This window comes from Canis aureus, chromosome 9 (assembly GCF_053574225.1).
Source record: "Canis aureus isolate CA01 chromosome 9, VMU_Caureus_v.1.0, whole genome shotgun sequence".
NCBI lineage: Eukaryota > Metazoa > Chordata > Mammalia > Carnivora > Canidae > Canis > Canis aureus.
In genome coordinates this window covers 3,893,912-4,960,646 of record NC_135619.1, presented here as the reverse complement: position 1 = coordinate 4,960,646, position 1,066,735 = coordinate 3,893,912, and the positions used below count along the sequence as shown (strand labels likewise).

Below are 1,066,735 nucleotides of genomic sequence, written 5' to 3'. Positions count from 1 at the left end.
TCGCCAAGGACCACGCACCCTCGGTTCCACCTCCAGCTGATGTCCAGGATGGGCAGGTCCACGGACACAGAAAGTGGACAAGAGGTGCCAGGCAGTGGGCAGAGTGGGAAGGGGGGGAAGGGGCTGTTGCTGTTGGGGACGTGGGTCTTTTGGGAAGATTGAGAATGTCCTAGAACGGGTTGTGGCAATGCACACACGACTCTGATTATACAGAATGCCTCCGGATTGCATGTGTACATGGGATTGTGTGGTTCGCTCGTGACATTTCAGTGATGCTATTTCTCAGAATAAGACACAGAGCCAGGTGCTGTTGAGGTAGGAGCTGGAGAGAGAGCAAGTGGCACCACCTGGACGCCAACACCTGGGTGCCAACAACCACCTGTTATATAGCAGCCATCGAAGCCTTAGGGGCTTGGGGTTACGGACCAGAAGCCAGGACACCGGCCACCGGGGTCATGTCTGTGGCAGATTCCAGGTGCTTCTTTTTTTTCTGATGGGTCCACGGTTGTCCTTTCCCTGTGATCAGATGACCTCAGGGGTCCAGAGATCTGGGGGTGTGCTAGGGCTTCAGCTAACAAGAGGGAGCACACGGTGTCATCACGAACACTCAGTGACAGGCCCCCAAGGACTGCCTGAGGCCCAAAGGACAACACCAAAAGGAAGAATTTTTAAAGGGAGTGTTTTAGAAGGACTCACGATGCAGGCGGTGAAAAGCTCTATTCATCCTCTTAGGAATGGGGTCTTGCGTCTCTTGTTTGTCCTCTCTGTAGAGCAAGGTACTTATCTAATAAATACAGAAGCTTGAATATTCGTGGTTCCAAAGGTGAAGAGCAGCCATGTTTTATTCCTCAATAAACAACAATTTCCTAGTCACAGCACCTCGGCCCGCTTTGTCCTTCTGGGGCTCCACAGGCTCTTGTCCCTCGTACTAAATCCTTCCTGTTTGATTTCTCTGTTTTAAAGATTTATTTATTCATGAGAGACAGAGGCAGAGACACAGGCAGAGGGAGAAGCAGGCTCCTCACAGGGAACCCGATGCGGGACTGGATCCCAGGACCCTGGGCTCACAACCTGAGCCGGAGGCAGCTCACATCTGAGCCACCCAGATGCCCCTTCTGTTTGATTTCTAATTGGGTTGATCTTCCCATGTGTATCATGACTAGGAACAGCTTTTCCTCTTTGGTGATTCTATCCAAAGTGTACAGACACGTCTTGGCACCAAGTCACACGGCACAAAAATACTCAGAGCAAAACGTAGCCGTCCCTTCAACTCCCCATAAATCCCAAATATCATTTATTCATCAAAACCCCCATCTGTGTATCAACACCTGTGTGCAACATACCTTCTCATCAGAAAACCAGAATACCAGGCAAAACTAATACATTGCTTAGTGAAGTTTAAGGTGAACATCCTTGTAACTCTCACCATTATCAAGAAAGAGAAGTCAGGTCAAGGTTCTCACAGAAACAGAGCCCGTCATGTGTACATGTGTGTGAGGACAGATTCGTCTTAGAGTCAACTCACGTGACTGGAGGCTCAGTTAAGTCCAAAGTCTGTAGACTGGAGACCAAGGGGGTGGTTACAGTTCACGTCCAAGAGCTGTCTGCCAGTGGAATCCTTGCTCGGGGAGGTCACACTGCTCTATGGGGCCTTCAACAGACTGCATGGACCCCCCACACACTGCAGGGGGCGATCTGCTTTACTCAACGTCCCGCCAGTTTCCACGTGAATTCCAGCCGAAGAACACCCCAACAACACCCAGAGCAACATGCGGCCAGACCCCGGCGCCATGGCTCAGGGCTCGCTGACACCTATGGCGAACCATAGCAGCCCCCAGAAACCTCTCCCGCTCCAGCCCGTCACAGCCTGCCCCTGCCCCCACACCCACTCCCCCGGTGTCTCTGGCTTTGTCGCATGTGCTTCCCTAGACACCCGGTCACTCTTGCCCACTTAACAGAAACGGTAATGCCTTTCACATGAGAACATGCCCCACATCCCTCAGCAGCAGGGAAATTCAGAGCCACAGTGAGACCCCACCTCATTCCTACAATGGCTACAACCCACAAGACAGGAAACCACAAATGTTGGAGAGGATGTGGAGAAAGGGGAACCCTCCTGCACTGGGGGTGGGAATGTGAGCTGGTGCAGCCACTCTGGAAAACTGTGTGGAGGTTCCTCAAAGAGTGAAAAATAGACCTGCCCTACGACCCAGCAATTGCACTGCTGGGGATTTACCCCAAAGATAGAGATGCAATGAAACGCCGGGACACCTGCACCCCGATGTTTCTAGCAGCAATGTCCACAATAGCCACACTGTGGAAGGAGCCTTGTGGAAGGAGCACTGTGTCTGTCCATCGACAGTTGAATGGATACGATGTGGTCTATATATACAGTGGAATATTAGCCATCAGAAAGGATGAAGTTTGGAATGATGTGGGTGAAACAAGAGGGCGATGTCAGAGAAAGATGATTACATGATTTCACTCATGTGGAATTTAAGAAAACAGGAACCAAGGGGCAGGGAGGGGGAAGTAAGATGAAATCAGGGAGGGAGGCAAACCATAAGAGACGCTGAACTCTAGGAAACACTGGGGGTCGCCGGAGGGGCTGGGTTGGGGCCAGGTCACAGATGGCAGGCACTGAGGAGGGCACGTGTGGGTTGAGCATGGGGGGGTTAACCGCTAATGAATCCCCGAGCTCTACCTCTGAGGGTCACAGTGCCCTCTGATCGAGCTTGGTGCTCAAGGCCTGCATCATTAATTCGAGGGATTGCCAACGGGGGGAACTCTCCCCTGGTCACCGGGGAAGGCTTCGGTCAACCCCTGCCCCCTCCCTAGGCCCCTCCAGTTCTGTTCCACGTGTGAGTGCAGACCTTCCAGCCTCCTTGAGCTGCCATGTGGGCTCTTCAGGGCCTGGCCCATTACCCCCTGCTGCTTGGGCCACCTTGAGACGACCGACCGACCGGTGGCCCTGCGTGTGGCCCCTTCCTCGTGGCTGTTCTCACCACCTGCAGCCCCCTCATCAAGGGTGGCCTGCAGCCTTACCCCCCCCCCACCCCCCAAGCTAACAGGGCTGCTCAGGTGCTGGTGAAGACCTGGGATCCCTGGGCGCATGACATGGGCTGCGGTGTCACTGAGAGGCCTCCAGCTCAGGCAGATCTGGATTTTTTCAGAAAGGCTGCCAGGAACCCGCCCCCTGCCCTGGAGGGAGGTGCCCTCTCCCCGGGAGGGCGGGAAGAACACCTGGCGAGGCCCCTCTGATCTGTTGAGGAGGAGCCTCCGGGCCCTTCAGGGGCCCTGTGCGCGGATGCGGGGCCAGGCCCACCCTGTCGCTCTCGTGGGCCTGCTCCCTCGGCTCTCGCCTGCTCCTTCCCCTTCAAGCCCCGGCTCGCACACGCCCACCTCCAGGGCGCCGTCCACCGGCTAGAGCCCCGGAGCAGCCCGCGCCTACTGCCGCCCCCGCGCCAGTCACCGAGGCTGAAAACAGGCGGGTGGCCCAGGGCCCCCCAGGTCTGACTTCCCCTGCACACCCTGGGGACCCTGTGCTGCCTCCACACCGTTGGACCAGGTGCCCCTTCAACTGGGGGTAACCTGGCCCCCACCAGGAGCAGCTGCCTGGAGCGGGGCCTCAATGGGATTTCTGCCCCCTGGTCCCGAGGTGGTGCGGTGGGCGACCTCCCCGCCTGTGTGCACTTCCCTAACGGTTTACCTTCTCACGGCCTGAGGCTCCCCTACCAGGGCCTGCCGGCCTGGTTCCTGCACTGGGCCAGAAACCACCTTTAGGAGCTGGGACAGGGAGGGGCAAGGGGAGGGGGCGTGGGGCCTGCCGGAGACCCTGTCTCCCTGCGTGTGTGGCCGTCCAGACACGGCCTCTGCCTACCCCCCAGATGGCTGCTGGGCCGGTGAGTGGGGCCTGGGGGGCGTCTCTGCTGCCCCCAATGTCCCCCCCACCTATCCTTCCTCCTCAGGCCTCTGCTCTCTGCTTGCTGCCCCCCAGGCCTGTCCCTGGTCCCCCAGCAGGAACCTGCTCATAGCTGCGGCAAAGTGGACTGAGGCCACGTGAAGGCGTCACGGGCTGGACATCGTTGGGCCAGTTTGAGACTTTTCCCTTGATGGGCAGGACTTCACACGCAGCTGTCGCTGGTCGGCCCTGGGGCTGCAGGAGCAAGCCCCGGGTGGGACCCAGTGTCAGCCTGGCTGGCCCAGCCGCAGCCTCAGGGGGCAACCTGCCAAGGGGAGGGGACGCACACTGGGGAGGGGACACCGAGGCCTCCGTCACACATGACAGCCTCTGTCCTATCACTCCTAGACACGCGCGCACACACACTCAGCACTGGACTCCCGACCCCTTGCTCAGGTCTGCGGAGACGTGGGGCTGGTTCAGCCAAGTCTGACCCCCTCTCACCCCCCCACCCCCACCCCCATCTGCCAGGTCGGCCCCATGGTGTTGCCATGACCGGTGCTTGCCGTGACCAGCCGCCTCAGGCAACCTCGCCCAGGGCAGAGCCTCATGGGCCAGCTTAGCAACCCTGGCATCTCTGTCAGGTCACAGGTCACGTGAGAGGTCGTGTGCAGCAGGAAAAACAGCCTTGGATTTAGGGTAGGTCAGCCCTGAATTCAAACCCCACTTTGGCCTCTAAGGGGCATGTGCCCTTGGGTGAGTCACCCCCTGTGATGTGCTGAACGCGTCCCCCAAGGTCCCTCAGATGAAGCCCTGATCCCTAGCATTTCAGAATGTGATGGCACATGGAGACGGGCATTAAAGAGGGGGTTAGGGTGACCCGAGGGCAGACCGGTGGGCTCTGCTCTAGTGGGCCGGGCATCTGGGTAGGCGGAGACTTGGGGTGCTCGGGCAGAGGAGCAAGGCCATGGGAGGCAGCCCCACAGGCTGGGTGGGAGGAGAGCGACCCTGCAGACATCCAGCCTCCAGAATGTGCGGAAACCAACGTTCTCTTTAAGTGCGGGGCTGTGGTGGGTCCTCGCCCGCTCCAAGCCGCCGTGCCTTCCTTGCCCACTAAAGGAAATGATGCAGCGGACCCGCTAACAGGTCGCAGCCCTGGCAGCTGCTGGCTGAATAAGCTGCTTGATGCCCAGGGGTTTACTTCAGGGCATGCAGCGTGGTGCTTCGCCTTCACATCGAGGCTCCATTTGAACCCTGTTCTGTTCTCTCCGCTTCCCTAGAGCAGTGCTGACCTGTAACAGGCACTCAACAAACACGTATTTTAAGTCAACGCAGAGGACGCAGTCATGAATAGTCTGGAGGATGGAGCCGAAGTATCGAGAGACAACTGCAGTTCGATGTCTCTTGTGAGGGGATGAGCCCAGGGGCTGTGGGAAAGTGTGCAAGCACTACCTGGCCAGCCGAGGAAGTCAGAGATGAACTTTGAAGGACAAATAGGAGTTTGACCAAACAGTGGCTACAGGGAATGGTATTCCCGGGATAAGTAGTGGAAGCATAGATGTGTGGGATCCTGAGGTGGTTGTGTGTGTGTGTGGGGGGGTGTTAGGATCATGAGGTGGTGCAGGGGGTGTGGGATCCTGAGGCGGGAGGTTGGGATCCTGAGGTGGTGGTGGGGTGGGATCATGAGGTGGGGGTGCTGTGGGAGCCGCAAATGGTGGGGAGGCTGCCAACAGCCGGCCGAGGTGCAGACTGGACAGGCCGCACCGGCGCCAACTGTGCAAGGACAGGCCTCGGGTGCGCAGGGAGGGTGGCCTCGGACCCCACCTGGGAGGGAGCTGGGCAGGAAAGGGAGTGAAAGATGCCATTTTTACGAGGGCGTTTATTAGGTTCTCCCCCAGCCCACCCTGGGGCGTGCCCGCCGGGCTTAGGGCTCCAAGCCCGTTCCCCGCAGGCTGAAGCTGGGCTTGCCCAGGAGACTCCGGGCTGGCTGTGCTCGGCCCTGCCGGTGCTTGCGATGCTCGGGACCTGCGGGGCCAGGCCGCCCGGCTCAGGGTGGGGGCTTGTGTCCCGCACACACCGCAGAGCTGCTCCCGAGGCCCCGGGGGTGTGCACCCCCCCCGCCCCCCCCCTCCATCCCGCGGGCCCGCGCAGCTGAGCCGGCAGAGGCTGCTCGGGAGGAGGTCCTGGGGGCCCCGGGGGGGAGGGCCGTCGGGCGGCGGCTGGCGGGGCGGTCCCGGCTCTCTCCGAGCCTCAGTTTCCCTCTCCGCCTGGCGAGGCACGGGGCCGTGGGTCACAGGAAGTTGGGCTCGCGCACCACGAGGCACGGCGGCCCCCCCGCGGCCCCGCCGCCGTCCAGGGGCCGGTACACGAAGTGGAAGTCGCGCTTGGGCTCGCTGCGCAGCAGGTAGCCCTTGATGCGGTGCGGCAGCGCCTCGTCCGCCAGCAGGAAGCAGCGGCCGTCCACGAGCACGAAGAGCCGGTGGTCCTGGGGCCGCGGCACCTCGAACTTCTCGGCGCACTGCGCGCACAGCGCCTCGGCCGGCGTGTCTGCCCGCGACGCCAGCGTCCGCGCCTGCCGCTCGGGCTCCAGGTACGACACGCAGATGAAGTCCTGGGGGCAGGGGCCGGGCGGCCGCGGGGTCAGCCGCCGTCCCCCGGGCCCCGCCCCGCCCCGCCCCGCCCCGCCCTAGGGCGCCTGCGCCTCGGGAGGGCCTGGGCCTCGGGGGCGAGCGCGCGCCCCCTGGTGGCCGCCGCGGCCCCGCCCCGCCCCGCCCCGCCCCGCCCCGCCCGCTCCCCCCGCTCTCCCCGGGCCCCGCCCCGCCCCGCCCCGCCCGAGGCTGCCGCAAACACCGTGGAGCGCGCAGGCCCCGGCCCAGCAGCCCGCGGTGCGGGAGGGGCGGCCCCGGTTCAGCCTCAGCCAGCAGGGGCGGGGGGCGCCTGGCGACAGCTGGGGGGCTCCGGGGAGGGTGTCTCAAGGAAAGGGTGGTGGGTGTGCGACGGGGGGGCCGGGCCTACGGGGCCGGGCCTGGGAACCGTGTCTCCACCTTCCTCCTCCAGCCCCGGGGGCAGGACCCTCGAGTCCCCGCCTGGCTCTGAACCCGCCGGCACGCCGTGACCTCGACCTCTCTGCGCCTCCACTAACCCCTGTCCCGACACCTGGGCTGCGAGGGTCGGCCTCCGCCGCCAGCACCCCGAGGGCAGGTGGGAAGCTGGGTGCGCAGCGCAGGGTGCCTTCTTGTGGAGGGGCAGCCGCAGCACAGCTCTCACGGCGGGGACCACGACGCTGCGGCTGGCCCGACCACCACCGAGGGCTGATTACAGTTGTGCCTGCAGTGCTGAGTGGGGGGAGCAGAGGGCACTGCTGGCCCCAGGCCCAGGGCGGGTGCTGAGGGGTCCCTGGCCCCCACCCAGGCCCGTCATAAGCTGACCCTCCCCAGTGAGAGGCACTGTTGTCTGCTGGGCTGAACCCGGGACCTGCCATAGAGAAGCAAGGGGCCCCCCCAGGGTCAGGCCTGGATCGAGGTCCCCCCAGCCAGAGTTGGTGCAGAGCCCTGCCAGGAGGGAGAGGAGAGGAGAGGAGAGGTCGTGTGCTGCAGCCCCTCCTACAACCCGGTCCAGCGACCTCGGGAAGCCAAGTGCCCACATCTCATCCCAACTTCCAGCTCAGCGGCCCCACTTGTTCCCTGAACTGGCCCCAGGGAGTATCCACACCGTGGAAACGGGCAGAAGCTCAAATCACAGCTGCTTTTTTTTTCTCCCCAGAGAGTGAGTTACTAAACAGGATGAAGACCCCATGGACCAGGATGGGGGCAACACCATCCTAGGAGCCTAGAGCACGTCCTGGAGGGCAGAGCTCGTCTGGTCCCCAGTCCACCTCTGCTGATGGCAAAACTGAGTCCAGGCAGGGGCCGCTCAGAGTGATGCAACAAGGCTCGCTTGGATGGGGGTCCAGACCAGGCCTTCTGCCCTCACACGTGAGTTCCGCCCATTACCCAGGGACCCTCCTGACAGCCAGGGCAGGTTCCGGTCCAGGGGGCTCCAGGTGCCAAGTTCTGGACTGCCGCCTGCCTCTATCCTGCACACACCCCAGTCCCTCTCTGTCCTGCGCCCTGGGCTTGGGGCCCCTGAGATGTGTGAGCCATGCCCTCCTCCCAGGGCCACAGCTTCCTACTGGGACAGTCACACCAGGTGTGATTATGTGCTATAACGGGGGCAGCAGCAAGAGGCACAGAGGGCGGCATCTAACCTGTGCTGTAGAGTGGGGACGGGCAAAGAGCTGGTTTCTACAAGGCTTCTCAGAGGAGGGTCTGTCAGAGAAACTGAGGCTGGGCAGTGGCAAACCTGTGGATCAGCGCCCGGCTCCCCAGGCGGGATGGCAGGCCCGGGTCCACACCTCTGGGCACGGGACACATCGTACAGTGGGCGCTATGCACTGGGGTAAGCCCCGCCCCCATCCCGTCCCTGCCACACTGCTCCCTGAAGACATGGGGCCAGTGTCAGGCGACTAATACGGCTCACTTCACTAAGCTGGAGGGTCATGGGCTGGTGTGTGGGTCCCTGCCCCCCTGCATCCTCTGCTGGAGGCTCATGGGTGGTGTGTGGGTCCCTGCCCCCCCCAACCCCTTGTGTCCCCATGTCCCATGCTGGAGGGTCACAGGCTGGTGTGTGGGTCGCTGCCCCTGCCCCCTGCGTCCCTACGTCCCCATCACCTGCACCGAGGAGCGGGAGGCCCGGGCCTTGTTGAGCGTGCGCCGGCGCTCCCAGCGGTGAATGGAGTCTTGCACCTCCACGCTCAGCTGCCGGGTCACTGTGATCTTGTCATAGTTCTTGATGTGCTCTAGGGCCCCGTAGGTGGTGGTCAGGTAGTAGGACCCTGTGGAGAAGAGGGTGTACGAGCTGAGGGGAGACCTCCAGCTGCTCCAGGCACCCCCCCCCCCACCGCTGCCTGGGGCACCTCGGTGTCACCTGGTCACCTGTGGAGCTACAGCCCCTGCATGGCACCCCTACCAACTCACCAGCTTCCTCAAGTCCCGCCCCTGGAGCTGTCAGGCCCTGCTTGGCTCAAAAGACTGTCTTTGGCTCCCCCTTCAGGATGGAATTTATTTTTCAAGTAAGTTTTATTTTTTTTCAATTTTCAAAAAAAAAAATTTAAAAGATTTTATTTATTTGAGCGAGTGAGCAAGAGAGAATAAACGGTGGGGGTGGGGGCAGAAGCAGAGGGAGAAGCAGGCTCCCTGGTGCCCCCTCAAGTGAGTTTTTATTTTTCAAATAGGCTTTGGAATCTTTTAAAATTTAAAGGACACACGAAAAAGTGACCATTGTGGATGTCTGTAGGGTGGGGACAGGGGTGGCTGGGAGACTTCTCACTACATGGTGATACATGTATGTGCGTGTGCACGTGTGTGTAGACAGACACACACACGTCTCCTAGTCTAAATAAATAATTTTCAAAAGACATATTAAAGTTTTAGTTATAGTTATACTTTTACACACAGTGTTTAAAGATTTAAGGGAAGTAAAAAATTCAAATTCTTCATTTCCCCATTCCTTTTACTTCTTACATCTGTTACATTCACATCTAAGGTAGTTTAAGCTTTGAGAGACTTCGGATTTCTGCAAAATTTACAGGAAGTTTTCAGATGAAAGATAGTAATTTGCACAGATGCTTCCAAGTTCACTGTTTTTAGGTTGCTAGGGGTTTGGGCTAAGATGTTAGCAGAGTGGGGCGCCTGGGGGGCTCAGGCAGTGAAGCATCTGCCTTCAGGTCGGTCATGACCTCAGGGTCCTGGGATGGAGCCCCATAGCAGGCTCCCTGCTCCCTCTCTTTCTCTCTCTCTCTCTCAAATAAATAAAATCTTTAAAAAAAGATGTTGGCAAAGCACTGACCCCATGGAGCCCTGTCATTCTGGAGAGATGGAGGGTGGCTTGGTCAAGGTTGTGCAGCCCCTTCCCAGGCCTCCTCCCAGGCCCTTTAGGGACCAGGAAAAGGATTTCTCTCCTGATGCTTCTTTTTTTTTTTTAAGATTTTATTTATTTACTCACTTCTTATTTATTGGGGGTAGAGAGGGAGGGGGACAAGCAGACTCTGCGTTGAGTGCAGGGCTCAGTGAGGAGCTTGATCACAGGACCCTGAGACCCATGACCTGAGTGGAAATTGCGTCAGAGGCTATATAACCCGCTGAGCCACCCAGGTGCCCTGGTGACAAAGATCTCTGAGGTGAGGCCGATTCTCCTCCTCGTGACCCACCCAAATCCCATCTTCTCTTTTTATTTTTTCTGAGTAACAGAACTCTCCTTTCAGGGGGAAGGAATAATGAACTAACGATGCTCACTTCCCACGCAGCTGGGAGTTGAGGGCAGGAAACCCCATCTGGCTGAGATGTAAGAGGTGGCGGGAGGACCTTTTGACTTTCAGCGGGAAGCCTTTTGACTGGGCTGACATAGGCCTGGTGTTTTTGCCTGTGCTCCTCCGTCCTGCCTGGGACACACAGGGAGCCTAGCTGCCTACTGACGGGAGGGGACAGGCTTGAGGACAAAGGCTCCTGTCCCACAGCACAGAGGGCTGGCCTTGACGTCCTGATGGCAGGGCCAGGAAGGGCCATTATCAGCAATTGCTTATCCAAGGACTTCTTGATTGCTGCGCCTCCGTTGTGAGTTAGCTACAGCCCCAGGCATCCCCATTACGCTGGAGAAGGCTCCCCGACATTGCACCCCACATAGCTGGGGAGGGTGTGACTAAGGTCAGGGCAAATTGGAGGGGGAGCTGCTGCCTCTCACCAGAGAAGAGGCCCCACCAAGCTACACCTGTGTCTTCCTTTTGGGGAAGGCCGAGAGCCAGCTGTGCCAGGCGCCCTGCCCCAGGGCCGCCAGCTTTGGCTGTCCTGCAAGTCCCTCTGCTCCCGCCCGCTGGCTGTTCCCCGTGCCCACCCCCCCACCCCCCCCACCCCCGCCCCACCGGGCCCTGCCTTCCGTGTTTCTGGCTGCGGACAGAGCCGCGGAGTGCAGCACGGTGACTCGGCATGTCCAGTATCAGAGGCAGAGAGCACAGGCTAGGTCTGGGTCGTGTAGCAGCAGCCCTTTCATCTCGGCGGGGGGGGGGGGGGGGTGACTGTCCTCTCTGTGCCTGTTTCCTCCTTCACTTTTCCCAGGATGTGGTGGTAAGTAAATGAGATGAATGCCTGCAAGTGCAGGGCTTCAAAACGTGTGGGCTATGTGGGGTGAGGTGACCCAAGCCCGGGGGGCTTCTCACCCTCCTGGGGCGATGCCATGCGGCGCCCTCCAGGACAACTCGGGGGCAGGTGACCCCTCGTACCCTGAGTTTGGGAGCCGGCTGCTCCCTTTGGGGAAGCGTGTTGTCCTCTGAAGGAGAGGACTCCCTACTCCCGTGAAGATACTTGCACAGAGTGGCCAGCTGTCAGCCAGGGTGCAGAGGGGACGTGCACAAGGACGTCCAGGAGGGCGCTTCTGGGAGAGGTTTGGATCTTGAGCAACTGCCTGGGTCTCCATTTGCCCTTCCTTGCTCAGAGTGGTGAGAGCTGCAGAGACAGACTAGGGGGCCCGGGTTCCCTCTGCCCAGTGCTCAGGCCCTCTCTGCTTTTTGTAGGAGTCCCTGACCTCTCACGCCTCATAAGCCTCCTGCAAGGAAAGCAGGACTGAGGGGTATCTGGGGGTTCCATCGGCTAGGCGTCTCCTTCAGCTCAGGTCACTATCCCCGAGTCCTGCATCTGCTTCTCCCTCCCTGTGCTGCTCCCCCTGCTTGTGTACTCTCTCTCTCTCTCTCTCTCTAATAAATAAGTAAATTGACAGACTTAAAAAAAGAAAGCAGGACCCACTCACTGGTCTCTGACCTGTTTAGCACCTCTCAGAACCAGCTGACAGAGCACAAGGGTCTCAGAGGGCACAAAGCCAAACTCGCAGGCTGTTGGTCGCATGCACAATGCTGGAGCGCCCCGTCGGGTTGGAAACCCCAGATATAGCCCAGCGCACGTACCTTCCTAAGCCAGGGGAGTCAAGTGACTTGTCCAGGGCCCGCACAATCGGAAGCAGGTCCAGGACAGAAATCCAGTCTGAAAACCACTCTTTTCATTAGACCTGCATTAATTCCCCTCTCTCAGTGGAGCAACGCCAGTTTCTAGGAGGGAGGGTTCCCTGAGGGTCTGCCCCTGCCCCAGGTGTGTCCGTGCTCCCAAGAGTACCAAGGCCAGGGCTCTGCCCTCCCCTTCCCCCCAGGCAGGCTCTTCTTTCTACCTGACACTACGGGGCGTTGGGGGTGGAGCGCCGTGCAAGCCAGCAGCCATGTAGGACAGGAGGCAAAGCTGGGGACGCTGCTGAGATGTAGCTCATCTCTCTGCCCCCAGAGCCTTCTAGATAGATGGAAGGCTGCTGGCTGTCAGTCAGACCTGGACCTGCGTAAGCCCGTACCCAAGACAGATAGCGAGCCCCAAGTCATCTCAGGAAGGAAGGCCAACAGCAGCATGGCTTGGGTGCTGACTTCCCACTTGGGCTCTCAGAGCAGGAACAGAGAGAGGTGTGGGGAGGCCTTTTGGTTTGTGTAACACATCACCAAGTTTGTCCTGTGGCCCTCAGAGCTGCCAGGGGCCGGGTCTGTCACCGCAGGGTCAGGGTCTCAAGGGCGGGGAGGGAGGGGCCATGTGCAGGCCTTGCAAGTACCGCCCCGCCCTCAGCTTCATTCCCAGCACTCGCCTCTCACAATCCCCAGGAACCTTTCCATGTGGGGCTTGAAAGGGGGTGGCTGCAGGGTGTTCGAGCAGCCTTGGGTCAGAACCCTGAGCCCTGCATATTCACTCGTATGTGGCCGGTGTCAGAAACGCTCCACAAGCCCAGCAGAGCCCAGTGTCCCTGCCTGGAGGACCCGGGCTTTTCCCCCCAAACCCTGTAGAGGCTTTAGGAACAGGAGGAAGACCTAGGGGGCCATGGCAGGACTGGGGTGGGGCAGCGCAAGCCCACAGGAGAGGGGGGTTGGGTCAAGGATGTCCCTGCGCCTGGCCTGCAGCCCCACTTGGCCACAAGGATGCAGGGTGAGGATGCAGAGGGAGTCATGGTGGCCAGGGCATAGCTGCCCACCACGGGAGGGCCGGCCAGCGCCCAGACCATGGCAGAGCTGCCCGATCCTGCTCCACCTTGCACAAGGCTTTGTGGACACTGTCTCGAGCACTGTCTATGACACCCTGCGCGGTTGGGGCCAGTCCTGAACAGGCTCTGTAAGTGATTTCTTCCCTGGGAGCTCAGCAGCAGTGCCCACTGGAAAACATGAAAATCCGAAAAAAAGTAGAGAAGGCACTCTGCTCTGTGCTCGGCCCTCCACGATCGTCTGAGCAATGCCCTGCCCTGCTGCGCTATCCCACTAGCCTACTTCATTTCTTCTCAACATCCACGGGATGTGATCAGATGTGAGATTTTTTTCATCTGTCAGACCTTAAATAAATTAAGCAAATAAGCATCCTCTCTCTCCCAACTGGAATAAAATTTTACAGGAAAGGGGACCTGTTGTCACCTGGCTCAGTCAATATCTGTTGAATGAATGAGTATAAGGCCTTTCCCCAGGTGACTACTGAGTCTAAATACTTGTTTTATTGTTTTATAAGACTTTTTTTTACATATTGAGGCTACTAACTCTTGGTATGCTAATTTGAGAACACTTTACTCTGGTGTATCTTATTCTATTATGGTGATTTTTGACATGTGAAAGTTTTGCCCTCAGAGGTCACATGTATGGTAGCCAGGGGACAACAGCTAATATTCCTGCTGAGAGCTCTGGGTGGGCTGCTATACTACTCAGGGGCTAGCCCTAGGAAATGGGATATTCAGGATTGGGGTAGGAAGCCAGTTCTGCCACAGTAACCTAACCCTCCTTGCCTCCCCTTCCTTGCTAACTTTTCCCTTAGATTGTGGGAGACACATAGTGTTGTTGGGAGGCCCCGGCCCACCCCTCAGCCTCACGGTGCTTCCGCGTGCATTCTCAGGGCTGGACAAATCAAGGAGGCAGGCCCATTGAGGCCTGAGGTAGAGGCCTGCAAGTGTGGGGCTCAGAACAAAGCAATCATTCATTCTCACGGGACTATCAGCCTCGCCTGCCTTGCCCTGCACTGTAGCCCATGTGCCTGGGACTCGTGGGTGGAGACATGAATGGGTGGGTGGACATAGGGTAGGTGGCTGTGTGTGCAGATGGATGGATAGATGGATGGATGGATGGACAGACAGACGGGTGGGTGGAGAGATGGACGGATGGATGATGGATGGATGGGCAGACAGATGGAGGGATGGACAGATGGGTGGATGCACCAGGCAGTGGACAATCACTGCTGGAGGAAGCCCGGCTTCCACTGAATTCTTACAGTCCCTGGAAGACAAGTTGTCCCAACTGCAGAAAACGTTTAACTAGTGACGGAAATAGTCTCAGGGTTGGGAGCCCTAGCGAAGCATCTTCGTGACAGCAAACTTCAGGGCTCTGCATGCTCCCCTGAGTTTTCAAGATCTCACGGAACCGGCCTGTCACACTGTTGCCCCAGAGACTGATGTGTCCCCCTTGCAAACAGATGCAAGGAAGACCAGCTGATCTCAGGAACCGCAGGGCCCTGGGAGTCGCACCCCAGCCTCTGGGGCTGATGGCTGCGAGGAGCCTGCGGGGCACGCCCAGACAGCGGGGCGGGCTGTCCCTCAGGGAGTCTGGGTGGATGAGTGGCCCCAGCCAAGTGGGTGGGGGAAGTGGTGGAGAAAGACGAAAGGGGAAGGGAAACCAAGCGTGGGGCAGAACAGACCACACCTCTCCCATCACCCCCCTGGGGTGCGGGGCTCCCTGCCCACAGGACCCTGCCAGGCTGGGTGAGCAGGGGCCAACTGGTCCCAGGGCTGCCCCCATCTAAGAACTAACTATATATTCCCACTCAGGTTCCCTCTCACGCATCCGTCCATTGCTTCAGCCTTATCTTCTGTGCTACCAGCAACCGTAGTTCCCTCTGTGGAGAAAGCCTTTCCCCCTCCTTCAGCTGTCTGGCTTCTGTCCAACCCTCAGTGCTCAGCTCAGCTATCACCTCCTCCTGGAAGCTCTCCCTGACTGCACAGCCTGGGCAATGTGCTCCCATACACGCGGCTGTGTTTGTCAAGCAGTGGTGACCAGGTGTGTTTGTTCACCGGCTCCCGTCGGCCCACAAGCTCCCCTAGGACGGGCCTCTGGGGGGCCTTGTGTCCTGTCTCCAGGGTCCTGGGTGTCTGGCACCCAGGAAGGTGTATGGGGCTGTACAGGGCAACCTGGGGGCCTAGACGTGGGCCTGGCGTGCAGACTCACCCTCCCCCAGCTGTAGGGCGGGGTCCATGAGCTCCATCATGTACTCCACGTTGAGGAGCATCTCCGCGAGGTTGCTGCGGGCCAGCACGTACATAAGCACTGGCAGGAAGTCGTCTGCCCCATAGGGCTTCCCTGCGGGGACAAGGGCAGAGGCAGTGAGTGCAAGCTTCTTGAGAGCTGTGCCCGGGCCCTGCAGCATGGGGCACGGTGACCCCTGCACAAGGACCCCCTGAGCAGGATGGGGGTGACCTGGGGTCAGCCTTCTCAGGGCAGCTGCAGACATCCCCCAGGTCTGAAGTGGAAGAAGGAACCACGAGAGGCACCGTCCACTGCAGAGGGCATGACCCACCTGCCCTCTCCCCAGCTCTTTCCCCCTCAACATACCTTTGCTGCTGGTCTCTTTTATTTTTAGGGATTTTATTTTTAAGTCATCTCTACACCCCACATGGAGCTTGAACTCACACCCTGGGATGGAGAATCACATGCTTTGCTGACTAAGCTGTCGGGTGCCCAGGTCCCTCCTTGCTGCTTATTTGACAGCCAAGTTCATGGAGCCACCTGGAAGCAGCTGTGTGTCTTTCGTTTTTTAACTGCACTTTTATTTTTTATTAATTTTATTTATTTGTTCATGAGAGACACGGAGGGAGAGGCAGGCTCCCAGCGGGGCCAGATGTGGAACTTGATCCCAGGACCCTGGGGTCACGCCCTGAGCCGCAGGCCCATGCCCATCCCCTGAGCCCCCTGTGGCGGCTGGCAGCTCTCTCTAACAGTGACATGTCCTGAGAAGTTTCTCCATCCCTTTCTACCTCAGGCCTCCCCGTCCACCTGCAGCATAGATAGCCTTAACTCTCCCTCTCAGTGCTCCCTGGCGGGAGAGCCCTGAATTCTAGCCTCACTCTATGGGCTCAGCAGGGGGGCCCTCCTGAGGGGTTCTTTACAAATAGCTCTGAAAGGAATAACCCATTGCCTCTGCTCTGTGGGAGATGCTCCCAGGCTCAGAGCACCTGGGGAAGACATGGGGTGAACAGCAGGCCCGAGACTCTGGGGAGTCTCTCCCAGCACGGGTCCCGCTGGCTCTATGGACGGATGGTTTGGCATCATCAAATCAGTCTCCCTGCAGAAGGAAGAAGTCCTCCAAGGACGGGATGCCCTGCAGTCCCCCAGGGGACACCTGCATGCCCGAGACTCTGGGGAGCAGGACAGTCGGCTGAGCAGCTAGCTGTGCACGGGGTGGTGGTGGGGAAGGTCCTGTGGGGTCCCCAGCCCATCTTCTCACTTCCTCCTACCTAAGGGGGTTCAGGGCTCAGACAAAGCTCCCCAGACTCCGCTGGAGGTAACAGAAGGAATAGCGCAGAAGGATCCATGACTGCTGCCCCTTGTGTCTTGGGGGAGATGAATAATGGGTCCAAATACATGCCGAGCAATTACAGCTTTTTCAGGTTTGTACTTGACACATTTTTACAAAGGACTTAGGTGAGCCTCAGGAAGCGCGTAATAAAACAGTAAAATCTGAATAAAAACGTAAGATGTGATGTGATTTTTGTGGATTCTGGTGGGGACCAGAAAGATATGAGTGAAGGAAACAGTGGGAAAGAGAGATGATCACAAAGTTATAAGAAGGCCCCTATGCAGCCGGAAAAATAAAACAGATAAGGCAGGACCCGAATGATGGCTCCCTCAGGAGGGAGCGTTTGACTTTGAGTCTCCTGGTGGCCAAAGTGAAGAGGAAAACGGTCATTAACTTCTCATTGTCCATAAGAAGAAAACACCAGTTTCTCAGAGGCACCAAGTCGTTTGTTCAAGGCTTAGGGGCTGACACCAACATTAACCACGTGGCTTCACTTCCTACGTGAGGCATACAATCGACAAGTTCCTTCGCACACATGGGGGCAAAGTTCACTTAGTGATTTTCACTTCCTTGCCTCAGGACACAGATCAGGGTGAGTGTCTCCAGGGGGGAGACAGGGAGGCGAATTTCATAGGTCATCATGCATGTTCCCCTGCAGTCCTTGTAACAACGACGAGAAATTGGCCCCTTCAGGGGAAAGAGCCCTGAGGGGGAGGAAGGGATGAGAGAGGCACAGAAGCCCACCAGGCTGGGCTGCGTCCTAACTTCTGCAGAACCTGGGCTGCAGATCCCAGTAAGTGGTCAGCATGGCTCGGCCACGGCCCACCTGGTCATTCACTCGCCCACCCCTCCACCCACCCATCCCTCTATCCATCCATCCATCCGTCCATCCATTCATCCTTCCATCCATCCATCCCTCCATCCACCCATCCATCCCTCCATCCCTCCATCCACCCTTCCATCCCTCCATCCACCCTTCCATCCCTCCATCCACCTGTCTACCCATCCCTCTATCCACCCATCCGTCCACCCATCCCTCCCTCTGTCCACCCATCCACCCGTCCACCCATCCGTCCACCCATCCATCCACCCATCCAAACCCTCTTATTAACCACTCTGTTCCTTGAGTGTTACCCACCCAGGTAGTAAGATCTGATTTTCTGGGTTCCGGTGGGGACCAGAAGGAGGCCAGTGAAGGAAACAGTGGGAAGGAGGTTTTGAAAGGGGTGGGAGAGCTCGGTATTGATCAGCAGCCCCTCCGGAGGTGTTCTGCCCCCTTGCCCAGCCTGGCCAGGCCGGGGCCCTCGGGGGCCCTGGGCCCCACCCTGAGGGCACAACCGAGCAGCACATCCATGCCTCCCCAACCCGGCCAGGCCCGTACTGGCTCCTGCATCTGCACGGCCCACCCCGTTCAGCGCTGGCGCCGCTCCAATAATGTCCACCCGGGGTTGGGGGGGGTGCCCTCTTGCCCACAATTCCTCCTAGCTCGGTTTTGCAGGGAACAGTGTGCCCAGTGGCCTGCTTCCTGGCCAGCGCTCAGCCCCTACATCTGCAAATGGGGGCCAGCGAACACCAACCCTCATGGCCTCTTGGGGTTTTCAAGACAACAAGATGAGAAAATACAAGAGTTCAGGACTTGCAAAAACTGCTACGGAAACATAAGCTATGACTAACGTCTCTGTTCTGTTTTCTCAAGTTGCCTCAGTTTTCCTGCCTGTGAGATACGCAGGTTGCAGGAGCCGGTAACGCACAGCACCAGGAAGCAGGTTGGACCCAGAGAGCCAGCCTCCGCATACTTCGTGCCCGCTGTGTGACCTCGGACTTGTCGCTTCACCTCTCTGAGCCTATATTTCTGGTCATGCATGATGCGACACTGGTCACAGGACATGCTATGGGATTTTGGTGAGAACCCTACACACAGATTTACGCAGGCTGCCCCCCATGATCCCATGGAAAATGCCTGCTCAGAAACCTCCATTCCTCCCATTCCCACTCTGCGTTCTGAGGCTCTCTGGTTATTTGTTTCGGGTCCCGGTCCCCTCCCTGCACAAGACGAGTTTGTTTTGGAGAGAGCAAGCTTTCCCCTGAACCATTATTAAACCTGAGCCACGACTACAGGGTTCCCAGGGCAGGGGGGTAGAGGGGGTTGTGCTGCAAGATGTTTCTCATGTGGACCATTTAGTTATGAGAATCCTGGCGCCCAGGAAAGTCCTGTGCCTCTGTGCTATGAGCCAGGAACTGAGGTGACACATCCTGTGCCTGCGGGAACCTCGATCTCACGCTGGCCCGGAGCTCATGATGGTCCCTGGGCCCCTTGGATCACCAATCTGTCCCTGGTATTCTGTTCATGATTCACCAAGGAACACAATGGGACAAAGGCTGACGTGCTGTTGGGCAGTGTCTCTCTGCCAGGGTGACGCTGCCCTTCAGGGGTCATCTGGAGTCGCTTTTCGCTTGCCATACTACAGCCCATGAGGTGCAACTGGCACCAAGGCCAGGGCTGCTGCTGAGGGTCCCACAATGCCAGGACAGCCTCTCATCGTACCAGTTTCTGCAGCCCCCATGTCTGCAGTTCTAAGCACAAGAAGCCCGGCTTGAGGGGACAGCAACTTTCAGCAAGAAGGATGGTCTGGCCCCGGTTCTGGTTGGGGCTCGGAGGCCCCTGGACTGTGGCCCTGAGCCCTGTGGGGAAGCAAAGTTATTGCTTGCTCTTCCCCTTGTGTACTTCCTGGGAGCCACGGCCAACGCTCAGGATGGGCTCTGGGGCCCCTCTCCTTGGGTTGCACCTCGGACCACCCATGAGCACCCCTTCCTTGCGTCCCCAGGTCACAGCGTGGGGCATAGCAAAGCTGAGCAGGACACCAAGCTCCCAGCCAGGTTCCCAGCCCCAGGCGACCCCTACACAGACCCCATGAGTCCCCCTGCACCAGCCCCCAGCCCAGTGTTTCAGCATTTCCTGGACACCAGCCCTTGCTGGGGACCTTCCCATTTCTGTCAAGGAGCCCCCTGCTCCCGGCCTGGGAGGATCCCCTTCCCCTCGGGCCCTCGGCTGCCTGTGGCCAGAGCCCCAGTGAATCCTCCTCTGGCTGCTTCCTGCACTCACTCACCCTTTGCTTTTTCCAGCCCTGCTCCCCCAAGCCTGCCCTCCCAGCAGGATCTCTGTCCTTGGACCCACCGTCCCCTGACTTGTCCCCTGAGCCTATGGTCACTTTTCTTCTCAAGAACCATCAGGGTCCCTACAGCTGGGAGAATCAAGTGCAGACCTGTTGGCCTGAGTTCAAGGCCTTCCATGTCAGGCCCATAAACATGTGTCCAACACGATGGACTCGACTGCCTTCCGGCCACGCTGTCCAGCTGATGGACTGAGCACGGGTCACCTGCATCCCAGCCCCAGGCTCCTACCACAGTCACCCAGCTGGTGCGCTTCTCCTCACACACCGCAGGCCTGAGCCTTCCTTCTGCGTCCCACCTGGCATCCCACCTGGCATCCCACCTGGCACCAGTGCTCGTGGGGTGCTCTCCATTCATTAATTCCTCAGGCAGCTCTGTGAGGCAGGTTAGACTCCCCTCACGAGACGAGGAGCGGGTAGCCCTTTGGCTCAGGTCACATGGCTACGATGTGGTTGGCCACGAATGGGGTCGAACCGTTCCTTACCTGCAATCCCCTGCCCCTGCTGCTTCAACATTCCTCTCCCCAGTCCCACCTCCTTTTTTTTTTAATAAAATAATTTTTTATTGGTGTTCAATTTACCAACATACAGAATAACACCCAGTGCTCATCCCGTCAAGTGCCCCCCTCAGTGCCCGTCACCCACTCACCCCCACCCCCCACCCTCCTCCCCTTCCATCATCCCTAGTTCGTTTCCCAGAGTCAGGAGTCTTTATGTTCTGTCTCCCTTTCTGATATTTCCCACACATTTCTTCCAGTCCCACCTCCTTAAGGAAGCCCTCTGGGCTGTCCAGCTCCTGGTGCTTACTCTACACTCTACTTGCCAACTTCTGCTCAGGATGACACTCAGCCTTTGTCACCTTCCCACATACATTGGTCGGTGCTGAATCGCAAGCCATCCCTGGCACCCCAAGGGTACTTTCATTCCTTGTGCCTGCTCACCCAGTTCCCTCTGCACATCTCCACCACCACCCCTCTGCTTTCCCTTACCTGCTCCAGCTTCCAGACACCGGGACTATCGCAGAGCCGGCCTTTCCCTTGGGCTGTGAGCTGACAGGTGAGCTAGGCCAAGCCTCTTAGCCTCTCCGAGCCTCTCTAGGCCCCAGCACAGGGCCTGGGGCGTCACACGCAGACCGTGGGCTAAACGGAGCCACACACTGTCCCCACTGGCTCCCATGCTGTCCCGTCAAGGCTGGGGCCGCGGTCAAGGAGATTAGGATCCGCTGCGGGTCTTAAGACAGCAGTGTGCTGGGAATGCCCAACAATTGGCTCTCCCGAAAAGAACACAAGCCCTGATTTGCAGGTTGGCCCATGTCTGTGTGTCAGTGTTTCCACGGGGGCTCATGTCAAGCTCCCATGTGAACACAGGGCAAAGAGGAGCAGCATGATTGGTCCTCCTGACTCAGCACACCAGTGGCCCCGGAACCACCAAAGCCCAGCTCGCTGCAAGCAAACCAAGGTCCAGAGAAGTTCACTCAAAGCCCCGCAGCTCGAGGCACAGCAGTGGAGCTGTGATGGGCACCCAGGCTCCTGTCCCTGATGAGGTGGGAGATGCCCGCATAGGCGCTCTGACCCAAGAGGTGGGGGCAAACAGAAGCTTCAAGCATTACTTGGGGGCACTGGGTCCTCCCTGACATGGCAGGGGGAGCTGCACTGCGTCCTCCCCAACACGGCAGGGGGAGCTGGGGCGGCATTCTCCCTCCCAGGGCCCGGGAGCCACGGCAGGAGCTGAGCCTTGTGTGCGGCGTGTTGGGGATGCTGCGGACGGTCCAGGAAGGCCCTCCTGGCTCAGGACATGGCTTGTGGGCAGTGGGGACCGCGGCCGCCAGGCTGTAGGGGAAAGCCCCCTGGATCCTGAGCATCCTGGCTTCCTGTTGGCCTAAGTCCCGTCTGTTTTCCACCTGGAGGTCAGGGGTCTGGGGCAAACTCACTCCCAAGAGCTGGTGCCCCATGCCTGTTTCACCAGCCAGCAGGTCTGGGAGGAGAGTTCTGGTAAAAGGGGCTGAGCCTGTTCACTGGGGTCACGCTGCAGCAAGGAGCCAGCACTAGGAAGCTCCCTACTCTTCCAGCTCCGTGGCCTGGGGCCATGCGCTCCCAGCCCCAGTGTGCTTGCCTGAAAACTGGGAAGAGTGGTGAGCCTGCCTCAGGCGGTCACTGTGGGGTGCAGTGGGCATCGCCAGCGGCTGGCTGAAACATTAGGCTTTGTCATTAGGAAGAGGGGAGCTGGCCAAGGTTCCTATAAAGGGCGAGGTGGTAATTGTTCCCTGAGGCCCAAGTACTCTGCTGGGGGGTTGCCGTGAAAGCAGATGCCTCCAAGAGTGGGTAGGACTGTTCCCATGGGTTTATTTACAAACTCAAGTTGGAGGCCAGAGCTGACCCCAGGCCTTCGTCTGCAGACCCCAATCCAGGTGAAGGCTCTAGCTGTAACCGCCCCTCCCAATCCATTCACGGGGTTCTTGCTGAATGCAGCGGCTGATGCAACAGTCCTGGGGCAGACAAGGCTCCCGACCTGACAGGCTTTGGCTCTTGCCCTCCACCATGCTGCCCACCAAAAGCCACTCCCTTTCTCCAGGAAGTGTGACTCGAGGACCCACCTCTGCCAGCCGGGCGGATGCCCTGATGATGGGTTTCCCCCACCCTGTCTCTGTGGAGTGGAAACACAGATGCTTTCCACTGACCCAGGGACGCCTCCCCGGCCTCCTAACGCAGACAGCAAGCTCCCAAGGCCTCCCAGCCCTTCACCCCGTCGGCCTCAGCCAGTCTGCTGGCGGGTTTGGGCACCTGAGGACACGGTTCGTCCTTCTGCCTCCTGATTTATTACCCGCCTCTCCTCCCTGGAATGAAAGCTTGGTGAGGGCAGAGGCCCATTGGGGGCACCGTTCGTGGGCGGTGCTGGCCTAGTGCCCGGGACACAGTCTGTGTTCAATAAATGTATCTGCCAAGGGAATGCGTGCATGTGGTTTGCCACACAGCATGACCGTCCCTTGTCTCCTGCTCCGTTTCCCGCTTGAATTTGTGACCCTCATAAGAAAGGACGGGGTTTTCCTGGTAACAGGCATGTCATCAAGAGAGGTCAGTGGGGACTGTTGAACGGACGCATTTGATAAAAGCACAGGCCAGCAGGAAGTAGGGAGTGTCTGAGGGGGGTTTTCAACGTCATTTTCTAGTGGATGCCTCTGACGGCGGGGGCGGGGGTGGCCCGGTGGCCTGGCTTCCCCGCTGCCCCCCATGGCACCCCCCCTCCGCCATGCCCCAGGCGCCCCGAGAGCGCTCTGCAGCGGCTGTGAAAGCCCGGGGTCAGAGCCGGAGTCGGGGCAGCAGCAGGGCAGCAGCAGGGACGGTGGGCGGCTGGAGGCCTCCTGGCTTGAGGTGAGCAGCCAGCGCTCCGCCCACGGGCCCCCTCACCACCCTGCGGGCTTCTCTGCAGATGCTGCCTGCACGTCACTTCTGCTTTGAGCAACACCCATCCCTGTAATCACTCCGGCACAGCAGGTTCCTCTTTGGGGAGCCCAGCCCACCAGCCGGCACAGCCACACGGCTGCGGGTTCGGAGCCTGCAGCCCAGAGTCCAGCCCGGCTGGAGGAGGGCGAGGCCGCCTGTGACTCAGGCCTGCCTTCCCTGAGGTGGCCTCTGCCCCCGGACACCCCAGGGAGGCCGTGGATCAGCACGGGGCCCCAGATTCCAGTCCCAGCTCTAAGCACTTGCTGGCTCGGGTGTGACCCTGACGTGGCCGCCCCGGCTCACAGTGCCCCAGCATGCTCAACTATAAAATGGGGGCAACAGTAGCGCCCCCAGGGAGGCGTGGGGAGGGTTCAGTGACTGGACAGAAAGAGATGAACATGGAGTCTGCTGGGCTCTCACATGTGAGTGACATCAGACATGCTGTGACACAGCCCAGGATGGCCGTGTGGCTCCTCCTGCTCAGAGCACACCATCCCAGGGGGCCTGAACCCCCTCCTGGTGGGGGGTTTGGAAGCAAGGATATCAGGGCGCCTGGGGGGCTCTGTCAGTTAAACGTCTGACTCTTGCTGTTGGCTCTGGTCATGGTCTCAAGGTTGTGAGATCCAGCCTCATGTTGGGCTCCATGCTCAGCAGGGAGTCTGCTTGGGATTCCCTCCCCCTCTGTCTGTCCCCCCCACCTGTGCGTGCTCTCTCTCTCAAATAAATAAATAAATCTAAAAAAAAAAAATCAAGGTTATGTTTTGCTTCCAGCCTGACCCTTACGTTCTCTCTGTCTGTGTCTCCCTCTCTCTGCCCAGGAGAGTTCATGAAACCTCCCTCCACCTAGATCCCTGGATGACCACATGGAGCACAGCCGACGCCCAGCCTTGCCCTCCTCCATTCACCTGGGCTAGAGTGAGAAATCAGCTCTCTCTGGATGACACTGCAGGGTTTACCTGTCAGACCAGCAAGCCTTTTTCCTCAACTAATTGTCGACTTACCTACCCATCTATGGCTCTTCTAAAAAGGCCAGAAACAAACCCACCAAAACACTAATTGCCTTTTTCAACAATAAACATTATTGACTTCCAGTTATCCCAAGGTGGCTCAGCGGTTGAGCATCTGTCTTCGGCTCAGGGTGTGATCCTGGAGTCCCGGGATCGAGCCCCATATGGAGCTCCCTGCATGGAGCCTCCTTCTCCCTTTGCCTGTGTCTCTGACTCTCTCTGTCTCTCATGAATAAATAAATAAAATCTTTAAAAAATAAACCACACACAATACTGACTTCTGTCATCAGAAATCAGATATTTTTTTTAACAGAGATTAAAAAAAAAAACCAACAGGCTGACTTTCCTGTCAGTTCTCATGCCCTGGTCCCTGTCTCAGGCTCCTCAGGCTCTGGCTTCCACCCTCAGGCCCCACCTGCAGCAGCTGCAGACTCCCCACTGGCTCTGTGCTGGCTGCCAGGAGACAATGGTGAGGGCTCCCCAAGGGGCTCCAGGGCCTCCTGTCTGATCGCTGTCTGTGGGGCCTCTGGGCCCTCACTGCTCCCTCCCATTGCCTGCTCTGTATTGAAAGAAGGTTCTTGAGAAAGGACCTCGTGTGTACAGGTACCACACTTGTCCTTCCTTCCTCCTGCAGTGTAGGGCGGGGCCTGGCCTTGCCTCTGTTTGTCCCCCACAGCAGGGCCAGCCCAGAAGGTCTGTTCTTAGACTTGGGGAAGGTGAAAGTAACTGGCTTGTGAAAGCGACAGGAGAAACAGTTCTAGAAGTTCTCGCTGCCCTCACTAGGCCTCGGGAAGCCCATGGGCAACCCACGACGGCGGCCACTTGTGGGACGGGGGGCCATGCTTACCAAAAGCCATCGGCCTCGGCAAACCCCCGCTCTGCCCAACCCGGCCCTAGCCTTGCTGCTGTTGGGGGGGCAGCACTCGAGCGCCCTGAGGTCTGTCTTGGGCTGGCTGCTGGGCACGGTTGTAAACGCACAGGCTTTGCAGTAAGATTCTGGCTCCGAATCCTGGCCCTTCTGTATCCTGGGCACAAGGAGCAACCACCCCTCTCGGAAGGATGGTCCAGCCAGTTGACTTGGGCCCGCGCCTTGTGCTGAGGCATCTTCTTATGGCCCTTGCAGGCTTGGCCAGCAGCCAGGCCTTGGGGACCCTGCAGGCTACTTCTGTGGCATCATGTGGTGCCTGGAGGCACACAGGTCACAGGGCTCCTGAGGGTGGGGCTGCAGTGCAAAGGGAGGCCCGCCGGCTGTTTTGGGGGGTGGTCAGTGCTGCGGCAGGCAGGGCCCTCCCTGGGTGGCTGGCAGCTCTGGGCTTCCATGCAGGGTGGCTGGTCCGCAGACCACATTCTGCGCAGCAAGTTTCGGGAAGCCTCTGGCCAAAGGGAGGGGTGAGTGGAATGCCTGGGGTACAGGGCCTGGTCCTGAGATCCCCCAGACCGAAGCCAGAGGGAGTTGGACAGTCAGTCGGGATGGAGCTGAAAACTCATAACCTCAATCTAATCACCAGGAAACATCTGACAAACACAAAATGAGGAACTTTCAATAGAAAGAACCAAAGGTGGGGGGTGGGGTGGGAAATCTGTATTCCTACAAGACCTCAGTGTCCCCAGCTAAAGGACACCCCACAGCTAGTGGCCACACCTGCCCCTCACCTGTTTCCCCAACGGGAGGAGGAAAGGCCGGGAAGGGCCTGGTGCACTTCAGCGATCCCCAGGTACACGGTGCCTCTGGTAAATTGTCGCATGGACGTGAATTTACAGAGCCGATGACGTCACCATGGGCATGAGAGAGAATAGCTCGACTCTGAGAACAGCATTTAGGGGTAAAGGGCCTAGACATAGGCCACTCATGCTCAGACGGCCCAGGAAAGACATCATGTGTGCACCAAAGAGTGTGTCGGTGATAAAGCCAATGAAATAAGGTACTGACAACCCACAGAGGGCAGGTGACGTCCCCATTCTAAGGTGGTGTTTCCATTCCTAATGTCTGTGAAGTTGAAGTCATTTACAAATGGAAGGTTTATTTTTATTTTTAAAAATATTTTATTTATTTAGGGGATCCCTGGGTGGCTCAGCGGTTTGGCACCTGCCCAGGGCGCGATCCTGGAGTCCCAGGATTGAGTCCCGCTTCGGGCTCCTGGCATGGAGCCTGCTTCTCCCTCTGCCTGTGTCTCTGCCTCTCTCTCTCTCTATGTCTATCATGAATAAATACATAAATAAATAAATAATCTTAAAAAATAAAAGATTTTATTTATTTATTTATTCGTGAGAGACACACAGAGAGAGGCAGAGGCATTGGCAGAGGGAGAAGCAGGCTCCATGCAGGGAGCCTGATGTGGGACTCGATCCCAGGACCCTGGGGTCACGACCTGAGCTGAAGGCAGACGCTCACCTGCTGAGCCACCCAGGTGCCCTGGAAGGTTTAAAAGCTAAAATATTTATGGGGCACCCGGGAGGCTCAGTTGGTTGAGCATCCGACTCTTGGTTCTGGCTCAGGCTGTGATTTTGGGGTTGTGAGATCGAGCCCTGAGCTGGGTGTGGAGCCTGTTTTAGATTCTCTCTCTTTCCCTGTCTTGGCTCTTCCCCCACCCCTTTCTATTAATTAATTATCAATCAATTAAAAGCTAGAATATCGAGCAGCAGAACTGGTCATTTCAAATAAGATCCCACGTGGAACTCCACGAGGAGGATGGGGACGAGCCGGGCTGTGGCCCCACCGGCACCATGCCCCTTGGGCGGCCTCGGGGTACCTCCGGGGACCCGGCATGGAAGCTGCTGAGTGGCGGCAAGGCAGCCCTTCCTGCACCTCACACGTGTCGGACACACACGTACTCTTGGCTGCACCTGATGCCCTACGCGGTCTGGATCCCGATGCGCTCGCAGGCCCACGTTGGAAGCGAGAGGACCAGATTTGGGAGGTGAGACCCCTCAGGGCCCAGGCCAGGCGCATGTCTGCCTCCAGCCTGAGCCGTCCCGCGTCCTGCACGGCAGCCCGACCACCCGCACCCTACACTTCTGCGGAGGACCCGTGAGTCACGACAGTGGCGCGCACCTCCGAAGCTCAGGTTCCCACGGCCCACAGCCCTGCTCCCCTTGGCGGGAGCCTCTGACCCCCAGAAGAAGGAGCGGAGGCTGGGCAGGAAGGGGGGTGGCTTGGAAGCGCTGGGGTCCTTCGCCATGGGAGGGGAACACGCATTCGCTCCGGCGGGGGGCGTGGTGGGGGGCCCTTGCACCGAGCCCTGGCCTGGCCCGAATGCCTGGCCGTTTCCTTGCCCGTGGCCGCTGCTGCGTGTGAACCAGCAGAGTCCTGCCGTCCTCCGTGAGGCCCTGGGCCTCTGCTGCCCCGTGAGCCTCGGTCCCTTCCTGGGCTTTGTGTGGGCTCATCCGCTCCCTCAAGACCAGCCACTCCCTCCCCGCTCCCTGCTCTCCCGGAGGTGGAGGTTTCCAGTAAGTCAGCTCCCGTCCCAAGCATCCTGGCAGCTGAAGCCACCTCTCAGACATGATGTTTAAAAGCACCGTGGGGGCGCCCGGGGGGCTCAGTGGGTTAACCGTCCGCCTCGTGGGTCCGGCTCCGGGCATGGCCTCAGGGTGCGGCCGAGCCCGCGTGGGCTCCACACTCAGTGCAGAGTCACCCTGATGGCTGTCTCCCCGTCCCCGCCCCTGCCGGACTCACAGGCATGCACTTTCTCTCAAGGAGATAAATAAATCTTAAAAAAAAAAAAAAATGTAACTGCAGGAAGCCCAAGGCTTCCTGAGCCAACTAGGGCTCACCGAGAATGCCCTCTTCAGGCCCCAAACCATGTCTCTGATAATGTCTCAGGGCCCACAGAGCCCTTTGACCTGATTTTACCCCAAGACTTGGCACTGCCTAAGAGGAAAAGATTCTCCGAATTGGAGGTTCTGATAGGGACGGTGACTGTGCTGATTAAGCACCAGCCTCTGGGCTAGATGCAGATTTGCAGACTGCATCCACTGTCACCGCAGCCCCGTGAGGGGTATGGCTGTGCCTGCTTACCCCAGGGGGAAACTGAGGCTCCAAGCACCTCAGAACCCGGAATACAGTCAGGCTGGGAAGGAGGCCTGCACCTGTCTCTTCCACGTCCCTCTGAGGTCCCAGGCCAGCCTGTCCATTCTCCCTGGGAGGCTCTGTGTCCACTCTGGGGCCATCCAGCTGCACTGCCGCTCCCTCTCTGCACCCTGCAGATGCCCCCGGCCCCCTCTTCCGTTCTGTCCATCTGGGCTGCCTTGCTCTGAGGACTTCCAAGAGGTCCTGGCCAGCCCTTTGCCACCTGCCACAATGGGGTCTCAGCCCTGAGCGTCACGCTGCTGTGGTGAGACGTGCCACCTCTGGGACTGGGCATGCTGGCCTTCTACAGGCTGCTTGAGCCCCTCCTCTTACCGCCCTGGGGACTTTTAGGGGAAAATCTACACATTGAAACACCTTGGTTGCTAGTTCACAAGCTTCACTGCCCCACTGCCCTCTGGGGTCCCACGTGCATAAGACGGCGGGTCCACGGCCTGACGCCCACCCCATGACACCAGGACGTGCACCTCACTGTCTGATCCACGTCAGGCTATGCAGCAGCTGGAAGTTCTGAGCGCAGCACCTGATTTCAGGGAACAATGTGCATCCTCGGACCGCAGTTGGACCCAGGTTAGTTTACCTCAGATGAGTGACTCCAACCTCGGACAGGGCTGGGACCTGGCTGTGTGGGCGCTCTCCTGGGCGAGGGGACCCTGCACCACCCTTGCTGGCCCACGGCCAGATGGAGAGAGCCCTGTCCTAAGACAGCAGCCATGGCTGGAGCCTGTGGCATCCTGGGCACCAAGGTTGACATTTTACATACATCCCTTCTGATATTCACAAGTGACTGAGCACGGCTTCTCATGACACTCCCCAGTGTCCCCTGTGTGACATGTCTTCCTTCGTGTGGAAAGGACATGTCAAGGGGTTAAGCAGATCATTCAGGGTCACACAGAGTAAGCGACAGAGCAAGAATTTAAATCCAGGTCTGTGTGGTGACAGAGGTTGCCATCCTTCTCCTTGTGACCAGGTAAACTCACGCAGGTTGCTCACTAAACAAGGGCATCCAGCCGCCAGGGTGATCATGGGTCAGAACCTCTGATCCTCTGCTCACTAAGGGGTAACCATGGTGCAGCCTGTTCTTGCCTGTCTAGAGGGATGCCCTGGTTAAACCGGTACGACACAGCCCCCGTGACTTTGCTCCCTCCATCTGGGCCCACACGACGTCTGCAGCTCCTCCCACCAAGGCCCTTGGCTCTGCGCTGCCCCATGAGCCAGCATGTCAGTGCCAAGGTCGGGGTGGCATCATGCCTGTCATGCCCCGGGCCTGAGACCCCTGCCAGGCCTTGCTCCCAGGTGACCCAACTGCAGCCACGGTCCAGCCCAGGCCCACCTGCCACAGAGACAGAAATGTGCGGCCCAGGAGCCCACATTCCTGGCCGGTCAACTGCCCAGCAACTGCCCCACATCTGAGCGAGGCCATCCCTGGCCAGCCAGCCTCCAGACCTGCACCCCGGGCCGACGACCCATGTGCCTACCCCAACCGGCTGTTGCCAAGCCTACACGTGACAGATGTACGCAGCTGTCATGTGCTGCATGGTGTCCCCCCCGGAATTCACAAGTCCTAACCCTCAGTTTCTGGGAATGTGAATGACATCAGCTTGGATGAGGTCACAGTGAAGGAGGGATGACCCCTAATGTCCTCATAAAACGCGGAAGTTTGGACACGGGTGTGTGTGCGCAGGGAGAACGGCGGCCAGCCGAGGAGCTACCAGAAGCTGGGAGACGCCTGGAATGCATCCCTGCCCCAAGTTCCAGGGGGAGTGTGACACCGCAACTCCTTGGCCTCAGACTTCCAGCCTCCAGACTGTGAGACGAGCAACGCGCACGTGCCGGGCGCCCGGCAAGGGGCTCTTGGTTGCGGCCCCAGGACACCCACAGAGCATCTTGTCCTCATCAGATCAGCACACGTGTGCGGTACATGGGGCCTCCCTGCCTCCTGCAGCGCGGCGGCCAATTGCCACCCTCCTGACCCCCAGGTAGCCCTCGCCGGTGCGCAGGACTCCCACCCCAACAGGCCCTGGACACCCAAGGGCTTCCCTGTGCACTCCCGAAGCCCTGTAGTGTGTGAGGGTCACCGCAGCTCCCCAGCTGCTGCCTACCTGGGTTGCCGAGGGCCATGGAGTCATAGATGAGCTTACAGGTCTTGAGCAGGATGGCGATCTTCTTCTCGGGCGAGTAGGCCTTGTGCATGCTGGTGAACTTCTGCAGGATCTTCTCCATGACGGGCGCCTCAGGCACGCTGGTGGTCACGCCCAGGTCCGTGGTGGTGGTGGCCAGGACCACCAGCTGGTTCTCCTTGAGCTGCTGCAGCGAGCCGTCCTTGCTGTGGATCTCCCGCAGGCATGCGTTGATGGCCTCCTTCAGGGGCTTCAGCACACACTTATACAAGGCCGACTCCACGATGGCCTCTGTGGGGCAAGAGGGGAGCGTGAAGGACCCCGCAGCCGGGACGCCGCCCCAGGCTTCCGTGCCCTACAGGGCGTGCCACCCCACCGCCCGAGGCCACGCTGCACACCCAGCGTGGTGTGCCCAGCACCTGTGGCAGGGAGGTACTGCCGCACAAAGCACACGGCACAGACATGGCTCACGAGCCTTCGGGGCCCGGCACTTGGTATCCCAATGCTTCACAGGGCCTGGTGCGGCTTTCCAGGACCCCCATGTTGTGCACAGCAGAAGCCAGAGTCTGCCCGCAGCTTGTCAGCCCCCACCCCAGAAGCTGTGTTCACTTATCACTGGCCTGCTCCCTGCATTCATGCTGCTCCAGCCACCCTGGCCTCTGCTGCCTGGCCACGCCTGCTCCTGCCTCAGGGCCTTTGCATCTGCTATTCCCTTAGCCCGAGGAAGCCACTGCACAACTACAGACATGACTTTTTCCTTCACTATTCAAATGTCATCTTTTCTGAGAGGCATCCTGATCCACGAGTGGAATGCGACTGACTTGGCTTTGATCTCACAGCAACCGTGCCACATACACGCCCCGGATGCCCGTGTACAGACAGACCGACTATGGCTCTGATGGTGGGGTCACAGGTAGAGGGGCTGAGCCAGGGTCTGCACCCACCTACTGACGCACGGTGATCCTCGGGGCCTAGGCGGACAGCACGGAAAGTCCTGGGAAGCCTCTGTGGCTCCGCCCCCTCCCCCGGGGGGCTGGGTCTCCCCTCTGTGCGGGCCTGGGGCCGGCCTTGCCACTGCCCCAAGTCCTTATCCTCCCCGTGTGCGTCTCCAGCCTCAACAGCAGGGCACAAGCGGCTGCCTCAAGCCCTGAGCCTGCTCCTGCCCATCCATCCAGGCCGGCGTCCTGACCCTGCTGCCCTAGGAGCCTCTGCGGCCAGAGCTGTGGTGACCCCTGGCAGGGCCCTGTGTTCGCCGTCCCTGAGCCTCTGGCTCTGCTGTGACCTTGGCTGAGTCCTCATGCACAGGGCAAGGGGGCTTCTGGGTGCCGGTGCCTCCCAGACCCACAGGCCAGGCCGGGCCTGGCCCTCAGCGGCCACACATGTTAGTCCTTCCTCTGCCTCTCACTGCTCCTTGCATGCGGGTCCCTAATGAAACCACAGCACCCTGGGCAGGTGGGGATGGGGGTGGGGGCCCACAGCCTCGCTCGGCTCGCATCCTTCTACCATCTAAGTGGTACCAGGGCAGGACTTGGAGAAAGAGGCCGGACCACAGAGGGAGTGGCTCCCGGCAAGGCTGAGTGCCCAGAAGGATGCCCCGCTCCTGCCCCCACCCAGTGCACCCAGGACTGACCTAGCTCCTCTTCAGGGTGTAGCGCGGGGTCCACCAGGGCCTTGAGCTCGGTGCTCTGCAGCAGGTAGCTCTTGAGTTGTGTCATCATGGTGCGGATCTCCTGCAGCATCTCCGTGCTGGAGGTCTGGCGTGCCATCATCTCCAGGCTGTACACCTTGTAGTCCTGCACCAGGTTGCCGAAGTAGGAGGCCTTGTCCTGCGCCAGCTCCACCACCTTCTTGTACAGCTTACGGTCATTGGACAGGAACGCGTGGAACACGTTGGTGAAGCTGACGAAGCTCAGGCGGTGCCGTGCCTTGCCCAGGATCACGGAGGGCTTCTTCTTGCCAGCACCGCCCAGGTGCTCGGGCTCCTCCTCCGTGCTGCTGGTGGAGTAGGAATCCTGGTCCGCGGCCAAGGCCGACGCTCCCAGGCTGTCGGACAGGGAGGCCAGGGAGCCCTTGAACTCTGCAGAGCTCTGGGGCCGGCTGCCGGCCTGGGCCTGTGGGCTCTGAGTCCTGGCACAGGACGCAGGGCCACGGCCTTCCCCGGGCGCACCCGGTGTGGGTTTCTGGGGGGCCTCGTCCTTCATGGAGGAGGACTCGGTGCTCTCCACAGGACCGGGAAGGCCCGAGGCCAGCTGCCGGGAGATCCGTTTCCTCCTGGGGGGCGGGACTGGGGGCTGCCGGACCTTCCTCGGTGGCTCTGGCACACTCCCCGGGTCACCAGCTCGGGCCACCACTTCCTGACCTTGCTCCGATGTCCCCGGGGGAGGTGGGCTGAGCACGGGCGCCCTGGGAAGCCCCGGCTGCTCCCCCACGGCAGGCAGCGTCCTGTCCACCCTCCCAGCAGCCTGGTCCTCCAGGGAGACCTTCTCAGAGATGCGGCGTCTGGGCGGTGCAGCCGGGAGGTTCTTCACGGGGATAAGAGGGGCAGGGGGCTGCGGCAAGGGGCCGGGGGCCGGTCCAGGCTTCATCTCTTCCTCCCTGAGGGGGCCCAGGCCTGTCGGGGGCCGTGAGAGCCTCTCGCAGGCTGCCATGGGTGCTTGGCTTGGAAGGTCTGGGGGGCCTGGGGCATGGGGGGCAAGGTGGGGGGCAGATGCCGGGGGTGTGGGAGGAAGGGCCTCTGGAGGCGGGGGAGCAGCTGCTGGGGAGGAACTGGGCAAAGGACAAGCGGGAACCAGAGCTGGGGGTGGAGGGGGCCGCTGGGGGCCGCTGGGCTGCAGAGGGGGTGCTGGGGGAGGGGGCGCCGGGGGAGGGGGTGCCGGGCGGCGCGGGGCCCACCTAGAGGTGGGTGAGGTAGCGCAGGAGGCGGGGGGCAGCGGGCGTGTGGGGCAGCTTCCGGGGCTCGGCGGGGCGACAGGCAGGGCACCGCCGCCACCACAGTCCTCGATGAAGATGGGATTCACAAACCACAGGCGGTCGTTTCCTACGGACAGCTCGATTTCACACGAGCAGTTCCCGGGCCGGGCGGTGGGCCTGAGGCCGCAGGCCGGGGGTGCTCTGGGTGCCGGGTCCCTCGGGGGCTCCGCGGAGCTCCCACTGCCTCGCCGGGGGTTCAGCGATGAGTCCCAGAAGCCTGTAGAGACAGGGAGAAGCTGCTCAGTGTGGAGGCCAGGCCCCTGCCTGTGGGTGGCATCCGTGGCGGGAGGGGGCAGGGCTGCTGGGCGCAGGCTTCACCCTGGGGCTCTTTCCTTCTTGGGCGGTTTAAACCTCGCCCGCCACTTCCTGCCTCTAGAGGGGAAGCCCCGTAGGATCCTCCCGGGCGCTGGGGGTGGGGCCCCGTTGGGGCGGTGGGGGGCAGGGCTGCCCTCCAGCTCCCAGCTCCGCCCCTGGGCTGGAGAGCCACCGTGGGGCACCTGTGGCTCAGGGTGCAGAGGGCAAGGGGTTCGGCTGCTGCCGGCTGGATGCCCCTGGCAGGTGCCTTGACCTTTTTAGGCCTCTGTCCAGTCATCTCAGGAATGGGGTTCCCCTGGAAGGTGCTTGGGGCCTGCCCTGGCCACCAGAGCAGTTGTGTGCAGGGAGAATGAGGTGTGCAGCGGCCGTGAGCACACAGGGAACACTGGTCCTGCTGCAGAACCTCCATGTTAACAGAGAAGGCTCCACCTTCTGTGTGTCTGTGTGTGTCTGTGTGTCCGTGTGGCTAAGGGCGCTGGGTCCACAGCAGTGGCCCTGCCCTGCTGGGTCTCCCGTCCTGCCTAACTCACAGACACCTGGGGCTGTGGCCGCCGACCAGGCCTGACCCCATCCAGATGAGGCTGGTCAGCACCAGGCTGGCCCGGGATACCCCAGTGGGAAGGGCCCAGGTGGCTCAGGGGTTCCTGGCCTCTGGGTACTGAGCCCCGTGGAGAATAGCTCAGGATCCTCCAAAAAGGGTACAAAGTGTTGGGCACAACTTCAGACACTGCACAGGCCACATGAGGCTCATGAGCACCTCCTCCCTCCCAGGGAGCAGCTGAGACTCCAGCCTGTTCAGCCTGTCAACCTTACAGACCCTGATAGTGCAGGGTCCTCGTGGGTGGTGGGGCCCCCATCACAGGCCCCAATAGTGCAGGGTCTCTATGGGCTGAGGGCCATCCCCCCCATCCAGAGCTCCATGCTTCTGCTGGAAGTATCCACAAGGACCGACATAGGAGCCTCCATGTGGTGGGTCCAGCTCTGTGGGCCACTTGGCTGACCCGAGTCAGGTTATCGCCTCCTGACCGCAGGCCTTCAGTGTCAGTCCCCATGATGTCCCCATAAGACATGGAGATAGAAACCCAGGTAGATGAAACAAGGTGCCAAGGTCACAGGTGGGTGGCGTGGAAGAACCAGGATTTGAACTGGGTCAGGCTTGTTGTAATGCCCGTTGCTCAGCCTCTGGGGTTAGTGTCTTCCTCCCCCAGGAACTTGCAACACTTCCCATCGGAGTTACCGTCCAGGGTCAGAGGGACAGCGTGCTGTGTGCCCCACAGCGGGGATGTGGTAAGAGTACCGTGGGCTCTAGACAATGACAGAAGGGGAACCTCAGCCCTGTGTGCCTGCCCTGAGATGGGGTGCCCCGGGGATGGGGGCTGCTGCCCCTCACTAGCCAGGGTGTGGGGGTGCTACCCAAGGTCAGAGGACCACGGTGCTGCTGGGACATGGACCCAGAGTGTGCGTGAACCTCACCAGGAGGGAGCATGGGCCCAGCTCCCCTCAGCCCTGCCCTGGGCAGAGGTGCTGTGTGGGGTGGCCGGGGTCGTGGCCGCGGTCTCCACGGTAGCAGGGACGAGAGCAGGGATGACAGCCATTCACGGCCACACTCTCCCAGGTGGTTGCACCAGGCATGTAGCCATCTGGCCTCGAGGGTCTGTGTCTGAAGCACCAGCCCTGTCCACGTGGGACCAGCTGTGTCCTGGGACGTGCTCCCAGCAAGGAGGGCCAGTCCGACTCCATGTGGAGCTGGCCAGAGCCCCGCGTGTGAGCTGAGCCCCCTGAGGCTCACCCCTAAGTCCTAGGACCGTCCTGTGGGCCAAGATAGAAGCCACGAGGCAGATGATGGACAGCCTTGCCCACCGACGCCTGCACATCCTCACTGCTCACCGAGACGGTGACCATGGCTACCCTCCTCCTTCTCTTCCCTGGGACACAAGGCTGGGCACTTTGGCAGGCCCCTGCTGCCAACACCTGTGGAATCTGCCCCGACGTCCCGCCCAGCCTCACCCCCTCACTCCTTCCTGAGCACTCAGGGGTCTGTCCCACTTACAGGCTTGGCCAGTCCTGGGTCCTGTGCTGGGACTCCTCTGACCCTCCCTACATGGCTCATTCTTGCTTTCGTGACTTCAGTCAAATGTCACCTGTTGGGTGGAGACTTCTGGCACATTTGGACCTCACATATGCTTCCCTGGTCCCCCGGCGCTGCTGTGCACCCCGACCCGAGTGACCAGCACAGGGACAGGACAGCCTAGATCCTGTCCAGTTGTCTCCACCCCCTCCATACTGTGAGCCTCCCTAGGGTGGCAACAACGCTCCATCCCTGGGGATCTGCAGCACCCAAGGTACCCTTGGCTCAGCCCCGCGGCTTGCACGTGTGCAGTGGCTTCCCCAGAGTGATAGGCAGGGCTCCCAGGCATGGAGCGCAGGCAATGTTCCCTTATGATGGTAACTCGGGGATGACCCAAGCCAAGGGAGGAGAGGAAAAGAGGAGGAGGGCACAGAGGAGGCCGAGGAGTGCCAGCCAGCCTCAGTAGAGCGGGTCCATCTTGCAGAATAAAAGAACCCACCTTCCAGGGCTCGCCTGTGGGTCCTGGTAGGACCAGCACGGACCTGGGGCTTCAAGCAAGAGGCCTGCAGCCCAGGTGGCTCGGAACTGCTCCAGGCCCTGACACAGGCCTGGGCTTATGCTCTGGCATAAGTTTTCTGCTTGGGCAGCTTCAATGCTGAGGCCACTGCAGGTATGTGGGGGCAGGCATGGGGTTGGGGATCAAGGAGCTGCATCCCAGGACCTGGGGGCTGTGGGGAGCCATAGGGGCAGAGGAGGCCTTTGTGCAAAAATATAAGAGAAGCAGGTGACTTTCTCTGTAGGATGCCAAGGCTGGAGTGCGGGGGGGGAGCGGAACAGCCACCCAACGCTACAGTTGGCAGAGCTGGGGTGCCCTCGGCTCAGTGGCCAGACATCCCCAGGCACCCGTGTCCCCATGCCTCTGGGCCGCACCTGGACCGAGGTGGACATCCCCAGGCACCTGTGTCCTCACACCTCTGGGCTGTCGCTGTCCCAGACTGAGGTGGACATTCTGCAGGCCCTGCAGCATCCTGTCACTCGGCCGGGGATGCCTCCTGCCAGGCATCTGCTCCCACAAGAGGGAGCAACATCATTCACAAGCAACATCATTCCTGCCTGGGCCAGGCCAACACCAGGCCAAAGGCTCCAAAGGCAAAGGCTTCATGCCTAGGGAGCCCGGGGGAGTGGCGGGACAGACAGGAGATGAGTAATGTAGCAAGATGTTCCGGCTGCCACGGAAACAGCTTGAAAGTCCAGTGAGTTCAGTGAGTAAGTATTTTCATGGTATGAAAGGCTGTTGGATACTAAGCTGTCATTCACACTGGGGCTGCTGATGGAGTTTTTCTCATTGTGAAATGTAAAGGAAAAAGCAAATTATATGCCAACTTGCAAGAGCTGTAGAGCATGTGCTTTCTCCAGACACATTTTAAACATACTAAGCACATAAAGAAATATGCCCCAAACATGTGTGAGACCCTCTACACCTCTAACTGTTACCTCCTATTGCTTTCTCCACATTCCTCTTGCACTTGGAATCGAATGCATGTGGTTTAATCCTGGATTTCTTGCTGTATTAGTTTTTGGGTCCCAAGATGCTACTTCTTTGGTATCCTTGGCCTTTCCACGGCCCATCCTGGACCTTCTGAGGTCAGCTCATGAGCAATGAGCAACCCCTCCAAGTTATCTATCACATGCTGCTGACCCTGCAAATAAATATCTCTGTTTCAGCAACATCATTCCTGCCTGAGCACTGGGGCTTTGCAGTGACTCGGACATTTATCACATTCTGCTTATTTTGTAAAAAGTGAGAATTCCAGAAAAGTTGAACTGCAGACACTTCAGATAGGAACTCAGAGCTTCACGATGTATCCAAGGGCAAGGTCAGTGGGTGGAGTGGGGCTGGCATGGGCCCCATGGTAGGAGGCGGTGGGTGCAGGGACCAGCAGTTCTCAGCAAGGCTGCAAAGCCTGGCTGACCTTTTGCTGTGTTTCTTGGAGAGTCCCCAGTGTCCTTTCACCAAGTCCCCCTCATCTACCCCAGTGTGAGTGGGTTTCAGCTCCTCGTCAGGAGAATGCCTGTCTAGACAGCTGGAGATGCTCAGGGCACAATGCCTAGTGTGTCTGGGGTCCTTGACACAATTCCTTCATCCTGCGTGTTTCATATGATTGCTGTGGGTGAAGTACAGTCCAGGACACCTGCCTGGTGTGTGATTTTTTTTTTTCCTTTTTGTGAAGCAAGTGCTGACTCAAGCTCCGATTGCTGAGGCATTCTCAACCTTCAAAATCTTGAATAAACGTGTTGCTGGTCACAAGGCCAGCTCGCCAGCCAGGCCGCCATCCTCCACTAAGGCTCCTCTGCTTTTACAGGTCTTGGTCGATTCAGCTAACGGACTATTTGGGCCACTTGTTTGTTTGTTCGTTTTTCCCTCTTCCAGCCCATTCAGTTCCCCTCTCGTGTTTTCAATTCACCACTTAAGAGTGAGCCTGTGAAACCCTTGGTCCCTGCCATCAGTCAGCGCAACTAAAGCAGAACCCCCCGTCCCAGTGACAAGGGAGCAGAGAGGCAAGCTGACACCCACGAATCCCAGCCCCACTCTGCAACCCCAGGTGGGATGTGGGTGATATTCCCCAGGCACCCCTGGCTGCCCCAAAACAGGGGATGGGAGAAACAAACGGTTAACTCGACAGAGCTTGCAGCCCTGCAGAAAGGAGCCTCCATCGGTTGACCAGTGTCTTTGTGATGGACAAGGAACGAGCATTCTTATCAACAGTCGAACTTCCAGAGCCCCACACACATGATTTCCTGGAGCCCTAACAGTCCCTCCCTTCCATGAACCATGTGGGAAACAGGCAGAAGGGAAAGTAAGCGAAACTGAGTTTCTTTGTGATCTGCCGCACACTGGCAAGGACCTGATATGGGCAGAGTGTGACATGGGAAGCTCCTGACTGTCTCAACATGATGCCGTCCTAGAAGGAAAAGCAATGGCTGCTTGACAAGGGCCAGGCCTCCATGACCCTGAGACTCTTCTTTCACTTAGGAACATCCTTGGTGGTGCCTCCCTTGGTCCTGAGCTCCCCCAGCTCCCGGGTGTACAGTCACACCCCTCACAGACCTTTCTGCCCATGGGTCCTGTCCCCAGGCTTCAGAAAACAAGCCTGTTGCACTAAAGACCTTCCAAGAATTCCTTCTTGGCTGTGGGCTCAGGCCTCAGCAGCACTCCAATGCTACACGTGTGCTTCCTCCCCCATGACCTCACCAGAGGACTCCAGGCAGGCTGTGTCTTCTCCAGGTCGGGTAAGCAACGGACCATTATATTTTCAGTCTCCTGACGGCTGTTGCAAACACAGGGCATCTTGCAGACGTCACAAGAGCCATGAGGGCTGGTCCCACCACGGCGCTGGGACTTGCTAGGCTGAGATCAGCACAGCAGACGACCCCAACCACACAGCAGGGCCGTGGACTGATGCCCACAGACCTCTCCTGCTAGAAGTGAATCCCCCCACCCCTGGACCCAGCCCATGCGTCTCACTTTCCCTGCTGACTTGGCCTCACATTTGCCCCTGACCATGGCAAAACAGGCAAGAAGGTCACAGAGTGTAGCCGAGGGGTCCAGGCATCAGAAAGCCCCAAGTGCATGTCCTAGCTCCATCCTTCCCTGCCTGGCCCACCTGGGACACACTCCTTAGCCTTGCTCAGGCTGGATTTTGTACCTTTAACGTGGGGACACGGGGATCACACGAGACAATGCGAAGCAGGTACGAAGCCCTGGGAGTCCTCAGGGCCACGTGAGACCTCAGAGGACAAGTCCCTCGGGTTGTGCAAGTTACAAGGCTGTCACCCATCCCTCATCTGTTTGCCATCATGTTCATGCTGCTCTTTCTTCTGACGAGGCTGGCACAGGCACCAGGGCAGGGGTGGTGCGGACAGCAGATGGAGGTCCGGGCGTGTGGCTCAGCCCTTCCCAGGCCACGTCCTGGCGGTAGGTCAGCCTGCATTCTGACCGGCCTCGGCTGCCCCAGGCCCCACAGGGCTGTGTCAGACCCTCTGGGTACCTGTCACTTAGAGAGCTGAGAGATTCTTCAGGGCTCCCGGGGCTCGGAAGCCTGGGGAGGGAGAGGACCCCAGTGCTGGCGGCCAGCAGCCCTGAAGCCCCACGTCCTCCAGCCCTGCCGCCTCTCCTGAGTCTTGGAGGGGACTTACCCAGGCCCAGGTTGGAGATGGTCTCGAGGTCTGTGAAGCTGCTGGCTTCAAGGATGGCCTGGGGCAGCCTCAGCGTGAAGGGCAGCAAATCTCTGTGGAAATAGGAAAGGCCAGAGGTCAGCAGCGGAGGGCACCCTGTGTCCATGTCTGGCCCCACAGCCCACGGAGGAGGACCCCAGCCCTGATGGCTGCCACCGTCTCCAAGCAGCCCAGAAACGTCCCTGGGGCCCAGGCAGCAAGCAGTCCCATCTAGCCCTGTGCCAGCCCTGAGGGGCCCGGAGAAGTGGGCACCTGTTCCAGGGGGTGGGGGCATCACTGCCTCTCTCTGGTCGACGGGCCTGTGGGCAGCTTCCTGTGCCACCCGGATATAGCCATCCCCTTCCTGTGGCTAACGGGATGGCGACACGGGCAGGGACATAGCCAGACATCCCGGTGTAGGCTTTGGTCAGCCCCGCCAGGCAGGTCAGGCCTGACCCAGATGGCGCCCTCAGTGCTCATCCATGCCTGTGTTCCTCAGTTTACCTGGGAGGTGTCTGGCCTGCCAGCCGGGTTCCCGATGGCTCCTCGGCCACCCTGTATGTTGCATGGTCACTCGGTTCATTGGACGGCCCATCCATCCAGCCTGAGACCGCTGCCCCCGGGCCCTCCTGGCCTGGCCCCTGCCCTGCGTCTCCCGCCAGCTCCTCACTTCTGTCCCCGCAGGCCTTCTGGCGCCTCCTTGAGCCACACACTCATTTCCCGAGTGCATGTGCCCTGCTCATTCCCGCCTCTGAGCTCTTTGTGGACGGAAGGGCCTCCATCCACTCTGGCTGCATCTCCATCCCAGAGGCTGCGCCAGGGACCTCCTCCACCCCCATGGCCTGGGGATGGTGAGCATCTCCTGGCTCTGCTCCCTGACACCTTCATCCAGGGGCCGCTGCTTCTTATCCGAAGAAAAGTCGCCACAGGAGGACCGTTTGCTGAACAACTATTATGTGCCAGGTACTGGGGCTGGGTGTCTGCAGGCTTTATGGCTATGATATTATCACTACTTTTTAAAAAGATTTATTTATTTGTTTAGAGACAGGAAGTGGGAGTGGGCGGAGGGCAGGGGGAGAGGGAGGAGCAGATTCCCCACAGAGCGGGGGCTCCGACACAGGCTCAATTCCAGGACTCTGACACCATGACCTGAGCCGAAGGCAAGAGTCGGGACACTCAACCGCCTGAGCTACCCCGGCACCCCGATATTATTACAATTTTTGTGATGATGGTCACAACCCAACAGGCAGGCACTAATATCTTTGTATGACTTAATTCTGGATCAGAATCCCATGGGGGAGCAGCTAAAGATGCAGATCCCCAGAATATGCATGAGGGTTCCCAGAGTTGGTCCGGGGGCTGGGCCAGGAATCCATATTTTTAACCAGCTCTCAGGGAGATCCTGATGGACAGCCTGGAGTGGGAGCCACAGCCCCCTAAGCAGGGCTCACAAGAAAAATAAAAATCAAGCATCTCTGCAGGTGTGTGCATGTGTATAGGAGAACATATATATTTTTTCCTTTCATAATAGACTATTAAGTCCATTGAAAAGCACTCACAAAAATAGAAATCTGAAAAATGGAATAATGCCCTAATAATGCTCCAATAATGTTCCAATTCTACACCCGCCTCCCCCAGCGAGTCAGCTCAAGCACCCCAGGGTGGGACATGCTCCCTCCCTAAGAGGCCTCAGTTTCCAGCCAGTGTTCTTGTAACTTTCTTTCCCTGAGCATGAGGGACGGCCCAAGAGAGTGTGTCTGGCACCATGATGCAGGGTGCACACTCACACTCTCACAACCATACAATTGATGGCAAGACTTGAGCAAAACGAGACTTATTCCAAGTTACACAAGACCCCTGCTGATATTTACCAGTGTGGTTTAATTTTTTATCTGAAAGGAAGGCAGTCATGATACCCTAGACCCATGTCATAACCCCTCCAGGGTGTTTTCCAACACTGGCCACCAACTCCCCAACTGTCCACACACCAACAGGGGTCTCACCAGTTACTTCAGTTCTGCACTCACACCCCGCAGGCTAGGACTCCATCCCACTGTCGGATGCCGGATGCAAGTCCCAGGCCACCTGGACAGCCCCTACAAACCTGCCAGAGCTTGGCAGTCCCCACAGCCTCCTCCCCAGGTTTAGTGTGAAGGATACAAGTTAGGAACAGCCCGAAGAGGCACATGGGGCAGGTCTAGGGGAAGTGCACCCATGGACCCGCAGGCCTCCTGGCACTTCGACGTGTGTTCACCATGGTGACGGTAGTGGGTGAGGCTGAATGTTCCAGCCTCTAAACGACTGGTCTGTTGGGACCAGTCCATCCTGAGGCCACCGAGGGGCATTGCCTGTGTCAGCTCTTGGCACTAAACAAAACATACCCTATCACTCAGGAAATCCCAAGGGCTGTAGGGGCCTCACATCAGGAACGGGGGTGAAGAACAAACCCAACATTCTGGTGTTGGATGGCACAGCCTCCCAAGGGGATGCTGCCCCCATGGGCAAACCCAGTGCACCATCCCATCACCTGTCTCCCCACGTGGGCTCAGCAAGCCTGCCCAGATGCTGAGCACACCCACCTCACAGGGCAAGGGCCCAGGGCCTGGGTGGGCTGAGGGTTTGTCCTCATGGCTGCTGGTGCTCAGGAAAGGGGCCCGGCACCTGCCTGACTCCTCTGTTCCCCACCCCTCAACAACTGATTGTTCAGGCCTCGCTGTGATGAGGCCGGCTGCTGTGGCCTCGGGCTGGTCTCCCCTTGCTGTGAGCCCACCACCTGCTGCAGCTGTGTGGCTCCGCTGGACTGCATGCTGACAGGGAGCAGCTGTGTGGCTCCCGGCAGCCAAGGAAGGATGTCCCCATGGCTCCTGGGCACCGCATATGAGGCATCCCTTCTCATCTCCACCCCGGTGTCTGCTTCTCCCAGGGCAGCAGTTTGCGGAACCTCCCACCACCAGGTTTCTGCCTGTGGTGTTTGCTCTGCCTAGAATTCTCCTCCTGCCCTTTGTAGCCTGGTCTCCAGTGTTCCCTCTCCTATGAGAATGCCCGGATCCTCCCACCAGTAACCCCCAGAGGCTTGTCCTGGCTGCTGGAGCCTCATGCCTGCCCCATGGCCCCCCTACGGAGAGCCACAAATGCCTCTGCCCCCTAGGGAGGGGTGGGCTTGGGGGTGCAAAGGCCCAGCAACCTTGGCTTTAAGGTGGGTGACCCCAAGGTCACTCCTGTGTTCCTGAAAGCTCCCAGGGATCCTGCTAAGGCTGGGATGGCATCTGCATCTGCGATCAATGGCATTCCTGCCAGGCTCTTTCTCTGCTCCCCTTCCCTGCCCCTGCTCTCTCCTTGGGGGCAAGTCCCCTTAACTCCTGCCTCTGGGAGTGCCGGGCTCAGCTCTGATGGAGCCCACCCACCCAGAGCTGGGAGCCCGTCTGGGGGGTGGACCCCAGGATCCATAGTCTTCACCAGCTCCCTGGGCAACTGGGGGTCCAGCTGGGTGTGGGAAGCCTCTGCAGTCCTCACCCCAGGCCACCGTTCTGCCTGGAGCATTGGAGTGAGCGTGCTGAAGCAGAGCCCTGCCTTCTCACACCAGGGTGGGGATGGGGGTCCTGGGGAGGCCTGGGGGCAGTGGAATGGGGAGGCCTGGGGGGGGCGTGGAGGCCTGGGGGGACCTGGGGGTGGGGTGGATGGGAGGCCTGGGAGGCCTGGGGGGATGGGAAGGCCTAGGGGGGGCCGTGGGAAGCCTGGGGGGATGGTGGGCCTGGTGGGAGGATGGGGGGCCTGGGGGCGGGAGGGGGGGACCGCATGCTTCCAAAGGAGCCCCCTGGCGCTGCATCGCTCCACCCTGGCTACCTCCTTGGATGAGGTAAGCAGAGCCAGGGGAGGTGGAGTGGCAGCTGGATAATGGCCTCCGGCTCCCAGGGATCTCCCCCCACAGCCCACCCCTTACAGGGGGCCTTGGCGCTGACACGGTCTGCTGACCTGACGCTGGGCCCTGTGATCGCCCATCGCTTCCCAGAGCCGTGGAGGGTGGGTAAACAGTCACCCGCTTTGCTGCCACATAGAGAAGCAGCAGCCGAGTCGGGAAGGTGGGAGATGACGGCGTGAGCTTGGGGACCAGGCCCTGGAGCGCCCTGCAGAAACGGGCGCAGACACCCCCGGGCGCACAGCCAGCGCGCTGCGTCCCCCCCTTCTCCGCGGCCGCGACCAGCACCGTCATTCCCCTTCTCACAGAGGTGCTCGTGGAGCCTCAGAGAGATAGGAAAGCGGCCAGGATCTGGGCGCTGCGGCCCTTCTCCCGCGGAGCGTGGGGTCTCCCCAGGCGGCCCCCCTCTGGAGACGACAGCTTCGCGGGGCAGGGAGGGCCTGGGGCCTCGGCGCTGTGCCGCGCAGGTCGCCTGAGCGGCGCGGGCGGTACCTGGCAGGGCGGCTGCACAAAGGGCGCGGGCCTGGGGCTTCCACCTACTTCGACTGTCCACCTGCCATTACCCCGCTGTGACTGAGCCACCTCCTCCTCCTCGTCTCCACTGCCTCACCTGCGCAACGGGAATGTCTCTCGGGAGCTGGGGGCAGTTTACAAGGGAACAGGGCGCCTGAGAGCCCTTGGCAGGCGCCGCGGTCACCGCGTCACCTGTGCTGCCCGTCGGGGCCCAGCAGGGGCTGGCCAGGTTGGGGGCTGCTCCGCGTTTTGTTTTCTTTCTTTCTTTCTTTCTTTCTTTCTTTCTTTCTTTCTTTCTTTCTTTCTTTCTTTCTTTCTGTCTTTCTTTCCTTTCCTTTCTTTCCTTTCTTTCTTTCTTTCTTTCCTGAGGTCTTTTATTTTCTTTACAGTTATCACGCCAGGAATTCATAGGGAATGGGTTCCAGCAGTTCAGGCTCCTTTCCATTGGTTCTCACAAAGTGTGCTTCTCTGGGTGGGGCAGGCAGGTGCTTCAGTTGGACCCAAGTACCTTTCTCTTTGGCTTCCTTCTTTTTTTGATCATTTTCCTTCACACGCTTCAGGAAGCTATCTCGGCTCTTTGAGTGTTTAATATGCTCAATGTGGACATTAATCTCTTGGCAGGAATCTTGCCCTTAACTTGTTTGTTTACAACAATGCCAACAGCATGCTGAGTAACACTGTAGACTCTTCCAGTTTTGCCATGGTAACATTCGTGGGGCATTCCTTTTTGAACAGTGCCCATTCCCTTGATGTCCACGATATCACCTTTCTTATAGATTCGCATGTATGTGGCCAAAGGAACAACTCCATGTTTTCTAAAAGGCCTAGAGAACATATAGCGGGTACCTCTCCTCTTTCCCTTTGTGTTGGTCATTTTGACGAATTACTGGAAGATGGTGGTTCTGGCCGAAAGGCCAGGCGCGGTTTTCACTGGAGGCAGCAAAGATGGGTCATGGGCCCGACCCCCAGGCCACCCTGGCCTGCCCTTGTCAAGCTCCTGCAGCTGGTGTCACTACGGTCCAGAGGTATCTGTACATCCCCATGGATCTAAAACCAGTTCAGGCTCTGAGGGCGGTGGCCAGTCCCTACCCTACCTGGCAGCCACTGATCATCTTCATCATCTCAGGCTCTGTGTCACTGTGGGGCATCAGCCTTTCCTGCCATCCCCACAGGGAGTGTCCTCTGTGATCCCTGGGACAGGGCAGGTCAGGCCCACAAGGGACTCCCGGTGTCCTGGAGCTGTAGCGCAGGAAGCAGGGGTGGGGGCAGTGGACCGGGGGCAGGAGGTGACGAGGGAGGGGTCCTGACAAGCCAGACCAACACAGCAGCACAGCCAACACCACCCTCAAGGTCACCAGGGCCAAGCCAGGGGCTGTCCCCTCTCTGTGTGGGCTCCAGGCTGGACCTTCCCCTCTGGGGGCCTCCCCAGGGCCCTCGCCCCACCCAGGGTACATGAGTGTTGACCGCATGCAGGTGCCCCTCGGTGGGGCAGTTCTACTCACCTACTGACACAGTAGAATGCAATCAGTCTGAAGATGTCCTCAAACACAAGAACAGAGCCTTCCAGGTACAGTACTGAGGAGAGAGACAAAGGCCTTGGATGAGCATCCCTGTCAGGCAGGACGAGGCTCTCTGAGGGTGGGGGCCGCGCCTGCCCACGGGGGCCTGGCCCCACGGCAGTGCCCAGCACCTGCCGAGGCCTTCAGGGGAACTGAGCTACTCTGCTGTCAATCCGTGGGGACTGCAGGGGTTATTACGGCAGCTGGTGTTATCTCTAATGTACAGTCAGCATCTGAGGCAAAATGACATGGGAGACTCTGGGCTGTAGATGCCGAATCAGACATTTAATTGACCAGGGTTATCCCAGCATGACAGGGAGCTGAGGCAAGCTGCCCAGATCTGTCTCAGCCTTAGGGAGGCGGGACCAGGGCCACGGGCCCTTCACCCAAGAACCTGGGGCCTATGAGAACCTTGCTTGGTATGGCACACAGGCAACCCAAGACTGAGGGTGACCCAGTGTTGTCCAGTGCTGATGACAAAGAGGTACCAAAGCATTTGCCCAAGACCTTGTCCCATGGTGGATGGGCCCCCTGGGAGGTGCAAGGTTGCAGGGTTGTGCCTTCAGTTAAGTGGGAGGGCTGACCAAAGGGGAACACAGCACCGTCCCTCATCCTGCTTCGGACCCTCCAGGCACGGCGCCCAGAGAAGCTAAGTGCTTTGGCCGAGGCCCACTGCCCGTGGTGGCTGCCGTCCACCCTCTCAACTCCTGGCTTCCATCCCAGGCTGTGTCTGCCCCAGGGGGTGCTCTGTCGGCTTCAAGCCACCACAGGGAGCTTCCTCAAGTGTCAGAAGCACCAGGACACCAAGTGGCTGTACTCGAGTCCAGCTTCCTAAGGTTGTCCTTGTGTCCAAGTGGTGGTGGGGGGTAGGGTTGGGCTCCTAGGCCTGGCTCCCGCCGTGGGCTCAGCCCCTCCACCTGCAAGAGGAAGGAGCCGTTCTGGGCCCAAGCCCGCATGCATGGTGTTGGGCGGGGGGGCAGCAGGCGGTCCTGCCCTCCAAGCCCAGGACAGTACCCGGCAGCAGCGGGATGGCCACACGCGGACCACCGTGCTTTGTTCCAACGGCTCTACTTTTACATTCGCCTTCCTTCAACATCCTGGATGCTGTTCCCAATGGCTAACGTGACTTTTTAACAGAAGTTTACATTCATCATTGGTTTATGGCGAAGAGATAACGGTTCCCCATTAGGATAGCTATAAATGCTTCAAACGGGAGTTTAAAGAAAAATACTGCGTTGGTTCCAGGCCCAGCAGCCCTTGGGAAAATCAGAGACGTCAGGGCCAGGGAACGGAGCCGGGGGTGGCCACAGCGCCACCTGCTGCTGGCAGTGGGGGCAGCACTGACTGTCCTCAGAGGTCAGACCAGAGGAGGGTGCCAGGGCCCCAACGACCTCCCTTAACCTCAGGACAAGATCAAGCTTGCAAATCCCTCAAGGGGGGATCGTAGTGATGCAGGCATTCCCAGCCTGGCACCCTGGGAGGGGGGTGGCTCCACAGTGGCTCTGCCTTCCCACGGGCACATGGGCCACATGTCTTTTGCAGAACACACATGAAACCTTTAAGATGGGATGCCCGGGTGGCTCAGGGTGTGATCCTGGGTCCCAGGATCAAGTTCCCCATCAGGGTCCCTGCAGGGAGCCTGCTTCCCCCTCAGCCTGTGTCTCTGCCTCCCTCTGGGTCTCTCAGGTATAATTTTTTTTTTTTTTTTTTTAAAGAAGCAACCTTTAGGACGGAGTCAGCCAGTCCCTCCTCTGTGCCCTCAGGCACCAGGGCCCAGCACGGGTCCAGGCATAGTGGCCCAGACACCCTTTTACTGTTAAAATCGTCAATCTGTAAAAGCTCTTGTTGGTTTGTAATCTGACCTGTTCTGCCGCAGCCCTGGGACCCTGCCACATCCCTCCATCTGACACATCCACGGATGGCATCTGCTCACGGCACGGACGCAGCTCGGGAGCCCGCGCATGCCAGGCCCAGGGCGTGGCCCAATCCTCAGTCTCCCCAGGACCCAGCACAGTAGGGCGCACGACTTGGGAGATCAATAAATGTTTATGAAATACCATCTGGGAGGGAGAGCCCAGGGGGCCGAGGCCTGGGGGCACGTGGCGGGGACCTTAGGCCTCCTGCTGCACGGATCCCCCGCCCTGCCCTGCGGGAGCCTGAAGGGAAGCCTCCCAGACAGCGTCCACGTCCTAGAGCACGGCTCACGCGCGTCAGGCAAGCGAGACCAGCCCGTGCCCCACGAGCAGTGGCCGGGCTTCGCTCCCAGGACTGCCCCAAGTCTGTGCCGTGCCCGCCCGCTGGCCTGGGCGGGGGCCCGATGCCTGAATGTGAACATGCATCCGTCATCCTGTCGCTTACCCTAAACGTGCCTCAGTTTCCTCAGCTCAAATCAGGGATAATAAAGCATCCACCTGTTACGGTCGAATCGCGTCCCCTGTACATATATGATGAAGCCCTAAGTCCCGGTATGCGCAGATGTGACCTTCTTGGAAACAGGGTCTCTGCGGAGGCCATCGAGTTAACGCGCGGACTGATTGGGGTGAAGCCAGAACCGCAGGGGTGGTGTCCTTATAACAACACGTAAGGACGCGGGCCACAGGCACACGGAGGATTCGGCGGCACAGCTGAGGAAGGGACGGTGCCAGGTCCGTCCGGGTGGAACGCCAGCCAGGGCGTTTGCTCCTGGCTCTTTCCTCGTGGGCAAGGATCCAACTTTGCCCTTCACTGCCCTCAGGATTCAGCCCCAGAGCCTTCTGGAGTGTTCCGACCTCCCCCAGGGGAAAGCCACACACAACAGGTGCTCTGCAAACACTTGTCTTCCCAGCGAGGGGCTAACCCTGTGACCTGGAGCTGGGAGGCTGTGGCCCACGGGCCGCCATGCATGGTGGCCCGCCCTGTACCCTGCCCTGTGCCGGGCACACCTGACAACTCCAAAAGGGGCGGTGGGGCTGGCCAGGCCCTCAGGCGCCCGCACCAAGGGTGGACCAAATTCACAGAGGCAAGGGTGGGTCAGTGGCGGCTCAGCGCGGGGCGGGCAGGGGGCAGGGACGTGACATCAGTGGTGTGGCTTTCTGCTTCTTTACTGTGTTAAACTATAAAAACTCACAATTTAGCTATTTAAGCATCGTGAGGGTACAATTCAGTTGCACTGAGTACATTTACCTTGTATAGCACGAGGCCTCTTGTTCCAAGTGATGAAGCGTTCTTGAACTTATAGCAGTGAGGTGAGTGCCACACCAGCATGAACGTGCCAAAAGCCACTGCGTGGAGCACACTCAGTGGCTGAACTGGACGATATTGGATATATAAGTACCTCTCTAAATAAAGCCACTATTTTCTTTAAGATTTTTTATTTATTCATGAGAATAAGAGAGGGGCAGACACAGGCAGAGGGAGAAGCAGGCTCTATGCAGGGAGCCTGATGTGGGACTCAATCCCGGACTCCAAGATCACTCCCTGAGTCAAAGGCAGATGCTCAACCTCTGAGCCCCCAGGCATCCCAATAAAGCCATTATTTTAACAAAAAGAAACCCATACACAAAGATTGGACTGAATTTCACTTATGTTTTCTGGGATTTTTATGACACGCATGTATGACTTCAGTAAGCAGAGAAACTGTGAAGTGTCTACATTTTTCTCTATTCTTCCAAAATTCTCTGTGAATTGGGGGGCATCTGGGTGGCTCAGGTCATGATCCCGGGGTCCTAGGGTCCTTGGCAGGGAGCCTGCGTCTCCCTCCCCTCTGCCTCCCCCTCCATCTGCTTGTGTGATCTCTCTCTCTCTCTCCCTCTCTCAAATAAACAAGTAAAATCTTAAAAAAAAAAGAAAATACAGGGCAGCCCCAGTGGCCCAGTGGTTTACTGCCACCTTCAGCCCAGGTCATGATCCTGGAGACCTGGGATCGAGTCCCATGTCAGGCTCCCTGCATGGAGCCTGCTTCTCCCTCTGCCTGTCTGCCTCTCTCTCTCTCTCTCTCTGTGTGTGTGTCTCATGAATAAATAAATAAAATCTTTAAAAAAAAAAAAAAAAGAAAATACAATTCTCTGTAAGCTCTTCTCCAAAGCAGACTGGTTTCCAGTGTCCTCTCAGCGGATGGTGCATCCGTGGTACTCGCAGCCCTCTGGGCACAGCCAACAAGGCAGGTGTCCCCACTGCTGGAGTGCCCCCGTGCCCCTACCCCACGGGCGTCAGAAGCAGCCCCAGGGGGACCTGGCAAGCCTCTGGCCTCCACAGCAGTGGAAGCCAGGAGCCCAGCCGGAGTGGGGCCGGCCTCCGTGCACGGTCCCCGGGGTCCCTAGGGCACACTCCAGGCCCCGACTGAGGCAGTTCTCCAGTGAAGGGGAAGCGGGGAAGGCGTCCAGGCAGTCACACTGGCACATCCAGAAGCGACAACCAATGACAGAGGCCACGCTCCGTGTCTGCTTACAGAAGGAAACCCGTTATCTACGAGTTGTCACCAGGGCTGCGAGGGGACAGGACAGAGGTGCCAGGCCCTTGCTCACGGCTTCTGGCGTTTACAACTTCCACGTTGCAGTGAGACAGTCATGGAGACCAGAAAACAGGAGTGGATTGGTTTTTACAAGGGATTCCGTCCATTTGAGATTGCCTTTTTCCACCTAGTGTCCCTTCCTCCGGGGGCCTCAAGTTGCTAAGTGGGTCCACAGCTGCTCCCTTTCACCACTGAGGACCATGTTTTAGGCCCGGAGGACCAGTTTGCTTTGCTGTTCACCCACGAAAAGGCATCAGGGCAGTTTCCAGTTTTCATTTTTTAAAAAATATTTTTTTATTTGAGAAACAGAAAGGGAGAGGGAGAGAGGGGGCACGAGCGGAGGGGGGCAGGGGTGGAGGGAGAGGGAGAGGCAGACCCCCTGCTGAGCAGGGACCTGCCCCACCCCTGATATGGGCTCCACCCCAGGACCCGGGGATCACGTCCACAGCCGAAGGTAGAGGCATCACCACTGAGCCTCCCGGGAGCCCCCCGCCCCCGTTTTTAGTCAGGATGCATAGGGGATGCTGTAGACCTCTGTGACGAACGAGTCTACACAGGCGTGCACCCTCCTTTCTCTTGGGCTCTGCAACACCACGGTTGCTGGGACTGCGGCACGTCCCTCACCAGGTTTTGGAGGTGGCGCCAAACTGTTTCCCTGAGTGTTTGAACCACTTCACAATCCCACCGGCACCCACCAGCAGTGCCGGACCCACCCGATTTTTCCCCATGCTGGTTGGTTTGGTGTTTTCACTTTTTTATTTTAGCAGTTCCAAGGGGTGTAGAATGAGACCTTACCACCATTTCAATTTGAGTTTCAAAAACACATGAAACACCCTTACGTGTGATTACTTGCTGGCCTGTATACCCTTTGGTGAAATGTCTATTCATGTGTTTTGCCCATTTTCTAATTTGACAGGGGTTTTTGTTTGTTTGTTTGTTTTCTTTTTTAAAGGTGGAGGGTTTGTTTTTAACTGCCTTCTTTTTTTTTTAAAGATTTATTTATTTATTTATTTATTTATTTATTTATTTATTTAGAGTGAAAGAGAGGCAGAGACACAGGCAGAGGGAGAAGCAGGCTCCATGCAGGAAGCCCAACGTGGGACTGGATCCTGGGTCTCCAGGATCACACCCCAGGCTGCAGGCGGCACTAAACCACTGTGCCACCAGGGCTGCCCTTAACTGACTTCTTTTTTTTTTTTCCTTAACTGCCTTCTTAAGAGGTCGTCACAGAAGTGGCCGTCCTCCAGGGTCGTGGTGACACTGCTGAGCCAACCTTCCCTGAAACCTATCACCTGGAAAGGGTGAGAAGGCCGATCCTAATGGATTCTCATCCTGTTTCCTAAAAGGCACAAAAGATTGCCCAATGGGGTCCCTGACAGGGGAGGCCAGAGGTGCTGAACCTGGAATCTGGAGCCACTGTGCCAAGAGTCTGGGGAGCAGCGGGCAGTCAGCTGCAGGCCTAGCAGGTGCAGCCGGGCCCCTTCCCCTCTGGCTGCCCTGGGAACCCCCAGCTGGCCATTTGTGGCTGAGGTGGGAAGAGGACTTTCTTCTGTCCAAAGGCTCAATTTTCTGCAATGAAAATTATTTCCCCTATTCCCGGGAGGTGAAAGCGGGGGAACCAGCAACTTCTCTGGAGTCCAGGGGACCCTGTGCTTCTAGGCCCAGCACTGGCCTCCACCTGCTTCAATACGATGCTGCAGGACAGCTGCCTCTCCAGTGAAAGGGGCCCCTGGAGCCGCTGGTTCCAGCAGAGGCAAGGCTCCTGATGAGAGAGCAGACCGTCCTGCGCCGGGCGGCAGAGCTGTGCCCACTGGGCAGCTGCTGGCCACCCCTACAAGGACTGGCACTCACAGAGGGGCGGGCTCTCGTCCTGCCGTACACAAAGCCCAAGCATGGACAGAGTGGCCAGGTGTGGGCAGCCAGCTCCCCTGGCCACATGCCCTAGTCCTGAAGCCTCACCCTTGGACACCTGCTTCCTCCAACTGCCAAGTGAGGACAAGAGCACCCCCGGCTCCTCAGGCACAGGTTCAAGTGGTACCGCCCAGGGGCAGCCCCTGCAGCACAGATGACTGAAGCCTGAAGGTCTGCGGGTAGGTGGACCTGGGGGAGGACGGCCACTTGAGGACATGCTGCAGACAGACCCCTTCTCTCTCCCTGCCTGGCAGTGATGTCCAGGGTAAACACCTCGGCCTCTGCTCGCTGGCTGGCCTGAGCCCCTTCCCTGCCTCCTTGCCAGCCCACCCGAGCGCCCTCTGTGAAGCCCCCACCCCGGCCCTGAGGCTCCTCCGTGTCCTCTCTTAGCTGCACCCCCACCTCTTCCACCAATCCCAGGCCCGGGGAGGGGGTGGCACGAGCTACAGGGAGGCTGAAAGGGAGAGAAGCAGGGATGACCTGCTGGCCACGATCAGAGGTCCAAGCAGGGGACTGCTCCTGATGCTTGGCTATAGCACTTCTTGGGCCACAGAGAAGTGCTCCCTCTTCTCCCTGGCTGCAGCCCTGCAAACCACATGGCTTGATGAGCAGAACACCAGCTGGATTTCAACCCCCATTCAGGTCACCAATGAAGCACTTCTGGGCAGTGCACAAGCTGTCCAACTGTCCACGGCAGCGCGGGTTATGAGCCATGGCCACCTTCGTGGGCTGCAGTTGGCAGGAACAGCCCCGAGTTCCAGAGGAGGACCCATCAAGAAACAGCTTGGCTCAGAAAACAACCTGGCTTTGGCTTCAGGACCTTACCCTGGAGTGTGCAAAATTTCATCTCAGGTCTAGAGGAAAGGTGACTCTTGCTCACGGAAGCAGGGAGGCCCAGAGAGGTTCAGTGGCTCGCCAAGGTCACAGAGCTAGGAAGTGCTACCAGGACTGACCCCGCGGAGCACGCTTTCACGGAGCGCAGCTGGTTCCAGGCCTCGCCGCCCAGGAGAAACACGAGGCAAACTACGTTTGCAGTTTTAAGGTTTCCCACAGTCACATTAGGAGTGGTAAACAGAACCAGGCCAAATTGATCCTGATAAAATATCCTATTCAATCCAAATAGCCAAAATATGATCAGTCCGACAAACCATAACAAGTCACTATTTTACCTGTTTTTTCATACTAAATATTCAAAATCCCGTGTGGATGTTAACTGATAGCTGTCTCCAGTCCAACTCGCCTCATCTCCGAGTCCTGCCCGCTGCCCCATGGGCAGCAGAGCCCAGAGCAGTGTTGTCACCCAGGGGCTGGTCTGCGTGGTCGCGTGCTGGGGGCACCCTGACAGCTAGTGGGGGAGGCCCCGGCAGGCTGCGGACCCCCACGCCACACGGCAAACTCACATCAAGTGGGCCGCATGTCAGAGACCCTGTGGCAGGAGGAGAGGCAGCATGTGCTCCCGGGGCTGATGGGGGGCCCAGGGGTGCCGTGGTGCCCAGCATGCCCCTCGCTGGACACCACAGCTCGGGCTAGAGCTGAATGGATGTTGGAGGGCCCCCCAGGATGGCGGGTCCTGGGATCTTCCTGCCCCTGTCCCTCAGCAGCACCACGAGCCGAGCCCCGGGGTCAAGAACTGGGGACGTGTCCCTGGCTTCCAGAGGTCACACCTGCTGGTAAACACCAGGCCCAAGCCTCAGGATGCAGCCCTCTCCTCTGCTGCCCCTGCTGGAAGCATCCAGGGCAGACTCAGCCCTTGGGAGGGACTACAGCTCTGGGGAGCAAATTCAGGGCGGGGATAAGGAACCGGGTGGCTGTGGGGCAAACGGCACTCCTAGATCAGCCCATCAGTGGGCAAGGGGTGCTCTGACCTGTTCTCTAGCTCCTCCCTGGGTCTGAATGTGGCAGCGGAAGAAAGGTGTGTTACATATAGACCTCTGCATCCCTTGTCCCCCCCCCCCCGCCCCCACAGGGCCGGGAGCCCTCCTGAATCACCATGAATGCCTTTGGGCGGGAAAAGGGACACACTCCTACTGTACAGAGAAAGCGCCTCTGCTGACATGGGGAAGGTCCCACAACCGCCCAGGGGTCAAGGTGCCAAACTCTCACGCAGTTCCTCTAGTCTGACACCTGATTCAACCAGGTGGCACTTCTACCAGTTAGAACAGAGATGGAAATGGATGTCTGGACCCCAAAGGATGTGACCACCCCAGAGGCACCCCAGAGGTGCTGAGGTGAGACTCAGCACCTCACCTCTGCCTGGGGCTCTGCCCTGCCCCCTGAGCCCTGGACCCAAGGCTTGGTTCAATTTTCATTCAGCACATATTTGCTGAGCACCTACTTGGTGCCAGGCCCTGCTCCGAGCACCAGGGAGATGGCGGCTCCCCGTGTTCCTTGCTGTCGCCCCGCCAACCACTCTCTCCCCGGACCTAGGGTGACGCTGCCACAGGTCCCCAACCCCTGAAGCCCACTGGTTCCCTTCTCCTCCTTCAGCCGTGCTGCAGATCTGTGCTGTCAGTTCTCCTCCTACATGTCCCTGGGGTGTGTCTCCTCCTCCCATACCTGCTGTAGGAGCCGGATGCATGTGCACCGTGCTGTCGCTGGGCCACTGCCAAGTCCCCTCTGGTCTTCACTCTGAGGGGTCTCCCCTGCACTCCAGCCTCCACACTGCCCCCCTGCAGTGACGGCCATCTGTCTGTCAATCCGTCCATCTAAAGATTCTACTTTTAAGTACTCTCTACACCCAACATGGGGCTCGAATCCATCACCGCAAGATCAAGAGTTGTGTGCTCCACCTCCTGAGACAGCCACGTGCCCCAAGGGGCTTCTGTTTAAAAGGGACATGAGATCACGTGGAGGAAGAGGCACATGGAGAGCATTCTTGGGTGGGCTGGCACATGGCGAGTCCCTAATAACTGGGTGCTCAAGACCATATAAAATGTCCTGGGTAGGGCCTAGTTACTGGGGAACTGGGTCTCACTGGGGGCTGCTCAGAGCAGTCCTGGACTGGGAACAATGACTACACTAAAGAATATTCCAGCAGGGGAAGTTCTGTTGGGCCAAGTTCCTTAGAAGTTTCCACTGTGAAAACCGAGACCAAGACAAACAATAAGCACCACAAAACATATGTGATCGCAGCAAGACTGCTGATAAAGTAGGGCAAGCTGTTGAATGATTCTCGACAGATAAAGAGAGACGGACACAAAGAGCCATGGCGGACACCAGTCCATTTGTACCGAACTTTCCAAAAGGTCCCACCCCTGGTTTCTTCCTTAAATAGTTCGGGCAGAAAGAAGAAGTTGGTGGGACAGGCATAATAACGTGGCTTCCCAAAGGCCAGCCCGGCTGCCTAGACACGGAGCAGCACTTATCTGCCTCAGCCACGGTGAGGCCCAGGTGCTCAGGGTGTCTGGGGTCAGGAAGACAAACAGTAGCACCTCCTCTCTGTGTGTGGCTTTGCCCTCCCAAGGCATTTTGTGCATCTATCTCTTGCCATGCAAGGTGAGGGGGCCCAGAGACACTGAGTGACTTGCTTAAGGTCACACAGCAGGTTACTGAGGGAGCCAGATTAGAATCTGGTTCCCTGACACCCGCCCATGACTTTGCACAAGCTCACACCGGCCCTAATGCTGTCCCTTTTCCTAGAGGTGAGGCCGCCTGGGAACCTCCAGAGCAAAGCAAATCTGGGGGGTGCTTCAGAGGTGTTCAGAGGGGACAATTGGCTTTCTCTTCCAGGAGAAAACCCTGAAGCTTGTAAGAACATTTCCTGGTGAGTCCTAAACGTGGGGTAAACCTCCAAAGCAAGCCGAACCTCCACACAGAGCCACCAGGAGAGCAGGAAGGGCTTGTAAAAGTACTTTGCTTTGTTTCTTCCACTCTTGCCCTAACTTACTCAGCTTCCCCAATGACCCTCATTTTAAGAGCAGAATCTGGTCTTATCATGCCCCTCAGTAGGTGCCAGCTCCATGTATATATGGATGGATGGATGGATGGATGGATAGGTGAGTGGATGGGTGGGTGGAGGGAGGGATGGATGAAGGGATAGATGGAGGGAGGGATGGATGGATGGAGGGATGGATGGGTGAGTGGATGGGTGGGTGGAGGGAGGGATGGATGGAGGGATAGATGAATGGAGGGATGGATGGATGGGTGGAGGGATGGATGAAGGGATGGAGGGGTGGATGGAGGGGTGGATGAATGGAGGGATGGGATGGAAGAGTGGGTGGGTGGGTGGACGGGTGGGCAGAGAGTCACTCTTGCTTTCCTGCCCGGTGTTCAGTATGTTCACATGTATTTTCTTGTCTGTTCCTCATCTTAATTTCCTTTAGAAGCCTAATTCACTCCATTTGTGGTTAAAGTGAGGCCCAGGAGTCAAACATCTTTAGTTCACAGAGCTGGTTAGGTGGCAGAAGTGAATGCAAACCCAGATATTCTCACCCTCAGACCCAGGCCAACAGGAAAGGCGGGCAGGTGGGCAGGTGGGCAGGGGGAGGGCTATTAACTTCTTGTGGACATGTCCTGTGCATGGTTCCAGTTCACCATCACTGCGAGTCCATTTCACAGTTGAGAGAACCAAGGCTTAGTGAGGCTGGGTATTGAGCAGCATTGAAAAGACCTCACAGCTGATGGAAGCAAAGGGGTGGGACTTGAGTCTGGGTCCACTGGGTTCCAAAGTCTACCCCCTTGGCCCTTTGGGACCAAGCCATCTGTCTGCTCAAGTATGAGGTGTTACAAAGTAGCGATGAATGGCCAGGTGTTTGCTGAACACTTGTTTCAGCCCTGCCCTGTGCCAGGCTATGGGGACCACAGATCCCGTATCACACAAGCTCTACCCTGGAAGCTTCCAGTCAGCAGGTGGGAAAGGAGATAGGAAAACACGGAACAGACAATGATCAGGCAAGGGCACACAGGGAAACTTCACTGTCCACCCAAGTAGAGGCCCAGTGAGTAGTGGGACGGGGGAGGATGTTGACGGGCAGGTGGGCGCCCCCTCCTCTGCTATTTCAGGACAAACTAACTCAGTCCTTCCTGGCCAATGCCTGACATTCCACCACTGTCGCGTCCGTCCTCGCACTTTTACTCCTACTAAGAACTGAGATGCACATGTAAAGTAGTGCTACGATGGCGTTAGTGTTTCACCTGTTAGTAGAAATCTCTTTACCGGCTAGAGAACTTCCAGACAGCAAGTTTTCATGGAAGGTGGCGGGGGAGGCAGAAACAGCTAGAACGTAAGGTAGATGCCCCGGATGCAAATGTCGAGTGAAGCTAATCCACACCCACTGCTCTGGAGTGACAGAAAGCCCAGGAAGCGCTGGGGCCTGGACCCTGACCCCTGACACTTCTGAAGTCACTCCTAAAAGATGGGTGGCTGCAAAGAGGCCCCTGGTTCTCTGAAACACTTGAGTTGCCTGGCTTCCCTTAGACGTACTTTCGGAAGCTGTAAAAGCCCTGCAGGTGGTGGTCACTGTACACACAGAGGCCACTCGCTCGGGCCTGATGCTGGCGTGATGCCCTCACCCCTACACACCCATTTCCTTCATCTTCCCCTTCTCCTGCCTCCAACACCCTGTGTTTTAAATCTTTCCCCCATCTCTGTCAACACTTCTCCCCTAGTCCCACTTCCCCTGTGTGCTCCTGTGTCCCCTTCCCACAGGCAGGCCCGCCCTGTGTGCTCCTGTGTGCCGGAGAGGCAGCACAGTACCTCCACCTCCTCAGGAAAAGGAGTCCCCCTCTTTCCCTTTCCTTGGCCTCGCTGGCCTGTCCCAGGTCGCCGCATTATCAAGGCCCTGACCTCGGGCAGGTGTCTCAAGGCCTCCGTCCTCCTGGCAGGCTGGATAGCCGCATCCCTCACCCACCAGCGCGGTCCCTTCAGAAGCACCAGTGTTGTCAGGGCACTTCCTGCTCCAGGTCTGTTCGTCCTTCCCCAGGGCAACAGCCACTACTGATAAGAAGAATGAATCAGCTTCTTAGCAGAGTTCTCTGGGAGCGAGGGGTTGCAGAAAACAATGGTTCTGACTTGTGAGTTGATGTCACTCAATCCCTGTAGCAAATTATAACTGTCGGTCTTTACCCAGTGCTTTTTCTATCTGGACGCAGTGATGGCTCTGCCCCAGAAATACCCCCTTCTGTCAGCAGGCAACACTACGACTCCCACTCTGATAGCGGCTCCCACCTGGCTTCTCCCCAACAACCCTGAGCAGTCCTCCTCCAGCAGCCGGGCGCCCTCCGGTCAAGCCTATTCTGACAGCGGCCCCCTGGACGTAGCGTTGGACCCCATGGGCTAAAGCCTCGGTTCCCCAGGTCGCCCCCACCCCACCCTTTAGATGCCATCTGCATGTCCAGGTGGTCCCCGAGGCTGGTGACCCAGTGGGGATGGAGGCGGGCTGCTCCCAGAACGCTTCTTGGGCTCTGTTAACTTGCTGGAGCGGCTCGCAGAGTAAGAGGCAAACATCTTACATAGAAGGTCACCAATTTCATAGAAAATGATAGAAGTCGGGGACAGCCAGATGGAAGAGGCGCACAGCACAAGGTACGGGGAGAGGCAGGGAGGGGAGAGCCTGCCCACCCTGTTTGCGTACCTCACTCTCCCTCAAACTCCACGTGCTTACCAACCCAAGAGCTCTCTGAACCCTGTCCTTTGGGTCTTTATGGAGGCATCACCAGTGGGTATGATTGATTAAATCTTCATGGTGACTGATTCACCCTCCAGCCCCCCTCCCCACCACCCCTCGGCCTCACGTGGTTGGTTCCCCTGGCAACCAGCCCCCCCCCCCAAGTCCTGTATAAACTCTGGTGTGGTTGAAAGGGGCTCATTGTGAGTATCAGGACATCCCATGAGTTTGGGGAGCTCTGTGCCTGGAACTGGGATGGAGACCAAACGTGTATTTCTTACTAGAAATCATGATTAACACAGTTACGATGCTGTTGAGTGCTTTCCATGCACAGGCCACACTGTCCCCTGCCCTGCACATATTCACTCCTCAATCCTCCAGCAATTGTGCAACAGCTGTTCCCATTTTGCACACAAAGAAACCGAAGCACAGAGAAGTTCAGTAGCTTGTGTGACGTACAAAGTGATGGACACAGAAGAGCGCTGTAGGACAACCCGCCTTCCGAAGCACATGCTCTCAGGACAGGTTTGCTGTGACCAGCACAGAAGGCTCACCACAACCCAGTACTGTCTCCCTGGTATGACAGCAACAGTTCGCTTTGCCCATCCCAACCTTGACAATAATAACAACCGTTCCTCACCTTTTTGTGGACTTAACACACTGTGGTCCAAAGACAGGTTAAGTCTCATTCTAGTCAGTTGGTGAGCAGGTCATACCCAAGAGTAGCACTGCAAATGTCCCGTGTGGCCCTCAGAAGCAACCTGGATGACTGCAACCTGCTCCTATATACAGACATGTACTGCCCAGGTCAACTCATCTTTCCTCTTTGGTGTCAAAGTTCCCCCAGTCCAGTGGCAATGACCCTCTGCGCCAACCAGACTCACCGTGCTGACCCATGAGGTGGGGCTCTGTTTCTTAATCACAAGTGGATCTATCAGCTTCCACTACGGGGCCTAAAACCACAGACCTCAGAGTGGGAGATCTGCTTGGGCAAGAAGAAACCCTAACCGAGCTCAACAGGCCAGCCTCTAGAAAGCCAGGGGGTTGGCCCAGGTGGTCGGGGACAGGCAGGAAGTGGGGTGGAGCTGCCCCTGAAATGTGCCAGAAGGTCACTCTCTGTGGGGGCCAGGCCATATCATTCACCACTGTCTGATGGCTCCTTTTCCTTTTCCTTTTCCCTTTCCTTTCCTTCTTTCCTTTCCTCCTTTCCTTTCCTTTCCTTTCCTTTCCTTTCCTTTCCTTTCCTTTCCTTTCCTTTCCTTTCCTTTCCTTTCCTTTCCTTTCCTTTCCTTTCCTTTCCTTCTTTCCTCCCTTTTCCTTTCCCTTTCCCTTTTCTTTCTCTCTCTCTCTCTTTCTTTGGCAGCCAGCAGAAAAAAAAACGCCATCACATACATGTGTCAGCGTCACCACCTTCAAAAGGTGCAAATGAGTGAAACAGTAGCCAGAGTTCCCAGGTGTCTAACTGGCACCATAAAGGCACCCAGTGTCTCTTCTGCTGGTTCTCTGCACCCCCTGCCACACACATCTGGCCTCTGAGGGTCCCTGGGAAGCTACATGGCAACCAGACACTGCAAAGCCTTCTTTGCACTCCCGGCAGCAAGGGGAGGATGTGGCAGGTGGTCATGCTCGTTCAGAGTGGTGGCTGCCCCTCCATGCAGTTCCCATGCTCAACAGAGGGCAGGCTTGCAGTTCAGGGCTGTCTGTCCTCATGGCATGACCAGTCTGAGCTATCGGTTCCGTGCTTTGCAAAGAAACCCTTAACGAGGAACCAGAGGGCAACCCAAGCACACAGAAACACAGATGTGGCTGACGTGAGCCTTTCTCACTCGAAGCAAATGGAGCCAGGCCACAGATGGGGCTGACCACCCGGGTTCAGGGGATCCCCTCATCTCCCTCCTTTGTCTGAGCATGTGGGGAATCCCATCAAAAGGCCACAGTTCCAGGTCTGGGCCTTCCCCTTGCCCACTTCCTTGCAAGCTGACCCCTGCTGCAGCCACCACAGCCACAGGGGGCCTCAGAAGATCGGTGGTTCCTTCCTCCCTTCAGGGACTGCAAGGAGGGCATCTATGTCAGATGGGATTTACCCAGAGCCTGGAACCCTCTGGGTAGGCCCATTTCACTCTTCTGTTTGGCTTATTCTTGCAGGAGGATTAATAATAATAATAATAATTATTATTATTATATTATTATTATTATAAACGTGATTATAACCCTCTCTTGTGTTCCAGGTACTGCCCTAAATACTTTAGGCCCATGAGAGACACCATGATCCTCCCCACCGTAGAGGCCTGGAGAGGCTAAGCGAGGCCTAGAGAGGTCACACAGGTAGTAGAAGGCAGAGCAAGATTCAGACACAGGTGGTTTGACCTCCATAGCCTGTGTTCAACCACCACGTCAAGGAGGCAGGTACAGAATGAGGAAGAGTGAGCAAAAAGATCAGAGCAGCAAATCGACATGGCAAAGAAACACCTTAGCTGGTACTTTCTTGGTGTTCTAGGTTCAGGGGTCTGAGGTCTGGGGAGCAGTGGAGTAATATAAAGAAAGAGCAAAGTAAAAAACATGCAAACTTATAAGTGACATCTCTGTAGTCACAGCCAATGGGACAGGAATCATGACTGGAAGAGTTACAGCAGGCGAAGAATTTTGGTTTGAGTTTTCATGGTCTTCTCAGCAAGCTGAGCACTGCATGTTTAAAAGTTTAAAAGTGGGGGATCCCTGGGTGGCGCAGCGGTTTAGCGCCTGCCTTTGGCCCGGGGCGCGATCCTGGAGACCCGGGATCGAATCCCACGTCGGGCTCCCGGTGCATGGAGCCTGCTTCTCCCTCTGTCTATGTCTCCGCCTCTCTCTCTCTCTCTCTGTGTGACTATCATAAATAAATAAAAAACAAAAAAACTTAAAAAAAAAAAGTTTAAAAGTGGAAAATGAGATTTGACCATGTGGTCCTGGGAGGTAGACATGAACCGGAGGAAGCGAGCTACCTCCATTCCCGAGTGTCCTGGTCTGTCACTTGGGCTCCTGATTGGAAATGAGACACGGCAACCAAACACAATATCCTGGCTTCAGGGATCCCTGGGCGGCGCAGTGGTTTAGTGCCTGCCCTTGGCCCAGGGTGCGATCCTGGAGACCCGGGATCGAATCTCACGTCGGGCTCCCGGTGCATGGAGCCTGCTTCTCCCTCTGCCTATGTCTCTGCCTCTCTGTGTGTGTGTGTGTGACTATCACAAATAAATAAAAAAAAAAAAAAAATATCCTGGTTTCACTGGGTAGGAGTTGTGCATGCTTTCTGACCAATCCCAAAAGGCCAGGGGGTGTAACTGGGTTGGAAAGACGTAGAAGTGATTACCCTGACATCTAAGATGGGGAAGTGGGAAAAAAGCATGGGGGCAAAAGAAGAAAGCAGATCTTGTAGACATCCTCCCTGTCCAGCCTGGTTCCGGTTTCTTCCAAGAAGCCTCCCATATCAGCCTGCCCTTGAACAAAGCTCTCTCTTTGCACTTCTAGAGCACCTGTTGATATGCAATGTGCTCAGCACGTCACCACCGCTCACCTTTAGCTATTTGCCTGAAGCTGGTGTTGAAATTTTTTTTGTATGTGAAGAAATTATTTTTTAAAAATTTTTATTTATTTATGATAGTCACAGAGAGAGGCAGAGACATAGGCAGAGGGAGAAGCAGGCTCCACGCACCAGGAGCCCGACGTGGGATTCGATCCCGGGTCCCCAGGATCGTGCCCTGGGCTAAAGGCAGGCGCTAAACCACTGCGCCACCCAGGGATCCCTGGTGTTGAAATTTAAGAGCACAGTTGGCCCTCGGGTTTCTGAATGGACTGTAGGTAGCTAGGCCCTGGGCAGGCAGACCTGTGAATCCGGCTGATGGCCAACCATGCACCTGGTAAGCATGCCTGAGAAAGCGTCCAGGTTCTTGGAGAGCAGGAGGCGCCCTACAGAATCCCCCCTGCAGTCATTGGAGGGCGCTGTCTATTGGTTTCGGAAACCTATAACCCTCCTCCTTCGTTGAGATCCCTACATGCTCTTCCCCGCTGGACGCTGCAGGACAGAGGTTGATGGCGTTTGCCATCTAACCCCACACACGCTTCCCCTCTGGCCTCCCAGTGGGTCACCAGCATCCGAGTCCTCCGCTTCTGCCCGCGCACACGCCTGGACTACATTTCCCAGTCTCCCCTGCAGCTGGGCGTGGCCACACGACAGGGCTCGAGCCAATGGCATGCAAGCACGGGCGACACGCTCACTTCCGGGCAGGCCGCGGTGAGACCCGCCCTCAGACTTCCGGCCTGCCGTCGGCCGGCCTCCCCTCGGAAGCGGGCGTCGCCTGCTCGCCGCTGGGCGCCTGCGCCGGCCGGGCCGGGGGGCTCCGTGCTGCCGAGGGCCGAGGGCCGAGGGCCGAGGGGCCCGCACAGGAGCGGGGCGCGAGCCTCCTCTGGGCTTGAGCCCTGGCACTCTCGCTGCTGTGGCCGCCGGCTCGTGGTCCCGCTCCAGCTCGCACCGCGACTGCTCATTGTCCGCCCCCCCCCCGGGAGGTGAGCTCAGGGCGCGGGGCGGGGCCGCGGGCGGGGGCGGGGCGGGCCGCGTCCGGCAGCTCCTGAGGGCGGGGAGGGCGGGGAGGGCGGCGGCGGGCGGTGAGCGAGCTGAGCGCGCGGCGCCGCGGGGCCCTGACGGCAGGGAAGCCAAGCCCCCGTCCCCCGTTTGTGCCGCAGGGACCCTCCACTCGGGGCTCTGATGCCCACTGCTCGCCCACGGGACCAGCCCGAGCCCTCTCCGTCTCCCTCTCCTGACGCCCCCCGTGGTCCTGCCCGCCGGTCGGCGTGGCCCGGGTCCCTCCCACCTCCACCGTGACCCGTGACCCCTGGCCCCTGACCCGTGACCCCTGCCCGGCTCCACGGGCAGCCTCGGGCCGGGGCTGCCTCCTCTGTGCGTCCTCCCGGCGTCGGGCACAGGTGCTTCCTAGAAACAGCTGCTCCAAGATACTTAATAAATGTCTCTAAAGCATCTATGACATTATATCGTGTTCTATAAATACATAATGTTTATGAAATGCTGAATACGTGTTTTGTTGTCTTCTTTAACTCTTTTCGCTCCATTCTTTTTAAAGATTTTATCTATTTATTCATGAGAGACACAGCGAGAGGCAGAGACACGGGCCGAGGGGGAAGCTCCCTGTGGGGAGCCCCATGTGGGACCTGATCCCGGGACTCCAGGATCGCGCCCTGGGCTGAAGGCGGCGCTCAACCGCTGAGCCACCCGGGCGACCCCGCTCTACTTCTAACTAAGGATAAAAAGCTTCCCACAACCCCATGGGTTTATCAGAGGGCCTAAGCTGATGCCTGGATTGATCTGTAGGTTCTCCTAACTTCTAGGCTTCTTGGATCTTAACACCTTAATACCCGTAAGGGGCCTGGACCCTTTCATTGTGCGTCGGTACAAATCTGCCCTTGACCGGAGGCCTCACAACATTTTCCCACCAGTGCCCAGGCCTGCTCCTGGCAGCTCTGTGCACACCCAGGGTTTCTGTCTTCCAAGGCGCTTGCCCGTTTGACCTTTGCAAAGGCCCCGTGACTCAGGCAGGACAGTGATAGTCACTATGTGCACGTAACCCACAAGAAAAGAGGCTCAGGGAAGGTGACCAACTTGTGCTTGCGTGTGTGCTGGGCTGTCTCTAGGACCAAGGACCCAGACAATTCCTCTCGTTCTCCCCCCTTCCTCCAGCCTGAGCTAACAAAAAGACACCTCACAGAGACCAACAGGAAGCCAGGCCAACACGCCAGGACATGGCAGGTGATGGAAGCTCGCACCGACTTGACTGGTAAACTGAGTTTACAACAGACCTGGCCAGATAACTTCAGGGGACTGAACATTTGTCCCTCTTCTAATTTTAAACCCCTCTGGCCTGATGGGAGTGTCTGTGGTTACAGGGTGTAGCAGCTGCTGCTGCTGCTACTGTGTGGTCAGGGCCACCACAGGAAGACAGGTACTTACTTGATTTTTCTTCTTTAACCGTGTATTCGAGCACTTTGGACGAGCTCTCATTCGGGGAAGGGAAGTGGACACAGAGCACCAGATGCTTCAAGCTGCTATCCTGACAGACCAGGAATGTCTGCAACGGAAGAAGGGCGGGGGAGCTCCATGAACCAAAGATTTGGGTGGAGGTTAGAAAGACAGCAGTGGGTTGGAAGTCATCCAGAACGTTCCAGAAACAAGGAGGCAGGGTGGGGAACGGCATTCTGCCTAAGAGTCCTGTGTCACCTGGCCCATGTCCCCCCTGGCTCCTGAGTCCCAGTTTCTCATCTGGCTACAGAGGGGTCCACCTAAATCAATGCTTCCCAAAGAATTCTGTGTTGCAGACACAGAGTTTGGAGGGAGTGTTTAAAACGCGGGTTCCTGGGCCCCACCCCTGGGATGCTGGGTGGGTTGGTGGGGCCCCAGGATCAGGGGATTCTGATACGGGCGGTGGTCCTGCCTCTGCTCTTAGAAAAGCTCTAAGGCACAGGGAGTCATATTGATTTTCCACTTGCACCCCAGCACGTATGCTTACCTCCACCCTCGTCCCAACCTGGGATCTAAGCCTCTCCCACTCAGGCCCCTAGTGCCTGGCCAGAGCTTGGAAAACCGGGACTCTGCCCAAACTTCTGAGGTGAGGCTGGGGAGCCACTAGGGGAGCCCCACTGATGTGGCCCGGGCATGAGAGGCTCTGGAGAAGCACCGCGGTGGCCCTTGCTTCCCCGCCCCCCCCCCCCATAGCACACTGCCCTCCCAGTGATGCTTCCTGTTCTCTGCCATTGTTCCTGAGGACTGTTATTATCACGTGGCTACATTATTAGAGTTGTTAATACAACATAATAACATTATTGCCTCCCTTGTCTGCCTCCTGCCTTAACCCTGGGTGATGATAGATCCCGTGATCTCACGTAGTTCTTTTATTAAAGCTATGGGGGGATATTATTATCCCCATTTTATATGTAGAGAGAGGCAGTAACACCCAAGGTCACTAGGCTAGTTAGTAAGTGCTGGAGCTGGGATTTGAGCTCAGGCCCTGTGACCCGGATCCGGGCCCTCCATCACCCCCAGACCCCCGGTGCTCTGCTCAGCCCTGAAAGACCACATCTCCTTGGAGCGCAGTGACATCTTGAGCCCATTGGTCACTGAGCTGTGGTTGAAAGTTTACAGCCCCCCCCCTCCTGGAGCAGGGCAGGGTGGAGAGGGTGTGAGAACCTAGAGCAGATAGGAGGACGAGGGAGCACGGGGCAAAGGGGAGGGGTAGGTTTCTGGGGGTGGAAATGCAGGTGCGATGCTGCCTACAGATACATCCCCACCTGGAAGGTGGCCCTCCCTAGGGGACCCGACAGGAGGCCAGCTCACCTCTAGAAGCCTCCTTGGCCCCTGCCCACAGAGAGGATGCCTGAGGCCTCGGCCCAGCTGGCCCTACCCCAAGTTGTGGCCATCACTGAACTGACACGTTCACCCAAACCCGGTCTGACCCCAGGAACATGCTGTCCTCCAAAGGAAAAGAGGTCACCTGGCCTCTTCCTCAGAGGTACAAGGTCAGGCTGCCTGCTGCCCACCAGGCCGCTGGGAACCAGCAGCGTGTGAGGCCAGGAGAGGGCGCATCTGGGCATGGGGGGGGGGGGTGAGTGCGGTGTCATGAAAAGATGTGGTCTTTGTCCCTGGTTCCTGGCACAGAGCTTCAGAAATCCTTAGAATTTCCTGAGCGATAAGTGTTTTTTATTATTTATAATGAGTTGCTTTAGACCATACCTGGGTTCACACTGCTATGACTCATGGGGGGCCTGCTATGACTCATGGGGGGTGGCCACAGCAAAGGGGGGACCGGGAACACACAAGAGGGTTGGACTGCCAGCTCCACCTCGGCCTTGGGGCCGGGAGAGCCATGCATGTGGGATGCCACCATGTAGGTCTGCTACGTCAGGAGGGGGCCTCAGTGGAAGCTGGGGCTCAGTGTGCTTGGAGATGCCTGGGTGGTGAGCCCCTGGAGGTGCCTGCACTCCGCAGTGCAGGACGTGGGGGCCTGCTCCCCTCGCCACCGGACCCACCTCATCCCCCCTATTTGTCAGCTCTGTGGCTCGGTCCTTCAGAATAATGGGGTCGGGAGATCTGCGGTCCCACGTGGAACTCTGGGAGCAGGGCCTGGGGGAGGCCTGAACGGGAGCCAGTGGCGTCCCAGGAAGGCCAACAGAGCAGACCCAGACCCCTGATCCTGAGCCAGGATGGGCGCTGAGGCCAGTGCTCCAAACTGCAACCAAAATTGGGCGGTTTCTGCCTTTGTAGGGAAAGCACCCCCTTTACACGTTGTGGTGCATGTGGGGGGCCACGTGCCCGGGCGGGTCCCAGTGCAGAGGTCCTCAAGTGGCCCAGAGCTGCCTTTCTCCATTCTCTGGTGTCAGGAATGGCACAGTTTTCAAACTACAGGTCATGACCCATGAATGCGAATGCCTCCGACTAGGTTTATTCTTTCAGACTAAAATGTAAGAGAACAGAAGAGAAGAAGGATGCCTGCGGGACGGACGGACTCTGTCAGAGAGGAAAGGAGAGGGAGACAGAGACCTACGAAGGGCCTGGGCCCCAGTCTAATGAGTAAGTGTCTTCTTTCTTACTCCACTGGCGGGGCCTCCTCCCTCCACCGTCGGAGCCGCACTGCTCTCCCCGACGGGCAGCGATGAGCACTCACTGGCCCGGGCAGGGTCTCCTGGACGCCGTCCTGCAAACTGATGGGCCCTCTCACAGCCCCACGCGCTGATTTCTGGGTTTCCTCACTCTGCTGACATGTCGGCCCTCGCGTGCCACTGAGAGAAAGGAGAGGAGGCGGGAGCCTGCGGGCAGGGCCCTCTCCAGCTGGCAGGACCTGTGGCCTGTCACAACCTGTATTTCTCTCGGGCTCCCAGAGGGCCCTGGGCAGCCAGCTGGGAGCTCCTCGGCCCTGGGTCACTGTGGGGCCTCCCTGAGCCTTCTGCTCTCATTTGTCACCAGACCACCCAGCAGACACAAGAAAGGAAGTAATTGCAACACCACACAGGAAGCCCCCAGTGGGATAATCAGGTCCAAACAGATGCCCCCTCAAGAATCATTCTCCGTGTGCCCCCCACCCCCACAGCCGGGCTGTCTGTCAGTCACCGGGTCTCAGGTTCCACGGGGAACTGGGGGTCAGTGTGCCACATGCATGGGGTTACCGGGGATCTCCTGGGCAGTGGTTCAACGATGGGAGGAGCTGGGACAGAACAGTGCCTCACACCTGTGCTCTCTGTGGCCTCCCGCCCTCCCACCACCTCCCTCCTCACTCTCCATCCTTGACAGGTGAAGACGTGGGGCATGGGGAAGCTAGATCACCCAGGGCCGTGCACATGGGACACGGGCCCGGGTGCCACTGCGAGCAACTCGCTCCTGTACCGCTGTCATGTCTGTGTCATCTACTCACTGGGGGGCAGGGGTGTACACGGGGGGAGGGAAGCCCACCAGGCAGGGTGCTGACAGGTGCCTGGCCCCGCCTAACCCCTGTCCTGTGGCCACAGAGCCACCCGGAGCACTTCCTTGTGCTATGGCTAAGGCCTGGGACTCTTACCTGCAAAGCAAGATAAGGCACTGGGGGGATGAGGGGGTGCAGTGAGGGGAGGCTGCGTGCTAGTGGGGGCAGGTGGAAGCTGGAGGAGACCCCTGATCCCACCTGCCCACGTAGTGGGGGGAAGGGGGTGCTGACCCCCAACGGTCTGCCCGGCCACAGTCCTATGGAACAAGTGGGTCAGTTCTGTGTTCCCCTGGGGGAGGGTTAGCTGCCCAGCCGGTCACACAGTCACATTTGGGAAACATCTGCCCTCAGCACCCCAGACGCGGTGTCACTGTGCAGCAAAGAGGACTAATGCAGTGACCCGCGGGCCTCCTCGTTGTGGCGAATCACCTCTGCTTCACTTGACAGTCCAGCCCGAGTCCAGCCAGAACAAGACCACCTGTATGACCTGCCGGTGAGACCCTCACCCCCCCACCCATGTGACCTGCCCGTGAGCCCCTCGCTCCCCGTGTGACCTGCCTGTGAGCCCCTCGCCCCCTGTGTGACCTGCCCATGGGCCCCTTGCCCCCACTCCCAGGGGCCACAGCTCATCACCTAAGGAGAGGTGGGGCCTGATGGGGGTGGCAGGGGCTGCAGGGGAGCTTGGCTCCTACACCCTTGGGGGATTCCGTGTACCAGTTCCTCGAGCCACCTTGACTTCTCTTTCTCCCTTGTGCAGCTGTAGCTTTTGGGAGCTGCAGTGGGAGCCAAATCCCAGCTCCGCTACACGCCAGCCGTGGATCATGGACAAGCAGCCTTTCGTTCTCCAAGTCTCAGTTTCCTCGTGTGAGCATGAGTGTGATAATATCCACCTCCCAGAGCTGCCTGTGAGAACTGCTGACTGTGTACGGAAAGCACCTGATGCCAAGTGTGCCTTGAATAACAAACACTGATAATCTTCATTGTTCCAGTAGACTGCTACCATCTACTGAGCACAAAGCCACAGGCTAACATGTTTATAGGCGTTATCTCATTTGCTAGATAATTATTAGTGAGGTGATTATTATGTATCTTTCCCCCAAGTCAGAGATGGGAAAGAGGGACTCACAGGCCGTTCCGCTAGGTGCTAGATTAAAAATGGCCACAAATCCTTTGCAGCACCTCTCATCCAACTTCCCCAGCCCTGGATGGGGTGGCCTTCAGTCTTGTTTCCACCAAAAGAAAGTGACAGACATAGCCCTGTGGGGTTGCAAGCCTAGGCTTTGAGGCGGGTCAGCTCCCCTGAGTGCTCCAGGCCAGTTTTGGGACCATGGGTGTCACGTGAGGCCACCAGAGTGAGTCTGCTGGGGTCACGTGGCACAGCCCCAAGGGCAGGCAGCCCCGCAAGCTGCCAGTGGACTGTGGCTGTGCAGCTGACCCCAGTGAGACCAGCAGTGGAACTGCTCAGCAGAACTCAGCCCCAGCTGCTAACCCACGGAATCGCAAGCACATCCAATGGTGACCATCTGAAGCCACTGAATTTTGAAGTGATTTGTTATGCACAGTAGCTGATGATACAGCCATCAGGATGGACGTGGGCCTGATCCTTTGGGGAACCCCCTCCTTCTATGAGGTGCTGAGTAGGGATCCCCAGAGCTCAGGGGCGGGGACTTGGAAGGCTGGCGATGCACCCAGTGTCCCACTCTCCAGCCAGAGGAACCAAGACCCAGAGATGAAAGACCTCCCAGGTCACATCAATTGTGAGCTGCAGAGCCAGGACAAGAACGTAAGGCCGTGACCTTCAGGTCAGGGTTATGAGCGCCACCATACACGGCTTCCAACCCACCCGGCCCGTCGAGCGCCACCCAAGCGTGTGTCTGCCAGGCGTCAGGCAAGAGGATGTAGGTACCTTACAGCAGCCACCTCCCGGAGACTTAAAGGGTTTTACCCAATGTACAGATAAGAAAAGCAGGGGGAGAGGGAGAGGGGAACATTCTGAGTGGTGGGCCTTGGGGCCCCTCCTCAGACAACTTCAGCCCAAGTCTCTGGAGCCGGACACTCTGAGTTCAGGCCTCAGCTTGGCGACGCTGAGCTGTGCGGTCACCCTGGGGCTGCTTCTTCCTCTGGGAAAGGGGATCCTTGTAGCTCCTGCCACAGACGGTCGCTGTCAGTCAGCTCCCCAAGGACTAGTCTTTTTCATTTCTTGCCAACTGACCCCAGTTCTAGTCTGGGTGCTGATGTATCAGCCTCAGGAGGATTTCATCAAAGCCAATCAGGCTGTTCTCCTTCTTGCCATTCACCCCCTTTCCCAGCCTCCCTTGCAGCTAGGGGTGACCAAAAAGGATCTGAAAAAATAGCTGTTCCCTGATGAAAAGACTGAACCTAGGAGAAGAAAGCCTTTTGCCTGTGACCTCCTGCCTTTGAATGGGCAAGATGGCTGGAACTGCAGCTGCCGTTTTGTCACCACAAAGTGACAAATCAGGAGGACAGAAAGCCAACACTTTGAAGATGGAGGACAGAACAGTGAAAAGACCCTGGGTTCCACAGACATCACTCAGCTGCGAACCTAACCCTGGGCCCCACCGTCCAGATTTCTCATTAGGGGAGCAAAAGGAGCTCTCTGGCTGAAGCTGCCATAGGCTAGGTTTGCTGTGGCTTAACGCCGAAAGGATTCCCAGCTGACCCAGGACCTCAAAGGATTATTAAAAGAACCGCACAGGTGCCTTGAGTAGAATGCCTGCTACATAGTAAGCCCTTGGGACATGGGGTCTCCCTTCCCCAGGGCCCCTCTACCTGCCTTGAGTCCTGAGGACAGAAGCCCCCACCACGGGGTTCACGGATGGCTCCCTGAGTCGGGGGAGTGTGACGACACACCAGGCACCCGCGTCAGCAGCTCCAGACTCCAGGCCTCAGCCAGAGGGAAGGGAGAGGCCCGAGGTGGGCAGTGAGGGAACGTGAGGTGACAGGCAGCCCCCGGGGGCCTTTCTGGTACCCGCCTGTGGCCCGGCCAGGCTGACAGTGAGCAGAAGAGCCCACAGCCATGCCCCCTGTGCCACCCTCCCTCCACCACAGCTCCTAAGTGTTCCCCGGTGAACCAGGCCATCGACATGCCTCGCCATGCCCCAGGGCCCTCACTCAGCCTCCCTCCTCCGTGGGACCAGCACCGCCTGGCGCCCTGGGGAGCCGACCCCTGAGTCAGCCCGCTGCTATTCCCCCTTCCCCCCACCCCCGCCCCGTGCGCCTCCCCAGTAGCCTGCTTCAGGAACTCCCAGAAAGCAGAAGAATGCCTGCCCCACTGGACAAACCAACCGGAGATGCCCACTCTGGGGGGTCCAGGTTTCCTTGGAGCTAGGATTGTCCTGCCTGCGCCCCCCACAACGACCGTGGGGTGGAGGTCAGAGCGCTGGGTGGCACAGCAGGACACGCGGCGTCCCTCCTGGTTCCCACCCTGACTCACTGTGTCCTTGGCAGGTCACTTCCCCTCTCTGAGCTGGCTTTTCCAGTCTAGTGAGGGCGGCGGGGGGCAGGGTCCCAGGACTCCTTTTTTCTAGAAGATTCTCTCCCAGATCAGTGCCCCAGGGTCTTTCCCAGCCCCCGAGAGGCTGGCATTGAGTTTCCCGGGGAAATGCGTGCAGTCCCCGAGGCTGGAGCAGCCGGCTGTAGGAGCCTCGCCCTGTCTACCTCTGGCTGTGGTCGAGGGTGGTGGTGGGGGAGACCAACTGAGTCCCACAACAGTTGGGCCGGAATATGCTTAGGGAGAGAGTTATGCAGCCTCTGCATGCCCCTCCTCCTCTCCAAGTAAATATATAGAAACCCAGAGCTCAGCGCACGAGAAATGATTTTACTTTTACTACCCATTTTTGGGTGGGATGATCTAGAGCTGTCTGCTTTTCTATTTTGGTTATGTTAGGACTATTTTCCAGCTCCTCGAGGAGGGAAACTTTCCAATCATGCCCATCGGAGCTGGAACAGAAGTGGCTGCTGCTTCTCAGAAGCCACAAGCTCAGAGGCTGCCATGCTGCTGGAGGCAGGGGTCTGGCGGCCCTGTGGAGAGCCCCCTCTGGACCCGTGTGGCCCACCTTTCCCATGACTGTAGCATGGCACAGGGTGAAGTGTCGCCACCACCAAGGGAGTCTTTAAAACATGCCACTGCTGCCTATGCCTTCTCCAAGCCAAAAAAACCCACAAATAGCATTTCTGGGAATGAGGCCGAGACATGGTATGTACATATTTTTTCAAGCCTTTGAAGACAGTCAGTTGGTGAGTTCAAGTCACACTCTAGTGTTTAGCAGCCGTTCCACGTGGGGCAGGCTCCTTACCATCGTAGCTGAGTTTCCTCGCCGATAAAATAGGAAGCCGGACCCCTGTTCTGCAGGGCTATTGGCAAGATGAGAGATGGTGCCCAATGCAGTGGACCAGGGAGCTGTAGGCTGCGCCCTCCTCCCTGACCCCAGTCCTTGAAGGGGCAAGAGAGGGGCTGCGCTGATGCTTTTGCCCAACTCATCTCAAACGGGATTGGCATTCCCTGGGCTCACACCTGGGGAAAGTGTCTGGAACCACTTACCCAGTGGGTCTGTATCACCACACAGGCTACCCCAGCTCCTGAGCTAGCCCCTGCTACAAAAAGGGATCTTACAGGAGACTTCTTCCATTCTCAGCTATCTTTTGTCCTCCACGCTGTGGCTTTACAGCAGTGATGAACACATTTGACACCATTTCTCTTGCTTTCTCATGTTATTCTCTAATAAGAGGAACCAGGGCCCCTTGGAGAAATGGCTGACCCAGGACCAGGGCCAGAAACAAGACAATCCTGGAGCATGCAGTGTCAGTAAGTAAGGAAGCGCTCCAAAAACCACACTCACACCCATGCAACGATGGGCAGGTGTCAGAGGGTCCCAAGGAGCACCCGATGGCCAAAGCTGGAACAACGTGAGTAACCCGATAATTAAGGTACTGCTGGATCACAACCCAAAGCAGAAAAGCAGTATCCATGCGGCCCTACCCTGCTGCTACAAGTAAAGAGTGGCACGAATAAATAAATGGACAGACAAATCTCTTGTGCAGAAGAACTCCAAATAATGGACGCAGATCATCGAGGATGCTCCACTCCCTGAGGGTGGGCTGTGCCGTATAAGATGGGGGCACAGGGGGAACCTGGCAGGCAGGGGGTCGGCCAGGGGCCCCAAGTCAACATGAGCGTGGAGCAGTAAGTCACACAGGTAGTCGGCACCTCTGATGCCAGGTGATGAGCACAGCACTTTACTGCTGGGGTCTTCCTCCCCCAAACTGCGAACTCTGGTCTAACCATCAATAAATCCCACTGAAGGACCCCTCCCCCCGACAAAAGTACCTCACAATACCTCTATTCCTCCAAACCGTCAAGGCCATCGAAACACAAAACAAGTCTGAGAAACTGTCACAGTCAGGAGGGGCCCGAGGGGCCGCGATGACGACATGCAAGATGTGCCCTGCATGAGAGGCAGCCACAGGGAGAGGCCATGAGGGAGGAGCTACGGGTTCTCCTTGACACAGGTGCGTCACCGTGGCCTCAGTGACTGTGACAAACGTATCCTACCAGCGTGAGGTGCCCGCAGCCAGAATCAGGTGAGGGGTGTCTGGGAACTCCCTCAATTATCTTTGCAACTTTGCTGTAAATCTAACGTTTCTACAGTCAAACTTTAAAAACAAAAACAAAACAAAACCCCACCGTTTCGGTGCGGAATGAATAAAGGTGGCTGTTTGACTGCCTTGCTTCTGGACACACAAAGATCAAACGTGGGCCAGTATGTTCCCAAACCTTATCAGAGAAGCAGGCTGCAGGGAGGGAGGTGGGATGGGGTTGGTCACAGAGATACTAGGGGGACAAAGGAGCTGGACGCCTGGTCCCCTGACCATTTGCCTCCCCATCCGGCGGGGCGGGGGCTGTCCAGGCCAAGGGCGTCCAAGGTGAAGGCCTCGCAGCTCTTCCAGCCCGGGGGCCGCCGCAGCGTGTGCAACTTGAGAAGCGAGACCAGCAGGGCACTGGCTGAGCTTCAGGCCGCTGGCTGTGCGGGACGAGGCTGCCGGCTAAGGGCCCCCCCAGGGGCACAGCCTGCGGGCACTGCTCTCGCTGGCAAGGGAGTGAGCCTCTCTGTACCTCTGCGTCCTCGGCCGTCTGTGAGGACCCGAGCAACACCCACCACCTGACAGAAATCGCTGCGGGTGGAGAAGACCACAAGTACAGCTCTGGGGGGACGCTGGCCAACTGTTCTCAGCAGAGCGGGCACGGAAGGCTCTGTTTCTGCCTGAAAACAGGCGTGAGGAGTCGGGGTGAGGGCAGAGGGCAGGGAAGGCCACACAGGGTTCGTCTGCCGTGGTGCTGGGTCCCCTGCTCCTAAGGGTGGCCCGGCCCCTCAGAGCCGCAGAGCTGCTCTCGCTCCCAGAACACAGGTGTCACTTTAAGGAAGCTTCCTATTGGCCACGCTCAGCTCCCAGGTGGTGGGGACCCGCTTCCTGTGCTCCCCAGAAGCAGCCCTATGCTCCCTGCCACCCTTCATTTGTTCTAAGGGGCCATCGGAGCCAGGCCCGCTGCATCCCCGCGCCTGTGACGTCCCTGACCTGCTGGGTCCCTGACCTGCCGCGTCCCCAGACCTGCTGTGTCCCCAGACCCTCCACATCCTCAGACCCGTTGCATCCCCAGACACACACATGCAGTGGCTCTGCCCTCCAGCAACTCCAGTATCCCCGTCACGCTGCCTTCCAGCCCCATGTGCCCAGCCCAGCTCGGCCCACCTCTGGGGCTTGGCCCGCCCCCATCCACCCCCCAATAGATCCTCTCAGCTCCCTCATCCCAGTCCTGCCCCCACCCCTGCCCCAAGCTACAGGACCCAGCTCATCATCTGCCTCCTCCAGGAAGTCTGCCCACATCACCCCAGAACTCGGCATCTCTCGGGCCAGAGTCAGATCTTCTCACACTCAGGGTAGAGACAAGGGATGACAACGAGAGTCCTCACAATCCACAGCCTTGAACCGTCTTTCTAGCCTTGGGGGTGGGATGGCCTGGAGATGCATGCTCCTCGCTGGCTCCCAGAGCACCCGGCTCCACTCGCACCTGGGGCAGCCTGCATGGTCACAAGCGTTTACTAGCTGCCTCCACTCCCTGTCTTACTTCCCCTGCCAGCTTCCTGGGCTCACCTCCCAAATAAACCACGTGAACTCAAATCCTCATCTGGGGTCCGCTTTGAGGGCACACCTCCTGGCCTCAGCCTCATTACCTGTGAGCTGGGGGCAAGAGGGCCGTCAGCCTCAGGATTCTCACAAGGACTCGGGGGGTGACCCCAGGCATCACCCGGCATTCTCACAGAGAGGCACAGTTTAGGGGGGGCTTACATTCAACTCTCTGAAGAGGGCAGAGCGGTTGAGGACTTAGCCGGCCCAGCCTGCCCTGGAGATGCACTTGCCTCCCCCGAGAGGCCCACCCACATTCACGCCCATGTCCAGGCCACACCCTCCAGGTGGCCAGGAAAGGCCCAGAGAATGGCCACCCTCGCATCACAAGCTTGCACGCGGGTCTGTTTCTGAGCTGTACCCCCGACGTGCGGGGAAGCAGATGCCCTGAGAACCTGGCAGGGAGGTGGGTGGCACGCTGGTGCTGCAAGCCTGGATCACCTGCCAGGACACCCGCTGGCCTGATGGCCTGAGTCCCGATTTTATTTTCCACATGTTTCATCATCTGCTCTGAAGCCCTGTCCACTCAAAACAGAAGAGCTTTTCGGGGGTGGGGCGGGGGACGAAACAACAGACCTTATTTCCTTGAGGACTGTGGCCAGCTGGCCTCCCCTGAAGCCCCCTCCCTGCTTATCCCTGCAGAGGGACCCACAGACTGGGGGGTGGCCCCTGGCACCCTATGCACAGGAGATCCCCCCCTTGGGTCTTGGCCCGGCCTCTGTGGTCCGCACGCCCTGTGGTGGGGCCCCCGTGGGACAGCGAGGCCAGAACTCTGCTGGAGGTGATTCGCAGGTTCTGCAGCACGTGATCAGCACGTGATGGATTTTATCCTGTCCAAGGTCAGCGAAGCCCCTGGCCAGCTGAGCCCCATGTGTTTGGGAGCCTGGACTGTTCCCCAGCACAGTGCACACAGCCTGACACGCTGTACAGCAGGGGCCCTGGCAGAGGGCAGACAGGTAGGACCTGGGTGCTCGAACAGGTATGACCCAGCGCAGCAGCAGTGGGTGGCCTGGGCTCTAAATCCAACCCGGGCACCTGCTCACTGAGTCACCTGGGGGCAGCCACTCGACCTCTCTGTGCCTCAGTTATATCTTCTGTACGCTGGGCCTGGTTGGAAGGCCCACCTCGGCGGGTGCTGGGGGCAGTGGTGCCAACCCCTGCGCGAGCCCTCGGGGAGAGCCCGCCATGGGCCTGGGGACACGGCTGCCGCCAGCCTGGCATTCAGCAGGTCGGGCCTGGGGACATGCTGTGCATCTGACCTGGCTCCTGTGGCAGGCGGTGTGGCCGGGGGTAGGGTGGGGGGTGGGGAGATGGACACTTGCTGCTTCAACGGGCGCCAGGCTCATGTTGGGGTGGCAGATGTTCCTGAAAGCAGAGGTGCTGCGTGCACAGCACTGAGACAGCCTGAACGCTGGGCTCCAACACGGCTCATTCTCTGTGATGTGAAGTTCACCTCAACGCAAAACCAAACCAGAAAAAGGCTTCTGGGAAGTAGGTTAGGTGGCAAACACTCTGAGAAGACTCTTTTGTCCAGCTTGATTTTTTTTTTTTACAGTCACTATATATGTTTATCGCTTTTATAATTAGACCAATTAAACATTTTTAAAAAAGGAAGTGGCATGTAAGAGAAGATGTGCAGGGTGGGGTGGGGGTGGGTGGCATCTGATGCGCTCTGACTCACATTTCACTATCTACCTACCCTTCTTCCCCCGTACTGCTCAGACAGCCTGGACCAAACCACTTTCCTTAACAGCCCCATTTCAAAGTGAGAAAAGTGAGCCTCAGAAACTCTAAAACCCCTTGGCTCAATGCAAGAGCCCCTTGTTCTCATATGTCAAATGGAAGGGTGTCAAATAATTTCTCAGGCCCCTCTGGCTCTGATGCCCTCTGCTCCCTGACGCCTGGCTGACGTCTCCAAGTGTCAATCCTGCCTCTCAGGTGCCCCAGTGCCCAGACTGGCCACGCCGGCTGCGCGGTCCGCTGTTCTCTCCAGAGCAGGAACCAGACATCTCACCTGTCTCTCACTCCCGAGTTCTGGAAAATACACCCCAGTCAAAAAGCTGACAAACCCAAGAAAGGAAAGCCAATGGGCACTGGTGGGGTGGAAGCCTGGCAGCCCCTTGCAGCTGTGCCTGCCCTATATCGGCTATGAAATAAAAAGACCCCAACTCACCCCAGCTGCCTCTTGCTGCAGGATCCTGGCTGCCTCCATCCGGCCCAGACCCAGTTGCAGCCACACCGGGCATGTTTTGATGAGCTTCTCCAGGACACTAATACCTCGCAGGGGAAGGCAGTTCTTCGGGCTGACTGGCAGACAAGGCCCCATGACATCCTCCTCCTCCTCTTCCTCTCCCTCTTCTTTGCCAACACCTGGAACAGGACTGACAACAAAATCAAATGATCAGCCTGTCCTGCAGGCAGCCTGACTGCCGTGCACATGCAGCGGAGAGTCAATTCAACCGTGTTTGTTCATTTAGCATCTGTGAAGCCAGAGGCCCTCTGGAATTAAAACATATGCAACCATAGGGTGCTTATGATGGAATGGGTTGGATACACACAGAAACAACCAGCTGAGGCACAGGCTGAAATAAAACATAATAAGGATTGTTAAGATAATAAGAATTAACCAGAAGTGGTCAATTCTACCCCAAGGTGTCTTCAGGGAAACACAGGGGGCATTTGGGCAGAGCTCTGGGGAGGAATTTTTAAAAAACTTTTAAATTGAAGTGCAATTTACAGTGAGATGTACGAGCTGTTAGTACACACATCTAGACGGACTCTTAGATATGTCTATACCCGCATAACTGCCAACCAGGTGGACATGTGCTGTCCAAGGATGTAGCCACTAGCCATGCGGCACCAGAAGGCTTCCTGAGAATCTTTAAACCTCCCACCTGGTGGGGGGTCTCTCCCAGGAGCAGCCTGGATTCTTGGGGCAGCTGGGAGTGACAGCTCCCATTTCCTCTCTGCCCAACCAGGTTCAGCCCTCGGTGAGTCCTTTCTCATCTGTGCAACGGCCAGGGGGTGGCCTGGAAGATCCCTCCGTTCACTGGGTAGCCCTAGGCACAGCCTGGGTCCTGGGGACAAAGGTCCTCATTTTCTCCTTAGGATTAAGGCCATGATCAAACAGACCAACAGGCTCTTGGGGGAAGGTGGGGGTCTGTCTCTTATTCACTCACAATATGAACATTTCCTGCAGATATTGTTCTAGGAACAGGCTTAGAGCAGAGAACAAGAGTAAGAACCAAACTGAACCAAACCAAGACAACAAACCTCATCTCTAGGAGAGGGGTCAGATAACAGACGGAACGAGTGAACTAGAGCAGGTTGGGTCGTGCTGAGCCGTAGCAAGGATGCAGCCATCTGGGAAAGAGCAGAGGACTTTGAACTACCCCACCTGGGGCAACCTCGAGGAAGCCTGGGGGCTGGCAGGTGTTGGGGATGGGGCTGGGGCTGAGGGTGGGGGTGGGGGTGGGGGCGAGGGGAGGCTGGAAGGGGCAGGGTGGGGATCCCTCTAGGGATTCTGGAGCCCCTGACAGCGTCGATCCTAAATCCATGTATGAAGAGCTTCCCTGGGCTTCCAGGGAGGGACCGGACCACAAGAACACGCAAGCTTCCTCAGCAGGAAATGGGCCCACCAAGACCTTGTGGGGCCTGGGTGGCTCCTGAGCCACGGAAAGTCTGCAAAGATCCACAGATATGAAGCTGCTCCCTGCCCCCAGCTCCCTGGAAGTCCCCCCTGCATCCTGGGGACAGGACAACCAAGGAGAAACCCTGTCCAGGCTCTGGTGTCACGTGGACTGTACCACCTCCCTTGGGATCACGTCCCCTCCTGCTCTAAAACTTTCCATGTCTCCCACTGCCTAAAGTATCCCATCTGGTCTCCTAAGATGGAAAAACATTCACTTTCTGAGCCCTCCCCCCACATCGTAAGCTCCCCGACAAGAGGCTGCCCTCCACCACCTCAGTAGAACCTGCACGTGCCCACCTGGCACTCCGGCCAGCGGCCCTGTCCACCTCTGATACCTTCAGGTTCCCTGTTCCCTCCTCCTGACATTTTGTCCAATGGGCAGGCACACGTTTAGTGGATTGGACCAAGAAAGCAAGTACCATAAAAGGAAAGATGGATGATTTAAACTAATTAAATCTGTACCCATCAAAACTCCTCATGAAGAAAAGGAACACTCGAACCAGACTGGGAGAAAATACATGCGAAGCGTACATCTAACGAAGAACAAATAAGTTCATGTTTAAAAATGGGCAAAAGGTTTGAGAACACCTCCACGAAGACGTATCAGTGACCAGTAAGCAGGTGAACGACATCATTAGTCACTAGGGACATGCAAATTAAAACCACAATGAGATACCTCGATGCAAACTCCAGAATGGCTGAAATTAAAAAAGACTGACAAAATCACGTGTTGGTAAAGGATGGGCAGTAAGTAGAACTGGCGCATTACCAGAGAGAATGTAAACTGGCACGACCACTTGGGGAAAGGGGCATTTTTTAGGAATGTAAGCATACACCTGCCGTAGGCCCAGCCAATCCTGCTCCTGGGAACCTACCCTAGAGAAATGAGGGTGTATGTCCACGCAAAGACCTGTGTGTGAATATTCCAGCAGCTTTACTCATCACAGCCTGAACCTGGCCCAGGAGTCCATTGGGGAGAATGGACCACAGACAGCGGTGCGTCCCCAGTAGAAGAGGAAGCGCGGATCCGCACAACTGTATGGGTGGACCTCAGAAGCCAAGTGAAAGCAGCCAGGTGCACGGAAATACATACTGTGTGAGTCCATGCGGGTGATGCTCAAGTGGTACCGTGAGACGTGTGAGTGTACATTTTATCGCATGTAAATTTACACCGAAACCATAAAAAGAATAGTAAGTAAATACCGAACTGTTTTAACTGTTTAAATAAATACTAGACATAGTCAATGATATCTATAATAAAATAGTCGTGGGTGCCCAGTCTTTGAAATGCATTCAAAAAGAAAAATGGGGGGATCCCTGGGTGGCTCAGCGGTTGGGCGCCTGCCTTCAGCCCAGGGCATGATTCTGGAGTCCCAGGATCGAGTCCCATGTCGGGCTCCCTGCGTGGAGCCTGCTTCTCCCTCTGCCTGTGTCTCTGCCTCTCTGTCTCTCTCTCTGTGTCTCTCATGAATAAATAAATAAAATCTTTAAAGAAAAAAATAAAAAAATAAAAAAGAAAGATGGGGACGCCTGGGTGGCTCCATGGTTGAGTGTCTGCCTTTGGCTCAGGGCTTGATCCCAGGGTCCGGGGATCGAGTCCTACATTGGGGTCCCTGCATGGAGCCTGCTTTTCCCTCTGCCTGTGTCTCTGCCTCTCTCTGTGTCTCTCAGGAAAAAATAGATAAAATCTTAAAAAAAAAAAAGAAAAGAAAAGAAGGATGGATTCACAGAAAGATAGAGGGGCAGGTAGATATGTAATATATTGAATATGCAAAAGCATTCAGGGTAAGTAGTGGGTAGGTGGGTGTTCACTGCAAAATTCTTTCAATCTTCTGCATGGTTAAAATCTTTTACAGGAAGTCACCCCCATCCCTCAAGACCTGTTCAGAAGCCCGGAGTCTGAGCCCAGACCATGTGATCTCTGGCCACTTACGGTACTTCTCTGGGCTTCAGTTTAAGCGTCTGTAAAAGGGTAATAAGAACCCTCACCTGATAGGGTTGTTATAAAATTCAGCGAGACAGAGGAGGGTTGAGTGCTCGGCATAGCTCCACACGTGTTAACTCTTGTTTTTCTATCCTTCCAATCCTCCTGTTGGGATTCCTCTCACCACAACTCCTCCACTTTGTAGTGCTGATTTTGGGACTTAGCACATTAGACTAGGGTGACCAGGCAGGCGTCTGTATGTTGCACTTGGATTATGGCCGAGTCAGCCCCTGGCCCCAGAGGTAACCTGCAAGCTCACATGCCATGTGGGTCCGGCGACAGTTCCTGGCAGTTAGAGCTGACATGTCCAGGCAGGCCAGTCATGGCAGCCCCGGGACAAAGTCGGACACAGTGTCGGTTCTGGGCACTTGTACCTCTGCTTGAGCTCTGTCACCAGCCTGGGCACTTTGCAGGTGGGCGCCCAGGGAGCTCACGTGACCCAGGGCCTGGAGTTGGCAAGGATTCAGGGGTCAGAGGGGCTGGCCCCGCCGCCCTTCTTGGGCCCGGTCAGAGCAGGTGTGCTCCTCCATCACCTTGTTCCTTCAGGGTCTAGTGCTCTTGTGACTCGGAGCAAGGCTCAAAGCTCGCCCAGCCTCAGCTGCTCCTTGTCTGACTGGTACCTGCTGGCAGAGCAGCTGACCTGGGCACTCATGCCCTCCCCGTCGGCGGCCAAACTCCAGCTGAAGGCCCTGCAAGGGCAGCCACAGGAGCCGGGGTAACAAACAGCACGGTCGGCGAAAAGCAGTGCGCTTCGGAGGCTTTAGAGCAGCTCTAGGGGACAGAGGGGCTGTTCACGAGCTCCAACCAGGCTGGCTGGCCCTGGACCCCGGGCTGCCCGCCCAGAGGCAGAGCGGTCACACTCGGGAGACCCTCACCCCGCGCTGCAGGGACCTGCCCAGAGGCAGCGGCCAGGGTTTCTGGAGTACTTTCTCACCAGCCCCCCGGAGAACAGGTGAATTGGCACATCCAACAGCCCTGGCCTGGCCTGGGTCCCCGTCACAGGGGCCAGGAGGAGAGCTCTGGTCTGGGCGGAGAGGCTGGCCAAGGGCGTGTGGGATCAGCGAGCTGCGTGACCGCTCAGGTGGAGGGCCTGGCTTGACGCTGCCCGTTTTGGAAGGCGTGAAGACGTTTCCCAGGCCATGAGGGCCCCAGCCCCAGGGAGGCAGCTTGGCGATGCCTCAGCGTGAGCCTCCCTGAAGGGGACTCAGCCAGGGCTCGAGTGGACTGTGGGATGGAAGGACAGGACCGGCAAAGGGCATCTCAGTCCCACCCATGATCCCAACCCCAAGCAGCGTCAAGACCAAGGGGGGTCCATCAAGATGGAGACGCCCTCGCCGGCTCTCAGGTCTGCAGGGGCCAGGTGTGGCTTCAGTGGAAGACATCACGGGATAGTGCAGTCACTGTGTCCAAGGTGCGTGGGCACACAGGTGACACGGGCTGGGTGGGAGGGGGCCCTGGTAAAGCCCGTCAGGGCAGCAGCCTGCCCATGTGATGCCCAGGGCACAGCTCTGTGGGGGTCTGTCCATGCATGCCCTTCACTTAGTTGACCTTACCTCTACCTGCCCAGGTGGCACTGTGTCCCCCAAAATGCTTTGTCCAAATTCTAACCCCTGGTACCTAAAAATGTGACTTTATTTGATGGAAGGATGAGTTCGCCCCAGCATGTCGGATGGGCCCTAAAACCAGTGAAGGTGTCCTCACAAGCAGAGGGAATGTCGTGGAGAGGTGCTAGAGGGGTCGCGTGACGGCAGGGGAAGACACTGGGTGAGGACGCCCCAGCCCGGGAGCGTCGGGGCTCATGCCCCCGCTTGCCAGGAGCGACAAGAGAGGGAGCGGACAAGTCTCAGAGCCTGCAGGTGGACCAGCTCTGCCGACCCCTTGATGCTGGACCTCTGGCCTCTAGGATGGTGAGACAATACACTTCTGCTGTTTTAAGCTGTGACGTTTTAGAAAACTGCCCCAGTCCTGAGAAATTAACCCCAGTCACCCAACCACCCCAGGCAGAGATGAGGACAGTGAGGCACAGCCCCAAGGACGGCCCCACGCAGGGTCACACAGCCAGCAAGAGGCTGAGCTGGGATTCGAACCCCAACCCCAGGTAATGTGGCTTCAGACCATGACCGTCGGCTAGCTCTTGAAGAAATTTTAGAATTTCCCTGTGTACTTAACACCTTGTAGCACATAGCAAAGAAAGTGTGTGATGATGTCTGCTGTACCCTTCGGAGTATGAACAAACATACACACACATCCAAATACACAGAGAGATAACCTCCAGAAGGCATGTAAGGAATTGTTAGAGACAGTCCTCTGCATCATGCGGGGAGTTTGTTTCCATTTTTCACACTAACTGAGCCATACTTACATGATTAAAATCCATCTTAAACAAATGTGTGACAATAACCCTGCGTGTCACACAGATGAATGCAGACAGCCGGAGAGCTATTGGCTTTGGGGTCTCCCAAGCCTGGCTCAGATCCCGGTTGTGCCACCCACTCGGTGGTGGGGCTGGGATGCCCTACCTAGCCAACCACTGTGACCTCCAGTGTCTTCTTCTGGAAAGTCAGGAGTAAGTATTAGCAGCTCATGGGAGGATCCCTCTGGGGAGCAAGGGTGAGGTGGGCAGACAGGTGGTATGAAGAGGGCTCCCTGCATGACGATTATGATGGGGTCCTTATGAGTCAACCTCTCAAGGGGCCCCTAGGGGGCTCAGGAGTTGAGCGTTTGCCTTCAGCTCAGGGCATGAACTTGGGGTTCTGGGATCGAGTCCTGCACTGGGCTCCCTGCATGGAGCCTGCTTCTCCCTCCGCCTGGGTCTCTGCCTCTCTCTGTGTCTCTCATTAATAAGCAAATAAAATCTTAAAAACAAAACAAAACAAAACATGACCTCTCAAAGCCGTAGCTGAATTGTGGGGTGAATTCCAGGACCCAGCCTCAATTTCTGAAGTCTGAAGCTCCTTTCCTCCCTTTCTTTTTCTTTTTCTTTTTTTTTTTAAAGATTTATTTATTTATGATAGACATAGAGAGAGAGAGAGAGGCAGAGAAACAGGAGCGGGAGAAGCAGGCTCCATGCCGGGAGCCCAACGTGGGACTCAATCCCGGGACTCCAGGATCGCGCCCTGGGCCAAAGGCAGGCGCCAAACCGCTGGGCCACCCAGGGATCCCCCTTTCCTCCCTTTCAAGCTGGTACCTGTCTCTGCAGCTGGGACAGGATTGTCCAGAGGTCATGGAGGGCAGGTGCCCTGCCTGGGACTCTGGTGGGCTTGAGTGCCAGCTGCACCTCACACCCCAGGGTGAGACAAGACGGCCGCTCCTTGCTGCCCCCAACACCCCATCTTTTTCTTTGTCCTCTGTGCCGACTGTCCCTCGGGGAAATGAATCCTGCACAGACGGGAAGGGACCAGAAACCCAAGGGCAGGTGTGTGGGAGGAGGTGAGATGTTGCAGGAAGGAACATCAACCTCGCACTGGTGCCCCCTCTGCAGACTCACGGTTAGAGGGTCAGTGGCCACTCACATGCCCCCCACAGCATAGGCAACCGGACTCCTGCAGTGTCTGTCCCACCCCCTGCCATTGCCTGGCCAAGGGACCAAGAGCAGGCACTGGACCCCTGCGGGCCTTGGTTTCCTTCTCTGTGCCTCGGAGCTGGTGACACCTGCTGTGTGCAAGTGTGCGGCACCTGGCTGCGTGGTGACACTTCAAATGGGTTTTTGTTCTAGTTGCGGTAACCAGTATGCAGTCATGCCCTGCTTGTCTCTGGGACACCTGTTGCTACAGCAGCAAGGTGCAAGATGGCCTGAGATAGGTAGGAATCCATGGCTCAGCCTCCTGAAAGCTGCCAGAGCACTAAGAGGGTGAAGGGAGGCAGGAAGGCAGATGGGGCCCTGCTCTGAAAGTGACTGGCAAAAGCCCAGAGAGTTGGGGATGCCATGGCCTAGGCCCGGCAACCCCCCAGGAGGCACACGGGGACAATGAGGACAGTGTGCTGTGGCGTCTGCAACGACCAGAGGACGGGACCGACCCACATCATCCATAAGAGAACGGGTCCAGAGGTTGTGAGTCCATTCCCCCGCAACTGTCATGCAGCTGCTAAATGGCAGGAACCAGGGCTACGGGGTTAAATTAGAATCCTGTCTGTTCCCTGATTTGGGGCCCTGTGCTGAGGTTAGGTAAGACAACATCTTCGTGTTTGTGAAACACCCACTAAAATACAGGGGGTTCAAGAGTCACAGTGTCTGCAGCCTGATCTCAGAAGGTTTGGGGGAAGCAATGAGCGGGAACAAGCAGATGTGACAAAAGGTCAAGAACTGGTGGCTCTGGGTGAGGAGTGCACATAGAGGAATGTGCTGCACTGACCCCGCAACGTTTCTGGGGGTCTGAAATCACATTAAAAGAAGAGGCTTTAAAATCCTACAAACCCGATGTTGAGTAAAGTAAGCACATTACAGAAGGAACAGAAGGACTCGGATGTAAGAACAGATGTGACAGTGACGTGTGCGGTCGCTGGATGCACACACGCCAACCTCAGAAGGCGGTCACCACCCAAGGGAGGGAAGACAACGGGACCAGGGAGGGCTGTGGAGGGGCTCAGCCCTCTGTAGTACGCGGAGATTTGTTCCAGGAGGTCTGAAGCAACATGGGGAAATGACAGGATCTGACCCAGCTCAATTATGGGGACTCAGGGCATTGTTATGTCCCCAGGTTCCCACGTGTCCAAAACACACACAGCACGCCGACGCCCCTTCCCCCAGGATGCCAGCACCTGTCCCGAGCCGAAGCCACGCGGGCTGCAAGGTCTCCAGGCCCCGAGCCTGGTCCTTCTGCCAGAGCCTCGAATACGGGAAACTCCAGTCGTGTGCACGTGCGTGCATGTGCGTGTGTGTGCTAAAGTCAGCTCTGGAAGCTGAGGGCGGGGCTGAGGCAATGCGGAGACACCCCGCCCCTGAGCACCAGGTCACCCAGGTCAGGCCCAGGGGTGTTCCGGGACAGTGAGGCAGACCTGAGGTGATGACGAGTGATCACCCCGCAGGCCCTGTGAGCTCCCGAGCCACTGCCCTCTGCCTCGACCGGTCCCTAACACGGAGCTCCCTCTGTCACGTCCCACTAGATGGGTACCATGGGTGTGAAGCTGCCTCCTGGCAGGGCCATCGGGACCTCACCGGACAAGCCACGCAGGGAAGCAGTTCTCAATCTCTACAGAGATGAGACGTGCTCCCCTGAAGTCTCGTCTCCTGTTGCTCCCCACCCTGTGCCGGGCCTTGGGGACCTGTCACCTGCCCCCATGGAAACCCTCAGCCACAGGGACAAGGCTGCCCACGGCCCCCCCAGGCCTCCCACACTGGGGTAAAGCCCCACTCCAGCACGAGGCCACTCCAGAACTTGGATCAGCTGTGCTCCTTGGCGGGCACTGAGCTGTGCGTTTCACGCACACAGTCTCCGTGTGTTGCATACGGAGCAATCTGGTTTTTTTTAACAACATCTTAACGTATACAATTCAACGGTTTTTGGAATGATCATCAGTACAATTTTAGGACATTTTCATCACCCCAAAGGAATGCTGTACCCATGACGCAGTCATTATTTCCTCCCAATACCCCGGCCGCTGGCAGCCACTAGTCTACTTACCATCTTTAGAGATTTGCCTTCCGGATAATCCTATCTGGTTCACACACAGTGTTGTTGTAGTTCCAGGCACACAAGAGAGCGGTTCTACACCCCTGCCTACCACTCAGTGCTCATCGAGATAAGCACACTCCCAGTCCCTGTCACCTGTCTCACCCATTGGCCAACCAGCTCCCCACTGCTGATCTTCTGTGTCTTCTCTACAGTTAAGTCTGTTTCCCCATTTGTCTTCAGTTTTAAGGTTTTTTCCCACTTGGGATAGTGTTTAGCATCCAACCATTTTACTACAGCTCACAGGGTATATATGCACTTCACTTCTTTTTTCTTGGCACGTAACATTCCACTGCATGAACACACCACATTGTACTTATCCACCAGTCGACGGACATTTGGGTTGCTTCCAGTTTGGGGCCATCATGAGTAATGCTGCTAATTCTCACGTGCAAGTTTCTGTCTGGACATTGTTTTCAATCCTCTTGTATGTCTAGGAAAGACATTGCCAGGACAAAGGGCCACTCTACATGCAGCATCTTGAACAGCCAGGCTGTTTTTCCAAACGGCTACACTAGTTCACATTCCCAGCGGCAGCCTGGGAGGGTCCCCATTTCCCCACATGCTCATCAACACTTGTCATTGCCCGTCTTTATTTTATAGCCGCCCTAATGGGTATGCAGTGGTATCTCAGTGTGCTTTGCATTTGCATTCCTTGCTGTATAATTATGTTGAGCATCCTTTTTAGTTACTGACTATATATATGTATACATATATATATATATTCTCCAGAAAAATGTCTTCAGATCCTTTGCCTGTTTCAGAAATAGGCTGTCTTTTTATTATTGAGCTATAAGTTCTTTATATATGCTCGATACAACTCCCTTATAAGATGTCTGCAAATGTTTTCTTCCATTCTGTGACCGTCTTTCCTTTTGGCGAAAAGCTAAAGGTGTCCTTTGGAACATGAAAGTTTTTAAATTTTGGCGAAGTCCAATTTATCTGTGTTTTCTTTTGTTACTTATACTTTTGGTTTTGTATCTAAGAAACCCATGACCTAATGCAAGACCATGAGTTTGTCTTCTAAGAGTTTTATAGTTTCACCTCTTATACTCAGGTCTTTGTCCCATTTTGAATTAATTTTTGTCTCTGGAGTGAGGGTAGAGGCCTAACCTCCTTTCTTCAGATTTGGATATCCTGTTGTCCCAGCACCATTTGCCAAAAGATTATTCTTTCCCCATTGAACTTTCAACAAATCAATGACTGTAAATTACAGAGAGGTTTTGAGCCCCCTCATCGCACTGTTTTTATCCTTCTCAGCATTCGGAGTCTCCTCTGTCTTTGTATTTTTGAAATGTGGCGTCCTAAACAGGGAAGTGATTCCCCAGGTGTGCCCTGAGCAGCAAAGAAAGAAGCATCACCACCGTTTCCCTCAATATAGACATTCTACTCTATTTTTTTAAAAGATTTATTTTTATTTATTTATTTATTTATGAGAGACATAGGGAGAGAGAGAGGCAGAGACGCAGGCAGAGGGAGAAGCAGGCTCCATGCAGGGAGCCTGATGTGGGACTCGATCCCGGGACTCCAGGATTGCGCCCTGAGCCAAAGGCAGGCGGGAAACCGCTGCGCCACCCAGGGATCCCCGACATTCTACTGTATTAACATGACTGGAGATGGTACCAGCTTTTCTCCAGCGACATATGCAGCCATCTGGGGAAATGGTGGGAACTTTTGTGTGTGTGTTGTGAGGTTGGGATCACATTGTGGAAATGAAGGGAGGGAACTAGTTTATGAGATGAGCAGCGACATGACAAATGCTGTGTTCATCAGGTATGATCCAAAGGAAGCGGCACTGAGCTCACACTCAAGGGACCTCATTCTCGTTCTGTTGTTCACTATGTGATCTTGGGTCACTCACTTCCCTTTTTTAGGCTCAGCAGCCGCTTCAGGCAAATGAGAAGGATGAACAAGGTCTGGGATGGCAACGCGGGTTGGATGTCCACACGACCCCAGTCGATTGGCAACAACTGCCTAGACTGCTGGGCTGAAGGCTCAGCAGAGAAAGAATGCTGGGACCCACTGTGATGTCTGCCACGGACTCTACTGGAGACAGGCAGCAGCTGGGCTGTGTGGTTACTGACATGGATCAGACCCGGGACCAAAGCTCCTTCCAGCACTATGAATCCCACGGTTGGACGCAGCTGACTCTTGGCTAGGTGCCATTTGAAGGCTTCTGCTCCTGCCGGGCTGGCTCTGCCCCAGTAGACAGCCTGAGAGAAAGCAGGTGGCCGGCCTGGCTTCTCTGTGGCTTTCTTTCTGCCAGATGCCTTTCCCTCCACGTGTGGAAGTTGAGCCACAGCTGCTGCCGGATTTCCACCTCTGGCACAGCCTTGGGTGCACACGGGACAGAAACACAGCTCCAGGCCGGCCACGGCCACCCCGTGGGGGTGGAGGAGAAGTAGCCAGTTTCAGAATCGTGATGTCTCACACACGTAACGTGCAAACACACGGCAGTGCCACTAGCCCGGTTTCACAAGCTAAATAACTACATGAGGCTCTTGCGTGTTCCCGCTGCCGCCTGGGGCCCCAAGGACAGTGTTTGGAAAACTGTGTCGTGAGAAAGTTCCCGGGTTTCTGTCTACCGGGATACCCAAAGGCCTTCCAGGGTGAGGGGGGCATGGAGCGCAGCTTCAGAGCTGGGTCCTGGGGGTCGGAGCTCTGCGGGCCCCTGCCCACAGCCTCTCAGAGGGGAAGTCAGCCTGAGCAGGTCTTCCGGACCCCGGAAGTGCTGAGAACGGGTCAGGCTGTCTGAGTTCGCACGTCACAGCCCACATCAAGGGGTCTAGCAGGTCAAAGGCCTTCGAACTTTCCACACCTGTGTGTATTGGAGACCTCTGTCGCCTGGGGTGCATCAGGCCCCAGCAGCTCCCAGCCCTGCCTTCTGGGCTGACCCCTCGGGCTTCCACCTGCTCGGACTAGATGCTACTGGGCCCTGGACAAGCCGTGGGGGCACCCGGCCCAGCGCTGCAGCCCCTGGGGGCGGCTCCCCTTGTACCAGGCCTGCCCCTAGACCCTGTTTCTCAGAAGCTCTGCCTGCTGGCTCACAGTCACCCGGCATCCGGGCTCTTGAGGGCCCTGGACACCCACAGCCTCCTGGGCACTGGGGCCAAGACCGTCCAGCCTCCTTCTGTAACTTGCTCTGGCTCACGGGTCCAGCCCCTGTCCCCATGCCAGCCGGCCCACTGAATGCAGCCAAACCTGACTCAGCCTGCTGGCCTTGTGGACTGCCTCCCCCACGCCAGCCCTGGGCTAGGACTGTTCACTCCCATCAGGACGCAGCCCGTAGGTGATAACACCAATTCTTTCACAGCGCTGTGTACAGTTAGGTTTTGCATGATGACAAGGGCTATGTTGACAAGTGGTTAAGCCTAGGCTCAGGGAACCAGACAGCCTGGATTCGAGTTCCAGCTTGGAGACCTTGACAAGTGACTAAGGCTCTCTCTGCCTCAATTTTCCTACATTTAAGATGGGAAATATAAGCATTATTACCTTGTGAGATTGCCATAAAGAATTCAGGATGGTACCGAGCGTGCGGCAAACGTTCAATGATGTTATTAGCATCCCTTCATTTATCCAATGAGTATTTACTGAGCATCTGCCACAGACCAGACACAATTCCAGCCTTACCATAATAACAATCACAAGAATAATCACACATAGTGAAAGAGCAGCTGATACTTCCCTCCCTTCCCGCCCCCTGCCCCTTCTTAGAAACGTCACTGAACATGGAGATGGCTGCTGGAGAAGATAGGATTTGGGGGACAAAGTTCCTGCCTGGAACTGAAGCTGGAGGCAGTGGGGACACAGAACCCAGGTCCCCAAGGGCTGTGGGCAGGCCCGTGTGCATCTGTGACATGTATGCTGAGATGGGCTGAGGCCACTCTTTGTAAAGACACGTGGGGGAGATCCAGTGGTGCCCTGGGTGGAGGCTGGGAGGCTGCGGTGGGGGGTGATCACTGCACACCTTGTGTACCTTTTCAAACCGAACCATGTGATAATATCACCTATTCAAAAAATAATTTAAATATTTTGTAACTTTGAAAACAGGAAAAGTTCTCATTAAGGGTATTTTAGATGTTGAGCTGAGTTGGGTTCTGCACAAGCAGAGCTAGGGACCTGCTTCCTTGTTTTGGCTAAGATGGTGCATTGTAGGCCCTTTCCCTTCTAGAGCTCAGAGATATTTTAAAAGTACAATAAGGGCACCTGGGTGGCTCAGGCTGTTAAGTGTCTGCTTTTAGCTCAGGTCGTGATCCCGGGGTCCTGGAATGGAGCCCGCAGAGCAGCAGGCTTCCTGCTCCCTCTCTCCCTTTCTCTCCCTCTCTCTCAAATAAATAATACATTTTTAAAAGTCTTTTTAAAAAAAGTCATGAAGAAGCTCCATGGACAAAGATGTTTACTACATTGTGACATACAGACGTGGAATCAAATGGTGAACAACACTGCCCGCAGCTACCCGGCTCCCCGCCCACCCACCCCCACCCCGCGTTCCAGCATTGGTCGCATCTGCTGTGTGCCCATGCTCAGCACAGAATAGGTGCTAGATGAAATTTTCTTTTTTCACATCAGCACTTCCTTAGTAAATCCTCACAAAGCTGTATTAGCAAGGATGGCGGCACGGCACCACGTTCTCTCAGAACGCCACCAACAGGACTGAGGAGTTGATGCAGACGGACATCTGTCTACAAAGATAGAGCTGCATGTGTGCAAAACGACACACAGACAAGATGCTCCCTGGTCCAGTGTGGCATTGTCTGCAATGGGGAAAAGACTGAAAACAAGCTAAATGCCCATGATGAAGGGGCAAGGGAAGGAGATGGACACGAGGCAATGGTTAAAAAAAGAATGAAGATGCCCTCTATATCCTGATCTGGAAAGGTCTCCAGGACGTGTGGTCGAACGACAAAAGCAAATTACAGCATAGTATGTATACTGTGTTCCTTGGTTGGAGAAAAAAAAAAAAAGATTATTTGTATTTGAATAAAGAAACTCTGGAAGAAGATATGAGGAACTAATAACTAGTTGGGCAAGGATGGGCATGGGCACATATGGAACAAAAGTGGGAAGGATTTTTCACCATAACTCTTTTCAAAAAAATTTATATATACATATTTTTTAAAAGATTTTATTTATTTATTCATGAGAGAGACACACACAGAGGCAGAGACACAGGCAGAGGGAGAAGCAGGCTCCATGCAGGGAGCCCGATGTGGGACTCGATCCCAGGACTCCAGGATCACACCCTGGGTCGAAAGCAGGCGCTAAACTGCTGGGCCACCCAGGGTCCTCTCAAAAATATATATTTTGAATCCTGTGAATATACTACGTACTCACATGTGAACTAATAATGTTCCTGGACATTTCTGTCCACCAGGCATTGCTCTAGGTTAGCTAGAGTTAACCTTTAAAATAACCTCATAAGATAACTCTGATTATCATTCCCACTTTACAGAGGAGGAAACTGAGACCGAGAAGTCAAGCAATGCACTAAGGCCATGGAATTAGTAAGCAGCCGAGCTGGGACTTGAACCCTGGTGGTCTCCGAGTCTACGGTCCACGTTCTTGACCCACCCTGCCAAATCCCTCCAGATTCCTGCTTATGGTATAAGATGAAACAGTGAACATTATAAATATACAAGATGAGAAGTGAGGGAAGGACAGATCCTGTCCATGGGGCATCTAGGTATGAATTCTACACAGACTGATCAAAACAATCACTGCAATTCCAGATGGACTCCCAAAGGTGTTCTGTGAGAAGCGATGCAGAGAGGCCGAGGGCCAAGGGTCCCCCCAACACACCTGAAGAACGGGGTAGCATTTTGTTTGCCGGGTACCAAGGCTTATTCTAGAACTACAGTTACTGAGAAGGTGCAGTCTCGGTGCAGGACGAACGTGTAGGTCAGCAGACCACAATAGTCCAAAAACACACAGACACGTGGCACAGTCCCGATTCCTCCACAGCCACAGTAGGGCACTGAGGAAAGGGCCATCTCTGCAACAAAACGTGCTGAGACAATGGGGTATCCATGTGGGCAGAAAAGAAACTCGATTCTTGTTCACCACACACAAAAATCAGCTCCAGGGAGACTCTGTCCTGACCTAAATGTGGAAAGCAAAACAAAAAGCTCCCAGAAGAAAACAGTATCTTCACAAGCTGATGAATAGACGTGTAAAGCAGCACACACATGCCAACCTTAAATAAATTGATACTTGTGACCGCATTAAAATGGAGACTTTGCGGTTCATCCGGACACCACTCAGAGTAAAGTCATGCCCTCAGGGCGAGAAGGCCCTAGTTCACCCCAGAACCTGCGAGAGGCCGCTGCCTGGGCTAACACAGGGCTCGTGCATGTCAGTAAGGACAAGACAAGGCAGACAGAGGCAAATGGGAAAAGGAGCCAGACGCCGGAATTCACACGGAGGGTGACCCGGAGTCCGAAATGCAGGCCCCCAGAGCCCACAAGGGGCTGCAGGGGGGAGGCTGCTTTACCAGGCCACGGGGGGATGTGGAGAGCCAGGCCCTTCCTGCTCCTTGCAGCACAAGCATCGACTGCTCCCGCCGTGGTGGTTGATCCTGGGATTAAGTGACTTCTTTCTCCTGCTTTACCCTTTGCCCTACACTTTTATGGAAGGCAGAAAACAGTTAGCGAGGACCTCAGGGGAATAATAAAAACGGAGGCGTGGATGCCTGTGAGCAAGCCCTCCTGGAGGCCACCGTGAGTGGCCACTGACCCTCTAACTGTGAGTCTGCAGAGGGGGCACCAGTGTGACGCTCATCCGCATCGCCCTGTCACAGACACTACGGCACACAAGCAGGAACGTGGCTGGGTCGCTGCGGCCCCTGCCTGGCCATCCCTCAGCCACCAGGTACGAGCCAAAGGGCAGGGCCTCTGCCCTGGGGATGGACCCAACTCAGCCCCACCCTCACCCGAGGCTCTCCCACCTTCTCATCTGGAAAGAACGGGAACTACCATCCTCATACCCACAGGGCCGACTCGCCAGGCAGGCCAGACAGACACACTTAGCACAAAACAGGTCCAAAGGGACCAACCCAATCCCAAAAATTATCTCTCAGCCAGTCGAGTTTTCCCAGCTTACAGGGAAAACAATGCTGCCCCAAAGGATGGTGGGCGATGATGGAATGTTCTCTGTCTGCCCTATGCAGTGCACTCGCCATTTGCTGCCGGTGGCTCCAGGCATTTGAATTACGGCTGGTGCGACTGTTTCTGAATTTTATTTATTTATTTATTTATTTATTTATTTATTTATTTATTTATTTATTTATTTTTTAAAGATTAATTTGGAGAGAGAGAAAGTGCCAGGGGGAGGGGCAGAGAGAGAGAGAGAGAGTCAAGAAGACTCCATGCTGAGCATGGAGCCCCATGCAGGGCTTGATCCCACAACACTGAGGTCATGACCTGAGCTGAAACCAAGAGTCGAGCACTTAAGGCACGAGCCACCCAGGTGCCCCTGTTACTTCATTTTAATTAATGTAACTTGTAAAGCAGCTACATGGTGGCCAAGGCCCTGGACACCACAGGTCTACAGCTTTACACCATTGTGTGTGAATTCGAGCACTATGTGGGGGATTTGTTTTTCCTCAGAAAGAGGAGAGAAAGAAGATGAAAAGGAAATTATATGCATGTTCAGCGTCACTGTCATTTGTCGTTACTGTGTTGGGAAAGCTCTTGGAGGGCAAAACTGTGCTCCAGATCACAGGTGGCAGCACTGAGGGCCCCTTCCCAGGAGGCTGCCCTGGGTCCGGATGTGCTCATGGATCCCAGCCCACCCCTTCCTCGGCTTCCGCGAAGCCCCTGTGGTCCCTGCTCACCTTGCTGATGCCTGGTCCTTCCCAGGGTGGCCCTGGGAAGAGCTCGCTGGGTCCTGGGAGGAAGCGTCCCTTGCTCTTGGCAGCTCCTTACCTCCGGGAGCGCCAGCCTCGTGACCCCAGCCTCTGACCCTGCTTCCCACTTGCTCACTGAGTCTCCATCATCTGGGGAAGAAGGGAGGGCACGGTGCTCCCTTCCCCACCTGCCCCGAGGCTGGGGAGGGAGAGGCAGTGGGGCAGGGCGGGAGGAGCCCAGCCCTGGGGGTCATGAGGCCCCTGGCAGACAGACGGGGCCCTCTGTGCCCTTGGGCCCCTGAGGGCCTCTGCTGGGAGTGCTCTATCCTCGCCCTGAGCCTCCGACCCAATCTCACATGGAACCTGGCTTCTCACCACCTGGAAGATGCAAGTGAGGGGAACACTGACCCCACGGCGCATAGTGGGGACAAGACGGACTCGACTTGGCATGGAGCTCAACGAGGGCTCCTCAGGGGTATGGGAAGTGGGAGCCAGGGCCTGTTCCACCCTGTGCCATAGGCTTGCTGTGTGTCCTTGGACAGGTCTCCCTCCTTCTCTGGGCCTCGTTCTCCGACCCAACGATGTTGGAGGGTGGCTGCAAGGTGAAACATGGCCATAGTATGGGGTGTGCTCTGACAAGGCAAACCCCGTTTCTAAGCTGCAGGGGGGCGGGCACAGCCGGGCCCAGGGCTCGGGGCCAAATGCTGCGCTGACTACCGTGGCCACCTCCCCTTGGGCTCTGCCGGGGGCCGTGTGGGGCCGTGCCCCGAGCACCTTGCAGGAAATGATCGCCGCATCCCGTTCCTCCCACCCCTGGTGACACTGAGTCACGCGGCAACCCACCCAACAGTTGTGACCACATTTCCTCTCCTGGGGGATCAGCAGTCACGTGGACGCTGCAGCCCAGCCCGCCGGTACTTCTGGGCAGCCACCAGCTCCCAACTGGTACCCCCTCCCCCAAGGAACAAAAGGGATGTCCCAGTCACTGCGGGAAATCCCACCCTTAGGGCTGCGTCTCCTGTGGGTCCGCGTCCCCCGCTGCCCACTGGTCCCTGTCACACCCGCGGTGCGCACTGTGCCCGACCTGATGTGGACAAGGTCCCCAGTGCCGAGTGGTCAAGACCCGGAGCTGCAGGAAGCCATGGAGGCTGGCTCCTTCCCTTCGGGGCCGTCGGGGGCACCGTGGCGGGCAGAGCGAAGCCCCAAGACACGACAGGCACACGGCAGCCCAGCCTGGCTAAGCTATGTCCCTGCAACCCCAGGCCTGGGTTACGGGGCGGGCCCTGCTAGCGGGTGACAAGGCACAGATGGGTTGTCCACCTGGCCCACTCCACTGGGCCAAACCGCGGGGTAGGGGGTGTGGGAGGCGAGGGGGTCTAGAAGGCTGGGGGGGGCAGCGTTCCCTCAAGGATCCAGGCCCAGCAGGCTCTAGGTCCTTGGGATGCAGGGACCGGGGCTCGGGGCTGAGGGCTCAGACAAAGCTGGACCCAGGTGCTGGCTCTTCTGCCGAGAGCTCAGATTCAGTCACTTGCTGGGCCTGCGTTTCCTTATCTGTGAGCTGTGAACTGGGCATTGTGACCCCAGCCCCCTGGGATTGGGACAATTAACTCAAAAAAGCTCTGAGTGAAGGGCCTGATGTAGAGCCTGCGGGTGTAAGCGCCGTGATTACTACTTATACCGCGACCACCAAGGAGCCTTGCTTCTCACTTGCCTTGATTACCATGCTGCTCCCCACAAAGATTCTCCTTTAAAATGATTCACCTATTGATTTTATAGAGAGCGTGCAAGACAGCGAGTGGGAGGGTGGGTGTGCATGCACACACGTGAGGGGCAGAAGCCGATGGAGAGAGGACCTCAAGTGGACTCAGTGCCCAGCGTGGATCCTGACCCGGGTCTGTCTCACGACCCTAAGATCGCAGCCTGAGCGGAAACCCAGAGTCAACGCTCAACAGACGGAGCCACCAGGCACCCCTGCACAGACTCTTCTCCTCGAATCACAGAACATGAAATAGCACGGACCCCTCCCCTTTGTGGAGACTGCCCCAGGCCTGAATGTCACCAGAGGGGGGAGGGCCATGGCCTGGAGCCAGAGGGACAGTGCATGTCCCAGGGCCTTGAGTGCCACGAAGACAGAGCACGCGTGGAATAGCACTTCTTGGTCAGAGGCATGAAGTGCAAGCGGCAGAAGCACGGACAGTGCAGGGGGGCCAACACGTCTACATGACGCACCTACAGCCGAGTCTCATTTCTGTGGTTGTCACGCTCTGTGAAGTCACCGTGAACACAGGCTGAGCCAAGGCTGAACCGCGACGTGCAGGGGAAGCATGGGGCTCAGGTTCCCGGGAGCCGCTGCTCACACATTCTCGGCAGCTCGTCAGTCCATAACCCTCTTCAGGTGCATTTCTCTTTTTTTTTTTTTTTTTTTTAAGATTTTTATTTACTTATTCATGAGAGACAGAGAGAGAGAGAGAGAGAAAGGCAGAGGCACAGAGCAGAGAGAGAAGCAGGCTCCATGCAGGGAACCCGATGTGGGAGAGAAGCAGGCTCCATGCAGGGAGCCCGACGTGGGACTCAATCCCAGGACTCCAGGATCACACCCTGGGCCGAAGGCAGGTGTTAAACCGCTGAGCCACCCAGGGATCCCCTGCATTTCTCTTAATACATGTTCCTGATGCACGAATTCTGAGCTCACGGCCCGGCCCGTGTGGCACATGTAGCTGGCCCGAAGGAGCTTCCCAAATGCTCGTGCTTCCTTGCAAGGCCTTCGCCGCAGTGTTCTTGCCTTTGGGGGCTCAAGAAAGCACGAGGGCTTGGTGGCTGGGGACATTTTAAACAGTGAAATCACCAAGGCCACGCACTGCAAAACACGTGGCACCCACCAGGCCACGATGAGTCCCCTGTGTGAAGGGCAAGAACTGAGACCAGGAGGCAGGGCCTGGCATCCACTGGCCTCGGGGTGCAGGTGTGCGTCGCAGGGCCCCCCGCTTTTCACCGCCGCGCACATGGCTGTGAGCCCCCCCACCCCGGGTGCTCCGACCTGGGCCTCCGGATCACTGCACTAGTAGGACTATGTGCAGATGGGGACTCACTGGGTGAGGAGATGGCTGCCAACGTGTGGCGGGCACCGAGCACAGCCCTCCAGTGCACCTCGGGAGCCACCGCAGCACCTGCCCCTGGGGAGCCCAAACCAGAACCAGCACACCTCCAGAGGGATGGCTGTGGCTGCGGGGCTGCCCCTCTGCCAGCTCTTGTCAGAGGAGGGGTGCATTTGGGAGGCAAAGGGGAGGATGATGTTCGTGGCAACTACAGGGGAGCCTCTGAAGCCCCAAACCCAGAGGTGCCCCAAAGGCCACTCACTGGGCCTCCCCACAGGTCACCTTCGTGTGTGTGTGTGTGTGTGTGTGTGTGTGTGTGTTTTAAGAGAGAAGAGGGAGGAGGGGCAAGGGCAGAGGGAGGATTTTTTTTCTCTATGGAAATTCTAACCTGTTAAGGGTCACACTGAGTCCCCCAAGAAGACATGGTGAAGCCCTAACTTCAGCACCTCAGAATGCAATGTTATTTGGAAAGGGGGCTGTTGTGGATGTGATGAATTGAGATGAGGTCATTCTGGAGCAGGATGGGCCTGAATCTAGTGTGACCGGCCTCCTCAAGAGAACAGACAGACGCACACACGTGGGGTAGACGGCCGTGACACCAGGAGGCCAAGGTGGGGGCACAGATATAGGCTGGGAACCCAGCAGACGGCCCAGGCCCCAGAAGCTGGGGAGAGCAAGGAGGAGTCCACCCCATCTCCGAGGGCATGCAGCCCCGGGATACCTCCCTGTCCCACTCCTGGCCTCCGGAACCGGAACCTGACACAATACACTTCTCTTGCTTTAAACCCTGGAGTCTGCGCTACTGTGTTGCAGCAGTGCCAGGAGACAAGGCACCGCGGTCTTTACAAGGCAACAGACCCGTCTCCATGTGCACGGCCTTCAGGCTGCAGCCCACAGGCCCCGACGCACGGCCCGTCCTGTCTGCCCTCGGAGCTCACAACCGAGAGCGTCCATGGACAGAGAGGACACTGTGACAGGTGCAGGGAGCGTGACTTTGAGGCTGCTGACAGGCCTTCTGCTGCCCGGGGCCCTGCTAGCCATGTGGTCCCTCTGTGTGCATCAGAACGAGGTGCCCTTCCTCCCCATGAATGCAGGTGACCCCCGGCCCCCACCTCCACCGCTTGACGTCACGCATAGCTTGGCAGGAGAATGAAGTTTCAGCCCCCACTGGCTTCGATCTTAGCAGGTGCCTCTGTGCCGTGAGCAGCCTGCACAGCTGTGTGCAAGTTGTGCACGGAGCTGGAGAGCCGAGAAGGCTTTTTTGCAGGAGGAGGTGGGGCACGTGTGCTTAGTCTCTGAGGCAGGAAAGAGCTCACATTTTCCAGAGGCTGGAGGAGACACGGCCAGTGAAGACAACACACCCTGCCCCCATCTCCAAGGCCTCGTGAATAGGAATGGCCTGTGCACTTCATGGAGTCTTGGAAAGCGCTGTGAGACGCGGGGTCAGTCACTTCCCCTCTCTGTGCCATACTGAGCTCTGACCTCTGATGATGCTCACGCCAGGGATGCAGGCTGCTGTGGGCTGTTTCAAACCCCTTCCAGGGACACTTGCTCAGCCTGTCAAGGCAGCCCACCCCACTCAATCCCAGGCCACGCACAAGGGCCTCCCAGATGCAGCCCCGAGGGCCTCCTCATGCCCAGGAGGCAAGCTGGGGCCATGCAGGGCAGGTCAGAGCAGGCACTTCCCGACCCCAAATACACCTGTGCTGTGTCCTCGAGAGAGGAAGTCAGGCCCAGCCGTTTGAGGACGAACCTCTCCCAAGGCCAAGTACACAGGTAAGGAGATCACTGAAGACCCCCAGCAGCCAGGGTTCAGCACAAGCGCAGCCTGGCACCCGGCCTGTGCCCAGCAAGGAAGCAGAGAATGGGGTGCCGGGTGGCCCAGACGGTTCTGCATCTGACTCGTGATCTCAGCTCAAGTCATGAGGTCAGGGTCCTGGGACCGTGCCTGTGTCAGGCTCCCTTCTCAGCAGGGCATCTGCTTGTCTCCCTCCCCCTTTGCCCCTCCCCCTGCTAGCTTGCTCTCTCTCTCTCTCTCTCTAAAGTGAATAAATACATCTTAAAAAAAAAGAGGCAGTGAATTAATGAATGGATGGACAGACGGATGGATGGACCATGGCAGCCAGCAAGGACATGGACACTGCTCAGACTGGGCCTGGCCTTTCTGGAGCTTGGGCAACAGGAGGCCACGAGGAGATGCAGAGGTGCAGCACAGGAAGGGCTCGCCTATGGGCATTCTCTGTCCACAGCAGAGATGGGGAGACGGATGCTAAAAGAAGAGACGTGGCTGCTCAGTGATCCTTAGTCCCGTCAAGGCCCAGAACTGGGAGGCAGAACTCAAACCAGAATAACAAGTCTGCAGCTTCTGGAGAAATCTAAAACTCACAAGCACCCAAGGTGGAGAAAGCGTGTGCAGTCTAATCTTTGAAATAAGAGCCTTGGTCGACACAAAACAGCCTTTTCTCTTTCCTCCCCTTCCTCCTTCCATTGCCCCTTGGGGGTGAAGACTTGCAGGCAGCCCTACAAGCAACTTTGTCATTGTTGACATAATCTGGTGCCATGTGACAAGACAGAAAATGTCTTACATCAGTTAGGATCAAGTTTGTCTGTGTCAGAAAACCTAAAATAACAGTGATTTGAGTAAGATTGATGTGTATTCTTCTATCGTATAAAAGTCCAAGTAGCCCAGGGGTGGGATGATGCTCCAACACGTGTAGGATGCTTATAATAGTGCTGCTCCACCCGGCAGCGCCTCCAAATTCACCTCGGACTCCAAGATGGCAGCTTCAACTCCAACCATCACGTCTGTGTTCCAGCCAACAGGAAAGAGGAAAGGAGAGAAAGGTATTCCCCTTCTCTTAAGGACACCTCCAAGCCAACGGCACTCCCCTTATATGTCACCATCCTGGACTGAATCACACGGCCACACTTAGCTTCAAGGAAACTGGGAAGCACTCAGTAAACATCTTCACCCCATTAAAATTCAGGGGTCGATCAACAGGCTCTGCTCTATCCTTGAATTCAAATACTCCCAGATGGTGATACGTCTTAAGGAAACGGTCCTCAAACCCTACACACTCCTAAGTTTACAGGAGCCGCATTGAAAACGGAGGGGGGGGGGTGCGGATTTTGGGATTACAAAGAGATCGACACATGTTCACCCCAACCACAAAAATGATCATAATTTGACGAAGACCAAGTGTCATCAAAGATGAGAGGTGGGTAACATATGCCCCCAGCACAGCCTCACACAGCGGACAGAGGACGGGATCAACATGCCCACACAGACCGAACACAGTGGCCGGGTAGACACGCACTCAGACCAGGGGTGGCCCCAAAGACGTGAATGGTTTGATGCCGTGAATGTTGTCACCATCTTTGCGTGTCCCTGTGTGCCCTTCAGGCATGCGGTGCACTCTGGAGGGGAATCAACAGCACACGGATGCACATGCAGGCCCACACGCCCTCACACACAGGGAACAGCAACCATGTGATCTCAGCCTAGAGACCCAGGAACCAACATCTTCCTGTGTGACAGGGACAACACCCCTGCCAGCAGCGATCCTCCTCGCTCTGTGCTGCAGAGAAGGGCGTTCTGGACGGGACAGGTGTAGTGACTTGCCGTGGCTGGCCCGCGCTAAGTGGGGACAGACCTGTGGTCTCTGCCACGGAATTAACTCCAAATTCCCCAACCTGTGGCTGAGGCCCACCCACTTCCGGGATTCAGCACATGGACTGTTGCTCTATACACTGGCCCTTCCCACCTCCTGCCCTGTGCTTCCCATCTACCCAGGACGCCCTCAGCTGCATTTGCCTGATTTCGGCTGTTAGAACCTCATTCTTCAAGACGCATCCAGGTGCCACCTCTGCTAGTTCCTGCCCGCTCAGCACAGGCAGGGGTAGTAGGACATGGGCAGGATCTTACATTGTGCCCTGTCCTTTCACTATGTGCATATTTCTCTTACTTTCTCTAATAGAGAAACTGGAAACTTCTCAATGTTTAATAAATGTTCAGTAAATGGATGGATGGATGAATGGATGGACTGGTGGCTGGATGGGAGGATGGAGGATGGATGGATGATGCATGCGTGCATGCATGCATGGATGCAGGGATGGACTGGTATCTGGATGGGAGGATGGATGGTGGATGAGCATAAGGATGAGAGGATAGAGAGAGGATGGATGGATAGACAGACTGGAGTCTGGATAGGAGGATAGATGGATGGATGGATAGATGGGTGAGGATGGATAAAGAACTTATTAGTAGAGAAAAGAATCTCTGAATATATTTTAGATGGATGCTGTGTTGAAAATGTCAAGAACAGAAAGCAGCGAGCATAATAAATGCCATCATCAGGTGCCATCTGTAGGAAGCTGAGTCCTTGCTTTGAATTGCAACATCCCTAGAGAAATTTCCAGTATGTGTCTGTGACAGTGATTGGGATTAAAGGAGCTGGAGACAAGGAGGCCAGGGAGAAGGGTCCCTGGTGAATTCCATCATGACAGCTTGCTCCTTAGCCAGAGATCATGAGATTGTGAACGTCCGACACAGAGTCCTTCACTCCTCTGGTCCCGGATGCCGGGGGGGGGGGGGGGGGGAGGGGGGGATGTGCACTTAGAGGGAACAGTTTAGCTCTGGAACGGCCTGTGCAGAAGAAGGCCCATGTGCACTGCGTGGTCCCTCCTTCTCCTGGGCTGCCCCTACAACCCCCGTCCTCTATCCACCTTCAGAAAGCAGGCTTTTTCATCAGGCCTATTTTCACCTACCGAATGTCAGCCACAGAGTTGGGCCGGTGTGGACAGCTGACATCCCATCTCTTACCTTGGGGGGAATGGGTTCTTGGCTTCGACAGAGGTCTCAGTGTCAGTGATGAAGGGGGGGGCCCCCTCGTGGGGGGGCAGTGTGCCCTAGGATGGGCTCCTCTGGGGCAGCCTGTCACTGATGGGCTCCAAGGTCCCCGCCCCGGCGGCCCTCCTGAACCTTTCTGGGGGCACTGTGTGTCCGCCCAGTGCCAGGACGGAGGGGGCGGGGCCGGGCCGGGGCCATCAGACCACAGGATGTGGCCTGAGCGTGCACCGTGGTGCACACGGCAGCAACGGGCCTTGACCACAACCGCTTGCTGGGCCGTTTCTTCTAAAAGGGAACTGACACTTCATGGCGGCTGGCTCGTTCTTTCCGACAAGTACGGCCTGGGCAGAAGCACTCCCAGGAGTTATAGGCAGACGCGGGCAGGGGCTCCATGGGTCACCAGAGCTACTCCTGGACCACTGGGTCAGCCTTGGGCAGCAGGGGGGCTGGCAGGAGGGAGAGCCACAGTGGTGGCCATGACGGTGCCTTCCAGACTCCTCTATGGGAGACAGGGGCTGACAGCTGCCCAGTTAGGGACTTCGTAGGCCCCCCGCCCCATGGACACCTAGGGACAAGGAGGGCTCCCCTGCACCCACCCATCGCTGTTTTGTCCTCCCAGGCCATGCTGACAGGAGGAAAGGGCCTGGGCTCACCATATAACCCTGGGGGGGGGGGCACCCTGTGTCATCCATGGCCTGCATGGGGATAGGCTGGCTACCTCAGGGCAGCACCGGGCCTGTGCGGGAGCCCCCTGTCTCAGGCCTCATGCCTCCCACCAGGAGCTCCGGAACACATGGCTCTGCGACTCCCCAGCGACTCCCCGGCTCCCACACACCATGGCCTGAGCAGTGTCCCCTTGCAACTACGGTCGCATTCAGTGGCGCCACAGCAACGTGGCCTTCCTGGCCCACCGTCCGGGCAGCAAGCTCTACCCGGGTGCTCGGGGCCGGCCCCACAGCAGCCTTCTAAAACCAATGCACTTCTTTCAAAAATAAACCCAGAGCAGTGAAAAAGCATTTCCTTCCAGGCACCAGGTCAGGGTGATGACCGGAAGCCGTCCCTCGGGATCCCTGGCTCTTACGCAAGCGTTCGCATATGGTCCAGACTGTTCCATAGGCTGTCAGGAGGAAGACGGGCGAGGTGATCCGCAGCTGGCACGCAGTCCCCTGGGCGCCAGCATCACTCCGCAAACCGGCTTCTGCTGCCTCTTGGCCCAGGATTCAGGGGGTCACCGAATGTCAGACCAGGCGGGGGCCCGGGCTCATTTCTCAGATGGGAGACTGAGGCCCAGATACCATCAGAGACTTGCCTCCTACAGACACTCCCGCATCCCCATGTGACGGGAGCCTTCACATCCGCCAGCCCCACCGACGCCCCAGCCTGGGAGCCTGCAAGCCCCTCCCGGTCAGCCAAGGAAGGCACAGGTAGGTCCCCGGTGATCACCAGGGGCGCTGGAGCGGCCGGGGCAGCATTTTATTCACATTATTTTGCCAAGAAGACATGGAGAACTAGCGACCACCACAATTCACCCAGTCACTCCATGGAAGAAAGGAGGCCTCACGTAGCAAAAACACAGGGACCGACCCCAACCTCAGAACAAAAGGCAGCTCTGCCCGGGAAGGGATGGTTCCACGACTCTGGCTGACGTACACTGAGCGCCACCACCAGAATCACCACACTATCTTCCTCATTTCTCAGTGGACCACACACCTGCCCTTGGGGCCCAGCCTGGGCTCCCCCAGAACCTGCACACTCAGCTACCCCCATTCTTTGCTGGGGCCATGGAGCCTCTCGTATCGCGGCTCCAGGGCTGGCCTCCCCCTCCCCTGGTCTCCTCCCAGAGAAGCGAGTAAATGCAACTGAGGACAGTAAAATGAAGGGATTGGGGGCGACACAGGGACCCTACCCTCCTGCTCCAGGCTGGGGGAGGGTATGGTGGCCCCGGGAGGTCACCACCTGCTGCACAAGGGGAGTTGGGCTCCTGACCCCCATCCACCACCACCACCACCCCAACCCCGTCCTGGGCCCCACCCTGAGGCCTGGGGTGTCCTACAAATAGTTCCAGCAGTTCAGGTGCTTTAAGACGCAAAAGAGAAGGCTGCGAGGCAAGCTTTAGAATCCCGTTTAGGAAATCGTTGTCCTCCAGCATTTATTGAGTGCCAGCTGTGTGCAGGGCAGAAAGACGTGCAGGTGAAAGATCTGATCCCTTTCATTTGAAAGTTTAGAGTGTAAACAGGAAGACGTGATATCAAAGGGGTTTTAGTGTCTTGCTACGTAGATAAGTGGTTCATGCAAAAAGCTTTTTGAGTATCCACAGAGGAGAAAGGTCCAAGAGCTGTGTGGACGGAAGGCTTCATGGAGGAGGTGGCAGCCTCCCAGCTGGAAGGACCTCTGTGGGCAGAGGCGGGAGGCTACGGCAGCTGTACATGCCAGGGAGGGCAGAGAAAGTAAAGCTGTGCACCAGCTTCGTGCAGGACTGGAAAGGGTTACAGAGGACAGGGGGTCCCTGAGGGCCTTTCCAGGAGCACATCGTGGCACCTAAGGTGATTAGGGGCCCTAGGGGGTCACGCTGTCCTTTCCACCCAGCCTGTGGGACCTCGGCGGGGGCTGGACGGCTGTCTTCTGTCTCCAGGAGCAGGAGCCATCACCAGAAAGGCTCATCTGAGCAGGGGGCGTGAGGGGTGGTGGCAGGATGGTGTCAGGGCGCCCGAGGGCTCAGGGGGGTAAGCATCCGGCTCTTGGTCTCCACTCAGGTCACAATCTCCTGGTTGTGATCAAGCCCCACGTTGGGCTCTGTGCTCAGCAGAGTCAGCCTCAGACTCTCTGTCCCTCCCCTTCCCTGCCCTCATGTGCACGCTTGCACGCGCTCTCTCTCTCTTAAATAAATAAATAAATATCTTAAAAAAGCAGAAGAATAAATAAGAGTCATTAAGATCCCAGTTCTCATCTTTAGCTTCTGAAAACATGTGTTTTGGACACCCGTGGGGTGGGATAAATGGCAGGTCCAGGGTGACAGTCATTACATGGCCAGAAGCTCTAAGCTGTGGCCGCCAGAGTAGCGCTCACGGTCCCCAAGCCAACTTGCCAAGAACAAGTGGACGCCGGGCACTCAGTCCCTTCTGGGGGCAGACAGCTAGGGGTGCACAGGAAGCCCGAGACTTTCCTGAGTCACCCGCCCCTGGTGGGGGCTCTTTCTGGGGACACAGGCTCTTCAAAACCCTACAGCAACCCGGACGCTGAGGATGGGCTTCCTTCCCACATAGGCTGTTTCCCTCAGCACGTCCAGCCAAGACTCACCTCCCCTGCTCTGATGACCCAAGGGCAGACTCTCCCTGCCGAAACCCCACTCTACGCTTCCCCATCCCCGGGCTTCGCTCAGAAGCTTCTCCCCTCCAGTCCTGTCCTCACTCCTCAATGCTGCTGCCTACACAGCTCTGCTCATTCATCCCTGCCTGGGTGGCACTGGGGTGACCTCTACTGAAGGGACCGATGGCCTCTGTGATGGGATAGAGAGGACGGAGCTGGTGGCTGCCTGTCCACACCCCACCCCCGCTCCGACCCCTGGCTGCGAGGCACCCCTGGGGCCCCCTTCACAGAGCATACCTATCCTGGGTTCCTTTCTGTCTTTTATTTTTTGATCTCCTGGATTAAAATGCAGGTGTCTTTATAGGATTTGAAGCTTTTAATACTTTCAACCTCAGTAAAGATCCCCACACAGGGGCCCAGACCTAGGATAGGTCCTTGCAAGTGGTAGGGGAGATGAGGGGGAGGGCCCTGGGGACAAATGTGCTGAGACTCCCCCATCCCAAGCAGACCCTGGGCCAACCCCCTCCTCCCCAACGCGCTTCCCAGGTGGTGTGTGGCCTGGAAGTACAGGCCCTAGCTGCTCAGGTAACCCTTCACAGCCCATGGGCCAGAGCCTCTTTTAGGGCCTGGAAGGGGCTGGGTCTCCCAGCTGAGCACCCACCAGGACCACCTGGGAGCCTGAGCCCCTGAAAGCCAGGAAGGCCAGGTCCACAGACAGAGCTGGAGCTGGGACTTGGGACCTGGGACCCTGAATTCATCCCAGGTCTGGGTGGGCCCCAGCCCAGAAGAGCTCCCAGTCATAGCTCCTGTAGTGCTTGGGGGACCCATCTCAAGGGGTTCAGCAGGACCCCTGCACCATGTCAGCCTCTCCCAAACCCTGGGGATTGGCCCAGGCAGCTCCTTGCAGGCCCAGGGCCCAGGAGACCCGATTTCTGAGCCCAGTCCCGCCTCCGGCTCCTAAGACCTTGGCTAAGTCACTTCCTCTTTCTGGGTTGCCTTTCCCTCACTGAATTAGATCCAAGAGTGAAATCCTTTTTCAAATAAAATCTCAAGCAGACTCTCAATTGATCAGACATATAAAGGTAGGAGCTCTGCGTGTCCACGTCCTCAGTGACCCCTGCACAGCTTGGCCGCTGGCCTCTTGGCAGGTCACAGAGTCACCAGGCTCATCCTCAATACCCCGTCCTCTCCTACCTCACCTCCAAGTCACCAGCCCAGCACCCTAGCCCGCAGCCCTCCCTCCTGCCTCCCCAAAAGCCTCTTTCCCTGCAGATTTCCCTGTCCCAGCTTCTGTTCCCCCAACAGTCTATGTGCACCATGGCCCAGTGCCAATGAGACCACCTCTCTGTGCAAACCCTATCAGTGGCACCCAGCACTCTCCAAAGCCGTTACCCGACGAGACCACCTTCTGTCCTTATCTCCCACACTCTCTACTCCAGGGCCCCTGGCCTCCAGGCTCCTGACATGCCAGCAGCATCCTCCAGGGACTTGTCTTGCTCTCCCACTTCCTTCAGGCCTCTCCCAAACACCACCTCCCTGGACAGCCTGTCCACTTTTTCTTTCTCTCTAGCTGACACTCTCAACAAGAAGTAGATGGAGCTTGCTTTTGCCAAATCCTCCCACTCCTCTTCCAGCGGGCTGACACCCACCTGACACTATCCTAGCTCCCACGGGGTGAGGGAGACAGGCATGCTCACTGGCTGTCCGAACATCATCTCCTGGCTGCGAGGAGGGGGTTTTGGGGAGCCAAGTGGAAAGAAGAGTCCTCCTGAGGGTCAGCAGGGCCTGGGGGTGGCCTGGGGGTTGGAGTTGTAGATGATCACCCCTCATCATCATCTTTGGGCTGCAACACAGGTGGAGGTGCAGCCCAGGAACAGGTGATGCATGGGAGTGCACCCGAGAACTGCCTTATAGTGCCTGAAGGTCGAGAAGGACTGGGTCTCCTGCAGCAGAAGCTAGGGGAGGGCAGGGGGCAGTTCACATTCAGGAATTCCTTAGGTGTGCACCCGTCAAAGAGCTGCCACAGGAACAAGCTCTGGGTCCCTGGAGGTATGCAAGTACCTTCCAGGAATGTTCTCAAAGGGATCCCCGCCTGTACCAGGCCCAAGGTTTGGTGAGGTACTCTTTAGGAACCCTCCCACACAAAAGGTCCTCTTAAATAAAGTGATGTTTTTAGCAACAAGCCAATATTCAATGTGCCAGGACTGTTCTGAGCAGGCCTGGACTGGTGTGTTAACCCTTAACTGCCTGTAGGCAGCTGCTTAAATATCAATTCATCCAAACCTCATAACAATCCGATGAAGTGAGTGTTACTGTGACCTCCCAGTTTACACATGAGGCAAAGGCCAGGTCTCCCGTCCAAGGTTAAATAGATGGTAAACAGAGATAACTACTGTTATCAACGATAAGTATTAAGAGTTTATGGGTGAATGTGCAAAGCTTTTTTTTTTTTAAAGATTTGTTTATTTTTAGAGAGAGAGAGTAAGGGAATGTATGAGCAGGGGGAGGAGCATCTCCCTTTCCCAGGGGGTGGAAAGAATCTCAAGCAGACTCCCTGCTCAGCAGGGAGCCCCACCCCTGGCTGACCCAGGGCTGGATCCTGGGACCCTGAGATCATGACCTGAACCCAAATCAAGAATCAGATGCTCTGCTGATTGAGCCACCCAGGGGCCCCGTTGTGCAAAACTCCTTATGCATCATCTCATTTAACCCTCAAAACAACTGTGTGAGGGCAGATGTAAGTAAACTGAGGCACAGAGAGGTTAAGGAACTGACCCAGTAGGGAACAAAGACAAAAGGAAATGGGGAAGGTGATGTCATTCTGGTGTCATTCCTAAGGTGGAGGGGCGCAGAGAGGTCAGGACCCTGGCCCCCCCACCCTCTCCTTTCTCCCTGGGAAACTCCTCCCTGCTCCACCTTGAAATACTGGGTGTGGTAGAAACCAGCGGAAGGGGCCCCTTCCCCTACATAATGTCCAATTCTTCCCACCGGATGACGTTTGTCTTTGCAGCGGTCACTTCCAAGGGAAAGCATCCAGGCAGAATTTCCCAGGAGGGGCCTCGATGGGAGGAGGGGGGCATTCAGGGGGGCATTCAGATGCAGAAGGGTTAAGGGCCCCTCGGACCCATCCTCCCACCGGGGTGGGAACCGGTCACCCCCTCCCGTCGCGCAGCGCAGATCTGCCCATTCCCCTTGTTTTAGGAGAGGAGAGCTCGGCCGGGGCGGGGAGGGGCCGGCTAGGCCGGGCGGCGGCGGGAGGAGGCCCCCGGGGTTTTTAAACTTTTTAAACCAGAAAGCCGGGGACGGCAGCCGGGCGGGGGGCGGGGGGGCGCCCCTAGGCCTTGGCACCCAGAAGGGCTCTCCGAGGCTTTCCCGAGAGTCCGCCTGCAGAACGGGGGCGGCCGGCACCTGGGGAAGCTCTCCCGGCGCGGGGCGGGGGGCGCGGGGCGGGGGGCGGGGCGCGGGGGGCGGCTTCTGCGGCTCGGGGCGGGGGCCGGGGCCGGGGCCGGGGTCGGGGCGCCCTCCCAGCCGCCCCCGTGCGCGAGCCGGGCCGTCCAGGCTTCCCCGCCGGCCACGCGTCCGGGTCCCGCCGCCGCCCGGGTCCCGCCCCGACGCCGCCCCCCGCCCCCCGCCCCCCGCCCCGGGCCGCGGGCAGACGGGCGCTCCCCGGACTTACCCCGCGGGGCCCCCGCGCGCGGCCGCCCCGGCCCGTCGGATCATGCCGCCGGCTCCGGCCGCTGCTCGGGGGCTCGGGCCTCTGCTGGGGGGCTCGGGCCGCTGCTCCGGGGCTCGGGCCGCTGCTCGGGGGCTCGGGCGGCTGCTCCGGGGGGCTCGGGCCGCTGCTCCGGGGCTCGCACCGCTGCTCGGGGGCTCGGGCCGCTGCTGGGGGGCTCCGGCCGCTGCTCCGGGGGCTCGGGCGGCTGCTGGGGGGCTCGGGCCGCTGCTCGGGGGCTCGCGCCGCTGCTCGGGGGCTCGGGCCGCTGCTCGGGGGCTCGGGCCGCTGCTCCGGGGCTCGCACCGCTGCTCGGGGGCTCGGGCCGCTGCTGGGGGGCTCCGGCCGCTGCTCGGGGGCTCGGGCCGCTGCTCCGGGGCTCGCACCGCTGCTCGGGGGCTCGGGCCGCTGCTGGGGGGCTCCGGCCGCTGCTCCGGGGGCTCGGGCGGCTGCTGGGGGGCTCGGGCCGCTGCTCGGGGGCTCGGGCGGCTGCTCCGGGGGGCTCCGGCCGCTGCTCCGGGGCTCGCACCGCTGCTCGGGGGCTCGGGCGGCTGCTCCGGGGGCTCGGGCGGCTGCTGGGGGGCTCCGGCCGCTGCTCCGGGGCTCAGGCGGCGGGCGGCGCGGGCCGCCGTGTCCCGGGCGCCCGCATGGCCCCGCCGGGCCCTCGCAAGGGCCGCCCCGCCGCCGAGTGGGAGCCGCCGCCGCGCCCCGGGCCTCGCTCGCTTCCACTTCCTGTATCGGGGCGAGCGGGGCTTTCAGGAAGAGGCTGGCCTTGGTGGTCAAGGGCTGTCTGCGGACGCGGCGGCCGAGCCCCAGCCCAGCCCGAGCCGGGCACACGGAAGCCCGCCAGCCTGCAGGCGGGGCGGGGGGGGGGGCGCCGGAGGCTCCCGCAGCCAGGTGCCCAGAGGGAAACTCAGGGAAAGTCTCCCACCCTCCTAGGGGGAAGAGCCCGAGGGCGGGAAGGCGCCGAGGGCTGCACCCACTGGCGGGTGGGGAAGCGAGAGCCACGAGCCTCAGCCTCGCCTCCTGCCTCAAGGAGCCCAGCACTCAGCCAGGGGCAGCCCCAGACCAGAGGCAGGCGGCCGCCTCCACATCCCTGACAGGTGGCCTTGCATGCCTCCGCTAACAAGGAACTCACTACTTTACAAGGTAGTCCGAGGGAGGCGTGCAATGCACCCAGGTGGGGTCAGGGCCAGGGAGCCCTCGAGATCATGCAAATACAGCAGCCAGGCCACTCCTGTGGGACCAGGAGGCCTGTCTTCTAAGTGCCTGGCCCTCAAAATGCCTCCTGAGCCTGCTGCCCTCACAGCCTTTCACAGCGACTGGACAGGACCAGTCTCCATCTCCACAGGTCCCCCCAAGTATCACACCGGGCTCTTCAGCCCTGGCATGCCGACATTTGGGGCCAGGTAACTGCTGTGGGGGCTGCCCCAGTCCCATGGGGGGTCTGGCAGCACCCTGACCTCCTCACACCAGATACCTGGAGCATCCCCACCCAAAGTGTCTCCAGCCTCTGCCCCGTGTCCCCCCCAAGACCCACTGGCCTGAGGCCTTCGTTTCACAGAGGAGAAAACGGAACCATAAAGGAGTTAAGGAGCCTCGCCCGAGGCCACACACGGGCTGAGCACAGACAGAACCAGGGCCGAGTCCACGCATCCAGACCCTGCCCTCCATGCCTCGGCCCTGCTCCCCACACGCCTGCCTTGGCCCAGTCCACCTGGTGGAGGTGAGAGAGGAGAGGATCCCTGTGCATCAAGGCAGCACAGCCTGGAGGAGGGACTAGAAGACCGTGCAGCCGCTTCAGGAGACCACCTGGCCACTCCTCAGAAGGTGAAGCATGGAGTTAGTGCGTGACACAGTAGGCCCCCTCTCAGGGATGCACTGCCTGGAAACACACACACATGTTCACACATGCTCATGCCTGAGTGTCCGTAGCAGTACTGCTTACGTTGATGAAAAGGTGGGAACAGTCCCAGTGTCCACCAGCCCATGAGCGGATCAACACAACACGGGCACTCCGTGCAACAGTAGGTGACTGGGCCTTGAACAGGAATGTGGCGCTGACACAGGCTTCAGCCTGGAGGCACCTGGCAAAGACACTCCAAGGAAGAAGCAGGAGGACTGAGTAAGGAAAGGGTTAATGAAGGTGGAGGCGGGGAGAGAGGGAAGCCCCAGACCCCCTGAGGACCCTGCCCACAGGACCCCAACTGGGGGCAAGTGCTGAGGCGGGCAAAACCAAGAAAACCGCAGACAAGAGAGCAAAGTGGACCGCCTGGCCCTGGGTGTCGGGGAGCATATCTCGGGGGCCGCTACACTGTAGTCACAAAGCGACGAGACCGCAGAGGAGTGAGCCAGCAAGGGTGTTATCAGCAGTCCTCGCTCAACCCGACGTGGCGCAGGCGTCTCAGGGCCACAGGCCTCCTGGTCAGCTCGCAGTGGGAGGTGGCCAGCAAACCCCCTCACCCCCACCCCACCTGGGCAATCCCCGGGGACCCCCCTCCCTCTAGAGAGCTCTCTCCTCTCCTTTTGGCTCTCACCCTCGCCTAATAAACTTTCACTTCATTTCATTCTTTTGTGTCCACGAGATTCACTCTTAGGCGCTGGGACATGAGAAGAGCCCTGCGACCCTTCAGGGGGCCGCCTCCTGTCAGATTCCACTCGCACAGAGTGTCCAGGACAGGCAAATCCGCGGAGACAGAATGTCAACCGGTGGTTGCTAGAGGCTGGGGGCGGGGCACAGGGAACGAGCGCGCTAGTGGCTACAGGGGATTTTTAGGGGAGAGGGGGCAGTGAAGAAAATGCCCTGACCTAGACTGTGGTGATGGTTGCACAACCCTGTGGTCACACTAACCCAGTGATTTGTACACTTGAAATGGGTTAGTTGTACGGTCCATGACGTCCATCTCAGTTAAGCTGTTTTTCTTTTTTAAACATACGGCCTCCAGGAGGCTATGCTGACCGCTCGGGCCACGTCTCTGCGGCCTCCAACCAGGTCTCTATGGCCCAGTCGTGAGAGCCTCTCCTCCGGAGGCTGACTGCCTCCTCCATGGAGGACACTCTCCCGCGTCTCCCTGGACAGGAACTGTAGCCCCCATTTGAAGACCTGAGCTTTGGGGACGGACTTGTGTTCCAGTCCCGCCCCAGGGCCCCTGGCTGGGAAGGCCCAGGCAAGCCACTCTCAAGTGCCTCACCGCACGGTCCTTAGGAGCCATGGAGTGACGCTGTAGACATGCATGGCCCAGGGGCCACTACTCCTGGCCTTTTGCTGCTGCTCCAACAAGCCACGGGCTACTCACCGGCCTCCCTGCACCAGGGGACAGGCCAATCCAGCTGTCCCACCTGCAGCAGCTTTTCAGGGGCAGGCGATGCCAGCCTGACCTACGAGTCACCCCCTCTTCCATGCCTCCCCCCACCCCCCAGTGAAGGCTTCCGTCAGCTTCCCAGGCCTCTGCTGAGGCAGGACAAGCCCCTCAAAGCCTGGGTTCCATGTGCACAGCCCCAAGGTCCTCACCCCCGCAAGGCCTGCCGCTCCCCCGCTCTGTGAAGACAATTCCTCAGGAAGACACCAGATGGACTCCCACTCTGCTTCCGCGCTGCTCGCCGATGGAAAAGGAAGTGGCCAAGATACCAGAAACCCGAGCAGCTTCTACCGGTCCAAACCTGGCCTGGGCCAAGTTTGCCCCCTGGGTCCTTCCTGGGCCCCCTTTGACCCATCTGGTCCTCACACATCCCTCCTCTGTCCCAGGACACACATCTCAGGAGTCGTGCTGCTGTGGAGCTTGCAGGCACCTTCCCCAGAGCCGTGCCCATGTCCGCACATGTCCATAGCACCCCGGGCCCGATCTCCCTCCAGGGGGCTACTCCTCCCAGTGGCTCCAGGAGAGGCTGACAACTTTCTGTCCTAGTTGCGAGGGAACACGTGCTCTAGTCTGGCCTAGCCCAGCCCTCTGTTCGCCGGGCACAGTGAGTAGTTGTGGACAAACTCACGACCCAAGTTGGGCCAGTAAGATCCTGCCCTGGGGGATCCCTGGGTGGCTCAGCGGTTTAGTGCCTGCCTTTGGCCCAGGGCGCGATCCTGGAGACCCGGGATCGAGTCCCATGTCGGGCTCTGGGTGCATGGAGCCTGCTTCTCCCTCTGCCTGTGTCTCTGCCTCTCTCTCTCTCTCTCTCTCTCTGTGAGTGTGTGTCTCATGAATAAATAAATAAAATCTTAAAAAAAAAAAATATCCTGCCCTGGGACTTGTCGTTGGCACCGCAGGGCAAGCCAGCCGCCCCTCCCCTCCCGGGCTGGCTGAGCTAGGACAGTGGAAGCTGAGGGTAGTGCACTTGCCATCGGGGCCACCGTGTGGCAAAGTGGTTCCCAGGAAGGAGCCAGGGTGGAGACCATGGCTGCCCTAGCAACACCCTTCGAGGTCAAGATTCCAACATGCTAACGCCGCTGCTCCGTTCAACATCCCCATTGCAAGAACGAATACGGTCCCTTTTATCTTCCTTTCCTTTTTGAAAATTCCCAAACCCAGTTGGAGCTCCTGCTGGGCCTGGGGGACGTCCAGTCATGGCAGCAGAACCATAGGAATGACACACAAACCCCCGAATGTAAGAGGCTGGTTTGCTTGTGTGTGGGGGTGGGGGTGGGGGGAGCTCTCATGTGCACCTGCTCCAGCCCCCTCCCCCTCCAGGTGAGGGAAAACAGACTGGGTCCCAAGGAACACTGTGGGAATTTTCAGGGGATGGTCACCCTCAGGAGGTCGCCTTCGAGCCTTGCTGGAGTTTCCGGGGACTCATAGGAAAGAAAAAAGTCTCACAGTGGAGTCTTGCCTTTTAAAATGTCCCCAAACCTTGCTTCTGAGTTGGATAAGACACTTCGAGGAAACAGTGTGTTGTTGCCACAGAAATCCTCCTTCTACCTAGAAGGGTCAATGAGAGCAGGCTGCCAGGGTTCAAATCCCAGCGCTGTCACTTAGTGGCTGTGTGACCTCAGGCAAGCTGCTCAGCCTCCCTGTGCCTCTTTCAGCATCCTCACCTGTGACACGGGTGCACTAGCGCCTACCTCCTAGGGCTGCCGTGAGTGTCGCCTGAGCTTCCACAGGTCAGGGGCTGCGAACAGGGCCTGCGGATAGTACATGCTCAGTGCACGTTAGCTATACTGTATGTACAATGATGACGGCCTTTACTGTGCCAGTCGGATCTCGCCAGAAACAAATGGGGTATCTGATCCGGATAATTTGAGGAGGTTTATGTAAATTTGTAGGTGAGGAGGTCCCAGGGAGGATGCCATCAGCCTCAGACCCGGTAACTTCCTGAGCCTGAAGGGGTGGTCAGCAGACCCAGAAGTAAGACGTCCTGTCCTGTAGAAAGCCCGCAGGGGGTAGGAGCAGGGACCTCACAGACAGATGCTGCCCGCTGGCCTCAGGAGGGCCCTGGGAAAGCAAACACACTGACTCTTCTCTGTCCCTCCACCTCCTGTGACAGGTGCAGGGCGGGGGCTCCAGAGAGGCCTTGGGGGCCCATTGGGCAGGCCCTGTGGGTGCAGCGTCCCTGAGGATCAGCCCTGGAGCATGAGGATGTGCTGGGGATGGGGCAGGACTACGAGGGCACAGCTGGGCACCCCGACTGAGTGCTCCGAGTCCTACTCCATCTCCGGCTGGGAACACGGGCAAACCAGCCAAGGCCCCAGACGTGTGTGTGAAGCTGTTTTGGGTTCTCCACACCAGCCTTCTGCCAGCTGAAGACCCTGCGGTGTCCCGGTCGGTGTCCTGCGGGACAGGAGATTCACCGGGCAAGCCTGCCTCGACTCCAGCCCGCTAAAGTGGTGACATATGATGAAATGGTGGCTGTTTGGGATAGCTTGTACAAAAACAGATACAAAAAGCAGCTCTTTCTGTGGCTTTTTCTGCCATCTGACCCCAATAAGCCTCCTCACCTCATTCCCTGCTACTTTGGGGAAATCCTTTATTTTTTATTTTTATAAGGATTTTATTTATTCATGAGAGACACACACACACACACAGAGGCAGAGACACAGAGAGAGGGAGAAGCAGGCTCCATGCAGAGAGCCCAATGTGGGACTCGATCCCGGGACCCTAGGATCACACCTGAGCCCAAGGCAGATGCTCCACCGCAGAGCCCCCTGGGTGTCCCCCCAGAAGGCTTTTAAAGCAGCCCTCAGCGTGGAGTATTGAGACAGCTTCTAGCCTGGTGTCCCCCACCCACCCACCCGCTCCCATTCATCCTGGAGGCAGAGAGGAGAGGCTGCTAAGGCCTCCCTCAGGGACCCCGTTTCCCACCCAGACAACCGGCTGTATTTGTTCATCTGACTCAGGATCTGCCCCAAAGCCGGTCTGCCCCCAGCTGAATGCCCTCTTCACCTGCACGTGTTACGGACTCCACACACTAGAATGTTCTCATGCTTCGATTATCCTTAGTATGAGGATAGACTCCTTGGGAGCCAGGAGTACACCTTCTTTAAAATTTTTTTCTACACTCCACCCTACCGATATCTGGTGGAGGACCCTGAAAGCATTAAGTGCTTAAGAAGCCCGAATTGGGGCAGCCCAGGTGACTCAGTGGTTTAGTGCCGCCTTCAGCCCAGGGCATGATCCTGGAGACCTGGGATCAAGTCCTCCGTCAGGCTCCCTGCAGGAGCCTGCTTCTCCCTCTGCCTGTGTCTCTGCCTCTCTCTCCTCTCTGTGTTTCTCATGAATAAATAAATCAAATCTTAAAAAAAAAAGCCCAAATTGACTGAATAAAAATGATTTGTTACCAAGGAGAAAGGCTCCTCTGTTTCTGAGTTCTGTGCTATTGTGAGGATTAGCTATCCCTGCTTCGTGCTGTCAGAAGGTGAGCTAAAACCAGGGCCAGAATGCCCTTGATTCATGCAGTCTACACAGCTACGACACCAGTGAGGTCCCAGGAGGGTGTGGACGTCCTACACTTGAGGACTTTTCACTCTGGTAGGACGAGGCAAGCCATAGATAGAAAATTCTGAATCTAGGTGGACCCAGTACAAGGAAGTGGGTTGTCTCGTATGCCTGGAAGTGTAGATATAAGGGCGTGTACCAGGTATCTTGCTGCATAGCGAATGACCCCCAGGTATAGCAGCTTAAAACAACACACATTTATTATGTCACAGATAATGTGAGGGTTGGGTGTCCTGGCACGATTTTGATGGTTGGTCCTGCTTCTGGATCTCACAAGGCTGCACCCAAGCTATTGGCCTGGGCTGGGGTCTCATCCGAAGGCTCGACTAGGGGAGGCTCTGCTTCCAAACTAAGATGGCTTGGTGGGGTTCAGCTCCTCAAGGGGCCTCAGTTTCTTGCAGGCTGCTGGCTGGAAGCCCTCCTCTGTGCCCTACGCCACTGAACATGCTCTTCACCTCATCAAAGTGTGAGGCCGAGAAGACAATAGAGTGAATATGTGGGCAAGATGGAAACACCGCTGTCTTATAACTTAACCATGGAAGTGGCATCCCGTCATTTTGGACCCATTATGTTAGAAAGAAACTCTACATTTGAGGGGAGGGGACTCCATGGAGGTGTGAAGAGCAGAGGCAGAGGTTGTCAGGGCCATTTTAGAAGCGATGTAGTACGTGCAGTTCTGTGTGCCAAATGGTCAGAGACTCAGTGCTTCCGTCATTAGTCAACTTTGGTCCCATTCTCTGCTTTGACCTCCTTGGCACTGACTTCATCCTTATACTGGCTCTCCTGTGGCTACAAGGCAGCTTTCAATGGCCTTCGGGTTCAGGCCCCCAGATTCATCCTACAGAGAAGGGGAGAAGCCTCTCTCCTAGCCTAGGACAGAAGCCCACGTGGTGTGATTGGCCATCTGAGGCCAGTCATAGAGAACGTCATGCCCTCATGGGCTTAACCGGGGTCCATACTCGGTCCTGGGCCAAGTGGAGGTGACTTCCCTCACACCATGGTGGGAAGGGGCTGAAACCTGATTAAAATTGAGGAGGAAAGGAGAGAATGGATGTGGGGTAGACAGCCAACAGTGTCCACAACATCTGTACAGAAATGACCAGAAAGACAAGGCGTACATGAGGAAATATTTGGGGTTGCTTGCTCTATTCATGATTCTGAAGGCAGTGGATGTTTCATGGATATTTACAGACATAAAAAACATCAAATCATACACTTTAAATGTGCACGATGATTGTAGTCCGCTTTACTTCGAAAAAGCTGCTTTGAAAAGCATGTCATACCTTTAGTCATCATGTTGTGAAGAGCACAAAAAAATTAAGCAACAGTCCTTCCAGTTTCCAGAAACTACTATCTGATTCTGCAGAGGAGCTCTTTGCGTCGGCGATAAACGAGCAAATTTCCCACTTAGGTCTTCATTGTGTTGTTCTGCTTGTACCCACTGCTGTCAACAAAAACGCAGAAGTTTACTGCATTCATTGGTGGCAACTGGAGATTGGTTAGAGACGCCAGAGTTTGGCAGAGATGAGTGAGGATGTTCTGTGAGCATTGACAGACTATGGAATCCACAGTTGAGCATCATACCTTTTATCACATGAGCAAACAAGGCCATGAATCGTGTCACTCAACTTACTCCTATGACATGGTCCCTAAATTCTGCAGCAGGGGGTCGTGATCAGATGTCGTTCTTGGCTCCATCCCCCTGGGTGATGACCAGGAGGCCTCGGGGAGGAGGTGGCCCCACTGGGCCTGCAAAGACTCGGCCCCTCACATGGCTGCGGAGATGGGAAGGGCAGCTGGCCCTGGAGAGACTCCTTGGCCTTGTGACCATGTCTGCCTTGACAGCACCGGGCCGGCGGGATCGGAGAGCCTTTGACCCAGCAACGTCAGGGAAATGGATCCACGTTTTTGACCAGAGGCCAGAGGACGGCCAGTCACTGCTTGTCAGAGCTAAGCTGACTCATCTACCAGAGGTTGGCGAGGGTCTGGGGCCACCCTGGGTGTCGCGGGGGAGGGAGCCCTGACTGCTGCCCCTCCCCGTGCACTGGTGCTGTGGCAGGAGACCCCTCACTGCGTCCGCTCACGCGCATGTACCCAGACCAGGGAATCAGGTCACTTGGATAAATAGGCGAAACCCATGTTCAGGCTTTACTACCCATCCATTGATGCCTAAGAAATTACCCCAGATTTAACAGCTTTAAACACAAGAAGTGCTTGCTTGCTTTCTTCTTCCTTCCTTCCTTCCTTCCTTTCTTCTTTCTTTCTTTCTTTCCTCTTTCTTTCTTTCTTTCTTTCTTTCTTTCTTTCTTTCTTTCTTTCTTTCTTTCTTTCTTTCTTCTCTCTCTCTCTCTCTCTCTTTTAATAATCTCACAGTTTCCGTGGCTCAGGAACTCTGGAGCAGTTTACCTGGTTGGGTCTGAGTCGGATCTCTCATGAAGTTACAGTCAAGATGAATGTAGGCAGCCGTGTTGTGCCGTGAGGCTACATGCTACAGAAGACAGGGCAAAACCAGAGGCAGCTGGGTCACCGCCACCGCAGCAGCGTGGACTAAGTGCCTTTGTCTTCTGTGTGACAGAGAGTAAGATCCTATCCTGTTTAAGCCACCGTTCTTGGGCCTTCTCTTGGAGTTGGACCCCAACAGGCAGACGTAAGGGGAGGGGAGTGTGTGGGCAGAGGCCTGGGGAGACGCTGGTTGGCTCTGGAGGATGACGGAGGGAAGACCAGCTGCAGCCCAGCAAAGTTGAGTGTCCGTCTTCGAGGGCTGCCGCCTTGCCAATAGCACTGACCCTCCTCGTATATTGTCTGTGTTGGCGACAAGGGCTGAACCTTTGCTCGTTTTGCAGTGTGGTCGCCCGAAGACACTACGTTCCTTCCCCTTCAGGGCGAGGCTGTGATTTGTTTCTGTCTCACTTCTCCCTTTGGGGGCTCCTCACTTCCTGTGAACACTGAGTGTGGTGTCCCAGGCCTCCTTCCTGCGTGAAGACCCTGGGGCGGGGGGACTCCTTTAAGACCCCGGGGTAGCAGTGGGAGGGTCAGCCACAGGGACCCTTGTGTGAGCAGGCGCCGGTATTCCTGGGTCCTCCGGGCCTGGCTCCTGCCGCCACAGCAGGTGGATGCTGCACCGGGCGGCCTGGCAGGGGTCTTGGGGCAGGGGGTCAGACAACGATGACGCTCCAGCTACCACGGACCCTGCAGTGTCATCGGGTTGGCTCACTCACCTCCCTGGGTCTAGGACCAGACTCTTACCCCTGGGCCCCACTTCCTCTTCTGCAAGGTGGCTGGAGGCCAACCCATGTCACTCCACTGGTGTACTTGACATGGAACGTGCCCAATGAATCTGTTTAGTAGGCTTGTGTTGAATCCGGTTTCCCTCCATTGCTGTATTTTTAAAAATGTTTTCCTTAAAAAAAAAAAAAAGAAAAAAAGTTTTCCTTTATTGGTTTTATATAAAAGCAGAACAGATACCCTGCTCCGGGCTGTGCAGGGCCTTCCACCTTGTGCCCTGCACACAACAGGGGTGCCGAGAGGCAGGTGCATCTGGGAAGTCTGGGTTCCATCCGACCGCCAGTAATGAAAGCCGCCTGAGATGGATGGTCCTCCCTCCAAGGACCCAGAGGGAAGAGCAGCATCTATGCGCCTAGGTGCTCTTGCCGCAGATGTGGGCCCTGCAGGCCATGGCCTCACGGAGCTCTCGGCTCAGGGCAGGGAAGGTACGTGACATGTGAGGCCCGCTGCAAAATGACATGTGATCCCTTTGCTCAAAGAGTCCTGCAGGTTTCAAGGCGGCAGCAGCAGAACAGGACGCTCAAGGCATGACCTCCATGGCTGCACAGTGACCCGGAGTGACAGGGTTGCACTTTGCCACAGCCCACTGGGTTTACCAGGGCTTTCAGTGCCACCCGGAGGGTCCCGGCCCCCCAGCTGCCCCAGCCCTACAGTGGCCTCAGAGGCTCCAGTACCTCCTGGCTCCCTGGCCCAATGGCCAGGTCAGCAGCCTTGCAGGAGGCGGTGTGGGGCCTGCACCTGCCAGCAGCATCTCTCCAGGCCTGGCTGGGCTGCCTGCCCTTGGACTCTCGCTGGCCGGCCCGGCTGGCCCTGACCACTGAGCACATGCTTCTCCTCCCAGAGGCCCCCAGGGTGGAGTATGGCAAGCTTTAAAGACAAAATTACTCATGACATTTGCTAAGGAACAAGGTAGACGTTATTCAAGGAGGGTCATAGCCAATCCCGTGGGTGCTTATATTCTTCATCACCATGGAAGGGGGAGATTGAGTGCGACAACCACTGCAGCAGGGAAACAGGCAGGTGGAAACGTCAGGGGGATGGGGGATTCCAACTAAACTGACCTATCGGGGTTCTTGCTGGAGGCAGGTAGGGGTGTCAGCGTCACCCAGGGTCAGGGGTCCAAGGAGCCCGATCACAAGTGGAGGGTGACGTGTGGGGGTGTGGGACGCTGCTGTCTGATGTAGCTGGTTCCTCCTACAATAGGACAAGGTAGAGGTCCCCATGGAGGCCCAAAGGCCGGGGCCTCGTGGAGAAGAGGATTCAGAGGAGCCTGACCAGGGCTTGGCCAGAGAGAGGCTGTCCCCAAAGTCCTCAGCCCTCTTTGTACCCAAGAGCATTCCCCTGGGGTGCTTTCCCTCCTGGGCAGGGATCCCCAAGAAAGCAGCTGGAGTCCCTCCCCGCCCCAGGGCCAAGACTCCAGAGGAGCCCGTCATCTCCCTGACTGTGGGAGAAACCTCATCCCTGCCTCAATTCTCCTTGTCCTAACTGGACTCTGCCACTCTTCAGCACTCTCGAGCCTGCATTTCACCTTCACAGGTCAAGCGTGGGGGCACCTGGGTGGCTCAGTGGTTGAGCTTCTCCCTTCGGCTCAGGGTGTATGGCGTCCTGGGATCGAGTCCCACATCGGGCTCCCTGCAGGGAGCCTCCTTCTCCCTCTGGCTGTGTCTCTGCCAGGTCAAGCGTGTGTCCTAGAGAACGAGCTATGGGGAAGGACTCCAGATGCAGGTCCCCAGGACAGCGAGATGTCTGTTCCACCCGTACCACCAGCTGCCTTCCTGGCAGTCACTGGACATGGGCCTGGACCCACTGCGTCACCCGGGGGCTCAGCAGCCCCATGTGATGTGCAGGGGGAGGAGGGGGTGGGTCTCCGGGAGGCCGATGTGGGACTCCACACCTGCTCCTCCCCTGGGCTTCCCGTCTTCCCCTCCCGATGTCTCCTTTCTCTTGCCCATGGGCTCCGGGGCCTGGGGGTTAGGTCACCCAGCGAGCCCCAGCACCTGCACATAGCCCCGCCCCCAGTCAGCATTAGTCACTTCTTTCCTGGGTTTCCGATGCCCTTTGCCCCAGGCCCCGTCCCAGCACCCTTCCATCTGCAGGGAAAGCAAAGCAGCCTCTGTTCTGATTGGCAGCCTGGTGGCTCCACATAGCATGACCCCATGACTCCTGTGACCCCCAGGGCCCTGGCAGACCCAGGCTTTGCTCGAGTTTCCTACAGCTGCTGGAGCAACAACTGCAAGGTCCGTGGCCCCGAGCACCCCGGGCGTGTCAGCCAGCAGTCCTGGCGGTTGGGAAGCCAAACTGGGTCTCTACGGGCGATAACCAAGGCGCCAGCTGCCCAGTTCCTTCTGGAGGCCCCAGGGACACTGTGTCATCTCTCTTCCAGCTTCAGGAGGCTGCTGGAATTCCCTGGCTCATGGCCCCACGTCCCTCTGACCTCTGTTCTGTCATCATATCCCTGCTCCCCTTGGACTCCCCTGCCTCCCTCTGATGAGGACCCTGTGGCTGCATCAGTCACCTGTGCAATCCCGGAGGGCTTTGAGGCCCAGGGCCCTTCACTTGATCCTGTCGGCAATGTCCACTGTGCCACACAAGGTGCCACACGCACGGGTTCCGGGCACTAGGACATGGACGTCTTTGGGGGCCCTGTGAGTTTTCCAGCTTGAGTTATTTGGGGATATTTGAGCATCTCCAATTCCTATTTTTCCCTTGTTCACCATCTCTTTTTAAATCAGAACTACTGGGCGTGACTTAACGTGACTCTTGTCTTGTACATAAGTGTATGTCACCACCACCCCCGGCTCCCCTGGTCGCCTGAGCCCCAGCATGAATTATGTCTTCCCTGCTGCCCAGTATGATTGGGTGCCCTTCTCTGGGCTCCTGCCTACTGAGCTCCCTCCCTCCTGGAACCTGGGGGCTCCTTGGAGCAGCTGGAGGTGGGCTCTGCATCTCTGCAACCAGCAGTTGGCTTGATGCTTGGCACAGGGCAGGCCTTCAACATGCATCTGATGAGTAAACCAACGAGTGACAAAATGTGCCCTCAGCTTTAAGGGCTCCTCTGGGAGATGAAGTTTAGACAGCCCCGACTTGGTGCCCTTCTATGGTTGGTGGGGGCCGTGGGTGAATGCGTATCAAATGGAGACTATTTTAGAAAACTGCATAGTTGCCAAATAATAACAAAGCAGTCTCACCAATAAAAGATGATGAAAAAAACAAAAAAACAAAAACAAAAACAAACAAAGGCAGGTGGTTCCTTTTGGCCTGGAGGTCTAGGGAGGCCTTGGAGGCAGAGGTGGAGGTTCCTGGCTGCTGCAGGACCCCCTGGGAGCAGAGGAAACAGCCTGAGGACAGGCAGACAGAGAGGTGATGATGGTGGGGGACTGAAGCGGCCCTTTAGGGCAACTGGGAGTCACTAACTGTTTGCCAGCAGGAGATGGGCAGATCTGAATTCTTGCTGGCGAAGGTCCCCTGGCTGCTGAGTCGGGGAGGGGGAGTGGAGACCCAAGGGTGGCTGTTGGCTGGGGCCAGGCCCCCGCAAGGGTTTTTAAATTGTGATCCACAGTGCGTGGATATTTTATAGTCAATAGAAAAATGTAATGAAAAAGCAGATTAAGACATAAAATCATCCATCATATTGCTATAAGTATAAAATACTTATATTCTGCTCCTGCGCTCACCCTGTTGCAGGTCGGTGACCGTCTGGGAGCCTGCACAGGTGCCCCCGTCGTATGCTGAGGGGGACTGCTGTGTATCCTCACTTCTCCCAGGAGCCCAGCAGCACTGGCATCACCTGGGAACTTGCTGGAAATGCATCTTTGGCCCCATCCCATGCCTGCTGAGCCAGAATCTGCTTTTTAACCAGATGTGCAGGTGACTCATGGGCACGTGGGAGTGCCCCGAGGGAGCCGGGTCTCAGGACACTTACTAAACGGAGGAATTAAGCAGGACCTCTCCTCCTCATCTCAATTTTTCATTAACACAGGAGCTGCTGGCCCAACTTATTCCAGGTGAGCAGGACCAGCTACATAATTTGCAGGGCCTTGTGCAAGAAATGAGAATATGGAGCTCCTTTTTCAAAAAGCTATTAAGGAATCCAAAATGGTGACCGCAGAGCCTGGGGCCCTCCTGAGTGTGAGGCCCTTTGTGACTGTGTGGGGTCCCCTGACCATCGAGGGGCCCTGCTGACCAGGTAGGAAATGCTTGGGCCATTCTGGACACTTGGGCCATTCTGCTTGGGCCATTCTGGACACAACAAGATCAGTCACAAAATTTTGCTTTGTTTTATCCATTACCCATCATTATCATGAAAAAGCTCCATCCTTCATCCTTTCTGAAGTTTGTTTTTTCTCCATATGCCAACAGAAATGGTCTTAAGTGGTTGTTATTCCAATGTAAAGAGTCCTTCCCCAAAATACAAGTGTGTGTGTGTGTGTGTGTGTGTGTGTGTGTGTGTGTCTGCTAGACCATGAATGGAAGCTCTATATAGGGAACGACAGCTTGTGCCCAGGTATTTTATTGACGGTGTACAGATTCTGATATATTGCATCACAATACTGACTGCTAGATTTCTTATAAAGATTTAGTTCATATTGACTCTAGATTTTTCTTCACAATAAAAATGAACTCATGCCAGGGTTTAGTAACCATGAATATCAACTCATTCAAATTTAATGACAGTTTTATTAAACTAAGAGCGTCATATCACAGAGCATTCACAGTGCGGGAGGTCACAGTTATTGAAAAAATAAATAGAGATAAATATATTTATTATTTACAACTTTCAGCTCATCGCTCCTGCTTTGCCTGTTGGAATGAACAAGGACGCAGCATTTGGCTCCACATGCCAGAAACGTCTCAGGGTGGGGTGGGGTGGGGGACTCCAGGGACTCTAAAAGCCCCGGAAGTCCTTGGTTTTGGTCGTTTTCAAGGGGGTGCTTCCTGGACGTGAGAGTCCGATTCTATCTGCTGTTTGGGAGGTCGTGGCCGGACCCCAGGAATACCCTGCGGCCCTGCGGGACCTCTGCCCAGTCGGCCCCCCGGCATCCGGGATGTTCCCGGCCTCGCCTCGCTGGGCCCTTCTCTTGGCCGCTCCTCCCTCTGCCCACAGGCCTGGTCCCACCTGGCCGGCAGCCCTTTCCTCTCTGGCCATCAGGCTCTTTTTGTGTTCACCCAGCAAGTACTCCAGGCGGGCAGCAGCGGACCAGGGGGCACCTTGCTCGGAACCAGCAGAAGCTCCCAAGAAGCTGCTGGCAGAGGCTCAGCCTCAGCTCGTCCTGCTGGGTACCCCCCATATCTTTGCTCCAAGCACGTGGAAGAAGCCCTGGGACGTGTTTAACAGCTCAGAAGGGGCCTCTGGGGGTGACAGGGATGCCCCCAGGGCCAGGAAAAAACCCCACTAGAACATTTGAGTTGGAAAAGCAGAGCTGCCTGGCTGACGGTGCAGCAAGGGAAGGCCTTGCTCCTGCTCCTAAGGAAGACTGTCCGTGTGGATCGCTAGGAATTCCCATCCTGGGAACTCTGGAGTGGGAGCAGGGAGGGCCCTTGCCCGGGACGTTCCCTCTGTGCACAAAGCTGACTGCGCAGCCAGAGACCTCAGACTGCCCTTACTGTCTCTTGACAGCTTACAAAGCTTGTTTTCCAGGGGTGTGGTAGGGAGGGCTCGTACCTTCTCCAGGATGAAGGGTTTTGTTGGCCTTGACCATGGAAAAGTCCCAACCAACATGTTACATAAAAAGCAACTGTTTAAATTCTGGCAACAGTGGGAGCAGGTGCGGGTCATGCCCACGTCTGTTATCAGGCCTTTAACCAAGGAGCAACCGATCCCAGCCCCACAAATCTAATGGCGGAGAAGCTCCACACCCAGGGGCAGACTCTCACGGAGGCACGGGGGTATTTTCAGCTCTTGGAGCTGCCCCCCATCGCCCCTGGGTCTGTGTCAGGGTATTCAGACCACAGACATTTCCACAGACTGGAAGGGACGTTGTCCTCGGCTCTGTTGCGGAGCCTGTGTGGGACACCTGACCCTGACCCTGGACACGGATACCTGCACGAGGTGAGGGGAGACCCTGGGAACGAGAAGATAAAAGGTGACCCAAAGCAGGGCCACCAGCCCCTGGCCGCATGTGGGGGTTCCACAGAGACAGAGGGAATTTGTCATTCAAACACAAGAATTGTTTAAAAAAGCTTTAACACCAGCCAGCTGGCTGGCTCCCTGGCGGTCATGGCCCAAGCAGCTCCACCCACGGGGCAGGACGGGAGGAAAGGTCCCATCCTCCCCGTTTTCTGTGGACACCTGTTTCTTGGCAGCTAGGCGGTATTGGGACAGGCTGGGGTCTCCTCCCCCCCGCCCGTCGCCATCAGGCACCCCAGTCAGGCATCCCTGGTCAGAAGCAAGTGCAGCCACACCCACGCCCCTGGTCTGTGCCCCCAGGGAACGTCTCCTACAGCAGGACGAGGGGACCCTGCACCAGCCCCCTCACTGACTCCTGGTTCAGCTGCTCTCTGCGTTGGAGGGGTGGATTCCCCGCAGGCCCTCCAGCCCCACTCCTTGCAAGACCCATGCCGGGGGCAGCTGTGTGGCGCGCAGGAGCCCCTCTCTGGGCGCTGACCCACCAAGGCCAGCCACAGGGCCCAGGAGCACATGTCCACAGTTGCTGGGGGTCCAGACACTCCGAATCCACATGGGGAGAGTGGGGTCGGGGGGGCAGCCCTTCGGGGGTGTGCTGGGGGAGCTGATGGACTTCCTGCCACCTGAGAACTGCCCACAGAGCATTTTCAGAAATTTCTGGAAGTTTCTAGGGGCACAACCCTGTCAGGTGCCCTGGACTCATGTGCTGCTGACCCAAGCGGAGAGGGACACACAGAAGTCGTGCTCAGGGGCCTTAGACCCGGGAGTGTTTAATCACGACAATATCCTGACGATTCTCACCCTGACAGGCAAGTTCCCGCACTGTTCGAGAGCCTGTCACGGATGCAGCACAGCCGTCTGTCCAGCCAGAGGGGAGGAGGGGGTGTGGGGTGGGATGGAAGGGATCCCGGGCTCCGTGCCCGCTCAGGGTTGGGGCCTCAGCCCGTATGAACCCCACGGCTGCTGAGCAGCAGCAGCCCAAGCCGCGGGGGCCCCCGTGTCCCTCCTGCCACCCGCAGGGGGCTGTCCCCAAGCACAGGCAGTGCCCCTCCGGCCTGAACACCACTGGGGAAGGAGGGGAGCTTGGGCGCAGCATCTGCGGCGGGTGCTAGGGTCCCCTACCTTCCCAGGGGGGCACAGAGCAGACCCACTCCTTGTCCGCCCCAAGGAGAGAGAGAAGTACCCGGAGGGTGCAAGGGCGTAGTGAGGGGCTGCCCTCACCTCCAAGACCATGGTTCGGGGCGGACCTGGCATCCCGAGGGCATCCCGGGGGCCGTGCTCCTGAGTGGGGTCCAGCTGCAGCTCATCAAAAGGCAAGAGCAGCAGCCTCTCCTTGGGGACCCAGGCTCCTGGGCAGCCCGGAGGCCCCCGGGTGGGGATCTGCAGGACCGCCCCAGGTGCCCGCTGCACCAGGGAGGGCTATGCCCTATGGCCTCTTTGGGTCTGTAACAGCAGTGGAGGGACAGTGGCAGCGAGACCCGGGCGGAACATCGATGAGCTGGGAGTTGCGCACCAGGGGGATGCGCGGACATTGGCAGGATCGGTCCCCTGCCCTGCCCACCATGCCCTGGCCATCTGTTCTTCCCCTCATCGACCCAGAACCTGCCTCCAGGGCCATGTTTCCAGACACCACGCACCTAATGGCCCAGTCTGTGCCCGAGCTGCTGAGGGCGACTCCAACCTAGGGACGGACAGGAAGCACCTGCTCCCGACTCTGTAGACACTGTTGATCATGCAGCTCTTCGTGTTTCTTTCTTGCTCCCAATTGCAAGAGCTAGACTTACTTATGTTTTTTTATTGCCTATTTTTGAAGCAGAGTGATTGCCCCATGTTAATCAGCCTTGGGAATAAAATAAAGGGAGTAATTCTATGTAGTGATAAAACCATTATTTTAAAATGAAGGTCTAATTAATCAAGCAATTCTTGCAACTTGTGATGGAAAAATGTTTAGTTTAAAAAGAGGATCATCCACCTACAGCGTTTATGGAGTTTCCTGGATACAATGAATACATAGACCCTTTAAGGAAGTCGCATTGGCACATCACAGTCAAAAGAGAAGCAGCCAGCAGGAGAGCTCCGTGGACTAGAAACGCGACTTTGTAGCCTCAAACTGCAGGTGCAGGACGCTGTGTCACCTCGGACAGACTCTCCCGAGGAAGAGCCAGGATTCGGTGTTCTCTAAAAGCTCTGCAAGGACTCAGAGAAGTGAACCCCGCCCGGCAAGGATGACGTCAGGGGACCACACGGCCCATGCTCAGAGGACAAAAACATCTTTTGGTCTTTACCAGGAAAACCCCAGGGGCGCTGGGGAGGGACAGCCATTAGGACACACACCAGGGCACGAGGGGTCAGGTAAGATCTACCACAGTTTTGACCTGAACCATGAGAACCACCCACGGGGCAGAGCTCTGTCCCCGCCCGCCCCCCCACCGAGGACAGCCCAGCCCTGGGTGACCGGGAGGGGGACGGCTGGCGGCTTGGCTTTTGTGCCGCACCTCACGGACAATTAACCCGGGGTCACCTCCTCTTAGTCAAGACTGTGCTTTCTGTTAAACAGGGAGGATCACCCCTCCTCACACCACAGGGCCATTCTGAGAATTGAGGAGGAGCAGACACAGCTTGGAACCCCGGTGGGCCTGGGAGACCAGGCCGAGGCCCGGGCTCTGATGTCCCCGTGTGTCCACTCTGCACTGACGGCCCCACTGGTGGCCTGGCCTCCCGCTCACCTCACTGATTTCTCAGGAACATCACCTCTGCCTCCACCTGGGGGACCACTGAGCTTGGTCCAGATAGAGAAACAAGAGGGGCCTCCGTGTGGTGGAGCCACTAACACTGACGTGGATCCCGAGCGGAAGCCTGGTGACCAGGCCGCCTGCCTCGGATGCGATCACTTCCTCCTTCTGAATTCAGGAGGCCCTCGGCAAGCGCAGCCTGCATCCCACCTCGGGTCACGACCTTTGTTTCAGGAAGGAAAAAGCGATTGCATTCCTGCTCCTCACACACCATTCATGACCAGCCAATCGGCCAACGCTCTCTTCCCTCACGCTACCTGGGGCTTCTCCCGTACATTCTTCTGTGCAAAATATCCCAGTTATTAAAAGTGCATCAAATCCAATAGACTTTTGCAATAGAAATATTTAAAAAATTAAAAAACCCCACCTCTATATAAAACTAATTGTGCTTCCTTTTTTAGAAACCACGGATGGTTTGTGTTCATAAATCTTTTTAATATTGATTTGAGAGCTACGAAGCAGGTGAAAAATTGTTGGATATTTTTCTCTCTCTTTTTTGATTCTGCCTCCCATGCTGGGCTCTTCACACGGAGCCAACTCTAAGGCTCGAGAAGTTTAGCTCTAAAAGTGCCAAGTTCCAGTTCTCAGACCCGCCTCCAGGTAACAGAGAGCAGCTGTTTGCCTTTCAGGAAACATCTCCTCTCATCGTCCACCACGACCCTGTGGCCTGCAGTCAGTCCGGCAGGCCACAACACTGCTGGGTACTGGGACAACTGGGCCTCACAACAGCGGTTTAGAGAGGACAGCGTTTAATAGAGGAAAGACAGGCCCCACAGGACACTGCACCGCCTCCCAGGGAAGGGCTGGGACGGCTGTCACCTGCCACCCCCACTGTGTCCCTGAATCAGCATCCAGGGAGAGTTGCGCACCCTCTCCTGGATCCCAAACCAGGAGCTCAGCGTCAGAGCAACGCGACGATACACGTGGGATTTTGTGTCCAAGAGGGCTCTCCTTCGGTGCCCAGCGTAGCCTTTCCATTTGGGATGATTCTTTTTCAAGTATGATGATCTCCAGGACATCTTATTTTTAACATTTCACTGTTCGTTCTCTGAACGCATTGATAAAAGTGGTGAGAAAGCTCTCTCTTTCCTGCTGAGACGCTATTTGCATTTTAGTTTCTCCAGAGAAAGGGGTGGAGTGTTGTGCCCTTGGGCCCTCTCGCCTGCAGGTTGAGGCCCAGCGCTGCCTGCCGAGGTCAGAGGCAGGAGGGTCCACGAAGGACACGCGGTCTAAGGGACCCGTACCCGCCAGCCTGGGGGCGACGCTGCGGAACCACATTCCCACTTTGCACCTGCCCCGGGACCTCACAAGCTCCGATGGCCACCCGGTGACAGGAAGTCCTCACTGACGTGTCACGAGGGGCCTCCCCGGGCCGCCAGCTCAGGGACCTGCCAGGATGCTCAGACGGCAGCCCCGGAACTTGCTTGTGTGGGGAGGGCAGGGCTCCGAGGACACGGAGGAGGAGGAGGAGGACGACGAGGACGAGGAGGGGGAGGAGGCCCCGGCTCGCGCCCAGTCGGCGACCACCATGGCTCTTCCGTCCGCGCGTGAAGAGCGGCCGGGACCACGGAGGCAGGGGACACTCACGCTGGGGCGGGTGGAAGGGAGGTCAGCGGGGCCCAGGGCAGCTCAGGGCGGCTCGGCTCTAGTCGTCCTCTCGGCACATGGGCAAGTTGACGAAGGTGAAGACGTTAAACTCGATCATGATGGAGAAGCAGAGGAAGACGGCGTACAGGGCCAGCACACACATGCCCAGCTTCCGGTCGAGCCTCCACTTGTTCACGTGGATGCCGAGGACCTGCGGGGACAGAGCACGGGGCGTGGCCTCGGGGCGCGGGGACGCAGGAACGCGGAGGCTCTCCCGGGTGGGGTGGTGCTTGCCGCGGCGGTGAGCCTGCTCCCTGGGACCCTTCGGGCTTCCACGCCTGCTGATGGCAGGTGAGCCCTGGCCCCAGGACACATGGCTGCTGCCCCCATGGGAGCACTTCTGGCGCCCCAGTCCTCGAGGCCAGGACTTCCTCTCGCGACAACAGGAACCTGCCCCAGCCCTCCCCCGGCTGCAGAGCCTGGTGTCCTCCAACCTCTCAGGCAAAACTCCCACGGTATTCTCTGGCTCACAGCCCGGCACACTTCAGCTTGGACCTCCTCCTCCTCCTCCTTCTTCTTTTATTTTTTATTTATGAGACACAGGCAGAGGGAGAAGCAGGCTCCCTGGGGGAGCCTGATGGGGGACTCGATTCTGGGACCCCAGGGTCACATCCTGAGCCGAAGGCAGGCGCTCGACCGCTGAGCCCCCAGGCATCCCTGGACCCCCTTCTTCTGTGTGTGTGTGTGTAGACGGGCTTGGAGCACACCCTCACTCTACATTCCTTCTAGACTCTCCTGTACTTCATGCCTGCCTTTCTCACCCCCGGATGGAGACTTCCTGGGGTTGGACCACCAGGAAGCACCACCGGTTCTGTGCAGACAGTGGTTCTGAGCTCCAATCACAGCACTGCCATTTCCTGCCCTGTGATCCTGGGCAAGCTACTGCCCCCCCGAGTCTTGATCTCCTGTGCACAATGGGAATGGCCTCACCGGGGCCATAAGGGTTGCAGGAAACACGCAGAGGCCCCGGGCGTGTGGAGTAGGGCAGCCTAAGGATCCAGCTCTGCGGTGCTGGCCTGGCTTGAGGCCTGCCAGTCAGGGGAGGAATCTCTCCCCTACCCAGAGCTGGTGAGGGGAGGCAGACGGGGCAGCGGGGACACAGGCACGTAGTCCAGTTGCTCCGGTGGGTTTTTAGCCACTCAGGGAACAATGGACGGGTCGGTGCCGACACTCTTGGCACGAATTGTGTCTGGAGGGATCCGAGAACTTGTGTTTCTCTGTTTTAACCCTCGTTGCTGCGGTGTGTGTGTGTGTGTGTGTGTGTGAGAGAGAGAGAGAGAGAGAGAGAGAGAGGCCCTGCAAGTGACTATATGGGATCAGAAGAAAAGATTCCAATTCTGGAACCATCAAGACTCACAGTGAGGGCGACAGAGCCCAGCAGCAACACCACCGAGTAGACCAGGCCCCGGCTGTTGATCTTTACCTGGAGAGATAAACACAGGAGCTCTGAATCTCTGTGCTGCTTGGGGTGGGGGTGGGGGCAATGCAGGGGTGAGGGTGGGAGAGGGGATGCAGGAGGTGGGGGTGGGGAGATGCAGGGCCTAGGGATGGGGAGAGGATCCATGGGAGGGGGTCGGGGCATTGCAGGGGAGGGGGCAGTGTTCTCAGAGCCTAGTGCCCCCAGTGTGGCCCTTCCAGGCCTGGAAAGCACGGGTGGGTGCTCCCCTGGGTGGGGGGCTGGGCAGAGCAGGGAGGTCAGTCCTGACCCTGCAGTGAGCAAAGAGGATGAGAAAGACGCATGCCTGTGGGCTGAGGTGCGGGGACTGCACACAGGGGCTCCCCCTGCAGGCGCCCCAGACTGTTCCAAGGCCTTCGTGGGAGGCAGAAGCCAGGGAGCTGGGGAGCTGGGGACCATGTGTCCCCCTGGAGCTCACTGCTGGCACAGGCCCAGCAGCCAAACCCACAGAGCGCATGTCTGGCATGCATGTGGCTCAGGAGGCTTGAGGAACTCACCGTGGACCCATAGTTAATGACCATGGTCTGCAGGCCCCATGGTATGCCGAGTCCCACCAGGATGTCGAACACGTTGCTTCCTATGGTGTTGGACACTGCCATGTCACCAAGGCCTAGGGCAGACAGTTGACAAATGTCAATCACCAGACTAGGTTTCAGAGACCCTACTAGTGTCCCACTGGCGCTGCTCTCCACAGAGGACTTCCTTCTTCATGTACCCCATACTTCAGAAACCTCTCATGAAGTCTCAGGGCCTCCCAGAGGCTCAGTCATGACCTTTAAGATTTTTTTTTTTAAGATTTTACTGGATGGAAAGAGACAGCAAGAGAAAGAAGGAGAGTATGAATGGTGGGGAGGGGTGGAGGGAGAGGGAGAGACAGACACCCTGCTGAGCAGGGAGCCCCATATGGGGCTCGATCCCAGGACCCAGGATCATGATGTGAGCAGGTGCTTCACCCACAGACCCCCCAGTGCCCTAACCCTCAAGATTCCTATGTTGGAGCCCTGACCCCCAATAGCTCAGAGTGTGGCATTGTTTGGTACTAATGTCTTTACAGGGAAAATCAGGTTAGAATGAGTCATTAGGGTCAACCCTAACCCAGGATGACTGGCGTTCTTACAAGGGGGACACATGGACAAAGCCCCAAGGGAACAAGAAGATGGCCACTGGCAAGCTAAGGAGACAGGCCTGGAGAAGACTCTCCCCACAGGCCTCAGGAGGAGCCAACTCGGCCAACACTTCGCCTTGGGCTTCCAGCTTCCCTGCCCATGAGACGGCCCGGGCCCATAGGTTCCGCGTCCCAGAGCATGGTGGCCCTGGAGACGGACACAGGCCCTCACTTTTCCTCCTGCCGGGTCTGGGGCTGATGTTCTGCGAGGACCCACTGGGTGCTTCCCGGTTACCCCGGAGGAGGGGCGTTGTCCTCGTGCAGCACACGATGGATCCGAGGCATGGGACAAGCCCAAGGTCACGCAGTGGCTGAGCGGCCCTGGCTTCCTGCCTGACTGGCCAGGATAAGGGCAGCCATGCCACTGAAGTACTTGACACCTCGAGGGGCGTTACAAAGTCAGACAATAAATATTCACAAAGACGACTCATGCTGGCGGACCTGTGCTCCTGCCTGGCCCCTTGGCTGTCCTGTGACACGCTGTCAGCACCTGGCGCTCACAAACCTGTGTGGGATGAGTGTGTGTGCAACACAAACGTCTGCAGCCATGGGGTACTCTGGTCCCTGAGGTGCTTGCAGCCACCAGGCTGGACGCTGACTCCCTGGCCTGCTGGGGTCCGCTGGGTCAGCCCCTCCTGCTGCCCCGTGGCTGTTGCCTGCCTGCGGGCCTCCCCCACGGCCTCAGGTTCCTCCTTCCTGAGTGACCTGCGACTCTGGCTGCTTGCTGCTGTTGGGGTGCTCACTCTGAGGGGCCGGGCTCTCCGTGTCGGGGCCGCTGGGCCGTCACAGGGATGTGGGCCGCCTCTGGGGAGGATGCAGTGCTCGCGTGGTGAGTCAGGACATACACCTACACCCGAAGCTCACAGGAGACATGAGGGTTCCTGGGTTTGGCGGACGCACCACCCCCCCTGCCGCCACCCACTCTCCGCACAGGGCACCGCTTCTCAAACTTCAGGAGCATAGGACTCCCTTGGGGTCCTGGCTAAATGCAGACTCCGACTGAGCAGGTTTGGGCAGGGGTTCTGTCCTCTTGGCCACGAGGGAACTGTTCCGGCCTTGATCATGTGTGTGTGGGTCCAGCCGGGGACATCACGGTCACTTCCCTGATGGTTGCCCCGTGTCTCGCCCTTCACTTTCCCCAGGAGTCGCTCTGACAGGACGTCCCCCTCAGAACCCCATGTAGCCCTGTGTCAGATGGAGCCCCTTCTTGATCTCACCCCCCGCCAGACCCCCAGCCTGCTGGTATCGTCCCCTCAGCCCCGACCCTGTGGACTCCGGGCTCGGCTGTTTCAAACGCACATTCTCCCGCTCCCTTGGACTTCCCCGGACCTACCCAGCAGCCCTAGGTTGCTCTCCTGCATGTCTCATTGAAGCTGGCACGACTGAATCCCCGTGGCCAAGGTCACGCCACCGCACATTGGCCAGGCCCTTGGTGCCCAGCTGCTTTCCCAGTCCCCGCTGAGCAAGCTCCTCCCCACAGCTTGTGCTACCTGGCACCTGTGCGCGGGACCCTACTCACAAATAGGGTCTCTGCAGATGCAGTCCAGTGAACACGGGGTCACATGGAGTTAGGGTGGGCCCTAGCGCAGCAGCCAGTGTCCTTGCAGAGGGAAGAACACCCCGTGTGGACAGAGGCAGACACGACCGTGATGCAGACCCAGAGCACACCCCTGCCTACAGCCTCTGGATGGAGCATGGCCCGGTCGCCACCTCGAGTTTGGACTTGTCTCCAGAACCCTGCGACGACCAGCTCTTGTCCTAAACCACCCAGTCATGGTAGTTCTGTTACGACGGCCCCGGGAGACGGATACACTCACCTTAGAGGTCAGTCGATTAAACCCTGTTCCCCTCCCTGCCCCTACTCCCTGCAAGCTTCCAGCCTAGGCCAACCACATGCCTACATGTCTCTCCCCTCGTGCCTTCTCGGGACCAGCTGTCGCCCCGCCCCTTCCAAATCAACCCTTTCTCCAAACTTGGAGGAATAAAATGTCATTCCTCGCTTTCCAGAGCCAACTTTCCCTTGGGCAGTTCTTTCCTCTCCCACCTTCCTTGAGCGTCATTCTATGATGGGACCGCAGCCCCCACCCCCATACTTTTGTGTATTCATCTGCGGAGGTCTACACGGGGTTACCTCACCAGCAGAAATACCACAGTAAGTGAAGGACAGCCCTTGATGGTCTTTGGTTCTGCCATTGAAGAGCACATGGGTTCTCCTGACCTTGCTTAGCCCGTGTCATGGAGTGAGCCCAAAACAAAACCCATAACCAAACAACCAAACAACCAACCAACCAAGCCACCAAACCCATTTACATGTTCTAGAACTTTAGGAAAACAGTTGGGAGGACAAGATACCCTTCCCTTTTTGCCCTCCTGGGTGCTGAACATGCCTCATTACCACTGTATTTGTTGTAAGAGGTCGCGGCTCAGCTTTGTTCAATGTCACACTGGTGATTTCAGAATAAGTTCATTTGATCCGAGCCTGCGTGAGCCCAGACTGAGGGCTTCCAGAGTCTGCAGGTGTTCATCTTGGTAGAGCCCTCTCCACGGTGGAATTTGACCCTGATGCTCTCCCGTCATTGGTGAGCTCACAGCTACTGGTCAGGAGAGCCACAAACTATGGGCTGGGCAGGGGCCGAGGGGCCCGCATGGTGAGGCTCATGGCTGGAGGGGCCAAGATGCCGTTCTTACCTTGTCTCGCCACGATTAAGCTGGCCATGCAGTCCGGGACGCTCGTGCCTGCTGCCAGGAACGTAATGCCCATGATGACATCGGGGATTCCCAGTGTGTACCCAATGATAGTCACCTGCCGAAGAGTTAGGAGGGACATGAGCTTGCGGAGAAACACCTAGGACCCCTGTGTACTCCGAGTGTTTCTAACTTGAACGTGGTGTTGCTGTTTAGTAACAATTAGAAAGTGACATAAACTGAAAACAAGACCGACAGACGACCACTGTCACCACTTTTCGTTGGCCAAGGGTTCTCAAACTTGTGCACGTGGAGAATCCTCTGGTGGCCTGGTGACAGTGTGGGCTGTGGGCCCCAGTCCCTCCCACCAGGTTCTGATTCAGGACAGCTGTGGTGATGCCCCAGAGTTTATGCTCCTATCCTGTCACCAGGTGGCTGGGACTGTCCGTCAACGGGTCTGGGAAACCACACTTGAAAACTATCACTTTAGGGTGTAGCCTTGGCCATTTTTTGGTGTGTTAGAAGAAAACAGAACCAGATTATACTAGCAACATATATTTTGCAGCTATGTGTTTCATACAACGACATACCGTGGATACCTGTCCACCTATGTCGTCATCTATGACACTACTTTAAATGGATGCACACCTTTCACTGAGTGGTAGAGTCTAGGCCAATCCCTCACCACTGGACACTGAGGAGATCTCTCTGTGCTCTTATGACCTCACTGCATGGGCAGTATTTCCCGAGCACTGACTGTATACCAAGGGTTCTACAGGTGAGCCGCACATGCAACCTCAGGTGCTCTATTATCACCACCCACCGGTGAGGGGGCACTGCAGTTACACTCATTTTACACCCAGGGAAACTGAGGCTCAGAGAGCTTAAGCAACTCTGCCTGTGAGCATGAAGCTGGTGAGCAGATGATCGGAGATTGTGGGCCAGGTCTTTCTGACTCTAAAGGTCATGCTCCTACCTCAACCTCATGTAGCTCTTTGGGTTCTTATATCTTACAGCTTCCTTAGGATGAGCTCTGAGAAACAGAACGGCCGGATGGAAGGATTTAAGGATACTGATGACAGTCATACCCTCTGCTGATAAACGCCCAACACTTGAGACATAGCTGGGCCCTGGGTAGCAGCCAGATGGAAAGCCCTAGAAGCATGTGGTTAACTCTATTCAAAATACTCATTAGTGGGATGCCTGGGTGGCTGCGTGGTTGAGCATCTGCCTTTGGCTCAGGGCGTGACCCCGGAGTCGTGGGATCCAGTCCCGCATTGGGCTCCCTATGGGGAGCCTGCTTCTCTCTCTGCTGTGTCTCTGCTGCTCTCCATGTCTCTCATGGATAAATAAATAAAAATTAAAAAAAAATACTCACTAGCTCTGGCTTGCCTCCTCGTCTATACAATGGGAACAGTGGCACCTCTTAGGGTTGTTCACATTTTTACTGAAAGCTCCAATCCCAGCGAATGGTCGTGTGATTTAGAACAAGCTGGTTTGCTTCTGTAAGCCTCAGTTTCCTCATATGTGAAATGGGTTTGTTAATAAAGACTAAATGAGAAAATGTGAGGGGACAGTGCCTGACGTATGCGAGACGTTAGCAGATGCAGGCCTTCCTTCTCTTGGGGCCCTGGTCTTACGATCCATGGGGGCAGAAAGTGTGGGGGTGTTCAGATTCACAGAGCTCAGGGAGGCCCCGGTGGAGCATGCTCTGAGCAGAGTTCGGCCTGGCCCATAGCCGGAGCCTGTGGACAGAAACACTCCCGGTCCCAGGGCCCCCTGGCAGGCAGTGCTCAGTGCAGCGGCTGCAGGTGCCAGGTGCACACAGGCCCGCCATAGTCTCTGCAAGAAGCGACCCTGGTGGGGGCAGCACAGGCATGGGAGGGGACACGAACCACTGAGCCCTCAACGTTCAGATCGCCCAGGCCCTGAACGACATCTCCACAAGCACAACTGAGCTGTGGCCGCCATGCTTCCAGTGGGGGATGCCGCATGTCCTGGGTTGTTTTGGCATTATTGGGGTTGCTGCCATTTTCCTCCTAAGTCACCGAACTACAAGGCTAAGAAGCTGGAGGATGGAAGAATCAAAGGAAGGTCTTGCATGTGTGCACGCGTGTGTATGCGCATATGTGTGTGCATGTATGTGTGTGCATGTGTGCATTATGTTATGCCTGCATATGTGCATGTGTATTCATATGTGTGTATGTGTGTGTGTGCACGTGTATGCGTTTGTGCATGTGGGTACATGTGTATGTGTGCATATGCGTGCACGTGTATGTGTGCATGTGTATGCATGTGTGTGTATATGCGTGTGTGTATGCATGTGTTTGCATGCATGTGCGTGTGACTATGTGCCCCCCCAGGGTGCTTTGGACTTGGGAGGCTGCCCGAGTGTTGCACCGCCTGGTCTCCAGCTCTGGGCCCCGTAAGTCCAGCTGATACTTAGGCCTCAGAGAGGGAGGCAGAGCCCAGCCCCGGGCTGACTGTGCACCTTCTGGAGGCCACGGCTCCCCTCTGGTCTTCAGTTTTCCCAGTGGTGCAAAGGTGCTAGATAGAACGCCGTTGTCAAAGGTTCCTCTCTCTTCACCCTGACATACAAGGATCGTTTTCCCTGGAACCTGAGGGGGGAGAGCCATAAAAGCTGGCAGGAGAAACAGGAGGGACCTCGCTGCCCCCCCTTGGCAGCCCCCGTCGGGGCATGAGGGAGTGAGCGCAGCGCCCTCTGGCCAGCACATCTTGCTTCGGTAGAAGGGACAGCTGCCACGGGGTGCTGCTGTCTGGACCAACTTCTCCTGTGAGGCTCGTTCTGTTCCCCTAACACTGAGGCGGGTGAGGTTCGAAGTCCAGGAAGGGTGCCCCAGCAGAGTGGTCCCTGGGCCCCGCTGTGCTGTGCCATGACTGCTCTGGGGAGCACAGCCAGAGTGGCGGGGCTGCGGGTGTTCACCATGAAGTGGATGTCCTAATATTGTTGTTTTCCGTAATCAGAGAAGAAGTCTCACCACTTCATTAATTTGATCTTCCCTAATCCTCATCCCTCCTCAAACGTCATGAAATAATACTTTTTCCCCCCTTGCAGTGTTTTGGGGAATGCACTTTTTCATTTTATTGAATTCAATTTGCCAACATAGAGTATAACACCCAGCACTCATCTTATGTGGGAAAGCACTTTAGTAAGAGAAATCACTGGATCGTTTTATCACATATAGAGACAGGCTGGGGTTAACATTACTCAGAAAAATGTGAATTTATAAGAATGATTCACATAAGGCATTGTTTCCATGATCCTTGATTGTCCTCCTTTTCTTGGGGGTTTGGATAGTAGCTATTTTCACCTCCTCCTGCATCCTGATGCTCACGCACATACACCCCCAGGCATCTAGGAGGATTTTAACCCTGATCTGAACAAAGCATGGAAGTAGCACTGGCTACATGTCACAGGGGAAATAGTTGTTCTCTCCAGTTAGGGGGCTGTCCTCGTGCTGCCAGCCCAGACCACGGTGCCTGGACAGAGACTTCCGTCCTCCCATTGACCTTCTGAGATGGGGTGATCATCCCCCTTTCGTGGGGAGGTGGTGACATGGCTCATGGAAGCTGCCAAGGTCTCAGACTGTAAGTGGGAGATCTAGGCTCCAAGTGCATCCCCACATGACCCCACATCACTCTCTCCCACCAAACTGCTCCCCTGGGGCTAAGGGACAGGTGGGCCCATGCTTCTCACACGAAGACTCACTGCCCGCTGCAGCTGGCACCAGGTGTCAGGAGGACTGAGACGTCCACTCGCTCACAATGAAGCTGGAGGCTGCTGACGGGCAAGCCTTATGACAGAAGCACAGGTGCCTGTCACGGTTTCTCCCCGTCCCTGGGCGCCCCACGTGGGAGGGCGAGGGAGGGGCCCACAGGGTGGGACATGGAGTGAGGCCTCGGGGTCCTGCTTGGCACCTCTCCAGCCAGCTCAGGCTCTGTACGGGGGCTGTCACACGTGGCCAGAGGAGCTTCCACAGAGCCAAGCCAGTGCCTCTCCATCTGTAAAACTTTGGTCCAAATGGTGTCTGAAAACTCCAGTAAGAAACTGAAGGGCAGTTCAGGAGAGTGGTTGAGATCATGGACTCAGGAGCCCAGCTCTAGAACCTACTGATTATGTAACTAATGGTATAATAGCTGATGACTGTGCAATTGGGCCAATTGCTCAATCTGAATGGATGCCTCAGTTTGAGGAATCTGTAGAATGGGTGTTATGAGGGCTAGAAGACTTTACTGGCAGGGGTTACATGAGGGCTGCCTGTGTTCCTCTCCCATTGACTCCAGTCTCCCCCTGCATTCCCCAAGGACCCTGGAAAGGAAGGGGAATGAGCGACTAGCCCCGCAGAGACCTTCACAAAGCATCCCCATCACCCTGCCATGGTCCTCTTCCCATCACACCTGAGCTGCATGTCTCAGAACCTCGTCTCCTGCCCCACTCTTGCCCGGAAGGCAAGTGCCATGCTGTGTCTACCCGCATATCCCCTGTGCCTACACAGCCCCACACACCTCTGCTGAAACCCCTTTCCCTGAGAAATAAGCCAACATCTGTGAAGGTAGGCGACTTGCTACAGGTGGCACAGCAGTGTCTGAGGTCGCTCTTGAATCCAGCTCTCCCACCTCCAGCGCGTGCTGGGTGGGGGCTGGCTGCACAGACCGCCCTGCTTCCACCACTCACCAGCCACACCATTAGGTAGGAGAAGACAGCGATCCACAGTGTGGCCGTGATGAACGTGACCATGAAGTACTTCTCCCAGCGGGGCTTGCTGCAGTTGGGGATGGTGATGCACAGGAGGAAGATGAGTGGCCAGGTGAACACCCACTTGGCTTTGTCCCCTCTTGCCTCTGCAGTGGGATGGGGTGGAGCCCGAGGGGAAGGAGAGAAACACATACTGGGTTATACACTGGCCAGTCTACCTGTTCATTTTTTCAAGCCAAACAAGACAATGCTACTAATGTGGCTCTGAGCACTTGAACTTGGAATCACACACCTCCATAATGTCACCCTGGAAATGATTTAAACAAGACAATCCAGGGTCTGCTGACTGAATAACTTTAATCAGTCCAGATCCTTCATTTGTCAGAATAAGGAAAGCAACACCCAGAGCAGGAATGGATTTGCCCAGGAGAGCTGGGGTGAGGATGTGAAACATGGGTGGGCTCTGTAATCAGACAGACCTGGGTTGGTGTTCAAATGATCTTGAGCAATCCCATCAACTCCACTTCCTCCTCTGACAGTAACTGTTGTCTAACAGCAATGCCATAATCACTGTATGGAATATTTGCTGTGCGAGCAGGCACAGTGCTATAAGCACTTTGCATTTTAGTGATTTCTTCATCTGTTAAACACAAACATTTTCTCTCTCTTGGTTGTTGCAAGAATGACAGGATACATGTACATAAAAAGCTCGGCACACACTGCAGCACATAGTTGGTACTCTGGAAATCTCAGCTCTTTTGTTCCCAGGTCATATACTCAGCTTGTTGCAGATATAAGACTAAAATGCAGGTGTCCCTGGCTGGCAGGTGTTACCTCACTGGCCCCTACCAACAGAATCCACAAATAAATTAACCAAGGAAAAGTGGCTTCACTAAGCCACCGAGTGCAAGTGTAGTGTCCTTAACTAGCCACTGAGTACAGTGTATACACTCAGACTCAAAATTAGCTTTTGACATGTCAATCAAGTAGTGGAAGACAGACTTCTGAGGATTCTCTCCTCCACAAAAGCAATGAGAACACTGGCAAAAAATGGTCAGAATCAGCCTTTTTCAGAACTCTGGAAATTAACCAAAGGTGTGTAGTAAAACTGGCTGAGTTTACTTAAGAATATTGGCTTGAGGGCAGCCTGGGTGGCTCTGCAGTTTAGCGCCACCTTCAGCCCCGGGTATGATCCTGGAGTCCCAGGATCAAGTCCCACATCGGGCTCCCTGCATGGAGCCTGCTTCTACTTCTGCCTATGTCTCTGCCTCTCTCTCTCTCTCTCTCTCATTCTCTCTCTCTCTCTCTCTGTGTCTCTCATGAATAAATAAATTCTTAAAAAAAACTTTAAAAATATTGGCTTGATCTCAGTGAGAAGAGTGAGCTTTGTGGAGTTTTAACTTGCTCTATTTCCTATTCCTTTAGACCAGCTCTGGAGTAGCCTTGAAAACCAACATCCTGGTGTCCATCGGGGGCAGGACTGGAGCTCCTTCCAAGTCCATTCTCAGAGATTTCCTGGACGAGTCCACTTTCAAGGCTGTCTTTATTTTTCACAAATCAGAGCTCAACCAGTGTAAATAGCCTTTTCCTTAGGGGCATTTGTTGAAAACAATCAGAGGCAACTGTTGAGCATCACACTGTCCAAGGTGGTGGATAACAGTTGAGACAAACAATAAACTGACCAGTTTAAAAGGAAAAATTGGGGAAATGGGTTATTTATAGAGGGTTTTGAGAAGCTCTCACATATTTGGGAATCTAAAAGACCATAAGTATGCATAGGGCTGTGCCCACCGATATTTGCATGCTCAGTAAAGATTTGAGAATGCCCTAAGCTTTCATCTCTGCCTAATGTTGGGGGACTGAACACCCAAATAAAGACTAAAGTACATTTGTAAACTGTCTGCCTCAGTGTTAAAGACATGCCCCCAAACACATGCAGAACTTACTGGCAAAAACTGGAAAACTTAATTTGATCCAGGCATCTAAGGAAATCTCTGTGCAATTATTAGATGGCCTTAAAAGAACCTAGCAAATATTTCAGCAGCCACACACAATGAAGATACAGGTTTTACAGAATCATCTGAGAAAACTCACTAAACAAAAACAATAAATAGCAGCAAGAAGCAACCCTGGGAAGGGACAAAGACTTGATTTCTAGCATTGTCAGATTATTTTAAATGCCCAGTTTCCAATAATAAATTATAAGACACACAAAGAAACAAAGTATGGCCCATACAGAGGGGAAAAAAAATCAGTCTATAGAAACTATCTCTGAGGAATTCCAAACATTGGACTTACTAGATGTAAAAACAACTTTATTTTTTATTATTCTTTTAGAGTTTGTTTGTTTGTTTATTCATTTTAATAATCTCTACACCCAACATGGGGCTCAAATTCATAATCTTGAGATCAAGAGTAGCATGCTCTTCTGACTGAGCCAGCCAGAGGCCTCTGGACAAAGACTTTAAATCAGCTGTTTTACAATATTCACAAAGGAGTTTTCAAAATGTCTAAAAAATTAAAGAGAAGTAAGAGGATGGTTTCTCATCAGGGAGTATCAATAAAAAAGTAAAAACCATTAAAAAAGAACCAAGAGAAATTCTGGAGTTGAAAAGTAAAATATCTAAAATGAGAAATTCACTCTTGAGGCTCAAAAGCAGATTTGAGCAGGAAGAAGAAATCAATGACCTTGAAGAGAGGCCAGCTGAGATGATCTCATCTCAGAAGCAGAAAGAAAAAGGGGAAAAAGGCAGGAAGAGTATTTCGTAGAACTCATATTCAAAAAGTTCCCAAACCTGATGAAAAACATTAACATATACATTCAAGAAGGATACATATTCTTCTCAAGTTCACATAAAGCATTCTTCCCGACAAACAACATAGTAGGTCATAAAACAAGCATCGATACATTTAGAAGGATTTTTTAAAAAGATTTTATTTATTTATTCATGAGAGACACACAGAGAGAGGCAGAGACATAGAGAGAGGGAGATACAGGCTCCATGTAGGGAGCCTGACATGGGACTCGATCCTGAGACTCCAAGATCTTGCTTTGGGCTGAAAGCAGGCATTAAACCACTGAGCCACTCAGGGACCCCCCATTTAGAAGGATTTAAATCATGTGAAGCATGTCCTACAACCACTCTGCAACAGAAAGAATTTGCAACTTAGTAACAGAAGGAAAACTGGAAGTTCACAAATATGTGGAAATTAAACAACATGCTCCTAAATAGCCAACAGGGCAAAAAAGAAATCATTAGTGAAATTAGAAAATCCTTTGAAATGAATGAAAATGAAAATACAACATATCAAAACTTATGGGATACAGGAAAAACACTAAACAGTGCTTAGAAATTTATAGCTATAAATGACCATATTAAAAAAAGAGGAAAGATCTTAAATCAATGACCTAACCTTCCTCCTTAAGAAACAAACAAAAAGAGCAAGTTGAGCCTAAAGAAAGCAGAAGAAAGAAATAACCAAGATTAAAGTGGAATAAAATAGAAAATTTTTAAAAAAGAGAATCAATGAAACTAAAAGTTGGTTCTTTAGAAAGATCAATGGGGTGTCTGGGTGGCTCAGCCAGTTAAGAGTCTGCCTTTGGGGCAGCCCGGGTGGCTCAGCGGTTTAGCGCCTCCTTCAGCCCAGGGCGTGATCCTGGAGACCTGGGATCGAGTCCCACGTCAGGCTCCCTGCGTGGAGCATGCTTCTCCCTCTGCCTGTGTCTCTGTCTCTCTCTTCTCTCTGTTTCTCATGACTAAATAAATAAAATCTTTAAAAAATATATTAAAAAAAAAAAAAAGAGTCTGCCTTTGGTTCAGGTCGTTATCCCAGGGTCCTGGGATGGAGCCCTGTGGTCGGGTTCCTGCTCTGTGGGCAGTCTGTTTCTCCTTCTCTCTCTGCCCCTGCCCTTCTGCTCATTCTCTTTCTCTCTCAATAAATAAAATCTTAAAAAAAAAAATCAGGGAGGAGCAAGATGGCGGAAGAGCAGGGTCTCCAAATCACCTGTCTCCACCAAATTACCTAGAAAACCTTCCAATCATCCTGAAAATCTATGAATTCGGCCTGAGAATTAAAGAGAGAACACCTGGAATGCTACAGTGAGAAGAGTTCGCGCTTCTATCAAGGTAGGAAGACGGGGAAAAAATAAAGAAACAAAAGGCCTCCAAGGGGGAGGGGCCCGCGAGGAGCCGGGCTGAGGCCGGGGCGAGTGTCCCCAGGACAGGAGAGCCCAGTCCCGGAGGAGCAGGAGCTGCACCGACCTTCCCGGGGGAAAGGGGCTCGCGGGGAGGTGGAGCAGGACCCAGGAGGGCGGGGATGCCCTCGGGCTCCCGGGGACACTAACAGACACCTGCGCCCCGGGAGATGCGCCGAGCTCCCTAAAGGCTGCAGCGCGCACGGCGGGACCCGGCGTGACCCGGAGCAGCTCGGGGGGCTCGGGCGGCGGCTCCGCGGAGGGGGCTGCGCGGCCCCGGGAGCAGCTCGGAGGGGCTCGGGCGGCGGCTCCGCGGAGGGGGCTGCGCGGCCCCGGGAGCAGCTCGGAGGGGCTCGGGCAGAGGAAGAGGCTCCGTGCGGAGGGGGCTGCGCGGTTCCAGGAGGGGCTCGGGCGGCGGCTCCGCGGAGGGGGTTGCGCGGCCCGGGAGCGCGAATCCACCAGCGCAGGCTCCGGAGCACAGGGCGCCGGGACACAGCCCAGGATCCCGCCTCCCCCGGGACAGGCAGAGGCCGGGAGGGCCCAGGACAGCAAGGACGCTCCTGCCCCAGCTGAGCAGATCAGCGGCCCCGCCCCGGAGCCTCCAGGCCCTGCAGACGGAGTTCCTGCCGGAGCTGAATCCAGGTGTCCAGAGCTGCCCCGCCACTGGGGCTGTTCCTCCTGCGGCCTCACGGGGTAAACAACCCCCACCGAGCCCTGCACCAGGCAGGGGGCACAACAGCTCCCCCAAGTGCTAACACCTGAAAATCAGCACAACAGGCCCCTCCCCCAGAAGACCAGCTAGACGGACAACTTCCAGGAGAAGCCAAGGGACTTAAAGTACACAGAATCAGAAGATACTCCCCCGTAGTTCTTTTTTTTGTTTTGTTTTGTTTTGTTTTGCTTTTTGATTTGTTTCCTTCCCCCACCCCCTTTTTTCTCCTTTCTTTTTCTTTCTCTTTTTCTTCTTTTTTTTTCTTCCCTTTTTTTTTCTCTTTCTCTTTTCTTTCCTTCTTTCTCTCCTCTCTTTTTCTCTTTTTCCCAATACAACTTGCTTTTGGCCACTCTGCACTGAGCAAAATGACTAGAAGGAAAACCTCACCTCAAAAGAAAGAATCAGAAACAGTCCTCTCTCCCACAGAGTTACAAAATCTGGATTACAATTCAATGTCAGAAAGCCAATTCAGAAGCACTACTATACAGCTACTGGTGGCTCTAGAAAAAAGCATAAAGGACTCAAGAGACTTCATGACTGCAGAATTTAGAGCTAATCAGGCAGAAATTAAAAATCAATTGAATGAGATGCAATCCAAACTAGAAGTCCTAACGACGAGGGTTAACGAGGTGGAAGAACGAGTGAGTGACATAGAAGACAAGTTGATAGCAAAGAGGGAAACTGAGGAAAAAAGAGACAAACAATTAAAAGACCATGAGGATAGATTAAGGGAAATAAACGACAGCCTGAGAAAGAAAAACCTACGTTTAATTGGGGTTCCCGAGGGCGCCGAAAGGGACAGAGGGCCAGAATATGTATTTGAACAAATTCTAGCTGAAAACTTTCCTAACCTGGGAAGGGAAACAGGCATTCAGATCCAGGAAATAGAGAGATCCCCCCCTAAAATCAATAAAAACCGTTCAACACCTCGACATTTAATAGTGAAGCTTGCAAATTCCAAACATAAAGAGAAGATCCTTAAAGCAGCAAGAGACAAGAAATCCCTGACTTTTATGGGGAGGAGTATTAGGGTAACAGCAGACCTCTCCACAGAGACCTGGCAGGCCAGAAAGGGCTGGCAGGATATATTCAGGGTCCTAAATGAAAAGAACATGCAACCAAGAATACTTTATCCAGCAAGGCTCTCATTCAAAATGGAAGGAGAGATAAAGAGCTTCCAAGACAGGCAGCAACTAAAAGAATATGTGACCTCCAAACCAGCTCTGCAAGAAATTTTAAGGGGGACTCTTAAAATTCCCCTTTAAGAAGAAGTTCAGTGGAACAGTCCACAAAAACAAGGACTGAATAGATATCATGATGACACTAAACTCATATCTCTCTCTTTTTTTTTTTTTTTTTAAACTCATATCTCTCAATAGTAACTCTGAACGTGAACGGGCTTAATGACCCCATCAAAAGGCGCAGGGTTTCAGACTGGATAAAAAAGCAGGACCCATCTATTTGCTGTCTACAAGAGACTCATTTTAGACAGAAGGACACCTACAGCCTGAAAATAAAAGGTTGGAGAACCATTTACCATTCGAATGGTCCTCAAAAGAAAGCAGGGGTAGCCATCCTTATATCAGATAAACTAAAATTTACCCCAAAGACTGTAGTGAGAGATGAAGAGGGACACTATATCATACTTAAAGGATCTATTCAACAAGAGGACTTAACAATCCTCAATATATATGCCCCGAATGTGGGAGCTGCCAAATACATCAATCAATTATTAACCAAAGTGAAGAAATACTTAGATAATAATACACTTATACTTGGTGACTTCAATCTAGCTCTTTCTATACTCGATAGGTCTTCTAAGCACAACATCTCCAAAGAAACGAGAGCTTTAAATGATACACTGGACCAGATGGATTTCACAGATATCTACAGAACTTTACATCCAAACTCAACTGAATACACATTCTTCTCAAGCGCACATGGAACCTTCTCCAGAATAGACCACATATTGGGTCACAAATCGGGTCTGAACCTATACCAAAAGATTGGGATTGTCCCCTGCATATTCTCAGACCATAATGCCTTGAAATTAGAACTAAATCACAACAAGAAGTTTGGAAGGACCTCAAACACATGGAGGTTAAGGACCATCCTGCTAAAAGATAAAAGGGTCAACCAGGAAATTAAGGAAGAATTAAAAAGATTCATGGAAACTAATGAGAATGAAGATACAACCGTTCAAAATCTTTGGGATGCAGCAAAAGCAGTCCTAAGGGGGAAATACATCGCAATACAAGCATCCATTCAAAAACTGGAAAGAACTCAAATACAAAAGCTAACCTTACACATAAAGGAGCTAGAGAAAAAACAGCAAATAGATCCTACACCCAAGAGAAGAAGGGAGTTAATAAAGATTCGAGCAGAACTCAACGAAATCGAGACCAGAAGAACTGTGGAACAGATCAACAGAACCAGGAGTTGGTTCTTTGAAAGAATTAATAAGATAGATAAACCATTAGCCAGCCTTATTAAAAAGAAGAGAGAGAAGACTCAAATTAATAAAATCATGAATGAGAAAGGAGAGATCACTACCAACACCAAGGAAATACAAACGATTTTAAAAACATATTATGAACAGCTATACGCCAATAAATTAGGCAATCTAGAAGAAATGGACGCATTCCTGGAAAGCCACAAACTACCAAAACTGGAACAGGAAGAAATAGAAAACCTGAACAGGCCAATAACCAGGGAGGAAATTGAAGCAGTCATCAAAAACCTCCCAAGACACAAGAGTCCAGGGCCAGATGGCTTCCCAGGGGAATTCTATCAAACGTTTAAAGAAGAAACCATACCTATTCTCCTAAAGCTGTTTGGAAAGATAGAAAGAGATGGAGTACTTCCAAATTCGTTCTATGAAGCCAGCATCACCTTAATTCCAAAACCAGACAAAGACCCCACCAAAAAGGAGAATTACAGACCAATATCCCTGATGAACATGGATGCAAAAATTCTCAACAAGATACTGGCCAATAGGATCCAACAGTACATTAAAAAAATTATTCACCATGACCAAGTAGGATTTATCCCTGGGACACAAGGCTTGTTCAACACCCGTAAAACAATCAATGTGATTCATCATATCAGCAAGAGAAAAACCAAGAACCATATGATCCTCTCATTGGATGCAGAGAAAGCATTTGACAAAATACAGCATCCATTCCTGATCAAAACTCTTCAGAGTGTAGGGATAGAGGGAACATTCCTCGACATCTTAAAAGCCATCTATGAAAAGCCCACAGCAAATATCATTCTCAATGGGGAAGCACTGGGAGCCTTTCCCCTAAGATCAGGAACAAGACAGGGATGTCCACTCTCACCACTGCTGTTCAACATAGTACTGGAAGTCCTAGCCTCAGCAATCAGACAACAAAAAGACATTAAAGGCATTCAAATTGGCAAAGAAGAAGTCAAACTCTCCCTCTTCGCCGATGACATGATACTCTACATAGAAAACCCAAAAGTCTCCACCCCAAGATTGCTAGAACTCATACAGCAATTCGGTAGCATGGCAGGATACAAAATCAATGCCCAGAAGTCAGTGGCATTTCTATACACTAACAATGAGACTGAAGAAAGAGAAATTAAGGAGTCAATCCCATTTACAATTGCACCCAAGAGCATAAGATACCTAGGAAGAAACCTAACCAAAGATGTAAAGGATCTATACCCTCAAAACTATAGAACACTTCTGAAAGAAATTGAGGAAGACACAAAGAGATGGAAAAATATTCCATGCTCATGGATTGGCAGAATTAATATCGTGAAAATGTCAATGTTACCCAGGGCAATATACACGTTTAATGCAATCCCTATCAAAATACCATGGACTTTCTTCAGAGAGTTAGAACAAATTATTTTAAGATTTGTGTGGAATCAGAAAAGACCCCGAATAGCCAGGGGAATTTTAAAAAAGAAAACCATATCTGGGGGCATCACAATGCCAGATTTCAGGTTGTACTACAAAGCTGTGGTCATCAAGACAGTGTGGTACTGGCACAAAAACAGACACATAGATCAATGGAACAGAACAGAGAACCCAGAAGTGGACCCTGAACTTTATGGTCAACTAATATTCGATAAAGGAGGAAAGACTATCCATTGGAAGAAAGACAGTCTCTTCAATAAATGGTGCTGGGAAAATTGGACATCCACATGCAGAAGAATGAAACTAGACCACTCTCTTTCACCATACACAAAGATAAACTCAAAATGGATGAAAGATCTAAATGTGAGACAAGATTCCATCAAAATCCTAGAGAAGAACACAGGCAACACCCTTTTTGAACTCGGCCATAGTAACTTCTTGCAAGATACATCCACGAAGGCAAAAGAAACAAAAGCAAAAATGAACTATTGGGACTTCATCAAGATAAGAAGCTTTTGCACAGCAAAGGATACAGTCAACAAAACTCAAAGACAACCTACAGAATGGGAGAAGATATTTGCCAATGACGTATCAGATAAAGGGCTAGTTTCCAAGATCTATAAAGAACTTATTAAACTCAACACCAAAGAAACAAACAATCCAATCATGAAATGGGCAAAAGACATGAACAGAAATCTCACAGAGGAAGACACAGACATGGCCAACATGCACATGAGAAAATGCTCTGCATCACTTGCCATCAGGGAAATACAAATCAAAACCACAATGAGATACCACCTCACACCAGTGAGAATGGGGCAAATTAACAAGGCAGGAAACCACAAATGCTGGAGAGGATGCGGAGAAAAGGGAACCCTCATACACTGTTGATGGGAATGTGAACTGGTGCAGCCACTCTGGAAAACTGTGTGGAGGTTCCTCAAAGAGTTAAAAATATACCTGCCCTAGACCCAGCAATTGCACTGTTGGGGATTTACCCCAAAGATACAAATGCAATGAAACGCTGGGACACCTGCACCCCGATGTTTATAGCAGCAATGGCCACGATAGCCAAACTGTGGAAGGAGCCTCGGTGTCCAACAAAAGATGAATGGATAAAGAAGATGTGGTTTATGTATACAATGGAATATTACTCAGCTATTAGAAATGACAAATACCCACCATTTGCTTCAACGTGGATGGAACTGGAGGGTATTATGCTGAGTGAAGTAAGTCAATCGGAGAAGGACAGTGTATGTTCTCATTCATTTGGGGAATATAAATAATAGTGAAAGGGAATATAAGGGAAGGGGGAAGAAATGTGTGGGAAATATCAGAAAGGGAGACAGAACGTAAAGACTGCTAACTCTGGGAAATGAACTAGGGGTGGTAGAAGGGGAGGGGGGCGGGGGGTGGGAGTGAATGGGTGACAGGCACTGGGGGTTATTCTGTATGTTAGTAAATTGAACACCAATAAAAAAAAATTAAAAAAAATCAATGAAATCGACAAACTGTTAGCTAAACTGACTGTGAAAAAAAAGAGAGAAGACTCAAATTACTATAATCAGGAATGAAAGAGGGTGATGGTGATGTTCTTCACAGAAATGAGGTATTAAAGGAATATTATGAACAACAGTGTGCCAAAACAACAACAACAACAACAAGAACAACAACAAAACTGAGGTGAAACAGACAAAATCCTACAAAGATAGAAACACCAAAGCTGGCCAAAGAAGAAGCTGTCCAGGAAGTCCAAGAAGATTTATTACCAGAGCTTGACATAATAAACAAGCAAACAGAATCAGGCCAGGACCAGATGGCTTCATTGTAACTCCTACCAGATGTTAAAAAAAAAAATTATCCTGAATCCTTCAAAACTCTTCCAAAAGGTAGAAGAGAAAGGAATAGTTCCCAGTTCACTCCATGAAGCCAGTAGTACCCTGGTAGCAAAGCCAGATATCAAGAGAAAAGAAACACAGAACAACATTCCTTATGAATATAGATGCAAAAATCTTTAACAAAATTCTGGGACACTGAATCCAGCAAACATAAAAAGGATGACCGAGTGGGATTTATTCCAGGAATGTAGGCTTGGTTCAAATATGAAATTCAATCAATCCAGCATACAACATGTCAATAGAATAAAGGAAAAAAAAAAACAAAACCCTGCAGAATCATGTTCACTGAGGGAGGGGAAAAAAAAGTAAGCATTTGACAAAATTCAACACTTTTTCAGGATAAAACATTTAGCAAACTAGGAAGAGAAGAGAATTTCCTCATCCTGATAAAAGGCATGTACAAAAACACCACAGCTAACATCATAGTTAACATTGGAAGACCGAAAGCTTTCAACCTAATGAGGATGTGTGCTCTGATCATTTCTACCCTGCACTGCTGGTGTTAGCCAGGAATACCAGGCAAGAAAAAGAAGTCATTCAGCTTAGAAAGAGAAAGTAAAACTCGCCTTACTTGTACATGGCATGATCTTGGAGGTTCACACACATACACAAAACTGTTACAGTAAATAATTTAGCAAAGTTGCAAGATATAAGACTAATATACAACATAAGGTTGCATTTCTACATGCTAACAATGAACAATCCAAAAATGAAATTGAGAAAACCAGTTCCATTTACAATAGCAGCCAAAAAAAAAAAAAATTAGGAATAAATGTAACAAAAGAAGTACAAGATTTATATGCTGAAAACTACCAAACAGCATTGAAGTTAATTTAGAAAGCCTTAAATAAATGGAAAGATACTCTGCATGTGGATCAGAAGATTTAATATTTAAAATGGAAATGCTCCCCCCAAACTGATTTATAGATTCAAAGCAATCTCTGTTAAATCCTAGCTGACCTTTTTATAGAAATTGGCAAGCTGTTTCCAATACTCATATGGACCCAGAATAGCCAAACCAATCTTAGAAGAAGAACAAAGTTGGAGGACTTACATGCCCTCACTTGAAAATTTACTACAAAGCTACAAGCAATCAAGAGTGTGTTACTACTGGCCTAAGGGTTTATAAATCAATAGAACAGAATTTTGAGTCCAGAAATAAACTGATCAATTTAAGGTGAATTGATATTTGAAAAAAGTGTCAAGACTATCCAATGGGGAAAGAACAGTCTTTTTATTTTTTTAAATTTTATTTATTTATTAATGAGAGACACACAGAGACAGAGGCAGAGACACAGGCAGAGGGAGAAGCAGACTCCATGCTGGGAGCCCGATGCAGGACTCTATCCCAGGCCTCCAGGATCACACCCTGGGCCAAAGGCAGGCGCTCAACCGCTGAGCCACCCAGGCGTCCCAAGAACAGTCTTTTTAAACAAATGGTGCTGGGACAACTGTCCACATGCAAAAGGATGAATTAGGCCCCTCCCTCATATCACACACAAAAACTAACTCAAAAAGGACTGAAGATCTAAATATGAGGTGAAACTATAAAACATTTAGTGGAAACAAGACGTAACTCTTCATGACACCGGATCAGGCAATGGTTTCTTAAAAGACAACAAAAACACAAACAAACAAACAAACAAACAAAATGGATACACTGAATTTTACCAAAATTTACAACTTTTGAGCTTCAAAGGACACTCTCAAGGAAGTGAAAGACAATCCACACAATAGAAGAAGGTATTTGGAAATCACATAAAGGTCTAGTTTGCAGAATATATAAAGAACTTATCACTTGATAATAAAAAGTAAAATCCCCATCTGAAAAACAGGCATAGGATTTGAATAAACAGTTCACCAAAGAAAGTACAAAAGTAGCCAATAAGTATGTGAGAAGAAGCTCAATGTCTTTAGTCATTAGGAAATGGCAAATAATACTACTTTGTACCTACAAGTACGACTATACCAAAAAAGGCAGATAATAATATGGGCAAAGATGTGGGAAAGTGCGGCCCCTCATACACTGCTGGTGAGAATGCAGAATGGTGCACACAGCCTCTTGGGAAATAGCTGGGCAGTTCCGCACTCTGCCCACAGAAAAACCTGATGCAAATGCTGATAGCAGCAATACTTACAACAGCCAGAAAGTAGGAACAATCCAAATGTCCATCAAGTAGCAAATGAACAAAATGCAGCACATAAACACAATGGAATGTTGTTTATCCATAAAAAGGAATGATGTACTGACTCATGTTACAATATGGATGAACCCAGAAACCTGCAAAATGAACGAGGCCAGACACCAAAGGCCACATTTATGATTCCCTGTGTATGAAATGTCTAGAAGAGGTGAATCCAACAGAGGCAGAGAGATTAATGGTTGTGGGGAGGGGAGGATGGGAGTGATTGTTTATGGGTGTGGGGTTCTGGGGGCTGAGAAATGAAAATTTTCTGGAACTGGGGCACCTGGGTGGCACGGTTAGTTAAGTGTCTGACTCTTGATTTCAGCTCAGGTCGTGATCTCAGGGTTATGAGAGGGAGGCCCACATCGGGCTCCATGCTCAGCACAGAGTCGGCTCGGGATTCTCTCTCCCCCACCCCTCCAGCTCACGTGCATTTGTGCAAACTCTCCAAAAATAAATACATCTTTAAAAAATAAAACTTTCCGGAACTATATAGTGGTAATGGTTGAACAACCTTGTGAATACACTAAAAACCACCGTGTGCTTCATAAGGGTGAATTCCATGATATATGAATTATAGTTCAATAGAAAAAGAAACCGCAAAGTAGCCTGGCAGTAGCTGTTTTAGCTCTGTACTTCTATGCTTGAATCTTCCTACACCATTAAAACCATATTTACTAAAAAGCAAAAACAACAAAAAACCCCAGCCTGCTTACGATAATAAACCCACAGAATATGGTCGGCTCAACATCAGCAAATCCATTCGTGGATTCATCCCAGAGACGTCATCAGGAAAACATCTGTCTTCCCAGATCTTTTTCTACATATATTGTTCTGTGCCTGAAATCCTTGCACAAGGGGCAGAACAATTTCCTGCCTGATTGGTTTGTCCCAGATTCCGGGCTTTTCCCTTGTCGGCCCAGACCCCAACCCATCAGGGCTGCCACGCCTCCCCAGAGTTGACTAAAGCTCCATATACATGGGAAGAATTTGCTATGGGGAATCATGACCCTGAACAGTTACATGCCTAGGGGCATGTCTGGAGACACACAAACGCCACCACGGAAAGATCATTTTCTTATTTTCACATCACAAAATTGCATTGTTTTTGCCTGTTTTCACACCTGGTTAGGACATCTACCCAACGGGGCCCTGCCTAGCTGGCTGGCCTCTCGGCCTGCCAGTGTTTTCCATGAAACAACACTCCATCAGACCTGTCACACTGCTGTGTCCTTCAACTGCTGGATGCGATCCATGAACGGATTGGGAGTACAATTCAGTGGATGGTGATTAGTATTTTCTTTAAAAGAGGTAAATATTAGCATTTTGGTGAATAGTAAGAGTTAAATACTATCCTGAGACGTCTATTTCCCCTTTATAGATATCAGTAAAATACTTCTTGCTGTGGATCATGGTCAAAATGTGGAAAACCAGGGTGCCTGGGTGGGTCAGGGATTGAGTGTTTGCCTTTGGCTCAGGGCGCGATCCTGGAGTCCTGGGATCAAGTCTCACATAGGGCTCTCCACAGGGAGCCTGCTTCTCTCTGCTTGTGTCTCTGCCTCTCTCTCTCTCTGTGTGTGTCTCTCTCATGAATAAATGAATAAAAACTTTTTTTAAATGTGGAAAGCACACAGTGCTCATCTTATGCTCCAGCCTCCCCCTCCCAACTCCCCTACTCGGCTGCAGCCTCCCCATTGTTCTGACTCCTCTGGGAATCTTCTCGTCATTAACTCCATCCATGGTAATCTCTTTCTTCTGAAACTGCTTCGAATTTTAAGAGTATTTATGAACTACTGGAACGATCCAAGCTGACTGATGGCCTCTCTGCCTGAATCCCCCCAACCCACACTTTCCTGGGACGGGGTGAACTCCTCCCAGGATGGGGTACAGACACAGCTGGTAAGCACGGGTGCCTTTTGCACTGGTCTGAGGCACACTCAGCAGGAGGGGACACGAGGTCCTATTCGCTAATGGCCTGCCCTGTGTGACTCAGCATATCACTTACTGTCTGGCTCCCTGATGGCTGTGTATGCTGAAGTGATGAAAGGCCAGGGACAAGACAAGTAGCACTCAGGGCTCTGGCCTCTGACATGGGTTCCAATCCCGCTGGTAACTCAGCAGCCACGGGTCATAGGGCAAGCAGACCCCAAACCTCTTTCCCTCACCTGAGATCGGGAGTGATAATAGCAAATTGGTGGTGTGGGACCAAGCCAGTGTTTGCCAGTGCAGCCCACTGCCGCCACAGGGCTGTTAGGAGTGAGCCAGTCGCAGACAACGTAGGGAGCTATTGGAGCACGGCTCTTGATGCCGGGTAGGGTCACACCATCACTGGGACGAGGTGTGAAGCCAGAGTGCAAGCTGCTCACAGGCAGGGACTGGCTGGATCCTTATAGGCTGGTGCTGTTGGCAGAGCCCCCACACGTGTGACATGAACGGGAGGCCAAGGACCACCCAGGACATAGGGGTGACAACAGGAAAGGACCCTCAGAAACAAAAACGGATCTAAAAAAAAAAAATCTCACACAGCAGATGTGAGAATTGCCATTGGAAAGCCTATTCCTGGGAGGGGACTGTTCTGTATCTTGCCAATGAAATGAGAAATTTCCTGGACTTCTCCGAGAGAACAGAGCACATCACGAGGATGTGTTACCTGAGCAGAAATCGAGAATCCAGTCACCCCTGGCCAGAGAAAGGAGGTGAAGATGTCTTGGAGTCACCAGCCCTCCTGCCTGTGACTGGCCCAGGGGTGGTTCCAGGCAGACCAGATTCGCACAGTCTATTTCCCAGGACGCTGGGCTGGGGACCAAGGACAGCTTGCATGGCTGACTGGTAGAGGAGGGGCTTTCCATCCTGCCATCCTAGCCAGAAGCATCTCATTTTTTTTTTAAATTGTATTGATTTGAGATCGAGCACAAGCAGCAGGGAAGGGCAGAGGGAGAGGGAATAGACCCCTCCGCCAAGCGGGGGGCCCCTGACACAGGACTCCATCCCAGGACCCAGGGATCATGACCTGAGATGAAGGCAGTCCGTCAACCAACTGAGCCCCCCAGGCGCTTCGAGCTCCTAGTTTTAATTCTGTGCTCACCACACAACATCCTGCCCCTGACAAGCCCACCAGGCTGGGCCACAGACCTCCCATGTGTAAAGTGTGAGGGTGAGACTACATCATCTGTTCTCACGTCTTGCTGCGCACCCACCTCCCTGGATGAGGGGACTGTTACCATCCAGATTCCTGAGCCCTGCCAAGGTTCTGAAGGCTCGGTTTTGATGCCTCTCCCCCCCTCCCCCCACTCCGGTCCTGAGGCTGTGCCTGAAAAATGTTATCCTCCCAAACATGTAGTGAGTTTAAAATGGAACTAGCACTGGTTTTGATCGGGCTGTGGTAAGACACACAGACAAACACGATTGTCATGGAAAAACTTCTTTCGGTCTCAGATCCCTAGCAACAGGAGGCAAGGTGTGGCCTGCTGAGGCATTGGGGGGTGGGGGTGGCGGGCAAGAGCCATTGGTGTGATTCCCATGGGAGGAGACAAGGCCCAGTTGGAAGGCTTCCGGGTTTTTGAATACTTTCAGCAGGCTCTGGGGTGGAGAGGCCACCTCTAGTTATCTGGTACTTGACCCAGGGTGATGGGGGCAGAGGAAACCACCTCCTGGACTGGGAGAAGCAGACAGAGGAGGTGGGTGGAAAGTATGGCGATCGGACTGGTTGACTGAGCTCCTGGAGGAGTGAGTAGTTTGAGATCTCTGAACGCTTCGGGGTCGTCCCGGACACGCGCTGCTTTTGTCAGCATCCGGTCCTTTCCTGGTGACAGCAAGCAAATGTGCCTTCGGGGAGCCCACCCTCATTCCACATGGGCCTGTGCGCTTTGCAGGGCTGACTTCATGTCCTAGCTCTACGGGCAGGCACGCGATGCAAGCTTGGTTCATCACGTGTCCCATAAATACCTGTGAGAATTCTCCGGGCTTGGCACCAGGACAGGCACCGGGAGCCTCCACGGGACGAGACAACTACCCTTGCCGCTGAGGAGTTTACGCAGGTGTGGGGTTGGGTGCATGACGAGAGTCAACTCTGGGGATTTTGCTGGGAATTACGGCCTCTAAGACCCCTCGTCCCTTTCTTACTAGAGGAACCCTATTTTGCTTACAACGTTTTCCAGCCAAAAATCCTAATTCCTAGGCTTCCTTGCAGGCAGGGGTGGTTACCACTCTAACAGATGTAAGTGCAAGTCTACACGTGGGCTTTCCAGGAAGGGGAATACTTTCCTGGTAAGAGACAAGACTCAGGGGTGCCTTGGGGATGGCTCAGTTGGTTAAGTGGCTGTCTTTGGTTCAGATCGTGATGCTTGGGTCCCAGGATCAGACCTCACATCGGGCTTCCCTGCTCACTGAGGAGCTGCTTCTCCCTCTTCCCCTCACCCTCCACTCATGCTCCCTCTCTTGCTCTCAAACTCTTAAGAGACAAACTTTGGTGACATGTGTCTCCTGCCCTTTGTCCTCCCTTTTCTTTGTTCCTGGCTGGGACATGGGTACACTGGAGCTGTAGGACCAACTGGCCACCCTGAAGACAAGTGCCACCCACTGAGGACAGAAATGGACACTGATGATATAACAGAGCTGCAAGACTCCCTAATTTTGGGACTCCTTGTTAGGTGACAAAAATTCCTTGAGGCAAAGGTTCTATCACTCAAACTCCCTGTTACTTGCAGCTGTTACTTGCAGCTGAATGCAACCCTCAGAGGCATGTGCACACTGAACAACCCAGTGGGACGAGCTGCCCAAGGACAACGCCAACCCAGGGAAAGCAGAGCTGAGACATGGACAGTGTCCTGTAACCTCTGAGCCAACATTGCCAGAAGGCAGATTCTCCCAGTGAACTTGCCACTATGGCCTTTTTGGCTTAAATCAGCCCAAAATGGGTTCCTCTGAAATTAAAAGAGTCCAGACTGGGGTGCCTGGGTGGCTCAGTCAGTTGGGTGTCCAACTCTCGATTTCAGCTCAGGCCATGATCTTGGGGTTATGGGATTGACCTCCACATCAGGCTCTGCGCTGGGCATGGAGCCTGCTTAAGATCCCCTCTTCTTCTCCCTATGCCCCTTCCCCCACTGTGTGTGTGCACCCCCTTTTAAAAAAAAGTCTGGACTCATTCATGGGTAAAACAATTTTGGGAGGGCATAGCTACAGATGTCTATACCTAGGGACATCTCCCCCCTCCCAACCACCAGGAGCCCCTGCTGGCACCCACTGCCTTTCCTTCCAGCTCAGAGGAGATGCTCCTCACAGAGGCCCACTGATGTGCAAACACAAGCAAGAGAAAGAAGGGCTGTAGTTGTTTGTGTCACTAAGCTGTGAGGTTTTCCTTTTGAAGTAGAAAATTACAATATAATCACATGAAAAAAATCTTTAAAACGAACTGTAACAGAACAGATGGCTAATTGTGCTGGAGACAAAAATTAAGATCGGATGCAGTTGTTGATAAAAAACAAATTTCAGGTTAATTTGGACAGTCACCTAGACACTCGGCTAAGGGAATGGTTAACTTGTGGCACGTGGGGCTGTGTCACTGCACAATCCAGATATTCATAGACCCCATGGCATCTGCACAATCTAGGGATTATAGCTCTAGACCAGTGGTCCTCAAACGTGAGTGTAAACCTGGATTGCCTGGAGAGCCTGTTAGATCCCTCCCTAGAGCTAATGGTTTGGCAGGTCTGGAATGGGGTCACACGTTGGGCAACACCACTTCTGATGGACTCTGTATTTAAAGGAATGGAGATAAAATTAACATAAAGTCCCATTTAAATACACAATCAGTGGGTTTTCACATATTACAAAGCTGTGTAGCCAGTCACCACCACATAATTCCACACGGTGTTCATCACCTCCTAAAGAAAACCTGTACCCACTACAGTCCTCCGCTCTACCAGCTGAGCTATCGAAGGGACAAACCTGTACCCACTAGAAACTATGCCCCATTCCCTTCCTCTCTCAAGCTCTGGCAACCACTAACCTGTCTCTAGAAGATCCACCTATCTCGGACATTCTAAGTGGAACCATAGTCGGCAGCCTCCCATATGGGTCTTGCACTTACATGTGTCTTCAAAGTTCATCCACGTTGCTGCACACAGCAGTCCTTCATTCCTCGGTGTGGATGAGTAACCTTGCATTGTATGGATACACTGGTCTGCCCATCCCGTTCATCCCCTGATGGGATGTTTGGATTTTTTCTACTTCTTGGCAACCATGGTTGATGCTATGAATGTTCATGTGCAAGTTTTTGTGTAGACATATGCTCTCATTTCTCCTGGGCACAGAGCGAGGGTGGGATTGCTACATTATATGGTAACTCCATGCTTAACTCTGAGGAACTGGAAGACCGTTTCCCAAAAGGCGTATCATGTTACATTTCCAACAGCAGTGTTTGAGGGTCCCAATATGTCAAAATCCTTGCCAACACTGGGCTGTCTCTTTTGAATCTACTCATTCTCCTGAAGTGGTATCTCATTGCAGTTTTGATCTGCATTTCCCTGATGACCAATAATGTTAAGCACCTGCTCATGGACTATTTGTATATTTTCTTTGGAGAACCATTGATTCAAATCATCTACCGATTTTTAAAATTAGGTTGTCTTTTCAGTGTTGAGTTCTACGAGTTCTGTGTGTAATCAGGATACTAGACCCTTATCAGAAATATGATTTACAAATGTTTTATTCCACTCTATCAGCTGTCCTCTCACATTCCATTTTAAATTTTGATGAAGTGCAATTTAAGCTTTCCTTCGGCCACTGATGATTTTGTTATATTTAAGAATCCATGGTCAAATCCAAAGTCATGAATACAGACACTTGTTTTCCTCTAAGAGTTTCATATTTTTAGCTATTACACTGAGGTCTCTGTTTCATATTGAATTCACTTTTGTGTATGGTGTGAGTTTAGGATCCAACTTTTTTTTTTTTAATGTGGCAATCATAATCATTGGGGGACTATTCTTTCCCCACCAAATGGTCTTGGCACTCTTGCCAAAAATTACTTTACCTTAAATGCACAGGTGTGTTTCAAGACTCTCAATTCCATCCCATTGATCCACACTTCTGTTCTTAATCCAGAACCAATCTTTATTACCACATCAAAATCAGGATGAGTCCATCTTTGTTCTTTCTCAAGATTGCTTTGGCTATTGGGGGTTTTCCCCATTCCCATATGAATTTTAGGATTAGCCCAACAATCTCTTGCGAAAAAAAAAAAAAAGCTAGCAGTGATTTTGATTGCTCAGAATATGAAGATCAATTTGGGTACTTGTATCATTTAAAAGATTTTCAAGTCTTCCCATCCATAAACATGGGATGTCTTTCCATTTAGATCTTTATTATCTTTCAACAGTATTTTGTAGTTTTCAGTGTGCATGTCTTGTATCACCTTTGTTAAGTCATTCGTAAGTATTTTGTTCTGTTTGATGCTATAATAAATTGTTTTAATTTCATTTTCAGATTAATTACTAATGTACAGAAATACAACTTAAATTCGTACACTCTTGTATCCTGCAAGTTTAGTCTTACAGTCTTTTGTGGATTCCTTAGGATTTTCTAGATGCAAGATCATGTTATCTATGAATAGTTTTATATTTCCTTTCCAATCTGGATGCTTTTTATTCCTTTTATTTTTTTTCTTGCCTATTTGCCCTGGCTAGAGCCTCTGGCACAATGTTGACCAGAAGTAGTGGGACCAGTATCTTTTTCTTGTTCCTGGTCTGGAGGGAAAAGCTTTCAGTCTCTTACCATGAAGTATGATGTTTGCTGTAGATGCCCTTTATCAGATTAAGGAAGTTTGCTTCTATTCCCAAGTTTGTTGTAGGGGGGTTTTCATCAAGAAACATTGTTGGATTTTGTCAGGTGCTTTTTCTCTATTGAGATGATCATGTGGTTTCATTAGCAATGGGGTGTATTGTTCTTTGCATGTTGAACCAACCCTGCATTCCTGGAATAGGTTTCATTTGGTTAACTCCATTTCATAAAGAGAAAAACACGATTCATGGTTAATGAACTGTGCCAAATCCCACAGAAAATTAGACGTAGAGCCACAAACAGACCTTGCTTTGCTAGTCAGCGGCCTCCAGGCTGGCCTTTGGGGGGAGGCAGGGGAATGCCTATGAGGTAGAGCGCTGTCAGGGCCAGATTGATGATTACCCAACGCTTGTGTCATGCTTCACATCTTGGGAGTGGTTTTCACAAAAGCTCTGTACCTCATGTCAACTTTTAGGGGACATTTCCCCTATTTCATAGGTAAGTAAACCGAGGTTTGGTGAAATTCAGGGACTTAAATATCTCAGAAATTGAAAGGTAGTGCCAGGACCTGAATGCAGGTCTCCAAAGTTTAAAAATCCTGAGTCCTTTGTGCTGTATTGCTTGCCTGCCCTCTGAGTCCCATGATTTTAAGGCCCATGGAAGTCCTTTTGCTATCTACCAGCTGGCAGAGGCGACAACGGTCCAACTAGAGCCTCATACTATTAGTTCATGGCTGTGAGCTAAACAGAAAAATCCTCTTGAGAAAGGAAACCATTAAAGTGTTCTTATTCTATGGGGCAAATGAACTTTGGAATAATGTTTAGTTCTCAATACATTTTTGTTTTATCCTTAAATGTAGACTTGCCATTAAATGGATCGCCTTCCAAGTGGCCAGAAGCTCCATGGTTAACTGACATATGCTACCTGTATGGACTTGGGAAAGTATAGAAACTTTCTGTCTCTGTGTTCTCATCTGTAAAATGGGAGAACTATGACTCCTGCCTCACAGTGCTACTAGAACACTGCAAATGAGCCCACACATGTGCTATGTTTAGAGTAACACTTGGTGCAGAGTGAACACTCAATTCTAGCTATTGTTGATGTTAACGACCACATTAACTCCACTTAACAGGCACTATTATCAAGCACTTGGTTGGGTGGTTTTACAAAGAACAGTCTCAGGTCAGGAAGGTAGGAACCGGCAGACCCAGAAGTCCGATACCAAAGCCTTTTAATGATCCCATCCTGAATTCTGGAGGGTGGGTTTTGATCCTGAGGGCACCAGAAGGGTGAGCAGAGGCCCCACAGGAAGCAGAGGAGGCCAGGACATGCTGAGCTGCCAGGCTGAGGCTTGGGAGGGAGGATAAGAACGGAAAGGAGGATGAAAAAGTAAACACCAGGCTTCAGCAAAGTCAGGGGCAGGCCCTGCTGGAGGTTGACATGAGGAAGGCAGGGCTGGGTGTGAGGACTCAAGGTCTGGGAGATGTTGCTGGCCATCCAGAGTAGAGGCCTGCAGGCCTTCTGGGGTCTGTAGGTCTGCAGGCCTTCTCCAAGGGGGAGCCCTTGGCCTGGTCTCCCCCATGCACTAGAACAGTCAGGGAACATTATTTGGCCCCTGGGACCTTGGTCACGCTTCCCCACAGCAGAGGCTGTCATCACAGGGAAGAGGACACAGATCTAACCCACAGACCAAGACCTACCAGGCAATACCGAAGGGGGCTGAGCTCCCAGGGTTGGGGCCCCACCTCAACCCTGTAGACGTGCCCATGGCCCCCACAGACTCTGTCTGATATACATGGGTCCCAGAGCTGGGAGGTCATCTGGGGTTGGTGCATCAATGCCTTCATTCTGAATACCCCCAAGTTACAGCTAGCTCTGGACCCCAGGTCAGGGATCTCAAGGCTTCAGCATAAAGGGCAGTTCTGTCTGCGGTCTCTGCTGTGTGGCAGTGGGTATTCCTCCCTGAGCCTTCACGTCCTCCTCTGTGAGGTGGTGGGTAACCGTCCCTCCTCACCCACCTCAAGGAACTGAGGGGAGACCACAGTACAGCAGAAAGTACTGAGCTCACTGCCCAGCCTCTGAGGGTCTTGTCTGAATTTGGAGGCCCTGGGGAGCACAAAATGAGAGACTGCAAATCCCCGGAACACCCAGAAAGTCAAGAAGGCCCACCGGCCCCCAGCCTGCCGGCATCCCCTCTGGCATCCCCTCTGGCCTCACACATTCCACACAGGTGGGGTTGCTGGGTTCCCAGTGCTTAAACACCACACAGTCTCAGCATGGGGCCTCTTCCCTCCCTTTCCTTCCTGTTGCCCCCTGTGTCCTAGAGCCAACGTGCCAGCCGAGCAGAGGGCTCTTCCGGCCCAAATCAACCATGGTGCCAAAGAAGAGCACGTTGGAGTTGGGAGACCTGGGGGCCAGCCCCAGCCATGGCACCTACTCACCTGTGTGCAGCCTCCTAAGGCTCAGTTTGCCCCTCTGAGAAGGGGCAACAGCATTACCAACCACTCAGTAGGGCTGCTGGGCAGGACCCCAAGTTCCCAGTATAAGGTGCTGGGCACAGTGCCAGGGCCGGGGCAAGTCCTGATGAGGCCGGATGCTGGGGCTCCGTCTCTCCTCCATCTCCCTGAGGCAGTGCCACGCAGGTCCCTTAGCAGGTCCAGGGTGGATCGTTAGTAAAGAGGATTTCTCCCTGCTGAGCTATGGCTCCCGTGGAAGGGGATGTGCTGAGCTGGCCCTCAGTTCCCAGTCCACCCTCGGTCAGGCATCTGCAGAGGCATCTCCCAGACTCCCTTGGAGTTCCAGCTCCAGGTCTGCACTCAAAAGAACTTCTCAATTTTGAGAAGAACTGAGGTGGGCTGGAATGCCTGTCTACTGATCTGGATGCATTCCTGTCAAGCAGGGCCCTGGGGACCCTGGGATTTGCTGTAGGCTGTCTACGCCCAGGCGCTGGCAAGTGGGCGTCAGAGACCGTCTGGAGGCCCAGTCACCATCCCAGTGCCTAGTCTGTGTCGCTGCGGCAGCAGCCTCCTGGATCCTGGCTCACAGCTCTGACAGGGAGACCCTGACCTCAACAGTTCTGTGGCCTCCTGGCTCCCACTGCCCTGATCCTGGTGTGACAGCAGAGCAAGCAGGTCAGGGGGTAGGCTCTGCAGTCACCGCCAGTGCCCAGACTAGTGTCCTTCCCGTGATCACATCAGACACTTACACCTCTGCGTTAATTTTGTTTTTCCTGCGCCAGCAATGGGCTACCCATACCATCTCCTGATGATGCACAGGCGGTGGTCAGGGATCCTACCAGAGATGCAGGTGTGCAGGTGCTCAGGCCCTCGTCTCCCAGAGCCACCCTCTTAGGGGCCACCAAAGCCATGTTGGCTGGCACCACGGGCTGACCGGGGGTGGACTCCCAGCCTCTGGGCCAACAGCATTCTCTCTTTCTCCAGAGACTCTAGAATTCAGGTGCCGCACCAGTGAGCTACATGAGGGAGGCCGGAATAGTCACGGCCAGCGTGGGGTCCATGCAAGGACACGGCCTGCTGTGTGGACTGAATCTGTGAAAGCCAGTGTGACCGGCATACGTGGAAAACCAAGACAAGGATCATCAAGGGGCACCCACGAGGCCCCAAGGCCCGCCCCGATGACTCCAGCTGTTTCTGTGCTCTTGGGATCTGCAACACATCCCTATAGCCTCAGTTTTAAATAAGGTCCCCCTTTCAGTTCAGGGGAACTTCTGTGGGCTTCGTGCTGCTGGCACGTGAGGAGCCTTACCCCCCTCCCACTCCCCCTGCACTTTGCTGGCTTGGCTGCAGGGACACCATGGAGCAGCGTCCAGGGCAGGTGGCTTGGCCTTTCTGCCCCTTGGGGGAAGCCTGGGCCCCTCTCTGGGACTCGGTTTCCCACGTTACAGAAGGAGGCAGCAGGTCTTAAATTCCTACCATCCCTTCCCATAATTTGTCACTAACCACAGAGACCTGGAGGGAAATTGCTTCCATTTAGATTAAAAAAAAAAAAAATTGAGCTTCTATCTTCACTATTCTCTATTATGTTCTTGTAAACCAACCACAGCCAGGAAGTGAAAATAATACAAATGTGTCGCAACAGTGGGTAAATGTGGCATGTCCACACAAGGGATTACCCAGCCATATAAAGAATGAAGTGTTGACAGGCCACCACATGGCTAAACCTTGACACCACACTGAGTAAGAACAGCCAGTCACAGAAGGCCACATGGGATGTGATCCCATTCTTATGAAACATCCAGAATGGATAAATCTGAAGAGACAGGGTAGTGGTTGCCAGGAGATGGGGGTAGGGAGGAAGGATGGGCATAAATTGCTAACGGGGAAGGTTTTTTTTTATTTTTGGAGGCGGTTGGTAAAGATATTCTAAGATTGATTGCGGTGACGGCTGCACAGCTTTGTGAATATACTAAACCCGGCAGCTATATACTTTACAGGTACGAATATTCCAGAAAGTGAATTCCATATCAAAGCTGTTACAGGGGATGCAGGGCACACTTAGCATGAGGAGGCCTGGGCAATGCAGAGAATTGCTGAATCCCTATGTGGGGCGCCTGAAACTCCTGGAATACCACATGTTAATAATACTGGAATTAAAATGAAAAAAAAATAAATAAAGCCATTACATTAAAAAAAATAAATCACACACAAACCACTCCACCTGCACGTGTTCTGACTGGGCTGTGCAGTGACTCCCATGCTCCACAGTGAAGACCAGGACACTCCTGGGAAGTCCTGACTGGCATCTGAGCCTGTTTCCTGCACCCAGGCCTATGAGTCCCCGGGGCCCTGGCACCTGGCATCTCCACCGCTGCCACAGATGCTCCGAGGGGCTCGGGGGCAAGAATGTGCCCACGGGTTTCTAGAGCTCCATTTCTGCAGCACCACCCCTCGCCCCTGCACAGGGTTTTAAAAAGGCTCTTCTGAGAGCCGAGCCACATAGATGTGGGAAGATGGGGTGGGGTAGGGAGAGCAAGGCCTCAGAGCATCCCCGGGTCTCCAGACTGCCTGTGCCGAGCTTTATTAGAATAGAGGAAGAGAAGGTCCAGCTGCGCCACCCAAGGCCCACTGGGAGCACATCAGACCCCAAAGGCCCAGACTTCACTAGTCTGCTCACCGCGTACAGTGTCTGCCATCCCCTGGGTGGACCACAGTGCTGGGCCCACGCACGTCTGGGGCCAGTGTGCACACCCTGGCTCTGCCCCTTCCCCCTGCAGGACCTCTCTGTGCCTCGGTGTCTTCACAGACGAAACGGGAGAACACCCACCTCCCAGGGCTGTCATGTAGACTCAACAAGGCGCTCCATGTAAGCCCCCTCCTGGCCCACAGCAAGTGCTTGGTCAGGGTTACCTCCTGTTACTGTCCAAACACTTCCAGGGGTCTGGACTCAGGAAAAACGAACGTTCACCCCAGTCTGTCCCCTGATGGGAGCTGCACTGCTTTGTAGATCCCAATACAGAAACACCTGGGGCCACCTGCCCCCGGAGGACAGCCTGGGGCTCCCCAGGAGATCAGCCTGCGATGGTGCTCACAGCTCAGGGGGCATGGGATGGGCCCACTTCCTCCACCTGTCAGCAGTGCTATAAAGGAAGGTGACGCATCCTGTGGTTGGCTGCGTGGCTTCCCCAGCCCACCTGCAAGCTCTCAAAGGACAGGGACTGTGGCTGAGGTGTTCCCGCCTGTGTCCCTGAAGCCCACCATGGTCTCATACCCACATATTTCCTGAAAAGAACCATCCTGTCTGCAAAGTGCCCAGAGCTGGGTCCATGGCACACAGCAGGTTCTCCCTGCCCTCAGGGCGACCACCACTCCAGGCCTCCGGGGACCTGGCACCTGTGACCCTTCTAGAACATAGCCTGATGTCCACACAAGGAGAGACATGAGAAGCCGGATGTAGCAGAAAACCACGTGATTAAAGTAGTCCAAATTAACATTTCCTGCCCACCCACCACCCAGTCGGTGCCCAGAGACTGCGACTAAAGATCTCACTTACTGCCTACAACAGCCCCGGGACATGGGCTTCGTGGCTCCCATCATGTGGATGAAGAGCAGAGGTTTAGGGAGAATTCGCGTCCCCGGGGCCACCTGCTGCTTACAGGCAGACCCCCAACCTAAACCCAGGACTTTCAGACTCCAGGCCTGCCTCCCAGGCTGCCTGCCTCCCCCAGGTCACAGATCTGCACCCAGACCCACCCGCCCCCAGTCAGTCCCCCCACCGCGGCTGGTTCCAGGTCCACCGGGGGATGGCTCCCTCCCTCCACCCATCTCCACCCCTACTACCAGTACCTTAGCCCGGGACTCCTCCCTGGGCCTAGCTTGGGACCCCTGCCCCCCATGTGCCCAGGGGCCACCCGCCAGCCCCAGATCACTGTGATGCCAGCACCAGAGAGGAACCAGAAGGACCAGGTAAGCACGAGTAGGCCGTCCAGGGCTTGGAGCCAGAGCTGCGCACTCTGTCACGGGCACTGCGTCCCCTGTCTATGTTCCCGTACAGCTCTGCCCACACCATCCACACTGCCAGGGCCACCGTCCACACTGTGGCCACTGTCCACACTGCCAGGGCAGCAACCCCATGGTGTCCCATGCATGGCTGGGTCCTCCAAGGAGGCCAGGACAGGGAAGGGGGAAGGACTGAGCTGTGGCAATACATGGACAGAGCCATAGGAACACCTAGGGGGACAGAGCTTTACCGAGGCACGCAGGAAACCCGGCCTCTTCCCAAGGCCACGAGGAGGCAGCCCTGGACAGCAACTCCCAGCACTTGGCACTGCTCTGAGCTGAGCCCTGAGGAACGTTCTGGAGGACCGCCCCCAGGCCTGCAGGGAGCAACACCCCATCCAACCATAGCCACCTCTCCCAGGAGGCCAGGTCCCAGGAACAAGGATGAGGGAGGCAGGGCAAGCCCTGGGGTCCACCACCCCCATGCTGCCAAACTCAAGGTTCCCAGGACACAGAAGGCTGTGTGGTCCTCACCCGCGGCTGTGTGTGCAGCAGGGGCCAGCAGGACAGGACCCCCACCCCACCGGGTTTGCTGTAGGGCCCCAGATGGCGATCAATGCTGGGCTGGAGGGCTCCTGTGAAGTGGCTGGTGAAGGGCAGGGCCATGGCCTCATAGGGTCCCATGTCCGCAAAATGGGGACTCTGCCAACCGCTGCCCCGGGGACTGGAGGGGACAGCTCATGGCATGGCCGCTCATCCCCGGAAAGCCTGGGGGGGGGCGGCCCGGCTGCCTGTCTCTCCACACCCTGCCCCCGAGGAACTGAAGCTTCTGGGTGCCCGCAGCCCCACGCCCCTGTCGCCCTGTGTGGACGTGGGAGGGGAAGCGAGCCAGTGTGTGATGACGCATGGCTGTGTGGAGGCACCTGGGGTTCCAGTTCTGGACCCGGGTCTGGACTCTCAAGAACGCAGAGGGAAAAGCACTAGGTAGGCCCCATCCTGGCTCCTTGGACACGCTCCCCCCCGGACGTTGCTGCACCGACACCTTCCCTCCCTGCATATCCGAATCAGACCTGACCCAGACTCCCAGAGTCTGGAAGACCCTCTCCTCTCGTGGCCCAGACCCTGCCCCTGGGGCCACGCCCCCGCCTGCATGCCCTGGACCCTGCAGCCCACACAGAGCTACTTGAGCCAGTCTTCCAGCAGCCAGGCTGTTGGGTTGGTGGGGACTCGTAGACACAGCTCTCCTCAGTCTTCTGGTCACAGAGGGGACCCGGGGGCCGGAGGGGAGCTGAATCCCAGGGCTGGGCCCCTGTGACCCCGGGGGGGAGGGAATTTCAGTTCAAAAGGAGGCTGGGGTGGGAGGTACTCACTGGGGGCACTGCGCCAGCCCTGGCCCAGTTCCCAGGAATTGTCCAGAGAAGGTCTGGAAATGTCGATGCCCGCACCCTGCGTCCACCCTCACACTGCGCCCCGTGCCGGTCCTCCCCTGCGTACCCCCACCACCCCCACCATCCCGCGCCAGCCCTCGAAATGTCGTGTCCTACAACCAGACCCTGCGTTCCCGGAAGAGCCAGGGAGCTGGGTCCTGGAGACCCTCATCTGGGACCCCTAGGCTACCCTGTGATCCCAGGAAGCCTGGCAGCAGAGACCCCGGCTGGGGCAGCCCCGCCGGGTACCCGGGGCAGGAGTCCCTGTACCCTGGGCCCAAGGGTCAGAGAGGCCCCTCTTCCGCAGAGCCGTCTCTTACGTGAGGAGCCTGATGTTGAACAGAGAAGTCTTTCCAGAAAAACATCAAGGCTTGGACTTGAACATCCGAAATTTTTGCTGCCCTCTGGGTGGCAGGACACCAAAGGCAGAAACCCCGGCAGAAACCGGGTCTTCATCCCCCACCAAGGACTCAAAGTGCCTCCTGGAAAGTGGGCTAAAGAGGGAGGTACAGCAGGTGTGCTTGGGTTCCTGTAGCGGGAACTCACTGGACAGATGCCTGCTAACCACCTACCATGTGGCAGGCAGGAGCACAGTGGACGAAGATCTCTGTCTTGGTGGAGGGGGTATTTTGGTTGAGGGAGGCACACGAGAGAAAATTAAAAAGATATATATATATACATAATACTTCAAACAGGGTAGTCAGGAAAGGCCACACTGAGAAGGTGACATTCAAGCAGAGATCTGCAGAAGGTGAAGGAGTGAGCCCTAAGGACCACTGGGAACAGCAGTTGGGCAGTTGGCAAGTGCAAAGGTCCTGAGGCAAGGCATACCGGGTGTGTTCTAAGAGGGACGGTGAGGAGGGAAAGGGAAGAGCAGAAGCTGAGGTCACCAAGGCGCCAGCAGTCGGAGGGCACTGGGCTTCAGAGGGCACGCTCCAGTGAGATGCAGAAAGCTGACGGTTACGGGGAGAAGACATCAAACTACGGGTGATGTGTGGCCTTAGAACAGCCTGTCGGCCAACATCAGGGTGCTGGGTCCTCAGGAGTGCGGGGCCTCCCTGAGTCTCCAGCTGGCCCACTGTCTGGCTCCCTGACACCCTGACGGCCGTGCAAGCCCACAGTTCAGCACTTACCACCTATTTGTCCACCGGCTGCAAAGAATGCCAGCGACCCAATGACCACCCTTGCCCTGCCGTCCCAGATCTGCGTCCTAAAGACCTGTTCCCCCTCCCAGAACTCACCGGGCACAGAGAAGGGGGACAGGAAGGCAACCTCGACCGGCTCTGGCTCCGGGGGTGGTGGCAGTGGCGGGGGCTGTTGCTCCTGCTCCCGCGGAGGGTCTTCAGGGTTTTCCACAGGGACGTTTCCGTTCTCAATGTTGTCGTGTCTCCCATTTTGAAGCGGCTTGCTGCTCACACCATTTGCCGAGTTGATCAGCCTCTGCCGCTGTATGGACAGAAGGCAAGTCAGACGCTGGAACAGGGGACAAAGTGTCGTGCGGAGGAATGCAGCCCTTAGGACTTCTAGAAGCCTCCCTGGCAATCAGCCCACCCAAGGAACAGCCCAAGAACCTCACCATCCCTCTAAGTTTGCTTGTTTGCAGGGGGACTGATGCTGGGGAGCCTCTGGGGTGGGTCAGAGGCCCAGGCCCCCCTTCTGGGGCTGACCAGGCCATACAGCCTACGACCCCGGGTGACAGAGGTCACTCTGACCCCTTTGGTGGACATTTACAAGCTGCCTGAACGTAGTCACGGGAAAGGTCCTGAACACTTTTTTAGATATTTAATTTTTTAAACAGGCTATTGTGCAAAAAAGGACACTTAGAAGAAGCATCAGTTCAGTGATGTTCCACAGCCATGGCCCCTCGGGAGGCCCCCCTAATGCCCCTCCCAGGTTCACCCGCCCCTTCTCCCCTAGGTGATCCAGGTGACCACCACTCTGACATTCATAAACATTCCGTTAGCTGCTCCTGAACCTGAACTGCACATAAACGAATGCAAACAAAGTGTATTATTGTGCCTGTGGGCCCTCCCTCTCCAGGTCCGTGGGTCCGTACGTGGTGCTGCACCACCTGGTCACGGCCACTCTTCGCGGCGGTAGCACGTCCCTTGTATGAATGACCCACACGCACTGCCAAGCTGCTCTCCTCCGGTTGCTATGACGAGTGTGGCGATGAACACTGGCGCCCGGGTCTTTTTCTGGACAAACACGCCCATGGGTCTTGGGTATTTAGGAGGGAAGTTTCTGGGTCACAGAGAAGGTGCATGCGAGCCACTTCCTACTGGCATCAGAGGCGGATCCGGATCAGAAGCTCGATGGGCTCTCGTCCCTGCGGACACGTGGCTGGGGTGGTCCTCCCACCTGAATCGTCCTGCTGACCACCCTGTGTGTGCATCTCCCTCTGACATGGGCAGCATGGCCTCTGCCGTCTCAGGAATGGCTGTGCCCCGAACCCTCCTGTCCTCTTCCCCATCCCACCCTGAAGCAAAACCAACCAGGCCACTTCCTTCCCATGCACATGGAAGCCGACTTTCCTCGCCAGATCTGTGGGCTCCTACTCTCCAGGGCCAGGCAGAGGCCACGCGACAGGAAACCGGCAGGCTTCCCCTTTCCTTATGTGTGCGCAGCTCCCCTTCCCAGCTCTGACTGCGGACACCTGTAGGTCTGCCTGCATGTGGCCTTGGGGGTGATGGCTGTCCCACGTGCCCGCCTGGCTCCTCACCGGGGGACCAAGTGTGCGTGAAGGTATCCCCCACGCCTGCCCACGCAGGACTGGAAATCAAATCAATCATGATTAAAATGGATATATCTTCTTTCTCTTAAAAAGAAAAAAAAGAACTGACCATTTAACTGCCTTGGTGCTGGTGTCAGGCAGGGGCTCCTACATCATGAGGTCCCGGATGTGCTGAAAATCTAAACATTCTTTTCCTACAAGCATGGCCCCCACACTTAACCCACCAAAAAAGGCAAGGAGTCTATGCCTGAGATTCAAACTCGGATGTGGAGGCACAGTATTTTGCGAACTGAATGCAAACCCAAGGATTACGAAAGGACAGGTCACCCCTGCAGTCAAGCAGGAAGATCTAGCTATGTGAGGACAGACCTTAAGGAGGGAGGCATGACTTGATGGCAACACGAATGACAGCCACGGGAAGAGGTTGTGATTCTGGCTTAATAGGAATCAACTGAGAATTGTACCTGGGAAACCATCCACAGCTACCTGGGGTTCTATTAAAAGGGCACAGATTATAACACAAAGGAGGTATGGTTCATACGCTGAGCAAGACAAACTGGAAGACGGTGAGTACTGGAACCCTGGTTACATCAGGGAGGGTGAGAGGTTCTATGCAGGTTTAGGTTCAAGGAGAAAGATTGGCCGGGGGTGGGGGGAGGGGGGTTGGCGGCTGCCACCTGCCGCTCAGAGGATCGCCACTTGGATGAGGCCACTCAAAGTGATGCAAGCAGGGGCTGGCTGTCACAGAGGGCACAGAAATACAGAAAGAAGGGGGCGGCCTCGGCGAGCCCTAACAATGAGCCTGATCCCACTGCTGTAGTCAGACTCAGGTTGGGTGGGAATCCCTGTCCTGCCGTCTGGGAGCCATGTGACTTTGGGCAGATCCCTGTGCGTCTATGACACACTGGGCTTCACAAGGTCATCAGGGAGCTCCCACTATGTGACAGGCAGGACACCCCACTCCTGCCTACACTCAGCAGCCGGGCTGACCAGCTCAACAACCGGGTCAGGTGTGAGACTGGGGATGAGGGGCTGATACCCTGTGCCCTGCGGCAGCTCGCCCTGTGTCCTCGCCGCGGGTGAGGGCAGTGGGCACAGCCCTACAGCAGAGGGACGCCTCCCTCCTCACACCCCCTGTAAGCCCCTCACAGCTGCCACATCCTCTCTGATGAACAAATGACAGCAGCCGTCCCTCGAGTGCGAGCCCACTGTGGCTTTGGAAATATCTCCAACATTCAGGGGTTGAAGTGACTGAATGTTTTAACGAGACTCAGGGTCTTAAGAAACAACTGTGAAACTGGGCATTTGGGGGTTTTGTTTTATTTATCCCCCCACACACACCTCGCATTCCCTGATGAACTTGCCCCAGACACTGCCAGCCCACAGGCATGCACCTTGGGGGTTTTGTGTCCCTCAAGGTTTCAGTGCTGTGAGCATCCTGCCCAACACCAACACCCTCAAATGTCCAAAATACAGGCCTTTTAGGGCCTGCATCATCTTTTCCATATACATCTGATGTGCTAATGACTGATGATTAGTCATCAAAGTTTCGAGCTCTCTGCAAACGACCTGGGTGTGAGGATGAGGACTTCAGACCCCTGGGTGCACACAGGTGCCAAAGATGGGAGAGAAGTTGGTAAAAGCCCTTAGAGCTCTGCCTACACTGTCTGCACGTTAAGTGACATTAAAACTTATTTTTTTTCCAAGTGAGAAAGAAGGGCACAGATGTCAAGCAGAATGTGAGGGCACAGAGCAAAAAGGAATCCCCACATGTTCATGGTTTTCTTCTAGAATTGTTCTATCCATAGGAAATAGATGTGTGCTCATTTTTTGTTCTAAATAACACTTTATTATTCTGTAAAGATTTTATTTGAGAGAGAAAGAGGGCGCCCGTGCCCACGTGTGAATGTGCAAGAAGGGGAGCAACAGAGGGAGGCAGAAGCAGGCTTCCCCCTGAGCAGGGAGCCCAACACAGGGCTTGATCCCAGGACCCCGGGGTCATGACCTAAGCCCAAGGCAGACGCTCAACCTGCTAAGCGCCCCAGGCGCCCCCTAAACAACACCTTTAGGAAATAATCCGTATTTCCAAGTGGCCTTTCTCCAACTAGCTCTCTTTTAGCTCCCAAGGGAACGCCAGGTGGCCCATCGGGGGCAGGACTGGATTGAGGCCTGCCCCATAACGCACCTGCAGATAGGACCACTTTTGCCCGCAGTGATGCTGGGCCTTCTTCCTTGAACAGCTGTGGCAAGAAAGGTCAGCCTGGCCCAGGACACCGTGGTGGCAGCACCGGGGAGTGTCCTACAAGCCCCACCACATGTGCAAGGCTACTGGCTCTCCACGCCCTTTGCACACACTCACCTCGTTAATGATGATCCTGCTGGCCATCCGCAGTCGGGTCCTGGGACCAAACTTATTGGTGATCATCACGCGTAAGCCTGCCTCCGGGAAGCTGAACTTGGGAGGGCTGGAGCTCATGACCTCGTCCACCATCACCACTGGGTTCTTGCTGTACTGCGGCTCCTCCTTCACTGTATCGAACACAAGGCCACGGTTAGTGCGGCCATCCCTCCTGGACAACACCCCAGCACTGGGCCAACGCACCTCCCCGCATACCGCAGGCCTCCTCGGCTGGGGTCTGGGCAGCTGCTAGGGAGCCCAAATCAGTCCCAGCAGACCCCTACTGATGCTGGGGTGAGAGCCGAGGCCCAGGGTCCCGGGCTGGGACCACCCACCAGCACACACTCTGCATGTAGCCCTCCAGTGGGCGGGTGCCCCTCTTGCTGAGCCCATCCTGACTCAGCTCCTCGTCCTCACCTCCCAGGAAAGCCTGGCTAAAATTCACATAGGGCCCCTGCCGCCTCCCTGCCCATGGCTGTGAGGGGCCCCTTCTTTCCGTCTGCTGGCGGAGGCTCAGCAAGGGCCCTCAGGGATGGAAAACGCTAGAAAGCACCAGCCGGCGCTGGCTCCCAACTTCCCAGAAGGCCATCCGCTCTGTTTGAACTGCCATCTCCACCCGGCAGGGGAGGATGCGTCAGCCCTCCCTGAGGTGGCAGTGAGGGCAGACCTGCGGCTCACAGGCCCTGGACAAGACCAGGGACCCCAGAGGATAGCCTGCTTGCTGACGGCGTGCAGCCAGCTGCTGGCCGAATCTGGCATCTCCGGTAAGACACACACCCTAGGCAGGGAGGCTGCTCTCTCCGGCCCTTCACTTTCCTCTCACAAGGCTGAGGAGTCAATGTCTCCAGATCTCAGTCCCCTTCACAGCCTTCACAGACTCGCTCAGGGCCAGCATCCAGGGGCATCTACGTCAGGAGCCCCAGGGGGCAGTGAGGGAAACCACTGCGGAGCACAGCCCACCGAGGCAGGTGGAGCCTTCCTGTCCAGGGGCCGTCACAGCAGACAGTCCCGCCCCCAACCCCTTCACATGGGTCCTGGTCAGGGGTCTTCCCGGGCAGGAGTGGTCAAGAGCAAACCCTTACACGAGTTAACGGCACCCACATGAACAAACGCACACCAGAAACCACACCCTCACCAGACAGGCAGCAAGGCTCAGCAGACAGGAGGTGTGGGGTTAGAGAAGCCGGGAGGACTTGCAGGTGCAGGTGTCAGAGGCAGACGCCCACCGCCCCGAGAAGATGTGGCGTGGAGGTCCTGGGTTGGCTTTGTGATGCAGGTGTTACCGCTCCAAGGAAAGCAGATTACTTACAATTTAGAAGAGAAGAGTTAAGGAGACAAAGGCCAACAGAGGTTTGCCAGAGGGGATTAGCTTGCGGTGGACGCTGAGGGCCAGGGCCACCTTCTCGGGGTGGCCAAGGTGCCGGGGGTTATTGGAAGAAGGAGTTAGTAGACGGGCTCCTGCCACAGGGGCTCCAACACTCAGGGCCCCGGCCTTGGGGACGGCCCCTCTCCTGGCCAGTTTCCACAGGACCCCTGGGCCCCCCTCGCCACTGCGGGCCAGAACCCCTTCCTCCCGGGTGCCTCTGTCTCCAAGGGGGGTGGACAGCAGAGACCCAGCTGCAGGCTCCAGGCTCCATCCAGGCCACAGGGCCAGCCCCGACACGGGGGCCCGGGGGGAACATGGGAAGCCTGGGGGCCCTGGTCGCTGAAGCAAAAGCCTCGATAACTGCTGCCCGGGGGCCTCTCGTCCTGGTGCTGTCACCATGTGGCAGCATAAAGTGCCTCGGCCAAGCCATGGGCGGCTGCCCAGAGAGAAACCCCCTTTGGACTGTTTCTCTGGCGCTTCACTCAGCCCCAGCCCCGGGGGGGCCGCCTCCTTCCTCCCGGCTCCAAGCCTAAGATGTGCCCAGGCTGGGGAAGCCTGGCCGTGTGCTACAGCGGCCCTGGCTGTCGGACCATGTGCAGGCCACCTGACAATGATGCTGGATTCCCAGCAGCTGTGGGAGCCCCAGAGGAGGGGGTGCCTTCTTCTGTCCCACAGACCTTCCCTTGGTGCATCAGCTCCTCTGCTGTCTCGAGCAGAATTGAGGCATGATGCGAAAAATGTGTAAGGTTTTAGAAAAACCCAAACATCTAAATGAAGGACAAAGCTTCGGGATGTTATTTCCCTCCCCTCTTCTAAAAAAAAAAAAAAAAAAAAAAAAAAAAGAGGAGAGAAAACTGGCCCGAGATTTTGGTAAAAAGGACCACATGACCTTTGAAGAGCACAGAGGTGCAAGAGGGCATTTTACAGAGTGGTCATCATGCGGCCAAGAACCTGTGACGGGGTCAGGGTATTTAGATTTGATACGGGAAACATCCCAAAGGCAGTAACAGGAAAGCCAGAGCTGTGTGGGGTCCATGGGCCTGTGACAGTCCAGGGCTGCAAACTTGGGCTCCCTGGGTGGGGGCAGGCGGGGCCCACTGCAGGCTGAGTACGGGGAGGGGAGCTCTGGGCCACAAGGATTCACAAGGAGCCCACTGGAAAGGGCAAACTGCTGAGCCCCCCCTTGTCCATCCCTGCAGGGCTCCTGCCTAAGTCTCCCTGGGGGACAGCACCCCACAATGACATACCCTGGGGCCTCCTACCTCTCCCCTGCAGGCCTACACTGTGATCCCCCTGCCTTGGCTGGCGACGGGCCAGGACTCAAGGCTGCACTGGTGAGAAGGGGCTTCCCCCGCGGCCACACAGGCGGGGATCTCTCTCGGGGCACCTGAGGAACTGGGGTTTTCCTGCCGGCTGAATGACCCCCACCTGGACCTTCTCCAGGAAGGCCCCTGGGCTCGGGAGCACCAGTCTCCACCTACAAGCCCAGCAGGAATTGGCCTCTGTCCTGAGAAACCATGTGTGGGGACCTCAGCCCCGTATCTGTGGAGCCATTGTGCAGACCAGCAGCCCCTAGGCCCCTCCCCTGGGCCGCTGTCCTGGATGCAGCCCGGGCTCTCCGGGCCTCCCTTCTCTGAGCATCCGCACGGGCCCCTGGCAGCCGGGCCGCAACAGGTCAGCACCGCATGCCAAGGGTTTCCTCCTCCTCCTCCCTACGGGGGAATACTTCCTCCCTCTAGCACCTGCCACAGATTCCTCCCTCAGGGGTTCCTGAGATTGGACAGAACAAAGTTGCCTGACGTCCTGGGGAAGGAGCCCCAGCCTCCATCACTGTAGGGGGAAGACTAGCGAGGGGCCGGGAGGGTGGACTTGGCTCCCGCGTGTCCCAGACACAGGCAAAGGGGCCTGTCAGACACAATGAAGGAGTCAAAGTCGCCTTGGGAGAGACGCGGCTCGCCCAGGACCCTTGGGTGGCATGGCCCCAGTCACACTGGTGAAGCCAGCCTCATCCTTTTTCCCATGGCCGTCATTATAGGAAACTCTTCAAGCCGTGACATTCACTGGGACCTGGCGGGAAGCACAGGAAGGCCCTTGTCCTGCTGGTGGCTGCCCCACAGGGGGAACCACTTAGTAAACCGAAGACTGGGGCATGGTTTCTAAAGCAGCAGCCGGCCAGCTCAAGGAGGCTGTGGGGGACATGGCAGGAGGCCCAGAGCCTCAGGAAGGGGCCAAAGGGATGTCGCAGACACGAGGTTCCTGAGCAGGGCCCTCTGGGGCTGGGCCCGCCTGCTCAGCCCTGTGGCCGCCCTCCCAGACCTTGCTGCCCCTCCGGCTGATGGGCCAGGGGTCTTCCTGAGAATGGGGGCCTCCACCAGGATGGGACTGGCGCATGAGACGTCACAGGGAGGCCTGCTCCCTCTCTGCCTCCCCAGTCCTCCAAGCCTCCTGCCCCCTGCCAGGTACATGGGTCAGAGAGCTCAGAGAGCTCATTCACTGCATTTCAGGAAAGCCCATGGGCCGGGGGCCTCCCTCTGGATGCTGGGGCAAGTCCCTGGGCAACACTGTTGGCCCTCCTCGTCCTTGTCCCTCCTACGCAAATGCAAATCTGAGCCTCCTCTCGTATAGGGCCCAGGGATGGCAGGTGAGAGTGAGGACGTGGGATGCTGTGGGCCCTCCTGTCTGCTCAGCCTTACCTGGCCCCAGCAATGGCACGGAGGGGTCATCAGAGCTACTATCACAGTAATCATTACCATCCTCCAGCTCACTGTTGACCGTGTTGCCGTTTGCAACAGTCTTTTGTTTGATGGTGAAAAAGGCCTGCATCTTCACGTTGTACCTGGAAGTCAAGGCAGGGGGTCAGCGTGGCGGGAGACAGCCGGCGGGTCAAGTGGGGCTGCCCCCCCCGGAGCACACGGTCAGAGGCCCCAGGGTGGTCCGTGGCAGCAGGTGTAGGGGAGAGCTCTTAGCTGAGCTGCCGGCTCCAACAGGACCCCAGGAAGAGGTGGGGTCCCAAGCCCTGCGCCCTGAGTTGTTCATGGCTTCCCTGGGGCAGAAGGATCCTCTGGTCTAGGAGCCTGACTGGTGCCTCCTTACCCGTGTCCCAAGCCTGCCCTAATACAAGTTCAGGCCAGTGGCAAGGACAGGCTCAGGGAGGCATCACAGGCTGCTCCCTTCCCTCCAGCAGGAAGGGAGTTCTTGCTCTGAGGGCTGCCCAGGTGGGCCAGGCAAGCACTGCTCTGCTCGCAGCCAGGTGCTTGCCCCGACAGGCGCTCAGGGAGCGAGGGGTCCTGTGAGGACAAGCTCCTGCACTGGGACAGCCGGTCACTCATTTGCACATGACACTGTACATGTCGGACGTTGATGCGGGGATTCAGAGTCTCCTACAACACAATCTCTCCTAAAACTCGGGGTTGTTTTTAATTCTTGCTGGCGGTGTGAACAGGATGGCAAAACCTGAAGAGGACCAGCTCATGGGAGTCCCCTCTCCCTCAGGTTTTAAACGTGGAAACACTTTTTTGGTATAAAATTTACTATTTTAGCTGCTTTCCATTCTCAAGGGAGTAATTCCTGGCAGTGACTGCAGGCACAGAGTGCTGGGGGCCATCGGGTGAGGACTTCCAGAAGCAGTTCAGCGACCCAAGAAGCTCTGTGCCCGGAGGTTGACTAAGCCATAGTCCGCCCTCCCCACGCCCTGGCTCATCTCTGTCTCTGTGGACCTCCTGGGTCCCTTGCCCACGTGGAATCATAAAAGCTTTGTTCTTTGGTGTCTGACTCCCTTCGCTCAGTGTGTTTTCGAGGTCCGTCCATGTTGCAGCAAGGGACAGAATCCCTTTCTCTTTTTATGGCTGAATAATATTTCTCAGTGTGGCCCCGGCAGCCTCCGAGGAGCTGCGAGGGTGCAGCATCCCCGACCCAGGCCTTCACCGTCGTTCCACCAGGTGGAGCACCCCAGAGGTATGCGTGGTGGCAGCCCCAGCCGGTGACACTGTATGGAAGCTTGGAGCAGACGCAAGGCAGCCTGGCTCTTTGAGAAGAGCAGTATCACCTTATCAGAGGATGTATGGCGACAGTGACACGGAGCGGTCACCTGGGGTGGGGAGGCACGGCCCGGACCACAGAAGGACAGATGCCATGCTTGTTCCCGGTCTTGGAGCAGCTGCATCCTGCAGCCTCCGGCCCTGATGCCCCCAGCCCAGGTGGGGACGGCACCCCCTTGCAGTGTGGGAAGGCCCTGGAGGGAGCCCCCCAGGGCTGGGGCACCAATGGAGGCTGGAGAGGAAGTGGAACAAGGTGGCAGTGTGCCCAGTGGGAGGTGAGAAGAGATACTCACTTCATGATCAGAATGTAAAACACGTATAAGACGATGAGCACCAGTCCTTCCCACCTCGGAGAGAAAGGAGATGGTAGTTAGGGTGTAGGTGCGGCCCCAGGGTGATGGGGGGTAGGGGCAAGGTGGAGCGACACAGGAGATCCTGCTTCCCTCCCCACCCAAGACCCGGGCATGCGGGGGTCCCCCAGCCTGAGGCCATCCTGCCATCTGAAGCCCTCGTGGGGACAGAGAGGGCTGGGGGGGGGGGGTTCCTCTCAGCTCCAGGACGTCTGCAGGGCTCAGGCAGCATCCCCCAGCTACCTAGACGACAGAGGGACCGGGCCACCTCGTCCCAGGACCTGCAGAGGGGAGGGGCCTGTAGTCATGCAGCTTGATCCTAAGAGACCCTCTGGCCAGGGACTGGAAAGGCTGTGGGGACAGGTGGGATGGGCCCTGAGCTGCCTAGAGAGCAGCCTCCGGGCCGGGCCTCCCTGGAATGCACCTCACTGTGCCCCACCCACGGGGGTCTGGGAGCACATGCTCCATGTGTTTGGTGCTCTGACAAACATGGACCTGAGGCCCACTATGTGCTGGGTCTCAGGACCTCCCTCTGTGCTGACGACCTTGCTGCCGCCACCCCCAACTCCATCGGAGAGAAGGAGCCCTCCCCCTGGGTGGTGCGCAGCTGCCTGGCCCACGTGGAGGGTCAGGGGCCAGGCAGGGGCCCACAGCACCTGGGCTGCTCAAGGCCTCGGCGAGGCCTCCTCAGCATGTTCCCAGGAACAGACGCCTATGGGATGCTGGCCCCGAGTCCCTGTCACGAGGGGAACATTTCTGTGGCTGATGGATGGTCCATCCACACCCTAGATGGCACCTGCACCAATCTCTCCTTTAACATGTCTGTGCTATGCATCTGAGTGAAGGAATCACTTCCCACCTCAATGTCATGAAGGGCAGTCCCTACATTTCATTCTGCTTAACTTTGCTATGGGACACTGAGATCTTTAGTGCTTTTTTAAAGAAAATATTTCATTGATTTGAGAGAGCGAGCATGAGAGTGGAGCAGATGGAGAGGGGCATGCAGAGTCCCCGCTGAGCAGGGAGCCTGACCTGGGGCTCAACCCCAGGACCCCAGGATCAGGACTTGAGCTGAAGGCAGATGCTCCACTGACTGAGGCCACAGGCATCTACAGTGAGATCTTTGATTCATCTGAAATCCCTTCTGGTATACAGTGTGAGGAAGGGATCAGACACTAATCTGGTCTGTAGAGGTCCCTAGGGACCCCTGTCTGAGACCCTCTCCCAAACTCACTGCCTGGCATGACACCGGTCACATCCCCCGGTCAAGAAATGGGCCCATGGTTGGGTTCTCAGTCCCATGGTGCACTCTGGCCTCTATCTAACCCGATGGAAAATGTACTGTTTTCATTATCTTAGCTTCACAATACGTTTTGTTGTTTAGAGAGCAGGAGCACTGAGGAAACCATCTGTGTCACTCAGAAACAATAAAGGCATGACTGCTTAGAATGATGCCTCTGTACGCTCACGCGTTCGTAAGCTCACGTTTGTAAAAAATGATCTCAAAAAAGACTAAATACCACCCAGTGAGGAAGGACAGGAACTGAAAAGGAACAAAAAACAAATGTGTGAGACTTACCACACAATTTCTTCATCGTATATGAACTGGAAAGAAAAAGGAACAAAGGGTGGGGGACCGATTGAACCCAAGAGAAACACACAGACCCTTGAAGCCCCCAGAGCTCACACTCCCTGCCCTGCGGTTTCCACACAAGGCCAGGCTCCTCTGTCCAGGTCCGGGTTCCTTGGCTGCAGGTGCTACAGCCGTGGCTCCAGCTCCGTGCGCGCCTCCCAAGGACCCAGCCCTCACTGTGGCCCGTGTAGTGTGTGGGGCCAGCCGGGCAGGGCTCCCCCGCCGTGAGTCAGGGAACAGACTTGCTGAAATCAACACTCTCAGCAACTGAAAAGCTGCCCATCTGCCTGTGTCCCTACGCACCTGCCTACCTACCCACCTGTGGTCCCTGTGCATAAGGGAGGGAGAAGAATGATAAAATAGAAGGTAACCCCTTAGGAGATTCTCAAGGGCAAAGGACCCACTTGCAGCATCTGAAGGGAGGCCAGGGCTGATGTGGGGACACCAGGGTTTCTGCAGGGGGCCCCAACTTGGTCCCACAACCACACCTCACATCCCTGGCACAGATGCCATCCTCAACTGATACCCCTGTGGACCCAGGGGGGAATCCTGGGGCCACCCAAGCCAGGCCCTGTGCATGCGGAAAGATGGAAGGGCTGTATCTCCCCACTATGCTGGAGACTAAGGGGCCCTGCTGTGCCTGTCTGCTGGCCACCACAGTGAGCAGCGCACAGGAGCTGCTGCGGGGGGCCATCCTGGCCAGGCACGGCTGTGAGGCTCCCCAGACTCCAGGCTCTGAGGAAGGTGCCCACAATAGAGCGGCACCTAGTGCCTGCCCCCCATCCCCGGCCCCAGGGAACTTGAGGACATCTACAGGGGATATTTTAGTTTTTATGACCCAGTGGAGGGCTGCCAGCATTGAGAGGCAGCCAAGGCCAGGCACTGACCACCTGGGCACGTGAGCTCCTTGTATCAGGAGAGTTTGTCCACACTGGACACACGTCTTATTTAAATGTCTTGTTAAACATTCAGGCAAGTGGGGCAGGGAGGGGAGGGAAGGCCTGGGCCCAGAACTTAACCCCATTTTATAAATCAAAGTACTTTTATGTGGTTTTAGTACATATTTAATTTCCTGGAGAGGCGGCTCTCATGGGAATCGAAGGACAACTGTACGTGGCTCTGCCTGGGATTTTATCCGGAGGGTTTCCTAACTCTGGAAAATCACGTCATCAACGTCGGCCCCATTCATGGGGCCCAAGGTGCCCGCAGCATCTGGCCTCAGTGTGTGTGAGTGGTTTTAGGGCTCAGAGATCTTCTATACAGGGGGCAACACATGACACCAGCAGGTGTTGTAGCATCTTTGTGCAAAACGCTTACATGCTGAAAGGTGTGTCCTCTTACATAAATTATCTTGGTCTTTGGTAGTTTGGGCACCATGTTGATTTTTTAATTTTGGAAACTGTACAGGTAACTTATCTCATATGTAACTTTCATTTTTGGGGTTGAGGTAGGCCGGGGCCCCAGTGGTCTCCCATAGTCCCGGTCTGACATCATGCCACTGCCCCCAGACCTAGGGACTGGCTCCTAACACACAGAAGATGGCAAAAGTGATGGGTCATCGCCTCTGAGATGAGGTCACAGACTACAGACTGTGGCTTCCATGCTGGTACCTCCTTACCCTCGCTCTCACGGAAGCCGGTTGGTGTGGTGTGTGCGGCATGGCTGGGCAGCCAGCCAGGAAGGGTCAGAGGCCCATCGGCAGCCACACGAGGGACCCCAAAAGGGGCTCCTCACCCAAGGGGGCCTAGGAGCCCGGCCAACGTGCATGAGAGACCCTGAAGCAGAGGCCCAAGTAAGCCACCCCCAAGGTTCTGATCCGCAAACAAGAGTGACAAAGGCTCGCTATTCTAAGCCGCTGGGGGATACTTGTTATACAGCAATAGATGGGATACAAGGGATGGGACTGTCCTATATGGCTGGCTCTAGGTCTTGCCAGTCTGAGAACGGGCCCTCTGGAGCACATCCCAGAAATCTGGGCACACCTTGTGTACCTGCCCGGTGAGGCCTTCCTCATGCCACCTCTTGGACCGAATGCCCCCCAGGGATGGCACGGCGCTCAGCTCAGCAGTAGCCTGGTCAGGTGCTTCCATGTCATGGCCATGAGGTCACCCTGGCCCTGGGGGGATGGGGATAAGTCCCCTCACCTCCCCCACTAACAGACCCAGCCCTTCTGACTCTCACCCTGTCCCCCGGCTGCCCACTTGGACACCATGTCAGCTTCTCTTTCCTGCTCTGCACTTGGCTGTAAATCCAGAAACTGTGATCCTCGGGAAAAGGGCTTTAAGTGAAACCCTGAGGGTGCCCGACAAGCAAAGTACTTGCACATGACCGTGTGGACCACATGACACATGCTTTGCCTTCTCCATTTGCGGGGGTCCCTGGATTTGCTCCATAACTGGGGTGTTAGCACAAGGAGACGCAGTGGTGAGGGGACTGGTCAATGTGACTGCATGGTACAGTCAGCACACCCCGTGGTCGGGGTGCTGTGGGTTCTCTGGTCACAGTGCTGGGGATGGCGATGGGTGGGGGTCTGTGCCCACACCCAGGTCGGGGGGTAACTCACAGCAATGAGCACGATGACAGAGAGAGTGTAGTACACGGAGTCCCGGCACACGGCCCACCATGTCAGACGGACCACCTGCCGAATGAAGGGCTGTCAGCTGCTGCTGGCTGGGGACACAGAGGTGCCGGTATGGGGTGGCCTTCTCACTGCCCCCGGCCCCTACGGGAGCAGGGACGTGTCCATGGAGCTCCTCCTAACTGCACCAGGAACAAACCCCCCGGGGCTGCTCAAGGCCACCCTGTGATTTTCGCTGTATTTGGGGAAGCAGGGACATCTGCAGGTGACACAGAGCTGCCCCTGCTCCTCCGTGGTCACAGCATCTCACGTCTCTAGCAGAACCCAGGGTCAAGGCCATAGGCACCTGCTTCCCCCTCTGATGCGGGAACCTTCTGGTGGCAGGCAAGCGGCCCACCTCTACCCCCCTTGGCCATGTAGGGGCTGCCCATATGCCTGACTTCTCAGGGATGGAGACTAATGCCCCCGTGGCCCTGAGGACCTGGAAGATGCTGGGGTGTCAGCCACAGGCAGCTCCATGCTCCTTGCTAAGCAGATCAAATGCAGGCCTCACACGTGTCCAGGATCTAGCTCGGGGTCAGGGTTCAAGGAGGTACCTCCCCACTACCTACTACTGCTGAGCAGAAGCCCACCCTCAGACAGAGAGCAGACACCAGCCCTGCCCTCGGACCCCCGACGCTGGACACAGGAGCAGCCCCAGACGCTCGTAGCCACGTGGACCCAGGCTCACAGACGGAGCCTCGGTCAGTTAGGGGTGCAGGTAAGGGAGGCCCACGGTCCCCCCACTGCTGACCCCCACATCCCCCCATGAGGGGAGGAAAGCCACTGACCTGCCCCGCGAATAATCCACACACGCCGATTATACACAGGATGTTGAACACAGCAGAGCCCACAATGGTCCCGACGCCGACGTCTCCATGGGTGATGAACACACCTGCAACAGGAAAGGCAGGAATCGTCCTGTGCCTGCTCTGCCTCAGACCTGGGCTGCTGTGAGGCCTACATTTCCATGCTGCGGGGACCAGCTGCTCCACGCCTCCCGTTTCCTAACGCTTCATTGAGTGGTGCTCCCCCTGCCATGAAACTCGCCCTCATCAACGACATAATCCAGGGTTTCGGCACAGCCACAGCTTTGTGTGTGGTCGCCGCAATCCCACTTGAGAACGTTTTTATCACTTATCACCGTGTGCCACCCGCTCTTGGGTGCATCACATGCGGCAGGAAACCATGGATTCACTTTCTGTCCCCAGCCCTCCCTTTACCTGTGAGAACGTGGGGACTGACCCATGCCCTTGTGGTCGGGGTGGCAAACCTGGGCTCTCCCTGGACCTCTGCGGCCCCAGCCGGTGGGATTTCTTACCAATAACAGAGGCGAAGAGCTCGGGTGTCGAACTTCCTGCAGCCATGAAGGTGGCTCCGGCCACATCTTCACTCAGATGGAGTCTCTGGAACAGAAGGGACCTCAGGCACTCAGGCTGTGATGGGGGGACACCCGGTAGCCAGTGTCCCCTCCCTGTGCCAAGCACAGGCCTCTGGCCACTCCATGGGCCGCTCAGCCCGAGTCCCCTGTCCGCCTCCCCCACCCCAGTCCCCTCTGCTCAGCCTCCATGCCCCTGAGGTCACCTTTCTAGGAGGGGAGCCAGCTGTTCCCCCTGGGACAAGTGTGAAAGCTTGGCTCTCAGTGACCCCAACACAAGTCTGAGGACCATCCTATTGCCTCCCCATGGGATGATGTGTACACGGCTGGTCCTTTTCACCCTGGACAGTCGGCCTCGGAGTCTGGTCCGCAGCAGTGCTGGGTGGGGGCCGCCACCACTGTCCACGTGGACCGTGGGTGCCATGTACACTCCCACACAAACGGGCAGCAGGACGTCCCCCCACACAGGGTGGCTCTTGTGTTCTGGAAGGCCTTGTGCATGGAGGCCTGAGGGCTGGAGGCTCACGGAGACAAGGACCCAGATGCCCAGTCCCTGGGCATGAGGCAGCATGAGGGATGCTCGGCAAGGCCATGCTCTGGCCGCAGAGGCCTGTTCTTGCATCAGGAATGTAGCGCTGGGGGCCTTGGATGCTGAAGGAACCACGGACATTCTGGGTCTCCCCGAGTGGCAGCCTGCACATGCCCACCCCGTGAAACGCAAAGGCCTCCGGACAGGGCTCGGCCTCCCTGGGCCTCAGGCAGCCCGGGGTGAGCACAGCCTCCCTGCTGATTCTGCTTTGAGGGGTCCATCCAAGGGGTTGGAGCTCCAGGCTTCTGTCAAGCACTGACCCCCACCTCACCTTACAGGAGATGCCGCACCATCGAAGCATCTGCATCACCTTCCAGCAGAACACATCCAGCTGTGTCCTGTCCTGCCCTTGCCGGGGCCATTCCTTCCTCCTGGAATGCCCTTCCTTTCCCTCCTTGTGTGGAGAAATCCTTTCCACTTCAGAAGTTTGGACCGAATACCACCTTCTCCATGAAGCCCTCCCAGGCTTCTCCCCAGCAGACATTCTGTCCCTCTTCTTGGCCCTTCAGTCCTTTAATGGCTTTTATGGATTCCCTCATACTGGATTTGCCCTTAGTGCTACAGGACCATCCCCCTCGCCCACCTCTGTGTCCTCACGGACACAGGTGACCTATAGGGCACATTCACTGGGGGTTGTCCTGTGCCACTGGTCACCCATCTTCCACAGGCCTGAGTCACCCCCAGAAAGGCAGGATGCCCAACCCCTTGGCTGCGGTCCCCCTAGGTTCTCATGTCAGCGCATGACCCCAGGGCACGACCCCTAAGGTCCAGCTGACTGTGATTTTCCCGGGGGCCGCCTCTGCTCACCCTCAGAATGCTGCTCCAGGGCACTGAGGGGGCGCCTCCTGCCCCAACATCCCAGGCCATTTCCTGATCCTCTCCTCACGCTCCTTCTCTGGCTTAACATGTTCCCTGACCCACAGCCTGGTCAGGGTGGGGGGGGTGGACGGGTGAGCAAGGGGCAGCCGGGGGAGGCCTCCGCACACCCTCCGTGTCATGTACTTGCTCTTCAGAAGCCCAGGTCAGAAAGTCCCGGTTCTGGGCTCAGCAGCAGGGAAGCACCTGTCCTCAGAAGCTGCTGCAGGTGTCACTGCAACACGGCCTGGGGCAGCATGGAGACGTCACAGGGACAGAGCTGGGGGGTGGTTTCCAGGCTTCCCTGCGGTCTCGCCGCCCGGCCTGGCACCACCGTGCCCTTGTCCTGATCGCCTGATCGCCCTGGCGCCCGCCCTGCCCAGCCTGCTCTGCGTACCTCACAGATCTTCTCTAGAGACGGCACAAAAAAGTCATCGCACACTATGGCCAAGGCGTAGAACATGTACAGAGCCTGCAGAGGAAACGGGGAAGATTGTGAGCAAAGGCACCTGCTGCTAGGCGGCCGTCATGCCCCACACCTGGGGCCTCATGGGCAGAGACACGCTGAGGAAGGTTCTAGCGCCACAGAGACATGCTCCCTCAGCGCCCTTACTAGCAGATGGAGAAACTGAGTCCCAGGGAGGGGACAGGACATGCCGGCAGCACAGGGGGAAGAGAACTCAGGCCGCAGGGTCTCGGGTTCCTTCCTTGCATCTCTAAGCAGCAGCGGTCTTCCGGCCCCAGAGCTCTCCAGGGGCAACGGTGGCCCTCAGGGCCGAGGGGAGCACGTGGAATCAGCACCACAGGCCTGAAGTAACGAGCCCGACCTTACCCCCTCACCTTCACTGGGGGCGCGTGTCCTTCCTACCGACGGCCACCCTGCCTGGAGCCAATGGCCGCTAGGAGGGCCCACAGGTCCCAGGCTGCCACCATGTTGGCAGAGGTCAGGGTATAGCGGCCGCCCTCGCGGGGGCTCCGGAAACAAACCCAGACTCCAGTGTGACTCGGGGATTTGTTTGCCACAGGACTTGGGATACGTTACGCATCCAGGTCTCAGGCTCTTCATCTGCTTGGTGACCCAGTAAGAGCAGATTGCTAGTTTTCAAACGGTTTTACAGACAGACCCCATTGTGTCCTGTGCATCCAACATGGCTTCCCTGAGCTCATCTGACGGGCCAGGAGCCATCCTAGGCATCATGGATACATGGCTACCTTGCCAGGAAATGCCTCTGCCTCCCGTAACTGACCTTAGTGGGACAAATAGGCAAAAATAAAGTATAACTGTTGGGAAAAGGCAAGTGCAAAGGTCCTGAGGTAGGCATATGCTTGATGTACGTGAGAAGAACATGGTTGACAAGGCAGGTTGGAGCAGAGTGGGATGGAAGTGGAAAACAGAGGAGGTGAGCTTGCAGGGACCAGGCCCCGTGGACAGGAGGTGAGGAACTTTGTGCTAAACGCCAAGGGAAGCATTCCTATCTTTAAAGACAAGGTGACATGGACACTGTTCACAAGAATGGGCAAGGCTGGGCTGCTTCAGGAAAAACAACTGTGAGGTGGTGGGAAGGGCACATGAATTAGTGGTGACCACATCACCTGGGAGCTGCACCAGCTGTGGCCACGGCCTCTGAGGCAGTGGGGGGCACTGCAGTCCCCGCGGGCCCTGGGTCCAACTCGCTGTCTTGGGGGCGGGACCAACACCAGGGATCACGGGCCAAGGAGACAGCACAGGAGACAGAGCCCGCGATGGGCATCTCAAGGATGCAGACTTGGTTTCTCACCCAGAAACGCCCCCGATGCCATCTCCCAGGTGAAGGGACATCTGCGAGGCCGCGGCTCCCTGATACCCCGGACACACCTCAGAAAACGGGCCAGGATGGCCCCGCGCTCAGAGCCGGACAGCTCCATGAGCCTCCCAGGGCTGCACATAGGAACCTGCTGCCAGGCCCAGGCCTTGGCTTGCTCTTAAAGAACAGGGTCAGGGGTGCTCAAGGTGTGACCCTGGGGTCCTAAGATCGAGTCCCACATCGGGGTCCCTGCAGGGAGCCTGCTTCTCCCTCTACCTGTGTCTCTGCCTCTCTCTGTGTGTCTCTCATGGATAAAAAAAATTTAAAAAAAGGGGGAAGGGTCAGTAAAGCTGTTCTGAATGATCGGAAAGTACATATTTCAGTGTCGACCAGTCGGTCACACAGGCCCTGTTGCGAGGGCTCTGCTGCTGGACGAGGGATTGTAGCGCGTGGCTGAGTGCCAATAAGACTTTACTTATAAGCCTGGGAGGTGGGCTAGTTGGGCCCCTGTGGCCATAGGTCGGCTACAGTCCCTGCACAACTCCCGAGGGACTCTCAGGTTCCGGACATGAGGTCTCATCTTAGTGACGCCACAACTCTGAAGTGGGAGCAGCAGAAGGGGGGGTCCCAACCCGCCACACCCATGGCCTCTTACTGAAAGAGGAGTGCAAGGGAAAGCCAGCAATGCCAGGAAGACCAGCCCCTCCGCTGGGATGCAGGGGCCTGTCACCCGGGGTTGGCCCCCCATCTTCACTTCGTCAGTGGTTTATCATGTTTGTGGCAGCCTCACTCATTGCTCATCCTCAGGAGGCCACCACCTCTGCCACGGGCCCAGCTTTGGCTTTCTGATTCTCTCTTGCGGAGACTAACCCCAGCAGGGCTCTCGAGGGGCCGGAGGGGCCAGGCGGTTGGAGACCCTGATTAGAGGGCGATTCACTGTGTCCCCAGTAGACAAGCAAATCGTGAGCACTTTCGCCTCTGCACACGACACCACAGGGCTGGCGAAAGTCTTCCGCCCAGGGACAGATGGGACATGGTATTGGGTTTGTGGATCACATGACCCGTGTTACGCCTACTCTGATGGAAGCATGATGACGCAGAGACGCTGGGAATGGCTGCGTTCCCATAAAGCTTGATTGGTAAAGACCAGGCAGTGGCTTCAGGCTCAGTTTGCTGGCGAGGACTTCTACCCGTAATTCAGGTCTGGACCTGCGACTCCTTTTTGAATCGTTATCTGGACCCCACTTCCACCATCAAGGCTCACCCAGGGACACGGGGAAGCCCAAGAAGCAGCGCACCACGGTTAAGGTAGAGGCATGTAATGGTGCTGAGACGTGGCAGTGGCGGCATCATGGGAATCACGACAGTGAGCGTGCACAGAGCCCTTCTCTCGGGCTGTGCAACACCTGGTGTGCTTTGTTCATGCTCTCGCGTGTTCACACTCGGGGAAGATGCCGTCTGCTTCACAAAAGCAGAAAATGAGGCACAAGGAGATCTGAGATCTTGTCTCGGCTCTGGGGTGATTAGCCATGCAACACTGAGCACGTCCTCCAACACCTAGGATTCTGTTTTTTTGGGGGCCTTTTTGTGGTTAAAATGGGCCCTGTACTGGCCCTCCTAGGTCCTCCCCTACAAAGATGGCACAGCTTTGTCACGCTGCGGCCCCCGCCGGCAGCTTGGGGTCACCCCACCCACCAGGCCCACTTACACCGAGGATATGCAGCAGGACAGCTCCATGCTGTCGCTCCTTGTTGGAGAACAGGTCCGTGGGGAACTCATGAATCGCTGGAAGACAAGAAGACACGGCAAGGTGTCAGTGGTCAGCAGGCCTCCTGCGGGCCTTGCATGCAGCGTGACAGTTCCCCATGGGACCAGGGAGCCTGCCGGCTGTGGGCAACCCTGGCAGGGGGCTGGCCAGCTGCAGTGCCTTTGTGCTCAGCTCACCTGCACTCTTCAGAAAACGCTGCCGAACGCTGGATTAGCCACCGACATCCTCAGAAACTAGGATGGCCCAGTTTCATGCGTCCCTTGCAGTGTTTTTTAAGCACGAAACACTTCCTACCCATTAGGACAGCAGTGACAGATGCTCACCAGCGTTACCAGCAAGGACACGGACAAGTGGGAGCCCTCCTCCCTGGCTGGGTACCCCCCCACCCCAGGGGACACAGTCCGGCAGTTCCCCAAAAGGTTAAACATGCGGTCACTAACATGACACAGAGATCCCAAGAGAAACGAGAACACGACCACTCAGACCTCGCATGTGAGAATGTTCATAGCGGGACGACACACAGAGGCTGAACATAGAAACAACCCACACACCTAAAGCTAGTGAATGGATCAGTAAAACATGGTCTTTCCATACACAGGAACGTTTGGCAATAAAAAGCAAGCAAAGCACTGACATGTGCTATGGCGTGGACCAACCCTGAAAACACGGCGCTGGGAGGACCAGTTCCGCAGGGCTGCACATTGTAAGGCCCCATTAATATAAAAGTCCCTAACGGGCGAATCACACAAGACAGAGGCAGGCAAGCGGCTGCCCAGGGCTGGAGGCCTGGTGGCCCGGAGGCCTGGGGGTGATGTGGGAGGGCGCAGCACGGTTTCTTTGGGGGTAAATAAAATGGCTCTACAACCGTGGTGATGTCTGCACAGGGTGGACATGCTGTAGGCCATCAGCTAGGTATCCTTTTTTTTTTTTTTAAGATGTATTCATTTATTTATGATAGACATAGAAAGAGAGAGAGAGGCAGAGACACAGGCAGAGGGAGAAGCAGGCTCCATGCCGGGAGCCCAACGTGGGACTCGATCCCAGGACCCCAGGATCGTGCCCTGGGCCAAAGGCAGGCGCTAAACCGCTGAGCCACCCAGGGATCCCATCAGCTGGGTATCTTAAACTGCACAGGTAAACCGTGCAGTTCGTTGACCGTGCAGACCGTGCACAGTCTGCGAGTCACAGCTCAAAAAAGAGGCTACTGGGAAAAGAAAGTAGAGAGAAGTTTAGAGAGGCCAAGGAGAGAAGTCAGGGGATGCTCCTCATGGTCTCGGAGGACACTGATAGCATTCCCACACGGGTCCCAAGTGGCTTCCCCCACCACGGTGCCGTGGGGAAATGCCGTCCCTCCCACGGGCTGAGGCTGGGAGCTCGCTGTGGTCCCGGCCAGGTTCAGATCCTGCCTCGGATGTCTGCAGGGACAGCCCTTGAGCCCTTGGTCGCACCTCTGGTAAAGCAGGGAAGCTCCTTCTAACAATACGTTCTACACACATGGGGCCCACGGGAATGTCAGAGGTGCCCCTCAGGATCCTGGCACAGGGCTGCCTTGCTGCATCCAGGCCAGAGCCCAGAAGCGTCCTCTCCCACGGGGGTCCTGTCTGAGCCTGGCCCACCCCCCAGCGGTGCAAGGCCCCCGGCCCCTCCTCCCCACCTCCCCCACGGTAGATCTGTCCCTCCACATGGGGAAGCCAAGACCCCAGGGAGGTCCAGCGACACGGGGCTGGGGATGGCAGTGCAGGCACGAGGAGGAGACTGCTGTGGTTATCAGCTATGTACCCCCACATCCCCCTACCACGGGCCACGATTGCCGCGGCTGAGGCTCTGGGAGTCCTGCAGCGGGACCCTCAGCTGAGGCACAGCAGCGGAGGGAACGAGGGCTGAGAGCAGCGGTCCCTGTGCCCTTGGCCCCTGGCCCTCACACCCCATCAGATTCAGGTATGCGTCTACCACACACTGCCATCTGGGGTCACCGAGTCACCGTGCCACAACCCCCACTGCAGTGGGCCCCTCTTCTTGTCATGGGCTCTCATCATCCTGGGTGGTGGGCAGCCCGTGATCCAAGAACTTGCTGCTTCAGGGAATCAGATATCCAGCCTTCGGGGCACTGCCTTGACCCTCCCAAGGGATCTGAGCAACTAATGTGCCTCTTGGGGCTCAGAAGGGTCTCAGGTGACGAAGGAGTAACTCCTCCGCCCTACTGCCCCATCCAAGGGGACCGATGGCCAGTGGGTGAGCAGCTGGTGAATATCATGTGTGCAGGTCCTGGGCTGGACACTCCCGCAGCCCCACATCTTCCCCAGCAGGGCTGGAAGCTTCCAGAAGGCGGGGATGCCCCTTGTCCTGAATCCCCTTCTCTGCACCTGAGCCAGGCCTGGCACAAAGCGGGTTCCCAGAACACTTTAGCAGTTGACTGAATCAAAAGATGGTAAGTACTGATACAAATGCCCACCCACATCTTCCCGTCCCATCGGAATGCTCTCAGTCCCCTCATACCCACTTAAACCCCGAAGGATGCCAGCTTCGTGCCACGTGCTCCGTAAAGCTGCACAGAACTTTCACGACAAAAATCCCTTCTCTGTAAATGCAATTTGGCCTTAGGCTCTGAAAGTCTTGGTTTCTCTCTTCTGTGAAAATCTTTTCTCAGAGTCTCCCACAAGACATGGAAAACACCGGCTCCCCGGACACCCAGAAAATGGTCCCACTCTAAAACCTGCAGCCTTTAATGAAATACAGATTCTTTCACTCATTTTTCCCCTCATAATCAAAATTCTTGAACAGAACTGCTGCTGTCATGTCAAGGGGGAGGTCTGCTTCCCCAGCCTGTCAGCTCGGGGATGGTTATCAGAGGAAGGGGCTTGGCATTCCTGTGGCCGGGAGCATCTCTTTCCAGGAGAAACGTCATGGCCTGGGCTGTGTCAGCGCGGATCAGTAGACGTTTCTGCTGTGAAAATTCGAGACAGTTCCTGATTCTCTGAGTTAATGTGCTGAGAGCTGCTGATTTATTCAATCCCAGGAATTCTTCAAAAACTAGAATAAAGCAATGTGTCTTTCTGCTGCGCGGACGCCGTGTCTGGGCTCCAGCAGGGGACACACGGGTTACAAGTGGCTGTGTCCATGGTAGGAACAGGGCCTGGCTTGCTCCGCCGCCCACATGCAAGCTGGCCGGTGGCTGAGGGAAGGCCGTGCCGTCCCTGCCAGAACTGTGGTGTGCAGACACAATGACCAGCAGAGCCTCCAGCCACTCGTGATACACAGCTGTCCGGACCCTCCAGGTCCTCTGGACATGTTCTGACCCCATGATAAAGGCCCCACAGCCGTCAGTGTCCCTCCCTGGTCCCAGCTGATGCTTGGAGGGGAGAGTGACCGGTGTGGGGGTCCCAGCCATATGAGCCAGGACTCCTGGGGGGACCCCGAGTTCCTTACCTGGGGTTGGGGGCTGCATCTAGCACGGAGGGAAATCTCAAGTGAAGTGGGAGGGGACACCTGAATTGCAGTCCTGATGCAGCTACCCATACTTGTGGGGCCCTGACTGAGTCTGTCCTTCCCTGTTCTTGGGGATCACCCAGGACACACGTGGTGGGAGAACCTGCATGAGGCTGCAAGCAGGTGGACGGTCAGCCTGCCCTCCCCGGTCACAACTGGTGGCTGGGACCAGTCTGCTCCCCGGTTTAGGACTCATATCTTCCAGAAATAGGCCTCTGGGGTGCAGATGGGCCATGGAGCCTGCGAGGCAGGAACTCTGTCTATCCCAGCTCTGTCTCCAGCAGCCGCTGGGGTCACGGGCTCTGGAAGTGGACAGCAGGTCTCAGGAAGGGTTTCTGCCCTTCAGTTATTGCTTGTTCGGCCTCAGCAAGTAGCTGACTATTCAGGGCCACTCCCTCACTGCGCAGTGGGGGTCTCACCACCGCACCTGCCCACCAGGCTGCCGGGAGGGTCACACCATGAGCAGCTCCACCCAGTAGGCACCTGTCACCCATGGCGGGTAACTTACAGGCTCTGCCCTGACCCAAGTCTGTCTCCATGGTTCCACAGGATGAGGCCCGGGTTTGTGAAAAAGCAAGAGGAAAGACCGAACCAGCTGAGTGGGGAAGAGCAGGGGATCAGGGCCCCCACACCAGGATCAGGGTGCCGGTGCTGCTGAATCCCACTTCCTGAGAAAACCCTCCTCCTGGACTTGCTGGGATCAGCAACCCCACCCCAGTCATGTTCAAGCACAGGATGCTTGCATACCTGTGGGGGGTGGGGGGGTGGGCACCGAGCAGCCCCACCTGCTCAAATCTCCACCAGGGAGCAGGAGGGAATCAAGAGGGCAGGCACACATGGCTTTGGAGGTGATGCCTAAGCCTTTAAGCTACAGGAATCTGGCAGGGGTGGGTGTGGGGAAAGGGAAGCGATGTGTGTGCAGGTAGAGCCCTGCTCTGGAAACCAGGGATGATGCCAGCACCCTGACTCTGGGTGGTGGGAGCGGGGGCCCGAGGAACAGGCAGGAAGGGGAAGCTGCCAAAAACCCAGCAGCTTCTGCCCACCACCCTGTTAGGATTATCTCCTTTGGACTCTGGTGCCCAGAACTGGCTTCTCCATTACCTTTGGTTCTGGACACCCTTATGCCTCAGGTGTTGGCATCTGTTCCCCACACCCCCGCCCACCCCCATGGTGTACAAGGCCGGTAGGAGCTGGGGGAGGGTGTCCTTTCCCACTAAGTGCCTTTCTGAACATCAGGGGGAAACTGTAAGGCCCCTGGGGACAAAGATGTGTGTGACCCCCCTCGCCACCACCAGCTACCCAGCTAACCCTATAAACGAGGCCCCCCAGGCATATCTGCCCTTCTTTGTTGATGAATGTACCTGGATGATGCCATTATATTTCAGAAACCCCGGGCTAGAGTATTCCCTCCCAAGGCTCTGTACTTTTGCCAACACTGCTGCTTGTTTTCAGAATGTATTAATTTGTTCAGCAAGTACGTGCTCATTGGTGTGGGACCTTCTGGGAAAGGGCAGATGGGATCCCGATGCACCTGTGGGCCCGGCTGCTCCTCATCCTGGAGGGTGACTTGACTTTCAGAGAGGGCCAGAGATATCCAGAAAGAGGCAGGTGGTCGAGACGGCCCATCCCCTGATCCTGAGTGCGTACAGGTCAACAAAGCCCTTGAGCATCACCATGCGCCAGGCAAGCGCATGTACTGAGCCTTGCAAGTGTACCCATAAAGGGGCAGGGGCAGGGGTAAACAAACGACTGGGAGACAGTGGGCAGCTTGCAGGGATGGTGGGAAGTGAGCCAAGCCTGGCGGGTTACTGACGGGCGGTGGGCGGGGAGCACAGGCAGCAAGTCCATGGAGAGCTGGGCACCGACGTCGAGTTCCCAAGGCTGCGTTACAAGCCTTCCAAGGCCCTCCCATCTGCCACACCAGTCCTGAGAAGGCATATCTTCATTTTCTTGATGAGAAAGTGGGGGATCTGAGAAGCTAGATTTCCCGTCAGTCACACAACCAGGGTTTGGCCCAGGTGAGGAGAGGAAGGCCAGGCAGGACCCTAGTCCACACCAGGCTCATCACCAGAGCATTCTACCTGCGACAGGTGCACAAGGGGACTGAGATGTCCTTCACCCACGGACAGGCTCTAAGGGCCAGGCAAGGAGTCATGCTCTTAAAAAGAAGCCTGCACACGGCATGCTGCAGGCCAGCCCTGGTAGTGCATGACCTGCCCCTGCAGAGGTCTTGTCTGTCACTCCATGGGTCCAGGGAAGTGGACCCACTTGACCTATTTCGATCTACTTGAAACCTTTTGTACAACCGATCACTATTTATGGACGTATGAACATATGAATGAATGAATGAATGATCTATGCACCCACTGGCCCATGTTGCACACAGAATTCACTCTGGGGCATGCACTCCATGGGTCTTGAGCTCTACCACCACACCCTGAGGGGCAGACTTCCATCAGCCCAAATTCCCTTGCGTTGACTTTCTGTCGTTGACACACACCCCACCCCCCCCCGCCATAGCCCTGCTCCTGGCAACCGCTGGGGTGTTTCCCTCCCTACAGATAGCCTTTCTCAGAATGTCGCCTCAGTGGGGTCATACAGCGCGCAGCCCTCCCTCCTGGTTCCTCTAACCCCGTGGTCTGGCTTCTTTCACTTGACAAAATGCACCAGGATCCACCCACACTGGAGGATGGTCCCACCTCCACTCAATGTTTCTGCTTATTAGCTCCTTTGACTCCCCCACCTCCTCACTTGCCCAGCGTCCTCTAGAGGACCCCGCTCCATGGTGCCCCAAATACTGTGTTTCTTGGAGCTCTTCCTTGAGCCCTCTTCTCTCCCCATGTACACACCTTCCCCAGGTGATCATGGCTCTGACTTCCTCATCCCTGCAGGCTTCTCCCAGATGCCAATCCCAGGCCTCAAGACCTGACACGCCCAGCTACCAACTGAACATCACACCTTAAGCATCACCATCCTATAAGTACCTTACACCTGTCCCTGGTGAGCAACTCACCATCCATGTTGATCTACATGAAAGAAATCCTGGTGCTGGTCCATCCTCCTTCCATGCTCTGTAACAGGTGGACAGGGCCAACTAACAACCAGCTTCCAATTCAACCTCCTTCCATGAGCCTTCCCATCGGGGACACTACATACAGTGCATGAGGCTGTGCACTGCACAGGCACCAGCCCTATTCCCTGTTTTGTGTAGTCTGGATGACCTTGAAGCTAGGGTTCTGAATGACGGGGGGACTCTGCCAACCTAAGGGATTGGGAGGGAAGAAAAGAGGCAGAGAGGTTTGCCTCTGCCAGCCCAGGTTACAAAGATGGAAGTGCCGAGAGGCTTCCTGGCAACAGCCACCACTCCCTTAATCCCCCACAAATCATCTTTGAATTCGATCATCCTATTTCCAGCTCCAGTTCCTTTAGTCCTTCTTGTAATTTTGTAAACACATAGTTCCCTGAATCAAATTCCTTTCTGTTTAAAACATGGAGAATGGCTTCTGTTTCCCATGCTGAATGCTGATACCTCCACCCCCTTTTAGCCAATGCTCCACAGCATCCTGGTAATTTCACTTCCTACACGGCTAGAGTCCACCCCCCCACCATCTCCACCAGCCTCCTCGTGTCTTCTCTTGATCTGCCCCTTTCTGGGTTCCACACGCAGCCAGTCCAGCTCCTCCACATGCGTGGATGGCCTGAAACCCTTCGATGGTTCCCACTTGCTCTTAGGATCAATGCTCAAACCCACATAGTGTGGCCCTGACAATCTCTCATCAGCTCCTGCCACCTGCCCTCCCACGCTGGCTCTGCTCTGGACAAGCTTGTGAGCTGCTGGGTTCCGGAACAACGGGGGTGTTCAGGAACCATCCAGGGAGTGAATGAGTATTTGGTCATCAACCGTCCTTCTGACACGAACTCAAGAGTTGCTAGAATGAGCTCTGCCCAAAAGATGTCCAAGAGATGGGCTGGCCAGCCCTGCTTTCTCAGCTCTGAGCTTCCAAAGCACTGCTTGGATGCTGAGCCATGACCTTTCCCATAAGGAAAGTGTTTGACAGAGATGTGCCTCCATTAGATGCTGATCTTTCTTCAACCTTTCAATTAGTCGATTCTCTTTAGGGAATATAAACTGCGAAGTGAATTTTTCAAAACAGAAAAAAATTGCCTCAAAACACGCCATTCTCTCTCTGCTTTTAACCTTGGTTAAAAATAGCCCCATGTTCTAAGCCCTGACGTTTATTCTGAAACTATGTAAGCTAGACTGTAAGGCTGAGAAGTAATTTAAATAGCTTCAAACTTCCATCATTTCAACTTCTGTGTTTTAGAAACCACCAAGTGCCAGAAACCAAAAGCAAAAAAATCGTGATTTTCCCTCAATTTTCTGGTTTAAAATAACTTTACTAAGAATTTTATACCTTTCATGGGCAATAGTTGAAATGTCTAGGTTTTATACCATCACTCTCATGTCTCAAACAGAAGCAAAAATAATTAAATCATTGGCCTAAACAACATGAAAAGGAGTTTAAAATCCTATCTTCCCCCACTCCCCAGCATATTCCAAAAGAAATTATGCACCAGGAAAAATAAAATATGATCAGAAGATCTAGCTGCAGGATTACTCTCTCCAGGAGCAACCACCATGGAATTTTAGGGCTGGAAGAGGCTCTAGATGCTACCTGGCCCAGTTGTCTTTTACCTGGGACAGGGCATGGGATTATCAAAATCACAGGGGCAAAATCTAAGCCAACCAATCAATCTAAGCTGCCATTCATACCTCCTTCCCTGGCCTGATGCTAAACATCCTTGTCCTGTCCACCAGAGCCACATCACTCCCCATTTTAAAGGGGAGAAAAGGTAAAGTCCAGAGAGATCAAGTGTTTTACTCAGCGTCACAGTTACTTAGCAACAGAATTAAGAGCCCAAATATACAAATGAACAATGGCCATACCATACAGGACAACAGAACCCTGATCCATGTGTCTCCATTAAGCCAATCCAAGAAGCCCAACCACGACCGGTCCAGAGGGTCATGGCTTGGTCAGCGAGGGCCAGCTTCCCTACTGCTTGTCCCCACTTTCAACTCCAGGCCAGCCAGAGAAAGCTAAATATGTTCCCTATAATGGGTTAAATAAAACTCATGTCTACCAGGAAGCTTATTTAGAAGTTAGATAAATGGGTAAAGAAGATGTGACACACACACACACACACACACACACTGCAATATTACTCAGCTGTCAAAAAGAACAAAATCTTGCCACTTGCAATGATGTGGGATGGAACTAGAGGATATTATGCTCAGCAAAATAAGTCAGTCAGAGAAAGACCAATACCATATGATTTCACTCATATGTGGAATTTAAGAAACAAAATGGGATCATGGGAGAAGGGAAAGAAAAATAAAATAAGGGGATCCCTGGGTGGCGCAGCGGTTTAGCGCCTGCCTTTGGCCCAGGGTGCGATCCTGGATACCCGGGATCGAATCCCACGTCGGGCTCCCGGTGCATGGAGCCTGCTTCTCCCTCTGCCTGTGTCTCTGCCTCTCTCTCTCTCTCTGTGTGACTATCAAAAATAAATTAAAAAAAAAAAGAAAAAAAAATTTTAAATAAGACAAAATCAGAGAGGGAGACAAACCATAAGAGACACTAACTCTAGGAAACACTGAGGGTTTCTGAAAGGAAGGAGGTGGGTGATGGGGTAACCAGGGGATGGACGTTAAGGAGAGCAAATGATGTGATGAGACCTCCGTATTGTATGCAACTGCTGAATCACTGAGTTCTACCTCTGAAACTAACGATACACTCTATGTTACTTAAATTGATTTTAAATTAGAAAAAAAGAAAATATAAATTAGGTATATTACCCTACTAGGGATGCCACAACAAAACACCATAGATGAGAAATTTGTTTTCTCATAGTTCTGGAGGCTTGGTGTCCAAGATCAAATTGCCCACAGGGTTGGTTTGTGGTCAGGCCCCTCTTCCCAGCTTGGAGACCATTGTCTTCTCGCTGTATCCTCATTTGGCCTCCTTTGTGTATGTGCAGACTGTGAGCTCTGGCATTATTCCCACTTCTAAGGGTCCACCTTATCACCTCATTTAAGCTTAACTACCTACTAAGGTGCTGTCTCCAAATATTGTCATATTGGGTTAGGGCTTCAACATATGGACTGGAGGGTGGCATGTGGCACGGCGAGGGGGGCGGAGGCATAATCTTGTCTATAGGGTCTTTGTGGATGAAATTATTTAAATTAACATGAGATCAGGATTAGGAAGGCCCCCCAGCTCATAGACTGATGTCCTTAAAACATGTCCTCATGGCCAGGACACACAGAGACACAACAAAGGTTTGTGATGATGACCTCAGAGACCACAGTGATGTGCCTACGAGCCAAGGGAATGGCAGGATTGCTGGCAGCCACCAGATGCCAGGGGAATGAACAGATTCTTCCCAGAGCCTCCAGGGGGAACCAGCCCTGCCGATACCTTGATCTCAGACTTCCAGCCTCCAGAATCAGAAGAAAGAAATTTGTCGTTTTAAGTCACCCAGCTTGTGGTCATTCATTACAACAGCCCCAGGACACAAATATACACCCCAAACTGATGGTCTAACATGTCCTGCTTCTAGACGGCCCACCCCAGCCATCTCCCACCAGGCGTACCCAAGCTTCCGGTTCTCACGCTAAAGCTTCTCTGCTCCCCTACCAGCCTTTGCATCTCTACCAAAGACAAGCAATGGTCCGGACTCCCCCGTTGTGGGAAACTGAGCCAGCATTGGGGATGTGTTCTCCCGTGGGCGGCCTTAGTTCATTACCACAATTCCAACAGCCACTGGCCGTGTCTACGTGTATTTCTCCCACACCAGGTTGCATGGTCTTGTAGTGCCGGGGGACAATTTGTCCATTCCTGTCCTGACCCACCCTCTATCAGACCACGTCCAGCTACAAGACCGGACAGAGAATGGCTACCAAATACCTCCGGTGAATCCGTAACTAAGGTCCTCATACATGGTATGACAATAACCTCTGAGCTGCTCACCATTGGGAACCACAGAAATGATGAATTTACCAAAAGGACAGTGATTATTAAGGTAAATGATTTCTGTTTGGGAACACGGATATAACTTTATATTAGCATGGTAAGCTGTTTTTCTTTCTAAGATTTTATTTATTCATGAGAGACACACAGAGAGGGGCAGAGACACAGGCAGAGGGAGAAGCAGGTTCCCTGCAGGGAGCCTGATGTGGGATTCGATCCCAGGACCCCGGGGTCACAACCTGAGCCGAAGGCAGACACTCAACCCCTGAGCTGCCCAGGTGTCCCAGAGCAGTAAGTTTTACATATAAACCATAAATAGTAAAGACATATAAAGGACCTACTGTATACTAGGCACTCTAAATACTTTACATAGAGTATTCATTCCACTTAACCCTTACAATGAGCCTGTGAAATATTATCATTAGTCTCATTTTACAGATGGGCAAACTAGGGCACAGAAAGGTTAAGGAAGTTGCCCAAGGACTCACAGCAAGCATCAGAGCCAAGACTGATGCCTTGGTAATTCAACTCTAAGTAGCATTTGACTGTGTTTCAAGAGCCAGAAAATGTTTCTTCCCTTTGACACAACTCAGCATTCAGTTTGTGTTCTGTGTGTCTTTCAAAACATAAGGGGAAACAGTAGAAGCAAAGATGTCCGTTAACTCAAATGGTAAAAACACTGCAAGTCACCCATCATCCAGGAAAAGGGAGACAGCTTTGTGGTTGGGACACATTCCTCCAGTCTTCGGGAAATGTTCACTGGCACCTGCGGTGTCCCAGCACTATTCTGTATCCTGGGAATAAATACATCCATGAATGAGGCAGGTAAAGCCCCTGCCCTTGCAGCACATCTTAGATCAAGCGTCATTAAAAAAAAAAAAAAGACATTGGATGTGGAAATAAATCTAAGCATTAATGAAAACAACACAAAATCCTGTGGTTTTTTTGCAGCTTATTTGTTTGAACAAATAAGCGAATCAACAGAACTGTGGAAAGAAAGAACCCCAAGACTAATCCAGGGATGGAAGCAGGTGGAAGAATCCTAAACAGCCTCTTCTTGCACAGCTGCCTCCCCAGCCGACCTCATCCTAATTATGCAAAGACTTTATTTCCAAACAGGGTCATATTCAGAGATAGAAGGGATTAGGACCTCAACCTGTCTTCCAGGGGGACACAATTCGACCCAAAATAACGCTCATATTTTTTACTGGATTAGCTCCTGATCCACTGAACATGGGCACAGAAAATAGCTCCCCATGAGGCTAGCTCTTAAGAAAACCCAGCAACAGGGCAGCCCGGGTGGCTCAGTGGTTTAGCACCACCTTTGGCCTAGGACATTATCCTGGAGACCTGAGATTGAGTCCTACATTGGGCAATGGAACCTGCATGGAGCCTGTTTGTCCATCTGCCTGTGTCTCTACCTCTCTGTCTCTCTTTTTCTCATGGATAAATAAATAAATAAAATCTTAAAAAAAAAAAAGAAAGAAAGAAAGAAAGAAAAAGAAAACCCAGCAACAGCCGTGATGAAGTCTTTTATATGCTCTGGTTCTCCCATGACGATGCAGCTTTGCATCTGCCGTCCAGAACGATCCGCAGGGCCCCAGTTTGGGGGATGAATTTCATGGCCACTCTGCACATGAGGAGGGCAGTGACCTCAAGTAAGAACCGCTAACACTTAGCCAAGAGACTGTGAGCTGGTCTGTGCTGACACGCCAGGAGAGTCTTCCATCATCCCCAACACGGACAGTCGGTGTGGCCTTGTCCTTGTCAGTCTCACATTCAATGAGGTGAGTGGACACCTCCTAGGGGAGGCAGATGCTGGAGCACCTCCTGCCGGGGACACTCTGATCTAGGCGAAGAGGGATGACTTGCCAAGAGCGAGTGGTCCCGGGTCCTCACTAACCATGGTGGACCCGGAGGGAGGCTGGAATGCCCCCCACCCCAATTACCTCTACCTGGTCCTGAGCTGACCCCATGCACAAAACGGTTCGTCCCATGTGGCCACGTGTCTAGGCTATAGTAGCCAGTCATTTAATCAGACACAAATCCAGGTGTTGCCACGGTCACATTCTCACCATCTACTTTTGACTGACTTTAAGTAAAGGAGATTTACCTTGAGAACATGGTGGGCCTCACCTAATCCACTGAAGGCCTTTAGAGAGAACTGCTGCCTCAAGACCAAAGCATTGGCACTGGCCTTGAGTTTCCAGCCTGCGTGTCCATCACAGATTTCCGATTGACCAGTCCCTGTCATCACATAATTCTGTGACCAACATCCCTTCACAGGTGTCTGTGTGTACATGTGCCTCTTATTGGTCCTTTTTCTCTGGAGAATTCTGACTGACAGACTAGACCTTGTCCAATTAGGTTCGGGGAGCAGAGAAGGAGCCATCCCTGTGCCCTACATGAGGCAGAAGTGAGTGCCGGGTGATGAGACAGGCACACAGAACCCACAAGGGACCTGCCAGCTATTCTCACCAGGTGAGACCCCACGGCTGTAGGTCCAGGTCACCCCCTTGGTACCCTCAGGTCCCACCCTGTCTCCCGACCCCACCCCCTGTGATTCCTCATTGGGCCATCTTTCTCCTTGGCACAATCCTGTCTCTCTCCCAAGTGGCCTCAAGGCAGGAAGTGTCAGGCCAGGATTCAGCACATGGGCTGAGTTCTCAGTCCCATCTTGGAAGAGGCACAGTGAGACCCTCCCAGAAAGAACAGAATGGCATTTTCTCTCTCAAGGTCGCTTGTACACTGAAGGCAGTTCTTCAATGAGCACTGGCTGAGCAACTATGTGGTCTTTGTAAATGTTTACGCTTCTTTTTTCCTTTTTAATTCAGATTAGTTAACATATAGTGTAGTATTGGTTCCAGAAGTAGGCTTTGGTGATTCATCACTTACATACAACACCCAGTGCTCATCCCATCATGTGCCCTCCTTTACGCCTGTCACCCAGTGATCCCACCCCTCACCCACCTCCCTCCATCAACTCTCAGGGTACTCTCTGTAGTTAGGAGTCTCTTAATGACTTGCCTCCCTCTGTTTTTGTCTTATTTTATTTCTCATTCCCTTCCCCCACGTTCATCTGTTTTCTTTATTAAATCCCACCTATGAGTGAGACCATATGGTATTGGTCTTTCTCGGACTAATTTATTTCACTGAGCATAATACACGCTAGTTCCATCCATGTCACTGCAAATGGCAAGATTTTCATTCTTTTTGATGGCTGAGTAATACTCTAGTGTGTATATACTGTATCTTCTTTTTCCATTCATCAATCAATGGACATCATGGCTCCTTCCACAGTTTGGCTATTTTGGACATGGCTGCTGTGAACACTGGGGTGCAGGTGCCCCTTCAGATCACTATTTTGTATCCTTTGGATAAATATCCTCCCCAGGAGGGTTCCAAGCACTGCCGTCTCCGCAGAGGGGTGTACTGCAGCAAGTGGCCAGGGAATCTGTCCCGATGCCAGATGAACATCACTTTCAAGGGTGAGTGTGGTCAGTGCCCTCCCATGTGCTCTTCAGGGGTAGGTCATCGTACGAGAGGAAGGACAAACAGCCCATCAAGGGCCCGTGAGTGACAACATCCTGGCACACAGTGAATTCTACACGAGCAGAGAATGTTCTCTGACACACTGGTGCTTTCATTGTCTTCTGGAGTAGATACCCAGGAGTGGAATTACTGGATCATACAGTAGTAACTCTGTTTTGAATTTTTTGGGGGGGACCTCCACTCTATCTTCCACGGTGGCTGCGCCAGTTTGCATTCCCACCAATGGTGCATGGGCTCCCTTTTTGTCCATGTCCTCGCCAACACTTGTTTCTGCTGTTTTGATTGTTATCATTCTGACAGGTGCGAGGGGATATCTCAGTGTGTGTTTGATGTGCATTTCCCTGAGGATGAGTGATGCTGAGCATATTTTTGTGTGTCTGTCGGCCATCTGAGTGCCTTCAGGAAAATGTCTCTAAATTAAGCTTGCTGCTTCCTGTTTTTAATTGGATTATTTGGGATTTTTTGTGTTGAATGATATAAGTTCTTGACATATTGTGGATATTAAGCCCTTATTAGATCATTTGCAAGTATCCTTTCCCATTCAGTAGGTCGTGTTTTCATTTTATCGGTGGTTTCCCTCACTGTGCAAAAGCTTCTTATTTTGATACAGTTCTGACAATTTAGTTTTTCTTTTGTTTCTCTTGCCTCAGAGGACAGATCTATGAAAATGTCAGCAGCCACCATTTTTAATGGATTTTGTTCTGTAGGTTAGTGTTTCTCAACCTGGACACTACTGATGTTTGGGGCTATATGATTCTTTGTCCGGGGGATGTATTGCGCATTGTAGGCTATTCAGCATCCCTGGTTTCTACCCATTAGACACCAGTACCACCATCTGCCCCCAGTTTTGCCAACTGTGTCTCTAGAGGTCACCCAGGTGGGGTGCGTGGGGAGACACAGTCACCCCCCTGTTGATAATCACTTCCCCAGATGACTCTCATACTTTCTGCAGTAAAAACAAAACAAAACAAAACAAAACAAAAAGAACATGTTTCTATATTTGACTGACCCCCTTGTAAATGCTAGAAAAAGGAGTCACTAGGAAATGATCATGTACATGGTTGTCACCACGTCAAATTGCTTAAAAGTGTGTAAATGCTTCTTCTCAGTCTGTTCTGTTCCTGTCACAGGTGGGTAATAGAAGTTCCCAGACCACGTTCCAGAAGGCATTAGGCTAAGTGAAAACAGTCAAACAGAGAAAGACAAATACTATATGATTTTACTTATATGTGGAATCTAAAAACCAAACAAATGAATAAACAAACAAAAAGATAAATACTGAGAAGTGACGGTTGCCAGAGGAGAGGGGAGGAAGGGGATGGGTGAGGGGATTGGGAGATGCCGGGCTCCGGGGTCCCGGTAGGGGGATGAGGAAGCCACGGAGATGACAGGCACAGTGTAGGGAATGCGGCGGGAGGTGCCAACAGCACTGCCCGGGGGGCCGATGGCAGCTGTACCTGCGGGGGGTGCAGAGTCGTGGGATCACTAAATTATGCCCTTGAAAGTAACAGCACGGGCAGCCCTGGTGGCACAGCAGTTTAGCGCCGCCTGCAGCCTGGGGTGTGATCCTGGAGCCCCGGGATCGAGCCCCACATCGGGCTTCCTGCATGGAGCCTGCTTCTCCCTCTGCCTGTGTCTCTGCCTCTCTCTTCGCTCTCTCTGAATGAATGAATAAATAAATCTTTTAAAAAATTTTTAAAAAAAGAAAGAAAGTAACAGCACTGCGTGTCGACTCTACTCACCTCAGATGAAGCCATAGCTGCTGTTAACCACTGACCACCCAAGCCTGCTTCTCTCTGCCTCTGTGTCAGTAAGACCTGCCCACCCCCTGCCTCTCACACATGGTGTGTCTACACCAGCCCACGTGCTGCCCACGCACCATCCTCCCCGTGCACAATATTCTCCACCCAACTTGAGTAAACAAGAACCTGCCAGAAAATTCCTATTCTCACCCCTTTCCGCTCGCCCCACCCTCTCCTTATGGTCCCATTAAGTCCCAAATCCACATTTTTTAGCGGTGGCACATCTCCCGTCTCTTTCCACCCACAGACGGTAGGAATGGACTTCCCTGCTCCTCTGGCCACAGTTGAGGACCTTCATTCCACCAGCAGCAGCTCTCCTACGTGCAGGCCACCAGCAGGTCTTGCCCTGGAGCAGAAACTGCCCCAGCCCAGATTTTGGCTCACGCTCCTTTCAACCAGCACGGAACAGATATACCAGGAGGTCTGTGCCCTGCGCTGCGAGGGAGCAAGGGTAAGGCAGGCAGGGCCTGCGGTCTACTACAGAGGGGGTGGCCGGGAGCCCATGGGGCCCTAACAAGGCAAATGTCACCGGGACAAGTGTACATGGAGCTTCAGTGGGACATGGAAGAAAAAACAATTAACTCCAACTCAGAGAAGGTGACCCACGGAAGGGCAGGAGACGGGAGAGCTGAGCTCTGGAGGATTTCCGGGGCATCCCAGGAAAGCGGGGAGAGAATTTCTGGGCAGAGGAATGAACTGGGTGCTGAGGCAGGAAGGGGGCAGGGGCCCAGGAGCTGGGAATTCTGTGCCATCAGGACCCAAGGCCTCTGGGAGGAAGAGGACCTGACAATGGGAAGAGATCCTGGAACATGGGGTTGAACCAGATCATAGGACCTCGAGTGCCTGGATGGGAACCTAACTGTCTCAATGATACCAGGGAGCACTAGAAGATTTCTGAGCTCAGGAGTGACAAGGGGTATTTTAAGCTGAAAACTGGCAGACTGATTTCTGTAAAGGGCCACATAGTAAGTATTTTAGGCTTTGCGGGCCATATGGTCTGTGTCGCAACTACTCAATCTGCTGCTATGGAGCAGCAGCAACTGTATATGATACATAAACAAATGAGCATGGCTGTGTTCCAATAAAACTTTATTTATGGTTCACTGAAATTTGAGTATCACGTAATTTTCATATACTACAAACTATTGTTATTTCTCTTTTTTTCCTGAACCCTTAAAAAAGTAGAAACCATTTTAAGCCTGTGGGCTACCTACAAACAGGCAATGAGCTGGACTTGGCCCGGAGCTGTGGTTTGCTGATGCCTGTTTTAGAAACATCATTTGGGGGATAGGGAGAGATAGAGACCTCAACAGAAACTACAAGGGTAACCGGGGGATGGTGAGAAAGGGACAACCAGACAACCACGCAGGGTGGAGGGTGAAGAGAGGCCAAAGGGACATACCTATGGTGTTCAGCTAGAGGGATGAGAGGCATAGTGATGCCATCAAGCTCGATGGACGATAACATGGGGGTGGCATGGGTCAGAAAGGCTGACCCAAAAGGACAGAAGTGCCTGACCCAAATGTGGATCAGCGTGTCTCAGATATACACCCCAGTTTTACCACACTCAGCTACTCAGAGCACTGCAGCAGTGGACCGAGTTGACCTCTGTTGTTTGCCTGCCCAGCATCCTGTAACCCTGGTTCTCCCTGGGGGACTGTTCCTTCCCTTGTTCTTGTCCCCAAGATTTGAGTGGGGCTGACTCTCACCACTGCTGTTCACCACAGTACTGGAAGTCCCAGCCTCAGGAATCAGACAACAGAAAGAAATAAAAGGCATCCAAATCGGCAAAGAAGTCAAACTCTCCCTCTTTGCAGAAGATGTGATACTTTATGTGGAAAACTCAAAGGACTCCACTCCAAGATTGCTAGAATTCATATGGGAATTCAGCAACGAGTCAGGATATAAAGTCACTGTACAGAAATCAGTGGCATTTCTCTACCTGACAATGAGACAAATAAGGAGTCAATCCCATTTACAACTGCACCCAAAAGCATGAGATACCTAGGAATAAACCTAACCAAAGAGGTAAAGGATCTATACCCTAAAAACTACAGAACATATATGAAAAAAATTGAGGAAAACACAAAGAGTTGGAAAAACATTCCCTGCTCATGGATTGGAAGAACAAATACTGTGAAAATGTCTCTGCTACCTAGGGCAATCTATACATTCAAAGCAATCCTTATCAAAATACCATTGACATTTTTCACAGAGCCGGAACAAATTATCCTAAGATTTGAATGGAACCAGAAGAGACCCCAAATAGCCAGAGGAATGTTGAAAAAGAAATCCGAAGCTGGGGGCATCATAATGCCAGATTTCAGGTTGTACTACAAAGCTGTGGTCATCAAGACAGTGTGGTCCTGGCACAAAAACAGACACATAGATCAATGGAACAGAATAGAGAACCCAGAAGTGGACCCTCAACTCTATGGTCAACTCATCTTCAACAAAGCAGGAAAGAATATCCACTGGGAAAAGGACAATAAATGGTGCTGGGAAAATTGGACAGCCACATGCAGAACAATGAAATTGGACCATTCTCTTACACCATACACAAAGATACACTCAAAATGGATGAAATAACTAACGTGAGGCAAGAATCCATCAAAATCCTAGAGGAGAACACAGGCAACACCCTTTTTGAACTCGGCCACAGTAACTTCTTGCAAGATACATCCATGAAGGCAAAAAAAAAAAAAAAAACAAAAGCAAAAATGAACTATTGGGACTTCATCCAGATAAGAAGCTTTTGCACAGCAAAGGATACAGTCAACAAAGCTAAAAGACAACCTACAGAATGAGAGAAGATATTTGCAAACGGCATATCAGATTAAGGGCTAGTATCTATAAAGAACTATAAAGAACTTATTAAGATCTATAAAGAACTTATTAAACTCCACACCCAAAAAACAAATAATCCAGTCATGAAATGGGCAGAAGACATGAACAGAAATCTCACAGAGAAGACATAGACATGGCCAACAAGCACATGAGAAAATGCTCTGCATCACTGGCCATCAGGGAAATACAAATCAAAACCACAGTGAGATACCACAAATGGTGAAAATTAACAAGACAGGAAACAACAAATGCTGGAGAGGATGTGGAGAAAGGGGAACCCTCCTGCACTGTTGGTGGGAATGTGATCTGGTGCAGCCACTCTAGGAAACTGTGTGGAGGTTCCTCAAAGAGTTAAAAATAGAGCTACCCTACGACCCAGCAATTGCACTGCTGGGGATTTACCCCGAAGGTAGAGATGCAGTGAAATGGCAGGACACCTGCACCCCGATGTTTCTAGCAGCAATGTCCACAACAGCCAAACTGTGGAAGGAGCCTCGGTGTCCATCGACAGATGAATGGATAAAGAAAATGTGGTTTATGTATACAATGGGATATTCCTCAGCCATTAGAAATGACAAATACCCACCATTTGCTTCAATGTGGATAGAACTGGAGGGTATTATGCTGAGTGAAGTAAGTCAATCAGAGAAGGACAATTATTATATGGTTTCACTCATACGGGGAGTATAAGAAATAGTACAGAGAATCATAGGGGAATGGAGGGAAAGATGAAGGGGAGTCATCAAGGAGGGAGATAAACCATGAGATTCTAAGCTCTAGGAAACACACTGAGGGTTGCTGGAGGGGAGGGGGTGGGGGGATGGGGTAAGTGTGTGATGGGATGAGCACCGGGTGTTACATGCAACTAATAAATTACTGAACACTACATCTCAAACTAATGATTACTATATGCTGGCTAATTAAATTTAAATAAAAAAAAAAGATTTAAGGGGGGCTTCTGCCCCAGGGCCACAGGATTGGTTCAGTAGATAAGTGAATGGTCCCACAAGAGTCAATTTCAGGAATTTGGGAAAAGAAAAGGTTTTCTATTTAAGCCTGGTAAAATGGTAAAAATGCAGGCCAGGACTTCTCAGGGCCTCTGTGTGAGGAGACCTGCTATAAAGAAAGCCACTATGGAAGGAATCAATTCTGTTGCCTCTTGCTGAGCCCTAGATCCAGCCATGCCTAAAGCTAGCCCAGACTTTCCAGTTCAGGAGCCAATCACGCTAGTGCAGGCTGGGTTTGGCTCACTTGTAACCGAAGTCCTAAAACATGGAGCTCCTGTTAGAAAGAGACTGCAGAGGACAGAGGCCCTGATCTTGGAATCACATGAGATAAAGTGCTGGACAGGACTGACAAATGACCTCATCCAAAGCATTTGCCTCTGTCATCTTTACCTCTAGACAGTGCCTTGTATGCACAGTAGGTGCTCGAGAGTTGCTAGTGTAAGAATGAAGCAGGTAGTGCAGGATTTCTCTTCCTTCTCCACCAGCCAAGAGTTCAGAGAACCCATGACCTTCAGGGACATGGTCTTGCCTCATACAAACAATGCAGACAGGTCACCTCTGGGAGAGAAGAGGCTCAAGGGGTACCAGCTCTGAATGCATGCTGGGTAAGAGCCTAAATGAAAGGAGGAATCACCTGGCCTCAGGAAGGGGGCGGGCCTCCAGCTGGAGGGAAATGCTGACTCTGAGTAGCAGCTCACCAGGCAAGCAGGGCACATGGGTAGTGGAGTCTGGTGAAGCCTGACTCCAAGGCTAGACGTGGGGACGTGGGCAGACCTCCGGGGATGTCAGGCCTGTGCCCCTACAGAGGCTCTAGAATGTTCAACTCAGCTGTGACTGTCCACAAAACATGTGTGTGCAGAAGCTGATAAAGAGGGGACTGCATGGTGGAAGGCAGAGTCTACGTCGAGTCCCGGCCCAGATGCTTATGGAATTGGAATGCCTGACCCTTGGCAAGGCAGTTCCGCCCTCTGAGACTCGATTCTCCCATCTGTAAATAAGGGAGCTGGACCAGAGAAGAGGGTCTTCAGCAGGGGGAAAACTCGGAGGAGCTCATCCAAGGGTGTTTAACCCACGAGTGAGCACAGAATGGAAGAGCCTCCCATGTGCACCGGCACTGGCCATGCATGGATGCTCGCTGTTGGAGGCCTTAGGTTTTCTAAAGTGAATTACTAAAACCACCATCACTTTGGGCCATTCTGTTTTCTTAGCATGCAATCCCCCATGTATTGATGACACGCAGCCTCCGTGTCCACCCAGAGGTGCACGGCAAGGTAGGTCCTCACTGCTTTTAAGTTCTTGCTCTACCTCCTACTGGTGGCGTGGCCTTGACAAACAAGGATCTCGGCCATCCTGGGTCTCGGTTTCCTGTCTGTAGAACAGGCATCACAGTAGCCCCTACCTGTTAGACTCGGGTGGAGGACGGAGTGACACGATGTACATGAGGTGTGGATGAGGCCCAACGGACAGCGAGGGCTTGGTACACAGTCGCCGTTCTGTGCCATCGGTAATACCAAAGCAGGGACACTCCCTTGTGGGCATCCATGGAACTTTCTCTAAAAAAAAAAACTGCCCTTATAAAATGGACCTTGCTGTCACAAGTCAGGAAAGGGGTCCCCTTTGGGGGGCGGAGGGCAGGATGACTGGCAAGGGACCAGGAGGTAAGAATTGTGTCTTGATCGAGGCTGCTGGTGACGTGTTCAGTTTGTGAAGATTTACAAAGTTCACCTTCCTGGATGTATGTCACCCTTCAATAAAAACTCCTAAAGCCCAGGCACTCTCAAACAAAAAAAGATGAATGTCCATGGCAGCCAAGTGCTCCCTGTTATAGTATTTCATGCATTTGCATTTCCCATCCCTTGCTCCCTTCCATCCTTCACTACCGCACCGCATTTGCCTCACAGCGTGGTCTGCTCTGCAGAGACCAGGACAGAGAGCAGCAGCCACAGCCCTGGCCCCAACCCCAGCCACCACCCCCCGCCCCCAGCCCTATCCCTTCACATCCCACATCCAGCATCGCCCCCTCCAAGGGCTGCTGATGTCAGCTTGCTGGACCTCTCCGCATCTGAGTGACCTGGGGCAGTGGAACCACTGAGGTAGCTGGAGCCCTGGGACCGGACCTCCACACAGCATGGAGCTCTTTCCCGCCAGCTGTCCTGCCCAGCCCCACCTGTGTCTGCAGTAACCCCAGCCAAAGCCCCTCCACACCCCCCTCTACCCCAGGCCTCAGCCAGATGGTCCTAGAGCCACTGCCTTTACCTGCAGCCTCCCGTCTCTCAGGAAACACAGCCCCTGTGTGTGTAGTCCTGACAGCAGTGACCTGTGATTCACAGACCCGGGAACTCGAGCCCCCTTTTCACCCTGAGGAAAAGCCATGCAGACATCTGCATGAACTAAATTTTCCTGTGGGGTAGCTCCCTGTTGGGAGAAGAGGCATAGCTTAACTTGGTCCAGGACAAGGGAAGAGTAAAACACATCGTGGTTAAACCAGCACAGAGGCACCCAGGGGGCTCAGGGATCGGGCGTCTGCCTTCGGCTCAGGCTATGACCCCAGGGTCCTAGGATCGAGTCCCCTATCAGGCTCCCCGCAGGGAGCCTGCTTCTCCTTCTGCCTGTGTTTCTGCCTCTCTCTATGTTGTCTCTCGTGAATAAATAAATAAAATCTTTAAAAAAACAAAACTCAAGCAGAGAAATAAAGGAACCACCTTTCTTAGTCGTGATCTTACTTAGCTTCCAACTACCAGCTGACAGGGAGGGCCCATTGTCCGCATGTGGTAGATGAGAAGACCAGGGCCAGAACGGCTCAGGGACCTGCCTGAAGCCACCCAGCCAGGCAGCAGGGGACCCGGAGTTGCTCCCGAGCAGAGTGGGCCTGGCTCCAAGGTCTGGGGTTTTTCCACCTGGGCTTCTGTCTGACAGCCACCATAAAAGGGCTGGCCACGTGGAAGGCTTCCCAAAGTAACACAAGGTCACTCCCTTGCGGAGATCACAGTCCTGGACTCCGCACACCTACACCCGGTTCCCCACACACAGGCACCTGCTGTTCTGGGCTCCTCACGTAGATCATGGAGCAAGCTCCCCGCTTAAACAAACCAACCTAGAAGCCCATGGAACCACCACACACAGTAACAGGCTTGAATTCTGGGTCGGTTCAGTCACCCCCACCCATGCCCTCTTCTCCTTCTATCCTGACTCATCCCCCCAATGGATGCGGAATGAGCTCTTGCAACAAGTGCATGGAAAGCACAGGAGCACCCATGAGCTCCTGCAACAAGTGCACAGAAAGCACAGGAGTACTCGAGACAATTCTGCACTTGGGTTCATGTGAAACCCTCCCAGCTGACTCCACACTGGGAATGAGCCTGCGCCTGACACACTATGTGCGTCCCCGTGCAGGACCTGTACCTGACCCCTGAGACCTGCTGCCACCGCTGCAGGTGGCCCCTCATGCAAGACCCCCCCGGGGCACGAGCTGAGGACCTCTTGGCTTATCGCCTTGTAAACGGTCTGCCTCCGTCTGCCGTGCACACAGCCCCTGAGCCCTGCCCCCAAGTGCTGTCCTTTCTCTGGACAGGACCCGCCCTCCAGCACAGGGCTAACTGAGATATCTCAGGTCTGCCCACCTGGACACATACCACTCCCGAGGACACGGCACACACTTCTGCAACAGCTGATCTCAGGGCACAGAGGCCTTGTTCACTTGCCCACAGTCACACAGCAAGTGACAAAGTAGTGGTTTGCACGCAAACGGCTCACCGCTACACTATACTCCTCTCTGCACCAGACACACAGCACAGACAGTAGACAAAAGGAGCCTTTTGTTTACATCTGTTCAAGTTCACACAGCCTGCTCCTTCCTAATAGTCATTGAACTGAGGCTCTAGCCAACGTAGATCAAAGTGTATTCAAACATCTTTTTTTAAAAAATGCCATTATTGGGACGACTGGGTGGTTCAGTGGTTGAGCATCTACCTTTGGCTCAGGCTGTGACCCCAGGGTCCTAGGATCGAGTTCTGCATCAAGCTCCCTGCAGGGAGCCTGCTTTTCCCTCTGCCTGTGTCTCTGCCTCTCTCTCTGTGTCTCTCATGAATAAATAAATAAAATCTTTTTAAAAAAATGCCATTATTTCCCAGAGAAAAAGAGCTATCAGTCAACTCCACACTAGTATAAATTAGCCCCATCAGCTTTACCTCTTAATACTGAGGACCAGCAGCCCTGAAGGAATGAGTACTTTGGCTGAAAGGAAAGCTAGGTGCGTAATGTAGGAACAGAGCATATGTGGACGGTCTGGGGGTGCAGCGCCCAAGTGGAAATTTTTAGCAGAGTCTGCAGAGAAGAGCATTAGAAGAACATTGAAAAAAAAAAAAAGGAATAAACAAGAGAAGGTGGCTGCTTCGAAACTTGGTTACAGGCTGGCCCTAACTGCATCCAGAACATTTGGGGCAATTCCCCTTGAGTCAGAAGGTCCCATTTCCAGAACCTCAAATCCTACCTAGCCAGCACTCTTTGAGCTTTCTTTTCTTTTCTTTCTTTTCTTTTTTTTCCCTTTCTTTTTCTTTCATTCATTCATTTTTTTTTTTAGATTTATTTGTTCATGAGAGACACAAAGAGAGCTTCAGAAACAAACATGTCTTCCTGACCTTCCTTCACCTTTCATTGGGCCGTGGAGGCCACCTGTTGATGGTGGTAAAGCAAGAGGGAGCCTGAGTCCCTGGGTCACTACCACTCGGGAAGTTTCCCTGCTAAACATGCACACTGGTTTGTTGTGGGAAGAAGAGTGGACTTGTACTGGGTGAAGCTACTGAGATTTTCTCTGTTACCTTTGTGATCATTTCTCAATGAACCTCCAAAAGGATCCCATTTTCTGATTTTTCAAGCACCGCCTACACTGTCTGGTTGGGGGCATGGTCTGCCATCTGTGGACCCTGCAAAGAGACGTGAAGGACTGGGGACACTCTGTGTGGTTGTCACCAGGGAGACACCCCCAAATGAGGAGAAAGTTCAGGCTGTGGCTATAAAACTCAGTATATTCCAGGACCATTGTAATTAGGAAGCGAGGGCCCACCCTAAATCATGATTACACCGAGCACTCAATAATTCTGCCTGCCTCGTGGAGGTATTTTTAGAAGCCACGGTAACCAATTTTATGTCTCGTGTTTGACATATGGTTTACTTATCCCAGTGCACATTAATCTCCTTCAACTTTGCCCTTGTCCCTTGAAACAAGGGTATAAGTTGATGAATGTTATCTGAGGACCACAATCAGCCAACTATAAAGTGTGTACATGTTATGGGACCATATAGCCCATCACAAGGAAATCAGACAATGAGCCTAGGTGAATTTGAATATATTTGTCCATACTTCCCTCCTTTATAGGCATTGCTGTTGAGAAGAAAACACAATGTTTTGTTACTAGCATGCATATGTGGCCTTTGTGTGGTCCACACCTCAGGAAAAGACTGGAGTATTTTGAGGGGTGGCTGCATGAGTGGATCATTCTGCTTGGCCAGGGCTGAGAGGCCTCCCGAGCCACCTGCCTGGCTGATCAGATGCAAATCCTGGGCTACTGCAGAATTAGCAGCAACCCAGGAAGGGCACAGAGAGGTTAGGTACGTTGCCCAAGGTCATACTGTAAGGGGGGCATTTGGGATGTGAAGCCAGGCAGTCTGGATGTTGAACATGATCTCCACTGCCTCTCTATGCAGGGGGATAATCTTCCAAAGGACTTTGCCCTCTGCAAACCCTGACACACAGAGGGCTCATCTGCTGGGTCCCTCCATCTTTTGCACACATGTCCACTCTGTCCACTATTGCACTGTACTGTAGTGGTTTCTCTGTGTCCACATTCAGACCCTATTAGCCCATAGGTTAAGGTGCTCCTTCCTCAAGACACTGTGCTTCCGTGTACTGGAATGCTGTCATAATAAAGAGACAACCTGCACAGCTATAAACAGTGACCTATTACCACACCTTGGGCACCAACTCTGTGAAGACACTGTGCGCTCTTCCATTTGGTGTAGCAACCTCCCAGCACAGCACCAGGCACCCAATCAGGTCAAATAGATTTTTGTTGACTTAATTTGCAAGGGTTGTTGGCTAAGCCAACTCTGAGAGGCAGGTAATTTCTGATTCTTCCTTATGAGGCCAAGGATTGAGGCCACAGAGTTCCCTTTTCATTGTTTCCCCCTACACTGCCAGCGGAGAAACAAGGACTGCTAGTCACTGGGTGCCTTGGAGGAGTTCCCCTCTCTCTATGAAAGGGAACTACTTTTGAAGCAGTCATTTCCATGTAAGGCTTTCCTTCCCATTTCTGTTTCACTTCCCAAGTGGAGACTGGCCAAAGTACCAAGGAGATTTGAGATCCGTTGCCTTCTTTAATAACTCTTCAAACTCTTATGTCAGGTATCAAGAGTACTGACAAAAGAAAAGATATTTGCAAAGTATGCATCTCCTGCTAAACACCAAAGCCCCGAGAAATAAATGGGAAAAGACAGACACCAGGGATCCTAGGTTCTCAGGCTGCCTTTAGGCCTGTCAGAGGCAACACACTGACTTAGCTTCATATCATCACAAGTTATCATGACAGCGGATTACGTGCTCAGTTATATACTGGTCACTCCTCGCCCAGGTAGGGAGAGGGATGGGATACCCCTAATGAACCAGGATTCAAAGCCCAGAGTAGAAGAACTGCAGTCCCGCATGACCCAGAGGAGGTGACGATGGCCAGAGCCTCCTTGTCAAGCTCAGTGCAATCGTCCCTCCTGATTTGCCTGCCCTGTGGTGCTAGATGCCTAGGGTGTGCTTCCCCCAACCATGAGCCAACATCTTCAGGTTTTTCCAGTCCATCAACGTATCATAATTATAGATCATTCACAGAACACCAGTTTCCAAATACTAGCACTTTATTTAAAATTGCAACTTGGGCAGCCCCAGTGGCGCAGAGGTCTAGCGCCGCCTACAGCCCAGGGTGTGATCCTGGAGACCCGGGATCGAGTCCCACGTCAGGCTCCCTGCATGGAGCCTGCTTCTCTCTCTGCCTGTGTCTCTGCCTCTCTCTCTCTCTCTCTCTCTCTCTCTCTGAATAAATAAACCTTTAAAAAAAATTGCAACTTGCCCATCTTCCACTGCTCCCCCACCCCCACCCTCCAAAGCTCAGACAAAGCAAGTTCTTCTCTACAAAGCTTTCTGTAGGCTACATCTCTTCTCTAACTACCTTTGCAGTTCACAAATTTTACTGTAATTGTCTTAATTAACCAATGTGATAAAAACTCTCACTGGGAGAATATGCTGGAGGGTACCAGAGGAGGAAATGATTAACTCTCATCACATTGCAAAGCCCCAGTAGCCAGCTGAGTTCCAGCCCAATAGCTGGGATAGGAAAGGGAAAGGGAAAGGGGGACAGAAGGAAGTAACTGAAGATGCTTCCAGATTTCACAGCCGCTCCCAGAAGGCAATAAAATGGTTTCAGTGGGAATACAGGGTAACATATAAAAGATTACGCCACAAAATAAATATTGGTTTCCTTCTTAGGTAATACCTTGCATGTACAAATAACAGTGACATCAAGTTATTTTCCATCCAAATTTTGTGAAAATCCAAGGGCCTTCTCCTAATTTGAGATGTAGGTGTTTTACCCTTTCTTGGAGAAAAGAAACATCTGCCCCAGAAGCTGCTGCTAATCTAAACTGTGTGTATTCATCATGCCAAATGCAAAATCTTAACCCCTATGTAGCAGGTGTCAAAATTAAGGTGAGCCTCAGCTGCATGAGCAGGTTTATGGCAATCTGGATCCCACAGAGGGACATTCTTAACTTGGTGCGCATGAAATCAACAGCACGCTGTTTTCTGAGAACCAGAGTCTAGGTAACTCTGTATCCTACTGAAAATGCATTTTAAGATCAATTAAGGTCTGAATAATTCAGCAGGGCTCTCTCCAGGTATTTTGCGAGAGTGTGAGCATTTAAATGTCATCTAACAAGGCTGAACAAGATTAGGTTGTTAAGGTTATTAATTAAGGTCCTAAATCTTGCTGGAATCCCCCTGAAGTAGGCCACTTGATGATCCTCAAACACCGCACAGGTGCTGAGTCGTGTTGTCAGATTCACATGGACACAGCCCTGACTGAGAGGACCTTGACCACCGGAAAGAGGCACCCTACGGAGGTAGGGTGGTGGGGAAGGAGGCAAGTATCCCTTATGAGGCTCCTCCACCTAAGGCAGCCCCCTCTCCATGGTGATTCTGGGCACTGTGTGTGACCCAGGGCGCTACTTCCTCCTCCCATTTTGGCTCATGTTGGGAGGGGTATGTATGAACGCACAGACAGATGATGTGAGGGGAACTATTCTAGCAGCCTGGGCTGGTTGGCAGTCCTGAGAAGCCAGGGGCTGAGGCTAACCAGCTTTTTTCTGAGGACTGAAGAGCTTCAGGAAGGAGGAGGAGGGGTGTGTAAAATTGGGCCCTGGAGGCCAGCTCCCTTTGCCTTCTTTCCCCTGCCTCCTACCCAGCCTGGACAGCCTTATCAGCTCTTCCTCCAAAACACCCAGAGCCCACTCCTGCGATGCTCTGTGTGATGCTGCTGCCATCCTCACCCCTTCTTTGCCCTGCTGAGGCTGCGCCAGACCATCTTTCAGAGACTCTCAGTGGTCCCTACTGCCCAGGGATGAGGCCATCCTCAGTGCGCACCAAACTGCCCATCTGCTGTCACATGGTTGCCAACTGCCAATTTACCAACCACAATGGCCCATCTGTAGGTTTTGACTTAAGCAAACACACTCCAGGGACATAACACACACACACAAAACCATACACACAAAAACACAAACAAAAAACACCACATTGGGTGTGTGTGGAACCAAAATGGCCCATCCTTCTCAGGGTCTAGCCCCCCGAGCCAGGGCCTGGGACAGAGGAGGCACAAATGCAGCCCCTTGTTCAGGGTTTGGTCCTGTGGGCCCCTATTTGGATTGTAAAACTTGTTCTCAAAAAGGACCATCTGAGTCAGGGGTCAGGCTTGGTTCCTGTTGACCTGAGTCAAGTTTTTTGATTTAGGACCACTTTGAGGTCAAATCCAACCTATTCTATGGATCCTAAATATATCACTTGTTTCTATTTTTAGGATGACGAAAAGGATATATAGGTAGGAAAAGCCCCCCCACCAACTTGGCTCTTATTTATTTCTATTAAGCTCCAGCTTGCCACATTGGATAATTACAAACAGAACTTCCAGAAACATCCTTCATTCCTTCCAGAACTTGGCTCTGGACAACAATTTGAACCTTGTCAGCCATTCTCCTCAGGAGGATGCCACCCGCCCAACCCTGACTCTAGCCTGATCATGCCCTATGCACAATTTCTGGCCATTTGGATCTCTCCTCTGCCCTTCTGCTCATCCACCCCTCCCTGAACACTAAGCCTGCAGACAGAGCACCCCCTTCCTCCATCAGGTGGGTGCAACTATTCTCATGCAAAAAGCTCTTTCCTCCTTCTAGAGCAGGGGGAAGGAGCACTGCGCTGAGTTGAGGAAGTGGTACTGGGCTCATCTCAGACTCCTTTCTAAGCCAAAGACAGACACCCAAATAGCTCCAGACTGTGATCACTCAGTCACAGATGGCCGCTCCACATGGTGACTCAGGGACTCATCCCAATGCCGCCCAGCCAGGAGAACCAGGCAGGAGCAGAAGGAGCTGGGCACACAGGGAGGCTAGTTTTCCATGGGATTCTGAGAAAAGATACCACTGCATTTGAACTGCAAATTTGGGATTATCCACTGTGATATATTTCACACCATCCTCCAGCCTCAGAGCAACCGCTGGTATGAAACACCAGCAGAAAAAGGGCAGTAGCACATCCCTGTCCCCATGACACTTCTACATATGAGACTCTGTACGCAATCAAAACTTGGAGATCATTAAGAACATTTATGGATTCTACCTCCAGTTTCTTACCAGATGAAGAGAAAACGCTATTGGTGTCTAGACCTCCAGAGGTTCATCCTTGTCAGAATGTGGGGGCAGCACAGTATTGGCACTTTGAATGTGCCCTATAAGCCCATTCTTACAGCATGTCCCCAAGTTTTATCACCACACTGGTAGCAAGAGGGTATGTGTGTGGGAGGAGGTGCCACAAGCAGAGGGAGGTGAGGACAGATTCAAGAAGCCATTCAAATGCCCTAGGACATCAGTCAGTATGGCATCGTGACTCAACAGATCGCTGTCCCACAAAGGAAGAAATCTGACTACCAAAAAGACACAAAATGACAGATGAGGTAATAAAATATTGGAATGCAAAAGCATGCTTGCTGTGTATAAAACCACCCCATCACAGACAAAGAGCCACAGAGGCCTCAGAAGGAAGCACAGCAAGGAAACTGAGGGCCAGCTTCAAATACAACCCAGGGCTGCTGAATGATGCAGAAAGTCACGTGTCTCATATGGTTCCCATTATTTTGTGTGCTAATTGCTGCTCTCTAGTCTGGTTAGGAGAACAGGTTCCCACATTGTTCACTCTGTATCCTTCTGTACCATGGCCCCCAGAGAAGGCAAGGAGTGCCTGAGGCTCCCCCAACCTCATCTGTCCTACTTCCCTCCGCAATGAGAAAGAAGCATCACTCAACAGCAAATGGACAGCAGGGGAGGTGGGAGTGTGATGGATTCAGATGAAAATATACCACGTGTCTCTTAAATAAGTCACAGGGATGAAATGTCTGGCATAAGGAATAAAGTCAAAGATATCGTAATAACTGTGTGGTGACAGATGGCGACTATACTTATGGAGGTGAGGATACTGTAATGTATATAACTGTTGAATCACAACGTGGTACACCTGACAGTGATGTTCCGGGCCAACTATACTTCAATTAAAATTTTTTTAAATGTTTAAAACTTAAACACACCTCGGTCTAAATACTGACAAATGACAAGCCAGATTACACAGATGTGGTTGACCTTACCCTGTGATGCAAGCAACCCACAACAAACTAAGCTGGGATGAAGCCAAACCAATAGTGATTTACTTATAGATGAAAAGAATTGCAACAATTAAAAAGTGTGACCATCTCAAGACGGTGAACAGAAAGTAAACTCGTAAGACACACTTCCTTTAAGTCAAAGAAATTCCAGCTCTCTAAGCATATACACATCTGTAGGAACTGGGCTCTCTTGATCATTGCTGAGTAGAATCCAAACTTCTTACAAAATCTTGTAGGGCCCTCCGACTCTAGAACCCCACAAATTTTAGTTTACAAATACAGTCTTTTAATAGAAATCCTTAACAGCGAGCTCAAGTGGTCAGCAACCTTTTGTAATTTCTGTACCTGCAAGTTTTGGGAGGAGCTGTAGATATACCATTGCCTACAAGAACTAGACAGGATTCTTTTTTTTAAATCCTGGCCTTTCAAGAGGGCCCCTGACTCTTCCACTCAAGTGGCAGATCCTGCTCTGAGAACTGCTGATCTAGAGACCTTTTGCATCACTGAATTGTCATGGGCAGCAGGGCTTGGCTTCCACTCATGCAAATGGAATGCAGCCATGATTAATCCTTCATCCAAGACACCAGAGCCCCCTGCCTAGCAAAAACAGCTGGCTGTAAAAGTCGGGCAAAAATGATGGCTCCCATTTTCTTACCACTTCTAAAGAGAACAGGACACTGGGGCACCTGGGTGGCTCAGTCAGTGAAGCATCTGACTCTTGATTTTGGCTCAGTTCATGATCTCAGGGTTGTGAAATCGAGACCTGCATCAGGCATGACATATGAGGTCTGCTTGAGATTCTCTCTCCCTGTCTCCCTCTGCCCCTCCCACCCTGCTCACAGTCTCTCACTCTCTCTATAAACAAAACAATCAATAAAAATAGAACAGGATAACAATCTATATGTCTATGTGGGGTCAATTTCATAACTACCATCCTGCCTCATCCATCCTGAAGGCCACTCAGACCCTTCCCCATTTACCTGCATCCCTCTTCATTCCTGCTGTCTGGCTTTTGAGTGGGAAGGTGACTACAAGTTCATGTCCCACGGCATCTCTAAACCAGCACCTTACTTTCTTAGGTGTGGGAGAGGAGTCAGGAAGCCCTGAAGCAAAAGGACCTGGACTGATAGAGTAGGATTTCCTTTCTTTCCCACTCTACCCATCATTTAAAATAGAACACAATTCACAGAGACCATGTAAGTGGCATTGTTGTTATTCTGCATGATGTGTGTATTGAGTAGCTACTTATGGCTTAGAGGAGTTTTAAAAGTTATAGGAAGACAATCTGAATTCCCGCTGAAATAACATCACCTGCTTCCAGTCTCCTTTATGACGGTTTTGAACAAAATCTATATTATGGCAAAAACAGTGATATTACAATGGTAGTAATTTTTCATCTGGATGGCCATTTTTAATTGCTGGCATAAGTCTGCATTTCTACATTTAAAAATCATTTCAGGGGTGCCTGCGTGGCTCAGTGTTTGAGCGTCTGCCTTTGGCTCAGGTCATGATCCCGGAGTCCTGGGATTGAGTCCCACATCGGCCCCCCGCATGGAGCCTGCTTCTCTGTCCGCCTGTGCCTTGGCCCCTCTTTCCATGTCTCTCATGAATAAATAAATAAAATCTTTAAAAAAAATAAAAATTATTGCAAATGGATTCTCCCAAACCGAGAAATAAACATCTAGAAATGACAAACATCAAAACATGAGGATGATGAGAGAAAATTAGAGATTACAGCATTATTCTCTTAAGAGCCTGTCTTGAATGGAACTGGAAGCAATGACCATTCCCACTGGTGCCTGACCCAACTTCTACTGCAGACAGCGGGCATCCATAGGAGCGGGGGACAGGTGTCCACGGAGCAGACGGGAGGTGTGGACATCCACGGGGAGCAGGGGGTGCACTCTCCCCATACCCTCAGAGCTGCAGGAGATGTCTGAACCTCCAAGCATCACCTGTTCCTTCGAAATCTCCAACAGAGGAACTGCTTGCTGACAGTGTGGATTCCATGGCTGATGGAAAAGGAAAATCGATCCTCACTGATTGTTTCTCCCTCTTCTTCTTGGACCCCAACTCAGAGCTCTGCAAGTCCATCGCTGAGGCATCTGGGTGCCCACCTGCTGTTTCAAGGTGCCATTTGGTGGGTGGTCCTCAAAGCAAACCTCAACTAGCCAGTAGGGCACACAAAGCAACTACTGAACACCGAGTATCTCACTTCGGAGCATTCGTTGGAAACCAGGCCACTTCCCCCGACGACCCAAAGAGGAAAGCTGCTGCCATGATACACAAACCAAGGTGCTGTTTATGAGGAAGGAAAGCGGCCCAGGATACAAATGTAACTGGAAGCCCGGAAGGGAAGCAGCAGGCAGAGGGAACATCAGGGTGAAATCCAGCAAGACTGACAAAATCCGGAGACCCGGAAGAAAAGGAAAACCACCTTTTGCTAACGTCTCTACTTCCAGTCCTAAAACTACAAGATGACCACCCAATGGATATTCCAGATCAGGATGTGCTCATTTTCTATATGCTAATCCCTCCATCCAGAAATCCTGCCTCACCTCTAGGAAATTCCAGTTTCTGATGATGTTGGGGGTGGGAGGGGGGTCAATAAGACTGAAGGGCTCTGGGGAGGAGGAAAGAGCTGCTTGAGAGCTGGGGTTAGGGGAAAGCTGCTCTCACGTGAGGTCTCTCACACAGTTGCAGGCCGATGCTGGCTGAAGCTGCCATCCTCTGAAGGCTCAGCCGGGCTGGATGCCCACTCACATACATGGCCAGCAGGTGACACGGGCCGTTTGCTGGGAGCATGGGGGTGTGAAGTGGAACACTCGAGGTCACTTGGGTTCCTCAGAACGTGGCAGGTGGGTCCCAAACCAGAGAGCCCCAGGAGATGCCAACGAGAGCTGCAGGGCCTAGCTGCCCTGCTCTGTTCTCAAAAGTCCAGAACGTCTCTCCTGCCACATTCTGCTGGTCAAGAAAGTCACCAAGCTCAGCCCAGATTTAGGAGCAGAGGACTTGATTGGTCGCATGGCAGAGGAGCACACAGGCCAGGAGACACCATTCTCCTGATGGCCACAGCAATCAACCACACTTACCAAGCAGCACATACCATTCCCGACACTTGGGAGGGTTCAGATGACTGTCTACACAGCACTTGCTCCCAGGAACACTGTGGTGAGGCGTCCCCAGCCAGACTGGGGAAACCAGCATTACAGATGGGAATGATCTCCATCAAGACCTTGGCTCATGATCACAGCGTACAAGAAGGGCTGGGCTGGGATGTAAGCAAAACCAGAAGATCAAACTGAGTGAAAGACTCAGCATTTTTTTTTTTTTTTTTTTTTAGTGAAACTAAAAGTGAGGATGGCAAGGGTTTCTTCCAAATCCCCCCATTCCCACTCACTTCCCACCCCACTCTCACGTGGGCAGACACACCTAGCTGTCCTGCAAAGGCTGTGTCTCTCTGTCCCAGAGCAGGGGAGTTGCTGAAGTAACGATCCAGCCCAGGATCCCTCCTCCCCAACTCCCCTGCATGGTGAGCAGCCCTGGCTGGTGGAAGTGACACGTGCCCTCCCAGGCCAAGCATCAGGCATGTCTATGACACCCTTTTCTTTCCCCTTCCGCTGGGCGAACGTGCAAGACCCTGAGTGAGACAGAGCCACAGAGGAAAGGAGTCTGGGTCTCTGAGCGACCACACAGAGGATGTGCCACAAGCCAGCACATTAGTGAGAAGTGAGCCTTTGTCATGCTAAGAAGCTGAGCTCAGAGTGTCTGCTACACTAGCTGGTGTCCTACCTAATACAACACATCCTCCCCCCCACCCCCACCCCCCCACACACACACTCGCACAGCCAACTTGAGGTTCCTGGAAGAGGAACTGCAGGTCTCTCTGCAGACCCGGTGCCCAAAACACTTTGGCAACAAGGTGCGGGCAGGCCCATCTGGTAAATGAGCATGATGACACACGTGGGTACAGAGATCCAGGGAGGCTCCTGGGGCTCACAGAGGAGCCCCCAGACCTATCCAGGGCAGGGGACAGAAGACAGCCACGGAGGACATTTCATTATGTTTGTCACTCTTCTTACGTCCAACTTATGGTAGTGAAGAGATAAAGGTTCTGAAAACATTTCTAGAAAATAGACTGTCAGATATGAAGCGGGAAAATTAACAGGAAGAAGACCCACATTTTAACCAGGGGAGTGGTTCACATTAAGGCAAAAAGTGTGAAGAGTGTTTAAAAATAATACCCTCCAAAGATTCAGGTGCAATGAAACGCTGGGACACCTGCACCCGATGTTTCTAGCAGCAATGGCCACAATAGCCAAACTGTGGAAGGAGCCTCGGTGTCCATCGAAAGATGAATGGATAAAGAAGATGTGGTTTATGTATACAATGGAATATTCCTCAGCCATTAGAAACGACAAATACCCACCATTTGCTTCAATGTGGATGGAACTGGAGGGTATTATGCTGAGTGAAGTAAGTCAGTCGGAGAAGGACAAACATTATATGGTCTCATTCATTTGGGGAATATAAACAATAGTGAGAGGGAATATAAGGGAAGGGAGAAGAAATGTGTGGGAAATATCAGAAAGGGAGACAGAACATAAAGACTCCTAACTCTGGGAAACAAACTAGGGGTGGTGGAAGGGGAGGAGGGCGGGGGGTGGGGGTGACTGGGTGACGGTCACTGAGGGGGGCACTTGACGGGATGAGCACTGGGTGTTATTCTGTATGTTGGTAAGTTGAACACCAATAAAAAATAAATTTATTAAAAAAAATAATAAAATAAAATAAAAATACCCTCAACGTAAGGAGGGCTGACAAGCTGATGATTCCAAGCGGGAGGCCAGGAATCAGGCTCTGTTTGACTGCACCATGTCCTCTCCTCTCCAGGAGGGGGCAAAGTGGTGCGGGCACACATCAGCAGGGCCAAGGGACATGCGCTCCCTTTGCAGGGTCGGGGAGCCCCCCCCCCCATCCCCCCCCCCCCCCGCACTGCCAATCAAGGCCTGGAGACCAGTGGGGACCTGGAGACCAGTGGGGACAGCAGCGGAGACACCTGGCTGGGGAGACGCGGGCCCCAGGGTGGCACAGGTGACATGAGACTGCAAAGGAGACAGGAGGGAATCAAACACCAAAATACCCCTGCAGAGGGACCAGCTGGCCATGGACCAGCAGAGCTCAAGAGGGTGTAAAAGAAACCCCACAGACAAGTCGCAGAGGGTGCTTAGGACTGCACGATGGCGGGGAAGCAGGAGCCCCAGGGTGAGGGGAGGAGCAAGCAGCAAGGTGTGCTAATGAGTAGGGCGCCCCGGGACATGAAGGCTTGTGGGAGGTCAGTAGCCGAGGGGCTGGGCTAAGTCTTCACCCCTTCTGCCCTTCTGCAGGCCAAGCTCCAGGTCCTCCCAGGCCCCACTTTGTGGGGATAGGAGTGGGGGAAGGCTGAGCAGAGGGCGAGGGCCAGGGGTCCCCTGGGGCGCTGAGTTTCCAGTGGCTGAGCCCTGGCCCAAGCTGTGTAGACTCCCAGCTGGCGAGGCAGGGCTGGGATCTCCCTTCGAGTAAGTGCAACACTCTGGGACCCAGACCTGGTTCAGGTCCCAGCTAAGCCCCTTACCTGGTGAAATGTCAAAGCACCTCCATGTGCCCATAAAATGGGGGTCCCAGTACCCACTGCATGCCTGTTGGACATTTAGAGAACGCAGGGGACACGTTCAACCATGAAGAGTGCCCAAGGAAGGTTTTCCTCCAGGAGCAGGGTGGAGAGGAAGGCTGGATGTTTCTTAACTTTTACTCTGGGAAACGTCACGCAAACATAGGAATGGGGATAACGGCACAGGAGTGCTCATGTAGCCAGCATCCGCCTCAGCAGCCACTGGCTCCTCCTCAGGGCCCTGGGGTCCCACCTCCTACCCCCGCCAGCCCACCGCCTCCCCATCTCCCCAGCCAGTTTACTGTGAAGAAGCTCCCAGTTGGCATGGGATTTCTACCTTAAATGCTCTAGTGTGCAGAGCTAAGTTGCCTTTTCAAAGCAAACTCAATACAAAATCTGGATAGAGTCTTCCGGCGCCCAGAGACACCGCCCACTCACATGGAGGCTGACCAGGGGCAGGCAGGGAGGTCTCCTGGGCCCCAGTTTGGGTCTGAAGCACATTGGCAGCCTTGACATCCCGCAAGGTGAACAATGAGAGCTCTGGAAGCATCACTTGGAATTGGTCCCTGCCCTCCCACGAGCAGACAGAAGAGGACACCTCTGGTGTACCCTCTTCCTCGGCAGTGGGAAGGGATGGGAGGCAGCACACCCCTGCCTACAATTGTCCGAGGGAGAGGTAACCTGGACCGCCAGCCAAAGCCCACCCTAAGGACAGGTGTACCCTATCCATGCCAGTTGGCCTCCTCCCAATGCAAAGAAAGTTGGCCATCAGAAGCTTCGAAGAACCCAAGAGGACAGAGCTGGGTACTCTGCCTGGGTGCTGGCAGCTGCAGGACCACAGGCCACACTAGTGAGTCCAGGGGAAGCCCATCTCTTATGACGGGGACATCTCTAGACCTAAGTGTCACACACACAAGTCCTCCTGAGCTCTCTGACAGCTTCATCAGGCAACCAAGAGGACAATGGTGCAGGATGACGGGCTGAGTGTGCCACCCTCAGGGGTGGGCAATAAAGGGGTGCACTGTCCACACGGTCGACCAATATGGCAGCTCCTCCCAAAGTTAACCATGTGCTTCCCACCTGACCCAGGAATTCCACATCTGGGCGGACACCCAAGGAAACAGAGAGTGCCCATGTCCACCGTGTCCAAGGCTGCAGGGTTCCCAGGAGCTGAGAGGTGGAAGCCCCCCCCTAGGGATCCACCTACGAACGAAGGGGAGAACCCAACATGGCACACACTAGAGGCAGGTCATTCAGCTTGGAGAAGGGATGACATACTGACACCCAAGGCGAACCTTGGGGCACCACACTGACATCAGCACATCTGAAAGACACAGATACTTTCATTCCACTTCCACGAGGTACCCTAGAGAGCCAAATTCAGAGAGACAGGAAGCAGAACGGCGGTGGCTGGGGGCTGAGGTCAGGGGCTGGGGTCAGGGGGCTGGGGAGTGAGTAGTTTCCGTCTGAGATGCCAGTTCTGGGATGGACAGTGGTGCTGGTGAATTTCTCAACCACCAAACTGTATGCTTAAAAATGGTCCAAGTGGCGAGTGTTATCTTAGATATATTCCCCAACACAAGGACTAGACGGGGGCTCAAGGCTGTCTCACTGGCTGGCAGCCCAGGCCAGGGACTGGCAAAGCATTCGCATCTGAATCCTAGTTCTGCTCATGTAACCTGTGTATGATAAACCCCGGCCCCCCTGATCCCAGCACCCTCACCCCAGCCCCCTCACCCCAGCGCCCTGACCCTGGCCCCCTGACTCCAGCCCCCTGACCTCGGACCCCCGACCACAGCGCCCTGACCCCAGCTGCCTGACCCTGGCACCCTGACCCCAGCTCCCTCACCCCAGACCCCTGACCACGCTGCCCCAACCCCAGCTCCCTCACCCTGGCGCCCTGACCCTGGTCCCCCGACCCTGGCTCCCTGACCTCAGCCTCCTGACCGTGGTGTCCTGACCCCGGCTCCTTCACCCTGACTCCCTCACCCCAGCGCCCTGATCCTGGCCCCCCGACCCCGGCCCCCCAACCCCAGCACCCCGACCCCGGCCCCATGACCCTGGCCCCGAGCCACCACCATTCCGCTCCCTGTCTCTCTGAATTTAGGAAAGTGTCAAACAAACCCCTTAGTACAATGGGCCACGTTGGGGCCCATTGGGGGCATCCTTCTGGACTTTTGTTGATTTAACTCTCTTTCTTGAGGCAGGGTGACAGGGGGAATGAGGCTGGCTTGCAGTAATATGAATTCTGGTTAGCAGCAGGTATCCTGTGTCATTTGAGGGCTTTGTGCTAAATGCTTCCTTGCCCCCCAAGCAAGTAGACGCTGGGGGCATGGCCTTTCTTGCTTGTGGTTCACCCCATGTGCCCTGCTGGGTTTAGGCACTCAGGGAATTGCATAGGGCAGACACATTAAGGGTTTTACGCCCATTCAGTTAAGCTGCACAGTGAGTTGAGGCCAGGCCTGTCCCCTCCCAACACCAGTTCCTGCTGTTTCCACAACTAGTCTATGCACAGCATCCCCTAGGTGGCCACCCTGCCTCCCGAAACATGCCTTCCACTGGGCTGGAAACACCTACGGAGGGGAAAGTGGGAACTAGTTTGAGAAACACACCTACTCTCAAGCTTCTGAGAAGTTAGTCTGAAATTTCTCCTTCTGAAGGATCCCATAGGTCTGTTAAATGCCAGGGCCCCCAAATCTGTGCAGGGCCCAGCACCCTCGGCACATGAGTGGCTGCCCTGAAGCCATGGGGGGATGGGATCTGAGCACCCAGAGCCCACACTCCTGGAAACTCCACCTCCACAACTGATCACCTGTCCTACAGCAGAGGCGGATGCCCAGCCCCCTCCCATCTCCCGTACATCGAGTTCAAGGAGATCACAGAGGGCTGGGCAGAGGACACAAGGGATGGGCAGGCACCGCCCTTGAGACCCCCCAGCTTGGCCTCATCAGGAGACAGACCCACACCCAGAGCATGTGGTGTCCGCTCACCTGGAACCTGCGACCAGGGCCCATGTCTGCACTGAGGAGCCTTGGGAGCCGACCATCCTTAGGGGCCTGGACGGACATCTAAATGGGGCTGCGTGACTGACCACGTCCCTCCTGTTGGGCTCGGCGCCCTAGTCTGGGGACAGGAACAATTTGGGTATGAGACACAGCACCTGGGAGCTGGAAGGGTCCTGGCTGAGAGGCTAGGAGCTGAGGCACAGTCATCACCAGGCAGGAGCAGTCAAGGAGTAACCTGAGCAGAGCAGCGGCGCCTGTACTTATTAAGCACTTACAGTTTGTCAGGCACTGCTCACAACATCTGGGTGCTTAGGAGCTGTGCCAGCTATGCTGTCCCGCGGGTGGGGGTCGGAGCTCAGATGGGCTAAGTCATGAAATCACACAGCTGTCGCCAGCAAGAGCTGGAATTCGGCTGCCATCAGCGAGCCCCACCACCGGCGATCTCTCAGAGTTCCTGTGACATGGCTCAGGTGGAGCTGGGCTCAGGCATCATGCAGGGGCTGGGGGACGCAGCCGTGCCGAGCAGATGCCTGATGTCCTGTTGCTGTTGCATCCTGCTGATGGGACGCTCGGTAACCAAGCCCACGAACGGCTCATGAGCCCAGGGGGAGGAACAGACACCTGCCACCCCGGCCAGCCGGCAGGTTCACGTCTACTGCCGTCCACACATGCTGACAATGTTTTTAAAAATCAGAATCGAGCTGAAAACGGCCTCCTCCATTAAATTTCCCTGAAAAAAATAATGAGGTCACACGATCATGCTGTAGTGTACAAGCCTCCCTTCGGTCTTGAGAAATGCAGCCCTGAAATACGGAGCGAATTGCGATCGCAGAAGAGATGCTAAAACCTCTGCCCGAAGAATTTCCAGCATTACTTTCCCCCAAAGGCTCTTCCGAGGAACCGCAGGGCGTAGTCATGCTCATTCGGGGGGCAGAAAAAACCACCCCCTGGGCGAGCCTGACAGAAATGCTCACCATGCCCAAGCGGCTCCGCGTTCCGGGTTCCCACCTCGCTGGAGTCCAGCCCCAGTCACAAGTGCTTGGTTCCCGAGCGTGCTCACACCTCACAGCCGCTCGGCCTGCTGTCCTGCTGTCCTGCTGTCCTGCTGTCCGCAGTTGGTGCAGGGGCGGCTCCACTGGGGCCCAGATGCAGCGGGTGCGGGTGCGGGTGCGAGCACCCGGAGCCTGGGGTCACAGGTCATCCGGGTGGGCCTCCTCCTCGCACTCCCCTTACGGTGCCAGGTAGGGGAATGGGAGCGCTTCCCACGGCCCATGTGGCAGGTGCCCTGGGGGTGCTCAGGGGAGGCAGGGGAAGGGAGACCAGGCGGAAACGCAAGAGCACGGTCACAGTCATGACCCCTGCGGCCGGTGGCAGCGATGTCAGCAGAGTGGTCACCAGAGGGGAGAAGGCAGGGCCCGCTGCCTGGAGCGCCGCCGGGCAGTGCTGCCGAGGAGGGGTGACCCGGCGGTGCCCAAAGGCTGTGCAGGTGGGTGGGTGTCTGCAGGAGGAGGGCACTCTGGGAAGGCCCAGCGCTCGCAGTCTCCCACACCCCCACCTCTGGGCCACATGCCGGCCCCTGGGCAGCTGCCCCTTCCCTAACCAGGTCCCACTTCCCTTCGTGCCTACCCCCACCCCCATGGATGCAAGAGGTGAACAGGAGAGGGGCACAAAGTCACAAAATGAGGCCAGCAAGCGGGATGGGGGTTGGGGGACAGGGTGTGTCATCCGTCCAGCGTCCAGGTGAGGTCTGTCCCTGCCACGAGGCCCCGCAGGGTCTTTACAGGCGAGAGCAACAGGACCTACCTGCTGGGGTTAGGACGTGGGAGGGAGGGAGGGAGAAGAGGCGACCGCAGCGGAGGGGGGCCACGGTGGGGAGGGCCCGGGTCTGCTCAGAGTGTGTCACAAAACCAGGCTGAGCGACCTCAACCCCTGGCCTCTCAGTGCCACTGAGTGACTTTCTGAGGGAACCCCGGGCTCCTCCCCCATCCTCCCTGCCCCCCCCCCCCCCCAGGAGGCTCGGTGCCTGGAAGAAACGCACTTCCCAAGTCTGCCACTAGAGAGCAGAGCGCCCAAGGCAGGGCCCTCGCAGTCACAGCCAGGAGAACCTCCCCCGGGGGGCCCTTGCAGGGCACAGGGTTCTCTAAGAACCATTCTAGAACTGACTTTGCAGGACTTATTCCTTTGTTTCCCTGTAGGGTGTAGGGTCGGTGCCCAAGCTCCTGAGGAGGGAGCCTGACCTGCGTCCCATACCTATGACAACAACAGAGGCAAGTTATGCTAAGTTATGCTCTGCTTCCCTTCCCTCTGCTCCCTCCCACTACCTCAAAGGTGGTTTGGGGGATGAAAGGGTAACTGAGATAGTGACCCTAGGAGAGCCTCGCCCGGCACCTCGATGGTGGTAACAGATGGTTCAGAGGACTCCATGTGCCTAAGTTGGAGCTAGCAGCTTGTACAGTGCTGGCTGGCAGGCTGCAGAGCCAGAAGATGGTCTTCTTTATGTACATTATCCATCCATCCCTCCATCCATCCATCCCTTTGTCCATCCATCCGTCCATTCATCTTTCCATCCATCCATCTATCCATCCATCCATCTATCCACCCATCCATCCATCCATCTATCCAGCCAGCCAGCCAGCCATCCACCCGTCTATCCATCCATCTATCCATCCATCCATCCATCCATCCATCCATCCACCCACCTATCCATCTATCCAGCCAGCCAGCCAGCCATCCACCCGTCTATCCATACATCTATCCATCCATCCATCCATCCGTCCATCCATCCACCTATCCATCTATCCAGCCAGCCAGCCAGCCAGCCATCTACCTGTCTATCCATCCATCTACCCATCCATCCATCCACCCATCTATCCATCTACCCACCCATCCATCCACCTATCCATCTATCCATCCATCCATCTATCCATCCGTCCATCCACCCACATGTCCATCCATCCCTGCCTCCCTCCATTTCTCCATCCATCCGTCCATCTGTCCATCCACCCATCCATCCGTCCTTCTATCCTTCCATCCATCCATCCATCCATCCACCTCCCTCTCTCTCTGTCTATAGCAAGCCAGAGTATTTAAACCACTGTGCCAGAAGCATTGAAAAATCTAAATATCCCCTTTAAAAGTTATCATTTCCAGTTACAGAAAAATGTGTTCACTGTAAAAATTTTTCAAACCATCAAGTCACCATAAAGAAGAAAATGAAACCGCTGGCCATCCTTCAACCCAGAGCTTGCCACTCAACTTTTGGCCGACCTCCTCACATACCATTATAGAGTATTTACACAACCCCAAGGTAAAATCATGCATGGCAGTTTGGGTAATCTAACTCCTGTCTCCTTTCCTGAACACAACCTAGAGCAACTCCTAAGATAGCTTGGTCTACTGAGACGCTTACCTATTTAATAGGTTGATGGGCAGACTTTATACACCAGCCCCCCACACCCCCGGGCCTCTACCCGGGACTAGGCACTGGAAGAGGCCTGAAAGGGGCATAGTCCTCAGGCCTCTCCTCGAGGGGCTTACAAATGCTGAAGATGCACATTCAATCCCATTTATGTTCAGGAAGCATTCAGTGGGTGCTTCCTGCGTGCCAGGCCTGGGGACCCAGCAGGAAGGCAGCATGAGACCCTCAAGGGCTCATGTGTACACACAAAGCAGCCAGGGTAATCACAGCAGACCTGGCTGTGAAGGGTGATAGGATGGGGTGCAACTGGAGAGAGGGCAACTCGAGTCCACAAAGTCTGAGAAGACTTCTTGGAGGTGACATTTAAGCCAGGCCCTAAATAGAGTCTGAGGGTCCTGCCATACCCAGACCCAGGAGGCGTGTGAGACAACAGTGAGTGTGAAGGCCCTGAAGCAGGAAGGGGTTTTGAGCACTCAAAATCGGTGGAGATTTTTACTAGGGAGCTGATCGATACACTTCAAATAATAGACCAGATGGTAGGTCTAAAGTGATGCAAGAAGACCAAAAAAATTTTTTTCTTAAGAACTTATGTGCATTTTCAAATAACCTGTCCTGGGTTTCGTATGGATTCCTGAGAGGTGGTGAACGATACAGTAGGTGGCTGCCTGACACAGGGGCTATTGGCCTCAGAATCAGTTGGGGACATTTAAAAATCTGGGTGCCTGGGCCACACCCCAAATGAGTACATTATAATATTGGGGGAAGTCACCTGGGCATTCTTTTTTTAGTTTATGTTTTTAAAAGCTCCCAAGGTAGAGCACCTGAGTGGCTCAGTGGGTTAAGCATCTGCCTTTGGCTCAGGTCACGATGCTGGGTCCTGGGATGGAGCCCTGTGTTGGGCTCCCGGGTCAGTGAAGGGTCTGCTTCTCCCTCCCCTCCCTATTCATCCTCTCTGTTACTATCTCAGTCTCTCTCCCTAATAAATAAATAAAACCTTTTAAAAATAAAATAAAAGCTCCCCAGATGATTCTAATATGCAGGCCTGGCTGAGGGTCACTAGCCTAAAAGGGTAAAAACAAAGCAAAATTACATCACAAAATAATCCAAGAACTTAAGTGCACTGGATGAGCCAACTGAAAATTCTTCATGTGCCCATCAAAGCATGTTCTGGGGCTCAGTGGGCGTCTCTGCCATCTTCCTTGTGAGGCCACCCACTCCTGGCTTCATCCATCACAGCGCTGTTGTTTTTGTTTTAAAGATTTTATCTATTTGTTCAAGAGACACAGAGAGAGGCAGAGAGACACAGGCAGAGGGAGAAGCAGGTTCCCTGAGGGAGCCTGATGCCAGACTTGATCCCAGGACCCCAGGATCACAACCTGAACTGAAGGCAGATGCCGGACCCCTGAGTCCCCCAGGTAGTGCTGCTGGTTTTGATAGAACTCTCACAACAGGCCCCAGAGAAAGAAACAGCCCCATTCTCCACAAAAGACACGACGCTCAGCAGAGCCACCTCTCTCGCATCCCAGTGCCCAGCTCACCAGAGGCAGCACCCGGAGCCCCTGATGCCCCCAGAAATTCCTCTGTCCTGCCCATCAGGCCTCCACACCCAGCCTGGCCTGCAGGCCACTTTCCAGGTGCTGCGCGACCCTGGGCAGAAGCCATAAGCTCCTTTTGGGACCCATGTGCACCACAGCAACCCACACTTCTAGAAAAGCAGCATCTCCTGCTCTGACTAGTCCAGAGAAGCACCACTGGTGGCAGGTGGGAGCCAAAAACAAAACTGCAGATACTGGAATTGGGGTGCGGGCAGCGTCTGCCCAGACCCTTCAATGTCACTTCGCCAAGGACACCTGTCCTGCCCTGGCCCCTCAGAGGACTGAGGCCTTTATGGCAGCATGAGGCTTGGGGAAGCAGGGGGATGGGGTACAGAAAGCAGCCTTCTTGGGCCAATTTCTGCCTGGGGCCTGGAGATGTGACCAATGCTGGTCCCTGTCCTCCGTCCCTGGCCAAGGCCCAGAACTGAGGAAGGATAAGTAGGCACAGTTGGCCACTTCCCAGGAAAATGCCTGGCCCCTGGAGCTGAAAATTCCCCTCCCAGACCTGTGGTGAATGAGGACAGAGGGCAGCGGTGGGAGGTACGGTGCTCCTTCCTCGGACCCTGGAACCCACTCTGAGCTCCATCACTGCCAACGTGTTCCGCCTTCAGCTGCAGAGGCCCCACCTTCTTGTGTCCCCTGCCTTCGGGGTCTGTGAGCCCCCATCATGGGCCAGGGACAATCTCTGGCACACGGGGTAAGGTTCGTGGCCTCCAGCATTTGCTGGCAGGACCAAGGGGGAGCCCGACCCCAGTAGCCACGGAACCCAGCTTCAGGGGGATCTTCAGGGAATACACAGGTGGGCAAAGGTAGGGTGGGAAGGAGGCCACCATATGGTGTGTGTGGGGGTGAGTGGAGAGCTGAGGGGCCAGAGCACGTGCGGGCCGGGCAAGTGACATTCAGCTGCTGGCATGGGCAAAGTGCTCCTGGAACGGGAAGGTCAGTGTGGTTGGCACAGAGCATGTGTGGGGGAGGTGGTGGGAAGTGGGGAACATGGGCTTCCAGCCTGACCGCTGGTTGGGGGGGGGATGAAACCATCCATCACTGAGCAGCACCAAGATGGCCCATGTGGCATGCTAGCCAGCCCTGTCCTCCCTCTGCGGTTCTCTGCCACCAGCCAAGGGCTGACAGGCATGGATGGGAAGAGGTGGGGAGACGTGAGGTGTTCCCAGCCTGACCCAGGCTCAGGCCAGATGCCCCTCCTCGAGGATTCCAGCAGCCCCCCAGACCCCCTGTGCCCTGGCCGCTCTGGGGCCTCCCCTCTGCCTTCAGGCTCTGAGCAGAGCCTCCCAGAACAGCACTCACATCCCTCTTTGGAGCTCTCTCGCCCACGTGAGCAACCTGGGCCCTGTGGACTGTGAAGGCCGAGAAAATTAAGGCCATTCCACCTCAAGTTTAGCATTAGCACAAGTACAGCCATCTTAGGCCCCTGTGAATAAGAGCTGAACTTTATAGGAAAAACTGCTGCAGAATGTCCTCGGCAGGGAATCCCATATCAGATCTTAATAAACTCCCCCACCCTTGCCCCCATATTGGGAAAAAAAAAATTCCTCCACCCCTTCTGAAAATCCCCTAGACAGCCCATAAAAAACCCAGCTGTAACCCACTTCGGGGTCCAAGCCCCTGCTCCGCTGTGTGGAGTATATTTGGACCCAAGCTCGAGCTTGTAAATAAACCCTCATGTGCTTGCATCGGTGTCAGCTCCCTGGTGGTTTCTCAGATTCGCAATCTTGAGCACAACATGGACACCCCAAGAGGCCGGGCTGGCAGCCCCCCTGTACAGACCCTGAACCGGGGGCCTGCCCAACAGCAGTTCTCAGACTCAACATCCACGGTTTCCCTTCTGCACTCATGAAACCAGAGAACATTCCAGTCCCTTAAACACCACAGTAGCCACGGGACCAGGCGTCGTCCCTCCAAGAGGCCACTCCACTTCGCTTTCAGTAAAGACCTGACTTCACTGCCATCATCACTGCAACTTGCTAAAATTAAAAACTTCCACCCAAAACACAGCAGAAAGGGTGAAAATGGGATACAGTCCATATCTGACAAAAGGACTTGCCCAGATACAAATCAGGAAAAGAAACTAACAGAAAACCAGACAAAGACGCCTCACTTGGCAGAGCAGTGAACAACTCTGAGGTCAGCTCAGGTCCCGCTCAGGGCCGGCCGTCTTTGGGGGCCCGGAGGGACCTCAGGAGGTGAGGATGCGAAGGAACAAGGACCCCCCGCTGCTCCCGGAGGCCACGCGGCTGGACTGGCAACCACCGGCTGAACGATGCTGGGGGCGTGGTGGGCACAGCGTCCTACCCCGCTGCAGGCACCAAGGTGAAGGCCTGGGTCCCCCAAGGCGGCACTCAGACTCTCTGCAGCACCGTCCAGTTGGCTCCACACCCCCTAAGTGCCCGCAGACCGGGAACGGACGACCAGCCAGTCCTGTATCTACTGGTCCACGGAATGTGACAGAGCAAAGGGAAAAAATCAACGCCCCACAACAACGTGGAAGAGTCTCATATAACAGGGACAGGGCATCGGGGCAGGGAGTGCCAGGGATGGGGACGGGGAAGGGGTGGGGGGATGGGGGGACAGGGATGAAGAGAGGGGTGACAGGGACGGGGGATGGGGCAGTGGGAGGGTGGGGACAGGGACAGGGGCCGGCGGGGTGGGGGGATGCCGGGGACAGGGAGGGGGCATGGTGGTGGTGGTGGTGACAGGGGTGGGGGACTGGGTGGCAGGGTGGCAGGGGGGAATGGGGGGAGGGGGGATGGGGACGGGGGGGCGGGCCCAGGGCCATGCCGGGGGAGGGGTGGGGGGCTAGAGGGACACCAGGCGGCAGGTCCACCCAACCCTTGAGGTGGATCCCCCTAGCCGGCCTGCAGCAGGTCACACTGGAACCTCCTCCCTCGGCGTCCTACTTGTAGGACCCCCCCTGCCTGGAGCTGGACACCCGGGGTTGACCGCACATGCCCTCCCTCTGCCCTTCCCGGGCAAACCGGCTGCGGCGGCACCTGCTGCCTGTCGCCCAACGGCCCGCCCTGCCGCCCCGCCCACGTCTCCGGGAGGCCGCGGAGCAGGGTCCGCCCGGGGGTCCGGGGGTCCGGGGGTCCGCGGGTCCGCCCGGGGCAGGCCTCCCGCCGCAGCCGCCCCGTGCTCCGAGCGGTGGGGCTGCGCCCACGAGCCCACGGCGGAGCTCAGCCGGCAGCAGCGCGGGGGTGCGGCCTCCCCCTCCAACTGGGTCCCCCGGGCGCCGACCCAGCACCCACCCGGCCAGGAGCGCGCCCCCGGGCCGGCCGGGGAGGGGGCTCTGGCCGCTCAGGACACGCCCCGCAGCCCCGCAGCCCCGCTGCCCCGCAGCCCCGCGCGGCCCCATGCGGATGCGGATGCGGATGCGGATGCGGATGCGCGCGGCAGACTCAGCCGGGGGTTCCTGCGCGGCCGCGCAGAGGCGGGGGAGGCCCCGGGGCTGGGGGAGTCCCGGGGCGGGTGGGAGCGGCCGGCGGTCGCGGCTTCGCCACCCCGGACCCCAGGTCCCAGCCCGAGGACCTGCCGCCAGCGAGCTGTCGAGCTGTCGCCTGCGGCAGAAGTCCCGGCCCGGCCATCCCGTTCTGCACAAGAGAAAACCCGAGCCTGCGCTCGAGCCGGCTCCGGGCCGACCCAGGCTCCGTGTCCTCTGGGCCCCTGCGGGCGGGCACTACCGAGCTCCAGGCTGCACAGGAGGGTAACTGCGGAGGGCCCGAGGGAGGGCGCGAACCTACCTGACCACGCAGCTTGCAGAGGGCAGGATCTGAGCCCCCGCCGCCCCGCAGAGCCCATTGTCTCCCGCAGGGCTCCAAACAGCAGCTGGAACCACTGCCCTTAAACATCCCCTCTGGGCAGCCCGGGTGGCTCAGCGGGGGGCTCAGCGGGTTAGCGCCGCCTGCAGCCCAGGGCGCGATCCTGGACACCCCGGATCGAGTCCCACGTCGGGCTCCCTGCATGGAGCCTGCTTCTCTGCCTCCCTCTCTCTCTCTCTGTCTCTCATTAATAAATTTTAAAAAAAATCCCCTCTGACCTTCTTACTTGGCCTCATGCCAAGTAAACAATAGTAAGTACATTATAAGGACACAAACCGTCTCACTCTCTTCAAATAACGTGAAACACAGAACAGAAAGTTCACCGTTCTAAAGCACACAATTCGGGGGCACCTGGGGACTCTGTGGTGGAGTGTCTGCCTTGGGCTTTGGGTCCTGGGGTCGAGTCCCCATCAGGTCCCCACAGGGAGCCTGCTTCTCCCTCTGCCTGTGTTCCTGCCTCTCTGTGTGTCTCACGAATAAACAAAACTTTAAAAATAAAAAAATAATAAAAATAAAGCATACGATTTGCTGGCACTTAGCACATTCACAAGGTTGTCAGCCACCCCTACCCATCTAGTTGCAAAAACAGTTTCCTCATTCCCAAATAAAACTCCTCACCTACCTATTCACCAGCTACTCCTCACAACCTCCGACAACCACCAGCTGACAGTGTCTAGAGGTCTACGGGTTGCCCATCAGGGACAACTCCACATGACGGAGTCCTACCCTACGGGGCCTCTCTCACTTGGCACCACATTTTCCAGTCTTCTCCGTGGGACAGCATCTCCTCTGTGCCTCCTTACGGCCGAGGAACGCTTTGCTGTGTGGACAAACCACTGTTTCTTCATCCGTTCATCAGCCTGTGAGCATTTCCACCTCTGGCTTTGACAGAGAAAATACATCCTGGGAACATCCTCATACAGGTCTCTGAGCCTTTGTTTTCGATGCCATTGGGCAGGTACTGGGTGACACGGTAATTCGAAGTTTACCTTATTCAGAATCCCCCAAGTTGTTTTCCATAGCAGCTGCCTCCTTTGGGATTCCCACTGGCAGTGGATGGGGGTTTCAATTTTGCCACATCTTCAATACTTAAAAAAAAATGGGGATCCCTGGGTGGCGCAGCGGTTTGGCGCCTGCCTTTGGCCCAGGGCGCGATTCTGGAGACCCGGGATCGAATCCCACATCGGGCTCCCGGTGCATGGAGCCTGCTTCTCCCTCTGCCTGTGTCTCTGCCCCTCTCTCTCTCTCTCTCTGTGACTATCATAAATACATAAAAAAAAAAAAAGAAGAAGAAGAAGAAGAAAAAAAATGCCAGCCACCCGCGGGGATTCAAAGTAGCATCACCCAAACCCTCTCTTGATCAAACATGAATGTACCTTACTCTAGTGCTCAGCACACTGATGGCAGGATGGAGGCTGGAGTACATTTCATCCTATCAAATCCAGTTCCCAGAACAGGCTTTGGTAAAATGTAACTATTTGAGGAGAACATCATCATTGGTTTAATTTCCCTCATTACCGTGCCTTATTCTCAGAAGGTCTAGGGTAGGGTCTGGGGGATTGTAACCTCATTTCTAATCAGATCTGGGTTGTTAGGACTCTACGGGCTGACCGGCAACAACAACAACAACAACAACAACAAAAATGTACTCTATAATCTGCTGACATTTTGTTACCCACAGGACTCAAAAAATACATGTGCATTTCAAAATTTAATAAAACCAAAAGACAGGAGCAAATGTTTAAAGAGAATTAAAGATCTATTAACAAAAATAGGGCAAGCCAGCAAATTGCGAAACACTGCATCCAATGTTTAAAGGTCCCCTAACTCTGGTTTATAGGATGTTGGCATGTCCTATTTTTTAAGGCTCTATATATTGAGAGCACAAATTTAAAATTCTGACTCAACTCCCAGATGCTGAGCATAATGAGAAAACATGGCCAGAGCTGGCAATGGAGAGAGTCAAGGAAGAAACGGCAGGACTGGGGGACTGTTGCAGGAGACATCTGTCACCGGAATGCCTGAGCTCTCTGCAAACTGGGAACAAGGGACTTGGCATGAACCTTGAGAGAAGCCCTGGGCATGGGAGGCCCACCTGCACAAAACCACCTCTGTCTACGGAGATTAGCTTGTGATATCACGCTGCTGTCCAAGAAACCTGTGACAGACTCAGGCCCTTCAAAATGGTCGTGGGTTTGATCCTGGATGGTTACTCACTGCCTGAGGAGCCTCCAAGCCTCCGTCGTCTCTGTTCCACAGGAACCACACACCACCTGCCCCCCTGGAAGAGAATGGCGTGTGGCGCTCCTCCCCTAGGAGGGACTCAGCTGACACCAGCACTCCTTCTGGCCTTCTGGGTGTTAAGCCCTGAGCTCACCGTGGCACAGTGGCCCTCCCTGGGTCAGGAAAGGTGGGGTCAAAGTCAAACACGGTCAAAGACCCTTCTGACTGTCCCTGCAACCACTCCTCCCTCTCCAGGACCCGCACCCAGGAAAGAACAGAAGCAATGAACTTTCTGGTCTTCTCTCTGCCTTTTGGCTGGGGCCTCTTTTTCCCAGGTCTGGTTTGAACGAAGAATAAAAACAGATCATTTCCCAGGTGCAATAGTAGCAGTGATGTCATTTTAAAAAATCTTTCAGAGATGTGTGCTGAATTATTTATGAACGATATCTCACATGATGTAAGGAATTTGCTTCAAAATAATCCTATAGGAAGAGGTGAGGGTAGCCCAGGTAACTCAGCAGTTTAGTGCTGCCTTCAGCCCAGGGAGTGATCCTGGAGACCGGGGATCGAGTCCAATGTCAGGCTCCCTGCATGGAGCCTGCTTCTCCCTCTGCCTGTGTCTCTGCCTCTCTCCCTCTGTGTCTCTCATGAATAAATAAATAAAATCTTAAAAAAAGGGATCCCTGGGTGGCGCAGCGGTTTGGCGCCTGCCTTTGGCCTAGGGCGCGATTCTGGAGACCCGGGATCGAATCCCACATCGGGCTCCCGGTGCATGGAGCCTGCTTCTCCCTCTGCCTGTGTCTCTGCCTCTCTCTCTGTGTGTGTGTGACTGTCATAAATAAATAAAAATTAAAAAAAAATTAAAAAAAAATCTTAAAAAAAAAAAAAAAGGAAGAGGTGAAAGGTAGGGGTACTGATAAAACCTCCTGGACTGGCCATGAATCTGAGTGATGGGATACATTAGGGGTTATACTATTATCTCTATATTTTTGAAATTTTCCATGATGAAATTTTTTTTAAAGATTTTATTTTTTTTTTGAGAGAGGGCATGAGCAGGGGGAGGAACAAACAGAGGGTAAAAGCAGGCTCCCCGCTGAGCAGGGAGCCCAATGCGGGGCTTGATACCAGCACCCGAGATCATGACTTGAATTGAAGGCAGACACTTAGCCAACTGAGCCACCCAGACACTCCCATAAGGAAATATTTTTTACAAATAAGAAAATGCTAAATAAACATGGTTAAACAGGTACAAACATAGTGCTAAGTGAAGGGTGTTCTTTCCAGAGTTCCCTGTCCCCATCCTAAAAGTCCACTGGGTATGGAGACAGATCTTCCCCCTCCTTGTTCTTAGTGGTGAATTTTTCGGATATACAAAAGGACGAGAGAAAGAATAACTATCACAGAGCCTCCGAACACCTGCACTCAGGGTATTTGATAAGTGACTGCAGAGGGTACCTGAGGGGCGAATGTGGCAAGGCAGGCCTGCAGCCCCCACAGCGGGGGCACTGACCCCTAGATGGAAGCCAGAGATCCCCCGGGTACCCCCTCTACTCACTCTAGCACGCTATGGAACCAGGCAAGGCATGTCTCCCAAAGCTTCTGTTCCCTGTCAAGTGTCTATTGTTCTTATAAATGATCCCATGATCCCCTCTCTTCACTAGGGCTTGGCAAATGTGATGTGCGGGGCAACGTTTCAGCATGTCTCTGAAATCTGGAGATATCTAAATCAATATCATTCCCACTCTACAGATGAGAAATGCAAGTTCAGAAAGGCCTAGAGCCTGAGGAAGGTCCAAGGGAGTGGGCCAGATCCTCAGACGCTGGAAGCCTGGGTGCACTTTGCTGCAAAACAGGGACTCCAAGACTCCTGCTTATATGACACTGTCACATCCCAGCTCAGCAACGGGGAGTCTCAGGGCCAGGTGTGCAAGCACAGGCAGTCCAGTCCTAAAGCAGCTCCGCCCATCAGCCGCCCCTCTCTCGGAAGCCCCAGGGGCCCCATGCCCTCCTCGCTCTCGTGTCAGCCTCAGGCTGTGGGTCACAGACACCTGCAAGCAGTCGGCTGCTCAAGGTCAGAGCCAGGCAGGTCACGGGCCCCCTGAACACTGCTATTTTCATTTATTTGGCCGTGAGAAGTGGGGTCTGTCTAGTGAGCTGTGCACACTCGGAGACAGTCACAGGGGCTCACGGGAAACCATCACCCTTCTCCCTGTGATGACCCTCTCTCCCATACTGACTTGTGCCAGCCTAATTACTGCCCCTAATTCATGTCAAGATACTGCTCAGAACCTGGAGAGCCTGCCCTGGCTGCCACAGCCTCAAACTTTTATTTTACTATGATGTATTTATACAAACACACCATGGCCTGTGTTTTCCTCCGTGTCATCCTTACACCCTGGATCCTCAGATTCTGCAACAGCACTGCCTGTTCCGGATCCACACAGCCACAGTCTGCAACAGTCTAAGGATATAGCCATGACCCCTGAAACGTACACTTCATAAGACACGGCCTGAGTTCAGAGTGTGTGTGTGCAAATCCACTGAAACAGAGATACGGAAGAGACCCTGCATGTCTGAAAATGTCTTTATTCTGCCTTCAAAATTGATTAGGAGCTCCGTAGGATAGAGATTTCCAGGCCAGATTAACTCTCTTTCAGGATTTCCAAGGCATTCCTCTGCAGCCTTCTAGCAGCCAGTGCTGCTGGCAACAAGTCTGAAGCTGCTCTGGTCTCGGTCCTTTGTATGTGATCTCTTTCTTCTTCATTAGGAAACTTTTAGACATTTTTCTAAACACCAGGGACAAGTTCACAATGATAAGCCTTAGTGAGGCCCTTTTCATCCATTTTGAAGACCTAAATATACTTTTCATTTGGAAATTCAGTTCCAAGAAGCTCTTGAAGTAATTTTTTAATGATTTCAGCCTCCTTCTTGTCCCATCTTTCTAGAATATTATTCTGATGTTTAACATTCTGATCTTTTTTTTTTTTTAACATTCTGATCTTATTCTCTAGTTTTATTACTTTTTTTTTTTTTTGGTTTATAATAAAATCATGTTTTATCCTAGAAGTATTTCTAGGCAAAGAAATGGAATCCACAGAGGTGAAGAGACTTTCCCAAAGTCACACAGCTAATATGTGGCAGATTCAGGCATCTTCTGTCTTAAATTTCTCTTTGCTCTGTATCTGGGAGACTTTCTCAATTTTCTCTTTTAACCATGTTTTGAGTTCTTCACCTCACCTGCACGTGAATCTATGGGTTCTCTTTTGTAAGCTTTTTAATATTAACTTACTTTGAGGCTTTTCAAAGCTAAAGAGAAGCTAAAAGAAAGCAATGATGGAACAATCCCCAAAAGAGATCCCATGTTAGGCCACAAAACAAGTTGCAATAAACTTAAGGAGATTTAAATGTGTTAAGCATCTTTTCTGACCACAACGGTATGAAACTAGAAATCAATTACAAGCAAAAAACTGGGAAAAGCACAAACATGTGGAGGCTAAACAACATGCTACTGAGAAATCAATGAGGCATCAAAAAAACTCCAGAAGGACATTGAAAAACAGCTGGAAACAAATAAAAATGGAAACAATAGCTCAAAATCTTTGGGATGCAGCAAAAGCAGTTCCAAGAGGGAAGTTTATAGCAATGCTGGCCTACCTCTAGAAACAAGAAAAATCTCAAACCCACAGTCTAAATGTACACCTAAAGGAACAAGCAAAAAAAAAAAAAAAAAAGTCCAGTCATAGAAGGAAAAAAAATAGAAAATATTTGAGTAGAAATAAAATACACTAAAAATACAATAGAGAAGTTAAATGAAAATAAGAATTGGTTCTCTAAAAAGACAAATATTAATGAACTTTTAGCCAGACTCATTAACAAAAAAGGTCTCAAAATGAGAAATGAAAGAGATGTAACAATCAACACCACAGAACTATGAAGGATTACAAGAGACTACCACGAAAAACTTATATGCCAACAAAGTGAACAAGCTAAAAGAAACAGGTAAATTTCTAGAAGCATACAATCTTCTAAGACTAAATCAGGAAAAAATAGAAACTCTGAACAGACCGATTACTAGTAATTAAGTGAAATTGGTAATGGGAAAAACTCCCAGGAAACAGATGTGCAGGAACACATGGATTCACGGCTTAATTTTACCAAATGTTTAATACCTATCCTTGCCAAACTATTAATACAAGAAAAAGGAAAACTTCCAAAGTCATCCTATGAGGCCAGCATTATCCCAATAGCAAAACCAGACAAAGACACTACAAAAACAAAAACAGTACAGACCAATATCTCCGATGAACACAGTTACAAAAATCCTCAACAAAATTTTGGCCAATCATTTTCAATGATCCTTTTAACACATTAAAAGGATCTTTTACCACAATCAAGTATGATTTATTCCAGGGATGCATAATATCCACAAATTAATGTGATATACCACATTAACAAAATGGAGAACAAAAATTATATGATTCATCTCAATTGATACAGAAAGGGCACTTGACAAAATTTAACATCCATTCATGATAAAAACTAAATATGGGTTTAGAGGGAACATACTTCAACATAAGAGAGGGCTATATACGACATAAGAGAGGCTATATACGACAAACCCACAGCTAACATCATACTCATTGTTAAACTAAAAGCTTTCCTCTAAGATTGGGAACAAGACAATAATGTCCACTTCTTGCCACTTTTATTCCACATAGTACTGGAAATCCCAGCCACAGCAATCACACAGGAAAGAAAAGACATCTAAACTGGTAAGGAAAAAGTAAACCTGTCACCGTTTGCAGATGACATGATATTATATATAGAAAACTCTAAGGACCCCACCAAAAAACTATTAGAGTATATTAATCCAGTAAAGTTGCAAGATATATAATATACAGAAAAGTATTGTATTTTAGAATGTTAATAAGAAAAAATTTAAAAATCCCATCAAGAATAGAAAGAATAAAATACCTAATAATAAAATCCAATGAAGGACTCAATTAAACTATGACACTGATGAAGAAAACCTGAAGACTATATAAATAAATGAAAAGATATGCCGTGCTCACAGACTGGAAGAATATTGTCAAAATGTCTATACTCCTCAAAGCAATCCAAATATTCGATGCAATTCCTTTTAAAATCACAATAGCATTTTTCACAGAAATAGAACAATTTTAAAATTTGTATAGAACCACAAAAGACCCCGAATAGCTGAAGCAATCTTAAGAAGAACAAAGCTACAGGTATCACAATCCAAGATTTCAAGCAACACTACAAAGCTATAGTAATCAAAACAATATGGGATAGCACAAAAATAGATACAGAGATCAACAGAACAGAATAAATAGCCCAGAAATAAATCCACACACACATAAGGTCAATTAATCTATGGCAAAGGAGGCAAGGACATGCAATGGGGAAAAGACCATCCCTTCAATAAATGATGTTGGGAAAACTGGACAGCAATACACTAAAGAATGAAACTGGGTCACTTTCCTACACCTTACAAAAATATGAACTCAGAATCAATTCAATACTTAGATGTAAGATCTGAAACTATAAAACTCCTAGAAGCAAATATAGGTAGTAATCTCTTAGACATAAACCTTAGCAACTTTTTTTCTGGATCTGTCTCCTCACACAAGGGAGACAAAAGCAAAAACAAACTACTGAGAAACAACATCAAACTAAAATGCTTTTGCACAGTGAAAGAACCAATCAATGAAATGTAAAGGCAACCTACCAAATGGGAGACGATATTTGCAAATAATGTAACTGATAAAGGGCTAATAGCCCTTTATATAAAGAACTCATACAACTCAACACCAAATAACCCCAAATATTTCAATGAAAAAAAAGAGGCAGAAAATCTGAATAGACATTTTTCCAAAGGAGATTCATGGATGGCTAACAGATACATGGAAAGATGCTCAACATCACTCATCATAAGGAAATGCAAATCAAAACAACAATGAGATACTACCTCACACCAGTCAGGATGGTTAACTAATACCAAAAAGATAAGAAATAATAAGCATGAGCAAGGGGGTAGAGAAAAAAGAATGTTCGTGCACTGTTGGTGGGAATGTAAGTTGCTGCAGCCACTATGGAGGTTCCTTAAAAAATTAAAAATAGAAATACCATATGATTTAGTAATTTTAATGTTGAGTATTTCCTCAAAAAACATACAAAATACTAATTTGGAAAGAAAAATGCACCCCTATGTTTACTGCAGCATTATTCACAATAGCCAAGATAGGAAAGCAACCTAAGAACCCGCCAAAAGATGAATGGATAAAGAAGATGTGGTACATACAGACAGTGGAATATTACTCAGCCACAAACAATGAAATCTTGCCATTCAGGACAAATGGACATAGAGGGTAAATGCTAAACAAAATACGTCAGAGAAAGACTTATATGGTTTCACCTCTATGTGGAATCTCAAAAACAAATGAACAAAACAACCAATAGAAACAGTCTCATAAATTCAAAGAACATGCGGTTGCAGGGTGTGTGTGGGTGAGTGGTGGTACAGGGAGAATGAATAAAACAGGTGACAGAGGTTAAAAGGTACACACTTCCAGTTATAAAATAAATAAGTCACGGGGATGTAAAGGGAATATAGCCCATAATCATGTAACAGCCTTGTGAGGTGACAGATGGTAACTCCACTTCCCATGGTGAACACTGAGCCATGTACAGAATTATGGAACCACTACGCTGTCCACCTGAAACTAATAACCCTGTGTGCCAGCTATACCTCAATAACACATACAATGAATGTCCATGTTCCCTTTACACCTATTGACCGATTCATATTTGCCATGTTCACTTTCTCCATACTACACATTTGTTTTGCTAAACCATTTACAAGTAAATTACAGATGCCCTAAAATTCTGCCCTAAATGCTCCAGTACCTTTTTCCTTAGAACAAAAATATTCTCCTCCATTCCATGGGGTCTTACCAAGAGTGATTTCAGCCCCTCCCTGACCAAAGAGATATTTGACAACATCTGGAGACATTCCTGAGGCATGTCTCAAGACAAGACGTAGGGTGTGCTGCCAGCATCCAGTGGGTAGAGACCGGGGATGCTGCTAAACACCTACAACAGCTCAGCCTCCACCGGAAATAATTATCTATCTAAAACCTCAACCACACCGAAGTTGAGAGACCCTGCTCCTATACCCACAACACCATTATGACTCTTAAGGAATTTGATCTTTTGATAGAACATTGTCTCACATAGGGCTCATACTCGGATTTCCAAAGCTGTCCCCAAAATGTGTTCTGCAAATATATTTTTTCCCAGTCCTGGACCCGACCATTGCATTTAGTGGTCGCATCCCCTTTGCTCCGAGGGGGAGGACCAACGTTTTCCTTTTCCTCCTTCACCTCTTTGAAGTCTCCCATTGGTTTCTCATATACTAACTCCACAAAGAGATCTGTTGGTTTCCTTGTGTTTATGCTGACACTCAACACCTTGCTAAGAATACTACATGGATAATGTGAGGTCTACATTTATCCCAGGAACATGCACTGGCTCCCTCCTTACAGGGTCAGTTGCCTCCAAATTGCTTTTCTTCTGTTCAGTTTGCAAAGTCAAGGCTCCCCCAAGAGGTGGGTGATTCTCAGCTGCCTGGGCTCACAACCCTCTGGAGGTCACGGTCTTTATTTTTTGGGGTGATTTTTAAACATTCAAGTATAATTAACACACAATGCTGTATTAGTGTCAGGTGTTATGACTCAACAATTCTTTATTTTTCTCAGTGCTCATCAAGGTAAGAGTGCTCTTAATCCTCTTTATCTCCCCATCCCCCCACCTGTCTCCCCTCTGGCAGCCACCACTTTGCTCTCTGTATTCCAGAGCCTGTTTTTTTTTTTTTTTTGGCTTTTTTGTTTGTTCATTTGTTATGTTTCTTAAATTCCACATATGAGTGAAATCATATGGTATCTGTCTTTCTTTGACTCACTTGTTTCACTTAGCATCATACCCTCGAGCCCAATCCATGTTGCTGCACATGGCAAGATTTCATTCTTCTTTATGGCTGCTCTGAGTAATATTCCATTGTATATACACACCTTCCTTATCCACTCATCTATCAGCGGACACTCAGGTTGCTTCCATATCTTAGCTATTGTAAATGATGCTGCGGTAAACACAAACAGGGAATACATCTTTTCAAGCTCATGTTTTCGTTTTCTTTGGGACCACACCAAAGTGAAAATCTTTTGCACAGCAAAGGAATCCATCAACAAAACAAAAAGGCAACCTACCAACTGGAGAAGATATTTGCAAATGATACATCTGGTAAGGGTATTTTGGTAATATCCAAAATACATAGACAACTTACACAACCCAAGAGCAAAATAAATAAATAATTCCATTAAAAAAATAGGCAAAGGACCTGAATAGACATGTTCCAAAGCAGGCATCCAGATGGCCGACAGACACATGAAAAGGTGCTCTACATCGCGCATCATTAGGGAATTGCAAATTAAAATCACAATGAGATATCACCCCACACCTTTCAGAGTGGCTAAAATAAAAAACACAAGAAATAACAAGTGCTGGCAAAAATGTGGAAAAAAACAGAGGTCAGGGTCCTTAGAAGCTTCCTCTCGGACTGATCTGAATCCCCAAGGGGATCTGAATCAGAAGGGGAGGCCAGCTGTGGGTCTCCATCCAGCATACAAACCTCCTCCTAATCCCTCTCCTCCAAGGACACAGTGTCATGCTTTCAAAGAAGTAAACAGTGATTTTCTGCCACAGGATAGGGTAGTCTGGCTGTTCTAAATCCGGGAGAGGGGTGGAGAGGATACTGCACTGCTTCCCCGACCTCCTCTAGACCCTCCTGTATTCGGTGGCACATCCCACCAAGACAACTTACTTCCTGTTCACATGTCTGTTTTCCAGCTTCCAAGACACTCCATTTCTCTTTCTTGTCTCTCTGAATTTTAGCTTTTAAAAAACCCTTCTGGGTGAGCTCATAACAGGAAGGAGCCAAGATGGTGTGCATTTTCAACCCACCACCCTTAATGGTGGGTCTGCACCCTTTAATATCGAAGCAACAGATAAAGTCCCAAAACCACCGACCACAGGAAATTCAAAGGAACCTCTCCCCAGACATCTCCAAAGACCCAGGCAAATAACCATCCAGAACTCCAAAGAAAGGCAGGTGGACTGTCAGCTGTCCTGTCCATGTCACACACAAGCATCAGCCAACCTGCCGAGGAAAAAGGTCACATGATGTCTCCAGGAAGATCATGTTGACAATTCCCTCCTCCTCGTGGCTCAGACTTTGTCAAGTTTGCGGTTAACTTGTTGGGAATGAGTTGACTGCCACCTGTTTCTGTGTATTGGTGGTTTTCATCGCCCTGTGGGATGTTGGCAGGTTTCCTATCTCACTTCGGAATCGGATTCTAGCATCCTTTCACTAATAAGGTGTGTCTCCTGGATCTTTCCCGGGGTGAGCCTGACCATGCTGCCAGTTCCCTCATTAATGAGTTCAGTAAGTCTCTGACACATGCTCGCAGTCTATTTGCATGAGAATTAGGTGTTTAACTTTTTTCAAAAATATACCAACAGTTCCCCAAGGGCTTCTGTTTCTCTCAAATGCTCCATCTCTACCCTGCAACCCATAGGCAGCACTCGCCAGCCCTTCTCCACTTTCCCTGCGCTGTGATATCACCTCTTCTGTTTTCTCATCCCCCAAAGCGCCCCAACCCTCAAGGCCTGCCCTCAAGGCAGCCGGTGACTCCAGGCTTGGTATTACAAACACCAAGGAAATGGAAAATGGAAAATGAGCATAGCAGGAAATGGAAATGGAGCATAGCATCGTGGTGCCACTCTGAGCCCTCGAACATTCCCTGCAGGGTAGGTTCTGATCAAGGCACAGGGCAAACTTGACCTTGCTCTGCCTTCATCTTCTAGCATGTTGGGAGGAGTCTGTGAGTTAACACAACATCCGTTAGAGCAGCGCCCGGAGCCCGGCAAGCACTCAGTAGCCCCTGGATGGGAAAATCCCCCCCTCTCGAGCCACCAACAGCACGGAGCACAGTCACCTGGTTGTACTCTTGCTTCATCATGATCAGGGTCGGAGGACAGACATCCCAGCCTCCATCTGAGCAAGGCCTGGGTGTCTGGGTGTGCCTTGTCCTTCTTTTGGCCGCATCAGAAGGCACTGAGGGGACACACAGAGACTGCTCCCACAATTTTGGGATGGCACCCTGTACATCTAGCTGCTGTCTTGCTCCACTCCTGGTAATGTGTCACACCTCAAAGCCAAATGGAAAGTGCATTCTTCAACCACAGCTAGGCAAGAGGTTTTTGCAGAGTGGCCGAGAAAACCCTGAACCCAGCACAAGATGGTCTGGGTCTAGTCCCAGGGTGGTGCTCACCAGCTGTGCAACCCTGGGCAAGTGACTCAGGCTCTCTGAGCCTTGGGTTGAAAAAGAAGGGGAATTAATCACCCCTTTCCTACCTGCTGCAGGGTTGTTCTAAAACCCTAAAAAGATGATGCTTCTGCAAGCTCACAGGAAAGTATAAAGTGAGATTTATTATCACTACAAGCTCATAATCCTGCCAACAAGAGCAGTTATACCCGTTATTAAAAACTGTAAAAAAAAAAAAAAACAACAACACAACAGCTAAACATATTTAGACAGATACTAAGAAATAAAAGGAATATAAATAGCAACTTTGACTTTGGGGAGATTCACCCTGGACTCACCCCCTATTACCTACACTCAAGTCTTAAATCAGACCAGTTTTTTGTGTTTTTTGTTTTTTTTTTAGAGAGAGTAGGGGGCAGGGAGGAGGGGCAGGAGGAGAAAGAACTTGAAGCAGACTCCACGCCCAACACAGGGCCAACGTGGGGCCAGGCCAACGTGGGGCCAACGTGGGGCTTGATCTCCCAACCCTGAGATCATGACCAGCTCTGAAACCGAGTCAAGTGCTTACCTGACTGAGCCACACGGGGCACCCCTGAAATCAGACAAGTTTAAAAGAAAACAGTGCACAACAGTGCATCCCACGTGCATAAGGCAAGTGCCAGGCAGGAACAAAGGGCTCCACAGGGCATGTATGTGGGCTGCCTGCCCCACAGGGGAGGAGGTGGGAAACAGCTACAGCCAACATACGTTTAACAAGCACGTGCCCCGTAACGTTCGAGGTGCTGCTGGATACACTCAAGCAGGAACCGTGACTATCTTGGTCTCCAATTTGTCATTCGGGGGTTGGAGGGGCAGATGGAGTGGCTCTGAGCTCTGGGCGATCAGGGACAAGAGATCTGAGGAGGCAGGAGCTGTACGAAGACCAGGGGAAAGTGTACCCGGGGAGGGAACAGCAAGTGCACACGGGGACCTTCCCAGCTTCTGCAATTCCAGCCTCCATGACGGGGAGGCCTCTGGAAGCCAGGAGTCCGCTATATTTCCCTGGGCTGTGAGCTCCAGGGTTACCTCCTCATGCCCCCCGCCATTGTCCCCCAAGCTCCTCGCTAAGCCCTGCAGGTGTCCTGTATATACACCTGTTTCCTGCCATATGTTTATGGATAAGTGTTTGTGCTTTCCCTGCCTCTCCCCCCTTCCTCCCAGAGGGCAGTGATTCCCACTCTTTACTTTGTGAGTCTGCCCTGCCTGTCCCCCTCATCCTCCCCACTGCTCTCGGGCCCCAGGGGCCTCTCAGAGAGCTGTGCCCGGAGGCAGCAGCGGGGGCACCTAAGGATGTACCCTCCGACAGCCACAGATCTAGTCTATTCTGTGGAAGTGCGGGGCCACCACCTGCCAACCACCAACCATTGGCCAGTGCTGGGCGGGGAGCCAAGGAGCTCACAACGTGTCCAGAAAGGCAGCTTTATAGTAACACACAGGTGACCCGTTAATAATTATGTCATGAACACAGTAGTGAAAAACCAGAGTAACTCACTCTGCCCAAGGGCATCAGGAGAGATGCAGGGAAGTGCTGTTTAAGTTGGATGTGGATGGATGGGTCAGGGGCAGCTCAGAGTCTGCCTTGGGACTCAGGTCGTATGTAATCCTGGGGTCCTGGGATCGAGTCCCGCATCAGGCTCCCTGCTCAGTGAGGCATCTGCGTCTCCCTCTCCCCCTGCCTCGCCCCCTGCCCCATCTTCTCTTGATCTCAATCTCTCTTCTCCCTGTCTTGCTCGCAAATAAATAAATAAAATCTTTAAAAAAAATAATAAATTGGATGTTGAAGAACGAGGTCAGAGCCAGCTGACAGGATGCTGGGAAGGACGCTGTGTTGGGGAGGAGAAAGCAGGGACACAGGAGTGACACCATCAGGGTTCAGGGGGCATCCTCCCATGCAGGTGAAGCCAGGAAACCCGGGCAGCAGGGGCCGGATGGCCAGGGCCTCCACATGCCAGGCTGAGAAGTCTTTTCCTTGACTGGCCATGAGGATTTCTGGAAACTTCAATCAAAGAAGGGGCGTGGACAATGGGCACTCTCAGAAGAGTGGTCACGGACTCGGGGATGCCGGGCCAGAGGGCAATGCGGCCTGCCATCTGTGCCATCGACACGGGTGGAATCGTCACGTGCCCCACGCGCTGAGGCCCCAGGCAAACAGCAGCCACAGGCCAGGAGCCGGCGGCCCAGTGACTGGGGCACGCAGGGTGGCAGCACGCAGGCCCAGATGCGCAGCCAGCCCCAGGATCTGATGCACGGCCAGCGGTAAGCTCCATCAGCCCACCTGCGCTCAGCCCCGCGCCGGCCCTGTCCTCTGTCCTCAGGGCCGTAACCGTCACCTGGGAGATTCGGACAGGGATGGGCTCATCCTCCAGGCCAGAGGGGCTGCGCCATCTGACTTCACGCTCCCACATGCCTGCAGCACCCGCCCAGGGGGCCAATGGCAAGTGACTAACACGACGAAAGTTTCCCCTTCCAAATGTTTCCTTCGCTCCTCCTCTTTGTTATTGGTTCTTAAAAACCAGTCCCCTCCAAGTATCATTAACTTGGCCAAGAGAAATTCAGTGAGGCCGGCAGCCCCTTCCTGTGAGCTCCTTGCAGAGAAAGGAGCCCCTGGACCGGCATCTGGTATACAGTAGGTATCCAGTGGTTGCTGACTATCAGTGGTGTCATGGATTCAGCTTAGAGCTGCTGCCTCTCTCTGCACACTGATTCCACACAAGGTTTTGTGCAGAACATGTCGACCCCAGAGCAGAGGCCGGTACAGCATGGGGCTCACCCCTGGGGCAGCCGCCACAATGGTAGCAAACAGCATCCTTATTTTGAAGGTGAAACTGCCATCGACCTGGAAGCTAGAAGCCATCTCTACCAGGAGCCACCCAAGCCACTACCTGTGTAGTGGCTGCATGCACATATCAGCTCACTGACCAGATCCTGTTTCAGGGGAGTCAATTCCACCTGCTGGGGCTCCTGAGGTCAGACTCCAGGGCCACCCGAATCAGGCTGGTGTTGGATGGGGAAGTGGAGGCCCCGAGGCTTCCAGTTCAGCCCAGCCAGGCAAGGACAGGAAAGTGCCAGGCCTTGCACCCAAATCGCAGTCAGGGAAGCACACCTGCTCTAACTGCCCCACGCTTCAGGCCATTACCAGCATTCATTACTTCAACAAATGCTTCCCGAGCACCTATGAGCCTGCAATTACACACAGTTCTCCTCCTGGCCTCAGAATAAGATACTTCCCAAAGGCTTAGTCTTTGCCTGCTCCACAACCCTCCCCACCTCCCAGCCCCCATTTCTCCAGGTCTATCTCCAACCAAACCACCAGCTGGGCACCTGTTCCTACTTGGACACCACATGTCAATACTGAGCTAAGCCCACCCCCACTACAGACACCCCTGACTCAAGTGTCATTCTGAGTCCCCGCCCACCCCCCCAATAATTATCACCCTGATTCATTTTTCCCACTGAATACCACACCGCCTATGGTTTTTCTCCCTCTGCACTCTAGACCATAGCATCACAAGGGCGAGGGCTCTGAGCTCATCGCTGTCCCCAGTACCTGGCAAAGACCAAACTTGTTGAGAGAACACATCCAAGTTCCCCTTGCCTCTGAAAGGTCTTGCCCTTCATTCTTTTCTTTTTGATTCAGCCTCCATTTGCTTTATTTTTACAAAGTGACCTAACAACCAGAAATTCACGCAGCTCAGATTCTCAAGGTTTTACAAAAATTAAGCTGTGCCCTCTCCTTCTACTTTCTCAAGTCCCCTCCCGCCCCACACCTGCTCCTCTACCCCTGACATTTTCCAAGGAGAATGTCAGAAGCCAAACATTGCGTTGGGTGGGTTGGTGGTTTTTTTTTGTTTTTTTTTGTTTTAATATTTTTAAGATAGCACAGGGAGCATTTTTGCAGTTTCAAATGCTATCTTCAGCAAAAAATGTTCTATTACATAATCAGTCAACATCCCCAAGATGAGAAAGTGTGTGGGGAAGGATGCCAAATGTAGAAAAACCTGGGCCACTCAGCAGCCACAGGCAGATTTTGGCCATGAACTTGTGGCTGTTTCCATCTCGACGCCTCCTACCTGAAAGCTGAGGCCAGCGCTTGCCTGCTTGCCTGAAGCATGGCAACACCATGTCTTTTTAGAAGATTAAAATGTTCCCTTTCACTTCAAATGTGTACTTAAAAAGGCCCGACTGCTTTATTCTAATTACGTTCACACACAGAATGGCCTATCATCTGACATGCAAGAGAACACTGCGCAGCCACGTCAGGCGCTGGTGATCTTTGTACCACAGAAATGAAGAGGGTCCGCGTTGATCCGGGAGCAGGGCAGGTTGGAGGGAGGGACAGCGGATCCCGGGGCCAAGCTTACCACTCCACTCATTAGATGGTCACCATGGCAAACGACATGAACTGGATGGATGGGCAGTGTGCTGGGATAACACATACAAGGATGGGCAGCCTCCAAAGGTCACAAATCTAGTGGAGATGATGGACGGTCCGGAAAGTGAGCACTCACCTTTTCCACGAGCCACCTTCTCACCCATCCAGCGGGGCATCGGTTTATCCGTGAACTGAGACAGGGATAATTATTTTCTCCCTCACAGGGTATTGGCAAGGATAAAATAGAATAAATGTACTGGAGTCCTGGTTTAGGGGTAGGGGGTCCTCAAGAAGTTATTACAAAGTAGATGCCTTGGAAAAAATAAACTCTTATTCTCATCAGCTCAACTATGATCAGGAAAAGGAGCTATGTACAGACTCTTTGAGGGGGGGCCTCAGACACTAGACTGGACTTGGCACCCCAACACTGAGTACACCCCCACACCGGGGTCCAGCCCTTATGGGTTCTCACCCTGAGCCAACCCCCCACCACCCAGCAGCCGTGCCGAATCTCAGTATCTGGACAGGCCTTTCCATAATCTGTTTAAGTACATGATACACATTTGTTGTACAGGCACAAAATCTCCAGACAGGTAAGGAACAAATATCAGTTATTTACTTCACAGAAAAGTTGCAAACCTTGAAATGAGAAAGAATGGTTGTTTGTTAAGATTTATTTACTTGAGACAGAAAGCACATGTGCACATGAGTCGGGGGGAGGGCCAGACAGAGAGAGAGAGGGAAAGAATCTCAAGCAGACACCCCACAGAGCCCAGAGCTGCCGTGGGGCTGGATCTCATACCCTGAGACCATGACCTGAGTCAAAATCAAGAATCGATTGCCTAACCAACTGAGCCACTCAGGCACCTTGAGATGGTTCTTGAACAATAGTCTTACTTTGACAAGTTTAATGCTAAGGATATAAAACATTCATAGCACCAATTAGTCACCTTGTAATAGAATTTTCTAATTAACAGTGGGTCACCAAAGTTTGTTTAAAAACAAAGAATTTTATATCCTACAGATGGCAAACTGGCATCTTGTGGAAAGCAGCTTAATAGATCAAAGTCTTAAAAATGTGTGTAGTCTGCCCAAGTAATTGTGTTTTCAGGAAAGTATCTTAAGGAACAATTGTAAATATTTTTTAAATCATTTTCACAGAAGACATTTATCTCCACATTTTATTTACGACAGCAACTGTTAGAAACCACCTAAAATCTAACGACTTAAGTCAATAGTTTACTTGATGCTGTAGCTACTTTTCAGGATATAATGCAATTATACAAAGCAACCTTTGGCAGAAAAACAGACAGAGATCAACTGAATAGAACAGAGATCCCAGAAATAAACCCACACATATGGCCAATTAATTTATGACAAAGGAGCCAGTGGGGAAAGGACATTCTCTTCAATGGTGTCGGGAAAATTCAGTGAATGGTGTCGGGAAAACTGGACGGCCTCACATGCAAAAGAATGACGCTAGACCACTATCTCATATCATGAACAAGAAATTAATTCAAGATAAAAGATCTGAATTTAAGGGGCTCTTGGGTGGCTCAGTCGGTTAAGTATCATCTTTCGGCTCAGGTCATGATCCCAAGGGTCCTGGGATGGAATCTCCAGTTCAGCTCCCAGGGAGCTCGGCAGGGAGTCTGCTCGGCAGGGAGTCAGCTTCTCCCTCTGCCCCTCCCCCTTCTTGTGTTCTCTCTCTCTCAAATAAATAAATAAAATCTTAAAAGAAAAAAGACCTAATTTAAGACTCGAAACTATGAAACTCCTACAAGAAAACAGGTGGTAAGCTCCTTGGCATTGGTCTTGGGGATGAATTTTTGAATCTGACACCAAAAGCAAAGGCAGCAAAAGCCAAAATAAGTGGGACAATATCAAACTAAAAAGCTTTTACACAGCAAAGGGAACCATCAACAAAATGAAAGGGCAGCCTAGCAAATAGGAGAAAGTGTCTGCAAATCATATATCTGATTAGGGGTTAATATCCAAAATATATAAGATAATTCACATAACTCAGTAGCAAAAAAAAATCTGATTAAAAAATGGGCAAGGACCATTCACAAAGATAAACTCAAAATGGATGAAAGATCTAAATGTGAGTCAAGATTCCATCAAAATCCTAGAGGAGAACACAGGCAACACCCTTTCTGAACTTGGCCACAGTAACTTCTTGCAAGATACAAACTATTGGGACTTCATCAAGATAAGAAGCTTTTGCACAGCAAAGGAAACAGTCAACAAAACTCAAAGACAACCTACAGAATGGGAGAAGATATTTGCAAATGACATATCAGATAAAGGGCTAGTTTCCAAGATCTATAAAGAACTTATTCAACTCAACAGCAAAGAAACAAACAATCCAATCATGAAATGGGAAAAAGACATGAACAGAAATCTCACAGAGGAAGACACAGACATGGCCAACACGCACATGAGAAAATGCTCTGCATCTCTTGCCATCAGGGAAACACAAATCAAAACCACAATGAGATCCCACCTCACACCAGTGAGAATGGGGAACATTAACAAGGCAGGAAACCACAAATGTTGGAGAGGATGCGGAGAAAAGGGAACCCTCTTACACTGTTGGTGGGAATGTGATCTGGTGCAGCCACTCTGGAAAACTGTGTGGAGGTTCCTCAAAGAGTTAAAAATAGACCTGCCCTACGACCCAGCAATTGCACTGTTGGGGATTTACCCCAAAGATACAGATGCAGTGAAACGTGGGGAGACCTGCACCCCGAAGTTTATAGCAGCAATGGCCACAATAGCCAAACTGTGGAAGGTGCCTCGGTGTCCATCGAAAGATGAATGGATCAAGAAGATGTGGTTTATGTATACAATGGAATATTCCTCAGCCATTAGAAATGACAAATACCCACCATTTGCTTCAATGTGGATGGAACTGGAGGGTATTATGCTGAGTGAAATAAGTTACTCGGAGAAGGACAAACATTATATGTTCTCATTCATTTGGTGAATATAAAAAATAGTGAAAGGCAATAAAGGGGAAAGGAGAAAAAAATGATTGGGAAATATCAGAAAGGGAGACAGAACATGAGAAACTCCTAACTCTGGGAAACGAACAAGGGGTGGTGGAAGGGGAGGTGGGCGGGGCGTGGGGGTGACTGGGTGATGGGCACTGAGGGAGGCACTTGATGGGATGAGCACCGGGTGTTATTCTCTATGTTGGCAAATTGAACACCAATAAAAAATAAATTTATAAAATAAAAAAAAATGGGCAAGGACCTGAATAGACAATTCTCCGAAGAAGACAACAGATGTCCAACAGACACATGAAAAGATGCTCCACATCACTCATCATCAGGGAAATGCAAATCAAAACCACACTGCGATACCACCTCCCATCCATGAGAATGGCTAGTAGACAAGAAATAAGTGCTGGCAAAGATGCAGAGGAGAGAGAACTCTGGGGCACTGTAAAGTGGTGCAACCATTCTAGATAACAGTGTAGAGGTTCTTAAATAAAAAATAACTACCATATACTCCAGCAATTTCACTTCTGGGTATTTATGTAGAGAATGTAAAAACACAAAGTGCATTGTTTTTGAAGATTATTTATTTATTCAAGAGAGACAGAGAGAAGGAGAGAGAAAACGAGCAGGGGGCAGGGCAGAGGGAGAGGGAGAAGCAGATGCCCAGCTGAGCAGGGAGCCCAGGGTGGGGCTCGATCCCAGGACTCTGAAATCATGACCTGAACCGAAGGCAGACCTCAGTCGGGTGCCCCAAAAACATGAATGTTACATGACACAGCACCCCATTCTCACAGCAGCATTGTTTACAATAGCCATGACATGGAAACCACCAGTCTTGATCAATGGATGAATGGATAGGAAAATGCAGTATAACAGATACAATGGAGTATTACTCAGCCATAAGGAAGAATGAAACCTTGCCATTTGTGACAACCCAGATGGACCTTTAGGTCATTATGCCAAGTGAAATAAATCAAATAGAGAAAGATAAATACCTCATAGTCTAATTTACATGTGGAATTTTAAAAACAAGGTCACAGATACAAAGAACAGACTGGTGGTGGCTGCCAGAGGCAGGGGATGAGGGATGAGGGAAACAGGTGAATATGGTCAAAATTTTTTTTTAATTTTAATATTCTTTTAAAACACAAGTCAAAGTTTATTCACAAATTAAATGCTAAGTGGAAAAAAAACAAGTTATAAAACTTCAATCAGCTGTCTAAAAAAACCCTCATGTATAATAAAATTACAGGAGATATGCCAAAATTTTAGGAAGAATCAGTTATGCTTACATGGCTTTCCCTCTTACTTTTATTTTTTTTTTAAACTTTTTTTTTTTAATTTTTATTTTTTATTTATGATAGTCGCACAGAGAGAGAGAGAGAAGCAGATAGGCAGAGGGAGAAGCAGGCTCCATGCACCGGGAGCCTGACGTGGGATTCGATCCCGGGTCTCCAGGATTGCGCCCTGGGCCAAAGGCAGGCGCCAAACCGCTGCGCCACCCAGGGATCCCCTCCCTCTTACTTTTAAAATACATATGAACCGTCTTATCAAAGTGTTATTTCCTAAAATGCACTCCGCAGACTAGTCATGGGTCGACCAGTTCATAGTTATACCAATGGGTCAGGCAGGGCGCGGTGCTTATAGAAATGGTGTGGTCAACAGCACAGAGTTCCTGCCTCAGAATTTCTCTACCATTTGAAGGTGGGCTGTGCTTCTCCCAAGGACAAAAGGCACACGTTTCCTGGGGCACCTCAGTGGCACAGTTGGTAAAGCGTCCAACTTTTGGTTCCAGCTCCAGTCATGATCTCGGGGTCTTGACATCAAGCTTCGTGCAGGCTCTGAGCTCAGCAAGGAATCTGCTAAAGATTCTCTCCACCCCTCCCGCCTCTCCCCACTCTAAAATAAATACATCTTTTTTAAAAACCCAGTAAGATACACATTTCTCTGCATAGGGAGGTCTCTTAGATGCCTGAAATACACAGTATTCTGAATCATTTCCTAAATGAAATTTATTATTTTTTAATTTTATTTATTTATCCATAAGAGAAAGAGAGAGAGAGGCAGAGACACAGGCAGAGGAAGAAGCAGGCTCCCTGCAGGGGGCCCAATGTGGGACTTGATCCCAGGACCCTGGGATCACGCCCTGAGCCAGAGGTAAACGCTTAACCACTGAGCCACCTGGGCGTGCCTCCTAAGTGAAATGTAATCATGCTGACCAATTTCCGGCTTTACACCAGGATTTTCGATTCCTTCTTACAACCAACTTTTCTATGTGGATCTTTACTGAGCTTAGAAGAACTGCTCCTTGGAGATCCCAGTCCAGGGAGACAATCGGGTGGGAGACGATCTTATCCTCCCAAGTTGGGCTGTAACATTTGGTTCAGCTGTGTCGATGAGATGACCCCAAGTCTCAAACACAGAAAGGTACTAACAATCTGGAAGGGAGAATGTCGTTATCCGATGGATACTCACCAAAGCGAGAAATAAGAGGGGGTAAAACCCAAAAGAAGCAATGTCACTGGGCCCAACATGTAGAGATTCCCCCTAGAGTCAGCGTCCACACTGGTTGCAGGCAGCCGCAGATGGCCTGGGGAAGGTCCATTCGGCACCAAGAGTGCTTTCTCTGCACTACTGAGTGTCCAGTCCTCAAGAACAAGTAGCTCCAACACATGTGAGTGACCAGCTCACCTGGGTCATCAGGGAGGCAATGGACATGAGGGGAGAGGAGTCCAATCCCAGAGAGAACTGAAACATGTCCTGCTGCAGAGTCTGGACATCACCCCATATTCATGGGACCACCAAGGCCTCGTCGAGAGGGGGATGCAGCCCGTGCCATGACAGTCTCCTGGGCACGCCCTACATGCCCAGCACTGTGCCCCGTGATGTGCGTTCTGTTCGTTCGATTCTATTAGTTTCTATAATCCTCACGACCCAGCATTGCCATCTCCACATCTCCGTTGGAGGAATGAAGACACACAGAGGTCAAACAGCTCCGCCAACGTCACATGGCTAGTAAGCAATGGTCTGGAGTACACGTCCGGCTGTTCTGGCTTCAGGGCCTGTGTTGTGACCATAAAACTTCACTACCTTGTGATGCTCTACGGAGCCTGTTAGGGGCACAGAGGCTGGCTCAGCCTGATGCTGAAAAGGGCAGGCAGGGGAGGGACCCACTGAGGCCCTCCGAGCCCTGTGCTTCCATCTGCACTCCCTGCAGGGGACGCAGGTAGACAGTGTGGGGCAGCCGTCCTGTCTCCCACCTGTGAGTGTACCCATGACTCCAGTCAGGGACGGGAGAGCTGGGGCACTGACACGAACCCCAAGTACAAAGCCTTCCTGCAAGCCACACTCAGAACATTGCCCTTGGCAATGGCATGCGTGGCCAGGGTCACTCCCCACCTCTCCGGGAGGCCTCCGCTGGAGAATGGAAGCAGGTCCTCAAGGCATGGGCGTGGGGCTGGAGCCTGGCCAGATGCCCCTGAACCTGAGGCAGGCAGTGCTCCGGGGCCCAGCAAACCTGAATTTCCCCCCCTGCTCGGCCCCGCACCCCTTCCCGGCCTGGGCCTGGCTCCAGGGTGTTTTATACGGCAGAGCGATTCCCTCGGGAACTGGAGGTCAGATTTCCCGGTGTGGAGCCCGCAGTCCAAGGCCCAGGACCCGGGACTGGCAGCCAACAAGCCGTCCAATCTCCGCAGCCTCAGCTCCCACCTGAGCCACGTGAGGATCCCCAGCGGGCTGCTGTCAACTGCCCAACCAAGTGCCCACACACGCCTCCATGGCGCAGAAGGACCAGGTCCCATCTGCCTGCCCCCCCCACACCCATGACTCCCTCCCCTATTGCCCACGACGGAGCCCCAGCCATGCCGACCACCTCCATGCTGCTCTGCAGACCCTGCACGCCCCACTGCAGCCCACGTGCTGGCTGCCCCCTCAGGGTCTGCAAGCCTGTTCCTCACCTCCTCCTCACAGATGCTCACATACCATGTTCTCAGGGAGGCCACGACTCACCAGTCTGTAGGATGTTCCAGCTGCCCATCCCCAACACCATTTGAGGGGGGTGTCCCCTTACTGTGCTCTCCCCCCACCAATTGCCGCTACTGCCTCCCACGGCCCTGCTACTCCAAGTGTGGCCTGGCGACCCGAAGCCGTGGCAGCCCCAGGGAGCTTGTGAGAAATGCAGAACCCCAGGCCCCACCGCAGCCCCGCTAAATCAGGACATGCATTTCCATAAGGCGCCCCAGGGGACGTGTGTGCACACCAAGTGTGAGACATTCTATCCCAGCTTTGCTTTGTAGGCTTCGCTTCTTTCTTATGCCTGTTGCTCCCCGCCAGGGTGTGGGCCAGGGCAGGCACGTGGCCGTCGGGACCCCAAACTGCAAAGGCAGCTGCCTCACTGCAGATGTGCTAAGAGATGACGGATAAATGAATAATCTGAAGGTGGCAAAGGTCGGGATAATGCAGAATGTGATCCCTGGCGGGTCCGCCAGGGGCAGCGGACTCGCTAAGGTGTGAGACCTGGCCTTGCATCCCCGACAGCCAGATCCCTAGAACCAAGCCCGCTGGCAGGCACATGCAAAACAAGCAGGTGATTTAGCTTGTTTTCTCATAACCAGTGACTGGGCAATGCCCACGCTATGCCATCGCATCAGAGTGAGCTCCCTCCCGGGCCAGTTGTCCTGTGGGAGACGCAGGCAGGACAGGTGGAATTGGGGCTATGTCCTGCTATAGGGTTGCGGTGCCCTCAGAAACCCAGTGCTCAAGACCCCTCTCCCCTCTGTGCTGGGCCAGGCCCTTCATCTTGAGGTTCTCAAGGCTTATTTTTAGGGAACCCAATGGTGACAATTTCCTTTCTGACAACACAGCCCAAGGAGTGTGCAGGAGGGCTCCCGGAGAACCCCTGATAAGGGCAGGAACCTCATTTGGGAGGGTGCTCCGGACACGGAGTCTGCACAGGAAAGACCCCGGCCATGGCAAGCAAGAGGGAGACACAGGCAGAGCAAACGGGAACCGGCGCTCAACCTCACACAGGAGTGAAACAGAAATAAAAACTCCATGGAGAGACCAGGACTCTCTGTAGACTGGCAACCGCGGTCTGATGACATGGAGGCATGTTCCACTTTGGCTTGTGGGGCAGAGGTTGTGGGCTGGCGTGGAGCTCCACGGGGTCCACGTAGCATCATTTACCAAGATCACACATCCACGTACCCTCCGGCCCAGGGGCTCCACCCAGCAGATGCTCATCACAACATTGCTTCCTCCTTCTGCTTCAACAACCTGCGTGGGGGACATGTTGTGGGGAGCCAATCACACAGGTCACCACCCATCATACAACAGAATGTCATAGGAAGAAAGGCTGATTTCCTGATGACCGGGGTTGGCCTGCCAGCAAGGATGTGCACAGACCAGCGTATCTCCTCCACCTCTCGCCGTGCGAGAGCTGAGGAGCTGACTCAGTCCCAGGTTCTGGGATATACACGGCGAGGCCTGGGAATGGGGTCCCTTTTGGGGAGAGATTTGGGTCACCTCGGGATGGAGCTGAGAGGGAGAATTTTTATTATATCCTCTTTTGTCCTCTTTGAATTTGAATCATATATTATTTACTCAAAGACCAAGTTTTTAAAAATTCCCTCTGCTAAACTGAAGTCACTCTCCCAAGTTGTCTCAAAAGCACCAGCAGGAAATCCTAATAAGAATTTTGAGGATTCTGATTTGGAATTTCCCAAGCTCTGCAACATCACAGTCTCAACCAACAGGACCACCATGGACTAAACGTTCAGCCCCCGCGCCCAGCACATTGTGCTGGGGGGTGGAAATATTACCCCCCAATGCGATGTTATCAGCAGGTAGGACCTCCTGAAGATTAGGTCACGAGGGGGGAGCCTGCACAAGGGAGACCCTCACCCCTACAGAAGGGTCTCCAGGGGATCCCTGGGTGGCTCAGCGGTTTGGCACCTGCCTTTGGCCCAGGGTGTGATCCTGGAGTCCCGGGATCAAGTCCCACGTCGGGCTCCCAGCATGGAGCCTGCTTCTCCCTCCTCCTGTGTCTCTCTCTCTCTCTGCCTCTCTCTCTCTCTCTCTGTGTCTATCATAAAAATAAATAGATAAATAAATCTTTAAAAAAAAAATAAAAGAAAGGTCTCCAGAACACTGTCTCGTCCTCTTTCTGCCATGTGAGGACACAATGAAAGGTCCTCAGTCTTCCCAGGAGACGACCTCCACCAGAACCCAACTGCGCTGGCCCCTGGTCCTGGACTTCCAGCCTCTGCAGCTCTGAGAAACGAATTTCCCAGTCTATGGTCTGGTTTCAGCAGAGCGTGAAGAGACTACAGTAGGACTGACTTTCACAGACAGCCGATGGCGTCCCTAAGGGTAGACCTCACTGTTGTCTAACAGGCAGCCTCCAGTCCAGCAGGGACCTTGGTCTGACCACCATGTAAGTCCCCTTGCAAGTCCAACACACTCTCGCTGTGCTGGAATGCACCTCAGACCCCAGCTACACCTCTTCCTCGGCAGACAGAGAAAGGAGGCCCAGGAAATGAATGAGTCTTAGGGCAGCTCCCCGGCTTCCCAACTATGTCACATCCTGGCTTCGTCTCATCAGCAAAATGAAGCTACCGCACATCTGACACCATTTCTGAAATCAGGATGTGTGCAAGTCACAATGGAAAGTCCTAGAAGGGGAGGGCCCTCCATCTGGGTCCAAATTCACCCCCCCTAGCCCTGTAAGGTCCTGCTCACTGCACCTCCGCCCCCACCACTGGACTCCAAACTTGGCAAACTCAGCTGTGTTGCTGTAACCACACTCTTCCCTGCCCTGGGCCTTGAAACCTGCCACCCCTCTTCCTCTATCACTCTCAAAGAGGGTAACTCCTACTTGTCTAGTGTGTCTCGAGCTAAATATCTCCTCTTTGGGGTATAGCTTATCTATACCCTAAATATCTCCTCTTATTAGGTCGAACATCCATTCAGGCTCAGATTGCCTCCTGCACTTGTTCACAGCTCATCTCACTCTTGGCTCAGGGTTCAAGGTCCCTCCTCCCTCTAGAGCCTCCACTTCCATACGGGGTCAGGGCTATTACCCACAGCCACCTGCAACACAGCTGACCAAACAGCAGGGGCTCCCCTGAGTTGCCTTCCCCACTTCTCTCACCCCTGCCCTTCTTACCCCAACCTCCAACTAAATGCAAGCCTGGAACTTTCCAGGAGGAGAAGGAGCATCCAGCAAGAACTCCAAAGGACTCCTGTCTTGCTCATACCCATGGGGGCAGAAGAAAGCTGAGACATGTTTCTTTTTCCCCCACTTAACATGAGCAACTAACATTTACTGAATCCCAACAGCAACCCTCTGAGACAGGTCCTGTTACCCCATTTCATGGACAGGGCAACAGAACAGTTAAAACAACAACAACAACAACAAACCCATAGTGCATACGTGTTGGAGACCGGATTCCAGAGCCCAGCTGGCAGCTCTAACCACTTGCAGGACACCTGCAATACGTCCTGAGCTTTCCATGGGTGGCACGAGGGGTATGTGGGCATGTGTCACTGCAGCTAAGTCCTGGGGGAGGTCAGCTGCTGGAACCCGAGTTCCTACCAGAGGGGCCCTAAGGGAACAGGGTCATTGGCAAAGTTCCCAAACCCTTCAGCTGCCTGTTTCCCATGGACACCAGGGGCTCTGCTAATCTGCATAATGAGTCGGGCCCTCTGGTAATTTAGTGACCCTGTAACTGGTGCACTGGGTGTTGGAAGTGGATGTTCACCGATAATCTCCATGGCCTTTGGGATGAGTGGAAAAGTTAAAGAGATCCTGGAGGTCATCCCCAGTGACCAGGGAGAGAAGCCAGTATCCTGTGTCCCTAGGGATGCTGCCCAGGCCTCATCATCCCTGGATGGTCTCACGTTGGCTCCTGGCCTGGGTGGACGGTGGCCGTCTGGCCCTGACTACCGGGTAACTGAATGCTGACTGTTCCGTGTTACCTATTCTCCCTTGAGCCAACCCTTCCTGCAAGTTGTGCTCAGAACACCCAAAAAGAGGCCCAGGACTTCATTCTGCTTTCTGAAGGTGAGACATGGGGCAGAACGGTATGCGCCACTTGCTGTCCTTATAACCTGGTTGTATGAGGCTCTCGGCAGAGCTCAGGAGTGCTCCCATCCGCCTCCTTGAGCTCCCGCAACCAGCTGAGCTGCAGGTGATGGAACGGGTGGGATCCACGCACCAGCCACTACTCCCTGTCGTCTTCCAGACGCACAGACTTCAACGGGGTCCAGCGCCTCCGGGAGCTGGCAGCCAACTTCATACATGCATCACCCCGAGAGGCACCTTCCCTCCATGATGGGCCCTAAATGATCCTGTCTGCTCAGACATCTGCTCAGCTGCATGGTCATTAACACAAGGGAACCACTCTGCGGGAAGCTCCCTACTGGACCACCTCCACATTCAACAAAAGCTTGTATTTTAAGTGCCCTGCAGCCACATGAGGGATCCTGGCAGGGAGGGAAACACCCCGCGTCCTGTGTCCATGTGAGTATCCTGGCCATAATGCCCACTAGAGTTTCTCAAAATATCTCCAGTGGGGAAAACAAGGCAAATGGTACAAGGAATCTGTCTGCACTGTTTCTTATACCCGCTCGGGGCTCAACTCTGTCACTTTTATTATTTAGGGCATTGAGAACTGGCAAGCAGGAGAGTCACAGCAGTCACTCCATCAGCCTTCATACTCGGCACTGGGGATATCCTTCCTCTTTACCTCTGATTTTGTAATGGTTCATTTTATGAGCCTTCCAGGGCCTGCAGCACAACTTGCTGCCCCCTCTGAGGGCTGGGAACTCCAGTCAGAAGCCACAGTGAATGGTCTAACTCTGTGCAGAGTTTGGGCTCCTTCCTGAGCCTAGGCTGTGACTTCTGACATTCTCAGTAATCGCCACCCTACATTCACAGGGCCTGGCTTCACACTTCGGTGGCCCCGGATTCCAAACTACCAGGAGGAGGCCTTCGAATGCCAGGCTTCTGAAGGATTCTCCTCACATGGAGCAGATGAGGCCCAGACAAAATACACGGGCATGCTGAGCCCGCTTTCAAGCTCCCTGTATGAAACTTTGCCTGAGCATCAATCTTGGAGAAAACGTGAACCCAGAAAACTAAGTGATGGACCACAGAAAACTAGTGCCTGAACAGTCTCCAGTTCTCTTGTGTCCTGTGCTGGGCCCCTGAGCCTGGGAATCAGGAAAGCACCTACTAATGCTGTGACCCAGGCTGGGGGTCAGAGAGCCGGCAAGGGTGGGGGGAGGGGGCCAAGCAGAGTTAATAAAGTTTTATTGCAACACAGCTACACACCATCCTTGGCAATTCCCCCTAGAAAGGCGGAGCTGAGCAGCTGCCACAGACACTGTGACAGCAAATCCAAAAATATTTATAGTCTGGCCCCTTTACAGTAACAGTCTGCTGCCCCTGACTCAGAGCAAGAACCGTCCTAAAAATGCTATCCTATTAGAGCTCTGAAGTGCCGAGGACCTTGCCAGCCACTGTGTGCACCTTGGCTCATCTGATCCACACGGTGAGCCTGCAAAGCTAGGAGGATCTGCACGTCCTAAGTAAGGAAACAGCGGTTCAAAGGAGGTTAAACCCTGCCCAAAAACAGCTGCTGAGGTGCCTTCCTGACTCCATTTGGTGCCCCATGCTAGGTCACAAAAAAAGCTCTAACACCCACAACTCCTTTAAGCTTAATGAGAGTAACTCTTCTCCTGTCAGGTATCAGGAACCAGGGTGATGCCCTAAAAGGTCAACACTGGCAGCATTTTCTTTAAAAGTACTTTCTGTACACCTAAACATCAATTAACATTGGATGTCAACTCTATTTCAACTAAACAAACAAAAAGAGAATGAGTGTAATGAAAGAAAAGCTACGTGCAAGAACCAAATGCTGTTTTCACTAGAAAACCATGTTACTTTCGGAGAAAATTAGGTTGGATGAAATCTATTTCCTCCTCTTTATAATAATTTTCACAGTTGTGATACTTTTAATAGGTTAGTCTAGTTCTTTGCATCCTGTCTGGTATATATAGTCTACATCACAAAATAAAATTTGTCTTGTGTTATCAATTTCTTAGAAAAAAAAAACAACAAAAAACAAAGACAAAAATGTTTTTATGACCCAACAATTTCCAAGAAAGGCTGGAGATCAGAGTGAAAGGCTGGAAGCCAAGTAACAGGATGCAGAAGTAACAGTGAAGACCAAATAGATCATGTCTTTCTTTATAAAAACAAAAAAACAAAAACAAATGCTAAGGGAATCCAAGATATGTGAGTATAAAACACTTTTAAATTTCCTGGCAGCCAAAGCAATAAAGGAAACAAGGTAAGCAATGAGGATCTCATTACCCAGTGAGACAAATCACCCTTCTTGGCTGCTAGTTTACCTTGAAGCTTTGGTGTCCCAAGTCTGCCTTCTGCCATCAGTGAGGTCTCATGCCACAGTGATACACTGAGACCCGGTGCCTGTGTCTCCTCAGAAGACCTGAGGCATTGCAGCACAAGAGAGGCAGAAGGAGCCTGTGTGGGACACCGAATGGACCACAGTTCCCGTCCCCATGCTGGCTCCCAAGGAGGAAGAAATTGGGAGATTGATATTGGAACCTACTGAGGAGCCTGTACATTTTTTAGGAAGCATAGAGCCCACTGTAAAGCATTCTCATCTTTTATCAAATTTTTAGAAGGTTAAACACAAAGTGATGATCAGCCACATAAATGGGCCACACCGGCAGTCGGGGATTGCACAGGAAGCACATTGGTGGGACCCTGACTCTTGAACTCACTCTTATTCTAACACCACCCCCGACTCCAGTCCCAAACCACAGCCCCCACTCCCAGAGTCTCCCTGTGGAATCTTCCAGAGCCTGGGAGGCCACATCCCCACCCAACTCAGCTTAATAGTTTCGTTTTGTTTTGTTTTTTTTTTAAGATTTTATTTATTTATTCCTGAGAGACACAGAGAGAGGCAGAGACAGAGGCAGAGGGAGAAGAAGGCTCCCTACAGGGAGCCCGATTAGGGACTTGATCCCAGGACCTCGGGGTCATGTCCTGAGCCAAAGGCAGATGCTCAACCGCTGAGCCACCCAGGGGCCCCTACCTCAGTAGTTTTTAATAGTGGCCGCACATTCGAATCCCTGGGGGAGCCTTAAAAAACCACTGCAGGCTAGGTCCATACCCAGAGATTCGGACTTCAGCTGTCTGGGGTCTGGCCTCAGCGTCAGCTCTTTAAATCTCCCCAGGTGACTGTAAGGAGCAACTAAAGCTGAAAACCACAGCCCTAGCTCAACGCCACTTTACGATGTCACACTCATTTTCCTCTTTCCCCAGTGGAATAACCTCTGCATGCAGCCATTACCACAATATGAGCAAGAGTGCAAGAGCTTAAACATAAAACCCTTTTAATTTTTCTAAGTAGATGGTTACAACGATGATCCCCCGTGACCTCAGATTTCAGCCCAATGTGTGATATCCGAGACGGATGTCCACCCTTGCCCTCAGATCTCACTCTCCCATAAGGAGTGTTTACTGAGCACCTCCTGTCTGCAGGGACAGAGGACACGGGGCCCCGTGTGTTCCTCACAACCATCCAGAGAGGCAGGGAGGACCTGCCAACCGTTTCATAGACAGAAAAAGAGAAGCTCCAAAAACAGTGTAAGGTTTGAGAACAACAGGCCTTCATACTCCTGCGTGACTTTCTATCCCGTTTGCTCTAAAATCTCAAGTAGGAACAGAAGGCAGAAAGCTTCGATTTCTCTAAAAGAAATCGTTAGCGAGCACCCTCTGCTCCAGCCACAATAGCCTTGCTGCCCAGGAAACAGCCTCTGTACGCCCTTTGCACTTCCTGTTCCCTTGGCCAGAAGCACAGCTCCTAGTACTTGGTCTCCTCTGGCAGAGGGCCCCATGGGCTGTCCCCTCACCACACGAAGGATTCGCCTTCAAGAGGCCTTCCCTGGGGTCTTAGGTCCTCAAACCCATCCTGGTCACGACCTACTTATCCTAATTTCTTTTTTCCTCGTGATATTTGTCACCTCGCATTATACATCTACTTACTCACAAATTTATTTTCTGCCCTCTGCAAGAGAGCAAACTCCATGAGGGCAGGGACTTCCCTGTTCACTGCTCTATACCCAGCACCCTGCATAGCAGGTGCTTGGTGCCAACCGCTGCAATGGCCCTGGCTGTGAATCAAATCCTGCTCCTAGGGCTTTTCTTCTGGTAATGCACTGCTCACCAAGACTACTCCCCTTGGGGTCATCAGCACCATTCTATGGATGGGGAAACCGAGGCACCGAGCATTAATGAGTAACTTGCCTAAGGTCACTGCCAGGGAGCTGCAGAGCCGGGTTTCACACCCAGGCAGTCCAGCTTCTGGAATCTGCACTCTTCACTTTGCTGAATGGAGGATTCATGAGCCAACGAGGGGAGCAGGGCACTTATTGGCTTGCCCTGGGGCACCGTGCACCCTGATGAGACCCCGTCCCCCAGCACTCTTTCTGCATATCGAAACTTCACCTACTGTCTGCACAACGTTGGGGCAGCAGCAAGATACGAAGACATCTCAAAGCCAGGAGAGAACCTCAAGTGCACCCAACGCCTGGCCTGTCCCACTAGATACCTCACTGTGACGCTCTGGAAACAGACTGCAGGGGGTCCTGGGCAAGCCGGCCAGAGGGCACATACCATGTCAGCCCAGTTTTCTTGCCTGGCAAGAGCCCACTCCTGCCCCGCCCTCACTCACCTTCAGGCAGCTGCCACCTCCCCGCAACCACCATCTAGGCTCTGAAACTGGGCCGTCTCTCCACGGCCCTCCTCTCCTCATAAGGGCACTCAAAACAGCATTAATCATCCCCCAGAACCAGTCCCCTCCTCTGCCCTGAGGCTGCATCATCTCCCCAAAGCATGGACCTCACCGGATTGGTCCTTGTCCCACTACCTTATAAGAAGCCCCAGCCTCCTAGCTGTCCTCTGACCGGAGACGATCTCTCTTCCCCCAGCACCCCCTCCAGTTAAACTGCTCCTCAGCAAACCACACTATTCTTCTGCTGACCCCATATCATCAGCCTTCATGTTGGTCATGGTGCCGTCGCTAACAACCCCCAGGATCCCAGCAGCATACAACACGCACATTGTTCTTACTCGAATTGCGTATTAGTGGCAGGGGGTTGGCTTCTCGTGTGTTCATATTCTAGAATCCAAGCAGAAGGATGAGTCCCATCCAGGACACTCCATCCTCATGGGAAAGAGGGGGTAAAGAACAAGAGGTAGAAGAAACACACACGGCTTTAACACTTCCACTCAGACATGGTCTAAGCCACGTGTGCTCACATGTCTGTGGCGAAATCAGGTCACACGTCCACATCTGAGGTCAATGGACTGAACACCCCAGAATGCAAGGCACATCCCCACCAATTCAGGAAGGCTGAGCGGCAGATAAGTGCAGACACACAAGCTGTTACAGAAAGCCCTACCTCGAACCCTGCGTCCATCCCTATGGTCCCTCCATCCATGGGGTCAAAGGCTGCCAATGCTCTCAGGGCCAGTTCCTCCTTGAAGACCCACAAGGAAACACCTGTCGCTTCTCTGATCTCAAGCCGCTAAACATGTGTAAAGGTGAGCACCCCTCAAGCCCCAGAGAACACTTCCACTATTGGCAGTTCACAGTGGACCTTCCCTGTTGGATAAAAACTTAGGATCCTGGGAAGTAGCATCAGCCTTCGGACCCAGGCTGTTCTGCACTGAGTACGTATTTAAGCAGTGAACTCCATCACTGAATGGGTTTATGGAGAGCTAGGTTCACATTTGGCTTCAGAGGTTTTATGATTTTTTTTCGGTTTTGTGTTGTTTTTGTTTTTTCTCCTTGGCAGAAAAAGAGTTCCTTTCCTCATGACAACCTGCTGATATTTGGATTCATGTTTCCTCCTCCCTCCTGCACTGTATTAGGGTGAGCTCTGTTTTATTTGTCTACACTTGCCAAAGTGATTCCCACATCAGAGGTTCTTGAGTCTCTTGGATAAATGAACAAATGGGTCAATACAGGAGTGAGCAGAGAGCCCAGCAGACCCCCAGCCCAGAGCCAAGGAATGTAGGAGTGGAGAAGCCCAATCAGTGTGAGAGGCCAAGAGGGAGCTGGGGGGGGGGGGGGGGGGGAGACATCTGGCCTCAAGGATTAGCTCAACTCAAAGGACAATCACTTGAAATGGAGTGACAAGGAATTTCTGGTAAGTCTATGAACTGCTTTTTATCTTGTCTGCCAACTATCACCAGAAAAACACGGCCGGATACTCCAAATTAAGACACAGGATTGCATCCAAAGGTACTGCTCCTAGACAGTTCTAGACCAGAAAGAGAGGTGAGTGAACAGCTGAGCCTCCACAAACCCTCTCAGGCAAACCCCAGCATCCTACATTCCTGGAAACCAGAGCCAGCCCCAAAAGAGAGCAGCCCCAAAGATCGAACCTGGAATAAAAAATGGACTTGTGGCTTGTGTTCCCACACCCGTAATATGTTTAAAAAATAATAATGTAAATGTCTTTAAGTCTTTCCTCCGCATTACTGCATATCAGACCAAAGTAAGACTGGCAGACCCTGGAAATTACAGAGGGACAGCAGGCCACTGAACAGGAGTAGCTCCTGAGGTCACGTAACTCAGAGACAAATCACAGTCTCAGGGAGGGGCAGCGTTCAGCAGCCTGGGCCGTCCGGCTAATCACACCAAGGCCATCTTTCCATCTCCAAGCAACAAGGAGAATTGATGGTGATCTTCCTGGATGAGGAGTATCTGAGTGTGATGCTCTGGTGCCCTTTGTAAACAAAACCTTAACACCAGACGTGCCCCACCCAATGTGCATTTAGCTCTGCATTCCGTGGCCAGGCCAAGCGCACACTGGAGCACACCCAGCAGCATCGTGGGTGACTTCATGCAAGTGTGGGTGACTGGATTTGCTCCTTGTGAATGGGACCTTCTCTGGCCTGCCCAGCAGAGGTAGACGACAGACACGGGTCAATGTCTGGGAGCCTCAGGCCGAGAAGCTGCTAACCCCAAGATCACCCCTTGCTCCTAGGCACACCATTCTCACCACCCTGTGCCCTGCAGACCCGTGGCAGGAACTCCAGGGCAGGAGCCTGAGCGGCTCAGGGTGGAGACCAGGCATGGGTACATTTATTTTTTAAGCTCCTTAGGTAGATCTAAAGCACAGCCAGGATTGAACATCCTGCTACAGACCTGAGAGTTCCACTTAAACTGTAAAACATACAAGGTTTGGGGGACTGGGCTGAACCATTAGGCACTTCTCCATCCACACCCACCCAACCCAGATATTTGGAAAATGCTAGGTTTAAAGACTGTAAAGCTCAGACACTTGCACACCCACATTCACAGCAAAATTATTGACCATAGTTAAAAGGTGGAACAGGGACACCTGGGGGGCCCAGTAGTGGAGCATCTGCCTTCGGCTCAGGGCGTGATCCTGGAGCCCCAGGATCAAGTCCCACATGGGCCTCCCCTCCAGGAGCCTGCTTCTCCCTCTGCCTGTGTCTCTGCCTCTCTCTCTGTGAGTCTCATGAATAAATAAATAAAATCTTAAAAAAAAAGAAAAGGTGGAAACAATCAAGCGTCCACCGATGAGATGAATGGATAAACAAAATAGGTCACACACGTCAAATGAAATATTTGTCTTAAAGAGAAATTCTGGAGCATGCTACAATAGAGGTGAACCCTCGGGACGTCACGCTATGGGAAATAAGCCAGTCATGACGGAACAGATGCCACCTGATTGCGTTTACAACACGGCACTCAGGGCAGTCAAATCAGAGTCAGAGCGTAGAGCGGAGGGGTACAGAGGAAACAAGGAGTCATTGTTTAACAGGTACAGAGTTTCAGTCAGGGAAGACAAAGTTCTAGAGATGGATGGTGATGATGGCTGCATGACATCGCACTTAGCAACACCACCTACTGGGTCTGTTAACTTTTTAAATGCTTAAGGTCGTAGATTTTATGTTCTGTGCATTTTACCACAATGGAACGAATGCTCGCAGGAGCAAAGGCTTCTCTGCCAAGGAGCATTTCAGGACCTTGAACGTGCAAGGGCAGCCCAGTCTGTGCTCCCCAGAGGCACCCCTTGCGGTCTCCCCCAGACCCATCTCATCACGGAAGCCTTCTTGAGCAGACGATGGCAAGGGGGCAGGCCTCCTGGCGACTGGGGCCCCTGGAAGCAGCTTGGGTACCGCAGGATCAAGCTCTGAGAGCGCGCGCTCTGCATCACCAACCCTGGGCTGCGCAGCACTCCCAGCACCTAGCAAAGCAGCCCACAGGCCCGTGGCCTCTTATTTCCGCCAAGACTCCTGCCAGGGAAGGGCCTGGATGCCCATTGTGCTGACGGGGAAAGTGGAGGCTCAGAGAGGCCAGAAACCTGCCCGAGGCCACATGGCTCCCCATCAGGGCTGGGACCCACAGCCGGGTGGGGCCCTCTCCACATTCTCACTGCCCAAAGTGGGGCTTCCAGGGAAGCAGGGAAGCAGCACTGGTAACCCCAGAGCCCAGCCCGCCTGACAGACCTCCGCCTGCACCCGCAGGCTAGTGAGACCCCAAGGTGATCATGGGCGCTCAAGGAGGCAGGAGCTGGAGCTCAGGACACGCTGGCTCCCCCTCGGGCCCCTTCTGAAGGGATAGTGCAATTCTGAGCATCCACTGAGAGCCTGGGGGTGGGGAGCTGTAGAATCCGCAGCCACACCCCCCAGGACACGTGGGCTGCACACCCCTGCCCCCTCTCCTTCCTTTCTGCTAATGCATTCGGGTCACCCAAAGCCCACAAGCCACAGCCACACCACACGACAGCAGGATTTTTGCCAAGTCAGGAAAAACGAGCTTGGTTTAAATGATTTCAAAGCAATTCCTGTGAGGGCCTGGCTTCCCTGCAGCCCACAGCAGAGTCACCCAGAAATGAGAGGGAAGAGACGTGAGAACCAGTGCCGGTCCCCTCACCACCAGCATGGGGTCTCTCCCTCTCCAGCCTGCTGCCTCAAATCCAAATACCCCAGGGCATGGGATTTCCCCCCACTTTCCTGAGGAGGTTGGCAAGAGAGCCAAGATTTCCTTTAAGAGGCACCAAGGGGAGGCGAGCGCCCCCCATCAACCCCCATCTGCAGATACCTGGGGGGCAAGTAGGGGAGGGGCAGGCCATCCCCAGCCCTTCCTGCAGCCCTCCTTGGCGCAGGCTCAGCTACTTGGCCAGAGCCACTTAGCCCCCCTCATCTTGTCTGTAAGTCATTTCCATCTACTCCATGAATCGCCTTTATCAACACTCCCACAGGTGCAAGTGGCCTCTGGGACACTTGCACCTGTTTTGGGTACGGGATTTCTCCAAGCTGCAGACCAACCCTCAGTGCAGGGACTGCCCCTGGCTCTGTCTGCCCTGCCGGCCCACAGGCCCCAGCACTGCAGCCACACTCTCAGGGGCCTCCACCAGGAGGCTCCCTCAGCACCCGGAGCACAGCACAGGCCTGTCAGTGGTCGGGGGGGTTCTCTTGCAGGTCCAGCGCTCAGCAGCCCCCTTCCCGTACATCAGACGGTGGAAAGAGACAGGAAAGGGAACCAGGATAAGGCAATGAGTGGAGCCTGTTTCCCCAAGAGAAAGGACCTCACAGCCTCACTTTCATATGTATGAACCATGTTCTAGGTCTTATAAACTCTTCCCTTGGGTTTTGTGTCGATGCCAGTGTGTTGCGTGTGGTAACAGCCCCTGCAAAGTCCTATTGGGATGCAGCCACGCTGATACAAAAAGTGTAATAAACTGGGTGTTCCAACACTCAGCATTTGGGACAACGTGCAGGAGTATGAGGAGAGCAGTGACCCATGCCGCCCTTAGCCCTGCTCCTGGAAGGCATTAGCCACACCCAGGCATCCTTTAGCATCCTGCCCAGTGGGTACGCGGAGCCCTTGCATGTGGGTGAAAAAGGTAAGCTCTTACCAGGGACGTAAGAGTGATCTTTCCCCACTCCTAAAACCCTATGTGAGCCAGAGGGGGTCCAGGCCCCAAAGTGGTGCAGCCCAGGCTTGGCATGATGCAGCTGGCAGGGCCTGCCACGTCCCCGAGGCCCCAAACCTAAGGCCCACAGAGAATGCCACCCCCATCCCTGATCCGGCCCAGCTCCCTCCTCCCACCTTGTTCCTACAATCACCACATCCACCGCCAGGAATGTCGCACACTCCCATCTGTCCAGCAAATACCCACTTGCGTCAGAGTGCGGCTCCAATGCTTCATGCGATCTTCCAGCCACTCTGGGCATCATGGGCGGTCATTCCAGGTCACCCGGGCCAATTATGAGTCTACCCTTCTCCTTGTGACCTGAGAGTTCGCTGAGGACAGCAGCTCTCTCTGCAGTCCCAACACCCAACCACTGCCCACATGCGATGTCCCAGGAGGCTCAGGTGTGTATTTAGGGATAATGAGAACCAGGCCAGAAACCATCGCTGTGCTGGACAAGTGATCCCAGAGAGGCGTCTACATCTAAGAAGGAAGGGCACACTGCCTGTGCCGCCGTCCTGGACAATGGTGGGACCAGGGAGCATCCATCTGCACCCGAGAGCAGAGCTAACTCCCACCTTGCAGCTTGCGAATCCAGGCGCACTGAGATCGGGAGACCCTGCCTCCCAATCTATCCCTCGACTCCACCCTGGGACTATAACTTTTGCCTACATCTTGCCTACACACTGGAGCAACACTTCCAGTTATCTTCTCGGTCTGTGCTTTTTTTTGTTGTTCAGGGTCCCCAGAAGCTTACCGAGCATAATGCTAAGAACTTTTTCACATAGCTCAGTTGAAGCGAACTTGCCGTATTGCCAGCAGGGTCATCTTCCTAAATCACAGAGCTGCTCAGAAACAGTGGCCCCCCCCCCTTTGCTTACAGGATTATAAAGGCCCTCGGGTACGTAAGGCTCTTGGTCCAACACACGCTCCCAGCAGGACGGCTCACCAACCACACCTGCCCCTGTGCCTTGTGCCCCACACTTACCAGGCACCTCCTCTCCCACAGCCAAGGGACCCTCCGCTTTCCTTCCCCAAAGAGCACAGGTTCTGGGGCCGGGCTGCCAAGTCCAAGTCCCCACCACTCACATTTTTTGCAAAACGGGTATCGCAGCAATGACGGGAATTGCACCTACCCTCCTGGCAGGGGTGCAGACAACGCTGGGAACGTGTGATCCATGTGTCAGCTCCATGGTTCTCCTTCAAAGGCCAACGTACCCACCTTCTGTGACCCCTTTGACGTGGGGCTTCCTGATCCAGATGCTCCGACTGACCGTCCCCCCACTGTCCTCAACACTGGGATTGGAGCACTCTCGCCCTCGTATGGCGGCTTAGCTTTGCAGATTTAGATCCTCGAAACTAGAAATGCAAGCTCCCTGGAGGCAGGGTCCACACCTAGGTGGTTTTAATTTCCCCACGGGCCTAGCAGTCAGACTTGCTCAGTCAGCACTCACTCCGCAAGCAGAGCTTAGAGCACAGGATGGTTTCCTGCACGAGCACCGAGCCACTGCCCTCAGGAGGCCTACTTAATTTTGCACACACGTGATTATTTTAACACGGCTTAGGTAAGGGTGCAGGTGGCGTGAGATCAGCTCAGCGGAAAGGCTTGTCCTTCAAGCTGGCGTGTACAATTGGACCACGTGAGACCACTTACAGCATGAAATGGGAAAAAGCAATGAGAGCATCCCATGAGCTGGTATGTGGGGGATGATCAAAATGATCTCCCATCTACCTGTGCAAGCCAGACCCTACCCAACAGGCCCGCTGCCTCACCGGAGACAAACACCACGCTTTCAACAAACCCTGGTTGTGATTTTATGGTTTCCTGAAAAGCCCTGCATGACTGATTTTCTGCATTCCACAAGGAAGGGCTATTCTTCAAAGGGCCAAGCATCCACCACCGTTGTGCGAACAGTGGTAATAGTACTCGCACAGCACTTTGCCCCTAATCCTCACAAGCTTGTAGGATAAAGAGCATCACCCTTCTGCCCATCTCACAAGCAGGACACGCAGGCTCCCACAGCAAAGTGGCTTACGTGAAACCTCACAGGTTGCATCGGAGCCAGACCACAGACTGTTCTCCAAATTCCTCGTTGGGCACATCCCGCATCACCAACAGGAGGGACTACATTTAGAACTCACTCCGGGAGAGTCACTGCAGCCTGCATGGGTTGGGCAGCCTCTTGGCATCAGCCACGCAAAAGTCAACAGCTTCCGGCCCTCAGAGAATTAACAACAAGCAAACCTAAGCCCAGATGTTCATTTTTAAGTTGAAATAAAGCAAGTGCTATGTTTATAAAATTCACCCTCAATCCTTCATCAGAGGTTAGCTCTAAAAATTTATCCTGTACAGCTATAGCTCAATGCAAGTTATGTCTCAGAAATAATTTCAGCAGCAAAAATCCATATAGCACTTGCTCTGCACCAGGCACTCCAGTGAGCAGTTTACACTGATTAACACCATGTTTAATGGTATTGGGTGGCCTCCTGCACATGCACGCATACACACACACACACGCCCACACACCCACCGCACACTGTTTTAGAGCTTGGGCTACATCAGTGAACAAAACAAAGCCTGTGGCTTCCCCGAGGTTAGAACGCAAGGGCAAAGTAACTAGTTCAAGGTCACCAAACTAGGAAAGACAAATACAGGCCTGGAAAATGGGTAGTTTGGCTCCAGAGTCCACATTCTTACCCCTTAATCCCTCCTAGCTACCTGTCCTGATCTGTCCCCGGGCCTCAGGCTGGAAGGGACAGCCAAGGAGACAGCAACCACTTTTGTGGGGCACAGCTTCCTGACAGGTAGACTGAGGGGGTCTGTCCAGGCCGACATTATTTGCTGCAGGCTCGATTGATGCCGACTCCAGCCTCAGCCCGAGAGCCAGGGATGCAGGGACAGAATCCTGCCCTCTAGGAGCTCACAGGCCACTGGGGAAAGACTAGCAACTATCTCCATTAGCAAGAATCTCCGCCATCTGTCTTGAGCTGTCATGGAGCCCAGCACAGACATGAACTGAGGTACTGTCCTACCTGCAGCTCAACAGGGCCACTGTGAACCGGTTTGCCAAGCTCTCCCCGCCCCACCAGCCCCCGTGCATTTCCCAGCCCCCCTCCTTCTGTTTAAAAAAAAAAAGTAATCTGATTCAGCCCTAGCTGAGCACCAACTCCTGCTAAATCCCCAAAGCCTCATTACTTATTGTTCTGCGTGGTAATCTTAGGAGGTGTTCTCTCTATCCCCTCGGATAGCCAGGGAGCAGCGGTTGCTAGCAAGCATAGCTCCAGGTACAGATGCAATGCTGTGATCGCCCAGGCAGCATTTTCATACACACTGTGCCTCCTGCTTGGAACATCCTGCTGCTGCCATCCTTATCCTTTGAGGTTGGGGTCAGAGGTCATCTCCAGGGAGGGCGCCCTTCCCTCCCAGGGAACAGCCACGGGTGGCTCTGTGTGATGTGTGCCCCCTAACCCAACTCCCTCTGCTGCTGCACACTCCCTGACAACAGGCCCCTGGGTCCCTCCCAGCCTCAGAGCCCCGCAGGGTACAGAGCGTGTAGACACTCAGAATGCACGCTGCATCTGATTCCTCCCTCAGGTGATTACAGAAAGACCCAGGGCTGGAGCCCCGTGCCGCCACTGCCACCGTGCTGAATTAGTAAAGGGTGCTGCAGGCCCAGAAATGGAGTGGCTGTGCTGTCCTGTCCAGGTGGGGACATCTGTGGGGCAGAGGGCATTCTCACTTCTCAGTCACATGATGACTTCTGTTCCTTTCCCGAGGGGGCGTCCACTGTCCTCTCAGGAGAAACTTTTGAAAATTGTCCTAGCACATTCTCTTCTTTTTTAGTAAAATGCTATGTGCAATGTCCTCTTCAATAATGGGCAATGTTTAATTAAAAAAAAAATTTTTTTAAACCTTTTCTGTTGAGTTGAAGGACTATCTCTCTCCTACCCAAGGCAACACATGGCAATGCTTAATGATTTCCATTTTTAACTCGGGGAGGAACGTTTCTCAGAGTTCAAGAGGAAGCCGAGTGGGTGCTGTCTGGATTGCTGGAGGGCCGCATGGCGTCAAGAGCAGAGAATCTGGAAGTCAGGGGGTAGCAGATGGCCCAGTAGGGAGGAGAGAGTGCTAGCAGATGGCCCCAATAGTTTGGATAAAGGGAAAAAAAAACTTTTAATAGCCAAAGAAAACCTGAGGAAGAAGAATAAAGCAGAAGGCATCATGCTTCCTGATTTCAGGCTAAACTATAAAGTGACAGTCACCAAAACAGTATGGTACTGCACAGAAACAAATTGACCCTTGGAACAGAATTAAGCACTCAGAAGTAAACTGCATATATACAGTCAGCTAGTCATTGCCAAAGGAGCCAAGAATAGTTGGTGAGGAAGAGAGTGTCTTCAATAAAAAGAGCACTTTAGTAAGTGCTGCAGTAATTGGATATTCACAGGTAAACAGATAAAACCGGACCCGGATCTTACACCACTCACAAAAATCAACTCAAAATGGATTAAAAACTTAAAAGATAAGACCTGAAACCATGAGAAATTCCCAGAAGAAAACACAGAAGGAAAGCTCCTAGACATGGGTCTTGGCAACAATTTTTTTGGATAGAATATCTAAACCACACAAGCAGCAAAAGCAAACATAAACAAGAGACCACATCAAACTCAACAGCTTCCACACAGCCAAAGAAACCATCAACAAAGTGAAAAGACAACTCTAGGATGGAGAAAAAAAAATTGCAAACTATAGAGCTGATAAGGGGTTAATATTCAAAGTACATAAAGAACTCGGGACAACTCAACAGCAAAAATTAATCCAATTAAAAAAAATGGTGAAGGACCTGAATAGGCATTTCTGCAAAGAAGATAAACAGAAGGCCAACAAGTCCATGACCAGATACTCAACATCACAGTCTCAGGGGAATGCAAATTAAAACCACAGTGAGATACCACCTCACACCTGTCAGAATGGCTCATATCCTGAAGACAAGAGGTAACAAGTATCTGCGAGGATGTGGAGAAAGGGGGCCTGTGCTCTGTCGGTGGGAATGTACACTGGTGTGGCCACTATGGAGGATCCTCAAAAAATTAAAAATAGAGCCACCATACAATCTGGCTGCCGACTTCTGGGAATGTATCCAAAGGAAATGAAAACACTGACTCAAAGAGATATCTGCACCCCCATGTTCATAGCAGTGCTACTCACAAGAGCCTAGACATGGAAACAACCCAAGTGTCCATCCATGGCTGGATGGATAAAGTTGTGTAGACAGGTACACAAGGGGTATATAAACCAGAATGCCATTCAGCCACAAAAAAAAGGAGGGAATCCTACTGTGGGACAATGTGGCTGGACCTTGCAGGCATTGTACTAAATAAGTCAAACAGTCGAATACTGTATGACCTCACTTACATGTGCAGGAGGACACAACCCAACTCACAGAAAAAGTGGTCAGTGACACCTGCCCCAAGAAGCCAGCTGGCTCTCTCTCTGCCCCATCCCTGCTCCCAGGCTGGAATGCCTGCCCTGCTCCCCTCAGGAGCCTTTGGGAGGTGATGTGGGTTAGGTCAGGTCACGAGGGCAGGGCTCGGGTCCCACAGAGTCAGAGCCTTGTAGGAAGGGACCCCGGAGAGCTGGCTCTCACTCACTCTCCCTCCCGGCCACGTTGAGGAGGCAGCAAAATGAGGGCAGTCCGCAAGCCAGTGAGGGATCCCGTCAGAATCTGGCCAGGCGGGCACCCCAACCTTAACAAAGGCAGACACGCAGCCCATGGGCATTGCAAAAGTCATGTGAAAAGCAGAAAACCAAACATGACAATCCAATCCCACCAATACCGATGGGGTAGGGGGAAGGGGGACAATGCTCCCTTCTATTTCTTTGAATATGGGCACAGGATGTTGGGAGCCCAAATGAAGACATGTGGCATCGTGGAGGAAGGACCACTGGTTTGGCCTCCAATGTGGGGGGAAAGGCAGCACGAGAAGGGGCGAGGCAGACCCACCTCAGCTTGACAGCCAACCTGTAAAGTAGCACTTCATTGTCAAGAGGAAAAAAAAAAAAAAAAACCCAACAGTTTTTTGATTCAGAGGCACATTCTGCAAGGTAGGCCATCTTCCAACATCCCAAATCCTCAAAATACTAAACAAAACAAAACGTGTTTCCGGAAAAGAAAAAAACACCCTAATGTTTGGCAAGATGCTTACTTCTTAACCCGTCCTCCTAAAATGCAAGTAGCAAAGAGTTTTCCAGTATGTATGACTCACATTGTATCACGTCTGGGGCAAACAGATAAGAAAAAAGTTAATGAAAACAGAAGCTCCCGTCTGAGCATGTGTGTAAGTGCTTCATGGGTATTAACTCATTTATTTCTAACAGCCATCAAAGGTGGATGCAAGCATCACCCCCTTCACTCTCCCAGAAGGAGAACCTGAAGCATACACGACGCTCACCTTTCATACCCTTGTTGGGAGGCAGATCACAGTCTGCACAATGACACACAGTCATGCCTGCAAAGACCTACAACAAGAGAACGGTGATGGCGTGACAGGAAGGCTCCTGTAGGCAGGAGGGTCAGGGGAGGCCCGTGGGAAGGGTCCGTGACAAGCCCATGTTGGAAGATGGTGGAAGCAGCATGGTCCCCCCAGATGCTCCATGCGTCCGCCGCGGCACCTGCTGGCCACCAGCTCTGACCTCCCACACCAGCTATTTATGGTCCTCAAAGCCCCCGGGGCTTTCTCAGTGGCAGAAGCCCAGCTCCTCCCTCACCTGTCTTCCCACATTCCAGGTGTCCGCCGCTACTGACATGCGGAAATGCTTTGGTTCCTCAAAGTCCACATCTCCCCCAAACCCCTGTGTTGAAGTCCCATGCTGCTGGGGCAGTGGGACCAGGAGGCACAGCCTTCAGGAGGGAATTAGTTTTGGTGGTGCATGAAGGTGGGGTCCCCGTGATTGGATTCGCGCCCTTGTAACAAGGGGAAGGGAGACGAGAGCTCCAATTCTCTCTCTGCCTGTGAGCATGCGGGGAGGCTGTCATCGAAGCCGTTCCATCTTTGGGATCATGTTAGGGCAGACAAACCCCCAAAGACTCAAAGTTATGGCCTCTCGTCCTTATTTCATGCATTTCACTTGGAGGGACCCACTTCTCTTTCATAGCGCTTGCTCTTCACAAACCATGAAATAAAGATCCAAGTCCTAGAGGCACAGATCTCGGGGGGAAGATAAATTAATGACTGCCCCAAGGCCTCAGAGGTCAAAAATGAAGGTTTTTTTGTTGTTGTTGTTGTTGTTTTTTGTTTTGGTTCTCGAGAAAATCTCTATGTTACACCAAGTCTTCACCTTCATTCACCATTCAAGTACTTACTGAAAAGTACCAGGCAGGGTCCAAGCCTAGGGCTCAGCAGCCCGTGGTACACACATGCATTGCCCCAGGACCTCATTAGGACCCAAATTCTGACCCAGAAGGCCTGGGGTGTGCCCAACACTGTGCATTCCCAACAAGCTGCCTGGTGATGCCAACCACACTGGACAGCACAACTCTAGCCCAGGGAGCATCAACCCCAGCTTCATCTTGGACTCATCTGGGAGCTCTTAAAAAGTGTGGATTCGGGGTGCCTGGGGGCTCAGCGGTGGAGCATCTGCCTCCAGCCCAGGGTGTGATCCCAGGGTCCTGGGATCAAGTCCCTAGTCTGGCTCCCTGCTCAGCAGGGCATCTGTTGCTCCCTCTCCCCCTGCCCCTCTCCGCTTGTGTTCTCTCATGCTCTCTAGTGAAAAATCTTTTTAAAAAAAAAAAAAAAAAAAAAAAAAGCACAGCCCAGTGTTCACTCTTGCTAAAGATACTGCCAATGTCCCTCCATCTCCGGCTCTGAAAGGGGGACCTAGGTCAGGCCTTCCTGCCAAACAGGACTGACCACTCCACAGTTAGTAGGATAATTTTTGGTAAGACAGTACACTGAAGATGCATGGACCACACGGGGGCACACGAGACTCAACAAGACCCTATGACACTGTAGCCAGACTACACGTGATGGAAGTTGTAGGAAGAGGGCATAGCCTGCCCAAGAGGAGGGCACCAGCAAGCCAGAAACCAAGGAGGTGCTACCCCAGTTCTTTACCCAGAGCAACAAAGCATCCCCAGCTCCCGAGGATGGTGCTGCTCCTAGTGTCTCAGGTCCTTGGAAGACACAGGCCCCAACATTAGCCTCTGGCCTTATACGTGTTGGCCCGTGAGTCCAGCCCATGCCTCCCCCTTTTGTGATGAAGAGAGCTATCAGAGGGAGATCAATGATGGGGTGGGCACCACCACCTACAGGTCACCAGGGATCCCTCAGGAATGAATGGTCCAAGTTCAGAAGGAATCCCAGAGCTTCCTATGCAAGCCTGTACTCACCTACCCACCATGTCCCACTTGGCCTTCTCAGAAGGGCATCCTGAGGGAAGGGGGGTGATGGTTTAGTAGACAGGCTTTGAGGGAGAGCCCTTTGAAGGTCATGGCTTTGAGGCGGAGCCCGTTGAGGGTCATGGTGTAGTAGACAGGCTTTGAGATAAGGTCCAGAGCTTCTCATCCTTGACCCTGTGCCCGTAGAACCAACCAAACATCTTAATCACACGGGCCGAGGTCCCCATTCCAGCTTCACCATGCACCGAATTAGGACTTTGAGCAACTCCTGCCTTTCCCTAGGTCTCCTGACCTGGAGGATGCAGATAAGACCTGCCTATGAAAGCAGGTGAAGAATGCCATCGAACCTGAGTTTCCATTCCCGTGTACACACGGCCCACACAGGCTCTTACCGGATTCCCCCAACCACCACCCCAGAACAGGGAGTCCTATACTGTCCATTTCACAGGTTAGAAAGCAGACGCAAAGAGAGGATGTGACTTGCCCAGAACCTTGGTGGAAGAGCCTAGTGGTGCCCATCTACAGTAAGACCTCAAAGTTCTCAATGGGCATTTGAATGCTTCCTCCCACTGGATCCTTCCCACAAAGACCCCCTGGTGTTGAAGCCACAGCTCAAGCCCAGGACTTCCCTGAGGCCTGGGCAGCTTCCATTTGCCTCATCGCTTGCTGGCACACTTCCGAGAACCTTCTTCACCCATTTTGGCAGAACCTGCCTACGGCAGGATAGGTAAGAGGTCATCTCTGGGTCCCTACAGCCCCTGACCCCCTAAAGAATCCTGAAGGGGAACATCAAGACTGCCCCCTGGAGCAAGCAGAATCCATCCCCGGCTCTGGCACCGTATACCCTGGGAACTCCCATTGCAGACAAAGGACCCCAGTGCTGCAGAGCAGCCTGGCATGTTGTGACCCCAGTGGGTGGGTCATCCCGAAGTGCCATCTACCAGAGCAGCTGGTCTGGCTGCCCCTAGCATACCATCAGATGGATACCATGAGCAAAAGGGAAAGCAGGCAAAGACACCCAGGCAAGCAACATCAAGACAGCCGGGGGAACACTGAGGCTTTAGGAGCACCGTGAGAACAACAAAAAAAGAAATTTTAAAACTCTCCAATGTGACCTTTTCCATTGCAGAGTAAAGAAAGTGCCTGAGTTGCTTAGCAGCACTACTGATGAATGTCTTTACGTTACCTTCCGTGCCTTACAGCCACCCTTCCCCACTTCATCAAACCACCTTCCTCAGCTCCTACCAGAATGTTCACATAGGTACCACCTCCAGGCCACATGCCTTGAGGCAAAGGGGAGATCGATCTCTTACCAGGGTCTGTGCAGTTCTTAGCTGTCTGAGTCCCATTCACTGGTGCCATCAGCTTTCTATTTTTCCATGTGTCTGGAAGAGCATGTTTGCTGACGGACGCTGCTTTATGTCCTGTATTGGAACATAAGTCACAAACACCATCAGGTCAGGCTGGTGCCTACGTTCATTGCGTTCTCCCAATGACCTTACGTGTCTGTATCTGGCAACACCAGCAACAGCCCTGTTGGACTATTTAGAGCCACCTGTAGGGAGTGATACAATGACTAGAGGCACAATAACACCTGCTTAACACACAGTAATCTGTTTCCTAGATCTGCTCCATTGTTTCTAGTCCCAGATGCATCAGCCTGTGATCTGACCTTGGCTGACAGGGCTCTGCCCCTTACAGGTGCAAAGAGTGTTTAGACAGGTAACCGTGAAGTTCTTGTCCAGTAAACACGTGCTCGGGTGTTCCTGCCCCCAGGGGAGCTACAAATGGCTATTAGGTCAGCAGAAAGATGCAGAAGGTCAATGGGGCCTGGTCCAGAGCCTCCGTGACTACGCACAGAAATCACCTGGGGACTTTGCCAAAATGCAGATTCTGTTTCGGTAGGTCTGGGCTGGGCCTCATGAGTCTGTACTACCAGGCTCCCAGGTGATGCTAATTCTGCTAGTCCAAGGGCTGCAGGGCAACAAGGGAGATCAGTGGTGTGGAGGCTCATGACCAAACACAGTTATACTCCTAAAGGTAATTCCAGATGGAGCAAATACAAAGGATTCTCACTTTAAGACCTTCAAAGTATCCGTCTACCTCTGCTGGGTAATAATGCCTCTTCTATAATGCTGACACCTAAGGGTCTCTAAGCATTTTGTTATTTCTGGTATGTAACTGAGGGGAAAAAAAATACACTGACTTGCCCAATTGCAAAGCACTGGGTTGAGATGTCCAAATAACCTTTCTGGGTTTCTATTGCAAAGTGCAATTCTTTTTTTTTTTTTTTTTTTTTTACCTTATAGCCTCAAATCACAAGTTGGGGTTTTGAAAAGCAGTTTCCTGAGTTTCATCAAGTTCCACCTGATTTTTACCTATTGCTGTAAACCTCTCTAGATTGTCTCTAACTGTTCAGAAAGGCATCCCCTGCTTTTTCTCCATGTCCAGGTTGCTAAACCATTGCATTTTTCATTAAAAAAAAAAAAAAAAGAAGTAAAAGGTCCCCATCCAAGTAAAAATGAGAGTGTTAACCAAGTGAACGTCTTCTGAAGATCCCACATGGGCTCACATCCCCCACTTCACCCCCAAACAGATTTTCCCCCTAAGTTTCTCTCTCTGTCCACCTCGACCGTGCACACCCTAGGTGGCTCCCAACCCCAGGGCGCTGGGTGAAGGGTGCGAACTGCGGCTCCAGACACCCGAGTTCTGCCGCGCGGGGACTGGGACGGGTTACGCGCTCCTGAAACAAGGCCGCGACCTCCGGGGGCCGCTGCGATGCCTTCAGGGTTTGGGGCGGATGCCAGGACACCCAGGGCGCTGCTCCGGCAGGGGCGAGGGGAGGGCTGCGCCTGGGTTCCCAGCCTCGGCGTCTGGGTTTTCGAGACACGAAACGCGGAGCACCGGCGTCTCGGCTCCGCAGAACTGGACAGCGGCCCGGGGAGGGGGGGTGCGCCCGGCCGCCAGAACTCGCGCCCCCGCGCCCCTGCGCCCCCGCGCCCCCTGGGGACGCCTCTGGCACCGAGGGCCCGGCCTCCCGGCTCTCCAGCAGCCGAGCCCCAGGGGCCGCGCGAAGCTCCGGGCAGCCGGCGCCACGGCGCCCAGCTCGCTACCGGCCCTCCCGGGCGCGCTCTGCCGCGGGTGGGGGGGGGGGGGCGGGACTGGATGAACCCCGGGGCCAGGCCGCCGGGACGGGGGACCTCTCGGAGCTGCGCGGCCGCTTCCCAGCCCGAGCCCCTCGACTCCCGGGGCGGCCCGCGGCGGCACCTACCCAAGCTGCCAAGGACGCCGGTCGCGCAGCACACCAGGGCCAGCACCGCGCACACGAAGCCAACTTGCTGCGGCAGCATCTCTCGCCTCCTGCGAACTTTGCGCGGGGCCATCCTGGAGCGCCCGGGGCCGTGCCTGGGAGAGGACGCGGAGCTGCGGCGGCCGGGTGCTCCCCGGGGCGGCGCGGCGCCGGGCTGGAGCGGGCGGCGCGGAGCTCAGAGGCGAGGGGCTCCCGGCCCGAGCTGCATGGCCCGCGGGCAGGGGCGGCGGCGAGGCCGGGCGGGGGGGGGGGGGGCGCGCGGCGCGGCGGGAGCTCAGGGTCCCGCGCGCGGCGTGCACGATCCGCGCACCATGGCTCCGGGGCGGGGAGGCGACGCCGGCACCGTGGCGCGGGCGGCCCCGGCTCGTAGGGTGGCGCGGCCCCGGCGCCCGGCGCTACCTGCTACCTGCGGGCTCGGCGTCGGCGCGCCCGGGGACGCCCGCGGGGAGCCCTCAGAGCGCCCCCAGGCCCCGCGCCGCCGCGCCCGCCCGCGGCATCCCCCCTCCAAGTTCGGCGGCGGCCGCCAACCGGCAACGCTCCCGCTTCCCCGCGCGCCGGGACGGGGCAGGCTGCCCCACGGGCCCGCGACCCTCGCGATGGGCGGGCGGGCGGCCTCGACGTCAGCCCTCCCGGGGCCGAGCTCTCCGCGGGAACTTTCTCTCGCGCTGCCGGCGCCTGCGTCTGCGAGGCCGTGGCGCCGCCCGCCCGCAGCCCTCGCCTCGCCTCGCCTCGCCTCGCCTCCCCCCCTCGGCACGTGTGCGCCTCCCCGGGGCGCTCTCCCCGCGCTCCTCCCCCCGCGAGGCTCAGCTGCTGACCCACACCACCCCTCCCACGGGAGGCCGGAGCAGCCCTGCCCACCCTCCGAGGCCGCTGCGGAGGCGCGCAGGTTCTGGCCACGAAGGGGCTCTGGGGACAAGCTCGGGCCGCGCGGCCGCCCCCGCCCCCGCCCCCGCCCCCGCCCCCCAGCCGGGGCAGCAGAGCGCCACACGGCGAATTGCTGGGGCAGAGCTAACGGCAGGCTCCACGCCCGGCCCGCGGGGACGCTCCTGCAGGGCCCTGGGGCGGGCGGGGAGCCGCGGGGGCGCCACGCGACCTGCAGAAGGCTCCAGACCCGGCAGCGGGAGGAACCGAGTTCCGAGGCCCCAAGCGGAGCCTTTGATGTTCGGCAGCCTTACCGCTCCGCAGGGCTCCCTGGTCGGTTTGGTTTTGTTTGTCCTCCTTGTCTCCGAGCGGCTCTCTGGCGTAAACCGCCTTGGGCAGGGGGCAGGGGGCAGGAGGGAGCCACTCTGAGGAGCAGCAGCTGGAGCGGGATCTCGGTGCACGCAGGGGCCGGGGCGGGGGCGCCGGGGAAGGGCCTCAGCCCACAGGGCGGCCTGGCAACTGCACCCTCCCTGGCCAGTTCAGCATGCCCCGAGTTAGGGCCTGCTAGGGGTTAAGTCCACTTAAAATCCTTTTTGGAAGGAGGCCAGATCTGTTTAATTAAATAAATACACACCCACCGTGTGCAGGGACCTGTGCCAAGTGCCAGCCAGAGAACAAAACAAAACAACTAAAAAAAAAAAAAAAAATATGTAAGATTTAGTCCCTGCTTTCAAGGAACCCTAAATCAAAGGGGAACCAGACCCTCAGCTAATCCTCTATTTAATAGGTCCTTCTACAAGTCACTTATGCAGGACTTGCATGATTCCCTCACTACTCAAAATGCTGTCCACACGAGCATGAGCATGAGCATGAACACTGCCTGGGAACTTGCAAGAAATGCAGGCTGTACGAAGGCTCCAGCCCAGACCTACTGAGTCAGACTGTGCATTGTTTTAACGAGACCTGGAGATGTGTGTGCACATCCAAGTGTAAGAAGCCTAGCCCTTTGGAGCCTGGCCCAGTGCCTCTAGCTGGTCGCCATGTGCATGGTTCCTCTTGGTCTAAGCAAGGATAATTGTGTTTGTCTTAGTCTGGCATCGTAGCACAAGTAAGAGGTACCTAGAGGGCCAAGGGAGGGAGGAGGTTCACTAATTATTTTTCAGCAGCCCCGTTTCAGTGCCCACAAAGATAACTGAAGGCATGAACACAAGACTAATTGCAGTGGAACCCCTAGAGGAAAGGAATGGAAAAGACCAGTGTCGGTCTCCTATAGAACCACGCAGGGCTGTGTTTTGCCTATAGAGATCCTTAACTACCATTAAGGCTTGACCGTAACCCAGCATCCGGGCCAGTGACCAAAAAAAAAAAAGGCACTTTTTCATACTATTGCAGCATTTTCTCCTCGTTGAACTAGGCTGTACAAGGATGCATTTATCAATAACAAATAGAAAACCATAGAACGTGTTAAATATATCATTTGAAAAGCTAGCCAGAGGCCCTTGGCATCAAACTGAAGCCAAAGGAAAAAGTTCAAGTGTGAAGAAGCTGTCGTACTGTCCATCAGGCCGCCTCAGGGTCACATCGGTTAAAACAACTCCAATAAACAAAATGGCATCTGCTTACTAGGATATGGTGTTTTCTTAAAACTTCTGTCCGTGGTACTCACTTAGGCTGTTTAAAACAAATTTTTGAATCCAAAACAGGCCAAAGAGTCCTCTGGTGTCTGCCTTTAAACATTTGTCTAGCTCTTTCATAGAACATTTGTTTTCTTTGACATCTTTCACCTGCCTTCAGTTAATAGTTAGAACCCTTGGAATAATTTCACAGGCACAAATGGATTCCTCCTATTTGACAATTCATAAAGCAGTTCACTTGGATTGTACTTTTTTGCTTCATTTAAATAGTACCCATTACCAAATAGCCTCCGCTCCAGCTCTAATGACTCACCCCTGTGGAAGAGAAAATAGGATTTCATGTACCTTTCAGATTCAAAGCATTCAGGAGCATTTTCTAAAACAGCAAGGCCATGGGGATGAACGGAATACGCATTTCTGGCTTTATCTTAGGCCCCGGGTCTGGCTTCAATGCCACTGGACTGACTCGGAGTATCCTCTCTGTGACAGTGCTTTTCTTCTGATGTGACGTCGTTGATTGGAGACCAGCCACAAAGCCAAGTGGTTTGGGCCATTTTGACAGGAAGGCTCAGTCTGTAGGGATAGATACAATATTTTTTGCTTCAAAATTCTTTCCTGTGATGTGAAGAAGCTCACACTTAATTCTTCTTACTTGTTTTTTTCAAGCTTACTAGAATGACCTTCTCTATAAATTCTAATTCCTCTTGCTCTGCCTTTCAGGTGATGGGAGGCCGCAGTCAGCACCAGCTAGGGCAGTGGTTCTCAACTCTGGATGTGCCTGAGAATCTCCTGGAAGGAATATTAAGACTCCCATTGCTGAGCCCCACCCCAGGGCGTCAGGTTCAGTAAGTGTGAGGCGGTGGGTGCACCATGATCTATATTTCTAATCAGTTCCCACGTGGCACTCAGGCTGCTGGTCCAAGGTCCCCACTTTGAGGACCACTGCGCTAGCTTAGGACATGGTGACTATGACAAACAACAGAAGTTTGCTTCAGGGTGGCAAAATATGCAACCCTAAATAATATGCCACTTTGGATTATTTTGAGTTGAAGGCAAGATACGTGAGAAGATACGTGCTTTTCCCTATTTAAGGAAAAGCAAGACATAAATTTGTAAAGGTGCTCCCACCCCCCAAGCCCCCCACCCCCACCACCAGGGAAAACAGAAGCTAATCATGGATGACAACTCTAGATCCTTATCAGCTCAGAGACTGTGCCAGAGGGACCTAGCTAACAAATGGTGCTAAAACTAGGCCTTATCTTACCATTACTAGTCCCCTATATATTTGCCTTCCCACAATTTGCCACCCCTAGAAGCTCAGAGTCATTTTTTCCTTTGTCTTACCACTTGGCTAAAAAACATATTGGTCTTTGATTCAGATGCTATAGAAGCCCAAGTAATAATCACCCCTTTGAGTGACTCATTACCGAGTACTCTTGCATGTGCACATGATACGCACGTGTTAATAATCTTCTGTTTGTCTTTCTCTTGTTAATCTGTCTTTCGCGTTCTAATTTTTAGGCCTCCAGCCAATGAACCTAGAATGGGTGAAGGGAAAACAGTGTTTCTTCCCCAGGCTGTGTATCCAGAGAGAGGTACGCATCTGAGGGGCAGTTCCTTGGGTACCTGGGAGTGTGGCTGCTGGCAAGGCCAGAGGGAGACCTCCGGAGGACCCTGCATGGGCCAGGACATCGCCGGCCCGGAAGGGACCTGCTCACCACCACCCAGCACTCACTGGCCAAAGCCAGGGCCAGGGTCCCACCCCACCCCCCTGAGGTCCTGTTGTGCCCTGTTTCCCCACTGGCTGAGACCTGAACTCTGTCATAGGCAGGCAGCGGCCCCAGGGACAAGCACAGCGGGAACGTCATGTCCCTCTCCCCCTGCTGCATGGGACCTCTCCTGCCCGTCCTCCCCGCTCCCTGGGCTGCACATCCCCACCACACGGTCTGTGATATGAGCGAGTGTCCGTCTCCTGCTGGCGAACGAGTGCCTCAAGGACTTGCTGTCTTATCCGCAGCCCTGAACACAGTGCCCAGCACTCTGGGTGCTTAATACATACTTAGGGAATGAGAAAATAGCCACATTTTCAGCTGTAATGTGAAGAAGATAAAGAATAGTTGCCCCCGTTGGGACCTGCTCTCTTGAGCTCTTCTGTGCACCCTAAGTTTCCACTCATCCGCACTGTCAAGGCGACCTGAGGCCATATCTCAGGAGACATTGGCATGCTTGAGCGCGTCTTCCTAGAAGTAGTCCATCTGTAGCTTTCTGGACGCTGCGTGCTTCTGGGTTTTCTCATCCTTCTGCAGCCAGCTCTTCCCTCAGCCCCCTGGGCTCCAGTCCTGGGCTCATCCTCTCACTCTTTGCTCTCCTCCCCTGGGGAGCTCATGGGTTCTCTGGATGGCATTGCCTGCCCTCTGCGGCCGACTCAGAAGCCCAGGGCCTTCTGAGGAATTTGAGCCTGTGTGTTCAGGGAATCGCCCTAATTGAGAATCTGGGCCTCATCCTGGTCCTCCCACTTCTTCCGCTCTTGCTCCCATCAGTTACCACCAGGACCTCAGATGGGTCCATATCTGCCCTTACCATTGACACCATGGGCTCCACCCCTGCAGTGGCCTTCTTAACCAGCATCTTGAAGACCAGCCTGTCCGTCACATTCCTGTCTCCACTTGGCAGCTGGAATAATCTTACCAAAAAAGAAAAATCCGATTATGTCCTGTTCTTCCATGAAACCCTCAGAGACTCCCTATTGCTCTCAGTGGAGACTTCCAGCTCTTGAGCCTGACCCAGGATCCTGCGCTACGCAGGGCTTTCCAAGTTGGCTGCACATTCACCTGGGAGCTTTTCAGCCTCTGGGAGGTAGGCACTGGATGCCGATATTTTATCCAAGCTGCAGCCAGGGTGGTGAACCCTGCTCCAGACACTCACGGGCCCTCGAACCCCATCCTTTGTCATTCCTTCCTCTCACTACTGGCTCCAGCCGTTCAGAATCCCTTTCTTGTTCTTCAGAGGTGACCCTTGTCCCATCTTTCTGGAACATGCCTTCATACCCCCAAAACCCCCTTCACCTCCTTCACCTGGCACTATGGGCTGAGTGTTTGTGTTCCCCGCCAAAATGTGCAGGTCGGACTCTGTTGCCCCCTGTGACGGCATCTGGAGGCGGGGCCTTTGAGAGGTGATCTGGTGGTGGGTGGAGCCTTATTAGTAGGCTCGTGCCCTTCTGCCAGGGGCTCAGAGGCCTCTGCCCCCGTGTGCCACATGGGGTCACAATGGAGGATGGCTGTCCATGAACCAGGAAGCGGGCCTCACCAGACGCAAGACCTGCCAGCACCCGGATCTCAGACACTGCAGCCTCCAGACCTATGAGAAATAGATGTCCGTTATTGATAAGCTGCTTGGCCTATGGTATTGTAAGGGCCGCCCAAACTGAGACGCCCGGCCACTTCTTTCACTTCCAATCCTGAGGAAGCTGTCATGACCTCTGAGAAGCCTTACAGGGCCACAGAGTTCTGAGCTTTTATGGTGCTTTGTACTTCTACTGAAGATTTCATCCGGCTGTAGTATGATTACCCATTTGCTTGTGTAGAGTTTCCACCAGACTCTGAGCCCCGTGGCAACAAGAACCACATCTACCACGCTCACTACCAGGATTTAGTAGGTGCTCAATAAATCCTTGAGGAAGGAAGGGAAAGCACACCCAGCCCACACTCAGCATGTGTGGCTGGGTCTGTCACAGTGCTCACACTGGCATCTGTCCTACGCGGTGCTTTCACCCTCATTGCCTCTTTTGATCCCCATCCTGAGGAACAGGCGCAGCCAGAATTAGCATCCCTGTTGGATAAGTTTCCTTGCACTGAAGCGGCCTGCTCAAGCTGGAGCAAGGAGTTAGGGGTGTGACTGGGATCTGACCTGCCCGTGAGCCATGCTCTTCACCCACTACACCATGCCACAGCCCCTCGTCCCAACACGCATGCTAACTAGCTAGTCAGATAAGCCAGGTCTAAGTGGAGACAGAAGGCTAGGTGTCCTGGCACTGTATACGGCCAGGGTCACGGTGGGCACTGCCAGCCCAGGCTGATTAGAGGAGCAGAGACACCTAACAAGGCTAGACCCGGGGCTTCCTGAAATCAAGCTATGTAGCTGCTACATGCTTTGCAAGCCTGCTGCTCCGATTGCTTGGATTTGAATATGAAAACAACCAGTTTCCTTGTTCACTGTTAAGAGAACATTTACTGAGCACCTAACCGTACACTGCAAGCCTACAAAGAATACGTCAGAGTGCAGAGTAAGCTACTACGTCAAGGAAATCCAGCACCAGGGTGACCTACAGAACAAGCAGTTTCTCATGTACAGGAGTCCCCACAGACCAGCCCAGGTTTGTAAGGTGGCTCTACATTCATCACCACGCGAGGACCCAAGCTCTTGCCATCTTGTGGCTCTGCCGTCCCCTGGGGCAGTAGCATCAGCTGTATGGTTGAACCTGGTTCACCACCGCACCTGGTCACAGCCAACGGGACGGAGGGAGAAGGCCCAGGATCGTAGGCCCCAGGCCATCTCCCTTCTCATATTCTGCTGGTGACAGTTTAGTCACATGACCACACCTAACCGAGGAAGGCTAGAAAATGCTTAGCTGGGCAGCATGTGCCCGGGACAATTCTGTGACTGTGAGAGCAGAGGAGGGGGTTTCAGTGGACAGCTATGGGCCCCCACCACCGATGGGGAATGGGGACTCAAGGAGAATAAGGAGTTTGTCCAAGGTGCCCCAGGTCCAAGCCTCCTCCCCAAGGCACCGATGACTGAGTGCCCTCTACTCATGGCCCCTCTGGTCACTCAGCTCCTGGCAGTCGGAGACAGAGACTTTAGGAAGGGCTATTTGGCAAGGGACATGGCTCATAAGGTGCCTCTGGTGTAGACCCTTGCTAATTTTCTGCTGTTGGACTGGCTTCTCCATGCTCAGTGTGAACCATGATGTTGCACAAAAGACAGATTTTCCTTTACAATCCGCGTCCTGCACAGCCAAAGGCGAGAGCAGTGTGGGTTTTTGTTTTCCTGAGAATGTGCCCTATTTTCACATATATTCATTTCTCTCTAATGGCTTGGGCCTCAGAAGCCCCAGCCTCTCTGTATCTCTGGGAGGGCCTGAATTCCCCAGGAAGAAATGACGGTTGTGCCAGAAGTAAAACGACAAGCAATGGGAGAGAAGGACAGACAGCGTGTCAGAGAGTCTCGTCAAAGGGAGTGTGGATCTGCCACAAGGGGAGTCACTAAAGGCTTCCCTGATTGCTGGTGCAGGTGCGTCTCCCATCCAGGTGCGTCTCAGCAAGTCGCCCTCCACCCTAAGCCAATTCCGCAGGGCAAGCATCCTTCTAGCCTCTGCTTTGGGGTTTTAATGAGGGAAAGCCTCACTTTGCCCACTCTGGAGGCTCCTGCACAAACATTTCCGCTAATTCCCACTCAAGGGAGAGGCAGGGCCGGAAAGATTGGAGAAGACCAAGATCTAGGGACCACAGTGGTGTGCCTGGCGAATCTGAGGAGCTCCCTGGGGCGTCTGCACGGTCCACAAAGCACAAGGAGTGAGCCCAGGCAGCCAGCCAGGGCAGCTGTCTGTAAGGAACTTGCCAGATAGCAGGGCCAGCACTTGCTGGGCATGCAAGCTCTCGTCCCCAGCCAGAGAACTGGATGTCCTTTGGTTTGGTCACCCGGATAGCATCAGAAACTCAGAGTCAAGCAACTGAATAGTCACAACTAGGTTCGATCCCGCAGAAAAACACCTACGACTTCATCAAATTCCCAGCCTAGCCCAGTGCCCTGCTGGAGTAACTCCACTGCCCCATGTCACCCTGGCTTAGCATTCCTAAAATTTATTTTTCACTCCAATGATGTCCAATTGGATGTAGGGGCAGGCAGCTCTTCTCCATGGGCTTGGCCAGGAGTCGCGGTCCCTTCCGTCTCGTGACTGTGGCGTCTTCAGCATGTGGCTCCCAGAGGTGACCAGTGGGTCGGCACTGAGACAGCGGGGGGAGGGGGAGGGAGACATGGAGAAGCCCAAATACGGGGTTTTAATGAGTCAGACCTAGTTTTCATAGGGGGCCACTCCAACCCCCCACCATGTCCTGTGGCTTAGAATTCAGCCCCACGGCCACGGCGGTGAGGGAAGCTGGACAGGAGGCCCAGCTGTGTGCCCAGGGAGAAGGGGCAGGGGTGTGGTAAATAGTGTAGGCCATGCACGGGCAGATGTCCTGGCAGGGCCTCGACAAGCGCAATCACGACGACATTTCCTAGTCACTTACCTTGGGTCGGTGCCACGCAGTGGTCAAAGAGCCTTCCGTCTACTGACTCATTTCATCCTGCCAACAACTCTTGGACGTAGCTGCCTTTATGCTTTTTAGTTTTCAGGCGAAGGAGCCTGAGGGTTCTGAGTGGTTAAGTAACTTGCCAGAAGGCACACAGCTACCAAGTGACAGGGGTGGGATGCAGAGCCAGGCGTTCTGGGTCCTGCCTCAAGAACAGGCCTTCCTATCTGAGCCTCCCTTTTACACAGGGGGAAACTGAGACCCAGACGGACAAAGAGAGATGGAGGCTCAGGGTTTCGGGTGCCGTGCTCACTCTCCCGCATGCATAAGCCATCGGTAAACACTTGTTAAACGAATGGATTGCTGGTTCTCCTTCCATACGTGGCTCAACGTGTTTTTATAATATCAAGCAGGGTTTTCACATGAGATACCAACTTTCACAGGGGCCACCACTTTTGCTTTGAGGCAGAACGCTGAATAGACGGCCAGGGCGACAGACTTAGCGATTTGAAAATACGCACACTGCAAGTCTTTGGGGGAATTAAAAAACAAAACAACAAAAAACTCCCAGAGGAGATTTACCACCGCATTGCATAATAAAGTGCCCCCCAAAGTAATACTAATACTTTAATGGCTGTTATGCAATGTGGATGGGTCTGTATGACTCAGCGTTTTAAATTAATTTAAAGGATTTCCAATGAATGTTGTTAGCTAGCTCTGGGGCCTCTCCTTTCTCTCTCTCCCCATTTTTCGCTGGGTTCTGAAAGCAAAGTCTCTAGCAAATTCTCACCTGCAGGGTGGAGATATTTCCGGTAGGGACGTGCAGATACCTCAGAAAATATCCAAGAAAAAGAAAGAAAAGAGCTTTTGTGACCAACACACAGTCTTGCTCTCCCCTCCGACAGCTGCTGAAACCAGCCTCCACCGGGTCATGCGTGTGAGCGGTCATGAGGCCCTTGGAGCCCAGAGAACACTAATCCCTCAGGCTGCTGGTAAATAATAATGTATAAACTTATGATTAGGATCCTGTTACGAAGGCCAGTGATCAAAAGACAGCAGCGGGCCAGAATGGTGAACTTTAGAACTCAGCTTGTGAATAAGCTCTTCACGGTCTTCCCTCTGCGGATCCCCACCTCACGCCTCTGGGTCTTGGTTCCAGCAGAACCTTCCTTCGGTCGCCTCAGGAATGCCCGCTGCCTGGGGACACGGCCCTGTGTGCAGACTGTGCTCTGTAACGGGGAGGTGGTGTCCTGCCGCCAGTTCTCAGCTTCCCGGCATCACTCTCGGGTTTGCCCAGAAAGAGTCCAAGGTAAAGGCCCTGGGGTCTCTGAGGAAGTGAGAGAAAGTGTCTGGCCTTCGGAGACACGTACTTTCAGGACATTTGGGCCCTCGAGCAACAATTTCATAAAGGGAGCTCCGGTGACCTGTAAAGATGGAGCCTTTCTGAGGCACCAATAATTCTCTCCTTGCCGTAAACATTAATACTCAGCGGCCAGGCTGCACACATAGGAGCCAGGCGATGGGTTTCAGGAGCACCCCAGGAACCAGGGGGGAAGTTAGGGATGCCGGCGCCTGCACAGGGTGGAGGTCTGCTTATCTTTCCCCTGTCCTTGTCTTCTGCCCACTTCTCTGTCATTTCTGTTTCCTGCTCCCAGTAAGACACCAAGTCCCACCTGGTGTGTTCCACATCCAAGCGCCTACACAGTCGGGCCTTCCTTCCACCAAGAGTCTAAATGCAGGGGGTCACCATCTTTGGGGTACAGAAACCTCCAGAAATTGGCTGAATGCGGTAGACTCTACCCACCTCCCCCCACTGGGCCCCTGGAAGGTGTACAAACACACGTGGCAATTTGAACACAAATTCTGGAGGACTGGGACCCTCCCCCAAACTTTTCTTCTAAGGACTCTCTAGAGCCCCCATCCTACTCCCAAGACCTTACCAGGACTGTTTGTATTTTAGAAATAAACTGAGGGATCCCTGGGAGGCTCAGGGGTTGAGTGTCTGCCTTCGGCTCAGGTTGTGACCCTGTGGTCCCAGGATCAAATCCCACATCGGGCTCCCTGTGAGGAGCTTGCTTCTCCCTCTGCCTATGTCTCTGCCTCTCTCTCTGTGTCTCTCATGAATAAATAAATAGAATCTTTTCAACTTAAAGACCAAACAGCTGTAGATGCTCAGAGAAGGGAAGATTAGTTTCTCCTGGCCTCTCCAAGGAGAGAAAGAGAATTCTCATGCTCATGCTGAAAAGATGGAGATGCTCTATGTTTAAATAAATTCCAAAAATTCCTTATGCTGAAATCTCCGTTTGGGATCTACAAGGTGCATTAAAGGCTCTGAGAAGATCTGCAGCGATGGAGCATCCTTCACTTTGCCAGATCCAACATTTCCCCAACTTCCTTGTCCCTGGAACACGTTTTGCTCCGAAGACCACTCATGTTCCTGTAGAACTGAGGTTTTGAGGAATACATGTAGCCTGATCCCTGCATCTTACGGATGGGGAGATGGAGGTGCAGCGTGAGTCTGTGGTGCAGCCAGACACTGGGGTCCTGGCTTGTGGCCATCTCCATGTGGCAAGCTGCCATAAGTAAAGAGGACCTCCCTCAGGACAGAAAGCACCGGGCAATTCCCCGCAGGAGCGCAGACAGCTATGTCCAAGCCCCCAAGGGGGCAGGGGCAGGGTTTGCAGAGACAGGCAATGTCAGGGCCCCCAGTTTACAGCCCAGAGCCCTGATGCATGTGTAGATTTTCTCTACGGTCCTATTCCAAGGGCCTGGACTGCCCATGACAGGGCCCCAGGCAGGACCAGCTCATCACAGTCTGCACACTGGGGCCTGCAGGCCGAGCCTGACTCTCGGGGACACACTTGCAGGTTCTGTGACCCTACAGATTCATCAGGGGGACCTGATGGGCCATCTCGAGGGGTACAGGCCATGGGCAAACCCCACCTGCAGAGTATGCCTTGGTCACAAGAGAACAGCCAGGGATCCAATGGGCCAGTGGAGCTGCTCCAGGCCTGGGATGCAGGCAGAAGGGCAGAAACTACTCTGGCTGCACTAGGAACCAGCCTCCCTCTCTGTTTGCTTGTTTAAAAAACACAAATGATGGCCCGTACCCCCCGCCGGCTCCAAAGCCTGCTTGGCAGCTAAATGGGGGGTCCCCTCCTGTAACTTCCCCATGTCTCGACCCTCAAGGACAGCAGCCTGAATCCATAGGGCCCCCCAGATGTGCTGGCTGAGCCTCTCCTCATCATCCCAAGGCCAGGAGCGTCCTCTGCTTCATTGCTGGAGACACAGCAGCCATGTGGTCATTCACCAGAAGTCGGAAGATGCTAAGCATTGCTACAAAGTTGAAAGGGTCTGAGGTTTTTCTATTAAAAAAGAAACAACAAACCAATAATCCTCCTTGTCATGCTTATGACTCTGTGGAAAATATGTGCATTATTATGTGTGGGCAGAGCCTGGAAGTAAAAATAGTTCCTTTGATAAAAAGAAAATTATCAGTGGCTTCCCTGGGGTCCTAGGCGGCTGGTGGGACAGCAGGCTGTGTCCTATTACCTTGAGTAGAGACAAGGCCCCCGAGGGAGCTACCCAGGCAGGGACCCTGCCCTCCCAGGCCCCAATGGCACCTGTCAGTGCTGACCCTCTGGGCTGGCAGGAGGAACTGGTGCCTTCCCTGGAGGCAGAGGAGGGGTATGGCTTTGGGCTGCCTCGGGAAACCCCCCCCCCCAGCCCCAAAGTCAGGAGGGGGCGATTCTCAAAACTAGAGACTCAGAGACTGTCACCAGCACCTGTGGTCCAGGTCCCATATCAGGCCACTCTGGACAATCACTGTGGCCCTGGCACACATCCCTGGAGAAATGGGGGCTCCCTTGCCAGGCTACTGCACCCCGCACACTGGCCTCTCTACTCCTGCCTACCAGCTGTTCCCCTGCCCGCACCCTACGTATGCCCCATTTACCTCCGTGCTGACCCCTCCCACCTATTATTTTTATGACTCTGAACCAGAGGAGGAGCACTTGTGACAAGGCAGTGATTCAATGAGCAGGGTTCAGGGTCTGCAGGCCCAGGCCCAGCCTCACACAGGGCTCACAGTTTGGATGGTGCTGAAAGCATCGCTTCATCTGTCTGTGCCTCAGTTCCTGGCTGTGAACAATGGGGTTGGTCTTGCCTTAAAGCTCCGTCGCTGTCCACTGAGCTCTGAGCATCTCGTAGGAGCCTCTGTCTCCAGAGGGCGAGCTCTGGACACTACTACCTGCACTGGGGATGCAGCCCGGGGGCGCTCCACCGAGCCCCCAACCCTGCTGTCCTCCCCCCGCCCCACTCAGCCCCCAGCACAGGGCTGGGGCCCCCACTGCTGTCCTGCAGGCTCACTGGAGGGTCTGGCTCCCCATCTGCTGCCTGGACTCAGGCCTCTGGCTCTGTCCACACCTAGCTTCTCCCTCACGCCCTCCACCTGGCTCTGCCCCTCTGGCTGGTTCTTGCCTGGGCGTGAGCCTGCCCCGGACTCCCCCAAATGGGGACTTGCTGAGTTTCGAACGTGAGACATGGTCATGCAGATGGAAGCACCAACCTCCATTGCTCCTGGAACACAGAAGAGGCTCACGGGGCCACTTTCCTCCCACTTTATCTTCTTATCTCCTGGATCTCCTGGCTTCTGGAGCCCACGAGAGACCCACGCTCACGCCATTCCCTTTGTAGTGCAGGATCTAGCGCTGGTTCTGCTGGAATGGCAACCAAACTTGGTCTTCCGTGCTGTTTTGGATCACCCAGCAGTGACCTCCCAGGGCGCCGGGCCCAAATGTGGAAAAGCAAGGGTAGGTTTGAGGGGCAGAGCACCAGGGAGGACCCCCGTGCCCCCACGGCGTGCGTGCGGGGGAGCGCCTGCAGGTCCTAGACACGCCGTCATTCTGACCGTGGCTCAGTTGCACGGCGCATGGCCATGAGAAAGTCACTTCCCTCCTGCAGGCCTCGGGTCCCTCCCCGCCAAGTGACAGAGCTGTCCCTGCAGCTCCTCGTGGCTTCCTGGGATGGCTGTCTAACCTTATCCTTGATGGCGGGCCTGCTGGCTCTGACTCCAAACCCCTAAATTGGGAAATGTTCAACCGTGGATTGTTTACATTGTGTATTCAGAGTATGAAGTGGCGTTTGCAAAGGGTTGCCATGGAAACGGTGAAGCGAGAAGGCAGCTAACTATGAAGAGAAATAATCCAATATTAACACGCACAAGGTACGCTCTCGGGCTCCTGTAAATTAAATATCATGTTCCTGGGCAGGCAGCCGCTGTCCATGTGCCCAGCCTTTGTCTTAGAAATCGTGAGAAACCACCTCCTGGGTCTAGTGTGTTCAAGAAACCGTAGCAAACTCTGAGGCTCCCTGATTTGGGGCCAGGATCCCTTCCAGCTCCAAGAGCTGGTGCCTCTAGGCCAGTGGCTCTCAAACCTCGTTGCCCAGGGACCCGCTTGGATAAAAGATCCTGTGGTCCCCTTGCCGCACAGCCTGTCCTAATTTCCAAGGGAAGGAATCGTGTGCTAACCTGCTATAGCGCGGTCCAAGCAAATCGGAGGGAAACACGGGTCCGCGGACACACCCACCCTCGAGACGGAACACGGATGATTCGCAAAGGAATGATAGTACCTGAAGTGTTAGCCCCTCATTATTGGAAAACTAGAGACGCCTCACATGGGTGACACAGACGGGCACTGCCACACGCGGCGGGGTTAAGCACACGGCCTGCCCCCAACTCCATGGACACTGGCGACACCTGAGACACGGCCAGCAGGGCAGCGCCGCCGGGCCCGGAGCAGGCATCCCTCCCCAGGCTCACAGGACTCCCAGCCTTCTCTGTTGCCAAGAGCTGGGCGGCTGCCAGACCCCCTGGTAGAACATGAGTTAGAGTCCTCAGCCGGGGCTAGGACAGCTCATTTCACCTTATAAACACTGAAGATTAGGAAACTTCTGGACTCTTTTATCAGGTAACCTTGATCTGCGACACGGAAAGGCTTTGCCTGGGAAAGGGTTGGTGTGTTTGTCTCGGGAGGGTCCGTCCCCGAGGTCCTCTCTTGACGGCAGGTCACTGGGACTCACGAGCTGGCGAAGCCAGGCCGGCGTGTCTGCAGCTCCACGGCTCCGTCTCCCGCCACCGCCCCCGCCCACTTGGCATGGCACTGTGCTGGAGGTCTTCAGTCCCCCACCCGCGCCGTGGGCCAGCTGCAGCACCGTAGCCTGGAGACTTGGGAAAAAATAACTTCCTGGGCCACAGCTCTGGAAATTCCAATTTATGAGGTCAGGGATAAAGCTCAGAGATCGACGTTTTCAAAAATGCCCCCAGAGGGTGTGACAAGCGGCCAGACATGGGAGCCCTGGGCTCTGTCCTGGCAGGGGCCTGGGCCTGGTTGGAAAAGCCTCAGCACCTCAGTTTCTCCATCTGTACACTGAGGATGGAAAGGACGGGAGAGCTGGGAGGTCTGGCTCCTGGAGGTCCCACAGGCTCCCCAGGAAGCCATGTGGCTGCTGGGGACACACGGGGCTTCTTGCAGCCAGGCTGCGGCAGGTACCACCCAGCCCACCATAGCTCCCCGGGCACTCAGGCGGGATGCTCGGCCTGCAGAGTTACTGCAGAGCTGGCCTAGGCCTCTGGCCTTCTGCTCCTGCAAAGCCACTTCTACAACCTTGGGCACAGATCCTTTGTGGTTTGACTGGGACAGTTGTCTTGCAGACCTTGAACTTCTCTTCCTGTGTGGCCTCCGACCCTTGTCAAGGGTCAACCTGTTATCACTGTGTCCACCCACCCTCTTGGAGAATTCAATGGCAGAGGCTACTGTGCCATGCCTGCCACCTGATCAGAGTCACCCCAAAGGCGAGGGTTAGGGGTGAGGGCTCTTTCTTCTACGGGGGTGCCTCTGCTTCTTGCCCAGTTTGTCTGGACTTCCAAGCTCGGCATAAGATGACCACATAAGGGCCTCGCCGGTGTAATACCACCTGCTCCTGGGGCCTGAATGTAAGCCTGGGTTAGGTCACCGGTCTTGGTAAACCCAGAGCTCCAGTAGGGGCTGTCAGCGGGAGACCTGTTTGGCACCAAGTAGCATTTGCCTACATCACGTCTTTGTTTGAGCTGCTCTAACACAAACACCATACACTGGGGCACCTAGCAGGCTTAGTCGGGAGAGCCTGGGATTCTTGATCTCGGGGTTGAGAATTTGAGCCCCGTGTTGGGTGTGGAGATTGCTAAATAAATAAATAAATAAATAATTACCATGCGCTGAGTGGCTTCTGAACAAGAGAAGTTTATTTCTCCTATTTGGAGGCTGGGAAATGCAAGATCAAGGTGCCGGCAGACTTGGCATCTGCTGAGACACATCTAATTGTTGTGTCTTCGCTCTGTGGAAGGGACAAGGGAGCTCTCTGAGATCCCATTCCTGAAGCCTCCTCCCTTATAACCAAATCACCCCCAATATCCTGACATCAGGGATTAGGTTTCAACATACGAATTTGCAGGTATCGGAGGCACAAAAATCCAGTCTTTTGAACTTAAACAAATGCCATCTACTCATTCTATCCTAGGTCTTGACTGGCTCTGCAGAGCTAGAGGCTAGAAAGACACAGCTTCCACCCTCGGGATGTTGAGAGCCTCAGAAGGAAAACAAGGTAGAAACAATAACCAAAGAAAACGAATCAGAGCCTGGGCCAGGTCCTCAACACCCCAGGAATGGTGCTAAGGGGCGATCATGCTTCCAGCCCCACCAGGCACTGGGGCTTCCAGGCAGTTATTGCAGCAAGATGTGGGCACAGACTAAAGCACAAGCCCAAGGGTCAGAGTCAGATGTGGGACCCAGGACAATTAAGAACAAGAAGCGTGACCCACCCAGGGGGACACTAAAGCGGGGGAGATGCTGGGGACCCCACGTGAGAGCCAGCACTGGGCCCCTACTGATGGTGCTGTGTGAGTGGACAAGACAGCTGCTCTGCGGGGCCAGAGAAGCCTCCGAGCTACACTGGCCTGAATGCAGAACAAACAGCCGGGTTACCAGATAACATACAGAACACCCTGTTACATTTGGATTTCAGATAAACAAGAATTTTTTTAGTGTAAATATATTTCATGCAATATTTGATAGTATTTGTTGATTCTCTGAAATTCAACGGAGCATTCTAGATTTTAATTTGTTAAATCTGGCAAACCCTAAGACAAAGATGTATTTCTCCCTCCTGTTGTCTTGGGGCCTGTCTGGGGGGTGGGGTTGGGGCAGCCCTGTGCCACAAAGACATCAGAACCCGGGTTTGTATTCCTGCCTCGCCACTCTTCAGGTGTGGTTCCAAGCAACATGACCTGTTAGAAATCACTCCTTAGAAATATGGTTCTTGGGTGTCCCCAGGGTCAGATGACAACACAGTCAAAACCTCTGGGGCAGGGGGGCCCGGGGGGCGCAGGGGCTGTAAGGGCAGTGGGGGCGGTGGGGGCGGTGGGGCTAGGGAGCGGGAGGCTTCTTCTGACAGAAGGTGGAGGAGCCCTGTGCCTTCCATCATCTAAAGAGGGGCCTGGAGGGAGATCGCCAGGAAGAAGACAGCATTTTCATGTGACCCGGAGCCCATTTCATGTGACCTGGAGCCCAGCACCATGTGGGGTCCACCACCTGTCCCCTCAGGGTGCCAGCAGTTCTGGGGGAAGCCAGAGCAGTGGGACCTCCGCAAGCAGGTGAGACCGGGGGGCTGCTGGGAAGCTGAAGCTCCTCTGGCACCTGGGCTTCCTGATGAAGATTCTGCAGCCGGCTCATGCTCAGGAACACCCCTTCCCACGGCAGCCCCCCCCAGGAACACCCCCTCCCCACGGCAGCCCCCCTTGGTTCCAACAGACCCCAAGGTATCTGTTCAAGCTCCCAGCAGAGGTGGGGGTGGAGGGGCCCAGCGGCCTGCGTTTCAAGGCGCGTCTGTGTCAAAGTGGCTGCGAATACTGCTGTGGTGCAGAACTGAGCCATTGTAAGCGGATAAAGGCAGGGCTGACCTCCGTGGGCCTATTATCTGGGCGCCCATAGCTGCCCGGGAAGAGCAGGCTTGCTGACCGTCAGGACTCACTTGACCAAAAGCAAAGGGGCGTGGGGGTGGTGAGCCCAGCTCTCTGCTGATCACCTCACTTTGCTGATTGTATAACGGGGCGGGGGGTGCGGGGCTCGAGAAAGTTCCATCAGCTGGCATCGTATGTCTGTGGCAGAGCAGGAACCAGTAGGGCTTCTGTTCTTCCCCTGCCTCTTGAAAATCATGCCAACAAAGGGAGAAAAAAAGCAGTTACTCATTCTATATTTTACTGTCTCTGTTCCACTGGATTCTCAATTTTCCCTATTTCCAGCATCCATTAGTATTATCTGGGGTCCAGAGAGTGGATGATGATTTTTTTTTTTTTTTAGAAACCAAGACATTTGTAATGTTTTGTTAGATTGGTTTCTCCCATTCAGAAGGATAAAGATATATGGGGACTTGATACGTGTTCAGGAGCGTTAGGATCAAAGCTGTCACTTTTCATAAGTCAAGCAGGTCATTTTTGTAGTTTACTGGCTTGCTCATAATCGGATCCTAGGATTCAAACCCAGGCGTCTTGTCTTCTTTCCATTACAACATAAATGCTTTTGTTCCTTTATTCATTTATTCAGTGAATATCGATTGGCCACCACTTTGTCCTGGCAAGTGAGCCAGGTGAGCAAAGCCCCTGCTCCAGGGGAAGACTTGAGCTTTGCCATACAGGTAGGTGTACCTCCTCACATGCCCTGCCCGCTGCTGCGCACCTAAACAGTGGTGAATAAATATTTAATAAGTGAATGAATAAATGCCCCAACGGTGGCCTTGATCCATGACTCTTACTTGCTTCCCCCAGGCCACACCGAGAAGGTGTTCCAGCTAACAACACCCCCGGACGCCAGCGTGGTCACTTGTGCATGGGTACATTAGCTCCATTCCAGGGAGCAATTTGTAACATTCCTCGTGAAGCATGAACTTGGAATGATTTCTAAATGGCAGGTGCGCAAATTATTTCTCCGAGGAGAAGACAATTTCATCTTCCAACTTCTCATCATGCAAATCTTACAACCACAGTTGGTAATAAATGGAAATTGAGAAATGAGATCCAAAATTCACATTTAACTGTTTGGAAGAACAGGTTCAGTTGGGAAAAAAAAAACAAAAAACAAAAAAAGGCTGAACAGGATGGGAGGCTGGTGAGGGCAAGGTCTGTGTCTGCACCATAGCTGAAGCTGATACTGAGGTTGATGTCAGAGCAGAGAAGGCAAGGGAACTGTGTTCTAGAGGGAAAAAAAAAGTTGTTTTTAAATTTTAACGTGAAAGTTGAGTCTTCAAGGTCTGGGGACCCATCGTCATTTGTCTGTGTTCAGTCTGCTGTGCCTTCGGACCCAGATTCAGCTGTCTCAGCAGGGCATGTAGAACCCCTCACGACCCAGTGCCACCCATCTTGCCAATCTCACCAGGCACTGAGCTCACTCCGTCAGCTCGGCTCTGTCCCCCCTCCACCCACCTCTAGGCCCTTGTTTTCCAAAACATTCCAATTTCTGCTCTGTGCTCAAGCTGTTTCCCCTTCCTGGAAAAACCCCTACTTCATCCTTCAAGATCTAAGTCCAATGTGACCCCTGTGGCCAAGACTTCCCTTGGACCAGACGTGACTAAGCCTTCCTTCATATTCTCATGGCCCTCGGCCCCAACCTCGCATGCATCTTCTGGCCACTTAATGGTCCATCTCTTCTAGATTTTGAGTTCCTTGAGTCTTAATTACCTTCAGGTGATCCACTGTGTACCCAAAACTCTGTCTGACATCCCTGCATATTAAAGCAAGAGGATATAAATACCAGTTAAATGTGAGGCTTAGGTTGGGGGAATGGTTAGCTGGGTAGAAAAGACTGGACATGGCCTTCGATTATTAAGGCAGGATTAGGAAACAGCCTTTCTGGAGTCTCTTATAGACATTCATTAATTTGAGACTACGTGACTGATTGGTGGCAGAAGTACACCAAAAGCAAAGTGGTAGTGAGGATGGGCCATTAAGGAAATACCAACTCTGGAAGAAACAAACCTTGCAGAGAAAGGCCAGGGTCCCTCTCTCCTACTTTTGGGTGCAGTCCCCATGGCAGCGGCGTCCTCCCATGGCCACCACCTTGCCAGGCGGCTTCTGCTTCAAGACCACAGTTGTTAACTGGGCTCCAGGAATCCTATTCTCGCCCCTCATCCCTTCAGGCCCTGGGATGGTGATGGCTTCCAGCTGTTGAGTGCCCTGGGGGACCTCAGCTTCCCCTGTGAATGCTCTCTATGACTAGGTCCCTTGGCTTCAAAACTTGAGTTGAAAACCTCGCCTGATACCCACCGTATAGCTCCAAGACCTTAGCTTCTCCAGAATTCTGCTTACGAACACGCTGGGTGTGTCATACCCGGGGCTGCCACACGGTAACCCACAGGGCATAGCTTTTGTAAATAAGGTTTTATCAGAACCCTTTTTAATTTCTTGGAATACCACTTGTTTAAGTGAAGTTTTGCTGGGATACAGCCATGCCCATCCGTGTGCAAACTGTCCATTGCTATGTGCACACCACCTCCTTGGCAGCACCGGGTAGTTGTGACAGAGTGGCCTGCATAGCCTGGAACACGTACACTGGGCCCTTTACACAAAACGCTTGCCCGTCCCCTCGCTTTGCTCTAAAGGTATATTCGTGAGCCATTAGTTTACGTCCATCTGCAACATGTTTTTAGAAAGTTCTACTTTTTTTTTTTTTTTTTTTTAGAGAGAGAGAGCGTGAGTGTGTGGTGCATGCAGAGGGAGGAAGGGGCAGAGAAAGAGGGAGAAAGAGAATTTTAAGCAGGCTCCATGCACAGTGCAGAACCAGAGGCAGGGCCTCACACGGGGCTGTATCTCACGACCCTGGGATCACGACCTGAGCCGAAGTCAACAGTTGGACACTTAACTGACCAAGCCACCCGGGCACCCCTGGAGACATCTAAGGCCTGGTTCTCTCTTGGGGCCTAACAAACATAAAAACACCAGTGTGAGCCTTCCTATCCTTTTCAGGGGGCTTCACGGGACAAAGTCTGAATTCCAGGGGACAGCTTTCTTGCCTCACTCACCAAACTGATTTTCGATCCTGCCACGTGCCATGGTGGCTCCTTTGAGCCAACACGCTGTTGGTTATTTCAAGCACCATTGACGTGTTAGCAGTGTCTCTGGAGAGGGGATCGAAACGCTAAGTACATATGCTGATTTCAAACACATCAGAATTTCAGAAATAAGACGCATGTTAAAGACAAGGCACAGCCTGAACTGAGGGCCGACAGGGTTGGGGCAGAAGGGAAGGTGGGGGTAGCAGCCACCGTGCTCCTGGACAAGCCAGCGGCAGCCAGGACGCCAGGGCCTCCAGGCTTTGGGGGTCAGGCCACGGCATTTGACTGTTGTCTTGAAGACAATAAGAGGCTCTGGGGTGACTGTGTGAGGTGGCCCGTGACATGGTCAGATTTGGCTTTTCAAGGGGCCACTGGGTGGCCCAGGTGGAGAGGGGCAGATTTCAGGGAGGAAAATCAGACAAAAGAGGCTGGGATGGACCGAAGCCTGCCAGTGGGACTGATCCCAGGTGGGGAACTCGGGAGGAATTTCCAAAATGAGGTGAGCGGGGTTGCTGATGGGCTCAGAGGCCCGGGGCAAAGGGAGCAGCATAGGGATGAGCCCCAGGCTCCTGACTTGGGCATCTGGAAGAACCGATAGCACGCTCTGGCCGAGGAGCTCAAGGAACCTTCAGTTCCTGGACACCGGAGCCCAGACTCGGTTCCTGTCCCTCAAACAGGTTCCACTATGACCCAGAGATATGCCTTGTCTTGATTTTATGAATTTCATAAAGGAATCCACAGTGTGGACCTTGTGGGGAAGGGGGCGGGCACAGGAGGCGGGACCAGAGCTGCCCAGGGAGAGAAGGCAGGCTGGCCTCCGGGATGGAGGGGGGTTGGCAGAAGCGAGGACCTCGCTCTCCTCCGAAGGCTACAGAATGATCACCCTGAATCTTCCCAGGGCCGCTGTGTCCCTGCTGCTCCTGCCCTCACGGGGTCCACGGACAGGGTGCCAGGGAAGGGCAATGAGGACTCCAGTGATGGCCAGAGGCCTTGGATGAATGCTCCTCCCACTCCTGCTCAAAGCCCCAGAGCAGGAATCTCTTGGTTGCTGGGGACGAATGCCCTGGAACCTTCCAGAGCCAGGCACAGGGCCCTTTGTTTCCTCTGCCCATAGAAAAGAAGAGCAGTTTGACAGGAGTAGGCGTCTGCTGGACGGGGTGGGGGCAGCTTTGTTTTGTTCTCACCTTTCTGGCCTTAGGAATCACAGCACAGCAGGCAGTCGTGGCTCCAATGCGGCTTGGATGGCAAGTGAGTTTTCATTCATGGCTGGGGGGTGGGGGGAGCAGACGTTCAACAGGTGCTGTAGGTGCTTGAAGTGTCGAGGCAAAGACCGCCTCCCTGTTCCCCGGGCCTCTGGGACCCTACCTTCAGTGAGCAGGGTCAGATGCCACAGGAGAGCAGAACTACAGGAGGTCAAAGACCGGCTCATGCTGAGGGAGAGACCCTTGGGTACCCTGCCTTCAAGAGAGGTGCAAATCAGTGGGTGGAGGGCATATCGTGAGGACCCAAGGGGCCGTCAGGGCCATGCTCCTGAAAAGGGCCTGGGCTGGAGCCTCGTTTGAAGTTGATGCCAAAGAAAGCTGGGGCACCCCGGGGGCTCGGTGGTTGAGCATCTACCTTCAGCTCATGCCTTTGGCTCAGGGCGTTACTCCAGGGTCCTGGGATCGAGTCCCACACCAGGACTTCTCCCCCTGCTCTCCCTTTGGCTGCGTCTCTGCCTCTCTCTCTGGGTCTCTCAGGAATAAATAAAATCTTTAAAAGAAAGAAAGCCATCGTACATGGCCACCCCCATCCCCCTGGTCTCTCTAAGACCACTTCCTGCACTGAGAGTGGCACTTCCCACTTGTATAGATTTTCAAAATAGGATTCCAAGTTTCACACTCGTTCTCTCACGTGGAGGAAGCAGGTGAAGGCTGGAATCACCGTGCCTACTTCCTCAGCTGAGAACCCCATGACCGCCCCCCTGACACACACACATACCTTGCTGAAGTCCCATGATTAGTGAGGGATGGAAGGGTTTCCGGTCCAGGATGGGGGTTATTATCTCCATGGTGAGATGACACAACGTGATCTAATCCAGCTGTCTATAGTCAGGTCTTGAAATGGGTCCTCCCGAAACAATCAAGCTTTTCATTGCATCACAAGGGACCTCAGAGGAAAGAGAGGCACTCCCGGGTGGGGGTCACCTGCCTGATGGCGTCTGCCATGAAAGGCTGTTGGCTCGGGTGTACGTCGGTTCCAACCCCACAGGGACATGCATTAAATTGCATGGGCAAATGTTTTAACTCAACCAAGATGTATTTTTTTTCATCATGATGATGTGAAAGATGATAATTACCCCTCCCCAAAGTTGAGACAGTTATTCTGGAATATTTTATTAGTCCTAATAACCAAATGCTATCAAAAACTCATTTAAACTCACCCAATTAATTAGGTCTCCAATTATAAGGATAAGAAGAGGAAGTTGCAAGATTTTCTGAATGCTACTTAATAAGGCTTTTAGTTTGAAGAGTGTTGTGCCATTTTGTACTAACACCACAAAAACCTGCCTTGGAGGAGATTAAAGAAGGGATTCTTCAAAGGAGATAATTTCTGTTGAAGTGCATAGTAAGCTCTTTATGCTCAGAGGGCTGAGAACACTGCACTCACTCTACTTGAAACGTTTCAAAAGAAAGATGTGGTTTGAAGGCAGAGAAAGAGGATGAGAAAAAGAAGAAGACAGGGAGAGGGACTAGAATTAAGAGAGGAAGAAGTAAGACAGAAATGTCCTAAATTATAAAAATAAGTTAGAGAAGAGCTTGCACCGGCCCCATTGGGATGGGGGGAGGTGTTCCAGTGAGAAGACAGAGCCCTGGGTGTCAAGAGACCCCAATTCCGGTCGCAGCTCTCGGGCTTCGCTGCTCACCCTTGGCTCTGGGCTCCACTCTAGAACCCTGCTGGTATTCAATCCCAGGAGCTCTCCACCCCCAAAGCCCCCTTTGCTAAAACACTGGGTTTTTGCGGCCACTCTGAGCATGTCGGTGCCTTGGGTGTGTATGCAGTGTCTGTCTCAGTCTAGTTCACTCCTGGTTTCCTCATCTGGTTCCCAAATAACCCAAGGAAACAGGTGGCATGGGAATTACAGACCCACTTTACAGACAAGGGGCCTCAAGTTCATAGGGCTTAAGTGCCTCATGCCTCATCCAATACCCGGGTAATTAGAGTCCAGAAGCAGGTCTCCCCGAGGCCCTTCTGCCGGGACTTGGGCTCTGCAGTCAGTCCAAGCCCAGGAAGCAGATGGTGTGCTGCAGTGCGTTCAGATCCCCGCTTTTCTAACTCAGTGGGGTTGTGTGGTTGGTGAGATGCACCTTGTGGGTGGGGGCGGGAGATCAAGGGCTTTTCAAGGTTTTGGATCAGGGAAGCATCACAGTGAGTCTGGCCGGGGTCATAGCAGGAGTGCGGGATGTTTGTGAGCCACTTTGGGCCAGCATGGCAACTTAGGATGTGTGTTTCTCCAAACAGCCAGGGAGGGAAGACTTGCTGGGGTTGCTCCGAGTCCTTTCCTCATGGTTGCCGTCTGAGCTTGCTTGGAGGCCACAACAAAGTACTGCAAACCGGGTGCCTTAAAACAACAAAAATGTCTTCTTTCCCTTGTGGTTTTGGAGGCCCAAGTCCAAGATCTAAGTGGTGGCAGGGCCATGCGCCATCTGAAGGGTCTAGGAAGGAAACCTGTCTTGCCTTCTCTTAGCTTCCAAATAGTTGCAGACAATCCTTGGCCTTCCTTGGCTTGCCCTATGCTGCCCCCATCTCTGCTTCTGCCATCACATGTTTTTCTGTCTCTGTCTCTGTCTCTGTATCCAAACAATCTCTTCTTCACAAAGATGCCAGTCTTTGGATGATGGCCCACCACCTGTTGGTGTGGGCTCTGCCGTCTGCAAAGGCCTTCTTTACAAATAAGGTCTCACCCACAAGTCCTGTGGGTTTGGGCCTCAACCTACCATTTCGGGGAACACAATGTAACCCCTAACAGGTGGCTACCCCCTAACCCACCACTTCTGAGTTGCATAAATAATTATCAGGAGGGCTACCCACAGTGGACATATTTCAAGTGCTTTGGCTTTGAACAAAAAATAACCTTAAGCAGGGAAAAATTTTAAAAAGGCTTGGATCAGGAAATACAAGATTTTTCTGCACTTGCACAAGAAGAGAATTTCAATATCCTCTGGTCACATTTTTTCCAGTACCACATTACTTAAAGAAAAGTGAAATCCTTCCACTGGAGACCCTCCAGGTGCAACAATATGCTTTAAGTTAAATGGAATTTAGGAGGCTCCCTGAATAAAGTGTTAATAGAGTTTGTGGGACTGCTGTCACTCCACACTTCAGATGCTCATTATATGTAGCTATGAAAGAAAGCAGTTTGGGTCTTAATTCACACTTGCTGGAAAGACATGGCTTTATTAACTTCTGTTCCATGAAATGAAGTCCATTTCTGCCGGAACTTTTAAAAACATGGTACCTTCTTTACAGATGATGCGGATCACTGGCAAATAAATAAAGCAATGTAAAAATTATAGAAAATCTGTCTATTCTAGTTTAGGCACATATTAATTTCTTGTGCCATTAGAGAAACAGTTTTACCATTTGCCAGTCTGAAAGGAGATGTATGGTCCTATATTCACCTGTGTTATCTCTTTCTGCCTTCATCCTCTCCTCTGATTCTTTCTATTTTTTCCCTTCTTGAGGAAAAAAAAATATCGCAGTAAATGGACAATACCCATTCTCCCCACTCTGTTTTGGGCTTTGAAAGAATAACCTCATTTCCTGGTCCTCTGACTGCCCCCCCCCCATACCCCTCCAGAAAACTTCATCATTTCTGTCGCTGCAAAGCAAAAACTTTCCTTAATCAACACAGAGGATGGGAGCATCTGGGTGGCTCAGTAGTTTTAGTGTTTGATTCAGCTCAGGCCATTATCTCAGGGTCCTGAGATTGAGTCCTGCATCGGACTCCCTGCTCAACTCAGAATCTGCTTCTCCCTCTTCCTCTGCCCCTCCCCCCTCCCTGCTTGTATACTCTTATTCTCTCTCTCTCTCTCTCCTAAATAAGTAAAATCTTCTTCTTCTTTTTTTTTTAAATAAGTAAAATCTTAAAAAATAAAAGAAACACACAGGATGGAAAGAGAGCTGTCCAACCCTGGTCAACAGTGGGTCATGTGAAAGAAGCACAGTCCTGCTACTTCCTTCCAGTCAACCTGAAGTACCTAAGTCCCAATTCTAAAACTTGAAGAAACGCAATTTGATATAAACTCCACTTTTTGATCTCCTTCTAAAATCATGCCTTCCTCCTTGTGTCAGACATTTGCAGGTGTCTCCTCAGGGTCCCCATTCTCCACCCCTCTTCCCTGCAGCTTCCAATCTCTGTCCAGGGACCCTGGTGAGTCAGGACAATCCTATCCCAAATGACTTTGGCTCCAAGAATGAACCATGAAAGGGAGCCAGTTAATGCTTGCTGTGCCTCTGGCCATAGAGATTGGTTCAGGCATGGACATGGTCTACGGCCTATGGTCCAGGCTGGTCCAACCAGAGTGGATCTCAAGACTTACACTGAAAATGCAAAGACAGACCTATCCACCTTTGGACAGGAGTGAGGAAGGTTTTGACTCTGGGAGCTGCTGGCAGCACCTTGTGTCCACAAGTGGTGCTACTTTTGGATGAAGTCACACCTGTGGGTGGTAGAGTAGAAAGATGGTCCTTAGGCTGAATAAAGCCTCATGCAAAACTCATCCTTCTTTTGTACCATTTAGTTACACAGCCCTATAAACTCCCTTTATTATTTAAGCCTCTTGAGATGTATTTTATATTACTTACAAGTGAAAGAAGCTTCCCCCCCTCCATTATTTCTCTGACAGCTTTCTCCATACACACCAACAGTCTTCTGATAATATGTTTGAAGTATAATGAGTCTGAGGTGCTTATGGAATATTCCGGTGGCAGTAACCAGCACAGGGCTGTCCGATAGAACTTTCTGCGCTGATGGCAATGTTCTATAGGTACGCCGTCCAACAGAGTAGCCACACACAACGATCAAGCCCTTAAAATCTGGCTTCTGTGAATGAAGAATCAAATATTAAATTTGATTTCAGGGGATCCCTGGGTGGCGCAGTGGTTTGGCACCTGCCTTTGGCCCAGGGAGCGATCCTGGAGACCCGGGATCGAATCCCATGTCGGGCTCCCAGTGCATGGAGCCTGCTTCTCCCTCTGCCTATGTCTCTGCCCCGCCCCCCCCCCCCCGTGTGACTATCATAAATAAATAAAAATTTAAAAAAATACATTTGATTTCATTTTAATATTTTGAATTTAAATAACCACATGTGGCTAGTGGTGACTCTAGTGAACGCTACAGATCAAGAAAGAATTTGAAAACATGAAGTTCAGACATGTGTTGGGCAAAGACAAAAATTTGGGAGTCTCAAAATTTCTCAGAATGTGTAGAAAGAGAAGAGGGAGGGACAGCACTTGGGGGATATGAATAATGTTCAAGTGTAAGTGGAAGGAAGGAATCAGCAAAGGATACTGAGAATGTAGAGATGCGAATTAGGAAGCAAAGCATAAGATGGAGGGTCTTAAAAGCTAAGAGAGGTATCCTCCAAGAAAGAAGTGGTCACTAACAGGGCCACATGCAGCAGGGGATACAATCCATTGGTCTTTGGAAGCTCATCGGTGGTCATTGGAAGAGTAGTGCATGATGGGAAGGGAAGCCAGATGGTTTGAGACATCTGAACCGAGATACCTTCAGTTGTGGTCATTAATGATCGTAAAGAAGAAGTCAGACCATGGAGCGTCGGGGAGGCTTCAGCCAAGTAGGAAGGAGATTTATACTTCTCTGGGTCTTTACCTTGTTCACTTTGATTTGTTTCTAGTGGACACAGTGACATTTGGCCCCAACTGACCCGTTAGAAGTTTTGTCACATTAAATATGGCTCCAAAAAAACTTGATGGTATCCTCCATGCTTGTACCTGTGATTCTGTTTTCCATATTGTCAGCTTAGGCTATCCAGCAACTCATTCCAAATCACCATTTTCTCTTTTCTACCTCTGATATATATTTATTTGGGGCTTCTATTTTTAGCCTGTCAGAAGGAAAAAAAAAAGTAATGGGAATTCATAGGATTTATGGCACAAATTACTTCTTGGGCTGCCTCTGACCTCCATCAAGGCTTCTGACAGTGGCATTGTATTTCTTATTTATTAGATTTTTAAGTGCTCTGTTAGGTAGTTTACAAGCTTTCCTTAATGTCTCTGCAACCCAAGTGCACAACAGCCACTGAAAGTTGATCACAGGTCAGATCTGGCTCATCTTTGAATTTAAATCACACGTATCTTTCTTCAGCTTTGTGCAGGTTTCCAACAGAGATTGTTGTGAGCCTCACATAAAAACCAAGGATAATAACTTCAAAGTTATTTATAACATACACACGGAGTACTGTTTATCCTCAATACTAATGGTCAAAGTGAAAGCCAAACAAATCTAAATACTTTCTGCAAAAACATTGCACTTCCCACAACCAGTTGGAGGACTTGTAGTTCGCTCCCTAACTGTTAAGTTATAATGAACTTTTTGAAAGAATTCTCCTTCTAATGAACTCATTTGTCAAGCTCTTGCTGGCCAGCATTTCATCAGAACACAGGAACAAACAAATCATGGAATGGCCAAGACCATTCTCTGCCACTCCTCGGGGCCTAGGAGACCCTTTAGAGTTGTGGTTTTGGTCTACATGTGTCCTGCATCCCACACTGCCTCTCCCACCCTGAGCTAGAGCTGAGGCTGGGTCTTTTCAGGCTCTTGTCCTTAGCAAATGGCTTTTCCTGCTTCAAATGCCTGCCCCTACCTATCCATCAGCAAACTCCTACTGATCTTTGAAGACCCATTAGTTGTTATCAAGCCTGGGGGCTCTCTCGGTGTCCCAAGCAGAAGTAGCTATTTCTTCCTCTTGGCTCTCACTCCAATTTATAGCTTGAGTGCCTTGCCTTTTGTTTATTTATGGGTCTTTGTCCCCTGCTAGATCTTCCCTTGGTAGGGATCCTGTCTTATTCCTCTACCCTCAAAGCCTAGCACAGGGCTTGCTACATAATGAATATTCCCCAACTATGGCTGGATGGAGAGTGAGTGATGAATGAATGAACAAATGATGACTATGGAATCCAAAACCAGTCAGGTCTGCAAGATCAAATGCAAAGCAGACATTTTGAAGCAAATACATATGAAATGTGGAATAAGACAATCTCTGAACAAAGAATAAACACTGGAAAGAGTCTGGGAGATCCAGAGTTGGCCCTGGCACTAATACCCTGTGTGACTTCGGGTGAAACACTTCCATTTCCATGTCCCCTGTGAAAGACAGGGCTCGACCATTTGATCACGAATATCCCTTCTAGCTCTAACTTTCTCAATCCCAAATCATAGGATGGAATCTCTGGGAACCAAGTTATGCTGCAGGTGACTTGCTGTATGACAGGTGTCAACAAGTATGAGATCCAGAGAAGGAAGAGGCTCTTTTCATGGGTTTGATTCCAGTTTCTTTGAAACATTAAGACACAGATTCTATCTACTTCTCTGTAAGCAGTTCATTGTCCCACTAGCGCTCCTCTCCTCTACTCAGCCTAGTACTGGTATAGAAGAGGTTCCATATACTGATTGATTGATTAATTGATTGATCTAAATATTCTACGTTGGCTCCCTCCACTTACTGATTCATTCATTCCCCCATTCGTTCATCCACTCACTTATTTATTTATTCACCACCCACCCATCCATCCAACTATTTATCCATCCATCTTCGTATCCATCCAATAAATACCTGTTGCATACCCCTATGTGCCCAACACTATGCCAAGCACCAAGGTAGTGACAGCCACCATTTGATGTCACCTGTTCATCCTGGGGAAAAATAAGTGAGCCATGTCCACTGAGAACCTCTCCTCAAATAGCTCATTGTCAGGCCACCTCCACTATGTGGGAAACGGGCAAAAATACCACAGGTCCCCATCGCCCCCACAGAAGTAGTATATGAGGATGATTAGCCTGAACTATGGGAACACTGGAACTCTGAGCACTTGCTCTAAAAGCAGGCACAAGCAAGGCCATCATCCCCCAGAAGTTACAGAAACTTGGATGTCCACTTAACATATGAACAAGCTGGCTAGCAGAAATCAGAAAATGGAATGGGCGGCCAGAGAGGTAAGGAGTTCTCTGGCACTGGAAGCGATTGTATGAGGGCTGGAGAATCATCATTTGCTTCGAATGTCACAAAGGGAATTCGGGCACGGAAAAAAGGGGTCAGACAAGGTGACCTTCAAAGCTCCTTCTCACCTTGAACTTTAGAATTCTAGGAGCAATATTGTTTGTGCCCACCTCCATGCCAGGGCAGCCCACTTAGCAGTTGGCATCCTCCCATCTGCCAAAACCTCTGAATTCCACAAGAGCTAAGACGGCAGAGAATACAGTAGCCTCCCCACCAGAGCAGTTGGTCTGCAGCCACAAAAGAAGCTTGATAGCAGGAATCCTTAGAGATATAAAATTCTTAACCAGTAAAACAGAAAAACGAGTTGGATTTCAACCTCACCTCTTAAGACTGACTCTGTACTTGAATTACAGAGTCAGGCAGAAATTCTCCAGTGGGCTTGGGTCACCGAGAACTAGGGCACATCCCTAACCTGTATTTCTGAAGCGTGGAGCTTGGAGCCTGTTGGGTTTGCTAACAACCACACCTGTCATCTGTAAGGTCCCTGATGAGGTAAACACCTTCTTGGAGCATGAACCCAAGCATTCCTTTTTTTTTTTTTTTTTTCACTTAAAAAAAATTAAAGCAGTTAATAGGACAAAGAATTCTGAGGCCCCAACCCTCCTCCCCACAAGGAATCTCATTTAACCCCTGCAAATGCAGGAGACAAATGCCAGAGAAGTGACCTTGATCAACAGCTGGTGCTAAGGTTTAAATAAGTTTCTCTGGTTCTTTTTTTTTTTTTTTTTTTTTTTTTTTCTGCTTTCACCAGTATCGAAGTTCTAGGTGCATCTGTGTCTTCATTTCATTTCTCAGTGGGAGGAGCAGATGAATGTGGCTGTCTGGAGAGTGGGGCTTATTGGAGAAATAAATCTCCCTGGCTAAATATGAACTACGCAGAGGAACAAAGGAACTGCTTTTTAATGACCGAGGTGTAAATGAAACCCAGCAGCCTAAGGCAGAACCCCAATTAAGAAGAGATGGGAAATTAGCATCCAAGAGGCCACTTAGGGTTACATAAATATTTCCTGAGCACCAGCAAGGTACCAGGAATAGTTTTGGTTGCTGGGGTTTTAAAGGTAAGTAAGACACTCTCTCTGCCCTCTGGGGTTGGATGATGTGGGATGCAGGCGGGATCACCAGGCGGGGTCACAGGGGGAAGAGGACAGGACAGGGTGAGATAGGCTGTCATCGTGGTACGACCCCGTGCAGTGGAAATATATCTCACCCAGAGGGAATCAGGGAAGGCTTCCGTAAGAGGTACTGTTTGACCTTGTCTTTAAAAATGTGTAGGAGTTTGCAAGGGGGCAAAAGAGGGTGAGTTCATCAAGGTGGAAGGAAGGGCGTGTGCAGGTAGAGGCACTGAGAGGTCACAGGACTCGCGATGTGGGTATGACAGGTGTCGGTAAGTATCAGACCCAGAGAAAGAGGAGACTGTTTTATGGGTTTGGGTCCAGCTTGTTTCAGACATTTAGACACAGACTGTATCTACTTCCCTGTAAGCAGTTCACGCTCCCACTAGCGCTCCTCTCCTCTACCCCGCACAGTACTGGTATAGAAGAGCTTCCATCTATACTGATGGATTGATTGATTGATTGATTGATTGATCTAAATGTTCCTAAGCTGGCTCCCTCCACTTGCCGAGTCATTTTTTCCTTCCTTCATTCACCCACTTACCTATTTATTTATTCACCCACTCACCCATCTGTCCATCTACCCTTGAATCCGTCCAATAAATATTTATTGCATATTCACAGTTCCAGTGAGTCTAGCTGTGGAGACTGAGGCTACACAGGGAGGCCAGAGCCCAGTCGTGAAGACCACTGGTGCCATAAGGACATCTCAGCCTCATTCTGTATGCCGGGGCTTCCCAGTTCTAAGGGACAGAGAATCACCCAGGGAACTCAGAATATAGATTTGAGGGCCACGGTGGCAAAAATCATGATTTTTCTGGGTCCAAGGTGGCCTGGGGACCTGCATTTCTATGACCACTGATGCAGGTAGTCCACATGGGTGAGGAGCATGTCAGTGAAAGCTGAGGGGCTGCCGAGTGGAGGGAGTGCCTGTGGGGGCAGAGGCATGACTCCCCTTGGTGGTGCTCAGCTGGGGGCCTATGGAAGGTGCCCTGGAGGAGGAGGGAGTGGAGACCCAATTGTCACAGAGGCTCAGGAGACAGTGTGGGTGCTGGGGTGTTGCCCACCACCTCTGGCCCGGTGCCTGGGAGGCCTCTCTGGGGAACTTTCCATGTCACCTGGAGCCAGGAGACCAGGAAGGGTAAGCTGGGAGGGGGAGGAGTCAGGGCAGAACCTGTCTGCTCAGTGGCAGCGCCTGGGGATGGTGGCTGTCCCGGGGGAGCCAGGCCTCACTTACGTGCTGTGCTAATTGAGCCTGAGGCCTCAAGCCTGGGGAGGCACTGGCACCCCGCTCGGAGCAAAGCTGGAGCACAAACAAGTGGCGGGGGCAGCGATGGGCCTGCCTGGGGGGCCAGCACTTCACAAGGCCTCTGCCCGGTGACAGCCAGTAACAACACGGTCCTGCCTGCCACAGCCGGGGCCTCACACCTGGCCAGCTGCCTGGCCCTCAGCCGCACCCTCTCTCTCCGGCTCCCTGCACCAGGCAGTGGGGCGAAAGGTGACCAGAGGCCTTGGCGGTGACCAGCCCTGTCATCAACAGTAATGAGCAGTGGGCAGTGCAGGCCCAGGGCCTTGCGGGGCTGGAGGCAGGAAAGAGTATAGAAGCAAAGAGGTTCCTTTCCTCCTGGTCCTGCACCTGACCCTGGGTTGCGTGGACTCAGCCACCCCAGGCTGCCAAGGGCACCTGAAACCCCAAGGGTGCCTCGGTGGCTCTGCTGCTTACACGTCTGACTCTTGATTTTGGCTCAGGTCATGACCTCGAGTCCGGGATGGAGCCGCATGGGGCTCTCTGCTAAACGGGGAGTCTGCTCCTCCCTCTCCCTCTGCCCCTCCTGGCCCTCCTCCTGCTTTCTTGCTCACTCCCTTCTCAAATCCTTAAAAAGAAATGCAAAGCCCCCAAGCCTGCCACTGTTGACTAGCTGGGCTGAAGTGGGCACCCACGGGCATCTTGAAGCAGAACTTCTCAGTCCCTGTGTAATAGCCCCCATTGAAAAATATTTAGCACTCTGGGACCCCTGGGTGGCTCAGTTGTTGAGCATCTGCCTTCGGCTCAGGGCATGATCCTGGGGTCCTGGGATCAAGTCCCACATCGGGCTCCCTGTGAGGAGCCTGCTTCTCTCTCTGCCTGTGTCTCTGCCTCTCTCTGTGTCTCTCATGAATAAATAAATAAAATCTTTTAAAAATATAAATAAATAAATAAATAATACAAATATTTAGTGTTCCCTTTAAAATCTTTTTTTTTAAGATTTTATTTATTTATTTATTTATTTATTTATTTATTTATTTATGAGAGATACACAGAGAGAGAGGCAGAGACAGGCAGAGGGAGAAGCAGGCTGTCTGCAGGGGGCCCGATGTGGGCTCGATCCTGGGACTCTGGGATCACGCCCTGAGCCGAAGGCAGACGCTCAACCACTGAGTCATCTAGGCGCCCCTCCCTTTAAAATCTTTAAATGAATCTCAGAGATAAGATAGCCACTACACTCATAATTCCCAGAAAATACATACATAATGTCCTGTCTACGATAGACGACGGAAGAGCAGTAAAGGAGGGTAAGATATTTCACAGCCGTACTTGGAGCCATAAGGAGGTAGACACGTGCATCTCTAAAGAGCACGAGGCCATGGCTATGCATATGCAAAACCTGGCCGAGGACACCCCGTGGGCGACTCAAGCACCTCGAAGGAACGCAGTTGCCTTAGAGATGCGTCGGCTAAATGCGTGCTGTACAAGACGTGAGTTTTCTGAAGTGGAGAATAATTTATGATGAACCTCTGGACGAAAGAAGGCTCGGCCCTCACTCGCCCTGCCTGGCAACGCCTTCCCGTAAAAAGCGCGAATTTCAGTTCTGCAGAAAGCAGTACCTCGTGTTTACGTGTGCGAGAGACTTGAGCGCGAGGCCGCACGGCCCCGGACGGCTGTTCGCCGACATGAAGGCACAGAGGAAATGGGAGAGTCACAAGCCACAGAGGACACTTGTGGAGTGGGAGCGTCCCGCGGGCAGCAGGACTCCCCCTGGCTCCTGCCTTCTAGAAGCACCAGAGTCCCCTGACTATTGCGACAACCCAGAGGGCACCGCACGGGCGTCCAAAATGCCCCCAGGGGTGGTGCCGTCTGTCCAGGCCCAGTGCTGTGGAGCCGGCAAAGCACTTTCTGGTACCTTAAGGGACGCGTGCCTCCCTGCTGAAGGCAGAGCCAAGCGGAGCACGGGCCCACGAGCTCACGAGCTCACGGAGGGAACCTGGCGCCCCCACCCCCGTCGGTGGGGAGTTAGCAAGACGGAGGGGACCCAGAATCTCTGCATCTTGGGATTGGATGAGGTTGTGGGCTGACCTGTGTCCAGCGCCTGACTTCCAGAACTCAGAAAGTGTGGCCGTGTTTGGAGAGAGGGTCTTCAGAGCAGGAATCAGGTTAAAGTGAGATCATTAGGGTAGGCCCTAGTCTAATGTGACTGGAGTCATTCAGGCATTAGAAGAGGAGATTAGGACGCAGGCACAGGGGAGGACCACGCGAAGACACAGTTGCACAGGCCATCGACAAGCCCAGGAGAGGGGCCCCAGAAGAAACCAGCCCCGCCAACCCCCCGATCCCAGGTTTCTGGTCTCCAGGACCTTGACACATTGCGTCTCGATTACGTAGCCCCTCCGTCTGTGGTTCTTTGTTATGGCACTGCCGGCAGTGCCCTGGATGGGCTCTTGCGGACCGTCTAGCTAGCCTCCCCGCCCCCGTGTAACTACCTCGGGCTGGACAGGGGTCCACCTCCCGTGGGCTGTCCTCCGCACACCAACCGCAGGAAAGGGCAGATGCTGCGTCTCCCTCCCTCAGCCCGAGGAGGCCATTCACACCCTGCCAGGGAGACTCAGAAAGAACCTCCCCCAGCAGGTCAAGAGGGAAACATGTACAACCTCTAATTGTAGCTCAAATGTTAGGGAGAAGTGTGTCGTCTGGATGAGACCAGATCAGGCCAATTAATTACCCAAATTACATTAATTACCCAAATCTCTGTTTTGAGGCTCCATCTGCCCGGCTGAAGGGAAGCTTAGTCATTGCCTGGAGTCCTCAGGATCACCAGGTGTGCTGACTCATGTCTGGAAGCTGGAGTTTCTGTCCTCATGTCTTGTTTGTCTTGAGGGTGGGGCAGAAAACCAGGTGCCCCGTGCCGGGCAGGCTCCCCAGACATGACCCACTCCCACCCCTGGCAGCCCATTCCTCACCGCATATGGCTCTGGCCGAAGCCCTGGGATTCCATCATGCTAGGATAACTCGGAATTGCCTTTCTAAGTAAAAATGCCTCCTGTTTTATGCCTAGGCAAGGGAGGCCTGCAGTGAAGTGAGCTGAGCCCCAATGTTCCAGCGCTTTCCATCCCCACAGACACTTCCTCCCAAAGTTCACTGTGTTTCAGAAGATGGCCTCCATCAGGCTCCTTGACCAGCTGCCTCACCGACCCTCCCCTCCAAGCCTGTCACCTCGGTGCCAAGGCCATGGGCAAGTTCAGGGTTCTTGCTTCCCTCAGTTGGTTTGGGAGGAGAAGAGAGTTCTCCTAGGACAGGGAGTCTCCCCTAAATGTGGCCTCAGAGAAGGGACACCCTGGCATATCTCATGCTTGCCTGGGCCTAAACCTCATAGGATTCAGAGTGCTCATATCCCTTTGTCCCCAAGGCCACCTCAACTTGCTGTGTAAGCTCGGGCGATGCCTAGCAGACTGGAGCACGGGCTCTGCACGGCACTGTCCCAGCAGCAGCCAGGCCCTCGGTCCCCTGGTGCTCCCGCTATTTGACCTCCTAGTCCTGCCAGACACTCACCCCTGGGCTGCCCAGTCACCACCCTCTGCTGGTCTTCCTCCCACCCCACCAGCCACTCAGCCTCCCAACCACTTGTTCATTTCTCAACACCCTCTAAATGACAGGGGGCTCCAGGACCCCTTCTCTTTGTCCACACTCACTTCTTGGCTTTAAACACCATGGCTTTGAATACCATGATGAGTCTAGATTTATGTTTATAAAAAAACCAGACCTCTCTTGTGAACTCTGGACCTGATCACGCCATGGCTCACAGCACACAGCCAGGGGGCCTCTCAGCCTCAACATGTCTGCCTTGCCCTTTCGATCTTCCATCCCACAAATCAACTGTCCTCACCACCTTGTCTCACCTCAGTACAGGTAGGCTCCACCCACCTAGATCCTTGGAGTCACCCTCAATATGTGGCAGTGGGCAAGGTGCTTACCCTTCCTGTGACTCAGTTTTTTATTTGTAAGATGAGGATGATCGTTTTTAACTCATAGGATTTTTGTGAGGATTAAAGGAGTTAATATTTGCAACAGGCTTAGACCTGGGTCTGCAGCAAGGTAAGTGCTGGAAGTATCAGCATGGAGATCAATCTTGGGGTCTTCATTCTTTCCCATCTCATGTCCAGTATGTCAGCAGCTCCCATTTGTTGCACCCACAAAATAGCATCTGATTGCATCTCACCACCCCCACTGCTACCATCCTTGTCCAAACCGGTGATTTTCAGTAAATGTATAGCTATGCAACCATCACCATGATTTTATTTTAGGACATTTCTGTCATGTCTTTTCTGGACATTTCATAGAAAGGGAATAATACAATATGTCTTCATGTCTGGTTTTCTTTCCCTTTGCCAGGGCTCTGTCCCCATTACTAACTATGGCCATGCATGCAGTAGGTGCATAATGAATATTTGCTGGAGGGAAGAATGTTTCTGAGGTTCTTCCATGTCCTGGCAGGTGTCAGTTTGTTCCTTTTTACTGCTGAATGGTATCTTGCCATATGGATTTTGCTTGATGTTTACAATAGCCTTCACTCAGATCTCCCTGTTTCCCCCTATTCCGTCATCCCCTCTCTCACAAGCACAGAAGTCAGACGAATCCCTCTAAAGTAAAGGTCAGTCCATGCCACTTATTGAAAACCTCCATGGCTCCCATCTCAGGGTAAAAAGCCAAAGTCTCTACAGAGGTGGCTTAGTCTGTTCAGCTGCCCTAACAAATACCATAGAAGGAGGCTCAAAGAACAGACGTTTATTTTTCACAGTTCCAGAAGCTGGACATCTGAGATCAGGTTCTGATGAGAACCTTCTTGGCTTGCAGATGACTATCTTCTTGCTGTGTGCTCACCCGTGTGATCCGCACCCCCCCACCCCCGCCCCGCCGCTCTTCTTATAAGGCCACCAGTCTCATCAAATTTGGTGTATGACCTCAGGCCAACTGAGGTCTTTTACTTTTACTCCCTAAAGGCCTCATTTCCACATATACTTCTGCTGAGAATTCAACATAGGAATTTGGTGGAGACACAATTTGGTCCACAGCAAGAGATCTACAAAGCCCTGCCCGATCTGGCCTCACACTTGGCACCCGCCCACCTCAGGGCCTTTGTCCTTGTTGTCCCCTCTGCCCAGACTATCCTTCATGCAGACATCCCCGTGATTCCCTCCTCACTGCCTTTCAGTCACTTAGCTTCCCTGAGACCCATGTGTTCATGCTACCTGGCATTGTGAGCCCTTCAGCACTGCCCCTCACTCCACTCTCACTCCCTCTCTCCTCCTTCCAGGCTCAATTTTCTCCATCTGACAAATTGTTGGGTTTACTTACTTATTGTTCATTTTTCTTAGAAGGTGAACTTTATGAAGGCAGGGATTTTGTGGCTTTACCAGGGCTCTGTCCCCAATTCTCACTTCTCTAGTGCATACAGTAGATGCCAAACAAGTACATGTAGGAGGGAAGAATGAGCTGAGCTCCTCTGAACTCTAGGCCCTGCCCAGCCACAGTGTCCTGGAGATGGATCTGAGAATTACAGGCAGCCGCATTGCCCAGAAACAAGACCCAATTCTGCTTATGCAGTAAGCCAGTGTGAGTTTGCTCTCTTGAGAAAACAGGGTAGCTCCCTGGCCTCACAATCCAGTTGGGAAGACAGGCCCATTGCAAGGTGCCACCCCACATATGTTCCTCCACCCCACTAACATTCCCCAAGTATTGCCTGTGTGCCACATGTACAAAGATGTCAAGATCTAGTCCCTGCCCTCCTAGCTGGGGAGACGGGCCCACTCCAAGGCAGCTAACACACCAGTAAAGATGATGCAGAGAGTGAGTGGGATCTGCTTCATGGCATACCAACTGGGTCCTAGAGGATGGTTACCATGATTAACAGGCAGAGTAGAGGGGAGGCCATGTTATGGAGAGGAACCTCACCATACTGGGGAGGAGGAGGCCATTTGGGGGTGAGTGAGAACACATACAGGCTGAGTGGTTTCCAAACTGCTCTGCGAGTTTCCTTATGGCTTCTTGAGAGATTGTCAGGAAAGACGGAGGACAAGTGGGACTCTGAGCTCCCCATATCTCTCTGAACCTGTTTCACACAGGGGACCTTTTCACAAGATTTCCTTTTAACAAAGAATTTGAAAACTAGTGCCATACAGGTCTGTCCAATAGAACGTTCTGCAGCTAGGAAAATGTTCTATATCTGAGCTGTAACCACAATGCATTTGAACTGTGGCTGGGGCAACTGAGCAACGAAATTTTTCATTCTATTTAATCTTATTTAATTCAAGTTGAAATTGAAATAGCCACCCGTGGCTAGGGGCTGCCATACTGAACAATGCCGCAAGGAGACCAGGAGCCAATGGAAACGTTCAAGTTGGACAACATGACCACAACTATGCCTTAGAAGCCACAGAGCCCCATAAAGGCCTTAAGAAGTAGATAAATGTATTCCCATTTTGTTGATGAGGAAATCAAGTCTCAGAGAAGTAAACTGACTTAAGGTTTCAGAGCTAATAAGTAGCCGAGGTGGGAATCCAAGAAGTCCTTCTAGCACCAAACCTGGGAGCCAGCGAAAGACGCTGATGCCCATGGGGCATATCCGTGTGATTTATGTAAATTCTATCATTGATAATTATGATTGTCCTGATATCACTTGCCAAGTGAAGTATCAGTGGGCCCTATGTACCTCAAATTCTGCTTCAGGGATAATGAGCCACTATGATAGTACATGAAAATTTTCTAGTAGTAGAATTTTTCTTATCAGGAAATTTCCTACTAAAATGTCTTCCTAAGTCCATACAATTGCTTTTTTTAAATCATCTATTGTGGGGTCTTGATTAGACGCTAAAATTCCTATGCATGTACTTAGCTTTCACCAGTAATAAAAGTCCAAGGCAAATACTGAGCTGGACTACAGCAATAACCCCTCTTGATAGCACTCATACTAAAGCATGTCATCTACCAACATTACCACAAACAATGAGGAAAGTTCTCTGCCCTCACATGGGGCTCTTAAAGATAATTTCCTAATGGATATTTTCTTTTTTCCCTGGCATTTAAAATAATAAGTGGGGAAATGCCTTCACACTCATCCCTGAGAGACCAAGCTCTTGTTGTTCCTTTCTTGACTGCTTTCATTTGTCCAGCTGACTCAGCAAGGGCTGACTTGGGAAGGGAAATGAAAGTTGCTCAGGGGAAAGCAACGTGTTCTCCACTGATCTTCACAGAATCAGCATTTGTGTAATAGTCAGGACCCGGGGTTATGCCACAGTAACAAACAACCCCTAAATCAGTGACCTAAGATAACAATGGCTATTTTTCTCTCGTGTTGCACATCTATCTAGGGTCAGCTGGAGACTCTGCTTAACATGTTAGACACCCTGACTGACAGAGCAGATTCCTTCTCAAACACCCTCAGGAGCCCCCAAAGGGTTCTCACTGTGACTTAAATGCTCTGGCCTGGAAGTGAGCTGCTTCACTTATACTTGCCACCTACTGCCATTGCTGATCACATGGCTCCATCCAACCACTTCGGGGTCAGAAGGTGCAATCCTGGTGGAAATACCTAGCATTTGCCCCAGTGACCACCCCAGTAGAGACCTACAGCTATGTGTTGCACCCGCTTTTCTTATTTTGGAAATCCACCCTCCTCATGATTGCCAGGAACAGAAAGTCGATTAAGATGCAATGAATCATCTGAAAATATTAACTGAATGACTCCCTCCTACCAATGTTTTTTAAATCACAAGCTTCTTTTCAGTGTAGATCCCCGTGAGGGAGCTGCTGAGGAGCAGTGGTTCACCAAACTTCAGAGAAGTGAAATGCCTGCTCGAACTCAGAGCTGAAAGGGGCCACCCTGTCATCTCAGGGATGAGGAAATCAGGCCCCACAAAGGAGTTTTCCTGCAGTTGCCTGGGCAGGGGTAGGACTAGAACCCAGCTCTCCTGGCTCATAGAACTGGAAAAAAAATTTTTCCCAATGGCTTATCAACGGCTATTTCTGCACAGACTCTAATCTGAAAGGAGTGGAGAGAAGACAAAGGCTAAAAAGTAGGGGGCTCCTACCCTGGGATCCTGTTCCCTTTCTTTAGCACACCCTGGACAGATATTCCCTTCCTGAGGTCCCTTGACCAAAGCCTTTCCTCTCCCCTAAACCAACATCGCTGGCATGTCCCATGGCAGTTTCATTTCATGTCATAAACCAATGACCCAGAAGCTTCTTCTAGCTTCCTGTGACCTTCTGAGAAAGCTGGAGTTGTGTATGTAGGAGAGAGGAAGATTCAGAGAGAAACAGGCAGCAAAGGTGAACAGGGTGAGTGTGGCCTACAAAGAGCACGTAATGTGGGCCCTCCATCTGCCACCCCAAGATTGTATGCTTTGAGGCCTACCATCAAGAATCTTCTGGTTTATTTTTCCTTGTCCAGGAGCTCTCTCCTTCTCTACTAGAAGGCACATTCCATGAGGAGGCCGACTTTGTCTGCAGTTTTGCCTAGCACCCAGCTATGTCCCAAGCACTGGGAGACACATTGCAATGTTTTCACAAGTTCAGTGTTTGTTGAATGGATTTGAGGAGGCATTTAAAGGTTCTAAAGGCAGAGGTGATGGGATCATGTTTGTCTTTCAGAAAGATCAAAAGAAAGACACGTACCAGTGACATTTGAGCTAGTTTCCAAGATGGTGAGGGAGGAGCTGGAGGATAAGGCATGAGGAGCGCATTCCAAGGTAGGAGAAGGACGGTGTGATGACGAGAATGAGGAAGGTGGAGTTAAAATACATTTGTTCTCTCCTCACTCACTCACTCTGCCCACACTCTTCCCTTTAGTGGCAGTGAGAGTGGGGAATGGCACAAACCAGAGAACTCAGTAACACTGCCATCCCAAAGCCCTGTTGTCCCTGTTATGGCACCTTCCTCCTCTTGATCCAAAGACCCTTGGTCCCATTCTCCTGCCCTCTGAGCAGACACACTGCACCCCATCATTCCTGAGGAGGATGAGCCAAAAGCAGAAAATAGACCAGGCTACCAAGAACGGGAGGCTGACAGGGCAGCTTGTCAGGGAGCTTTTGAACCCAAGATCAGAATCCAAGCTGCCTAGAAAAAATGTGGTACTAGAGGCCCAAGCTAGACTCCACCAGGCTGAGGATATCTGTCCTGCACCCCGGCCTGTGACTCAAGCATGCTCCTCCACTGATTCACTCACTCATTCATTCCTGGCCACTCTCTTGAGCTTGTTAATCCCACTGGTCCTCAGGAACACTTGTTTTAGGGGACCAGTCTGGGACACAAGCATTCGTTCTTCTTACTCACAGATTTTCTTGGTCAAAGAGAATACTCTCCAGGCACTGTTTTACAGCGACTGAAGGGGGACACGTCACAGTTTACCAGGATTACCAGCGCGACAGCCACATGAAGCTCGCTGGGAGCCCCAGCAACTTGCCAGATCCCTGGGGAAGCCCAAGCACACAGCCACTCTGGGCTCGGGAAGGAGATAAATATTTAGCATCAGGAGGGACGTGTTGCAACCTTTGCAAAGACTTTAGAACACCTGCAATTAAGCCCAACCCCTTAATTAGTCTGTGTAAAGGCGTCTTGGCTTTTCATTCCCCAAATCTGAGGCAAATTGACCTTACTTGGGAGACCTGGAGGGAGAAGGGCTTTCAAGGTGAGGGTCTCTTAGATAGGAGGCAGTAGAGGGGGACATCCAGGCTTGAATAACATATCAAAAACAACAATCTTGGGCCGGTCTGGTGGCTCAGCAGTCTGGCGCCACCTGCAGCCTGGGGAGTAATCCTGGAGACCCTGGATCAAGTCCCACATCGGGTTTCCCACATGGAGCCTGCTTCTCCTTCTGCCTGTGTCTCTGCCTCTGTGTGTGTGTGTGTGTCTCGTGAATAAATAAATAAAATCTTAAAAAAAAAACACACACACACACACAATCTAGTTATTTAAGGCTAAGGGGCAGGGGGAGTCCTACAGAATCGGCAATGACTCCCATTAACACCAAGAGAGTTCATCATGATTGACAGCTCCAATAAGCAGCCAGGGAATCACAAGTGACCGACTAGATAGGCTCTTTGAAACATTGCCTTAAACTGCCCTGGAGAACGTCCTTTCGTCTCCACCAGTGAAAGATGCGTGTTCAGATAGTGTCACCTGTGCTAAACGCCCGCCCCTCCGTCCAGGTGTGTATACAAGTGCATCTGCTGATGGGGGCTGAGGTGAGGCTGAGAACATAACACACGTGTCCAGAGGCCAGCCTCCGGATCTCACCCTCCAGCAGGTCACACGGGCAGTTAGGCCAAATGCCTGAAGTGAGGTCACTTGTAGAATCTCCTGCGTCCGGTGGTTCTGCTTCGCTTGGTTCCACAGCCTGAAGTCAGCTGTGGCAAGCTGTCCTGTGTGACCACAACATGCGCCTGAGGACCAAGGGCTACCTTGCTGTCTGCCCCGTCGCAGCCAGGCCTCAATGGAGCCGCTTCTATATTCCCTTCTACCCCTCCTCACTTCGTCCCCTACCTCCCAGCCTCTGGTGTCCCCTGCACCTTGCAGCCCATGCCGCTGAAAGGACCACAGTGGCTGATGACCACCCCCAGCAGATGGTGCCTCCATCTCTGCACCTCTCACCAGTGGATCTCCTCTAGACCCTCTTCCCTCAGCTTCTCAGGTGGGACCCTCACCATTTATGACAGAACCTCTGAAGCTCCACCTAAATGGTCTCTCTGGTCTTCAAGTCATCTCCCCACTGTTACCAGAGTGACTTGTCCAAAATGTAAATCAAATTACACCCCATCCTGCCCTACGTCTCTGTGGCATCTTGCTTCCCTGGGATATAGATACTCCCTTATAGGACCTGGGAAGTTTCCAGATTCCACCTCCCAGGTACCCTGCATTCCACCCACATGCAGTAACCGGTGGGTGAACAACTCTGTGGAGCTGGCTTAGACTTCCATGCCTTTGCACATTCTGTGCCCTTGGCCCAACAGGGCCCAAGCTCCTTCAAGCTTCCTTCCTCAGTGAATCCTCTGACTTTGGTGCCTAGAAGGGAAGCCTGAGACAGTTTCTTGTACAAGTGATTGACAGGATAGGGGAGGGGCTAGACTGAGCAAGAATGTGGACTTAGCTGGCAGCTGCTCCAGTCTGAGAGTATGCAAAGCGGTGGATCACGCCGGCACCCTGGAGCCTGCTGCGTGCACAGACTTGAGGCAAAAACAGCAGCTCTTTGTGGCTCTGTCAGCCACTGGCCGCAATCTGCAGGGCTGGGGGTGGCGGTAATCTGGCTGAGGCAGCTTCCTGGCAGAAGGCTATTCTCCAGAGAAGGGGGCAGCTGGGAGGGGTTGGCAGCCGCCACTTGTGGCAGCTCAGAGATGCTCGCACTGACCTGTAAAGGGTGCTGGAGAGACTCCACCAGCATCCACCATGCTGCTGGCTGGCAAACTTCAGTGGTTCAAAATTTCTCTGCAAGGCTACTTGGCATTCAGGCTGTTTGCTGAGCCCCAGCCCCAGAGATTCCAATTCAGGAGCCGGGGGGGTTGGGCTGTCAATTTGCATTCCCCACAGGTTCCTAGGTAATGCTGCAGTAGACCCACCTTTTTTTTTTAAATAAATTTATTTTTGGGGGATCCCTGGGTGGCTCAGCGGTTCGGCGCCTGCCTTTGGCCCAGGGCGCGATCCTGGAGTCCCGGATCGAGTCCCGCATCGGGGTCCCGGCATGGAGCCTGCTTCTCCCTCTGCCTGTGTCTCTGCCTCTCTCTCTGTGTGTCTATCATAAATAAATAAATCTTAAAATAAATAAATAAATAAATAAATAAATAAATAAATAAATTTATTTTTTATTAGTGTTCAATTTGCCAACATATAGAACAACACCCAGTGCTCATCTCATCAAGTGCCTCCCTCAGTGCCCGTCACCCAGTCACTCCCATCTCCTGCCCTCCTCCCCTTCCACCACCGCTAGTTCATTTCCCAGAGTTAGGAGTTTCTCAAGTTCTGTCTCCCTCCCTGATATTTCCCACTCATTTTTTCTCTTTTCCTCATTATTCCCTTTCACTATTTTTTATATTCCCCAAATGAATGAGATCATATAATGTTTGTCCTTCTCCGATTGACTTACTTCACTCAACATAATACCCTCCAGTTCCATCCACGTCGAAGCAAACGGTGGGTATTTGTCATTTCTAATGGCTGAGGAATATTCCATTGTATACATAGACCACATCTTTTTTATCCATTCATCTTTCAATGGACACTGAGGCTCCTTCCACAGTTTGGCTATTGTGGACATTGCTGCTAGAAACATCGGGGTGCAGGTGTCCTGCCATTTCACTGCATCTGTATCTTTGGGGTAAATCCCCAGCAGTGCAATTGCTGTAGACCCACCTTTTGAGAGTCCAGACACTGCACCTTCTCTACCCAGCTCCCCATCACCAGGTTGAAACACCTTGTCCTCTGTCAGTTCACCAAAGGCCTACTAGGTTGCACCATGTAACCCCGCCCATGACATGTGGTGGTTGCTAGTAACGGTCTACCTCCCTTCCTAGCAGAGAACCATTAAAAAGCCAGTGTCGAGATCCCATTCATCTCTGTGTCTACACAGCTCGGTGCCCAGTACATTGTAGGTCTCAAGAAGTCCATCTCGAATAAATAAATGAATGCCTGCAGCAATGATGCAAATCTATCTTCTACTGCCCCAGGGGTCGGGACCAGGAGAAACTGCTGTTTTAATGCTGCCTTGGTCCGAGAATTGAAGGAAGGAAGCTCTGATCATTTTGAGAAAAACCATGTCAATGAGTCTTCTCACTGTGCAGAGGTGAAGTCAAGGTGGAGAGAGAGAATGAGAGGCTGAGTTGTGCTATGTAATCACGTTGGAGCTGGTCTTCTCTGCAGAGAAGCACCTGTGGGAAAGATCAGGATGTTGATTGAGAAGAGGGAAGGACATTGGCAGTCTGGACCCTGAGAGAGCAGAGAGCAGAGGACCGTGGTTAGGGACTCCTGATGGGGCAAGAGAGATGACCCTCGGCACAGGTCACTCATTGATCCACACCAAGCAGCAGGAGGTGGGGGGCCAAGGAGAGACAATGGGCTTGTGGGCTGGGGTCCTGAGATCTACTCTTGGATATCAGGCTGCTCTCTTTCCTATAATATAATTTCTTAAGTGTTTCAGAGAAAAAGAAGAGTAGGAGACAGTCTAGTTTTTATGGGACTTTGGAGAAGCATGCAGGGTGAGCAAAGAGGAGCAGCCTGGATAGGCCAAGAATGAGATGGTGGTGAGAAATGCCCCAAGGGGTGGAGCAGCTGGCTGGGGGGAGTAGTCAAGCACCCCTGCTGGCCCAGGGAGTGGGGAGAAGGAGGAGCTTCCCAGGACATGAGACTTTTGGTGTTAGCACTGGGAAAGTTCCAGACAAACAAGGATGAATTGGGTGCCCTCCCATATGTAGGGCATACTAGGAATCTAAGATATTTGGAAAACTCTTATCATGGCTAATGATTTTATATGAGCCTTCATCAGGGACTGAGTGGACCAAGCAGGGCACCAGGAATCATGAGACCTGTGTTCTAGTCCCAGCTCTTCCACCAACCAGCTGTGTGACCATGAACAAGTGAATTGCCCTCTCAAGGCTCCATTTTCTTCCCTGGTAAAAATGAAGGTTTGAAATAGGCCCCTAAGGCAGTTTGGTGAGGCTTATAGACACCTTGTAAGAATAATGTTTGAAGTGTATAAAATAAAATAAAATTTACAAGAGAAACCAATTATGTTGTCATAAACTTATCAGCATATTGAAAAAACAATTTTGTTATGTGGTCATGTATGTCCCCCTTAACAGCTGCAGTAAAGAAGGAGTCCCAGCAGTGGGTATAATAACTGTACTTTCAAAGTAGTTATGAGCATAAATAGTATTTCAGGATATCTGTGACAACCTTAATTTCATGTGAAAATATTTGTGATTTTTATCAGTGACAACACAGGTGCTGCTAATGCACATGTGGTTTATTGTGCACTTTTGTGATGTAGGAAGGAAATGCCACATTCCAGTTAAAAGTTAGTAAAAATAAAAAGGCAATTTTCCCCTTTCTATTTCCTCCTGATCTCATCCACAAACCTTATTACGGGCTGAGTTGTGTCCCCCCAAATTTGTATATTTGAGTCCTAAACCCTGGTACCTCAGAATGTGATTGCATTTGGAGGAAGGGTCTTTAAAGAGGACATTGAGATGAGGTCATTGGGGTGGGCCCTAATCCAACATGCTGGTGTCCTTATGAGAAGAGATTAGGACACAGAGACACACAGAGGGAAGACCACGTGAAGACACAGGGAGAAGGCGGCCACCTGCAAGCCAAGGAGAGAGGTCTCAGAGGAAATCAATCCTGCTGACACCTTGTACTTGCATTTCTGGCCTCCAGGACTGAGAGAAAATAGATGTCTGTTGTCTGAGCTCCTCCCTCTGCCATACTTTGCTATGGCGGCCCCAGCTGACTAATACCAGCCTCCAGGTCATAGACCCCAAGTCAATGCCCATGCTCATGAAGCCCTTCTATGCCGTAAGACCAGGACTCAGAGGATCCAGAATCTTTGGGCCACTGAGAAGAAGCCAGGACAAGAGGACTCAAGTGCTTCAAGCCCTCTTCACTGACTGGTTGCATCTCACCAGGGCAGCCCCTGTGTTCCCCATGGTGTGTCAGCACTTCAACCCATGAGGCTTTAGGATCCCGAGGCACAGTGGATGGTTCCCTGAAAGACAAGAACGAGGTTGGAGGGCTGACTCCTCTCAGGTCCTGGTGGAAAGCTGAGGCTAATGTCCCAGCGCCAGAGGCCCCCGCCCTGAGAGCACCTCGGCCCTGCCAGGGCACATTTGTGAGGGAGCAGGGGCAGCTGCTGAGGACAGTCTGGACTTCCTGGAGTTCTGGAGGAGGCACAGGGAGGTGGAGGAAAAGCAGGAGGAAGGTGGCAGATGGAGGACAGACAAGGATACAGAGAAGCCAGGTGTTGAGATGGAAAGGAAGAAGTTAAGGGGAAGAAGGAAGGAGAGGCAGAGAGTATGAGATGAGATCAGGAGAAGGAAGATGGAGAGAAGGGAGAAAGAGGGAGAAGAAAGAAAGACTGTGGGCGGACAAGGCTCTCTGAGGCCCCCGGACACCCCCGGGCCTCTTCAGGGACTGCCGGTGACCCAGAAACATGAGAAGCAGGACAAGAGCACAGAGAAGGACCCTGTCATGTCTCACCAAACACATGATTCCTAGCGACTGAGCCCCAGCTCACACGCCAGCTGTTGTTCCAGCAATCCGTGAGTGGACAACAGGCCTTCTCCTGCACAGCCCCAACTCCTGACTGTGGGGAGGCAGCACAAGGACTGGCTGCCTCTCAGCCTCATCTCATCTGTCTCTGGCGGGCTGCCTCCATTCGGGCAGGGAGGCTGCCTGACTCCATGGTTGGCCAGCAGCTCCTCCTCCCCAGAGCTCTGGCCCTCTGCCGTCTCATGGAAAATCATTGATAGGGTTTATTTTCTTGATGCTGGTTTGTTTTTCAGTCCTGTCGGCCCTGATATGCTTAATACTTCCCTGGAGAGAAGTGCGAAGCCATTGCAATCTCTGAGGTAAATACCTAATTAGGATGCTTCTGAACAGAGTATTATTTACTTGGGAGAATGTATCTTGGGTCAGTGTGCAATTAGGGAGGTTATTTTTTCAAGAGAGGGTGGCGGTTCCGGCAGGCCCTATACTTAAACATGTCATGAGGTTCTGCTTAAAGCATCTCGGGTACCTGGAAGGTGCCCATCATTTATTTTTGAGAAATTTACCTATTGCAACATTCATGCAGCTGAGCCACTGGAGTGAGGAGAGCTAAATTGTGATTCTAACTCTGGTTGAGGTCATCTGGGTAACCACCCAACTAAACCAGTAGCAATTAATGATTTAGAGCCAAATAGGCCCATTGATTCAACCAAGAATCTAGTCTAGATCAGGCATGTTGCTCAGTATCTTAATTTAGGAGTTCCTATCACTCAATATGTATTTGACTTTATTTTTTTTTTAAAGATTTATTTATTTATTTATGATAGACATAGAGAGAAAGAGAGGCAGAGATACAGGAGGAGGGAGAAGCAGGCTCCATGCCGGGAGTCCGACGCAGGACTCAATCCCGGGACTCCAGGATCACGCCCCGGGCCAAAGGCAGGCGCTGAACCGCTGAGCCACCCAGGGATCCCTGAATTTGACTTTCAATAGGAAATTACAAAGCATGACAAAGGCAAAAGTAAATTGAAGAAACAAAGCGATCATTAGAAACAGACTCAGATATGACACCCATGTTGGATATCAGGCAGAGAATAAAAATTAATATGATTGATATGTTGGGGACTCTAGTGGAAAGGGTAGACAACATATAGGAACATACAGATAATGTGAGCAGAGAGATGGAAACTCTAAAAAAAAGAATAAAAAGGAAAGGCTGGAAACCAGAAACACTACAAAAGCCTTTGATGAGCTTATTAGAAAACTAACCATCGCCAAGGATTGAATCAGTGATCTACCTATGGAGGTAGGTCAATGGAGATATCCCAGCTGGAATGCACAAAGACAAAAGCACAACAAAAACAGAACCAAACATCTAATCACTGTTGAATCACATGAAAAGGCATAGCATATGCATAACTGGAATAGCAGAGGACAAGAAAGAGCAAATGGAGAAGGAGCGTTTGAAGTATTAATGGGCAAAATTTTCCAAAGCACAGATCAAGGAAGCCCAGAGAACACCATGCAGAATAAATACCAAAACAAACAAAATAACCAAATAACCTCACACCTGGACTCATCACATTCAGACTACAGAAAACTCAAGTAGAAGAAAAATATTGAAAGAAGCCAGAGGAGGGAACATACTTCACCTGTAGAAGAACAAAGATAAGAGCTATCACAGAATTCTCAACAATAAGGAATGCAAGCAAGAAGAGGATGTAGGGAAATATTTAAAATGTTAAGAGAAAAAACTCATCAGTCCAGAATTCTACATCTTCAAAGGTGAAAAAGACAAAGTTTTTCCTCAAACAAATAAAAATGGAGGGAATTCATCACCAGCAGACTTGTCCTGAAAAAACTTATTAAACTCAACAGCAAAGAAACAAAGAATTCAATCATGAAATGGGCAGAAGACATGAACAGACATTTCTCTAAAGAAGACATAAACATGGCCCACAAGCACATGAGAAAATGCTCCACATCACATGCCATCAGGGAAATACAAATCAAAACCACAATGAGATACCACCTCACCCCAGTGAGAATGGTGAAAATTAACAAGACAGGAAACAACAAATGTTGGAGAAGGGGAACCCTATTGCCCTGTTGGTGGGAATATGAACTGGTAGAACCACTCTGGAAAACTGTGTGGAGGGTCCTCAAAGAGTTAAAAATAGAGCTACCCTATGACCTAGCAATTGCACTACTGGGGATTTACCCCAAAGATACAGATGCAGTGAAATGGCAGGACACCTGCACCCCAATGTTCATAGCAGCAATGTCCACAATAGCCAAACTGTCAGTGTCCATTGACAGATGAATGGATAAGAAGATGTGGTCTATACATACAAAGATAATTCTGTTTAAAGCAACAACAGTAACAGTGTAGTGCATGATTACAGCAGATGGGTAAGTGCAATGAATGACAATGAAGTTACAAAGGATGGAAGGGAAGGTTAGTGGGAATAGTACCAGCACCACATATGAAGTGGTACAGTATTATTTGAAAGTAGACTTACATTTTAAAAATGTATTTTGTAACCTCTAGGGTAACCATTAAAACAAATTAAAAGTTATAACTGACATGCTAAGAGCAGACTATAAAAAAAAAAACTCAATTAGGAGCATCTGGGTGGCTCAGCCAGTTAAGCATCTGCCTTCAGCTCAGGTCATGATCCTGGGGTCCTGGGATCGAGCCCCATGTCAGGCTTCCTGCTCAGAGGGGAGACTGCTTTTGCCTGTCCCTCTGCCCCTCCCCCCTGCTCATGCTCTCTCTCTCACTGTCTCTCTCTCTGTCAGATAAGTAAATTTCTTTTTAAAATGCTCAATTTTAAATTGGTCAATTGCTTTAATTTTAAAATGCTCAATTAAAGCAAGAGGAGAGAGACTTCCAGTTTCTGGCCTGGCCTGTAGGATGTGTGGACATCACCACTCTATCCTAACAAGTAAAAGGCTAAGCAAAATGATAAATCAACTCTCCTTAAGATCTGTAAGAGAAGTGAAGTCATAGAGCAAACCACTGGCCCCAAAATTGGACAGATCAACAAATAAATAAATACAGAGAACCAGAACTTATCAAAATAGAAAGCCACAAGCAGCAATTTGGGAGGGAGCCAATGCTGAGGTGGGAAAATCTGGAGTGTAATTAACTAGAGGTTCCGTGCAGACAAGTCTGAGAGCTCAAAACTCCAGGGCCACCCAGTCACAGGCAAGCCCTTATGCTTTTGTGTAGCTCCAGCCTTCCATGTGGGAGAAAGGAAATACTTAATTCCAGCTCCCTCTCACCACCTTGTCCCACTTAAGGAGGAGGAAAAAAAACCCTGAGAATCATGTGTGAAGTTCACAATTCAGAGGTATGGATTTGCTAAGACTGAAACCTAACCCTAGGACATACACGCACACCTCATTACCACATTACCCACAGCCTATTTAACACCAGTTCCTTTTATCCTACATATCATGTCCGGCTATCAAGAAAAATTATGAGACATGCCAAAAGGCAAAAAAACAAGGGTTTTAAGAGAGCAAGAAAGCATTAAAACCAGATTCAGATATGGCAAGGATATGGGAATTATCAGAGCAGGAATATAAAATATCTATTGTTAATATGCTAAGGCTCCAGTGGAGAAAGTAGATAGCACGCAAGCCCTGATGGGCTACGTAAGCATAGAGAAGGGAATTCTTAGAACCAAAAAGAAGTGCTAGAGATCAAGAACACTTTAAGAGAAACAAAGGATGCTCTGGATGGTGCATTAGTGGCCTAGACATGGCTAAGCTTGCAGATAATATACAAAACTCCCAAACTGAAAAGCAAACAGAACAAATACCAAAGAAACAGAACAGAAGACCATGGGACAGTTACAAAAAGTGTAACATACATGTGATGGGAAGACCAAAAAGAGAAGAAAGGAATAGAAGAAATATTTGAAACAATAATGACTGAAAATTTCCCTAAATTAATTAAAAATTCCCCCCAAACACACAAAACCACAGCCCAGAGAGCACTCAGCAGAATAAACATCCAAAAACTACACCTAGGCAAATCATTGTCAAACTACAGAAAATAAAAGCAAAACTCCTGAAAGTAATTGGAGGGAAAAGAAGCACCTTACCTACAGAAGAAAAAAGATAAGAGTTACATCTGGCTTTCTCCTCAGAAACCATGCAAGTAAGAAGAGAGTGGAGTGAAATATTTAGTATTAAGAGAAAAAACCACCAACCTAGAATTCTGTACTCTGAAGAATTATCCTCCAAAAGTAAAGGAGAAATAAAGACTTTTTTTTTTTTAAGATTTTATTTATTTACTCATGAGAGACACACAAAGAGAGAGAGAGAGAGGCAAAGACACAGGCAGAGGGAGAAGCAGGCTCCCTGCAGGGAGCCTGATAAGTGGGACTGGATCTCAGGACTCTGGGATCACGCCCTGAGCCAAAGTCAGGCACTCAACCCCTGAGCCACCCAGGTGCCCCAAAATAAAGACTTTCTCAGATAAATAAAAATTGAGGGAATTTGTTGCCAGTAGACTTACCTTTTGTAAGAAATGTTAAAAGAAGTTCTTCAGGGCAGCCCCGGTGGCTCAGCGGTTTAGCACCACCTTCTCCCCGGGGTGTGATCCTGGAGACCTGGGATCGAGTCCCACATCGGGCTCCCTGCATGGAGCCTGCTTCTCCCTCTGCCTGTGTCTCTGCCTCTCTCTCTCTCTCTCTCTCTCTCTCTCTGTGTCTCTCATGAATAAATAAAATAAAATCTTTAAAAAAAAAAAGTTCTTCAGAGAGAAGGAAAATGATATAGGTCAGAAATTCAGATCTGCCTAAAGAAAGGAAGACCATTGCAGAAGAAATAATTAAAGGTAAAATAAAATCTTGAATTTTTCGTATTCATAATTGATCTAAAGATAATAGCTTGTTCAAAATATTATTAGCAATTGCTACTATAAAGCCAAAATGTATTCATACGTGTGTGTGTGTGTATATATATATATATATATATATATATATATACTTATGCAGGCTTATGTAGAAGTGAAATAAATGACAGCAATGATACAAAAGACAAGAGGGAGAAATGAGGATTATTTTTTTATTATATGTATTTGCCTCCCTGTGAAGCAGTACAGTGCTATTGGAATGAGAGGTTGGATTAAAACAACTCTATCTGTGATCCCTTTGAACGTATTTGGAATATGGATATTGTTCAATTTCAGAAAAGTCGAGCCAGTAAATGGCAAATTAATGGGGTTTTCTTGCTTAGTTTATTTAGCTTTGGTTGATCTATTTTGGTTTGTCTTCTTAAATGCATTTTAAGAATTTTTGTTTTATATCTGCTTCAGGAGCCTCCTGCTATAACTAGTGTATGGTGGAAAGAATCACAGAAAGATGTGGAGACTAAGGGAACAGAGAGATTAGTTGTAAATGGTATAGGGCAACCCAATAAAAAAAGGGAGAAAAGTACAAATGATATGGTTAGAAGGTAGAGGAAACATAATCATAGGAAATGCTCAATTAAGACCACAAATGGCAGAAAAAGAATGGAAGACAAAATATGAACAAAGAACAAGGACAACAAACAGAAAATAGTAACAACCATGGTAGATATTAACACAACTATATCTGCAATTCCTTTGAATGTCAATAGTCTAAATACTTCAATTAAAAGACAGATTATCAGAGTGGATCAAAAAGCAAAACATAAGTAGAATTGTCTACAAGAAACTCATGTTATTTTTTTAAAATATTTTATGTATTTATTCATGAGAGACACAAAGAGAGAGGCAGAGATACAAGCAGAGGGAGAAGCAGGCTCCCTCCGGGGAGCCCAATGTGAGACTTGATCCCAGGACCCCAGGGATCATGACCTGAGCCAAAGGCAGACGCTCAACCACTGAGCCACCCAGGCATCCCAGGAAACTCACTTTAAATATAAAGACACATATATATTAAAAGTCAACAGATGGAGAAAGATATACATTGCTAATTTTTAATCAAAAGAAAGCAGGAATGGCTGTGTTAATTTCAGACAGAGACAACTTCAGAGCAAGGAAGGTTATCAGGGATAAAGAGGGGTATTATGTAATAACGAAGGAGTCAATTCTAGAAAAAGACATTTTGATCCTTAATGTGTATGTGTGGAATAATAGGGTACCAAAATACATAGGACAAAAACTGATAGAACTGCAAAGAAAAAATCAATGAATCCACTCTCTTAGTTGGAGACTTCAGTACTGCTCTGCCAAAAATGGACAGATTCAGCAGGCAGAAAATCAGTAAGGACATCACTGAACTCAACACCATCAATCAATAGGATATAATGGACACCTACAGGCTACTTCACCACTAACAGCAGAATACACATAGAACATTGATCAAGGTAGACCACATTCTGGGCCTTAAAACACACAATAACAAATTTAAAAAAATACAGAGCATACAATGTCTATTCTCAGACCTCAGTAGAATTAAGCTAATTTGAATTAATTTTTGTTATCAGAAATTAATAACAGAAAGATAACTGGAGAATCCCAAAATATTTAGAAACTAAACAACATGCTTCTAGATAACACATGGGTCAAAGAAAAAAATCTGAAGGAGAAATTTTAAAATATTTTGAATTGAATATTTGTACTGCATAAAATGGAAATAATTTATCAAATTTGTAATCTTTGAGGGAAGATTTGGCTTTGGCTTTGAGAGAAATTTATAGCATTGAATGAATATATTAGAAAAAGAAGAAAGATCTAAAATCAATTAGCTGAGCTCCTACCTTAGGAAACTAGGAAGAAGAAAGCAAATTAAAACCAAAGTAAGCAGAAGAAAAGAAATAATATTAGAGCAGAAATCAATGAAATTGAAAATAGGAAATCAGTAGAGAAAAGTCCATGAAATCAAAAGCTGATTCTTTGAAAAGATTAATAAAATCAATAAGGTCTATCCCGGTTAATTAAGAAATAGAGAGAACACAGATTACTAATATCAGAAATGAAAGGACATCACTGTGCATCTCATGGGCATTAAAATGATAATAAATAAATACTAAAAAAAATCAACTCTATGCCCACAACTTTGATAACTCAAGTGAAATAGACCAATTCCTTGGAAGACACAATCTGCTAAAACTCACACAAGAAGAAATAGACAATCTAAATAGGCCTCTATCAACAAAATCAAATCAATAATTAATAACCTTGAACATCAAAAAGCACCAGGCCCAGGTGTGTTCACTGGTGAATTCTATCAAATATTTAAGGAAGAAATGATGCCAATTCTCTACAGTCTCTTCCAGGAGACAGAAGAAGAGGAAATACTTGCCAATTCATGGGGCCATCATTACCCCAAATCAGACAAAGACATTACAATAAAACTATAGGTCAATCCCTGTCAACAACATATTTGTTAGAATATCATACAGAGAAGTTTCACTGCCTTAAAAGTCCTCTGTGCTTTTCTTATTCACTTCCCCTGTCCTCCACCCACAACCACTGATCTTATTACTGTCTCCATAATTTTGCCTTTTCCAGAATGTCATGTAGTTGGAGTCAGACAGTACATAGGTAGCCTCTTCAGACTGGTTTTGTTCACTTAGTCGTATATATTTGAGTTTCCTCCATGTGCTTTCATGGCTTGATAGTTCATTTCTTTTTAGTGACAAAAATATTCTGTTGTCTGGATGTACCACTGTTTATTTATTTGTTCACCTGCTGGAGGACATCTTGGTCACTTCCAAGTTTTGGCAATTATGAATAAAGCTTCTGTAAACATCTGTATGCAGGTTTTTGTGTGGACACAATTTTTCAACTTGGGTAAATACCAAGGAGCATAGTGCTGGCTTGTAAGATAAGAATATGTCTACTTTTATAAGAAACTGCCACCTTGTCCTTCAAAGTGGCTGTATCATTTTGCATTCCCACCAGCTATAGATGAGAGTCTCTGTTGCTCCATGTCCTCACCAGCATTGGGTATTGTCAGTGCTCAGATTTTGGCTCCATTGTCATTTTTATTTGCATTTCCCTGATGACCTGTGATGTGGAGCATCTTTTTATGTGCTTATTTGCCATCTGTATGTCTTCTTTGGTGAGGTTGTCTGTTAAGATCTTTGGCCCATTTCATTGTAACAAATGTAATACTCTGATGAGAATGTTGATAACAAGGAGACTATGAATGAGTGGGAACAGGAGGTTGAAATCTCTGTACTTTCAGTTCAATTTTGCTATGAACCTAAAACTGCTCTTAGAAAATAAACCTATTGGGACACCTGGGTGGCTCAGTGGTTGAGCATCTGCCTTTGGCTCAGGTCATAATCCTGGGGTCATGGGATCAAGTCCGGCATCAGGCTCCTGACAGGGAGCCTGCTTCTCCCTCTGCCTATGTCTCTGCCTCTCTCTCTGTGTCTCTCATGAATAAATAAATATAATCTTTATTTAAAAAAGAAAAGAAACCTACTATTTTTTAAAAAGAGAAGGCAATTGTTTAATGGGTACAGAATTTCTATTTGTAAAGATGAGTGATGGTGAAGGTTGCACAACAGAGTGAGTATACTTAGTACCACTGGACTGTACATTTAGAAGTGGTTAAAAAGGGAAATTTGATGTGTATATTTTACTACAATTTTAAAAAGCCTAGAGAAGGCAGAACAGATGGAAATAAAGAAATAATGAAGGAATGCAATCAATAGAAGACTATTAAAAACATGGTAGGTATTAATGCAACTATACCAATATTTACTTTAAATGTGCCACCACGTCAACAGGCTAAAGAAAAAAAGCACATGATAGATCATATCAATTAATGCAAAAAAAGCATTTGACAAAATTTAATATGTATTCATGACAATGATTCTCAATAAACTAGGAACTTAAAGGAAATTTCTCAATTTTATAAAGAATATCTATAAAGCCCTATAGCTAACATCAAAACTAATAGTGAGAGACTGGATCCTTTCCCTCTAAAATCAGAAACAAGGCAAAGAGCAGCCTCTCACCACTCCTATTCACCATCATACACGAAGTCTCAGCTAGTGCCATCACAAGAAAAATAAACACAAGCTATACAGGTTGGAAAGGAAAAAATAAACTGGCTTTATCTATACATAACATACTGTCTATATGGAAAACCCCTAAGAATCTATATGAAAATATTCCTGGAACTCATATGTGAATGTTGTTATGTCATAGGATATACAAATGTCAATTGATTTCCTATATACCAAATGAACAATTGGAATTAAAAAAAAATCCTAGATGCAATAGCACCCCAAATAGGAAATACTTAAGTTAAACCCAACAAATACATACAGAATTTGTATGTGAGAAACTACAAGACATTGATGAAAGAAATCAAGGATTCAAATAAACAAAGACATAGTCCATGTTTTAGAAGAAAACGTAAGGAAACCTACATGAATTTAGGTTTGGTGATGAGTTTTTAGATACAAAAAAGCATGATCCACAAAAGAAAAAATTGATAAGTTGATGTCAAGGATGAAATGACAAATCCTCAAAAATATGTTCATAATCTGAATCTCTGGAACCTGTGAATGTTGCTTTATTTGGAAAGTAGGTCTCTCTAGAATATTAAGGATCTTGAATTGAGATCATTTCGGGTTACACAGACGAACCTTAAATCCAATGACAAGTGTCCCTGTAAGAACTCACGGGGTAGATTTGACAAACAGAAGAGAAGGTGGCAACGTGACTACGGAGGCAGTGACTGGAGCCATGTGGCCGCAGTCCAAGGGCATTCTATAGGATATGATGGAGACAGCACTTGACCTCCGTGGACTTCTCCCTCAAACCCATACCACCAATCCAGTCACAGGAAGAGCCTCAGGCAAATCCCAGCCAAGGGATATTCTACAAAATCCTGACCTGTATTCCCCAAAACTGTCATGATCGTCCACAATAATGTAAGTCCGAGAAACTGTCACAGCCAAGAGGAGCCTCAGGAGACATGATGACTGAATGTAATGTGGTAACCTGCATGGGATCTGGGAACAGAAAAGAAACATTAGGTAAAAACAAAATTAAGGAAGTCTGAATAAAGTATGGGACTTCCATTAACAAAATGTATCCAATATTAGTTCATTAATTGTGACAAATGTGCCTTACTAGCATAAGATATTAATAATGGATATATTATATAGGGACTCTGCCATCTTTACAACATTTCTGTAATTCCATATCTATTCTAAAACATAAAATTTATTTTAAAAGTAAAACAATGTTAATAAGTCCCATTGTTTGCGATCTACTAAAAAATAATAAGAAAAAAAAAAACACTCCCAGAAACGTAAATGTCCAAGCACATACACTTCCCAAGAATACCTTATATGGATCAAACATAGACAGGGCCAAAGGGAAGAGCGTGGGTTACTCACTCTGGGGAGCCGCTGGGCTGCACCCTGGAGAGTCGCTGAGCACAGGTGGGTGGGAATGGCGAGCCATGAAACAGGGGACAAGTCTGTTCCACTGAAAACCTTTAACACAAGGCAGCTTTTGTTTGGGGAGAGCTTCCCTGGAGGTCGAGGGTTGGAAATGGCCTTGCCACAGGACTTCTTGTCGGGGTGAAAGCAGTGGGACGCAGGCCTCGGGCTCCCTTCCAGAGACAGGGTTGATGCTGCCTCAACGACCTGAGCTCAGGCAATGGGTTCAACCTCCTGCATCTCGGTTTCCTTATCTGTAGAAAGGGAAGATGGACATGATTACACAGCTAGCTTCCAAGGCTCACATGAGGCCTATGGGAGGTCGACATGCGAAGGGAGCTTGTACTTTAAGTGGTCAGTAGTGTCATTTTAAGTGCTTTTCTGTATCTGATCTACTTCTCAGGCCAGATCTGTTGTTGCTTCCTGCAGGAACGGGAACAACTTTGGTGCAGGGAAGCTGCCCTCCCAGGGGCAGCCTGCAGGCCCTCACCGTCCTCCCACCCCCCAGCCTGTTCCAGCCACCTTGATGGCATGGGGAGGGGGTCTGACTCACGACTGTGGGCCAGGAGCAGGACCTGTCTCTCAGTAATGTGACCCAGAGACCAGGAAACCAGGTGGGTCAGTGAGAGTGGGCTGGATTAACCCTATCTCCAGGGCTCAGGCCTGAGTCAGCTGATATCTGGGGAAGCCAGACATCACCCCAGAGTAGAATTTAGGGGAGCACAGGAGCAGTATGGGGTCTGGCTTGTGGGGGCTCAGGGAGGACAGAGGGGAGAGGCAGAAAAAGATGGGGACTGTTCCCATGAGGTCCCACTGCACTTCCCCAACATCGATTCCATCAGATTCCCTGGCCCCTTTCAGTAAAAACCCTTTACACCTGAGTTGTTTTTTTTCCCCTAAAAGATTTTATTTATTTATTTAACAGAGAGAGAGACAGACAGACAGACAGAGAGCACAAGCAGGGGGAACAGCAGGGGGGAGAGAGAAGCAGGCTCCCCCCTGAGCAGGGAGCCCCATGTGGGACTTGATCCCAAGACCCCGGGATCATGACCTGAGCTGAAGGCAGATGCTTCACCAACTGACCCCCCAGGCGCCCCTGCTCTGCCTTCAAATCCTCCAGGAGCTTCTTCTCCCCTGGCCATACCCAGTATCACCTGTATGCCACCATGAGAAAACAGAACCACAGGGACAGGTAACTTGCCATGAGTGGAACAGCTTGTAAGTGAAGACACTGGATTTGAACCCAGTTTTGACTCTGAGGCTCTGTTTCATTCACATACTTCCTCCCACTGCCCATAAGCATCCCTCCACCTGCTGGGAACGCTGGCCCCAGTTTCCCCTGTCCCTGTGGCCGTCTTGGGAAGGTCGGACAGCCCTCCCTGCACAGACAGCAGACTCTGGGAGATTTGGCCTGGCTGCCAGGCTCCCTGCAAAAGTCAGATGTGTGGCCCCAGCCCCGAAAATTTTGCTGATAATGCCGAAAGTGTTTGCCCTACTCCTTTCCTGGAAACTGCGAGAACAGACTGCTCCAAGGAGACCTTGAAAGCTGCTGTGGATGACTCACTTCATCCTCCTTTCAGAGAAGGTCTATCCTGAGGATTGGTAATCCTCTCGCTACCCAAGTAAGACATGGGTTGGTTGGGTTGTTTGTTTGTTTGTTTTTCTGGAGTGTTTCCTGCCCCTGCCTCCACTCCAGCAAGGGACTGGATATTTGCTGCTCGGCAGTATAGTAAGTGACCTAGATCTTTGATATGCACCGGGTGGCCAGCTGATGGGCAGCCTGTCCTGAAAGCCTGCTGGAAATGCAGCATCCTGGGCCCCAGCCCAGCTGTACTGAATCAGGATGTGCATCTTAACAGGCCACGATTCCCAGATAACTCCTATGTCTTCCCCTAGAGGCCTCGATAAATGTCTAGTAGGCACCTATAGTGTGATATATCCTAACTGTAATACATACCTCAGGGGACTCCGTAAGAATTCAATGAATTGACACATAGGACACGGCTTGACATGTAATAAATGCTGTGTGTTTGAGTATAATCATCATTATTAGTGTAACTATGTGCTAGACCTCAAGTCAAGCCCTAGGGGGCCCAAAAATTAATAGATGAACAAAAGCCCTGCCTCACAGAGCTCTCGGGCTGCTGGGAGATGTACATATAAACAAATAACTCTGATTGACTATAGCCTGGGCTCCAATGGCTGCACACCAAGCTCTGGGGCCTGAGTCCATATAGTATATTATTTGAGCATAAAGCAGTTTTTGAACTACCACGGCCGTTACATTGCCATGACTGAGCTCAGAGGGGCAAAGCCCAAGGTCACACAGGGACATGAATCCAAATATTTTCTTTAGGAAAAAAAAATTTTTTTTAAATTTATTTATTTTAGACACACACACACACACAGAGAGACAGAGAGAGAGAGAAAGCGAGTGTGAGCAGGGGCAGAGGCAGGAGGAGAAAGAGAATCTCAAGCAGACTGTGCTGCATGTGGAGCCTGACCTGAGGCTCTATCCCACAACCCTGGGATCACGACCTGAACCAACATCAAAAATCAGCCACCTAATTGACTGAGACACCCAAGCACCCCTCGAATCCAAATCTTTTCATTCCAAATCCAGTGTTCTTTCCTGTACCCAACCTGGCCTCTGTGAGAGAGAGGAGGTTCTGGGTGCCAGCAGGTCTTGGAAGATTCAGGGTCTAGGGAAAGCTACAACCAGTCTCCTAGGTCATGTTGGCCTGGCTCCTCACTTTGTCTTTGTCATTGGAGAAGGACAGTGATCAGGCTTGGAATTGAGATCACTTCTTCTCAAATGTTACAGACAAGTGGAAATGAAGCCCAGGCAATCACTGGGGGCACGAGAGCACCCTACTGGGTTCAGGGGCTCTAAGATAAGTCAGCAACCTACACGCTAGCCCTCTAACGTTCACTTGTTAAAAAGTGGGTGTTAGGACACCTGGGTGGCTCAGCAGTTGAGCATCTGCCTTCGGCTCAGGGCGTGATCCCAGGATCCTGGGATCGAGTCCCACATCGGGACCCCTGCAGGAGCCTGCTTCTCCCTCTGCTTGTGTCTCTGTCTCTGTCTCTCTCTCTCTCTCTATGTGTGTGTGTGTATGTGTGTGTGTCTCATGAATAAATAAATAAAATCTTTTAAAAATAAAATGAAATAAAATAAATAAAATAAAATAAAATAAAATAAAATAAAATAAAATAAAATAACTGGTCTCCGGCTCCTTCTGGAAGCTCAGCTGGGGGAACTGTGTCCACTGGTCACTGTTTCCCATCAGCAGCTCAGGATCAATACATGGAGTCTTTGAAGCAGACTCCCCCAGGGGTGGTGACTACAGCGGTTCTCAGAGTGTATGCCTTGGGCCAGAGTGTGGATGCTGCTGTGCCCTCACCTAGGAAATTGTTAGAAATGAAAATCCTCCAACCTGCCCAAAAGCTATGAGGCAGAAATTGGGGAAGGGGGGCAGCTTTAGGTGTTTTAGCAAGTCCTCCAATGGTTCTGAGCTTGAGAACCACAGACAGTGCTGTCCAAAGACACTTGCCCTAGTGGAAATGTGCCTCTGCTCCGTCCCATATGGAAGCCACTGGCCGCCTGCGGGCACTGGGCACGGGATACATGACTCGGGCAGGGGGACCTGGATTTTGAGTTTTGTTTACTTTTCATCCATTTAAATAGCCACACAGACGACTGGCTGCCCCCACGGACAGTGCGGGTCCCAAGGACACTCTGCCCACCCCCAGTGCGCACGTTGGAAATGGTTACGGGCCTCCCAAGCCAGATGGAAGCTGGGTTGTCTGAGACGTACAAAGAAAGAAGAGGTCAGGAAAGGGATGCTTCGGGGCCGGCCCAAGGAGAAGCCAGAGCCTACTGAAGCACGGCTGAGATGGCACAGGAGTCAACATTCCCTACAGGCCCTGGTCCACTTGTCCACGGAGGTGGCACAGGCGGGCCTTGGCCACAACCCCTGGGAGAGGTACTGGAATGGACACATGGGAACAAACAGGGCAGTGGTGGGTGGCGCTTGGGGGGGCTTGTTGACTCATAAGCTGATGATTAACATGGTAGAAAAAGAAGGGAAGTCGGCACACAAAAAAAATGGGTGTGAATCAAAGCAGGACAGACTCTGGTCCGGGTGGCTGAGCCAAATCCTGCTGATGGAAACGGCAGCCTCCATCCTGCAGGAGAAGCATGGGGCGGTGAGAGGGTCCCGGTATCCCAGCTCCTGTTCCGAGGACTACTATGTGGCCTTGATCCCACTGCCTTCCATCTGTGCAATAGAAGGTGTGGACTAGTTGGACCACAGAGCCTCAGGAGCCATGACAGCCTTCAGGAAGACACAACTTCACGTTCTGGGTGGTTTCAACCAGTCTTCACCTGGTGGCCAGAGGAGGATGGGAAGTCTCTGGAGGATCCTTCCAGGTTGTAGACCATTCAGGGTGACCTCGCTGCTAGCACTCAGCAGGGTCTGCTGAGAAATGCCAGGGGAGTAAGGCAGGACCCAGGATTCCAGTCCTAACTTGGCAGGGTCAGGTGAGGCAAGCCATGGCCTTCCTTGGGCCACCTCTTCCCATCCTCCTTCCTGCCAGCCCAGGGCTGAAACTCCACTGGTCCAGTCAGTCCTAGAGCTCCACCCCTGTTACTGATCTGCCTATACCTGAGCCCAGGACTCGATCCTGGCCTGTGAGTCACCGAGGTGTTGCTGAGGAAGGTTTTCCTCCCCCATACACAGTCCCACAGGAGAGAGAGCCAGCTTCCACGGGGACCGTATGGAACCCAGACTTGCTGTGGCCACTGTGTGACTATAGCAGCAGTGAGAAGAAGCACAGGGAAGCAGGGAGCTGGCGTCAGGGAGCCCCTGAATCAAGCAGCCCCCAGTGAGAGCAGGACTTGTCAAGGAGATAATGAACCTCTTACTGTGGAAGTCATGTCTGGCCCAGTACTTTCTTTGTTGCAGTCAAATCCAGTCTAAATTACACATTTCGTTTCCCCATTTGTCAAAGATAATACCTTTATCTTTGTTAAAGATAATACCACCAGGTTCTTGAGAGGATAAAATGAGATGAAAGACAAACGTCCAAAACATCCAGGAGCACCTGCGCACTTCCGTGGCCTGGAAGTTGACAGCTCTAAGGGAGTGTGGAGGGAAGGGGAACATTGTCGGTCCCACCGTAACCCACTAATGAATGATCTAACACCCAAGGAGTTTTCTATGGGAGGGCGGGGGCAAGGAGCCCCCACAATTGTGTGGACTTTCCTTAATGCTTGATTTGTTTACTTATATCTAAACAGAATGCAGAAAATCAATTTTTCTCAATTATAAATATGGTGAATTAAATGCCCTTAAATAATTTAAAATGCAATTACAGACAGTACATCTGAATCTTCTGGATGCTTCGAATCCCTCAAATAGCAGACAAAACATTTAGAAGCACAATGTTTGTATGACTTACTGTGATACTCAACACTCATTCTCAATCAGACAAGCCATGGCCTTCACTCATTGTTTGACACTTGATATATCACCTTGCCAAGATTATTGCTGCATTTATTTATTCCTTATTGCATTTTTATATCATCCTAGGGTTACAGTAATATTTTTCCCTTCCAGGGGATTTATTCGTCTTACCAAAGACTTGCCAAAAAAAAAAAAAAAAAAGAGGACACTTTCTCAGGCAAGCTGAGGACACAGAACTGGGCTATTGGCTCATTGATTCTTGGCCAGGACACGGGCCTGCCTGCACAATTTAAAGTGATTCAACATGAGTCCCAGGCTTCCAGGTTGGGTCTTTTTTTATAAATTTTTTTTTTTACTTGTGATAACTTGGGAATTTTAAGTATATGTCTTTTTACTGTGTTTTTTTTTTTTTTTAAGTTTTCAAATTTGGAGTCTTCTCTGAGACGATGTAATGAGAAAAATGCTTCACCTGAGAGATAGTCTCCCCCAAACCCATCACTGTCATCTGACCATGAGAAGAACATCTGACAAATCTAAACGTGGGGATGTTCCACAAAATACCTGACAGCACTTCTCAAGTCTGTCAGTTTCTGCGAAAGAGGGAAAGACGGAGAAAGTGTCACAGACCAGGGGAGGCCAAGGAGATATGACGTCTGCGTGGAACATGGTCACCAGGACAGTTCAGAACAGGAAAAGGACGTTAGTAAAAAACTGATAAAATCTGAATAAAGTTTGGTGTCTACGTACTGGTAATAGACCCATGTTCTGATCTATGGTAAGGGAGCAGGTAGTGTTTGGCATAAAGTTGCAGTCGTACAAGATGACTAAGTTCTGGAGATCGTGCCTATAACTAACAATATGGATTATGCTCTTCAAAATGTGTTAAGAGGGTAGATCTCACATTAAATGTTTTTACCAAAAACAAACAAACAAACAACAAAAAAGGAGGGATATGAAGATGCTTTGGGAGGTGCTAGATATGTCCATTACCTTGATTGTAGTATTGGTTTCACAACCTTTTGCATATTTCTAAATGCATCAAGTTGTACACATGAAATACGCTCAGTTCTTTGTGTATCAGTTATACCTTCATTAAAGCTTTAAAGAAAAAGAAGTCAAGATTAGAAGAAAATGGATAAAGAAGTTTCTGTGACTAGTTGAATCTCAGAGCCTCAGTATCTGACAGATTATCTTTATGACCTTTCTCAAAATCTAAAATCATTCCAAATGAGTTTATTTTTAAAAATAGTGCCTTAGCCAGGGCTCCCCCCAGGCGCAGACTCAGAGACAAGGATATGAGTGGAAGTCACTTTCGCGGGGGGGGGGGGGGGGGGGGCTGTGATTCTAGGGATCGCCTGGCAGGACGTGGGGACGTGAGACTGGGAAGAGAATGATCCAAAGGGGCAGTGTTGGCAAGTGGATTTCTGCCATGGGCCAACCAGGACAGTTGTGCCCAGAAATCTGGGAGATGATATAGATCAAATCTCAGAGCTACTCCAAGTGGAAAGCCAGGGAGCTAGAATATCTACCCAACGTTCCCTTCAGATATTAGGTGAGGGCTGCCCTGGAGCTGGGCGCCTCCCGGCTGCCCCAAGTGGGCCAGGCAGGCTCTGGCAGCCACAGGTTCGCAGGCAAAGAGCTGCAGGCCTTTGGGGTCAGACCGATGAGGGGGGAAGTGTCCCCCCGGGGGAGACAGACCGGACACAGATGGTACCTGCCACAGTTGGCTTCTCTCCCAGAACCAATTCTCCCTTTCAATGTCTCTGGGCTGAGACATCTAAACCCATCACCCTATTAGGATATGCCAATCTGGTGCAACAATATTATTTGTGATTTCGGCAGTCATCTTTATTCAAATTAATGTAAGGCCATCTAAAACTTTCATCTCCTGCTTGATGAGGGATTGGATGAGCAGAGTGAGCTCCTCTCCTGAGAACATCTGATGAATTGTCCCTGGGCAATGTCCTGTCGAACTCTTTCTCTCCCTGCTTCTTGCACACACCCGCCTGGGCCCTTCCACCTGGGTTTGCTGTGACCATGGCGCACATCGGCCCTTCCTGCACTCGCTACTAGGTCTGTTTGTTCTGAGATGTTGTGGTCTACTCGCAGTTCCTGGTCTTTGCTCTTCCCTGGTATGACCCGATCTGTCAAACATGAACCAGGAAAACAGAGGTCCTTTCAATAGTTCACATTGAGGGAGTCTATCAGAGGGGTTGTTGATGTAGCTGAGAAGCCAAAGGAGGAAGCATGGCTGGCCCCATTGGGGACAAAAAAGGAGAAAGTGCTACTGGAGACAGAGGACTCGAGGCCCCAGAAGAAGCTGGCACAGTGTGTCTGGCAGCTGTAGCTACGGAGAGGATGCAGGGGGGCATGCAGCCAGGGACAGACACTGCGGGACACGAAGCAGAGGAAGAGGTCCCCTGGCTCTGCTCCTCTTCCCCTCGCCCCTCTTCCAATGACCAGGCCCTGCCAGAGCCCACAAATGCAGCCTGTGAGCAGCGGTCCTCGCATCATGCAGAACAGAGAAGGGTTGGGGTGAGTGTGAGGCTCCATGCAGGTCACAGTCATTATAACCAGCCGCCCACCCTACAGAGTTCGTATGCATTAACCCTCCCTCATGTTCTAGCAGAAAAAGTAACTGCATCCTGCTAGTCATCCTCCTCAAACCGTTCAACTACCCTTTTGTTGGTTAGACGGATTTTTCTCATTTGCATATCATTATGAATTCCCAGGCTTTCATGAATGCTCCAATTAATTGCCTTATTAAATGGTCAAATTGTCACCCTGTCCATGTGAGCACTTCGAGGATGCCCTTGGCATCCTTGAAAGCATTCTTCCTTTCCGGCAACAAGATGATCTGAAACTTTCCATCCTGATTTCCCCACCTGCACCCACCCCATCTCCAGCATGGAATCAACTACCTTCCAAGCAGTCCTGACTCCGTGAGCAAAGAACAAGCATTAAAGATCAGAATCTGGCTACAGGGGTTGACCCTTGATCGTGACAAACCCGGGAACATTTCTTTCTGAGATGATGCATTTATCTCAATAGTTTCAGTTCAACATCCATCTTGCGGAAAAGCAGCATACAGTTTTGCATGACTGAGGCGTTCACGTAGGCAGCCGGACCAAAACGCCTCGAGGAAGAGTCAGAGGAGCCTTGGCTTCAGAAAGGACTCAAGCACAAGCCATGCCTCTGACACATCACAACCCAAAGACATGCTTGCTGTGTGCCAGGTACTGTTTTAAGCTTTCCATTTGCAGACTGTCATTCAGTTGTCCCAACCCTGGGCCAGTAGAATCATTGTTCCCCTTTTACAGATAAGAAAACAGACTGGGAGATGGTTAAGTACCCATGGTTCTGCCAGATGGAACCCACAGAGCCATGCTCTTTGCCTCTGCTCTGCACTGCCAGGCTGGTCCCTGGACAAACCTCTTGGGCTCCCACAGCCTGGTCTCTGCACCTGCTGCCTGCTGGTCCTCCCCGGCTTGGGGTACTTCTTGACCTTCAAATTCCAATTGGAGCACTCTTCCTGTGTGTCCTTGCTCCTGGTACCCCTCAACCCCCTTAGAGTCGCACGTATGTGTGTGTGTGTGTGTGTGTGTGTGTGTCCTCACACCGTGAGCCCCTCCAGGGTAGGTTCTGCATTTCACCTGTGCCTGGCATGTAGCAGCTACTCAAGTCATAGCTGATGAGGGAAGAAAGAGGGAACCCGGGATGTCCCGTAGCTCAAGGCAGCGCTTCCAACACCTGGACAAGCTGAGGGGTCACCCCCAAACTCCCTTTCTATTAGGTGGGGCTTCTCCCCCCTCACCCCACACCTTGAATCTGCACCAGGATGCTCCTCCTAAGACACGTGGATCTTTATCTGCTGCGGAAACCAGCCTAATTTGCTCGTGTCATCGAGGCTTCAGGTAATGATCTGAGAGATGGATGAGGAGAAGCTGGAACGAGGTCAGGACTGGGGGCTTCCAGGCTGTTTTCAGGGGTCTGAGGGCTTGTGAGAAATCTCCACAAGCCTAGTGCCCTTGCCAGCTGGCACTGGATCGCTCCCCGGCCTCCATCGCATGTGCACACACACTCACACACACACGCAGCCTTGGTAACCAATGGTTACTAAAGAACCTCAGATGCAGACACATTCCCCACAAACAGAAATCCTCTAGGATACACCTGGCACAAGCCAATTGCTTCCGAATCCCTCATGTGCAGGGCTGTGGAGCTATGTGGGCCGTGGGCCACCATCCTCGGGATTCCTCGCGCATCAACCTTGTGGGCACTGGGCAGGCCAGGTCACAGTGGCCCAGCCTGCCTCGGTGAGGGCCCAGTAAGCATCTGCCAAGCGGCTGGCATTCAAGTCCTTGAAGCCGGTCTGTCCCTGAAATAGGTTAAAACCCACTCCGCGGCCTCTGTTACCTGCTTACTCCCTTGGCTTGGCCACAGTGCCTATATACGCCAAGAAAAATCCCGGGAGAAATGATTAGTGTTGGCATAGCAACAATATGCTAACAGCTCCTTCCCTCAAGCAGGCCAGCAGGACTCTCCCGCGTGGGCCCGTGGCCGGTTCCGGCGTGCGGCAAAATCCATTGAAACTGCATTCCTCTGCAGGCCCGCCGTGCCTCGGACCCTCCTGCTCCACTCCTGCTCCACCCCCGGGTTAACCCATGTTAACAAGGTGTAGGTGCTTCTGAACGCTTCCCTGTTGGACCAGAACATGCACTGAATCTGGGTCCGTGAACTGGTCTTGATGTCAGGACACTGAGGAAAAAAGAGATCGTTGTCTTTCCCATCTTCTTTGTCCTTCACCCCAGAACTTCCCTGCACCTCCAACTAACCAACGGAGGAGGGAGGGCTGCCAGAAGCACGGAGAGGGGGACAGTTCCTGTGTTTGGGGCTGCAAGTCCTAGGGGAGGCGAGTCCAACAGAATTCAACCGGAGAGAAGATTGGCAACGGCGTCCAGGCGGGGTGGGCTCAAGGCTGCTCCATTTTGTACTCAAGGACAGAATCAAGAACTCGGGTTCTTTCCAGAATCTCTGTTCATCCATCCCGAGCCCTGAACTCCTTCCAAGTCTGCGCCCCTGTGGTCATGGCTACTAACGCTTAGCAAAGGCGGAGACAAATAAATACAGCGAGACAGACAGACACAGAGGGAGACAGAGAATGGATCTGGCTTCTCATCCCTCCACAAACGGTGGAACAGTTTCCCAGAGACCTTCAGCAAATCACTTCTTGTGTCTCATTGGCAGAATCAGGTCATGTCCAGTTCAGCCCCAGTAAGTAGCAGAGTAAATAGAATTAATCCCAAATGCCTCAGGATCACCCTGAGAGCTGAAGTTAATTTTTCAGACTGAAGTTCTACTCTGCTGTGGTGGAAGGAGCGGAATGGACAGTGGGGAGGCCAGCATGACGTCCGCCGTCAAACAGTGGTAAGTATGACCAGGATGTGTGCACCATCATGGTGCCACCAGTGTGTCCCCTTCACGGTCCTCAAGCTTGGCCTTGTTCACAATCTACCTGGAAACCAGAAGATGGGGTCCGGTAACCCTCCTTTCACCAGAGAGCAAGTACGTTCTCCCTCTCTAATCCTCACTTGTGGCCTGTGACTCAGCAAGGAGCTGGGCTCTGCTCATGGTCAGCAGGAGCTGCTTCCTGAAGTCTGGGCAGATGGTGGACAGGGAGGCTCCCACAAGGGCAGAGCAGAGGCCATTTCTTCCCTTGGGTTCCCTTTATCTTCAACCGTTTTATCCGTGAGGTACCTGCATGGAAGGAGTGTGATATGTCACCAATAAAGCAACACCCACAAGCCACCCTTCATACAAGAACCGGGGTGATCAGAGGAGCAGTGGTGGCCCCTGCCCTAGTTCCACTGTTTCACTTGAGCCTTGGAGCAACGTAGGGAAGCAGGTGGAGAAAACTGTATTATCCCCATATAATCAGGGATGAGGCTCAGGAGCTTGAGTGATTTGCTTAAGCCTTGGTGGACCTCAGATCTCACGAGGACTTGTCTCCAAAATACAAAATAACTCTTAAAACGCAAGGGGAAGAAGAACCACAACCAAGTTTCAAAAATGACCAAGAACCTGAGTGGACACCTCGCCAAAGAGGCCAATGAGAATGGTGGATAAGTGCATGAGAAGGTGGTTCAGCCTCATTGGCCATGAGGAAAATGCAAATCAAAACCACAAACTCGACGTGCACCCCCTAGGATGGCTACAGCGAAAGAGACAGCCAGTACCCAGTGCTAGCAAGAGTGCAGTGCAACTAGGATGCTTCTGGGGTGACACAAAGATGGTTTAACAGTTTCTTATAATGTCAGGCACATATTTTCCAGAGGACCCAGCAATCTTGCTCTTGGATACTTATATCCGAGAAGTGAAAACGTGCACAGAGACGCAAATATCTGTGAAAGCCCCAGACCAGAAACACCCAGATGGCCCTGGAGGGGTGAAGGATCATCGATGCTATGGAACACTACTCAGCCACGAAAAACGACTGAGCTGTTGGTGGTGACAACTTGGATGAACCTAGAGAACATTGTGCTGAGTGAGGGAAGCCAGGCCCCAGGAGTCACGGATGGCACAGTTTCAGGCACCCGAGGTCCTCAAACAGGCCAACCCACAGTGCAGGGCAAACTGGTCAGTGGCTGCCAGGGCTTGTGGGTGGAGGAGAGGGGGGTCTTCTGGGGTCCCAGGATTACGGTGGTCATCGGAGAAATGCATACGTATGTTAACATGCAGAGCACTGTGCCCTGAAAGGAAAAGGAGTCGAATTTTACTGTATGATCGTTTTTTAGATAAAACTTCTTTAAAAATCAGTGGCTTGTAGACCAGTCCAGCTCCTCGCCCATGGCTGTCTCTACGACCGCGCACAGCCTGGATCAGCTCAGGGCTTTGCTTGCCAGGCAGCGCCCAGGCCCATGCTCAAAGCCTCGTCCTTGGTGGAAAATTCTATTAAACTTCGGTCTCCGTTTTTCCAGCTCGAGGAAGCAGGGTGCTGGAAAGAGAAGGTGCAGAGGAGCTGCGGGCACCAACAGCAAGCTGCAGCTGGTCATCCGAGGGGAGGCGGAAAACAACAGAATGCAGACCGACATGTTCAGGCAGGTTCACACCCCGGGCTGTGTGGGTCAAGGGCTCATGGCCCCCAGACACACAGCCGCATGTCAGTCCTGGCTGACCTTGAGGAGCAGGAATCCCAAAAAAGGCCGATTTGGGCTCTCCCTGTGCAGCAGCAGAAAGGAGTGAGTAGGGTTGGTACCCAGTGGGTGTGCTACTCACGGGCAACAGTACCCATTTCAACAAGGTTGAACACATGGTGACTCAGCCTTTAGTTGGGACAAGAATTTGGACCCTAAATTTGGACAGTCCCTACTCCCGTCAACGGCTAGCACCCGCCCCCCCAACACGGCCTTGCTGCTGTCTCTAACTGCCACCACCAGTGACCAGCACCCCCGACATTTACTGAGCACCTACTGTGTTCCAGAGACTTTAAGAACTTTCTATTTTTTAAAAGATGTTATTTTTTTATTCATGAGAGACACAGAGAGAGGCAGAGACAGAGGCAGAGGGAGAAGCAGGCTCCGTGCAGGGAGCCAGATGCTGGGCTTGATCCCGGGAACCCAGGATCACACCCTGAGCCGAAGGCTGACACTTGACCACTGAGCCCCCCGGGGACCCCTCTTAAGAACTATAAATGGACTATTGACTGTAATCCTCACAACAGCCCCAGGAGGAGGAACGATAATAAGCCCAACTTTACAGATAAGGAGGCTGCAGCAGGGAGGACAGGTGGCCTCCTGGACAGCACACAGCCAGCAAGGGGCAGAGCCAAGACCCTGGAGCCCCGCGGCCTGGGAGGGAAAGGGGCAGCAGAAAGAGAGCTCGAAGACCACTGACTCCGGAGCTGTAACAGGAGAGGACTAGGGGAGGCCCATCAGGAATCCAGCTCCTCCCCAGGACCCCACTGGGCAGGACCTGGCGCTCAGGGCGGCCGCTGCCTGGTCTGTGGCACTTGGGCCCAGCCCGGGGGGAGGTCTCCGAAGGAAGAAGATGCAGCGGGGTGTCGACCCCGTGGGCACTACACACACCCAGTGACTCGGGTGGAGCCCGGAGATCTCGGGGACGCCACGCCAGCTCACACCCTGTGCTCCAAAGGTCCGGCAGGCCGCTCCAAGGTTGGGCTCGCCCCGAATAGCACCCGGGCCTCCCAGGTGTGACCTGAGTCCCGCCAAGGCCGTCGCCACCGCCTCAGTATTACTAGGCCCGTGGCCACTCAGAATGACTTTTGTTGTTTTGATCTTTTTTTTTTAAGCAGGAAATCAGATGTCAGCCAATTGTAGGGAAGGACTTGCGCCGAGGAAAAGGAGAATAAGCAACATTCCCAGACAAGTGGGATGGACGGGCCAAGTCGGAGATGGCTTCCTTCCTCTTCTGTGTGAAACGCCAGACACGGGCTTCCCCAGGTTTGTGGCTGGGGCCTAGGGAGACGCCTCTGCCCCTGCGCCCTGTCCCTCTTCCTCTCGGGCCGGCTAACGACTCTGGGCCTTACTTGCTGCCAAGACACCTGAGGCACCTGCGGGTGAGGCATCAGGTGAGCCGCAAGCGGGGCCGCCCAGAGGCCTCGGCCCTCCTTTCCGCCGGGAGATCCTTGGGCCTGGGAGGTCCCCTCGCTGCAGATGCCCTGAGACAGCGGACGAGGTATGGTGGCCCACGGAGCTGCCCTGAGCCTCTGCCCACGGGAAAATGCTTTGTTGTGCCCAAGATCGCGAATCCGAGAAACCCCCGAGGAGCCGACACCGATGCAAACTCCCGAGGGTTGATTTACAAGCTGGAGCTTGGGTCCAAGTGCACCCGACACAGCGGAGCAGGGACTTGGACCCCGAGACTAAGAAGCGTAGCAGCTTTATAGGGGCCAGTGGCCCATGGGATACGCAGAAAGGTGCACAGTCCTGTCGGTCCACACGCAGGTGGCCGATTGAATCACACCTTACCCTAAAGTATCCATTTGAACTGGCCGGTCACTCTGGTCGATTTCCAATGAGGGTGTGACCAGCTTCTTGACTAGGGTGGGGCAGCGCCCTAAGCAATAAGCAGGTCATGCGGGGGTCATAGGGGAGGTGGCGGGTGCAACACAAAATGGAGTTAGTCCTGCTCTGCTTGTCCAGGGGTGGGGGATTTTTGTCAAATTTCCTGGGTCCCACAGCTTCTGAGCTTGACGTCTTCCCCCGGGGGAGGCTCTCCAACCCGGGGACCAAGGCGGAGGGTGGGATGGTCCCACCACACCTCCCTGCAGAGGCATCTCTGGGTTCCTGGTCGGTTCATGTCAGCTCTGGTCCCGTTCAGTCTGTGACCCACCCGCAACCCAACAAAGCAGAGGCCACCACCTACCCTCCCTTCTTCCTCGGAAACAAACACGTGGAGCCCATTAAGTATCCAAATGTCACCAGCTTTAAAGGCATCGGCTTGTGTGGGAGATGCTCTATGTGTCCCTTCCTCCTTTGCTCTACCTGGAGTCCTGCTGTGATGGCTGGAGCTACAGCAATCACGTTGCCTCTATAAAGTGAAATGGAGGGTAGTGGAGAGGACAGCAGAAGGAGCCTGGATTTCGGAAGAGTTTGTGAAACGACCACACCATCCCTACATTACCCACCCTCAGACTCTAGGTCAGAAAAAGGCAGTCCTCCATCTATGTGTAGGCCAGTACTATGGCAGATCTCCGTCATTAGCAGCCAGAAGGAATGTTCTTGTTTAGAGACAGGATCTCTGCCTCCAATTAGAGACGAGACAGACCCCTTGAGGTTAAAGAAATTTTAACAAGGAGCCCAAGGAGCAAAAGGCAACCCTCAGCAACTACTCAGGTCGCTCCCCACATCAGTACTTGGTCCTTGGTCCCTGTCCTGTGGACTCACTCCCCTGGCAGGTGGGAGTCCAAGCAGGTGCAGGAAACCATCCCAGACCTCGTAGATGGAGAGACAAGGACGTAGGTGATGGTCCAAAGTGGACTCTCTAGAACTCTGCTCCCTGAGACCGGTTCTAGAAGACCATAATCACGCCCCACCACGATGCTCTTTACATGTGATTGCTGTTGGTTGTTAGTGAGTTTTAGCTATAAGCTAAAGACAGCCTAGGAACTCAGACAATATTCACACTGGTTGTGTTGCGAAAATGAGCGTTTAAGTTCCAAACAACTCACTTGCCTTTAAAACCCTGCTGACCTAAACTGGCGAAGGTCTGTGATGTCACGTGTTTCTCTCCAGCAGCTGCATGTGCTAATGTACATTTAACAACATCAACAACTTTTAAGGGAATGATGTTCATACACAGCTAGTCCCCTTCGGAGGTGGCCAAAATGCAAATTTTTATAAATTAATGGTTTGATGAAATTAGGACCAACACCAGAATATTTTACCATTTTTTCATTGTTCTGTGCACTCACCTCAGTGTGCATGGCCAAGATCCATGTAAAATCAGTTTTTTCATAAGTTGATACAGAAAGTGTGGCTCTAAGCTTTTCTACTTTTTTAATAGTCCTTTGCATTTGCAAATCTACCATTTCCAAAGTGCTTTTGGATCCAGTGGGTCATCTAGACTCACGGCGATCTGTTGTAAGGACAGTATTGTTTTTCCCATATTACAGGCAGAGCAGATTACTTCAAAAGAATGAGCTGAACATGAAATGATTTGCCCAGCATGGCTGGTTAGTATGCGCTCCACATGTAGCTGGAGGCACCTCTGCTGCTCTTTATATCCCGCACAAAAAGCTGCAGGGTTGGAGGTGTGCTGTGGATGCCTTCCAGCGCTTGGGCTATAAACTAACATTTTAAAGGCAAAAGAGTAAAGTGATCCTGGAGACAATAGCTCTCCTGCTTCAGTTTACCGCAGGATCACCTGAGGGAATTGTAGGAAATCTGTGCAGGGTCGAGGAATGTGCATGTTAAATTGTTCTAGAATATTTGCTACTCAAAATGTGATCCTGAGTCCAGCAACAGCAGCCTCACCCAGGAGCTTGTTAGCAATGCAAATTCTCAAGTCGCATCCCAGTCCTCCGGTATAAAAATCTGCATTTGAACAAGTTCCCCAAGTGATTTCTGTGCACATTAAAGTTTTAAGAGGCTCCCCACTCCCCCACCCCCCCACCCCCCCCCCCCCACTGTTTCAGATGCAGATCTTCTAGATCTCACTTTCCCTGTGTCCCGGGACAGGAGGAAATGCTTTAATCTTTTGGTTAATTTACTCAATTCCCTGAAAACTAGAATAGCTGACCAGTTGACTGTGTGACCACGGCCAGCAGACTGGGAACTCTCTCTGAAGGACAAGCCTATGTGGAAGTCCTGGCAAGCACTGTCTTTCATCTGCTCTGCAACACTGCGTATGGTGAGATGCATTACTGGCGTTTCGTTGGTAGGAAAGCCGGATTTCAGAGACTAGCGTGACTGATCCAACAGCACACCGTAAGGGGCGGAATCAGATTCAAACCCAGGGATCCCTGGATGGCGCAGCGGTTTAGTGCCTGCCTTTGGCCCAGGGCGCGATCCTGGAGACCCGGGATCGAGTCCCACGTCAGGCTCCCGGTGCATGGAGCCTGCTTCTCCCTCTGCCTATGTCTCTGCCCCTCTCTCTCTCTCTCTCTGTGTGACTATCATAAATAAAAATTAAAAAAAAAAAAGTCTCCAAACCCAGCACACTCTGACCCTCTGTGGTAGGGCCCTTCTGCTACCCCTGTTTCAGTTACTCTGCAACAAGGGGTTCCAAGTCTGGCCCCCAGACCTGCAGCAGCCACATCACCCGGACACTTATTAGAGATGCAAGTTCTGGGGCCCTACCCAGAAGGGGTAGGTAGACTGAACGACTCAGAATGTTTGAAAATGGAGCCCAGCTAGCCATGGCTTCTGCCTCCCAGGTGATTCTAATGCATGTGCACGAGCTTGAGAACCTCTGTGCTACGGATCCAAGCCTGGCAGATGCAGGGGAGGAGGAGATGGGGCCACCAGGTCTGACTAGAAGCCCACGGCACTCAAAACCATTCCAAGCTTCCGTGGTAGCTGAGATTTCCTCCCTTCACATAATGCTGCAGGACCTTGATGCTCAAAGGGCAGGGACTATAGCAGCAGCCCCAGCCCTTGGGAGCTTGGTAGACCTGCAGGATTCAAGGCCATCCATCAGCACCTACTACTGCAGCACCTGCGTCCTGAGGAGGTTCAGGTGTATGTTAGAGCCTGAGAAGCACCGTAGAACGAGCACTAGATTGAGAGGCTCCATCCCTGAGTATAAATTCCAACTTCACCACTTTCTTGGATCTCCCAGCCTGCTCACTTCCTAACTCAACCGGTAAAACCTTGAGGTCCCTCAAGGTCTTGAGGGAACCTCCAGGTCCCTCCGGAGAGCTGACACAGTTGAATCTCAGCCAGCCTCTAACTTGTGGTGGGACCCTGCCCTTCAGCCTGAGAGATGTCCTGGGGTGTGACATCATCCTGGGGGTTTCCTGTGAGTGGACAAAGCCCAGAAAAAGCACAGAAAGATCACAGAAAGATCACGTGGCTAGAAACAGAGACCTCCCGGGTGGGGCAAGGAGGAGTGGCTAGAGTCTGAGAAAACCCATCAAAGGGCCAGGGGCACAAAGGAGGAAGTCAGTGGCTTAGATTAAGTCTGCACACACCAGGCTAGTGCACCATGCTGAGCAGCTTCCATGATGCTGAGTCCTTTCCCAAAACTGGTTTGGGTTCTGCCTCAGTTTCCCACTTGGCCTTCCAGCCCCGCCCTGCCTGAACCCCTTCCATAAGCTGATGACCAGTCTGCTCCCCACCCCACCATGGCCATCCACCGCTGCTCCCAGCTTCCTTCTCTTCCCAATGTTCACTAGATCCATGTGCCTTAAGCCAAGACCATCCAAAGTACAAGGAGATCTCACAGTAATAAGAAGCCTAGAGAGGGAGCTGGCGGTTAACCTGGCAGACAGGGAAAAGCTGACAGATTTCAGAAATAGCTGAGAAAAACCTCCCAAAGCAGGTGTCACAGAGAAGAGAATGGAACCAGAGAAGTTCAGTACTGGGGGTAAAACCACCCGTACTTTGGGGGAAACCTAATCTGCCCGTGTCTAGGACTTCCAAAGCAACAGCATACTTTTTGGTGACAGCCACTTGATATCCAGGAAGCCTCAGGTTGTATTCCAGTAGGCTTTGTTAAGCCCTTTATTTTCAACATCAAACTGTGTTCTGCCAAGAAGAGATTACCCGGACATCAGGTTAAAGCCTGTAAAAGTCCAGAAGAATTCTAATGTGGCCCAACCCATGTGGGACCCACTGGCACCCACCCTGGCACTTCTCCCTGGGTTCTCCTGGATCTGGTTCCTTTCCGAATCCAGGTGTATTTGTTGGCTCAGGCTGCCATCGTGCCAGATTCCACAGACTGACTTAAATAGCAGACATTCATTTTCTCATAGTTCTGGAGACAGAAAGTGCAAAACCAAGATACTGGCAGGATTGGTTTCTGGTGAGGTCTTGCTTCCCATCAGCCATCCTCTTCCTGTATCTTTATGTGGTCTTTCCTGTGTATGTACACCGAGAGTGAAAGAGCAAGCTCTGGTGTCTCTTCCTCTTTTTTTTTTTTTTTTAATTTTTTATTCATTTATGATAGTCACAGAGAGAGAGCGAGAGAGAGAGGCAGAGAGAGAAGCAGGCTCCATGCACCGGGAGCCTGATGTGGGATTCGATCCCAGATCTCCAGGATCGCGCCCTGGGCCAAAGGCAGGCGCCAAACCGCTGCGCCACCCAGGGATCCCTGTCTCTTCCTCTTGTAAGGACACCAGTCCTACTGAATTAGGGCCCATCTGTGTCACCTTCTTTTGCCTTAATTTCCTCCATATAGGCCCTCTCACCAAATACAATCACACTGGAAGTTAGGGCTTCATCATACAGATCTGAGGAAGGCAGACACTGTTCAGTCCATAACACTAGGGTTGAGAAGCTAGGCTCCAATCAGCCCACAAAATGCAGCAAGTGGGGCCCAGCTGGTACTGGTGGGTTGGCCCCTAAAAGCTGCAGCTTCAAATAGTACAGATGAGTGTCCTCACTTCTGGACCTCAGTTTCCTCCTTTGTAAGAAATGAAGTGGGACAAAGCCCTGTTGTATACTAGGACCCCTAGATATTGATCCTGGCTTGGCCACAGTCCTGCTGTCTTTGAATAAGCATGGCTTTCCTATGACCCATTTTTTCCATGTGTAAGAAGAGGTGTCAACTCACAAACAAACAAAAATCCCAACAACTCAATTTTAAAATGGGCAAAGAACTTGAATACATATTTCTCCAAAGAAGATATACAGATGGCCAGTAAGTAGCGAAAAGATGCTCAGTATCACCAATCATTAGGGAAAGGTGAATTGAAACCATACTGAGAGACCACATCATGCCCATTAGGATGGCTACCATCAAAAGAATAGAGGGGCACCTGGGTGGCTTAGTCGGTTGAACGTCCAACTCTTGGTTTCAACTCAAGCCATGATTTTGGAATCCTGGGATCGAGCCCCATGTAGGGTTCTGTGTTCAGCATGGAATCTGCTTGAGAGTCTCCTTCTCCCTCTGCCCCTCCCACTTGTGCTGTGTCTCTCTTTCAAATCTTAAAAAAAAAAAAAAAAAAAGTGTTGGCAAGGATGTGGAAAAGTTGGAGCCCTTGTGTACTGTTGGTGGGAATGTAAAATGGCACAGCCAGTGTAAAAAACAGCATGGTGACCCTTCCAAAAACCTAAATATAGAGTTACCATGTGAATCCAGCAATTCCACTTCTGGGTATCTACCCCAAAGAAGTGAAAGCAGACTCAGATATTTGTACCCAAACATGGGTAGCAGCATTTGCAAAAAAGTGGAAACAACCCAAATATTCATTGATAGATGGATAAATAGAACATGGTATATAGATAATGGAATATTATACAGCTGTAAGATGGAAGAAAATCTTGTCACACGATACCACATGGATGACACTTGAGGACATGATGCTAAGCAAAACAAGCCAGTCACAAAAGAATAAATACCATAGGATTCTACTTCTGTGCGGTCACTAGAGTGGTCAAACTCCCAGAGACAGAATGGTGGTTGCCAGGGGCTGGGAGGGGGGGTGGAAAGGGGACTTAGTGTTTAATGGGGACAGAGTTCCAGTTTGGGAAAGTTCTGGAGATGGCAGATAAAGAGGGGTCATTGGTCTAATGGGTCATGCAGCTGAGCCACCAAGACACCCCAATCTTCAGCCTCTTTCCAGCCTGTGCTTCCCATACCTGAAAGGGAAACAAACACTTGTTGAGAATCTGTGGGTTTAACCAGGCTTTAGTCTTTCCTGGGGGGAGGGGATGGGGGAGTGGAAGCCCCTGGAGAAATTTGCACTTTCAGGGAGTTTAGGCCAAGTATTTTGTTTCTGTTTTTGTTTTTTGTTTGTTTGTTTGTTTTTGTTTTTGTTTTTTAGGCCAAGTATTTTGTGATGCCTGTAAGGATAAAATTCTTTAAAAATCAGGATTCTTGTACCTTTGGGTGAGTCCTGCTTATCGTATTTCTGAGCTGGGTGAGGCTGCTGGTGGATAGATTCAGGAAAACCCAAATTGGAGCCCATCTGTTCCATATTTGAAGCAAAATCATGGGAAGTAGTCAGGCTGAAAATTGGTTTGGGGTTTTGGCGGTTGTCTTAAAAAAAGAAAAAAAAAAAATCCTTCAGCTGCCATGCGGATGAGTATAGTATCTTAAAACACACTGCCCTATGAAAACACACCAAATGGTCTTTGGGCATTCTAATTTGAGATGTCTGCCCTTCAAATGTGATGAGTCATTGTCAGCTTAAATGCCAGATTCTTGATTCAGGATATCTTTAAAGGACCAGAGGGGTTTGCAGCGATCCAAAGGAACGGTTTCAAACCCGGGTGCCAACCTCTACTGCCACTGCTTCCGTGGAAATCACTGCCGGGTTCCTCTGGAATGGGGTGGGCATGGCATCCCCAGGTTTCAGGCCCAGGCACCGCCCCACTGCCTCCCTGTCTCCCTCAAATCCCAGGGCTAGGGCTAGGCTGATCTCCAAAAGCCCGTGTGCACCCCAAGGGTGACGATACAGTATCTTGTTCACCACAGCATCCCCAGCTTGGGAGCAAACAGAAGTTCAGCAAATATCTACCGAGTTTAATTGAATGTCCTGTGGATGATAGAGGATGGAGCATACGGGTCAAAATGTTAATTCCAAATAAACCAATTTAAACACCACTCTTTGTCTTCCTAGCTAAGTAAACAAAGAAGAAGCGCTCAAACTTTATTCCTTGCACTAATTAATACCTGAATTTTAAACCCTAAAATCACCATATTATTTTTGACTTACCATTATTAACCCTGAAAAACAAAGGCGATTATAATGAGTTGTTGGTGCTTAACTTTCTCCGTTTGAGTTTCCCCCTTTAGCTAATTGCCTCTTTCTAATAAACGACAAATTCAGAGCTAGAGATCTCTATGCAGCCCAGACACACCTGCCAACCCCACGTGAGGCCAGGTGTGGGTTCACCCACTGGCCTACTTCATCCGTAAACATTGGATCCCAAGGTCCAGCTCTAGGTATGTTTCTGACTAAGCTCCTTTGTTAATCAACTTGGGTAAAATCCTTGCATTTTCTATTATACCTCGCACTTTTCAAAGCCTTTTGATAAGCGTCTATACCACTTTGTTCTCACAATCACCTGGGGAAAGCAAAAGCAACCCCATTTTGCAGAGAAGACTGAGGCATGGAGAGATCATGTGATCTGCTCACTTGCATTAAGAGCACGGTTTGGGGATCCCTGGGTGGCGCAGGGGTTTGGCTCCTGCCTTTGGCCCAGGGCGCGATCCTGGAGACCCGGGATCGAATCCCATGCCGGGCTCCTGGTGCATGGAGCCTGCTTCTCCCTCTGCCTATGTCTCTGCCTCTCTCTCTCTCTGTGTGTGTGACTATCATAAAAAAAAAAAAAAAAAAAAAAGAGCACGGTTTGTAGGGCACCTGGGGGGCTCAGTGGATGGAGCATCTGCCTTCGGCTCTGATCATGATCCCAGTTGGGATCAAATCCCCCATCGCGTTCCCTGCTCAGTGGGACATCTGTTTCTCCCTGCCCCTCCCCCAACTCTCTCTCTCTCTCTCTCTCTCTCTCTCTCTCTCACACACACACACACAAAAATAAAATTTTAAAAAAGCTTTAAGAGCATGGTTTGGATCTGAATTCCTTCCCTACTTCTCTGACTTAATCATTTCTGATTTTAATGCACATTTATAAGCTTAAAACTTAGGAGTGCCCTGCTGGTTTTTTAAATAATATGCTCACCATGACTTGGGCACACTGTAGTCAGTGCAGACACTCAGGATGCCCACCAGCTGCAATCACTTTCTCTTGTAGGACAAGAGCCTTCTTCTGAGTTAGCAAAGCTTCTTAGACTCCATGCTGCCCTCCTCTTTGGTTGCTGAGCCCAGAATCCATTTCAGGAATATGGTCTGAATTAACAGGAAGAGGAACCCAGGACACACCAAAGAGCTGGATCTCAGGAGTCACAGGGAGCCATGGGTGGTACTGGGTCTAAAGCCGCCCAGGGTCTGCAGCAGCCGAAGTCTGTACACCTTCACCCCGTCTAGAACTTTCCTATTAACAAGACTAAGCTCTCAGGGAGACAGCTCAGGGTATTTCTGTCTTGCCTTCATTGCCTGCTGCTCAGGGGGTGTGGAGCTAATGAAGTCAGCATAGTAAATGAAATTCCCATAGAATCAAAATGTGCCCTTGAAAAGCCTGGAAGCCTCCCAGAGAGAGCGGCTGCCATGGATGGGGCTGTGTGCATCCATCCAAGACATGTTACATGCAGAACGTATAGGGTACAATCCTTGCTGAGCTGAGCTATTTTCTCTGGCCCTGCCCTTTAAGCCCTCCCAGTAGAGGTTATCTTCCTCTTGTCCCTGGATGGACACTTGATGCAGTCCCTTGATTTTTTTAAAATTAAGATAAAATTCACATTAACATCAAATTAATAACCATTGGCAGTGAACAATTCGATAGCATCGAGTATATTCACACAATTGTGCAAACCAGCCCCTCTATCTAGTTCCAGGACATTTTGAGCACCCTGAAAGGAAACCCCCTACCCACCAGCACTCACTCCTTGCTCACCAACTCACCTCCTCCTCTGGCAACCACTAGTCCCCTCTCTGTCTCTATGATTTACTGATTCTGAGTATTTCATTTAAATGGAATATTACAAAAACGTGACCTTCTTGTCTGACTTCTTTCCTTAGGATAAATATTGTTGAGTTCATTCTTTTTATCAGCAACCCCCCCCCCCCCATTTTTTCCCCTTTCTTTGGTTTCAAAAAGTCCTACAGCAGTTTTCTTTGCAAACATGGTCCTCAGTTCAGAAAGTCAACTCTCAGAGCCAGTCAACAATTAGGTCTTCCTAAGGTAAGATTCTGGGCCACCTCTGGCCTTGTACCTCCTGCCCCATTGCCACCACCTCCCCGTGCGGGAGGCAGGCTGTAGTTCTCTCTCCTTCCCTCCTCCTCCCCAGTCTGTGAACTCTAGCTCCAGCTTTCTAGCCCCTGTGGGTTGCAGAGTGTGGAGGGAAAGCCCAGAAAGAGGTAGGGGAGCAGAAGATTAGCTACTTGACTGGCGCTACAGGAAAACAGCCTCAAGAGCTCTGAGTGTGGGCAGTCCAGGTGGCTCAGCAGTCTAGCGCCACCTTGGGTCCAGGGTGTGATCCCAAAGACCTGGGATCGAGTCCCACGTCAGGCTCCCAGCGTGGAGCCTGCTTCTCCCTCTGCCTGTGTCTCTGCCTCTCTCTCTCTGTGTCTCTATGAATAAATAAATAAAATCTTAAAAAAAAAAAAAGAGCTCTGAGTGTGATTCCATCGTAGGCTTTTCTTGAACGGAGCTGTCTCTGGGCCCTTCGGAAGCACCTGCCGCGGCTCTGCCATTGCAAACACCTTGGTGTGGGCAACACATTCTGTGCTTTTCGTGGTGTCCCATGGCCTTTTCAAACAGCCCTCTGAGCAACATTGAAAACTCTCAGATTGGTCTCTCCCAGGGGGTTGGGGGCTACTAAAAATAATTGCATAGAAATATTTAGCTATTGATCTACAAGTAGGTCTGATTACATTTGTGAACCTATAGAACTGTAAACTAGTCCTACTCAAAATCATACTTAAAATTCTCAGGGCTCCTGTGGGGGCACAGTTGGTTGAATGTCCGACTCTTGGTTTCAGCCCATGTGGAGACCTTAGGGTGGTGAGATCACCCCCTCGCCAGGCTCTGGGCTGGGCATGGAGCTTCCTTGAGATTCTCTCTCGAGCTCTCCCTCTGCTCCTCCCCACCTCCACTCACATTCTCTTTAAAAAAAAAAAATCTCAAAATAAAAACATATCTGTATCTGCATATGTCTGAGCAAAAATTTTAAAGTATCTAAACTAATGTGAACATTTAAAAAACTTATTAGAATGATTACTGTGGGTACACAGTGAAGTGCTTGAATCCATTTTGTAGCTATATCTAATAGCATATCACAAATATTCTTCTGAAGAACATGCTTTGTTTTTTTTCAGTTTGGGCTCATTATTTTTAGATTTTCATAGCATAGACTGAAATTGTCTTCAAAGTTGCATTTACACATTAATAAATTTGAAACTCTTGATACCTCCAAAAGAACCCTCAATAGACCATGATATTTTTAATCAAGAAAATATTCTTTGCAGGTGCTGAGATACCCGTAAGCTCAAAGGAAATTCTGGCTAAATGAAAGATGGCCTCATTTCTTTTCTCTTTTTTTAAAGGTTTCATTTATTTGTTTGAGAGAGAGAAAGTGGGGGTGGTGGGGGTGCAGAGGGAGAGAGAAACTAACCAGACTCCATGCTGAGTGTGGAGCCCAGCATGGGGCTCAATCTCAGGACCCAGAGACCATGACCTGAGCTGAAACCAAGAGTCAGAGGCTCAACCCACTGAGCCCCCGAGGTGCCCCAAGGAGAGTCCCATTTCTAACATATTTCATATCATAATTTGATGTGTGATATTTCAGCCCAAATATTTTCCCAGGCGCTGTCTCTTTGCCTCCTTTCAGATTACTCTTCTTTGGTGAATACAGACACAAGATTTTTAAAAAAGCATCAGAGAAGAGATCTCTGTTTAAGACTTTTTTTTGTATATATATTTTTTATTGGAGTTCTATTTGCCAACATATAGCATAACACCCAGTGCTCGTCCTGCCAAGTGCCCCCCTCAGTGCCCGTCACCCATTCACCCCCACCCCCCGCCCTCCTCCCCTTCCACCACCCCTAGTTCGTTTCCCAGAGTTAGGAGTCTCTCATGTTCTGTCTCCCTTTCTGATATTTCCCACTCATTTTCTCTCCTTTCCCCTTTATTCCCTTTCACTATTATTTATATTCCCCAAATGAATGAGACCATATAATGTTTGTCCTTCTCTGAATGACTTACTTCACTCAGCATAATACCCTCCAGTTCCATCCACGTTGAAGCAAATGGTGGGTATATGTCGTTTCTAATGGCTGAGGAATATTCCATTGTATACATAAACCACATCTTCTTTATCCATTCATGTCTCGATGGACACCGAGGCTCCTTCCACAGTTTGGCTATTGTGGACATTGCTGCTAGAAACATCGGGGTGCAGGTGTCCCGGCGTTTCATTGCATCTGTATCTTTGGGGTAAATCCCCAGCAGTGCAATTGCTGGGGCGTAGGGCAGGTCTATTTTTAACTCTTTGAGGAACCTCCACACAGTTTTCCAGAGTGGCTGCAGCAGTTCACATTCCCACCAACAGTGCAAGAGGGTTCCCCTTTCTCCGCATCCTCTCCAACATTTGTGGTTTCCTGCCTTGTTAATTTCCCCCATTCTCACTGGTGTGAGGTGGTATCTCATTGTGGTTTTGATTTGTATTTCCCTGATGGCAAGTGATGCGGAGCATTTTCTCATGTGCTTGTTGGCCATGTCTACGTCTTCCTCTGTGAGATTTCTCTTCATGTCTTTTGCCCATTTCATGAATGAATTGTTTGTTTCTTTGCTGCTGAGTTTACGAAGTTCTTTATAGATCTTGGTTTACGATTCTTTTGAATGTTTCCCCGGACTTAGGTCACAGGCCTTTCCTGTTCCATCCTAGCATATAGAATAGTAATGTATAGAGTTAAAAAGAGAAGCTTCATCTGCAATGTCTGGCCTTGAGCTGAGCACAGGTGCAGGATGTGCCATGGGTGCGCTCATCCTTGACTTTTCCCAGTTCCTCCTTTCCTTTTTCAGGGGCAAGTTTCCATGCCTTCCCATGTGCAAGCTTTGTTTTCAGTCATTCCAATTTTCAAAAAGGTTCTAAAAGCTGAAATTCATGTTAGCATATTACTCATTGAGTATTTTGATTAATATTTCCAGCTGATTTTTGGCAAGGATTCAGAGGACTCCCTTAAAAAGGGGAAAACAAACAAACAAAAATACTTGGTAGCTTTGGAAGACTCCAGCGGACATACAAAGTAGTCCTGCAAAAGCTCAAGCATTTTCATGTCTGATAAATGACTCACAGCGAAGAAAGCAAGCATGGGCTACTATGCTGAGGTACTTTTTAACACCATATCAGCCTTATCACAGTTCCTCTCAGTTTGCATGCCAATATTTGTGATTTTTGTTGGTCACAGCTCCTATGTCAGCTGGTACAATATCACAGCTGGTCTGAATGAATTAGAAGGTCTATGTGCATCACAACCAATTCTAAGGTCACTGCTATTTCAAAGTCTAGTAAAAATATCATTTTGATCGTGAAGCTGTGTTTTGTCAAAATACCTATTCCTACTGAGACCACAAAAGCCATTTCATTTTCAGTGCCAGATATTTTAACTAAATTTACAGTAGTGTCTACACTAATTTGGATATTTTACTTTTGGCAGGATTCTATGAATTGGTTGAAAAAAAATCAAATCTCCATCAGATCCACTTAAAATGTCAGATGACACTGATACCAAACCAGCATTGTTTCACTGTTTGCAAAGTTGTTCCTATGCGAGCGGAGCCCACACGTTAACCGTTACTACTTCTCTTTGCCCATGTACAAGAACACCTAGAATCAAACACGAACAAAATTAATTTTTTATTGTGGTAAAATATCATGACAAAAAAGGACCATTTTGATCCTTTTTCAGGGTATAGTTCAGTGGCATTAAGTACTTTCCCAGAACTTTGTCATCATCTCAAACTGGTTCCCATCTCTCTCTCTCCAACATCTGGTAACCATGCCTCTACTTTCATTCTCCATGAGTTGAACTGTTTAGACACTGCATGAAAATACAATCACACAATATCTGCCTGTGTCAGGCTAATTTCCCATAGCGTGAGACCAGCAAGCTTCAGCCCTGTGTAGACCTGTGTTACGGGTCTTGTGGAGAACGCTGCCATGAACACGGAGGTCCAGACATCTGTTCAAATCTCTGATTTCAGTTAGTTGGGGTTGATACCCAGAAGTGGAATTGCTGGATCATAGGGGAATTCTATGTTGGACTTTTTTGAGGAATTGCCATACCATTTTCCATAAAGGCTGATGATTTTACATGCGCATCAACGATGCACAAAGGCTCCAGTATCTCCACAGCCTCGCCAACACTTGTTATTTTCTGGGGGGCTTGTTGTTGTTATGTAGGCTTCATGTCCAGCACGGAGCCTGATGTGGGACTTGAGCTCACAACCCTGAGATCAACAACTGAGCTGAAACCAAGGGTTAGACGCTTAACCAGCTGAGCCACCCAGGTGCCCTATTTTCTGATTTTCAGCAATAGCCATCCTAATGAGTAGGAAGCAGTAGCTCATTGTGGCTTTGACCTGCATTTCTCTAGTGAGCAGTGACATTAAGCATCTCTTCATGTACCTCTTGGCCTTTTGTATATCTTCTTTACCCCCCAAAATGAGCAAGATTAATTTTAAAGGACGATCACTCGATACGAACAAACAGCTGTGGTCCACAGAGTGGTATGTAAATGCATTTTTCTCTAGCTGCGGATGGTAAGCCGTCCTCTTTGGGCATCATCCCTTAAAAAAAAAAAAAATCACTACCTTTTGCAGTGAACGTTGACGCTTCTTCCGCATGCAGATTTGTGCCTTCTGGTTTTCATGTGGGTGGTGACCGCAGCCCCAGGGGTGTCTTGGTAAACAGCACGTTGCACTCAGTGTATGTTCATCATCTACGGTCTTGAGAAACAGAAATGTGGTACTTCGGTTTTCATTAAATATGCATGCAAATTTTTGAGCTCATTATGGCTGGATGGATGTATTGGAAAAACAGAAATATTACCAAACAGTACAGTGAATAAATAGAGTCACACCATGTAAGTGACGACCACTGTAGCAAAAGACTCACTTCTCTCTCTATGCTCCAGGGTCGGGCTGCTCAGCTTCTCCTTCCTGCAGATATTTTCCGACACCAAATCTACACCTACCATCCCTAATCTGCTATCTCCCATATTCCCAGCTGACACCACCGGTCGGCAGCCTGCTGGCTTCCAGCACTTGGCAGGCCGCACAGGCCTCGATACAGCCCATTGGCACCACTGGCCGGCACACTGAATGGCCACCAGATCCGCAGCCCCAAATCCTTTCCCTACCACCGGACAAGCCTGGCAGCATCGGCTTTCCCTTGTCACTCATGTCCTAGCCGGCTTGGTCTCTTTGCCAGGGCCCTGCAAACAGTCCTTGAAAGAAAGCTGTGGGTTATGCGGTGCAACTGAAAAAGAGAGATGTCACTAGGAAACTTTTGGGCCGCAGCACAGGTGTCACTTGTTACCAGGTGAGACAGATTCAGGTGGAAGCTGGAAGAGCCAAGGGGACGTCTACGAAACTCACACAGCCTGTTTGAGTGGAACTATCCATATAATATATTTTGCTTAAAAATGACACGCTGAGGGGCACCCAGGGGACTCTGCCGGCGAAGCATCTACCATGGGCTTAGGTCGAGACCCTGGGGTCCTGGGATCGAGCCCCACGTCAGGCTCCCTGCTCAGCTGGGAGCCTGCTTCTCCCTCTCCCTTGGCTCCTCTCCACCCATCCACCCCCACTTGTCCCCTCTGTCTCTAACTCTCAAATGAATGAATCAAATTGTCAAAAAAATTTTTTAAATGACTTGCTGAACAGGATGAGACTCCAAGACAACAGTTCCAACAGTGGAACTGTCCCCAGCAAAGGAGGACAGGTAGTGGCTAATCAGCAGCTCCACAAGTGGTCCCTGGGAACCCCACACACCCTGCTCTGACAGGCCATGGGCCCCACGTGGCAGCCACCCATCTGTGCTTCATTGGCCTCTGCTTCCCTACACAGTAAGGGGCTTAGACCCCTGCCCAGCCCCTCTCACAGGCCACGTGGACCCTCGAAGTCAACCGCTCAGGCCCATCTTTCTGCTAGTGCTGGCTCCCTGCCCATGACCGGCTGGCACAGCCTCTGGCCTACACCACCTCCTAGATCCAAGGCTGCCTCCCCATGGGTGGTTCCAAGAGCAGACCCTGACAGAAGCCTTCTAGGAAAGTAGGTTATTTGGGGCGTTTCCCACAGACATGGGGCCTGTGAGGCAGGGGGGAGAGGAGAGAGAAGTCAAGGACGGAGTCACTAGTGATACAGTTACCACAGGCAATGGAACCCCAGTCTTTCTGGGAAGACCTGGGACGTGGAGTCACCCCACCGACGGCTGGGAAAGCAGAGCATTTACCTGCTGGGTGCCTTCATCCTGGCGAGGGCTGCTTCTGGGAGCATTAGGTCCCCAGCACTTCTGGCTCTCACCTTGTGCACAGGCTAAGCGCACGCCCCTGCCAGACCCAAGCGCCCAGAGGCCCCCCGGGGCTGTGCAGAGACACGGATGGAGGGGCTACGGGAGGGCGCAGGCCGCATCTCCCACGGCACCCACCCCAGCTGAGGAATACCTTTGTCTCAGTTCAGACTCTCAAGGGAGAGCAACTGATTGGCTGCCAGCTGCCAGCGGGCTGCTTGCCTTGGGTCAGGTGGTGCCCCCCCCCCCCGCCCCCACAGAAGGTGCTCAGAGCCTGGGGAAGCATCCGCACCTGCACCTGCTCCGACAGCAGAGGCCTGGTTGGGTCGTTATTATAGACACGGGCCCAAGGTGGGGAATGCCCTGCATGCACAACCACCTCCTGCTGAGAGTCCCTCACACTCGTGCTTACGGATGAGGGTACAGCCCATCTCTTGCACCCGTGCCTCTCCCCTGGGTCAGGAGCCTCCCAGGCCAGGCCCACCCAGTCTACAAAGCACCTTCCCCATATCACAGTTGTGCTCACCGGCGCCATGTCCTCTTCTTTCTCGGCTGAATCAACATGCTCAGTTCCTTCAGCTCTTCTTTGTATCAGGCTTGTATTTTCCTTTGGTCAGAAGGACCAGCAGTCCAAAAAAGCGGATGTGAGTGAGGAAGGCCGAGGTGGGAGCTCGAGGCCCCGTGCTGTGACTTGGGCCATGAGCTGGAGGGGAACCGCGGGCAGGAGGCCTCGGCCAGAGCCAGTGGGTTCCCGGTGGCTCAGAGGCCGGGCGGTGCTGCGCTCGCTGCGCCCCGAAGAGCTGCGGGGCGGAGAAGTGAGGAACCCACGCTCGGCCACCCGCGCCCGGCCAGCTGCCCAGGAAACTGAGGGAAAGCGCTGCCCTGGTGGCTGGGGGACAGACCACTGCTGGCAGGAACCCAGGAAGGCAAAGGCTCCGGGTCTGGGAGAAGAGCACCGGCCTGACACGGGCCCACGACGAGGTCACTTCTCCCAACAGGAGGCTCTTCATCAGAGAGGACGTTGTCACCAGGGACACTGACTAATCCGGACCAATCATGAAGTAGGGGAAACGAATGAAAGCCAGACCAAGAGGAGCACAAACAGCAGCCGTGGCTGATAACCGTCTCCAACCTGACTCCTATCTCTGGGTTCAGCAGACCCAATGGACCCCGGCCTGTCCCAGAATGGAGTCCAGCTGACAGCTCCGTGCCCCGCAGAGGCTTCCAGCACCCATCCCTGAGCAGTGTCCGGCACCTTCCGAGCTGGCATGCCCTGTGTTCGAGGTTACCAGCTCCACTCGCTTCCCAGGACTGCCCCGAGATCCAGACGTCAGCAGAGTCGCACTCCCTCCAACGGCTCTAAAGACACTTGGTGTCCTCGGTGGCCGCTGGCAGGTGCTCCTGGCCCAAGCTCTGCCTCCGCTTCCGCACAGTCTTCTCCTCCGGGTGTCTGCACCGCCTCTCCTGTCTCATGAGGACACTTTGCCATCAGACTTAGACATCACTCGGTTAGTCCGGGGTGATGTCATCTCGAGACCCGTCACTACCTCCACAAAGACTTTGTTCCCAAGTAAGTCCGTGTTCACAGGCTCCCAGGGTTTGTATAGGGATGTGTCCTTCTGGAGGCCACCATTCAACCCATGACACCAACTAGTTTAGAAATCCTGGAAATTGGGGCAACTGGGTGGCTCTGTGGTTCAGCATCTGCCTTTGGCTCAGGACATGATCCTGGGGTCCTGGGTTCAAGTCCCACATTGGGTTTCCTGCTGGGAGCCTGCTTCTCCCTCTGCCTGTGTCTCTGCCTCTCTCTCTGTGTCTCTCATGAATAAATAAATAAATAAATTCTTAAAACAAATGGCATCTGCAATGACCTGATTTCCAAATAAGTCAGGTTTTGAGGTGCTAGAGGTGAGGACTTTCCTAACTTTCGAGGAGGCAGGGATGCGGACGCCTACCAAGGGCCTGGAATGTGGGGCCGGCACCAACAGGGAACGGCACACATGCGACCACGGGATCCTGTCTGCAGTTGGCATGACCCCGCTCTCCCTCTCACCCTGGTGTCGGCTGCTGTGCCCAACACTGGAGTTTGCGGACTGCTGAGCTTTCCGTGCCTAACTCGGTGAAACTCGGCCACTAAAACCTCAGTATAAATCCTCAGGTGCAGTCGCTGGACTGTGTTCCCTGGGATGCACCCCGTACCCCACACTTGCACCTGCACCTGGATTCTTTATTAGCACCCCCATGACCCCCCTGCCCTCTCGTGCTCTGGTGGTCTATCACGTTCCCCTTGGTGCCATGGTTCTTTCTGGGGATCAGAGGGCCTCCCTGGCACCCATGACTTACTTCTTCCCCAGCCTAACCATCCTGGCAGGACAGCCAGCCCCTACCTCCTCCTCGTCCATTCAACCAACCAGATGGGACCACGAACATCTCTCGATGCATTTGATTTTATTATTTAAAAAAAAAAGTTTTTAAAAAAGATTTTATTTATTTGAGAGAGAGAGCATGTGCGGGGGGTGGGGCAGAGGGAGAAGCAGACACCCCACTGAGCAGGGAGCCCGACACGGGGCTCAACCCCTGGACCCCAGAGTCATGACCTGATCCAAAGGCAGACGGCTCCCTGCCTGAGCCCCCCAGATACCCCGAGGTTTGCATTTGAGATCACACTTCAGTGGATCCAGACACACAAGCATCCACCCATTTGTCCCCCCTACTCTTCAGCCTCAGGAGGTATAGCCAAGCTTTAGGTAACACCTGCCTCAGTTTCCCCCTTCTGACAGAGCCCGAGTTGCTAAGTCTAAGAACATTTTCTGTGTTTGCTTGTGGCGCCCGGCTTGAGTGTTGTCCATAGCAGGGTGCAGGATGGGACTGAGGGACACTTTGGGAACAAGAAGCTGCCAGGACCATGTGTGGCTGGGAGGAGCAGCTGCTAAAGACAGTGTATCCAGGACATGTCAGGGGTAAGACAGAAAGTGATCCAGGGCAAGCCAGGGTCAAGGCCAGGAAGGCCGTGCCAGGAACAGAGGCCAAGAGGCTAGGCATTCAGGGCCCAAACCAGAGGGCCCTAGCCAGGAGGACCAAGGGTGGGGTAGTGGGGGTGCTGTGGCTGGAAGGGCACAGGCCAAGGCGACACATGGCCTGCAGCCCCAAGCCCCCCTTAGCCCCTACAGCCGCGCAGGCCCTGCTAATCCGGTGTCAAAACATCCGCTTAAGAGACCAAGGGACAAACACAAGCTGAAAATCCCGGTGCCCACGGCTCTGATGCAGCCTCTGCTCAGCAAGCGATGAACCAACGGGCAGAAGCAGGAATGACAGATGTGACGTGTTTGGGCTGCAGGAGTTTGGCACCAGCCCTGAGAGCACAGGGACACCAGTCAGGGCCTCTCTTGGCTCCCGCCAGGCCTAGCCTTGCTCGCCTGGGAACTGTCGGCAGAATAGGCAGGGCCCAAGGGAGTGGGCTTCACTTTGGATGCCCGGTGTGGGGCCTGATGACGGGCAGCCCCCAGCCCCCTGTTGGCCCATCCTGGGCCTTTGCCCAGTGCAGGTACCCCGGGGGTGGCTCCCTGCATTTCCTGAGTGGCTATCAAGGAGCACCCCAGCACCCCAGGAAGCACCCCAGCACCCTAGCACACCCAGGGAGCACCATGGGGCATCAGCTGAGCACACCGGAGAGACCGAGGGGCATCAGCTGAGCACACCCAGGGAGCACCGTGGAGCATCACCCCAGTACACCCAGGGAGACTGAGGAGTGTCACCCCTGCACACCCAGGGAGACTGAGGGGCATCACCACAGCATACCCAGGAAGCGGGTACGAGCCAGAGGCAAGGACAGGGGGACGGGTCAGAGGTAGGGAAGGCACAAGGGACAAAGCTCACCGGCCCGGATGGAGCCAGGACCACCGCACATACCGGGTGAACGTCGGATGAATGCACGCATGCGTGCCTAATGTTCGCCAGGAGTCCTTCAGGTACTGGGAACACACTGGGGACACAGCCTTGGAGCCACACGGCCAGGACCCTCCCTGACTGCGTCCTGCTGCACAAGGGCTTGCAGGGGATGAGAGCTGACACAGGAGCCCCTGGGGCCACAGGCAGAGGGGGACGTGCTCTGACTTCCACCACCTACTGGGGGCGGCTGTCATGAATAAACAGCAGCTGCCAACCTGGATGCCACTGGGAGCTATGGGAGAACCGGAGCCCCAAGCACCTGTGGAGAGGAAGATGCAGGACCTCAGTGATGAGGGTGTTCTGAGGGAAGCAGACCAGGCCACCGGAAGGGTTAGCACCCAGCACCTCCAGACCAGGCAGCAGCCTTCACCCTCCCTGCCCTGTGCGAAGCTCCAGGTCAGTCATTCCCTCTAAGATTCCACCCCGTGTCTGGCGGGGATGGCCCTGCCCTGGGGGTGGCTCAGATAGCACAGGACAGACAGCTCTGTGCCCTGCTTCTGACTGCATGTTGCCCTTTACTGACAGTTAGTGACCTGTGTCCCTCTCCAAATATACATCAAAGTCCTCACCTCTAGCACCTCAAAACCTGACTTATTTGGAAATCAGGTCATTGCAGATGCCATTTGTTTTAAGAATTTATTTATTTATTTATTCATGAGAGACACAGAGAGAGAGGCAGAGACACAGGCAGAGGGAGAAGCAGGCTCCCAGCAGGAAACCCAATGTGGTTCTTGAACCCAGGACCCCAGGATCATGTCCTGAGCCAAAGGCAGATGCTGAACCACAGAGCCACCCAGTTGCCCCAATTTCCAGGATTTCTAAACTAGTTGGTGTCATGGGTTGAATGGTGGCCTCCAGAAGGACACATCCCTATACAAACCCTGGGAGCCTGTGAACACGGACTTACTTGGGAACAAAGTCTTTGTGGAGGTAGTGACGGGTCTCGAGATGACATCACCCCGGACTAACCGAGTGATGTCTAAGTCTGATGGCAAAGTGTCCTCATGAGACAGGAGAGGCGGTGCAGACACCCGGAGGAGAAGACTGTGCGGAAGCGGAGGCAGAGCTTGGGCCAGGAGCACCTGCCAGCGGCCACCGAGGACACCAAGTGTCTTTAGAGCCGTTGGAGGGAGTGCGACTCTGCTGACGTCTGGATCTCGGGGCAGTCCTGGGAAGCGAGTGGAGCTGGTAACCTCGAACACAGGGCATGCCAGCTCGGAAGGTGCCGGACACTGCTCAGGGATGGGTGCTGGAAGCCTCTGCGGGGCACGGAGCTGTCAGCTGGACTCCATTCTGGGACAGGCCGGGGTCCATTGGGTCTGCTGAACCCAGAGATAGGAGTCAGGTTGGAGACGGTTATCAGCCACGGCTGCTGTTTGTGCTCCTCTTGGTCTGGCTTTCATTCGTTTCCCCTACTTCATGATTGGTCCGGATTAGTCAGTGTCCCTGGTGACAACGTCCTCTCTGATGAAGAGCCTCCTGTTGGGAGAAGTGACCTCGTCGTGGGCCTGTGTCTGGCCGTCTGCGACGCCCGCCCTTGCCCACAATCGCGTCCTTGTGTGAATACTGCTGAATTGTGTCACCTGCTAGTTCTGAGTGTAGATGTGGAGCATTTTGCTGGCAGGTGATGGCAGAAGCTGTTGGCACCCCTCTCCGTGTCCCATGGCCCCGCCGTTCAGGGGCGCAACCACTCCACCCGCAGGACCCTGTGACATCCTGCTCAGGACCCCGGGGTCACGCCCTGAGGGCAGACACCAAGCCCTGAGCCCCAGGCGTCCGTCCCACGTCCTTCTTCTCTCCCCTCACTGCTCTCCTGCCTTCCTGCTGCCGCTGCCGCACAGCCTCAGCCTGTTGGGGTCAGGGGGTCAGGTGTGCCGGCGTCCTCTGCTGTCGCCTGGGTGTTTCAAGGCAGGGCGGCCTGCAGTGGGCAAGTAGAGAGGGAGGGGGACGCCGGTGTCACTTGGGGGGCGGGGTCAGCAGAGCCTGAGCAGCCCTGAGCCAGACCTCTCCCGGGAGCAGGGGAAGTGGGCGGAGGGCAAGGCAGGCCTTCGGGTGCCACACTCCAGCTGCCGTCTCCTCGCTTCCCCGGCCTCCCTGACTGTCCTCTGCCCGCTCTGCCCGCTCTGCCCTGTTCCACTGGACATGGACGCCGCTCCTGGCTCCTGGCCCCGGGGCATGCTGATGGGGCTCCGCTGCTCAACAGCAACAGAGGACATTGCCAACCGCAGACACACTGGGTGCTGGAGCTCCTCTCGACAGGACCGCATGGCCAGCGTAGGTGGCAGCGGGGTGCCCTTCTGATGGGAGAATGTGGGAGGCCTGTGATTCCAACCCCCTGCAGCCTGAGCTGCCCCGGATTCTGGGAGCAGCGTCCAGCAACCCCCGGGAGACCTGCCAGGGAGTAATGAAGACCGTGGCCTGGGCTAACCAGGGTTGGAAACTCCACTTGCATATTTACCAGCTCAAGTGGACATTCGTCGTCACCCTTGGCCTCTAGAATCCAAACCCCCTTATCTTACGGTGAATCCTCCACCTGGCAAGGTGGAAAACTCTCCACTGTCCTCCTGTAGAAGTGGGAAACACCGGATACTCCCAGTCCCCACCCTCCTGGCTGCTGAGGCGCAGGTACGTGGCCCCCACAGTGTCCATCATCGAAAACCTGGTGCCGGGACACCTGGTGGCTCCGCAGTGGAGCATCTGCCTTCGGCTCAGGTCATGACCTGAGGGGCCCGGGATTGAGTCCTGCATCCGGGTCCTGGCGAGGAGCCTGCTTCTCCCTCTGCCTGTGTCCCTGCCTCTCTCTCTGTGTCTCTCATGAATAAATAAGATCTTTAAAAAAAAAAAAAGAAAGAGAAAAAGAAAAAAGAAAACCCGGTGCCCTCTGCTTTCCTGGCTCAGCACTCACTGACGGTGGCTGAGTCTAGCCTCCAGCAGGACTCAGAGCATCTCTCACAGCCACAGAGTCTCAACACCAGGTTCCCTGGCCTTCCCAATGACATTTTCCTCCTAGATTTATTGAGATATTCCTTTTCCAGCTTCACAGAGATGACATCATGTAAGTTACGGGGTGCAACGTGGTGACTTGCCACTCACCACACCTATATATGGGGACACGTGCGCCACAGGATACTCATGAAGACATCAGTCCGCTGATGTAGGAACGATGGTGTGGTGAAGACACCAGGCCAAGCGGTCCACATGACATGGGTAACTGTAGTCTGTGTGCGGTACGTAGACACCCAGAAGTTACTCATCTGCCAACTCAAAAGTTTGTACCGCTGACCAACCTCCGCCCATTCCCCCAACCCCGGGTTAACCACCATTCTCTGCTCCTGTGTGTTTGATGTTCTGAGATCCCACGTATAGATGAGAGTGTGAAATACTGGTCTCTCTCTGACTTATTTCACTCAGCATACCGCTTTGAAGCTCTAACCACGTTGTCACAAGTGGCATGACTTCCTCTTTCTGTCTGTATAATATGCCGTCTGTGTGTGCACGTCACGCATCCCACATCTTCATCCAGCCATCTGTTAATGGACACCTGGGTTGTTCCTCGTCCAGGCTCCTATGACTGATGCTGCCCTGAGCCCGGGGTGCTGTTATCTCTTTTGATAATTCCGTCTTCTTCAGATACACACTGAGAACTGGCATTGTTGGAGCATACGGTAGTCTTACTTTAATTTTTTAGTGACCTCTACTTTGTGTTGTGGCTGCGCCAATTTCCATTCCCCCCAGCGGTGCACCGGGGTCCCTTTGTCTCCACATCCTCACCAACACTCGTTCTTTGTCTTTATGACACTAGCCATGCTGACAGGGGTGAGGTGATAGCGTGCGGTGGTTTTGATTTGCATTTCCCCCATGATGAGTGATGTGGGACACAGTCTCATGCACCTCTTGGCGGCTGGTATTGGGGTCTGTTTTATAGGCAGGGATATTCGCCCTTTTTAAGTGTGTAGTATAAAATCTGGCGAAATTATACAGTCAAATGACAATTCATTCCCACGATCAAGATCTGAAACTTTTCCTTCATACCAAAAAGATCCCATGTGTTCCTCGGGGTCAGGCCCTCCCCTGCCTGAACACCCTGGTGCTGATTTCCATCTCAGTGGTTTGGCCTTTTCTAGAATGCCACGTAAATGGAATCATGCCATGTGCTGCCTTGTGAGTCTGGTTTCTTATACTCAGCGTAACGCTTTCGAGCGTCATCACCATCGCTGCATTACATGCAGTCTGTTCCTTTTTATTACTGAGTCAAAGGCTACTTATTGAACACATCAGAATTTAATTCACCAAAAAAAAAAAAAAAAAGAATTTAATTCACCAGTTGATAGACATTTGGGTTGTTTTCTGTTTGAGGTGATTAGCCAGCTCCCTTGGCATTTCCACCAACCGCCAGCCGCGTAGGAGGGGGGTTCCACATCTTTATCAGCATTTGATATTGTCAGGTTTCTAAAAGATGAGCCATTTTCAGAGGTGTGTGGCAATAGCTCATGGTTTTGACCTCCATTTGCCTAATTAGAAATGCTGATAAGCATACTTTTGTGTATTTATTTACCACTTGTCCACCTTGGTTGGTGAAATGTTGTTCAACACTTCTGTCAATTTATTTATTAGGTTCTTACTGAGCTTTCAGAAGTCTTTATACGTCCTGGTTACCAGTCCTTCATCAGGTTTGCCCTTTGCAGATCTTTTCTCCCAGTCTGTTGTGTGTCTTTTTATTTTCATAAATGTCTTTCAAAGACCAAAAGTTTTTAATTTTGATGCTCATTTTATAGTTTTTTTTCCTTTTATGATTCATGGGTTTTATGGCTGACCCAAAGTATCAGATGTTCTGTTTAATTCTAGAAGTCTTATAAGTATAGCATTGACATTTAGGTCTACAACCTATCTCAAATTAATTTTTGTATACAGTCTGATTGAGGGGTTTTGGATTTGGGGTTTTTTTGTTTAGTTTGGTTTGGTTCTTTGTTTTCTCATGTCGATATCCAACAGTGCCTTTGTTGACAAGACTATCCTTCCTCCATTGAATTGCTCAACACCCATGTAAAAAAATCCATTTCTATATAGGTCGGCATCTGCATTCTGTTTTCTGTTCCTTGTTCAGTGTGCTTATCCTTTCGCCAATACCATACTGTATTGATTGCTATGGCTACAAGGTAAATCTTGAAATTTGATAGTAGAAGTCCTACAATATTGTCCTTTATCAAAGTCGTTTCTGGCTAATTGAGACCCTTTGCTTTTCTATGTAAATGTTAAAATCAGCCCTTCAGTTCCTCCAAAGAAACCTTCTGGGATTTTGGTTAGCATTGCATTGAATCTGGAGATCAATGTAGGGAGAATTGGCATCTTGACCATATTGCATCTTTTGATCCATGAACACAGTACATTTCATTTATTGAAATCCTTTTTGATTTTTCTCATCAATATTTTATAGTTTTTAGCTCACACATCTTGCACATTATTTATCCCAAAGGATTTCATGTTTTTGGTGCCACTGTGAATGGTACTTTGATAAAAGTCTCCCGTTTCCATTTGCATATTGCCAGCATGTAAAGATATAATTAAATAAATGAAATAATTTTAGTACATAGATCTTGTATCCTCCATTCTTGCTAAAGTCACTTGTTGGATAATAGCTATCTTTATAACTTCTTTGAACTTCTCTGTGTAGATAATACCATTGTCTACAGTTTTATTTCTTCATCATCATTATGCCTTTTATTGCTTTTTTCTGGCCTTATTGCACTGATTAGGATATTGAGAAGGAGTGAGGAGAGCAGACATCCTTGCCTTTACCCCAGTCTTTGGGGGAAGAGCGTGGAGTGTTTCGCCATTAAATACGATGGTTGCTGTAGGGTTTTGTAGCTGCTGCTTTACATGATGAGGAAGTTCTCACTTATACCTAGTTCACTGAGTGTCTCTTTATCATGAATAGATGTTCAATGACCTTTTAATACATTTCTGCCTAACTCAACTAGAGCTGATTTCTGTTGCAAATAGGTGCCCTGACTGATATATGATGTGGCAACACAGGGCAAGTTCCTTAACACCCCCTGAGCCAGGGTCTAAAGAAAAGCCTGGTGATGAAAACCTGAGTCTTTTTAATCCTCTCACCTTAAGAGAACAACCACAGTAAACTCCAAGGCCATCCACTGTGCTATAGATGAACCTTGAGTTTAATTTATTATTTTTCCCCCCGCCGGGATCCCTGGGTGGCGCAGCGGTTTGGCGCCTGCCTTTGGCCCAGGGCGCGATCCTGGAGACCCAGGATCGAATCCCACGTCGGGCTCCTGGTGCATGGAGCCTGCTTCTCCCTCTGCCTGTGTCTCTGCCTCTCTCTCTCACTGTGTGCCTATCATAAATAAATAATAAAAAAAAAAAAATATTTTTCCCCCCGCCTTATCCTCAGTAACCTTACCCATTATATGTAATTACGCAAATTATATATATTTATTGTAAAGACCTGAAGCATTCATTAGAGTTGAGAGAAGAGAGTAAAAGTCCACCTAGACGTCACTGTCCCGCGATCACCACCATCAACAGTTTGATGATTCCCCTTCAAGCCACTCCTTATGTGAGCTCACTCATACATACATAATTTCCCACAAGTGAACATCCAGAACACACACACTATCTCATCATGGGCATGCCACCGCCTCCCCGCACCCCTCACATCAGAACCACCCCCTATGTCTCTCACGGGTCATGGGATTGACTGGGCCCAGCCGGATGGTTCTCACACAGGGTCTCTCTCCTGCACTTGCAGCCACATGCTGGCAGGAGGCATGGTCATCGGAGTGCTTGCCCAGGCTGGAAGTCCTGCCTGTGTCTCTGTCATGGCCAGCAGTTGATGAGCTATCAGCTAGGAGCTTAGCTGGGGCTGTGGGTTGGAGCACCTTGGGCTGCTCACCGCAAGACACCCAGGTTTGGAGAAGGAGAGTCGAAGCGTAGGAGTTCTGAAACACCCAGGTGAGTCTCTCAGGCCTCTTAGGCCTGAGATTGAGAAGTCCCAGAAGCCACTCTGCCGTGTTGTGTTGGTCAAGCGAGTCAGTAAGGCAAGGCTGGATTCGGAGTGTGGGGAAATCAGCACAGAACTCATGGCCGTCTTTAACTTACCACAATTATTACACAATAAATACATGCTGAGAACCTACTTCACTCCAGGTGCTATCGTGAGTGCTATTGTGAGGGATACAGAGGTGACGAGATGAAGTTCCTGCTCTTCCAGAAATTTCTTTATAGCATGGGGAGAGAGACCATAAACAAGGGGGCATATAAACATCAACAAAAGTGTTTCAATTCATTAAATCAATAAATCAGATGCTATCGCTCCTTCTCTGAAGTTCTGAGAGCTTTACCTGTACTTTGCTTGTGGCTTTGTTGCCTCTGTGCCTTCCCCATTGGGTGTTGCCCTTCCAGGCATATCACAAGGGGCAGATCATCCCCATCTCCGCCACCTCCAAGGACTGCGTGGGGGGCAACATTTAGCAGGCACCAGATGGCCCAGTGATTAAGAACATGAGGGTTTTGAAGCCATGATGTGGGTTCAAATCCCTGTTCTGCCAATGTGCTTACCGTGTGACCTTGGTGGATAACTTAATTTCTCTGTTTCTCACTTTTCCCACAACCTATAAACTGAGGAATTGGGGCCAGTAATAAAACCTACTTCCTAGGGTTGCAGTGAGAACTAACATTTGTGAGCCACTTGTAACAGTGCATGGCACACAGTAGGTGCCTTATCCATATTTGTTGAATGAATGGACAGCCCATCAAGCCCGTGACAGAGTCAGCCCTTCTGCGGCAGATGGTCCAGCCACCCACTGACCCCCAGGCCAGTCTACAGCGGTGTGTGCAGGAGCCACACCGAAGTGAGTCCACAGAGCCCGGTCCTCAGGTCGGTCTTTACAGTGGTAATGAGCAGGCCTGTCCCACACATCATTTCAGGAAAACTAAAACAGACCTTCCTTGTAGGGGCTGTGGCAATGCCAGCTCACTCATGAGCACAGCCCCAGCCAGGCAGACAGGACCCAGGGTTGCAGGAGCGGACCTTGTACATGATTAGGGCTCACAGCATGGGCCTCCTCGTCCCACAGAGCATCCCCGTGCACTGTCAGAACCCAATCCCTGCGCTGGGCAGCTGGGGACCTGCTGGCCTGCAGAGCAGGTGCTTTGTGCCAGTGACAGGCTGTGGGCTCAGAGCCTGGCCACTCCATGGTTAAGCCAAGTGGCTTACCTCGTGTGCCCTCCGGTCCCAGGGAAGTAGGCTAAGGCCAGCCTGGCAAGATTATTCGCAGGGAATTAGAGCAGGAGGGAGCGGGCTTAGGGCAGCCTTCCAAAGAGTGGAGGCTCATATGTAACCACCATCTGCAAAGGGCGGGGGCCACCTTCAGGAGGGCGAGTCAGGAAGGCACCCTTGCAACCGTGGGGGGCGTCCCTGCCCACCTCCTCCTCCTGCAGGCCTGCTCACCAGCACCTGCAGTTCTGTAGAGGACAGGCAAGTCCTTGCTGGGAATGAGACCCATGTGCTCCCGGGCCTGTCGCTCAGTGTGCAGCCTGGGCAACCCACCTTCTCTTTCTGGGTCTCCTTTTCCTCACCTGTAAGAAGAGAGTGCTGGGCTGGAGGCCCTGTCATCCCCACCTACCTGTCCTTCTTGAGATGCCACCACTCCAACGAATGGGGGGACCTGGAGGAGCAGAGACCCACCTGGGATTTCTCCTGGATTGGAAGGCAAGAGCCTGGACAGAGATAGAATTGTCTCCTCTGGGATAACAATTAGATTTCGTTGTGGAAGGAAGGAAACAGTCGGTGTGGATGACATACAGGACTGTCCCAGGGCAACAGCTTCCTTCCAGGGACGTGGAACCGATATAACTAAACTGACTTCTAAGGGTAAATCATATAATCCCCATAAAATGGATAAAATCAGAATTATTCGGATGCTTTAAGTAACATGAATGGTACGTGTTTATTGAACATTTCTCCACCAGACATCAGTCTTCATGCTTTGCAAACATAACTTCAGGTAGTCCTCACCATAATGTAAAGCAGATAATATGGGAAGCCTCAATTTACAGATGGAGAAACTGAGAGGCAGAAATGCCCAAAGCTGACCTTAGAGTCTGGCTTCGGAGGCCACGGGCTGACATGTCCCAGGTCTGCCTCAGAGCACCCACAATGGCTCTTAGGCCTGAGTGAGCCCTGGCCACAGCCTCAGTGAGGTGGGGACTGTTTCCCTGGAGCCTGCCTCGGTTCCCCCTCTGGAGGTGAGACCCCTCCTCACCACGCAGGGCAGGAAGTCTGAGCTTTGGATCCCTTAGCTTGTCCAGCTGGAAACCCTCAGTCCCCAGTGCCCAGGACACAGTGCTCCCCCCAGCCCGGCAGGGTCAAGCTGTGGGTTACCCTGCCCTGGCGCGCCATGTTGCATGCAGGCCCGATCTGACCCCAGGACCCCAACTCCACCTCCAGCAGCACAGCTCGAGATCCAGTAACTCGGTGGCCACTGGCTACAGGGTGATGGCATGAGCAAAGTGACCCTAAGTCCTGCACAGTGGCAGGGCCTGGAGGCCTGGGCAAGAGATGACGCTGGCGCACCCCTCAGGCTGGGTCTGCTACGTAAAACTGACGTCAAGCAGCTCACAGCCTCTGTGTGATCTCCAGGACGAGCAGGGCTGAGAGGCCCCTGGGTTCTCACTCACACTTGGGGCCGCCAGACACACACAGTCCGGGACTGACACGTGCTGCTGTTCTCCATCGACTCGCAGGCTCACAGCACCACCTAGAAGGGGGCACGGGTGCTGCTCGTGGGCAAACCGTTTAGGACTCATCTGGATCTCAAAGGTGTTAAAATGTGGAAACACATGCTGCTGAGAATGGAGAACATGAGGGGATCCCCAGTTTTTAGCTCAAGGCTTCATGACCTGGTGGACATAATGCATTGGAGGTCACATGGACAGTGAAGACAGGAGACTCCGGGGACCTGTGCTGAGGACAAGCCCCGTGCTGCTCCCACAGACCTGCCTCCCTGCAGTGTGTAAGGAGAGGACTGGGGGGTGGAGGGCGCCCTGCAGACAGAGCCCCCCTGAGGTCAGTGGCTGTTTCCCGTGCAGCAGATGCCGACTTTGCTGGGGATCCTATCACTGCAGTGACTCCAGGAGACAGATGGGAGGTTGGTGTCTGCACAGCAGGCGTGGCAAGGAAGGGATGCTGGAAGGGCACGGATGGGAGGCAAGAACAGCCCCAGCAAAGGAAGAGGAGGAGGGCAGAGGCCCCCCAACTCCTAACTTTCCAACTCACGCTGAGTGGTCTCTGCCCGAGCCCCATGAATGATAGAGGAAGCTGCCTCTGAGGAGGACCTTCAATGACGCTGGAAACCAGTGCATTTGGAAAATCATGAAGCACTGTACAGATTTGTTTCCCAGTATTACAAGTCAAAACATACCACCCCAGCTGCTGTGGGGCTGTCCCAGTGCATGACCCTGTGCAAAGGAATCCCCCAAACCAACTGCAGGGTCATTTACATAATCTCTTGCACATCCGGCTGCTCAATCAGAAGAGCAAGACTCGGGGATCCCTGGGTGGCTCAGCGGTTTAGCGCCTGCCTTTGGCCCAGGGCGCGATCCTGGAGTCCCGGGATTGAGTCCCACGTCAGGCTCCCTGCATGGAGCCTGCTTCTCCCTCCTCCTGTGTCTCTGCCTCTCTCTCTCTCTATGTCCATCATAAATAATAAATAAATAAATATTAAAAAAAAAGTAGAGCAAGACTCTTGATCTGAAAAGTTCAAGATCCCATTTTGGGTATAGAGAATTCTTAAAAAGTTTCAAAAAATTAAATCTTTAGGGGTGCCCTGGGGGGCTCTGTTGGTTGAGCGTCTGCCTTGGGCTCAGGTTATGACGCCGGGGTCCTGGGATCGAGCCCCACGTTGGGCTCTGTGCTCCGCGGGGACCCTGTTCTCCCTCTCCCTTTCCTTGTTGCTCTGCCTGCTTCTGCTCTCTCTCTCTATCAAATAAATGAGCAAAATCTTAAAAAAAAAAAAAAATCAGATCTTCAATCTCTTGAAAAATTCCAAAAGGGGATTCAGTGCCTCTCTTGTTTGTCCTGTATGATGCAAGCTGTGTCTGTCATTCTTTTCCTTTCTCTTTCCATGAACTCCCAGAACTTTAAAGAGAAAAAGGAGAAGAAGGCCCACCCAGCTGGGCAGCTCTTTCCTTTGCCTCAATCTCTCCCATCTCAGGATCTGTCCTTTTTCTCTCACATGCAATCTCTGCCCTTGCAAATGACTCAATTGATGTTTTCTTTGCCCCTAAAAACTCTGCAGTTGTATCCCTCATCATATCTGGCACAGAGCTGCCAGTCCCAGAAGCTGCCCCCAGAGCCAAGCATCCCTTCTTGTAGGGCAGTGGGGAGCATGTGGACACTTTCTGTTTCTGGCATATCAATAATCACCAATGATCTCTTGACAGCTGTTGGACTTGTGATTGTCAAAGATAATGGAAAGTCTAAGTTCTGGTGGCTTAGGTGTGATTATACACACACAAACGTACCACAGGATTCCTCCCTGAATTTTCCCTCTCACAAAAAAAGGAGTTGCCTTGTATCCCGGTCCTTACAAAACGTAGCATGTGATGGGGTCACGTATACTTGCTGCTGTTGTTCTGGACGCTAAGACACTGTTCTGAGGAGATACATCAGCTTGAAGAAACAGTCAGTGGATGGTAATTTGGGATGTGCATGAAGATCACCTGACAGAAACAGACAAACAAAAAGGAGCCAAAGACGTTTAACACAGATTGAACAGATGTCAGATATAGTCTTTAAGGGGAAGGTCCTACAATCGTCTGAGATGTTGTTTAAAAACAAAAACATGGGACACCTTGGGGCTCAGGGGTTGAGCATCTGCTTTGCTCAGATCGATCAATTTGATTCTGGGGTCCCGAGATCAAGTCCAACGTTGGGCTCCCTGCTTAGAGCCCGCTTCTCCCTCTGCCTGTGTCTCTGCCTCTGTGTGTGTGTGTGTCTCTCATGAATAAATAAATAAAATCTTAAATAAATAAATAAATAAATAAATAAATAAATAAATAAATAAAACAAAAAACCCACGACTTTGTAAAGACCAGTAAGAAGCAATGCATTTCGTTCAGTGGGGTGGGTGCCTGCCCTGTCCCCACCAAGCTCTGGCCATCTAGAGGCTTCTCTCCTGGGCTTTTGGACCCAATTCAACATGGTGCCGGGTAATGAGCTCAGGTCCTGCTGCCCCTGCCCTCCCTCTGGTGAGGAGGGAATGGTGGCCCTCCCAAGATGTGCACGACCTAGTCCCCAGAACCTGTGATGATGGTGCCTTCCATAGCCATGGGGATGTCACAGGTGAGGTTAGGGGCTGAGAAGGGGACATTATCCTGAGGTATCCAGGTGGGCCTGGGGCATCACAAGGGTCCTCAGAAGAGGGAGGCGGACGTCAGGGAAGAGATGACAGCAGAAACAGAGACTGGAGGGACCCAGGGTAAGCCAGGGCCATGGCCTGGGCAGGCAGAAGCCTCCAGAAGCTGAAAAAGGGAAGGAAATGGATTTTCCCCTGAAGCCTCCAGAGGAAGGAAGGCAGGCAGCCCTGCTGACACTGTCTTAGGCCACTGAGAGCCTGTGGATGCCCTGACCTCCAGAAGTCTAACGAGTTTGTTACTTTTTTTTTTTTTTTTTAGATTTTTTTTAATTCATGAGACACACACACACACACACACACACACAGAGAGAGAGAGAGAGAGGCAGAGACACAGACAGAGGAAGAAGCAGGCTCCATGCAGGGAGCCCAATGTGGGACTCGATCCTGGGTCTCCAGGATCATGCCCTGGGCCAAAGGCGGCGCTAAACCACTGAGCCACCCGGGGTTGCCCAAGTTTCTGTTACTTTAAGCCAAAAAAAGACCAATGCAGCTCGCACTTAGGGTGTGGAGGTCACAACTCTGTCTGCAAGAGGAGCTGTCCCCACGTCTCCAAGGACACTGTCATGTGCCCTCTCACAAGGGCCGGTGCCTCTGGCCGTGTGGGCTGAGGCCGTGAGTGGTCAAGGCTCAGGGAACAGAGATGTGGATGTCGGGGAGTCCCCAGCAGAACTTGAATGACATGCTCTGTGAACCCCGGGAGTAGAGAAAAAGGAAATTTCTAAATTAGTAGGACCTTTTACATAACATGTGACTTCAGATATATGAGCGCACACTTAAAAAGTGTCATCGGGATACCTAGTTGCCTTAGTCATGATTGGCTCAGGTCATGATCTCAGGGGGGTCTGCTTGCAATTTTCTCCCTCTGTCCCTCACCTTCCATGCACACGCTCGCTTGTTCTCTCACTCTCTCTCTCTGTCTCAAATAAATCCTTTTTCAAAGAATAAGTATTATAAATCCTTGATGATTTCTCTACAAATGAATAGGTTCACACTGGCCCAAACCATTGGCTTCTGGCCAGTTAGTTGGCCGGTGGTGTTTGGGGGCTGCTTTAATGCTTTTCACTGGGAAAAATGGGAAATTGCTTTATATTTAGTCACGTCCATGAACTGGGCACCTAAGGGCACGGCAGGAACAGAACTGAAGGCCTCAAATGTACGATTTAGTCCACAGAGAACCCATGTGCCAGCAGTTTCAGGATAACGACCCCCATCAGAACGTGGAAACTTCTAGTGTGGGAGGCCATCCCCTCCTGGAGTCGGGCCTCTCCGCATATTTGTCCTCTGGGCTGTGCCGTGGACCCTTCAAGGCCGACGATGACCAGGTGAGCCCCTTACACTGTCATGGGAAGCACAAGTCCTGAATTCCCTCTCAAGATCTCTAGAACACTGTGCAGGGGAATGGAGCAGCGAGTTCAATGAGCATCAGCCTCATCCTTTGGAGATTTATGCGGGACAGAAAATGTGCCAGGTTGGTGTGAAAGCCCAGGCTTTCCCCAGTGTCCTTCACAGATGGCAAGAGAAGTGGGGTGGGAGGCCTGACCTGCTCCCCGTGTCCTTTCTGGTCTCCTGCCTTTCTCTCTCCTGGGATTCAGTGTCTAAAGAATGTTCCCCATCAAGCATCAGCAAATTCTAGTCCAACCTGAATCCTACCTCCACCCGATAATTCCTTTTCCCTAACAGCCAGAAACCTTTAGAAACCCAAACTCAACCTGTCATCCTCCCCACAGGGCCTGCTTCATGCTTCTCTTATAAGAAAAGGTGAAAAAAAATTGTTTTTTGAAGGAATGTAGTGTTGTATTTTGAAAAACTAAAAAATAAATAAATTAATTAATTAATTAATTAATTAAATTTAATTTAATTAAAATAAAAGGGACATTTCTGATTTGGCAACATTTCTGCTCTACTTAAAATTCCCCCAAAGAGTCACGATCTGCGAGCGCAGCTGAGTTGGCATAGGGGCACAGGGTTTTGGTTTTCAAAGGGCTTGTCTGTCTGTCCTGTCGACCTGTGCAGCCACACCACCAGGCGCATGGGGCCAGGACTGTCTGTGGTTTGCAGTCCAGAGGCTGAGGCTGTGGAGGGAGATGGAAGCCAACACGCAGTTGCGTGGCCGTCAAGATTGTTGGACCCTGTGGGGCAGGTATGCTTTGGTCTCAACTCTTAGATTCCTAATTCCAGACAAAATACCAGCTCAAGGTACCTTAAACAAATAAACCAAAAAAAAAAAAAAAAAAAAAAGGGAATTCGTGGGTTCCCATAAGATGGTCACAGGGTCAGTTCAGACAGTGTCATCTGCGCACACCCCCCCAAACTGCCCCCCACCGCCTCCATCCTTAGCCTCCTCCTGTGTTGGCACCCTTCTCAGACACACTGTCCACCAAGACGTGGCAAAGAGGCAAAGACAACCAGCAGCCCCGGGATGTGATCCTACGAGTTCAGGGGCCTTGCACAAAGCCAGGCCCTTCTCACCAGCATTTGAAAAGGTGTGCAGTCCCTGCCCCTCTGGCCTGGCTGTCGCTGTCCCGAGCCCGAGACAATCGCCGCAGCTTCAGCCTTGGTTATTCCCCTCCCAGTCAGGTGATGGGACAGCCAGGAGGACTGGGTCCTCAGGGCCCCCAGGTGCAGCCACAATGGCAGGGGGACTGCGAGGCTATCACATTCACCATCCCCGTGGTTCCCATGAGAAAGTGGGCGCGACAGGTGTGGCCCTGGGTCCTGGAACCAGACCCACCCCCAGATGCTGTGGCCTGTGTGCATGGCCAGGGGAGGCCCCCAGCCGCCTACACAGCCAGAGCCGGCCCTGCCCCATCAGGAACACCAGCTTCTCCTCATCTCACAGCCTCCCACCGTTAGCACACTCCCACCCCCAAGCAGCACCTCTCATTAGGAAGATTATATTCATGGGGATGCCTTAAGTCAACCATCAGCCTCGAGTCCTTCCTTTCAATTTCCTGGGCCTCAGCCTCCTCGCCTCCTTCTGGGGTTGCCCCTCCCCACCTGGGAGCAGCTGCTCAGCGGCGCTCATTCATGTCGTCTTTCTGTCTGACGCCCTGCTTTTGGGCCTCTGTCTGTCCTGATCTATTTAAGACACTGCTGTGTTGGGGCACCCAGGGGGCTCTGTGCTTGGGAGTCTGCCTTCAGCTCAGGTCCCGGGATGGAGCTGCTGCATCTGGCTCCCTGCTCAGCCGGGGGGTGCTCATGCTGTCTCTCAAAAGAATAAATCTTATAAATAAATAAATAAATAAATAAATAAATAAATAAATAGAAAGAAAGAAGAAAGAAAGAAAGAAAGAAAGAAAGAAAGAAAGAAAGAAAGAGAAAGAAAGAAAGAAGAAAGAAAGAAAGAAAGAAAGAAAGAAAGAAAGAAAGAAAGAAAGAAAGAAAGAAAGAAGACTACTGTGTCTTTGTTCTTAAACACATATGATGTCCTTAAAGAAATAATGCCAGGGACCAGGGACCAGACCTTATTTCTTCTCCCCCCATCCCTGCCCTGAATGACCAGTCCAATACTCTGTATACAGTCAGCCTTCAATAAAAAAGTGATTTCTTGAGACACCCAGATGGCTCGGTGGTTGAGCATCTGCCTTTGGCTCAGGGTGAGATCCTGGGGTCCTGGGATCAAGTCCCACATCAGGCTCCCTGCAGGGAGCCTGCTTCTCCCTCTGCCTATGTCTCTGCCTCTCTCTGTGTGTCTCATGAAATCTTTTAAAAAAAAGTGATTTGTAGGGTCCCTGGGTGGCCCAGTCGGTTAAGTACCTGACACTTGGTAGCTCAGGTCTCGGTCCCAGGGTTGTGAGTTCAAGCCCCACATAGAGCCCACTTAAAAAAACTAATTTGCTCCTGATTTGTACTAGACTCATTTCTGGAGTGACTCGAGTTACCATTCAGTAGACAAAGAGAAGACACAGTACTGCTCATTCCCATTTCTAAATATTCTGACCACAGATTGTCTCAGACTGGATGGGAGCGGTTACATAAGCATTACATAGGGGACGATTTGGCCTTGGGGTTATTTTTCTAATCAGAACAGCTTCACTTGCTTTGCAGTGTATTTTTTAGAAAGTAATTTCTCCCAATGATGTCCTCTCTTCGTTCATCACAACTAAAAAAAAAAAAATCTCTTTGACATTTCTCTTTTCATTCTTTCAGATACTCATTTTTCTATAGATAGATATAGATGAATTTAATATATTTCATTTCCCTCAAATTTTAATGTATCTTTTTAGAATCTATACCCTACTTCACGCTGAGAATAGGGAGTTAGATACCTGGAGCATTAAAGATTTATCACCTCCATCACTCTTTATAGGACTTTTCTTATTTCTAAGGAATAACTCATTTGCGAAGGTTATTGTACAGAAAGAAGGAGAATTATAGTTTTCTTGAAGCCCTGCAAGAATTTTCAAAAATCTGTAGGATGGCGAGTTTTTAATAACGTCTACCAATTACCCCTTTTAAGATTAGATGTTAGGTGGAAGCCTTTAGGTTTACCACCATTGAAAATTACTAATAAAACCAACTTATTGTGGACAAAATGCAGTTCCAACACGAGGATACCTCCAGGGCACAGCCGTTCATACAAGAAAGATTTTCCCCAATTCAGGTTTGAAGAGATGCATGGTAAATCCATCCAACAAAGAAATGTTGGTTGCAAGTGCTAAAATGACGTGAGCAGTGAGCTGAATTACCATGATATTTGTTTCCTACTCCTGGGTTGTAGTGGTAATAGGAAAGGGAGGGGCCACGTGAAGGACAAGAGTCATAGGGGCCCAGAAGGGCATTCACGTGCCAGATCTTGCTTTTATGAACTAGTCCCCACAGCGTCTGGGATTGAAAAGATAGAACGCCATTCCCTGAGCGCCACAACACACATGACGTGGGTGATAGAATCACAACGTACAAGAGGGTCTTGTAGCCCCACCCCAGGGAGGATCCCATAGAAAGTGGTAGTTTCGGCCTTCTAGACTGCAGCGTTCTTTCTCCACCGAGATACTCATTTGCTCACTCATCGTCCTTGTCATCCACTTAGGGCGCCAAGCTAGGGATGACCCCATGTGTGTGTTCTTGAGCATCTCGCTGGAAACCATATTTAATGTCATGACTTGTCCAGACCTCCCAGTGTTTCTAGGGTGATGGGGCGCATGCACCGTACACGAGATGAGCAGGAGTGTCACCATACTGCGGACCCTTTGAAGGCAGGTGGAGAGCAGTGGAAGCCAAGGGCAATGACGCTCTGGGGGAGGTGCTTCCGCATAGCCCTCCCCGCCTGCTGCCCCTGGCCCCTCCTGGCCACCAGGTCCCTGCCTGCCTGATGTTCTGTTGCAGCCCTCAGGGATGCTGAGCAAGAGGAGGCGAAAACTTTCAGACATCCAGCACAGTCTCCGCTTAAACAATGAGCAATTGCTCATTGAAACAAAATAAACACATTGGTAAAATCCATAAACTCAACACTGGCAGGGAAAAAAAAGTTCATCGTTAATGCACACCTGGGTTAGGCTCTTTCCCTGGCCATTTGCATCTGTAGCTTCATGAACACGGCATCATACCTTCTGTATTACTCTGAAATCTACTGTTTGTCATTTTAACATAACACAAACATCTCTCCAGGGGAGTGTGTAGTGTCAACCTATGGATCAAAATTTTTTTTTTTTGAGATTTATTTATTTTGAGGAGAGAGAGAGTGTGAGGGAGCCACAGAGGGAGAGGGAGAAAGAAGCTGAGGCTGACTTTGCTGCGAGCGTAGCTGGACGTGGGGTTCCATCTCACGACGTGAAGTCACAACCTGGGCTGAAACCAGGAGTCAGGTATGCAGCTGAGCTGAGCCACACACATGCCCCTCAATCAAAATTATTTTTTTCTTAAATAGGGGTTAACGGTTCCACAGCCTGGCTACACCATAATCAATCCATGAATGTTCAGAGTCACTCAGGTTTACTATTGCAAATGCTGTTTACTAATCAAGTGCTGAGAGCCCAGCAGCAGCTGGGGCAGCAGGGCAGACAACCATCGAGCATCTGACTCTCGGTCTGGGCTCAGGTTTGCAGTCTCAGCGCTGTGACATCAGGCCCACGTCCCTCTGCACGTCCAGCCCCGAGTCTGTCTGAGATCCTGCCTCCCCCTCCGTCGGCCCCTCCAGCTCATGTGCTCTCTCTCTTAATCTCTCTCTCAAACAAATAAATGTTTAGGGCACCTAAGTGGTTCAGTCGGTGAGGTGTTGGTCTCTGGATTTGGCTCAGATCATGGCCTGGGGTGAGTTCCAGCCCCGTGTTGGGCTCCGTGCTCAGCAGGGTCTGCTTGAGATTTCCTCCGCCTCTGTCTGTCCCTCTCCCCCGTCTGCTTGCTCTCTCTCACTCTCACTCGTTCAAGAGCTTGCTCTAAAATAAATAAATAAATAAATAAATAAATAAATAAATAAATAAATAAATCTTTAAAAAATAACAAGTGCGTAGCCCAGTGCCTGTGGCGGAGTGTAACCACGTGCCAGGCTCGCCACCCTCCTTTCCTATGGTGCCTCCACGGTCAGAGAGAGGGTGCGGGTGAAGTCAGGGTTAGCAGCTCCAAAGACGTGCCTCTCATGTTGCGCATCTCTGCTTGCTGAGGTCGAGGATTTTCCTCAGTTTCTGAATTTGCATTTGACCCCAGTCCTCTCCCTACTTTACCTCGAGGCTGGAGGTCTCAAAATGTTTAAATGTGTCTGGAGAGTCTCCGTCAATAGCAGAAACATTCTCCCAGCAGGGATCAGGTAAAGCAGCATGTTCTGCAAAAGCGTCTGCAGTAGGGAAGATGTCAGGTGGCCCCCAATTACACATGAATGTGACTCCTGTTCCTGTTTTCACATGGCGGTGAGTTGAGGCCCTGGGAATATCCAGATCCTGGAGTTTCAACAATGGTCAGAGAGACACAGAGGTTTCCTTGTCTGAAAGACAGGCGATAGTCTTGCTTTATGAACCTCATGACGTACATGGAAGTCCCCCACCCAAGTCACGCAGCGGTCCCTCCCTCCTTCCTGAACACCATCTGTTGCACCGTGGGGATAGGGCAACAATTGTAGTTGCACTTTGAAGTCTTTAATGTGTCCTAGTCCAGGAGCGTGGACCTCAGGATACTCAAGTCTGGCTGCATGTCCTGGCGACAGCTCTTAATTGCTGGCACTGGCCCCCTGGGAGCCACGTGCTGGATCCGGCTGGCCACGCGGGGAGGACTCTGCACAAGGGGAGCGAGAGCAGGGCAAGTGCTCACCATCCATGTGGGTCACTGACTGAGCAGACACACAGACCCCATCCCCCCTTAGTGGGCTGAGTAGTGCACAGCGTCCTCTATGACTGTGATTTCTCTCTGCCGCCCTTCATCCACCTCTGTAGGACTGGCAACAGCGGCTAATCCTTTCTGAGCACTTGAAAGCTCAATGTGCTAATTGTGGCCCCACTTTTCAGGAAACTGAAGTCACGGGATGAAGAGCTCACTTGGGATGGCTGCCAGGGGCTGACGGCTGGGGGTGAGTTTTGTACAGTAGCCACAATAGATGTTTTTTTTCCCCCCACAGGGCAACACATTATATGATGACTGGTGGTACAGTAATGACAATGACGGTTTCGACAAATGTTTTTTTTTTTTTAAGATTTATTTATTTATTCATAGAGACAGAGAGAGAGAGAGAGAGGCAGAGACACAAGCAGAGGGAGAAGCAGGCTCCATGCAGGGAGCCTGACGTGGGACTCGATCCCAGGTCCCCAGGATCACGCCTTGGACTGAAGGCGGCGCCAAACTGCTGGGCCACTGGGGCTGCCGGATGCATGACTTTATGACTAAATCTGTCTGCATTTCACATTGTAGAGAAAACCTGGAAACCATCCAACAACTGGGAAGAGCCAAACAGTGATACAGCCTGACGAGGGAGTATTTATAGCTATTAGAAGATATTTATAAAGGTGGGGAAATTTTCTCTAAAGGCACAATGAAAACTTACATATCAACTCCTATAAACATTTCATTTAAAAAAAAGATGGAAAAAAATAAAATAAAGATGGAAAGAAGCCAAGATGATATAAGTACTACATTCAGTAAAAGATTTTTTCCTGTTTCTCTACATCTTTTCTATGCTCTCTAAATTTTCTATAATATGCATTTATTACTTATTACAGAGAAAAGCTAAAAGGGGGGGGTAGTCTACTGAATGAAAGCTCGGTCTTACCAGTGGAATGAAGCAGAATCACCATCTTTATTTTGAACAGTCCATTAGTGATTAGTCCAATAGTTTATTAGTAAAATGGCCCTGATTCTTAACCTTTTTGGCAGCCATCTCTATAACTCAGTTTATAGTACAATAACATGCTTCTTTTTAAGCCTAGAATTCTAGGGTTTTCCTCTCCATCATATATTTATTTATGCCACTGGTTTAGAAAGACAGGTGAAATTCCATTTTCTTAGATTTTGCCCATTGTCAGGATCCCTGTAGGCACCAATTTTCTGTCTCTTTATACAAGAGCTAGTTCTTCCAGTGGCAGGTCATTTGCAAATTTTCTGAACCTGCTACCAATATCCTCAACCAGAAAATTTATGAAAATTTCAAGTTAAGGTAAGATGAGAACAGTCTACTAATTCAGGCTAGCACACATCCATCCATGAGCCATTTTGCAAATAGCTTTGGAAGGGTTAGAAACCCACTTGACTCAATCTTAACCCAACCCCAATGTCTGTCTCTTGTTAGTGTTGGATGGCATTTTGGAATTAATATATTCCTGAATAAATATGCTCCAAGACTATTCTCTGTAATTCTATGGGGAACAGCATAAAATCGCAATAAATTTGTGAAAAGATTCAGTATCTCTAGATTAATGTATTATCACTTTGACCAAACTTGAAAATTTGCTGCATTTAAATTATTTTACTGTATGCCTAAAGATAAAAATGTCTAAGATCAGGGCGCCTGGGTGTCTTAGTCAGTTTGGCGTCTGCCTTCAGCTTAGGTCATGATCTCAGGGCCCTGGGATCGAGCTCCCTGCTCAGAGGAGAGCCTGCTTCTCCTTCTGCCTCTGCCCCTCCCTATTCCCACTCATGCTCTCGCTCTCTCTCTCTCTCAAATAAATAAATAAAATCGTTTAAAAAATGTCTTAGATCTACATTAGGTCATATGTTGTAAATCACAGTTATTTAGAGGATACTGTAAAAACATTAGAAGCTAATTTAAAGAATTCTTGCCTAGACACTAAAAGAGTAAACAGTAGAGGACTTTTTGGTAGATCAAGTGATAATGGTAAAAGAACTCAATTCACTATTGGTCTGAATCAGGAATGTGACTTTTTTTTGTTTTAAAGATTTTATTTATTTATTCATGAAAGACACAGAGAGAGAGAGATTGGCAGAGACACAGGCAGAGGGAGAAGCAGGCTCCATGCGGGGTGCCTGACACAGGACTCATTCCCAGGACCCCAGGATCACGCCCTAAGCAGAAGGCAGGCGCCAAACCGCTGAGCCACCCAGGGATCCCCCATGGAATGTGACTTTGAACAAGCCATTTAAGAACTCCCTCCCCCAGAGCTAGTTTCTGTATTTGTAAAAACAGAGGTGATATGAGCATTTAGGGGTGGAATGGAGTAAATAAGGCAACAATGATCAATAATTGTTAACATATATTGAGGTGCTTACTATGTGCCAGACGCTCCACATGCCTTGCATGATTCATACCACTTAATCTTCATGCAACCCTTATATATAGTACCATTGCATTGCCATGTGGGCTCAGGGATATTGCAGGTTTGGTTCTAGACAACTACAATAAAGTGAATATTGCAGTAAAGTAAGTCAAATAAGTTTTTTGGTTTCCCAGTGCATTTAAAAATTGTGTTTACATCATACTGTCATCTATTAAGTCTGTTTAGGCACAGGGCAATAACATTGTGCCTAAAAACAAAACAAAACAATGTACAGGCTTTAACTTAAAAAATACTTTATTGCTAAAAAAAAAAAAAAAAAAGTGCTCAGAATCACCTGAGCTTTCAGCAAGTTGTACCCTTTGTGCTAGTGGAGGGTCTTGCCTCGGGGTCAATGGCCACAGACTGATGAGGGTGGGGGCTGCTGACGGTGCCTGGACCATTTCTTAAAAAAAAAGACAATGAAGTTTGACCTACTGATGAACTCTTCCTTTCACCTGAGCACTTAAGAGGCCATTGCAGGGTTATTAACTGGCCTAATTTAATACTGTTGGGACTAGGGAGCCCAAGGCCAAGGAGAGAGATGGGGAAGGGCCAGCCCACAGGGCGGTCAAACATACAGAAGCTACATTAGGTTCGCCGTTTCACATGGTTCGCGGTCCTGTATTGTCCACGGTCCCATTCGTGGTGCCCCAAAAGAATCACAATAGTGATACCAGAGATCATTGATCGCAGGTCGCCATCGCAAATGTAATTACAGAAAAGTTTGAAATACCGTTAGAGTCACTGAAATGTGACACAGAGACATGAGGTGAGCAAATGCTGTTGGAAAAACAGCACCGTGACCTGCGGGGCGCACGGCTGCCACAGACCGTACTGTGTAAAAACGCACAGCACCCGCAAAGTGCAACAGAGTGAAGCACAATAAAATGCAGTGTGCCTGTGTGTTTTAAGTAACGGGGCCCCACGAACACACCAAGCACTGCCCTCAGCATCAGAGGCCCCCATCTTCGGAGCCTATGCCCCTAAATACCGCATCTCCCCGGAGCGGGTGCTTGCCGGGTTTCAGTCTTTCACCCTGTGGAAACAGACCCTGGGATTCTAGTGGTGAAGTGTCCCTACCTGTGTGGAACCTTTGGTGGGACTGACCACCCAGGTGCCACCTGAGCCTCAGCGTCCGCTGAGGACAAAGCCAGGCAATGAAAGGCCACCCGCATGATTGTGTGGGGAGGGGCTATTTCCTTGGTGGCTCTTCAAAGGCTGCTGGGCCACCTGCCTGGATCCTCAGAGCTACCTGAGGTTTTTGTCCCCATAAACCCTGCTTGTTCCTAGGCGAGCCAGCATTTCTGTTGCTCAGAGCTGAAGAACTGAGGTACTAACCCAACACCTGTACACACCGCAATGCCTGTTGTAAGAGCCGGAGGACTATGGACAGACCCTAAGCTTCATTGTCCTTACAGGGTAGGAGCAGGGCCCATTCTGCCCACAATCATGATGGTTAAATGGGACAATGCGTGTAAAGTACTTGGCACAGTATTTGGTACATGGAAAATACTCTGTGTCAAGCACTCTTGCTAGGGGCTGTTATTTATTTTTGTAAAGTAAGCACTTGAGCAATTATTCTCATTAGGTGAGCCAAATCTCTAAATGGGCGAGAGGGGCACTTGATGGGATGAGCACTGGGTGTTGTACTATATGTTGGTAAATTGAACTTCAATTAAAAATTATATATATATATATAAAGAAATAATTATAGCCATAGACTCTATTTCCCCACAAGTACGAGTAAGTTCTAATAATTATTATACAGGCTCCCACGTTTGTTACATAACTGGACTCCAGCCTGAGCTGACTGAGGAATCGTTTGTCCAGGGGCACAATATTATTCCTCCTACTACAGACTGTGAAGATTGAATAACTGATTGTTTCATAAAAGAACAGCTCAGCGCTCAGTAGAGTGAACTTGGTCCTGACACTCCTAACACTTAAGAGTTAAGGGGGTAGATGATCCAAATGATGAATTGATAGGCTTTTTTTTTTTTCAAGGACAGTTATAAAATAATCTTAATGCAGACCTAAAGATCTTTAACTGCTAATGTTTCAGTGCAGAGGGCATTCTGGAGTGTGATCGCTACGGGGTGGTGTCCTCCCACCATGCCCATCATCCCCCTCAAGGCTGTGGTGCCACCTGCTTCCTTTTCCTGCTCTCCTCCATGGACCCACTCCACTGCAGTCATTACTTTGGCTTACCTAGTGCAGAGACTAAGAAAGGAACCTATTGTAACAAAATAACCAAGACAAATGCCTGGACTGAACAGTTCCATTCAATGGAGAAACCTTCAGTTCCTGTGCCCGTTTCACACCCAGACCACAGTGGGAACTGGAAGGCAAGGTCAGCTATGGCACAGCACTCTGGAGCCTACTACTTAAAATACCTACCATGGCATTCAATTGGCAGGTGTGCCGTGGATTGGGAATGGGAGGGCACTCGAGTCACAGCAGCCAGGGTAGGGGGCCTGGAGGTAAGTGGCTAGCCCCTCAGTCAGGAGGTTCGCTAATCCCAGAGAGAGGGAATACATGAATACACTGAGGATTACGGGAGCCTATATTTTTTTTACTATAGGGTAAAGGAGGTACAAATATGGAAAGGGAGGAAACCAGAGTAAACCTCATCTAAGAATGGAATTGGAGATGTGTGCACTTACAGTTTTTACTATACAGAGATGGATGAACGAGGAACAGACGGATCTATTCCCCACTCTTGGCTCAGAAGGCCTAGTAGCAATGATAGCACAGTGGCAATGAGGGTAACCTAGCACCGGATCTGGTTTCTAAATATCATTTTCCACCGGGACACCTGGATGGCTCAGTCGCTTAAGCAACCAACTGATTTTGGCTCAGGTCATGATCTCAGGGTAGTAAGATCAAGCCCTGAGTTGGGCTGCTGAAAATTCTCTTGCACGCACACGCGCGTGCGTACACACACACACACACACAGGAAAAAAAAATACCATTCTCCACTAAACTAAAATAGGACTCTTTGGAGAAATATCTGATCCTAGGGTAGGGTAGGAATAATAGAAGATGGAACCTGAAATACCTTGTGCTGAAATGTAAGAAAGTGCTCAAAGAACCATGGAGAAAACAATTATGGAGCCATTATGGAAAACAATGGCAAGTTCCTCCAAAAATTAAAAATATTCCCACTGGATCCATGTCCCAAAGAATTGAAAGCAGCATCTCAAAGAGGTATTTGCACACTCCTGTTCATCACAGAATGAGTCACAATAGCAAAGTGGCAGGAGCAACCCAAAAGTCCACGGACAGATAAACGGATAAAGAAAATGTGGTATTATCCACACAATGAAATATGCAGCCTTAAAAAGGAAAGAAAACCTTCTTAGAAAATAAATAAAAAGGAAGAAAATCCTGCCACATTCTACAGTATGGATGAGCCCTGAGGATGTTATGCTAAGTGAAACTAGCTACTCATGAAAAGGACAAATACTGTGTGATTCCATTCAATCTAAAGCAGTCAAAAATCACAGAAAAAAAAAAATCACAGAAAAAAAAAGTAGAAAAGGTAGTTACAAAGGGCTGGGAGGAGGGGAGGAGGGTGAGTGCTTTAGTAGGTATGGAGATTCAGTGTTGCAAGATTAAAAAAAGTTGAGACCTCTGTAGTGCAACATCGTGAATATACTAAACACTGCTGAACTGTACACCTAAAGATGGTTAGGATGATTTAATGTTGTTTTTTCACACAATTAAAAAAAAAAAAAAAAGAACCTGAGAACCATGTTAAAGAACACAGAGGCCAGCTTGAGTGTTCCTGCTAGCCAAATCTAGGGCAACTGGAGAAATCAGAATAGATCGTGATAGTTTGTAGATTATAAAACAGAATCCATGTTCCATGCATACAAATAAATAAATAAACGGGGAAGAGAAAGTATGACTCGAGAATATGCCAATTACATGTAGATGCAGGAGTATAATCAGAAAGCCACCGTCTGGCAATGACTGTTTCAGATAAGAATCATCAATGGATGCTAGAACCAGAGGATAAAAATGTACAGAATATAGATACTGAGGGATGCCTACGTGACTCAGAAGTTGAGCATCTGCCTTTGGTTCAGGGCGTGACCCCAGGGCCCCGGGATCGAGTTCTGCAATAGGCTCCCTGCATGGAGCCTGCTTCTCCCTCCGCCTGTGTCTCTGCCTCTCTCTCTCTGTATCTCTTATGAATAAATACGTAAAATCTTTAAAAATATATATTGATACAGTCCCAAAGTAGCTACCCACAAGACATTTATTCCACATTAATAAGTACAAAATACCAACTTCACAGTGGAAAAACCTTGCAGACGTAACCAGTTATCAACAATTAACATCACTGGTAGCAGCAAAAACGAACACCAAGCACCTCCTGATAGAACACAGCGTCACTTCTCCAGTATTCCTGCCAAAAATTCCTAACCTGATTCTAATCATGAGGTATCAGACAAATACAGTGTAAGGCTCAGTCTACAAAGTCACTGGCCAGCACTCTTCAAAAATATCAAGGTCTTTAAAAATTCTTTATTAAAAAAGGAAAAACCAAGGGAGAGCTCCAGATTGAGGAAAACAGGAGGGAAAACCTAACAGAATGCGTATTGCACCGTGGACAGGACCTTGGAGCAAAGAGGAAAGGATTATTTTAAGGACATTTTTAGAGTAAATGGTAGCATTTGAATGAGGTTTGTGAATTAAATGGTAGAATTGTATCAATATTGTCTTCCTGATTTTGATGGAAGTACTGTCGGGGACTGATGGGACATCATCCCTGCAACTTAGTATCAGACAATTAAAAAATTAATATGTATATATAGAGGGAATAAGGTAAACAGGACAAAAAACAGGAGAGGGATATATGGGGTTTTTAAAATTATTCTTGTAAAATTTCCCATCCATTTAAAATTATTTTAAAATAACTTAAATAATAAAATAGATACACTTGGTCTTTCAGCTATTAGAAATTTATTACACCAATTTTTCTACTACTGGAGAAATCTCTACTTAATGCTTTCATTATCTCAGGTAAAACTATTCAAAAGAATAGTTGAAATAAATGCGTTAGAAGCTTTTCTTAATGGACAATAATCTAGGTATAAAATCCTACTTAATAGTTAAAAATGTATATTCTGAATCTTCATTAAACCTGCTTTCTTCTGCAATAGTTTATCTCCTTGAAAAAAACCCCACATACATGATATTGAAAAACCTTGAGATTTTGAGTCCTGTACATTTAATTTTTTCTCATAACTGATAAAGGATTTATACACAATCTCATTAGACTTATGTCCTCTGATATTTAAATATGAAATTTAACCTGAACCAACATAAGGTTGGAAATTACAGTATCTTTACAATTTCTGGTATACTCTACTTTTAATTATTAAAAGTTTGGGATTAAATAACCATTTAATATAAAAAAAAATCTCCTACAGTAGCAAATATCTATTAGAAGAGGGCTCTTTGGGCAGCCCAGGTGGCTCAGGGGTTTAGCGCCGCCTTCAGTCCAGGGCGTGATCCTGGAGACCTGGGATCCAGTCCCACATCAGGCTCCCTGCATGGAGCCTGCTTCTCCCTCTGCCTCTGTCTGTGTGTGTCTCTCATGAATAAATAAATAATCTTTAAAAAAAGAAGAAAGAGGTTACTTTAAATCTTTTTCTTCTTTCTCCCATCATTTAGAGTCAAGTAATAAAGTCATGTTGGATCAAGACCACAAGTTGTTTCTAAAATCATTTACATTCCTCATAAGCTTGGTAAATGAATCTAAAGAGAAATGAGAGCTCCCAAATTATTAAAAACCAGGACAGTGGCAGCACCCTTGGAATAAAAACAGCTTCTCACAGAGAGTTGTTTGAAGGACCTCACTAGTTGTGAATGTTCAATTTAGCAGTGCCTTAAAAAAAAAATTGTCAGAGGAAAGAAAGGAAATATGATAAGTTGGATATTGAACATTACAATTGACAAAATCTCAGAAAATGAATGGGTAAGCCTTTATGAAACCTTCATACATTCTCCACTTGACGGTATCACTCTGTATCAAAAATCTGAGCAGGACATATGGAACCCAATTAACAACTTCCCACAAAAAAAGCACATATACTTTTGGTTCTCTTCAACTACAGTGCAGAGAAATTTAAGTCTCCAAACTTCTATTTTGCTCCTTGAAATCGTATTTTGACTTCAAGAACTAAAATGAAAGAGGCCTGAGTAATAAATGAAAACACTCAGAAAAAAAAAAAGAGAAAGCGAGCGAGCTGTGTGCACACTGGGAGAGGACAGGGGAAGAGGGAAAGGACAGAACAAAGATACCCTTACCTCCTGGTTGGGTAAAGTCCTGGGTTGATTTACTTTTGGTAATTTTTGGTATTTTCTCATAAATGCAACTGAGGTGGTTCACAGTTAAGAGACAGGCAAAAGGAGAAGAAAAATAATCCTCCTTGATCCCTGCTCAGGAGAGCAGATCTGAATGTTCCTTCTGTAGTTCCCACCAAATCTTCACTTCTATGTTCATTGAATGGATGAATATAAGAGGGGAGTGGGGTGACAAGGAACCACCACCACACAATCAAACTCCCAATCACTGAATTGCTAACTACTAGTCCACTGAAACAAAGTGAACATAAAGTATCATCACAGCAGTGCAGAATACAAAAAAGAGTCCAAATTCAGTCTTAACATCTCCTGATGTTATGGTAGGGGCTGTGAAATTTATCTAGTCCAACACTTATTTTAGTGCTGAATGGATTCTACAAGGATTCTAGATCCATTCATGTGGTACCAAATGAAAGGATTTCATGAGGCTGGGTCCCACTCCCACTCTGGTCTATGAGGCTCTCAAGCAAATCCCTTCCTTACCTGAGGTCCATTCACCCAGTATTAAAATAAGCGAGCTGAACTAGATGAATTCCAGTACTCCTCAGCCATAACGTTGTTAAGATTTCATGCTGTAGATTTCAGCTACTTTTTCTTTCCCCTATGGGTTTTCTGCAGACATTGATAAGCTGATTCTAAAAATCACACTGACATGCAGGAGAACCAGAAAAAACAAAACAATCTTGAAAGAATAAAGTTGGGAGGACTCACCTTTGCTGATTTTAAAACATAATTTTAACAGTTATCCAGACACTGTGGTATTGGCATAGGATATATCATATAAATCAATGAGAACTGAGAGACCAAGAACAAACTCATACATTTATGAGCAACTGATTTTCAACAAAGGTGATAATTTAATGAGGAAATGGTCTTTTCAACAAATGATGCTGGGACAACTAGGTAGCCACATGCAAAAGAATGAAATTGGACCCCTACCTCACACCATATATAAAAAATTAACTCAAAATGACTATAAGACTTCAATGCAAGAGTTTAAATTATAAAACTCATAGGAAAAAAACAGGTATAAATCTTTGTGACCTTGGATAAAGCAATGGTTTCTAAGATATAACACCAATAGCACATGGAACCAAAAGAAAAAAACCATAATCACAGTTTACCAAAATTAAAAATTTTTGTGGGGCAGCCTGGGTGGCTCAGCGGTTTAGCGCCACCTTCAGCTCAGGGCCTGATCCTGGAGACCTGGGATCAAGTCCTACGTCGGGCTCCCTGCATGGAGCCTGCTTCTCCCTCTGCCTGTGTCTCTGCCTCTCTCTCTCTGTCTAAATGAATAAGATCTTAAAAAAAATTAATAAATGAATAAAATCTTAAAAAAAATTAAAAAAAAATTTTTGTGTGTGTGGCTCAAGGGACACAATCAAGACAGTGAAAATCAGAATGGGAGAAAATGTCTGCAAGTCACTTATCTGATAAGGATTTAAGTATCCAAACTGTATTAAGAAAATGTTATTAATTCAACAACAAAAAAGATAAATAATTCAACTAAAAAACAGGCAGAGAATCTGAACAGAATACAATGGCCAATAAGTACAGAAAAGATGCTCAACATCATTAGTCATTAAGAAAATGCAAATCAAAACCATGAAATACCTCTTCACACACACTAGGACGATTAAAATAAAAAATAGGGTAGGAAACAAGTGTTGCCAAGGATGTGCAGAAATTGGAATCCTCACATCCTGCTAGTGGGAATGTAATATAGCATTGGCACTTTGGAAATAAGGTTTGGAAAACTGACAGTTTCTCAAAAGAGTTATTGTATTATCCAGCAATTCTCCTCTTAGGAATATGTTCCCCCAAAACTGAAAACCTACATTCACACAAAAAACTTGTATAGGAATGTTCATGGCAGCATCGTTTATACTAGACAAAAATTGAAAAAACCCAAATGTCTATCAACTGATGAGTGGATAAACAAAATGTGGTATATACACACACTGGAATATTATTCAACCACATAAAGAGTGCTGACACATGCTACAGTATCAATGGATCTTGAAAATATCATACTAAGTGAAAGAAGTCAGACACAAAAGGCCACATATTGTATGATTTCATTTTTATGAAATATTCAGAATAGGCAAATCCATATAGACAGAAAATAGATTGATGGTTGCTTGGGACTGGGGTGAAGGGAATGGAAAATAACTGCTAATTGGCAGAGTGTCTTTTTGGGGGGATGAAAATATTCTGGAATGAGAGTGGTAATGGTTGCACTACTTTAAATATACTAAAAGCTAATGAATTATATACTTTAAAAGAGTGAATTTTATGGTATATGAATTTCAAATTTTTTTTAAAAAGGCCCTCTTAGAAAATTGATTTCCTCACTTCTATTTCAGACCACCTACTGGTTCATAAAAACAATAATTTTCAACAATACTTGACATTTATAATTCATTGTAACAAATACTACAATAAATTTTTTTGACCAAATTATTTATAATCAGCTGATGGTCCACTTGTATTTATTTTGCCTCTAAACAAAATCTGAAAGTTCCTCTGAGTTCATGATTTATTTTATAGCCTTTTTTAAATGTATATTTTTAAGTAACTAAGGCTAAAGAAATGTCTTCATTTTAGAAATTTTAGTAATCCTGCCATCAATAAACAGGACAAAGTATTGCTCTTGCAATGACATTAGTTAGCACAGCCATCTTCAAGCAGCACTTTAAAATTTAATTCCTGTTCATAGGACAATAAAAAGGCTAAGTGAGAAATAATTTTTCAATATCAGTATCGCAATGTAATCTGTATAACCAGATGCTTCAAGCCATATAACAAATGCAGACTTTCTTTCCCCTGGAATATAAATAGGATTCCAGGCTTACTCTTTTCAGTAACAGGATTTTAAGTTGAATTTTTTCAAAGCTCTACAAAGAAAACATACTCTTTATCGTCACCTTCTGTAATGGTGTTCCGCATATCTGATTTTTGCTATCAGAAGACTGAAACTTTGCATTAGCACTATAATCCACAACAAATTCTTTATAAACTTTGAAAGAGAATAAAATATTAATTCTAGTCTGATATCACTGGGTAGTACTATACTATGTATAGTTCCATATAAGTTAAACAGGAATGATCCTTCTAAAAATGCTAAGCATTAAAAAGAGGGCTTAATTACTTGAGAAATAAAGATCAAGGACTGCCATGATCAAGCTACACACTAGACAAGCATCCAAGATTATAATAGGGCAACATGATTCTCATTTTTAAGTTCAATGAAAATTGCATATATTCAGTTTTTACTCTTAAACACAAGTGGTTTATACTGTATTTGGGCCGCTAGCCCCAAGAAAGACAGGAACACAGAAAGGATGACCTTATACAACTTCAGTATTATTTCTGTAGTAAGGTGTATAAAATCCAACCATTGCTTCTGCAACCTTAGGAGGGAGCAAGCCTAAGAGATGAAAACATTTACACCTTTTGATTCAATTATACTATCACCTTATAAAAATATAAGGTTCAACATTTGTTTCCTTAAAAACAAAGCACTAAACAGTTCTCAATGAAGTAACCTAGCGATAGCTAAGATGTATCTAACATGTATACAGAATCCTTAAGACTAAAATAGCAGGAGTTCTTTTGCACTACATATATTCAAATGATGTTAGTTGTTGTAATTCAACCTGAACAACAAAATCTTGGTAAAGTAATAGGAGAAATAAAAATTGATTTCTGAACGAAATATGTACCACCTTCCACTAGATTGAATAACTGGGAAATACAGGTAGGGTAAGGAGATATGTGTGAAGACAACTGCATATCAGAATTCAAAAGAAGAGTTAGAGCACATACTCTTTGTTTTTTCTTTTTTAAACACACGGGCCTCAAAAAACTGTATCTTCAGTTTTTTTTTTTTTTTTTACATAGCACATCTTTTCTCAATAATTCTCACTTTTCATTCCAGAAAATTTAAGAAACTGTTTGCAAGAATTCACAACATGCAAACATGTTTCTCTAAGGCCATGAGCTGGTTTGCTAAGTTGCATTGTTTTATTCAAGTAAAAAGCCCTTCTAGAACAAGGGGTCTGTAGAGAAAACCAATCACCTTCGATTCTTGGGCCTGCACACTTGTTAGGATCTCTATCACTCTGAAAGCTAAAATGTGGAGTGCTCATTTGAGCATTAGCAAAATGGACTCTATTTACATTTTTTAAAAAATCGAATGCATGTTAAATTTTTCTGGCAATTCTTTCTGTATGTTACAAGACAAAAAAGCAAAAGCTTAGAATAAGAACGCTTTTTTCTTAGAAAGGTCAAACAGATACTTCTTGACATCATGTCCTTTACACAATGGCATACTGTTCATATAAAAGGTCTCTTATCCTATAAAAATCTTGACAAAGGCAGCCTTCTAATCCAATGCGTCCAGTTTCCGTCTAGAAAGTAAAAAACAAAAACAAAAACAAAAACAAAAACAAACTTTAGTATATTTGCTATTAATATGCAGACATAATAAACAAGATATATTAACTCGACTATTTGATGATTGGTCTGGAAATGGGTTGCTCAGCACAAAATAAGGATATTACATTCAAGTCATGAATTTTACATAGATATGTAAATGTCAAGATTCAAGTAATAAAAATTTACAGTAAAATTATACATTATTTCTTTAAGAGTCACTTTTATAAGCCTTTAAGGTCATCATTATGAATATAAATTACGGTCTCCAGTTTGTGAAATTACTGATCAAGAATCACAGAAGTCAAAATGGCAACACATCAGAAGGAAATATTTGTTCACTTTGCCCCTTATTAAAAACACATTTACGGGCAGCCCACGTGGCTCAGAGGTTTAGCACCGCCTTCAGCCCAGGGCGTGATCCCAGAGACCCAGGATCGAATCCCACGTCAGGCTCCCTGCATGGAGCCTGCTTCTCCCTCTGCCTGTGTCTCTGCCTCTCTCTGTGTCTCTCAGGAATAAATAAATAAAATCCTAAAGACAAAACAAAACAAAGAAAAAAACCACACTTACTCTACGGACCGCTACTTGATTGTTGCAAACAAGCACACCTCCTACAAATTCAGCTTGAATCCCCTCCCGTAAAAGAACTTGTTTGAAGTCTGACAGTCTTGGTTCGTTCATAAAAACTGACTGATGTCCAGGAACCTTAAACAAGGATAAAGGGGAAAGAAGAACTTCAAATAAGACACCACACATACAGTTGTACTGAATAAAGTGCAGTAACACATCTCTAAGATATTTTCTATCATTCCCTGAAGACCTCTAAGGGATCCTATCAAGGCTGTAAATCACATTCTGAGTTGCTATTCTGAATTTTACCTCATTATTTAACATTACAAAGCCCAAGTTTCCCATCAGTTTTTATTAGTCATAGCTCACAGTAACAGGGAGATTTGGTGATGTTATGCTCTTCACTCACCCACTTGCCTGAGGGGGTCAAGGAGAGTGCCAGTAGGCAGAACTGAACCAAAAAATTCATTTTCCAGATCTAACTCCTTCACTTAGGGAATTCTCAGGGGAGTCCTCCCCTGATCCCACTTTCACCTTCCCTTCTCCCTTAGAGTGAATGCAGTGGATGCCAGGGGTTTTAGAATCAGAAAAATAAGCGGTTCCACCTATTGCTGCTACTTGGAAATTGCCGTGAAGCTTACTAGCTTTAGCAGAGAGAAAAAAATATTCTTTTTCCTCCCCCAATCTCAAGAGTATTACTAGAGAGGAATCCAATGACAGAGGTCGGCTCTCTACTCCTTACTACACGGAAAGTCTAGAGTCCTCTGACATGCACACAGGACTCTTACTACACAGTTTTAACACTGTTGTAAGTTAATTACCTGAAATCTTTGCTAAAAGAGTATCTCCTGAGAACATGTAAATACTAGATTAAAATTATACCTATACTTTATAAAAGATTCTTACCTGTATCAAAACCGAAAGTGATTTCAGCTGAGCTAACAATGTACAAAAATGGAGTACAAGAGTTTCAGTCTTAAAAAACTATAAATCTCCTAACTGGAAGTAGGTATGTGATGTAATCCTCACAATCAATATTTAAATACTGAAAAAATAAATCATAAAACAATAATATATCTTATGATATTTGCTAAACATTTCCTGTAATTGTTATCATTCCCTTGCAGTCCAGGATATAAACACACGCCCCTGCATGCACACAGCCATATTGTAAATAATCTTTTTTCTAAAACTCCAAAATTCGTCTACATAGGATACATAATTTAAAGAGTTAAAAACAAAAGAAAAATCCAAAGGATGACAAATTAAGGCACATGCTTTTTTTTTTTTTTACCTCGTGGGGAGGCAATGGTTCCAAGGTTGGAATGATCTCGCTTTCTTCACCTGTCTCTTTCTCATCATCCCCAAACAGACTCTTCATGGCCTTCTGTTGTGCTATAACGCTGGAATCCGAAGGAGCGTCCACTTGCATTTCGGAGTCTTCTCCATCATCCTTCAGTTCTCCTTCTTCTAAAATAACTCCTGTGTCCACTTTGGAAACTCTCATGTCCAAGACACCGTCTATCCAAGCTAATTCAGCATCTTTTGCCTTACAAAACTGAAGGGAGCTGACGAGTGAATCTTTCAATCTCACCTAGACACAATGCAAAGGGGAGGGAGAGAGATGGAGTCCACGAAATATAAATTGACAACAAAATACAAACAGCTATCATTTCCTGACTCTGGTAATGTGTATTAAGATTCGAAAATCTTGCACTCATCTGATCCTCACTGCGAATGGTAAAGACCTAGTGACCTGTGAGATCATGAGGACTGCTGTCTGCTTTCCAAAAGGTTCTTAACCCGGGGCCCCGAGGTGGTTCAGCAGTTGAGTGTCTGCCTTTGGCTCAGGACATGATCCCAGGGTCCTGGGATTGAGTTCCACATTGGGCTCCCTGCATGGAGCCTGCTTCTCCCTTTGCCTGTGTCTCTGCCTTTCTCTGTATGTCTCTCATGAATAAATAAAATCTTAAAAAAAAAAAAAAAAAAGTAAAGAAAAAAGATTCTTAACCCTTGACTGCACATTGGGATCACATGGCAATTTCTTTTTTTTCTTTTTTCTTTTTGTTAAAGATTTTATTTATTTATTCATGAGAGAGAGAGAGAGGAGAGAGAGAGGCAGAGACACAGACAGAGGGAGAAGCAGGCTCCATGCAGGGAGCACGACGTGGGACTCGATCCTGGGACTCCAGGATCACACCCTGGGCTGAAGGCGGCGCTAAACCGCTGAGCCACCCGGTCTGCCCCACATGGCAATTTCTTAAAATATATGTTGATGCTAAGGTCCCACCTCCAGCGACTCTAACAAAACTGATGAGACTAAATCCAGAGCATGGAGTCCCCCTGTCACCCCCAAAGCTCCCCCAGATGATTCTAAGGTTGGTGCTCTTCAGGAGTACTGAGTTACTGCTTCCTCCATCACCATGAATTTCACACATCCATATTCTTGGAATGCTGCTTCCTCTCGTTCTGCCCAGAATAACTTTGCTGCCTGGTGAATTCCGACCAAATCTAGATATCACTCCTGCTTTAACTGCTATCATCTCCCACTATCAGATAAAAGCTAATCTCTCCTCTGTGCTACTCCTATTTTTTATACCTGCTTCCATTTTTTTCAATTAGGAATAGACCCTTGACATCAGTGAAGTTTTATAAAACTTTTGAATTCTTGAATACTCCCTATTCTTCTCCCCTTCATACTTCTGCAAATCTTGTTCCCTCTGCCTGGAATACCCTTTCTCTCTCTCTCCCACTCTCTATGCCACCCTGATGACCCATCTAAACATGTTAGAATTCAGCTTAGTTATTGCGTACTTTGGGACATCTTGTCTAAACTTCCAAATCTGGGTTGGGGGTCTCACTCTTTATACACCCACAACATACTGTATTTTCTCTACTGGAGGTCTAACAATGTGATAAATGCTCTTTCCTTGTTAAAGCCCCACAGACCGTAAGATCTATGAAGACAAGGGACCGTATGGGTCTCACTCACCACTATATTCCTAATGTGTACCTGTCCTAATCTGCAACAAAAAGTGTTTATTTCTGTGTGGCTTCAGATGCCAACACACTTACCTGGTAGATATGAGTTTCACTAGTGGCATCCACTGTTTCATGTAGCTTTGGCATGTACACTTTAATATCTTTCCCACCAAATGCACGACAGCACTCTGCGAGATCCTGACTGGCCTCTGGTGGTCCATGGACAATGATTAACTGTCGTGGTTTCATCTGATTAATGATCTTTTTAATGGAATCTCCATCAGAGCGTCCTTCATAGTCTATGTAAGTAACTCTGGCTCTGTAATTAGACAGGATTATTCAAGGTTACTTTTCTGATAAGTTAACTCCAAAACTAGGTTATTAATGGCTTTTATCATCAGGAAAGAAATGCATAGAATATGTAAAATAAGGATTTGAGGAATACGCATATTATATTGTTAATAAGTATTTGAATGGGAAGGATTATGGATTACTCAATAGCTATTAGAAAAAAATAGCTCACTATATAAAGAAAAGTAAAACTGGATCCTGTTCTAATGCCATATATAACAGCAGGTTGAGCTGAAGCCATAAGAGAGAATGTGAAGACTTAAAATATAATAGAATAAAACGTACGAATTATGTCTGTGACCATGGACAGGGAGAGACTTCTCTATACACAATTCTAAAACCATAATGGAAAACATTTTATTATTTCATTACATCAAAATTAAAGATTTTTTTTTTTAAAGTAGACCATGGACAACTCTTATAAACAGGTAACAGAATGGGAGAAGATATCTGCATTGTCTGTAACCAACCAGGGCTAATATCCAAAATATACAATGATCCCCTGCAAATCAATAACAAAACAGCAGCAACTGCTACAGAAAAATGCACAAAGGCCATGCACGTGGACTTCACAGAAAAAAAAAGTAACAAGCATTTGAAGATAATCAATAATCACAGTAAGACAAATTTAAACAGTGATATGTTACTCTATACTGGAAAATGCTGTAGAGTTAGATAATGCCAAACACTGGTAAGGAAACAGGGATGAAAGAAGCCTTCTGCTCTTGTTAGGGAAAATATAAACTGATACAGCCATTCTAGAGAGAATTTTGTGATACTGATAATAAGCATTATTTAGATATTAGGTGTACTCCAAAATATATGCTAAATGATATCACTAGACAAACCACTTTGTTCTCTAATGATTTAAAAAAAAAAAATCCATTCCAGAATGATGATTTTCTGGCGTTATTAACTGCACCAAATGAAAAAAAGGTTTATTAACTACTACTGATTGTAGTAACATTTTTAAGACATAAGGACACTAGAGATAAGGAGTATAGTTTATGAAACACTTAGAAAAATTAAACTTGTGAACTGCACAAGTTCACATGCTACCAGACTTACTAAAAAGGCCAGAATGTTTCTTCATATAAATGTACAATTTGAAGTTGTTTTGTTTTTTTTAAAGATTTTATTTATTTTTATTTTTTCATGAGAGACACACACACACACACACAGAGAGAGAGAGAGAGAGAGAGGCAGAGATACAGGCAGAGGAAGAAGCAGGCTCCATGCAGGGAGCCTGATACGGGACTTGATCCTGGGTTTCCTGGATCACACCCTGGGCCGAAGGCAGCGCTAAACTGCTGAGCCACCCAGGGATCCCCCAATTTGAAGTTTAAACCCCACCTCACCACCAATTCAAACACACTGGCATTCAAATACTATTAATGAAAACAAAATGCCACCATACTTTATAAGTCTTTGCACAGAAAAAGAAATTAAATTTTAAAAGTACAAACTTACTAGATATTCAGAATTTTCACTTCTGAAACAATGAAAAATTATGTAATTCAAGTTCTTAAAATTTTATCTTAGAATTTAGTTTCAAAATGCAACAAAAAGCACTTACTTTATTTCAATAGACTCTGTTGTAGAAATACACTTGGTAGGAACATCAGATAAGTCCTGATCCATGGGTTCATCTCCATTTGTCAAGCCAGATTCTAATTTGCTTTTCTCTTCTTCAGTCGCTTGGAGTTCTGGAACTAAGAAATCTTCTGGTCTAAATAATAAGTCTCTAATTAGAAGTGCTAATGGCAAACTAATATTATATAATATATATAACTAGTAGATGGCACAAATTTTAGACTCCTCACATCTCTCAAGATTTAAATACACAATTGATCCAAAGCTAATGCAACTTTATAACACCGATTACCAAATGACTGTGTATATTCTGTTTTCCTGACCACTGAGGAATGCCCTGTAAAACATGCTGTGTGGGCTAGGAAAGAGGCCTAGACAGACCACTGGAAGATCTTCATGGCTAGGGACACCTGCACCCCGATGTTTCTAGCAGCAATGTCCACAATAGCCAAACTGTGGAAGGAGCCTCGGTGTCCACTGAAAGATGAATGGATAAAGAAGATGTGGTCTTTGTATACAAAGGAATATTACTCAGCCATTAGAAACGACAAATACCCACCATTTGCTTCGACGTGGATGGAACTGGAGGGTATTATGCTGAGTGAAGTAAGTCAATCGGAGAAGGACAAACAGTGTATGTTCTCATTCATTTGGGGAATATAAATAATAGTGAAAGGGAATAGAGGGGAAGGGAGAAGAAATGGGTAGGAAATATCAGAAAGGGAGACAGAACATGAGAGACTCCTAACTCTGGGAAACGAACTAGGGGTGGTGGAAGGGGAGGAGGGCGGGGGGTGGGGGTGACTGGGTGGCGGGCACTGAGGGGTGCACTTGACAGGATGAGCACTGGGTGTTATTCCGTATGTTGGCAAATTGAACACCAATAAAAAATAAAGTTATTATTAAAAAAAAAAAAAAAAGAAAAAAAGATCTTCATGGCTATCACAAGTACTTTTACAACCTGGCCCTGCATTTGTTTGAATCATTCTTTCTCTCAGTTTCTGTGGTTTCTCTTCCCAACTCCCAGTCTTATAAATCTCGGACCTCTTTTGATTTCCTGAAGGGCCCTGGTTACTCCATCTGTGCCCAAAGAAAGCATATGACTCTCCATTGGCACATTACCAAGTAGACTAAGATACAAAATCATGAGCTCCCTCAAAGGCATTTGCCTTTATTTCAACAAAGTATGAATGCGTCTATGTTCCCATCTTTACTTCCCCTATCAGAGAGAGTTGTATGTTAAAATTAAAGAACAGGGGTGCCTGGGTGGGTCAGCTGGTTGAGCATCTGACTATTGGTTTTAGTTCAGGCCATGATCTTGGGGTTGTGAGATCAAGCTTAGCGTTGGGCTCTCACACTCACCGCAAAGTCTGCTTGAGATACTCTCCCTCTGCCCTTCCCCACTCCCAGGTTCTCTCTCTTTCTCTAAAATAAGTAAATTAAAAAAAAAAAAAAGAGAAAGAAAAAAAAGTAAAAAATAAGAATATTCTTTCTCGCCTCCTGTAATTATCTATGCCACATGCCCAAACCCACTCCCACTGGTCTCTGGGAATGCAGGCCTCTGTTACCCAACACCTAGACTGTACAGCAGTTTCTCAGAACCTGGAGTTCAACTTCACCATCTATGATCCACAGAACAGCAGTATAGCAGGAAGCACTCAAAGTGCATCTCCTAGAAGTCATGAGTCACCAAATTCTATGTTAAATGTCTTAAAAACACAACCTCATTTCATTCTTATCCCCACTCTTCAGATAAGGAAATTGAAGCTAAAGAACACTGTTCACATGCTGAACAGACTGGACACTAATTAAGTGGAATGGTACATAAACTCACCAACGCTATTTATATTGTTACTTTTCCTCTCTACTATTTTAGAGGGCCACACAAACAGTGGAAACTTTGCTCATTAAATTCCAGAATGACCTAAAATCCACTATATGCTCAAGAAAGCATTACCAAGGAACAAAGGAAGTACAAGTGAGGGACCCAGACTGTGTTGGGGTGGTAAGCAAGAAACAGGAAAGGTTTCCAGCAGTTTGTAACACCCAATTCGGCAGCACAGAGACCTGGGACAGGAAGACAGAACAAAGCTGAGGGATGAACATATGCAAGCGCCTGACGTGGAAAAGTCGCATAGAAGGAGGCTGCAATAAGGATGGTACCACTAGAACAGAGAGCGCACGTCGGCATCACAGAAAACTAGGGAGACACCAAACAGCGTGAGACACCGTGCACTGTGCTACAGCATCTGACATTCAGCTGGAAAGCCACGGGGCCCTGAACAATCTGCACACAGGTTAATAGTGTTTTCAAAATTGGATTAGAACATGTGATTTCAGTTGTTTTTTCCAATAGTGCATGTAGAGCTGGTAGATCTCCCATGGTTCTACCCATGCTATCTCATATTCCTCTCGTAACCAAAACCCTTGTCCAACACTGCTTGAAATATAACACATTTCCCAAACTTCACACATCATCATCCATCAAAAATTCTCTTTATCCTGTGTTGTTCTCCAATGCATGTTCCTTGCCCTCTTTCTCTTTTTTTTAGAATTATTTACTTAAGAGTGGGGGACTGGGGGAGAGAAAGAGAGAAAGATAGTGCTTGAGTGAGTGGGGCGGTCGGGAGAGAGACAGAATTTCAAGCAGAAATCTTGATCTTAGGATCAAGACTCGAGCCAAAAATCAAGACTCAAAGGCTCAACCAACTAATCCACCCACCCAGGTGTCCACCTTACCCTCTCTTTAAATGGAGGAAGTCTTGTTCATCTTTTTAAACTTTTCACATACCTAGGTAATAAAACTGCTAGTTTGCCTTTAATACTAATTCTTTAGGTATTCCTCTAAACTTTCTTTTTGTTTCAAACTACACAAGTCCTCTGTATTTTTCAAAGTGCGGTACTCAGAAACTATCGAAGTACACAACATGATCAAAAAGGCCAAATTTATTGAGTTCTAATGATACACTGAGTTATTCACAAAATACACAGTCTAAACTGAAAGAAAGAAAAACTTGTTTTGTTCACATACTTGATAATTTCTCCATATTCATCCCATTTAATTCTTTCTTCTGGGGCAGGAAACATAGGGTAAGACTTTTTAGCCTGTTTGAAGAAACTTCCTTTCCGACTACCTTCACCTTTCATCATCAGGTCATGCTTCATCTTATGAGCTGATGGCTGGTCAATGTCTTCCTCAACATCACTCTCATCACTGGAATCTATGTCTGCCCTAAAAGGATTGTGGAACAGATAAAGGTCATAAAGTCCCAATATTTTGAATTAATATTTACAACACTATTTTTGAATTAATTCAACAATAATAATTAAATTTATAATTTTGTAAAATAGCATTAACTGCTAGTTAATAAATGCATATTAACACTAGCACTGAAAGTGTCAACTATACTCAAAAAATGTTTTAAATAACACAACACACTAAGGTACATCATGTTATAATCAATGGAGAAAAACACATACTATAGAGGGACAAAGGAAACAATGACAGCATTGTCTGAAACTCCCTGCCAGAAACAATGAAGTCTGTAAATTGCTGATCTGTATCCTTAGTAAAAATGTCATTCAAATACAAATAGAAAAAGAGAAAAAAGAAAAAAAGAAAAAGATATTTGCCAGACTGAAAAAAAAAAAAAAACACAGAAAAATCTGATGGAGGTTATTGCCTGCAGATATGTAATCCATGAAACAAAAATCAAAGGAATTTCTTTAGAGAAGGGAAGATGATACCATGTGGCAATATATCCACATAAGGGAGGAACAAGAACAAGAAATTAGAAATACATATAAAATAAGTCATTTAAAAACAATCTCTTTAAAAATAAATTTGATTTTTTAAAAAAACAAAACAAAAAATTAGCACTGAAAGAAGTTGGCATTCTAGCACCAGTTAAAAATGTAACAAAAATCGTGAAGTCAACAGAAAATTTAAATTTTTTTAAAATTTAAATTCAAGTTAGTTAACATATAGTATATTATTAGGTTCAGGGTACAATTTAGTGATTCATCAGTTGCGTATCATACCCAGTGCTCATTCCATCACATGCTCTCCTTAATGCCCATTACCCAGTTACCCCACCCCCATCCCCGCCTCCCCTCCAGCGACCCTGTTTGCTCCCTACAGTCAAGGAGTCTCTTATTTACATATAATTTACATATAAACTCCTAATCTATCTGAAAATAACTCACTCTTTTGACTGCTCAAGTTTTTTTGCTGCCTCTTTCTTTAGTTTCTCTTTTTCTAAGTATTCTTCTAGTTCTTTTCCTTCAAGCTTCACACGTTTCCTCAACTAGAGAAAAACAGCAGACAGAAGTATCAGTATCAGGGGTTACGCAGGGGTGTGAGATGTCGCATATCTGTGAATTTATCATCTTAAATTTGAAATTATTCAAGTTCCCATTACATGCAATTACAGATCCTATTTAGATTAGCACCAAAATTGAGCTGCCACATTTCTAGACTGGGTTTAATTTAAACTGGTTAAAAATAATCAATCAGGAAAAGAAAATATAGATTAAGTATTTTTATAATTTGGAATAGGTGAGGCCTATGTAGGACATAAAACTCAAAAGCCACAAAGGAAAAGATGAATAAATATGGCAAAATGAAAAAAAAAAATCTCTTTGACATTTAAAAATCTCATAAAATTACAGGAAATGGAGAAAATTATTTGCAGCACTAACATGACTATCAGAAGCTACTTTTTCCTAAGAGCTCTTTGAAATCAGTTAAGAAAAAGATGGTCATAACACATCAAAAAAGGACAAATCCATTTATAAGCAATTTGCAGAATAAGAAAAACATATAAGATGTCTCATTTCACTGATTTCTGAAAAGTGCAAAAGTTTTTAAAATATAATATCATTTTAAAATCTATTAGATTGGCAATGCTAATTACTATACATCTATGGGAACAATAGCACAACTACAGTAGAAGGCAATTTACCAACTTTCTTTTTTAAAAGATTTTATTTATTTATTCTTGAGAGACACAGAGAGAGAGAGGCAAAGACACAGGCAGAGGGAGAAGCAGGCCCCCTGCAGGGACCTCAATGTGAGACTCAATCCCAGGACCCCGGGATCAGGCCTGAGCCAAAGGCAGATGCTCAATCGCTGAGCCACCAAGGCATCCCAATTTTCCCAATTTTTCTAAACATAAAAATGTGCCTGTCATTTGACACAGCAAATTCTACAAATTCTACTTCTGGGAAATTCTAGGAATTTATAAATTCTAGGAATTTATCCTACAGAAATAATCATAAGCATGAGGAAAAAAAAGTACATTGCAGTAATGTCTGTAATGGTAAAAAAATGGACTCAACTTTAAAATCTATTAATGCGCAGCCCTGGTGGCACAGCGGTTTAACGCCGCCTGCAGTCCAGGGTGTGATCCTGGAGACCCAGGATCGAGTCCCACGTCGGGCTCCCTGCATCGGGCCTGCTTCTCCCTCTGCCTGTGTCTCTCTCTCTCTCTCTCTGTGTCTCTCATGAATAAATAAACAAAATTTTAAAAAAAGAGGGGGGCGGGGATCCCTGGGTGGCTCAGCAGTTTAGTGTCTGCCTTTGGCCCAGGGCGTGATCCTGGAGTCCCGGGATCGAGTCCCACATCAGGCTCCCTGCATGGAGCCTGCTTCTCCCTGTGCCTGCGTCTCTGCCTCTCTCTCTGTGTCTCTCATGAATAAATAAAAAAATCTTAAAAAAAAAATCTATTAATATGAGATGATTAAATCAGTAGGTCTCAAACTTTTTAATCTCAGGATAGGCTTAGACTTAAAAATTACAGAGAACCCTAGAGAGCTTTTTTTATAGATTACATTTACTAATGCCTACCATTATCAGAAATTAAGAATGAGAAAATTTTAAAGTGTTCATCTGTTCATCAAAAAATAAAATCATGACATATTAACATTATCATATCTTTACAAAAGATAATTGTTACTTTCTAAAGCAAAAAAATAGCAGAAAGCATGGCATTATTTTACATTTTTGCAAGTATCTTCTTAAAATTTTTATATTATTTTTTTAAAGATTTTATTTATTTATTCATGACATATAGAATGAGACAGAGGCAGAGACACAGGCAGAGGAAAAGCAGGCTCCATGCAGGGAGCCTGATGTGGGACTCGATCCTGGAACTCCAGGATCACACCCTGAGCCAAAGGCAGTCGCTCAACCGCTGAGCCACCCAGGGATCCCTGCAAGTATCTTTAATGTCTAGCTCAACAGAAGACAGCTGGATCTTCACATCTGCCGAATTCAATCTTCTGCAATACATTGTTTTCGTTGGTACCCCTGGGTGGCTCAGTGGTTAGCGTCTGCCTTTGGCTCAGGACATGATCCTGGGGTCCCTGGACCGAGTCCCACATCAGGCTCCCTTCATGGAGCCTGCTTCTCCCTCTGCCTGTGTCTCTGCCTCTCTCTCTCTCTCTCTCTCTGTCTCTCATGAATAAATAAAATCTTAAAAAAAAATTTGTTTTGGTTAAAGCATATGAAGAAAATGCAGCCTCACACAGAGATATAATTGGAAAAGGGAGAAATATTTAAATAGCGTTTCCATGAATATTCCTTGATATTATATTAAACCTTAAAAACCGGGCTCCTGGGTGGCTCAGTGATAATGTACGCCTTTGGCTTAGGTCGTGATCCCAGAGTCCTGGGATTGAGTCCCATATTGGGCTCCCTGCATGGAGTCTGCTTCTCTCTGTGTCTCTCATGAATACATAAATTAAAAAAAAAAAAAAAAAACTTCAAAAACTGGTGGCTTCTTAAAGATCTGTTGTAATGTGGAATCTGAAATCAACAACTTTTTTATACTGTTATATTAAATTTATTGATTTATCTTGCACTTTGAATGGATCTTTTATTTGTGCACTATTTTATATGTACAGGCATCGGTTATTTGCAAAATATGGTTTACCAAGTTACATAGATCTTACAAATGTTGACAGTATTTTAAAAATCACATTTGCAAATATCACCACCAAACTCATCAGCAAAGCCATCTAAGCTTAAGTTGTCAATTTCACGGTGATGGGCATAGCTTTCTAAAATTCTGATTTTCACTTGAAAGTTGGAATTTTATCAGATTGAGGCAACAAAATTTTATCTACTCTTTTCCCTAGAGTGACAAGCTCAACTTATTCATCCTTGAGAGAATATCTGCCAAATATCCAAGTCTGAATAACCATGTTATTATTTCAAGTAAAAATGGTGTTTTAAGAAAAAAGTGGCCAGTTAATTATACAATTGGTTTTCTTTGAGACAAACATCATGTATTAGTATGCAACACAAGTGTTGTACAAATCCTTCCCATCTTGCCATTCAGGTTATTTTTAAAAACCTTGTAATAAAAGGATTTAATAAAAATAAATGACTTTTACTGCTTCATCAAGAGCATTCTTAAGTGAAATGGACTCTTTATTTGGAGCTTCGAGTGTGTGCTGATGCACAATGCGGTGGCCACCATCATCTGGTGCCACTGCCTGGATTTATGCTAAGGCACCAGCACCTTTCCCACCACTGCTTTTACTCAGCAACGTGAAATGTAAGCATGATGGAAAGGTAAATAACATCTTAAGATTACTGTGAGAAGTAGTTTTGACCTTAGGGACTCCCTGAAGGGGTCTCAGGGACCCCCTCCAGGGTTCTCACAGTATACTTTGAGAACCACTGGATTCAATCATCACAGTACATATATACACATGCATTATTAAAAAGTTATTAAAATGAAATCATTTATTTGAAAACACTTAAATGTTCATAATATGGCCATCTGTGCATCAGAAGTCAGGATAGTGGTTTCCCTCAAAGAAGACGGGGAGAACCTTGAGGGGGATGTGTGGGGTACTGGTGTGGGTATAGGCTAGACACAAGTATTCCATTTGTGAACAGGTAACATGATGTACCTGTACCACATGCACACTTTCAGTCCGTATTACATGGCAATGGACGTTTAAAAAATCCATCCTTTTTTGGCCAGAGTAAATCTGTGGGAAGTGCTGCTATTGTCTGAGATGAGGAAGACTTAGAAGAGTATAAGTCTGAGACAAGCAGGAGGGGAAATAGTAGTGTTTTGCATATGGCCAAAGAGAGGGGAAAACTGACAGGTAATGGACAGGGAAGGCATAATTCCCAAGGAAACATCACTACAAGGGGAGTGTTAGTGCTGCTTATAAAGTCAAAAACCTCAAATTTCAAGTTATAGCTCCAAATGTCCTTTTCTATTTTCTTCAAATTGAAACCATTTTAAATATTCTTCTATTAAATCCTCAAATGGCCTTTCAGCCTTAATTGAATTTCTACTAATTATTATTTTCAAATTCAGCATTTCATACCTGATGAAACTATTTCAAGTATTTCAAAGAGCTCTTTTAATTTTTATCTTAAAGATCTATTTATTTATTTTGGAGAGAGCTCATGTGCGAGGGAGCGAGCACACACCAGCACTGGGCAGGGCAGAGAGGCCAGAGGGAGACAGAAAATCTCAAGCAGACTCACTGCTGAGCACAGGAGCCCAACTCAGGACTCTATCTCACCACCTCACAACCCTGAGATTATGACCTTTGAAATAAAAAGCTGGCCGTTTAACCAACTGAGCCACCCAGGTGGTCCTGAGCTCTTTAAATTTTTTTTTCCTTGGCTCTTTTAATTTTTAAAGAAAACTGTGTTTTTAAGCTATTAAATAACCCAAAGGACAGGTTTTATTTTGATATGGTTGCTCGGAATCCTTCTTCAGCAATTCTGTATTTATAATGAATGTATTTGAGATTTTGTCCTTTTCTTAAGTAGAGTTAAAGACTAAGGTATGCTTATCACTCACTTCTAACAACATTCCTTAACATGGCTACCAGGAAGGAAAAGTAAAAAACAGTCAACTACAGCCATGCCCAACTCTGGCAGTTGTCAGCCCATTCAGCATCAACTGCTACAGACTTCACAGTTAACGATACTAGCTTTGGAAAATTAATAGATGCAATGGGTTGGTTATTAAGCAAAATGATCTTTTGGCATATTGATCATTTGGCTGCTTGTCTTGCTCCAATTAACAAGAGATAAAATCAGCAAATGTGGATACAGAAACAAGTTTGGCTATCTAGTGGGGAGAAGATGAGGAGATTCTTGTCTGACTTCTACTTCTCAGCCAGGTTTCAAACAAGTTCATGTGCTATGGGTGAGGGCTGTAGGATATTTGAAGGGAAGGAAGCTACCCAACTGGAGAGCAGGAAAAGGAGTATCTTACAGAATGTTGGGTTGGTGCTGAGTACCCATCCGAGATGTGATGTCATAAATGTGAAGGGCAACCTGTCCACACAGTAGTGTGTTTAACACTAGTGATGTATGGTTGCTTGGGTTTAGGCATGGTTAAACAAATGGTTTAACTAGAGTCAACACTTTGCCAGGTGAGTACAATCAACAGGAGGGTTACAGAGTTAAAAGTGTTTGTAAAATAATGATGGACCACTGACTAGAAGCTGGAGCGATGATGGATAGTAAAAGTGGCAAGGTTCACAACATGAAAGTCCCAATGGAACCAAAGGACTGTTGGCATGGGAGCATTAGAGCAGGTCAGCTATCAGATCAGAGTGGGATGTTTGAGGTAGAGCTCTTCAGAGGTAACCCGTAATAAGGTGAAGGTATGACCACAAGAGTAGACAGCATGATCTGTGGGGAGGGATGGCTAAGGTGGAATGGGGGAAAAGATCATTAAGAAATAAGGCATCAAGGAACTGAGAGGGCCCAGGACTCAGACAGATCACGCCTATGGACGCCAGAGTCATCACGAATGCAGTCCTGACTAGAGACCAGAGTCAAAGTCACCAATGAAGGACAGAGAATGACTATGAGATCAGTAAATGTCAGAAGGGATCAGTGTATTGTCAAGTCTGATGGCATGACCTAGAGAAGGAAGAGAAATGGCTTGAAAGCTGCAAAACAGAAAAAGGACACCTACCCCACCCCAAGTACCTGAAGTGAGAGAGAGAAAAAAAAAGAGCATCTACTCGAGAGGCCCACAGGAAAATTAAGGAAAGGATGTGAAAAGAACTTTTCAAAGAGAGCTTTAAGAATTCAGAGTCCATGACACCTTCTGGGCACGGTTCCAGAGGATACCACAGAAGGGTTAAAGAACACAAATTTCCAATTAAGAAACTCTAAAATTTGTGCTATTAAAGGCTCTCTACAGTTACTCTGGTAAAAATCTGGAAACAATTTCAAGTTTCATTTTTGGTCACTGACCCCCAAACAGGTTTAAGATACAGTTCACACACAAGAACTTACCTCTATTTCTGTAATTTTTTCAGAAGGATTATCAATTAGGAAACGTGCTAAAGTCCCAGGAGTAGTTCTGTAAGTTAGAATGATTGAATTTTTAGGGTCCTGACACCATTGAATGAAGAGATCCCTTGAAAATCCACATTCCAGGTCAGGCTGGCTGGCGAGTACTACTTTGGGGCTAGGTACTCGAGCCAAGTCAGAAAGACCATGACATAAAGAGAGATGACGAAACTGAAATGGATTGTTTCTTTTGTCTTCAAAACATCTCATCAATTTGTCACTCATCCATTCTACCTAATACAGGGGAAAGGATGATCATAATTAGAAAATACTAGATTATAACTTCAATGCCTTCCACAAAGTCTAGAAATTCATGTTCTGCCTTCTTTTAAGTCTTTACCACCAACCAACCAATGGTTGTTTAAACTTGTACCATTCTGATAAGCAGCACTTATTCTCTGTTCTGTTCCCCATTAGATCCTCTCATCCCATAATAGCTCATCCCGAAAAATCCAATTTTGCATTACATTTCAGTTATAAGTCACCCTAAATCTTACGGAGAAAGCAGAGTATAAGTTCTAAATAAATCTTACCCAAAATTCCTATTTCAAGGGAAAGAGCTATTTAAAAAGAAGAGAAAAATGGTTTCTAACATTTATATCCTATGAGGTACACTTTATTTTTAATCTCCATTTTACAGATTGTGATAACAGACCTTAGAGGAGAAGTAACTTGCCCAATCTGTAAGATGGGGACAAAAACAGAACCTACTTCATAGGGTCTAGAAGGACTAAATTAAATATTCCACGTGAACATACAGAACAAGTGGTTTATTACCATTATCATCATCATCAACCTCTTCAACAGAAAAATGAAATCCAAAGGGCAAATAAAACATTGTTTTCCACAAAAGCCCAATTTCTGCAACAAACTTCTGCATTACAAATGTAACAAGGACAAACCTGGGACTTAGAAAACTCCACTACATTATAGCTGACATTATTCAGGAGCGCCAGTGAGTAGACACCCAGTCCTGCATCTTTAGTTCTCCAGATCTGATCAAGAAGTTGAGCAAGTTCCAAAACTCTGCCTGCAGTGTCCACTGCTATTAATACATTTCCATCACCTCGAAGCGTTTCCAGGACATTTGCTAGAAAACAAGAAAGTCAAATCCATGGAGAACATAACAATACCTTGATGCAAAATTAAAGATGACTTCATCTCCAGAATAAAGACTATAATTTAGGAGCAGCCCGGGTGGCTCAGCGGTTTAGTGCCGCCTTCAGCCCCGGGCGCGATCCTGGAGACCCAGGATCCAGTCCCACATCAGGGGAGCCTGCATGGAGCCTGCTTGTCTTTCTGCCTGTGTCCTCTGCCTCTCTCTCTCTCATGAATAAATAAATAAAATATTTTTAAAAAGACTAATTTATAAATGAGCAATTATTAGGAAAGGTACACAATTCTATTTTTTAAAAGATTTTACTTATTTATTCATGAGAGATATATAGAGAGAGGTAGATATAGAGGGAGAAGCAGACTCCCTGCGGGGAGCTTGATGTGGGACTCGATCCTGGGACCCCAGGATCATGCACTGAGCCACCCAGATACACAATTTTTAAAATTCCACTCAGGTTATTATAACTACTTTGTATTCTGTGAAGGTATCTTCATAGGAGTGAAAGACAACGCCATTAATTCTCAATTTTCTTTCACCGAAAAGTACAGAGGGTCTCCAGCCCTCTTCACCCAGAGTACACATAGAAAATGACATTTGGGGACAGTTAGGTGGCTCAATGGTTGAGCATCTGCCTTTGGCTCAGGTCATGATTCCGGGATCGAGTCTCACATCAGGCTTCCTGCAGGGAGCCTGCTTCTCTCTCTGCCTGTATCTCTGCCTTTCTCTCTCTCTCTTTCATGAATAAATAAAACATTAAAAAAAAAAAAAAAAAAGAAAGACAGAGAGAGAAAATGACATTGGTATAGTACAGTGGGGCCAATTATTTATAACTTTGTTATAAGTGATTCCCAAATTTATACACACAAAAGTCCATATTTATATTTACATATACATATAGATCACATTCCCTCTTCCAATAAAAGTATCTTTTTTTAAGATTTTTTTTTTTTTAAGATTTTATTTATTTGACAGACAGAGAGCATGCAAGTACACACAAGCAGGGAAAGCGGCAGGGAGAGGAAGAAGCCTGACACGGGGCTTGATCTCAGGACCCTGGGGATAATGACCTACACTTAACTCGCGGAGCCACCCAGTCATCCCCAAAAGTATTTTTATGAGTAGATTTCCTTGCTCTACATTAAAGTCTACTTGGAAATATCTGAAAACAAAACAAAACAAAACAAAACAACAACAACAAAAAAACAAAACTGTAGCAAAAAAAACAAGAAAACATAAAAACATAAAAACTTCTTAATACAACATAGTACACAACTGTGCTTTTAAAGTAAATAGATGAAAGCAGTGTTTTCAGACGTGCTTAAAAGTCAAAATCACTTTTCCTGTTGAAATCTCATGCAGCCTATCAAAAAAGAATCGAAGGTAAAGTAGCTGGAACAGAAGCACCCAGGGATGGCCCAGAGACTCCTCTTCAGAACCGACACTACTAGATTAGAGTTTAAGGCACTCAACACCAAGATCAGTTGACTATTTGCACCCTCATGTATCTCCTTTGCTCATTTTTCTGTTAGAGTGTAAATGTTGTTCTAATAGATTTTTCTGAGCTCTCTGTATATTCTGGCTATGTGCTAAATGACAGGGAGAAGTCAATCTTTATACCTGTCCCACAAAAGCTAAATTCACACCAACCAAAACATCTTTTTGTACAAAATGATGATATGGTCACAGAATATTTTTTTCAAAAATATTAGAGTTAGGGGTGCCTGGGGGGCTCAGCTGGTTAAGTGTCCCGACTCTTGATTTCAGGTCGGGTCATGATCTCAGAGTGGTGCGATCAAGCCCCCACATAGAGCTCCATACTGGGTGGGGAGCCTGCTTAAGATTCTCTCTCCCTCTGCCCCTCCCCGGCCTGTCCCTCTCTTAAGAAAAAAAAAAAAAAAAAATGTTAACCAATCATTCATGACAAGAAAAGTATAAACACAAAACAGAATAAACAGTAATTCATTCTACCATGCACCTCCACAGAGGACATCACGAAATACGTACTCAGAAGTTGCTCGTCTCTCTGTTTTCTCCTAGGCTGCACATATGTAGCATTAAATGAATCTGTGATAAGCAGGGAGGGTCTGCTTAGCATTTCCAGGGAACATCCATTTAAATGGCTATAACAAAGATGAAGAGGAATATTTTAGATCAATTCAAATAAACAATAGTTTATCTCACCTAAAAAATAAGCAACTTCATGTAAAATTTTGCCTTCTCCAACTACAAAAGGACACGTGCTTATTAATAGGAAATCTAGTATATTAAAAAAAAGGGGGGGGGAATTAAGATCTTCCAGGGTACCATCACTCTGAGAAATCAATATAATATTTTAGTATACATCCTTTTAAGCATACAAATACATTTTTCTATGCATATACATGTGAATGTATTTTACAAAACTGGCATCTCATGTATACACTGATATACTCAGTTCTATGCCTGGTTTTCTCCCATGACACTAAAACTGATTTCTAAACCTATTTTTTAACAATTGTAAAAACCTCCTACTGTGTATTTTATTGGATCACTTCCCTTTTTAAGGTTATTTTTCTTGTCATCATAAATAACTTCAAAGAACATTTCTGTAGAAAGCTTCAATTCCACTTGATGGTTTCTTTAGGACATATTCCTAGAAATTACTTACTCCAATAATTGCTAAGTGGCTTTCCAGAAAGATTTAAACCTTTTCCAGAAAGGCTCTTCCTTTTCCAGAAAAGTTCAACCAGACAGAATGAGCAACTCACTAAATATTTCCCAGAAGAATAATACTATTTAAAAATCAATTTATGATATTTAATTTTAAAAAGAATTGCCATTTAAATTTACTTTTATAAACTTTTGTCTATCTGGCATCTTTTTGATTGGTTAACACTTGGTCTTATATTTGTAAGTCTTTAGCCAATACGCTGCAAATATTTTCCCAACTCTTTTTGTCTTTATTGTTTCTGATGTTTTAAATCTGTATGTAATCAAATCTATCAAAGTTTTCCTTTATAAGTTGGTCCATTGCCTTTACACTTACAAATCTTTTTCATATCAGAAATTAGACTCATCAGTATTGCTTCATTTTCTATTTAATTCTAATCCATCTGAAATTTACTTGGTTAAAATAAAGACACAAACTGATCTTTTCCCAAAATGTTTGAATACCATTTACTTGAATATCCATGTTTTCTTCATTCATCTGTGATTACGAGACTAAAATGTATTAGTCTTATATATTTCTGAATGAGATACAAAAGACCTTGAGCCTACTATAACCTCATACAAAAGAACTATGAACTTAATGTACAGAAATTACAAAAGAAGCCTCTATGAAACTAAACATCAAAACAATTTTCTAGTAATGATGTGAGTACTTGAAGTATACAGTATATAAAGTTACAATTACTGTGTCCCCTTTTAAAAAAAATCTGACTTTATTTATATAATTACTAACATTCCAAAACAAAAACAAAACCCAAAAGCCACCCACAAAGTTCCTTTAAATAGCAGGTCAAGTAGCATATAAAATATAATTTTACATACAAAAATTAATCTCCTTTGCTACGTCTCCAGGGAGATATATGTTCTACACAGTGGATACTTACATGTCAATTTGTAAAATGTATTTTATCTCTTATATCAAACTTTCCCCTACAATGCAAAAAATTAAGTTATTTTGAAAACAGTCACTATGAGGCTTTTAAGTAGTTCTAGATTTCTGGTTAAAAAAAGATCCTTAATTTTCCCTCCAAAGAATCAAACAATACCAACTGCATTTCCATTAGTTTTTGTCTTGATATACCTACATCTCCCTCTTGTGGTTAAAGTCAACTGCGTAAACAATTTCTTCTTCTCCATCTTTGACTATTTTCCATATTGTTCCACCTATCATATGACCAGCTGGCAGAGGTGTGATAGACAAGCCATGTCCTTTACCTATGTTAATAAGATAGTGACAATACTCAGATTTCTTTTACAAGCCTAAAGAAAGCTTATTTATCTGTAAACTATTTTTTAATAGCTAATATATGCAAATCCCGAAGTAAAAAAAGCACATAGTAAAAATGCAACTCTCACTCTTCTGTCCCCCCAGCTACTCCATTCCCTTACTGTAGACAGACACTCATGTTGTTTTATTATGAATTCTTGCAGACATATTTGTGCTCATAAACTGAAATATATAAAAAGACTAGATTTGAAAGCCAGTACCCAGGGAACCTGGGTGGCTCAGTCAGTTACACGTCTGCCTTTGGCTCAGGTCATGATCCTGGGGTCTTGGGATAGAGCTCCCATCAGGCTCTGTGCTCAGTGGGAAATCTGTTTCTCCCTCACTCTCTGCCTCTCCCCCTGGCTTGTGCTCTTTCTCTCTCTCTCAAATCAACAAAATGAAAATGAAAAAAATAATAAAGTAAAATAGCCAGTATCCTATTACTTAGTATGAATCAATAAATTTGGATATTTATACCATACACACAATTATCAAATGTTTCCATTTTTGCTAACCTCTAAACTGACAGAGTAAAAATTCAAGTCTCATGGTAAAAAAATTTATCCTATAGGAAAATTAAGTACAAGCTAAACTGTTGTGACATTATTTCTTGACTAAATCATCAGAGTCCATTGTGGCACCATTTTCTTGATTTCAACACAAGGCATCGTATTTAATACCGCTCTCTCCGAGAAGATGGGAAATACATACTTAACAGAGGACTTCTTGACTTAATTAAATAATAAACTTCTTAATTTCTAATTCTAGAATTCAGTTATATTCTACTACACTGCCAGGGCACTACATTTCCTTCAAGACTTCAATCACTACAATTTATCACCTAAGCCTCTCAACCTGTGAACTCCTAAAAGGAGGACCTGGCCACATTACATCTTTGGGCATCATATACAATAAACACAAAATAAGTCTTTTCTAAGTTAATGTGAAAAGGCTTGAGCTATTAACATTGTATTAGTATTTAGTCTGGAATATTTTAAAATCCAAATGACTTGGGAAAAAAGTTCAGAGTTCCATATCAGAATATGCTCATTGTTTCTTTTTCAGACCACAGTACCTGTTGTCTTTTACTACAAATTCCCCTTGTACTTTTCAAAGTAGGTTAAACCCTATTAGTACAATTATTTACTATTGGAAACATTTTTTACCTTTCAAATTCACAATCTGAGAGAATTTTAACTGCTGTATCTTATCAAAGGCTGCATCCACATCATCTAATGTAAAGAGTGTAAAGTCTTCTGTATTGTGTCGAGACTAAAAGAAGAACACAAACCAAAGGTTAAAAATGATCACTGCAGGAGTGTAAAAAGCATTTTTTAATTGCTTGAGTTACCTGGTAAAGATCATACATGAACATCTGTCCCATTTTATAAACCGGAATGGTTGCGTAGATAGCACAGTTCAGACCCAGCTTTCCGACGGCGTACGGGAGGGCACCAAGATGCAGAGGATCGGGGTGAGACAACAGTACTGCATCAATTTGGTGAACATGCCTAGGAGAACACGATAGGAGAATACGATCAAAATGCTTTCTCAATTTCTCCAATCTTGGTTTTAAGAGTAAAGACTAGGCTGGGGTGAAAGAGCAAAAGAGCTGAAATTATGATACCTATCAATATCAGTTACTACCCCATCCTGCACAGATATCAGAAGTATGGCATGTGTTGTACATAATAGATGATGTCTATGCACATTAAAAAAAAAAAGAGAAAAAAGAAAAAAGAAAGAAAAAGAGAACAAGTAGACGCCATACATAAGATGAATCTGGATGCCTATTTTATGTACTATTAATTAAAGTTCAAGAATTCAACTTGAAATTTCAGAAATTGCTAAGGAGAGAATATTTAAATGGCCATGTATTTATTATGGATTTTGCCTCTGCTTTTTAGCATGGTGACAGGCAGCACATTCACTAGAGTGAAACTTCAATTAATAAAGCATGCTCTCACTGGCTGAAGAAATTAGAAAAAACATATTTTGCTATAAACTCTAAGTTTTTAAATATTTAAGTGCTCTTTCCTTCCACAATTAGTACAGTACTGCAAGCATAACTGAACTTTTCTTTGATGGATTTGTATCCTTTCGTATCCTGTGGTTGTTATTCTGGGCACCAAAACTCAATATGGAGGATCAAAACATATAGAAAGTAAGCTAATGTGATCTGATGGCAGACCTTCCATATGAAGGTTTTTCTTCTCTTCAAATTCTTGTATGCTTATTCTTCTCTAAAACTAAAGTGCAAAAATCTCTACTGATACCCATTAGCCAAGTAACAATATTTTACTGAATTTCAATAAACAGAGCTCATAATGCAATCAAAACTTTACAAATGAAAACGGTCAGTCTGGCTCTTTGGCATAGTAAAACTAAGTCTTTTACTATAAATCAAAATAGAAAGCAAACACTGCATAATATTAAAATAGTATTACAGTGTAGAAAAGAGAAGTTGGTTTAATAGAAGTTTAGAAATATGAAAAGTAACTTACTTCCTCAGGGAATCTATAATATCCATAGAAAAGTGCTCATCCCAGCCACAGTCCAACAGAAATCTAAACTCATCAACTTGCAGAAGATAGCAAAGAGCAGACTCTTCTTGAACCCCAGAGAGGGTAGTTAATTTGATAATAGATGTCATTTTCAGTCCAAAATCAATCCAAAAAGTCCTTTCAAAAGAAACAAAAATATAATTAAGCATACACCATAGCCTAACAAATATAATGGACAAATTAACATTATATCAAATTTCTAAGTGGGTAAACATTCTATAAATATAGAAAGCAAACACTTTAAAGACCTATTTCCATCATTGCTAAGTTTGAAAGTACAAACGTGATCTTGTTTACATTGTGTCCTTCAGAGGCTCCCCAGTGTGGCTTAATGAAAAGCAATAGACTTTAGAATCAGACGGTTTCAGAATTGAAACTACTACTATGTGGTTGTATGCAATTAACTAACTTTTCCTCACTTAATGTGTCCCAGCCTATAAACATGAATATTAATAACATACGTAAAAAAGGTGCCTTGGCACAGTCGGTTAAGCATCCGATTCTTTGTGTCAGCTCAGGTCGTGATCTGGGCATCTTCAGACAGCCCTGAGTCGGGCTTTGTGCTGGATGCAGACTTTCCCTCTGCTCCTCTCTATCCCCTCCATGCATGTTCTCCCCCCACCTCTCTAAGATAAATAAATAAATCTTTAAAAACAATTATGCACATAAAAAGAATGCTGGAAGATTTCAAATAATGTGTAAATAGAGACTACAAAGTCCGTCAGTAAATAAATGTGTAATGAATTGATGAACTCCTCCTTCAAAGTGAATTTGTGCTTCCTTTATTTGGCTCTGTGATGGCAATAATTTCATTGCATTACAATGAGTAGTTTTTATGTCTCTCTCTCCTATTAGACCAGTGGTCCTTAAATAAATAGACCCCCTTAAGAATCTGATAAAAAGCTAGGGACTGTTTATTCTCCCTTTGGTCTTCAAAAAGCAAACAAGGTGCACATACACAAAGAAACCCACATACTTTTCAGGGGTTGAATATTAAAAAACACTTGCACTGGAAAGTAAGCAACTAAAAATATAAATAGTATCTTTTGTTTGCAGTTCCTAAAAGAGAACCTGATACACAGTAGGTGCTCAATATCTATCTGATGGAATTTATGTTGGGATACCTACTGTTTACATTTCAAGAAGACAGAACACTCAATATCTACCTGATGGAATTTATGTTAGGATGCCTACTGTTTACATTTCAAGAAGATAGAACATGAACACATCTATTGGAATTTAAAACCTAGAATTTCATGCTATTAAATAGATGTTACAAAAACATTCATCAGCAAAGTATAGCTCCACAGCAACATTTCAGATCTCAGCTCCTTGAGGTAAATTAGCCTTCCCTGGCCAACTACGCAAGTAGGAGAGGTCATGCATACTTGATAACTTGATAACCTCTTACCAGCTGCCCCAGATCCTATCAACAAACTCAAGTGAACTGTCCTATTTGGTGACAGGCTGTCCGGAGACCAATCCTATCATATCTCCCATCCTTTTCTCCCCAGTCACAGCCAGAGGCCCAGGACTCCTGGGGTACCCATTTTCATGACATGCACATCTACAAGTCGGATCCAATCCCCTACTCTCTAACCCTCCCAAGACCTCCCAGTGTGCCCTCTGGGCCTATGCTGCTTACCCCCACATGTAACTGCACCTCTTCCCTGAAGGTTCTCTTCACCTGGTAATATTCACAGAAACTTTCTCCTGCAGCCTTCTCAAGGAGTTTTTTCCTTGTACTCCCTATACCTCCAAAGCAGGAAGTAAGTGTTCCTTGCTCCTCACTGCAGCTTCCAAACCACGTCTTCTCCTTCTTCCTTCAAATACTCCAATCCTTCCCAGCTGGTTCACCATGAGCCTTCCCAATTTCCTCCTCACTGCTGGCATCTCATTCATGGTGACTTCATTCACAGACTTTAATTCCTGATTCCATCTTCCTCAGTAAATTCACTACTGACTCTAGTCCCCTAACATTCTCAACTCCAAAAACCTCATTTCATTTCAGCCCCCACCACTGTGGTTATGCCCTGGACCTTATCACCCCTGAGCTGCACCATTTCTCAATGTTCCCCTCCTGAGATCTCATGCTCTCACTCCCACCTTGCTTATTGACTGCAAAAACCCTTCAGCCTCACGGACTCTCTAATCAACCAATGGCTCTTTCACGCCCTCCTGTCTCCATTCATGTCCTTCCCATTGATCCACAATCCATCAGAAGTATCTTGCAAACACTATCAAGGTATGGTGGCCAGGGGCTCCTGGGTGGCTCAGTGGTTGAGCATCTGCCTTTGGCTCAGGGTGTGATCCCAGGGTCCTGAGTGTGATCCCAGAGTCCTGGGATCGAGTCTCACATCGGGCTCCTGGCAGGAAGCCTGCTTCTCCCCCTGCCTCTGCCTGTTTCTGCCTCTCTCTCTCTCTCTCATGAATAAATAAAATCTTAAAAAAAAAAAAAAAAAAATCTGGCTGCTCTAATGCTTCCTTGTACCAGCCTGGCAAAACCCTAACCCTGACTCTAATTCTTTGCTTTGCCTATTCCAGAAACTGAATGTTGTGAGGGGAAGAGGAAGGAACAATCCCACAACTGTGCTATTTGCTCGTAAAATTCACGGTCAAAGATCTCAAATGGAAAAATTAGATATAGATACATAGATATATCTCTCTCTCTCAAATGGGTGCTAAGTACTACCTATCAATCTGAGTTTTTGTAGTAGGTTGACTATTTCTGAGACTGTGATTTCACATCACCTCTTCTCTGCTCATGCACCACTCCCTCTACCCTACTCTCAGCTGATAATCTCACCTCATTCTTCAATTAGGAAAAAAAAGTCATCAGACAGTAACTCATTTTCCAATAGCAACTCTACTAATGTATCTGCATATACACTGTTTGTTGTGTCTCCTATTACATGGAATCAAGAGCCCTGCTCTCGTCCAAAGCCAATCTCCATGAGTAATCTGGATCCCATTCTCATTTTTTACCTTCTAGAGGACTGAACCTTCCCAGTCATTCCCTCTTTTCCCTGTACCACTCCTATTAGCATACACAGATACTCCAGAATTTCCCAATTTAAAAGAACCCTCTCTTAATTCTACAACCCCTGGCAAATACCTCATCTTTTCTACGTTCCCCTTTCATAGCAGGTCTCAGAATATTTGTCCACAAACATGTCTCCACTTTCTCACCTCACATTCAGACTCCTAAAGATGTCATCTTTCTTTAACTGGCTCACCAGAAGTGCTTTCATCAAGGTCACTGACCAACCTCTATGCAATTTAACCCAATGGGCATTTATTTCTCTGGTCTCAACTGAGGAAATCATAGCAGCATTCAATAAAAGTGCTCTGGACCACTTGAAATGCTCTCCTGCCTCTAAGCTTCTGAGTCCACCCTCTCCTGGTTTTCCTTGTTTGTTCATTCGTTCCTTCCTTCCTTTCTTTCTTTTTCCTTGTTTCTAAGTGGCGACTCCCCAATCTCCTTTGCTAGGTACTTGAAAAGCAGTGCTCTTCAATGGGACTTCTTTTTTTCTTTCTAGGTAATCTCACCAGTTCCACAGCTAAAAATATCTTCTGATCTCAGATGGCATCATCCTTGAGTCCTTTCTTTACTTTGTGTCCCACATCCAAACTATCAGTAAGTGCTACATTTTTACCTTCATTCTAATTTCCTTCTATTTCCACAGTCACGAAGAGCTCTAACTAGCTGGTATATTTTCCCTGCCTCAAATTCAATCTGTGAGATGGTTTTCTAACAATCCTAAAATCCTTCTCTATCTCAGTTACACCCTGTGACATCACTCTATTTACCTCAAAATACTCACTGCTCTCTATACCTGCTCTTTCTTTACTTGCTTTAGCCACCTCCTCCTCACCCTGGCACTAGATTACGGACTCCATGGAAAAATAGGCCTTGTCAGGATGTCTGGGCAGCTCAGAGGTTGAGCATCTGCCTTTGGCTCAGGATGTGACCCCGGGGTCCTGGGATCAAGTCCCACATGGGGCTCCCTGCATGGAGCCTGCTTCTCCCTCTGCCTGTGTCTCTGCCTCTCTCTCTATGTCTCTCATGAATACATAAATAAAATCTGAAAAAAAAAAATAAAAAAACACAAAAACTTGTGAAACAAATTAAATTAAAATTAAAAACATATTGACTTAGCATGTTCCTATTTGTAAGGTATGAGAAGTACAAAGATATTAATTCTTCACTTGATGAAAAACATTTCTAAATACAATTTTGGAAAGGTTCTAAAAAATAATTCTCCCTGCTGAAAAGCTTCCTGTACCATAATTAATATTAATGGCCTAAGAGAGACTCTGTTTTACTCAAATCCACCTTAATTTCCACTTTATTTAGATTATGAAATGAAAATACAAAATATCTTGCAGACAGAAGTAAATGAGTTCATATCAAAATATTTTGCAGACATACCCAAATTTCAACAGGTGAATACATATTTTTAATACAATTGCTCAAACATAATAAAACTGTAGCTTTGTTAGACACGTTCATTACTTACTGATATCTCAGTTGTATATAGGATGAAATACCATGAATTCAAGGGAGGAGTTCTTTGTAGATCTAAAAAATAAAGAAATGAGAATCTGATGAATATGGTATAACAGACTTACTTCTGTTTCTAATTATGGTGATTAACTTCTATGTCTTGCCCTAAGATGAACACCATGAGCATCAGGAAGTAGTATAATAAATGGTCCTTTTTAAAAAATGAAACTTGTCATCATTTTAGGAAGCTGAAACTTACATAAAACAAATATAATAAAAAGGAATAATAAAAGACAAAATGTATCAAATTGGTCATAATCACGAGCTAAAATCTGCAGGTTAGCATACAGGATTTTAAAAACTGACATTAGCTTATGTTATCGAGAATCACAAGAGGTGGGATCTTAAAATACCTCTCATGGATTAGGAAGACCTGAGTAAAAGAGACAAAAAGGAAGGTATTCGAAACAGGAGAATAATATGATCAAAGGCACATAAAAACTTACAATTTTAGTAGGAAAAATCAGGTGGGCACACTTTCATATAAGCAAAAATCAAAGAAAAGGCCTAATGACTAGAAAAGGGCCAGATAATGGAAGGTCTTGGACTCTGGACCTAGATCGTCAGGCAACAAAGAAATATTTTAGGATCCATTACCAAGTAAAGATGACATAATACAGGAAATTCCATATTTTAGGAAAATTAGCCGGTGTGTATGATTGACTCAATGAGATACAGAAAGCGAGGAGATAAGAAGGAAGAGCATTTAGCAGACCACTTCCTCCTTCCTATTTGCTGGTTTATTTTGAGATTAAATTCTTTTAGCCTCAAATGTACTTTATAACTTTAGGACATGAATTCACTATTAGTCCTTATCTAAGTAACCAAGGCTTGAAACTCTACTTTGGATTCCTTCCTTTACTTTTTCTTGAATAGTCTGTTACCATTCCTGATTATTTTTTCCTCAGAATGCCTTGCATGTGTACCATTCCTTTTCCCTTCCTACCACCAGTATCTTAAAGCAGGACCTCGTAATGACCTGCTTGTATTTGGGTTTCTCTGATTCTCTGCCTCCAGGCTTTCCTCTCTTCATCTCAACCTAAACATTACTGCCAGATTAATCTTCAGAAACACCCCCTGTACATTATCATCCTTTGCCCAGAAATCTCTGAAGGCTTCTGACTACTTGACAAACAAAACAAAAAACCTGAATGCCTTAACTGGCAATGGAGGGCCCAGCCAGCTGTCCTCACATCACTGCTCACCACTGTCTCAAGGTTCAGCTCAAATTGCACCTCCTTACAAATTCCTCTATCATCAGTCTAGACTACATGGGCTCTGCCCAACAGAAATATAACACAAGCCAGATATAATTAAAAATTTTCTCATAACCGCATTGAAGTTTTACATGCAAAACTAATTTTAATATATTTACTTAACCCAATATATTCAAAATATTATCATTTCAGTATGTAACCACTATTAATAGAGATATTTTACATTGTTTTTCATACCAAGTGAAACCCAGTGTGTATTTTATATTTACAGCACATCTCAATTCAATCTAACCACAATTTCAAGTGCTCAACAACTATACAGAACTTGTGGCTATTGCAATAGCACAAATACAGAATCTAAAATCAATGCTTTGTACTGTAGAGCTCTGTGCTCTACCACTGCTTAGAGGGCAGGTTGGCATCATTTTATTTCTATGTACATATCTGACGCTTGATTTTAATGGTTATCACCAACCATTTAGTCTCTCAGACCAAAACTCTGGCGTCACCTCCTCCCGGCAAATTGCTGCCACCAGTCAAATCCTATGACATTTCAGAAATGTCTTTCACATCTTCTACTACCCTATTTCAATGGAGACAATCACCACCTTACTTCAAATGTCTACCATTTCCTCTTACCTAGTTTTCCTATTCCAAGTTGATTCTTCATACAGCTGTCAGAGACCACCCTAGAAGAACAAATACATTCTTGCCCTTTGCTTGTGCAAAGTATGCACCTTCCAACAAATAAAATCTAAACTCCTTCGTTGGAAATCAAGGTCCTTCATAAGTTGCTCTCAACCTCCCTCTTCCTTCACCAACTAACCTCGCACTACAGGCTCAAGCACATTAACCTTCCCACTCTTCCTCAGTATGTCAAAACCGCTCAAGTCTCAGCGTCCAGGAATGACCTTCCCCTGAGCCTAGTAAATTCCTTTTGACCCTTCAACACCCAGCTCAAACATTTACTCCTTTATGAACTTTTCTGGTGGCCTCGGGAGGTTTTGGGGTTTTTTGTTTTTTTCATCTAGCATGAACTGGGAACCAAGAGTATTTGTTCAAAGGATGCCGAATGTATAGGTCAGGAGTAAGAGCCAGCACTTTTGTATCACCAATATCAAGCACAGCACTGCAGCGACCTACACGTGCGCCTGGAGAATGAACCCCAACCAGATCATCAATTCCTTCCTGACGGATACCATTTCATCTCAGTCATCTCACGCAGTTACTTGCTCTCTCAATAACGACCTTGCCTGTTGGTGACAGCTAAAGGGAACTATGCAAAATCCGAGGGAAAACGAAGGAATCTGCTTTGGCCCTCGAGCGCACGAAGTACACACACACACACACACACACACACACAAAGGCGGTTTTCGTACAAAAATCACAGCGGTGGTGAGATAAAAAATCAGGGGATGGGCGACTAATAACTCGGGCTCAGCTGGTGACAGGAGGCCAGAGGCGCAAGGGTCGAGGCCAGTCCGATCTCCCGTTTACTTAGGAGCACGTAGAACCGAGTCCTGGAAGCACCGAGGGCAGAGGGAGCCTGGGGGCTGGGGGCTGCGGGGCTGCGGGGCTGCGGGGCTGCGGGGCTGCGGCGGAGGGCCTAGACCTCTTCTAAATAGAGCCTGGTAATATCTCAAAAGGTCCCCGGGGTCGACCGACTAAAAAAGGGCGCCTGCGGTGTGCCCAGCGCTCAGCAGCCTCGTGGTGTCTACACCCCGGACCGCGGGAAGACCCCCGAAGCGAGGAAGCGCAAAACACGGCGACCGCGAGGCCAAAGGGCGCCAGCGCGGGCATCGGATTCACTCCCCCGGCGACCGGACCCCGAAAGGTCACCGGGAAACGGCAAAAAAGAGGGAAGGAGCACACGGGAGGGAGCCGGACGGACCGCCTCAAAGACCGGGGGCTGGAGACGCTCGGGGAAAGCGCCCCCCTCCCTCGCCAGGCCCGGCCGCGCCGGCCGCTCCCCAAGCCCAGGGGCACGTCCCCAGCGCAGCCTCGGACGAGGGGGCATCGGGGTCCCCCGAGGAGCCGAGGGCGCCCCTCCCCCAGCCAGGCTCCCTCCTTTCCTCCGCCCTCACTTGCCTCGTCAGTCCTCCTCCGACGCCGTCCACCGCCCTTCCCAGCTCCTGGTCGAATCCAGGTTCCAGGGAGAGCAGAGCCGAGGCCGGCTCAGTAGCACCCGCGACGAGCAGCCCGCGCAAGCCCCCCGATGGCGGCCGCCATTTTGAAACTGGAGGCGAGCCGCTGAGGCGGGGAAGGCCCAGGGCGATACCATCTGCGGGGGGAGGTGGGGCCGAGGCTGCGGGAAGGGGACGGAGCTTCGCCAGCAAGTCTCGGCACCTGGGGCAGACGTTTCATTTTTAAGTAATTTGTAATGTGCGAGGGCTGAAAGAAGCACGAAAAGAGTCGGGCTTCCAGAGGAAGAAATGGTGTGGTTTCCCAGCGCCACCCCTCTCTGCGCGGGCGCGGCGAGTGGCACGTCCCAGGGCCGCAGCTTCCGCCGGCGCCGGTGGCTGGGCTCGCAGCTGCCCTTGGCCGCGGGGTCGTTGGAGCTTCCCGGGCTGCAGGTGGGTCTGGGGCCCCAGGGCTGCAGGAGGGGCGAGTCCCCCTTTCCTCCAGGAAAGGCCTCGGCGGCGGTGTGTGCAGGCGAGGGGTGGTCCGGGCCTCCCCGGGGCTGGCGAGCGGCGGGGCCGGGAGGGAGAGAGGGAGGGAGAGGGAGAGGGAGAGGGAGAGGGAGGGAGAGGGCGAGGGCGGCCTCTTCCCGTGGACAGGTGGGCCCACGTTTCCCGCCTGGCGGCTTTTGGAAAGGGCCGCGGGAGGCAGTCGTTATCGGAAAACGTCTCTAGAGATCACCCGGTGACCGCTCCTGCCCGGGCTGGAGAGAACGCGGGCCGGGATCCGCTCGTAGGGAAGGAAGCTGACGAGGGACGGCGTCACGGAACGGTCCAGGTCTCAGCGCTCGGGTTCCTGGTTGCTCAGGATGGGAGACCAGCAACTCCTCCTCCAACTCGCAAACCCTCTCGAGCCGACCGCTCCATACACACACCGCACATAACTTTTAAAAAACGTTATATTTAATTCGTCCTTGGGTTCCAGGGCGTACGGTTTATTTAGACACAGTCCAGACCTCAAGGAGGGCCGTGTCAGAGGACGATCTAGAGTGCTGTGGGGACCAATGAGAGATTAGGCCTTAGTTTTTGGAACATCTATGCACCCATGTTTTAGAACGCGAATTGACTTACCAAAATACACAGCACATACAGTTTTCTTTTTAGAAGTTAGGCGGGGGAAATCCGGTAGAAAAAGTAATGTTAAGAAATACAAGATAATGCTGAGTGAGGTCAGTCTAAATGTTTATCTGTAGAGTTACCTTACCAGACAATAACACGGATAGCTTGGACCAAGCAGCCAGGCTTCCTGAGTGTTAATCCTAGTTTTGCCACTTAACTGCATCTATGACCCTAAGTGAAATCGATTGTCCCTGGATTTCCTCATCTGAAAAAAAAAAACAAAAAACAAAAAAACTTGCCTACTACTTTGGGGACATTAGTAAATACACACACAGTATTGTGATGGTTGCATGAGTTAGTGATCATGAAAAGCAGTAAGAACTATACCTGACAGTGCTAGAAGAGTCAGCTCTTTCTAGAAGTAGGCAAAACATTTGGAGCATGTTTTGGTATGTTGGTAACAAAGGATTAGGTTACATCTGTTACGTGATGCTGAGTCCATAAGATAAAAACTAGTTTTTCTTAGGAACACCATAGCAAGTCTCAGTTCTGAAGTAAAATAAGGATTTTTCATGAGTCTTCTTATAAAGAAGACACTACTGGGGCACCTGGGTGGCTCAGTCGGTTAATCACAACTCTTGATTTCAGTTCAGGTCATGATCTCAGGGTCGTAAGGTGGTGCCCCACATCAGGCTCTGTGCTGGGCATGGAGCCTGCTGAAGACTCAATCCTTCTCCCTTTGCTCCCCGCCCCGCCCTGGGAAAAAGGAAAAAAAGAAGACACTAATATGTACAGTGTCCTCATGGGCACCCATGTGGATGTCACTTTATCCAAACCTCGGCTTGTTTCACTGGAGCCTCTCCCAGGACCTCACTGCCCTCTGTCCATCAGACAAAGCCCCTTATCATCTTGGGCTCATGACCAGAGCCTGTCTATATTCCCCAGTCGTATCCATTCTCCAGGAAGTCATCCTTAGGTCCATAAATCTTTGTCCTCTCTGGTGATCCACTCACTAAAATACAGAGAACAAATTATGTTTAATGCGACTGCTCCCAAAGTCCCATTAAATAGATTGTACTAGTGTAATATGAAATGCCTCTGGTTCTAAGATTTGTCATTTACCTGTTAGCGATGGAATCATGGTGGCTGAACTGAGCTCTGGATTTTGAATATACAGAATCCTCCTGTCAGTCTTCACTTGTAGAGAGTGTGTAAGAGCCTAGGTACAGCCAGTCTCGGGCTTATCTCACCTCTTCTCAGAGTAGAGCCAAATCAAAGTAGCTACTGGCCAACGATAATGCCTTCTAGCCCAGAGGTGGCCATGAGCTTATTTAAAACAGTCTTGGACTAAGTCAATAAAGCAAACTTATGTGGTTGGTTAAAATACAAATAGTATCTGACCCACCTGAGGGTCAAGCTGAGGGTTAAGCTTGACCCCTGTTACGAAATTAGAGGACCCTGTGAGGGACAGGTGACCGAATACATGACCACTTTACATCTACAGAGACCCATATTGTCTAGTATTTTGCAGTTTTTGTGCTTTCAAAGTTAGAGTAGTTGATAAAGGCATGTATTGTCATTCCTATACTTGACTAGCTCAAGTTTATTAAGCAAGTGGCCACTTTGGTGGGCACTTGGTCAGATTCACAAAGTGCTTTAGTATCAAAATGCAAATAATGTTACTTAAGGAAGGCAGGGTGCTAACAGGAAATAAGATAAGTTTGCTGAGAACTATTTGCATCGAATCAGCAGGTGAGTTCTTTCAACTATAGGTTTTTCTGGCCTCACCAGGAAAGAGGACCAAGAGTCCCTATTTTGTTTGTTTGTTTTAAAGATTTATTTATTTACTAGAGAGAGCATGGGAGCATGACGGGGAGGAGGGGCAGAGAGAGAGAAACTTGAAACCAACTTTCCATCAAGTGTGGAGTCTGACCTCTGCCCCAGTCCCACAACCCATGAGATCACGACCAAGAGCCAGACACTCAACTGACTGAGCCACCCAGGCGTCCCCAGAAGTCTGTATTTTGATAAAGGCTCCCCAGATGCTTTTGATGCGCAGTCACGTTTGAAATTTCCCACTGTAGGCAATAGACTGAAACTTTAATGATTAAACTGGAAGTTATATATTTTAAATATCTCATTAACTTTACATAATTTTCCAAATCAGTGATATTCAGAGTAGGACCCGCTGTCTGTAATAATTATACTTTATCAAATATAAAGTAATTGTGCAACTATTAACTTCATGGCCATTTTCTAGCCTGGTGCCTTTGAATAGTGATGAAGTTTGAGAAATAGAGAATTCTCTCACTTGTGTGAGAACCAGTGTCTTAGGAGAGGCAGGAATCCAGTCTTCTTAACCCTAGCACAGTTGAGTGCTGAGCACTCTTGTTGGCGATACTGTATTCTCTTACCAGGGTGTTGTTATATGCCTTCTCAGCCATTGTCTATGAGTTACTCATCTTAGATTCACCTGTAGGCAGATGTATTTTGATGTCATCTTTAGGCACAAATTTTTACAGAAACTGATAATTCAACCATATTTTTATTGAATTAAGGCCAATTTATTTTCTGTGTGGTGACTGCTAGTGCTATTCTGCCTCTACGTTTTAGAAACCCTTAGAACTTAAAAGTCCTTAAGTATCATAAATAATCAATACAGGAAGTCTTTTAGAGAGGTATTATAATCTAATGGGATATAGAGTTTTGGAACAAACCTGAGCTTGAATTCCAGCTGTGTACTTAATACCTGTTTAGGTTAAGCTGTTTTCTAGTGTATAAAAAAGAATAATAATAGTTATTTCATGTTAAATATATATATGATTATACGATGGCTCTGGTACCTAGTAGTCATTCTATAAAAGTGAATTCCCCTCTGTCCATGTCTTGAAAACCGTTGATGTTGAGATCTACCATGACATTTTTTGAATGCAGTTGTTTTTTTAAAGTTTCTCTCCTTTCCTTTCAAAAATTAGTTTTTAGCTTTTTGCAGTAGCAGTATTGTAGCTAGTGGAGTTTATCTGAGTCACAATTACTGCTAATTGAAAAAATAATTTTCAGTAATTACAGCTTCACTAAAGAATCCTGCTTTTGGCATAATAGTACAATATATTTGTTTTAGCATTGTAAGAGGCTCTGAAAATATTTTACACATGTGTAAAAGCTTTAAATAAATAGTAGGAGGGTGCAAATATTCAGCTTTTGCAGGTAGAATTGTTTTATACTCGCCATTCCTCTGTGCTATACTATATCAGATCACTAGTGGAGCTAGAAAAAAGTTAATAAATTGATTTTAGTGTAATTTTTATACTGATCATTGTTACCTATATAATTGTCATCAGGTAGATTTTAATTTTATCACTACATTCTGATGCTAAGAAAATTTGAAGAGACTTCTTATGCTTTTTAACATCTATCTCTTCTATTCAGGGCTACCTTCCTGTGTCAGATATAATTTTGCAAGATATTTCAAAGGCAGTTATATTTCTGATAATCCTTTTTTTTTTTTTCCCTAGCACTTAAGATGAACGTAATTCAGATTGTTCGTGACCACTGGGTACATATACTTGTGCCTATGGGGTTTGTCCTTGGATGTTACCTAGACAGAAAGAATGATGAAAAGCTAACTGCCTTCCGGAATAAGAGTTTGTTGTTTAGAAGGTTAGTTTGTACACTTTTTTTAAACCAACAATTAACCAGCTCTTGGAAATAATTCTTTTTAGTACCATATATGCCAAAAATAAACAGAGGATAAATTTTGACCCAAGGACTTATATTTAAGTTATATTGTTTAGCAGCATTAGTTGTTTAATCCTTCTACAAAACTGTATGATTACCTTTGGAATGCCAATAAGTCTTTAGTTTATGAACAGGCTATTTCAGATGTTTGAGTTTTTCTTTCTTTTTTCTTTTTTGGCATTCAGGGTGCATTGTATTATAGAAACAAAGTTTTAAACCAGCTCACCAAAGCCTTTCATACAGCTTTCACATATTATCATATATTATCTCACTTAAGCCAGAAGGTAGCTGAAATCTATGGTACTAATAGTGGCTTGGTGCTATATTCACAGGAACGCTGCTTGAGAGCTTGAGATGCGGTGGCTGAGTGATCAGAAGGCAGCTGGCAGCTGCCTGGTCCCGTTGTGTCTCTGGAGATGACTCTTTTGGCAGAAAGTTAGTTAGCAAGACAGGGTAGCTGCCGCTGGGTATGCAGCTGGGTGGGAAAAGCTCAAGGGAGCAGAGGCTTGGGCAGCATTAACAGTATGGAGAGGAGGTTTACAGTTAAGGATTTCAAGAAAGATAAATGAATTGGAAGGTGTTCAGAAAAACCTCAAATGAACTCATTGAAATGATAATAGCTTTTGTACAGACTAAGAAATTGTAGTTCCTTAATTTGGAAAAATGAAATTAAAGGGATGGTAAAAGTTTAAAATCATGAGACAATAGAATGAGTATGTTGAGTCTATATAAAAATTGTAATGGGTCAATTTAATAGAATATAAGATTGAATTAATATTCTTCTGAGTCTTTTCCCCCCTGTAAAAGTTTAATTTATAATTTTTCCTTTCCTTCCTTTTTAATTTCTACACAGGGAATTGAGACCCAATGAAGAAGTCACCTGGAAGTAAAGGCTGTGACTAAATTACAGAATGTTCACATTTTAAAAGTTAGGAGAGAAATAAAAGCACATTCATTATTTAATATGAAGTATGATTCTTTTTAGCTTAAAAATAAATAACTATTGAGTACTTGATTGTGTACATTGATGGTAAGTTTACAATTAAATTTTCATTTTGTTTTCTTCATTTTAGGCCATAGTACTATTAAATAGTAGAGCCAATTTTTTCCTCAGGTATTTTTCAGAAATTTTTTAAAACTGTACTTTAGAATGATGATAGTAGCAGAAAATTTTAGTGACCTTGAGTTTCGCAAAGATTTCTTGAATACAACACATAAAGCATGAACTAATTTTAGAAGTTTTTGTTCTTCAAAAAACACTTAGGAAAAGGCAGCCATAAACCAGGGAAAAGAATTTGTAAAACATAATATACAACAAAGAACTTATATCTAGAATATGTAAAGAACCCTTATAACTTAATAAGATAACTCAATTTTTAAAAAATTATTCATTTATTTATTTAATCTCTACACCCAACGTGGGGCTCAAAGTCATAACAGTGAGATCAAGAGTTGCATGCTCTTCCAACTGAGCCATCCAGGTGTCCCGAACCCAATTTTTTAAGTGAGCAAAATTTAATAGATACTTCACCAAAAAGATAAAAGGATGGCAAATAAAGCACACGAAAAGACTCCCAACATCAGTAGTCATTACGGAAATGCAAATTTAAGCCACAATGAGATACCACTACACACCTATTAGAGTGGTTAAAATTAAAAGACTGATCCTATTACTGGTGTTGGCAAGGGTGCAGAGCACCTGGACCTCACACACTGCTGGCAGGAATGTAAAACGTAGCTGCCAGGAGTTGTACCACTTTGGAAATCAGTGTAGTGGTTTCAAGTGAAAATAACACCTACCATATGACCCAGCCATTCCACTCTGAGGTATTCATCCAAGATAAAGGAAAGCTTATGTTCACACAAAGACTTTCATGAATGCTCATAGCAGCTTTATAACAGCAAAAAATTAGAGCTAACCCAAATGTCCATCAACAAATAGATAAATTGTATTAAATCTATACAATGGAATACTACTCAGCATTAAAAAAGAAATGATCTGTTGCTATGACATTGATGAATTTCAAATTAATAATCCTAGATGAATGTAGCCAGACAGCACACACTTTACAGATCCATTTATCTAAAATGTTAGAAACTGTATACTATAGTTAAAGCAGATCAGTGGTTGCCTGGAGGAGCAAGGTCCAGAAAAGGGTTAGAGGTAAGAATTACAGGAGGGCACAAGGAAACATTGGGATATAGGTGGTTCATTCTTTTGCTCGTGATGGTTCCATTCAACTACTTCTCAGAAAACATTTTGTTTTAGGTAATACTGAATTTAGGAGAAGCAAAATGAAAATGAAATGATACTCTCTAATTATTACTGCTGGGTCTTTGTTAATGTAATTAAGGTCTCAGCATGAATTACTCTGGATTAGAGTAGGATCTAAATCCAATCATTAGTTCTTGAAAGAGGAGAGGACAGAGACACAGAAGGCCATGTGAAGAAGACCAAAGCCGAGGTTAGAGTCTTGCTTGCAATCACAAGCCAACTAATGCTAGGAGCATCTAGAAACTGGAAGAAATAAGGAAAGGATTCTCCCTGTGACCATGGAGTATGGTTCCGCTGACTGGTTTCAGGCTTCTGGCCTCAAGAATATTTAGAGGATAAATTTCTGTTGTTTTTAGCCACCGAGTTTGTGATGCTTTGCAGCAGCCATAAGAAATGAATACAGTCACATTTTTTTCTGAATAATACATTAAGTAGTTTAAAAATCAAGAATAAAACTGTATACAGTGAAAACTCTTCCCACTGCTGCCTCCTATTTATCTAGTTCTCTTACCATCTCAAACTTGTACATAACCTCTAGGTGCCCTGTATATTCTTCCAGATATTTGTAATGTATATGAACAAAAAATTAGATAGTTTCTGTACACACTTTCTTTTAAAAAAAAAAATCAGAAAAAAAATGGTTGCATATTTTTTTGCTTCATGAAACCATGATTTATTTGCCCAGTCAGGCCACAGTTCCTTAAGAACATGCATGGACTGTTTCCCCAGTACAGGATTGTGGACTATGCACACGAGGGTTTCAGTAAATAGTGACTAGTATTGAGCACCTGGTCCTCACTGGAACACTCCATTTCCTTATCTCCCACTGCCCCTTCTGTTCCTCTGAGCCTACACTCACCCAAGTCCCCAGTGGTCTCCATAGCAACATAATTTAGTGGACTCCTGTAAGTCCTTATGTTGCAGGATCTCTTGGCAGCAACTGACAGACTGATTCTTGAAAGGTTCCTTCTCAGGGCTTTGATAACCTTACACTCTCCAAGTTTTCCTCCCTTGTCCTTGGCTATTCCTTCTTGACCTGAAGTTTCTGTTCTAAATCCTCTTCTCAATCTCTTCCTTTTCCCTTAGATGATTTTATTCACTCCTGTGAGTAACTCCCCATTTTACCATAAAACCAAGCCCCTGAACTCCTGACCATTTATATATATAAATAGGTATATATTACTTGTCTTATACCTCACAGATATTTCCCAAACCTTGCCCCTTCCTCCAGTATTCCCTATCTCAGTGAATACTATTCCTACCTCAGTGGTTGTCTAGGGCAGAAACCCAGACATCACCCCTAACATTTCTGTGTCCCTCACTCCACTCTCACTCAGTTCTATTAAGTCTCCCCACCTTCCTAATCTCTCAAAATGGTCTTCTCTCCACTACAGGTCATTACTCTAGCCCAAACACCATCATCTCTCCCAAGATTCCTTCCACAGCATCAGCTCTTTTCTGCAGCTAGAGTGATCTTTGTAAAATGCAAATCTCTTCTCGTTTAAAAGTTTTATATAGCTCCTCAACTGTCTAAAAAGCATACCTGCTGGGATGCCTGGATGGCTCAGCAGTTGAGCATCTGCCTTTGGCTCAGGGTGTGATCCCACAGTCCAGGATCGAGTCCCACATCGGGCTCCCTGCATGGAGCCTGCTTCTCCCTCTGCCTCAGTCTCTGCCTCTCTCTCTCTTTCTCTGTGTGTGTGTGTGTGTCTCATGAATAAATAAATAAAATCTTAAAAAAAAAAAACATACCTGCCTTAACCTAATTTCAAGGTTAAACCTGCTTCTTTCCTACTCTTTTCAGTTTCATCAACACCCTTCTCCCACTTTACTGAACTTTTCAGTTTCCCCAACTCATGCTTACTCTTCAGGGTCAGAACGCAGACGCTAGTAACAAGGTGTCTGGATTTGGACCCCAACCCAGTAGTGGACCTTGGACACGGTTCTTTTCTTAACCTCCCTGTGCATCCGTGTCCTCACGTATGAAACAGGAATCATAACAACACCTACAAGGTTGTTGTATTAAATTCGTTAGTATATGCAAAGTAGTTTAAAAAGAATGCCTACCTAACAGTAAGCTCTATATAAATATTAATTACATTTTTAGACAAGTGCTAGGTGTTGGGAATGGAATGTCTTTTTCCTAATTAGGCTTTCAGTGGGGGAGGAGGAGAAAGATATTAAAAATAATAATAATCATATCTGATACGCAGATGTGAAAAGGAGGAAGTACAACGTGGGAAAACATAAGAGAACGCATAACCCAGGTATTCCTTATGCAGAGCCCTTGAGGCCTGAAAATCCATAGCAATGGGTGGGAAGCAGGGGGTTCCTCCAGACCGCAGGGGGCGCTGCAGCACCCGCAGCCGGCCAGATAAAAGGAAGTGGGAGGACGCGCTACAAAGGTCACGTGTCCTCCCTCTACCGCCCCGGCGTGCCCCCGCTCTCCGTCCCACGTGACGCCCGTCCTCGGGGGTGATTGGCCGGGGCGCGGCACGTGGGCGGGGGGCTCGAGGCGGGGCGGGGCGGGGCGGGGCGGGGCGGGAGACGGGGTGGGGCCGAGGGGCGGGGCTGGAGGGGGTGTTTCGGCGCGGGGGCCGTTGGCTCCAGACAAATAAACATGGAGTCCATCTTCCACGAGAAAGTGAGTGTCCGAGTTTGGCGGGGAGCCCGCCCGCCGTGCGGTGGCCGCGGTGGGGCGCGGCACGGTGTCCTCCTGGAGAGCTGGCGGGGGCCCGAGTCGCCCCATCCCAGGCTGGGCCGGGCGGGCCGGGGACGCCGGGGAGCTGGGAGGGACCGAGGCAGGGCCGCGGCGCCGGGGGCACGCAGAGGGGTGCCGCCGGGTGGGTTGGCTGTGCGCCTCCCGTCCCCTTCCCGCGGGGTCCGTGCTCTGGTCCCTTCCCGCCCGCTCCCGAGGTTTCTGGCCGGTCCCCCTTGGACGAGTGAGAGCCTCGCCCCTTCCTAACTCCACCCCGCTCCCCAGCCCTACTCCTGGCAGAATGAACTTTTCCTTCTCTGGGCTCCTCGGCTCTATGCTGGAGCCTCGCAGACGTTGGGCCTTCGGGTTGTGTTCTCGTCCTCCTGCACTGGGTCCAGAAGCCGCCCGAGGCGGGGGCCCGGGCTCGCCCCGTGTAGGGCCTGACACTTGGGGAAGGGAGGTAGGAAATCCTGCGCGCCGCTAAATAGGGAAGTCGTCGCCAGGCTTTTTGTTACGGGATGTTCAGGCTTCGTTTCTTTGGGTGGTTGGATCCTCCCGGAGCAGAAGGGCCAGCCTCTCCGCAGGTGTCGGGATGGGCTGGAGTAATTGCGCCGTGGTCCGCCTCGCCTGTCTTATTCCTCGGCCGTCTTATTCCTGGATGACCACGCACTTTGAAGATGCCGTCTGTGGCACGTGGACGAGCCCATCTTTTCTCACAGACAATAAACATGCTTATTTGGGTGTGAGTGAAACCTTCCTCAGGACAATTTTGGCCCAGGCTATATTGTTTCATAATAGTTTCATGTTTGGAAAGGGTGTCTGGGGAGGCTACTGCTGAGTAGGAGCAAAGGGGTTGGATTTTGTTAAGTACTTACCCACTGAAAAACTCACACGTCGACTTTAAACGAACTGTTAAATGGAGTGCTTTTCCCGATACCTGCTATAGAAACGATTTTAGCACGTTTTGGCGCTGGGGTAGACCAGTTTTTATGTGTGGGGAAGGGCTCAGTGGCATAGCTATCACTAGTCTTTTGATCGACATGATTTATGAATCTTGGACAAGAGAAATTTAGTTGCTTGACTAAGGAGATTGGATAAAGAGAACCCTATGTACACATATTTTTATTACTAATTTTCAAAAGCTTTAGTTAGTGTAGGACCAGATGTTTCAAGTGGAAGACTTTAAACATTTCCACACACCATCTCCTGAGAGCTGTATGGTTTTACAAATACTGATTGGTGGATATGGGTCACTGTTTGCATAGATTGCAGTGAAGGTAACTACCGAACCACCAGATCAAAAGAAGCTGGGCTCTAGCCTCATAAAGCTCTAGTTTCCTGAAGGAAGTCGCTCTCAGTTATCAACATCTGTGACGGCTTTAAGGGTACTTGAATACAATTTACCTTTATCGTCAACTTATATGTACTCAATAGAAGGCTGGTAAGGTTTTTTGAAGCATAGTTCAAGAATGGAAAGCGCCTTGTAGCCATAGGGCCCACTGTTAATCTCATACGTAGTCCATTCTGGGAATGTTTTAGCTTGATAGGCCATTTTCTAGCACATTCTCTTCCCCTCTGCCACACATATTTAACCTTTGCTACAGCCAGAGAACCACCTTTGGCTCTAAGGAAGCTGTGTATATAAAGATACCTGCCTAGAGCAGACCTTGCAGCTACTTTCTCTTGGAATATTGGTATCCCCCATTTTCAGAGTTATCACTTTGAGTGTCCTCTCTTAAGTTAGAATGCAACAGTTGTTCAGTGATCTGTCCGCAGTGCCCAAGATAGTGCCTGGCAGATAGTAATTGCTCAATAAATATTTGAATGAATCAAGAGAGTTTCTTAAGGTTCTGAGACGTGGATTGTACTATTTATCTAACTTAAATAGTTTTTCTGTAAGTATTTTAAGCTTTGCAGGTTGTATATGGCTTCACGTATTGTTGTTTGTGTGTGTATGTCTGTGTTCCCCAACCATTAAAATCATAAAAACCTGGGCGCCTGGATGGCTCAGTCAGTCGAGCAGCTGGCTCTTGGTTTTGGCTCAGGTCATGATCTCGGGGGTTGTAGGATCCAGCCCTGAGTGGGGTTCATACTGAGCACAGAGTCAGCTTCAGATTCTTTCTCCGTGTCTCTCCCCATTTGCCTGAGCACGCTTTCTAAAATAAATAAAAATATCTTAAAATAAAAATTAAAAAAATAAAAGCATAAAAACCATCCTTAGCTGCTGGAGCAGATTGGATTTGGCTTATAGGCTAGGGTTTGCCAGCCCATAACTTTAACCTATTATTAAATGGTCACTAACTGCTGAGTATCTTGGTTTTTGTTTTAGTTCTGGAGTCTGGTATTTTCTCTTTCTTTCTTTCTTTTTTTCTTTCTTTCTTTCTTTTCTTCCTTTTTTTTTTTTTTAAAGATTTACTTATTTATTTATTCATGATAGAGAGAGAGAGAGAGAGAGGCAGAGACAGAAGCAGGCTCCATGCCGGGAGCCCGACGCGGAACTCGATCCTGGGACTCGATCCTGGGACTTCAGGATTGCGCCCTAGGCCAAAGGCAGGTGATAAACCGCTTACCCACCCAGGGATACCCTGGAGTCTGGTATTTTCATTGCCATTTCTCTTGCTGCCTGCTCTTGGTACAGTCACTGTGCCATCTCCATTGATACTTTTCATGTAATGTGAACTGAGAATGATAATCAAATTTGTTGGGATTGTGTTTAAAATTAATAAAAATAGTTAAAAGATGCTGAGCTTTAACTTCATGTCTTCATTTTGCCCTGTGGCGATTCTGGTTCCTAATTGCCTTTAGGATATTTGAGGTTTAGGAATCCCAAATAAGTGGCTTGAGAAAGTAATAATATCACAGACTTGAAACTTTTGCTGGGTTTGAATCCCAGCTCTGCCATTTACTGTGCATACATCTTGGGCTGGTTACTTACTAAGTCTCTCTGCTCCAGTTTCCTCCTGGAAGATAGGATAATAAAGTGTCTACCTCAGTGAAGCACTTGGAATGCTTCCTGGCATGTATACTGTAGATGTGCTGGCTGTTCTTGTGATTCAGATGCTTGTGTTTGCTGAGCCTCACAGTAGAGCATGAGACTTACCACTGAGATGAGATGAAGATCTGCTGGGTTGACTGTGTGGCCCTTTACATTAGGGCCATTTCCGAGCATACCCTTAGGTTTCTGCCTGGTTTCTGTTGTAATCAGTAGTATCTCCCTGCAGCGTGGGGTGTGGTCCTGGAGACCCAGGATCGAGTCCCACGTCGGGCTCCCTGTATGGAGCCTGTTTCTCCCTCTGCCTGTGTCTCTGCCTCTCTCTCTCTCTCTCTCTCTCTCACACACACACACACACACACATACACACACATACTCTGTGTGTGTCTCTATGAATGAATAAATAAAATCTTAAAAAAAAAAATTTGCATTAGAACTGTTTCCACAAAATCCAGTGTCTGGTCACTATAGTAAATAGCTCTTGGCATGTGAAATAGCTGTATCTTAGCAGAGGTTTTTTGTTATTATTTGAACCTTTTTAAGTGTAACAATCACATGTTAGGGGTACACAGATCATCATAGTACAGCTCTAAGTTCTGACAAAGTGGACACACATATGTAAATAATGCTTAGATCAGGTAACAGAACATTACCTACATCCCATAAGCTCCACTTAGGCCCTCTTCCAGATGCTCTCCCTCCATCCCACCTTCACCCCTGCAAGGACAATCACTGTCCTGAATTCTAGCATCATAGATTAGTTTTGTCTGTTTTTGAGCTTTAGTAAATGGAATCATATAGTGTGTACCTTTTGAGACTGTCTCAGTGCTCCCTTCTGATTCTGTTGTATACATACCCTGTATCATTTTCAGAAACTGAATTTTGCTCCTAGAAAAATTTATTCATCAGGAAAAATATGCGTCTTCCAGTGTTCTTTGGAGACACCATCTATTTTTGTTTTGTTTTAGATTTTATTTATTTGAGAAAAAGAGTATGAGTGGGGGGGGGGGGCAGAGAGAGAGGAAGAAGCAGACTCCCTGCTGAGCTCGGAGCCCAGATACAGGGCTTCCCAGGACTCTGGGATCATGACCTGAGCCACCAAGGCTCCCCAGGGGGTCATCATCTATTGTGTAACATAGAACAAATTGCACAAGGTAAGACAGGTTGGGTTAAGGCATAGACGTTACTGGGGAAAGGGAGATCTTAGAGGACCGGGGAATAGGAGAAGAAAGTGTTCTCTTCTGCCATCCCCCTACGAGGGGTTTGTGTTCACAGGAAGGGATCTCATCCACCAGTGAATCTTCCTTAGAAGGCAAGCATGAGAAAGTGGCGTTGTAGGCAGCAGGGTGATAAGCAGACTGCTCAGTGCCATGCAGCTTGGATTTAGATTTGGGGTGCTGGTTGTGTGAGAGCCATTTGCCCAGCACTTGAAGACCCTGGTGCCCATGGAAAGTTGTACTCCCTCCACCCCCCACAGTAGGAAGCCAGTGATACCGATGATTCATCCCATGGCTGCTTGGATGCAGCCCTTCTTGCTGGCTTGTCTGGAAATGAGCTCCAGGGGTGGTTTTTGGAAGTTTTGCTCATTGTACTATACTACATATACACTTAGTGCAGAGTTAGCTACAAGTCTTCATTAACCTCAAACAGGATCTTTCTTACCTGTATCAATTCTTGAGATTCTTTTGTTCATTGATCTCAAATTCCTTTTTAGATTGAGTAGATTGTCTTGTTAAAAGAATACAAATGATCTAGGGATTAAAGTTCCCTTTCAGCATTTTAAAATTGCTGTGGAACCTCCAAAGATATGTGTGTTTTAGGTACTGAAAATGAGAGATGATAATGTTTTTATAGTTTCTAGTAAAACATGAAATTTGGCATACTTGATAGAATGATTGATGTAAATCATTCTTAAGTTTTTGATCACATAGCTAAATAATTGTAGTTTCATTAGTGGTAAAGTTGTAAGAGTTAAAAAATGAAAATTCATGTACTTAATGTTAATCATGCTTATCAAAAGCCAAAAAGGTTCAGTTTGGCCCTGTTGAGTTAATGATTAAATTCTCTTTAGAGGAAGATACTGAAAAAAAAAAAATTGAGGAAGATACTGTACAAATCTTGTTTCACAAGTCACATTTGAATTTTTTCTTTTGGAAATATTAGCAAGAAGGCTCACTTTGTGCTCAACATTGCTTGAATAATCTATTGCAAGGAGAATATTTTAGCCCTGTGGAATTATCTTCAATTGCACATCAGCTAGATGAAGAAGAGAGGATGAGAATGGCAGAAGGAGGAGTTACAAGTGAAGACTATCGCACATTTTTACAGGTACTGATTTTAAACTCACGAAATTGTGTTTTTTTTTAAAATGTGGGTACTGTTTAGAAACGGATGCACCATTTTTCCTATGGGGCATTGACTTGTTAATTATAACTCTGCTCTTGACTATATAAATGGGATTGCACAAGATGTTATTTTAAAAATGCACACTAATGACAGTTTTAATCCTTCTCTCCCCATCCTCAACCCCCGCCTCAACTACCTATCCACATTAAACAGCAGCCTTCTGGAAATATGGATGACAGTGGTTTTTTCTCTATTCAGGTAAGTAGTCACAAGCATGTACTAAGGGTTGTTTATGTCCCAGGCACTGTTCAAGCTGAGAATATGGTTGATAGGAATATCTCTTCACAGCCTTTCATGATCACTGTAATGATGTGACCTTCAGAAATTCCTCCAATAGTTAGTGTCTAAGAGTATAAGATTATAAAAAATAAAATAAAAATCAGCTGTAGAGCACAAGGAAAAAAACTGAAAAAAAAGTATGAGATTATACTCTAGAGTACTGGATTTTTATAGAGTTAAACATGAAAATTAGGATTGTAGAACCTTCATTTTATTTTATTATTTATTTTTTTTAAAGTAAGCTCCATACCCAGCCTGGATCCCAACACGAGGCTTAAACTCATGACCCTGAGATCAAGACCTGAGTTGAGATCAAGAGTCAGACACTTAACTGACTGAGCCACCCCGGCACCCCTGAGCCCTCATTTCTAGGTTAGGGCTTTTTGAAAGGAGATGATTTAATTTACATCTGGATGCTGATAAACATAATTCCAATAAGTCACAGTATTTCAAACTTACGACTTGTATAAATTTGAGAAAATGCAGCAGCTTACTACCTTCCATTTAAATCCGCCTACCAGGACTGTATCTCTTTATTATGGTCCGTGGCTTTTGCTTGTTTTCTTTTTTGAAACTTACACTCCCCTTGAATTCTGTGGGTGATGGTAGATGTGCTTGTGAGATTCTTTTATCTGGGTCTTTCATTCTGTTTCTCACCCTTGGGAGGTGTGTCCAGAGTTCTTTCAGAACCTCTTCTTGGGGTGTCTGTTTCTACAGATACCTCTGTTGCACCCCCCTGTGCTGTCCTCCTGGATTCCCCACTAAGGAGCATTTCCACCCAGCGCTCCATTGTGGATGGCAGTGTGCAGCCGCTGCCGCAGGGCTAGGGGAAGCTCGAGCAGGCCTGGCACCCGCCATGGCTTATTTGTGTAGAGCTGTTCTTGGTGCCCATTCACCTTTGTCCACCACATTGCATTCACTTTGTATCCAAGCTAGTACCTGCTTCACTCACTTCTTTGTTGGCCACCCTGGAGGGCAGATAGTAGGTTTTCAGAAATCCATTTTGTTTTCTCAGTTTGAAGTAATCAGATTTATTTTTTGTTCTGGTTTTCTTTCCCCTATGAATTACAGACCCATGATAATAGAAGCTTAAAGTCTGAGAGCTTCAGTTTAAATTCCCAGGAAGAACTCCTAATAAACAAAATTTTCATCACTACTGACAGCCCAGGTTCTAAGTTGAATATAGCTTTTCTAAAGCAGGATCCATAGCAGCCAAATTATCACATGCATATATTGGACTGGTTTTAAGAATAGTACCTGCTGGATCAAATATACATCTGGATTTTTGAGGCAGTTTCATCTAGGAACTGTGTGCTTCTCTGGAATGTTCCAGAAACCTAGTGTAAGTAGCACTCTTTTAATGCTATGTTTGTTCTTTATGGATTTAGTGATATATCTATACGTACAAACTTTTTTAAAAACCGTAACTTTCCAGGGAAAATTATACATAGAGTACAGTTGTTTATACACTTCACATGACCAAACTACTTAAATTTGGAATTGATAGTTTAGCTCATGGAAAGTTGCTTTTTTTTTTTTTTCTTTTTTTTCTTTTTTTTTAAACAGGTTATAAGCAATGCCTTGAAAGTTTGGGGTTTAGAACTAATTCTCTTCAACAGTCCGGAGTATCAGAGGCTCAGGATCGATCCCATGTAAGATTTTATATTGCTTTTCCTAAATTTGACTTTTAAAGTTAGAATTTCTTAAAGAAGAAAAGTATATTTTGAATGCTTTTGTTTTGATGTTCCTGGTTTCATTCCCTTAGAATTTCCTATTATATCTTTAGGGGATGTCTATGAATATCTGCCCACTGAGCCTTCCCCACACCTCAGTGTGTGGCAGCACAGAGCTGATCCTTAAATGCTGTGTGATGCCAGTGTTTTTGCACGGCATTGCTAATCTGCAGAGAGAATTATACCGTTTTGTAATTTCTTAAAAACCAGTGATCCTTAGCTGTAAGCATAATCCTAATGTTTTTTATAGTACTTGCCAATAGATAAACTAAATGAATATGAACTCTACTATTTCAACTTGTGTATGTATTTTTTTCTTTTTCTAGAAATGAAAGATCATTTATATGCAATTACAAAGAACACTGGTTTACAGTTAGAAAATTAGGGAAACAGGTAATGTTTCTCCCCTTCCCCTTCTTTCTTCTCATTTTGCATTCCATTTGCAACTAAAATGTAAAGGATTGGAAAATTAAAGATGAAGAAACTTACCAATAATGTGTATGTGGTATGGTTTCAATCTTGATAGAGATTTGCTATTTTAAAAGACAGTATCAGTTCCCCTTACAGATTTAAAACAACCATACATACTTGACTCTTGAACAACATGGGTTTGAACTACATGGGTTCACATTCACATTCACATTCACTATATGTGAATTTTTTTTTTAAGATTTTATTTATTCATGGGAGAGAGAGAGAGAGAGAGAGAGAGAGAGGCAGAGACACAGGCAGAGGGAGAAGTAGGCTCCATGCAGGGCACCCGATGTGGGACTCGATCCCCGGTCTCCATGATCACGCCCTGGGCTGAAGGCGGCGCCAAACTACTGGGCCACCAGGGCTGCCCTTATATGTGAATTTTTTAAAAATACAGTACTGTAAATGTATTTCCCTTATGGTTTTCTTAGTAACATTTTTTTTCTCTAGCTTTATTATAAATATAAGTATATAAGGGGCACGTAGCTGGTCGGTAGAGCATGTAACTAACTCTTAGTGTCAGAGTTGTGAATTCAAGCCCCATGTTGGGCATGGAGCCTACTTAAAAAAAAACCCAACAAGTGTATTATATATATACAAAATATGTGTTAATTGTTCACATTCGAAGTAAGGCATCTAGTCACCAGTAGGCTATCAGTGGTTGGGGTTTTTTGAGGAGTCAAAGTTACATGTGGATTTTTAGCTGTGCAGGGGTCAGCATCCCTAACCCCCATATTGTTCATGGGTCAACTGCATAATTTAACTATATCATAAGAAAAAGTTTCTCTTTAATGCAGTACAGATGTGACTACTTTACCGAGTTTTATGTGATAAAGATGTTCTTCCAGTTAACTGTGACTTTATAGATTTGTATTCAGTGTATAGTAGTAGTATCATGAAGCCTGAAACAACATCCAGCATGAATAAATTTTTGAGTCATGTTTGCTTTAGCATATCAAGATTACTCACGTGCTAAAACACCATGTAATCTGTACATCTACATAAAGTCGTTTCTTTTTTTTTTTTTTTTCAAAAAGAACATGGAATGGGCCTTGAACAAGCCTTTTTTCAGATCAAGAAATGTACCTAAGATGTTATTTTTATAAATAATTACCAAAGAATTTCTATGTACATGATACCACAATTATTTAAAGTCCTTTTTATTAGAATTTTGAATCTTCAAAAGAGTTCTTGTAAATGATTTAATATAAAAAGAAACAAACTATTGATATGTTTAACAACATAGATGAATCTAAAAATAATTATGCTGAGTGAAAGAAGCCAGACACAAAATACTACATACTGGAAAGTTCCATTTTCATAAAGATCTAGAAAATGCAGACTAATCTATAGTGACAAAGTAGAATGACCAGTGGTTGCCTGGGGATGAGGAAGGCAAGGAACAGTGAGAGAAGAGGATCGTAAGGGGTGCAAGAAACACTCTTGGTTGTGTTGAGCTTTCATGGGTGTATATGCATATGTTAAACTTCAAACTGGACATTTTAATGTGTGTGATTTCTCACATGTCAGTTACATCTCCATAAAACTGTTTATAGAAATACTACAGAGCAAAAAGAAAATGAAATCAAGCATGAGAACATTGGATTAAATCAATAAAAGAGAATTCAAAGCAGAAGCCCTACTATTATCTTTTAGGCCAGCCTCCTAGAAGCAGCTTCATGTGACTTAGTTATTTCTAAAAGTCCCTCCTGAGTTATAAAGAGCAAGGAAGATGGTGTGGCACAGTAGAGGCTGACCTGAGTAGGGATCAACTCTAAGGAAAACCCAGGGAGGACCATGCCATGATTATTTAACCTTTGACTTTTGTTTATATTTTTTAAAAAATATGATCAAGTATTTGTTACTTTTTCTATATAAAGTACTCACTGGATTTTTTTAAGATCTGAAGACTTAGGTCCCAGAAGTCCCTTTGTATTGGTTTGCATGTAAACTTACATCGTTATTTTGAGAGGTTTTAAAAATTTTAGTTCTTTAAAAGTGAACTTTCAGAGCACCTGGGTGGCTCAACCGATAACAGTGTTCCACTCTTGGTTTTGGCTCAGGTCTGTATCCTGTTTTGTGAGATTGAGCCTGCTGAGCAAAGAGCTGACTTGAGGATTCTCTCTCCCGCTACCCCCTCCCCCCACTCACACACACAAACACACACTCTCTCTCAAATAAATAAATCAAAATTAAAAAAAAAAAATAAGGGGAGGATCAAGGTGGCTCAGTTGGTTAAATGTCTGTCTTCGGCTCAGGTCATGAGCCCAAGTTCTGGGATCTGGTCCAGCCCTGTGTTAGATGCCTTGCTCAGCAAGGAGCCCGCTTCTCCCTCTCTTCCTTGCTCGTGCTTTCTGTCTGTCTCTCTCTCATAAGTAAGTAAAATCTTTAAAAATTTTAAAAATTTAAATAAAAATAAGTAAAATTGAATTTTCACATTTTAAATTATCTTTGACAAATACAAGAAATGTCAAATTTTGACTTCTCTTTGGCTCTATATTTTTGTTTATGGTTACATTTTTCATTATGTATTGTGTATGAGGTCCTTGTATTATGAAAAATATGATTGGAAAAGGTTTTTTTCTGTGTATTGTTTTTAATTCCAGTATAGTTAACATACAGTGTTTATATTAGTTTCAGGTGTACAATATAGTATTCAATAATTCTGTACATCACTCAGTGCTCATCACAAGTATGCTCTTATCCTCTTCACCTGCTTCACCCATCTACCCGTCCCTTCCCCTCTGGTAACCCTCAGTTTGTTCTCTGTAGTTAAGAGTCTGTCTTTTGGTTTGTTTCTTTTTTCTTTGTACCTTTGTTCTGTTTCTTAAATACCACATATGAGTGAAATCATACATTATTTGTCTTTCTCTGACTTATTTCACTTAGCATTATATTTTCTAGATCCATCCATGTTGCAAATGGCAAGATTTCATTCTTTTTTTAAATAATTATTTAGAGAGAGAGAGAGAGAGCATGCACACACAAGTGGGGGGGGAGGGGAGGAGGGAGAGAGAATCTCAGACTCTGAGCTGGGTGCAGAGCCCGAGTTGGGGCTTGATCCCATGACCATGAGATCATGACCTGAGCTGAAATCAGGAGTCAGATGTTTAACTGACTGAGCCACTCAGGTGCCCCAAGATGTCATTCCTTTTTGTGGCTAATATTCCTGTGTTTGTGTGTGTATTTATCTTCTATCTTTATCCATTCATCTGTTGGTGGACACTTGGGCTGCTTCCATAATTTGGCTGTTGTAAATAATGCTGCATTAAACATAGAGGGGCATATATCTTTTCAAATTAGTGTTTTAGGATTCTTTGGGTAAATACCCAGTAGTGGAATTACTGAATCATAGAGTAGTTCTATTTTTAATTTTTTGAGGGACCTCCATACTGTTTTCCATAGTGGCTGTACCAGTTTACATTCCCAGCAGTGTGCAAGGGTTCCTCTTTTGCCACATCCTTGTTAGCCCTTGTTTCTTTTGTTTTTGATTTTAGCCATTCTGACAAGTAATATCTCATGGTAGTTTGGATATGCATTTCTGTGATGATGAGCATATTTTACGTGTCTGTTTGCCATCTGTATGTTGTCTTTGGAGAAATGGATGACTGGAAAAGCATTCTCTGCCAAAATCAAGGAAGAGTAGTCAGTCATAATGCTGACGGGAACTTTTCAATCTTCCTTATCTTGTGGGTTAAATTAGGAGTCTTATGAAATAGTGACTAAATGATTTTAATTACATGTGATAGTGGCTTAGTGGCTTAGTGATGTTTATAAAATCAATTGGCAATTATAGAAGTTCTCTTCCTGGAATGTCCAGTTCTCTCACAATTGAAATATTTTAAAATTTTATGTATTTATTTTAGAGAGATAGTGTGAGCACACAAGCAGGGGGAAGGGCAGAGGGAGAGGATTCTTGAGCAGACTCTGCACTGAGTGTAGAGCCTGACACAAAGCTCGTTCCCATGTTCCTAAGATCACGACCTGAGCTGAAATCAAGAGTCGAATGCTTAACTGACTGAGCCACCGAGGCAACCCTGAAATCTTTTAACCAAAATTATCAGCAGTGGGAAAACTTTGTGTAGCTTCATTTTTCTTCAGTATACTGTGATTAGGATTTTTTGTTGGGCTGATACTTTGAAAAAAGATTTAATTATAACCTATCAATAAAGATACTTAAAAGTATTAATCAGTATCTATGCTCTTTTGTGGGGTGGGAGATTTAAAATTTATGACTTAAAGCAAAATTTTATTTTTGAAAAAGCATTTTAAAACATTTAATACTGATAAATCTGCAACATTTATTTCAGTTCTTAAAAATCATATTATTTAATGCTTTTAAAAAAATCTTAATTTGACAGATTTTTGCTGTTTAGTCTTAATAAATTTAGGTGGGTTATATTCTTAACATGTTAAAACTTCCTCATTACTTACAATGTACATTAACTTAAATATTTATGATTTCTTTTCAGTGGTTCAACTTGAATTCTCTCTTGACGGGTCCAGAATTAATATCAGACACATACCTTGCACTTTTCCTAGCTCAATTACAACAGGAAGGTAAATAAAGACTGAAATTTTTATAATGTTATCTTTCAAGGGAGCTAAATTAACTCTATTGGGTGTAAGTATAATAATAATTGTTTATAGCAGTGAAATCATCTTTATGTTTTACTTGGTGAATGTTAATCTGTGATTTGGAAGACACTGTCCAGGTAGAGTTTTCACTGACTCTTGGCCCTCCGCCTGAGGAGTGTGCTTCCTTCACCCCACTAAGTAATGGCTCTTCCAGACCCCATAGATCCCATGACTAAGAGTGGGGGGTGGGTATTCTTCTGGCTTCTTCTTGCCCCTTCAGGCCACTATTCTTCCCTAAAAACTCCAGCTCCTTTAACATACCTGACACTAGAAAAAAAATTTAAAAACAAAAAGGAAACTCCAGCTCCTTTAACATACCTGACATTAGAAAAAAAATTTAAAAACAAAAATAAACTTTCCCTCTTACTCTTTTGCATTCATCTGTGATCATCCTTTTCCTTGGAAGATTTTGGGGTCTGACTTACTGTTTTCTCTCAACTTGGACTCTCATCATTGTTAGTGATTTCTACATCAAAAATCCATCCAGTTCAGTACCTTGCTTTTTATTTTCAAAGAATATTTTCTTCACTCTTGCCTTACTATTACCAATAACTGTACCATCTTCAAATCCCAGTCACATTTTACTCTTTGACAATTGCCTTCTGTCTTTACGCTATATTTTCTCTGTTTTTCCGTATCCAACAATTCTTTAAACTCTACCCAACATTCCTCTTACATCTATACTTCTGTCTGAACCTGCTTATTTCTGTAACCCATCATTATAATCAATCTGATGTATTCCTCGACTTCTTTTTCCTTCCTTTCATCGTACTTCCATGACAAATGCCAGCCCTGGTTAAAGTCAGATCTTGGGTTTGTTCATTCCTGCATCAGAGTAGCAGAACATGGTTACAGAATAACATAAATTAGGATGGCTGATTTTGCTTTAAATATATGATCACAAGTTTCAGAGGATCCTTTAGGGCTGCTTGACATTCCTACTGTGTTTTTGTAGTAAGTTCACTCGCCTCTTTCCAACGTGCTTATTTTCCAGTGCATCTCTTTAAACCTCTGATCACTCCCCTCTCCCTGACTCCTAGCTTATGGCTTGTCTTTATATTCTGATAAAACAGAAGCAATGAAAAGAGAACTTGCCCATCTTTCTACCAGCAAATGTGTCAGCTTGCTTCTATGTTAGCCTGTGCGTTGAGCCCTAGTAAAGTAGCTAGTAGGTGAATTGTGCCCTGCTCCTGACCCAGACCATCCTGTCTACTGTGGGGTGGGATCCCAGCTCCTCTCACTTATTCAATATCTTTGCTTCTGCATTTGTCTACTTTCCTGCATGATCACTTCACCCCCTTTTTCTGTATTACTTCTATCAACAGAGATTAAACCCTTTGTTTCTATTGACCAAAAACGAAAAAGTCTCTCTTGACTCCAGAGAAGTCCAGCTACCTGCCATTTTTATTTTCTCCTTAGACTCACCTCACCTCTTATTGTCTCCTGTTACTGAACTCATTCCAGTCACAATCATAATGAGCAGAATCACTGTCATAATGAGCATTTAACCAAAAAGCCTTCTTCCAAGTTCACCGGTGACCTCCACATTTGTATTTCAATCTCAGTCTTCCTTTTATTGGACCTCATCTACTTAAGGGCATAGTTGATGATCCCCTCATGTGGATGGTACAGAATAAAACTTTTTCATTGAAAATTTCAAACGGAAAGTAGAGAAAATGTGATGAATTCTCATATATCCTTTACCCAGCTTCAACAATTATTTCATGTCCAATCTTGTTACACTTTTTCCTTCCCTGGCTTATTTTGAGCATCTTATTTTTTCTGTGAATTTATTTGAATTAAAGTATTTCAAAGCAAGCACTCTTAAATACATAGCCTCAATGCTACAAGCATACAAAAAATTTAGGCATAATGCTTTAATAACATCAAAGATGCCATCAGTGTTCATATTTCCAATCTCTCTGGTTGTGTATTAGGATTTTTTCACTTTAGTCAGGTTGAAATAATTATTAATTAATGCAATTAATTGCATTGATTGATGTCTTCCAAGTCTACAGGTTTCCTCTTTTTTTCCCCTTGATTTATTTTTAAATAAATTTTTTATTTAGGATTTTATATATTTATTCATGAGAGACACACAGAGAGGCAGAGACACAGGCAGAGAGAGAGACAGGCTCCATGCAGGGAGCCTGATGTGGGACTCAACCCCGAGACCCCAGGACCACGCCCTGGGCCGAAGGCAGGCACTAAACCGCTGAGCCATCCAGGGATCCCCCTGTTTTTTTTTGTTTGTTTTTTTTTTTTTTAAGAAATGGGTCGTTCTTTCCCATGCTATGAATTTTGCTGATAACATCTTTATTTTTCTCAGAGCCCTGGATACCCAACAGACTGGCCTTTTAGAGTTTGAGACTTGATCAGATTCAGATTAATTTGAGGGCAAGGTGGGGAGACAGTGGAGCACTTCACAGATGGTGTGACACTTGATGTCTGGTTGTCTTTCTGTGATTTGAGCAACTACTGATGTTGAGTTCCTAGATTGATGCAAATTGGTGGTGATAGATTTTATCATGCCTTCCTGTATTAGCTGGATACTTGTACACAGATAAAATTTGATCAGTGATTTGGTTCTCCTAAAGTATAGTTTTTTTGTTTGTTTTAAAATTTTATTTATTTATTTATTTTAAAGATTTATTTATTTATTTATTCAGAGAGAGCAAAAGAGGCAAAGACACAGGCAGAGAGAGAAGCAGGCTCCATGCAGGGAGCCCGACATGGGACTCAATCCCAAGTCTCCAGGATCACACCCTGGGCTGTAGGCGGTGCTAAACCGCTGTGCCACCGGGGCTGCCCTATTTATTTATTAATGAGACGCACAGAGAGAGGCAGAAACACAGGCAGAGGTAGAAGCATGCTCCCCATTGGGAGCCTGATGCCGGATTTGATCCCAAGATCCTGGGATCATGACCTGAGTCAAAGGCAGATGCTCAGCCACTGAACCACCTGGGTGCCCCTGAAGTTTAGTTCTTCTGGGAGAAATAGGATAAATGTTTCTTCATTTTATCGCTTTTAAAGATGAGTTGGGTTCATCAGTGTCCTTCTTCCAAAGGTAACCAGTTAGTTTGGGGTTTTTGTATGTTATGGTGAACTAATCCATAAAACATAGTTTGTGTGTTTTGGTCTATTGTCATTATTATTCCTATTGATACTAAGCTTGTCCCATGTAGACCAAGGAGAGCCTTTTGAAGTTGACTCCTAAGTTTCCAAAATGACTGCTGTAGCTTTTTGAAGACTTTCTCAAAGGCAAGGTGTTTCAGGCTTACCTTGTATGTTTCTTGCCCGTTTAATAATACTGCTTACTGCTACTGGGTTTGTTGTCATGTTGTTCTTTCCAATTTACGTTTAGGATTATAGTATATTTACATTTTTGATTTCATGTACTAGTATGTTTTTTCCTTTCATGCCTAAACCTTGGTTCCTGAGTATACCCTTCCTTCTTGAAATACTGTCCACACTTGGGTTCCAGGCCACTATGCTCTGGTTTTCCTCATATCTTGTTTGCTGCTTCTTTCAGATTCCTTTTGTGGGTCTTATTCTCTTGGTAGTCTGTTGTGATGAAGTGACCCAGAGGTCAGTCCTTGGACAGTTTCTTGATTATGTGCTGTCCTATTATTTTAAATATCATCTCTAAAAAAATCAGTATGCCTGTAATTCCCATATTTTATCTTCCGTCTACACATCTATCCTGAACACCAAACTCCTCACATTGACCTCTCCACTTGGGAAGTCCAGAAAGCATTTTAAACTGAACATGTCTGCAAAGGCTGGTTTTTCTTCTCCCAGTATATTCTGTCCATCAGGTTTTCTGTCTTAGTAAGTAAGGGTCTCTCTTGCATTCCATTTCCTATATGTTACAAAGAAGCTCAGAGTACTTTTTAAACAATGGAATGCATGTTACAGCACTCCTCTCTCTTCATCCTTCAGTCTCTTAACAGCATACTTAGAGTGAAAGCTAACCCCTTGAAGTATTTACTATGCCACCTGAACAAAACAAATTTCTTTTTTTTTCAAAGATTTATTTATTTATTCATTCATTCATTCATTCATTCATTCATTCATGATAGACATAGAGAGAGAAGAGAGGCTGACACACAGTCAGAGGGAGAAGCAGGCTCCATGCAGGGAGCCCGATGCGGGATTTGATCCTGGGACTCCGGGATCGCACCCTGGGCCAAAGGCAGGCGCTAAACTGCTGAGCCACCCAGGGATCCCCTGAACAAGACAGTTTCTGATACTCCTGATGCTCTTCATGGAATGCCATGGTGCGGACACGTTTACTTTAAGATCTGGAAACAGTTTTACTGCCATAAAACATGCTAGACCATCTAAACTCTGAACACATTTGTCCTTATTTTAAAAAAGTACATTAGTCATATTATGTCCGTGTTCAAAAAATAAAGGTTAATGTACTGTTTTGAATTTTTCGATTAATAGTGGTTTTGATCTTTGTTCATTTGTTTTGTTATCTTTTAATGCTCACAAAGGATATCCAGTAATAAGTACCAGAGTTTAAGAAAAACTTATGGTAGATAAGCTTAAATTGATTAGAATGACTTAGGTATAGTCCACCCATGTTCAGTTTTTGTGTGGAGTATTTAGCTGTGAAAACTCTAGCTTTTTAGAATCATATTTATAAAAAATTACACTGAATCAGTGTAATTCTTTGAAAATATGAACCACATCATCAACACCTTGACTAGATTCTCAGCGTTGGATTCCCAGCTCCTGTTTTCCGTGAGAGGAGTGTGGATGTGTCAGGGTTGTGGGGGCAGCTATTTCTACAGATGATTGGTTTAACCCATATTTCACATTATTACACACATTATATGATTATGTCCTCATGACAGTCCTCTGAGGGAGGTACCGTATCATCAGCATCAGACAATACTCAGTCTTGGAATTGGAAGAGGTAGGATCAAAGCCCTGGCCATCTGATTCCAAATTCCTTGCTCTTCTCCACTCTGTTACTCACCTCTCTATTACATTTAGTGATTAGTCTACTTGGTCATGCATTGTTTTGGTAGGGCCCTTTGCAGACATTATTTCATTCACAGTCACACTATGAGGTGGCTCTTCCCATCTTACAGATGGAAAAAGTGGGGCTTAGTGGCTTTGAATAGTTTGTCTTGGATCACCCTGCCAGTAAGTGAAAGAACCATTACCTGAACCCAGCTCTTTCTCACTCTTCAGCTTGTATTCTTTCCACTATACTGTGTTGCCTTTCTATCTGTTATCATTTTAAATCTATTTTTAATCTCTTACTAGCTGTTTTAGTTTATTTTTGCCTCTTTTTTAGGTTATTCTATATTTGTTGTTAAGGGTGATCTGCCAGATTGTGAAGCTGACCAACTTCTACAGATGATCAGGGTCCAACAGATGCAGAGACCAAAACTTATTGGAGAAGAATTAGCACAACTAAAAGAACAGAGGTAAAATAAAGCCTGCAGCATGGAGTATATGATAGTATTTCTTTACAAGAATTATATTTTATATTTCTATTCTTTTTTTTTTTAAGATTTTGTTAAGTAATCTCTACATCCAACATGGGGCTTGAACTCAGAACCATGAGAACAAGAGTCTCATGCTCTACTGACTGAGCCAGCTAAGTGCCCCAGGAATTATATTTTCATGCTTATATTGGACGGATATACACAAAGTACATTGGTTCTTTTATGGTTGGTGATTTTTTTTTCTTCTTTAGACTTCTTATATTTTTAGTGAAGTTTTCTGGTTTAAACTTGACTCTTTGAATTACTTAATTAGCTTATATGCACATCATAGCACAATTTTTATGCTATTAGATTATCAAAAAATGTTTAATTTTTGACTTATATAAAATCTTGGTTGGGGGGCTGGCTGGCTCAGTTGGTGAAGCATGTGACTCTTTTTTTTTTTAATAATAAATTTATTTTTTATTGGTGTTCAATTTGCCAACATATAACACCCAGTGCTCATCCCGTCAAGTGCCCCCCTCAGTGCCCGTCATCCATTCACCCCCACCCCCTGCCCTCCTCCCCTTCCACCACCCCTAGTTTGTTTCCCAGAGTTAGGAGTCTATGTTCTGTCTCCCTTTCTGATATTTCCTACCCATTTCTTCTCCCTTCCCTTCTATTCCCTTTCACTGTTATTTATATTCCCCAAATGAATGAGACCATATAATGTTTGTCCTTCTCCAATTGACTTATTTCACTCAGCATAATACCCTCCAGCATGTGACTCTTGAACTTGTGGTTGTAAGTTCGAGCACCATGTTGGGTGTAGAGATTACTTAAAAATAAAATCTTAAAAATTATTTAAAAAATCTTTTCACTTATAAATGTCTGTGTTTTATCTAAAATAGAAGACTGGAAAAAATAATAAAATAGAAGAATGGTCTGCAGTTACTCTCTGGTTTTGTTCTTTAGAGTCCAGAAAACAGATCTGGAACGAGTCTTAGAAGCAAACGATGGATCAGGCATGTTAGATGAAGATGAGGAAGATTTGCAGAGAGCTCTGGCACTAAGTCGCCAAGAAATTGACATGGAAGATGAAGAAGCAGATCTCCGCAGGGCTATTCAGCTCAGTATGCAAGGTATCTGCATGTGGATGTGTTGTTGAAGAATTGATTCAGATTATTCTTAGTTACCCTGGAAGTTAATATTATTGTTAATAAAGGTTCTTTGACAGTTATTGCAGAAGCAATAACTATGTACATACGATCAGGTAGGTATTTTAGCTTTCTTACAAATAACTTTTTACAACCTAAGTTATATTAGGACTAGTTAAATTTTTTAAAGATTTTTTTATTTAAGAGAGGGAGCCACAGAGAGAGCACAAGTTGGGGGGAAGAGTAGAAGGAGAGGGAGAAGCAGACTCTGAGCAGGGAGTGAGACATTGGGCTCCATCCTGGGACTCCAGGATCATGACCTAAGCCAAAGGCAGACAGACGTTTAACCAACTGAGCCACCCAGGTGCCCCTGACTACTTATATTTTTATTCTGGTTTTTCTGTTTGGTTATAATACTATACTAACAACAATAAATGGAGCTTAATCTTTAGAGAAGAATCTTTTTTTTTTAAATTTTTTATTTATTTATGATAGTCACACAAAGAGAGAGAGAGAGAGAGAGAGAGGCAGAGACATAGGCAGAGGGAGAAGCAGGCTCCATGCACCGGGAGCCCGACGTGGGATTCGATCCCGGGTCTCCAGGATCGCGCCCTGGGCCAAAGGCAGGCGCTAAACCGCTGCGCCACCCAGGGATCCCTAGAGAAGAATCTTTTAAAGAAGGGGAGGCTCTTTCCCAGACCAGCTATTTTGTAAATGTATGCTGTTGGATACAAAGGAAGGCCTGGGTAGAAAATATTTTAAAAGTCTACCACTTGGTGTACAACATAACAACTTAAGCCCACTTTGATGGGCCCACCTTGATAGTGACAGAAGCCCACCAGCAGAAGAGAATAAAGATGTATCCCCTAGATGGGCATCCCTGGTGGCTCAGCAGTTTAGTGCCACCTTCAGCTCAGGGCCCGATCCTGGAGACCCAGGATCAAGTCCCAATGTCAGGCTCACTGCATGGAGCCTGTTTCTCCCTCTGCCTGTGTCTCTGCCCCCCCCCCCCCCCAGGAATAAATAAATAAAATAAAATAAATAAATAAATAAATAAAGATGTATCCCCTAGGGAATCCAGGCAGAGGGACTTGTCCAGAACGTAGCCTCAGAGAGGCCTCTGAAAGGTATGGGTGATTTTCTTTGGCAGTTTTGTTTTCATCTAATTAACATGAATTTCCCTTTTACTTAATGAGATTACTCAGTGGAATTTCTCAAATATCTAAGTAAAATTGAGGTTCCATTAATATAAAGGTTATCCTTTTTATCCTGAATTCTCTTGCCTCCTGGCATACCTTGGAGTGCTTCATATATGCAATCCCATTTTTAATTCATAGAGCTCTGCTGGACTAGCCCAATAATGAACAGAACAGCTATTTAAATTTTAGATATTTTCATGTCCTTCGTTTTTCTTCCTGCTTTATTACATGATCGATGCAGGATCTCTGATTGGTGTAGCTATTTAGTGAGAACACACTTAAGTTGGTGTAGCATGCAAGTATTTTAGGATAGAGGACTACAGAGAATGGGTTTACTGTTACCCACTTTAAATTGCTTCTAGTTGAAAGTACCGATTCATTGCTAGCAAGTTAAAGAGGGCATGCAAGCGTGGTGTTAATGGCTCTTCCTACCTGGTTGGTTGTTGGACTTACATCCTCACACCTGCTATATCACAGATGGATGTGGACACAGGTTATATTTGAACTGCCTTATTCAGATTTGTCCTTGAGAGTTTCAGAGCCTGCCTTATATTTATAGAATAGTAGCACAATATTTTTAAGAAGAAAACTTTTCAAAAACTTGCCCAAATAAATATAAACATAGTGTTGCTCAAATTGGTAAGTAAAATGATTGTTTTTTTGTTCTGTTTTCTTTTGTTTTCAGGGAGTTCCAGAAGTATATCTCAAGATACTCCACAGACATCAGGTATACATCTTACTTCAGAAGAGCTACGGAAGAGAAGAGAAGCCTACTTTGAAAAGTAAAGTAGTTAGTACAATATTAAAATTGCGTATTTAATGTGTACTTTGTTTTGTCTACAGTTTATACACACAGAGCTTTTGCTTAAACTATTTTATTTAGGATTCTCTCCTTTTAAAAGATTGTTACCACCTGAACCATGAACATCTGTGTGTATTTTTTTTTTTTAATTTACAGCAAATAAACTGATATCATATGTAGTTTTAGGGAAAACTTTTGCCTCGATATCAGTTAAGTTTATCTGACATAAAATGAAGGAAACCCAGTAAAATTTCAGTCATTAAAAGAAAATGGGATTGGACCAAAACAAGAACAATGCCATAAGATCCTCTGGATGTGCTTCTTGGTTACCTGACCAATTCTGCAAAGTTCTTTTATCCATTAACAGGAAAAGCAGCATTGTGGTCAGGGAGCACACTCTCAGATAGAGGCGGTAGGTAATTGTTCTTACTGCCACTCTAGGGTTTATATGCAGGCCTGTTGGCATAGGGATATGGGAGCAAACCATAAACTTGAATCATCAGCTCCTACAGCCCAACTCTGTAAGTGTTCTCAAAATAAAAAACAAAAATGTCATCTTTTCCAGTGACTACCATTCACAAATTGTCTTCCCTTTTTATTTTTTTAAGGATAAAACTTATCTTAAAGGCTACACAGTAGTCTTTAGATAAATATTCATATCCTCTGATCCCAGGTCAGAAACCAAAAGGCTGGTGGCTGAATCTGGCCTGTTCACTATGTTTCATCAGTTCTGAGATGTACATATTTTCACATTTCAACATCTCTGCAATTGAGTAGCATCTTACAATAGTAATTGGCAGTATTAGTGGGATCTAAAATATTGGAGCATTTTACATTTAATGATGTAATGAAGATAATATTTACCTTGTTTTCTGTTTTTTTTTTTTTTTTTAAGTCACAACTCAGAAGTATATGAAGGAAAGTTCTGATCAGCTGACATCCTCTTAATGTGAGATATTTCTAGTCTTTATTCAGTGATAGATTGATGGATTTAATTATATATAGAATTTCAAAATAGTGCTTATTAGTGCTTTCAAATTTTTAACTTCCTTTCAAATTTTTAATTTTTCTAGTTTTTTAATTATGATAAACTTCAAATATCCATAAAAGTAAAGAAACCAGGATAAGGAACCCCTGTTTACCCATTGCCCAGATTTAGCAAATATCAGCACATGGCCAGTCGTGGTTTTCTATGCCCTCGTCTCTCCTACTTTCCCCTCTCTCCCCGCCAAGCTGCGATTATTTTATGACAAATCTAAAGCATTATATCCTTTCATCCATTCTTTAGTAATATAGCCAGATGTTACTGTCACACTGTAATGTTAATAATTATCACATGATAATTATGTGATAATTTTTATATCTCAAATATATAAAATATTGTATATCTCATTCTCTCAAATAAAATATATAGCTTTTAAAGATTCCACGTATTTACTTGAGAGAAAGAGGGAGAGAGAGAAAAAAAAAGGAGAGAGCACGCATGCACGCATGTGCACACAAGCAGGGGCCGGGGCAGACGGAGAAGCAGACTCCCTGCTGAGCAGGGAGCCCCATGTGGACTCCATCCCAGGACCCTGGGATCATGACCTGAGCTGAAGGCAGACAGTTAACTGACTGAGCCACCCAAGTGCCCCAAATAAAATCTTTAAAAATAAATAAATAAATTTTTTAGATTTTTTTTTTTTTTTGAAAATGTGAAACTCTTATTGCATTTAATCTTTATAGTAGAAAGAATTTAAAATGAGCATTAGTATAGCTCCTTCTAGGTTGGAGGATAGTTGACTGGAGAGGAAGATGTGCAGTGATGGTTTCCAGCTTCAGTTTCATCCTCTGCCTCTTGGTTTGACCTTGAAACTACTTGTGGGAACTTGAGGAAAACTAGAGAATATTTGATAATCACATGTTACTGAGAAGAGTTAAGAGCTAACTTCTTGGTGTTTCTTTTAGGCATTATCTAGTATTCAGAATCTTGTAGGGCTCATTAGTAAAGGAGCTGAGAAACAATAGTAGTTTCAAATATTAGTTCTTTCACCAGAATTCCTGATTACTAAGCCTACAAGGTCCTTCTCTCTCTAGCTTCCATCTTTGGGAAATCAGTTCTAAGGTTATAGAGCCACTCTTTGTTCCTTCTGACCCTCTCCAAACTGACCCTGGTGATATTGTTATTTAAACAAATTTTGAATTCAAAATAAGGCTTTTTTCCATTCAAATAATTTGTTATTCACTCAAATAGTTTTTTTTTTCCTGTAGAGTATTTGAAGCTTCATTCCTAATGTAGAAACCACAGTATTCATGCATCAAGCATAAAAATACTGTTTAAAAACGTACCTAATACAAAGTCCTAGTTAATGGGGGCACCTGAGTGGCTCAGTCAGTTAAGCATCCAACTCTTGATTTCGGCCCCGGTCATGATCTCAGGGTTGTGAGATAGCCCCACATCAGATCAGGCTCCCTGCTCTGCAGGAAGTCTGTTTCTCTCAACAACCCCTCCCAACCCCCTCATCCTTTTCCCAACTTGTGCATGTGCATGCTCTCTCTAAAATCTTAAAACAACAACAACAAAATCCCAAGAAAGTTATAGTTAATGAGTGTTAAGTTCGCAACTGAGATGAGTTTTTTCAAGAAGTAATCTTGAAATCTATTTTATCTATTATAAAACCCCAAATAAGAACTCTTATTATGTTAGCAATGTTACCATAAAATTTAGCTTAAAAACTCACAGACTGAGCATCAAATTAGGCAATGTGTGTAAAACTACTGTGTAAATTGTAAGGTATTCCACAAATGTCTTAGCGTATTTAATATCTTTTCCAGGTGTAGCTTTGAAATGATGGAGATTCTTTCCTTCTGTTACTAAAAAAGTGTTTTCCAACAAAGAGAGAATTACTGGGCATTGTCTTCATGGTCACAAATTGCTATGATTTTTTGATCATCTAACTCTTGAGCCACCACTTCAATGGCATGGCATAACAGGATTCAGTTTAAGAAACAAGCTACTAGGGGTGCCTGGGTGGCTCAGTCAGTTAAGCGTCTGCCTTTGGCTCAGGTCTTGGTCCCGAGGTCCTGTGATGGGGTCCGGCACCGGGCTCCCTGTTTAGCTGGGAGCCTGCTTCTGCCTCTGCCCCTCCCTGCCATATGCTCTCTCTCTCTCTCCCTCTCTCTCTCAAATAAATAAATGAAATCTTAAAAAAAAAAAAAAAAAAAAAAAGCTACCAGAGGTATTTTAAACAGGAAAGTAATTAGTACAGAAACTTGGCTTACACAATCCTAAGAAGAGCTGGAGGTGCAGGCTATAGGCCAGGTCTCAGAAATTCCATAGACCAAATTCCATAGACTTGTTGGAAGAGCTGTGCCACTTCCCCCATTGGCATCATGGGGAATCGGGACATGGAGTTTAAGAACACGCTGCTATAGCTCTGATCCTAGATCAGGAAACTGCCATCACAGTTGCCTGGACATGGGAATGGGAGTCCCCGCTGCAGCTGCTGTGAAGCAGAATCCTGGTCTTGGCAGCTTCCCAACCTGACTTGTGTGCAGAGAGCAACCAGGGTAGCAGGAGGACAGCTGTGCCTCCTTTCTGCGGAGTGCTTAACTGATAACCATAATCCTAGCTATACAGTGACCTAAGATGTTGTTTTAGCTCTCTAGCCTCTCTGATTCTGAGGGCACAGTCAAAGCTGCAGTGGGAATGGGTACTGATTTGCTGTTTGAATATATTGCATCTTATGGTGTCATCCAAGATGAAAGGTGTCAGAATTGTTTCAAGGTTGGCAGTTCATCTACTTCTCACTTTTAATAAATTTAAAGTAGAATAAAGGTTATCCCTCTAAGTCACTGTCTCACCTACTACTCTCTTACATTCTGACCTATTACCTTGATCGGAGGGGGAAAGGGCATGCATGGAGAGAGATCTCATGGGCCAGAATCCCTCCTGCTTCACAGCCTGTCCTTCCTGTGCACACCTCAGAATCGGTGTGTGCTGGCGGGAGCATCCTGCCCTCTTGTGCATCATTAGCCACACACACCCGAGAATAAACCAAGACAAACATCAGTGTACTTGGGTTTTCTTTGTTACTCACATTTAAAACAGAAGAGTCTCTAGGGGAAAAAAAAGTATGCTATTCTATTAATAGCATTACTGGTAAATCTAAAATACTAATTCCTTTAAAAGTCCTATGCATTTTTTTTTTTAAAGCTATGGCTTCTCAGAGTGTCAGCTGTTTGTAAATTTTGTTAATTTTCAACATATATGTGGTATGATGTGAAATAATTTTAAATTTATGTAAAAGTAGAAATAGTTTAGAGAACTCCCTATATACTCTTTGCCCAAATTCCTCAATTGTTGACATTTCTGAGGGATTTGAGAATAACTTGCAGACATGATCTCCCATTACATCTCAATATTTCAGTGTGTATTTAAGTACAAGGACACTGTCCTACATATTTACATCATAATCATCGTGTTTAAAAGTTTAAAATGTGAATTTTTCTGACATTGTTTTTCCATCCGAAAGAAATACAGGGAAGATTTATTTTAATTCAAAAAACGGTACTGAACCTTGACCATGCATCTTATAAGTTGATACTGGAAATTGAAAAGGAGCAGCGATGAGATAGCATATGCCTGGAAGCTGCTGCAGGTGGTTGGTCAAGAAAGGTCTCTCCTAGGACTTGCTAAAGCTCAGAGCTGAACAACAAGGAGAAGCTGGCCATGGGAAAGATCATGTTACCTTGCATGGTAATTGGGATGCTTTACATTTTCAAAGGTGCTTATTTTTAGTGACTTCCAACAATATTAAGGATCTGTAAATGCAACACATTTGTATAAGAGTAGCTACCAGTGAATGCTTTTGTTTATGTGTTATTTTGTGGTAAAAATCTTTACCTATTAATTTGTTTAATAATTTAGATTTTATATCTAGGTTTCCTAGGATCAGCACTGTGATACTTGTAAGTAATATAAATCAGACTGATTGCTCTGGCATTGTTTTGTGGACTTATGACAATGACTCTTATTTTGTGGGACCTTTTATTTTCCATGTGAATACTTTTTCTTATGGCATATGTATTCTTAGGGTTTGTTTTTTTTTTAATGTACATTCACTTTTGAATGTTTCAGGCGGCAGCAGCAACAACAGCAGCAGCAGCAGCAGCAACAGGATCCACTAGGACAGCTCTCACATCCGTGTGAGAGGCCCACCACAAGTTCAGAAGCACTGGGTAGTGATCCAGGTATGCCTCTCTGACCATGCTCTGACACAGGCTCTGTGTGATTAGGGCTTCACAGGGTTTTTTCTCCCCTATTTAATTATGCTGAAACTGTTGTATGAATTTTTTTTTAAGATTTTATTTATTTATTCATGAGAGACAGAGAGAGAGAGAGAGACAGAGAGAAGCAGAGACATAGGCAGAGGGAGAAGCAGGCTCCATGCAGGGAGCCCGATGTGGGACTCGATCCTGGGTCTCCAGGATCATGCCCCGGGCTGAAGGCGGTGCTAAACCACTGAGCCACCGGGGCTGCCCTTCTGGATGAATTTGTAATCTACTCAATTTCCTTAGACTAAGAAGCAGGCAGACTAGAGCAATCAGTGCATGTGTTGCTTTAAAATTATAGACAACACTTGCAACTTCAAAATAATCAATAAATTCTTCAAAAATTTCTCAGAGATAATGGATAGTAATAGGTGGAAGATGAATACATTTTACCACCTGGAAAACTAGAGCACCCATGTGTAGCCTAAATAATAGGAAATCTAAAATTATTTATCAGGCCTTGGTTTAATAGGTCTTAAACTTTGGCCAATTATTGGCAGTACAAGTTGAGTAACAAAACAACTGTATATGACAAAGGCCTTAAAAGCAGACCACGTAAAGAACTCTCAAAACTGAAATAAGAAAACTCAAATGGGGTGAAGGATTTGAACAGATACTTCATCAAACATGTGGTTGACAAATAAGCACATGAAAATGTGATCAGTATTAATAATCAGGGAAATGCAAATTAAAACCACAATGAGATACTATTACACACCTTATTATAAGAATGGCTTAATAAAAAAAAACTGACAGTACCAAATGCTGGCTAAGATCAAAGCAACTAGACACCCATACGTTGTTAATAGGAATATAAAATGGTACGGCAACTTGGAAAACAGTTTAGTATTTTCTTATAAACCTAAATGTAGGGGATCCCTGGGTGGCACAGCGGTTTAGCGCCTGCCTTTGGCCCAGGGCGCGATCCTGGAGACCCGGGATCGAGTCCCACGTCGGGCTCCCAGTGCATGGAGCTTGCTTCTCCCTCTGCCTATGTCTGCCTCTTTCTCTCTCTCTCTCTGTGTATGACTATCATAAATAAATTTAAAAAATTTAAAAAAATAAATAAATAAATAAACCTAAATGTACACTTCACCATGTGATTTAGTGGCCCCACTCCTAGGTGTGTAACCAAGAAAAAAGAAGCGTGAGTTCACAGAAAAATATGTATGTGAATACTTATAGCAGCTTCATTTATAATTGTCAAAAACTAGAAGCTACCCAACTGTTGTCCTTCGGTGGTGGATGGGTGCACAAACTGTGGTTCTTAAAAGCAATGGACTACTATTTAACAATAAGAATAAACCGGTGCTGTTTCCTATTGTTCCTGCTGTTTTTAGCTAATAACTCTGGACATTTATATCAAACAAACATAAGAAAAATCTGAAAGGTGGGGCACCTGGGTGGTTCAGTCACATAAGTATCTGCCTTCAGCTCAGGTCATGATCCCGGGGTCCTGGGATAGAGCCTGGCATGGGCGGGGTGGGGGGCGGGGGTGTCCCTGCTCAGCGGGGAGTCTGCTTCTCCTCTGTCTGCTGCTCCCCCTGCTTGTACTCTCTCACTCTTTCTGTCAAATAAATAAAATCTTTTAAAAAAATCTGAAAGGTAGAAGACAGACTTTAGGAAGCTCAGGACCAGAGGAATGACATATTGATGTGTAGCCTGGATTTTCTTTTTTGCCTCACATATCCTAGACTTGGTGCTGAAGAAGCCACAGCAGAGACAAAGTAAAGCCTGCTCTATGTCGTCAAAAGGAACTACCTAGCAACTAAAAACTTCTAGATAATAAATATCCTGTTCTATCCAAGCAGAATGATTAGGTAAATAAACTGGCCTTTATGTCACCCCCTCCATTGGCACAGGCCAAGTCGGAGGAGTGTAGCCTGGTATCCCACCTGGCAGGAATGAGGTGTATCTCCTGCTTCCCCAGCCAGCAAGATGTCAGAGAAAGCCAAGTGGGGAGCTGAGATTTTCATTCCCTCCAGGAGGGAGGGCCCTTTCCCATAGTGTCTGTAGTCATAGGGAGCCTAGACTTCCACCCAGCACTGTATTATGAAGGCATCTCTCTAGCTTCCTACCTGAGTGGTTTGAAAAGAGGCCCACTGGAGAATCAGGAGTTACTGATTTGAGGCTGTAACAAGGCCACAGCCAGAGTGTCAGTAAGAGGTGGTAAGGAGGCATTCCTACCCCTTGCAGGCAGGGAGATGTCAGTGGAGGACAGTGGAGACCCTGAACTCCCACGTGTGCCCAGCAGTAATGATCATACACTCTCCCCTTCTCCTGGCCACAGCAGGGCAGCACCCCCTTCCCCCACTGGTGCTGTGTCAAAAGAGGCTTACTAACAGAGAAGATTAAGTAGGACTTACAGTCTTATAACATGCAACACTGCAGATGTTCAGGACTTGATCAGAAGCATCATTCTACTAAAAGCCAGGAAAAATTCAAATTGATTGAGAAAAGACAGTTCATAGGTTACCATCACCAAATGACACTGATGTCAGCATTAATCTCATGAGGATTTTTTTTCTTTTATTATTATTATTTTTTTTAATAATTTATTTTTTACTGATGTTCAATTTGCCAACATACAGAATAACACCCAGTGCTCATCAAGTGCCCCCCTCAGTGCCCGCCACCCAGTCACCCCCACCCCCTGCCCTCCCCTTCCACCACCCCTAGTTCGTTTCCCCAGAGTTAGGAGTAGTTATGTTCTGTCTCCCCTCATGAGGATTTTTAAAGTAGCCATCATGAAAATGCTACAATGAGCAATTAGAAACATGCTGAAAACAAATGAAAAAATAGAAAGCTTCAAGAGAGAAATAGAAGATAAAAGAACTAAGTGGTAATTTTAGAAGTGAAGAATAACAATACCTAAAATTTGAAAATGCAGTGGATGGGTCCAACTAGTGAATGGAAGGACAGAGAAGAGAATCTGTGAACTTTAAGGCAGTACAATGGAAATTATCCATTCTGAGCAACAGAGAGAATTAGACTGGAAAAAATTAACAAAGTCTTGACACCTCTGGGACCATAGTAGAAGATCAAATGTGCCATGGAAATCCCAATAGATGAGAAGGAGGGTGGGGCCGAAAAAATATCTGAAGATAAAATGGCTGAAAATCCCCAGCTTTGACAAAAGATCTAAAACTACAGGGCAGCCTGGGTGGCTCAGAGGTTTAGTGCCAACTTTGGCTCAGGGTGAGATCCTGGAGAACAGGGATCGAGTCCCATGTCGGGCTCCCTGCATGGAGCCTGCTTCCCCCTCTGCCTATGTCTCTACCTCTCTCTCTCTCTCTCTCTCTCTCTGTGTGTGTGTGTGTTTCTCATGAATAAATAAAAAATCTTTAAAAAAATCTAAAACTACAGAATTGGGGCACCTGAACATATGAGTATGAGCAAACAATAGATATCCCTCTCCTTTTGAGTTTTCTAAATTACATTTGATGATTGAAGCAAGAATTTGAATATTGATTTAGTTTTTAGTATATATGTAGAAAGTAAGGCAATTACATTATAAATTAGAGGGACATAAAGGGAGGTGAATTTTCTACTTTTCATTTTGACTGTTAGAGCCACTGTGGGAAACCGGTTGTCAGTTTCTTTAAAAACTGAACCAGTACTAAGCATACAACCCAGCAGTTACACTCCTGGACATTTACCCCAGAGAAATGAAAACTTACCTGTCTATGCAAAAACCTGGACACAAATGTTCAGAGCAGCTTTCTTTCTCATAATCAAAACCTGGAAACAACCAAATGTCCTACAGGAAAGTAAACAGTTAAACAAACAGTAGTATGTCTGTGGAATATTACTCAGGACTAGGGAAACCCCAGCTATTGATACATGCAATTCCACTGAGTCTCAAAGGCATTATGCTGAGTGCAGGAAAGATATGTAACATTTTTCTAAAAATGACAAATTTGTAGAGATGGAGAACAAATTAGTGGCTGCCTGCAGTTCAGGAAGGTGGGGGCAGAGAAGTGGGTATGAATCAAAAGGGACAACAGGAGAGAGACCTTTGTGGATCTTGACCAGCTCTCTGTCCTGATTGTGGTGCTAGTGGTTATATGAATCTGCACATATGATGAAATAGCCTAACACTACACCCAACTTTGTACCAGTGTCAGTATCCAAGTTTGGGTTTCAGCTGCAGTTTCCTAGGATTTAACTGTTGGGTGAAATTGAGCTGAAGTGTAGATAGTTCAGTAAACTGTCTTTGCAACTTGCTACAAATTATTTCAAAACAAAATTTAACTAACAAATTACAAATATATACACAACTAAGTTAAGTCTTTGAGCCTAATGCACTGGTTTTGAAATCTAGGATAAATGTTTGTGGGGGACTGACCACAAAGGGGCAGCATGTGTGAATCATTGAGAGCAGGGCACAGCTCTGTGTCTGGGTGGTGGTGATGGTTGTACAGTGCCATGTGTTTGTCGAGACTTCTAAAACTGTCAGAGTGCATATTGCTTTATGTAGATATTAAAAATCAAAAAAGGAATCTGTAGTAATCAAACAGATATATTTTCTAAGAGCTTACCTTTTGATGACTGAGAATTTTCCAAAAAATAGCTAAGAGATATACTTGGTTTTTTTTTCCCCCAACAGGAGATGTTATGAGTGAAGAAGACATGCTTCAGGCAGCCGTGACCATGTCTTTAGAAACTGTTAGAAATAATTTCAAAACAGAAGGGAAAAATTAATACCTTTTACAAATCATTTAGATGTTCTTACTTTCCAGCATTATTATCTGTGTGGTTATAGCACAGAGGGTCCATTTTAGTCATGTGTCAAACAATGTTCAACAGAGGAGATTAGACGTTTAGGTGGTTTGCAACAAAAAGAATGGAAAAATGCATCAGCTGTAGGACTAAATAGTGATCCTCCAAACACTAGCCAAAGAGGCATTTAGAGATTAAAGAAGTTTAAAATAGTTTTCTAAATGTTCCTTTTTCTTTTTGAGTGTGCAATATCTAACATGTCTAAAATTAGGGCATTTTTCATGGATCTTTTTGCAGACCAACTAATTAGCTCTTGCCACAGAACTTTTTCCATACATGTTCTTCTCCTCGTTTCTGTTCAGGTCATTTGACTCACTTTCCATCATCTCATAGTTGCTTCTCTTATTAACCAAGTTAACCTTTTAGGACAGCGTCTCTTCTCTGTGTTGATATGATTCCAGAAGGATTCGCTGCTTTCGCTCCAATTATTTAGCGAGCCCTTGAATGTTTTCTCATGTTATTTCCCCAATCACAATGTCTTTGCTACTTTGTTTCCTTGCTTTTCTATAGCTCTTTTGAAAGATGGTAATCTTTCTTGAGGTTTGCTTTTTAAGCCCTCTAATATAAGATCATTAGTTCGTGATTCTGGTGCATTCCTAAACTCTGAAATCAACTCTGCACAAGTATTTGAGAATAAATGAGAATTTTTTTGATGTGTGAGCACATCCTTTTCCAGATGCTTTACAAATGTCTTCTCAATTATGTTAGACAGTCACAGCTCCACTGGGACCTTTTCTTCTGCACCTTGATATTTCCTTTTCTCCAGTTGAGAAAAATAGGAGAAGCACAGTATGCAAGTAAGTTTCCTTCTGTTTAAGACTTAACAAATAATACCCACCATGAATGTATGAGAGGCAAAATTTGGCTTTCAATTTAATGGCAGTGTCATTTTATTCTCTCTTGTGACTGGAGCTCTCTTTACGGCGGAGCCACAGAACATAGATGTCTGCCTCTGCTGCACATCCTGTAGTAGGTATAGCTTGCCAGAGATGATGATCTGGAACATGAAAATAATCTAACAAAAATACATTTACATTTATACTATGATTTGACCCTCGTATCATGTTTAAGTAGCTTAAGAATTACAGAAGTCACACAGTACTTAATGGGTCTGTAAATAAGAGTTTAGTTTTGATACACATTCTTTAATTGGGATGCACAGAGTTTTTTGCTGGGTCAATACAGTGGTATGGTTTTGGTGAAAATTAACTATGTATGTCTCTCTGAAATGGACATTTCGGGTTCTGTCACTTATTCCCCCATTCTCCATCCCCTTTGAAGCCCTTTGGGATGTTGAATTGTTCATAAGCTAAAAGAGGAAATTTCAGCCGACAACATAGAATAAGAAAGTATATGTTGCCATGACTAGTGTATGGCTGTACACATTTTATCAGGGAAATTTTTTTGACCTAGGACTTATTACTGAATTTAAAAGAGATGAAAAAATGCCTTTTATGATTATGAAATAGCTTTTTTTGGGGGGGGGACAGATAGAGACAGATTTTTTTTAGTCATTATTTTGTGCCAAAATACAGTTTTCTGAAGTTTCCTGTGCAAAAGTAGACCATTTTACTTTAAAATCTAAAGTTTTCTTTTGAGAATTGAAAGTATTTCGGAAGAGTTATAAAACTTTAGAATTGCAAGGGATGTTGGAGTATAGTACTGCTCCCTCAAGATTTATAAACCAAAATACTTTAAGGTTGAACATTTGTGTAATTATCCCCAATATGCTTATCCTATTTTCCATGGATATTATTGGCTTTTACCTTATCTCATTGAAACATTGCATTAAACTTTTCATACACTTGAATGGATGAGCTACCTAATATAAAAATGAGAAATATGCTTTTGAACTCTTAACCTCAGAGTTTATAAAGTTCTTATATTACAGCCTTTATTAAAGCACTTAAGGAAATATGGCATGTTGGCCTTCATTTAGGCTGTTTTTGTTTTTAACAGCAGAGCTGAGCACACACTGGATACATTTGAATGTGTTTATTTACTTCCTTATGAATGTTGCATTTGGCAGGAAGATCCAGAATGACTAAGGAACTGCCAACTTGTTTGGATTGGCTTAAACTTAATTTAGACTCCATTCCTTAATTGGCCAGTATGAAGAGATGCCAATGCTCATAACTACAGTATCAGAAAACTTAGTGTGGTTCACACATCAGGAACTTTTTTTTACTGTAAACAACCTCAAGAAAGTCCGAAACAATTAAATTCACAATAACTGTCCTGCTAAAAGCTCTATATTAAGATTTCCATTCTGTTTTACCAATTGGGAACATCTTGATGTTTAATATTTAAACTATTGGTATCATTTTTCTAATGTATAAATTGCGTTACCAGGATAAAATATGTACAGTGGTGATGCTAGTGTTTAAAGTTTTGGAAACACTGCTTTCATATTTTGAGATGTCATGGATATAGTAAGTTATATTTTAAAAATTCACAGTAGTTAAATTCACAGTTAACCTGATCAATTAACATTTTTATAGTAATTAACATACAAATATTTCAGTAATGTAAATTGTTCAAAAAGATGCTGCAGGTTATATTTTAAAATCTTGGTCAAATAATTTACAATTCACAGAAAATTTAAGGAGGTGCTTTTTTTCTTTAAAACTTGATTTTTCTTAATTAAGACTTTATTCATGCCAAAGTTAATAAGGAAAAAAGCTCAACACTGGTTGGAGATCATTATAGGTAAAACTACCAATAGTCTGGGTTTTTCCATTTAATATTAAGTTGAATAAAGTAAATTTTATTCCATTCAGAGCCTAAATCACATATTTAATGTCTGCATGTTTGATATTCTTTTTAAATAGTATCATACTAGTGCCAAGATTTATTAAATGTCTTAAATTGGCCCATTGGGCCCATGCAAATTCAAATTTTGAGTCAGTACATAAGCAAAATACAGTAATAGAAATTAAAATATCTCCAGTTGAAATAAATCTCTATGTTTTTAAATTCTCAAGATTCAGTAATGAATTTTGATGACTTCTATTAAAAACTTTATTTGCAACTGGAGAGCCCAATGACCTCTACTCTGAAAGTAAATAGTTTGTTGTATCTGGGCACTAACAAGTATGGAGATATTACATGTGTGATCTTAATTAAGAAAAACCAGATTGGATCAACTAGTCATTTCAGCAGTGTCAATAATTTTTCATATCTTAAGAGAAAAATTTTCCTTTTATCCTGGACCCTTTATGAACCAGCATCTTTTGCTAAAGAGATGAACTGGCTTGTATTTTTTAAAGTCTTCCATTAGCAAAAATATTTTGTTCCGTTTTGCTTCTATGCACGAAAATATTATTGACATCGTTAATTCTTGAATTTTGATGTTTTTTTATTTGAAGAAAATCTTTGCTATTTTTGCCCAAAGTGTCCTGGTATTTTGAGAATTAATGCTAGTTCATAATTTTTAATCTTACAGTAATTGGCATATTAACAATAGTGTGTAAGTAAATATTTTAAGACTATGGATTCATAGACAAGGAATGGGAAGCAATAGAGAAATATATATGAAAATTCCTGATTCATTTAGGAAGTACTTCACCTGTTTTTTGCATAGTTCAAGTGAAGAATGTCTCCAGGAATTAAAAAAAAATTTTTTTTAAAGAGGAAAACATACATTTGAATGTGAAAAATTATCTAATTTCTACAACACTGGACTACCAGAAAAAGAACTTTGTAAAAATTACTGTTGTGTACAAACTATTTGAAATACAAGTACAAAAAAACACCTGATAAGGTATGGTCTTTTGGCCGTGACTACAATGCACCGTGGCAATGCCATTTGCTCAGGACCCAGCACTGCAGCCCTGTGTGCACCTGCCTTGAAGTTGTGTTGCGGTTACTACACACACAGATCTTCCCGTCTGGTCCGTAGAAAAGCCAGGCTTCCAAAGCACTGTTGAACACTGAGATTCTATTGTTAAAGTGGATGTTCGATGAGTTGTATTTTAAATATCAAAGATTATTGAATAAAGATAATGTTTGCTTTTTTATTTCTGTTTTTATTTGTGTTGACAGTTAATTCCTAGCCTTGCTCCGCAAAGGATGGTCAGAAGACCAGTAGCCTCCTCCACAGCTTTTCAGAGAGGCCGAGCTTCAGGCCACACCTACGACTGGCTGGGAACCTGCGTTTTTACCAAGACCCCTAGGGAACTCACGTGCAAATTCAAGTTTAGGAGGCATTGTATGGGCTGCATGTGATTAATAAAATGGGAGGGGGGCACTGATAACTCCATTCCAGCCAGCTGCTACCCAGCGCTTCATTATGACTGGAACCTCTCCTCTTGTCTAAGATGCTAAGAAGTCCAAATTTTTACTTGAAATCTGATTTTTAAATGATTGCTCAATCGTTTTTAACCCCGAGGGCCAAACAAAGCACATTGGTAACAATTTTTTTAAGAGTGCCATTTTTTTCTTCCTCCGACTCAACACGGGAACCCAACTAGTAGTTAGAATCCTAGTTTGAGGATTCTACAGTCCTTAAACCATAATGAAGGTTTATGTATCCATTTTATCCTTATCCTTAATTAGGATTGGGCACAAAGAAAACTTTCGAGTTGATTACATGAGTCTGGCAAAACCTGCTAGCTTAAAACCTAGAAGGAGGGGCCCCTAGTTGGCTCAGTGGGTTAAGTGTCTGACTTCAATCAGGTCATGATCCCTAGGTCCTGGGATGGAGCCCCCATCGGGCTTCCTGCTCAGTGGGGAGTTTGCTTCTCCCTCTGCCTCTGACCCTCCCTCCTGTTTGTGCTCTTGCTCTCTCTCAAATGAATAAATAAAAATCTTTAATTTCAGAGCATCGGAGGTAAAGAGAAGATTCTACAAGCTTCCAGAAAGAAAAGGTCTAGAGAATAATCAGAAAAATGGAGCAAGGGAAAAGTGTTGAGTCTAAGCAAATTAAACTGATGCTTTCTTGCAAACAGAATTAGGAGCATGTTTTACAGTTCTCTTGATGAGTTTTAGAATGACTTGCAATTCTGTAGTAACAGAAAAATGTGCAAATTAAAAATATGGAATCTGCTAACCTCAGGAAGAATAGTTGAAAAATAATTGTAACTTAATACAACCACTTGGCTCAGGCAATGAACAATGCAGATGTCCTTGTATAAGGTAAACACTGATTACTGATTTACCAATAATTATATCACCATACTGGGAGCTCAAATGGAAGTGGAGACATAGGCTAATAAAAGTACAAAACTCTCCATAATAGTGGACAAGATCTAAGATTAAAGAAAAAAAAATGGCAATTTTAAGTATCATTTTAGAAATCCAGAGGGAAAGATCAGACTTTTTTTAAAAAAAGATTTTATTTATTTGACAGAGTGAGCACAAGTGGGGGAGCAGGAGACTTCCTGATATGTTTGTGCAGGATTGGTTTTTCTGTTGTTTGATAGTGAGCATCCGTGTTAGCTACAGGGATGTTTGGCAGGAAGAGGAGACATCTTTAGCCCAAACTTCAACCTGGATGTCTTTTCACTTTTTACTATAAAAAAATCTTGATTATATGCAAAAGTAAAAGACTAGTATAATGAACCTCCATGTACCCAGCTCAACAATCATCAGTTAATGGCAATTCTGGTTTCACCTGCACCCATTATTTTGAAGCACATCACAAACATCGTGTTATTAATCATAATCAATCTTTAAGTCTCTTGGGCCATAGTTCATCCCACAGGAAAAAAATATACCCCATAAGGAACTTTTAGGACATGGCTTTTTATGTTAATTAGTTAAAAAATGATGTAAAGACATGTATTTGTGTTCATTAATTGCAGTGTCTTTATGGCATGACATGAATTTATAGGATGGCGGTCCAGGAATTTACAGCTGTAGGCAATAAAAGCTTGATTCACATGAGAGCTAAACCTTTCACTGTTGTCCAGAAACCCAGTTAGATCCTAAGTTCATGTGCCTCCTCTGCTCAAAGCAGTTTCCCACTCTGCCAATTGTGTCCCATCCTTAGGACATCCCTGTCTTAGGCCCTTGGCATCAGTTGTTTCTTTCTTCCTGCCTGTTCTGCTCTTTCCCATATATCCATATATTTCACATATCTCCCTCTTCTCCCCCTTCCCCCAAGTAAGCTTTTTTTTTTTTTTTAATTTATTTATTTTTTTTTTTAAAGATTTTTTTTTTTTTTTTTTTTTTTTATTTATTCATGATAGTCACAGAGAGAGAGAGAGAGAGGCAGAGACACAGGCAGAGGGAGAAGCAGGCTCCATGCACCGGGGGCCCGATGTGGGATTCGATCCCGGGTCTCCAGGATCGCACCCTGGGCCAAAGGCAGGCGCCAAACCGCTGCACCACCCAGGGATCCCCCCAAGTAAGCTTTTGGCCCAACTCAGAGCTTAAACTCACAACCTTGAGATCAGGAGTCGCATGCTCTACTGACTGAGCCAGCCAGGCGCCCTGACATATCTAATTCTCTTAATTCCTTCAAGTATCTGTTCAAGTGTCCCCTTATCAGTGAGGCCTTCCCTGACTACCGTCTGTAACATTACAAGTGCCTCTCTTTACCCTGTGTTTTTTTCTCCAAGTAGTCATCACTACCTGTCTTATATTTATTACATTTTATGTCTCTTTCCAGTAGAACGCAAGCTCCATGAGACCAGGAACTATGTATGTTTTTTCCTTCCACTGAACCCCCAGTGCCCAGAATAGCAACAGACACATCAACTTGCAGGTCATCTGTATGCCACATTTTTGAAACTTTACAAACACTTAAGTACAACTGGGTCCCAAGCACTGCTCTAAGCACTTAAAAATATTGCCCTATTTAATCCTCCTAATGACCCTACCCAGCAGACACTGTTATTATCATTCTCCATTTTACAAAAAGAAAAACTGATGCAGAGAGGTTAAGTAACCTACCCAAGGTCATACAGCTAGTAAGACATCCAAGCAAGTCAGGTCCCAGAATCTGCACTTCTAACCCTTGGGCACTGGTGCCTTTCAAATAAAACATTTAAGAAATATTTCCAGAATGGGATGCAATTTTCTTTCTTTTCTTTTCTTTCTCTTTCTCTCTTTCTCCTTTCTTTCTTTCTTTTTCTTTTCTTTCTTTTTCTTTTCTTTTCTCTCTTCTTTCTCCTCTCCTCTCCTCTCCTCTCTCTTCTTTCTCCTCTTCTCCTCTCCTTTCTTTTTCTTTTTTTCTTAGCATTCAGATTTCCAGAGCTGCTCCTGCTAGGTGCCATCAGATTCTGAACAGTGGGGGCATTCCTGATGTTCCAGTCATGAATAGTGTCCTGTATGGTGGCCCCTCCCGTAAAGAAAATCAAAGAGAAAGAGGCCAGTATATTTATAGTGTTTTGCTTAGAAAGACTGCACACGACCTATCTACTTTTTTTTTTTTTAGAGCAAAGAACGTGGTGGTCTCTCTGGCCAGGTGATGTGCGTCTGGTACCGCGGCAGCCAGTGCCCGTCACCCACGTGACCTTCCCTCCTCTAGGGAGCAAGTCGGGCAAGGGCAGGACACTCCGCTGTGTGCACCCACTCGTGTAAGAGGACGGTGGGAGGGGCGGGCGCTTGCACACAGTGTCACCAACACTCTAGGAGAGTTTATTAGCACAGCGTTTCTTCATTCTTCACATTAAGTTGTCCTGCTGTCCCCTGATGAGGTTTGTTTGTTGTTTTTTTTTAAGGTAGTCTGTGTTTGTGTTTTAATTTCACGGGTTAAAGTCGGCTTCAGGAACAAAGCTCCCGGTGCATCCAGGAGGGCAGGGGTTCAGCTCTGGAGCTGTACAGCTCCCGGGGCGGGGCACGACGGTGCACCCCACGCAGTCCTGGCCCTCCGTGCATCCCGAGCGCCTACCGTCGCGTCGGGCACACAGCAGCCCCGGCGCCTGCAGAAGGACCCACACACGCGCGGCGACAAGGAAAACCGCGCGCGGCGCAGCGCCCCCTCCTCGCGCCCCCGCCTCGCGCCCCCGCACCGCGGCCCGGGTGGAGCGCGAGGAGCAGGGGCGGCGGGCGGGGCCCTGCGTCCCCCGGGCCCCTGAGGCCACGCCCCCGCGGGCCGAGCGGCGCTGCGCGGACGCCGACCTTGCCCGCGCCGGAGGGGGGCGCCCTAGCCGGCCGCTCGCGGTCCTCCGCGATCCCACGCTCCCTTGCGCCGCGGACACGTCCGGCAGCTCCGCAGAGCCCTTCTAGGCCAGCGCGGCGTCTCTCTATGGCCCGCCGCCGCAGTCGGGGTGGGTGTCATGGCGGCCGGCGTCGAGTTGGCAGGAGTTGCCCTCGGAACTGGGGAAAGTCGTTAAAGCAGAGGAAGTAGTGGCCCAGCCCGGACGTTGCGGGGCGGGGGGTGGTCGGAGGAATGAGCAGAGGCCTCGGGGGCCGGCCGTGGCGCTGGAGGCGGACCCCCGGTGACGTCCCGGGCCAGGCCTCTGCGTTTCTGGGCAGAATCCGGCGGTTGGTGGGAGCCGCCGCGGCGCCGGCGTCGCCTGGGAACCCTCCTTGTGTCGTCTGACCTAGCACCTTGGGCTCGGGACGGGCCCTGCGAGGCGGAGGTTCGAGGACGCTGGACGCTTCTCTCGGAGCGGACCCGGCCGTTGTCCACCCCGCGGCGATGTCGTCCTGGCTTGGGGGCCTGGGCTCCGGCCTGGGCCAGTCGCTGGGGCAAGTCGGAGGCAGCCTGGCCTCCCTCACTGGCCAGATTTCAAACTTTACGAAGGACATGCTGATGGAGGGCACGGAGGAGGTGGAAGGTAACAGCTGGAGCGACGGAGGGAGGGCTGTTTGGGGGCCCTGGGAGCGCCCGTTCGGCGCCCACGTCCAGCTCTCGGGAGTGTCACGCCTCCTTTTTTGCCTTTACGCTCCTTTTGCCTCTTTCTTAACAGACTTTCTCTGGTGAACGACCCCTGGGGTCCGGGGGACAGTTCTGCTTCTCCCGTCGAAGACTGCGGCCCCTCAGAGTGGAGTGAAAACTGCTCCGACGTCCACGCCCACCGCTTACTTTGCCTTTAATTTGGGGGCGGGTCTGATTGTCCTCCTTTCCCTTTATACTGACACAATTTAAAAAAAAAAAGTATCCGTGCGTGACACAGTTTTTTTCTTTGGAGTTTTGTAACAACTGAAGCAACTGATGAAAATCTTTTAAGACGCTCAGGTTCTTTCTGACTTGAATATGTTGTTAAACATGGCTGCGTTTTTCCTCTTAGTTACTTTACATTTTTTGCTTATTCTGATGACACAGTACAACGTTCCAGCTGGAATGTATTTTTGTGCCTAATGACCCATTCCACCTATGTTTCTCCAGTAAAACAAGGAAGATGCCCATCCTTAGCAACTCTCCTTTTTGACGTCCTTGTTTTGCTTTGCTAATGAATAGTAACCCAGAGTTACATAGTGATTGATAGTTAACGTTAATATTTTGATTTCTTGGTATTTTTTTTTCCCCGCAAGTAGTATTTAGATCTAAAGAGTACTGTATCTATTTATTTTTAAAGAGTACTTTAAATCTCAATGGAGGTCTGCCTCCAGAGAGATGATGGGCTGGTCTTTTGAATGAGAGCGTTCCTTGGAGAATTTTATTTCTTATAAGTAAATAAATTAGCATTCTGGTTTAATTTCTTTATCCTGATATAATTGAAACTTCATGTTTATTGGGTGGAAATAAAGATGGTTTGAGAAAAAGTCTATTCAGAATTTGTCTTTTTAAAAAGGAGGAGCTTTGGAGAGCTGCTGAAATCCATTTTACTACTTGGAGTACACCTTGGGTGGGAAGGGCAACAGGTGGGACAGGTTGGGGATGAGACTGAATGGGATTCTCCCTGTGTTGGGGAGGAGGGTCATGTGACCTTTAAATTTAAAACAGAAAAGGGCTGGATGGCATGGGAGATGACTAGTCTCTTCCCGGATCCTGGTTAGGGGAAAACAGCTGGATACTCCTAGAAAATGTGCATCCCCCCCCCCCCCCCCCCGCCCCATCTGACTGTTTATAGGGTTAAGGTGGTATGCTTTTTGTTCTTCCTACCAAATATATTCCTGTATTCTCATTCTTAATGGTTTCATCATCTGCCCAGTCTCTTAAACTAGAAACCTTTGTCACCTTTGTTTTGCTTTTTTTTTTTTTTTCCCATTTCTTGTTTCCATTTGGTCACTAGCTCTTGTTCATCCTGTGCCAGAATTGTTCCTTATATTCCTCTTTTCCTTTATTACTCCCTCTGTTTTCTTTCGTTCAGACCCCCATTCTCTCTCCCATGCACTTTTTCCTTCCATATCCTGTCACCCATTTCTCCCTACTCAATCCCATATTCTTTGTGCTGCCAGTTTTCTAAAACACAGCTGCTTTAAAATCTTTTAGCTCTGCTCTTTACAGGATAAAATCCAAAGCTCTTGGTTTTGGGAGACCAGAAAACTGTTCTGAGATCAACGTCCCTTTTCTAGTCTTACCTCTTATTCCTTCCCCTTCTCTCCAAATTGCCATACATAAGCATGTTCACACACTTAGGCTCTTGCACCCAGAGCTTCTGCCACATGGAACCTTGTGAAGTCCCTACAACTCCAAACCTTTGCATGGAAAGCCCTTCCTTTTCTACTTCCTTCTTTGCTTGGAAAACAGTTTTTTCCTGTATGACCTTGCTCATGTGCTAGATACTTGGTGAAACTATTCTCAGTCCCTGACAGGCTGAGTTGATTGTATGTGATCCTGTGGATCCTCTCTTTGAGAGCACTTACCATTATAAGTTAGTTATAATAACTATAATGAAATATAAATTAAATTAACATAATTAAATATAAATTACAATATTATGAGTTATAATTTACCTCTTTTCTAGATGTCCAGCATAGGGAATGTACATATATATGTTATCCTTATATTACCAGTATTTGGCACCTTCCCACATAGTATAGGCACAGAAAAAATTTGCTGAGTGATTAAAAATCTGCAAAGTTGCTTAATGCTTCTATTATCTCCCTTTCTAATAGGACTTTCTTTTAACACCTAATTTATTGATTTTATAAATCATTAAAAGGGTCAAAATACAGTTCATTTATTCATTTAACAAGTATTTATTGAGCATCTACCCTGTGCCAGCAGTGAACAAGATAACAGTTCCAAAATAGCACTGTTGGTACACCTTAAAAATTATCCATATTTGCAGTATCAGAAAGTTCCTGTTGTACCAAAAACTACTGATTTATTCAGGATTAGGAGCTTGGGCTTTTCAGTTAGACATGGGTTGGAATCCACCTCCATGCATTACAGATTGTGGGATCTTTGGCAAATTCTTATTTAGCCTCTTTAAAGCAGAATTCCCTTATCTGTTAAATAGATGTAATCATACCTGTCGTGGGGTTGGGAGGATTAAGTGAAATCACGATTGTAAAATGCCTAGCAGATGGTAAGCATTAATAAAGAGTAGCTGTTTTTGTTTTCCCTCAGTGAGGAAGAAGTTTTTGGTCTGTAAGATATCTCCCCTTTATTCTTAAAAAGACCAGGATTTTTATTTTTTATTTTTATTTTTTTGGAGGCAGTAAGGAGGAGAGCTGCATAAAACTATTTTTATCCCTCTTTGAAACAATTGCTGCTTCTAACATTGACCCTCCTAAACAGACTAGATTATAATTTGTTCTCTTCTGAGAAGCAATTAGATGATCCTGTTAGAGTTTCAAGCGAGATATATAAACAACCACAGAAGCAAATGCACCTGGTGATTTTCAAAATTAAAAAAAAAATGGTTTTGTCACTATTCTTTACTGAATATCTTTGTGTTTTCTTTTGACTTAAACTGTAAATCAGAGAAGTTATTTTTATAGTGTTAAAATGGTGTAACATCTCTCTCTCACTGTGTGCCTAGCATAAATAAAAAATTAAAAAAAAAGAAAATTATAAAATGGTGTAACAAATGAAAAATACTAACTAGTACCTAGGAAAAAAATCTTACCTCTGTGGATGATGATCATGCTCTGGTGGCATTGAGAGTGCCGTTTTGACACTGCTGGCCTCTTGCTCTCCCTTTTTTTAAAAAAAAAAAATTTAATTTTTAGACTTTTTTTAAAATTTTTTTTTTTTAAGTAAACTCTACACCCAATGTGGGGCTTGAGCTCATACCCTGAGAATAGGAGTCACATGCTCCCCTAGCTGGGCCAGCCAGGTGCACGATCTCTGATTCTCCTTTTTTTTTTTTTTTTTTAATAAATTTATTTTTTATTGGTGTTCAATTTGCCAACATATAGAATAACACCCAGTGCTGATCCCGTCAAGTGCCCGCCTCAGTGCCCGTCACCCAGTCACCGCCACCCCCCGCCCACCTCACCTTCCACCACCCCTACTTCGTTTCCCAGAGTTAGGGGTCTTTCATGTTCTTCTGACTCTCCTTTTAAATAAAAATATACAAGAGCAGACTGAGCTCATTCCCATTTTAAATAAATTGTGCTCGTGTTACTTGACATAAGTATTCTTTTAGTGCATTTTCATTATTTATTTATGGGTCATTATTATTTGATAGTATTGGAAGCAGAAGTTAGAAATAAGGCCTAAGCGCCAGTTTTATAACTCTCATCTAAAATTATACTAAACCCAAAGAGATTTTAATTTGTAAAACTCAATTTTCCATAATAAAATTTTAATGAACACTTCCAAGGGGGAAATGTAGATGTCCTACCTAGATACAGAAGGTAGGCAAAAATAATGACTTATGTACTGATAAAGCATATATGTGGCAGTAGGAAATTGTGATAAAAGTCAAGTGGTATTTGTCTTCTGAATTTGTTCTTGGATCCGCATACCATTCTGTTGAAAGCTCAGTAAAATATATGTACTTCACAATGCCTGTTTATTCATATGGTGTTGATCATATATTCAGTGTATGCTGTTTCTTTCATAGCAGAATTACCTAATTCTAGGAGAAAGGAAGTTGAAGCCATTCATGCAATCTTAAGATCAGAGGTAAGGAAAATTAAAGACTATTATTGAACTTATATTTTTTCTTTTTTGAGGGCATGACAGTAAACTCATACGGTTTTTCAGTTCTTTTTATTGTACTGCTTACCACTTTTATTTCTTCTCTTTTATCCCAGTTCTTTTTTCATCTTTTAGATGAATATATTTACATGTTACTCCACTTTGCTGCTTAATATTCCTGTCTCTGCTTCTATGTGCTGGAAGTTGGAAAATGGCCAAGTGTAGAAATATAGAAATACTAGTGGCAACAATTTATCAGGGAATTACCAGGTTCTGACAGTGTGCTCAATTATAGTAGTACATTTATTGAAGTATAATGTGAAGAATGCAATTTTGTTTAATCTAGGCCTTTTAAATCTGCTAACATGAAAAAAAAGTGTGATATTTGCACATAAGAGTATAGGTATAACAAATTAGTTTTGCCATTTTTTTCCCATTGTTCGTCAGTGCCTTGTGGTGACTACCTCTGGACATTGTACTTAATGGGGAGGAGGAAAACTTGGGAACGATTCAAAGGAAAACCATAAAGAAAATGATTTAAAAAGAGATCTATTGTATAGTACTAATGACACTCAACTATTCAGCTTTTGAATAAGAACAATGAGGGAACATGTAGTATTTCATTAAGATATTTTTAGAGGACTCTGAGAAGTATGGTTTCCTCTTTGCTGAGCCCATAAAAAGAGAAAATTGGATTTAAAATATCAGAAAGTATTTCCTGATGAGCATTATTGAACTCTGGCCCAGATTACTGAGGTGGACGTAGAGGGACCTCTCAAGAAGACTGTCATGGTTTTATACTGTCTCAATTCAAGATGACACTTGGGTGACACTTGAGACGTTAGGTATAATTACCTAGTAAGTAGATGCTTCAGTGACAGATGAACTAAATAACTTATTTACATAGCTGAGATAGGAAATTGTTCCTGTAATCCCTAAAGAAATCTTTAAGAAGGCACTGAATAATTAGTACAGGCTCACCCCGAAAAATTAAATGGTAGAGATGTGTGTAGTGACATTAATTTAAGTAAATTTGGGCAGCCCGGGTGGCTCAGCGATTTAGCTCCACCTTCAGCCCAGGGAGTGATCCTGGAGACCCGGGATCGAGTCCCACATCAGGCTCCCTGCATGGAGCCTGCTTCTTCCTCTGCCTGTGTCTCTGCCTCTGCCTCTCTCTCTGTGCGTGTCTATCATGAATAAATAAATAAAATCTTAAAAAAAAATTTTTTTAAGTAAATTTGCCAGTGTCCATTTGGGGGAAAAAAGTAAATAGGATGAACCTGCTTAGTGAATGTCTGCTCTGTATTGAGTTAGCGAAGGGAGAAGAGAAATCTTCTGTCCCTCTGTCGGTCTCACTTCTAATCTCTCAGGGTTATGGCAAACATGATTCTAGTGTTTAGAAATATTTTTGGTATAATACATCCCCAGATGAAAAAGCCAGTTTCCTCATTTGATGCTTATTCACAATAGCTTGAGCTGCTCAAATACTAGAGGACAAGAGACTGTTGGATTTCCCAAGGGCTTTGTTTTCTTAGGTGATTGATTCTTAGCTGTCTGTGTGTTAGTACAAAAGCACTTTATACCTTCACCTCATACATAACTGTGCAATAAGAGAGTAAGGTGAAGCTATGATTGAAGTCATCAGGAAACTAAAAAATATAAAGTTGTATTTAGAAAGTTTTAGATTTTATTTATTTATTTTAGAGAGAGAAAGAGAGTCGGGGGAGAGGCAGCAGGGGAGTGGAAGAGAGAATCTCAAGCAGACTCCTTGCTGTGGGTCTTGATCCCTCAACCTGGAGATCATGACCTGAGCCAAAACCAAGAGTTGGATGCTTAACCAACTGAGCCAACTGAGAAAATGTAGGTTTCTTAAATTTAACCCTTTATGCCCCAAAAAGTCTCATCACATTTACCATCTGGATCCAGTGAACTCTTAATTTTTTTATATTAAATCATTTTATAAGTAATTTACAGAGGTAGAAATAAAATGATAGTGAAAACTTTATTTAATAACCTTTTCATGGCAAGTCCATATTTTTATTATATATATTTCTGGTTTTGAAAACATATATGTTCAAAATATGTTCTTTGAATGTAGTTAACTGCTTTTTAACTCTTTTGCATGAACTGAAATGCATCTTACTTTGTAAATACTGGTTCCAGATTTCACTTACATCTCTAATAGATTTCAACTGATCATGACTTCTGGTTCTTCTTGACTTGTGTCATTAAAACTACTATTTTTGAAAACTGTGATGCCTCATGATTTGTTGATGAGGGCTGTCATCTTTGCTCCATAATTATAAAGCCAATTTATAAATACCAATTAGATTTATAAATACCAATAACAGTGATCAGTCCACTGAATTTTTTTCCCTTATGTCATCTTTTTTTTCCTATTCACTTTTTTATACACACCGGCATGTAGCATTTTTCCATGTATGAATGATGTCAAGTAAATATTGGTGTGCTAATACCATATATAGTGAAAGAATACCATCACATAGCCATTTAGGAAAGTTGAATGGCTCAGGTCCTTGTCACAAAGTAGTGTGAGGTAAAATCTTTTCCTAATGAATGACTAACTTGATGAGAACATTGTATTTCTTGTTTGTTCTTAGAAATATATTGTTCACTCATCAGTTCTGGAGTTTGAGAAAATCCCTGCAGGATACTATTATGTGAAGACTTGGCTGGGATTTTGTCTCTCCAGCCTGCTCACCACAAGCATCAGACTATGGAATGCTGTTTTCTGTCTCTTCACATTTGTCTTCTGAGTTGTCTAATTAGCTGTGATATGTTTTTCTCTGTCAGTTTTCTTTTCTTTGGGGAAACGAAAATTCTTAATTTTCAAATGTGTTCAATGAAAGCAAAAAACAGCAAAACTAAAAAGACACTACAAGTGGGTATCTCTAGCTTTTTTCATTTTAAAAGGTGTTGTAATACTTCAGGCACTTCAGTCAGAAAACTGGTTATTTCACTATTGCATCATTCTTCTGGGTGACTCTATCAGTCTTCTGTTTTCTCATTGTATAAGACTTTTAACCTAGTTGAGAATAATTGGTGAATGGTAAAATAATTTTTAAAATGGTAAACATCAAAATGTTTCAAATACAGAAAAAATAAGCTCTTTACAGTCTCATGAATGTTCTTAGATTTATAAAGGGCTCAACAACTTCTTATGGTAAGTGCAAGATAGAATAAGTCTCATTTTATAATTTATTTATTTTTAGCATTTTATTTTCTTTCAATTTTATTTTTTTAAGAATTTTTTTTTTTTTAAGATTTTATTTGAAAGATAGCAAGAGAGAGCAGAGCAGGAAGGAGGGAGGGGCAGAGAGAGAAGCAGGCTCCCTTCTGAGCAGAGACCCTGATGTGGGACTCATGTAGGACTCAATCCCAGGACCCCGAGATCATGAGCTGAAGGCAGACACTTAACTGAGCCACCCAAGCATCTTAAGATTTTACTTTTAAGTAATCTCTACACTGAATGTGGGGCTCGAACCCACAACCACAACCTCAAGATCAAGAGTTGCATGTTCCACCAACTAAGCCAGCCAAGCACCCAGAGTTTTATTTTATTTAAGAAATAAGTAATTTTTCTCTGTTAGAGGATGTATAAGAAAAAATAAAAGTTATAAGTATCTGTTCTCACAGGACTACTCAAAAAAGAAACTCAGAAAATAAAGTTGGGTCCAGTAGACCTTGATGGTATAACAGGTTGAGCAGGATGGAATCATTTAAGGATATGAGAACCTCATAGATTTATTTCAAGGGCAGAAATTGTAGCCAGACTTCAGAAAGGGGCTGCAAGCAGAACTGCAGACAACTAGGGATATGTCTCTCATTTTTACTCTCTGTTCCTTATGTATGTCTATTTGTTTTCCTTTCAGACAAGCCATCCTGGTTTCATATTCCATATAATAGAAAGTATGTCCTTCATGAATTTGGCAACCTTGTGACTCTCACATGGCTAGGGAGGTGAGGGCACCTCACAAGCAATTAGATATTGGCCAAATCAGAAGTTTTCAAGTTCTGGTTATTAACCAGAGTTCACTAAATAGACTTAGGTTGTTTCGTTTTGTTTTGTTTTGTTTTGTTTTTAAAGATTTTATTTATTCATGAGATCCCAGGACCCCGGGATCATGACTTGAACCGAAGACAAGACATTCAACCATTGAGCCACCCAGGTGCCCCTAGACTTAGTTATTTTTATCTGAAAAAGCCAGAGTAGACTTTATTACTGGATTTTTGACTACACTATATTGTGTTACTTCAGTTATGTTTGGTATTTTTCATGTTAAAAGCTCACAGAAAGTCATTGGCAGAAGTTGCCAATAGAATAGAAGGTAATTAATTGTGTGAGCCTGTGTCTTACTTGTTTCTTCAAGATAACCAAAATCTATTAGATTTTTGGGGACAGACTCCCAAACTAGGATTTGTGTTCATTCCTTTGAATTTCTCTGCGTATTCATAAAATCTCCCTGGATAAAAACTTTCACATCTGTTGATATAAGAAATTCCTGGACTCTTAAGACATTCTCAAAGTGAAAAAGTCTTCATCTTCTAGCAGAACTTTTTTTCCTACCACATCAGTCACTGTTTTCTTAGCTTTCATTCTTAAACTGTGTTTGTAGATGTATTAGTAGAATTCTTAGTTATTTGTGATAATTTGTAAATTCTTTTGCCAAAGAGCTTTAGTGCCTACTTGTGTTGCTCCATTATGTCCTTTTTCATTCAAATTCTAGGAATGATAATAGGTTAAGATAATGTAATATTTGAGTACATAAAATTTAAGTAAATTTTATTAAGATTTAGGGGCGCCTGGGTGGCTCATTAGGTTAATAAGCATCTGCCTTTGGCTCAGGTCATGATCTCCATGTCCTGGGATCAAGCCCAGCATCAGGCTTCCTTCTTAGCAGGGTGTCTGCTTCTCTCTCCCTCTGCTCCTCCCTACTGCTCCTTCTCTCTCTCTCTCTCTCCAAATAAGATTTACTTATTTGAGAGAGTGAGTGCACATGTTCTCTCTCTCTCTCTCTCTCTCTCTCTCTCTCTCTCTCTCTCTCTCTCTCGAGTTTAGGGAGGGGCAAAGGGAGAGAATCTTTAAAGCAAACCCCCTGCTGAGTGGGGAAACCCAACACAGGGGGGCTCCATTGCATGACCCATGAGATCATGCCCTGAGCTGAAACCAAGACTGAGACGCTTAAGTGATTGAGTCACCCAGGTACCTCCAAATTTAAGTTTTTTTTTTTATTTTTTTATATTATTTATTTATTTATGAGAGACCAGAAAGAGAGACAGAGAGAGAGAGAGGCAGAGACAGGCAGAGGGAGAAGCAGGCTCCATGCTGGGAGCCCGACATGGGACTTGATACCAGGTTTCCAGGATCACGGCCTGGACTGAAGGTGGCGCTAAACTGCTGAGCCATCCGGGCTGCCCAAATTTAAGTAATTTTTTAAACATATTTTCCAAAGTTTTCAAAGACTGTGATGTCTAGATTCATTGAATTAGAATATTTTTGTCTACCTCAAACTACTTGTGTACTAGTTTTTGAACTCGGTTCTAGTATGGTTTTCAAATTGGATTTTTCAGAAGTGCTTCAGGATCTGGCAGACAAGCAGACAAGGAATATGAAGCTTTGGCCTCCTACCTGTACTTCAGCAAGAAGTCTTTTTTAAAAAGATTTCTTTTAAAAATGTTTCTTTTAAAAATGTTGGGTGGCTCAGCAGTTGAGTGTCTGCCTTCGGCTCAGATTGTCATCCCAGTCCGGGGATTGAGTCCTACATTGGGCTCCCTGCGTGGAGCCTGTGTTTCTGCCTGTGGTTCTGCCTCTCTGTGTGTCTCTCATGAATAAATAGATAAAATCTTTTAAAAAAAAATGTTGTTTGGAGAGAAAATAAAAGTTGAAACGTGTAATGTAGTTTATTCATTAATCAAACATAGATTGCCTATTACATGCCAGACCCTGGACATGCAGAGATGGGGGAAACATTGATTGTTGGCTTTTTCTTAGCAGAAGATCAAACTGAACAAGATTTTTTTTTCTACTTTGGTTCAGAATTTTGCATAATCTCCATAAATATGCTTATTGTACTTCTAACTTTAATTGAAACTGTATTTCAAAGACCAGAATTCTGAGGATTTCTATATTTTATATCTTTTTTTTGTATAAAGCAGTATATTTTTTGTGATGCCATACATATAACTGTTATTAACATGTTTTAGTCTTTTTGTTGAAAATACTTTTTTCTTTATTTCTAGAATGAGAGACTCAAAGAACTTTGTACTGATTTAGAAGAGAAGCATGAAGCATCAGAGCTTCAAATAAAGCAACAATCTACAAATTACCGAAATCAACTACAACAGAAAGAGGTAAAGGTTATTACAATTACTTCATATTTATTTCATTGTGATGTTTTTAGGAAGATTTTTAAGAGTTATAAATCAAACTATAACATAGATACATGAAAATATTTAAAGAGTGATGAAGTTAGTAATTCCCAACTCAGTTTGATACCGCTAATTTAACAAGAACGCTAAGCTTTTCTGTTAAATTTATATTTTATAAGCTAACCTTTACTTCCTACCTTCCAAAAGAGGAAAACTTTTAATAAAATATCTTCACGTATCTTTTACTTATAATTTCTGATTTTATGAAACCTAATTTCTACTCTATTTACTTAAAATTGTGAATCAGTGTAATTATTGCTAATGACATTTCATTTTTTTTGTTTAAAGATTTTATTTGAGAGAGAGCGAGTGAAAGAACACAAGCAGGGAGGGGCAGAGGGAAAGGGAGAAGCAGACTCCTGGTTTGCAGGGAGCCTGACGGGCAGCTGTAACCTGAGCTGAAGGCAGCTGCTTAACTGACCCACCCCAGCACCCTGACTTTTTTTTTTTTTTTTTTTTTAAGATTTATTTATTTATTCATGAGAGACACAGAGAGAGAGAGAGAGAGAGGGGCAGGCTCCATGCAGGGAACCTGATCTGGGAATCGATCTCGGGACTCCAGGATCACGCCCTGGGCCAAAGGCAGGCAGTTCTCCGCTGTGCCACCCAGGCTTCCCCACCCTGACATTTTTAAAAAATGATTTTGACTACCGTGTTAATGTGTATTGAATTGGCATTTACTTGATGTCCATGGAAAAACAGAATATCAAGTCTGTTGAGTTGACTTACATTGTTCTGCAAATATTTTTCCCCTTTAATTTGTTAGAAATGTTTATTTTGAAATAGACTTATCTCTCTGTGGTGCTGGTAATAGATACAATGTAACTTATCCTTAAAATACAGACTGTGTCCATGTTTCTCTCTTTTTTTTTTTTTTTAAGATTTTATTTATTTATTCATGAGAGACACAGAAAGAGAAGAGGCAGAGACAGAGGCAGAGGGAGAAGCAGGCTCCATGCAGGGAGCCTGCCTGGGACTTGATCCCGGGACTCCAGGATCACGCCCTGGGCAGAAGGCGGCAGTAAATCGCTGAGCCACCCAGGCTGCCCCTGTGTCCATGTTTCATTCTGTGAATTCTCTTCAGTGTTTAGTACATAAATGGAATTCAGTAAATAGTTCTATTGAATTGAATTAAACTATTTCTTGTTTAATTATCCAGATCATTTGGGTTTTCTTCAGTTTGTTGATTAAATATTCATTTCTACCATAATAACTTCTTATATGAGTTTTTTAAGATTTATTTATTTTTATTGCTTCTTGGCCTTTTGGCTCAGATCAAGTGAAAAGATTTCTTTATTCTAGAGAGAGAGTGGATGTGCAGGCACGAGAGCAGGGAGGGGCAGATGAGAGGAAGAGACAGAATCTCAAGCAGATTCAGAGCTGAGTGCAGGGCCTGAAGCCATGCTCAAACTCACACCCCTGAAGTCATGACCTGAACTGAAACCAAGACTTGGATGCCTAACGAACTGAGCCACCCAGGCACCCTCATATATGAGTTTTTAAAATTTAGATGCAAATAAATAAATAAAGTTTAGATGCACTGATTTTTTTTTTAGTTCCTTTAGTAACATACTAAAATGAAAAATAAAAGTAAGCCACAGTAAAGATAAACACTTAAACTTAAGTTTCCAATCTGTAAGGAATTGATTTCATAAAATATAATAAATTACTACAAAAATAAAATTAATATAAAAAAGGAAGATTACAAGTTCAAGGTAAAGCTAAAAGCCCACTTTTTTTTTTTTTTTTTAAAGATTATTTATTTGAGGGCAAAGCGAGCAAATGAGAGACCATGAGTGGAGGGGGTTGGGTCAAAGGGAGAGGGAGAAGCAGGCTCCCCCTGAGCAGGGAGCCTGATGCAGGGCTCCATTGCAGGACCGTGGGATCATGACCCGTGCCGAAGACAGACACCCAATCAACGGAGCCACTCAAGTGCCCCTAAAAGCCCACTTTTTAAAAAGATTTAACAGATTATAAAATTTCTCTGTCAAATTGCTTTAAAAGACTATTAAACCTTACTCTTTAAACTTCTGTACTTGTCATGGACTGGTAATAAAACATTCATGCCTTCAGTCCATAAACCACACTTTGAGCAACAGTGACTTGTAAATATTGCAATAGAGCAGTAGTTCCCAACTAGGGATTTACAGCTGAATCATCCGTGACACCTTAAAAAAAATATGTTTATGTCCTCTAGGAGATTCTGATTTTGGTGTACTGGGAAGGGGCCATGGTATTGGTATTTTCCAGGAACTCCATAGGTAATTCTGATGTTTACATACTAATTGAAAACACTGCTGTGGAAAATCTGGCATTTTATTTTCTACTTAACTATTGATATTAGAGGGCAAATTAAGCATTTTAGTGTAGAAATACCTCTTTGTTATTAGAGCTCGCATTTTTTTTAACTCTATAATGATATAGATACCAATTTTATAATGAGAACTTTCTTTGTATTAAAGCTACACTTGAAAAAAATTGTGGATTTCAGTGCTTTTTTTTTTTCTTTAAAGATTTTATTTATTTATTCATGAGAGACATAGAGAGAGAGAGAGAGAGAGAGGGGCAGGCAGAGGGAGAAGCAGTCTCCATGCAGGGAGCCTGATGTGGGACTCAATCCTGGGATTCCAGGATCATGCCCTGGGCCGAAGGCAGGCACTAAACCGCTGAGCCACCCAGGGATCCCCGATTTCAGTGCTTTTTACTAGAATGAAAGATAATTTATAAATATACTTAAGATCTGTTTTCTACCCTTGTTGTGATATTCATATTCCCCAAAGATGCAATTTACCTTTCATCATTAATGGGCAAATGAATGAAAGGTGTGCACTGATACAAATTTCTTTTAGAAAAGGAGCTCTGATATGAGAAACCTGTTTGTTATGACACTTGACATAATTGTGCTTGGTTTTTGTTTAATTGCTTGGCTTTATATGTATATGTATAGTGGTTGGTTGACTCCCAATATCATATTCTTTTCCGTTGTGGTAGGATATCGTCTGGAGTAGGTATTTTATGGGAAGCTTATCTCAATTCTCCTTAGCTTATTCACTTTTATATTTCGAGTAATCTTTCAGAATAGGTATGATTTTATGGTAATATGCCATACCTATGTTCATAATTTCTTCTGGACAATGAGTTAGTATTGCCAGTCCTTAGTCAAAACTTTACTAAGGGTTTTGGAATTTTTATTTTATTATTTCCCTGAGTAAAGTCATATTTTCACTGGCTCCTTTTTGCCAAGGCTAAAGCCAAGGCCTCTTTCATTATATGATTTCTTTCTAAGACTCAAAGGCTGGTAATAATAACCACAGGCTCACTGTGTTATCTAAGAATGGATTAATAAAGCATTTCTTCAGTTATACAGACCAGTATAAAGCAACCCCTGATTCATGGTGCATTTTAAGCCTAAATTCCATATGTAGACTTAAAATCAGTAACATAAGACTATGCCAACATATGCTCCAAAGAAACTTGCTAATACATAGACTCCTGCAGCTTTCATTTTCCTATCACTTACAGTTGAATAATACAAATAGAACCCTTGAAATTGCCTATAGTACTTGACACCTTAGAATGTAGTAAACCCAAGTTTAACTGAGAATTTTGTTGGCTTAGTTAACATAGGAGTGAGATGTTCTGACCTTTTTGCTATTTGAACCATTATCTTTGTTTTAACTAGTAATCAATCATGTTTGGTTTTTTAATAAAAATGTTATGGTTGGGGGTCTTACAGAAGCCTTGGATTCAGCTGATAGAGTTACCATCATTGGATAATTTTAAACAAATTATTATAACAGTCTAGAAAGAGGTCAGGATGGTTATTTTAAAGTGCCTTCTCTAAAATACAGATTGTAAATGTGTAGGTAGAAATCAGCCATCTTAAAGCAAGACAGATTGCACTGCAGGATCAGTTGCTGAAGCTGCAGTCAGCTGCTCAGTCTGCACATTCAGGAGCTAGCAGCGTACCAGCAGCCCCGGCATCATCTCCGTTCAGCTATTCTGTCAGTCATCATGCTTCAGCTTTCCATGACGATGACATGGACTTCAGTGACATAATTTCATCACAACAAGAAATAAACAGATTATCAAATGAAGTTTCAAGACTTGAGTCTGAGGTTGGCCATTGGAGGCATATTGCTCAGGTAGGTAAAATTGACATGAGTCTTTGAAAACTATTAGGAAAAAATAGTGGTTCTATATGTACAACTTTTGGTATCAGAGAGAACCCTGGGCTAGGAAATTGAAGATCTGTATTCTAATTCTGCCAGTGATTTTCTGAGTGGTTTTTGGTCAGGTCATCTTTCTCTCTCAGTCTCCGTTTCCCCCTCTATAGAATATTTGGGAGAAATTTTCAAAAAAATTGAGAGCAACAGAACCATATTTTAAAATAAAATAAAAAATTACAAGTCCAGGACTTAAAAGAGATAAAAATGGAGTTGCTATGATTGAGCTAGCATCTTTTCCCCTGGAGTCTTTGAGGCTTCTCTTTTTTTTTTTAAATAATAATAAATTTATTTTTTATTGGTGTTCAATTTACCAACATACAGAATAACACCCAGTGCTCATCCCGTCAAGTGTCCCCCCTCAGTGCCTGCCACCCAGTCACCCCCACCCCCCACCCTCCTCCCCTTCCACCACCCCTACCTAGTTCGTTTCCCAGAGTTAGGAGTCTTCCATGTTCTGTCTCCCTTTCTGATATTTCCTACCCATTTCTTCTCCCTTCCCCTCTGTTCCCTTTCACTATTATTTATATTCCCCAAATGAATGAGACCATGTAATGTTTGTCCTTCTCCGATTGACTTATTTCACTCAGCATAATACCCTCTAGTTCCATCCATGTCGAAGCAAATGGTGGGTATTTGTCATTTCTAATGGCTGAGTAATATTCCATTGCTTGAGGCTTCTTTGATGGCAACTCCAGGGATCCAAGACCCCAGATTGGAAACTACTTGTGTGGATGTTCTCTGAGGTTCCTCTTCTCATTAATTATGTATATGATAAAAATCTGATCATTCATATTATCCAATACATTAAGCAAACTATTCTGTATTTTGTGCATTAGAAATTAAATCCTTGCTATTTGGTTTATTTGCTATAAACTTTCTTTCAAGGAACACTTTGTCTTTTTTTAAAATATTTTATTTGACAGAGCGCACATGTGCGTATGCAGGGGAGCAGCAGACAGAGGGAGAATCAGGCTCCCCGCAGAGCAGAGAGCTAGATGTAGGGCTTGATCCCAGGACCTTGGGATCATGACCCAAGCCAAAAGCAGACACTTAACTGACTGAGCCACCCAGGGACCCCTCAAGGAACATTTTTCATCTTATATATCAGATTCTATATACTATTGAGACGTCTGTCTACATGAGACCCAAAGGAAACTGGAATATTGTACATTTGGATTTAATTTCATCAGTGTAGAGAAAAAGTATATAAGTAAAGAAATTATTTTCTTTTTGTGAGTGTGATCTAGTTATATAAAGGAAAAACCCTGCTAATTAAAATTACCTTTTGCTTCCCAAGTTGCTAGAGATTCCCAGTACCCAAAATACATGGAATGATCACTTTGTCCATCTTATATCTAAAAATGTAATAGTTCTTTAACTACTGTCAAATTGTAGATTTTCTATCCTACCTTTAGAGATTAGGATTTTGTAGCCTATTTTAGGGCCTTGGAAATTGCATTCAAATAAGTAAATATCCCAGGTGATTCTGATACACATTTTAAGAAACATTGCCTAGGATAAGATTTTATAGGGAAGAGATGTATTTTTGGTAAGTGTATTTAAACATATCTTGAATATTTACTATATTATAGACCTATAATAGGATATACTCTAGGTAGAAAAGGCATAATTGGGATCTTTCAGGGGACTTAAGTTTTTAGCAAGCCATAGTAAAACTTATTTGTGTTATATTTTACAAGACATTTCTAAATATGTTATCCTAATATATTTTAATCTTCATAACTATGAGGTATTTATTACCTCTTTTACAGTTTAATACAATTACTGTAAGTTTAATATATTTACTATCTCAGTCATGAAGTTGTAATTCAAATAGGCATCTTTTGACTCCAAATCTTGTGTTCTTTCTAGTATATTGTGTCCCTCTTTTGATCTCAAGAGCAGCTTTTGGTTCCTTAACACGCTATATAGTAAATGTTAATAAAGATAAATAGACAACATTCAGCTTTGAATGTGAAGAGAAGAATCCAAAAGTTTAATTGTCAAACCAAAGATTATTTTGTATTGAGGTAGAGATCTTCTGGGTAAAATCATTTAAAAAAGATTTTTACGTGGTTATTACTAGAATTAATGTTGGGTAGTTGGCATTTTAGAAATTTTCCTTTTAGGAAGCTGTTTCATTTTCATCAAATTTACATTTTGTTAAGCGAAGTAAAATATTCTCTGTTTTCCTTCTTAACGTTGGTTATTTTGTGAGAGTGTCTCTGTAATTAACAAACACTTGAAAATTATGTTTGTGTCTTTTTTTTAGAAAGAGAGAGTTGGGGGGAGGGTCAGGGGAAGAGGGAGAGAGAGAATCTCAAGCAGGGTCCATGTTCAGTGAGGAGCCCAATTTCGGGCTTGATCTCACAACCCTGAGATTATGACCTGAGTTAAAATCAAGAGTTGAACGTTTAACCAGCTGAACCCAGACATCCCTTGAAAATTATCTTTTATTGTATTTTAAAAGGTACTCGGCATTCTTTTTAATCAGAATCTGTCTGAAAAACGCCCCTTTTTTGAAGAATATTTTTATTTTTTAAAGATTTTATTCATGAAAAACACACACGGTGGGGGGGGTGGGGGGTGCGGGGGGGCGGGGTAGAGACACAGGCAGAGGGAGAAGCAGGCTCCATGCAGGGAGCCCGACGGACTCGATCCCGGATCTCCAGGATCATGCCCTGGGCTGAAGGCAGCACTAAACCACTGAGCCACCCGGGCTGCCGTTGAAGAATATTTTTTAATAAAATTTGTGACCTTCTCTTTTACAAGAAAACCAATACAACTATTTTCTAATTCTGTTCTGATCTAGACTTCTAAAGCACAAGGATCAAATAGCTCTGATCAAAGTGAAATCTGTAAACTACAAAGTATCATTAAGGTAAGGTTGTTGGAACAATGGCTATTACACATCTAAAATTTTGCTTATTAAAGTAGAAGTGTGACAGAAGGCTCAATTATAAAACTATATAGATTATGATTGTTTTTATCATTTTGTATTTTCATCTTTTATAACAGCAAGGTATATAAAAATGTCTGTTTCCAAAATCATTTGGTTTTGAACATTTGTTTTTTTTTTAGTAGTTTATATTTCCTTAGTTTCTACTTGCTACTGCATCTTGTAAAATTGTCTTTTTTTTTTTTTTTTTTAAGATTTTGTTTATAAGAATGGGAGGGAGAGGGAGAGAGAATCTAAAGCAGACTCCACATTGAGCACAGAACCCAGTGTGGGACTCAATCCTGTGACCCTGAGATCATGACCTGAGCCAAAATCAAGACTCAGTTACTTAACTGAGCCACACAGGCTCCCCAATATGGTTTTCATTAAAACAACTCCAGGGTTGCTAAAATTTCAGGGTTTAGTGTTAAACGATATTGAGAAAATAAAATGCTAATACTATTCATTGTAAATAGCTATTTTCCTTTAATGGTAGAATTTTGCTACTGTATGTCAATTATTTTAAGAAAAATCTTGATTACAAGTTTTATCATGTAGCAATGAATTGTTTTTAGTGTACAAATTATGATCAAGTGTATGGGGCACCTGAGTGACTCAGTTTGTTAAATGTCTACCTTCAGCTTAGGTCATGATCCCAGGGTCCTTGATCGAAGCCTAATTTGGGCTCCCTGCTCAGCAGAGTGTCTGTTTCTCCCTCCCTCTACCCTCCCCCAATCAGTCTACTTGTGCTCTTAAGTGCACATGCTCACCCTTTCTCAAATAAATAAAATCTTAAAAAACATATTATCAGGTATAGAATTTTTAGTTTTTGGTTTTATTATTATTACAATACTAACATAACTGGGTTCCAAAGTCAGACTTGTGTTTGAATCCTGACTCTGCTATTACCAGCTGTTCTGCTTTGAGCAAATTACTTAATCTTTCCAAGCTTTGGCTTTATCATTAGTAAAGTAGATTTCATAATACCTTCCTTGTAGGATCATTTTTTTTTTTAAGATTTTTTATTTATTCATTCATGAGAGACACAGAGAGAGAGTGAGGCAGAGACACTGGCAGAGGGAGAAGCAGGCTCCATGCAGGGAGCCTGATGCGGGACTCAATCCCGGGACTCCAGGATCAGGCCCTGGGCTGAAGGTGGCGCGAAACCGCTCAGCCACCCAGGCTGTTCCTTGTAGGATCATTTTATAGTTTAATTGTTAAGCTGCCTGCCAAGTGCTGGCATCTAAGTAAGTGTACAGGATTAAAGAATAACTTGTCTTCTCAGGAAACAAAAGCTAATTTATTGATTACAATTCCTGGTTATGAGCAACAAAAACCTTCTCTGGCTAAGTAAAGTGAAAGAGGATTTACTGAAAGGACCCAATAGTCTCTCCCCAAGATCGAAGGAAGAATTAAGCATTTTGGTCTTGGAAAGGACAGGAATGAAAATAGCAACAGGGATCTAGATAGCAAGACACAGTGGACAGACTTCTCGAAGCAGCTATCACAATGTTTATGGTCCAACCAGTTTCCCTTTTTGAAGGACTAAGCTCAAGATCCAGATTCCTGGGAGAGAGACTGGTGGTCTCATGTTGGATAGCAAGATATTTTTGCTCATCTTTTGTTTCATTTTTTTTCTTGCTGGTATTCTCTCATTAAAAGAGAAAAACCATTTTTCAGACCCAAGAAACGAGAGAGTTTTTCAGAATTGTCAGGATTTAGGTCCTGTGTTTAAATTCTTTCCAGCCTTAGCGTGTTCAGAGAATTATTTTTGCACAACGATGAAATAGCTTAGGTATATTATTGATTACAAATGTTGTTAACTTGGTTTTTATTTTTTTTTTATTTTTTTTTTATTTTTTTTATTTTTTATTTTTAACTTGGTTTTTATTTTTTAAGGAACTCAAACAGATTCGAAGTCAGGAAATCGATGACCATCAACATGAAATGTCAGTGTTGCAGAATGCACATCAACAGAAGTTGACAGATATAAGTCGTCGGCATCGAGAAGAATTACGTGACTATGAAGAACGAATTGAAGAACTGGAAAATCTGTTAGAACAAGGTGGTTTTATTAACTTAATGTATTAGATGACATAATTAAATGACAAGCCTAGTACTACTGTAAGACCAAGACACGGATGTAAAATTAGACTCTGTTTTAAATAATGGGTGGATGACTAGTTCTGTTCATCTGCTTGAAATTTGTAGTGGGATCATTGTTGCAAGATTATGCAGAAATGGAAAGGTCCTTTTGCCTTTGTGGCAAAGAGTTAACAATATACAGATTTCTTTGCATTGCTGGGTGATGATACTTTGGCAATAAATGATTAGAAATATTTTCACTTCTTTCAGACTCATATACAGAGGTCTTTTAGTAGTTGATTCAAATAATATTTTTCCTCAAGTATTTATTTTAAAATGGGGGTGCCTGGCTGGCTCAGTCTGTGGGGTGTGTAACTCTTGATCTTGAGGTCATGAGTTTGAGCCCCACATTGAGGGTAGAGATTACTTAAAAAAAATCTAACAAAAGCTTTATGTTGATAACTTTTTAAAAGACTCTTTTTTATAACAAAACTGAAAAGGAAGTACAGAGATTTCCCATATACCCCTGCCCTGACCCATGCATAGCCACCCCACTATCATACCATCATTCATCAGAATGGTACATTTTTTTACCAAAGATGAACCTACATTGACAGATCATGGTCACTCAGAGTGTGTAGTGTACTTTCGGGTTCATTCTTGGTGTTGTACATTCTCTGGATTTGGACAAACATAGGACACAGATTCATCATTAAACAGAATAGTTCCAGTGCTCTAAAAATCCTTAATGCTCTGCCCTACTCACCCCCTCCCTCCCAATCTTGTTATTGTCTCTATAGTTTTGCCTTTTCCAGAATGTCACGTAGTTGGAATCATACAGTATAGATTATTTCAGATTGATTTCTTTCACTTAGTAATGTGCATTTGAGTTTCCTCCATGTTTTTTTTCATGGCTTGACAGACACCTCAATTCTTTTTAATGCTGAATAGTATTCCATTTCTGAGAGATACCACAGTTTATCCATTCACCTGCTGAAGGACAATCTTTGCTACCAAGTTTTGGCAGTTAGGAGTAAAACGGCTATAAACATCGTTCAGGTTTCCATGTGGATAAGAGTTTTCAGTTCCTTTGAGTAAATACCAGGGAGTGCAATTGCTGATCATACGGCTAGGATGTGTTTTGTTAGAGACTGCTGAACTGTCTTCCAAAAGAAGCTCTACTATTTTGTACTCCTGCCACCAGTGAATGAGAATTCTTGTTACTCCACATCCTCGCCAGCATTTGGTGGTGTCAGTATTCTGAATTTTGACCATTTTAATAGGAGTGTAATGATATCTCATTGTTGTTAAGATTTTCAAGTTCTCAAGTCTGTTAAATCTCTTAGTTGTATATATAGCAAGCTATTTGTCTTTCAGTAGTTGACATTTGCTGTCCTTGGTTTTCTGTTTATGTTCTAGGTGGCTCAGGAATTGTAATACCTGATCACTCAAAAATCCATGAGATGCAAAAAACTATTCAGAATCTACAAACTGAAAAAGTAGCATCTATAAAAAAAATTGAAGAACTTGAGGATAAAATAAAAGACATAGATAAAAAATTGTCTTCTGCAGAAAATGACAGAGATGTTTTGAGGAAGGAGAAAGAATGCCTAAATGTTGAGAACAGACAAATAACAGAACAATGTGAAAGCTTGAAACTGGAATGTAAATTGCAGCATGATGCTGAGAAGCAAGGTGATACTGTGACAGAAAAAGAAAGAATCCTTCCACAGAGTACATCAGTGGAAGAGGAAGTGCTCAAACTGCAGCAAGCACTGTCTGGTATAAAATGTTTGGACCTTATTAATGATTGGTGTGTTACTGCATACTAGTTTTTAGAGACAACCTGAGTACTTTACGGAGATGGAGTATTCATATATTTGTGTAGAATTTGAATATAATTGTTTGGTTTAGGATTCAGTGCCCTAATTAATGGATCACAAATAGGAATTTTCTGTTAAAAAGGCCTCATTGTTGGCTGGCTGTCTCTCAGCTCCCCTTCCTCATCCTTTAAGTACTTACATGGAACTCATTGATTAAGAGGCCTTGTAGATTTCTGAGAAATGTATATGTAGCTATTTATTGGGAGGAGGTATGGTTCTGTTAGTCTGCATAGAGCCAGATACTTTCTGCAACTCTAGGTTCCAGACCCTCCACTTAGGGAATGCAGCCTCCCTTTTTCAAAATTCTGTATTACCTTTTAAAATGATGTCCTGTATCTAAGCAGACATGAGACTGGTAAGAACCGTAGGTCTTTCACCATTTTCCATATTCAAAAGTGTTATTTACTTACCTGTGTTATGTGTTAGAAAAAGTAAGTTATTAAATGTAATAGGTCAAACATCAGTGTTCTTTCATGCCAGGAAAACTTAATGGGAGCTCTTAGCTGTGAAGATCTATTTTATTTTGCACTTTGTCTTCTCACAATATAAACTCTCACTTTATGAACTGCTGCTCTAAAGGTTTTTAGCCCTTGTGTTTTGTGTTCCCCTCCCACCCTTCACTGCCCCCAATCTGTATTCCTTGCTTAGTTGTTTATCATGAGCTCCTGATCTGGATGGCCAACTCTATAAACTCAGGTTCAAATTCACCATGTCCTCCTCCTCCTCCTCTCCCTCTCCTCACCTTGGTGATTTACCAGTCTGCCAAAACAGAGAATTTGAAATCATCACCTAGCATGTCCTGTAGGTTCTATTTTCCTTAGCTTCTCTGGTTTAGTAATATTTTAGGATTATGCCCCGGAGGAACTCTAGAGTTTCTCAGAAGGGCCTCAGTCCTGGGAGCTGCCATGAAGGCAAAGAGAAGGCTGTTCACTGGTGTTCTAGACTTTTTTCTCATTTGACTTCCAATTAACTCTGCTCTTTTCAAAATTAATGTTTCCATTTATTTAACATATTGGATGACTCATGGGTTTATTTGCTTTAAAAACAAACCTCTCTCCCTAGTCCTTCTTTTTCCCCTTTTCACTGCCACTGAGTAACTTCAGCCAATCATGTTTTCTTTTGCCTGGTTAACTATAGCTGTTTGTAGATGGAGCTAAATTGCATAGTGGTTAAAAACATAACTGAATCCAGCTCCATCACTAATTAGCTGACTTTGGGCAAGTTAATTAACATCTCTATGCTTTAGTTTTTCCATCCCTGTGGTCAGGATACTACTACTATCTTCTTCATAGTTGGAGTAGTAGTAATGGGGATTTTGTGAGCTACTAGCTGCAGAGTTCTCTTTAGAACAGGGGCCATCTCACAGTAAGCATTATAAAAGTGTTAGCTGTTATTTATTCTCTGATCTCCGTGATTCCTTCAGTCCAGTTTTTTTTTTTTTCCCCCTATCTGTAGCCAGATAGGTTTTTCGGAAACACCAAACAGGTTTAACTTTCCCAATTGTAGTACTTTGTGGCTCCCTGTGAACTTCTGGATAAAGACTAAACTTCTTCAGTGGACATGTAATGTCTTTCATGGTCGGGTCCCTGGTTCCCTCTTCAGTTTCAATTCTCCCCATTCTCCTAATATGCTAATAAGCCTTAGCCGCTGTACTTTCTTATATAGCTCTTTAAGCCAGTGAAGACTGTTAGCTCTGTCATCTTTGTGTTTGCTTTTCTGTCTGTGTTTCTCTCTGCTAACTCTTGAGTGTATTATGATTCATTGCAGGCATTGTATCTACTGGGAGGTGCCTATGCTGTGGCTCTCCTGGCCCTCCTTAGCAACCCCGCAACTCCTCCCCCCACCCCCAACCGTCTGGAGTAGGTGTCTGCCCTTTTTGCTCTAGTGGCAGTTTGTGCTCCCTGAATCATACTGTACTATAGTCATGTATTGACTCTGAATTGAAAGCTCCTTCAGAGCAAGCAAGGACTAAATGTTTTCATCTTGTTTAGCAACTAACTGATCTCAGTAAATGCTCAGTGTCATCTCAATGAACATTGAATGAATTATTTCAGCTGAACTCAGGGTATTCTTTGTGTTCTTCTAGAACCACTTCTGTATGGGGATCTATCTGTAATACCAGTTTGAATGGTCTTTTTACCTGTTGTCATGTCTGAGTCACTTTAAAGAATTGAGAGATTGTTGTATCATTGTGGTATAAATACATTTTTTTGTTTTTAACCATTTCCCCCCAATCTCAGTCCTTTTCCTGTGTCCTGCTATGCAAACTAATAAGCTAATTTGAAACATTGTTATTAATGTTCTTATCAATGCAATAACTTATGACTCATCCAGAATATGATTCTAATTCTTTCTTCTACTGTTCCACAAGATTGCATTTTAATGGAGCTCCTAACTGGTATTTATATTATGGTTTCTTTGATACAGTCAAATAGAAATATAAAATACCAAAAATACATTTCACTATGAACCATTTGAGTGTGCCTATAAATACTTTATTTTAATTGAGTTTTATTCTTGAATTTAATATAGGAGGTAATTATTAAGTTAAAGAATTTTAATGTCAGATTCATTGTTTTTACAGATGCGGAAAATGAAATTATGAGACTGAGTAATTTATACCAGGTAAACTGATCTTAAGAGAAAAAGCTTCTGGCTTTATCAAGAAAAAGCATTTTGATTATTGTAGTTGCTTATTTTGTGCTTTTTACAAATTCACACAAACTTATCCTAAGAACTTGCATCTTAGTAATTTTGTTTGCTGATTAATTAACTTATTGACATAATTTTAAAAGTTACATAATTGAAAAACACAGGTATATCGCCTTCAAGATTAATTTGACAGACATTATGTATGTAAACATAGAAAATAGATTTTCTACCACAGTGAGGAATGTATTTTGATTCCCTTATGGAATTCAGAGAGTTGCTTCTATTGCTAATGATTTCAGGTTACTTTGTAAATGTATTTATATATTCTTTGAAATAAAATTTAAAAATTGTCAGAATGTTTATAAATGAATGACTGGCTTTATTTTATTATTATTTTTTTAATAACTGGCTTTAGATGGCTGTAATTTTTATATAACACTAGTGAAAGACTCAGTACAAATGCGCAATTTTACAGCTTGCCTTTTTTGTAAACTTGATATTTATCTGAAAACATACTGTTTTAACATTTTGTAGGATAACAGTCTCACTGAAGATAATTTGAAACTTAAAATGCATGTCGAATTTTTAGAAAAACAGAAGTCCTTATTGAGTCAAGAAAAGGTGGGTGCAATAAAAATGGGGACAGAATTACAATGTTGTGTTTATTATAGGTCACAGCCAAGGGCCAGTTTATATCAAAATGGAATGTTTGGGTCTTGAGAGTCCTGAGGATGAGACTGGTATCATTGATGCTTGTCAGACCAGGTTGAAGTCTTTGAGCAAAGTTCAGGGTATGAGAGAGGCTGGCCATAGTTCACATTTACAGATAAGCCAGAAGACATACAGATACGAGCAGAAAAGATAGGTAAAGATTGTTTTGGTTTCCGCTGAAGTCCTGACAGCACAGGATACACAGGTGATTCTAGAGCCTGGAGTGGTTGTAGTGGCATCCTACAGAAACTATTAAGTGCTAGTGTGGACAGAACATATCTAGTGTGGACAGAAATTTTTTTTTTAAAGATTTTATTTATTTATTCATAGAGACACACACAGAGAGAGAGAGGCGGAGAAGCAGGCTCCATGCAGGGAGCCTGATGTGGGACTTGATCCAGGGTCTCCAGGATCATGGCCTGGGCTGCAGGCGGCGCCAAACCCCTGCGCCACCGGGGCTGCCCTGGACAGAAATTTCTTAGTGATGAGGGATGAAGAGGGATACATTCTCAGTGGTAGAAATAGATTCTTTGTGTATATTGGTAACAAGGTTCAAATAAGGTTCTGTGATACAGCATTGGGTATTGGAAGAAGTATTTTTATACTACTCAGGGATAATTCCCTGGCTAAGACAGCTTAAATACAGGGTAATTGTAAGTTGGTATTAAGTTATAGGCCAGTGTTTTAACTCAGTTTAAAATCTTAATTTTTAAAAAAATAATACATATTCACTGACATACAAATTCAGTAATTCATATGGAGAGCCTTTAGATGGTACAAATGGAGTATCCTTGGCACTTCTTTTGCTTGGCTTCTTTTCAAAAGGCAGTCTTTTTTTTTTTTTTTTTTAAGACTTTATTTATTTATTTGAAAGAGAGGAAGAGAGAGAGCACAAGCAGGGGGAGGGGCAGAGGGAGGAGAACAAACATCTGATATGGTACTTGAACCCAGGACCCTGAGATCATGACCTGAGCTGAAGGCAAATGCTTTACCAACTGAGCCACCCAGGCGCCCCTAAAGGTAGATGTTTTTTAACCAGTTCCTTGTGTGTCTGTCCTTCCTGCCTACACTTATGTATATATGATTATATAAATAGTTTTTAAAATATGTAACTATTAGCATACTATACATACTATTTATATGTATACCTTAACATATTTTCAGCATCCTTCCACATTATGGCATATAGGTAGTGTTTCTCAAAGGGATGCTAACACATGGAAAATTCTTAGTTTTGTTCACTGGCATATGTGTTGTAGGATCTTTGCCCCCACCCTTTCTACCAACTAAAAGCCAGTGTATCCTACTCTTTTTTTATACCTATATTACATATATTTTCTCTTTTCTCTGCTTTTTTCTGCTCCCTTTGCATTCTGCTTTTCATTCTGCTCTGATTCATTTATTTTTCTGTCCTAGGTATACTTCATTGTTTGCAGATCTTTGCACTTATCTGATAGGATCTGTAACCTTTCCAGGATATTTTTGGATTCTGCAGCCATTTCTTTTTTTTTTAATTATTATTTTTTTAATAATAAATTTATTTATTGGTGTTCAATTTACCAACATACAGAATAACACCCAGTGCTCATCCCGTCAAGTGCCCCCCTCAGTGCCCGTCACCCATTCACCCCCACCCCCCGCCCTCCTCCCCTTCCGTCACCCCTAGTTCGTTTCCCAGAGTTAGGAGTCTTTATTTTCTGTCTCCCTTTCTGATATTTCCCACACATTTCTTCTCCCTTCTCTTATATTCCCTTTCACTATTATTTATATTCCCCAAATGAATGAGAACATACAATGTTTGTCCTTCTCCGATTGACTTACTTCACTCGGCATAATACCTTCCAGTTCCATCCACGTTGAAGCAAATGGTGGGTATTTGTCGTTTCTAATGGCTGAGGAATATTCCATTGTATACATAAACCACATCTTCTTTATCCATTCATCTTTTGATGGACACCGAGGCTCCTTCCACAGTTTGGCTATTGTGGACATTGCCTGCAGCCATTTCTAACAACTGTTGCTCCTTTCTTTTAATGTTACGTAATCTTTCATAACTTCTTTAATTTTCTCTGAGTCTGCTCATTGCTTAAGAATGCCAAACATACCTGCAGCGCTATATGTGTTCTTAACATCTACCTTAAAAAAAACTTTATGATTCTCCTGAGTGAACATAAAACTTTATTTTTTTAATATAAATTCAATTAGCCAAGAAACATATAGTACATCATTAGTTTCAGATGTATTCAGTAATTCATCTGTTGCATATAATACCCAGTGCTCATTGTATCACATGCCCTCCTTGATGCCCACCACCCATTTACCTCATCCTCCCATCCACCTCCCCTTGAGCATATAACTTTAGAAAGGCATAAGAGAATGCTGTTTTCATCACCTGTAGTTCAGAATAAGCTTTTAAATTGGAATTAAAATGAGAATCGTGAAGCAGATGTTTTCATTTTCACTGGTCTCTTTGTAAGGTCTCTATAGTCTCTTTATTTGTAGAAATTTAAGATTCTTACTTGCTTTAAAGTAGATTCCATAGAAGTTTGATTTTTTTTCTTTCAGTGAAGTGAAAGAAAGCTTTATACTATTGTATCACAGGCCTCACAATCAGAGCTTGAAACTATATGGGAGCTTAGAGAAACTGTCTCACTTCTAGAATTTGGTGGAAAAGTATTAAATACCAGTAGAACAGAACATAAAATATAGTTTAAAAATAATATATAGATAGATCTTTAGGAATGTTAGAGTTGAGAGAGGGGAACGTACTGTGTGCTCAGGTTAGATGGCAAATGAAGGAAGGAGTCTAGTTTTTTGGGTCAGAGAAAAGTTTCATGTTCTGACAGAAGTTAGTAATAAGGGAAATTCCTTTAATGAGGGAAAAGAAGCCTTTTATTTTCTAATTAGACAATGAATGAATGATGGTTTTTATAGATATTTATTTAGTTTATGGCTACTGGTGACTGGATGTTAGGGAATGGAAGGGCAGAGGGCTGGAAGACTTGGGACATTTTGAAGAGTGTTGGAGAGCAGGGAGGGAAGAAGCAGACAGAAGGGAAGCAGTAGTGGGAGTGGAATCAGGAAGGCTTCCAAATGGGAAAGTTTTTGTATAAAGAAGCTGGAGCCGGGCAAGCTATAACAGCCATTCCATCTTGTCTGGTGTTACAGAAATGTTCTTGAAGCTGCACATGAATGAAGGCTGTGATTTGCTGAATTTTATATAGCATTGCTGAAGTAGTATTCAGTAATGTTTCTGATAATAGCATCTGAGAATAGACTCCTAAGTTTTGTTTTGGTGTCTCCTTCCAATTGACAGTATATGTTGTTTTTTTCCCTTTTTTATCACTTAAGGAAGAGCTTCAACTATCACTTTTAAAGTTGAACAATGAATATGAAGTGATTAAAAGTACAGCTGTGAGAGACATGGATATGGATTCAACATTATGTGATTTAAGACTGACCTTGGAGGCAAAGGACCAGGAACTCAATCAGAGTCTCACTGAGAAGGAAATATTGGTTGCTGAGTTAGAGGAATTGGACAGACAAAACCAAGAAGCTACAAAGGTAACAGGATACCAGAGTGGCACACTGTCTTCTCAGCACACTGAACATGGGAGTAACAAGTGAAAGGTGATGGGTGTGATTTAGTTCATAGTTTGCTGCATGGATAATTTTATCATAGCGGTTGGCAGACTTTTTCTGTGAAGAGTTAGATAGTAAATATTTTTGGCGTTGCAGGCCATGTGGTTGTCTCAGCTGTACTCAATTCCACTCTTGTGATACGTAAACAATGAGCATGACTGTGTTCCAATAAGACTTGATCTATAAAAACAGGTGGCAGGCCTCATTTGGCTTATTGGCTGTATGACTCCTGCTCCAGTGTTAAAGAGTTGAAAATGAACAACATAGGTCATTTACCATCTCTGATTTTAAATTCTAATCTCTAAAATGAAATAGATTTGCTGTAAGATTGTTAATAAATAATTTTGTTGGGATTAAAATGTTGGGGTTTTTTTTGCAGGGATGCGTTTGGTTTGTTTTTTAAAAATATTTATTTATCTTAGAATGCTTGTGTGCAAGCAGGGTGAGGGGCAGAGGGAGAGAGAGTCTCAAGCAGACTCTGCACTGAATGTGGAGCCTGATGCCAGGCTTGATCTCATGACCCTGAGATCACAACCTGAGCTGAATCTAGAGTGGGATGCTTAATCAACTGTGCCTTCCAGGCACTCCTGAATGTTGGGAATTTTTTTTTAAAGTTCTATTTTAAGAAAGACTATAAATATCCGAGGATGGTTATTCTGTTATTTATGACATTTTACAAAATTTTCTCCAGGTACTAAAAGGAGAAAGTGTCTTAAAGTTACCATGCAAACTATTTTTCTTTCAGCACATGATTCTGATAAAAGATCAGCTATCAAAACAACAAAGTGAGGGAGAAACTATCATTAGTAAACTGAGAAAAGATCTAAATGAAGAAAACAAGAGAGTCCATCAACTTGAAGATGATAAAAAGAATATGACTAAAGAACTAAATGTGCAGAAAGAGAAGTTAGTTCAAAGTGAACTCGTCCTAAATGGCTTGCATTTAGCCAAGCAGAAGCTTGAGGAGAAAGTAGAAGATTTAGTGGATCAGCTAAATAAATCACAAAAAAGTAATTTAAACATGCAGAAGGAGAACTTTGGACTTAAGGAACATATTAAACAAAATGAGGAAGAGCTTTCTAGAGTCAGGGATGAGTTAACTCAGTCTCTAAGTCGAGACTCTGGCAGTGATTTTAAGGATGACTTACTTAAAGAAAGGGAAGCTGAAGTCAGAAACTTAAAACAAAATCTTTCAGAAATAGAACAGCTCAATGACAGTTTAAACAAAGTTGCCTTTGATCTCAAAATGGAAAATGAAAAGTTGGTCTTAGCGTGTGAAGATATAAGACATCAGTTGGAAGAATCAATTGTTGGCAGCAATCAGATGTCTCTGGAAAGAAACACTATTGTGGAGGCTCTAAAAATGGAAAAAGGACAGTTAGAAGCAGAATTGAGTCGAGCTGACCAAAGGCTGTTGGAAGAAGCCAGTAAGTATGAACAGACGATTCAAGAGCTATCAAAGGCACGTGATTTGAGGACCTCTGCTTTACAGCTGGAGCAGCAGCATTTAATGAAACTCAGTCAAGAGAAGGACTTCGAAATAGCAGAACTTAAAAAGAACATTGAACAGATGGATACTGATCATAAAGAAACTAAGGCAATTTTGTCATCTATTTTAGAAGAGCAGAAGCAATTGACGCAACTTATAAGTGAGAAGGAAATTTTTATTGAGAAACTTAAAGAAAGAAGTTCAGAGCTTCAGGAGGAATTAGAGAAATCTACTCAGGCCTCAAGAAAAATTGAAATTTTAAAGCAAACCATTGAGGAGAAAGACAGAAGTCTTGGGTCCATGAAAGAAGAAAACAATCATCTGAAAGAAGAACTGGAACGGCTCCGTGAACAGCAGAGTCGAGCCGTGCCTGTGGTGGAGCCTAAACCCCTGGATAGTGTTACAGAGCTAGAATCTGAGGTGTTGCAGCTAAATATAGTAAAGAGGAATCTTGAGGAGGAAATAAAACGTCATCAGAAGATTATAGAAGATCAAAACCAGAGTAAAATGCAGCTGCTTCAGTCTCTAGAGGAGCAGAAGAAGGAAATGGATGAATTTAAGTGCCAGCATGAGCAAATGAACGTCACACACACCCAACTCTTCTTAGAGAAAGATGAGGAGATTAAGAATTTGCAAAAAACAATTGAACAAATCAAAACCCAGTGGCATGAAGAAAGACAGGACGTTCAAATGGAGAATTCTGAGTTCTTTCAAGAAACAAAAGTGCAGAGCCTTAATCTAGAAAATGGCAGTGAAAAGCATGATTTATCGAAAGCCGAAACTGAGAGGTTAGTAAAAGGAATAAAAGAACGAGAGCTGGAGATTAAACTTCTAAATGAAAAGAATATATCTTTAACAAAACAAATTGATCAGCTGTCCAAAGATGAGGTTGGTAAACTCACTCAGATCATCCAGCAGAAAGACTTAGAGATACAAGCTCTTCATGCTAGGATTTCTTCAGCTTCCTACACCCAGGATGTTGTCTACCTTCAGCAGCAGCTGCAGGCCTATGCTATGGAGAGAGAACAAGTATTAGCTGTTTTGAGTGAGAAGACCAGGGAAAATAGCCATCTGAAAACGGAATACCACAAAATGATGGATATCGTTGCTGCTAAAGAAGCAGCTCTCATTAAGCTGCAAGATGAAAATAAAAAATTGTCTGCTAGATCCGAAGGTGGTGGCCAGGATATGTTTAGAGAGACTGTCCAGAATTTATCACGTATCATTCGAGAAAAAGACATTGAGATAGATGCGTTAAGTCAGAAGTGCCAGACCTTATTGACAGTTTTACAAACATCGAGCACTGGGAATGAGGTTGGAGGCGTTAATAGCAATCAGTTTGAGGAGCTTCTACAGGAACGCGACAAATTAAAACAACAAGTAAAGAAGATGGAAGAGTGGAAACAGCAGGTGATGACCACAGTTCAGAATATGCAGCATGAGTCAGCCCAGCTTCAAGAAGAACTTCATCAGCTTCAGGCACAAGTTTTGGTTGACAGTGATAATAATTCTAAATTACAAGTGGATTATACTGGCCTGATCCAAAGTTATGAGCAGAATGAAACTAAACTCAAAAATTTTGGGCAGGAGCTAGCACAAGTTCAGCACAGCATAGGGCAGCTGTACAGTACCAAAGACCTTCTCTTAGGAAAACTTGATATTATTTCTCCTCAACTCCCCTCCGGATCATCGCCTCCTTCCCAGTCAGCAGAGTCTCTTGGAATGGATAAGCGTGATACATCAAGTGAGTCTTCAAAACAGGAGCTAGAAGAGCTAAGAAAGTCACTGCAGGAAAAAGATGCAACGATTAAAACACTCCAGGAAAATAACCACAGATTGTCCGATTCAATTGCTGCCACCTCAGAGCTAGAAAGAAAAGAACACGAACAGACTGATTCAGAAATTAAGCAGCTAAAGGAGAAACAAGATGTTTTACAAAAGTCACTTAAGGAGAAAGACCTCTTAATCAAAGCCAAAAGTGATCAGTTACTTTCTTTAAATGAAAATTTCACCAACAAAGTGAATGAAAATGAACTCTTGAGGCAGGCAGTAACCAACCTGAAGGAGCGGGTATTAATTTTAGAAATGGACATTGGTAAACTAAAAGAAGAAAATGAAAAAATAGTTGAAAGAACCAGGGAAAAGGAAACGGAGTATCAAGCATTACAGGAGACTAATATGAAGTTTTCCATGATGCTTCGAGAAAAAGAGTTTGAGTGCCATTCAATGAAGGAAAAATCTCTTGCATTTGAGCAGCTACTGAAAGAAAAAGAGCAGGTATGTTGGGGATGGAGTTTTACACAGGAAAATGGAGGTGGGGCAGATTGTCCAACGGCTTGGTTATTGATAATCGTCTTTGAAGGGGCATGTGAAGTTGTTCATCCAGAAATACTAATTTCAGGAGCTTATGATTTCATTCTAAACAAGTTTTCCTCAGAGGTCCTGGGGGTTTCTCCCCTAAATTACTAGATCTTTCCAAATATTTTATTTTTTATTTTTCAAATATTTTTAGCAATAGGTTATTTACATAGAAAAAAAAGATTAACAGCAATTAATATTTTTCTTTTGAAATGACTTCCCTGTCTTTCCTTTGCCAGTGACTTTTACTTTTTTTTTTAAGATTTTGTTTATTTATTCATGAGAGACACAGAGAGAGGCCAAGACACAGGCAGAGGGAGAGGCAGGCTCCATGCAGGGAGCCCGATGTGGGACTCAATCCTGGGACTCCAGGGTCACGTCCTGGGCTGAAGGCAGGTGCTAAACCGCTGAGCCACCCAGGCATCCCCAGTGACTTGTACTTTCTGAGGAGCAGTTGTGTGTGCCTGATGAGTGAACACACATACACATAACTCTCTCATACTCTTTTGAGTGATTTTGGGATCTGTGAACACTTCGTTGTAAAGGGTAAATTTGAAGAGATTGTGTCTTGAATTCTTTTATTTATTTAATTGTAAAATTATTTATTTAAAAACCTTTTTTAAAAAGGATTTTATTTATTCATGACAGACGCAGAAAGAGGCAGAGACCTAGGCAGAGAAAGAAGCAGGCTCCATGCTGGAGCCCGATGTGGGACTTGATCCTGGGGACTCTGGGATCACACCCTGGGCCAAAGGCAGGCATTCAACCACTGAGCCACTCAGAGATCCCTTGAATTCTTTTAAAAACATTTTTTTAAAGATGATTTTATTTGAGAGTAGTACACGAGAGAATTCTTTTATAAACATTTCTAATAAACGTTTTCTTCAGAATAGTTTGATTATTTGAAAAGTTGCAAAGATAGTGGTCTTCCCATATGTCTCACCCCAGTTTCCCTTATGTGTTGGCATCTTAGATTACTATGATACATTTATAACAACTAATTCACCAATACTGATATATTACTATTCACTGAAATTCTTACTTTATTTGAATTTCCTTAATTTTTTTTTAAACCAAAAAAATGACCAAATGTCTTTTTCTGTTCAGGATGCCATCCAGGATAACATGTTATATTTAGTTGTCATGTCTCCTTAGGCTTCTCTAGACTGTAACAGTTTCTCAGACTGTTTTTGATGGCCTTGACTTGGTTAACTATATCTCAAAATTAATTATTTAATGAGGCAAATATGTGTTTTTTTTAATGTATTTTTCTTAAAGCTAATGTTATTTCTTCCCCAAAGGGCAAGACTGGGGAGTTAAATCAACTTTTAAATGCAGTTAAGTCAATGCAGGAGAAGACAGTTAAGTTTCAACAAGAGAGAGACCAGGTCATGTTGGCCCTGAAACAGAAACAAATGGAAAACAGTGCTTTACAGAATGAGGTATGCTTTTACTTTAAAGAAATTGAGTCAAGCAATAAGTTTAGTAACTATTAAGAAAACTAGAATGACTTATTAAAAATAATTTCTCTCTTAGGTGATTTTTTTTCTCAGTCTTCCTCTGATGTGCTATAGTAGGATTTTGATCTCCCAGAGTATTATTATTATTTCAGTTTTCAGAAGTGAAAAACCATGGCATATCTTGGGTATGAAAACTATTTCCCACTGATGTAACCACTGCAGAAAACAGTGTGCAGATTCCTCAAAAAAATTAAACATAGAAATATTATACAATCCAGTAGTCCATTACTGAGTATTTAACCAAAGAAAATGAAAACACTAATTCAGAAAGATATATGCACCCTTATGTTTACTGCAGCATTATTTACAAATGCTGAGATAGGGAAGCAACCCAAGTGTCCATTGATAGATGAATGGATAAAGATATGATATGAAGGGAATATTAGTGATATGAATGGAATATTAGCCATAAAAAGGAATAAGATCTTGCTATTTCCAACAACATGGGTGGACCTGGAGGGTATATTATGCTAAGTTAAATAAGTTGGACAGGGGAAGGAAAATACCATAGGATTTAACTTATATGGAATGTAAAAAACAAATCAGTGAAACCGAGACAGAATCATAAGCATGGGGGACAAACTGGTGGTTGCTAGAGGGGAGGGGTTTAGGGAGAATGGGCAAAATAGGTCAAGGGGATTTAGAGGTAAAAATTTCTAGTTCTAAGTAAGTCACAGGGATGAAAAATACATTACAGGGACTATAGTCAATAATATTGTAATAACGTATGATGATAGTACCCTTACTGTGATGAGCAGAGATTGGCATATATAGAGTTGTTGGATCACTATGTAGTACACTTGAAACTAGGGTAGCATCATCATATACTTCAACTTAAAAAAATTCTCACCCATAAATTATGAAAAAATGAAATTTTTACTGAAAAAGTGGTCTGTCACAAAGATCCTCGTACTTGGTACAATTCCATTTTCTGTTATAGCCATAGGGAATGAGCTCTTACAAGGTGAAACTTCCAGATGAATAGTCAAGTGGATTTTCAGAGACTTTTTCTTTTTTTTTTTTTAATAAATTAATTTGTTATTGGTGTTCAATTTACCAACATACAGAATAACACCCAGTGCTCATCCCGTCAAGTGCCCCCCTCAGTGCCCGTCACCCATTCACCCCCACCCCCCGCCCTCCTCCCCTTCCACCACCCCTAGTTCGTTTCCCAGAGTTAGGAGTCTTCATGTTCTGTCAGAGACTTCTTCTAATACAAATACATCTTGCAATATAAGAAATAAGTATATAATAATATACTTAAGTAATGGGCAAAAGATTTGATAACAAAGTGGCTTGTCGAGTAGAAAGGGGAACATTTTATAGAAGAAAAATAAAAAGGTGTCCTCTGCCTAGGTTCAACATTTACGCGACAAAGAATTACGCTTAAACCAGGAGCTAGAGAGATTGCGTAACCATCTTTTAGAATCAGAGGATTCTTACACCCGTGAAGCTTTGGCTGCAGAAGAGAGAGAGGCCAAACTGAGAAGGAAAGTCACAGTATTGGAGGAAAAGCTAGTTTCATCTTCTAATGCAATGGAAAATGCAAGGTAACTTTTCCTTGTTTTTAGCACCCATATTAGCTGAACACTTCTTAAGTGTCAGAATCAGTAAGCATTTTTCCTGGGTTACCTCATTTTACGAAATTCATTATCTCCATTTGACAGATGAAGATACTGAGGGTAAAGAGGTTTTAGTAAGCTGCCCAAGATAAGACTCAGAGTATGTGTGCAGGTTTCACATTCAGGTCTGTAACTCTTGACCAGATCTGGCATTCACATAGCTCCCTCTGAATTGTTTTCTTTTTCCCCTTTTAAAAAATACTATTTTATTTATTATTATTTTTTATCATAATTGTACTAGCTCTTTCTAAATTGTAACTATCACCCTAGATAATTGTCTCTTACTGTTTTAAGAGTTTAGTCTTAAATTCTGATTTTCTTTTTTATTTTTTTTCCCATTTGTGATTAGCTTTGTCAGTCTCCCAAAGAACTAATTTGATTTATGTGATTTTACCCTGGATCAAATGGTCTAAGGTTGAATAAGGTTTGGATGTTAGAAGGGACAGAGTAAAGGAAGTAACAGGGTGAAGACCTAGGTCAGTATGAATTAACTCTTGGTTTGTTGGACCTTTTGAGTTACTGGGTCCCTACTTATGTATTTTTATTGCTGTTTTTACTAGAATACCGGTTTTTAGTAAAAGGCTCAGGAACACTAAGTGGAGGACATGTGTGGGGTGTAAGGCATGGGGTAGGGGTGCAGAGTTTCCAGCTCTCTCCCAGCAAGCACCTGTCCTCACATCACCCAGTACTCACCAGCCCAGAAGCTTTCCAAACCCTCTCCTTGTGAGTTTTTATGTAGGTCTCATTACAGAGGCATGATTGATTCCGTGCCTATATATTTTAAATTTTTAATTTTCTCAATAAAATGTATTTTCTTTTTTTCCCTGTCTATTATAAAAACATATTTTGCACTTCAGGAAAATTATGTAAACTAAAAAGAACATAAAGTCACAGTCCCACCAAGAGATAATCCTTTTCAGTGCCTTTGCATGCTTCTTACAAATGTATGTATATATTACATATGTTGTGGTTTTTTTTTAACGTGGGCCTCATCACAGGGCTTGAACTCCCGACCCTGAGCTGAGGTCGAGAGTCGGTTTTTCAACCAACTATAAGCCACCCAGGTGCCCCATATTATATGTATTTCTAAAACAAAATTAAGGTCATTCTATTGATACCGTTTTGTAATCTGCTTCTGTACCTAGTGAGTATCAGCATATGTTACACCATGTTTCTGTAATATCATTTTATGGCCACATAGTATGCCATTATTTGGATTTTCCATAATGTCTTTAATCTAGTCATTTATTATTGGACATTCAGAAGTGTTTCAACTTTTCAAAATTTATATTAAGAGTGGTGTCATATTATCCCAAGATAGGTATTTTTGTGTTGATGACAAATTACCTCCTTAGCATAAATTTTCAGAAATGGCAGTTCTGGTTCAAAGGACATTTTTAAAACTTTTGAGGTGTATTGCCAAATAATCTTCCAGAAAAATTATGTTCATTTGTATTTCCATTAGTGGTATGTACATCTTTTAGTTTTTCACTGCATATGATGCTAAGGGAGATATAAGGATGTGGTATATATTACTCCTGTCTGTGAAGTGATCATAGGCCAGTGGAGACCGTACTTCTGAGTTGAACTTCTCTTGCTTTGCAGGGAATGTTATTACCTTCAGTCTCAGAAAGAAAACTTGCTTGAAGTGAGTGGTCCTTTGTATGTCTGTTTCACACTGGCAGAAATGCCAAAGCATTCCCAGGCTATAAAATTGATAATCCTTGGGACACCTGGGTGGCTCAGTGGTTTAGCGCCTGCCTTCAGCCCAGGGCTTGATCCTGGAGACCCATGATCGAGTCCCACGTTGGGCTCCCTGTATGGAGCCTGCTTCTCCCTCTGCCTGTCTCTCTGCCTCTCTCTGTCTGTGTCTCTCCTGAATAAATAAATAAAATCTTTAAAAAAAATTTGATAATCCTTCCTTCAAATTTTTGAATCCTTCTTTTCTCTAATTAAAATAGTTTCTGGGCTATCTACTACCTCATTAGCCTTATTTCACACTATCATCTATATCTAGCCAAACTGTCTTACGCAGTCCTCTAGCTAGAGCTACTGCTTTCCTGTTTCTTCTGCTTTTTTTTTTTTTTTAAAGATTTATGTATTAGAGAGAGAGAGAGAGAGTGAGCTCATACTTGTGAGCAGGGGGAGGGGCAGAGGGAGAGAGAGAGAATTTCTAATATACTCCCCACAGAACAGATGTCGGGCTCCATCTCCTGACCCTGGAATCATGACCTGAGCCAGTATCAAGAGTCAGTGGGATGCCTGGGTGGCTCTGCAGTTGAGCATCTACCTTGGGCTCAGGGTGTGACCCCGGGGTTCTGGAATTGAGTCCTGCATCGGGCTCCCCACAGGGAGCCTGCTTCTCCTTCTGCCTGTGTCTCTGCCTCTCTGTGTCTCTCATGAATAATTAAAATCTAAAAAAAAAAAAAAAAAAAAAAAGAATCAAGAGTCAGCGGTCAACTGTCGGAACCACCCAGGCACCCCAGCTTCTGCCTTTTCACATCATATTCTTCTACCTGAAGAGTAGGCTTGATTCCTAATCTACCTGAAGAGTAGGCTTGATTCCTAACAGTTCTTCTGTTAGTCCCACCTGTTCTTCAAACACCATTTCCTTCATAAAGAATGCTTTATTTATCACCCCACTCCTCAAATTCAAAACCAAACCCTGGTGTGATGGTTTTCTTTTGAACCTGCATCATGCTTTGTTTGAGTCTTCTTTTTTTGAGAGACAGAGGCAGAGGGAGAAACAGGCTGCCTATAGGGAGCACAATGGGAGACTTGATCCCAGGACCGGGGGGATCACGCCCTGAGTGGAAGGCAGATGCTCAACCACTGAGCCACCCAGGTGTCCCTTTGCTTAAGTCTTCACTAGCACACTTGTATTTTACTTTAGGGTACAAATAATTTTGACCCATCTTATGTCTTGTACCAGGCACTGAAATATAAACTCCCTAGGAGTGGGGATGATGACATTTATTTTGTACCCTTCCCATAGCGTGTGTGTGTGTGTGTATATATATATATATTTTTTGTTGTTGTTGTTGTTGTTAAAGATTTTATTTATTTATTCATGAGATACACACACAGAGAGAGAGGCAGAGACACAGGCAGAGGGAGAAGCAGGTTCCATGCAGGGAGCCTGACGCGGGTTTCAGTCCCGGGTCTCGAGGATCAGGCCCTGGGCTGAAGATGGCACTAAACTGCTGAGCCACCCTGGCTGCCCCCACAGCATATATTCTTAACACCTAGTTCATGGATGCTTCTGTAATGCTTGTTGAATGAGTGACTGATGTCTACAAACCAGATTATAGTGTTTTGAGCCCTTGATTAACTATCGTAATAAGTGGTATTTATTAACTTTTTGAGTGACATCATAGCTTATTTCATCTTTGCAATCACCTGTTAAAGACATGCTAACCGGCAAAGTTGTGTAAAGTCCAGAAATATTTGGGGGCAAAATTCAGTCTCCTGATTATCAATTTACTGCTCTTCCCACAAGAGGGTGCTGTTGGGTAGTTTCCTCAAAGTGAGTTGTGCTTAATGGATATTAAAGGACTGCTCCTGACTAAGAATGTTTTAACTGGATATTAAAAACCCAGGAAAGACATGCAATATTTTGTTTGTAATCATTATACATTAAGTAAGTAAATCAATGACATAAGCCGGAGTAAAAAGATTGCATTGGAATCTCTTATTATTTGGGCAGGTGTAGAGATTATTGTATTTAATATAAAAAGAAACAAAGATGATGGTAAAAGATAATTAACTAGTAATCAGAGCATTTTGTTAATGGGACGGCCTTTGGAAAGTTGTAAGTTCACCATGATTGCAAATGTTAAAAGCCAAGGAGGTTTCAGAATCCATTGCTAATTGGGTTGGAAGCCAGACAAAATGACTTCCAAGGTCCCCTGCAACTTAAAATTTTGTGATAAATTACTTTTTAGCCTGGAAAAATGAAAATTGCAAGCTGTGTGTGAATCTTTAGTATACTGACATGTATTGTATAAAAGTCCAGCTTTTAGTCTTTAAAATGACTGCCATTTGTTCAAAGTCACTCTCATGGGTGAAATGGGGAATTTGGGGAAATGGGGAAAATGATTGAATTAACAAAACAAAGAGAACAAAGATCAGAGGAACTCTCCTAGTTTTTTTGAAATCTAACTTGAATTTAATGCAGTGGAATGTAAGGAAGGTCAGATTCATAGAGACAGAAGGTAAGAGTGGTGGTTGCTGGGGGAAAGGGGAGTTCCTGCTTAGTGGATATAGAGCTTCCCTTTGGGATGACGAAGTTCTGGAGAGGGATGATGATGATGATTGTACAACAGTGTGGATATACTTAGTACCACTGATCTGTATACTTAAAAATGGATAAAATGGTAAATGTTATGTAAATACTTCCACAAAAAAAAAAAGGTTTCATCTTATAAAGTAAATAGAAAGAGTTGGCTTTTATTTTATTTTACTTTATTTTATTTATTTTTTGTAGAGGAGTGGGAGGTGGAAGGGGCAGAGAGAAAATCTTAAGCCCACTCCTCACTGAGCACAGAGCCCAACACAGGACTCAGTCTCACAACCCTGATATCACGCCTTCAGCTGAAATCAGGAGTCGGATGCTTAACCCTCTGGGCCACACAGGCGCCCCTGACTTTAATTGTCTTTGTTGGAAGCCATCAGGCCAGTTTGCAGGTAGAGTCACTGCAGGAGCAGCTGAATGTGGTCTCTAAGCAGAGGGATGAAACCGCCCTGCAGCTCTCTGTGTCTCGGGAACAAGTAAAGCAGTATGCTCTCTCACTCTCCAACCTGCAGATGGTACTAGAGCATTTCCAGCAAGGTGAGTTGTACAGTCAGTGAAGAAAAATTGTACTTCTTGAGAATTCCAGCTTACTTCAGTTCTCCTGTGAAATAGGATGGGGAAATCTTTGAAAGGTTACCACTTAGAGGAGGAAAAGATAAGTAGCCATCAACAAGTTGATGTAGACTCCTTTTATAAGTAAAACTAGAGAATGTGCTACATAGTAATTATTAAAGAGCTGTTTGGGTATCATGTGACCAATGAAGGTGAGAATTGGGGAAGGATGATCACATGATAAAGAGAGGACCATGTAGACGCAATGCTTAGGTTTTGAGATATACTGGTCAGAGGTTGAATCCACTTCAGAGGGTTAATCACCATTAATTACTGTCCTTTGAAATATTGATTGACTTCTTCTTAGCTGTTCATCTATACCTTGAGGTAACTACATTTTCTAGTCCAGGTGGATATATTTTTCTGAAGACATAGTAACAGTGACCAGAGAACAGTATTACTGTGATAACCAAATATGCTTTTTCATATCTATCACCCATCCTCAGATTTACCTCCTTTAGATCATTCATTTTACCTGTTTATTTGTATTTCAGTAATGTTTGGCAGTGAATTAACTGCTAGTAGGGAGCAGGTGATTAGGGGATATGAAGGGCATGAAGTAACAGAAGTTACGGTTTTGTACCTAAGCAAAACTTTAAATTCATACATAGGTAGATCTTCAGGCTTACTCATGGTTGAAATCTTGAATTTTAAAATAAGAATTCTCAAGGTCTGTTATACATAATACTTATTGGAACAGACAGGTGTACAAAATAGTGTGACCATAGGGAAGACTTTGCCAAAGAAAAGATATTTGAGTGGAGTTCTGAAGGGAGGGAAGGGTTTTGCATGATGGACAAGATGGAGGAAACCAGTCTCTTTAATTCCAGCTCACATGATCTAAAGACATATAGAATATTCTTGTTGAGATATTTGAACTGTTTCTATTGAATTGTTAAAATTTCAAGTGGTATAAAATTCTAATTCACACAATTGCAGGATACTAATGTAACTTTCTTTTCAGAGGAAAAAGCTGTGTATTCTGCTGAACTAGAAAAGCACAAACAGCTTGTAGCTGAATGGAAGAAAAAGGCAGAAAATCTGGAAGGAAAACTGATGTCATTACAGGTTGGTTGAAATAATTCTTTCCTGTAAATTTCATTCATGAACAATCATTTGTGGAATCTATATCTCAAAATAATCTAAACAATTAATTTTAGTAAGTACTGTTTGAGTGGTTACTTGGAATCCTATTCTGGTATGTAATGGTGAACAAGATATTCAGGATTTTCCCTATGTGGCTTAAAGTTTAGACACAACAAATATGAGATGATGGGAAATTTTCTTTAGCATAGATGGTTATATTACGGGGCCACTAAAAAAAATTTATACTGTTAACTTTATAATTTTCTCTTTTCACTAAGATATATTGGGCACTCTATTTTACATGGATTAAAATAATGTATATTGGGACGGCTCAGCGGTTAAGCATCTGCCTTCGACTCAAGGCGTGATCCTGGAGTTCCAGGATGGAGTCCCACATCGGGCTCCCTTCGTGGAGCCTGCTTCTCCCCCTGCCTATGTCTCTGTCTCTCTCTCTCTGTGTCTCTCATGAATAAATAAATAAAATCGTTAAAAAATAATAACAATAAAATAATGTATATGCTTTAGATCTTTTCCTTTTATAGCATAATACTTCAAAATATCTTTGTTATACTTCATATGCAGAAAAACTGACATGAAAGTGACTTGCTTTTAGGATTTAGAATGAACTTTTCTAACTCATAAGTAGACTTTGTTGATACTTGGTGGAAAGTAATAAAATCTGTTTACCTGTCATTAGTGGTGAATGTGCTATCCAGGCCTATTAATATTCCTAATAAAAGAAGACATATTTCCCTTAAAGTTTTGAAATTCTTATTAAATACTGAGTGGCTGCAAAACAGTATTTAGGTAGTACATGTAAAATAAAAGAAGAGCCATATAGCAGATAACCTCATACTTGCCCACCCAGGATAAGAAAAGGATTGTCATTTTTTTTTTTAAGATTTTATTTATTTATTCATGAGACACAGAGAGAGAGAGAGAGAGAGAGGCAGAGACACAGGCAGAGGGAGAAGCAGGCTCCATGCAGGGAGCCCAATGCGGGACTCGATTCCCGGGTCTCCAGGATCAGGCCCTGGGCTGAAGGCAGCGCTAAACCGCTGAGCCACCCAGGCTGCCCAGGAATGTCATTTTTAAGTCCTGTTGTGCTCTCTGTATCTCCCCTTCTTATCACTTCATAGAGAACCAAGAGTCCAGAATGTTACATTTATCACCCTTTGTTTTTCTTTATGGTTTTATCACATATATCTGCATCTCCAAATGATACATTGTATGGTTTCGCATATTTTTTAACTCTTCTATAAATTTAAATTTTTGGAAATGTATGTAAATTCAGTAATTGTCCTGAAACTTGCTTTTTTCACTTAGTATTATATTCATGAGTTTTAGCCATGTTACTGTGTGTTATTATGTGTGCAAAGCTTATTATTCTCACTGCTGTATTTATTGCATGAATGTTTATTTACCCATTTTACTGATAAAGGACCTTGCTGTTATCTGCCATACAATGTGGTTATGAACTTCCTTGTTTACATCTCCTGGTGCACATGTTTGAGAGTTTCTTTCATGCCTATGCCTTTTTTTTTTTTTTTTTTTTTTAACATTTTATCTATTTATTCATGAGAGACATAGAGAGAGAGAGAGAGGCAGAGACACAAGGCAGAGGGAGAAGCAGGCTCCATGCACGGAGCCTGACGTAGGACTGGATCCTGGGTCTCCCTCCAGGATTAAGCCCTGGGCTGAAGGCAGCACTAAACCTCTGAGCTACCCGGGCTGCCCTCAGGCCTGTGTCTTGATTGGAATTGCTGAGTCCTGGGATATATATGGGCAATTTCAACTTTATTCAATGATGGCAAGTTGTTTTATAGCAATAGTGCTAAGGTACTAGCACTAGCACTAGTGCTAATGTGGTGTATAAGAGTTCTTGGTCTACATTCTTGGCAACCCTTGGCATTAAAGTTTTTTGCCAGTGTAGTAGGTGGGAAAGGCTATCTTCTTATGTTTTTTTTTTTTTTTCACATTTATTTCATTTCATTTTATTTTAAATTCAGTTTACCAACATATAGTATAATATATAACACCCAGTGCTCATCCCAAATGCCCAATCACCCACCCCATCTCCCCATCCTCCTCCCCTTCTGCAACACATCTTATGGTTTTAATTAGCATTTGTCTGACTGCTAACAAGGTCAAGCATCTTTTAATGTGTTTATTGATCATTTATGCTTACTTTCTGGTGAGCTCATTAATATGTTTAAAAAGATATTTTATCCAAGACTTTTAATTGTTTCCAGTGGGTCCAGAGTGTCTCAGCTACCATACATATTGTTAGAAGTGTCCATATCAAAAAAAAAAAAAAAAAAAAAGAAGTGTCCATATCTTCTTTTTAATCTAACTTTATTTTTAATTTAAAATGTAATGTATACTTAGAAAACAAAATAAATCAGAAGAGACTAAGAGTGAATTAGTAAAGATAAAAGCTGAAATTGGCGAAATAAAATCCAAACAAATGGTAGAAAGAATAATAAAGTCTAAATGTTAATTTTAGAAAAAATCTTAATGTAGTTTTGAGATTTAATAATTTCTTAAATAGAAATGCTGTGAGGTAAAAATAAATATTTGAAGGTTTACTTAAATTTCCTTTATACTAAATTTAGTATTTTTGTGGATTTTAAATTTTTGTGGATTTTACATTTTTTATTTAAAATTTTTTGTTGCAGTCCCTTTGTGTATCAGAGTTCAACTTGAGAAGCAGAACCAGTAGGGAGGCAGTGGTGTGTGTGTGTGTGTGTGTGCACGCGTATGCATATATATATGACGCGCACAGATATGTATCTGTGAGATTTATTATAAGGAATTGACAATGTGATTGTGGGTTGGTACTCAGAATGGAAAGATCCCATCACAGACGTGGGCCAAAGTTGTTCTCCACAGATAATCAATAAAGAAAATCACAAACAAGATACAGCTCTGTGGGAGGGGCCAAAGTTGTAGTCCTGCATGAATTTTTTCTTTTTGGGGACAGCTCATCCTTGATTTCAAGGACTTTGGGTTCAGTCAGGCCCACCTGATTATTCAGGATAAATGCCTTCCTTAAATTTAGCTGATTAGGAGTTTTGATTACATTTGCAAAATAGCTTCACAGCAACATCTAAATTATGGTTGATTAACTGGGGGCTGTAGCCTATCTAAGAGGACACATCAGAAAAATTCACTTTGATTCAAGATGGTAAAGCTTGGCCTAAAACTTACATGGGCCAATACTCTAGAATAGCCAAGAAAATTGTGTGAAAGAACAACAGTGAGGAGCTGTTAATAAACAGCATATTGACTGGATTTGTCAAACAGAAGGAGAATCCAGATATAGAAGCTAGGATATATTTGAGAGTTTACTTTATTTTTTAAAGACTTTGTTTATTTATTCATGAGAAACACAGAGAGGCAGAGACACAGGCAGAGGGAAAAGCAGGCTCCCGTGGGGAGCCTGATGCCGGACTCCATCCCAGAACCCTGGGGTCATGCCCTGAGCCACCTGGGTGTCCCTATATTTGAGAATTTAAAACCAAACTCTAGTTACAATTTAACAGAAAGAGGATAGATTATCTAATAAATGATGTTGCCACAAGTGGCTGTGTGGAAGAAAATAAAAGTGGATCCCTATCTTACAGCGTATGCAGAAGTAAATTCCAATTGTATTAAAGCTTGGATCCTCAACTGGGAGTGGTGTTGGAGATCTGGGACTATTTTAGCATGTAACAGTGACTGGATTTAGTGGGTGGGAGCCAGGAATGCCAAAAGCAAACCTGTTGAGAAACACTATTTGAAAGATGTAAATACTGAAAACAACAAAATAACCACCTTGCCAGAAAATCTGGAAGAGTACATGCGGAGTCTAGTGGCAAGGAGGAGCCTGACCAAGACTAAAACTCAGGAAGCTGTGAAAACAGAGTAGGACGTGTTTGAGTATACACAATTTAAATACTTTTATGTGGCAGAAGGTATTATGCCGTCAACAGATAAATGGCAGATCTGGCGAATAACACTTGTAGCCCTGATGACAAAGGGTTCTCGTCTCCTCTACAAGGTGAGCTTAGAAACAGGCAAGGGTATGCAAAGACGTTTTCACAGAAAAGCAGCTCTAGCTGTCCTATAAACATGGAAAAATCTCAAATTCACTAGTAGTTAGGGAAATAAAAATTAAAATAATAAAGTAGTAATGAAATGTCATTTTATACCTGTCAGACTCACAAAAATTAAAGAGAACATTTGTTCTATTTCTTAACTTCTTATATCTGCTTTTTGTAGTTTCTATGCTCTTATTATTGTCACTTTTTAAAACTTTTGTCACCATATTGTCTTTTAGTAAGCATCCTCTTATTTAGTTCTAAGGGAGGTAGTATGCTTACTCTGTGAAGTATGGGCTCTGACTTTGATACTTCCTGTGTGAACCTGCCCAAGGTCACAGAAGCACAGTTTCATTAGCTGAAGCGAAGAAGGTCGATCGACTCTGGCTGCCAGCAATGTAGTTTGTGAAATAGTTTTTGCAAGCTGCTTTTTGATGAACTTTTCTTCCTCAGGAGCGTTTTGATGAAGCAAATGCTGCGTTGGATTCAGCATCAAGACTTACAGAGCAGTTAGATTTAAAGGAAGAACAAATTGAAGAACTTAAAAAACAAAGTAGGTGGTTTTTTTCTTTTCTATTTTTCTCCCTCTGATGCTAGCGTTGAATCAGATGGAGTCTTCTCCTGTGCGTCCACACAGTTGAGTGAGACCAACTTCCCCTGGCTGTGACTTCCGTTTCCATCACCCATGACCAGCTTGATTCAATTTTAATATGGTCTGAGTGAAACCAGAGTTGAAAGTGGGCCCTGGCTATCCAGGTAGTTTTCCTGCATATTGTATTGATTGTCCAGTTGTATTGATTGTCACCCTGTTGACCATCAAGGGAATTGATTCTTATGGTTAGGACTCCTCCGTAATCATTCTGTGTTCATCCTATCTAAGGCAATGGGATATATCAGGGTGTTATTCTCAAGAAATAGAGTAACTTCTTGTGGAATGAACGTCTGGCTATAACTAGCTTTTTATGATTATAGGTGGTGCTCTACCTATAGGCACTCATTATGTGATTGCGTAGTACTTGTAAGATATGAGCCTTGCCAATTCCCTGAGGTGATTCCTATGCTTAGGATTATCACTTGGGCCTCAGGTAATCAGGTGGTTTATAATGCATTGTTGAATCTAACAGCTGACAAAGATTGCAGGTCTCTGTTTAATCTCTGATTTAAAGGCCCCTGGAAGTTGAGCTGTTCTAGAGCTGCATTCAGTAGGCAAATATTTAAGGTGATCCTGGAACCTAGAAGTATACCACCTTTACATAGCTGGGTTGGGTACAGTAAGCACCAAGGCATGTAATTAAAGAATTAAGAAGTGCCACCTAACATAAAATAGAAATTAGAAGTAGGCAAAATTAGGAGGAGATGGCACAGTGGACATGCTGTCAGATGACAGAAACAAGGACTTGAACACTAAAGAGGCAAGCCAGCAGGAAGCACTGAAGCATGGGTACCAACGGACAAACCAGAGGAAGTTGTCCTGAATCTGACAGCAGACCGCAGATGAAAGATTTGTAGGACTACAAAAAACAATAAGGTACATCACGTGAGGTAGGTGTCCTCAAGATAATCTGCTTCTGAGGCAAATAATTGCCCTTACTTGGTCAGACTTGGCCAGCCTTGGAATTCTAACTCTCATGGGGGCGAGAAATGGGCAGCAAGGAAACAATTACATACTGAGTATCGTGGGCTATTTATACTGCATTATGTCTAGTCTTCACAAGCAATTCTAGAGTAGGTTGATAGGAATTTCATTTTATAAGTCAAAGAAACTCAGGTTTGAACTCTGATCTTCTTACCCTTGACCAAAGCTCATGATGTTTCCGTATTACTTTATTTCCATCCTGTCAGGAAAATGGTTACTTATAATCTGACTTGTATTTTGTTCTGTGTATCTCCATCTCCTTTAAATATAGGACAGCATCCTTTATATATTGTGCCTTTATATATTGTGTTGATATGGTTGCTCGTAGGGAGAGGCAGTACTTACTGAGAAAATGCCAGAGCAACTATAGCAATATCTGCAGACATATGGCCAACCCAGAGAAGATACACTGGATACCCAAGGGATTAGCCAGAGAATTGACAGCTTAGGGTAGTGCTAAACTGCTGCAAGTGAAAAGGCAGTATTCTGAGCCAACACATTGGTCTGTGACACCCCATTGCTCTGTGGCATGCTGCTATATGTTTAAGGCCACATCCCTTTTTAGAGACCTACTCGAGTCGTTTCGTGCAGATGATGTTAAGATAAAAAAATTCTGTGACTTACTGTAGTTGGTAAATATTATCAGAGTCCTTGTACTACTTTGTCCTCATTCAGGCGCTCATTTAAACCCCCAGTAGCAGAATATTTCAGATTTAGATTATTATATCTGACGAGGCTTAGGTGGCTTTGGTCCCTATTGATATAAAAAATGACAATTACCATTCAGTGTAAATGCATAGGAACTTTGGACTCATTCTGTGGGGCAAATATTAGGTGCAGGAAACTCTGATTATGCTTACACAACTGGTATTTGAGAGGACAGGCAAGAGGCCAGTGTTGCACAGACAGGAAGGGGAGTAAAGAGACTGTTCTGTTGTGTCTTTAAGTCATTCTTGCCATTTACATTCTTGTTTCTTCTTAACAATCTGTTTTCTTTTATTACCGTAGTGCTTAATACTGCTTTTATATCTGTAAACACAAATGTGATTTTATTTTCTCAAAGCTGCTCTCTTGATTTGGTAATATAAATAAAACCTTGATTGGCTTGGTTGTTTCAAAAGAATCACTGTAGTATATTTTCTTTCATAGATCATTAAGTACTTTAAATGTTGATTGATGTTGTAATACTGTACTTTATTTTTAACACGAAACTTGGCCAGACAGCGAAAATATTTGCCAGGAGAAACAATTTTGAAAAAGACAGATTGGCTTTTGTTGCAAGAAAGTACATGGAGACTTGAGTTATAGAAGCAAAGTATTGTTTTATTTCTAAGCATCTGTACTGATGATTAGTTGATATGGAGTTTCAACATTTAAACAATATTGGGAAACTCTTTAAAAGTGGTATTTTATTCAAATTGCTTAGTTATGTTCTTGCTACTGGAGATGAGATAATTCGTTCTGGTCAAACGTATAAAAAGGGAGATATTACACATAACACCAGTATTAAAGCAATAGATCATTGACGATTTTATTCATTCTTAGAGGACACAATTGTGTATGTACTTGCAACTGCAGTTCTAGGTTCAGGGTATTTACAGGCCTTGTATGAAAAGTATGAAGATACCTTACCAGGCATTAAGTAATTAATGAGAACCGACTACTTGGCCTCATGCTAAATGCTGTGTGAGATAGTAGAGAGGATCCTTTTTTTCAAGGAGCTTAGTGAAGAAAGTAACAGTGTAGATACAGCATAGGTTCACAGTGTAAAACAGTGGCACACAGCAGTGGTCATAAGACAGCACATATTTACTCTCTAAGAATCTCCTTGAGGGTCAGGGCATTCCATGGAAGAAAGCAACTTGAGCAGAGCCCTAAATTAGTAGGGAGATTTTACCCCTAAACTGTAAAGGAAACCCTAAGATCCTATAGGTGCTATATTTTAGTAGATAATGTGGCTGGTAGAAGAAATGTTGCTTTGCTTCCTTCTAGAAATTATTCTTTCAGCATTTTACCTGAAAATATTTTTGTTCAGTATAGTTCCAGAGACTTACTACACACACCATCCTGTATTACTGATTTTTCAAACTTAAGATGCTCATCCTCTGTGGAGCAGATAGGAGGACGTAGTCTTTGAGTCACTGTTTTGAATTGATCAGAGTTCAGAATTTCTGTGGAATTGTCTACATGGGAAAATACACACCTCTGGAAGCCAAGATCATAGCTGAGCCATTAAAAGATACATCATCTTGCTATATTTATGCCCGGATTTGACCTTCTACTTCTTTCACTTGTTCTCTGCCATCATCTTTGAGATAAATTCCTGCTTAAATGAAAATGATGGATAAAGTTGAAATAGAAAGCACAAAATAGTTCTCATTTTGCTAACAATTATTTTATGATACACAAAAGTTAAGTTTTCATAAACAATACAAATTTAGGTTCTAGCATTGCGAGTAACTTTCAGTATATCTGTCAGTATAGAGCTGCACCGGGAAGGGCCCCATAACTGACTTTTATGTTTTTGTTGTTAGTTTTTTAAGACTACCTTTTTAGAGTAGTTTTAGATTTATAACAAAGTTGAGGTACAGACATTTCCCATATAACCCCTTCCCCCCCATTATTAACATCACTCACCAGAATGGTACTTTTTTTTTTTTTTTTTTCCCAACCAAGGATGAACCTGTAGTGACACAAGGTTTTTGGCCCACTTAAAAAAGAAAAAGTTTTTTTTTTTTTTTTTAAAGAAGCTTCGGGGGATGAGCACTGGGTGTTATTCTATATGTTGGCAAATTGAACACCAATAGAAAATAAATTTATAAAAAAAATAAAGAAGGTTTGGTGCCTGCTTTTTAAAAAGTCTCTTAAGTTGAGAATGGAAAATTTTCTTAAGTGTTTTTTTTTTCCTTGAAGAAAATCTAGAAGAACGTATAAAATAAGCCCCAGTAAACCTTCTGTAATATGAAGCATAAAAATATGTTTTAAAACTACAAATATAAAAGAGGTTTAAAATGTTTTTCATGGAACCACTTTTATGGTGCTAGATGGTGGAGTTTTTATTTTAAATAAAGACATTCCGTTTTCCAGGACATGATTTATACAAGAAAACATATAATGTCCTGTTGAACATAGGCCAGAAACATTCCCAGACGCTTTGTTACCCAAACCTTTTGAGGGATTTCTTTATAGATGTTTTTGGCAGAAGTGGTGATTTTAGAGGAAACATATAAGAAATACCAGATGCAGTTTTCTGAATTGCCATAAATGGTTAAAAAAATTATTTGTGATGATATAAACATCTGGGTATACTAGACAATGCCAGGACTTTAGTTAAAAAAAAAAAAAAAGTTTATATCAATTAGGCGAATAACTAAGCCCTTTTTGACTTAATGGTTATTTTTAAATGTGTGTTTTAAAATAAATTACATCGAGATGGGAATGTTTTTGGTTATTGCATTTTGTGTGTTTTCCTTCATATGGACAGAGTAATTCAAAACATAAATCATTTCTTCTTTTTGTCTTTTGTTCCATTTTTCCCAGATATTCTCCCTTCCTGAGGAGAAATCAATCATTCTTTCATGTACATATCAAAAATTCATTGCTTCCTGCTGTGTACCCAGCACTGAAATAGGCACTGGAAATACAAAGGTTGGGGACTGGTACTTTCAGGAGGTTTGTAGTCTGGCAAGGAGGGGAAGAATACATGTAATCACAGATATGTGACTGATACTGTTTCAAACAGAAGGAACAATTCATTCAGCTTGGTGATGGTGATGTGAAGGGTAGTGAAGGCTAGTGAACGGTATACTTGACCTCACTTGAATGATGAATAGGTACAGTGAAGCAGGCAGGGAGTTGGGGGAGAGCATTCTAAATAGATGGAGCAATTCATGTGAATCTATGCAGCTTACTTTGGAAACTGGCTGAAGAGCCAGTGGACTGGGAATGACCAAAGGGAAGGCATAGGTGGAAGTGGATATGTGGTGAAATAAAACTCCTAAGTATGGATCACAAACACAGATTGTAAACTGGGGTCCCAAGTAATAATATAAAAGAACAAATAGGACCAAGTAGAGACAGTGGTGAGTTGGAGTTTCCTTAGGGAGGTAGCAAATTCTTGGCTCCGTCTGACTGTTGCCATGCAGGCCTGTAGGCCTAATGTCAAATCTCCAGATCTTTTAAGAGACGTTGGAAATGTAGACTTCTTTGTGAAATATTCCAATTTTTTATGTGATACCAAATTAAAACATCCCGTGCAGGCTGAAAAAACATTTCTTTGGGCCAAATTTAGTCGGTGCCGTTTACAACAGGGAGCTTTCAGAAATGAGTTGAGGGTCAGCCTGTAAGCCTAGAAAACCCTTTTGTCATTATTTTCTGTAGTAATGATGATATTCAGTAAGTTGCAAAATTATTACAGTGGGTTTACTTTTCTCAAAATTGCAGCCCTTTCTTTTGGGATATAACTGGTCTGTGTGAACCTTTTAAAATTAAATATGTAATTTGATTCACAGTATTCAGTGGTTTGTTTTGATATGGCAAAATGCAGTACAAATGATCTGAATTCATAGGAAAGGATTGAGAGAGGAGGGTAGAGAGGGAAAATAAATTTGATCTAGTTAAAGATATTTATGTAAAACCTCATTTAAATATACATAGTAACTCTAATTTAATTGTACAAATAATCCAGGAGACCTCAATGTTGCTATTTCAATGTAGTCAGATTCTGACCTAGTGAAATTCAAATTAATGAGCTTATATTGTATTAATAAATTTTTTTCCTATGAGTTCATTGCTAGGAAGTGGAATTTCAAAAATTACTTTTCATTCATCAATTAATAATTATAATTATGGAATAAGAAAGCACTCACCATGTACTTTAAATCTTAAAATTCTATATGGTTGAAACGGGTTGAGAGAAATTAAAAGACAAAGCAGATGCCATTCATTATCTTTTAACTTCAAATGTTAAATATAAGATACCTTTTTTAAAAAAATTTTTTTTTCCTTAGAGAGAGAGAGAGAGAGTACACAAATGGAGGGGAGAGGCAGAGAGGGAGGGAGAAGCAGACTCCCTTGCTGAGCAGGAAACCTGATGTGGGGCTCAATCCCAGGACTGTGGGATCATGACCTGAGCTGAAGGCAGATGCTTAACCTACTGAGCCACCCAGGTGTCCCTATTAAAATGCCTTTAAAAACTATTATTTGGTGTTTATAAAGAAAGTGATGTTGTTGAAATTCTGTGATAAAAAGACTAATTTGCAACCTTTGCTTTGATTATATTTAATTAAATGAAGAGGCTAGGTTTCCTCATTGGATTTAATGTATTAAGATTCACATTTTTTAGGTAACTAGTACAAGTAAGACACTAGATCCAGTTTATTTGCCAGCATATCTATAAATGAAATCATCTTTCTAACATTTTTTCTTCCTTCTCTTGGCTCCTTTGCCATGGTTCATAAAGAAGACAAGACAAAATGGAGGCAAAATCATCAGAGTTAATATTAACTAAAGTGATTCCTTATTGGTATTGGTTAGGGGTAGATTAAAAGATTAATTCTTGAATTATTTTAGAAATCAGATGAGTGAGTGCTAATGCTTAATATAGCACTTCACTGTTTAGAAAAGTCACATTTAATCAGTAGATTCAAAATACTTTGATATTAAGCATATTTTGCAAAATAGGCTACAACATCTGGCCCTGGTGAAAGAACCGTGGTTCATATCCAAGTCTTGTTATGGGACCGTGATTCATATGCAGGTCTTCTGACCCTCAAGTCCCGTTCCAGTCACCTTTGTTTTCTCTGTCAGGTGACTGTTAAATAAATCTGACTTGAGTCTTGTCCAAGGGAGCTAAGTCATGCAATAGCCAAATGACTTTGTAAAGAGTGTGACTTAATTTTATAATGTACTCTGAAGACAGTATTATAGTGCAGTGTCACTAATCACAAATAAAATGTAAAGTTATGATGGACTTATTTGTTGTAGTCAGTTACATTTTATGTTCAATTTTGAGTGTAAATCAAGTGATGAAGACCACAGTGTCATCTCTAGGCATTACAGAGAAGAGGCTGTGAGATGGCAGGTTTTTAGGATGGCATGTGTCTAGAGTAACTCTTCCCCTAAGCTAAACTAAATCTCAGTTGCTTTATTGTTCAACTTTAAAGCGTATCCCCTAGCCTTTTCTTTTCTTTTTTTAACTTCCAAAGAATTATTTTGGCCTGCTAGATTATTTCACAGGGATATTATATTTGGCTTAAAACCCATTTCTGAATAACCGTTATTTTGTCTGCCCATATAAATACAGTTTTGATTTCAAATTGTGGTTTGAATTAGTGTTCAATTTTTGTGGAGAAATATTCAGGATCTCTGATGGGAGGAAAATAAGGGTGCCTAGAGAAAAAGAGAAGTCCATAGGGATCTTTGAAGTCAGTGTTTGACTTTTTTTCCTAAATCTTTCCTAGTTAATACCATTCTTCCAAGCCCTCACCCCAAATTCTGAGGGATTTTTTTGTAGACTCAAATATCAGAATATGTTTAAACTACTGCTTGAATTTGAAACAGCCCTCTGCATGCATGCAGGATATGCAGAGTTATCAATTTTCTATCACATTAATTTAGGACTAACTTGTATTCAGATGAGTTTAAGAAAATTTTCCCTGTTATTTTGGCCATTAGGATGCTTTCACCCCACCTTTCAGAACAGAGATTTTAATCAAAATTATACTAATATCAATAAATTTTCATCAAGAAAATATCTTTGATTTGAACTTAATTTTTTTTTTATTTTTTTTTGAACTTAATTTTTAAAAATAATTTGTTTTTCTTATTTTGAGAGAGAGAGAGGAAGGAAGTAGGGGGAAGGGCAGAGGTATAGCATCTCAAGCGGAGACTCCCTGCTGAGCACAAAGCCCGCTGTGGAGCCAGATGCAGGATTCAATCCCAGGACCCCAAGATCATGTCCTGAGCTGAGATCAAGAGTTGGACCCTTAACTGACTCAGCCACCCAGCACCCCTTGACTTCAACTTTATTAAGACAGATTTCTTGATCTGTTTTTTTATAGAGCAAAGTTAAATTTTTCTAATTTATTTTATTAAAATTTTAATCAAAGCAAAATCAACTCTTTGCTCTATGAATTTTTCTCTGACAATGTCTATCATTCAGTTTTATCTTTCGTTTTTTTTTAGTAATAGAGAGTATACTGTAGTGGTACTGGTTATGCTCCAAAGCAGTGCTAGCCAATACAAATATAATGCAAGCCACATGTATAATTTAACTAATGTTTAGTAGCCATGTTAAAAAGACACAGGTGAGGTTAATTTTAAGTAACATTTTATATAGGCCAATATACAGAATATTATTTTCTTATATAATTGATATAAAAATCATTAATTTTAGAAGAAAGTAAATAGGAGAAGGGAAATCTGAGAGAAAGAGAAGGTGGAGTTAAATTTGACCTTTTTCTCTACTACCTCTCCATAGTGGGGGAGGATGAAACAGAAGACTGTGCCCATTGTTACTCTGGCTCTTAACTGTAGTTCATGAGTGGGATTGGTTAATTCAGAACATCAGCAGGAGATTAATTTACCTGATATTCTTCCTCTGAATAATTGCGAATTCTATTTACATTCAGAATATAGTACTAGAAATGGCCCAAATAGCACCATGTAGTGCTCATAGTATATAGGTGCACATTAAGAACCTAAAATGTCTTTTACTGACTCAGACTTTAATAGTAATCTTGTTCTCTCTCTCTTTTTTTTTAATGTCCAAGTTTAAATTCCTTGCTGGAAAGACAGGAAAGGAAATGTTTGTAGTAGATTTTCCGAATACAAACCTTGCTTTTATAGTATGGTTATGGCAACCATCTCTATTTTGGTAAAGTTAGCCTATTATATGAATTACATTTTGCAACTTAGATCTTTTGCAATTTAGAAGAACCAGAAACCATTACAAACAGTTAAACTGAACATTTTTGTATATACATTTGGTACTTTAAATCAGAATATTAGGCATTGTGCAAGGCAGATTGAAACATAAAGCAGATGAATCTGTCCTAATCTGTAGGGTTTAGAGAAAATTTGAGGAAGTGATCTATGAGCTTTGATGTGAAGGTGAATAGGAGTTAATAAACAGTCCTGATGGAAAAGAGCTCTTCAGGTGAAGAAAAAACATCTGCAGAAGTCTTGCAGTAGGGATTGAGAGTCCAGAAATAAACCAAACATTTTTTGATCATTTGGTTTTCAACAAAGGTGCCAAAGGAATAGTTTCTTCAGCATATGGTGCGGAAACAACTGGATATCTACATGCATAAGAATGAAATTGATCCCTTACCTCACACCATGCATGAAAATTAACTCAAAATGGACTTGCACTTTAGAGTTAAAATTATAAAACTCTTAGAAGTATACACAGGAGTAAATCTTTGTGTTGTTGAATTAAGCATTGATTCCTTTGATGTGACTCTAAAAGCACAAACAAAAGAAAAAATAAGTTGGACTTCATCAAAATTGAAAACTCTTGTACTTTAAAGGATAGCATCAAGAAAGCAAAATGACATCCCATGGAATGGGAGAAAATATTTGTGAGTCCTGTATCTGACAAGAGGACTTGTATCCAGCTACCACCAGGAAAATGCAGCATAATTCAAAGAGTAGTTTTGTGGAAAGAGGTCAGAATATAGTGTTTGGATTGGAGTGCTCCTTGATTTGAAAAGTAGAGCTCTGCTACAGAGCAATCTCTTCATTTCTTTCAGAAACAAACTTGTAATCTCGCTTTGATAAGCATCTCCTTCAGCTCAAACTATCTATTTCTGAGGTGACAGGTATCAAAGCTTCATGGGTCTGGCTCAGAGTTCCTTCGTCTGGGAATCCTTGGCCCCGTGGTACATTCAGATTTGTGAACAGGGTATCTACTGTTGTAATTCTAGACCTTGCCTGTAGTACTGCTTGGATTCCAGCCGTTCCACCAAGATTTTACAGATTTGCTTCCTTTTTAAATAAGAATTATAAAATAAAATAGTTCAGCATTCTTCTGAATTAGTCATAATAAGCTATAGTTATCTTGTTTAGTATATTAGAACCAGTGATCTGATTTGTGTTTTGCAACCTATATACCTCAGAATAATTTGTCCTGTGAGCTGCATCTGGAGCCATGCTCTTAGTTGTATTAAACACTCTTCTTACCTCACCAAAAATCAAAGTCCAGCCAGGAAAATGGAAAAAGGAAAATCTAAAATTGTCCTTTCCATTTCTCCCCAGAGTGGCTCTGGAAATGTTTTGTGTAAGGAAGCAGTGGTGAAAATTTTCTTTTTTGCTATTAAGTTTCTGAAGAGAATGAAACCCCTTTTTGGTTTTTAAATTTTCTACTAAAGAATTGAATCCTTTCTGGGGATAAACTGTGTGAATCAATGCATATCTAGCTGTTAGGTTATTTCTATACCAGAAAGCCCAGTTCCCTGAATCAAAGAAGAGATGGAAGTAATTCAGTATTACTAATTAGAATAAGTGTGTGTGTGTGTGTGTGTGTGTGTGTGTGTGTGTGTGTGTGTATACACACATATACACAAAATTTGCAGGAAAGATGTTATAAATCTCATATATTCATCCAGGCTATTTTAATCAGTTAATGACTGTCTTTATTCACTCTTTATTCACATGTTTTTAAAACAGATGAACTCCGACAAGAAATGCTGGATGATGTACAAAAGAAATTGATGAACTTAGTAAACAGCACAGAAGGAAAAGTGGACAAGTATGCTTTGCCTTTTAACTTTTATGAATTTTATGGAGATTACCTTTATGGTAAAAACAGGTTCTACATGTAGGTGTTCATACGTGATTTTTGAAAAAGCCTTTTCTTGTATGGTGATGAGGTATAGGTTGTTTTTATGAGGAGTCAGTAGAATAACTTCTCTTGGTTTTTAAATGGATTTTTCCCAGCTCAAATTCTTTTTCTTAAAACCATATGGATGAGTTAAAACATCACCATAATATGAAGGACTTAGAAAATAAAAAGTTTTATTCTTAGCATTCTTTTTTAGCTCTCCTTAAATGAACATACCTTGTTTAAATATATTAGGTCTGAAACCTAGGTATATATGTAACATATAATTAATATTTTAAAGATTTAGATATTATTAATGAATTTTTAATAAAATGTGAGTAGGGAAGTATAAGCATACCTGTGAAGCACAAGAGCTGTCCTCACCATTTGAGATGAGGAGGGAGACATCAGGAGAATCTTAGGGCAGAACCCAGACAGACACTGAGTGAGAGTCACCAAGTACCATCTCAGCTGATCGATGTGGTTGGAGAAAGTGAGTGGGTGATAAGTGATGTTTACTTTAAAAGGTATTTAAAGGTATTTATTTAAAAGGTTTTTAGATTATTTGAGTCTCTTTGATGAGACTTGTCAAGAGTTTTTTTTTTAAGTACTTCGAAATATTTTATTGTTTAGTGTTTTTTTGTTAACTTATTTAAGTCTTATCAAATACGTGTATGTTTAGTGTTTATTGTGTGGATACACTAAATATGAGGATGACTATTGAGCTACCTTGAGCTGTTCCTGCCTTTATTTTCAGAGTCCTAATGAGAAACCTCTTCATTGGACATTTCCACACACCAAAGCATCAGCGCCACGAGGTGTTACGATTAATGGGAAGCATCCTTGGTATCAAGAGGGAGGAAATGGAACAGGTAACTGGACGACAGAGAACCATTTTGAATACATTTATAACTCCAACAGTGTCATTATATAAAATTGTCTTTTACTCTCTATTATACGTTTCCTTTTTCTTAGTAATGTGGAAATAGAACAGTTGACACTACTGTTCAAAGAGGTGAATATGTTCAATTTGTATAATACTCATTTTGTCACTAATAAGCCATCTTTCCTATTAGAATGTTGAAATTTTGAGACATCTCCACTTGGATTTGAGATAGTACTTGAGATTTGTAGCTTCTCTCAGTAGGAAACATTTACTAGGAATTGGACTTGAAAAGCAGTTTGCTACTATCTGAAATCATGTTAAAATTGTTCTTATTTTTTCTTGTATTGATAATATTTTCCACTTTAAAATAATCTTTCAGTTGCTTCATGAAGATCAGGGTGGTGTTACCAGGTGGATGACTGGATGGCTTGGAGGAGGATCAAAAAGTGTCCCCAACACACCTCTGAGACCAAATCAACAATCTGTGCTTAATAGCGTAAGAGCCAATTTTATTCTTGCTCTGAATATGAGTGGTGAAATGACTGTGCATCACTTTTATTTGCAAAAATCAGATTTCTTTTTTAGGTTATTTTATTATACAGCCCTTTTATTTTGAAGTGGAAACTGAGATCCAGAGAGATGATTAGCTTAAGGATAATAAACCAGTTTAAATAATTTTATTGCGGGATGCCTGGGTGGCTCAGTGGTTGAGTGTCTAGACGCCGTTGGCTCAGGGCATGATCCCACGTCTGGGGATCGTCTGGGGATCGAGTCCCACATTGGGCTCCCTGCAGGGAGCCTGCTTCTCCCTCTGCCTATGTCTCTGCCTCTCTCTCTCTGGTTCTCTCATGAATAAGTAAATAAAATCTTTAAAATAAATAATTTTATTGCATATATGTTTTACTTTAGCTTCTTATTTATACAGTACTTTTGGTTTTCGAAGTATTAAGTATTTTTATATTTGATCATGCTGCTATAGGCACAGAGACATTTGTCTTACTACTAAATTATGAGATTCTTAAAGACAGAGGCTTTATTTTATTCTTGTTTGTATCAGCCTGTCATTGAGCACTTATTTACTGAGCACCTGCTGTGTATCAGACTATTCTCAGCATTGGGGATGCAGCAGCAAACCAGAAGACAAAGTGCCTACCCTCAATGAACTTGTATCTTGGCAAGAGGAGGCAGTTAATAAACGTGAAAACGCAGTGCGTGGTAGTCTGAATGAGCATTCACAAATTGAGTAGCTTGGGCTGTCTGGCTGGCTCAGTCGGCAGACCCTATGACTCTTGATCTTGTGAGTTCAAGCCCCATACTGGGTGTAGAGATGACATAAATAAATAAAAACTGAAAAACTAAAAATAAATAAATTGTGTAGCTGTGAATTAAAATGTGGAGTTTATTTCTTTATTTTACTTTGTTTTTTAATAAGACATTGAGGATAGAAGGCATACTCAGAGCTGATTGAAGATAAAAAATACCCTATTTAAATTGAGTGGCATGAAATTTATTTTAAAGAAAAGGTTTAGGGGTGCCTGGTGGGCTTAGTCAGTGGAGCAGGTGACTCTTGATCTTGAGGTTATGGGTTCATGCCCCATGCTGGGTGTAGAGATTACATAAAAATAAAGGAGAGGTCTACACTGCATTATTTATCTGATATTACGGTGAGCTTTTGCTCTATTCACTGATTGATTAAATATGACTAATACTTGTTTTCTATCAATATCGTGTTTCATGTCCATGTAGACTGTTACTAGAGTGATTTAAGATGATGCCTTAAGTGCCATCGATGGCAAACCTGAGTGTCATTGGGTAGCTAATTATGACTAAGGTTTGTAACAGATGTTGTCATCAAACATTACTGATTGAATTGCTAAAGATTTTAATTGATAAACATAAGCACTAGTGGTTTTAATGGTTCATATAAAGCTTAATTATATAAAGAGGTGATTCAGAAGACATGATTAGTTTTTGACATTTAATTAGGGTAGCAGATACATTTTCTTAGTTGTAGTGAATGTAATTTAATATCTGCCTAATATAACCCAAATATTATTTCTTTAGTCTTTTTCAGAACTTTTTGTTAAATTTCTAGAAACAGAATCTCATCCATCTGTTCCACCACCAAAGCTTTCTGTTCATGATATGAAACCTCTGGATTCACCAGGAAGGAGAAAAGTAGTCATACATGTATCAGAAAGTTTTAAAGGTAAAACCAGATATTTATTTTTTTCTACAATTAAAAAAATTGAATATTTAATTTATGACTGTGCTTTGCAGTGATACTAAGTTTTTAGTGTTTTTGAAAATGTGCAGCGACCTCTTCCAGAATTCCAGTAAGGCATTAGATTTTGGCTTCATATATTCATGTAGCAATCTGGTATTTAATTAGCTTAGATTAACCTAAACAATATGAAATATTTTTCCTTTGTATAGTGGAATAGTTCCTCTCTCTGCATAAGCCAGTTTGAATTAGTCTTGGAAGTGTGGTGAATCAGTAAACCTTTGCTTAGTCACCTGTTTTTCTTTCCTACTAATGGTGCTTATTGCTAAATTAGGGTTAAAAGTCTAGTTTATAGGAGTACCTGGGTGGCTCAGTGTGGTTAAGCATCTGCCTTTGGCTCAGGTCATGATCCCAGGGTCCTGGGATGGAGCGGATCTCCCTGCCACTCCCCCTCCTTGTGCTCACTCCCTTTCTCTCTCAAATAATAAATAAAATCTTTTTTTTTTTTTATAAAAAAGTATAGTTTATATTCAGATTGTTTCAGTTCCTCTGTTATAAATATTGCTGTGATGAACATCCTTATAAATTTTTGTACACCTCCTTAATGTTTCCCTTAAGATAAATTTTTGAAAGTACAATACCTACATATAGACATTTCTTGAGAATTAAAATATAATGGCAAATTACCCTTCAAAAAAAACCCAAAGTGTAGTTTAGAGAAAGAGTTTTCTCCCTGTGCACATCTGAGTGTTACACTCAGTAACCAAACCTTGGTTATGTCAATAATATTTATAAAAGCAGTTTAGTAAACTGGTTTAGACATCTAAGAATGTTTTGAAGCATTCTTACATGTTAGAAGATGTGCCTGGAAGTAACTTGTTTGATGGTTCTGCCATCTGTATGCATAGTTTTCTATATACTGGGTTGGAAGGGCCAGTTTATTTATATTCATGTCTCCTATATTGGCATGCAGTAAATTTTCTTGAAACTGAAATATAATTCATTAGACTATAAACAGATTCTTTATTAGAAAGTCTCCCTTTAAAGCCATCTACGAAGAGCCCACAGCAAATATCATTCTCAATGGGGAAACACTGGGAGCCTTTCCTCTAAGATCAGGAATAAGACAGGGACGTCCACTCTCACCACTGCTATTCAACATAGTATTAGAAGTTCTCGCCTCAGCAATCAGGCAACAAAAAGAAATAAAAGGCATTGAAATTGGCAAAGAAGAAGTCAAACGCTCCCTCTTCACAGATGACATGATACTGTACATAAAAAACCCAAAAGACTCCACCCCAAGATTGCTAGAACTCATACAGCAATTCAGCAGTGTGGCAGGATACAAAATCAATGCCCAGAAATTAGTGGCATTTCTATACACTAACAACGAGACTGAAGAATGAGAAATTAAGGAGTCAATCCCATTTACAATTGCACCCAAAAGCATAAGATACCTAGGAATAAACCTAACCAAAGAGGTAAAGAATCTATACCCTAAAAATTACAGAACACTTCTGAAAGAAATTGAGGAAGACACAAAGAGATGGAAAAATATTCCATGTTCATGGATTGGAAGAATTAATAATAGAAAATGTCAATGTTACCCAGGGCAATTTACACATTTAATGCAATCCCTATCAAAATACCATGGACTTTCTTCAGAGAGTTGGAACAAATCATCTTAAGATTTATGTGGAATCAGAAAAGACCCCAAATAGCCAGGGGAATGTTTTTTTTTTTTTTTTTTTTTTTTTTTTAGCCAGGGGAATATTGAAGAAAACCAGAGCTGGGGGCATCACAATGCCAGATTTCAGGTTGTACTACAAAGCTGTGGTCATCAAGACAGTGTGGTACTGGCACACAAACAGACACATAGATCAATGGAACAGAATAGAGAATCCAGAAGTGGACCCTCAACTTTATGGCCAACTAATATTCGACAAAGCAGGAAAGACTATCCACTGGAAAAAAGACAGTCTTTTCAATAAATGGTGCTGGGAAAATTCGACAGCCACGTGCAGAAGAATGAAATTAGACCACTCTCTTACACCATACACAAAGATAAATTCAAAATGGATGAAAGATCTAAATGTGTGTGAGACGACAAGATTCCATCAAAACCCTAGAGGAGAACACAGGCAACACCCTTTTTTGAACTTGGCCACAGCAACTTCTTGCAAGATACATCCATGAAGGCAAAAGAAACAAAAGCAAAAATGAATTATTGGGACTTCATCAAGATAGAAAGCTTCTGAGCATCATTTTTTTGTTTTGTTTTGTTTTGTTTTAAGGCAAAGAAAAAAAAAAAAAAGATAGAAAGCTTCTGCACAGCAAAAGAAACAGTCAACAAAAGTAAAAGACAACCTACAGAACGGGAGAAGATATCTGCAAGTGACCTATCAGATAAAGGACTAGTTTCCAAGCTCGATAATGAACTTATTAAACTCAACACCAAAGAAACAAACAATCCAATCATGAAATCGGCAAGAGACATGAACAGAAATCTCACAGAGGAAGACATAGACATGGCCAACAGGCACATGAGAAAATGCTCCACATCACTGGCTATCAGGGAAATTCAAATCAAAACCACAATGAGATACCACCTCACACCAGTGAGAATGGTGAACATTGACAAGAAACAATAAATGTTGGAGAGGATGTGGAGAAAGGGGAACCCTCTTGCACTGTTGGTGGGAATGTGACCTGGTGCAGCCACTCTGGAAAACTGTGTGGAGGTTCCTCAAAGAGTTAAAAAGAGACCTGCCTTACGACCCAGCAATTGCACTGCTGGGGATTTACCCCAAAGATACAGATGCAGTGAAACGCCGGGACACCTGCACCCCGATGTTTCTAGCAGCAATGTCCACAATAGCCAAACTGTGGAAGGAGCCTCGGTGTCCACTGAAAGATGAATGGATCAAGAAGATGTGGTCTATGTATACAATGGAATATTACTCAGCCATTAGAAAAGACAAATACCCACCATTTGCTTCCACATGGATGGAACTGGGGGTATCATGCTGAGTGAAATAAGTCAATCAGAGAAGGACATACATTATATCGTCTCATTCATTTGGGGAATATAAAAATTAGTGAAAGGGAATAAAGGGAAAGGAGAGAAAATGAGTGAAAATATCAGTGAGGGTGACAAAACATGAGAGACACCTAACTCTGGGAAATGAACAAGGGGTAGTGGAAAGGGAGGTGGGCGGGGGCGGATGGTTGGGGTAACCGGGTGATGGGCACTGGGAGAGGCACTTGGCAGAATGAGCACTGGGAGTTATGCTAAAGGTTGGCAAATTGAACTCCAATAAAAAAAATTTTTTTTAAAGGAAAGTCTCTCTTTTATCTGAAATCTTTTTATTTTAATACAAACTAAAATGTTTGCTAGGACTGTATGTTATTATATGCTCTCAGCTTTATTTCATGTCAGATACTTAAATTTGGATAAAATATTATTTTATATTCTGAAATTCAAAAAATTCTCTTAAAAGTCATTTAGCTGAGTTTTCTATTCTTAACTTTTATTGAAAGAAATGGTAAAAGATTTGGTCACTAAACTTAGTTAAATGTCTTCACTTTTATGTATAGCAAAAACACTTCTTGTCTTGCTACATTAGGTTGTAGCATCTTTAAGTGGCTTCCAAAATTCACTGTGGCAACTTCTCCTGCTCCCTGTCCTCCCTTCCCCCTCCATACCTTCCCCTTTTTCCCTCTCCCTCTTCCTTTTCTTGCCCTTTTCACTTATCAAGACATGTGCCCAGTTTAGATTGATCAGAGATGAAAGCCAGTGATGTTCTGAGCTGGTACAGGGTTTTCAGTAAAAAAAAAAAAAAAAAAAAACCAAGAAACAAGCTTAGTCTTTAATCCTGGATTTGGAAGTGTGACAAGGATCAATGCTTACTAAAGAGCACCAGAAGCTTTTCCAGAATTTGGAAAATTGTCATTCACAGGGAAGTAAGGCTTAGGGACCCAGGGTGTTCCACCATAAGTTGATTTGATGAATTTGTGACAATGTTTTCTTTGTTTTAAAGGCTTCTTTTTATTGGAGTTTCCCTTTGCTGAATGATGCTTGTCTCTTAACAGTGAAGTAGTTAGTCTTGAGTAATAAAGCTGAATTCCATCCACCAGGACATTAGGGCATAAACACATCCCCATTTGAACAAAAACTGGTTTTAGTGTACTTTATAGAGAAATAATCTAATGAAGAATTGTTTCAAGCCTTTGAATGCCTAAAAAAGGAGGGACACCTGGGCAGCTCAGGCCTTTGGCTCAGGGTGTCCTGAGATCAAGTCCCGCATTGGGCTCCTGGTATGGAGCCTGCCTCTCCCTCTGCCTGTGTCTCTGCCTCTCTCTCTGTGTGTCTCTCATGAATAAATAAATAAAATATTTAAAAAATAAATACAAAAAGGATTGGGTACTGTAATGCATATATTGTTTTTCTTTGGGTAAATTAATATTAAATCTGGTTGCTATCACTGTGGTATTGGTACCAGTTTTTTTTCATGGCCTTCATAATTATTGAGGAACAGGAGTTCTTAAGTCCTTCCATCTTTCAGGTGAATAGCTAGAAAATTTGCATTGTGACATAGAAAACACCTTCTGAAAAGCTGTTATTACAGTAAATGTAGTTCATCAGTTATATAACTGGTATTCAAGTATCAAACAACAATATTAATGTGTTTAATAAAGTATTAGGCGTGCATACCGATATTCCTCCCTCCCCTGTTCTTTCTCCATTCCTCTCATTTCCTAGCTTGTCTTTTTTTTACCCTTTATATGTCATAGACCCTGCTTAGCGGATCCAGAACCCAGCAGCATTGGAATTAAATTTACTCAGGATCCAAGTCTAGGAACCTAAAACACATATATAGTGTTAAGTAAATAATATATAGGAGACTGAAAAACTTGTATCTTATCATTTAGAAACCACAGAGTCCAGATGTGGAAGGAGAACAGATGTGAATCCATTCTTGGCTCCCCGCTCTGCAGCTGTGCCTCTCATTAACCCAGCTGGACTTGGACCTGGTGGGCCTGGGCATCTTCTTTTGAAGCCCATCTCAGACGTGTTGCCCACATTTACACCTTTGCCGGTGTCACCTGACAACAGTGCTGGAGTTGTGTTGAAAGACCTTTTAAAGCAATAGATGATTCTCAAGCCAGAGACAACATATGTAGCACTTTAAAGAAACCATGAACACTATGTGTATGTACTTTATCACAAAGTGGCCTTTCAGAAAAAGTCATGTATTTGTTTGCAGTTGTACATTCTCTGAACTTAATAAAATATTCTTTTTGCTTTTAGAAATTGCAGGTGTCACAGGACGAAGTGTTTGCTATATTGTATGCTTTTTTTTCCCTTATTTGACCTAATTTAGGCTAGAATCATTTGATCTTTTAATTTTTTTTTTTTAATTTTTTTTTTTTGATCTTTTAATTTACAAAAAATGAGAAATATATTAGGAAAGATTATATTCAAGTCTTAATTGAGTAAAAAGATTGTATTAAGTCAAGGGATTTACAAAAAGAAGAACAAAATAATAGTGGCTTATCTGTATAGTGCAAACAATTGATCTGAAGCATGTATTGATCATCTTTTTTTTTTTTTTAAGTCTTCTTGAGAGAACTTTGTGTAGATAGGCCAGCAACAGGGTTGTCCCTGGGAGAACATAGGTGTCCTGAGGTGGAATGTGTGTGTATTTTTGGTTCTATGCAATTTTATCACACGTGTGGATTGCCGTGATCACCACAACAGTACAGATACTGAGCAATTTCTCAAGTCGCTGTCGTGCGGTCCTGCTGGATTTTGTAGTCGTGACCTCCTTCCCTACCTGCACCCGCCTAACCTCTGGCAACCGCCAAGTGTGCGCTGTCTCTGTAATTTTGTCATTTCAAGAGTGCTGTGTAAGTGGACTCATGCAGTACGTAACCTTTGAGGTTGGCTTTTTCTCACCCAGCATAATTCTTGAGACCCATCCAAGTTGTTATGTGTATTGGTAATTCGTTCCTTTTTAATGTCGAGTACATAACAGTGGAGATACGATTTAGTTTTAAGAGCTAGGGTATCTTTTTACAGGTATCTCAAAACTGTTAACACACACGCACACACCCTTATGTAAGCATTATGTCGTACAGCTGCACTTACGTACCTACAATCAGCAATATCACTAAACAGGTACGATACCTCCTGCCTCTAGTCCGAGGTGTGATAGAAGAGGCACAGCCCCCCCCCCCCCATCCTCCTGGTTACTGAGGGTAGTGTCAATAACACCAGCATCAGGTGTTTGAAACTGAGGAGGAAGGGCATAGTTCTTTAATTTTTTATAAAATTGTCATAAAAAATCTTGACCTGGAACTTAATTATATCAAGATGTCATGTTTGTATTAGTTGTGTTGGAGTTGTACATTTACAGACATTTCTTGCAAATTTTGTAAATTTCAGTATGCCTTTAAAATAGAAACATCTGTATAACAAGGAAAGGTGAAAATAATACTAATCCAAATATGTAAATAGGCCTAGCCCTGGCCAGGGCTCAGTTTGATTGTTTGTAAATTTTGCTATGATTAACTGCCTACTGTATTTAGATCAGAAGATCAGAAGTCTTCATGTGCGGATGGGTAAAGCTTGTTTTTCTGAAATGCTTAATAGCTGAGATGTTGCTGCCTCAGAACATCACCTGTGTCCCGAGCTAATGTATTTATATCGCTCTTCTTTGTTAAGTACACTTTAAAGGAAGTTGTACTGGTTCTATATTAGAACTGTCAAACTGCCTCATGTCCATTTTGCCCATTATTATTTCTCTATGAAATTATTACCCTTTAGGTTCTATACGATCCTTCCAGAGATGCTTTCACTGGCCATCTGAAATTATTTGCTGCTTGCCATTAAAGTTTCATGTCAGTGTGGAGCATCTGAAATAAAAGTTTCTAAGTTAAAAAAAAAAAAAAAAAGATACATGATTCTTCATTTTGAAGAAAGAACATACAAAAAAAGTTTTGTCTTACTTTGAAAAGAAGATGCATGGTACATGTTTAGGTAGCATATCATCATATTTTAAAGGCCTTTTATGACCTTTTGAGTATTCTCACCCTCACCCCCATAGTTTCATGTAAGTTTGAAAGCTGTTACGGGTGGATTGCATATCTAAACATGACAGCATGACCTTCCATGGCTGCTGTTTAAGTATGTGATCTTGTCTTCAAGCTGTAGTATCCAGTGTTTCATTGTATCATGGTTGAAACTATAGCTCAGTGGTATGCATACTAAGTGTTTGTTGATCTAAACCAGACGTAACTCATCTACTTTCTGAAACCAAGTTGTGTCAGAGATGAGCCATCTGCTCAAGGAATCTTGGTAACCATACAATGATGAAGCATATAATTGTGATGTTAGCAATAGGACATGGCGAACAGTATTTTTACTACAATATTTTAGCTACAGTCCTTTTACTGTTTACTTCTCTCTAAACTTACTAGAATCTGTGGTTGATTTTTGCTTCAGCTGCCAGTTTTTCATAACATTCCTAATGTTTTCAACTGCTATAATATAGTAGAAAAGCCATCCAGCCATTGAGTTTGAGTTTAATATAATCTTGTATCATGGTTGGTTGAGTTTTAGTTCCTGCCATTATTGATTTTTAAAAGAAAGTAGAAAACCAAAATAACAAAAACATGGGGGAAAAGGAATGACTTTCCTAAAGCCAGCCAATTAAAATATTAACCATCCTCTGCAAATAAAGCCTCCTGTTTATTTTAACCTTTTAATGGTTAATTGAAAAGGGGAAAAAGACTCAAAATACTTATCCAGCCAGTAGATGGAAAACAATTCCGTCTTCAGGGATAGGGGAGTGATGAGAATTAGCAGGGAAGTGCCATTATGCGTCAGACTTAAAGAATTTAATCTGTTTTTTCAAGCCAATGAAGTTTTTCATTTAAAACATCTTCCATCCACAAAAATTTCCTTTAACTTTGTAAATATCCAGTAAGTATAACTGATACTTATTTTATATATTCCTATGGAAAAGGTAATGGTATTGTAATGTTCTGACATTTGTGATTGCTAGTCTTTACTTTTTAACTTATTAAGGTTTCTCTAATTAAACTTGATAAGTTGTCTTGGTTTTTAGGGAAATATCTAAATGTGGGAAGTTTACAACCCAGCCTTACTATTGGGTTATGTTTTATAGAGCTTAAGTCAATGCATTTCTGAATTCCTCAGGACCACTGCAAGGCAAAAAAAACAAACAAAAAAAAAACAAAAAAAAAAATCCTCCAAATAAAAATGATATATGTAAGTTGGCAATGTCTTTAACCACAATAAAAAATTTTTTTTTTAGCAAACAGCTGCTGACTTTTTCTTTAGAGGGGGAAGAAATGACTTACACATGTTGTTTATAGCAGCAGTTGATGAACTACGGAAGCTAATGTCTTCAAGTGTTCACCGGATGTTGCTGTTAGGATACTATGTGATGTGAGCCGTGGAAATGTTAAATATGAACAATTTAATAGATGCTGAAGATTTAGTATAAAAAGAGGATCTGGGAGGTATTATTTAGCCAGCCTTTTAATTTTCATCCAGAGGTAATAGGCATCATTGGGCTCTTGGTTTTTCAGCAAGATAATTGGTTTATGTCTTCCCTTTTTTCTGAGATGTGAAACTTGAATATTTTTAACCGTTCATGTGATGGTAATATTGGAAGGAGCATGGTTTTTAAAGTTGAGAGATGGAGTACTGATTCTGGTCAACCTTTTCTCTGGGACCTTTAACAAAATTGCCTTGACTGTGGGACTGATTTCTCTCATCGTCCAATACCCACATAGTAAATGATCAAATGACATATATTCATTGCAATATTAAATGAATACATGTACAACTTATGGAAATGCTTTATAAAGCCTGTGGTTCTACACAGAATTTAGAAGTTGTGATTATTACTGCCAAAAAGGTGGGTAAGTGTCAGGAGTGGGGGTGTTACTGAAGCTGAGAGTTGTTCCGAGAAGGCAGGAAGAGATCAGAAGTGTGAAGTGCTTGGCGCCCTGGCAAGGTAAGTTAGAAGAAGAGTCCGTTGGATTTAGGGCCCAGGAGGTTGTTGGTGCTGAGTTTGAGCCTTGTTCATAGAATGGCAGAAGCCAAAGCCGTGTTGTCCAGTGGTCAGTCAGTGCTGAGCAATGAAGTTGTTTGTAGGCCGCTCTTCTGAGGCTCTTCTGAGAAGTCAGACCTCGAGAGACAAAGGATATGAGGAGGAGGGAGGAGGAGGGAAGGCCTACCGGGTTGGGAGCGGTAGCATGTGCGAGTGGCCCTGGAAGGGCCCAGCACAGACCAGACCACGGGGCGGGGGGCCAGGGCTGGGGGCTGTGGGGAGGGTCCTCGAGGAGGGGGAATTGGCAAGGAAGGCCGCCCTCATGGAGACCAGAGGGAGAGAAGACAGGGCAGGCCGAGCAGGTGGGGCTGAAAATGAGGGAGTGGGGAGGCTCTGAGACCAGAGAGATTGGGGGGGAGGGGAGACTGAGAAGCAGCAGGAGGTGCCTGGGGTGGGGGTGGGCAGTGGGAGCGGGAAGGCCTGAGCAGGACTAGTGCTTAGAGAAGGAAGCAAGCTGGCAGGTTGTGTCAGATAAAGAGAGAGCAGCTCTTGCCCTCACCCAGCTCTCAGGGGATCTAGAATGTTGGGAACCTGAACCTTGTTTCCTGTCCTTGGGACTTAGGTCATGTGAACACAGGGCACATCTGAGAGGTTTATAGTGTGGCTTTGCCATAATTAATGCATCCAGTGAATCAATCATCCACGATAATTAAAACAGTATTTGTTTTGGAGATAAAGAAAAATTCAAGAATGAAAATAAAAACTGAAGGCAAATATTTGAACCCCTAGTTGGGTTTCTGCCTCGGTTATTCTTGGGCATCGGCCTTTCAGGCCTCCCGGTGTTAAAAAGTGGGTACTGGGCTGTGTCACGGTACCAGCACTGACCATTTGCATCAGGGGCCGTGTTCACAGGGCACCCTCCTCGGCTCCAGGGCTCCTCCACCCCTGGGAATTAAGTCCAGGTTGAAAATACTGTGTGTTGTGCCCAAGATTGTGTAACCAAGAAACCACCAAGGAGCCAACACCGATGCAAGCACACGAGGGTACAAGCTCGAGCAGGGACTTGGACCCTGAGGTTAAGAGGCGTAGCAGTTTTAGCAGGGGCCAGTGGCCAATGAGATTGTAACACACACAGAAAGTTGCACAGTCGTGTCGGTCCACACGCAGGTGGCCAATTGAATTATAATTTATAGTGACCGTTTGAACTAGCCTATCACTCTGGTCAGAATTGGTGTGCAGTTTTGGTGGGCAAAAGGCGGGGTTTACATTCTTTGGTGGTTAGGGGTTCCGCCTTCCTATATGAGCAGGTTTCCGGTAAGGGTGTGCTCAGGGGCTTGACTAGGGTGGGGGAGCGCCTTAAGCAATAAGCAGGTCATGTGGGGGTCATAGGGGAGGTGGCGGGTGTAGCACAGAATGGAGTTAGTCCTGTTCTGCCTGTCCAGGGGTAGGGGATTTTTGTTAAATTCCTTGGGTCCCACACTGTGGACTTGATGTAACAGTTGGTAAAGTTGTTTCCTAGATATGGTTGGCCTGTAACACGTGGGCAACATCACTGTCTTCTGGAATATGTGGCACTTAAAGGCGCCTGCTGCCCCCATCCGTGGAGCATTCGACTCGATATCGGGGCTGTGAGTTTGAGCCCCACGTGGAGTGTAGACATGACTTTCAAAATAAAACCTTCAAAAATAGATCTAAAATACAATCAATGGCAATGGGATGTTGTAGGGCACAGTATTGGGAAACACCTCTGGCAGAAACCGACCTCAAGCCCTTCTTCTGACCCTTGGGCAAAGGCAAACACTTCCCCAGGATGAGGTCTGTCCCAAGGAGGGAAGGGAAACGTGACTTCCTTTACAGAAAAGACTTGGAAAAACAGGTGGTAAATACTTGCTTCAGGGCCCTGAGCAGCTTCTCCCATCGAGGTGTATTTAAAGAATCAGGGGACATCTGGGAGTCAACACGTTAATCCCTTTCTAAAGGGGATTTTTCAGGCTCTCTCCCTGAATAAAGGGCTGACGGTGATGGGAGTTACGTTCTGGACTAAGGGGGTGATTTTTTTTGTTCTGAAAACTTACATGGAATGTGTCTTTCGAAAAATTTTTGGCATCCTTGCACAGCCATCTCCCTAAAGCCTCATGCGCAGCACGTGCGGCCCTGCTGCGGGAGGACGCGGCCGCCATGGGCCTGGGCCCTCGCCACCCCTGCCAGCTGTGGCCTGTACGGAAAACCGCCGATGCTGGGAAATGCCGATTCTCCACCGAGCGACCACTTGCCAAATTAAGACTTTTGTTTTTTATAAGCCTTTTCACTCCCCACCCCTGCCCCACTTCGGACATTAGGTTTCCTTGGTGAAAAATAATTTTCTGCTGTCCTTTAATTTGTGTGTGTGTGTATCAAATATTTCAGACATTTAAGAATAGACAGGATATCTAGAGACATCTGGCTAAAGCAGTGGGATGAGGTCAGCCAATTCCTCCCTGCAAAAAAAAAAAAAAAAAAAAAAAAAAAAAAAGAAAGAAAAAGAAACTAAAATGGTCAAAACCAACCATTCTGGGGCCCTGGTAACTGACCAGAGGAAGGCGAGCAACTGAAAATTGTTGATTTTGAAGATTGTCTAGAACCTCAGGTAAGAGCCATTGGGGCCGTAGCCTTCCTGCCTGGGGGTCTCCAAACCTCCCAGGTGTCCTAGCTCCAAGCCCACCGCGAAAACCAGCAGAAGCCAAGCCTGCAAACCCGCAGCTCTGCCATGGGGGCGGGGTGTGTGTGTGTGTGTGTGTGTGTGTGTGTGTGCGTGTGTGTGTGTGTGTGTAGGCCACGCACACAGTGTGACTTCGGCAGTTAAAACGCGGAACAAACTCTGCTCTGCTGGTCCTGAGGTCACAATCTCCGCCAGGGTGAGGCGCCCAGCGGTGGAAGTCCAGCGGGGAGACTGGAACCCAGAAAGCTGAGGGGCACCGGCCTCAGAGCGCTCTCATCCGGGCCAGTCCCGGGGCCCTCGGCCGCCCACGGAAGCCGCTCGGGAGCAGCCTCCTAGAGGCCAGAGCACAGGATAAAAATACGAATATCAAAACAGCTGAGACTCCAGCAGCTGCGCTCTCCCAGGGGAGAGACAAATTTCCTTGGAGTAAAGCGAATCAGGCTTAAAAAAATCAGAAAAATACATCGGAACGCCATGGTTGCTATGATATAATCCAAATTGTCCAGATTTCAATAAAAAATTATGAGCAATGCAAAGAAGAAAGTATAACCCAGACTCAGGAAAAAAGCCGTCAGAAGAAACTGTGTGGGCCCAGATGTGGGATCTGGGTCCACAGAAACTTCCAAGCAGGGATGGCCAGGACAGAATTTCAAGTGTCTTCAAGGACACAGAATAAACACATGCATACTTGTCAGCCAGCTTCACCACCGCTTAGTGTTGTGTCCTATTTTCTAAGGAATTAAGCTTTTCTTTTTTTTCTTTTTAAAATTTTATTTATTCATGAGAGACAAAGAGACAGAGGCAGAGACACAGGCAGAGGGAGAAGCAGGCTCCATGCAGGGAGCCTGATGTGGGACTTGATCCCAGGACCCCAGGGTCATGCCCTGAGCTGAAGGCAGACGCTCTACCGCTGAGCCACCCGGGAACCCCAGGAATTAAGCTTTTTATTAGAGAATGTTTTGAACTTGGACATGAAAGCAGAGAAGGCGGCATAAGGAGCCCACGTACTCATGGCAGCGTCCACTGTTGCCAGCTCCGGGCTGTCAAGTGTCGCTTCCTCTCGCACCACCTTCAATCCCCGTTCCTTATTTTGAGAGCCTTTTCACACAGCACAGCACGCCCTCAAACCGTAATAAGTCAAGAGTCAATATTGTTGCTTTTGGGGGGACAACAGAGATCAAATAACTTCTGCTGTCTCCCTTTGCTGAGTCCTCCAGGCCTGTCTGAAAAGTTGACACCCTGTCTGGATGCAGAGGGAGGCCTGCAAGGCCTGTCCCACGTTCGGCATTAAAAGTCCTCTCTTCGGTGCAGTATGATGACATACATGATAGTCGTGTTGATCTTTAATTTTATGTTGGCAGAATTAAAAGTTGACATAATACCGTTCCCTCTAATTTTTGAGGGTGTTGATTTTACTGGTCTGGTACATTGAGGAATTTGGGAACTGCCGATCTTACATGGCTCATAAAGAGGAAATGAGATAATGTGAACGTCATGCCATTATACAGTTATATTAAGTCTGCCCCTACCCTCAATCCACATTAACTGTCAGAAAAGAGAGAGACAAAAATGAAATAGAGATGACAAATTAGAAGAATGCCAATAACTATTCTCTTGCGTGTGACTATGGGGCCCATGGCAGAGGGTCTATTATGGCTGAGATCCCGTATTTTACATGTGGTTAGATGTTAAAAACAGGACCAGTTAAAATAATCCATAAGAAAAGACCAGGTGTTTTCACAATTCACTGGATTTCCTGAGAATTCCAAGCATGTGCAGAAAATTCGAATATCTTTGAACAAGTTGGTTTAAGCACAGCTAGAGATCAGGGAAGAGCCCTGAAAATCTGGGTTTCGATTTCTGTTCTGCCTCTAATCCTATGATCTTAGGTAAATGAGCCTCTCCGGGCTTTCATTTTCCACATTTGTAAAATTAAGGGGTTACAGTAAATGATTTATAAGTTTCAGGGCTCGGCCCCGTCCTCCAGGCAACATCCTTCTTAACCATCCTCAAGCCTCGGGGGAACTTCTTTGTACCTCCCTTGGCCAATGCAAGCTGACTTGCACCATAGGGATGTGGCATGTGGGGAGATGTTCCGGACCTTTACTGGGGACCTACCATGCGTTGGCACCTTCTAGGGACTTTATGGACACTGTCTTCATCACAGCAGCATGTTGTTGTTTTCACCCCTATTCTATAGCTGAGAACCTATGGCTCAGCAAGGTTAGAGACTCACCTAGGGTCCCGAGCTTGTCGGGGTTCTCCAGAGAGGCAGAACCCATGTTTTTAAAGCTCACTAGATGCTTTGACATCAGCATGACGTGCAGGATGGCATTAAGATGTTTAAATACATAAAACTATTAAAATGTACGTGTTTTAAAAAATTTCACAAGATGAAAAAGCAAAAAGGGATCCCTGGGTGGCGCAGCAGTTTAGCGCCTGCCTTTGGCCCGGGGCGTGATCCTGGGGACCCGGGATCGAATCCCACGTCGGGCTCCCGGTGCATGGAGCCTGCTTCTCCCTCTGCCTGTGTCTCTGTCTCTCTCTCTCTCTCTCTCTCTGTGACTATCATAAATAAATAAAAATTAAAAAAAAAAAAGAAAAAGAAAAAGAAAAAGACCAACTGAGAAAACCTTGTAGCATGAAGGACAACAGAGCTAGAAATGGGCAAAGGAAGTAGAGACACAGCTGGGGCTCCTTGAGATATCTGTAGTGTCTCCCCATGTCCACTCTGCTTTCACAGGCAGAGGAACCAGGTTCTGAGCTAAGTCGGTTTGTGAACTCTCAGGACACAGGCTATGTCTCCCAGCATCCCTTGCAACGGGGTGCTGCCCTTGCCTTCTGTCCTGCTTCCTGAGGTGAGTGTGGTGGTGACATGCCACCTCGGACCTAGGAGGAGGTCAGCACTCTAGAGACTGCGAACAGTGAGGTGATGGAGCTTCAATCTCTGGTACCTCAGAGGGAGGCGGCTGCCAGAGTAGCCCTAGACCACCATCCCGCAGACTATCATGTCAGGATACGTGTCACTTTGTCATCAAACATGACTGCTGAGGTTTTCTCTTAGAAAAAAAATATATCAATGCAAAACACCACCAGCCACAACCCCAAACTAAAAACTACCACCAGGATGGAGTCATTTTGACTTCTCAGTTCATAGAGAGGGAACTAATCACCTGGACATGGTGGCTGATAAGTCAGAAGAGGAAATGGATGTTGGGATTGAACAGGAGCTGGGAGGACCTGGGGGTGGTGAGAGGCCTTTATTCAAGGATCATCAGCATCATGCTGACTATTGATGGGACCATATGTCCCATAACAGTTCTGGGACAAGTGACTCTTCCTAGGATGGTTGTAGACAGAGTCAGCAGGCTGGATCCAACTTTGGGGGACCCTTCTGTTAGTGGGAGGAGAAAGAAAGAGGGCTGGAGACAACACGGTCACAGTCCTAGTGGGAAAGCCAGGATGACTTAGATACAAGAGAGGAGAAAGGGAGTCATTAATGGTCAACTTCTTCAGAGGGACAAAGGAACAGTTGGGAATGGAGAAGTCACTGCACTTGGCCCACGAGAGCCCTGGGAAACTCAGGAAGTGTCATGTTGGGTGGCTGGTGGGGCGTGGCCAGATGTCAGCTGGCTAAGCTGGGGGGCGGGAGGAGCTGCAGAGGCATCAGGACCACACAGGTGTCCCCTCTTCAGGTAGTGAAGACCTGTGCAGTTGAGCCATCCTTATTGTGGATGTTGGCAGTGATTTTAGTTTTCTGATGGTTTGGGGCCAACTTGGGGTAATATAGGTGAAAGGTTTTATTAATGCTAAGAAAGGAGAAAGGAAGGTGATGATGGGAGGCCCCATACAGTTCTGGAGTGTTGGGGGTGATGACAAGGAAGGAACCAGCCATGTGACCAGCAAGTCAGAGAAAGCAGATCTTGGGAACTGGGAAGCATGAGGATCCTAGAGCCAAATAGGCTTGGTTTGGGCTGGAATTGGTTTGGGTTCATCATCTGCGTGGCCCTGATCTCTTTGGGTGTCGTCTTCATCTGCCGACTAGAGGGTTGCCCATTTTAGAGTCATTGTGGGCATCAAAGGGGAGGGTTTGTGTGGATTCTAGCACGATAGAGACATCCAATGACAACCTCTTCCCTGTTTTGCTTTTGCTTTCAGAAAGGCATTGTGATGTAATTGTTTTGGGGCAGTAAAAGCATTAAGCAATTTAATATTAAGAGTCAGAATATAGGGCAGCCCGGGTGGCTCAGCGGTTTAGCGCCACCTTCAGCCCAAGGCCTGATCCTGGGGTCCCGGGATCGAGTCCCACATCAGGCTTCCTGCATAGAGCCCGCTTCTCCCTCTGCCTGTGTCTCTGCCTCTCTCTTTCTCTCTCTCTCATGAATAAATAAATAAAATCTTAAAAAAAAGAGTCAGAATATATCATTGAGTGTATACCTTTGTGAATTTCCCAATTGGAATATTGTCTTTTTTTTTAAGATTTTTAAAAATTTATTCATGAGATACAGAGAGAGAGAGAAAGAGAGAGAGAGAGGCAGAGACACAGGCAGAGGGAGAAGCAGGCTCCATGCAGGGAGGCCGACATGGGACTCGATCCCAGGTCTCCAGGATCAGGCCCTGGGTGGAAGGCAGCGCTAAACCGCTGAGCCACCCAGGCTGCCCGGAATATTGTCTTTTTTTAAAAAATCAATACCCTATCTGTGTTCTAGCCCATGGCCCCTGAGGATCTTGAGCGTCAGTGGAGGCAGGAGGGTCCCAGTGAGCAGGGGAGACCCTCCTGTACGTCCTCACATGAACATTCTGTGAAGCTGTGTGGTGGCTGTGACCATGTGTGACCATGACGAGGGCAGGAGAGCAGCTGTTGGGACTTCAGTGTGGCTTCAGTGTTTTCTCAACAGGGAAAAGCATGTAGGGAGGCCATGGTCCCTAGAGGCCGCCAGGGTTCGGTGCTTAGCAAATCTCATTCCCCATCTTACAACAGAGCCTCTAAGTAGGGATGTGCTGTGATAACCCATGTGCTGACGGGCCTGGGCCGCCTGGCAAAGCCTCTCACCAGGTCTCTGCAGACAGGCTGTGTAGACAGAGCGGGAGAAGCTGCTGGCACCCAAGTCAGCAGCAGCCCCCACAGTGCTGGAGAAAGAGAAGCGGATCCGGGCCAATGTATGCAGCACGGCACTGGGGCGCAGTCATGGTGGATGTTTTACTGAGAGCTCTCATCAGGTCAAAGAAGTCATGGTCAGCAGGTGCGTAGTTGGCAAAACTGGGGGTGGGGGTGAGACTCGGCATAGTAGAACTCACGCTGTGAAGGATCTTGAGCAACGGACAAAGATTCAATGTGCACACACAGAACCCCTTGTTCTCTGTTTTAGTTTTTTTTTTTTTTTTTTTTTGAGATAAAAAAAAAGTCACAGAGAGAGAGGCAGAGACATAGGCAGAGAGAGAAGCAGGCTCCATGCAGGGAGCCGATGTGGGATTTGATCCCAGGACCCCAGGGTCACACCATGGGCCAAAGGCAGATGTTCAACCACTGAGCTACCCAGGTGCCCCCATCTGTTAGATATACAATCCCCCCCAAAGATATTTTGGAGGGGATTGTATAGGGTAAGGAGTTGGACACAGTGACTATCATGAGGATCACCAACTTTTATTCTATTCCCACATCAACCCTGAGAGATAAATATTATCTCTCTTTTGCAGATGGGGAAACCGAGATGCAAGTTAAGTGATTCACCAGAGGTCACCCTAGCAGGTAGGTGGTGAAACCAAGACAAAGACCAGGTCTTTCATTGCAACCCTAACTCCCCTCTTCCAACCTTGGAGTTTTATTTATTTATTTATTTATTTATTTATTTATTTATTTATTTATTGGAGTTTTATTTTATTCTATTTTATTTTTCAATTTTTATTTATTTATTTGTTTGTTTTTAATTTAAATTCAATTTGCCAACATATAACCCCCAGTGCTCATCCCATCAAGTGCCCCCCTCAGTGCCCATCACCGAGTCATCCCATCCCCCCACCCACCTCCCCTTCCACTACCCCTTGTTTGTTTCCCAGCGTTAGGAGTCTCTCATGTTCTGTCTCCCTTTCTGATATTTCCCACACATTTCTTCTCCCTTCCCTTCTATTCCCTTTCATTATTATTTATATTCCCCAAATGAATGAGAACATACAGTGTTTGTCCTTCTCCGACTGACTTACTTCACTCAGCATAATACCCTCCAGTTCCATCCACGTCGAAGCAAATGGTGGGTATTTGTCGTTTCTAATGGCTGAGGAATATTCCATTGTATACATAGACCACATCTTCTTTATCCATTCCTCTTTCGATGGACACCGAGGCTCCTTCCACAGTTTGGCTATCGTGGCCATTGCTGCTATAAACATCGGGGTGCAGGTGTCCCGGCGTTTCACTGCATCTGACTCTTTGGGGTAAATCCCCAGCAGTGCAATTGCTGGGTCGTAGGGCAGGGCTATTTTTAAGTCTTTGAGGAACCTCCATACTGTTTTCCAGAGTGGCTGTATCAGTTTGCATTCCTAATCTTGGAGTCTTAAAATGGAAACAATCTCTGGCCCATAATGGGTCCCTGGACAGTTTTGCTTTCAAGATCCCCAATTTGCTCAATTTGTAGAAAACAGGCATATTAATTTTCTCCCCCTTTTTTTCCCTCAAGACAGTTGATACTATAAGCGAGGTCCATGGGTTAAGTCATTTAAAACTCCTTACTTCCCAAATAGCACCACATAAATAGAATATATGTTTAATTTTATTATTATTATTATTTTTTAGACAGAATGAAAGAAGTGGTGGAAGGGCTGAGAGAGAGGAAAGCGAGAATCCCAAAGAGACTCCATGCCCAGCATGAAGCTTGATGTGGGGCTGGATCTCACAACCCTGAGATCATGACCTGCACCGACGTCAAGATTGTCGCCGAATGACTGAGCCACTCAGGTGCCCCCCTCCCCAATATATGTTTAAACTACAATAACCTCATATTTTGAACAGGTAATACATGCTCATGGTATGAGATTCAAATTTTACCAAAAGATGAACAGTGAAGAGCAAATTTTCCTTTCAGTTCTTTTTCCCAGCTGCCTCCCCCATTTCCTTCCTAGGACACAACACTAAGCTTCTCATGTATCCTGCAAGAGATGCCTTTTCTTTACATACAGAAGTAAGAACTTGTGTACATATTTTTTTTTCTCAAATGGTGTCATGCTCCACACAGTTCTACAACTTGCTTTTACACTTAATATACTATATTGAGTTATGTGAAATTACTGATATCCTACCATTTTTGACTCTGCTGGAAATCTTTCAATATCAAGCACACAAGGAAGTGGTTCTGTCCTTTAAAAAAAATAATGAAGTGTGACATATGTAAGCCTTCACAAATCCTGAGTGTCCACTCCGCTGTGTAACCAGTCCCCAGAGTAATAACTCAAATGTTATCAGCATCCAGAAGTGCCCACAGTCACGAGGGCGTTCAGAATTCTATATAAAAGCAGTCATCCAGTACGTTCTCTGATGTGCCCAGCTTTTTTTTGTTGGTTGCATAATAGTCCGGGTTTGGAAGTCCCGTGTGTTATTTAACCCTATTGGTCCCAGCTGATGGACGTTAAGGCTGTTTATAAGCTTTCACAATTGGGATCGGTGAACAACGCTATAAATAGAATGTATTTTTATTTATTTTTTAAAGATTTTATTCATGAGAAACAGAGAGGCAGACACAGGCAGAGGGAGAAGCAGGCTCCTTGCAGGACAGGTTCCCAGGATCCCAGGATCACCCGGTGAGGTGAAGGCAGACACTCCAGCGCAGAGCCACCCAGGTGCCCTCCCTAAAGTCCCACAGTCTCCCGGAGCCGAGATCCTAATTCCTACTGCGCACAGTGTCCGGAGGAGAAAGGGCCTCCTCATCAGGGCCTTTCCAGGGTGGGCCCTGCTGCGGGGAGGGAGGGGAGACGCAGGTGAAGAAGGAGGAGTTAGGACTAGTGCCAATTCCGCAATCCATTGTCTTTTCTGCAACAGTGTCTTTGCTGAGGAAAAAGGTTCAATGCTTAAAAGCAGAAAGAAAGGAAGAAAAAGAAACAGTTTGAAGCGGCCGATACACTGGATGTAAAACACTGAACATAATGCTTTTTTGGGTTCTTTGCCATCGTTCTGCTTTCCCCGACTGTCCTTTTTTGTCTTTTCCAATCACCATTTCCCTCGTTAAAATCACTTTCAGGCCAAGGAACACTTTTTTTTTAAAAGTCTTAAAATTCATTTCATTCTTTAAAAAGTCTCATTTGGATTCAGTTTGCCAACGTCGTAACTGACACCCAGCGCTCATCCCCTTTTTAAGATTCTAATGACAGTTTTTTTTCAAGCTTTCTTGAGACATTCCGGGACGCGGCGCCCGGGGAAGGGGCCTGGCGTGCGGGTTCGCGGCCGGGCGCCGTGTGGTGCAGGTGGGCGCGTGGCCCGGGGTGCGCACTGCGCGGGCTGCGGGCTCCACCCCCCCGGGCGCGGCCCCGCCCCGGCCCGCCGGTCGCCGCCCTGGGGTGCGGGCCGGGGGCGGGGGCGGGGGCGGGGGCGGGCCGGGCCGGGGGCCGGGGGCGGGGCGGGGCGGGCCGGGGGCTGGCGGGCGCCCCAGGTTGTTGTGAGGAGCGTCGCCAGGGGTGAGCGCTGTAATCCGAACCAGCTGTGTGCAGACCGAGGCCCCATTTGCATTGTTTAACATACTTAGAAAATGAAGTGTTCATTTTTAAGATTCCTCCTGCAGTTGGACTGAGCGGGGCTAAGCGGAACCAGGTGCTCCCCGAGCGGGCTCCGCCGCGGCCGCAGGACGCAGGCCCTCCCGGCCCCTCCCGGCCCCTCCCGGCCCCTCCGGCCCCTCCGCGACGGGCTGGTGCCCCGGACGGCAGCCCCGGAGCCCCGCGGACGGCGCCACAGCCCAGGCCGCGGCTGCAGGCCCCCGCCCCTCGCCGCCCCGCCCGGCCCCGGCCCCGGCCCCGGCCCCGGCCCCGGCCCCGGCCCCCGCGCCGCGGACATGCCGGGACTCCAGAGGTAGGTGCCCGCCCGGGGGTCGCCCGCCCCCGCCCCCCCCCCCCCCGGGCCGCCCGCGCGCTCGCACCGCCGAGCCGAGCCGAGCCGAGCCGAGCCGAGCCGAGCCGAGCCGAGCCGGGGTCTCCGGGGCGGGCCGGGCGCTCACCTGGCCGCGCCGCGCGACCGCATCCCGGCGCCCAGCCCCAGCCCCAGCCCCAGCCAGCGGCCGCGGGGACCGGGTCGGCAGCCGGAGAACACGGGAGCGCGCTTCGGCCCCTCCGGGGAAGCTGCGGCCCGAGCCGAGGAACCCCCGGGCTCCCGGGACCGAGCCGGGCGGCGGCGGGCGGGCCTCGGCGGGCAGCAGGCTGCCCCGGACTTTCGGGCGAGCCTTCACCTCCGGAGGCTCCTGGGGCTCTGCGCGACCGGGCATCTGCCTTCACGGGAGGGGCAGGGCAGCGAGGCGGGAGCCGCTTCGTTTTCAAAAGACCCGTCTTCATCGACCCCAAGGCTCCCGCCAAGGCCAGGCTTCAGGCTGCAGCGCTCAGAGCGGACCTGCCGGGGGCTGCCCCGCAGGGTAGGGGGGTACCGGGCAGATGGGGCGGGGGCGGGGGCGGGGGCCGGGGGTCAGCGTGCCTCTTCCACTAGCTCCTGGAGCCTGCCGCCTTCAGCCAGGCTGTTCCGTCTCCAACATAAACGAGACAGGATTTTATAACCTGGCGAAAGGAAACTTCGTGTGAAGAAACAGGAAAACATTGAAATTCATAATATACAGCTTGGAAAAAAAATTTGTTATTGTTCTTTCATTCCTTCCAGATATAAATCTGGCCATCACAAATATCAAGCAGTCCTGGGATCTGGCTCTGCACTTTATAAGGTCAGGGCTGTCTCGGGCATTATAAGACCTGGCTCACACAGGCACTCAGACAAGATGAGAACATGTGGACTCTCAGGGTCTTTATTCTCTGGATCCGGGGCTCGAGGAAGGAAGCGAGCCCGCGTCTTCTCGCACCACATCTCAGTTCTGCCCTCCCCGGAATGTCAGCTCAGTGCCAGGGCCCTCTGAGCCCTCGGGCTTGCTGGTTCACATGAACCTTGTGTCATGCACTGAGTGGCATCTATCGAAAGTTCTTTTTATGGAGGGAGGAGTTGTAGAGTAGAGGTGTGCGCTGATAGTGGCAGGTCTTCAAGGCACCTCCTCCAGGAAGCCTTCTCAGGCGGCCCTTTCCTTGCCCGCATCCTGGCTCACGTGGTGCTCACGGGGCCTGTCTCTAAGTGCCCTTGCCAACCTGCAGAGATGGTACGGGTTCAGGTGGCACTCCCGCCAGCTCCCCAGGGTGGCGATGGGGTCACAGTTTGGTTGCTCTTCTGTCTAGGATCTGTGTTGGCAAAGAGCACTCACTTGGATGAATCATTACAGAACTAGACACTAAAATAGCACTAAATAGCTCTTCATTTACATAGGTTTTTTTTTTAAACCATTGTCATCATTTAAAAAAAAAAAGATTTGTTTATTCATTTATTTGAGAGAGAGAGCACACACGAGCATGAGCAGGAGGGCAGAGGAAGAGGGGGTCTCAATCAGACTCCCCTCTGAGCACAGAGCCCTTCATGGGGCTCAATCTCACAACCCTGGGATCACAACCTGAACCAAAATCAAGAGTCAGACACTGACCAACGGAACCCTCCAGGTGCCCCTACAGCATCGGGATCCCTTTTTGAGTTTAGGATTGGGTAGCATTGACTGCCCTCGGTGCAGTCGCACGGTGGGTCTCCAGGACTCTTCTCATCTTGCAAAACTGAGACTCCGTCCTTGCGAAGCACTGCCTCCCCCCGCCCCACCCCCGTTCTTCCTTCCCCTGTGCCCCCCGCGTCCCCGTCCAACTCTCTCTAGGCCTTTAGCTGTTCATGGCCCTCAGGTAAACACACTTGGAGGGTATTTATCCTTCTGCTGGAGGGGGTCGTGTCCCCAGCTCCCTGTCCCCCCATCCCCGGGGCTGTCCCTGGGGTGGCCTGGCTCCCGCCGCAAATCCCCTCCTTGGTAAGCCGAGGAATATTCCGAATATTCCGCTGCTCACCCACCCCTCCGCCTGGGGACCCTGGGGTTGCTTTCAGCCTCGGGCTGTTGTGAATGACACTGCTGTAAACCCGGGTGTGTGGATACCCCATCAGGGCCCCGGTTGCACTTCGTCTGCGTGTTCTCCAGGGCGTGGAATTGCTGGAGCCTATGGTACATGCAGTTTTAATTTCCCGGGCGGCTACCACCCAGCTGCACCATCAGACTTCCCCACCGACTGCGCACAGGCTTCCAGTGGCTTCACATCCTTTCCAACGTGTGCTGTTTTCTGCTTTTTTTAAAGAAAATATTTTATTTCTTTATTATATACAGAGAGAGGACAAGCAGGGTAAGCAGCAGAGGGAGTGGGAGAGGCAGGCTCCCTGTGGGGAGCCCGATGTGGGACTCATCCCAAGAACCCGGGGTCATGCCCTGAGCTGAAGGCAGACGCTTCACCGCTGAGCCCTACCCCCACCCCCGGGCCCCTGTTTCTGCTCTTTTGATTATAAGCCATGCTGACAGATGTAAGGTGGCATCTACACTGCGAGGTTAAGGCATATTGGCCACCACGATTTTGTTGGATGGAAGCTCGTGGGTGCCGAAGCCTGGGAGGTGCAGGCTCGGGGAGGTTGGGGGCGGCGGGCCTGCGGGCAGCTCTGGGCTTAGGGGACTTCCCGCCGACCCCCGTGTGCCCCAGGGCTCGAGTGCTTCACGTGGGTGCCTGCCTCCTCCCTCGAGGGTGCTGTGGGCTTGGTCACTCCTGAATCCGTTTCAGGAAAAAGACGTTCCAACCTCAGGCAAATCTTGTGTGAGAGGTAGAGACGGCGCAGTCGGTCAGTACATTGGTCATGCCACAGGGGTGGGTTTCAGACTTTCTCTTTGAAGCAACAAAACCTTTTACCTAAAAAAGAAAAGTCATCTTACACATTATCCCAACACTCGAAACCAATAGAAGAGGCGTGGTTTTGTTTGGGGCGATCGGGGGCATCTGGAGCCTGCTGACCTGGCCCCCCCATAAATACACAGGGTGGAGTCCCCATTGCAGGATCATGGGCAGCGTGAGACCCATGTTTGTTCCCAGACCTGGATTCTGGAACGATCATGGGTATTTATGTATCAACTTCTTGCTCCCCGCAGGATTCTCACCGTTACCATTCTGGCTGTCTGTCTTCTGAGCCCTGGGAAGGCACAGGTATGATTTTGACTTTGTTTATTATCTAGAAGCATGTTAAATATCGGAATGAGGGTGTCCAGCCCTGCGTTTTGGAATCCCAGGGTGGGGGGGGGCAGAGGGGGCGCCACAGCTCACCTGAGCTGAGCTCCACCCCTGCATGCAGGGGGCAGCCAGGCTCTGAGAGGCGGTTGCCTGCCCCTGGTGACAACGTCGTCGTCTTTAAGTGGCAGGGCTGTGACTTGAGGCCTCTGATCCCTAATCTGAGACTGGGAATGGGATCCGCTGCCTCCGTGATGTCTTTCAGGTCTTGATTCACAGTCAGTGTTGAGAAGTCAGAGGTGCTGTGGTGCTTGGGGGCGGCGGTGCCCTTCGTGCACGTGGCCCATGTGGGACTGTGTCTCCATAGACGCGCATCCCCAGCGGAATGGGGGTCCTGCGTCTGGGCCAAGCCCCTGGCAGGAGTGTGGAGGGCTGGGGGGGGGGAGGCTCAGGTGGGGGCCCGGACTTTACGAAGCCATGTCTATGTTAGCCTTGGGGGCTGTGGGTACATCCCTCCTGAAAACTCAGAGCGGCCTCTAACTCTAGCTCAGAAATGAGTGAGGCCTTACCACGGAGCAGGGCTAAGGGTGGGGGAGTATATTTTTTTCACTTCAAATTACGAATTTCAAAATAGATTCAGGCTATTAGGGATAGACAGGGTCTTGGAGGGGCCTTGGAGTTTGGTGGTCCAGCCTCACGGTGACAGACGGTGACATCCAGGCCCAGGGAGGACAGGGTCCTGGGCTGCACGGTGCATGTTAGGCCCTTTACAAACATTGACACTTGGAACCGCCTGGAAGGAGGCACTGTCACCCCCATTCACGGGTGAGGAGATAAAGGCAGAGGAAGTTGTAGGTGAGAGGCTGATGCCGGGCAGGCTGGTGGCTTTGAGCCCTCACTGGCGCTTAGTGGGTAAGCCAGTCCCGGACATCCGTCTCGCGGTTTCCCGAGCTTTATGGCACAGCCTCCTGGCTCATTGCTCCCTTTCTTTTGCCCTGAGGCCCTGAGGCCCTGAGCCTCCAGAGCCCTCCCATGAATACAGGCTGACTCCATCATCTCCAAGCACCAGCCCATGGCCCTGGGAAGCCAAGCCCTGGGAGCTGCAGGGAGGGCCAGGGAGGGGATCCCCATGGTCAGAAGCATTCCTTCTCCACCTCGCCTCCGAGATCTGTCGGCCCCATGACATTTTTCTGAGGCCGTAAAGCTGTGCCTTGAGGTGCACGTGAAGACCACGACCCTTGGGGACTGTTGAGGCCTATTTCTGGAAGCATCTTTGTGTGGTTGTTGTGCCGAGATGCAAGTAGAGGGGTTTCCCCAAGTCGGCTTTTCTTACCAAACCCACCACTTTGCTGTGTGTACAGCTTTCAGGGTGGAGGGTGCAGGGAGGGGATGTCACAGCAGGCAGGGTGCTCACCGCAGTCCCTGACAAGGGGTCACATAGCACCTGGGGTAAGAGTGATCGCCCTTAACCGCAGTTGTAGCCATTCTTGGAAAGAGATGAATACAGATGTGCCTCATCACCATGCAGACCAAGTGTGGTTACTGCCCTTCATAGCTACAGTGGGAGATAGCCCCCAAATCTGCTACAATTGGGGGTTTTGAAGCAATGACGTGGGGGGCGGGGGTTAAAGAGTGATGCTCAGTGTACAATGATGATAAAAAATACTAAGAAGAATGGGGGTAAATAGGCCTTATAATAGGTGTTGGTGTTACAGATGCTTTTTTTTTTTCCTTTACTTCATTTCTGGAACTTTCTGTGATATCCTTGTAATACTTTTATATTAAAAAAACAAAAACAAAAACAAAAAACAAACAAAAAAAAAAACGAAGGACTACAAGCTCACCTCTGTCTCCTTTCTCCTTGCCTGCAGCAACAATGCACTAATGGCTTCGATCTGGACCGCTCGTCAGGACAGTGTTTAGGTACGGGGCCTCCGAGGATCCTGCGCTGGGGTGGGGGATGTTTGGTGATAGACCCGATGACAGGGCCATGTCTGTCTCGGCCGTTGCTCGACATAATGAAATCTGTGTTGGCCTGGATCGTGGAAGAAAACAGGGCCACAGAAGGTGTCAAGAATGGCCTTTGGTCAATCACCTCCTTTGTGGGCAGTCCTGCGAGGGGGCAGGAAGGGCCACACGGATCCGTGTCCCCGGGGCTCTCCGCATTCGCTTCCTATCTGCTGTAACCAATGGCCACAGATGTAGTGGTTTAAACAACAAAAATGTATCTCCCAGCTCAGTGATCTATGGATCATTATCTATGTTATTGGTAGGTCGGAGGTTGTATGGGGGTCTCCCAGGCAAACATGGAGGTCCAGCAAGGCTTTGCTCCTTTCGAGGAGCTCTCGGGGAGACTCCTTGTCCCTGCTCACTGGTGGTGTTGGTAGAATCCACTTCCTTTTTTTGGAAACATTGAGATACAATGGACACACCACGTTGTGTGAGCTCAAGGTGTAGGTAGGACTCATTGGTGTGACACGCGTACGTATCACGGTGATCGCTGCCGCAGCCCCTGCTGCAGCTCCGTCACACCACATAGTCACCTTTCTTTTCTTATGGTGAGAACATGTGAGATCTGCTCTCTTAGCAGTTTCCAAGTGTGTCAGCGACCCTCACGGTGCTGTACCAGCACGCACGCAACTTATAACTGAGACTTTGTTCCTCTCACCAGCCTCTCCCAGACCCCAGCCCTTGTCAGCCACCCTTTTACTCACGATTGTTATGAGTTTGGCTTTTTTGATTCCACATATAAGGGAGGTCGTACAGGATTTGTTTTCCTGCGCCTGGCTTATCTCATTTAGCGTAACACCCTCGAGGTCCATCCATGGTGTTGGAAATGGCAGGACTTCCTTCTCTCTCTCTCATGGCTGAAAATGCCCACTGAGTGTGCATGTGTATGAATATGTGTGTGTGCGTGTGTACCTTGATATAAACACATCTTCACCCACCTTATCCATTCCTCTGCTGATGTACACGTTGGTGGCTTCCACGTCTTGGCTCTTGTGAACTGCCCTGCAGGGAGCATGGGAGTGCAGGTGTCTCTTTGAGGTTCTGCTCTCATTTCCTTCAGATAAATACCCAAAATTGGGATTGCTGGACCATATGGTGGTCCTATTTTTAACTTTTTGAGAAACCTCCAGATCCCTCTCTGTAGTGGCTGCACCAGTTTGCATTCCCGTGGCATTTCCCACAGTTGCAGGACTGGAGCCCCCAGGTCCTTGCTGGCTGTCAGTAGAGGTCTTTCCCTCCTCATCCCCTGCCTCGTGGTCCCCTCCTCCATCTTCAGAGCCACCACTGTGGGTTAAGTCCCTCACAGGCTCTGGATCTCTTCTTTTCCCGTTGTCACATCTCTCTGACTGACCCTTCTTGCCTCTTCTTCTGCTTTTAAGGACTTCTGTGATGACACTGGGCCCACTCATGTAATCCCCCCACATCTCAAGGTCAGCCGGGTAGCAGCTTAAATTCCACCTGCTACCTCATTTTCCTTTACTGAGTAGCCTGATGCTGCCACCAGTTCCGAGGATGAGGACTGACATTTGGGGGCTATTCTCCTAGTACGTCATCTGGTGGAAAAGGTAGACCTGGACAGAGAGAACACCGTATGTGCTGGAATAACAATCATTGCCGAGTTAAGGCCAGAGCCATGGGCCCTACAGAAGTAGGGGAGGCAGTGATGTCTTATGTCAGGGGTCAATAAAAAAAGCCTTCATGGAGGCCACATTTGAATCTAGTATTTTTTTTAACGTTTTATTTATCAGATGAGAGACATAGGCAGAGACATAGGCAGAGGGAGGTCCTGGATCCCCGGACCCCGGAGTCATGTCCTGAGCCACTCAGGTGCCCCTGAATTGAGAACTGAGGGATGAGTAGGATCCTGAGAAATGGCATCCCAAGTGGAAGAAACAGCAGAAGTGAAGACCAGGGTGGAAAGGACACTGCGAGTACAGAATAGTTTGCTGTGGCTGGAGCATAGCTCCTCTACCAGGACAATAAGGCAGCCCCACTTGCTCCCACCTGGGGGGTGTATTTAGCTTTTTGATTATATTTGATGGAAGCCAGGGGCTGTGTCTTCCTGGAGCTCACGTCAGCTAAGACCCAGAGGAGAGACACATGGTTCCCAAAAGTGATGAGTGGTGAGGAACAACACAACCCTGCTGTGGAAAACCTGGGTGTGCACTTTGATTAGAGGCACTGGGGGACGGGGGTGCGCCAGGGGCAGAGAGGGGGGCAGCGGGCCATTGTTTTCTGTCCCACCGGCCTTCTGGAGGGCCTCAGGCTTACGGCTGCAGATGGGGCACCTGAGCCTCAGCATTTCCCTTTCCTGGTGGGCCTTCGTGTGCATTTCTTTGGAGGGGCTGCTTGGGGTGAGCCATCGGGCTTCCGACATGTGTCCCCCAGGCGCTGGCCCCTGTGGAGTGACCCCAAGGCTGCAACAGGGCCCAGCGGGTAGGCTCAGATAGTAGGCTGCTATGCTGGAGCCAGAGCCCAGGGGTCCCCTGCCCCATCCTTGCAGGGCCGATTTTCTCAGGAACCTGCCTCCTGCTCCTGGCATGATGAGCAGAACATTAGCCTGTCTGGAAATGGGCCTGTTGTGGGCTCAGTGTGAGCTGACCTGCAAGGAAGCCTCCACTTTGCTAATAGGTGGCTAGCTCTCAGCCAGGCCGGACGTCTTCCTGCGTGCAAGTGGCTGTCTCCCGTGCCCAGCTGTTATTTGGAGTAGAGGTGGGAGTAATGATTAGGTCTGTCCCCATGTTTCCCAGGGGCACAGGGGGGCCTCTGAGGTGTTACTCACAGAGAGATCCTCTAGTTTAGTATTTATAGATTCCTTTTTCCTGTTTTTCCTTCTATTCATGTTAATTGATAGTGTTTTTACTTGGGCTTCAAATGGGGGTGATAATGTTTTGTGGATACGGCCCCCAAATGGTGATGTGGTCTCTAATGGCTGATGCTCAGGTGACGCTGGTCAGTGTGATCCCATTTAGCCAGCATGTGAGAGTCCCTGCAGTGATGAACCAGGGACTCTCCTCAGCGTCTGGGAGCATGTGGTAGTGAAGAGGTCTTGGGGTCTTTGGCTTAAATATGCAGCACGTAGGGCATGGGCAGGGAGCCGCTAACACTCATCCTTTCCGTGGCCCTTCCAGATATTGATGAATGCCGGACCATCCCTGAGGCCTGCCGAGGAGACATGATGTGTGTTAACCAAAACGGCGGGTATTTATGCATCCCCCGGACAAACCCAGTGTACCGAGGGCCCTACTCGAACCCCTACTCAAACCCATACACGGGTCCGTACCCAGCAGCGGCCCCACCACTATCAGCTCCAAACTACCCCACCATTTCGAGGCCTCTCATATGCCGCTTTGGATACCAGATGGATGAGAGCAACCAGTGTGTGGGTGAGTAGCCTGGCATCTCCGGCTTCTGTGCTCTGGTCAAGTCCTAATCCCGCCACAGTGAAGTCTTCACTCACGAAACAGTGACTTCTTACTTTCTATGAAGTTCCTTCACGTTTAGCAGCCCGTGTCTCTGGGAACCCTCCCAGCTGGGAGTAGCTTGGATTGATGTACGTGAGGGTTCTTCATCCAGAGAGCCAATTTTTCTTTATTTTCATCTGTCAGTCTGTCTCTCTGTCATCTATCTATTTAAAGACGAAGTTTATATTTTTTCTGTTTGATAAAAAATGCTTCTGGTTTCACTGAGTAAATCCCAAAGAGAAGATCTAGAAAGGACCAGCAATTTCTCTGCAACACTCCTCACCCTCGAATGGAATGTATACTCTTGAAATAAAAAGTCCTGAAGGCCACGGCCAATTGTTCTGGAAAGAGAGTGGGTTCCTTGGGTGGGTGCCAATGTTCTTTTGGCTAAAATGTGAGCCTCACTGATGGTAATTCACAGCAGGAGTAGACCTCTGGGAAGAAGGTGACACCAGAGGCTGTGAGGCCCCCAGGGGGTTGGCAAGCTGTTTGACTGGTGCCCTAGTGAGCTTTGGTATCTGTGGGACAGGGTGGGCCTTGGCAGAGGGTTACCTGGGATCCTCTCTTGGTTGCTTTGATGGTTGGACTAAAACCTTTGTAACTATTTCCAACTTTGGCAGATGGTCTAGAGTTATGATGGACTTTTTTTTTTTTTATCATATGCACCCCATATCCAAGATCATTTTGAGCCTGAAGCCCCATTATAGACATATTTATAAATTACATGCATATCCTGTTATGCTAATATGGTTTGAGGAGTGTAATGCATCCGTTCAAAAATAGAACATTTTAGAAGATGTGATAGAAATAAATGTGCCTTGAAGCTCTGATACTTCCTTCTGATGTCCTCAAAGGTCTGGAGACCACTGGTGTACCTAGTGAGATTTTTTTTTTTGTTGGTCCCATTTCAGGGCTCTGAAGCATTGAGCTGTTAGAGAGGCTGGGTTGATTATTTCATGACGTCTTCTATACGTTCATGCAAACGAGTGTCACATTGCCATCTGGATCCATGCAAATAGTATGCAAACAAGTAGCCTGCAGAGTTGCGAGGGGAGAACTTCTCCATTCTTAGGGGTTGCGAGGGACATGGGGTGTGTGAGTGTGTGTGTGTGTGTGTGTGTGTGTGTGAGAGAGAGAGAGAGAGAGAGAGAGGCAGAGGAGGAAGAGAGTGAAAAGGAGGGGTGAGGCAGGGAGGGGAGAGCTGGTTGGTGGTCACTCTGAAGGTGAAGAATGTGGGGTCCAGTCAACCCAGAGATGCAGTTTGGTGGAGGAGGAGGTAGCACGCTTCTTTATTAACAAGCAGCAGAACTGCTGTAACTGGAAGGGACTTTACCAATTGAACTCCAGCCTCCTCATTTTGTAGGAAAGGGAGCCTGGACTCCAGTGAGTTTGTAGTGACAGAGGTAGAGTGGGAGTCCACTGGGCTGACTGCCAATATCTACGTTCCTAACTTGGCCGCATGACCTGTCTTGTGTGGTAGAAAAGAAATGATCCCGAAAGAAATGCAGAGGAGAGATTGGGGTGGCGCTCCTCTTCCAGGATGCCTGCCCTGTGGGGCTGGATGTGCCAAATGTGCAACTCTAAGGGAGGGAGGGGTGTAATAACCCACTGGACTTTGGGAGGGGGCCCTCTGTGGTGCAGGGTGCCTGCCTGATGTCGGGGGCAGCCCCACAGGCCCCTCTGGGGAGAAGCTGGGACTGGCGCATGGCCTCCTGAAGCAGGCCCCTCTCCCCCCCCCCCCCCCCCCAGACTTCTTTCCAGGATTGCAGGGCCCTTGAGAACAGGGACGGGGCTGGGAAATCTAGTCTTCTCCCGGCCCTCGTGATGTCATGCAGCTTTATGGCTCCCAAGCTGTCACACGGGAGCTGCCGGGCTTTCATAGTGGCCCTTGTGTAAGAAGAATAGAACCAAGGAACCCTAGTGAGACTTGGCCTGGGGCCCACCCATCTCCAAAACGTTCAGCATTATGCATTCATAAGCGCGGAGTCCCTTCAACTTCCCTTCCATTTCCTGCTGCACAGAGGTCCTTCTGGGCATTGTAAGAGGTGGCGTCACAGGGGCGGGGTGACCGAAGGGACCAGGAAGGGAGTCAGTTTCCACATACTGTTCCCTCCAGAACAAGGAGGTGAGAGGTGGGCTTGAGAACAGGCAGGAGGGAAGCAAGGCCTAGGGATGGTTGGCGAGGGGAAGGTGCCAAGGGGGGCCATTGTTAATGAAAGAGGAGGAGGTGAGGACGGGGTGCTCACCACCGGGAGGAGGAGAACGTGGTCTGAGCTGGTGGAGAAAGCATGGAAGGAGCAGTGCGTGATTGGAAAGAACTGGGAAATGTTCCTGAAATGCAGGTGTCCTAGGGAGGAGGGCCACCTCTCCAAGGGAGGCTTTTCTTCCTCCCCATCAGGATGAGATGAATAAACAAGAGTGAAGCCAGCAGTGGCATCACATCAAGAACAAACACTTGTGCGGTGTGGTGCGGGGTGCTGGGATGTGTACACGTGAACTAACACGTTTATGCCTCACGGCCGCCCCACATGGCAGAACTGTCACTATTCCTGTCATACTGGTCAGGCCCTGGAGCCCTTGGAGGAGGCCAGGAAATCTGGCTGAGGCGCAGTGCGGGGGTGAGCTGGGATGTGAACCCATTAGGCCCTGAATGAGGCTCAGCAAGGTTAAGGTGTGTTTACCTCAGAGAGTCTGCGTTGGAGCTCTGATTAAACATGAGCGCCTTCTCTTGCCTTTTTTTTTAGAATTAAAATTTTTGTCCTGTCACATTTTGAACATAGAGGTGGAGAGCAAAATGAGTACCACCTGTTTACCATTCGATTGCTATAATCAGCCTCGCTGGTCCTTTCCCCTCCCCCAGTGGATTCATTAGAGCAAACCTCAGTCATCATATGACTTTATCTTTAAAGACCTTAGAATATATCTCTAAGAGATACAGATTCCTTAAAATATATCGCCCCAACACTGTTATCAAACCTACAAAAGTCAACAATAATTCCTATTTATTGTTCAATATCCAGATGGTGTTCAAATTTCCCTGGTCATGTCATAAATGTTTTTTTGCCCCTGTTGGTTGGTTAGAACAGGATACAGATAAGGTCCAGGGGTTGCATTTTGTTGACAAGTCTCTTAAATTTCTCTGGATCTTTCCTGTCTCTCTGGCCAGGTGTTTTGTTAATGAGGCAGAGCGGTTTGTCCTGTAAAGTTCTTTACCTTTGGGATTTCTCTGATCACGTTTTTGGGGGCGGGTATTCAACATACTTCTTCACACCTTCTGCTTTTCCGTGAACTGGTAATGGTTAGATCTAGAGACCTCATCCAATTCAAGTTAAGCTTCTTTGGCAGACTGCTTCCTAGGCAACATCCCTGTTTTTTTGTCTTCCTTCTGCCCTGGTTTGTCCTCGTGAACTGTGAGACAATCTGCTTCAAGAAGCAAAAGGGCATTTTCCCTGTGGCTTCCTTTCTCTGAGTCTTGGACCCAGTTTCAAAGAAGCAGTTTCCACTCTTGTGTCCAAATTAGCCCATGACCCCTCGCTGCAGGCCAGGCATGGCCGGCTCAGAGCACGGGTCCCCTGTGGCCCTGAATTTCCTTCTTGACTTCTCTCTTTTGGATTCTGCTTTGGAGGTGACTAGACCCTGTCCCTTCTGGAACAAAATCTGGTTTTGAGTCCCCCAACCCCTAGAAGTAAATCTGGATCACCCAGGACACTTGCAGAGTGAACAGCAACCCAATAAAGAATAACAGCCCATGAGCCAAGAGAGTTTTGAGTCCTCAAGAAAACTGGCATCTTGGCTCCGTGAGTGGGGTGGGACTTATGGCTGGTGCGGGTGGGTCTTTCAGCTCCCAGGCCCCGGGGAGACCGGTGCCGGTGATGGAGAACCAGAGGGACACGGTGAGTGATCAAGGAGAAGGGGGCTGCTCTAGGGAAGCCTTACCTTACCTACCTAGACGCACCCAAGGCACAGACTGAAGTGAAAGCAAACACATCCCCAGGGCTGAGCTGCTGGAAGGCCTCACAGAAGTAGCGTGCTATGGGGTGACCAGTGTGGGCGCTGAAGGCTCAGAAAGAGGGGAGCTGAGCCGAAGGGTTGGGGCACCCATGGGTTGACCTTTGGCCACAGTCCCTGATTGTTGGTGTCACTCGTTTGTGCGTGTGTCCCCTTTGGGGCTAAGCTTGTCACCTCCCCGGGTGGACATTCTTCGTCTGGCTTTGCCAATCAACTTGGCTCAGTGGCAGATTTAGGGACTCCACCGGTGACAAGTGCTTGTGGAATGTTCTGTGGTTGTGCAAGCCGTCTTTCACTAGAGCCCTGCTCCCCTGGGGACCGCGGGGGCTCTCCCAGTCGTTTGTGAGGTTGTGAGCAATGACTTTCTTCTCCCTCCTGGCCCTGGGGATTTGTCATTGATTGAAATGCTTGGGCAGGCAGGTAGGGACATGCATGGATCCTTCTGGAAGATGGGTGGTGCTAGCCTGAGGCTTTCCTTGAGCTAGTTTTCCTGAAAGCCAACCATTTTTTTTTTTTTTCAACATTCAACATGTTGAATGTGACTGATGGAAACAGAGCACCTGTTGGTGTCAGGCTGTGGCCGGGCCACAGCCCGGGCGGGGGTGGGGGGGCTCTCCTCATAGTTTATGGTCAAGGAAGGGAGATGAGACACAAGAGAAGCAGCTGAAATACTAGGTGGCCCATGGCAGGTCCCTGAGACAGTGAAGAGAAGGCAGAGATAGGGAGGCCATAGAAAGATTCATAGGGTCTGAAAATGTGCTGAAGGCCTCATTCTTTAACACCTTTAAAGTGACCTAGAACCCAGCTGGTGATGCACCCACCTCGCACTTTCACGCCTTTGCCCGGTTCTGGTCCCTTGGTCAGATTCTGCTCTGAGACCCCAGCAAATCCAGGTTCATTTAGACTCTGAACCCAAGCAGTGAGGAGTCCTTCCACCATGACGCTGGTCCCCAGTGGGTAAGGCCAGGCCAGGAGCACCTGTCACCATGTAGAAGTTCCTACAGGCTTTCCCTCCGATTTCTTATACCGGCGTGGGCTGATGAAAATCACATCCTTGGGGACAAGGCCAGAGGGAAACTGAAGGTGGCACCGACCGCTCGGTCCTCCAGCTGCCGAGGGCACCGGGCATAGGCAGGCCTGGGAGGAAACAGGCTGGGCTCAGGCAGGGGCTCCACAGGCGGCTTCGCTTTGCTGTCCTGGTGCACCAGGCTCTGCACGCTTGTTCACCTGTAGCCGGACCTTGCTATAGGTCTTGAGGAGCAGCTTAGCATCTCCGCACCTCAGGGTTTCTGTCTGTAAACGGGGAGAACGCTACCGGCTTCCTTCCATAGGCAGTTTGTGAGCCTTAAATGAGATTTTCATGTAAATGGTCAGGTGTGGGGGGTGGCTCATGGGAATGGCTCATGACAGGGCAGTGATCGTGATAACTGTTGTCAGTATTTCCAGTCCCAGCATTCCGTTAGGAGTTCTCCTGCTCCAAATCCCTAGTCCTGTTATTCTATCAGTGTTTATTATTTCCACTGGGTATTAGGTTTAATGGTGCATGACTTTTGGAGGGTTGAGGGTTGGATCCTTGACACTGGTTGGCATTCGGGATCTGCAGGGAGACCTCAGCAGAGAACGGACTCTGGGCAGCTCTTCTCCCAGGGAAATGCAGGTGGTGCCTCAGCAGGTCTGTGGTGAGGCCTGAGGTTCCAGCTTCCTTGGCAGCTCCCCAGTGAGGCAATGCTGCTGGTCCCAGAACCACGCTTTTTAAGCAAGGCTGTAGTCCATCTGTCTATTCTTAGATGAAACTGCATTTAAAAATACATGAAGAGGTGCCTGGCTAGTTCAGTTGAGCATGTGACTCTTGATCTTGAGGTCATGAGTTTCAGCCTCACGCTGGGGGTACAGATGACTAAAAACAAAACAGAAAACAAAACACTTAAAAGAAATGTTAAAACTTAATATTTATTTATTTATCTTAAAGATTTTATTTATCCATGAGACACAGAGACACAGGCAGAGGGAGAAGCAGGCTCCCTGCAGGGAGCCCGATGTGGGACTCGATCCTGGGACCCCAGGATCATGCTGTGAGCCCAAGGCAGATGCTCAACCGCTGAGCCACCCCGACATCCCAAAACTTAATTTTTACAATATAATCCCCATATTGTTTGAATCTCTTGGCAGGATATATTATTTTTATTTAAAAACGAAAATACCACCAATTTTTTTTTTTAAAAGCATAAATCAGGGCAGATTGTTTGGTAAAGGGACCAGATAGGACATTGAGAAGAACTGAACAGTTTCGCTATTTCTTATCTGTGGGGCAGACAGAGGTCACAGGGCCTTTGTATAAGAAGAAAGGATGGTAGGATAGTAAAGCATCTTAGCTTGGGGTCTGCGGCTAGAATTCAGGGGATCTGTTGTCACGTTTTTCACCCATTGCCATCTAGAGAGGTTTGTCACTGTTTTCCATTGAGTAGGCAGTAAGCTGTAGGCCCTGCGCAGTACTGGGACAGTATTCGCAGGGGAAACACATATTTATATGTCATATCACAGCTGTAACAGTTCTTCTGAAGTGCTTGAAGTGTTTGGCACATCCTGAAATACCGTTCTCACTAATCCCTCCTTCAACACTGTACAAGATGCTGAGCTGCTGTCCCGTCTTGGTGTTCCATGCCCTGACCAGGGAGCACATATATGACCACGACATGCATTTGTTGTAGAGAGATTTTTTTCAGTGCCTTCATTGTGCTGGGTCTCCCTTGCCATCCCGTGAATTTAATTTCCTGCCGCTCACAGCATTCTTCCGAGAAGGGGCCTGTGGGCTTCATGGGTCTGTAGAACGGGCATGTTGCCTGCACACCACAGTCCTCCGTTGTCTGGAGGAGATGCTCTCTGGGGTCTCCTCCAACTCAAGAATGTTCTGCTTTTCTGAATCATCCCAGTCCTTAGGAAGACAGTCTGGATTTTCCACTTGTGCGTCCTGGTCCGGGGTGCTCACTGACGTGGCCTTGCTCTCCTCCTGTGCTCCAGCTGGCACGTGTGCTCGCTGGCGTCTGCCAGGACTGTGTCTGCCCTCCATGAACGAGGAATCCCCCCCAGCCACAGCCTCAGCTGCCCGGCCTCCACACGGGGTGGGCATCCGCCGCGGGCCACGCCCAGCCCTGGTGCCGTGGGGAGTGGGCACTTCCCCAGGGCTCAGCGGAGCAATTTTCTCAATGACCTATAAATTTTTCTTGGCTCTCACCTTATGTTCTTTGGTCTGGTCCTGTTTCTTTCAATTATAGTCTGTCCTGGAATTTGCCAGTTGTGTGTGGAGAGCAAGTGGTGTTGCAAGAGGATGGAGGAAGTGTGAGCCTTCAACAGCGGGATGCTTCAGCAGTGCCTTTGGTGGTCGCTGCAGAGGCGGGTGTCTGGCCGCATGTCTGGAGGGGGCCTGAGGGGGGCGGGAGGGCACGGTTGCCTGTCAGGGCCGGCCCGTGTGTTTGAAGTCCTGGGCGGTACGTACCCTGGTGCATCCGTAGATGTGTGATGCTTCCAAGGGTGTTGAAATAGAGGAAGGTGATCGGAGCCTCCCTTCTGTCTTCAGGACTAGGTGTAGATTGCATTTCCAACATCCCGTTGATGGAAGTGGATCAAGTGCGCTGCCGGCCAGCTCTGGAACAGAGCCACAGGCGCAGGCCTTGAACCTGCGTGGCCGCTTCCGCAGCTGTTCTCCACGGTGCATGTGTGCTTGGGTGCACATGGCCCCTGCCCTCGCCCCAGCTTGCGCAGGAACACGGTGACTTGGGAGCTCTTTGTGCCACCAGAAACGCAGGAAAGGAGATAAAGGATATGTAGGAAGGCAAAGGATCGGTGTTATAGAGTGTGGGCATGAGCACAGTGGACGTGATTCAGGTACCACATGAGCCATCGCTCTGGGCAGTACTGACAACAGCCTCGGGGAGATATCACTCCAAGGCTCCGAGGCTAGTACCTGCTGCGAGGGAAAGAAGGGTGGTCTTTACATCCTCAAGGGACCTGGAGGGAGGGGTGTGAGGCCAGAGAGTGGAGGGAGCTAGTCAGATGTGGGCAGGAGCGCGGGCTTTAGATTGAGATACGTGGGGTCAGATCCCATCCTGTGGGTGGTCGGGTGCCGCGTGCTACATCCGTGAGGGGCCGTCTATAGGATGGGGTGAGAACGCGTGTCTTATAGGGCTGTTCTGAAGCTTGGCAAGGGCGCCCTGAGTGCCTCGAGTGCCTCATGGTCAGGGGCGCACTCCCCGAACCATCGCTGCCGTGGCTCCCTCACCTCTGCTCCCCTGGGAGTAGCAGCCCCGTGGCCTCACACCTAACCATCCCTACCCTATTCGGTGAGATGTGGGGCTGCACATCCCAGCTGGGGGGGTGGGGCTGGCAAGGGAGGAGGAGAGGCTTCCTGACTGTGAGCCCTGGCGATTCTCCCCCTCTGCGCTGTGACCCCCCTCAGCTGGATGAGCTGCCTTTGGTCCGTCCCCTGGACCCCTCAGCCTGAGAGAGCCAAAGGGCGACAGGGTACAGTGTTGCTCGCTCTCCGGCTGCCTGCTTCTCTGGACACATGGACACGCAGACAGAAAGGCGGACTCCAGACCCCGTGGGCTGGCAGGCTGTGAAGGGGGTGGTGCGGGTGGGCCGGGCCAGCACCCCATCAGGGGACCCTCTGCTGCAGCCCCAAGTGTGACAGGGCAGGCAGGGACCCATGTGCCCTCGCGAGGATGTGGGCATTGGGGTTTGGGGCCCCGGGTAGAGGCCTGGGGGAGGCTGGAAAGCTTCATGGCTGCAGGTGTGGTGCCGGCCGTGCAACCTCTCAGTGGGTGACTATCGAAGGAATGAGTGAATGAATGAATGAGTAGAAGGAGGGGGAGCGTGAGCACTGCTGCACCTGCAGTGAGGCAGGAGCCCTCGCTCAGTTCCTAAGTCAATGGCTCCTGACTCGCTTGAGCACAGCCCTCTGCCTGAGGCTCCTGTTTGTCTTGGAACAGGGGTGCGTGCTTGGGGAAGGGTCCCGGCCGTGTCCCGGGGCTGGCAGGGACACCACATTCACAGGATTCCTTCCCTCCGAGGCCTCCGACATCAGACTGCGTGTCAGGGGCTGCCCTGCTCTTCCCCTCGGCTAGTGGGCGCTGGGCCAGAGGGGAGCCGGGGACAGCCAGTGCCGGGCCCTGCCCCAGGCCGCAGCGTCCAGGCAGCCGGGGAGGCAGGGAGGCTTTGGGGCCTCGGCGGTGCCGTCTGCCTCTGCTTCCAACCAAGATACTGGCGGAGCCAGAGTGCCAGCCAGAGCTGATTCTTGAGCTTTCACTTGCTCCGCGGTCTCAACACCTCCCCCAGGAATCGGTGAGGTCAGACCCTGCAGGCCTCACATCCGGAATCAGTAGGAAATTGGTGTCTTCAGCGGTTCCCGTGGGAAGCAGGGGATGGTGATTTGGGGGAGATCATATTAAGCAATGCAAAGACATGGAAAAAACCCTGAGTCTACTTCCCCCCCTTTGGGGATAAAGTGTTTTCTGCCTTGGAGCTAGGGAAGGGGACGCTGGCCCTGCTGGGGCTGCTGGGGCCACGCGGAGCACGATGGGGACAAGGCCATGAGGGCAAGTGGTGAACTCAGGGCGAACTGAGCGACCACAGCATCCTGTACCATGTCTCTGGCTCATGCCCCATAACCACGATTGGTAGGCATTTGCGATCATTTATTCGGCGACTGTATCAAGCAGGAACTTGTATTTTCAGCCCCGGATAAACCTCACTGAACCAGCAGGAAAGCTTACGCGGTGACCCGTGTGTACAGGGTTCAGATGAGCAAAGGGGAACTGGCCGTCTGTCCCTTGTCCACGTAGGGCAGTTTCATCATTAATGGACTTGGATCGGTCGTTTATCATGTATGTGCAGGGTCTGTGCTGCGCAGCCGAAAATCCGCCAGGCACCACTGCTGCCCAGGGTGCACACGCTTGCCAGGACGGGGATCAGAGGAAGGAGGGAGCCTGACACCACTGGGCAGTTTGTGCCCAGCGTCACGGTACGGCACCCAAGGCGGGTGGGTGAGTCTGCGTGGGGACAGGTGTACACGTCCGCGTGTTCCTGTGGATAAACTGTCACTGGACACTTCTGTGGGGCAGACACTGCCAGGGGCTCGGAGGGGACATGAAGATGCAGAAGCCTCAGTCCCTGCACATCTCAGCCGGGTGGGGGTGTGCAGGGCTGGGGGCATGAACACAACCTAGCAGAGGCTTTGCCTGAGCCACAGGCCAGTGGGTGCTGGGAGCAGCATCCCCAGGGGCTGGAGGAGTGGCCGCACGGATTGGGAATTCTGCTCAGGAGTGGGCTGATGCCCCCCCAAGAGAACCTTGGGAGGACTGAGTAGGATCCCCCCCCGGGAGGAAGGCAAGGATTTGTGGGTGAGGCCACAGCACGGGCACAGGTGTGTGGGGCAGGAATCCTGCTAAGGGCCGGCCTTGGTGTGGAACCTGTGGGTCATGCCCCTGCCATGATGCCCAGTGTGTGGCAGCAGCGTCAGGGTGGGTTGGCGGGGTGGGAGGGTGGCAAGCATGGGAGGAGAGTGTGGGAAGGCCAGCGGGAACTAGGCTGGGGGTCTTGAATGCCATGCCAATGGCTGAGGCCCAATTCTGTGGACTCGGGTTTTTGAGGGGTGGGAGCTGTGACTTGTGTTTGAAGAAGCTCCTGGGTCAGGCCCAGGGGTCTGGGGTCTCCGTCTCAGTCTTGCCACAAGTTCCATGGGTGGGGGCAGCTCCATCCCTTCTCTTCCTGGGCTCAGGCTCCATTTCCCATCTGCAGGAGAAGGCCTGGCCCACAGTGTGGGCCGCTCGGGGCCCTGAGCACTCAGGATGTGGACTTGCTCACAGCAGGTAGGGGAGGGTGGCTTCTGGAAGCAGGGAGGATCTGGGGGCCTTGTCTTCTCGCCAGAGGCTTGAGGCAGAGAGTCTTGCATTTCGTCTGCGCTCTGGGGCGCGGGCCACTGACTGGGCCAGCTCGATGCTGTGCCCTCCATCCTCCGAGTCCTGGGGGAGCCTCCCTGGAGGCTGGGGGCAGAGTGTGGGCCTCCCCAGTCCCCCCAGTAAAGGGGCATAGGGGGGATGGCGGAGAAAAGGCTCTGACCGCCCGAGAGCGCGCCCAGTTCAGTTCAGGGCATGTGTAGCTCCCAGGGGGCTTCAGGCAGTCAGTGAGGCCCAAACTCCAGGGAAGCCAGACCAGCCCCTAGCTTCTGGGGGTGGGTGCAGCTGCTGCACCCAGGCCAGTCTGGGCGACCTGCCCCTCCGCCCCCCTCCCCCGGCTCCCAGGTGCTGTGGTCTGTTGGCCACCCCCAAGGCTGCAGGCCCCTGACTCCCATCCGTGGTCATTCCCACGTGAGCACCCCTCACTCTTCTAGCTGCACTCCCACCCGCTCATCACTGGACTCTCCAGCGGCCCGGGAGGCAGGCTCAGGACTGTTTTCCACTTTACGGAACACCTGGAAGGCTCTGAGACTGTCCCCCGTGTCCCCCTCCCCGGTCTGCGGGGCAGGCCAGAGGGCAGGCATGTGGACTTTCAGACTCTGCTCCTCCCATGAGATGCCTCTGGGTGCCTTTGTTTTGTTTGTCTTAAATTTTAATTCCAGTTAGTGTAAATTCAGTTGTTGCAGGAACACAACGGATGGGTTCGGCACGCATCACGGGGGGGCCCTGCCCTCTGGGATCCACTAGTGTGTTCTCTGAGGTCAAGAGTCCACTTCTGGTGTGCCTCCTTCTATTTTCCCCCCTTTGTCCATTTGTTTTGTTTCTGGAATTCTACGTAGGCGTGAGCTCACACAATATTTGTCTCTGAGTTATTTCGGGTGACGCCACACTCTCTAGACCCACCCATGTTGTTGCAAATGGCCAGGAGTCCTTCCTTCTTACGGCCGAGTCATGCTCCGTTGTATGTACACACCGCGTCCTCTTTGTTCTTTCATCGGTCGGTGGGCACTGGACCGTTCCCATGATTTGGCTACTGCTGGTAATGCTGCCATGAACATCGAGGTCCACAGATCCCGTTGAGTCTGTATTTTTGTATGCTGAGCCGTGATGGATGTGAACTATATCAATACCCAGTAGTGCAGTTGCTGGGTTGTAGGGCAGCTCTAGGTTCAACTTCCTGAGGATCCTCCACACTGTTCTCCAGAGCAGCTGCACAGATGCATTCCCACCAGTAGGTAAGAGGCTCCCCTTTCTGCTCATCCTCACCGACACCTATTGTCTCCTATCTTGTTGATTTTAGTCCTTTTGATGGGCTTGAGGTGGGATCTCATGGTGGTTTTTATGTGCTGAGGATGAGTGATGCTGAGCATCTTTCCATGTGTCTGTTGGCCACCTGGGTGCCTTCTTTGGGCAGGTTGTTCTTTGCTTTTTCCAGGCTACACTGGCTTCCTTTCTCTTCCCTACTTCAGGGCCTCTGCTCCTGCTGTTCCCTGGGCTGGAACTCTCTGCTGCCTCTTCACAGTGCTGCTCATCCCCCCTTTTCAGGCGTCAACTCAGTTTATAGGTCTTCCTTCCTATAAGGTCTTCTCTTCCAGAAAGAGCCCTTCCTGGGCCACTGTGTCCCAAGTAACCCCGCACTCACTCTCCACCACAGCCCTTGCTATTATGTGTCACAAACCTGAGTGTGCACAAAGATCATCTGGAGGACTTCGAACAGTTCCTGGGTCCCACTCCTACTGATTTAGTAGGTTCAGGTTGGAGCCTGGGCTTTCAAATGATGCTAAGGCTCTGGTCTGGGGACCGTACTCCGAGGACCACTGGTTGGTAACTATCTTTTAGTTAGTTAGTTAGTTAGTTAGCAAATTTTTATTGAGGTGTGATTGACATCCCACATCATATGAATTCTTGGTGTGCGGCACAGGGGGTCCATTCTTGGCATATGGTACCGCCTTGTCTAGTTCACATCCATCACGGCTCAGCATTTTTTTTTCTGGTGCTGGGAAACTTTGAGATCTACTCTCTTAGCACTCTTTCAGATCTGTGGTGCGGTAGTATCTGTGGTCACTGTGCTATGTGTGGCCTTCCCATGCCTAACTTATCTTATAACCAGAGGCTTGTACCTTTTGACCCCTTTACCCCGGAGCTGGTAAACACCAGTCTGTTGTCTGTACCCATGAGTTTAGGTTCGTTCTGTTTTTCTTTTTTTTTTTTTTTAATTTAATTTAATTTATTTATTCATGAGAGACACAGAGAGAGAGGCAGAGACAGGCAGAGGGAGAAGCAGGCTCCATGCAGGAAGCCTGATGTGGGACTTGATCCCAGGACTCCAGGATCATGCCCTTAGCTGAAGGCAGGTGTTAAACTGCTGAGCCATCAGGCGTCCCAGGTACCTTGTTTGTTTGTTTAGGTCGCACATATCATGTGGTATGTTTGTCCTCTCTGACTAATACCACTTGGCATGATGCCTTCATGGTCCACTCATGACCCATATATATGGACGGACCATGACTTCTTTGTTCACCCTTGGATGGACAAGTAGGCCATGTCTGGTCATGGCTGCATTTGTTGCTTTGTGTCTGTCCCGCCTCTCATTTCTGTGGCTCCTCTAGCCCCTGGCCCGACGCTGGTGCTGGACAAGTATTTGTTAACTGAGTATTGACTGAAGCCTTGGCTGTAATCGTCAATTGTAATCGTCCCACACCTTAAAAGGAAAGAAGTCAAACAAGGACAGTGACCCTGGGGGTGACTAAGTCTGCTCACTTTGCCTCTGTTCTCTGACTTTTTGTGCCTGAGCTTCACATAAAGGTGGGTGTGAACTTCAGCACAGGTTGCATGGACACCGTTCGTCACATCCCAGGTCAATGGGCTGGGCTCCCCAAGCTCAAAGGAGGGTTGTCAGAAACACAGCCAAACGCCACAGGACATCTCGGGGTCGGGGTGGGTGGGTCTGGCGCCTGCCCCTCTGGGGCTGTGCTTGAAGCTCAGCTCTCGCCTTGCTCTCCGGGTGGGGAGGAGCCCGCATGACCCCCATTCTGTCCCGAGCAGATTTTGGGAGGAGGGGGTGTGGGCACTGGCCGCGGCCCGAGGCTTCCTTCTGTGCCCAGCTCATTGGCCCAAAGGGAGGAAGGTTTGATTCGGGCCTGTCAGGTCCCTATTCTAGGAACCGTGGGCCCCAACCAAGGCACGCTGTGAGTCTCTTGGGAACCTCCTGAGTAAGTGAATTAACGTTTTATGACTGATTTGCACACAACACTTCTCATTATTCCCAAATTGGTACTTTCTGAATCCTTGTGTGTCTGAGGCCTCCTTCTACCCTTCAGTTTCAAAAGAACAAAGTTGAGATTTTTGCCAGATTGGGTTTTGCTGAAAATTGGGTACTAACTGTAAAATTTGATCTTCCCTGGCAAGAAGAGCTGGAGATGACATCTGAAGTGGTTGTAGAGCCCCTGAAGGTATCATGGGGACTGTGTGTGTGTGTGTGTGTGTGTGTGTGTGCGTGTGTGTGTGTGTGTGTGTGTGGATGCGTGGGTATCGAGGGTGGGCTTGGGCCTAGCAGGCTGACACTTCACCCTCCGGTGGGGGCAAGGCTCTATAGAGGACTCACAGGAAAGGGAGTGTGGGGCTGTTTTGAGGGGGGTGTAGGGGTGTGGGGTGTGTTGGGGTGTTGGGTGTGGGGTGTTGGGGGTTGTGGGTTTGCTGGGGGGGATGTTGGGGGTGTGTTGGGTGGTGCCAGTTCCTGTGGAGATGACCATAGGCCCTGGGCTGTGTATGGTGGCCCGTGCAGTCCTGCCCAGGGAGCCAGGGAAGTCTACATAGGGGACATGCATGTATTGGCTGGAAGCCAGGTGAGGGGGGCTCAGAGGTGCCTGGGCAGCTCTCCTGTCAGGTCACTGCGGGCGAGAATCAAGCCCAGAGCGTCCTGGTTCCTCCTCCCAGGGAGTCCTGGTTAGCGGCAGGGTGCCCGGGGCAGGTCCCTCTCCAGTGTCATCTCCTCCAGCTCCTGGGTTTACAGAGAAGGGAAGCTCTGTCAGCCCTTCTGCCCTCATCTGAGCACAGCGGGTCAGTGGAGGAATCTGCAGACGGGGCCCTCAGCATTCTTAGGCCCCCACAGTTCAAAGAGAATGACTCCTTGGGCCAATCTCGAAGAGACTCTTCAATCATTTCTTGAATCGTGGCATTCTTCTGGCCCTGCTCTATGAATACTCCTCCCTCCGCCTCCAACCCAGTGACCTTCTGTCCCCTGGTTTCTTGGCTGGGAGTCTTGGTCTGCTGGACAGAGCACAGCAGTTTCAGGCGTGGGGCCCTTCCCACGAAGCCGCTGCTGCACACCCTGGAGAGCCGGACTGTGCAGGAACAGCTGGGGCTTGGCAGAGGCTGATGTCAAAAAAACAAGGCTAATCATCTGCAAGCATTTGGTTCCAGGATGGCGTTTAGAGGAAGAATGTGCTGTCAGATAAGGCATGTCACCCATTTTGACACAAGCCGACTCACTTGAGGATCTGTTCTGAAGCATGTCCCCGCCACGTCTCACTGTTACTTTGCTCTCGTGAGGCCTCCCACCTGGCTCCCGGGAGATGGGGATGCCAGGGATGGCCGGCAGAGATATGGGGTGCCTGAACCCTGGGGCCAATCGCCTTTGCTCTCCCCATTATGCCTTATGCCCTTCTGGAACTTTCTTGTGCCTCAACATGAAAATGGGTGGGAAGAGCCACTTTAGACCGGTCGGTTCTGCAGAGATTCCCGGGAAACGCATTCAGCTCTCTCCCTTGGTGCTCTGGCACTTGACGGCAAGTACCCACATTGGGACTCTGCTTCAGCAAAGGCGTAGGGCACTTTGATCACACGAGTGTATTAATGGTGGTTGCAAGTCACAGAGGCCCAGCTCAAGGTGGTTTAAGAAGGAAAAAAAGATGAAATAGCAAAACGCATAGACGTGCACACGCACGTGACCCTATGTGCCCACATGGTGTATGTTTCCATCACTGAAAAGTCCACGAGTAGAATCCGCCTCAGACTGAGTTGGATCTGAGGGTTCAAGGGCAGTTATATGGACTTGGGTTTTTCTCCCCTTTTCTCCTGTCTCTAAATAGCAAGCTTTCTGCGTCCTCAGGGAATGCGCCTCAAGAGGTAGGCCTGGCAGCTGCGGGCTTCTAACAGTTTAGGGACTGGGAGGGGGTGCCCCAGGCCCGAGGCCTGCAGCACGGGGATGCAGCAGGGCCCTGCTTCCAGCTCAGCCCAGTCGCCCACCCCTGAGCTCCTTGAGCCACTGGCAGCAGGCGAGGCTGTCGCTTCCTGAGACCGCGGCCCACGGAGGCCACCCTGGCAAGGGACGTGGGCCTGAGCGCACACACTGAAAGGCGCTTCTCCTCGAAGCAATTCAGGCGGTGATGGCCCAGTGGCAGTTTGGGTGTCGGGTGCACAGGGCTGTGCCGGGGCTCCTGGTTTCTACATGGCAATGGAGGAAATGGAGGGCTGTCAGTCTGCCAGGAGCCAAGAGCGATGGGTAACAGGTGCACCCTCCATCCGCTGGCTCAGCCTGCACTGTCCTGTACCCCTGTGACACCGGAGGACCATCACCGGTAAGGGAGGAGGGGCCTTAAGCCGCTGTCCTCTGTGCTGCCCACCTGTTCTCAGGTGCCAGGTACGCAGGCTGCCCCTCAAAGGTGACCAACTCTCCCTGCGGTAACAGTCGTGAGGAGGGGCTCCTTCTTGGCCTCCTGCCCTCCGTGGTAGCAAATCTCAGGGACGGCCTTGGCTTTCTCATCTGAAACACATGGATCCTGTTTATGTCAGAAGTTTCTCTGCGAGGGTGTGATGTTGGAAGGTGCTTGATGGGTCAGGTACAAAGCCATAGGTAACCAGGTATTCCCTAAGACGGGTTTCCTTAGGGTCACTGACTTGTGCTCTTTCACCGGTGTCCTATGGGTCACTTGCAAAGCGCAGGATGGCTGCCAAGAGCATCTGAGACTGGAATAATGGCCCAGGGCTGTACCCTGGGCCCCTGACTGAGAAAGAGACTCTTAAGAGCCATCGAATAACACTTTTCTGAACATGGACCCATTTCATGTTAGGAATGCGGTACTGAGTTTGCAGAAACAGACTGGAATCTTCCCTACAAGTGTTTAATGAAGAGGCACCCATAGAAGGACCACAGGGCCTGAACTGGGATATTTGGGTCTCACCCCAGCTCTGCCTCTCATGAGCTCTGTGACCTGAGACCAATGTCTTAAGCTTTTTGCGTCACCGTTTTCTCTTCTGTAAAATGGGAATAATAACTCCAGCCCTGCCTGTCTTGCAGAGTTATTAGGGATGCAGCAGATCCTTTAGTCCTTATAAAATCTACAGGACTAGAGAGGCAAACCAAGAAACAGACTTTTTTTTTAAGATTTTATTTTTAAGTAATCTTAAAAAGCTCAGCATGAGGCTTGAGAGCTCACAACCCCAAGATCGTGCGCTGCATGCTCCACCAACGGAGCCTGCCGGGCGCCCCCAGACTCTTCACTGCAGAGAACAGGCTCATGGTTCCAGAACAGGTATGGGGAAGGATGGGGGACTAGGTGATGGAGATGGAGGAGCGTCCTCATGATGAGCAGCTGGTGATGTTTGGAAGTGTCCAATCGCTGTATTGTGCTCCTGCAATGGACATTACACTAACTACCTGGAATGTAAATAGGAGCTTCACAAAAATCTGCAGGACTAACTGTCTCCAGAGCTTTAGAAAAACTTTGCTCCATTATCTATCTGGACGTATTGTAGCTGTTAGTCCGTGCTGGTAAACCACAAGCTGGATTGTGGAGAGGATTTATGCCATGTTCGCTATACACACAACATCACACATGTAAAAACCGGAAGCTTCTGACCTATGCACATGGGAGAAGCCTGCCCCAACCCCACGGGCCCGTGGGCCTCTCCCCCGCCACCCCCTGCATTTCCTTCCAAGGTGGTCTGAGGCTCCTTTACTTCATTTGGCCTCGTGTTTCTAAGATTCCCATCTGGGTCCTTGCATGTAGCTGCAGTTCAGCTCTTGCTTTGTTTGGTGTCTTTGCTGCGAGGCCACACTCATGAGGGGTGAGGCCTCATGTTCTTAATTGCATTTCCTAGGCTACTAATGACATTGGTCATCTTTTATGTTTATTAAACAATGTTTATTTAAATTTAATGAACTAACACATAGTGCATTATTAGTTTCAGAGGTAGAGTTCAGTGATTAGTCAGTTTTATGTAATGCACAGTGCTCATCCCATCACATACCCTCCTTCATGCCTGTCACCCAGTGACCCCATCACCCACCCCTCCAGTGACCCTGTCATTTCCTAGAATTAAGAGTCTCTTATCATTTGTCTCCCTGTTAATCATGTTGTAGTATATTTATTGGCCATTTGTGTTTCCTCTTTTTGTGAAATTGTCTGACCCTATCTTTTGCTAATTTTTCTATTGAATTCCTTTTCCTTTTTTGTACTTGTGATTTGTATGAATTCTATATATATCTGGGTACGAATCCTTTTCCAATTGTATAGGTTGCAAATATCTCCTCCCAATTTGTGACTTATCTTTTCAGTATCTTTATGATATTTTTTGAGCAACAGACATTTCAATTTTAATGTAGTTGAGTTTATTAATCTTTTTTTTTGTAGTTAGTGTTTTTGTGAGGGCTTGTTTGAGAAATCCTTCTCCACCCTAAGATTATAAATATGTTTCCTGATGTTGCCTTTTAAAAGTTTTAAGGCTTTGCCTTTCACGTGGAAATCTTGGATTTTATTTGTTTAACTGGTGGGAAGCACAGATCCAGTCTCACTTCTCTCTGTATGGACAATGACTAGTCACCTCAACGATTTTTATCAAGCAGTTCCCCCTGCACCCTTACTTTGTAATGCCCTCTGTTTTACCTGCCAGGTCCATACCTGTGTTATGTTTTTTGGGGTGAGGGAGGGGCAGAGGAAGAGAGAATCTTAAGCAGGCTACAGTCAGCACAGAACCCGTTGTGGGTCGTGATCGCATGACCCTGAGATCATGACCTGAACTGAAATTGAGAGTCAGATGCTTACACAGCTGAGCCACCTAGACACCCCACCTGTGTTGTATTTTTCTGTTCTGTTCTTTCCCACTGACAATTTGTGCACCCATACTTCTCAGTGTTTATTATAGTGTTATAATAAGTCTTATTATCTAATAAGACAGGGTCCTGTACTTTCTTATTCAGGAATGTTGTTTTTCTTGCACCAGGTGCCTTAAAACAAAAACAGAAACACTCTGTGGAGATTTGGGTTATAATTTATCAAGTAAACTTGAAGTGATTGTTATATTTTATTGACTCTTTAAAACCTTGATCATCAAATCTCTTCCCTTTTTAAGGTCCTTAATATCTTTCAGTAAGGTTTTATAATTTTCTCCGAACTGGTCTTGCACATATTTGTCAAGATTCATTCCTAGGAATCTTACATTATTTGTTGCTATAGTAATGGTATCTTTAAAAAATTTTAGTGTTTCGTATGTTAGTAAATTGAACACCAATAAAAAATAAATTAAAAAAAAAGTATGTTAGTAAATTGAACACCAATAAAAAATAAAAAAAAAAATAAAAAAAATAAAAATTTTAGTGTTTCCTTTTGTTGCTAGTATATAGAAATGCAATTTATTTTTAAGTATTGAACTTATATCTGGATGGATTGCAGAATTCTCTTATTATTTCCAATTCTTTGTAGAATATTTTGGGTTATTGTAACAATCACACTATCTATGAATAATGGGAGTTTTGGTTCTTCTCTAATTTTTATACCTTTAATATATTTTTCATGTCTTACTGCACTGGCTAGTACGTTGATATGATGCTCCATATAGGTGTGACAGTGGGCATCTTTGTTTTTTTCCTGAAAGTGGAAGAACTGCCTAATGACCCCTCATTAAGAATGAGTTTTGTTGAGTTTTCTTTCTTTTAAAAAAAAAATCATTAGTGGGTGTTAAATTTTATTTTTTTCTACAATTATTGAGATAATTATATGCTTAAAAAATCTGCTTATGTTGGGAATTACACTGATAGGTTTTATTAAGCCGCCTTTTATTCATGCCTGGGCTAACCAACTTAGTCATATAGTATGATTGGCTTAAAACGTACTCTGGGTTTGTTTGGCTAGTATTTTGCTTAGGATATTTTCCTCAATGTTCTGTATGTTAAAATGGCCTGTCATGTTCCTTTTTTTTTTTTTAAGATTTTATTTATTTACTTATTTATTTAGAGAGCATGAGTGGGGGTGTTAGCAGAGGGAGAGGGAGAGAATCTTCAGTAGATTCCTAGCTGAGTTCAGAGCATGACATGGGGCATGATCCTGCAACCCCAGGATTATAACCTGAGCTGATCAGACACTTGAACAACTGAGCCACCGAGGCACCTCTGACACATTCTTTTGAAGATTACTTTTGCTGTGTTTGGTGTCAACACAGTAGTTTGGAAAAGTGAGATATTCTTCCTTTTCTCTGGAAGGCTAGAATGATCTATTCATTGAAAGTTTATTAGAATTTGCCTTAAGATCATCAAGATCTCTTGCTTTTGTTTTTTGGCTTGGTTTTTGTTTTTTCTATGGGAAGATTTTTTTAGCTACTGATAACAATTTTCTTAACGGTTATAGGACTATTGGAACTTTTTATTCCTTCTTAGGTCAGTTTTGCAAAGCCATGTTTTCTAAGAATTTGTTCTTTTAAGTTTTCAGATAATTTGTGTCTTTTGGGGGCATTCTTTGTATTCTCTTTTGAATCTTTGCTGAATCTGTAGTTCTGTTGCTATTTTCATTCCTAATATTGCTCTTAAAAAATGCTAAAGTAATATCCATTTTTATTAGCCATTTAAAAAAAAGCAGCTTTGGCTGTGTTGATCTCTATTTCTTTTATCACTTTTTTATTTCATCATTAATTTCTGCTCTTTTGTTTATTACCTTCTTTCTAATTTTTTGGATTTCTTTGTTCCTTTGCAAACTTCTTAAGCTGGATTCCTAGCCCACTAATTTTAAACCTTTCCTCTTTCCTAATATTAGCATAAGACTACCTTGTTCTCTTCGTGTTCTCCAAGTTTGGATATGTGGCATTTTAATTGCCATTGAGTTCTAAGAATTTTCTGATTTATTGTGATGACTTCTTGTGGTCCGTGATTTGTTTAATGATAAATTTTAAATTTCACACATAATGGAGGTTGGTTTATTTATTTATTTTTGTTGTTGATTTATACTTAATTGCATTGTCAGTAGGGAATATGATCTGTGTGATGCTAATTCTGCAAAATTTGTTTGGAACACGGTTTAGTCACTCTGGTATCCATAGTGCCTAGCACAATGCCTAGAATGTAGAAATTGGTAAATGTTTGCCGAGCTAATGAATGATGAATGAATGTCTAGGGACCAGGCATTCAAGGAATTACCTCTTTCTGTGCAGCCAATTTGTCCATTCTATATTCCAAAGTAGCCTGGCAAATAAGCACCGGAACTATACCGGCCCTCCAAAACTGTCTTCTGTCCTACTCTCTCCCTTCCTCCTTTGGCCTGGGAAGCAGACACTGAGTGGGTGGGTGAGAGGCTGCTTGCAAAATTGGTAGCATGAGGCCATCAGAGCTAGTCTTAAATGTAATGGAACTGGGTCATTGCTTTCTTGTTTGTTTCTCCTGTGACCTGGAGGAAAGTATTTCCTCTCTGATGATAATAGTCTCTAAAGATGCATATTAAAGTAACATCTCCTCCAAGGGAAATTCTTACCTCATTGAATCCCTGAAAGTAAATATGCCCAATACCCCTGTTAAAGAAATGGCGAAAATGGACATAAACCTAGTTAGTGATGAGGCTGTTTGAGTTCCTGATGTGTACTTTTTGTTCCCAATCCTGTCCATTTCCACTTCATTGTTACTCCTTAAAATAACAGGGGATAATACTTTGGACTTGACTAAGAGAATATAAGCATTTGACTGAATTCTGCTTCTCCAACGGTCATTTGAAAACAAAGGGAGTGAATGGGTGACGGGCACTGGGTGTTATTCTGTATGTTAGTAAATTGAACACCAATAAAAAATAAATTAAAAAAAAATAAAGGAATAAATAAAAAAAAGAAAAGAAAAATGCATATCCATTCTGTGCTAGTCAATAGGTGTTGGTTAAATGAATGAATGAATGAAAATTCCTTATGTTGATGAGTACGTTTTCTCCTTTTCGAACCAATACCACTTTGCCATGTGAAGGAGAAAAGAGTGAATCATTAACTTCTCTGTCTACCTAAGCTTTTAAGAAGCCTTTCAAAGATGCCTATTGAATAGGTCTTGAAAGAGAGGTAGAGGGAAATATTAAAACATTCTTATTTCAGAGTAAATGTCAGGAAAGATGGCAATGTTTATATGTTATAAGAAGATTTATATATAGCAACAACATTCACATATTACAACGTGTTCATATACCGTAACAATGGCCATGCATTGTAATGTTGATATAATAGACACTTGACTCAGGGCTGACCAGAAAGCAGGTAACTCCATTGTGCTCCCCATACTTTTTAAGCAGCATCAGGTAAGAAGCTCTTCCTCATCTAGGTCACCCTACCTTGAGTTTTCTTCCTACTTTGTAATAGTCTGGTCTGCAAAGACCTGTCCTCATTTTTATGCAGAGGCAAGTTGTAGGCATCTCCTCCTCATGTTTATGTCTTTTCCTCTTGCGTCCTCCAGAGGGCCTCCTTAGCTCTGCATAGGTAAGAGGTGTAGACTGTGATGACGACAGGAAACTCATCTGGAGCATAGAGGATTCAGATTCACCAGCCTTTCCAGATAGAAGAGACCTCAGACCTTGCTTCCAGAGGAGTAAACAGGCTGAGAAAGACTTGCTTGAAGGCTACCCTTGAGCTAGTGGAAGGTTCTGGACTAGAACCTGGCTTTCAATCCTTTTTCACCTTCTAAAAAGTAGACTCTATTCCTCTCTTCCTTTTCTTCCTCCTCCTACTTGACATGAAGCTTACATAGCAGTTAACCTTGACTGGGGGCCATTTTCATGCCAGGCACTGATTTAAAGGCTTTATTTGCACATGATCCTCACAAAACCCCAGGAATATGTTCCATGGGGAAAGCCAGGAAACCAAGGCTTTTAGAGGCTAAAAACAAACAGAAAAACAAGAAAAATACTTGTTTAAAATCACACAGCTAAAAAAAGTGGGCCAGCAGGATTTGAAAGGGATCTAACTCCAGAGCCTGTGTTCCCACCAAACTGTGCTGTCCTTTGAATTGAATTACCGAGTCGGAGATGCACCATCACAGTCTAGACCTCTTCATTCCTGCGTCCTCACCCCGCTCCTTATCTCTTCTACCCTCCATCTTTCTCCCACTCCAGCCCCTTCTTTGGGATTCTCTGCTTCCATGTGGGGAGGCCCAAGTCTTGATCCCCTTGTGGAGAAGGAGGCTACAGAGCAGATGTGGGCTTTGGGGATAAGGGTTCATTAAGCAGTTCAGGAACTTGCCATATGCTTCTTCACTGGGATTTTGTTTCAGGTCACAGGTCGACTATATCTTTGGGTAGAAACAACTTATACAATTTAGAATGAAATTAAATGAAGAAATAGGCTTCAATTTACAGATACTAACTTTTTATTGTGGCAAGAGCATATAATATGAATGTTCCATCTGGAATATTTTTAGGTGTACAGTTCAAGTGTTAATTATATTAACATTCATTGTTATGAAACAGATCCCCAGAATGTTTAAATCCTGCAAAATGGAAACTCTATACTCGTTACCTACTGACTGCCCATTCCCCTCTCCTCTCAGCCTTTGGCAGCCACCATTCTACTTTGTTTCTATGAGTTTGACTACTCTAGATACCTCATATAAGTGAAATCATACAAAATTTATCCTTTTTTAAAAAAATATTTTATGTATTTATTCATGAGAGACACAGAGTGAAAGCCAGAGACACAGGCAGAGGGAGAAACAGGCTCCCTGCGGGGAGCCCGGTGTGGGACTCAATTCCGGGACCCTGGGGTCACACCCTGAGCTGAAGGCATACACTCAACTACTGAGCCACCCAGGTGCCCCCCAATTTTTTTTTGTAACTGACTTTTTTCACTTAGTGTAATGTCCTTGAGGTTTCCATGTTATCCCGTGTGTCAGAATTTCTTTCCTCTTTAAGGCTGAATAATATTCCATTGCATGTGTATTTTATTTTATTTTTTTTTATTTATCCATTTATCAATGGACATTTGTGTTGCTTGCATCTTGTGGCTGTTGTGAATAATGCTGTGAACATGGGTGTGCAAACATCTCCTCAAGACCCTGCTTTCAATTCTTTTTTCTTTAAGTAGCCTCCACACCAAGCGAGGAGCCCAGTGTGAGGCTTGAACTCATGACCCTGAGATCAAGACCTGAACTGAAATCAAGAGTCGGGGCACTTACCTGCCTGAGCCATCCAGGCGCCCCTCAATTCTTTTATACATATATACCCAAACATGTAATTGCTGGATCATATGGCAATTCTATGTTTAATTTTTTGAGGAGCTGCCATACTGCTTTCCACAGCATCTGCACCATTTTACATTCCCACTAATAGTGCATGAGGTGTCCAGATTATCTATATTTTCACCAATTTTAGTTCTTTTCTTTTCTCCCTCCCTCCTTCCTTTTTCCCCTTCCTTCCTTTTTATAGCAGCCATCCCAGTAAGTGTGAGGTAAGCAACTCTGTTTTGAATGAATATTCTGTGCCAGGCACCCTGCCTGGAGTACAGGGCTACAGAGATAAATGCAATGTGGCTCCTGCTCTTGAGTCACTCGGGCTCGTGGTTGGGCTAGTTCAGTGTTTCTGCAAGTATATGTATACTTGCACCAGCATCGGCTGGATGCCTGTTAAAAATACGGATTCCTGGGACTCTTTCTAGGCCTCTTGAATTTAGAGCTCTGTTAATGTTTAAAAACAAGCCTCAAAGGCAATTCTAATGCACACCATTGGGCTAGATCAGTATTTAATCTATCCGCACACTAAAATCTATCATGAACCTCTCCAGGGGTTGTGATATTTATCTGGTGTGGGGTGGGCTTCCCAGGTGGTACAAACAAATGTACAGTCACGGTAGAGGAACATTGTTGGACTGGATGATTTCTAAATTCCTTCTGGTTTTAATATTTTGCCACGGGCAGCGTTTTATAGTTCAGCAAATACTTATTGACTTGTCTGTGCAGAGGCTGAGGGTCAGTGAGGGTATGAGGGTTGAGAGCAGACTGGGCTCAAGTACAAAGGCTTGTGTTGTGTCCTGGGCCATCCTTACTGACTACTAGAGTAACTTTAGGAATGTTTCCAAGCCAGGAGAGGGGGACAACATGGAATCCTAATGAATAATGTCTTCAGAGAGGAAGGGGGAGGTTGACTGTGCCAGATAATACTGAGAAGTAGCAAGGATGAAGACGAAGCCATTGGATTTGACATTGTGGAAGTCATCGGTGACCTTGGAGAGAGCCTGTAGTAGGATGGAACAGCTGGAAGTCTGCTGGGAGGGAGTTAGGGAGAGGGAGGAACAGAGGTAGAGCTGTGATCACAGACAGCAGGTGTACAGTTCAAGTGTTAATTATATTCAAGCAAACAAAGCTTGAATATAGATGTCCAGCTTCGAGGACGTCTGTGCAGAGGGGCACAGACAATTGTGCTCACTGGGAGTTACGGGAGGCCATTTATTTTTATTTTTCATTAAAACTTCCTTCACTACTGCTATTAACTCTTATCAAAAAAGCATTTGTTGAGAACCCAGCTGTGTAGACTCCTATGAGCAGACTCTTGACCCAACCATGTAGAATCAAGGATCACATTTTTTTTTCAGGCTCACCTATGGTTTTTAAAAAAATATACGGAAGTCAAATTGTTGTGACTGAAGCTAACTCAGAGAGCTCATCAAATCATAAAACCTAATGTAATGTGTTCCAGAGCCACAAAGGGCTTAGGACTTTTGTGGGGGATCACTTGAGAGCCAATACAAGTGCTCACATGCAGGAGAGGATGGCTGTGTTTTTATTTTTCTTCCTCATTGTCTTCATTTTTTTCTTTTCTTTTCCCCTTTCCAGTTCTTTCTGCTCCTGTTTCTTCCTGCTCCTCCTCCAGCATTTTTTGTATATTACTGTATATTATAGTGTGTTCTGCAAATATACTGAATTTTTTATTGGTTCTTTTTTTTTTTTAAAGATTTTATGTATTTATTTATTTAGAACATGAGCAGAGAAGAGCAAAGTGAGAGGGAGAATCTCAAGAAGACTCCATGCTCAGCATGGAGCCCAACATGGGGGTTGATCCCACAACCCTGCGATCATCACCCAAAATGAAATCAATAGGCAGACGTCCAACTGACTAAGCCACCCAGGCACCCCTGTTTATTAGTTCTAATAGTTTTTTGGTTGAATCATTAGGGTTTTCTATATATAAAATCATGTTGTCTGCAAATAGTGGGTTTTACTTTTTCTTTTGCGAATCATTTGGTTGCATTTTATTTCTTTTTATTGCCTAATTGCTTTGGCTAGGACTTCCAATACTATGTTGAATAAAAGTAATGAGGGTGAACATCTTTGTCTTATTCCTGATCTTAGAGGAAAAGCGTTTAGCTTTTCACCATTGAGTGTGATATTATATGGGTGTTTGTTGTATATGGTTTCTATGTTTCTTGTGTTACATCACCTCTATACCTGCTTTGTGGAGAGTTTTTATCATAACGAACATCGAATTTTATGACCATATGATTTTTGTTCATTTTGTTAATGTGGTGTATCACCTTGATTAGTTTGCAGATATTGAACCATCTTAGCCATAGACTAAATCTCACCATAGAATAAATCCCATGTGAATAGGGGGTATGATTTTTTTAATGTATTGTTGAATTAAATTTGCTAATATTTTGTTGAGGATTTTTGCATCTGTGTTCATCAGGGATATTGGCTTGTAATCTTTTTATGTGTAATCTTACCTGTTTTTAGTATCAGGTTAATGCTGGCCTCATAAAATGAATTTGGAAGTGTTCCCTCCTCTTCAATTTTTGGAAGAGTTTGAGAAGAGTAGGTGTTAAATCTTCTTTGAATGTTTGGTAGAATTTACCAGTGAAGTCATCTGGTCTTGGACTTTTGTTTGTCAGGAAGTTTTGGATTACTGATTGAATCTTCTTTTAGTATCAGTCTATCCAGATTTTCTATTTCTTCATGATTCAGTGTTGGAAGATTACATGTTTCTAGGAATTTATCCATTTCTTCTAGGCTGTTAAACTTGTTGATGTATAATTTTTCATAGCAGTCTCTTATGACCTTTTGTGTTTCTTTGGTATCAGTTATAACTTCCCCTCTTTCATTTCTGATTTTATTTATTTGAGTCCTCTCTCTTTTCTTAGTGAGTTTAGCTAAAGGTTTATCACTTCTGTTTATCTTTTCAAAAAATAAACTTCTAGTTTCATTGATATTTTCTATTTTTTTTTAGCTTCGATTTCTTTCGGCTCTGGTCTTTATTATTTCTTTCCTCCTACTAACAACTTTGGACTTTGTTTGCTTCCCTTTTTCAAGTTCCTTTAGATTTATTGGGGAAGGGTCATAGGAAAACTCTGGGCCAGTGTGCATCCATCCTTCAGGTCCACAGGGGAGACCACCTACACCTTTTGACTAGCCCCTGTTTATTTGTATTAGGGTCTAAGCTAAGCTGCTATAACAAAAAGACCTTCAACACACTAGTTTAGATAAGAGAGAATTTAAATATTCCCTTATGGTACAGTTCAGAGGCAGGTAGTTCAGGGCTAGTAGAGTGGCTTGGCCAAACTCAACATGTGGCTCTCACTTCTGGATCCAACATGGCTGCTCTGGCTCTCACCATCATATATACATTCCAGCCAGAGGGAGGAGATAAGTGACAAGGGTACCACACACTCATTATTTTAAAGTATGACTCTGAAGTTGTTATGCAATATTTTTGTTTGTGTTCCACTGGCCAGAATTTAGTCATATAGTCCCAGTTCACTGTAAGGGAAGCTGAAAAATCCAGTCTTTAGTTGGGAGAATAGATATTGGAAGACAGTATTCAATTGCACAGCCTCTCCCACATCATATATCTAGATCCACCCAAATAGCTTCTGCTCCAGGAAGTCTGTTTCTCCTGGAAGTGATCTCATTCTTTGCTCCAGGACGACACTTACCATAATGAATTATGATTATCTAGTCCCTTATCTGTTCCCTACTAGACTGTAAACAGACACGACCCACGTGTCATTTATCTTTGAATCCCTAGTATCTACAGCTGTATTGGTTCATGGTGAATATATGTGGCATAAATGAATCCTGTTTAGCTTTCTATCAATACTGGGACCTGGGCACTTTGTTCTTTATGGGGGTTGCTAGAGGGATCTGGCAAGTCAGTTAGTTGGTTGGCCCCACATGTAGTTCCTTCATCTCCCTGCCTTTCACATCAGAGAAATCAGGAGTTTTCTAAGGACCACAGAAGGGTGGATATAAAAGGAAAGCCCCTATTGCATGGGCTGGGTAAACATGAAATTCTGAAAAGTGTTTAATTAGTTCAAATATTTATTTTATGCTCAAGTGATAGAATACAACTCTTACCAAGGCAGAAGGGTGGGGGAAGCAGGTGTGGCTATTTCAGCCCTGTGCTGTTTGGGGTGGGGCCTTCTCTTCCAGACTTTCAGGATGTGTGGCCCCCCTCAGCCAGGAGACAACATCCCTAGTATCCTCTACCCAACCCCTGTGGCCCCTACATGCTTATTGCCTCTTCCTCCTATGCCTTGAGGTTTCACCTCCTCTTGAGTTTTAGCCTTAACAATTATTCGCCTTGTTCTGGGGTTATCTGCTAGAGATGGGAGCAGGGTGGAGGGGTGGGGGCAGGAGAAGAGACATTGTAGGTTGTTCTCAGGATGAAATATCTATATTCTTAATCATTTGCTGGTCTATTGCTTGTAACTAGTCATGTTGAAAGAGCCAACTGTCAGCTCCCTCCCCTGCCCTAGGCTTCAAGGAATAGGAGTATGTGAAGGAACTATTCCTCTACATCATTGATCAGTGTCAAGACCTGCCCTCACCTCCCAGATCTGGGACATTCCCAGGTATATGTACTCATAGTCCTCTGCAATGCCCTCCACACGTTTGATTCTGTTCAATGTCAATCTTACCCACTGGTCTGCAAGCACAAGGAGGGCAGGTGTAGTGGCTCAATTTCACAGATAAGAGAGCAAATGCAGGTCAGGGACATGTACAGTGGCACCCTGGTTAGTTAGTGATGGAGTTAGAAGTGGTGGCAGGGTTTTGGACCTCAGATGTGGGGAATAAAACATGCAAATTTTGTTATCATGCTCTGAGAGTTACCTGGCAGGGAATGTGTGTTGCTGACGATAGGCTGGTTCCTTGGAGTGAGTTTGCACATCTGGGTATTCTCACAGGCAGCACCAGGCTGAGCTTTTGTCCTGAGCCTGAAAAATGGATCAGATTTCCTGGTTGTGCCCTAAGAGGCCCTGTTGGAGCCCATCTTCAGGCTGGAATGAAGATGTATCTTTTCCCTCCTCTGGTGTTCTTCCTTCTTATGATTGTTGAAAATAAACTTTGTCCTTAACTAGATAGACATCCAGCTCTCCAGGAGGAAAGAGGAAATATGACTTACTACATCAGGCCAAAGCACAGAGCCTTTGGAGCTTGAGGACACTTTCAAATCAGCCCTGGGCAAAGTCTGGGATGGGAATGAAGCCCCGGGGAACTCCTGGCTGAGGCCTGAGGCTTTACTGGAGTTGGAGCCGTCTGCCAGATATCCTTCAACCCATGGGAATGAGATGTAGGCCACAAAGGGAATGGGTGGTTGAACTGGTTTCCTCTGATGCCCTGTGCCTTACTCACTCTCCCTCTTGCTTTCAGGAAACTGTGAGAACGAAATACCTTCATTCAAATATAATTTATTTCCATACGCTCCATTATGGCAGGCACTGGGTTAGGAGCTTAAGATACAAATGTGAATAAGACCCAGTTCTGGCTTTAAAGAAACTCTGTTTAGTGGAGGGAGATGGGCCATACACCACTCACTATGTAATACAATATGAAGTGCTATAAAGCTAGATGTGCTTAGCACATGTTTGAGTACGAAAGTAGGCTTGATGTGCTGTGTTGCTGATGTGCCAAAAGAAAGCTATGACATTTCTAAGGAGGGGCTAAAAAATTCTGAAGAGTAGAGCCACATGATCATTTTTGTGTGTTGGATAGGTCTGCAGGTTGTGTTTAGTTTGCTGTTGGGGAGAGACTGGAGGCCGGCAGACTAGTAACAAAGTTCTTTCAGTCATTTAGAGAAAAGACAGTGAAGCCTTGGAGTCTTCGGGGGGTGATATTAAGAAAGAGGGCAGTTTGCAAGATTTCCAGAAGGAAATTGTGTGAGAAGAGGGAGTTGGGGGGATTGAAGACTGGCTGAGGTTTCTAGCTCGGGATACTAGGACACAGTGATGCCCTTCACCAGGGACAGGGAGATCAGAGACTGTGGCCCTGAGGGTGACAAGGAGGTCAGGACGTGGGGCAGGAATAGGCTCAGAGGGGGTGAAGAGGAGGAGCCTGTGGGGAGACACCTTGGAGATTCTTAGATTCAGGAGCTGTAGGATATCTAGACGGTGCTTGTGGAAGAGGGGCAGTGTGCATCAGAGGAAAGACACTGTCCTTTCTTCTAATTGGAATCTTTTGCACTTTTTGTCATCACTTTGGGGCAGTATTTCTAAGAACTTCATCAATATTCTGGAAACTAAGTTTACTCATAGGAAAGCAAACACCATCAGCAAACTGAAGGAGGGGAGAACTTCTGAAGGCACACAATGCTTTCGCCCAAGGCGCCGTAGCAGCAGGCACTCAATTGCAGGGTGAAATTGAATAATGGCTATTTCTGTACAGCAGGAAAGCCTTCTGTCTGGTATAGACTGTGCTGCAGACTTGTTTAATAAGACTCCAGAAGTGTGAATAGTATATAGTAACCCATGGGTTTGACTGTAGAGAAATATCCACGTAGGACTCGTTGGCTTGATATTTGAACACTTCAGTTCTCTCCTGGACACTCTTGAACAGTCTTTGAAACTCTGAGCAAGTTGCACGGGGTACAGGACTAATTATCACTCATGATAATCCAGCACCTTGTTATGCAAAATGTGGCCCCTGGGCTGGCAGGGAGCTTGTTAGAAATGTGGAATCTACCAAATGGGAACCTGAGCTTTAGCAAGCTCCCCACTGACTCATATGCACATTCACGTGTGAGAGGTACTGGTCTGGCACAGCAAGTTCCAGATACAGTTTTGCATTGGAATCATGAAGCTAAACAGCTCTCCAAGCCTCAACCCCAGATGTTTGGATTAAATCAGGTAATGCTCTCAGGTAGTAGGTTTGGGAACCACAGGTAGTAGCTAAGTTTGGGAACCACTGGCTTGTATAGGTTCAAAAGTCCTTCTCTGTTGATGGACAAATGGCACGATTTTAGTAAATGGAAATCTAATGTGAGCTCCATGTTTGCCTGGTTTACAATCATGGTATTAACTAAAGCCTCAATCCCTTTAAAAAAAAAAAAAGATACCATGTCTAGACTGGCAGTGAGCAGCCTTGGCTCCTTACTGTCAAGACAGTTTGATTCATGACACTCAAGAAGGCAGATATGTGTCATCCCTTCCTCATCCCCTACCCCCCACAGCTGCTGTGACCATTCATGCGTTGGCAAAAGTTGAATGCGCTTGGCCAATTCTCTGCCTGTTTTGAAAGCAGCTAAAGTCAGCTGATGTTTACTGAGCACTCTGATGAAAATAATTACCCAGGACCAAACAATGTGATCTCCATTAGTTGCATAGTTTGTTTCTGTAGAAGACCACAGCTAGAAGGGGCCTTCCAGAACTCTCCTCCATGCTCTCATTTTATGGATAGAAAAACAGAATCCACAGAGAGGTCAGAACTTGCATTCCAGCTGGTTTCATCCAAGAGGAAAGGATTCTCTGTTGTTTGGAAGAATGGACCACATATTTGTTGCCTAATTAGAGGCACAACATGCACAAGTTTTGTATCCTAAGCTTAATATCAAGCATCGAGAAAAGTGCTGGAAATACAGAAAGATCTCGTTCCTAATTGTTGCCCAGGACCCATCAGACACATGGAGCGCAGATGTCCTGGGATTTCAACAAGCGAGTTCTCGAACGCTGAGGTCTTTAATTAAGCAGGTGTTTGGGAAGGAGGTCCTGTGGAGCTTCCAGCCGTGGCTGGGCTTGTCTCGCTGAGAAATGGCAGTGACGCAGTCCAGCAGCGGGCCTGAGACTGGTTTCAGTGGGAGGCCTAAGAATGTGCCATTGTTACTTTCTTCTTTCTTATCAAAAGCCCCATTAGCTTGAGCAAGGAAGGAATAAAAATGGGCTGGGAAAACATGTTGTTTCACTGGGCAAAAATTTACTACCAAGGAAATGATTTTGCCATTTCCAAAAAAGGCTTTTGAAAAGGTATAGCCTTCCAAATACTTCTGGACGGTCTCCCCCTGTGTCACCCAGTGAGAATGTTTCCCTTTGGCCAATGACTGTTCTCACATAAGAACAGAGACATTCCTCTGAGGTTGTGTACACAGGTTCGCCAGGGTGACCCCCTTGCTTGTTCACAGTATCGGAGAACCGAAGACACGCAGGAGGGAGGAGTCATAGGTGGGGTAAAGGCTGATCCCGCTTTGGCTGTGGAATTCAGTGAGATGCACATACTCCTGGGCATCTGGGCGTCTGGACGTCTGCAGTTACAGACTTGTAGATGGACCCGGAGATGCCAAAGTGCAGAGAGGGAGACTGACCCCCGTGAGGGAACGTACCCTACCCTTTGGCACTTGTGTCCCCATCTCCTGCTGGGTGTCTACCGCTCTGGGGGCGGGGAGTCCCTGGCTCTGGCTACGGTGGAACGAATCCTGCCCCGCAGCCCGCGGAGCCCCAGTGCCGTCATTGTGCTGTCTTTGGTGAATCCCAGATCAGAGCCTGCAGAGGCAGAGGCCGTGCGTCGCTCCTTTCACGGCTGTTAGAAATAGCACCTCATGTGGGAGGGGGGAATAAAATCCCCCGGGGGTACCCTGCCTGTGCTGGGTGGTGGTGATAGGATCTGCGCACACTTTAACTTATGGGCCCTGCTTCGCTCCATTTGTCAGGACACCGGAGGGTCTGGGAGGCTGATGAACTTGCTCTGTGGTACTTACTTACCAAGTGCGGAGCCTGGATTCACATCTAGCTCCGCCTGCCCCCGAAGTTATTTTTTACGCACTAACCCTTCCAGGGGAGGTCTTGGCCCTTTGGTCTTTTTCCCTCTTAGGCTTTGGTGGGGGGGCAGGATGGCTTAGGAAATGTTCTCCCCGTGGGCAGGGATGAATCATTGGTTTTTGTTTTGCATTGTCTTGCAGTTTTTAAAGGACCTTTAATTTCAGTTAGGATGTGTGCTATGACAACGGTTTAAGTGTTTTCCCTTTGACTTTCAGGAATGAATCCGGAAATGGAAATGCGTGTTGGTATATGATAGCTACATTCACATATAACTAATAGGTGGCATACACGTGCGTGCTTTTTATATTCCATCTGATTTATGCATATGTACGGCAGCATGTTTAGTCTGTTGCGCCTCCCTGTTGAGATCTTTATATAATAAACCCATGAACCAGCACTCAGACTGTGGTCCCTCCCCGTGGCGTTGCCTGAGTCAGCCTGGAAGACTTCATTTGTTTTGTTGTCTGGGTTGTCAGGCGGTTGCCTTCTGATGTCTTACAGCCAGTTTCTCCATCTGCCGCCTCCGTGAGATCCCGCCTGGACCCGACAGACATCCTTCTTCCCACTGCCTTAGCGCACCTGATACTTTCTGTCTGGCTGAGGACCTGAGACGCAGCTAGCCGTGGGAAATCCCATAGGAGCATCCCGAATCTGTGGGCCGCCGTCCTGAAGTGGGGGCGCTCCCTGAGGCCGGCGGCCTCATGGGGGGCGTCAAGGAGCTGATGGATTTTGCTGACTTTCAAAAGTGAGCAGTGGTTTCAGATTGAGGATGTTTCCAGTGAAAGCCACTCTGGAGACATGTGAAGGAAGGGGTGCCAGCCCAGGCAAAGCTGCAGCACTTGGTGCAGAGGATGGTTTCTCCTGGGCAGGTGCAGCACTGGCTGTGCTGTGCCACCAGGTCCTGGAGACGTGCGTGACCTCTGTCCTCTGGTTGCCGGGGCACTGGCCATGTGGACCGCAGACAGACAGTGCCGCACCTGTGGAGAGATGAGCCATGGGGGCGCTGGTAGAGTCCTCCAGGTGCCCACGCAGTCGACGAGGGCCACAGCTCCCAGGAGCCAGCCAGGGGGCGGGCCCAGGACACGGAGGACGCAGACGGTCCCCTTCTTGGAGGGAGGTGGAGGGAGAACCCTCCAGCCACCCTGGGGCTTTGGGAGGCCACATACGTGCACACATTGAGCCATAGTGAGGGAGGGAGGGAGGAAATAGATAAAGCACTGAATGAACAGAGCACCCTGGTTTGGGAGACTCTTCATAAGGGTCCCACAGGGAAGAAAGTAGTGGGCATGGCGTGGGCACGACGATAGTGATGCCTACTCAGGGTGCCGTAACTTGTGATTTTCCACGGATGCAGAAAGGGACGCGTTACCAAAGAATGTCCTTGGAGTGGTTCGATGTCGCTTTCCTCTTCTGTTATTGAAGTCTGATGTATGTAATGTAAGCGACTGGGCTTGAGCTGGAACGTGTGGTGAGTCACTGTGCCCTGGAAGATCCCCACAGCAAGAACCTTCTGGTTTCTGCTCCACCGGGTGTATAAGCTAACCACGGTGGTTTTGTGGGTTGTTTTTAAAGTCCACACACCCCAGGACGCTGGCTGGGGCAACTCATCTGGGGACTTCAAGGCCATAATGGGTGTTGTTCATGTGTTCATTCATTCGTTCATTCATTCATTCATTCATTCATTCATTCACCAAATAATCATTGAACATTTACTGTGGACACAGCAGGACACTAGGTTATGTTTTCAGGATATAAAGGTAAGATGCACCCTCCAAAAAACTCCAGGGACTTGTAGGATTCTCCAAAAAAAAAAAAAAAAAAAAAAAAGTATATATTGACATTCCATTTGATGAGCAAGTGAGAGTTTAAAATATAGTTTTTCCTTGAACGTGTGTCAGCAGACATGCAGTTATTCTAATCAAGTGAATTCTTTACGTAAAAGCAGGGGAGTTTTTTTTTTTAAACAATGAGTTTTAAAGATGCAGTTTGTAGGTTCACCTAGTTTGCAAGCACCCTCGGGAGTGTGCGTGTGAGCCGGCGTGCCTGCTGGAGCCTGCTGGGCCCACTGGCAAGGCTCTGGTTTTTCCCTGCAGGAGGCCACCACCGCCACATTGTGTGTGTCACAAGTTACACAAACACAAGAGTCTTGAGAACCTGCTCTCACCACGTCTGATGGCTTTTGTCCCCTTGAATCTCTCTCTCCCTTTAATCCTCTCTGGGCAGGAAAAAATGTGCACAGATTCCTAGGGCCATGCTGTTCCCAGGGCACAATTGCCATCATCCATCACCCCCCGGCTGGAAAAATGTAAACATGTGCTGGCTGATAGTGGTGTTATTTATTATCATAGTGTTCGATATGGATTTGGGCAGGAGTGGCTGCCGGCCAAGCATTATTCGCTGGTCCCCCTGGGAGGCTTCGAGGGGTGGGCAGGACTGGGGGTGGAAGGGAAGCCGAGGGCAGAGGCAGGAGCTCTTGCAGCCAAGAACAGGTGGGGGTTTGCCACAGAGGCTTGCCACGGAGGCTGCACGTCGTCATGGGGCCGGGGGGCGTGGGGGCTGCCAGCATCTTGGAACCAGGTTCTTGGAGCCTTGGTGCCTAGAGGACTGAAGCCTGGTTTCACCCGATGCCCACACACCTTGATCATTTGGGGTGGGGTGGAGATTGTGTAACGGTGTCAGGCCAATGTGCTGCAGGTGACCCGCAGGTGTCATCCAGGCCCCCGAGGCCATGGCTTACCTGACCCATGGTTCCACTGAACCCGTTGAGGCTACTTCTTGTGCTCGCGGCAGGCAAGACTCTGGGCCGTCGCCCAGGCGCCCCTACGGTCTGTGAGCTGCAATGTCGAGAGGTAGACAGTTTTCCAGGAGGGACAGGAGAGGCGGTGAAAGCTCAACCCTCTTTTCTGCACCTCGGTATCACCTTCTTCAGCTCCCTCTGGACCCACAATGTTCTTGGGGATATGACCCCTGTCCTTCCTGCCACAGAGGGCTTTGGAGTAGGTGGGCAGGGAAGCCTGGGCCCTTAGCTCAGAACTTACTCTGTCAGCACAGTTTTTGCATCTGTAAGTAGGAGGTGTGAGTCCTTCTCCCAGGGCGATTGTGAGAATAAATGTGGCAGCATGTGTGAGGTGTCATATGTGCATGTGGCATCTGCACACAATACACTGCAGATGGAGTACACACAAGACTTCTGCAGGCCACATTACATAGCACACATGCACATGACACACATGTGGCCTGTGTACACCACATAGGCATGCTGCACAGGCTTAGTGAGTAGCTTTTATTTTTTTTTAAATTTTTTCCCTAGACTTTATTTATGTATTCCTGAGAGACACAGAGAGAGAGGCAGAGGGAGAAGCAGGCTCCATGCAGGGAGCCTGATGTGGGACTCGATCCTTGGACTCTAGGATCACGTTCTGGGCTGAAGGCAGGTGCTTATCCACTGAGCCACCCAGGTGTCCCTCAGTGAGTAGTTTTAATAGTATTTCCAATTGCAAGTGGTCCTTTTGGAGGAAAAGACGGAGATGAGCCAACCCGAGGGCAGTAATGAGGGGAGCAAAAGGCAGGTGCCCTGAGGAAGCACAGACAGGAAGGCGGGCTGACAAGGAGGGGAGGCGCAGGTGCAGGGCCGGGCAGAGCCGGGCGCTTGAAAGGTCACGTGCAGTGAGTTAAAAGATGAATGTGTAGGGAAGCCAACGGATGGCTGTGGGCAGGTGGCATTGCGTGGAGGGCAGCGGGTCAGCCCTGGGGGCTGCAGCTGCAGGGAGACCACAGGGCCCTGTGAGGCTCTGTGGCAGGGCAGGAGGCCCAGGCTGAAGGATTTCCGTGGACGGAGGGTCCGATCCCACGGCTCCACCACTCCCTTCCTTGAGCGGGAGCTGTTCCCACGCAGGTGCACCACAGACCCCTTAACACCTGAGTGAGTGCACCCACGGCCAGATGTGTTTCCACATCGAGTCATGGTTGTTTTCAAGGTGACCTGCCTTCAGAAAGGGATAGGACAGGAGGCTAGACGAGTCCCCAGGGATGTGTGTACCCTTCGTGGCCGTTTTCTTCTGTGGATCTCCAGGCAGCACACGAGGTCTGCCCCCCACATAACAGTCAGGGCCTCCGTGTGGTATCCACCAGGGAGGCACCTCCATCTCCTTGGATGGAGCCTGTAGCCGGTATCACCTTTGCAGCGGGACAGAGAAGCAGCTGGCACCACCGGTGGCTCCAGGGCTCTGGGTAAGTGTAGGTGACCTTGTCTGGAACATGTTTGTGTTACAGATGTGGACGAGTGTGCAACGGATTCTCACCAGTGCAACCCTACCCAGATTTGCATCAACACAGAAGGAGGCTACACCTGCTCCTGCACCGATGGCTACTGGCTTCTGGAGGGCCAGTGCTTAGGTAACCGCTCTCTGGGGCTTTCAGGGACTCTGGGAAATCGATGGCTGCAGGTGGTGGTGTAGAACCAGGGCCCAGCCGGCTGGCCTGAGGGTGCTGGGCTTCTCTTGGGTGGGGGCCAGCGGGGTAGGAGCCTATGGAGCTTGCCTGGCCCTTTTCAAACCACCTGTGACTGTCACCGTCAGTGTCAGTAGCGGAGTTTTTTTTTTTCTTTTTTTTTTTTTAAAGATTTTATTTATTCATAAGAGACACAGAGAGAGAGAGACACACAGGCAGAGGGAGAAGCAGGCTCCATGCAGGGAGCCCGACGTAGGACTCGATCCAGGGACCCCCGGATCACGCCCTGGGCTGAAGGCGGCGCTAAACCACTGAGCCACCAGAGCTGCCCAGTAGCGGAGTTTTTGAATGTAATGTTTAAGGGCCCACAGTTGGTTTTCCATAGACTCACTTCCTGTCTTTAGGACGTTGGCATCCCAGGCAGGAAGTGATGAGGGGTGAGGATTATTCTATCTTAGGTCGACATCATAGTGAGGGGGGGAACCCTTGCTTAGTCACAGAAACATTCCAAGTCCCAAATCAGGATCAGAAGATCCTGACACTCCCCCACCCCCAATACCCACCCCCCAGGTCTTTTTTTTATTCCCAAGGAATCAGTCATTGCCAGTTGAGAATTTTGCCCCTTGCAGTTGGCATCTGCTATCTGATCTCTCGGTTTATTTTTACTGGAGGGTGATTTTCCTTTCTTCCCCTCTGGTTTCGCTCCAGCCAAGTGAATGCATTCATAGCAATTGCTTGCTGTCACTTCAATTCTATTTCTAGGGTGTGATTTCTAATGCTGTGTTTCCTTGGAAAAGCCTTAGCAGTGTAAGTTCTCTAAGACACTGTTCTGATGCCCGAAAAATCCATCCTGGAGGAGCTGAGAAACAAATCCAAACAACATCATGGAAACAAAAAGAAAGAAAGAAGGTTCTTTTTCTCCAAGACACTCCCGATTAAGACTTGAGTGTTGGTCGGCTTTAGAGCCCTTCCCAAAGCATCTTGGGGGCCTGACAGGCTAGACTGGACTTGGCGGGATTCTCCTTCCTGGGCATAGGCACTGAAGGGCGGGCTGCACACGGGCATTTGTGAATATGATGGTCACTGCATTTAAACCAACCTTAGCGATGATGGAAAATTTGATGCTACTGATTTGAACATAAGCAGATCAGTGTGAGTGAGTTATTTGTGTGGGAACTTAATATGTCGGCTCTCAGAGCTGGAAGGGATGTTAGATATTATGTCATCCAATTTTTATAGAGTTGGAGACTGAGACTCAAAGAGGGGGAACATTTTGAACAAAGCTGAGGTGAGTGAGTTGGGCCTGAAATCTGGCTCCTCTCTCAGTCCAGTTTTTCCTCCAAGGGAAAGGGGAGGCTAGAGAGGACCGGGCAAGCAGTACACGGCCCCATGAAGGAGACTTCAGGGCCGGAGGCCCCTTCCCCATCTGAGGGGGACCAGGACCTGGGACACCTCTCTCCTTGGGAGGGCTGTTCTCTCCCACAGGGCTTGAAGCTTTGGGGGGGATGTTCCTGGAGCCCTAACGTGGTACCACGTGCACAGCCTGCTCATACTCCACATCCTAAGTGAAGATGTCTCCCAACTGTGGCTTAGCTCATGCCTTCTCCTGGCCACATCTTCTTTGCCTTCCAAAACCTGGATTCCATCCCCGTCTACCACCCCTTCTGTGCACCTTGGAGGCTCTTGCAGAAAAAAGGAGGCGCTGGGGGCTGCTTTTCCTGCAAGGTACCCTGAGGCAGAGGGGGGCCCTTTCCGGCCTCAGTGACTGTGCCCTGACCTGGGAACAGTCAGGACCAGCAACTGTCAGTGTGCTTTCCCAGCAGGCGCTGCAGAGTACTCGGTGGGTCCTGGGGAGGAGGGCTGAGTTCCAGGTGGTTGCTGCTCAGATAGAGAACAGAGTCACAAGGGCTAAGCACGGCCTCTGAGGGGCTGAGCAATAGGTTAGGTGGAGGTAGGTGAAGGTAGGCTCGTTTGTGGCAGTGCGTGTAGAAACCAGGTACAAGGACAGGTTCTGGACTGGTCTCCAGGGCCCTGGCTGGATTCTGGTTCCAGAGGAACCGGGGGCCCAGGAGGAAACCTCTGGGGGAGATGGGTATAATGTGATAAGGCCCAGTTACTGCTGCAGTTGGATCCACTGGTCACAGCAGGTGCCTGGACAGGTGAGGACTTGGTCTCCCTCTGTGGGTGTCACTTGAGGCATCCCATCACACAAGAGTGAATCCTCTTGCCCATCAGCCCATTCACTTGGGGTAATGGGGACTGCTTTTCCAATGACATCAGGCTCCCCGTTGACTGGCACATGTCAGCAGCAAGGACAGGTTGCCCAGATCTGCTAAAAGCAGCCTCCATTCACCCACAGAACTGCTTGCTCAGGGTGAGCCAGCCATGGCTGGGAAAGGTGTGCTTGCCCAGAGTTTTAGTTCTGCTCGGTGCAAGCAGGAGATCCAGGGCGAAGCCCGGCATCCTTGTATCACTGGATTCGTCAGTCTCCTGACTGTGGTGCTGCTGCTTGCCAGGGCCCGCACTTGCTCTTATTCCTGAGAGCTAGACAGATACGGCTAACAGCTGGCGAGGGGTCTGTTGGAGCACAGCTGTGCACTCCTCTTGCACTCTCAGCCACTTGTCCCTTCCTGAGGTGCTGAGACATCTCTTCAGAGTCTTAGAGTAGACTCTTCATGTTGGGTAAATCTTAGCATCGAAGATTGGAGTTGGACAGAATCTTGGAGGCTGTCTTGCCCCGCATCCTTGTCTGAGCAGACATTTCTTCTACAACCTTCCAGACAGGTGCAGGTGTTCATGGGACCGAGACAGGTCAGGAAGGGTGGTGGGTGGATGGAGCCTTAGACCCCGGAGTGCATCACCATCCCTGACATTCAGTGGGTCCTGGCTTTCCCTTAGTTCCCCTTCCTCTCATGGTCCTGCTCTCGAAGAGGTGGGCATGCATGATGCTGGGCATGACCCCTTGATTGGGAAGAAATGTCTCACCTTGCTAGTGTTTCTCTTTCCAGACATTGATGAATGTCGCTACGGCTACTGCCAGCAACTGTGTGCAAATGTTCCTGGATCCTATTCCTGTACGTGCAACCCTGGCTTTACCCTCAACGAGGATGGAAGGTCTTGCCAAGGTATGTGACGCGAACGATAACTCGAACACAATGTGAAACACTAGACGCTGTCTGCTCCAGAGTCTGACAGTTTCCGTGGTGTCTGTTCTTGCTCATGGTCATTGTGCTTGCAGAACCTTGAGGTCCAAACTAAGGTTATGGGAAACATCTCAAAAAAGCACCACAATCATCCATCAACTGGGGCTTATGATTTCATGGATTTGTTTCTCTCCATGTGTCTACTTTCCAGAAGAGGTCTTGCCAGCTTTCTGGGCTAATTGGAAATTTTCACACATGTCCTATAGCCTGAGTTCAATTTTTGATGCTTGGGGAGCAGGGTGGGGGCTGTGTGTCAGGAAGGGCTCTTGAGCCTTGGTGAATTACACAGTAGACACCCTCTGTGCAGGGGTTTCATGGCCAATTTCCATGGCTCTCCCTCCAGTTTTCCCTATGACCCATGCTAGCAGGGCCTGTGCCTTAGTAGAGTCCAGGGGGTGATGATAATTTCCGATTCAGCATTCCCCACAAAACCGGAGTGAAACAGAGGCCCCTGGGGGCTCAGCGGTTGAGTGTCTCCCGGGGTCCTGGGATTGAGTTCCACATCGGGCTCCCTGCAGGGAGCCCACTTCTCCCTCTGCCTGTGTCTCTGCCTCTCTCTCTGTGTCTCTCATGAATAAATTAAAAAAAAAAAAACAGTGAAACAGAGGTGTTGTTTTTGTTTTTGTTTTTTTGAGAGAGAGAGAGAGAGAGTGAGAGAGAGAGAGAAGGGGGAGGAGGGGTAGAGGGGGAAGGAGAGAGAGTTTCAAGCAGGCTCCCTGCCCAGCCTAGAGCCTGATGTGAGGCTGGATCTCACCATCCTGAGACCGAGCCCTGAGCGGGAGCCAAGGGTTGGACGTGCAGCCACCTGAGCTGCCCAGGTGCCCCGAGACAAAGGCCTTCTCTGAGTTTTACATGATCACTTCAAATACTGATAAGTGAGAAAACACAACACATGCCTTCTGCAGTCTCCATCTGGAGGTTTCTTCTGCCCAAGAAGTGAATGGAGGCTCCAGGCCCAAGGAGTCAGTGCCAGAGCTGCCCGGCCCCGCCCCGGCTGGGCCTCTAGCCCCCTGCCTGGCTCTGTCCACCGTGGAGGTGGGACTGGAGACGCAGAATAAAGGCTTTGTTTGGAACTTGCCACCAGGTTCTGCAGGGCCCATTTCCTTGTCACACCATTTGAGGTCTGGCGGAGGGCTTGGCGCCAGCTGGTTGGAAGATATTATGTTTCCATTAGCTTAATCGTATCTAAATCATTGGGTAAACAGGAAGGCATCGGCCCTTAAAGGGGCTGATCCTGGACTCTTTGTAAGTCTTTCCTCCAAAGCTGGTTCTGCTTATTGTTCCAGAAGTCTCCACCGAGTTCCTCTTGCCAGGGGAGGTGATTTTCTTCTGAGAACCAGGCGGGCCCTGGAGGTTGAGGGAGCTGATGGGACAGGGGCCCTTCCTTCCCCCGGGCCCTGGGTGCTGGGAGGAGCACATAGGGCAGAGGCGGCTTCTCTGCGCGGGGCCGGGCTGGGAGGGCAGCATGGCTTCCACCCAGAGGCTGGCGAGGCGCTTCCAGCACCCACAGAGAACAGCTGACGCCCGCCCGGTGTCCTTCAGGCGTCTCAGGGACAGGCCTGTGATGAGACGCAGGTGAGACACCTGGCGGTGCCAAGTCCACAGCGCGCCAAGGCCTGCACACCGGCCCCCAGCCACTGGGACATTGCGTCAGCAGCATCCTCGGCCTAAACAGGGGGTTATGTTCTCTGTTGAGCTCCTGGAATCCTTCTGCTTCATTCAGCAGGGCACTCGGGTGTGCGGGACCCAGGAGGCACAGGGCTGTGGGACTGTCGTTCCACAGGGGCAGCTGAGAGCTTAGAGAGCCAGGCCACAGCTCCCTCATCCTGGTCAGCATGTGGCCGGAAGCCAAGGACACCAGCCCTAAAACTGGGCAGTGCCATCCTGCCTGGACTGTACTCCAAGGCCCACCGCCATGGCATTTCCTGGCTTCTTTCTGGGGTGCAGAGCCTCCAAGTTCTGTTGGGGAGACTGGGGTCTCACTGGGCCCTCCCTGCAGAGCCCCGCTTTTTGTTTTGTTTTGTTGTTTCTTTCTTTACTCCCTCTAAAAGCTCCAAGGAGGCAGGAGTTGTGTGGGCCCAGGACCAGCTCTCCCCATTAAGAAAAGTTCAAGCTGTTCCCTATGAAGGTGTCTCACTCTGAAAACACCCAAACTGCTGTCCAGAGCCTTAAGAGGTTGACCTGGACTTCGAAGGGGATAGAAACTCTCTCAGCTGGGACTTGGGTCATTGGCATATAGAGCTAGGGAGAGGATGTGCTTAAAAAGGGTCAGCCAGTGCCAGTACAGAAAGGGGCTCCCTCCTTCCCCTCCCCTCACCCCGCTGAACTCTGCAGGATAACTCATGGGTGTTATGGGGGGATCCCCAACTCAGGTTCCAGTTCCAGCTCTGGTCTTGTCACTTCAGGGACTTGGACATATCTACCAACCTCAAAGCAACCTTAAAATTATTGATGTATCAGGGATGTACAATCAAGTGCACATTAAAGGCACATTATTTCATAAACGTTGCCACCTGTAGACCCCCATGCAGCCATCACCACACTCAAGGTGATGAAATATTCCATTATCTAAAAGGTTCCTTGTGCCCCTCTGTGGTCCTCTCCTTAACCCACTGGGCCTGTAAGACAGGGCTGTGGTCCTTGGAAGGGTTTGGCACATGTGAGATCCTTTGGTCCTAATGAATGACATTGTTAACGAGCCATTGTCTCAGCTCAGGCTGCTGTGATAAAATACCAGACTGGGTGGCTTACGCAACAGAAATTTATTTTCTCATAGTTCCTGAGGCTAGAATCCCAAGGGCAAGATGCTAGCACAGTCAGGCGCTTGTGGGGGCTCTGTCCCCGGCCCGCGGATGGCTGCCTTCTTACCATGTGCTCACATGGCTGAGGGAGCAAGCGTTAGCCCTCTGGTGTCCACTCTCATAAGGGCACAGTCCTATCGTCAGGGCCCCGCCTGTACGACCTCATTTAACCTTAATTACCTCCCAGGTGCCCATCTCCAAATATAATCATGTGGGGGTTAGGGCTTCAACATAGGAATTTTGGGGAGGGATGCAATTCAGTCTCTAGCAGTGATAGACTTGTAACTGGAAGGGTCATGGTTATTCGTTGACTTGAGACTTTGAGGTCAGCGGTGGTGAGGGAAGAGCCAGTCAGCAGGATAATGCAGCAGGTGATGAGAAAGAGCAAGTGTTGCCTGGAAACTCCTGTGGCTGAGCCTTGGAGCCTGGCCTTCCTAGGGGGAGTATGTGGCTACATGCATGCACATGGGTCTGATGTGTACACAGGCCTTCCAACCCTTCCAGCCTCTGAGCACAGAGGCCCTGGTCCTCCTGGGAACCCTCCGGGGTCTGCGCTCCGGATCTGGTGGGTCCTGGCTGAGATCCTTGGAGCCTGGGAATCTGGTCTCCTGGTGCCAGCAGATTTTGTGGCCGGTGCGTTTTCTGCTTCGTCTGTTTCTGTTGTGAGGATGGCCAGTGATGGGTTGTTGCTTTCCACAGACGTGAACGAGTGCGCCACTGAGAATCCCTGTGTGCAAACCTGCGTCAACACCTACGGCTCTTTCATCTGCCGCTGTGACCCAGGATATGAACTTGAGGACGATGGCGTTCACTGCAGTGGTAACAGGCTTTGGCGTTTGGTGACTTCATCTCTCCTAGGGGGGTGAGGGAGGCGAGGAGAATAAGCACGTCCTTTACAGGTGTTTCCTCTCCTCTCCCAGACGCATCCCCAGTTTGGGATATTTCCCAGGGCAGTGGGGTCATGACCACACCAAGCAGAGATGAGTCACTTCCTGGAAGATGGAGTAGGGCCCCCTCCCTTTATCACTTGGCCTTGAATGCAGAAGCCAACGGAGCTGCCTTTAGGGTCTGACGTGGGGTGAAGAGGGAAAGGAATCACCTGGGTTTGTGTACTGGTTTGAATTATCTGTCCCTACCCAGCGCTGACGAGTCCTGGGGTAGTGGAGATGGTACTCGCAGAGGGAAGTGGTGTCAGTATAGTAGGTCTCTCATGGGGGAGGGTGGGCGGGGCCCTGAATGAGTGAGATCATGTGTGTAAGTGAAAACGCTCCGTGAACCTCTGGACGTCTACGGATGCACACGGCCTAGCTCTAGGCCGGGCACACAGCGTGCACACGATCAGCGGTGCTCAAAGCAGCCATGACTGAATGTTGAATGCATGAATTCTTCATCATTTGTGAGAACATATTGTGGCTCTGTCAGCCTTTCATAAACCCCTTCCAAGACCAAGAAACTGTGATTCTCTGCCAGCGCTGTCTTATGAATGCCATTCTGCTTTCCTTATGAAACCTGTAATGAGAACCTTGTAAGCTCCTACACGCCGTGAGAGTGGGGATGGCCTTTCACTCGCATGAATCCTGTAGCCTCCTGCGCGGAGCCACGGCCAGCTTGTTCTTTCTTCTGTTCTTCCGGCTTCCCCTTCTTTTCTTTCTTTCTTTTTTTTTTTTTTTGTTTGTTTTTCGTAAATACTGTTTTAAAGTCAACCCCGTTGCATCCACTTTTGGCCCTGTGAGCGATTGTGAGTTGGCACAGTCCAGATCAACGAGATGTCCCGCTGTATTCTTCAAAATAAGCGAACCCTACCCGAGGGCGTGAAAATCTGTCCTGCTGAATGGAAAGTTCCTTAATCCTGGTTTCACTGTGACGGGAACTGACCCGGGTCGTGAATGAGACTGGTCTGGTAGCTTCACCGAGGCCCGGGGTGCTGTGGGGACAGAGCTCTCTGAACAACCGAGCCCCCCTCCCCAGGGCCCAGGAGGCCGGAGCCCAAGCAGCAGTAGCAGAGAGCTTGAGGCGGATTAAATGTCTGCCCCAGAAACGAAAAACGTAGCTTCAGGCCTGAAAAGCTACTTTCCTCCTAGATTTCAGTTCCTCCCATGGCCCCCTAAGGACTAAGAGTGGGGAAAGGTTGGCGTTATGAGGGGGATTATTTGTTTCCCTGGGAGTCTGTACACATCCATGGGTGTTTACCGACCATCTGCGGGGGTGGTGCCAGAGGGTGATGGGAGACGGATGGAGCTGTTTCAAATCCTAGCTCCATTCAGTGCTTTCCTTGGCCAAGTCACTAGGGTGGCCATAAAGATGAGAAGAACTGGTGACCTGTGCTGTTCCATGTTAATTTACTTTCTCGGGCAGCCCGGTGGCTCAGCGGTTTAGCGCCACCTTCAGCCCAGGGCCTGACCCTAGAGACCCGGGATCGAGTCCCATGTCAGGCTCCCTGCGTGGAGCCTGCTTCTCCCTCTGCCTGTCTCTCTGCCTCTCTCTCTCCCTGTGTCCCTCATGAATAAATAAACAAAATCTTAAAAAGAAAAGAATTTACTTTCTCTGGGCAGAAGGGTAAGAGACTTCTGGCTACTCAGAGACTTTTACATCCCTGGTGGTTTGGGAAGGATTTTCACATGACTCATTTACCAGAAATGGTCCTCTTCTCCTCCATGACACCCACCTTCCACCTTCCTAAGACTTAGAGTGACCCCTGGCCACCAGAGGCTGTCGGGTTGGCCCAGGATAACAGTGCGACACAGGGACTTTGTTTTCTGCATATCCCCTTTCTCTGCTCCTCCTCTTTTGCAGGAACTGTAATTCTCAGTGCTACCGAGGCTAGTACGGCCCATCTACGCAGCACCAGCTCCTTTCTGGCTATATCCTCTTATCTCTCGGGGACTTGCTAAGCTAAGCTGATCCTGGGAACCATGGCAGGTTGTCACGTCAATGAGTAAAAGTGGCCTCAAGGGCGCTCCTGGCCAGAAGCCAGGCTTGTATTTGAGCTTTTTGGTGGAGACAAGAGCCAGGGCCCTGGTCAAGCCCTGGGGATTGCAGATCCCAGGATAAACCGAGTGGGCCTGGTGGGGCCCCTCTCTACCCAGCAGGAGGTGGAGGCAGGTGCTGCCTTCTCTGTCTGCCCTGGAGCAGCCCCCAACCTTAGAACTCCTCAAATCTGCTGATTTTAAGTCCCAAGCATGATTGCTGAGGGAGACATTACAGCATTGTGTTGACCAGTCATAGGATCTGGAAGCCGGCTGGCTGGCTGGCTTCAAATCCCAGCTTTCCTGCTTACTCGTTATCTACAAACTTAGTCAAGTTACCTAACCTCTGCAGTCCTCAAGTTTTCCTCTATAAGATGTAGCTAGTAATAGCGCTTCCTTCATGGGGCTGAGGTGAGGATTAAACCAGATGCAACATGGGGCGCCTTGCGTCAGTGGAGCATGTGACCCTTGATCTGGGGGCTGTGAGTCTGAGTCCCATGTTGGGTGTAAAGGTACTTAAAAATAAATCTTTTAAAAAAAGATTCATGAGAGACACATGAGAGACACACACACAGAGAGAGAGAGAGGCAGAGACACAGGCAGAGAGAAGCAGGCTCCATGCAGGGAGCCTGATGTGGGACTTGATGCCAGGACCCTGGGATCACATCCTGAGCCCAAGGCAGACGCTCAACTGCTGAACCACATAGGTGCCCCTTAAAAATAAAATCTTAAAAAAATAAAATAAGATGAGGCACGTGAAGCCCTCGGGAGCTACAGGTTTTGCCACCACTTGTGCGGGAGATGTGGATGGAATCTAGGAGCATAACAGAGATCCCAGAGGATACTCTCTGTTGAGGGGCTGAGCCTGGACTGGGAGTCCTGCAGGGCCCCGGGGAGGGGGGGTGCAGGAGGGGAGCTGCTGGAAGCAGATCCTGCCTAGCTGAGCATGCTTTAACCTTTCACGTCAGCGTCCCGGGCCTGCTGGCTCCTAGGCCCTGCCCGGAGACCGCTGGGAGAGACGGCAAGGCGTTTCTCCTCCTCTGACAGGGGAGGCGTTAGGCACAGAACATTCGGGATCAGCCAGTGGGGGACAAGCTGCCTTGTTTGCACTGACACCCTCCCTGGGTGATTACAGCCTCCAGTGGTCTGGGAGGGAGGGAGCAATCCGAGGACATGTCACATGGGGGAACTGGTGAAAGCAAGTTTTCGGGAAACAATAAATGAATGTTTTCTTTGGCCCGCGTATCGAATGAGGCTCAAATGGGGGCTGTGTTGCCAAACTCTGTGTGTGAGGAGGAGCTGGCTCCCCCGAACCGCCCTCTGTGTCTGCTGCCACAGCCTCCGAGTTCAGTGGCTCCCGCTTCCCGTGGCCCCACGACCTGCTGGGGCAGGCGGGTCTGGCGGGGAGGATGCACTCACCCACCCCGTACCACTGCGGACTTTTCTCTCTCGAGATTTTTGGACACCGTGGACATTCCCTGACCTCCTGGATATGTCCCTCTTAGTTGCGATTTTTAGAAATAATATTATTTCTCAATTTTAGGGTGACTTGAGGGCCACTGGCACTAGTGAAGTGGCCCTTTCAGAGGACTGGGGTCAGGGGATGTTTCTTGGGGTCAGGGGAAGAGCTCTGCACCCAGAAAACTCCAGTGGAAGTGGAGGTCATATTTACCTGCTGGGCAGAATGAGTCGGTGATGAGTAGATAGTGTAGCTGAGCCAGAGAGAGTGTTGGAAATTCAGAGACAGGCTTCTGCTCCCTGTCGGGAAGAATATGCTAACAGTTAGAGCCGTCCACATGTCAGCAGGTGTCCTCGTGGGTCGTGAGCTCCCTGTCACCTTAATGTGCAAGAAGTAAACTGCCAACCTCATAGCAACAGACATGCCACCATCTGTGTCAGGAGAGTGTGAGAGCTGAAGAGAAAACCAGTGATGCCCCCAGCCCCGGGTGGTCTGACAGACTATGAGCAGCAGGTGTGACTTGTCGCCCCCAGATATGGACGAGTGCAGCTTCTCTGAGTTCCTCTGCCAGCACGAGTGTGTGAATCAGCCCGGCACGTACTTCTGCTCCTGCCCCCCTGGCTACATTCTGCTGGAGGACAACCGAAGCTGCCAGGGTGAGGCCATCCAGAGGGTCCCAGCTGGGGTGGGGGTCACCCGGGAAGGAGGCAGGATGTGGGCAGGAGTGGGTTCCAGGGGCTCCAGGGCAGCAGGCTCTGGCCGGGATTCCTGGCTGCCCAATCCCATGACCCATTCTCTGGCCTCAGAAAGGACACGGCTACTTCTGCTTCTATGATGAACTCCACAGACATGGGTGGCACCCCAAAGGGCCGGTCCGGCCGCCCCAGGAAAGTGTCTATGACCCCTGGGAGGACCCCAATTAGCGTTTCTCTACTGATTCCGGGAGCACGGCCTCCAGGGGAACTCACACAACTGACCTCCGTGTCCCTTTAAGAGTCAGGACCCCAGGCTGGGAAAGGGTGCATCTCCTTCCGATGGCTGCTTGGGCAGATTCCTCAAGCCCCACGGCCCACCTGCTGGGCCAGTGCAGGGGCAGGTGGTGGCTGAGCCTTGACCCATTTCAGCTCCTTGAACCTTCCTTACCTGAACACCAAAGGCAAGAATTCCCCATGTCAGTGCTGGGCAATAGAAATGTACAACCAGTTACAAATAGGAGCCTTATGCGAATTTTAAAAAAAAATAGTTACCATTAATTTTAAGAATACATTTTATTTTATATATTATTTAATGCAGTATGTTTACCATATGTACTCGATACAAAAACTACTGATGAGATACTGCATTCCTTTTTCGTACTGAGCGGTGGAAACCTGTGCCTGTTTTCTACTGACGGCACATTTTAGTTGTTGGCAGCCACACCTCAAGGGCTCAGTAGCCACCTGTGGCCAGTAGCTATCGTACCAGATGATGCACGATTCTATAGTAAAGGCCCAGGCGACCCCCACAGTGCACACATCTCGGAAGGCGCTGTCCCGTTTTAGCCTCTCCTCTACCCTGCATTTCAGATATCAACGAGTGTGAGCACGGAAACCACACGTGCAACCTGCAGCAGACTTGCTACAATTTGCAGGGCGGCTTCAAGTGCATCGACCCCATCCGCTGCGAGGAGCCGTATCTTCGGATTAGCGACAAGTAAGTCCTGGGAGAAACAGGAGTGTGAGGAGGGCCAAGCTCCAGAGGCTGCCAGCACGGCGTGAAGGACAGCGGCCCTGCTGGGGAACCGCACTGCCCAGAGATTGCCGATTGCACACACCCACACCCAGGACATCTTCTGCCCTCCTGTCTTCCCGTCAACATGTTTACTACCCAGTGACACCCATTCTTTGCCATGGAGACGAAGGGATGAGCTGGACCCATGCATCACGTCTTGTAGGAGCGCAGCATCCCACGGCAGTTTTCAGCTTGCAGGGTGCCTCCTGCCCTGAACAAAAGCTGGCAAAGGAGGACAGGGCCCAGCAGGTGGGGGTCCATTGCAGACGGCTTTGCGTGTAGCTAAGAGCTGTGCTTCCAGCCGCCCTGGGCCCTTTGAGGCTGAGCTGAGTGTCAGGAGGCCCCCCACGCCAGCTTCCAGGGCTGGTTCTCCCTGGGATCCTGCAGGCCACCCTCGCCTGTGCCTGGGGAGTGGACCCAGTTCAACTCACAGCCCGCATGCCCCGCATGAGGTCCCCCGCATGCCACTGGAAGCTGCCTGCCTCTGGGACCTGTTCCCTCACACTCCAGCCACCCCCTTCCAGCTCATTTCCTTGCTCCTGGGTCCTGTCCTCCTGCCAACCTGCGCAGGGCTGACCCTCACCGCTGCCCACACTCTGGAGTGCCCAGCCCCCTGACTTGCATGCGCCCCTTTCTGCCGTGTGGAAGGCATTTCTCCCACCGCCACACAGATACATCCCAGATCTTGGCACCACTACCTCCCTCCGCCCCCACAGCTATTTGTGATCCTCCTCAGCTGCCAGTCATCACGCCCTCCTGCAAGCTTCTTCATTTAGGGAGCAATTCTTTCTATGGGACACCTGCCATTCTAAGGGGCCATTTGGGTACCAGGGACATTTTGACTTGGCTATTTTGATCAGCCTTGAAAAAAAACCACAACTTTAGTAATTATTTTTATACATTTCTTTATTAGATGTTTGTTGAGCTCCTGTTACGGGGCAGACACTATGCCAGGTGCCATGGTTCTTGCTGTTATGTTAAGGGAGGAGAAAGACATTTGGCAAATTGTCCCATAAGAGAATACGTGATAATGGACTGGGATGGGTGCTAGAAGCAGGAGGAATGGGAATTTACGGAAGGAAAATGTCTAGACTCGGGAGTCTAACAGCCCCTCTGAGGCAATGACATTGGAGCTGGAATGGGAAGGTGAGTCCATGTGAACAGAGTAGAAGAACAGAGGGAAAAAAAAAAAAAAAAAAAGAACAGAGGGAACAGTATGTGCTAGGGTTACAAGGTGTTGGTGAGCTTGGTGTCTTCAGGGGACGGAGGAGGTCCAGGGGCCTGCAGCCCTACTGAGCGAAGGGGCAGGGGTGGGAGGGAAGTTCACAGAGGCCAGACCCCATTGGTCATATAGGCTAAGGTGGGTGTTTAATTTTTAGTCAAGTAGCAAGGGAAAGGGGTGACCACTGGAGACTCTTCAAGCAGGATGGAGACAGATCTGGTTTTTGTTTGATGATGGGCACTCTGGCTGCTATGTAGTGGCCTGAAGCGGGAGGGAGTTATTAGGCCACCCCAGAGGTCCAGGTGAGACGATGGTGGCCAGTGATTAAGGAGCTGAGGAAGGGCGCTTGGATTTGGATGATAGTCCGGAGATAGAACCAACCAGTGTTTGGAAGCTAGATGGGAAGCCTGAGGAGAGTGACAGGAAGAAGACAAGACTGACTCCTAGTTGTGCCCATCAGAGCGTGTCCTGACAGACGTCCTCATCCCGTGGTAGCTCTGACCCCTGGGGGGTGTCTTAGGGGGAGGTGAGAGATGGGGTGCCGAGGGAGACATGCAGGGGTGTCCACAACAGGCAGCCCTTGGGAAGAGAATCGTGACATTGTATTACAACCATGCCGTGCTGGTGTTTCACATTAGCCACTTTGTAGTAAAGACATTTGTGTCCATGATTTACTTCTCCTCCTGGAAGATGGACTATTTGAGGTCAGGATCTCATTTATCACTATGATTCCAAAGCATCTCACATGGGTTCTAATACATAGCTAATTTAGAGAGTTCAGAGCTCTTGTGTACTGAACGCCAGGATGAGGTGATGCTCTACACAGAGCAGGCCACGTGCGTGGGGAGTGCGCAGGGACCGCCCAATTCCTGCCCATCTAATGTGCTTCCTCACTTCTAGAATTCTGTTGTGAGTACACATGTCTGGGGAAGTGAAGGGCTAGGTGGCCAGTGACGTGTCTTGCCCAGTAAATGTGCGACAAATGTAACATGCATTAGAGAAGGGCCAGTGTTCTGCGAACCAGACATCTGGGGTTTATGCCCTCATGGCAGGACTATCTGATTGGTCAGAATAGGCCATTCTCTGGGAAACAGGGAGTTTCAGCTACACTCTGGTGAGTTTTTAGAGGAGACCCAGGGGCAGAGAGGATCTACAGGTACAGCATGCGGAAGATAAAAGCAGGGTGGCTGGCTTTCCAGTGTCTTAGTGAGGAAGTAGGTATAAAGGAGCATCTGGAAAGGATTTGTCGCATTCTCACGCAATTTCCCTCCTCAACAGCCGCTGTATGTGTCCTGCTGAGAATCCTGGCTGCAGAGACCAGCCCTTCACCATCTTGTACCGGGATATGGATGTGGTGTCGGGACGCTCCGTTCCTGCTGACATCTTCCAAATGCAAGCCACGACCCGCTATCCTGGGGCTTATTACATTTTCCAGATCAAGTCTGGCAATGAGGGCCGAGAGTTCTACATGCGGGTAAGAGGGGATGGTTACCATCTTCCACCATCCTTGTGTTGTTAGCCTGCCACATGCTTCTAGAAACAGGTAGGAGAGCAGCTGAGAGGGGCAGGTGTGAGGAGAGGAAAGGAGAGTAGGGGGCAGTGAAGACCTCAAGGTTCTGATTCCTGTTACCTTCTGGGCAGCTCTATGAAAACTGCTTCTCCTGGGTGAGCCTCTGGGTCCTCATTGCACAATGAGAAGTTAGGCTGAGATGCAATCTTCTGCCTGGAGGAGACGCTCCCATATCTGGTTGTCCATCCACTCCTTTGACAAATACTTACCACCTGCTCTGCGCTTCCAGCAACTGAAAATGGGGTAGCGGAGGAACCATCCCCCAGATCCCCGCCCTCGTGCGCTTACGTTGCAGGAAATGTCATGGTGTCCTCACAGAGGTGGGCGCCATCTGTGGCGTCCCAGAGTCACCATCCTGGCTCTCTCCTTTGCAATGAAGTAAAATGAAATGAAACCAAACATTAGGTTACTTCCATGGCACCAGCCGTGTTTCAAGCACTTGGTGGTCACCTGGGGCAGTGTGTTAGCTCAGGTGAGGAGCATGCCTGTTGTTGAAGAAGGTTCAATGGGATAGCCCTGACTGTGTCAGGAAAAGATTTTAGGACACGTGTCCCCCAACATATTTGCTTCTTTGTTAATTCCTGTGCTGCTGTGCTCTTGAGCTTCACCTCTGGCAGTGCTGGGGTGGACGCACCTCTTTGGAGACCCTCTGTTTAGAACGATGCTTTTCATGTTTCGGTGGGAATTCGGGCACTGGCCCGGCAAGTGGATTCTGGAGCTTCCTGTCCAGAGAGTCTCTTCCAGATGATGGTGGTTGAGGCCTACCATGTCAGCGTCCTGTGGTCACTGTGACAAATCACCACAACATGGTGGCCTAAGACGACAGACGTTTATTTTCGCATGGTCCTGGAAGCCGAAACCCTGAAGTTGCATTCACGGAGCTGAAAGCAAAGCTCCCAGAGCCACAGCCCCTCTGGAGCTCTAGGGGAGAAGCCCCGCCTTGCATCCTGCAGCTCACCACCGGCAGCCAGCACGTCCCCACCTGTGGCCCTATCGCTTTAGCCCCTGCGACTTCCGTCACAGTGCCTTGGCTTCTTCATGCATCATGTCCCCCTTCTCCGTCCAGCTCACGTAGGATTGGATTCAGGGCCTGCCCAGATAATCCAGGATAATCTCCCCATGCCAAGAGTCTTAATTTAGTCACAGGCTAAGATCCCGTTTCCTTTAAGGGAATATTTACGGGTTGAGGGGATTAGGGCCTGGCATCTCCAGGGGCCCTTCTTCAGCCAGGAATCCGCATCTCTGCACATGCAGCGTGCGGCCCCTGGGGGCGCTGTGGTGGGGTGGGGGGAGCTCTGGCCAATGGAAGCTCTCCCACTTGGAAGGGGTTCCGCCTGCCCCAGGGCCTGGGAGAGGACCACCAGACCACCACCTCCCTCCCTCCTGGCGGAATCTTCCCATCCTTGCCTCAGGGGCTGGGACGGTCTAAAACCAGGGAAACCTCAGAAGCAGTGGTTGGAACAGATTCGCAAAGGTCCCCGGGGCTAGTCCCCTGGTGCCTGCAGCCTCACTGAGATGCTTTTGGCAAGACCCTCCTAGGACCGGGGCCCAGGTGATAACATGGTCTAGGAGCCAGAGGCCTTGGGAGAAGAGGGACCGAGCTGAAGGTAGAGGAGCTTCTGCAGGATGAGGACGGAGCTGCATTTGTGTCTGTGCTTTCTGTGCTGTCCTGCAGAAACCTGCATCCTGGGAGCTGCTCTGGTCCTGCGGCCTTTGGGAGCATAAGCACCCAACCCCCCATCCCCGCATCCTCTAGTTCAGCCTCTCGCATTTGTACAGACACAGAGGGTCCCCACCACAGAGCACAAAGATGCCCCTTTTGGGGATTTAAAATACCACCAGTGATACCTCTTGCCTCGCATTTTTTCCCCCTGAGCAGAAAAGAAGATCGTCAGAAGGTGAGCTTGCCTGGGCAGGATTTCAGTCGCTAGAGCACCACCTGCTAGGATCCCTCCAGCCCCACGCGGTCCCCGTGTGGCTGCCTGAATGGGGTCCCCAGTGGCAGTGGGGGAAGCCGACTGTCCTGCAGGCGGAGTGGACAGGAGGGAGGAGCCTTCCCGGAAGCTTCCCCTAAGGACTTAGATGTCAGGGACCCTCAGGGACCCTTGAGACTCACAGCACTGAGCTGTAAGCTGGTGCCCTCTGTGACACTGACTAGGGCCCGCGTTCTTCAGTATTTATTCAGAAGAGGCTGTCGGGCCTCTGAGGCTGAAGGAACTCAGCGAGGGTTTGCGCCCCAGAAGAGAGAACAGGCACCGTGAGGGGCCCTGTGCAGCCCCGGACTCAAGGGCAGGGAGACGGAGAATGTGCCTGGGAGTGGGCCTTCCACCCTCAGTGGAGCCAGGCTGACCTCTTCCCTTGCTTTCCAGCGCTCACCAGCTGTGCGGCCTCAGGCACATCACCTAACCTCCCTGGGCCCCAATTTCCACATCGGTAGAGAGTGGATCATAGTATTTACTTTGGGATTAGATGGGATCAGCTACTTAGCCCAGGGCCTGGGACACAGAGCGACTGCTTCCATCCCACGGGCAGCGTTAGGCGAAGCTAAAACCCTCAGCGTCACTAACCCCCTCACATTGCGGCTCCAGACCTGTGCACTCCTGGGTGCTGTGAGGTTACCCCCGTAGGGCTGACAGGCATTCCGAGCTGCTGTGGAGTTGTCTCCTCCCACATCCAGCCCAGCTGCTTTCAGCAGAAACTTTACCCCTCTGCCTCTTGTGCAGTGTAGCTTCTCCCCTTCCCTGACCAGGGGTGAGGATTCTGAGCCAGCTTCCCCTCCCCCCACTGTTCACTGTGCTGCCTCTGGCTCCTCCTCCAGGACCCGGGGGTGCAGCTGCTGGGCGGGAGCATTAGGGGGACCCAATTCTCACTAGATTGTTGCCTTTGTAAGCAGGCGTCAGTGCTGTGTCTGCTTCACGGGGATGCTTTGTGGGTTCTTTGGAAGTTCCCCTGAAGATGTTGCACTGGCCATTCCCTGGCGTGGGCATCAGGGCCCCTCCATGGGGCCATTGGTCACCCTGAAGCACCCTCACCATCCTCTGGCGCTCTGTCCTGCACACACCTCCCAGGGGCGGGGAGGAGGAGGTGGCGCCTCGACAGGGCAGGTGCCCCAACAGGCCACTCCCAGCGCCCTTCCCCTTGCTGTGGTTCTAGGTGGTGGGGGTGCCCTGTGTAGGCTTCTCCAGGACAGTTGGGACTGTTGTCTGCACTCCTAATGCCAGGGGAACCACAGCCCTGGATGGTTCCCATGACCCCCATCTGGCTTGAGTTGGGGGCTGGGAAGGGTGCTTAATGCAGCCTGGTGGTGAGGGGGCCCAGAGAGACAGAGCTGGCCGGGGCGGGGGGGGCCTCCCTGCAGGTGGTGGGTAACAGCTGCAGGAGCCCCTGAGCAGCGGGGCGCAGCCAGCATCACGCCCAGTGCCATCTCTACGTCCCTACGTCACTCCCTTTATTCTTCCAACCATCCTGTGGCCGGGGCCTGATGTGTCTGCGTGACTGTCCCAATGTCCAGATGTGGGCCTGAAGCACAGAGAGACAGAGGCTGTGTCCGTGGTCTCAGAGCAAGGACACACTAGAGCAGGACTTGAATCCCGCAGGCTCATCTCCAAATCTATACCTACTCTGACATTTCTCCTTAGGATGTGCAGTATTTTCACCTGCTCTTCTAGCTTTGAGATTCGGCAGAAATTGAGATGACTTTAACATCCAGTAACGGTAGAAAGTGTTCAATAACCAGTTCAAGTGTTCAGTAACTAGTCTTAGTTATTTTACATTGATAGCATTGATTCTTTTTTTAAGATTTTATTTATTTAGTAGAGGAAGACAGAGCAGGTGTAAGCAGGGGAGGGATGCAGCGAGAGGGGGAGGGAGAATGTGAAGCAGACTCCACTCCCAGCATGGAGCCCAACGTGGGGCTCGCTCTCATGACCCCGAGATCATACCTGGGCCGAAACCAAGAGCTGGGTGCTCAACCCACTGAGCGCCCAGGCGCCCCTGAGAGCGCTGCTGCTGCGGCTGCCATCAGGAGACCGTGAGCTCTGGGCCCTGGGTGTTGGCAGAACTGGACGGAGCATGGCGTGTAGGTGGGGCTTGCTGGCCCTCAGGCCTTCCCACTGAGATGCACCAATTGCCTTACAAGCACACAGCACATGGACCACATACACCCACCTGGACGCCCGGGCTCATGTGCATGCAAACACACACCCCTTCCACAAGCACCGTGGGCAGCCCATCTCACCCAGAGCCCCAGACAGGGGACTGGGGACTGGGGGCCTTGGCCAGGTGACTCAGGGACACAAGTTGGGCCAGGAGGAGGAGCACGGTCACAGGTTCAGACTGTGCCAAAGCACGTTTACTCCGTGACACCTGGACCAGGGGGCAGGTCCCGGGGAATGGCCCCGCTTGCTGAGGTCAGACAGTGCCGCCGGGCAGCTGGCTCTGGAAAAGGCCCGATGATGCTGAGAAGCAAGCCAGGAAGACGCACATGGGGGGCAGCTGGCAACCTCTGCCATGGCCCACGGGACTTGTGCCTTCTCTTGTCACATGCGTGGATTCAGCAGCGTGAACTGTGCAGCTTTGAGCCAGGCACTGAGAGTCCAGGAACAAACAGGATGTGGCCTGGGGGAAACCACACGGGGTGGGGGGAGGACAAATGGCCAGGCAAACATGGACAATGTCAAGTGGTGGTTCTTACCTGGAGCCGCGGCAGAGGAGGGTCAGGAGATTGAGATGTACGGAGACCGTATCAGAGACTGTGGTGGCCAGAGCAGAACAGGGGGTGGGCTTCAGACACTGCCACCTAGTTTGGTGATCTATGTACACTGTAGGGCCATAAGGATTAAATAAGGGATGTGCCCAAGGTCAAAGCCGAACGCCAGGGCTCCTAACCCCTCCCCAGTCATCATGACCGTTTTGCACCAGTGACCATGAAGCCAACCAATGAGCAGGGGCTCTGGGGAGGCCTCTTTTCCTTGATGCCCTTGGTTGTGCCCCAAAAGCCTAGTGAGTCGTGGAGGCAGCTGTCCTCAGCCTTCCTGACAGGTGCTCGAGGGCTCCCGTGTGCTTGTGGCCCTGGCAGGCATCAGACCTGCTGATCCCTTAGGGTCACTTCCCAATAGAGAGGCAAGAACCCTCTTATTCTCTGGAGACCTTTACCAGGCAAGCCCAAGGGAGCACCTTGGAGGTTCCCAGTTGCTCTGTTCCCCTCCCGGACCTCAGCCTCCCTCCCAAGGGCTGCCCGTGCTCAAGGTCCTCAACCCTTGGCCTTTGTTCATGCAAACAGCACAAGCTGCCAAGGTATTTGTCTATGTAAATGCCGTGGGCATTTCCCTCTGTGGCTGTCTCTTCTGAAGTGCTGGCCCTGTGCCCCGAGAAAGTTTTGCAAGAGTCCACAAGGAAGTCTGCACGATCCTCTGCGCAAGGAGACGCCAACTGTGCTGATGCTGATGGGAACAGAGGGAGCAGATGCCAAGAGGAAGTTTCAGTGACGTCAGGCTGATGATAGCCTGTGGACAGGGGAGGTCTCGGTTCCTGTCTGCCCCGCCCTTGCCATACTTGAGGCAGCTCTTGGGGATGGTAGAGCTTCATGGGGAGCCCTCCTTTTGTGGAGACAGATGAAACACTTGGTGTGGCTTTAAACAAGCCAACCATCTCGATTTTGCAGACCTGTTGCTTTCAGTTTCTGGGCACAGTGTTGGGCTCTGCAACCTCTCCTGTTCTCTCACGCCGTTCCCTCCCCAGGAGCCTGCCATCCGGCCCTGCACAGACCATGGGCGTCTCTCCCTAAGGGCTGTGCTAAGGAGAAGCAGCGAGGCACGCAGCAGCCTCTTGTGATAGTTGGAGTGTGGTGGGAAAGGCCTGGTGTCTGGGCTCGGGCAGCACCTTTGCCCCTGCTGGTCAAGCACTAGGCCTTGGTTTGCTTATTTAGCAAACAGGGAAACAATGAGACATGGCTGTGGGATGGCAGTCCTCATCCCCAGATGGGGTCCTGGGCTCTTAGAGCAGCACTTCCCACTGTTGATACTGTTGATGTGCCCGTGAATCAAGTGGGGAGGAGTCCTGCTACAGAGTCTGGCTCGGTTCTCAGGTGTCAGGTGGGGCCTGGGATCCTGCATTTCTCACCGGCTCCATGCTGGTGCCAATGGTACTGGTCTGGGGACCACACCTTGAGTTAACCAGGCCTTTCGGGGCTTTTTATAAGGATGAAATACATGCAGGGCTCAAGCAGGCCTCACAGGTGGCAGGGCCTCAGTGGATGTCTGCCCTTTTGCTCGGGCTTCTCAGAAGTTTTAGAGCCCGATTCAGCAGAGGAGAGACGCTCACAGGAAATCATTAGGGCCTCAGCATTGGGGTCACAGAGGGGTGAGGCTGGAAGGGCGAGAGGCTGCCTTGTGGGAGCTCTGGCAGGGACTACATGTCAGAGGCCCCAGAAGGTCGATCAACATCCACTCGGGTGGGTAAACTTGGAACGAGTCCCTGGAATTGTTGGTTTAGGAAATGAGTGTCCTGGGTGCATCGGAGGCCGGGTCGGCTACACTCCCTCATTTTAGAGACGAGGCCCTGAGATGTGAAGGGACAGCCCTCTGCCGTGAGTTCCGTCAGTTACTCGCTGTTTCCTTCAGGATAATACTCGCTGAGCACTCACTGTGTGACGGGCCCGGGCTGAGTTCCAGGGCTGCAGTGGCAAAAACCCTGACCCCAGCGCTTGTCCTACAGAGCTCGCAGTCTGGGAGGGACTAGACATCAGACCTAGACCAGTCCCTGTGGACGGCGATGCACGATGACAAGTGCTTCCCACCCCAGGCAGACTCGGTGCAGTGGTGGGGGGGTCACCAGGTGACCCGGACTAGGTCGGGGGATGCAGAGAAGGCTTCTCCAAGGAGGTGACCTTGCAAGTGAGCCCTGAGGGTTTAGCAGGACCGAGCCCGCTGGGATGTGGGCAAAGTCCGGGGAAGAGAGTGACTCCACAGGGATGCAGCTGGGCTGCAGTGCTGTCGGGGGCGGCAGGGGGGTGGGGGCGATTGGGGCTGCAGGGGCCCCTGCTCTGGGGATGGCACGAGAAGCCCCACACCCCCGACAACAGCTGCCCCCCCTTCTTTGCTGTTGCTCAGTGGCATCTGGGCTGCAGCTCATGTGCCCCTGGCGCCGGCCAGGCCTTCTCTAACCAGTGTGCTCGCCTCTGTCCACAGCAAACGGGTCCCATCAGTGCCACCCTGGTGATGACACGCCCCATCAAGGGGCCCCGGGACATACAGCTGGACTTGGAGATGATCACTGTCAACACCGTCATCAACTTCAGAGGCAGCTCTGTGATCCGACTGCGGATATACGTGTCGCAGTACCCGTTCTGAGCCGCGGGCTAGGGGCCCTGACACTGCCTCTCACCAGCACCAAGGGGACAGGAGAACGGGAGGAACGAGGGGGAGAGTGGAGTGAGGTGGAGGTGCCGCTTCTCTTGCTGGCGGCCCCCAAGGAGACGGCCCTGTGTCCTGACCCTGCCTGTGGCGTGGCGGCCCCGTCACTCCAAGGGCCATGCTTCCCCCACTCCTTACAACACAGTTATTGGAAAGTATTATCGGCACCTGACCTGAGATCCACGGTGATTTTTCAAGGTCTTCAGTTTATTTTCATATTTTCGAAGGAAATAGGTGAGGTTCGCGGGGGTCTGGGTCCTCGTTCAGAAGACTGTGAACAGCTTCCTGCCACCTCCTGTCGCCTTCCTGCTTGTCTCTGGCTCGTTGCTGCCTTGCCGGGTCCCCCCAAACCCCGGGACGTGGGCCGTAGCTAGTTTGCTTCTTGTCCGTGCAGAGGAGGATGGCAAGAAACCCCAGCGGGATCTAAGGGCTTTTATAGAGTCTATTTCAAAACCACATGTGGTATTTTCAACCAGAAAAGAAGTTGTTGTTTTCTTTAAGTTTGTGTAACTGTTTAATCCTTTCTTGTGCATTTTGAGTATTTTTTAAAGAAATTAAATGATAGAATTCCTTAAAAAGGCCTTAAGACACATGTTATGTTCTAACTTCCCAAACCCAGTCTCCTCTCCTGTTTAGCCCAATGTTCTCTTCGAGGATCCCTTAACCATGCTTTCTTTAGAATTTTTACCCAACTGGGTTGGAAGGCAGAGGTCTCTAAACAGATTAAATATTTGAAGAGATCTTGTGTTTGGCTCGTTTTGACTCATCGTGGATGGTCTGGCATTCGGGGTTGGTTGGTTGGTTCTGGTTCTTTTAGAACCTGTTCATTGTGCGTCGGTGTGGAAACTCCCGGGAGAGTGGGATGGGCCCTTGATGGGGGTTGGGGAGGTGGGGGCGCGGGCAGGGCAAGGGGAGCTGCCAGCTTCAACCTGAATCCTACTTCATTCAGTTAGAAAACCAGGAACCATCCCTCTGTCATGTAGATTATTTCCAGGTGCCCTCCCAGGACGCCCAGGTCATGCTGTTACTTTTAAATCAGTGGTCCTCAGTCCTGACTGCATAGCAATGCAACTTGTGGCGCTTTTAAGAAAAACAAACAATAACACCTGATTTCTTGGGCTCTGACCCCCAGACATCCTGATTTAGTTCGTCTTTGATAGAGCCCAGGCCTTGCGACTTTTTCTTTTCTTTTCTTTTTTTTTTAAGATTTTATTTATTCATGAGAGATCCAAAGAGAGGCAGGTACACAGGCAGAGGGAGAAGCAGGCTCCATGCAGGGAGCCCAGTGTGGGACTCCATCCTTCGCCCTGAGCCCAAGGCAGACACTCAACCGCTGAGCCCCCAGGCGCCCCCCATCGGGCATTTTCCAGGGATGTTACAACCCCATCAACAGTAAATAGCTCCAGAGGCCTGGCATAGCTCAGGAGAGTCAGGACGGTTTCCTGCAGACTTGGTGGCCTTTGCCTCTCTCGGCTCAGTGGGGCGCACAGCAAGGAGCAAGGGGATGGCCCTGAGCCGGGGCACCCCTGGCGTGGGAGGTGGAGGGGTCAGGAAGAGGTGTGGAGCCTGGAATGCAGCCGGGTGCTAGGAGCGGGGCGCCAGGCAGCTCTGAATTACCGCCCTCGGCTCAGCACAGCCCCGGGGAAAGGTTTCCTTGGACGTCAGGAGACTGAAGGCCGGCGGCATCTTGGTGACTGAGGACCCACTGGTTTCAGAGGTGCCACATTTGGAACCAGACCTGCTTCTCTCTGGGGCTCACCTTTTACTTGTCCACGTCAAAACGTGGCTTCCTGCTTCTAAAAAAATAATAATAATAAGCAAGAGAGGCTCCTAAAAGCAGGCTGCAGGGGCTCCTTGAACCTCAGAGGTTCTTCCCAAACGTGGTCTGATGAGTTCGGTGTAAATGGATCAGAAGCATGTGGGATCAATTTACCTTAAAACACGCTGGGGCCTAAAAATTAAGGGGAAAACATCCTGGGGCAACGTTGTGTATCAACGCCAAACCCAAAACATTCCGGAAAGAGTTAGAGAGGCTCCCAGATCCTGAAAGCTGTTGGCTCCCCCCACCGCTGGGGAAATCTGCTCGTAAGGTTGTAAGGTCGGCGGGGGGGGGGGGGGGGGGGGGGGGGGGGATGAGCTTGCTCTGAGTCACAGCATTGCGCTTCCCTGGCGTCCCATGGGCAGCTGCTCCTGGGGGTTCGGTCCCGGGCCCCCACCCTGAGCCCTTGAGGACAGGCTCCCCGTCAGTCATCCGGCTATGCTGAGCCCGTCACAGGAGCCTGCTTGGGCCGCGCCATCAGGCCTGAAGAATGAAGCCCCCTGTGGCAGGCGGGGCGCTGCGTAAAGAGGAAGCACACCTGCACACGTCCCTGGGTTCCCCGCACATCTGGGCTCTCCAGGCATGAAAACTGCCATTCAGCTGCTCTAATTCTAAAGCCTTGTGATTCCTTGAAACGTACTGAGGGGATGACAGCCAGTATTTCCATTAAACTGCAATCTCAGTTCCACGGTGGTTTGCCAATCGTAACATTTTCTAACTGGCACAGGATCCACCCACCTGTTGCCGCTCAGGCCCGGGAACGTCCTTGAAATTTTCTTAGGCAACCGTCTTGGCCCTGGGGGTGTTATTGTTCCAGACGGCGAAAACACTGAAGGAAGTCTGGTTACTTCATTTTCAGCGGCACAGACGTTGTTTTTGCGGCCGCTTGTTTATTGCGGTGCGTGCACGTTCTTCAGCGGGTGAGCCATGAGGGTCCCCAGAGAGGCGACCCGGCAAAGCAGTGAGTATTCTCGACTCCCCTCTCGACACACGGAATCCTGTTTGCAGAAAGGTTTCTTCCTTGGGGGGCGGGGAACATGCTTTGGGGGAGCAACCGCCCACCCGGCTTTGGTTCAGCCGTTTGGTTCAGAGAGATGAACAGACGGTCCACGGATAAGATAGTTTCCTGAGGGACTGTGCTGCCCACGAGACGCAACGGGAGTGCAGTGTGACCGGTGCCTGTGAGCAGGTGAACAAGGTGATGAAATCGGTTAGATTGTCCAGATTATTAAGATGTGTCTATTCTACGCGACAAAAATTCTTACGAACATCTATAGATACATATTTGAAATGTCCTGTAATACGCCTCTGCTTACAATCATTACACACCTTGAAAGAAAACAAAATCAATGTCAGGTGAAAATTTTCTTGTACTTTGAAAACACTTTTTTTTTTTTTTAACGGATGGATTGACTCAGAGCGTCAGTAGGGGGAGGGGCAGAGGGAGAGCAAGAAAGAGAAGCCCCGGCAGACGGCAGACGTGGCGCTGAGTGTGGAGCCCTGCATGGGGCCCGATCTCACGACCCTGAGACTATGACCTTAGCTGACGTTGAGTCTGGCTCTCAACCCACTGAGCTCCCCGGGTGCCCCAGATATACTTTGTACCTTGACATGCAATGATTTCTTTTTCTAGAAAAAGAAAAAAAAAAAGCAAACATTTGTTAAAGCTCTTCATTATTTTGGAACTGGCTGATGCTCATCAACCACAAATACACCAATTTTTTTCTTATTGGTATTTTGTTCTCGAATTTCTTACTGCCTGTATTTAACAAATGGCTGATATCTTCATTAGAATCCTTGCATCTTGAAAGAGGAAAGAAAACCACAAAACCTAGAGGCTTCAGGACAAAGGGAACATGTAGATGCAGGATTTATCCCCTTGGTAGCTCTTGGGTTGACAGTGCCAGTTAGAGTCTTTGACTTGCTGATGCCTCCTCACTAAGAATCTTTGCCTGCAGCCATCAGTGAAACAAATCATAGGCATGAGAAAACTGGTTTCAACTCCGGAAGTATTTACCAAAGTGCCATCTTTGGTGTCTTCTCACCAAGGGGAGTTACATGGTCACAGGCAGCATTAACAGCATTCCTTCCTCCCTTCCCTCCCAATAATGTAAGATGAAGGTAGCGCTAAGACATAGGTTGATGGCAAACGTCGAGGGCATTATGACACCAATGTATAAAGGTTAATTAATCAGTGAATTGTGACTGATGTAGGGCCAGAGAGTCATTGTATAGCCTGATGTCATGTAAAAGCAGTTTTTATTTGGGGAGGATTGTTTTGGTTTCAACCTCATCTTTTCTCTAATTCCTGCTGCCCACCCTCCTGCGGAAGGCACATGATATGGAAACCAGGCTCATATAACAAGATTGTGACTCTACTTTGAAACAGGTGCCTTGAGTTCTTCTGTATCTTAGGGTACAAACCATGTGTGATTTATCTGTCAAGAGGAGCATGGATTGCTGTTCTACTTGTGAAATATAACGTCCCCTGCTCTTTAAAATTTTACCGAAAGAGCCAATCATGGATGTGACGCCAGGCCATGGCCTTTGCACAGAACTTAGCCCTTCGCGGTAACCTGTTGTCTTATGGTTTGGTTTGGTTTCTGTCTGGTTCTGCACTGAAAAATACCCCATGGAGATTTGCACCCCACCCCTGGCATTTCCACGCAGCATTTTGCCCATCTTTCGGAACAGCAGACCCACGCACAGTCAGGTAACGCTGCTGGATTTTTATGTGCAAAGGCACTATTGACTTCATAATCTCCTTCTTCCCGTAAAATCATGGCTGGTCCAGAGGATCTCTTCAGCCCAGAATTGATGCAGAGGTGGGGACAGCTAGATCCCCCTGCTTCTTGCTTTTTCTCTGTTGGGACTTTGGAATGCATTTTCTTCTCGGGATCCTCTGTACCGTTTTTAAAAAATTCCACGACCCCATTTTTCATCATAAAAGCCAAGACATTTCGCAAGTGGGTGGTGAAAAGCTCCCAGGTAGCCTGCGAGGATTGGAGGACAAGAAGGCACACCTAAAAGGAGTGGGCGGCCCCATTGGAGCAACATCTCCAGAGGGGGCTGGGTTCCTTCCTGCTGACACCAAGCCAGGGCTCCGCAGACACTCGGGGGCCACACCCTGCTCTGCTGCCCGTCCCTCCAGCTGCACCTGCTGCACCTGCGTCTTGGGGACTGCGTCCAGCCTCATTCTTAATTTTCACCAGGTTTCACTCAGCTCGCCAGCAACCTGCTGAAGGCTGAGGTGGGAAGGAAGGGGAGGAGCGTGCACTTGGGGCACGTTGGCTGGTTCCTCCTTGGGAGGTTGAACTCCACGTCCTTGCAGAGCTTCTCAGTTGAGGTCGTGGGCTTAGGGGAGGAGTTCTTTGCCTCTCTCCCTTCTCTTCCCATTTCTTCCTAGTCCTGTCTTCTTCACCTCCACCCCCACCATCAGATCTCCATCCCAAAGTCAGAGGGAGGCAGTCAGGGTGGAGTCCCATCCAGGAGAGCACAGTGGCAGCCTAGGGGCAAAGTCCGGCTCTTTCAGCCCCTCTTGTGTCCTCTTCACAGCCACAGAATTTCTCCCCAGTTCAGAACATTCCTTCCTGAATAGAGCCAAGACCTGCTCCCCGCCCCTCCTTCTCCCATTATCGTTGCACACACACACACGCACACACACACACACACACACACACATGCAGAAAGTGTCTTCATCTGGTGAGCTGGCCCTGCGTCTTCCTTGTGGCTGCTCTTCACAAGGATTCTTCCTTAAGGTTTCTTCTGATTTCCGGTGTCTCCATCCTAGGGTCAAGTTCCTTTATTCCAACACCCCTTGTCCAGGAGCCAGGCCACCCCCACCCCTCTCATTCCCAGAAATACATTTAAAATTTTTTTATGTATTTATGTTTAAAGATTTTGGTTTTTTTTATCCATGAGACACAGAGAGAGACAGAGAGAGAGAGAGAGGCAGAGACACAGGCAGAGGAAGAAGCAGGCTCCCTGTGGGGAGCCCGATAGGGAACTCGATTGCAGGACCCCAAGGTCACGACCTGAGATGAAGGCAGATACTCAACCACTGAGCCACCCAGTCATCCCGAAATGCATTTTTAAAAAAATCTTTCTAGCCCTCTCTTTGTCCCTCGTCCACCGTGGCATCCAGTGGCTAGACATAGTGCCTGTGTTCATCACGAACTCTGGGAAAAACTGGAGTCCCTTTAAATATAGGGCAGTGCACAGTGTCAAGAGACCAGGGCCCAGCGACAGCCCAGCGCTTGATTTGTAAAACATGGGCTGGCACTGTGTACAATCTGTGTATTCACAGATTACAGAATTATTCACCCAAACTATTCCAAGATGGTGCATAGGGATGTGTGTGTGTGGGGGGGGGGGGGCGGGGAGGGTTCAGTTTTTTTGTTGCTTTTTAGTGTCAGGGGTAGAATTTGCTGATTCATCAGGTGCATACAACGCCCTGCGCTCATCCCACCTCGGGCCCTCTTTAACACCCATCACCCAGTGACCCCATCCTCCATGACCTCCCTCCAGCAACCCTCGGTTCATTCCATATACTTGAGTCTTTTAGGGGTGCCTGGGGGGCTCCATCTGCCTTCGGCTCAGGTCACGATCCCCGGGGCCCAGGATCGAGCCCCATGTCGGGCTCAGCGGAGCATCTGCTTCTCCCTCTGCCTCTCTAAATTTTTTTTAAGAGTCTCTTACGGTTGCCTCCCTCTCTTTTCATCTTATTTTTCCTTCCCTTCCCCCATGTTCATCTGTTTTGTTTCTTCACTCATACGTGGAAATTCAGAAACACTGGGTGGTTTTAGGGACAGGAGCCTTTGGTTGGACTACCGTATATCCCTGCAACCCTCAGCCGCATGTCACTTTTTCATGGTGCAGCTGATGTTTGACGGTGACCTAGAAAATGACCAGGAATTCCTCAAGCTTGGGAAGGGAAGGGTGCTGAGGGGACCTGTGTGGCCTGAGCAGAGGGCGAGGTGACGTGTGTGCAGCAGGGAGTGACGGAAGCGGAGACCGGGTTAGTACATCCGGATTCATGTCATCGAGCTCGCACGCACGTCGTAGAAGCCAGCTCTGCATATGACACCGGTCCGCGGCGGAGGTGCTACCCAGTGCTCTCGGGTGGAAGGCTTCGCATGCTTAATAAATTAGGGAATCTGAATCTCCTCTTTAATGATTCATGCTTGACATTAGAAAATCAAAGGCTCTGAAAAGTTCTGCAATGAAAAGGAAACATTTAATTTTGTATAAAGGTCAACCAAACTTATTTGCAAGGGACACATCTCCCCCACTAGAACCACCACCAACACCCCCAGGAACAATTTTCTCTAGAGCTGGGGACTTGCTGTTGCCTGCTGTGGGAGCTATGGCAGGGCTCTTAGTTCCCATTGTTTTGCTTCTTAATTAGGAAAGGGACATGGTCTAATTTTTAGCAAGATCATTTTGGAAATGGTTTGTGGAGATGAGAGAGAAGTCAAGAAAATCGTTGCAGTTGTTCCCTCCCAACGGATCTGTCCGAAGACTAGTTTCTCGCTCGAGATGCTTGATGACGTACACTGTGGCCACGGGTTAAGGTTCAAACACCTGAGTGTGGTTGAACGAGCCTCCCAGGGCCGGGCCCTGCCTGTGCATCCAGCTCCACCTCCCATCACCTGCCCCCCTTTATAACCAATTCTGAACCCCCCCGCCCCAGTGAAACCGGAAAGGCTTGTGCCCTCCCTGCAGGTGTTCAGGTGAGAGCGGTCCTTCTTGGCGTGTCCTCCCTTCACCCCTGGGCAGACGCCCGTCTATGGATTGGTAGTCACCCTGGAGGCCGGTCCCTCTGGGAGCTCTCCAGACCCAGGCCTGACTCGGTGGCTGCACTGCTCGCCCACCCACCCCGGTCCTGTATAGAGAAGGTGGCTCCTTGTGCACGACCTGCGTCTCGCAGGCTGTGATTTACTAGGTAAATTTCCAAACTGCAAACACGTTTTAGGCTACATCGCATGGCTCATCAGTCTAGACTTAAGGGCTGGCACCCAGCCTGCCATAAGGTGGGTGTCGATGTCATTTGAGGGAATGTGATCATGGAAACCGCTAGAGAAAATGGACAAAAAAAGGGAAAAAATTCAGGGGCATTGCAGTAGTTGGAGTCAGAAGGTCTTGGTGACCTATGGAGTGTGGAGCCTAAGGGACCCCTGAATCGGGCTATTGAATACTTCAGGAGGAGGGGTGTTGGTGGTGGAGGAAGATGAATTCCATTTTAAGCCTCTTTATATATATATATATATATTTATTTATTTATTGAGGTATAATTTACATACAGTCGAGTAAATAAATGCATAGATCTCCACAACACAGACATCTTGAACAGATGGAGTATGCTAAGCACGAGATGGCTGTAAGACACCCAGCTGGAGGTGGTCTGAACATGGTCGGAAGTGTGTTCATGTTGGGGGTCCTGGGTGGCTCAGCAGTTGAGCGTCTGCCTTTAGCTCAGGGTGTGACCCAGGGGTCCTGGAATCGAGTCTCGCATTGGGGTCCCTGCAGAGAGCCTGCTTCTCCCTCTCCCCCTGCTTGTGCTCTCTTTTCTCTGTCAAATAAATAAATAAAATCCTTAAAAAAAAAAAAAAAAGAAGTGTCTGTGGAAAGAGAAAAGTTGGCACTGGAGATTGAGCACTGGGGATCCTTCTGAGAAGCGGCCTTGGGGATGGAGAGGAGTTGGCGCCATGGGGATGAGAAACCAGAGGACCCAGTCTTTGACCTAGATGATCAGATAGGTTCGGCCAGCCCCTCACAGAGAGTCAGTCACTTCCTTGAATGAGTGATAAGGTGCCTATCCCCAGATTATGGTCTGCACATACCACATACCAGGAAAGAATGCTAAGATAAACAAAAGTGACTCATAGCCTAACATGAAAACTGAAAATTGCCAATAACCATGCCACCTAGGAGCTTCCTGAAGCAGCAGAGTCATTTTCTAGTTAACCCATTAGGCAAATAAATGTTCTTGGTTGGAGGTTGGCATTCATTTTCTCTCCAAGTATACTGCATTTAATTAAATGTATAGGAAAAAAATCTGTTGGCCTAAGGAATTATGGTAGTGTGGCGGGAGGAGCTCTAATCTGGAAGTTTAGACATCCTGGGTTCTTTTTTCCAGCTCTCTTTGGAAAAAGAGATCTCGTCTAGGTTCTCTTGACATACGGCAAGTCACGCAGCCTCTCGGACACTGAGATCCTTCTTTGGTGACCTATAGAAAACTTTAACCCTGAATCCTGTATTTAGTTAACTCCTTTTTTCCCCCTCTTTTTAAAAAGATTTTATCTTTTTTTTTTTTTTTTTTTTTGAGAGAGAAAGAGAATTCAAGCATAAGTGGGGAGGAGAGGCAGAGGGACAAGTAGACTCCTGGCTGAGTGGGGAGCCTGACTCGGGGCTTGGTCCCATGAGATCATGACCTGAGCCAAAATCAAGAGTTTGCTGCTTAACCAACTGAGCCTTCCAGGCACGCCTGCTCACCTCTTCAACAAATTTTTATTCAGCTTCTTCTCTGTTCTGGCTCTGACCTGGATAAGAATCCCTGTTTTCACAACTCTTTTCCGTGACCCCTGACCAGATAGCCGTCACTTTCAATTCAAAGCATGTCCTAATTCTTTATGGCAGAGGATGGAAAAGTAAAGTGGACACCACTCAGGTTCATATATATATATATATATATTTAAATTTTTTTTTATTTATTTTTTTTATTGGTGTTCAATTTACTAACATACAGAATAACCCCCAGTGCCCGTCACCCATATATATATATATTTTAAATTTATTCACAAGGGACACACACAGACAGGCAGAGATATAGGTAGAGAAACAGATCACCTGCAGGGAGGCCAATGCGGGACTTGATCCCAGGACCCTGGAGATCATGACCTGAGCCAAAGGCAGACTCTCAACCCCTGAGCTCCCCAGCTGCCCCCCAACTCAGGTTCTTTATAGGAATTTTGCTCTTAAATTCAGATACCTGGGCATAATTGTATTACTCTGGTGAGGCAGGAGAACCACTGGGATTGGAGCTGAACAGAGCTGGATTTGGGTTCCCATTCTGCCACTTAACAGCTTGTGACCTGGGGTCAGTTGCTTAGGTTTTATGAACTTCATTTTCCTCATCTGTTAAATGGAAATAATGCTACCTTCTTGTTTTGAGAAATAAGATGATGCACATGGAAATGCTTGGCGCTTGTCTTCCCTATTATCCTAGCAAGTAGCAATTGTCCATGTCTTTCTTCACCTCAAATATTCTAAATATCTAAGCCATTTGCCTGAGCCACGACTCAGTTTATAAACAGTTATTGGAATTTGGAGGATCAGAGTGATCCCATTTGCTTCAGCATACCCTTAGCAATTTCCATTTCATTTCAGACTTGAAATCATCTTCACTTTCTTTTTCTTTTTAAAGATTTGTTTATTTATTTGAGAGAGAGCATGCAAGCATAAGAGCAGGGGGCAGGAGTGGGGAGGATGGCATGGGCAGAGGGAGAGGGAGAGGAGAGGAGAGAGAAAATCTCAAGCAGACTCCTTCCTCCCCCTGTCTCTCCTTCTCTTCTTTCACCCCCTCTCCTTTTCTTTCTTCCCCAAACTTATCTCAAGTATTTTTTATATACCAGGTCTTGTGCTAGATCCTTAACCCCAAAAGAGCTTGTGTTTCTTTCTCCTTGGACGTCCTTCAAAGACTCATCTCTCTCTTGTCTTTCTTACTCATCTCCTTACCTTTTTTTTTTTTTTTTTTTTTTGCTTTGGTTCTTCCTTCTTTTCTGCCTCTCTGTTTTCTCCTTTTGAAGGGGTCTTTGTTTTATTGGTAACCCAAAACCCAGCTGTGGTCTCCCTGGTCGACGAGGTCTAGTTATTATTGCCTTGAACTCCTCATTCCATGCCCTATGGAATTGCAGAGCCCTTCCCAATTTCTAAAAATTCCCATGGGATGCGGAGGGGCTTTTATTTTCATGGCTACCTCTGACTCCAAACACTGAACTTCTCTTGAATTCGCTTGGTTGACAGGCCTTTTTATTATGAACCCAGTCCCTTGCTGAGTTGATCCTGACATAAAACTCTGCTTCTTGATTTGATTTCCACAAAAACAAGATGAAAAAACACTTTAGTGGATTGAACAGGGCCCTCCCCTCCATTCATGTCCACTTGAAACACCAAAATGTGAACTTATTTGGAAATAGGTTCTTTGGATATGTAATTAATCAAGTGACGATGAGGTCGTATTGGACTAGGTTGAGCCCTAGATCCAATGACTGATGTTCTTATAGGAAAAATAGAGGGCATTCAAAGATACACAGAGAGCAAGAAGGGTGAATATGAGGCAGAGCTGGAATGACGTGGCCACAAGCCAAAAAGCACCTGAGATTTCCAAGAACCATCAGAAACTAGAAGGGGTGAGGAAGTGATTCTTCTCTGGAGCCTTCAGAGGGAGATTGGCTCTGCTGACACATTGATTTTGGCCTCTGAGCCTCCAGAAATGTGAGAGAATGAATTTCTGTTGTTTTCAGCCAAGTTTGGTACTTTGCTACACAGCACCCATGGGAAGCTAACACAAACACTACTTTCATTGGGTGTGTAGTCAGCTTTACCGAGGAGTTGAGTGAGAGGGGAGATGAGACAGAGGAATACACACTTTAGCTCTGCTGTTTCACTGGCTCCCTCTTCCGTGCTCAACCTGCCTCCGGGTCCCTTCTGCCCACAAAGTCCCCAAACTCCAAATCCACTTAACCCTATGATGCAGAAGACTAGCTCTCAAACTCAGACCCCAGCTGGCCATTCAGACCAAAGTCCTTTCTGGTGCTCAGCTGCATGAAAATACGTTGCAAGGACTAGCAGCCCCTCTCAGGAGGGAGGGGATTGAAAAAGCCACCCCTATTCCCCTTTTGGGAGACATTTCTTTTCCATTTCCTGTTCTTCAGCCTGCTAGAGACAGTGGGGTGGCCTTCTTTACCTGCACTCACCCTTAGAATGCTCAGGGCATGGGTTGTAGAAATCAGAGGGATTTTTCCATCTGTGAGTCAGTGGATGCTGTCCCTGGCACCTTGGAGAGACAAGGAATGCCAGAGGATGTCCCATCCTTGAGGAACGTTCCAGAAGACTGCCCTTAGTTTTCCTTCTTTCAGAGCTCTGTTCAGCTCTGATCTCTCCCATATTCTAATAACAATCTTTTACATTCCACTTCTTCCTCTTTTCTCTCTGTTTCCTCTTCTGTGTGTCTACTTTTTGAGAGCTTTAAAAATTCTGTCACCCTTAGTATTCTATTTTTTCATGCTTACAAATTTCCAAGACCTGTGGGGCAGTATTATTTTTTTTTCCAAATTTTCATAGGAAATAAGGAAAACCAAGCCCAGGCGTAGAGTAAATTGCCCCAGATCAACTGTGTTTAAGTGACAGAGCTTGCCATGCCTTTCTCAGAGTGGTGGTGAGGCTCAGCCATTAGCCTGGAAAAATCCATTTAATTTAGACTAGCCATCTCCTGGTTAGCATGAGAGCTCTGGATCCATAAGCTTGGTTTCCTTTAGATGCTCTCTGTTTTAAGAACTGATTTCTAGCCTGATTTTAAATTAAGTTTATTTAATGGTTTGAAGAACTCTGTGTTTTGACTCTGGTTTCAGAGAAATATTCTTACTAGGTTACACGAATATTTTGAAATTCAGTCCTTACTTTTTTTTATTCAATAAAAGTTTGCACAAACAATGCATCCCACAGGAGAAACTTATGCCAGATAGCAGATGTTTAACACGTTTGCTTCAGATATTGGAGTTCATGGCCTCTTGTGCTTGTTAAACCAAAAAATGTAAGAGCACAGAAATGATTTTTAATATCTGCAAGTGCTGCAAGGCCAGGCTGGATTCTGGGCAATTGCAACATTTCAACAACATTTTAGATCACAGGTTTTTCACGTGTGTATTTGTATGTATGTGTGTGTGTGTGTGTGTGTGTGTGTAGAATTTTTTTTTTACACAATCCAAGCAGACAGTTCAAAGAGGAGAAGCATAAGCCCTTTAGTTTTGACTCAATTTCAGTTAATTTTGGTTGATCTCTGCAGAAATGTTAAAAAATTTCCTTTTCTAGTTCTGATGTTGACTCTGACTTGTAATCACACAGCTGGGCCTGCCATTGATTAACCAACCATTTATCGGTAAGTCTTGGGTTTCAGAATGCCATCATACTGGTAATAGCCCTCATCTGCTGGGGACTGACTGTGCCAATCATTATGCTGTGTGTTTGCTCGCATTCTGTCATTCAACCTTCACACCCATCACCTTCATGGCTATTATTTTGGTGTCAGCCACTCCCCTCTTAGTGGGCTAACCATCTCCCTGCCATTTCCACTCAACCCAACAGCTGGAGTGATCCAAATAAAAGTTAAATCTGTTCATGTCATTGCTCTACTCCAAAACTTCCAATGGCTTCTCAGCCTATTCAGAATAATAGCAGAAGTCTTTACAATGGCTCATGCTATCTCTTTTACCCTGAACCCTACCTATGCTCCTCTGTCCTTGGTTTCTCCTTCTTCCTCTCTTTCTCTTGCTCCAGTTGCTCTGGCCCTCTCACTGCTCCTTAAATATGCCAGGCAAGTTTCTTCTGTATGGTTCATTAGTACAGCAGAGGTTAAAGCACACATATAATATTATGTCTATGAAAGTAGGAAAATAGAATAATAATTTATTTCAAACAATTAACGATAAGATAGTGCTCTATTGATGGGGATTTAAAAGAATACCTAAGGCCCCACAAGAACTTGTTTTTTTTTTTTTTTCCAACAATCTTTGCTGTAGGAAATTTGGCCACCGATGTTTTCCCTTATAAATGGAAGAAGTCAAAGTTAGTGGGCAAAGCATTTTTATCCCAATAGCATCCACTTATTATTGGGAGATTGTTTCATTTTCACCTACTACACGATGTTAAGGGTTAGGAGTGTTAAGTTGTAGACACCTAGTACCTACAACTAACTTATTGAACCATTGAATGAGTAATGATACCCCGAAACTAAGGCCCCCTTGAATAGGTGGAAAATCAATAATTTCGGGAGATTTGTTTCAGATAATTGAGAATATACCTTTTGAAGCACTAAACCTTTAAAATAATATTAGTCATTCTGATGGATTTTAAAAATAAAATATTATCCACTTTCTTGTCTTGGTCGCTTAACTATGCAATGTGTAAGGTTTTACTTGATAATGACTTAGGATTATCATTATGGACATGGTGGCTACTCTCTGCTGTATTATAATACAATGTATAGATCTGTTTGCCCCTATATGGAATGGCCCCAGGCAATGGTGTTTCTTGAATCCTCATGTCTTCCTTGTAAAATTTTATGATAGGCATTTAGGAAGGGAAAAAGGAGTCACAAATGGGCAATTTCCATCCTGAGAGTTCTGTAGGAGCCTTGGCTGTGATGATGCCTCCTCAGAAGAAAGGTTAAGTTTATGTGCTAATCATAAGTGAAAGGGCCTTGGATCATTTTAATAACCACTTTCTTCACCATCATCTCCATCTTGTTGCTTCTGCAATAGCTCTAACAGCTCCAAAGTATTGGCCGCTTTCGGAACTTGGGACCAGAGACACTTTGACACACTGTCTGAACCAAACAGAATAACCAAAGAGGATGGATGGGTGCTGGGCACAAGTTCCATTTACTTCACATCTTGTTTCTAGGAAGCTTATAGGAAGTTACAAAATTGTCATTCAGCCCAAAGATCCACTTAACCTGCCAATGTAAATCTTTATACATACACTCCACTATTGTGAAGTGAACTTAATCATTTTAATTCACACATAGTGCTTTAGTTTACAGAATACTTTGATATTTTTTCTTTCACTCATTGAATATTTAATATCTATACCACTGTCCCATACTTTATGGTTTGACATTAGAAGTGCAAAGATGAATATGCCCTGTCCCTCTTTATTTTCTTATTTTGATCATCATAATGACCCTGAGAGGTTGTTATTATTATCCTCATTTGCAGGAAAGAGATTGAGGCTCAGGGAGGTTATTGCACTGTCACAAAAAAAGCATGAAAGCCAGAATTTAAACTCAGGTCTTCTGCCTCTAAATCCCATGTTGGTTCCCCCCACCCCCAGCCCCCGGTACCTTCTGCTTTAAACAAATACTGAGAGGCAAGCATGCAAAGCAAATTAAAATGTATGCAAATCACAATCAAATGAACATACCAAAGACCCAGCTCCAAAGAATATTGTAGAGACCCAGTTTTTTTGAGAATTCACGTTAAGTGCCTTGTTTTTGGGTGACAGAAACTACACATGTGTTCACTTAGACAAAAGATGTAATTTGTGGATTTATAACCAGTATGGCTTATGTACTAAAACAGTGGAAAAAAACAGGGTACATCTTCCCTTGGGACTGAATGCAACCAAAAAAATCTAGTGCCTTTGAAACTTCTTATACCATCTTTACTTCTCTTGGAATATCTATATCATTCTCCTTTATTATATGTTGACTTTTCCCTTGGAGATATGGCCACCAAAGGATCTTCTGTCACTAAAAAGAGGACTCTCTGCTCCTTCCTGGTTATGGTTTGAAAAGAAAAATTCTAGGGAAAGATTCTGATGGATGTTCATTGGGTCAAGTGCTTCTTGTGAGCCTGTCAACTGACTGGAGGGGGGGGAGGTTGTGGGATGACATCATGGGAAAATATAGCAGTTACTGTGAGAAGTACATGTTTGGAGAGGGACAGGGTGGTTCTTATGATCAGAATATAAATAGATATCCACTTTGAGCACCCTAAATTTAATCCACACATGTATTTTTTCCCCAAGAACTAACCTATTCAATTTTGGGAAAATAAATATTTTCTGGACTCCATCTCAACACTGTACTGTGTTTAAAGGAATTAGCACAATGCCAACAGGTATGAGCAGGAAAAACTCTTGTAGAAAAGTTAAAGAATCCTTGTTACATTTAGCCAGTCCTGAGTAAAGAAGGAAGGCAGAATTTAGAGATGGCCCAGAGCAGTGAAAGCAAACTAAAGATAGGGAGATGGTGACTCTAAAGAACATAGAGCACGACAGTCCCAAAATGACATTGATTTTCAGGCTTGGATGAATCTTGGAGGAAATAGGAGGCAGGATGTAGAAACTCTTGGAGCTAGGAAGGTTATCACTCCTTTGGCTACTCTTCTCATTTGAATAGGTAGATGCAGGGAGAAGTAATCTGCCCAAGGCACAAAGCCTTAATTATCTTATCAGTAAAAATAATGACACCAACACTTGTTTATTCAGGGAGAGTATTCTTCTGAGGGAAATTGGGATAAAGTTACCAGAAATTGAACAGTACATTTTTTTTTTCCTGCTGAGCCAACCTTTGCCAGAGAGTAGGTATAAATATGTAGATGGAGGATTAAGGGGAGACAGGTGATAAAAATGGAAAATGCCGGGGATCCCTGGGTGGTGCAATGGTTTGGCGCCTGCCTTTGGCCCAGCGCGCGATCCTGGAGACCCGGGATCGAATCCCACTTCGGGCTCCCGGTGCATGGAGCCTGCTTCTCCCTCTGCCTGTGTCTCTGCCTCTCTCTCTCTCTCTCTCTCTGTGACTATCATAAATTAAAAAAAAAAAAAAAATGGAAAATGCCAGGAAGGGGGACAAAGGAAACGTTCTAACTTAATGGGTTTAGAAAGTATACTGTAAAGCCCTCACGATCTGTATAAAGCCAGTTTACTCAGGACAGTCCTAATCCTGTGAATCTTTTCCTGGTTTTCATATGCTGGGGTTGGCCACAACCTGAGGGCTGTCCCATGTAGCTGACCCTCTTTTCAAAAGTCTTAGGTCAGTGGAGTGGCCTTCCCAACATCAATTCTGTCCCATAAGTAGTAGCAGTCAGGTTTGGGGAATTGACTTTAACTGAAAAGGCAGCCCTTTTTAATCAAAATGTTATCTTACCATCCATGCCAGTCACTGGTTCAAGAATGAGCAGGCCACCCAGTTCTGGCCAAAGAGATAGGAAGAGACATTTGCTGGCATTTGGAAAAGTTGATCTTTCAGGAGCAGTTTTGGGGAATTCATTCTATCCTCCTTATCTGAATTGGAGAAACAAGGTCTGATTGTCCCTGGAAGCCGTTCTACAAATGTGATGGAAGTTGATTTAGGATAAAGCTTACATAATCTAGAGCAGAGCAAAGAGAAGGGAAACATTCAATGATACACCATGGGATTGCTAAAGCAAGGAGTCCTACCTACCTTTGCACTTGCTTTTGGGTTAGCCCTCCTAAGATGTAGAGGCTTAAAACAAGAACATTTTATCATTATTTAGCTCCCGAACACCATATGGGCAGGGCTCAGTGGGGAGGGCTCATCTCTGCTCCACAAGGTGTTGGCTGGGGCAGCTCAACTAGCGGCTGAAGGATCCATTTCCAAGATGGCTCAGTTGCAATCTGAGAGTCTTTACTCTTGGTTCTTTCTGTGTGGGCCTTTCCCTGTGGGTCTCTCCACAAACTGCTTTGGTTTCCTTAGAGCATGGTGGCTGGATTCCAAGAGCAAGCATCCAAAGACAGCCAAGGAGAAATTGTACTGTTTTTTATGATCTAGCCTTGAAGGTCCTATTTCCGTATTTCCACATTCTGTTAATTTCCAGAGTATTCTCTTGGTCAACCAGTCACTATGGTTAGCCTACCTTAGGGAGAGAGGACCTAGAGCCCAACCTCTGATGAGAGGAATTTCAAAGAATTATGAGCATGATTTAAACCACCATACAAGTTAATCTATTTCTTTATTTTTATGACTGTTTCAGGGTTTTTTTTTTGTTTTTTTGTTTTTTGTTACTTGTGGCTGAAAGTATTCTCATTGGTCCAGTTAGTGTCGTCTCAGTGGCTGGTAGCACAATGTCCTCCATCAACAGCTTTCAGTTACAATGCCAATTGTAGCACAGTTTCCAATAATTTGTTACTAGCAATTTAATACCAAGATTTTGAAACTATTTACTTATTGTTCCCTTTTCTTTTTTTGCAAATTGGAGCAGAATCAAGGTTACCACTATAATAGCAGAAGAGTCATTTATTTTAATTCTAGTAGACATCTCTAAATGGGTGATAAATGAAAGGAATCAAAGCAAGGATATGGTACGGTGGAAGGATTATTCTAGGTTAATCTAGAATAATAGAGCTATTGGCCTGGCTGCCTCGTTTAGTAAGATTTGGAGGGAACTCTAGATTGTCTGTTCAGGGTCAAATTCTTTTTCTTCTCCAGTAAGCTACAGCTAAGCTAGTGAGGTTAAAGACTTGTGGTCACATTTTATATTCTCATTCTAGTTCTGTTAGTATTTCTATGGGCAAGGAAAAGAATAAAGGCATTCTTCTTGGTCATCCGCATTGTCCTGCCCCACAATGAACTCTCATAAAGCAAACTATGGTTAAGTGTCTACTGTGTTCTTAGCACTTTGCTAGGCATTGCATAGATCAGGATAAGATGTGGTTCTCTAGGAGCCTGCCAGCAACCTGTGCCTTGTGTGTGGAAAATCTGAGCTGAGCTTATCAGATGGCTGGAACCTGGAAAGGGACATTTGGGCCATGGGCCCTGACCTCAAAAGTCTGGCAGAGTTGTCCTCAAGGCTGCCATTGTGGAACTGGGTGCAAACTGCAGCTCTGAGGGATTAGAGACTCCAAGAAGTTGGTTAGGATGTGCAGGAGAGCAGAAAGAAGCAGTCTCCAGAAGATGAGGGGCAAAGGGGTGTCTGAGCTGCCTTGTGTCCTGTCCTTCCTGGGGCTATTTGCTTAGATTCCTGAAAAAGTATATTCCTTTGTTTCCTTGCCCAGGGTACCATGGTCTGTCTTTTACTTGAACTAATTTGAGTGGGTTTCTGTGTCTGGTAACTATCAGAGCTCTGGCCAGAACAAGTCAAGAATTTGTAGAGGAGATGGCAATTTCAATGGGCCTTGAGTTGTGAATTGGATTTATGTAAACGCAATTCCTATGTCTGGACTTCTCAGTTTGCTGACCAATCCTGTGATTTAATGAGAGGAGGTTGACTTTTAGAGTCACACACAGCCTTAGAGTCAAATCCCAACTCCTTCATCACTTCCTTGTGATCTGGGAAAAGTTACTTTTCCATAAATTTGAACAATAGTCCCCACTCTGCAGGGCTGTTACAAGAATTATATATATATATATATATATATATATATATATATATATACACATACACACACACCATTACACAGTACTTGGCATATGATAAGTCAGCAGAGAACAGCAGCTATTATCATTCCAAATATATTTGGATGGGAAGAGGGAAGTCATTTTTAACCCTGTTCTCAGTAATGCAAAGTGGTTTTGATTGAGGCGTTTTATATTTCTCCACATTTTTAAGTGGTTTTATATGTGAAGCATATGTATATGTTTAGTACACGTATAAGGGTGCAGGCATGTGTGCCTGCGTATGTTTGGTGAGGGTGTTGTTTGTTCCCCTTGGCCCCCTTTGCCTATTGAAGTTGTATTCACTATGTTCTCGGACTAGTTATTGTTATTAATCAGACATGCGGTATGAGATGAACAGGGGTGGTGAGTTGGTCAGACTGCCAAGCAAGTTCATGTTTTGCAGGAAACGCCAAATTGTTTCCTTAGGGGATGTTTTTCAGGAGTGGGAGAGTATGCTTCACTGGCCCTCGCAGGCCCTGTCCTGTCCCTAGAGTGTTGTCACCTCACAGAGTGATACAATAGCTGTTTAAAAGCCAGTCATGGAGCAGTTTTGCTTGAAGTGTGTTCTCCTGGTTGTTTTTCTTTTTCCTTCTGGTAAGTGAAGCTCACATCAAATAGGAAATGGATTGCAGACCTCCCACATTTCCTCAAAAAATATCCCAACTTCATCCATCCCCTCATAAACTAGAAGGGTGGGGGAAGCTAGCAAAAGGCAGGGAGTCATGGGGAAAGAAGGAATGCCTGAAAAAAAAAAAAAGACTGTAAAGCGTTTTGAGGACACCTCCCTTTCCACCAGTGTCTCTAATTTATATAAAGATCAATGCATACTTAACAAATTAAGATGCAACTGTCATACGAATACATCTTTGGACATGTGGTTCATCTGCCAACCACATTTATTCATGAATTCTCCTTATGGACTTGGAGCAATTTTAAAGAGAAGGAAAGAAAGTCTTGGCATCCTAAACTGCCTGGGGATTTTGCTGGGCACATGAGTTTTCCTAAAACTCTGATGAAAACAAAAATCACAAATGATAGCCTTCAAAATTTCAGATGGCGAGTTTGAGTCGCACTTGTAAACAACCACTAATGTTCCGATGTAGTCTTCCAAAGAGTTTTTAAATTTTTCTTTTACTGCTGTGACAAATGTTTAAATTTTATGTCTGACCAAAAGGATAGAAAATGTCAAACAGAACTTTACTGGGTGTGTGAGGCTGAATCCTCTTATTGACCACTGGCCACCTTGTGACTTGAGATCGGGTGCTGGGCACACTGGGTCTGGAAGTCTGGGGCCACAGAGCGGTAGGGGCACCTCCTTCACGTCCCCACAGAAAATCATGGTGGGGTGGGTATGTCAGCAAACTATTGGTGTGTAATAGTCCTAATATGCCAGGACATAAAATGACAATCCTCTATTATTTCTCATGTGTCCTGATGGTCAGCTGGGGATTAGCTCATCTAGTCTGGGCTTAACTGGAATGACTCTGCTCCGTGTCTCTCATCCTCCTTGGACCAGCCGGCTGGCTCAGGCAAAATCTTCTCATGGCATTGGCAGAAGCACAAAAAGGCAAGCAGAAATATATGAGGCCTCTTCAGCTAAGCTCACAACTTTAACACTCTTAGTTCTGTATCACTTTATTGGCCAAAGTAAATCAAATGGCTGAACCCACATTCAAGGGGCAGGGAAATATATTCCTCTCCTTGAGTGGAAGGAAATTCAAAGTGATGGCAAACTGGATGGGTACAGTCTGGAATGAAAAACTGGGGTGAATACTGTAATCTACCACAGAGAAGGCCTATGACTAGGACTGTACCCTGGGTGAGCAAAACCAGCTTGTCTGCAACTGTGACAGGCCAGTCTGCTCTGTGGTATCGATGATGGTCATCATAACTTGAGGCTATTAACCACTCAGTATTTCTCCTAAGTCCTTTAATTTTGGTTCCACTTCCCCCACCCCACCCAGGCAACCTTCTGATTTCACTCAGCTTTCCATATGGTTGTTTCTGTGGGGTGTAGGATTGGGACCATAAGATAGAAATGTCTGGGACCTACAATGATTCTATTCCTCATGCTATATTCATAGACAGGCCCTATCAATACTAATAGACCCTAGTGTCTAGTTTGGTCCCTAGTGAGCTTGACTGAGACTTCTTCTTCAGCAGAGTTTAACTTATAAAGCTAAGGGGAAAAGAAGCAAGTTTCTAAGCTTGGAATGAGGAAAGTCAGCTTCCATAGTACAGTAAAGTCATACTTATGAAGCCAGTGGGCTTCTAAATAAGTACCCTGTCTTGGGGAAACCTCCACCAGTGTGCAATTTTACCCACATGTTTTGTAGTCCTATATATAAGACCAGCACTTTTTCTTTCATAGGGGAAGGGAAGAAAGGTACACTCCATGTAATCTTCTTATTGGGCAGCCAAGTACATGCATGGCAAATCATAGGGCTGCAATCTGAGAAGCAGAACCATTTGAGTATTACTAATATAAGAGTAAGATCTTACAGAATTATGGGAGAGAATTGGGAGATAAAGGTTTGGAAGTGAGACTGAAGGATCAAAGTCTAACCTGTCTCCAAGAAGACCTGATGCAGGTGAACGTAGAGAGTCAGAACTCGCAATGCATCTAGAAAGCTGGGCATGCTTAGCCACTCAAGAAGAATCCACAGAAGAGCTGTGGAAAAGTCTTTGGACAGCTGTCAACCCGGTAGGTCCTCAGTCAAGCTTTGGACATGGGCCTGGGATTCAGGTAGTCAGCAGGGCCAGTGGTTAGGAAGAGGAGCAAGACATGGGAAGTAAGGACACGCTGGAACCTGACAGCATCTCTGTTTTTCTGCCACTGTGATTATGGAAATCTTTCAACAGTAAAATCTCTGTTTCATTTATACTTTCCAAATCTTGTTCAAATTCCTCTTTTGGTCATTCTAACAAAGAACCATATATAGAGAAAGAAATTTTGGAAAACGTAGCTCCAGCTTAAGCAAGTTCATGCAGTTTAAGCCATTGTAGATGGAGCCCAGGAGAATGCTGAGCCATTCACTTTAGGTTTGAATCATTTCTTCCAACTTCACAAGAAGTAGGGATTTAGATGTTTCTCTGCTTTGTTCAGTTAGTCTGGGGGCATTTGTTCTGGAATCCTGAGGCAGTTTCACATGATGTGCTCCACCTGTCTTTCATCCTCTTTGGACCAGCTTCCCACCCAGGTGAGTTGATGTTGTTGCTGATAGAAAATCCTTTTTTTTTTTTTTTTTTCCTGTTTGGGAGTTTGGAGGAGGAGGACGGTAATGTGTTGGGGAAGTGCTTTGGGGCAAGGGCATTGAGAAAAGAGGCTTTCATCATTCTAGGTCTCAGTGGAGCATCTTTGACCAATCATTTTCCCACTGTTATGTTAGCTTTACTGGGTACCAATTAGGAAAGAAGAAGATGGGGGAAGGAAAAGAAAAAGGAGGAAACTCACCCCACTGCAAACAGTCCCACTTATTCAGCATGTGTCCCAGTGATTAGTACATAGCCTCCCTGGGGAGGTAGTCAAGAGCCTTCAGAGCTTATCTTCTCACTCCTATGTTACATCTTTCAACAAACAGTTGGCACTTGAATAAGGCAGGGTTGGGGATAGGATACCAGCCCCTTGAGCTGTCAAACATCTGGGTCTAGCTTAACTACTCCCCTAAAGCTTAACTACTAACAGTCTACTGTTGATTGGAAGCCTTACTGATAACAAAGTCAATTAAGACATATTTGGTATGTCATATGTATTGTATGCTATGTTCTGATAATGAAGTAAGTTGGAGAAAAAAAATGCCATTAAAAATCATAAAGGAGAGAGAATACATTTATAGCACTGTACTGTAAAAAATTCATGTATAAGTGGATCTGTGCAATTCAAGCCCATGCTGTTCAAGAGTCAACTCCATGCTCCATTCTGAGTGAGGCTGGACTCACCTAGAGAAAGTATTCAAAGAGCAAAGAGATTTACAAGGGCTCGTAAAGATGATGAAGATGATGTGATGAATCTGATTCTGTGCTAGCTTTCAGGTCAAGAGGTCAGCATTTCAGGATTTCATTTATTTGTCTGAGAGAGAGCATGCACCTGAGCAGAGGGAAAGGCAGAGGGACAAGGAGAAACAGACCTCCTGGAAGTCTGATGTGGGGCTTGAGCCCAGGACCCTGAGATCATGACCTGAGCCAAAGGCAGCCACTTCCCTGACCGAGCCACCCAGCCACCCCAAAATGTCAGCATTCTGACCTGGTGGCCACCTGAGAGAGCTCAAAGAGCTGCGCATCATAAGGATATTTATTTGTCCACTTGGGGCGAACTTAACGTCTCTGTGACCTTAGTAGCTTTGCTAAATTTTCACATTTCATGTCTGCCATGCAATGCCGAGAGCCGGAGACAGCAGTTTTCTGGTGTCTGAACCCGTATGCCATCATTTATGGTGGGGTTAATCCAGGTAAGGAAAACTGCCTGCTGGGAGAAAACATCCCTACATGTTAGTGTTTCACACCATAAGGTTTATTTTTCATTTATATCACAATCCGGTCAAGGTTAGCGGGTGGTGGGGGGAGCCTTGGTCTTTGAAGTCAGTCAGGGACCTGGACTCCATCTGGTCGCAGTTTTGGCTTTAGCAATGGTCTAGTGTGGTCCAAGAGCGGGCAGAGGGAAAGAGTGGGGAAAGGCTCAGGAGTTCTTAACAGTCTAGACCCAGAAGTGAAACTCTACCTCTGTTCAAATTCCATTGGTGAGAACTGGCCGCAGGTATGGGAGAATGGACAACATAATTTAGCTTCATGTTCAGGAAAAGGAACGGAAGTTAGATGAGCATTCGAGGCCCTGCTGAAATGTCACTTTCCCTCTGAAGCAAGCACTCGGGACTATTCCTGGTGCACCACAGGTGCTCAAGATCATCAGTTGTACAAAGCACATGGATGAATGAGTAACTATGTACAGGCTTCTGTTTTTTAAGGCGGAAAATGAAATGATTTTGGGGGAAGCAGAAATCTGTCTGCCATCCCTTTTTACTCGTATGACCACTTATATTTGTGGAATTTCTTCACAAGTGCTCTACAAGTTCATATTCTTTTAAAGATTTTTTTTTCTTGTTCACCTTCTATGCATCAGGTGGTCTGCTAGGTGTTCAGAAAGTCATAATTCCTGTCTATTGGTAACTCAAATAGAATGCGTTTAGTTGGAAGAGGGATAAGACGCCAACAATCGCAATTGTTGTGTAGATGCTATGACAGAGACTTGGATGCATGGTGGGTGGAGTGCTGAGGTAGAGTCCCCAATTCACTCTGGGATGGGTGTTACAGAGTTTCACTTTTCATACTGCAGCTGAATGAACAGGAGTTTGTCAACTGATGACTCACAAAATAAGGGTGAGTGAACAGTCATGCAAATTTGGCAAGTTAGGGAACAATTAATTCTGAAGGTCAAAGTGTGTGGTAGGGGGAGTGGAAGGTGGGGCTGAAGAGGTAGGGCCAGACTGAGTCACCTAGCATTTTATAAAGAGCACTAAAGGAAGGATGAATAAGAAGGGATTAGGACAGGGATTAAGTGATTTGTCTCTATCAGATGAAAGAATAGAAATAGCAAACTCTGAGCAGAGTGTTATCCACATCAACCCAATTATCGTTTTCTCCTCAGATCTGCTTCAAAGAATAGAGGACGTTAAACATTAAAAAGCCGTTAATGTTTAACATTAAAAATCAACAAACCAAAGCCACTCGGAATGTTGCAACACAAAGAGAGGCAGACTGTAGGCTCCGTTCCTATGAGGTAGCCTTGCCTCCAACACACAACAGGAAGAAGGTCCATTTCAAGGAAAACACAACAAATGGTTTCATTGTTTTCAGAGAACTGCATCTGTCAACAGGAGTGGATTCCTCTAAGAAGGCCTTTTTACATGGAAGATGGACAGAAGCAATGAACAGTTCAGCCAGTGCTTTCTCTTGGGACTTCTCCATCCGTGGGGAGGTTGTTGAGCTTGTTCAGTTAGGGAACCAAGTTCTCAGTCCAATTTAATAGGTATTACTGAGCATTCACACGTTCACTCATCCTTTGTTCACTCAGCACATGCAGATGACACCTCTGTGCCTTGCACGATGATGTCTGGGTGCAGGAGACGAAAAGAGACATAAAGGTCCTGGACCTTGATAACTAACACATCCACCTAGAGCTTGCGGGCCGAGGAAGTGCTCTACTTCAGGGTGTGAGGTGAAAGAAAATAAATACTGGTCTCTGCCCCTGGCTCCTGGTTCAGAGCTCCTAAAACCCATGTAAATTTCCAAGCCATAAGAGCACAAGGAACATCTTTCGTTCTAAAGGAGTGACTCTGTGTGGGCTGCTGGATGGCTCCTGGATGAGGGCTAGTCACCAGAAAGACCAAGCCACAGATTAGAAACTTGGAATTTCCCACCTATTGCCCTCCTCCCCCTAAAGAGGACAGAGTGGATGCAAATGGGGTTAGTAAGTGATTACGCCTATGTGAGGAAGCGTCCATAGAATCCCAATAGTGTGGGGTTGGGGAGCTTCCTGGTTGGCAAACACACTGAAGCTGGAGGGGTGGGACATTCCAACCCCACGGGGACAGAAGATCCTGTGTTTGGGACCCTCCCAGACCTTGCCCTATATATCTCCTCATCTGGCTGTTCATCTGTACCCCTCATCATATCCCTTAATAAGCTGGTAAAAATAAGGAAGCGTTTCCCTGATTTCTGTGCCATGCCCTTGCAAATTGATTGAGCCCGAGGAGAGGGGTCACTGGAACCTCTGATCTATAGGTCAGATGCACAGGTGGTAGCCTGGGCTTTTAGCTGGCACATGATGTTTGGGGGGTGAGGTGCGGGGAGTCAGTCTTGTGGAACTGAGCCCTGCACCTGTGGGATCTGGTGCTCTGTCTGGGTAAGGAGGGTCAGCTTTGAGTTGAACTGCGGGGCATCTAGCTGGTGTTGCAGAGAATTATGCCATGTGGGGGAAACCTCCACACACTTACTTGGTGACCAGAAACATCAGAATGAAAGTGTTTTGCACGAGGAGTAAAGGAGACACAGGGGCAAGAAAACCACAGGAGGAAAGAATGGAGTTTTCCCCTACAACAGGTGGGAAATGGAGTTTTTCTAATACAAAATGTCAGGGAAAATATGTATATTCTTTTCCTCGCGTGACCACAGCACATCATACACATATATGTACATCCCTGTGCACACACACATATCTTATATAATACATATTTAAGAGCCTTGGAGTCTGAAGTCCAGAGTCAATCTTGATTCTATTCTTGGGCAACCACTATTTGTTTGAGTCTCAATATTTTCAACTGTAATACAAGGACAATAACAGCTACATCATAATTGTGAGGGTTAAATGAGATGACTCACGGGAGCGCTTTGTGTAAACAGTACAGGACTCTGCAAACATTGGTAATAGTGAAATTATTGAAGGTGGATGTACGAGGACTTTCAAGCAGTGTTTATCAAAGTGTGTACCTTGAAACACTAATGGCCCAGGATGGCAACAGTCATTTCTCAAGAAGAAAGCTGTGTGGTGCGTAGGGGAGGCAAAGTTTACAGTCACCCTTTTAGGGTTTCTGGGGGGGCACCAAGAATTAGATTGACACAGATTACCCACAGCAAGCCATGCAGTTTTACATGTACACAGCAGCCCTTGTCAGAAAATGAGGATCACAAGCAGTGGGAGCTAAACATTCATATACTGAGTTGGACAAAGTGTCCTAAATAGTGAGAAAGGGGCTTGAGCTGAGGCAGCTAATGGGGAAGCGACTAGGAAGGTTTGTGTGTGTTGATTTCCATCGCCGGCGATTCCTGTCTCTGGTGATAAGAACGCTTCTTCCCTCCTGACATAGGGAACATATTTTTCATTTGGGAGTTTCATCTTCTGCTTTCAGGAAGGAAAAGGAAGGTCCGAGTGATCTTGTATCTGCTGTTCCTCAAGGGCTTTTAACTTTAAATAACCCTTATGCTAAAGTGGCGTATTTTGGCCTGCCACCCTTCAGGTCAAATGAACTTGGCACCTAAACACAGTTCTTGGGCCTGGAAGTGTGCGACTCTCACGGAACATAATTATGCTGTGTCTCTTTTCCCGGATGAATTTGCTCTCAGTGTCTACACCTCCCCTCCACTCCCATTCCAGCATCTCTGGGGCCTCAGAACCCACCTACCCACTCTGAGAAAGACTGTACCTTAGTGTATACCTCATCAGCCTTTCAAACCCCGAGCCATTCATTCATCAACGGATAATCCAGGCATTCGCTCAGCAACTGTCCAAGAACAATGCTGAGACCCCGCCCGTGGGAGGCTATAGCGGGGAGGGCCAGGGGATTCCGGCATAGTATTCGGTATTCGTGGCCAGGCCTCCCGCAGATACCTTTAGGATCCCTTCCAGCGTACCTGTGGCTGGCAAGGTGGTAGTAGAAGCAAAGCCACAAGAGGGAAGAGAAGCAGGCTGATTCTTTAGCAATACAAGGCAGCCAAGAAAAGGTTCTTCAGTTTCCAAGAAAAGGGAGCAGCCTCTGGCAAGAAAGACTGTTCCTTCCTCCCTATACAAAGAAGTCCATCAGGCCAGTAACTTTCCCCTTCCACCTCTTTTCGTTTTCAATCTCCTCCCCCCTCCCCCCCACCCCCGTGGGAGCCTTGCACTCTCAACTCAGCGCGGCTCCAGGTAAGCCTTTCCGGACCGAGCAGCCCAGGGTAGGGGAAGGAGAGTGGGCCGGAGGGCGCAGGCCCAGCGCGCCCAGGTCCTCGGCGGGGAGGCCCCCCACGCCCCCGGCGCGCGCCTCCCGGGGTGCTGGGCGGACCTGCGGGGCCGGAGGCGGGGCGCACCTGCGGGGGCGGGGCGGGCCTGCGGGGCCGGGGGCGGGGCGCACCTGCGGGGGGCGGGGCGGGCCTGCGGGGCCGGGGGCGGGGCGCACCTGCGGGGGGCGGGGCGGGCCTGCGGGGCCGGGGGCGGGGCGCACCTGCGGGGGGCGGGGCGGGCCTGCGGGGCCGGGGGCGGGGCGCACCTGCGGGGGCGGGGCGGGCCTGCGGGGCCGGGGGCGGGGCGGGCCTGCGGGGCCGGGGGCGGGGCGCACCTGCGGGAGGCGGGGTGCACCTGCGGGGGGCGGGGCGGGCCTGCGGGGCCGGGGGCGGGGCGCACCTGCGGGGGGCGGGGCGGGCCTGCGGGGCCGGGGGCGGGGCGCACCTGCGGGGGCGGGGCGGGCCTGCGGGGCCGGGGGCGGGGCGGGCCTGCGGGGCCGGGGGCGGGGCGCACCTGCGGGAGGCGGGGTGCACCTGCGGGGGGCGGGGCGGGCCTGCGGGGCCGGGGGCGGGGCGCACCTGCGGGGGGCGGGGCGGGCCTGCGGGGCCGGGGGCGGGGCGCACCTGCGGGAGGCGGGGCGCACCTGAGGGGGGCGGGGCGGGCCTGCGGGGCCGGGGGCGGGGCCGGGGGCGGGGTTGCCTGCGGGGCCGGGGGCGGGGTCTCCGGGCGCGGCTGGCGAGGGCGAGGGCGAGGGCGAGGGCGAGGGCGCGGCGGCCCGGGGCTGGGCGCCCGCGGGAGGCGGCGGCTGGGTGCCCGCTGCGAGCAGGAGGTAAGCGGCCTCGGCCGCGCAGCGCCGCCTCGGGCCGTGGGGCGGGGGCGCCCGGGGGGCCGCGCGTGGACACCGGCGCAGGGCGGCGGGGACGCGGGTGTGCGGCGGGGTGGGGGCGGCGGCTCGGGTGCGCCGTGGGTGGTCCCCGGGCGCGCCGCGGGTCCCGGCCTCCGGGTGGGGCTCGGGGAGTGCGGGAGCCGGGGTGCGGCGGCGGCGGCGGCGGCGGCAGCAGAGGGGCCGGTCGCCCCCAGCCCCGCGGGGCGCACTGTTCCCCGCTTGGCGCGGCCTTGACTCTGGGAACGTCGCCCGGCTTGGGGGCCTCGCGGGCGGGGGCGCTCCGGGGAGCCTGGGGGAGGCTGGGGCCGTGATGGGCGCGCCGGGTGGGCAGGGCGGGGGCGGGGGGGCAGGCCGGGCCCCCTGCCGGGCCCGCGGGGAGGGGAGCGCAGCGGCGGGGCGGGGGCTCCGGGCGCCGAGGGAGCCAGCTCCTGGCCCTGGAGAGTCGATTCCCGATTCCGTGTCTGCCACCGTGATGTTCTGAAGCCTTCGGAAGTCGCAGAGGAGCGTTAAAATGTCGCTTCCCTCTGGTTTTTGCAAAACACGGATTATACATCCAGCTTGGTTTTAGATTTGGCTTCTGTCTCTTTGAGTTGTCTTTTTTCATTTGCCGTCGCTTCCTTGAAATAAAAGGAAACGGTATTTGTGGGGGTATTGCACACAGGTAGACGTCCAGATATGGGCAAGATAGATGCCAACCCCGAAGCATTGATTCCTTAAGAATACTTAAAATACAGCGTGTGAAAGGATTGCTTTGGGTTTTGGAATATTATTCCAATTCTCACTCCAGGTAGGCATGTAGGAGAAATTTTTTCCCCCTGATTAATACGATAAAAAGTAGCCTGGAAAATATTGAGAGTTAACAACAACATCCTCTATTTGCCAATTTAATGTTTTGATCTGTAACTTTATTGTGCTTAAAAACTTTCTTGTGGAAGGAAATTAATACTGCTTGCCTCTGAGAGCTGGGATTGGAGAATTTATCTTCTATCTCTCGTGTTTTGTAGTTTTTGTCAGTGACTATGATTACCTTCATAACTGGGTGAAAAAGTCTTCATAAAAATCTGTTTCTTTAAACTTTTCAAGAAAATATTTCAAAAGTATCCCTGGTATTTTATTGGTTCCACTTGGATTATCATTGTATTCATGAATAAAGCTAACAAATTGGGAGATTAATTCAGGTTGAGAGAAAAGGAGTGAGGTTCCTGTAGGACATCTGGCAGACCTGTTTGGTTGGCAGATGTATTAGTATTGGGATTTTCTGAAGTCCAGAATTGTAAATGTTAGAAGCTTGGTGGATTTGTGGTTTGTTTGTCCCGTGGGAGTGGAAGTAATTATTCAAGAGAGTAGAGTAAGAAGAGAAGACCAAGGATGGGAAACAACAACATTTAAGTGATGCAATGTATAGAGATGGCTGTGGAGAGTGACGAGGAGAACTCAGGGAAGCAGGAGGAACATCTAGCGGACAGTGGTTCATAGATGCCTGGAGAGGAAAGAGTTTTCATCAGGAGAGAAATCTGTCTCAGTCAGATGAGTCAGGGGATCTGGAAAATAGGAGCTGATCAAGTAAGTGGCTTTGGTGGTTAGGTCAATTGACCTCAGCAAACACAATTCAAGCAAAATGATAAGGATGGAAGTCAAATACGAATGAATTTGAGGAGTAAATAGAAATGAAGAAATAATAAGGAGAATAGAGTCCTTATTTTGAGAAACAAAGATTAGGAGACATGACAGGGTGGTAGAGGGGAGCTGGTAGTCAGTTTGGAAAGAGTATAAGGACAATGGAATATGTTGCAGTGCACCTCAAGCTGGAGCAAGTAGCTGAGCATATTGAGTAGAACTGTTATAAGAAAGATTTTTCTCTTCCCCCCCATTCAAATTATGACCACCATCCTGGTGGTATTTTGGTCTGTTGGATTCAGGTGTTACCAGTGTTAAAGTGACACTGTCACAAACTGTTGGATTGCGCTTCACCTGCAGCACTCCAGTACTGTAATGCTCCCAGCTTACATTGAACTCGCAGGATTCTTTCTTGTATATCTCAGCAATTCTTACTATCTCTTGTAGAAATCAGACATGTTGGTTAGATCAGAATTCACGAGGCATATGTCAGGGGCTTTGCTTCGATTATTATTATGCTTTCAAGGGAAGATGCTCGTAGGTGAAAATTTCTTTATAAGGAGTTTTACTTCCAACACCATTGAAAGTTTAATTTTTCTGTTGCTGTTCAGACATGTTGTTTTATGTGGATTTATGTTTGGAATATGAAAGTAATAGCTAAAATGGAAAAGGCCAATAATCAAGTGCTTCCGAGGATATAGAACACTTGGAAGTCTTTGTACTCTGCTGGTAGAAGTGTAAATTGGTAAATCATTTTGAAAACTTTGTGTCTGTACCAACTACAGCAAGTCTTATGCATAAACTATGTTCATACTGGACCTGACAAAACCCTAGAAAGTGCAAACTAGCCTAAAGCAACAGAAAACAGATTAGTGGTTACTTTGGGGTTGAGGGCAGGGGAAAGGTAAGGAGGGACGGATTGGAAAAAGGTTATGAGGAGACTTTTGGGGTTGGTGTGTTATTTTCTTGATTGTGAAGATGCTTTCACCAAAGTATACATATGTTTGAGTCATGAGATTGTGTATTTTAAATATGTGTAATTTACTGCAAATCAGTACGTAAACAAGGCTGTAAAAAAAGTAAATAAAATAATGGAAGGAATACTTAGTATACTAAGTATACTTTTCCTTTCTCTTCTTTTTAAAAAGGTTTTATTTATTTGAGCGAGAAAGAGAGCATGAGCAGAGGGACAGGGAGAGGGAGAGGAGGAGGGAGAAGCAGATAGACTCCTTACTGAGCAGTGTAGGACTTGATCCCAGGACCCTGAAATCATGACCTGAACCCCCAGGATCCTGAGATCATGACCTGAGCCAACAGCAGACGCATAACTGACTGAACCACCCAGGCACCCCTATTTTTTCTTTCAAATACTGTGGTGATCTGGGGGTGATGGGATTATTGGTAATTTTTTATTTTCTTCATATGTTTGCCAGTATTTTTCACATTTTCTACCACGACCATGCATTTCTTACTGTTTAAAGGAGAAATTATTTATTTCATATGTACAAAATAGTACTTTTGACACATCCATACATTTAGAGAATATAAATAAAAGCCACTGTACTTATATCATGTTTTAGAGCCTCGTCATCTAATACATCGTCAGTATTTTCAAAGCCCTGATTGTATGTTTCCCTCATGTCTTTATCTTTCCATGCTCCTTGATTTTCTGTATAGTTTTATTATGTAGGTATGTATTCATAAATAATGTCTTGTCTATTCCATGACTCCTTTGGTACAATATTATATTTATGAGACTCATCGATGTTGATGTCTTATTGTTCATTCACTTTTTATTGCTCTATATCATTCTATTGTATGACTTTACACTCTTTATCCATCTTCCTATTTATCTTCCAGTTAATGGCTATTTAGAGGTGTTTTCAGTTTTCTTTTTTTAAGTTTTGCTTTTTGCCGTTAAAAGCTATTTTGTTTTGGCCTTTTTTCTTTTTCTTTCTTTTTTTTTTTTTTAAAGATTTTATCCATTTATTTGAGAGAGAGAGAGCACAGTTGGGGGAGAAGGGAGAAGCTAACTTCCCACTGAGTGCAGAACCCAACGTGAGGCTTAATACCTGAGATCATGACCTGAGCCAAAGATAGATGCTTAACTGACTGAACCACCCAGGCACACCTGTTATGGCCATTCTAATGCACGTCTCTTGGCCTAAGAGTAGAGTTGTGGATCTTCAGTTCTGCTAGATAATAGAGGCTTTTTTTTTTTTTTTAAGATTTTATTTATTTATTAATGAGAGAGACACAGAGAGGCAGAGACACAGGCAGGGGGAGGAGCAGGCTCCCTGCAGGGACCCCAATGTGGGACTGGATACCCAGACTGGGGTCATGCTCTGAGCCGAAGGCAGATGCTCAACCGCTGAGCCACCTGGACGTCCCCAGAATTATTTTATAAAGCGGTTGTAACTGTTTATACTTTCACAGGCAAAGTGTTAAGTGTTCACTTTGTCCCCTTCCTCAACATTTGAGATCTTTGTACAACAACATTTGTAATTTATAAAAAAAAACATTTTATTTATTTAAGAGAGAAAGTGAGTGAGAGCAGGGGCAGAGGAGAGGGAGAAGCAGGCTCCCCACTGAGCAGGGAGTCCAATGTGGGGCTTGATCCCAGCACCCCGGGATCATGACCTGAGCTGAAGGCAGACGCTTAACCGACTGAGCCCCCCAAGGGCCCCAACAACATCTGTAATTATCTGAATTGTTTCCTTTCAACACTAGGGTGGGTGAGAAATGGTACTTCACTAGAGGTTTAATTTACATTTCCTTAATTATTGATGATATGGAACCTTCCATAATTCCTCTCTAAGAGATATCTGTTTATGTCTTTTGTCCATTTTTTTTAGTTTTATAAATTTGATTTCTAGAAGTTGTATTTATTTATTTGTGGTATTATAAATAGTATAGTTATGCATATGGCAAATATCTTTTCCTCAGTTAAGTGGCTTGTCTTATCTTTTACTTTACATAGTTTTATTTTATGTAGTTTTTAATGGATGCATTAAATAGAGAATGGATGCATTCTCTAGTGTGGTTGAATGTATCAGCCTTTTCATTTATGGTTTGTGCTTTTGGCATCTTGTTTAACACCTCTGTCTCTTCCTTGAGGTTGAAAGAATATAGTCTGATATTTTTTCTGAAAGCTTTAATATATTGCCTTTTGTATTTATGTGTTTAATCCTTGTGTGATTGATATTTGTGTGGTGTGAGGTGGGTGTCCAGTTTCATGTTTTTTCCCCGTATTGGTAATCAGTTTTTTCCAGCATCGTTTATTGAATATTCTGTTTTTTTTCCCCCCAGGGATCTGTAAGCATCGTATGTCAGGTTTTCACATATGTGTGTGTATGTTTCTTTCTATGGTCTGTGTATTCTTGCTGCCATTTTACTTACTTTATTTGTGTAAAGAGACATGATACCTACGAAAACGAGTCACCTACTCATAGTTTGTTTAAAATTAGACTCCTCTTCAAATTAATTTTTTCCTAAAGTAAACTTTTCACTTGAATATATATATATATTTTTTTAATAATAAATTTATTTTTTATTGGTGTTCAATTTGCCAACATACAGAATAACACCCAGTGCTCATCCCGTCAAGTCCCCCCCTCAGTGCCCGCCACCCAGTCAACCCCACCCCCCCGCGCACTTCCCCTTCCACCACCCCTAGTTCGTTTCCCAGAGTTAGGAGTCTTCATGTTCTGTCTCCCTTTCTGATATTTCCTACTCATTTCTTCTCCCTTCCCTTCTATTCCCTTTCACTATTATTTATATTCCCCAAATGAATGAGACCATATAATGTTTGTCCTTCTCCGATTGACTTATTTCACTCAGCATAATACCCTCCAGTTCCATCCACGTTGAAGCAAATGATGGGTATTTGTCATTTCTAATGGCTGAGTAATATCACTTGAATATATTTTTAATCTTTATCTACCATAATCAGCTGGGATCACAAGTAGTACTGAAGTTACTTTTATTATTATTATTTATTAATTATTATTATTATTATTATTATTATTTTAGAGAGGAAGAAAGGGCAGGAGAGGCAGAAGGAGAGAGGGAATCTTAAGCAGGCTCCACTCCCAGCACAGAGCCCCATTGGGGCTCTATCTCTCAACCCTAATGAGATCAAGACCTAAACTGAAATTAAGAGTTAGGTGCCTAACTGACTGAGCTACCCAAGTGCCCCATAACACTGAAGCTACTTTAATGTAGACTATATCAGACTGTCATTTGTTTTAGCAAATCCTGTCCTAACTCACTAGAGTTCATTTTAACTTGAAAAAGAAATACAGAGATTTCATTTTGGGAATATAGTTAAGATATTTGGAAAAGCTTTCATACTGCAAATAACTAAGAATACTGTATTTAATTTTTTTAAAAAGGTACTTAGGAATGACTATGCCAAAATGTAAAAGAAAGCTGAAAATCTGAGACTCAAGGAGCCCTTAAATCTTATTTGCTCTGAGAGCATTTGCTAAACAGGGGGGAACTTGATTAGATTTGGTTAAAAACTTGATGAATTTGTAGGACTGGAGGCGTAGTTAGCAGTCAGCCCCAGGCTTATTCAAGGCCAGCTAACCAGAGACTCTGCCCTTAATTATGGGATTTCCAAAGGTGTGTGGTGTCAAGGGTGAAAACTCATTCTACCTCTTTTAAAGATCTGCAAGGAAAATTACCTTGATGTCAAATAAAACAGGGAAAGAAAACCTGTCTTTGGGAAGTTGTAACCACCAGTCCATGGGCAGTGGTAGGGGGTGGCTCACATCACCTCCGTGGTCCAAAAACATTTTAAGATGAAATTTTAAAAATATCTTATTTTTCTTTAGATATAATTCATATACCATAAAATTCACCCTTTTCACAGTTTAGTGGTTTTTCATTTATTCACAAACATATGCAATACCATCATCTCTAATTCTAGAACATTTTTATTTCCCTAAGAAAGAAACTTTGTACCCATTCACAGTCAGTCCTCATTTCCCCTGTCTTCACCAACCCCTGGCAATCACTAACGTACTTTCTATTTCTATGGATTTGCTGATTCTGGGCATTTTGTATGAATGAAATGATACAATATGTGGTCTTCTGTGTCTTTCCCTTTTCACTTAGTGTAATGTTTTCAAGGTCTATTCATGTTGTTACACAAATCAGTACTTGATTTCTTTTAATGGCTGAATAAAATTCCATGGTGTGGATATGCCATATTTTGCTTTTGTTTTTCCATTTGTTAGTTGATAGACATTTGGGTTGTATCCTCTTTTTGGCTATTATGAATCATGCTGTCATGAACATTTGTGTACAAGTTTTTATGTGGATATATGTTTTTCATTCTTGTAGGTATAAGAGATCTAGGGACTGGATTCTTGGGTCATATGGCAATTCTGTAGTTAAGTGTTTGAGGAACTGCTGAACTATTTTCTAGAGCAGCAGCCCCATTTTTTATTCTCACCAACAGTCTGTGGGAGTTCCAGGTCCTTTACATCTTTGTCAACACTTGTTTTTGTCTATTGTTTTGATTATAGCCATCCTAAGTGTACATGGATTAGTAGCTCATTGTGGTTTTGATTTTCATTTCCCTAATAACTGATGGTGTTAAGCACCTTTTCATGTGTTTATCGGCCATTGATCTATCTTTGGAGAAATATCTATTCACATCCTTTGCCCATTTTTAAATCAGGTTCTCTGTCAAGGTACGAGTTTATTTATTTATTTATTTTTTAAAATTTATTTATGATAGTCACAGAGAGGGAGAGAGAGAGAGAGAGAGAGAGAGAGAGGCAGAGACACAGGCAGAAGGAGAAGCAGGCTCCATGCACCGGGAGCCCGACGTGGGATTCGATCCCGGGGTCTCCAGGATCGCGCCCTGGGCCAAAGGCAGGCGCCAAACCACTGCGCCACCCAGGGATCCCAGGTACGAGTTTAAAATGGGCTTCTGGGTGGCTCAGTCAGTTAAGCATCTGACTTGATTTTGGCTCAGGTCTTGATCTCAGGGCTGTGAGTTCAAGTCCCACATTGGGCTCCATGCTGGGCATGGAGACTACTATAAAAAAATAAATAAACAAAATGATATGGTAAACAAATGCAAATATTAACTGAAAGTATATTTTCATCTTTGGGTTAAAGAAGTTCTACAAATAAAGTTTCAAGGTCGCTGAATAATTTGTCAAAGATAAACTAAGTGCACAGGACATAAGACAACCCGAGCAAGAATCAGCAGAAACAAAATATAGAAGTAAACTTATAAAAGCTTACATATTGGAATTACCAGTTATAGATTATTAAAATAACTATGATGGAGGCACCTGAGTGGCTCAGTTAGTTGAGCCTTTGACTGTTGATTTTGCCTCAGGTCATGATCTCAGGGTCGGGAGATCCCTCCACCCTCAACAGGGAGTCTGCTTGGGGTTTTCTCTCCCTATCCCCCTGCCACTCCCCCTCAAATAAATAAATTAAAAATAACTATGATGGGTTATATTTAAGAAAATAAAAGACAAGTTGGTTTTTTTTTCAGCTGCTTTTGAGGTTTCCTCTTTATCACTGGCTTTGAACCATGTTATTATGATGTGTCTTGGCATAGTTTTCATCATACTTCCTATGTTTAGTGTGTGTTGAGAGGTCGAATTTTATTTTTTCAAATATTTTTTCTGCCTTCCCCAGTCTTTCATGGACTTCAGTTAGGCTGCTTACAATTGTCCTATGGGTCACAGATGCTCTTTTTATTTTGTCTTTATTCTTTTTTTGCTCTTTGTTTCATTTTGAATAATTTCTTTAGCTATACCTTCAAGTATATTAATCTTTTCTGTTGCAATATATAGTCTGCTTTTAATCCCATCCAGTGTATTTTCCATCTCAGATATTGTAATTTTTGTCTTTAGAAGTTGGGTACTTTTTTGTATCTTTCATGTCAGTTTTTAACTTTTTGAACATATAGATTCAGTCAGAACTGTTTTAATTATTTCTGATGTATGGGGCTTTTAAATCCTACAGTAGCTTCCTTAAATTTTCATTTCATGAAAAAAAAAAACTGTTTTAATATCCTTAACTGTCTGTGTCATTTCTGAGTGGGACCTAGAACTGATTGATTTTTCTCATTATTTTTTTTTTTTGCAAATTTGGTAATTTTTTATTGGATGCCAAATATTGTGAATTTTATTTTGTGTGCTGGATATCATTTAGATTTTTCTAAAAATGTTTTGCTTTGGGACATAGTCTTTTTGGAAATAGTTTGATCCTTTTGAGTCTTGCTTTTTGAATTTGTTAGGTAGAAGCGGCTAGCATTTAGTTTACGGTTATTTTTTCCTCACCAAGAATGCAACGCTCTCCTGAGAATCCTATCCAATATCCTGTGAACTGTATGGTTTCCCCAGTTTGGTTGGTAGGGACAGGCATTATTACCAACCTTGGGGAGTACTGGTATGGCTTTCATAATCTTTTCTGGCCGTCTTTGCCCAGACTTATGCAATTTGCTTGCATGCATGTTCTGACCCGTATTCTGCTGAATACTGGAGTGGGACCCTCTGCTGATGGCTGTGGCTCTCTCTGTGTGCACCTCTCCGCCCTCTATTAGGCGACCATGCAAACTGTATTTGCTTTATTCTTATTCACACCAGCATGTTCCTTTTGCTGCGTTCCTCCCTCATAGTCTTCAGTTCATTTTGGATGACTCAAGGCCGTCAAGTTTAAGGATCTTGTCTCCAGAAGTAGAAATCATTTTTTTAAAAGATTTTATTTATTTATTCATGAGAATACACAGAGAGGAGAGAGAGAGAGAGGCAGAGACACAGGCAGAGGGAGAAGCAGGCTCTTGCAGGGAGCCCGACGTGGGACCCGATCCTGGGTCTCCAGGACTATGCCCTGGGCCGAAGGCAACGCCAAACCACTGAGCCACCGGGCTGCCCAGTAGAAATCATTTTTAATCAGTCCTCCCACAGTCCTTTCATGATGAATGTAAAGTATTTGCAGGCTGACTGGGGTCAGAAATGTGGTTTGATGAGTTTAAGAGTTTTTATATGAGCTCATTGTTCTGCTTTGTTCCCTTATCTGTCAACTACATATTTGCTAAGTTCCTGCTATATTCCCAGCATCATATAGGGTGCTGAGTGTGAAGTAGAAAGTGAGTATAATATTTTTTCTAAAAAGTTTATATCCTAGAGGGGGAGAGAGAACAAGTGTCACACATGTCAAGAAAAATATAAAATTCTTTTTTTTTTTTAAAGTTTATTAGATGTTTACAAATGAGAGAAATTAGTATGGTCTGAGTAGTCAAGGAATACGTCCTTTAAACTAGGGCCGAAAAGGGATTTTGAAAATGTATAAATTTTTAAAAGATTTTATTTATTTGAGAGAGCATGAGCAGGGGGAGGGCTAGAGGGTCTTGGGATCAAATCCTGCATTGGGCTCCCTGCATGGAGCCTGCTTCTCCCTCTGCCTGTGTCTCTGCCTCTCTCTGTGTGTCTCTCATGAATAAATGAATAAAATCTTTTAAAAAAATGTGGTACAGGAATAAACAGACCAGTTGAAGAAAATAGAAAATATAGAAATAAGCCCAATTGTATGTAGAAGTTTAGTCTGTAATAAAGACAACATTCTAAAATCGTAGGAGAAAATAATGGGATTTTAAATAAATGGTGTATGTGATACCAGAATAGCTAATTGGGGAAGGTAGGATTGGATCTCCTTCTCATACTGTGCACCAGGCTGTTAGTATAGAAGGTGGTAACTCTGTTACCACTAAGTATTAGAAGAAACTGTGGGTAAAGTCTTTTATGACCTACATTTGGGAAAAACGTTCTGATGACTCCAAATCCAGAAGCAAAAAGGGAAAACATAGATTAAGTATAACTATATCTGTATGTATCCACACACTCATCTGTTGCTTTCTTTCTTTTTTTTAAAGATTTTATTTACTCTTTTATTTACTGTGGCATCCCCAGACTCATCTTTATTTACTGTGGCATCCCCAGACTCATCTGTTTCCATATATATGTATATGTATGTTTGTATATTCCCACACATTCTGTCTCAGTAGAAAATACCATAAAAAGGCAATGACAAGGAACGCCTGGGTGGCTCAGCTGTTGAGCGTCTGCCTTTGGCTCAGGGCGTGACCCCGGGGTCCTGGGATCGCATCCCGCATCGGGCTCCCTGCACAGAGCCTGCTTCTCCCTCTGCCCATGTCTCTCCCTCTCTGTCTCTGTCTCTGTCTCTGTCTCTCATAAATAATAAAATCTTTAAAAAAAAAAAAAGACAATGACAAACTGGAAGAATGTTTGCCACTTATATCACTGACAATGTGTTAATCTCTCCAATATATAAAAGTCCTCTAAAACTGAGGCAGAAAAAGATGAATAGCTTTACAGAGAGATGGGCAAGAGATAATGAACAGCGAGTTCATAGAGCCAAATACAGATTAATCTTATATGAAAAGGTGCCCACACCATAGTAAAAGAGATGCACATTACAACAACACAAGATACCATTTCTTTCCCATCAGATGGGAAAGCATTTTGACGAATACCTTCTTGGTGGCTGTGTTTGGAAGCTGAAGCTACTGTATTACATTGAGAATATGCAGATTGTGACCTGCTGAACGGGGAGGAACAAGCCACCTATAGGGGTTAGCAGGTAGCTCCCTCACCATCTGAGCTCCCACTTTGGGGAAGTAAAAACTTACGGGGCCTTCTTTTCAAAATTTTTTTTTTAAGATTTGATTTATTTATTTGAGAGAGACAGACACAGCGACAGACATAGCAGTGAGAGAGCACTGACAGGGAGAAGAGGGAGAAAAATGTACGTGGGGGTTAACCCCAGGACCCTGGATCGTGACCTGAGCCGAAGGCAGATGTTTAACCAGCTGAGCCATGCAGGTGCCCGCCACCACCTCACCCTGGTTGATTTGCTTGAAGGTGCCGTTTCGGTGCACCCACACAAAGGAAGTAAAGTCAGAAGATTTTTTACTTAGAGATCTCAGCCACAGAAGTGGGGAGGCAGAGATGGATTAAGATTTGCTGTGAATTGATAACGGTTTAGTCTGGGTGATAGGGATATTCTTATACCCGTTTTATCTTTTGTATACATTTGAAATTTCCTGTGAAAAATGTAGAGTTTAAGAATGCACAAGTGAAGAGAGTCCATTTGGAATTGTGTCACTGAGGCCAAGGCGAGCAACTGGACATGAAGTCCTTACACAATTTTATGTGCCTGATAAATTTACAGCAGACTCTCAGGGCACTTGACTGGCTCAGTTGGTGTAACATGTGATTCTCGATCTTGGGGTTGTAAATTCAAGCCCCAAGGTGGGGGCAGATATTACTTAAAAATAATTTTTTTAAAAAACCCAACTCCCTTTATTTCTAGTTTATATTATAAGTGGTTTAGTTAGCTGGTGTCTGTGGGTGTGTGTGTTGGGGGGGTAATACAGTGTTTAAGATATATTTTTCTATTAGCGCAATTCTAAACTTTAAACCAACTTATAAAGTATGCAGTTGTTTATTGGCCCCATATAATCCCCCATCATCTTTTGGATAACCAAAAGAATTGACTTGGAGGAAGTGAAGTTGTTCTCACATGTCCTAGGAGTGCCATATTTTCTTGCAAAGTTTGCTTGGGCATTGATTTGGGTATACCTGGCAAAAAAGAAAACTCAGGGTGGAGTTTTTTTTTTCAAATTTAATGTTGGGATTGTTCATTTAGTGATTTTTGAACATGTTTTAATGACTTGTAAGGCGCTTAATTAGGTCATATAAAATTACATGTAAGATGAAAAACCATCATCTTCTAAACCTTTTTTGCTTTGTTTTCCTCATTACATCTTAGAAAGATAATGGAATTAATTTAGTGATACCTAATGCTATTAAACATGATCATGTTAACTTTTCTATTCTACCAACAGATTAATATTAAAATTGGAAGTTTGTATCAATTGCTTGAGTATTGGAAATTGGATGTGATGGCAGCAGAATTTATAAAGAGTTGCTGTAGAGGATGTTTCTATGGAGAAACAGAAAAGCACAATTGTGAGTTTGGCTTCTTTTGGCTTCAACAAACACTTATTTAATGTATTTTTTGTCTGTGGCATTTCATAATATAAAGATGAGTCAGACATAGTCCATAACTTCACGGGGGAGACAGAAACAAATATGAGGCACACTAGGTAAGTATTAAAGTACCCTGGGGCAAGGCAGAGGTAGAGAGTGAGAAATTCAAGGTTCAACCAGGCAGACACCCGGGACATCACCACCGACTGACAAGAGGATGGTGCTTGGTATGGGAATCTGCAGAGGATGTCAGCAGCGGGGTGGGAAGAAGGAAGTAAGAGAAGTGAGCACTAGACCTGAGGATTTAGGTGGATGAAGTAGAGGCAGGAAGGGAGGTGCTGCATGTGGTTGGGGGCAATACACGCTGGCAAATGTTTCCATTTGAACAAAGACAATTCCTAGTTTATGAACAGTGCACTAAGACATGCCTTTCACAGGTGAGTGACGTTTCATCTCCTCAAGAATCCATGTTTCTGAAAGCCTCCTGGGGAGTTCCCTTTCAATCATAGGGTCTCCTCACCTCATCAGAGTTATGACCGGAACTTTACTTTTCTCTGGCTTTTCCTTGTATACCTCCATCTAGAGTATAGCTCCCTCGTATGTCTGAGTACAAGGGCTTCTGTTTGCATTAAAACGTTTGGTAAATTCCTATGCAGCAGTATTTGTACTTTGATAATTGTACATAAAGATGAGCTCTGGGTGTCCCTTGCATCCCTGTCCTAAATCACCAGCTTAGGAATCACATAGCATTTGAGACAGGGACAGAAGAGGTCCCAGAAGCTAGCACAGGGAGACCAGCTATTATATTAGGGTAGAAAGACATTTTATCTTGTGATTGGGTGAAGGTTTTTGTAGACTTGGAGGCCTTTAGCTTCTTTTTAGAATTCTTTTATATATTTGAGACTGATGTTTACCACCAGTACTGACAACAAGAATTGATTCGTTGACAATATTTTTAAGTGACTGGCCTTTTCTTGAAAGATTTCTTGAAAGAAAGCATTGTAGAATTAATTACAGAATAAACTTGTTATTGCTGGGACAGAATTAATGCAGATTCCTATCAAGTGCTTGATAGGACCTGCAAGTAGTAGTTTCTGCACCAGCAGTTTGTTCTAAAACAATTAAGTAACATACCAAAGCATGCTAACTTTAGATTATTAAATATAAGTCTACATTCATATTTGTGATTTTTCTTTTCTTTTTTTTTTTCCTACTTCTTTTACACACAGTTTTCATGGAAAGAGACTTTAAAGCAGCAGTCTCAGCGGGTCAAGATACCACGGTCCGTGTACCTCCGTTGACTTCCATCTCCGTCAAGCCCCAGGTTGGCTGTACTGAGGATTACTTACTTTCCAAATTACCATCTGATGGCAGAGAAGTACCGTTTGTGGTACCGAGGTTTAAGCTCTCCTATGTTCAGCCCAGGGCGCAAGGAACTCCTTCACATCTGGAAGAGCTAGAAGGTAAACAGTGACACAGGATTTAAAAATCAACACACGTAGCATTTGAATGCTATTGTTTCCATGATTTTGTTCTTTTATACCTTGAAAGATACAAAAGTCTTTTATGTATGGATTTTACATTTTATATGTTTTGCTCTTTCTGTAGAGGAACTTAATGTATAATATTTTTGAAAGGCCTCATTATGAAATCTGATCAGTCAACAAATTTGTGTTTAGATGTGGCCTTTTTAAAAAATATTTAAAATCAGTTAACAGTGTTTTATTAGTTTTAGAGGTAGAGTTTAGTGATTCATCAGTTGTACACAACACCCAGTGCTCATCCCATTATGTGCCCTCCTTCATCCACTTACCTCCCCCATCCACCTCCCTTCCAACAACCCTCAGTGTGTTTCTTAGAGTTGAGTCTCCTATGGTTTGTCTCCCTCTCTGATTTCATCTTATTTTTCCCTTCATTCCCCTCTGATCCTCTGTTTTGTTTCTTAAATCCCACATATGAGTGAAATCTGTGGTATTTGTCTTTCTCTGACTGACTTATTTCACCTAGCATAATACTCTCTAGTTTCATCAACATTGTTGCAAATGGTAAGATTTATTTTTTTTTGATGGCTGAATAATATTTCATTGTATATATAACTTCCTAGTCTAAATAGCCACTTGAATGGGATAGATTCATTGGGTAAATTTTGGCTGATGTCGTTAGAGGTCAATGGAGTAATGATGATAAGAAGAAACAGCATGTAATTCTTGTATTTTAAAAACAATTTGCTTTCGTCCATTGAAACTCTGTTATAGGGCAGCCCCTGTGGCGCAGCGGTTTAGTGCCACCTGCAGTCTGGGGTGTGGTCCTGGAGACCCAGGATTGAGTTCCCTGTCCGGCTTCCTGTATGGGGCCTGCTTCTCCCTCTGCCTGTGTCTCTGCCTCTCTCTCACTCTCTCTGAATGAATAAATAAATCTTAAAAAAAAAAGAAAGAAACACTGTTACAAGGTTCCCCCCCAAAAAAATTTTTCTTGTGAAAAATTTCAAAGGCACAGGGAAGTTGAAAGAATGTAACGGTGAAGGTTCCTCAGGAAGTTAAAAATACAGCTCCCCTATGCCTCAGCAATTGCACTATGAGGTATCTACCCTGAAGATACAAATGCAATGATATGAAGGGACCCCCGCACCCCAGTGTCATAGCAGCAACGTCCACAATAGCCAAACTGTGGGAGGAGCCACAATGTCCATCAACAGATGATGGATAGAGAAGATGCGGTCTATATACACGGTGCGATAGTACTTCAGCCATCAGAAAGAATATTTACTATTTACATTGACATGGTTGGAATTGGAGGGTACTATGCTGAGTGAAGTAAGTCGATCAATTATTACATGGTTTCCCTCATATATGGAATATAAGAAACAGTGCAGAGGATCATAGGGGAAGGGAGGGAAAGGTGAAGGGGAGTCATCAGGGAGGGAGATAAACCATGAGAGACTCTAAGTTCTAGGAAACACACTGAGGGTTGCTGGAGGGGAGGGGGTGGAAGGGTGGAGTAACTGGGTGACGGGCATTAAGGAGGGCACATGATGTGATGAGCACTGGGTGTTATACACAACTGATGAATTATTCAACACTACATCTGAAATTAATGATGTATTATATGTAGGCTAATTGAATTCAAATTTTTAAAAAGAGGGAAAAAAGAATATGATGGTGAATATCTGTATATCCACCACATGGAATCTATCATTAATGTTTTACTGTGCTTAATCACATATCTAGCTCTCTATTCCTCTGTTATTAACCCTTTTTGAGTCAGGTGAAACACATTTCATGGTAAATTGCAGGCATTAATACACTTCCTTCTAAATACTTAAGCATCTGTGTCATTTACCAGAGTTTAGTATCTGCTTATATTTTTATTCTTTTGACATAAGCCTTATATGCAACAAACTGCCTCAGTTTTAAGCTTGTATTTGTTGAGTTTGGATAAATGCATGTACAGTGTAATTCAAACTCCTATCAAAATCTAGAATATTTTTCCAAGTATTTTTATCTGCCCTACCTTTCTCCCTTCTCATTCTAGGATTCCAATTAGACATATGTTGGACCATTTTATATTGTTTTACATGCCTCTCAGACTTCTTTTCTGTTGTTGTTCAATGTTTTCTTCCTTCTCTTTTCTAAAGATTGGATATTATTGATTTTCAAGTTCACCGTCTCTTCCTTTTGTCATCTCCTTGCAGCTGTTAAGCCCATCCAGTGAATTTTTATTTTAGACCTTGTATTTTTCAGTTGTTGAATTTACATTTGGTTCTTTTTTGTAGGTTCTTGTTCTTTGCTGTGATTTCATTTTCTTCTTTTCATTATTGTGAGCCTTTTTGCTTTTATATCTTTGGGCATTAGCATCTTTATCTGCTAATTCTAACATCTGAGTCACTTAGGTTTGGATTCTGTGATTGTCTTTTTTTTTTGGAGGATAGGTCACTTTTCATGTTTCACAGTGTTGGATGTTGTGTTGTGGACACTTTAAAATCTGTTACATTGCTTTGAGAAGAGAAGGGTTTTTGTTTATTTGTTTTTCTTTTTCCTTTCTTTTATCAAGGCAATGAACTTGGTTGGGCTATGCTGTAAATTCTGTGTCCTTGGTGACAGCTCTTATCTCAGCTTGTTTTTTTTTATCCTTAGTTGGAGTCTGTCCTGCATGTGTGTGGCTCCGGGATCAGAACAGATATTTGAGCAGACTTTACTCACAGAATTTGGCGCTTGGAACTCTGGTTCTTTAGGCCAGAAAGAGTGTGGGTTTTCTATTGGCGCTTTATCCATCCCATGCTGCATCAACTGTGGCTTTTGTTCAGGCTAATAGACATTAAAAACGGGTGTCCATTCCCTTTCTTCCAAGGGTCAATGCTGTCCTGGATATGTACCACTTTTGATAACTCTCTGGTACCTTCAGGGTTTTGTTCATTTTGTTTTTGGTCTACAGTGTACTTTTGTATCTATAGGAGACTTGACTTTAGTGGGATGATCAATTAATCTTTCTTTCCTTCCTCCCTCCCTCCCTCCCTCCCTCCCTCCCTCCCTCCCTCCCTCCCTCCCTTCCTTCCTTCCTTCCTTCCTTCCTTCCTTCCTTCCTTCCTTCCTCCCTCCCTTCCTCTTTCTTCAAGGAAAGAGGAACCCTGTGCTTGGCCCACCACTTTGTCTTGCATATGTCAGCAGTGTCTCTCAAAAATAGTGTTTAAAGGCTCTTGGCCACAGGATAGCCTGGTCTTTCTCTTGTACTTGTGACAGCATTGGGATTAAACCACATAAACAGTTTTGTAATCTGTTTTATTCATATCACACATTGTGAACACGTTTTCATATTCATTGCTTTTTAATGGCCCCATAGTATTAAATCAATAGATGTACCATAATTTTTTTAATGAATTCTGTATTCTTAAACACTGAGTATCTAATATATTATTTTCATAATCAGAAAATAAGAAATACCTGGCAATATAGGATAGGACTTCTTTTGTCTTTTCATTTTCATTAAATCACTAGAAAACAGATTGCTTTTTTTTTTTTTTTAAAGATTTTATTTATTTATTCATGAGAGACATAGAGAGAGAGAGAGGCAGAGGGAGAAGCAGGCTTCATGCAGGGAACCCAGTGAGGGACTTTATCCCAGGACTCCAGGATTATGCCCTGGGCCAAAGGCAAGTGCTAAACCGCTGAGCCACCCAGGGATCCCCAACAGATTGCTTTTTGATTTGAATGATTTGCAATGAATGAGGAAATTGGTTAAATTATAGGCTCAGGGAAGATGTGGCAAAGCCATCTGATTTTGATCCTATGGGAGAGAAAAATTACTTTATTAGACTCAAGAAAGTGTTCTGGGCATCTAATTCTAGAAGTCAGACATGTGCATGCTGTATGTGTATATGCCTGTGAGTGATGGGCTGACAAGGACATTTTGAGAGGGAGATAGGGCAGGCAACTGTCAGTGATGGCTGAAATTATGTGTCAAGTATCTGAAATTGTTTTGTTTTATTGCTTGCTTAGTGAGGGGTCTGATTATAACCATCACTTACTACTTTGTAAGATTCTATCATTAACATCTTTCTGTGCTTGCTTTGTCACACATCTACCTATCTATCCATGAAGAGAATGTATTTTGAATAAACACTGAAATTTTAAGTAGAGCTTTTGAGAGATGTAAAGTAAATGTCTGGTTTGGTTTTATATGGCACTGTGGTTCTGTAAGTTGAGAGAACTTCCTCTTGAACTTTAATAATGGTATCACTGTATACTGTTTGAAGGGAAGGTTGGGATTCTGTAAAGGTAAAATAAGATCTGAATATTCTTTCTTAGATATAGCCTATAAATGTAGTACGTCATCTTTGATGCTACTACTCCAGACAGGGTATTGTGTCTAAACAGACTTGTGGCAGTGCTTGTGTGCTGAATGAGAGGGGTTAGTGTCCAAGGTGGACTGGTTCCTTACAAAGCTCTCTGGCCTCATAACTCCATCTTGACACCCCTCTGCCTGTGAATTGTGCTTGGATTATACACACACAGTTATTTGACCTAGGGTGAGGATAAGATTTCCCCTCATAACCCCATATTTTCTTTTTCTTTTCTGAACTCAGTGTGAAGCCACCTGTTTTATTGTTTAACTTAATTCAGAAAGTATTGGTTTTACTGTGAGTTCTATTTTAAATAGGACAAAAAAGAAGAAAAAGATGGTAATCATTTAAGCACTTAAAAACTTTATAGCATGTCTCTATATTTTTTCCAATGTGATTCTTAACTTTGAAAGGAATTTGATAAATGGTTTTACCTGTTTCAAATTGCAAAATACACACATATAGAAAAAGGAGAAAAGCAACTATGTAGCTCTGTGATTTATTACAAAGCAAGACACATGTATGGTCACCACTCAAGTAAACAAATACCACCAGCAATGTGTAAAAGCCTTCATCTTCCCTCGTTTCCATCATCAGTCCAGAGTAATCAGCGTCCCAACTGTGATGATTATTGCTTTCTTGCTACTCTTACTTTCTACCAGCTAAGCACATATCCCTAAATGTTGTGGTTTAGTTTTTTCTGTTTTCTGACCTTTATGTAAATGAAATGACATATTCAGCATAGTCTTTTTGTTTATGGGTTCTTCTTTCCTTCCTTCCTTTCTTTCTTTCTTTCTTTCTTTCTTTCTTTCTTTCTTTCTTTCTTTCTTTTCTTTCTTTCTTAGCTTTTCGAAAGTCTTTTTTTTAAATAATAAGTTTATTTTTTATTGGTGTTCAATTTTCCAACATACAGAACAACACCCAGTGCTCATCCCGTCAAGTGCCCCCCCCCTCAGTGCCCGCCACCCAGTCACCCCCACCCCCCACCCTCCTTCCCTTCCACCACCCTAGTTCGTTTCCCAGAGTTAGGAGTCTTCCATGTTCTGTCTCCCTTTCTGATATTTCCCAAACATTTCTTCTCCCTTCCCCTCTATTCCCTTTCACTATTATTTATATTCCCCAAATGCATGAGACCATATAATGTTTGTCCTTCTCTGATTGACTTATTTCACTCAGCATAATACCCTCCAGTTCCATCCATGTGGAAGCAAATGGTGGGTATTTGTCGTTTCTAATGGCTGAGTAATATTCCATTGTATACATAAACCACATCTTCTTTATCCATTCATCTTGCGATGGACACCGAGGCTCCTTCCACAGTATGGGTTCTTTCATTCAACATAATCTTTGTGAGATTCATTCACATTTTCAGTAGCTTCCATTAGTTTTAACATCTGTACAGAAAATATATTTATTTTTATTTATTCTAAGTGGCATGGTATGCAGTCATGTTTCTGTATAGCACACATTTATTTTTATTAGTACGTATAGATTACAGTTCATTTCACTAGTGATAGACGTTGAGAGTTTTTCCATTTTTGGCCATGATGGATAAGGATGCTTACAAACATTCTTTTTTAAAATTTTAATTAGCCAACATATACTGCATCATTAGTTTCAGATATACAGTCCAGTGATTCATCAGCTGCATGTAACACCCAGTGCTCATCACATCCCGAGCTCCTTCATGCCCATGCCCCAGTTGCCCCATCCCCCGACCCCTTCCCCTCCAGCGATCCTCAGGCTTATGAACACTCTCATACACGTCCCTAGGTGCACACGTGCAGACAGTTCAGTTGTGTATGTGTCCCAGAACGGCATTGTCATGTCACAGGATATATATATCTCAGCCTTCCTAGAATTTGCCAAGTTTTTTTTTTCATGGTGATTGCCTCAGTTTATATTCCCACCAGCAGGGTTTGGTAGATCACATTGTGCTACTCTCTTGCCAACACTTGCTTTTGTAAGGCTTTTTTATTTTAACCATCCTGCTGAGTCTGTAGTGGATTCTTCTGGGAGTTTTAATTTGCATTTGCCTCCTAACTCATGAAAATTGAGCACCTGCTCATGTTTTTTGGCTATTTGGGTAGCCTCTTTTCTGAAGTGCCTGCTTGAGTCTTACAGCCAATTTATATTTGGACTTGCCTGTCTTTTTCTTATTGATTTGTGAAAATTCCTTGTATATTCTGGGGTATGAGCCCTTTGTTGGTTCTATTTGTTGCACATGTCTTCTCCCACTCCGTGCATTACCTTTTCACTCTCTTCAATTGAAAATGGAAAATTTCAATTTTAAAGTAGTTGAGTATATTAACAAAATTTTGTGATAAATGCTGTGTTCCATTTAGGAAGTTCTTTCCTGCTTTAAGGCTGTGAAAACTTTCTTATAAATTTCCTTAAACATACAAGTTTTATTGGTTTGCTTTAACATTTAATTTAGACCCACAATCCACTTGAAATTAATATTTTGTGATTTTTTTATGTTGGGGTGAAGGTATATATATACCAATATCCAGTTGTCTTAGCACACTTTAATGAAAAGATTTTCCAGTGCTACATTGGTTGTAAATCTAATGTCCACAAAATAATGAGTGTCTCTCTCTGTTCTGCTCAATCTTATTTTATTGTGCCAATCTTCTGTTCTTAATAAATAGGAGCATAGATCTTTCCATATGTTTTCCTTTTTGAAGATTTTTTCAGTTGTCCTAGATCCTTTGTGTTTCCATAAAAATATTCTCTAATCACCTTTTTGTTGGTTTCTAGCTTTATTGCACTGTGGTTAGAAAACCTTATTCTGTGATTTCAGTCCTTTTGGAATTATTGAGAACTGCTCTGTGTATATCTTAGCTTCTGGTCAATTTTTATAAATGTTCTGTGTATTTGTGAAAAATGATCTTTTTACTAAAAGATGTTCTTTGTGTAAGTAGAATAATAAAAGAAAACTCAGATCACAAAATACAGAATTGTTAATGGGGCAAAGAAAAATGCCAAAAATTTACCAGACTGTCTTGAGAGCAGGGTTCACAGCTGACCCCTGGCAGAGTGCTGTGTGCAGAGCTCAATAAATGTACTTTTTAAAAAATATTCCAAACACATGTGATTTAGTATTACTTGAGACAAAATTTTTTCCCTTCACCTTGGATGCAACAGCTGTTAGCAAATAACTCTAAGAAGAGGGTCTTATAAAACTTTAGAAACACTTACTTTCAGCATCTGCCAGAGCATCTTTTGGAGATCGAAAGGTAGAGCTTTCTAGTTCATCCCAGCATGGAGCCAGCTACGATATATACAACCCGTACTATCGATATCAGCACATTTCACCTGATTTGAGCCGACGCCTTTCCCCTCGTTCAGAAGCAGTGAGACTATATGGATCAGGTATGAAAATTTTTTTGTATATTTTCCTCTTTAACAAATGTGGAAATCAAATTAAAACCCTGGAAGAGATGATTCTTATCATCAAAAACAAAACAAAACAAAACAAAAAAACAAAAAAAAAAAACAAAAAAAAAGAGAAAAGCAGGCTTCAGAAGTGATGGGATAAATGTTATGACTTCTCTCTGGTACTCTACCTAATGTAAAAATTGAATGAATTATATGGTTGGGAGTTCCAAATTCCATTTTATTTGTCCTTTTTTTAAAGTTTCATTTATTTATTTATTTATTTATTTATTTATTTATTTTTTTAATTTTTATTTATTTATGATAGTCACAGAGAGAGAGAGAGAGGCAGAGACACAGGCAGAGGGAGAAGCAGGCTCCATGCACCGGGAGCCTGACGTGGGATTCGATCCCAGGTCTCCAGGATCGCACCCTGGGCCAAAGGCAGGCGCTAAACCACTGCGCCACCCAGGGATCCCAAAGTTTCATTTTTTTAGTATCATATATCCATTTAGAAATTCTGCAACAGATATTTATTAGCTTTTTTCTTCCCTGCTCTATTCAGTGAAAATTGTAAACATACAACCTCATGATGAAATCATAAGTGTAAACAAAGAAAACAGAAAATGCCTACATGATCATAGAACTTTCTTAGTTTAATATTTGAGGACTGTATCAATTTTAGACTGTCATGTACACATCTGATTGTCAAAATTCTGTTTTTCAAGTTTTTAATGTATACAGCTATCAACAGCTGAATTCAAGGTGAGATGCTGAAAACAAAGTAGAAGTATTTATTTAAGTGCTGTGTTAGGATACACAGTATTCTGAGTTCCATTCTTTAAAAAGTCTTCTAGTTTGGGGGAAAACTAGAAATATAGCAGCACTGGAATTCAATATTATTTTTTTAATGTGGTAAGTGCTCATTACATAGTTGAATTGCATTTAGCACAGAGGACCTACATTCTCTTAGATTATTCCTATGGGATGAAGAATTGTAATGTAAACAAAAAGAGTTCAGTTTTTCCTGCTTGATATTTGATATGGTTTTGAAATGTGTTGTTTGATTTATGTTGGTTTCTGTTTGGAACAAAAGTAAAATAATTGAAAAAAATTAAACTTTAGTAGAACACTTTCTTCCTTTTTTTTTTTTTTTTTAAAGATTTTATTTATTTATTCATAATAGACATAGAAAGAGAGAGAGAGGCAGAGACAGAGGCAGAGGGAGAAGCAGGCCGGGAGCCCGATGTGGGACTCAATCCCAGGACTTGATCCTGGGACTCCAAGATCGTGCCCTGGGCCAAAGGCAGGCGCTAAACCGCTGAGCCACCCAGGGATCACCAGAAGACTTTATTTCTTAAATAGGTTGCATTTATATGCACTTCTATAGAGATTTAGTTTATGGTGATTAAGTAAAATTCCAATGTTTCTTCTTTAAAGAAAATTTTCCATGTCTCTTTGTAGTTTGTGATTTAAGGACCAGCAAACTTCCCAGTTCTTCTGGGCTAAGCAAGTCCATGTTTGATCTTACAAGTTCATCTCAACGGTTCATGCAGGTGAATTATTGATATAAATTTAATTGTATACAATTATTTTTAAGGTAAAAATTGAGGAATGTATGAGTTATGTTAGAAACAACATATGTGGATCTTTTGTAGATAAATCTGTGGTAATATCTGAGGAATTAACACTGCATTTCCCACGTCCATTTTTTCAGGAAGGTCTCAGCTGAATGCTAAAAGGCAGTCTTTTTTTTTTTTTTTTTCTTTTTCTTTAAATGAATCTTAACATCTCTCTGTTGGTATGTACTCAGGCAATCTTGAAGGCAGTTGGAATTTAAAATGGTATGGTTATTGATGTGCTTATTGATCTAACTCTCCTTATTGAACATAGCTACCTACTTAGTAAAAATTAGTATTTCTATTGAGATACAGGACTTTTGTTATTTATTAATATTAACACAGCATTCTCCTATTTTTGAAATAGAATAATTTTTGTTGTTTAAAAAAGTTTCTTTTAAAAATATAAGTAAATTGTGATTATTATTAAAAATTAGAAAATAGTTAAGCAGAGTAAAAACACAAATCACCTATATTCCTGTAACTGAGAGTAAAAACACCATGAAAATATTATTATATATACTTGTGGGCTTTTGCCCATGTGAATGTATTTACATATATTTTATTAAAATGGAAATGTATTACAAATAATGCTTCATAATCCTCAGTCAAGTTAATTTTTTGCAGAATTAATTCTTTATAGCAGCAGCTCTTTAATGTGTATCAGAATAGGTTGGGGAGCTTGTTGAAATACAGGTTGCCAGATCTCACCCCCAGAGTTTTTTTTTTTAAGATTTTATTTATTTATTCATGAGAGACCCAGAAAGAGAGGCAGAGACACAGGCAGAAGGAGAAGCAGGCTCCGCATGGAGGGCCTGATGTGGGACTCAATCCCAGGACCCTGGGATCACACCCTGAGCCCAAGGCAGATGCTCAACCACTGAGCCACCCAGGCATCCCACCCCAAGAGCTTTTGATTCAGTAGCTCTGCACTGGGACCTCAGTTTGTATTTCCAACAAGTTCCCAGGCAATGTTGATATTGCTGGTTCAGAGGGAACTCTGCTTTGATGACTGCTACTTAATAGGTTTTTAGGTAATAGGGCTCTTCCAAATATATTCTTATTTTTACTAGTACTTTCAAGTAGGAAATGTGGTAACCTCTTTCCTTATTATAAAGCCAAACCCCAAACAACAAAGGCTTTCCCCATATGTAATCCAGTAAGTTATTTAAGATTTTCCTGATAACACACAGAAAGCTTTTTTTTCTCTTTACTGCCTAAAAGAGGGAAATTCTGACCAGTAACACTTGTCAACATGGTTAGCATGCGGTTTGATACTAAGGTGGGTGTTGGGGCATAAGTGTCAGAATCTTAAAATTTGATGTGTGATATCGGACTTAAGGGCAATTTTTATCTCTAGAGACATGATTCATGGTCCAGCGTGCCAAGCACTTCTTCTTCAAGGAAGAATTCCCAGGGAAGTAACAGAAGCCTGGGTAAGGATTAAAGTTCCACCTTTTTATATTCTTAAGGGAGTTATTTCTACCAAAAAAAAAAAAAAAAACCTCTAGATGGTTACATCTGTTATCTGTGTATAAATACCCAGGTTGGATGGCCCATTATTCAGTGTTCAGGCATGAATGCATCTTTAAAAAAATGTGAAGCTGTTAAATGCCTTTTGTTTGTTTTGAAGTATTCTAGTGAAGGAATTTCCAGAAGCATACAGGATTAAAGCCATATCTGTGTTACTTGGGGGAAGTTTATCTTAGTTTTAACTTAAGTGTCTCAGTCTATATTTGAGTTAAATTTTTAAGCCATGTACTTTTTATAGTAGGCCTCCCCCAGCACTCTAATAATAACATTGAAGTGTGACTTCTTTTTTTTATTAAACTGGCAACTTAAAAAAAGTTACAGCATTTTTCAGTTGTGTTCCTAAAATTAGATTGTATCAAAGCGTAATTGGATTAGAAGGATTGCATAGCATGTCAAATGTTCTTGTCTTTTTACAATTCAGATACAATTACTTTGTCAGGAGATGAAAGAGATTTTGGGAGATTGCATGTGAAAGTGTTTTATAATTCTTCAGTAGAACAGATCTGGATCACAGTTTTACAAGTAAGTTCATTTCTTTTTATTTATTTATTTATTTATTAATTATTATTATTATTATTATTTTTAGTTAATATAGTTAATACCAACTTTTGAATGAATGTTTGATTGAATTGAATTGAATGTTTTTGTTTTGAATGTTTTTGTTACAAACTTACAGTGCTCTCTCTGGGGAACTGGACAATACTTTATTTGGAATTTAGGATTCTGTAGTATTTTGCAGAAAACAGTATTTAAAAAAGACTAAAGAAAATAAATCTGTAGGTATGATGGAATTGTGGTTTTTAACCTTAAGAAGAAAATTGATATGATATCTAGAACATTAAATGTCAAATTATTTTAAGGTCGAAGAAATGAGATCTCAATAGACTAAAGTTTACTTTTATAAGTTTGTATTTAAGTCATTAACTCAAAAACATCAAATATTTGTATTGCCAGGGTCCTTTTTAAAATTCAAACTGTATTTTTAATTTTTTTTAGTGCAGAGATTTAAGTTGGCCTTCTAGTTTTGGAGACACTCCTACTATTTCTATAAAAGGAATACTTACATTGCCCAAACCAGTGCATTTCAAATCTTCAGCCAAGGAAGGCTCTAATGTAAGTGGCTGTGATTGAATTTCATTTTAGGTTTCTTTTGTATTAGTCACGTTAAGCCATGTGAAGACTTGGAATAACAAAGTGTTTTATTTTGGGGAAATTGCAAATTACATATTCCTTACTTTTTAAAGACAATTTTGAGTCTCAAAAATACTTGATATTACATTGTCTAATGTTAAGATGCATTTAAAAAGAAAATCATAATCACTAAAGTATATACAAGATAAACAATTCTAAGAAGACCATTTACTTTTCTCGTATGAAAGGAAAATGAAGGTCTATTTTCATCTTCTTTCTCCTACCCCACTTTGGCTTTGAGAAATAATTGCATGATTATAATAAATTTCTTTTAAATATTTCCAGTTATTATAATTGGAAGACTAATGATCCTGATTTTGGTTTTATAGGTTTTAGATTTCACGTTAGTTTATTTTTTTATTTTTTATTTTTTTAAAGATTTTATTTATTTATTCATGAGAAGAGAGAGAGAGAGAGAGAGAGAGGCAGAGGGAGAAGCAGGCTCCATGCAGGGATCCCGACACGGGACTCGATCCCGGGTCTCCAGGATCACGCCCTGGGTTGAAGGCAGGCGCTAAACCACTGAGCCACCCAGGGATCCCAGATTTCACATTAGTTTAAATATATCTTCATTTTTTTCTTCTCATCTGTCTTCTCATTACTGCTTTTCCATCCAAATGAAATGTATTTTCTATAAGAATGTATGATTTAAAAATAAAGTAATTCAAATGGCTAATAACCATGAAAAAGTTTACTCTAGTAATTATGGAAATACATATTTAAATTACACATTGTTCTTTCTTTTCTATCCTTCTTTGCTTATGAAAATTAGGAAAAAATTTATAAGTACTCTAGAGCATAGAACTTTATGGAAGTTATTTTGACAAAAAACATCAAAGCTTTGAAATATTTATATGCTTTAATATGCCTTTACATGATGATTCGACTTGGAATGTGTTCCATGGAAATAATTTAAATATATAAAGTATTCTTGGCAGTTTTATTCAAGGGGAATAATTGGAAAACTATCTAAATGTCTTATATAGGGGAATGGTTAAGAAAATTCACGCTACATATATACCATGTGCATTTGTTTCTTTGGGTAATGAAGTACCACAAATTGAGTGGCATAGAACAACAGAATTTTCTCTCTCACAGTTTTAGAGAAAGTCTGAAATCAAGGTGTCAGCATGTTGGTTCCTTCCTTCAGCAGTGAGGGAGAATCTGTTCCATGCCACTCTCCTAGCTTTGGTGATGGTCAGCAATCTTTGACATTCCTTGACTTCATTCTATGCTTCCACCTTCATGTGGCATTTTCCATCTGTCGCTGTGTCTTCACTCCACTATGGCCTCACCTTAACTTCACTAGTTACCTCTTCAAGGACCGTATTTCTAAATAAGGTACATTCTGAGTTACTGAGGGTCAGGGCTTCAGCATATCCTTTTTGAGGCCAAATTTAAACCATAACACCATGTGATAGAATATTAGGCAGCTATAAAAAATAATGTTTAGGAAGAGTTTTTTAGGACATGGAAAAATATTCTTAATAAGTGAGAAGGCACTAATCAAAATTGATATACATGTCTTAGTATCTCACTGTGAAAATATGCATTAGAGAAAGTCAAGATGGAAATAAATCTTAAATATGGTTATAGTGCTGATATTGAAGATGGATCCTTCCTGAATTAAACAGTTTCACTTTTTTATTTTCAAATAAAACTAAGCTTAGGAAAAATTGCTCTCCTATTAGTTCTTGCATGGAATCTTACTTTTAAAATTTATTATTATTTGTCAACTTGTTTACCCCTTTACCCCTATTGTAGCAAAATGTGGGACAGACCAGCACACTTGCATTATGTGTAAGCTCACTGCATTTCAGTTTTAACATTACATATTTTATGAATACTCTATTGGTGGTGTGATCCTGTGCCTTGAGACTCAGAGAAAAAGATAGCTCCAGTAGTTGGGAGGCTCTCAGAAACACAATTTTGACTATACAGATGTAAGCAATTACAATAAAAGTGAAAATGTTGGCACAGTATCTAAAATATGGATGTTAGTTGCCCAGATATTGTGTTTTTTCAAAAGGCAAAAAAACCCCCTCCCTTTCAAAAGAATGCAGTAGAGGGGAAGAAGGAAGTAGATAGCAAAAATCAATCTTGTGTTAAGAAGATGTTAGTTCTTGGTAAGACAGGGCTTTTAAAATATTAGGAGTTATGGAAAGAACGTTTGAAAATCTTCTGAGCACGGAAAACACTGACTTGCTGCCTAGGGTGGATAGTTATGGGAGAAGGTAGCACTTTTCAAGGAGATTGATTTTCAGGTTGCAAAGAATGGAGCAAATGTCACAGGAGGAGAAATCAGAGCCCAAGGTAGGTGGGAAGAATATTAGACAAAGAATAGAAATAATTCAAGTCTTTTAATATGAACAGTTAGGTTTGGGGTACTTGCTGAAAGAGCACACCTGAGATTCTGAACCACTTATTAACTGTTGAAAATTGTGGTGAAGAGCAGGAAAGATACCCCAGAACCAAAGATGGAAAACAACCCAGTTTTCAAAAAGAAAAGCTATCTTCTGCTAAATGTGGAATTAATATTGACCTGAATTCCTTAGTAATTAAAAGGGTGATTTGATTTGTGAAAGTAAGAAAGGCAGTATCCAGGATAAATTCTGGAAAAACAACTCATGGTCATTGTCATTTTGACTTACGTTGAAAAATATTTTTTGTTGCAAAAAACATCAGATCTTCCTGTCCTAGATGATAAAATGTTACTTTCACTTCTTTTGTACTGGCATATCATCTTTTCTTTCCCCATTCCTTTTACTTATTATATTGTTTTCTTTTTTTTTATTATTATATTGTTTTCTTCTTCTTATTTTTTATATTATTATTTCTTATTTTCTTGTGGGGTTTTTTTTTAGGCTATTGAATTTATGGAAACTTTTGTATTTGCCATTAAACTCCAAAGTCTACAAACTGTAAGGCTTGTATTTAAGATTCAAACCCAGACTCCCAGGAAGAAAACCATTGGAGAATGCTCACTGTCACTCAGAACTCTCAGCACACAGGAAATGGATTACTCTTTGGATATAATGCCGCCTTCAAAAATTTCTGTAAGTGATAATAGTATAATAGTATGTAATGTTAAAACTGTTTTATACTTTTAGAATTATTTTGTGGATGAGTTTTTGTTGGGACATTCTAGAATATATTAGAGGGTTGGGAAGGCTTTCAAGAAGTAATAATACTGTCATTGTTAATACTTTTTAAGTAAATGATAAAAGGTTAACAGAGACCCTTTGCTTTCTCTGTTGAAAAATACCCTTAGAGTTACCTTCTCCTGTACATTTTTTATAAATGTTTCATACTTCAGGGAAAATAATCCTGAAGTGACTAATTGATAATTTAGTTATAGCAAGAAAGAATAATAAATTCCAAACTCTGAGATTGCCTTAAAATAGACTAGGAAGGTGGTTTAATCATGAGTAAGCTAAATGTCCATAAATTGGGTAAAATGGAGGTTTTTATAGCTGGATTTGTTTGTTTGTTTTTTTTTTAATAACTTGATTATTTGTACTGTGTGTTGATTTTTGAGACCTGATTTTAATTCTTTCAACTAGCCAGCTGAACACTGTCTTTAGATTGTTTAGAAACCCCTGATAATTTAATTATATAGTTTCTGTGTCAGGATAGCACTTACAGAAATCAGTCATAAGCTTCTGTAAGGCCAAATCTATATGTGATTTTAAGTTTATGTGAGATTTATATTTTACCTACCTTAAAAAAATTTAATGTGATTTAAAGTGGTTCTTAACCCTGGCTACGCATTAGGATCACCTGGGGAGCTTTACAAACATGCCCACACCTAAACCAACTAAATCAGAATTTTCTGGGGGCGAGGGGAGATGGGAGGGAGCCAGAAGCTGCTGTTTTTTTCAGAAGCTTCCCAGGTGATTTTACTGCGCAGTCTGGCTTGAGAACCACTGAATTAGAGGGGTATTAAATTAGGGATTAAATAATGAAAATAGATTTCTATGATTGATCAAAAAGTGAAAATTTTAGGTAGTTATTTCTTGTATGTTATTTCCTGTCTTCATCTCCTATGTGTTCTCTGTACAACATTCATTATACTTTAGAATTCAGTTGCTTGTTTTAAACAAAACTAGGCTCAGGCTTCCATTTTTTTTTTAATTTTTTATTTATTTATGATAGTCACAGAGAGAGAGAGAGAGAGAGGCAGAGACACAGGCAGAGGGAGAAGCAGGCTCCATGCACTGGGAGCCCGATGTGGGATTCGATCCCGGGTCTCCAGGATCGCGCCCTGGGCCAAAGGCAGGCGCCAAACCGCTGCGCCCCCCAGGGATCCCTCAGGCTTCCATTTTATTGTGCTCTTCATAAGGGCCTGTTATACTCTTGACATTGAATAATGGTACCCAGGTATGAAAGAATAAATGAGTGAAAGCATGCTCTATTAGATTATTTTTATATTCTGTTTAAATATAGCAAATTTGCCTCATAACTGGGACAGGTTGGTCACTTGCATCTTTGAAACTAGCTTGGTAGATGGTAATCTGCAGCCGTGTTTTACAGAAGGCACAAATATACTATTCCAGTGGGTAATTCATATAATAAAACTTTAAAGACCAGTAGAGTAGATCAGAAGATAACTCAGCAAAGGTGTTTTCTGGGGAAAATTGAGATGCTATCATTTTTATCTGCCTTGGAGAATCTGAAAGGATGGTTTTGGCTAAGTTTCTACCAAATTATTTCCTGTATTAGAGGCCTTACAAATGTTTGTGTATCTGTTGTGTGCTGGGTGCTAGGTAGGGATACAGAAAGGCTGATGGCTTGAGGGAGCTCGCGAGGTACCCTGGACCAGTGAACTTGTGTTACCGGTGAATGTTTTATACTATTGGCTAATGCAATAATAGTATGCTTTGTTTCCTGTGTAAAATTGATATTCGGATTGTGAAAGTGACAGAGCCAGATTTCCACACCCATCCTCCATACTGACAGCTATGTCACCGTAAACAGCAGAACTTTCATGTAGAGCTAATGGTTTCCTTACTACAGAGTTGTTGACCTCGACAAATAGCAATGGAAGTATTTGTATGAGAACCCAAATTTCTGTGTCAAATAATGTGGAAGAGGTTTATGTGAAGAAATAGCTGACATTTATAGACACTTAACCAAACAACTGATGTGGTTTTAGGTGATTTTTTGATTTTTTAATTTTTATTTTATCCAAATTCAATTAATTAACACCTAATGTATTACTGGTTTCAGAGATAGAGGTTGTGATTCATCAGTCTGCTGTAACACCCGGTGCTCATGACATCACGTGCCCTCCTTCATGCCTGTCACTCAGTTACCCCATCCCTCCGCCCCCACTCTCCTCCAGCAGCTCTCAGTTGTTTCCTAGAGTTATGGGAGCTCTTATGGTTTGTCTCCCTCTCTGATTCCGTCTTGTTTTATTTCTTCCTCTCTTCCCTTATGATCTTCTGTTTTGTTTCTTAAATTCCATGAGTGAAACCGTATGATAATCGTTTTTCTCTGACTTATTTTGCTTAGCATAATACCTGCTAACTCCATCCATGTCTTTACAACTGTCAAGATTTCATTCTGTCTGATGGCTGAGTAACATTCCATTGTATATATATAGACCACATCTTTATCCATTCACCAGTCAGTGGACATCTGGGCTCTCTCCATATGCTGTTAGGTGATTGAATGCTCACACCAAACTTATGAGCTTTCTGCTCTTGTTATCCCTACCATAGTGACCAATATGTTGAAGCGCTTGCCTGGTTTTCTCTAGCCAGCAATTGGTGGGCTAGAATTTGGGCAGAAGCTTTGCTCCCAGGGCCAGCTCTCTTAGCTCTGCCACGTATCGCTCCCGCCAAGGAGACATCACCAGACAGATCACGGTCTAATTATGCTTAACTTTTTACTTTCAACAATAATTCTAGGAAGGCTCAGGTTTTTTTGTTCTTTAAAACATGATACATAATAATGTAAGACCAGAGATCATATCTTATATCCTCCACAGTGTTCTGCCCATTAAAAATGCACTTAATATATACCAGCTAATTGGAATTTTAATTTTGGGATTATTGGGAGATGGAAAACCACTTTGAATAGTTTTCCACAATCCAAATTGATATACTGGAACATACTAAGTGAGTTGAACTCTGAAATGGCATTGGCAAGTTAGAAATGGCAAACCCTTTGCCAAATGCTCATTTTTGTGAAAGTGAGCACTACCCATGTGTAACACTAAGAGAAGTTTTGCCACCATTAGGTGTTTTCATGTGAATTATCACATTATGGGTACAAAACCATAATAACAAAAATTTTTAGCCATGGTTTCCTTGGCTTTTGTAAACAGTAAGTAACTGTTATATTTATTTTTTTAAATGCCAAGAGCAGCAGCAGCATTTTTTTAAATCAGCAAAGGCTTTATTTTATATATGCTACCAAAGAGATGTATGGATCCATTCTTATTCTGATAATAAAAGCAAAAATAGTATTTTCACTTATTTATCAGAATTCAGCATTTGTTGGGGCGCCTCGGTGGCTCAGTTGGTTAGGCATCCAACTCTTGGTTTTGACTCAGGTCATAATCTCATGGGTTGGGAGATCAAACACCCTGTCAGGCACCATGCTCAGCATTCTTTCTCTCTCCTCCTGCTCACACGCATGCACACATACACGGACACTCACTCTCTCTCTCTCTCTCTCAAAATAAATAAATCTTAAAAAAAATCCAGCATTTGTTGCCAAAATAGACGAGTTTGACCATGATTTTAGACTTTTTAAGGGGAAGTCTAACCTCAACAGTTGGATTTATAAAGTGGTTCACTTTTCACCGTCTATCTCTTTATTTCATATGACATGACCAATTTAATTGTATTTTTAAAAATGTTTTTAAATGAAAGTATGATTGGATAGTTAAATTAGTTTCAGGTGTGCAGCATGAGGATTTGGTAATTCTGTACAGTATTCTGTGTTTATTATAATAATTGTAGTTACCATTTATCACATGTGACGCTGTTATAGTATTCCCTGTGCTGTACTTTTCATCTCTGTGACTTATTTATTTTATAACTGGAAGTCTGTACTTTTTAATACCCTTTATCTACTTCACCCATCCCCCCACCCATGTCCCTTCTCCCACTGTTTTCTGTATTTAAGAATTTGTTTTGTTTTTTGGATTCCACATATGTATAAAATCATATGATTTTTATTTTATTTTTTTCTTATAAATTTATTTTTTATTAGTGTTCAATTTGCCAACATATAGAATAACACCCACTGCTCATCCCGTCAAGTGACCACCTCAGTGCCCGTCACCCAGTCACCCCCACCCCCCGCCCACCTCCCCTTCCACCACCCCTAGTTCGTTTCCCAGAGTTAGGAGTCTCTCATGTTCTGTCTCCCTTTCTGATATTTCCCACTCATTTTTCTTCTTTCCCCTTTATTCCCTCTCACTATTTTTTATATTCCCCAAATGAATGAGACCATATAATGTTTGTCCTCTGATTGACGTGGATGGAAATGGAGGGTATTATGCTGAGTGAAATAAGTCATATGATTTAAAAAAAAATTTTTATTTATTTATTCGTGAGAGAGAGAGAGGCAGAGACACAGGCAGAGGGAGAAGCAGGCTCCATGCAGGGAGCCCGATGTGGGACTCGATCCCAGGGCTCCAGGATCAGGCCCTGGGCTGAAGGTGGCACTAAACCACTGAGCCACCCAGGCTGCCCTATGATATTTTTTTAAATCTTATTTCACTTAGCATAATATTCTTTAGGTCCATTCATGTCATAGCAAATGGCAAGATTTCATTCTTATTTATGGCTGAGTGATATTCCATCATATGTATAAATATATCTCACATCTTTTTGATCTTAAGATGACCAGTTTTAAAATGCAGGATCAGGGATCCCTGGGTGGCTCAGCGGTTTGGCACCTGCCTTTGGCCCAGGGCGTGATCCTGGAGTCCCAGGATCGAGTCCCACGTCGGGCTCCCGGCATGGAGCCTGCTTCTCCCTCCTCCTGTGTCCCTGCCTCTTTCTCTCTCTCTCTCTTTGTCTATCATAAAAATGAATAAATAAATAAATCTTTAAAAACTGCAGGATCATGTTTTAAGGAAATGCCCATGATTCAGTCAATGGCATGTACTTGGAAAAGTTCTTTTTCAATGAGTTATGTCAGTTACTGGGGAATACTAGGCAATTACCAAATATAAATCTCTTCATGGAGTGTCATTCAGCTGGTTTTTTAACCTTCGTTGGCATCAACACTCACAAAGATTTTTGTGCCTGTCTATTCCGAGCCCTAGTGAGGTCTATTAACACGATGATCTTGCTTTATTCCCATACCTATTCTTCTCAGCACATGAACAGTAATGTTTTTCTGTTTGGATGACTTTATGTTTATTTCTTTTATTTTTTTACTCCAGGGACCTTGAAGTCCACCTAAGTAGGCTGGCTTGTGTTCCATTTCATGAATTTACTTATGTTCTTCTGCTAGCAATAATGAAGAGCACATTTTAACTTTTTCCCTCTCTGAATCTGCTTCATTGCATTGTTTTCCTCAGGTTTTCTTTGACTTTTTCCTTATTATTTGCTATCTCATTACTTTCACTAGCTTCCTTCTTTCTAATGTTCTTCTTTGGCTGGCTTTCACTCAGCATAGCAATTCAGCTTTTAACCTACACGTTTGTCGCTTGGAATAACCCTTTTTCTTCTAAGTTGGGTAGCACCTACTGTCATGTCTACAATTGGGAAAAATAATGATGATTCTCACATTTGAAATTTTTTATTGTAGTTTATGTATTAAAAATAATTCAAATGACTGAATTTAAGTGTTTTGGGAGTGTGGTTTTTTGGTGTTTATTTCACGGACATTTTCTTTAGTACCGCTGCTCAGGAATTTAATTTGTTTTCAATTTTAATTGTCTTTTGACCACCCTGATTTTAAAGGTGTGTATGTACGTAGGTGTGATTTGGATTTTCAGAATCCATGAAAGTGAGTAGCTCATATTTACAGAATCCATGGCATTTATCCGAACCATCTTTTATATCATAGCTTTGTGTGTCAATAAAAAGCTTTCAAAACTTCTTACTATAGCTCTTTATTTTTTAATTTTTGAAGTATCTGCAAAACTTTATTCTTATTTACCAAAAGGCACTTTTTTGATATCCAGGTTTGCCATGCAGAACTTGAACTGGGGACTTGTTTTCAAGCTGTAAATAGCAGAATTCAGTTACAAATTCTTGAGGCACAATACCTTCCAAGCTCTTCGACACCTCTCACTTTGAGTAAGTATATCCGTGGTTCAAAGTGGAGTCTTCAACTCCTAACTCTGGGAAACGAACTAGGGGTGGTGGAAGGGGAGGAGGGTGGGGGGTGGGGGTGAATGGGTGACGGGCACTGAGGGGGCACTTGACGGGATGAGCACTGGGTGTTATTCTGTATGTTGGCAAATTGAACACCAATAAAAAATAAATTTATTATAAAAAAAACCAAAAAAACCCAAAGTGGAGTCTTCAGAAGATATTAGTAAAAGGTAATTTTTCCTACATGTCTTAGTAATTGACATTAAAATCTTAGTTGCTTTTATTATGGAACTTAAACACTTTTTTAAAAATAATAAATTTATTTTTTATTGGTGTTCAATTTGCCAACATATAGAATAACACCCACTGCTCATCCCGTCAAGTGCCCCCTCAGTGCCCGTCACCCATTCACCCCCCACCCCCCACCCTCCTCCCCTTCCACCACCCCTAGTTCATTTCCCAGAGTTAGGAGTCTTCATGTTCTGTCTCCCTTTCTGATATTTCCTATCCATTTCTTCTCCCTTCCCTTCTATTCCCTTTCACTATTATTTATATTCCCCAAATGAATGAAACCATATAATGTTTGTCCTTCTCTGATTGACTTATTTCACTCAGCATAATACTTAAACACTTTTAACTTAAAATTACTTTATTGGATTTTACATTTTAGTCATTGTGACAACTTTCCATGCTCTCTTGGTTTTTATCCATTTGATCATATTCCCTATTTAGTTCATTAGTTAATATAGATTGAGTGTCCAGAGGACTGTCAGATACATTTCACCAGCCTAGATAATTTATCCTTTCTATAGGTCTACACCCTTTGTTGAACATTCTAACTAGAAGCTTAATTTTAAAAACCTAAAAATATCAAACAGAAACACTAAAACACTTTTCCTTCGCTGTTCCTTTGGGCAGAAGAAGGGGTTCTGATACTTTGTGTTATCTAGGCCTGGTTCACACGGCTGTTCCCTGAGCTGGAAGTTTGAGGTCAGTTCTACCTGAAGGGCTAAGAGTATGGTATGGTAGGAGTGCTCCTTTATTCTTCTATAAGATGTCTGGATGTCCACTGTAACTACAAAGACTAACAATAAATGCAGTTGGCCATTCAGTTCAGGAAGCTAAGAAAACCCCAACAAACACAGAGGAAAGTAGACCTAAAGAATTAAAGGTAAAGTTGAAGTTGATAATTATCAAGACAACAGCAAAAGACATAATAAGTAAAACCCAAAGCCCTTTCTTTGAAAAGATCAATAAAATAGACAAACCTATAGTGAGTTGGATTGAGCAAAAAATAAAACATGAACAAGGAAGAGGATAACATTGCAAATTCAGAAGAGGTTCAATAATAAATAATATCATTTAAAACTGCCAATTCATTTGAACATCTATATAAAATAACTGATTTTCAGAGAAAAGAAAATGTTGCCATTCACTCCAAAAGCAGGGGAACATCTGAATAAAATGATAACCATGTGTAGGTAGTTAAAGAATTGCCTCTAATAAAAGCACCAGGCCAAGATGATTTTACTGGTGGAGTCTACCAAATTTTCAAGGAACATTTAATTCCTATTTTATATAAGCTGTTCCAAAGCATGAAAATCAATGGAAAAAGTAACTTTATGAGGTGAGCATATTCTCGTATCAAAACAGAAAAAATAGTGCATAGAAAAAATAGCTATAGACTATTACCACTTGTGTAGATAGATGGAAGAATCATAAAATAAAAATAAGCAAATAAAATCCAACTTGGCATGAAAAGAACAAATCACCAGGACTACACAGGGTTAGTTCTAGGAAACAAGGCCATGAGAGAAGTCTACAGATGTGGTTTGTTACACCAACGGGTGTCTTTCGTTAACCAAAACTGCTAATTGGGATTATCCACATCTGCATTTTCTAAATCTCATGGTCCGACTAGCTCCTCACTTTACAGCTGCCTCCTTTCTGGAAGTTTGCTCACTTTCTTGCTGCCCTGGCAGCCTCAGCTCTCCCTTGTGACAACTCATACTAGTCAGACTGCACCCTCGGCCTGAACTGTTGGCCTGTGTGTCCATCAGACTGGGCATTGTGCTTAGGTGGAAAGCTTCAGAAACCTGAATTTTGCCCAGTACAGTTCCCATCTTTTAAGACTTGACTCCTCTTCAGTTTCTTCCTGTTTTTGATCATTCTTTAATGTCTTGTACAGTGTTTGTTTGTTTTTTAAATTTTTCTCAGGGTTTATCATTGTTATGTATGGGAAGATGAGTTTGTGCAGCTATTATACCATTACTGGAAGCTGTACTGGAAGCTGTCCATCTCAATCTGTTTAATGAACAGATTTTCTTTAGTGGGCATCTGTTGAACCTCTAGAGTCTCAAGCAAAGAATTGTACCTCTGCAAAATTGGGAAATAGATTCCTCCAGCTGTCCAAAGAGTTGACCCCTCTCTTTTTCATAGCATTCAGGTTAGGGGAAGATTAAATTCCTTCAAGGTTGCTGTAGTTCTTTGTAAAGTGTGATTAAAATTACCAAGTTTACTAGCAATGTTTTCTGTTATACCTGTAGCTCTTCGGATCTTTATAAGTGGTCTATATCTATTTTCACACCAAATATAATATATAGGTATACTATCTTTGTATGGCACTTAAAATAAAATTTTGCATATCACAACTTCTTATTTTTTTAGGTTTTTTTGTGAAGGTGGCAATGTTTAGTTCAGGAGAGTTGATTTATAAGAAGAAGACCCGCTTACTGAAAGCCTCCAATGGAAGAGTAAAGTGGGGAGAAACTATGATTTTTCCACTTTTACAGAATGAAAAAGAAATTCTTTTTCTCATTAAGCTTTATAGTCGGAGCTCTGTAAGAAGACGACACTTTGTGGGGCAGGTTAGTAGGGAGTTTTTTACCTTGATCCTTTCCTTGCTCTTTTCTATGCATTGAAATAGTTGGTTAACAAAAGGAATGGAGGATAAAATTGAAGTTGAATGGAATAAATTTCTACAGCATCATAAGTTAAAATTTAATGTTGCCACAAAAATGATATCCTGTCAGATTTTGCTTTAATACAAGTAGTTGGAATTTCTGTGCAGTTAGGCTGCTTATCTTAGAATGAGTCTATTTCTGAGCTTCTCAACTATAAATACCATAAGAAAGATCAGATCTTCAGTACCATTGACTAGTTAATGGTACTGACACTAAGCAATTAAATAGACTTTTCTAAGGCTGCAGATACCCAACCTCATTCTGTTTCATGTTAAATTTAACATGTAACTCTGTGTGCTATCAACTGAATTATATTAGACTTGAATTTATAGAAAACATTAGTTTTAGCAGTGGTTGTGATGGTATTTAGATGGATGATTTTAGTGTCTGGATTACTCTCTTAAAATTTTTTTAGTAGTCTGTGTAAGACAGTATAACACTTGCTTCCTTGTCAATCCTATAGGGACTTATTTCCCTTGTAGTTTCTTTTACTCTGAGTAGATTAATGGCAGCTGCCCATTGTCTTTTATCTTCATTATGATTGTTTGACTAGCATTTAAAGTCCAAAATCTACATCATTGGTTTAAAAGCTTCTGCTTGATAACAAGATGTTCTTAGCAGTCTACATGAAGTCCTCCAATTAGGTGTGAATTTCCAAAGATTAATATTAACTCTTTGACTCACTTCTTCATGTATTTTCTACCTAAAATATTTGTTAAAAAAGTTATAGTTTTGTTGTTCTTTATTTATTCCTATTTGAGAAGGAGTTTGGACTCAAGAAGTCATATGAGTAGTCACCATGAGGCCTGTGAAATGCATTCAGTTAAAGTTTTCCTATATCCTCAAGCCTCAGCTACCATGTATGAATGGAATGGGAGATTTTCTTGACATGTGATTTTTCAGGATAACTTTTTTGGTGATTCCACTTTCTTGGTTGAGAGTCTAATTAAGAATAGTAATTCTGGAAGGGTTCTTGCTGGCCATCTGTTCCTGTGGCTTCTCTGGTATCGTTAGGAACCACCATGGTTGGGGAGCCGGATGTGGACTCAGAGCCTCCCACTCATCTCAGCCAAGGTGCTCTGGTATTACCTGTTGCATATATTAGGTTCTTTGTAAGATTTTATTTGAAGGAAAAGTTCTTTAAGACCAGGAAATTTAGGAGAAAAAGTTTGAAAATTAGTAACTTGCTTCAGTTTCTTTATTTATTTATTTATTTTTTTAATTTTTATTTATTTATGATAGTCACAGAGAGAGAGAGAGAGAGAGGCAGAGACACAGGCAGAGGGAGAAGCAGGCTCCATGCACTGGGAGCCTGATGTGGGATTCGATCCTGGGTCTCCAGAATCGCGCCCTGGGCCAAAGGCAGGCGCCAAACCGCTGCGCCACCCAGGGATCCCCAGTTTCTTTATTTAAAAGAATTAGAAACTGAATGTCAGAGGAGTTAATTCCAAACAGCACCTGTTAGTACTAAAGCTCAGGTGAGAATTCAGGCTTTGCACCCCTTGTGCCCCTTGCCTCTGGGGCCTGTGACGGATATGATGCTTTACACTTGCATAATGCTCTGCGGTCTTCTCAAATTCATTCATATCTATTACCTAAAGTTATAGTTTAGATTTCAGTTAAAATCATAGCTTTATCTAGTGTAAAAAGTGCTTTAAAATGTACATTTTGTACCAGTCTAACTTATATCATGATTAATCTCAGCTTACTTTTACAAAGATGATTTTGAATGGTTGGGATCAATTGTAAGTTGAACTCCTAGACCTATTGAATAACGAAGAATACTAATTACTGTTTGGGGAGAAATTATTTTAGAATATCTCATATTGAATTTTTCTTCCACATTGAATTTTCAAGTTGGATTGAATCATACAAAATTAGTAAATGTTTTAACGTTGTTTTGGAAAAATGAAAAGACGTTTAATTGAAAATAATGTGAACCCAACTTCTACCTGGCTTTCATCAGTAAGAAGAAGTAACTATTTTGAACCCAATTGCTGTTTTTGTGTTAAGTTAAATGATTGTACTGTTCCTTTGCAGATTTGGATAAGTGAAGACAGTAATCACACCGAAGCAGCAAATCAGTGGAAAGAGACAGTTACAAATCCAGAAAAGGTTGTTATCAAGTGGCACAAATTAAATCCATCTTGAAGACATCACACATTAATTTGGTGAAGAACTTGACATTCTTTTAGAAGACTTACAATTTCAATTTGCTACCAATAAGAAGAGGCAAATCAATACGTTTGTCAACTTATTTATGGAGGTCATAATTATAATGAATCTTGTAGAAAATTAAATTCGATAAAAAATAAGATGAATTATATCAAATATCCAAAGTAAAGAGAATGTTTTTAAACTGTGCCAAAATAGACAAATAAAATAAAGAGTGGTATGCTGGGGCAACTAAATAAATTATACAACCAATGAGAATTTCACCCATAGGTAGTTATTACTGTATTACATTTATGGATTTTTTAAAGCTTTACCTAGATATTCAAAATCTCTATTAGACATGTTAGAAGACTTTACTACTGACTATTTCAGTGCTAGTCATTATTGCTTAGACCTTGACTCCGCTGTTTACCTCTTGCTACATATTTTCCCTCAGAAAGCAAAAATGAATGAAACCACTTCAACTTTTCTGTATTTAGGGAAAATTTGTGTCTTGTGTTTCTCATTTCTTGCCCATAAGTCATCATATTGCCACTTTGTACATTATTTATCTCCAAGAAACTTCAAATATAGAACACTATTTTAACAAGAATAAGTGAAAATGCCAGAAGGTTGAAGTTTAGTAGAAAACCTATTATATACACATTTTGCTATGTTTTTCCTCCCTCAAATATTTTGCCCTTTGTTTTAGTTGGAGTTGGAATAAGAAAATCATCCATAGAGCCATCCTAAGTAGCAAAATTAAATGAGCTTAATTAGCAAGTTCAGTATTTTATGATTATCACTTCCTTTTTTTTCAGCTTTTTAAAAATATAAACTGCTTGTTCCAATAATATCCATGATATTATTTTTCTCATGTTTTTCAAGAAGCCATCTTTTTGGCAAATATTTTCTTTCTTTTTTATTTTGATTTTTTTTTTTGGTAGAGAGGGACAGAGGGAGAGGGAGAGAGAGAATCTTAAGCAGGTTTCACTCAAGGCATAGCCATGGGGCTCAGTCTTACAACCCTGAGATCATAACCTGAGCCAAAATCAAGAGTCCAGCTCTTAACCAACTGAGCCGCCCTGGCGCCCTGCAGATATTTTCTATAGCAGTTTCCCCCACGTACTCATTAGAAGTCAGGATGTGGGCATGATGTCAGGTTAGTTGGGTATACAAGCTATGGCCAAAAAGAACAACTGTTGGGAGAAACAGATAACACCATCTTTGATCTTGAGAAGTCCAACTTTAGTTTTGCTGAGTGGACCAGGCACTCTGTGATCGTGATCTTCCATTTTCCTTTCAATCTTACCTTATTCTACAGATGCTAAGAGATAGATGGTGATATTTTAGGCCAGAAGATATTTTGGGGGTAGCTTTAGCATACCTCTAGTTCTGATGTTCTGTATATCTCATTAAAATTTTCTCAAACAATTCCTCTTTTCCTGGGTGCCATCTCCACAAGGAACAAAATATACATAATTTACAGGTCCTTTGCTTCTACTCCCTAGGGTTAAGTTATACTACTCCCTAGGGTTAAGTTAGGTACTCTCTAATACTGCATTGGAAATAATTTTTTTCTTAGATTTGTGAAAAATGGCATATTGATTAGTACTCACATAAACTTTCAAGAGAAATCACCTTATATCATAGTGTTTTAAATCTTTGAGACAAAAGGCTTTATTGTTTAGAGCCATTTTAGGTTCACAGCAAAATTGAGAGGAAAGTACAAAGAGTTCCCAGATACCACTTACCCCACGTACACACAACCGCCCCCTGTCATCAACATCTCCCACCAGGATGATAATATTTGTTAAAAATCAATGAACCTACATTGACACACCATTATCACCCAAAGTCCGTAGATTACATTAGGGTTCAATTGTGGTGGTGTCCATTCTGTGAGTTTTGACAAGTGCATAATGTCTTATATCCACCACTATAGTATCATACAGAGTAGTCTCACTGCCTTAAAAATCTTCTGCAAATGCAGCTATCTTAATAGCCACTAAATAAGTATATTGACTTTTAGATAAATAATAGGTTTTATTGTTTTTAAAAATCTGGAATTTTATTTGGGTAGCTTTTTGTGTTCGAGTAAAGCTTTCAATTCCTAAACTTGTTATATGTATTTAACTCAATTTTAAATTATTTAATTTTTAATATTTTTGCAATATGTATACAATGTGCAATTTCAGAGAAGGTGTGATTTCTTGGTTTGCCTTAGAATCCTAGGTAAATAAAAGGAAAACTTTTCATTTAAAGGACATTTCATCTAGAGTAGTATTGACACAGCTAAGTTCACAAATATTGTAATTAGTTGTACTTAAGCCTTTTTTCAGGTGTAAGAGGTACCAGATATGGGTAATATTCTAGTTCTTTCTTTGAAGCCTTACATGAAATATAAAAAGAAACGTTCTTCTGTTAATAGTTATTCATATTATGAGAAAAACATTAGGAGCTGGTAATAAAAAAATGAGATAGTATGCAAAAATCGCCTTTGTTTTTACTTAGGCATTTCTGGACCTTAACCCATTTATAATAAGAAGGGAGTCAAAATGGTGCTGGTTGATCAGAGGAAGCCTTGGGAGAGTTCACATTGATAGCTGATATCAAACTTGCACAATGCTAATCCCTTACATTGTAATTGTTGATAAGCTTTTTGATTGATTCAATTGGGTAGCTGCAGCCCATGTCAAAATATATCATCACTATTTGGCTTTCATTTGGTTTTGCATGATTTTTTTTTAGCAGACCTCCTAGAGAAATTATCATTGAAGTCTATCAGTTCTGGCACTTACCAGACTGTTAAGAAGGAACCAGTGAGATTTTGAACATACGTAATTGTCTGAAAATAACATAAAGTGAACTTCTGCTTGAATGCAGTCAATTTCTCTAAAACTAATGTACTGAAAGTATATTTCCCAGCAAAAATTTCTGTTGTCTGATCAAATAATAGCTTATTTTTGAAGGATTTTAGAAATTCTCATTAAGTGTCACCACTTTATATCATGGTAGTAATGGATAATCCTTTTTAAAAAAATTTTGTAATGGATATTTTGTAGGATATATATTTTCTTGTGATATTTGGTGGGGTATATTTGGGGAAGTACCAGATAACATATCTGTATGTACACTGTATTAGGGTTTTTCAGAGAAACAGAACCAACAGAATGTATGTATTTCTAAAAATGTATGTATTTTTTAATTACAAGAAATTGGCTCATGTTTATTGAAGCTAAGAAATCCCAGAATCTGCCATGCAGGCTGGAGACCCAGGAAGACCTGTAGTATAGTTCAGTCTGACCCTGAAGCCTTGAGAACCAGAGGAACCAATGCTATGAATCCCAGTGTGCGGGCAAGAGAAGAGGAAATGTCCAGCTCAGCCATGAGGCAGGAGAAAAGGATCAATTCCTTTTTCATCTCCCTTTTGTTCTATTCAGGTTCTCAGCAGACCAAAAGGTGCCCACCCACACTGAGGAGCACAATTTGCTGAGCCCACTGATGCAAATGCTGATCATGTCCAGAAACATCCTCTCAGACACACCTAGACATAACGTAATCCGGGCATCCCTAGCCAGTCAAGTTGACACAAAAAAATTAAGACATCTACTAGTGTTCTCCCAATAGGTCAGCTGAAGTTATTACTCAACAATCAATTTCAAATGCTTGAAGTTTTGGTTGAAACATTTGAATTGAGGAAAGAATTGTGAAAAGTGAGTGCATATGAAGTACCATGTCCATGTTGAAATACAGGCTTAGTGTTTAAAAGATACTAAAAGAGTTAACATTGCCCTCCACAATTGGGTATTTTGTCTGAAGATAAATGTTGCCTATATTTTTGGTCATTTCCTGGCGGAATCTTTTTAACTTGGTAATTACTGGTTTTTAAATGTTCATGTATAGGAAATCTGATTTGAAAAATAACTTTATCTTATTAGTTAAAACTGGTAACTAAATTATATAACGATAATTGTATTAACTGTACAACTATATTAAACTGTAGTACTCTAATAATGGTAGTAGATGTCCAGAAAGAAAGTTCTATATGTCTTCTCAGGTTGCTAGAAGGTATCAGACTCCATGCTGAGCTAAATCACTGAGTAAGATATGTCTTTAGATGATGATTGTGTTCATTCAGTATTGATTTTCCTATTCTCATGCTGTGGAATTTGTTCTCTGAGCCACCATTCTTTAGTTTCTGAGGCAGGAGGATGTTAAAAAAATATCTGCCCTTCATGATAGAGCTAGATGTATTTTAACAGATTTTGTTGACTGCGGCTTTTAGTTTAATTTCTGGGTCTTTACCATTTCTTGATTATGCAGACTTGATCTTGAAGCAACTAAATTTTTAAATGAACCATTTTATGTACTTGAATAGTTAAACGTAAAAATGTCTATAAAGTACTTTTTGCAAAGAACTGTTGTAGGTGCTTTGAGGGAGAGAGATGAATAAACCATCACTCTTTACTCTGGGGTTTTATATTTTAGCAGGGAAATAAAACATTATAAAGTAGTAAAAAGCAGGTTCAAAGTATGGACAAAATGCTTTAGAGGCTCAAATAAAATCAAATGCAGCTGAAGGAATTAGGAGCACCTCTAATTTTTTTCTTTTTTTCAGGCTCCACCTGCAATCTGGGGCTTGAATTTACAATCCTGGGATCCAGTCAGGCTTCCCTGTAGGTGAAGGAATTAGGAAAACTTTGGCAAATCCCTGATTTGAAACACACAAAACCAGGCAAATCGGCAGCACTATTAATTCACGGTCGCTCTGACTCTGCCTAACTGGGTGTCTCTTGCTGTATTTACATTGTCCGCTGAGTCACTGTGAAAAAGTTTATACTTCCTTCCACTCTCTTCTAACCTTCGCACCCCTGTTCCTTTCTGTGCTCTCAGTGGAACATCTGATTTTGTGCCTCACAAAGAAAACGGTGGTTGGCATTCCTTCCACTTTCCACCATCGTATCCACAGACTTATTTTTACCCACATCCAACCTCCATGACGTTAGAAAGTCAGTCAGTCCTTGTGAATTCTGGATCCACTCCTCTGCTTTCCGGGGGATCTCATTCCATCTGTCATGCCTATCTTCTCTCCTAATCCTTGAGTCCCTCCTTCTCTCCTGGGTCCTTCCTAGTATCATTCCAACCTCCCTGTTGCATGCACCACTGTCTCAGGATAGGTGGGTGATATGTCCAACAGGAAGATGCCAATAGACATTGTCTTGGGGGTTAGGTCTCTGGACTAATGAAGCTGTGGAGACACTATAACTCAGGAAGTGCAGCATGCTCTCCCCATATGACCATGACTGAGCCTGCCTGCAGCCAGTGAAGGTTTCCAGAAGCCCTGTTTTCTCACTAGGGTTTTTATTCTTTCCCCACTTTCCCTCTCCCACCTGCCCACTCCTAAGCCTTCATTTCTGCTTCCTCAACAGGAAGTTCTCTACTAGATACTACAATCAGTAGAGAACAATCCCAACAAACTCCTACGCAATTACTAAGAATTAAGTGTAAACTCTAGGGTTAGTTTCTTTGCACAACTTCTCTTAGGTCACCTATACTTCAGGCCTCTCTCTGGTCTATTTCCTTTTTTAAAAATTTCCTAGACTTCTCACCTTGTTCTAGATTCTGCCTTATTTGGTCTCCCCTTTATAGATAATTTCCAGCTGTTCTGACCTTAGCCTAGCAGCTTCTTTCATCCCACACTGTACTGAACCTCATTCTGAAGTCTTAAATGCTTTTCAGTTCATTTTTCTTTATTACTTATCAATTTCTTTCCCTTCCTCCCCCTTTTCTTAGAGAGAGAGGCAGGGGGAGAGGGTGCACATGCAGTGGGAAGGGAGGACAGCAGGGCAGAGGGAGAAGGAGAGAATCTTTTTTTTAAAATAAATTTATTTTTTATTGGTGTTCAATTTGCCAACATATAGAACAACACCAATTGCTCATCCCATCAAGTGCCCCCTCCCCCAGTCACCCCCACCCCCCACCCACCTCCCCTTCTACCACCCCTAGTTTGTTTCTCAGAGTTAGGAGTCTCTCATGTTCTGTCTCCCTTTCTGATATTTCCCACTCATTTTTTCTCCTTTCCCCTTTATTCCCTTTCACTATTTTTTATATTCCCCAAATGAATGAGATCATATAATGTTTGTCCTTCTCCGATTGACTTATTTCACTCAGCATAATGCCCTACAGTTCCATCCACGTTGAAGCAAATGGTGGGTATTTGTCGTTTCTAATGGCTGAGTAATATTCCATTGTATACGTAAACCACATCTTTATCCATTCATCTTTCGATGGACACCAAGGCTCAGAAGGAGAGAATCTTAAACAGGCTCCATGCCCAGTGAGGAGCTGGATGTGGGGCTTGATCTCACGACCCTGAGGTCATGACCTGAGCCAAAATCAAGTGGGAGGCTTAATGGAGACGGAGCCATCTGGGCACCCCGCTCATCAACTGTCTCAATGATAGATAGAACTCTCCCTCCTTGAAATCACGTCTTCCCTTAGCTTTCGTGTCATCATGCTCCATTTGCTGTCTTGTTACTTCTCTAGACTTTCCTTTTCTTTCTTCTCCATTGGCTCATCTTTGTGCACTTTCAACATCAGGACTTCTTGTGGACTCAGTCCTAGGTCATCTTCTCTTCTCACTCAACATTATTGCTCAAGGCAACCTCATCTGTTCCCATGCTTCACATCTACTGGCCAAAGGCTGCCAAATGTTTATCCCTGCCCTAGCTTGCTGATGAGCTCCACTATCACTTGGCTAATGCGGACCTCTCTTCTTGAACATATCCCAATCCAAACTTTGGATTTCCCATTCTATCACAATCTGACCTCCATTGTTCCCCATCATAATTAAAGGAGCTATCATCCACCTGATTAGTTAGTCATCCTAGAAACCTAGGACCCCCCCTTGTAATTTCTCTTTTTTTCATCTCCCATACTTGATCACCCTATTCAGGAGTGTACCTGCCGTGTAGATTTTGAATCTACTTGTCCCTCCCCACTGTAACTTCTCTAGTCAAAGACAGCATCACCTTCCACCTGTAAGCTCTATCCTCCCTCTACCCCCCAGTTGGTTTTCCTGCCTCCTTCTGGTTTCCCTCTAAACCATTCTGTACCCAGCAGCCAGAGCGATATGTTTTAAATACAAATATGATGATCACTCCTTAGTTTCCACTGCTTTTGGTGCGAAGTCCAAAATTTTTCAGTCTAGGTCCTGCATTGTCTGAGCTCTGCCTTTCATTCCAGCTTCATCTTTCCCACTGATCTGTTTTCAATTCTTGGGAGGCAATAGCCCCTCCCTTCTTCAGGGTTTCACACAAATCATTTCATCCACATGCAAGAGTTTTCCTCTTCGTGCTTCCCTTTGCTAAACTCCGTTTAGGTGCTAGCTTAAGTGTCTGTTCCTCTGAACTCTTTTTTTTTTTTTGACCCCTCAGGCAGTGTTAGATTCTATTTTCAGTATCAGTGAGGATGACAGAACATGAGAGACTCCTAATTCTGGGAAATGAACAAAGGGTAGTGGAAAGGGAGGTGGGTGGGGGGATGGGGTGACTGGGTGATGGGCACTGAGGGGGGCATTGATGGGATGAGCACTGGGTGATATGCTATATGTTGGCAAATTGAACTCCAGTACAAAAAATAAATAAATAAAAAGATTCTATTTTCATATGTAGCTTCCCTTTATTGCTTTTATTGTAATTGTGATTGAATAATTACATAATTTTTGTTCATTTCAGTGTGTCTTCTGTAGTGCAGTTTCCATGAGAACGGGGTCATGTTTGTGGCTGCATTCCTGAGGTTAGCATAGTACCTGGAACATAGGAAGTACATATCTGTTTAGTCACTCACTTAACTGATAGGCAGTGTTCTGAGTGTTTGGATACAGCAGTGAATAAACAGGAAAAAAAAAAGAATGAACGCATTGAATTATATCTTATTGCACATTATGGTGGGACTTAAAGGCTAATATCATCTTATTGAGAGAGATAATGCTGGATTATTTACCTTATTAGTAAATTTACTTTTAAAGTTCTTAATTATAGAAAAGAGAAATACGATAGCCTCACACTATGAGTTCTGCCCTAGAAAAAAAAATTCTGAAATTCCCAGTAGCGTTTATAGCATATGATTCTATTCAATAGCATTTAATTTGAAATTTTGTAGATTGCTGAAATGTTAATAGGATTTTGCCTAATTATTGCTTGATAACAGCTTAACATGTATCATTGCTAAGCACAACAATTATATCAATTTATTTAAAACATTTATTTTTCTGTAGTTGTTTGATTCCTGTATAAAATAAGAAGGGTACTTAGATTGAAAATTTCCTGTATGATGCCAATAACCTATTTATTTACCAGCCCAAACAGGATTCGTATGACTTCTGTATAAAAGAAGACGAGTAGGAGATTGGATCATTGACATGTCTAATCCTGGAAGGATAGAATAAGAGATTCGGAGGCCTTCTTCAATAGAATTTAAGGACAAGATTCAGGGAAGAGGCTGTAAGAGAAGCAAGCCTGCCTCCGTATATGTCTCAGTGTTAAGGACACGTTCTCAACAGATAATGAGTCTGGAGATGAGTAAGGTGGGGAGGATTGTGGAGTTAAGTGTTCTTATTCGTAACGGAAAAGGAGTCCTGGAGGAGAACAGATTGGCATCCAGAAGGAAGAGAGGCCTCACGGAGGAAGGGAAGCTTGTGGAGAGCAGTTAGGGATGGAGGTGGGATGGTAAGGATGGACTTGTACGAGATGCCTAGATGCTTCCTCATACTGTACACTCTTCCTTTTTACATAAGACACTATGTTATAATTCAGATTTCCTTCAGAGGAATGTATACAGAACTCTAGATGGTTCCCGTCCCATCCCCCACCTACTGTTTACCAAAACTCATGTTCAATTTTCTCTTTTTCATAGAAAGTCTGAAAATTAGTTTGGCCTAAGGTAGTAAAACCATTGACTTTTACATTTGGAAAAGACCTGAAGAGGTTTCTAACTTAGGTAGACGGGCATTTACAGAAGGAAATGCCCGTCTGCCTAAAGCATAGGGATATTTATTCAACAAGTAAATACTGGGTAGCTCACAACACTGTACCACTCATCTCAGGTGCTAGGAACACACCTAATACACAAGCCCCCACCCTCTAGAGCTTATATTTTAGTGAACATGTCAGAATATAGAGAATATTTCCAAATAAAATTTGATTAATTTTGTGCAGTGAATGAGCAAATACAAGATCAGAAAAATCTGTTCCTGGCCTTTTCCTTCAGTGTAATTGCCTCATACACTGATTGTCATCATTTAATTTCCTTCTGGGTTAGTTTATTTCAAATACTCATGCTCACATATTGATGAGTTACTATTTAGGGTTTTTATTAAAAGATAATTTGATCTTTTAAGAAAAGATAGCTATAATTTAATAAAAGATATCTATTCTTAACAGATACTATTCTCCTTAAGTTACTCAGAGCTAAAACAGGACACACAGAGATGTCAAGTGACCATTTGAAAAGAACCACCTAGGCGAGTATTGTGATGATTTTAAGAACAACCCACTTGCAAAAAGATCTTTGGCTGTGCTGCTTGCGTGTTTGGGTTTTCCTGACTTTAAAAGGCAGTAGAGATGAAATATGATTTTGTTTTTATTGAGTTTAGACAAAAAAAGACAATGGACATCTTTGTATTGTAGGAAATTATTTTTAGAGTATCTGGAAGGGGCAAAAAAATATGTTTGATTTTCTGCATTTACTTTCCCTGTGTGTGTGTGTTCATATTTATACACTTCAATGTAGTCACATGTCAATCCTTTGCTGCCTTTAAAAAAAAAAAAGATTTATTTACTTTACTTAGAGAGCAAGACAGCACGAGTGAGCCAGGGGAGGAGCAGAGGGGGAGAAGCAGACTTCCACTGAGTGGGAAGTCCAACGTGGGGCTAGATCCCACAACCCTGAACCGACCTGAACGAAATCAAGAGTTGGACACTCAACCAACTGAGTCACCCAAACACCTGATCCTTTTCTGGCTTTTAAGGCTGGAAGCTAAAGGAAGGAAAGGCAAAAGGTATCGAAATTATTTTCTTAAAATGATAGAAGTATGTTATTAACTGAGTATAGTTTCTTCTCTGGGACACTGAAAAAATACTTGTCTTTTCTAAAAGCATTTCATTTCTTTCTTTCTTCAATATACTTTTTTTATTTTGTAGCCTGTGGGCTATAGGTAGAAGGAAGGGTGGGCTAAAGAGAGTGGACTTTTGTAGGGAAATGGTAACATCAGGGGCCCAGAAAACCACATTAGGCAGTAGGATTTGGCTTATGGAGGAGTGTGTGTGTGTCTGTCCACCATGCACCCTGCACACATGTCCTTTATCTCGTAGAATCAGAAAAATGACATCTGTTTTCTTGAAAGGAAGAGGAACAGATGATTCCAACAGGATTGGGAGGATGAGGGAAATATTATGACAGATTTGATCTACAGTCAAGTTTGTTTCTTTTCCTAGTCCAGAAAAAAACTAAGCCTGAAAAATAACAAAGGGAAAAGTTTTCCCTTTCCTAGCCCAGAAGAAAGTAAGTTGCAGAAACAACAAAATGGGAAAATGTTTGGAATGATGCCACTGTGTATTTGGCTCAGAGACTATGGCAGACAGGAGTTGCTCATGTGTCCCACATTTTGTTTCTGCCATGTGGATGGTAAATAACACGTGCACTAGGAGTTCCTATTCTTGGTTCTTTCTTGAAAGCTGAAGGTGTGAAAACAATTTTTCCTCCCAAATGATCTTACCTGGGCTTACGAAATAAGATAATTGATTAATTGATTTTGACCTTTTTCTTTTCCCGTGTGTCTGAGGGTGTGACTCGCTTCCCTTAGTGGCAATAATTTGCACCAGCTTGTGAGTCTTGAAAGAAGCCCTCTGGGTGATTTATTGAGTTATTGACATAAGTAGACCACAGTGAAATACATAAACATACTTGGGTTATGAAGCTTTCTGATTTTTTTTTTTTTTTAGTTTTTGGTGTTTTGTTTTTTTATTATTGTGTTAAATAGACATAACATAAAGGACCCTGAGGTCATGACCTGAGCCAAAGGCAGACACCTACCGACGAAGCCGCTCAGGTGCCCCCCTGTTTAACCGTTTGCAAGCGTATAGTTCATTAGTATGAGATATATTCATAATGTTCCGCAGCCATCACCACCATCCAGCCCCATAACTCTTCCTGTCTTGTAAAACTCAAACCCATTCAAGAGCTCCCTGTTTCTCTACCCTCTCCCAGCCGCTGGAAACCCCCATTCTACTTTCTGTCTCTATGATTTTGACTATTTTGTCCCGTAAGTGGAATCAGACAGTATTTATCCACAAATCAAAACCACAATGAGATACCACCTCACACCGGTGAGAATGGGGCAAATTAACAAGGCAGGAAACAACAAATGTTGGAGAGGATGCGGAGAAAAGGGAACCCTCTTACACAGTTGGTGGGAATGTGAACTGGTGCAGCCACTCTGGAAAACTGTGTGGAGGTTCCTCAAACAGTTAAAAATATACCTGCCCTACGACCCAGCAATTGCACTGTTGGGGATTTACCCCAAAGATACAAATGCAATGAAACGCCGGGACACCTGCACCCCGATGTTTATAGCAGCCATGGCCACGATAGCCAAACTGTGGAAGGAGCCTCGGTGTCCAATGAAAGATGAATGGATAAAGAAGATGTGGTTTATGTATACAATGGAATATTACTCAGCTATTAGAAATGACAAATACCCACCATTTGCTTCAACGTGGATGGAACTGGAGGGTATTATGCTGAGTGAAGTAAGTCAGTCGGAGAAGGACAAACATTATATGTTCTCATTCATTTGGGGAATATAAATAATAGTGAAAGGGAATATAAGGGAAGGGAGAAGAAATGTGTGGGAAATATCAGAAAGGGAGACAGAACGTAAAGACTGCTAACTCTGGGAAACGAACTAGGGGTGGTGGAAGGGGAGGAGGGCGGGGGGTGGGAGTGAATGGGTGACGGGCACTGGGGGTTATTCTGTATGTTAGCAAATTGAACACCAATAAAAAATAAATCAGAAAAAAAAAAGACAGTATTTATCCTCTTGTGACTGTATGATTTTACTTAGCAGAATGTCCTCGGGGTTCCTTGTGTTGTAGCATGTGTCAACATTTCCTTCCTTTTATGGCTAAATAATATTCCATAGCATGTATATACCACAGTTGCTTATTTGTTCATCCCACAGTGGACACTTGGGTTGCTTCTGTATTTTAGCTGTTGTGAGCAGTGCTGATACTAACATGGGTGCATAAATATTTCTATGAGATTCTACTTTTAATTCTTTCATGCTCACAAATGGAATTGCTGGATTCTATGATTATTCCATTTTTTCTTAAATATTTTATTTAAATAGGGTTCCTGAGTGACTCCGTCGGTGAAGCATCTGCATTCAGGTCGTGATCCCGGGGTTCTGGGATCGAGTCCCTCATAGGGCTTCCTGCTCAGCAGGGAGTCTGCTTCTCCCTCTCCATCCTATCCTCCTCCCCGCTTGTGCTCTCTCTTCCTCTGTCTCTAAAATCTAAAAAAAAAAAGAAAAGAAAAAAAGAAAAGAAAAGATTTTATTTATTTATTTGAAATAGAAAGAAAGCATAAGCTATGAGCTGGGGGAGCAGTGGAAGGAGAGGAAAGATAAAGAGTTGGATGCTCACCCAACTGATAATTCTATCTTTAATTTTTTGAGGGACTACCATCCTATCTCCCATAGCCACTCTACCATTTTATATTCCCATCAACATGAGGAGAACAACAAAGTTTCCAGTTTCTCTATATCCTTACCAACATGTGTTATTATCTGTTTTGTTGTGTTTTGTTTATTATCATAGTAGCTTTGATTTGCTTTTCCCTGATAATGAGTGGTGTTGAGTGTCTTTTCATGTGCTTATTGGCTATTTTTGTGTCTTTTTTTGGAGAAATGCCTATTCATTTTCAATTTGGGATTTTTAAAATTTGTTATTCAGTTTTAGGAGTTTTCTATATGTTCTGGTTATTAATCCTGTACCAGGTATATGGTTTGCAAATATGTTCTTTCATGTTGTGGCCTGCCTTTTACTCTGGTGGTACTACCTTTTGATGCACAAAGTTGTAAAATTGTTATGAAGCCCTATTTGTCTGTTTTTCCTTTTGTTGCCTGGGCCTTTTGTGTCATATCTAAGAAACATTGCAATATCCCAGGTTATGTAGTTTTATCTTTAGTCAGTTCAGATATTAAAATGTAACTCAACTTTTTGAATTTTTCAAAGCCCTTGTTCCTTTTTTTCTTCCAAATCTTTATTCAAATTGTAGGTAGTTAACATATAATATAATATTGATTTCAGGAGTAGAATTTAGTGATTAATCGGTTACATATAAGTGCTCATTTCAGCAAATGCCCTCCTTAATACCCATACCCCACCTTGCCCATCCCCCACTCACCTGCCTCCATCAACCTTTAGTTTGTTCTCTGTCTTTAAGAATCTCTTATGGCTTATTTCCTCCTCTTTTCCCACCTATAAATAAAATCATATGGTATTTGTCTTCTTCTGACTGACTTATTTCACTTAGCATAATACCCTCTAGTTCTAACCACATCATTGCAAATAGCAAGATTTCATTCTTTTTGATGTCTAACTAATATTCCATCACACACACAAACACACACACACACACACACACACATGCCGCACACATCCTTATCCATTCACCAGTTAATGGACATCTGTCAAAGCCCTTTTCCTCATTAATATTATTATGATATTAGTAAATATTAATAATAATAAACATGACTGATAATGTTATTAATATTACTTTTAGGTCCTAGGAATGAGGAAAATAAATAACATACATACACTTTATTTTAAAAATCAAGATGTTGGAAGGTTAATCTTTTGGTCTTTGGGCCACATTTGGGAAAAATTGATTTAATTATTCAAATTATCCCTTTTAAAGTAGAAAAAATTTCTTCAAGACCTTGTGTAATCGCTGTTACTTGCTGTAAGACAGTAAGATAAACTCCGTTGTTGCTGGAGAAGGGAGGTGGGAGTAATGTGGAGACCAGCACTTCTCAGCACAGCTCCAGTGAAGTCTCTAGAGGCAGCGTCTGGGCCCCCAGTTTTGCAAACCTTGAATTTTCCTTCTGTCAGAACACTAATGAATATGGACAACTGGCTCAGCTACCAAAACTTTCCAAAGACGATATACAAACTACAATACCAGGTGACTAGTTTATAAAGGAAAGATAGTCCCTTCCACTAACAGAAGTATTTATATCTGCCTTCACAGTCAACATGTTTTGTTTCAAGGCACCTAGAGAATTGAATTTTGGGAGCCAGGTGGTGGTGCAGAGAACATGAAATCATAGCAAAGGGAAGTGGACTTTGGACAGAGCTGTGCCCTGGGCTCTCTGTTGGCCTGTTTAGCACTATGCCCCTAAAAGGAGATTGCCGCAGATCCATGCCATCTGATGCTCTTGCTTAGTGCTTTCTCCTGGAGAATATAGGACTCACACAGGTTGCTCTGTCTCTTTGGCTTTCCCATTAGCTGTATGCCATTCTGATCATTGTCACCTATTCAGAGTCTTTGGCTAGGCAAGTCGTCGCTTAATTGATGAGGTTTCAGGTTGCTACTAAGTTATAATCCCACCTTACAAAGTCCCCCAGACACCCAGGTCCTCTGAAGTGCAGTTTGAAGAAGTCCCCTCACTTCTTGGTAATACATAAATGCATGTCTTAAGTCTCCAGGTGTGTAATTCCTGTTCTATCAGTAGCATTTGAAGTATTTAACACAGTTCATTATTCCCTCCTTTTAAAAACACTTTTCTTCATTTTGGAGGGACTTTAAAAATTCATTTATTACTGCATTATTGGAGGTAGATGTAAGGACTATATGAGATATTAAGGAAATGTGTCACTGTCATCCACAGGGTAAAGAAACTACATGGGGTTTATATTATGCTTGTTTGAGAGGCTTCATAGCACAAGGAGGGTAAGAGAAATTTATTGATACAGAATGCCTCTCTGGCTTGTCAGAGAGCATCTCCAGTCGTCATCATCATCATCATCATCATCATCATCATCATCATCATCATTCTCCGGGGAATCTGTATCCTGAGAATATGGCATTTTGAGATTTGGCTGACTGGAGCTTACTGCAAACAGCTCAAATAACAATCTGCTTTCCACAGATACTAGGGAAATCATTATTATAAAACACAGGTCTCATTTTTGTATGCTGCTTCACTTTGTAGCAAGATTTCCATTTTTATTTGCAGGGTCATTTAGAAGAGTTCAAAGTGTACTTTTGATACCATTTACCATCTTGGTTTACTTATCTGGAAGTGACAGTGCTCTATTCTCCTGCCTTAGGAAGAAAATTGGTGAGAAACAGCTTTTTCATTCCAGGTATGGGATATAGCTGTTTTGAAAGAAATACGGTCTCATATTGCTATTATGGGTTCAGGATTGACTGAGATCCCTGTCCTGCCACAATGTTTTCTGCAAGTCTCAGGAGTCGCCTTATTACGAAAATGTTAGTTCATAATATAAAATTACAAGTTTTATGTTAAAAATATAAATTAGTTTATATGTCCATAAATTTGAGGGGAAGAGGTCCCTCATGCAGTACTGCTTTCCCCATTTTGTGGGGTGGTGTCCTGAAAGTTACCTGAGAGCAATTTATCATCTGCGTCACTAACCAACATGGCAGGGTGGTCATTATTTGGTGCGTTACTGCAGTGTTTGCTAGGGAAGTTACCTGTTCTTAGAGCTAAAGCTACTGAGGAATGTACTTAATCTAAGATTAGCCTTTATGCTTGCTGTCTCTAGGATATGGCCACAGTCACAGGAACCATTAGTAATTTTTTGGAGGGTTACTCTAGGGTACTTATGACAAACAGCTAGAAGTCTACATTTATGGAAAAGACTGCTAAGATTCCAAGTAATTTTGTCATGGAGGTGGAGTACTAATTAGGAAACAAATACATACAAAATTCTAGCTTCCACAAACGGAGAGAAAACAAGAGTAAAACATCACATCACCACTGCTAATTGGTTTTAAGTGTAATTGTGTCCATTTGATGAGGTTAATGTCTACAACCAAAGAAAATTGTAAGTTATAAGTACACGAGAAATAGTTTATCTTCTAAAGAAAAGTGACTTAAAATCAATCCTGTCTAGAGGTGGCTTTCAAGTCAACCAGTATATAACAAGTAAGTATCTATTATAGGTGGGATCCAGAGAGGACTGTATCTCTGTATTTTTTTCTGTTTTATGATTAAATCTACTTGCCAGTCATTTAAAATTTTTGATTTTTGGTTTATTCAGCATGTATGTATATACTGCCTCATATACATGTCTATGACAGTGGGTGGGAAGGCTCAGCTCATTTTCGTGGAACAGAATGGTCATTAATGGTTGGATATCTTTCAAACTGAGTCTGACTCAAGTTAAATAACAGTAAAATAAATAAATAAATAACAATAGTTAATATTAACCAAGAGAGATAAGTACATGCCAGAAGCCTCTTGAAATAGTCTGTCCTGAGAAAAAGAGAGGTAATTTGATAATATGTAAATCCATATCCTTTGGGAATGCTTAGCTCTCATTTTCTCAGGAGACACATTAAAAGTCAGACTCTGATAACATCTCAGTACCTGGTGTCATTAGCTCAGGTCTTGCTGTTTATACATGGGTGGCTCATATACTGTCTTGCCCCTTGGGGCTACACTCATGGCGCTTTCCACTGCCTTCCTCTTTCTTCTCCACTTTGCCTACCTAATTTCTATGTATTGAGAGTCTCAGCTTAGAATCACTTTCTCTAGGAAACCTTCTGTCTTAGTCAGGATTCTCTGGAGAAACAGAATCAATAGGATATGGATATCTATATATCATATATATATATATTTATATATATATATATATGTCTGAAGTCAGATGCTTAATCAACTGAGCCATGCAGGCACCCCTATAATTCCTATTTTAAAATATTATTTAGCTCATCTGATTGATTTTAGAACCATGGAAACCTAGGGGCAAAATGAACATTTTATAACAAAAAAGTGGAGTCCAGGGCACCTGGATGGCTCAGTCGTTTAAGCATCTAACTTGATCTTGGGGTCCTGGGATGGAGCCCCATGCCGGGCTCCCCACTCAGTGTGGGGGGTCTGCTTCTCCCTTTGCCGCTTTCCCCTGCTTGTGCTCTTTCTCTCTTTCTCTCAAATACATAAATGCATTTTTTTAAAATGGGGCCCAAGTTAATGTTGGATAGATTTATTAGCTAATTAGTGCCCAAGCTGGAAGAGGGATTCATGTGTCCTGATGTCTAGTGTCCTGATTCAACAGACATCAAGCACGTGTTATATATCTCCAGGTACTGTAGTCAATGGCATATTTTGGTTAAAATAATTTTAGAATGTATAACAGTTTTGTTGCAGAAGTCACTGTCCATTTCAGTTGTAGAAAAGGAAATATTGAGATATCAAATATTATTCAGGCCTATATCTTTGTACAATTCAAAATTCAATCATTTTGTCATGGCTCTGCCTTAGTTATTGATAAAATTATATTTGCTCTACTGTCTGCTACTAGGAACTGTTCCTTTAGTGAGAATGCTTTAAATATCTTTACTTAACAATTATTTAATTAAATAGAGACCTACCTAGTTGAATTACATTACTTCCCTTCACTGTCTCTTCTTTTTGAATAACGAAATGAGGTAATTTGGATATGACTGGACTGCAGATGTATTTTATTTTGAGGGTGTGCATTGCCTTGATTTTTTGTTGTTTCCACCTCAAATAAGGTTTGACACACCAAACTGTGAAGAAATAAAGGAAATCTTGTTTTTAACTTTATTATTATTTCTTAAATACCACAAGTGTCGGTAAAACAAACTTCATTTGGATCAATATCCTCACTCACCCCACACCTTCAAGAATAAGTACATTTTACTTAAACATACATACTAGAGAGTCTGGAATTGAATTTAAATAAACATTAATTCCATTTTCCTTGATTATATTCAGTGTCTCCATGACATGAAAGGCAAAACATGGGTAAAAAAAAATTGCCATTTAGTTTTTTTTTAAAAAGATTTTAGTTATTTATTCATGAGACACAGAGAGAGAGAGAGAGAGAGAGAGAGAGAGGCAGAGACACAGGCAGAGGGAGAAGCAGGTTCCAGGCAGGAAGCCCGATGTGGGACTTGATCCCGGGACCCCAGGATCACACCCTCAGCTGAAGGCAGACGCTCCACTGCTGTGCCACTCAGGCGTCCCTGCCATTTAGTTTTTAAAATTTTGCATTTAGTTACTTTAAGCAGTATGAACCACAGCTTAAAATATTTGCTTTTCTTCTGGCTGAACCATGGGCCATTGTATTATTGACAGCAAATACTTTGAGACTAAATATCAGAACTGTCATTCATTTGGGGAATATAAAAAGTAGTGAAAGGGAATAAAGGGGAAAGGAGAAAAAATGAGTGGGAAATATCAGAAAGGGAGACAGAACATGAGAGACTCCTAACTCTGGGAAACGAACTAAGAGTGGTAGAAAGGGTGGGGGTGGGGGTGACTGTGTGACGGGCACTGAGGAGGGCACTTGATGGGATGAGCACTGGGTGTTATTCTATATGTTGGCAAATTGAACACCAATAAAAAATAAATTTATAAAAAAAAGAACTGTATTTCTGTTAAACGCGTATTGGTTTGGCAACTGACAACAGGTCATTGAAGTGCTTTGTGGTGTGAGTTGTAGTAGTTAGTATCCAGGCCCTTCTCCTGATGAGGGGGTCTGTCACAGACCCCAGAGAGAGGAGAACATGCCTCTCCTTGCCCAGTTCCTGAAGATGGTACAGGCCACCATCCCTGGGGTCAAATGAAAACTTTGGGCTCCAGCTCAACTATAGCCTACTTTTCAGTTGACAGCCACTAGTCTTTTTTTTTTCTTTTATTTTTTTAACTTAAATTCAATTTGCCAACATATAGTATTACACCCAGTGCTCATCCCATCACACACCCTCCTTAATGCCCATCATCCCAATAGCCCCATCCCTCTCCATACCTCCAGCAGCCCTTGTTTCCCAGAGTTAAGTGTCTCTCATGGTTAGTCCACTAGTCTTTAACAACAACAGCAACAAACAAAATGTTAAGCGCCTTAGAAGATTTTTGGATGCACATTTCAATACATCATTATCAAAGATGAAAGAGAATTTATGATATCAGACCTCCTTCAAAACCTGTGTTTATCCTTAAATCACTTTTTAAGAAACCAACAACCTGGGAATGAATGTTTTCATTCTAGCCTTCCTATTGTGGTTACTGGAACAGGACGCCTATGTGATAATGAAACTGAGAAACCTTTTCATTCCTAGAATTTCCTGTTGGGAGGGTAGTTTTCTAAGTACTGTGTGGCACTGGCTAGTTACACAATACATTGGATTTTACTGCCAACTATTTGTTTAAGAAGGGTGTGAGAGGTTTGGGCCACCAGGAATGTGAAGTCAAAGTTAACTATGACGTCATCTTACTGCCTGTCACATTAATAAACTGGACCCATAAGCAAATACACTGTATATCAAGCTTTTTAAAATTAACTCTGATAAGTCAGCCATAAAATAATTAGCTTCCTCTAGCACTTACATAGATATGATTTGGGGAAACTCTTTTTCGTTCACGGGACATGTTTCGAGGAGGAAGCGTGACCCCCAAAGCTATACCCACAGGTGAATGGACATGTGAGAGAGGTTTCTTTGGTGATTGCAGGGGAGAGGGATTGGTACCCACAGAATGTTTAAATCCCCATACATGGCTGAGAGTTAATTCCTCAGAATCATGTGCAACCTGCTGGGATTCAGGCCCTGCTGTGCGGAAAAATGTCTCTCATCTATGCTGTTTTTAGAGCTGTATTTAGAGACCATTCTATATAGTTCCCTTCAGCCACGTATCTCCTCATTTAATAGTTGTAACCACCAGGAATTTCTTAAGTTAATACCTAATTTGTCTCTGTTAAGACAGTTTCTCAACCTCAGCACTGCTGACATTTTGGGCTGGAGAATTCTTTATGGAGTGCTAGTGAGACTTGGCACGGTACTGCTCTGTACAAGGTAGGATGTTGAGCAGCATCTCTGGCCTCTATTCACTATATGTACTCCTGCCCCAGTTATGACAACCAAGAATGTCTCCAAACATGACCAGATATTCCCGAGGGGGCATAACTGCCCCTGGTTATGAGCCACTGTTCTGAGGCAAAATAGAATATCAGAGAAAAAGGTCTTAGCTAATATCTGGTTTCTATTTTTTCATTTCCCATATGACTGTGATTTACTTAAGATCTCATGACTCCTGAGTCTCAGAGATGCCTTGGGTTTCCTAATGTTTTAGTTTCTTTTTGTATCATAGCATGCTTTCTTGGTTTGGGTTTAGGATACCTTGACGCCCCCTGAGGGGCTTGTCCAACTACACGGGTTCTGTTAGGGCATAGCCACTGCTTAGTAGCCTGTTCCATACCATGTCCACAAAATCTGTAGTTATCCTGAAGTATCCACTTGTACATCTTGTTTTTGTCTTTTCCTTTCAAGAAGCACCCTGAGATGTGGATTTGTTTTTGTTTTTTGTTTTTTTTGTTTTTTTTTTTTTTTTGAGATGTGGATTTGAATAAAAGTGGCTTATTAGAGGGGTTCCTGGGGGGCTCAGTGATTGAGCATCTGCCTTTGGCTCAGGTTGTGATCCCGAGGTCCTGGGATCGAGTCCCTCATCGGCATCCCTGCAGGGAGCTGGCTTCTCCCTCTGCCTGTGTCTCTGCCTCTCTCTGAGTCTCTCAGAAATAAATAAAATTTTTAAGAAAAAGTGGTTTATTAGGAAGTGTTCTCAGGAAAAATCAGTAGGGCAGTGGGGAAGTGGACAGGGAGAAGGAAACCAAGTACCGGTACAATAGCAGGCTGACTTCCAGGAGAAGCAATTTTAGCTCAGTCTGACAGGAGAGCTCTGGAGAGAGTGTAGATCGTATCTCAGAAATTTCCATATCCCACACAAAAGACCTGGAGTATCCACGCTTCCCTGCCAATCAGTCATTGTTTATGAGAGAGTTTCTCCACCTGGATGCCACTGACGTTTTGGGGCTGGCTGTTTGTTCTGTGTTGCGGGAGTCCATCCGCAGCATCCCCGACACCTGCCTGGCAGCTGCCAGTGATCCCCCAGGCCCCTCCCTGACCTGGAGATGGCAACCAAAAAGTGCCTCTAGACAATTACCCCCAGCTGAGAGCCATGGGTTTAAGGGTTGCCCCTGGGGAGGTATGCATCCCCGGGAACTTCAGGCTATGGGGCAAAATGGTGTCTGGCAGCCCGAAAGCAGCCCACAGGTGGCAGGGGTGGGGCGGGAGAGCACTGCAGGTGCCTGCGTGTAGAGGGGTTACTGAGCCAGTGGACAAACGCACTGCGCTGACATCATCTCCTCCACGGACAGGAACTCGGGAAATTTCTACTGAGCAGTTGGAAGGATCCAATACAAAGGCCCCATTTTCTTTCAACGGCGTGTGCTAGATAGTGATTCACTCAAGTGTGACCGTCTCACCGCCAGCAAGTCCGCAGCAGTGCTGGAGTCACCCTGCCGTGGCCACCATGCTCCTGAACAGGCAGGGCTCCACTGCAGTCCTCCCCTGGGGCTCGCTTTAATCTATGTACAGTTGCTTTGATCAGAAATATGATCCAAGAAAGAGCTCAATAACTTGGAACCATTCCTGCAAGACTGGAGTTGCTGATTTGTGTTTACTGCATCACTGTGTTTTGGCTGTAGTCTTGGACATAGTTTCTTGTTTCCCTCCTCCTGTCCTTCTATTAAGTTACTCAACAAGTGTTTATTGAGTGCTTACTAGATGCCCAGCACCGCTGGGAATGAGACATTCCCAGCAGGATCCCTGCTTTCACTGTAATAGAGGAGAAAGACAAGAAATAAGTTGCATTTCCAAGAGCAGGGTTGCCTGAAAATGGCCATGAGTCCTCACTCTGGGTTTTCTGGATAATGCGATCTGGGGGTCCCCTTCTCCCAGTAAGAGGGGCCATGCACAATTCTTATAGGACTGATGGTTTTGTCTTCCCAGCAGAGGTGATTGCAACATCACTGGGAAGCTGACATTGTCAGACAACTCTAGTAAACAGCCTGCTTGCCTGCCAACATCCTGCTGCCTGGCACCAAGGGGTTTGTACATGCCCTTAATGTGAAGGCTCTGCAAACAGGGGCCCATTGTCTTTTTACTAAAAGGAAAGCCCAGTAGTATAGTGGTTCCTGTAGGAAGAAGGCAAGATACTTATATCTTTTCTTCTAAACATTGTGAAAGTTAATCCTATGAAGACCTAGGGGAAGAGCCTTCTCAGCAGAGGCAGAATATGGGAAACCCCTGAGGTGGAGAAGAATTTGACAAGTTTGAGGAACTGAAAGAAGGCTAATTTAGGTGTAGAGAGCATAGTGATTGAAGGAAGGAAGGATGAAAGTGGAATGAAACACAGGTGGAGAAGTTCAAAACACGGGTGGGATCAGATCATAATAAATGACCTCACTGGCCATGGTTAGGAATTTTTATTTTATCTAAAGTATACAATGGGAAGCAGCTCATTAGGTTTTTAAAACATAACCATTGTTTATATATGAAGAATGGTTTAGGACAGGAGAAGCAAGATCAGAAACTGATGTAGAAATCTAGTTGAGAGATGGTGATAGCTTTGGGTAGGGTGATGGCTCTGTAAGTGGAAATGAGTGTAGAGAGCTAATATCAACTTTGGAAGCATAATCCATTGGACAAGTTGGCCAACAGGAGGGAAGGGAGAGGGGGAGAGTCAAGGATGACTCCTGAGCATTTGACCTATGCTGCTGGTAAATGCTGAGATTAGGGTGTGTGGGCAGAGAGGCTGGGAGAAGAGAGATTTGTAGGACAGGATAAAGACTGTCATTTTTGTTGTGTCAAATTTGAAATGTGAGCTATCTGAATAGAGATTGAAGTGGGCATCTGAATATAAACCAGTTAGAAGTTTGGAGATGAGGTCTAGGCTGAAAATGGATATTTTGGAGTCATTGGCATACATGTGAAATTTAAAAGTAAGAACCCAGGTAAGTTTGCCGAGGGAACAAGTATAGACAAAGAGGAGTCCCAAGGGACTGAGCCCTGAGTTCTCCAATATGAAGAGGACAGAGAGGCGAGGTGGAACCAGAAAAAGTTATTCAGATGATGGACTATCTCCAATGCTTTGGGTTAATGTAACAAAAATTAAAACTGGGGGTTGAAAAGAGAAAGGAACACCATGACTTGTCCTTTCTGTTCATCCTTGATACTAGAAGGAAAATTACAGATCATGAACACATACTTGGGCAATAGAATTGTACACAGTATTCAGTTATACAGGGTCATCCCAATGATACAGAAGAAGACTCTGTTAGTTCTTCAGCATTTTCATGCAAATGAAAATACATCTGAGAGTTCTAGGAAATCTTTCCTATGCCAAGAAGACCAGTTTTGTGCTTCTCCTGTGTATATGTGACACCATCCTCATCAGCACATTGATAAGTAAGGTTGTATGATGGAAAGAACCATCAGGAGTTCACATGCTGTGCCCTCTGCCCTCCACTCCCACCCCCATACGTGCACAACTCTTCACACGAAGGCCTCCTCTCATCTTTTAGTTTAGATGTCATCTCAAAAGGAATTCCCTCAAAAAGGACACATCCCTTACATTCTTATTCTCTATCAAAGCACACTACTATTCAGGATCTCTTCTCAATTTATCCAGTCATTTACTAATTTTGGTTTTTCTCCTCCCATGGATTATAAATTCCATGAATGCAAAGGCATGGCAGTATGTCATTCCAGTCTGCACATATTTGATATATACTTTGTGAACGAATGAGTAAAATAACTATAAAAAAAGTTTTGAAAATTAATGATAAGTAGAGACATAGTTCTTTCTTTCTCCCGCTACACAAAGGTCAATGTCTCACCACGTGGAATTGTTTTTCATTGTTACTTTTTGGTATCTAGGTACGTGACAATGCTTGCCCCCATCTCCAACTTTCTCAATTTCTGTTAATTTCTTAAGATTTATACTATATCTGCCCACCCTTCTGTGGACTGCCATAGCTGCTGTTCACCACCTGTAGTTCTGCGCTTGCTCACCTTTTAAAACAACCTCGGCCTTTAATAACCATATTCTTCCAGACTCCCTCTTGCCTGCCGTCAGCTTGCTGCTTTGCATTTCTGGTGCCTACCTCCAACCTGTCCAGCATGTCACTGGCTCCATATTGACTTCCAGTCCCGAGGTACATTCTGGGGCCTGTGCTCTTTTTGGGAGCCCCCAGGCACTGTATTGATTTGAAGACCTTCGGGAGGGGGCATTGAGAGCTGGGCCTAGCAGTGACGAGTGATGGGATAATCAGCTGTTACTTGGCTGATATGCCTGTGCTCTTCCACTGATAATTTACCCATGCTTTTTTTGGAGGCGTAAGACTTTGGCAAGGACAGAAGCATTTGCTCTGGAACTTCTCCATTCTATGGATGTCTGCCTACAGTTTTTCACTTTCAGAGGAGCTTCAGCTGTGATTTTTTTCAATAAGATCTTTTGCTTGGATTATGTCTGGGCCTACTCACTGCAATCTTAGTTATTTAAAAAATCTTAAATAAAACAATCTGCCTTAGTTATGGTCTTACCCTGTTAATTTTTACTTTTTACCATAATGATCTGATGCTATTTTTAAAGTATCTGCCTGTAGTAGACATTATCAAATATGTTGCATTGCCTAGACCCCCTATGCCTAGGTGTGGGATGTCCTCACACAGGAGTCTTGGTGTGAAATGGAATCCCAAATCCCACATCATTGGTATCTCAGTCTTCAGCTTGGTCCCATGCATATGACCTAAGCTTGATCAGTCAGGTACATTCACATGGAGTTTTGAACCTGGAACCTGTACTGCTGAGAAACAGAGGCAGTGGAGAATCTTAGCAACATCTAGTTTCAGAGGCAGTACCCAGTACCCAGTCCCAATGGAGGTTGTGTGATAAACAGTAGGTGGACAGTGGTTGGGGTTGCAGCTGCAGCCATGTGCTCATGAATTCTTCTATGACTTGATACTTGGCTATGATCTTGGCTCCTGTGAGCCTTTCCAGCGTTATGAAAGGCCAACGATATCCTTTCAGTTGACTCCTATTTAGAAATCAGCCAGATTCAGTTGCACCTAAGAATGCTATTTTCTTTACTGATTTGTCTTCATATCATTCCTTCTTGTACTTCTTTTTTTTTTTTAACGATTTTATTTAAATGAGACACACAGAGAAAGGCAGAGACACAGGCAGAGGGAGAAGCAGGCTCCCTGTGGGGAGCCTGATGCAGGACTCGATCCCAGGACCCTGGAATCACGCCCTGAGCTGAAGGCAGATGTTCAACCACTGAGCCACCCAGGTGTCCCTCTTCTGGTACTTCTGATTATCTTTTCAAAAGGACCTTTCAGAAGGTCATTTCCTTTCTTGAAGTGCATATTTTAGAAGTTCTCTTAATGTGGAGCTCTTGATAGTATAGTTGGTCCTTGAACAATGCAGGAATTAGGTGCCCTGATCTCCTGCACAGTTGGAAGTTTGTGTATAACTTTTGTCTCTCCCACAACTTAACTACTAATAACCTCCTGTTGGAATGGATGCCTTTCAGAAAACATAAACAGTTGAATAGCATACATTTTGAATGCTTTATATATTACATACTGTATTCTTAGTAAGCTAGAGAAAAGAAAATGTGATTTAGAAATTATAAGGAAGAGAAAATAACACAATACTGCCTTGTATTTTTTTTTCAACCCATATAAGCAGTTCAAACCCATGTTGTTCAACGATCAATTGTAAGTGCTCTCTGTTTTTATATGTAAATGACTATTTCACTCTCATCCTTGAAAGATTGTTTTTCTGGGTAGTTATTTTTCTTAACACGTTGAAGCTATCTTTCCCTTGCTTCCTGGCCTTTATTATCACAAAGAAAAGAATTGTCTTTCTAATTATTTCTTTATAGATGATCTTTTTTCCCCTACTTTTAAGTTCTTCTTTTTAAGAACTGAAGATTAACTGATTGGGAAAGTCTAGAAATTACTAGGAATATATTTTCCAGTAAATTTCCTAATAGTTATCTTGTTGTAGCTGAATACCAACTCAAGGAGCCAAGGAGTCCTCCCTATCTGTAAAATTCATTCAGTCTGGGGCATCTGGGTGGCTTAGTTGGTTTAGCATCTGACTCTTGGTTTTGGCTCAGGTCCTGATCTCACTCATCTCTCTCAGAAGTCTATACTACCACCACCATCCCCCATAGCTGCTGACTCTCCATCAAACCCTACCCTCCTCTAAGACTCTAGATTTAAAACCAGTGGGCAAACATTATGGAAACAGCCTAATTGTCCATCAACTGATGAATGAATAAAGACTATGTGAGATATATATAATATATATATCTCGAAATATTACTCAGCCATAAAAAAGGAAATCTTGCCATTTGCAATGACATAGATGGAGCTAGAGTATCATGCTATGAAATAAGTTAGCCAGAGAAAGGCAAATACCATATGATTTCACTCATATGTGGAATTTAATAAAACAAAAAAGCAAAGGAAAAAAGAGGCAAAGTAAGAAACAGACTCTTTTTTAAAAAATATTTATTTTGGAGAGAGAATGAGAGAGCAGGGGGAGGGGCAGAGAGAGAGAGAGAGAGATAGAGAGAGAATCTCTAGTAGACTGCCCCTGAGCAAGGAGCCTGGTGTGGGGCCCAACCCCACAACCCTAGGATCATGATGTGAGCCAAAAGAGTTGGATGCTCAACCAACTGAGCACCCAGGTGCCCCAAGAAATGGACTCTTAACTATAGAGAACAACTAATGGTGACCAGAGGGAAGGTGGATGGGGCGATGGGTGAAATAGGTGATGGGGATTAAGGAGTGCACCTGCTGTGATGAGCACCAGGTGTTGTATGGAAGTGTTGAGTCACTATTTGTACACCTGAAACTAATATTACATTGGATGTTAAATAACTAGAATATAAATTAAAACTAAAAAAATAAGAAAATCAGTAGGTGAGGATATAATGAACTGAGCCCTTTCAAATTGAATGATTGTAACAGATCAGCAACTGTAGAATCAAACAACTGCAAGCTGTGGGAGGCTAACGGATATGTCACACTTGATGAAGAAGCACTAGAAGCACTTCTGGTAAAACCAAGAAAGAGATAAAGATGAATCCATCACAGTTATCTTTGTTCTGGGCTTATGGGCCATTGCAATTAGACTAAATTAGAAATAAATGGTAAACAACAAACATTTCAAAAGGAGATCAGGGGATCCCTGGGTGGCTCAGTGGTTTAATGCCTGCCTTTGGCCCAGGGCGTGATCCTGGAGTCCTGGTATTGAGTCCCACGTCAGGCTCCCAGCATGGAGCCTGCTTCTCCCTCTGCCTGTGTCTCTGCCTCTCTCTCTCCATGTCTATCATAAATAAATAAATAAAATCTTTTTTTTTTAAAAAAAGGAGGTAAATCATCAGAAACACACTGCGGGTCACTGGAGGGGAAAGAGGTTAGGGGATGGGTAACTGGGTGGTGGACAGTAGGAGGGCATGTGATGTGATGAGGCTCTGGGTGTTATAGAAAACTGGCGAATCACTGACTTCTACCTCTGAAACCAGTAATATATTATATGTCGATTAATTGAATTTAAATAAAAAAATATATAAGAGAAAAAAAGAAGGAGATTAAATCAGTATTTGCAGACCCCAGGAATCAACTAAAAGGGCAAGTGGTGGGAAAATTCAGTAAGGTCACCAAGACCAAAAGCACAGAAATAGAACTTTATATATTCAAACAACAAACAAAAGTAACGGTGAAGAAACAATCTCATTGCATAGATTTGAAAAAGATAAAAAGAAAGGAATAGACTTAGCAGGAAACATGAGGAGTATGTGAAGAAAATTGTAAAACAACAGAGAGAATAAAAAAGGGACTTAAAAGAAATGTAAAGGCATTGCCACCTTTAGGCAGGAAAACTTAACATCTGCGCGATATCAATTCTCCTCCCATTGATCCAAGTGACCACAGCGGGGCATTTTTGTTTTTGTTTTTTGTTTGGACAAACAGGCTTCAGAAATCATGAGAACAAAGGAGTAACAATTACCAGGGAAATTCTGAAAAGTGAAGATTAATGAAAGGATACTAACTGTACTGAAAATAGGAACGTGTTCTGCAATAATAGTAACGAACTGCTGGCACATGAGCGGGTCAACAAAGGAGTCCACTAGAGAACCCAGACACAGACCCAAATATACACAGCAATTAACTGAAAGTCTCTTTTCAAAACAGTGGAGAAAAAAGGGATTATTCAGTAAATGATGTTGTGACAACCGAGTAGCCATCCAGAAAAAAAATGTTGGATCTGTACTGCAGATATTATACCGAAATGATTTCCAGATGGATCAAAGAAGTCACATTAAAAAAAATGAAACCATGAATTACCAGAAGATAAACAAGAAAATCCACTTATTTAACTACAAGGGAAAAAAAAAATCATGTCACCAGAAAAAGAAGTCAAAAAGACAAAGGACGGTGACTTTTTTTTTTTTTTTGTAATTTAACCTCACAAAGGGCTAATCAATTCCCTTCACCTATAAAAATGCTTATAAAATCAGTAAGAAAAAAAAAAGACCCAACAGTCCATGAAAAAAAACAAAACAAAACAAAAAACCCAGGCGAAACCTATGACAGTTTAGAAAAAAGGGAAGAATGTAATATGAGAAGAGCAACTGCGCCAACAGCGCGATCTTTTCCTCAACGTGACCGTGACCGCGACCGCGCTGGGCGGGTGAGGGTGCAGACATCGGCCCTCCTGCGGCTCAGACGCGGTTCCCCAGGGCCCTGATGGCAGGAGTGGCCTTGTAAAGTTCTGGAGCACCTTCCCTTCAACCGAGCCATGTCACCCTGAGAAATGTACCTTACGGCCACTTCCATGCGCATCCAATGTTGTGCGTGCCACGCGGACAGGGATACTCTTGGGAATAGAAAAAGATTGGAAATGACTGACTGCCTGTCTCGGTGGCAGCCGCTTAGGTCAAGTGTGGTGGGCCTGGCGGGTGGAAGGAAAAGCAGCCACTACCAACGAACAGGACAGCCCCAGGGACAGGTGTGCTGTCAGGCTGGGAAACACGAGGCCCAGCAGGATGGGAGTAAGCTGTGTGCAGTGAGGTCAGGGCACATGTCTGTGCACGTACACTCGTACCCTTGTAGACTGGGGCAGAGAAATAGCACTAGTATCCTCATCTTTCAGATAAGGAAACTCAGAGTTACAGAGGTTAAGTGACTTTTTAGAATAACACAGTTATGAAAAAAAAGAAAGAAAGAAGAAAGAAAGAACGAAGAAAGAAAGAAAAAAAAGAAAGAAAGGAAGAAAGAAAAAGGAAGAAAGAAAAAGGAAGGAAGGAAGGAAGGAAGGAAGGAAGGAAGGAAGGAAGGAAGGAAGGAAGGAAGGAAGAAACCCCGTAGCACAGATAACAATGACCATAGCATAAGTGAGAATCCCGGCGATGGAGGCACAGGGTTCCTGGTCCTCACTAGCACATACTGTGTCCAGTGGGGAGGAGAATACTACAGTCTCCTTCCAGTGCTCGCCATGGATGGCCCCAACTGGATGGCAGGTGGCTGAGGACACCCGAGTCCCCAGCAAGAGGCAGCTGCCGGCGAGGCTGGAGGGGAGCCTCAGGTGGGGTGGCCTGAGGCAGGGAGAACAGAAGGAGCCGTTTCCCAGAAGTTGTTAAGCATCTTTATCCTTGTTCTAATATTTCATCAAGTGTGACCAGAGATGAGCCTGTTCTCATTTTTCATGCTAACATTTCAGTCTGTATACTTGTGTCTTTCATTTGCTTTGAGGAGACGCTGACTCATCATTGCCCATTGTCTACACTGTTTCTCCAATGACTTTACCATTTTTAAAAGTTTGTTTTGTTCTCTTGATAGTTTTCCTTCCTCTTGTCTAGGACCCTTATTATATTTGTGGTCAAAGCTATTTTCTCTTAGCTTGAAATTTATCTTTATTTCTGAGATTATTTTGTCTTTTTCTTCCATTTCCTGAGTTTGGTCAACTCTCATTTCACACCCTCCTGGATTTTTTTTTCCTTCTGTTTCCATTCTGTGTTATTTCAAACTGATTATCCAAGGTGATTTTTGTTTTAATGAGCAAATTCTTGTTTTAACATTTAAATTCCAGTTGGAGTGCTCTGTTACAGTTTTCTCTCCTTTGTACTTTTTGTTTGTTTGTTCCTTTTGGCAGGGAGAGCATTTTCATCTGCTGCAACGTTTGGATTCTCATGTTCTGTCATCTAATGGTTTTGTAGGATGTTGCCTGCCACTTTGTGTCCATTTTCAAACACATTTTATCTGGACAAGCCTCAAGTAGGGGGTTAGTGAATTGAGGGTCTAGCTAGGTTTCTTAATTCAGAAGCATCCCCTTCTGTTGTTTTAGTGAAGTTCAGTTTTGAAGTAGAAGGAAACTTTTTTGAGACAGGGTCAGTGTGTTTCCCAATTTTGTGGTGCTCTTTTCTTTCTGTAAGACCATTAGTTTCTATGGCTTTCTTTCTTCTCTCCACCATCACACACCTGAGAGATTCCTCCACCTTCCACAGCATCTACCCTCTTCTTCAGAATGCTGCTCTCCTAAAATGGCACAAGGACGTTCAAGCCAGGGCTCTACTCTGTTCTTAGCATTCCTCTTCTGTTAGATAGGACTCTAGGAGAGAGATGATCTATTCTATACCTGGAATTAGTATTGTACTAAATGTTAACTGGCATTTAATAAAAACTTGAAAAAAGAAAAATAACACTTCAAAGACACTGTCACTCAATTACTAAGTACAAACCTTATTGGATTTTAATTTATACAAGTATAACCGATTCTAAGGATGAGATAAGTGGGGAAATAGGAACCATGACTGGGGGATGCCTGGGTGGCTCAGTGGTTTAGCGCCTGCCTTTGGCCCAAGGTGTGATCCTGGAGTCCCAGGATCGAGTCCCACATCAGGCTATCTGCATGGAGCCTGTTTCTCCCTCTGCCTATGTCTCTGCCTCTCTCTGTGTCTATGAATAAAATAAATAATCTTTTTTAAAAAAAGGAATCATCACTGGATAGATATCTTGTTCTTATCTTTAAGCATGAAATGGTATTGTGGTTTTCCTTAATTAAAAACTCATTTTCTCTAAGGAATATATCCTGAACTGTATATGGATGTTTAAGATATCTTCAGGATATTCCTGGAGAAGAAAGATGACTGGGTGGGTGTATTGATGAAATAGGACTGAAGCTAGGTGACGGATACAAAGGGACTAATCATACCATTCCTCTTGCTTTACCTAATGTTTGAAATAACCCATAATAAAACTTTTTTTTTTTAACTGGGAGAAGTGTTAATCTGGGGTGATCAAAATGTCCTTGTTATTTTATTCTTTGAATTTTCTGAGTCTTTAGATTTTCTTATATGAAAGGATGAGCTATGTATGTCTCTGGATGGGGTAGGCTTTGAAATCTACCTGGTTTCTGATGGAAATCACCAGCAGGGGAAAATCCTGATAAATTGGATTGCATCACATTTGAATGACTACATCCAAGCTCATCATAAACCAATGAAGTGACAAATTGGGTTTGATATTTGCAGTAAATATTGCAAGAGATTATTTTTACCATTTCACAAGCAAAACACTATGATTCCAGTAGGACATGGTCAGGAATACCTCTGGATAATTTATAGAAGAAAAAAAAAGGCTAAATAGCATATTGTAAATGCTCAGTCGTACCAAAATACTAAAAAGTGTATAACAATGAGATACTTTAAAAAAAAGATTTTATTTATTTATTCATGAGAGACACAGCGAGAGAGAGAGAGAGAGAGAGAGAGAGAGAGAGGCAGAGACCCAGGCAGAGGGAGAAGCAGCCTCCATGCAGGGAGCCTGATGTGGGACTCGATCCCGGGACTCCAGGATCAGGTCCTGGGCTGAAGGCGGTGCTAAACTGCTGAGCCACCCAGGCTGCCCAAGATACTATTTTTTTGCCTATCAAAGTATTATAGATCATATCTCATTTTCAGTGCTTCATTTTCTGGAAAGCAATTTGCTAACCTGTCTCAGGAGTCTTCGGTATATTCATATCCTAAGAAAATATTTTATTTTTGTTTTAAAGAGAACTTTTTTTTAAAAAAATTTTTTTAAATTTTATTTATGATAGGCACACAGTGAGAGAGAGAGATAGAGAGAGAGAGAGAGGCAGAGACACAGGCAGAGGGAGAAGCAGGCTCCATGTACGTGGGATTCGATCCCGGGTCTCCAGGATCGCGCCCTGGGCCAAAGGCAGGCGCTAAACCGCTGCGTCACCCAGTGATCCCAAGAAAATATTTTAAATGTAGGGACAGATATTTGTTTAAGATCATTTATTACCATGTTATTCATAACAGGAAAACACCGAGCACTGCTGAGTGTTTTAATGCTTAAATACATTGTGTGTAGGGTCGCCTGGGGTCAGTCAGGCATCTGCTTTCAGCTCTGGTCATGATCCAGGGTCCTGGGATCCAGTCCCGCATTGGGCTCCCTGCTCAGGGGGGAGTCTGCTTTTCCCTCTGCCTCTGCCCCTTTCCCTGCTTGTGCTCTCTTTCTCAGGTAAATAAATGAATCTTTAAAAAAAATGTGTGTGGTTATTTTAGATATGTAATTGTGAAAACTTCTGAGAGAACACTTGTATTACATGAAAAAATAAGAACAGTGACCAAAGCTGTATACAGAAGGAATCCTACAATGAAATATATAAACATGTAGGGAACAGACCGAATACATACGTCAAAATGTCAGCCGTGGTTCTCTTTGACTGAGGGTTTAATGGCAATTAATTTCCTTGTATCTGTATTTTTCCAGTTTTGCATCTTGAGCACTTTCATGGCCAGAAAAAAATTACGAAGAAAAAAAAAGTCAAAGTCATCCTTCTTCCAATAAGCCCCTCCCCTGGCTCCCAAACCTCCTAACCAGATAACTCAGTGGCTGTCTTGTGTTTTGGGAAAAAGAGCATCTTTCACTGTGCTGTTAAGGTCAATAATCTGCCATGAGAGTTCTCTTGGCTGGTACTCACTTGCATCAAAGTTAATTCATCAGTAAGTCTGACTGAAGCAGATTCTTATCTTCTGGGGAAGGAAAGCATCCCTCAAACAGGAGGAAGCACCACATGAGGACAAATAGGGCAGGGAAGCAAAGGTGTTACTGGGGAAAAGGAGGGTGATGTCACCTGCTTCATCATCTTGAGCACTGTTGGGTGAACAACCACCACCCTCCTCTCACTTTCCTATTTTGATGCAGATGCAGGGAAGCAGCTTCTCCTAGTGTGGCTGCAATCACCACCACTTAGAGCTGGCTTCCAGAGGAAAACTCCTTCACCCTTTGTAGTCAGAAACAAAAAGAAGGAGCCCCAGCCCCCTTCTGATAACTGAGAGTTTTTAAAAAAGATTTTATTCATTTATTCATGAGACACACACACACACACACACACACACACAAAGGCAGAGACACAAGCAGAGGGAGAAGCAGTCTCCATGCAGGGAGCTTGATGTGTGATTTGATCTCAGGACTCCAGGGCTGAAGGCAGGCGCCAAACCACTGAGCCACCCAGGGATCCCCTGATAACTGAGTTTTGGTTACAGTTCTGCACATTATTTCAGATTGAAGAATAACTTTTGGTCAAGGTCAAGGTCACAGGGAAAGGTAAGAGAAAGTATTTCTTTTTTTTTTTTTTAAAGATTTATTCACTTTTATTTTTAAAAAATATTTTACTTTTTTATTCACAAGAGACACACAGAGAGGCAGAGACACAGACAGAGAGAGAAGCAGGCTCCCTGCAGAGAGCCCAATGTGGGACTTGATCCCAAGACCCTGGGTTCAGGACCTGAGCCAACAAAGGCAGATGTTCAACCACTGAGCCTCCCAGGTGCCCCATTCACTTATTTTGGAGAGGGGCAGAGGGAAAAGGAGAGATAGAGAGAGAGGGAGAGAGAGAATCCCTCCCTCTGTAGAGGGAGAGAGAGAATCCCCAGCAGACTCCGGGCTGAGCCTGGAGCCTGAAGCGGGGCTCAGTCCCAGGACCCCAAGATCACAACCCCAGCCGAAACTAAGAGTCAGGTGCTCAACCAACCAAGCCACCCATGTGCCCTAAGGAAAGTGTTTCTTCTGCAGGCTCTTCCAGGAGACGTGAAACCTATAGACAAGCAGATTCTCTAAGGCCGCAAAGGGTGCCTGTAGGAGAGCTCAGGTGTAAAACAGGTTTTATCATCATAATTAAAGAAATTGCTAGCTCCTGGGACCATTAATGATTCGTCAGGTACTTAGAAGTCAGAGAGGTTCAGCCTGGGCTTGGGAGCTAAAGGCAGCCTAAGTAGGACATTCACAGAAGGATGAATCTGGAGAACCGACTGGGACATCACTTGCTCTTACCAATTCCCAAGTGTGCACAACTTGTTCTCATCTTTGTGCTTTGTGTATTTACTCATCCTGCTCACTCTGTCAACAAGGTGTTCTCCATTTTTTAAAGTCCCAGACTTCCTTGAAGACACAGTTATGAAGTTCTCTTTGACATATTTTCTTCTCTGAAACCTCATTGGATGTAGTTGACATTTCTTTTTAGCATATATGGGTTTCCTCAGGGACCCAGTAGTCCTGTAATGATTTATGGATTTTGAGACTAGTCATAGGTAGGTTTCTGAGCCTTTCTGGATGGATGGATGAAAGAAGGTAGGTTTGGAGCAACTCCAGCTCTTAGATCTTTAAAGAAAATGGCCTTTGGTACTCTGAAGGAGGCAGTTAATTGGAAATTCCAACTGCCTGCGTTTAGATTTTCCGTGCTTGGTAGCAGCTGATTGGCTGTTACCAAAGTCAGTGGGCTACTAAACCAGTAAATTGAAAACTCAGACCTGGGTCTTTCTTAGCCTGGATGGAAAAAAAAAATCCTTAGGAAATTACAAAAAAGAAAAGTGCAACTAGTCTGCCATCCTATGAGGAAGTTGTCACAGTAAGAAATATTAAAATAAGGTCCTACTTCATATTGATAATGTAATCACTATTCTATAACAGAGTGGTTAAAAATGAAACAGATGGTGGGAAAGGTAGATTCCTTCTTTGGGGCAATTCTCAATATGTTTTGGTGAAAGAGAACAGAAAATATTGAGATATATGATTTCTATCTGGCCATTATATAAAACTCATAATAATTCAATGAGATTGGTAACTGGAGGTAATTTTATTACTAACAGAGTGAGTGAGGAGTGCAGTGAGGATAAAGAAGTTGCTTCAGTACATCAAGACATGGATTCAGGGGCCCCTGGGTGGCTCAGAGCGTGATCCCGGGGTCCTCACAGGGAGCCTGCTCCTCCCTCTGACTATGTCTCTGCCTCTCTCTCTGTGTCTCTCATGAATAAATAAATAAATAAAATCTTTTAAAAAAAGGACATGGATTCAGAGCTAGAGTTTATCAATTGCTTAGTCTATGTAAAGCAGCTGCTAAAAGTTTAAAGTGTATTACTCATTCAGTTCTCACCACAGGGTCGTGAAGTAGCTGTGATCCCTATTTTACTGAATCGAGGAAGTAAATTAGCTTTCCAAAAAGCCAACAGCCCAACGGGCAGAGCCGATTTTAGGCTAAAGTCTTTTTCCCTAACAGTGAGATGGTTGTTGAAAGAAGGTAGTATGAAACTGAGAAAACTTGTCATACTGAAGACAGGGAAAAGGAGACTAAGGTCTGGAATAGAATGATGATGGACACATTTAGCAGTTTTAGTGAGAGGTCGAATCTAATCATGTACTTCATCCCTCTGTGTTTTTAAATTTTCATTTTGTGGCATCAGGAGAACTTGGTTCTCAGCCCGACTGTTACCAGCTAGCAGTAGATTTTAGACATGGAACTTCGGGTCTCCTATTTGCAGCTTAAGTACATCCCACATAGACATGAACAAAGAATGAATACAGGCTGAATTACTAGAACAAGGTCCTAGCAAAGCCACCGAGAACCCAAAGGTTATTCCTTAGCTGTCTCTCCCTTCATTTATGCTCTCTCAGGTTATCTTTCCTTAATGAAAGCCCTTAAAAGCCTTTTAAAGTAAGTTTTTAGTTCTTTGATCAAAGATAGATATAACCAAAGCCACTCACATGAAATTAGAGATCTTTTTATATTTATTCCAGAGAACTGAATTGAAACAGCTCATCCATCCTGGAGCCCTGGAGCATGATACGTGTCAGCCCATTTCTTAAGAATGAGAAAAACTAATGGGTTCTTATAGTAGTGTTATGTCATTTAATGTGAGTGTTTAGTGAAATAATATAAGATTTTCCTGGCAAAGGCACTATTTCCAAATTTCGACTGTGATGACTTCTCCATTTAATGTTAAATTCACTCTCACACCAGAAATATAATTGAGCATAGCCCCATGCAGATAGAGTTTTGATGTAGTCTTTTTTTAAAAGATTTTATTTTTATTTATTCATAGAGACACAGAGAAAGAGAGAGGCAGAGACACAGGCAGAGGGAGAAGCAGGCTCCATGCAGGGAGCCCGACATGGGACTCAATCCCGGATTTCCGGGATCACGCCCTGGACTGAAGGTGGCACTAAACCACTGAGCCCCTGGGGCTGCCCATGATGTATTCTTTTGTTTTGTCTTACCTTGTGAAAGCAAATTGTTTTCCCAGTGACCAAAAAGAGCACTTAGGAAAACACACACACACACACACACACACACACAAACACAAAATTCCTCCCTGATCATGTGATAAAGATGATGAACTTAAAAATCCAAAGAATGTTTGAACTTTATATATTGTTGGTTAAATGTATTGAATCAAGCAAATGAATTTTGAGGGAGGAAAAACAACAGTTTAAGTTACCCAGCAGTTGTCAGGAACCACCCAGGATCTCGATTATGCTTTACCCACATCAGGCAAGTCTCTCTGTTACTGCTCCTTGGATACTGGCAAAAGGCACGACACCTCTAGGTCAGAGACAAAGGCTTAATCACTCACAGCAAAAGCAGGAGCCAGATTGCTGTATGAGTTCTAGCAATCTTGGGGTGGAGGCTTTTGGGTTTCCTATGTAGAGTATCATGTCATCGGTGAAGAGGGAGAGTTTGACTTCTTTGCCAATTTGAATGCCTTTTATTTTTTTTTGTTGTCTGATTGCTAAGGATAGGACTTCCAGTACTATGTTGAATAGCAGTGGTGAGAGTGGACATCCCTGTCTTGTTCCTGATCTTAGGGGAAAGGCTCCCAGTTCTTCCCCATTGAGAATATTTGCTGTGGGCTTTTCGTAGATGGATTTTAAGATGTTGAGTTATGTTCCCTCTATCCCTACACTCTGAAGAGTTTTGATCAGGAATGGATGCTGTATTTTGTCAAATGCTTTCTCTGCATCTAATGAGAGGATCCTATGGTTCTTGTTTTTTCTCTTGCTGATATGATGAATCACATTGATTGTTTTACAAGTGTTGAAGCCGCCTTGCATCCTGGGGATAAATCCTACTTGGTCATGGTAAATAATCTTCTTAATGTACTCTTGTATCCTATTGACTAGTATCTTGTTGAGAATTTTTGCATCCATGTTCATCAGGGATACTGGTCTATAATTTTCCTTTTTGGTGGGGTCTTTGTCTGGTTTTGAAGTTAAGGTGATGCTGGCCTCATAGAACGAGTTTGGAAGTACTCCATCTCTATCTATCTTTCCGAACAGCTTTAGTAGAGTAGGTATGGTTTCTTCTTTAAATGTTTGGTAGAATTCCCCAGGGACCATCTGGCCCTGGACTTTTGTGTCTTGGGAGGTTTTTGATGACTGCCTCAATTTCCTCCCTGGTTATTGGCCTGTTCAGGTTTTCTATTTTGGCAGTGTGGCAGGATACAAAATCAATGCCCAGAAGTCAGTGACATTTCTATACACTAACAATGAGACTGAATAAAAAGAAATTAAGGAGTCAATCCCATTTACAATTGCACCCAAAAGCATAAGATACCTAGGAATAAACATAACCAAAGAGGTAAAGGATCTATACCCTAAAAACTACAGAACACTTCTGAAAGAAACTGAGGAAGACACAAAGAGATGGAAAAATATTCCATGCTCATGGATTGGCAGAATATTGTGAAAATGTCAATGTTACCCAGGGCAATTTACACGTTTAAAGCAATCTTTATCAAAATACCATGGATATTTTGTTTCTTTTGCCTTCGTGGATGTATCTTGCAAGAAGTTACTGTGGCCAAGTAATAGTAAGAAACTGTTTTCTTGAAGAAACTTAGAACAAATAATTTTAAGAGTTAGAACAAATAATTTTAAGATTTGTGTGGAATCTTCAGAGTTAGAAAAAATAATTTTAAGATTTGTGTGGAATCAGAAAAGACCCCGAATAGCCAGGGGAATTTTAAAAAAGAAAACCATAGCTGGGGGCATCACAATGCCAGATTTCAGTTTGTACTACAAAGCTGTGGTCATCAAGACAGCGTGGCACTGGCCTAAAAACAGACACATAGATCAATGGAACAGAGTAGAAAGTCCAGAAGTGGACCCTCAACTTTATGGCCAAGTAATATTCGACAAAGGAGGAAAGACTATCCACTGGAAGAAAGACAGTCTCTTCAATAAATGGTGCTGGGAAAATTGGACATCCACATGCAGAAGAATGAATCTAGACCACTCCCTTTCACCATACACAAAGATAAACTCAAAATGAATGAAAGATCTAAATGTGAGACAAGATACCATCAAAATCCTAGGGGAGAACACAGGCAACACCCTTTTTGAACTTGGCCACAGTAACTTCTTGCAAGATACATCCACGAAGGCAAGAGAAACAAAAGCAAAAATGAACTATTGGGACTTCATCAAGATAAGAAGCTTTTGCACAGCAAAGGATACAGTCAACAAAACTCAAAGACAACCTACAGAATGGGAGAAGATATTTGCAAATGACGTATCAGATAAAGGGCTAGTTTCCAAGATCTATAAAGAACATATTAAACTCAACACCAAAGAAACAAACAATCCACTCATGAAATGGGCAAAAGAACAGAAATCTCACAGAAGAAGACATAGACAGGGCCAACAAGCACATGAGTAAATGCTCTGCATCACTTGCCATCAGGGAAATACACATCAAAACCACAATGAGATACCACCTCACACCAGTGAGAATGGGGAAAATTAACAAGGCAGGAAACCACAAATGTTGGAGAGGATGCGGAGAAAAGGGAACCCTCTTGTACTGTTGGTGGGAATGTGAACTGGTGCAGCCACTCTGGAAAACTGTGTGGAGGTTCCTCAAGGAGTTAAAAATAGACCTGCCCTATGACCCGGCAATTGCACTGTTGGGGATTTACCCTAAATATACAGATGCAATGAAACGCCGGGACACCTGCACCCCAATGTTTATAGCAGCAATGTCCACAATAGCCAAACTGTGGAAGGAGCCTCGGTGTCCAACGAAAGATGAATGGATAAAGAAGATGTGGTTTATGTATACAATGGAATATTCCTCAGCCATTAGAAACGACAAATACCCACCATTTGCTTCAACGTGGATGGAACTGGAGGGTATTATGCTGAGAGAAGTAAGTCAATCGGAGAAGGACAAACAGTGTATGTTCTCATTCATTTGGGGAATATAAATAATAGTGAAAGGGAATAGAAGGGAAGGGAGAAGAAATGTGTGGGAAATATCAGAAAGGGAGACAGAACATAAAGACTCCTAACTCTGGGTAACGAACTAGGGGTGGTGGAAGGGGAGGAGGGCGGGGGGTGGGGGTGACAAGGTGACGAGCACTGAGGGGGGCACTTGATGGGATGAGCATGGGGATGAGCATTCTATATGTTGGCAAATTGAACACTAATAAAAAATAAATTTATATATATAAAAAAAGCAGGAGCCAGAGCATCAGCACCTGCTCCCACCAATCCCCGGTGCCATCAAGTAGATATCCATCATGGAAGCTGCATTAGCTGATGAGGGTTACGGCACCAAAATACCACAGGCTGGGTGCCTTAGACAATAGAAGTTTATTGACACACTTCTGGACACTTGAATCTGAGTTCAAGGTGTTATAGCAGGATGGTTCCTCCTGAGGGCCAAGAAGGAAGGATCCGTTCCAGGCCTCTGTTCCTTTGTCATCTGCTCCCTGTGTCTTCATACTGTCTCCCCTTGGCGCATGTCTGTACCCAAATTTCCTCTTCTTATCAGGACACCGGTCACATTCGATCACGGCCCACCCTAATGATTTCACATTAACTTAATCACTTTTGTAAACATCCTGTCTCCAAATGCAACTAACGTTTTGAGGTACTGGGTGACAGGGCTTCAACGGATGAATTTTTAGGAGGGCACATTTCAGCCCATCAAAGAGGCTTGCTTACACACACAGGGGTGTGCATTAGAGAAGAATGCTGAGCTTGGGGTGTCCACCATGGAAACAGGTCTACTCTTATCCAAGGGGGAATGTTACCTCATCTCTTAAGGTTTCTTCCCACAAACACAACTCCGAAAGAAGGCCTGGGTAAAAGTGTCCAGGGCTTTGCATGTTTGGCACATAGGGAGGACATGCAGGAATGCCCAGGACCCATGTGGATTCTCTCTCTCAAAAGCAATGCAGTCAAAATATCAGATCAAGGTGCATACACTCTACTAACCTCCGAGTCTTTATCAAGTCAGGCTGCGTTTGCACAGCTACAGAGTTGATCACACCTTCTGACAGTTAATCTACATGGAAGAAAAACCGGAGGTATAGTGCCCTAGTTTATGATAAAAATATTTACAAGTATCTTTAATACCAGCTAGGAAGTAAATGTAGAGCTCTGTCAACTGTTACATTGTTTGCTTTGTTCCTGAAAGGGAAATATTTTTAACTTAGTGGAATAGATGACTTCTTTCCTATGTAGTTGTTTATAGAAAAGGGAATGAAAAAACATGTTAAGAGTGATTGAATAGAAATATTCTTGTTTCTTTCTATAGATGGGGTTGCTACTTCTATATATGATCATTTTACTTTTGGACATATTTTATTTTTCATCAGGAATAATATATAATAAAGGTAAGTTTCAGACTCCCTTAATCTCTATTTTCTTATAGTTCTCCTTTTTTCCCTTCCTCACTAACAATTAAAATACTTTTTGGAGGGCACTTTTTTTTTAACCTCACCTTCCAATTTTTCCCAGGTATTATGTATTTATACTCTTATCCAGAAGTTTCTAATAACATCACTGTGAATCTATTGTTAAGTTGTATCCATAGAGACCTTTGCTATAGTGTTTCTTTACTTCTGAATCATAGAATATTTAAAGTTTAAGGAGCATTTTGTATTTGGAAAACTATTTAAATAGCTTTTTTTTTTTAACTTTTCCTACATGGTTACATGTGGTATGAATTATAAACTGAAATATAAGGCTAACAGATTGAGACTAAAGATAATTTTTTGAAAGTAATACATGGATGAAATTACTCAGTAGGACTTCAATGGTGGAAATGCTTTGTAAAAGGGATAAGACAAGACAATTTACCTCTACTTGTGTGGGTTGTTTAGATTCTCTAGCATTTTGGACTGGATCTGCTAGAACACAGTAGATGCTTAATAAAAAAAAAATGTTGACTAATGGAGAGATGGAGTCAAGCTGTCTTCTATTCACAGGTGTGTTGAAAAATGCTTGAGTTCTGGGATCACCCAGTACCAGTTCCTAGGTTCTACTGGAGAATATATAACACATGCATGGGCAAAATCTAAGATTGGAGAGTCACAGGTCAATTAATGAGATTTCAGAGAAGGGAGAGTTTACTTCCACCTGAAGGGAGTGGTCAGGGAAAGCTTTGTACAAAAGACAGCAATTAACCTAAGTCCCCAAAATGAGTAATCTGTGTCTATGCATGCAAGGGAAAGAGTATTTTACAAAGACAACATCAAGGTAAGTGGTAGTTAAAGTCATGGAGGTAGGTAATCACATAATGTGAGCGGAACAGTAAATACTTCAATTTGGCTAGAATGAAGGGATAGAAGAATAAGATATTTTGGAAAGGTAGGAAACTGGTTCACATCTTAGAATTATTTGAATGCCAGACTGGAATTTGGGCTTTAGCCTAAATTCATTGAGATGGAGATGGATAGAATGGATTAAAAACCATGATCCAACTCTGCTGCCTGCAAGAGATTGACTTCAGATCAAGATAAGGAGAAGGGATCTTCTATCTATCAATAGCTCTTTATTAAAATACAAATTCTCTCTTCAATCTCCAACTCCTCTCCCTTTTCTGTGCTCACCAAGGACTTTAAGAGTCAAGAGCCATTTAATATTTATGAGGCAGATTATTCCAGCTTTATTTTATTGTTGATCTTTATTTTTGTACCATTGTGTTTGGAAAATATACTCGGTACAATTTCAGTCTTCTTAAATTTTTGATATTTGTTATGTCTCTTTTTATGTGGCCTAACTAGGGGATTCTTCTGTGTGCACTTGAGGGAAATGTGTATTCTCTCTTTCTCGGATGGAATGTTTTATATGTATCTTTTAGAACCATGTATTCTGAAGTATGCTTCAAGTAAAAAAGGTTCTTATTGACTTTGCTTCTAGATAATGAAATTTGTTGAAAATGGTTTTTTAAAATATTTTATTTATTCATGATATACACAGGGAGAGAGAGAGAGAGAGAGAGAGAGGCAGAGACACAGGCAGAAGGAGAAGCAGGCTTCATGCAGGGAGCCCGATGTGGGACTTGATCCCGGGACTCCAGGATCAGGCCCTGGGTTGAAGGTGGCACTAAACTGCTGAGCCACCCAGGCTTCCCTGTTGAAAATGTTTAAAAATTTAAAATGGTCAAGAACTGGTTTCTGGCCACTTCTGAATTTTAAAAATATGATTATAATTCTTACTGTTTTAAAATTATTTCATCATTTAAAAAAACATGATTCTTTTAATGAAAATTCTTCTATCAGCGACCTAAAATATATGTATTTTTGTATTATTTAGGTGATATGGAGAAACACTTTGCTTGTCATAGCCAAGGGTTCCCCCAAAAGACTGAAATAATCAAGCTGTATCTTTCCTCAGATGACTTGGTAAGGTCCCCTGATAGTATGTGACAACACATACACAGTCTTTTTAAGTCCATATGTAAAACCAGTAGCACTGTACTCTTTTCAAATACCTCCAACTATGTAAAATCCTATGTAATAATCATTTCTATTCCATTCCACTTGGAGCAGGTGAGACATTGCATTTAGCCATTGAAACCGCCTGGGTGGTTTTTGCAAATTTTTTTTTTTAAAGATACCTTCCTCTTCTCTTTTTAAAAGGTTGGTTGTAATGATCTTTATTTTTTATGGATCTTATTTGTCCTTTTGAAGTTTGACAGATGTAGCCTGTTAGAGAAATTTACGTCACATGACCTAGAGAAAGAACCTTTCCCTTTTATAACAAGTACCTCATTGCAGTTGTCATTTGGGGTAAGGGATAATTTGATTTCTTAAATTCACATAATGGCATTTAAACACACACACACACACACACACACACACACCCCAAAACAAAATAAAATGTACTATTAGGATGGCCATCCAGCAAATGCTAAAAAGAATGTAAGTTAAGGAAAAATGTATAGATTGTTTGAAAATCTATGATAAATATAATAAAAACAAAGTAAACACCCCACAAGGACAGATGCCTTTTCCCCAAAGTCTTCTTTGACTTAGTTCCTGGTTCCTTCTTGATATGCCAAACATATATTCACTTTTTAAAATTCACAACTGTTGTGAAGTGCTTGCCCTTTGAGTCAGGAATGCCTTTCCTCTGTGATTACGAATTATGGAAAGAGAATGGGCTTTAGAGGAAGAGAGACCTTCTAAGCTGGGGTCAAACCTTGGAGCTATATGCGCAGACATACCTGGTCTGTGTGCCCGGTGCAGGTTACCTAACCTCTTTCACCCCTAGTCTCGTCCTCTTAAGAAAAGGACTAATTATTTTTTTAATAATAAATTTATTTTTTATTGGTGTTCAATTTGCCAACATACAGAATAACACCCAGTGCTCATCCTGTCAAGTGCCCCCCTCAGTGCCCGCCACCCAGTCACCTCCACCCCTACCCTCCTCCCCTTCCACCACCCCTAGTTCGTTTCCCAGAGTTAGGAGTCTTCCATGTTCTGTCTCCCTTTCTGATATTTCCTACCCATTTCTTCTCAAAAGAGACTAATTATAACCTACTTTTTGGATAGTTGTGATACAATAGTTCTAGAAGTAATAGTAGAAATAATACCTAGCATTTATAAAATGGTTATGTGTGTCAGGCATTTTTCAAACTGTTTTATGTTCAGTATGACATTTGAACTTCTGTAGGATAAATACTTAAGATTAGTTGAGGACGACTAAACCCACCCTCTTAGATTCAGTACCAGGAGCCTGTGAAATGAGCAGACAAAAAACATTGACAGAAGGAAAAATTAAACAACAGATTTTTATTTACACATGCAGTGCATGTAACCACAGGAGAACTGAGTGGTGAGCAACACAGAAGGAGAATTGGGATGCCTAGGCTAACTTCACAAAGGGCAATAAATTTTATTTTATTTTATTTATTTTATATATTTTTAAAATACAATACATTTTAAACCAGTGACAAGACAAGGGAAAGGGGGTTTGGGTTTATCTTCCCTCCAATCTCCTTCAGAATGTAAGTTCCTTGAGAGCAGGGATTTTTGTCTGTTTTGTGCAATTCTGCTCCCCCACCCTCACAACACTGCCTGATTTGTGGTTAGAGCTCAGAAAATGTTTTTGAAATGAATCTGTTTCCCCATTTCATAGACAAGGAAACTGAAACTTGGGGTAATTTGCCCAAAGTGGTCTTAACTATTAGGATAACCAAATGAGATGAAGCTGTCAGCATCCAACTTGTGTTGGTTTTCAGTAAAATTTACCATTTATAATTGCTATGTCCTCATGCAACTTCTTAAAACTGGGAAATCTCCCATAAAAATGCACTAAAATGAGTTTTACCTTATATATTTGCTTCTTTTAAACACACACACACACACAAAATAAATTTTAAATACAAAACAATGATTTTAGTAAAAGAGGAATTTCTGTGTGTGGCTTTGATTCTATATTTATTTAATGTAATAACTTTATGCCTATTTTGACAGCAAAGATTATTATATGGATGAATTGAAACCTATTATGACACTAGCATAATAGATTACAGGGTTCTAGAAGTTTACTTTTCCAAAGAGATTTTTTTTCCCTAGTTAGAGATGAGGATTACTAAAGATAGCAGTCTATATCTGCATCTACTTTTTATAGATTTCCCCTCGCTTTTAGATTTATGTAAGATATGCTTCTCTCCATCAAGTTGTCATTACTTTTTTTTCCCTCCCCTCTTTCCTCAAGAAAGTCGAGTGTTTTTTCCGATCTGAAAGTGAGCTTACTTCGAAGGAATATCTAGGTGTGTTCACATCAGGAGGACTTGCTCCCAGCTTGGGAATTATGAATAGTACATATACTGGCATCTTCCACTTTAATTTAACTTTGGTAATAAGATTTTATTTTCTTCTTTGATATTATTAATAAGAAGCATAATCTTATACAGGATGTGTTTTTTAAAAAAATAGATAGTCCGTGATATCACATGTATACATGTTTAAACCTAACAATACAGTATTATGCTTTTTGCTTTAAATAGTTTTTAAGAAATTAGTATATGTGCTGCCAAAGTGAGCACAAGTTCCTAAGACATTTAAAAAAGATATGTATGGTTTTTTACTATTTACCTACATATTAATGATTTCCATTGATGTTCATTGTTTTCTGAAGATGCGAATTGCCATCTGGTGTCATATTTCTTTCGCCCAAAGAACTTTTATCATTTCTTATAGTCCAGGTCTGTGGGCAATTAATTCTCTGGAAATGAATTCTTGAAACTGTCTTTATTTTGCCCTTTCTTTTGCAGGTAATAAGAAAATATATACATGTTAAGATAATTTGCAAACCATACAGTTCACCTATTTAAAATGCACAATTAAATAGTGTTTAGTATATTCACAGAGTGCACAAACATCACTACTATCTAATTTTAGAACATTTTCGTGACTGTGAAAAGACAGCTCACGGTCCACATTAATAGTCCCTTCCCAGTCCACCCTCTGCTCTCCAGGTGTAGACAACCACTAAGCTTCCTCTGTCCCTGTGGATTTGCTTATTCTGAACATCTCCTGTAAATGAAATCTTACAACATGTATGTAAATGAAATTGTACAACACTTAGCTCTTTACGACTGGCTTCCCTTCAGTTACTGTAATTTCTCCAAGTTCCATCCACATGGTAGCATGTGTCAGATGGCCCATTTCTTTTTATTATCAAATAATATTGCAGTGTATCAATATCACATTTTTTAAATCCATTCATCAGTTGCTGGACATTTAGGTTATTTCCACTTTTTGGCTGTAATGAATCATGCTGCCATAAACATCTGTGTATGAATCTTTGTGTGGAAATTTGTTTGTTTGTTTTTTATTTCTCTTGGGTGTCTACCTGGGAAATGGAATTGCTAGGTCAGAGGGTAATAGTCTGACTACTACTTTTGCACTCTTTTATATTACCACCAGCACTGTATTAGGGTTCAAATTTCTCCACCTCCTCAACCACACTTGTCACTGTTGGTCTTTGTTGATAAAGCCATTCCGGTAGATGCGAAGTGCTATCTCATTTGGTTTTGATTTGCGTTCCCTGATGATTAAATGATGTTCAGCATCTTTTCATATGTTTATTGTCCATTTGAATATCTTCTATGTGGGGATATCTATTAGATTCTTTATTCATTCTTAATTGGGTTGTCTTATTATCATCTTTATATATTCTCAATACAAGTTCCCCTACCAGCCACATTATTGGCAAGTATTTTCTCCCATTTTCTGGATTGTATTTTTACTTTTTAGATAGTCTCCTTTGATGCACAAAAGTTGTTTTGAGGAAGCCTAGTTACCCATTTTGTTCCTTTTTCTTTGGTGTCATATATAGGAAATCATTGGCTAGTCCAAGGTCACAGAGATTTATCTCTCTGTTTTCTCCTAAGAGGTTCATAGTTTTAAATTTAAATTTAACTTTTAAATTTAGGTCTTTGATCCATTTTGAGTTCATTTTTATGTGTGGTGTGAGGCTGGGGTCCATATTAATACTTTTGTATGTGGATATCCATTTGTCGAAAATACTATTATTCTTCCCTACTGAATTGTTTTGGCATCTTTGTTGAAAACCCAACTGACCATAAAGGTGAGAGTTTATTTCTGGATTCTCAATTCCATTGAATTGATCTATACATCTATCCTTATGCTACTAACTACCATGTTGTCTTGATACTGTTGTTTTGTAGTAAGTTTTGAAGTAGAAAGCCATGAGTTCTTCAACTTTGTTATTCTTTTTCAAGGTTGTTTTTGCTAGTCTCTGTATGAATTCACTAGCTTCCATATGAATTTTAAGATAAGCTTGTCAATATTTATAAAGGAGCCTACTGGTAGAGATTGTGTTGAATGTATGGATCAATTTGGGTGGTATTGCCATTTTAATAATAATATTATCACCCCAATCCATGAATATAGGATGTTTTCCTATTTATTTAGATTTTCCTTACTCTTTCAACAATGTTTTCTAGTCTTCAGAGTATACGTTTTATACTGCTTTTGTTAATTTCATTCCTAATATTTTATTCTTTTTGATTCTATTGTAGAGGGATTGCTTACTTAATCTCATCTTCAGATGATCCTTTACAAGTGTATAGAAATACAGTTAATTTTTATATATTAATCTTGTATCTTGCAACCTTGCTGAAGTCATTTGTGAATTCTAAAGGTTTTTAGTGGTCACCTTGATTTTTGAATGATAGTTTTGTCAGATACAGAATCTCTGGTTGACTTCCATTTCCTTTTGATATTTTAAATGTTATTCTACATTTTTAATATGTCAACTGACACTATTGTTTCTGAGTGAGAAGTCAACTATTAATTGTATTATTGTCCCCTACATGTAATGTGTCCTTTTTCTCTGTATGATTTTTAAAAATATTTTATTTATTTATTTACTCATGAGAGACACACAGAGAGAGGCAGAAACAGAGGCAGAGGGAGAAACAGGCTCCCTGTGGGGAGCTTGATGTGGGACTCGATCCCAGGACCCCAGGATCACGACCTGAGCCAAAGGCAGATGCTCAACCACTGAGCCACCCAGGCATCCCTCTCTGGATGCTTTTAAGATTTTATTTTTGTATTTACCCTGATTGTGTTTCTCTGAGCTTCTTGGGTTATAAGTTTACCAGATTTGTAAAGTCTTCAGCTACTATTTCTCTAAAAAAGTGTTCTGCTCCTTTTTCTCTTTTCCTACTGTCTCTTTTCCTACTGGGGCTCTAATTATGCACAGTTTAGAATATACAGTATTTTCTCATAGATATCTAAGGCTCTGGTCATTTTTCTTTAATTATTTTCCCCCTTTTTTCAGACAGGGTAATTTCAACTGCTGTATCTCTAAAATCACTGATTCTTTATTTTACCATCTCCAATCTGTTCATCTAATAAATACTTTATTTCAGTTACTATATTTTTTGCCTCATTATTTTCATCTGGCTTTATTGTTGTATTTTTCATCTATGTGCTGGGATTCCCTACCCATCCTTTCACTAAGACACTTTCTTTAAGCCTACATACATTATTTGTTTTTTTTTTAAGGTTTTATTTATTTATTCATGAGAGATACAGAGAGAGAGAGAGAGAGGCAGAGACACAGAGACACAGGCAGAGGGAGAAGCAGGCTCCATGTAGGGAGCCCGACATGGGGCTCAATCCCGGGGCTCCAGGATCACACCCTGGGCTGAAGGCAGCGCTAAACCACTGAGCCACCCCGGCTGCCCTACATACATTATTTGTAATAGCTGCTTTGAAGTCTTCATCTACTCTCTGGACTCACTCTGGGTCCATTTATCATCTATTTTTTTTAATCAGTTACATGTTTCTTTTTCTTTTGGTTGAAACTGGACACATAAGATAAAAACCTATAGCAACTCTGGATTCTGTTATGTTTTTATGAGAGTTTGCTAGTGGAGAGGGGGGTGGTTGTTGGTTGTAGTATAAAAGGCTCTTTCTTGCCTTGACACAAACAGTAAACTGTGTTATCTATGGTTTCAGCAGCTGTTACCTCTGCTCAGTTTTTTAAAGCTTCCATGGTTTATTTTTTAACATGGCCTTCATTGGTCTCTGCACTTGTGTTGCCCCGGGGTTGGGGAAAATTTATATTTAACTCTTAGCTCAGTTTCCTTGCTCATTGTTTTTTCCCCTTAAATTCCCCAATTCTCAGTCAATACCAAGCTCTGTTCCCTGACACATCAAGCCAGTAATGCCTCAATTTTGTGCTACCTCAGCATGGTTGCATGATATTCCACTTCATAGTATTTTACATAATTGATTAACATTATAGTTATTTCTAATCTTCTACTATTACAAGTAATAATGAAAAATATTCTTGAACATATTTTATTTCCCACATATGTGAGTATAATATAGGATAAATGCCTAACAGTGAAATTACTATGTAAAGGGTATATGCATTTGATATTTTTATTTAATTTCCATTTTTAAAGATAGGGTAAAATATAACAAAAGTGTTGCCTTTAACATTGTCAAACTCTGTATTCTGATGTCTTCTTTATTCAAGTTCAGTGATCGAGTTTACTGGTTGATCAATATTCCCAGAGAAAACATTACAAAAAATACAGGTAAGAATGATCTGAATTAATTTTTTTATTCAAGGGTTTGCATTGCCAAATTTAGCAAGTAAACAGAAACATGTATATTCAAAAATTGTTTGCTATTCCAGGAAAATGTCTCATGTAGTATTTGGGACCTACTTACTAAAAATTATTATAGTTCATCTAAAATTCAAATTTAATTAGGGTTTCTATATTTTATCTGGCAATTCTATTACAAATAGATTGGTTTAACATACATAACATTTATATTGTTCTTTATTTAAGTAAACTCATTTTCTAGAACTCAAAAGTTGTGGTATGGAGAAATTCATGTACCAATAGGTTACCTTAAAATAGTCTGTAATATGTAACATAATATTTATTATGGAATCTCCTATTAAGCGTTATGTGATAGCATAGCTTTATATACGACAGTAAATACCCTTATGGAAAAAGGAGGAAAGTAAAATTTCAGGAGTTAAAAGTATTGAATTAGTGGACTGAGCTAGTAGATGTTGAGGCATGAAATACATTTTCATAATTTAAAAATGGTGGAGGGCATATTATTGTAATATGGTAGGTACAAAGAGTGGAAACCAACTTGGCTTCATTGAAGAAGAAAGAAGAAATTTGTTTTTGTCATGGAGCCCAAAGATAAAAATGCATCCAGTTTATAGGAAGGAATTATGACTAATAAATGGACAACCATCAAGACTTTCACCCTATTTCTCATTTCTATGTTTTTTGGATATCTACATTTATTTTTCTCTCTCTACAGACTAGCTTTCTAAAGCTGCCTCACTGCCAGTCAATTTTCTTAAATGTGTACTTCCTAGGAGCCAACCCAATTCCAAATTCCCAGGAGAGTATCTTTAATTGGCCTGATGTTGATCCAGTACCCACTCATATAGCAATCAAATGGTGATGAGGGACCAGGCCAGTGAGAATCATATAGGCCAACCTCTCTAGATACAGGAGTAATTAAACGGCATAGGGGATTGTGTGTCCTTTGGTGTAAATGTGGGGGGCTTAGAGTAAGGAAGAAATGATAGGAAAGTTTTCACATAAGGAAGTGTCAAGGACAAAAGTCTGCAAGAGAAACCCCAGTGCTGTAAATTCTGACATGAATTAGATCTATCTTTATTTATCTCAATTTTTTACAAGTTAATCTACTGGAAACTTGGTGATTTTTTTGGCAAGGAATTCATCCTGAAAATTGTACTCCTTTAAAAAAAATCTAAGTTAACTATCATCAATATTAGGATGGAATGTTCTAGCTCCTTGGCATAATATTGACATTAGATTGAGGACTGAAAAAAGTGAAGATCACTTGTTATTTTTGCTCCTTCCATTTACAAACTTTAATTTTAGAAATGCAGTGATTCTAGAGTCACCCAGACAGGAACAAAGGTGAACTGAGAACTTAAGCATTTTATAGAAACACACTACATGAGCTCTGTGTCTCTTGGTATAACTCCCTAGACTGAGTAAAAAATATTTTTGAGCTCATGATGTAATAGGAGAGGATGGCCTAATTAGTCATATGCTAGAAATCAGGGGGAGAAATATTCAGGGGGAATGGTCTCCTTTCCCCCTCACTCATTTTTTTTCTTTCCTTAATCATGTCTTATCTACTGTCCTGCAATGAATTGGAGTATTATGTAAGGATGACATCTTGGGAAGGATAGTTGAGGATACATCAACCACAAAGGTAGCAAAATAGTTATCATAGTAGTAGTAGAACTAGCAGGTTCATCACTACTCTAAATACTTTACCTATACTAACTCATCTATCCCTCACTGTGTGGTAGGTATCATTATCATGTCCATTTTTTTTCAAGATTTATTTATTTGTTGGCAAGGGCAGGGGAGTGAGGGGCCAAGGGAGAAGAGGAGAGAGTTCCAAGCAGACTCCGTACTGAGCTCAGAGCCTGATGCAGGGCTCAATCCCATGACCCTGCGATCATGACTTGTGCTGAAATCAAGTCAGTTCCTTAACCAACCGTGCCATTCTGGTGCTCCTATTATGTCCATTTTCACACGATTTAACTAAGACCCAAGGAGCTGCAGGGAGACGCAGTGATAGCTAGAAAGTGCTAAAGGTAGTTTGAAGTTAGAACAGCATAGAACTGTTGAAAGTAAAAAGAGTTTCTCTTTTATTTATACTTCATGATTTCTTCTATTTTTCATTTATAAGGTATAATTTGCATTCAGTAAAATGTACCCTTTTTATAAAGCATCTAGTTCTGTAAGTTTACACAAATGTGTACAGTTGTATAATCACTACGGTCAAGATACTGAACTGCTCCATCACCCCATAAAATTACCCCACCTGGAGTCAACGTCTCCCCATTGTCCAAGCCCCAGCCACCACACATCTGTTTTCTGTTCCTGTTGCTTTGCCTATCCTGGAGTCATATACATGGAATCATGGAATACATAGCCTCTTGAATTTGGCTTCTTTCACTTACCATAATTCATTTGAGATTCATCTGTGTTGTAATTTCTTTGATTTTCTTCCTGGAAAGTATTCCATTGTATGGGCTATACCAGAGTTAATTTTATTGAAGGGCATTTGGATTTTCCCAGTTTTTAGCTATTTTGAGTAAGGTTGTTATAAGAATTCTCAGACAGGTTCCCTTGTGAACATAAACTTTCGTTGCATTTAGCTAATACCAAATAGTAGGATCACTGGGTTATATGGTAAGTGTAAGTTTAACTTTATAAGAAATTGTCAAACTATTTTCCAAAATAGTTGTATCATTCTGCGTTCTCACCAACAGGTTATCTGAATCCATGCCAGCACTTAGTATGTGTAAGGGTGTGGGGTGTGTGTGTGTGTGTGTGTGTGTAATTTTAACCATCCTAATATATGTATGGAACCATTTAATAATTTTAATTTGCATTTCCCTAATAACTAATGCCATTGAACATTTTTGTGCTTAAATGCCATTTGAATTATCTATGTAAATATTTTGCAAGTTTGTTGTATATTTTGGATACACGTCCCTTATCAGATGTATGACCTACAATATGTTTTTCCTACTCTGTGGCTTGTGTTTTTCATCTCTTAAGAATATCTCTTGAAGATCAGAGTTTTTAATTTGGGTGAAGTCTAATTTATCAGTTTTTTTACTTTATGGATTGCACTTTTGGCATCATAGCTAAATCAAGTTCACAAAGGTGTTCTACATTTACTTCTAGAAGTTTATGGTTCCAGGTTTGGTATTTAGGCCTATGACTCAGTATGAGCTAATGTGTGCTATATGGACTGAGGTTAATTTGGGGGGGGATCATGGGTACCCAATTATTCCAGCACCATTGTTATAAAGACTATTTTATCTCCATTGTATTGCTATTTTTGGGCTCTGTGTCTTTTCACCAATACCATATTGTCTCACTTGAGCTTTATAAATAATAGGCTTATAATAAGTAATGTTAATCCTTCGACTTTGATCTTCTTTTTCAAAATTGTTTTGGTTAGTATACTTCTTTTGCCTTTCTCTATAAATTTTAGAATAAACTCATTTAGTTCTATAAAAAATCCTGTGGTTTTTAAATTTGAGTTGCATTAAATCGATAGTTTAGAGAGAATTGACATCTTACCACTGAATCTTCCAATCCATGGACACTGTATACCTCTCCATTTATTTATATCATATCTTCTTTGAACTATTTCATCAGGGTTTTGTGGATTTCACCATAGGAAAAAAATGTTCAGCATTAAAAAATCTTTATACCTAAGTATCTCATATTTTTTGGGTATTGTAGATGGTTATTTTTAATATTTGAATTTCCAACTGTTAATTGAGAGTATGTAGAAATATGATTGGTTTTTGCAGATTGATTGTGTATCTTGCAACCTTGTTAAATTCACTTATTGGTTCTAGCCTTTTGTATATTCTTTGGTTCTTCTATGTGGAAAAAGCATTCATCCAGAAATAAGAGATAATTTCATTTCTTCCTTTTCAGTACATATTCATTTTATTTATTTCTCTTGCCTTATTTGTAGTGGTAGGACCTCCAGTACCATATTGGTAGGGGACATCCTGGCCTTGCTTCCAATTTTAGGGGGAAAACATTCAATCTTTCATCATTAGGTATGATGTTATCATAAGTATTTTGTAGATGCTCTTTATCATGTTACAGAAATTCCCTTCTAGTACTGGTTTGCTAGTTTTTTTTTAAATCATGAATTGGTGTTGAAATTTGTGAAATGCTCTTTCTGCATCTGTTGAGAAAATAAGGATTGTCTTATTTAGTCTGTTGATATGGTGGATTTCATTGATTCCTTTTTGAATTTTGAGCTAGTCTTGCAATCCTAGGATAAACGACTCTTGGTTATGATGTAGTATCCTTTTTATATATTGTTGGACTCATTTGGCTGGTAGGTTCTTGTGGTTATTAGCCCAGAGTTTAATTTTCTCCCAAGGTCTTTATCTTGTTTTGGTATCCAGTAATGCTATTGTTATAAAATGATTTGCTCTGCTGTTCGGTGGTTGCTGATGAACAGCCAGGGTGGTGTTCAACGTTAAGCTGCAAAAGGTCATGCAGGGATTTAGGGAGGAATCCAGGTAGACCAGCACAGGTGATAACATCTAGGAGTTCTTACAGAGCTTCAGGTTTTTTAGAATCTTCATCACCCTGGGGAATGTCTTCATGATGTCCTGCAGGATCCAGCTGTTTGGCTCTTGAGCCACAGATATGGTACTAGGAACACACCTGCCCAGATGCCAGGTCTGCATCCCTCCATTCCTGATGACTTTGAGAATGTTTTTGACTAGGAAGCCACTGATCTTCCCGGAAAGCCCAAGCTTGTGGGGGCAAGGGGAAGGGGGAGAGATTGTTCCTCAAGATGTGCACAATTTCCCAGCCACATTGCTTTTCTTTCATTCTTTTTTTTTTTCCAAAGGTTATTTTCACTTTGGTCTCTGAATTAAAATGCTGTCTAGTTAAGGAGTTTCAGGAAGGCTTCAATAAGAGGCTGTGATAACACTGCATTCCCCACAGATAAAAGAACATGACTAAATCATTTTATTCAACTGGAAGTCAAGCTTTCACTAGAAACTTGTTTCTGAATATTTCTTGGTTTATTTTTAATAGCCATCCTTTGGGGTCAAATTTTACAGGTTCTAAAAAAATATTTTACTTGGAGGGGCAAGATGGTGAGAGAGTAGGGTCCCCAAGTCTCCTGTCCCCACCAAATTACCTAGATAACCTTCAAATCATCCTGAAAATCTACGAATTTGGCCTGAGATTTAAAGAGAGAGCAGCTGGAATGCTACAGTGAGAAGAGTTCACGCTTCTATCAGGGTAGGAAGACGGGGAAAAAGAAATAAAGAAACAAAAGGCCTCCAAGGGGGAGGGGCCCGCGAGGAGCCGGGCTGAGGCCGGGGCGAGTGTCCCCAGGACAGGAGAGCCCCGTCCCGGAGAAGCAGGAGCTGCACCGACCTTCCCGGGGGAAAGGGGCCCGCAGGGAGTTGGAGCAGGACCCAGGAGGGCGGGGATGCCCTCGGGCTCCCGGGGACACTAACAGACACCTGCGCCCCGGGAGATGCGCCGAGCTCCCCAAGGGCTGCAGCGCGCACGGCGGGACCCGGAGCAGCTCCGGGGGCTCGGGGGCGGCTCCGCGGAGGGGGCTGCGGGGCGGGAGCAGCTCCGGGGGGCTCGGGGGCGGCTCCGCGGAGGGGGCTGCGGGGCGGGAGCGCGAATCCAACAGCGCAGGCTGCAGCACAGGGCGCCGGGACACAGCCCAGGATCCGGCCTCCCCCCTCCCCCGGCAGGCAGAGGCCTGGAGGGCCCAGGACAGCAAGGACGCTCCTGCCCCGAGCTGAGCAGATCAGCGGCCCCGCCCCGGAGCCTCCAGGCCCTGCAGACGGGGAGCTCAGTAGTTACTGCGGGGGCTGACTCCAGGGCTGCAAGAGCTGGCCCCGCCACTGGGATTGTTCCTCCTGGGGCCTCACGGGGTAAACAACCCCACTGAGCCCTGCACCAGGCAGGGGCAGAGAAGCTCCCCCAAGTGCTAACACCTGAAAATCAGCACAACAGGCCCCTCCCCCAGAAGACCAGCTAGACGGATCAGTTCCAGGGGAAGTCAAGGGACTTAAAGTGTACAGAATCAGAAGATACTCCCCCGTGTTTTGATTTTTTTTTTTTGCTTTTTGATTTCTGTTTGATACCCCACCCTTCTTTCTCTTTTTCTTCTCTTTATTCTCTTTTTTCTTCCTTTTTTATTTTTCTATTTTTTTCCTTCTTTCTCTCCTCTCTTTTTCTCCTTTTCCCAATACAATTTTTTTTTGGCCACTCTGCACTGAGCAAAATGACTAGAAGGAACACCTCACCTCAAAAGAAAGAATCAGAAATAGTCCTCTCTCCCACAGAGTCACAGAATTTGGATGGCAACTCAAAGTCAGAAAGCCAATTCAGAAGCACTATTATACAGCTACTGGTGGCTCTAGAAAAAAGCATAAAGGACTCAAGAGACTTCATGACTGTAGAATTTAGATCTCATCAGGCAAAAATTAAAAATCAATGGAATGAGATGCAATCCAAACTAGAAGTCCTAACGACGAGGGTTAACGAGGTAGAAGAATGAGTGATTGACATAGAAGACAAGTTGATGGCAAAGAGGGAAACTAAGGAAAAAAAGAAAATCGAAAGACCATGAGGATAGATAAAGGGAAATAAATGACAGCCTGAGGAGGAAAAACCTACGTTTAATTGGGGTTCCCGAGGGCGCCGAAAGGGAGAGAGGTCAAGAATATGTATTTGTACAAATCATAGCTGAAAACTTTCCTAATCTGGGAAGGGAAACAGGCATTTAGATCCAGGAAATAGAGAGATCCCCCCCCCCAAAATCAATAAAAACCGTTCAACACCTCGACATTTAATAGTGAAGCTTGCAAATTCCAAAGATAAAGAGAAGATCCTTAAAACAGCAAGAGACAAGAAATCCCTGACTTTAATGGGGAGGACTATTAGGGTAACAGCAGACCTCTCCACAGAGACCTGGCAGGCCAGAAAGGGCTGGCAGGATATATTCAGGGTCCTAAATGAGAAATACATGCAACCAAGAATACTTTATCCAGCAAGGTTCTCATTCAGAATGGAAGGAGAGATAAAGAGCTTCCAAGACAGGCAGGAACTGAAAGAATATGTGACCTCCAAACGAGCTCTGCAAGAAACTTTAAGGGGGACTCTTCAAATTCCCCTTTAAGAAAAAGTCCAGTGGAACAATCCACAAAAACAAGGACTGAATAGATATCATGATGACACTAAACTCATATCTTTCAAAAGTAACTCTGAACGTGAACAGGCTTAATGACCCCATCAAAAGGCGCAGGGTTTGAGACTGGATAAAAAAGCAGGACCCATTTATCTGCTGTCTACAAGAGACTCATTTTAGACAGAAGGACACCTACAGCCTGAAAATAAAAGGTTGTAGAACCATTTACCATTCAAATGGTCCTCAAAAGAAAGCAGAGGTAGCCATCCTTACATCAGATAAACTAAAATTTACCCCGAAGACTGTAGTGAGAGATGAAGAGGGACACTATATCATGCTTAAAGGATCTATCCAACAAGAGGACTTAACAATCCTCAATATATATGCCCTGAATGTGTGAGCTGCCAAATATATCAATCAATTAATAACCAAAGTTAAGATATACTTAGATAATAATACACTTATACTTGGTGACTAAAATCTAGCGCTTTCTATACTTGATAGGTCTTCTAAACACAACATCTCCAAAGAAACGAGAGCTTTAAATGATACAGTGGACCAGATGGATTTCACAGATATCTACAGAACTTTACATCCAAACTCAAGTGAATACACATTCTTCTCAAGTGCATGTGGAACTTTCTCTAGAATAGACCACATACTGGGTCACAAATCGGGTCTGAACCGATACCAAGAGATTGGGATCGTCCCCTGCATATTCTCAGACCATAATGCCTTGAAATTAGAACTAAATCACAACAAGAAGTTGTGAAGGACCTCAAACAAGTGGAAGTTAAGGACCATCCTGCTAAAAGATGAAAGGGTCAACCAGGAAATTCAGGAAGAATTAAAAAGATTCATGGAAACTAATGAGAATGGAGATACAACCGTTCAAAATCTTTGGGATGCAGCAAAAGCAGTCCTAAGGGGGAAATACATCGCAATACAAGCATCCATTCAAAAACTGGAAAGAACTCAAATACAAAAGCTAACCTTACACATAAAGGAGCTAGAGAAAAAACAGCAAATAGATCCTACACCCAGCAGAAGAAGGGAGTTAATAAAGATTCGAGCAGAACTCAACAAAATCGAGACCAGAAGAACATGGAACAGGTCAACAAAACCAGGAGTTGGTTCTTTGAAAGAATTAATCAGATAGATAGACCATTAGCCAGCCTTATTAAAAAGAAGAGAGAGAAGACTCAAATTAATAAAATCATGAATGAGAAAGGAGAGATCACTACCAACACCAAGGAAATACAAACGATTTTAAAAACATATTATGAACATCTATATGCCAATAAATTAGGCAACCTAGAAGAAATGGACGCATTTCTCAAAAGCTACACACTACCAAAACTGGAACAGGAAGAAATAGAAAACCTGAACAGGCCAATAACCAGGGAGGAACTTGAAGCAGTCATCAAAAACCTCCCAAGACACAAAAGTCCAGGGCCAGTTGGCTTCCCTGGGGAATTCTATCAAACATTTAAAGAAACCATATCTACTCTACTAAGCTGTTTGGAAAGATAGAAAGAGATGGAGTACTTCCAAATTCGTCCTATGAGGCCAGCATCACCTTAATTCCAAAACCAGACAAAGACCCCACCAAAAAAGAAACTTATAGACCAATATCCCTGATGAACATGGATTCAAAAGTTCTCAACAAGATACTAGCCAATAGGATCCAACAGTACATTAAGAAAATTATTCACCATGACCAAGTAGGATTTATTCCCGGGACACAAGGCTGGTTCAACACCCGTAAAACAATCAATGTGATTCAACATATCAGCAAGAGTAAAACCAAGAACCATATGATCCTCTCATTAGATGCAGAGAAAGCATTTGACAAAATACAGCATCCATTCCTGATCAAAACTCTTCAGAGTGTAGGGATGGAGGGAACATTCCTCAACATCTTGAAAGCCATCTATGAAAAGCCCATAGCAAATATCATTCTCAATGGGAAAGCACGGGGAGCCTTTCCCCTAACATCAGGAGCAAGACAGGGATGACCACTCTCATCACTGCTATTCAACATAGTACTGGAAGTCCTAGCCTCAGCAATCAGACAACAAAAAGACATTAAAGGCATTCAAATTGGCAAAGAAGAAGTCAAACTCTCCCTTTCGCCGATGACATGATACTCTCCATAGAAAACCCAAAAGCCTCCACCCCAAGATTGCTAGAACTCATACAGCCATTTGGCAGTGTGGCAGGATACAAAATCAATGCCCAGAAGTCAGTGGCATTTCTAGACACTAACAATGAGACTGAAGAAAGAGAAATTAAGGAGTCAATCCCATTTACAATTGCATCCAAAAGCATAAGATACCTAGGAATAAACCTTACCAAAAAGGTAAAGGATCTATACCCTAAAAACCACAGAACACTTCTGAAGGAAATTGAGGAAGACACAAAGAGATGGAAAAATATTCCATGCTCATGGATTGGAAGAATTAATATCGTGAAAATGTCAATGTTACCCAGGGCAATTTACACGTTTAATGCAATCCCTATCAAAATACCATGGGCTTTATTCAGAGAGTTAGAACAAATTATTTTAAGATTTGTGTGGAATCAGAAAAGACCCCGAATAGCCAGGGGAATTTTAAAAAAGAAAACCATATCTGGGGGCATCACAATGCCAGATTTCAGGTTGTACTACAAAGCTGTGGTCATCAAGACAGTGTGGTCCTGGCACAAAAACAGACACATAGATCAATGGAACAGAATAGAGAATCCAGAAGTGGACCCTCAGCTTTATGGTCAACTAATATTCGATAAAGGAGGAAAGACTATCCATTGGAAGAAAGACAGTCTCTTCAATAAATGGTGCTGGGAAAATTGGACATCCACATGCAGAAGAATGAAACTAGACCACTCTCTTTCACCATACACAAAGAGAAACTCAAAATGGATGAAAGATCTAAATGAGACAAGTTTCCATCAAAATCCTAGAGGAGAACACAGGCAACACCCTTTTTGAACTTGGCCACAGTAACTTCTTGCAAGATACATCCATGAAGGCAAAAGAAACAAAAGCAAAAATGAACTATTGGGACTTCATCAAGATAAGAAGCTTTTGCACAGCAAAAAGTCAACAAAACTCAAAGACAACCTACAGAATGGGAGAAGATATTTGCAAATTACGTATCAGATAAAGGGCTAGTTTCCAAGATCTATAAAGAACTTATCAAACTCAACACCAAAGAAACAAACAACCCACTCATGAAATGGGCAAAAGACATGAAGAGAAATCTCACAGAGGAAGACATAGACATGGCCAACACGCACATGAGAAAATGCTCGGTATCACTTGCCATCAGGGAAATAGAAATCAAAACCACAATGAGCAAATGGTGGGTATTTGTCATTTCTAATAGCTGAGTAATATTCCATTGTATACATAAACCACATCTTCTTTATCCATTCATCTTTCGATGGACACCGAGGCTCCTTCCACAGTTTGGCTATTGTGGCCATTGCTGCTAGAAACATCGGGGTGCAGGTGTCCCGGCGTTTCATTGCATCTGAATCTTTGGGGTAAATCCCCAACAGTGCAATTGCTGGGTCGTAGGGCAGGTCTATTTTTAACTCTTTGAGGAACCTCCACACAGATTTCCAGAGTGGCTGCACCAGTTCACATTCCCACCAACAGTGTAAGAGGGTTCCCTTTTCTCCGCATCCTCTCCAACATTTGTTGTTTCCTGTCTTGTTAATTTTCCCCATTCTCACTGGTTGAGGTGGTATCTCATTGTGTATCTAGTTTCATTCTTCTGCATGTGGATGTCCAATTTTCCCAGCACCATTTATTGAAGAGACTGTCTTTCTTCCAATGGATAGTCTTTCCTCCTTTATCGAATATCAACATGGATGGAACTGGAGGGTATTATGCTGAGTGAAGTGAGTCAATCGGAGAATCACAAACATCTTATGTTCTCATTCATTTGGGGCATATAAATAATAGTGAAAGGGTATTTAAGGGATGGTGGAAGAAATGGGTAGGAAATATTAGAAAGGGAGACAGAACATAAAGACTCCTAACTCTGGGAAACGAACAAGGGGTGGTGGAAGGGGAGGACGGCGGGGTGTGGAGGTGAATGGGTGACGGGCACTGAGAGGGGCACTTGACGGGATGAGCACTGGGTGTCATTCTGTATGTTGGCAAATTGAACACCATAAAAAATAAATTTATTATTAAAAATTTTTACTTATTTTAGCGGGAGGGAGAGATAGAGCCATATGTGAGCAGGGCGGTGGGCGGTGAAGGGAGAGGGAGAAAGAGTCCCAAGCAGGCTCCAGAGAGCAGAGCCTATCCTGGGGCTATCCCACAGTCCTGACATCATGTCCTGAGCCAAAACAAGAGTTCCCCTCTCTTAACCAACTCTGCCGCCTGGCTGCACCAAATTATATAGATTTTTAAAAATCATTTTCATCCAGGGATCTGGTGAAAGGTTAGCTTTTTAGTTTTGAGTCATGCTCTTTATTGGACAGTATCTATGAATAATGAACAAGTTCATTGTTGCTGGGACCAGCTAGAGGTTCTGTGTCCAAATCCCCTCACACCACACCCCCGCCATCCAGATTGGCTCTGCTTGGCAATTCGGTGCAGCTGGGGTCATCCCCAGAACTTTAAGGGTGAAGATTCTCATGGAAGAGGGAGCCAGAACATTCAACAGAAGCACAGGGAATGTTATGAGAAATTTTGCCCTGTCTTGAATTTGTTAAATTAATTCACTCCGGGCGCTCTTAATTGTGTAATTGCTGGAACGGTGAAGATATTATGACTAACTTCTGAAAGCCAGGGTTTCTGGGTCTGCTTTTCAAGAGGGTGATTCCAAGATTGAAAAACAATGAGCCTCATTCTAGGCGATATGGCGCTTTGCACAGAGGTTTCTTTGGAATAGAGTCCTGGTGTAATTGCCAAAATGAAATGCAGGTGGTCACTGCCTGGAATCCCACAGTGCTGCGTGTTTGTTTGTTGTAGTTTTTGAAATCCTGTGTTTCAGGGAAACCGGGTGGGAAGGAAAAGTAAGTACACAGGTTTTTAGAACTAAGTGACGCTGAAAACAAAGCTGATTTCTAAAAAGAGAAATAGACAAATACATAAATAGATAAATATGAGGAAGAGTCCCTCCTCTGTTACAGAAAAAATTTTAGAGTATCAGCTTTCATTAAATGTTTGGTGGGCTTCTCCAGGCCAGTGAAAACATCCAGGCTTGGAGTTTTCTTTGTGAGAAAGCTTTTTAACCCCAAATTTGGTTTCCTTAATAGGTATGGGCATATTCATGTTTTCTTTTTTTTTTTCTTAAGTGCGTTTTGGCAGCTTGCGTCTATCAAGGAACTTTTCCATTTCATCTACAGTTTTGAATTTACGGCACAAGAACCATTTGTGATATTCTCGTATTACCCTTAGAATATAGAGTCTGCAGTGACGTTCCCCATTTCATCTCTAAGACGACTTACTTGTACCTTTTTTCCTTCTTGATTAGTCTGATAAGTTCATCCGTTTTATAGACCCTTTCAAAGAAGTATCTTTTGATTTCATTGATTGTGAATAGTTTTCCTGTGCTTCATTTCCTTGACCTTTAGATTATCCTACTTACTTTTGGTTCAGCTTACTGCTTTTTCCCCTAGTTTCTTAAATTTGGAAGCTTTAGATTAGGGGCCGGAAAACAATGCTTTTGGTCTGCAGCCTGTTTTTGTAAACAGAGTTTTACTGGGACACAGGCATGTTCATTTGTGTGTTTGCTGCGGCTGCTTTTGTACTACCTTGGCGGAGTTGAAGCATTGTGACAGAGGCCATATGGCCCACAAAGCCCGAAGTGTTTACAATTTGACTCTGTATAAAGCCATTGCTCTCTTTCATCCCTGGCTTCAGATAATTGATTTATTTCTTTAATCCAGTATAAATATTTTACTGCTATATATTTCTCTCTAGCCCTGCTTTATCTGCATCTCATAAACTTTGATTTGGTGTGTTTAAATTTCCTCTCAATTCAAAATATATTCTAATTCTCCATGCTACTTTCTTTTTGACCTGTGGTTATTTAGAAGTATGTTGTAAGCTGTCCACATATTTGGGGATTTTTCCAGATAGCTTTGTTATCAATTTTTCTAGATTAATTCTGTGTTCTGAGAATATATCTCATATGATAATTTGTTGTTTTGTACGGCCTGTTTGGTGAATCTACCACATGCACTTGAAAAAAAGTATTTATTCTGCTCCTCTCAGCTGGAGTATCCTAGCAATGTTGATTAGCTCAGTTGGTTGATAGTGTTCAGCTTTTCTACATTCTTACTATTTTTTATCAATCACTGACAGAGGAGTATTGATAATATCCCACTATAATTGTGGATTTTTAAAATATCTCTTTCAGGTTTTATCAGCCTTTGATTCATGTCTTTTGAACCTCCTGTTAAGCATGTACACGTTTAGGGCTGTCACATCTTTCTAGGGAATTGATCCCTTTACCTTATGCATTGGCCCTCTTTATTCCTCATATTATCTTGATCTGAAATCTGCTTTGTCAAATATTGATACAGCCACTACAGCTGTGAATTAGTGTTTGCATAACGTGTCTTGTTTCATCCTCTTGCCTTTTTTTTTCTCCCCAAGTCAGCCTTTAGAGCACATTAACCAACAGAGGGGAAGCACACAAATGAATTATTTATTTATCTATCTATCTATCTATCTATCTATCTATCTATCTATTTATTTATTTATTTATTTTACACAAATGAATTTTAAAATAAAGCCAAGGCATCAGTAAATAAGATCTGACACAGAAGTACCCATTGAAAATATAATTCGAGATGCCTTCTGTTGAGAATGTAATCAGATGGAGGAAAGCAGGAATTTAAATCCATGAGTATGTATACAATGGAATATTACTCAGCCATTAGAAATGACAAATAACCACCATTTGCTTCCACGTGGATGGAACTGGAGGGTATTATGCGGAGTGAAGTAAGTCAATCGGAGAAAGACAAACATTATATGTTCTCATTCATTTGGGGAATATAAAAAATAGTGAAAGAGAATAAATGGGAAAGGAGAGAAAATGAGTGGGACATATCAGAGAGGGTGACAAAACATGAGAGACTCCTAACTCTGGGAAAGGAACAAGGGGTAGTGGAAAGAGAGGTGGGAGGGAGGATGGGGTGACTGGGTGACGGGCACTGAGGGGGGCACTTGATGGGATGAGCACTCGGTGATATGCTATATGTTGGCAAATTGAAGTCCAATAAAATAAATAAATTTAAAAAAGGTGGGGACTTGAAAAATAAAAATAATAAATCCATGAGTGCAGGAGGGATGCCTGTGAGGAGCGAAGGACCCTGGAACTGAATTATCAAGGCAGACTCAGTTGATGTCTTTAGCTTCCAGATGCCTCTGGCCCTGATTGGTAGGTTGAGACAAGTGTTGGCTGGTGGTTACAAAGAGCAATGAGAGGTATCTGTTGTGTCAGGAATGGGGAAGAAGTTCAAAATGCTGTTAAGATTGGGGACCTTCAACCCTGTAAGAATGAGGCAGCAGGAGTGAGGACACAAGAGATGGAGGCTCTGTGCTCTTTTATGTTGGGCACTAGCCACGCTGCAGCAAGATACTATGAAAAAGTACTCTGGTTACTAGTTTCATGGAGTTGCTGGGGCTGTAGGAAGGACTCCATGGAAAACAACTGGCTGATCTAGATGAAATCAACAATCAGGCATGGAAGTAGGGACAGTGCTATTTTTCAGAGTGGGACACCATCACCTTGGCCACTTACCTAATGGACGAGCCTTCTTTACCCAAAGTAACTAGGGTTTTTAACAGTGAGATATCCCGGTTTTGTATGACTCTTAATGCAGCTCTGTTCTCACTGAGCTCTTAAACAGCATGTGAACAAGGTGTGATGGTGTATCAACTGCCTGATGAGGTTTGTTTGGAGTTTTGCCACTAAACTCTTCTTCAATTTACAGTTCTTGAACTATTCCAAACTACTGGCTAGCCTGGTTTGGCACAGCTTCTTGGCTGCTTCATGTACCTCTTTCACTACATTGGATACAATCCCACTTTGCAGATGGGATTCATATTTCCTGTGTGCTTGGGATGAGCAGGACTAGTATTACCACCAAACAGAAGTGTGTGCTGGTTAATATGCAGGTGGAAAGTCCAAGCGATGCACTTGATAGAAAGCCAATCCAGAAAATAATTGGATGTTACTGTTAATAAAGGATTAAATCCATGCTTTTTCCTTATATTCAGTCACTCCATATATCATCATAGGAACCACACCACTTCTGACTTTAATCAGAACTTGCAGAGGGTTATCCAAGACCTGTGGATCCTCAGGTTTCTTCATATTTTAAAAGTCAAAGATAGTTATGCACAGACCAAATTTTTTTTAATAATAAATTTATTTTTTATTGGTGTTCAATTTGCCAACATACAGAATAACACCCAGTGCTCATCCCGTCAAGTGCCCCCCCTCAGTGCCCGTCACCCATTCACCCCCACCCCCTGCCCTCCTCCCCTAAAGGCTGAGTAATATTCCATTGTATATATAAACCACATCTTCTTTATTCATTCATCTTTCAATGGTCACCGAGGCTCCTTCCACAGTTTGGCTATTGTGGACATTGCTGCTATAAACATCGGGGTGCAGGTGTCCCGGCGTTTCGTTGCATCTGAATCTTTGGGGTAAATCCCCAGCAGTGCAATTGCTGGGTCATAGGGCAGGTCTATTTTTAACTCTTTGAGGAACCTCCACACAGTTTTCCAGAGTGGCTGCACCAGTTCACATTCCCACCAACAGTGTAAGAGGGTTCCCTTTTCTCCGCATCCTCTCCAACATTTGTGGTTTCCTGCCTTGTTAATTTTCCCCATTCTCACTGGTGTGAAGTGGGATCTCATTGTGGTTTTGATTTGTATTTCTCTGATGGCAAGTGATGCAGAGCATTTTCTCATTGCACAGACCAACTTTGAACTCATCCCACCGAAGGCCAGTTAAGTCATACATCAGAAGATTGACTTCTCTTTTTGGGTTAGGCAGTCACATGAGAAGCTCCTTTTATAGAAAACCTATAGAATGTTTTCTCACACCATTATCTTTTCCAAAGTCCAGAAGTTGCTTGATGGAAAATAGTGACAGGGAGAAGCACAAAGATCACTTAATCTACTCGAGTACCAGCTGCTTCAGAGCCACTGGAAGAGGCATTTGCTCCCTGCAGTGGTGCACAGAACCGCATGGATGCCTGGGTGTATGTGAAGGCCTGTGCATCCAAGGCCTTTGGGGCAGGCAGCTTTTCATGAGTGTGCCCTGATTTCAGCCTCAGCCTTGGCCCCGTCACAAGAGCTCTCAGTCTGAGTTCACTACCCATGGCTTCCCCAGGCCCCACTCTTTTTTTTTTTTTTTTTTTTTTTTACTTTTAACCCACCAATGCCTTTATGTTTAGGGAGAGTTTCTTATAAATAGCATATAGCTTAGTCTTGAGTTCTACATCTAATCTGGAAATCTGTCTTTTAATTGGTATTTTTAGACAACTTACATTTAATGTAATTGTTGATATGGTTGCATTGAAACCTATCATCTGGCTATTTTCTATTTGTTCCATCTCTTCTCTATTTTTCTTTCTCTGTTGTCATTCATATTAATTATGTTTTATTACATTTTATCTCCACTATTGGATTATTAATTATACCTTAGGTCTTTTTTAGTGTTGGCCCTAGGAGTTACACTATATTTTTTAATTAAACATGGTCTACTTTAAAATAGTAGTACACCACTTCACATGAAGTGTCATCATTTGCTTCTTAAGCCACAATAGCTCTTGGAGAAAAATGATGATCTAAAATATAATTAACCAGGGGCACTGGGTGGCTCAGTTGGTTAAGTGTCCAACTCTTGATCTCAGCTCAGGTCTTGATCTCAGGGTTATGAGTTCAAGACCCACGTTGGGCTCCATGCTGGGTGTGGAGCCTACTTAAAAAAATAAATACATAAATTAATTAATAAAATAAAATATTATCTGGACTTACACTGTGGTAGTAAGACCACTTCATTATTCTTTTATTTTATTTACCATCAAAATATCTGTAGGAAAAACATAGGAAATCTTATTTATAAATGCAGTCAAAGTGATTGGGAAATGAACAGTAATATTGTTGGTCATATTAATATAGCCTTAAATTTCACCAACTTGGCATACAAAAAAAACAGCCAATTATTTGCCTTTTATTTTCAAACAGATATTGCAGCTGTAGAAGAATGGTTAGTAAGGATCACTTTACAACACGGATTAAATATTTATACTACTGAAGGAACACTATTGGATAATGTTCGAGGTAAATGCCAACAGATAAAAGTAAAATGGAATTCATAGTATTCTTTTAACAAACATTGTAACCTACTATATATGCCAGACTCTGTGCTAAGTCCTAGAGAGAGAGAGAGAGAGAGAGAGAGAGAGGTATGAACATTACCCTTGAGGGATGACAAAGAATACACATGGTTAATTGTTAATAGAGGTCTACAAAGAGTGATATAGAAATATAGAAATATATGTTTTTTTTTCATGACCCCAATACGGGGTCATGATAAATAATGGCTTTATAAAGTTAGTTTTTGCATCTTCTAGAAACATGTTATAAAAGATACTGTTCAATGCATTACAGTCTTCTTTATGATGACTATCAGCAAAAATTCTTGCTCATTCTTTGTTAGAACATTTACATTTTTTCATGAAAAATTGGTTGTTTCTAAGGTTATGAACACTGAGTGATAAATAATTGTTGAGGCCTCTCTTTTCCAATTGTCTTATTTATAGTCCAATTTTTGGATCATCTGTAGCAGTATAATGTAAACTTTTTAAAAAATCCTCATTCCTGAATCTTGTATTTATCTTTATTTTCCTCACCTTCCTTTTATTTATTTTTAAAAAAGATTTTATTTATTTATTCATGACAGACACAGGGAGAGAGAGAGAGAGAGAGAGAAATAGGCAGAGACACAGGCAGAGGGAGAAGCAAGCTCCATGCAGGGAGCCGGACATGGGACTTGATCCCGGGTCTCCAGGATCACACCCTGGGCCGAAGGCTGCGCTAAACCGCTGGGCCACCGGGGCTGCCCCTTCACCTTCTTTTTAAAAGAAAGTTTTTCACTTAAATTCCAAATGGTTAATATACAGTGTAATATAAGTTTTAGGTCCTTTTTACTTTTATTCTTTTTTTTAACTTTTATTCTTTTACTCCTACTTTGATTTGGTGCTATGTAGAATGCAGAGCAAAAATAAAGAAATGTTACAAAAAAAAAAAAAAGAAATGTTACATTTTATGGAGAGAATTTCCTGGGTAGCTTTATGAAAAGTAATGATGTCTCCACCCAACTCTATGCCAATTAAAATTGGACCTCTACGAGTGGAGCCAGGCATCTGTAATAAAAAGGGGGGGGGGGAATCCCCACAGGTGATTCTGATGTGCAGAGGATTAAGAACTGCTCTAGAGAAGAGGTTGCGTATGTGCCAAGAGTCAACGGAAAATCTCATGCAGCATTATTTGTAATAAGAGAAATGAGTAACAACGTAAATGTCCATTAAAAGGGGAAAAGACAAATACCTGTAGTATATTCTGTTAAGATGAAGGAAATAGATCCACATATATTATCAAGAACAGAAACCAAAGCATTGAAGGAAAGATCAAGTTTCAGAATAGGAGAATATTTACTTAAAATTCAGAAAACACATAAAGGAAAGCTATATACTGTTCATGGGTACATATATAGTGTAGAAAATATATAATAATGTAGATGAGAAATAGATGCCGCAATTTCATGATAATGGTTGCCTTTGGGGAGAATTTGGGAATCGGGCCACAAAGGGGACAGAGGTCTCTTCAATCATATCTATATTATTTGATTTCTTTAACCAAAATTGAAATATCTGAAAAAAGAAAATGGCAAAATGTGCTTTTTTTATTTTGTCATAGTGTCCAAATTTTTAAAAAACAATGAATTATCTATTCAATAGTAACTGCAAGCTTTTGAGGCTGACATTTTGAAGTCCTGTGCTAGCTACTTTGAGGTACTGAAATAATATATAGTTATTTCCATTTTCAAAAAAAATTGAAATATGAGTCACTTACATATTAAAATGTACCCAGAATATTATATACTGCATTAAAATTTTAGTGTACACTTATTTAGAATGTATGGAAATGCTGTGGTAGTAGAGTTTGGCAAGTTTGTTGTTGTTAAAGGTTCCAGATGCAGAAATGAGATTCATCTGTTTGAGGAACTGAAAGGAGGCCAGTGATGTGGAAGCATAATAAGTGACAGCGTGGCTTATAATAAGTTTGGAGAAACCAGCAGGGAGTATGGTTAAAAAGTATGGGTTTTATTCTAATGAAAAGCTGTCCAAGTGTTTTAAGCAAGAGAGTGCAAATTTGGATTTACATTTTTCTAAATGGATCGCTTCGGCTGCTGTGCAGAGACCTGACCCTAGGAGAACGGCAAGAATGAGGAAAAAAGAAAAGATTGACTGGCGGTTGTTGCCCTTGTCCAGTGGGAGGCAGTCCAGAGGGTGTGGGCTGGGGGATTAGTGTTGGAGATCTAACGTTTCTGTCTTTGGAAACGGTTTTGGAAGTAGAGTTGATAGGGCTTCCTGGTAGACTGGGGGTGAGGGATACAGAGGTATCAGAATGAGTCCTAAATTTCTTTTTTTTTTTTTTAAGATTTTATTTATTTATTCATGAGAGACACAAAGATAGAGGCAGAGACACCGGTAGAGGGAGAAGCAGGCTCCCTGTGGAAAGCCCAATGTGGGACTTGATCCCAGGACCTCGGGGTCACGCCCCGAGCCACCCAAGGGCCCCTCCCTCATTCTTAAAACATTTAAAATATAATATATGATTCTGAGGAGATTGTATGTAAGTAAAAGGTGTTCCAGTTGGATGTGATCATGTCCAGGTTACAAGGTCCAGGCTCCCTGCCTCTAGATATCTTGTTATCAATTGTCTGCACAGACACGCTCCACCCTGGAGAGTCAGCAGTCACACCCAAATTTCTTTAAATTAGTTTGGTTATAAATTGTATCTTTCTGTCCTAAGGTACACTGTGTCAACCAAGATGGAAACTTCACTGCATTTCTTGCTTTTCACAAAGTTAAAAATTTATCACTTAACGTTTTGGGATTTTGTAGCAGACTTGGGAACAATGGTAAAGATTTACATTGTAGAAATACAAACAGCTAAAGAATTGATTACTAGATCACTCTTTGTAAAAGTCCTTTGACAAGGGCGCCCAAGTGGCTCAGTTAGTTAGGCATCTGCCTTTGGCTCAGGTCATGACCCTAGGGTCCTGGGTGGATGCTGGGGTCAGGCTCCCTGCTCTGCTCCTCCCTTCGCTCATGCACATACTTTCTCTCTCAAATGAATAAATCTCTAAAAAAAAAATTTTTTTTTAAGTTCTTTGATTATTTCTGACATTCAGACAGTATTTTGTTAGATTGGCCTGGCTCGCTTTTTGTACTCCCTTTTCTCATTTTTTTAGAAGAGAAAAAAATCCATTTTCTTATCATTAAAATTTTAACTTCATCCTGTTTGAACTCTTTGCCTCTCCAAGAATAGATGGGGTGGAACGTGTCCTCCTCCAAATGATTTCCCCTTATAATCCTGGCCCAGCTTCCATGTTTGTTCCAGAACTCCCTCTTAATGCCTTGGCCACCAATGGTAGGTTTTCCCTATCCTTCACTGGTATTCTGGATTTATTCTGATTATATCTGCTGCCATTTCAATGCAATTGGAGGAAGAGAACAACAAGTAAAAGTGTGGTGTGGGCTTTGGAAGCAAAGGTTGCTCTGTGAATTATGAATGTCCTGTGATGCAGCAACCCCACTTCTAGGGATGGGTCCTGCGGCCAGGTGTACAACCAAAGATGGTCAGAGCAGTGTCTCTCGACCCACATGTGCTTCTTCCAAGTAACTGTTTCTGGCCCCCATGGAGGATAGTTAGACTTCATTCCTTTTATTCTGGAAAATAAGAATCATCCTATTTCTTAACTGATGAAGGGTGAGGTAAGACAACTATTTTGGGGGACGATGGAGTTGTCCTCTTTATATAGGTCTTTTAACACCTTCAAATGAGGACACGTGTCATGGTGAACACTGGGTGTTGTACAAGAGTGTGAAATCACGGGGCAGCTGGGTGGCTCAGCGGTTGAGCATCTGCCTTCAGCTCAGAGCATGATCACGGTCTCGGGATCCAGTCCCACATTGGGCTCCCTGGAGGGAGCCTGCTTCTCCCTCTGCCTGTGTCTCTGCCTCTCTCTGTGTCTCTCATGGATAAATAAATAAAATCTTTAAAAAAAAAGATGTATGAAATCACTAAATTCTATACCTGAAACTAATATTACATTGTGTGTTAACTAACCGGAATGTAAATAAAAACTCAGGAAAACAAAACCAGACCAAAAAAAAAAAAAAAAACCACTCTGAAAGGAGAGCATTACTGTTCCCTTTTCAAGACTGCTGCCGCATTTTAAGCACCTACATTTGATTTCTGCAGAACCTATTCTTCAGTGGGATCTTGGGACGGTAATGACAGAAATTGATATCACGAGTGTGTATCCATATGTGGTTGATCTCAAAGTGGCAAAGTGTCCCTGCGCCAACGACGTGGCCCTACTCGGCTTCATCCTGAATGCAACATATAATGGTAGGCTCGCGGCGTGGAGTTTTGTGTTGTCAGGACGGTGGTGTTTCACTGGCAGTGCAAGTCAGATGTGTAGACACAAGGGAGTGAAAAAGTTTCTTAAAACACACTTGCAAATTTACTCTTGGCTGCTTCCCCTTGTCTACCTGCAGCTGTGACTTTTGGCCACGTCCATAGAGACTGTGTTGTCTGTCCCACTTTCACGTATCCCCTACCACCTATTAGTGTTACTTCCTCTCAGAGATTTTTTTGATTGCATTTCTAATCCATCTGCTGTTCCTACCATCTACAGGTACCGGGTTCTAAGGCATCATAATATTATCTTATTACGTATGCATTTTTAGATTACTACTGAGTGTTTCATAGCATCTTTAGGTGTTTCAGCTGCTAACTGTATTATTGTAGTTGTTTTTCCTGGGTCATTGGCGACCTTTTGAGTCCCCAACCCAATGAATGAAAAGGGAAATAAAAGAACTAAAAAATAACAAAATTGCATCACTCACAGTTGATACGTGTATCCCTCAAAATCCAAAAGAATCAGTAGCCAAGCTATCAGAACAAATAAACGGAGTACTACACAACTGAGGAATGAAATCACAACATGTACAAAACTGTTCCACCAAAAACTAAAGATTGTAATTTTACAAGAATCCTATTCAGAAAGTAACAAACCCTGGGAGGTATCTAGGATTAAACAAGGAAATGAATTGTAAGGCCTATTGGACACGAATTATAAAACTTTAACGAAGGTCATAACAAAGACTGAAATAAATAAGATTTTATGTGCATGAACGGGAACTTCTGCTGTGAAGACCTTCACTCTGTCCAGATTTATCAGTCAGTTCAATACAGTTCCAAGAAAAATGGCAACAGTGTATTTTGCGTGTGGAAGTTGGCAGAGCCCAATCCAAAATTCACATGGGAGATTGAAACAATGTGAATTACATAATTTTTAAAAAGAGCAAGAACTTGCCCTCCCCCCCATGCCCTGGACAAAGGAGCTCGCCCCCGACATCAGGGTCCCCAAGGGCCAGCTCGTTCTGTGTTCTCTTGTTTGGGGTGCTTGCTTGTGCTGAACTGGTGTAGTTAGGAGCCGAGTCTCTTCCTCCTCTGTGCTGACCCCGCAGAGACTAGGCTTCTGGCCTAGCTGATCGGGTGCCGGGCGAGGAGCCCTCCTGCTTCCCTGAGCCCCAGGACAGGAGCCATTCTCCACTCGCCAGGGCAGGAGGGCAGCCTCCACCTGGGGATGTGCCTCAGTCTCAGCCTCAGCGGAGAAGAAATAGATTCAGCCACATCCCCCCCCCTCCCGCCCACCCGCTCCTCCAGCCCCCCAGCTGCCTTCTGCTGTTACTGAAGCAAAACCGAACTTCCGACAGGGTGCAGCTGCTGCTGCCTAAACTTGCAGGCCCTCTGTGAAACCCTCGGCTGACGCCACCCCACCAACGCACCCGCCCCACCCCCTCACTCGATTAGTCCCCTGACCCCCCATCCCACTCACCTGCCCCACCCACGCACCTGCCCTAGCTCCCTGCCCGCAGCCCCCAGCCTTTAAGACCACCTGGTTACTGGTGGGAACAGGTGTCCGGGAGCCCCGTGGGATCCAGCGTGGACTTGCCACCCACCTTCTCCTGTGGGACACTCCCAGCAGGCTTCCCCGGTCACTTAGGATTCTATCCTACCCACACTCTTCTACACCCCCTTTCCTCTGACCCGCATTCCGGTCCCATCCACCCAGCTCTGCTCAGCAGCCGGCTCCCCACCTGCCCCACCGCGCTCATCTTTCTTCTAGGCGGCTCTTCACCTTGCTGGCCCGGTCCCCATCCCGGTAACACATCCCCACCCTACCCCTACACCCCACCCCCAAATCACTTGGCTTAACAGACCAAACTGCCCAGGTGCCCCCCGGCAGCCAATTCTTTGTGCTCCTTCTAATTTCTTTCCCGGCAGCAGCTGATAGAGTTGACCATTCTCTCCTCCAAACACTTTGTTCTCTTGGCTTTCTCCATCTCACCTTTGATTTTATCCTGCTGCACCAGCCACTCCTCAGTTTTCTAGATGGGCTTCTCTTTGGGGTGATCCCTCAGGTGTTGCTGAACTCAGGACTTTGTCCTGGACTCTCCTTCCTTATGGAACCACTTCTGTCTCTGAGAAATGCAACCTAGTCCTATGGTAGAGATGCCATCTCCAGGCCAGTGATTCTCAAATCTGTATTTCTGGTGCTGACTGCTCCTTGGAGACCAAACTCCTCTACCCTGTTGCCTCTTTTACATTCCCTCTTGATGTATAATGAGCATCTCAAGCACAGTAAGTCCAATCCCTAATTCTTGATTCATTTCCCTCTGAAATCTGTTTCTCTCCAGTATTCCTTATCCCAACTGATATCCAGTTACTCGAAACTTAACACCTAGAAAACATTCTTGAGTGCTCGTCCTGTCACGACATTCCAGGGCGGTGCTGCACCCAGTACGTGTCTCCAGTGTGACCATTCTCCCCTCTGCTACAATCTTAAATCAATGATGGTTTCTCCATGGGACTAATTCATAACCCCTTAGGTGGGCTCCCTGTTTCTATTTTTGCCACAGTATAACTCACCTTCCATACAGCCACCAGGGTGGTCTTCTCAAGTATAAACCGAATCACATCACTTCCCTGCTTCAAACATCTGGTGGCTTCCGTCTGGCCATTCCAATAATATCCAAACTCTTCACAATGGTCTACATCAGCTTCTGTAAACCTGCAGTGCAGTTGTGGTCGTTTGTTAGAGCAGCTTGTAACTTAATTTGAGTCTAAATTTATTAATCAGAATAAGGCATTTATTTCACTGCTTACTTCCCTAGTAAATATTTCTGAACTTGGCAGGAGTCTGGTCATGTGATATCACACAGGACAGCAGCAGTAGTCATCCCTACTTAGTATATAGGGTAGTGCCTCATTCCACAGCCAAAAGGCAACACTTGTTGTTAGCTTTCCTCTTCTGAAAAAAAGTGGACAATAACAGCATGTCCTGCTGCATCTCTCCCTACACGGAAAACAGCTGAGAGTGATAATACACAGCTCACGTTATGAGTGGTCCTACATTCATCTTTGGGAAACAGTATATGCGTTAGATTGTCAACTGTTTGCAGGCTCCCCCACTGCCCTCAATAGATATGCCTGTCAACTAGACTCCAGGTTAATATGCTGTATTTAAAACAAAGGACTCTCAACCCTCCTAGCCATGGCCAAAGAAAGGTGAGGTCAGGGTATGTGCAGTGCATTCTATCTTCTTCTTTTACTAGGTTCTCATGAGGCATTGTTTTTTTTTCCTGTTTCTTAAATCACAAATGTTAAAGTAAATCCAACATAGTTTCTTCCTCTTGGAATTTCAATTTTCTTCTTGGAGTTTTGAAATTATGGACTAAGATTGTATTTCTGAAATAGGAATTTCTGATGAAAATACTGTCGGAAAAGGGAAAAAAAACCCTCTTCCTCTACTCTCTTAGGTTCAGTAAATGAGGTCTGTGAATTAAATTAATAAAATAGGATTAGCAGGAAAAAAGGCACACCATTTTTATTAATATTTGCATTCAGATGGAGTTAACTAAATAGAAGTGAAACTTGAATGGTTAGACTTGGGGCATAGGTACCACTTTATCGAAAGAAGTTTGGGCTTCACGGGATTATAAATTATGGGGCAGTGACTAAGAAATATGTGGGAGAACTAATGAAAGAGAAGAGCTATTTTTGTAAAGTCTGTTTATGCAACTTTGTCTCCTCGCTGACTCCCCTACCCTCTCTGGTGATAAGAGTGCTCTTCTCTTCCTGGTACCAGGGTGAGGAGGCGCATTTCCCAAAGTAAAAATTATGCTCCTATTTTAGGAAGGTAAGGAGAAGGCAGAAAACCTTCCTGAGTCTGTTGATTCTCAGTTGCCTTCGGCTCAAAGTAATCCTAAAGCCAGGGTGGTGTATTTTGGGGTGGCATAGTCTGATCCCCTTCAATATAAAACAAAATCCTTAAAATTTAAGTCAGATGGTTGGGCTGAAATCCTATATTAACCTGAAGTCACTTCATCTTTCCAATGCCTGGGAAGTGAGATCCCAAGTGAGGGAAGGCAGGTTGAGGTAGGGCAGAGAATGGTTTGGAAAGTAGAGCAGTTGTGGGCTCTGGACCTGGACGTTGAGCACCATAGATGTGGGTTACTCGCCTTGTAAAGCTGGCTAGGCTTATTCTTCCTTTTTTCTCGTCTCAGGTATTTACATAGGCCTCAGTTTTTCTGGATTTTGGAATTACAATGATACCATGTGGTATAACCTGACAGATACGATCTATTCCCAAGTTGGAGAAGGTAACTACCCTAACTGTGCCTTTATCTCCAGTGTCCGGTGTATATCAGCCCTTGGTCACTACTGATGGAATGTCTTTGCTTTGCTAGGGAGCTCATCTCTTCCTTGCTTCTTAACCCCTGGTATGATTTCTTCCCTTAGAACACACAGATCTTTCCGTGGTGGACATGGTTCTAACAAATCACTTTTTAGTTATCCTCACCTCTCTGGGTCTTTTTGTAAGCGGAGATCTCCGTTATCCATCGTCCTCTGTCTTAACGGTATGTGATTTGCTTTTATTTTAAAGATTTTATTTATGTATTCATGAGAGACTCACACAGAGAGGCAGAGACACAGGCAGAGGGAGAAGCAGGCTCCATGCAGGGAGCCCGATGTGGGACTCGATCCCAGGACCCGGGATCACTCCCTGAGCCAAAGGCAGATGCTCAACTGCTGAACCACCCAGGCATCCCGTGATTTGCTTTTAAATATCTTCTGTAACATAAAGTGGAGATTCCTGATACTTGAGCTATGTGTGGCATATCTTAGAATTTAAATGCTTTTTCCATTTAAAAAAATGTAAAAGCAGAATACAGTGACTTTTTCCTTTGCCTTCTAGGGTTGAATACATCCTTTGAAAAAGGTGCTAGTCTTATTGCTATACAATTTATAGTCAGTTTTAAATACGTACATGTAGAAGATTATTTCTCTGCCTATTTACAGTTACATATATTCCCAAAATACTTTACAGCAACTTATACAGTTAAATATGTTACAAATTAACATAAATTAAAAAGTTAGTTTTGGGATTGAGAGAAGGGGAATATACATTTTGGTGAGGATATGTAATATGCATACCATAAAATTCTTTTTTTAAGATGTTTAAATTTATTTTAGAAAGAGAGGAGAGGGCAGAGAGAGAGAGGGAGAGAGACTGTCAAGCATACTCCCTGCTCAGCAAAGAGCCTGACCTAGGGCTTGATCCCACGACCCTGAGATCACAACCTAAGCCAAAACCAAGAGTCAACTCAGATGCTCAACTGACAGCCACCCAGGTGCAAGGAAACAAAGTTACAATTAAAATTATATTTATTTTCCTTGATTATATTTCCTTCTAATTACATGATTTAAAAAAATCTCATAAAAAAATAAAAAATAAAAAATAAAAAAATCTCACATCCTTTCTGAAATTAAGTTCATGTACAAATAAATTAATAAGATGATGAAACAAAGCAAAGATCAAAGACACAATCTCCATAATATTCTTTTTTTGATTTTTATTTATTTATTCATGACAGACACAGGGAGAGAGAGAGAGAGAGAGAGAGAGGCAGAGACACAGGCAGAGGGAGAAGCAGGCTCCATGCAGGGATCCCAATGCGGGACCCGATCCTGGGTCTCCAGGACCACACCCCAGGCTGAAGGCAGCACTAAACTGCTGGGCCACTGGGGCTGCCCTCCATGATATTCTATAAACCATATTAGAGGCTGGTTTTAGTGTGTGATACTCCTAGCTGCTGGAGTGCAAAAAGCATCATTTCCTTTAGTATAATTCAAATTGCTATGTTTCGTTATGACTTCTGATATGAGAACAAAAATTAAAGTGTTTGTTTTTTTTTTCTTGTAGTTTTCAAGGGCAGACTTTTGCGGTTTTGAAAGGGTAAGAAGCTTTACATTTCCAAGGGTTGGCTAAAGGATAGATGTTTCCTCAATGACCTAGGGGATGAGATGCAAGACAAGAATCCACAGCATAGATCCTTCCTGTTACTATGATGTTGTTTACAGTTTGAGCTCAAACATGTTTCCAGCGAACGTTAGGTGATGACCTCCCCTGTGCTTCAATGGAAGCAGTGCCTCCCCTTGTTTAGAGGCCACCCTGCCTTTCTTTGTATATTCTGTCCAGGACTGTTGTGGTTGTTGAAGGGTATTCTGTACAATGGCACCCAGTTGGAAAGAGAGCGGGGGCTGAAATTTGGTTAACACTTTTCTGCCCAATCCATCTACCCCCGTGGGGGTCTGTGTCTACCTGGAGAAAGGGGCATTTCTGATTTTCACAAAGGTGCTTATGAGATAGCCACAGCTCTGCTTTTGGCCTTTTGGGGTGGTGGGGGCACGAGGTATTTCATCAGTTTTCTCTTTCCTCTCTATTACAAAGTCAAGTTGTGTGATTCAACAAGGTCACTCCCATCAACATATACCCATGCTTCATTTTGGAAACCACAACAAAACTATGATTTTTCCTAGCCTTTTGCTGCGTCCCCTCCCCTTTCCATCCTCACACGTGCCCACACACCATCTGGAAGGAAGGAGCATTTAAGTCTTAGGACGCAAATGGGATGGACTTCTTGCCATTTTAATTGGAGGAAACATGAGGCAGAGAACCAGGGAGTCCAGATAGGCAAAACTGATGTACATTAGAAAGGACAGGGAGCAGTGCCCACCAAAATAAAATCCCAAACCTAGCTCAACTCTGTCATTCAAGAATGAGGGTAAAGAAAAGAAATCTGCACAGATAAAGACATTAGGAGAGCTTATCACCCAGAGACACCCATGAAGGAGTAGGGTGCCAGGAATAGTAACAGAACTATAATGTAAGCTCTCAGCTCTAACAGAGGCAGGCATCCCGTCTGTGATCTCCACTCTGGGATCCATGTCTAACATGGTGTCATGTCTAGCAAGGTAGGTGCTTAGTAAATACCTGTTCAACGAATGCAATTGGTGTAAAAAGTAACAATTACAAATTTTGTATTTAATACTTGGGCAAAATCAAAACTCCAGATACTACAAGGAGGGATGTAAATAATTTTCAGTGAATCAACAACTCATATCAAGATCCTTGTTTGGTAGGAGAAAAATTTTGGAATTTGACAGAAAAATGTATAATTCAACATAAATGATAAAGTTTAAAGGATAATTACCAAGTGAAAGAAAGAAAGAAAGAAAGAAAGAAAGAAAGAAAGAAAGAACCATAACCTAAAACTTCCAACCCACCAGAGGAAGGAAACAAGGATTAAAGAATAATCCATCTGTTCCCACAAAAAAAGAAAGGAGGAAAACAGAGGCAAAGATAAAATAATGGAAAACAACTATAAAGTAAGATGTCAGAAATCGATCCAAATAGATCGGCTAAAACTAAATCACACAAAAAGCGATAAAATAAAGAGACAGAGGAGACTATGACCTGAGCTTTGCTCCTTACCCCTCAGCTCCCACTAACTTCCATTTCCTGTCCACCTGCCTATTGAGTCAAGGGTGTTGGGGATGCTGGACACCTGGACTTGCTTGAAGCCCAAGCTTTGAGGAACCCCACTGGGAAGACCTGGCACACCTTCCCTCTCATTGGTCATGTGAGAACAAGGTATTTGATCACACAGAGATGCAGGTGGAGGGCTAGAAGGTGGGGTCTCCTAGAGAGAGCTTGGCTTGCAGAGCTCTGGGAACCCCCAGAGGAGGTTTCTGTCAACCTTGTAAGAGTGGCTAGTCTCCTGGTTAGAAGCCAGTGAGAAGGCTGTATTCTCTCTGCAGCCAAGGTGAGCAAGCTGAAGGAGACCAAAGCAAGGAATCCTCTTTCTGGTTCTGAGGTGAAGGGGAAATGGCAGCCCAGAGGTGGAGAGGCCACTTGGCCTTCTGTCATTCTGATATCACCACAATCTGAAGTGCTCCCTAAACCAGACCTGAGCACTCCCTTGAAAACACATCTGAGCCAACATCCTGAAAGCATAAGAGCACTAGAATCAGAACATACACCAGAGTTGCCAATGAAGAAGCAACACAACAAGAACAACAAAACTTGATTCACCAACTCATGTGACAATGATCCAATGAGCGCCTCTTATATGGCTACCATTAGTGTCATGGAAATATTAGCGAGAAAAAAAAGACCACTAACATCTATTAGCTTAGGGTTTCAAGTGCCACATAAGAATACTTTCTGCAACTAAATACCACCAATTGCAATTAAAAATGGAATACATTGAAAGAATAGCCACTGTTTACATGCAAATAAGTGGTATAGAAGATGAAGAGGAAAAAACTCAAACCATCTAAGGAAGATGAGTAAAAATCATTGGGGGCAAAGATAAGTCTTTGAGAATTTCAATCCAGGGATGAGGTGAGAAATTTTTTGGAAGGAATAAAAAAAAATAAATAGAAGACAGGCAATAGTAACATGAATAATAGAGGATTACGCAGAAATTGAGAAAGATCCAAGGCTATCTATTGAAAAGGCCCACTAGATCCTGGAAGAATTGAAAAAGATGTATGCATAGGCATGTCCTAATAATATTTCTGAATTTGAAGGTGAAGGGGGAAATATTACAAGTTTCCAAACAGAAGGAACAAAAGCAAATACACGTCACTGGTATTAGATTTCACTTTTACACAGTAGAAGCTGGAAAATAGTGAAATCCACATCTACAAAGGGGCCAACGTCCAAAAATCCTATTCCCAGCCAAGAGATCATACTTCTTTCAGATTGAGAAAGAGCTCAGGGAATACATCACCCAGTTATCCCATGCAAGGAAAATGCTCAAGAAAGAACTTCGACAAAATAAACCAGTGAGCACAGATATTAGGGAGACAGAGATGAGGAAACAGCGATGAGCGATGGTTTCTCTCATTTTATCTAATATCTACATTTTCTATGTAGATCAAAGCAGAGTGCTAGACAACCTTAAAACAAAGAATATGTTGCAAGGGAAATTAGGATTTTCAATGCCTAAAAATTATTATTATTTTCAAATAGTAATACATTCCCCATGTTAAAAACAAACAAACAAAAAAGTCATATAAAGATTTATATTGAGAAATCTCACTTGCTTCTTTGTATATACTCTTCCCACTCCTTGCCATCCCCTACATCTTTTTAAATCTTTTCAGTGATTTTTTAAATGCATATTTAAATAATTATAAATATAAATTGTCCTCACTTTCTTACACCATATTTTATTTTATTTTTATTTTTTATTTGTTTTTATTGGAGTTCGATTTGCCAACATATAGTATAACAGTGCTCATCATGTCAAGTGCCCCCCTCAGTGCCCGTCACCCAGTCACCCCATCCCCCCACCCATCTCCCTTTCCACTACCCCTTGTTCGTTTCCCAGAGTTAGGAGTCTCTCATGTTTTGTCACCCTCTCTGATTTTTCGCACTCATTTTCTCTCTTTTCCCTTATAATCCCTTCCACTATTTCTTATAGTCCCCGTATGAGTGAAACCATATAATGATTGTTCTTCTCTGATTGACTTACTTCACTCAGCATAATACCCTCCAGTTCCAACCACGTCGAAGCAAATGGTGGGTATTCGTCCTTTCTGATGGCTGAGTAATATTCCATTGTATATATAGGCCACATCTTCTTTATCCATTTATCTGTCAATGGACACTGAGGCTCCTTCCACAGTTTGGCTACTGTGGAGATTGCTGCTATAAACATTGGGGTGCAGGTGTCCTGGTCTTTCACTGCATCTGTATCATTGGGGGCAACACCCTTTTTGAACTTGGCCACAGCAGCTTCTTGCAAGATACATCTATGAAGGCAAGGGAAACAAAAGCAAAAACAACTATGGGGACTTAATCAAGATACAAAGCTTCTGTACAGCAAATGAAACAGTCAATATAACTAAAAAGACAACCTACAGAATGGGAGAAGATATTTGCAAATGACATATCAGATAAAGGGCTAGTTTCCAAGATCTATAAAGAACTTATTAAACTCAACAGCAAAGAAACAAATAATCCAATCATGAAATGGGCAAAAGACATGAACAGAAATTTCTCCAAAGAGGACATAGACATGGCCAACACGCACATGAGAAAATGCTCCGCATCACTTGCCATCAGAGAAATACACATCAAAACTATAATGAGATACCACCTTACACCAGTGAGAATGGTGAAAAATTAACAAGGCAGGAAACAACAAATGTTGGAGAGGATGTGGAGAAAGGGGAACCCTCCTGCACTGTTGGTGGGAATGTGAACTGGTGCAGCCACTCTGGAAAACTGTGTGGAGGTTCCTCAAAGAGTTAAAAATAGATCTGCCCTACGACCCAGCAATTGCACTGCTGGGGATTTACCCCAAAGATACAGATGCAGTGAAACTCTTGGACATCTTATACTATATTTTAAAATAGGTACACATGTTGTTTTCACTTAGCAATATTTGATCGGGGTGGAATTCCATATTGGTAAATGGAGAATGGCCTTTCCCCCTTCTTTCTTTATAGCTGTAAGTATTTTTTGTGTGGACTTCCCAGAGTTCACTTAAACTGTCCCACATTGAGGGATACTTGGGTAGTTTTGTAATCTTTTGCTATTATGAACAAAGTTGCCATTAATAATTTTGTATGTGGCAGGTCTGTAGTCCAAGTATATGGGTAGAATACGTTTCTAGAACTTGGACAGAATTGACAGATCAATGAATAAATACAGAATGAATAAATATTATGCAAATTGTCCTTCATCGAAGTTTTTACTATTTGCAAGGATACTGTAATAAATCTTCTTGAGCTAAACTATCTTGACAGAACTCAAGGGTTTTTGGTAGTGATGATGGACAGGGTGTGTGTGGGGGGGGAACAAGTGTCCCCAAAGTAGCCAAGTAGTGTGGCAGAGGAGAAAAGGAAACATGTTAACTTATTCTTAAAAGTATAGGGGTTTACCTTTCCATAAGACCTTTTTTTTTTTATATAATGATTGAAGGAAAGATGGTAGGAATGGAATATATGTGGCTCTCTGGGCAGGAAGCTGAAGGAGTTAATACTTGATGATTTATTCATTTGTTTGTTCGTTCAACAAATATCGGCTGAGCCATGCTTGATTCAACACGCGGGATTCTACCTGTGGAACGAGAAGACGAAGGCCCTGGCCTCCTGCGGCCTACCACTCTGCTGAAGGAGATAGACTATGTAACAAGGGCATAATGTGTGTAAACAAGGGCATAACGTGGCTGCAGATTGTAATTCGGGCTTGTGGCTGTGAAAGCAGGCAAGAGAAATGGGAGGGAAGAAGAGGTCATACTGTATTTTAAACAGGGTGATTCTCACAGGCCTTCCAGGGAGGTGACATTTAGATAGAAACCCAGATGACCTCTAGGAATGGTTTCGACAAAGGACGTCCAGAAAGAGGTAATAAGAAGCATGAAAGCCCTAAATTGGGAACTTATCACGAGGCAGAATCTATCAGCCAGCCACCCAAATCTGCTCAGTGGATAAAACGGGAATTTCAGGTCAGTTCTTTCAGGATGAAATTCGGACTCTTGTGAGACATGCAGAAGCTTCCCAGTCAGCGCTGTCCTTGCCTTTTTCGGCAGTGTTCTGTCTGTGTCACCACAAGCTGCCCTTTCCAACCATCCTAAACACCCGCCTTCTGGGAGACGAGACAGCGCTTCCAGCACCTCGACTCCATTATACAAAGTGTTTTATCCTCTCAGCAGGCCTTCCCTCCTCCTCCTTTCAATTCCACCTGGATAATTTCTCCTCATCCTTCAGAAATCTCTCCCTGACCACCACGGTGCCCTGTCTATGCAATCTCAAGGCTTTCAACACTCCTTGCTACCACTCACCACCTCTTCTGTCTGAGTGGCCCCCCGGCCAGCTGCCCAAGACTTGAGGTTTCATGTCAAGGCCTGTCTTACTTGCCATCGTATGCAAATAGGTTACCAGGCTGCCTTGCAGATAGGGGGTCTCAGTAAGTATCTGTGGAATCAGGGTTCAAATAAATGGAAAACAGCTGGGAGCCACATCTCGAACTGGCTTAGAAGCCATATCACAGTGAACTTTGAACCAGTGCCCTATCACCCTCTGGACCTATTTCTTCATTTTAAAATAGGCATAAAATACCTACCTGTGGGGTAAAGTGTGGGGTAAAGTCATATCACATAAGAACAACCTCCGCATGGTTCATGACACAAAGTAGAAGCTTAGAAAAACAGTCAGATTCTCTCCCTTACACGGATCATCCAAACCTTCTGAAGGCAAATGCTAGTGGCTCATTTAAGTAGAAATTCAAGGTGGAGATGGCTCTGGCTTCCAGACATGACTGCATGTAGTGCCCGATAGATGTCTCATAGGACTCTGTTTTCTCCACCGTGGGGCCAGCTTTCCTCTAGATTAGCTTCATTCTCAGTTGGTTTTCTCCAATTGTTAGTAGGAACAGGTGTGCCAGGGTTTGATGTAATCAGTTTAGTGGTCCCAAAAAAGAATGAACTCTCTCTTTCCCTTGAGGTCTGGGCCCACTCATTAACCTCACTTGGATCATGTGTTCATTCCTAACTAATCTCTGCATCCTGAGCTCATCCTTGGAATGAGGCCAGGCTGGTCAGCGTAAATTATGCTTAAGAATCTTCACGAGACTTTCACCGGTCTGCTTCCAGGTAGGAAAAAAACAAGGACCCTAAAGAGAAAGAAAAGGAATAAGTCAAGGCCCAATAAAAATTCTAGATAATTGCCTCAATACTATAAGGATAATTATGGTACACTGCAAACCTGAGTGTTTATATGAGAACTCTAAAGGTCCATTCAATATAACATCTTAGCTTGAAGATACTGCACCATTCAAATAAATTGTCCATTACATTTGGAAATGCTGTTTTGTTTGTTTGGCAGTTTTATTTGAGATATAATTCACATAGCACAAAATTCACCCATTTAAAGTGCAATTCAGTGACCCCTCGTACACAGCTGTGCAACCCTCACCACAATCTATTTTAGAACATCTATTTAAAAGACTTTCAGGGGATCCCTGGGTGGCTCAGCGGTTTAGCACCTGCCTTTGGCCCAGGGTGTGATCCTGGAGTCCCGGGGTCGAGTCCCACGTCGGGCTCCTGGCATGGAGCCTGCTTCTCCCTCCTCCTGTGTCTCTGCTTCTCTCTCTCTCATTCTATGTGTATCATAAATAAATAAATCTTAAAAAACAAAAAAGACTTTCAATGCACAGGTTATAAAGACTTTCTTGCTGGCCTATAAAGTGCAAGGTCTTCCTCTTGTCTCAGTAGGACTTTGAACATGACAGTCTTGCTATAATAAAACCACCTTCAAACTCTCACACGTAATTCAAATCCAACATATACTCACTTTCTTGGAAGCTTCTCTCTTATGACTAATTTTTTTTTTTCAAGACCTGTATTTTTGTGGCTTTTTTTCCCTCCCCTTCTGCTTCTTGCTGCCATCAGGCTTCTGCAGAGACTCCTGGAGCAACAAGGGACATGTGACCCATCATGACAGCATCTGGTAACTCCAGAATGAGTCCTATACTGAACAACTACAGCTTCTGTCACTAATAGAGGCCAAGTCATGTGAAGTTTCTTTCTTTTTACTCCTTTCACATGGGCTTGGTTCAAGATGCATATTCTTGCCCCTTGCCCTTGTTCTACCACCTTTTCTTTTGTTGGCCTATAATTTTCCTCCTTTTATTTACCTCTCACACCTAAGCTGTCACACTTCTGAATTTTTAAGTCAGTTTCTTCAATTTTATGTATCTCAAGTCTACCTCTTCTCTATATGATATTTTTTGTATCTTCATTCATTTGTGTAGGTTGACTACATCAAAGGAAAACTGTGGTATAATGAAAGATGTTTTGCGAACAGAGAACACTTTGAAGGTAAATTTAGAAGAGATACGACAGGCTTTTTTCAACGTGGTTGCTTATAATGATTAAATAAAATGACATAAAATTAAAATAGAATAAAATAGAAAGGTAAGCTTGTTCTACATATGTCAGTGGCCTAACACTGAGGGGGAACATATTAAATCTGAGACAATAGGCATGCCCTGTTGTAAGTGCAAAAAAAATATTGTGTTTTTAAAAAATTGTGTGACTTAATGATACATTTAGAACTATAGGTAATGCTTGTAATTCCTGTACCTTTATATTTTATAGTTGATTATGTTACTATCACCTTTGAGAGAAACAGGACTCTAAGTGAGGTATGGTATTAAATATTTTATTTTTTAAAGATTTTTATGTATTTGAGAGACAGTGAGCGAGGGAAAGAGTACAAGTGGTAGGGGAGAGGCAGAGGGAGAAGCAGACTACCCTGATGAGCAGGGAGCCCGACCCAGGGGCTCAATCCCAGGACTGTGGCATCATAACCTGAGCCAACGGCAGATGCTTAACAGATTGAGCCCCCCAGGTTCTCCAGAATTAAATAGTTTAAAAGGTAAGAAATTTTATTTCTTAGATTGTTTCATGATTTGTTATTTACCTAAAAGATGGCAATTCTACAGGCTGAGAGATTTCATCCCTCTTTGTACCCAGTTGCACCTCTACTTGGGTTCAACGACAGTTACCTAGTTACATTAAATCTGGACCTACACAGAAGTTCTAGAAAAACAGCCCAGACCAGAAAGAGAGGCTTCGCAGTGTTTTCCTAGACCCACGTCCCCAGAAGAGAAGCACAGACATCAAAGGTTTATCACTGCTATTGTGGTTGGTCAGGACAACACAGTAGTTCACTAGCTTATTTGCTTAACTGGTTAGAACTTACATTTTTAGGGGACGCCCGAGTGGCTTGGCGGTTAAGCACGTCTGCTTTTGGCTCAGAGGGTGACCCCAAGGTCCTGGGATCGAGTTCCACATCCAGCTCCCTGCATGGAGCCTGCTTTTCCCTCTGCTAGTGTCTCTGCCTCCCCCCGCCCCGCCTCTGTCTCATGAATAAATAAATAAAAATTTTAAAAACTTACATTTTTAAAAAGGCATTAACTTTTCCTTTCTCTTTTTTTGTAGTCAAGCTCTTGTTTTTATACCAAAGAACCATTTACTCAATGGTTACCTTGCTTACCTCATATTTTAAAAGGAATGAAATCTATTCCTTCAATTGTGGTAACGTTTCTTGTTGACCAAGAGCACAGTGCGGGAATCTACCTCTTCTCCAACCAGGTAAGCCTTACAGCCCTGGGGTGATGGCTCTTGATGATGCAAGAATGAAAAGTTACCTTAGCAAAATTTATGTCCAAGTTCTTGCTATCTGCAGTAGAAGTTGATAAAATTAGCTACAGCAAAACTATTTGTGGTTAATAATATAGTTTAAGGCACTTTAGGGATTTCTTGCCCCTGCTGGTGATTCAGTTTGATGAAAATGGAAAATATGATGCTCTTTGCATAGAGATTCTTCTTTGCTTATTCTCCAAGAGAATATAAACTGAATTTGGTCTATATAAAGTTAAGGTTCCATAAGATGGTTAGTTTAATTGAGAAAAAAAAAAAATTGATCCTAGCCCTACTCTAATCATTCTAGGGTAGAAAAAAATAGTTTTCCTCTATCCACTTACGTTCAGTGATTGGGGCCCTGCAAATAAAACTGATAAGAGACAGATTAATAGGAGAAGATAAAACGATTTATGCATGTCGTGTACACACATGTGTGTGAAAATCAGTGATGAGAAACTTGAAAATCATTAAAATTTGGGGCTTATATATCATCTTAATAGTTTAGGGCGGCAAGTGAGAAAGGTATGCAAGGGAAAACAAGTGGGAAGATAATGGGTTAAGACGAGAACAAATAGGAGATAAGACAGTTTATGATAATGTTTGTTTATACAGGTATAAGTGGTTTTTCTGTCTCATCAGGGCCATAAAACAACCCTGGAGCAGGGATTTGGAGTAGGCTTTATTTGCATTCTCCCTTCTGGGAGTCATCTGTTCTGAAGAGGAATTAATAGTAGCCTTATGTGATCCTGGAGTCCCAGGATGGAGTCCCACGTCGGGCTCCCTGCATGGAGCCTGCTTCTCCCTCTGCCTGTGTCTCTGCTTCTCTCTCTCTCTCTGTCTCTCATGAATAAATAAATAAAATCTTTAAAAAAATAATAGCCTTATTTCCCAGAAATTCCTGCTTTTAGTCAGAGAAGGCTTTTTTCCCCCACATCTGTTGAATTTAAAATGTCTACAGCTTAAAATAATCTCTATACCACCATGGCATATTTTGGGGTACATGTTCTGACCCCCTACAATATCATGGTCTAATAGAATAGGAATGCAGTCCAGGCATCCACACTTTATTTTTTTATTTTTTAAAGATTTTATTTATTTATTTATTTATTTATTTATTTATTTATTTAAGAGAGAGAGAGAGAGAACACAAGCAGGAGGGAGTGGTAGAGGGAGAAGCAGTGTCCCCACTGAGCTGAGCAGGAAGCCCAACATGGGGCTCAATCCAAGACCCCAAGATCATGACCTGAGTGGAAGGCAGACACTTAACCAACTGAATCACCCAGGCCCCACCCCCCAGACAACCACATTTTTAAAAGGTAGTTTGCCATGACAGTTGTAAGCATGCTCATTGGAATCTGTCTTTTGAGTTCAGGAATAGTTCTATAATAAACCTTCCCATGCCATTTATTATAGAAGCTTGGACCAATTATTTAATCTCCTAAATTTCATGTTTAACATCTATAAAATGGACCCATAAGGCAGGGAAATGACAGGTGATGGTTGCTAATCCCTCCAGTTCTATGTTATTTTAATGGATGTCTCCCTATCAAAACCTGAGTAACAGGAAACACAAATTGTAACATAGTCTAGTAATATTAATGATAATATTCTTCTGATTTGTTCATGGTTTGCTTATCTATTATTAGAAAATCACCACTGCCTCTGTGTCTGTACTAAAAGACAACAAACCAGGATTAAAACCAAAATTTCCACTTTTCATTTTTCCTTCTTCATTCTCTTCTCCTGTTGGAATGGTATTCCATCCACGAAGCCATTTTTTGTATGCCTACGGTAACCAGGTATGTACACATGAAATTTCATGCTCTAGTATAGGTATAAATCATTCACTTATTTAACTCTGCTGAGTGGCTTATACAACAGGTAAAGAACAGAGTCATTCTGATAATCAGGGAAGTAGGAGGCCTGGCAAAGAGAGAAAGAGAGGAGACGAATTAGTGACAGTGAATACAAACAAATCTTTTGCAAAGGTTTGGTGAAAAGTAGAGCAGAGAAATGCAGCAATGGTAGCAGGAGGAAAGGAGATCAAGAGAAGAGTGAGGGACAGAAGGAATTAGGCTGTGCTAATGGGAATTATTCAGTAGAGAGAGAAAAACTGATGATGCAGGAGAGAGAGAAGGGAAGAATTGCTGGAGTGATATTTCTCAGTAGGTGAGAAGAGATGCAATCTATGAAGTAGAAGACAGGTTGGTCTTAGGAGCCCCTATACTAACAGGAAGAAGGGTGAGTTTTTGGGTTCCAGAGCTGATAAGTGGGTAGATATAGTAATGGGAGGGTGTGGGAATTTATCTCTTATTTTCTCAACAAAAGTCAAAGTTATTTATGATGAGGATGGAGGAGTGTCAGGGGTTCAAGTAAAGAGAGAACAGAGTGAAATTGTTGCCTAGGGGCAGGGTGGGAGAGTGGATTGACTAAGGGAAGTCAGTATGATTGCTTATGCTTTGTGCTTATGAATTCCAAGTGTAACCAATTCAGCATTATGGAATGTTCTTGGCTGTGTTCAGTTTTGGGGGTCCACACATATTGGAGAAGATAGAGAGTTGTATTTAACCACAGTTGGAGTTTTACCAAGGAATTATTAAGAAGTAAAAGAGTGTATAGAAGGGAATGCATTAAGACAAATTAAAAAAATTTAGAAATCAAAGAATGAATATTAAAAACTAGTTAACAGAGTGTTTACTTGCAAAAGATATGATTGTCCATATAGAAAACTTAAAAGATACTTACAAATTATTAAAAGAAGCAGAAGAATTTAACAAGATGGAAGGGCAAGGCATTTTCATTTCTGCACATGATGAACAAATTTGAAAGCATAATTTTTATGACACTATTTATAATAGCAAAAACAAAGCAAAATGACACGCAAAACACCTATAAAGTGTGGCACCTGGCTGGCTTAGTCAGTGGAATATGTGACTCTTGATTGTGAGTTCAAGTCTCACATTGGGTGTAGAGATTACTTAAAAATAGTATCTTTAAAAAAACTATTAATAAGAATAAATCTAAGATTTCCAAGATGTAATGTGTATAAAATTATAAACTTTATTGAAAGACATTTAAGACTTTATAAATAAATGGATATAAACATACTTGTGGACAGGAAAATTTATCTTAAAACATAATTTCTTCCTCAAAATAATCTGTAGATCTAATACAACCTTAATCAAAATCTCAAGGCTTGTTGTGGAGTTCAAGTTAATTCTAAAGCCTATATGGTATATGTCAGTTCTACCTCAGTTTAAAAAAAATTTAAAGAAAATAAAAAGAGCATATATGGAAAAGCAAAAGGCCAAGAATAAGCAGGACACTTCTAAAGAAGAATAAGGATGAGAGATCTGCACTGACAGATAGTCACACTTTTTTAAATGTTGCAGTAATCATGATAATGTGGTTTTGATCCAGGAACAAACAAATTGACCAATGGAAATAGAAAGTCCACGAATAGCCCCCACCAATGTTGATAGAGGCCAAGAATTGTTTAACCCTTCTGAGAGAAAAAATGAGAGATTGCTCAAAATGAGATAAGTATTGGTTACATATGGACAATGTTGAAATACATATCTACACTGCAACATACATCAAGTCCAACTCTTGATGGAATCATAATTTAATTATAAAAACTTTTAAAGGAAAACATAAGTGAATATCTTTCTGAAATCAGGGTAGGGAAAGCATTTTAAAACAAAACTTAAAAAAAAGTAACCATTAAAAAAATTGCATCACTTTCCTTAAAAATAATTCTGGGTATACAGGATGGCAGATTAAGAAGCTTTAGGCCCTTGTTCTCCCACAGACACATTGAGTCAGCAACAGTATACATATCAGAGTGCCTTTGCAAGAGCTCTAGAGACCATTTGATTAGCTACAGCGCCCAAACCAAAATAAAACCAAAAGGGATTCTAACAACAGGGGTAGGAAAATTTGCTCATCTGTGCCCCACCCCCAACCACCATGGTGTAGCACAATGAAGAAGAAACCTAACACTCAAGGGATCCTCCCTTGTGATAGAAACAAAAGAATGGACCTTGCATGCAACACTCTGGCTCTTCTGAGGACTGCTCAAGGGACTAGTCTCCAACTTGCCTAACCCAGAGCACTGACAGGACTTGTTTGGAAACTGCCAAAATGAGGGGAGTTATGTTGGCAAGAGGGTGGAGCAGGAACCTTCAGACCCTCCCTTTCTCCCAGAGATGCCAATATAATAACTTGCAGACCAGAATACCTTTGCAAGAACTCTGGAATCCATTTGAGAAGCTACAGCATACAGACCAACTTAAAGCCAAAGAGATTCCAATAAAAGGGGTTGGAAAATGTGCATTATTTTCCATATCCATCCACACCTCTCCTCCTATCTGATTTAATGCAGCACAACTTGGAGGAAACCTCCTGCACCAGAGATCCTCCCTCAGGATAGAACCAAAATAATTAACTGTGTGTCCAACATTCTGGCTGGACTGGGGAATTGACTGTCATCTGACTCAGAGTACTGATGGAATTGGTAGCCTTGTTCAGAAACTTGAAAACAGATATGATCAGTACAGCACTTTAGAGCTGTAGTTCTATATGCACATGCCAGGGGCAGCAAGAGCTTATGGGTGTCTGGAAGGAGAGGGATAAACTGCTTAGGCAATTTGAGACAATGAAAAACACAGCACAAGCCAGAGAAAACACATCCTTAGAAGACATTTGAGAAGTCCTAGATCCTCTAGCTTGTCTGATTGGTAAGGGTCTGTGTGAAGCCAGTCCATAAACACTGGGAGAAGTGGTATGTAATCAAATGCCCACATCTCAAAATAACAGCATGACAAGGCATGCCAAAGAAACAGGGAAACATGGCCCACCAAAGGAACAGACTAAATCCCTAGAAAATGACCCTAAAGAAATGCAGAGCTATGAGCTGACTGACAAAAAATTTTAAACAACTGTCATAAAGATGCTCAATGCACTAGAAGAGAACATGGATAAATAACTAAAAAAAAAATCAAGAAAATCATGAACTAATGGAGAATATAAAAAAGTAAAGATTATAAAAATGTCAAGCAGAAGTTCTGGAGCTGAAACATGCAATAACTGAACTGAAATACTCACTAGAGGGGGTGAACAGCAGACATGCTCAAACAGAAAAATGAGCAAACTTGGAGAGAAGCTGTTTGAAATCATCAAATCAGAGAACAAAAAGTGAAAAAGAATGAAAGAAAAGTGAAGAAAGCCTCAGGGATTTGTAAGGACTATCAAACAGACATTTCTATGCAATATAGGAGTAATAGAAGGAGAAGAGAGAGAAAAAGGGTAGAGAGAGCTTATTCAAAGAAATAATGGCTGAGGGATCCCTGGGTAGCTCAGTGGTTTGGCGCCTGCCTTTGGCCCAGGGCATGATCCTGGAGTCCTGGGATCGAGTCTCGCATTGGGCTCCCTGCATGGAGCCTGTTTCTCCCTCTGCCTGTGTCTCTGCCTCTCTCTCTGTGTGTCTCTCCTGAATAAATAAACAAAACCTTTTAAAAAAAATACTTAAAAGAAAAGGAAATAATGGCTGGAAATTCCCACATCTGAGGAAAGAAACAGGTATACAAATTAAAGAAGCTTTAAGAATTCTGATCAGAATATATCCCAAAAGACCAACACAAAATCAAAATGTTAAACATTGAAGACAAAGAGAATCTTAAAAGTCATGAGAGGAAAGTGACCTACTACATACAAGAGAACTTCCTTAAGATTATCATTGAATTGTTCAATAGAACCCTTGCAAGCCAAAAGAGAGTGAGATAAAATATTCAAAATGTGGAAAGAAAAAAAAAAAACTGTCAATCACAAATACTATTTTTGGCTGTCATTCAAAATTGAAGGAGAAATTAAGATTTTCCCAGATAAACTAAAGCTGAGGAAGTTCATTACAACTAGACCTGTTCTTAGGGGGGAAAAAAAGCTGGAGAGAGTCCTTCGAGGTAAAAATAAAGGATACCAGACAGCAACATGAAGTCACATGAAAATAGTTTTCCAATAACATAAATATGTGAACAAATTTAGTGACTTGTATTCATGTGATTTTGGTGCATAAATTCACTTTTAATGCTTGTATAGAATTTAAATGAGAAGACCACTTTTAAAAACTATAAATCTTTTTTTAAATAATTTATTTTTTATTGGTGTTCAATTTGCCAACATACAGAATAACACCCAATGATCATCCCATCAAGTGTCCCCCTCAGTGCCCGTCACCCATTCACTCCCACCCCCTGCCCTCCTCCCCTTCCACCACCCCTAGTTTGTTTCCCAGAGTTAGGAGTCTTCATGTTCTGTCTCCCTTTCTGATATTTCCCACACATTTCTTCTCCCTTCCCTTGTATTCCCTTTCACTATTATTTATATTCCCCAAATGAATGAGAACATACAATGCTTGTCCTTCTCCAATTGACTCATTTCACTCAGCATAATACCCTCCAGTCCCATCCACGTTGAAGCAAATGGTGGGTATTTGTCATTTCTAATGGCTGAGTAATATTCCATTGTATACATAGACCACATCTTCTTTATCCATTCATCTTTTGATGGACACCGAGGCTCCTTCCACAGTTTGGCTATTGTGGACACTGCTGCTAGAAAATCCTAGAGGAGAACACAGGCAACACCATTTTTGAAATTGGCCACAGTAACTTCTTGCAAGATACATCCAGGAAAGCAAAAGAAACAAAAGCAAAAATGAACTATTGGGACTTCATCAAGATAAGAAGCTTTTGCACAGCAAAGGATACAGTCAACAAAACTCAAAGACAACCTACAGAATGGGAGAAGATATTTGCAAATGACATATCAGATAAAGGGCTAGTTTCCAAGATCTATAAAGAACTTATTAAACTCAACACCAAAGAAACAAACAATCCGATCATGAAATGGGCAAAAGACATGAACAGAAATCTCACAGAGGAAGACATAGACATGGCCAACATGCACATGAGAAAATGCTCTGCATCACTTGCCATCAGGGAAATACACATCAAAACCACAATGAGATACCACCTCACACCAGTGAGAATGGGGAAAATTAACAAGGCAGGAAACCACAAATGTTGGAGAGGATGCAGAGAAAAGGGAACCCTCCCACTGTTGGTGGGAATGTGAACTGGTGCAGCCACTCTGGAAAACTGTGTGGAGGCTCCTCAAAGAGTTAAAAATAGACCTGCCCTACGACCCAGCAATTGCACTGTTGGGGATTTACCCCAACGATACAGATGCAATGAAACGCTGCCGGAACACCTGCACCCCGATGTTTCTAAAAACCATAAATCTCTGTAATGAGTATATATAAAAAGATGTAATTTGTAACTTCAGGAACATAAAGTAGGAGGTAGAGCTGTTTAAGAGGACATTTTACATGCAATGAAGTTAAATTGTCATCAAATTTAAAAGAATATTATAACTAAGATTTTTAAATTTTAAATAAAATTAAATTGATTTTATGTTAATTTTAGATTAAATTAATTAAAATTAAATTTAAAGTAAAATTAAACAAAATTAAAATTTTAAATTTTAAAGATTCTTACATTTTGAGCCACCCAGGTGCTCCAAGATGTTTTATGTTATTGCAATGGTTACCACAAAGAAAACATATAGAGAATATATGCACAAGACAATAAGGGAATCAAAAAATGTCACTGCAAATGATAGATGAAATGATAAGGCGAGCAATAAGAGAAGAAAGGAGGAGGGACAGAAAGCCACAGGACACACAAAAATAAACAAAATGGTAATAGTGAGTCCTTCCCTATCAGTAATTACTTTAGATGTATATAGATTAAATTCCCCAATCAAAAGATAAAAATAAGCTCAATGCATAAAAACAAAAAATAACAACAAAAAAACCCAGGATGCAACTACGTATGGTCTACAAGAAATTCTCTTTAGATCCAAGCACACACATAAGCTGAAAGGGAAAGGATTGAAAAGAACATTCCAGGCAAATGGTAACCAAAAGAGAGCAGGGCTGTCTATACTAGTATCATAAAGAATAAACTATAAGTCAAAAAGTATTATAGGAGACAAAAAAGGTCATTATATGATAATAAAAGGTCAACTCACCAAGAAGATATAACAATTAAAAATGTTCATGTACCAAACATCAGAGCTCCTAATATATGAAGCAAACTTTAAAAGAATCAAAGCGGGGCATCTGGGTAGCTTAGCCACTGAGTGTCTGCTCAGGTCATGATCCCAGGGTCCTGGGATCCAGTCTCACATCAGGCTCCCTGCAGCGAGCCTGCTTCTCCCTCTGCCTGAGTCACTGCCTCTCTCTGTGTGTCCCTTAGGAATAAATAAATAAAATCCTTTAAAAAAATCAAAGAGAGAAACAGCAACACAACAATAAAAGCCTTAATTTCCCCACTTTCAATAATGGATGGAAAAACCAGATGAAAGATAAATAAGGACATAAAAGACATGAACCACATTGTAAACCATTAGACCTAATACACATGATCAGATGACTCCACGCAACAAGAGTAAAATACAAATATTCCTCAAATACACACAGAGCATTCTTTAGGATAGAACATAAGTGAGGCCACAAAACTAGTCTCAGCACATTTAAAGTGACTAAAATTATACAAAATGTCTTTTCTAATCACAATGAAATGAAACTAGAAATCAATAGCGGAAAGAAAACTGGAAAATCCACAAGTATATGGAAATTAAGTTTTTAAACAACAAATGAGTCAAAGAAGTAGTCAGAAGGGAAACTAGAAAATATGTTAAGAAAATTAAAATAAAAACAAAACACACCAAATTTATGGGAGGCAGCAATAGCAGTACCAACAGTGGAGGTTATAGTTATAGACACACATGTTAATAAGGAAGAAAAATCTCAAATCAACAACCTAACTTTCCAATTTAGGAAACTATAAAAAGAAGAAAAAAAATCAAACCCAAAGTTAGCAGATGGAAGGAAATAATAGACTAGAGCAGAGATAAATGCAATAGAGAATACAGAAATAATAGAAAAAAATCAACAACACTAAGAATTGGTTCTTGGAATGTTCAACAAAGTTGATAAACCCTTAGCTACAATAACTAAGAAAAAAGAGAAGAGTCAACTAAAATAAAAAATTAAAGAGGACATTACAACCGATACCACAGAAATAAGAAGGATTGTGGGATTATGAAAAATTATATGCTAACACACTAGAAATACATAAACTACCAATAGTAAATCATGAAGAAATAGAAAATCTGAACAGACCAAAAACTAGTCATGAGATTGAATAAGAGATTAATATCCAGAGAACTTCTACAGCTCAGCAATTAAAAGAAAGGCACTCTGATTAATAAACTGGCAAAGGTCTTGAATAGAAATTTGTATAATTGAGTACCTTCCAGCAAAGGAAATCCCAGGGCCAGGTGGCTTTATTGATTGAATTGTTCCAGATATTTAAAGAATGAACACCAATCCTCCTCAAACTCTCAACCAAAAATCGAAGAGGAAGGAATATTTCCTAGGTCACTCTCGAGGCCAGTGTTACCTAATACCAAAGCCAGATAAGGATACTATAAGAATACTAGAAATCAATATCCCTGAAGAACATTTATGCAAAACTCTTCAACAAGATACTAGCAAACTAAATTAAAGAGTACATTGAAGGGATTACTTATACTGTGACCAAGTAGGATTTAATTCTGGAATGCAGTGATGGTTCAACACATGAAAATTAATAAATGTAACACACCATATTAACAGAAGGAAGATTGAAGCCTCCACCATCATGTCAACAGGAGATGTTGAAGAGGATATGGATCAATCAGATCTCTCATCCATTGCTTATGGGAGCATAAATGACTACAAATTATTTTGGAAAGCAATTTGGCATTATTATCCTGTAAATTACAGTGGTTGCATGTGCTCTGTCTCACCAATTCCACTTTTTTTGGCAAGGGAAACACAAATATGAGGAAACATTTTGAAATCTTCATCATGGCACTATTAGTCATAGCATTAAATACCTGAAAATGATCCAGATGCCCATGAATAGGAGAATAGATAAATTGCAGTTGATTCACATAATAAACTATTATACAGCAATATAAAAGCAAATGAGCTGAGCTATATGCAACACGTATGACTATAAGTAAGTAATATTAAGAGGAGGAAAAGTCAGTCTTAGAAGACAATATGTGGATGGTATCTTTTTATAAATAGCCAAAAGAATAAACTCAAGCAATTTATCACCTAAACCTGCATACACATATATTGCTAAAACTGAAAAGAAAGCAAAAACCAAGGGAGTGAAAAATGCAAATTTCATTTCAGAATATTGGACATCTCTGAGGGAAGATGCAGTATAATAGGATTGGAGAGAAGGAAGAAAATGCAAAGTACTAGCAACATGCTAATTTCTGGGTTGGGATGTCAGTTCACACATGTTCATTATACTATGCAATAACATAAGAAAGATAAAAGTGAGCTGTACAGGGATCAATAATTTAGAATGGAAAAGAGTGTGATGAGATGCCATTGTTTTCATTCAGGTAATCAGTAAAAATCTGAAGTAAATTTTTGATGATTTGTGAGGTTTTGGAATACAATGCTAGTGGGACTGTAAGGTGGTTCAGTGAAATTGAAAAATCATACAAGTTTTATATTTTGATAGCCTCTGACCCGGTAACTCAATTTTTCAGTATCTGCTCTACAAACACACTTTAACATTAGTAACAGAAAGACAGATAAATGAATGCTCCTTGCCATATTGTCTGTTAACAGCTTACATTTTGATCCGACCTTTAAGTGTCCTCTGGTAGGAAAACAGAATATCTCCAGTGTGGTGTAGCCATCATATTGGATACCATGCAGCACTAGAGAAGATCGTGAAGATCCACATGAGCTAATATGAAATGATCTGAGATGTTTTGTTGAGTGGCAAATGTAACTTAGAGAACAATAGGTACAATATGATGCTGTTTTGAGTATATTGTTCAAAATGCCTTTCCTCACCCACCGACCCACCCACCACCATGCTCAGTAGTAACATTTGCAGGAGCCAAAGCCAGAGTAATATTGGAGTCCTCATATCCTATAGTCACAGGATGTATACATAGGACATGTCTACATAGGATATATATACCCATGGGGGAGTATAGATCATGCTACACCAGCAGTGAGGACTAATTTCTGAGTGATAGAAATCTTCATATGTGGTTTAGTAAATACTCTGTGTAATACGCACGTCCTAAACATGTAATCCAGGACAAGGTTAAAACTAATCTGAAGCTAATATGGCACTCAGATACAGAAAGACGTAGTTATAGAAAAAAATATACGTATAGATATAAATATAGGATTTTAAAATATAACAGTCGTTAGTTACCTCTAGGAAAGGACAGAAAAGACCACAGTTATATAAGATAAGGTGTAAAAGAAAATGATTTGGATGGTGGTCAAAGAAACTGCAGTGGCAACTTATAATGTTTTAAATGTATGAGAAGCTAATTTTCAGATCTAACTTGTCATTAAAATTCATTTTTTAAAAAGAACCTTAAAAACCCGGAATCTTTGTTTGACTAAGATTTAGGCCATTAAAAGAGGTCCCAAGGAAGCAGGATTCATCCAATACAGGATCCGATTTATCTTCAAGCAACTCTTAGGGGAAAGAGGAGGGGAATAGAGAGACTTCTGGGGTGGAGTAGATCTGGAGATTGACTCAGGTCTTGGGACACGCTGTGGCAAGTGTCAGTGACCATTACCACCAACACAGGCTCACAGACATACTTGCCAGAGGCTTAGAACAGAAAGCCTCATGTCAGTAGGAGGTAAGCTCCTCCCTTCCCAGCCAGTCACACCCAGCACTTCATCCTTTCATGATCAAGGGGACCCCACTTGGGAGCTGATGGGATAACTCTGTTCTTTTATGCATTCATCATGCACACTGTAGACCTGCGACTCTGCCACGTGCGCCTCGTCCAAACCCCAGGAAGAAGCTACACAGGTCGTTGACTGGGTGGGTAAGGAGTCTGTGCACCTGCAGGCACCTGATGGGTGTGGAAGTTTCCGAGGGGCCCTGCGCTGGGGCTTCGCTGAGTAGGGAGCTTATAATGTGCAGACAGGGTAACGGTGACCATTGGGGGGCAGCCCCTTAATGAAACATCGTCTGTTTGTTCCCTCAGATATGGCTTTCAATCGACGGCGGCAACACTTTCGAATTATTAGCTGACTTTCATGATGATATCATAAAGAATACTTACCATAGCTTTTATACTTCAGACATTACTTTTGTTTCCCAAAGTGGAAATGTCTACCTGACAAAGGCAGGTGAGAAATTCACTTTTATTCATAGAAGAACTACATGTGAGCAGGGATTCGAAGATCTATGAAAAAACAAACAAACAAAAAACCTGTCGTATTAATCAACTAATCTTAAGGTCTCAAACCTATTAGGGGTGACAGATTTTTTAAAGTTTATTATTTTTTAAGATTTTGTGTATTTATTTGTGAGAGACACAGAGATAGAGGCAGAGACATAGAGAGAGAAGCAGGCTCCCTGCGGGGAGCCTGTTGCAGAACTTGATCCCAGGACCCCGGGGTCACGACCTGAGCCAAAGGGAGACACCTGACCACTGAGCTACCCAGGGGCCCCTAAAAGTTATTTTTATTGTGGTAAAATACACATAACAAAGTTGACCATCTTACTCATGATTAAGTATGATTATTAAATATTGGTGGTTCAGTGCATTCAAAATTCCTGCAGCCATGAGCACCCCCGTCTCCAGAACTCTTCCCATCTTGTAAAACTTAAATGCTATATACCTTAAAAAAAATAAATCCTCATTTCCCCCCTTCCCACAGCCCCCGTTACCACCAGTCTATGATTTTGACTGCTCTAGGTCCCTCATATAAGAGGGACTCTATGATTTTGACTGCTCTAGGTCCCTCATATAAGAGGAATCATCCAGGATTTGTCCTTTGGTGACCACGTTATTTCACTTAGCATCACGTCCTTAGGGTTCATCCATGTTGTAGCATGTGTCAAGATTGCCTTCATTTGTAAAGCTAAATAACATTCCATTGTATGTATGTATATATATGTATATACCGCATCTTGCTTATCTATTCATCCATTAAGGGACATTTGTGTTGCTTCCATGTTTTAGCTACATAGGTGTACAAATATCTCTTTGAAACTCTGCTCTAAACTCTTTTGGGCAGATACCCAGATGTGGAATTCCTGAATCATATGGTAGTTCTATTTTTAATTTTTTGAGAAATTGCATTTCTCCTTTTCCACGGTAGCTGTACCATTTTACATTCTCACTGCCAGAATAAAAGAGTTCTAATTTCTCTACATCCTTGCGAACACTTGTTATTTTCTGGTTTTGGTTTTTGGGTTGTTTGTTTTTTCTCCCCCGCTGGGTGGATATAAAACAATTTATTAAACTAGCCTCCTCTCTGTATATGTACATTTAGATTATTATCAGTATTTTGCAATTAGAAATTATTCCAGAATGCGTACTCATGTACATATTATTTTTATATGGACTTAGATGAATATTTCCAGAGTATATTCCTAAAAAATGAAATTGCTGGGTTAGGATGTAAATGCATTTATAGTTCTATTAGAAGGGCCAAATCCCATTCCATAGACACCCACTTGCTCCCAGTAATACATGGGAGTCAACAGTGGGTGCTCAAACTTTTAAAAAAATTTTAATAGTCAAATTTTTATTTTTAAAATTTTATTTAAACTCTATTTGCCAACTTATAGTATACTACCCAGTGCTCATCTCATCGTGTGCCCTCCTTAATGCCCACAACTCAGTCAGTCACCCTCTCCTATCCTTTTGTAACCCTTTGTGTTTTTCTTCATAGTTGTCATCCTAATGAGTGTGAAGTAGTATCTCATTGTTTTGATTTGTGTTTTCCTTAATGTTAAGCATCTTTTCTTGTGCTTATTAGCCATTTGTATATCTTCTTGGGAGAAACCTCTATTCAAGTCACTTGCCAACTTATTAATCAGATTGCTTGAGGTTTATTATTATTATTATTATTATTATTATTATTATTACTAAGTTGTAGAAGCTCTCTATTCTGGATATTAATCCCTTATCAAACATTTTCATGGGCTGCCTTAAATCTCCTTGGTTACGTTAATTCTAAGTATTTTTTGGATGATGTTATAAACGGAATTGTTTTCCTAATTTCCTTTTCTGATTATTCATTGTGATTGTATTGAAACACAACTGATTTCTGTGTATTGATTTTATAGCATGCCACTTCTCTGAATTCACGTATTCTAACAACTTTTTTGTAGGACCATTAGGGCTGCTACATATAGAATCATATCACTGTGAGTAGAGGTGATTTTGCTTCTCCCTTTGTGATATGTATGTATGCCTTTTATTTTTTTTCTTGCCTACTTGTGCTGGCTAGAACTCCTAGTACTACTAGGTTGAACAGAAGTGATGAAAGCAGACCACTTTGCCTCATTCTTGATCCTAAAGGAAAAGCTTTCAGTCTTCTACCATTGAGTATATCATAGTTCACTATGGATTTCTCATATATGGCTTTTATTATGTCGAGGTCATCTCCTTTTTTTTTTTTTTTTTTTGAGGTCATCTTTTATTCTTTGTGGAGTGTTTTTATCATGAAAAGATCAGAATGCAGATTCCCAATATTTGGAGGACAGGGTCTTTTTTGCCCACCCTGGCTCCGGGAATATGTGCACAGCTGCCTACCGGGAGGCTCAAGCGGAGGAGAGGCAGCTCCTGCTACAGGCCATACTGTCCACATCCACACCTTCCTCCAGAGGTTACAAGCCTCCAAAAGACCCCAGAATTCCAAAATAATTAACATCAGAGACATTCTGCCAATGCAACTGTCGTCCAGGTGAGGAGACAGGTTCCTGGTGCTCTCTACTGTCTTCCCAGAATCTTTGGGGGGTGACGGGGTTTTAGGATCCTATGAAAGCCCTCAAGAGGGCTTGAGGTCCTCAAGAGGGGACCCTGAAACACCATGCTATGCTCCCATTTACAGCTTCTGTGAGGTTTTACTTCCCCACAAGACAATAGTCACTCCTGTTTACTGAGCTGTGTTTGTGCTGAGCATGTTACAAACACCATCTTGCTTAACATTCACAGCACCGACGGCAGCAGGTCATGTTAGCCTGCTTGTACAAATGCAACTGATACAAACAGAATCACACACGGCTTGTAGGAGGTGGCATTGTGTAAATGGTGCATGGCTCTCCATCCACATTAATTCTGGGATCTCGGTGGTCAAGCCTACATAGCTTCTCTCAGTTTATTTGTCTGGCAAAAGAAACAGTGTGTATTGATTGACCTTGTTGACCAATGCCCAGTCTTTTCCAACTCAGTTGACACTTTGTTAACCCATCTCAAAGCCTGGAAAGATGAAGGAACACACTTCTCTATTTATGTCTGTGTCTGTGTCTCTGTGATCTGCGTTCTCACTTTGTTTTGTCATACAATTTTTAGGTTTTTGAGGTCGTGTTCTGTGGAGTCTATTAATTTATTAAGGTCCTTTAATGAAAAATATGGGGGAAAATTTACCTCCTCTTGGGATAGACTTTGTCTCAACTGGATTCTTTACATCTTTTATATGCTGCTAGTGCCTTCTTTTCCTTTTCTTTCCCTTTTCCCTCTGCTCCTCCTGAGGCTTCCTCTTTACTCTTTTTCCTTCTTCATGTCTTCTCTTCTTTCTATCTCTGCTCTTCCTTTCATTTTCCCTAGTTCATCATTAAAGTGCGTGTAGCCCTAGTCAGACCTTCTATTTGCTCTAGTGTACTCTAGGTATTCTAACATACCCTTGAGACCTGCTTGCTTCACCTTATTGAGGTAGCCTCTGGACTTGTTTTCTCAATACAATGTCTTGGAAGGTAGTAAACCTGGCTACCCTCAAGAGGGCTTGATTTTTGCCCTCTGAGTACCATTTCCTCCTCTGTCAACTTCTCTCTTGTTAACTCTCTGTCAACTTCTTCTCTCTCTCTCTGCACGTTTCTGAGAAGTCCCTCTTCCTTTTCTTAATATGACCTCAAAGGACTGGGTGTAGAGCACTGTGACCTATTACATCAAAATTTTCTCTTTCTTTCCTCAATGCGTGTTTTTGCATGTTTTGGCATATTGTTCTCTTTCCTTTCTTGATTGCTGCTGGTAATTTTTATTTTGCCACTTATTTTTGTGGTAAAATATACCCAGCATGAAATTTAGCATTTTAGCCATGTTTAAGTGTACAGTTCAGTGGGGTGACGGGCAGAAGCAGACTCCCCGCTGAGTAGGGAGCCCAATGCAGGACTCAATCCCGGGACTCTGGGATCATGACCTGAGCTGAAGGCAAGCAGTCAATCAATTGAGCCCACCAGGTATACTGTCAAGTCTCATTTTAGTCAAGTTTTTATTGGAATGACTCTTTTTTTTTATTGATTTCTATGAGTTTTTAATGTATTATGGATGTGAGTCCTCTTTTAGAAACATAACTTGCAAACATCTCTTTCCATCCAATGGCTTGTCTTTTCTATTCTCTTTATGGCATCCTGTGAGGAGCAGAACTATTCATTTTTTAAAGTTCATTTTGTCAATCTTTGCTTGTATGTTTAGTATTCCTTCTTATATCCTATTTGAGAAATCTTGGCTATCCCAAAGTTATGAAGGTATTTTCCTGTTATCTTCTAGGAGCTTGTTTTAGATTTGGTCTATGTTTTAGATTTGGTCTATTTGGTCTATTTGGTCTATCTATTTAGATAGGTCTATGTGAAATTTCTATTTTTGTGTGTTGTATGGAGTGAGGTTCTTTTCTCCTCACACAGCTGCCGAATTTTCTACTGTGGCCTTTAGTTGAATATTCAAGGTCATAAATAGATTGTTTTTGTAAGTTCTTCCATAAAAGTCATACCACTTTTGTAGTCTTTGGAAAAACCATAATTGTTATTGTTGTCATGTATAGCCACCCCATTTGATCATGTGTAGTGTATTTGACATGTAAAGTGTTGTCCCCCACAGACATGCTACCCCATGCTATACACCAGTAATAATTTGAGTCATTGTGATGCCCTTGCTTGCTGTGGATTACCAGTATCACAATAGCAACTTAGCATAGAGGTCATATGGGCATTCCTTAAATATGTGAGCAACTCAGTCCCAGAATCCAGTCTATTATCCAGGGACATTTCCAGCAAATACTGTGTCAGTTACAGTCCTGGCTGGAAACATAATTCCACTCAAGTGTTTCACCTGAAGAGCCTCTATAAGGGGATTATTTGCAGAGCAATGGACCAAGTTAAAGGAACCAAAAATGATACTAAAATATCCAGAAATTAGCAATGGGAGGGCACTCTTACAGTTCCTTTGATTTGAGGTGTAATGCAAATAAATAGGGGATGGATAAATAGATAGATAGATTGATCGATCAATAGAGAGATAGTAGATAGGTAATAGCATCATCTAAGCCCAGTCAAAGCTGAAATGGACTGGGGGCCACCCTGCAAGAGGCATAGTGTAGGAGGCTCAAAGCTATCATCAGACTGCATCAGTAAAGTGGGAAGAAAACTAGGAAGAACTATCTAGACCTTCTCCCCTTCCCTTGTTCTTACCTCCTTCTAGAGCCTTTCATTGGCCAAATCTGATCAGAAGGCATCTGGAAACATAGCACGAGTATTACAATTCATAGGGGGCCACCTCCTGTGTAACAGACAGAGAAGAGAAAGTCTGGGGGTGGGTTTGGAGAAACAGCAAATAGAAAATAAATAGCGCACTGATGTTTCTAGCAGCAATGTCCACAATAGCCAAACTGTGGAAGGAGCCTCGGTGTCCATCGAAAGATGAATGGATAAAGAAGATGTGGTTTATGTATACAATGAAATATTCCTCAGCCATTAGAAATGACAAATACCCACCATTTGCTTCGACGTGGATGGAACTGGAGGGTATTATGCTGAGTTAAATAAGTCAGTCAGAGAAGGACAAACATTATATGTTCTCATTCATTTGGGGAATATAAATAATAGTGAAAGGGAATAGAGAGGAAGGGAGAAGAAATGGGTAGGAAATATCAGAAAGGGAGACAGAACATGGAAGACTCCTAACTCTGGGAAATGAACTAGGGGTGGTGGAAGGGGAGGAGGGCGGGGGGTGGGGGTGACTGGGTGGCGGGCACTGAGGGGGGCACTTGACGGGATGAGCACTGGGTGTTATTCTGTATGTTGGCAAATGGAACACCAATAAAAAATAAATTTATTATTACAAAAAAAGAAAAAGAAAATAAATAGCACATATAGTAAAACAAAAATCAAAATAGACTGGGCAAGATTACTTTGGAAACAGTAAAAATAACACCAAAGAAAATGGAACTGAATTGTCAATCCAAGTGATAAACAATTACATATCATAGATATAAACTAAGAAACACATCCACGTGTAGAATGGATGCATAATTAAGTGGAAAGAATCTAAAATGGTAAATATAGACACTAAAGATTGAGAGACTGCAAGTTGTAGGAATTTCCAGTAATGAATAGGGGTGATGTCTCTGTTTCTCCATCTATAGGTCCCATTCATTCCCTCTGATGTGAATGAATGCGTGGATGGATGGGTGAATGCATAAATACTGAAAATACAAAAAACCATAAAGGAGGGCAGCCCAGGTGGCTCAGTGGTTTAGCGCCGCCTTCAGCCCAGGGCCTGATCCTGGAGACCCGGGATCAGGTCCCACATCAGGCTCCCTGCAGGGAGCCTGCTTCTTCCTCTGCCTGTGTCTCTGCCTCTCTCTCTATCTGTGTCTCTCATGAATAAATAAATAAAATATTTAAAAAAAAACATAAAGGAAACCCAAATCGACAATGTAATTTTAACTAAAAGCTAAAACACATCTGAATTATTTGAAATAGAGAATGCAAATCAACTTTAAAGGTACAAAAAAAAAAAAAATCAAGCCAGTCTTGGATTTTGCTGCTTCAGCAATGAATCGTCCATACTCTTCTACAGAACGTTCAGAGAAAAATAATATTACCCAAGAACTTGGAGCCAACTCAGCAGGTTGTTCATATGCAAAGCCAACAGAAGAATGTTGTAAAACCTATATATAATAAAATCTGAGGTTCATTGATTGTAAGACGACCTTGTTCTGTTGACACAAGGAGAAACTTCCAACTGAACTTTCACACATTGTTTTAAACAGTGATCCTGAGTGATGAATGGATTATTGTCAAGCTATTTCCTCTGCCCACCATGGCATCATGTGGCATGTCGTCAGGCAATCATTTTGAGTGTATTTCACTAGCAAAAGATAATGTAATTTCAAATACTTGTGAGTTTTTTCCTTTCTTATGTCCTAGAAAACACTCAGTTGTGGCTGTACTAGGAAATACAAAACTGCAGTCCTTCTTCCAGCATTGTTTGCTGTATTATTGACAAATATATGCTCTGCTTTGTTTTCTTCTCTCACTGCACCTACAGTAACTTTGTTTCAATGCCAAATTATGATGTAATACTTTTTAAGTATTTTAAAGCATTTTAAGCATCAGTAAAATTTAAATGTTATTATACTAGTGTTCCGGGAAACTCCCCAAGTGAGGGACAAAACTGAGCTGACTCAAGGCACAGCCAGGGGAGCAATTGAGCCCTGTAGCATAGGGGCCACCTGCTGGATGATAACTGCCAAGACATCGCGATTATAAAAGTAATCTCAGGCAAGATGTTAAAATGCGAAGAAAGTGTATTTTACAGTGACAGATGAACTATAGCATGTTGAGCCTTAGCAGTGGTAATGGTCACTTCTATGTGTCAACTGATGGGGCCAAGGGGGTGCCCAGATTAAACAATGTGTGTGTGAGGACATTTCCCGATGAGGTTAGCCTTTGAATCAGTGGGCTCAGTGAAGCAGCCGGCTCCCCCCAGCCTGGGTGGGCATCTAGTCTGCAGAGTGAAAGGGTGAAGGATAGTGGAATTCACCCTGTTTGCTTCCAGGGACTGGGCCTTGAACCAGCCCTCTTTCTGATTCTCGCTTCTCGTTGATGTGTCCTCTGATATGGGAGCTTGAGTTACTCCGGGGGGTCCCCTGCTTCTCAAGCCTACAGACAGCAGATCACAGGACTGCTCAGCCTCCACAATGGCATACGCTGATTCCTCATGATAAGCCTCTTTCCATATTGTGTTTGTGCTGGGTGACAGGTGCAAGTGGTGAGAAGAGCTTGGGTTCTCTACATATCTCAAGGTGAACATCGGTAGGATTTGCTGATGGGCTAGATGTTGGGTGTGAGAAGAAGAGGGGAGTTAAGAATGACACCAAGGTGGGGGCAGGGCAAGATGGCGGAGGAGTAGGGTCCCCAAGTCACCTGTCCCCACCAACTTACCTAGATAACTTTCAAATCATCCTGAAAACCTATGAATTCAACCTGAGATTTAAAGATAGAATGGCTGGAATGCCACAGAGAGAAGATTTTGCACTTCTAACAAGTACAACTCGTTTTTAGCCACTCTGCACTGAGCAAAATGACTAGAAAGAAGAACTCACCACAAAAGAAACAGTACTCTCTGCTGCAGAGTTACAGAATTTGTATTAAAATTCAATGTCAGAAAGCTAATTCAGAAGCATAATTATAAAGCTACTGGTGGCTCTGGAAAAAAGCATAAAGGAATCAAGAAACTTCATTACTGCAGAATTTAGATCTAATCAGGCCAAAATTAAAAATCAATTAAATGAGATGGAATCCAAACTGGAGGTCCTGACGATGAGGGTTAATGAGGTAGAAGAAAGGTGAGTGACATAGAAGACAAGTTGATGGCAAAGAAGGAAGATGAGGAAAAAAGAGAAAAACAATTTAAAAAACCATGAAGAAAGGTTAAGGGAAATAAATGACAGCCTCAGAAGGAAAAATCTACATGTAATTGAGGTTCCAAAAGGTGCCGAAAGGAACAGAGGACCAGAAAGCATATTTGAACAAATCATAGCTGAGAACTTCCCTAATTTGGGGAGGGAAACAGGTATTCAGATGCAGGAGATAAAGAGGTCCCCCCAAAATCAAGAAAAACTGTTCAACACCTTGACATTTAATAGTGAAACTTGCAAATTCCAAAGATAAAGAGAAAATCCTTAAAGCAAGACACAAGAAATCTCTAACTTATATGGGAAGAACTATTAGTCTGGTTAACAGCAGACCTCTCCACAGAGACCTGGCAGACCAGGAAGGGCTGGCAGGATATATTCAGGGTCCTAAATGAGAAGAACATGCAGCCAAGAATACTTTATCCAGCAGGGCTTTTATTCAGAATAGAAGGAAAGATAAAGAGCTTCCAAGATAGGCAGAAACTGAAAGAATATGTAACCTCCAAACCAGATTTGCAAGAAATATTAAGGGGAACTCTATAAAAGAAATAGGATGCCCAAAGAAATAATCCACAAAAACAGGGACTGAATAGGTATTATGATGACACTAAATTCATATCTTTCAATAGTAACTCTGAACGTGAATGGGCTTAACGATCCCATCAAAAGACGGAGGGTTTCAGACTGGATAAAAAAGCAAGACCCATCTATTTGCCGTGTACAAGAGACTCATTTTAGACCTAAGGACACCTCCAGCCTGAAAATAACCATTTACCATTCAAATGGTCCTCAAAAGAAAGCAGGGGTAGCAATCCTCATATCAGATAAATTAAAGTTTATCTTAAAGACTGTAGTAAGAGATGAAGAGGGATGCTATATCATACTTAAAGGATCTATCCAACAAGAGGACCTAACAATCATGAATATTTATGCCCCTAGTGTGGGAACTGCCAATAATATCAATCAATTAATAACCAAAGAAAAGACATACTTAGATAATAATACACTAATACCAGGAGACTTCAACACGGCCCTTTCAGCAAATGACAGATCTTCTAAGCACAACATTTCCAAAGAAACAAGAACTTTAAGTGATACACTGGACCAGATGGATTTCACAGATATTTACAGAACTTTACATCCAAATGCAACTGAATACACATTCTTCTCAAGTGCACATGGAACTTTCTCCAGAAAAGACCACATACTGGGTCACAAATCAGGTCTTAGCCGATACCAAAAGCTTGGGATTGTCCCCTGCATATTTTCTACCTTTGAAACTTGAACTCAATCACAAGAAGAAACTTGGAAGAAACTCAAACATGTAGAGGTTAAAGAGCATCCCGCTAAAAGATGAATGAGTCAACCAGGAAATTAGAGAAGAATTTTAAAACTTTTTTTTTTAATTTTTATTTATTTATGATAGTCACAGAGAGAGAGAGAGAGAGGCAGAGACACAGGCAGAGGGAGAAGCAGGCTCCATGCACCGGGAGCCTGATGTGGGATTCAATCCCGGGTCTCCAGGATCACGCCCTGGGCCAAAGGCAGGCGCCAAACCGCTGCCCCACCCAGGGATCCCCAGAAATTAGAGAATTAAAAAGACTCATGGAAATTGATGAAAATGAAGATACAACTGTTCAAAATCTTTGGGATACAGCAAAAGCAGTCCTGAGAGGGAAATACATTGCAATACAAGCATCCCTCAAAAAATTGGAAAAAACTCAAATACACAAGCTAACATCGCACCTAAAGGAACTGGAGAAAGAACAGCAAATAAAACCTACAACCAGCAGAAGAAGAGAGTTAATAAATATTTGAGCGGAACTAAATGAAATAGAGACCAGAAGAACTGTAGAACAGATCAACAAAACCAGGAGTTGATTCTTTGAAAGAATTAATAAGATAGATAAACCATTAGCCAGCTTTATTCAAAAGAAAGAAGACTCAAATTAATAAAACCACGAATGAAAAAGAAGAGATCACCACTAATACCAAGGAAATACAAACGATTTTAAAAACTTATTAAGAGCAGCTATACGGGATCCCTGGGTGGTGCAGCGGTTTGGCGCCTGCCTTTGGCCCAGGGCGCGATCCTGGAGACCCGGGATCGAATCCCACGTTGGGCTCCCGGTGCATGGAGCCTGCTTCTCCCTCTGCCTATGTCTCTGCCTCTCTCTCTCTCTCTCTCTGACTATCATAAATAATAAAAAAAGAGCAGCTATACGCCAATAAATTAGGCAATCTAGAAGAAATGGACACATTTCTGGAAACCACAAACTACCAAAACTGGAACAGGAAGAAATAGAAAACCTGAACAGGCCAATAACCAGGGAGGAAATTGAAGCAGTCATCAAAAACCTCCCAAAACACAAAATCCAGGGCCAGATGGCTTCCCAGGGGAATTCTATTAAACGTTTAAAGAAACAAAGCCTATTCTACTAAAGCTGTTCTGAAAGCTAGAAAGGGATGGAATACTTCCAAACTCATTCTCTGAGGCCAGCATCACCTTAATTCCAAAACCAGATAGAGACTCCACCAAAAAGGAGAATTATAGAACAATATCCCTGATGAACATGGATGCAAAATTTCTCAACAAGATACTAGGATAATAGGATCCAACAGTACGTTAAGAAGATTATTCACCTTGACCAAGTGGGATTTATCCCCAGGATGCAAGGCTGGTTCAACACTCGTAAAGCAATCATGTGATAGATCATGTCAACAAGAGAAAAAACAAGAACCATAGGATCCTCTCAATAGATGCAGAGAAAGCTTTTGACAAAATACAGCATCCATTCCTGATCAAAACTCTTCAGAGTGTAGGGATACTCTGCATAGTGAGATCCTCAGCATCTTAAAAGCCATCTATGAAAAGCCCACAGCAAATATCATTCTCAATGGGGAAGCCCTGAGAATCTTTCCCCTAAGATCAGGAACAAGACAGGGATGTCCACTCTCACCACTGCTATTCAACATAGTACTGGAAGTCCTAGCCTCAGCAATCAGACAACAAAAAGACATTAAAGGCATTCAAATTGGCAAAGAAGAAGTCAAACTCTCCCTTTTTGCAGATGACATGATACTGTACCTAGAAAACTCAAAAGTCTCCACCCCAAGATTGCTAGAACTCATACAGCAATTTGGCCGTGTGGCAGGATATGAAATCAATGCCCAGAAATCAGTGGCATTTCTATACACTAACAATGAGACTGAAGAAAGAGAAATTAAGGAGTCAATCCCATTTACAATTGCTCCCAAAAGCATAAGATACCTAGGAATAAACCTAACCAAAGAGGTAAAGGATCTATACCCTAAAAACTACAGAACACTTCTGAAAGAAATTGAGGAAGACACAAAGAGATGGAAAAATATTCCATGCTCATGGATTGGAAGAATTAATATTGTGAAAATGGCAATGCTACGCAGGGTAATTTACACATTTAATGCAATCTGTATCATAATACCATGGACTTTCTTCAGAGAGTTGAAACAAATCATCTTAAGATTTGTGTGGATTCAGAAAAGACCCCAAATAGCCAGGAGAATATTGAAGAAGAAAACCGTATCTGGGGGCATCACAATGCCAGATTTCAAGTCGTACTACAAAGCTGTATGGTACTGGCACACAAACAGACACATAGATCAACGGAACAGAATACAGAACCCAGAAGTGGACCCTCAACTTTATGGTCAACTAATATTCGACAAAGCAGGAAAGACTATCCACTGGAAAAAGGACAGTCTCTTCAATAATGGTGGTGGGAAAATTGGACAGACACATGAAGAAGAATGAATCTATATCATTCTCTTACACCATACTCAAAGATAAACTCAAAATGGATGAAAGATCTAAATGCAAGAATCCATCAAAATCCTAGAGGAGAACACAGGCAACACCCTTTTTGAACTTGGCCACAGCAACTTCTTGCAAGATACATCTATGAAGGCAAGAGAAACAAAAGCAAAATGAATTATTGGGACTTTATCAAGATAAAAAGCGTCTGCACAGCAAAAGAAACAGTCAACACAACTAAAAGACAACCTACAGAATGGGAGAAGATATTTGCAAATGACATATCAGATAAAGGGCTAGTTTCCAAGATTTATAAAGAACTTATTAAACTCAACAGCAAAGAAATAAACAATCCAATCATGAAATGGGCAAAAGACATGAACAGAAATTTCTTCAAAGAGGACACACACATGGCCCACAAGCACATGAGAAAATGCTCCGCATCACTTGCCGTCAGGGAAATACACATCAAAACCACAATGAGATACCACCTCACACCAGTGAGAATGAGGAAAATTAACAAGACAGGAAACTACAAATGTTGGAAAGGATGCAGAGAAAAGGGAACCCTCTTACACTGTTGGTGAGAATGTGAAATGGTGCAGCCTCTCTGGAAAACTGTGTGGAGGTTCCTCAAAGTGTTAAAAATAGAGCTATCCTATGACCTAGCAATTGCACTTCTGGGTATTACCCCAAAGATACAGATACCTTGAATGCTGGAACACCTGCACCCCGATGTTTCTAGCAGCAATGTCCACAATAGCCAAACTGTGGAAGGAGCCTCGGTGTCCATCGAAAGATGAATGGATAAAGAGGATGTGGTTTATGTATACAATGGAATATTCCTCAGCCATTAGAAACGACAAATACCCACCATTTGCTTCAATGTGGATGGAACTGGAGGGTATTATGCTGAGTGAAATGAGTCAATCGGAGAAGGACAAACAGTATATGGTCTCATTCATTTGGGGAATATAAAAAAATAGTGAAAGGGAATAAAAGGGAAAGGAGAGAAAATGAGTGGGACATATCAGCGAGGGTGACAGAACATGAGAGACTCCTAACTCTGGGAAATGAACAAGGGGGAGTGGAAAGGGAGGTGGGCGTGGGGTTGGGGTGACTGGGTGACGGGCACTGAGGGGGGCATTTGGCGGGATGAGCACTGGGTGATATGCTATATGTTGACAAATCAAACCCACAAAAAAAATGTACAAAAACAAAGAAACAAAGACTAATCAAGGGGTGCCTGAGTGGCTTATCAGTTACACATCTGCTTTTGGCTGGGTTGTGATCCCATGGTCCTGAGATCAAGCCCTGCATTAGGTTCCCTGATTGATGGGGAGCCTGCTTCTCCTTCTTCCACTGCCTGCTGCTCCCCCTGCTTGTGCACTTGCTCTCTCTCTCTGTCAAATAAATAAATAAATAAATAAATAAATAAATAAATAAAATATTAATTAAAAAAAAAAACCAAAAGAATGACACCATGGTTTCAGACTGAGCAACAGGAAGAATGCAGGTGCCCTGATGGAAATGAGGAGGGAGGACTAGGGTGGAGGACTTTGCCTGAGGATGGCGAATTCAATTGGAGATGAGTTGGGTTTGGGACACCTGCCTGCCGTGGGTCTGGAGCCGGCCGAAGCAAATCTGCAGGTCAGGCACAAGTATGAGATGGTAGGTTTAAACTTGGGACTCAGCCACATAAAAATGGGATTGAAATTCTAAAACTGGATGAGATCTAAACATTGAGTCCTGGGGCACTCCAACGTTCAGGGGTCCGAGAGAGAATGGACCTGGGGTGTCTGCCAGAATCGGGGTGGTGGTGTAGAGATCAGCCTTTCCGATTCCAAGAGCTGAGCTTGCTCTCTGGCTCTCCCACTCTGGACCAGCATCTGCCTGGCTGGGTGGCTGTTTTCTGTCCCAACAGCCACCTCCCAGATGAGCTTCATGCGCTGCCCTGACACGTGACAGGAACTCAGGACAGCGGCCCAGCCCCACACAGCCATCCAAGGATGGCCTGCGACCCACCAGTCTCCGTGGGTGGCTGCCCTCAGCCCCCTGAGGGTTACTCCTGCTGCCCCCTTTTTGGGCACCCAGTTCCCTGGGTTAGGACGAGGAACCACCACCAGGGGGACCTACCCTCTTTTTCTCCAGATCTCTGTTGTGGTCCCACCATCTGCCCTCCATCTACTTTGGCAAACAGATTCTATCATGATTTGGAGCCTGGAAAGGACTTTCCAGGGACTTAACAAGGACTAAAGTGTCTTACCAGTTCTGGAGTCTCGAAGCCCTACTCTCCCACCCCTTAGTTTCAGTGAATAGCTGTGGTTTGTTTTCCTCCCCGCAAGGTATGGTATGTTCTCCAGTTGTACTTCATCAATATCAAGACGCTTCTGTTTCATTCCTAATAGGATTAAGAAGATACAGCAAAATCGGATCTGTCTCTGATAATATCTTCACATTATACTATGACCACATGGGCTTTATACATAAACTGACTCCAGACCATTTTGAAGCTGATGGGTCCCTTAGAGCTTTTGGAAATTCTAAAAGTATCTTTGGACAGGTGAGTGATATAATGGGTTGAGAGAGTTTGCCAGTTTTTTTTTTTAATTTATTTATGATAGTCACAGAGAGAGAGGCAGAGACACAGACAGAGGGAGAAGCAGGCTCCATGCACCGGGAGCCCCATGTGGGATTCGATCCCGGGTCTCCAGGATTGCGCGCTGGGCCAAAGGCAGGCGCCAAACCGCTGCGCCACCCAGGGATCCCAGAGTTTGCCAGTTTTAAGAACAGATGCCACATTCTATATACAGAATTACAGGGAAACGGGATGATGTCTTGCTTGGGACAAACTCTTAGCCACGCATTTTGCTCCATTTGACTTTGAAAGAAACCTCTACCTACTAGAGAACATCTCCAACACCTTCTTCCCGGTCCCTTTCAATTTAACTCCACCCAGAATATCTTCCTACAAATATCCTTATGGCAACACCACCAGATACTTAAACCTTTTACTTCCAACCCAGGTTAATGGTAGATTTGGTTTCCTACCTCCCAAGGTTGACCAAGAAACACGAGTTATCTTTTTCCCCACTGGTTTACCTTTCTGCTTTTGTAATAACCGTGCCCCTTCATCTTTTATTTTTTTTTCCTTTTCTAATGCTGACTTAGGAAGGAGACATTATCTTCTTTGCAGGTGAACCACAGGGTTTTCTAAGAATTTTACTGTATAATGTACTGCTTATGAAGGGGCATGTGCTAAGAATTCATCACTGGGCACAAGGTCATGAAAATAAATTTTCCTCAGTACATGGGCAAAGAATTAGACTTTTGTCTTTTCTTTTTTTGACTGGGGCTTAATAAAACTCTTCCTTTGGCCTAAAGGAAATAGAATAAAGGCCAACTTTAGTTATTTTTAATAATAAATTTATTTTTTATTGGTTTTCAATTTGCCAACATACAGAATAACACACAGTGCTCATCCCGTCAAGTGCCCCGCTCAGTGCCCTTAACCCATTCACCCCCACCCCCTGCCCTCCTCTCCTTCCACCACCCCTAGTTCGTTTCCTAGAGTTAGGAGTCTTTATGTTCTGTCTCCCTTTCTGATATTTCCTACCCATTTCTTCTCCCTTCCTTCTATTCCATTTCACTATTATTTATATTCCCCAAATGAATGAAAACATACAATGTTTGTCCTTCTCCGATTGACTTACTTCACTCAGCATAATAACCTCCAGTTCCATCCACGTTGAAGCAAATGGTGGGTATTTGTCATTTCCAATGGCTGAGTAATATTCCATTGTATACATAAACCACATCTTCTTTATCCATCATCTTACGATGGACACCGAGGCTCCTTCCACAGTTTGGCTATCGTGGCCATTGCTGCTATAAACATCGGGGTGCAGGTGTCCCGGCGTTTCATTGCATCTGTATCTTTGGGGTAAATCCCCAGCAGTGCAATTGCTGGGTCATAGGGCAGGTTTATTTTTAACTCTTTGAGGAACCTCCACACAGTTTTCCAGAGTGGCTGCACCAGTTCACATTCCCACCAACAGTGCAGGAGGGTTGCCCTTTCTCCACATCCTCTCCAACAGTTGTGGTTTCCTGCCTTGTTAATTTTCCCCATTCTCACTGGTGTGAGGTGGTATCTCATTGTGGTTTTGATGTGTATTTCCCTGATGGCAAGTGATACCGAGCATTTTCTCATGTGCGTGTTGGCCATGTCTATGTCTTCCTCTATGAGATTTCTGTTCATGTCTTTTGCCCATTTCATGATTGGATTGTTTGTTTCTTTGGTGTTGAGTTTAAGAAGTTCTTTATAGATCTTGGAAACTAGCCCTTTATCTGATACGTCATTTGCAAATATCTTCTCCCATTCTGTAGGTTGTCTTTGAGTTTTGTTGACTGTATCCTTTGCTGTGCAAAAGCTTCTTATCTGGATGAAGTCCCAATAGTTCATTTTTGCTTTTGTTTCTTTTGCCTTCGTGAATGTATCTTGCAGGAAGTTACTGTGGCCGAGTTCAAAAAGGGTGTTGCCTGTGTTCTCCTCTAGGATTTTGATGGAATCTTGTCTCACATTGAGATCTTTCATCCATTTTGAGTTTCTCTTTGTGTCTGGTGCAAGAGAGTGGTCTAGTTTCATTCTTCTGCATGTGGATGTCCAATTTTCCCAGCACCATTTATTGAAGAGACTGTCTTTCTTCCAGTGGATAGTCTTTCCTCCTTTATCGAATATTAGTTGACCATAAAGTTGAGGGTCCACATCTGGATTCTCTATTCTGTTCCATTGATCTATGCGTCTGTTTTTGTGCCAGGACCACACTGTCTTGAGGACCACAACCTTGTAGTACAACCTGAAATCTGGCATTGTGATGCCCCCAGATATGGTTTTCTTTTATAAGATTCCCCTGGCTATTCGGGGTCTTTTCTGATTCTACACAAATCTTAAAATAATTGGTTCTAATTCTCTGAAGAAAGTCCATGGTATTATGATACAGATTGCATTAAATGTGTAAATTGCCGTGGGTAACATTGACATTTTCACAATATTAATTCTTCCAATCCATGAGCATGGAATATTTTTCCATCTCTTTGTGTCTTCCTCAATTTCTTTAAGAAGTGTTCTGTAGTTTTTAGGGTATAGATCCTTTACCCTTTACCTCTTTGGTGAGGTTTATTCCTAAGTATCTTATGCTTTTGGTGCAATTGTAAATGGGATTGACTCCTTAATTTCTCTTTCTTCAGTCTCATTGTTAGTGTATAGAAATGCCACTGATTTCTGGGCATTGATTTTGTATCCTGCCACACTGCCAAATGGCTGTATGAGTTCTAGCAATCTTGGGGTGGAGGCTTTTGGGTTTTCTATGGAGAGTATCATGTCATCGGCCAAGAGGGAGAGTATGACTTCTTCTTTGCCAATTTGAATGCCTTTAATGTCTTTTTGTCGTCTGATTGCTGAGGCTAGGACTTGTAGTCCTATGTTTAATAGCAGTGGTGAGAGTGGACATCCCTGTATGTTCCTGATCTTAGGGGAATGGCTCCCAGTGCTTCCCCATTGAGAATTATATTTGCTGTGGACTTTTCGTAGATGGCTTTTAAGATGTTGAGGAATGTTCCCTCTATCCCTACACTCTGAAGAGTTTTGATCAGGAATGGATGCTGTATTTTGTCAAATGCTTTCTCTGCATCTCTTGAGAGGATTCTCTGGTTCTTGTTTTTTCTCTTGCTGAAATGATGAATCACATTGATTGTTTTACGAGTGTTGAACCAGCCTTGCATCCGGGGATAAATCCTGCTTGGTCATGGTGAATAATCATCTTGATGTATTGTTGTATCCTATTGGCTAATATCTTGTTGAGAATTTTTGCATCCATGTTCATTAGGGATATTGGTGTATAAATCTCCTTTTTGTTGGGGTGGTCTGGTTTTGGAATTAAGGTGATACTCTCCTCATAGAACGAGTTTGGAAGTACTCCATCTCTTTCTATCTTTCCGAAGAGCTTTAGTAGAATAGGTATGATTTCTTCTTTAAACGTTTGATAGAATTCCCCAGGGAAGCCATCTGGCCCTGGACTTTTGTGTCTTGGGAGGTTTTTGATGACTGCTTCAATTTCCTCCCTGGTGATTGGCCTGTTTAGGTTTTCTATTTCTTCCTGTTCCAGTTTTGGTAGTTTGTGGCTTTCGAGAAATGCTTCCATTCCTTCTAGATTGCCTAATTTATTGGCATATAGCTGTTCATAATATGTTTTTAAAATCGTTTGTATTTCCTTGGTGTTGGTAGTGATCTCTCCCTTCTCATTCATGATTTTATTAATTTGAGTCTTCTCTCTCTTCTTTTTAATAAGGCTGGCTAATGGTCTATCTATCTGATTAATTCTTTCAAATAACCAACTCCTGGTTTTGTTGATCTGTTCCACAGTTCCTCTGGTCTCTATTTCGTTGAATTCTGCTCGAATCTTTATTAACTCCCTTCTTCTGCTGGGTGTAGGATCTATCTGCTGTTTTTTCTCTAGCTCCTTTAGGTGTAAGGTTAGCTTTTGTATTTGAGTTCTTTCCAGTTTTTGAATGGATGCTTGTATTGCAATGTATTTCCCCCTCAGGACTCCTTTTGCTGTATCCCAAAGATTTTGAATGGTTGTATCTTCATTCTCATTAGTTTCCATGAATCTTTTTAATTCTTCCTGAATTTCCTGGTTGACCCTTTCATCTTTTAGCAGGATGGTCCTTAACCTCCACATGTTTGGAGTTCTTCCAAACTACTTGTTGTGATTTAGTTCTAATTTCAAGGCATTATGGTCTGAGAATATGCAGGGGACGATCCCAATCTTTTGATATCGGTTCAGACCTGATATGTGACCCAGTATGTGGTCTATTCTAGAGAAAGTTCCATGTGCATTTGAGAAGAATGTGTATTCAGTTGAGTTTGGATGTAAAGTTCTGTAGATATCTGTGAAATCCATCTGGTCCAGTGTATCATTTAAAGCTCTCGTTTCTTTGGAGATGTTGTGTTTAGAAGACCTATCAAGTGTAGAAAGCGCTAGATTGAAGTCACCAAGTATAAGTGTATTATTATCTAAGTATGTCTTAACTTTGGTTATTAATTGATTGATATTGGGCAGCTCTCACATTTGGGGCATATATATTGACGATTGTTAACTCCTCTTGTTGAATAGATCCTTTAAGTATGATATAGTGTCCCTCTTCATCTCTCACTACAGTCTTCGGGGTAAATTTTAGTTTATCTGATATAAGGATGGCTACCCCTGCTTTCTTTTGAGGACCATTCGAATGGTAAATGGTTCTCCAACCCTTTATTTTCAGGCTGTAGGTGTCCTTCTGTATAAAATGAGTCTCTTGTAGACAGCAAATACATGGGTCCTGCTTTTTTATCCAGTCTGAAACCCTGAGCCTTTTGATGGGGTCATTAAGCCCACTGACGTTCAGAGTTACTATCGAAAGATATGAGTTTAGTGTCATCATGATATCTATTCAGTCCTTGTTTTTGTGGATTGTTCCACTGGACTTCTTCTTAAAGGGGAATTTTAAGAGTCCCCCTTAAAATTTCTTGCAGAGCTGGTTCAGAGGTCACATATTCTTTCTGTTCCTGCCTATCTTGGAAGCTCTTTATCTCTCCTTCCATTCTGAATGAGAGCCTTGCTGGATAAAATATTCTTGGTTGCATGTTTTTCTCATTTAGGACCCTGAATATATCCTGGCAGCCCTTTCTGGCCTGCCAGGTCTCTGTGGAGAGGTCTGCTTTTACCCTAATACTCCTCCCCATTTAAGTTAGGGATTTCTTGTCTCTTGCTGCTTTAAGGATCTTCTCTTTATCTTTGGAATTTGCAAGTTTCACTATTAAATGTCGAGGTGTTGAACGGTTTCTACTGATTTTAGAGGGGGGGGGGTCTCTCTATTTCCTGGATCTAAATGCCTGTTTCCCTTCCCAGATTAGGAAAGTTTTCAGCTATGACTTGTTTAAATACATTATCTGACCCTCTGTCCCTTTCGGCACCCTCAGAACCCCAATTAAATGTAGGTTTATCTTCCTCAGGCTGTCATTTATTTCCCTTAATCTATCCTCATGGTCTTTTGATTGTCTGTATCTTTTTTCCTCAGTTTCCCTCTTTGCCATCAACTTGTCTTTTATGTCACTCACTCGTTCTTCCACCTCATTAGCCCTCGTCGTTAGGACTTCTAGTTTGGATTGCATCTCATTCAATTGATTTTTAATTTTTGCCTGATTACATCTAAATTCTGCAGTCATGAAGTCTCTTGAGTCCATTATGCTTTTTTCTAGAGCCACCAGTAGCTTTATAATAGTGCTTCTGAATTGGCTTTCTGACATTGAATTGTAATCCAAATTTTTGTAACTCTGTGGGAGAGAGGACTGTTTCTGATTCTTTCTTTTGAGGTGAGATTTTCCTTCTAGTCATTTTGCTCAGTGCAGAATGGCCAAATCAAGTTGTATTGGGAAAAGGAGAAAAAGAGAGGAGAGAAAGAAGGAATGAAAAGAGAAAAAGAAAAAGAAAAAAGAAAAAAGGAAGAAAAACAGAAAAAAAAGAAAGAGAAAGAAAAAGAAAGAAAGGGAAAAAATAGAGTGGGGGAAGCAAAGAGAAATCAAGAAGCAAAAAAAAAAAAAAAAAAAAAAACCACGGGGGAGCATCTTCTGATTCTGTATACTTTAAGTCCCTTGACTTCCCCTGGAACTTGTCCTTCTAGTTGGTCTTCTGGGGGAGGGGCCTGTTGTGCTGATTTTCAGGTGTTAGCACTTGGGGGAGCCGCTCTTCCCCCTGCCTGGTGCAGGGCTCAGTGGAGGTTGTTTACCCCGTGAGGCCCCAGGAGGAACAACCCCAGTGGCGGGGCCAGCTCTGGAGCCCTGGAGTCAGCTTCTGCACTCACCACGGAGCTCTCCATCTGCAGGGCCTGGAGGCTCCGGGGCGGGGCCGCTGATCAGCTCAGCTGGGGCAGGAGCGTCCTCGCTGTCCTGGGCTCTCCCGGCCTCTGCCTGTCCCGGGGGAGGCCGGATCCTGGGCTGTGTCCCGGCGCCCTGTGCATTGGAGCCTGCGCTGTTGGATTCGCGCTCACGCACCTCAGCCCCCTCCGCGGAGCCGCCCCCGAGCCCCCCGAGCTGCTCCCGCCCCGCAGCCCCCCCCGCGGAGCCGCCCCCGAGCCCCCCCCCCCCAGCTGCTCCGGGTCCCGCCGTGCGCGCTGCAGCCCTTGGGGAGCTCGGCGCATCTCCCGGGGCGCAGGTGCCTGTTAGTGTCCCGTGAGCCCGAGGGCATCCCCGCCCTCCTGGGTCCTGCTCCAACTCCCTGCGGGCCCCTTTCCCCCGGGAAGGTCGGTGCAGCTCCTGCGTCTCCGGGACGGGGCTCTCCTGCCCTGGGGACACTCGCCCCGGCCTCAGCCCGGCTCCTGGGGCCCCTCCCCCTTGGAGGCCTTTTGTTTCTTTATTTCTTTTTCCCCGTCTTCCTACCTTGATAGAAGCGCGAACTCTTCTCACTGTTGCATTCCAGCTGGTCTCTCTTTAAATCTCAGGCCGATTTCGTAGATTTTCAGGATGATCTGAAGGTTATGTAGGTAATTTGGTGGGGACGGGTGACTTGGGGACCCTACTCTTCTGCCATCTTGCCCCTCCTCTCCCAACGTTAGTTTTAATGGATCATTGTGAATTACCAGTCCAAGATCGGAGCTGAAAGGATCGTGCCTTCAGTTTGCTTGTCTGAGTCGTGTACAGAGGGAGGTGGGAGTCCCTGGGTGGTACACACTGCCATGTGACTCCCGAGTAGTTGCTGTCTGTTACATGGCCTCTGTATACACACAAGTCAGAGGACGTGAGCAGGAGGGTCAAAGTTACCAAAAAAAAACCCCAGATACCAAACTTCATCATTTGTAGAAAATGTCTTAATTCTTTTATGTGAAAGATTAGTTTTTAAAAAGTTTTTTCTAAGGGAGAAGAAATGTGTGGGAAATATCAGAAAGGGAGACATAATGTAAAGACTGCTAACTCTGGGAAAGGAACTAGGGGTGGTAGAAGGGGAGGAGGGCGGGGGGTGGGAGTGAATGGGTGACGGGCACTGGGGGTTATTCTGTATGTTAGTAAATTGAACACCAATAAAAAATAAATTAAAAAAAATAAAAATAAAAAGTTTTTTCTAAGAAAGTTCTTTATAAGATTTTATTTGTTTGTTTAAGAGAGAGATAGTGAGAGAGAGAAACAGGGAGGAGAAGCAGGATCCCTGCTGAGTAGGGAGCTTGAGGCGGGGCTGAAGCCCAAGGCGGGGCTCAATCCCAGGCCCCCCGGGCATCATGACCTGAGCCCAGGGCAGACACTCAACTGACTGAGCCCCCAGGGTGTCCCAGTGGAAGTTTAAATTATTAAAATCAAAGGAGGTTTTTAGGCTCCAGAAGGGTTCACCTCCCTCCTCAAAAACAAAAAAGCAGGTTTCTGCTCTGGATAAAAATAATCTCTAGCCTTTATTTGGCTCTATGTGCCAGGCACTGCTGTGTATGATTAAACCTTTATAATAGCTATTTATCCTCATTTTACTGATGAGGAAAATGAGGCGCAGCAAGGTTAAATAATTTACAGCAAATTACACACACAACTGGGTAGTTATTAGATCAGGCCTCTACCCAGGGAACAGGTCCCAGTGCCTAGGCTTTGGTCAGCATGTTGCCTTTTCAATGGACTTGTACACGTGTTTCACTGGGTGATCTTGCCACTCCCAGGCTAGGAGGGTCTCTGGGACCCTAACTCACGGTTAGCCTTTTTAAGAGTCCTCAGAACTTCGATCAGTTGGGTCTCATGCCAGTTCTCCTTGCATCTATTTCCCACGCTCTCCCCTTCCCAGCGAGTTCCCAAACTCAGTGGGTTCCCAAATTTGAGAATGAAAACAGGTCTTGGAGGCACTAATGGATGGCCATGCCCCCACTGGTCTGCACCATCCACCACCCACTCTTCATGGCATAGCCACCAGGTCAACATCCAGCATCCCCTTCAGGATGGTCCCCAAAGTTCCCAACACTGGAAAGGACCAGGATCAGAGAAGGGTGTGTTGGAAAGACCTACGGGTCAGAGATCAGGGCGGAGGTGCCCGAGTTGACTGCAGGGGATGACGTGCAAAACAGAAGGAATGAGAAATGCCACTGGAGTCAGGGATAGATGTGTGCATTATCCCTTGCACACACACGCATATGCAAACAGAGCGTGTTGAAATATTGCTCCTGCTGACGAGCAAAGCAGCATCCTTGGGACACACACTGGAAACAAACCTGATACTGGCATTTTGCTCTAATTGAAGTATAAGATTGTTTAAATGCAATGCTTTTGGTTCCTCTTTTCCTCCTCTAGGCTCCTGATATGGGCTTTGAAGCTGCGCTTGCACCACAGTACATCACCTTAAAAGAAATGATCTTTTATGCATATGTGCCTGCAAATGAGCCTCCAGAAAGTATTTACGCCAAGAAATTCAGCAACATTCATTTGGGGAAAATGATACACTCCAGGTAGTGAACAATTTGCTTCCCGTTCATCCAGATCGCACACTGATTTCTAAACTCTAAATTTTGAGGCAACTTCTTTGAGCAGTTTTCTTGGTGAAACAGAGTATGTCTTTTTTCTTTTTATGAGTCCTTGGAAGTTCAGGTACATTTATAGATTCCAAGGTGGCCTTGAATGATGCCCCAAGCTTAGAAACGTAGAGCTATGTCGGGACCATCAGGCCGTGCTCTGGAAATGTGCTTTGTCATTGGGGTATTGAATATGTTCTGGGCTACACTAGATACCACTTGGCCACAGGATACACACGTGTGGCCATTGTCATGCATCCTTCAGACAGACGCACCTCCTGTGGCAGAGGCCATCTTGCATGGCAGGGTATGCAGTATTGTTAGCGATGCTTACTTCTAGCATACCTGCAAGAGCCAATAACCCTTAATGCTACCTTCAAGGTTTGAAAATTCTCATTGAAGGAAGTGGATTTTGCAACTCCCGAAACACCTAATGAGCAGAGAAGGAACAATTTCAGATGATCAGAAACTCACCTTATTCCTTTTTTTTTTTTAAGGATGGGGAGGGGCAGAGGGAGAATCCTGAGCAGGCTCCATACCCAGCACAGAGCCCAACACAGGGCTCGATCTCTCACAATCCTGAGATCATGATGTCAAGCTGAAATCAAGAGCTGGATGCTTGACCGACCAAGCCCTCCAAGTGCCCCTAAAGTCACTGTATTCCAGACACAGGAAGTCCTATTCCACCAGGTTGAAATGTGTTTATTATAGTTGTATGGGGCTGTCAGTATGCACCTGGTCCCATAGCCAACAACTTCATGTGCCATGTGGCAGCTCACATAGAAGTGGAGGCAAAGACTGAGGTTAGATATAATAGAACAAGTGCTGGACATAGTTGGGGTTTTATTTCCCCCACGGGGGGTTTGTAGAACTTTCTGTGTTAAGGAAAAATATCTATGATCTCCAAAACTATTTTTTGTTTTCAATGGTTTTTGTATGCTTGACATTCAAAGCCACTTAGTTTAAGTGGGTATGTTCTGTAGAAAACATACAGAACCACTTTTCATTTATTTTTTATTTTTAAAAAAGATTTTATTTATTTACTCATGAGGGACACAGAGAGAGAGAGGCAGAGACACAGGCAGAGGGAGAAGCAGGCTCCATGCAGGGAGCCGGATGCAGGACTCAATCCCAGGACCTCCTACTCATGCCCTGTGGAAGGCAGATGCTCAACCACTGAACCACCCAGGGGTCTCCGTATGAAACTTTTTGCAAGCTGAAGTAGAGTAAAGCAAAAAAGCAATTATCCTTAATTTAGATGGAAAACTTTCCGAGCATTCCCAGACCCCAAAAATACCCTCCGTTAGGACACATCTTGCTAGCAGGTGCACAGTGGCTTACACAGGCCAAAGCTCTGGTGGCTTGATGCTGAGGTGCTTCGTGGAGTTTGCGGGCAGGGAGGTTTGCTGCTGAGGATGCGCACTGCCCCTATAGGGGCCCCGCTCTGCTGGCTGCCAAACCAAAAGCAGCTGCAACGTTCACTTTGCTCCTTTTTCGTCAAAGTGAAAATTCTCTCGGGACTCCAAGAGAGTCTTGTTCTTGGCAAGAACAAGCGCCAACACGCTTCCGCAGGAGTGAAGTGGGGTCAGACGAGGGTCCCTGTATGCGAACCCCAGAGCAGCGCGCTCTATGATCGGCCTCCACGCCGCACTCCTGGTGTGGAAACGAGGGAGTGAGCCCCTGTGGGGCAGGGCAGGGGAGCACAGGGGGGTGCCCCTTGACCCAGGCACGTCGAGGATTTGGGACCCCAAAGTCCGAGGTCCGCAAGGGGCCACGGCAGGTTCTAGGCAGTCAGGGGGTAGAACCGGGTGAGACCTTCCTTCGCCTCTTCCACAAATCATTGCTTAAGACGTACTGCGCGCAAGGCTCCCGTGGCGCTGCTGTAGGTGGAGGCTCCAGACCTTCAAGCCACCGAGGGCCAGTTGGCTACAGGGGAGCGGGGGGCCCCCGAAGGTACTCTACGGGGATCCGAGCCCTTGTTTGGAGGATGCTGGAAAGGTGCTCAGGGGCGGGGCTGCTTGTGATGGGATAGGAAGGAGGAGGATGGAGGGGGTTTGGGGGAAGGTTCCGGACCGAGAGAACAGTCTCACTTGCTCGTGTTATGGCCACAGCTGTGTCTCTCCACCCCAGCTCCTCCGCAGGGGAAACCATTCCTGTGTGGAGACGCCCCTTGCCGTGGCTCATGGCCCTGGATGTCATGTAAGTCAGGTATATCTTCGTTGGTGACCTAAGTTCTCTGGTGGGCTTAGCGAAAGTATTGACTTTGTGCTTTATGGACTTGGCTTGGCTTGGCCTTGCTTCCTGGTTGGCTTGATCTTTCTGCCTCGGAAGTCCGAGAACTGACTTTTGTCTAGCTATCGCCAATTGTTCGAATTTGCCAAATTCTCTCAATAATTTCAGTACTTGTTCTGTGTGTTATTTTGGATTTTCTGAGCACTGGTAGTTGAGTGTCTAAGCAGATAATCCTATCACCTGCAAATAGTTTTGTTTCTTCTGTAGTGTATCTTTATCACAGTGTCCAGGACCTTGTTAAGTAGCAAGGCAGATAGATAGCAGGGACCTTAGATCTGTGTGGGCCGCTGTGACAAAATGCCACAGACTGAGTGGCTTATAAACAACAAATGTATTTCGTGTGGTTCTGGAGACTGGAAGTCCAAAGTCGGCGGCCAGCATGGTTGGGTTCTGGTGAGAGCCTCTCCCGGGTTGCTGACTCCTTACTGTGTCCTCAGGTGTTGGAGTGCTGGGGATCTCTCTGGAGCCTCTTTTGTAAGGACACTAATCCCATTTGTGAGGGCTCCACCCTCATGACCTAAATCACCTCCGAAAAGGCCCCACTTCCTAATACCCTCACATTGGGCATGAGGTTTTCAACATATGAATGAAGAGGGCTTAGGCATGAACATTCAGATTATTAATGGTGGACTTCCTTGTTCCTGACTTTTAAAGGAATATTTTAAGGGACGCCTAGGTGACTCAGTGGTTGAGTGTCTGCCTTCAGCTCAGGGCCTGATTGGGGCTCCCAGCAGGGAGCCTGCTTCCGTCTGCCTGTGTCCCTGCCTCTCTCTGTGGGTCTCTCATGAATAACTAAATAAAATCTTTAAAAAAAAACCTTTAAAAAGTAAAGAAAGAATATTTTAAGAGTTTCACCATTATGTATTATGCTTTTCATCTTTTTTCTTTTAACTATTTTTGCTTATAGATAATTATCTTCATTTTTTTTTCAGTTTAAGAGGTGTCTTATTTTTGGTGTTAAATAGTTCTACATCTACTGACCTCATACATAGAATTTTCCCCTTTAACCTTTTATATAATATTGTGAGTTATATTATGTATTTCACACATCTAATTCCGGGATTTACCAACCCAGATGTCTTGAAATAAACCTATCTTGATCGTATTACCTATTATCATACTTTCTGGATTCAGGTTGCTAATACTTAGGATTTTCGTGTCTATGTTCATGAGTGACATTTGCCTGTAATTTCTCTTTCTCAAATAGTCCTCGCATAATTTTTTAAACAAGATCATACCAGTGTCGTAAATGAATTTTTTAATTTTCTGGAACAGTTTAAGATCAGAATTTCCTGTTTCTCAAAAGTGAGCTTTGAAAGTGGTTGAAACTTTCTTTATGGTGAAGGGGTAGGCTATTTATTCTCAATTTTTGTGAGTACTCCACATGTGTTTATAGGGACTATAATCTGTTGTTCAGAGTAATGCAAATACTTATCAGATTAATTGTAATGTTCCAATTTTCTGTACCCTTACTGATTATTTTCTTTCTCCTCAATCTATTAATTATTGAGAGAATTGCGTTAGAATTTTCTTATGTGTTATTGGATTTGTCAATTTCTGTGGTTTTATCAAATGTGTCTTACAGGTTTTGAGGCTGTTGTTAGGTATTTGTAAGTTTAGAATTGTTTTCATTTCTTTTCTGAGAGCAAGGGAGCAGGGGAGGGGCAAAGAGAGAGGAAGAAAGAGAATCTCAAGCAGGCTCTGCACTCAGGGGGAGCCCTACCCAAAGCTCGATCTCACAACCTGAAATCACAACCTGAGCTGAAATCAATTTGGATGCTTAACTGACTGAGCCATTTAGGGGCCCCATAAGTTTAGAATTTTTAAATCTTCCTAATGAATTAATATTTTGTTGATATTTGGTGACTATTTTTATCCCTATAATGCTTTTTTTTTTTTTTTTTTTTTTTGGTCTAACTTCTCTGTATGCTTCAAAGTCAAAGAAAAACTGGACAGGAAATCTAAAACCAGATCCTCTGGCTCTCCATCCACCAGGCATTCCTATAAAGAATAACCATTCATTCAATAATCTTCTCAGGTCATGCTGACATTAGCCACTTTGGAAAGTGGATTTTGACAAGGTTTGGCAGAGTGTTGAAGAGAAAGATTGTTCTGGAAACTGGGGCATTCCTAGTTGGACAAAAATAGGGCTCTTGAAGGGTGTTTCCACAGTGAGAATGGTGACTTTGGACATAGAAGTGCTGAGTCTGGAGGCTACTGAACTGTGAGTCCTAATGGAGCAAGTTGAAGGAAAAGGAGCCGGAAGGTTATCAAAGAGGCAAATTCAGTCATTTCCCAGTTTTACTTAGGACATGTGTAGTGGCAAGTGCAATTGGAAATTATCCTGAGTGCCCATGGTATAGACTGACTATACCTATCTTCATGGTTTTGGTCTGCCATTAGCCAGGTGGGCAGTGATGACTGGGCATTTTGCCCAGAGACTTGAAGACCCATGCTGCTGTAGAGGTGATAAATGCAAAGCAACTGGTATGCCTTCCCAATGTCATCCTTTTTTTGGGGGGGGAGGTGGGATAATCATTCAAACTTTAATCTTCCTTTACACATTATATTAACATTCATATTGCAAGGCATTCCATTCACAAATATTACAGTTTGATAAAAAACTTCACACACATACCCAAAAAAAAGTCTATACCAGATTCAGTCACTTCACTAAACCATTGTAATAATAAAGTAATGAAAACATGATCATAATTCTCTTAAAGCAATAAAGATCTGAGGCGCTCTGGGAAAGATATTCTTGTATAGTATGTCAGTGGTATCAAATTATCTTACAAGAAAGTTACCAGATACCAAGCAATCAAGTATACTCCAATGACAGTAACTTTGATCTGGATCCACTCCCATTTGGACTGAGCTATTGAAAGGAACACAGATAGTGGGCAGCTGAGGCCTTTTCTAATGAGGTTCCAATGTCATCCTTTTATTTTTTTTATTTTTTTAAAGATTTTAAAAAAATTTTATTTATTTATTCATGAGAGACACAGAGAGAGAGAAGCAGAGACACAGGCAGAGGGAGAAGCAGGCTCCATGCAGGGACTCAATCCCGGGTCTCCAGGGTCATGCCCCAGGCTGAAGGCAGAAGTCCAACTGCTGAGCCACCCAGGCGTCCCCAGTGTCATCCTTTAAAAAAAATATATATATATACACACATGAATATCAACAATAAATATATGGAGAAGGGGTATTTTTAGAGCAACTACACACAAATACTGAAGAGTTAAATGGGTAACACTAAAGAGTAAGATTCAGATAAAAACTTATTTATTTTTTAATAATGCTTTTATTTGGGGGTCCTGGGTGGCACAGTCAGTTAAGGATGTTAAGCATCCTTAAGTTAAGACAGTTAAGCATCCAACTCTTGATTTCAGCTCAGGTCATGATCTAAGGGTTGAGGTCGAGCCCTGCACTGGGCTCTGTGCTCAGCAGGGAGTCGGCTTGAAGATTCTCTCTCTCTTTCTCTCTCCCTCAGCCCCTCCCTCTGCGCACAGTCTCCTTCCCTCTCTAAAATAAAATATTAAAAATTAATGCTTTTACTTTGTATTCAGTATTTTTGTGGTAAAAAAATACACAATGTAAAATTTACCACTGTAGGCATTTTTAAGTCTACTGTCCCTTAGCATTAAGCATATTCGCATTATTGTGCAACCATCCTGAGCATCTGTCTCCAGAAGCCTTTCATCTTCCAGACTGAAACTCAGTACCCATTAAACAGTAACTCCCTATCCCCAACCTCACAATGCATGAAGACCACCATTCTATTTTCTGTTTCTATGAATTTGACTAGATTAGGGGCCTCATATAAACAGATTCACATAAAATCTGTTCTTTTGTGGCTGGCTTATTTAATTTTGCATAACATCCTCAAGGTTCATTCATGTTGTATATTGTAAGATTTCCTTTCTTTTTAAGGCTGAATCATATTCCATTTTATGTCATATATACAATTACACACACACAAAGAAAAATGTGCCCCATTTTACTTATGCATTCATCTATCAATGGACACTTGGGGTGCTTCCATCTTTTGGCTTTTGTGAATAATGCTGTCACAAACATAGGTATACAAACATTTCCTTGAGACCTTGCTTTCAATTCTGTGAGGTGGATACCCAGAATTGAAATTGCCAGGTCATATGGTAATTCAGTGTTTAATATTTTGAGGAACCTTCAGACCAGACCGCTTTCCACAGCAGACACAGTGTTTTATATTCCCATCAACAAGGATTCCAGTTTCTCCACATTCTGGCTAATACTTGCCACTTTCTGTTTAATTTTTTTGATAATAGCCATCCTAGTGGATGTAAGGTGGTATTTCATTACGGTTTTGATTCCCATTTCCCTAATGACTAGTGATGGTGGGCATTTTTCATCTGCTTATTAACCATTTATATATCTTCACAGGAGAAATATCTATCCAAGAACTTTGCCCATTTTTAAAAAAAAGTTTGATTGATTGATTGATTTGAGAGGGGGGTAGAAGGAAAAGCAGACTCCCCATTAAGCAGGGAGCCTGATGTGAGATTGGATCCCAGGACTCTGGGATCATGACCTGAGCCAAAGGCAGACTCGTAACTGACTGAGCCACCCCCCACCTTTGCCCATTTTTAAATCAGATTGTTTATAATAGTGAAAGGGAAAATAAGGGAAGGGAGAAGAAATGTGTGGGAAATATCAGAAAGGGAGACAGAACGTAAAGACTGCTAACTCTGGGAAACGAACTAGGGGTGGTAGAAGGGGAGGAGGGCGGGGGGTGGGAGTGAATGGGTGACGGGCACTGGGTGTTATTCTGTATGTTAGTAAATTGAACACCAATAAAAAAAAAAATAAATCAGATTGTTTTTCTGTTGTTGAATTACAATGGGTTTTAGGTTTGTTTGTTTGTTTGTTTGTTTTGCAAGGGTATGATGTTATCCATATCATCTTACTAGCCGCCTTACAAACCCATACTTGCCTGGTATGTGATTTTTTACTTCACCTGCTTATATATTTCTCATAAAAGACTTACATGGATTTTATGGTTTTTTTAGCCAATCTAACAATTTTTGTCTTTTAAATGGAGAGTTTAGTCCAATTACACTTAGTAATTTTTTACTAATATATTTGGTTTTTAAAAATGTTTTACTTATTTATTCATGAGAGACACACAGAGAAGGACAGAGACACAGACAGAGGGAGAAGCAGGCTCCATGCAGGGAGCCCGATGTAAGACTCCATCCCAGGACTCCAGGAACACACTCTGAGCCGAAGGCAAGAGCTTAACTGATGAGCCACCCAGGTTCTCCTTTACTAATATATTTGAATTCATTTTTACCATATTCTTTGTTCATTTTTACTGTATCTTCTTGCTTATTTATTTTTAATTCCAGTATAGTTAGTATGCAGTATTGTATTCATTTTAGGCATATAATATAGTGACTCAATTCCATACATTACGCACTGCTCATCACAGTAAGTGCACTTCCTAATCCCTATCACCTCTTTCACTCATCACCCCACCCAACTCCCCTCTGATGACCACTGGTTTGTTCTCTGTAACTAAGAGTTATGTTTACCTTATCTTGAGGTTCTTTTTCTTCTCATTCCTTTTTTTTTTTTCTTTGACTGGGTTGAGACTTTATATTGTTTGGATTTTTGTTTTGTTTTTGTTTTGAGAATTTTTTTCATGTTATGCAAGATTTTTACATGTATGTTCAAGTAAAGTCTAAAATTAATTGATATACTTTTAAAAGATTTATTTATTTATTTTAGAGAGACAGCACATGCAGGAGGGGAAAGGGAAGTGGGAGAGAGAGAAAGAATCTCAAGATTCCCTACTGAGCACAGAGCATGTGATCCTGAAATCATGACCTGAGTTGAAACCAAGAGTCAGGTACTTAACCAACTGTGCCACCCAGGTGGTGTCCCTAAAATTATTATTTTTTCATCCCTGCATCTATAACCCCAAGCCCTAGATGTCTTGTCTGTCTCCACTCTATTTTCTTAGGATGAGTCTAACTCTGATCCTATGCCCCCCAAACCTCAGGAGACAGGTCAGGTTACAATGTGTTTCCCCTGAAGTTCCTCTTGGCTTATCACGACAGAAGCATTTTCTTTTTCTCTATGTTGAGGGGTATGGAGATGAGAGGTGAAATGCACAGCACACCATTACTAACTACTGCCTTCTTTAAAGTTGTAAACTTATTTATCTTAAATAATCTAGCTTTTAAAAAAAATTTCATTGGAGTTCAATTTGCCAACAAATATCGTATCACCTAGTGCTCATCCCACCAAGTGCTCGCCTCAGTGCCCATCACCCAGTCACCCTAACCCCCGGCCCACCTCCCTTTCCACTACCCCTTGTTTGTTTCCCAGAGTTAGGTGTCTCTCATGTTTTGTCACCCTCACTGATATTTTCACTCATTTTTTCTCCTTTTCCCTTTATTCCCTTTCACTAATTTTTATATTCCACAAATGAATGAGACCATATAATGTTTGTTCTTCTCTGATTGACTTATTTCACTCAGCATAATACCCTCCAGTTCCATCCACGTTGAAGCAAATGGTGGGTATTGGTCCTTTCTAATGGCTGAGTAATATTCCATTGTATACATAAACCACATCTTCTTTATCCATTCCTCTTTCGATGGACACCGAGGCTCCTTCCACAGTTTGGCTATTGTGGACATTGCTGCTATAAACATTGGGGTGCACCGGCGTTTCACTGTAGCTATATATTTGGGGTAAATCCCCAGCAGTGCAATTGCTGGGTCATAGGGCAGATCTATTTTTAACTCTTTGAGGAACCTCCACACGGTTTTCCAGAGTGGCTGCACCAGTTCACATTCCCACCAACAGTGCAAGAGGGTTCCCCTTTCTCCACATCCTCTCCAACATTTGTTTCCTGCCTTGTTAATTTTCCCTATTCTCACTGGTGTGAGGTGGTATCTCATTGTGGTTTTGATTTGTATTTCCCTGATGGCAAGTGATGCGGAGCATTTTCTCATGTGCGTGTTGGCCATGCCTATGTCTTCCTCTGTGAGATTTCTGTTCATGTCTTTTGCCCATTTCATGATTGGATTGTTCGTTTCTTTGGTGTTGAGTTTAATAAGTTCTTTATAGATCTTGGAAACTAGCCCTTTATCTGATATGTCATTTGCAAATATCTTCTCCCATCCTGTAGGTTGTCTTTGAGTTTTGTTGACTGTATCCTTTGCTGTGCAAAAGCTTCTTATCTTGATGAAGTCCCAAGAGTTCATTTTTGCTTTTGTTTCTTTTGCCTTCGTGGATGTATCTTGCAAGAAGTTACTGTGGCTCATTCATTTGGGGAATATAAATAATAGTGAAAAGGAATAGAAGGGAAGGGAGAAGAAATGGGTAGGAAATATCAGAAAGGGAGACAGAACATAAAGACTCCTAACTCTGGGAAACGAACTAGGGGTGGTGGAAGGGGAGGAGGGCGGGGGGTGGGGGTGAATGCGTGACGGGCACTGAGGGGGGCACTTGACGGGATGAACACTGGGTGTTATTCTGTATGTAGGCAAATTGAACACCAATAAAAAATAAATTTATTATTAAAAATCATTTACACATTTTTAGTAAGGCTATTCATTAATTCAGTTAATAGTTATTGAGTGTCCATTATGTGTCGAGTCTTATACGGGGACTGGGAAGATTGTAGTAAATAAAATAGACAAGGTCCTTACCCAAATGAAGACATTCTAATGACCAGAGACAGGTGACAAATAGATAAGCAAAAAAACCAAAATAGGGTCTTTAAAAAAATATTTTATTTATCCATGAGAGACACAGAGACAGAGACACAGGCAGAGGGAGAAGCTGGCTTCCCAGAGGGAGCCTGATATGGGACTCGGTCCCAGTACCCCTGGCTCATGCCCTGAGCCAAAGGCAAATGCTCAACCACTGAGCCACCCATGTGTCCTTAAACAAAATAGTTTTAGATTTAATATATCCTAAGAAGAAAATAAATTTGGTGAGAAGGATCATCAAAGAGCTGAGAACAAAGAGCAAAGAGCTAAGGAAAAAACTTTCCAGTCAAAAGAAATTGCAAGTGTAGATGCATGCAACAAGAAAAAATTCAGTATCTTTAACAAGCAGAAAGGAAGCCTGTGTGGCTGGTGCATAGTGAGACGGTGTGGTGGGAAGGTAATCAAGGAGGTAGGCAAGTGTCAGATCATATAAGTACCTTAGTCTACATGAGGAATTTAAATTTTATTCTGGGTGCCAAGCCTGGAGAGTTTTATGGAAAGAATGATTTATGCTTTTGAAAGATCTCTTTGACTACTATGAGAAGTACGGGACAGGGTGAGACCAGAAGTTTCCAGGCCTTTTGGAAAGCTATTGAAGTAACATAGGTAAGAGATGAAGGTGGCTGAAGCAGGTGCACTTGAGAGAAGACAGGATTTGATGGTAGGTTTCCTGTCAGAGGTATGACCAGAAGAACCATCCAGAATGATCAGGGTTTCTAGTTGCAGCTGGGTAGATGATGCCATTGTTTCCTGAAATGAAGAGTGCAGGATTATGCAGGGTAACCGAGGGCTCCGTATTAGAAATATACAGTTTGTGTTGTTTGTTAGGTACCAGGTAAACATGTGAAGTTGGTGGTTGGATGGATGCATGATTTTGTTGCTCACAGCCAGAACAGGAGCTCTGCCAAATGCAGTTGTTTGGCTTTAGATGCATCTGTACAGAGAAGAAAAGACCTAGGGTACTCCAGCAAGAAAGAGCAGGTAAGGATGGAGGCCCTTGCTAAGAGGGCTTAGAAGGAGCAGTGCGTGAGACAAAGGGAAAACCAGGAAAATATGAGGCTGTATAAACCAAGAAAGGTGGGTGTGTTTTAAAGTGTGGAGCAGACAGTTGTGACACAGACTGAGAAAACTAAGGACAAAGACGTGACCCTTGGAGTAGTAACACCCTAGGCTATAGGAACCTTGATTAAAATAGTTTTATTGGGGGACACCTGGGTGGCTTGGTCAGCTGAGTGTCTGACACTTGGCTTTGGCTCAGGTCATGATCTCAGGGTCATGATTTCTGGGTCTCAAGATTGAGCCCTGCATTGGGCTCCACACTCAGCAGGGAGGTGGCTTAAAGATTCTCTCTCTCTCCCCCTCTGCCCCTCCTCCTGTTCTTTTTTTCCTCTCTCAAATACATAAATGAATCTTAAAAAACCCAGCATCATTGAGGGTAGGAAGGGGGTGGGGGCAGGAGAGCATCAATCTTGGAATGGGAGCTGTGCACATGTAGGTAGTTAAGTCTGATGATGTTTGTCTGTCCTTTTGTAATATTTTCCCCACTCAGATACTCCTCTGCCTCAGGAACTCCCTGACACCTCTAATTTTAAGCCCATTATTCCAAATCCCCTTCCCTACTCCTTTAAAACCTGGTTTCCTACCTCTCCTGGGATGGTAGAGCGTGATTACCCCCAAGAGCAATCCTAGACTCTTGAATAATGCACACCAGTGGAGGAGGGAGACAGCTTTGGTAGTTAAGGTGGCTGCCTGCCCATTGGTCATTGACTTCAGATGCCAAGAGGCTAAGTTTTTTTTTTTTTTTTATCATCAATACACTTTTTTTTTTTTTTTGGAGAAGTTTTAGGTCCACAGCTAACTGAGCAGAAAGTACAGAGTTCTCGTATACCCCCCTCCACACCCACACCCACACCCCCTTCCACACTACCAATGCCCTCCATTATTGTGGTGCGCTTGTTACTACCTATGAACCTACACTGACATATGACCATCTGGATGCAACACAGATATGTATCCGTTCACCTACTGAAGGACAGCTTGGTTGCTTCAAAGTTTTTGGCAATTAGGAATAAAAGCCCTTAAAAAAAAAAAAGGAATAAAAGCCCTTATAAACATCCTTGTTTAGATTTTTGTGTGAGTTTAAGTTTTCAACTCATTTAGATCAATACCAGAAAATGTGATTGCTGGATCCCATGGTAAGAATATTTTTAGTTTTGTAAGAAACTGCTAAACTGTCTTCCAAAGCGGCTGTACAATTTGGCATTCCCACCAGCCGTGAATGCGAGTCCCTGTTGCTCCACGACCCTGCAGGCATTTGGTGATGTCCGCATTTTGTATTTTTGCCACTCTATTTTTTACTAATTTTTAAAAAATATTAAGTAGGCTCCACACCCAATGTGGGGCTGGAAGTAACAACCCTGAGATGAAGAGTCACATGCTCTACTGACTGAGCCAGCCAGGTGCCCCAATCATCTTTGCCATTCTGATAGGTGTGTAGTGGCATCTCATTGTCATTTTAATTTGCATTTTCTGATGACCTATGATGTGGAGCATCTTTTCATGTGCCTATCTGCCACCTGCATACCTACTTTAGTGAAGTATCTGTTCAGATCTTTTGCTATTTTTTAATTGGGTTGTTTGTCTTCTTACTGAGTTTGTAAGAGTGATTTGTACTGTAAGGGATCAGAATATACCACCCCAAAATATTCCAGTTTGGTATAAGGATTATTTTCAGTGGAGGCAATTGAGAAGAAGCAGACCCAAGAAAAAAATCCCTGACTTGAAACCCAAGTAGCCCCTTCATTAAAACACATGTGAGGACACTGGGACTCACAGGGATGGGGGTTTTACAGACATCACTCAACTGATAAATGACAGAGCTGATGCTTCTCCTCTGGTCTTCTAACAAAGAACATAGACTTTTATCATTTGTCTGAATTCTCATCTTAGAAAAAAACTGAAGAAAAAAGCCCAGCAAAGCAATTAAGCACACATGGAGAAAAAGGAAAAATTCTCAAATAAATATATACATAACATCTTTGCAAAAAAGAAATGTAAAAAAAGAAAAAAGAGGGGTGCCTGTGTGGCTCAGTCGGTTAAGCATCCAACTCTTGGTTTTGGCTCAGGTCATGATCTCAGAGTTGTGAGATCCCGAGTCAGGTTCCACACTCAGAGGGGAGTCTACTTGAGGATGTTCTCTCCCTCTCTCTCTCTGCCCTTCTCTCTACTTGTGTTCTCTCTCTCTCTCTCTCTCTAAAATAAATAAATCTTTTAAAAAAAGAAAGAAAATGAAAAGAAAAATTCTCTGCCTTCCCCTTCCCTACCAGAAAAGGCAAGACGATCTGTAATCTCCAAAGATTCTATCAGCCTGGAGACCTGAGTGGCATCTGCATAATAAATCTTACTAAATAAGATTTATCTTTCATTAGTTTCCCTCATGTATTAACTTTTCTGCAAGTTGGCGCTCCTGAAAGCCTAAACCCCTTTTCCTTTGTCTTGTCATTTCTCTACGAATTTACTGTTCCTTATTAAAACGTTTTGTAAAACTGTGGATTCTAACCATCCCTTTGAGTCCCTTATCGCTGACTTTTCTCTGGTGTGTAAACGTGACACACAGATTAATAAATTCTATTTGTTTTCCTCTTATAATCTGTCTTTTGTCAGTATAATTTCCAGGGCCTTAGATGCAGAATATGGGGAGGTAGAGGGGAAACAAAAGGCTTTTTTTCCTTCTCTGCAGTTTATTTTGGATAATAATCCTTTATCAAATGTGTCTTTTGCAAATATCGGTGCCCCCTCCCATCCCGCCCAGTCTGAGGCTTCTCCTCTAATCCTGTTGACAATGTTTTTCACACAGCAGAAGTTTTTAATTTTAATCAAGTACAACTTATCAATTTTTTTCTTTCACAGATCGTGACTTCAGTGTTGTATCTAAAAAGTCATCCCCATGCCCAGGGTCATGTAGGTTTTCTCCTGCATTAATCTTGTACTGGTTTTATAATTTTGCATTTTATACTTAAGTCTGTGATCCACTTTGAGCTAATTTTTGTGAAGGGCGTAAAGTCAGTGTCTAGATTTATTATATTTTTGCATGTGGGTATCCTAAGTTAACATTTTAAAGATAGATTTTTTTCCTTGTACTTACTCATTGTACAAATTACCCAAAAGTCAGTTAAACATGGTGGCACCTGGGTGACTCAGTGGGTTAAGTGACCAACTCTTGATTTGGCTCAGGTCATGACCTCAGAGTCCTGGGATCTAGCTCTGCACTAGACTCTGCACTCAGTGTAGAGTCTGCTTGTCCCTCACCCTCTGCTCCTCCATTCTGTCTCTGTCTCTCCCTCTCTCTCAAAGAAATAAAGCTTTCTAAAAAAGTCAAACATGAAAAAGCAAATTAAAATCACAACTGAATTCATTTTGATGAATTACCTATTAATCCTTTTAAATATGCATTTTAATTTTTAATTTTTTACTTTTTAAAGACTTCTTAAGATAAAATGTATGTAACATAAAGTGCACCATCTTAACCATTTAACGTATACCATACAGTAATTTTTAGTACATTCACAATGTTGTGCCATCATTACCACTAATTCTAGAACATTCCCATCACCCCAAAAAGAAACCCAGTGACTGCTCCGACTCTTCCCTCCCACCCCCTGGCAACCACAAGTCTACCCTCTGTCTCTATGATTTGCCTGTTACCCCAACTCCCCACCCACCTCCCTTTTCCACTACCCCTTGTTCGTCTCCCAGAGTTAGGACTCTCAAGTTCTGTCACCCTCACTGATATTTATGGGGAGAAGTATTAGGTTAACAGCATTTTAATTTTTTAATTAGCACTTTTAACCTTCTTTCATTTAGACATTATAAATGACCACTATCCTTATGTAATTAAAAATGCTTTCTAAATATGCTTTTAATTGTTGCATTTGTTCTAAGTAGATCATGTACTAATGTATTATCACTTACTTAATTTTCCTATCGTTGGCATTTCTTCTAATTTTTATCATTATACCATGATGAACATCTCTGTGGAAAGCTTTTTTTTTTTTTCTGTTTCAAGTTATTGTCTTAGGATAGAACCCTGTCACTAGACTTATGGAATCAGAGGGGATAAACATAATGCTAGAGCTCTTAATGCATAGTGTCAATTTGCTTTCTGGGAAGTTTGTACCAACTTGCAGTCCATCAGTAGTGGATGAGTGTCTATCTCCACTCAATTCTTGCTGCTCCTGAACCGTGTCATTTAAAAATCTTTGCTGGGATCCCTGGGTGGCGCAGCGGTTTGGCGTCTTCCTTTGGCCCAGGGCGTGATCCTGGAGACCCGGGATCGAGTTCCACGTCGGGCTCCCGGCGCATGGAGCCTGCTTCTCCCTCTGCCTGTGTCTCTGCCTCTCTCTCTCTGTGTGACTATCGTAGATAAATAAAATAAAATAAAAATCTTTGCTAATTTAATGGGTGAAAAACTGTATTCAGTTGCTATAGGTGGTGTTTCATTGATTGCTAGTGAGGTCGAAAAAATGTTAACCAAGTATTCATTTGTTGACCATTTGTGGTACATTTGTAAATCCAATGTTCACAGACTCACTCATTGAAACTACTGTTTTATCCAGATGGTTTTATTTTTGTTGATTTGGTTTTTAGGAAAACCGGAACAGCTTACATAAGAAAGGTATTACAACATAACACTCCTGAAGGATTTTTGTCTTCTGTCATTGCGGAAGTGATAGACCCTTTTGGAATAGAAGAAGCGAATACAAGCTCTTGCTTGTTTAGTTCCCTTTCTGTTAGTGAACTTGGAAATGTCTCCTATAAACTTACTCTTCAACCACAAAGTAAGTGTAATAATACAGTACAACTCTGATGACTAGAAAAAAATTAAAAATCATCTTTTGGGAATATTGTTCATGCACATTTATAGGTGAACAGTAGATTTCAAAATTTAGTCCCATTGGTAATCTACTAAAGCCTACAAATGGTTAGGAGGAATTTTTTATTTCTAATATAATACAACCTAGCAATAATTTCATTGATATTTCATCAATAGTAGTGCCTGTCATTTATTTCTATAATGTTATTTTGTCTTCAGCAGTATTCAGAAGTGAAAGAAAATAGGAAGTCCAAAAAAAGGGAAGAAATAGAAAATAGGAAGTCCATGTATATTTTGCCCTACATACTAAAATAATCACGTAGAATATTTCTATTCAAAGGATTATATATGATACAAAGCCAAAGCTAGTACAGTTTATTCTAAGGATTGGCTTCTATTGTGAGTAAATGAGAAGCCACTGGAGAAAGTAACATGATTGGACTTAGGTTTTAACAAGATCACTTTGGCTCCTGCATTGAGAGAGGACTGGGCAGGTGGAGGAAGGAGGTCAAGAAGGAAAGCCGAGATATCAGTTTCATGATTGCAGTAATCAAGAGAGAGATTATATCAAATGTAAGATACTTGTTACTTATCCAAGTAGAGAAATGAGGTTTATATTTAGGAAGACACACCTGGAGTTCAGGCAAGGCATCTGGACGGGAGATAGAAATGTGAGCAGTCAGTATCTGTATGACAATTGATGTTATGAGACCAGATGACATAACCTGGAAGATGAGTATAAATATGGAAAGGAAAAGGTCTAAGTTGCAATCTCTGGTTTTGCAACAATTAGTGATTAGAGAGATGGGAAAGAGTCAGGAAAGGAGAGCGGGTGGTCTGCTCAGAGAAGAACTAGGAGAAAGTGTCTCTCAGAGACACTGAGAGTGAGGAAGGTCTTTCAGGAAGAAGAGAAGTAGGTCAGGGGAGATGAGCAAGGAAAACTAGCCAGCAGATATGGGCAGGTGGTTGGTAACCCTGACAAAAGCTTTTGTTGGGTGGAGTAGTGTAGACAAAAATCTGATTGGATTAAGTTCTAAACAGTAAGGGGAGGGGAGGAATTGAAGATACCGAATGAAAGCAACTTTCTTGGGGGAATTTTGCTTACAAGGGGAGGAGAGAGATTATGTGACAGTTGGGGAGGAGAGAGATTATGAGTCAGTTAGTCATCTGACTCTTGGTTTCTGCTCAGGTCTTGAACTCAGGGTCCTGGGATTGAGACCCACTCCACATTCAGCAGGGAGTTTGCTTGGGATTCTCTCTCTTCCCTCTTTTATCTTCCTCCTCTCTCTCCAATAAATAAAAATAATAATAAAGTGGGAGAAATTAGAGCATGCATACACAATAAAGGAAATTATGAGGGTGTCTTCTGACTACTTCTATTTATTTTTTCAGAATGAGTACATTGGTGGTTTCATGACCTATCAAAGACATTTGATCATGGCGAACCCCCCTTCCTTGAAACAGCCTTCTTGTGATTCCCCTTACATCCTCTTACATGAAGGTGCTCCTCATAATCCTGCCCTAAAGTCTAGTTTCTTTTAAATTCTCATGCTCTTCCTAAACAATTATTCATCTACTCAACAAATATTTGTTGAGCACCGTCTATGTGATAGGCAGACCTCTAGGTCCTAGGGAAACACTGGCTATGTTATCCTTTGCTCATAGAATCACAATAAATATTCTAAGTTATTAAGGCTCTTGGCAGTTCTAAGTAAAGAAATCAGCTTTCTTATAATTACTTAGCCCTACATGGGTGTTTTTTTTCTGCTGAGGATTTTATAGAATTAGTTTCATAGTAAAGATTCAAATATAGATTTGCGCTTGACATATTTGTGATACTCTTTCTACAAAATAATTTGAATTCCAACCTCAAATCTGGCCAATGTGTTCTTTGGTTAAGACCATAGTTTGAAAACTCAAATAATGTTTTCATCAATTACGTCCACCAGTATGCTTGAAGAACATTAGCTATTTTATTTTATAATAAATTATTCCTGTTTTAGATCCAGGCATTAATTCCTCATTTCAAGATCTGGATATAGAGAAGACTGTGGTGATTCCTGGTTACAGCAGCTTCCTGATCACAAACATTTTAGATGCTAAGAATGCTTTGGCTATTGCTACTATGCCTGAAAGAATACTCAGCAATATTACCTTCCAAAAAGACTCCTGGTTCTTATATAACCTGGGGCACAGGAATGGACGAATTTGGACTATATATGCAAAACCATGTAATTATTGGTTTCAACATGATGATTCTCTATCCCTCAATGTCCTGAAATACATTGATCTGGGGAAATCTCATACTTTAAAAGTTAAGGTCATACCTAATACAAAAGGTAAGTTTATTTTTATTGGGAACATCAAAGGGAGATGATGTTGTTTTTCTTGAATGTAAAATATACTCTGATATTTCCATTATCCTTGGCTTACATAATAGCTGGCATTCTACTAGTAACAGTATTCGCTTCTAATTCTTGATTACTTACTACATGTGAGTCTAGGTACTTAATTATTTTTATGTATTTTTTATTTAATACTTACAACTCTTAAAGGTGAGATTTTTAATCCTTTAAAAATGAGGGTAAGTTAGCAGCCTAAGGTTACACAGGATTTTAGTTTAGATTTTTGCTGTCCTCTGAAAAGAAAACCATTTAGTTACTTCAGTATTGTCATAGTTATTTCAGGTATTTATTTTAAGCCAAAAAAAATGGCTTTTGAGTAATGTTCTATTTTCCTCATTTTTCCATGGCATTTATTCATTACAAAGGTAATATGAAACTTATTAAAATGATGGAGAAACAGCATACCGGAAAAATAAAATAAAACAAAAATTTTAGTAAATATCTGAGCTAGAAAGAGAGGAAGGGAAGATGAAGGGAAGGGAGGGAAAGAGAAGAAAATACTGTCACCAAAAATGAATGGGGAATTCAAAGTCAAAGAAATGAGCTACTTAGTTGCTCCCTGAGGATGTGAGTCCCAGGTATGGGCCATATAGGCAGAAGAATGGAGTTTAATGCCCAAGCATTAACAGAATAGACTTTGTGGTAGGAGGCTGGAACCAAGATATTAAGTAAAGCTAGAAGTTTAAATCATGAAAAAGGGGATCATGAAAACTCTACCCACCAACCCAAAGAGGGAGCTCAGGGGATTATCATCTCCATGAGACTCAAAGTGGAAAAAAAAAGGATCTCTGGTAAAAACCCCAAGTTCCAAGACTCTATTACCCCAAGAGACCACAAACCAGTTGTTGGAATCCAAAGCTGAGAAATAATTATAGCACATAGGCCCCAGTCTAGGCAAGCATAAAACCCTTGGTAGGAATACTTCCATAATCCAGGGAACATAGATTTCCATGGAAAAATTAATCTCCTTTGAACATGAATTGAGAAAAACATTTTAAAACTATGTAAGAAAATGACCTAACATAAGAAAGAGTCCACAGGCTCTCTCTCTCCAAGAACTTGATCTTTATTTTTATTTTATTTTATTTATTTATTTATTTATTTTTAATTTTTTAAAAATTTTTATTTATTTATGGTAGTCACACACACACAGAGAGAGAGAGAGAGAGAGGCAGAGACACAGGCAGAGGGAGAAGCAGGCTCCGTGCACCGGGAGCCCGACGTGGGACTCGATCCCGGGTCTCCAGGATCGCGCCCTGGGCCAAAGGCAGGTGCCAAACCGCTGCGCCACCCAGGGATCCCTATTTATTTTTTAAGTAGGCTCCACACTCAGCATGGAGCCCAACACAGGGCTTGAACTCATGACTCTGAGATTAAGACCTGAGATCAAGAGCCAGCTGCTTAACTGACTGAGCCACCCAGGTATGCCATGAACTCAATCTTTAATTTCCAAGGACTTGAGATAATGGAAAAATCAGAAAGACACTATAAAACAAGTATATGTAGAAATCTCAAATGAAGATATATGAACCATAATGAAAGGACTTTTAAGGACTTTTAAGAAGGCCTCATGTGAAAAACAGAACCAAATATGACTTATACAGATGAAAAATATAAAAAAAATTAGAGGACATTTCTTTCTGTTTCAATCAATATTGTAGACTTAAATACTGTTAAAATAAACATTTCCTCTTAAAACCCTTAGAATCTTTTCTCATTGGTTATATGACTAATTGTCCATATTTCCTTCAAGTAATTTTAGAGTTTTAATTTTATAGTTTTAACTTTCCATCCAAGTCTTTAGTTTATCTAGATTTTGTTTTGATATATTGTAGGTGGTCAGCTAATTGTTCCAACATCACTTCTTGAAGAGTGTGTCCTGTCTTAACTGGTTTCAGAATACAGTAAACAATTGACCTGTAATTTTGACCATTCTGGATTTTTTTTTCCATTCTGGATTTTTAAATCTCTGTTCTTTTTTTATTTCTTTATATTCTGTTGTGCACAAATTCCACAGTGTTATAAGTATTTTAGCTTTAAAATATACCAGATTCATTGTTGGATGGTTTGATGGAAGCAAATAGTAACCAGCAAATCAACTCAATTGCCTCTTTGTAAAGAAAAGCCCAGTGCATGCTACTCAAAGTGTGGGTACCTAGACCACCCACATCAGCAGCAACTGGCTGCTTGTTAGAAGTGCAGAGTCTTTTGTAGTTCCACACAAATTTTAGAGGTGATTTTCTAAGTCTGTAAAAAAATCCTATTGGAATATTGATATGGATATTACATTGAGTCTGTAGGTCACTTTAGGTATGAATATTTAATACTAATTCTTGCAATTTATGAACACAGGGTTATCTTTCCATTTATTTGTGTCTTCTTAAATTTCTTTCACTGATGTCTCATGTACAGGTCTTTTACCCTCTGTTAAATTTATTCCTATGTATTGTATTCTTTTCAATGCTATTGTAAATGGGACCATTTTCTTAATTTCTCTTTTGGATAGTTCATTGTCAGTGTATAGAAACACAACTGATATTTGTATTTTGACTTTGTATTGTACAACTTTACTTCTCTCTATGTAAGATCCTGCCATCTACAAACAGAGACAATTTTACTCCTTCCTTTCTGATTTGGATTCCTTTTATTTCTTTTTCTTGCCTAATCATTCTGGGTAGGACTTCCAGTACTATGTTGAAGAGAAGTAGCGAGAGCAGTGCATCCTTGTCTTGTTCCTGATCTTAGAGGCAAAGTTTTAAGCTTTGAGTATGACAAGTATGATGAATATGAATATGGTGTTAGCTATGGTCTTGTCATATGTGACATTTATTGTATTGAGATACATTCCTTCTATATTTAATTTGTCAAGAGGTTTTTATCATGAATGGGCATTGAATGTTGTTGAATGCTTTTTATGTATCTGTTGAGATGATCAATGATTTTTGCTCTTTATTCTGCTAATGTTCTATATCACATTAAAGACCCTGAGTAGCTAAAGCAGTCTTTAGAAAGAACAAAACTGGAGGTATCACACTCCCTGACTTCAAACTATATTACAACACTATATTAATGAAAACCTTATGGTCCTGACATAAAAACCACACACATAGCCCAACGGAGCAAAACACAGACCCCAGAAATGAGCCCACACATATATGGTTAATTAATCCTTGACAAGGGAGCCAAGAACACACAGTGGGAAAAGGACAGTCTTTTCAATAAAGTGTTGGGGAAATTGGATAATCACATCCAAAACCATGAAAGTGAACCCCTATTTTACACCCTCACAAAAATTAATGAAATGGATTAAAGGCTTAAACATAAGACCTAAAACCATAAAACTCCTAGAAGAAAACATAGGGGAAAAGGTCCTTGACTTTGGTGTTGGCACTGACATTTCTGGTTATGACACAAAAATCAAAGGCAACAAAAACAAAAGTAAATAAGTGGGACTATGTCAAACTAAAAAGCTTCTGCACAGCAAAGGAAACCATCAGAAAAATGAAAAGACAGCCTTTGGAGTGGGAGAAAATGTTTGCAAACCATATGTCTGATAAGGGGTTAATATCTAAGCTATATAAGGAACTCATACTGCTCAATAGCAAAAAACAAAATCCCACAAATAATGCAATTTAAAAATGGGCAAATGAATAGACATTTTTCAAAGAAGACATATGGCCAACAAATACAGGAAAAGGGGTTCAACACCACAAATCATTAGGAAAACTCAAATCAAAACCACAATGAAATATCACCTCAAACCTGTTAGAATGACAAGTATCAAAAAGACAAGACATGACAAGCGTTGGTGAGGATGTGGACAAAAAGGGAACCTTCGTACACTGTTGGTGGAAATGCAAACTGGGGCAGCCGCTATGGAAAACAATATGGCAGTTCCTCAAAATATTAAAAATAGAACTACCATATGATCCAGCAATCCCACTTGTGGGTGTATATCTGAAGAAGACAAAATCAGTATTTCAAAGAGCTATCTGCACCCCATGTTCATTGCAGGTTATAATAGCCAAGATACAGAAACAACATAAGTGTCAGTTGATGGATGGATGGATAAAGAAAACAGGTGTGTGTGTGTGTGTGTGTGTGTGTGTTTGTGTGTGTGATGGATTATTATTAAGCCATAAAAAATAAGGAAATTCTGCCATTTACAGCAACATAGATGAAACTGGAGGATATTTTGCTAAGTGAAATAAGCCACATAGAGATAGACAAGAACTGTATCATCCCATTCAGATGTGGAATCTAAGTTTTAAAAGTCCAACTCGGGATCCCTGGGTGGCTCAGTGGTTTGGCGGCTGCCTTTGGCCCAGGGTGTGGTTCTGGAGTCCCGGAATTGAGTCCCACATCAGGCTCCCTGCATGGAGCCTGCTTCTCTCTCTGCCTGTGTCTCTGCCTCTCTCTCTCTCTCTCTCTCTCCTCTCTCTGTGTGTCTATCATGAATAAATAAATAAATAAATAAATAAATAAATAAATAAATAAATATCTTCAAAAAAATAAAAGTCCAACTCATAGAAATAGAATAAATGCTGGCTGCCAGGGGTTAGGTAGTAGAAAAAATGGACATGTTGGTCAGTGGATACAAACTTCTTGTAAAATGAACAAGTTCTAGGGGATATAACATATGGCTTGAGGCCTATAGTTAATAATACTGTATTGGGGGCACTTGGGTAGCTCAATCAGCTAAGCATCCGACCCATGATTTTGGCTCAGGTCATGATCTCAGGGTTGTGAGATCAAGGGTCATGAGACTGACCCACATTAGGCTCTGTCCTGGGTGTGGAACTTGCTTAAAATTTTCTCTCTCCCTCTCCCCCTCTCTCCCTCTCTCCCTACATTCTCTTTCCCTCAAAATTATAATTACAATGATGATGGTGATATACTATGTATATGTATACGTATGTATACTTGAAAAATTGCTAAGAGAATAGATCTTACATGTTCTCACTACACACACAAAGTAACTGTGAAGTGGTGAGTGTGTTCATTTAATTTTGGTGATCACTTTACAGTGTGTGTGTATATATACATATATATATATATGAAATCATCACGTTATATGCTTTAAATACATACAATATTCTTTGTCAGTTATACCTCAGTAAAGCTGAGGTGGGGGATGTGCAACCTCAGCCCTCTCCGCAGACCCTGGTAAATCAGAATCTGCATTTTAACAGAAATATCCAGTGATAGTTTAGGAATCACTGGCCAGGTCACTTTGGTTTAAAGGAAACTGCTACAGATGAGACTTCAGGCAAATGATTTTCTCCTTCTCAGCCCCGATTTACTGATTAGCAATGATGGCAGATAGACTACATGGTCTGTCAAATCTCTTCTTCTATTAAATTTCTCAGTGTGGAGCGATTCTAAGCAGGTGGCTTGCAGGCAGAAACTGGCCTGATGACATGTCATGTGACCTGCTTAGTTTTGTCTTGGCAACGGTGGGCTGATGGCTTCTGAAACTGAGCCATGCAGCTCAGTGTGATCATTCCTGTCCAAGTAACCTTTCCAAATGGAGGGAGTGAGATTTCTGTGAGAAAATATTTGTGAAGCTAACTTATTCTAAGAACCATCAGAGTTAACTCTATATAAATTACTAACTATATTTGTAGCCATTATGAAGCCTTCATAATACATCATGTAGATGATCTAGAATCTTGACTAGCTACTCATTATGAAATTGTTTGAAATTTTCATGACTAGACCATTCTCTTACACCATACACAAAGATAAACTCAAAATGGATGAAAGATCTAAATATGAGACAAGAATCCATCAAAATTCTAGAGGAGAACACAGGCAACACCCTTTTTGAACTTGGCCACAGCAACTTCTTGCAAGATACATCTAGGAAGGCAAAGAAAGCAAAAGAAAAAATCAACTATTGGGACTTCATCAAGATACAAAACTTCTGCACAGCAAAAGAAACAGTCAACAAAACTAAAAGACAGTCTACAGAATAGGAGAAGATATTTGCAAATGACATATCAGATAAAGGGCTAGTTTCCAAGATCTATAAAGAACTTATTAAACTCAACAGCAAAGAAACAAACAATCCAATCATGAAATGGGCAGAAGACATGAACAGAAATTTCACCATAGAAGACATGCACATGGCCAACAAGCACATGAGAAAATGCTCCACATCACTTGCCATTAGGGAAATACACATCAAAACCACAATGAGATACCACCTCACACCAGTGAGAATGGGAAAAAATAACAAGGCAGGAAATCACAAATGTTGGAGAGGATGTGGAGAAAGGGGAACCCTCTTGCACTTTTGGTGGGAATGTGAACTGGTGCAGCCACTCTGGAAAACTGTGTGAAGGGTCTATTAACTCAGAGAGTTAATAATAGAGCTACCCTATGACCCAGCAATTGCACTGCTGGGGATTTATCCCAAAGATACAGATGCAGTAAAATGCCGGGACACTTGCACCCCAATGTTTATAGTAGCAATCTCCACAATAGCCAAACTGTGGAAGAAGCCTCGGTGTCCACTGACAGATGAATGGATAAAGAAGATGTGGTCTATATATACAATGGGATAATAGCCATCAGAAAGGACAAATACCCACCATTTGCTTCGACATGGATGGAACTGGAGGGTATTATGCTGAGTGAAATAAGTCAATCAGAGAAGGACAATCATCATATGGTGTCACTCATATGGGGAATATAAAAAAAAATAGTGAAAGATATCCTAGGGGAAAGGAGAGAAAATGAGTGGGAAAAATTAGAGATACAGAACATGAGAAACTCCTAACTCTGGGAAATAAACAAGGGATAGTGGAAGGGGAGGCGGGTGGGTAGACGAGGTGACTGGGTGATGAGAACTGAGGGGGGGCACTTGACGGGATGAGCACTGGGTGTTATGTGTTGGCAAACTGAACTCCAATAAAAAAAATCTACAAAAAAAAGGAATAAAAGGAATAAATAAAATTTTTATGATTTTAATTTTTTTCTTTTTTAGTTTCTGAATTTTTTTTTTTTACTATAATTGGCACACAATAATTTAGTTTTAACCTATGGCTTTGTGTCCATAGGTGTTCGAACACTTGAAATACCGCTCCTGAAAGTCATTGTTGGAAATGCAAATTTGTTGGAAGTCAAAGTTGAAGGTTCTTTTGACGACACTGATAGTTACCTAATGAAAATTTCTGGGGCTAGCAAAGCTTTACGTCAAGTAAGGTTTCCTTTAATTACAAAAAACTCTATTAATTATGGAAAACTTACACTGTAAATTAAGAGAAGGAAGGGAAAATTTCACATAATCCTGCCTCTCAAGAATGACCAAGCCGTACAGCATTACACAACAGCGGCTCAGTGAGTGAGCTTTGGACAAGACTGCCTGGTATAGATCACACTCCTGGTGCTGTTGTGAATGTGGGAAGGTCCTTTACTATGGCTAAGTTTCCTAATCCACAAAATGTGTATGATAACACCTACCTCATGGGCAGTTTCTGAGAATTCAACGTGATCATTCAAATAGGGCACCTAAAACAATGTATGGCACATGGAAAATGCTCTGTCACTATGAACTGACAGTACTTTTCTTTTTTTCCTAAAACTGGGAGAGTGTTATATGTACACTTTGAACATGTTATCCCTTCCACTTAACTGTATGATTTAATCCTTTTGAGTTACTAAATATTCTTCTACAATGCCAAAATTATTTTTATCATGGAGACTTTCAGATATAGACCAAAGCAGAATTTTCTGTATACTTAGTACTCAAATGATAGTCAAGACTTTGCTATTTTTGTTTCATCATCCTCGCCCCACCTTTTGGGTTTTGGTTTATAGTCTGAGGTATTTTAGAATGAAAGCAAACTTGTAATTTCATTCCTTTCATAATTCAATATATATCTCTAAAAAATATGTGCATTATCTCTCATATAACCATTATGATGCAATTGTTGTTCCTAAAACTTTTTAAACTAATTTTTTGGTATCTACAAAATCTAGTGCATAATCAAATTTCCCAATTTTCTCAAAAAATATTTTGATGTTATGTTTGAATTGGGTTCCAAACCAGATCCACATGGTATGTGATTATTTTCTCTGAAGCATTGTAGGTACCAGTCCATTTTCTTCACTTGCCATTGAATTGTAGAAATTGGATCAGTTGTATTATAGAATATCCAACAGTTTGGATTCTTTTGTTTGCTTCCCTGTCTCTCATGTAATTTGTGCCTCTCTCCCACCGCAGTGATATTTCCTTTAATAGAATCCTATGTAGCTTTTGGTTCAATGTGTTTTGGTAAAAAAGTTTAAAGACATATCATTTTCAATGGCTATAGAGTATGGGGACAGAGGTATCAGAGTCTACAGCATCACTACAGTTATTAGTATTTCTACATTTAAGAAAAAAAATTGTTTGTTTTGAGAGAGACACAGAAAGAACATGAATTGGGGGAAGGGCAGAGGGAGCTGGAGAAGGAGAAGCAGACTCCCTGCTGAGCACAGGACCCTGGGATCACGACCTGAGCTGAAGTCAGATGCACCCAGGTACCCCAGCATTTCTACATTTTTAAAATTCCAAAAATACTTTAAAATTTCCAACATAATTCATCAAATTTTGCTGAATATTTAATATTGTTCAAGGTTCAAGCACATGTATTGTGCATAAATTCCTCTTAAAAACATACCTTTGTGAAATACAGCGATTGTCAAGTGAATAACTTCTTTTCAGAATGTTATGCAGAAGTGATTTTATTTACATCATCCAAAAAAATGTCTAGGTGCTCATCAGTAAAGGATGGAAGCATCAGTGAGTTGGGTGCAATATTGGGGTTTACTGTAGGGGCACCTGGGCAGTGCAGTTGGTTAAGCGTCCCGACTCTTAATATCAGCTCTTTTCAGGATCTCGGGGTCATGAGAGCAAGTCTGAGCAGAGCTCTTCACTCAGTGGGGAGTCTGATGGAGACTTTCTGTTTGCCGCTCCATACCCCACAAAAGAATAAAAAAATAAAAATAATGGGTTTATTTCATAAGTTTTCCTCTTTTTTCCTGTATATTTTTTGAGTTCGATTTGCCAATGTATTGTATAACACCCAGTCTCATCCTGTCAAGTGCCCCCTCAGTGCCCGTCACCCAGTCACCCCGTCCCCCCACCTGCCTCCCCTTCTACTACCCCCTGTTCATTTCCCAGAGTTAGGAGTCTCTCATGTTCTCTGATATTTCCCACTCATTTCCTCTCCTTTCCCCTTTAATCCCTCTCACTATTTTTTATATTCCCCGAATGAATGAGACCATATAATGATTGTCCTTCTTCGATTGACCTACTTCACTCAGCATAATACCCTCTAGTTCCATCCACCTTGAAGCAAATGGTGGGTATTTCTAATGGCTGAGTAATATTCCGTTGAAGACCACATCTTCTTTGTCCATTCATGGACACCGAGGCTTCTTCCACAGTTTGGCTATTGTGGACATTGCTGCTATAAACATTGGGGTGCAGGTGTCCCGGCGTTTCATTGCATCTGTATCTTTGGGGTAAATCCCCAGCAGTGCAATTGCTGGGTCGTAGGGCAGGTCTATTTTTAACTCTTTGAGGAACCTCCACGCAGTTTTCCAGAGTGGCTGCACCAGTTCACATTCCCACCAACAGTGCAAGAGGGTTCCCCTTTCTCCACATCCTCTCCAACATTTGTTGTTGGGGGTGGATTGGGAGATGGTGGTGGTGACGAAGTTGTAGTGGCAGGAGAATGTAGTCTACCTAAGTGGCCCTAGAAGGTGATCTTCTTGCTTCTGAGTATATAGAAGATACTCAGTCCCAAATTCATATAAAAGAGCCATACTTGTAGAAAGCCCCAACATTGACCACCAAAACATAAATGAGATAAAATATTGGGGCAGAATGGTAAGGAAGAGAAAATATAATCTCACAGAATGAACCAGCACGGTTTTTTACTTGGTTCTGGGTGTATACTGTTCATGTTTTTTTGAAGGTATTCTGCCATTGTAGAACAAAATGAGGCAGAGAAAAAAAAACCCCACAAAACAACAACCCATATCTTGCATATCTCCCCAAATTAAGTTGAGTATGTTGAAGGGAATCCAGAAGGGGAAAATATATCTAGGACCTGTAATTGTAGATATATGAAAGTCAAAAAGGAAGAAACTTAAAAAAAAGTGAAGACGTGGTAAAATATTGTAGTTAAGGTGGAAAAAGAGAAAAAATATTGGAAATTTTTAGTCTGATATAAAAATGAGTTGTACTGGAAGAAGGAAAAAAAATTTAAAAGTAGGGGGACCCTCTAGTTCTATATTACTGTTTCCCTTGGTACTGGAGCTTTCCAGTGCTGCTTGGTCGAGAACTTGCTCTTCCTGGGTTTCTCCAGCTGGTCTTCTGGGGGAGGGGCTGCTGTGCTGATTCTCAGGTGTATACACCTGGGGGAGATGCCCCGCCCCCTGCCAGGTGCTGGGCTCCGTGGGAGCTTTGACCCCGTGAGGCCCCTGTTCCCTGGTGGCCCCAGCGTTCCCAGGCGCACGGTGACACCAGGAGGAAGGATACCACTGGAGGCCACCGGGTCTCCAGGCCTGTAGTCCGCTCCCCGCAGTAACCACCCGTAGCTCCCAGTCTGCACTGGCCTAGGTGCTCCTGCGGTGGTGCGGGTGCGCTGACCTGCACAGCCTGGGGGCGCTGGGGGCAGGAGCGTCCTCGCTGTCCTGGGCCCCCAGCCTCCGCCTGTCCCCGGGGAGGCGCAGGAATCGGGGCTGTGTCCCCGGCGCCCTGGGCTCGGGGCCTGCGCTGCTGGAATCGCGCTCCCGGGTCGCAGCTCCCATTGGCCGCAGGGCGCAGCCGCCTTGCCCGGAGCCCTTGCCGGACCGACTGGCTTCTCGGGGGCCCCGCTGGACGCGCGCTCCGCCCCTTACCGAGGTCGGCCGAGGCGGGGGGCTTTCTCCCTGGGGGCGCTTCCTGTGCTAGTGACCCCTGGAGACTGGAGGCTCCGCTGCCCCCGCTGCGGGCCTGGGCCTTTGCGTTGGGGAAGAGTCCGGGGCGGAGTTTTAAAGTCCCCACATCTCCGGGCGGGCTCTGCTGTCCCGGGGCTCCCGCCGCCCCCCTAGCCTGGCTCCTCGCAGGGGCCCCTTTCCCACTTGATTCTGTTTTATGCTATTTTTTCCGCCTTCCTACCTAGTTAGAAGCAAAAACCCTTCTGTCTGTAGCTTCCGGCTGTTCTCTCTTTACATCTCAGGTGGAACTCGTAGGTGTTCAGGATGGTTAGGAAGTGATCCCGGTGAGCTGGCGGGGCCGGGTGAGGCGAGGACCCTAGTGCTCTGCCGTCCGGCCCCGCCCGCCTCTCTGCAAGTTTTTCTCATTTCCAGTGTTTGCCCACACCTGTCAGATTGCAATGTATTTCTTCCTGGAGGAAAAAGAAAAGATTTTCTGTTATGATTTATTCTCAAACAGATATTTATGGTTGAATGTATCCCTCTGTTTCTTTCTGTAGAGCCTTTAGTTGGTCGCCCTGTTAGTCCACTTGGGCCGCCATAGCGAAATGCCACACACAAGGCGGGTTAAACAACAGAAGTTTATAATCTCACAGCTGTGGAGGGTCTGCAGGGTTGGTTTCTCCGGAGGGCTCACCCTCTGGCTTGCAGGCAGCCCTCCTTTCCCTGCATCTTTTTTTTCTTTACCTGCCCAGAACAGCAAGGTTTTTAAAAATTTTTAATTAGAGTCAGGGTTGGGGAAGTTTATTTTATTTATTTTTGTGTATATATATATATATATATATATATATATATATTTTTTTTTTATCAGAGTTTGCTGCATCTTCACCCAGTCCTTGCACCGCGGGAGTCTGGGTTCAAATTCCCTCTTGTTATAAGGACAGCCATCATATGGAATTAGGGCTCACCCTGATGGTGTCAACTTAACTTCATCCCCTCTTGAAAGGCCCTACTTCTGAGTATAGCTGCCTTCTGATATCCTGGGGTTAGAGCTTCTACAGATACATTTTGGGTGGACACGTTTCAGCCTGTAACAGTTACCTTAAATGACCTTACTTTCTTTGGATGTTTTCAGGGTTCAACCTCATTGGGATTAGTTGTTTGGGGAGCATCTACCCAGTGCTCTGTCACAACCATTGTGCCAACGTTGAAGAACAGCTGTAGTTATCTCAAATCTATGCATCACATTCCTAGTAAAGTTATCCCACTGGAAGACTGGATTAGTGGCATTCACAAAGACAGTCAGGGTTTCAATATGATCAAGACTTTGCCGGTAAGAACCCTAAATGGATGGTTTTAAGGTTACCGTGATATATTACTTTTTATGTAATTGGCTGGCCATCCCATCTTAGCATTTCTTTCCTGAGATGCGCAAAACACTCCAGTTTATTGTTCAATCTCCCTGTCATCTTGAAGACGTGATGATTACTTATTTCTAAAATGCCAATACTTCCTGAAATAAGGATTTTTCCTGGTAACTTAGTCTCACCATTTTAAAAATAATTTTATGCTCTATTATGATGGCATAATCTTGGGGATGTTGTGTTATGTACATTATCTATCTTTATGTTGACCTGTCCCTGGTTCCCTCCTATTGGTTCCATTTTGATGTAGTTACAATTTTAATTTCTGCCCTGTCAGAATCTGTGACATTTTAAAAAACATATATTATTATTCTTTGCCAACTAACTAATTACTTATGATTTTCTCTGTAATGAAAAAAGCTACGGGGCCTCACAGGATAAACAACCCTCACTGAGCTTCACAGTGGCCTCACGGGATAAACAGGTTAAACAACTTTCACTGAGCCCTGCACCAGGCAGGGGGCTGAGCAGCTCCCCCAAGTGCTCACACCTGAGTATCAGCACAGCAGGCCCCTCCCCCAGAAGATAAGCTAGACGACAGGGGGAAAGCAAGTTATTCACCAAGCAACACAGGAAAGTTCCAAGGGAAGTCGAGGGATTTATAGTATAGAGAATCAGAGGATACTCCCCCTTGTTTTTTGTTTTGTTTGCTCCCCACCCTTTTTTCATTTCTCCTCTTTTTTTCTTCTTTTTTTTTTCTTTTCTTCTTTCTCTTCTCCTTTTCCCAATACAACTTGTTTTTGGCCACTCTGCACTGAGCAAAATGACTAGAAGGAAAACCTCACCTCAAAAGAAAGAATCAGAAACAGTCCTCTCTCCCACAGAGTTACAAAAATTTGGATTACAATTCAATGTCAGAAAGCCAATTAAAGCACAATAATAAAGCCACTGATGGCTCTAGAAAAAAGCGTAATGGACTCAAGAGACTTCATGACTGCAGAATTTAGATCTAACCAGGCAGAAGTTAAAAATCAATTAAATGAGATGCAATCCAAACTAGAGGTCCTAACGACGAGGGTTAATGAGGTACAAGAACGAGTGAGTGACATAGAAGACAAGTTGATGGCAAAGAGGGAAACTGAGGTAAAAAGAGACATGAGGATAGATTAAGGGAAATAAGTGACAGCCTCAGTGACGTTTAATTGGGGTTCCTGAGGGCGCCGAAAGGGACAGAGGTCCAGAATCTGTATTTGAACAAATCATAGATGAAACTTTCCTAATCTGGGAAGGGAAAGAGGCATTCAGATCCAGGGAATAGAGAGATCCCCCCCGCCCCCAAATCAATAAAAACCACTCAACACCTTCACATATAATAGTGAAGCTTGCAAATTCCAAAGATAAAGAGAAGATCATTAAAGCAGCAAGAGACAAGAAATCTCTAACTTTTATGGGGAGAAATATTAGATTAACAGCAGACCTCTCCACAGAGACCTGGCAGACCAGGAAGGGCTGGCAGGATATATTCAGTGTCCTAAATGAGAAGAACATGCAACCAAGAATACTTTACCCAGCAAGGCTCTCATTCAGAATGGAAGGAGAGATAAAGAGCTTCCAAGATAGGCAGAAACTGAAAGAATATGTGACCACCAAACCAGTTCTCCAAGAAACATTAAGGGGGACTCCATAAAAGAAAGAGGAAGTCCAGTGGAACAATCCACAAAAACAGGGACTGAATAGTATCATGATGACACTAAATTCATATCTTTCAATAGTAACTCTGAACGTGAATGGGCCTAGTGACCCCATCAAAAGGCTCAGGGTTTCAGACTGGATAAAAAAGAAACACCCATCTATTTGCTGTGTACAAGAGACTCATTTTAGACATAAGGACACCTCCAGCCTGAAAATAAAAGGTTGGAGAAGCATGTACCATTCAAATGGTCCTCAAAAGAAAGCAGGGGTAGCCATCCTTTTATCAGATAAACTAAAGTTTATCCTGAAGACTGTAGTGAGAGATGAAGACGGACAGTATATATATCATACTTAAAGGATCTATCCAACAAGAGGACTTAACAATCACCAATATATATGCCCCGAATGTGGGAGCTGCCAAGTATTTCAATCAATTAATAACCGATGTTAAGACATACTTAGATAATAATGCACTTATACGTGGTGACTTGAATGTAGTGCCTTCTACCATCGACAGGTCTTCTAAGCACAACATCTCCAAAGAAACAAGAGCTTTAAATGATACACTGGACCAGATGGATTTCACAGATATCTACAGAACTTTACATCCATACTAAACTGAATACACATTCTTCTCAAGTCTACATGGAACTTTCTCTAGAGTAGACCACATACTGGGTCACAAATCAGGTCTTAAAGGATACCAAAAGATTGGGATTGTCCCCTGCATATTTTCAGACCATAATTCTTTGAAATTAGAACTAAATCACAAGAACAATTTGGAAGGATTTCAAACACGTGGAGGTTAAGGACCATGCTGCTAAAAGATCAAAGGGTCAACCAGGAAATTAGAGAAGAAGTAAAAAGATTATGGAAACTAATGAGAATGAAGATACAACCATTAAAAATCTTTAGGATACAACAAAAGTGGCCCTAAGAGGGGAATACATCGCAATACCAGCATCCCTCAAAAAATTGGCAAAACCCCAAATACACAAGCTAACCTCGCACCTAAAGGAACTGAAGAAAGAACAGCAAATAAAACCGACATCGAGCAGAAAAAAGAGTTAATCAAGATTCGAGCAGAGCTCAATGAAATAGAGACCAGAAGAACTGTGGAACAGATCAACAAAACCAGGAGTTGGTTCTTTGAGAGAATTAATAAGATAGATAGACCATTAGCCAGCCTTATTAAAAAGAAGAGAGAAAAGACTCAAATTAATAAAATCATGAATGAGAAAGGAGAGATCACTACCAACACCAAGGAAATACAAACGATTTTAAAAACATATTATGAACAGCTATACGCCAATAAATTAGGCAAGCTAGAAGAAATGGACACATTTCTGGAAACCAAAAACTACCAAAACTGGAACAGGAAGAAATAGAAAACCTGAACAGGCCAATCACCAGGGAGGAAATTGAATCTGTCATCAAAAACCTCCCAAGACACAAAAGTCCAGGGCCAGATGGCTTCCCAGGGGAATTCTATCAAACGTTTAAAGAAGAAACCATACCTATTCTACTAGAGCTGTTTGGAAAGATAGAAAGAGATGGACTACTTCCAAACTCCTTCTATGAGGGAAGCATCACCTTAATTCCAAAACCAGACAAAGACCTCACCAAAAAGGAGAATTACAGACCAAAATCCCTGATGAACATGGATGCAAAAATTCTCAACAAGATACTAGCCAATAGGATCCAGCAATGCATTAAGAAGATTTTTCACCATGACCAAGTGGGATTATCCCCAGGATGCAAGGCTGGTTCAACACACGTAAAACAATCAATGTGATTCATCATATCAGCAAAAGAAAAACCAAGACCATATGATCCTCTCAATAGATGCAGAGAAAGCGTTTGACAAAATACAGCATCCATTCCTGGTCAAAACTCTTCAGAGTGTAGGGATGAGGGAACATTCCTCAGCATCTTAAAAACCACTTCTTAAAAGCCACTATGAAAAGCCCACAGCAAATATCATTCTCAATGGGGAAACACTGGGAGCCTTTCCCCTAAGATCAGGAACTCTACAGGGATGTCCACTCACATCCCTGCGATTCAACATAGTACTAGAAGTCCTATCCTTAGCAATCAGGCAACAAAAAGACATTAAAGGCATTCAAATTGGCAAAGAAGAAGTCAAACTCTCCCTCTTCGCCGATGACATGATACTCTACCTAGAAAACCCAAAAGCGTCCAACCCAAGATTGCTAGAACTCATACAGCAATTTGGCAGTGTGGCAGGATACAAAATCAATGCCCAGAAGTCAGTGGCATTTCTATACACTAACAATGAGGCTGAAAGAGAAATTAAGGAGTCAATCCCATTTACAATTGCACCCAAAAGCATAAGATACCTAGGAATAAACCTAGCCAAAGAGGTAAAGGATCTATACCCTAAAAACTACAGAACACTTATGAAAGAAATTGAGGAAGACACAAAAAGATGGAAAAATACTCCATGCTCATGGACTGGAAGAATTAATATAGTGAAAATGTCAATGTTACCCAGGGCAATTTACACGTTTAATGCAATCCCTATCAAAACACCATGGACTTTCTTCAGAGAGTTGGAACAAATCATCTTGTGTGGAATCAGAAAAGACCCCGAATAGCCAGGCGAATTTTAAAAAAGAAAACCATAGCTGGGGGCATCACAATGCCAGATTTCAGGTTGTACTACAAAGCTGTGGTCATCAAGACAGTGTGGTACTGGCACAAAAACAGACTCATAGATCAATGGAACAGAATAGAGAACCTAGAAATGGCCCCTCAACTCTGTGGTCAACTAATATTCGATAAAGGAGGAAAGACTATCCACCGGGAAAAAAGACTGTCTCTTGAATAAATGGTGCTGGGAGAATTGGACATCCACATGCAGAAGAATGAAACTGGACCATTCTCTTAAACCATACACAAAGATAAACTCAAATGGATGAAAGATCTAAATGTGAAACAAGATTCCATGAAACTCCTGGAGGAGAACACTGGAAACACCCTTTTTGATTTTGGCCACAGCAACCTCTTGCAAGATACATCCATGAAGGCAAGAGAAACAAAAGCAAAATGAACTATTGGGACTTCATCAAGATAAGAAGCTTTTGCACAGCAAAGGATACAGTCAACAAAACTCAAAGACAACCTACAGAATGGGAGAAGATATTTGCAAATGACATATCAGATAAAGGGCTAGTTTCCAAGATCTATAAAGAACTTATTAAACCAATAGCAAAGAAACAAACAATCCAATCATGAAATGGGCAAAAGACATGAAGAGAAATCTCACAGAGGCAGACATAGACATGGCCAACATGCACATGAGAAAATGCTCTGTATCACTTGCCATCAAGGAAATACAAATCAAAACCACAATGAGATACCACTTCACACCAGTGAGAATGGGGAAAATTAACAAGGCAGGAAACCACAAATGTTGGAGAGGATGCGGAGAAAAGGGAACCCTCTTACACTGTTGGTGGGAATGTGAACTGGTGCAGCCACTCTGGAAAATTGTGTGGAGGTTCCTCAAAGAGTTAAAAATAGACCTGCCCTACGACCCAGCAATTGCACTGCTGGGGATTTACCCCAAAGATTCAGATGCAGTGAAACGCCGGGACACCTGCACACTGATGTTTCTAGCAGCAATGTCCACAATAGCCAAACTGTGGAAGGAGCCTCGGTGTCCATCGAAAGATGAATGGATAAAGAAGATGTGGTTTATGTATACAATGGAATATTCCTCAGCCATTAGAAATGACAAATACCCACCATTTTTTTCAATGTGGATGGAACTGGAGGGTATTATGCTGAGTGAAATAAGTCAATTGGAGAAGGACAAACATTATATGGTCTCATTCACTGGTGAATATAAAAAATAGTGAATGGAAATAAAGGGAAAAGGAGAAAGAATGAGTGGGAAATATCAGAAAGGGAGACAGAACATGAGAGACTCCTAACTCTGGGAAATGAACAAGGGGTTGTAGAAAGGGAGGTGGGCGGGGGGTGGGGGTGACTGGATGACTGGCACTTAAGGGGGTACTTGATGGGATGAGCACTTGGTGTTATTCTATATGTTGGCAAATTGAACACCAATAAAAAATTATTAAAAAAAGAAAAAGAAAAAAGCAACTAACCAAACTTGAAGATTTATTTGTTAAATACATCACTAAGACTTTTTCTAAGGTGTTGAAACTTTCTTGCATTTACATTATGGTAGCTATTTTGCATACTAAAAATTTTTTTTCACCTGTATTTACAAGTTCCAAGCAATTATATTGCCTTGGGCTAAGGTTGTTGGAATCCCAGAAAAATAAGGTGTAGGGACTGCAGGGAGAAGAGAAATTTATGCCTGGAACTAAAAATGAAATATTTGCTTTGAGTCCTTTTGTGGAAAGTCAAGATTTTTAAGTTGAAGACTTAGTAAATAGTTGTGAATTACCTGTTTTCTTTGCTTCATCACTTACAGGTAAATTACAGGCCTCCATCTAATATGGGAATTGCTATTCCACTCACAGATAATTTTTACCATGTGGATCCTAGCAAACCTATACCAAGAAATCTATTTCCTAAGTCAAAGGTAAATCATTTTTGAGCATATAAAGCAGTACTTATTTGAATTCAAAAGTCAGTCAGTGAAATTACAGATGGACCTAGCTGCAGGGATTCAGTGAGAAGGTTCATTCATAACAATTTTGCATCTGCCCTGATATGTCAGGTTATGTGGACATATTACTACTCCTACTACCCTGTTCCTCCTCCTCCTTTAGACCCCTCTCCTCTTTTCTTTAAGATTTTATTTATTTACTTGAGAGAGATTGAACACAAGTGGGGGGAGAGGGAGAAGCAGGCTTCCCACTGAGCAGGGAGCCCAACACGGGGCTCTATCCCAGTACCCTGAGATCATGACCTGAGTCAAAGTCAGATGCCTAACTGACTGAGCCACCCAGGCACCCCATTAGCCCCCTCTCCTCTTACTGCTACCTCTGCATATGGTTTCAGAGCAAGAACTCTAAATGGACCACTTTCTCCTGATGTCTCCCTGGTTCCCCTTTGGATTTCAAAGGGAATAAGTGGGGTGAGAGCATCTCTTCTCAAATGAATGGAGTCCCAAGACCCAACTCACATCTCCAGTCCAGTGAAACGAATGGTGTCCTAAAGAAAAGAAGACTATCTGATCGAACACAGCACATTTAAACTCCTGCCAAGGTTTAGGAAACAACCAAGACCAGCAGCACTCTGCCTCTCTGGAGGGTGGAGTGAACAAGATAGAAAGAACAGAGAAACCATGAGGTTCACAGGGAGAGTACATGATGGGGTAGCTTCTTGAGGAAACCTCACAGATGCCTGTGGAATCTCTCTCCAGAAGAAAACACCTACCTGCCTGTAGACATGCACAACATTCACATCTACTACATGTGCATATGCATTGTGTGCGCACACACACATAAAAAAAGACATAAAATGCTTGTTTCTTTGTGTTCAAAACTCTCCCTTGTCATCTCTTGGAATTCAGAGCAAAAGCCAAATTCTTGCAATGGTCTACTAGGTCCTCAATGATTTGGTGTTGGCATTCCCTCTGACCTGATTTCCCCTGGGTTAATCTGCTCCAGCCACACTGGCCTCCATGTAGTTCTTCAAATATGCCAGACATATCTCCAGCTCAAGGATTTGGCAACTAAAGAAATTCCTCTGTCTGGAATGCTCTTCTGCCAAATGGCACCTTGAGCAGACATTGTCATTGTCTTCGGGTCTTTGCTTAAATATCGCCATCACTGTGAGGCCTGTTTTGACCACTCTATTTAGAATCAGAAGCCTCACCCCCAGTGTTATCCACTCCCTGTCCCCCTTCTATCCCTTATTATTCTTCATTGCACTGATTATGATTTACAGATTTTACTCATTTCTTTTATTGTGTCTTTTTTTTATACATTTATATTTTATTGGTGTTCAATTTGCCAACATACAGTGGTCTTAAAGCACTCCTATGTCTGGCACTGTTTTAGATACTAAAGATGCAGCAGAGAAGAAAATAGTTTTCAAAACAACAACAACCTCGACTTAATGTAGCTTACCTTTTTTTACAAGACACAATACAATGGAATATTACTCAGCTATTAGAAACGACAAATATTTGTCTTCACTGTAATGGAGGAGGATAGGAACTAAACAAAAAGTTGTACAAATTAGAAACTATTTATGAACAGTATGACTGTGCATAACCCAGAGCAGAATTATCAGGAATATTTCTACAATGCAGCCTTCTCAATTGTACCTCACAGCTTCTTTTTTTTTAAATTTATTTTTTATTGGTGTTCAATTTACTAACATACACACAGCTTCTGAATCAGAAACTATAGTGCAGTCCTGAAATTTGCATTAAAAAAACCTCCCAGTTAATCCTTACTTGCTCTTAAGTTTAAGATAGACACGTAGTAGATACAGACACAAAACACACACTATGACTGTTGATCAGGGTTATATAACCTAGTCCAAGGGAGTCACACTGAAGATAAACAGGGGTGAGCCAAAAAAGAAGGAGAAAGTCAGAGTGAGAGGGTATAGAGGAGAGAAAAAGAGCATCCTAGGCAAGGAGGTACTCTCACCAGGGCAGTCATGAGACAGCGCTCCATGACTCGGGAAAGCCAGGAAGCCTGGAGCACAGTGAGTGGGGTCGTATACAACAGAGAATACACATTCCTTTCAGTCCACATGGAACAGCCATACAAAGTGACTACTTATTTTGTAATAAAGTCTTAATGAATTCCAAAAAGGCTTACTACAGTCTATATTCTATAACTTTAAATCATTAAAATTCAAATTTAAAAAGAAAAAGCAAAAAAGAAAAGTATATGCATACACACATATGTCTTCAATTTACCCCTTAAGTTGACCTCTGTCTAGTCTGACTTGTGAAAAAAATCCTAACTAAACTACCAGCAAGTCAAATGCATGGATATACTAACGCTGTGGTATTTCAGGACTTTCTCCAATGTGAGAAAGTTGGAGCATATGAAACATGCTAAAATAATTAGGAAAAATAATCTCAACAGAAGGCTTAAAACATGTTTGATACCATTTAACATTCATCTCTGAATTAGCTTCTGTAAAACAGAAATAGAAGTGATACTACCAAATCTAATAAATAAAATCTGTGAGAAATATTTAACAAACATATAAAATCAAATATTAGAAGCATTCAGGCTTTAATACTTCTATTTTACTTTGTTCTGTAAAGTCAAACTGAGCCAATGGGACAAAAGTAAATAAAGTATAAATATTAGAAAGAGACAAAACTCATCATTCCCACATGTAATTACTTACTTGAAAATATGGAAGAAACAACTGACAAACTACTAAAACTCAAAATAATTATAAGTAATGCAGCCCAATGGATATAAGATCACAAAGAAAAATCAGTAGTGTTCCTTTATATCTGCAATAACTAATTAGAAGTAAAAATGGAAAACAACCCATTCTTCATTTGCATATAATGATAGATGTAGAATTTAATCTAAAAATATGTGCAAGACAGGTATGGAAAAAAATATATTTTTTAGCTGAGGCATATGAAAAACACCTTAAATTGAGAGAAGTCTCATGTTTCTGATGGGATGCTTCACCATAATAAAGCTCAGCTCTCTCCAGATTAATCTATAAAATTAGTGCAATTACAATCAAAACCCCAACAGGATATGTTTGAGGGAACACAATGGGCTTATTCTAAAGTTCATTCTAAGGGCACCTGAGTGGCTCAAAGTGGAGCATGTGCCTTGGGCTCAGGGCGTGATCCTGGGGTCCTGAGATCAAGTCCCACATTGGGCTCCCCGCAGGGAGCCTGCTTCTCCCTCTGCCTGTGTCTCTGCCTCTCTGTGTCTCTCACGAATAAATACATAAAATCTTTAAAAACAATAAAGTTTACTGAAAAAGAAAATAATTTGAAGAACAGAAAATGAATGAGAGATTTGTCCTCCTATAGATTAAAAAAGGTAATTAATATAATACAGTAAGCAGATGGAAGTAAGCAGATGGAAGGAAATAATAAAGATTAGAGTGGAGATGAATAAAGATGATAATAAAAAATAAACGCCACCCAGGTGTCCCTAAAGAAGAGAATTGAAGAACAGTAACAAGAATAATAAAACCAAAAGTTGGTTCTTTGAAAATATCAACAAAATTTACAAACCTTTAGATAGACAAGAAGAAAAAGAAAAGACAACTACAATCAGAAATGGACATGGGATATTGCTGTTTATTTTACTGTATATATGATATATGGGAATTATGAACAATTCTGTGTCAACAAATTGGATACTTAGATGAGATGGAAACGTTCATGGAAAAACATAAATTACCTAAAGTGACTGAAAATGAAATAGAAAGTCTCAGTAATCCTAAAACAAGTAGAGAGATTGAGTCAGTTAGTAATCAAAAACCTCCCAACAAAGATCAGATGGCTACATTGGTGAATTCCACCAAACATTTAAAGAAAAAAAAATTTTAAGATTTTATTTATTTATTCATGAGAGCCACAGAGAGAGAGAGAGAGAGAGAGAAAGAGAGAGAGAGAGAGAGCCAGAGACACAGGCAGAGGGAGAAGAAGGCTCCCTGTGAGGAGCCTTATGTGAGACTCGATCCCAGGACCCTGGGATCATGCCCTGAACCAAAGGCAGATACTCAACCACTGAGCCACCCAGGCATCCCTAAAGAAAATTTAACACCAATAGTTCTCAAACTTTTCCTAAAGAACTAGAAGAGTTCCTAACTGATTCTAAGAGGCCAGCATTATCCTGATACTAAAGCCAGATAAAGACATTGCAAGAAAATTACAAACCAATATGCCTTATGAATATAGAGACAAAAAAACCCCACAACAATACTAGCAAACGAAATTCAACAGCATCAGAAAAGGATCATATGCCATGACCAAGTGGAGATTTGTCCCAGGCACACAAAGGTGGCCTAACATAAGAAATCCATCACTGTTATGCATCACATTAATAGCACATACACGTGGTCATCTCAACTGATGCAGAAAAGGCTTTTGACAAAATCCAACATTTTATGAGAAAAGCACTCAACAAACTAGTAATAAAGGGAAACTTCCTCAACCTGATAAAGGGCATCTATGAATTACCCACTGCTATCATCATACTTAGTGCTGAAAGATGAACAGCTTTTCCCATAAAATCAAGAACAAGACAAAGCTCATGCCCCTTTTATTCAGTATTGGACCAGGGCAACTAGGCAAAGAAAAGAAATGAAAAAAACATCCAGATTGGAAAGGAAGTAGTAAAGTTATCTCTATTTACAGGTGACATGATATTATAAGTTATATATAACATAATAACTTACTATGAAACCATAGTAATCGGGCATCTTGGTGGTTCAGTCAGTTAAGTGTCTGCCTTTGGCTCAGGTCATGATCCCAAGGTCCTGGAATCGAGTTCGTGTCGAGCTCCCTGCTCAGTGATGAGTCTGCTTCTTCCTTTCCCTCTGCCCCTCCCTCTGCCTGTGCTCTATCACTTTCTCCCTCAAATAAATAAAATCGTAAAAAAAACACATAGTAATCAAAAGAGTGTGATAATGGCATAAGGATGGACATATTTATCAATGGAATAAAATAAAGAGCCCATATGGTCAGTTGAGTTTTGACATATGTGGCAAGGCCACTCAAAGGAGAGAGAATAGGTTTTTCAACAAATGGTGCCAGGACAACTGGATATCTATATTTAATACTATGAAGTTGGACACCTGTCTTGCACTATACACAAAAATTAACTGAAAATTGATTGAAAACCTAAATGTAAGAACTAAAATATAAAATTCTTATAAGGCAGTATAAGTGTATATCTTTGTCTCTTTGATTAAGGTGGTGATTTGTTAAATATGACCCTAAAGCACAAACAGTGACAGAGAAATAAATAAATTGAACTTCAGCAAAACTAAAAACTTGTGTATGTATATGAAAGGACACTGTCAAGAAAGTGAGAAGACATCACTGAATGGGAGAAAATATCTGCAAATCATATATCTGATAAGACTCTAATATCCAGACTATCTCAAGATCTCTTACAACTCCACACCAAAGAGACAAACTACCCAGTTAGAAATAGATGAAGTTTCTAAATAGTTCTCCAAAGATACACAGATGGCCAACAAGCCCATGAAAGATGCTCAATATCATTAGTCATTATGTAAATGTAAATCAAAATCTCATTGATTTTAATGGGAAATAACAAATATTGGTGAGGATATGGAGACATTAGAACCCTCATCCATTGCTGTCAGGAGTATAAAATAGTGCAGCTGTTGTGGCAAACATTTTGGAAGTTCTTCAGAAAGTTAAACATATAGAATGACTGTACAACCCAGCAATTTTATTCTTAGATATATATCTAAAAAAATTGAAAATGTATGTTCAAACAAAATTTATAACAGCGTTTTTCATAACAGCCAAAAAGAGGAAACAACCAATTATCCATTAAGCAATGAATAGATAAACAAAATAGGCAATATCTGCACAATAGAATATTACTTGGTCGTAAAAAGGAATGAAGTACTGCTGCATGTTACCACATGGATAACCCTCAAAAATAACATTTGAGGGACACCTGGGTGGCTAAGGGTGAGCATCTGCCTTCAGCTCAGGGTGTGACCCCGGAGTCCTGCAATCGAGTCCCGCATCAGGCTCCCTGCATAGAGCATGCTTCTCCCCCTGCCTGTGTCTCTGTTTCTCTCTGTGTGTGTCTCTCATGAATAAAAACAAAACAACATGTGAGCAAAAGAAAACAGACACAAAAGGTCAAATATTGTATATTTCCACTTATATAAGGTGTTGGGAATAGGAAAATTCATACAAATGGAAAATAGAATGCATACATGGGTTGGGAGAAGGGGAAGAGGGAAATGAAGAGAACTATTTTTTAAAGATTTTATTTTCAAGCAATCTCTACACCCAACATGGGATGTGAACTCACAGTCCTGAGATCAAGAGTCACCTGCTCCACCGACCAAGCCAAGCAGGAGCCCCAGTATGGAGTAACTATTCGTGGATACAGGGTTTCCATTTGGGGTGATGAGAATGTTCTGGAATTAGCAGACAACATGGCACATGTAGTGAAACTCACCAAATAGCACACTTGAAAATGGTTAAAGTGGTGAGTTTTGTCTCAGGAAAGAGAAGAAGAAAAAAAAAAGAAGAAGCTGGGGGATGGTAATCCTAAAAAGAAGTAAAGGGGGAATGATATTTTTTAAAAAATAGAATTGATTATCAAAATCAAAAGCCAATTACTGTTAGAACAGTGATCAAGTAAGAAATGAATGACAAATGGATAATTATAATGGAGATTTTTAAATGATAGGTGAACGCCACAAAGAAAGGCAAGTGAGAAACAGTAGACTTGGAGAGTGTTCCAGAGAGCCCACAGCCCTGTCGCATCATGTCGAGGTCTCTGTTTTCATGTGATGGGAGGCGCCCAGGACAGGGAATCTGAGGGCTCTGGTGTGCTGCCTTCAGAAAGACACAGGCTCAGTAGGTCCCACACATGTTGATAGTCAACCCGGCAAGCAGCTGACACTTGAATTCAAATGGCCAAGCAAGGAGACAGAATTCAGAAATACTGTAATTTTACTCCATTATTAATGGCATCTTTCCCCCTCTTAGCATCTTGGGGATTTTATTAATTCAGGAAACAAATATTTAGTCGACATTTACTCAGTTTGCAGAAATCCTGCCACAAGAAAAGCAAGTCAGCCTATATTCTATTTACAGAGATCTGGTAAATTCAAACAGTGCGCTAACATGTCCACTCGGGAGGAGTGTAATTGCACAAATGATCAGAAGTTTTCACATGCTGTTGCTTTCTCAGATTGCAGAGAAAAGGTAAGGTAATTTTTAACTGCCTAGAAACAAAGTGCTTTCATATTTATAAGATTTCGAAGTGTGCATTTTCATTTAAAATGAAAGATGAGACATAGAAAGAGCATCTTATTATGACATAGAACCAAATAATAAGACACAGAGCTAGAAAGATCTGGATTTAAATGTCCCTAACCAAGGTAATGAACCATTCCTGCAAAACAGGATAATGGCTGCACCACACTGCCCACCTCACAGGATTCTCATAGACACATGTGCCCATATCTCTGTGGAAACAATCTGTAACCTGTCATACACTGTACTAGTTTATGATGGATATTGATTCATAAAAAATTTATTGAGTGTCTAATGTGTATCAGTGGTGGGAATGTAGAAGTTGAAGTCCTTGTAATCAAGAAGCTGAGTCTGGTAGTAGTGACAAAATAGAGGACAGGAGAGTATGTTGGTTAAGAGAAAGGATTCTGTGTCAAATATTCTGTTAGTCTCTCAAAGCATTCAAAAGTGTATTAAATGGATTATTGGTGTTTGTGTTACTAACTTAAATGTACACTTAATATAACTTTCAAGTAGGTCTATTTCAAGGTCTTGTAAGACTATATAATAGCATTACAGACTCTGTATATATACATATATAGCATTGTATTAAGTGATTTTTATTTCCATATAAAGGCTTTTCAAAGTAAAGTTGTTTATTTTTTAAAATAAAATCCTCTATATAAAGATAAAATCATTTAATACCATATGAGGCATAGAGTTAGCATTCAATGAACTGTGAGGGCTATTATACACACCCCTACAACTCTCCCCTTTCTGAATTACAGTAATGTTTCTTGAGCATTTACTGTCTATGAAACACAGCTCTGAGCATGCTCCATGGTTTGTCTCATTTAATTAGAGGTAGGTAAATTTGCCAAAGATCAAATCGTTAGTATGTGAGAGAGCTGGATTTGACCTCTGACTCCAGAGCCTGAGTTTCAAGAACATGGCTGAAAAGATCCTGACTGGCCAGGAGAGAGGTATAAGGGAGCTGGGCAGGATCCAATTCATGCAGCACCCTATGAGATATGAGTTAGCCAAAAAAGTGTGAATGTCATCATAGCAAACTCCTGAAAAAGGCCAATAGAAAATTACAAATTTTGTTACCACACTAATTGTGTATTACTTTTGATTCTACTGTAAGATTGCTTCTCATGTTCTGAGAAGGTGGAACGCCTAAGAGGCACATGTCATTTAGGAAGACCAAACTCTTGGGTGATGCATATCTATTCAATACTTTTTTTTACAGAGGAATTGAAATTAGTCTTGAATTTTCCAAATTGATGTTCATTCTTGGAATTTGCACTTTAGGTTCCTCGATTTAAGTTTCCAGTTACACAGTATCCAGTGTCTTTGGAAATTTACAGCGAGGATGGACATATCCCAGTGGAAACTCCTTATCTGGTGACCGTAACTGAAGTGAACAGGAGGGAAAACTGGAAACTAAGTAGGGTTTGCTTTCTTCTATGGCTGTTTTGTCTTATAAGTAATGTTGTTATTACCTAGGTAAGTGGCTTATAAAACCTGTTTACACAAGGAACAACCAAGAGTTGGAGGCCTAACTGGCTGAGCCTCCCATGTGCCCCTCTTTGGAGAAGAATTTGGATCCACTGGTACACTGCTGTTCACTCTCCTTCTCTTGTCTCTCACATATTTCATTATTACTTTCAGTGCCCTGGATTTCATGGCATAAAAGCATTTTTGAAGAATTTGAAATCCATTTTGTAGATGAATAGCAAAAGATGATTGAATTTGTGCTACATGTTGGTCTCGTGTCTCTTTTGATTGCTTTTGCAATGTTACAGAGGAAGTTCCAAAAGATGTGGCCAGATAGCCTATAGAGTCTGTCTTCTAGGGCACCAGGCTGGCTCAGTTGGAAGAGTGTGCAACTCTTGATCTCAGGGCCATGAGTTCAAGCTTCACATTGGGTGTAGAGATTACTTAAGTAAAAAAAAAAAAAAAAAACTTAAAAAAATTATCTTTTAATTATATGAGCAAAGTTTCTTCAAAATTCTATGGTAAAATAATTTAAAAGATGTGGAAATTTTTTTAAATAAGAAAAATGAGGGGTGCCTGACTGGCTCAGTCAGTAGAGCATATGACTTTTGATTGGGGGGTTGTAAGTTTGAGTCCCACATTGGGTGCAGAGGTTACCTAAAAATAAAATCTTTGAAGTGTCTGGGTGGCTCAGCTGGTTAAGCATCTGACTCTTGACCTCAGTTCAGGCCTTGATCTCAGGGTCATAAGTTCAAGCCCCACACAGGGCTCCATGTGGGGAATGTTCCTAACTAAAAAGTTAATCAATTGATCAATGATCACATCTTTAAAAAAAATGAAATTTACCACAATTTGATTTTACCTCAAATGTACAATTTTTCCTGCACATTTTGTGTTTATAAATACATCACGGCAATTGCTTGATCAGTAGGTAGACAGATAAATAGATACATTTTAATGAAATTTTGATCAGCCATTAATATGTTACCAAATAGCCAGACATTGGGTATTCAGGGAGCCTTACTCTGCACAGTACATGCATTCTTGAGATGAAAATCTAACAAGACTTTCTGGTAGTGTATGAGAATCTAATGTTGCCAGCTTTTGAGCACTGATCATTAAATATTCAAACATTTGTATACTGACTGTTAAGCCATTCGTAGCTTGAAAGTAGCCACGGTGAGACTATTTACACTATGGAAACTGGCAAATTCTACTATCAGAGCCTTATCCCCCTTAGATCTCATGTACAGTTGTACCACTGCAATCACTATGAATTATAAGAAAGGCAAGAATAACTGATCACATCTTTTAGAAAATATTCAAATGGATTTATTGTGAAAATGTTCTGCCATCTTTTGAAAATTATTTAGCAACTGCTAAGTTTGAATTATCTCGTTGCCAAAGATACAAAGTATGTGCAGGTTAAGACTGGTCCTGAGCACAGGGCTAGAAGGAAAGGTCAGCCTGAATAAGGTGGTCAGAGGTCTTGTCCTTTTTTATTTTTATTTTTTTGAAAGTGTGTGTGCACAAGTGCATGAACGGGGGTGGGAAGGGGCTGGCAGAGAGGAAGAGAAAGAATCTGAAGCAGACTCCATGCCCAGCTTGGAGCCCAGAGTAGTGCTCAATTTCCCAGTTTCTGAGATCATGACCTGAGCTGAAATCAAGAGTCAGACACCTAACTGACCGAGCCACCCAGGCATCCCAGAGGTCTTGTCCTTCTTGACGGCGTCCCTGAGGAGATTCAGTGTTAGCTATGAGACCTAATTTTCCCTATATATGTTTTCTATGTTGTCAAGCAGAACTGAAAGTCTGGGGTATCTTAGCCATGTTACAGAGTGAAAGCCTTCATTATCTCGATGTATGTAGCAAATTTTATCCAAAATGTGAAAATAACCTAAGTGTGCTTAAACTATACTTCATATGCTTTTAGAACACAGTGTACCAGAAAATGTAAAAAAATTGAAAAATTACCTAGAATCACGTCTTAATGCTCCAGTATATAATCCTTTAGGCCTCAACTTAAGTATAAAGGTAAGTGGACAGCATTTTTGTTTTTCCTGTTTTGTTTTTTTTTATAATAAATTTATTTTTATTGGTGTTCAATTTGCCAACATACAGAATAACACCCAGCGCTCATCCCGTCAAGTGCCCCCCTCAGTGCCCGTCACCCATTCACCCCCACTCCCTGCCCTCCTCCCCTTCCACTACCCCTAGTTCGTTTCCCAGAGTTAGGAGTCTTTATGTTCTGTCTCCTTTTCTGATATTTCCCACACACTTCTTCTCCCTTCCCTTTCACTATTTTTTACATTCCCCAAATGAGTGAGACCATATAATGTTTGTCCTTCTCCTATTGACTCATTTCACTCAGCATCATACCCTCCAGTTCCATCCACGTCGAAGCAAATGGTGGGTGTCATTTCTAATGGCTGAGGAATATTCCATTGTATACCTAAACCACATCTTCTTTATCCATTCAAACAAAACACATATGTCTAAAGTAAGATTGGTTTAAGTTTTAAAGCATAGGTATCCATCAATGGTAGAAATTGCATCTTTAAAGTATATGGAGAGTGTTTATTTTTCCTTTTCCTTGATATTGTCATTTCTAAAGGTATCTGGAAGTTGAATTTAACATTAACTTACTATTTTTTGAGCTGATAGGCACAACTAATAGATTATTTTTGAAGGTGGGGCAGAAAGGGTATTTCCAAAATTTAGGGGAAAAATTGGTTTGGTATTTTTCACCTGGATGTACACAGATATGTCTTTTGGTTTCAGCTGTGTATCAGAAGACAACACAAAGTTGATATAATCTAGGTAATTGTTATAAAAGCCCATAAAAGTGAGTGGACATATCAAAACCATGAATATGAACATTAGCCCAAATTACTTGTCAAGGCCGTGTTAGGTTTTGTGTTTATGTTTCTTCATTCTATAAAGAAGTATCAGCTATTGTCCTTCTCCCTCCATTTTTATTTTGGTATATAAAGTGGATGCCTGAGAGACTTAGGAAGGGGAATGGATTTTTCTATGCAACATCTATAAAGAAATCGGCCCTAGTGTATATTTTAACTTAAAGGAACATAAGTTTCAATGCTGCTAATGACTGGGTATGTTTTTCTCCACAGGGCTCTGAGCTTTTTCACTTTAGAGTGTCCGTTGTTCCAGGGGTTACTTTTTGTAACTTAGTTGAAGAATTTCAGGTATAGTAAATGCACAAGATACTGATGGGGTGATGGCTGGGGAAGTAACATGACAAATGTCAGTGCAAGAGACACTAAAGAGGAAAATGGCATAATTTGTGTGATGGACAGGGCTTGGAGACAAGAGATCCTGGAGAGTGGTAGTGACATTGTCAGTAATGATGAAGGTAGAGTGCATGACACATAGCAGGACCCATCAGTGCTGGGAGCATTTTAATAAATGCCTGGATTTGTTTTTGTTCTCTCTCCATCTTCTATATTTAAGTCAGTTTTCAGACTTGTACCACCTTTCCTCTCACCACATATTCCCATAGAAACATATATCTATGACATTTTAATTTCCATTACAATCTTCCTGATTATCTTCATTGTAACAGTAGAATCTTAATACACCAAAAGCTATCAAGATGCAAAAGTATCGGGAACCAAAGTCAGTCTCCCCAAATTACCTCCATGATGTACAATAATTCAAATTTTCTTCTTTATATAATGACATTGGCTACTTGTGGGGGAGGTGGGGTGAGGAGGAATGAAGATTTGATTAAACTGATTAACCACTCATTAATTATTAAATATGGATACCACAGTATCAAAAATAAAATCTCTCTCTCTCCCCTCCCACCCTTCCTCTTTCCCTCTCCCCTTCCTCCTTCTTTTCCCACCCCTCTCCTTTTTCTATCCCAACCTTGCCCTAAGGCCAGCCCCAATAATGGATCCATACTGCTGTAAACTTGTGTTAACTAGTTGGAGTGTAAGTAAAAACTTGAAAAATAAAATAAAATTGGCAAAAATATTGTCGTTCCAAAAAACAAAAACAAAGAAGCATAGCAAGGGCTTCAAAATAAAACTGCAATATAAACACCACTATAAAGGTCTGGAATAACCCTTGAGTGACAAAGGAACCAGAAAGACACAATAACATAGCCAAAGTTTTGATATTAAATGGACACTGAGCCACCACAGAGAATAAAGTATAACTTGAACGGATCTCAATCAGTGTGGCCAATTGCTAAAACACACAAAAACCCCAACATTTAAAAAAATATTTATTTATTCATGAGAGACACAAAAAGAAAGAAAGAGACAAAGACAGAGGGCTGAGCCGAAGGCTGGAGCCCAACTGCTGAGCCACCCAGGTGTCCCAAACCCCAACATTTTCCCAGAGAATGTTTAATGGGACCTAGAGTCTCACAACATAAACATCTTAGATGTCCAGGATAAAATCCAGAATTACTTAATATGCCAATAACTAAGAAAATATAATTGATTCTCAAAAGCAAAAGCAATCAGCAATTGATGTGGCCAATGAAATGATCAGACAAATGTTTTCAACTAGCCATGGTAACCAGGCTCCAGGAAGTCAAGGTGTGCTCTTTTGAAATGACTGAAAGGGGAAAGGGGGAAATTCTCTGCAGAGAAATGGAAGCTATAAAAAAAGAACCAAATGGAAATTTTAGAACTGAAAAATACAATATCTAAAATTTAAAAATCACTGGATAGACTGGCTAGCAAAACATATATGCAGAGAAAAAAAAAGTCAGTGAATTTGAAAATAAATCAGTAGAAATCCACTCTGAAGAAAAGGGACTAAAAATAATGGCCTCAGGGACCTATGTGATAGTATCAAGAGGTCTGACCTTTATGTCCCCAGAGTCCATGAAGGATAGCAAAAAGGGATTGATACAGAAAAAAGGAAGAAGAAGGAAGAATGGGAGGAAGGAGGAGGGTGAGGAGGAGGAAGGAGAAAAGGAGGAGGAGAAGAGGAAATAACAAAGGCTGAAAGTATCCCAAATTTGGTGAAGACATAAATTTACATATTCAAGAAGCTTAGTGAATCCAGAACAAGATATAGAGGTCCTGTCTAAACATACAATAACCAAACTACTAAAAATCAAAGATTAAAAAAAATCTTGAAAGAAGCCAAAACAACAACAAGAACCATGCAAGTGAACAATAATTGAATGATGTTTGACTTTTCCTCAGATACTATGAAAGCTACAAGAAAATTGCCTAGCATCGCTAATGTACTAGGAACCAGGGTTGGGTAGGGAGGAAGGACCACCAATCCAGAATTCTATATGTAGTGAAAATATCCTTCAGGAATGAAGGAGAAATAAAAGCATCTAGATGAAGGAAAACTAAGGTAATCCACTGTTGGCAGAACTCCTCCTGTTAAAAATGCACAAAGAAGTTCAGGCTGAAAAGAAGCATCAGCAGAAGGACACAAAGCTTCAGGAATGAAGGAGGAACCAAAAAATGAATAAAAGAAAGATAGGAAGTGATTGCACAGTTAGTAAAGGAAGAGAATCATTAAGAAACAATAGAAAAACAATATGAAGTTTCTCAAATCCGTTGAAATCTTATTTGAAAGTATCTGAAACAATGGGGATATTTGTGCACTATAATGGACAAAATTTGAATAACACTGTAAATTGGGTAACAGCATTGTCTCAATGTTAATTCCTTGATTTTGGTAATTACACTGTGGTTATTTATTTTTTTTAAAGATTTTATTTATTTATTCATGAGAGACACAGAGAGAGAGGCAGAGACTCAGGCAGAGGTGAAAAACAGGCCCCATGCAGGGAGGCCGATGTGGGACTCTATCCCAGGACCCCAGGATCATGCCCTGGGCTGAAGGCAGACACTAAACTGCTGAACCACCCAGGGATCCCCTGTGGTTATTTAAATGAATGTGTCCAAGAAATACAAATTGACGTATTTTGGCAGTAAAGGGACAGTGGGTCTAGAATACACTCTGTTATGATTCTGGGGTTGATCCAGACACAGAGAGGGGCAGAGACACAGGCAGAGGGAGAAGCAGGCTCCCTGCAGGGTGCCTGATGCAGACTTGACCCCAGGATCCCGGGTTCACACCCTGAGCCAAAGGTACACACACAATGGCTGAGCTCCCCAGGCACCCCTAGATGCCTCCACTTCCACATTGAACATAAGTGGCACCCAACCTTCCCTCATGTCTCAGAGAAAAAGACACCTCTGTGCCTCTTTGTCAACAATCCTGTCTCTCTTCAAGGAACTTTTTTTTTTTTTTTTTTTGTCCATCCAGGTGTAGGAAGCATTTTGAACAGAGGGAAACAGAAGTTTCCCTATGTTAGCACATAGAGGATTTTTCTACACAGATGATAGCTTGAAATAGCACATGCTATTCCCTGTTCCCGGACTGCCCATTCTTCTCCTTCTCTTTTATTAATCCACTTACTTTTGGAGATCTAGCCCAGGAAGCCCATTCCCTGGTCATCCTCAGCAGTTAGGCATTTCCTGTGTTCCCACAGCCCTCTGTCCATTCCTCTGTAATGGAATACAGCTCTCTTCCCTGCTGTTTAAGTATCTTGCCTACCTCTGCCATTAAAGTCCTTGCACGGAGGCATTGGACAGCGGATAGGATTCTTATTCTGTATTGTGTGTAAATCGTGACTTGCCAGATTGTCGAGAGATTGTTTCTAGGCTTTGTGGATGCCGAAGGTCTATATGTATCTGAGAAGTTTGCTAAGTTGATCAATAGTGTCTCCACTGTTATGGAAATCATATAAAATTCCACGTGGTCAGTGACTAGATTCAGGAAGCTAAAATACTTTGCTTTTTCTGTTGCAGATTTATGTTGACGAAGTACCATTGCCATTTCCAGGACATGCACTGATCGCTGTTGCTGCGGCTGTAGTGCTGGGGGGATTAATTTTTATGACATTTATATTTCAAATACGTAACATCCATCCAGCTGACATGTGCCAAAAATTTATGAGGAGACACAAAGTGAACATATCAAATGCCACTGTCAGCTGGCTTATAGATGAAAATTGAATCATGAACAAATGATAATCACCATTTTCTCTTGGTTTATTTGTTTTATGAGACAGTTCCTCGAACACTATAATTAAATGTTAATATGAAAACAAGAGAAGCTACTACAGGATTACCATTACAACTCAAATTGCTATCCTTCAATATGTGTACCATTCTATTTTCTTATTCTAAATATGTGGAAAGTTTCTTATGTTAACACTTACATAGGAAATTTTCCTCGAGGCTTTTATAAAACCGTAAAATGATAGCCAATCTCTGTGTGGAATGAGCCGTCTGTATTCTTTAGCTTCTATTGACTGGAGCCTATTCTGTGGGATCAGAACACGTGAGCCTTGTTGTGTTCAAGAGAGAATATGAGTAGAATGGGGTCCTGCCAGGGACAGGTAGGTGTGGAGGAGGCTTATCTGCAGGTGTGCTAGCAAGGCTTCATGGGAACTAAAGATGAAGCCATTTGGGTTTCTTGAAGCAACTTTAGCCCAGATTGTAGTGCCTAAAAAGGGGGAAATGTGACCTCCATTATGGGGGTGCTGGAAGAACCCTGTCCACTCAAGGTATTAGCTTACAAAGCTACAGATGGCATGTGGAATTGCAAATGATGTACCTCTGTGTGCTCCTTCAGAGCACCCATCCCCCCGAGAGTCAGAAGATTGGCAATACATCCAGAGATAAGAGCTGCACTCTCTTGGAAAAGCTCATGAGGGGCAGCATATGCTTTGAGAGCATAAAAAGAAGCTAAGCAGCTTGTCCAGTGTTGTGCCCAAGATTACGGATCCGAGAAACCACCGAGGAGCTGACACCGATGCAAACACACAAGGGTTTATTTACAAGCTCGAGCTTGGGTCCAAGTATACCCGACACAGCGGAGCAGGGACTTGGACCCTGAGGTGGGTTTCAGTTTAGTTTTATGGGCTGGTCTAGGGGACCTCCAGAAGGGGTGGAGGAATTTCTCAAGTTCTGTTTACATTCTGATATGGGACTTCCTGCCACTGGCTTGGGCTCTGTTCTCATTCTAATATGGGGCTTAACTGAAGTAAGGTAAAGTTCAGCTCTTATTCACATGGGCCTGAGATGGCTGTACTTGTGCTAACACTGAACTTAAGGTGGAATGGTCTTAATTTTCTTGGCCTCCACATCCAGAAGATCATGTTTTCCTGCTACACCAGGAGCCCAAAAAAGGCTACATGGCAGTCTTGGTTTCTGAGTCAATGGAACCATTATTGTGTTCACTGGTGGAAGCACTACTACACTAGCTAGAGAGGCCATTTGATTGTCAGAGCCCAAAGTTGAGGGCACAGGAAGCAGAAATCCTAGTAGTGTTTTAGTAAGCAAAATCTTAAAAAAGAACCATTCACTCTCCATCCCTTGTCTCCCAAGGGATGGTGTTGTAGCTACAGGAAACCACCCCTGTACCCTGGGCATTATGGCATGGGACCCATATTCCAGCCAGCCACTGGAATTGCCAGTGTCCAAGGGGCCACTGTGCATGAACTTTCAGTAGACCTCCTTATTGTAAGACTGCCAGTTTCTGGGTGACAAAGTAACAATAATGTAGTGACTCCCAGAGCATCACTTGTTTTTGTGAAGTTGAGGATAGAGTCAGAGGCAAATTGTGAGGGATTCAAACACTTAGAGTCCATAAGCACCAAAAAGATTATTGTCTCCCCATGTGGAATTAAAATTTGCTGAGTGAAGTAAGCCAGTCGGAGAAGGACAAACATTATATGTTCTCATTCATTTGGGGAATATAAATAATAGTGAAAGGGAATATAAGGGAAGGGGGAAGAAATGTGTGGGAAATATCAGAAAGGGAGACAGAACGTAAAGACTGCTAACTCTGGGAAAGGAACTAGGGGTGGTAGAAGGGGAGGAGGGCGGGGGGTGGGAGTGAATGGGTGACGGGCACTGGGGGTTATTCTGTATGTTAGTAAATTGAACACCAATAAAAAATAAATTAAAAAAAATAAAATAAAGAGAGAACAGCTGGAAAAAAATTTTTTTTGACCAAACACAAACCTTCAACATATATGGAAACGAAAATAACTTCTTTCCAGATTTTCTGATTGGAAAATTCTGAATAAATTCATCAGGGCTTTACTATTTTCAGGGGCTGGGGGAGGCAAGACTGCCCTATTCCTTGTGTTGGTGCATAAAGTTGGCAGAGATGAGAAAACCATGGCAGCAGGTGAGGCGTGCGGTACCCAGAGCTACCTTTTAAGTTTGCAAGTAGGATAAAATCTCAGATTCTTCCCAGAAATTGACACGAATGGGACTTAAATTCGTTCACAGATCTGCTGAGTCATGAGAAAAGAGTCACCAGATTTGTACTACAGCCTATACCAGATGAAATGCCACTCACAGGTGTCCCCTTCTTGAACCAAAATGCATTAGAGCAGAAGATTCTAAATGGTATGTGGGATGTGCTGCCTCACATTTCCAAAATGACTTACAGGTACTGTTTGTCCTTCTTTATGGCAGGGAATGACAGGGGCTCTGGCCTGTCTTTCACTTTAGATCAGGAGGTCCCCACAGGCTCCAGAAAACTGGATTATACCAAACTTTGCTAAAGTGTGTTCTTCTTGAATTTTGTTTGTTTGTTTGTTTTACTCCATCACACCTGTACCTTACCAAGATATCTTAAGAAGTTGCTCATACATGCTTCCTGGGTCCACGAAACATAATAAACATAAACGGTGAGGTGGTCACCTTGCTTCCTACCAAACTGGGGTACAGAGCCAGGGGCAGCAGAATAGTAAAGTCATATTGCTGGCCGGCCAGGGGCAGGACTGCACAGAGTGGTATGCCAAGTACCGGGGCCTTCACTGGTTGTCCCTACACCATGGTCACTGCACCTATTCTGCTGTCACTGTAATAACCATGCTGGATATGGTCATCCTCGGTGCCTCCCATCCCCATCAGTACCAGGGAACCACCTCTAACGATGTCACTGCCCAGCCTCCTCTAATCCTACTCTACAGCCTGGGCTCCAAGGTAGGAGTATCCGGGTTGGAATGCTGCCTTTGCCACTTTCTAGCCATGTCATTTTGAGAAAACTCTTTCTCTGTGTCTCAATTTCTCTGTCAATATAATACTGTCACTCACTTCATTGGATTGCTTGGGATTTAAACGACTTAATACGCCAACTACTTAGAACAGAGCACTTGGCCAGTGCTGTAGAAGCATGAGCCACGTATATGGAAGGTCAGGGAGCATGCTTTGAAAGATCCAAATACTTCTTTGATCAATCCACTCCTAGTGACAAAAAAAGGAGGTGGGGGAGAGGCTTCCAGGTGCCATAAGTCTGAATTCCTTTCCACTGCTTAGGTGCTATATGGCCTTTCAGTGTCCCCTGGGGAGCTGCACATATTGGGCCAGATTTGCATTAGTTAATCCAACCCCTGAGAGCCCCAGCTAGCAGCCTCAGCCAGCATCCTGAATACAGCAGCAAGAAGACAACAAACAGAATCATCAGTACTGTGTTCTTCAGTCTTTGCTCAAACATTTCAAAACTCCTGGCCCAAACAAATTTCCCCAGAATTTGGACAATAACATGACCACTGACATTCTGGGATGTAACTCTCTTCTATTCAACACCTTCCTATTTATCTGGAGTCAGAATCCACCACAGTGGGGCACAGGATGGGTTTTGAGATTTAGCCCTGCAAGAGCAGCCCATCAGGAAGCTGTAAAGGTTCCACTGAAGGAAGCATTTAGATGGGATTCAGTTGGCTGAGCACAGGAGTCAGATTTTATAGCAGCAGCAACACTCCGGTCTCAGCTCTCTGGCTCCTGACAACTAACGTTGTGTTTCTTGCTCACTGGTCTGTGGATTGGCTGAGGTGGTTCGCCTCTAAGTAGGTCTGCCCTACATGTCTGCGGGTCTGGAACACAGACTAAAGAGCAGGAGTCACCCAGCCAGCTCTTCTTATAGCCCAGGACCAGACACCAGAGACCAGCTGAATCATGTGAACTACCTGAAGCTAGAAGTACACGTTATATCAGCCTGAATTCCATTAGTCAGATCACATGGCCAAGCCCAGGACAGGCATGTCCACTACTTTCATCCTAAATAACAAGTTTTAAGATCCACCTCTTACCCAATTGCTTCTGTTTTCTATTGCTATGTAACCAACTCCACAGTGTAGTGATTTAAAACAATCACTACTTTGTTCACTTCAGATGGTGTGGTCTGGGCTGGACTTAGCTGAGTTGTTCTGCTTGTCTCACCAGTGGTCATTCATGCACAGCCTTCAACTGGCCACCCGATGTCTGAGCTGCCTTCTCTCTCCGTATAGTCTTAGGGCCTCTCCTTTGAGGCCTCTCTCTGTGGCTTCTCTACTGGGGTAGCCAGACCTCTTCTGTGGCTATATAAATGCTCCTAAAGATGCAAAAGAGGAAGCTGCACACTTGGGCCAAATAGTGGTGCGTCATCATCCACGTTCTATTGGCTAAAGCAAGTTACCAGCCCAGCCAGGGTTCAAGGGAAGAGGACTATGCCCTACCATGGATACTGAGAGATGAGGTTCCTTGAAGGCCACCAATAAAACAGACCACCAGGAACCACCCTCCTTAGCAAAGCTAGGCCCCGCCTGTGCTGGGGCTGAAATGCCCAAGATGACTTTCTAACTCACGTGTCGTCTGGCTCCTCGGCTGGCCAGACACCTGCCTCCCCAGATGGCCTCCCCATGGAGCTAGCTTCGGCTTCCTCGAAAGCTTGCAGAATCATGGTAGTTGGACTTCTTACATGGGAGCTGCCAGATTTTCTTCAATACTTGGGCTTCAGGGACGCCTGCCTTTGGCTCAGGCGTGATCCTGGAATCCTGGGATTGAGTCCCACATCAGGCTCCCCGTATGGGGTCTGCTTCTCCCTCTACCTATGTCTCTGCCTCTCTCTCTCTCTGCGTCTCTCATGAAGAAATAAATAAAATTAAAAGAAATAATTGGGCTTCAAAGTCTCAGAACGTCCTTTCTGCTGCATTCCAAGGGGCAGGGTAGCCCCAGAGGCAGGGTGGTCCCAGGGCCAGCCCAGATTCAGAGGGAGGAGGAAAGGACTCCACCTGTTCTGTGAGGCAAGGTGACAAGGCCACGAGCCTGTGGGGGTGGAGGGACCATCCCAGTCACCTTTGGAAATATAATCTGCCATTTTGATGCTCATCAAAGAAATATACCCGGGCTGTCACCACAACTGGAAATCCCTAAAACCATCTCAGAACAGGGATCTGACCATCTTGGCTCTCGGCCCTGGGCAGTGAGAACCTGAGACCACGGCTTCTGGGCTCCTCCTTCAGCAGCAACCATCCGAACCAGAAGCACCCACATTCCTGTCTCAGGGCACTGGCTGATGCCCACCCAGCTCTCTCACCCTCGCGGGGCGCGGGACTCTGCGCTCACCAGGCAGATCCGGCTCTGCAGCAGGGGCCCTGGCCGACCTTTCCCACACCGCCTTGTGTCACTGACTACGACACGTATACACACAACCGCTATCCCATTCAAGGAAAAAGTCCTCGGCAGGATCAGGCTGGTGGAGTCTGCGGGACACGGTCACCCTGAGATCACTGGTTCTGGTCAAGCCCCAAGGTCATGAAACTCGGTGTGGCCTCCTGCTTACTGGGATCATCCCGAGAAAACAAAAATCATTTTTTATAGCTTGTCATTGCCTCCGCTTGGTGAGGGCTTTGAACAGCCGGGTGTGGCCCTTGGAGGGCAAAGAGGGCCAAGAGCACGGTGGGCACGGGGAAGGGGCAGGGGTGGATTAGGGTGGGTGGGAGATGGCAGGCTGGAAGTTGGGCAGCAGCCCCTCTGAGCACACGTGTGCGCCCTCCCCCCGCACAGGGGCCCAACCTCTACAGGTTGCAGTAGGTAGATGCCCCGGGGCCTCCTGGATGCTGCCCTCTTCGCCCCCCTCCCCCCGTGGCTGGAAGGAGTAAGTCCTGAGTGATGTGGTATCGGGGGTCCTGAGCACTCAGCTGACCAGCTGTGTCACCAGAACTGCCTGCCCCATGGGGATTGGCATCTTGCCCCGCAGCCCACAGCTCACCCAGCAGTGCTTCCCTATCAGTTTTTCCTCCCTACCAGTGTCCTCTTCCCTGCCAGCCTCCTTCCCTCTGTCAGCCTTGTCCTTTCCTGTCAGCCTCCTCCCTGTCAGCTTCCTCCTTCTTTTTAGCCTCTTCCTCCTATCCCAGCCTCCTCCTTCTCATCCAAGATTATTTGACCTATTATTTAAGGCCCAGTTGAAATGTCTTTTCTATTACCAAGTTTCCTCCTAACTAATGTGACAATTAGTTTTTCTTTACTTTGAGTAACGTCACATGTCCATGTGTCTATATTAGCATGCTTATTAGCCTGGTTCTGCTGTTTACACATGAGTCTGCTAATTTGCTGTCACTTTTTTTTGAAATGCCTGTCTAGTATAGTGACTAATGCACGCCTGGTACCCAATAAATGATTGAGGAGTAAAAAACACTTTATTATCAAATTCAAGGGAGCAGAGGAGACCATATATACAAGAGCACCTTTTATATGAGAAGTTTGGATAAAGTAGCAAAACACCTACCATCCCACAAGTGCAAAGTAGATAATAAATATTTATTGAAAAACTAGTAAGTGAATACAAAGAAAGGACTCAAAAGAAGTTTGGGGATCCTTATGGTATAATTTTGATGCTTTCTGATTTATTTTTTTCTTTCTCTTGTTATTTATTCTTTTATTATTTTTCTTATTGGAGTTCAGTTTGCCAACATATAGTATGACACCCCGTGCTCATCCCATCAAGTACGCCCCTCAGTGCTCACACCCAGTCACCTCATCCCCCCACCCATCTCCCCTTCCACTACCTCTTGTTCATTTCCCAGAGTTAGGAGCCTCTCATGTTCTGTCACCCTCTCTCATTTTTCCCACTAGTTTTCTTTCCTTTCCCATTAATCTCTTTCAATATTTCTTAAATTCCCCATATGAGTGAAACCATATAATGATTGTTCTTCTCCAATTGACTTACTTCACTCAGCATAATAGCCTCAAGTTCCATCCATGTCAAAGCAAATGGTGGGTATTCGTCATTTGTAATGGCTGAGTAATATTCCATTGTATATATAGACCACATCTTCTTTATCCATTCATCTGTCGATGGACACTGAGGTTCCTCCCACAGTTTGACTACTGTGGATATTGCTGCTATAAACATTGGGGTGTAGGTGTCTTGGCTTTTCACAGCATCTGCATCTTTGAGGTAAATCCCCAGGAGTGCAATTGCTAGGTCATAGGATAGCTCAATTATTAACTCTTTGAGGAACCTCCACAGTTTTCCAGAGTGACTGCACCCACCAACAGTGCAAGAGGCTTCCCCTTTTCTCCATATCTTCTCCAACATTTGTTGTCTCCTGTCTTGTTAATTTTCACCATTCTCACTGGGGGTGGTGGTATCTCATTGTGGATTTGATGTGTATTTCCCTGATGGCAAGTGATGCAGAGCATTTTCTCATGTGCTTGTGGGCCATGTGTATGTCCTCTTTGGAGAAATTTCTGTTCATGTCTTTCTGTTCATGATTGGGTTGTTTGTTTCTTTGCTGTTGAGTTTAATAAGTTCTTTATATATATACTTTTTATATATATACTTTTGGGTGCAATTGTAAATGGGATTGACTCCTTAATTTCTCTTTCTTCAGTCTCATTGTTAGTGTATAGAAATGACACTGATTTCTGGGCATTGATTTTGTATCCTGCCACACTGCCAAATTGCTGTATGAATTTTAGCAATCTTGGGGTGGAGTCTTGTGGGTTTTCTATGTACAGTATCATGTCATCTGCGAAGAGGGAGAGTTTGACTTCTTCTTTGCCAATTTGAATGCCTTTTATTTCTTTTTGTTGCCTGATTGCTAAGGCTAGGACTTCCAGTACTATGTTGAATATAAGGGTGAGAGTGGACATCCCTGTTGTGTTCCTGATCTTAGGGGAAAGGCTCCCAGTGTTTCCCCATTGAGAACGATATTTGCTGTGGGCTTTTCATAGATGGCTTTTAAGATACTGAGGAATATTTGCTCTATCCCTACCTGTGAAGAGTTTGGATCAGGAATGGATGCTGTATTTTGTCAAATGCTTTCTCTGCATCTATTGAGAGGATCCTATGGTTCTTGTTTTTTCTATTGTTGATATGATCTATCACATTGATTGTTTTACGAGTGTTGAACCAGCCTTGCATCCTGGGGATAAATCCCACTTGGTCATGGTGAATAATCTTCTTAATGAACTGTTGGATCCTATTATCCTAGTATCTTTTTTTAAAATTTTTATTTATTTATGATAGTCACACACAGAGAGAGAGAGAGAGAGAGAGAGGCAGAGACACAGGCAGAGGGAGAAGCGAGCTCCATGCACCGGGAGCCCGATGTGGGATTCGATCCCAGGTCTCCAGGATCTCGCCCTGGGCCAAAGGCAGGCGCTAAACCGCTGCGCCACCCAGGGATCCCTTATCCTAGTATCTTGTTGAGAAATTTTGCATCTCTGTTCATCAGGGATATTGTTCTATAATTCTCTTTTTTGGTGGGGTCTTTGGTTTTGGAATTAAGGTGATGCTGGCCTCATAAAATGAGTTTGGAAGTATTCCGTCCCTTTTTTGTTTGTTTGTTTCAGAACAGCTTTAGTAGAATAGGTATGGTTTCTTCTTTAACTTTTGATAGAATTCCCCTGGGAAGCCATCTGGCCCTGGATTTTGTGTTTGGGAGGTTTTTGATGACTGCTTCAATTTCCTCCCTGGTTTTCAGGTTTTCTATTTCTTTCTGTTCCAGTTTTGGTAGTTTGTGGTTTTCCAGAGATGTGTCCATTTCTTCTAGATTGCCTAATTCACTGGCGTATAGCTGCTCATAATATGTTTTTAAAATCGTTTGTATTTCCTTGGTATTGGTGGTGATCTCTCTTTTTTAATTCCTGATTTATTAATTTGAGTCTTTTTTCTTTTTAATAAGGCTGGCTAATGGTTTGTCTATCTTACTAATTCTTTCAAGGAACCAACTCCTGGTTTTGTTGATCTGTTCTACAGTTCTTCTGGTCTCTACTTCATTGAGTTCTGCTCGAATCTTTATTAACTCTTGCTGCTTGGTGTCGGTTTTATTTGCTGTTCTTTCTCCAGTTCCTTTTGGTGCGAGGTTAGCTTGTGTATTTGGGTTTTTTTCCAATTTTTTGAGGGATGCGTGTATTGCGATGTATTTCCCTCTTAGGACCACTTTTGTTGTATCCTAAAGATTTTTAATGGTTGTATCTTCATTCTCATTAGTTTCCATAATCTTTTTAATTCTTCTCTAATTTCCTGGTTGACCCATTCATCTTTTAGCAGGATGGTCTTTAGCCTCCACGTGTTTGAATTCCTTCCAAATTTCTTCTTATGATTGAGTTCAAGTTTCAAAGCCAGAAAATATGCAGGGGACAATCCCAATATTTTGGTATCGGCTAAGACCCGATTTGTGACCCAGTATGTGGTCTATTCTGGAGAAAGTTCCATGTGCACTTGAGAAGAATGTGTATTCAGTTGCATTTGGACGTAAAGTTCTGTAAATATCTGTGAAATCCATCAGGTCCAGTGTATCATTTAAAGCTCTTGTTTCTTTGGACATGTTGTGCTTAGATAATCTGTCATTTGCAGAAAGGGCCGTGTTGAAGTCTCCTGGTATTAGTGTATTATTATCTAAGTATGTCTTTTCTTTGGTTATTAGTTGATTGATATTATTGGCAGTTCCCACACTAGGGGCATAAATATTCATGATTGTTAGGTCCTCTTGTTGGATAGATCCTTTAAGTATGATATAGTGTCCCTCTTCATCTCTTACTACAGTCTTTGAGATAAACTTTAATTTATCTGATATGAGGATTGCTACCCCTGCTTTCTTTTGAGGACCATTTGAATGTAAATGGTTCTCCAGCCTTTCATTTTCAGGCTGGAGGTGTCCTTAGGTCTAAAATGAGTCTCTTGTACACGGCAAATAGATGGGTCTTGTTTTTTTATCCAGTCTGAAACCCTCCGTCTTTTGATGGGATCATTAAGCCCATTCACGTTCAGAGTTACTATTGAAAGATATGAATTTAGTGTCATCATAATACCTATTCAGTCCCTGTTTTTGTGGATTATTTCTTTGGACTTCCTCTTTCTTTTACAGGGTCCCCCTTAATATCTCTTACAGAGCTGGTTTGGTGGTCACATATTCTTTCAGTTTCTGCCTATCTTGGAAGCTCTTTATCTCTCCTTCTCTTCTGAATGAGAGCCTTGCTGGATATAGTATTCGTGGCTGCATGTTCTTCTCTTTAGGACCCTGAATATATCCTACCAGCCCTTTCTTGCCTCCAGGTCTCTGAAGAGAGATCTGCTGTTAATCTGATATGTCTCCTCATATAAGTTAGGAATCTCTTGTGTCTTGCTGTTATAAGGATTTTCTCTTTATCTTTGGAATTTGCAAATTTCACTATTAAATGTCGAGGTGTTGAATGTTGAATGGTTTTTATTGATTTTAGGCGGGGAACCTCTCTATCTCCTGCATCTGAATGCCTGTTTCCCTCTCAAATTAGGGAAGTTCTGAGCTCTGAATTGTTCAAATATGCTTTTTGGCCCTCCCATCCCATAGACCTCTTGTGCAACTACTTCTATTCAAAGAGTTCTTTCATCTTGTCCAGAAAACAAACAACTACCCACACCCACCCCATTGCCACAGATACCCAACCAACAAAACAAAAATACAACTGGCCTCCTTCTGCCTCAATCTACTGTAGAGAGTCACTCTCTTAGACATGCCTTAGGCCCAATGACTTGGTGTTGTCTCCCTTTCTCTGGCACAATTCCATCCCCCATTAGGCCCATATTATCATTGCATGACCACACTGCTCACGGGAGCTGGAGACAATATAGTAAAGTGACTGGATGGTAACACTGTCAATTTTTTTTGTATATTTTTTTATTGGAGTTTGATTTGCCAACATATAGCATAACACCCAGTGTTCATCCCGTCGATGTGGATGGAACTGGAGGGTATCATGCTGAGTGAAGTAAGTCAATCTGAGAAGGACAAACATTATATGACCTCATTCGTTTGGGGAATATAAAAAAACAGTGAAAGGGTAAAAAGGGGAAAGGAGAGAAAATGAGTGGGAAATAGCAGTGAGGGTGACAGAACATGAGAAACTCCTAATCTGGGAAGCACTGTCAAGTTGAAAGGACCTACACACCAAGGCATCCATAAACATGGTCCCTGGAAGTCTTTGACATTCACATGCCTCTGATGAAATCATTGCTCTGGAAACTCTTGCATCTATAGCCAATCTTGTCCATGTTCTTCTAACCATTACTCCCCCTCCATTCACCTGATATTTCGCCCGATTGTTCACGTAGAAATTAGATCCCATTCCTCAAGAGCTGAATCCGAATCCTCTGCTCACCCCAATGACAGAGAAGAATATGCATAGGTCTGCACCCATCTTATGCTTCTCCACCATGGCAGAAGAAAATGTGAACTGCCCTCCCTTCTCCTGTCAAAAGTCAAATCTGAAATAAGACTTGGATTCCTTTATAAGGAAACCAGAATACTGTTTTGAAATTTATTTATTTATTTATTTATTTATTTATTTATTTATTTATGATTTTATTTATTTATTCATGAGAGGCAGAGAGAGAAGCAGAGTTACAGGCAAAGGGAGAAGCTGGCTCCATGCAGGGAGGCCCATGTTGAACTCAATCCCGGGACCCCAGGATCAGCCCTGGGCCAAACGCAATGCTAAACTGATGAACCACCCCAGCATCCCGAACTATAGACACTTTTATAAAGTAGCCACAGCAGCAAAGAAACACACAACCCCCGCCCCCGCCGCCCCCCAGCAGGAGGAAGGAAGTTGTGCTGACTCCGCTCCCTTTCCTCCTGAGAAGCACACCCTGTCCCATGCCCCTGGAAGGTGCTTTGGAGGGGAGTGCCAGGTGGGGAGTGAGTGACATTCTTATCTTCAAGGACTGGAAGTTGAGCATGAGAATGAGAATTCTGGACAAACAGATTTTGTTATTAAAAAAAAAAGAAAATCCTTATGTTCTTTTAGCCTCCCCACATAGTTGAGTTCCTCTCCCACAATCTCTTCTCCTTGTTCAACCCAATAGACAAGCATTTAGGGTTTGCTACTTTTCGGGGTCTTTATTTGCTCAGGAGGGGCCTGCCATGTGAGGCTTGTTGGGGACAAACTCATCTGTCCCTTTTCCTTGTTCATTGGTCTGACCTCAAGTTAGTCCTTGGGATTGGGCCCCAGAGGCTGAGAGGGTGGAGGTCAAGGTGGTGCCCTGGGGAAGCCGTCCTTTCCAGCGTCTTTGGTTCAGTCCTCCTTCATGGTCTTGCCTGCTCCCTGCTGGTGCTGCCCCACTGGCTCTCAGCTGCCAACTCAAGAAACGCCCTGGATAGGGGCGATGCCTTTTCAAGCTGTACACACTCTTACTGGAGGACCCAGCCATCCCACTCCCACAGATCAGTCCAGGGGGACCCAGAGGAGGTGATAGCAGAGGGCCGTCATGCCTCTGAATCCCCTGCCTGTCTAACTGGTCGAGGTCATGTATACAGCCTTATGGTGCCGTGCTGGCCCTCGGGTTGTGCACCGATCCTGTGTGGAGGTGCAGGCTTTTCCGACTGAGCCACCACCAGGTGCCCTGCAATACGTGTCCTTGAAAAACCAACGTGAGGTCTTCACCCATGACCTCTCTCCTGCTGAGTGGCCTTCTGCTCAGCTGACTTTCAAGTGGAGGAAATATCCATAATGCACGTAGTTTAGCCAACTGAGGAAGGATTCCTTTGAAAGAAAACCCTTCTTTTCAAGTGTCTAACATTCAGTCAATTTCCACCCCCCTAGATGTCTGTCCAGCCTTCCAAGTCACCTGACTTTCTTGATTTCTCTCTTGTCGGTATCTCCTCAGTAGCTTTCATAGTGCTCAGGATGTATGATGTACAGGGAAGTTTTCATCCCGGGGTTGGTGGAAGTTGTGAAGTGGGATCAAGGATTCATATAGGTGAGAAGAAGGCTGAGAGAGAAGCTAGGAAATGAAACCCTTAAAAGCTCATGGTCCAGGGATGGCTGGGTGGCTCAGTGGTTGAGCACCTGCCTTCGATCGAGTCGCGCATTGGCCTCCCTGTGGGGAGCCTGCTTCTCCCTCTGCCTGTGTCTCTGCCTCTCTCTCTGTGTCTCTCATGAATAAATAAAATCTTTAAAAACAATGAAATAAATGGAAGCCCATGGTCCATTGGTGACACTGCTTAAGGTGTTAAGAGTTCTCTTTAATCAGAGGAATTCTTGCTAGAGAGGCTCGTGCCCTCTCCTGCCTGGATTTGAGGGTGAAGTTTTGGAAAGGTCCCAGAAAGCGTTAAAGTGTAGTAGCACCTAGATAGGATGCTGTTTTGTCACCTCCAGGGTCCTATCCTCTGCCTCCACCCTTTGTTTTCCTATGACTGCCTAATGCTCACAGATGTCTATCTTTGATAGTGATTGCTTCTCCTTGTCCTCTGTGGTCCCTTTTGTTTGGTTGGTTTTCAATGCTTTTTATTGTGATTGATTGATTGGTTGGTTTTTAAGATTTGCAAAAATTCCCATATTCATGAGAAACAGAGAGAGACAGAGAGAGAGGCAGAGACCTATGCAGAGTGAGAATCAGACTCCCCACAAGGATCCTGATATGGGACTCTGGAATCACGCCTGGAGCTAAAGGGATAGAACCTCAACCACGGAGCCACCCAGGCATCCCAAAGATTTTTATTTTTAAGTGTTCTCCACACCCATCTGGCAGATGTGGTGCTGGCTGGTACTCAGGACCCTGCCAATCAAGAATCACATGGAGCCAGGCAGGTGCCCTTGAAAACCTGGACTAGAAAAACCACCCATGGATGCCTGGGTGGCTCAGTGGTTGAGCATCTGCCTTCAGCCCAAGGTGTGATCCTGGAGTCCTAGGACCGAGTCCCAGGATCGAGTCCCACATCAGGCTCCCTGCATGGAGCCTTCTTCCCCCTCTGTCTATGTCTCTGCTTCTCTCTCTTTGTGTCTCTCATGAATTAATGAATAAAATCCTTTAAAAAAAGAAAAAGAAACCAAATCAAACCAAAAGACATACACACACACACAAAAAAAAAAAAAAAGGAAAAAGAAAGAAAAGAAGTTTCCTACTTGCCAGAGGAAGTTCTATGCCTTGTTTTCCCTTTCCTCTTAATACCCTGGACCAGCTCATGATCAAAATGTACCTCTTTTCCAGTTGCCTCCCCCTCTCTCCCCGGGGGACTGTATGGATGTTCCAGAACTGGATTTATGTAGTGGATGCCTATTTTAACCCCCTTCCTCACCATGCTGCCCATCCCTCCACCCCCCCACCCCCGTGTGTAGTATGGCTAAGGTCAGTGATGCCAAGCTGATGCTCTTATTGGCACACTTGCCTGCAAAGGCACAGATGTTCCCCACACCTGTTGGTATGTGCAGAGAGGGATTGTGTTTGCACTGTTCTGTAGGTGTGTGTGTCAGTCACCCCCATCTGTCCTCCTGAGTTTTGTTCCTATGCTTGGAAGGACAGAAGAAAAACAGTGCATCCATTATTGTTCTAGGAGTCCGTCCTCGCCTGGTTTTGGTTCTACAGTCCCTCTCTGACCTCCTAATGTGTCTGAATCCTCCTGGGAGCCCTGCGCGGCAAGTCCAGTCCCCTTTCCGGGCGGCAGCGGGCACAGACAAGTTTTCCAAGGCTTCCCTGGGATGCCGAGGGTTCGCATGGTGGATGGCCGGGTGCCCCCGAGGCCCTCTGCCGTCCCCTGGCTGAGAGGCTAGATCCGAGGTGGGCTGGGAAGGAGGTCACGCGGCCGGAGGTGAGTCCTCACAGCCTTGCCATCTGGATCTGTCCCGCTGTCTTTCGTGCCTGTTATTGGGCGCCAGCTGGCGGCCGCTTTTATATAGCGTGTCCCCTCCAGAGCCTGGGTGGCGCTGGCAAGGGATGCGATTCGGTGGCAGTGTCCGGGACAAGTTCCAGGAGGCTGGTGGCTCGAGGGCGAGCATCCCGCTGTCGCGGGGACATCGGCTCGCAATCCACTCTATGGAGATTAGACCTCCAGGTATAAGAGGGAGCAGCGTTATCGCCTCTGTCGCCTCCACCTCGCTCCCAGATAATGGTGTGGGGGCCACCTGGGTAGGTCGACCAGACCTGCCGGTGGCTCTTCCTCTGCCCTCGTGGACCGACTTGGGCCGCTGTGGAGGAATGGGATGGTGTGGCCGTGTGGGGGTGTGTCCTGCTGCCCGGACTCTGACCGTCCTGTGGCTCCGGCCCCACTCTTTGGGCCTTCCGTGTCATGCGGTTCTCTCCCATTGTCCCACCCAGGCGATGGGGACCAGTCTGAGCCTAGACGGGAAGCCCGTGGATGATGCGACGGGGCCTGGCCGTGGGAGCACGTGGGGTCCTGGAGGTCGTAACCAATTTTCTCACCAGGTTTTCCGAGGCCCCCCTGAGGAGGTGGGGCCCGGTCAGGGTGCAAATCCCGCTGAGGTCTGGCCATCAGGGATGTCTCTGCCTGTGCCCCCCCCCCTTCCCCTGGCCCAAACCACTTTGATGATTTTTCTAAGTCTCAATCCGGAGAGTACTGGCAGACGGGCAGACCGGTGGACCAGTGTGGAGGGGCCTGTGGTGTGGCGCCTGGCAGGGCCTCCCTCATGGGCCCCTTGCAGCGTGTTGGCCGTGGCCAGAATGGATAGGTGGCAGCCTGTAGCTTTGTTCCCCCACCCTACCTCCTCCCATTCCCCACTCCCCAGTCCAGGTACCCAGCGTGGCCTGGCCGGCCTGGCCGTAGGTTTACAGAACTTTTGGGGTCACCCATCCGTCTGGGGTCAGGAAAGTCGGCCTGTGGGGAGAGTCCTTTCTTCCCCAGACTCTGCCACCCAAGCCCCACTCCCAGTGGGGCGGGGTTGCTGGGCCAAGCCATGGTCCTCGCAGCCACCAGGAGGGGGCTGCCTGGTGGCCTTGGGCCATGCATGTGTGCCCCCCGCATCCCCCATGTGGAGCAGGGCAGGTGGGAACCCCTTGGGTGCCTGTGGGGTTGTCTAAGCTCATCCCCCACTCATGTGCATGGGGGCGGTGGCTGGATGCCTCCTTGTCCAACCCTTCTGAGCTTCTTGGTGTCTGGTCCCCTTGTGTCCCTACTGGCCAGCCAGAGACACCCTCCGGGGATGAGGGCCTCAGGGGATGTGTCGCGGGTCGGGGGGCTTCCCCCTCCACTCAAAATTTGTACAACTCTTAGCGGTGAATCACTGGGGTCCCGCATGGATGAAGAATTCAGCTAGCTTTGAGAATTAATGTGAATTTCAGGACACATTGATCGTTGACACTTCCAATGCACTTGTGGCCCCAGGTTCCTCCCGGGGTACACCTGTCTGAGCGTCACTTGGCAATCAGTCACCACCCCTGCAGGGTCCTATCGCCCCCTCCAGGGTGGCGCGGCTGAGGGTTCCCTCATAGGCAGATCTGCAGGGCACTCCGGCCACCTAAGAGCAGACAAGGTGGCCGCCTCCGTCCCCCTCCCCTGTCCATGCCCAGTCCCCACCACTTTCTCCCCGCTCCCTCCCTGCCTTGTCCCACTGGGCACGAGTATGGACTATGGGGTGCGGGGGGGGGGGGGGGCGGCACCTCTTGTGAGAAAGGGAGAGCGACAAGAGCTCACACCCACCGTGACTAACGCAGTTCCCTCTGGGGGAGATTCCTCGAGCCCCACGACGCCTTGGGGTCCCCTGGGTTGTGCATTAGGGGAGTTGTGGTCCCGCGGCGCTGGCGGGTGGTGGTCCGTCGTGGTGTGGGCAGGAGGCCCGGGTCTGGAACGCTGTCTTGCTGCCACGTCCCCGGCAGCGGTGGCCTCGGTCGTCCCGGCTGCGTCCCCAACCCCCCCACGCCCCGGTCTGCCACCGCGGGCCTGGGGTCCATGCCAGCCCTCCCCTCCCCGCTGGCCATCCCTGCCTTCGCCCCATGGGGCAGCTCGCACCCAGGCCGAGTTGTGCGCGGGACCGCGCCCAGAGGACTCGTGCCCGGCGGTGGCCCGTGGGATGACGCGGCGCTGCCCGCCGCTGCCCACTTTGCCCCCCTGGGTTGCGGCCGCACCATCTGCGAGCCCCAAGCCCGCAGGGTCCCGGGAAGAAGAGAGGTGTGCGGCGGCAGGCACCACCAGTCTGTAGCCTAGGGAGAAGCCTGGGGGGAGCGCGTGGGGGAACTGCGAGTGCGAGGAAGGAGAAAGTCGGGTGCCGCGTGCGTGGCGCGGCAGCGGGGTGTTGCGGGCCTGCGGTCAGGGGCAACTGCGTTGCCCGATGCCCCCAGCGACCCAGCTCATGCCGGTGCCCCCTTCCCTCATTTCCACGTGTGTGCCCTGCCAAGCCCATACTCGGTCCCCTCCTTTTACCCTTCCCGTCTCCTTCCCGACCCCCAAGCCCAGCAGGGCCCCTGGGCTGCACCGAAGGCTCTTGCTCCCTTGCCTTGGGTGCTCCCTTGAGGCCTGTTGCCTCACCTTCCCCTCCTCTCTGAGCCTTGCGGTCTTGCACACCCTGCTCTGGGCACGCTCTATGAGAGGCAACCTCAGATCAGACGTGGCAACCCACTGAATTTAAGCATATTAGTCAGCAGAGGAAAAGAAACTAGGTAATTTGGTGGGGACAGGTGATTTGGGGACCCTACTCTTCCACCATCTTGCCCCTCCTCCCAGAAGTGGACCCTGAACTTTATGGTCAACTAATATTCGATAAAGGAGGAAAGACTATCCACTGGAAGAAAGGCAGTCTCTTCAATAAATGGTGCTGGGAAAATTGGACATCCACATGCAGAAGAATGAAACTAGACCACTCTCTTTCACCATACACAAAGATAAACTCAAAATGGATGAAAGATCTAAATGTGAGACAAGATTCCATCAAAATCCTAGAGGAGAACAGAGGCAACACCCTTTTTTAACTCAGCCACAGTAACTTCTTGCAAGATACATCCACGAAGGCAAAAGAAACAAAAGCAAAAATGAACTATTGGGACTTCATCAAGATAAGAAGCTTTTGCACAGCAAAAAGTCAACAAAACTCAAAGACAACCTACAGAATGGGAGAAGATATTTGCAAATGATGTATCAGATAAAGGGCTAGTTTCCAAGATCTATAAAGAACTTATTTTTTTTTAAGATTTTATTTAATTTATTCATGAGAATACACAGAGAGGAGAGAGAGAGAGAGGCAGAGACACAGGCAGAGGGAGAAGCAGGCTCCATGCAGGGAGCCTGACGTGGGACTCGATCCCAGGTCTCCAGGATCACGCCCTGAGCTGTAGGTGACGCTAAACCGGGGCTGCCCTATAAAGAACTTCTTAAACTCAACAGCAAAGAAACAATCCAATCATGAAATGGGCAAAAGACATGAAGAGAAATCTCACAGAGGAAGACACAGACATGGCCAACACGCATATGAGAAAATGCTCTGCATCACTTGCCATCAAGGAAATACAAATCAAAACCACAATGAGATACCACCTCACACCAGTGAGAATGGGGAGAATTAACAAGGCAGGAAACCACAAATGTTGGAGAGGATGCGGAGAAAAGGGAACCCTCTTACCCTGTTGGTGGGAATGTGAACTGGTGCAGCCACTCTGGAAAACTGTGTGGAGGTTCCTCAAAGAGTTAAAAATAGACCTGCCCTACGACCCAGCAATTGCACTGTTGGGGATTTACCCCAACGATACACATGCAATGAAACGCGGGGAGACCTGCACCCCGATGTTTCTAGCAGCAATGGCCACAACAGCCAAACTGTGGAAGGAGCCTCGGTGTCCAACGAAAGATGAATGGATAAAGAAGATGTGGTTTATGTATACAATGGAATATTCCTCAGCTGTTAGAAACGACAAATACCCACCATTTGCTTCGACGTGGATGGAACTGGAGGGTATTATGCTGAGTGAAGTAAGTCAGTCGGAGAAGGACAAACATTATATGTTCTCATTCATTTGGGGAATATAAATAATAGTGAAAGGGAATAGAAGGGAAGGGAGAAGAAATGGGTAGGAAATATCAGAAAGGGAGACAGAACATAAAGACTCCTAACTCTGGGAAACGAACTAGGGGTGGTGGAAGGGGAGGAGGGCGGGGGGGGGGTGGGGGTGAGTGGGTGACGGGCACTGAGGGGGGCACTTGACGGGATGAGCACTGGGTGTTATTCTGTATGTTAGCAAATTGAACACCAATAAAAAATAAATTTATTATTAAAAAAAGGAAAAGAAACTAAGCGGGATTCCCTCAGTAACGGGGAGTGAACGGGAAGAGCGCAGCGCCGATCCCCGCCCGGCGGTGGGGCGCGGGACCTGTGGCGCACGGAAGACCCACCCCAAGTGCTTCTGACCTGGGCCCAGCCCGGGAGCGGCCCCGCGCACCGCCTGGCTCTTCCCGGCGGGTTGCTCGGGAATGCAGCCCAAAGCGGGTGGTAAACTCCATCTAAGGCTAAATACCGGCCCAAGAGTCAAGTACCATAAGGGGAAGTTGAAGACTTTGAAGGGAGTTCAAGAGGGCATGAAACCATTAAAAGGTCAACAGGCGAGGTCCGCGCAATCGCCTGCAGGATTCAGCCCCGTGGTGGGTCGGCCCAGCGGGAGGTCTGGCGGTTCTTTCCCGCTCCCGTTCCTCCCGAACCCTCCTCCTCTCCTCCGTTCCCGGTCGTCCCTCCTCCCCAGAGGTGGCGGGCAGGGCTGGGGGTGGGGTCAGCGGGGGACTGCCCACCCGACGGCTACCTGCGGCAGCCTGGGGTATTTCCATCACCGAGGTGCACGGCGACTGGCCCCAGGACTGCCGGGGAGGAGGGGCGGGGCGGGACGGGGAGGGGGGCTCGGCCCTCCCCACGTCCCCACCCCCACCCCACCGCGTAACAGCTCCCAGCAGCCGCCAGATGTGCTCGCCAATCCCGGGGCAAGGGAGCAGACCATCTCCATGCTCTCCTCCTTCCCTGCGCCCACCCCTGCAGTGTCCCCCAAGAGGGGACCCCCCCCAGGCACGTCGGTTTTGCTGGGGCCAGGTCGCTCCTCCCATGGCGCGACTGCTCCCCCACCACCCCTGCCCCCAGAGACGGGGCGCAGGTGGGGGCGCGTGGACTGTCCCCAGTGTGCCACCAGTGGGTCGCGCCGTGGGGCCTGGGGGTTTCCAGGCACCATGCCCTGACTGAAGCACAGCGAACCATCTAGTAGCTGGTTCCCTCTGAAGTTTCCCTCCATATAGCTGGTGCTCTCGACATGAACGCAGGTTTAGCTGATAAAGCGAAAGATTAGAGGTCTTGGGGCGGAAAGGATCTCAACCTATTGTCAAACTTTCAATGAGTAAGAAGCCTGGCTTGCTGGCATGGAGGCGGGCGCGGAATGCGGATGCCTAGTGCGCCACTTTTGGTAGCAGAACTGGCGCTGCGGGAGGAACCAGACACTGGGTTAAGGTGCCCGATGCCAATGCTCATCAGACCCCAGAAAAGGTATGGATGACACAAACCGCAGGATAGTTAGTGGTCATGGAAGTCGGAATCCGCTAAGGAGTGTGCACTCACCTGCTGAATCAACTAGCCCTGAAAATGGAAGGCGCTGGAGCATCGAGCCCATACCTGGCTGTCGCTGGCAGTCGGTGACATGCGTGTGAGGGACAGGAGTGGGTGGGGGGCCGCCATGGTTCCCCCCACCCCGCAGACACTATGCTGCGACAAGTAGGACGGTGCTGCAGTGAGCCTTGAAGTCTAGGGCGTGGGCCCGGGTGGAGCTGCCTCAGGTACATACCTTGGTGGTGGTAACAAATAATCAAATGAGAACTTTGAAGGCGGAAGTGGAGAAGGGTTCCGTGTGAACAGTAGTTGAACACGGGTCAGTAGTCCTGAGAGATGGGCGAGCGCCATTCCGAAGGGACAGGCGATGGCCTCCGTTGCCCTCAACCAACTGGAAGGGTGTCGGCTTCAGATCCTTGAATCCTGAGTGGCGAGTGGCGGAGGAGGGCGCCAAGAGGCGTCCAGCGCGGTAACGCAACCGATCCTGGAGAGTTCTCTTTCCTTTGTGAAGGGCAGGGCGCCTGGAATGGGTTCGCCCGAGAGAGGGGCCTGTGCCTTGGAAAGTGTCCCGGTTCCAGCAGTGCCCAGTGAGCTCCCACTGGCCCTTGAAAATCCAGGGGAGAAGGTGTAAATCTCGCGCTGGGCCGTACCCATGTCCACAGCAGGTCTCCAAGGGGAACAGCCTGAGCCACGTTGGAACAATGTAGGTGAGGGAAGTCGGCAAGCCAGATCCGTAAGTAACTTCGGGATAAGGATTGGCCCTAAGGGCTGTGTCGGTTGGGCTGGGGCGCAAAGCCCAGCTGGGTGCGCGCCGAGGCTGGAGGAGGCTCTGCCACCCCCACACCCACCCCGCCTGGGACACCCCTGCCGAGCCCGCCCCCATAGCCCTCTGCCCCATCCTGCCTGTCTCCCCTAACTCACCTCTCTACACTTCCCCTCCCAGGGTGGGGGCAGGGGGAGGTGGGATGGAGGGGAGACCCCCACAGGGACCCACTGGGGCCCACAGGGGCCCAGGCCTCTGGGGGACCAGCGGTGGCAGCAGCAACACTGGACGCAAGTGGAGCCCTTCCCATAGATTGTCTCAGCTGTGCTGGGTGTCCTGGGCACACCCAGGGAGCCCAGCAGGCCTCACCACACACTTGTGGGGCAGGCGCAGGCGACGACGGGAGTCCCAGCCCCTGTCTTCCCCCGCCCCCCGCCCCCCCTTGCTACTGAGGTGGTCGGCCTGCCGGTCCCCCCACCGGGTCCACCCCCAGGCCACGGTTATGCATGTCGCCTGGCCTCAGCTGGCGCCTAGCAGCCGACTTAGAACTGGTGCGGACCAGGGGAGTCCGACAGCTTAATTAAAACAGCATCGCGAAGGCCCGCGGTGGGTGTTGACCGATGTGATTTCTGCCCAGTGCTCAGAATGTCAAAGTGAAGAAATTGAATGAAGCGCGGGTAAGGGGATCCCTGGGTGGCTCAGCGGTTTAGCGCCTGCCTTTGGCCCAGGGCGCGATCCTGGAGTCCCAGGATCAAGTTCCACGTTGGGATCCTGGCGTGGAGCCTGCTTCTCCCTCCTCCTGTGTCTCTGCTTCTCTCTCTCTCTGTCTATCATAAATAAATAAATAAATCTTAAAAAAAAAAAGCGCGGGTAAACGACGGGAGTAAATATGACTCTTAAGGCAGCCAAATGCCTCGTAATCTAATTAGTGATGCACAGGAATGGATACACAAGATTCCCACTGTCCCTACCTACTATCTGGTGAAATCACAACCAAGGGAACAGACCTGGCAGAATCAGCAGGGAAAGAAGACCCTGTTGAGCTTGACTCTAGTTTGGCATGGTGAAGAGACATGAGAGGTGTAGAATAAGTGGGAGGCCCCCAGCACCCATCTGTCCCTGCAAGGGGACTGGATGATGTCTGCCAGCCTTGTAGGACTCCATTGAAATACCACTACTCTTACTGTTTTTTTGCTGATCCCGTGAGGCAGTGGTGCGAGCCCCCAAGGGGCTCTCACTTCTGGCGCCAAGTGCCTGTCCATACTGGCTGGGTGCAACCCGCTCCGGGGACAGTACCAGGTGGGGAGTTTGACTGGGGCTGTACACCCGTCAAATGGTAACACAGGTGTCCTAAGGCGAGCTCAGGGAGGACAGAAATCTCCTGGGGAGCAGAAGGGCAAAAGCTCACTTGATCTTGATTTCCAAGACAAATACAGACCATGAAAGCAGGGCCTGACGATCCTTCTGACCTTTTGAGTTTTAAGAGGAGGTGTCAGAAAAGTTACCACAGGGATAACTAGCTTGTGGCAGCCAAGCCAGTCGCTTTTTGATCCTTTGATGTCGGCTCTTCCTACCATTGTGAAGCAGAATTCACCAAGCGTTGGATTGTTCACTCACTAATAGGGAACATGAGCTGGGTTTAGACAGTCATGAGACAGGTTAGTTTTACCCTACTGAGGATGTGTAGTTCAGGGTCCTCCCAGAGGATGTGTTGTTGCTGTGGTAATCCTGCTCAGTACAAGAGGAACCACAGGTTCAGACATTTGGTGTATGTGCTTGGCTGAGAAGCCAGTGGGGTGAAGCTACCATCTGTGGGATTAGGACTGTGAACGCCTCTAAGTCAGAATCCCACCCAGGCACAATGATAAGGCAGCACAATGGGGCCTCGGTTGGCCTCGGATAGCTGGTCCCTGACATCCCTGCCAGCTGGCAGCAGTGAGCACCCGGCATGGCATGGCGTGCCCAGCCCTGCACCAGGACCTGGATCTGGCGCAGAGAGCCCCACGTCCTGGGAAAAAGGGTGCAGCTGAAAGGAGGCCACCCTGTTGCCTGTCACGCAACGCACATGCATGGGGAACCCGGTGCTAAATTGTTCGTAGATGACCTGCTTCTGGGCCAGGGTTTCATAGGTAGCAGAGCAGCTCCCTCGCCTGTGATCTATTGAAAGTCAGCCCTTGACACAAGGGTTTGTCTACCCTACAGTCTTCGTGCCGCAAAAGGAGATAGGTTGGGGTGTGGCTCTTGCAGCCTGCCCATCCGTTGCTCCACCCTTCCTCTCACGGGTCCACTTGCCAGTCAGTCCTCTGCACCTCCACCACTCTGCGCATTGGGGTGGTAACCAGATCTGGTGAGAGAACCCCACTTGGCTGGTGAGGGCAAGGAGGTTCCCGGCCCGGCCCTGAGGCCTGTGGGGAGGCTGGGTCCCTGGGAATGGCAAAGGGGGTGTGCACCCACAGCTTGGTGTCCAGTGCATCTGGTCGGCCGGCATGCTGATCTTCTCACACCCCACTGGGGCACTCAGGTTGGGACAGGGAAGGGGGAGAGCTGGTGGGCCTTGGCTGATAGGCACCTTCATGTCATGGGGGCAGCCTCGTGGCCCCTTTCTCAGAGGGGACGTTGAGGCTGGAGGGCATACACGCCCTTGCGCCCTTTTCCTCCCTCCCAATTGATCCTGTCGAAGTGTCCCATGGGCGTTTCCTGGGTGGCCCATGGGTGTTGCAGTGGTGGCTGCATCCTCGGCAGGGGCCCCGAGTCTCTGGGCCAACCAGGTGGACCAGCCGCCCGGGTCTCCCAGGCTGCCCCTCCAACCCCGCGGCTCCTGCTTAATCAGGTGACCTGCGCCCCTGAGTTGCCTCCCCTCCCCACGACCAGCAGCTGTTTCCTTGCCACTGCCCTGCCTGAGGTCCTCACACTTATAACTTGTGCTATTTGTGCCATTGGGACTGGAGTCTGATAGCCCATAGCACAGGCCCACTGACTCCACAGGCCCAGCTGACCCTGATCGAGCCTATTTTACCCCCTCTTTTTGTTTTATGACAGATTTTATATTAGTGAAGAGACTAGAGAAAGGCAGAAACATAGGCACAGGGAGAAACGGGCTCCTCACAGGGAGCCTGCTGTGGAACCCGATCCCTGGACCAGGAAGACACTCCGAACTGAAGGCAGACACCCAACCACTGAGCAGCCCAGTCGTCCCTAGTCCACCCCTTTTACTCCCCATTGCCAAACATGGTCTTGTGTGTTTCTCACACATGACCTCTTGTTCTTTATTATTATTTATTTCCTTATTTTAAAGATTTTATTTATTTACTTAGAGAGAGGCAAAAAACATATGCAGAGACAGAAGCAGGCTCCATGCATGAAGCGAGATGTGGGACTCAATCCTGGAACTTAAGGCTCATGCCCTGGGCTGAAGGGAGGCACTCAACCAAGGAGCCACCCAGGCATCTCCACATTTTTTTTTTAAAGATTATTTATTTATGAGAGGCAGAGAAAGCAGCAGAGACATAGGGAGAGGGAGAAGCAGGCTCCTCACAGGGAGTCTGATGTGGGGCTCGATCCCGGATCCTGGGATCATGCCCCGAGCCAAAGGCATACTCCAACCGCGGAGCCACCCAGGCATCCCTAGTACACTCCTCTTGCTCCCCATTGCCACCCACAGTCTTGCATATTCTTTTTCCTCCTACACACGACCTCGTGCTCTACTTTTTTTTTTTTTAAAAGACTTTATTTATTTATTCATGAGAAACACACACACACAGAGGCAGAGACACAGGCAGAGGGAGAAGCAGGCTCCATGCAGGGAGCCCGAGGTGGGACTCGATCCTGGGTCTCCAGGATCACGCCCTGGGCTGAAGGCAGGCGCTAAACCGCTGAGCCACCCAGGCTACCCTTGTCCTCTACTTCTATCTCTAGGCACACCCTAAGATCCCAGTCTAGGGAATAGGCTAAGATGGGACTGATTCCCACTGACTGTTCTTGTGTTGAGGACTGTCCTTTTTTGCTATAGCGGTGACGGTGAAACCAAGGGTCTCTCTCCACATATGGTGCCAGGTCCTTGGGAGATGACACAGGAAGGACGGATTTTGGTTTGCAGAGCTTTCTACATCTGTTCGGGAACAGCCCCCACCATCCGGTGCTCTGGGTCTTTGGGGGTGAGGGCTGCAGGACACCTCAGATGACATTTCCAAGTGCGCCCATTCCTGGGGCTGGAACCGGAACCAGGACCGGTGTAGCCTGGGTGGTTTGGAAGGCACCAGCGATGGGTTGGGTGGGGGTGTGCACCCTAGAGGGAGAAGGAGGCAAACATCCCCAAGGCCCCTCTTTGGCGCTGGTCCTGAGTCAGGAAACACCACTGACCCACATGGATCTGGGGCAGGCTGCGTCCCAGCAGCCCTGGGATCCCATATTCCTCACACCTGGAGTCACCGGACTGCCAGGTTTCCCGCCCTCCCTGCCTGCATACCCAACTATCTCTACATCCAACTTGCAACTCTATGTGAAGTTGGGAGCTTTAGCTCTCTGGGTCTTGCGAGAACCCAAACATGGAAAGATGTTGGTCATACAATACCACTTTCAATCAAGCATCTGTGAAATGACTGTTGAGGAAGGAAATTCTCAGCCTCGAGTGTTTCTGGGCCCTGCTCCCTTGGCTTTCACGCTGACCCGGGTCCAAATGGCTGGGAAAGCCCTCAGCAGAAGGGCTCTATTTCTGTCCCTCTGAACACACATTGCCTCTCTGCCTCCCATAAAATTAAAGAAACAGGGATGCCTGGGTGGCTCCTGGTATTAAGTATCTGCCTTGGGGTCAGGTCGTGATCCTGGGGTCCTGGGGCCCGTCTACTGCATTGGGCTCCCTGCGGGCAGCCTGCTTCTCCTTCTGCCTCTGTCACTGCCTGTCTCTGTGTGTCTCTCATGAATAAATAAAGATAATCTATAATAAATAAATGAAGGAATGATAAATTAAAACGAATGAAAAAAAAGAAAGAATGAGTATATACCTAAGCAAGCAAGCAAGCAAATAAACAAATAAAATCGATCAAGGGTTGCCTGGCTCCTGGCCAGCTCTGTCGTGGAGTATGGGACTCTTGATCTCAGTGCTGCGAGGCTGAACCATCCCCTCCTCTCCCTGGACCCTGGGCAGTATCGGCCGTGTTTTCCCCTCCTTTCCCAGGTCACAGGGCAGTGTAGGCAGCGTTGTCACCTCCTCCACAGACACCAGGCAGTGTCAGCCATGCTGTCCTTTACTCTCTCAGGACCCAGGGCATTGTCAGCCCCACTGTCCACTCCTCTCCCAAGACACTGCGCACTCTCAGCTGAGCTGTCTGATCCACACACAGGACCCTGGGAACTGTCCGCAGCACTGTCCTCTCCTCTCTCAGGACACTGTGAAGCGTCAGCCATGCTGTCCCCACCGCTCTGAGGACACTGTGCAGTGTCGGCCGTGCTGTCCCCTCCTCTCTCAGGACGCTGTGTAGTGTTGGACGTGTTGTCCCCTCCTCTCCCAGTTCACCAGGCAGTGTCGCCCACACTGTCCCCTAGTCTCATAGGACAATGAGCAGTGTCGCCTGTGTTGTCACCTACTCTAACAGGACCCTGGGCAGTGTTGGCCCAGCTGTCCCCTCCTCATCCAGGGCACTGGGCAGTGTTGGCTGTGCTGTCACCTACCATCCCTGGACATTGGAGAGTGTTAGCTGTGGTGTCCCGTCCTCTCCAGAGACATTGGGCAGTATCAGCCGCACTGTCCCCAATCCTCCCAGGACACAGTGCAGTGTCAGCTGCGTGGTCCCACTCCTACCAGGACACTGGGCAGTGTTGGCTGTGCTGATCCCACTAGTCCTAAGACACTGGGCATTGTTGGTCATGTTGTTCCCTCCTCTCCTGGGACCCCGGTCAGTGTTGGCCCCGCTGTGCCCTCCTTTCCCAGGACGTGGGCAGTGTCAGCCGCAATGTCCCTGCCTCTCCCAGGAACCCAGGCAGTGTGGCTGCGTTGTCCTTGCCTCTCCCGGGACCCTGGGCTATGTGGCCACACTGTCCCCTCCTCTCCCAGGACCCTGGGCAGTGTCGGCCACACTGCCACCTCCTCTCCCAAGATACTGGGCAGTGTCGCCAGTGCTGTGCCCTGCTCTCAGGGAACACCGGTCAATGTCTGCCACACTGTTCCCTCCTCTCCTGGAACATGGGAGTGTGTCAGCTGCACTGTCCTCTTCACTTCGGGGACACTGGGCAATGTCATTCACGCTGTCACCCCTGTCACAGGGCACTGGGCCCTGTCAAACGCACAGCCCCACATCTCCTGGGATAATGGGCAGTGTCTGCCACACTGTCGCTTCCTCTCCCAGGACACCAGACAGTGTCAGTGACGCTGTCCCCTCTTCTCCCATAACCCAGGGCTATGTCGGCCATGCTGTCCCCTCCTCTCTGGGGACTCCAGTCTGTATAGGCCATGCTCACTCCTCCTCTCACGGGACACTGGACAGTGTCACCCATGCTATATCCTCCACTTCGGAGACATTGGACAGTGTTGTCTGCGCTGTCACTTCCTGTCAAGAGACACTGGTTAATGTCAGCCACGATGTCCCGTCCCCTCCTCAGCCACGACATCCTGTTCCCCCTACCCCCGAGGACCCCAGTTGGTGTCAACCGCAATGACCCAAATCCTCCTGGGACCCTGGTAGGGGTCGGACATGACATCCCATCCCCTCCAGGGACCCCAATCAGGGTCAGCTACGACGTCCCCTTCTCTCCAGGTAAAACGGTGGGGTTGGCCAGGACGTCCCCTCCTCCCCGAGGACCCAGGGCTGGGATGGACGCAACATCCCGTCCCCTCCCAAGACCCTGGGCAGGGTCGGACCTGAGGTCCTATCCCTTCCCGGGGCCCCGGTTGGTTCCTCCTCTCCAGGAACCATGTGTGTGTTCTGCGATGTCCTGTCCCCACCTGCGTCCCTGGTCGGGGTTGGCCTCGACGTCCAGACCCCTCCCAGGCCGCCGATTGGTATCAGCCGCGATGTCCTGTCCCTCCCGGGACCCTGGTCTGGGTCGGACTCAACATCCCCTCCTCTCCTGTGGCCCGGGTTGGGGTTGCCCACGACATTTGCTCCTCTCCAGGGACCCTGGGTGGGGTCGGCCACAACGTCCCCTGCTCTCAGGGGACCATGGGCGGCTTTGGCCTTGATGTTCCATCCCCTCCTGGTGCCCAGGTGGGGTTGGATGCAACATCCCGTCCCATCCCAGGACCCCAGTCAGTGTCAGCTGCGATGAACCCTCTTCTCCAGGGACCACTAGCGGGGTTAACCTCGACGTCCTGACCCCTCTGACTTCCACATCCACAGGGAAGCTAGATGATCATGGACCTCTGGAGCAGAGCGTGATGGTGAGTGTGGGGGCCCTGAGGCACTGGCCAGCCATCACTGTGCCCTGCCTCATCTCACCGTCCTTCCTGGAAGGCGGCACCCCCCCACAGTCCCCCCCTGACCCAGAGGAACTTGTGCTGGCCTCTCCCCGGGCTCTGTGGGAGCAGGGTCAACATGAACCCCCCCCCCCAGGGTCAGAATGAAGACTGATGGAATCGAGGCAACCCCTGTTGCCCTGGCCAGTCTTGGATTCTGCTCCCAGGCTGAGCAAGCCCTCTCAGAGTAGTATGTGGCCTCTTGGGACCTGGGCATGCCCCACAGATCTAGGTCGCTGACCTAGGGCAGCACTGGTAATAATGGGACACCCCAGCCAGGGATATCAGGGGCAGCAGGGGCAGGCCGGTGGGCCTCACCCTCACCCACACTAGGAGGTAGGCTCCTCCACATGCTGGGTGTCCAGCAGTCAGTCACCTGGCATCAGTGGGCCAGAGGCTGGGGGTCCAGTGCGGGAACCCACAAGCTGCAGGTCCAGGTCAGGTTTGCTGTCCTCAGAACTGCATCTCCGGCCCAACCTCAGGAGATGCGCCCCCACCCGAATTCTGCACAGGCTCCCAGGTGGGGACTCTAGCATCCACACCCCCGTGTAATTTCTTACTGTCCCTAAAGGACAGTAAGGTCTCCCTCCCCAGGGGAAGGCACCCACACTCGGCTCTGAGCCCCTGTTTGCTGTTGAAAGTTCAATAAAGTGTTGTTGTGTGAAAATGCACAGCCAGCCTGTTTCTGCATCTCCCAGAGCTCTGTGCAAGCAGAGTGGACAGACCCCCCAGAAAGGAGGAAGAGGCACAATCCAGGCCCCTGACCAGTCCCTGCAGAGGGGCCGCCAGGCACACACAGTTGACATTCCCATGTACCCTCCAAGGTTGGCCAGACACCAGGGTCAGGACCAGCACGGACATTGCCGTGACTTAGCCTGTGTCCCGTGGGCCAGGATGGGGCTGGAGGAGAGTGACATCCAGGGGGGCCGGTGGCCTCAGTTCACCTACGTCTGTGCAAAATGCCTTGGGAGGTCTGTACTCCCTCTGTCCAGGGAGCCCGGGCTGGCCAGACTCTGGGTGCACTTCCTCCTTTCCTCGCCCCATGCCTGTGCTCCTAGGGCACAGAGGGCCAGCGGAGCTGTCTGCGTGGCCCTGGAGGGAACCCAGGACAGCAGGCACTTGCAGCCCACGAATCTGGACCACCCTACCCGGTGGGCTCACCTTGCACACCTTGTGCTGCTGGATCTCTCGCACCAGCATGTGGAAGTCATCCTCCATGCCCTAGTAAGTAGGGAATGGGTGAGAGTGGGGCTTGGCCTAGGGGCCAGGCAGCGGAGGGGACCAAGGGACCCCAGCCCCCACCCCACCTGGACTCCTACACACAGGCAGGCCCAGAGCTTCCCCCATGGGTAGCTTGCTCCTCAGGAGATCCCCCACACGGCAGCCCCGAGGTCTGGCTCCCAGCTGGAGAGGCATCGAGGACAAGAGAAGCAGCCAGCACTCAAGCTGGGACCCACTGCCAGACACGTGAATGTGGCCAAGCTGGACCTTCAAACTCAGCTGACCCTCCAGCAGAAAGTCACTGCACGAGGGAGCCCAGGGTCAACCAGGAGAACCCAACTAGCCACACAATGCCATCACCAGAAATGATAAAGATTGTTGTTTCAAGTCATTTTGGTGTTAGGATGACACAGCCCAAGGATCAGATAGCTACATGGTGATTGATACACACACAGCCCAAAACTAACAAAAGTCGGAATCCACCTGAATGCTGTCAAACAGCAGCAGAATGGTTACATACACGATGATCTGGTCACACGATAGAATACATTGAAGATGCTACAAATCACAACTGCAGAGAGGTTTTGGAGACATGGAGATGTGCTTGCTGGGTTCCGACAATGAGCGAGGAGCAGTAGGAAACATCTTACAGAGGGTGGGCTCCTCTTAGGAAAGGACACCAGATCCCTTCGAAGGCTACAGATGGTGAAATCTGTCCTCCTCTCTTTCAGCTTCTGTTTTTCCCCTATTTCGTTCTTCTTAATTCTATTTCAGCCTCCACCCTTCATCCAAGGCAGTGACAATGCAGGCTTTTTTTATGACATTGGGTCCTAAAAGGAGGCAGAGCTCTGGATATCAGGTTCAGGAATGATTATTGCCTAGGTTTATGCTGATCCACCTAACTCGCGCCTTCACAGCTCTTCCCTCCTTGCAGAATGAGGGAGAACACAAGTCTTACAATAAAAGAAGCCCACTCCCACTCATGTTGTGCCCAATATTGCGAATCTGAGAAACCACCAAGGAGCCGACGCCGATGCAAGTACATGAGGGTTTATTTACAAGCCTGAGCTTGGGTCCAAGTGTACTCCATACAGCAGAGCGGGGACTTGGACCCCGAGACTAAGAAGCACAGTGTTATAGGGGCCAGTGGCCAATGAGATTGTAACATACGCAGAAAGTTGCACAATCATGTTGGTCCACACGCAGGCGGCCAATTGAACCACGATTCACCCTATAGTGACCATTTGAACTAGCCTATTATTCTGGTTAGAATTGGCGCGCAAGTTTGGCGGGCAAAAGAGGGGTTTTCATTTCTTGGCTGGTTAAAGGTCAGAGGTCCCGCATTTCTAAGTGTGCTGGTTTCTGATAAGGGTGTGCTTAATAGCTAAACTAGGGTGAGGGAGTGCCTTAAACAATAGGCAGGTCATGTGGGGGGTTTTACATGAGATGGCGGGTGCAGCACAAAATGGAGTTAGTCCTGCTCTGCTTATCCAGGGGTAGGGGATTTTTGTTAGATTTCCTGGGTCCCACACTCAAGTGGGACCATCACTTGTGGAAGACATCATCTGGGCAAAGCAGTGAAAGTGAGGGTGATGAAGAATGGGTTGCAGGTTAGACATCATCTGGTTTGAGTTTTTTTTTCTGAAGCAAGCACTTACCTTTGATGTCACGGTTTATTCATCCATATATTTTAAAAATATTTTATTTTTATGCCATCTCTATACACAACATGGAGTTCAGACTCATAATCCTGAGATCAAATTCCACCAACCAGGCCAGCCAGGCACCCCAGTGCCATGTTTCATATCTCTTTGCTTGCTTGCCTATCTCTGCATCCAACTGGAACATTGAGTCCATGACGGAGGAGCTTTAGCTACCTCTGAATCCTCGAACGTTCTTGATATATCCCAATCCTAGAATGACATTTGCCACTGAATAGCACTTTAAATAAATCATCAGTTAAATGAATACTGGTAAAGGAAATTGTCAACTTTTAACGGGTATAGGCCCTGCTTCCTGGGCTCCCAGGGAAGCTATGCTTTCTTTAACATTGATCAAGGTCCAAATGACTCCACCAAACCTCAAAGTGTGGGCTCAATTTCTGCCCTGACACATGGTACATGTCTGCTTCAATTAATAGGTATCAACCAATCAAAGGAAGCCTGGCTAGCTCAGTGTGGTTGGTAAGAGCATGCGACTCTTGATCCTGGGGTAGTGAGTTCAAGCCCCATGTTGGGTGTAGAGATTACAGAAAAACAAAGTCTTAAGAAAATCAATCAGTTGATCTCCTGCAGGGGCAGGGAGCCAGCTTACGGGTCTACTCACAGTATTATAAGCACCAAAGCACAAAATCAGAACTTTCAGAAGTCTGCTGGAGTGGGGGACACACCAGCCTTAAAAGTGCTCAGGTGGTGAAGTGGGGGGGGCAGCCTCTGGAGTGACAGGGTGGGCTCAGGATCCCAGGGGTCACAAGGACGGTGGCTCCAACAGTTCCCAGGCACAGGAGCAGGGAAACCGGCTGAGAGCAATGGGTAGAGGCCAGGTTTCTGCCCTGTGTGGCCATAAAATGCAACCCCCTGTGCAGTCATGGGATTGCTTTCCTCGGAGGGGCCAGCAAAGGGAGGAAGTGGGAGGAGACCCTCCCCGGCAGGAATACACAGGTCTCCACCAGGGGAGTCCCTAAAATTTGGAGTCTTGAAACTCAGTCACTTGCCTGAGATTAAAAACAAAACAAAACAAAAAAACTCGGACACAGGCAGGGTGAACGCAAGGTTCTGACAGAAACTGCGGAGACAAGAGGGCTTGATGGCTCTTCTGTGAAGGTTCACTGCAGACGGGGGGGGGTGGGATGTTCAGCTCCGGAGCCAGAGGACCCAATGCCCCCAGACTCATCCCGGCCTTCAGTGCTGAGCGTCTTCCGGAGCAGAACAGCGGCACCTGGTGGAGGTCAGAGGCGCCTACACCGAGCCCTCCTCCGAGCACTGCAAGCGCATCTCCACTAAGGCAAGGGCACACCTGACAATCAGCTCAACGGGCCCCTCCTCTAAAAGACCCGCACAAACAACTCGCTCCCACCAAGTTTACTGTCACAGAGGGGTGCAAAGCTTCAGCTTTTTTTCCTACGGGGAAAGTAGGATCTTTATTTCTTTATTATTTTTTCATTTATTTTCTTCAATCCTTTTTATTAATTGTTTAATTTTAATTTCTATGTATATACTTCTTTCTTTACATTCATTGTACTTTACTTTTTTTCTTTCTTATTTTAGGATTTAAATTCTTTTAACAAGCAGACCAAAACACACCCAGGATCTAATGTTGGGGGGGGGGGGGGTTGTTATTGTTTTTCTTATATTTTCTTTGTCTTTCTTCTTTCTTTTCTGGACAAAATAATGAGATGGAGAAATTCTCCTACAAAAAGAACACGAGGTAGTACTCACAGCTAGGGAATTAATCAATACAGATATAAGTAAGATGTCTGAACTAGAATTTAAAACAATGATTATAAGGATAGTAGCTGGGCTGGAAAAGAACACAGAAGACACTAGAGAATCCCTTGCTGTAGAGATAAAAGAACTAAAATCTAGTCAAGTCAATGTTAAAAATACTATAACTGAGATGCAGTCCCAAGTGGAAGCCATAAAAACAAGAAAAATAATGGACCAGAGAGGCAGACTTAAGAAACTCAGCAACTTATTAAAACAACATATCATATAAACAACATATCATATAAAACATCATGTAGCGTAACACTCATATCACAGGAGTCCCAGAAGAATAAGAGAGGGGGAGGCAGAAGTTTTATTTGAACAAACTTCTCTAATCTGAGGAAGGATACAGACACGGAAACCAAGAGCACAGAAAACTCCCACTAAATTCAACAAAAGCTGACCATCACTAAGACAGATATAATAGTCAGATTTACAAAATAAACAGACAAAGAAAGAATCCTGAAACCAGCTGGGGTGGGGGGTTAGGGGAAGTTCTTAACTACAAGGGAAGACGAATCAGGTTCACAGCAGATCTGTCCACAGAACTTAGGCTAGAAAGGAGTGGAAGGAAATATTCAATATGCTGAATTGGAAAATATGAAGCCAGAAGTCTTTATCCAGCAAGGATGTCATTCAGGATAGAAGAAGAGATAAAGAGTTTCCTGGACAGGTAAAAATAAAGGACTTTGTGACTACTAAACCAGTGAACAAGAAATTTTAAGGGAGATTCTGTTATTTTAATAATAAATTTATTTTTTATTGGTGTTCAATTTGCCAGCATACAGAATAACACACAGTGCTCACCCCGTCAAGTGCCCCCCTCAGTGCCTGACACTCATTCACCCCCACCCCACACCCTCCCCCCCTTCCACCACCCCTAGTTCGTTTCCCAGAGTTAGGAGTCTTTATGTCCTGTCTCCCTTTCTGATATTTCCTACCCACTTCTTCTCCCTTCCCTTCAATTCTGTTTCACTATTATTTATATTCCCCAAATGAATGAGAACATATAATGTTTGTCCTTCCCCAATTGACTCATTACACTCAGCGTAATACCCTCCAGTTCCATCCATGTTGAAGCAAATGGTGGGTATTTGTCATTTCTAATGGCTGAGTAATATTCCATTGTATACATAAACCACATCCTCTTTATCCATTCATCTTTCGATGGACACCGAGGCTCCTTCCACAGTTTGGCTATTGTGGACATTGCTGCTAGAAACATCGGGGTGCAGGTGTCCCGGCGTTTCACTGCATCTGTATCTTTGGGGTAAATCCCCAACAGTGCAATTGCTGAGTCGTAGGGCAGGTCTATTTTTAACTCCTTGAGGAACCTCCACACAGTTTTCCAGAGTGGCTGCACCAGTTCACATTCCTACCAACAGTGTAAGAGGCTCAGCAATCAGACAACAAAAAGACATTAAAGGCATTCAAATTGGCAAAGAAGTCAAACTCTCCCTCTTTGCTGAAGACATGATACTCTATGTAGAAAACCCAAAAGACTCCACCCCAAGACTGCTAGAACTCAATTTGGCAGCATGGCAAGATACAAAATCAATGCCCAGAAGTCAGTGGCATTTCTATACACTAACAATGAGACTGAAGAAAGAGAAATTAAGGAGTCAATTCCATTTACAATTGCACCCAAAGCATAAGATACCTAGGAATAAACCTAATGAAAGAGGTAAAGGATCTATACCCTAAAAATGATAGAACGCTTCTGAAAGAAATTGAGGAAGACAGAACGAGATGGAAAAATACTCGATGCTCTTGGATTGGAAGAATTAATATTGTGAAAATGTCAATGTTACCCGGGCAATTTACACGTTTAATGCAACCCCTATCAAAATACAATGGACTTTCTCCAGATAGGTGGAACAAATTATTTTAAGATTTGTGTGGAATCAGAAAAGACCCCGAATATCCAGGGGAATATTAAAAAAGAAAACCATAGCTGGGGGCATCACAATGCCAGGTTTCAGGCTGTTCTACAAAGATGTTGTCATCAAGACAGTGTGGTACTGGCACAAAAACAGACACATAGATCAATGGAGGAGAATAGAGAATCCATAAGTGGACCCTCAACTTTATGGTCAACTAATATTCAACAAAGGAGGAAAGACTATCCACTGGAAGAAAGACAGTCTCTTCAATAAATGGTGCTGGGAAAATTGGACATCCACATGCAGAAGAATGAAACTAGACCACTCTCTTTCACCATACACAAAGATAAACTCAAAAAAGATGAAAGATCTAAATGTGAGACAAGAGTCCATCAAAATCCTAGAGGAGAACACAGGTAACACCCTTTTTGAACTCGGCCACAGTAACTTCTTACAAGATACATCCACGAAGGCAAAAGAAACAAAAGCAAAAATGAATTATTGGGACTTCATCAAGATAAGAAGCTTTTGCACAGCAAAGGATACAGTCAACAAAACTAAAAGACAACCTACAGAATGGGAGAAGATATTTGCAAATGACGTATCAGATAAAGGGCTAGTTTCCAAGATCTATAAAGAACTTCTTAAACTCAACACCAAAGAAACAAACAATCCAATCATGAAATGGGCAAAAGACATGAACAGAAATCTCACAGAGGAAGACATAGACATGGCCAACACGCACATGGGAAGATGCTCCGCATCACTTGCCATCAGGGAAATACACATCAAAACCACAATGAGATACCACCTCACACCAGTGAGAATGGGGAAAATTAACAAGGCAGGAAACAACAAATGTTGGAGAGGATGTGGAGAAAAGGGAACCCTCATACACTGTTGGTGGGAATGTGAACTGGTGCAGCCACTCTGGAAAACTGTGTGGGGGTTCCTCAAACAGTTAAAAATAGACCTGCCCTACGACCCAGCAATTGCACTGCTGGGGATTTACCCCAAAGATTCCGATGCAATGAAACGCCAGGTCACCTGCACCCCAATGTTTCTAGCAGCAATGTGCACAATAGCCAAACTGTGGAAGGAGCCTCGGTGTCCATCGTAAGATGATGGATAAAGAAGATGTGGTTTATGTATACAATGGAATATTCCTCAGCCATTAGAAATGACAAATACCCACCATTTGCTTCAACGTGGATGGAACTGGAGGGTATTATGCTGAGTGAAATAAGTCAATTGGAGAAGGACAAACATTATATGTTCTCATTTATTTGGGGAATATAAATAATAGTGAAAGGGAATAGAAGGGAAGGGAGAAGAAATGTGTGGGAAATATCAGAAAGGGAGACAGAACATAAAGACTCCTAACTCTGGGAAACGAACTAGGGGTGGTGGAAGGGGAGGAGGGTAGGGGGTGGGGGTGAATGAGTGACAGGCACTGAGGGGGGCACTTGACAGGATGAGCACTGGGTGTTACTCTGTATGTTGGCAAATTTGACACCAATAAAAAATAAATTTATTATTAAAAAATAAAAATAAATAAATAATAAATAAATAAATTAACTGTTGAAGATTAGCATATTATTATTATCAGTATATCTATTTCAGTTTTCTAATATCTATAAACAGATATCTTTTTAATATTTTTTATCGGAGTTCAATTTGCCAACATAGAGTATAACACTCAGTGCTCATTCCATCAAGTGCAATCACCCAGTCACCTCATTCCCTCACCCACCTCCCCTTCCATTACCCCTTGTTCATTTTCCAGAGTTAGGAGTCTCTCATTCTGCCACCCTCTTTGATATTTCCCACTCATTTTCTCTCCTTTCCCCTTTATTCCCATTCACTATTTTTTTATATTCCTCAAATGAATGAAACCATATAGTTTGTCCTTCTCTGATTGACTTACTTCACTCAGCATAATACCCTCCAGTTCTATCCACATTGAAGCAAATGGTGGGTATTCGTCATTTCTAATGGCTGAGGAATATTCTGTTGTATATACAGACCACATCTTCTTTACCCATTCATCTTTCGATCAGCAAGAAGGCTCCTTCCACAGTTTACCTCTTGTGGACATTGCTGCCAAAAACTTCAGGGTGCAGGTGTCTCGGTCTTTCACTGCATCTGTATCTTTGAGGTAAATCCCCAGCAGTGTAATTGCTGGGGCATAGGGGAGCTCTATTTGTAACTCTTTGGGCAACATCCACACAGTTTTCCAGAGTGGCTGCACCAGTTCATATTCCAACCAACAGGGTAAGAGGGTTCCCCCTTCTCCACATCCTCTGCAACATTTGTGGTTTCTTGTCTTGTTAATTTTCCCCATTCTCACTGGGGTGAGGTGGCATTTCATTGTGGTCTTGATTTATATTTCACTGATGGCAAATGATGTGGAGCATTTTCTCAAGTGCCAGTTGGCCATGCCCATGTCCTCTTTGGTGAAATTTCTGTTCATGACACTTGCCCATTAAATGATTGGATTTTTTGTTTCTTGGCTGTTGAGTTTAATATGTTCTTTATAGATCTTTGATACTAGCCCTTTATCTGGTAGGTCATTTGGAAATATCTTCTCTCATTCTATAGGTTGTCTTTTAGTTTTGTTGACTGTTTGCTTTGCCGTGGAGAAGCTTCTTATCTTGATGAATTCCCAATAATTCATTTTTGCTTTTGTTTCCCTTGCCTTTATGGATGTATCTTGCAAGAAGTTGCTGTGGCCAAGTGAAAGAGGGTGTTGCTGTGTTCTCCTATAAGATTTTGATGGAATCTTGTCTCATATTTAGATATTTCATCCATTTTGAGTTTATCTCTGTGTATGGTGTAAGAGAAAGTTTTAGTTTCATTCTTCTGCACATGGCTGTCCAATTTTCCCAGCACCATTTCTTGAAGAGACGTTTTTCCATTGGATAGTTTTTCCTGCTTTGTTGAATATTAGATGACCATAGAGTTGAGGGATCATTTCTGGTTTCTCTCTTCTGTTCCATTGATCTTTGTGTCTGTTTTTGTGTCAGTACCACAGTGTCATTTTTTAAAGATTTTATTCACTCAGGAGACACACACACACACACACACACACACGCACGCACACACACATACAGAAGGAGAGAGAGAGGCAGAGACACAGGCAGAGGGAGAAGCAGATTCCATGCAGGGAGCCCGACGCAGGACTCGGTCCTGGGAATCCAGGGTCACACCCCAGACCAAAGGTGGCACTAAACCGCTGAGCCACCGGGGCTGCCCAATACCACAGTGTCTTGATGATCACAGTTTTGTAGTAAATTCTGAAATCCAGCATTGTGATGACCCTGGCTCTAGTGTTCTCTTTCAATAGTCCCCTGGCTATTTGGGGTCTTTTCTGATTCCACACAAATCTTAAGATGATTTGTTCCAACTCTCTGAAGAAAGTCCATGTTAGTTTGATAAGGATTGCATTAAATGTGTAAGTTGCCCTGGGTAGCATTGACATTTTCACAATATTAATTCTTTCAATCCATGAACATGGAATATTTTTCCATCTCTTTGTGTCTTCCTCAATTTCTTTCAGAAGTGTTCTGTAGTTTTTAGAGTATAGATCCTTTACCTCTTTGGTTAGGTATATTCCTAGGTATCTTATGCTTTTGGGTGCAATTGTAAATGGGATTGACTCATTAATTTCTCTTTCTTCAGTATCATTGTTAGTGTGTACAAATGCCACTGATTTGTGGGCATTGATTTTGAATCTTGCCACACTGCCAAATTTCTGTATGAGTTCTAGCAATCTTGGGATGAAGTATTTTGGGTTTTCTATGTGAAGTATCATGTCATCTGCAAAGAGGGAGAGTTTGATTTCTTCTTTGCCAATTTGAAAGATTTTTATTTTCTTCTGTTGTCTAATTACTGAGGGTAGGATTTGTAGTACTATGTTGAATAGCTGCAGTGAGAGTGGACATCCTGTCATGTTCCTGATCTTAGTGGTAAAGCTCTCAGTTTTTCCCCATTGAAAAGGATGTTTTCTGTGGGCTTTTCGTAGATGGCTTTTAAGATGCTGAGGAATGTTCCTTCTCCGTACACTCTGAAGAGTTTTGATTAGGAATGGATGCTATGTTTTGTAAAATGCTTTATCTGCATCTATTGAGAGGATCATATACTTCTTGTTTATTCTCTTGTTGATATGATCTATCACTTTGATTGCTTTATGAGTGTTTAACCTGCCTTTTATGACAGGGATATATCCCACTTGGTTTTTGATGACTCCTTCAGTTTCCTCCATGGTTATTGGCCTGTTAAGGTTTTCTATTTTTTCCTCTTCCACTTTTGGTAGTTTATGGTTTTCCAGAAATGCATCCATTTCCTCTAGATTGCCTAATTTATTGGCATACAGCTGCTCATAGTTTGTTTTTATAATCATTTGTATTTCCTTGGCATTGGTGGTGAGCTCTCCTTTTTCATTCATGATATTAATTTGAGTCTTTTCTCGTTTCTTTTTAAGACTGGTTAATGACTTATCTATCTTATTTATTCTTTCAAAGAACGAACTCCTGGTTTCGTTGATCTGTTCTACAGTTCTTATGGTCTCTATTTCATTGAGTTCTTCTCGAAACTTTATTAACTACACTTCTCCTTGGTGTAGGTTTTATTTGGTGTTCTTTTCCAGTTCTTTTAGGTGAGAGGTAGCTTGTGTATTTGAGTATTTCCAGGGTTTTGGGGGATACTTGTATGACGACATATTTCCCTCTTAGAACTTTTACTGTATCCCAAAGATTTTGAATGGTTGTATCTTCATTTTCATTAGTTTCCATGAATCTTTTTAATCCTTCTCTAATTTCCTGGTTGAACCATTCATCTCTTACTATATTGCTTTTTAACCTCCAGTTGTTTGAGTTTTTTTTTCCAAATTTCTTCTTGTGATTGAGTTCTAGTTTCAAAGCATTGTGCTCCAAAAATATGCAGGGGAGGATCCCAATCTCTTGGTATTGATTGAGACCTGATTTATGACCCAGTATGTGGTCTATTCTGGAGAAAGTTCCATGTGCCCTTGAGAAGAATGTGTATATATTTGTATTTAGATGCAAAGTTGTGTATATATCTGTTAAATCCATTTAGTCCAGTTCATCATTTAAAGCTCTTGTTTCTTTGGTGATGTTGTGCTTAGAATATCTGTCAATTGCAGAAAGTGATGTGTTGAATTCCCCTACTACTAGTGTATTAGTTTTTAAATATGTCTTATTTTTGTTTTTAATTGATTGATATCCTACGCAGCTCCCACATTAGAGGCATAAATATTCATGAATGTTACGTCTTCTTTTTCATAGACCCTTTAAGTATGATATACTGTCCCTCTTTAACTCTTACTAAGTCTTTGGGATAAACTTTAATTTATCTGATATGAGGACTGCTACCCCAGCATTCTTTTGAGATTCATCTGAATGGTAATCATTCTCCAACCTTTCGTTTTCAGGTTATAGTTGCCCATAGGTCTAAAATGAGACTCTTGTAGAGAGTAAATGATAGGTCTTGCTTCTTTATCCAGTCTGAAGCCCTGAGTCTTTTGATGGGATCATTTAGCCCATTCACGTTCAGAGTTACTATTGAAAGATATGAGTTCAGTATCATCATAATACCTATTCAGTCCCTGTTTTTGTGGATTGTTTCCTTGGACTCCCTCTTTCTTTTACAGGGTCCCCCTTAATATTTCTTGCAGAGTTGGTTGGGTGGTCACATATTCTTTCAGTTTCTGCCTATATTGGAAGTTCTTTAACTCTTATTTTATTCCGAATGAGAGCCTTGCTGCATAAAGTATTCTTGGCAGGATGGTCTTCTCATTTAATACCCTGAATATACCCTGCCAGTATTTTTGGCCTTTCAGGTCTCTGTGGAGAGGTCTGCTGTTAATCAAAAATATCTCCCATATAATTTAGGGATCTCTTGTCTCACTCCTAGAGGATTTTCTCTTTATCTTTGCAATTTTTAAGTTTCACTATTAAATGTTGAGGTGTTGAACGTTTTTTATTGATTTTTTGGGGGACTTCTCTATCTCCTGTATCTGAATGCCTGTTTCCCTCCGTAAATTAGGGAAGTTCTCAGCTAAGATTTGTTCAAATATGCTTTCTGGACCCCTGTCCCACTCGGTGATCGCTGGATCCCCAATTATACATATATTTGTCTTCTGAGGCTGTGATATTTTTCCCTTAACTTTTCCTCCTGGTCTTTTATTTGTTTTTCCCTTTTTTCTTCATCGTCCTTCCTTGCCATTATCTTGTCTTCTATGTTACTACCTCTTTCTTTTTTTTAATATTTTAATTGGAGTTCAATTTGCCAACATTTAGCATAACACCAAGTGCTCATCCCACCAAGTGCCCCCTGAGTGCCCATCACCCAGTAACCCCAACCCCCCGGCCCACTTCCCTTTCCACTACCACTTGTTCATTTCCCGGAGTTAGGTGTCTCTCATGTTTTGTCACCCTCACTGATATTTTCACTCATTTTTCTCTCCTTTCCCTTTATTCCCTTTCACTAATTTTTATATTCACCAAATGAATGAGACCATATAATGTTTGTCCTTCTCTGATTGACTTATTTCTTTATCCATTCATCTTTTGATGGACATCAAGGCCCCCACCACAGTTTGGCTTTTGTGGACCTTGCTGCTATAAACATTGGGGTGCAGGTGTTCCAGCATTTCACTGCATCCGTATCTTTGGGGTAAATCCCCAGCAGTGCAATTGGCGGGTTGTAGGGCAGATCCATTTTTAACTCTTTGAGGAACCTCCACACAGTTTTCCAGAGTGGCTGCACCAGTGCATATTCCCACCAGCAGTGCAAAAGTCTTCCCTGTTCTCCATGTCCTTTGCAACATTTTTGGTTTCCAGTCTTGTTAATTTTCCCTACTCTCAGTGGTGTGAGGTGGTATCTCATTGTGGTTTTGATTTGTATTTCCCTGATGGCAAGTGATGCAGAGCATTTCCTCATGTGCTTGTTGGCCATGTCTATGTCTTCCTCTGTGAGATTTCTGTTCATGTCTTTTGCCCATTTCATGATTGGTTTATTTGTTTGTTTGCTATTGAGTTTAATAAGTTCTTTATAGATCTTGGAAACTAGCCCTTTATCTGATACGTCATTTGTAAATATCTTCTCTCATTCTGTAGGTTGTCTTTTAGTTTTCTTGACTGTTTCCTTTGCTGCGCAGAAGCTTTTTATCTTGATGAAGTCCCAATGATTCGTTTTTGCCTTTGTTTCCCTTGCCTTAATGGATGTATCTTGCAAGAAGATGCTGTGGTCAAGTTCAAAAAGGGTGTTGCCTGTGTCTTCCTCTAGTATTTTGATGGAATCTTGTCTCACATTCATATCTTTCATCCATTTTGAGTTTATCTTGAGTATGGTGTAAGAGAATGGTCTAGTTTCAATCCTCTGCACATGGCGGTCCAATTTTCCCAGCACCATTTATTCAAGAGACTGTCTTTATTCCAGTGAATAGTTTTTCCTGCTTTGTCGAATATTAGTTGACCATAGAGTTGAGGGCCAATATCTGGGTTCTGTATTCTGTTACATTGATCTGTTTTTGTCTGTTTTTGTGCCCGTGCCACACTGTCTTGATGACCAAAGGGTTGTAGTACAACCTGAAATCTGGCTTGTGGTACTCCAGCTATGGTATTCTTTTTTAATATTCCCTTTGCTTCTCGGAGTCTTTTCTGCTTCCACACAAATCTTAAGATTATTTGTTCCAATTATCTGAAGATAGTCCATGGTATTTTGAAAGGGATTGCATTAAATGTGTAAATTGCTCTGGGTACCATTGACATTTTCACAATATTATTTCTTCCAATCCATGAGCATGGAATATTTTTCCATCTCTTTGTGTCTTCCTCAATTTCTTTCAGAAGTGTCCTGTAGCTTTTAAGGTATAGATCCTTTCCCTCTTTGGTTAGGTTTATTCATAGGTATCTTATGTTTTTGGGTGCAACTCTAAATGGGATTGACTCCTTAATTTCTCTTTCCTCAGTCTCATTGTTAGTGTACAGAAATGCCACTGATTTCTGGGTATTGATTTTGTATCCTGCCAGACTGCCGAATTCTGTATGAATTCTAGCAATATTGGGGTGGAGTCTTTTGGGTTTTCCATGCAGAGTATCATGTCATCTGCGAGGAGGGAGAGTTTGACTTCTTTGCCAATTTGAATGCCTTTTATTTCTTTTTTTATTTCTTTTTGTTGCCTGATTGCTGAGGCTAGGACTTCTAATACTATGTTGAATACCAGTGGTGAGAGTGCACATCCCTGTTGTGTTATAGAGGAAAGGCTCCCAGGCTCCCATTGAGAATGATATTTGCTGTGGGCTTTTTGTAGATGGCTTTTAAGTTGCTGCAGATTGTTCCCTCTATCCCTACACTGAAGAGTTTGATCAGGAATGGATGCTGTATTTTGTTAAATGTTTTCTCTGCATCTATTGAGAGGATCATGTGGTTCTTGTTTTTTCTCTTGTTGATATGATCTATCACATTGTTTGCTTTACGAGTGTTGAACCAGCCTTGCATCCGGAGATAAATCCCACTTGGTCATGGTCAATAATCTTCTTAATGTATTGTTGGATCCTATTGGCTAGTATCTTGTTGAGAATTTTTGCATCCATGTTCATCAGGGATACTGGTATATAATTCGCCTTTATTGTCGGGTCTTTGGTTTTTGAATTAAGGTGATGCAGGCCTCATAGAACGAGTTTGGAAGTACTCCATCTGTTTCTATCTTTCCAAACATCTTTAGTATAATTGGTATGGGAAAATTGGTATGGTTTCTTCTTCAAACATTTCATGGAATTCCCCTGAGAAGCTATCCGGCCCTGGACTTTTGTGTCTTGGGAGTTTTTTGATGACTGCTTCAATTTCCCCCCGTGGTTATCGGCCTGTTCAGGTTTTCTACCTCTTCCTCTTCCAGTTTTGGTAGTTTGTGGTCCATTTCTTCTAGATGGCCTAATGTATTGGTGTATAGCTGCTCATAATAAGTTTTTAAAATCATTTGTATTTCCTTGGTATATGTGGTGATCTTTCTCATTCATGATTTTATTAATTTGAGTCTTTTCTCTCTTCTTTTTAATAAGGCTGGCTAATGGTTTGTCTATCTTATTAATTCTTTCAAAGAACCAACTCCTGGTTTTGTTGATCTGTTCTACAGTTCTTCTGGTCTCTATTTCTTTGAGTTCTACTTGAATCTTTATTAACTCTCTTCTTCTGATGGGTGAAGGTTTCATTTGCTGTTCCTTCTCCAGATCCTTTAGGTGCAAAGTTAGCTTTTGTATTTGTGTTCTTTCCAGTTTTTGGATGGATGCTTGTTTTGTGATGTATTTTCCCTTCAGTATTGCTTTTGCTGTATCCTAAAGATTTTGAATGGTTTTATCTTTATTCTCCTTAGTTACCATGAATCTTTTTAATTCTTCTCTAATTTCCTGGTTGAACCTTCAATCTTTTAGAGGGATGGTCTTAACCTTCAGGTGTTTGAAATCCTTCAAAAACTCTTCTTGTGGTTTAGTTCTAGTTTCAAAGTATTATGGTCTGAAAATATGCAGTGGAGTATCCCAATAATCTGTTATTGGTTAAGACCTGATTTGTGACCCAGTTTGTGTTCTCTCTGGAGAAAGTTCCATGTGCAGTTGAGAACAATGTGTATTCAGTCGTATTTGGATGTAAAGTTCTGTAAATATCTGTGAAATCCATCTGGACCAGTTTATCATTTATTGCTCTTGTTTCTTTGGAGATGTGTTTAGAAGATCTATCAATTGTAGAAAGTGCTACCTGAAATCACCAAGTATAAGTGTATTATTATCTAAGTATGTCTTAACTTTGGTTATTAATTGATTGATATACTTCGCAGATTCCACATTAGGGGCATAAGTATTGATGATTGCTAGGTCCTCTTGTTGGATAGGTCCTTTAAGTGTTATATAGTGTCCCTCTTCATCCCTTTCTACCGTGTTTGGGATAAACTTTAATTTATCTGATATGAGGTTGGCTACCCCTGCTTTCTTTTGAGGATCATTTGAATGGTACATGGTTCTCCACACTTTTATTTTCAGGCTTGTGGTGTCCTCAGGTCCAAAATGAGTCTCTTGTATACAGCAAATAGATGGGTCTTGCTTTTTTATCCAGTCTGAAACCCTGCACCTTTTTTTGGAATCACTAAGCCTATTCACATTCAGAGTTACTATTGAAAGATATGTATTTAGTGTCATCGTGATACCTATTCAGTCCCTGTTTTTATGGATTGTTTCCTTGGATTTCCTCTTTCTTTTACAGAGTCCCCCTTAATATTTCTTGTTTGCTAGTCACATATTTTTTAAGTTTCTGGGTATCTTAGAAACTCTTTATCTCTCCTATTGTGAATGAAAGCCTTGCTGAATAAAGTATTCTTGGTTGCAGGTTCTTCTCATTTAGAACCCTGGATATATTCTGCCAGCCCTTTTTGGCCTGTCAGGTCTCTGTGGAGAGGTCTGCTATTAACCCAATACTTCTCCCCATAAAGTTTAGGATCTCTTGTCTCTTGTTGCTTTAAAGATCTCTTTATCACTGGAATTTCCAAGTTTCACTATGAAATGATGGGCTGTTGAACAGTTTTTATTGATTTTAGGGGGGAACTTTCTATCTCCTCGATCTGAATGCCTGTTTCCCTTCCCACGTTATGGAAGTTCTCAGCTATGGTTTGTTCAAATACACTTTCTGTAACTCTATCCCTTTCAGCGTCATCCAGAACCCCAATTATACATAGATTTTTCTTTCTGAGTCTGTCATTTATTTCCCTTAACCTACCCTCATGATCTTTTAGTTGTTTTTCTCCTTTTTCCTCAGCTTCCTTCCTTGCAATCAACTTGTCTTCTATGTCACTCACTCATTCTTCTACCTCGTTAACCCTCGTCGTTAGGACCTCCAGTTTGGATTGCATCTCATTTAATTGATTTTTATTTTCTACCTGATTAGATCTAAATTCTGCAGTCATGAAGTCTCTTGAATCCTTTATGCTTTTTTTTCCAGAGCGATGAGTAGCTTTATAATTGTGCTTCTGAATTGGCTTTATGACATTGAATTGTAATTCAAATTTTGTAACTCTGGGAGAGAGTACAGTCTCTGATTCTTTCTTTTGTGGTGAGTTTTTCCTTCTAGTCATTTTGCTCAGTCAAGATAAGCTAAAAACAATTTGTACTAGAAAAAGGAGAAATAGAGAAAATAAAAAGGGGGGATCAAAAAGAAAACACAAAACAAGTAGCAGTATTCTCTGATTCTATATACTGTAAGTACCTAGACTTCCCCTGGAACTTCCAAAGCTGCTTGGTCAAGAATTGCTCTTCCCCTCTTTCCAGCTGGTCTTCTGGTGGAGGGGCCTGCTGTGCTGATTCTCAGGTGAGTGCACCTGGGCAAGCTGTCCAGGCCCTCCCAGGTGTACGACTCAGTGGGAGCTATTTATATTGTGAGACCCCAAATCCCTGGTGACCCTGTTCAGTCCCAGGTACAAGGTGACTCCAGGAGGAAGTACAACAGTGGCAGCGGCCAGCTCTCTAGCCCTGCAATCAACTCCAGCAGTAACTACCACAGTTTCCCAGTCTGCTGGGGTCTCGATGTTCTGGGTTGGGTTGCGCTGCTCTCCACAGATCGGGGGCACCAGGTGACAGAAGCGTCCCTGTTGTTCTGTGTCCTCCTGGCCCCTGCCTGTCCCGGGGAGAGTGCTGGATCTTGGGCTTTGTCCCCTGGCACCCTGGGCTCTGGGGCCTGCACTGATGGAATTGCGCTCCTGGGGCCGCACAGCCCCCTCTGCCTGGAGCCGCCACTTGAGCCGCTGCTTGAGCTGCTCCCAGGTCCCCACTGGGAGCTTGCTCCAGCCCTTTAGGGAGCTTGGCCCGCGGCGTGTGGTGTGCTTTCCCCAGGGCGCACTTCCTCTATTAGTGGCCCTGGTAGCCTGAAGGCATCACTGCCCCTCCTGGGAGATTCTGCCTGAGCTCCCTGTGAAAGCCTTTCCATCTGGGAAGATTTGTAAATTTCCTGTTTCTCTGAGACTGGGCATTCCTTTCCTGGGGTCACTCACCACCCTGCCCTAGCCTGGCTCCACATGGGGACCCCTCCCCCTTGGATTCTTTTTTATTTATCTATTTTTTCTGTCTTCCTACCTTGCTAGAAGCATGAACTCTTCTCACTGTAGTATTCCAACTGTTCACTCTTTAAATCTCAGGCTGAATTCATAGGTTTTTGGGATGATTTGAAAGTTATCTAGTAAGTTTGTAGGGACAGGTGACTTGGGGACTGTACTCCTCTTCCATCTTGCCCCACTCCCTCTTTCTTCTACCTCATTAACCCTCATCGTTAGGACCTCCAGTTTGGATTGCATCTCATATAATTGATTTTTAATTTCATCTGATTTGATATGAATTCTACAGTCATGAAGTCTGTTGAATCTTTTTTCCCAGAGCCACCAGTAGCTTTATAATTGTTCTTCTGAATTTGCTTTATGACATTGAATTGTAATCCAAATTCTGTAACTGGCAGAGTACTGTTTCGGATTATTTCTTTTGTGGTGAGCTCTTTCTTCTAGTCATTTTGCTCAGTGCAGAGTGGCTGTATGGGTGGGTGAGTCAGGTGTATCAACCACGACCTAAGTAAATTTCACCCTAGAAGATTTTGATGACATCAGAGACTAGAAATTGAAACAAAGATTGGAGCAAAGTAAAACAGAAGGATCACTAAAGTGAAAAATAAATTTTAAAACAAAGTAGTCAAAATAAAAGTTCAAGAATATGAAACCAGAAGAGAAAAAAGAAGAGAAGAAAGCAAAACTAAAGAGGAAAAAAGAAAAAAGAGAGAAAAAAGAGTTTGGGGTCTGAGAGATGGTGGTGGTGATGAAGGTGGAGGGAGAATGTAGTCTACCTGAGGGTTCCTAGAGGGTGATCCTCTTGGTTCTGAGTATATTAAATTCTGTAGGTTCGGAGATGCTCAGTCCCAAATTTATATAAACCAGAAATACTTGTAGAAGGCCCCACCATTGATCACAGAAACATAAATGAGATAAAAGAGGGGGCAGAATGGGAATTAAGGGAGAATATAATCTCACAGAATGAAGCAGCACGGCATACCACTTGGTTCTGAGTGTATGCTGGTCATGTTTTAGAAGGTATTATGTTCCATCATTGTAGAACAAAATGAGGCAGAGAAAACAAAAACCACAAAATAAACAAAGAAAAAAACATATCTTGTATACCTCCCAAAATTTGGTTGAGTATTATGAAGGTAATCTAGAAGTGGAAAATATATGTACTTGTAGAAAATACATGTACTTGTAGAAATGTCAAAGTCAAAAAGGAATAAACTTAAAAATCAAGAGGTGGTAAAATATTGTAGTTAAGGTGGGAAAAATTGGAAAGTTATATAGTCTTATATAAAAATGAGTTGTACTGGAAAGGAAAAAAAATAAAGGAGCGATACTCTCCAAGTCAATATACTGTAAATCCCTCAATTTCACCTGGAGCTTTCCAGGGCTGATTGGTCAAGAACTTGCTCTTCCCCTGTCCTTCCAGTCAGTCTTCTGGGGGAGGAGCCTTCTGTGCTGATTCTCAGGTCTGTGTACCGGGGGGAGATGCCCCACCACCTGCCAGGTGCTAGGTTCAGTAGGAGCTGTTTACTTGTGATGCCTCTGTTCCCTGACAGCCCCAGGCACAGGGTGACACAAGGAGGAACAACAACAATGGCAGTGTCCATTTTTCCAGCCTGGATTCAGCTCCTGCAGTAACTACCCACAGATTCCCAGTCCACACTGGCATAGATTCTCATAGGGTGGTGGAGGGTACTGATCTGCACAGCTTGTAGGTGCCCGGTGGCAGGAGAGTCCTTGCTGTCCTATGCCCTTCCCACCTCCCCATGGGGGCCCCCACAGGCAGGAGAGTACTTGCTGTCCTGTGCCCTTTTGGCCTTCTCCTGTCCCAGGGGGAACACAGGATCATGGGCTGTGTCCACTGGGGCACCCTAGTATCCAGGGTCTGTGCTCCTGGAATCACACTCCGAGGACATGGGGCTCCCTTGCAGCAGGGAACATACCCCTCTCTTCAGAGCCACCCACCTACCCAACTGGCTTCTCCCAGATGCCCTGCCCTGTGTGTGCTCCAGCCTTTTACTGAGATTGGCCCACATTATGTATCACTCTTCCTCTATTAGTGACTCCAGGAAACTGGACTTCACTGTCCCTCCTGTGATTCTACCCAATTTCCCTACTAAATACTTTTCTGTCTGGGAAGAATCTGGTGTGGATTTTTTAAAGTTCCTACTTCTCTGGGGCTGGGCTTTCCTGTCCTGGAGGCCCGTGCTGTCCTGCCTCAGCCCAGCTCCTCGGGGTACCCCTCCCCAACTTGATTCTTTTTTATTTTATTTTCCACCTTCCTACCTTGTTAGAAGTGAAAACCCTTCTCTCTGTAGCATTCCAGCTATTCTCTGTTTAAATCTCAGGTCAGATTCATAGGTGTTCAGGATGGTTTGAAAGTTATCTATGTAAGTTGGTGGGGTCAGGTGAGCGAGGACCCCTAGTCCTTCACCATCTTCTATCTCATTTACTTTCAATGTTACTAATGCCCCTTGTTTAATTTCTTTAATCAAGGAACCAGGTAAAATGGATGAAAACCAAACAGAGATGGTGAGAATCTTTGTCCTGGCAGGTTTCTCACAGACACCATCTATTGAGGCATGGTTATTTGTACTATTTCTTTTCTTCTATGTGCCCACTTGGGTAAGCAATGTCCTCACTTGGTCACAGTGGCCTCTGATAACTATCTGAATTCATCACCTATGTATTTCCTTCTTGGTAACCCCTCTTTCCTGGACTTATGTTATCCAACAGTAACTACCCCTGAGCTTTTGGCTGACTTTCTTGATAATGAGAATCTCATTGGCTATGACCAATGTATTGTGTAGCTCTTCTTTCTGCATTTTGGGTTTTTTAAATTATTATTATTTTTTAAATTTTTTATTTATTTATGATAGTCACACACAGAGAGAGAGAGAGAGAGAGAGAGGGGCAGAGACACAGGCAGAGGGAGAAGCAGGCTCCATGCACCGGGAACCCGACGTGGGATCCGATCCCGGGTCTCCAGGATCGTGCCCTGGGCCAAAGGCAGGCGCCAAACTGCTGCTCCACCCAGGGATCCCCTTAAATTATTTTTTATTGGAGTTCAATTTGCCAACATATAGCATATCACACAGAGCTCATTCCATCAAGTGCCCCTTCAGTGCCCGTGGGGGCAGTTGAGATGTTCCTACTTATAATGATGGCCTATGATTGGTATGTTGCAATTTGTTGCCCTCTGCACTATAACAGTATTATAAGTCAAGGATTACGCTGTATGTTGGTAGCTGCCTCCTGGATGGGAGGGTTTGTGCACACTACTGTCCAGATTATCCTCACTATCCGTTTACCTTTTTGTGGACCAAACAAGGTGGACAGCTTCTTTTGTGATGTTGTTCCCCCTGTTATCAAACTTGCCTGCGCAGACACATTTGTTATTGAATTGCTAATGGTATCTAACAGTAGATAGATCTCTACCGATTCCTCTGTGATACTGCTTTTTTCCTATTCCACTATCCTGGCCAAGATTCCCTCCAAGGAGGGAAGGTGAAAGGCACTTTCCTCCCGTGGCACCCACGTCATAGTGGTAACACTCTTCTTTGGACCCTGTATTTTCATCTATGCTCAGCCCTTCTCCACATTTTCTGTGGACAAGATGGTGTCTGTACTCTACAATGCTATTACACCCATAATGAATCCCCTTATCTACACACTTTGGAACAAAAAAGTCAAGTCAGCCATGCAAAAACTGTGGGACAGGAGTGGACTTAGTTGGAAAAAGCAGGAGACATAAATGGTTGAAGTGAATTTTTGAGAGCAGACGATCTTAGGTTAAAATAATTACTATTTCATGAATGAGGAGATGATAGCCTAAGTGTTTGCTTTTCTTCCATTAAATCATAATACTATTTATGGGCCTATAATTAAATTCATCAAAACTCCTTTCATACTGAATTATTCTACCTTTTGTTTCCTTTTCCTCAAAGCATCTGTTTTCTGTTTTTTGATTAATTGTGTTCTTCCATTCTACTCATTCATCTTATCAAATATTATTCTATCCATTCTTTTCATTTAGTTTGGTGCCACACACTAGTACAAAGAACACTTTCCAAAGTCTCACCACTTTCTTCTCCATCTTGTGCCTGGTTTTATTGTCTTTTCAACTTTCACATTCTGACCAGATGTCTGCAAAGACCTGAATAGGAATGTATATGTGCTTCTTACAGTCAAAATACTTAGAGGGTTATCAGCTAGATGAGGTAGAGTGAATCCAATTTATATACCTGTAACAAACTAATGGGATATACTAGTTGGCTTCACCACTTCATCATACTACTACCATCTAGTAGTGCAATTTAGAGACCAACTGACTAATAGTGTGGGTTCAACTAACTCTCTTTGAATTACAAATCAAGTGAATCTTAGACAAGTCATTTAAAGAAGTGCAGCCCTAATTTCCTTAGCTGTAGCATGCATAGAATCATGCTTACTTCTCGGTGCTCTGGTGAGGGCTAAAAATGGCAATACATACAAATATGTTTAGTCTGGTGCTTGACACATAACAGGACTTTACTTCATGAATTATTTATTCACTAGATTTTTCAAGGACAGAAAGATACTGATGGTGGAAATTTAAACTGGTTGATTTGCCTTAATGAAACGTTTGTTTCATTATGGTATGGTCTACAAAAACCACTTTAAGGAAGATGCTAGAAACTGTATAGAAAAGAGCCATGACATTTGTTCCTTATCCACATGGGGCACAGTTTATATTATTATCACCATTATCATAAAGAAAAACGTTGCTTCATTTGTTATCCTCAGAATTATATTAAGACCAATTCATAGGCATATGTAGTCCTTACTAAACTTTTATAATCAAAGACGGGAATATTGAATTGACATTCAAAATATGATCCTCTCATTAGATGTAGAGAAAGCATTTGACAAAATACAGCATCCATTCCTGATCAAAACTCTTCAGAGTGTAGGGATAGAGGGAACATTCCTCGACATCTTAAAAGCCATCTACGAAAAGCCCACAGCAAATATCATTCTCAATGGGGAAGCACTGGGAGCCTTTCCCCTAAGATCAGGAACAAGACAGGGATGTCCACTCTCACCACTGCTATTCAACGTAGTACTGGAAGTCGTAGCTTCAGCAATTAGACAACAAAAAGACATTAAAGGCATTCAAATTGGCAAAGAAGAAGTCAAACTCTCCCTCCTTGCTGATGACATGATACTCTACATAGAAAACCCAAAAGCGTCCAACCCAAGATTGCTAGAACTCATACAGCAATTTGGTAGCGTGGCAGGATACAAAATCAATGCCCAGAAATCAGTGGCATTTCTATACACTAACAATGATGCTGAAGAAAGACAAATTAAGGAGTCAATCCCATTTACAATTTCACCCAAAAGCATAAGATACCTAGGAATAAACCTAACCAAAGACGTAAAGGATCTATACCCTAAAAACTATAGAACACTTCTGAAAGAAATTGAGGAAGACACAAAGAGATAGAAAAATAGTCCATGCTCATGGATTGGCAGAATTAATATTGTGAAAATGTCAATGTTACCCACGGCAATTTACACGTTTAATGCAATCCCTATCAAAATACCATGGACTTTCTTCAGAGAGTTGGAACAAATTATTTTGAGATTTGTGTGGAATCAGAAAAGACCCCGAATAGCCAGGCAAATTTTAAAAAAGAAAACCATATCTGGGGGCATCACAATGCCAGATTTCAGGTTGTACTACAAAGCTGTGGTCATCAAGACAGTGTGGTACTGGCACAAAAACAGACACATAGATCAATGGAACAGAATAGAGAATCCATAAGTGGACCCTCAACTTTATGGTCAACTAATATTCGATAAAGGAAAGACTATCCATTGGAAGAAAGACAGTCTCTTCAATAAATGGTGCTGGGAAAACTGGACATCCACATGCAGAAGATTGAAACTAGACCACTCTCTTTCACCATACACAAAGATAAACTCAAAATGGATGAAAGATCTAAATGTGAGACAAGAGTCCATCAAAATCCTAGAGGAGAACACAGGCAACACCCTTTTTGAACTTGGCCACAGCAACTTTTTGCAAGATACATCCATTAAGGCAAGGGAAACAAAAGCAAAAATGAACTTTTGGGAATTCATCAAGATAAAAAGGTCCTGCACATCAAAAGAAACTGTCTACAAAACTAAGAGACAACCTACAGAATGGGAGAAGATATTTTCAAATGACATATAAGATAAAGGACTAGCATCCAAGATCTCTAAAGAACTTATTAAACTCAGCAGCATAGAATCAAACAGTCCAATCATGAAATGGGCAAAAGACATGAACAGAAATCTCACAGAGGAAGACATAGACATGGCCAAAAGCACATGAGAAAATGTTTCGCATCACCTGCCATCAGGGGAATACAAATCAAAACCACAATGAGATACCACCTCACACCAGTGAGAATGGGGAAAATTAACAAGGCAGGAAAAAACAAATGTTGGAGAGAATGTGGAGAAAGGGGAACCCTCTTGCACTCTTGGTGGGAATGTGAACTGGTGCAGCCACTCTGGAAAACTGTGTGGAGGTTCCTCAAGGAGTTAAAAATAGATCTGTCCTACACCTAGCAATTGCACTGTTGGGGATTTACCCCAAAGATACAGATGCAGTGAAACGCCGGGACACCTGCACCCCGATGTTTCTAGCAGCAATGTCCACAATAGCTAAACTGTGGAAGGAGCCTCGGTGTCCATCAAAAGATGAATGGATAAGGAAGATGTGGTCTATGTGTATAATGGAAGATTACTCAGCCATTAGAAACGACAAATACCCACCATTTGCTTCGACATGGATGGAACTGGAGGGTATTATGCTGAGTGAAATAAGTCAATCGGAGAAGGACAAACATCATATGGTCTCATTCATTTGGGGAATATAAAAAATAGTGAAAGGGGATAAAGGAGAAAGGAGAAAAAATGAGTGGGAAATATCAGAGAGGGAGACAGAACATGGGAGACTCCTAACTCTGGGAAACGAACAAGGGGTGGTGGAAAGTGAGGTGGGCGGTGGGTGGGGGTGACTGGGTGATGGGCACTGAGGGGGGCACTTGATTTGATGAGCACTGGGTGTTTTGCTCTATGTTGGCAAACTGAACTCAATAAAAAAAATAAATGACAAAAAATCAGGCTGCTTAAAAAATCCCAATAGACCTTCAATTAGTATTTCTATGATAGAACATGTCTATTATAGAGCTGGATTAATATATCAAAAACATAACAATTTAATTTTTCCACAATGGTTACAATGAGTTAAAGTAGATCAGTGTGATAGAAAATAATGACAAGAAAAATAATATTTTCAATATATATTTCAATATATTAAGAAAAGTTCATGGTGTTTTTTTTTAATGGACACCAACTTATACATGTAGTGGACATTCCCTGATGCATCAGTGAGTTTAATTGATAAAATGCTTCACTCAAGGTACTTACATTCTCACAGAAAAAACAGACACATAAACACACACAAAATAGTAATTTACAGTAAGTGTAGAGGGAAAAATAAAGCACAGTACGAGATAGTGGGAATGACAGAGTTTTCATTTTAAGTAAGATACTAAGAAAAGGCCTTGTTGATAAGATGATTTTTTACCAAAGGCTTAAAGGAGGGCATGGGAACAGCCATGTGTACATCTGGGGAAAGCAAAACAGAGAGAACATCCAGGGTTGAGGCACTTGAGCTGTTACTACCTGACAATGTTCAAACAGCTCCTATGACTAAAGTGGAATAAAGTGGAAAGCAGTTGGGATGATAAGCGACTGTGGGTGGTGCAGAAATCCTACAGGGCTCTGTAAGACACTATCAGCACACTGCCGCCCTTCTGAGTGAAATGGCGAGTAACCATGAGTTTTGAGTAGAGGACATGCTTTAGAACAGCTTTTACTGCTCATATTGGAAAAGGGAAGGAGAGAATCCTAGGAGGCCATATGAGCACCAGACTCACTAAATCAGGCCAGCTGTGATGACGGCTCCTTCCACAAAGGCACCCTGAAAGTGAGAAGTACTGAGATTCCAGATGTATTTTGAAATTGCAGTGAATAGGATTTCCTAAATATTCTTTTTATTTAAATACCAGTTACTTAACACAGGGTGCAATATTAGTTTTAGATGTAGAATTTAGTGATGCATTCTTTACATAAAACACCCGCTGCTCATCATTATGAGAGTCCTGTCCTCCTTAATGCATCATCCCTTTATCCTGTCCTTCCACCCACCTCTCCCCCGGAACCACTGGTTTATTCTCTATAGTAAGAGTTTGTTTCTTGGTTTGCCTCTCTTTCTTTTTCCCTTTGCTCATTTGCTTTGTTTCTTTTTTTTAAATTTGCTTTGTTTCTTAAATTCCACATGTGAGCAAAATAATATGGTACTTGTCTTTCTCCGACTGATTTAATTTGCTTATCATAATACTCTCTCTAGCTCCATCCAGGTCATTGCAAATGGTGAGATTTCATTCTTTTTGATGGCGAGTAATATTCCGTTATAGAAGTGTATAAGTGTATATATATTATATATATATATATATATATCACTTCTTTATAATTTCATCAGATGGACATTTGGGTTCCTTCTATAATTTGGCTACTGTTGAGAATGCTGCTATGAATATCGGGCTGCATGTATGCTTTTAAATCAGTATTTTTGTATCTTTTGTATCCTAGAAGAGCAACTGTTAGATTGTAGGGTTGTTCTATTTTTAACTTTCTGAGGAAGCTCCACACTGTTTTCCAGAGTGGCTGCACCAGTTTGCTTCTATCAACAGTGTTGGAGGGTTTCCCTTTCTCCACATCCTCACCAACATTTGTCGTTTTCCTGGGTTGTTAGTTTTAGCCATTCTGTCAGATGTGATATGGTATCTTACTGTAGTTTTGATTTGTATTTCCCTCTAGATGAGTGAAGTGGAGCATTTTTTATGTGTCTGCTGGCCATTTGTAGGTCTTCTTTGGAAAAATGTCTATTCATGTCTTTTTCCCATTTCTTACTGGGATTATATGGGATTATTTTCTGGATGTTCAGTTATATAACTTCTTTATATATTGGATACTAACCACTTATCAGATATGTAATTTGCAAATATCTTCTCCCATTATGAAGAGTATTATTATAGGTTGCAACTATAATAGAGGAATCAAATATGATTCCATATATTATAGCCTAAGAAACTACAAGGATAAAGTTGCCATCAAATGAGATAATCAAAACTGTATTTGTAGAAAGGTTGGGGGAAGATTAAGAGGGTACTTTTAAACATGTTAACTTTGAAATGCTAATTTTGAATTCAAATCAGGAAGTAGAATCCAAATTGGGAAGATGTATGAGTCTAGATTTCAGGACAGATGTCTGGGCTGCATATACAGATTGTCAAGTTTTTTTTTTACCGTCATTTCTTCAGCTATTCTTCTATCCTTTTCCCTCTCCTCTCCTTCTGCAACTCCAATGTGTGTGTGTGTGTGTGTGGGTGTGTGTGTGTATGTGTTTATGTATAGTACTTTCTATGGTGCCCTAAAGGTCTCTAAAACCCTGTTAATTATTCATTATTTTTTCATTTTTTCCCTCAGATTGGATAATCTTAATCAACTGTCCTCAAGTTCATTGATATTTTATTCTGACAACCAAAACTGCAGTTGTGCCCCTCTAGAAAATGTTTCATTTCTACTATTGTACTTTTCTATTTTATTTCTACTTTTTATTATTTCCAACTCTCTATTTATATTCGCCATTATTCTTCTGCTTCCATAGCCTTCACACATATGATAAAATGTCAGCAAGATATGGGCCACAATCTAGCCTGCCTTCTTAAAGCAGATCCTGTTTTCCAAAGGTAGTTAAATCAAAATTTTTCATTCCACATATTCTTCTGCACTGTGACCATGTCTTCCCCATCAAGATTTATGGTCAGAAATGCCAGACAAATGAGTTAAGAAGCCATCTTAAAAATGAGTTATCCAACTCCAAAGTTAGTTCAACTCTAAAATAAACTGACCCTATGTGACTCAGACATGAACAAGCTCAGCTGAGCCCTTCCCCAAGCACGGCGCACAAAACTGCAAGCAGAATGAAATGGCTCTTGAACCAGAATACTTTGAAAAGCTGTTTGATACACATCAAACTGGAACACTCATTCACAGTCCTTCTCTTAGAGCTCCATGCGGTCAAATAGGCTTCTTTATGTTTCATGTTTTCACATTTCCTTCTACTCTACTCTCAACTATTCCAATGAGACATTCTTAATACAACCCTTTAATCACTTTTACTGCTTCTCCTATCAATAACTTTCTCAAAATTCTTTAGTGCTGAGGCATCTGGGTGGCTCAGTTGGTTAGGCATCTGCCTTTGTCTCAGATTACAATCATGGAATCCTGGGATTGAGCCCAGTTTCAGGCTCCCTCCTCAGTGGGAGTCTGCTTCTCTGTCTCTCATCTGCTCCTCCCCCCCAACTTATGCTATCTCTCTGTCTAAAATAAACAAATTTTTAATAAGTTCACATTATGAACTTCCATACAGCCATAGATTTGGGGGAATACTATTCTACACACAATGAGGCCAAAAGCTTAGTTCCTGAACTGTTTAGAAATCATAGCAGAGCTATCATTTTATTAATTGCATTAATTTAGCATTACATTCTGTCCTCTTATCTAATTATGGTTTATGTACATCTTAATCCCATGCACAATGAATCATTAACTTTGCCTTTTTGCCCCTATTCTCTGTTTACTCACTGTTGGGAGAAACTAAATGGAGACCAGACAGTAATATTTGTCTTGACATTTCTGATCATACCATGTCTCAAATAGTGACTCATTGTCCAGCAGAATGCTTATCCCCAGATTGTGCCAAGCACCCCTCTTCCCACCACACTCTCCACCAATGTTATCCCTGTAAAGGTTTCAAGAAAACCATTACCCTCCTCTCATGTATATAATCTGTCTCTAGGCTCCATGGGGCATGGCTCATTTGGGAATGATCTCCTGCCTTTCCACTGGGCCGCCCTTCTGATAAAGCTGTCTTTGCTTCAAACCAGTGTCTCAGACATTGGCTTACTAGCAGAAGGTGCACAGACAAGTTTAGGTTCCTTAACAAATTTGGCAAGTCAACCAGGAGACCTGTGCCTGAGGCAGGCCAGCTGTGAACAGAGGGGTGACTTTGTGGGAATTTATTTTTTTATTGGAGTTCAATTTGCCAACATATAGCATAACATCCAGTGCTCATCCCACCAAGTGCCCCCCTCAGTGCCCATCACCCAGTCACCCTAAACCCCCAACCACGTCCCTTTCCATTAGCCATTATTTGTTTCCCAGAGTTAGGTGTCTCTCATGTTTTGTCACACTCACTGATGTTTTCACTCATTTTTATCTCCTTTCCCTTTATTCCCTTTTATTAATTTTTATATTCCAAATGAATGAGAACATATAATGTTTGTCCTTCTCTGATTGACTTATTTCACTCAGCATAATAACCTCCAGTTCCATCCACATTGAAAAAAATGGTGGGTATTTGTCATTTCTAATGGCTGAGTAATATTCCATTGTATACATAGACCACATCTTTATCGATTCATTTTTCAATGGACACTGAGGCTCCTTCCACAGTTTGGCTATTGTGGACATTGCTGCTATAAACATCAGGGTGCAGGTGTCCCGGCATGTCACTGCATCTGTATCTTTGGGGTAAATCCCCAGCAGTGCAATTGCTGGGTCGTAGGGCAGGTCTATTTTTAACTCTTTGAGGAACCTCGACACAGTTTTCCAGAGTGGCTGCACCAGTTCATATTCCCACCAACAGTGCAAGAGGGTTCCCCTTTCTCCACATCCTCTCCAACATTTGTTGTTTCCTGCCTTGTTAATTTTCCCCATTCTCACTGGTGTGAGGTGGTATCTCATTGTGGTTTTGATTTGTATATCCCTGATGGCCAGTGATGCGGAGCATTTCCTCATGTGCGTGTTGGCCATGTCTATGTCTTCCTCTGTGAAATTTCTGTTCATGTCTTTTGCCCATTTTATGATTGGACTGTTTGTTTCTTTGCTGTTGAGTTTAATAAATTCTTTAGAGAGTTGGATACTAGCCCTTTATCTGATAGGTCATTTGCAAATATATTCTCCCGTTCTGTAGGTTGTATTTCAGTTTTGTTGAGTTTCTTTTGATGTGCAGGAGCTTTTTATCTTGATAAAGTCCCAATAGTTCATTTTTGCTTTTGTTACCCTTGCCTTTCTAGATGTATCTTGCAAGAAGTTGCTGTGGCCAAGTTCAAAAAGAGTGTTGCCTGTGTTTTCCTCTAAGATTTTGATGGACTCTTGTCTCACATTTAGATCTTTCATCCATTTTGAGTTTATCTTTGTGTATGGTGTAAGAGAATGGTCCAGTTTCATTCTTCTGCATGTGGCTGTCCAATTTCTCCAGCACCATTGATTGAAGATAATGTCTTTTTTTCCAGTGGATAGTCTTTCGTCCTTTGTCGAATATTAGTTGACCATAAAGTTGAGGTTCTGCTTCTGGGTTCTCTATTCTGTTCCATTGATCTATGTGTCTTTTTTTGAACAGACACATAGATTTTTGCGGGAATTTCTACAGCTACTTGGATCACCATTGAATCCAAGTAACTTCCTCTGGCTGCCTGGCCTCTTCTCAAAGCCAAGCCTCGGTTGAAGGAAAGACACCTTCCATGGTCCCTGGGAGAACTTCTGTTGTTGAAGGGTGAGTTTGTGTGCATACAATCAGCAGCTCTATTTCCTCTCTTAGTAATATTTCCTAAGACCTTTAAAGAAGGGCCCTCAGGGGCAGCTCTGGTGGCCCAGCGGTTATATAACCATCCTTAATTTCTTTTGTTGATGGATCATTTGCTTTTGTTTTTCTCCCAGGGAAGTCATATTGTTAGTCCCGTCTGTTTTGTCTGTCTTATCTGTGTTATGGGAACCCAATTCAATCTAGAATGTAGCAATATGGGTTGCATTATGCAAAACTGGTTATGCTTCTAAGAACAAAAAGAAAAGAATTATATTCTCTTGTAATATTGCTTGGCGACAATACAAGTGGGACTGTGTTTTTTGGGGTGATTTTGTTTTTGCAAAAGTAGAAATACTGCTCCAGAAATAATTCAACGTCCTTCAACCTCTCTGGGAATAACTTATCTAAATCATTCCCCATTCCTTAAGATTGAAGAACGAGAAGGGGGATTAAAGAGGCCTTTTAAAAGTGTCAAAAACTAGAAAAACACCCTTTGTATCCCATCAAAATACAGCCCATGGGATACCTGGGTGGTTCATTAAGTTAAGCATCCAATTCTTGATCTCAGAACAGGTCTTGATCTTGGGGTTGTGAGTTTAAGCCCTGCATTATGCTCCATGCCCAGCATGGAGCCCACTTAAAAAGAAATCTAGCTCACAATTTCTATAAGGTCATTTCTCATGGATAAATACAAATATTTACTGTAAAGTCTTTCATTTGTGTCTCTTGATATAACATTATCTACTTCTGGATGGTATTACTAAATTATAAAAGAGCTCTATTTAGTTGAAGACAAGCACTGATAAGAATGGGGAATCCTAATACTTAAAGATAGAAACTAATTCAAATGCTTCTCAGGTTCATATAATCTGGGATAATCTCTGACAAATTAACATTGAATTTATTGGTTTAATTAAAATGGTAATGTCTTTGATTTTTCTCCCTACCCGAACCTTCAGAAATCAGATAATCTCAGTAAGCATTCTCTTTCTTATGATGATTATAGTTATTTCCATAATCTCAATAAGAATCTATTCTCCCAGAAAATGAGTGGGAAATATCAGAGAGGGTGACAGAACATGGAAGACTCCTAACTCTGGTAAATGAACAAGGAGTAGTGGAAGGGGAAGTGGACAGTGGATGGGGTGACTGGGTGACGGGCACTGAGGGGGGTACTTGACGGGATAAGCATTGGGTGTTATGCTATATGGAGGCAAATTGAACTCCAATTAAAAAAATAATCTGTTCTCCCTGTAACAGAATATTACTGGGAACATTGGGTATTTTACAAAGACTTTGACTAGAATGTCATATTTGAGAGAGACATGTAGAGACTCAGATATGACCAGACAGATTTAAGGAACTAAGTTTGACTTTACAGTGCCAATGAAGCCCTGCGGAAATGTTAGCCTGATACCTTGCCTGTGGAGTTCCCAGGAGCCTTACCAGGAGAGGTGAGAATGTTATTTGCTGGTAGGTGCAGGAACCTCAGGATATTTGGGGGACCTTGAGAAGAAAGGAAATAACCCATGACTACAGGCATTGCAGACAAATCTCATGACACGCATTTGGCATGGCTTCTGGCCTGAAAAGACTATTAATAGTTCAACCTGAAATTCCTTATAAAAAGACCTAACAAAGCAGATTTAAAAGAACCTATATGGCTGATCATTATTCTTGCTGTGCTTATGTAAATAATTAGGTAAAGTTTGTTAAAACAGGATTTATTTTGCAAACAAATTAGTCTTAATTTGTCTACCTGCAATAAAAATGATGATAAGTTTAGAGAGAAAAAATATATTTCAATAACACACCTTTGTGGATGCTAAATTCTTATTCTGATTAATTGTTTTTCGATGTTTGTTGTTTGCCTATACAATTGAGCTGGATCCTAAATTCTTCTGGTTTCTTGGAATATCTGTCCATGACTCTCCTAACTAAGGTTTACCATTTTTTCCCATTATTTTAACTTGAATGAACTCGGGCTTCATCTATAAGATGCAAACAATCCTGTAATGCCAGAGACATCAGAGGCACAAGAGAAGATACAAGCTTGTTGCCCCAATCAAGATATAAATGCTGGAGGACTCCTTGGACTTCAAAATTACTGATAATGTTTTTCTGGTTAGAAAAAAAAAACAGAAGTACCTATATAAATGAATCTAAGTAAGGTTCAACAAGTTAATTAGATGCTTCAAAAATATGCCTCATCTTTTCTTGAATGATTCCATCAAGCATATTATCAATATATTGATATTGATCCTGAAGCATCTGAAAACTTAAAAGTGATAAATATATCTTTAATTAGCAAAATGTGCCATATAGTCAAAGGAAATTACAAAAAGTAGTGGTAGCTTTAGAGATGGCTACTTGAACATTGGTAGGAACTGCTTTTAAGGTTCCTAATAACTGGGATCAAGTCCAGAAAACAGAGGAATAGCATGCCACTCTATGAGCTGCTGCCACCCAGGAAAGTCTGCCAGAGAAACAAACCTTCAAAAGCAAGATCCAAAGCCTGTGCCCAGATGATCCAGAATATTTTTGAGAACAGTTTTCTCACTTCCACTCTCATGGTTATTCTCCTTCACTCCTTAGCAGAAGGAAGCAGCTAGAGTGGCCATTATTCTTATTCCTCAAGATTGAAGAATTATAAAATAAAAGTGGGGATTTGGGGAGGATGCTGGGTCCTCGACCTGTTTTGAAAGCATAAGCAGAACTATAGTTATGTTAGTTGCATGATTAACATGGCTCAAAGTTCTGTTGTGTTCTCTACTTAGTTATGGTTTTTACATCACTTAATCTCATACACAATTAATCAGTAACTTTGACTTTTTTACCCCTATTCCCTGATTACCCATGATATTAGAAATCTAATAGGTGTAAAAAATAACTTTTTTATTAACATATCTGATCATTCCAAGTCTCAAGTAGTACCGTTTGTTTCAAGGCCCCACCAAGAAGGTTTCAAGAAACCCATTACCCTCCTCTTATGTATAAGCTGTGCCTGGCTCACCAGGCAAGACAGCTTTGAAAATGATCCTCTGTCTTCTCATGGGCTGCCTTCTCATAATAGTTTTCTTTGCTTCAAAACCAGTATCTCAGAATTTGCCTTACTGAATATCAGGTGCAAGAACAAGTTGGAATTTGGTAAAGACTACACTTCTATCTAGACTTTCTATGGGAGGAATAGAAACCAATTGCTGCTTTGTTTAGCTTTATCAATCAACATTATTTTGTAAATTTCATCTTCTTTATTGTATGTAGTCATTTTTAAAACCCATTCTTTTGAGTGGGTCTTAGAGTTTAAAGTTTCTACATCACTTTTCTTTGACTCAAGTGTATAAAAGCAATAGATTACCCTTTGCATTTTTTGATCATGGAGTTAGTTTCCCAGCCCTCTGTTATATATTTTTTAATAAATTAATTTTTATTGGTGTTCAATTTACCAACATACAGCATAACACCCAGTGCTCATCCCGTCAAGTGTCCCCCTCAATGCCCTTCACCCATTCACCCCCAACCCGCGCCCTCCTCCCCTTCCACCACCCCTAGTTCGTTTCCCAGAGTTAGGAGTCTTTATGTCCTGTCTCCCTTTCTGATATATCCCACACATTTCTTCTCCCTTCCCTTATGTTCCCTTTCAATATTGTTTATATTCCCCAAATGAATGAGAACATACACTGTTTGTCCTTCTCCGATTGAGTTACTTCACTCAGCATAATACCCTCCAGTTCCATCCACGTTGAAGCAAATGGTGGGTATTTGTCGTTTCTAATGGCTGAGTAATATTCCATTGTATACATAAACCACATCTTCTTTATCCATTCATCTTTCGATGGACACCAACACATTTGGCTGTGGTGGACATTGCTGCTAGAAACATCGGGGTGCAGGTGTCCCGGCATTTCATTGCATCTGAATCTTTGGGGTAAATCCCCAACAGTGCAATTGCTGGGTCGTAGGGCAGGTCTATTTTTAACTGTTTGAGGAACCTCCACACAGTTTTCCAGAGTGGCTGCACCAGTTCACATTCCCACCAACAGTGTAAGAGGGTTCACTTTTCTCCGCATCCTCTCCAACATTTTTGGTTTCCTGCCTTGTTAATGTTCCCCATTCTCACTGGTGTGAGGTGGTATCCCATTGTGGTTTTGATTTGTATTTCCCTGATGGCAAGTGATGCAGAGCATTTTCTCATGGGTATGTTGGTCACGTCTATGTCTTCCTCTGTGAGATTTCTGTTCATGTCTTTTGCCCATTTCATGATTGGATTATTTGTTTCTATGCTGTTGAGTTTAATAAGTTCTTTATAGATCTTGGAAACTAGCCCTTTATCTGATACGTCATTTGCAAATATCTTCTCCCATTCTGTAGGTTGTCTTTGAGTTTTGTTGACTGTATCCTTTGCTGTGCAAAAGCTTCTTATCTTGATGAAGTCCCAATAGTTCATTTTTGCTTTTGTTTCTTTTGCCTTCGTGGATGTATCTTGCAAGAAGTTACTGTGGCTGAGTTAAAAAAGGGTGTTGCCTGTGTCCTCCTCTAGGATTTTGATGGAATCTTATCTCATATTTAGAACTTTCATCCATTTTGAGTTTATCTTTGTGTATGGTGAGAGAGAGTGGTCTAGCTTCATTCTTCTGCATGTGGATGTCCAATTTTCCCACCACCATTTATTGAAGAGACTGTCTTTCTTCCAATGGATAGTCTTTCCTTCCTTATCAAATACCATAGTTGACCATACCTTTAGTTGACCATAAAGTTCAGGGTCCACTTCTGGGTTCTCTGTTCTGTTCCATTGATCTATGTGTCTGTTTTTGTGCCAGTACCACACTGTCTTGATGACCACAGCTTTGTAGTACAACCTGAAATCTGGCATTGTGATGCCCCCAGATATGGTTTTCTTTTTTAAAATTCCCCTGGCTATTCGGGGTCTTTTCTGATTCCACACAAATCTCAAAATAATTTGTTCTAACTCTCTGAAGAAAGTCCATGGCATTTTGATAGGGATTGCATTAAACGTGTCAATTGCCCTGGGTAACATTGACATTTTCACAATATTAATTCTGCCAATCCATGAGCATGGAATATTTTTCCATCTCTTTGTGTCTTCCTCAATTTCTTTCAGAAGTGTTCTATAGTTTTTAGAGTATAGATCCTTTACCTCTTTGGTTAGGTTTATTCCTAGGTATCTTATGCTTTTGGGTGAAATTGTAAATGGGATTGACTCCTTAATTTCTCTTTCTTCAGTCTCATTGTTAGTGTATAGAAATGCCATTGATTTCTGGGCATTGATTTTGTATCCTGCCACGCTACCGAATTGCTGTATGAGTTCTAGCAATCTTGGGGTGGAGGCTTTTGGGTTTTCTATGTAGAGTATCATGTCATCGGCGAAGAGGGAGAGTTTGACTTCTTCTTTGCCAGTTTGAATGCCTTTAATGCCTTTCTGTTGTCCGATTGCTGAGGCTAGGACTTCCAGTACTATGTTGAATAGCAGTGGTGAGAGTGGACATCCCTGTCTTGTTCCTGATCTTAGGGCAAAGGCTCCCAGTGCTTCCCCATTGAGAATGATATTTGCTGTGGGCTTTTCGTAGATGGCTTTTAAGCTGTCGAGGAATGTTCCCTTTATCCCTACACTCTGAAGAGTTTTGATCAGGAATGGATGCTGTATTTTGTCAAATGCTTTCTCTGCATCTAATGAGAGGATCATATGGTTCTTGGTTTTTCTCTTGCTGATATGATGAATCACATTGATTGTTTTACGAGTGTTGAACCAGCCTTGCATCCCGGGGATAAATCCTACTTGTTCATGGTGAATAATTTTCTTAGTGTACTGTTGGATCCTATTGGCTAGTATCTTGTTGAGAATTTTTGCATCCATGTTCATCAGGGATATTGGTCTGTAATTCTCCTTTTTGGTGCGGTCTTTGTCTGGTTTTGGAATTAAGGTGATGCTGGCCTCATAGAACGAGTTTGGAAGTACTCCATCTCTTTCTATCTTTCCAAACAGCTTTCGTAGAATAGGTATGGTTTCTTCTTTAAACGTTTGATAGAATTCCCCTGGGAAGCCATCTGGCCCCGGACTCTTGTGTCTTGGGAGGTTTTTGATGACTCCTTCAATTTCCTCCCTGGTTATTGGCCTGTTCAGGTTTTCTATTTTTTCCTGTTCCAGTTTTGTTAGTTGTGGCTTTCCAGGAATGCGTCCATTTCTTCTAGATTGCCTAATTTATTGGCGTATAGCTGTTCATAATATGTTTTTATTATCGTTTGTATTTCCTTGGTGTTGGTAGTGATCTCTCCTTTCTCATTCATGATTTTATTAATTTGAGTCTTCTCTCTCTTCTTTTTAATAAGGCTGGCTAATGGTTTATCTATCTTATTAATTCTTTCAAAGAACCAACTCCTGGTTCTGTTGATCTGTTCCACAGTTTTTCTGTTCTCGATTTCGTTAAATTCTGCTCGAGTTTTAATTAACTCTCTTTTTCTGCAGGGTGTAGGGTCCAACTGCTGTTTTTTCTCTAGCTCCTTTATGTGTAAGGTTAGCTTTTGTATTTGAGTTCTTTCCGGTTTTTGAATGGATGCTTGTATTGTGATGTATTTTCCCCATTAGGACTGCTTTTGCTGCATCCCAAAGATTTTGAATGGTTGTATCTTCATCATCATTAGTTTCCATGAATCCTTTTAATTCTTCCTTAAATTCCTGGTTGACCCTTTCATCTTTTAGCAGGATGGTCCTTAACCTCCACGTGTTTGAGGTCCTTCCAAACTTCTTGTTGTGATTTAGTTCTAATTTCAAGGCATTATGTTCTGAGAATATGCAGGGGATGATCCCAATCTTTTGATATCAGTTCAGACCCGATTTGTGACCCAGTATGTGGTCTACTCTGGAGAAAGTTCCATGTGCACTTGAGAAGAATGTGTATTCAGTTGAGTTTGGATGTAAAGTTCTGTAGATATCTGTGAAATCCATCTGGTCCACTGTATCATTTAAAGCTCTCGTTTCTTTGGAGATGTTGTGTTTAGAAGACCTATCGAGGGTAGAAAGAGCTAGTTTAAAGTTATCAAGTATAAGTGTATTATTATCTAAGTATTTCTTCACTTTGGTTATTAATTGGTTTAAATATTTGGCAGCTCCCACGTTCGGGGCATATATGTTGAGGATTGTTAAGTCCTCTTGTTGGATAGATCCTTTAATTATGATGTAGTGTCTCTCTTCATCTCTCAGTACTGTCTTCGGGGTAAATTTTAGTTTATCTGATATAAGGATGACTACCCCTGCTTTCTTTTGAGGACCATTCGAATGGTAAATGGTTCTCCAACCTTTGATTTTCAGGCTGTAGGTTCCTTCTGTCTAAAATGAGTCTCTTGTAGACAGCAAATAGATGGGTCCTGCTTTTTTATCCAGTCTGAAACCCTGCCCCTTTTGATGGGGTCGTTAAGCCCATTCACGTTCAGAGTTACTATTGAGAGATATAAGTTTAGTGTCATCATGATACCTATTCAGTCCTTGTTTTTGTGGATTGTTCCACTGAACTTCTTCTTAAAGGGGAATTTTAAGAGTCCCCCTTAAAATTTCTTGCAGAGCTGGTTTGGAGGTCACATATTCTTTCAGTTCCTGCCTGTCTTGGAAGCTCTTTATCTCTCCTTCCATTTTGAATGAGAGCCTTGCTGGATAAGCATTCTTGGTTGCATGTTCTTCTCATTTAGGACCCTGAATATATCCTGCCAGCCCTTTCTGGCCCGCTAGGTCGCTGTGGAGAGGTCTGCTGTTACCCTATTGCTCCTCCCCATAAAGGTCAGCGATTTCTCTTCTCTTGCTGCTTTAAGGATCTTCTCTTTATCTTTGGAATTTGCAAGCTTCACTATTAAATGTCGAGGTGTTGGACGGTTTTTATTGATTTTAGGGGGGTGATCTCTCTATTTCCTGGATCTGAATGCCTGTTTCCCTTCCCAGATTTGGAAAGTTTTCAGCTATGATTTGTTCAAATACATATTCTGGCCCTCTGTCCATTTCAGCACCCTCGGGAACCCCAATTAAACGTAGGTTTTTCTTCCTCAGGCTGTCGTTTATTTCCCTTAATCTGTCTTCATGGTCTTTTAATTGTCTGTCTCTTTTTTCCTCAGTTTCCCTCTTTGCCATCAACTTGTCTTCTATGTCACTCACTCATTCTTCCACCTGTTAACCCTCGTCGTTAGGACTTCTAGTTTGGATTGCATCTCATTCAATTGATTTTTAATTTCTGCCTGATTGGATCTAAATTCTGCAGTCATGAAGTCTCTTGAGTCCTTTATGCTTTTTTCTAGAGCCACCAGTAGCTGTATATTAGTGCTTCTGAATTGGCTTTCTGACATTGAATTGTAATCCAGATTTTGTAACTCTGTGGGAGAGAGGACTGTTTCTGATTCTTTCTTTTGAGGTGAGGTTTTCCTTCTAGTCATTTTGCTCAGTGCAGAGTGGCCAAAAACAAGTTGTATCGGGAAAAGGAGAAAAAGAGAGAGAGAGATAAAGAAAGAAAAGAAAAAGAAAAAAGAAAAAAGGAAGAAAAAAGGAAGAATGAGAAGAAATGAAAAAGAAAAAGAAAGAAAGGTGAAAAAAAAAGGGTGGGGGAAGCAAACAAATCAAAAAGAAAAAAAAAAAAACCACGGGAGTGTATCTTCTGATTCTGTATACTTTCAGTCCTTTGGCTTCCTCTGGACCTTGTCCTTCTAGCTGGTCTTCTGGGGGAGGGGCCTGTTGTGCTGATTTTCAGGTGTCAGCACTTGGGGAAGCTGCTCTGCCCCTGCCTGGTGCAGGGCTCAGTGGGGGTTGTTTACCCCGCCCCCAGTGGCGGGGCCAGCTCTCCAGCCCGGAGTCAGCTCCCACAGGAACTCTGGAGCTCTCAGTCTGCAGGGCCTGGAGGCTCCGGGCGGGGCCGCTGATCTGCTCAGCTGGGGCAGGAGCGTCCTCGCTGTCCTGGGCCCTCCCTACCTCTGCCTGTGGGGGGAAGCCGGATTCTGGGCTGTGTCCCGGCGCCCTGTGCTCCGGGGCCTGCGCTGTTGGATTCACACTCCCGCCCCGCAGCCCCCTCCGTGGAGCCCCCCCCCCCCCAGCTGCTCCGGGTCCCGCCGTGCGCGCTGCAGCCCTTAGGGAGCTCGGCGCATCTCCCGGGGCGCAGGTGTCTGTTAGTGTCCCCGGGAGCCCGAGGGCATCCCCGCCCTCCTGGGTCCTGCTCAACTCCCTGCGAGCCCCTTTCCGCCCGGGAAGGTCGGTGCAGCTCCTGCGTCTCCGGGACGCGGCTCTCCTGTCCTGGGGACACTCGCCCCGGCCTCAGCCCGGCTCCTGGGGCCCCTCCCCCTTGGAGGCCTTTTGTTTCTTTATTTTTTCCCCTGTCTTCCTACCTTGATAGAAGCGCGAACTCTTCTCACTGTAGCATTCCAGCTGCTCTCTCTTTAAATCTTAGGCCGAATTCGTAGATTTTCAGGATGATTTGAAGGTTATTTAGGTAATTTGGTGGGGACAGGTGACTTGGGGACCCTACTCTTCCGCCGTTTTGCCCCTCCTCCCCCCTCTGTTATATTTTAAGGAATTTCTAGATTTGGGGAAGGAGGCTATTTATAAATTTGGCTTCCAGAATATGGTTAGCACTGATTCAGTTAGCACAGAATTATAAAGATGTACAGAGCTTCTAAAAACAGACTAGTTGGTATTCTTTTCTTTCCCTTCTAGCTGTTGAAAGTTAGACAAGTTGTCAAAGTCTTCTGCCTCCGTTCCCTCATACATAAAATGGGGATGAAAACAGTACCTCACTCATTGAGGAACTCATATACTTCCTTAGGCAGCCTAATTCTTTACTTAATTTTTCAAACACTATCTTTTAGATACATACAGAAGAAGTCCTAGTAGCCACTCTCTTTAGTAGCCTCAAACAAGTCCTTCTTTCCTTTAGAAACATCAACCTATTTGGCCAATTATGCTCAAAGTAAAATCATTTGGGAGAGCAAATCTAACCAAAGGGTTCAGTCTTGCAAATTAAAATGATGAGAAGTAATACGTATTTTTAGTTTTCTTGAATTTGGAAGGATCATTCTCCACTTTTAGGGAAGTTAAAGACTTAGTTTTGTAAATCCATGGTAGGCAATAGATTGGAAAATCATGAATGATGCTTTTGACATGCAGATAATTTCTAGGTACTTGTCTGCCTTTATTTTTTTTCAGAAGACTATAATTCTTAATAATGATTTAATGAGTTGTGACATCCCCTGGAATTCTGGAGTTGGCTGAAGGATACTATAGGATAGGAAGCCTTTAAAATAACATTAAAATTTGTGGAAATGGCTATATTTGGTATTGGTGAGATGGTAATCACCATGACTGCCACCTTGGAAGAAATAGGCTGCATATAGATTGCCCACTGGGGGATTGGAAAGACTCCAGACAATTATAAATCCTCCTTCCAGAACATGAAAGACTCCTAACTCTGGGTAACTAACTAGGGGTGGTGGAAGGGGAGGTGGGCGGGGGGTGGGGGTGACTGGGTGACAGGCACTGAGGTGGGCACTTAACGGGATGAGCACTGGGTGTTATTCTATATGTTGGCAAGTTGAACACCAATAAAAAATAAATTAAAAAATAAAAATAAATAAACAAAATAAATCCTCCTTCCTAATTCTTGATATTGCTAAAGCTACAAAGGAAAACACGGGAGATTGCAACCACTAGATGGCAGGAAGCTTCTTGTAAACTTTTTCCAGTTTTTGTTGAGAGTTGTAAGCAATCAAATTTAGATTCATTTTCTTAGCTTTCTTCTACAACTAAAAATGATTTACCTCTACCCACTGGAAATATTGACATTAGCCCCCTAAAATTAGTAGGTTTTTCCATGTCAAATAAGCCAAGAGCAATTGGTAGTTGTTCCTATCCAAAACATTAGTGAAAGGGAATAAAGGGAAAGGAGAGAAGATTAGTGAAAATATCAGTGAGGGTGACAAAACATGAGAAACCTAACTTTGGGAAATGAAGAACAAGGGGTAGTGGAAGGGGAGGTGGGCGTGGGGTTGGGGTGACTGGGTCATGGGCACTGAGGGGGGCACTTGGTGGGATGAGCACTGGGTGTTATGCTAAATGTTGGCAAATTGAACTCCAATCAAAAATTTTTTAAAGTGTCATTTTTATAAAAATATGTAAAATTTTCTCCATATTATATAAAAATATTAAAATTAGTAATTCTCCCTACTAGAGTACAGTTGTGTCAGACATTTTATGACATATATCTGTTTTGTCCTTTGGCATTCAGGAAAAATTTCAAAATGTATTAAGTACTAGACATGTCATGAACTAAAATATGAAATAAGATATTGAAAAATAATAGGAAAATTAGATTATCATAGTTGAAACGTTATAGTCTAAGCCCCCAGAATTGACTAAAAATTTCAATGAATTAGTGTTTAGGTCAGTGGCTAATTTCAAATAAATATATATATAAGTATCCATTTTCTACATTCCAGAAATATAAAAATGTTACAAGTAAAAAGGACTTCTAAAAAAACCTAAATTAAGTAATTCATAAGATTAAAATTTTCAGTACTGAATAAAAAAAGTTACAAAATATTACTGGGGGATACAAAAGTAGGCCTGAATAAATGCAGAAATAAACCATGCTCTAGGATTAAAAAGACCAATATTGTCAATATTGTATTTCTTCCTAAATCAATGTATAAAAGTAATGCATATATAATTACTTAGCATTCATATCATTTGATAAAATCATTCTATTTAAATTCAATGAATAATTGACCTGGTTTCAAGACAATTTGAGGAAGAATAGCAATGAGGATACTTAAGAGATATTAAAATGTGACACTGATTTATAATGATAAACACAACTTGCTATTGAATGAATCTCAAAGGCATTATGCTGAGTGAAAAAAGCCATGCTCAAAAGGCTATTTACTACTCCACACAGCAAAGAAAAAAATAAGCAAATTAAAGGACAACCTATGGAATTGGAGATGATATTTGCAAATGACATACCTGATAAAGAGTTAGTATTCAACATATATAAAAAAGGAACCCAGCTCAACCCCAAAACCCCAAATAATCCAATTACAAAATGGGCAGGAGACATGAATAGATATTTTTCCCAAAAAGACATCCAGGTGGCTAACAGACACCTGAAAAGATCCTGAGTATTACTCATCATCACGGGAATGCAAATCAAAACTATAGACATACCACCTCACACCTGTCAAGAATGGCTAAAATTAACAACACAAGAAAATTATTTCTTGTGCAGGTGAGGATGTAGAAAAAAGTTAACCCTCTTGGAAATGCAAATTGGTGCAGCCACTCTAGAAAACAATATGGAGGTTCCTCAAATAATTAACGATCTAGGACCCAGCAATTACACTACTAGATATTTACCCAAAGAAGGCAAAAATACTTAATTCAGTATTTATACCATCACAATCTACAACAGCCAAATTATGGAAACAGCCCAAGTGTCCATAGACTGATGAATGGATAGGAAGAAGGATGGAGATATATATACATATATCTATATATATAATCTCGAGTCCTTATCTTCTTTATGGCTCTTTTACTTCTTGATTCCGTAATGGATAAATAATAGGATTTAAGAGAGGTGTGATAATTGATAATTGTATAAAACACGGAAAGAATTTTATCTACAGAATATCTGCTGAAGGGCCATACATAGATAAAGACACATGGGCAAAGAAGACAGTGACAACTGTGATGTGTGCTGACAGAGTGGAGAAGGCCTTGGCTGAACCACAGGCAGCATAGTGCCTGACTGAGTATATGATGATCGTGTAGGAGACAAGCAAGAGGAGGAAGCAGATCAGGGACAGGAGGCCACTGTCAGCAATGGCCAGCAATTGTAGAAGGTAGGCAAGTTTGATCACAAGAGGAAGGTCACAGAAAAAACTGTCCACCACACTGGGACACAGAAGGGCAAATTCAACATGAAAGCCATTTGACTAGACCAGTGCACAAAGCCAACTGCGTAGGAAGATAACAGCAGCCCAACAAGCACTTGCGGGCTCATGATGGTCATGTAATGGAGGGGTTTGCATATGGCAATATACCTGTCTACTGCCATGGCTACAAGCAACATCATCTCATTCCCACCTAGGAGGTACATGAAGAGCATCTGAGAATAACATCCCCAACAAGAGATGGTCTTCTGTTTTTGGAGGAAACCCACAATAATCTTAGGGGTAGCAAAAGAAGCTAGGATCATATCAATACAGGACATATTGATAAGCAGAAAGTACATTTGTGTGTGAAGGCATGAGTCAAAGGTCACTGTGACCAAAATTAGGTTTCCTAACACAATCCCAGCATAGACCACAGAGAATCTTACAAAGAACAGAATCTGAAGATTCTGAGATTTGGAAAGTCCCAGCAAAATGAACTCAGATACCACTGAATGGTTTGCCCTTTCCATGTTGTCAACTTTATCCCAATCATAATCAAAATGAGTGAGAATCGTGAGTGGAAAAGTTATGTATACAAATAGGATGGCTCATGGTGGTATCTAATTTGATACTTAGACTAGGTACCTAAACTTAAAGCACCTCTCACTTTTGGGAGATTTTGTTGGTCAGTGGTGTCTGAAATGGCCCAGATAAGTGTACCAAATAGCAAGGAGAGTTCAGAATATACATTTCTGAAAGACAAAAATAAAAGCACATGAAATCACAATCATATAGGCTGTGAACTTGGAGTCCAAAGACCTTGATACTTACCTGAGTTGCTAACTAGGGCAACACAGGACAAGTATCTCCCTTTGAGAGTTAAGGTTCCTCCTCAATAAAATACATGATACTGAATGCCTCTTTGTGCTTTATAGAGATCTCTATAAATAAGGTAATGATAATGCTGGGTTCTACATTCACAGAATAATATTGAATTTCTTAACCTGGAAATGATACATGTGGAAAATACAGCAAGAATTCTAAAGATCCATATTTTGAAAGTGATTCTGTTAAAGAACTGTTAATTAAGCCTTAAATTAAGTTCTGTTTCTAAGATTTTAGGTTATGAGAAATCTATGTTCCATTCTTGCATGAATCCTTCACAGCTCATAGTAGCATCAGTTATGGTCATTGCACATTTTGTAGAATCAAAAAAAGAATATATATATATATGTGTACATATATAATACGTATATATCACATATATAATATGTAAATAATATATACTTTAAATAATATATGCCATGTTTTAATATATAATACATATATTTATATATTAATATATTTACATATATATTAACCATATATAAAGCATTCACTCAACATTTAACATTATTCACATCAAATGTCTCTTCTAGGATTTAAGCAGAAAATAACAAGGATGCACAAATCCACAGCCAAATGGAACTGAACTTATATTTTTCTGTTTGTATTCATTCATTCTCTTGTTTATGGCTTTAAAGAGGATTGCTGTTTGGATTACACATTTTTATTCATCACAAGCTTAAAAATGACAAAATGAGATAGCTTGAGGTAACTGATTTATGTGGTTAATAGAAATAGAGTTTTTCAATATGGTCATCTAAATTTGTGCTATAGCTTTTCCATCACCCCATGCTTATAACAACAATGGTTTTACTTGTTTTGCTCTAAAAAATTTAGTCATAACTAATGGTTTCTCAATTATCTAGATTCTTATAAAGCTCCTTCAGTAAATAAATTATAGTCTTCCTTTTGTGCCATTAATAATTACCAGAGTGGAGAAAATACTTTCATGGGAAAATGCATCATGTGAATCCCAGGAATAGCCTTGCATCTCCTTTTCCTGTATTTCCATTCATTTCCTGCAATTTATATTCCCAATCATCAGAAACATAAGGAAGAACCATAATTATGCTGTACACTCTTTCTCTGAGACAATCCCATGGGTCCATTAATCCAATGAGGGATCTATTTTTCCCTATGTTCACATATCGTCTAGTAAATTCCCTATTCTAAAAACCTTAGGTTGATGCAGAGTCTTATTAAGTATGTAATATTAATATTTTTCTCTTTATTTCATTGGGTTAGCCTTATATAATTAGATTATAAATCTAATCATGAATTAAGGGCTTCAAAAACATTGATGCTATTATTGGACTCAGCTGAGCTTCTAGAAATCTTAAACATATAAAAGTACTAAGTAATTTATACACAAACACACTCCTTTCATCACTATTTATAATTTAAAAATATAGAAACTTTCTAAATAGCTCATTTATTCCATCTCTGTGTCAAAGACCTTCATCCAGAACTATGCAATACACTAAGGATATTTATGGACCAATTTTAATCAATTAAAAGGAAAGGGTAATTGACCTATGTAGAACATTTTAAGTGATATATATTAGTGAGGGAGGAAAATGTTCATACTGTATTGTTAAATAGAAATAACCTGAATATGAAATTATTTGCAAAGAATGATTAGACCTATTTTTTAAAAAAAAAGAAATTGTGAAAAGTATGCAAATAATAAGGAAAAAAGAGGGCACTTCAAAAGAGCACACTCAAGTAACGATTGAATTGCACTTTTTTCTACCTACTTTTATCTATCATTAAATTTTCATTGCTGTCTATTACTTTAATAATGGAAAAGAGAAATGCACACAGAATAATGGAGGTAAATACTATTATGTCTACTACTGGACCAAACAAAATATATAAAAAAGCAAACAAGTCGCTTAAAACAAAACAAAACAAAACACGTGATGGGACATGTCAAAGAGACACAGGAGCCAACTAAAAGAGAACTCCCAAGGGACAAAGCTGGAACAATTTGTGTAACCAAATAAATAAAGTAGTATTGGATTATAACCCAGAGTGTAAAATAAGGGTTCATGAGTATACACTGGTATAAATAAATAATTCAACAAATAAGTAGAGATGAGAAAAATTTCCCATGAAGGAGAATTCCAAATATTTTATGTAAATATTTTGAGTTCAAAGAGGTGAAGCCTAGCACCCCACTCCTTAAGTGTTCCCTGTACATACTTCCTTTCAAAGGAAAGTATGAGAGGAAGGTAAAATGTTAACTTGAGAGTGAAGAAACATGAAAAAGACAGTCTCACCCAGGTGATAAAAGTCGACATCAGCAACAGTGGTTATTCTCTCTGTCAGTATGTACACTTAATAGGATAAGATGACACTTATCTCTGTGGTCTTCCTCCCCAAAATCATTAACCCCAGTCTAATCATTAGGAAATATCAACACATTCCAAAGCAAGGGCATCTTCTAAAATACTCAACCAGTAACACTAATACCTTAATGGTGATCAAAAATGAAGAGAGTCTGAGAAACTGTCACAGCCAAGAGAAGCCTGAGGAGACATGAGGACTAAATCTAATGTGGTATCCTGGGTGGGATCCTGGAACAGAAAAAAGGACATTAAGTAAAAACTGAGGAAATCTGAATAAAGTGTGGACTTTAGTTAATAATAATGTATCAATATCAACTCATTAGTTGCATACTGGATTCAAGGTATATGGGAACTCCCACTACTCTCTGAAATTTTTCTATAAATCTAACACTATTCTAAAGATAAAGTTTGTACAAAAGATTTTAAAAACATATTATGAGCAGCTATAAGCCAATAAATTAGGCAATCTAGAAGAAATGGACACATTTCTAGGAAACCACAAACTACCAAAACTGGAACAGGAAGAAATAGAAAACCTGAACAGGCCAATAACCAGGGAGGAAATTGAAGCAGTCATCAAAAACCTCCCAAGAACACAAAAGTCCAGAGCCAGATGGCTTCCCTGGGGAATTCTATCAAACGTTTAAAGAAGAAACCATACCTATTCTCCTAAAGCTGTTTGGAAAGATAGAAAGAGATTGAATACTTCGAAACTCGTTCTATGAGGCCAGCATCACCTTAATTCCCAAACCAGACAAAGACCCTACCAAAAAAGAGAATTATAGACCAATATCCTTGATGAACATGGATGCAAAAATTCTCTACAAGATACTAGCCAATAGGATACAACATACATTAAGAAGATTATTCACCATGACCAAGTGGGATTTATCCCCGGATGCAAGGCTGGTTCAACACTTGTAAAACAATCAATGTGATTGATCATATCAGCAAGAGAAAAAAATAAGAACCATAGGATCCTCTCAATAGATGTAGAGAAAGCATTTGACAAAATACAGCATCCATTCCTGATCAAAACTCTTCAGAGTGTAGGGAGAGAGGGAACATTCCTCAACATCTTAAAAACCATCTACGAAAAACACACAGCAAATATAATTCTCAATGGGGAAGCACTGGGAGCCTTTCCCCTAAGATCAGGAACAAGACAGGGATGTCCACTCTCACCACTGCTATTCAACATAGTACTGGAAGTCCTAGCCTCAGCAATCAGACAACAAAAAGAAATAAAAGGCATTCAATTTGGCAAAGAAGAAGTCAAACTCTCCCTCTTCACCGATGACATGATACTCTACATAGAAAACCCAAGACTCCACCCCAAGATTTCTAGACCTCATACAGCAATTTGGCAGTGTGGCAGGATACAAAATAAATGCCCAGAAGTCAGTGGCATTTCTATACACTAACAATGTTAGAAACAATAGAAATGTGAACTTTATTGTTATTATTCCAAAAACATTTTGGGATAAGCTACTAGTGATATTAAGTATGGGATACATAGGTTTATTGAAAATCAGATTTTTTTCTGCTTTTTATGTTTGTTTTCTGTTTGATAGTCTATTTTGCATTAATCTACAATTTTCCCTAAAAGCACACTTCCTTTTTTCTTTATTCAAAAGAGATTATTTATTTATTTATTTATTTATTTATTTATTTAATTTTTTTTTTTATTTTAGAGAGAGCAAGAGAGAGCACACACACAGAGGGGAGTGGCTGTGGGAGAGGGAGAATCAGACTCCTCACTGAGCAGGGAGCCTGACATTACATGGGGCTCGATCCTAAAACCCTGAGATCATGACCTGAGCTGAAGGCAGATGCTTAACTGATTGAGCCACCAGGTACCCCAAGCACATTTTCACATATAAGTTACTAACCGTACATTATAGACACACCCACAAACACACACATACTTACATACACATTCTCCCCCACACATTTCCTAAGAGGGGGAGGGAGCAAGGGACAATAGAAAAAAGAGAAAAATTTTGTTTTCAAGGGAAACATTTTGACATCTGACCAGCATTCCCTCTTCCTGCAGAAGCAAAGTTTCTTAACTTTCTTCTTACTGTAAATGATTTTCTGACTATTCTAAAATGGCTGAGAAGAAAGGTATATAAACCTTGAAATCAACAGACTAATGTATAGACTCAAGTGCAGTTAAACTATTAGAATTAGAAATTTACTCACAGGAGATCAAATGAATAAAAATCATGAAGAAAAAAGACAAATCAAGATTGATGTACTAGTTGCTTGATCTACAGGAACAATCCATCCAACTATTTAAGAAAAAAAGATTGATTTAGACTATCAAAATGTATTTTCTAAAAAGCACTTATAATCTTAATACAGAAGAATATTAAATGAAAGCAATTATAACCTAGGTCAGACTTGCCAAAAATAATGCTCTTGTCCACATTACACTGGTCAACTTAGCTGACTTTCGTTTGCTTGCCTGTTGACCAGAACAGGATAAATTGAAGTGTTATGTCTAGGAGATTTATAAGCACAAGGGATAACGCATTTCTTTGAAAACAAAGAATCATTCAGCCACTTACTTCCTGAGGGACCCCTTGAATGTATTGGAAATACTCTTGAATGTTTATTGGGAATAACATTGACATCATGAAGTTTGACATGGAAACTTGTTGGTAGATGGAAAATGAAATGAAGTGTAACAAATTGTTCAATATTTGATTTGCTCCACGTTGCCACCCTTATGAGAGGATGCTGTGTTTATAGGACGACTAGAATAATGCCTTCCAGAACTTTCTAAAGTTGTTATGTGTATAGCTCCTAAAGGACTCTTCACATTTGATTCTACCCTATGAACAATGGGATTAAAAGTCACTACCTAGAAATGGTTCCATATTGTTTTAATGTGTGTTAGTTTCCCCTATGACTTACCAGTTCTGCAGGGTTTCAGAATATTCCTTGAGTCAGACACACTGAAATGTGGAGAGCTTCTCTTTCCAAAAATAATGGTATTTCCTGGAAATAATGACAAATAGGAATATTTCCTCTAAAAGAAGTTATAAATACATTGAGAAGGTGGTAATGAAGAAATTACATATTTTGGGACCGGACAATACCCAACTGATGATCAAGCACCAATGGGAATCATTAAAGATGCCATGCTGCTTTCCCTGTATTACAGCAGAGAAAACCTTTTCTGGCATGGCCTACATGCCAAAATTGATATGATATCAAGGAAATATGAAACCACTATAAGGTCTGCAGTGCTCTAATATGAAAATTACTTGAAGAATATTATGAAGGATCAATCACAAACACATAACTACCATTTACTTTATATTAACTTTGTTTTTTTTTCTTTATATTAACTTTAGGCGTGACACTACTGTAAGCATAACTGGGCCTATCAAAAGAGGAGAGACAAAGATATCAAGCTGGGAATTGTAGTCCCATCACTTCCTTGATCGCACCTCCAGTTCTGGGAAACAATATTTGCTGTATAGTATCCCCTGGACTCTCTTCCATATCCGATTTGGGTAGGAAATATCAGAAAGGGAGACAGAACATAAAGACTCCTAACTCTGGGAAATGAACTAGGGGTGGTGGAAGGGGAGGAGGGCATGGGGTAGGGGTGAATGGGTGATGGGCACTGAGGGGGGCACTTGACAGGATGAGCACTGGGTGTTATTCTGTATGTTGGCAAATTGAACACCAATAAAAAATAAAAAAAGAGAAATACATTCACCCAATTGACTAGCTGGGCATTCATGAGTCCCTACTTCTATTTGACATAACTTGAAATTGCCTGTGCCATTTTCAGTGAGACCACTTCTCCAAGAGTGACAAGACATGCAATACAGCCAAGTAATCTGATGTTTCTAGGGTCCTTTTTGTGGATCAGCAATAGTCAAGTGCCTTTCCTGATCAGAAGAATTACTGCACGTGAATACAATGAGAGACTCCCTGATACTATAAACCTGTATTCTTGGCACTGCTTCTGTAAAACTGTTATGGAGTCATGTATCACAACCACTGACTCAGGAAATGAGCAGGTGAGCCCGGGTGTGCTTCTGGGGTCAACTGCTCTGTTCCAGGGAACCCTGACAGGGTTGCACAAATTGAGAGCATAGATCCTGGCTGGGTTTGCCAACACTACTGCCAAAAAACTCAGATGAACTCATGACAAAGAAGCCATAACTCAAGAGATAAGGGTTTGGAATAGAAGGAAGGCTTTAGTTTGGGTGCTGCAGCTGGGTGAGGTGGCAAGGTCCAGCCTGTACAACAGACCCCTCTGCCCGCAAGATGGATGCCTATAGTTTTCTAAGGAGAGGTTTAGGGGCAAATCTTCCAGAGAACAGGCAGGGAGCACATGATCCCATGTAGAGCTTGGTATGTGTTTAGCCTCTGATCATGAGAAGGGAAGAGAAACTGGGTGGGGGGGGTCTTCTAGGCATTCCATCACTATGATATGAGGCTGATTTGGTCTGGAGGATGACATGTTTCTGTCATTGTCAATATCTCAGGGAAGTGCAATAAGAGATAACTACTGTCAGGGTCCAGAGTAGAGCAAGAAGACCTGCTAAGAAGAGCATTAGCAAATCATAGAGCTGAATAGGTGTCAGTTCCATTGCATTCCCATTTTTAGATCCCTGGGGCTTCTGGAAGGGGTCCAGATGATCCATCTGCTGCTTCTGTGCAGGCTCTTGTCTTCAGAAAAATCTGCCTAAAATCATCGTCAAGTGATTTCTCTCCATTGGCACTGAGTTAAGTCCACAGTGTTCAGACGATTAGCTTTAGTGGGTATGAGAGAAGTACACCCAATTTTTCTCTATTTGGATGTTTCCATGTTATCTTATCTCATTATCCTTCACAGGTGGTTCAGGAATCCCTAAAGCATCTGACAAAAACCTTAGCATTTGAACCTCCTGCCTAGTACCACGTCTTTTTTGGGTAGTTCCTACATGACTCGTCTTAATCTTTCTCTACATTCCCCAAAGTGTGTGCATGGCTGAATGCATGAAATGAGGGTGGTTTATTTTCCAATTACCTATGGCCAATTACTTGCCCAAATGGCAAGGGCACTTGACAGCACCCACCATGCAGATGTCCCCTTACCTCCTTCATCAGAGTTTGACTGGCTTCAGGCCTTCTTGGGGCTGATTTATAAAGAACCACAGCCTTCACTCTGGAAATTATACCAATAACAAAGCAGTGTGTTTTGATTTTACCAGGAAAGTACCAAGTGATTTACCAAGTTAGTAACCACTAGACAGGAATGATTATTTTAGGAACTGCTTTGTTTCTCTTTCTCTTTCTCTTTCTCTTTCTCTTTCTCTTTCTCTTTCTCTTCTTTTCTTTCTTTTCCTTTCTTTTTTTTTTCTTTTTTTTCTTTTTCTTTTTTTTTCCTTTCTTTCTTTTCTTTTCTTTCTTTTCTTTTCCTTCCTTCCTTCCTTCCTTCCTTCCTTCCTTCCTTCCTTCCTTCCTTCCTTTTCTTTCTTTCTTTCTTTCTTTCTTTCTTTCTTTCTTTCTTTCTTTCTTTCTCTCTCTCTTTCTTTCTCTTTCTTTCTTTCTTTCTTTCTTTCTTTCTTTCTTTCTTTCTTTCTCTCTTTCTTTCTCTTTCTTTCTTTCTCCTTCCTTCCTTCCTTCCTTCCTTCCTTCCTTCCTTCCTTCCTTCCTTCCTACCTCCTCATTTCATTCTGTTATTATATAATTCCAACCCACTTCCTCTTTTTTCATGGTTCCTCTAGAGTTTATATTATGCAATTTTAAATGTTCACGTTCTTGTCCCTTCAAATAATATTATACCATTTCACATGTAACATGCTGAAGTTCTCTACCCTCTTACTCCTACTGTATTGTCATGTCATACTTTTATTTGTACGTATTAAAAATGTAATAAATTGTCATTACAGCTTCATCTAACATTTCTGATGGCCATGAAATATTTAATCTTTTATTTACCCAAAAATGTCTTTATTTCCTCTTAAGTTTGAAAAGGTAATTTTGGTATAGAATTCTACTTTGAGAGGGTTTTTGCGTGTGCATGTGTGTGTGTGTGTGTGTGTTTTAAAGATAGTGTGAATAGTTTCTGAAAAAAGTCTAGAGTTGTCAATTTCTGGTTCTCATGTATATAAGGTATTTTTTTCCTCTGACAGATTTAAGATTTTATAAATTGCTCAATTTCAGCATTTATGTCTTGAAGTGATTTTCCTTCTTTTTTTTCCTGAGAGATTCAAACCTAATTTTGTTCTGTGAATTTACACTTTTCATAGAATTTTTAAAATATTATTTCTTCAAATATCTTTTTCTGTAATCCCTGAATTTAATACTATATGTCTTAGATCACTTGATATTTTTCTTTTTTAAAAAATCTTATTTATTCATGAGAGACACACAGAGAGAGAGACAAAGACACAGGCAGAGGGAGAAACAGGCTCCATGCAGGGAGCCCAACGTGGAACGTGATCCTGGGTCTCCAGAATCACACCCTGGGCCGAAAGCAGGGGCTAAACGGCTGAGCCACCCAGGCTGCCCAACTTGATATTTTTCTTAGGTCACTGAGGCTCTGTTTTCTTTTTTCCACATTTTTTTGGGAGTGCTTTTGCTTTAGCTTAAATGGTTTCTATTTTCTATCCAGATATTTCTAATTGATGTTTCTCTTTGAAATGGAATTTCTCAGTTTCTATATTGTATTTTATAACCCTAAAAATTCCATTTCACTCTTTTTTATATCTTGTATTTTTTTCTTGAATGTTTATCTTTTCCTATAAATTTCTGACTATTTAAAGATACCGATTTTTAGAATTTTAAAATTCCATCATCTAAATATTTCTGAATATGATTTTCTTGGCTATTTGTTTTCTCTTGGCTATAGGTCATAACTTTTCTTGCAATCATTATTAATACATTATATTTAAAATTCTGCCCATATTTTTAAATTTAATATTTAAATATTTATACTTGTACTTATTATTGATTTAATGGAATATATCAGTAGTTCCCAATCAAGGGACTTGGCAATATCTGAGGACTTTTTTGCATGTCACACATAGGGACATGTAATGTCATGTAATGATAGAGGCCAGGAATGCAGCTAAATATCCAACTATGCTCAAGGCAATCTTCCACAAAACAGAATAATCAAGCCTAGAATGTCAATAGTGCCAGGATTAAGAAACTCTGCCATACATTATGAGTAGTACACTATATTTTAATATATTTTTAAAATATGAACATTGTTGGAAGTATGTATTTGAAATGTTTTCTTTGGTACATATCACCTCTTCATTTCCTTTTATATGTTTTTATTTAAATTCCAATTAGTTAATATACTGTGTCATATTAGTTTTAGGTGTATACTATAGTAATACAACCTTTCCATTAAATACCAACTGCTCATCACAACAAGTGCACTCCTCAATCCCCATTACCTATTTCACTCCTCCTCCCATGCACCTCTCCTCTGGTGATTATAAGTGTGTTCTCTATAGTTAAGTGTTTCTTGGTTTGCCTCTCTCTCTTGGCAAGTACTCACAAGCTTTGAACAAAAAGAGGTTAGTAGATACTTCACAACAGGAAATATTCAGAAAGTTAATAACTATATGAAAAGATGTTCTACATAATGAATAATCAGGGAGATATAAATTAAGCCACAAGAGGATTGCACTATATCTAAAAAACCCCTCTCAAATTAAAAAGGCTTGAGAATACCAAAATCTGGTAAAGATGTAAAACAACCAGAACTCTTTACACTGCTAGTAGGGGTGTTAATCAGTACAACTACGTACGACCTTCTGGCACTTTCTAAAAGACACTACCCCATGATCCAGTAATTCTACTCCAAGGTATATTTCTAAGATAAATGAGTGATTATGCCCATAAGAAATATACAAAAATGACTATCGCAGCTGTGGAAATAATACAGGAACTCCATTAATAAATATGTTATTTTCTTAAGTGTCTGAGCTACAAATGTATGAAGCAATCAATGGGTGAATTAATCAATTCAGAAATGACAAAAATAATGTGGTTTTAGATACTGCTGGCAAAGATTTTCACTGAAATATTAGCATAATTAGACAAAATTGTTGGTTGGATAGGCCTTTGTTGACTTCATAAACAGAGGCAGTCCAATGTGAGAAAGAAGAAATTATTAGGTATTGCTTAACAAGGAAGAGATCAAATAAAGAAAGACAAATTGCCTTCATTTTAATCATGGAATATTCTGGCACAATGCAATAACAACAGAGCTCTCAAAACCATGAGGAACTAATTATAGAGGAAAATTAGAAAAGTATCAGAGAGACATGACTCTTAGGAATTTCCTCCAGTGTTTCCAAGTAAATGGTATCTTCCCTTCACCTTTATCAGATGATAGGATTAACGAGAGATTTTAATGATAATCAATATTTTATAAGCTTTCTATAATAAAGTAATTTACAATACAATGAATCTCGTCTCTTAGGTTTCTAAAAGATTCTCTTTACTTTGAACATTTGAAAATACAATGTTATCTATATTTTTAAAAAATGCTCAGTTTGTATATCTGTGTCTGTTCATGGAAACATGCATATTTTGTTTGATTTGTAAGGCCTTCTTTCCATCTCTTTTTTTATTTATTATTTTTATTTATTTTATTTATTTTTTATAAATTTATTTTTTATTGGTGTTCAATTTGACAACTTACAGAATAACACCCAATGCTCATCCCATCAAGTGCCCACCTTATTGCCCATTACCCAGTCACCCCCAACCCCGACTACCTCCCCTTCCACCACCCCTAGTTCGTTTCCCAGAGTTAGGAGTCTTTATGTTCTGTCTCCCTTTCTGATATTTCCCACTCATTTTTTCTCCTTTCCCCTTTATTCCCTTTCACTACTTTTTATATTCCCCAAATGAATGAGACCATATAATGTCTGTCCTTCTCTGATTGACTTATTTCACTCAGCATAATACCCTCCAGTTCCATTCATGTCGAAGGAAGTGGTGGGTATTGGTCGTTTCTAATGGTTGAGTAATATTCCATTGTATACATAGACCACATCTTCTTTATCCATTCATCTTTTGATGGACACCGAGGCTCCTTCCACAGTTTGGCTATTGTGGACATTGCTGCTAGAAACATCAGGGTGCAGGTGTCCCGGCGTTTCATTGCATCTGTATCTTTGGGGTATATCCCCAGCAGTCCAATTCCTGGGTCCTAGGGCAAATCTATTTTTAACTCTTTGAGGAACCTCCACACAGTTTTCCTTAGTGGCTGCACCAGTTCACATTCCCACCAACAGTGCAGAGGGTTCCCATTTCTCCACAACCTCTCCAACATTTGTGGTTTCCTGCCTTTTTAATTTTCCCTATTCTCACTGGTGTGAGATGGTATCTCATTGTGGTTTTTTTTTTAATAAAATAATTTTTATTGGTGTTCAATTTACCAACATACAGATTAACACCCAGTGCTCATCCCATCAAGTGACCCCTCAGTGCCCATCACCCACTCACCCCCACCCCCCGCCCTCCTCCCCTTCCACCACCCCCAGTTCGTTTCCCAGAGTTAGGAGTCTTTATGTTCTGTCACCCTTTCTGATATTTCCCACACATTTCTTCTCCCTTCTCCTATATTTCCTTTCACTATTATTTATATTCCCCAAATGAATGAGAACATGCACTATTTGTCCTTCTCCGACTGACTTACTTCACTCAGCATAATATCCTCCAGTTCCATCCACTTTGAAGCAAATGGTGGGTATTTGTCATTTCTAATGGCTGAGGAATATTCCATTGTACACATAAACCACATCTTCTTTATCCATTCATCTTTCGATGGACACCGCGGCTCCTTCAACAGTTTGGCTATTGTGGACATTGCTGCTATAAACATTGGGGTGCAGGAGACCCGGCATTTCATTGCATCTGAATCTTTGGGGTAAATCCCCAACAGTGCAAATGCTGGGTCGTAGGGCAGGTCTATTTTTAATTCTTTGAGGAACCTCCACACAGTTTTCCAGAGTGGCTGCACCAGTTCACATTCCCACCAACAGTGTAAGACGGTTCCCTTTTCTCCGCATCCTCTCCAACATTTGTGGTTTCCTGCCTTGTTAATGTTCCCAATTCTCACTGGTGTGAGGTGGTATCTCATTGTGGTTTTGATTTGTATTTCCCTGATGGCAAGTGATGCAGAGCATTTTCTCATGGGTATGTTGGTCACGTCTATGTCTTCCTCTGTGAGATTTCTGTTCATGTCTTTTGCCCATTTCATGATTGGATTGTTTGTTTCTTTGGTGTTGAGTTTAATAAGTTCTTTATAGATCTTGGAAACTAGGCCTTTATCTGATACGTCATTTACAAATATCTTCTCCCATTCTGTAGGTTGTCTTTTAGTTTTGTTGATGGTATCCTTCGCTGTGCAAAACCTTCTTATTTGATGAAGTCTCAATAGTTCATTATTGCTTTTTTTTTTGCCTTTGTGGATGTATCTTGCAAGAAGTTACTGTGGCCGAGTTCAAAAAGGGTGTTGCCTGTGTTCTCCTCTAGGATTTTGAGGGAATCTTGTCTCATATTTAGATCTTTCATCCATTTTGAATTTATCTTTCTGTATGGTGCAAGACAGTGGTCTAGTTTTATTCTTCTGCATGTGGATGTCCAATTTTCCCAGCACTATTTATTGAAGAGATTGTCTTTCTTCCAATGGAAAGTCTTTCCTTCTTTATCGAATATTAGTTGGCCATAAAGTTCAGGGTCCACTTCTGGCTGGGTTCTCTATTCTCTTCCATTGATCTATGTGTCTGTTTTTGTGCCAGTACCACACTGTCTTGATGACCACAGCTTTGTAGTACAACCTGAAATCTGGCATTGTGATGCCCCCAGATATGGTTTTCTTTTTTAAAATTCCCCTGGCTATTCGGGGTCTTTTCTGATTCCACACAAATCTCAAAATAATTTGTTCTAACTCTCTGAAGAAAGTCCATGGTATTTTGATAGGGATTGCATTAAAAGTGTAAATTGCCCTGGGTAACATTGACATTTTCACAATATTAATTCTGCCAATCCATGAGCATGGAATATTTTTCCATCTCTTTGTGTCTTCCTCAATTTCTTTCAGAAGGGTTCTATAGTTTTTAGGGTATAGATCCTTTACCTCTTTGGTGAGGTTTATTCCTAGGTATCTTATTCTTTTGGTGCAATTGTAAATGGGATTGACTCCTTAATTTCTCTTTCTTCAGCATCATTGTTAGTGTATAGAAATGCCATTGATTTCTGGGCATTGATTTTGTATCCTACCACGCTACCAAATTGCTGTATGAGTTCTATCAATCTTGGGTGGAGGCTTTTGGGTTTTCTATGTAGAGTATCATGTCATCGGTGAAGAGGGAGAGTTTGACCTCTTCTTTGCCAATTTGAATGCTTTTAATGTCTTTTTGTTGCCTGATTGCTGAGGCTAGGACTTCCAATACTATGTTGAATAGCAGTGGTTAGAGTGGACATCCCTGTCTTGTCCCTGATCCTAGGGGAAAGGCTCCCAGTGCTTCCCCATTGAGAATGATATTTGCTGTGGGCTTTTCGTAGATGGCTTTTAAGATGTTGAGGAATGTTCCCTCTATCCCTACACTCTGAAGAGTTTTGATCAGAAATGGATGCTGTATTTTGTCAAATGCTTTCTCTGCATCTAATGAGAGGATCATATGGTTCTTGATTTTTCTCTTGCTGATATGATGAATCACATTGATTGTTTTACGAGCGTTGAACCAGCCTTGTGTCCCGGGGATAAATCCTACTTGGTCATGGTGAATAATTTTCTTAATGTACTGTTGGATCCTATTGGCTAGTATCTTGTTGAGATTTTTGCATCCATGTTCATCAGGGATATTGGTCTGTAATTCTCCTTTTAGTGGGGTCTTTGTCTGGTTTTGGAAATAGGGTGATGCTGGCCTCATAGAACGAGTTTGGAAGTACTCCATCTCTTTCTATCTTTCCAAACAGCTTTAGTAGATTAGGTATGATTTCTTCTTTAAACGTTTGATAGAATTCCCCTGGGAAGCCATCTGGCCCTGGACTCTTGTGTCTTGGGAGGTTTTTGATGACTGCTTCAATTTCCTCCCTGGTTATTGGCCTGTTCAGGTTTTCTATTTCTTCCTGTTCCAGTTTTGGTAGTTTGTGGCTTTCCAGGAATGCGTCCATTTCTTCTAGATTGCCTAATTTATTGGTGTATAACTGTTCATAATATGTTTTTAAAATCGTTGGTATTTCCTTGGTGTTGGTAGTGATCTCTCCTTTCTCACTCATGATTTTATTAATTTTAGTCTCCTCTCTCTTCTTTTTAATAAGGTTAGCTAACGGTTTATCTATCTTATTAATTCTTTCAAAGAACCAACTCCTGGTTCTGTTGATCTGTTCCACAGTTCTTCTGGTCTCGATTTGGTTGAGTTCTGCTCGAATTTTAATTAATTCTCTTCTTCTGCTGGGCGTGGGGTCAATCTGCTGTTTTTTCTCTAGCTCTTTTATGTGTAAGGTTAGCTTTTGTATCTGAGTTCTTTCCAGTTTTTGAATAGATTCTTGTATTGCGATGTATTTCCCCCTCAGGACCGCTTTTGCTCTACCCCAAAGATTTTGAACGGTTGTATCTTCATTCTCATTAGTTTCCATGAATCTTTTTAATTCTTCCTTAATTTCCTGGTTGACCCTTTCATCTTTTAGCAGGATGGTCCTTAACCTCCACGTGTTTGAAGTCCTTCCAAACTTCTTGTTGTGATTTAGTTCTAATTTCAAGGCATTATGACCTGAGAATATGCAGGGACGATCCCAATCTTTTGGTATCGGTTCAGAACTGATTTGTGACCCAGTATGTGGTCTATTCTGGAGAAAGTTCCATGTGCACTTGAGAAGAATGTGTATTTAGTTGCATTTGGATGTAAAGTTCTGTCAATATCTGTGAAATCCATCTGGTCCAGTGTATCATTTAAAGCTCTTGTTTCTTTGGAGATGTTGTGCTTAGAAGTCCTTTCGAGTGTAGAATGCAGTAGATTGAAGTCACCAAGTATAAGTGTATTATTATCTAAGTATGTCTTAACTTTGTTTATTAATTGATTGATATATTTGGCAGCTCTCACATTCGGGGGATATATATTGATGATCGTTACGTCCTCTTCTTGTATAAATCCTTTAAGTATGATATAGTGTCCCTCTTCATCTGTCACTACAGTCTTCGGGATTAATTTTACTTTATCTTATATAAGGATGGCTACCCCTGCTTTATTTTGAGGACCATTTGAATGGTAAATGGTTCTACAACCTTTTATTTTCAGGCTATAGGTGTCTGTATGTCTACAATGAGTCTCTTGTAGACAGCAAATGGATGGGCCTTTATCCAGTCTGAAACACTGCGTGTTTTGATGGGGCCATTAAGCCCATTCACGTTCAGAGTTACTACTGAAAGATTTTCGTTTAGTGTCATCATACCTATTCAGTCCCTGTTTGTGCATTGTTCCATCAGACTTCTTTTTAAAGAGGAATTTTAAGAGTCCCCCTTAAAGTTTCTTGCAGAGCTCATTTGGTGGTCACATATTCTTTCAGTTCCTGCCTGTCTTGGAAGCTCTTTATCTCTCCTTCTATTCTGAATGAGAGCCTTGCTGGATAAAGTATTCTTGGTTGCATGTTCTTCTCATTTAGATCCCTGAATATATCCTGCCAGACCTTTCTGGCCTGCCTGGTCTCTGTGAAGAGGTATGCTGTTAATCTAATATTTCTCCCATTAAAAGTTTGAGATTTCTTATCTCTTGCTGCTTTAAGGATCTTCTCTTTATCTTTGGATTTTGCAAGCTTTGCTATTAAATGTTGAGATGTTGAATGGTTTTTGATTTAGGGAAGGATCTCTCTATTTCCTGGATCTGAATGCCTGTTTCCTTCCCAGATTAGGAAAGTTTTCAGCTATGATTTGTTCAAATACAAATTCTGGCCCCTGTCCCTTTCAGCCCCCTCTGGAACTCCAATTAAACGTAGATTTTTCTTCCTTAGGCTGTCATTTATTTCCCTTAATCTATCCTCATGATCTTTTAAGTGTTTGTCTCTTTTTTCTTCAGTTTCCCTCTTTGCTATCTGTGGGACCCAGGAAATTTAACAAAAATCCCCTACTCCAGGACAAGCAGAGCAGGACTGACTTCATTTTGTGCTGTACCGCCTTGTGCTGACCTGCTTAGGGCACTGCCCTACCCTCGTCAAGACCAGGGCACACCCTAATCGGAAATCGGCTCAGTGACAGGCCTGTTCAAATGGATACTTTAGGGTAAAATGTAATTCAATTGGCCACCTGTGTGTGAACCGACACGACTGTGCAACTTCCTGCGTATCCCATTGGCCACTGGCCCCTATAAAGCTGCTATGCCTCTTGGTCTCGGGGTCCAAGTCCCTCCCTGCTCCATTGTGTCGGGTATACTTGGACCCAACATCGAGCTTGTAAATAAACCCTCATGTGTTTGCATTGGTGTTGGCTCTTTGGTGGTTTCTCGGATTCGCAATCTTGGGCCCACACCATCAATCTGTCTTCTATGTCACTCACTCGTTCTTCCACCTTGTTAACCCTCGTCGTTAGGACCTCTAGTTTGGATTGCATCTCATTAATTGATTTTCAGTTTCAGCCTGATTAGATCTAAATTCGCAGTCATGAAGTCTCTTGAGTCCTTTATGTTTTTTTCTAGAGCCGCCAGTAGCTTTATAATAGTGCTTCTGAATTGACTTTCTGACATTGAATTGTAATCCAAATTTTTGTAACTCTGTGGGAGAGAGGACTGTTTCTGATTCTTTTGAGGTGAGGTTTTCCTTCTAGTCATTTTGGTCAGTGCAGAGAGGCCAAAAACAAGTTTTATTGGGAAAAGGAGAAAAAGAGAAGAGAAAGAAGAAAAGAAAGAGAAAGAAAGAAGAAAAAAAAAGAGGAAAAAAGATAAGAAAGGAAAAAAGATAAGAAAAGAAAAAAGAAAAAAAGGGGGGAGGGGAAGCAAACAAATCAAAAAAACAAAAGACAAGGTGTATTATCCTTTGATTCTGTATGCTGTAAATCCCTCGGCTTCCCTTGGAACTTTCCAGTGCTGCTTGGTCAATAATTTGTTTCTCCCCTGTCCGTCTAGCTGGTCTTCTGGGGGAGAGGCCTGCTGTGCTGATTTTCAGGTGTTAGCACTTGGGGCAGCTGCTCAGCCCCCTGCCTGGTTCAGGGCTTGGAGAAAGATGTTTAAGCTGTTTATATGGTGAGGCCACTGTGAGGCTCATTGGGGGTTTTTTATCTTGTGAGGCCCCAGGAGGAACAACCACAGTGGCAGCAGCCAGCTCTAGAGCCCTGGAGTCAGCTCCTGCAGTAACTATGAAGCTCACAGTCTCCAGGGGCCTGGATGCTGGGGGGGGGGGGGGGCCTGGGCACTGATCTGCACAGCTGGGTGCCGTGGGGAGGCTGGAGTGTCCTTGCTGTCCTGAGCCCTCCTGGCTTCTGTCTGTCCTGGGGGGAGCGCCTGTCCTGGGCTGTGTGTCCGGCACCCTGGGCTCCCGATCCTGTGCTGTCGGAATCACGCTCCCGGCGGCGCAGCCTCTTCCACGGGAGCCTCCGCCCGAGCCTCCCCCAGGCTGCTCCCAGGCCGCGCAGCCCCCTCCGCACGGAGCCTCTGCCCGAGCCCCTCTGAGCTACTCCCGGGCCCTGCCGTGCGCGCTGCAGCCCTTTATGGAGCTCGGCGCACTCTCCAGGGGCACAGGTGTCTGTTAGTGTCCCAGAGAGCCCGAGGGCATCCCCGCCCTCCTGGGGTCCTGCTCTAACTCCCCGCGGGCCCCTTTCCGCCTGGGAAGGTTGGTGCAGCTCCTCCTTCTCCGGGATGGGGCTCTCCTGTCCTGGGGACACTCGCCCTGGCTCAGCCCAGCTCCTCGTGGGCCCCTCCCCCTTGGAGGCCTTTGGTTTCTTTCTTTCTTCCCCCACCCAGTCTTCCTACCTTGATAGAAGCGTGAACTCTTCTCACTGTAGCATTCCAGCTGTTCTCTCTAAATCTCAGGCTGAATTCGTAGGTTTTGAGGATGATTTGAAGGTTATCTAGGTAAGTTGGTGGGGACAGGTGACTTGGGGACCCTACTCTTCTGCCATCTTGCCCCGCCTCTCCATCTCTTTTTTATGGGGGTAAAACTACACACTAATGAGAGACCCTGACTAATCTAGCTTGCAAAGTGTATGGCTTTTAATTGCTGAAGGAATTAATTTATAAGATGCAAGGTTTCCCTAGAGTCATTAATTGATAAATTCTTCATGTCTCCTGCAGTTCCAAAATAAAAGGAAGTGCTCCTTCCTTAGAATGGGGATACACAAAAGGAACATGGAAGTGACGGCATGTGAGTGAGTCTTAGGGACTCTCAGTCACAACTCCAAAAGCAAGTAAAAGATATGGAGAAGAAAAGCTAAAGATTTGTCTATGTTTGTGTTTCATTAAATAAATTATTTATTTTAAAAATTTCCAATTTAAAATGTATGTTTAATATGCAATATTTGGGATAATACAATAAAATATAGAGAAATATATACCACCCAAAGTAAATCACTTAAACACTTTGATGTGTGTGACCTCAGGCTATATTTTACTGAAATAAACTCTCTTTTTCACATATTCAATCATTATTCATATATTTTCTTGAACATTTTGTATTTTACCTTGGCATATTTTTATATAGGGCTCTTGAAATTTTCCATAACAATTTATAAGAATTTGATATTAAGGAATATTAATATTTGATATTCTATTTTTCTTCAGTTCAGCTTTTGCCTCTTAGAATTATGAATACGTTTTTGAGGTAATAGAGAGCTTGCTCATCTTCACTGAATTAACCTAAACTTCAGTGGCCTCTGCTTTTGTCATGATCATAAGCCAGTATTATAAAATACAACAAAGCATGTAATTCACTTCTATACTTCTCTTTATCCTTTATTGTTTAAACTGTTATTACTTAAAGTATTTGAATTTATTTTTATTCAAGACTGTGTAACTCACCAGCCCATGCATTTCTAAGTAACTGTGACTTTATCCTAAGCAGTATATTTTTAATATATGACTGTTTCACTAAAGTCTTAGTTTTCTTATATCTATTTATTCTTCTGTCTATTCTTAGGTATGTAAAGTATCTTTCACTACTCTAGCTCTATAACATAATTTAATATCAATAGATTTGTCTCCCTCATTATTGTTCTTTTCAAGAGTTTTCCTAAGAATTTTCAGAGGACGCTTTGGAAGGGCTGATGGGAAAAGAGGGCGGAAGAAATCTTCCCACCTTTCTTGGTGAAGTTGCTTTGTCACTAGTGGGTATATGACTTAGAATGTATTTCCAATTTTGGGTATCTGTAATAGATTAATTAGTAATATAATATGTTATATATTCTATTACAACAATAATAATATAATAATATTATTAATCAGATTATAATCAATAATATTGCTATTGCTGCAACTCTAAACGTTTTATGTTGTAGATAATAAACCAGTATAGGCTATTACTATCACAAGCTGCTAGTTATTTACACATTATTTTCTAAGTTCCTTTACAACTATATATGTAACATTAATGATTTTCTGATTTGAAGTTCCTAGCTAACTAACAACTACATTTCAGGAAGCATTTTTCCAGCATTTTATCTAGAATCTGATACCTTAATGTTTCTTTGATTCTCTGAAATGCATCTGAAATTTGTATATGGGTGTATAATTTTTCATAAATATGATAATAGCCTATTTAAAATACAATGAAATTTTAAAATTTAATAATATATCTTACTTTACCCTAGGAGCACATACAGATTTCCATTTTAAATCATTCCATTAATGATGGGCTTTGGAGGGGATTTCCAATTACTGCTTATTAAAGACAATGGTACAATAAGCACAAGACCATTTCCCTTTGAAAACTGACAATATAAATCACAGAACTGAAGGTTCTTTGTTAAAGCACTGCAAAACCTAAATCAAAATATAGTGCCATGCGACTATCTATTGTTTCCTGTGTTGTTAGTTTTAGCCATTCTTACAGGTGTGAGGTGGTATCTCATTAGAGTATTGATTTGTATTTCTCTGATGATGAGTGATACAGAGAAAATGGAACCCTCCTGCACTGTTAGTGGGATTACAAACTGATGAAGCCACTGTGGAAAACAGTATGGAGGTTCCTCAGAAAGTTAAAAATAGACCTACCCTATGATTCAACAATTGAAATACCAGGTATTTATCAAAAGGATACAAAAATACTAATCCAAAAGCATACATGTACGGCAATGTTTATAACAGTATTATCAATAATAGCCAAATTATGGGAAAAGCCCAAATGTCCACTGACTGATGAATGGATAATGAGGAATATATATAAATATATATTATATATATCTATTATATATATAATTGATATATATATATATTTCACTGATATGTGGAATTTAAGAAATAAAACAGATGAATATGAGGGAAAAAAAGAAAGAGGCAAACCAAGTAACAGACACTTAACTATAAATAAAAAAGGGTTACTGGACAGCAGGTAGGCTGTGGGAGTGGGGGTGCAAAATGGGTGGTGAGTATTAAGGAGGACACTTGTGATGAGCATTGGGTGTTGTATGTTAATACTGAATCATTAAATTCTACACCTGAAACTAATATTACACTGTCTGTTAACTAACTGGAATTTAAACAATAACCTGAAAAAATACAATGCCAAATTTCCTCCAGAAATTGTTGTACAAAAATACAAAAAGTAGTATATGATAATTCATAAACTCCCATTCTTACCAAAATTGATTGATTCAATGTGATGGATAAAATTATGTATTTTATTACTCTTACCTTTATTCTTATGTGTTTCATAGTTATCAAGACTGTTGAATATTTTTGTATTTAAAGATATTCGTAGTTCTGTGAACTGCCAATCCAAATGATTTCTCCACTTTTCCATGGTTTCTTTAACCTTTTTCATACTAATTAGACATAGCAGCTTTTTGTTTCATTTGTTGAAAATATATTCTCATCTCTTACTTTATGTTTACTCTTTTTATTTCTATTTTTTCACTTTCAGAAAGTCAACTCTGAGTCTTTGCTTTGTGGATTCTAATTTTTACATGTCTAAAATGCTTTATCAGCACCAATGTTAAAATTTTTACCTGAGTGTGCTTTTTGCTCATTTTGTAGTTTTATTTTTACAGACATAGATCTTTTACAGAAACTTTCTCTGAAGTTTATGTTCAAATGAAAAATGAGGCTGGGAATCTGACCTCCTCAGCCCTGATTGGAAGTTAGCTGCTCCATCATCATTTACTGAATATTTTCCTTACTGACCCAGAATTCTATTTCTGTTATATATCATAGTTACATATGAGTATATATGCAGGTCTGGGCAATACTCTCTAATATATTTTGTTTTTTCTTTCTTCAGTGGGCCCTCATTCTTTGAAATGCTACAACTTTATAATGCTGTGGAGTAAGTAGTGCATGAAGGAAAACACCACTGTGTCACATGTTGTGGTCACATGTCAAAAAGGCAGGATTTAGTAGGAAAACTCACAAGTAAAACTTCAGCAAGTTTCCTCCTTCTTTCATCATTTCATGAAGAAGCATACAGGGGCTGAATCCTGCTGCATGCAGCCTGGTAACACATTCTGAGAAGGTGATCTAAACTGCTCCCTGGTCTACCTTTTAATCAGGCAAACTGAGAACAAACTCAAAGGAAAATATTAAAATGTTAAACCTTAAGAAGCTAAGCAATATGAATTTTGAAGTTAGGTTTCTAGAAAAATCTGACAAATCCCACTGCAGGTATTAATCAATATTGTGGAATGCTGAAATCAGGAAAGGCCTCTTTTCTAAAGGGCCACCAGCACCAATTACCTTATTTCAGTGTGACCATCCTGGCTCCCCGGTGAACAGTTCTGCTCGTCTCTCCACAAATGTGTTTTACTATCTTTGTTACTGTCATTATCAAAAAGAGGTTTTCTGACATTTTCAGTTAAATGTGTTTGTTTTTCCATTCTTTTTTTTTTTAAATTTTTTTTAAATTTTTATTTATTTATGATAGTCACAGAGAGAGAGAGAGAGGCAGAGACACAGGCAGAAGGAGAAGCAGGCTCCATGCACCAGGAGCCCGATGTGGGATTTGATCCCGGGTCTCCAGGATCGCGCCCTGGGCCAAAGGCAGGCGCTAAACCGCTGCGCCACCCAGGGATCCCTGTTTTTCCATTCTTAAACCAACATGAAGCTCTTATTGTATAGCTTTACAATAGGTCTTGTTATAATATAAATCCTCTATCTTTGTTCTTCAAAATTGCCTTGCCTCATCTTGGCCTTTTGCAATTCCTTACTAATTTCATTTTATTTTTTTATTTATTTATTTATTTATTTATTTATTTATTTATTTATTTATTTATTTATTTTGATGGGAGTTCAATTTCCCAACATATAGCAAAACACCCAGTGCTCATCCCGCCAAGTGCCCCCCTCAGTGCCCATCACCCAGTTGCCCCAACACCCCTCCCACTTCCCCTTCCACTAACCCTTGTTCATTTCCCAGAGTTAGGTGTCTGTCATGTTTTATCACCCTCACTGATATTTTCACTCATTTTCTCTCCTTTCCCTTTCACTAATTATTATATTCCCCAAATGAATGAGACCATATAATGTTTGTCCTTTTCGGATTGACTTATTTTACTCAGCACAATACTCTCCAGGTCCCTCCAAGTTGAAGCAAATAGTGGGTATTTGTCATTTCTAATGGCTGAGTAATATTCCATTGTATACATAGACCACATATTCTTTATCCATTCATCTTTTGATGGACACCAAGGCTCCTTCAACAGTTTGGCTATTGTGGACATTGTTGCTAGAAACATCGGGGTGCAGGTGTCCCGGAGTTTCATTGCATCTGTATCTTTGGGGTAAATCCCCAGCAGTGCAATTGCTGGGTTGTAGGGCAGGTCTATTTTTAACTCTTTGAGGAACCTCCACACAGTTTTCCAGAGTGGCTGTACCAGTTCACATTCCCACCAACAGTGCAAGAGCCTTCCCCTTTCTCCACATCTTCTCCAACATTTGTGGTTTCCTGTCTTGTTAATTTTCCCCATTCTCACTGGTGTGAGGTGGTATCTCATTGTGGTTTTGATTTGTATTTCCCTGATGGCAAGTGATGCAGAGCATTTTCTCATGTGCATGTTGGCCATGTCTATGTCTTCCTCTGTGAGATTTCTGTTCATGTCTTTTGCCCATTTCATGATTGGATTGTTTGTTTCTTTGGTGTTGAGTTTAATAAGTTCTTTATAGACCTTGGAAACTAGCCCTTTATCTGATACGTCATTTGGAGATATCTTCTCCCATTCTGTAGGTTGTCTTTTAGTTTTGTTGACAATTTCTTTTGCTGTGCAGAAGCTTCTTATCTTGATGAAGTCCCAATAATTCATTTTTCCTTTTGTTTCTCTTGCCTTCGTGGATGTATCTTGCAAGAAGTTACTGTGGCCAAGTTCAAAAAGGGTGTTGCCTGTGTTCTCCTCTGGGATTTTGAGGGAATCTTGTCTCACATTTAGATCTTTCATCCATTTTGAGTTTATTTTTGTGTATGGTGCAAGAGAGTGGTCTAGTTTCATTTTTCTGCATGTGGATGTCCAATTTCCCCAGCACCATTGATTGAAGAGACTGTCCTTTTCCAGTGGATAGTCTTTCGTCCTTTGTCGAATATTAGTTGACCATAGAGTTGAGGGCCAATTTCTAGGTTCTCTATTCTGTTCCATTGACATATGTGTCGGTTTTTGTGTTAGTACCACACTACCTTGATGACCACAGCTTTGTAGTACAACCTGAAATCTGGCATGGGTATGCCCCCAGCTATGGTTTTCTTTTTTAATATTCCCCTAGGTATTCGGAGTCTTTTCTGATTCCACACAAATCTTAAGATAAAGTGTTCCAACTCTCTGAAGAAAGTCCATGGTATTTTGATAGGGATTTCATTAAATGTGTAAATTGCCCTTGGTAGCATTGACATTTTCACAATATTAATTCTTCCAATCCATGAGCATGGAATATTTTTCCATCTCTTTGTGTCTTCTTCAATTTCTTTCAGAAGTATTCTGTAGATTTTAGGGTATAGTTCCTTTACTCGTTGCTTAGGTTTATTCCTAGGTATCTTATGCTTTTGAGTGCAATTGTAAATGGGATTGACTCCTTGATTTGTCTTTCTTCAGTCTCATTGTTAGTGTCTAGAAATACTACTGATTTTGGCCATTGATTTTGTATCCTGCCACACTTCTGAATTGCTGTATCAGTTCTAGCAATCTTGGGTGGCGTCTTTTGGGTTTTCTACGTAGAGTATCATGCAACCAGTGAAGAGAGAGAGATTGACTTCTTTGCCAATTTGAACTCATTACACATTTAGAATAAACTTGTCAATTTCAAAAACTCACCTAAAGAGTACCTGGTAGCTTAGAGAGTTAAGTGTCTGCGTTTGGTTCAAGTTATGATATCAGGGTCCTGGGATCGAGCCTCAAGTCCGGCCTCCTGCTCAGCAGAGAGCCTGCTTCTTCCTTTTCCTCTGCCCCTGCTCTTTCTCACTCAAATAAATAAATAAAATCTTTTAAAAATATTGAATTCATCTTAAGCCCAAAGTGTAAAAAGTAAATCTTTACCTACCTTCCCAAACCTGTTATTTTTCTTACATTTCCTATTTGAATTAATAAGATATCGATCAGATTAATGGTCCAATTTCAAAGTCAAAATTTACATCCTTTTACATATATATTGGTGTGCTTAATAGTGTCGTCATTTTTCTGAGGCTCTGTTCACTTTTATTCATTTCCTGTTTTACAGCTCTCTTGAGATCACATAATTGTTTTTTTTAATAATAAATTTATTTTTTATTGGTGTTCAATTTACCAACATACAGAATAACACCCAGTGCTCATCCGGTCAAGTGCCCCCCTCAGTGCCCGCCACCCATTCACCCCCACCCCCCGCCCTCTTCCCCTTCCACCACCCCTAGTTCGTTTCCCAGAGTTAGGAGTCTTCATGTTCTGTCTCCCTTTCTGATATTTCCCACACATTTCTTCTTCCTTTCCTTATATTCCCTTTCACTATTATTTATATTCCCCAAATGAATGAGAACATACAATGTTTGTCCTTCTCCAATTGACTTTCTTCACTCAGCATAATACCTTCCAGTTCCATCCATGTTGAAGCAAATGGTGGGTTTTTGTTGTTTCTAATGGCTGAGTAATATTCCATTGTATACAAAAACCACATCTTCTTTATCCATTCATCTTTCGATGGACACGGAGGCTCCTTCCACAGTTTGAGATCCTATAATTGTTACAGATGTATCTTCCAAGTTCACTGGTTCTTTCTTCTGACTGTTTACCTCAACTGGTGAGCTCCTCTAGTAACTTCTACAGTTAAATCACTGTACTTTGCAACTCCAGAATCTCCATTTTTTAAAAAAAGGCTTCCTATATCTTTTTGATACCCTCTACTTGATGAGATATTGTTATACCTTCCTCTACTTCTCTAGGAATTCTTTCCTTTAGTTCTCAGTATATAATTATAATAGCTACTTTTAAGTTTTCCGCTGGTAGGTGCAACAGCTGAGTCTCCACAGATCAATTTCTATTGACCTTATAGCTCCTGTCTGGGACAAAATTTTGTGTTTTTTTCACATGTCTCACCAATTTTGGTTTAAAGTAGATATTTCTTTTTATAATGTATTGTAGCAACTCTGGTTACTGACCCCTCTCCAATGCTGACTTTCTTGGAATTATTTGATTGGTTGATTGTTTAGTTCTTTAGCTGAGTGAACTCAGAGAAGCTTATTGTCCATGCTGTGTGTTGTTTCTGATGTCCCTGCTCAGATTTTTCCCGTTTTTAATCTTGTAGGTTGGCTACCTTTGGGACATCACAAGCCATTTATTGGTCAGCGGTTTTTCTTAACTCTCCTAGGCCAGGTATAATTTTATCCTTTGATAGTAGACCTGTGTGTGGCTTTGAAGCTGCTATCACAGATCAAAGAGTTTACGTTTGTGCTCCACATTTATTCAGGGACTAATAGCTGGATACCCTGTTTCCAGTATTTCCTGGGATGGACAGATACTGGCACTGACACTCGCTTCTAGAGAGATATGAATTTGTGTAATCTTTTTTTTAAAAAGCTTGGCTCCTAAGAGTTGCCCTTGGTTTGGTTTTGCTTATTTTTCAGATAGTATTTGGTTAGAGGTTGTGCTTAATCTTTTTGTGTCACTGAGGCTTCCACTCTTTGTTGATAAAACTATGTGTGGCTTGGAAAATCTTTTGTCTACTTCATGCCTTTTTCTAATTTTTAAGTGGGTGCAGGCACTTCATACAGATAGCCTGACTTATCCACAGGTTGACTATGATCCCAGTAGGGTTTCTCTTGTGTCTCTTGCTCTATTTATATCTTTTAAACTTATGTTTACAATGCAACATGGTTTGTGGATACCAGCATAAAGGTGCTATGAGAATTTTCTTAACTGCTCTTCACCAAAAGCTCCAGTGTTTGTGATATGCATTGTTGCATGGAACTTTCAAAGCTCTGTTCCAAATAAAGACATCCCCCATCAGATAGAGCTTTGGAGTCCTTCATTCTTACAGTGTGCCTGTTCTGTGCAGAGCATAAATACCCCTGCACAGGAGCTAAGGGCAAGGGCAGCAGCCCATTTCTCCCTAAGTGACATCCCCCTGTGTGAGTGGGCACTAGGGGAGGAAAGATCCTGGTCATCTCAACTCACCCGTTTTGGCATGAGCTTCCAGTCTAAGTAAGCTGGAGAATGGGGGTTTTGAGGAGGGCCTTGTGTTCTTAGCTTGCCATGTCTAGAATAGAGTTGCTGTTGTCATTATTATCATTATTATTTATTGCTATGCTAAGAACACTTAAAATGAAAACCACCATCTTGACAAATTTTTAAGTGCACAATTGAGTACTGTTATCTATAGGGACACTTTTGTACAGCAGATCTCCATAAATAATCTTGCATAGCTGAAACTATGTACTCATTGAACAATGACTCCCCATTTGCTTCTCTATCTAGCCTCTGTTATACTATCTATTTTCTGTTTCCATGAATTTGACTGCTTTAAATACCTTGTATAAGTAGAATTTCTGTCTTATAACTAGATGCAGATGGGGAAAGATAGCCTCATCATTTCCTTGGCACAGATTTGAAATAGAACTTTTTCAAGATGGAAGTCCTTATCCTTCCAGGTAAAACCTGAGACCACAATACTAGACTGAAAGTGTGCAGAGAGTGAATCCTTATTTTCTTCACCACACCTGCTCTAGATCAAAGTACCCAGAGTAGAGCAGTAAAGGACTTCTACAAAATGGAGCTAGTAAAGGAGACGTGGGGTCAGAGGAGACTCAAATGCTAGATTCGATGCCCTGAAGTTTTAGATTTTCTTAAATAATCCTTTATTTTCTGTATGACTTGGGACAATTTCTGGAGGCTCCACATTATTATCTATAAGTTTCACTAGTAAAGTATTTGTTTTGTTGGAGAGAGAGTCCACCAAGCTTGTCACTTTACCAGTCCAAAAGTCCCTACCTTCTTTGATTCTGATGTAGAATTTCGACCGACAGTATTATGGAACTCACAACTTACTCTGTTCAATGTGTCATTATTTGTGCACACTCTGTTACCAAACGTTTACAATTCTTCCTGACAGCTTAACCAGAACCTCTTCTCCATTGCCCTCTATGACCTTAGGTCATACTTTCATCATTTTTCCCCTAGATTATTAAAATAGCACAGCAAGTACTTCACAGTGCTACCACCAACATCCTGTGGATACTCAATTCTTTTCAGCCTCTATTTTACCATTTTGAGATCTCCTAATTAACTATAGTATATCTTCCAAACTACTTTGATATTTATGACCCTAGAGTTCTTTTTTTTTTTTTTAATTTTTTTAATTCATTTATGATAGTCACAGAGAGAGAGAGAGGCAGAGACACAGGCAGAGGGAGAAGCAGGCTCCATGCACCGGGAGCCCGACGTGGGATTCGATCCCGGGTCTCCAGGATCGCGCCCTGGGCCAAAGGCAGGCGCCAAACCGCTGCGCCACCCAGGGATCCCTAGAGTTCTTATTCTAACCTTTCTCTCATCTAAAACTCTCACTACTTCACCATCAAATCTATCACATACTTCAAATATATTAGTTATTTTCTGTTCACTGTGCAGCTAACCAATATCTATCATTAAAGACACAGTTTCCAGGCAGCCTGGGTGGCTCAGCGGTTTAGCACTGCCTTCAGCCCAGGGCGTGATCCTCGAGACCGAGGATCGAGTCCCACATCGGGCTCCCTGCATGGAGCCTACTTCTCCCTCTGCCTGTGTCTCTGCCTCTCTCTCTCTCTCTCTCTCTGTGTGTGTGTCTCAATAAACAAATAAAATCTTAAAAAAAAATAAAGACACAGTTTCCTCTTTGGGGAAAGGTAGTCTTGTTTAGGAGAAATTTGCCATCTCCACAAAATGAAGTTTGCCTTATTGCATACCTGTATCATCACACTTAGAAATGGGTTATTTGGGGTCAATATTGATAAACAAGATTCTGTGATCCTTGAGAACAGGCTCCTAACACAGTATGGGCCCAAGAAAATTTGACACTTCCTGAGTTCAATACCTATTTCAAGGCCTCACTTTAGCCACTTGAGAACTAGTTGTAAATAAAGTTTCCTTATATCTTAGAACAATATCTGTATTTTAAGAACTTCTGCTGCTAGAAAACAAACTTAAAGTTAGAACACCAAAATCTTGCCCCCAGAATTTTCTTTAGAGTAAATCAAAGGATAGTATATTCAACACTAGAGAGTTGAAGAATATTAGAGAACAGAAAAAAAATTCACTCAATAAATTAGCCAAAAGGAAGAAATTAAATGAAGGGTGAATGCTAAATACAATCCCTACCACCAAGAAATGTTCAGTAATGTAATAGAAATTGGGAATATTAAGTATTTGAGCACAGGAAAGGAACGCTTGAGGAATCACAGAATTCCACCCTGGTCAGAAATGTAAGGTGAATATTGAATCAAGAAGTAAAGAGCTATGACTGCGAAAGTTCACGACCTGTTTAATTGTGTCAAATCCATTGTTGAACCAAAAGAGAAGACTGAATTAAATACTCATTGAAAGTTATTTAAATCCACTGTTCCAAAGGAGGGTGAATACATTTTAATCTGGCTAAAATAACTGATCATGTGTGGGAAAAATGAGAACACCTATTTATATGTCTTTCAATTTCAAGAAATCAGCTTTACTAATGTTTAATATTCAGTTTATTTTTGGTACTCTAAATTAATCTATACAATATCCGGTCACATTACATATGATATTTAAAGTATGTTAACCAAAAGACAGGGATTTAGAGCACTTCTCTTTTCAATTATTTGCTTTTAACATACTGCTATGTATTATTCAGGTGTGCCAAAATTGGAAGAGGATAGTTAAAGATTGTGATATCTTAGAGTAACTTAATTTATTCTCCAAAAGTTGTAAGGAGCTTAAAAAAATTTGTGCCAATAAACTCTGCTTTTAAGATAATTCTAATTTATTAAAACTCACATAAATGGTTATAAAGTGGTAGAACTGACAACTGTACCCATAATATGAATTCTGTCAGCTAAATCACAAAGTAAAAGAGCAGCAAAAAATCAGAACTGACAATAAAATGGCTAAAATATTATTTTACAATATGGATTTACTTCCATTATTATTAACAATGAACTTGGAAGTCTATACTTACCTCAACATACTAATGATCCTGATAAGGAAAACATTTAAAAAGCAAAACTATAAAACATAAAATAGAGGCACCTGGGTGTGGCTCAGTAGGTTGAGTGTTTATCTGTGATTTCATCTCAGGTCATTATCTCAGGGTCATGAGACTAAACCCTGGGTCAGGTCGAGGCTTACTGCCAAGTCAGCTTCAGAATCTCTCCTCCTTTTTCTTCTCCCACTCACTGTCTCTCACATAAATAAATAAGCAAAATCTTAATAAAATAAAACTGTATAAATTTTTTACAGTATAAATTCTGATCAGCTAATAAATGAAGGATTTAGATTTTTCACTAACTGCAATAAAGTGTTCTTGAATGTTTTCTTACTAATAGCAAAAGGACAGGTGCCATATTCTATTGAGAAAATACTTCTTTTTTCACTTACTGTAAAAATGGCTTAAATAAGTAACATGACAATAAATAAAATGCACTTCTTATCAGCAGACAATATCAAAAAGTACACAGTTTATGTCTAATGATCCACAAATTTAATGATCTGTAGTAGATGATCTTTTTTCTAATAATTTAATTAATTAATTTTTATTGGAGTTCAATTTGCCAACATTTAGCATAACACCCAGTGCTCATCCCACCAAGTGCCCCCCTCAGTGCCCATCACCCAGTCAACCTGACCCCCGCCCACCTCCCTTTCCACTACCCTTGTCTGTTTCCCAGAGTTAGGTGTCTCATGTTTTGTCACCCTCATTGATATTTTCACTCATTTTCTGCCCTTTCCCCTTTATTCCCTTTCACATATTTGACTAATGGGAAGGAGTTTTGCATTATGCAAAAGTATGGATGATTTTAACATCTGTATATGATAATCATTCATCAACTGTATTGACTCCTATAACAAATACAACGACAAACCTACAGAATTATGATAAAGACTACATTAAGCCATGGGTTAGGTGATGAATTGGACTGGAATTAAATAAGAACTCCTATATAAGTGACAGCACTATCAGCCAATTTGAGTTATTCACAACATCCTTTGTTGGCAAGTTATTCAAACAAACTTTGAAGCCAATGGTGAAAAGTATACCAAGATCATCAATTATGATTAATTTTGTAAAAGCAATACCTTACACAACAATAATTTATTATAGTATTTTATAGTAAAAAAGGCAATGATTATGGAACTATTTGGTGTGATATATATATTCTTTGAAATTTCATAAATAAAAATCATTATTAAATTTTAGTGAGCATAAAACAGTTGTACCATCAATGTATAATTTCAAGTTTTAAATTACTCAGTATAGTTTATTTTAACTTTGTCTTTTAAAATTTCTACTTCCTGAATATGTTAATGTTGTACATAATACATGCTGTCAGTAGTAAATTTATAACATGTGGAGATCTATTTTTATGTTGAAGATGTTATGTTCAGAGAAGTCTGGAGATAATTCATCTACAAAATTACCCAAAATTGTTAGAGGGAAGGTAAGAGATAGTTTGGAGTAAAAGGGAAAACAAGCACCCATAAATTCAAAGATGTCTACAATTCCTATAGCACAACCAACCAACCAATCTCTCATGTCCATTGTAATCAAGCCAATGCTCAGAGAAAATCACAGCATCTGCAGGGCCAGAAATAAAGTGTAAACACTTCTGGTCATGCTCGGGCAGCAGCCTCTGTACTCTAACAACTCCCACTGCAATTTGAATTCCCGGAACTCCAATACATCTGCCCTCAAAGCAATTGTATCTTTATAAAAGATGCAGAAGATAGCATATATATTCATATACAGAGCATCACAGAGAGTGAAAAGCAGATTTTCAATTTTGACTAAACCCTTGAACATATTGCTCTTCATACTTGTTCCTTTAAAGCAGGTAAGTGGAAACATCATCAAGAGCTAATTCATTAGAGGTTTAACAAACTGAAGACACTATTTTAATTAATTTTGTGTTGACTGGAAGGAAAAGGCTGTGGCTTTTGAGACATCAAGTCCTCTCTCACTGGGAGATCACTTTACTATTTCACAATGACCCAGGAACAAGACTTTTTATGCATAAGAAAATAAAGTGTAATTAATTATAACATAGGCAGTTTCCCCACATACCTGTTGAAATATGTGACCTCAATTGATACTTGACAACTTGACCATAAAAATATATATATTTTTTAAATTTTGGAGGCAATATGTATATTGGTATGGGCCCAGATTCAGGATCAGACCAACTGTGCTTAAATACCAGCTTTGACCCTTGTTATCTGTGTAACTGTAAGTCATTAAATACTTCTATGCCATAGTTTCCTTATATGCAAAATGAGAATAATAATAATATTCCCTTCATAGAATTGTTATGAGTGTTAAATGTGTTAATAAATATGAAACGCTCAGAACAGAGTATATCAAGTAGTAATGCCTTAATTGTTATTGATCTTTTTAGATCACTAGATCCTATGAACAATGTCTAAAAAGCCAAGTAAAGACAACTTAGTATGATATGTTATACAAAAGCAAATTCTCTATGTTAGGGTTGAATCATTTCAGTATTTACTTCTTCACCACCACATACATACATTTACACAAAATATACCCATTTCTCAGTGTGAACAGTAGTAATACAAGGAATTAAGGATACAGGTTATAGATATCTGAGGATGGTTCAATGCTTATGAAATTCTCAGTATATGACAGAAACTAAAAAGCAAAATTTTAAGATATGTATGTATGTATGTGAGTGAGTTAGTGCATGAGTAGGGGAAAGGAACAGAAGAAGGGGAGAGAAAATCTCAAGCAAATGACACAGTTAGCATGGAGCCCAATTAAGGGCTCAATCTAACAGCCCTAAGATCATGACCTGAGCCAAAACCAAGAGTTTGACCTTTAGGTGACTGAGCCACCCAGGTGCCCAAAGCAAAATTATTTTAATTAAAAGACTTTCTTTCATGTATAATTGGCCCCTAGGTTTTGTGTATGTGTGTGTGCATTTTCTTTATTTATTTTAGAAGCCATGGCCTTCGACAGATATGATGCTAGTAAGTTACTTCACTGATACAGGACAATACAATTTCCTTACCTTTAAAATTATGTATCCTTTGCATATTATTGTAAGATAATCTCAAGAGGTGATAGAAAATAGTGATAAAAATGGCAAAATAAATACTAATGTAACTATCTAATTTTTCCAAGTGAGCAGATTGTAACAATCGATATCAATTGATAAAAGAGGGTCTTTTGATAGAATAAAGCTATAAAAAATAAAACTTCCACCGCCCCCAAATGCTTTTTATTTGATACATAATTATCAGAATATTGTTTCAAAGTGATGTGAGCCATAAAGTAATTTCAAATTATAGACAATAATGTCAATATTTATTTTTATATATTATTTATTATTATTTGCTATTTATTATTATATTAGATTTATTACTTATTTATTCATGAGGGACACAGAGAGAGAGAGAGAGAGAGAGAGAGAGGCAGAGACACAGGCAGAGGGAGAAGTAGGCTCCATGCACGGAGCCTGACATGGGACTCAATCCTGGGTCTCCAGGATCAGGCCCTGGGCCGAAGTCCACGCTAAACTGCTGAGCCACCCAGGCTGCCCAATGTCAATATATTTAAGATTATATGTCCAACTATTATTCATCAAGTAGAAATATGAAAACATCAGTACTAATTTTGTCTTTATTTTTATTTATTCTCTTTGTATAAAAGAACTTCTAGAGCCTTTCTGCATCAAGTAAATGGATCTTAAAAATGGATCTGTAGTGACTGAATTTATTTTACTAGGATTTTCTGGGCAACGGGAATTTCATATTTTCTTCTTTGTAACATTCTTGTTAATCTACAGTGCTACTGTGTGGGGGAATATTCTCATTATGGTCACGGTGAAATTTAGTTCCACCCTTCATTCTCCCATGTACTTCCTCCTTGGAAACCTCTCTTTTTTAGATATGTGTCTTTCCACTGTCACCACACCCAAAATGATCACAGACTTGCTCAGTGAACACAAAACCATCTCCGTATGGGGCTGCATGACTCAGATGTTCTTTATGCACTTGTTTGGGGGTGCTGAGATGACTCTTTTGATAGCCATGGCCTTTGACAGATATGTAGCCATATGTAAACCCCTGCACTACAGGACAATCATGAGCCACAGGCTGCTGAGTGGGTTTATGATACTATCATGGACAATTGGTTTTGTACACACCATGAGCCAGATGGTTTTAACAGTCAACTTGCCTTTCTGTGGCCCCAATGTCATAGACAATATATTCTGTGACCTTCCTCTTGTGATTCAGCTTGCTTGTATGGACACATATACAATGGAATTCTTTGTCATTGCTGACAGTGGGCTGCTCTCACTCATCTGTTTTATCCTGCTGCTTGTCTCCTACACTGTCATCCTGATCACTGTACAACAAAGATCATCTGGAGGACTCAACAAGGCTCTGTCCACACTGTCTGCACACATCATTGTGGTCACTCTGTTCTTTGGACCTTGTATCTTTATCTATGCATGGCCATTCAATAGTTTTGCAGGCAATAAAGTCCTTGCTGTATTTTACACCATTATCACACCCTTACTGAATCCTGTTATTTACACACTGAGAAATCAGAAAATGCAAGGAGCAATGAGAAAATTATGGTTCCAACGTGTAATTTCTACACAGAAGTTTTAGATTTGGGCACTATATAATTAACACACCTTTAAATACTGTGCTAACAGAAGTTGAATAGATTATATAAAATACATGGCTTCACTCTTATGTTAGAGTGACCAGTGAAGAACTAAAACCTGTGCAGAAAATAATAAAATATTTTAATTCATACTTACTGCTGTTAAAAACATGATGATAGTAAGTGACCTACAGCAAAATAGACATTTGAAATCATTGAGCCCTTTTCAATAGATATTCAATATATATTAGTAAACAAATCAATATAAAATATATAGTGAACACTAATACAGATGATTTTAATAGATATGGATTGTTAATGACACTCATAAATTTATACTGTCTTTAAATGAGGTACCAGTACAAACCACGTGTGCAATAATGGGTACAACAATGGGAAAATATGATTCTAATATCTTGATCCAATGAGACACAAAGTAGGAATAAATAATTAAATTTGACAGTAGAGTCAATATAAGGTGATAGAGAGAATGTAAGATACCAGAAGGAAGGAACAAATGCAAGGCAACTATCAATAGAGCAAAAAAGCAGCCATGAAACCAAATGCTCCAAGACATATCACAAGTATGCAGATATTCTCTTGTTGATATGATTTATCACATTGATTGTTTTATGAGAGTTAAACCAGCCTTGTATCCCAAGGATAAATCCCGTTTGGCCATGGTAAATAATCTTCTTAATGTACTGTTGGATCTTATTGACTAGTATCTTGTTGAGAATTTTGCATCTGTGCTCACCAGATATATTGGTCAATAATTCTTTTTGGTGGTGTCTTTGGTTTTGGAATTAAGGTGAGGCTGACCTCATTAATGAGTTTGGAAGTATTTTGTCCCTTTCTATCTTTTAGAACAACTTTAGTAGAATAAGAATTATTTATTCTTTAAACCTTTGATAGAATTCCCCTGGGAAGCCATCTGGCCTTGGACTTTTATGTCTTGGGAAGTTTTTGACGACAGCTTCAATTTCCTTCATAGGATCCTCTCAATAGAGGCAGAGAAAGCATTCGACAAAATACAGCCTCCATTCCTGATCAAAACTCTTCAGAGTGTAGGGATAGATGGAAAATTCCCCAGCATCTTAAAAGCCATCTACGAAAAGCCCACAGCAAATATCATTCTCAATGGGGAAAAACTGAGAGCTTTCCCCCTAAGAACAGGAACAGAACAGGGATGTCCTCTCACCACTGATATTCAACAGAGTACTAGAAGTCCTAGCCTCAGCAATCAGACAACAAATGGAAATAAAAGGCATTCAAATTGGCAAAGGAGAAGTCAAACTCTCCTTCTTTGCAGATGACATGATACTGTATATAGAAAATCCAAAAGACTCCACCTCAAGATTGCTAGAACTTGTATAGCCATTTGGAAATGTGGAAGGATACAAAATCACAAAATCAATGCCCAGAAATCAGTGGCATTTCTAGACACTAACAATGAGGCTGAAGAAATACAAATCAAGGAGTCAATCCCATTTACAACTGCACCAAAAAGCATACGATATCTAGAAATAAACCTAAACAAAGAGGGAAAAGATCTATACCCTAAAAACTATGGAACACTTCTGAAAGAAATTGAGGAAGACACAAAGAGATGGAAAAATATTCCATGCTCATGGATTGGAAGAATTAATATTGTGAAAATGTCAATGTTACCCACGGCAATTTACACGTTTAATGCAATCCCTATCAAAATGCCATGGACTTTCGTCAGAGAGTTGGAACAATTTATCTTAAGATTTGTGTGGAATCAGAAAAGACCCTGAATAGCCAGAGGAATATTGAAAAAGAAAACCATAGCTGGGGGCATCACAATGCTGGATTTCAAGTTGTACTACAAAGCTGTGGTCATCAAGACAGTGTGGTACTGACACCAAAACAGACACATAGAACATTGGAACAGAATAGAGAACCCAGAATTGGACCCTCAGCTTTATGGTCAACTAATATTCGATAAAGGAGGAAAGACTATCCATTGGAAGAAAGACAGTCTCTTCAATAAATGATGCTGGGAAAATTGGGCAGCCACATGAAGAAGAATGAAACTAGACAATACTCTTACACCATACACAAAGATAAACTCAAAATGGATGAAATATCTAAATGTGAGACAAGAATCCATCACAATCCTAGAGGAGGACACAGGTGACACCCTTTTTAAACTTGGCCACAAAAAAAAAAAAAAAAAAAAAAAAAACTTGGCCACAGCAACTTCTTGCAAGATACATCTATGAAGGCCAGGGAAACAAAAGCAAAAATGAACTATTGGGACTTCATCAAGATAAAAAGCTTCTTCACAGCAAAAGAAACAGTTAATAAAACTAAAGACAACCTACAGAATGGGAGAAGATATTTGCAAATAATGTGTAAGATAAAAGGCTAGTACCCAAGATCTATGAAGAACTTGTTAAACTCAACAGCAAAGAAACAAACAATCCAATCATGAAATGGGCAAAAGACATGAACAGAAATCTCACAGAGGAAGACATAGACGTGGCCAATAAGCACATGAGAAAATGCTCTGCATCACTTGCCATCAGGGAAATACAAATCAAAACCACAATGAGATACCACCTCACACCAGTGAGAATGGGGAAAATTAACAAGGCAGGAAACAACAAATGTTGCAGACGATGTGGAGAGAGGGGAACCCTCTGGCACTGCTGGTGGGAATGTGAACTGGTGCAGCCACTCTGGAAAAATGTGTGGATGTTCCTCAAAGAGTTAAAAATAGAAACTGACCTATGACCCAGCAATTGCACTGCTGGGGATTTACCCCAAAGATACAGATGCAGTGAAAGTCCAGGACACCTGCACCCCAATGTTTATAGAAGCAATGTCCACAATAGCCAAACTGTGGAAGGAGCCTCAGTGTCCATCGACAGATAAATGGATAAAGAAGATGTGGCCTATATATACAATGGAATATTATCAGCCATTAGAAATGACGAATACCCACCATTTGCTTCGACATGGATGGAACTGGTGGGTATTATGCTGAGTGAAGTTAGTCAATCAGAGAAGAACACACATTATATAGTTTCATTCATACAGAGAATATTTTTAAAATAGTGAAAGGGATTAAAGGAGAAAGGAGAGAAAATGATTCGTAAATATAAGAGAAGGTGACAGAAAATGAGAGACTTCTAACTCTGGGAAATGACCAAGGGGTAGTAGAAGGGGAGGTGGGTGTGGTGATGGGGTGACTGGGTGACGGGCACTGAGGGGGGCAGTTGACAGGATGAGCACTGGGTGTTATACTATATGGTGGCAAATTGAACTCCAATAATAAAAATGTTAAAAGCTAAGAGAATTATGTACAGATTCCCTTTCAAACCTCAATAAATAAAAGTAGAAGCCTATTTCTTGATTTTAGGTACTGTATGAATTAACTTCTTTCCAAGTCCTCTACATAAAATTACACTTAAAATTTCCTCTGGCAAGCTTGTAGTCTTTATTATAATTATCAGCTAAATCTTACTTGTTATTGTTGAGGAGGGGCAGTGCATGCTAAATTGGGCATCCCATAGTCATTGATGGTAATCTTAAGTATTCTCTCTGAATTCAAGACAGCAACATTTTTGCTTTCTGTTGGCAACAGCTTTCTAATTGATTCTAAACCTCTGGATAAGTTCTTTACTCTCCTGAATGCATTCTCCACAAGCATTCAGTGATGCGATTAAAATGCAATTCTTAATGTTTCTTCTCTGGCTAAAACTATTTTGTGACATCACGATACAGGTTCATATCCTTCACTGGCCATCAAAACCCAACCTGCCTCTGGAATGCTGCTCTAATCTACCTTTTTTTCATAAATGGTATATAATACTGACTTTCAAATTCTCCGAAATATCAGACATGTTAATTTAGGACTATTTCCAGACTATTTACATTACCTAGAATGATCTTCCATAACTTCTGTACCCAGTTAACTCCTCTTAGAGTATAGAACCCACATACAGTATTATATTTTATTTATTTATCTATACATTCCCTGTGCAGAGAATAGCCTAATTAGGGGCTGGATCCAGGACCCTGAGATTATGACCTGAGCCAAAGGCAGATGTTTAGCTAACTGAGCCACACAGGCACCTCACAATATTACATTTTAGAAATCATTTTTTATATGTCCATTGCCAGTTTAGATTTATTTATTTTACTCATTTACAGCATGCTTTGATTTCCAGCCTTTGCATAAATTTTAGCAATAATTCCTTGTGTATTTATATGTTAATATCGGCTTTGTCTTTAGGTTGTAAATTCTATGTATCTCCAGTATCTAACATACATATTGGCACCCAGCAGTTCATACATTTTTATTGAATGAAGAAATAAAAGATGAAATAACTATATTGTAGCAGAATATTATTCAAGTTGGTCTATAACTAAGGAATAGATGCACTTCTACTGTGAAGTATTATCTGTTAAAAATTAGAGTACATAAGGGCATAAATTGTTCATATGTTTTAGTAAATGAATTGCAGGGATGAAAGACTTGTAGTTAAAGAAAAGGAACACAGAAGATATGAATAATTTTAGGCAAATGGAAAAAATAAAGCAAATTCAGGATATTTGCTTTGAACATTATATGATACAACTCTATCTCTATACAGTAAACATAAAATGTCAGTCTTACAACATACCCTATAGTAAATAAAAGATAATCATTTATAAAGTAAAATATGTATGGCTGTGGCAGGTGGGACTATAATCCAATTGATAAAATATTACATGATTTTAGTGCCTCTCAAAGTAAAGTTTTTTTTTAATTTTTATTTATTTATGATAGTCACACAGAGAGAGAAAGAGAGAGAGGCAGAGACATAGGCAGAGGGAGAAGCAGGCTCCATGCACCGGGAGCCCGATGTGGGATTCCATCCCAGGTCTCCAGGATTGTGCCCTGGGCCAAAGGCAGGCACTAAACCTCTGCACCACCCAGGGATCCCTAGTGCCTCTCAATGTAGTACACCTCTGCTACCCAAATGTATAAAACTGCTAGAATCATCTAAAATAACCTTTAAAATCAATTTCCCTCTTTATTATTTTTTTTAAAATTATTTATTTATTCATGAGAGAGACAGAGACAGGCAGAGGGAGAAGCAGGCTCCATGCAAGAAGTCCAACGTGGGGCTCAATCCCAGGACCCCAGGATCACTCCTTGAGCTGAAAGCAGGTGCTCAACCGCTGAGCCACCCAGTCGTTCCTCGATTACACATTTTAAAAGAAGTTAACCAAATCATATCTGATGCCTAGTATGAAGCTTCAGCTCCATTCCAGGAGGATAAACCAGCAATGAACCATTGCTCATTATGAGAATAATCACAGAATACTGTTGCCTAGAGATTCTATAAATTTGAGAGAATACTGTCAATTAGGCATTGTGCACTAATGGAGATTGACTGGAGGCCATGCTCACTGTATAGGTTTTCTGAAAAGAGAGAGAGACAATATTAGAAGAAAGCCTGGCTAGCAGAACCAGACAGCAAGGAAAAAATGGTACCAAAACTTGATTTGAATGTAGATGAAAATAAATGGGTCCTTCACAAGGTTGGGCTTCTCTTCATAGTTTATGATCCCACACATATGGTGAGTATTTTCCTTTAACTCGCTACTTAAAGATGTAGGCTCAGGCATTTGGCAAAAGTAAACACCAGTTCTCACTGAAAATAAATGTTCCTTGAAAACAGGCTACACTGAACTCTAATAGAAAGCTTTTACAAACAAAAACTCATGATCAAAAAACCCCAAGAGAAACAACAAACAAAAAAATCCCAGCAATTAGGACAGTCAGGAGACTCCTAACTCTGGGAAACGAACTAGGGGTAGTGGAAGGGGAAGAGGGTGGGGGGTGGGGGTGACTGGGTGGCGGGCACTGAGGGGGGCAATTGACGGGATCAGCACTGGGTGTTATTCTGTATGTTGGCAAATTGAACACCAATAAAAAATAAATTTATTGCTTTAAAAAAAGAGACAGGAGAAAGTGAAAAGACAATGAATGAAATGGGAGAAAAACTATTTCTAAGTCTGATATGATAGGGGACATGGGTCCAGAGTACATAAAGAAATCTTTTTGAAGATATAGAAATTCTATAATTAAAAGACAAATTACTCAATTAAAAAATAGGCAAAGGATCTAAGTTTAAAAAGTCTCCAAAGAAGATATAGAAATAAGCAATAAGCACATGAAAAGATGCTCAATACCATTAGTCACTAGGCTATACAAATAAAATCACAGTAAAATACCACTTCTTATCCATTAGTATGCCTATAACCAGAAGACAGATGAGAACACAGAGCACTTGGAACCCTAATACATAGCTCGTAGAATCTAAAATACAATCATTTTGGAGAGAATTTTAGCAGTTCCTCAAAATGTTAAACATACAGTTACTAGGTGACCTAGCAACTTCACTCCAAATACGTAGAAATGGAAACATATGTCCACATAAAAGACTGAATATGGTTACAACAGCTTTATTCACAAAAGCAAAAAAAATAAATGAATTATTAATGAATAAACAAAAAGGGTCTATCTATACAATAGAATATAATTTGGCAATAAAAAGGAATCAAGTACGGACACATGCATTAACATGCATAAATCTTGAAAAATTAGGCAATGTACAAGAAAGGAGGTACAGAAGACCATATATTGCATGAGTCAATTTTTATAAAATGTCCACAATAAGCAAATCTTTAGAGGCACTAAGATTTGTGATCCACCAGAAGTAGGTGGAGGGGAACAAGGATGTGGTCTTTCTTGACTGGCTCTCTCCTTTAGCATAATGTTTTCACGGCTCAACCACATGGCAGCATGCATCAATACTTAATGCTAGGTGGCACATCAGCAGCATGGCAGAGTAGGAAATCCATCCTTATCCCCACCAATGCACCAACTCATCCATAATTCATGAAAACATTCCTTTTGAGAAAAATAAACAACTAATTGAAAGTCTCCTGCACCCCCAAGAGAATGCAAAACAAGGCTCACCAAAGCATTTAAGGGGATTCAGGACACCCTCTCAACAGAGACATTTCCCCTGTCATGGTGTCACATGAACAGGATGAGACTACCTAGCTCCCAGTTTCACCAAGGGGAGGAAAGGAGTTGGTCCACAAGTCCAGTATCCTAGCTTGACAACTAAATTCTCTTATCAGTCTTGGAGTGCTGACATGTCTAGCACCTTCTAGCTGCCTGAGGGAAAGCAGAAAATAGCTTGGGCTAGCAGATACCACTGAGTTTCCTCAATGCTCAGCACAGAGTGGATACATTAAAAAAAAAAAAACAGTTCTCAGCTTCTCTCTGGGGATAATAAGAGTTGGTCCATGTATTGAACATCCTAACTTCTCTGGAACTTCCCAAAGAATTATCTAGCTTCTTTCTCACCAATACGGAAGCTCTGATGGTCCTCACATAGCTTAACCATTCTCTGGGAGAGAATGGAGATACACCTTGGTGTGAAAGATGCCAGAGCTTCCCCTACATCATACCCCAAGCTCAGCACAAAGCAAGAAAACAGAAACCACTGCCAAGAAGCTGCCTCCTTTCTGGGTAGAGAAAAAATTGCAGAGACCCCCTACCCTGCTCCAGAATCCCTAGTCAGTCTATAGGTGATGACAACTTCCTATACTTCTGTGAAGACTAAGACAGGTGCCTGCAATCTCTAATGTATAAATGCCAACACGGAGGATTGAAGAAAATGGAGAACCAGGCCAAATGTTCCAAACAAAGGAATAAGATAAATCTTCAGAAACTGACCCTAATAAAATGAACTTATATGATTTACCTGACAGAGAATTAAAATAAGTATCATAAAGGTGCTCATGGAGATTAGATAACAATATGTAAAGGAGACTTCAATACTCACTTTCAATAATAGTCCCCTGGCTTCTGCTGATACATGAAATCTCATTCTTGAAATTGTTTTCCTTCAGGCTCTTTTATCTGGCCCAGTGTCCCAAGGATCATTCTGGGCTTAGTTATCTCTTTGGAGAGGAACCTAGGCCAGGTTCAAAGACTCATCTACTACCTGACAGGAGAAAAGGCTCTGAAGCTTCCGTGAGTAGGAGAAATTTCTAGATCTTACTAAAATGAGGGAGTTTGCAGAGTAAAGTATTCAGTGACATTTATCCAGATGTACCCATCCCAAATTTTACAGTCCTAGATTTTTTCTATCTGGTACTTTACCATAACACACATGCCTTGCCTGTTTATATTTTACTGGAGCTGTGTAACTCTCTGAGATCTTCAGTCTACTCCGGGCTATGATACTTCTACCACATGAGATAAGGAAATCTTTGTAAACTACAAAAGTGTTCCTTGGGGTCCTACACTTAACCTATAATTGCTTGTTATAGTTTTTTGTTTCTTATTCCAAGGCATCAATACAACTTAGCAATAAGCAAACTACACTATTCGCAGGAATTTTTCTCCACTTAAATTCCAAAGGACTGAATCATTTATCTGCCATAACATTCCTTTCCCACAAGATGTTTCCCTAGGTCACCACTACTGAAATCTTTAGGGTTTTTGTTTGTCTTTGCTTTTAAGTAGATTCCTACTCCCAACATGAGGCTTGAACCCATGACCCTGAGATCAAGTCACATGCCCCACTGACTGAGCTAGGCCCCCAACCACCACTGAAGTCTTAAGCAATCAGGCATTAATATCATGCCAGGACTTGTCTGTGTCCATTCTACCATGTGTAATGGAGTCCTATTCCCCACACCAGGTAGGGAGTGAACCAACCACAAGCCCATTTATCACTTTTCTCAGACCATTCCCAGTACTACATTTGTTGTTTAGGTCATCTGAGAAGGAAATATCTAGACAAGATGAGCATACATTCACAGTGGGATACTACTGAATAATAAAATTTAAAAACATTTTTAAATCTAGTACATGCAGCAATATAAATACATCTCTAAAACATTATATTAGTCAGAAGACATTCAAACCACAACAGTACATTTTGAGATTTTATTTAAATGAAATTTAAAAATACACAAGACTAATATTTAGTGATAGAAATGAGAATAGTCACTAGCTCTAATGATGAATATTTACTGAAAAGGAGCCTGAGGGAATTTTTTTGTGTGATAAATGTTTTGTGATTTGATAAGTATAGTAGTTTCATAGATGCATGCACAGGAAAAAATTTCAACCTATATAGTTAAGTTCATCATAATATATGTAAGATACTTCTCATATCATAAAGGTAAATAAAAACAGTTTATATTTTTCTGAGTGTTTTTTTTTATTGGAGTTCAATTTGCTAACATATAGCATAACACCCAGTGCTCACGCCGTCAAGTGCCCCCAAGTGGTTTTTTGTTTCTTATTCCAAGGCATCAATACAGCTTAGCAATAAGCAAGCTACACTATTCGCAGGAATTTTTCCCCTTGTTCGTTTGCCAATTTGCATGCTTTTTATTTATTTTTGTTGTCTGATTGCTGAGGTTAGGCCTTCTACTAATATATTGAATAGAATTGGTGAGAGTGTACATCCCTGTCATGTCCTTGATCTGAAGGGAAAGACTCTCAGTGTTTCCCCATTGAGAAGGATATTTGCTGTGGGTTTCTGTAGATGGCTTTTAAGATGATGAGGAATTTGGCTCTATCCCTATACTCTGAAGAGTTTTGATCAGGAATGTATGCTGTATTTTGTCAAATGCTTTCTCTGCATCTATTGAGAGGATCATATACTTATTGTCTTTTCTCTTGTTGATATGATCTATCACCTTGAGTGTTTTGTGAGTGTTGAACAAACCTTGCATCCCAGGGATAAATCCCACTTGGTCATGGTGAATAATCCTTTTGATATACAGTTGGATCCTATTGGCTAGTATCTTGTTGAGGATTTTTAAATTATTTATTTATTTATTCATGAGAGAGAGAGAGACAGAGACAGAGAGACAGAGAGACAGAGAGGCAGAGACACAGGCAGAGGGAGAAGCAGGCTCCAAGCAGGAAGCCCCATGTGGGACTCGATCCCAGGACTCCAGGATCACACCCTGGGCCAAAGGCAGGCACTAAACCGCTGAGCCACCCAGGGATCCCTTGTTGAGGATTTTTACATCTGTGTTCATCAGGGTAATTGGTCTATAATTCTAGTTTTTGGTGGGGTCTTTGTCTGGTTTTGGAATTAAGGTGATACTGGCCTCATACAACGAGTTTAGAAGTATTCCATCTCTTTCTATCTTTCCGAACAGCTTTAGTAGAATAGATATGATTTCTTCTTTAAACGTTTGATAGAATTCCCCTGGGAAGCTATCTGCCCTGGACTTTTGTGTCTTGGGAGGTTTTTGATGACGACTTCAATGTCCTCCCTGGTTATTGGCCTGTTCAAGTTTTCTATTTCTTCCGGTTCCAGTTTTGGTAGTTTGTGGTTTGCCAGAAATGCCACGATTTCTTCTAGATTACCTAATTTATTGGCATATAGCTACTCATAATAAGTTTTCAAAATTGTTTTTATTTCCTTGTATTGGTGGTGATCTTTCCTTTTTCATCCATGATTTTATTGAGTCTTTCCTCTTTTGTTTTTAATAAAGGTGGCTTTTTTATCTATCTTATTAATCTTATCTATCTTATTAATTCTTTCAAAGAACCAACTCCTGGTTTTGTTGATTTGTTTCACAGTTCTTCTGGTCTCTATTTCATTGAGTTCTGTTCTGATCTTTATTAACTCTCTTCTCCTGGGTGTAGGATCCACTTGCTGTTTTTTCTCCAGCTCCTTTAGGTCCAAGGTTAGCTTTTCTATTTGAGTTCTTTCAATTTTTTTGATGGATGCTTGTATTGCGATGTATTTCCCTCTTAGGACTGCTCTTGCCATATCCCAAAGATTTTGGACGGTTGTATCTACATTCTCATTAGTTTCCATGAACCTTTTAATTCTTCTCTAATTTCCTGCTTGACCCTTTTACCTTTTAGCTGGATGGTCCTTAGCCTCCATGTGTTTGAACTTCTTCCAAACTTCTTGTGATTTAGTTTTAGTTTCAAAGCATTATGGTCTGAAAATATGCAGGGGACAATCTCAAGTTTTGGTATGGGTTAAGACCTGATTTGTGACCCAGTATGTGGTCTATTCTGGAGAAAGTTCCACGTGCACTTGAGAAGAATGTGTATTCAGCTGCATTTGGATATAATGTTCTGTAAACATCTTTGAAATCACCTGGTCCAGTGTATCATTTAAGATACATCTCTAAAGAAGAGATGTTGTGCTTTGAAGATCTTTCATTTTCAGAGAGCAGTGTTGAAGTCTCCCAGTATAAATGTAATATTATCTAAGCATGTCTTAACTTCAGTTATTAATTGATTGATATACTTGGCAGCTCCCACATTAGGGGCATAATATTCATGATTGTTAGGTCCTCTTGTTGGATAGATCCTTTAAGTATGATACAGTGTCCCTCTTCATCTTTTACTACAGTCTTTGGGATAAACTTTAAATTATCTGATATAAGGATGGCTACCCCTGCTTTCTCTTGAGGACCATTTGAATAGCACATGGTTCTCCAACCTTTCATTTTGTGTATGTAGGTGTTCTTATGTCTAAATGAGTCTCTTGTAGACAAAAAATAAATGAGTCTTGCTTTTTTATCCAGTCTGACATCCTGCGCCCATTAAGCCCATTCACGTTCAGAGTTACTATTGAAAGATTTGGATTTAGTGTCATCATACCTATTCAGTCCCTGTTTTTGTGGATTGTTTCCTTGGACTTCCTCTTTCTTTTACAGAGTCTCCCTTAATATTTCTCTCCAGCCCTGGAGTCAGCTCCAGCAGTAACCACCGCAGTCTCCCAGCCTGCAGGGGCCTGAATGCTCCCGCAGCGGGGCGCTGATCTGCACAGCTCGGGGGCGCCTTTCCGCAGGAGCATCCTCACTGTCCTGGGCCCTCCCAGCCTCTGCCTGTCCCAAGAGGTGCGCTGGATCCTGGGCTATTTCCCCCAGTGCCTTGGGCTCTGGTGCCTGCGCTGCTGGAATCACGCTCCTGGGGACGCAGCCCCCAATGGGCGGAGCTGCCGCCTGAACTGCTCTCAGGGCCGCACAGCCCCTTCCACATGGAGCTGCTACCTGCGTTGCTGCCTGCGCTGCCCCTTGGGCCATGCAGGCCCTCTGCACAGAGCCGCTTGAACTGCTCTCAGGGCCCTGCAGCCCCTTCCGGGAGGAGCTGCTGCTGGATCTGCCGCCTGAGCCACCGCCTGGGCTTCTCCTGGGGCCCCGCTGGGCGCGCGCTCCAGCCCTTTATGGAGATCGCCCCTGGTGTGTGGCGCGCTCTCCCCCAGGGACCCTGGGAACCTGGGGGCTCCACTGCCCCTCCTGGATCCTGCCCGAGTTCCCTGTGAACACCTTTCCGTCGGGAAGATTGGTAAAGTTTCTGCTTCTCTGGGACTGGACTTTCCTGTCCTGGAAGCACTTGCCACCCTGCCTTAGCCCGGCTCCTCGGCGGGGGACCCCACCCCCACTGGGTGCTTTTTAATTTTTTTTAAAAAGCCTTCCTACCTTGATAGAGTGCAAACTTTTCTCACTGTAGCATTCCAGCTGTTCTCTCTCTAAATCTCATGCTGAATTCATAGGTTTTCAGGATGATTTGAAAGTTATCTATGTAAGTTGGTGGGGACAGGTGACTTGGGGATCCTAATCTTCCGACATCTTAGCCCTCCCTCCATAAAATCAGTTTTTAAAAATTTATTCATGATAGACATAGAGAGAGAGAGAGAGAGAGAGAGAAAAAGAGAAAGAGGCAGAGACACAGGCAGAGGGAGAAGCAGGCTCCATGCCGGGAGCCCGAGGTGGGACTCCATCCTGGGACTCCAGGATCATGCCCTGGGCCAAAGGCAGGTGCTGAACCACTGAGCCACCCAGGGATCCCCCTTACAAACAGTTTTGTAAAAAAAAAAAAAAAAGGACAACAAAACAGGTGGTTTCAAGTACTATTTGGGATGGTATCCTTTCAAAAGTACTGGCAATAATAGAAAGTGTTTTGGCACATTGTCAAAGCAATATTATTATAGACCAATATCTTGCTTTGTTTCTTTACCAGAAAACTCTTCTTTTTGCTCCTCTGTGGAGTCTCTAGTCAAGTCTAAGTTCTTATACTAAATGTCTAATTATATCTTCCAAGGTAAAAGTAGGCCTGGGAGAAAAGAATTCTAGGTTGGCTGGGCTTAACAGATATCTTTCTATTCATTTGTTGGATTTTTTTAACATTTTATATTGGGGGTCCCTGGGTGGCTTAGTGGTTTAGCACCTGCCTTCAGCCCACCACGTGATCCTGGGGTACCAGGATCGAGTTCAGTATCGGGCTCGTCGCCCAGAGCCTACTTCTCCCTCTGTCTGTGTCTCTGACTCTCTGTGTCTGTCATGAATAAATTAAATACTTTTAAAAATTAAAAAATAAAATTTTATTTTAAATTTCTCTTTTGAATTTCTGTGGCTTTGTCTCAAATTTAATTCATGTTCTAAAATTAAGCTAGTATAAGAAGCTTCTGCACAGCAAAAGATACAGTCAACAAAAAAGACAACCTACAGAAAGGGAGAAGATATTTGCAAATGACTTATCAGATAAAGGGCTAGTATCCAAGATCTCTAAAGAACTTATTAAACTCAACAACAAAGAATCAAAGAATCCAATCAAGAAACGACCAAAAAACATGAACAGAAAATTCACAGAGGAAGACATAGACATGGCCAACAAGCACATGAGAAAATGCTCTGCATCACTGGCCATCAGGGAAATACACATCAAAACCACAATGAGATACCACCTCACACCAGTGAGAATGGGGAAAACTAGCAAGGCAGGAAATAACCAATGTTGGAGAAGATGTGGAGAAAGGGGAACCCTTTTACACTGTTGGTGGGAATGTGAACTGGTGCAGCCACTCTGGAAAACTGTGTGGAGGTTCTGCAAAGAGTTAAAAATAGACCTGCCATAAGACCCAGCAATTGCACTGCTGGGGATTTACCTCAAAGATACAGATGCAGTGAAACGCTGGGACACCTGCACTCCGAAGTGTATAGCAGCAATGTCCACAATAGCCAAACTGTGGAAGGAGCCTTGGTGTCATTTGAAAGATGAATGGATAAAGAAGTGGTCTGTGTATAAAATGGAATATTACTCAGCCATTAGAAATGACAAATACCCACTATTTGCTTCGACATTGTGGGACCTGGAAAGTATTATGCTGAGTGAAATAAGTCAATCAGAAAAAGACAAACATTATATGGTCTCATTCATTTGGGGGATATAAAATTAGTGAAAGGAAATAAAGGGAAAGGAAAGAAAATGCGTGAAAATATCAGCGAGGGTGACAAAACATGAGAGACACCTAACTCTGGGAAATGAACAAGGGGTAGTGGAAGGGGAAGTGGGTGGAGGGTTGGGGTGACTAGGTGATTGGCAATGAAGGGGACACTTGGCAGGATGAGCATTGGGTGTTACGCTATATGTCGTCAAATTGAACTCCAGTAAAAAAATTTAAAAATAAAATAAAAAATAAAATTAAGCTAGCAGTACCCTATAAATAATAGTATGTTCCTTCCAGCAAAATAATCTGATTTACTAGTAAATTATATATTACCTAATCTTTTTCCATAGCACTAACACCTGAACAGGTGGCCATATTTTACAAATAGAAATGTAGCTTAGAACAAATAAGTTTTAGTCTACATTTATATATATATATAAATGAATATATATACATTAATATATGTATATATATTATATATGTATAATTATACATATATAATTATGTATATATGTATATAAATTTATATAAATGTAAATAAATGTATATAAATATATTGTATATTTATATATAAATGTATTTATATATGTATAAATATAAAATATATATATATATATATATACTTCTCAGTTCAAACTGACAAATATAGTCATCAAAATTATAGGTCATTTCATATGGCTAGATAGACCTTTAGTCTTATTTGACATGGTAATGTGTCAAGCTTTTGAGGAAAATAGGTTCTTGTCACAATCTCACTATAAATACAGGTGAATCACTAATAATAATCCAAGAAGTTCCTTTTTTTAATTTTTATTTATTTATGATAGTCACAGAGAGAGAGAGAGAGGCAGAGACACAGGCAGAGGGAGAAGCAGGTCCATGCACCGGGAGCCTGACGTGGGATTCGATCCTGGGTCTCCAGGATCACGCCCTGGGCCAAAGACAGGCACCAAACCGCTGCGCCACCCAGGGATCCCCAATCCAAGAGGTTTTATTCAAGAAGTTAGTTTGCCTCTCAAGGTACAATGTGGAGTGGAAAGGGTTCTTCCTTTTATATTGAATTATCTCCTAAGGTGATCTGTTTCTTTCCTCAATAGTAATGGGGCTTTTGTTTTAAGAACTTGCAGGCTGATTTGGAGTTACAATTTCTGAATTTTGAATTGACTCCTCAGGGCCTAGAAATGATAAAATAATTCCTTTCTCATAGGATCAAACATCCATCTAAAAATGAAAAGAAGAGGCAGGGCAAAATGGTGGAAGAGGAGGGTCCCCAAGTCACCTGTCACAACCAAATTACCTAGATAACTTTCAAATCATCTTGAAAACCTATGAATTCAGCATGAGATTTAAAGTGAGAACAGCTGGAATGCTACAGTAATGAGAATGAAGACACAACCGTCCAAAATCTTTGGGATGCAGCAAAAGCAGTCCTGAGGGGGAAATATATCGCAATACAAGCATCCATCCACAAACTGGAAAGAACTCAAATACAAAAGCTAACCTTACACCTAAAGCAGCTAGAGAAAAAACAGCAAATAGATCCTGCAACCCGCAGAAGAAGAGAGTTAAAGAAGATTCGAGTAGAACTCAATGAAATCGAAACCAGAAGAACTGTGGAACAGATCAACAAAACGAGGACTTGGTTCTTTGAAAGAATTAATAAGATAGATAAACCATTAGCCAGCCTTATTAAAAAGAAGAGAGAAGACTCCAATTAATAAAATCATGAATGAGAAAGGAGAGATCACTACCAACACCAAGGAAACAGAAATGATTTAAAAAAATATTATGAGCAGCTATAGGCCAATACATTAGGCAATCTAGAAGAAATGGACTCAATTCTGGAAAGCCACAAACTACCAAAACTGGAACTGGAAGAAATTGAAAACCTGAACAGACCAATAACCAGGGAGGAAACTGAAGCAGTCATTAACAACCTCGCAAGACACAAACATCGAGGGCCAGATGGCTTCCCTGGGGGAATTCTATCAAACATTTAAAGAAGAAACGCCTATTCTACTAAAGCTTTTCTGAAAGATAGAAAGAGATGGAATACTTCTAAACTCGTTCTATGAGGCCAGCATCACCTTAATTCCAAAACAGGACAATGAGCCCACCAAAAAGGAGAATTACAGACCAATATCCCTGATGAACATGGTTGCAAAAATTCTCAAGAAGATACTAGCCAATAGGATACAACAATACATTAAGAAGATTATTCATCATGACCAAGTAGAATTTATCCCCGGGATGCAAGGCTAGTTCAACGCTTGTAAAACAATCAATGTGATTCATCATATCAGCAAGAGAAAAAAACAATACCCTTATGATCCTCTCAAGAGATGCAGAGAAAGCATTTGACAAACTACAGCATCCATTCCTGATCAAAACTCTTCAGAGTGTAGGGATAGAGGGAACATTCCTCAACATCTTAAAAGCCATCTACGAAAAGCCCACAGCAAATATCATTCTCAATGGGGAAGCACTGGGAGCCTTTCCCCTAAGATCAGCAACAACACAGGGATGTCCACTCTCAACACTGCTATTCAACATAGTACTGGAAGTCCTAGCCTAAGCAATCAGACAACAAAAAGATAAAAGGCATTCAAATTGGCAAAGAAGAAGTCAAACTCTCCCTCTTCGCCGATGACATGATACTCCACAAGAAAACCCAAAAGACTCCACCCCAAGATTGCTAGAACTTATACAGCTATTTGGCAGCGTGGCAGGATACAAAATCAATGCCCAGAAGTCAGTGGCATTTCTAGACACTAACAATGAGATTGAAGAAAGAGAAATTAAGGAGTCAATCCCATTTACAATTGCACCCAAAAGCATAAGATACCTAGGAATAAACCTAACCAAAGAGGTAAAGGATCTATACCCTAAAAACTACAGAACACTTCTGAAAGCAATTGAGGAAGACACAAAGAGATGGAAAAATATTCCATGCTCATGGATTGGCAGAATTAATATTGTGAAAATGTCAGTGTTACCCAGGGCAATTTACACGTTTAATGCAATCCCTATCAAAATACAATAGACTTTCCTCAGAGAGTTGGAACAAATTATATAAAGATTTGAGTGGAATCAGAAAAGACCCTGAATAGCCAGGGGAATTTTAAAAAGAAAACCATAGCTGGGGGCATCACAATGCCAGATTTCAGGTTGTACTACAAAGCTGTGGTCATCAAGACAGTGTGGTACTGGCACAAAAACAGACACATAGATCAATGGAACAGAGGAGAATCCAGAAGTGGACCCTTAACCTTATGGTCAACCTATATTCAACAAAGGAGGAAAGACTATCCATTGGAAAAAAGACAGTCTCTTCAATAAATGATGCTGGGAAAATTGGACATCCATTTGCAGAAGAATGAATCTAGACCACTCTCTTGCACTGTACACTAAGATACACTCAAAATGGATGAAAGATCTAAATGTGAGACAAGATTCCATCAAAATCCTAGAGGAGAACACAGGCAACACCCTTTTTGAACTTGGTCACAGTAACTTCTTGCAAGATTCATCCATGAAGGCAAGAGAAACAAAAGCAAAATGAACTATTGGGACTTCATCAAGATAAGAAGTCAACAAAACTCAAAGGCAACCTATAGAATGGTAGAAGATATTTGCAAATGATGTATCAGATAAAGGGCTAGTTTCCAAGATCTATAAAGAACTTATTAAACTCAACAACAAAGAAACAAACAATCCAATCATGAAATGGGCAAAAGACATGAACAGAAATCTCGCAGAGGAAGACATAGACATGACCAACATGCACATGAGAAAATGCTCCACATCACTTGCCATCAGGGAAATACACATCAAAACCACAATGAGATACCACCTCACACCAGTGAGAATGGGGAAAATTAACAAGGCAGGAAACCACAAATGTGGGAGAGGATGTGGAGAAAGGGGAACCCTCTTTCACTGTGGTGGGAATGTGACCTGGTGCAGCCACTCTGAAAAAGTGTGTGGAGGTTCCTAAAAGAATTAAAAATAGACCTGCCCTACGACCCAGCAATTGCACTGTTGGGGATTTACCTCAAAGATACAGATGTAATGAAACGCCGGAACACCTGCATCCCGATGTTTCTAGCAGCAATGTCCACAATAGCTAAACTGTGGAAGGAGTCTCAGTGTCCGTCGAAAGATGAATGGATAAGGAAGATGTGGTTTATGTATACAATAAATATTACTCAGCCATTAGAAATGACAAACACCCACCATTTGCTTCAACATGGATGGAACTGGAGGGTATTATGCTGAGTGAAATAAGTCAATTGGAGAAGGAAAACATTATATGGTCTCATTCATTTGGGGAATATAAAAAATAGTGAAAGGAAATAAAGAGGAAAGGAGAAAAATGAGTGGGAAATATCAGAAAGGAGACAGAACATGAGAGACTCCAAACTCTGGGAAACGAAGTAGGGTGGAAGTAGGTGGAAGTAGGTGGAAGGGGAAGTGAGCAGGTGTGGGGGTGACTGGGTGATGGGAACTGAGGGGGGCACTTGATGGAATGAACACTGGGTGTCATTCAATTTTTTTTTGCAAACTTTATTTTATTTTATTTTTTTTAATAAATCAATTTTTTATTGGTATTCAATTTAGCAACATACAGAATAACACCCAGTGCTCATCCCGTCAAATGTCCCCCTCAGTGCCCGTCACCCACTCACCCCCACCCCCCTTCCACCACCCCTTCCACCACCCCTAGTTCCCCATTGAGAATGATATTTGCTGTGGGCTTTTCGTAGATGGCTTTTAAGATGTTGAGGAATGTTCCCTCTATCCCTACACTCTGAAGAGTTTTGATCAGGAATGGATGCTGTATTTTGTCAAATGCTTTCTCTGCATCTAATGAGAGGATCCTATGGTTCTTGGTTTTTCTCTTGCTGATATGATGAATCACATTGATTGTTTTATGAGTGTTGAACCAACCTTGCATCCCGGGGATAAATCCTACTTGGTCATGGTGAATAATTTTCTTAATGTATTGTTGTATCCTATTGGCTAGTATCTTCTTGAGAATTTTTGTATCCATGTTCATCAGGGATATTGGTCTGTAATTCTCCTTTTTGGTGGGGTCTTTGTCTGGTTTTGGAATTACGTGATGCTGGCCTTATAAAATGACTTTGGATGTATTCTGTCACTTTCTATCTTTCAGAAAAGCTTCAGTACAATGGGTAGTTTCTTCTTAAACGTTTAATAGAATTCCCCTGGGAAGTTATCTGGCCCTGGACTTCTGTATTTTGGGAGGTATGATGACTTCCCCCCCTGGTTATTGGCTTGTTCTGGTTTTCTATTTCTTCCTGTTCCAGTTTTGGTAGTTTGTGGTTTTCCAGGAACGTGTCCATTTCTTCTAGATTGCCTAATTTTATTGACACATAAGTGCTCATATAAGTGCTTATAATAGGTTTTTTAATAAATTTTTTGTTGGTGTTCAATTTGCCAACACATAGAACAACATCCAGTGCTCATCCCGTCAAGTGCCCACCTCAGTGCCCCTTACCCTGTCACCCCCACCCCCCGCCCACTTCCCCTTCCACCACCCCTAGTTCGTTTCCCACAGTTAGGAGTCTTTCATGTTCTGTCTCCCTTTCTGATATTTCCCACTCATTTTTCTCCTTTCCCCTTTATTCCCTTTCACTATTTTTTATATTCGCCAAATGAATGAGACCATATAATGTTTGTCCTTTTTCGATTGACTTATTTCACTCAGCATAATACCCTCCAGTTCCATCCACGTCGAAGCAAATGGTGAGTATTTGTCATTTCTAATGGCTGAGTAATAGGTTTTTAAAATTGTTTCTTTATCCTTGGTATTGGTTCTGATCTCTCCTTTTCATTCATGATTTATTATTTGAGTCTCTTTTCTTTTTAATAAGGCTGGCTAATGGTTTGTCTATGTAAATAATTCTTCCAAAGAACAAACTCCTGGTTTTGTTGATCTGTTCTACAGTTCCTCTGGTCTCTATTTCATTGAGTCTTGCTCTGCTTTTATTATCTCTCTTCTTCTGCTCATTGTAGGTTTTATTTTATGTTCTTCAGTTCCTTTAGGTGCGAGTTTACCTTGTTTTTTTTAAGTTTCTCTAATTTTTGAAGGATGCTTGTATTAGGATGTATTTTCCTCTCAGGACTGCTTTTGCTGGATCACAATGATTTTGAACAGTTGTATCTTCATTTTCATTTGTTTCCATGATTTTTTAAAATTCTTTTCTAATTTTCTGGTTCCGTCTTTCATCTTTTAGCAGGATGTTCTTTAACGTCCACGTGCTTGAGTTATTTCCAAATTTATTCTTGTATTGAGTTCAAGTTTCAAAGCATTATAGTATGAAAATATGCAGAGGACATTCCCAGTCTTTTGGTATTGGTTGAGACCTAATTTGTGACACAGTATGTGGTCTATTCTGGAGAAAATTCCATGTGCACTTGAGAAGAATGTGTATTCATTTGCATTGGGATGTAAAGTTTTGTAAATATCTGTGAAATCCATCTGGTCCACTGTATCATTTAAAGCTTTTGCTTGTTTGGGGATGTTGTGCTTAGAACAATTGTCATTTGCAGAAAGCACCATGTTGAAGTCTGTCAGTATTAGCATATTATTATCTAAGTATGTCTTTCCTTTGGGTATTAATTTATTGATATAATTGGCAGCTTCCACATTACAGGCATAAATATTCATGATTGCTATGTCCTCTTGTTGGATAGATCCTTTAAGTATGATATAGTGTCCGTCTTCACCTCTTACTGCAGTGTTTAGGATAAACTTTAATTTATATAATATGTGGATTGCTATCCCAGCTTTCTTTTGAGGATCATTTGAATGGTAAATTGTTCTCCAACGTTTCATTTTCAGGCTGTAGGTGTCCTTAGGTCTAATATGAGTCTCTTTTAAACAGCAAATACATGAATCTTGCTTTTTTATCCAGCCAAAACTCTGCGTCTTTTGATCGGATCATTTAGTCCAATCACGTTCAGAATTACTATTGAGTGATATGAATTTAGTGTCATCATAATACCTATTCAGTCCCTGTTTTTGTGGATTATTTCTTTCACATCCTCTTTCTTTTGCAGAGTCCCCCTTAATATTTCTTGCATAGCAGGTTTGGTGTCATATATTCTTTCAGTTTCTGCCTATCTTGGAAGCTCTTTATCTCTCCTTCTATTCTGAATGAGAGCCTTGCTGAATAAAGTATTCTTGGCTGCATGTTCTTCTCACATAGGACCCTGAATATATCCTGCCAGATTTTTCTGGCCTGCCAGGTCTATTTGGAGAGGTCTGCTGTTAATCTAAGATTTCTCCCCATATAATTTGGAATCTCTTGTCTCTCACTTCTTGAAGGATTTTCTCTTTATCTTTGGAATTTGCAAGATTCACTATTAAATGTTGAGGTGTTGAATGGTTTTATTGATTTGGCGGGGAGACCCCTCTATCTCCTGTATCTAAATGCCTGTTTCCCTCCCCAAATTAGGGAATATCTCAGCTATGATTTATTCACATATGCTTTCTTGCCCTCTCCCTCTTGGCGCTCTCTGGAACCCCAACTATATGTAGATTTTTCCACTGAGGTAATTATTTCCCTTATCCTTTCTTCATGGTCTTTTCATTGTGTTTCTCCTTTTTCTCAGCTTCCTTCTTTGCCATCAACTTGTCTTCTATGTCACTCACTCTTTCTTCCACCTCATTTTTTAAAAGATTTTATTTATTTATTCATGACAGACACACACAGAGAGAGAAGCAGAGACACAGGCAGAGGGAGATGCAGGCTCCATGCAGGGAGCTGGACGTGGGACTCGATCCCGGCTATCCAGGATCGTACCCTGGGCTGAAGGCGGTGCCAAACCACTGGGCCATCAGGGCTGCCCTTTCTTCCACCCCATTAACCCTCGTTGTTAGGACCTCCAGTTTTGATTGCATCTCATTTAATTGATTTTTAATTTTGGCGTGATTAGATATAAATTCTACAGTCATGAAGTCTCTTGATTCCTTTATGCTTTTTTTCCCCAGAGCCACCAGTGGATTTATAATTGTGCTTCTGAATAGGCTTTCTGACATTGAATTGTAATCCAAATTCTGTAACTCTTTGGCAGAGATTACTGTTTCTGATTCTTTCTTTTTTGGTGAGTTCTTCCTTGTAGTCATTTTTCTCAGTGCAGAGTGGCTATATGAGTAGGATGACTCAAGAGTATCAACCATGGCATAAATTAATTTTACACTAGATGATTCTTATGAGGTCAGAGATCAGAAATTGAAAACAAAGATCAGAATAAAGTAAAGCAAAAGGACCACAAAGGAAAAAAATTTAGTAAAATATAAAAGACCAAAATACCAAGGAGACGAGCAAAAAGAAGGAAAAAATAAAAAAAGGAGAAGAAAAAAAGGGGGTTACTGGGAGATGGTTGTGGTGATGAAGTTGTAGTAGAAAGTGAATGTAGTCTACCTGAAGGGTTCTAGAGGGTGATCATCCTGTTTCTTAGTATATTAAGTTCTGTTTGTTAGAAGATTCTCAGTCCGAAATTTATATAAATCCACAATACTTGTGGATAGTTCCAACACTGACCACCAAAACATAAATGAGATAAAAGAGGGGGGCAGAATGGGAATGAGGAATCTCACAGAATGAAGCACCATGGTATGCCACTTGTTTCTGGGTGCATGCTGGTCATGTTTAGAAGGTATTAACTTCCGCCATTGGAGATCAAAATGAGGCAGAGAAAACAAAAATCACATAACAAAACAAAAGAAAAACATATCTCTATATCTCCCAAAACTACGTTGAGTATGTTGAAGGGAATCTAGATGTGGAAAATATGCGAAGGACCTGTAATTGTAGATTTATGAAGGTCAAAAAGGAAGAATCTTGAAGAAGTGGTAAAATATTGTAGTTATGGTGGGAAAAGACAAAAAAATGTAAATTTACTGTCTGATATAAGAACAAGTTGTACTGGAAAAATTAAGAAAAAAATAGGAGGGGTACCCTCTGCTACTGTAAATCCCTGGACTTCCCCTGGAGCTTTCCAGCACTGCTTGGTCAAGAACTTGCTCTTCCCCTGTCCTTCCAGTTGGTTTTCTGGAGGTACAGAAGGGGACTACAGTGCTGATTCTCAGGTGTGTGCACCTGGGGGAGCTGCCCTGCCCCCTGCCCCCCTGCCGGGCGCCCAGCTCAGTGGAAGCTGTTGACCCCTTGAGGCCTCTGTCTCCTGTGGGCATCACCTCTCTGAGGCTTTTGGTGAAACTAGGAGGGAAAACAACAATGGCTGCAGCCAGGTCTCCAGCTCTGGAGTCAGCTCCCCCCAGTAACTACTGCACTCTCTAAATCGGCACTGGCTTAGATTCTCCTGGGCCAGTGCGGGTGTGCTGATCTGCACAGCTTGGGGGTGCCCAGATGCAGGAGAGTCCTTGCTGTCCTGTGCCATCCTTACCTCCACCTGTCCCACGTGGAGTGCAGGATTGCCAGCTGTGTCCAATCAGTACCCTGGGATCCGGGGCCCTGCCCTGCTGGAATCCTGATCCCAGAGCCACAGCTCCCAAAGGCAGCAGGGCTCAACACCTCTGTCTGAATCTCCCACCTGACTGATCAGCTTCTCTCAAATGCCCCACCAGATGCGCACTCCAGCCCTTTACCGAGATTGGCCCAGTTTGTGGCACGTTTTTCCCCAGGGTTCACTTCCTCTAATAGTGACTCCAGGAAACTGGAGGCCCCACTGCCCTTCCTGCGATTCTGCTTGACTTCCCTGCTACGTGCCTTCCATCAGGGAAGAATCTAGTGCGGATTTTTTAAAGTTCCCGCTTCTCCAGGGCTAGGCTTTCCAGTCCCAGAGGCTGTCACTACCAGGCTTTAGCCCGGCTCCTCACAGGGCCCCTCCCCCACTTATATTTAAAAAATGTTTTTCCCCACCTTCCTACCTTGTTAGAAGTGAAAACCCTCCTCTCTGTACCACTCCAGTTGTTCTTCCTTTAAATCTCAGGTCGAATTAGGTTTTCAAAATGGTTTGAAAATTATCTAGGTAAGTTGGTGGCACCAGGTGAGTTGAGGACCCCTAGTTCTCCACCATCTTCAGGTTGTGTCTGGGCATAGTTAAATACAGAGCTTCTCCATTTAGCCTCCACCCTTACTACTGACATGGGTTCCTATTCCCTTCTTTGACACCAATTTGCCAGCTTCATTCAAGGAAGGCTTATTTCTCAGAGACAAGGAGAGCACTTTTGCATTCCACCTTCAATCTTACTGTGGTAATTGGTTCTAACTCACTCTAGAGGAGTTTTGCAGTGGAGCGACCTCCAAGAAACCCTTGTTGTCTAGAGTGAGGTGCATGGTATGTCCATTGTGAATCCACATAAAAATGACCTGGATACAAACTCCCTTACTTGAGACCTGACCTTTAACACAGATCCAAGAAACATGTCTAGCACTGAGATCAATGGATTTGCCTTTTCAATTTGCTTCCACAGCGACGGTTCAAATAGCCTGTACTCCCTTGTTTCTGAAGTTGGTTGTTACCTGCATCCATGGAACGCTTGTTTCACAGAGTGAAGTGCAGTACACACCCATGGACATCCACATGTCCTTGGAGACAAGTTCTAGTGATCATTAGTAGGAACCTATTTGAATGCTGCATTCAAGGAAGGTTTCATTCCCATGGATAAGTCATGGACACAGCTTTGTTTGTGTAAAGTACTTTGGAGATAGGACCTAACTCCCTTATTTAAGAGGCTACTTGGCTTTCAGTGAATGAGTGTTTCTAGAGAATTAGCTCATCATGTGTCCATTGCAACTATGCCGCTAGTGTTCACATCCATACAACCTCCTTTAGATTGGAAGGAGAGTTGAGGGTCCCCTCACTGGAATGCTCTTTCCTTGAGTTAGAAGCAGTTTGATGACATGCGCCTCCACACCTACTATTGAATCAGGTGATAAGTCCCTCACCTGAAATTCTACTTGAATACTGCCCTAAAGGATCACTGATTTCCTACAGTAAAGTGAATCTTATTTCCAAAGTGCCTTCACACCTTCCTTTGAAAGAGGTTCTAATCCCTTTCGTGGTTATGTTAGTAGATTGCTGCTCTCAGGCACCTCTTCTTTCACAGAGTGAAGTACTGTGCTCTTCCACTGTGACTCTGCAGTGGAAACACTGTAAAGAAAAGTTCTAACTACCATCTTAAGAGCCTAGTTAAGAGCTGCATTCAAGGAATACTTCTTTCCCAGCGGTCAGTAAAAGGCATTTCATTTTGTGTCCAATGTCAATTTGAGGTAAGATCGCTCTATCTTACGGGAGAGGGCTCTTGCAAGCAAGCTGCATTCCAAGAAGGAGTGTTTCTCACAGTGCTGAATGTAAGATATCCATAGCACCTCCATAGATAAGGTTTGGATACGTTCTAGCTCCCTAAGGTGGCAGGACGTTTGAATGCTACCTATAAGGAATGCTTGTTAGATCTTTCAAAGAAAGCATGAAGGCATTGTGCAAATGCAATACACTTCACTCTGAGAAAACAGTGTTCCTCTAAGGCTGTATTCAAGTACCTTCTAATATGAGGCCCTTATCAACACAGACAAAAGGAGGTGTGGAGGCACAAATCATTGCACTGTTCCTTACTCAAGGAAAGAACATTCCATGGAGGCAGATCTCAACTGTCCTTCCTATCTAAAGTGGGTAGTATGGATCTGCATGGTAGCTGTGGCTTTGCAATGGACAGCTGATGTGCTCAGTCCCATGAAATAAGTGATCATTGGTAGGAATTTCCAAGTTGCCTCTTAAATAAGGGAGTTAGGTCCTCTCTCCACAGAACTTTGCAAAAACTATGCTATGCTGGTGACTTAGCCCTGGGAAAGAAGCTATCCTTGAATAAAGCTCTCAAATAGGCTCTACCTAATAATCTTCAGAACTTGCCTCAAAGGACATGTGAAGTGCAATGGGTGTGTACGGCATTTTATTTTTTGAAACAGGATTTTGGGGGATGCAGGTTATCAGGGACCCCCAAAAATAAGGGAGTTAGAGACTATTTGGACCATCAGCGTAGAGGAGAATTGAAAAGGCAGATCCACTGAACTCGGTGCAAGACACATACCTTGGAGGTGTGTTACAAGTCATGTCTCACATAAGGGCCTTTGTCTCAGCTCAAACGTATGTGGATTCACAATGGACATACTGTATACATCCATTTGGAAACAAGAGTTTCTTGTTTGTCGCTCCACAGCAAGACTCCTCTAGAGGAAGTTAGAGTCTATGGGCAGTAGGACTGAAGTCCATGTAACTGTGCTGTCCTTGTCATTGAGAAATAAGTCTCCTTTTATGAAGCTGACAAATCAGTGTCACCAATGGAAATAAAAATCCATGTTAGCAATAGGTGTGGAGGCGCATTGGAGAAGCTCTGTACTTAACTCTGAGCAGCCATAATTCCTGGAAAGCATTTTTCAACCACCTCATCACAGATAGGTGTTGAAACCTACTGCAAATGGCTTATGGAGGCAAAATAGAATTACTGTCTACATAGCCTTGAGGTACAAGGGTATCTGGTGTGTAGCTTCACAACTAGATTCTGGTCTAGGGAGTAGTGAGAGCTAACACTCAGTAGCTCTGAAAGTGGAATGGATGTGCACTGCACTTATTTCTGGGACATAGTACTTCCTTGAATGAAGCATGGAAATAGCTCTCGTGGAATAGAATGGGAACTCATCTAAACTGAAGGTGTGGAAACCCAATAGAAAAGTGCTGGACTTCCCTCAGAGTTACATGTGTTCTCTGATGCTGCTTTGGAATCTTCTTCAATGAGGCCAAAAGAAACTACCTCCACAAATGTAGTGGAGGAGCCATAGCAATGAGTTTTTCCTACAGCAAAGAAACTATCTTTTACTGAATGCCACCATATGCTATGCTCTCACACAAGGGGTGAAGTTTCTCTCATGACTACATGTAGTCATGTAGATGCACTGGAAGTGGAACACACACACCATAGAGAAGGAAGCACTCCTTAAAAGCAGCTTTCCCATCATGTTTCCTACAGGAGATGTTGAAATTATATCCATAGTGCTGGTCAAGGTTAAATATAACTCATGCTCCTAAATAGGATGAAAGAGCTCGGCTTAAGTAGAGCTTTTACAAGGCTCTGCACCATGAGATGAAGAACTTACTTCCACAGTATGTGTGGAGGCGTTATTGAAATGCTATGTCCTTCCCTCTGTGAAAGAAGCTATCCTTCATATCAGCGTTCCACCAGCATCTAAAAGAAGGGAGTAGACCCTATTTCCACCGTAATTGTAGAGGCACACGGAAATGTGATATGCTGAATTCTGAGAACAGTGTTCTTTGAATACATCCCATGAGTAGTCTCCCATATAAAGGAATTAGAAACTACCACCACACTAATTGTGGTGGCTCATGTAATCGCCATGAACAAAATTTAGGAAACAATTTTCTTTGGAGGCAGCTTTCCACTATCCCGCCACCTTTGGGAGTTAGAACGTTTCCAAACCTAGGCTGTCAAGGTGCAATGGAAATGTGATATTCAGCACTGTGAGAAACACTGGTTCTTGGAATGCAACTTGTTGCTAAGTTCTCTCTCCCATACTGGAGTGCGTTCATTCCTCAAATGGATGTTAGAAGCACAATGGAATGCTCTTGAGTGACTGCTAGGCAGGAAGTCTTCCTTGAATTCATCTCTCTACTAGGCTTTTAAGATGATAGTTGGGAATTTCCTTCAAAGTGTTTCCACTGTGAAGTGCCACTGGAAGTGCACTGTACTTCATTCTGGGTAAGAAGCAATGCTTGCGAGCAGTACTCTACTAATCTTCAACAAAATGCATTACAGAATCTTTCAAAGGAAAGCGTGGTGAAGCTGTGGAGATGTGATACACTTCACTCTGAGAAACCAGCGATTGTATAAGGCAGCAATCAAGTGGCTTCTCAGTTGATGGGCTCACCAAGACACGCAAAAGGAGATTTTGAGGTGCATATCATCGCACTGTTCCTCACTCAAGGAAAGATCATTACATGGAGGCAGATTTCAATAGTCCTTCCCATCTAAAATAGGTAGTAGGGACCAGTACATTAGCTGTGGAGTTAAAATGGACAGGCTATGTCCTCAATCCCTTGAAAGGAGTTTCCAAATAGCCTTTTAAATAAGGGAGTTTGGTCCTTTCTCCAAAGTATTTTGCAAAGAGGCTGCTATGCCCATGCCTTAGCCCTGGGAAAGAAGCCTACCTTGAAAACAGCTTTCAGAAAGGCTCTAGCTAATTATCTTAGAATATGTCTCAAAAGGATATGTGGAAATGCAATGTGTGTGTACATCACTTCAGTCTTTGAAACAAGCATTTCAGGTATGCAGCTTGCCATGGTCCTCCAAAATAAGGGAGTAAGAGACTACTTGGAACGTTGGTGTGGAGGCAAATTGAAAATCAAGATCCACTGATCTCAGTGCAAGACGTGTTCCTTGGAGGTATTCTACAAGTCTCATCTCACATAAGGGAGTTTGTATCCAGCTCAGCCATATGTGGATTCACAATAGACATACTGTGTACCTCCATCTTGGAAACAAAGGTCTCTTGGGTGTTGCTCCACAGCAAGACTCCACTAGAGAGATTTAGAATCTATCATCACAGTAGTATGGAAGGCAGAATGCAACTGTGCCGTCCTTGCCATCGAGAAATAAGTCTCCTTGAATGAAGCTGGCAAATCAGTGTCACCAATGGAAATAAAAACCCATGTCAGCAATGTTTGTAGAGGACCAATGGAGAAGCTCTGTACTTAACTGAGCATAAAACGTTCTTGGAAAGCATCTTTCAACCACCCTCCCACAAATAGATGTTGAAACCCACCTGGAAATGACTTGTGGAGGCACAATTGGAGTACTGTATACATAGACTTGAGGCACAAGGGTATCTTGCATGTAGCTTCAAACTGGACTCTGGTCCAGGGAGTAGTGAGAAGCTAAAGCCACAGTAGGTCTGAAGGTGGAATGGATCTGCAGTCTGCTTACCTCCAGGACACAGTAGTTCCTGAAATGAAGTGTGCAAATTGCTCTCGTGGAAGGGAATGGTAATCCATCTAAACTAAATATGTGGAAAGCAAATTGAAAAGTACTGGACTCAGATATACATGTTTCCTGATTCTTTTTTTGACTCTTCTTCTTCAATGAGGAATAAAGAACCTATATCCACAAATGGAGTGGAGATGCCATAGCAATGCATTCTCCCATGACAAGGAATCTATCATATCCTGGATTCTATCTTCTGCTATGGTCTTACGCAAGGGATGAATGTTCTCTCAGTGTAGTCCTGTAGGCACACTGGAAGTACAACATACATTCTTTAGAAGAGCTAGCACTCCTTGAGGGCAGCTTTTCCATCACTTATTCTACAAAGGCTGTAGAACTTATGTCCATTGTGCTGGAGGAGTTTCAAATGTGACGCACTTTCCTTAATGGTATGAAATAGGTCCGCTTGATTTGGCTTTTACAAAGATCTGCATTCTGAGAGAGAGAACATTCTTCCATAGTATGTGTGGAGATGCAATCGAGATGCACTGTCCTTCCCTTTGTGGTAGGTGATCCTAAAAGCAGTGTTCCACCAGCCTGTCAAAGAAGGGAGTGAGAGCATTTTCCACAGTAGTTGCGGTGGCATACAGAAATGTGTTATACTTAAGTCTGAGAACACTTTGTTCTCGAATACATACCATGAGTAGCCTTCCCTAGAACGGAATTAAAAACTACCTCTACACTAGTGATGGAGGCACATATAATCGCTGCATACTGGAACCTAGTAAACAAGTCTTCATTGGAGGCAGATTTCAAACTTTCTGCCTCCCTTGTGAGTTAGAACATTTCTAAACCTAGGCTGCAGAGGTGCAATAGAAGAGTGATATTCAGACATTGAGAAAAACTGTTTCCTGAACCAGTTGCCAGCAAGCACCAACTTACCAACTTGCTGCTAAGATCCCTATCCCATAAAAGATTTGGATCCTACCTCAAATGGACATTGGACACACAATGTAATGTCTTTGAGTGACCGCTAAGCAGGAGGCTTTCCTTGAATTAATCTCTCCAATCAGGCCTCCAGATGATAGTTGGAACTTCACAGTTTTTCCCTTACGTAGAGCCACTGGAAGAACAAAGTACTTCATTCTATGTAGCAAGCTATGCCTGGTAGTAGTGATCTACTAACTCCTCAACAAAATGCATTAGAAAATCTTTCAAAATAAAGCATGGAGGCTCTGTGGAGATCGATGCACTTCACTCTGAGAAACCAGAGTTCCTTTAAGACAGCATCATTTGGTTTCTCAGATGAGGGACTTAACAACACAATCAAAAGTAGGTGTTCAGGAACATATTATACTGGTGTTCCTAACTCAGGAAAGAGCATTCCATGGAGGCAGATCTCAAGGGTCCTTCCCATCTAAAGAAGGTAGTAGGGATCTGCACATAAGCTGTTTCTTTGCAATGGACAGGACATGTGCTCAATCCCAATAAACATTCAATCATTGAAAGGAGTTTCCAAGTAGTCTCTTAAATAAGGGAGTTAGGTCCCCTCCTCAAGTACTTTGCACAAATGATGCTATGCCCATGCCTTAACCTTGGAAAAAAACTTCCTTGAATGCAGTTTTCAAATAGCCTCTCACAGACAGGAGTTGAAACCTCTCTGCAAAGTGCTTGTGGAGGCACAACCAAAGTATTGTCTACCTAGCTCAGAGGCACAAGGGTATCTTGCATGTAGCCTCACAACTTGACTCTGGTCTATGGAGTAGTGAGAAGCTAATGGCACAGTAGGTTGAAGGTGGAAAGGTTCTGCACTGTTCTTATCCGCAGGAAACAGTAGTTCCTTGAATGAAGCATGCCAATAGCTCTTGTGGAAGGGATTGAGAACCAATCTCAACCAAGGGTGTGTAAATCCAGTAGAAAACCTCTGGACTTCACTCAGAGATACACGTGTACCCTGATGCTGCTTTGGACTTTTCTTCTTCAATGATGCATAAAGAACCTATCTCAACAAAAGAGTGGAGGCACCATAGCAATGCCTTCTGTCCATGGCAAAGAAACTGTCGTATCCTAAATGAGACTTCCACTACGCTCTCACACAAGGGAGTGTAGGTTATATCAAAGGAGTCATGTAGGCGCATTGGAAGTGGGATGTACATACTTTAGAGTAGCAAGCACCACTTGAAAGAAGGTTTCTTATCACCTCCTTTACAATAGTTGCAGAACTTACATCCAGTTCTTACACCAGAACTGCTGGTGCAGTTCAAATGTAACACACTTCCCTAATGAAATGAAAGGGCTCCACTTGAGTTTGGCTTTTATAAATCTCTGAATCCTGAGATGGAGAACTTTCCTCCACAGTATGTGTGGAAGTGCAATTGAAATGCACTGTTCTTCCTTCTGTGAGATAAGTGATCCTTCAAGGCAGCATTCCAATCTGATGTAATTCCTTTCAAGGGGAGACTACTTATGGGATGTATTCAAAATGACTGCATTCTCAGTGTTAAGTATATTGCATTTCCGTGCGCCTCCACACCTATGTTGGAAATAAGTTGTAACCCATTTCTCTGAGATGCTGATGGAATGATGCTTTCAAGGATAGCTTCATTCACAGAGGGAAGGACATTGCATTTTAATCGTGTCTCCATAGACCGTGGGGAAACTTTCTAATCTCAGTATACAGAGCCTTGTAAAAGCTGAATTCAAGTGGAGCTCCCTCATATTGTTAAGGAAAATGTGTTATATTTGAACATCCACTAGCCCAAGGACATAAGTTTTACATGTCTGGTAGGCGATGGGAAAGCTGCTTTCAATGAATGCTTGCTTCTCTAAGGTATGTATATCCCACTTCCAATGCACCTACATGTGTACTTTGGGATACTCCCATACTCCCTTATGTAAGATCATAGCAGAAGTCTGCATTCAAGATACCATTGTTTCCTTGCCATCAGAAGAACACATTGCTATGACACCTTGACCCCATTGTGGAGATAGGTTCTTTATGCCTAATTGGGGAAGAAGAGTCCAAAGCAGAATGAGGGAGCATGTGTATTCCTGAGTGAAGTTCAGCACTTCTCCATTGGTTTTCTACATATTCATTTGAGATAGGTTATCATTCCCTTCCACAAGAGCACTATGCATGCTTCATTCAAGAAGCCCCTGTTTCCTGGAGATAAGCATAGCGAAGATCCATTCTGCCTTCAGACCTACTGTAGCATTAGATTCCCACTACTTCCTAGATCAGAGTATAGTTGTGAAGCTACATGGTAGATACCCTTTTATCTCTGGTTGGGAAGACAGTACTTCAATTTGGCGTCCAAAAGCAGTTTGCAGGTAGGCTTCAACACCATTCTGTGAGTGGCTGGTTGAAAGATTCTTTTCAGGATCACTTGCTGCCCAGGTTTAAGTACATAGCTTCTCCGTGGTACCTCCCAAACTACTGCTGACATGTGTTCTTATTCCCTTCAGTGACACCAATTTGTCAGCTTCATTTGAGGAAGACTTATTTTTCAGAGACAAAGGCAACACAGTTGAATTCTGCCTTCAGTCCTACTGTGAGCAAGGTTGTAACTCCCTCTAGAGTTTTCTTGCGATGGAGCGACCTCCAAGAATCCCTGTTTCCAAAAGGGATGTACACAGTACATCTATTGTGAATCCACATTTGGTGAGCTGGATACTAACTCACTTACGTGAGATGTGACTTTTAGGACACCCTCAAGGAATGTCTTGCACCAAGTTCAGTGGATCCACGTTTTCATTTTCCTCCAAACCAACCATCAAAATACACTCTAATGCCCTTATTTCAGAAGTCCTTGATACCCTGCATATAAGGAACACTTGTTTCACAGATTGAATTGCCATACACAAAAATTTCACTTCCACATGTCTTTGGGAAAAGTTTTAGCCTTTCAATGAAAGGAGTTAGATGATATTTCCAATGTAGTTGTGTAGGCCCAGGGAAATGTGATATACTTAACTCTGAGAAGGTAGTGCTCTTCAAATACAGCTCAAGAGTAGCAAACATTAGAAAGGAAATACAACATACCTCTACACAAGGAGATGAGGTGCATTTAACTGGGATGTACACAAATCTAGAAAACAAGCATTCTTTGGAGGAAGCTTTAAAACATTCTACCACCTTTGGGAGTAATAAAGTATCCAAATCTTAGCTTAGTTGTTGCAAAGGAAATGCAATAATCAGCACTGTGAGTAACACTGGCCTAGGAATGGAGATTGCTTACAAGACCCGTCTCTTGTAAGGGAGTTTGATCTTACCTCAAATGGACTTTGGATGCACAAGGAAATTTCCCTGACTGTCTGCTCCAAATTAAGGGAGTTTGAACCTATTTGGAACAATGGTGTGGAGGCGAATGAATATACAGATCCACTGAAGTTCATGCAAAACACATTCTTTGGAGGTGTGCTGCAAGTCAGGTCTCACGTAAGGGAGTTAGTATCCAGCTCAGGCATATGTGGATTCACAAGGGACGTACTATGTTCCTCTCTCTTTGAATAAAGGGTTCTGAGATGTTGCTCCACCACATGACTCCTCTATATGGGATAGAACATATGGCCACAGTAAGATTAAATTTGGAATGTAACTGGGCTGTTCTTACTGAGAAATTAGTCTTCCTTGAATGAAGCTGACCAATCCGTATTACTGAAGAGAATAATCTGTATTATCTGTAGGTGTGGAGGAACAATAGAGAAACTCTGTACTTAACTCTGAGCAGTAGGCATTCCTTGAACACGGCTATTAACCAGCCTCTCAAAGACAGGAGTTACAACTCTTTACAAAGTGCTTGTGGAGGCACAATCGAACTACTTTCTAACTAGACTTGAGGCAGTAAATCTACTGCCTATTAAACCTATTAAATCTACAAACTTGTATGTAGATTTGTAACTAGACTCTGGTCTTGGTAGTAGTGAGAAGATAACACTAGGACCCATCTATTTGGTGTCTACAAGAGACTTATTTCAGACAGGAGGACACCGACAGCCTGAAAATAAAAGGTTGGAGAACCATTTACCATTCAAATGGTCCTCAAAAGAAAGCAGGGGTAGCCATCCTTATATCAGATAAACTAAAATTTACCCCGATGACTGTAGTGAGAGATGAAGAGGGACACTATATCATACTTAAAGGATCTATCCAAGGAGAGGACTTAACAATAAGGAGAGGACTTAACAATATATATGCCCCGAATGTGGGAGCTGCCAAATATATCAATCAATTAATAACCAAAGTTAAGACATACTTAGATAATAATACACTTGTACTTGGTGACTTCAATCTAGCACTTTCTACACTCGATAGGTCTTCTAAACACAATATCTCCAAAGAAACAAGAGCTTTAAATGATACACTGGACGAGATGGATTTCACAGGTATCTACAGAACTTTACATCCAAACTCAACTGAATACACATTCTTCTCAAGTGCACATGGAACTTTCTCCATGGTAGACCACATACTGGGTCACAAATCAGGTCTGAACTGATACCAAAAGATTGCGATCATCTCCTGCGTATTCTCAGACCATAAAGCCTTGAAATTAGAACTAAATCACAATGAGAAGTTTGGAAGGACTTCAAACACATGGAGGTTAAGGACCTTCCTACTAAAAGATGAAAGGGCAACCAAGAAATTAAGGAAGAATTTAAAAGATTCATGGAAATTAATGAGAATGAAGATACAACCATTCAAAATCTTTGGGATACAGCAAAAGCAGTCCTGGGGAGGGGGGGAACATAGCAATATAAGCATCCATTCAAACCTGGAAAGAACTCAAATACAAAAGCTAACCGTACACCTAAAGCAGCTAGAGAAAAGACAGCAAATAGATCCTACATGCAGCAGAAGAAGAGAGTTAATAAAGATTAGAGCAGACCTCAATGAAATCGAGACCAGAAGAACTGTGGAACACATCAACAAAACCAGGAGTTGGTTCTTTGAAAGAATTAATAAGAAGGATAAACCATTAGCCAGCCTTATTAAAAAGAAGAGAGAGAAGACTCAAATTAATAAAATCATGAATGAGAAAGGAGAGATGACTACCAACACCAAGGAAATACAAACGAAATTAAAAACATATTATGAACAGCTATACGCCAATAAATTAGGCAATCTAGAAGAAATGGACGCATTCCTGGAAAGCCACAAACTACCAAAACTGGAACAGGAAGAAATAGAAAACCTTAACAGGCCAATAACCAGGGAGGAAATTGAAGCAGTCATCAAAAACCTCCCAAGACACAAAAGTCCAGGGCCAGATGGCTTCCCAGGGGAATTCTATCAAATTCTATCAAACGTTTAAAGAAGAAACCACACCTATTCTACTAAAGCTGTTTGGAAAGATAGAAAGAGATGGAGTACTTCCAAATTCGTTCTATGAGGCCAGCATCACCTTAATTCCAAAACCAGACAAAGACCCGACCAAAAAGGATAATTACAGACCAATATCCCTGATGAACAAGGATGCAACAATTCTCAACAAGATACTAGCCAATAGGATCCAACAGTACATTAAGAAAATTATTCACCATGACTAAGTAGGATTTATCCCCGGGACACAAGGCTGGTTCAACACTCGTAAAACAATCAATGTGATTCATCATATCAGCAAGAGAAAAACCAAGAACCATATGATCCTCTCATTAGATGCAGAGAAAGCATTTGACAAAATACAGTATCCATTCCTGATCAAAACTCTTCAGAGTTTAGGGATAGAGGGAACATTCCTCAACATCTTAAAAGCCATCTACAAAAAGCCCACAGCAAATATCATTCTCCATGGGGAAGCACTGGGAGCCTTTCGCCTAGGATCAGGAACAAGACAGGGATGTCCACTCTCACCACTGCTATTCAACATAGTACTGGAAGTCCTAGCCTCAGCAATCAGACAACAAAAAGAAATAAAAGGCATTCAAATTGGCAAAGAAGTCAAACTCTCCCTCTTCGCCGATGACATGATACTCTACATAGAAAACACAAAAGCCTCCACCCCAAGATTGCTAGAACTCATACAGCATTTTGGTAGCGTGGCAGGTTACAAAATCAATGCCCAGAAATCAATGGCATTTCTATACACTAACAATGAGACTGAAGAAAGAGAAATTAAGGAGTCAATCCCATGTACAATAGCACCCAAAAGCATAAGATACCTAGGAATTAACCTCACCAAAGAAGTAAAGGATCTATACTCTTAAAACTGTAGAACACTTCTGAAAGAAATTGAGGAAGACAAAAAGAGATGGAGAAATAGTCCATGCTCATGAATTGGCAGAATTAATATTGTGAAAATGTCAATGTTACCCAGGGAAATTTACACATCTATTGCAATTCCTATCTTAATATATTGGACTTTCTTCAGAGAGTTGGAACAAATAATCTTAAGATTTGTGTGGAATCAGAAAAGACCTCGAATAGCCAGGGGAATTTTAAAAAAGAAAACCATAGCCGGGAGCATCACAATGCTATATTTCAAGTTGTACTACAAGCTGTGGACATGAAGACAGTGTGGTACTGGCATAAGAACAGACACATAGATCAATGGAATAGAAAAGATAATCCAGAAGTGGACCCTCAACTTTATGGTCAACTAATATTTGACAAAGGAGGAGAGACTATCCACTGGAAAAAAAGACAGTCTCTTCAATAAATGGTACTGCGAAAATTGGACATCCACATGCAGGAGAATGAAACTAGACCACTCTCTTTCACCATACACAAAGATAAACTCAAAATGGATGAAAGAGCTAAATGTGAGACAAAATTCCATCAAAATCCTAGAGGACAACACAGGCAACACCCTTTTTGAACTTGGCCATGGTAACTTCTTACAAGATACATCCATGAAGGCAAAAGAAACAAAAGCAAAAATGTACTATTGGGACTTCCTCAAGATAAGAAGCTTTTGCACAGCAAAGGATACAGTCAACAAAACTAAAAGACAACCTACAGAATAGGAGAAGATATTTGTAAACGACGTATCTGGTAAAGGGATAGTTTCCAAGATCTCTAAAGAACTTATTAAACTCAACACCAAAGAAACAAACAATCCAATCATGAAATGGGCAAAAGCCATGAACAGAAATCTCACAGAGGAAGACATAGCATGTTCTCATGTGCCAACAAGCACATGAGAAAATGCTCTGCATCACTTGCCATCAGGGAAATACAGATCAAAACCACAATGAGATACCACCTCACACCAGTGAGAATGGGGAAAATTAACAATGCAGGAAACCACAAATGTTGGAGAGGATGCAGAGAAAAGGGAATCCTCTTACCCTGTTGGTGGGAATGTGAACTGGTGCAGCCACTCTGGAAAACTGTGTGGAGGTTCCTCAAAGCGTTAAAAATAGACCTGCCCTACACCCAGCAATTGCACTGCTGGGGATTTACCCCAAAGATACACATGCAATGAAACGGGGAGACCTGCAGTCCGATGTTTCTAGCAGCAATGTCCACAATAGCCAAACTGTGGAAGGAGCCTCCGTGTCCATCGACAGATAAATAGATAAAGAAGATGTGGTTTTTGTATACAATGGAATATTACTCAGCCATTAGAAACGACAAATACCGACCATTTGCTTCCAGTTGTATGGAACTGGAGGATATTATGCTGAGTGAAATAAGTCAGTCAGAGAAGGACAAACATATGGTCTCATTCATTTGGGGATTATAAAAAATAGTGAAAGAGTATAAAAGGGAAAGGAGAAAAAACGAGTGTGAAATATCACAAAAGGAGACAGAACAGGAGAGACTCCTAAGTCTGTGAAACGAATTAGGGGTGGTGGAATGGGAGGTGGGCGAGGAGTGGGGTGACTGGGTGATGGGCACTGAGGTGGGCATTTGACTGGATGAGCTTTGTGTTATTCTGTATGTTGACAAATTGAACACAAATAAAGAATTGATTTATAAAAAATAATAATAATTAAAAAAATAAAATCATGAATGAGAAAGGAGAGATCACCACAAGGAAATACATGTGATTTTTAAATGGCATTATGAGTAGCTATACACAAATAAATTAAGGAATCTAGAACAAATGGACGCATTTTTGGAAAATACAAACTACGAAAACTGAAAGAGGAATAAATAGAAAACATGAACAGGCCAATAATCAGGGAGGATATGGAAGCAGTCATCAAAACCTCCCAAAACACAAAAGTCTAGGGCCAGATTGCTTCCCAGGGGAATCCTATGAAACGTTTAAAAGAAATCGTACCTATTCTACTAAAGCTGTTTGGAAAGATACAAAGAGATGGAATACTTCCTAACTCATTTTATGAGGCCAGCATCACCTTAATTCCAAACCAGACACAACCTCACCAAAAAGAATTATAGACTAGTATCCCTGATGAACAGAGATGCAAAAATTCTCAATAAGTTACTAGCCAAAAGCATCCAACAATACATGAAGAAGATTATTCACCATGACCAAATGGGATTTATCCCCGGGATCCTAGGTGGTTCAACACTCATAAAACAATCAAAGAGATTGATCATATCAGCAAGAGAAAAAACAAGAACCATAGGATCCTCTCAATAGTTGCAGAGAAACCATTTGACAAAATACAGCATCCATTCCTGATCAAAACTCTTCAGAGTGTACGGATAGAGGGAATATTCATAAGCATCTTAAAAGCCATGTTTAAAAAGTGCACAGCAAATATCACTCTCAAATAGGAAACACTGGGAGCCTTTCCCCTAAGATCAGGGACAAGATAGGGATGTCCACTCTGACCACTGTTATTCAAAGTAGTACTAGAAATTCTAGCCTCAGCAATGAGACAACAAAAAGAAATAAAAGGCATTCAAATTGGCAAAAAAGTCAAACTCTCCCTGTTCACAGATGGCATGATACTGTGCATAGAAAACCTAAAGACTCCACCCCAAGATTGCTAGAACTCATACAGCAATTTGGCAGTGTGGCAGGATACAAAATCAATGCCCAGAAATCAGTGGCATTTCTATACACTAACAATGAGACTGAAGAAAGCGAAATTAAGGAGTCAATCCCATTTCCAATTGCAACCAGAAGCATAAGATACCTAGGAATAAACCCAATCAAAGAGGTACATGATATGTATACAATGGAGTATTACTCAGCTATTAGAAATGACAAATACCCACCATTTGCTTCAACGTGGATGGAACTGGAGGGTATTATGCTGAGTGAAGTAAGTCAGTCGGAGAAGGACAAACATTATATGTTCTCATTCATTTGGGGAATATAAATAATAGTGAAAGGGAATATAAGGGAAGGGGGAAGAAATGTGTGGGAAATATCAGAAAGGGAGACAGAACGTAAAGACTGCTAACTCTGGGAAACGAACTAGGGGTGTTGGAAGGGGAGGAGGGCGGGGGGTGGGAGTGAATGGGTGACGGGCACTGGGGGTTATTCTGTATGTTAGTAAATTGAACACCAATAAAAAATAAAAACTGGGTAAAAAAAAACTAAAGAACACTTCTGAAATAATTTGAAGGAGACTCAAAGAGATGGAAAAATATTCAATGTTCATGGATTGGAAGAATTAATATTGTGAAAATATCAATGCTACCCAGGGCAATTTACACATTTAATTCATTCTGTATCAAAATATCATGGACTTCCTTCAGCGAGTTCGAACAAATCATCTTACGGTTTGTGTGGAATCAGAAAAGACCCCGAATAAACAGGGGAATATTTAAAAAGAAACCCATAGCTGGGGGCATCACAATGCCAGATATCAGGTTGTACTACAAAGCTGTGATCATCAATACAGTGTGGTACTGGCATAAGAACAGACACATAGATCAATGGAACAGAATAGAGAATCCAAAGTGGACCCTCAACTTTATGGTCGACTAATATTCGACAAAGGAGGAAAGTCTATCCACTGGAAAAAAGACAGTCTCTTCAATAAGTGGTCCTGGGAAAATTAGACATTCATATGCAGAATGAAACTGGACCATTCTCTTACACCATACACAAAGATAAACTCAAAATGGATGAAAGATCTAAATGTGAGACAAGATTCCCTCAAAATCCTAGAGAACACAGGCAACACCCTTTTTGAACTCGGCCACAGTAACTTCTTGCAAGATCCATCTACGAAGTTAAGAGAAACAAAAGCAAAAATGAACTATTGGGACTTCATCAAGATAAGAACCTTTTGCATAGCAAAAGATAGCGTCAACAAAACTCAAAGACAACCTACAGATGGGAGAAGATATTTGCATATGGCCTGTCAGAAAAAGGGCTAGTTTCCAAGATCTATAAAGAACTTATTAAACTCAACACCAAAGAAACAAACAATCCAATCATGAAGTGGGCAAAAGACATGAACAGAAATCTCACAGAGAAAGACATAGACATGGCCAACAAGCACATGAGAAAATGCTCCGCATCACTTGCCATCAGGGAAATACAAATCAATACCGCAATGAGAAGCCACCTCACACCAGTGAGAATGAGGAAAATCAACAAGGCAGGAAACCACAAATGTTGGAGAGGAATGCCGGGACATGGAACCCTCTTGCACTCTTGGTGGGGATATGAACTGGTGCAGCCACTCTGGAAAACTGTGTGGAGGTTCCTCAAAGAATTAAAAATAGACCTGCCCTACGACCCAGCAATTGCACTGCTGGGGATTTACCCCAAAGATACAGATGCAATGAAACGCCGGGACACCTGCACCCCGATGTTTCTAGCAGCAATGTCCACCATAGCCAAACTGTGGAAGGAGCCTCTGTTTCCATCGAAAGATGAATGGGGGATCCCTGGGTGGCGCAGCTGTTTAGCGCCTGCCTTTGGCCCAGGGCGCGATCCTGGAGACCCGGGATCGAATCCCACGTCAGGCTCCCAGTGCATGGAGCCTGCTTCTCCCTCTGCCTATGTCTCTGCCTCTCTCTCTCTCTCTCTGTGTGTGTGACTATCATAAATAAATAAAAAAAAAATTTTAAAAACCTGTTTAAAAAAAAAAAGAAAGATGAATGGATAAAGAAGATGTTTCATTGCATCTGTACCCAGACGCATCTTACACCGAGTTCAATTGTACTTCAATTGAACTCGGTGTAAGATGCATTACATGGAGGTGTGCTACATGTCATGTGTGACGGAAGTGAGTTATTAACCAGCTTAGCTGTATGTGCATTCACAACAGATATACTGTGTTTTTGCCTCATGTAAACAAGGGTTTAGGACCCATGACCACAGTAGGATTGAAGGTAGATTGCAACTGTACTCTCCTTGTCTCTGAGAAATAAGTCTTCCTTAAGTATTGCTGGCAAATCAGTGTCACTGCAGGGAAAAGTACCCAAGTCAGCAGTAGGTGTGGAGGCACAATGGAAAAGCTCTTTACTTAACTCTGAGTGGAAGCGTTCTGGGAAAGCAATTTCCATCCTGCCTCTCACAAAAGGGAGTTGAAACCTCCCTGCAAAGTGCTTATGGAGGCACTATCTTAGAATGTCTACCTCACCCTGAGTCATAATGACATCCTGCATGTTGCCTCACAACTAGACTATGTTCTTGGTTGTTGTGAGAAGGTAATGTCACAGTAGGTCTGAAGGCAGAATGGATCTGGGCTTTCCTTATCATCAGGAAAAAGTAGTTCCTTGAATGAAGCATCTCTGTAGCTCTCGTGGAAGGGAATGAGACACATTTCAATTGAATATGTGGAAACCCAATAGACCAGTGCCGACCTCACTCAGAGATACAAGTGTTCCCTGATGCTGTTTGGATATTATTCTCCAATGACTCATAACCTACATCCACAAATGGGGTGGTGGTGGCACAGCAATGCATTCTCCCTTTGCAAGTAATCTGTCGTATCCTGAATACAGCCTTCTGCTAAGCTCTCACATGAGGGAGTGAAGGTTATCTCAAAGTAGTCATTTAGAAACTTTGGAAAAGGGATGTACACATTTTAGAGAAGCAAGCACTCATTGAAAGCAGCTTCCCCATTCCTTCTCCTGCAAGAGATGTAGAATTGATGTCCATAGTGCTGCCACCAGCTCTTTTATTAATGACACAAAAGAGTTATGCTTGAATTCGGCTTTTTCAATGCTATTCATGCTGAGATGGAGAATTTTCCTCCAATGTGTGAAGGAACAACTGAAATGCACTGTTTTATGCTATGTGAAAGAAGTGATCCTTGAAAGCAGCGTTTTACCAGACTCTCAAAAAAAAGGGGAGTTAGAAACTTTATCCACCATAGGTGTGGAACACATGGAAATGTGATATAGTTAAGTCTAAGAATGCAGTGTTCTTAAAAAACAGCCCACTATTATCAAATATTAGTTGACCATAAAGTTCAGGGTCCACTTCTGGATTCTCTATTCTGTTCCATTGATCTATGTGTCTGTTTTTGTGCCCGTACCACACTGTCTTGATGACCACAGCTTTGTAGTACAACCTGAAATCTGGCATTGTGAGGCCCCCAGGTATGGTTTTCTTTTTTCAAATTCCCCTGGCTATTCGGGCTCTTTTCTGATTCCACACAAATCTTAACATAATTTGTTCTAAGTCTCTGAAGAAAGTCCATGGTATTTTGATAGGGATTGCATTAAATGTGTCAATTGCCCTGGGTAACATTGACATTTTCACAATATTAATTCTGCCAATCCATGAGCATGGAATATTTTTCCATCCCTTTGTGTCTTCCTCAATTTCTTTCAGAAGTGTTCTATAGTTTTTAGGGTGTAGATCCTTTACCTCTTTGGTGAGGTTAATTCCTAGGTATCTTATGCTTTTGGGTGCAATTGTACATGGGATTAACTCCTTAATTTCTCTTTCTTCAGTCTCATTGTTAGTGTATAGAGATGCCACTGACTTCTGGGCATTGATGTTGTATCCTGCCACACTGCCAAATTGCTGTATGAGTTCTAGCAATCTTGGGGTGGAGGCTTTTGTGTTTTCTATGTAGAGTATCATGTCATCGGCGAAGAGGGAGAGTTTTCTTCTTTGCCAATTTGAATGCCTTTAGTCTTTTTGTTGTCTGATTGCTAAGGCTAGAACTTCCAGTACTATGTTGGATAGCAGTGGTAAGAGTGGACATCCTGTCTTGTTCCTGATCTTAGGGGAAAGGCTTCCAGTGCTTTCCCCCAAGACACAAAAGTCCAGGGCCAGATGGCTTCCCTGAGGTATTCTATCAAACGTTTAAAGAAGAAACCATACCTATTCTACTAAAGCTGTTTGGAAAGATAGAAAGAGATGGAATACTTCGAAACTCATTCTATGAGGCCAGCATCACCTTAATTCCAAAACCAAAGACCCCACCAAAAAGGAGAATTATAGACCAGTATCCCTGATGAACATGGATGCAAAAATTCTCAACAAGATACTAGCCAATAGGATCCAACAGTACATTAAGAAGATTATTCACCATGACCAAGTAGGATTTATCCCCGGGATGGAAGGCTGGTTTAACACTCGTAAAACAATCAATGTGATTCATCATATCACCAAGAGAAAAAACAAGAACCATATTATTATTTTTTAAAATTTTGTAAGTCATCCTTTTTTCAGACAGTTGGTACGAATATATTTAAGATTTATGTGGAATCAGAAAAGACCCTGAATAGCCAGGGAGAATATTGTAAAAGAAAACCAGAGCCAGGGCATCACAACACTGGGTTTCAGGTTGTACTACGAAGCTGTGGTCATCAAGACAGTATGGTACTGGCACAAAAACAGACACATATAATCAATGGAACAGAATAGAGAATCCAGAAATGGGCCCTCAACTCTATGGTCAACTGAAATTTGACATAGGAGGAAAGAGTATCATGGGAAAAAAGTCTTTTCAATAAATGGTGCTAGGAAAATTGGACAGCCACATGCAGAAGAATGAAACTAGACCATTCTCTTACAATATGCACAAAGATAAACTCAAAATGGATGAAAGATCTAAATGTGAGAAAAGAATCCATCCAACTCCTAGAGGAGAACACAGGCAACTGTGTTTTTGAATTTGGCCACAGCAACTTCTTGCAAGATACATCTATGAAGGCAAGGGAAACAAAAGCAAAAATGAACTATTGGGACTTAATCAAGATAAAAAGCTTCTATACAGCAAAAGAAACAGTCAACAAAACTAAAACACAACCTACAGAATAGAAGAAGAATTTGCAAATGACATATCAGATAAAGGGCTAGTATCCAAGATACAAAAAGAATTTATTAAACTCAACACCTAAGAAACAAAAATCCAATCATGTAATGAGCAAAAGACATGAACAGAAATTTCACAGAGGAAAGCATACACGTGGCCAATAAGCACATGAGAAAATGCTCTGCATCACTTGCCATCAGGAAAATACAAATCAATTAAATGAAATAAAATTTTGCATAATAATATCTATGTGCTTATTAGAGAGAGATCAGCTTTATTTTTTTTTGAGAGATCAGCTTTAATATATTATTTACCAAAGTAAGCCCAATTAGTGTTCCGAAATGTCTCAGCACCAAGAATCTGGGGAAAAATGAAAAAAGCATAGTCTTTCAAAATAGATTATATTTCACAGATGTCCAGAAGATGCTGAGATATGGCTTTTATAGGGAATAATAAATTGTGTGCTATCACTACTGCAATTTACTTATATAAGTTTTGATTTTGTGTGCAAATAAATAATTTAAAACAATTAAAAAAAACAAATTGAGATACCACGTCACACCAGTGAGAATGGGGAAAATTAACAAGATGGGAAACAACAAATGTTGGAGAGGATGTGGAGAAAGAGGAACCCTCTTGCACTGTTGGTGGGAATGTGAACTGGTACAACCACTCTGGAAAACAGTGTGGAGGTTCCTCAAAGAGATGAAAATAGGGCTACCCTATGACCCAGCAATTGCACTGCTAGGGATTTACCCCAAAGATACAGATGCGGTGAAACGGCAGAGCACTGGCACCCCAATGTTTATAGCAGCAATGTCCACAATAGCCAAACTGTGGAAGGAGCCCAGGTTTTCATCGAAAGATGAATGGATAAAGAAGATGTGGTTTATGTATACAATGGAATATTACTCAGCCATTAGAAATGACAAATACCCACCATTTGCTTCAACATGGATAGAACTGGAGGGTATTATGCTGAGTGAAGTAAGTCAACTGGAGAAGGACAGACATTATACAGTCTCATTCATTTGGGGAATATAAAAAATAGTGAGAGGGAAAAAGGGGAAAGGAGAGAAAATGAGTGGGAAATATCAGAGAGGATGACAGGACATGAGAGACTCCTAACTCTGGGAAAGGAACAAGGGGTTGTGGAAAGGGAGGTGGGTGGGGGGATGGGGTTACTGGGTGATGGGCACTGAGGGGCCCTTGATGGGATGAGCACTGTTGGCAAATCGAACTCCAATAAAAAGAAAAAAAGTATAGTTATTTTAAGAATCCAAAGTTGTTTTAGCCTTCCATTTTTTATATTTCAAATATAAACCATCAGTTTATTTTTATTTCTTTTTAAAGATTTTATTTGTTTATTCATGAGAGATGCAGAGAGAGAGAGAGAGAGAGTCAGAGACACAGGCAGAGGGAGAAGCAGGCTCCATGCAGGGAGCCTGACTTGGGACTCGATCCCAGGTATCCAGGATTAGGCCCTGGGCTGAAGGTGGCGCTAAATCGCTGAGCTACCGGGACTGCCCCTATAATGTTTATTTAACATGCATCAGCTCACCTAGTTACAAATATTCTTTGAGGAATTTTAAGATCCATTCTCTTAGTAAGTTTTAAATATACAATACAGTATTGCTAACAATAATCACCACCTTGCATGTTCATCACAAAAATATTAATGTTATAACTAAGTGTATGCCTCTTGGAAACCTTCACCTATGTTGGCCATGTCCCACCTCTCTCCTCTGGCACAAATCCATTCCCTTTATCTATAAGTGTAGCTTTTTTAGATTGCACACATATATTATACCAAGTTATATCATACATAATTTGTCTTTTTTGCACTCACTTAGCATAACACCCTCAAATTTTATCCACATTGTCACAAGAGTCAGACTTTCCTCAATGGATGTTGAATTTTGTCAAATAATTGTTCTGCATCTATTGAGATAATCATATGATTTTTATTATTCATTGTGTTGATAGGGACGCCTGGGTGGCTCAGCGGTTTTAGTGCCTGCCTTAGGCCCAGGGCATGGTCCTGGAGTCCAGACATTGTGTTTCACATCGGGTTCCCTGCATGCAGCCTGCTTCTCCCTCTGCCTGTGTCTCTGCCTCTCTCTCTGTGTCTGTCATGAATAAATTTTTAAAATCTATTTTTAAGAGAAAGAAATGCAACAGATTTCTGTACATTGATTTTGCATCTTGCAACTTTACTGAATTCACATTTCAGTTCTAGCGGAGTTTTTTTTTTTTTTTTTTTTTTTTTTGTCTTTCAGATTTTCTATATAGAGCATCATGTTGTCTAACAATAGTGAATGTTTTACTGTTTCATTGCCAGTTCAGATTAATTTTCTTTCTGCTGTCTGATTGCTGTGGCTAGTACTTCCAGTACTATGCTCAATAAAAGTGGTGATAGGGGACATCACTGTCTTGTTCCTGACATTAGGGGGAAAGCTCTCAGTTCTTCCCTATAGAGTATGATATTTGCTGTAGGTTTTTAACATATTCCTTTGCTGAGTTTTTTGTTTGTTTGTTTGTTTGTTTGTTTGTTATCATGAATGGATGTTCTAGTTTGTCAAATTATTTTTCTACATCCATTGAGATGATCATAAGCTTTTGCTTTCTCCTATTGCTGGGACGTATTATGTTATTATATCAGTTCTGCTTGTGAATATTGAACTACCATTGTATTCTGTGAAGAAATCCCAGTTAATTAAATATTTTAATGTATTGTTGACTTTTGTTTGGTACCATTTTATTTAGGACTTTTTTTTATCCATGTTCATCGGAAATGTTGGCCTGTAGTTCTCCTTTTCTGTGGTGTCATTATCTAGTTTTAGTACTAGGCTGATATTTGCCTCATAGGATACATTTGGAAGTTTTCTTTCGTATGATTTTTGGAGTAGTTTGATTAGAATGAGTATTAACTCTTCTTTAAATAGTTGGTAGAATTCATTGTAAAGCCATCTGGTCCTGTACTTCTGTTTGTTGGGAGCTTTTAGATCACTGATTCATCTCCTTGCTGGTAGCTTTTTCACATGTTCTATTTCTTCCTGATTCAGTTTTGGTAGGTATATGTTTGTAGGAACTTATCCAATTTTTATAAGTTGTCTAATTTGTTGATGTGTAGATTTTCACAATATTCTCTTACAGCTGTTTATACTTATGTGGTATTAGCTGTTATCTCTCTTTTCTCTTTCATTGGTGACTTTGTTTATTTGAATCCTTTCTCTCTCTCTCTTTTTCTTTCTTTTTTAATGAGTCTGGATAGTAATTTATCCTTTTTTAATATTTAAAAAAAATTAACCTTTTCAAACACCCAGCTGGTTTCATTGGTGAATGATTCATTCTTCTGGTTTCATTGATTTTTCTATATTTTTCTTTTAGTTTCTCTAGCATTTATTTCTGTGCTAATCTACTATTTCTTTTCTTCTACTGACATGGGATTTTGTTTGTTCCTTTTATAGCTACATTAGCTCTAACATTGGGTTATTTGCAATTTTTTTCTTACTCTTTCATGTAGTCCTATATTGCTATAAACTCCCCTTTTATAACTGTTCTCATTGCCACCCTACATGACATACTTTCCAAGCATTCTCCTGCTGTTGAATTATTTTGCACATAATGTCTCCATTAGAGATATGTGAATTTCTTACATCTCTTTCTAAAGCCAACAATTCCCCAGCCTGTTCTGATTTTGTCCTTACTTGTGATTCCCTTTCTTTGGCATTCATAACACAGAAAGCAATGGCTAAGTTACCACTGAAATAACTGGTTCACTTTTCCTTCTCTATTTTCTCTTTACCGCTCTTTTGGATAAGGTATCTAGGAATCCTTTGGGCATTTTAGGGATTTCCCCAAACTCACACACCTGTCTGAAGCACTAAAAAAATCTGGACAAGTCTCCAAATATGAGGGTGGATGGCAAGCCTGGGAATTCCCACTGAGACAAAAGTCTTCTCCCAGCATCATTCATTTACCCAGCTTTGGTCTTCTCCTGGCTTCTTTGCCAATTGTTAGAAGACAAAGAGTGAGTATTAAGTATTCTCCTACCTGAGGAGAGACTTTGAGATTTAAAGCACTCCACAACATACAGTTTACACAGAGTTTTATTAAGGACCTTTAATTACAGAAAGAATTGGGAGGGCAACTGTCCAGATATGTAGTTACTCTGTAAAATCTACATCTTAGTCTAAAAATTTTATAGAATGAGAGGGCATACAAAGAGGTATTGTGAAAAGAAAGCCTTCACATGCATTTCAAAGCTCTCATATGTACCTAATTAACATGTAATATTTAATTAGGTCTCATAGCACCTCCTGTGCCAAATTTATGGAGGGCCAAAGCAGACCTCCCCATCCTAGATTGGTGGGCATTTCTAAAGAATTTTTAATAATGTCTAAGGAGCCCCAGGACACATAACCTCAGGGGGGTGAGCAAGCAGATGTGAAAAAGACAGAGGATTACAGACGGAGTCAGTAGTAATAGTTCTCATATGTTGCTCAAAGTATTCCAAAAAATATAGGAAGAAATAAATTTTCCAAATGCATTCTATGTGACCAGCATTAGCCTGACATCAAAATAAGATAAAGGCACTGCAAAATAAAACAGACTAAGAAAAAAACAATAATACAGGCCAACATAGGTGCAAAATTCTTTTTCTTAATTTTTAAAATTTTTAAAAAATTTTTAATTTTTAAAAAATATTTTATTTATTTACTCATGAGAGACAGAGAGAGAGAGAGAGAGAGGCACAGACACACTCAGAGGGAGAAGCAGGCTCCATGCAGGGAGCCTGATGCGGAACTCGAACCCAGGACTCCAGGATCATGCCTTGGGCCAAAGGCAGGTGCTAAACCGCTGAGCCACCCAGGGATCCCCAGGTGCAAGAATTATTAACAAAATAATGCAAGTCAGTCTAATAATACATTTAAAAAATACAATCAGGTGGGATTTATTCCAAGGTTGCAAGGATGCTTCCATTTTTGTAAGTCAATCAATATGATACATTACATTAACAAGAGAAATGATTAAAACCATATGATTATCTCAATAGATGCATAAAAAGCATTTGACAAAACACAATATCCAATTTGTGATCAAAAATCTTCAGCACAGTAAGTTTAGAGGGAAAATACATCAACATAATAAAGGCTGTATGTGAAAAACACAAAGCAAACATCATATTCAATGTTGAAAAACTGAGATTTTTCTCTAATATCAGGATCAAGAAAGGAATAACCACTATATATACATACATATATATATATATATATATATATATATATATGAGGCAGAAGGAGAGAACTCCAGGAGACTCTCCACTGAACATGGGCCTGATGCAGGGTTCAGGCTCACAACTCTGAAATAACTACTTAAGCCAAAACCAAGAGTCAATGCTCAACTGACTATACCAGCCCGGTTCCCCACTTTCACCTCTTTTATCAAACATAGTACTGAAATTCCTAGCCACAGTATCAGACGAGAGAAGAAAATAGAAGGCATCCAAATTAATTTAAAAAAAGGTAAAACTTTCATTGCTTGCACATAATATGGTACTATATAAAGAAAAACCTATAGACTCCACCAAAAAACTGCTAGCACTGATGAATGAATTCAGTAAAATCCCAAGATAATAAAGGAAAAAAATTAACATACAGAGAACGGTTTTAATTCTATTTGCTAATAATGAAGTAGCAGAAAGAGAAATTAGGAAAGCAATCCTGTTTGAAATTGCACCAAAAGGATAAAATCTCTAGAAATAATCTTTTCCAAAGTGAAAAATCTGTACTCTGAAAGGTATAAAATACGTAAAAAACAGATTGAAGATGACACAAAAATTGGAAAGATCTATCATGTTCAGACACTAAAAGAATCCTCATGTATTGGAAGAATCAATATTGATAAAATGTCCATACAACCCAAAGCAATATACAGATTTATTGCAATATATATCTAAAACCAATAATGGTATTCACAGAAATAAAATAAAGAATCTGAAAATTTGTATGGAACCACAAAAGACCCCAAATAGCCAAAGCAATCTTGAGAAAGAAGAACAAAACTGGATTATTGCAACTCCAGTTTTCAAGATCCACTACAGAGGTGTATTAATCAAAACATCATTGTACTGGCACAAAAACAGACACATAATACAGGATAGAGAGCCCAGAAATAAAACTCAGGCTCATATGATCAATTAATCTATGACAAAGGATGCACATGTATATGATGGGGGAAAAGACAGTGTTTTCAACAAATAGTAGTGAAAAAATTGGACAGTTATATGCAGAAGAATGAAACTGGACCACTTTTCTTACATCATACACCAAAATAAACTCAGAATGGATTAAAGACATAAGTATGCTACCCAAAACCATCAAACTTCTAGAAGAAAAAGTAGGCAGTAGTTATTTTGAGATAGTCTGTAGAAAATATTTTCTACATATGTGTCTTCAGGCAAGGGATGTAAAAGCAAAATTAATCCATTGGAACAACCCCAGTATAAAAATTATCTCTTAAAAGAGTTTATTTATATACTTGAGAGAGATAGAGAGCACAGACATGGGTAGAGGGAGAGAGAGAAACAGACTCCCTACTGAGCACAGAGCCTGATGCAAGGCTTGATCCCAAGACCCTGAGATCATGACTTGAGCCAAAGTCAGATGCTTAATGACTGAGCCACTCAGGTGACCCAGAAGCCTTTTGCACAGTGAAGGAAACCATCAACAAAACAAAAAGGCAACCTTTAAAAAAATACTTCTAAAAGATATATCCAATATGGAGTCAATATTCAAAATACATAAAGAACTTGTGAAACTCAACAAGAAGAAGAGGAAGAAGAAGAAGAGGAAGAGGAAGAAGAAGAAGAAGAAGAAGAAGAAGAAGAAGAAGAAGAAGAAGAAGGAGGAGGAGGAGGAGGAGGAGGAGGAGGAGGAGGAGAAGGAGAAGAGGAAGAAAGAAGAAGAAGGAGGAGGAGAAAAAGGAGAAGAAAGAAGGAGAAGGGGAAGGAGAAGGAGGAGGAGGAAGAAGAGGAAAGAAAGAAAAGAAACAAATATAATTCAATTTAAAAAATGGGCAGAGAACCTGAGGACATTTTTCCAAAAAAGAGATACAGATGGCAATAGACACATGAAAAGTTGTTCAACATCACTTATCGTCAGGGAAATGCAAATCAAACCCACAAGATAACACCTTGTATTTGTAACAATGGCTACAATCAAAAACTCTAAAAATAGCAAGTGTTTATGGGAATATGTAGAAAAATTAATCCTTGTGAGTTCTTGTTGGGAATGCCAATTGATGCAACCATTTGCAAAAACAACGTGAAGTTTCATAAATATATTAAACATAGGGATGCCTGGATGGCTCACCTGTTGAGCATCTCCCCTCAGCTCAGGGCTTGCTCCCGGACTCACTACCTGGAGCCTGCTTCTCCCTCTGCCTGTGTCTCTGCCTCTCTCTCTATGTGTCTCTCATGAATAAATAAGATATTTTTTTAAATATATTAAACATAGAATTACAATTGGATCCACTAATTCCACTACTTACTTAGCATTTGCCAATAAAAATGGTAAGTTTTGCACTAATTGTAAAAGATATATGCCCTCATGTTTATTGCAGTATTATTTACAATAGCCAATATTTGGAAGCAACATAAGTGCTCACCTACAGATGAATGGATAAAAAAGATATTATATATGGTGCAAAAACACACAAACATCAACAGAGCATAATGGCCCATAAATTTGTGTGTGCATATATATGTTTATATAGTGTATGTGTATATCTATATGTTTGGGATATGTGTACACCATATATGTGTGTGTGTGTGTGTGTGTGTGTGTGTGTGTATAGTATAGGTACACTATATATGTATATATAATGAAAATTTATATAAATATTGTATCATATATACATATATATGAAATTTCATATAGATATATGTTATACATGTATAAATATAGCAGATTATCACTCAACCATAAAAAGGAGATTTTGATATTTGCAACAGCATGGATGGATTTAGAGAGCATTATGCTAAATTATATGTTAAGCAGAGAAAGACAACCATATGATTTTACTCATATGTGGTATTTAAGAAACAAAACAAATGAACAAAGAAGGAAAAAAGAAACAAAGAAAGAGACTCTTACATGCAGAGAACAAACTGGGGATTACCATAGGCAAGTGGGTGAGTAGACAGGTAAAATAGTTAGAGGATTAATAGTACACTTACGGTGCTGAGAATAATATATAGAATTATTGAATCCTTACATTGTACACCCGAAATTAATATACATTATATGTTACCTATACTTCAAGAAAATAAATAAATAAATGGTAATACTATAGACAACAGTATTTAATAAGGAAATGGCACAGTGATTAATTTTACCCTAATTGTTTTGATCTTTGTATCAGAAAGACTCATTAGTGCCTCAAAATTTTCTGGAAATTGTATTGGATAAATAATATTTATTTTAAAAAGTATGCTTCTTTCAGGTTCATCATATTCTTCACTGAATATTTGTTTTAATTTAGTTGAACAAATTTTCTTTACCTGCATTTTGTGATTCTTCTTTACTTTTGGTAGTATTTCTTATCAGGCGTTATAGGGTATTTTTCCTATATTAAAGCATATGTCTTTTTAACTTGTAATTAATATGTTTTGCTACTATCACTTATCCTCAAATGAGAGAACTTACCACAAGATCTGATTATGGGCTGGAACTTGTCCATTTGCAAATTTCACTCTTGAAACACAAGGTAAAGGCAATTGAGTAGGCTGGATACACTTATGATTCTACCAAAAAATAAAAAAAAAAGGACAAGGAAGACTGGGTGGACAGGGTGTTGAGCATCTGCCTCTTGGTTTTGGCTCAGGTCCTGATCTCAGGATCCTGAGAGTGAGCCCCACCTCAGGTTATGCACTGAACAGGGAATCTGCTTAAGATTCTCTCTCCCTCTCCCTCTGCCCCCTCACTCAAGCTCTCTCTCTCTCTCAAATAAATAAAGAAATAAATTAATTAATTAATTAATTAATTTTTTAAAGTGGATAAAATTCTTGGGAACCAAGAGTCACTCCAGGATTCCTAGAGTTTCCGATACAGATCACTTGACTTTAAATGGACATTTATCTAATTTAGCTTAGGGAAATATGTCATAATGAATGAGGGCAGAAAATACTATCCAAGACTAGGGGAGTTCTTAAAATATAGGACATCTTAAAAAAATAAGGCATCCTATAAATATAAAGTAGCAAAAGCCATCTTTACCCTGGCATTAATGATTCTTCAATAATTTTTTATTATAAAGTGAAAACAAGCTACCATATGATGTGTATATTATACTACATTTTTGTAGTAAGTACTGTAAATTTCTATTTATTTCATACACCTGTGTTCCCATCCTTTTATAAAGAAAATACAGAATACATATATATGTATATATATACACAAGCACTGAATCTATGTACAAGAAACTACTCTAAATTGTTTACCTATGTAGGCAAAAGAAAATAGGGTAGACGAGAAAAGTGAAGTATAATTTCTAAATTTTTTATCTTCTTATATAGCTTTGATTTTTGAAAAACGTGGCATCATTTATTCTTAGAAGTGAAATAACACAATTTAAATCCTATGATCAGCAGCCCCGGTGGCTCAGCAGTTTAGCGCTGCTTTCAGCCCAGGGTGTGATCCTGGACACCTGGGATCGAGTCCCATGTCGGGCTCCCTGCATGGAGCCTGCTTCTCCCTCTGCCTGTGTCTGTGCTTATCTCTGTGTGTGTGGGTAAATCCTCTGATCATATAAACATGGACTATGTGAAAGGCGATTATCAAAAGATGATGTACAGAGACTTGAGTTTTTCAGTAGTTCAAGGGCTCTGCCTTTAGGAAGTGATGCCTACAAAGATATCCTGAAGGAAGAGCAGCACATGCTGATTGCTGCTTGGGGGTGAGGTGCATGGAGGGAGCAGCATGTGCCATGACACTTGGGGAGCAGACATGGCAAGTACCTGGTGAAAAGACAATCTGGTGAGGCTTTAGCTTTGACAAGGGAAGGAGCAATGAGTGACAGGTCATGCAGGGCATCTTGGTCAGGAGGATTTATCTAGTTTATAGCCTTAAAGCAAGACAAAGGTACTGATCTGTGTTAAGCAAGAAACATGTTCTGGAAAATGTCACCTCTGGTTGTGGAATGCAGTCCTCATTGAACTGCCTCCTGAGAAAAGGGACAGACCCTTGAGGGTATTCACAAATGGAAATGTTGTAGTTCAGATTCTGGCAATGTCTAAGAGCATGGAAATGTGTTGATACATATTTGAAGTAATTTTGCAGCCAAAATAATAATTTGTGATGGATAGGGTATAAATAGTGATGGCATGTGGGGGCAACAGGAAAAATTCAAAGGTGCCATACTTTCCAAATTGACTAGTGAGAAGCTGCTACACAATATAGTTTTTCTTTTCTTTCTTTTCCTTTATTTTCTTTTTTTCTTTTCTTTTCTTTTCTTTTCTTTTTTTCTTTTCTTTTCTTTTCTTTTCTTTTCTTTTCTTTTCTTTTCTTTTCTTTTCTTTTCTTCTTTTTTCTTCTTCTTGACATTGGTGGAATAAAGCTGACTTCAGTTTTCTACAATTAAAGTTTCACAATCCAAGCCTGTTTTCCCCAAGAAATGATCAACAAAGCATAGATTTCAAATGAAATTCAGTACACAAGTATTTCAAAGAAACACATACATACAAAATTAATATTAAAAAAATAAAAATAAAAAATAAAAAATAGCATTACTCTAACACATTTACACCACAAGGAAAGTGACAGCTGGACAAATAAGATGTTTACAATTTCCTATTTCAGGAAGTTGTTTAAATACTTATAAAAGTTATCTTGATATACATCTCAGTCCTCAAAACTAGGTGTTTTGAATATATGGTCTCAATTTAGAAAGCTACATGTAAATAAATGTTCCCTTACATTCTGTGAGATTTGATAAAGCACCCTTGTACTTTTGTAATCAAAACAGAATTAAGTGTATTTTACTTTTATTTTGATATTTTCTCATTAAAAATATTTTATGTATTTGTTTATGTATTTATGTATTATTTATTTATTTATTTATTTATTTATTTATTTATTTATTTGAGAGAGAGAGAGAGCACAAGTGAGGAGGAGTGTCAGAGGGAGAGGGTGAAGCAGATGCCTTGCTGAGCTGGGAGCCTGAAGTGAGGTTCAATCCCAGGACTCTGGGATTGTGACCTGTGCCAAAGGCTGATGCTTAACCCACTGAACCACTCCGGTACCCCAGTGTTTTCTCTTTTTTTTTATACTTAAACTCACTTTTGCATGTTGTGTTCTTCTGTTACACTGCTTGATGAAGATCACTGGCAGGATGGATTTGAGATTACATGATAATCTGCTTTAATGCATCCTGCTTAAAGAAAATGTGATACCCACTATTACCAACTAGGATTATACCTTTCCAATGAAACTGACTTTGTTGCAGTTTTTGAAAGTAAAAGCAAAGAATTTACAAAAAACATAAAGACGGGATGAAAATGAGTGAACAGACAGGTAAGCTTCTTTTTGTATGTCTTTAAATTGCAGTTGGAATAAGTGACATACTCTCTTTGATGAATGTCTCAAAAGCGTCCATGGCCCCTGGTTTGAGCAAGCATTTAAAGAAAAAAAAGAAAGAAAAGAAAAGAAAACAAAACAAAACTCAGAGCTTTGGGATAAATAATATAATAAAGAAAGGGAAGATTTAGATATATATTCTGCTAAAAAATGGGTTTGAAAATAAGACTATATTAAAAAGATAAAGAATTTTCTGTTCAATTCTGGATGGTTAAGAACATGTTACACAAAATATGCCACTTTGGTGTAGTGCCTATTTTGAGCTGAAGGCTCTTGAGAAACAATATGCAGGAAGGGCTCTCTGACTTCTGTCTTTCTATCTCAAAGGAGGTCATAGCACTTTCTATGAAAGGTGCACACCCTGTCCCAGGAAGAGACTCATCAGTGCAGACTGGGAGCTGAGGCCAAAATACACTTGTGAAACAAACCTACCAAAATAATACATTATTTTAGTTCCCCCCATATATTCTCTCTAGGCACTTTCCCATAATTTACTGCTCAAGCCTGTTTGTAACATGCCCACAGTTTATCATTCTTTGTTTAAAAAGGTATGTAAATGTTGGGGCCAAAATGCTTCTTCAGGTTCATTTTCCTTTTGAAGACACCTATGTGCACATGGAAATTAAAATGAGCATGCTTTTCTTCTGTTACTTGGTCTCGTGTCAGTTTAATACTTAGTCTTAGCCACAGAGCCCCGCAAGGTAGAAGAGATTCTTCCTCCTGCAGTAAGATGGCATACAGAATGGCTGCTGTTGGTACAGAATGCCTCCCTGTTATTGTGAGAGTTTGTGCACAGCTTTTGAAATTTCAGTGGAAAAGGGTTAGAAAAAATGTCGGTGTACGGCACAAGTTTTTCATTTATGCATATAGGTAATTTAGACATTATTTTCCACCCATATGTTCTGTTTCAAAAATAAAAAAACTAATTAGGAATTCAGAAAAACATATACTTTTGATATATACTAGAAAATGGTACCTTGAAGTTCAAGAAAAAATTCAAGCATTGGCATATGTAAGAAACTCTTCATTTTGTTATACTTTGCCCTTAAAAATATATTATTTAAGACCTTAGTTGCCTAAAATAGTGTCTCTGGTAATATAATCTGAACATCAGTCAACAGGGCATCTTGTTGAGTTGCATATTTTCATTCAAAAAGTCTGGCTTAGGGAGGCATTTCTAACAAGCTCCCAGATTATTCTGATGCTTCTAGTGCATTGATCACACTTGGAATAGAAACACTTTGAGAAGTGATCAAGTGGAAAAAACTCAGGCCAAAAAGCTTTGAAAAAAAATTTCCTTTAGCAATCTTGTTACACCATTTGTTACTAAACTGTATTTTTTAAAGATTTATTTATTTATTTATTTATTTATTTATTTATTTATTTATGAGAGAGAGAGAGAGTGAGAGAGAGGCAGAGATACAGGAGGAGGGAGAAGCAGGCTCCATGCCAGGAGCCTGACGCAGGACTTGATTCTGGGACTCCAAGATCGTGCCCTGGGCCAAAGGCAGGTGCTAAACTGCTGAGCCACCCAGGGATCCCCTAAACTGTATTTTAATAATTGAAATATATAAAGCTTCTTCAGTAATTTAAGAAAGTACACAGTGAAGGAAAATCTGGCTCAGGTCATTTTTTTTTCTATTTTTCATTTTCTCTTTCTGAACTGAATTGATTTATTTATCTTGAATATTTTATAAAAATCCGAGAAAGTTGATACTTGTTTTACCTTGATAGATTCCATAATATAATTTTTAATACTTACTATTTGCAAGTGTGGTTTGGGAATCCACTCTAAATGGATTATTTTAGAATGTCTCTCAAATCACTCATATATCAGGTCAAGAGCATTCTCTTTCTTGCTAGAGCTTTTCTGAAAGCTTTCTTCACATCTTTGTTTCTCAGGGTATATATTAGAGGATTTACCAAAGGGGTAACCACACAGTAGAACACTGATATCACTTTACCAATGGTGAAATTGTACTTGGCTGGAGGGCGAACATAGGCAAAGATAATGGTGCCATAATAGATAGAGACCACAGTGAGGTGGGAGGCACAGGTGGAGAAAGTTTTCTTCCGAGCCTCCCTGGAAGACAGCTTGATTATTGTGACCACGATGTGTCCATAGGAAGACATGGTGAGAAGGAAAGAACTTAGAATCACAACAGAGCTACATGTGTAGCCCAAAGCCTCCACCAAAAATGTATCTGAGCAGGAGAGTTTGAAAATGGGGTCTGAGTCACAAAAGAAATGGCTGATCTTCTGGGGGCCACAGAAATTTAGATGAGAAATGAGTATGGTAGGTAAGAGAGGGGCAATGAAGCCCCCAATCCAAGATCCAGCTGAAAACCGCAGGCACACACGAATACTCATGAGAAGTGAGTATCTTAAAGGGCTGCAGACGGCCAGGTACCGATCATAGGCCATCACTGCCAGCAGGATGCACTCTGTAGCTCCCATGGAGAAAAAGAAGTAGTACTGGGTGATACAACCAGAAACAGAGATGGTAACAACCTGTGAGAGGCAGGTGTCCAGCAATTTAGGCACCGTGGCTGTGGTGTACCAGATCTCCAGGAATGACAAATTTCCTAAGAAAATGTACATGGGCGTTTGGAGTGTGATATCCATGAGAACAATGAAAATAATGAGAGTGTTTCCCGTGAGGGAGAGTAGATATACAGTAAGAAATATCACAAACAAGGTGATCCGCAGATGTAGAACACCAGGAAACCCAAGAAAAATGAACTCTGTCACTCTTGTTTGGTTTGTTATATCCATAGCTCATCATCTCTGATCTGGAATAAATCAACAAAGCCCAGAATATGAAAAATGAGCAAGGATGGAATATTTTTGTAATCATTTATTTCATGATAATAGACTTCTAATAATAATAAAAATTAACGGCTGGCAATAACATACTTGATGTGTTTAAAAACATTTTCCATGAATTAGCTCACTTGATTTACAAAGTCAATCTCTGAAATAAATAGTCTAAAAATTCACTTCACAAATGAAACAAACAAACAAACTAAAACAGTAAATTACTTTCTAAGACCTACATCACTTCAAGTGTTAGAGTAAAATTTGTACCCAGGTAGGTTGTTTTAAAAGATCACAGTCCACAATGGAATATTACTCAGCTATTAGAAATGACAAATACCCACCATTTGCTTCAACGTGGATGGAACTGGAGGGTATTATGCTGAGTGAAGCAAGTCAGTCGGAGAAGGACAAACATTATATGTTCTCATTCATTTGGGGAATATAAATAATAGTGAAAGGGAAAATAAGGGAAGGGAGAAGAAATGTGTGGGAAATATCAGAAAGGGAGACAGAACGTAAAAACTACTAACTCTGGGAAACGAACTAGGGGTGGTAGAAGGGGAGGAGGGCGGGGGGTGGGAGTGAATGGGTGACGGGCACTGGGTGTTATTCTGTATGTTAGTAATTGAACACCAATAAAAAAAAAAAAAAAGATCACAGTCCAAGCTAATATTTAAAATGTGGCTATTGGAAGAACATAGCTTTGTTCCATCACTGAGTATTTAACACCCTATACATGGAAGGATGGTGAACATAACTGTTACAGTCAGAAGCCAGTGAATGGGGAAAGGGAACCTTTAGAATGGAGCTCCTACTCCATACCAGTTGCTTTACAATTTTAACTGTGTGACCCTCATTATATGTCATCACTTAGGCTTGGGTAAAAGATTAGTATGAGCCTCGGTGTCCATCGAAAGATGAATGGATAAAGAAGATGTGGTCTATGTATACAATGGAATATTACTCAGCCATTAGAAACAACAAATACCCACCATTTGCTTCGACGTGGATGGAACTGGAGGGTATTATGCTGAGTGAAATAAGTCAATCAGAGAAGGACAAACATTATATGGTCTCATTAATTTGGGGAATATAAATAATAGTGAGAGGGAATAAAGGGGAAAGGAGAAAAAATAAGTGGGAAATATCAGAAAGGCAGACAGAACATGGAAGACTTCTAACTCTGGGAAACGAACTAGGGGTGGTGGAAGGCGGGGGGGTGGTGACTGGGTGGTGGGGAATGAGGTGGGCACTTGATGGGATGAGCACTGGGTGTTATTCTGTATGTTGGCAAATTGAACACCAATAAAAAATAAAATTATTATTTAAAAAAAAGATTAGTATGTGAGTTCTCCAGAAAACAAAACAAACAAAAAGAGTAGAATTCAACATCAATGTGGAAGGCTCATTATTTTTTGAATCATTGTGTTCATCAATATTTCTACAGTGGTTGAGAAAAGTCAAGCATATTTTCAAAGTCAGAAATAAATTTAACCTTCAATGAACATAAGATGTTTCCATAGCTTGGCTATTGGGAAGACAGACTTCATGTAAGATATACTCAATTACCAAATTTTAAGTGTAGAAAACAGTACAACTATAGTCATTTTAAGTATTCTTGCCAAAATTAAGAAAAAATATATAGAAATCTTGTTTGTAGAGAAACAAGGTATTTCAATAGAATATATATATTCCATTTATATATATATACATACATATATATACATATAGATATATATTATATATATACAGATGACAAGTAGAAATTGGATTAGAGAAATTATTAGTGCCCATAATAAAAATTGTTCTTTTGTATGTAAGTATGCATATAACTACTTCTTTAAGTCCCAGTTGTAAAGAAATACATTTGATATCCCCTCTATATCACCATGAAAAATCAGCTAAATGCAATGTGAAGGATCCAAGGTAAGCATTTATGGACATTTTGGATGATAAAATTTTATTGAAATATGAATATAGATTTTATGCCACAGCATTAATGGTCCCAGTAGAACACTTTTGATCCAGTAGATGTATACCATAAAAGTTCATTAGTTAAACCTGGTTAAAAAGTCAAGTTCTGGGCAGCCTGGGTGGCTCGGTGGTTTAGCGCCAACTTCTGCCCAGGGTGTGATCCTGGAGACCCGGAATTGAGTCCCACGTCAGGTTCCCTGCATGGAATGGAGCCTGCTTCTCCTTCTGCCTGTGTCTGTACCTCTCTCTCTCTTTCTCTCTCTCTGTATCTCATGAATAAATAAATAAAATCTTTTTTTTAAAAAAAGTCAAGTTCTATTAGCATGGCCAATAATTATTTTACTTGTCCCATTAAATCAATCTGTGTATATTAATCTTTTAAAGTCCTAACATTTCTCCAACAAAATAAAATTGCACTTTCTGGAGACTATACTACTATTCAAAAAGTTTTTGAGGAATATTATGACTAGCAGTCAATGTAGAATTTATAATTCAATAAAATTTTGGATGAGGGATGCCTGGGTAACTCATTGGTTGAATATTTGCCTTTAGCTCAGGGTTTGATCGCAGTTGGGGGATTGGTTACTGTACCAGACTCCATGCAAGGAGACTACTTCTCCCTCTGTCTATGTTTTTGCCTTTCTGTGTCTCTCATGAATAAGTAAATAAAATCTTTAAAAATAAATAATAAAATAAAATAAAATTTTGGAGGAGAAAATGGACTAATTTAAAAAATACTTTTTTATTGATTTTTGTTTCTCTGATTCCACAAAAACAAATTTGACATTTATATTGGTTGCATATAATCAAATGTCCAATGTATCTCTTATTGCCATTATGAATAAGACATTGAATGATCCTTTTTTTCCTGGCATTAAGAGCAAGAAAAATATATAACTATTTGGAAATAGCACCTAGTGAGCTTTCACGACAGGATCAGGTGAACATTATCCCAAAAGGAAAATCTCTCTTTTTTTAACTATGACAGTTATCTAATTCTACTTTCAGCAAAAAAATATGGTTATACACACTCTAGTTGTATATAACTCTCTAGTTGTATATAGAAGAAAACCGGATGATGGAGAAATTAATTTTAATCTATAAAAAATACTATTTAAATATGAATAGGATATATATATATCTATAAAATTGGTACCTACTACATTTGGCGGTACCGTTTTCCATATATATTCGGTATATTATATATATATATAATATATATATAATTTTTATTTTAGTGGTTTTAATTGATAGGCTATAGTTTCTCCTCCTAAATGCAAAATGAATGTCTAAGGAGGTATAATGACTTATGTTAAAGGAATAATCCAAAAGTATTTAAGTTCTCTTATATATTAACTTCATTACTTTCTAGAAAAGTAATAAATAACATGGATTATATTCCTCCCAGATATACTCACAGCATATGCTCTGTTTGGTCATTTTTCAGAAATGGAAGGCATTAGTAACATTTGCTTTAAAATTTCCTATACCAGCAAGACTATGTCTTAGACTATACTACATTTAATTAAATCACAAGGGAAATTAGCTAAGGAATCTCCTCACTGCTATGTCATTGACTTTGGTACATCATTTACGCTACAGATAAACACCAGATTCCAATTGTGTTTTTTTCTTCTCTCTTTTTAACTCATGTGGCTAGGATGCAGAAATAACATAGTATAAGATCCCTCTTGTAAAGGAGAATTAGGATTTCATCAGCATTGAAACTTGGAAACCTGTCTTCTACCTTGGGACATATACACAGATTCCCTGAAGATTTTTCTTTAGTGAGGGTCAGAGTAGTCTCCCCTTGGGGCTGAGGAAAGTGCAAAGCAACTATGGGAAGCAATAGAAATGTCTTCATAGTAACTGAAGGAAAAGCCTCCTAAGTGGCTTTGTTAGCTGCCACTGTCCATGCTATCCTCTTCCAAGCATGACTGTAGATTTGTATTCCTCAATATTGAAGCCACTGTACGCAAAGCCAGAATACAATATTCTCTGGTTATAGAAAGTACAAACTCAGAATTGAAAAGTCTTCCTTTCCGATAATAGAACTATACAATAAGCAAAACAAAAAAAATAATTTATAGGAAATAATTCAACTAAAAAGCATTTACTGAATATGTATGGAAAACTGTATCACCCAATGTAGTAGATACCAAGATTGAGACAATTCCAAAATACTTATTTTGCAAAATCATAGTGAATATGTATATAATGAGTATGAAATTCTGACAAATCTTATTGTTAGAAGAAAGAAAAAACATAATCTAGCACTCTAGATAAAATAAATATGAATAATATCCACATATGTGTGGTAATAAGGGAATTTATACATTTGAACCTGTTTAAATTATTTTTTATTTTTATTTATTTATTTTTTATTGGAGTTCAATTTGCCAAAATATAGCATAACACCCAGTGCTCATCCCATCAAGTGCCCCCCTCAGTGCCTGTCACACAGTCACTCCCAGGCCCCGCCCACGTGCCTTTATACCACCCCTTGTTCTTTTCCCAGACTTAGAGTCTCTCAAGTTTTTTTTCCCTTTCTGATATTTTCCACTCATTTTTTTCTCCTTTCCCCTTTATTCCCTTCCAATATTTTTATATTCCCCAAATGAATGAGAACATATAATGTTTGTCCTTCTCCGACTGACTTATTTCACTCAGCATAATACCCTCCAGTTCCAACCACGTTGAAGCAAATGGTGGATATTTGTCGTTTCTAATGGCTGAGGAATATTCCATTGTATACATAAACCACATCTTCCTTATCCATTCATCTTTCGATGGACACTGAGGCTCCTTCCACAGTTTGGCTATTGTGGACATTGCTGCTAGAAATATCGGGGTGCAGGTGTACCGGTGTTTAATCGCATCTGAATCTTTGGGGTAAATCCCCAACAGTGCAATTCCTGGGTCGTAGGGCAGGTCTATTTTTAACTCTTAGAGGAACCTCCACACAGTTTTCCAGAATGGCTGCACCAGTTCACATTCCCACCAACAGTGCAGGAGGGTTCCCTTTTCTCCGCATCCTCTCCAACATTTGTGGTTTCCTGCCTTGTTAATGTTCCCCATTCTCACTGGTGTGAGGTGGTATCTCCTTGTGGATTTGATTTGTATTTCCCTGATGGCAAGTGATGCGGAGCATTTTCTCATGTGCGTGTTGGCCATGTCTATGTGTTCCTCTGTGAGATTTGTCTTCATGTCTTTTGCCCATTTCACGATTGGATTGTTTGTTTCTTTGGTGTTGAGTTTAATAAGATCTTTATAGATCTTGGAAACTAGCCCTTTATCTGATATGTCATTTGCAAATATCTTCTCCCATTCTGTAGGTTGTCTTTTAGTTTTGTTGACTGTATCCTTTACTGTGCAAAAGCTTTTTATCTTGATGAAGTCCCAATAATTCATTTTTGCTTTTGTTTCTTTTGCCTTCGTGGATGTATCTTGCAAGAAGTTACTGTGGCCGAGTTCGAAAAAGGGTGTTGCCTGTGTTCTCCTCTAGCATTTTGAGGGAATCTTGTCTCACAATTAGATCGTTCATCCATTTTTTATTTTATCTTGATGTCTGGTGTAATAGAATGGTCTAGTTTCATTTTTCTGCATGTGGATGTCCAACTTTCCCTGCACCATTTATTGAAGAGACTGTCTTTCTTCCAATGGATAGTCTTTCCTCCGTTATCGAATATTAGTTGATTATAAAGTTCAGGGTCCACTTCTGGATTCTCTATTCTGTTCCACTGATCTATGTGTCTGTTTTTGTGCCAGTACCACACTGTCTTGATGACCACAGCTTTGTAGTACAACCTGAAATCTGGCATTGTGATGCCCCCAGCTATGGTTTTCTTTTTTCAAATTCCCCTGGCTAGTCAGGGTCTTTTCTATTTCCACACAAATCTCAAAATAATTTGTTCTAACTCTCTGAAGAAAGTCCGTGGTATTTTGATAGGGATTGCATTAAATGGTCAATTGCCCTGGGTAACATTGACATTTTCACAATATTAATTCTGCCAATCCATGAGCATGGAATATTTTTCCATCTCTTTGTGTCTTCCTCAATTTCTCTCAGAAGTGTTCTATAGTTTTGAGGGTATAGATCCTTTACCTCTTTGGTTAGGTTTATTCCTAGGTATCTTATGCTTTTGGGTGCAATTGTACATGGGATTGACTCCTTAATTTCTCTTTCTTCAGTCTCATTGTTAGTGTATAGAAATGCCACTGATTTCTGGGCATTGATTTTGTATCCTGCCACGCTACCAAATTGCTGTATGAGTTCTAGCAATCTTGGGGTGGAGGCTTTTGGGTTTTTACGTGGAGTATCATGTCATCGGCGAAGAGGGAGAGTTTGACTTCTTCTTTGCCAATTTGAATGCCTTTAATGTCTTTTTGTTGTCTGATTGCTGAGGCTAGGACTTCCAATACTATGTTGAATAGCGTGGTGAGAGTGGACATCCTGTCTTGTTCCTGATCTTAGGGGAAAGGCTCCCAGTGCTTCCCCATTGAGGGTGATATTTGCTGTGGGCTTTTCGTAGATGGCTTTAAAGATGTTGAGGAATGTTCCCTCTATCCCTACACTCTGAAGAGTTTTGATCACGAATGGATGCTGTAGTTTGTCAAATGCTTTCTCTGTATCTATTGAGGGGATACTACGGTTCCTCTTTTTTCTCTTGCTGATATAATGAATCATATTGATTGTTTTACAAGTGCTGAACCAGCCTTGTGTCCCGGGATAAATCCCACTTGGTCATGGTCAATAATCTTCTAATGTATTTTTGGATCCTATTGGCTAGTATTTGCTGAAAATTTTTGCATCCATGGTCATCAGGGATATTGGTCTGTAAGTCTCCTTTTTAGTGGGGTATTTGTCTGGTTTTGGAATTACGGTTATGCTGACCTCATAGAACGAGTCTGGAAGTACTCCATCTCTTTCTATCTTTCCAAACAGCTTTAGTAGAATTGGTATGGTTTCTTCTTTAAACGTTTGATAGCATTCCCCTGGGAAGCCATCTGGCCCTGGACTTTTGTGTCTTGGGAGTTTTTTAATGACTACTTCAAATTCCTCCCTGGTTATTGGCCTGTTCAGGTTTTCTATTTCTTCCAGTTCCAGTTTTCGTAGTTTGTGGTTTTCCAGAAATGCGTTCATTTCTTCTAGACTGTCTAATTTATTGGTGTATAGCTGCTCATAATATGCTTTAAAATCATTTGTATTTCCTTGGTGTTGGTAGTGATCTCTCCTTTCTCATTCATGACTTTATTAATTTGAGTCTTCTCTCTCTTCTTTTTAATAAGGCTGGCTACTGATTTATCTATCTTATTGATTCTTTCAAAGAACCAACTTCTGGTTTTGTTTTTCTGGTCCACAGTTCTTCTGGTCTCTCTTTCATTGAGTTCTGCCCGAATATTTATTAAGTCTCTTCTGCCGGGTGTAGGATCTATTTGCTGTTTTTTCTCTAGCTCCTTTAGGTATAAGGTTAGGTTTTGTATTTAAGTTCTTTCCAGCTTTTGGATGGATGCTTGTATTGTGATTCATTTCCCCCTCAGGCCTGCTTTTGCTGTATCCCACGGATTTTGAATGGTTGCATCTTCATTCTCATTAGTTTCCATGAATCTTTTTAATCCTTAATTTCCTGGATGACCCTTTCATCTTTTAGCAGTATGGTGTTTGAAATCCTTCCAAACTTCTTCTTGTGGTTAGTTCTTATTTCAAAGCATTATGGTCTGAAAATACACAGGGGACGATCTCTTCTCAAATACTGTGAAGTGAAACACCAGTAACTTAGAAACTGTTAAATGAGTAAGTTTATAGTGGTGGATGATCCTAGAAGCCAATTAAAGATATTGCAAATTGAAATGGTAATTATCAGTTTGAACAAGTAAATCTTTAATGTATTGACAAAAAAGACAGCAATGATCCTCGAGATTGGTTTTGAATAGGAAGAGGGAGGTTACATTATGGTAAAAAGATTTTAACACCAAAAACTAGCAGTATCCCATTTTCATTGTTATCCTATGATTTTTGGGAAAAAATGAGCAAAATCTCTCAGCCCCTTTTACAACTAGTATTGATAATGTGTCAAATTCTGATGAAAGAAATAATAAGAGTCAATGTCAGGTGTAACTCAGAAATATTGCTGGCAGATATAAAAGGTAATCTGCACCTGGACAAGCAAAAGAGAAAATGCAGTAAACTTAAGAGACTGAAATCTTAGGAATAGTAAGCAAATAGCAAAACGTTTTGAAAATCTGTGTTAGAAGGTCATCATTTAGATAGATAATGGATTTCCAGTTAATAATAAGGAAAGCCAAAAGGGAGTGACATGATACCTCGAATAATTTAAAGAAAATAATGACCTTCCTGGAATATCCTATCCTATGTAGCAGACATGGGAATGTATCACTTGGATCACTGAGGGGAACATAACCAACATCTTCAGCTGCTGTGATTTCAAATTCATCACCAAGGGTGCCCCAATGCCACATATCCCATGGGCTGCCTCCACATAATCTGAGCACAGAGAAAAACTAAGCCATGTTAATTCCTGAGAGATAGAACCCTGTAATGAGTGATTTTTCAAAAAAATATTTTATTCACTTATTTGAGAGAGAGAAAGACAGACCAAGCAGAAGGGGCAGAGTAAGAGAGAAAATCTCAAGCAGATTCCACACTCAGTGTGGAGCCTGATTTGGGGTTCTAACCCAGGAACCTGAGATCATGACCTGATCATGACCAACCAAGAGTTGGACATATAATGGACTGCAGAACCCAGATGCCTCCTGTGATGAGTAATTTTTTGAATACTACTTA

General features: G+C 45.6%; 11 protein-coding genes, 5 long non-coding RNA genes and 7 pseudogenes across 43 annotated transcripts; 14 read left to right on the top strand and 9 right to left on the bottom strand.

The window, feature by feature from the left end:
- Positions 1-5,760: 5,760 nt before the first annotated feature.
- On the bottom strand, positions 5,761-110,522 carry RIN3 (Ras and Rab interactor 3). Of its 2 annotated transcripts, XM_077908538.1 has the most exons (10): positions 109,744-110,522; positions 77,804-78,011; positions 64,929-65,046; positions 45,875-45,947; positions 39,926-40,017; positions 32,006-33,562; positions 30,358-30,666; positions 15,207-15,338; positions 8,611-8,774; positions 5,761-6,512 (listed from the first exon to the last, which is right to left on the bottom strand). In XM_077908538.1, exons 1-10 carry the CDS (start codon positions 109,785-109,787, stop codon positions 6,192-6,194), a joined length of 3,018 nt encoding a protein of 1,005 aa, XP_077764664.1. In that variant the 5' UTR covers positions 109,788-110,522; the 3' UTR covers positions 5,761-6,191. The 2 variants fall into 2 exon arrangements, with proteins under 2 accessions (XP_077764664.1, XP_077764665.1); XM_077908539.1 differs by lacking the exons at positions 64,929-65,046; positions 109,744-110,522 and adding an exon at positions 8,148-8,296 and having other exon boundaries at positions 77,804-78,006.
- Positions 44,723-45,858, bottom strand: LOC144320249 (large ribosomal subunit protein eL21 pseudogene; annotated as a pseudogene).
- Positions 63,590-69,407, top strand: LOC144320250 (uncharacterized). 2 transcript variants are annotated; one of them, XR_013385805.1, is made up of 4 exons: positions 63,590-64,755; positions 67,425-67,541; positions 68,779-68,920; positions 69,185-69,407. It is a non-coding gene; the product is annotated as an uncharacterized LOC144320250 (long non-coding RNA). The 2 variants fall into 2 exon arrangements; XR_013385806.1 differs by having other exon boundaries at positions 63,590-65,098.
- A 13,956-nt stretch (positions 110,523-124,478) lies between the features above and the next one.
- SLC24A4 (solute carrier family 24 member 4) lies at positions 124,479-288,753 on the bottom strand. Of its 4 annotated transcripts, none has more exons than XM_077908532.1 (17): positions 288,577-288,753; positions 286,619-286,729; positions 190,561-190,637; positions 187,466-187,540; positions 185,568-185,652; positions 185,038-185,141; positions 184,193-184,267; positions 181,576-181,601; positions 179,940-179,993; positions 178,303-178,445; positions 174,205-174,374; positions 170,353-170,557; positions 140,550-140,716; positions 135,857-135,971; positions 132,501-132,613; positions 131,905-131,970; positions 124,479-130,698 (listed from the first exon to the last, which is right to left on the bottom strand). In XM_077908532.1, exons 1-17 carry the CDS (start codon positions 288,686-288,688, stop codon positions 130,546-130,548), a joined length of 1,851 nt encoding a protein of 616 aa, XP_077764658.1. In that variant the 5' UTR covers positions 288,689-288,753; the 3' UTR covers positions 124,479-130,545. The 4 variants fall into 4 exon arrangements, with proteins under 4 accessions (XP_077764658.1, XP_077764659.1, XP_077764663.1 ...); XM_077908533.1 differs by having other exon boundaries at positions 178,360-178,445; XM_077908537.1 differs by lacking the exons at positions 286,619-286,729; positions 288,577-288,753 and adding an exon at positions 239,436-239,512.
- LOC144320246 (uncharacterized) lies at positions 128,165-131,998 on the top strand. The gene is made up of 2 exons (XR_013385804.1): positions 128,165-128,460; positions 128,666-131,998. It is a non-coding gene; the product is annotated as an uncharacterized LOC144320246 (long non-coding RNA).
- Positions 288,754-292,569: 3,816 nt separating the features above from the next.
- On the bottom strand, positions 292,570-294,310 carry LOC144320001 (uncharacterized). The gene is made up of 3 exons (XR_013385604.1): positions 294,185-294,310; positions 293,691-293,793; positions 292,570-292,648 (listed from the first exon to the last, which is right to left on the bottom strand). It is a non-coding gene; the product is annotated as an uncharacterized LOC144320001 (long non-coding RNA).
- Positions 294,311-411,593: 117,283 nt separating this feature from the next.
- Positions 411,594-442,078, bottom strand: CPSF2 (cleavage and polyadenylation specific factor 2). 3 transcript variants are annotated; one of them, XM_077908529.1, is made up of 16 exons: positions 441,992-442,078; positions 437,412-437,588; positions 436,259-436,418; positions 436,074-436,179; positions 434,726-434,855; positions 432,936-433,051; positions 430,717-430,904; positions 429,758-430,048; positions 423,670-423,770; positions 422,495-422,695; positions 420,826-420,888; positions 419,447-419,599; positions 417,613-417,838; positions 415,832-416,131; positions 414,538-414,672; positions 411,594-413,939 (listed from the first exon to the last, which is right to left on the bottom strand). In XM_077908529.1, the coding sequence occupies exons 2-16, from the start codon at positions 437,558-437,560 to the stop codon at positions 413,847-413,849; spliced, it is 2,412 nt and encodes an 803-aa protein (XP_077764655.1). In that variant the 5' UTR covers positions 437,561-437,588; positions 441,992-442,078; the 3' UTR covers positions 411,594-413,846. The 3 variants fall into 3 exon arrangements, with proteins under 3 accessions (XP_077764655.1, XP_077764656.1, XP_077764657.1); XM_077908530.1 differs by lacking the exon at positions 420,826-420,888; XM_077908531.1 differs by lacking the exon at positions 429,758-430,048.
- A 3,591-nt stretch (positions 442,079-445,669) lies between these two features.
- On the top strand, positions 445,670-451,192 carry NDUFB1 (NADH:ubiquinone oxidoreductase subunit B1). Its single transcript, XM_077908528.1, has 3 exons — positions 445,670-445,828; positions 450,007-450,151; positions 451,083-451,192. Exons 2-3 carry the CDS (start codon positions 450,015-450,017, stop codon positions 451,117-451,119), a joined length of 174 nt encoding a protein of 57 aa, XP_077764654.1. The 5' UTR covers positions 445,670-445,828; positions 450,007-450,014; the 3' UTR covers positions 451,120-451,192.
- Positions 449,472-449,601, top strand: LOC144321497 (U4 spliceosomal RNA; annotated as a pseudogene).
- Positions 451,193-455,026: 3,834 nt separating the features above from the next.
- Positions 455,027-490,843, top strand: ATXN3 (ataxin 3). Of its 12 annotated transcripts, XR_013385803.1 has the most exons (13): positions 455,854-455,942; positions 460,358-460,522; positions 460,754-460,798; positions 462,446-462,531; positions 462,939-463,005; positions 467,559-467,646; positions 473,039-473,171; positions 474,147-474,313; positions 476,213-476,309; positions 477,225-477,278; positions 481,255-481,282; positions 481,452-481,564; positions 483,340-483,452. XR_013385803.1 is itself a non-coding variant. In XM_077908520.1 (12 exons), exons 1-11 carry the CDS (start codon positions 455,931-455,933, stop codon positions 487,174-487,176), a joined length of 1,014 nt encoding a protein of 337 aa, XP_077764646.1. In that variant the 5' UTR covers positions 455,924-455,930; the 3' UTR covers positions 487,177-487,224; positions 490,472-490,843. The 12 variants fall into 12 exon arrangements, 10 of the variants coding, with proteins under 10 accessions (XP_077764644.1, XP_077764650.1, XP_077764649.1 ...); XR_013385802.1 differs by lacking the exons at positions 477,225-477,278; positions 481,255-481,282 and adding an exon at positions 486,255-490,446 and having other exon boundaries at positions 455,924-455,942; positions 483,340-483,465; XM_077908520.1 differs by lacking the exons at positions 477,225-477,278; positions 481,255-481,282; positions 483,340-483,452 and adding exons at positions 487,136-487,224; positions 490,472-490,843 and having other exon boundaries at positions 455,924-455,942.
- Positions 490,844-494,577: 3,734 nt separating this feature from the next.
- Positions 494,578-560,990, top strand: TRIP11 (thyroid hormone receptor interactor 11). Of its 3 annotated transcripts, none has more exons than XM_077908514.1 (21): positions 494,585-495,156; positions 499,285-499,343; positions 505,620-505,730; positions 509,675-509,953; positions 512,850-512,918; positions 514,875-515,040; positions 516,480-516,842; positions 519,528-519,568; positions 520,130-520,216; positions 523,658-523,870; positions 524,694-527,714; positions 529,097-529,237; positions 530,672-530,865; positions 535,605-535,768; positions 536,808-536,911; positions 541,465-541,564; positions 552,317-552,398; positions 553,228-553,342; positions 553,736-553,852; positions 555,421-555,565; positions 560,513-560,990. In XM_077908514.1, exons 1-21 carry the CDS (start codon positions 495,018-495,020, stop codon positions 560,731-560,733), a joined length of 5,931 nt encoding a protein of 1,976 aa, XP_077764640.1. In that variant the 5' UTR covers positions 494,585-495,017; the 3' UTR covers positions 560,734-560,990. The 3 variants fall into 3 exon arrangements, with proteins under 3 accessions (XP_077764641.1, XP_077764640.1, XP_077764639.1); XM_077908513.1 differs by having other exon boundaries at positions 499,282-499,343; XM_077908515.1 differs by lacking the exons at positions 541,465-541,564; positions 552,317-552,398; positions 553,228-553,342; ... (1 more) ...; positions 555,421-555,565; positions 560,513-560,990 and adding an exon at positions 537,208-538,407 and having other exon boundaries at positions 494,578-495,156; positions 499,282-499,343.
- A 5,998-nt stretch (positions 560,991-566,988) lies between these two features.
- On the top strand, positions 566,989-574,292 carry LOC144320000 (uncharacterized). Its single transcript, XR_013385603.1, has 4 exons — positions 566,989-567,292; positions 572,410-572,607; positions 573,062-573,117; positions 574,159-574,292. It is a non-coding gene; the product is annotated as an uncharacterized LOC144320000 (long non-coding RNA).
- A 2,009-nt stretch (positions 574,293-576,301) lies between these two features.
- FBLN5 (fibulin 5) lies at positions 576,302-645,924 on the top strand. Its single transcript, XM_077908512.1, has 11 exons — positions 576,302-576,413; positions 579,583-579,637; positions 581,530-581,581; positions 584,800-585,054; positions 622,605-622,727; positions 625,790-625,906; positions 629,485-629,604; positions 633,744-633,866; positions 634,776-634,902; positions 637,481-637,676; positions 644,960-645,924. Exons 1-11 carry the CDS (start codon positions 576,397-576,399, stop codon positions 645,119-645,121), a joined length of 1,347 nt encoding a protein of 448 aa, XP_077764638.1. The 5' UTR covers positions 576,302-576,396; the 3' UTR covers positions 645,122-645,924.
- Positions 645,925-647,809: 1,885 nt separating this feature from the next.
- On the top strand, positions 647,810-719,027 carry TC2N (tandem C2 domains, nuclear). Of its 4 annotated transcripts, XM_077908510.1 has the most exons (13): positions 673,692-673,757; positions 681,189-681,354; positions 686,335-686,458; positions 687,709-687,942; positions 695,523-695,690; positions 697,158-697,249; positions 698,673-698,748; positions 699,267-699,367; positions 699,842-699,958; positions 702,901-703,092; positions 709,191-709,305; positions 711,991-712,190; positions 714,327-719,027. In XM_077908510.1, the coding sequence occupies exons 3-13, from the start codon at positions 686,392-686,394 to the stop codon at positions 714,435-714,437; spliced, it is 1,473 nt and encodes a 490-aa protein (XP_077764636.1). In that variant the 5' UTR covers positions 673,692-673,757; positions 681,189-681,354; positions 686,335-686,391; the 3' UTR covers positions 714,438-719,027. The 4 variants fall into 4 exon arrangements, with proteins under 4 accessions (XP_077764635.1, XP_077764634.1, XP_077764637.1 ...); XM_077908509.1 differs by lacking the exons at positions 673,692-673,757; positions 681,189-681,354 and adding an exon at positions 647,810-647,964; XM_077908508.1 differs by lacking the exon at positions 681,189-681,354 and having other exon boundaries at positions 673,669-673,757.
- Positions 719,028-722,116: 3,089 nt separating this feature from the next.
- Positions 722,117-749,325, bottom strand: LOC144320238 (uncharacterized). 2 transcript variants are annotated; one of them, XR_013385800.1, is made up of 5 exons: positions 748,977-749,325; positions 747,338-747,429; positions 732,129-732,287; positions 727,911-727,984; positions 722,117-722,253 (listed from the first exon to the last, which is right to left on the bottom strand). It is a non-coding gene; the product is annotated as an uncharacterized LOC144320238 (long non-coding RNA). The 2 variants fall into 2 exon arrangements; XR_013385801.1 differs by lacking the exon at positions 722,117-722,253 and adding an exon at positions 726,860-727,017.
- Positions 749,326-749,409: 84 nt separating this feature from the next.
- On the top strand, positions 749,410-892,060 carry CATSPERB (catsper channel auxiliary subunit beta). 4 transcript variants are annotated; one of them, XM_077908504.1, is made up of 27 exons: positions 749,410-749,550; positions 755,521-755,599; positions 757,524-757,612; positions 759,933-760,073; positions 764,238-764,298; positions 781,737-781,832; positions 786,045-786,194; positions 790,421-790,516; positions 790,656-790,774; positions 792,121-792,153; positions 800,029-800,095; positions 800,375-800,421; positions 801,221-801,373; positions 803,071-803,223; positions 813,587-813,731; positions 828,453-828,607; positions 837,398-837,552; positions 853,323-853,513; positions 855,552-855,887; positions 863,018-863,157; positions 868,003-868,200; positions 874,392-874,502; positions 881,697-881,807; positions 883,152-883,287; positions 885,271-885,371; positions 886,469-886,543; positions 890,156-892,060. In XM_077908504.1, the coding sequence occupies exons 2-27, from the start codon at positions 755,521-755,523 to the stop codon at positions 890,360-890,362; spliced, it is 3,345 nt and encodes a 1,114-aa protein (XP_077764630.1). In that variant the 5' UTR covers positions 749,410-749,550; the 3' UTR covers positions 890,363-892,060. The 4 variants fall into 4 exon arrangements, 3 of the variants coding, with proteins under 3 accessions (XP_077764630.1, XP_077764631.1, XP_077764632.1); XM_077908505.1 differs by having other exon boundaries at positions 749,410-749,570; XR_013385799.1 differs by lacking the exon at positions 885,271-885,371 and having other exon boundaries at positions 890,156-890,230.
- LOC144320224 (pyruvate dehydrogenase (acetyl-transferring) kinase isozyme 3, mitochondrial pseudogene) lies at positions 779,194-779,850 on the bottom strand (annotated as a pseudogene).
- Positions 892,061-906,612: 14,552 nt separating the features above from the next.
- LOC144321378 (5.8S ribosomal RNA) lies at positions 906,613-906,764 on the top strand (annotated as a pseudogene).
- Positions 906,765-909,566: 2,802 nt separating this feature from the next.
- Positions 909,567-913,866, top strand: LOC144321481 (28S ribosomal RNA; annotated as a pseudogene).
- A 26,462-nt stretch (positions 913,867-940,328) lies between these two features.
- LOC144319999 (olfactory receptor 4Q2-like) lies at positions 940,329-941,574 on the top strand (annotated as a pseudogene).
- Positions 941,575-963,132: 21,558 nt separating this feature from the next.
- Positions 963,133-964,016, bottom strand: LOC144321333 (olfactory receptor 4K13-like; annotated as a pseudogene).
- A 34,195-nt stretch (positions 964,017-998,211) lies between these two features.
- LOC144319998 (olfactory receptor 4L1-like) lies at positions 998,212-999,153 on the top strand. Its single transcript, XM_077908436.1, has one exon. It carries the CDS (start codon positions 998,215-998,217, stop codon positions 999,151-999,153), a length of 939 nt encoding a protein of 312 aa, XP_077764562.1. The 5' UTR covers positions 998,212-998,214.
- Positions 999,154-1,056,969: 57,816 nt separating this feature from the next.
- Positions 1,056,970-1,057,911, bottom strand: LOC144321332 (olfactory receptor 11L1-like). The gene has a single exon (XM_077910891.1). It carries the CDS (start codon positions 1,057,909-1,057,911, stop codon positions 1,056,970-1,056,972), a length of 942 nt encoding a protein of 313 aa, XP_077767017.1.
- Between the last annotated feature and the right edge of the window lie 8,824 nt (positions 1,057,912-1,066,735).

Excerpts from the sequence above, each read along its gene's own strand:
- TRIP11 (XM_077908513.1), top strand. The coding sequence starts at position 495,018 with ATGTCGTCCTGGCTTGGGGGCCTGGGCTCCGGCCTGGGCCAGTCGCTG. Across the intron at positions 519,569-520,129 it reads GACTGAGTAATTTATACCAG|GATAACAGTCTCACTGAAGA; the intron begins GTAAACTGATCT and ends AACATTTTGTAG. Across the intron at positions 523,871-524,693 it reads AAAACCAAGAAGCTACAAAG|CACATGATTCTGATAAAAGA; the intron begins GTAACAGGATAC and ends TTTTTCTTTCAG.
- NDUFB1 (XM_077908528.1), top strand. The coding sequence starts at position 450,015 with ATGAACGTAATTCAGATTGTTCGTGACCACTGGGTACATATACTTGTG. Across the intron at positions 450,152-451,082 it reads AAGAGTTTGTTGTTTAGAAG|GGAATTGAGACCCAATGAAG; the intron begins GTTAGTTTGTAC and ends ATTTCTACACAG.
- ATXN3 (XM_077908517.1), top strand. The coding sequence starts at position 455,880 with ATGCCGTCTGTGGCACGTGGACGAGCCCATCTTTTCTCACAGACAATA. Across the intron at positions 460,799-462,445 it reads GTGGTTTTTTCTCTATTCAG|GTTATAAGCAATGCCTTGAA; the intron begins GTAAGTAGTCAC and ends TTTTTTAAACAG. Across the intron at positions 473,172-474,146 it reads GCACAACTAAAAGAACAGAG|AGTCCAGAAAACAGATCTGG; the intron begins GTAAAATAAAGC and ends TTTGTTCTTTAG.
- LOC144321332 (XM_077910891.1), bottom strand. The coding sequence starts at position 1,057,911 with ATGGATATAACAAACCAAACAAGAGTGACAGAGTTCATTTTTCTTGGG.
- LOC144319998 (XM_077908436.1), top strand. The coding sequence starts at position 998,215 with ATGGATCTTAAAAATGGATCTGTAGTGACTGAATTTATTTTACTAGGA.
- SLC24A4 (XM_077908532.1), bottom strand. The coding sequence starts at position 288,688 with ATGGCCCCGCGCAAAGTTCGCAGGAGGCGAGAGATGCTGCCGCAGCAA. Across the intron at positions 190,638-286,618 it reads TAAGAACTGCACAGACCCTG|CGATTCATGAGTTCCCCACG; the intron begins GTAAGAGATCGA and ends CTTGTCTTCCAG. Across the intron at positions 130,699-131,904 it reads TGGGCTCTGTCGCCCTCACT|GTCCTCGGCATCCACGTGAA; the intron begins GTGAGTCTTGAT and ends CTGTCCCCGCAG.
- CPSF2 (XM_077908529.1), bottom strand. The coding sequence starts at position 437,560 with ATGACATCTATTATCAAATTAACTACCCTCTCTGGGGTTCAAGAAGAG. Across the intron at positions 430,905-432,935 it reads GAGAGACGAGCAACTTCTGA|CAAATGTCCTGGAAACGCTT; the intron begins GTACGTATTTCG and ends CTTGTTTTCTAG. Across the intron at positions 423,771-429,757 it reads AAAAAATTACAGAAATAGAG|TTGAGGAAACGTGTGAAGCT; the intron begins GTAAGTTCTTGT and ends GTTTTTCTCTAG.
- RIN3 (XM_077908538.1), bottom strand. The coding sequence starts at position 109,787 with ATGATCCGACGGGCCGGGGCGGCCGCGCGCGGGGGCCCCGCGGG. Across the intron at positions 45,948-64,928 it reads GGTTAAAGAAGAAAAATCAA|TACTGTACCTGGAAGGCTCT; the intron begins GTAAGTACCTGT and ends CTCTCTCCTCAG. Across the intron at positions 30,667-32,005 it reads ACACCCTGAAGAGGAGCTAG|AGGCCATCGTGGAGTCGGCC; the intron begins GTCAGTCCTGGG and ends CTTGCCCCACAG.
- CATSPERB (XM_077908504.1), top strand. The coding sequence starts at position 755,521 with ATGGGGTTGCTACTTCTATATATGATCATTTTACTTTTGGACATATTT. Across the intron at positions 868,201-874,391 it reads ATATGATCAAGACTTTGCCG|GTAAATTACAGGCCTCCATC; the intron begins GTAAGAACCCTA and ends CATCACTTACAG. Across the intron at positions 885,372-886,468 it reads GCCTCAACTTAAGTATAAAG|GGCTCTGAGCTTTTTCACTT; the intron begins GTAAGTGGACAG and ends TTTTCTCCACAG.
- TC2N (XM_077908509.1), top strand. The coding sequence starts at position 686,392 with ATGGCAGCAGAATTTATAAAGAGTTGCTGTAGAGGATGTTTCTATGGA. Across the intron at positions 709,306-711,990 it reads TTCGACACCTCTCACTTTGA|GTTTTTTTGTGAAGGTGGCA; the intron begins GTAAGTATATCC and ends TTATTTTTTTAG. Across the intron at positions 712,191-714,326 it reads GACGACACTTTGTGGGGCAG|ATTTGGATAAGTGAAGACAG; the intron begins GTTAGTAGGGAG and ends GTTCCTTTGCAG.
- FBLN5 (XM_077908512.1), top strand. Across the intron at positions 581,582-584,799 it reads CTCGTCAGGACAGTGTTTAG|ATATTGATGAATGCCGGACC; the intron begins GTACGGGGCCTC and ends TGGCCCTTCCAG. Across the intron at positions 585,055-622,604 it reads TGAGAGCAACCAGTGTGTGG|ATGTGGACGAGTGTGCAACG; the intron begins GTGAGTAGCCTG and ends TTTGTGTTACAG.